Source organism: Chiloscyllium plagiosum, unplaced genomic scaffold (assembly GCF_037043375.1).
Source record: "Chiloscyllium plagiosum isolate Xiang-an unplaced genomic scaffold, Cpla_swu_hap1 HiC_scaffold_29, whole genome shotgun sequence".
Lineage (NCBI taxonomy): Eukaryota > Metazoa > Chordata > Chondrichthyes > Orectolobiformes > Hemiscylliidae > Chiloscyllium > Chiloscyllium plagiosum.
The window spans coordinates 23,313,972-24,467,404 of NW_028270167.1; the positions used below are offsets into that span (position 1 = coordinate 23,313,972).

The 1,153,433-nt window shown below is 40.0% G+C and overlaps 6 protein-coding genes and 2 long non-coding RNA genes across 35 annotated transcripts; 2 read left to right on the forward strand and 6 right to left on the reverse strand.

Moving 5' to 3' along the window:
- Positions 1–1,282: 1,282 nt before the first annotated feature.
- clmpa (CXADR like membrane protein a) lies at positions 1,283–137,241 on the reverse strand. Its single transcript, XM_043676770.2, has 8 exons — positions 137,200–137,241; positions 136,344–136,771; positions 38,227–38,384; positions 21,258–21,462; positions 17,118–17,285; positions 13,733–13,855; positions 11,548–11,689; positions 1,283–9,191 (listed from the first exon to the last, which is right to left on the reverse strand). The coding sequence occupies exons 2-8, from the start codon at positions 136,378–136,380 to the stop codon at positions 8,906–8,908; spliced, it is 1,119 nt and encodes a 372-aa protein (XP_043532705.1). The 5' UTR covers positions 136,381–136,771; positions 137,200–137,241; the 3' UTR covers positions 1,283–8,905.
- A 67,252-nt stretch (positions 137,242–204,493) lies between these two features.
- On the forward strand, positions 204,494–851,853 carry gramd1ba (GRAM domain containing 1Ba). 17 transcript variants are annotated; one of them, XM_087976415.1, is made up of 26 exons: positions 369,780–369,885; positions 444,153–445,287; positions 498,778–498,855; positions 544,644–544,670; positions 702,892–703,099; positions 722,099–722,119; positions 739,332–739,355; positions 757,714–757,734; positions 766,242–766,265; positions 797,862–797,946; positions 799,416–799,519; positions 806,346–806,441; positions 808,228–808,308; positions 809,455–809,570; positions 813,637–813,793; positions 820,321–820,498; positions 821,127–821,165; positions 823,253–823,396; positions 825,815–825,933; positions 826,365–826,507; positions 831,838–831,941; positions 832,859–833,062; positions 836,838–836,928; positions 841,970–842,077; positions 842,872–842,992; positions 844,515–851,853. In XM_087976415.1, the coding sequence occupies exons 2-26, from the start codon at positions 444,947–444,949 to the stop codon at positions 844,599–844,601; spliced, it is 2,721 nt and encodes a 906-aa protein (XP_087832541.1). In that variant the 5' UTR covers positions 369,780–369,885; positions 444,153–444,946; the 3' UTR covers positions 844,602–851,853. The 17 variants fall into 17 exon arrangements, with proteins under 17 accessions (XP_087832552.1, XP_087832553.1, XP_087832556.1 ...); XM_087976426.1 differs by lacking the exons at positions 369,780–369,885; positions 444,153–445,287 and adding an exon at positions 204,494–204,831; XM_087976430.1 differs by lacking the exons at positions 369,780–369,885; positions 444,153–445,287 and adding an exon at positions 290,190–290,204.
- On the reverse strand, positions 415,112–779,556 carry LOC148142270 (uncharacterized). The gene is made up of 5 exons (XR_015751998.1): positions 779,543–779,556; positions 771,967–772,081; positions 664,588–664,660; positions 419,801–419,844; positions 415,112–415,257 (listed from the first exon to the last, which is right to left on the reverse strand). It is a non-coding gene; the product is annotated as an uncharacterized LOC148142270 (long non-coding RNA).
- Positions 851,854–876,132: 24,279 nt separating the features above from the next.
- scn3b (sodium channel, voltage-gated, type III, beta) lies at positions 876,133–918,576 on the reverse strand. 2 transcript variants are annotated; one of them, XM_043676788.2, is made up of 6 exons: positions 918,354–918,576; positions 899,731–899,894; positions 894,061–894,286; positions 891,121–891,259; positions 888,809–888,907; positions 876,133–877,451 (listed from the first exon to the last, which is right to left on the reverse strand). In XM_043676788.2, exons 1-5 carry the CDS (start codon positions 918,406–918,408, stop codon positions 888,841–888,843), a joined length of 651 nt encoding a protein of 216 aa, XP_043532723.1. In that variant the 5' UTR covers positions 918,409–918,576; the 3' UTR covers positions 876,133–877,451; positions 888,809–888,840. The 2 variants fall into 2 exon arrangements, with proteins under 2 accessions (XP_043532723.1, XP_043532721.1); XM_043676786.2 differs by lacking the exon at positions 876,133–877,451 and adding an exon at positions 881,310–883,078.
- A 32,463-nt stretch (positions 918,577–951,039) lies between these two features.
- LOC122540695 (potassium-transporting ATPase alpha chain 2-like) lies at positions 951,040–1,036,285 on the forward strand. Of its 9 annotated transcripts, none has more exons than XM_087976435.1 (22): positions 951,040–951,301; positions 959,224–959,283; positions 967,061–967,264; positions 970,349–970,462; positions 972,729–972,863; positions 973,709–973,826; positions 978,292–978,560; positions 981,280–981,478; positions 985,343–985,452; positions 993,102–993,236; positions 994,965–995,157; positions 997,007–997,182; positions 997,929–998,065; positions 999,744–999,894; positions 1,000,996–1,001,164; positions 1,002,186–1,002,340; positions 1,004,179–1,004,302; positions 1,005,681–1,005,826; positions 1,008,664–1,008,797; positions 1,009,189–1,009,290; positions 1,010,509–1,010,600; positions 1,013,041–1,013,179. In XM_087976435.1, exons 3-22 carry the CDS (start codon positions 967,163–967,165, stop codon positions 1,013,067–1,013,069), a joined length of 2,790 nt encoding a protein of 929 aa, XP_087832561.1. In that variant the 5' UTR covers positions 951,040–951,301; positions 959,224–959,283; positions 967,061–967,162; the 3' UTR covers positions 1,013,070–1,013,179. The 9 variants fall into 9 exon arrangements, with proteins under 9 accessions (XP_087832561.1, XP_043532736.2, XP_043532735.2 ...); XM_043676801.2 differs by lacking the exons at positions 951,040–951,301; positions 1,013,041–1,013,179 and adding exons at positions 951,318–951,747; positions 1,035,822–1,036,285; XM_043676800.2 differs by lacking the exon at positions 951,040–951,301 and adding an exon at positions 951,318–951,747.
- LOC122540698 (uncharacterized protein CXorf65 homolog) lies at positions 1,012,081–1,026,576 on the reverse strand. 3 transcript variants are annotated; one of them, XR_015751999.1, is made up of 6 exons: positions 1,025,165–1,026,576; positions 1,023,283–1,023,369; positions 1,019,004–1,019,120; positions 1,015,594–1,015,701; positions 1,013,538–1,014,199; positions 1,012,081–1,013,506 (listed from the first exon to the last, which is right to left on the reverse strand). XR_015751999.1 is itself a non-coding variant. In XM_043676807.2 (6 exons), the coding sequence occupies exons 1-6, from the start codon at positions 1,025,187–1,025,189 to the stop codon at positions 1,014,147–1,014,149; spliced, it is 465 nt and encodes a 154-aa protein (XP_043532742.1). In that variant the 5' UTR covers positions 1,025,190–1,026,571; the 3' UTR covers positions 1,012,081–1,014,146. The 3 variants fall into 3 exon arrangements, 1 of the variants encoding a protein (XP_043532742.1); XR_015752000.1 differs by lacking the exon at positions 1,023,283–1,023,369 and adding an exon at positions 1,017,519–1,017,593 and having other exon boundaries at positions 1,025,165–1,026,570; XM_043676807.2 differs by adding an exon at positions 1,017,519–1,017,593 and having other exon boundaries at positions 1,012,081–1,014,199; positions 1,025,165–1,026,571.
- Positions 1,026,708–1,062,582, reverse strand: LOC122540693 (uncharacterized). Its single transcript, XM_043676798.2, is given in 12 exon segments — positions 1,026,708–1,033,093; positions 1,033,095–1,033,276; positions 1,035,398–1,035,535; positions 1,038,115–1,038,158; positions 1,041,766–1,041,890; positions 1,044,137–1,044,255; positions 1,047,233–1,047,372; positions 1,053,583–1,053,921; positions 1,055,186–1,055,332; positions 1,058,078–1,058,168; positions 1,058,568–1,058,740; positions 1,062,428–1,062,582. Coding segments are annotated over 12 exon segments (1,635 nt in total). The 5' UTR covers positions 1,062,528–1,062,582; the 3' UTR covers positions 1,026,708–1,033,056.
- A 7,203-nt stretch (positions 1,062,583–1,069,785) lies between these two features.
- Positions 1,069,786–1,077,369, reverse strand: LOC148142271 (uncharacterized). Its single transcript, XR_015752001.1, has 3 exons — positions 1,077,236–1,077,369; positions 1,074,058–1,074,228; positions 1,069,786–1,069,912 (listed from the first exon to the last, which is right to left on the reverse strand). It is a non-coding gene; the product is annotated as an uncharacterized LOC148142271 (long non-coding RNA).
- Positions 1,077,370–1,153,433: the final 76,064 nt, after the last annotated feature.

Genomic DNA, 1,153,433 nt, shown 5'->3' on the forward strand with positions numbered 1-1,153,433 from the left:
CTGTGCTACTGTAAATTGGGCACAGTGGTATAGCTGAGGCATAGCAAGTTATTTATAAGCATTTATCAATTTTCTTTACCTCTATTGGCATAATAAAAGACTCATATACTTCAATAGCTATATCATCCTGTTTATCTACTCTCAAAGATTTCTCTCTATAAACCTGTAATAATGTCTGATCTTGTAAACCCTTTAAAATTATACTGTTTTGTTTATATTGCCACCCTTCTTGTTCCTTCCAAAATTCAGCATTTTTCACTTCTCTATGCTAAATTTCAGTTGCGATGTCTTCTCATTTTACAAACCTGAATATATCTTGAAAGTCCATCAATCACTCTAAACTCACACTGTTACTTCATGAAATTACTCAAATTCATCAAACACAATTTATTTTAAATAAATCCATACTGTCATTGATTACCATATTTCTCCAAAATAAGTTATTTTATTCCAATTACTGTCCCCAAATGTGTTCCCTTCACTGGCATTGTTGTGACTAGTCTATAATTACCCAGTTTATCCCTCTTTCTGAACTTTAATCCAACCTCAAGCTCCTGTCTTTGCAGCATTAAATAATTTTAATAATGTCAAACTATCAATTGTAATCAGAACTGTATTGTCTTGCAATTAACATCAATCTTTTGTAACTCTAAAAACTCTAAGTGCCTGTACTTCAGGGAAGAGGCTAAGGCTCATCTGTGCAGTAACCATTCTTTGTACATGCAGTCAATTTCTCTTTCAACAATATTGTGAAATAAACAAACATGTCAATTCCACAAGAGCTGCATACACGCTATATTCACAATATGACAATTCTCTGACAACATAAAAGGGAGGTACTTAGGTAATGTATCCTTTCTTTTTGAATGCTCTTCCCTCCCTTTGAAGACACTTAGTCATGTTCCAGAGGTTTCACCCATCCTCAGGTGACAGTACTTCATGTAACAAATTGAAAAACAAGTGTTGGGAAGATATTCAATAGTGAGGAGAGCCAACCTGGTACAGTCCAGCTTTGTTCACATACTATTCATATGTTTCCCAAGTCCAGTTTAACTAATTGAACAACAATCAAAAATGAGAGCCTCGCTAATTTTTCCCTGAATACTGAAGCTGATTGCAATAGCCTCATTGTCATTTGCTGAGATCAGCAATCTGAGCACAGTCCAAGAATTATGAAGTCATAGTCACCCAGGGAGAAAACTATAATTCTTTATGCTTCAGTCTTACAACTTTACACTTATACATAAATGAATGTTTTGCTCCACTGGGAAAGCCTTAAAAGAAAATACAAAATCACAAGATAAATTACATTCATCATTTTATTGGAGAATATTACAACATTCAAACCAGGAAATACTGTGGTAAGTTATAAAAATATACATTTGCCCTTGAATGAAAAACTATTTACACGAATATGTGCCCCATTCTCCAAGATACAGTGTCATTTCTCTTATACTATGCAATGAAATGTTTGCATGCATTGTACACAACAGTTTAAAGATAATCCCTCATAGACCTTTTTTTAAAATCTAACTGAAGTATTTAGAGCAAAAGAAACTTAAAATAACCAAAAAGACAAAAAGTACCACAGAGTGCAATTGTCACTGAGTTTTCTTTATCCCTTTGAGTGTATCACAATGATTTCATTTCAATAAGACAATTAAATCTCCATTTACTCAATTTTAGAGTTTCTCTTTCTAGCATATGACTATTATTCAGGACTGACTCTCAGTTTTCTGCAGCAAGAATTTTTTTTCACACCTTGGACAAATTAAACCTTTACACATAGTACCTATTGAACGTTAAATATAAAAGGTTTATCTTAAATGAAATATTTCCCACTAGAGTTAGATGCAAGTTACTCTTACAGTGCTTAGTTAACATGTAGTTTGAAATACTATCAAAAAGAACAACAGAAAAGTACAGACTTCTGAACAAACAAATGCTGGCATTTAATTTACCACCAAGTGTTAGTCCAATGTAATTTTTTTAATCATTTGTTTTTAACTACAACAGCTTGCAATTAATTAGAATCCCGGATGCCTTGAGGAAAGCTGGCATCAATTATCCGAGTATCTTTACTACAATTTTATGTTAGAATTTTATTTAATCACATTAATGAATCTCTAGGTGTTATAGTTACAAGCCTTGGACTATATCGTTGGTTGCTGATTATACATGAATTTCATTATCTTGTCTTAGTATGTAAATCTGTCAATGTAAAACTGTCGAGGACAGCTGGTGAGTGGAAATGGCAGTTCTGAAATCTGGCAGTATAAAGTTTGTGGACAAAAAAAAGAACAAAACATAAAATGCACAAAGTAAGCCTTCCCTACATTAAAAAAAGGGAATTATTGTTTCTCAAATTATTTTTGATGTGGTACAAATATAAGATTGTAACCTTCAAATATTTTAATCTATAAGCATGCAATAAAAAAAGAAAACAATCTGTAAATTCAGAGCAGACCCATCAACAACTGAAAGAAAATCTAGGTTCATATGTTGGGTGAAGATGCTTTGTCAGCCTGGCTCTACTCTTATCAGATACCATTGGGCTTGCTACACATTACTTACCTTTCTGATTTGATTTCAAATTTCCAGCATTCAAATCATTATTTTTTTATCTGTTATATTTAGTGTTTAACACTTTCTAAACTATATAGTTTCTACTATTCCATTTTGTACACATAAAATTTAAAAATAAACATGCTAATATGGCAAAGATGTGCAGGAAGAGATTGGCAAATGCATGCCATGATTAAAAAAGGCAGTAAAGAAAAGCCAGGGAATTATAGACCAATGAGCCTGACATCAGTGGTGGATAAGTTGTTGGAGGGGATTCTGAGAGACAGGATTTAAATGTATTTGGAAAAGCAGGGACTGATTAGAGATAATCAACATGGCTTTATGTGTTAGAAATCCTGTCTCACTAACTTGATTGAGTTTTTTGAAGAGGTGACAAATTGCGGTAGATGTCTATATGGATTCAGCAAGACATTCAACAAGGTTCCACATTGTAGACTGGTTAGTAAGGTTAGATCACATGGGATCCAGGGGGAACTAGCCAATTGGATACAAAATTGGCATGAGTGTTGGAGTCAGAGGGTGGCGGTAGAGGGTTGTTTTTCAGACTGGAGGCCTGTGACCATTAGTATGCCACAAGGATTGTCCACTGCTTTTCGTCATTTATATAAATGATTTCGAAGCGAATATAAGAGATACAGTTAGTAAGTTTGCAGATGATACCAAAATAGGTGGTGTAGTGAACAGTGAAGAAGATTATCTCAGAGTAAAATGGAACCTTGACCAGATGGACCAAGAAGTGGCAGATGGAGTTTAATTTAGATAAATGGGCGGTATTGCATTTTGGTTAGGCAGGTTAATTAGATTACTCACTTACAGTGTGGAAACAGGCCCTTCGGCCCAACAAGTCCACACTGACCCGCCGAAGCGTAACCCACCCAGACCCATTCCCCTACACCTAACAATACGGGCAATTTAGTATGGCCAATTCATCTAACCTGCACACTTTTGGTCTGTGGGAAGAAACCAGAGCAGCCGGAGGAAACCACACAGACACGGGGAGAATGTGCAAACTCCACACAGTCAGTCGCCTGAGGTGGGAATTGAACCCAGGTCTTTGGCACTGTGAGGCAGCAGTGCTAACCACTGTGCCACCGTGCTACCTAAATGGTGGGGCTCTGGGGAGTGTTACCGAACAAAGAGACCTACAGATGCAAGCGCACAGTTCTTGGAAAGTGGAGTCACAGGTAGACAGGGTGGTGATGAAGGCGTTTGACATGCTTGCTTTCATTTGAGTACAGGAGCTGGAATGTCATGTTGCGACTGCACAGGACATTGGTGAGGCCATTTTTATAATACTGTGTGCAATTCTGGTCACCCTCCCATAGGAAGGATGTTGTTAAACTTCAGAGGGTGCAGAAAAGATTCACAAGGAAATTGCAGGGACTGAAGGATTTGAGTTATTGGGGGAAACTGGGGCTGTTTTTTTCTGGAATGTCAGAGGCTGAGGGATGACCTTTTAGAAGTTTATAAAACCATGAGGATCATAGCCAGAGTAAATAGACAAAGTGTTTTTTCTCTGTGGTGGGGGAATCAAAAACTAGAGGGCATAGGTGTAAGGTGAGAGGGGAAAGATTTTAAAAGGACCTAAGTGTAACATTTTCATGCAGAGGGTGGTGCACGTATGAAATGAACTGCCAGAGGATGTGGTGGAGTTGGATACAATTACAACATATAAAAGGCATCTGGATGGGTATATGAATATGAAGGGTTTAAAGGGATATGGGTCAAATGCTGGCAAGTGGGATAAGGTCAGATTGGGATGTCTGGTCGGTGCAAATGAGTTGGACCAAAGGAACTCTTTCCTGTTGTATGACTCAGTGACTCTATATCTCTATAACTGGTACATCTAAGATAATTTAAAATCAATATCAATTCCTGACACATTGGTATTAAATATACTAGGATTTAGATTCACAAAAATGATATCGGATATAGTCATGTGGGTTTGGAGGGAATTGGAGTAGATGGAGCACCACCTAAATGTCACAGTCTTCATCACAGGAGAGTGGAAAATTATGGGAAGCATCACAAACTGCTCTGGTATGTTTACTATTTGCATAATGAGCTCCAGTGGTTGAGGCCTGTCCTCACACCTCAGGAAGTCTGTATGATGTGGTGCACTCAATAGCAAGGAAAGAGTGTCTTTTAAAAATGGGAAATACAGTCAATATTTTGCAGCTTTGTTATACACTTATGAACCTCCAATTTCATATTTGACTGATACAATTCAACATAAAGATTATACTTACATAAAATATTTTGAAAACTGTCCTATAATTGAGTGATAAAGCACAATTGCAAGGGAAGTGTTGGATAGTTGATAGTGTTCTGATTTGGTGCTTTGTGATTATTGTAACAATAAATATTAAAGCAGTTCATAGTTGAGCATTATTTCCCTTTCAAAAGATCCTTTTGTAAAAGGCTTTTGCTTCCTATCCCTTTAAGCCAAAAATTCAAATCTTTGCTAGTTTCTTTCAGAATGTTTAAAATTAACAACAAAATCTTTCACAGATGCACTACTAACTAGTGGTTGACAGGATCTAATGCGAGGGCCTGGTAATTAATTTTCACAATACTGAGTGAGGAAAATCAAATGAATAAACTTTGCCCTGTAACAGCTGAAACCAGCAGCAAACAAATCTCCAATGGTTTTATTTTGTATGTAATTTGATTGATTGAGCAAATATAATGTCACTGATGTCCAAACATTCAGAATGTTCCTCGATTAAGTTGTACTGGGCATACCAAGATTTTGCAACTTCCTAAGCTCATGAGAGAAAATGCAATGAGCCAATATTTTCAATACTAATATCATCAAGTGCTGCATTTGAATTCCACTCTTTAACAACAAAAACCATGGAATTTGGCTGTTCCAAACAAAAGACAGTTTTTAAGCAAATATTTATGGATCAATGGATACACAGGTTTCTAACTACATAAACATATATAAAAATAAAAGTAAACACAAAGTCCAAATCTGTTTGCATCTGGTAGAACTCCCAATTAAATTTTTCTGTCTCTTCTGAATAGATTTACATATTGAATCACTTGAGGTTTTCTCAGGCAGAATACACTTATCTGTTTATTTTTGTTTTTGAATATGCACTTACCAAATTAGCAGTTGTTTTTAATATATTTTTCAAAGTTGCTAAATTTTACTCCATCAAAATTCACATTGTTGTTAAAGACATAGGAATACACATGCCTGCACACTACAACTTCCCCTGGTTAAGTTGTGTGGTGAATCTTAGTAAGTGGAGACCATCTGAGTTCTTACTGTGTGAATGACATGAACACACTGGCTCTGAACAGTATTTGGCCCATGTCCCTGAATTCCAATGTGTTGCACAATATCCCATACATTGGACCAATGTGAATTTCTAAGCTCTACAAGTTATGAACTCCATGGTCTTTTTACAGTATTGTTAATAACTACATGTCTTTGTATGGTGTCCGCACCCAATCTTTAGGGATTATAAGTCTATTATTGAATAAAAGTCTGCATTGAAAAATACACTCTGTAAATTGCAAAGTTCTTGGATGAGATTAAGCAAAAAACAATAAATCTGAAAAGTAATTATTCATGATCAACTATTTTAAATTAATTGGCAGAAGCCAGTTTTGTAAAATGCAGTACACAGAGCCCATTGTTCAGTTAGACAAGTCATGAACCAAATAATACAATAACAGGACAAAAAATTGCTATACTTCTATTGCTATACTCCCATAAAGCTGTTCATCTCCATGGTATTTTAAAGTCACTGAAAGTATGAGATGGAAAGAGTGCAACATTTTCTAACAGGCATCAACCACCTGGATGAAGAGGGCAAATAATTGTGCATTTTCTTAATCAAGTTAAATGAACAGCACACAGGCTGAATCAGGAAGTGGAGTTTGGAGTGGATGAATGCATTGTCTAATTAATTAAATTAAAAACATGCAAAAGAGAAAACAGAGACAGAACAAAGAATTGAAGTTTGAAACAATATACAGCTAATTAAAACCTGAAGGAAGGAATCTCCCCAATAGTTTTCTTTCAGGTGTTGACTGACAACAAAATATTCACTTCTGTGTTTTGTATAGCTGCCTTCATCTGAAGGTGCAGTGGTACTTGCACATCATTAATAACCTCGCTGTTACTTTGACAGCAATTTTGAGGCCATTGTCTCTACTAAGCCAGAGGCAACAAAATTTGAAATGCAAACCCTTGTATTCGAGGGAGATTTAATGCCTTTCAAATGTATAATTTTTGGCAGGCTAAAAACAACATATAAGCACATGTGGATAGTAGATAACAATAATGACATTTAGCATTGGGGCGAAGCATTTTATGAGTGATTACTCAACACCAGCAAAATGAAACAGGAAGAGAGTTGTATTGATTACTAGGTTGATTCTGGAGTTGATGGGGTTGGCTTATGAGGAGAGGCTGAGTAGATTGAGATTATATTCATTGGAATTCAGGAGAATGAGGGGGGATCTTATAGAAACATATAAAATTACGAAGGTAATCGATAAAATAGAAATAGACAGGATGTTTCCACTAGTAGGTGAGACTAGGGCAAGAGGGTATGGCCTCAAGACTAGAGAAAGCAGGTTTAGAACTGAACTGAGAAGGAACTTCTTCACCCAGAAGGTTGTGAATCTATGGAATTCCTTGCCTAGGGAAGTAGTTGACACTACTTCAGTAATCACTTTTAAAGCTAAGGTAGATACTTCTTTGAAAAATAAAGGAATTAAGGGATATGGTGAAAATGGAGTTAAGTGGAGCTGAGTCCATGAAAAGATTAGCCATGATCTGATTGAATGGTGGAGCAAGGGCCAGAAGATCTACTCCTAGTTCTTATGTTCTTATATTCTTATCAGGGCCACAATAGTTTCTGAAGATGATTTCTACTCCTCCCTATTCCTTTTTTTGGAAAAATCTCACTCTCTCAAAAAAACTTTGCCCTATTTCTTGACATTGTTAAGGAAAATAGTATGTACTAGAGTTAGCAAAAAGTACATAACAAAAATTCAATAGCATCAACCAATGTTCTGTTACCCTTAATATTTCTGTTGAAATGTAATTCACTAAGTGTAATTGATATCAACCAAAGCACGTGAAGGTGCAGTTTGATCTTCAATACAACTTGATTCATGCTATAGCAACATTTGATCACTTAATAGAGTACTTTGAAACACTGAAGGGATTTCATTGTGTAGTGATAGAGAAGATGTTCAAAACTAAAAACCATAAGTACAAAATACTGTAAAGAATTCAGAGAAACCTATTTATCAAGAGAGTGGTTAGTACATTAAAGTTAAAGAAGAAATAAAGTTGTGTTGTCAATCACTCACCTTTGAATAGCAAAGATATTAAAAGTTGATCATAAGATATGTGCCATGCCTGTATTACTCATATGTTTCTTTGATTTAAAAGCAATAACCACATGAACTGTATGATTGTCAAGTTTGCATGAAAAATCAGCAGAACGTTTATCCCTAGTTTTTGCAGGCTCCATACCAACTTAAATTTTGTATATCATTTGGCATAAATTGTCATTATTGGTCCATTTAAAGATATGTAACCTCTGAATTATTTTGCCAGTAGCAATATCCTCCAGTATCATTTTTACTAAGCTGTATCTAATGAAATTAGTGTTGTGGTGCCTGTATAGTTTCAAATAAATGAAAATGCACTACTTATTGTGGATTCCCAGTTCAAAGATTATTCTCCATTAGAGTCCTTCTCTGAGAGTATAACATGTGCACAGCCTACAATCATAGAGGAATCCTATTATAGCCTGTAGGTTGGGATGTCCACTGGAAAGTCCTGATGTACATTTTACAAAACCAAACCAGCGGCAAGCCGAGAATCTTGAATTTATCCCAGTTTTCTTTCAGAACATTCTGGAATAAGTCATTTATTTCCCCAGCTCTGGGCAACATTAAAATATCATTTGTTTCTCAACATTCCACAAGTTCAGCAAATTCAGACAGAATTCAATTAGAATTGTGTGTTTTTATATATGTGTGTCTATGTGTGTCTGTCTTTGTGTAAGAATCAGTGAAGCCAGCCTCAGAACTTCTATTGTGCAAAGTAGATTCATCTGTTCAATAGAAATCTATTTTTTTCTGGACTTTGTCCCTAATGCAATCAGTATGTGAGAAGGTGCCTAAGTAAATCAATCCTGTTTAGTCAACAAAATTCACTGATGTCAAATTTCAGACATGGGCAGATTGCAGGTCAGACTTTCCAGCTTTAAGTTCAACTGTTTCCAAAGTTGATGAAACTTCCCAGTACATTAGTTGGAGAATATTTCCCCCCAATTAATGCTCATACAGTCTGAAAAGCCCTTGTTTGGGCAGGTATCATGACAGGAACTCCTCCCATTCTTTTCATATGTGCCTGAGTTGGCCCATTCCTATCGATAGTGGCCTCCTCTATTGGTGAGTAAGTAATAGGTGTCTTGTTCTCCTCAGTTGATGATGTTTGAGGCTGCTTGGGGTAAAGCGTTGCATTTTTGACAGAATTGACTGAACAGGAACCAGATCCTGTGCTTCCTGTCCCCACTGAAGATGGTGAATTAATGAGCTTTGCTTTTGGCGCCTCAGCATCTTCCCTGTTCAGTGCAATGAAAAAAAATGTTTAAAATATATAAATCAAGGTTTGAATTTGGAATGTGAAGAAGCAAAGAATCTAGCTTTGGAACAAATTCTTAAATGGTAAAGCAGATCAATGGATTTAATTTCTGTTTAGAATTACCACTGCTGAGTTTTCTGAGTTTAACCACCATGAAGCAGGTAAGTGGATGCTAGTCCCTCATCATGGAAAGGAAGAATGAGACAAATGGTGAATTTCAATTATTTTTGTAACAATATGATTTGTATTTGTTTAATAGAAATATGCACACTTCAAATGGTCGACGTAGCCAGCTGCTTTGAGAGTATGCAATCATGATAGAGGCTGCTCCCATTCTTCCCATATGTGCCTGAGTTGGCCCATTCCTACAAATCTTGGATTCCTCTGTTGGTGAGTCAGTAATCGGTGTCTTGTTCTCCTCAGTTGAGGAGTAAAGAGTTGTTGAACACACAATGCTAATGCTTGGAGTAAAGAGTTCCATTTTTGACAGCAACATATTGAGAGTGTGGCATTCAAAAGGAAAATTATTTGAAGAAGCATTTCCTGACAGCTGTCTGCTTATGTGTTCATGGTGAGAACCAAAAGTGACATAAGGAAAAGCATTTTTATGCATTGTTAGGATCTGGAATGCATAGCCTGAGAATGTGGTTGAGGCAGATTAAAGTATGGCTTTCAAACTGGGATTCGATAATCGCCTGATGAGGAAAATCCAGCAGGCTATGATGAAAGACTGGGCACGTGGGATTAATTTAACTTGAGATTAATTAAGAGACAGGTTGGGCTGAATGGTCTCCTTCTGTTTTGTAATTATTCATTTGATTCTAATAGATATCTGAGTACATTGGTGTCTTTTGAACTGTAATGGAGATGACAGTTGTACAAATGTCGGTAAACATTGTTTAGACGGACTTTGTTCAGGAATGAACTGAATATTTGTCAAAGGCTGCTCAAGTGGCAGGATCGTGGTTCCTTATTGTCTATCTGGTCCACAGTCCTGTAGCATGTAATATTATTCTGGGTTTATAATTGGCAGCCCTTCCTCCAGTTAAGCAACCATTCTGAACTTGCATGAGCTTGGGTGATTCAAAGTTAATATGGGTTGTTCAGTGGTAGATCTTGCCATATGTTTACTCAGGAAACAAGGTTGAAGAGTCTGCAAAGCAGAATGCTGATAATTCTGGAAATAATATAGTGCCCCCATTTTGTTTTTGCATGTTTGCATATGCCAATCTTAATTTTGTGTCTCAGGGCTTTGCTTTTTGGATATAACTGTTCATTATTTTTGATATTCATTTCGACAATGGACAGACCTTTTGTATTTTTACAGCCATGAGCACTCTCTTTGCTTTTTATACCATGAAATCTTTTTGCAACTATGTTATGATCAGGTGAGGAGAGGTGAATTAGCTCCTCTCTTTTCACCTTCCTCAGTTGGTTACATCAAAATGCTTTAAATTTTTATCATGCAGCTATATTTCACTCTAATTAAATTGTCTTTAACAAGTTTACCAGAAGCAATAAGGAGAGAATGATAAGGTTTTCTTGAGTGAAAGAAGAGAAACCTTGTGACTTCCTCAGCTGCAAGAAAAATATGATGAAGCATCAAACATACACAGAAACATTTACCAAGTAATAAAGGGGATAACGTTCAGCCCAAAAAGATTGTAAATAAAATAAAAGCTAAATACTATGGATGCTGGAGCTCTGAAATTAAATAGAAAGTGAGAGAGCAAATCTATAGGTTTGGCAGCATCTGTGGCAGGAAGAGCAAAGATAATGTTTCAAGCTCACTAACCCTTTTTTGAAAGACAAAAGCATGTATAGTTTTACATTCTAAGGGTATTCCTGAGCTATCAGGTTTTAAATGAGATCACAGTTGGTTAGGAATTTCTGGATCAGTGGCAGCATTGAAATATGCAGATATTTTTGAGTTATCAATTTTCAGACATTGTTCCAATTCAATGCAATTCCTGAGAGAGCAGAGATAGAGGGAGGGAATGTTTTCTTGTTCCAGTTACAAACCCAGCTCTTGAGGTCTGCTGAAAAAAAGTTGAATGAAATATAGCTCATTTGTATATTTTGATTTACTCTCTTTAAGCTGGATAATTGTAGGTGATTTTATTTACTATCTCCAACATATAGACTTTTCATAAAGGTATAAATCAAACAGGACATACAGGTCTTGTTAATTGGTTTCAGTCTCCTTTGACTAAAAAAATGTTAATTTCAGTACGTTTCCCTCAGATTGATTTTGGTGACAAGGTCATGGTCAATATTCAAATCTCCAGGTTAACTGGGTGATCATGTGTATCGTTTTGACCACATTACCACTTTACCTGATCTCATTTGGAGTTTCTTCTTCCTCATATTTATGCTTTTCTTTCAGGTACAGTGTCAACCAGATGATTAGGAAGATTAATAATAGCCCAACTATGACTCCAATAACAGCAGCAGCAATGATCCAAGGATCGAGCTCATCTGGAAAAAAATAAGCAGACAAATTAATATTGATATCCATGTCCAACTAGATTAATGTGCATAAAAGGATGCTTATGGTTATTTTAGCAAACTGTGGGTTTCCATTAATACTTATCTTTGTGAATTTATCACAACATATATTTTCCATTAACTTGTTTTTTTTCCTGCTCTATGCTCGTTATTGATCTATATGATAATTGTGAATTCAGAATTTCTATTTTGCCTTTCTAACAGATTGAACTTCTCATAGTTAAGCAGGTTACAGACCTTACTTAAACAGATAATGTTTTAAACTGTTTTTTAACGTGGCACACGCTGAATGTAAAATGCAGTCATGCGGCACAAATATTTTTATTTTCCCCATAAAATATCATAATTGGTTCTTTGTCACTATAAGTTTCATTAGCCCAGATTTTGTTGTCAGTGTTGAAGCAATTATGCTCCCTGCAGGGAGGCAATGGCCGAATGATATTATCACTGGACTGTTAATCCAGAGACCTGGGTAATGTTCTGGAAACCTGGGCTCAAATCCTGCCATGGCAGCAGGTGAAATTTGAATTCAATAAAAATCTAGAATTAAAGGAGTCTCATGATGACCATGAACAAATGTTGGTAAAAACCTGTCTGATTCACTAATGTCCTTTAGGGTAAGAAACTGCCATCCTTACCTGGTCTAACCTACACATGACTCCAGACCCACAGCAATGTGGTTGAGTCTTAATTGCCCTCTGGGCAATTAGGGTTGGGCAATAAATGCTGGCCGAGTCAGCAACACCTTCATCCATTGAATAAAACAAATGCTGTGTGGAAACATCTCATGAACTTTGCAATGTGGATTTTTCCTTTCCTGGTATTAATTTCTGATGCCAACTACAGGGAAGCTCCAGCATCCAGCAACAATGACGCCATCAAACAGGCAAAGTAACCACTGACACAGAGGACGTCTCACAAGACAGTAAACCAGAAAGTAGCAAACTGGTTTTATCATTCATTGTTTTACAAAAAGAAAAATAAAGGCTGCAACATACACTAGATAAAGCTGGAAATTGTAAAATGTTACTAAACTTAAAATTAAACTGTTTTTTAATCATGGGATAGAAAAATCTGACTCCATAAAGTTATATTAGTATCCCAACAATATGATTCGACAATAAGATTTTAGTCAACAAGGTTTAAGTTTTTCAATATTTTCATTGCGCACAGAATGGAATAAATGTAAATTTATTTCAATCCAGTGATTTCCAAACAATTTTTATCAATACGGCTTTGAAAGCAGAGGAGCATGCTGTCGTCATCAGCAATCACTCTAAAACATGTATTATTGCCCATCTCAGAAATTCCATGTCATGAGTTCTATAGTTCCTTGTGTGGCTGATGAGCCTGTTCTTACAGCCCAACATTTGGCAGGTGTTACTAGGAGGTCCTTGGTCTAGATAGATGCCTTTTGTGGGACATATTTTAAAATGGGAATGCTGTTGCACATTCAACACTCATTTGGTCCTTGACAGAAGCTAGATCTGGCTCCGATGGCAAGAAAACCTCAATGAGTGGGGATCTCCCAAAAGCTGCATCCTTCACTTGCCATTGCAACTGTTGGTATCACATGTGTAACAAGTGCCTGGATCACTGTTGAGATCTTGCTTTGGACTGTACTTTGTCTGGTACCTCTCCTCTCACCCTACCATCATAACATCAGAACTTGCCAGGAATTCAGAACTCCTGACAACATCGCTCTTATGATCAATGGAATACTCAAGTTTCTCCATCACAGCAAGGTGACAGTCCACAGAAAGAGGAGTTCATAATCATTAGCAGCAACTTTTTGAGTTCCCCTTTTAGCATCATATAGGCCCACAACAAAATGTAAATTTCACAGAGTAACAATACTATATGCTCACTATAGTGAGCATATAGTATTTCATTATCATTACAACACCAAAATCCGGGCAACTGTGAATAAATCCGATTTAAGTTGTTTGGTAGTGCATTTTTGGGTGCAATTCCCAAGTTCTTTGATGTAATTTATTCAGATTGATGACTCACTCATAATTACAACATTAACAATGCAGTTTTCTTCTCCTGCTTCATTTATGGCACTGCACTTGTATAGACCAGCATTCATCTGGCTCAAATTCTTCAGCAAAAGCATTTCAGGAGTTTTTGAATCTGAAGAAGAAAGTACATTCTTGTTAAATGGCGAATTCTGTGCAAAGCATTTGATAAGTCAATAACTGAAAGGTTACTTCAGAGTACATTGCTGTAAATGAAAACTGTAAAATGTCAGTAACATTGTAAAATTTCTATCATTGTTTGCTGAATAAATTTGAATAATTTCCAATGATATCAAATATTTTCACTAAATTAAGTTCCCATTCTGAACTCTTTATCTCTGAGATTTTTTTCTTTCTTTCTTCTGCAAGTGTGCCTCTTATGTACATGTCATTCTTCCTGCCAATAAGACAAGCAGACAACCTGCTCTTTGTTCTGTGTCAGTGCCACGTAATTATTGTACACTCACAAGTATGTGAGTGGTCCAAAAATAAGATTTCTTTTGAGTTACATCTATGTTTTAAAGCACATCTGCATCTGCCTTTCTGTTAGAGCAGCATTCATGAGCTCTGCCTGAGGGAAATTGTGGTTATAACTCCCTGTTCCTGTTTTCTGCAGTCCTCCATCGCCTGCCAGTGTTGAATTTTGGACTTGATGAATGGAGTAGTCCAAGGAGGGAGAGTTTGGCTTGGCTTGACTCTGAATCAAATTGTTTGTGTTGTTCTCAGGCATTAAGATGTCTATCATAACAAATTAGACAATACAATGATAAATTACCAGTTTTTTTTGGTTACAAAGCATTGAAAAATTGAAGAGCATTGTTTTAACTTCTAATGCCCACCCTTAACAAGGTACCATTCCAAATTATTAAAATTATGAAAAATCTAGGAGGTCATGACTCCAAAAGGAAAGCATCCTCACAGTTACATATTTTGGATATTTTGACAGTAGTGTTGTTTTTTAATTTAATTTCTTTATTAATTCCATAAATTACTGTAACTGTTGGAAATTTGAATTAAAGTAAAAGAAAATGCTGAAAACACTCAGCAGACCAACCAACAATGATGGGGAGAATAATATTTCACCTTAAAATTCAATAATATTACCATCACTGAATTCCCCACTATCAACATCCAGGGAGTTATCGATCCGGAACTGAACTGTATCAGTCATATAAATATTGTGGCTAAAAGAACAGGTTAGAAGCTAGACATCCTGTGGTAACTTAACTTCTGTTACCATCTCTACAAGGAGTGCGATGGAATACTCTCCACTATTGTTGCTGAATGCAGCTCCAACAATATGCAAGGAACTTGATACCATCCAGGTAAAAGCAGCCTGCTTAATTGGCATGTTACCCACCATCTTAAACAATCACTTTCTCCCTATTCACCAAGCACATTCCAAACTCATAATCTCTACTACCTAAAAGGACAAGGGTAGCAGTAGTAGGAGAACAGTATCTGCAAGCTCTCCTCCAAGCCACACATCACCCTAACTTGGAACTGTATCATTGTTCCTTCATTATGTCTGGGTCAAAATCTAGGAACTTCCTAACAGCACTCTGGGTGGACATGCACTAGATGGACAGCAGTTCAAAGCATCTCACCACCATTTTTTCAAAGGCAATGAGGGATGGGCAACAAATGCTGGTCTTACCAACAACACCCATATCCCATTAATGAATAAATAAAACCTGTCAATTCTATTCAGGTTGGAAGGTATCACAGATGTATAGCTTTTATTTCTAAATGCTGTTTGTCTCTATTAACTTCCACTTGCAATGATCATTCGGCACCTGAAGAACTAACTCACCTATTCTTGTAATAGATGCTGGCAGACCTATTAAATTGTTGTGGTTCTGTTCGCCAAGCTGGGAATTTGTGTTGCAGGCGTTTCGTCCCCTGTCTAGGTGACATCCTCAGTGTTTGGGAGCCTCCTGTGAAGCGCTTCTGTGGTCTTTCCTCCACCATTTGTAGTGGTTTGAATCTGCCGCTCCCGGTTGTCAGTTCCAGCTGTCCATTGCAGAGGTCGGTATATTGGGTCCAGGTCGATATGCTTATTGATTGAATCTGTGGATGAGTGCCATGCCTCTAGGAATTCCCTGGATGTTCTCTGTTTGGCTTGTCCTATAACAGTAGTGTTGTCCCAATCGAATTCATGTTGCTTGTCATCTGCGTGTGTGGCTACTAAGGATAGCTGGTCGTGTTGTTTTGTGGCTACTTGGTGTTCATGGATGCGGACCGTTAGCTGTCTTCCTGCTTGTACTATGTAGTGTTTTGTGCAGTCCTTGCATGGGATTTTGTACACTACATTGGTTTTGCTCATGCTGGGTATCGGGTCCTTCATTCTGGTGAGTTGTTGTCTGAGAGTGGCAACACACACAAAAGAAGTTGCATCAAGACACTGTTCAAAAGGCCACAACACACTGCAGTACACCAGAACTGCAAAAAGAGGAAGAAGAACACCTATACAATGTATTCGCCAAAAACGGATACCCGTGCAATTTCATCAACAGATGCCGAAGGGAAAGACAACGGAACGAGGACATGCCACTACCCAAAGGACTAGCCACACTACCATACATCAAGAGCATTTCTGAACTGACAGCCAGACTACTGCGACCACTAGGACTCATAACAGCACACAAACCAACAGCCACTCTCAGAAAACAACTCACCAGAACGAAGGACCCGATACCCAGCATGAGCAAAACCAATATAGTGTACAAATTCCCATGCAAGGACTGCACAAAACACTACATAGGACAAACAGGAAGACAGCTAACGATCCGCATCCATGAACACCAACTAGCCACGAAACGACACGACCAGCTATCCTTAGTAGCCACACACGCAGATGACAAGCAACATGAATTCGACTGGGACAACACTACTATTATAGGACAAGCCAAATAGAGAACATCCAGGGAATTCCTAGAGGCATGACACTCATCCAAAGAATCAATCAATAAGCACATTCGACCTGGACCAAATATACTGACCACTGCAACGGACAGCTGGAACTGACAACCGGAAGCAGCAGATTCAAACCACTACAAATGGTGGAGGAAAGATCACAGAATTACTTCACAGGAGGCTCCCAAACACTGAGAATGTCACCTAGACAGGGGACGAAACATCTGCAACACAAATTCCCAGCTCGGTGAACAGAACCACAACAACGAGCACCCGAGCTACAAATCTTCTCACAAACTTTGAAAACCTATTAAATGTTCCAATAATTTAGCTGCAAAAATTTGATTTGAAACACATTATTCTGTTCAGAAATAGGGTAAACATGTAACATCCTGATTTGGATTGTGTGCTTTCTGTGTGTATGAAACATATCCAGTTTTTGAAAACATTAATTCACTAACCTATGTGTAAACTCGGGTGTAATTTTGCTTGATGTTCTTCTGTATCTGAAACAGGTTTCCACTCATACAAGATGGGTTGGGTGCCTTTGTCAGATTTACACTGAAGTTTGATATCATTCCCTTTCAGTAGTTTCCCTTGGATCCAACACTTAGGCTTGGAGGGTTTGACTGAAGTAAAGCAGAAATATTTTAATTGAGACCACGGATTTTAATCAGATTATTAGTTTTTACAACAGACATTTTTATTAATTTTCTTATAGATAATAGCATTGCATATTAGGTAAATTACTGGAATTCAGCTATATTACTTACTTGCAGGTATTTCTGTGCACTGTATCCTTGTATAGACTTTCAATAAATTCCTGTTTGTCAATATGTCTTTGAAATTAGTATAAGAAGTAAGTGTTTGCTATTGATAACAAGAAAGTTGCATTTGACCATAAGATGTGGAGCAGTAGTAAGCCACTCAGCTCATGGAGATAGCTCCACCATTAAATGAGATCATGGCTGATCTGAAAATCTTCACTCCACATTACCTGTCTTTTCCCCAGAATCTTGACTGCCTTACTGATTAAAAATCTATCTATTTCAGCCTTGAAAATACTTAAAGTTCCAATCTCTACAGCATTGTGTGGTAAAGAATTCCACAGACTCATTACCCTTGGAGCGAATAAGTTCCACCTGATCTCTGTCTTAAATTCCTTACTCTGAGATCATGCCCGCTGTTTCTTTCCCAAAAAACAACCTTTTTGCATCCACTCTGTCAATCTCCTAATAATGTTATATGTTTCAATAAGGTTGCCTCTCAATCTTCTAAATGCCAGTGAGTATACTGCATTTGTAAATTTGAAGTATGAGTGCATTTTAAAGGACAGTGGCATGTTACAGCATAATGGATCCAGTTATAATTCTTTTGTTCAATAAAGTGCATATACACCAAATGGAATACCGTGAGATCAAAATCAAGCTACACATTAATCAGCTTTATATTCTTTTACTTATTTCCATTATAAAAACTATTATGGATTCTGCTTCCACCACTATTTCTGATAGAATTCGGATCTCCAAATAAAGTAAATTTTACTAACCTCAATTTTTGTTCATTGTCTGTTAAATGCCTTCTCACCAACCAGTGAAAATAGCTTAGCTTGATTGACTAACCTTATAAAAACCCTGACAGTGTTATATCTTTCTTCAGTCTCCCATTAATCTTCTTAGTTCTAAGAAAAAGTCGCTAAAGTTTTCTAGTGTTTCCTCACAAGCAAAATCTCAAACCTCGAGCAGAAGATTAGAAAAAAAATTTGCAACAGTTATTTCATGACTTCCTTCTAAGCATACAGCAGATGGCACTCAAGGTTAAAGTGAAACTTCTCAATGGAGACAACTGGACCGAGCACAAACATTCAACATGCTACATTCTAAAGTTACATATCATGTCCTTATTTTTATATTATGCTGTTATGTTTTATGATTGGTTCTCCTTAATTATAAAACTTTGAGGCATTTGGGAAACAGGGGTTGAGTTTTTGGAGAATTGCAGGTATACGTTTGTTTTAAAAAATTCTCAAGGTCAGGTTCGTAGGAGAGTAGTCTGACACAGAACAAACGACCAAGAGGCGAGTCTGCTAGAATATGAGCATTTTATTCCCCGCAGCGTCGCCAAAACCAGGTCTCATCTTACAACGGGTCTGGCTTATACTCACTCTACATGTTACTGGAACTGGGAGCCATCAGTTCTCGTAGAGCGGTTGCCAACAACCCACGCTCGGCGGTTAAACGTAACCCCGGAGCAGACTCACCGAACTGGAGACTTTTCCAGCTGATATACTCTTTTCCAGATATAAACATTCATGTGAACAGCAGAGCAAGGCTAAAAAACACATTCCATTCTGGTTACATACAGATAAGAAGATTCACACGGGGAGGTGTGTAATAAGATTCACACGGGACTAAGCAACACCTCCATTCCGGTTAGATTCACACATGTATTGGGACATAATTTTTAACCGTTTCACCACATTCCACTGCTTGGCCCAATACATGTGTTACATTATGATTCACACATGTATTGGGACATAATTTTACACCACATTCCACTGCTTGGCCCAATACATGTGTTACATTATGCTTAATTCAGTTCAATTCGTTTCAGTTAATTTCAGTTCAGTCAATTCAGTGTAGTTCAATTCAGCTCAGTTCAGGTCTGTTCAGTTCAATTCAATTGTGTTCAATTCAGTTCCGTCCATTTCAATTCAATTTAGCTCAGTTCCATTTTGTTCCGTTCAATTTGATTCACTTCAGTTCAATTCAGTTCAGTTCCACTCAGTTCAGTTCAGTTCAATCCCATTCAATTCTGTTAACTCCGCTTCAGCTTTTTGGACATGCCCACATCCTCCGCTGTACCCCAGGCAAGGGGTTCTTCGGCAGGACTGGGATCCTCTCAAGGGTGGACAGCAGCGACCCTGGGGTTCCTCCGGTCGCCCCCCACCATTTCTCAAACAAACTGCCACGTCATACCATCCCGGGACGGTTGGGACCTCCACAGTTTGTTCTTCTGGTTTCTTAGTCTTTTTCCAAAACATTGTTCTGTATCAAAATCTCTCCTCAATTGCGATTGATCCTGCCGACTACGCCAAATGTTTTAAAAAATTCTCAAGGTCAGGTTCGTAGGAGAGTAATCTGACACAGAACAAACGACCAAGAGGCGAGTCTGCTAGAATATGAGCATTTTATTCCCCGCAGCGTCGCCAAAACCAGGTCTCATCTTACAACGGGTCTGGCTTATACTCACTCTACATGTTACCGGAACTGGGAGCCATCAGTTCTCGTAGAGCGGTTGCCAACAACCCACGCTCGGCGGTTAAACGTAACCCCGGAGCAGACTCCCGGGTCTGGCTTATACTCACTCTACATGTTACCGGAACTGGGAGCCGTCAGTTCTCGTAGAGCGGTTGCCAACAACCCACGCTCGGCGGTTAAACGTAACCCCAGAGCAGACTCACCGAACTGGAGACTTTTCCAGCTGATATACTCTTTTCCAGATATAAACATTCATGTGAACAGCAGAGCAAGGCTAAAAAACACATTCCATTCTGGTTACATACAGATAAGAAGATTCACACGGGGAGGTGTGTAATAAGATTCACACGGGACTAAGCAACACCTCCATTCCGGTTAGATTCACACATGTATTGGGACATAATTTTTAACCGTTTCACCACATTCCACTGCTTGGCCCAATACATGTGTTACATTATGATTCACACATGTATTGGGACATAATTTTACACCACAACGTTGAGGAGCTGAAAAAATTCAACATGAAACAATACAGTGCTGCAGTTATTTGGAGAGAGTAACAATAATGCGATAATTTTACTCAAGTGATTTTTGTTCGGCATGAGAACAATGGAATTAATAGCTCAAACAACGTTTGAGGGAGCTAAGGCTTTTCTCATTTGGAGTGAAGAAGAGTGAGAGGCAACTTGATAGAGGTGTACAAGATGGGAGGCACAGATGGAATGAATAGTTAGAGATTTTTCCCAGGGTAGAAATGGCTATCCCAAGAGGGCATCATTTTAAGATGATTGGAGGAAGGTTTAGGGGAGATGTCAGAGGATGGTTCTTTACACAGAAAATGAGGCGCATGGAATGCACTGCCACCAGTGGTAGTAGAGTCAGATACATTAGAGACATTTAAGTGATTCTTAGATAGGCACATAGGTGATAGTAAAATGAAGGGTTTGTAGGTTAGTTTGATCTTAGAGTAGGATAAAAGGTGGGCACAATGTCAAGGGCTGAAGGGCCTGTACGGTGCTGTACTGTTCTATGTTCTATGTTCTAAACAATTGAGGGCTATAAAAGCAGGACAGCAAGAAATAAGGTTTGAAGACAGAAAGGGAATGCAAGAATAAATCACTTTTATTATTGGCAAAAATAGGTAAGAATTTTGAAAAATGAATTTATGTTGTCCAGTCTACTGGAAAATCAGATCAAAACCAATTTTGTTAAAGGTGTCTGCCTGATTTTTGCCATATATTTTGACATTACTATTACACATTTTCAATACATAGCCCATAAAAGCTTTAATTACATTTCAAAAGTACTCAAAATTAAAGTTACATTTGTGCAGACACTTACTTAAAACAACAAGATTAATAGCATTCTTCCAGTCATACACGCCTTCATTTTTCACTTTGCACGTGTATAGCCCCGAGTCTGTCGAATGTAGGGATGATATTTTAATGGAAGCATCCCCCATCTGGTAATTTGCTGCAAAGGAAACTCTTCCTCCCTGCCTTGCACTTATATTTGTGTAAACTCTACCAGAAGAGTAGGTAATCACCTGTAAGTCAAACAGAATAGAATTAGATCAATTTTTAAAAATACATTCAGATGAGAGCATCACTGATTTGGCTAACATTTACTACTATCCCAGAGGGCAGTTAAGAGCCAATCACATTATTGTTGATCTGGCATTACATCAAGGCCAGATCAGTAAGGAATAGCAGATTTCTGTCTCGAAAGGATGCTAATGAACCCAATTTTTGTTTTGACAATCATTTCATGGTCATTATTAGACACTTAGTTCTAGAATTTTATTGAATACAAATTCAAACATCTGCAATGGCTGGACTTGAACCAAGTCTCCAGAATATTACCTAGGTCTCTGTTTTAATAGTTTAGTAAAAATATTACTAAGCCATCACCCCCCACTAAATTGCTAGCTTAAACTAATATTATCTAAAATCATGACCTGATGTTTGGGGTCAAGGTTAGTATTACAAATTTTGGCCTTTAGGGTACAATAGTATCAGTCATTCCAGTAAGTGAGCCAAATGTTTTACATGTGACTTTCTCCCTGTAATTTAATCTTCATCTGATATGATCATACTCTTTAATTTGCATTTCTCCAAAGACACATTGATTGATAACCCCGAATAGAAGACAGAAAAGAACTAGATTTCTTGTAATTTTCTTGGGTGATCAGCAATGGTAGACTGCCAAATAATGAGAATGTTTATTGGTCAAGGTATCTTTATCATTTTTAAAACTTTTTCACCTTCATCATGTGATATTCATGTTTGTCAGACCTATATCAGGGACACTATTGGACAGAAGATATTCATAATTCTGCATCCAATAGATATGAGCTTCATAAGCACTTCTAAAACCTATAAATGCAGATTTTATAATGGCAACTAATAATGTATATTGATACTTATTAACTCAGTAGGCGGTCATAATGCATGTTTGCTGCAACTTTTTACATTCTTAAAAGCTAGATAATTGAGGATAGAACTGGGGCCAATCTTTAGTCAAAAGAATTATTTACAGAAATCAGAATTAGAGCAGTGAATTTTAATAAAAACCAATTATCTGTCAATTTTGTGAATTTTGTGGAGTGTTTCTCTGTGATGTTTATCGAATTCCTCATATAACTTTCACAAAATCACCTCACTACCAATGCACCATGCCTGTTTAGCACCTGCTTGTTATAATCTCCCAATCACCACAGGCAGAAGTACTCACTGCCGCTAGGATATCCCAGGATCCCTGACACCCGCACCAACTTAAAAGTCAAGCCAATCAAATGTTGGCAGTCCAGAGTTATCCTTTGCTATACACATTGCAAATTGTGCAATCACAGATAAGTGCTTCTCAGGGCACGTAGTTGGCAGAGCTGATACTTCACTGCACATCACAATCATTCATCTATTGCTATGTACATGCCAGCCTATACAACTTACTCATCCTTAGCCTCAGTCCATTTTACTAACATGTCTCAGTCAGTTTTACTCTTTCTCCAATTCCCACTGTGGCCCAACATCTTTGCAGTAATGGCCCAGCAATATGGGACCATCACAAATAGGAAAGCATTGAAATAATTCAAAACATTCACTTTGGCTCAGCAATAGCAAATGTAGCAAAAAGATAAACAGCTGAATTTGCCTCGAGGAACACAGGGGAATGGCTAGCCTTTCCAGCACCAATTCATTTAGCAATGAATGATCACCCAGCTCTCATCTACAGAAACCGATTGTTAAAAAAGTGCTATATGGCTTGTTGCACTTGATGCTGCAGTACTCTGGAGTGCAAAAAATGCTGCTCTTCCTGCTGTTCAACGTTTCCCTTTTTTAAGCTGGTCTCTCATGGAGAGATCATGAGTTACATTACAACACAATCTATAACTGATAGGCAAATTATGATTATGTTAATTATTCTTCTTTTCTTGCAGATTGAATGACATAATTAAAATTATAATAAAGAAACTCAACATGATAGGCTACCAATTACACAAGAGGAATGCAAAAACATGCAAAGTAAAGTCAGGTCTGAAAGGAATTGGGTTAATGGACTGACTACAAGTTCAGAGCATTATTTGTTATGTGGAAACTCGATGACTGCAATATTTGCTAATTGCATAGATATATCTTAATTGCTATGATGCTAATGAATTTAACAGGACAAGTTATGTTAAAATAGAACAGTTGATGGCAGCAAACTCATCAAAGTCAGATGGGTGATCACAGTGGGACAGTAAGAATTATTTATATGGCTAAGTGAATCGAAGGCAACTTGGGAATACAGTAGCCAATCAGCAGTCAATCATAAACCAGTTTGCATCAAGAAGAGAATAATGTCTTGTTTAAAGTTCTCAGTAAAGGATTGGGATAGTTAAAACCATATTTTTTGACTGCAAACTTGAGAAAGAAATGAAACCACCAACTAGTAAGACAAAATATTTAGGACTGAATTTTACCTGAAATTTGCTAAGTGTTGACTTTTAGGGTTTCTTTCTGTGAGTCCTAGCCGATTTTCTCAATTATTCTCCACAGCTCACCTCATTAGCTGAACACCACAATTCTATGGAGCCCACTGCACACTATCTTCCCCCGAACTGCAGTAGTACTTTCCACTCTTCGGACCTCCCAGAATTCCCAGCATGGGCACCATTTTTACCACCAGTTGTGGGAGAGGAATAAGAAAAAAAAATGCTTCTGTGGATACATAGGCGGCATTGCTAACACTTCATTACAAATACAAGCTCACTTTCAGAAACATATTGCTATTTTACACCATTCACCCATCTGATCAACAATCATTGTTACTGCAGTTATAAGAGCCAAGCTAAACATTTTAACATCCTTCATGTCATCCCATTTTATGACGATGTGTATGGGATTGCTCTTCATTCCTTAATGCCTAGTGTTGTTCAACATCCTCTGATTGTTCAAAGTGGGCACTTCAAATACGTAAGTTCTCAAAAGCGGACAAAGTTCATATTTATTCAGTAACATCAAACATGAAGAAAAAACAAACAAAAGCTGCATTTGCCACAGGAAATTGATTAAATGAGTATGTTGGATTGTATACCTAGCCTTGGGGAAGTGGTAAGGAGAATGCAAAGGAACAGCAGGTCGAATGGGCTCCCCACCCTGCAGAGTATTAATGTTTGTATCAGTGGAATGCATTATGGAAGGCAAGTTATCTGCAGATCTTCCAAGGGACCAGTTGCCTTTGAGCAACAATGAATTTACAGTCAGTGAGTGATCTCTGCATCCAGCTTACATTTACTGGAACTGTTTGGCTTATTGCATCTGATACTGCACCACTCTAACATACCCAATATGACATTTCAGTTGCTTAATGTCCTCACCTGGCTCCTTGGAAGACTAATGCTGGACTGCCAACTCTTCAGTGTCCACCACATCCTCTCTTTGCTTGTTCCTGTTGTGAAATATGCTAACACAATGCAACACTGCAAGGCTCACCCCAAATTATCCCAAACAAATGTAACCCATCTTCAGATAGTCCTTCTTCTGCGCCATAGTGGCCCTGGTTTAGGAGGGGGCTGCATTCGCTCAGGAGTATCAGAGTCAGTGGCCATTCTCAGAGTGTAGACCATGTCTCCCTGTAACCATCTTGTAAGGCATCTGACCCTTGAAATGAACTAGGAATTTGAGAGTTCTCAGGTATACGTGAAAGCTTCCAGGCTACCTGGTGCAAACTTCTAGGATGTGGTGTTGGAAAATGTTCTAGGATGTGACCTCAAATGAGTTTCACATTGATGAAATGGAATGCTTTTCTATTGCTGAAGTTTGCTGTATTTTGATATGGCACTCTCAATGCAATGTGTATATAGCCTACACCATCCCACATGTAGGGGAAATGCAGCAATGTTGACAAAGCAAACTGTCCAGCTATAGCATTGACTTGTATTGGGGAAATGAGATGAAGTGGTGTATCCTTCCTTGATACATTTGTGGGTCAAGGTTCCCAAGTGGATACCTGGAAGCAGCCAATTGCATAACGTTTAGTGCAAGTGAGATGATGATCTAATGGTATTATCGCTAAACTATTAATCCAGAGACCCAGGTGATGGTCTGGGGACCTGTGTTTGAATCCTGCCACAGCAAATGTTACAATTTGAATTCAATAAAAATTTGGAATTGAGATTCTAATGGTTGAGACACATCCACTATCGATTGGCAGAAAAGCCCAACTGGTTCATTCATACCCTTTAGGGAAGGAAACTGCCATCCTCACCTGGTCTGGCTGACATGTGACTCCAGACCCACAGCAATGTGGTTGACCCTTGATTGCCCGCTGGGAAATCAGGGATGGGCAATAAATGCCTGCCGAGCCAGCCTTCATCCCGTGAATGAATATTAAAAATGTTGACAGTCACTGGGATAGGGTGACCATGCACTGCTTTAGGTTCTGCTCCAGCAATTGAAATAAATCAATGACAGTGGCCTGAGGCATCCTCACTGTGCAATGAAACTGTGCCTCACTCATCTGGAGGAAATGGCATCAATTACAATAGGCTCTGAGACTCCTGTACCACCTCCATGTCCTGAGGGGACCTTCAGGTGTGCTCCCTTCATATGGGGGCTATTTGACTTGCTGCTAGTCCTGATACACCTGTTCTTCTTCAGATTCCCTGTGTGTCCATAGCACCACAGCATTAGCAATGGTTACCTCTGCTGGATGACATTTCCAATGACTATGTGCAGGGAAATATCAGAAACAGAACAAGTCCTTTGTAATGTGAGCAATCAGCATTTGCATCACTCATAAATGATGGTAAACCAAATGTTGGGACATGAAGGAGGGCAATGAAATGCCGGAATGCCTCGACATGGAACTCTGACATAGGGACTTTATTCCAATGAATGCAACACAAGCCATATCATACAAATACAGGAGATTGTAAGTGCTTGTCCCCCCAACACACACTTCACCCAATAAAAGCAACATTGCCAATAAAAACATGTTAGCAAACAGTAATGCCCAAGGTGAGAAAAAATGATCTCCATGCCCTTGTGCGACCTATGCATTATCTTTGTGAACTGTAGTGTACATGTGTTTACTTTAGCTTCACAGAAATGACAGCAATTAATGATGACAGTGAGGTGCTCCTTGGATTGGTTTGAGAGAGGAAGCTCAGTGCCTCCGTTATTTCCTTATCCCTGTGTCAGATGAAGTCCACTCTGCTTTTCCAGTTCCCTTCTTGACCTTTTAGTCTGAGATTTTTTTGTCTTTTCAAAAACTAGTGAACGACAGAGAAGTAAATGTAAGACTTTGTTATAGAATGAATGGAGATGGCTCAAGGGCAGTGGTGAGCTGTGCATCAAGACCAACAGAAAAAGGGTAAGCAGTAGCAGAAATCGGGAAAGGGGGAAATTGTGTTTAGAAGAGGACAGAAAGTAGGTGAAGGTGTGACAAGAGCATCAGCAAACATAATGGAAGCAAGATGAAGCTATGATTACAGATTTGAGATGAGGCAAGGAGGCTGGTAAAGATTTGCTGCAAAACGTTTCAGAGCTCTAGAGAGACTGAGGCTCACAATGTAAATTCCCAGCCTAACATGTATCAACATAACTTATTTCCATTCACTATAGGGAAGAGCTGTTTCAGCATCTGCAATAGTAATTAAAGTAATCTCTTAGATTACAGTCTATGAGATTAATGTGAATTTACTTCATGCAATCTCACTCACTGTTTCTGTGACCCTCATCAGGAGCACAACCATGATGTAAGAAACATTAGTTAATGGCCGAGCAGCTGAAGGCACAGTCACTAATATGTGGGGGCAATCAAAAGTGGTCATGCACAAGAGGCTGGAGTTTGAGAAATGCGAACATCTCTGAGAGTTATAATGGAGGACATCACAGAAAGCTTTTGATAAAATAAGGCAATGCGTCAGCATGAAAACATTGGATGCTTTCTACACCAGGAATGAGCATCTATAGCTCACAGTGTGTTTATTAAGAAGTTTATACATTTTAAACACTTATTTAAAATTCCATCAAAATGTAAGCTGCTTGAGGTTGAAACATGTATGGAACAAAACTTATTTTCTGTTTCTTCAACTCATGCCACAATTCCCTATCCTCCCAACATTTGTAAAAAGGTACAAAGCATTCCTTGAAGTCATGAGAATGTACAGAATATCAAATGACAGTATGCACTGCAAAGTGAAGGATTAAAATTCATTGGCTTGTTACTCCTCTGCTTCCATTTTCAGACATGTCATTATATGTAAACTTACAATTCACATTTCAACTTTTCTAACTTCAGTAAACAGGTAAGAATGGATAAGCAGTGAATCAAAAAAGAAGTATGCAGAACAGACTTTATTGGAGAGAACCAGTTCAAAGTTGCAGGTGTTCCATTTGTAAATTTATTCTTAATTTATACCTAAACATTGAAAAACTAGCAACAGTCAACAAGTTATATTAAGATAACCCTGTTTAGTAAAGTGAATTCATACGAATTTTAGGAACAGGATGTGTTTTTTAACACCCTCTAGCATCATGTAGAATTCCTTGAATGTGCTTATGGGTGTACAAGTAGGGTTGACAAGTAAAGGCATCACTTTCTCTTTGCAAACAGTCAGAATAAATGCTGACCGCTTTGAAAGCCCATGTTTTCAGTTGCATAACTCTTTGTGGCCCATTTGTATAGCCACGCAGGGAGTTGTTGCCTGTGTGTCTGTTAGCAGTGATGCTTCGGAGGAAAGAACATAAGAACTAGGAAAAGGAGTAGGCCATTTGGCCCTTTGAGCCTGCTCCACCATTCAATACGATCATGGTTGATCTTTTTATGGCCTCAGCTCCATTTACCCGCCTTCTCACAGTAACTTCATTGTTCAAAAGAATATCTATCTTAGCTTTAAACACATTTACTGAAGTAGTGTCAACTACTTCACCGGGCAGGGGATTTCATAGATGCATATCTCTCTGGGTGAAGAAGTGCCTTCTCAATTCAGTCCTAAATCTGCTCCCCCTAATTTTGAGGCTATGCCCTCTTGTCCTAGTCTCACCTGCCAGTTGAAGCATCCTTTCTATGACTATCTTATCATAATTTTATATGTTTCTATAGGATCCCCCCTCACCCCACAGTGCTACTGTCCCCAAGGTTGATCAATTCCTGGGGGGGGGGGGGGTATTTTTATGTTCAAAATTTTTTCCTATGAAGAATGATGTGATTTTGTTTTCCATTCATCTCTGTAATTGTAAAGTCAATTCTGCCCAAAAGACTATTCAAACTCTAGTTACTGTTACGACATAGGGTAAACCCCTCTGCTAATTTAAACCCGACACACAGAGAAGCTCACCTCGCGCTGTAATCTGTTAAACTTTGAGAAGCAAAGAACTATCCCAGATTTCACTATTTAAAGTAAAAATTAACAACTTTATTCTTTAAGACCAACAGAGAACATTAAAACCACTACTTACAACTCCTTTCCCCTATCTTTTACCTCCCACTCTACAATACTGGTCCGATAGAAACTGATTAAAATTTAGAAAAAAAAAAATTTTTCAAAACCAGTCAGCTTTATTGATTTTTCTCTTTAGATTTTCCTTTGAGTTTCCCTGGATTGCCTCTTCTTTTGCTATACAACTTTTCTTAAGGACAGGTACCTTTCAAAGAGCTTTTCGGCTAGCAGTCTATACGTGTTGGTTTTCTTGGCAGTTCTCCCCTTATTTAAAATGTCTGGTTTTATATCCCAAAACATTGGATCATTTCATTGGTTTGGTGTAATCAAAACACTAAATTCAAATTCGATTAGATTTTGGTATCTGGGGCATAATTTAAACTGATTGGCCGAATTTGAATTTGTTTTTGTTCCATGGCAATGCAATTCCAACTATTTGTTTCAACCAAGTGTTACATTTTTACCTTATTCAGCACTCTCTCTACTTTCAGTCAGTCCTTGTTAGCTTCTTCTCTCTTTTAAAGGTACAGTATACACCTACACCTTCATAACACATCCCCCCTTAAGAAAAAAATGAACCATCATAATGAAAAGATGGCTTCATTTTTTTTTCTGTTCCTTAACCACATTATCATGACATAGATATAACTTTAATCCAAGTTCATATTAACTTCTTCCCAAATATATATAACATTGAATAGATTCGTCTAATCTATACTCTATTAGTTAAATCTGTGATAACTCATCTACTATTACATTCTTACGACCCGAAACATGCATGATTTGTAAATTAAATATCTATAACATAAGACTTCCAACAGAATAGTTTTGCATTCTTGTCTTTAAAACCTTCCAAGAATGTAAGAGAATTGTGATGCGTGTACACAACCATCTCCGACACATTGTTCGTGACGTACACATTAAAATGCTGTAACGCCAGTATAAAACTCAATAGTTCCTTTTCAATCGTGGAGTATTTCCTCTGGTGAATGTTGAATTTCTTCAAAAAGTAACCAATTGGCAGTTGAATCCCATCATCATCTTCCCATAGCAGTACAGCTCCAACTCCTATGTCACTAGCATCGAAGGCAATTTTGAAAGATTTCAAAACGTTTGGTGTAGCTAAAAATTATTGTGGTTGTTAATACTGCTTCTAAATGGTTTAATGTCTCCTGACATTGTTCTATCCACCAAAACTTTGTGTTCTTCTTCAGCAAATCAGTTAACAGTGCCACAATACTGCTGAAATTTGGAACAAACTTCCAATAGAATCCATTTAATCCCAAGAAATGAAGCACCTCTTTCTTCGAGATTGTTCATGGAAATTTCTCAATGGCCTACGCTTTTGCGTTCCGCAGGGTCAATCTTCCATGACCTATGTTATGTCACAACAACATCACCTCTGCTTTTGTAAATTCAGTTTTGTTTAAGTTTACTACCAATTTTGCTTCTCACAGTCATTCAAAGAGCTCTGCCAACTGTACCATGTGATCTTTCCAGGACTTACTAAAGATCACTACATCATCCAAATAGACTGCACAGTTTGTTAATCCAGCCATAACTCTGTTCATGAGTCTTTGGAATGTAGCAGACATGTTCTCCATTCCAAAGGGCACCACTTTGAATCGATATAGCCCATTTAGGGTTACAAACGCAGAAATTTCTTTTGCCATGTCTGATCAAGGTACCTGCCAGTAACCACACAATAAGTCCAACTTGGTGATGTAACTGAACTTTTGAGAAAGTTGTCTAACTTTCTCAATACAGTCCTCCAATCTCGGTATTGGATATGAATCTGATCTTGTAACGACGTTAACCTTCCGATAATCCACACAAAAGTGTTGAGTCCTGTCTGGTTTGGGAACTAAGATGATTGGCGAACTCTGCTCGCTCTGGCTTGGTTCGGTGATAGCCTCTTTGAACATGGCCTCCACCTCCATCTGGACCTGTCTGGCTTTGAAAAGATTAAGCTGATGGGGGTGTGTTTTATTGGAACAGTACTCTCTATGTCTATTTCATGTACAATAGCATTAGTCCTCCCCACCTGATTCCCACATATGTCCTCATACAGCAGTAACAAACCTTTCAACTGCATTCTTTTCTCCTGAGACAGATAGTTTACTAACCTAGCCCACTCCTGAAGGATGCCTTCATTTTTTAACATACTTTGAGGCACATCAAAATCCACAACATTTGGATTTGATTCATCATTCTGCTGGGCAATAACTAACACCTGTTTCTCCAGTTCTTTCTCTCTTCTCATTCTCTGGAAGGGACCTACACAATCAATTATAACCTGTGTGAAAGGTTCTTCGAATGCAGGAATTGGCAACAAAAGTGCTGGTTTTATTATGCCTGTGGCTTTTTTACCATTTTTTACATGTCTGAGAAATATGGCAAAAGTTAACCATTCCAGGCCAATAAAAATGTTTTTGTACCTTAGCCTGAGTCTTTCGTACTTTAGGTGACCTACTACAGGTAGTTCATGTGCTACCCTTAACACTTCCTGCCTGTATGCTATCGGCAACACAATCTGGTGCACTTCGACCTATTTCTCCTCTGCACTAACCTGCCGTGGTCTCCAATTCCATCTGAGGATTCTATCTTTCAGATAATAACTCTCCGGAGTAACCTTTGCCTCCTTTTCGGAGGACGCATCCACATATATACCTTTTGTCGTCTTGGCTTTCTATTGCAAGTCCCTTAGCCTTTCAGGACTAAACACTTCTGTCTGACCCTCTGCCTATTCAGGTTTTTCCTGCACTATTATGTCAAACATGGTGTCTGCTAACTGAACCTCAACTCCTTCATCTTTCTCTTTAGTTTTTGCTTCGTGCTGTGACTTATGTTAGTGAGATCTCGTTACTACACAGTCTGGGAAAATACTAGGATACTTTTCTTTAACTTCTTGGTTTCTTGGTCATCCTTGGGCTTTTCCATAACAAGGGGTGTCACTCCCACCTTTGATCCTGCTAAATCCCAAGAACAAACTGGATTTCTGGAACTGAGACTCTGTCAATCCACTGTTACTTCCCCAACCTTGAGTTGGCACACTAACTTGATCTTACATAGGGGAATACTTAATTTCTGTCTATCTATCCCACAAATTAACACATTCTTGGATAACAAATCAGAAAGAGTGCAAATTCACCATCTGTTACTATTAGACTCTGGTTAGATCCTGTATCTTTCAAAATTATAACTTCTTACCTTCTCCCCCTGTTCTTTCTGAGTAAACTTTACAAAGGCAGATTCTTTACAGAGATCAGGCACTAACTCCATACCCAGCCCCTGCCTAGGCTGTGCACTCTGCTGCAGCTCCTCAGCTCTTCTTAGGGTTTCCTTTACTACTTTCACTAATGCCACTGGCTTAGCTTCTTTTACCACATCTTTCCCACAGCGCCTTTCCTAAACAACCAGCATTGTGACTTTACATGTCCCACTTTAGCAGAGTGGAAACACCTGAGACCTTTCACCTCCTTTCCACCCTCTTTTTTAACCTGTGGTAAACACTTTCCAGTGTTTTCTACTCTTTGTTTCATAGTGTGGGATCTCCCCTTTTCCCAACTTCTATCCCTCAGGATGAAATTCTGGCAGGAAGCTTGAGGTATGCACCACCATATACTCATCTGCTAATTCTGCTGTCCTTCTCACTTCCTGAACTTTCTGTTCCTCCACATGAATTCTTATCATCTCTGGAAGTGCGTTTTTAAAACCCTCCAGCAGAATAATCTCTCTGAGAGCCTCATAGATCTTAACTATTTTTAAGGCCCGTACTCATCTGTCAAAATGATGATGTTTAATTCTTTCAATCTCAGTGTAAGTCTGACCTAGTTCCTTCTTTATGTTCCTGGACTGTTGTCTATATATTTCTGGTACCATCTCATAAGCACTTAAAATAGCCTGTTTGACCTCTTCATAATCTCTTGACCCCTCATCTAAAAATGAAGCAAATACCTCACCAGCTCTGCCTACCAGTTTAGTCTGAACTAGCATTACCCATAAATCCTCAGACCACCTCATCTGCCTAGCCAATTTTTCAAATGAAATAAAGAAGGCTTTGACATCTTCCTCATCAAAATGTGGCAGAGTTTTGACATATTTGTATATATCACTACCTTCTGTTGACTTGACTTTGCTGACTAAGTCGCAACCTCTCAAGTTCAAATTCTCCCTCTTTTTGTTCAGCTAAGAACCTTCTGTCTTTGTCCCTTCCTTCTCTATCTCTTTTTCCTCTCTCTCTGTCTTTCTCTCTTCCTTTATTTATCTTCTAACTCCATTTTCGTCAATTGTAATTTAAGTTTTTCTCACTCTACTGCACTCATCTGTTTCTCTGACACAGCTAAGTGTTTGAATAATTCGTTACATTTTCAGCTTTACTTTTGTCCTTGGTTAAACCCAAACCTAACCTCTTTCCTAATTCTAAGAGTATGGTCTTTTCTCTCTAAACTTTCTTGACAAACTTGGGACTCATCTTCAAACCCCAGAGCCTCTTTAACAATTTTAACAGCCATTCTTCTCACTTTTAATTTCACCAACGACAAGTAACTGAAATTAAACAAATTGTCTCACCTATGTTTTATTTAAAGATCTAGGACACTAACCGGCAAGTGCTTAAATCTACTGAGCTTTTTTTGCACACCCCAAATCTATTCAAATCTGTCAAATCTCAGACTGGAAACTTGTTCAAATCATGGACAAAAGCTCCCAAACTGTTGTGATACTGAGTAAACCCCTCTGCTAATTTAAACCTGACACAGAGAGAAGCTCACCTCACGCCATAATCTGTTAAACTTCAAGAGGCAAAGAACTACCCCAGGTTTTGCTATTTAAAGTAAAAATCAACAATTTTATTCTTTAAGCCCAACAGAGAACATTAAAACCTCTACTTACAACTCATTTCTCTTAAACCTATTTTTTACCCCCACTCTACAATACTGGTCTGGTAAAAACCCCGATTAAGACTTACAAAAATAATGTCACGTTTCAAAACCAGTCAACATTGTTGATCTTCCTCTGTAGATTTTCCTCTGAGTTTCATTGGGTCGCCTCTTCTGCTGCACAACTTTTCTTAAGGACAAGTATCTTTCAGAGAGTTATTTGGCTAGCAGTCTATACTTGCTGGTTTTCTTGGCAGTTCTCTCCCTAACTGTTTAAATGTCTGGTTTTACACCCAAAACATCGGATCATTTCATTGGTTTAATGTCAAAACACTAAATTCAAATTCTATTGGATTTTGGTATCTGGAGCATAATTTAAACTGATTCGCTGAATTTGAATTTGTTTTTGTTCCATGGCAATGCAACTCCAGCATTTGTTTCAACTAAGTGTTACATTTTTACCTTGTTCAGCACTCTCTCTGCTTTCAGTCAGTCCTTGCTAGCTTCCTCTCTCTCTTAACAGTACAGTACACACCTACACCTTCATAACATTACATTTACACATATTGTTAACCAACCACCTTACAAAGGTAGATTCTACTCAATCTGGCTTTTCTCTCTACATGCATTTCCAAAATTTTCTGTTTCTCTTCCCGCTTATAACAACATTCTATTTTTCTTTCTTTACAAATGAAATTCATACTCTTATGAAAGTCTGAACTAGAGCAGTGAAGAATTTAATCCAAGGTTCACAGAATTCAGAGCTGAATAGGTCGCAGCAATAACAATTGCCACATCCAAGACATAGTCTTGGCAATCCTATATGTTCCTTTGTGCAGTAGTTATAATCTTTCTGTTTTTACAGGAGCATCAAAAATCTTGAATATCAGATGCTGTCTCTGAAACTTTAACAATCATCACATAGAATTGTTTTCAAATCAATAGAAGAAGATTAGATTAGAACTCCTCCGGTATGGAAGCAGGCCCTTTTGTCCAACAAGTCCACACCGATCCTCTGAAGAGTAACCCACTCAGACCCATTCCCCTACCCTACATTTACTCCTGAAAATGCACCTGACACTATGGGCAATTTAGCATGGCCAATTCACCTGACCTGCAGATCTTTGGACTGTGGGAGGAAACTGGAGCACCCGGAAGAAACCCACGCAGACATGGAGAGAACATGCAAACGCCACACAGTCACCCGAGGCAGGGATTGAATCCAGGTTCCTGGTCCTGTGAGGCAGCAATGCTAACCACTGAGCCACTATGCCACCCCAAAAAGTATGCATACGCAAAGGTGAAAGGATTAAAATATTATTATAGGGAGAAACTGAATACGCTGGGGCTATTTTCCCTGGAACATTGGAGGCCAAGGGGTGACCTTATAGATATTTATAAAATCATGAGGGACATGGATAGGGTGAATAGCCAAGGTCTTTTACCTAGGGTGTGGGAGTCCAAAGCTCAAGAGCATAGGTTCAGTGTGAGAGGGGAAAGATTTAAAAAGGATCTGTGGGGTAGCTTTTATGCAGAGTCTGATGCATGTAAGGAACAAGCTGCTGGAGGGATTGGTGGAGCTGAGCACAATGACAACATTTAAAAGGCATCTGGATGGGTACATGAATAGGAAGGTTTAGAAGGATATGGGCCAAATCCTGGCAAATGGGACTAGGTCAGATTAGGATATCTGGTCAGTGTGGACAAGTCTGACTGAAGGGTCTGTTTCGGTGCTGTATGACTCTATGACTGAATGATAGTGTTAGATGAAGAAGGTTGGGAGGAGGTCTTTATGGAACATAAACACTGATGTGGATGCTAGGCATTCAATATAATCCTATTCAACCTTACATTCACCAGTTAATTACAATCTCATATCATAACCTGGGATGAGCTTAATAAATTAACTCTGATCAGTCCCTTGTCCAAGTTAATCTATGGAAAGGGTGACTTGTTTTATTGACTACCAGCATGTGCAAAACAATTCAAAATGAGTAAAATAAGAAAAAATAAAGTTTATTATGTCTTTACCTAACATTTCATCTTTTATGTTGAATTTTATTAGAAAGATTGTCAACTGTGTTAATGTCATCTGCAGGATCTGGAGATCCTGTGGGATGTCATGTGGTAACACATAATGGTCCTAAAATATTCATTTCTCAAAGAGTAATATTTTACCTCAACCTTGCAGTAGGGAGAGTGATTGAGTAGAATTTAGACTGCAAAACTATACCAAGAGGAGAGGAAGGGAAAATGTCAGGTCAGTCAACCTTCCGCTGTTCAAGGGTATATTTGTTACAGGCCCATTGCAAGCAACACACATTTCCTGTTCTATTTTAAACAAATCGTGCTCCTGGCAATATAATATTTAAAGAGATGCAGTGATATTTTTACAATGGTTAGCTATATGAACAGAAACATTAACATATAGGACCTATATTTCTTGCAAAATAGTACAATGTTGACACTCAACTGAGAGTCCCTGAAGTGGTCAAGTACAAGGTGGGGCTAAAGGAAGTCATCTTGAGCCACTGTAACATGCTCTATAATTATTGTATGTTCAGTATACTGTGTATATTTATTGCATATGATTTACCTCGCTTTAACCAAAGAGCCTTCTCACTCTAACCATCAGCTTCTTAGCCCCTGGCAGCCCCACACTTTTAATTGTTATTTCCTTTTTTCCCCTAAATAAATATATAAAACTCTTTCAAAGTCTTCAACTCGTTTTATATACGTAACTCTGGCATTGTGGATTTTACTTTTTCACATGCCATTGAATGAAAATATTTTTCCTCGATTCAATTCTAACCAGTTTGAAACTTGAATCCTGTGATCATAGAGTCATCCAGCATGCAAACAGACCTTTTGGTTCAACCAGTCCACGCCAGCCATATTTCTAAACTAAACTAGTCCTACCTGCCTTCACTTGGCCAATATCCCTCCAAACCCTTCCTATTCATGAACTTATCCAAATATCTTTTAAATCTTTTAACTGTACCTGCATCTACCACATTCTCTGGCAGTTCATTCCACACACGAACCACTCTCTATCCTTTTTAAATCTTTCTCCTCTCACCTTAAAAGTTTGCCTCCTAGTTTTGAACTCCCCCAGCCTGAATTTTTCTCATAATGGAAAGAATTGTGCCCGATCTACTCAATAAATTTTCATTGCTATTTTGTGCATCATAATAAAATAATCCTTAATTCATTTCCAAGGAACTTAAAAAATGTGTTGCTGGAAAAGCGCAGCAGGTCAGGCAGCATCAAAGGAACAGGAGAATCGATGTTTCGGGCAGAAACCCTTCTTCAGGAATGAGGAGGGTGTGCCAAGCAGGCTAAGATAAAAGGTAGGGAGGAGGGACTTGGGAGAGGGGTGTTGGGAATATGAGAGGTGGAAGGAGGTTAAGGTGAGGGTGACAAGCCCTTCATTTCCAAGGAGTACAAGCTTACCCAAATCTTCAACTTTATCCATTCTCTCATCACAGTGTTTCAGTTTCCACTTTATTGTAATATCTACAAGATCATAGGATCCTTGCAGTTGTAGGCCCTTCAGCCCATCCAGTTCACACAAGCCCTCTGAACAACACCCCACCCAGACCCACCCTCTTACTCTATTCCTGTAACCCTGCATTTTCCATGGGCTAATCCACCTAACCTACATAGCCCTGGACACAATGGGCAATTTAGCATCGCCAATCCACCTAACCTGCACTTTCTTGGACTGTGAGAGGAAACCACAGCATCCAGAGGAAACCCACACAGACTCACAGAGAATGTGCAAGGTCCACACAGACAGTCATCCAAAGCTGGAATTGAACTCAGGTCCAGGAACTGTGAAGCATAAGTAACCATGCGGCCCTAAATGTACATTCTCCTAAAAGCGGGACATTCAGGAAAGGGCACCAGAGCTAAAACAAATTGGAAAATATCAGCCACTTGTTACACACGTTGCCTGATATACATCTCTGTCGATATGCATAACAGTGGTCATTGAATGTCCACACATTTTACCCCACTCAGGCCTGCCCTGGCTGGATTTTAACTTTGTAATCCAGGCGAGAAACAACCGACACTCTCTATAAGCATAGCTGCACTTTCCCTCTCTTACATCCTGCAGCGTTTGCAATCAAAAATAAGCCTGAATCCTCAGACATAAACAAAAACTCCCCCTTTTTTTGTGTAAACATTAATCAGTTGAAGTGAATAGTATTAGAATTGAGAGACAGGCCTTTCTGAAGTTGGGAAATCTTGTCAAGCATGTAACTGGGCTTTAACAAGGCTATGTGAATACAATGGTACCTGATACATCCATACTTATTTCAAGAAAGTGAATTATAAAGAATCTTCTTGTAATTTTAAAAGAGGTGTAGAGTAGGGTCAAAGATCAATCATATGGTAGCTGAGTGAACAATGATACGATTTAGTTATTTAATTGAACATTATAGCCAATCATTATTCAAATGATGTTATTGTAAACACCTCCGAAAGGAATGCTCACCACTTTCTGATTGGGTTCAGAGTCTTGCAAAAGCCATTCAATATCCAGATTCTTTGATACTAAGTGACCAAAGCGATGGTGACATGGTAGAACAACATCCTGCTCCTCAACCATCCTTATTTCAGACTGGGGTTTTGCAGTCCGCAGATGAGCATAGCCTACATACCAAATAGAAAGGAGCAATGTTAAAAAACAATGTTAGAAAGTTTTAAATCAGACTGATCACATATACAATATTCTAAATCTGTCATGGTGGCAATGCCATAAACTCAACCAGTATAGTTGATCGCCCCAGGAAGACCTAGCTTCCAAAAGAGACAAAACTCAGTGAACTTCCTAATTTCTTTTCAACCTATGTTTGTTTTTTCTAATCAACCTGCTCAAAGATGTCATTGCACATTTCTGGAGCAGGTGGGACTTGAACCCTGGCCTCCTGGTCTAGGGAGAAGGGACACTATCAATGTGCCACAAGAGGGCCCAAGTTATTATTTAGCCTTACATTAAATTTGAAATAATAGGTCATTTGCCATAACAAAACCTGCCCTTATTATTAGGCAGCATTGAATGCAACAGTCACTGGAACATTCTGTGTTTTGAATGTTAGATGTGATAAAGTTAATTTATTGCAATATGTAAAACATTTCGGCATCAGTATTCATAAGTTTTAGTATCTAACATGGTTGACATTTCGGGGTAATCTTGGTTTTGGGAATTAGTGTAACAAAGAGGATATCTCCTGAATTTTAGGCCAATTGAAGTTAAAGGAAACAAAAAGTGTGAGGGATTTATAACAGATGGTTATATCGTTATTTATCAAGTCAAAATTACACTTGTTTAATCTAATTCAAAATTGCACAGGGGTAGAAAAGAAAATATTTGTGAATTTCTCTTTCAAGCTACCTGGTAACCAGTGGCAGGAGCCCTGCCCTTTGGAGGACATGAGTTTTAACTTAACTTAATGCAGTGACAAATGTGTTTTCATCTTTTTGTGCTATAAAAATTGAATTAATAAAATCAAATACAAGTAACTCATGGGTCAAAGTGGATAAAGCACCATTGTTGATCTGGATACATAACTGGCTTAGTTGACAGAGGCTGAATAATTAATTTCCTTCAAATTGAGTGGTAATATTTTTAGTGGAAAATCAACACGCAATAAGCTTTTATTGTCAGAATATTTCTACTCTCCCCCAACATGTGATCCTCCCTTCACTAACAAGAAAACAAGAATTTCACTGGGGAAAGAAAAAAATTAGTGAGTCTCTGAAAATGGGAAATAATCAGAATGGTGACTAAATGCTGCTAACAAAATTTGGAAAATCATCATCTCAGGAATGTAGTCAATTAAAACAAGGAGAGGGTTCTCAATTTCAATTTGAATTGAATGTGACACATTAATGGAGAAGAGCCAGGGGTCAATGAGACTCTTACAGTGGCTTAAACAAGTCAAAGCAAAAAATGAATGTTCCTGCTAATGGAACAAAGCTTTTAGAGAATGCAGATGTTAGGGATTTTGATGCATGGTTTTGTTTTAGCCACAGCACCACCTTTTTCTTTAAAGTGTTTGTTAAAAATAATTCCAAAACGGAGATAACTACAGGAAATGAGCCGAGTGTAGTAATTTGGCCAGATCTATCACTGTATGAATCTTAAAACATGATCAAAAACATACAATGCATTTTGTTGGGTCATATCCAATATTACAGATGCTGAACAGTTTGACAAGACCATGAAGGTAAAAATGAATGATTATGCTTCTTCCAAGTAAAAATGCCACTGGAAAGCAGCAATCACCGCCTCTTCCAAATCCTATGAGGAAAAGGAAATAAATACAGAATAACGCTCCAATAGAAGTGAAAACAATTTCTTTTTCCAATAGAGGTACTGGTTTTGTTGACACTGCTAAGTGCCATACAGTGGATGTGTACTGTCCCACAGTTTTGCTTCATGTCTCTTTATATATCTTCACACAATTCATGGATCAACCTATAACTTGTAGCTATGTATCTCACTGCTTAAAGTAAATCATCAATAAAGGTTGCATAGACCATTGTGGAGTTATAGCTCTAACATATATTACGGGGGGATGTAGTTCAATAATATATGATAAGAAATTTTCAGAATTATTAATGATGACTAAAGCAATGCCAGTACTGAGATATGGGCCATAGTACTTGATTAGGGACAAATTACATTGAGTTGAGAATGGAGATCTGTACTTGAAGTTGATTGGTTGAATCACCAATAAAACCCAATTGCACTGTATTGGTGGCAACAGAAGTATTTAATTATTTCAAACATCTTTTCCACCACATAACCTGAAGTAAAAGATCAGGAGAAAGACATAACTGAGATTCCAATTGAACTGTCCAGACTGCACAGATGTTGAATTATGGAACCGTTAAGTACAGAAAGAGGCCATATTAGCTCATCATGCCTTGCCTTGGCAATCTAATCTTCACACTCTTCTTGGTCCCATTTTCCTGCTCCTTCTCCATGTGACATAATATTTTTCTTCTAGTACACTTATAATATTGCAATGTTATGACCAGGTGAGGAAGAGTAATTCAGCTCCTCTCTTAATTGGTTGTAACAAATATTTTTATTTCCTGTTAGCATGCAGCTAAGATGCATCAAATATACCACCATTCTAGTCAAAATTAAGGAGTCAATTACAAGATTCTTGAATGAAAGGAAGAGGGATTTTATTACCCATTAACACGAATGAAAAAAACAAAAGAATCAACATTAAGCATACATATAAACACAGGTAATAAGTTTTAAAAGGATTGTGTGTTTATCGCAGCTAGGAAGAATAAAGGCTAAACAATTTAAAACTCTTCAGAACCTTTGACACTTCACAATTTTTAACCTGAAACCACAATGTTTTAATTGTAAACATGTGTCCTCAGCATTGGCAATGTTTCTAAATATCTTTGAGCTGTTTGCTCAAATTGCTTTTTCATAAGGTACTGACATATGAAATAATGTGTGAAAAAGGAAACAAAACATTCAGCTCTTGTTGTTACAAATTTATTCTTCCCTCTCTGTGCTATGCTGATCAAAAACAGCTCCTGAAATATGGTTTGTTTATATATTCCCAAGTCTGTTTTCATTGTATTTCCAATAAGGCAAGCTGCCAGGCTGAGCATTTCATCTCCCAAACTGTGATATTATCATACAAGTGTAGAACAAAACAGATGATGCAAATTTCTTGACGCTGACTCGCTTGCTTCACTCTGGTTGTCTTTAGATAAAATAATTTAAGTTTGGGCAGTTTTGCTTATTCTACATGGGTCTCCTGGATTTGCCTCAATCTGTGATCAACACAACATCCTGAAAACGGAGGACTGGGAAGCTTTTAAAGAACAAGAGAGGATTACTAAGAAGGAAATATGCAGAGAAAAAATGAGGTACGAAGGCAAACTGGCCAAAAATGTAAAGGAGGATAGTAAAAGCTGTTTTAGGTATGTGAAAGGCAAAAAAATAGTTAAGACTAAAATTGGGCCCTTGAAGACAGAAACAGGGGAATATATTATGGGGAATAAAGAAATGGCAGAAGAATTGAATTGGTACTTCAAATCTGCGTTCACTGGGGAAGACACAAGCAATCTCCCTGAGGTAACAGTAGCTGAAGGACCTGAACTGAAGGGAATGTAGATTTGCCAGGAATTGGCATTGGAGAGACTGTTCAATCTGAAGGTTGATAAGTCCCCAGGGCCTGATGGTCTACATCCCACGGTACTGAAGGAGGTGGCTCGAGAAATCGTGAATGCGTTGGTGATTATTTTCCAGAGTTCGATAGATTTGGGATCAGTTCATGCGGATTGGAGGGTGGCTAATGTTGTACCCCTTTTTAAGAAAGGTAGGAGAGAGAAATCAGGAAATTATAGACCAGTTAGTCTGACCTCAGTGGTGGGAAAGATGCTGGAGTCTATTATAAAGGATGAAATTACGATACATCTGGATAGTAGTAACAGGATAGGTCAGAGTCAGCATGGATTTATGAAGAGGAAATCATGCTTGACTAATCTTCTGAAATTTTTTGAGGATGTAACTCTGAAGATGGACGAGGGAGATCCAGTAGATGTAGTGTACCTGAACTTTCAGAAAGCTTTTGATAAAGTCCCACATAGGAGGTTAGTGAGCAAAATTAGGGTGCATGGTATTGGGGGCAAAGTATTAACTTGGATTGAAAGTTGGTTGGCTGACAGGAAACAAAGGGTAGTGATAAACGGCTCCATTTTGGAATGGCAGGCAGTGACCAGTGGGGTACCTCAGGGATCAGTGCTGGGACCGCAGCTTTTTACAATATATATTAATGATATAGAAGATGGTATTAGTAATAACATTAACAAATTTGCTGATGATACTAAGCTAGGTGGCAGGGTGAAATGTGAGGAGGATGTTAGGAGATTACAGGGTGACCTGGACAGGTTAGGTGAGTGGTCAGATGCATGGCAGATGCAGTTTAATGTGGATAAATGTATGGTTATCCACTTTGGTGGTAAGAACAGGAAGGCAGGTTACTACCTAAATGGAATCAATTTAGGTAAAGGGGCAGTACAAAGAGATCTGGGTGTTCCTGTACACCAGTCAATGAAGGTAAGCATGCAGGTACAGCAGGTAGTGAAGAAGGCTAATAGCATGCTGGCCTTCATAACAAGAAGGATTGAGTATAGAAGCAAAGAGGTTCTTCTGCATCTATACAGGGCCCTGGTGAGACCACACCTGGAGTATTGTGTGCAGTTCTGGTCTCCAAATTTGAGGAAAGACATTCTGGCTATTGAGGGAGTGCAGTGTAGGTTCACGAGGTCAATTCCTGGAATGGCGGGACTACCTTACGCTGAAAGACTGGAGCGACTGGGCTTGTATACCCTTGAGTTTAGGAGACTGAGAGGGGATCTGATTGAGACATATAAGATTATTAAAGGATTGGACACTCTGGAGGCAGGAAACATGTTTCCGCTGATGGGTGAGTGCCGAACCAGAGGACACAGCATAAAAATACGGGGTAGGCCATTTAGGACAGAGATGAGGAGAAACTTCTTCACCCAGAGAGTGGTGGCTGTGTGGAATGCTCTGCCCCAGAGAGCAGTGGAGACCCAGTCTCTGGATTCATTTAAGAAAGAGTTGGATAGAGCTCTCAAGGATAGTGGAATCAAGGGTTATGGAGATAAGGCAGGAACAGGATGATCAGCCATGATTATATTGAATGGTGGTGCAGGTTCGAAGGGCAGAATGGCCTACTCCTGCACCTATTGTCTATTGTCTATTCCAAAACAATTTTTTCTGTATGAAACACCTCAAGTATTAAAGTCAGTGATGAAAATTAAAATTTGATAGTTCTTATTTGCACAATCATAACAATGAGCAATCAAAGCAATCAATTACCTAGTGATTAGTCAAAACCATCCTTTGACAACTCCTGCTAACATGCTACAATAACCTAACAACTTTGCAGACAAAATTTCTCAAAATCATTCATTTCATACTTTTAATAATAATTGCATTTCTCTTTTGTCCTCTGCTTTAGAATTGATAGCTAAAAGAAAATTATTCAGTATTGATCCCCTAGCCTTAACTTTCACTGCTCCAGCACCTCAGATCTAAATCCTCTTACATCCTTATATAGAACAGCTCAAAACTTGTAGAGGAATAGACTCCAATGCATGTCTAAAGCAATACTGTAGATTCTTAAATAGTCGTGAGAGGAGGAACATGTCTTATAATACGATTGAGATTGTCTTACAATCAAGAATTGATCCAAAAATGATTACAACATGTGACACAATATTATTGTGTAGTGCATCATTCCATTCCACGCAGTTATATGGTGTTCTGAATATAATCTTCATTCCTCTTTCTTCACTTTTCTGAATTGTTGAGTTTCATTGGAGCACAAATTGATACTATTGTTATAAAGCACTTTTGGCACCAATACTGTGCCATAAGTTTTCCCTGCTGCAGCCAAATAATGCAAATGGTTTGGCCCAATGTCTTCCAGATTAATTTAAGTAAGATGATCTGTATACCTATTGCTGGTTTGAAACTGCCATTTCATTCATTTTTGGTCGAGCTGCCTTTCGATTCACTGTTGATTGGAAGAATCTGTCTGTCTGCTGTGTGTCATCAGCCCCTCATCAGTGGCATACCCAATGGTCTGCATTTTCCAATGGCCAGACAGTCATTACTATAGGAGAAAGTGAGGTCTGCAGATGCTGGAGATCAGAGCTGAAAATGTGTTGCTGGAACAGCGCAGCAGGTCAGGCAGCATCCAGGGAACAGGAGAATCGACGTTTCGGGCATAAGCCTGATTCCTGAAGAAGGGCTTATGCCCAAAACGTCGATCCTCCTGTTCCCTGGATGCTGCCTGACCTGTTGTGCTGTTCCAGCAACACATTTTCAGCAGTCATTACTATAGCACAGTTGTGAGTTGATGTAAGGAGTCTGTTGAATCCCCATCATAGCAAACTCCAAAGGAATTGTTCAGTTCCATGCTGTATGACCCTATGACTATATAGATTGAAGATTCTGCTGAGAAAATCCCCTAAACCTGAAATCCTTGCAAATATCCATTTACATTGGGGAATTTAGAGGATTTTGAAGAAACTTAAGTAAATAGTTACTCAGGAAAAGTTAGACAATTAAAAGCATAATCTAACTTTTGAGTAACTATTCAAATGACTTCACCTCACAAACACCCAATTACATATTTGTCTTTATACCCCTCAAACCCTGACCTGACCATTGACCCTATTGTCCCTTTCCCCAGTACCACAGAGGACACCCCTTCATCCTTTGGGACCTTGCTTGCCCTACTCCAGAACTATCCTCTGTCATTCCCTGGAAAACAGCCTTCCTTTTCTCTCACTGGACTCAATCCCCCTTTGTCCTTTCCCTTGTTTCCCCTTTCCCAACTCTGGAACCGATCCCCTTTCCCTCATTCTAGACCTGATATCCCCAGGAAACAACACCCCTTTCCCCCCCAATCCTCCTTTCCCCACACCACATCTCCCCAACTCCTCAACTCCCCCACTTCCCATTAGCCCACTCTGCACAAGATCGTCCCCTGCAGCCATGATCCAGAATCCACTTCCCTCACTCCAGACCTGATATGCCTCCAACCAAATCCCACCTTCTCCCACTGCTGCAACCAACCACCCCGTGAGCCAGCACAACCTCCACTGCCCAACACTGGATGCAATTCCTTCCATCTGCTCTATTGTACTGGAAGCACTGCATCACCTACCTGGTGGCTTTGTAGTTCAGCACTTTGCTCATCTGGCACCCTACCCCTGGTAACCTACCCCATAAACCACTCGGCACCATACACACTTGGTTTCCTGCCGTCATAATCTTTACCCAGCTGGCATCCTACTCTCCCAAACTCCTAATCTCATGCTTACCTTAAATACTTCACACATGACAGCAGCTATCAAATTGGCTCCTTATTTCTGAAGAAGCCCTCAACAAAATCTCCTGCCAGAAATGCAGAGCTGTTCCCTTCCATTTAAAAAATGATCAGAATAAAGAAGAATTAGAGTGGCATTCTGTGTTAGATTGCCACTCCTCAGAAAATCCAACTCATTGGTTTATTGCCCAAGGTCAATCAAGCTACATGTTCATGGCTTGAGTTCTGCAACACTTCTTCCCACTTCAGTTCAACGTTACAGCACGTGAACATGTAGGCTTTGGTTGTTTTGTGTTTCTGTATGTGTGTGTTTGTTTGTTTAAGCTTAAACCAAAAATGTCTTCATATCAATTCTGAATCCTGCAATAATTAAATTAACAAAGCCAGTAAACAACATTGTAATTTAATGAAAAGTAATGGGCCCTGTAGCACTTAACTATTCTGTTTTTGGTAGCTGCTGTATAACATTACTTTCCTGGTTTTCCATGACTTATTAAGACCAACAATGTTTTTTGATCCACTTAATATTATTATGTAGCATGTAAAAGACTGAATATTTGAGCATCATCTCTAAGACATATTGTTAGGCTCTTGTTTTATCTTTTTTCCTGTCTAGCCTCTGTCTGTCTGTCTGTCTCTCTCTCTCGCTCCAGGTTTCATGCCAAAATTGGGCATTAGCAATCATGGAACACCATGTACTGGATCATGATTAAGCTTGGAAAGGTACAGCATTGGATTCCTATCCTCCTGCAGATTCTGACTGACCAAGTGATCTTCCTGTTCTTACCAACTGCCATAAGCATATTAGAAAGATTTGCAGGTTGATATTTAAAGTGTTTGCATCCTCGACCATCAAGTCTTAGAATAGGGCTTGAACCTGGAGCTTCAAGAAACAAGGCACTACCATTAGGACTCAAGATCTCTTTTCCTAAGACAAGACAAAACAAGCTGAAGATAGCTTGGCACCCAAAAGCTCTGGGTAATGAAGGCTTTGGTTTGCACATAATTCATCCAGTTTTAAACATTTCAACTCTGCATCATCTCCATCACAAAGATACACAAACCCAGAAATTACTGAACTCCTCATCTGCTTCAGTCCATCTGCTGTTAAAACTCTCATTCATAAATTTGTCATCTCCAGACTCTCACACTGCTATTCTCTTCCATCTCGCCTTTCAATGCATTCTGTAAACGTCAGCTCACTCAAAAATTGTTGCCTATATCTTAATTTTGTCAGATTGGGCAAGCCCTTCATCCCTACCCTTGCTGATATACCCTAACTTGCTCTCACCAAACCCCACAGGCTACCGGATTCTCAATCTCATATTTAAGTCATTCCACTGCCCATTCCTTCCTTTCACTGTCACCTCCAACAGCCCTACAACTTCCTCTGAACTTTAATTCTTCTGACACTGACCATTTCTCCATCACTCCCTCTACTGGTTCCATCTGACTCTGCCAGTCATTCAGCCACCAGTGTCCAAGGTTCTGGAATCTCCCTGCCAAACCGTCCCATCTACTTCTCTTTCGCTCTATCATTTTTAAGATCCATTTCTTGGACCAGGCTTTGATCACCCACTTAATAACTTGGTTCAGCATCAATTAACGCTGCACCCTCATGGGATGCATTGCTTGTTTATTCTATTCTTTTAGAGGCAGCAGGGATTTGGTATGATTGTTGATTTTACCCACAATAGACAATGTAACATGGATATGGGCAACACTTGTGTTAGAATAAAGCAATTGAATACAAAAGCAGGGAAGTTGTGCTGAACATTTATAAAGTTTCGGTTCGGTCACAACTGGAGCTGTGCATCCAGCTTTGGTCTCTACACTTTAGGAAAGAAGTAATAGGGTTTTTGAGAGGGTGAAAAGGAGATTTATCAGAATGATTCCAGGATTAAGTGATTTTAGCTGCAATGTTATATTGGACAATTTGGTGATTTTCCCCTCAAAGCAAATCATTATGGATGAGCAATAAATATTAGCCTACACCAGTGATATTCACTTCACAGGAACATAATTGGAAAAAAAGGTAATTATGTTGTGCAACGGTTGTAAGGGGACATGATCATGTGACCTAGAAGCTTATGCCTACAAAAGCAGTAAGGGGGAGACGATCCATGATTTGAAAAAGGAAATTGGATGATATTTGAGGAAAATTAATTTGCAGGATTATGTTGATAAAGTAGGAGAATGGAACAATTGAATTGCTCTACAGAGAACCAATATGGACTCCATTTACCAAATGGCTTCTTTCTGTGCTGTAATGACTCTATGACTCTATGAAACTTACCTCACTTTCTAGCTAGGGAGGAACATCTGCACCTAAGCATTAAAAATTCCAGAACAAGTTTTTATTTCTAAATTTGTCAACAAATGTCAATGAAAGTATGCAGACTCAAGACTGGCTGACAAGAAACTGACTACATTTAAAGAAGCAGGAATAAATAGTTTGTCTTACTGTCACAGCTGTATTATTTAATCAACAAAGAAAGTACTATTAATTTCTGGTAGACAGTAATATGTTTTGTGAAAAATATTGCATGCAATAATTTATTTAGGACAAAAACAAATACCATCATGACATTCCCTGGGCTTTAATAAGCACATTGTTTATGTGATGATTTACGATGGACCACACATGGTAAGTGGTATAAATGTTGACTAAATGATAAATGAAGCAGCCATTACCCAGATTTGGAGTTTAAAGTTGTTATTTTTACTGTTCATGTTTTATTAATGTTGGCATATTCCAGAGATCTACACACATTCTGACTAGCCTAGGAGTAGTTACAGAACTCAGCATTACACAGTCTGCAGATTTAGATCAATTCTCAACAATACCATATTCACAACAGGTCAGGCAGCATCTGAGGAGCAGGAGAATCGACGCTTCAGACAAAAGCCTCATTCCTGATGAAGGGCTTTTGCCCGAAACATCGATTCTCCTGCTCCTCGGATGCTGCCTAACCTGCTGTGCTTTTCCAGCACCACACTCTCGACTCTGATCTCCAACATCTGCAGTCCTCACTTTCTCCTAATACCATATTCACCACTAACAAAGTGACAACATGGACATAGTTTAATGCAATAGATGTGAGGAACTTCATCAGAATATACATTTGTGAGAATGTTATGGCTATCGCGAGAACGATACAGTCACTAAAACAATTCAGAAGAATTTCAGTTTAAAGTTCCAATCTGTATAATCTTGACAAAGTTGCAGTTAATTCAATGCAATGTAAAAATTAAAATATTTCAGTCAAAACATTTGAAATTCAACCCAATCGATTTAAAGCTCTTTACAACAACATCAACAGTAAGAATTTATAAGGACATCAAGCCGAGTACTCTTTAAACCTGGCTGAAAATAATTGAAAAGAATATGAAAAGTACATGACTAGCCAGAAAATGCATATCTAGCAAATGGGCTTGTATTACTAATTGTATTCATGAATAAATTCATTGCCTGACCATATCTAGTTCAATAATCTTCCAAATATTCCTGCCAGCTAAAACTCTTGTGTGTATTAGATTATGGATTTGTGTTTAGGAACATGAAGATGGTTGGCAAATGCAGTATTTAATATCAATCCCTAAATACCCTTGGCAAGATGCTGATTTGCTTTTGTAAACCACTGAAGTTCTTGGGGGGGGGGGGGGGGGGGTGCTTGGACCTTCAGTGCTGTGAGACTGGGAGTTCCGGGTTTTCACCCACCAGCAACAACAATGGGCAGAATCTTACTGGGGCTTGAATGACATGGGTTATGGCAAAAAATGTGGCAAAATTTCATGAGAATTTCAGTGAGGCCTATCTCAACGTCTGAAACAACTCATTGCAATTTTATCTTCAGTTCTGAAGTGAAATTTGTGCTCAAAGTTGATGTGTTGTATATTAAACTGGATTATTGCTTGTTAATGACCTGATCATCACACGTCAAAAGAATGCTGTTTCTGATTCCACCACCTACCATGAGGGAACTCGATGCTGAGAATTCTCAATATGGAACTAACAATGGTTACTTGGCAAATTCAGTTCACTGGTGACTGCAAAGAGCCTCCCATGTTGGTTACCTACATGTACAATCCACAAGCACCAGATGAACACACCCCTCCTCCAATGGAAATTGGCATCCAATAATTGCCAATCCCTCAGGATCCTTTAGCATCTCTCTGACCCCTAAGCAGGATGCTTAGGAAGTATAAACCTGTGATTCAGGTTGCACCAGCAACTAGCATTGAAGTGCTGATGCAAGGACATTTTGCACAAAGGGACAGGCATCCAGCTGAAAGATTGGACCAGACTGTGGCTCACAACAGCTCATTTGCTCACTCACTTGGCACCCACCTGCATGCTCACAGCATCCATACCTTGCCTTGACATGCCATGCCCACGAGTATGTTGGCACTTTAGGCAGATCATTATTGGCTATCAGTATTTCCTTGTTGTATGTCTCATGGAGACATCAATCTAATACTTACAGCTTGTACCAGCTGGCTTGTACCACTACAGGTTTATTCAACCATATCAGAAGGTTGGTCAAGGGCTGTACTCAGTCCAGTGAATGGAGGACTGGTGTCAATCAGGAGGTCCTGATCAACATCAGTCATAGGCACAGTGAAAATACAATCCCGGCCTTTGGCAATGGGCAATCACCTGTTTGGATGGGTTGAGATTGGGGAATATGTTCAACTGCAGTCTAGGGAGTGGGCAATAGTCAGTCCCTTAGGACCATCACAAGCAGAAAAGAGAGTGATTTATCTTCAGTCAGGGAGTTACAAAGACAGCAGTAGATCTTATCAGTCATGTCTAGGGATTGTTATTAATGTCAGTCAGAGGTCTGGGATGATGCAGTCCTGGGGATCCGTGTGTTGATCAGTGAGGAGGGTGCAAGGGGGTGGTCTCAGGGAAAAAGAGTGCTAATAAACAAAAGGAAATGGGGCAATCAAAGTTGGTGGGGAGAAAACAGAGCAGAGGGGAGAATACCGGTCTATGGTGCACCTCATAATGGGGTGATGCCGTGGCTCAGGGGTCAATGGGCGAAAACTGAGGGCAAAGTTTGATCTGATGTGTCTCCTGTGCCCACCATAAGCTGCAATCCATGCCATCACTGGTCAGTCAGTAGACACCAACCATAACTAAAATTGGCTGAGACCATGCCCAGGTTAGGTGGAGTCAGTTTGATGGATGCAAGAACAGGATCCATGTCTGCTGGGGCTAAAACACTGAAGGGGAAAATGCATGATGCATGTGTTTGCAAACTGCTACCACATTTAACTTGCAATCATTTCATTCTCCATGTGCAATGCATGCAGAATGAACATGCTTAGGGTTCAAATGTTGGTCAAAGGGAAAGTGAGTACTGCAGATGCTGGAGATCTGAGTCAAGAGTGTGGTGCTGGAAAAGCACAGCAGGTCAGGCAGCAACCAAGAAGCAGGAGAATAATCAATTCAGGCATAAGCCCTTCATTAAGAATGCACCATCACGATTGATGTGGGTCTGGGATAGGAAAAGGGTCGAAGCAATGCATGCACTCCCTTTTTGATGTAATGTGTTGGTCAGTCAGCTGGCATGGAACCTTCGCCAAGTTGCTGTACTTTTTGATGCTGATGCTGAAGGAATGATGGCAACATGGCTGTTGTCATCAGGATGCAGCATGTCTCACTGTGTGAAGGAATGTGTGCAGCTTGCATCTACTGGATTGGGAGCGCAATCATGTCATCACTGATTGTTCTCAGAGCTGTTTTGCTCCTGATGTTCCCAGCACAGATCATTGTCAGAAATAGCCATGTTCCCAGCTGCTGGTTGCTGTGGATGCTTTCTTCAGAAGGCGAAGGTAAAGGTGAAGTTGGATGCAGGGGGCCAAGGCTGACAGAAAGCTTAGGTGCAGCTACCCCAAGCCATCACAGAGGATAGGAAGCACCCAGTTCAGGCAGCAGTCACATTACAGGGCCCCTCAGGCTATACAGTCAAGATTAGAGTAGTGCTGGAAATGCACAGCAGGTCAGGCAGCATCCAAGGAGCAGGAAAATCAATGTTTCGGGCAAGAGCCCTTCATCAACATTCCTGATGAAGGGCTTTTGACCGAAACATCAATTTTCCTGCTCCTCAGATGCTGCCTGATCTGCTGTGCGTTTCCAGCACCATTCCAATCTTGACTCTAATCTCCAGCATCTGCAGTACCCACCTCCACCCCTCAGGACATATGTGATCCATTGGAGGAATCAAGGTTTTTATCCCCAACTCCATCCCATGGGGATGACAGAAATGCCCTTTATGTTCTGCACCTTTTATCCTATTCTAAGATCAAACTAAATGACATACCCTTCATTTTACTATCTATCATGTGCCTATCCAAGAGTCGCTTAAATGTTCTGAATGTGTCTGATTCTACTATCACTGCTGGTAGTGCATTCCATGCACCTACCACTCTCTGTGTAAAAAAACTACCTCTGACATCTCCCCTAAACTTTCCTCAAATCACCTTAAAATATGCCCCCTTGTGATAGCTATTTCTGCCCAGGAAAAAAATCTCTGGCTATTCACTCTATCTATGCCTTTCATCATCTTGTACACATCTATCAAGTCACTTCTCATGCTTCTTTGCTCCAATGAGAAAAGCCCTAGCTCCTTTAATCTTTCTTAATAAGATATGCCCTCCAATCCAGGCAGCATCCTGGTAAATTTCCTCAGCACCCTCTCTAAAGCTTCCATATCCTTCCCATAATGAGGGGACCGGAACTGAACACAATTTTCAAGTGTCATCTAACCAAGGCTTTATAGAGCTGCAGCATAATCTCATGGCTCTTAAATTCAATTCCCCTGATAATGAAAGCCAACAGACCATACGCCTTCTTAACAACCCTAACAACCTGGGTGGCAACTTTGAGGGATCTATGGATGTGGACCCCAAGATCGCTCTGTTCTTCCACACTGCCAAGAATCCCGCTTTTAACCCTGTAATCTGCATTCAAATTCGACCTTCCAACATGAATCACTTCACATTTTTCCAAGTTCAACTCCATCTGCCACTTCTCAGCCCAGCTCTGCATCCTGTCAATGTTCTGTTGCAACCTACAATAGCCTTCCACACTATCCACAACTTCACCAACCTTTGTGTCATTGGCAAACTTACAAACCCACCCTTCGACTTCCTCATCCAAGTCATTTATAAAAATCACAAAGAGCAGAAGTCCCAGAGCAGAGTCTTGCGGAACACCACTGGTCACTGAGCTTCATCAACTACCACCCTCTGTCTTCTATATGCCAGCCAATTCTGTATCCAGACAGCCAAATTACCCTGAATCCCATGCCGCCTCACTTTCTGAATGAGCCTATCATGAGGAACCTTATCAAATGCCTTGCTAAAATCCATGTACACCACATCCACTGCTCTACTTTCTTCAATGTGTTTTGTCACATCTTCAAAGAATTCAATAAGGTTTGTGAGGCATGACCTGCCCCTTACAAAGCTATGCTGACTACCTCTAATCAAGATATGCTTTTCCAAATAATCATAAATCCCATCTCTGAGAATTCTCTCCAATAATTTTCCCACCACCAACGGAAGACTGACTGGTCTGTAATTCCCAGGGTTATCCCTATTCCCTTTCTTGAACAAGAGAATAACATCTGACACCGTCCAATCATCTGGTACTTTTCCAGTGGACAGTGAGGATGCAAAGATCATTGCTATAATGCAGCAATCTCTTCCCTTGCTTCCTGTAGAAACCTTGGGTATACCCGGTCGGGCCCAGGGAACTTATCTATCCTCATGTTTTTCAAAATTTCCATCACATCCTCCTTCTTAACATCAACCTGTTTGAGCATATCTGTCTGTTTCACGTTGTCCTCATAAATGACAAAGTCTCTCTCACTAGTGAATACTGAAGCAAAGTATTCATTAAATGCCTCCCCTCCTCCCCCAACTCCAGGCACAAGTTCCCTCCACTATCCCTGATCGGTCCTACCTTTACCCTGGCCATCTTTATGTTCCTCACATACATGTAGAATGCCTTGGTGTTTTCCTTAATCCTACCCACCAAGGCTTTTTCATGTACCCTTCTGGCTCTTCTAAGTCTATTCTTCAGTTCCTTCCTGACTACCTTGTAACCTTCTAGAACCCTGTCTGATCCTTGCTTCCTCAACCTTAAATGAGCTTCATTCTTCGTCTTGACTAGATGTTCCACATCTCTTGTCATCTAAGGTTCCTTCACCCTATCATCCCTTCCTTGCTTCAGTGGGACAAAGCTATCCAACACTTGCAGCAATTGCTCCCTTAACAACCTCCACATTTCAGTCATGCATATCCCTGAGAATATCTGCTCCCAATTCATACTCCACAGCTCCTGCCTAACAGCATTGTAATCCCCCCTCCCCCAATTAAATACTTTCCTATATCGTCTGCTCCTATCCCTCTCCATGACTATAGTAAAGATCTGGGTGTTGTGATCACTATTACCAAAATGCTCTCCCACCAAGAGAGCTGACACCTGATCTGGTTTGTTACCAAGCACCAAATTCAACAAGGCTGACAAGAGGAGAGGCCAATCTAAATATTGAGTCAGAAATCTTTCCTGGACACACCTGACAAAGTCTGCTCCATCCAAACTGTTCACGCTAAGGAGATACCAATCAATATTAGGGAGGTTGAAATCACCCATGACAACAATCCTGTTCCTTCTACATCTTTCCAAAATCTGCCTCCCAATCTGCTCCTCCATGTCTCTGTTGCTATTGCGGTATTTTCAGAAAACTCCCAATAAAATGACTGCTCGTTTCCTGTTTCTGTCTTCCACCCATAATGACTCAGTGGACAAACCCTCCTTGACGACCTCCCTTTCTGTAGCTGTGATACTATCCCTGAGTAGCAATGCCACTCTTCATCCCTTGTACCTTCGTCCTTATTTCTTTTGAAAAATCTAAACCCCAGAATATCCAACAACCAATCCTGCCCCTGTAATATCCAAGTCTCCATAATGGCCTCAACATCGTTGCTTCAAGTACTGATCCATACTCTAAGTTCATCACCCTTATTCCTGACACTTCTTGTGTTAAAATAGACACACTTCAAACCATCACACTGACTGCAACTTTGTCCTATCAACTGTCTTCTTCACGGACTCTCTACATGCTGTATCTGCCTGTTCACCAGCTGCCCCATAGCTCTGGTTCCTAGCCTCCTACCAAACTAGTTTAAAGCCTCCCAAAGAGCTCTAACAAACCTTCAGCCCAGGATATTGTTGCCCCTCCAGTTCAGGTGCAACTTGTCCTCCTTGTACAGTCCCACCTTCAAGATATTCCAATGATCCACCTATCTGAAGCCCTCCCTCCTACACCTACCCTACAGCCATGTGTTCAGCTGCACTTGCTCTCTGTTCCTGGCCTCAGGAGCCCATGGCACCAGTAGCAACCCTGAGGTTACTACTGTGTTCGTCCTGCCTTTTAGCTTCCAAACTAACTCCCTATATTCACTTTTCAGGTCCTCATCCCTTTCCCTAGCTATGTAATTGGTACCAATGGAGACAATGACTTCTGGCTGTTCATCCTCCCCCTTAAGAATCCTGTAGACTCCATCCGAGACATCCCTGACCCTAGCACCTGGGAGGCAACATACCATCCAGGAGTCTCGATCGCAAGAGCAGAATCTCCTGTCTGTTTCTCAAACCATTGAATTTCCTATTATTATCACTCTCCTTTTTGCCCCACTTCCTTTCTGAGCCACAGAGTCAGGGTCAGTGCCAGAGACCTGGCACTGTGACTTTCCCCTGGTAGGTTTCCCCCCCACCCCCCTCCCCCACACACCAATAGTATACTTATTATTGAGGGGAATGGCCACTAGGTATCCCTGCACTGGCTACCTATTCCCTTTCTTTCTCCTGACAGTCATGAATGGGAGACACTACGCGTGTAGTGTCCCAGGACAATGGGACAGAATCTATTGTCAGAGGTAGACTGGGTCCTAAACGCTGCAGGCATGGGAGGCCACTCTCTCCCAGCAGCTACGAAGGCAACAACCCCTTCAAATATCTGTGTGACCAGCTCCTTCCATGCAGCGACATGTGAGCTGTGCGAAATCTCAGTCGTACACCACCAAATATATCAGGACAGTGACTGATATCATCTGTGCAAGATTGCACTAGGTCATTTTGTTTCCTGATGATCAGGTTAGTGCTGCAGCCTGAGCAGTAGGATTCAGGTCCCCTGCAGTCAGGGTGCATTGACTGCACATACCCAGAACTGAAAGGGCCACATCACAATACTGCAGAATTGATCAACAGGAAGGGGTTCTGTTCAATTTATGCCCATCATTCCTTCCTAGGTGAATGCCCTTTACCTCGGCAGCTGTCATAACTCTTGTATCTAGGGTCCTCCTTTAATCTGCTGCATTTGAGGGTTCAGGTGACTGTCAAACTGGTTATGGGGATAAGGGATACTCACTACGACTGTGATTAATGACATTATTGAGTCATTCTTGACTGAAACAATGCTGCCTGTGCCATGGTGGAGCCATGATGGGTCTTCCAATATAGAGCAGACACAGTGTATCCCATCACCCTGGGTGTGCTAGCAGCAAAGTGATGTGCTAAATGCTGAGGAACTCAAAAGGAGTGGCCTTCCAAGGAGCAGGATGAGGACGTTAGGAGGAGGAAGCTCTCCTTCTCCATGACAGCTCTGTCATATGCTACAAGCTAGACAGGACCTAATTCACATACAGTTCCAGTAGATGAGAGCTGGGTGCAGCAGACAGTCATGGAATTTAAAATAGTCATTTGTCATCATGTCAGCCATTTGGTTTGTATTGTGGGGGTGACCTGCAGCCTCTATTTGTTTGTGTTTACTTTTACTGACTGGAAAAAAAAAGCTCATATTTGGAATTGTCTGATTGTTTGCCTATATGAGAAATTCCCATTCTGCGAAAAGACAAAATATGAGTCTACATCGTGTATTGGGGACAGTGTAGCAGTGATATAGAGAGGGTGTTTAGATGAGATGTAGCTAAGGACAGGTAAACTGTGTGACCCACAGTTAAACAGCAAAAAGTATGAGAGAATGGAGTTGGATGTGTGAGATGGTGTCAGCCATGACAGCTATGTGCTGTGGATGCAAGGAATTGTGGGTAATATACCATTACATTGTTAATGAGGGGCAACACCAGATTACCCACGCTTGCCTGGGTGCATAGCAAACTTTTAAAGTTGATCAAGTTCCAGGGATGCAGGTCTGTCTGGTGAATTGTTCCAGGAGAGTGTAGTGTTCCTTTGTTATTTTTGGTGGTAGAGATCATGGGGATGCTATTAAAAATTCCTTAGCAAGTTGTTGCAATGCATCTTGTAAATGATACAAATTGTGGTGCAGTAGAGGAAATGACTGTACCAAGGTAAAGAATAGGGTGCTGATAATGTAAGCTGTTTTATCCTGGATAGTGCTAAGCTTCCGGAATGTTGTTTGTACTGCTCTCCTCCAAGTAAATGGAGAGTATTCACAGACATAACTAGACCAGGCACATAAACACTGTGGCCAAAGGAGCTGGTTGGGGCTGAGTATTCTTTGGCAAATGATTCACCTTTGACTCAAGGCAAATGTGGTAGAATTAGTTTGTAAAGAGATAAATCAAAAGAGCGGAAATGCTTGTTGAATGATAATATTTTAAAATGGAGTAGATGAGCAGAGGGACCTTCATGTTCATTGAAATGACCACACAAATAGCTAAAGGCATAGAACAAAGACAGGGTCCTTAGTTTTGGATCTAGAGCACAGAATACAAAGCAAGGAGATACTGTTAAATTTTCAAGAACTTGTTGAGATTACAGTTGTCATATTCTATGTAGTTTTGAGCATTGCATTGCAGGACAGATATTAAATCAATTGAAAAGTACACCCATTCAGATGTTACCCAGGACCAAAAGGTTAAAAATTAAGAAGCCACTTAACATTCCTCTTTACTTATTCAAATGAATCATAGCGAGCTAGAATGAAAGAAATGCAGATGGAAAACTTTTATGATGAGGTTGACTTGGCGTATAGCATCTAGAGGACTTGTTAACTTCCCATATTAATTCAATGGAGTCTGATGCCAGGACACATGTTAAACCAACTAGATCCATTGCAAAAAATGCCAAGATAAGTATGACATGACCACAACACACCAGGTACAATGATATGCAGGCACTATGCCAGGGTGAGAAGGTTATCCCTTTTTGTCATCACACTACCAGAATTAACACCAAAAAGAAATATGCTGGTTTTTCCTATAATGCTGTGCATATAATTCAGGAGCAGAAGTGATTTCCATGTTTGAAACACTGGAGGAGCGATGAAACTTATAAAAAATTGTACAATGTATTTACATGTAAAGTTTTCTGTACACATTTGGGAAAAGAATTTGGCACTTCTAACAATGCCAGTAGTACTTTTCTTTAGCTAATGGGAGTTCTAGACCTCTCAAAGCAGAGAGGCTGTGCTGAATATTATGTGCAAATGATACTCCAAGTGCACCACTTGTTATGAAATTTATATAATCTATACATATTTTCCAGTTTATATCATAATACCTGGTTTATTGGTTCTAATGAAATTATCTCCCTTTCTTCCAGGTGTTTCCTTTTGTAGTCCACACTCCTCTCTTTTAAATGTTTTCACAAAAGTAATTAAAATGTTCACCGCAGACAATAAATTGTGTCGATCTACATTAGATTTTCAACTCAATGTTAGATGAACATCCAATAAGGAAGAGAAATGTTTCTTTTAGCATTCAAGATCTATGTAAGCAATTTTGCTCAATTCTAAAGGCAGGCTTCAGCTTCTTGCAACATCTGGTTCTGGGATATAAAATATTTTATTTTCTTTGGAGAGCAGAAGAATGGCTTTGAGCCAAAAGAGGTCAAGCTTCCCTCGCACAGGGCTGTTGATGGGGACACGTTGCATTATGCTTAAAAACAGACCTGCATAAACCCCATGTCTAAACCCACTTTTTGAATCACTACTTGAATCAAACACACATTCTTTGCTCACTTTTTAATCCCCTAAAGTATTGTTACGAGATGTAGCAATGACAAGAAAATCCATCTCAGAATAGCATGTTCGCTAAATCACAAAACATAATTAAACACACATGGGTTTATATGCCAGAAGAAACTGGAAAGTTCTCAAATGTACACTTGTATCATTTCTGTTTTAAATTCAGGGGTGGGGTGATCATATGTCATTTGCAATTATATGGGCAAAAATATCATATCACTGTATTGCATAGATAGATTGGTATTGTTCTCCTTTCTATAAAATTCTGCCAGTATCTGTCCTACGTCCCTTCCTTGCTCACTGGCTGGTGCAAAATATATGATGCCTGGCCTGTGTAACTTCTATCCAAGTGTGGCCATCAGGGCATCACAGCTGAGCCTGGTCCTGTTTGCATCCACAGATCAAAAATTCCCAAAGAGGTCACTATTCAAATGGAACTGCTGGCTGCTTGCCCCATATCTACCCGGGGTCACAGCAGTCTTACTGCTGCCCCACCTCACATAGCGATGGAACCTTCTTGTCCATAATGCTTTGCTGTTTACAGGATTGGGACTGGCTAATCATCAGGGGAACTCATATTTGTGTAACTCATCTAGTTTGGGCTATTCCTTCTTTGCCTTGGATGAGACTCAATGGCATTGTGAACATATACTGCATAACTATGCACTGATGCTGCTCCACACAGCAATGAGGAAATTGGTTAATATGCTTTGTGTAAAGCTCCAAGAAATCCGCAGCAGCACATCTCAAAATAAGTACAAATGTACATTTTTTCTCATCTCAATTACCAAACCTACAAGGCTACAAGTTCAATACTGCCTCTGCAATCCTGTCATCCTGAATTATGAACTCTATATAGACTGGTCAGGATCACCAATTACTCATCCAATTATTTGTAAACTGATTTGGAAATACATTTTTTTTAAAAAACTCAAAATACTCAGACTGGGTAGAAATTCAGCTCAGACTGATAATGTGAAAAATTCTTGATCCAATGATTATAAGGTCCTTTGTGAAATAAGTTGTGCTAGTCTCAAACCAATGACTCATAGAATTCACCATAATTCTATATTCAAGTGAGACTTTAAAGAAAAACTCTAATTTTCTCCAGGTAATTCAGCAGATTTATACAATGGGTGAGTGAGATACAGGTCAGAAAAATCCCAGCTACAGATTTAGATTTAGCTCACCACCCTGCAATAGGTTCAGAAAAATCAGCCAGATTTTTGCATGTGTGGTTGCCAACTAAAAATTCACATCTGTGAGCCACAAACTCAGGCAGTCATGGATCTTCATTCCAATTATTGAATAATTCCTTTTTCTCTCTAGTTCAAAAAGCAGCTTTATAATGTCTGAAATAGATCATATGCAATTCTTTTAGATGAATAACGATGATTTTGAGTTCAGGCTTAAATACAGTTTTGAATTTGATGCTTGTGAATAGGTTCATGATCATTTAGTGTTCCTTCCACTTGATCTCAGAGAAATCTTTTGTAAGCTGTATAAAAGAGTTCTACTTTAATCTGAAGTACAAGGCAAATACAGCATTGGACTGATATAGCATGATTCTGATTGTAAGTTGATACAAAGCATGATCAAAACAGCCATCAATCTACAATAAAAGCAGAAAGTGCTGGCCACATCTGTGGAAAGAGAAACAGAGTTAACATTTCAAGTGTTGTCTGACTCTTCTTTAGAATTTACAGTTTGCAGTAAATTCTGGTAATATACTTTTAAATAATGCAGAATAAACCTTTGATAAAATTTGAAGGATGCATTTGTGATATGAATGAATACTCCATCTCTTTGTGTATTGAAGTTGATGATAATTATAACATGAACGATTTGTATAAATGAACCTATTGGGTATTTGTGATTGTAGCTTATGAACAACTAAATTTGTTAAATCATAAAATGATTGAAATTAGAAAGTAATGTAAGACTGAAATGTACTGCCAGTTACGTTCCCTTCATTTACAATAACTGTCGTACCAATTGTAAAAACTAAATGAGTGGAGATCCTTTTCCTTCTACGATTCAGCAGTCATGATCTCTTTATTCAAACAGAAAGAGTCACTCTGATGCCTGAAACCTTACATAGTTTTCAGTGATTTCAGTTCCAGTCCAGTGTAGCTTTATATACTGTATTCCCAGGACTCTGTGGGGTGGGGATTGTGCTTTTTGCAAATTTGTGTTGATTTATAGATTCTTGAATTTCATCAATGGTTAGATACTAGGAAAACTAAATTTTCATTCATCCAGAAACTGTCTCTTTGAAAAGTTTGCACAGGGGTGGATACTGGGAGCATACTGATGTTGCAGGAGACGCCCATTAACAAAAGAAATAGAAAGGTCACGAAGTCATTTAATATCTCTTCAAATAATTGGAAAGAACCAATAAAAACATGTTATATGTTATCCAGAGGGAGGATCGAATTAAATGTAATATTATGAATGTACAGAAAAATGGTAGAATTCAGCAATTCCAGAATGCTAATTATTGAAATTACACCAATGTTAGGCAGTTGAAAGGTGAGATGACTGTCAAGAAGATGAAATACAATTTAAAAGCTCAAAGGAAAATCATATCCTATTCCAATAATCACTGCCATTGTGGAGGAGTCAAAGTCTCCTCCCTTTTCTGACAAATTAATAGACAATGAATTCATAAAAGGAATGTGGATCTTTCTAAAGGATGTGAATCTTTCAAAAAAATTGTCAGTTTAAATGTAGCAGTAAGAACTTTATTAGTATTAATTAAATCTGCAATATTGAAGTTTCAAGTATTATCATTAAAATAATGATCTCTGCAGCTATATTTGGGTTTAGTCACAATGGAAAATATTGTAAATGAGGGGCTTTCGAGCATTTCCTGCAAGCTCCTTTGACTTTGATCTGCTTCAGTTGAGTTTTAAGTTACCATGTGTTTCTGCTATCATTTAGGCCCATGGACATATATCACGATCGACTGGTCAATCGCAAAGTCCCTGACCGTCAATCTCACCACCCACCAAGGTTCCTTGCTATGCACATGTCAATTGCCTTGCCACTGCATGGTTTCTGCTTCCAGAAGTTGCACAGCTAGAGGGAAGTGCCTGCTCTTAAAAGGCTTTGCTAGCTTTTGCAGTGTGTTTCAATTTAGTCTAGATGGACTGCCATTACAGGGTAACCATGACTTTGAGGTTCCAGTATTGAACTGGGGTGGACAAAGTTGAAAATCACACAACACCAGGTTATAGTCCAACAGGTTTATTTGGAAGCACTTGCTTTCAAAGCGCTGCTTCTTCCTCAGGTGGTTGTGGAGAATAAGATCATAAGACACAAAATCTATAGACAAACGAGTACAGTGTCATAGCGATGTGATGATACATTAAACAATTTTAGATCAAGTCTTTCACCATCAGAATGGAATATCTTGGTTTCTGTTCTTTGATATGTAAATCCCAAAACTTTTTTTAAATTACATTCTCAAGGAAGATCTAGCTTTTCTAACAATACATGCCACCTCAGCTCAGACAATGCATTAAGGTGTCAGGCCTGTCTGTGTCCCAGTGTTGAGTTACATTGGTTCTATTTCTAAAGTAGGATTTACATGGATTCATGCAGTTTTTGAGCAAAATAAAACGTAAATCAGAAAAAACAAATTCATCCCATAAACCTATGTGTGTGCATGTAAGAGAGTCAGAGTGAGTGTGTGCATGTGAGTGTGTGTGTGTGTGGGTGTGAGTGCATGTGATAAAGTCTGTGTGTATATGTGGGTAGGCTTGGTTAAGAGTGTGTGTGTGTGTGATGGAGTATGTGTGTGTGAGAGTGAGATGCAGTGGGTGCTATAGTGTGACATGAACCCAAAGTCCAGGTTGAGACCATTCCCATGGTGACCGAACTTGGCTATCAGCTTTTGCTCGGCCATTCTGCGCTGTTGCTTGTCCCGAAATCCACCTTGGAGGATGGTCACCCGAAGGTCCTAGGCCGAATGACCCGGACCGTTGATGTGTTCCCCAACAGGGAGAGAACACTCTTGCCTGGTGATTGTTGCACGGTGTCCATCCATCCATTGTCATAGTGTCTACTTGGTCTCGCCAATGTACCATGCCTCATGGCATCCTTGCCTGCAACATGGTAAAGTAGCAGTAATGCAAACAAATGAAGAAGTAAATCAGGAACTAATGTATGAAGTACAGTACTGGAAACATAGGAGGCTCTTCAGCCTATTGTGTCCATGCAGACTTTCTGCAAAAGCAGCTCTGTTAGTCCCACTCCTTTGCTCATTCTCTGCAGACTTGCACATTTTGTTTTAATCAGCTCCTTGTCTAATCGGTCTATGCAGGATGAATAAAAATTATGGGGAATGCTGCCACACTCTCTCTCCAATATCTGAGCAACATAAGCTGACCTTAAAATCACAGAAGTGACCTCCTGTACCTCCACATTTGAAAGCAGCAGCAGCATCCCGGATGTTCCAGAGGCACAGATTCAGAGACCTACCAGCAGCATGACCACCAACAGAGTGACATCAGAAACTACAAAGTGAAGCAATAATATCGAGTGAGGAACCTGAACCATCTAAAAAGAAACCAAAAATGTACAACCTCCATGGAAATGGAAAAATGAATTGCTGTTCACAACAGAAAAAAATGATTGCATTGGCCTTACACTTCATGAAAGTAAAGTAAAAGGGGATATTTAGAATGCACAACAATGCACTCAAAATTCAAGGCGTTATTCAATAGTCATGTTTTGTAACCAGCAACAAAAAGTAAGGCCTGCTTGGAGCATCACTTTGCATTTGCCATTCCACGACAAAGCACAGGAAATCATTCACAGATGGCAAAGTAATTTTAAAAACTGACTGTGGCTGCTGACTTTTTATTCAAAAACCTTAGCATCAAAAACTGAATAATGTCACTTGGTGATTCCATAGTATCAAGACTAATTTTTGCAAGGTTTGTGAAGGTTTGTAGATCAGGTTCAGGTTTAGGGTATAGATTTGCTCGCTGTGCTGTAGGTTTGATATCCAGACGTTTCATTACCTGGCTAGGTAACATCATCAGTGGTGACCTCCAAGTGAAGCGAAGCTGTTGTCTCCTGCTTTTTATTTATATGTTTGTCCTGGATGGGTTCCTGGGGTTTGTGGTGATGTCATTTCCTGTTCGTTTTCTGAGGGGTTGATAAATGGTATCTAGATCTATGTGTTTGTTTATGGCGTTGTGGTTGGAGTGCCAGGCCTCTAGGAATTCTCTGGCATGTCTTTGCTTAGCCTGTCCCAGGAGAGATGTGTTGTCCCAGTCGAAATGGTGGGTTTTTTTCAATCCGTGTGTCGGGCTACGAGGGAGAGAGGGTCGTGTCTTTTTGTGGCTAGCTGGTGTTCGTGTATCCTGGTGGCTAACTTTCTTCCTGTTTGTCCTACATAGTGTGTGTGGCAGTCCTTGCATGGAATTTTGTAGATGACGTTGGTTTTGTCCATGGGTTACCACAACGCCATAAACAAACACATAGATCTAGATACCATCTATCAACCCCTCAGAAAACGAACAGGAAATGACATCACCACAAACCCCAGGAACCCCATCCAGGACAAACATATAAATAAAAAGCAGGAGACAACAGCTTCGCTTCACTTGGAGGTCACCACTGATGATGTTACCTAGCCAGGTAATGAAACGTCTGGATATCGAACCTACAGCTCAGCGAGCAAACCTACACCCTAAATCAAGACAAATGGAATCTTTGTCCAAAGATATATTTCAGCAATTAGAGCAAGACCTGAAGGATTGTGGATGCTTCTCAACACAGTTCAATTCATCCATCAACATGACCTACACAGCCCAGCAGAATGTTTTTGTGCACCTTTTTTTAGAGACATAATAAAGAGGATCTTCTCTTCCTAATGATTCTTAGAGAAAGAACAATGGTGAGGATATCAACAATGAATTCAAAAGGTACATGCTTGAGAAAAGCATTCCCATCAAGAAATTGGTTTCCATCACAACTGAAGGTACACCAGCCATGCTTGGAAATTGCAGGCTTTGTTGTATTTTGCAGAAATGATTCTGATTTCCCCTGTTTTGTCAATTACCACTATAAAATCGATCAGAAGTGCTAGCAAGCAAAGTATAGGCTTTTCTCATTCAATGGCAGTTGTTGTTAAGATTGTAAATTGGATTTGAGCAAGAGCCCATCAGCACCATTTGTTTAAATCCTTAATGGATGAACTCAATGTTGTCTACAATGTACTAATCCTCCATGATGAGAGGTGGATAAGTTGAGGGAAGGTCCTGCAAAGATTATTAGATCTGATGACTGTAATTGTCAGTTTTCTTAATTCAAGGAATGAATGATGTGTATAGTGAGCTGTCAGACAATGTGTGATTACTTGACTTCAGGTTTCTTACAAACGTCCCATACTGAATGAACTGCATGGTGAAATGCAGAAAAAGGATCAATACTTAGTGCATTTGATCACTTCTATGAATGCATTTATATTGAAACTAGCTGTGCAGTCCTTCCAATTAAACAAAAAATGCAACACTTCCTGAGTCTGGAAAAAATATTAGTAAAATTCAAAGACAAAAGAAATGGCTCCATCCAGAAAGCCCCTGTGTATGTCTAAGGAACTTAAGAAAGGAATTAAACAGGTGATTTTAGGAATTAGCTGTAATGGAACAAATCATCACATTCGTCTCAAATCGATTCCTTCAAGTGGTGGGTTGGCTACCAAATTCCATTTGACTGATAAAGCAGTGGAGTTGATACAGAGGCAACTACTCTACAAAATGATACTGAACTGACAGTCAGATCAAGGTGCAGCATTTTTTGGGGAGTCACAAAAAGAGAAAAATATTGACTCCTATCGTCCCATGCTTTTAAAGCTTGCTCGACTCTCCATTCCTCTGTAAGATAGTGTTCTGCCCAATAACGGTAATCATGTCCATCCACCTCACAAATAGCCATTTGTTGGACTGAATACACTGAGCATGCACAAACCAAACCAAGACTTCAAAGCAGTGGCAGATAATGTGCAGTCACAGGTGTCACACTGAGACTTTGTGAGTAGAGGATAAAACATCAAATCATATACTTTGACTTAGAATTTACAGAGCACTAAACATTAACTGTTTATTCTGAAATAAAACAAAAGAACTGCAGATGCTGAAGCTTTGAAACAAAAAACAAAAAAGGAAGGTTATTAGACTTAAAACATACACTTTTTCCAAACCTTTCTGTAACTGTTTCTTCTATACATTCTTCAGAGTCAATCCTTGGGTGCACTCAAATTCAAAAAGTAATCTTATGTTTAAAAAGGTTTCTCGACAGAAAGCTGTGGAGGCTAGGTCACTGAAGAATATAAACAAGAGATTGCCAAATTTTTAGATATTAAAGCGACAAGGTTGTGGAGAGAAAGAAGGAGTATGGCATTGAGATAGAGGATCAGCCATGATCAAGTCAAATGGCAGAGCAAACTTGAAAGGACAAATGGTCGATACCTGGCCATAGTTTTTATTTATGTTGGAGACCACTGATTTAGACTCTGTCCAAACACATTTTACTTGCATTCACAGCAAAAGTCGATCTGGACCAATAGCTTTATATTACATAACATTATGTACACTACAAATTGGACAAAGAGTTATTCTTTTACTGTGACTTTTCATACTGAATGTATTCCTGGCTGTACCAGAGGTGCAAAATGCAATAGCTATATTGAAGCTAAAATAGCATGTCCAACAGACCTGCAAAGCCACAATTGATCAGAAATGTAACAGTATTACATAAAAAAAAAGAATGCAAGAATCAAAAGTAGGAGTAGACCATTTAGCTCTTCAAACTGTTACAACTCTGAGGTGAACCCCTTTGTTAACACAGACATAGAACATAGAAAAGTACAGCACAGAACAGGCCCTTTGACCCACAATGTTGTGCCAAGATTTAATCCTAATGTAAAATATAGTAACTTAACCTACGCACCCCTCAACTCACTGCTATCCATGTGCATGTCCAGCAGTTGCTTAAATGTCCCAAGGACTCTGCTTTCACCACTACAGCTGGCAGCGCATTCCATGCATTCACAACTCTCTGCGCAACGAACCCGCCTCTGGTGTCTCCTTTGTACCTTCCTCCTAATATCTTCAAACTTTGACTTCTCGTACCAGTCAATCCTGCCCTGGGGAAAAGTCTCTGGCTATTGACTCTATCTATTCCTCTCATTATTTTGTACACCTCGATCAGGTCTCCTCTCTTCCTTCTCTCCAGAGAGAAAAGTCCGAGCTTATTCAACCTTTCTTCATAAGGCAAGCCCTCCAGTCCAGGCAGCATCTTGGTAAATCTTCTTTGCACCCTCTCCAAAGAAGGTTAATTAAAACAAACACAGAAAGTTCACCTCACCTTATAATCTGTTAAAATATGAGTGACAGAGAACTCCCAAATTCTACTATTTAAAGAAAATAACATCAATTATATTTTTAACTCTAAAAGTGAACATTAAGCAACTATTCACAACTGTAAGCCCCCTTTCTCTTAACTGCTTATTATCTGCCTCCAACTCTCTTACAATATGCTGTTCCAATAAGACATTTACTAAAATTACTTCAACTTAATTTCAAAATCACACAGCCACTGTCTTCTTCTGTGTCTTTCGTCTTCCAGCTGAAGATCTTCCTGGGTCATCTTCCTTCTCTTTAATGTGAATATATTTCATATGAAAAGGTACCTTTGATAGAGAGTGTTTCATAATTTCTTAGAGAGCAAGATGTTAGCTCTCCAGGCATTTCTGTCTCAATGGCAGTTGCTTTCTCTGCCATTCAATATTATATTGGCTGATCTACCCCAAGCATCAACTCCTCATTTGTGCTAATTCCTCATAGCACTTAACTCCTTGATATTTCAAAAATCAATCTACCTCCTCTTTAAATACTTTCAGTGACTGAGACTCCACAACTCTCTGGTGCAGAGCATTCCATACATTAACTCCTGCCCTGGGAGAAGAAATTTCTTCACATCTCAGTATTCAATGAGTATCCACTTATTCTACAACTATGTCCCTATGCTGAGACTCCCCCACTAGTAAAAATTATCTTTTCATCATATATCCTCTCAAACCCCTCTCAGAACCTATCTCCATCAGAATGGTCTTGAGGCTTTACACTTCTTCCTTGAAAACAGATATGAATAAGCCCATTCACCACTACCCACCTTCACCTGGCTGAGCTCTTTCTCACTTTGAAAGATTTCTCCAAGTCAAAGGTTCAGATACTCACATGGGTCCCAATTATGGCTGTCTCTTGGTGTGTGGACTATTCTTGGTTCCAGTCCTATCCAGCTTCCTCCCACAATTTTCTCCGATATATAAATTGTCATTGGTGCTGCTTCCTGCTCTCATCCAGAATTTGAAAAAATAATCAGTTTTGTTTCCAATTTCCATACTTTTATCACCTTCACTGAATTCATTGATTCTTCGTTGATTTCACTGTTTCCATTTCTGGGGATAGGCTATCCACCAATATCCATTACAAACCCACTGTCTCCTATATTTAATGGACTAGACTTTTTCATACTCTGCTTCCTTTTCTTCCATTGTATTCGCCCAGTTTCTCTGTTTGCTTTGCACCTATTCTGATGATTTCACCATCCATCAGGGTGTCTCTGGCATGTCCTTCTTTATCCTGAACCAAGGCCACCACCATCACCACCCCCACCACCCCCATCATGGGACTGGGTCCTCAGCTGTATTTATGTCCAAACCCCAACATTTGTGTTCTCACTCCTTCCTAGAACAATGAAAGGGCTCACATTGTGCTCACTTTCCACCCCTTAAATCTCTGCATCCATCTTATCATCCTCTACCATTTCCATCACCTGCAGTACAACTCTATCACCAACCCACATCTTTCTCTCTCCTCCATTGTCAGCATCTGACAAAGATCATTCTCTTCATGACACCTTGATCCACTCCTCCATCATTCCTAACACTTTCTCACTCCCCCATGGCACCTTCCAGTGCAATTATAGAAGTTGCCCTTTCACCTCATCCCTTGTCACTGCGCAAGACTCTAAACGTACCTTCCAGGTGAAATAGCTATATATTTCTTTCAATCTAGTCTGTTGCATTCTCAACTCTCAATGTAGTTTTCTTTACATTGGCAAGGCCAATGTTGAATTAGAGTATAGAAGAATGAAGGGTGATCTTATTGAAACATATAAGATGCTGAGGAGATGGAGGCAAAGTACTGTAGATGCCAGAAGTCTGAAATAAAAACAAACAATGCTGGACAAACACCAGACCAAATGCAAACTGGGAGGCATCTTTGCAGCACCCTTCCACTTTGTTCATAAGAATGTCCCAGTCTTACAGCTGTTTTCCATTTCAATAAATAATGTTGCTTTCCTTTGGAGAAATGTTCAATGATGCAATATTCCAATGAAGCTCAAAGTAATCTGAGGTAACAATACCTCATTTTCCACTGTGGTTTTTCCAGTCTCTCGGACTCAACAACCTCAGCACTTCTCCATTGTGAATGTCAGCACTCCTTTTGTCTTTTGCTCTGGATGCTCTCACCATCTTTCCACTTAATCCTGCTCCACCTTTGTCAATAGCGTAAAAACTTGCATTTTCCAATCATTTTCTTTTCTAAACTAAACCTCAAGCCATGCTAAGACATTATGCCCAATGCCTGAGATTTTTGTGGTTATAACCATAAATTCCACCTCATTCAAAATCTTGCAGCTTTATATATATTCAATTTCATCATCATATTTATCTCTTCCAACCTTTTGAGTTCTGCTTTGAGAGAACATTGCCTCGGTTTGCAGCAATCATTCTATGAATTGTGTTTCTCCTGCCCATTGGTTGTCCTTCATGGATTCTGTACTCCTTAGGTTTTCTGGGACATTGGGTGTCTATGCTTAAGCTATTAGTGGTTTCACTTAGATTCCTTAACTTGAAGTAAGGCTTTTTTGTTTTTCTTAGGACTGTAAACCTTTTATTAACATTAAAATATTCATTATACTGAACACAGTTCTCAACAGTATCCTTCTCAAACTTCCATTACCTGTTTTTCATTCTCTGCTCAGCTAATGTTGCTATCATTTATATCATCATCGTCACCATTGACACATTCATTTCCCATTTCACTACAATTTCTGCTAGACCTTGCAGCAGAAAGAGTGCAACTTTCTGCCACTAGGGTCAGATTTCCAATACTGACCCTATTTAGCCAGACGTTGAGAGTGTGGTGCTGGAAAACCACAGCAGGTCAGGCAACATCCAAGGAGCAGGAGATTCTGTGTTTTGGGCATAAAAATGAGGCTTCAGGAATGAGGGCTGAGAGAAAATTGGGAGGGGGGTGGGGCTGGGAGTTAGGTATCTGAGAGTGCAATAGGTAGATGAAGGTGGGGTAATGGTGATAGGTCAGAGAGGAGAGTGGAGCGGATAGGTGGAGCGGAAGGATAGAACATGATGGAAGATAATGGTTTGGTGATGGGAGATGAGGTCATGGTCAAGGGGGCAGTAGGAGGATGTGGTGCCTGCAAGGGCCGGTTCTACCACAGAACATACGGATGGCCTCCTTCTTCACGGACCACAACTTCCCCTCCCGTGTGGTCAATGATGCCCTCCAGCATATCTCATCCACTTCTAGCACCTCTGCCCTTGAACCTCACCCCTCCTATCGCAACAAGGACAAAAGCCCCTGGCCCTCACCTTCCACCCCATCAACATCTGGATACATTGCATCATCCTCCGCCATTTCCGCCACCTACAGACGGACCCTACTATCAGAGATATATTTCCCTTCCCACCCCGATGTGCTTCCTTAAAGACCATTCTCATCACGACTCTTTTGTCAGGTCCACCCCACCCCCCAACCCACCAACCCACCCTCTCCTCCTGGTACCTTCCCCTGCCTCCACAAGGATTGCAATACCTGCGCCCACACCTCTTCCCTCAACTCTATCCAAGGTCCCAAAAGACCCTTCCACATCCATCAGAGATTTACCTGCACATCCACATATGTCATTTACTGGATCTGTTGCTCCTAATGCGGTCTCCTCTACATAGGGGAGACAGGACATCTACTTGCAGAGCGCTTCAGAGAACATTTCTGGTTACACCCGCACCAACCAATCCCACCACCCTGTAGCCGAACACTTCAACTCCCCCTCCCATTCCACCAAGGACATGAAGGTGCTGGGCCTCCTCCATTGCCAAACCCTAACCACCGGACGCCTAGAGGAAGAATGCCTCATCTTCCCCTTGGGACTCTCCAACCACAAGTGATTTATGTGGATTTCACCAGTTTCCTCATTTTCCCTCCTCCACCTTATCCCAGATCCAACCTTTCAACTCGGCACCACCCTCATAAACTGTCCTACCTGTCCATCTTCCTTCTGCTCCACCTATCCACTCTGCCCTCCTCTCCAACATATCACCATTGTCCCCACCTTCATCTCCCTATCGCACACTCAGCTACCTTCTCCCCAGCCCCACGCCCCTCCCATTTATCTCTCAGCCCCGGCTCACATTCCTGATGAAGGGCTTATGCCCAAAACGCTGATTCCCCTGCTCCTCAGATGCTTCCTGATCTGCTGTGCTTTTCCAGCACCCCATTCTTAACTCTAATCTCCAGCATCTGCAGACTTCACTTTCTCCTATTTAGCTGGAAGGTCAATATAGGCCTGAATTCTTCTCCATAAACTTACCCTGCCCTACCTCTGTAACCTTCCAAGCATCTTACGACAGCTTCTCAGGCATTTTCTTCACCCTTTGCTCATTGGTGGGTAATGCTCCTCATAGTATCCCATTAGCTGAAAGTCCTTTCCAGTAAATAAATACGAATACTTTCTATACATAATGTTTCAGACTATTCAGAAGTACTAATATTCAAACTTTTAGTGTCCTACTCAGGACATTTCAGTTGAGATTTTAATAATTGTTACATGGATATTTGAGATCCACATTGCCCCTCATGAATGCAAGCGATTAAAGTAGAAAAGTAACACTGAAATGTCTTAGTTTGGGTACAACTTTGCCTTCCGTGACTTCAGGCTGATTTCTTCAAAGAATTCTGAAACATCAAAGCAGCCATTTCCCATCAAGTCAGCAAGCAAATATGTCATTCATTAATTTTACCATCCACATACATATGTGAATAGCAGTCCACTGAGTTAAGCATCCTTTCATTTTCTTTTAATATCTGCATATGAAACAGTTTAATTTTCAAAACAAAATACCCAAGAGTATCTGACAGGTACTTGGGCCTTATTACAGACATTTTTAAATTCAAAGACATGAGGGAATTTCTGATGCAATTATAACAGGATTGTCTGATAACTTCCTCTGGAAATCTTATGGCATTCCCTCAAAAAGAAACATAGAAACTAGGAACAGGAGTCGATTATTCAGCTCTTTGAGCCTGTTTTGCCATTCAATATAATCATGGCTGATCATTTATTTCAGCATCAGATTCACACTTTTCTCACCATACCCCATGATGCCTTTAATATTTAAATATATATCTATTTCTTGAATATTTTGTAACCTGGCCTACACAGCTTTCTGTGATAGTAAATTCCACAAGTTGACCATCCTCAGGCTGAAGAAATGTTTCCTCATTTCAGTCTTAAGTCTCCTACTCCATATCCTGAGACTATGGCCATTTGTTCCAACAGGAGAAATATCCCCCTTGCATCAACTCTGTATGGTTCTAAGCTGGTCCCTTTACTTCCAAGACAAAAGAGAGGTAGTGTCTCAAGGATGCTAATCAGCATTTCTTCCTGGATAAAATTCCATGTGCCATGGAATCAGACCTTAAGAATGTCACAGTTTCTAAGTTGAAAAGGCGGGAAATTGTTCTTTTTAAATTTCAAGGAGAGGGAATCATTTATAAACTGTGAATAAAGTAGGGAAACTTTATTAAAGCAGCTCAACATGAGAAACAAGTACAGGGAATATACAGGCACCAGAGACCTGTTCAGCACTGTTCAACAAAGTAACTTCACAGGCACAGACAGTGCCCAGTAAGTATAAGTAGAAACTTCAGCTGTTACACAACAGGTTACTTTTAGGAAATGTGAAGAAATGAAATGCAGTTTCAGAAAATCAAGAAATCAAGTAGCAACCCACAGAAAGAAGTTATTGAAGTTGAACAGTCAGCAACAGAAGAAAAATCTAAAGTGTTTCTCAGATAAATAGGTGACCCAGGCCTTACATTTGGTAGGCTGATATTTATGTCAACCATCATCACATGAATTTCAAGTCAGGCATCTGAGTGTGTCTAACTATATTATTAGACAGTGAGCCTAATTAAGAAAACACTGTCCACAGCCAACAGTAGGCAACCACAACATCCAGGAAGCATAGCACTTCGGATTAAAGGTATGATCTCCCATATCAGGAATGCCAACTGGCAGAAAATCTATACATACTGCAAAACCAAGTAGTCTCACACTTGTGTACAAAAATACTGCTTGACCTCAATCCTCTGCAAAAGACAGGAGTTAAACTATATGAAGTTAGGGAATGGTTTGTCAGGAAACAACAGGTCAAGGAGCAGTTGATTGAGGCACAACCAGTCAAAGGGCATCCAGTAGAATATTTCTTGGTACGCCCTAGAATTATTGTGGAAGCCAAATACAATTCAGAGCCCTTTTGCTATGTTGGTATATGACATTTATCGCATGCTGCCAATGAGATAGGAACCTGTGACAATACTAGATTGGCACGTGTTTTTCACTGATATTGTAAGAGTGAAACCTCCCGACCGGGGACTAAGACTCAGGAGGCAAGCAGGATTCAAGCACATGGCAGTCGTTATTCAAGCAATCACCAGTTTGTGCAGGGAGAGGGGAAAAGATTTCCCCAAAATCTGGCCTCAACATGAGAATGCAGTTGTTCCCTTAATCTTTGGCACAGATTGGAAGACAGATCAATGACACTCTGACTTTTGACAATGAAATATAGCATTTTTATACATTTTGTGTTACAATAATCACATACAACATGGTCACTGTGACTTTCCCATTATTCTATCCTATGAAACACATAATCCATGGTGCACACTACTATGAACATTCGTCTGTTCCCATGATCTCATGGTGTTTACAGACTTTGTAATCTCCAGGCATTGGGATCGTTCTATGCATCCTATTAATTTGCATTCCAAAGTCACTGGCTATACCCCTTCGGACATGTTCCAGACTTGCTTATCTCTTAGGATAGATTGAATTCTGTCATTCATTGTATTCCATGTGCTATATCTATCAAATTCTGTTATTCCTCGTATTTTCCCACTGTCACAATTATATATATATAAAAAAATGAAAGACAGTTGGTTCTAGCTAACTACCACAAGATTCATTTAATTTCTATTACAAAGTTAGTTATATTTAAAAAGTTCTATAGCTACTTATATTATTAATACTCTTCAGCTATGTCAGGCATCCCTTTAATGATAAGGCAGAAGTTTCCCAAGGCTAATTAATGTTCACATCTATGATTAAATGCTTTCCCTTAATGCTTCTATTATGTTTTGGTTATATATATGTGCGTGTATCTATAATTGCATTGCAATATTTCTCTGTGATTATCTGAAGAATCTTTAACTGGAACCTACTTCTTAATATTGTGAATAACTTCAAAGAAGCAACTGATTACTACAGAATAACTTTAGCTGTTGTTTTCACCACTGCACAATGAATTAGACTAACTGTCTTATGGACTGAGATTTATTGTCCTTATTCCATTCACCTAATGGGACAACATTATTTCATTAATGAGGCTGGAATCAATCACTTGTTGTAGTTTAGTGCATTTGTGTCTATCCTAAGATTTCCTCTTATCAAACTGTCGCTGATGGCTGTTTGTGCGGGGACTCCTGTTCACCTTGGAGTAATCCCTGCTCAAAGGTACCAGTGTGTTTCACCTAAATGCTGAAGCAGGCAGTTTAATTCAATTTTAACCACATGTGAGCCATTCTGTGTCTAAATGCTGGAGCAGGCATTTTAATTCTGACTATCCTTTGTCAGCCATTTTGTGTCTTTCAAATATGGCCAGCCCTTACAGATATCAACACCGAAGAGCAGTCGGACTGCAAGATGCAGCATGGTGTGTGAGGAAAACACCAATGAGCAAACCAATGAACAGCATTCCTCATTTGAGCCAATTGATTCATGTATTACTGATTCAACTCAGAGTGCAAATCAACTTGAGAACAAATTGAGGTTCAATCGGACATTGGATGACAAGTGACTTAGAAGAGGTAAGTTAAAGCAGAATATTTTATTTCCTTATCCTTCCAGGAATGATCCTTACTAACTGTGACAGAGATCAAACCGAGACAGGAATGATCATCCAGAAATGGAACTGAGAAAATGAACATGTTGGTTTCATCAATAACGTAATCACTGCGGGCAGAGGAGAGAGTCCAAATCAATTAACAAATTGAAGTAAAAAGAAATTGCATTCTTCACTACAAATCTCCAGGCAAATCAAGAATAGAAACCTGGAGACACAAATTGAAGAAATGATGCATACGGGTCCGTAGAAACTTCCACCAAAAAGGGAGAACAAAATCCGAGGGAGGGATTCAAGATACTGCAAAGAAGAAATTGTCTGTTTTAGCAGGAAAGACATCTTCCAGGAAGGAAATACAAGAGATGAAAGGGGCCTACACACTTCAGACTGTCAGGAAGACTATTAAAAGTCAATGGTCTCCACTCAGCAAACTTTCAGTGTTCTAAGTCAAAAGAGAATCCATTCTGGAGAAAGTGAAGCCCATATCATCTGGAATTGTAAAGTTATATATAGTAAGGAAGTGTGGAGATGATGTATAAGTAACTATATGTACAAATGTGTAATCTTAATGAGAAAACATCTTGGCGGGTGGGGGAGAAGAATGACATTGTACATGTGTCTGAAACAATCTAGAAGGGGGAAATGCTGAGGAGTGCCCTAAGTCCCAGCCGCTATGATGATATCATGTGAATTAGTTGGCAGAACAGCTTGGGCTCTTGAGGAGAGGCACCTAACATCTCATTCTCCTCGAAGCCTCTGTAACAATGTCTGTCACATCAATGTACCCAGTAGCTAGTTGCTAACATGCATTGAATTACATCTTGTTAACAACAAGATTTTCTTCTACTTAGGTCAGATTCTCCTCTGCCACACCAGACCACACATGGCCTCGGATTTCCTACATTTAAAAAGGTTGTTGGCAGCAACCTTTACCATTAGCAGCAGCTCACACAGTGTAGGGAACTGGCAAGTCCATGCAACAAGACAAGCCTTAAAAATGATTTATATAAAGGGATTGGGAGAAGAACAAAGAAAAGTGGGTAACAACTGTGAGAAAATTAGCACCACAGCAGTCACGATGATCTTAATTGCTTCTTTCTGTGCTGTAATTTCCAAAATTTCTATTCAGCACCAACTCTCTTATTAGAATTAAACACCATAAATATTATTAGGTTTAGCAGATTCACCATTTCTGTAAATGAGATAAAATCACCCATGAGTAGCAAGCTACTCTCAGCTGTCCAATATCTAACAGTGTTCTTGATCAGTGCTTTTCAGGTTATTGGATAATCTCATTTTTTTCCTCTCCTGATGTCCCCAACAGTACTGTTCCACCGACACTCTCATTCGTTTGGCCGAACTGGTCCTCACCCTTAACAATTTCTCCTTCGAATCCTCCCACTTCCTCCAGACCAAAGGAGTAGCCATGAGCACACGTATGGGCCCCAGCTATGCCTGTCTCTTTGTTGGCTACGTAGAACAGTTGATCTTCCGTAATTACACCGGCACCACTCCCCACCTCTTCCTCCGCTACATTGCTGACTGCATTGGCGCCACCTCGTGCTCCCACAAGGAGGTTGAGCAATTCATCAACTTCATCAACACATTCCACCCTGACCTTAAATTTACCTGGACCATCTCTGACACCTCCATCCCCTTCCTGGACCTCTCCATCTCCATTAATGAACACAGACTTGACACTGACATTTTTTACAAACCCACCGACTCCCACAGCTAACTGGATTACATCTCTTCCCACCCTACCTCTTGCAAAAATGCCATCCTGTATTCCCAATTCCTCCGCCTCTGCCATATCTGCTCCCAGGAGGACCAGTTCCACCACAGAACACACCAGATGGCCTCCTTCTTTAGAGACCGCAATTTCCCTTCCCACATGGTTAAAGATGCCCTCCAACACATCTCGTCCACAACCTGCACCTCCGCCCTCAGACCCCACCCCTCCAACCGTAACAAGGACAGAACGCCCCTGATGCTCACCTTCCACCCTACCAACCTTCGCATAAACCAAATCATCTGCCGACATTTCCGCCACCTCCAAAAAGACCCCACCACCAGGGATATATTTCCCTCCCCACCCCTTTCCACCTTCTGCAAAGACCGTTCCCTCCATGACTACCTGGTCAGGTCCACGCCCCCCTACAACCCACCCTCCCTTCCTGGCACCTTCCCCTGCCACCGCAGGAATTGCAAAACCTGTGCCCACACCTCCTCCCTCACCTCCATCCAAGGCCCTAAAGGAGCCTTCCGCATCCATCAAAGTTTTACCTGCACATCCACTGATATTATTTATTTTATCAGTTGCTCCCAATGCAGTCTCCTCTACATTGGGGAGACTGGACGCCTCCTAGCAGAGCGCTTTAGGGAACATTTCCGGGACACCCGCACCAATCAACCACACCGCCCTGTGGTCCAACATTACAACTCCCCCTCCCACTCTGCCGAGGACATGGAGGTCCTGGGCCTCCTTCACCGTCGTTCCATCACCACCAGACGCCTGGAGGAAGAACGCCTCATCTTCCGCCTCGGAACACTTCAACCTCAGGGCATCAATGTGGGCTTCAACAGTTTCCTCATTTCCCCTTCCCCCACCTCACCCCAGTACCAAACCTCCAGCTCAGCACTGTCCCCATGACTTGTCCTACCTGCCTATCTTCTTTTCCACCTATCCACTCCACCCTCCCCCTGCCCCCAACCTATCACCTTCATCCCCTCCCCCATTCACCTATTGTACTCTATGCTACTTTCTACCCACCCCCAGCCTCCTCTAGCTTATCTCTCCATGCTTCAGGCTTTCTGCCTTTATTCCTGATGAAGGGCTTTTGCCTGAAACGTCGATTTTACTGCTCCTTGGATGCTGCCTGAACTGCTGTGCTCTTCCAGCACCACTAATCCAGAATGTGGTTTCCAGCATCTGCAGTCATTGTTTTTACCTAGTCATATCTGTAATTTGAAGTTTCGGTGTGATTCATGAATAGTCTGAGTTAACCTGAATTGAAGATTTGCTGTTGAATTTCAATGGAGTCTTTCTGGTAAATGTGCATCATTACTTCGAGAAAGCAGGTGAATGGCACTGTCTACCCTTTCACGTTAGTTTTGTCCAAATAATCTTCCAAAGTCTCATATATCCAAATGAAGTAGCTGATTAAACATATATTGAAATAAATCCATATGATTAATAGTTGACTACCTCGATGGATTTCTGTCAATGGCTTAACATGCTTCCTCAGACTATTGTATAACAAATGAAACCAACTCATTCTTTTCCCAGTATGTTTCATTTTTAATCCATAAATGCTGTGATTGAACGAGTAACATAATACACTTGCCCTCCAAGCCACAGATCGCCTTTTCTTAATTGACACTGGGTCAAAACCCTGGAACTCCATTCTTAACACTATTGTGGATGTATCTACCCCAAGAACTGTAGCTGTTCAAGACTGCAGCTCACCATCAATTTCTACAGGCTAATTAGGGATGGACAGTAAATAATGGCCAAACCAATGATGCTCACATCCCATGAATGAACTTTAAAAATCATAGATTAAGTGATAAGATTTTTGGAATGCTGTAACTCATAGAATCCCTATAGCATGGAAACAGGCCCTTCAAGTCCAGACCGACCCTCCAACTCAAACCTATTCCCCTACATTTAGCTCTAACCTACACGTCCTTGAACACTATGGGCAATTTAGCATGACCAATTCACCTAACCTGCACATCTTTGGATTGTGGGAGAAAACCACACAGACACGGGCAGAATGTGCAAACTCCACACAGACAGTTGCCTGAGGCTGGAATCAAATCCAGGTCCCTGGCTGTATGAGGCCATAGTGCTAACCACTGAGCCACCATGCTGTCCTTACTGTTGATTATTATTAAATTAAACAAAATAATGCAACAAAGTAAGCATATGATGTAGATGGTTCTAATGATAAGCCAAATACACTTTCAATATAATGTCTCAGCTCATCTGTTGCTGAAACCTTCTTCCATATTTTGAGACTCATTTATTCTGATGCAATCCTGGCTGGTCACCCATAGTCTGCCTTCCAATAACTTGAGGCTATTCAAAACCCAACTGCTGATGCCCTAACCTTCAGCAACTCCTTATCTCTTTTAGCACTTATGTACATTGACTTATTTTATTTCAATGGTCAAGCAATGTCGTGATTTTAAAATTCTCTGTTTCAAATGCCTCCATCCCACCCTATCCCATCATGTCTATAAGCTCCTTCAGCCCCATTCCCATGTGAGATTCTGCACTCCTTTAATGCTGGCCTTTTGGGGTTATATCTCCTCCACATTTGCTGGCTCTGCAATCAGTTGCCTAAGCCCAAAATTTTAGAACTCTACCCCTAAACTCCATCACCACCACCTCCCTACCCACTTTTCTCCTGTAGGGTACACCATGACACATTTTAGTCATCTGATCTGAGCTTGTATTTTATGTGCCTCTGCCATCATTTTGCAGTGACTACTTCTTCTCGTGATTGTAACAAGGTCAGTCATCTCATAGAATACGAGTTCCCTGATTGGGACTGTTAATCTAGTACAGTCGGGGAGCCTTGTTATAAAATGTTTGAGTGCCAGATACACAGACACTCTGGTGCCTGCCTTTGTATGATGCAGTACTGCAGTCAAGGACCATTCAAGTGTAAATAAAGTGACTTGTTAACAGCCTCTGTAGAATTATTTCACTTCTAAGCTATTTTCCATAATACAGGGGGTGGGTGAGTGCCAAAACAAGAAGTGCATATATAAATCAATAATTAAGAAGCAATTCAGCTTTGTAATACGCTGCCCATGCCATTATATGGTTGGCTTCAGCAAGTGGGTAAAAGTGGGAAGCCTATTCTTTTTAAAATGTATTTACAAGGTCAGGAAGGAAAACGGTAACTATTTTAGGAGAGTATCATTGGCACATTCACTCCTTACCCTTCCTAAGATGCTCAAACCTTCCCTGTCCAATGTCTCTAGCTTCGTTGGGTCCAGGTTCCTTTAAGGCCTTGGTCCTGGGCCCTTTTTGGCTTTCCAAGCAGTGCCCACAACTGAGCTCTGACCAGCAACTCTAGCGAATGAGAGCCTTTTTCCCAATCAATTTTGCTCTTGCTTTCTTTTATTTCAAATATATAATTTATTCATTAAAAATTTGATAGGTACATATAAGCGTTCTTAAAAGAGTTCTGTACCGTCCTTCCAGAGCAAAAACAAACAACACATTGGAATTTGACATTCCTCAGAGCTGCCCTGTACATGCAAACCAAAAGCATTTTCTACTCTTACAGGAAATTATTTAGATTCATTGTGAGGCAATGAAAGGATCTGACAACAGAACAGACCCTCAATATAATTGGCAGAGAGACCGTATACAGCATCCACACCCTATTATGGTGTGGAGTTGTGGCTGATCTTTTTCTCTTCAAATGAGTTGGAGAGAGGGGTTAGAGTCAAAGTAGTCTTTTTCCCATAAAATTCAGCCTTGGAAATCTCCTGATGTGGCTCAGTGTCAAATTTTGTTTTACTGCATTTTTGTGAAGAGCCTTGGGCTATTTCATAATGACAAATTCAATATGTGAATATTAGTTGTTGTTGTGGTTATATAGGTAACAGAGTTTTTTTTGTCTTGGAAATTATTGTGAATTTGAGTAGAGTTTAGGAGTTCCAACAGGCTTATGACAAGAACTCAGTGCACTTAGGTCAGCTCAATTGAAGGTTAAATCCTGAAATTAGACCCCAGTTCAATTCCTTCAACCTGGAATGTGTTTACTAGAGGAACAAAAAGGCTCCAGCCTCACAGCGTTCACCTTTCTTAAAGCCTGCAAAATGATGTTCTTGTCTCTGACAGTCCACATTAATCATAGTCTCAGAGTGCTTTCATGTTTGAGTTTATTGATGTTAATAAAGTTACAGATTGGTGGAACAGCTTATTTAATTTCTCTTTGGAGTAAAAATATCATCTAACCAGAAACAGAAGACCAGATGCTAAATTTTCACAAAATCCAGACAATTGTCTACCACATGAACATTATGCGTATCAGGGAAACTACACTTACAGCAAAATAACTTAATTACATCACTAGATAAATGCATTGCTGACTACCACCGTGAGCAAACTGGGAATATTTCAAGTTTCGCAATAATATTTCTAGCCAAATGAGTACAAACCACATTAGTGAAGAACCTATTGCAAAAATCATTACTTCTCAGAAGCAGATAAATGCAGCCAACTATTTCAGAATAGAGGTTTGTACAGAAATACCATTTACATCATGCAACGGTTGGGAATTCATCATAGAAAACACATTTAGTTCCAAGTGTCTAGAATTTCACTATTTTCAAGGAATGTTAAAAACAAAGGAAGTATCAATTTACAAGGAACTTCCTCAGGAATAGCACAAAGCAACATGGAGATATCAATCAAAATGCAAAAAATTCTGAATTAATGCTCAAATCAGTATAGGGAACCATTACATAATGATGTCAATGAAGCATTATGATTTCAAGGCCTAACTAAAACTTTAAGCTCACAATCTTGGCAGTCAGCAGATTATTGAGGGAGCCTGCGTTTCATATGACTATTAATCTCAGGCCCTCTCAACGCTCTAAGAATGTATAAGATCCTGCAACACTACCCTAGAGACCAGAAGAGTAGTCAACTTCTTCAACCAATGTTGTGACCAATGTTTAACCCTCAACCAAAATCATTGAAAGAGAGAATCTGATCATTTACCTCATTGCTTTTTGTGAGATTCAGGTGTACTCAATTTCCTTATGTAATGTTAGCAACATTTCAAAAGTTCTAAGTTGGCTCTGAAATGCTTTACCAATGCACTGGCTGTAAAAGGGGTTATATAAATTCAAGTAATCTTCCTCATGGTTCACCAAGTATAAATATCAAAAGGATAAGTGAATAGAATTTGGAATATTTTTATAAATTAAGAAAGTCTACTAAACTTAATAAGAAGTGCTGATTTTTATTTATTCGATGGTGAGATATTCCCATTCATAACTGAGATACACATTTAAAATAAATCACAATTATCAGAACTAGAATTTGCAATTACATTGAGTAATGGTGTTACATCTATGATGTGTACCGGTGGTGTTCCGGGAGTTTATTTCTGCTACCCTTTAAATCACACCCCATGTAAAAGTGAAAAGTATGCTTGATGAAATATACACTGCCACAAATAGCCTTGAGACAGAATCCCCTGAGGTCTTGCTCATCATAGCCAGTGACTTCAACCAGGCCAACCTCAACAATGTGCTACCAAAATGCCACTAGCATGTGTCCTGTCCCACTAGAGACCAACCAGCCTGGACCATTGCTACACAACCATCAAAAACACCCATTGCACCATTTCATGCCTGCATTTCAGACATGAGGCTGTACTCCTTCTCCTGGCTTACAAGCAGAAACTGAAGTGTGAGGATCTGGTACAGTGAGTCATACTGTGCTGGTCGGAGGTAAGGGATAAGTTCCTACATGACTGCTTGGAGTCGGTGGATTGGTCCAAATTCAAGAACTCAGCAGCCAACCTAAATGAATATACCACTACCATAAGAGATTTCATAAAAATGTGTGTAGAAGACTGCATACCAAAGACGTTAATCCAAGTTTTCTCCATCCGAAAACCATGGATGATCCAGAAGATCCACTCCCCATTGAAGTCCAGGTCTGAGGCATTGAAGTCCAGGTCTGAAGCATTGAAGTCAGGTGACCTTGACCTATACAGGAAATCTAGGTATGATCTTCACAAAGCATTCAAGGATGCCAAGAGACAATACCGGACTAAACTGTCCCAGACTAATCACACAAATACACATCGACTGTGGAAAGGCTTACATGCTACAACGGGCTACAAAGTGAAGTTGAGTGATGACAATGCATCCCTCCTCGATGAGCTCAATGCATTCTACGCTCGTTTTGAGCAGGAGATCAGTGAAATTATGTCACCTGCACTGACAGTTTTGGGTGCACCTGTCCCCAAAGTCACCATTGCAGACATCAGATCAGCCTTCTTGACAGTGAACCCGTTGAAAATGATTGGCCCAAACGAAGCCCTAGGCCACGTACTCAGATCCTGTGCACACACCAGCTGCAGGGAGTATTTGCAGACATATTTAACCTCTCCTTAATCCTATGTGAGGGTCCCACCTGCTTCAAAAAAACCACTATCATCTCGGTGCCAAAGGGAAATCAGACAGCCTGCCTTAATCACTACCACCCAGTGGCTGTGACATCCATCATTATGAACTGTTTCAAGACATTAGTAATGGCACACATCAAATCCAGCCTCTCAGATTGCCTTAATCCACTACAATTCACGTAGCATCACAATAGGTCCACAGCAGACACCAGCTTCCCAGTTCTATACGCATCCCTGGAACATCTTGATAACAAGGCCATCTACATCAGACTTCTATGTTTTGACTTTAGCTCCACCTTCAACACCATAATTCCAACAAAATTGATCTCCAAATTCCAAGACCTAAGAGTCTGCTCCCCACTCTGCAACTAGATATTCCACTTCCTGACCAATAGGCTACAGTCAGTAAGGATATGCAACAACACCTCCTGTACAAGAATCCTCAACACAGGTGCCCTGCAAGGTTAGATACTCAGTCCCTCACTCTACTGCTGACTGTGTGGCCAAATACTGCAAACTTGCTATACTGCAAGTTTGCTGATGACGCTACTACAGTAGGTCAGATCTTAAACAAAAACGAGACAGAGTATAGGAAGGCGGTAGACAGTTTAGTGACATGGTGTAAAGACAATAATCTCTCCCTTAATGTCAGCAAAATGAAGGAACTGGTCATCAACTTCAGGAAGCAGAATAGAGGACATGCCCCTGTCTGTATCAGTGGCGCTGAGGTGGAGGTGATCAAGAGCTTCAAGTTCCTAGGAATAAATATCATCAACGATAGATCCTGGTCCATCCACATTGATGCTCCAGTCCAGAAAGCAGACCAATGCCTCTGCTTCCTCAGAAGGCTAAGGAAATTCTTACTAATTCTTATAGATGCACGATAGAAAGCAACCTATCCAGATGCATCACAGCTTGGAACATCGACTGCCTGCCTAAGATCGCAAGAAGTTACAGCTCAGTCCACCACAAATGCCAGTCTTCATTCCGTTGACTCCATCTATGCTTCTCACTACCTTGGGAAAGCAGCCAACATAATGCAAGACCCCTCCCACCTCAGTTATACTCTCTTCCGCTCTCTTCCATAGGGCAGAAGATACAAAGGTTTGGAAGCAAGTACCAACAAGTATAAGAACAGCTTCTTCCCTGCTATTATCAGGCCTATGAATGGACATCTCATATATTAGAGTCGCACCTTCTCTGCAGGTGTATGCAGAATATTCTGCATTCAGTTTTATTACCCTGATATACTTCTATAGGAAATGATTTGTCTGGATAGCACACAAAACAATGCCTTTCACTATATCTCAGTACATGTGACAACAATAAATCAAATCAAATCAAAGCAAAGCAAATGAAATAGTATCATATTTACAATTTCCTTCCCATATGACACCCCAGAACCCAGCTGAGGCAGAGAACAAGCAATATACACCAATATCCACTGTAAATGTGTAACCTGCTACCAAACCTTCTCCACCAACAACTCACATTTAGGTAACACTTTGAACATAATTAAACATTCCAACGTAGGTCAACCATGCAAATAATGCAAACCTTGAGTTAGATGCTAAAAGACCTGTCAAAAGGCATGGGTTGAATTGTCCATGAACCTTTTCTCTTTCCTGTCTTTTGATTTTTGTCTCCCTTGACAGCAACATAAAGATTGAGAACTCCTGTGAAAATATTGCAATTTGGTTAATTTTGTAATTTCCCATTTGTCATACATAAAATGGAGACCTCCCATAGAGATAATTAATCCTTCTTTATTTCATCTTCAGTTTAAAATTAATTACCAAGCCAAAAGTAAAATAATTTGCATGACTCGGAAAATTGGAATTTGTGTCATTTTTATTTTTCAGTAAACCTGGAATTAAAGCATCAATGTCTCATTCAATCTGCAAACCTCCTAATGCTATAGAAAGAAGATTGTATTTTTGGAAGTAAAAGTAATGTGTCATCGGGTTGAAAATAGCACAATTGTTGGTTGTTCATCCAGTTCAATCACATTTGATCACCAATGCACTGATCTACCCCATTTTAAAAAAATATAAACCCCAACAGTGTCCTAACAATCTGACTTTGGTGTAAAGTTTTACAATATTGAGTATACTAGGACTGTTACCTGAAGTACATTTGGTTGTATGTTAAATGTTAATGTGTAAAGATCAAAAAATCAGGATACCTGCAAGTGATTTATAACTAATGAATCATTTTTGATATTTAGCCATGCACTGTTATGATATTGGACGTTCCGTTGTCCACTGTCATAATGGAGCTCCAGGCATAACCATCAATTTTAAACAAGTGAGCTAAAAAGAAAAAAATAATTTCCTGTTATGGTATTAAGTATTTCTACACCAACACTGGAAGAGTACTATATTGATCACAGCTATCATAATGCTTTTATTGTAGTACACAACTGATGTTTGCATATCACTATTGTCAAAGTTAATTTGTTACCCCGGTACAAAATGATTCGCCCTCCTGTAGTTCTTCCAAATGGCACTATTTTGAAAATGAACAAAAAATATTTTTAATAAACAAAAAGACCTTGATACAGCAGCAAGAGGAAGATGAAATTATCTGGTTTCCTGTGTAAGACAACTATGGATGAATTTTCTTACCCTACCTTTTCAAGTTTGAATAATTTAGTACTTACACAGGGCTATAACCAGATAAAGAGCAGAAGTTAATTACCACACCGTCTGTCAATCTAATACGACATATTTGAGTGCTAATTCAGTGTCAAGACAAAATTAAATCACAACATCTCAGCTACAATTCAGCCAGAAGCACTATTCCTGCATTGATTTTTTTAATTAATTAAATTGCAATGTGAACAATTAATCAAAGTAAGTGTAAAAACATCAGAAACTTGAACCAAAATGCTGGAAATATGCAAGCTACTTCTCCAACAAGGATTAATGGCAGGTTAACAAATTCTGAGTATTATGCTTCATCAGGATTGAAAATGAAACAAATGTCACAGATATTAATGCATCAAATCTTCAATTTGCTAAAGAATTAACTTGCAAAATATTGTCATAAAGGCATACATTCATCTTTTCCCTTGTTATTAAATTGAGGCCAAAAGATTATATCAAACAAATTGCAAGCACATACATGGTTTTAAATATCAAAACAGGTCGAAAATAAATTAGCAAGGAGTAGACACGGGCACAACGTGCAGTATACAGCATTTAAGTAAATAATAAATATTTATAGTTGCCTTCAGAAAGTACATTGATAAAACAATTAATATGCAGGATTAGCTCTATTCTCAATGTCTCCTCCTCCAAAACTTATTTAGTACCACTGTTGCCTGTTCACATGACTACTTCTCATGCCAAACAGAACTAGCAGCTGTCAGCACTGCAACAATATGGTTTTTGCTGATATTTACAAATTCACTGAGTATAACAGTAATGTTGGATATACATCTTTTAAGACACAATGATCAAATTTAATCTTAATCACAACAAAATATACAGTAATTATATTAACTCAAAGTTTAATATCTTAAAATATTCTAAAATGTAGATTGCTATGTGATGCACTCTCAGAGTTGTTCATAATGCTGTACAAGGTTTCTTAATCAGTGAGGGTAGATTTGCCACCACCATGCTCCTTTTAGATTAGGATGTACAGGGTTTACACTGACTACTGATGTAAAGCAAAATGACTAGGTTGACTAATGCAAAGAGGCTTTTTATCTTCAACAAGGAGTTGTATGTTGTATGATAGCTATCAGGTACAAGGTACATTGGTATGCTCGACACTGTCACAAAGGCTATGAGGAGACCTCGACGGTGGGTCGAGCTCAGTCCACCACAAATGCCAGTCTTCCTTCCAATGACTCCACCTATGCTTCTCCAATCCAAATTTTATTACATCAGTTTAATGTACTGGTCAGCCTTTTCTGAACCAAACCCACTTTAGAACAACTCCCTCATGGTTGTTCCCATTATTAGCATTTATACATTCACGTAGATAAGTACAGGTACCATTACCCATTTCCCCCCAAGTCTCTGAATTCACAGATTTGGGTAGTCTGGACTTTTCACTATTCTGCCCAAAATGCACATTCTTTAGACGTGGAAGATTGGTTGGTCTATGCTTAAGCACTGTTGAATTTGATTCTGTAAGACCTGGAAATCCTTTAAACAGGAGGACCTCTTACCTTGCATGTCCTTTGCAGAGGGTGTAGTTCTTCCTGAAGCAAGCAAATAGTGCACAACATCATCTGGAGGACCCTTAATCTCATGAATATCCATCATGGAAGACACCTTCCCTATTGGAATAAGTATATTCTTACTTTCAGTTTCCTGGATCCATGCACCAGGAAATTTCTCCGTGACCGTGTCCTATCTGTGTATACTGGTCACCCCATCACAATGGTGTCTTCCGTGGAGTTGTACTCAGTCCAATTTCAATCTGTGCAAACAAATATTTATTCTCAATCTGCTAGTCAAACTGTGCTGAAGTATGGAGACTGGCACTGTATTTGCTTTCCTGCTGAACTCAACATGTTGACTTCTTCAGTCATAGAACTTAAGGGATTACTTCTTACTGAGCAAGGTCTCTGTCACTGCCACTGTCAATTGTTCCTTGGCAAGAAGAGTTTTTATGTCAATGGACAGCTTATTAATATTAAGTTTCATACGAGGTGAGTGTCACTATATTATCAGATTGTATACCATCAGTGAGGAAACAGAGGTTACTGCCTATATCAATGTAACTAAATGGTCCAGGAGTTATAGGTCTCATTTTTGAAGATATACTGCCAACAGCTCGACAACACAAGGGAATCACAGTGTAGACAAGGTATACAAACATCACAGTAAAGTTAAGCACAACAAAACCACTGTCTCTCTGAATGTACTTTCCTCAAATCATATAATTTTCTAGCACGGAAGGATATCACTCAGTTCATGCTGTCAATTTAGTACCATACCCTGATTCCTTGTCCCATTATGTTATCATTATAATTTCCCAGATACCATTTGTAGCTTATTCTCACAGCTCTCTGTTGTGCATAATCTTGAATAACAAAACCAATAGCCCTTAAAACAGTCTTAAAATAGCATAATAATAAAAACAGTTAAACATTGTGTGCGCAATTAAACACAAATCTGTAATATATTATGGACTTGTCCTAACATACTTGCCAATAAATGTTACTGTGACTTTGCTCCTTCAGTTTCATCTTGTTACTATACATGGTCATTGTGCGAAATCGACTAGAGTGTGCTAAATTACACAGGCAAGTTAAGTGGCTGCAAGTTTAGACAAAGCATATACAGCACTGACACTTACAAAATCCCAGAACTGCTATGACTCCAGAAACGATGTTTACTTCACCGGTCTAATAGTAATTTTGACAAATGAACAGAAAAACCGTGTGACATAATTTAGACAAATGAAATCAAATCTTTTTAGGTTGATTCCTAAGGCAGTCGCAGACAGCTCTGTAAAGAAAGCTGCTGCATTGAGTTCTGTTAAGCCTCTAGCACATTCTGTACTCTTGCAAATATCTGAAAATGGCAGGAAGAACAAATGATCCATTAAGCGTGCCTCGTAACAGTGGAACATTCACCTCTATCATTCGAGACAAGATTTATGGTTAATGCTTCCCTGATCGTATGATGACTACAAATGGCTTTCTGCTTTTGTGATGAGAAGCATCAAAGCACAGAAAGCATGACGGATTTCTATGAAGAACAGAATCACTGTCATTGGCAACAGATTTTAATGAAGAAGGTACAGTACAGTGCAACAAATATGTCTGCTAAGTGAACTAAGGCCTTGGGTTATAGTGTATGAATCAATTATGCATAGCAAAAATAGATAATTAAAAGCAAAATACTGCTGATGCTCGAAATCTGAAAAAAGAGCAAGAAATGCCGGCAAAACCGAGCAGTATTGGCAGCATCTATTGAGAGAAAAAAAATGTCAATGTTTCAAGTCCAATATTAAAGTTATTTAAAACTGTCAAGGCCTGGAAATTATGATTTTAATGTAGTTGACAGAGGAGGAGGACAGACAAATCCCATCATCTTTTGTTATGGGCACCTTTACCATCTGTTCCACTCGCTCCTCCTCCTGCCACTCCATCAACAGCATAGAACCCATTATTTTTCAGCCTCTTTCAATTCTGAAGAAAGTCATATCACAGTCAAAATGCCAACTCTGTCTGTCTGTCTCTCTCTCTCTCTCTCCACAGATGTTGCCAGACCTGTACAGATAGAGTGTAATTAAGTATTATTCACATCATCAAAGATAGAACTAAGAAAAACACTCTCCTTGTGTATAGCTTGATATGTCTTAATCTGGAATAATGGGATCCTTCTTTCCATTTTACATCTGGGCATTAAACAACCTTGCAGTTTCCGTGCCCATGACAGAAAACATACAGTTTTCACTTGCAGTTTGATCCCATTATATAATGGATTTATTGAGGTCCTGGAAAAAAATCACTATGTCAGTTGTGGCTACGTTTGGTAGTACTCTTGCTTCTTGAGGCAGAGGTTCCAGGTTACTTCCATTCCTGACTTGACAGAAATATTCAAGGCTGACACACCAGTACAGTATTGTGGGAGTGCTGCACTGCGGGAGGAACTGTTTTACAGAGGAGATATTAAGTCAAAGCCCTATCTGACCTGTCCATTAAATATTTCATGTCATGATTTTGAAAAAGTGTAAGAGTTATACCATACCTGATGTCCTGCCAAGCATTTATTCCTCATTAAACATCACAAAAATAGATTACCGGGTCAATGCCATATTGCTGTTGAGGAAGTAATGTGCAAGAATTGATTGCTGCATTTCACACAACATAACTGTAGTGATTGTTAACAAGGTCAGCCAGCTGGACCTCATAGAAAATGAGTTCCCTGCTGGGGCTGTTAATTTGGTCCAATCAGGGAGCTGACAGATAAGAACAAGAGTGTTCCCTCTTCTGCGGTTACGTTAGAGCCGGGTGTCTCTGGAGAAGGAGCACGCGGTGTCCACCAAATCCTTGAGCTGTTTAGAGAGAGGTGGGTACCACAGCGAGTGGAGTGCATTATTTCCCCCTCCGATTCTATTTTGATTTAATCCCTGCCATCCCTTCACTGTGTGATCATGCAGCACTGCTTGTCACTGGCCACTCAGGTGTTTCCTCTCATCCTGGTGGTGAAAATTGAATAAAGATTTGTGCACCTTGTGTCTTTCACTGTGTCTCACACCTGCACACACACAACAGGGGTAAAATAAACAATACCGCAGTTAGGTGTAGTGTGGGGGAAAAAAAATTTAAACATAGGAGTGTCAGAGGTTCGGTTCACTCTGAGAGCTGATTCTGAAGGAGATGGAAAAAAAAACAGGAGTGTCAGACATTCTGTTCACTCTGAGAGCTGGCTCTGAGGGAGCTAAATCAGTGTCAAGGACTCGCCCCATGTATAAATAAAGGGTGACTTGGTGACGGTATACCAGTCTCTCTGGGGGGTCAGAATAGAGCTATGAAAAAAAAGAACAAGAGTGTCAGACATTCTGATAGTCAGAGCTTGCCCAGAGGGAGCTGGACCAGTATAAGGATTTTCCACATGTAAATAAAGGGTGACTAGATGACAGGATACTGGCCTCTGTGCAGTTATTTCAACATCTGTGACCATACTTTCAAAATGATCATTGGCTGTAAAGAGCTTTGTTCCACCCAGTTATCATGGAAGATGCTATATAAATGCAAGGATGTATCTCTAATTCAGTGGCAAACTACCAGAATTGATTATTCAAAGGCTTTTAGTTAACACAAATCTTCAAAAATGTGCTACTTTTGATGCAAATCAGATACTGTTCAAATTATCACACAAAGTGCTATAATGTCACATGATCTTGCTCACTCCTCTATAACCTTATGGTAAGATGAAGTTTACGTAAGATATGTCTCAATTGGTTAGTTTCTCCTTACCTCAGCAGTGTCCATAAATATTCTGCATTAGCCTTTCTAGTTATGGAAGTTCATGCTTTTATAACATTAATGCTGTATTATTTAAGTGCTAGAGATTCACTACTCCAAAACATTTTATGGTGAAAATTTCAACAGAAGAACTGTATTGCAATAACCTAGTGTACACAAAAGACAGGTTTAAGATACATGTATTTCCAAATTGTATGCTGTTCAATAAGCCTCCGATGAAATATAGTGAATTACTTTTGAAATGATATATCTTAGCGAGTCACTAACTTGATATGTATCTTTAACAGATATTTTAAACTACAATCAGTGCTTAAAGCAACATAATAGATGTGAAAGCATAGGGTTGCCAACCGTAATTAAACATTTCTAGAGGTTTCATCACATGACTTGCCTCCATGCTCCAGACGTTGGTTCACCAATACGCCGATCTTTGTGACCCACTACCTTCCCACAGCAACTGGAAAGCGGAAAACCTATTTGTCCAATTAGTTGATGCTTTACTCTGAATGAAACAACCTTTTTTATAACATTTTCAGTACTTTTATATCTGGTAAATAAGGAGGTTCAAAGAAAATGACAAAGAAACCATAATATGTATGTTAGTTAGCTCGTTAAGCTTAAAGGTTTGTTTTCAGATGTTTTGTCACCATACTAGGTAACATCATCAGTGAGAGTCTCTGGTGAAGTGCTGGTGGTATATCCTGCCTCTCTATTTATAGGTATTGGTTTCTTAAAGTGGGCGATGTCATTTTCAGTTCTTTTTCTCAAGGGAAGGTAGATAGGATCTAAATCAATATGTTTATTGATGGAGTTCTGGTTAGAATGTCATGCCTCTAAGAATTCTCGTACATGTTTTTGTTTCGACTGTCCTAGGATGCGTGTGTTGTCCCAGTCAAAGTGGTGTCCTTCTTTGTTTGTATGTATAGAACCTAGTGATATTGTGTTGTGACCTTTGGTGGCCAGTTGGTTTTCATGTATCCTAGTGGCAAGCTTCCTGCCAGTTTGTTTGATGTGTTTGTTTTACAGTTATTGCATGGTATCTTGTAAATGACGTTAGTTTTGCTGGTGGTATCTAATGGATCCTTTAGGTTCATTAGTCTCTGTTTAAATGGTAGCTTTGTGGGCTACCATGATGATTAGTTTGGAAGTCATTTCTGATATGTCCAGCAAGTAGGTTAGCTGTTTGTCAGGATGCCCAAGACTGTAGGGAGGCTGTGGAGAAGGTAGCACTGACAGGGACTACTTGCGGACACAGAGATGGGCTCAAGTGCGTATACTTCAACGCAAGGAGTATCAGAAATAAGGTGGGTGAACTTAAGGCGTGGATCGGTACCTGGGACTACGATGTTGTGGCCATCACGGAAACGTGGATAGATGTGGGACAGGAATGGCTGTTGGAGGTTCCTGGTTACAGGTGTTTCAGTAAGATTAGGGAGGGTGGGAAAAAAGGAGGGGGGGTGGCATTGCTAATTAGAAATGGTATAACGGCTGCAGAAAGGAAGTTTGAGGGGGATCTGCCTCTGGAGGTAGTATGGGCTGAAGTCAGAAATAGGAAAGGTGCAGTCACCTTGTTGGGTGTTTACTATAGGCCCCCCAATAGCAGCAGAGATGTGGAGAAACAGATTGGGAAACAGATTTTGGAAAGGTGCAGAAGCCACAGGGTCGTAGTCATGGGCGACTTCAACTTCCCAAATATTGATTGGAAGCTCTTTAGATCAAGTAGATTGGACGGGGCGGTGTTTGTGCAGTGTGTCCAGGAAGCTTTTCTAACGCAGTATGTAGATTGTCCAACCAGAGGGGAGGCCATATTGGATTTGGTACTCGGTAATGAACCGGGACAAGTGGTGGGCTTGTTAGTGGGTGAACATTTTGGTGATGGTGACCACAATTCTGTGACTTTCACCTTGGTTATGGAGAGAGATAGGTGCGCACAACAAGGTAGATTTTATAATTGGGGGAAGGGAAATTACGATGCTGTAAGGCAGGATTTGAGGAGCATACGTTGGGAGCATAGGCTGTCAGGGAAGGATGTGGTGGAAATGTGGAACTTTTTCAAAGAGCAGATACGATGTGTCCATGATATGCATGTACCTATCAGGCAGGAAAGAAATGGTCGTGTGAGGGAGCCTTGGTTGACGAGAGAGGTTGAATGTCTGGTAAAGAGGAAGAAGGAGGCTTACATAAGGTTGAGGAAACAGGATTCAGACAGAGCAGTGGAGGGATACAGGATAGCCAGAAGGGACCTGAAGAAAGGGATTGGGAGAGCTAAGCGAGGGCATGAAAAATCGTTGGCGGATAGGATCAAGGATAACCCCAAGGCATTTTATGCGTATGTGAGAAACCTGAGAATGACGAGAACGAGGGTAGGTCCGATCAAGGACAGTAGTGGGAGACTGTGTATTGAGTCGGAAGAGATAGGAGAGGTCTTGAACAAGTACTTCTCTTCAGTATTTACGAACGAGAGGGACCGTATTGTAGAAGAGGAGAGTGTGAAATGGACTGGTAAGCTAGAAGAGATACCTGTTAGGAAGGAAGATGTGTTGGACATTTTGAACAACTTGAGGATAGACAAGTCCCCCGGGCCTTACGGGATATATCCTAGGATTATGTGGGAAGCAAGAGAGGAAATTGCAGTACCGTTGGCAATGATCTTCTCGTCTTCACTGGCAACGGGGGTGGTACCAGGGGACTGGAGAGTAGCGAATGTTGTGCCCCTGTTCAAAAAAGGGAATAGGGATAACCCCGGGAATTACAGGCCTGTTAGTCTTACTTCTGTGGTAGGCAAAGTAATGGAAAGGGTACTGAGGGATAGGATTTATGAGTATCTGGAAAGACACTGCTTGATTAGGGACAGCCAGCACGGATTTGTGAAGGGTAGGTCTTGCCTTACAAGTCTTATTGAATTCTTCGAGGAGGTGACCAAGCATGTGGATGAGGGAAGAGCAGTGGATGTAGTGTACATGGATTTTAGTAAGGCATTTGATAAATTCCCCATGGTAGGCTTATGCGGAAAGTCAGGAGGCATGGGATAGAGGGAAATTTGGCCAATTGGATAGAAAACTGGCTAACCGGTCGAAGGCAGAGAGTGGTGGTAGATGGTAAATATTCAGCCTGGAGCCCAGTTACAAGTGGAGTTCCGCAGGGATCAGTTCTGGGTCCTCTGCTGTTTGTAATTTTTATTAATGACTTAGATGAGGGAGTCGAAGGGTGGGTCAGTAAATTTGCAGATGATACGAAGATAGGTGGAGTTGTGGACAGTGAGGAGGGCTGTTGTCGGCTGCAGAGGGACTTAGATATGATGCAGAGCTGGGCTGAGGAGTGGCAGATGGAGTTCAACCCTGCCAAGTGTGAGGTTGTCCATTTTGGAAGAACAAATAAGAATGCGGAATACAGGGTTAATGGTAGGGTTCTTAGTCAGGTGGAGGAACAGAGGGATCTTGGGGTCTATGTACATAGATCTTTGAAGGTTGCCACTCAGGTGGATAGAGTTTGTAAGAAGGCCTATGGAGTATTATCGTTCATTAGCAGAGGGATTGAATTCAAGAGTCGTGAAGTGATGTTGCAGCTGTATAGGACTTTGGTTAGGCCACAGTTGGAGTACTGTGTGCAGTTCTGGTCGCCTCACTTTAGGAAAGATGTGGAAGCTTTGGAGAGGGTGCAGAGAAGATTTACCAGGATGTTGCCTGGAATGGAGAGGAAGTCGTACGAGGATAGGTTGAGAGTTCTCGGCCTTTTCTCGTTGGAACGGCGAAGGATGAGGGGTGACTTGATAGAGGTTTATAAGATGATCAGAGGAATAGATAGAGTAGACAGTCAGAAACTTTTTCCCCGGGTACAACAGAGTGTTACAAGGGGACATAAATTTAAGGTGAAGGGTGGAAGGTATAGGGGAGATGTCAGGGGTGGGTTCTTTACCCAGAGAGTGGTGGGGGCATGGAATGCGCTGCCCGTGGGAGTGGTAGAGTCGGAATCATTGGCGACCTTTAAGCGGCATTTGGATAGGTACATGGATGGGTACTTAATCTAGGTTAGAAGTTCGGCACAACATCGTGGGCCGAAGGGCCTGTTCTGTGCTGTATTGTTCTATGTTCTATATGTAAGGTAATGTGGCTGTAATTTTTGGTTGCGTTGTGTCCGATTGTTTGGGCTTGTTTCTGAGGAATCATCAGATTGTGTTTATTGGGTACCTGTTTTTCCTGAAAACATTGTACAGATATTTTTCTTCTGCCTTTTGTAGTTCTTGGATGCTGCAGTGTAATGTAGCTCATTGAAATAATGTTTCGATGCAGCTCCGTTTATGGGTTTTGGGATGAGTGCTTTTGAAGTCAAGTATCTGTTCTGTGTTTGCTGTTTTTCTGTAGCCGATGATTTGAAGCTCTCCGTTAACTGTACATTCAATTGACACGTCTCGGAATAGGAGTCTGTTCTTTTTCTCCTCCTCTTTTGTGAGCATTATGCCTGTCAGGGGATTGTTAGTGGTGTTGTGTGTTTCCTCTAATTTGTTCCGTTTTGTGATGACAAAGGTGGTAGCTACATGGCGGACCCAAAGTTTAGGTTGCATAGATGGGAGGGCAGCTTGTACAAGTTTCTGCATTACTGCTTCTGCTATGAGCCCTGATATTGGTGATCCCATAGGTGCTCCATTGACTTGTTTGTAGGTTCTTACCTTTGTCATTGGCAACACCTACTGGCAACATCTTCAATTAGGCGGCATGTACAAGCACTTCCCTCTCCCTCTACCACTGCCTAGAACTACTGTAGCTGCCAGTCAGCATGACTATAAAGTGTCAGTTAGCAAAACTGGATACTCTGAGTGCTACCTACCTCCAGTCCATGAATTATGGCACAGCAGTTTTATAGGGTCTCAAGGGTAGAATTGAAAGGAAGTCTTGAGCAACAGCAGCACACACTTTGCTCATGGAACTCATAAGATCACATCTGCTGCTCTTTGCTCCATAATATTTAAAACCTTTTGGTCTCCTTACTCAAGAAAGATATAGTTGCTTTGGACAGAGTGCAACAATGATTCGCGAGACTGAATCAAAGGATCTGAGGATTATCTTATGTTACGAGATTGAGTAGACTAGTTCTTGCTTTACAAAGAATGAGAGGTGATTTAACGGACATGTCTAAAAATTCTTAAAGGGTTTGAGACAGCAGATGATGGTAGGATGATTTCCTAGCTAGAGAGTTGAGAACCAAGCTCACAATTTCAGAAAAAGAAGTCTGCCACTTGAATCTGTGATGAGAAGAAATTTCTACATTAAAAGATTTGTGAATATTTTGGACTGTCTACTCTGGAAGACCACAGATGCTCAGTCATTGAAGACAGAGCACGATCATTATGAGGATGTACTGGGAAGATGGAGATGACGCAGAAGACCAATCGTGACTTTCTTGAATGTCAGGTCAGGCTCCAAAACCCTACACCTGCTCTTATTTCTTATGTTATGTTCGCCACTCCTTTTCAAATGCAGTTTACTGAGAATCTATACTGATAGCAGAACAGCATTATTGAAATGCCACTGGGCAGAAAGAGATAACATAGGATCCTGAGTAACTTATATCAATGAGGCTCTGTCTCTGACAAAATCAGAGGGAAATGGGCAGCAACTAGAACCAATCAGTTCCTGTTCTGTCATGCAATGGAAGATATCATTCTCCTTATCCTGTGTTTGATGGTGGGTTATGTAGTACTTTTTGTCAGACTGAAGAAGAAACTCAAGACTTTTGCATTCAGTACAGTCCACACAGACAAGTGAATGAAGTGGCAGAGTGATTCCACATCTGAATCTAATCTCTTGAACTGATACAAAAGAAAGAGTCCTCTTCAGTGCCAAGTGTCTAGGCCAAATGAAAAGAAGCTTTAGTCAGAATCCAGCTTTATTTTAACTAATTTGGGACTGTGTCATGTGCTCCAGACCCCATCACTGAATATTCTGCACTTAAAACACAAAGAAACATTTTAAAATGGCATAAAACAGTTAAAATTAAATCCAGTATTTCAATCTAAATAAGTGTGAACAGTAATTATTTCATCCAAGGTGCTACAACAGCTAATTAATTTGTTTATATGGAACTGAATGTTTTTCATCATCATCTGAATAAATTCCCTCCAATAAAACTGCTGTCTCCAACCTCGTATGAACAAGCATGGAAAACTGACTTGGCAGGTTTGGATGTCTCACATAGGGTTTCTGGTTGGGTGGGCCAGGTGTCTTTCATTGTGAAATCTAATTACTGGAGTTCTTTGACTGTAAAGGTTTGTATATCCAGGGCACTTGCTGATTGAAAGAACAAGTAACAACATGTGTGGATGTTACATGGGCCAAGAGCCTGTGTTAAACAGACTCAGAATCATCCTGACTGCTACTTCTCCTTAAGAGTGAGGTAAAAGGAAAAGAGGAAACAAATGTAAAGTGCCACATAACTTCAATAGTGCCAAAAACAGTAATACTCTGATAGTAGCATTTCAGTCCCTACTGCTGCAAAATGTTTCAGCTGTTGATTTTTACACGGACCATCAATCTAACCAACTAGTAGTAGTCTACACATTTTTTTACAGTGCACCCCATGAATCCATCTTCCTTCCAGTGAAATATGCACAGAACAACTCCCTGGAGAATACAGTGGAGGAGAATACAGTGGAAACGCATCTGTGTGAGAAATAGCCCTATTGGCTTAATAAAGCATTTTTAAAATCAGGATTCAACCTTTTGATTACTGCAGCTATTTAATACCTATTCTGGATTGAAATTCTATATTACCATGGACAATTATGAGCATATTTGATTGTCTTTACTTACATGCTTTGTGAATTTTGCATTCAAAGTTAGCAAGGGAGTATGATTTCATGCCAAACTCACAAATGTTAAGTACAAGCCCTGGAGTCTTCTGCAGTTATATAAAAAAAATGCAAGATACTCATTACAAGATTTCCTTACTGCTATGGTGGCTACATTTCAAAAGAACTTAATTAGCTCTAAAATACCTTGTAATGTCATGAGCTTGGGAGGCACATTTGTGTCATGTATGTGTCTTTCTTTAAAATCATAGAATCCCTGCAATGTGGAAACAGCCCCTTTGGCCCAACAAGTCCACACCGACCCTCTGAAGAATAACTCATGCAGACCCATTCCCCCCACCCTATATTTACCCCTGACTAATGCACATAATCTACACATCCTTGAACACTATGGGCAATTTAGCATGGTCAATTCACATAATCTGCGCATCTTTGGACTGTGGGAGGAAACTGGAGCACTCAGAAGAAACCCACATAGATATGGGGAGAACGTGCAAACTCCACACAGAAAGACACCCAAGGCTGGAATTGAATCCAGGTCCCTAGCAGTGTGAAGCAGCGGTACTATCCATTGAGCCACCGTGCCACTGTAACATTCATTTGTTTTTCAGTCAACTGGAATTCTTAACGCTTTTTGTCAATCTTTTGCTTATTTTCTACAACTTAAACATTCTCATCGACCTTTACAGCTCTCAAATCACTACTTAGAATAAAATGTGTGGATGGTGACCTACTTTAACAATCATGTTTCATACTCATTAGCGAAGAAAGAAGAGACAATGGGATGGGGTGGATTCACATGCCAATGATCCTTTTTTACATGGGAGAAATGGTTTGAAGTGGAATCTTCATTGCCTCTCAATGACATGGACCATGGTGAGAAAGTTGGGCAAACAGGATGAAATGTCCTGTGAAACCTTCTCAATGTTGAGATCAAAACATCCCAGTTCCCAACCAAATGAGCGGGAAGAGATCTATTTGAACGGATTATCACACCAGCAGGATAGATTGATAAGATGGTTAAGGAAGCATTTGGGATACTTGCCTTTATTAGTTAAAGCACTGAATAGAACAGCAGGGCCTGTAAAAAAATGTCAGCTAGATTACAGCTGAAGTATTGTGTGCTGTTCTAGTCATGATACAATGGGAAGGATGTGATTACACTAGACAGGATGGACAGGAGATTCACCAGTGTGTTGACTGTATTGGAATGTTTCAATTATGCAGAGAGACTAGATAGGCTGGCGTTGTTTCCTTCAAGCAGAGCGATCTAAAGGGGCATCTGAGGGAGCTGTACAAAATTATGACAAGCACAGATTGGGTAGATGGGAAGAGACCTTTCCCCTTAATAGAGAGGTCAACAACCAGCAAGACACAGATTTAGACGAGATTTGAGGAAAAAGATTTTTACTCAAAGGATGGGGAGTATCTGGAATTTGCTGTTCATGAAGGTGATAGAGGTGAGAGCCCCCACAACATTTAAAAGTATTTAAACAAACATTCAAAATGACATGGCATAGAAGGCTACAGAGCTGAAAACGTGTTGCTGGAAAAGCGCAGCAGGTCAGGCAGCATCCAAGGAATAGGAGAATTGACGTTTAGGGCATTTCCTGATGTCTTTCCTGAAGAAGGACTCATGCCCGAAACGTCGATTCTCCTGCTCCTTGGATGCTGTCTGACCTGCTGGGCTTTTCCAGCAACACATTTTCAGCTCTGATCTCCAGCATCTGCAGTCCTCACTTTCTCCTCCATAGAAGGCTACAGACCAAGTGCAGTAAAATGGGATTAAAGTAGATAAGTGTTGATCTCTGGTGTAGACACGATATGCTCAAGACCCTCTTTCCATGCTGTAAGATCTCTGTTACATGCGACAGTGAGAGCTGTAGCATGTAAGCTTTCGCAGGACATGGATGCAGTAGCAGAAATAGAGTGAGCATGAGTTGACAGAGAGAAGGTGATGGCAACATACCTTGGTGAAGAGGAAAAGGTCATTGACCTTCTTCCTGCATTGCTGAGCACTCCTACAGACATTTCAGACTGCACTAACCTGGATGGCAAGCTCTGACCAGGCTGGTATGGCCTAGTGCCACGACCACCTCCAGCAGTTCTAGAAGTACAGAATGGACCTCCTGTGCACAACCCTATCCACCAGGACCTCCATATCCCTGACTGCTGACTGAGATGTCCATTTCATTTATCTGTCAGGTCCAGGGTATATGTCATAAAGTCATAGAGATGTACAGCAATGGAAACAGAGCCTTTGGTCCAACTCATCCATGCCGACCAAATATCCTAAATTAACCTATTCCTATTTGTCAGCATTTGGCCCATATCCCTTTCAATGCTTCCTATTTAGATACCTATACAGACGCCTTTTAAACATTGTAATTGTACCAGCCTCCACCCCTTCCTCTGGCAGCTCATTCCATTCACGCTCCACCCTCTGCATAAAAACATTTCCCCTTAGGTCCCTTTTAAATCTTTCCCCTCTCACCTTAAACTCATGCCCTCTAATTTTGTACTCCACTACCCAAAGGAAAAAGATTTGCCAGTTCACCCTATTCATGCCCCTCATGATTTTATGAACTTCAGTAAGATCACGTGTCAGCCTCAGAAGGTCCAGAGAAAGTTGCCCCAGCCTGTTCAGTCTCTCCACACAACTCAAACTCTCCAACCCTGGCAACATCCTTGTCAATCTTTTCTGAAACCTTTCAAATTTCACAACATTTTTCCTAAGGCTGGGAAACCAGATTTGAATGCAGTCTTCCAAAAGTGGCCGAACCAATGCCCTGTACAGCTGCAACATGATGTCCCAACTCCAATACTTAACGCACTGACCAATGAAGGCAAGCATATCAAACACTTCCAACACTATCCTGTCTATCTGGGACTCCAATCTTGAGGAACTCTGAACCCCAATATCTCTTTGTTTGGCAACACTCCCCAGCACCTTACCGTTATGTTTATACGTCCTGCCCTGATATGCCTTACCGAAATGCATATCTATCTGAATTAAACTCCATCTGCCACTTCTCAGCCCATTGGCCCATCTGATCAAGGTCTTGTTGTAATCTGAGGTAACCTTCTTGGCTGTCCATTGAACCACCAATTTTGGTGTCATCGGCAAACTTATTAACATTCCTCCTATATTCACATCCAAATCATTGGTATAAATGACAAACAGCAGTGGACCCTGATCCAATTCTTGTCACACAATGTCTTCAACAGTGCAGAGGAGCTGCAGGTTGCCATCACTTGACGAGGTACACAATGTACTTTTAAATATAGCACCGGTGCCAGGAACCCTGGGTATCCCAGTAGTGGTGAGTATTTCCGCCAAAGAAAAATGGGAGAATCAGGCTAGAATTGGCCTAGTTAATGAGACATGTTTGGAATGATAGCACAAGAAAACTTGCTAGGCCACACAGTGGAAATCCCTTCATGAAACTCAACAAAAATTATATTTAATTGATTTCTGGTAAGATTCAGTCCTCAGTATGCATTGATTCCTCTCCAATATATGGGCTGTGCTCAGAATCAGAAAACTGTTGTAATAAACTAATGTAATTATGGATTTAGCCTGTACTATACTGATCAGTGCTATGATGGAATTAAAATTAAGCAGTTAGCTGTTTTTGGAAATGTTTAATTAGCTGTTCAAGGTTGATGCGTAGTAGGAATATTAACAAATTCTAATTTAGTTAGTCAAACAGAAACTAAGCAACATCACCAGTCTCTGTGTAGAGAGTCAACTAAATAGATCACTTCCACTGTTCTCTCCCGAGTACCAGCTGCTCCTCCTTTGGAAATAGTTATTTTTATTCAAACCATTCAGACATGTTACGATATATTTGAGTTACAGGTAAGACCTAATACAGACTCTTTAGGCTAAGAACTAGAGACAATACCATTGTATCACAAAAAACCTGTTGTGGTCTGTGTCTTTATATCCAGGCATCACTTGTTTCCTTTCTATACTTAATTCCTTATGATATTAACAAGGAAACCTTTCCGATGAAAAATCCAAAGTAGCAAAGGTATCCAACTTTATTCAAATAAATTTAATTATGGATCATCCCTAAATTTTGTATTGGTTCATTTGCAGTCTGAAGACAGATGATAACCTTTATATCATTATTAATCTGTATTTGGTCATATGTGGCAGAATTTCAAAGCTTGCAGATGCCACAAGACTCAGAATGGAGTAAACAATGAGGATTTCAGAGGAGCACGAACAGGATGTAAATGGTCTGACCCATGAGATGAAACCTATTGCAGTGAACAGTGATAGTATTCAGTTGGGTAACAACAGAGAAGAGTCAATATAAACTAAATGGTACAATTTTTAATGAGGCATAGAGAGATAGGGGTAGGAGTGGATATGTGTAATATAAAAACCCTTCGAAGGTGCAGGACAAGCTAGTAAAACTGGAAAAAGATAAACAGGATTCTTGGCCTCATAGGTAGAGCCAACAGCACAAGAGAAAGGTAGTTCATGAAGAAATGTTAGTAGACCCAGTTGAAGAATAACAATATCTTAGAAATTATGCAGAAGAGATTTATTAAAATGGGACCAAGTGTAAAATGCTTCAATGATGTAGAAAAATGATTGGAAGACAGAAGGTTGAAGAGAGATGAGGAATTCAAAATTATGAGGGGTTTTGACAGAGTAAATGAGGAGAAACTATTCAGAATGATGCATAATTGGATGTCTCAACTTTAAAAGAATCGTCAAAAGAATCAGTTCCATTTGGACTTTTTTCTTTAGCAAAGCCATGGAGAAGTAGTAAAGAAGTGGAACTATTCAATGAGACAGCATAGGCCTGATGGGTCAAATGCCCTCACTGTGTGATGTATTACATGGTGATTCTATTATAGGATAATCCTACTAATTAATTATGCAGTCCTCATTAATTGAGTATAATGAAGCTGGATTGTAAAACATTGACCAAATTTCCCAAACAATTGCTGTAATTTAAAGGCCAAGTTTGATTGAGTCCTGGACAGAGTTAATGTTTCTTTTATATATTGGACCACCACCATCAAATAAAGTAAACATTAGATAAATCCAGAGAAAACTAAAATAATCAAATATACTTCCAGTTAATTCTGCAGTTTGAGTGGCGAGTACAGATGATCAGGATTTATGCATCTAATTGTTTCCTGAAGTATGGATAATTATCAAAAACTGGTTCTGGGAGCTTTAAACCAATAAGGATTGGGCACTATGCTGATGGAAACTGATGAACATTTATGACCTGTTTGCACTGGATGGAGAGACATGGGAGAGCAAGACTTCATTTGAATCTTCTCTATTCAAGTTGAAGTTCTGTGTGAACTGAAATCTCTGTGATCTGTTATGCAGCCTATCTATCATCAGGTAGCTTCTAACCCTGTAAATTACAGAATAATGCAGTGACTTGAAGCAAAGTTATTTAAAGCCAAGTGAAACAGAGCCATGCTTTACAGTTTTATTTTGTCCAAAAAGACAGATTTATCTTTTCATTTGTTCATTTGAATTGTTGCGTTAATGAAAGTAATGATGGTTCTACTTGAACTATTCTTGATTAGCTCCTATTGAATAATGGATTTTCTTTTGAATTAGTTTTGCTTGGCTGGGCAATCTCAGCTCTTGTCCAAGCAGCTCCTGAAAAAAACATTCTGTGATAAACAGCTACAAATTGACCACTACCTAACGGGAACTCAAAACTGACTGAGAATCAAACACCAACAGAAACCATTTGCCATAGGAAACTCCAGGGAAGATCAAGGATTGATATTGCTGTTCCCTGAATTTGTGAGGGAAGTTTCTTTTCTTTAACAAGGACAAATTCTATTGATTCTGTGGGTCTTGCTTTGAAATGTGCCTTAACATTTGGAAAGGTCATTGCCCACTGCAGATCTGCATTTATGATTTGTTGAGTGGTTGGTTAAATATATAGACACATTTCCCTGTAAGTTTCAGGTGTTGAATGTATTGAATATAAACATTTGTTGTATCAGATACAAGGCATGTACAGACTCAATACAGAAACCTAAAAATATTTTTCTGTAGCTTGTAGACCATGTCCATTCCCCAGCACCAATGGCTTGTGAGGGTTTCTTCATTGAAGTCAAAGGGGAAATACCTGAATACATGTTTTTAGCCCCAGGATTCAAAAATGCACTATAACATGTTGAGTGGGGGTTCTAGGACCATGGCAAACCTTGTGCTGCATAATCACTGAGTCTGGACAGTCTGGAGCTCTGCACCAGACGAGACTACAATATGGACATGAACTCACAAAATAGTTAGATTCATTTTCATCTAATGTAACTACAGATCAGAGTCTCGAACATAGAGTCATTGTACAGCATGGGAACAGACTCTTCGGTCCAACCCGTCCATGCCGACCAGAAATCCCAACCTAATTTAGTCTCACCTGCCAGCACCCGGCCCATACCCCTCCAAACTCTTCCTATTCATATACACGTCCAAATGCCTTTTAAATGTTGCAATTGTACCAGCCTCCACCACTTCCTCTGGCAGCTCATTCCAATCACGTACCACCCTCTGCGTGAAAAGATTGCCCCTAAGGACCTTTTCATATCTTTCCCCCCTCTCACCCTAAACCTGTACCCTCTAGTTCTGGACTCCCCGACCCCAGGAAAAAAACTTTGTCTATTTACCCTATCCGTGCCCCTCATAATTTTGTAAACCTCTATAAGGTCATCCCTCAGCCTCCGACGCTCCAGGTAAAACAGCCCCAGCCTGCTCAGCCTCTCTCCGTAGCTCAAATCTTTCAATCCTGGCAACATTCTTGTAAATCTTTTTTGAACCCTTTCAAGTTTCACAACATTTTTCCAATAGGAAGGAGACCAGAATTGCACACAATATTCCAACAGTGACCTGACCAATGTCCTGTACAGCCGCAACATGACGTCCCAACTCCTGTACTCAATACTCTGACCAATAAAAGAAATCATACCAAACACCTTCTTCACTATCCTATCTACCTGCGAGTCCACTTTCAAGGAGCTATGAACCTGCACTCCAAGGTCTCTTTGTTCAGCAACACTCTCTAGGACCTTACCATTAAGTGTGCTAAGATTTGCTTTCCCAAAATGCAGCACCTCTCATTTATCTGAATTAAACTCCATCTGCCACTTCTCGGCCCAGTGGCCCATCTGGTCAAGATCCTGGTGTAATCTGAGGTAACCTTCTTCACTGTCCACTACACCTCCGATTTTGGTGTCATCTGCAAACTTACCAAATGTACCTCTTATGCTCTTATCTATGATCACCAGATACAGAAGCATATTTATATATATTAAAGTGTTACTTCGAAGTTTAAGCCTAAAGACAGTCCTTGACTTTGCCTTTCCCCAATCAGTCTGTGTGTAAAGAATCCAAACTCTTCGTGAGGCAACAAACCACACAATAAAGGATAAGATTATGGTGAGCTTTTGTTAATGAGATGTATGAATGTACATGTCTTATGAACCATAGCACTATTCAGCTGTAATAGCATATGAACTGATATGATATGCAGAACAACCAACCACAATATAACATTATGTGGATTATAGAAAAGAGATGGTTTAATTATATATTATAAATTACAAGAAATATGGAGTAGATCAGGAGAGAAATAGAGTAGTCTGTTCTGAGCATTAACTCTGGATGTCCCTCCCTAATGGCACTGTGGATCAACTGCAGCAGTTCAAGTGGCAGCTCACCATCATCTTCTCAAAGGCAACTAAGAATGGGCAATTAATGATGGCCAGCCAACGGTGCCCACATTCCACAAATGAATTTTTAAAAACTCCTAATTGGCACAATAATTTGTCCCTAAATTCATTATTTCAGCTTTCGTTAACAGCTCAAATGAGGAACTTTATCAAGCTTGCTTATCAGTTAAAACCATCTCAACTCTGTTTATATTGTGGTCAGCACAACTTCAATTAACAAAAGCAGCTGTGAACATTATTTGTTAAATAAAAGATTGACTGTTGGAAATTTGAAGTAATCAAAATAAAGCATTGAAGCATTTAGTTTCAAAATATTTTGTTTATTGGCAGTGGTTAATAACTTTGAAAACCATTGTTTCTAAACTGCTGTGGTAAGCATTGTGAATTGATTGCCATTGATAAAGCTTGTTTAAAGTGTAAAAATAGACTGCCTTTCTTTCACATACAGATAACGCTTCATGAATATACTGAAGTATGTGCAGTAATTGAAAATCTGACACTGATTCTATGTGGAGAAGAGTAATTGATGAAGCATACAATAATCTAATTCCATTGTGCATTGCACAGGATGGAAAGTGCCAGCTGATAAATCCAGATTATGGAGTTTTTCTTTTTGCACAGAATATTTCAAAATCAATAAATGGCTAAAAATGGAAATCTTCCAACATTAGAAGACAACCTATTTAACTGTTTTTTCAGCAAAATGAAACTGAATAACTCTAGTAGCTGCTCTAATTTGTCAGTAATTGGCATTAAATTGTCAGTCTCTCAAAAGCAGTTGCTGCAGAAAATAGCAAGATGTCACACTGTGGATTGGAGATGACTACAGGTTGTGCTTTAATACAATTGTCTAAAACCATTTCAAAACATTAGTTATTAGTATAAGAAGGAATGAAATAATCATATATTTTTATTTGGCTCATTACAATGTAACAATAATGGTTCTCTGTCTTGAACAATGATGATGAAGTCTTAATGGAACCAACTACAGAAATAGCTGAATCTAGAGAATGGGCAGATGGATTGCTATACATGGATGAAATTGCAAAATTACTAAAATATCTTGAAGAGGCAAATAAAAATACTTTTAAAAATTAAATGATAAAATGAATTACAATCTTTTGTCAACTTTCAGAAGGAATATCTATCACAAAACATGCTTTCTAATTTATTTGTCATCTGTGACACAGAGACTGATTTCCCTGTTGTTTATATGCAAAAGGATTTTCCATTTCCTTGCACTAATTCTGTCAGTTAGCAGGTGTGTGCTCATTCGTACCATTTTAATGATTAGAAACAGAGCTTATGCACTCCATATGGGCCATTCTCATACCTATAAATGGCTTTAATCAATGGCCTTTAACTTTGGCTTTAAAATGTTACCATATTTAGTCACATATCAGCAACTCATGAGCTGCCCCCCCAAACTCAAGGCCTAATTGTGAGCATTTTTTTTAACTGTACTAAAAACTTTACTGAGACTTACACCAATTTGTGCACTGAACAAATTCTGTCCTACATTTACGCAAACATGATAGATTATATTTAGAAAATATAGAGTCATAGAGTCATTGAAATGTACAGCATGGAAACAGACCCTTCGGTCCAACTCGTCCATGCCGACCAGATATCCCAATCCAATCTAGTCCCACCTGCCAGCACCCGGCCCATATCCCTCCAAACTCTTCCTATTCAAATACCCATCCAAATGCCTCTTAAATGTTGCAATTGTACCAGCCTCCACCACATCCTCTGGCAGCTCATTCCATACACGTACCACCCTCTGCGTGAAAAAGTTGCCCCTTAGGTCTCTTTTATATCTTTCCCCTCTCACCCTAAACCTATGCCCTCTAGTTCTGGACTCCCCTATCCCAGGGAAAAGACTTTGCCTATTTATCCTATCCATGCCCCTCATAATTTTGTAAATCTCTATAACGTCACCCCTCAGCCTCCGACACTCCAGGGAAAACAGCCCCAACCTGTTCAGCCTCTCCCTGTAGCTCAGATCCTCCAACCCTGGCAACATCCTTGTAAATCTTTTCTGAACCCTTTCAAGTTTCACAACATCTTTCCAATAGGAAGGAGACCAGAATTGCACACAATATTCCAACAGTGGCCTAACCAATGTCTTGTACAGCCGCAACATGACCTCCCAACTCCTGTACTCAATACTCTGACCAATAAAGGAAATCATACTAAATGCCTTCTTCACTATCCTATCTACCTGCGATTCCACTTTCAAGGAGCTATGAACCTGCACTCCAAGGTCTCTTTGTTCAGCAACACTCCCTAGGACCTTACCATTAAGTGTATAAGTCCTGCTAAGATTTGCTTTCCCAAAATACAGCACCTCGCATTTATCTGAATTAAACTCCATCTGCCACTTCTCAGCCCATTGGCCCATCTGGTCCAGATCCTGTTGTAATCTGAGGTTACCCTCTTCGCTGTCCACTACACCTCCAATTTTGGTGTCATCTGCAAACTTACTAACTGTACCTCTTATGCTCGCATCCAAATCATTTATGTAAATGACAAAAAGTAGAGGGCCCAGCACCAATCCTTGTGGCACTCCACTAGTCACAGGCCTCCAGTCTGAAAAAAAACCCTCCATCACCACCCTCTGTCTTCTACCTTTAAGCCAGTTCTGTATCCAAATGGCTAGTTCTCCCTGTATTCCATGAGATCTAACCTTGCTAATCAGTCTCCCATGGGGAACCTTGTCTAATGCCTTATTGAAGTCCATATAGATCACATCTACTGCTCTGATCTCATCAATCTTCTTTGTTACTTCTTCAAAAAACTCAATCAAGTTTGTGAGACATGATTTCCCACGCACAAAGCCATGTTGACTATCCCTAATCAGTCCCTGCCTTTCCAAATACATGTACATCCTGTCCCTCAGGATTCCCTCCAACAACTTGCCCACCATCGAGGTCAGGCTCACCAGTCTATAGTTCCCTGGCTTGTCTTTACCGCCCTTCTTAAATAGTGGCACCACGTTTGCCAATCTCCAGTCTTACGGCACCTCACCTATGACTATCGATGATACAAGTATCTCAGCAAGAGGCCCTGCAATCACTTCTCTAGCTTCCCACAGAGTTCTCGGGTGCACCTAATCAGGTCCTGGGATTTATCCACTTTTAACCGTTTCAAGACATCCAGCACTTCCTCCTCTGTAATCTGGACATTTTGCAAGATGTCACCATCTATTTCCCTACAGTCTATATCTTCCATATCCTTTTCCGCAGTAAATACTGATGCAAAATATTCATTTAGTATCTCTCCCATTTTCTGTGGCTCCACACAAAGGCCGCCTTGCTGATCTTTGAGGGGCCCTATTCTCTCCCTAGTTACCCTTTTGTCATTAATATATTTGTAAAAACCCTTTGGATTCTCCTTAATTCTATTTGCCAATATGTTGCTATTTGGCAGTACAGAATATGAATATTGTTGAAAAAACACACATCGTACACACATCAGGACATGCCAAAAGAATACAAATTCAAAGAGCTAAGAACATTCATACTGCACATGAGGAGAGTGCTGATAGTTGGCAAGCAGATTCTGATTGGTGCTGCCATGGTGAATGAACACACTAATTATGGTTGAAAACAAAAAATGCTGGAGATCACATTGGGTCAAGCAGTAGCCATGGAGAGAAAGCAAGCCAATGTTTCAAGTCCAGATGACTCTTCATGGATGCTGCCTGACCCGCTGTGATCTCCAGCACATTTTGTTTTCAGTAAAGATTCCAGAATTTGCAGTAGTTTTCTCCTACATTAATTCTGGTTGTCAATTAACTGCCAGACTTTATTGAAATGTTAAATTGACTTTGATTGGTCAGGAGGAGAAAGTGAGGACTGCAGATGCTGGAGATTAGAGTCGAGAGTGTTGTGCTGGAAAAGCACAGCAGTTCAGGCAGCATCAGAGGAGGAGAATCGATGTTTCAGGCATAAGCCCTTCATCAGGAATGAGACTTGTGGCCGGGGGGGCTGAGAGATAAATGGGAGGGCTGGGGGTTGGGGGGGAAGGTAGCTGGGAAAGCAATAGATAGATGAAGGTGATAGGGAAGGTGATAGGTTGGGGTGGGGGGTGCAGCAGATGGGTGGGAAAGGTGATGGACAGGTCAGAAGGGCGGTGACGAGTTGGAGGCTTGGAACTGGGATAATGTGGGGGAAGGGGAAATGAGGAAATTGTTGAAATCCACATTTATTCCATGTGGTTGCAGGGTCCCAAGGTGGAATATGAGGCATTCTTCCTCCAAGCATCGGGTGGTAACAGTTTGGTGGTGGAACAGGCCAGGACACTATGGCTGAACACTTCAACTCCCCCTTCCACTCTGTCAAGGTCATGCAGGTCCTGGGCCTTCTCCACTGCCAAACCGTTACCCCCTGACATCTGGAGGAAGAACACCTCATATTCCACCTTGGGACCCTGCAACAGGACAAATGTGGGTTTCAACAGTTTCCTCATTTCCCCTCCCCCCACGCTAGCTGTGTTGCAATTATAATGAGGAGAATGTTTTGGTTATGATCATAGTGAAAATTAACTATGAATATTTAACTTTTACCATTTGACTTTAATGCATGAGACTTTCATGGACTAAAAGTGGCATTATGAAATGACACTAGTGACCTTAACTTGTTGCTGTGATCACTGACAAAACCCACATGGCTGTTACCATTTTACTGAAAAGGCACAACTCAATGAGGCATCCCTTCTTTTACTCACATTTGTATAATAAATTTGAATATTGAAGGATAAAGTGTTGCCTACAACTATCCAGCTTGAAATAAAACATTGACACAGATACCAGAATCTGCCAAAGAATGATATTTCAACAGAAGACTTTGAGCAACAAAGCAGAAATAAGTATCATGGATTGCTAACAGCATTTGGTAAGAGCATTCCTATGGAAAATGCACCAGATAGATGACAACTGACAGCTCAATGTCAAATTTTGTTCACATTTTAAACAAGACTTGTTAACTGCCATTTATCTTGTTGAGTTTAAATAGGCGCAGTGCATGAATATGTTCTTTTAGTCTACAAAGATAAGGTCCTGGGGAGTGTTGTGGAACAAAGAGACCTTGGAGTGCACATTCATAGTTCCTTGAAAGTAGAGTTACAGGTAGAAAAGATAGTGAAGAAGGCATTTGGTATGCTTTTCTTTATTAGTCAGAGCATTGAGTATAGAAGTTGGGGGGTCATGTTGCAGGTGTACAGGACATTGGTTAGGCCACTTTTGGAATATTGCATGCAATTCAGGTCTCCTTCCTATCGGAAGGAGGATGTTGTGAAACTTGAAAGGGTTCAGAAAAAAATTTACAAGGATGTTGCCAGTGTTGGAGGATTTGAGCTACAGGGAGAGGCTGAATTGGTTGGGGCTGTTTTCCCTGGAGCATCAGAGGCTGAGGAGTGATCTTATAATGGTTTATAAAATCATTAGGGGCATGGATAGGATAAGGTGACAAGGTCTCTTGAAGCATGGCTTTCCAAACGGAACTCTCTAAACAAATACATTGACTTGGACCCCACTTACCACCCCCTGAGAAAAAGAACAGGAAATGACATCACTCCAGGAAATGATGTCACCACCAGAAATGACATCGCTAACCCAACGACACCCAAACATATAATTAGAAAGCAGGAAATACCAGCAGTACTTGTTCCGGAGACTCACTGAAGATGTTATAGTTGGGTGATGAAATGTCTGAAAATGAACCTTCCAGCTCAGCAAGCAAATCTACATCCAGAACCTCAACCTGAGCAACAAATCTTCTCAAAATTTGCTAAGACAATGTCTTTTCCCTGGGATGGGGGAGTCCAGAACTAGAGGGCATAGGTTTAGAGTGAGAGGGGAAAGATATATAAAAGGAACCTAAGATGCAACTTTTTCACAGAGAGGGTGGCGCCTGTTTGGAATGAGCTGCTGTAAGAATTGGTTGAGGCTGGTACAATTAAAGCATTTAAAAGTCATCTGGATAGGTAGGGTTTTGAGGGATATGGGCCAAGTGCTGACAAATGGGACTAGATTAGGTTGGCATATCTGGTCAGCATTGACGAGTTAGACCAAAAGGACTGTTTCTGTGCTGTATATCTCTATAACTCGAAGCAAGTTACTAACTACCCAACCAGCCTAAACTTGCAAAACACAAAAAGTTACGATTCTACAATTAGACAACATGCACAATATAATCACAAGCTGAAAGAATTACACTAAGAACCAAATTAAAATTGAGAATTGGGCTCACAGTTTTAGTGCACCTCCCTTTACTGGAAGGTACATATATTATTTGACAGGATTCTGTCCTCTTCAGACAGAAAGAACGTGCACAAGCATTGCACCTGTTTCAACTCAACATAATTAATGGCAGCCAATCTCAGGTTTGTTTCTCAGGGCAATACCTTGACCTATTGGAGTCAATTTGCCCAGTTTAAAATTTAAATCTTCGTAGTTAACTATCAGTCACCATGTAACTGGGTCAAATCCATTGGCATCACCTCTACCAATCATGTTCACTTGCCAACCAATCAGCACTCTCCACTCATACAGCTGTTGTATTCCCTTTAAAGTGGTATTTCTGTGAATCACCTGAATAATTGCAAAATGAAAAACTTCAACAATTTTTTTTCCTTTGTTGGCAATATTTCATGAAAATGTGATAGTCATGAGTTTAAAAACATTTGGTTGTGATCAGCTGAGAGGGGGATTAAAAAAGATCCATCACTGCTCACCTGATTGTAACACTTTCTTTATTACTTGTATATTACAAACCAGATGGTAACTAGGGAAAATAGGAATCAAATTATCCAATACTCCATACTTAAATTAAATTCTGTTCAACTATCTTTATACTATAATACAACTTGTCTAATTAATCAATTAGCTCTACCAGTCAAAAAACTGCTAGGGGACAGAAAAATGGGAAACAGAAATGAACTTTCGATATGAAGAATAGGTACTATTCCTACTTTAAAAATTTTTACAAAAAGAAATTACTCAGCCTAATAGGAATCATTTAATTCTTCATCTCTTGCAGTGATGGGCCACATCTCAATGTATAAGAAATAACCCAACAGATATTATCAGCAAGAACATTAGTGGACTGTGGGAGGAAACCAGGGCAACCAGAGGAAATCCATGCAGTGACACCTAGGGACAAAAGTTACAATCATATCAAATCACCAAGCAGGGGATTATATGTTCCTTCATGCACAACTTACTAATGTGGTATTTTTCCAATCCAGCAATGCACCTTTAATTTATTTTTTAATTTATTCATAGGATGAAGTGTCACTGGCTAGGCCAGCATTTACTGATCATCCCTAATTGCCCTCGAGAAGGTGGTGGTGAGTTGCATTTTTGAATTGTTGCCATCCTTGGCGTAATTCTGCAGTACTCTTAGGAAAACAGTTCCAAGATTTTGATCAATCAACTCTGAAATAATGGTGATATATTTCCAAGTCAGGATATTGTGTGGCTTGGTGGAGAATTTACAGATGGTAGTGATCCCATATATCTGCTGTCCTTGTCCTTCTCCGTAGGGTTTGAGCAACAGTGTCTAAAAATCTCAATGGACTGTTGCAATGCATCTTGTAAATATTACTCACTTTTGCCACTGTGTGCCGCTAGTAAAGGGAGTGAATTGGATGGGTTGCTTTGTCCTGGATGGTGGCAAACTTCCTAAGAGTTGTTAGAGATGCATTCATCTATACAAGTGAAGAGCTTTCAACCGCACTCGTGATTTGTGCCTTGTAGATGAATGACCGGCTTTGGGGAGTCAAAGGGCGAGTTGCTCACTGCAGGTTTCTAGCCTCTCACTTAATATCGTAGCCATAGTATTTATATCATAGAATCATAAAATACAAAAGAGGCAGTTCAACCTATTGAGTCTGCACCAACAAAAACTATTTTAAATCTATACTAATTTCACTTTCAGCATGTGCCCACGCTTGCTTTCATTGCTCAGAACATTGAGTATAGAAGTGAAGACATCATGTTGTGGCCATACAGGACATTGGCGAGGCCACTTTTGGAATATTTCATATAATTCCGATGGCGTATCTCTGGGAAAGATATTGTTAAACTTGAGAGGGTACAGAAAAGATTTACAAGGATGTTGCCAGGACTGGAGGATTTGAGTTTTAGAGAGAGGCTCAATAGCCTGGGGCTTTTTTCCCTGGAGTGTCAGAAGTTGAGGGTTATCAAGGTTTATGAAATCATGAGAGTCATGGATAGGATGAAGAGCCAAAGTCATTTTTCTCGGCTGGGGGATCCTAAATTAGAGGGCATAGGTTTAAGGTGAAAGAGGAAAGATTTCAAAGGGACATGAGGGGTAACTTTTTCATATAGAGGGTGATGCATGTATGGAATGCATTGCAAGAGGAAGTCATGGTGTCTGGTACAATTACAAAAATTTCAAAGCCTTTTGTATGAATATATAAAAAGGAAGGTTTTAGAGAGATATGGACCAAAATTTGGCAAATGGGACTAGGTCAGATTGGGGTGTCAGATCAGCATGGATGAGTTGGATTGAAGGGCCTATTTTCATTCTGTATGACTCTATGACTAAGTGCTTATCCACTATGCTTTTTAAAGATTATGAGGTTTCCTGCCTGAACTACCTTCCCAGACAGTGCACTCCAGATTCAATTACCTTGCGTGAAAAGAAATTTCTTTAAATCCTCTCTAAACCTTGTGTTTCGCCTTAAAATTATATTACCTTGTTATTGACCCTTCAACTGAGGGGAACAGCTGCTTCCTATCCACCCTGCCCATGACCATCATAATCTTATGCATCGCTATCAGGTTCCCTCTCAGACTTCCCTGCTCTGAAGAAAATGACCCAAACTTATCCAGCCATTCTTCATAGTCAAACTGCTCTTAGCCAGGTGACAACCCAGTGAATTTTCTTTGCATCCACTCCAGTGCATTCACATGGCTAGTTCAATTCTGTTTCTTGTCAATGGGAACTTCTTGGATTCTGAGAGTGTGGCAATCAGTTACAGTCATGCCATTGAATGCCAATGGGCTATGGTTGGATTTTCTCTAACTGGATATGAACATTGTCTGTCACTTTTGTGACATGAATATTACTTACCACCTAACAATTCAAGCCTGAATATTGTTCAGGTCTTGCTGTGTCTAGATGCTAACTGGTCCAGTTATGGTTTCAGGATAACAGAATGAGTACAAGCAATTTAAGTTTCAACTTGCACTGCTACCTTTCATAGCTGAATTTCTGAAAATATTATTTGACATTTTTACAACTTGAACCTAGGCTAGATGGGGTCCAATTAAAAGTATGACCAAATGACTTTAAAACTTGTTCATTTCACTTCTAATTCCATGTTAAACTATGAAACATCTGAGAAAAACCAATGTTGTGACAAGGGACCTTGGCTGGCATAATGAGCAGGTAAAATAATTGAAGACAGCTAAGGATAAAGCTCCAATTTATAATTTGTAAAATCCTTTGCATTGTGCTTGCTGTTTTGTGTCTGTTTTCATTTTGCCTATAACATAAATTATTCGTACTGAAGCCCCAAAAGTTGAGTATGCCAACAGGAACAGCTGCAGAAAATGTGAACACCCAAAATAGCTGGCAGTATTTCAAGTGAAACATTATGACATCCATAAGCCTTTGTAAAATAAAAATGTCAAATCTGAATAAGTTATGGCTAAAAAATTGTTATTATTGCCTTTCCATATTAATATCTCATGAAAGGGAAGAAATCAGGAATGTTTATTTCTGCTTTTCTCGATTTTACGAACTTGATGAACAGATATAGACTTCTTATAGTTGCTTTTTTCAGTCAATGGTTACTGATCGATGTAATGTTTAAAAGTTGTGTACAGAAATGGTACAAGACAAGCTTTTTACAGAAATAGTGGAATTAGACTGTCAATCTCAAGAAATAATAGGCAAGAAACCAATCCTGTGGCTTTCAGTGATTCTCTACAGGAGGACTGCATGAACAAAATGGAATAAGCCAGCGAACTCCCACCTTTAGAATTTGGATCAAAACTCAGCACAAATTCAGCAAAAGCATCCCTTCCAGTTTGCACTGCCGTTCCATGAAATCATGATTGATCTGTGACCTAACTCCATTTTCAGCCTTTATCCATTATTGTTAGTATAATCTGAGTAACAAAAATCTATCAAACATCAATTGCTGTATACAGAAGAGAATGCTAAACTTATATCACCTTTGGGAGCAAATTACTGCAGATGATGGAATCTGTACTGAAAACAACGAATGCTGGAAATCATAGCAAATCAGGCAGCATCCTTGAAGAGAGAGCAAGCTAATGTTTCGAGTGTAGATGACTCTTCATCAGAGCTGAAGTGAAGGGGAGAGGGGGCAGCATTTATGCTATAATTGGAGGGGGAGGCAGATGTAACAGTGGTGGGGTGTAGGGTGCTGTTGGAGGAAAGATGTTGATAGTTCAGATTAAGTAATCAGAATCTGAGAATGGCAGAATGGTGTATCTAATTGACAGACTTTAAAGAGAAGTGATTTGAAAAGTGTGGTGCTGGAAAAGTGCAGCAGGCCAGGCAGCATCCGAGGAGCAGGAGAATCGACGTTTCGGGCATAAGCCCTTCTTCAGGAATGAGACTTGAAAGAGAAGACAGTCTCACTGGAGTGGGAGGAGGGGAGAGAAGACATGGTGACAGAGAATGTACCAAGTAAAGCTAAAAGAAAGGGGAGAAATGGGAGTTGGTTCACAACTTGAAGATGTTGAACTCAATGTCAAGTCCAGAAGGGTGTAAAGTGCCTAGTCTGAAGATGAGATGTTGTTCCTCCAGTTTACAGACCTTGAGTAAAGTCCTAGTCCCATTACTAATTAAAAATCTGTTAATTCCTCAGTGTCCCAGAAATCATTGCACTCTGGGATAGTGAATTCCAAGTGCATAACTCTTTAAGAGGAGTGATTTGTTCACATTTCTGTTTTAAATGTACTACCCGTTAACCTATAAGTATGGCCTCTCATTCTAAGTTGGCCCATGAGGAAACATTCTTTCTACATCAACTTTATCAATCCCCTTTGGCATTTTATATACCTCAATTACATCTCATCTAATTTTTCTAAATTTCAGAGACTATACATCTAAACTACTCAATCTCCCTTCATGAGACAAACGCTTCATCCCTGGAGTCAATCCAGTGAAGCTCTGCCTCCAATATAACTACACCCCTCCTTAAGGGGACCAAAATTGCACATAATTATACATGATAGAAAGGAACAAGACCCTAATTCATAGAACTGGCAGTTCAAAAAAGCAACATTTTATATTCATGTTTTTAAAGTACATTTTACTACATTAAAAAAAGAACAAGAGGTTGTGGTCTTGTTACTGAGTATATGGAGAAAAATGTGCACTTCAGGGATGATTTTGCAAAATAAAAAGGCTGGGTAGAAAAAAAAATCCTCTGGTCCACATCTGTCCTGAATACATGAAATTAAATTAAATATGGTTTCAATTTACTTTTCTGTCGAGAATTTAGGAAATCTTACCCCACCCAATCCCCCTCCCCCATGGCACAAGTTAATTTATAATTAAATTTGTAATGATAGAGGGAACAAGCTACTGAAGGGTATTAACAATCCTAAGAAGATAACCTAGGAAATGGAATAACATAATTAAGAACAGGAGACAGCAAGACGGAGCAAACAAATGTATTAAGCTAACAAATTGCATAAGTTATGTTTGACAAGATAAGAAATTCCGAAGAAGTGGAGGAGTTCAATATATCAATGATTGAAATGTTAAACCTTTTGAATTAAGCTTGTAAGGGCCAAAAAAAAGGCAACAGTAGCTGGAACATTTGCCAGATTGGGTCTGTATGTGGGGTCCTGTTGAGGAATCTGCAATACTGGTGCTAAATTAGGTTGGTCTGCAGTTTGAAGGTTTCTTTATGAATTTGTTAAGTCAGTATGAAACCTGCATGAACTGAACTAGATTTTCTCAAGTGGCATCAGTAAGCAGCCCCTTAGCTTTCACGAACAAAAAGGAAGGATTTGGCCAAGAAGCAATAGATCCGAAATAGGTATCTCAAGGCCAGAAAAACTCAATTTAGAATCATGGTGAACTTTCCAATTGCCACAAGTAATTTGACCATTGCCCAGGGCATTTGGAATCCTCTCTACACCCACTTTTTTGACAATAATGCATTAATTAATTCAGTCCATTGATGGAAACTGTTAACTTCCAGCTGACTGTGAGATTGCTTTGTCACAGACCAAGGTCATTTAAAATCTTCCAGGTAGCGCCATGAAACCACTACCCAGCCATACAAATGTAAGCCTCAGTTTAACATTTCATTCAAAAGCCTGCATTTGCCGCAATCTCTCAATATCTGACCACAGTACGTGTTGATTTTTGGGACCAAGCCCTAGAGTGGGATTTGAACCCAAAAACCTTGTGATTTGGAGGTAAGCATGCTCCAAATGAACCATATCAGATACTGACATTTATATTTAAAGCAAAGAAAAATCGTGTTACGGAGAAAGAGGAGAATAATAAGATTGACTCTGGATTGCAATAGCAAAGAATTAGTAGACACCATGAACTTATTGGTCTTTTCAGTTGTGACCAATTGATGTTGTATGGATGGATTGACACCCTATATTAGTAGCAGTTTCTGTCACTAAAGAAATGCATGGACAAAGTTTTTTCCTGATGCCACATAAAGAAACACAACTTCAATGCAGTTGCCGAATTCTGAATTTGTACAAATCCTGGCGTATGTAAAGGAAGCTCATCATGGCTTTGCAGGCTGAAGTTTTTTGAGTTAAAATCTTTAAAAAATAAATCTTTCACAAAGCATAGAAAAATGAAACAGCTAATAAACCAAATTAGTATGTGGATGATAATGTGCATTTCAATATTGAATGGTTAAGAAAACTAAATACTAATATGAGTTTGGGAATAAGGTGAATACAAGAAGAAAATGCAAAGATGGAGCGTGCTCTGACAGTATTGGAGTTATGCTATGGTTAATTTAAGAATACTTAAAGCTAAAAGTTGGCATCAAGAAGAAAACATTTAATTTCCTGCCATTGCATCAGCTCATCTATGTACCTATACAATAAATTGAGTAAGACCTAATTGGGTCCATTTATGGCTAACTTCCAGTCCCCATCTGTTGTGGCCTGGCATACTTATAAGCAGCTAATTTCTTTATTAAACAGCCACTGAGACTAATTTTCCTCTAATTGCACTTTGTTCCCAGGCATGAATTGGCGGCAAAGGGGACCAAGACCTGTTACACCAAGTCACCGTCCCTTTACCTTGAGTAATGATTTCCTCAGGGTCCCTGGTGAATCGGATAGGAAGTGGAACAGATACACTCATACAATGGAAGCAAAGTTATACCATATAAATGTGATGGAACAAGTACCCAGCAGAAAGGAACCTCTGACTTTGACCCAAATCCTGACAGATCAGAGGATATTGGGAGGACCTGATGGAGATATCCTGATAAGTACTTTCTATTGCAGGATAAAAGAGGATTAGGACTGGACAGCTTCTGGTGCTCTTTTATATATAGTAGCTAGAACGCCATTTAAATAGTAGCTATAACTACTGCCACAAACTTCTAGCCTGCCTTAAAGAAATATATCGTACTAGAGAAGGGACTTGTGTTGCTCAATTATCTGGCATAAATAAATGACCAAAATTTTGAAATATAGTTAAAGTCCCTGTTGTATCAGATCAATTGATTGAACTTGGTTTCACTCAGCCATATCTAGGATTTGGGATTGAGATGAGTCAAGAAAAATCTACTTCAAAAATGCTAAATAAATTAACTGGTATTTTTCAATATTGTAGCATATCAAATTATTTTTAAACTTTTAGTGTTATTCTGTGTGAATAATTAGTGTCGTGAAAATTCCCACTAGATAGTGTTTATGAAAAAATACTTCGCATTAATCAAAGGGAAAGGCACGTAACAGCGACACAATAAATGATTTGCTTTACTGCCTATGATCAATAAGAAGCTACTGCTTTTTCTTATCTGCCTGTTTCTTCAGTTCGTGTTTGAGTGACTCTGTAAATCAGTAAGGTGTCAAACGAAAAATTTACCTAACTTTTGCAAGCATCATAAGGATCATTAATTATATGGATTTTTGAGCCAACAGAAACAGGGAAGCTAGTTTGCAACTAGTCACTGTACAGGAACTGAGTGATAGCACTTTGAAAACTGCAACTGTTTTGACCAAGTCTTCTTAATGCAAAACAAGGTCTCAGGACTTACATGGAACCCCAAAATAACTCATGGCTCATTCACTGCCCATTGATACTGGATGAAGACTGATCAAAGCAGCCATCTTCAAAAGAGTTGCCTTAGTTCCATTTGCTTTCAGGATGATCAGACTAAATATAACATGCCCCATCTCAGTGTGTCTTCAGATGGAGAGCACATAAAATTGGGAGGATGCCTAGCTCATGGCTCTCCCACAATTTCCAAGATCACCTGCATAATATGGAGGGTAGGTGGGTGTAGGAGCCTTCATAAATAAATAAGAAGTTGTCAACCTTAACTTGTTAAAGCTCAACTGACCCCCACTATTAACCTGCCCATGCTGCAACACCTATGGCCTGAGTTGGCAGGGAAGAGTGGGCAGCCTGATTTAAAAGAAAACTTAAATGTGTGGGAAGGAGTGGAATATTATCTTTGAAGGATGATCTCTACTCATCAAAGAAAACACTTCCCAGGACAGAGTATAACTTCTTCCTTCTTCTCTATGTGGAATTTCAAATCCATCCCTTCCTTGAGTCCATGGAGCCTTCATCTTGAGATTAATTGCAGTACAGACAGTCCCCACGATGGAGCTTTGGCACAGCCAGGATGGTCAGACCTGCTGGCTAATCAGTTTGACTGGCAGATCCAGAAAGCAGGTCTCCTTTGCATTGTGGGGTGGAAGTTCCACAATACACTAACTCAGCCTGCTGGTAGAGTGTTACAGCTGCGGGTCAGGCTAGTTCAGAATCTGTCGGCTGGTGGCCATCTTTCCTTCTTGGACCAAACTTTTTTTTGCATTTCTTAAGCACAATAAGAGCTTAAATATTCTTCAATGTTAACCAATCTTCCAGCCAATGTTGCATGAGATGCTAACTACTGGCAACATGTAGTTGGGTAGATTACTACCCTCCTTTTCTGATTGGGTCTACTTGTAGTAGACCTATAAAGGAAACCATCAGGCAGTCCAATGCGAAGAGGCTTGTCTTGTACAGGATATAGTTTGTTACAGGATAACAATCAGGTACAATTTACATTAGTAAGTTAAATATTGTCACTAAGCTGATTTGGAGACACTAGATAACAGGGCTATCCTCTTGAAAAACAAAGATAATTTGCCTTTTCTACCCATCTCCTTCTGAGATCATCAGATTAGGTGGAGCTTAATACGATTCTTAATACAGTCTTTAGCATTAGCCTTTTCATAACATCACCTTATGTAACAGCCCGCTGCAAGAATGTTTGAGTCTCTCTCAACCCATCAGACATTCCCTTCCTCCTTTATGATCTTAAGAACTCTAATTTGTTTTCCATCTCTGTCTTTTCACTTTTCAAATATAAATGAGGCTTTAAACATCAAAACTGCTCTGTCCTCTAACCGTGGACATTGAGTGTAAGGTGCAATATCTCCAACTACTGCATACTTGATGCCTGCTAATAATGAAAATCATCCCCAGGTGTCCTGGTTGCTGATTTCCTCAGTGTCCTGTGGATTAATAAGACTGATTCCATGTCCAAGAAGGCAAATATGAGGTTGCAGTGTGTAATGCACAGCAGGAAATGGCTTTTCAATGCTAAATTGCATGAGTTCACCCCATGGTATACAAGCATTAAAGGAAATTGGAAATGTTGCAAAGATGTTTGCTGTGAATCATTAAGCTGTGTTTTATGTCAATGCTGTGACTAAGAAACGGAATGACTACACTTGCACGGAACATGCAACTTTTCAGTCGGCTTATTAAAATCAGCAGACATTCAATGTGGTAGAGTTGACTAGTCAGTGTGTGGCTTTTCACAGAAAGAGCCTTCGGTGCTTAGCCATCACCTTACTAATTGCCCCACTCCCTGAGCAGCAAGGAATGAGCTCAATAACAAAGCTGTCGGGTGGTTTAGGGGAGGAGGGGTGAGTGATCCATTGGATGGTGGGGCAGCCTGAAGACTGTTACAGCAGTATGAAGTCCTCACTGCCATCTACATGTGCACAGGTAACCACCTTGACGTAGGCAATACACATTCCGTTAATTATCATCCATTAATTAAGATATTCATTACCTTTCCTTATACTGGCAGATAAAGAACAAGGACATGAGTTACCTGGTCAGATAATATAATCTGTAACATCTTACAACAGGTGTTAGCAGCTGAGTGGGTAGTTTATGCAATTGGCAGAAATAAGGCATCAAAACTCAAATATGTGTAATAAGTCTGCTGGATTGCTAAATAACCACCTCACCATTAAAGAACGTTGCAAGACATTTAATATCATCACACATGGAACAGCAAAGACATAGACAGCACAGACCTCCTTCAGTGTTATTTATTCAGTTGATTTTTATCTACTGTTGCTTGATTTTCCTCCCACTTTCTGTATAAATAATTGCGTTGCAACATTCCTTTTTTGCTTTCTTTTCGTAAACTTTCTTGATTTATTGTTCATCTGCATAACATTTCTGGAATGTTAACAAACATAACTATAACCTCAAACAAGATCTATTAACATTTTGGGGTCATGAAGTATAGAAATGTGTTTCTAATTGACTAAATGGAGCAGAGAGGAATTATGGTTCATTCTGGCATTTCAGCATTAAATGGGCATTCACATATGGTTTTTTTCTTCTAATACTTCTAGTAGAATTTAACTTAGGGTTTCATAGGCAGTAAATACCATAAAGAAAAATTTGAAAATAGTACAAAGATTTATGCAATATTTTCAGAAATGGAATGTAATAATCCCTATGTTAGTGTATAACATACAACATACCTGATGTATATCACAAGGTTCAGATCTAATGACAACCAGATAGTAAAATGTTTCAAGACATTGTTATTGGAGCTTATGAAAGGGAATTGGTCATTTAGCCTCTAAAATCCAATTCTGACATCCACTGAGACCTCTAACTTAAATCTATGTATCCCTTTTTGCCCAATATTCCTTGATAAAGTAACTTCCCAAACTTCTGCCTTGTGTGACCCCATGTTAAAACCTCAGACTTTGTGCAACTGAGAGTAATAATTAATTGATGCGAGAGCTACTTGTTGAGTTTGAATGGGGTGGAAGTTAAGAAATTGAGCTTGCCCCATTTCCCCATTCTCAATGCATTCCCCATATCACTTTCCTTCACACTTCATTTCCCTTTCCTTTGTGCACCACCATCTCCTCCTTCTTCACCTTTGTGACACCAAACTTCCCCTACTTTGAACACACCTGATTTCTAGTTAAGCAGTTAACATGTGTTCCAAGCAGTGTAGTAGCCATTGCTGCTGCAATACTTCTGACCCCAAAATCCCATCTTATGACCCAAATGGAGGTCATCCCTCACAGTTGAGAAGACTTATCTTAATACTTCAGGCTAACAAAATCTATAAATCCCAGTTTTGAAATTGACAATGGACCTTGCACCAATCGCTGTTTCCAAAACAGAGTTCTAAATTTCATCACTCATGATTTGTGGAAGTATTTCACTCCTGGAAGACCTGACACTCATGTTTCATTATTTCTCCTAGTCTTTGACTCTTAAGCCAGTGGAAGATTGGTAGGTTATTACCTTGAGGACTGTTAAAAACTTTGATCTTGATTAGTCTGTGAATCATTTCACCTCTGGAGGATCTTTTATTTCTTTGTGCCCTTTCCAGAGAATGTTGATTCTGCTAACTCAGTAATTGGTCCATTTACTTATCTGGAGAATCCCATATATCCCAAATTTCTTTTTCAGAGGAACTCTTCCCTGCTATCTTACATAGTTGTCCCATTACATCATCTCTCACACTCAATCCCATGAATGTCCATCATGGAATATGATTGTTCTGTTACCACAAGGATGTTCTTCCTTGAAGTTCCTGGATTTCTGAAACAGGTAAGTCTTTGTTGATTTGAACAGCATTCTCTTTTTTTATAGCATCCTAAATGTTCAGACAAGGCATCATCTTTTAGTGATCATCACCTGAGTCTGATAATGATGATCAAAATTTCATGGAGATACATACAGTCATAGAGATGCACAGCACAGAAACCCTTGGCTCCAACTCATCCATGCCAACCAGATATCCTAAATTAATCCTGTCCCAATTGTTACCACTTGGCCCATATCCTGATAAAACCTTCCCAATCATGTATCCATGTTGTAATCGTACCAATGCTCACCACTTGCTCTGGCAACTCATTCCAAATACGCACCACCTTTTGCATGAAAATGTTACCTCTTAGGTCCCTTTTATATCTTTCCCCTCTACCCTAAACTTATGCCCTCTAGTTCTGGATTCTCCTAAACCAGGGAAAAGACCTTGTCTATCTACCCTATACATGCCTCTCATGATTTGATAAATCTCACCCTTCAGCCTCTAATGCTCCAGGGAAAACAGCCTCAACATATTCAGCCTCTCCCTACAGCTCTAACTCTCCAACCTTGGCAACATCCTTATAAATCTTTTCTAAACTATTTCAAGTTTCACAACATCCTTCCCATAGGACGGACACCAGAATTGCACACAATATTCAAAAAGTGGCCTAACCAATGTTCTGTACAACTCCATCTTTATTATTTTGAAACAAACCTTCATTCTCAATGTGCTGACACATCTGTCTTAAAGTATGTTAGCTCTTCAACTTATTGACGAGGTCAGATATTTTCATTCACACTCTGCAGTTGTCAAATTGATGGATCAGACATTTCACATTCTCAGTCATGTCGATGGAGGATCGCTGCTCTCTCAACTCCACCTCTGTCACTGATACTGACAAGTCCACTTCAATAGACAATGATTGAAAGGCTATTTGGTGGTAATGGGAGTGGAAAATATTTCCAGCAATTCAGTAAAATATATAACATCTTTCCTGTTGGCAGTATGAAGTAAATCTCTTATGTAATCTTAAAATGTTCTTTCTCTTTTGGGGTTAGGGAGACCAGTAAACTTATCTACTGGTTGCTCCTTGACCAGTTGATGAACAAAATTTGTTTCTGACACAGTTGCTCTTGGTGAACAAGTTAAACTCTTGCTACCACAAGGATGGTATGGCCCAGGACATGTGTGCAGGTTCAAATGTGAGAAGTGTTGATTGTGAGCCATATACATATTTTCAACTCTTGTGCACCTTTTGTGTTGTACATATAGCATTACTTTAATCTTGCAAAGTGATCCACTTAAACCATACAGTTTCATCTTTGTCAGCTGGAACTGCTGCTTCTTCATTCCTAGTATCTGATTGGACAGGTTAGTGACACTTGTTCCAGTACCAAGCTTGAAAATGAGATTAAAAATCACACAACACCAGGTTATCGTCCAACAGGTTTAATTGGAAGCACACTAGCTTTCGGAGCGCCACTCCTTCATCAGGTGATAGTGGACAATGAGATGATATCTATTGGACTAAACAAGTTCTGTGAAAGTCCGTTTGAGTGGCTCATTAACTTCCGTTTAAATTCCTGAGTGAATTATCTAAAATGGACACCTTCTCGAAAGGAAACTATTCCACTATACTAATCTTTCTGTGTGTAACTTTATCCCATTTTGCAGCTCTAAAACAATGTCCTACATCGCCACATCTTCTGGAAGTGACCTATCATTTTACAGAAGTACTATTTTGTCATGGCTGGGTCCCAAAGCTCCCTGTATGCTCCAGTGTTCTGTGCACAGTGATCGGTGACCTTGGAGGTAACTGAAAAAGCAAACAAAATTGGAGGGAATGCTGCTGGATATTGTTAATGCCTGCGAGGGCTTTGTTTATACCATAGAGCTGATACTGAATCTAAGCACCTATATTTTAGCTTATACTCTGTCTTGTCTTATCATATGTCTCTTTAGAGTGTCAATGCCTTATAAAGTAATTAGATTCTGTTTCTCTCCTCAGAAGGTTATTCTTTTACTCTCAGAATATGTCTGAGAACCTATGTGGTTTCTGCTTTCAGAACAATTATTTGTCCAATTTTAAATATTTTCTAACTGCATGAAATCTAATGAAAACTCATCAGTAATTCCAAAAGTCTGTTCCTGTTGAATTCTGTTTCCAAAGCTCCATAGTTAGTTTTCCATGAATCTGTAAAGGTCATTACTGAAATTATGTACAGATTGACTTGGAAACTGACCTTTACATTTAGGTCTTGCATGTTTGAAAATTCTATTTGTTCGATTCTGTTCTCAAATTGAAAAAAAGTACCAAAGGCTTTTAAAACTTCTATCAAGAATATTTGTTCCTTTTTTGATATTTTGGTAATTTATAATATTATCCATTGTATGATCTATTGAAAAGAATAATGGATCAATTTGTCCAATTCCAGATTTTGAGTTACATTTTCGCGTAATTTGGATCCTAAAAGTTGTTTTCTTCATGCTGATGTGGAAGTGCCGATGTTGGACTGAGTGGGCAAACTTAAAAATCACACAACACCAGGTTATAGTCCAACAGGTTTACTTGGAAGTACTAGCTTTTGGAGTGCTGCTCCTTCATCAGGTAGCTGTTGAGCAGGATCATAAGGCACAGAATTTCTCGCAAAAGATTAATGCCATGCAACTGAAATGATATATTAATCAAACCTAGATTGCTGTTAAGTCTTTCATCTTTTAGAATGGGTTGCAGGTTTTGGTTTTTTAATCTGTAAATCCCAGAACTTCTTTCAAGTTAACTTCAGGTTTTATAGCAAAAGGTGCCATCACAGCTCAGGCAATGCATTCAATGTGTGAGGTTAGAGTCTGTTTATATCCCAATCTTGAGTCAGACTGGTTCTATTTCCAAAGTAGGAATTTCTAAAATGTTGCATGGATTCACTTTTGCCATCTTTTGCTTTAAATTCTGTGTCTTATGATCCTGCTCCACAGATACCTGATGAAGAAGCAGTGCTCCGAAAGTTAGTACTTCCAAATAGACATGTTGGACTATAACCTGGTGTTGTGTGATTTTTAACTTTCTCTATGGTGCCCAACCCTGTGTTCTCATTTATCTATTGTCAATCTATTATTTTCTTTCAGTTCCTTCTTAATGTGTTTATTTATTTTTATACCTTTAAAGCGATTTTAAAAATGTTGCCTCTCAATGTTGTTTGTAGTCAATTATCGTCAAGCTTGTATTCTTAAATTATATCAATGCTGTTTAAATTTTGTCGTTTTGAAGTCCAACTTTTGCAATATAACAAAGTAACAATTTTTTCGGTCTGCGATTTTTTTGATTTCTGTATTATGGCAATACCATAAGCAAATCTCCAATAATACTTTAAATTCAGTTACCTGGCAAAATTGTGTTATGTTACTTTTTACAAGCTTCTTTAATTTGGATTAACTGGCAATACTGTATCATTTTTACTACTCACTGAGGATCTCCTGCTTTTTGTAAAGATCAAATACTGCATTTCCATATCCTGGAGAGATTTTCCACTTTCTGCAGCCATGATGGAGGTTCCCCTCATCTTTGCTGCCTTTTGTAGTCCAAGCAAAATGAAAATTCCTTTGCATAATTTTAAGTAAACTTCTGTTGCTGCCGCATTAATAAATATTCCCCAACTCTAATTCTTGTTTATGTTACGTGTTCTGAGCTTTTTGAAGTCTTAAACTTTGTCTAATTTTGTTCTTCTATTATTCTCTTTCATCAATCTTTCAAATTTGCCTTTATATCCCTTTATTTATTTCCCAATATTATGGCCCCCCTCGCTCTTTCTACTGTAACTATGCCTTATAGTACCTACTCATAATGGCACCCATGTTTGTTTTGAAGGGATAATATTCCCCTTGCACTTCACTGCTCACCAGCATGGCCTTTTACACTTTATTGCAAAGTTTATCCTCCTTACTGTAAAAGAGCTCATACTCCAGTCCTGGTGCTCCCAATTGCTCCCACAGAGGCTTATTTTCTAAGGTTTCTACTTCTTTCCAGTATCACTAGCTCTTACTCTGTTTCTAGCTCACATTGCTTTTCCTTTATCTCAAATGTAAAGGCTTTCATTCCAGAGTGCTGCATTCACTCTGTTGTTGCTCTCAAAAATCTTGCAAACTGATCATGTCTTTTTAAAGCGGCAATTTTCTTAATGTAGTAAATTAATTTTACCAATGATTGTTTATTTTCCTTTGCATTAAATAGATTAACTCCACTGTCGTTACCTTAAGATATTTTAGCAATGGCACCCACTACTGACTACCATGTTGGATTGGGTACTGAGTACCAACCATTGATTGCTTGTGGTTTTTTCTTTCTGTGCTGAATTGAGGAGTCTGTCTAATTATCAGTGTTACAGGATAAACAACGAGACAGTCTTAACAAGAGGAACCACTTGCCTTGCAACAAGGTGTAGTTTATTGCAGATACCATAAGTATAAATAATATTAACTAGTTAGACACAATCACAACAATTAGGAGCTAGAGACATAACATCTATTTCCATTGAGACTATGTAATTGAGACTTCCTCATTCTGCATCATAAAACTGTGCAAAATCATCACATTGAGTAGAGCTAATGCAACTTCAACATTAGCTGTTTTACAGCCATTACCTTTACAACAGTATATATGTCACACCCCGTATCAATGGTATTGTCTGTAACCATACCTGTGGAAGAATTTGGTCTGGGAAGAAAATAAGTCTTAAAGTTCAGAGTCCATTCCCACATAGCCAGCTCCAAAAGCTTTTGTAAAGAACAAGCATTCCTCTCAACCACAGGTCAGTGGAATTCTGACTTGTCTTGTTATTATTTCTGCATTATTCATGATTGTACAATAAGATTCAAACCAGATTTTTATAGGGATATTGGCATAAATCATGGTTACTACAGAGTTCTGAAGAGTCGTCATTCTGGACTCGAAACACTAACTCTGTTTCTTTCTCCACTGATGCTTCCAGACCCATTGAGCTTCAACAGCACTTCCTCTGCTTCTTTCAACTTATTATTTATGTGGGGAAGAAATGACAATATCATCCATGAAAGAGCTGGCAGTAGTTTGCTTTTATTTAAAAGGTTGCTGCATCCAGATATAAGGGAACGCAACAAAGATTGTTTTAAAGGATAGCAGAACTGATGTATGAAGAGATATTGAATCAGTATGGACAATATATGTTGGAAGAAAAGGAGCTCAGTTAGCTCAGTCAGTTGACAGCTGCAATGCAGACTGACACCAATAGCATGGGTTCAATTCCCACAACAGCTGAGATCACCAAGGAAGACTATCCTATCCTCTTGCCTGAGACATGATATCCCTCAGGTTAAACTTCCAACTGCTATCTTTCTCAATCTAATGGGAGAGTGGACTGGGAAGATTATAGTGACTTTTCCTTTACCTTTGCTAACTGGAGTTTAGAAGAATGAGGAACATCTTATAGAAACATATACAATTCTAACAGGACTATACAGGAGAAATGCAGGAAGGATGTTCCCAATGACCAGAGGTCTCAGTTTAAGGATATAGGTAAACCATGTAAGACTGACATTTCACTCAGAGTTGTGAGCTGTGGAATTATCTGCCACAGGAAGTGGTTGAATCCAAAACACTAACTGTTTTCAAAAAGGATTTAGACATAGATCTTCGGGCTAAAATGGACAAAGATAATGGGGAGAAAGCAGGAACAGGGTATTGGGTTGACTGATCAGCTATGATCGTTTTGAATGGCATAGCTGGCTTGAAATGCCATTTGGCCTACTCCTGATTTGTCTATGTTTAACACAAGATAAATATCCATGGAATAGTTTGTAAAGAATACTTTGTCATCATGTCTAACTGACTGGGGCAATTCATTAGTTTCACTGCAAATCAAGTGGAACATGCTATAGAGTTTGGATTTGTGCCATCCATAGTTTAGTTAAATTCAAAATCATTTGACTATTGCCTTTAGTTCTTAATACATCTATAAAACCACATTTGTCTTTAAATTCTGCATCAGCAGAATTTCCAACTGTGAATTGTAAAGTGAAATGCAGCTTCATATGTGGTGCACTATCCCAGTGTCGCCCATTTTTTTTTACATCCTGGTTGTGTTACCTTTTGTTTCAAGTGCACAATGTGATGAAATTAAAACAGTCAACAAAGCTGGTTTACAGTGAAGTACAACAGGACACTTCTTTGAGCTATTGTGCACTGAGTCAACCGATGTTATTAGCTGTACTAAATACATGTCATACAATAGCTTTGATTCTGGATTTATTCATTTGCAGCTCTGCAAAATGGCAAGCCAAATAACTGCCAGTTGGTGCATGGTAACACACTGAACACCACCTTTAGAGCAATTTCACAAAACATGTTACGTTCAGAATCTGACAGACCTGTGAAATGAAGAGTGAAGAAGGAAATGCTCAAATGAGAATCTGGGCATTGCTGGCACCTTCGGCATGTATTGCTCATCACTCATTGTACTAGGAATGCTGTGGCTTAAGGAGCTGTAATGGATGTGTATAAGACAGGAAAAGTTCACTTCAGGTAACGAATGTAGCAGGTGAAGTCTGAGAGCTTTGGATTATATAAAAGTGGAAATGTTGATCATAAATTCCTTAATACATACATAAGCAGATAAAAATGAAGGGTGTGACTTTAGTAGAGAGCACTGTAGTCAGATAGATGTCCAGCATATAAAAGAAAGATTTATTTATGTAGGGAAGAAATGACAAAATAATCCATAAAAGAGCTGGCGACATTAACTCAGCAAGTCAAAGGCAAAATATTTTACAGTGTACAAGTTTTTCCATGTACGATTATAGTAGTTCCTAGCTTAAATTTAACTGCATACACAAGTCAGGACAAAATACCTGAAAGAACTCTTCTAGCTGACTAATTACAATATAATTTTCAGCGCATTAAATGACTCCCATGTACCTCCAGTAAAAACAAAGAAACCCACTGGCCTAAGCAAAAATGACAGCAAGGAATATGTCACTGAATTTCTGTTTAGTTTCTGTTTTGGTCATGCACTGTCTCTCTCTCTCTCTCTCTCTGTGATTTTCACTCAATTCTCACAAATTGTCTAAAATATGTCCAGTTTCAGCACCTCATAAGTAGAATTTTTATAAACTCCAGATTACAGATGATAAATCAATTATTTGATCAAGCTTCATCTTATAAGCTAACAATCAGCGCTGCACGTTGCATTTCCAGAGCACTATTGGACCAATAAGTTTGCACTCCATTGAGATGAATCTACTACGGTTAAATGTATGCTGTCTGAGAAAGTGCAAGTACTGCTATGTGAAACACAGATGAGGAAGGTTGGCCTTTCTGGAAATAAGGGTTACTCTTTGCAGCAAAGACAGCTTACATGTAATTTGTGACAAAAGACAGGAATTGAAAATTGCTGAGGGAAGAGGATATCTTAACACAAGTAACACAGCAGATGACATGGATGTTCAATACGAGTCATGTCAAGATAGCAAATACTGTGGTATGGGTATCACCATTAAAAAAAATACAGGTACAAGCAATCTCATACCTGCTGAAAATCTTCAGAATTCTGCTTTCAAGTTTAATTTCTCTTACATCCTGTGCTACTTCAACCAGACATGGCACAATCAGATTCTGAATACTAACTCCCATCACTAATATGAAGTGCACAAGAACAGTTACGGGTGCTAAATATTAATTTAGATGCACTGCAGCTCAATGAGTTCTTTCACCAATGCCACAGCTTGTCTTTGGCTGAGCTGGAGCCCTGAGTTAATCACAATGCATTAGATAGATGGGATGTGGTATTCTGCAGCACACATCTGGTCTAAAAGCAGAAATATCTGATTCTTGTACTGCTGGATGAAATGCCATCTTCAATAAGTGACTGCCTTAAGCTGTTGTCCTTTTTGAATTAGCCATATTATACATCCAAAGAATGTTTAATGTTTTTCTCAAAATAGTTATTGCAGCTTTAGCTTGGTTACAAGCACATGTTAATTGATGCTTTCTTTAATAGTTTTATTCATCAGGACCACTGAGAAAGGAAGCAGATCATGTTCATCACTTAGACCCAAATTGCCTACATGAGCTACAATATGATGTGGCCAGCAATGTTGCTCGAAGATTTTAAATTTTCATTTTCAAGCTTACACTATTTCTGAGTGCATAAATGAAGAGTTTTGAGAAGATCAGTAGCTCAGGTTGAGGTATCAAATGGAGTTTTGTTTTAAAAGATAATTTCTTCTAATCCCAGGAATGAACAAATGTTCCTTGAATCCAGTGATCTTGACTTTTAACACTCTCCCTTCTTTGCAATGGGAAGGCTTAAAATCTCAGAACTGAATACCTAGCATCAAGTCCATTCCATTCCTTTTCACTGTAATATTTTTGGCAACCATTCAGAACTTGGTTGAGGCTCACACTAAACACAGGCAGAAAACAGCCTTTATCATTCTGTTGATAGTATCAGCTGGATGTCCCCTTCTCCCTTCTGCAACCAACATCTGATTACTGGGTACCATTTAAGGGATTTCCAGCTGTGGTAATCATTTCTAAACTTAAAAATGTGTTGCTGGAAAAGCGCAGCAGGTCAGGCAGCATCAAAGGAGCAGGAGAATCGACGTTTCGGGCATAAGCCCTTCTTCAAAAATCTCCTGCTCCTTTGATGCTGCCTGACCTGCTGTGCCTTTCCAGCAACACATTTTTAAGCTTTGATCTCCAGCATCTGCAGTCCTCACTTTCTCCTAGATCACTTCTAAACTTCCAATTTTGCCTGGTGCCCATCAAACTCCTGCCATCAATATTAATTGGGTTTCAATGTTTTTCTTACTATTGGACTCCACTGCACCTTTCCTACCTGCCAGTGCCTGACAATATGCAAATACATTGTATGAAGTATTCCAATTATGCTGCCTAATTACAATAATTCAGCCTATATTTGACAAGTGGATTGTACTTTGGACATCACTCCCAGCAGAAATACACAGAAATCATGTAGGTGAATCTAAATGGTTATGTGAGTTTCCTGACAATATATCATGTTGGGAATTTAGCCTCAAAGACTGAAATTCAAATGTTCATTTTTGACCCAAATGCCTTCATACCTTTGGCTAATAAATATCTATATGTTCAGTATAAAAATTATATTTAAAATTAACAACTGATCTAGTATCAGTTGTCCATTGGCAAAAATGAATTTCAAATGTTGTATCTTGAATGATTTCTTAATTTCATTCCAGAAAGGTCAATGTCTAAATCATGAGAGTGCATTAAAACTAAGTGAACTATAACAGGATAATAATCATGATTTGGAGATGCCAGTGTTGGACTGGGGTGTACAAAGTTAAAAATCACACAACACCAAGTTATAGTCCAACAGGTTTAATTGGAAGCACTAGCTTTCACCTGATGAAGGAGCGTCGCTCTGAAAGCTAGTGTGCTTCCAATTAAACCTGTTGGACTATAACCTGGTATTGTGTGATTTTAAACTTATAACAGCTTAAGATTCCTGCTGTCCTTGAAGAGCCACCATCTCTCATGTGAACAGATAGAACAAAGCCCAGCTACAGAATTTCAAACACCAATAACCTCACCTCATTTCCCACTGGTCTACTAGGCAATGATGCTATAAGATCACATTCCCATCCATTATTCTGGAGGATCTAAAGACTGAATGTGGTAAGAAGGGTCAGGTAGTTTGGCTAACTGACCCCTAAATAGCAGAGGAAATATCCTGTGTCGCAAGTTGATGACATTTTGTTCCTTTAACACTTGGAGAAAAAAAACAAAGCTTCACCATGTGAACACTTTTTTTTACATGCAAGATGTGTCAAGAGTGTTGACAACGTGGCAGATGGAAGTGAATGTTTAAATGGTAGATGTAGTGCCAGTCAAGCTGCTGTTTTGTTTTGGATGGTGTTGAGTTTATTGAACGTTGTTGTAATTGTGCTTATCCAGACAAATGGGGAGTCTTCTACTACATACCTGATTGTGCCTTGTAGGAGCTGGACAGGCTTTTGAGAGCCAGGTAGTGTGTTACACAGTATGCGATTCCCAAGCTCCAGCCTACTGTTATAGTCACAGCACTTAAAAGGCTGGTCCAGTATACTTTTGGTCAATGATAACACCATGGGATTTTGATGGAGGTTCAGCAATGGTTAGAGTATTGAGAGTCATGTGGAGATGGTTGATTCTCTTGTGGTAATACTTATCATTGTCTGATGCTTGTGTGGTGCAAATTTTGACTGCCATTTATAATCCCGAGCCTGAATATTGATCAGGTCTTGCTACAGTCTGACATATAGTGCTTCAGTACCCAAGAAATTGCAAAGTGCTGAACTTTATGAAATCATCTAGCCAGTGGAGAGTTCTCTCTTATTTCCACTGGCAACCAATTCTGCATGGTCACCTTGATGCTGCACTTAGTCAAATGTTGCCTTGACATTAAGGAATATCAAACACATTTGCAAATTTGAGAAAGGTGTTAGTTTGATGTAGTTAGCATACTTTAGTGTAAAGCTGTATCTTAATTCTGTATGTAAATAAAAGTTTGATAAAAAAAATTGTGTGAAAGCAATGTGAATGTAATATTTCAGATTGATTAGCGAGTTTTGAGAAGATTTGTAGCTCAGGTTTATCCGGAGGGTCACTGAAGATGTTACCTAGTATGGTGACGAAACATCTGAAAATGAACCTTCCAGCCCAGCGAGCAAACCAACATCCATTTCAGATTGGATTCTCGGCGAATACTATATTTTTATTTATTTTTGGTCAAGATGTAAGTGAGATTGTATTCATTCAATACAGAGAAAAGAAGTAAACTTGAGTGATTTCGTCATTCATTCATTTTGCCTGAGTTGCTTTGTGCTATAACACTGTAGAGCCATTCCCATGATTGCCCATTGCTCATTTTCATCAAAATAATTGATTTCAAAACCTTTGTACTATTTTTCCAATTTCTCCGTGGCCTCACAAAACCTAATTCTTCAACTTGTCTTCAGCCCTTTGCCTCAACCCTTTTCTTTTTCTCCTGTCTCTAAACTGTTATGGGTTTCCATTAGAGGAAATACCTTTTGCTATTGTAATCCAGCACTCTCGAACTCACTCCCTTAAGTTCTTCAATTTGCCAAATTTTGCCTCACCTTCACAACTCCATCAAAACCTATCTCTATTATTTTATGTTCCATAACTCTTCTAATTTCTGCTGTGAATGTTCTCAACGCAACACTTTCCTCACCCGTCCATTATCCATGCTTTTCTAGAGTATATTTCAGATATTTTTACATGTTCAAAGTGAAGTTTAATAATGCTGATGTTGAACTAATAGTTAAAGGGCATGCTGTAGTATTGATTTAACACTCAAATAAAGTCCAAAGTTTGTAGACTCAGTAACCAATGTCCGAATGCAAACAATGCAATACTGAGTGTAAATATCAAAAAATACCAAGAAACTAAATATTTAGAAACAGAAAAACAAAAATCATTGAATCAGAAACTAGTATGCCTGGTGGGTTTTAACCTATTCCATGTAAATCTGTACTGTTAGAAAGCACATCAAAACATAATAAGAAGCAAAGGTCTTTGCAATTTCTTCTCATAATGTTTATTTAGAATTGAAACAGAGCAAATAATATCATCCATTGAAAGCAAATGTATCCCTTTTGAAAACTATTCGGCATTCTGGCTTTAATGCAAATCAAAGTTGTTTAGTTTCAAGCAACTGTACGTTAATTAAGTCTTTCAAAAACAAAAGAAACAGCAACTAACTGATCCCTATGTGGCTGACATGCCTTCAAGTCCCTTGGTCTCATAGGATGGTGCAGGGACAGCATGCAGGGTCAGGACAGCTCACAGAGTGCTGTAAACCATCTCAATGGCTCACACCCAAGTGCCACAGCCTCGCGCGCCAGGTCAAGGACTTGGACTCACTCCAGTTTCATGACTGCAGAAACCCTAGGGCCACACTAAAAGGCTGACCATCACATTCTCAGTGATAAACAGCTACTCGCAGAACAGCCAAGCGATATTAATCTTTTCTTCAATGTTCTCATTTTTTTCCTCATAAAGCTTATCCTCCGCCCTTTCATTAACCCAGTCTGCTGCTTTGTACATGTATATATATATATATATATATATATGGATATACATTGGTCTGGAAACTGTTAATTTAACATCCCACATCTGTTTCCAATATGGGTCGAGTTACATCTTTTGGAAACAAGGCTGCATTTTACTAAGTCAATTGCACTGAAAAAGTTTTAAACTGAACTGAAAAGAAGATTTTAAGACAATTATGCACACAATAGCACTGTTAAATTATTCCCATATGACACATTGTCAAGGCTACAATGAAAGGCTTTGTTAATCTTTTCAAAACTCACTAAAAGTTTCAGTAAATTATAGAGAAAAAAAACCAAATCTATGTAGGAAACATACTTCCTAATGTAACAAGCATTCTTTGAATAAAATAAATTTCATGCAGGTCCCTCAGTCTCACCCACACTGGGACAAAGTAATGATTCGACTCCAAAAAATCTAGACACAGAAACAATTCAAGTATTTTTATACGAAGTTTTACACATCATTACGAATCATTTGGCTTAAAGGGGCTAAAACAAAACACCACTTACCGAGAAGCAGCACAAAACTGAGAGAGGACAAAATCATGGTAGCTTTAAAAATTCGACATTTAATCCACAACTTGATGGGAAATGTTCGTGCTTCGTTCTCCGCCTCCTGAATTTGTGGGACTGGAATGCTGGGACAGACCTGAACACATTAAACCATCAGAAGGAATGCCTCCAAGGGATATTTACATCTCTCCAAATCACTGCAGTGGCTCTCCTTGTCAACCCTGTTAAGTTTATTCCAACTGCCCAGATGCAAAGTGGAGAGCACTGGGGTCGCCCTTCCTGCAGAGTTGGTGGGACAAGTCCGTTACGTTGAAGGCTGATTGATTCGTTTCAGAGGAGTGAATGGAGAGGGCAGTGATCGCCAGAGCTGAAATTACACACATTTTCCTATCTGCAAGTTGCAGAGAGCGAGTCTAACCACAAGTCTGCAAAAAAAAAGTATAGGGTGTTTTTCTTTCCTCTCTGTCTAAACTAACATCACAAGTGAATGATTGCTGGCTATGAATGGCTGTCTCTGCAGAGTGGTCTAAACAAACATTTCATATTCGTAGCAGGCCGAGTTGGTAAACGAAAAAATACATAACTATCCAAGTTAAACTTTCATTTTAAAATAAACCTCATCGGTTTCCCCAAGCAAATTTTTAATTATAAAAGCTTTGTTTTTTTTTGTTTATCATCATGCGTTTGATTCATTCTGTTCAGTATCTGCAAATAATTATCTACCCAATGTTTTTTTCTTCAGATATATCACTAGAACATCAGCCCCGCTGATATTTCCTCTACTTAGCTTTTTTTTTCAACGTAATTATTGTCAATTAAAATAGAAGCGGTAAAAAAAAATCTATACACAAACCTGATCACCTGAAATCGTACTGTCGTGATGAAGAATGGTCTTAAAATATGAATGCCTGTATTTGTTCCCACCACGCCCTCCCTCCAAAGAAAAATCTCTCAGTAATGACTGAAACCGAAATCTGTTGTATTTGAGAGGAAAGAGTGCTGGCTTCCTGAAGAGAAACTCGTGCCCTATACAAATAGGGAATGGGGCTACTTGGACAGCATTATGGAAGAGTTGGCAGAGTTACGAATGGATTGATTCCCTCCCCCCTCCCTCCTTTCTGCGTTAACAAATAAGTGTAGAGTGTAACAGAGGTAACGTTTCAAATCTAGTATGACTCGTCCTCAGAATACTGAAGAAGGACACAGAATTCTGAAGAGTCATACTGGACTTGAAACATAAGTTCTATTCTTTTCTCCACAGATGTTGCCTGACCTGCTGCGTTTCTCCAGCATTCTCTACGTTTATTTCAAATCACCAGCATGGGCAGTATTTTGCCTCCATCTGTGTTATATAATTCTACCATACATCAACATCCAATATCAGCCTTGATGCAAGGGAAGCCATCATTAGCACAGCTCTTCCCTCTCATATGATAAATGGATAAAAAGGTGGAGCTTTCCTCTCCTTTTAACTCAATCAGACACGTTTCAATATAGACAGAAGGTTTCAAAGTGAGGTGAGGAGGATGGATTTCATACAAACCCACCAACAATGTTCACAGTCATGAAAGCAAACATTTGAATAAAATTCAACAATCCAATTTGATAACAGAGAACCTCAACTTCAATTTAAAATGACAAACAATTGAATTACTTATTTTCACATTTGGCTGTGATTTATATTTTCACAAATGAGCTAAGTAATGTGTTTGAGAAGGTCCTGCACAGATTTAAATTTTGTTGTTTTTGCAAATTCAAGTTAAGTTTTTTTGCTTTGCACATGCAAAGTTTTAGCTTTATCATTATCATATGGTATTTTTGTGTCTGTGATTGTATTGAATTATCCAAAATAATATTATTGGGACTTTTTGGCGATAACTTTGATGTAAATTGTGCCAAGCAAAAATAATATTTTTGGCATTAGAACTTGTTTTGATGCTTTCAGCACAGCATATTTTTCAATATGGGTTTCATTCTACATTACTTACTAATGGTGGATAAACAATATCTTTCACGCCAATTAATAGAGTGGATTCAAGTGAGGGTGCAGTTGTAACAATAGTATAATACTTTTGCTATGTGACCTTCTAGAACCAGATTTTAATGCTAGCATTGAATTAAATGTTGCTCTGTAGTGGTTAATGGGTGGTATTCCAATAATTTTAATTCTTGTATGATAAAACTGCCAGGTAGTGAAGATGATATCTTCACAGAAAAACCAGAACTAGATGTTAAGGGAGGTATAATATTATCCATGTATTGGATATAAACCTGCATGTATAAGAGGACCTGTGCATTTGAAAAATGATGGCATTTCAAAGAAATGTTCTAGCTAATCTGCCTTTGAATTTTAGTGTGGTAGAGGTTGTCAATCCTTTCATTTACAAACCCAGTTCAGATACCAGAGGAAGCTCTTTACGACATTAAACAGGACAAGGTGGTTAGTTCCAGGCATGAGCTGACAATTCTTATGAACGTATTAACCTCTCCATAAGTATGAAGAAAGAAAGGTAAGAAACCAAGAAATTTTGACTGTCAGGCTAACATCTACAGTGGAAAAGCTGTTGGAGCTTGTAACTAAGATCAGCACTTGGAGAGATTTGAGCTGATTTCAAGCAGTGAACAAGGATTTGTAAAAATAGCCCATGCCTAACAAAATTCCTTCATGTTTTAGGAAGGAGCTAAAATAGTAGACAGATCAATGGATGTGCTTTACATTGACTCCCAGAAGGCATTTCCCAAGATTCTACACAGGAAATTATTAGCCAAAATTAAAACCCTTGAAACTAAAGATAGTGAGAACAGAGCATGTTGACCTTAATGCCCACAAAGCTCCTACTTACATAAAATTACCCACTTCATTAAGAGAACTAAACTGGCAAAAGTGATTTATTTTGTTCCACAGTCAAGGTTCGCAGTAGCTCAGAAGCTCCAGCCTAAAAATATATTGAGCTGGAACTTCATTTGTCAAGTGCTTATGGAGCTAGCTGTTCTCTTAGCTTATGGGATAACATTTCATATCAAAGTAACAGAGGCTTATTTTGATATTTACACTTAATTATTTGGGATTCAATTTTACCTCTGATTCCCAATATTATGGGTTTGAGCATCACCTAAGACTCAAGCTCAGAAAAAATCTTTATCCCCATGAAAGGGAGGCACTCCCAGAAGAAGCAGTTAATGACATTTTAAGTAATTATTTTTTAAAGAAAATTGGATATATTGATTATTACGTAGAGAATTGTAGACGGAGAGAACATAAAGACGATCAAGTCAAATTATGAAGAAAACAAAGAGGCCTCTGAGTTGTTGTGATTAAGTTGCAATTTTTGGGCATAGATCATGAGATAATTGGACAAGAAAGAAAAAGAAACATTTGATGTCTGAGAGATAGTCTTTTATGGATTTGTTTCTTCTTACACCTATCATTAATAAGGTGAGCTAAAGAGAAAAATTTACTTGTATTGGCTAATAGAAATCTATACACTACATTGGATAGCAAATTCAGGATGCGAACTTCAGTTAGAAAATAAAGTACAATTTAACAGATGGTTACTGAAGAATCATCATGATGATTACCCATGGAATTTTGTGCAGTATTCAGATATGGTTACCATACTTAAGATAAATTATAAGATGATATAATCTTAGCAAAAATAATAACTATGATTAAACTTTGTACTTATGTTTGATTTTCCACTAATATTATTAGTAAGGACTTGCATTTATGTAGCAACTTCCACAACCATAAAATATAAGACATTCTGAGCTGAATCGTATATTATTGGGCTAAATGTAAATTGAATCGACTTTTTTGTCTTTTAGTTAAAGTCATAGAGTCATAGCATCATACAGCATGGAAATAGGCCGTTTGGTCCAACTAGTCCATGCCAATCATGTTCCCAAAAGAAACTCGAACCACTTGTCTGCATTTGGCCCATATCCCTACAAATCTTTCCTATTCAGGTCCCTGTCCAAATGTCTTTTAAATGTTCTAACTGTACCTGCATCCACTACTTCCTCTGGCAGTTCCTTCTCCACATGGGCCCACTCTGTGTAAAACAGTTGCTCTTAGTGTCCTTTTTAAAATTTCCTTATCTCACCTTACAAATATGACCCTAAGTTTTGAACTCCCCACCTGTTCACTTTATCTCTGCCCCTAATGATTTTATAAACCTGTATAAGTCTATCCTTCAATCTCCTGCACTGCAGTGAAAAAATTCCCAACCTATCCAGTCTAGTTTTAGAGCTCAAATCCTCCATTCCTGGCAACATCCTTGTTGCAACATCAAACAAGTTTCATCACTGTATCTTACCAAACTGATCTCAGTAACTATTCACCCTCTTCTGATGGCATCCCCGTTGTCCATTTCTAGCCCCATCTTACCATTCACCATACCCAGAGCAACTCGCTATTTATGGATATCTCAGAATTTACAAGCATCCTGGTCATGGCACAATTCTTAACAGCCTATTGTGAACTCAGCCAAGAAGTGTCAGTGCAGAGGCACCCTGCACAGTTACTTACAGCTGCTCTGAACATAGCAGAAAAGAGGAAATTAGCACACCTCTTTGTCACACAGCTGATTGACCATGTCCAAGCTGCTAGACTGATATAAGGGCTGTCTTTGGCATACTGAAGTGGGAGATTCTGACCAAAGGCTATCTCGTTTTACTTGACTGAGCTTGAAGACAACCATGACACCCACCTTTCTGCCTGTGCTAAATGGCATGGCATGACTGAGTAATATAAGCCTGGTAACTCTGGCTGGGGGGATAGAAGGGCATGAAATAGCGAGGCAGTAATGGTGTGAGCACCCAGATATATTCAGAATGAGTGAGCATATGACTGTGACCATGATCGAGGAAACAAATGGACAAGTTGCCAAGAAGGGAACTAAGAAAGCAGTGAAGAGGAAGCCAGTGAAGAGTGGCAAGAAGAGGACAATGTCCAAGAAAGTTATGCCACCTCCATCTGCAAAGTGATGAAGCAGGTTCAACCTGCAACGGCATCCCACTCAAGGCCATGAGCATCATGAACTCATTGATGAACAATATTTTAAGCTATCATCCCTCTTAATTGGCAACTTGCTACTGCCAAGCAAAAACTCACCCCACTAATGGGGAACTGCATAATAGATACTATGAACTGCTCCTGATGTCTGGATAGACTTCAGAGAATTTCTCATGTAACTTAGTCACAATCACATTATAGCTCATGTCATTCAGGCTCCCATAGGGTTTCACTCTTTCTAGCTATTAATTACTTTTTGAAGGCAAAATTATTGTTGCAATTTGCACATAGCAAGCTCCCTGAAATCTGCAAGATGGTGATGACCATGTAACCTGTCGTCGTGATGTTAACTGAAGGATAAATATTGACCTACAATCTTCTGCTATTGAATGAGTTAGCACTGAGACACACTTTAGTGAATAGAGGAATTTTAACCCAATGCTGACATCTGAAAGGATCCACTCAGCAAAAACAAAAACAGTTCCAGGCTTTAGATCATTGATAAAGTGATGTAGAGGTTGTCGAACTCACATAGATGATCTAGAAAGCACAGTTAGAAAGTCAAACAGCAACATGTTGAACTTAACAGAAGGAAACGCTCCTTGTCAAGAAATTAATTTATGTGATAGACTGCCATCTAGTGTGGACAATACTGACTTAATTGAACTATTTAAAACAAAATTGATCAATAATGATTCATTGAGCAATGGAAACTGACGGCATAGAATTATGTGAACTGCAAGAGTCAACTTTTACTTCAACTTTTCTTGACTCATTATCTAATGTGTATATATCTGAAAGTTACTTCTTTAAACTCATATTTGCAATGTTAACACTTAGCTGCACATTTTGAAAAGGAGCAAGAGCCTCTTTCTTCAAAACCTTTTCCCTGAGGCTCTGGCACAGTTATTATTATGACACGGTGGTGAACCCGTCTGTTAATTAAACCAAACACCCAGAAAACCTCACTCCGCCTCATAATCTGTTAAAATATGAGTGACAGAGAATTCCCAAATCCCACTATTTAAAGAAAATAACATCAATTTATTTCTTTAACTCTAAAAATGAACATTAAACAACAACGATGCACAGCTCTAAGTCCCCCTTTCTCTTAACTGCTTATTACCTGCCTCCAAATCTGTAATAATATGCTGTTTCAATAAGACACTTATTAAAATTACATCAACTTAATTTTAAAACCACCACAGCCGCTGTTGTCTTCTGTGACTTCACTCTTCTGGCTGCTGAATTCCCTGGGTCATCTTCTTGCTTTTTACTGCGAGCATGTTTCATGTCAAAAGGAAGCAAAGAGTGGGGATAAATGAGTGCTATTCTGGCTGGCAATCAGTGACTTGTGGTGTGCCTCAAGGATTGGTGTGGGGACCACAATTATTTACAATTTCTGTAGATGATTTGGAGTTGGGGACCACGTGTACAGTGTCAAAGTTTGCAGGTGACACTAAGATGAGTGGCAGAGCAAAGTGTGCAGAGGACTGTACAAAAGTTGCAGAGGAACATAGATACATTGACTGAGTAGGAAAAGGTCTGGCAGATGGAATACAATGTTAATAAATGTGAAGTCATCCATTTTGATAGGAGTAACAGTGGAAAGGATTATTATTTGAATGGTAAAAGGTTGCAGCATACTGCTATGCCGAGGGACCTGGGTGTCCTTGTGCATGAATCACAGAAGGTTGATCTACAGGTACAGCAAGTAATTAAGAAGGTAAATGGAGTTTTGTCCTTCATTGCTAAAGGGTTTGATTTTAAAAGCAGAGACGTTATGTTGCAGCTGTACAAGGTGCTGGTGAGGCCATACCTGGAGTACTGTGTGCAGTTCTGTTTTCCTTACTTGAAAAAGGATGTACTAGCACTGGAAGGGGTGCAGAGGAGCTTCAATAGGTTTATTGCAGAGTTGAGGGGGTTGGCTTTTAAGGAGAGACTGAGTAGACTGGAATTATATTCATTGGAAGTCAGAAAAATGAGGTGGGATCTTATAGAAACATATAAAATTATAAAGGGAATAGATAAGATGGAAGTAGAGAGGATGTTTCCACTGGCAGGTGAAGCTAGGACAAGAGGCCATAGCCTCAAGATTTGAGGGAACAGATTTAGGACTAAATTGAGAAGGAACCTCTTCACTCAGAGTGTTGTCACGCTCTGCAATTCCTTGCCCAGTAAAGTAGTTGACACTACTTCAGTAAATATTTTTAAAGCTAAGGGAGATTTGTTTCGAACAATAAAGATGTTGGGAGAGGAAAAAAACGGAAGGCTTGGAGGCCCTGGTCCAGGAACTCCGCACATATGTTCGAGACACCACCCATGCCCTCCACCTCCTCCAAGACTTCCAATTCCCTGGCACCCAACACCTCATCTTCACCATGGATATCCAATCCCTCTACACCTCCATCCGCCATGACCAGGGCCTCCAAGCCCTCTGTTTTTTCCTCTGCCAACCTCCCCAACAGTACCCTTCCACCGACACTCTCATTCGTTTGGCCGAACTGGTCCTCACCCTTAACAATTTCTCCATAAAATCCTCCCACTTACTCCAGACCAAAGGGGTAGCCATGGGCACACGTATGGGCCCCAGCTATGCCTGTCTCTTTGTTGGCTATGTAGAACAGTCGATCTTCCGTAATTACACCGGCACCACTCCCCACCTCTTCCTCCGCTACATTGATGACTGCATTGGCACCACCTCGTGCTCCCGCAAGGAGGTTGAGTAATTCATCAACTTCACCAACACATTCCACCCTGACCTTAAATTTACCTGGACCATCTCTGACACCTCCCTCCCCTTCCTGGACCTCTCCATCTCCATTAATGATGACCGACTTGACATTGACATTTTTTACAAACCCACTGACTCCCACAGCTACCTGGATTACACCTCTTCCCACCCTACCTCTTACAAAAATGCCATCCCGTATTCCCAATTCTTCCACCTCCGCCGTATCTGCTCCCAGGAGGACCAGTTCCACCACAGAACACACCAGATGGCCTCCTTCTTTAGAGACCACAATTTCCCTTCCCACATGGTTAAAGATGCCCTCCAACGCATCTCGTCCACATCCCACACCTCCGCCCTCAGACCCCACCCCTCCAACCGTAACAAGAACAGAACGCCCCTGGTGCTCACCTTCCACCCTACCAACCTTCGCATAAACCAAATCATCCACCAACATTTCCACCACCTCCAAAAAGACCCCACCACCAGGGATATATTTCCCTCCCCACCCCTTTCCGCCTTCCGCAAAGACCGTTTCCTCCGTGACTACCTGGTCAGGTTCACGCCCCCCTACAACCCACCCTCCCATCCTGGCACTTTCCCCTGCCACCGCAGGAATTGCAAAACCTGCGCACACACCTCCTCCCTCACCTCCATCCAAGGCCCTAAAGGAGCCTTCCACATCCATCAAAGTTTTACCTGCACATCCACCAATATCATTTTTGTATCTGTTGCTCCCGATGCGGTCTCCTCTACATTGGGGAGACTGGACGCCTCCTAGCAGAGCGCATTAGGGAACATCTCCGGGGCACCCGCACCAATCAACCACACCGCTCTGTGATCCAACATTTCAACTCCCTCTCCCACTCTGCCAAGGACATGGAGGTCCTGGGCCTCCTTCACCACTGCCCCCTCACCACCACACGCCTGGAGGAAGAATGCCTCATCTTCCACCTTGGAACACTTCAACCTCAGGGCATCAATGTGGACTTCAACAGTTTCCTCATTTCCCTTTCCCTTCCAGCTCAGCACTGTCCCCATGTCTTGTCCTACCTGCCTATCTTCTTTTCCACCTATCCACTCCACCCTCCTCCCTGACCTATCACCTTCATCCCCTCCCCCACTCACCTATTGTACTCTATGCTACTTTCTCCCCACCCCCACCCTCCTCTAGCTTATCTCTCCACCCTTCAGGCTCTCTGCCTTTATTCCTGATGAAGGGCTTTTGCCCGAAACGTCGATTTTACTGCTCTTCGGATGCTGCCTGAACTGCTGTGCTCTTCCAGCACCACTAATCCAGGATCTGGAGAAAAACCTTGCTGTGTAGGTACTTGAAAATTGTCAAAATGGAAATAGTGTTAGTTAAGAAGCCATCCAAATCCAAGCATGAAACAAATCAAAGAAGGATGGAATTCCATATTTTAAGGCAAATGCTGGATGATGCACAAGGTTCATGAGAAGGCATGACTTAGCACTTCAGCAGAGAACTAAGATTGCAAAAAGCTGCCTGCTGAACCAGAAGATATGATATTACAGTTTCACCAGTTTGTAATCAGAAATTGGTAGAAAATAGGCTTTTTGTACTGTAGCATGAATTTTAGTCCCTCAAAAGTAGTATCCATGTATTAGTCAATTCCATAAATTTAACCTTAAAAGATCATCTATTGTAAAATTTGACTTCTACACGTGTATATATGATACATTTCAACAGTGTTTAATTCACTGTGAAGCTCTCTGGAATGTCTTGAGGATGTGAAATGAATTGCATGACAAGTGTTTTCTTTTAAATCAACCATTTCTCAGTAATAATTTTTTTAATGATGAAACAGAATAATTCTTTGCTGTTTATTAGTAGCATGAGAATTTGAAAGGTAATTCAATAAAAAAAAGTACTTTTGGTAGAGAATTATATCCAAAACTGCAAGTTTTGAAATTGTACATTCGAAAATTAAAATTATTTCATTTTAATTTTAATAAGTGGAAATACTTAACTGATCAGGTAGCATCTGTGGAGAGACACAGAGTTATCATTACACAATTAACCTTTAATCAGAACTCAAAAATCATATAAATTCAGGAAGCCAGGAAAAGAAAATTGAAGGTAGAAGATAAGAGAAAGCAAAATTTTAATTCATTCCAGTATGTTTTCAATGCACTCAATGCTTATTTCCTTTGTTGCTTAGTCGATCCCTCATGGTGTTGTTCTTTGTTTATCAGTGGACAAAGGTTTTAGAAGGTGTGGTGTCAGGTATATGATTTATATATATAAATCATACATGTCACTATTTCAAAACCCAAACTCTAAAGTAAATGATTTTTATATGTGTGTGTATGTGTATATATATATATATATGTATGTATGCATGTATATAATGGCATGTAGGTTTGTCTATGAATGAATTTCATGATTAACTTATATATCTGTAGCCTGGTGATTTCTTCAAAAAAAAACAGTATGAGAGAGAAGGTCTTTTCAGCTAATGGGAATTTGTTTACAATGTGAGAGCTTTACAAGTGAACAAAGTAAACAAAATAATTTGTAAGGCTTCAGTTAGACAGATGTGAAATTGTGCTGTTTTAGGGGAAACACCCATACCTTGATGAAAGCTTTTGGCTTCAGTTCAGTTTGCAGATACCCGGATTGTAGGTGCAGGTGTGAAATGGTTTATCCTGAAGAAGGGAGAGGGTTTAGGACAATTTTTAAAATGGGTTACCTCAGTGTAAGGAGTTTATTTTGAAAATTCTAGACCTGAAAGTGCTTAGTAAAATCCTGAATGGGTTACTTGAAACTGAGAAAGTCTAAGGTCAACCGTAAGAAGTCTCAAAGATGAGGTGATCAGGCTCTTAAAAGTGGAAACTGATTCATCAGTTAAGCACTATAAGAGTAATAGAGAAGGGAAATCTCTCTGGTATTTCAGGAATGTGAAGAGGCACTGTTGGGATTAATGGTATTGCATTTTATGATGTGCTTTGAAATATTTAAACTTTCCATTTATGTATATAGTTTGATTTATTCTATTTTTTTCTTCATTTCTGTTGCATAATAAATTCCTGTTTAATTGTTAAAATCAAATTTGGAACATTAAATGCAATGTTTCAATGAGAGACTACCTTGTTAAAACCAAAAAAAAGCATGATCTATCAAGCCAAATTTCAATTTCTGAAGTGTCCATTAATAACATTACGTGGGATCATAACAAAGGGTAAGAATATTAAATTAGAACACAGAACTTTACAGCACAGTACAGGCCCTTCAGCCCTTGATGTTGCGTCAAACTGAGAAGTTAATCTGATGCTCATCTAACCTACACCATTCCACTATTATCCATATGTATGTTCAATGCCAATTTAGATGCCTTTAATGTCGCGAGTCTACTACTGCTGCAGGCAGGCTATTCCAGGCTGCTACTATTCTGAGTAAAAAAAAACTACCCAAATATCTGTCCTAAATCTATCATCCCTTAATTTAAATCTATGTACCCTCATGTTAGCCCTCATAATCCAAAAGAAAAGGCTCTCACTGTCCACCCTATTGAACCCTCTGATTACCTGATACATCTCAATTAAGTCACCTCTCAATCTTCTTCTCTCCAAAGAAAACAGCCTTAGTTCCCTCAGCCTTTCCTCGAAAGACCTTCCTTCCATACCAGGCAACATCCTCGTAAATCTCCTCTGAACTCTTTCCAAAGCTTCCACACCCCTCCTATAATGCAGTGACTAGAACTGCACACACTACTCCAGGGTGCCGCCTTATGAGTGTCAGCTGAAGCATAACCTCATGGCTCCAAAGCTCCAACCAATAAATGCCAACACACCATATGCCTTCTTAACAACCCTATCAATCTGACTAGAAGAAAGTGAGGACTGCAGATGCTGGAGATCAGAGCTGAAAATGTATTGCTGGAAAAGCGCAGCAGATCAGGCAGCATCCAAGGAGCAGGAGAATCAATGTTTCGGGCATGAAACGTCTCATGCCCGAAATGTCGATTCTCCTGCTCCTTGGATGCTGCCTGACCTGCTGTGCTTTTCCAGCAACACATTTTCAGCTATCAATCTGACTGGCAACTTTCAGGGATTTATGCACCGGGACACCAAGATCTCTCTGTTCATCTACATTGCCAAGAATTTTACCATTAGCCAAGTACTCTGCATTCTGAAGTGAACTACCTCACACTTTTCTGCATTAAACTCCATTTGCCACTTCTCAGCCCAGCTCTGCATCTTATCTATGTCCCTCTGTAACCCACAACATCCTTTGGCATTGTCCACAACTCTGCCTACCTTAGTGTCATCTGCAAGTTTACGAACCCATCCTTCTACGGCCATCTCCACATCATTCATTAAAATGACAAACAGCAGTGGCCCCAAAACAGATCCTTGTAGCACACCACTGGTAACTGAGCTCCAGGATGAACATTTCCCATCAACCACCACCTTCTGTTTTCTTTCAGCTAGCCAATCTCTGATCCAAACTGCTAAATCACCTTTAATCCCAAAACTCCTTATTTTGTGCAATAGCCTACCATGTGGAACCTTATCAAATGCCTTACTGTGAAGTCCATATACACCACATCAATCATCTTACCTTCATCCACCTTTTTTGTCACCTTTTCGAAGAACTCAATAAGTTTAGTGAGGCACGACCTACCCTTCACAAAACTGTGTTGACTATCCCTAATCAAATTATTCCTTTCCAGGTGGTTATAAATCCTATCTTTTGTAACCTTTTCCAACACCTTACCCACAACCGAAGTAAGGCTCACTGGCCTATAATTACCAGGATTGTCCCGACTCCCCTTCTTAAACATGGGAACAACATTTGCTATCCTCCAGTCTTCTGGCACTACTCCTGTTGACAATGATGACATAAAGATTGAAGCCAAAGGCTCTGCAATCTCCTCCTGGGCTTCCCAAAGAATCCACAGATAAATCCCATCCAGCCCCAGGGTCTTATCTATTTTCAGATCTTCCAAAATTGCTAAAACCTCCTCTTTGTGAACCTCAATCCAATCTCATCTCATAGCCTATATCTCTGTATTCTCACTAACATTGCCCTTTTCCAATGTGAATACTGACAAAAAGTATTCATTAAGCACGTCCCCTATGTCCTCAGATTCCACACACAACATTCCACTACTATCTTTGATTGGCCCTAATCTTACTCTCGTCATTCTTTAATTCCTGATATACCTATTGAAAGCCTTAGGGGTTTCCCCAATCCTGTCCATCAACAACTTCTCCAGTCCCCTCCTGGTTCTTCTTAACCGTGTCTTTAGACCTTTTCTGGCTAACTTCAAACTCTCAAGCCCCCTAACTGAGCATCCATGTCTCATCCTCACATTAGCCTTCTTCTTCTGCTTGACAAGAGCTTCAGCTTCTTTAGTAAACCATGGCTCCCTCCCTCGACAACTACATCCCTGCCTGATAGATATATACCACAGTAGCTATTCCTTGAATAAGTTACACATTTCAAGAGTGTCCATCCCCTGCAGTTCCCTTCCCCAACCTGTGCATCCTAAATCATGCCTAATCGCATCATAATTGCCTTTCCCCCAGTTATACCTCTTTCCCTATGGTATATACCTATTCCTGCCCATTGCTATTGTAAACATAACCGAATTATGGTCACTATCACCAAAGTGCTCACCTACCTCCAAATCTAACACCTGGCCGGGTTCATTCACCAGTACCAAATCCAATACGGCATCACCCCTTGTTGGCCTGTCTACATAATGTGTCAGGAAACTTTCCTGCACACATTGAACAACACCTGACCCATCTGTGGGCGGCATGGTGGCACAGTGGTTAGCACTGCTGCCTCACAGCGCCAGAGACCCGGGTTCAATTCCCGACTCAGGCGACTGACTGTGTGGAGTTTGCACGTTCTCCCCGTGTCTGCGTGGGTTTCCTCCGGGTGCTCCGGTTTCCTCCCACAGTCCAAAGATGTGCAGGGTCAGGTGAATTGGCCACGCTAAATTGCCCATAGTGTTAGGTTAAAGGGGTAAATGTAGGGGTAGGGGTATGGGTGGGTTGCGCTTCGGCGGGTCAGTGTGGACTTGTTGGGCCGAAGGGCCTGTTTCCACCCTGTAAGTAATCTAATCTAATCTAAACTACTTAAACTATATTATTCCTGGTCAATATTGGGGAAGTTAAAGTCCCCCATAACAACTATCCTGTTACTCTTGCTCCTATCGAGAATCACCTTTGCTATCTTTTCCTCTACATCCCTGGAACAATTTGGAGGCCTATAGAAAACTCCCAAAAGGGTGACCCCTCCTTTCCTGTTTCTAACCTCAGCCCAAACTACCTCTGTGGATGAGTCCTCAAATGGTATCTCAGCTGCTGTAATACTACCCTTGGTTAACAATGCCACACCCCCATCTCTTTTACCGTCTTCTCTGTTCTTGCTGAAACATCTAAATCCCAGAATCTGTAACAACCATTCCTGTCTCCCCTCTAGCCATATCTCTGAAATAGCCACAACATCGAAATTGCAAATACCAACCCATGCAGCAAGTTCACCCACCTCATTCCAGATGCTCTTGGCACTGAAGTACACAAATTTCAAACCAACGTACTGATTGCTGGTGCCCTCTTGCGACTTTGTAAACCTATCCCTGATCTCACTACCCTGAATCTCCTGTACACTGGAACTACAATTCAGGTTCCCATCTCTCTGCTGCATTAGGTTAAACCCCAACGAAGAGCATTAGCAAATTGCCCCCCCACCCTGCCAAGATATTGGTGCCCCTCTGGTTCAGGTAAAGACCATCCTGTTTGCAAAGGTTCCACCTTCCCCAGAGAGAGCTCCAATTATCCAAGAATCCAAAACCCTTCCTCCTGCATCATCCCTGCAGCCATATGTTCAGCTTCGCGCTCTCCCTGTTGCTCGCTTCACGAGCACATGGCACAGGCAACAAGCCAGAGATAACAACTAAGCTTCCACTAGCTCCCTGAATTTCTGTCTTAGATCCCCACCTTTCTTCTTGTCACTGTTGTTGATGCCGATGTGGACCACGACTTGGGGCTGCTCCCCCTCTCCCTCAAGGATCCCAAAAACACTATCAGAGACATCACAAACCCTGGCACTTGGGAGGCAATGCACCAATCATGAATCTCTCCTGTTCCCACAAAACCTCCGATCTGTCCCCCTAACGATAGAGTCCCCAATGACTAAAGCTCTGCTCCTCTTCCCCCTTCCCCTGTGAGCAACAGGCACAGACTCTGCACAAGAGACCTGTGACCCCTTGCTTATCCCTGGTAAGTCAGCCCCCCAACAGTATCCAAAATGATGTACTTGTTGCTGAGGGGAACCACCACAGGAGATCCCTACACTGCCTGTCGGTTCCCTTTCCCACATGTGACGATAACCCACCTATCTTCTTCATGTCGCTGTGGAGTAACTACCTCCCTGTAACGTCTCTCAATAACCCCCACCGCATCCCGAATGTAGTTCATCCAGCTCCAGCTCCAGCTCCAGTTCCCTAACACGGTTCTCGAGGAGCTGGAGTTGGGTGCACTTCCCATAAATGAAGTCTATAGGGACACTAGAGGTGGCCCTCACCTCCCACATACTGCAGGAGGAACATTCAACTGCCCTAACTTTCACTCCCACTATTCTAAATTCCCAAATAGATTGCTGGGAAAAGAAAAGAAATGAAACATGAAAGAAAACACTTGTCATCTTACCAGTTGACTCACAGAATGGTTTTTTTGGTTAGAGGAGGAGGATGGGCGGGAGACACTACACGAGTAGTGTTTCGGGGAAAGCAACTGATCAAACATGTGACCTTGTGACCTCTCCGACTCCGTCCAGGAACTGAAGAAAAACCAGAACGAAAAGAAATTTGAACCATATACTCACGTATCCCGACAGGCTCTGCTGCTCCCTGGAGACCTCGAAATTATGCCCAAGTCTTTCACCATAAACTTGCAAAATCAACAGGACTCTGGAGAACTTTGTGCTCCTTGCATCCAAAATATGACAAAATTTTGTTTTAAAATTATACACTATGAAGTTGCCTTTTGTGTCTTTGGGCATGATGAAAGATTTTGCTATGGAAGTGTTGAGTTCACTATATTAATAAGCATCTTTCTGAGCGAAAATTTTTCAAGCACCAAAATCAAGATATGATGGGAAGAAGCTTCAAGTTCCATGCTGTTGCTTACTTTTCATCCCAGAAGTATTCATGCAACAAGTGTTATGGGCATAGACAATTGCCACCAAAATGGGTAACTAAATAATTCTGGAGATGGTTACATGACACTGGTCACCTTAGTTACTCGGCTTGTTGGGGTATGGTGCATGGTTTCTTCAAATTTATATATGAACCCCAACCATATTTTATCTATATAGCACTGTTTAGTTAATTGAGTTGTTCATGGAATAGGGATAATTACGATGCTCTACTGAAGCTATTTGCAAATACCCTTATTTGTCTGGAAACAATTTCTGGCCTTGCTTGTCAGGTTCATTAGTAACTGAGCATGCACTCGTCTCAGCAGGTTTGTTGAATTGTAATATGCAAGAATAATTTATAGCGAAATCAAAATGGTACTCACTCAGCAAAACACCATCCTCCTCTTAGCTGATGTTGTTATAAATGGTCTGGCATCCAAACAGGCATTATACTTAGTAAGGCCAAACATACCAGTTCAACTTTTAATCAGCAATCTAGTATTTCCATATGAAATTGCCAAAGTTTCTAAAACAGGCTAATCAGATCTGCAATCTGAGTACTGTAGAATTATACAACACAAACTGAATCAATATGTGTTGCTGTAAGTCATTTAATCCAGTTAGCATTCTTTAACTACCAAGTTCCAAAGCTGGATATCCAAACCTAAATTAAGGTTTTGTTGAATGATCGCCAGAATATCTCTTTATTCCCAGAGCTGCCACTATTCTAACTGCAGCAAATAAGAACACTCCACGATAGATGAGTGCCTTCAGTATGCTTCCACAGCATTTGAAATTCAATCTCATCAAGCCCCTGTAGAATTGTAGCTAGACATCTTTATGCCTGTGTTCCAATAATCCTTGCAATATTTGTCTCTCTAGTTACTTGTTACACCTGCATGTTAGCTTTCTTTGTTCCTGGGTGAATCTAGCCACATCCTGTTGAACATCAACATTTACGATTTCACATCTTTTAGAAAATATTCTGCTTTGCTATTCTTACAAACAAAACATCCTGTATATTAAATAATTGAGCTTGTTGTTTACTTGATGAAATTTCCGATATATTGTTGCAGCCTTTCTGTGCTCTCCTCACAGCTTATGTTCATAGAACATTATAGCAGAGTACAGGGCCTCCAACCCTCAATATTGCACCGACGTGTTGAACCAATCTGAAGCATACTATCCTACACTATTTCAGTTTCATCCATATGTTTATTCAATGACCATTTAAATGCCCTTAAAGTTGGCAATTCTACTAATGTCACAGGCAGTGTGTTCCACACCCCTACTACCCTCTGAGTAAAGAAACTACCTCTGAAATTTGTCCTTTATCTATGACCCCTCAATTTAAAGCTATGTCCCCTTGTGCTAGCTATCTCCATCTGAGGAAAAAGGCTCTCACTGCCCACCCTATCTAACCCTCTGATTATCTTATATGCCTCAATTAAATCACCTCTCAACCTTCGACTCTTCAACCAAAATAACCTCAAGTCCCTCAGCCTTTCCTCAAAAGTCTTTCCCTCCATACCAGGCAACATCCTGGTAAACCTCCTCTGAACCTTTTCCACAGCTTTCACATCCTCCCTGTAATACAGTGACCAGAACCGTGTGCAATACTCCACATGCAGCCGCATCAGAGTTTTGTACAGCTGCAGTGTGACCTTGTGACACCGAAACTCAATCCCTCTACCAATGAAAGCTAACACACTGTATGCCTTCTTAACAAACCATTCACACTGGGTGGCAACTTTCAGGGATCTATGTACATTGACAACAAGATCTTTCTGTTCATCTATACTACCAAGAATCTAACTATTAGCCCAGTACTCTTTATTCCTGTTGCTCCTTCCAAAGTAATTCACCTCACACTTTTCCACATTAAACTCCATTTGCCACCTCTCAGCCAGCTCTGCATCTTGTCTATGTCCCTCTGTAATCTGCGACATCCTTCAGCACTATTCACAACTCCACCGACCTTAGTGTCATTCGCAAATTCACTAACCCATCCTTCTATGTCTTCATCCAGGTCATTTATAAAAATGACAAACAGCAGTGGTCCCAAAACAGATCCTGGCAGTACACCACTCGTAACTGAACTCCAGGATGAACATGTCCCATCAACCACCACTCTCTGTCTTCTTCCAGCTAGCCAATTTCTGATCCAAACCACTAAATCACCCTCATATGCCTTTATATTTTGTGCAATAGCCTACTGTGGGGAACTTTATCAAACGCCTTACTGATATCCAAATGCACAACATGAATTGCTTTACCCTCATCTACCTGTTGGGTCACTATCTCAAAGAACTCAGTAAGGTTTGTGAGGCACAACCTATCTTTCACAAAACCGTGTTCACTATCTCTAATCAACTTATTCCTGTCGAGATGATTATAAATCCTATCTCTTATAATCTTTTCCAACACTTTACCCACAACAAAAGTAAGGCTCATCAGTCTATAATTACCAGGTTGTCTCTACTCCCCTTCTTCAACAAGGGAACAACATTTGCTATCCCCTAATCATCTGGCACTATTCCTGTAGACAATGACATCATAAAGATCAAAGCCAAAGGCTCTGCAATCGCCTTCCTGGCTTCCCAAACAATCCTAGGATAAATCCCATTTTGACTGGGGGACCTATCTATTTTCACACTTTCCAGAATTGCTAACACCTCCTCCTTGTGAACCTCAATCCTGTCTAGTCTAGTAGCCTGTATCTCAGTATTCTCCTCGACAACACTATCATTTTCCAGTGTGAATACTGACAAAAAATATTCAATTAGCACTTCCTCTATCTCCTTGGGCTCTACACACAACTTCCCATTACTATCTTTAATTGGCGCTAATCTTTCTCTAGTCAATCTTTTATTCCTGGTATATCTATAGAAATCTTTAGGGTTTTCCTTGATTCCATCTGCTAATCACTTCTCATGTCCCCTCCTGGCTCTTCTGAGCTCTCTCTTTCGGTCTTTTCTGGCCAACCTGTAACTCTCAAGCACCCTAACTGAGCCTTCATATTTCATTCTAGCAGAAGTCTTCTTCTTCCTCTTGATAAGAGATTCAACTTCTTTAATAAACCACGGCTCCCTCACTCGATCACTTCCTCCTTGTTTGACCGGTACATACTTTTCAAAGACATGCAGTAGCTGGTCTTTGAATAAGCTCCACATTTCAATTATGCCCTTCCCCTGCAGTTTCCTACCCTATCCTATGCATCCTAAATCTCCCTAATCGCATCATAATTCCCTTTCCCCAGTAATAACTCTTGCCCTCCGGAATATACCTATTGCTTTCTGTCACTAAATTAAACATAACCGAATTGTGGTCATTATCATCAATGTACTCATCTCCTTCCAAATCTAACACCTGGCCAGGTTCACTACCCAGTACCAAATCCGATGTGACCGTGCCCTTGTTCGCCTGTCTATATAAGCTTCCTCCCTAGCTTTGTATCATCAGCAAATTTTGATGTGTTACTCTGTCTCTTTCATTGTTATTAATATGATATCGAGATGAACTTTTCACCACTCCATTATTCATAGCTTGCCAACTTGAAAATATATGTTTATTGTTGGTCTTTGTTTCTTGTTTGATTGGAAATGAGGACTGCAAATGCTGGAGATCAGAGTCAAAAAGCATAGTGCTGGAAAAGCACAGCAGGTCAGGCAGCATCCAAGAAGCAGGAGAGTGGACATTTTGGGCATAAGCCTAATGAAGGAGTTATGCCCAAAACATTGACCTTTCTTGCTTGATAATCAATCATCTATCCATGCTAATGTAGTGCCCCCAACTCCAAAAGCCAGTCACTTTATCATTTTGTGTGGCATTCTGCTGAACGGTCACCAAATGCTCCTTCAATAACAACACCAATAGCAAAATCCGTGAACTTTATCAACTAGAAGGACAAGGGCAGCAAATTCACGATATCATTATTACCTGCAAGTTCCCTTTCAAACCATCAATCAACCTGACTTTGAACTACTTTGCCATTCCTGCAATGTCATTGGATCAATCTTCTGAAACCCTTTTCGAAAAACACTGGGGATGTACCAATGTACATGGGCTGCAGCAGATCAAGGCAACTCATCACACCTACTCAAGGCAATTAAGGATGAGCAATACATGCTGGCCTTGTCCATGATAACCACATAGTATGAAAGAATTCTAAAAGAATTGTGAGCCAGCTAATATCCCCAACTAGAGTATAGATAAATTCTTTCTGAACATAATTCTCCGTAAGGCTTTGTGCTTGTTATGTATTTACAGATCTAATATGAAGAGAGTTGGGAAGAATCGTTGGAGGAAATAGTGGAGCCTGTGTGGATTTTTGTCACGCCATCTGCCAACAGATGGCTATCCAGTTTGTCAGCAAAAAGGCTGCTGGGGATTTTGAGGTGTTGGCCTCAGATAAATCTGAAAGAGAAACTACATGGTGCTGAGCAGGAGCCTATCATGACTCACTGAGTTGAAAATTCAAGAGTGGACCATCAGTAAGGCAAGTTGTGGGACTCCAGGCCATGATTGCAGAAGGTGGAAACCCAGAACTGCCACAGTCCACATTAATATTAAGGATCACAGATCAATCCTGCTCCTCCAAGGCATAAAAACATATAAAAATAATCCCAAACTTTTATCCTCCTTTTCCATTCCAGGCTCCAAACAATCTGACCTTATCAGCCATTTGAAGTTCTGTTTATATTTAACAGGAAAGGCGCAAAGGTATTATGACCAGTCTAGTAATCCAGAGAGTTGGAGACATGAATTTAAAACTCAGCATGGCAAATCACAAACTTTGAACACAATTAATAAATCTGTAATTCAAACCATTGTCGTTTATCATTCAAAAAGTCCAATTCACTAACCCAAGGAAAATTTGCCATCCTCACCTGATCTGGCCTACATTATAATTCACTTGCATATCAATATGGCTGACTTTTAAATGTCTGTTAAATTCCCTCTCAGTTGTCTAACTGCTGCAAAGTCTAATTGAAGGATTGAAACTGGACACACCATCTGACATTGACCAAGGCACTGGAAATGACAATGATGCGTGTAGTCTTGCTGATGCAAAATCCTCCTCACACATGTGGTTGGCCCAAGTTGTGAGAGCTGCCCACAGACTAGTCAACAAAAGAGTGACAGTCATACTCATGGAATCAAACCTTACAGCAGCCTCACCATCTCTTGATATGTCTTATCTCATCAGCAGGACACGCCCACTCGAGATGATAATGCAATGATATACAGCTGGGAAAGAATTGCCCTGGGAGTCTTCAACATTGACTCTGGACACCTTGAAATCTCGTGCCAAACAATGGCAAGGACATCTACTGCTGAGCCACAACCACCACAATCCAATCTCTCACCCCTCCCCCTACACACATACTCCTTCTCAGCTGATGAAATAGTATTTCTCCACTTCTCTAGGGTCTAACTTGCTGTTTGAAGTCACACCTGGCTCATGGGAAGATGGTTGTAATTGGTGGAGGTCAGTCATCTAAGCTCCAGGACATCTCTCTGGGGATTCTTCAGGGTAGTGTCCTGGACCCAATCATCTTCAGCTGCTTCAACAATGACCGTCCCTCCATCATAAAGTCAGAAGTGGGGATGTTCGTTGATGACTACACAATGTTCAGCACCATTCTTGACTGCTCAAATACTGAAACAGTCCATGTTCAACTACAACAAGATCTGGACTATATCCAGACTTCAGCTGATAAGTAGCAAACAATATTTGTGCCATAAAATGCCAAGCAATGACCATCTCCAATAAGAGACAATCTAACCACCACTCCTGGATATTGTTACCAACACTGGATCCCCCACTGTCAACATCATTGGTCACCATTAACCAGAAACTCAACTGGAATTGCTGCAGAAACAGACTGGCTAGCAGAGCAGGTCAGAGGCTAGGAATACTGTAGCAAGTAACTCACCTCCTGACTTACCAAAGCCTGTCCACCATCTACACAAGTCAGAAGTGTGATGAAATATTCCCCATTTGCTTGGAATAATGCAGCTCCAACAACACTCAAGAAGCTTGACACCACCCAGGACAAAGCAACCCAATTGGTTGGCACCACATCCACAAGCATCAACTCTATCCACCACTGACACTCATTAGCAGCAGTGCATGTTATCTACAAGATGCACTGCAGAAATTCACCAAAGATCCTTAAATAGCACATTCCAAATCCACAACAACTTCCATCTTGAAGGACAGAGGCAGCAGGTACATGGGAACACCACCACCTGCAAATTCCCCTCTAGGTCATTCACCATCCTGGCTTGGAAATATGTCACTTTTCCCACAAAGTCACTGAGTCAAAATCCCAGAATTCTCTCCTGGAGTGCATTGTGGGTTCAAGATGGCAGCTCATCACTACCTTCTCAAGGGCAACTAGGGACAGGCAATAAATGTTGGCCAGCCACTGATGCCCATGTCCCATGAGTGAATATAAACATAATTTCACTGCTTAGTGGAATCTCTGAGAGTGGCAAAGACACAGATTATACTGTAGATAGGGGAATTCAGGTGTTGTTCAGTAGCTGACCAAATCCTAAAGGAGAGAACTGGGTCCATGATACATGGTAAGAGATCAACAACAGAGAAAAACTAAGTTCAAAATCACATAACACCAGGCTTTAGTCCAACACGTTTATTTGGAAGCCTAGCAACCACCTGATGAAGAAGCTGTGCTCTGAAAGCTAGTGCTTCCAAATAAACCTATTGGACTACAACCTGGTGTTATGTGATTTTTAACTTTGTACACCCCAGTCCAACACTGGCGCCTCCAAATCAGGAAAAAACTACTTGACCTCATCCTCATCAATCTACCCATTGCAAATGCACTTTTCACAGTATCAATAGGAGTGACACCTTGTGAGGTGAAGTCCCACTTTTACCTTGAGGATATACTCCATGTCTAGAATGGTGCTACTATCCTTGCTAAATTGGACAGACTTTGAACAGATCTATCAACATGAAACTGAGCATCTGTGAGGTGTTGTGGACAGTCAACATCAGTAAAATCATATCCCGTTACTATCCTCAAACTCCTAATAACAGCATTGTGTGTGTCCTTGCATCTGGTTTACAATCACCTTCTTCAGGGCAGTTCGTGGGAAATAAATGCTGGGTTAGCCAGCAACACCTTAATCCTTTCAATGAATAAAATAACTAAATGCCAGGATGCTGCCTGGATTGGAGGACATATCTTATGAAGAAAGGTTGAGGGAGCAATGACTTTTCTCATTGGAGCAAAGAAGGATGAGAGACAACTTGATAGAGGTATACAGGATGATGTGGGGCATAGATAGAGTGGATAGCCAGAGACCTTTTCCCATAGCCAAAATATCTATCATGAGGAGGCAAAATTTTAAGGTGATTGGAGGAAAATTTAGGAGAGATGTCAAAGGTAGGTTTCACACAGAGAGTGGTAGGTGTGTGAAATGCACTGCCAGCAGTGGTTGTAGAGTCATTTACATTAGGGACATTTAAGTAACTCTTGGATAGGCACTTGGAAGATAGGTTTGTCTGATTTTAGAGTAAGATTCAAAGGTTGGCACAACATTAAGGGCCAAAGGGCCTGTACTGTGCTGCACTGTTCTACGTTCTAATAATCATAAAAGGGACGCATGACCTTATTTTTCTGACTGTAAGGCCCCTTTAAAAAATGAAGTGGCCCTGTTACCTTCATGAATGGAACAGTAAAGATACAGGGTCCATTTTGAAGTCATTTCTCTTTTGTTACTGCCAGGTGAAGCCAGCCAAAACCCATCCCATCATCTTTAAAGCTAATTACAGGGAATGCATTAACAGTTTAGACAACAGATCAATCATGAATTAATCAAGTTTGGGTCAAATTATTTAAGATCTGACTTTGTGTTACAGGCAGGGCACAGAGGTTAACTGCAGCCTATTATTCCACTTTCTTTCTGACTGCAAATTTTAAATTTGAAAAGGCAGTGTATATATTCCCAAGCCCCTGTCAGATATAAAAGCTGTAGTCACCAGAAGCAAGCTTTCATGGATTTAAACAAGGAGAATTGTTTATTCATACACACTGCAAACTTCCATGCTATATCAATGATATGTCACACACACCCAAGAAAGACTCAATTTTAGAAGGTAGTGAACTTAAACAAGAATTAAAATCAAACAAAATAGTTAACTGTTCATGCGCTTTTGAGAGTTCAAAGGAAGGAATGAGATTTTCTCACACTAGCGTTATAGTTCAGCTCAGGCCAGATGGCCAGGTTCAGATCCAGATTAACTGCAGAGCTTCTAATATTTGAAGATTGTTCAGCAGCTCAAGCAGATAGGGCCTGGTGACTGTTGTAACCAGAGATCCAATTTATTTGCAGATGAATTTGGAACTATTTGGAAACAGGCTGCAGAAGGCTCTAAAAATAATTTTAAGCTTTGTATTTCTTGAAAGGCAAGATGGTACAGCCTTTCTCTGCAGTCGTGGTACAGTTGACATTGACCTGCAGACTGTTCAGTTTTCCATTTTTTTAAAAAGTGATATCATCATGCTGATACTGCCAATGCACTGGAGGAAGCACCAGTTATTAGAAGCATCTTTGTCATGAGAAGGCTCGCCAACAGAAAGAGTGAAAGTAACAGATTTGTTTAAGTTAAAAGGACGAATGTGCAATTGACTGCAAGTAAGAATATATACAAAGCTTACATAAGGAGAATCAATGATTATGGAGAAAAGGCAGGAAAATGAATATGAGGAATGTTAGATCAACCTTGATCCTATTGAATTGTGGGCCTTAACTGCCTAGGTATGTGCATATCCTACAAGTAAACAATCTTCCAACCCAAGAACTTCCTGGGTTAAAGCTACAAAGCCAACATTCAGTCCTTTGAAGAATATTAAATATGAGCTGGTAATTTTCAAAACTACAATTGGCAAGGCTTTCCAATGTATTTGAGAGTTTGCATTGATGACCTACATGACTTGACTTGCAACTATATTGCTATTCTTTCATTGTCACTGGGTCAAAATCCTAGAACCTCTTTCTTAGCAACTCTGTGGGTGCGTGCCTACACCACATAGACTGCAAATTAGTTCATTAGAAATTAGATCACTAACACCTTCCCAAGGATAATTCGGGATGGCCAATAAACACTGGCTTGATGCCTACATACGTGATTGAATAAAAGAAACTCAATCAGTGTTGCCATGTTGCACTTTAACTGTTTGCTCCATCTTCACTATAAATTAGTATCTTATTTACAGTAGTATTTTGTCATTAATTCAGAAAGTTATTCTTTCATTTTTCAAGTAAGAAAACATTTGTATTCCATCAGTTCACATCTCTTGACTTCTCCCAATCGTGTCATAATGATAGCAGCCACATGGGAAAAAGGCTGCCCTACTTCAGCTATATCATATCATTCATATGAAAAGGAAATTAATGAAATTCTCCATTTATGGTAGGACCATATTTAAATCTGTCGCTAAGATCTTTTGAGTTATGAATGCTCCAGATGGTGAGTGTTTGACTGTATATCTCTTGAGAACCATTCTAATAGTGGCCCATTATAGCTCAAAGCTCTTGCTGCAAAAGATATTGCCATTATTTTAAAATGGTACAATCTGTAATGCCAACTCACTGACTTTCAATTGTGTGGAGAAATACTACCATTGACTTTAATTATTTAGTTTAATTAACTTATGCAAAATAGTTGTCCAAATAAGTATTGAACATGTATATCAATGGCTAATAATGTATTTAATACATCATGGACCAACTTTATGTTGATACACTGAAGGACACAGTCTTTTCCATTAGTTTCCTTTCATTCAATCACAGAATATGTGCATTGCTGATAAGGACAGCATTTATTGCCCATCTCTCATTGCCATTGATAACAACTTTCCTGAACTACTTCAATGCATATGGCCTAGATGCATCCACAATGCCATTAGGGATAGCATTCCCGGATTTTGACAGAACAATGGTGAATGAAAGGCAATATACAGTCGGTTCTGCTATTATGCACATTTCTTCAACATGAATTGGCTATAGCTCGATTGAAGCTTTCGGACCATTATTTGTAGAATGCAAACTTTCCTTACCTGCATTGTCTATAAGGCAATTCCGGCCCCATTAGCTTAAATGGTGCTGCTATTACACAAATTTCTTATAACATGGAATTGCATGGGAACAGAACTATTGTGTTATATCAGAACAGACTATACCTCAATTCAGGATGGTGTGAGACTTAGAAGACAAATTAGTGATGTTCCCACACATATGCTGTCCTTATCATTCTAGACATTCTTCAATAGGTTTTAAAACCAGTGTCTGCATCTAGTGCTATAAAGTTGTATAGGATACGGATACAAGAAAAATGAAAAAGTGTATTTGCCTGTCAAGTGTAATTTACCTTTAACATGCTTTATTTGATTATAAAATGAGTACCATTGCATAACTGGTAAACATGTGAATAATTCTCAAAGTATTGTAATGTGTCAGTTGCCTCTACTCTTTTAGGATTTTTGTTGGCTGTTAGAAGCAAGTGACTCTACCATTTTTTGACGTATTATTGTCACATGTATCGAGATACAGTGAAATGTTATTGTATTACATGCTAATCAAACAAATCATACCTTACATAAGTACATCAAGGTAATAGAACAAATGCTGAATATAGTGTTATAGCTACAGAGAAAGTGCATAGAAAGATCAAGTCTAATATATGAGAGATCCATTCATAAGTCTGATAACAGCAGGGAAGAAGCTGTTGTTAAATCTGTTGGCATGTATTTACAAACTTTTGTTATCTTCTTCTCATTGGAAAGAGGTGGAAAGCAGTATAAATGGAATAGGAGGGGTCTTTGATTATGTTGGTTGCTTTCCAAGGGAACAAGACAGTAGATGGAATCAATAGAAGGAAGGCTGGTTTTCATAACAGACTGGACAACTGTCTGTAATTTCTTGAAGACTTGGGCAGAGCAGTTGGCATACCAAAATGAGATATAGCTGGATAGAATGCTTTCTATGATGTATCTATAAGAATTGGAAAGAGTCATTCTGGATACGCTGAATTTCCTTAGCCTTCTAAGGGTGTAGATGCATTTGTAGGCTTTCTTGACTATAGTAACAACATGGATGGGCCAGGATAGATCATTGGTGTTTTTGAATTTGAAGGTCTTGACTAAATCCACCTCAGCACCATTGATATAGACAGGGGTGTGTCCTCAATTCTGCTCCTGAAGTTGATGACCAGCCTCTTTGTTTTGCTGATTTTGAGGGAGAGATTGTTGGACTATGCCACCTAAGCTGTCTATCACCTTCCTGTACTCTGCCTTGTCATTGTTTGAGATTCAAGCCACTGCAGTGGCATCATCAGCAAATTTGTAAATAGAATTAGAGATGAATTTGGCCACATAGTCGTGAGTGTATAAGAAATATAGTAAGGGGCTGAGTAAGCAGCCTTGTGGGACATCAAGTGTTGAGGACTATTGCGGACATGGTGTTGTCACCTATCCTTACTGATGGCGAACTGTGGGTCACAAAGTTGCAGAGGGGGAAGCAGAGTCCTATGTCTCAGGGTTTGGAGGTGAGTTTTATTGGAATTCTGGTGTTGAAACAACTAGGAGAAAGTGAAGACTGCAGATACTGGAGATCAGAATCGAGAGTGTGGTGCTGGAAAAGCACAGCAGGTCAGGCAGCATCTGAGGAGCAGGAGAATCTACATTTTGGATGAAAGCCCTTCATCAAAAGGCAGAGGTAAAGTCAATAAATAGGAACCTGACATAGGTGTCCTTGTTATCCAAATGTTTCAGGGATGAGTGTAAGCCCAATGAGATGCCATTGGCCATGGAGTTATAGTGATTGTAGGTGACTTGTACTCGATCAAGATAATCTAAGAGGCTGGGATTGATGTGTGCCATTACTAACCTCTCTATTCATAAAACAAAATGCTGAATTAGTTCATAAAACAAAAATCTTTTTCAGGAGAGTAGAAATGGATACTTTGTGACACAATCGTCAAAGACACCTACCACTCCAATCACTGCCCGCATTTTGATAAATCAGACCATAAGGCTGTGCTCCTACTCCAGGATACAAGCAAAATCAGAAGCATGATGTCAGAGCACTGGGCAGTAGTCATTAAGGCACATTGCCTGATCTTTCTTTGGCACCGAGATGTTAGTGGTCTTCCTGCAGCAGGTGGGAACCTCACATTCCAGTAAGGAAAGGTTAAAGATGTCTGCAAATACTCCTGCCAGCTGGTCCACACAGGATCTGAGTGCACGGCTAGGGACTCCATTCAGGTCTGTCACATTCCATAGTTTCACCTTCAAGAAGACTGACCTGATGTCTGCAGCAGTTACTGCAGATTCCTGAAGAAGGGCTTATGCCCGAAAGGTCGATTCTCCTGTTCCTTGGATGCTGCCTGACCTGCTGCGCTTTTCCAGCAACACATTTTCAGCAGTTATTGTGGGTGCAAGTGCACCAATGGCTGTCAGGGTAGCTGTCGTGATTTCGTTGACATTCCATTCAAAATGAGCATAGAAAGCATTGAGCTTATCGGGGAGGGATACAGTGTTGTCAGCGCTTCTATTTGACTTTGCTATGTTGCCCCTTATATCATATGAGCCTTGCCATAGTTGACGTGTGTTCATGTGATTAGTCTAGAACTCCAGTTTCGTCTGCCACTGTCTCTTTGCTTTCCTGATTGCTTTGTGAAGTTCGTATCCAGATCTCTTGTATAGGTTAGGGTCACCCAACCTGAATGACTCAGACCTGGAGGGAGTGGATCTTCTGGTTCATTCGTTGTTTCCAGTTGGAGAGAACATTCAGATTAACTTCTTTGGCACACAGACCTCTACATACTTACTGATGAAGTCTATGACATTAGCAGCAGACATATTTAGGTTGGGTGTAGAGTTCTTGGAGCAGCCCACAGACTCCAAGCAGTCAAGTAGGAGCTCATCCATTTCCTTAGACCAGCAATGTACAACTTTCTGTATTGGATCCTCATGCTTCTGATTTTGCTTGTATCCTGGAGTAGGAGCACAGCCTTATGGTCTGATTTATCAAAATGCGGGCAGTGATTGGAGTGGTAGGTGTCTTTGACGATTGTGTCACAAAGTATCCATTTCTACTCTCCTGAAAAAGATTTTTGTTTTATGAACTAATTCAGCATTTTGTTTTATGAACTAATAAAACAAGCATTGAAGCATTTAATTCTTCTTAAGTTTCAGGCTTACCATAATCTCCCACATCCTGAACAATTACAGTGATTTGTGTGCAAAATAAATGATTTGCTACAAATTGTGAAATTTAGATGTTTGTTTCCACAGTTAAGAACCAAGATTGCTTTTGTTTTAATGCTATTATTTTAAATAGAACAAAGTCTCCTGTCTTAGTTGTATGACTTCATTGGAGATAATACAATATGAAAACAAAAACCATCTGTTATTCAGATTTAAAACTTACCACTGGACTGACAAAATGCTGAATAAATTATGTAAATAAATATATGTTTTCTAATGTTTTATTGTTGCTTGTACCAATAAAGCATTATCTCATGCCATTTTAGTTATTATTTTTTGAATAAGTGAACAGACCCTTTTTAAACTACTTTAGCAAACAGCAGAGAGGAAATTCATTCTCAGGTTTTCACCCCAGGTTTCCCTGAGTGCCTCACCAAACTTGGCAATAGATCAACACTCTCTGTTCACTTCCTTTTGTAGCAGAAGCAGGTTTGAAAATTATAACCAAATTAATGTAATAAACCTTCAGTGAATCTATCATCTATTTTTGACGGTTTACAATTGCATCAACATTAAATAGTTTCTTGCCATAGGTTTAGAATACATGGGCACAATCATGAGCTTCAATGAGTCAAGATTGCAAAACTTGGAATTTGCAAAATATTGCATTTGGGAGATGTTTCCTTTGAAAAATGTTGGCACCCAATAGAGTGGTAAATGTCAATTACTTTAATAAAGAGTTGAGAATTCTCCTCCTTGAGAATGAGTCTAAAAGATCAAAGTACCATTCCACCAATTTGTGAACCTGGTACATGAGTTACCTTGGATAAATGTGGTACAGACCTGCTGTTTCATTTAAGCTGAACCGATTGACCATTACGTGAGACACTGCAGGTCAGGCAGCATCCAAGGAACAGGAAGAATCCACATTTCGGGCATAAGCCCTTCTTCAGGAATTAGGATTCCTGAAGAAGGGCTTATGCCCGAAATGTCGATCCTTCTGTTCCTTGGATGCTGCCTGACCTGCTGCGCTTTTCCAGCAACACATTTTCAGCTCTGATCTCCAGCATCTGCAGTCCTCACTTTCTCCATTGCGTGAGACAGTTGACTTGATGCAAATTCTTAAGTCTAAAAATTAGTTGTACCTCTTCCAATTTGCTTTCACTATCAGCGACTAGACAGCTCCCTTATGATACTAATTTTTTTTTATCATTCTGTGCTCACCGTTTACAGTTTTGCATAGCATAACAAAGCACAGCACTGGTCTTGCCCAAAATGTCGTCTTCCTAAGTAATTGTTTTAATAGTATATAACTAAGATCACAAATTCACAATATAAAAAGAACACTTGCAAGGAAATAAGTTCACAACATTATTTATTTGTGTTTAGAAATTGAATAAAGATTGTAACAAAGATTTTACCTTCCAGTATCTGCATTCAAAGTAAACTACATAGCAGTATCCTTTATTTTTTCACTACCTGTTTGCTCATTGTTATCACTGGCAAGATACAGCTAATAATGCAAGGAAAATATTATGCTCCTTTCCTGTTGTTGCTGTTGCCAAAGAGCATGAGTTGTGAGCTTGGAAATTGACCAAACATTTCAACTCCATCCACCAGAGTCTTTGGATTAGAGTTTCAGGATACACTTTGATTCAAACAATGTAGAAATTGTTCAAGAATTTTGGCCACAAAGTCCTGTCAAAGCCCATTATTACTTGAATTGCCTTACAAAATTATGAAGTTTTATTGAAGTCTTTGTTGGAATTAGTTGTATACTGCAACTAGTTTGGACTCAAATCTTTGAAGTGATTAATACCAGAGGTATTGAAGAAATAGGTTACTAACTTGTCACAATCCCATGTTCCATTGAAGAGGTTACGATCATAGCATAATTGCAAATCTTTTGAATGTGTAATAACTCTCTTGTTTTAGGTACAATTTCTTCCATATCCTGTCAGTTTTGTAAATTGAATTGCTTTTCTTAATAACAGTTTGATTTTTAAATCACATGACTGCTTCTGTTTACAAAAATTATAATGTCTGTGGAATGTCTTGTCAATTACTTTAATAAAGTTCTGTTACTTTTCTGCAGTGGCAAGTCTCTGAAAAATGACTAAGACCTATGAACAAGCCTTGCAATTACTTACAAAAAAAATTCATACAGTATTATTCACATATATCTCCAAAGAGGGGGAGTTTATAGTAAGATATGCAAAATGAAAAAGTTAATGTGTGAGATCTATACTTTACTAATAGCTTGGTATTCCATTAATAACTAATAATGACAATCTATTTAAACCTTAATGATAAAGGTCTGTGGACAGTATGAATATCCATTGTACTTGTATCTTTTTATCTGAAATTGTCCCATATTTCTAGGATGGCCAAATTGATCATAATTTGGTTCCTTATCTTTTGGATTTTACTTTCTTTATCTTTAGTTTTAAATCATAGGTGCTTTCAGCAGTGGACATTGACTAGTAATATTCAGCAAGAAAGTTAGCTATCAAGGTAACACTTGGTAGAGGTAATGCTAACCTCATGTTATTCCAGAAAAATAGATAAAGGTTATCTGTACATAGACATAGCTCTCATGTAAGTGAAACTACATGGAGCCCAAACAGCATACATTTCTACCAATTCTCTTTTATAATGGCATTGGGATCTTATGAATATCATCATATTGCCATAGTTTGCACTTTAATGGAGCTTAACACTAGGTTGTTGGAATGGTCATTCTATCTTCTCAGTGTTAGGTCCAAGCAACACTGGCCACGATGTCAATTTGGCACTCACCTAATGAGATCTACTTCTTCTCAGAGGTAATGAACATTTCCCATTAATGCCATTTATTGATCAAAGTAAGCAACGATGATCTTACTTGATTCTGTTTCTGGGTGATAACTAATTAGAGACAGGCATGCCTTTATTTTCTGAGATAGATGGATAAATTTTTTTACAAAATGAGATAACAGAACTATTTTAGGATGTGAAACACGGTTGAGCCTTGTGTCTATCACAAGCTGAAGTGGAAACATTCATGCTGTACATAATAAATGCTCATCTGTGGTGCATTGTTGTAACAGAATCCAGGGAGGTTTACGATGCATTTACGGTTCCAGATTTGGGCTTTCTGATATTGATATTACATGCCAAAAATTGTAAAAAGTTAAATTCCCCAGTAATTACATCATTCATCTTGTTGGATAAAAATGTTGTAAACTAGAAATAAATTCAATGGGAACAAATAAGAAGGAAATACCAAAGTGTTTTTTGTTCATTTATTATTTGATATTTTATTTTATAGCTGTAAAAGACCAATATTAACTCAATATAATTAGATTCTGATTGCCAACCAGACAGAGCTTTTGATTCCTTTTATTGTTTCCAGGCAACAGGATTCATGAGATAAACATGATGGCTAGCAACATATGTGACTGGATTCAAAATGCCTGAAATCTGCATCAGTACAGATCCCGCACTATGATGAAATTGAGGCTTTCAAGGTCATTCAGAGTTTCAGTATAAATATAGTAGTAGATTTGGTTCTAATTGGCATAATAGAAATTTAATTAGAGTGCAGCAGGCAGGAAATATTATGACTTGGTGGCATGAATGAGAAGCATAACTCATCTATATCTGCCTTTACATAAAATGCGTATCATGTGCTTTTAACATAAACAAATATCATAATGAAAGCTATTGGCTGAATGTATCTTGGTCCAACAAAGATTTCTAGAAAATAACATGTGTACTTTATCAATGGAACAATACAGAAGTGGAGTTGTGTAAAAGTGAAAATCTTCTTAATCTTAATGCATCAATAATGGCAATGCATTAATGAGAAAGTAAAGCTGTTTCATATGAGAAAAGCTGAAAATGTGTTGCTGGAAAAGCGCAGCAGGTCAGGCAGCATCCAAGGAGCAGGAGAATCGACGTTTCGAGCATGAGCCCTTCTTCAGGAGTCTGAGCAAAGGTCTAATTCATGCACATTTGGATAATAATAAACCCAATAACGACTTGTATTTCTTGGTATTGTAAAATATTCTGAAGGCTTCATATGAACAATATTAAGCAGAATTTGTCATTGAGTCACATAAAGACGGTTCAGGACAGATGATAAAAAGCCTGATCAGAAGTAGGTTTTAGGAGTGTCTTAAAGGGAGAAAAAGATAGGTAAACAAAAAGGATTAGGAAGATAATTCTAAGGAATAACGACTTGGGCAGTTGAGTGCATGGCTATCATTCTTTACACAGAGGGTGGTGGGTGCCAGGAATGCATTGCCAGCAGAGGTGGTAGAGGGAGACACAATAGCATCACTTACGATGTATCTAAACAGATACAGGAATGGGCATGGAGCAGAGGGATACAGATCCTTAGAAAATAGGTGACAGGTTTAGATAGAGGATCTAGGTCAGCTCATGCTTGTAGGGCTGAAGGGCCTGTTCACGTGCTGTAATCTTCTTTGTTCTTTGTTCTATCAATCATGGGGCTATTACTAAATGCAATACTCAGGAAGCCCAGAATTGGAGGAGCATAGCTCTCTCAAAAGTCTGTAGGTTGAAGGATATTACAGACTTGTGGGGTAAGAGAGGTAGGTGCATGATGAGTTTGAAAACAAGGAAACAATGTTACAGTTTTGCTGAACTGGAAGCCAATGGAGGTCAATGAAAGAAGGGGTAATAAGATGAATAAGACTTGGTACAAATTGGCATATGAGCAGCAGAGTTTCGTATGACCTCAAGTTTACAGGAGTTAGAAAATGTAGGATGTGCAAGAAAACTCAATATCGAAATGTAGAGATGACAAAGGCATTAATGAGAGTCTGAGAAGGAGATAAATTGAGGCAGGGCAGAGTCAGGTGGAAACAGGCGGTCTTATTAATATAACAGATATATGGTTGCAAATCCATCTCAGAGTCAAAATGGCACCAAGGTTGTGTGAGATTTTTGATTAGATTAATATTTTGGGATGTATACCTTGTACATATGATTTTTACATTATGTAACATTGTAAATCATAAAGCAATTTAACAATACTTGTCTTAATAAAATTCTTTTTGAGGCTTTAACCATAATAGTTCAGCTATGTTGTTATATGGGTGTGTCAGCTCACTACATGGTATGAGGCTTAGAAAATAGGTGACAGGTTTAGATAGAGGATCTAGGTCAGCGCAGGCTTGGAGGGCTGAAGGGCCTGTTCACGTGCTGTAATCTTCTTTGTTCTTTGTTCTATCAATCATGGGGCTATTACTAAGGTTGCGTCCACCATCCTCTTTATGTTTAGGAAACTGCAGGGCTTGTTTGGTCTAGAACGGCAGATGTGTCAATATTACGGCTTTAAGAGGCGCATTTTAGCCTTTTTTAAATGAATGGTTGAGACAGAGATAGAAAATGAACTGCTCAAAACCAATAAAGTAAACAGCTTATGAGGTCTTCTTTTAAACGAGTTGGAACACCAATAAAAATAACCTGAATGCATGGGGTCAAATGCTCACAGAACCAGGATTTTTAGTTTTGGCTTTCAGCAGTTGCTGGCGTTTTGAAGCTGGATGTTGAAACTTTTATTTCTCTCTCTGTTACAGCTAAAAGCTGGGGTTTCTCCCTGCTGTTATAATTGCACATTAGAAAATCTATTTTACTGAATTTGCCTTTACCAAGAGTGTGTTTATGGCAGTTAATTAATAGTACTTAATATACATACTATTTTATTAAGGATTTTGATAGAATTACAGTTAAGCCAGTTCTCTTTTATTTTTATTTTGTCTGTATTTTAAACATAGAGTAAAAATAAACTGGGTTTGTTTGAAGTAGAGTAGTTTGACCAATCAAATTGCATCTGAAATGCTACACCTCATATTTACCTTTAAAATAAGAAAAAGTTAGGATCTAGGCTATCTTCTTAATACATTCTGCGGGAGATTTGGTCTGGTCCATAATATAGAAAAAAAACATTACTTGATCTAACTCAAAGAGCTCCTCTAGTTGTCTAAATATAGATTATTTCATGTTCACCACCAATTACAGCTTACATATGATAGACATTGTTATGGAGAATTTGAGAAAGACCAGATTTTAGGTCTCCCTCGTAGGGATTCTAACCTGTTCGGCCCACAGGTCTATGTGATATCAATATCGTGGGTTTCACTTACGGCATTCCTCTTAACTCTTGCAGAACCGACTACAACATGAAACTTCAGTGCTGAAATTAGAAGAAGGTTTATATGAAGGTGGAATAATGATGTAATATATAAGACTACTTATGTGACAATTCTGCACAGAATAAATTCTGATTACATAAAAAGAAGCGGAGGTTTAAACATTCAACTAACTATTATTTCCAATTCTCACACAACATAATCTGTAGATTTAGATGATCCTGAGAATGATCAGTACTTCAAATTTACCACCTTCCCTAGGCAATGCCACAAGCTCGCAAAGATTTATTTCAGAACTTCCACTTTTCATTCTTAAATTACCTTTACTTCATCTAAAATTGAAGTTATTTTTAGTGAACAATTAGTCAATTTAATTCCTGAATTAGTTTAATTGAATGTTAGGCAATTGCTTACATTGTTCCATCATAAGCAACAATGGAACTATTTGCAGCAGTGTCTTTTCTATCCAATCTGTCATAATTCTGTATTCCTTAACCAGCCTCATCTCAACTTTATCAAGGTCAGAACAGTTCTGAGGTAGAACACAGTATCTGCTGATCCCACAGACAGAATCTTGCAGCAACAATTTCGGATTTTTAAAACAAGTGATGGACATTGGGGTAAAAAAAGCCTTGATAAAATCACTGTTTATTTATTGTGTATTCTTCAATTAAACTTAATTGAGATACACTACTTAGTCACTGAACTGTTTCTGGCCTGTTACTAATTATAGTCATTCTTGATTTATGCATGTGAGTAATTATGGTCCAAGGTATGAAATGGTATCTTGATTTTGTTGGTTTACAATGGACACCACATGAAAATAGTCCATAAATGGTCAGGTTCTGGATTAGTGGTGCTGGAAGAGCACAGCAGTTGAGGCAGCATCCAAGGAGCAGCGATAAATGGTCAGGTCATTCTAACAATCAACTGCCCAGATCAACTCACAGTTATAGTTCAATGCAATCTCAGAAAGTTGCCTGTGAGGGAGATGAAACCAGTGTGACCAACCTTCCTGGATTATTTGAGGCCCATGTCCTGTGTTAATACCTGCCAGGTTATACTTTGGCCCATAAATCTGTTCTAAATTTTTGTGCATACATATAGTGTTAGGTGCATTAGTCAGAGGGAAATGGGTCTAGGTGGTTACTCTTCGGAGGGTCAGTGTGGACTGGGTGGGCCGAATGGTCTCTTTCCACACTGTAGGGAATCTAATCTAATCATCTATATAATTTGTGCATACAATCTTCCTGGTGGTCCAAAGTGACAAATGTATCAGCAACCCCACAGCTCTGGCAGATAACCTCTCAGACTCTCTGGACAATAACCATAAGTTGGTCTGGGCAGTAGTCTAGTTTGACCATTTATGGACTTTTCATGTTATGTCCAAAGGAGTGAGCCAACAAGGTCAAGAAAAACGTTTTCCATCACCCCTGTACCAAAGAACGATTTAGTGCCATCAACTTCATGATCATGACTATAACAAGCCAGAAACAGTTAATTTGAAGTAGTTTACCTCAATTAAGCTTTAATTAAGGAATTACCAATTAAGCAAAGGTGGCTAACTTTGAAAAGTCTGTAAGCTTGTTTGAAATGTACTAACATGTGGTTGATATACTCCTCTTACAGCTAATGTATCAAGTTAATTAGATGATTTAATGCTACGAACCAAACACAAAGTTAGCTTCCAGTCTTCACTTTACAATTGCACTCATATTGTAGTGTAAGAGCTTACAACAAGAGAAAAACTAATAGGGTGAACTCAGATGTCGGGGTAGGCCTATGGGGCTGTATTACTTTGCCTGCAAATCCACTAGCAGGGTGAGGGAGCAAAACCTCAATTCCCAGGTCTGTAAAGGTGAGCCAAAATTGGGTTTTGACAGACCTGATACCTTTTTCATTTCAACAAAACACCTCATGTTGAATATATTTTTGAAGTATTAAGTGATGTGTCTTAGAATATTTTGCGAAACTTCATGTTGCCCTCCACAAATCCAATGACTTCACACGTGCCTGTTTCATAATTACAAGCAGCATTCATGCCACACTAATGCCAGACAACAAGCACCTCAAATAACAGAGAAACTACCCATTCCCCCATTATATTCAATGGCATTATCACTGCTGAAATCCCACTATCAACATCTTAGGGATTACTATTGATGAGAAACTGAACTGAACCAGACATGGGAGCAGGAAATGAAATTGTACTAATATCATTTGACTAGTAATCCAGAACCTTTGAGACATTGATTCGAATGTCACCATGGCAGATGGTGAAATATGAATTCAATAATATCTGGAAATAAAATAAGTCTAATGGTGACCACATAACAAATACCACAATGAAACATCTGGTTCCCTAATGCCCTTACCTGGTTTGGCCCACATTTGACTCCACATCTACAGCATGTAACTGATTTTTAACTGCTCTCTGAAATGGCCTAGCAAGCCACTTAGTTGTATCAAAATGTCTGCAAGATGTCTCCAAATCTAAAGAAGGAATTAAACAGGACAGAATACACAGCATCAATTTAAGTACATGAAACTGCAATGGCATACACCCCTATTGATTCTACAAAGTCCTTCTTATCAAATGTGAGCCCTTGAACCAAAATTGGGAGAGTTGCCCCAATAGTATGGTCAAGCAGCAACCTGGCATGGTCATACTTTTAGAATCATACCTTATAGACAATGTCCAAGACAACATTATCACCGTCCCCTCTTTGTGTCCTGTCCCACCAGCAGGACAGACCAAGTGAAGTAGGTGGTACTGCTCTTTACAGTTGAGATTGAGTTGCCCTGGGAGTCCTCAACATTGATTCCTGACTCCGTGAGTTCAAATTGCATCAGGTCATACATGAGCGAGGAATCTGAGTTGATAGAGCTCTTAAGGATAGTGGAATCAAGGGTTATGAGGATAAGGCACGGTCAGGATACTGATTGAGGATGATCAGCTACGATCATAATGAATGGTGGTGATGGCTCGAAGGGCAGAATGGCCTACTTCTGCACCTATTGTCTATTGTCTATTGTAAGACACAGAATTTATAACAAAAGTTTACAGTGTGATTTAACTGAAATTATACATTGAAAAAAAACTGGATTGTTTGTTAAGTCTTTCATCTTTTCGAATGACCATGTTGGTTTCAGTTCTTTCACATGTAAATCCCAGAACTTTCTAACATTACATTCTCAAGTGAACTTTAACAATAGGTGCCAGGTCGGCCCAGATAATGCATTGAAGGTGTGAGGTGCCCTGTGAGAGGCTGTCTGAGCCCCAATGTTCAGACTGATTCTATTTCTAAACAAGGGATTTACAGTATCTTACATGGATTCATGCAATTTTTGAGCAAAATAAAATGTAATTCTGCAAGTACTTCAGCGGTTTGGGCATTCGACCTTGGATCTTTGGATGACCATACTCCAAGGCGGACTTGGGACTGGCAACAACGCTAAGTGGCAGACCAGAGGCTGCTAGCCAAGTTCGGTACCAATGGGGATGGCCTGAACCGAGACCTTGGGTTCATGTCACACTACAGGTGACCCCACTACATATACACACGCACGCACGCAGACTCACGCAGACCCTCTCTCATGCACTCACACATACACTCCCACACTCACACCCACACACTCATTCTCTCACAGACTTATACCCCTTTACACTCACACTCACACACATACACACACTCTCTCACAGACACTCATACCTACCGCGCCCCCTCACCCCTGCACACATGCACCCACTTGCACACACACACACATATAAGTTTGTGAGGTGAATTTGTACTTGCAGAATCACATTTTATTTTGCTCAAAAACTGCATGAATCCATGTAAGATTCTGTAAATCCCTTGTTTAGAAATAGAATCAGTCTAAACACTGGGGCACAGACAGCCTCAAATAAGGCGCCTCACACTTCAATGCATTATTTGGGCTGACATGACACCTATTGTTCAAGTTCACTTAAAAATGTAACTTTAAAAAAGTTTAAATCAGTCTGAACATTGGGGAACAGACAGCCTCACAAAGGGCACCTCACACCTTCAATGCATTATCTGGGCCGACATGGCACCTACTGTTAAAGTTCACTTGAGAATGTAATGTTAGAAAGTTCTGGGATTTATATATGAAAGAACTGAAACCAACATGGTCATTCTAAAAGATGAAAGACTTAACAAATAATCCAGGGCTTTTTCAATGTATAATTTCAGTTAAACCACACTGTAAACTTTTGTTATAAATTCTGTGTCTTACAATCTTATACTCCACAATCACTTGAAGGAGCAGTGCACTGAAAGCCAGTGCTTCCAAATAAACCTGTTGGACTATAACCTGGCATTGTGTGATTTTTAACTTCATACTTGCCAGCCCAACACTGGCACCTCCAAATCATATCTGTTCATGTATTATGGACTAGGCCAGAGCACTCAAAACACTCTTAAGCAGGCAGCCCAGACCATAACTTTGCAATTTGTTTCAGTAAGTGTACAGTGAAAATTACCCAGAGTAAGCTAACTAGGTTGACTACCAGATTTTAAAACAGATAAAAATGTCTTCACAAAATTACACAATGAAACACAAAGAACAGAATGAAGAACCCCTACAGAACTCGGTCTATCCAAACTAGACTTAATTATGCTGTTCCGAATATACACAATAGTCCCAATAAGCAAACCTCATTTAAAAAACAGTAAAAATGGAACAAATGCTTACATTCTTGAAGTTAGAAGGGTAGAAGGAGAGAAAGACCCTGTTTCCACTCCTAACTAGTTCTGGACTGAACTGCTCAGCTGGTGAGCTGACCACTCCACTTTCATTATACAGGTCACTTTGAAAACATGACCACTTTGGCCTGAAGTCTCATCTGTTTTCATATAAACAAAAGACCTCTCAAAATCCTTTATCATCTCTGTACCAAACTAGTCACCTCAGAGCCAGGAGCTCGTTCCTTGAGAAAAGGAACAGCTTTTGGAAAAAAGGGACCAGCTTTGTGACACCTGCCCCCTTAAAAAAAAATGAACCATCAATATCAAAAGATGGCTTCATTTTTAAAACTCTTCAAAATCCCGGTTAGTAGTCTAAACACACATATACTATACTAACTATAAAAATGCAAACATGCATAACGACATGCAAATTCAGGCCACCCACCACTGAGTGTCTCCACATCTCATTCGAGTCTCAATAACGCATCGGCAATCACGTTTTTGCAACGTGCCACTTGCACAATTGTCAAATTGAATGGCTGCAACAACAAGCTCCATCTAACCAGTCTGGCATTTTTGTCCTTAAATTTTTCCACAAATGTCAATGGGTTATGATCAGTCTACACAATTGTCTCAGGTGCATTACGGATAACACAAACACTGAAATGCTGTAATGCCAACACCAAGCTTAAAGTCTCTTTCTCTACCATTGAATATTTCTGTTGATGAACATTCAACTTCCTGGAAAAATCCCCAATTGGTCTTTTTATCCCCTCCTCATCCTCCTGCAGAAGCACCGCACCGACAGCCACATCACTAGCATTGATAGCCACCTTGAAAAGCTTTGTGTAATTCTGGGTGGCTAATACTGGGGCAGTAGTTAACACATTTTTTAGGCTGTCAAATGCCATTTGACAGTCTGCTGTCCACTGAAACTTCTTGCCCTTTTTTGAACAATTCAGTGAGTGGAGCAGCCACACTGCTATAGTTCGGCACAAACGTTTGGTAAAATCTACTCAGTCCCAGGAACCATAGTACCATTGTTTTCATTGATGATGTGGGAAATTCCCCATTTACTTTTATTTTTGCATCCCATGGGACCATTTGTCCATGTCCAATAAATTGGCCCAGGAAGGCGACTTGGGCTTTGGCAAGTTCACTTTTAGTTAGGTTTACCACCAAGCCTGCCTTCCGAAGTCGATCGAATAAGTCCAATAAATGATGTAAATGCTCCTTCCATGAGTGACTAAAAATCACCATATCATCAATGTACACAACACAATTGGGTAACCCGTCAATGACTTTATTAGTCAGTCTCTGTGACTGTAGCGTTTTTCATACCAAATGGCATGATTTTGAATTGATATAGCCCATTTGACATTACGAAAGCTGAAATTGCCTTTGCTTTCTCTGACAGAGGTACTTGCCAGTAGCGTCTGAGTAAGTCCAACTTAGAAGTGTAAGTTGCTTGTCCCACTTTTTCAACACAGTCCTCCAACTGTGGAACTGGATATGCATCAGTCTTTGTAATGGCATTGACTTTACGATAATGCACACAAAACCATTGGGTACCATCTAGCTTTGGCACTATGCGTGAGCTCCAGCCACTGTAACTCACTTCAATTAAGCCATCTTCGTGCATGCGCTCTATCTCCTTCTGAACCTGTGCCAACTTTAGAGGGTTATGCCTATAAGAATGTTGCTTAATCAGAACAGCATCTCCTATCTCTACATCATGCAAAATTAGGTTAGTACTTCCCAGTTTATTTCCGCAGATCTCCCCATGTGATAGTAATGACTCTTTCACGTCATTTTGATTTTCTTGTGGAAGGTAACTCGATAATTTATCCCAATTTTTGACAATTTATTCATTGTCCAATTTGATTTGAGGAATGTCCAATTCAGAATCCTCTGAACTTGGTTCTTCCTTCTGCGCTATAATCATTAACACCTTCTCCTCTTGCTTTCCTTCACTATCAAAAAATCTTGTGAGCATATTCACATGACATTCTCTGTGAGATTCCTTCCTGTCTGGAGTCCTTATCAAGTAGTTCACCTCATTCAGTTTCCTCTCGATTTGATAAGGTCCACTAAACCTTGCTTTTAAAGGATCACCTTTAATGGAAGAAACACCAATACGAATCCCCAATTGTAAAATTGTGAATTTGTGATTTCTTATCCGCTTCCTGTTTCACTGTATGCTGTCTAGCCAACTCTCCAGCTCTATTTAATCATTGTCTAAAATTTGACACATAGTCCAAATGGGTGGTCTCTGAATTCTGACTTAAACATTTCCCTTAACCAATTTTAACTGTCCTCTTACTTCATGCCCCAAATTTAATTCAAATACACTGAATTTGGTCAATTCATTTGGTGCATCTCTGATCGCAAAAAATACAAATGGAACTCCCTTGTCCCCATCATCTGGATAATCCTGGCCCGAAGCCCTCAACGTGGTCTTTAGTGATTGATGCCATCTCTTTAGTGCTCCCTGCAATTCTGGATGGTGCGCAGTTGTTTGAAATGCTTTATTCCCAAGTTATCCATAGCCTCCTTGAATAGTTTGGATGTGAAGTTTGATCCTTGATTCTTGTAAGAAGCATTGCAGTAACTCACCAATCTTTTTTTGACAGTACCTTCCAAATGTCTAACTTCTGCCTTCTGGGTGGACAAAACCAGCAGTGCATGGAAATACATTTCCTCTAAGTTCTCCTCCAATTCACACATAATCTTAACTTGTAACTGTATTATTGTTCCTTTACTGTTGTTGAGTCAAAAACATGTCTTCTTAACAGCACTATGGGTGTGTCAACACCCCAAGGAGTCCAGCAGTTCAAGAAAGAGCTACCTTCTCCAAGGTAATTAGGGATCTGCAATAAATGCTTGCCTAGCCAGCACCACCCATATACCATGAACAAATGAAAAAAAGCTTACCTTATACAACAGCACAGCACCTTCAGTTCACAAGGGGCATTTCCATGACTGGGAGTTTCTTAACACAATGTTACATGGGAATATTGCAAAACTAGTAATTATACTTTCATTGTTGAAGCTGAGCGTTAGTGATTTATTCTTTATTTGTAATGAATAGGGCCGAGTATTAAAAAGAAAGATTATTTAAAGCATGAGCCAGTGCCAAGGGCTTTAATCAGTTGAACATATTCCAGTGTACCGTGAAACACTCTGAGACATTTCTTATGGCTGTATAAGTAGGCACATTGTAGGGTTGGTGGAAGATGCAGCTGTTTAGTTTATTATTGGAAAACTGACTTTTCTACACTTATTGTCTAGCTGCTCAGTATTACAATTCAGGACAAAGCAAAGATCTATTCATTTTTTTCCACACATCTGTAAGGATCTTGCCATATTAGAGACTTGAAACATACAAGATTCTGAAGAAGCTGGATCGGGTAGACACTGAAAGGTTGTTTCGATTACACAGGGAGTCTGAAATGCAGGGGCATTGCCTCAGGATAAAGGGTCAATCATTCAGGACTGTGATGAGGAGAAATTAGTTTACTCAATGAGATGTGACATTTCCATTCTTGAATATATTTAAGGTTAAGATAGATAAATGTATGGTCTTTCATGGATATGGGGAGTGGGAGAGAAGAGGAAGTTGAAGCCTTGATCATATTGAAAGGCAATGCAGGCTTAATGGGCTGCATGGTCTACTCCTTCTCCTATTTCTGCTGTTCTTGTATCATGGGCACTTGTGTGGCTCCTGATGAACAAGAGAGATACAATCAATGGATCAGCATTGCTGCCCAGATACCTGGTGCTTTGAAACATCAGACTCCTTCAATATCTGCCTAATACCATCTAAATTCTTTCTTTCACTCAATGCATGAGTGAATGCATTTCCTCTCCTTATTTATTCAATATTATGTCAATATCTCGTCTGAATGTGTGGTGAACTTTCCAAGTGCTAGTCAAATATATGCCTGCTTTTGGTACCAATTTGCAGGTTTTTAACTATCTCAAAATATCAGTGGGCTGGATTTAATGCCTCTTTCCACCATCCCCAACAAACCCATAAAGGGGATACGCAGGTATGACAAGGTTGGACTTGTAAAATGCCATGGCTGCCAATTCTGCTGCTTACCGCCAGGCCCCTGCCAATTCCCTGCTATAATTTTACCTGCTGTGTCAGGGACTTCAGGATGGCCACTTACCCATGAGTCAGTTGAAACCCAATTAATAGCCACTCAAGGACCACAACTTGCTGTCATTCAGATTTAACTACTTCAAGGTGTTTTTTTTTGCCGAGAGGTGGGAGGGAGGAGCGGAGGACTGCTGGGAAGGTGAGTAAAAAACAAAATGTTTTGAACAGAGCGGCGAGGAGACAGGGCGGAGAGAAATGAGGGCTGCTGGGAAGTTTTAAGTGGGTGAGATCTAAACACGAGACCCGACACCATAGGGCCTCCCTCCCACCCACCTCCTCTAACCTTACTAAGATTCTGTAAACTCACTAAGTTTTCAGGTTTTCTCATTTTTTATTCTTTTATTCTCTTCCTTTGTTTAGCCCTGTGCAGGCTTTCAGAGTAATGGGACATGGATGTTAGGGCAATTGCATGTTCCTCCTGCAGAATGTAGCAGGTGAGAGACACTTCACATGTCTCTGCTGATCACACTTGCAGGAAGTGCACCCAACTCCAGCTCCTTGAAAACCAAGTTAGGGAACTGGAGCTGGAGCTGGCTGATCTACGGATCATCCAGGAGGCTGAGGGAGAAATTGAGAGGGTTACATGGGGGTGGTCACTCCTCAGACACAGGATAAGGACATCTGAATTACAGTCAGAGGGAAGAAAGTGAGCCGACGGTCAAAGCAGAGATCCCCTGTGGCCGTTCCCCTCAGCAATAAGTATACCATTTTGGATACTGCTGGTGGCAACTGCCTACCAGGGGAAAGCCATAGTTATCAGGTCTCTGGCATCGAGCCTGGTACTGTGGCTCAGAAGGGAAGGGGGGAGAATAGAAAAGGGCTAGTGGTAGGGTACTCAATAGTTAGATGGATTGACAGGAGATTTTGTGGTCAGGAACGGGACTTCTGGAAGGTGTGTTGCCTCGCCGGTGCCAGAGTCCAGGATGTTGTCAATCGGATTTATAGGATTTGAAGGGGGGGCGGTGAGCGGCCAAAAATTGTGGTACATATTGGCACCAATGATATAGCCAAGAAAGGGATTGAGAATCTGAAAAGTGACTCAGAGGGCTAGTTTGGAAGCTCAGGAGCAGAATGAGTAGTGATCTTGGGTTTGCTACCGGTGCCACGAGTTAGTGAGGCAAGGAACAGTCAGCGAATGCAGCTTAACACGTGGCTGCGAGGCTGGTTCAGGAGGGAGGGCTTCAGATACCTAGACCATTGGGATGCCTTCAGGGGAAGGTGGGACCTGTATATGAAGGATGGGTTGCACCTGAACTGGAGGGGCACAAATGTCCGGGGTGGGAGATTTGCTTGTGTGGTTCGGGAAGTTTTAAACTAGTTTGGCAGGGGGGTGGGGATCTGACAGTGGGGGCAGTTGTAGATGGGGCAGTGACAGGATGTAGTGAATCTGTCAGGAAGGTTTCTCATGCGATGAAACAAAGGAATTGGTTAAAGTATGGCTGCTTTAATGCAAGGAGTGTCAGAAATAAGAGTGACGAACTTAGAGCATGGATCAGTGCTTGGGGCTATCATGTTGTGCCATAGCGGAGACGTGGGTTTCACAGGGGAAGGAATGGTTGCTAGATGTTCCAGGGTTTAGAACATTTAAAAAGATCAGGGAGGGTGGAAAAAGAGGAGGGGGTGTATCATTGCTAATTAGAGAGTGCATCACAGCTACAGAAACAAAGGTTGTTGAGGAAGGTTTGTCTACTGAGTCAGTATGGGTGGAAGTTAGAAATAGCAAGGGAGCAGCCATCTCATTGGGGGTCTTCTACAGACCCCCTAATAGCAGTAGAGAGATTGAAGAACTCATAGGCAGGCAGATTTTGGAAAAATGCAGATGTAGCAGGGTTGTTGTTATGGGTGATTTCAACTTTTCCAATATCGATTGGAACCTCCTTAGTGCAGATGGTTTGGATCGAGCTGTTTTTGTCAGGGGTGTTCAGGAGGGTTTCCTAACTCAGTATGTAGACAGACCGAGTAAGGGAGAGGCCAGTTTGGATTTGGTGCTCAGCAATGAGCCAGAACAGGTGTCAGATCTTGCGGTGGGAGAACACTTTGGTGACAGTGATCACTTTTACCACAGCTTTGGAGAGGGAAAGGAGCAGTTACCAAAGGAAGATATATAATTGGGGAAAAGGAAATTATGATGCTATCAGACAGGAGTTGGAAAGTACAGATTGGGAGCAAGTTTTCCACAGGAAGGGCACAGCAGACATGTGGAGACTGTTTAAGGAGCAGTTGTGGCACAAATTTGTTTCTCTGAGACTGATAAGAAGGGGTAAGATTGATGAACCTTGGATGACGAGAACAGAGGAGCTTCTCGTCAAAAGGAAAAAGGCAACTTTCGTAAGGTGGAGGAAGCAAGGTACTAACACAGTTTTAGAGGATTACAGGCTTGCTAGAAAGGAGCTCAGAAATGGACTGAGGAGAGCCAGGAGGGGGCACAAAAAAGGCTTGCTAAGAAGGATTAGGGAGAACCCAAAGACATTTTACTCATATGTGAGGAATAAGAGAATGATCAGGGAGAAGGTAGGGCCTATCAAGGAAAGCATAGGGAACTTGTCCGTGGAGTCTGAGCAGATAGGGGAAGCCCTAAATTAGTTTTTTTTTGCTTTGGCTTTCACTAAGGAAAGGGACTTTGTTGTGAATGAGAACTTTGAGGAGCTGAGAAACTGGCTTGAACAGATCAAGATTGATGAAGTTGATGTGCTGGAAATTTTGGCAAACATTAAGATTGATAAGTACCCAGGACCAGACCAGTTTTATCCTAGGCTGCCCTGGGAAGCAAGAAAGGAGGTTGCTAAGCCGCTGGCAAAGATCTTTGCTTCCTCACTCTCCATGGGAGTCATACCGGATGATTGGAAGGAGGCGAATGTTGTTCCTCTTTTCAAGAAGGGTAATAGGAAAATCCCTGGCAATTACAGACCAGTCATTTTACGACTGTGGTCAGCAAAGTTTTGAAAAGAATTCTAAGGGATAGGATTTATGACTATTTGGAAAAGCATAGTGTGATTAAAGGCAGTCAGCATGGCTTTGTGAGAGGCAGGTCATGCCTAAAGTCATTCATAAAGTCAGGAGATATGGGATACAGGGAGATTTGGCTATCTGGATTCAGAATTGGTTGGCTGACAGAAGGCAGAGAGTATTCTGCCTGGAGGTCAGTGTTGAGTGGGGTCCTGCAGGGCTTTGTTCTTGTGCCTCTGCTCTTTGTAGTTTTAATAAATGACGTGGATAAAGAGATTGAGGGGTGGGTCAGTAAATTTGCAGATGACACAAAGGTTGGAGGTGCCATTGATAGTATCAATGGCTATTGCAGGCTGCAGCGCGACATAGGATGCAGAGCTGGGCTAAAAGATTCCAGATGGAGTTCAACCTGGATAAATTTGAAGGTTGAACTCGAATGCTGAATATAGAATTAAAGACAAGAGTCTTGGCAGTGTGGAGGAACAGAAAAATCTTGGTGTTCAAGTACATAGATCCCTCAAAGTTGCCACCCAAGTGGATAGGATTGTTAAGAAAGCATATGGTGTTTTGGCTTTCATTGATGGGGGATCGAGTTTAAGAGCCGTGAGGTTTTGCTTCAGCTCTACAAGTCCCTGGTGAGATCACACTTGAAATATTGTGCCTCGTTCTGGTTGCCCTACTATAGGAAAGATACAGAGGCTTTGGAGAGGGTAAAAAGTAGATGTACCAGGATGCTGCCTGGATTGGAGGGCTTGCCTTATGAAGAGAAGTTGACGAGGCTCATACTAAGCTCTCTGTAGAAAATGAGGAAGAGAGGTGACCTGATCGAGGTATACAAGGTAATGAGAGGCATGGATGGAGTCAATGGCCAGAGACTTTTCCCCAGGGCAGGATTGACTGACACAAGGGGTCATAGTTTTAAAATATTAGGAGAAAGGTATAGAGGGGATGTCAGAGGAAGATTCTTCATGCAGAGAGTTATGAATGTATGAAATGCGTTGCCAGCGCTGGTGGTAGAAGCAGAGTCATTAGGGATATTTAAGCGACTGCTGTACATGCACATGGTAGCAGTGAATTGAGGGTTGCGTAGGTTAAGTTATTTTATTTTACATTAGGATTAATCCTTGGCACAACATCGTGGGCCAAACGGCCTGTTCTGTGCTGTACTTTTCTCTGCTCTCTATGTTCTAAGTGTGCAACCTGACTAATCTCACCACACTGGATAATGTATCTAGGACCCAGCACCAACTTAATGGGATCACTGGACACATTCACGGGCTTCACAAGTTGGGTCTGTCCCCATCCCGATTCACGACTACCAACCATCACCCTCCCTAAACCAGCCTGTCTACAATATTGATACTCCTCAGTTCCCTTGCCAAGACACCATCTAAGGCTGTCACCTCCAGTTCTTCCTTGGTGGGATCTGTTGAAATTCTAGAAGTAGCCACTGCTCCTTGTGGCAACACTGGGACCAGAATTTGACTTGGCATTTGGTAAGCTAACAGTTCTCAGAGGCAAGACTTCTTGCCCAAATAAAGCTAGAAGTCCTACGTTAAATCTATTAATGTTCCTTTGATTATTAAATGTCTGCAGGGAGTCACAACAGACTTCACCCCCTTGACTTTCTTGCCAGGGGGTAGAGACCCAGATTCCTCATTAAATCCGGCCCCTCATTTTTCTCTCTAACTTTCTGTGCATTCCCTTCCCTCATGTGCTGTTGCCAGATGTGTCTTCACCACCACGATGCTTCCTTTGGAATTCCCGTTAAATACTTCTGTCTCTCTAATCCTTTATGAATCACCTTAAAACCCTAGGTATTTTTGTGTAAACACAATCCTGTGAAGCACCTTGGAGTGTTTGAAAACACTGAAGTCACTAGCAGTTGAAAGGTATTGTCTTTTTGTTTCAAATATATATGTTACTCAGATAATTTTTAATGATAGGTTATGTCACAATTCAAATTGAACATTACATAAAGAGCAAAGGAGATCAGTTTCATTCAATAGAATATGTAGCTCTCTGAGTACCTCACTGTAGGAATAGGAGTAGGCCTTTCAGCCCCTTAAGCCTGCTCTGCCATTCAGTAAGATCATGGTTAATCTGAGGCCTAACTCCATCTGCCTGCCTTGGTCCCATTTCCCTTGATAAATTTGGTTAATAAAAATTTGTCTGTCTCAGATTTAAATATTACAATTGAATTAGCATCGACTGCCAGTTGAGAAAGAGAGTTTCAAAACCACACCACTTTTTGCACATGGAATTGCTTTTAAAAATCTCTCCTGAATGGTTCTAGAATCTTCAACCAGTGGAAATAATTTATCTTTATCTACCCTGTCTTTCCCTGTTAAGATCCTGAAAACCTCAATTAGATGACCACTTCACCTTCTAAATTCTAAAGAATAAAGGCCTAATTTGTATAATCCCTTCTCATAATGGGGACCACAAGCAGGTTAAAATTGTTTTGACTGTAATGAAAGCAGCCCATGTTATGACAGGGCCTGGTGTGTGGGAGTGGGTAAAGGACTTGGAGGAAGATATTTATAGAATCGAAAAATCCCTATAGTGTGGAAGCACTGTGGGCCATTTGGCCAATCAAGTCTAACTTGAAGTCTAACTATCATCCCTGTAAATCTGCATTGAACTCTCTCCAGGGCCAAAACATGCCACCTATGTGTGGTGCCCAGATCTTTCACAATATTGTAAGTGGGGCCCAACTAGAGTTTTGTATAATTACAGCATACAATTTGCATTTACAGGTCTTATGTAATAATTATTTCATTTCAGACATGCGCCTTAGAGGTTTTACATGGCTTTTGCCTCTCAGTGAAATATGGTAGTATTGCTTTAGACAATGGCTTTTCCACATTGAAACATTGCGGAGGCTACCCCAAGCATTATAAATATAGGAACAAAGGTAGCCTGTTGAGCCTGCCCTGCCATTCCATACAATTATAGCTAACCATACACTTCACTTAGAGTATCTCTCTCAACACGTAGTCCTGGAATGTGCCAGTCTGCTACTCTAGGTTGTCAACTGCTGTTCTCATTGGAAGATTAGCAAGAGTTTGGTAGAGGAAAAAAAAAAGCAGCAGTTAATGTTTATCTTAGTATGCATATGTGAACAGCCTACAGAGCAGAGTCCTGTGTCACAGAGTTTCACAGGATGAAACTCAATGAAAACTACTGCATTCCTTTCCAGTGAGGGCACATTTCAGGAGAGGATAAATAATGGTCTGTTCCCCACCACAGCCACCTAACAATAATGCGTGGAGGCATGACACACAGGCAGTGGAGAAGGGATCTGATCAAAGTGTCCTTCTCACCATCAGTCAAGCTACATTCACTCTGTATGTTTTTGATTTATTTCTAGTGATGACCTTAGCTGCAAAGTACATGCATGTAGACTTTCGGGGAGGACAGGATCAGCATTAGCTTTCATGCTCTCCATAATCAAATTACTTGGCTTTCCTACTCTCCATAATCAAATTACTTGGCAGTGCTCACTGTCTAAGATCAACGATGAAGAACAGCCAACTTAGATCAGGCACTTCATTACTATTTTAGACAATTTATTTGTACCTTGGCATTAGTCATGTGGGCAAAATTGGACATGATCCTGGAATCCAAACAGGTGAAATAGCATTTCTTGTCCACAACAGGAAATATCCAAAATACAGATCCAATAAGGAGCACAAAAAAGAATATCAAACAGGCAACATTTCCATCTTAGGCTTGCTGCAGTGCTCCAGTGAAGCTTAATGCAAGCAGGAAGAACAGCATCTCTTTTTTGGCTTGGAGACCCTGCAGCCTTCACGACTCAATATCGAGGTAAATTATTTTTGAACCTGAATGGCAGGAGAGTGGTTCAGTGATTAGCACTGCTATCTCACAACATCAGGAACCTGAGATCGATTCGAGCCTAGTGCGACAGTCTCTGTGGAATTTGCTGCACATTCTCCCTGTGTCTGCGTGGGTTTCTTTTGGATGCTTCGGTTTCCTCCAAAGATGTGCAGACTAGATGGATTAGCCATGGGAAATGCAGGGTTACAGGAATAGGATAAGAGAGGTGGGTCTGGGTGGGATGCTGTTCGCAAGGTTGGTACGGGCTTGATTGGCCAAATGGCCCATAGTGCTTCCACACTATAGAGATTTTTTGATTCTATAAATATCTTCCTCCAAGTCCTTTACCCACTCCCACACACCAGGCCCGGTCATAACATGGGCTGCTTTCATTACAGTCAAAATAATTTTAACCTGCTTGTGGTCCCCATTATCAGCTTTTCTTCCTCCTATCATACTATCAACCATCTCTTTGTCAACCTAATTGCTCTCTCTCTCTGTGCACCATCTCTGCGCATCTGCTCATTCCTTTCTCCCCAACCCTAACTTCAGCTAATATACTACCTTTCCCAGCTAGTATCAGTTCTGAAGAAGGGTCACTGGACTCAAAACATTAACTCTGCTTTGTCTCCACGGGTGATTCCAAACCTGCTCAGTTTTGCCAACAACTTCTGTTTTTGATTTGAATAGTGAGTGGGTATATATTGACAACCAATGCAATGCTGCATAGTTCGGCCCTTGCACATATTCAGTTTCATTTCCACTTTTCTTCATAGGGAAGTGCAGAAATTATGAAAAATGATATTTATTTTAAACATGTGAGGCAGATAATGGAAACTTACCAAAGTCAATGAAAATAGTAAATTTGTTTCCAATAATCCAATAACACATTGTAAACCAAGATTAAACTGAGAGGTGTATTTTTTCTGGCAACAGGATACCAAGAAATATTCTTTATTTTTACAAAAGCCAGTATTCAGTCTTGGTAAATTCAATTTCCCATAAAGTGTCTTATAAAACAGACATTGGATTGCCTTTTTAGTTTGTACAGCTCTGTATCAGTAATAAGCAACAATTAAATGGTTGGAGCTTAAAATCAGAGGAAGCAGCAGACTGGAAAGTGGAGTTGAGGTCAGGATTGGATCAGCCAAGATCTTTATGAATGTTAATGTATGCTCAAAATAGTCCAATCTTATTCTTATTTAATATTTTCATATGTTTGTAGGTTTGCCACCCAGTAGACTTTGATAGTTAATAATTGTTTTTATTATGAGAGAAATTTTATCTTCAGTGGAGATTTCATTTGAGTTGATCCAAGGATTTATCAGCCATGATCATATTGAATGGCAGAGTCGGCTTGAAGGGCTGAATGGCTTACTCCTTCACCTACATTTCTTATTTTTACCAGTTCCATTAATGTGCTATTTAACAGTGCACATAAATGCACATTGGAAAAACAATAAATGAAGACAGTCAATATGACAAGAAAATTGTAGTTCATAACAACCTGATTAGAATACAAAACATACTTTCCTGGTATACAGTATCATAAAATCTTACAGGACAGATGGGAGTTTATTCAGTGCTTCACACCTCTCTTGGCTTTTTTCAAAGAGTTATCCAGTTTATCCAATTACTTCCCAGCTCTCTTGGTCTTATTCCCCTAACTCTGCAATTCTCTACTGTTCAAACATCTATCCAACATTTTTGGAGAATTACAGTTGAACACGTTTCCATCACCTTTTCAAGTTATATTTTCGATATCACAATAAATCTTTGCATTAAGAAAATATTCCCTATCTCACCAGCTTGATAACTGCCGAGAATCTGTGCCTCCTGGTTACTGCCCATGCTTATAAAATAATTGGGTTAGTAAGGAGAATATTTCATGATAGCTGAGAGATTGTATGACATTAATTATGCAGAAATAAATGAGGTATTCTATCACATTTAATTCAGATATTATATCCGTTTGAAATCCCCTGACAGCCAGCAGATTAAGGTTAGCTCAGATAGTTTAGCAGATTAAAGTTGTGAGTATATGTGCTAAAGAGAGATTAGAAAGCATCCAGATTCAAACTCTGGTCTCTGCTCTCCGCTTAGTTAGCATCAGATCGCAATAGGAGTCGAGCCATTCAGTTAAAGAAGGAAAATTGGATAGAGTTCCTCTATCTAATCTTATCTGTGTTGCTGAGGTAATACACATGCATTAAATAAATCATCCAACTGTCACGAAAATTCCGCATCAAGGAATCATCGAGGATTTACCTCTCAGTCTATGCCAAATTGTGAATATCGCCTAAATTAGGCTTGTTGAGGTATTTTCTATAATCAAATGAAATTATATTGTAACACTTACATAATTAACTTCCCATAGTATCCACATAAAATAGGGAAAATTAGTTAAGCACTTATAGAATCATAGAGTCATAGAACAGACTCTTCAGTCCAACTACTGCATGCTGACCATGATCCCAAACTAAACTAGTCCCACCTGCCTGCTCCTGGCCATATCCCTCCAAACCTTTTCTTTTCATGTGCTCATCCAAATGTCTTTTAAACATTGTAATTTTATCTGCATCCACCACTTCCTCTGGAAAATCATTCTACACATGAACCACTCTGATCTGATCTAATGTACAGGTTGTTCTGCTATAATGTGCATATTACTAATGTGAATTCGCTGTAATGCGATTGATGAATTGGGGACGTTGTATTGAAAGCACAAATGTGTGCTGGCTGTAATGTGATTACATCATTAACACTTTAAGCACTGTTTCTAAAGCTTGATTTTTCTATAATGCAGTGTTACACAATCGCATTATGGAAGATCTGCCTGTGTCCCAGAATGTTATGGGAAGCAAGGGAGGAAGTTGTTTACTTGGACTTAGTAAAGGCTTCGATGAGGTTCTGCATGGTAGTCTAATTAGTAAAGTTAGGTCACTCAGGATTCTGGGTAAGCTTGCCAATTAGATACATAATTAGCTTAATCGCAGGAGGGTTATGTGGTGGCAGAGGGTTGCTTTTTGGACTGGAGGCCTGAGACCCTAGGTGTTCAAAAGGAATCGGTTCTGGGTCCTCTTTTGTCATTTATATGAATGATTTGGAAGAGAATATAGAAAGTATGGTTAGTAAGTTTGCAGATGACACCAAAATTGGTGGCATAGTAGACAGTGAAGAAGGTTTTCTAAGATTATGAATGGATCTCGATCAAATGGATCAATGGCTGGAAACTGGCAGATGGAGTTTGACCTGGATAAATGTGAGGTACTGCATTTTGGTACAATAAACGTGGGTGGGGCTTATACAATTAACAGTAGGAGGGACCTAGGGATCTGGGTACATAATTCTTTGAAGCTTGTGTCATATTTAGACAGGGTGGTTATGGTTGTCTTCATTGCTTAGTCCTTTGAGTATAGGAGTTGGAAAGTCATGTTAAGATTGTATAGAACATTGATAAGGCCTCTTTTGGAGTACAATGTCCAGTTCTGCTAAGTTACCTAAAAAGAAATAAGACAAAGTTTGGAATTAGCAATTATTTATTAGTCCTATTAGCATTGTTTGTACTTCAGTATGTATATTAGTGTGCACATATGCACAGTATGCATTTAAATATACAAGTTCTGCTAATTGTTTGTTGACAAATTACAGACAATTTCATACTTAAGAAACAATACTAAGAGATTTTAATTTCAAAGCAAAGAAACACTGTATAGTTTAGGTATCCTAATCCTCGAATAATGTGAGTTTGCCTCTAGCAAGGTGTTTTAACTGATGTGACAATGTTTGTGTTCTGAATTGTAACACAAGAAACTGGGCATGGATATTACAGTACTTAAGAATCCAAAAGACAATTACTACAAATAACTATTAGAGGTAACCATTACATTCCTCAGGCACAACTGTATGAGCTAACGTTAAGCTATTATGTTACTGCAGAGAACTACACTTTCAATAGAGTATAGTATTCTTAGTGATCCAAAGTAAGTTGGCACATGAGATCTTTATACTTTAGATCACATGCTATGATTCAGTGATAATGTATGTACATATTTCTGAAAGACATACTGATATACTGACTTTGATACATAACACAACACCCTAGATACTTAATTGTCCAAAGGAAATTAACAATCAATTTATCCAAATTATTAGGAATGACTGCATTTTTCATTTTTCTTATGCAGTCAGTGAGAACCAATTCCATTGTCCCCTTTCTTCACCCTGCTTATCATTTGGATTGTTGAAATCAATCCTTGCCACAATGAAGCAAATAAAACCAAAATTGGGGTAGTCTTTTAATTTTAGTATTCAACTTAGCAAATGGGAATAAGTTATGAATATTGAATATTATTCTGTTATCCTCTGAACTAATGTTAATAGGAAAAGTAGTATTAATTCAGTTTCTGGTCTCTAGAAACAAAACTTTTGTGTTTATTGAAGATAAATGGGAGTGGGGATTAAGGGTATGCCTTAAACACAGAAAAGTTCCATCTCAAAGAAAAGGGTTTCAGAAGATTCTTTGGAGCTAAATTTAAAAGCGACGGTCTGGATCTTGACACCATGCTGTGTTATTGCCATTAAACTTACTCTTACTGCTGGTAACTTACACCTTATCTAACCTTAACAACTCTGGTGAAGTCACTGAACGTCTTTTAACACAATAGCTATGTCTAGGAAGCTAAACTCCAGGCATTGACTGCTTCCTATTGACTGCAAAAATACAGTTTAGAATTCTTTTTCTAAGAAAAAGGAATCTCCTGTGTACTATGGACAATGATCGAGAGTGTGTTGCTGAAAAAGCACAGCAGGTCAGGCAGTATCCGAGGAGCAGGAGAATCAACGTTTCAGGCAAGAGCCCTTAATCAGGAATGAGGCTTCTGAGCGAGGGGGTGGTGAGATAAATGGGAGGTGGATGTGGCTGGGGGAAGGTAGCTGAAAGTGTGATAGGTAGATGGAGGTGGGGTTAATGGTGATAGGTCAGAGACAGATAGGTGGGAAGGAAGATGGGCAGGTCATGAGGGAAGTGTCAAGTTGGAAGGTTGGAACTGGAATAAGGTGGGGGGAGGGGAAATGAGGAAATTGGCAAAATCCACATCAATGCCCTGTGGGTGGAGTGTCCCAAGGCAGAAGATGAGGCATTCTTCCTCCAGGGGTCGGGTGATTAGGGTGTGGCGATGGAGGAGGCCCAAGAGCTGCATGTTCTTGGTGGAGTGGGAGGGGGAGTTGAAGTTTTCAGCCACGGGGCGGTGGGGTTGGTTGGTGCAGGTGTCCTGGAGATGTTCTCTGAAGCACTCTGCAAGTAGGCATCCTGTCTCCCTCATGTAGAGGAGACCACATTAGGAACAACGGATGCAGTATATGACGTGTGGAATTGCAGGTAAAACTCTGATGGATGTGGAAGGCTCCTTTGGGGCCTTGGTCGGAAGTAAGGGGGGAGGTGTGGGCAATTCCTGCAGTGGCAGGGGAAGGTGCCTGGAGGGGAGGTTGGATTGGTGGTGGACCTGACAAGAGAGTTGAGGAGGGAATGGTCTTTATGGAAAGCAGATAGAAGTGGAGAGGGAAATATATCTCTGGTGGTGGGGTCTGTTTGTAGGTGGCAGAAATGGCAGAGGATGATGCGATGTATACGAAGGTTGGTGGGGTGGAAGGTGAGGACCGGGGGTTCTGTCTTTGTTGTGGTTGGAGGGGTGGGGTTCAAGGGCGGAGGTGCGGGAAGTGGATGAGAGGCCTGGAGGGCATCATTGACCACGTGGGAAGGGAAATTGCAGTCTTTGAAAAAGGACACCATCTGGTGTGTTCTGTGGTGGAACTGGTCCTCCTAGCAGATGCAGCGGAGGTGAAGGAATTGGGAATAAGGGATAGTGTTTTTACAGGAGGCAGGGTGGGAGTAGGTGTAGTCCAGGTAGCTGTTGGAGTCAGTGCATTTGTATAAGATGTATGTGTTGAGTGAGTCACCGTTGATGAAGATGGACAGGTCCAGGAAGGGGCAGGAGGTGTCTGAGATGGTCCAGGTGAAATTAAAGTAGGGGTGAAATGTATTAGTGAAGTTGATAAACTGTTCAACCTTCTCGTGGGAGCATAGCTGGGACCCATGCGGGTGCCCATGCCTGCCCCTTTCTTCTGAAGGAAGTGGGAGGATTCAAAGGAGAAATTATTGAAGGTAAGGATCAGTTCAGCCAAATGAATGAGAGTGTTACTGGAGGGGTACTAGTGAGAAGGTCGGAAGAGGAAGAAATGGAGGGCTTCGAGGCCCTCATCATGACGGATAGAGATGTATAGGGGCTGGATGTCCATGGTGAAGATGAGGCATTGGGGTCCAGGGAAACTAAAGTCTTGGAGGAGGTGGAGGGTGTGAATGGTGTCATGAGCATATGTGGGGAGTTCCTGGACCAGGGGGGATTGAACAGTCTCAAGGTATGTGGAGATAAGTTTAGTGGGGCAGGAGCAGGCTGAGACGATGGGTTTGCCAGGGCAGTCAGGCTTATAGACTATGGCCCCAACCACTCCATTAGACAATCTCCCCTTTCTGGATTTGTTGCAGACATTCCTCTCCTCATAAACATTCTTGGCTACCTGCAACCAGAATACACCTTCAGTGGATGCCTTTAAGTAACAGACCCATTACCTAGATTTTGTGCCTATGTCTCTGGAGTAGAAATTGAACCATCATCACTCTGAATCAATGTGGAATGTGGAATGAGCCACAACTGATACTGAGCCACTGACTCTTTCTTTCCATTATAGCAACACATTTCACAAATTGATGGTCACTTAAATCTCAGCTCAAATCTCCTTTATGAAACTAAATTGTTGTAGAGCACCTAATGATTTTTTTTTCTTAGTGAGACTGGTTCTTGGAATTTTAGGTTCTTATATTCAACTCTATCTGTATGAGTATGTGCCCTGCATCTGTAGTTGTTGCATCATTTGTGTATAAGTAAAATGAGTACCAATAACGTCAGTGATATTTTGACAGTGAACTCAAGCTTCGTGGCACAAACATTTCTGGCTCCTTCTGCTGGAAGATAGTGAAACTACATAAACCAAAAAGAAACACTGCAGCAAATTCAGTTCGTAGTGTTACTCAATAGATATTAGCCAAACTAGTAATTTACTCTATCATGTTCCTGTCAAAGAACTTTCAATGAGACAGAATCGCTTGAAAGCCTGTTCTTAAAAGTGAGATTAAGTAAGAATGCTAATTTTAGTTTATAAACTCTGATATATGTTTCTTATAAACCTACTGACTCCCACAGCTACCTAGATTACACCTCCTCCCACCCTGCCACCTGTAAAAACGCCATCCCATATTCCCAATTCCTTCGCCTCTGCCGTATCTACTCCCAGGAGGACCAATTCCAATACCAAACAACCCAGATGGCCTCCTTCTTCAAAGACCGCAATTTCCCCTCAGAAGTGGTTGACGATGCTATCCACCACATCTCCCCCACTTCCCGCTCCTCCGCCCTTGAACCCCACCCCTCCACATTTGAACCCCCCCCCTCCAATCGCCACCAGGACAGAACCCTACTGGTCCTCACCTACCACCCCACAACCTCCAGATACATTGTATCATCCTTCGTCATTTCCGCCACCTCCAAACAGACCCCACCATTAAGGATATATTTCCTTCCCCTCCCCTATCAGCATTCTGGAAAGACCACTCCCTCCTTGACTCCCTTGTCAGGTCCACACCCCCCACCAACCCAACCTCCATTCCCGGCACCTTCCCCTGCAATCGCACGAAATGCAAAACTTGCGCCCACACCTCCCCCCTCACTTCCCTCCAAGGCCCCAAGTGATCCTTCCATATCCATCACAAATTCACCTGCACCTCCACATACATCATTTACTGCATCCGCTGCACCCGATGTGGCCTCCTCTACATTGGGGAGACAGCCGCCTATTTGCGGAACGTTTCAGAGAACACCTCTGGGACACCTGCACCAACCAACCCAACCGCCCCGTGGCTGAACACTTTAACTCCCCTTCCCACTCCGCCAAGGACATGCAGGTCCTTGGCCTCCTCCATCGCCAGACCATGGCAACACGACGCCTGGAGGAAGAGCGCCTCATCTTCCGCTTAGGAACTCTCCAACCACAAGGGATGAATGCAGATTTCTCCACCTTCCTCATTTCCCCATCTTTTCTCAATCCCAACCCTCGGACTCAGCACCGCCTTCTTGACCTGCAATCTTCTTCCCGACCTCTCCACCCCCCAACCCCTCTCCGGCCTATCACCCTCACTTTAACCTCCTTCCACTTATCGCATTCCCAACGCCCCTCCAAATCCCTCCTCCCTACCTTTTATCTTAGCCTGCTTGGCACACCCTCCTCATTCCTGAAGAAGGGCTTATGACCGAAATGTTGATTCTCCTGCTCCTTTGATGCTGCCTGACCTGCTGCGCTTTTCCAGCAACACATTTTTCAGCTCTAATATATGTGACCCACTTGAAAAGTACATACCTTCAAAATATTATATTTCAAAATAATTTCCTATCATTTTGTTTGTGGTATGTTTTTTTCAGAACTACAGGAAGTTTCCAGTTTCCCTTAGCGTCTGCCAAGCTGGAATGAATCTCTCTGTTCCGTTGGGAACATCTTAATCTCAGCTAAGACACCCTCATGCCTTGAATTTAGTCACATCAAATAACTCAGCTGAGCCTTCAGGCAATAAGATAACATTTCTTTTGGTTCTGGTCATCTGTTTTGCAGAGGCAGGAGAAGCCTTCCTAAATATCACAGTTCATACTTATGAAATGTTTTGAAGGGATAGTTCAGTTTGTTTAATATTCCCATACTGTGAATGAGATTTATCTTCATGTGGAGATGGTTAGGGAGCAGAAGGTTTGGACAGGAGCATGGCATGGCTTCCTCCAACAGGATTTTCATGAGGTGGCATCTTAGAAGGGAAGGCTGCCTGCTGGAATTAAGAAGACATCAATTATTCTAATTTTGTCATGAAAAGGTCTGATTTCTCATGTCGGCAATTTTTCTGCAATGGTGCATGCACACACACACCCTCCCCTCCCCCACTAAAGGCCAAAGCCTGGCTGTTACCGGAGAATGGCCTCCTGGTACAGGCTGAATCAACAAGGCCTCCTTCAAATCATTCCTCACAAAGCCATAGGAATTAGAATAGCTAGCTGGTTGTAATTGTTTGGCATATACTTGGTGGGCCAAAGGACCTCTTTCAGTGCTGTAGACCTCAATGATTCTGTGATTGTAATTGGCAGGTTACAGTTGTGGCCGTATGGGGAGGTTTTCACAATGGCTTGGCAGCTGAGGCCTTGCGCATTTTAAACTACTTTTAAAGTTTTCAGAGAAAGGCTCCAACTTAAGTTGCTTTTGTTGTTCCCTACATTCATTGGTAGCACTCACTTCTCCTGGTGGAATTACCAGCAGCCTACAACATCAGGTGCTCCAATTGGATCTCTACATAGGACATCTACCTTCCCCTAACTGGACAGGAGATTTGGAAGTAGAATGTTAACTAGTTGTTGCCGGGAAACGTGCATGGATGTGTCAGATTAGGTCAACATTGGAATCAGGATCCCATATCTTCCTGACATTAGGGCTCTGATGCCACCTGCAAAATTTAGACCTGTCTTCATACCCGATTATAAATATTGGAAAATGTAAAAATCTTCTCTCTGATTACACAAGGATGACTGGTGATTGCTTTAACCTGATGATTACTGTACCTTAAGTAGGGGTTTGAGGATGAGAAGTTAGGGCAAGTTCATGAATTGAACTTGCACTCTTGGTGTCATTCTGTTTAGGTAAACAAGCTGGACAACCAATTGAACTATCCAACCTCACAATGAGCACAAATCTCTTCTATTAAGTAAATGTTTCTTCATTATATTCTGACAGATAATATAATTTTTGGTCTCCTTTATTTGCTTATATGCAATGAGGTGGTCCGTATATGCATCAGGTTGCAATGGGTATTCAGCTATATTTGAAGTGACACAGCTGTCTGTCATGGATTTTCCATAGTCTTTATTTCTCTGTCTTTTCCTCAGTTTACGTTGTATTGATTATCCTTGTAAGCATCTTTCTGGTTCAGCTCATTCAGGGCTGGGGATAAAGGGGAGAGGGGAAAAGGGGTGTTAACTGAAGGACTTCAATTAAGTTCTCATTGGATAACCCCCATGAGAACTGCCATCTTCCATTATGAGACTTTTGTTACTTTATATAGGAGGAACTGACTCCTCTTGGAAACAACAATCCTTGTCTGCTGCACCTCTTCCATGTTTTGACTTTGATTTGATTTGATTTATTGTAGTCACATGTACCTAAGCACAGTGAAAAGCTTTGTTTGCTAGCAGTACAGACAGATCATAGTAAGCAAGGACATACTGATCATAGGGTGCTTAGAAAGAATGACCTTTACAGGTTACACTGCACAGGAGGTGAGCGAAACAAGATCAACATTATCTGAAGTTAGAGAGTCCATTCATCAGTCTAATAACAGCAGGGAAGAAGCTGTTCTTGAACCTGTTGGTTCGTCTGTTCAAGCTTCTATATTGCCGTTTTCAGGTTTCAGGTGATAAAGCTAAAGGAAATGTGTTTTCTATAAATGAACAACATTCCTTTAAATGTTCCTGCCTGGCTTGCTTTTGCAAAAGGCAGCCAGTCAGCCTACAAAGCTCACCTGGCCAGAATTTTACTGGCACTCTGTGGTTCACAGTCTGGGACTGTATGTGGCTCTCAGGTCCATGCACAGAATAGCTTGAACATAGGGAGTGTTAAATCATAAGGCTACTGCTTGGACTATCACCACATTAAGGATGGTAACTTGTCTTTCCGCAGCAGCAACAATACAGGTGTCAGCTGCTCACATTGCAAAGGAAAGGACAGAGCATCTCCATTTGGAAGCATGCTCAAAAAGCTAGAGAAAATTTTATTCAATGTGCCAGGAACAGCTAGCCAGGCTCTGGGGCAGGGTGAACCCTTCAGCAGGTGTCTTGGTGTTACAGACTTGATCACTGCTCTGTTGGCAATTAAGCACTGTTAAATAAAATTCCTCTCAGGAAACCACTGGGAGGCTGCTCTGATAGACGAGACTTCTCCCATGCAATAGAGGTAGTGCATTCTAACATCAGTCAGATGCTGGTAGGGGTATAAAAAGTCCATTAGCCCCTTAAAGCCACCATGCCAAGTCATGCCAACTCATGACTCCACCCCCATGTTTCCTCTACAATCCATTCACCCTGAATACACTACGTGCAGAACCAACTAACTATACAGGAACAACAGCATACATCAAGTGCACAGGAAAAGAAAGCACATTCACACATCTTCTTTTAAAAGCTAAATTTATTTTCCTACAAACCTATAAAAGAGTCAATAGGACCATTGATATATCAATAATCGAGCCTTCAAACAACTCTTATTCTTATACAAATAAGAGCTGTGCCAGCATGGACTGGTGATGGATAAAGGCATCATGACAGCTGCTGGGATAACGAGTACAAACATGTACAAAGTACTTGCTGTGGATGCAGACCAGCAGAACCTGAATAAATCTCACTGCCTATCCAATTGATAACTTGATGATCACATGGCTGCAATCCATGATGTCTTGTACTTGTCAGACTCCAATAATGTAAGAAAATTCCACTAATTTTTGTTTGATTAAAATTGTACCCAGCTTTCACAAATAGGGCATCAATGGTCTGCAAGACACAATGATGCGCTGCTAAATGTGAGATGTCATAAAGGTCTGTAGTTGATGTTTAGTGCACTATCTACTTCTAAGCATTAAGTACTTTCTGGCTGTATCTTAAAACCTATAACATAAAACATATTTCAAGATGTTTAATTTTCTCCCTTAACTATGACAAAATCCCTATTCAAGAAGGAAGTGTGGCAAAAAGCGGGCAACAAAAGGGTGATTAAACTAAAATTTATATTTGGAAAAGAGCTAGAATCAATTGTTAAAGTAACAGCAACACTTTTGGAAAATCATAATCTAACCAAGCAGCATCAGCATGTGTTCATAATGGGGAAATCATATCTGATCAATTTATTAGAGCTTTTTGAGTGGATAGAGGGGGAACCAGTAAATGCATTGTATTTGGACTACCAGAAGGCAGTTGACAAGGTACCTCATAAAAGGTTAAATCGTAAGATAAGAGCCCAAGGTGTTAGAGATAGAATATTATCATGCATAGGGAATTGGCTATGGGTAAGAAACAGTCAATGGGGATAAGGTATTCCTTTTAACATTGGTGACCTCAGTTGTTTACAGCATCTATTAATGACTTGCAGGAATGAAATTAATGTACTAGCCAAGTTGGCAGATAACACAAAAATAGGTGGAAAGGGAAGTTGTGGGAACGATACAAAGAGTTTTCAGGAAGACAAGTAACTGGGCAAAAAGTTGGCAAATGTAGTATAATATAGAAATATAGGAAGTTACTCTTTTTGGAAGGGAGAACAAAAAAAGCAGAATAACAGTTAAATTGAAAAAACTTGCAGAAAGCTTCAACACAAAGGGTCTTTGGGGTACTTGTGCACAAAACACAGAAAGCGAGCACAAAGGTGTAATGGGTAATCAGGAAGGTATGGAATGTTGGTACTTATTTCAAAGAGATTGGAGTAATAAGAGTAGGGAACTCTTATTGCAACTGTACAAGGTACTAGAGAGATCACGTCTGGATTACTCTGAGCAGTTTTGATTCTCTATTTAAGGAAAGATACTACTTCAATGGAGACAGTGCAGAGAATGTTCACTAGGATGATCCCCTGTTATGAAGGGTTTGTCTTATGAGCAAATATTAAACAGCCTGGGATTCTATTCATTGCAGTTTAAAATAATGTGAGATGGTCTCATTGAAACATATGAGATTCTTAAGCGGCTTGACAGGGCAAATAGGTGATGTTTCCCCTTATAGAAGAATCTCGGATTAGAGGGAATTGTCTCCGAATAAAGAAGTGCAAATTTACAATTAAAAAGAAGAAGAAATTCCTTTCCTCAGAGGGCTGCACGTCTTTGGAGCTTTTTGCTACAGAGAGCTGTGCGAGCAGAGTCCTTATGTACATGAAAGGCTGAGATTGATCAGTAGAGGGTCATGAGTTATGGGGAAAGGTTAGGAATGTTGGTGTGAATAATGCCAAATCTCCATGATCTTCTTGAATGGCAGAGCAGGCTGCAGGGGCTAAACCCCTCCCTCTGTTCCTATAGAATCATTGCATCCCTACAGCATGGAAGTAGGCTATTTGGCCCATCAAATCCATACTGACCTTCCAAAAGGCATCTCAGACAGACGCACCCACCTATCCCATCTCTGTAATCCTGCATTTCCCGTGGATAATGCACCGAGCCTGCACATCCCTGGGCACTTTGGCAAATTTAGCATGGCCAAACCACAGAATCTACACATTTGTGGACTGTGGGGAAAAAAAACCAGAGCACCCAGAGGAAACCAATGTAGGCATGCAGAGAATATGCAAATTCCACACAGACAGTTGCCTGAGGGTGCAACTGAACCACTGAGTCAGCAGTGCTAACCAATGAGCCACCATGCCACCCCATTTCTTATGGTCTTACAATAATCCGAAAGACAAATTACTCATTCCAAGAAATGCGTCTGAACAATAATTTGTTTAGCAGTTAAAAATGCTCAATGGTGATCTGGTAATAATTTTGATTGCGATTTTCTTCTCTGAGGCCACAATGGCTTCCATTCATTCCTTCCCCATGGTAACGTGATGAAGATTTGGAAGTTGGCCAACTATGGAATTGAAACTGTGACCCCATTACCATGGCATTGCATGTTGATGCTCCAAAATTGTGCTGCTGAAAATTTTTCTTTGACAATACCAAATTGATTGAATGTTTTATGTCAATCTTTGTGTGGTCCTTTAAACATCTCTTATAATCATATTTTGGGGATTTACTGTTGGATTATAAATTAAAGCTCCAGACCATAGGCTGGCAAAAGGTAAATGTTCAAATAGAAAACAGAAACACTAATGTTTTACCTGGCAGACATTCACAAAGCAATTCTTTTTCTCTAAATCTGCTGACTAATCTAGAGTGATCAAGGATAGATGTGCTTTGGGTACAGCTATATTAAGAAAATTAAAGTCTTTCATATATAGTATAAAGAAAGAGAACTGGAGCGGGCCAAATCCAAGACATTGAAAGATATATTAGTATCAAAAATAATCTATTTGCTCCTGCTCTTATAGTCAAAATGTTGGAAAGCTGATAGAATCATGAGTAAGGCAAAAATTTCTCAATTGATACATGGAAGGAATAAAGCAAACCAATTTCTCTTCCCCGAACCCTTTGTGAAATGCTTTGAATTTACGTATTGAGTCTTTTTGAAAACTTGGCTTAAAAACACAAAGCTGGAATGGCTAATGTTCACCAACTATAGATCCCAAATTCAAATGGCTAGAATGAGGATGCACTGTAGAGTTTTAATTTTAAATTATTTAAATTGTGATATATCGTACCAACAGCTCAATTGCAACAGAGAATTGACAACTAGCCATTAGGATACAGGACTGGCTCAAAGGTAGAAGACAGAGGGTGGTGGTGGAGAGTTGTTTTTCAGACTGGAGGCCTGTGACCAGTGGATTGCCACACAGATCGGTGCTGGGTCCACTACTTTTCCATATTTATATAAATGATTTGGACGTGAGCATAAGAGGTACAGTTAGTAAGTTTGCAGATGACAACAAAATTGGAAGTGTAGCGGACAGTGAAGAAGGTTACCTCAGATTACAAAGGATCTTGATAGATGGGCCAATGGGCTGAGAAGTGGCAGATGGAGTTTAATTTAGATAAATGTGAGGTGCTGCATTTTGGGAAAGCAAATCTTAGCAGGACTTATACATCTAGTGGTAAGGTCTTAGGCAGTGTTGCTGAACAAAGAGACTTTGGAGTGCAGGTTCATAGTTCCTTGAAAGTGGAATCGCAGGTAGATAGGACAGCGAAGAAGGTGTTTGGTATGCTTTCCTTAACTGGTAAGAGTATTGAGTACAGGAGTTGAGGTCATGTTGAGGCTGTACAGGACAATGGTTAGGGCACTATTGAAATATTGCGTGCAATTCTGGTCTCCTTCCTATCGGAAAGATGTTGTGAAACTTGAAGAGTCCAGAGAAGATTCACAAGGATGTTGCCTGGGTTGGAGGATTTGGACTATAGGGAGAGGTTGAATAGGCGAGGGCTGTTTTCCGTGGAGCTTTGGAGGCTGCGAGGTGACCTTATAGAGGGATGTGGGCTTGTTGTGTTTACTGAACTCATGAATCCTTCAGAAAGGCCTTAACTTAACCTTTCATTCAAAGAACAGCAGCTTCACGAATGTAGCACTTGGTCAACACTTGGATTGATCAACTTATATGCTAAAACCTCAAGTTACTTCTTTCAGGAGAGTTCCATTTCTTTAAAGGCACCTTAGTTGTTAGCTTTGAAGAAAATAGAATGTTCACTGAAAGAGTAAACTTACACTTACGAATCTCTATCTGTTCATTAACTAGGTTAGTGACATGATAATGCTGAAACCAATACAAGCTTGCAAAACAGTTGCTTCTATTGCCTTTAATCAGTAAAATAACATGATCATTTTAACCTGGGTTAACCCTGTTTATATATGAATATCTAAATGACAATACACTCTCATCAGCATCCAGCAATTTTCTGTTGACTAACATTTGCTTATTGGAGATAACATTAATTAGTTTACTGCTGAATTTATTCTCTAAAACAAAGTATGATCAATCTGTTTCATGAACAATCAAATCCAAGGATTGTAACATTCAAGGCTAAAGGTCTAGAATGGGAAAGTGGGACTATTCTAGGTATTTTTGGCTGCACAGGCTCAATAGGCCAAAGGATTGCTTCTGTACTGTATGATTCTATGACTCGATGAAAATGTTATCTACATTTTTCCAAAATTAGTCCAATAAATCAAATTACCTTAACTTTCTAAGAATGTTCGTAAGGCATGCTAATGCTGATTAGGATGATTCTTAATTTTTGCTGAAAAAAAATTCTGAACTTTTTCTTGGAATATCTTCCTATAAATAGATCGATGAATGTGAAATATCATTCGTATGTACAGCAAACTAGAAAAAAACCCAAAAATGGTGAAAGTATAGTTTTGATCAATCAGCATTTCCAAAGAAAAGACAACTTACAACATCCCACCTGTTTAACCACTCATCTCTTTAACAGATGCTGACTTACCTGTTCATATATATGTTTCCACTTTTAGAAAAGGTGATTCTCATGAAACATGATTTAAAATACTAACCCAAATTACAGGTTGGTGTTGGTATTAAATGTGTAAAACATAATGTTACAGATACTGAAGATTTGAAATAAGAACAAAATGTACATCAGACAGCACTGTATTCATTTGTACATCCATGTGCCTGATGGGGTAATTACAATGGATGGGTTTGTGAACATGAGGAAAGCGATTTGCAAATTATGATTCTAAAGGTTGGAATATATTGAGGACTCATTACAATATATAATTGTATAATATGTAATAGCTGTAAAAACCCTTATAGACATATAAAAGTTAAAAACAAAAGACTGTGAATGCTGGAAATATGAAACAAACAGAAAACAATGGAGAAACTCAGTAGTTCTGGCAGCATCTGGGGAGAGAGGAACAGTTAACATTAAAATATGAAATGACTATTCTGTTTCTTGTAGTCATACTGGACTCAAAACTCCCACTTTTTCTCTCTCCACAGAATCTGCCAGACCTGATTTTCTCTCGCCATCCCAGTGGTTCTTCACAGATGTATGTTTGCACAGGCACACAGATGCATGATGCACACGAAATAGGAAGCAGGCAGCCTTTGATTTTGCACATTCACTCAGAAGGGGTTAAAATCAGGCCGAGAATCAGACAAAGAACGCACCAGGCCCGAAGGACGAGAGAGGGAGATGGGGCGGTTTAGTGTGGGGGAAGGGAAAGGGCATGTGCACTTGGATACCCGGGTTTCCCGGGCGCGCCGCTCCTCGCGGCAGACGTGTGGCGCGCGGACTGGGCGCGAGCTCACGGCCTTTGGAGTCAGGGACTCGGGCGCACGCGCGTCGTCGCGCGCCCAACGTTCCGGTTCTGGCGTTGTGTGCGCACTCGCGGCCGGCGGCGGCGGCGGCAGCAGTCAGCATCAGTCTAACGATAAAAGAGCCAGTCTAACATGTCCTCGGGGAAAACTATCACAAATAAACACACAAAACGGGATATTCGTTAATCCGGGGGAGTTGGGGGTGGGCAAGAGAGAAGGAAAGAGGAGACAAGAACTCCGTTTCGAATTGTGTTGTTGAAATAAACTCAAGTGAAACAGAATGGCTTTCACCAACGCGGGGCACATCATCCCGCAGCTGAAGCTGGAAGACGCGGCGGAGGACAGTTTGTTCAAGAACATTTCGGTGAGGTCGCTCCAGCAGCTCCAGTACTTGAGGAATAAACCGCCTTCTCCGGCCGGCTTGAGACATCCCAGGTAGGAGAGAAGCGAAAGAACTGGCCATTTTTCCCCCCTCTCTCTGGGTGTCCTCAGGCTTTGCACTTTGTGAATGTTCCGTGCCAGGGATAACGGTAGTTGTCAAGCTGTGGGAAAAACTTGGCAGTTTGCTTAAGAGGCTTCCATGCAATTGATTATCGTTGTCTATTTCGGGATATTGACACATTGCGTCTTTGTTTTGTTTTTGGAAAGGTAAACTTTTTTGACACGTTGGTCGCAAAAACAAAATTGATACTGCAAGCTCTTGTGACAGTGGCAATTTCCAGGAAGGTGCTCCTTCAAATCTATTCTACCCCATTCTACCCGTCCAAAAAAACTTCTGAATAATTAAAAGCTGCCCTGCAAACTTCGATATGTTTTCAGATCCTGCCTTGTCAAACAATTTGTATACTTAACTGGTTGTTGTTTTGTTTGGGTTTTCTTATGCCTTCCCGCCTCCTGTACCTGAACAGAAAGATATAGATTTTAGTAAATGTGGCAACAGGAATCTGATGTGATGCTCCCTCTCTGCTACATCCTAAATGTTGATCTGTAATGACCTTTTGATAGCTTTTTGTAAAACAGTACCTGGCATATGCTGCGGTAAGTTATGCTATTCAGAAATTTAAAAATTAAATCTTAATGCCCCATAATATTTCTCTTTCTATATTCCCAGCAATTATTAGTGTTTTTTTAACATTTGTGATCAGTGTATTTGTTTTTCTGTACCCCCTGTAATTTACCTAAGCTTGCAAGTGAACCATTTTAATAGTGGTAAGTAGCCAAGATTATTCTACTACAAAGCATTGATTTACATCATAAACCCCTACACATTTCTCAAGGCCAAGTTTTTCTTTAACTGGTGCACTGATTTTTTTTTCTATTATTAAATGGTTTGTTCTGAGTTGAACTAAACACCACTAAACAGATACAAGAATGTCCAGTTAATAAGAATCCTTATACTCATATAATCCTCTGGGGAAAAGGTAACTGCCATGAATAACTGTAAAACATAAGTGTATTTTGAAAACCAAAATCGGAAACAAGGAAGGTGCAAAGTAGAGCAGTGATATATTCTGCATATATATTCTCCAGAGAGTTGACTGTAGGTTATTTCTTAAGAGTTTTGCAGTAATGCCAGTGAGAATGTTTCTTCAATTTGAGTGCAATCATACTTTAACATATTTGGGCTTGGATCCATGCAGAACACAAACACGTACATGTATCTTCCATTTTGCAAGCTATCGCATTCATTTTTTAAAAACATCATGCAGTGATTTTAAAAATTGGTTTTCTAAACTTGGGTTGGGGGTTTGGATGATTATGTATTGCATCGCTTGATGTTAGAATTCTACCTTGCAGTCACAGCCAGGTATCTGTAATTCTTAATGTAGTTTCGTCAGTGGATTGAATTCATATTTTCATTCTGCTAGATAGTTGTTCCCATTGTTTATGGCATTATCCAAAACTCATGACAATGATATTAATGTTTTGAACTTGTTTCAAGTATCTACGGTATTCATAAAATAATGATCAATTAATGAATGCCCTTTACATTGCTGAAGTGAGTGATGATTAATATGAGTTAAATTGCATTTATTATTTCTCAGCAATATGTACCATTCCATAATGAGAATACATGGTGACTATTCTTTAATTCTAATTTGCTGCAATGGTAGCAAGAAATACAGAGAAACTCAAGGACCTAGTAATGAAACGTTTGAAATTTAAGCAAAATTGCATTGTCCTGTTGACATTGCATGAATGTAGCATGGGAACAAGTATTTTGTAAAATATATGTTTTTCTAAGTAAAACATGTTTTGAAATATTCTTAGATGTGTGTTGTTGAACCCATGCTGCCAGTTAAAGAAAGCCGAACCTCTAGGAGAAATTTCAGAAAAGCAAAGTGCAATGTTTTGGAAATATGAATGATACACTCCATTTCTAGCTAAAATAAAAACTGGTATAAAGCTAAATAATGCAGGCAATTGCTTACTTGTATAATTGAAATAATGGTCACCTTGAATGGATAGATGAAATTCTGAACAAACAAAATCACATTGATTTGCATATAGTTATTCAATCTTTATCTCAAGGAATAGCCAAGTTACTACAATACAACAATAGTTGGTATGTGAAATTTATTAGTGTTGCAAAATTAAAGCACTTATCAGATTGCTCTGTGTCTTCATGTGTACCTTTACCTTCCAAAATGCTGGAGTGTAATCTGTATATTCAGTTTTGTAAGTGATATATTTTGTTGTTTTGTTTTACAATTGTGTTTCTACACTGATGTACCAATAATTAAATTACTTGATTAGCTTATCAAACTAGACTTTGATTGTTTGATATGGCACTAATTGCCACCATTAAATTAATCCAAGTTATTTTGATCAGTCTAGTTGGTACAGTCAATTTTACTTTTTATTGGATTGCTTGCCAGGTGTCAAGATGATGGAAGGATAGCTTCAGTCGCTTTTTGGCAGAGAGGCATTATTTCCTATTGTTTGAAAGCTATGACTAAGATAACAGCTCCCATAAACCGATTCCCATCGTAATTTCATGATTTAGCTTGTAGCTTTAACTATACGAAACAGTGAGCCATATTTCACTCGTTAGTATTCAGGCAAGACAGAGTGCACATTGGTATGTTTTGAGTAAAGTGACATGAAATATGCAGGCCTTCAAAACCAAATGTCACTAATTTTAAGTAATACCCTAAGTTTGCCAACAAATTTGTGACTCACCGCATCTAATTTTCATTCTACTTTCTGTAAAGCCTTTGGGATAAATCTATATGAAACATAAAATGAATGCAATTGGTCCACATTAAAGCAATAATAAGTGGTCTTTGATATTTAAAGGTTTTTAAGAGACTTTATGCATGATTTAAAGATAGCTGTGTCAGCTATTTATTCAGTTTGCAACTGGTGGAAATGAAGTCTAACGAGTAGTGTGGAATTGCTAATTACTCCCTCTATTGCATCACCTGTCATCCCGACATTTTCATAGCCTTAACAAAATCCTCACCTCCATTGCCTTCACCTCCCACTTTGCAGGTGGTCAGGTTTTGGCTTTTTTTCCTTAAGTTTATATAGTGTTTTTAAACATTCTTTTTTGGAAGCTGGCAATCATTTCAGCTTGGCTACAGCCAGTTTTTATCTCAAAATACATAAACGATAGCAGATGAATTTCAAGACTTTCATATTTGTCTGACCACATAGGATACCTTTTCCTATGTTAACGTATTTGTAAACAGATCTTAATGAGCAGAACATAGTTTCGATGTCTTCAGCCAAAACTTCCTCATGATTCAGGACCATCTTGGAGGACCAGAAGAATGCATGGCTTTTCTTTCAAGATTAATCATCTCGAGTCCTTTTCCCTTCCTCCTCCACTGATCTCCTTTGTCTAAAGAATTCTGTAGAATTTGGTCTGATTATGATCATTGCATGGATTAGTTTCATAAATGCTTTTATATTCTGTGCTTAATGCTTTGGGCTACACTTAGCTTACTGAAATGGTTTTGATTTTACATTTGAGGACTTTAGCTCTGTAGTTCATTGCAGATTTTTCAACTTGACCTCTGTGCCCAGTGTATACCCTCTAGTTTACCAGATCTTCGCACAGGTTGAAATCATTTTGAAGGGTGACTAAAAGCCTTATCAAGAATGGCAGCCTGGCTTAGTAAAATTGAATTAGGCATGGTGGCTCAGTGGTTAGCACTGCTCCCTAACAGCGCCAGAGATCCAGGTTCAATTCCCGCCACGGGCAACTGTTTGTGTGGAGTTTGCACATTCTCCCCGTGTCTGTGTGGGTTTCTTCTGGGTGCTCCGGTTCCCTCCCATGGTCCAAAGATGTGTAGGTTAGGTGAATTGGCCATGCTAAATTGCCTGTAGTATGAGGTGGATTAGTCAGAGGTAAATGTAAGGGGGTGGGTTGCTCTTTGGAGGGTCGGTGTGGACTTGTTGGGCCGAAGGGCCTGTTTCCGCACTGTAGGGAATCTAATCTAAAAAACTACGTATCGTGTTTTTTTCTGTTTTTGAAAGACACCATTTGAGTCACGTGTCTTTTAAATGAAAATCTCTTTTCCTTCACGAATTTGCAAAAGTTCAGTGACAATATTCCCAATGTAAAATAGAGTTTAAACATCTAAACCAATTTTAACCATAGAGTATTCCTTGATTATCAAATTAACAGAATAAATTTCAAAACTTGCAATCTTGGAAAATTGTCATATTGGCAAAATATAGATCTTGAATGGTAATTACATTTGGAAGGAGTATTTCTGTATTTGCATGATACAGCATGATAGAAGACTTTAGAACATAGAAGAATACAGCGCAGTACAGGCCCTTTGGCCCTCGATGTTGCGCCGATCCAAGCCCACCTAACCTATACTAACCCACTATCCTCCATATACCTATCCAATGCCCGCTTAAATGCCCATAAAGAGGGAGAGTCCACCACTGCTGCTGGCAGGGCATTCCATGAACGTACGACTCGCTGAGTGAAGAACCTACCCCTAACTTCAGTCCTATATCTACCCCCCCTTAATTTAAAGCTATACCCCCTTGTAATACCCGACTCCATACGCGGGAAAAGGTTCACACTGTCAACCCTATCTAACCCCCTAATCATCTTGTACACCTCAATCAAGTCACCCCTAAACCTTCTTTTCTCTAATGAAAACAGCCCCAAGTGTCTCAGTCTTTCCTCATACGATCTTCCTTCCATACCAGGCAACATCCTGGTAAACCTCCTCTGCACCCGTTCCAGTGCCTCCACATCCTTCCTATAGTATGGCGACCAAAACTGCACACAATATTCCAGATGCGGCCGCACCAGAGTCTTATACAACTGCATCATGACCTCAGGACTCCGGAACTCAATTCCTCTACCAATAAAAGCCAGTACGCCATATGCCTTCCTCACCGCACTATTTACCTGGGTGGCAACTTTCAGAGATCTGTGTACATGGACACCAAGATCCCTCTGCTCATCCACACTACCAAGTATCCGACCATTAGCCCAGTACCCCATCTTTTTGTTATTCTTCCCAAAGTGAATCACCTCACACTTAGCTACATTGAATTCCATTTGCCACCTTTCTGCCCAGCTCTGCAGCTTCTCTATATCCTGCTGTAACCTGCCACATCCTTCCTCACTGTCAACAACTCCTCCGACTTTCGTATCATCCGCAAACTTGCTCACCCAACCTTCTAACCCCTCTTCCAGGTCATTTATAAAAATGACAAACAGCAATGGTCCCAAAACAGATCCTTGCGGAACACCGCTAGTGACGGCACTCCATGAAGAAACTTTGCCATCAACTACTACCCTCTGTCTTCTTCCATCCAGCCAATTCCTAATCCAAACCTCCAACTCACCCTCAATGCCATATCTCCGTATTTTCTGCAGTAGCCTACCATGGGGAACCTTATCAAACGCCTTACTAAAATCCATATATACCACATCTACCGCTTTCCCCTCATCAACCTCCTTCGTCACCTTTTCAAAGAATTCAATAAGGTTTGTGAGGCACGACCTGCCCTTCACAAAACCATGCTGACTATCCTTGATCACATTATTCCTATCCAGATGTGCATAAATCCTATCCCTTACAATTCTCTCTAAGACTTTGCCCACAACAGAAGCGAGACTCACCGGCCTATAGTTACTAGGGTTATCCCTACTCCCCTTTTTGAACAAGGGAACCACATTTGCTATCCTCCAGTCTTCTGGCACTACTCCTGTAGACAAAGAGGACATAAAAATCAAGGCCAATGGCTCTGCAACCTCCTCCCTTGCTTCCCAGAGAATCCTAGGATAAATGCCATCAGGCCCAGGGGACTTATCTATTTTCACCTTTTCCAGGATTTCCAACACCTCTTCTCTACATACCTCAAAGCCATCCATTCTACTTATTTGTGACTCAGTTTTCACATCGACGACAATGCCCTGTTCCTGAGTAAATACTGAAGAAAAGTATTCATTCAGTGTCTCCCCAATCTCTTCCGCCTCCACACGCAACTTCCCACTACTATCCTTGACTGGACCTATTCCTACCCTAGTCATTCTTTTATTCCTAACATACCTATAGAAAGCCTTAGGGTTTTCCCTAATCCTACCGACTAAGGACCTTTCATGTCCCCTCCTTGCTGCTCTTAGCTCTCTCTTCAGGTCCTTCCTGGCTACCCTATAACTCTCAATCGCCCCAATTGAACCTTCACGTCTCATCTTGAGATAGGCCGCCCTCTTCCATTTAACAAGGGATTCCAATTCCTTATTAAACCACGGCTCCCTCGCACGACCCTTTCCTCCCTGCCTGACAGGTACATAATTATCAAGGACACTCAATAGTTGCTCCTTGAACAAGCTCCACATATCATTTACACTCTTGCCTTGGAGTCTACTTTTCCAAGCCACACATCCTAAGTTATGCCTCACCGCATCATAATTTCCCTGACCCCAGCTATAACTCTTGCCCTGTAGTGCACACTTATCCCTCTCCATCACGAGAGTAAAAATCACCGAATTATGGTCACTATCCCCAAAGTGCTCACCTACCTCTAATTCTAACACCTGGCCTGGTTCGTTACCCAGAACCAAATCCAGTATGGCCTCACCTCTTGTTGGCCTGTCTACATATTGTGTCAGGAAACTCTCCTGCACACATTGAACAAACACTGACCCATCTAACGAACTTGAGCTATAGCTTTCCCAATCAATATCAGGAAAGTTAAAGTCCCCCATCACAACCACCCTATTACTGTCACTCCTCTCCTGAATCACCTTCCCTATCCTTTCTTCTACGTTTCTAGGACTATTGGGAGGCCTGTAAAAGACTCCTAACAGGGTGACCTCACCTTTCCTATTCCGAACCTCAGCCCAAACTACCTCAGATGGCAAGTCCTCATCCATCGTCCTTTCCACCACTGTAATACTATCTTTGACAAGCAATGCCACACCTCCCCCTCTTTTACCCCCACCTCTGACCCTACTAAAACATTTAAATCCTGGAACCTGCAACAGCCAATCCTGTCTTGTAACTAATTTTGTAGAGGGTGGAAGAATAAATTGTCGTAAAGCTCAATGATCCAGACCAAGATAAATGGACAAATGTGAATGTCCGAGAAATTGCTATTGTAAACCTGGTAATAGTGGCCCCAAAATGAGGCGCATGTACCCGTGTGATGCTGCTGCTCCTTTAACAAGGTTATGTTGTCCTTGGTATTTTTTCAGGAGATCGTAAAGACACCGTTTCCAAAATGTCTGGGGTTGGTCTACCTATAAAGGCATTCAAATTTAAAAAAAGATCACTTGTACAGTCCACCCAGCTCAGCTTTTCTCTGGTTTGATTTGGTTTTAGCAGGCAGTCAGTTGTGAAGCTGCTGGACCCAAAGAAGCAGATCCATGCTGATCCTCCCTCTCTCTGATATCTCTCCTGTAAGAACCTGTGTTGGATATTTCCTTTTCTGTAAAGAGGGGATTAGGAATTGGTGTTGAAAAATGTGTTGCTGGAAAAGCGCAGCAGGTCAGGCAGCATCAAAGGAGCAGGAGAATCGACGTTTAGGGCACAAGCCCTTCTTCCGGAAGAAGGGCTTGTGCCCGAAACGTCGATTCTCCTGCTCCTTTGATGCTGCCTGACCTGCTGCGCTTTTCCAGCAACACATTTTTCAGCTCTGATCTTCAGCATCTGCAGTCCTCACTTTCTCCGAGTTGATTAGGAATTGATTCAAATATTTGGATCAGCATCATTAAGTTGAGATAGTCTCTTGGGTTTTTGGATAGGTTAAGTTATTCTGTATTCTGTTCTCTTTTTTGTTTGTGTTTCATTTGGTAATCTTGCAAGTTAATTCTGTTTTGTTTAAAACTAAGTGATTGGGCCAACTACATCACTCCTGGAATATCCACTTTACACTTGCTTAAAGCAACTAGCAAAGTTAGGGCCTGGACTATTTTCTTGAAATGTTTTGAGGGCTATGGCCTGGTCCACAACATATGTTTTGCTGCAGTGGGACATTTAATTCCCTGTACTAGAATGATTAATCTCTGGAGAGCCCAGACATTATAATGGATCATGTATTATATCTGAACTTGCCAGTAAAGTGTATGCAAGCATTTGGCCACTGTTGTTGACACAATGAGTATGTCACAAAGATGTGGGCTCATGATGTAGCCTCAAAGCAAATCAGTCTTGAGGAGGGGGATCTCTTATAGTAACCTTTTAGCACCTTGTTTAATTTTGGCAAGAATAGATATTTTTGTGCTCCATATATGGATGGCACACTTCTTTCTGGAAATGTGCACTTGCTTTATGCTTTCCATATTGTGGCCTCAGTAGTCTATGAAATCTCCCAAACTTTAGTGCTATATGGACCATTTTCTAAGCTGAAATGTAAAATGAGGCATTGCCAGATTTTAAAGATGGTCCTTTATGTTACCAAAACACATACTGGCTGCTTGCTTGACATAGCATTCTGGATAATATTTTCAGATAACAGTAGTGTGCAGAAAACACATTTTTTCTGCACAAAACATGAAATGCATGGGAAGCAGCTGGTTGACCAGTGTTAAAAGCAAACCCCACCCCAACTCTGCCTAGGACATGCAGGTCCTGGGCCGCCTCCATCGCCACTCCCGGAACCACCCGATGCCTGGAGGAAGAACGTCTCATCTTCCACCTCAAGATCCTCTAACCCCACGGCATCAATGTGGATTTCACCAGTTTCCTTATTTTCCCCTTATCCCAGTTCCAACCTTCCAATTCAGCACTGCCCTCATGACCTGTCCCACCTGTCCATTTTCCTTCCCACCTGTCTGCTCCACCCTCCTCTCCGATCTATCACCATTACCCCCACCTCCATCTACCTATCACACTCTGAGCTACCTTCTCTGAGATGCAACCTATAATTTTGGCATTCACAGCAAAGGGTGACACAGGTTGAGAAAAAAAGTGCAATCTATGCCTGAAAATTTTCAATGAAGGAACCTTTTTATTAATCAAATGAGGAGAAAGTGAGGTCTGCAGATGCTGGAGATCAAAGTTGAAACTTTATTGCTGGAACAGCACAGCAGGTCAGGCAGCATCCAGGGAACAGGAGATTCGACGTTTCGGGCACAGGCCAAGTTCATCCCCTGCGGTTGGAGGGTTCCCAGTCGGAAGATAAGACGCTCCTTTCCTCTACGGAAAGCTGATAGGGGAGGGGAGGGAAATATATCCAAACAGACCCCAGCACCAAGGATATATTTCCCTCCCCTCCCCTATCAGCTTTCCGTAGAGACCACTCCCTCCGCGACTCCCTTGTCAGATCCACACCCCCCCACCGACCCAACCTCCACTCCCGGCACCTTCCCTTGCAACCGCAGGAGGTGCAACACCTGCGCCCACACCTCCCCCCTCACTTCTCTCCAAGGCCCCAAAGGAAACTTCCATATCCGCCACAGATTCACCTGCACCTCCACCCACATCATCTACTGCATCCGCTGCAGCCGGTGTGGCCTCCTCTATATTGGGGAGACAGGCCGCCTACTTGCGGAGCGATTCAGAGAGCACCTCTGGGCCACCCGGACGAACCAACCCAACCAACCTGTAGCACAGCATTTCAACTCCCCCTCCCACTCCACCGAGGATATGCAGGTCATTGGACTCATCCACCGCCAAACCACAACAACCCGACGGTCGGAGGAGGAGCGTCTTATCTTCCGACTGGGAACCCTCCAACCGCAGGGGATGAACTTGGACTTCACCAGTTTCTTCATCTCCCCCTCCCCCCACCTTGTCTCAGCCGGATCCCTCCAGCCCGGCACCGCCTTCCTGACCTGCAGTCGTCTTCTTGACCTCTCCGCCTCCATCCTACTCCGACCTATCACCCTCACCTTGACCTCTTTCCACCTATCACATTTCCAACGCCCCTCCTCCAAGTCCCTCCTCCCTACCTTTTATCTTCTCCTGCTGAACACTCTCTGCTCATTCCTGAAGAAGGGCCTGTGCCCGAAACGTCGAATCTCCTGTTCCCTGGATGCTGCCTGACCTGCTGTGCTGTTCCAGCAATAAAGTTTCAACTATTAATCAAATGACTTGGGTATTTCATGCGAATTCTAAAAATATTTGATTTATATTGCTTTAAATTTGCTTAAATCTGAAATTATGTGAATTACATAGAATAGCACAGTGACTTTATGCAATGGAGTGTCAATACAATATAGTGAGATTTACAATGAAACTATGCACTTGAAATTGGAATGGAATTGGAAGTTAAAAAGGAATGAAAAAGTCAACTTATTTAAGATGAGAGAAAAATCTAACATGCAAATGAAAATAGATAAATCAGAAGAAAATAATCCTGAAGAAATATAGACACCCATTAATCTTTCCAACTCCTGAAAAATGTGGTCAATGGCAAGTCAATTGGGAAAATATGACGACTTTACTAAAATCGGATTCTTGATGTTTAGAAAGAAAATGTTGAATGCTGTAAACAAAGTTTTTGAATGTCAAGATGAGATTCTCACAAATACTGAGAAGTTTATTTCAAGTATTTGCCTTCTATTGTTGCCCAATCTTGCCTCATTCAAATGCTGGTGCACAGTGTATACACAAAATGGATACATTTGTATTTGTTGTCTCCAACTCGCCACTTACTCTTCTAGGTCTCCATCTTCGATTAGCAGTCATCAACATCTTGGGCTGTCCTCCATTGGTAGTGACTGACTGCATTCCCTATTCACAGACGGCATCGGGCACGCATGTACCTCATTGTGTCATTGGGGCACAGCACGTACTGAAATATCATGCTTCGCTTCAGTGCTGCAACATGAAAGGCACTGGCATTTTTTATTGTGATGTTGCTGGTAGGATACTTTTGCGTGCAGGGATAAGCACACATCTCGTGGATTGGACCATGCTGCATCTTAGAGCTCCTTGGTTGTTCTCTTAGCACTCACACTTTCTACCTACTCTGCTTATAGCATCTCTGCCTTGTCTTGCCATTTTATGTTTTTCTGCCTTATTCAAAATTTAAAGGCTCACAGTACTTCTCTCTTGCCTTGCTTTTTAGTGTAGACCCAAAACCAGGCAGCTTGTCATGCTTTTCAGCAGTGATAAATGGTTGGAGTCAAGTGGTGGGGATATGCTAAATGTCACTGTTATGTCAATGTTACACCTACCCCATGTGCTATCAGCATATGCTTCACACAAATGGCCATGTCTCATAGTCCAAAGGGAGTAGTACTCAGTTAGGTCAACGAAGACAGCCTTCAATCAGTAGGTACTGACCCACTACGTCAAGGCCATTGTCTGATATCGGTTTTGGTGCTTTGACATGGTCAGTCAGCCATTTGGAATGTTCACTGCCTAGGGGTTTCATACCTCTACAGTTCAGGAATGGGCCAATGTCAATCATGTTGGGCCATTTTAATCAATCTGGACTTTTTAGTAACTCGAATGTGGAGCTGCATAGAGATCAGAGAGGGGTCTTCTCACTCAGTCAGTCTATCTGTCTAAGTCTGTGGGTGAAAGGGATGGATAACTGTGAATCCAGGAGGCCAGTTCAATGAAAGTCAAGAGGGGTTTATCTGGGGCCACTGCTGAGATATAAATACCAGGAAAGTCAAATGGAAGCAGCCTGCTGGAATGCAGAGGGAATAATAATTTGAGGGTGGAAGATGATTGAGCATAACAAGGTAAGATATACTCAGGAGGTTGGGTAATTGACAGTAAGTGGAGCCCCAAAGCCAGATTACCAACCTGGCATTGATGTGGGGCAGAGCATGAGTATGTTTGTCATGACTGCGCTGTATGGGTGAAACTCAGGGAAAGGTGGATACAGTGAAATAAACAAGTTGAATGGGAACATGGAGAAATTCAAAGCCAATTGGTTTGAGGGAAGGGCAAGAAAGCAAGGAATGTGAAGAATTGGGGAGGCTGAGCCTATGACTTAATCTATGAAGCTTGACCGCTGTTGTTTTCCATCCTGCAAATCACAATGGAATTCTCTAAGGGAGGAGTATCCACTTGAGTGCAATATGAGGCCCTTACAGTGGCAATAGCATTGAACAAACGCCCACACTGTATGGATGAAAGACATCTGTTATCACAACATGCTGTTTGTGAACCTTTGTGCATTGACCCATAATGTTGATTAAAAGTCCTGTCTCCAAGGACTCTTGATCACATTATTCAACACTCTGAAGCAGTCCTAATAATAAAAGTGGGGCACAAGGCTGGCCAAAGTAGCAATCCTCTTTCAAGGTCCCAAAGCCTGCATAAGGTGTAGGAGCTGCTTACTTCAGATCTTGGACCATAGAAATGTCCTCAATATTCTGCCTTTCTTAGACGCTGTAGGGATTGGGAATTAGGGAGGGGTCCTATCTTATGAAGACGTTCAATGGAAGTAATTTATATTCCTGTATAATTCTGAGTGCAATTGCTGGTTATTTTTTAATATTTCTATACAATTTTATATTGTTAAAATAAAAATAAAATTATAAATGGAATGATGCCTGCATAACATCCAATGCACCTTCATTTAATCTTGATGAACTTTGCTTGTATGGGTCCTATGGAAAATACAAGATTTAATAGTGTTAGAACATTCTATGGTGCTGAGGTTGGCTAGCATCTCTCTTCATTCATGTAGTCACAGTTAAATGACATTTCTTTACACAATTGACTGTGAAAAGGGAATAAATATTTACAGATGTATTAACTTATTTATGAAGAATTATCTCCCATGCCACCAATATGCTCTCAGAAGGTCGTCATCTTTCTTTCCTTCTCAACATGTCTTTCTGCGTATTAACAGCTGTGGTGCAGGGAGCTTGTCTTTTAGTGTAGTTCTTGATCTTGGAGTTTGGGACAGACAGCCCTGAGGGCATTTGTGCCCAGAGAGCCTAGACAAAGAGGTGTGTCCTGTCCAGATGCGGGTTTACCCTTCTCGACCTGTTAGAATTCTGAGAAGAAGTAACAAGTTGGTTAGACCAGGGCAATCTAGTGGATGTTATCTACCTAGATTTCCAAAAGGCTTTTGATAAGGTGCCTTAGGGGAGGCTGCTGAGTAAGGTGAGGGCCCATGGTGTTTGAGGTGAGCTAGTGGCACGGATTGAGGATTGGCTGTCTGACAGAAGGCAGAGAGTTGGGATAAAAGGTTCTTTTTCAGAATGGCAGCTATTGACAAGTGGGTGTCCTGCAGGGTTCAGTGTTGGGGCCGCAGCTGTTCACTTTATATGTAAATGATCTGGCGAAGTTCACCGATGATACAAAGTTAGGTTGACAGGCAGGTAGTACTGAGGAGATGGGGAGGCTGCAGAAAGATTTCGACAGTTTGAGAGTGGGGGTCCAGGAAATGGCTGATGAAATTCAACGTGAGCAAATGTGAGGTCTTGCACTTTGTGAATAAGAATACAGGCATGGATTATTTTCTAAACTGTGAGAAAATTCATAAAGCCAAAGTATAAAGTGATCTGGGAATGCTCGTCCAGGATTCTCTAAAGGTTGACTTGCAGGTTGAGTCAGTGGTTAAGAAAGCAAATGTAATGTTGTAATTTATCTCAAGGGGGTTGGAATGTAAAAGCAGCAGTATGCTACTGAGACTTTATAAAGCTTTGGTTAGGCCCCATTTAGAAAACTGTCCAGTTTTGGGCCCCACACCTCAGGAAGGACATACTGGCACTGGAGTGTGTCCAGCAGAGATTCACACGGATGATCCCTGGAATGGTAGGCCTAACATAAAATGAATGGATGAGGATCCTGGGATTGTATTCATTAAAGTTTAGAAGGTTGAGGGGAAATTGAATAGAAACTTACAAGGTAATGCATGACTTAAAAAGGGTGGACGCTGGGAATTATTTTCCGCTGGGCTGCTGGCTGAATGTCCTTCCTTCCACTCCTATGTCTTATGATCTTGTGGCTTGAACTCCCATATGGTTGAAGTTGGCAAGCATGATGGAGGTGGAGGGCCCAGCCATTTTTGGAGTGTCCTGAGAGGAGACCTCTGTGGGCCCTGTATGTGGTTTATCCTCTAGATGGGTATTGGTATCCTTGTGAAGAAGACGTAGCTGGATTGCATGCAAGGTCCCTATCTTCCTGTCATCCTGCTGTTTGCTCCTGTTCACCAATAGCAAGAGAAATGGTTTGTTAGTCATTGCACTTTTCCAGCAGACATTGTGTGCTGAACCTGGCTGTGCATAGTAGCTACCAAACAATCCATGGAAGGAACCAAATGCTTGCATGCCAGAAGTAGCATGGTACAAAGAATGTTGCTCTACTCGTTCAACCTCCAAATCAGTTTGTCGAGTGTCTTTGCAAAATCTGCCTTCTAATCCTGTGTCTCATTGTGCATTTGGCTGAAGTTATGAATCCTGACACTATGGGGTCCTCTTTGACTGCAGATGAGTAGAGAAATTTTCTTGCAATAAAATGAAGGGAGTGATCCAATATACTGGAAGTGCATGGGAGAAGCATTAGTGGTATAAGTTAAAAATCACACAACACCAGGTTATAGTCAACAGGTTTATTTGGAAGCACTGGCTTTTTGAGCGCTGCTCCTTCATCTGCTTATGATCGTATACTCTACAACCACCTGATGAAGGAGCAGCACTCCAAAAGCTAGTGCTCCCAAGTAAATCTGTTGGACTATAACCTGGTGTTGTGGCTTTTAACTCTGTACAACCCAGTCCAACACCAGCACCTCCCAATCATAGTATAAATAGGATAGGTTTTGTTGTGTCCCTCGTGAGTGATTAGGAATCACAGAAGATGGGAAGGAAGAATTGTTGTGCGAGAATTGTTGAGTAAATATGCGTGTTGTAACAGCTGCAGAGCATGAAACCTTATGAAAAGTTTGTGCTGTGGCAGAGTTAGTGAGTAGTGATGGCCCTCTGTGCGATAGTGGGAAAAAAAATGGAGGCACTTATCCTGGTATAGCAGAGAAGGACATTTAATCTTTCGACTCTGCCACTCGCTTTTCTCACTCGGCAAAATTGCTATCTCCGTCCAGATTGACTGACTGGCTGGTGGTCGAGAGTGTGGTGCTGGAAAAGCACAGTAAGTCAGGCAGCATTTGAGAAGAAGGAAAGTTGACGTTTTGGGAATAAAGCCTTCCTGATGAAGGGCTTATGCCCGAAATGTCGATTCTCCTGCTCCTCAGATGCTGCCTGTCCTGCTGTACTTTTCCAGCACCACACTCTTGAGTCTTATCTCGAGTATCTGCAGTCCTCATTTTCTCCTGACTGGCTGGTGGTGACATTCCCTTTGGTAGCCTGCACTCCCATTGTTTTGAGTACCTATCCAGGAGCACTTGCAGGCCTTTGTTGGAGTAATAGGAAAAAGTAGGAGAAAGTAAGGACTGCAGATGCTGGGGATCAGAGCTTAAAAATGTGTTGCTGGAAAAGTGTCAGGCAGCATCAAAGGAGAAGGAGAATCGACGTTTCGGGCATAAGCCCTTCTTCAGGAATGAGGCTAAGATAAAAGGTAGGGAGGAGGGACTTGGGGGAGGGGCGTTGGGAATGCGATAGGTGGAAGGAGGTTAAGGTGAGGGTGATAGGCCGGAGAGGGGGTGGGGGCGGAGAGGTCGGGAAGAAGATTGCAGGTCAAGAAGGCGGTGCTGAGTCTGAGGGTTGGGACTGAGAAAAGGTGGGGGGAGAGGAAAGGTGGAGCAATCTGCATTCATCCCTTGTGGTTGGAGGGTTCCTAGGTGGAAGATGAGTCATGTTGCCATGGTCTGGCGATGGAGGAGGCCAAGGACCTGCATGTCCTTGGCGGAGTGGGAGGGGGAATTAAAGTGTTCAGCCACGGGGCGGTTGGGTTGGTTGGTGCAGGTGTCCCAGAGGTGTTCTCTGAAACGTTCCGCAAGTAGGTGGCCTGTCTCCCCAATGTATAGGAGGCCACATCGGGTGCAGTGGATGCAGTAAATGATGTGTGTGGAGGTGCAGGTGAATTTCTGATGGATATTGGAGGATCCCTTGAGGCCTTGGTGGGAAGTGAGGGGGGAGGTGTGTGCACAAGTTTTGCATTTTTTGTGGTTGCAGGGGAAGGTGCCAGGAGTGGAGGTTAGGTTGGTGGGCAGTGTGGATCTGACAAGGTAGTCGCGGAGGGAGTGGTCTTTCCGGAACGCTGATAGGGGAGGGAAATGTATCCTTGGTGGTGAGGTCTGTTTGGAGGTAGTGGAAATGACGAAGGATGATCCGATGTATCTGGAGGTTAGTGGGGTGGTAGGTGAGGACCAGTGGGGTTCTGTCCTGGTGGCGATTGGAGGGGTGGGGTTCAAGGGCGGAGGAGCGGGAAGTGGAGGAGATGCGGTGGAGAGCATCGTCAACCACGTCTGGGGGGAAATTGCGGTCTTTGAAGAAGGAGGCCATCTGGGTTGTTCGGTATTGGAATTGGTCCTCCTGGGAGCAGATGCGGCGAAGGCGAAGGAGTTGGGAATATGGGATGGCGTTTTTACAGGGGGCAGAGTGGGAAGAGGTGTAATCTAGGTAGCTGTGGGAGTCAGTCGGTTTATAGTATGCATCTGTGTTGAGTCGGTCGCCCGGGATAGAGATGGAGAGGTTTAGGAAGGGGAGGGAGGAGTCTGAGACGGTCCAGGTAAATTTGAGGTCGGGGTGGAAGGTGTTAGTAAAGTGGATGAACTGTTCAACCTCCTCGTGGGAGCACGAGGTAGCGCTGATACAGTCATCAATGTAGCGGAGGAAAAGGTGGGGGTTGGTGCCAGTGTAGCTGCGGAAGATGGACTGTTCCACATATCTAATGAAGAGGCAGGCATAGCTGGGGCCCATGCAGGTGCCCATGCCTACTCCTTTGGTTTGGAGAAAGTGGGAGGATTGGAAGGAGAAGTTGTTAAGAGTGAGGACCAGTTCAGTCAGTCGAAGGAGAGTGTCAGTAGAAGGGTACTGGTTGGTTCGGCGGGAAAGGAAGAAGCGGAGGGCTTTGAGGCCTTCGTGATGGGGGATGGAGGTGTCTCGGGACTGGATGTCCATGGTGAAGATAAGGTGTTGGGGGCCGGGGAAGCGAAAATCATGGAGGAGGTGGAGGGCATGGGTGGTGTCCTGAACGTAGGTGGGGAGTTCTTGGACTAAGTGGGACAGGACTGTGTCAAGGTATGCAGAAATGAGTTCGGTGGGGCAGGAGCAGGCTGAGATAATGGGTCGGCTGGGGCAGTCAGGTTTGTGGATTTTGGGCAGGAGGTAGAAACGGGTGGTGCGGGGTTGTGGGACTGAGGTTGGAGGCGGTGGATGGGAGATCCCCTGAGGTGATGAGATTATGGATGGTCTGGGAGATGATGGTTTGGTGGTGGGAGGTGGGGTCATGGTCAAAGGGGCAGTAGGAGGAGGTGTCCGCGAGCTGGCGTTTGGCCTCAGCAATATAAAGATCAGTGCGCCAAACTACCACCGCGCCTCCCTTGTCTGCCGGTTTGATGGTGAGGTTGGGGTTGGAGCGGAGGGAGTGGAGGGCTGCACGTTCCGAGGGTGAGAGATTGGAGTGGGTGAGGGGTGGAGAGGTTGAGGCGGTCAATGTCACGGCGGCAGTTGGCTATGAAGAAATTGAGGACGGGTAAGAGGGCAGCACGGGGTGTCCAGGTGGATGGGGTGTGTTAGAGGTGGGAGAAGGGGTCGTCAGAGGGTGGGCGGGGGTCCTGGTTGGAGAAGTAGGAGCGGAGGCGAAGCGGTGGAAGAATTGTTCGACATCTCGCTGTGTGTTGAATTAATTAATCCGGGAGCGTCGGGGGATGAAGATGAGGCCTCTGCTGAGGACTGATCTTTTATCCTCAGAGAGGGGGAGGTCTGGAGGGATGGTGAAAATACGGCGGGGCTGGAGCTGAGAGTGGGGGTGGGGATCGGCGCGGGGGTGGGAATTGGCGCGAGGGCGGAGATCGGCGTGGGGACAGAGACACATGCGGTGTGGTCGGTGTGTAGGCGAGTGATGTCACTGGGGGCGGAAGTGGATGCTGCGACAGCAACTCCGGGGCGGAAGTGACTGCGGCGAATGCAGAAACGGTGTTGTTCCCGGTGGCTGTGGACCCACGGAGGCCGCAAATTTGTCGGCGATGGTCTTCCTGGCGGTCGTGGAGGCGGTTGTCTGGGCAGCGATCGTGGAGGTTGCATGGTCGATGGGGGCAGAAGTGACGTAATGGTTTGCGGCGGCGGTTGCTGCAGCGGCCGCGTGGTTAATGGCGCCCGAGGCTTCCGGAGGCTGATGGAAGATTCTGGAACGGTTGAGGAATCCGGAGTGTGGGGGTAAGTACATAAAAGTTTTTGGTACTTACTGTCTTTAATTTCCGATATGGCTAGAAAGAACTGTTTGTTTAGTGTATGGATTCTTCTGTGGATGAAGAATAGTAGAGGTCCTTTGCAGGTCTGAGAGTGTTGTCCTGAGCTGGGGTAGGGCTAATTGTAGGGAATGTAGGTAGCGGCACATGGCTGCAAGCATGGAGCGGAGGATCCGGAGGGAGGTCTGTTGCTGGAGGCTTCGGATTTATTGTAGGTACTGGTTGTCCTGGTTGGGTCCAAATTTTGTTGGTGTGAACGAGTCCGGAGTCCATGCGGGGTCAGTCAGTTCTGTAGACAGTGCTGAGGAACGAGATGTGGCTGTGGTAGCTAGTCTGTTTGAGGACGTGGCTGAAGAGCTTCAGGGCAGATGAGATGACCTGGGGGGGTGCAGTGAGAGAGGGACTCAGAGATTCAGTATTAGGATGCCAGTTTCCCTTTTGGTGCCATTTCCTGAGCTTGAACAATGCAGAATCTCCATAAAATGGCAAGTTCCTGGCTTGCAATGTCTGTAGTGGTATGGTGCTGAGGTTTAAATATGGCACATTTGTGTGAGCATTGCAAAATCCTGGCAGTTGTGAGCACTTCAGCTACTCCTTCCATACGTTTGCATGAACACTGAAGAGGTCGGTTGCATTATTAGTGAGCTGAAGATGGACAATTATATGAGAACATTTGATTTGATCCCTGGCAGATGATCTACCAATAAATCTCCCCAAAAATAGTACTTCACCAAAAAATGAGAAAAGTTAGCCGTGTTGCACCATTGGTGGAGGATGTCATTATTTTAGTGGATAGGATGCCAATCCAGCAAGATACTTTGTCCTGGATGGTGTCGAGTTTCTTGAATGTTCTTGGAATTGCATTCAGCCAGTTATTATAGAATATTTCATCTCACTCCTGAATCATGTTTTAAAGCTAGTTGACAAGCTGTGGGAAGTTGGTGGATGTGTTACTCTAACCATTTTCACTGTTTTCCTGTTAAAGAAAACCTGCCTGTATCTAACAATTTTCACAACTTCCTAAAATACTCAATCATTTAATTTATATATGGATATATTTATTTACATGGTTAATTTTGTAAAATTACCCTTTGCTGTTACATTTTGCCAATATATCAAACTGATGGGGAAGAAAAAACATGGATCTGTACAAATGTTTGATGTAAAATTATATGCATGTCTGTACATCCGTTAGGAGATTTGAATTGTGGACAATGCAAAGGTGCCTTGATTGTGATCAAGGATGCTTTGAAAAAGCTTTGCTTGAAGTATAATTGGAAAAATGCCAAGCATATTGTGCTTTATTATTGCTGGCACATCTCATTGATATTATTTTAACAGTATTGCTGAAAGCACATCTAATGAATCTGCCTTCAACATACTCTGTTTCCTTATGTAAACAGTGATTTAAAAATGGATTCGTTAATTTAATATGAGACAATTTTATGAAACCATGTGGGAAGGTTTTTTGAAATAAAATGCAGCCCAGCTGTGGAGACTATCATGTTCCTGCTTTCTCTCACATTACCTTGTGCAAATATAGATCCTCATTTTTATAAGTCAATTTAAGAATACTGTGGAGTGATGCATTCTTCAGTGCAGCTGATATGATTAATTAGTGAAATTAATTGTGGAAGGAAATAACATAATGTATTAATGTGAGCTTTAGATGTTCTTTAGCTGATTGAGCTGCCATGAGAGTTAATACAATGTTCATATGCATTCCTAATGTGGTACTAAGCCATATAACTAGGGAAATCTCATTCAATCCATAATCTGTGCTGAGCGAGGTGATCTTAGCCTGCCACAGTACCAGTAGCAGAATGGTTCTCCGCAAGAAAGCTACACAACATTTTGTTTTTATAAGTTCACAGTACTCACCATTTATAAATAAAATGCTGATAACATCACCTTACTGTTTGCCTAATTAATTTCTTTGTATTTAAACAAGACTTGAAAGACCACATTTAAAGATTTCTGCTAGTCACAAAAGTTATCAATGCTTAGGGGCAGGTTTTGCTGAGCACTGATTCAAAAGAGCTTTAGCTGAGTGACGCTGGAACCTGGTGATTGTTAACATCTTTTGGGTAATATCTTTTGTACATAGTAACTTACCAGTCTGCATGTTTTACTTATGTTGCATAAAATCAAATGTTACTGTGGCCATTAATTAGCTTCAATTTTGTTTTTCTGTCATGTTCATTCACAAGTGCTTTTTACAATTCTGAAGCAAATTAACTATCAGATTTCCAAAATCATTCAAAAGTACATTTAAGGAGTACTTGATTGACTGTCAGGTGTTTGAAAAGTCCTGAGGCAATTTTTAAGATACCAAGTTACAAGCCTTTCTTTCAAATAATATAATACATCACAGGAACTGGCCCTTGGGCCCACCAAGGCTACACTGATTCCTATTCCTTATTTAGACTCGCTACTTAATGCCCAGGCCTGGTATCTATTCCTTTGTTTGCCTAACGTTCGTCTGTTTAATCAGGTACACCTTAAATATTGTTGATGTATGTGCTTTTACCACCTTCACTGGCCGTGCATTCCAGGCAGCTAGCACCTTCTATGTGAAAGATTTTCCTCTCATTTCTCTCCTAAACTTTCCCTCTCTCACTTTTGAACCTGTGCTGTCTTGAAGTTGACGTTTCCATCCTGGGGAAAAAAAAAACCTCTGACTATCCACCCTATCCATGCCTCTCATAATTTTGTAGACATCTATCAGGCTGCCCCTCAGCCTTCATCTTGCTAGTGAAAACAATCTGAGTTTATCCAACTCTCGTCATAACTAAACCCTCCAGACCAGGTAACGTCCTGGTAAATCTTTTTTGCACCCTCTCCAAAGTATCCATATCCTTCTGGTACTGTGGCAACCATGACTGTATGCAATATTCCAAATGTGGCCTAACTAAAGTTGTATACAGCTGTAACATAACTTGCCAACTTTCATATTGGCTGCCCTGGCTGATGGTGACAAGCATGCTATATACTTTGTTGACCACCTTATCCATCTGTGCTGCCACTTTCTGGGATTTGTGGACCTATGTGCCCAGATCCTTTTTGTATGTCAATGCTCTTATAAGGGTTCTGCCATTTATTGTATAATTCACACTTTAATTTGTTCTTCCAAATTGCATCACTTGCAATTAAACTCTATCTGCCAGTTTTCTGTCAAATCTGTAATTTATCCCGCTGTATTTTTTGAAAAGCCTCTGTTATTCCCGCCAATTTTGGTGTCATCCACAAACTTACTAATCACACCATCTACATTTTTCCTCCAGATCTTTTGTTACTACTGTGAGCAATGTTATTTTTGATCTGTGATCAGAACTTTCTTCAATTTATTAGTTGAAACCCTATATTTAGAATTGAAAAATAGTTTTAAGTTCATGTAAGTTTATTGAATTTTCTGAATGTAGCATAGGATCTGCTTTTCTATCAAAAGAATTAAATAATTGTGCCTAATGGTTTCATGGTTGCTGTGGAGACCCTTTTCAATATAGGAACCAATTGACTTTCTGAACACCAGTTGGGAGAATCATATTCATATGAGAATTCCTGTACCAATTAGTATTTGCATTGATGTAGAGACCCAAAGCTCCAAGCACTACTTTGACAAGAATAAAAAGGTGTCTGAATTTTGATACATTAGGAACATTATATGCATCATATGTGCTGAAAAACATAATTGTTTATGAAAGTAATGGTATGTTAAATTAGGAAAACACGGAAAAAATCACAAATGATCATCTTTAATTAAGCAAATTAGGCAAAATAAATAAAGTGCCCAAGTTTGCGGCTGTTTTGTAACGTACAGTTATAACGAAAGGTCCATGTTACATAATTCATAGACCTAGATAATCACAAACTATGATTTTCTCTTTTATTCTCCCTACCCAGTAACAAATACAGTACAAATATAGAATTGATTTAAGTTTTTGCTTAACTTGTATATTCGTACTCATACTGTGTCCAGAAGATGCAGGATAATGTAGTTTTGACTAAGAGAAAGTATTGGTGAAGTGATAGCTTCACAATTGAGAGGCCAACACAAACTGGGTATCGGCAATAATCTATATCCTGAAAAGATTAGACTCGATCTAACATTCAACCTCTGCCCAGCATGGACGTTGTGATGGTGATGGTGGTGGTGGTGGTGAATGGGTTCAGCATAGATGTCATGGAAGCGAGTGAGCCCAGAGCGGACTTGAGTGAGCCCCTATTTACTTTTCTGGGGTAAGAATGGGACCTGGCATTAGAATTGGCAGCTGCTGCAATGGTAGAGGAGACATTGGTGAGGTAAACCCAGTGGGAAAAGGTGGTGCCTGAGGACAGTTTGTCATTGGTTGGGTCTGGCTCTGGCTGTAGCCAAGTGATGGCAAAGTGGTGGCAGAAGGGCGTCACAGTGACATTGAGGTGGTCTCAGCAATGAGAGATGCAACTTTATCGTTGATTGGTCAGGAACAGTTGGCAGCGAACCAGTGATGATGGAGGATTGGCCCAGCAGCAAAAGATGGCGTCTGAAAATTGGTGACTTCAAGGTTGGAAGAATCTGTTGTAGGCGGCAAGTTGGCAGAGGAGGGATGGTGGTGCAGGCATCTTTGATGCCAATTAGTATTTGCATAGATATAGAGACCCAAAACTCCAAGCACTACTTTGACAAAAATAAAAAGGTATCTGAATTTTGATACATTAGGAACATTATATGCATCATATGTGCTGAAAAACATAATTGCTTATGAAAATAATGGTATGTTAAATTAGGAAAACACGGAAAAAATCACAAATGATCATCTTCAATTAAGGGCTGATCGAGTATCTTCAAGCCATATCTTTCTATTCTTTTTCTTCTGAAAACTTTTCAAAATGGCACCAGATTGTGGTGACAGAAAGTTTTTCACTGTATCTTACTATTTTTCTCACTGTAAAACACAAGTGATAGTAAAATCATTTATTCATTCATTCACTTCAATGAGATTTACAAACTTCAGATGCACATAGGTTTCTGGGTAACATGCTGCTTATTTGACATTGGCTTTTGTGCTGTTATATATCTACTGGTGGCTTTCAGCCAGGTCCAGGAGAAAGGCAATAATGAGTTGAGGAAATCATTCAACTTCTATGGGAGCAAGTGGTCAGCAAGGTTGGAGGGTGAAGTGATTGGGAAAGGGAAATTAACAGGGAAGGAGGAAGTGAACTGGAGGAAGGGTTGCATTTGTAAGAAGTGATCAGGAGGTCTGGGAGGCAATTAAATCAGGCAGCTATGCCTGCCTCTTCGTAGGATATGTGGAACAGTCCATCTTCCGCAGCTACACTGGCACTACCCCCCACCTTTTCCTCCGCTACATCGATGACTGTATCGGCGCTGCCTCGTGCTCCCACGAGGAGGTTGAACAGTTCATCCACTTTACTAACACCTTCCACCCCGACCTCAAATTTACCTGGACTGTCTCAGACTCCTCCCTCCCCTTCCTAGACCCCTCCATTTCTATCTCGGGCGACCGAATCAACACGGACATTTACTATAAACCGACTGACTCCCACAGCTACCTAGACTACACCTCCTCCCACCCTGCCTTGAGCCGCGCCCCTCCAATCGCCACCAGGACAGAACCCCACTGGTCCTCACCTACCATCCCACCAACCTCCATATACATCGTATCATCCGTCGTCATTTCCGCCACCTCCAAATGGACCCCACCACCAGGGATATATTTCCCTCCCCTCCCCTATCAGTGTTCACAAAAGGCCACTCCCTCCGCGACTACCTTGTCAGATCCACACTGCCCACCAACCCAACCTCCACTCCTGGCACCTTCCCCTGCAACCGCAAGAAATGCAAAACATGCGCCCACACCTTCCCCCACATCCCCCCCCCCCCCCCCCCCCACCTCCCTCCAAGGCCCCAATGGATCCTTCCATATCCGTCACAAATTCACCTGCACCTCCGTACACATCATTTACTGCATCCGCTGCACCCGATGTGGCCTCCTCTATATTGGGGAGACAGGCCGCCTACTTGCGGAACGTTTCAGAGAACACCTCTGGGACATCCGGACCAACCAACCCAACCACCCCGTGGCTCAACACTTTAACTCCCCCTCCCACTTCACCAGGGACATGCAGGTCCTTGGACTCCTCCATCACCAGACCATAGCAACACGACGGCTGGAGGAAGAGCGCCTCATCTTCCGCCTAGGAACCCTCCAACCACAAGGGATGAAGTCAGATTTCTCCAGTTTCCTCATTTCCCCTCCCCCCACCTTGTCTCAGTCCCAACCCTCGAACTCAGCACCACTTTCCTAACCTGCAATCTTCTTTCTGACCTCTCCACCCTCACCCCCACTCCGGCCTATCACCCTCACCTTATCACCCTCATCTTAACCTCCTTCCACCTATCGCATTTCCAACACCCCTCCCCCAAGTCCCTCTTCCCTACCTTTTATCTTAGCCTGCTTGGCACACTTTCCTCATTCCTGAAGAAGGGCTTATGCCCAAAACGTCGATTCTCCTGCTCCTTGGATGTTGCCTGACTTGCTGCACTTTTCCAGCAACACATTTTCAGTTCTGATCTGCAGTCCTCACTTTCTCCTAGGCAATTAAATCAGGCCAAATGGATGCCAAAATTGGTTTTCATCGTTGAGAGAACCAACACTACATTTCTGAACTTCAAATTCATGTGTATTTTCTCAAATTAGCTTTTGTTAGTAGAATCCTCACAGTTACTTCAACAATAGTTCGATGTGTACACCACTTCTTTGGAAAGGATAACTTCTGCATCCTTGGAGTCCAGTCAAGTCCTCTAGATATGAATGCCAGCATTGCATTAGCGTTCTTGATTATTTTCCGCTTCTTCTGCGAATGACTTTTAAGATCTATGATTGGAACCCCCTGAAACTCCCTCCTGTGTGTCTTTGGACATCCTGTATTGAACTTGATATTATCCTAAAGTTAGCCTCTTCTATCCTCTTTTTCTTTGGACAACTTCACACTTCGAGTCAACGAGCCTTACAGCATGAAAACAGACTGTTTGGTCCAAATCACCCGCACTGACTAGACATCCCAATCTGACCTAGTCTCATTTGGCCCATATCCTTCTAAGCCATTCCTATTCATATACAAATCTGGGTATGTTTTAAGTGTTGTAATTGTACCTGCTTCCACCACCACCTTGTTCCAGACATGCATGACACTCTGTGTGGAAAAAGTTACTCTGAGGTCCTCCTTTAAGTTATTAGCATCCCACTTTAAACAATATCCTCTAGTTATGGACTCCCCCCACCCTAGGAAAAAGATCTTGGCTATTTACCCTATCCGTGTCTTCCATATTTTATAAACCAATACCATGTCACCCCTCAGCCTCTACTCCAGGGAAAAAAAGCCGCATCCTATTCAGCCTGTCCCTGAAAGCCAAACCCTCCAATCCCAGCAACATCCTTGTAAATCTTTTTTGCACCCTCTCAAGTTTCACAACAACCCTCTTATAGCAGAATTGAAGGCTGTATTCAAAAAATAGCCTCATCAATGTCTTATGTCACTGCAACATGATGTTCCAACTCCTGTACTCCATGCACTGACCAGTGAAGGCAAATGTGACAAATGACTTCTTCATCACCCTGTCTATCTGCAGCTCTACTTTCAAGGAATTATGCACCTGCACCCCCACATCTCTTTGTTCACCAGCATTCCCCAGTGTCCTAAAATTAACTGTATAAGTCCTGTCCTGGTTTACTTTACCAAAAAGCAAACCTCACATTTATCTAAATTAAATATCATCTGCCACTCCTTGACCCATTTGATCCTGCTGTGCTCTGAGATAATCTTCTTTACTGCTCTTTGCACTTACTTACTTACAATTAACTCATTCTGCTGTACATTTGCTCATTCACTTAGCTTTAAATTGCAAATAGATAGTGATGAACTGTCATCTACACTGTTTAACTTTGTGTTCTCAGCAAATTTGGATGTATGATTTTGGTGCTATTGTCCAATTCATTAATAAATAATGTGAATAAGTAGGCCCTAACACAGAACCTTGTGGGACACTACTGATGAGGCTGGAAGTCTCTCCATGAGTCAATTAATGGCACGATTGATGTAAAATCAGTGGAACCTGGTGAAATAGATGCAGGCTTGCCTCCAACTTTCCAGCTGAGGATAGAGCCTGCCCTTCTGCATAAAATTCCAGTCTTGGAGTCAATTTGCAAAAGGGCTGTGGAGGCAGATGCCAGAAACTTTTCAAAATTATATGAGAAACCTTGGATACGGTGAATTTCAAGTTCTGTTCAATTAAATACTTACTGTCAGATTCAATTGGACCACCTGATAACCTCAGGCTGCAAGTAGGACATCTGTTGCAGTAACTGATTTTGAGCATCCCTAAAAATGTATATCAACTTTAATATTGAACATTTGTGGCAAGAAAATTCTGAGGACTGTCTTTAACCAGATGTCTGAGAGTGCTGCAGGCAATAAGTGCATTCTTATTTTGAGAAAATCAGTATTGTATTAAAAAGAAATTGAACAAAAGTTATTCTGTATTCTTTATCTTAAGTATGGGAAATTTCTCAACGATTTGCTGCTTGGGCTGCTTAGGAAATGTTAGCTGAATAAATGAATGTTGGTCTGCCTGAAGTCATTGGCACAAATGACAAAAAAATCCATTTAGCGTTTTGTCAAGACGTTGATATTTCACATGTAAAGCTGTGAGGGATTGTTCTGGATAAGCACATTTGCTGCAAAATATACTTTCAACTCAATGAACTCTACCTTTGGATATACAGTTTATATTCAGGAACGCTAGTCTCACATCGCCATGAGCCTTTGTGTATTTAAATATCCAACACCTTCCAACTTCCAAGAAAACTATTTAGTGATATGACTCATTTATCAGAAATAATTTTCCATTAGCAATGGTCTTCATGCTACATGTCGTTAACATGTTTTGGGAGGAAAGCTGTCTGCTTACATTGCCAAAGCTCTTCAAATTTCAACCTACATGAAAATAATTCCGGATGAATGAAGCAAGCAATGTTGAGAAATTATGCTGAGAAATTTGGACTGGAATCGGTAGAGTCAAATAGAGGATCGTGGAAGAATTTAATGTGTAACTGTAAGCTACCGATATTTTGCCCCATCGCCATCTGCTTAATCTTTTGTTCTGTCAGAGGTTCATGACAAACATTGTGACAAACATCATAACATTGTGGCACAGGGTGTATTGAACAGTTATGTTACAAGTTGTGTGTTGCTATCATGATTATGGTTGTTCCAGCTGCATTTCCACAAAGGTGTCCTCAAAGTGTGCCAGCTGTATATAGTCGGAGAATGCTGAGTCTGTCATGTCACACCACATAATGGCTTCAATTACTGTAAGTATTAACACATACCAACTCTGGGAATTCTGACTTGATTTTGAAAAAAGAATGTAAGTGAAACATGCAAGGAGAAGGAAAAGCAAGTATAGATGAGGAACAGGATGTAGATTGCCATTGGGTCAGCTCAGGAATATAAGGTCACTTCTGTTGAACTCTGTGACCTGCAGTCAAAGACAAATAGTTCATCTTGAAACAATAGATGTAAATTCATAGATGAGCATGGAGAGACTGAGGGTTCTAAGTATACTGTCCTTTTCGTCCTGCATCCATGCATTGAAACAAATAGAACTAATTATACTTATGAAGGCAACCACCTGGCATTTGCTCCATTCTGATGTTTTAACTGCTACTTGAAATAGAGTAAACCAATGAACAGCATGGAATGATTAGAGTGCAACATCAGTGAAGCAAATATTGTTGCATGCAGACTTGAGTGATCTCAAGAAATGTATTTCTGTATATATAAATTGGATATTTAGCTTACCCGAGCTGAATTGGTTTACAATTTTTGCAAATTATTGCTATTCGATGCTGCTTTCACAACTTAGCATAGAATACACTATGTTTAATCCCTATGAAAGTAAATACTATCCCCGTATTCCAGCATCTGTTAATATTGTAAAAGGAAAACAATTAAAAAAAGACCTGTGGCAAAAGGTTTGAAGAACCTATTTAATTTTGAATTCTAAGCCATTTGTAAACAACTATTTTGAATTGTTTGCAGTTGTCGTAGTACTGTAATGAATTCCTATTGGATATACAAACTGACATTGGAGTTACTGCAATGAGATTTTCTAACATTGCATAAATGCTTGAATATTTTACAGGAAAATTAGGGAAAGATTTCCGAACGGAATGTTAGTAGGAAAGGAAGAGAGGGTCAAGATGTACACTGAACTATTAACCAGTGGTTCTGGAGCAAATATCTGATATGTCGTATACTTCATAGAATCATATATGCAGAAGATATCCTACAGCCCATCAAGTCAACATCAACACATGAGAAACATGTGACCTTCAACCTAATCTCATTTACCAACACTTGATCCTTAGCCTTGTAAGTTATGACGTGCCAGGTGCTCATACAGGGACTTTTTAAAGAATGTGAGGCAATTAGCCTCCCTGGTAATGCAGCACCACCCTCTGGATAAAGCTTTCCTCACATTTCTCTCCTCAATCCTCCTGTCCCTCATCTTGAATCCATGTCCTCTCGTGATTGATCCTTCAACTAAGGGGAGCATCTCCTCCTTATCCACTTTTTCCATGTCCCTCAATCTTACACGCCTCAATGAAATCACCATTTAGTCTTCTCTGTTCCAATGAGAACAACCCAAGCCTTTACTACCTTTCCTTATAACTGAAATTTTCCATTCCAAGCAGCATCCTGGTCAATCTCCTCTGCACCCCTCCAGTATAATTGCAAGCTTCTTGCAATGTGGTAACTAGAACTACACATGGTACTCGAGCTGTGGTCTCACCAAAGATCGATACAATTCCATCAAGACTTCCCTGCTTTTGTAATCTAAGCCCCGATTGATAAAGACAAGCGTCCCACATGTGGTTTTACTACCTTACTAATATGCTCTTCCGCCTTCAGAGATTTTTAAGCAAACACACTGATGTCCTTTTGTTCCACAGAACCTCCTAGTCTCATGTCATTCACTGAAATACTTTCTTATCAAATTAATCCTTCTAAAGTGTGTCCACTCTCACTTCTCAAGGTTGAATTTCATCTGCCACTTACCTGCCCATTTGACCATCCTATTTATATCTTCTAACCTAAGACACTTAATCTCCATTGTTAACCACCCAACTAATTTTTGTGTCGCGCACAAATTTACTAATCTAACCCTCCACGAAGTCAAAAAACTGAAAGAACTGCGGATGCTGGAAATCTGAATCATAAACAGATATTGCTGGAAAATCTCAGGAGGCCTGGAAGGATCTGTGAAGAGAACCAAGAGTTGATGTTTTGCATCTAGTTATCCTTCTTTAGACCTGATTGTAGCTTGGTAAAGGGAGGTTTTTATACAGAAGATTGGGGTGGGGATGTAGATTAAATGATAAAGTCATAGGTTTATACAGTTTGGAAACAGATGCTTTGGTACAACTCATCCTTGCTGACCCAATATCCCAAATTAATCCAGTGCCAGTTGCTAGCATTTGGGCCATACCTCTGTAAATTCTTCTTGTTCATGTACCCATCCAGATGCCTTTTAAATGTTGTAATTGAACTTGCCTCCATCGCTTCCTCTGGCAGCTCATTTTATATATACACTACCCTCTGCATGAAAAAGTTGCCCCTTGGGTCCCTTTTAGATCTTTCCCCGTCACCTTAAACCTGTAGTTTTGGACTCTCCCATGTTAGGAAAAACGATGTAGGCTATTCACTGTGTCTATGCCCCTCATGATTTCATAAACCTCTATAAGGTCACCCCTCAGCCTCCGATACTCTAGCGAAAAAAGCCCCAGCCTGTTCAGCTGTAATGTTAAAGTATTAAATGGGAATATCTCTCTGGACATTAATGTAATAGTAAAGGGTTAAACTGCGCTGTCTTTAGGTGTGGATGACAATCATGAAAGAATGCAGATGACTATCCATTGTAATTTACACTTCATGTAGACTGTCTTTTGCTTTTCTTCCCCTGCTATTATCAAGTTAAACTAAAATTCAATTTCTTTCATCCAGAAGTGCTTTCTGGCCAGAGGTATGTTGTACCTGCATTGTCTTGAGGAATCACGAGTCAGGAAATCGTCTGCATAACAATTCTCCAGTATTCGGGCATTCACATTTATATTATCTGTGAGGATGATCTTATCCTACCATTGTACTTGGGGTAACCTGACTGAGAGTAACTGGGGGTTGTCTTGAGTGTCATGTGACTATGGGGGAGTGGCCAGAACATCTGTAGGCATGGCTAACTGACCTGTATAAAGGGAATGTGTTTTCTTTGTTCAGGGCCTCACTTTGACCTGATTTCACTCGCCTGTGAAGAGAGCCAAAGGGGGTCACAGAGCTTGTACAAGCTTTAATAAACTTTAACTGTTTGCAGAAGTTGGTGTGTGTGAATTGCATCTCGTGTGTGAAACCTCGGGAAAAGAACCTAACACAGCCTCTTCCGATAGCGCAACCCCTCCAATTCCAGCAACACCCTTAAGTCTTTTCTGAACCCTTTCAAGTTTGACAACATCTTTCCCAAAAGCAGGGAGACCAGAATTTAATGCAGTATTTCTGACCAATGTCCTGTACAGCCACAACATGAGGTCTTAACTCCTATTTTCAATGCACTGACTAATGAAGGCAAACGTGCAAAATGCTGCCTTCACCACCCTGTCTATCTCTGACTCTACTTTCAAGGAACTATTCAGCTGCACCCTTAAGTGCTGACCTGAAACGTTGACTTCTGTCCTCCTCTGCTGCTTTCCCTGATGTGCTTTGTCCAGCTCCACTCTTTATCAACATTTCCAAGGGCCCTACCGTTAAGTGTATGGGTCCTGCCCTGGTTTGCCACTCCTCAACCCATTGACAGGGACCTGGGTTCGATTCCACTTTTGGATGACTGTCTGTGTGGAGTTTGCACGTTCTCCCCATGCCTGCATGGGTTTCCTCGAGATAATCCAGTTTCCTCCCACATTCCAAAGATGTGCAGGTTTGATGGAATGGCTGTGTTAAATTGCCCACAGTGTTCATGGATGTGTAGGCTAGGTGCATTAGTCTTGGGAAATGCAGTGTAATGGGGATAGGGTAGGGGGTGGGTCTGGGTGGGATGTTTTTTTGGAGAGTCAGTGTGGATTCGATGGGCTGAATTGCCTGCTTCCTCACTGTAGAGATTCTGCAATCTTCAGTCTGAAGAACAACCCTTTACTACCACCCTCTGTCTCCTGACTTCAAGCAAATTTTGTATCCAATTAGCTAGCTCCCTTTGGATTCCATGTGATCTAACCTTGCTGACTAGTCAACCTCGTTGAACTTTGTCAAATGCCTTACTGAAGTCCACGTTGACAACATCTCTCGCTCTGCCTTCATAACTCTTCTTTGTCACCTCTTCAAAACAAACACAAATCAAATTCGTGAGACATGATTTTGTGTGGCACCTTCTCAATTGTCTCCTCAAAATCCAACTAATGCATCATCATCTGGTTCTCCAGTGGCATAATATTTGCTCCTTTCCAATCTAGGGACTGTTCAGCAGCAAGAGGATGACCAGCTGGAAGTGACTGGATAATGTTGCTCACTGACAAGCTAGATTGAAACATTTTCATTGTTCAGGACATGGACAGTCATAGAGCTTAGTAACATTACACAAAATGTGATAAAGATAAAAGTATTAACTTGGAAATAGTGGAACATCTTACTCACATTAGGACAATGTAAATGACAATTCAAATGCAAAGGCAGCAAAAAGTTTGATTCCCAAACCAACTCTTGCTCTCGTGGAGATTTCCAGGAGCTTGGGTCATATTTAGTGGAGGTGGAGATAGAGGCCAAAGAGAGAAAAAAAGCAGTTGGGCAGAAAAAAAAAGTAATTAGAGGTCAGCCTCGGGAGATGTATAGTTGCTAATGGGGAGTGTGTGGTAGCAGTCTATGTGCTGACAATGTCTGGTGAGTGGAGATGGGGAAAGGTGCTCAGTCCTAAAATTGTTGAACTCGATATTATGTCAAGAATGCTGCAAGGTTCCCAAGTGGAAAATGAGCTGCTGTTCTTCCAGCTTGTGCTAAGCTCTGGTGAAGCACTACAGCAAGCTTGAGACAGAAATGTTGGTTGGAAAATATCGTAGCGTGTTGAAGTGGCAAGCAACTGGAAGCTCAGGGTCTTTTTTGCAGACTGAACATAGGTGTTCCGCAATGCGGTCATCCAATCTGTGCTTCGTTTCCCCAATGTAGAGGAGGCCACATTGTTAGCAGCAAATACAAGTTGACTAGATTGAATGAATTGCAGGTAAAGCACTGCTTTTCCTGGATGGTGGGCAGGTGTTACACCTTCTCTGATTGTAGTGAAAGGTGCCTGACACTGTAGGGATGTGTATGGAGTGAAGGAGAAGTGGACCAGGGTGTCCTGGAGGGAATGTTCATTGCGGAAGGCTGATAAGGGAGGGTAAGAGAACATGTGCCTCATACATTCATCTATGTCATTTCTATAAATGACAAATAATAGGGATCCAGCACAGACCCCTATCCTATACCACTGAACATTGTCTTCCAGTCACAAAAGCAGCCTTCTGTCATTATCCTCTGTCTCCTACAACTGAGCCATTTCATCAAATTACCCTGTCTTTATTGTACATTTGCCTTTTTGATAAGTCTCCTATTGGGGGCCTTGTCAAAGGCTTTACTGAAATCCGTTTAAGTTACATCAATTGCACTACCCTCATGGTCACCTTCTCAAGAAATTCAATCAAATTTGTTAGGCATGACCTTCTCCTGATGAAGCCATGCTGCCTCTCCCTGATCAAACTTTGCCTCTCCAAGGAGAATTAGGTGTTCTACTTCAGAATTTTCTCCAATTATTGCCCTGCCACTGACATGAGACTCACTGGTGTGTAGTTCTTCAGCTTATCTCTTCATCCTTCTTAAATATTGGAACTGCAGCAGCAGTTCTCCAGTCCTCTGGTACTTTCACATTAGCCAGAGAGAATTAAAAAAATTTGGGTCTGTGCCCCTGCAATTTCCTCCCTAGCCTCCCACAGCAACCTGGAATCTTATTCATCCGGATCTGGAGATTTGTCCACCTTCTAAGCTTGTCAACACCTCTGATACCTTGTCCTTCCCAATGTCAATTTGCTTAAGCATCTCACAGTTTCTCTCCCTGGACTCCATACCTTCGTCGTCATTCTCTTGAGTGAAGACTGATATGAAGCATTGGTTCAATGCTCTACCAATCTCATCTGGCTCCACTAATAGTTTGCCTCCTTGCTCTCTAATGGGCCCTACTCTTTCCCTGGTTATCCTCTTCCCATTGATGACTGTGTCTTGGGATTTTCTCTACTTTTACCAACACGGAGCTTTTTAATTTCCCCTCTTTGCTTTTCAAGTTCTTTCTTAAATTCCATCCTGCACTTTCTGTACTCCACTAATGCCTCTGCTGATTTGTTCCCCTTGTACCTGCTAAAAGCCTCGCTTTTCCTCATTGTATCATGAATATCTCTAGCCATCCATGGTCCTTTGGACTTTTTATTCCCTGTCACCCTGGAGGGAACATGACTCAGCCATACTGAAGGAAAGTGATATATTTCCAAGTCAGGATGGTAAGTAACTTGGAAGGGATCTTGTGGGTGGTGATGTTCTCCTGTTTTGTTGCCCTTGATCTTCTAGATGGTAATGGTTGTGGGTTTGGAAGATGCTTCTAAGGAGTCTTGGTGAATATCTGTAGCACATCTTGTAGATGATATATATTGTTACCACTGAGCATCATTGGTGGAGGAACTGAATTTTGTGGATGTTGTGCCAATCAAGCAGGTTGCTTTGTCCTGGACAGTATCAAGCTCCTTGAGTGTTGTTGGAACTCCATTCATCTGAGCTAGTAGGGAGTATTCCATCATACGCCTGATTGATTCCTCACAGATGGTTATGAGGAGTCAGGAGATGAGTTACTCGCTTCCTGATTCCTAACCTTTGACCTGCTATTGTAGCCATAATGCTTATATGGCTAGTCCACTTCATTTTCTGGTCAATGCTAACCCCAAGGATGTTGATGTGGGGCATCAATGGTGGTAATGCCATTGAGGCCGCCTACTTGCGGAGCGATTCAGAGAGCACCTCTGGGCCACCCGGACGAACCAACCCAACCACTCTGTAGCACAGCATTTCAACTCCCCCTCCCACTCCACCGAGGATATGCAGGTCATTGGACTCATCCACCGCCAAACCATAACAACGCGACGGTCGGAGGAGGAGCGTCTTATCTTCCGATTGGGAACCCTCCAACCACAGGGGATGAACTTGGACTTCACCAGTTTCTTCATCCCCCCTCCCCCCACCTTGTCTCAGCCGAATCCCTCCAGCCCGGCACCGCCTTCCTGACCTGCAGTCTTCTTCTTGACCTCTCCGCCTCCATCCTACTCCGACCTATCACCCTCACCTTGACCTCTTCCAACCTATCACATTTCCAATGCCCCTCCTCCAAGTCCCTCCTCCCTACCTTTTATCTTCTCCTGCTGAACACTCTCTGCTCATTCCTGAAGAAGGGCCTGTGCCCGAAACGTCGAATCTCCTGTTCCCTGGATGCTGCCTGACCTGCTGTGCTGTTCCAGCAACAAAGTTTCAACTTTGATCTCCAGTATCTGCAGACCTCACTTTCTCATTGAACTTCAAGGCATGGTGATTATGGTTATGTTCTGTCTTGTTGGAGGTGTTCATTGTCTAATAGTTGTGTGGTGTGTGAAATAACTCAGCGTCCGGTATCCCATCACTCTTTATTTACACATGGAAAGTCCTTGACACTGATCCAGATCCCTCAAAGCCAGCTCTCGGTGAATAGGATGTCTGGTATTCCTGTTCTTATCTGTCAGCCAGGCCTCCCTGATTGGGGCTGTTAGATTAGATTAGATTCCCTTTGGTCCAACAAGTCGACACCAACCCTCTGAAGAGTAACCCACCCAGACCCATTCCCCTACCCTATATTCACCCTGACTATGGGCAATTTAGAACGGCCAATTCACCTGACCTGCACATCTTTGAATTGTGGGACGAAACTGGAGCATCTGGAGGAAACCCATGCAGACACAAGGAGAATGTGCAAATTCCACACAGTTGCCAGAGGCAGGAATTGAATTGGGTCCCTGGCACTGTGAAGCAGCAGTGCTCACCACTGAGTCACCTGGCTAGCCTGTTAATCTGGTCCAATCATGAAACTTGTATTTTATGACGTTTACCTGGCTCACCTCGTTACAATACTATATCCCTCCCCCTCTGAGTCTTGAGGACATGTGCCAGTTTTTGTTTTAGCTCTTCCTGTGGCATTTTAGCACTGAGTCAGATTCCTTCAACTCCGCTTTGGATACAGCTGGTGTATAATGCACAGTAGCTCGCTTCTTGCACTGAGAGCAGCTCAGAAGAAGTTCATTCTCTTCTTCGGTTGGAAAAGACATTGAGGCGACAGCATCCACCATGTTCATCTCTGATTCCATGGTATCTTCAATGCTTGATGGAGAGGGAAAACTCATGGTTTCTGCAAAAGTCAGAGAAGCTGTTGAGGAACTGGGCATGTTTTGTTCCTGCATTGGGTGTGAAAGTTTGCAGCTTTCATATGGTCCACATCTTGTTCAGGAACAAGGCACTGACCCGAACTTATTACATCACTGGACCTGACCTCACATTGACCATGCCTCCTAATTGTGCAGCTCCTTCACCAAACTTTGGCTCCTGAAGTAAACTGTCTTTCTCACTTAGCAGAGTCTTTTATGTCTGACATTTCTGAGTGTATATCGCAAAAATGCACGCAGTTTTTCTATTGTCCTTTCCATGTTTGATGAATGAACTCTCTGTACGTCCAGCCACTTTTGAGTGGACATCCGCAATAACTAAGGACATTGAGCCCGTGAAAGGACCTATATAGTCGACATGTAACCAAGTCCAAGGTAGATCCAGCCATTCCTACAAATGTGGGGGAGCTGCTGGCGGTAAGTTTTATTCTTTTTTGGCACTTTTTGGGCACTGCCTCACCAATACAGCTGTGTCTGCATCCAATTCTGGCCATGAGACCGAACTTGCCAACACCTTCATTTTGGAAAACCCTGGAATGACCCTAGTGGAATTCAAGCAGTGGCCTTTACTTGAGATAGTCACTCTTGCTCCCCGTAATATTCTGTCCTTTACTGTATTCTGGTTTCTCTGGCTCCAAAAAGGTTTCAGTTCTGATTGTGGTGGTCCTTTGGTTTCCCTCATCTGTCTCAGTTTTGCCAGGACTGAATCTTTCCATATCCAAAGTCTGATATTATCAGCTGTGACTGGAAATACGCACAGCAAATTTAAAATCATGATGGACTTTTCCAGTAGCGGTAGCATTGATGGTGCCTCTGTCAGCAAGAGGCAGTTCAATGCATCAGCTTTTGCTACTTGGCCTCATGGACAGTGTTCTACCTTGTAATTTTATGCACTTGGTATGAGAGGCGACAGCAGAATTCTGCATGAAGCTATCAACGGCATAGCTTTGTCTTCTTTAAGTAGACCTAACAGGGGTTTGTGGTCCGTTATTATTACAGATTTACATCCGTAAAATTATTGGAGGAACTTTCTGACTCCAAATATGACTGCCAAACCTTCCTTCTCTATCTTGGCATTTTTACATTCTATATTCATCAGAGTCCTGGATGCATATGCTGTTGTGCTGATGATACCCCAAATGGCAGTCTTGTACATTGGTGCAATCCCTCATGGTATTAATTGTAACATATTTCTGGGAATTCTCATCTAACCTCAGTTGCAAGTATGCATTGCTCAGGTCCAGCTTTGTGCAGGACAGCCTCCCTTCTAGCTTTCATATAAATTCTCTATGCAAGGTGCGTATCCAGGTGTGAAAAGTTTACCGTTTGTTTAAAATCCTACGAAGGTGAACCGACCCATTGGGCTTCACAATCTGAATGACTCGTGTTGCCCATTTTGCAAACTGGATTGGTTTGATGATTCCTTCACTTTCCAGCTTCCTAATTTCTGCCTCGACCTTTCCCTGTATGGCAAATGGCACTGGGTGGGCTTTGCAGAATTGTAGAATTGCTTCCTTTATTTGTTTCTAGGCCTTCCTAAAAACGACCTTCAGATATTTAATTAGGAGTCAATCAAGGTGAAGTTTTCTCAACTAATTTTGCCCCATCAAGCTTGGGCATTCACCTTTTACTGCAAGTAGTAGTAACTCATAAGAGACAAGAACTGAACTTCTACTGAAGTTCTACTGTAAATGTTCTTCTGTGTAGGTTCTCAGTCTAGCCAAGGTCTTGCACAAACTTAAGGGCTGGAGTCCAAAGCAAATTTTGTTAAAGGCTGGTTCTGCAATCAAACACTGAGCCGGTATCGACCTCCATTAGACCTAGGTGATCATTTAACTGCACGTTTATTTTTGGTTCTGATTTAAATGTTGCTCAGCAATTTAACTGTTCCAGGCCAGATGTAAGTGGTCTTTCCAGGGTGTGGACTCTTCTGGCCACCAGCTTGAGTTCTTTTACTCAATTTAGATCCAGTGGGACTCTTTTTCTTTTGCTGTTTTGAGTCTGCATAATGGTAGCAACTACAATGGCTTGCTGGCCCGAATTCTGGAGACAATTTTAACTGTTTGGCCAAGACTTAGCTTTGTTTTGGGCTTTTGCTGTGGGCTAACCTAGAGTACCTCAGTTCAGGATCTATCCTGAGTGAGGCTGTGCAATTGCCTCACCCAAGTGGTGGTCCCCAAGCTCATTCGGACTGGTGAATGTGTCAACTTTCTTTGGAATATTCTGCAACTTATATGCTTCACTTGTTGCATTTTCCAATCAGAAAGCCAGTTGTCATGCCCGTTTGAAGTTCAGCTGGGTTTCGGATGGTACGTGCTTTTGCATGGTTACATCATTAATCCCACATACCAAACAGTCTCTCAGCATCTCATTATGGATTAAACCAAAGTCATCTGTCAATTGTCTTAACCTTATCAAAAATTTGACATGGTTTCCCCTGGTTCTTGAATTGCCGAGTAAAACCGATAGCATCCGAGTTCGAGGTGGCTTTGGGTCATAATATTCTTCAAGTAAATCCGTCAACTCTTGAAAGGTTTTTGTATCTGATGCCTCAGGGAAAGTTGGGCTCCTAGCAATAGAAAAAGATGACGGTCCACACGCTGTCAGGAGAAGTACTTATTGCTTTTCATCTGCACCAGTATCATTTCACCAGAAAAATAACGTTCTTTCCACATACTGGGCCCAGTCTTCAATGGCAGGATTGAATGAGATCAAGCTTGCCAAATAGTTGCATGATGCTAGAAACGCTAACCTCATAAGTTACTTCACCTGATGAAGGAGCAGCGCTCGCAAGCTTGTGATTTCAAATAAAGTTGTTGGACTATAACCTGGTGTTGTGTGACTTCTGATTTTGTTTAAAAGGTGATACAGTTCCACATGTGCTGACTAGTCAGTGCAACCTGGGCTTAGGGAACAATCCGTAGGCCAAACCTTTGTGCTTGAAATCTGATTGGTATTGAGAAGGATGTAAAGGATGAATCAAGGTAATAAGAGACTCAGTTACCCAATTTTATTATGGATAGAAATGCACAATAGTTATAAATACTGTGAATAGTCAGCAAATCTGGCAAATCTGGAAAGATCTAGAGTTAAGATATCAAGTATCTGACTCTGGGTACGTTTTCAGGATGTTTAATGGATTACAAATAATGCTTATTTAGAACAAAAAGCTGAAGGAACTGCGAATGTTGGAAATCTGAAACAAAAACAGAAATTGCTGAAAAATCTCAGCTGGTCTGGTGGCATCCATGGAGAGAAATTAGAATTAACGTTTCAGGTCCAGTGACCAGTTTTTTTTAGTTATTCAGTCACTGAACCCAAAACATTAACTTTAATTTCTTACCATGGACGCTGCCAGACCAGCTGAGATTTTCCAGCAATTTCTGTTTTTGTCACTTAGAGCCAACCTGAATTTGTAAAAGTGATGAATCTGAAATTTTAGATTTCTTCGAAGAGAAAAGGCATTGGATTTTTTTTTTAAAAAACTAAGATTCTCTAAGTGGCTTGTTGATAAAATTAGGACACAAGATTTAAAAACTTCTGGCAACATGGAAGAGGAAATGGGACATGCATGCAATAGCTGTTATTGGATAATAGTATTGATCTGGAGTGCTGTAAACCTGCCATCAAATTTAAGACGTGTGCTCTCATCCTCCAGGATATTAGGGTACAAGAATGAAATTATAAACTGCATAAAAATAGACATTATGAATAGGTCTGAAATGATCTCAGGAGGACGTAAGACTGATTTTTACCATTCCTTGCAAAATGTTTTTTATGGAAGGTTTCTCTAAGTTGTACTGAATGGGATGGAGCAGAGGAGAGCTGTCCGCTTCCCAGAAATCCACCAGAAGAGGCCATGATAGCACAACTTTACAGTCTAATCCAAGTTTGCCAGCTGGATTGGCGCAGTCTCTATGGCCCAGAGAAAGACCATACAATGCGGAAAGAAGGTCAGTGACCTTCTGTGCTCTGCCAAGGTAAGTATCACCATTTTTCTCTATAATTCCCACTCATTCTATCTCTGCAACTGTACCCATTTCCTATTAAGGCTCATGCTGCAACTCTCATCATTGGATGCAACATCTTCTTTCACTCTGTCCCACCCACTTCAACTCCCTGATATTACTAATCCTGTATGCCCTCTGCACTATCTTACCACCTTTCCTCCACTTGCATCAGCATTAAAAGTTTTGCCACCCACTTTCATATCAATTGATTGCTCCCTTTCCCCCCTTGCAGGTGAAGACAAAGGTCAGAATGCGTGGTAGTGTGACCAACATTCAGCTATTCACCGCCTTTGAGGCATAAACCAGTGAATATTGCGATGCACCAATGAGGATGTGGAAATTTCCAGGTCCTGGCAACTAAGTAATATGTATTGTTTGTTCATTGTGCTACTATCCCATTACCCCCACAGTGCATTTAATATTAACATGCCAGAATCCCTACTGCTTAGCCACAACTTTTTCTCTTGTTGTCTCCTGCAGATACAGCAGGATGTCTTTTGTGGCCCTAATCTCAAGAGACACCCAACAAGACACGCCTTCCTCCATCTCTGGTCAGAAGACTTGCCTCAGAAGCACCTTCACCCTTCTCCAGCTCTGGTGTTGATGCCTCAGTGGGTACTTTTCTCTCGGCTTTTAGAGTCAAGAGCACCTAATGGTGCTCCATCGTCATATTTCTGCAGCTGTCCGGGGGAGAAATTCCCAGGATTGCCAGAGACTGGGCAGCTGCTGAGCCCCAGGCGGGAGAGAATCCCATGATGTTAACAGTTAATACTTCATATAATTGCACAAGCAATTATAAGAGCAGCATGTAGGTTTATTGGGTACACTGGGCAACCGAATACACCGGTTACAAGATTGTAGAAGCATGGTTGGAACTCTGCTGCCTCAGTGTCTGCTGGCCTTCGTAAATAAGTTGGTGGCTGCCATGTATTCATGTCATCTGTCTCAGACTTTGTTGCATACATGCACAGATCTGCACTGTACTGCTCAACACCAATGGCAAGACAATAAGGGGATGAAGGACCTTTACCTCAGGCTAGGTTGCCCTGCCTCACAAGAGACAGGATGGTGCCAGTAGAGAGTTATCTGGCGGAGGAACTGCATGCAGAGCCCTGAGAAGTCTGCTTTCAGGAGACTCCAGAAGTGGTCGAGTGCTCTAGATATTCCAAGGCCATTGGGTTCCAGTGTAAGCAGATTCCCTTCTCAGTTGTGGATCCCGTGAATGCAGCGAGACAGTGTTCGAGAAAGGAAGGAGGTGTTGTGAGGGCATACAGGTAGTGTGGTGACACTTCACTGCAAATAAGTTTACACACACTTGTACATGTGTGTTCTCTTTTCACCATCATTTATGTGAGAGTTTCTCTGCAGTCATGACTGGAATATATATAGAAGGTACAGAACCCACCTATCCTTAGCATGGTATGATGTTCCATGTTCCAAGGTGTGAAGCGAAGAGCTCCTGCACAATGTGTAGGCCAATGATAAATCACAGGTGACTGCTATTTTGACAACAATACTCCATTTTTACAGGTAGACAAAGGTGGTGGTGGTTGTTGTATCACAGGCATTAATGGCATTCCTTAGTTATCTTAGGTATGCTTTGGGCTTGGAGCTGGACACCACACAGTTGGCTTATGCTTAAGACTCACATGGAATGTAGTATTTGAAGGTGATTTTCTGCTTCAGTGTATTCTATGCCTTTATCAATAAATACAATATGCTTTATTAATTGCTCCAGCTGTCCTGATATTTTCGATGAATTATGCACATACGCATACGTTCCTCCGCTCCTCGACCCGTTTAAAGTATTGAAACCCCTATTTTGTATTATCTGTCTATGTTTGTCTGACCATAATGCATCACTTCTCACTTCACACTTCTCTATATTTAACTTCATCTGCCACCTATCAAGCAACCTGTCCATGTCCTTTTGGTGTTCTGCATTGTCTTCACAATTCACAACGCTCCCAAGTTTAATATCATCTGCAAACTTCGAAATTTGTTATTGATCATTTAGTATTTAACAGAAAAGTCAACCATTCCAATTATGACCTCTGGGAATTTCTTCTAGACTCTGACAAGCCCAAAAAATACCTATTGACCATTGCTTTCTGTTTATCACTCAGCCAGTTTTGTATTTATGTTACTACAGTCCATTTTATTACGTGAGCTCGAACATTTTTAGCAAGTCTATTGTGTCATGGTATTGAATGCCTTTTGAAAATTTACATACATCACCTCAACAGTGTTACCCTCATTGACTCTTTCTGTTACCTCCTTCTAAAACACTCTAGCAAGCTAGTTAGACAGGATTTCCACTTTAGAAATCCATGCTCGCTCTTGCTAAACAATCTGTATTTTTCCATGTGATTACTAATCAATCCTGAATTTTATTTTCTAGAAGCATCCACCACTGAAGTTAAATTGACTGACTAGTCTGTTATTGACCAGCTTATCCCTAAATCACCTTAAACAAAGAATAAAGTACAGAAACTACACTTCTCCAGTACTCTGACACCTGCCCGAATCTCTGCAAGATTGAAAGACTATGGCTAAGTGCCTATGCAATTTCTATTCTCACTTCCTTCAGTATCCTTGGATTCATCTCATCCAGTCTTGGTGCCTTAACAACCTTAAGGATCAACAGTCTAACACTTATAAATTTTGAACCATTCTAGTGACAGTTTCTTCCTCTGATCTCTTGTAGCATTTACCTTCTTGGTTATGAGACATGCAACGTATTAATTAAATACCTCTTTTCTTCATTTGTAAATCACTTTAGTCCCTTACTGACACTACTCCTCCTTTTTCTATTGTGTCTAAGGAAAGCTTTAGGATTTCCCATTATGTTGGATGCCTGTCTCTTCTCAAATGCTCATTGCTTCTCTACTATGCCTTTTCATCTCCTATTTGAACCTTTATTACTTTCTCTTGGTTCTCAGTTACATTTTCTACAGGACGCATGACTCAAATGTAGTTTTTTATTTTGAATTTCCTTTCTCATTTAAGGAGTTCTGAATTTGTTTGTCCTCTCTTTCCATTTTCCCTCTCCAACTCTATTTTGATTTAATCCCTGCCCTCTCCTCCCCTTCACTGTTTGATCACACAGTATCACCCTTTGTGAAGGGCACTGCTTGTCACTGGCCACTTGGGTGTTTCCTTTCTTCCTGGTGGTGGAAATTTAATAAAGATTTGTACACCTTGTGTCTCTCACTGTGTACATGCACAGCATGGGTGCTGGGGTAAAATAAGCAAAACAAAAAATAGCCAGGAGTGTCAGAGGTTCTGTTCACTCTGAGAGCTGGCTCTGAGGGAGCTGGATCAGTGTCAAGGACTCTTTCCCCCATGTTAAAAAAAATTAAAACAGGAGTGTCACTGGTCATAAGCAGGTCCAGGCAGCCAGCCGTGGAGGGGGTTGTTAGGGATGATTGCCTGCCCCTCTTCCGCAGTTATGTCAGAGCCAGGGTGCCTCTGGAGAAGGAGCACGCGGTGTCCACCAACATCCTCGAGATTTTCAGGGAAAGGTGGGCACCGTAGGGAGTGGAATGTATTATTTCCCCCTCCAACTCTATTTTGATTTAATCCCTGTCTTCCTCTTCACTGTTTGATTATGCAGTATTGCCTTTTGAGAAGGGCACTGCTTGACACTAGCCACTCGGGTGTTTCCTTTCTTACTGGTGGCGGAATATAAATAAAGATTTACACACTTGTTTTTCACTGTGTCCGACACCTGCTCATGGATGCTGGGGAAAAATAAGCATTACCGCTGTCAGGCAGTAGTGTGGGGAAAGAAAAAAAAGGAAGAAAAAGAACAGGAGTGTTAGATATCCTATCACTCTGGGAGCTGGCCCTGAGGGAGCTGGATCAGTGTCAAGGACTCTCCATATATAAAGGGTGACTTCATGACGGGGCCTCTGGTGTTATTTCAACTACCTAGTCCTGCCCTTCCTATCGTCACAACATCCTATTGCCACAACATCCTATTTCACATGACAGTCTGTGCCTGTCACTCTAACATTTTTCTTGGTCTCTTAGTTCCCACACCCCTTCCAAGCTAGTTTGGAATCCTCCTTTTAAAAAAATATTGAAAGGAATAGAATGGCACAAGGATTTAGAAGTTAAGGAAAAATGTGTCAAAATGCAAGATAATAAATGTGCAACACAAGGATATTGGATTCAAACTTTCCTAAGTGAGATATGGAGAAAATGCAAAGAGGCATTTTTAAACCTGTATTAATCTTTGATTAACTTCTAATTTAAAATGTTGTGCTCCTCTTTATCCTTTTTCTTACCTTGGAAATGAGCTGAGGGCCTTTGAGAGGGTGCATAGATTTTCTGAAATGTTACCAGTGATGAGTGGCTTTAGAATCATAAAATGGGGTTGCCACACAGAAGGGAGTCACTCTGCTCCTGAGGTCAGTGACACCTCTCTGCTGGTCTAGTTCCACTTACCCACCCTTTCTATGGGGCCTGCAATTTATTTTTCTTCAGGTGTTTATTTAATTTCTGTTTGCAAATACTCAATGAATCTGCCTTTACACAATGAAATGGAGCTTTCCAGGTCTTAAACACTCACCAAGTTTTTAAAAAAAAGATTTCTTGATGTCACTGTTGGTGTGTTTGCCAATTTCCTTAAATCAGTGTTCTCTGGTCTTGACCTTTCTACCAGTGGGAACAATTTCAGTCTGTCTGCTCTGTCTTGACATCTCATGATATCAAACAGTCTATCAAATTTCTTCTCGCTCTTCTGTAGGGACAGCCACCCAATCTTCGCCAATCTACTCGTGTAGCTGGAACCAGTCATTCCTGAAAATATTTTCTGTACTCTCCATAACACACTTACATCCATCCTAAATTGGTGTATAGAATTATACATAGTACTCCAATTGAAGCTGAATCAATATTTTATAAACATTTGGCATAGCCACCTTGTTTTTGTATTCTACATTTATTATATCTCTATTTATAAAGCCTAAGTGTGCTAATTTTTCTCAGCCTTTGAACAACTTGGACAATGGTGAGTCAGTTGAGGAAAATATAATGAGTGGAAATGAGATTCTTGATGTGGAGAAAAAGTCTGATTTTTCACCAAGATTTGAATGGTGAGATGTACATCTCACTAATGAGTGGTGAGAGATCAATTCACAAATGCTTAATCTCACAATTACCTATTCTTGCCTCCATTTATATGCAACATCCTGCTCTCCTACATGGTGGAGAGAAACTGGACAGACGTGCAAGTTAGTGTGGATACTTGTTGGCTCCAGCTCGCTGCATTTCCCTCCGAGTTTCCATCTTGGTCAGTAGACCCCAACACTTAAGGGCACATTCCATGAATGGCAACTGCCTGTAACCTCATCCATGGCGATTGCTATTGGACATACATCAACCTCATGTGCATCATTATGACACATCACTGATGCATTTAGACTACAGTTCTCCAATTCAGTAGTGCACTTTGAGCATGCCAATACCTTGCAATCTAATGCAGGAACAGGCACACATCTCCCGGTCTTGAGCAGGCTGCATCCCTTGGTATTAACTCACCGTGCGCCGACTTGGATGCTCTCAGCATTCCTGCCCTACCTTTAGTTATTGTATCTTGCAGCAAATCTCAGAAATTAGAGGTTCATCCAGTTCTGTATTGCCATGCCTCTTAGGTAGACCACAAAGCCATGCAGCTATCATGTTTTCTTGCAGCGATCAGTCAAGTGGTAGATATGTCTCACATGTAGCATGTGACAGCATTTTACTTTGCAAACACACTGAATGTACTTCAACCAAATAACCATATTTGAAAGTCTAAAGGAAGTTGTCCTCATTCAGGGGTCTTGGTTCTGTAGGTAAACTACATTGTCCAATATTAGGCTCGGCTTGCATACTGTTATTTGGGTGTTTAGCGTAGTAGGTCATGGATTCTGTATCATTACAATCTGGGAATGGACTACACTCCGTTCTGAGTGACAAGATGATAAGCTTGCTGGACATTGGGAACACTCAGTTCAAAAATAGAATGGCTCAGAAACTAAGTTCTTGTATCTTAGCAGGGCTTATACACTTAATGGTAAGGTCCTAGGGAGTGTTGCTGAACAAAGAGACCTTGGAGTGTAGGTTCATAGCTCCTTGAAAGTGGAGTCGCAGGTAGATAGAATAGTGAAGGTGGTGTTTGGCATGCTTTCGTTTATCAGTCAGAGTATGGAGTACAGGAGTTGGGAGGTCATGTTGTGGCTGTACGGGACACTGGTTAGGCCAATGTTGGAATATTGCATGCAATTCTGGTCTCTTTCCTATCGGAAAGATGTTGTGAAACTTGAAAGGGTTCAGAAAGGATGTTGCCAGGTTTGGAGGATTTGAGCTATAGGGAGATGCTGGGGCTGTTTTCCCTGGAGCGTCGGAGGCTGAGGGGTGACCTTATAGAGGTTTACAAAATTGAGTGGCATGGATAGGGTAAATAGGCAAAGTCTTTTCCCTGGGGTCTGGGAGTCCAGAACTAGAGGGCATAGGTTTAGGGTGAGAGGGGAAAGATATAAAAGAGACCAACGGGGCAACTTTTTCACACAGAGGGTGGTATGTGTATGGAATGAGCTGCCAGAGGAAGTGGTGGAGGCTGGTACAATTGCAACATTTAAGAGGCATTTGGATGGGTATATGAATAGGATAGGTTTGGAGGGATATGGGCCGGGTGCTGGCAAATGGGACTAGATTGGGTTGAGATATCTGATCGGCATGGACGGGTTGGACCAAAGGGGCTGTTTCCATGCTAAGACTCTATGTACTGCAATTGCAACGACAGTCAATATACAACTTATCAAAGTTGAATGTCTGTATGGAATGCCAACATGGCATCATCAGCAAAGAGCAACTCCTGGGTTAGGTACATTAAGTTGCACAGCTTTGTCCCAGCTCTGACATGCAGGTAAGCACTCCCGTTTAAGTCGCTGCAAATGTGCTGTAGCAATATTGTGAAAAATATGCCAAATAGCAGGGGCAAAATGATACAGCCTTGCTTTACCTTACTACTTATCTTGAACATGTCTGGTGTTGCTTCATTGGAACTCATGGAACTGTGCATGTCCTTGCTGAAGAAAAAATTGATACCATGAGTCCAGCCTATTTAACGAAGCAGTTTAAAGAGTCTGTCTTTACTGATGTGCTTGAGGGCTTTGGCGAGGTCTATGTTGACAGTGTAGTGTGTACTGTTTGTGGCTCTTCCCCTTTAAACTGTTGGAGTGAGAAAAGCATGTCGCCTGTTGATCTGCCACCTCTAAAGCTGTAATGATATTTGGTCTATTACTATGGCTGGTGACACTACATTTAAGGACTAAGGGAGTGCTGCATTGTCAGAAGCACCACTTTTTCATCGTCTATTTACTTGGTGTGAAAATAAAATACATGTTTTGTGCATCTATAATATTGTGGACAATTGTAAATCAACCCTTGAACTGAGTTACTTCTGTAATACTGGTGTGTTTTTCTGAACCAATTCGTTGATCAACAAGGTAGCATTGCTGTCACATTCTGTCAAACAGTTCTGCACCTGCCCACCCATGCTTTTTTTAACTTGGCATGGCGTACAGTAACTGAATATCCTTATGGGATAGATAGTTTCCATTATCATACTTAGTGATGCATTGCCTTTCGAACTTCTTCGTCACTCATCAACTGACTTCCAGGTGTTTGTAGCTCAGCTAATGCTTTACACTGATGTGTTATGTATGCGCTAATTGATTATTTTCAGAACACAGTGCTCAACAGACACTAGGTTTGATTTCTTCCTGGGCTGTCTTAATATGCTATTTGTGCACCTTTAATATATTTAAAAGTTGAATGAATATAATTTGTTTGTAAAAGAACACTTTGAGTACATTGTAATCAATATAAAATATGCAAAATAATGTCAGCACATTTAATTTTAAAATGGAGAGATTAATTTTTCTTCACATTTTATTTGAACTGAAACTGTAATTTTGCAATTTTAAATGCATGTGACTGCATGACCAGACATTTTCGTGGGTAGAGTAACAATTCAAGTACACTTATATAATTGTTTCCCATAGGTAAGAAAAAATGTTGGAAATATACAAAACATTATCAAGTATTGGAAATTAATTAGGTCAGTGCTTAGTATGTAATGCTGCTTAAAGTACTAGTACTTGTCTTATTGAATGTAAATTATATTGCAAATATGTTGCATTGTTTTAAACCTGAAGATCATGATGTTGTGTCATCTGTTGCAGCACAAACTCAATTGTACTGATTATATACAGCTTTCTCTCCTCTCCTGACTAAAAAGTGAAATTGCTCTGTAAGTACCTCTGAGAAGTCTGTACTTTGTGATTGTGCTGCTCTGATAAAAAAGTTGGGTGAGTGCAAAAAACAGGAGCAGATACCTGATAATTGCAGACATATTGTATAACTTGACAAAGTGAAAGATCCATAACAGGCTAAGTGAGAACAGTGACAAAAACTTAGTTATCCAGTTTCGATCCAAGATTGTCAGGTTCACAGAACAGTTTTGCCATCATGATCAGAATTGCTTTCTTATTTTTACCACTTTTTCATTTCAGGGAAAAAAAATATACACAGTATAATACATTCACGGAGGTGATGCTTGTAGATTTGTAATTTGTTCTTTTAAACTTTGAAAGATAATTACACTTCTTAACAGTGAAAGCAGTAAAATTAGGAAACCTCAACATTACACTATCTTGAAAGTGAATTCTTGATTGCAGTGATTCACTTATTTTAAAGCAACACAGTATGTTTGCACAATTCAATGTAGAAAAGAAAATTTTGGGCTTTGGGAGTTGGGGCGTATCTTCCTTGCCACAGCTGATGATATCTGTATGTCACTTGGTTTGAGCTGGTTATCAGTATAATAAGGTCAAATCAGCTACCAGAAACATATTGCAAGCATGTTTCAGGTGCCTGGACTGTTCTCTTTGCTCAAGCATCTTGTGGAGTAAGGGGTAATGTAAATCAGTCATTGATATATCTGTTGTTATCATAGTATTAACCGAGAACAAGAGTCTGAGATGGAATCAGAGAAGCAGCACTCTGTACTAGATTGTAATAATTATATAGTGTGAGTAACACGTCTGAATTATTTTTCATGCCTATGTTCACATTATTGATAGAACAAAGCAGATAATGACAACCAATCAATTCAACATTATTGGGACTGGGACAAGCCAAACCTAAGACCTGACCAGACAATAGTGCAGACCTTTCCATGGTCACCTGCAATCCTAACCACATTATGGTTGCAAGAAATCTGCAGAAAGACAATTGATAGTCCATCAAACTTGAAATGACCCACTGCAAAGTATAATTTGCTTTTAAAAAAGGAGTGCATTTGTTTCATACTGAGAGCACACAAGTATTTCTGCTGATAGTATTTTAAGCAGATTTTGCTTGAGACACATTTATAAAGCGCAAAATTGTTTTGTCAACAGCAATTAAACTGAAAATTACCTTTCAATTTTTCATAACTCGCCTTGGTGACCTTCAGGGGACAGTCCATATTAATCATAACCAGTAGCAGAATAATAGATGATTACATCATGTCATGCATCAGTCATGAAATAATTATTCACTAACTTGATCTTGGGAGAACTGTGGAATGTTCATCAAGAGATGTTAATGCATATATTCAATAAAAGCAAAGAACTGGAAATCTGAAATGAAAATGGAAAATTCTGGAGTTCTTAACTCTGTTTCTCTCTACACAGATGCTGCCAGATCTGCTGAGTCTCTTCAGCATTTTCTGTTTTTATATACAAGTCATTTATTAGGATTTATTAGCATAGTTAAAACAATAAAATGGGTAAGAAATTTGAATTATTGAACAGTACAAGATTTAAAAACGAGTTAGGTTGAAGTAAAAGTATTAAGCTTTATGTGAAAAAGAATTGTAATAGTGTTGTTTTGTAAAGTTTACATAGCACCAAACTAAATATTCATGTTTCATTGTGACGATCTATATTTATAAATTTTGTTTCATCTGAAATAAATGTTTCTTTCACAATACATTATATTAGTGGTAGTCACTTACAGTCATTATGCAAATAATGATTAGGATCCAACAGTATCGTGTAGATTTCCAGATCAAAATTAAGTTAAATTCCAGATTAGTTTCAGTTATGTCGCTTCAGATATGATTCTTTTAGATTTGAGGAAGGATGGGGACAGTTTAATAGTGCCAAATAGAGATGCTTTGAAGATGTTTTTTAACATTACTTTTGAGAGAGAAAAAAGCATGTCATTCTGTCTGTGATTTTGCAGCAGAATTAGTATGGTGCCATTTGTCCATCATCATTGAAGAAGGATATGAGTAATTCAGTGCTGCTTGTGCTGAGAAACTAAGGCATCTGACCAGGTTTGTGTGACACAGAGCCAACAGACTTCACTGTTGAAAGCATGAAAGTTTTACTTTGTTTTCCTCTACTGAGAGCAAATATTTAATCCTTACAAGATCAGATTGTATATGTAAAGTGTCCCATTAAAAGAAAGGCATATATGTTTGGACTCAAATCTCAATCAGAAGCAAAGGAATCTATTGAAATGGTTAGTGTATTGTTGCAAGCTACAGTTTTGCATGAGTTTGAAAACTGTGGACTGCTGAAGTCTGTTAATGAATTACATCGAACACCTGAGGAAAAAAAGCTTAATGAAAAATGAAAGAATATATTTGTTTTGCTGAAAGGATGACAGCTTGACTCATTCTCTCCCTGTCTCCACTGTCTCTGGTAACTCAGATATTAAATGGATGGCAAAGAACTATTCTGACAGAACTCTTGCCGTTTCTATTTTCTCTAGATTTTAAGTACCTACTTCATGACAGGTGAAGTATTCTGTAAATCGTAATCTTAGTTCTATTGGATTATTGCAACATGGAATTTTTTATAAAAGATGTGAGACCTTCTTATTGTCAAACAAAAATCATACATTTCTGCTTGTGAAGATTTCAAGAATGATTCTGCTGGATTTTGGAAGAAATCAAATGGTACAGCAGGACTATTGAAATAGCTGTGCCAATATATCCTTTTTTTTTTTGCTCCTTACCTAAATTGCTTGACCAAGTATTTAAAAATGCAATTCCTCATATTATGTATAAAATGAAATCATAGCTGTTGAATATGTGTATTTGCTGACATCTTCTGGCAATAGAGCACTATTGCATTCTGCTTGAAAGGAGTGTAATATGTTGCTACTGTATTGCAGACCCACATTCCTGATGAAAGGCTTCTGCCCAAAACGTCGACTCTCCTGTTCCTCTGATGTTACTTGACCTGCTATGTTTTTCCAGTGCCACACTTTTTTAGACTGAGTTTAGACCAATTGCAGTACATTGAGGATCCTGCTAATACTAATTATAAAGAGGAACCAAAATTATCTGCAACTTCTTCCCTCCTATGGAGAAATGTTAGACTTCAGTACTTCTCAATGATAGGAATCCTAGGACTGTAACTGGTGTGTTTCTAGAGCACTTATTCTCTCCATTTCCTTCAAATAACAGTGATGGATTGGGGTTGAATCTATCAAGGAGATCAACTTGGAATGTATGCATACCATGAAAAGGAATTAAATAGATCTGATATCTTTGGAAAGTAACCAACAACTCTTCTTTATATTTAACCAACACTATACACCAGATATATTGATGACATTTTCTTCCTCTGGATCCATGGTGAGGAGTCACTGAAACAATTACACAGCGATATCAGACCGTCAGACTTACCATGGTCTACTCTTTAGTACCTATCCCATTCTTGGACACATGCATCTCTGTCAAGGATGGGACCCTCAGTACTTCATTCTATTGCAAAATCATGGATAACCTTACAATGTTACACTTACCTAGCTTCCAACCTAAACATATTGAAACAGCCATCCCCTACGGACAAGCCCAATGCATACATGGGATCTGCTCAGATTAGGAGGAACATGACAGATACCTGAAGGTGCTCAAGGATGTCCTCATAAGAACAGGGTACGATGCTCAACTCATTGACCTTTATATTTAAGAGTAGCTTTTCTTATTTCATCAAGATTAATTTGCAATGGCCATACTTAAATTGGCTTGTAAGTTTTTTGACTAGTTTTTGACTTTTGAATTAGACCTTGTTAAGTTAGACATAATTCATTTTTCACATTTAGGTCATAAAACACTTTTTTAGAGAAAGAATAGATGGTCAATCCTAGAGAAGGATCAATATATAAGCCTTAGTTGTAATAAGCATATGAGACCAGAGGCCATAGGGAATTGGAAGCCCCCCTTTTGAGCTTATAAAAGGAAGAAACCAAGAAGTCTTTTGATTCCTACCTGACAGGGCAGTTACTGGAGGTGACCACAGCAGAAATTGACATGAGATCGGAGACATCTGTTACAACTATTGTATCAAGTGAGGCAACCATTAGAAAGTAATACAGTCAGAACAAATTGCTTTTGATTTCTGGGAAACCTTGAATGGAATGTTGGAGTGCAGATAATTAGTTTGAAATTATGCAAGAGTGGGAGTGATTTCAATGACACACAATGGTTCATACAACATTGTGGACAAAGCAAATCAGTGGAATATACCATTCTGTTGCCCAATACTTTTAATCATTGAAAGCCATGTTCATACCATCAGGGAAATTGCATGAGGAACATAATGCTTCGTGAGATTAGACGAGAATGATGTCTGCAGTAACTGTAGATTATGATAGCCATGATGTGGAGGAGTTGGTGTTGGACTGGGGTGGACGAAGTTAAAAATCACACAACATCACATTATAGTCCAAAAGGTTTATTTGAAAGCACTAGCTTTCAGAGTGCTGCTCCTTCACCAGGTGGTAGTGGTGCATAAGACACAGAATTTATAGCAAAAGATTATAGTGTCATGCAACTGAAATGTTGTATTGAACAAACCTTGATTGTTGTGAAGTCTTTCATCTTTTAGAATGGGTTGCAGGTTTCAGTTAATTAATTATGTAAATCCTAGAATTTCTTTTAAGTCAAACCTGTCCATGCCGACCAGATATCCCAACCCAATCTAGTCCCACCTGCCAGCACCCAGCCCATATCCCTCCAAACCCTTAGATTCATATACTCAACCAAATGCCTCTTAAATGTTGCAATTGTACCAGCCTCCACCATATCCTCTGGCAGCTCATTCCACACACGTACTACTCTCTGCGTGAAAAAGTTGCCCTTTAGGTTTCTTTTATATCTTTCCCCTCTCACCCTAAACCTATGCCCTCTAGTTCTGGCCTCCCCGACCCCAGGGAAAAGACTTTGTCTATTTATCCTATCCATGCCCCTCATAGTAAATCTTTTCTGAACCCTTTCAAGTTTCACAATATCTTTTCCGATAGGAAGGACACCAGAATTGCACGCAATATTCCAACAGTGGCCTAACCAATGTCCTGTACAGCCGCAACATGACCTCCCAACTCCTGTACTCAATACTCTGACCAATAAAGGAAAGCATACCAAATGCCGCCTTCACTATCCTATCTACCTGCGACTCCACTTTCAAAGAACTATGAACCTGCACTCCAAGGTCTCTTTGTTCAGCAACACTCCCTAGGATCATACCATTAAGTGTATAAGTCCTGCTAAGATTTGCTTTCCCAAAATGCAGCACCTCGCATTTATCTGAATTAAACTCCATTTGCCTCTCCTCAGCCCATTGGCCCATCTGGTCCAGATCCTGTTGTAATCTGAGGTAACCCTCTTCGCTGTCCACAACACCTCCAATTTTGGTGTCATCTGCAAACTTACTAACTGTACCTCTTATGCTTGCATCCAAATCATTTATGTGAATGACAAGGTTGGACCGAAGGGTCTGTTCCCATGCTGTACATCTCTATGACTGTATGGCTCTATATTCTCAGGATAACAAGGTTTTATAACAAAAGGTGACATCTCAGTTCAGACAATGCATTAAAGGTGTGAGGTTTGAGTCTGTATGTATTCCAATCTTGAACCAGACTGGTTCTATTTTCAAAGTGGAATTTACAAAATATTATTGACTCCCTGCAAATTGTGCATTTTTTGAGCAAAATAGAATGTATCTGCAAATAAGAATTCACCCCATGGACTTGTGTGCGTGCATTAGAGAGGGAGAGAGTGCATGTGAGAGAGTGTTTTTGCGTGTATGAAAGCTTGGTAAAGTGTCTATGTGGTGGAGTGCAAATGTTTGTGTATATGTGTGTACATGAGAGTGGGTCTGCATGAGTGTGAGAGTAAGTAAGAATGTGTTTGTCTATGTGCTTTGTGTGTATAGTGTGGTGCGGTCACCTGTGGGGTGACATGAACCCAAAGTCTTGGTTGAGGATAGCCTCATGGGTACTGAACTTGTTATCAGCCTCTGCCCGGCCTCTTTGCGTTGTTGCCTATCCCGAAGTCCGTTTTGGAGGATGGTCACCTGAAGATCCGAGGCCAAATGTCCCTGACTGGGAGGGAACACCCATGTCTGGTGATTGTTGCGCCGTGTTCATTCATCCATTTTTATAGCGTCTGCTTGATCTTGCCAATGTATGATGCCTCGGGTCATCCTTGCCTGCTGGGTATGAGATAGACAACATTGGCCGAGTCACATGAGTACATGCCACGTACACGGTGGATGGTGTCCTTATGTGTAATGTATCCCTGTCAACACTCTGACACATCTTGCAGAGGTTGCCACAACAGGGTGGTACGATGTTGTGGTTGATGTTGTCCTGAAGGCTGGGTAGATTGCTGCGAACAATCATCTGATTAAGGTTTGGCGGTTGTTTGAAGACAAAGTGGAGGCGTTGGGAAGGTCTTGGTGAGGTGCTCATCTTCATCAAAAACCGCATCGGGAGCAAGTTGCGAAGAACAGCCTAGGGAAGAACAGCGAAGATCGCGTAGGGAACTCTGAAGGACTGGAACAAAAGTCTTGATCAACGTGTTTAGTTCACGGCTATATTCTTTGGTCGTATCGTCCGACCAACGTAGTTGCCTGCAGTGTTGTTGGTTGTTTAATTGTCATTACAATTCCTTGCAGTAGTCTGCTCTATTCTGAATGACGATGGCTCCCCCTTTATCTACAGGTTTGATAACAATGCTGCGATTGGTTTTGCGAGCAAGGATGGCATTGTCTTATGATTGGGTGATGTTATGCTCTATCTTGTGGGTGCGGCTGATGAATCTGGCATTTACACATTTCCTGACAGTTTGAGCATACATGTCAAGCCCAGGGCAGCAGCCCTCTGGAGGGGTCTGAGTCAACGACTCCTTTGGTCGCTCCACTATGGATCTCTGACTGTTCTGGTTTATTGCTTGTCTCATTGTGATCACTGTGGATATCTTGGAAGAATTCCCGGAGTTTCATTTATATAATGAATTCCTCAATGCGTGCCACAAGACCAGTGGGGTCCATTTTGTTGGTGGGGCAGAAATTGAGCCCTCGGCTGAGAACTTCATTCTCTTGGGTTTGAAGGGTGTGGTCCGATAAGTTGACACCTGAAGGATGCCCTCATAAGAGCAGAGTACAACGCTCAACTCATCAATCGCCAGTTACGACGTGCCACAGCAAGAAACTGTAAATGAACTCCTCAGGAGACAGATCGGTTGCAACCAATCGGGTATCCTTCTTGTCCAGTACTTCCTGGGAGCCGAAAAGCTATGCCATGGTCTTCATAGCTTGTAACACATTATTGGTGAGGATGAGCATCTTGCTAGTGCCTTTGCTATGCCTCCACTGCTGAACCTTCGCCAGACTATTGTTTGCAGTAAACTGCTCAGCCTTCAGATTCTGGATTAGTGGTGCTGGAAGAGCACAGCAGTTCAGGGAGCTTCGAAATCGATGTTTCGGGCAAAAGCCCTTCATCAGGAATAAAGGCAGTGAGCCTGAAGCTTGGAGAGATAAGCTAGAGGAGGGTGGGGGTGGGGAGAAAGTAGCATAGAGTACAATGGGTGAGTGGGGGAGGGGATGAAGGTGATAGGTCAGGGAGGAGAGGGTGGAGTGGATAGATGGAAAAGGAGATAGGCAGGTAGGACAAGTCCAGACAAGTCATGGGGACAGTGCTGAGCTGGAAGTTTAGAACTAGGGTGAGGTGGGGGAAGGGGAAATGAGGAAGCTGTTGAAGTCCACATTGATGCCCTGGGGTTGAAGTGTTCCGAGGCGGGAGATGAGGCGTTCTTCCTCCAGGCGTCTGGTGGTGAGGGAGCGGCGGTGAAGGAGGCCCAGGACCTCCATGTCCTCGGCAGAGTGGGAGGGGGAGTTAAAATGTTGGGCCACGGGGCGGTTTGGTTGATTGGTGCGGGTGTCTCGGAGATGTTCCCTAAAGCGCTCTACTAGGAGGCGCCCAGTCTCCCCAATATAGAGGAGACCGCATCGGGAGCAACGGATACAATAAATGATATTAGTGGATGTGCAAGTAAAACTTTGGATGTGGAAGGCTCCTTTAGGGCCTTGGATAGAGGTGAGGGAGGAGGTGTGGGCACAGGTTTTACAGTTCGGCAGGGGAAAGTGCCAGGATGGGAGGATGGGTTGTAGGGGGGCGTGGACCTGACCAGGTAGTCACGGAGGGAACAGTCTTTGCGGAAGGGAGGGAAATATATCCCTGGTGGTGGGGTCTGTTTGGAGGTGGCAGAAATGTCGGCGGATGATTTGGTTTATGCGAAGGTTGGTAGGGTGGAAGGTGAGTATCAGGGCGTTCTGTCCTTGTTACGGTTGGAGGGGTGGGGTCTGAGGGCGGAGGTGCGGGATGTAGGCGAGATGCGTTGGAGGGCATCTTTAACTACGTGGGAAGGGAAAAGCCTTCAGGACAACATCAACCAGAACACTGTACAACCCTGTCATGTCAACCACTGAAAAACGTGCCATTGTGTCCATTATATGTGGGGACAGCACCCAGCATTAATGCACCAGTTACTCATGTGACTTGGCCAAAGTCGTCTATCTCATACGCTGCAGGCAAGGATGCCCTGAGGCATGGTACATTGGTGAGACCAAGCAGATACTATGAAAATGGATGAATGGACACTGCGCAACAACTGTCAGACAGGGGTGCTCCCTCTCAATCAGCGGTCTGGGACATTTGGCTCTGATCTCCAGGTGCCCTCCTCCAAGGCGAACTTAAGGATAGGCAACAACGCAAAGTGGCTGAGCAGAGGCTGATAGCCAAGTTTGGTACCCCTGAGGATAGCCTCAACTGGGACTTGGGTTCATGTCACATCACAAGTGACCCCACTACATTATACACTCTTATTCTCCCTCTCACTCTTGCGCTCTCATTCTCTCTCACTCTCCCACACGCTCTCTCGCTCTCTCTCTCTCTCTCTCTCTCTCTCCCTCTCTCTCTCTCTCTCTCTCTCTCTCACATACTCACACTCCAGATGACCCTCCCTCATATATGCACACACCCTTCCACACACTCTAACCCACACACACCCTCTCACAGGCTTGTACTCCATTACATTCACACACCCATACAAACACATGCTCTCTCATGTGCACTCACATGCTCTCTCTCATGTGCACTCACAGTCACAGCCACATGATTGATTGATCTCTCGCTCACACATGTCCATGGGGTGAATTTGTATTTGCAGATGCATTCTATTTTTCTCAAAAAACATAATATCCGCAGGCAGTCAATACATGTAATATTTTGTAAATTCCACTTTGGAAATAGAACCAGTCTGACTCAAGATTGGGATACATGCAGACTCTAACGTCACACCTTTAATGCATTGTCTGAGCTGAGATGTCACTTTTTGTTATAAAACCTCAAGTTATCTTGCGAATGTGACTTAAGTGAAATTCTGGGATTTACATAATTAATGAACTGAAACCTGTAACCCATTCTAAAAAATGAAAGACTTAAGAACAATCAAGGTTTGTTCAATACGACATTTCAGTTGCATGATACTGTAATCTTTTGCCATAAATTCTGTGTCTTATGCACCACTACTACCTGGTGAAGGAGCAGCACTCTGAAAGCTAGTGCTTCCAAATAAACCTGTTGGACTATAATCTGGTGTTGTATGATTTTGAACTTTATAGATTATGCGTGATTGAACAAGCCTGGGAGAATTTAAGACCAATACAGGGACACAATCCTTTATCCGAAACCATCGGGACCAGCTGATTTTCGGAATTCGGAGTTTTTCGGATGTTGGAATAGGTGACAGTTTAACGGTGGAAATTTTAAAAAATCTTACTGACAGCTGACACACCTGTGAGTACTGCGAGCCTGTAGTCAAAATTGACACATGCCAGTACTTGGCCACGCCTGAGTGACATGGGTCGAATGGATGTGGAGTTGGGTTAACTGTTTGCAAGCCAAACAACTTTATTATGGAGTAAAACCTTGACGAAATAAACTTTGGATTTCGGCATTTCAGATAAAGGATTGTGTACCTATATATCAACTTGGGTTTCCTCTGTGTATCAGCAACAATAAACTAGTAAACTTGGCAAGTAATGGATCTAGCATGGCTATTTACCACCTTAGGGAGCATATTGAATGTGTATTCAAACCCATGTGTGTTCAACTAACACTACTGTAAAGGGAGGAATATATTTGAGAATGATACTTGCCATAATCAGATCTTACTGGCTCAATACTTAGGTCTATAGAGTAGAGAATATAGGAGTCACCAAGGAAGGATTGTGTTGAAAGGATGATAGAGATAGGGATCATTAGAACATTTAAGAAGTATTTAGGTGGTCTCTTGAAATGCCATAGCATGTAAGGCCATGACCAAAGCCCTAGGAAATGGGATTAGAGTAGACCGGTGTTTGATTGGTGGACACAATGGACCGAAAGATAGACAAGCTGGAGGCTGGAAGAACATATCAACCCAGACACCATCGGGAAAGCCTGCTGAATAATTGTCCTATGAGTGGGTGGTACTGGTAGTATCGCCTCTTTGGTCTGCCTTGAGTTTCCACAGAGCGGTTTGTTGTCATCCTTTGTGCCAGCAAAGTTTTTAGGTCTTTTAAGAGGTTTGTTTCCAAATTAATATCTTTGAAAGCCTTTTGGTTTACGTTCTGTTTCTGTAAATGAGGAAATATGGCAATATACCTCTGATGTCAAATTTGATCATTACAGATGTTTGATGAAGATGTTTAGGAAATCTTTTTAACCTGTCAAATTACTGGAGGTGAGATCTAATCAGGTTTTTTGGAAAGTATTAGGATTTGCATATATAAATAGAGCAGGTGACAAATGTGTAGGATCATTGTCCATTGGAACTAGCAAAGAATCAAGACATTTTTATTCTTCAGCCTCCTTTTAAAATTAGTTGGCCAGGTGCCTGTGCTCAAAATGAGATTTTTTTTTAAGTTGGCAAAGATTGTTGGGATACCATCAGACTGAGATTCAGTCTTTAGATCTGAATGAATTATTGTAGTCATTCAAAAAGATACAGACATATCAGTGGAAAACATTGTCAGTCCAAAACAGATCCTGACCACATGGAAATTCTGACACCATTCATCACTAAATTGAAGAATGGAGACATCTGGAGAAACAAAATGTCTTAGAAATCAGACCTTGGATGCAAAATTAATCTTTCAAGCAATAAGCACTTTATAAATCCTCAGTCTACTCTTCTGATACTATTTATTTCTATTTCTATTTCACCATTAATTCTTTGCTTACTGTAGAAGCTTCATGATTTGGAGATGTCGGTGTTGGACTGGGGTGGACAAAGATAAAAATCACAACACCAGGTTATAGTCCAACAGGTTTATTTGGAAGCTCTAGCTTTCAGAGTGCTGCTCCTTCAGGTGTTTGTGGAGAATAAGATTGTAAGACACAGAATTTATCGCAAAAGATTACAGTGTTATGCAACTGAAGCAGAACTTATAGTGAGAGTTTGCAGTGTGATGTAACTGAAATTATATATTGAAAAAACCCGGATTTTTTGTTAAGTCTGTGATCTTTTAGAATGACCATGTTGGTTTCAGTTCTTTCATATGTAAATCGCAAAACCTTTTTTAAAAGTTACACTCAATTGCACTTTAACAATTGGTGTCATGTTGGCCCAGATAAGGTATTGAAGGTGTTAGCTCCCCGTGAGGCTGTTTGTACCACAATGGTCAGACTGATTCTAATCTAAAAAACCGATATACATCAATAAGACCAAAAGAAAGTAAATAAAGGGTGACTTGGTAATGAGAAACCAGCCTCTGTGGGGTTATTTCAATAGCGACGAGTGAAAAGCATAAGCTTATGAAGAAATTTGCTCGCAATTGTTGTCTTTGAATTGGGGTAAGATTTCTGGCATCATGCCATTATTTAGGAAGTTTGACCTGTCTGATCCTGCTACCGAAGATTGGGTCCAGTATGTGGAAAGAATGTGCTATTTTTTTCTGGGGAAATAACACTGAGGCAAATGAAAAGCAACATGTAATTCTCCTGACATCTTGTGGACCTGCAGGTTTTTTTTGGTTATTCGAAGCCTAACATTTCCCGAGGCACCAGATCCTAAAACCTTTCAAGAGTTGATGGATTTAGTTAAGGAATTAGCAAGTTTTAAGAAGATGAAACCAAACCTTCCAGCTCAGCGAGCAAATCTGCATCCTTAATTAAGGAATATTATGACCCCAAGGCTCCTTAATTCTGAGCTGCTATAGGTTTTACTTGGCAGGAGAATCCATGTTGGGATTTTTACGAGATTTAAGATGACTGGCAGAGCCATGCGACTTTGATTTAACCCTTAATGAGATGCTGAGAGACTGTTTGGTCTACAGGATTAATAATGTAACCATGCAAAAGCATCTACGAGCTGAAGCCAAACTGGATTTCAAATGAGCACTACAACTGGCTTTGTCATTAGAAAATGCAAGAAGAGCATATGAATTCCAGGGTATGCTGATGGAAGTGGACACCTTTGCTAGACTGACTGAACTTAGGGACGCCACTTGACTGACGGCAGTCACATAGCCTCAATCAGGCCATATATTTATCAGAGGACTCCAGATTGGCTTATAACAAAACTCAGGAACAAAGCCAAGCTTTGGCCAAAGGGATAACATTTTCTTCAGGATCCAGGCTGGCAAGCCATTGTAGTTGCTGGTGGTATGCTGACTCGAGACAGCAAAAGAGTCCCACTATGCCTGAATTGAGGAAGAGAACTCATAGGCCACTGTCCAGGAGAATGCACACCCTGAAAAGCTCACCTGCATCTGGCTTGGAACAGTTAAATTACTTAACAATAGCCAAATCAGGACTAATCAAAATAAATGTCTGGTTAAATGGTCATCTGGTTCTAATAGAGGTCCATATGGCCATGCTTGTCTCAGTGACTGCAGAGCTGAAACTTTATTGCTGGAACAGCACAGCAGGTCAGGCAGCATCTAGGGAACAGAAGATTCGACGTTTCGGGCACATGCCCTTCTTCAGGAATGTGCCCGAAACGTCGAATCTTCTGTTCCCTAGATGCTGCCTGACCTGCTGTGCTGTTCCAGCAATAAAGTTTCAGCTTTGATCTCCAGCGTCTGCAGACCTCACTTTCTCCTCAGTGACTGCAGAACCAATATTTAACAAAATTCACTCTGGACTCAAACCCTTAAGTTTATGTAAGACCTTGGCTAGACTGAGAATCTATATCAGGAGCCTCTATAGTTTAAGGGTAAAATTTTGCTTCCAGTCTTGAATGAGAAGCAGCTGATTCAGTTACCACTATAGTGAAAGTCTTAGACCCAAGCCCAGTGGAGTGAAATTGGTTGAGAAAGATTTGCCTTGATTGGTTCAACTTTTTTCAATTAGAAACTGGCTACCTGAGTGATGTCGTAATTAAATACCTGGAAATTCTTCAGGAAGTTCTAGGGACTAACCAAGAAGCCAAGGCCACCTTGCATGTTGACCAGGAAGCAATTCTGCGAGGCCTGCCCAGTGGCATTTGCCTTGCATTCAAAATTAAAGGCAGAAATCAGGAGGCGAGAAAGTGAAGGAATCATCAAACCAGTCTCGTTTGCGGCATGGGGAGCACCCTCACATAAAGGATTTACATGGAAAGGTAGCGGGGGAACTGTTCTTCATGAAGCTGAATATGAGCCATACTTGTAATTGTGGTTAGATGAGGATTCCTAAAGTATGCTACAATTAATATCCATAAGTGTTTGTACCAATGCACAAAACTGCTCCTTGGGGTATCATCGGCCTGTGCCATTTTTCAGCATACATTGAAGAACGCTTTAGAAGATTTACCCAGGCTCATCATTTACCTGGATGACATGACTGGATTACGTCTGTTGGAAGATAAAATGTGGGTGATCAAAGGTGCCCTGACTCCCATGTGGGGAGTGGAGCTTAGTTCTTTCCTTGAGTTGGTGAATTGTTTTGGAAAGTTTATACATTACCTGGCCTCCATCCTGGTACCCTTACATCTGCTATTGAGAAAGGACCAGTCTTGGAAATGGTCTCGTAGCCAAGCCATAGCCTTTGGGAAATCAAGAACCAGCTATCGTCATCTAAGGTGTTGGCATGCTATGATCCCAAGTGAAATGTGGCGCTGACATGCGATGTCGCCCCATATGGTGTTGAGATGGTCTTGGCCCAGTGGAGAGGAAAGTCCAATAGCATATGCTTCCTGGACTTTGATGCAGCACGCAAATCTGCTGACATAGAGAAGGAAGGTTTGGCAGTCATATTTGGAGTTAAATACTTCTACCAATACCTTTACTGATGTAAGTTTATAATAGTAACAGACCACAAACCCTTATTAGGGCTAGTCAGGACAAAGCTGTATCATCCATAGCTTCAGGTCAGATTCAGTGGTGGGCTCTCATTCTGAGTGCATATAGTTACACGTTGGAACACTGTCTGAGAAGGAAAATAGCAAATGCAGATGCCTTGAGCTACCTCCTGCTGGCAGATCATCATTGGTTGTACCGCCACTTGTAGAGTCCATAATGGTTTTAAAATTTCTGGGCACCTTCTGGTCAGTGCTGATATTGTCAGATTGTGGACACGAAAAGATCTCGCACTAACAAAATGAAAAGAAGTAGTGGTGATGGGGAAAGCAACAGGTCTACACAAACATAATTAAATTCTTTCTCGACTTGGTCAGACCAGGTCACTGTAGAGGATGGCATTTTATTGTGGGGAGCTAGAGTGATTGTCCCGAGCAAAGGTCGCTGCTAGATATTGGTTGAACTCCAGGCTCATCCAGGCATTTTACGAAACAAAGATGTTGGTGAGAAGTTAACTCTGGTGGCTATGATTGGATGCAGCCATAGCCATGTTGGTGGGCCAGTGCGCAGAGTGCCAACAAGAACAAAAAATACCACCAGCAGCTCCCCCACCTTCATGGGCATGGCTGCCTAAACACGACTTGAGTACATGTCGACTACACTGCCACTTTCATGGGCTCAACACTCTTAGTAAGACTTATATACTTAATGGTAAGGTCCAAGGGTGTGTTGCTGAACAAAGAGACCTTGGAGTGCAGTTTCATAGCTCCATGAAGGTGGAGTTGCAGGTAGATAGGGTAGTGAAGAAGGCGTTTGGTATGTTTTCCTTTATTGGTCAGAATATTGAGTACAGGAGTTGGGAAGTCATGTTGCGTCTGTACAGGACATTGGTAGGCCACTGTTGGAATATTGCATGCAATTCTGGTGTCCTTCCTATTGGAAAGATGTTGTGAAATTTGAAAGGGTTAGAAAAGATTTACAAGGGTGTTGCCAGGATGGAGGATTTTGAGCTAGAGGGAGAGGCTGAACAGGCTGGGGCTGTTTTCCCTGGAGCGTCGGAGGCTGAGGGGTGACATTATAGAGGTTTACAAAATTATGAGGGGTGACCTTATAGAGGTTTACAAAATTGAGGGGCATGAATAGGATAAATAGACAAAGTCTTTTCCCTGGGGGGACGAGTCCAGAACTAGAAGGCATAGGTTTAGGGTGAGAGGGGAAAGATATAAAAGACACCTAAGGGGTAACTTATTCAAGTAGAGGGTGGTATGTGTATGGAATGAGCTGCCAGAGGAAGTGGTGGAGGCTAGTACAATTGCAACATTTAAAAGACATCTGGATAGGTACTTGAATAGGAAGGGTTTGGAGGGATATAGACCGGTGCTGGTAGGTGGGACTAGATTGGGTTGGGATATCTGATCGGCATGGACAAATTGGACCGAAGGGTCTGTTTCCGTGCCATACGTCTCTATGACTAAGACTATAAGTACGTGGACCACGTGAAAGCTACAAACTCCAAGCAGGTGGGAGCACAACACACCTGATCCCTCAGAACAACTGAAAAAGCTGTTGGAACTGGTGGATTCCCCTTTGCATCTTGCTTCAAAAAAACCTTGGAGTCTGCAAAGGGCAGGGTGGTCGCAACCTTGATACCTTTACAGTCTGAACAAGAGGATGAATTTCTTGAGACACTCCGGGCACAAGAATCTGGTTACAGTCTAGTACGCGCCACCTGTATCACAGGAGACTGCTAAATAAAATGAGAGCCCATGATGTTAGGGACAAGGTCCTGATGAGTAGAGGATTGTCTGACTGACAGAAGGCAGAGAGTGGGGATAAGGGGTCTTTATCTAGATGATAGCCAGTGATTAGTAGAGTTCTGCAGGAGTCCGTGTCGGGACCATAACTATTCACTTTATGTATTAATAATCTGGACAAAGAAACTGAAAACAATATTGCTAAGTTTGCAGATGACACAAAGATAGGTGAAGGAACAGATAGTGTTGAGAAGGTGGGGAGGCTGCATAAGGATTTGGAGTAGCTAGGAGAGTCAGCAAAAAAATGGCAGATTGAAATACAATGTTGGAAACTAAGAGGTTATGCATTTCACTAGGAAGAATAGTGGCATAAACTATTTTCAAAATGGGGAAAGCTTCGGAAATTTGAAGCTCAAGGTGACATGGGAGTCCAAGGTTAGGATTCTCTTAAGGTTAACATGCAAGTTTAGTTGGCAAATGCAATGCTCGTATTTATTTTGAGGCTAAAATACCAGAACAGGGATATGCAGCTGGGGAATAGTGTGAGCAATTTTGGGCCCCATATCTAAGGAAGGATGCACTAGCCTTGGAGGGGGGCCAGAAAGATTTCAAAGAATGATCCCAGGATTGAAGGGCTTATGAGGAGCACTTGAGGACTGAGAGTCCATATTCGGAGTTTCGAAGGATGAAAGGAGACCTCATTGAAACCTGACAGTCCTGGACAGAGTGGACATGGAGAAGATATTTCCACTAGTAGAAGAGACTTGGACCTGATGGTACAATTTCAGAGTGAAGTATAACTCTTTTTAGAACTGAGATGAAGAGGGATTTCTTCAGCCCAAGAGTGGTAAATCTTTGGTTCTCGTTGCCATAGAAGGCTGTGGAGGAAAAGTCATTGATTGTATTTAATTCACAAGTTCTTGATTAATATGGGGATCAATGGTTATGAGGAGTAGGTAGGGGAATGGGTAAACATATCGCCATGATTGAATCATGCAGCATGGGCTAAATGGCCGAATTCTGCTGCTATATCTTATGGTCTTCTGTTTACTATCCCTTTTCTGTTCACCTCACATTTCATGGTATTTTCAGTCTTCCAGGTCCTATTTTTGAATTCCCTTTCTAAATATATTCAGTTCTCCAAATCACTCATCTTTAAAAATCTTAACAAAATCTATATATTTGGCAATTTTTGTGGATACTCTTCCTAACTTTTAGGATGGTTCAACATCCATTTCATTACGGCAGTATTTTTTTTCTCATGCAGAAACTCAGTTCTAACAGTAATTCAAACTTGACATGAAACATTAACTTTGTTTCTCTCATTATAGATGCTGCAAGCTTGCTGTGCTTCTCTAAGAGTTAGATTCTAAAAAAAAATTCTGTTTTATTAATATATGATGTATCCTGTTTATATTATCTGTTGCACATGGATTAGGTCAACATTTATTGCCCATCTCTAATTTCGTAGGACAGTTAAGAGTCAACCACATTGTACTGTGTCTGAAGTCACATGTAGGCAGATCAGGTAAAGATGATACTAAAGAACTTGAGTGAACTACTGGGATTTTTAACCCAAACAACAATGGTTTCATGGTCATCATTTGAATTCCAGTTTTTTTTTTAGTGAGTTCAACTTCTACTATCTATCATGGCAGGACCCAAATCCAGGTCCTCCGAACATTAATTGGGTTTCTGGATTAATAGTCTAGCGATAATACCACTTGGCCATCACTTCACCTAATGATCTCAGTTCTGAGAATACTAAACAAGTCAGATCTTTATGGTCTGGTTTGACAGCCCATGATTTTACAAATGAGAGAATGCATGGAAGAAACAAGGATCAGTAATAAAGTGACAGTATGCAAAGGTCAAATTGAAAGGCCAAAAATTTTATTATATAAACCTGAACAAAATAAGTAAAGTCAGCATAGACTCAAAGGGCTGTAGGGCTGCTGTCTCATTATCAAGAGACAACTGGTGGTGGTTTAACCTGAGTGCTGCCCTTCCTTAGGTGAGTAGTGAGCTTCATGATAACTTCAACTATGGGAATTGAACCAGTGCTATGGGTGTCACTTTGTATTGTCGACCAGCTGACTAGCCACCTGAGAAACCTGAACAAAATAAAAGGAAACAGTAAAAAGAATATTTAAAAGAAGAAAGTGAGATAATGATAAATGATGATAAAGCGTAGGCATACATATACTTAATAACTCTAACATCCAGGATTATCCTGTGATAAATGTGAGTTAAACAACCTGTAGTTAAGTATATCACAGATTGCACTTTGAAAAGCCACTGCAGTAAAGACAGAGTTCAAAGAGATATAATAATACTTTGGGTCACCAAATATCATTAATGATCTAAATTCCTTGCAAAGGAGACAGAGTCTTCACTTTCTGACTTCTGGGCTTAGAAATGACCTCCAAACCTATCTTATTCAGACTGCCTTAATGACTGTTCACATCTTTCTAGTCTAATTTCTTCTCGATATCATGCTCCTGAGCATCCTGAGACTGCTTCAAAGCCCTTAAGTACTGGCATACCTCCAGCTTACCTTCTCTAAGCTGCTGTTAAATGTCTCTAAGCTCCAATTTTTCTCAGCTGCATCAATACTTTTCTGTTTGTGATGACCTAATAGTAGATCGTGTTTCAGTTAATTAAGCGAGAGACGAAAGTGTCTTTTATTTTACTACTGTTTCCAGACTTTTCTCTTTTCAATATGGCATCAAATATTTTAATTGTCACAGCCAGTTAATAAATGGAATCTTTATATGGATTGTCCAAATAGCTGGAAGATCAACAGTCAAGTTCAAGAATATGATGTTTTACATATTGCAATAAACCTGAATTATCAATAGTTGAACACCAAACAACTCAAACATCCTTATTAGAGACATCAATGATTTGATAATAAAACCAAAAGCCAAAAAAACTAAAATCTGTGTAAAGTAAAAAAAGTCATTTAGTGAAGAACAACACAGCAAGAAGGTTCTGTCCTCACTCAATAATGGTTTTTGTTTAATTTCAGACATTGATTGCTCAGAACATCTTGATGTTTGATAGCTTTTAAAAGAGATCTTCATTATTGTCAAAAGTACATAGAACGTGGGTGCAGTTACATTATAATACAAACACTTGTGCATCTCCAAGACAACTCGGCTCTTTGTACCTGTGCTGAATTGCAGAGCAATTTGTGAACATCAGGAATCGTGAAGGGGAGTTCTCATTTCTGAGCACATCATCTTTTGTTAATATAGAGGGCCTACCAAAAAAAAATTCAAAGCAGAAATTATTGAACGACCAAGTGCTATAGCACTTTGAAAGACACATTTTTCCAAACAGGTGTTACCAAATTTCATAAGTATTGGACATCAGATTATCTCAACCTGAAGTTTTTTTACATAATTAATTTACATAAGATATTTGGTTACATGTGGAAATAATATTCTCCATTATGAATAAAAACAAGTTTAAATCAAATATTTTTTAATATACTGAAGAAATTTCAGTTCGTTTTAAATATTGATGTAGTGATTCACAATAGGTAATTACAAATATTTATATTTTAATAATACTTAATATCTATATGTCTGTTAATTCTCCTATTCTCATTTTCAACGGTGATCATGAAACTCCCCTCCACTTGCCACCTACCATGAGGTGTATTGGAAAGATCTGCTGAGGATTGACAATCAGTTTGTCGGCCATGTTGTGAACACAATTTCCTTCAAACTTTGACACCCCTTTTACACCTAAAAAATTTCAAGGCCCATTTCTAGACAATAAAAACACTGTCTACAAAGTTAAATTACGTAGTTCAAAATGTTTAATGGTCTTTTATTTCATAAAAGAATCCCCCACAGGGACAGTAAAGCAGCAAAAAAATTGAGTTGTATAAAATGCATGGCAAAAGAAAAACATAACTATTGTGCTTCATAATGTTCTCCAATTTACCTTTTTCAAAACAGGAATGCCTTCATAAAGCTACCATATTTGTAATTTATAAAGGAGTACTGCCAAAAAAGATTATTCGTTCTCTGACAGATCTCAAAAGCAAATGAACCATTGCTTGCACAAGATTATCTTATCAAAGCTTATGATCTGCAGGCAAATATCTCACCATTTTACTTTAAAAAAAATTATGTCACAGTTCCTTTTTAAGGGTCAAAAGGCCATGACGTTTAATAACTAACTTGAATTTTAAGTGAATCACTGTTCAAAAATATTACCAGGTGTCTCCAACCACTGAAGTCTCATCCACTCAAACTGAAATTGATATTTGGTGAGTTGGTTGTGGGCTCAAACCAATAGGTACATGAAAATAACTGCAACTTGAATAATTCTCAAAATATGTCAATTTCCAAGAAGAATGACATTCTGAATGCACGATTCCATATAGACCAACTTTTTAAATATCTGTTTCTATAAAATATAATCATAGAATTCTAGTTTAGTAATCTGATTTGATTTTGTTTAAAAGTAGACAAATAAATTCAAAATATATTGGTAGTCATTAAATTATTGAAGGTAGATGCACACTCTTAAGAAGATTGTAGGTTCCCACTTGAGAGACATCGATGCTATATCTGCACTGACATTTCTTTGCTTTGAGACTAATATAAACTGCATACTAATGATATAAATTGATCCTAAAATCATCAGTATTAATATTAAAACAAAATACTGACAGCACTGAGCAAATTGGCAATGATCTACAAAACCTGTCCTCAAAAATGCAAATTTTACATATTATTAAAAAGGTATGTCAACTGCAGTGAAATAAGTTGTTTCCTTGCTTCTGGAATGGTCCTTTCCAACCTTTTAGAGAAACAGAAAAGTTAGCTTCTTCAGTGATTTCTGCTCATTATCGTTGACCTCATTTTAATATATCATATGGAATCATAGAATTTTACATACAGAAGGAGGCCACTTCACCCATCATGTCTGTACCAGCTCCCAAAAAAGTTAACTAGCTAGTTCCATTCTCCTGTCCTATCTCCTTCACTGTCTAAACTCATCATTTTATACATTCAACTCTCTTTTGAAACCTTGTGTGCAATCTGTCTCCGCCACTCTCTCCCAGACAACTGTCTAAGTGATGAGGTTTTTCCTCCCCTCACTCCTAACTCTTTTACTGACAATCTTGAAATTGTGATCCCCAGTTACTATCCTAGTGGAAGCAGAATATCCTCCTTTACGATCCAAATTGTTCATAATTTGAAAAACCCAAATAAGGTCTCCTCTTAATCTTCTCTGATCGAAGGAGAATAAGCCCAATTTCTTTAATCTTGATTTTGTTTAAGAATAGAGAACAATTCTGAGCAATTTTTGTTTTTGTTTCTGATTTCCAGCATCCGCAGTTCTTTTGGTTTTTTAATGTTTCCTTTTATCCAAAATTTCTCATTCCTGGTATCATTCTAGTAACTCTCCTTTGCACTATCTCTAGGGCTTTAACATCCTTTCCAAAATAAGTTGCCCAGAATTGAACACACTATTCCAAATGTGGTCTGACCGCTGATTAGTGGGGGTACAGCGTAACTTCCTTGTTTTTGTATTCTCTGCCTCTGATTATAAATCCAAGGATCTTATATGCCTTCTGAATAAGTTTCAACTTGCCTAGCCACCTTCAGAGAATTATACACGTGAATTCGAAGTTCCTTCTGCTCCTGGACTCTTCTCAAAGTCATACCAGTGAGCCTGTATTATCTTTCCTTGTTTCTTCTGTCAAAATGCATTACCTTACATTTTTCTATTTTGAAATTCATCTACCAGGTATCTACCCTTTTAGCTAACCTGTCAATTTCAGCGTCACCTACACAATTCACTACTCTCCTGAATCTGAAATTTAGGAATTTTGCCGTTAATATGTACCTCCAAATCATTTTATATAACTCAGAAAAAGCAAGATTCTTAACATTAATCTTGGTGAACACCACTTTCAACTCCTTTCAATCTGAAATGCCCATCAAAACCTACCCTCTGTTTCCTATCTTTTAACTAACTTCAAATCCATACTGCCAAGGACTCATCAATACCAAAAATTTTTAATTTGCAAACGGACCTGCCATGTGGCATTATATCAAATGCTTTCTGAAAGTCTAAATATACAACATCCACAGCATAACCCTCATCCACTGACTGTGTTACGTCATGCCCTTGATAAAGCCTAATTAACTGTCTAGTATTAATTTATTTTTCCTAGTTTATATTTATTTTGCTTTATCTTGTATTATGGCTTCCATCAGTTTGCCTACTATTACGTTATGCTGACAGGTCTATAGTTTCCTGGGTTCTCCCTTACTCTTTTCTTAAAAACTGATGTCATGTTTGCAGTCCTCCAGTATTGTTATGAAGTTGAAGGCGTATACTTTAAGCAAGAGTGAATGCTGTTCTGAACTGAGAGAAAATGTATACATGACTAGATGATACGCCCAGAAAATTGAAAATATGCAACATTTGGCTGTGAAGTGGATACCTGAGTTTTGATTACCATTTTGACAAATCAAATTTAATCAATCAGTCTAAGTTATGCCCTAGCATACTAAAACCCAATAGAATTTGACTTTATTGTTTTGTCAACATCAAACCAATGAGACCATCTGACGTTGGCAGTCTAAATAATTGGACATTTTCAAAATTGGAGACAGAGCAACTGCCTTTGAGATAGATCCAAGAAATTAGGAAACACTATCAAAGGTATCTTTTTACATGAAACATACTCGCAGTGAAAATCAAGATGATGATCCAGGGAGTTCAGCCAGAAGACAACAGTGGTTGTGTGATTTTGAAATTAAGTTGATGTAATTTTAGTAAGTGTCTTATTGGAACAGCATATTGTTATAGAGCTCGAGGCAAGTAATAAGTCGTTAAGAGAAAGTTGTAGGAGGTGTGTGGTTAGAGTTATGAATAGTTGTTGTTTAATGTTCACTTTTAGAGTTTAAAAAAGATGTCATTTTCTTGAAATAGTTGAATTTGATAATTCTGTGATTGATTTTAACAGATTACGAGGCGAGGTGAACTTTTCTGAGTGTTTTGTTTAATTAACGGAGGGTTTCATCTCTGTGTTGGGTCCAAGATTTGGACAGGTCTAGACAGATCCAGTCAGGGATTTGGACAGATTTGAACTGATTTGGGGCACCAAACATCCCAGCAGACTTAAACACTTGGCAATTAGTGTCCTCGATCTTTAAATAAAACTTAGGTGAGAAAACTTGTTTAATTTTGGTTACTTGTGGTTGGTTAAATTAAAAGTGAGGGGAATGGCTCTTAACATTTTAAGAAGTGCTGGGTATGAAGATGCTTCCCAAATTTGCCAAGAAAGTTTAGAGAGACTTTTAGAATACTTTAAGAGTTTGCAAATAGGTTAGAATTGGGTTTAACCAGGGACGAAAGGAAAGCTGAAATATTAATGGAGTTGGTCAAGCACTTGTCTGTTTCTTTGAGTGCAAAAGAGTTACAAAAACTTATATTGCAATTGAAGCAAATGGAATTAGAAGATAAAGAAAGGGAAAGAAGAGCCATGTTCGATGAAAAAGAAAGGGAGAGAACAGAGAGAAAGAGTGAGAGGAAAAAGAGACAGAAAGGGGAGAGAAGATTCTTAGCTGAGCAAAGATAGTACAACAGCCATTGAGTCAGAAATGCGTGGAGATCTAACATCTTGCTGTCTAAGAAAATAGGAAACACACTCTAACAAAGGTTCCTTTTCATTTGAAACATACTCGCAAAAAGAAGATGAATTCAGCAGCCGGCAGAGTGAAGTCATTGGAGACGACAGAGGCTGTGTGGTTTTAAACTTAAGTTGATGTAATTTTAATAAGTGTCTTATTGGAACAGTGTATTGTTATAGAGCTGGAGACGGGTCATAAACAGTTAAGAGAAAGGGGGCTTAGAGTTGTGAATAGTTGTTTAATGTTCACGTTTAGAGTTAAAAATAAATTGATATTATTTTCTTTAAATAGTGGAATTTGGGAGTTCCCTGTCACTCATTTTAACAGATTACGAGGTGAAGTGAGCTTTCGGGATGTTTTGTTTAATTAACAAAGGGCTTCACTTCTGTGTCATAACACTATTATTATTCCATTATGCATCAAATGCCTCCTATATCTTTGTTATTTCATCAATGTCCTTACTCCTCCAGGGTAGCCTAGTTTCAGTTACCCCATTTTTATTACTCACGGGTACCTACCTAGTTTGCATCCTATTTATATCTCTTTTGATATTCTTGCATTTCTCATTCACAGTTTTATGCACTAAAATGCATTTCCAATCAACTTGTTCCAGTTCAACTTTTTAACTTCATAAATCTGCACTTTTCCAGTTCTCCACCTCGCCTGGTTCATTTCTGGTACCAGACCCAAATCAGACTTTCCCTGGTAAGCACTGGAAATGTATTGTTTCAGAAAGTTCTCCTGTACACATTTGTAGGTGTTCCTTCCCTTTTACTTTTTTCCTAATATGCCCGAAGGGAATTGAAATCACCAACAATCACAACCCTACTTCTGCAGATTTCCATAACCTGTTACAATTGCTCTTTTCTACTTCCCACTGTTTGGAAGTCTGTAATAAATATCCAACAAGATCACTGCTACCTTTCTGTTCCTCACCCCCAATCATATAGATTTGAATTCTGGAACTGCATCTTGTTGAAGGGAATTGACACTACCTTTAATCAAGACTTATTATAACTCCTCCCTTTTTATCCAATCTATTTCTACTAAAAGTCTTATAACATGGGATGTTAAGTTTTGAGTACTGTTTTGGCTTCAGCCATGTTTCTGTCAATGCTACTATGTAATGTACCCCAGAGCAATTTCTGTTTCCAATTCCCCAATTTATTTATTCACGATGCACTGTGTATTTGCATACACACAATTTAGCCCTGCCCTTATCTTTTTCTTGTCCATTGAAAGGCGACAATTTCTTTGTTCACTATCAACACTGAAGCCATCCTTTACTACTTTTACCCCATTCCCTGTCTTCTCTCTTTTGCCTTCTGCAGTATTTCCAAAACTAGGTTCGTTAGTCAATTCAACCGCCAGGCTAAATGTTTAAATCTGTCTATTCTCAGCCAGAGAATTAGTTCCATTTCTGCTCAGGTGATGCCCATCTCTTCTGAACAACTGCCTTCTTTTCCCTAAAGTGGTCCTAATGTCTCAAAAATCTAAACCCCTCCCTTCTACACCATTCCTCAAGCCACACATTTACCTCCCCGATCTGCCTTTGCCAAAATGGGCATTGCATAATTCTGATTTGGAGGAGCCAGTGTTGGACTGGGGTGGACAAAGTTAAAAATCAAATAACACCAGGTTATAGTCCAACACGTTTACTTGGAGGCACTAGCTTTCGAAGCGCTGCTTCCTCATCAGGTGGTTGTGAAACACGATCATAAGACACAGAATTTAAAGCAAAAGACTACAGTATCATGCAGCTGAAATGATATATTGAACAAACCTAGATTAAGTCTTTCATCTTTTAGAATGAGTTTGTTAGTTTTGGTTCTTTAATATCTAAATCCCAGAACTTCTTTTAAGTTATGTTCTCAAGCTAACTTCAGGTTTTATAACAGAAGGTGATATCCCAGCTCAGACAATGCGTTAAAGATGCGAGGTTAAAGTTTGCCTGTATCCCAATCTTGAGTCAATCAGTTCTGTTTCCAAAGTAGAATTTACAAGATATGGTATGGATTGACTGCCTGTAGGTTATGCATTTTTTGAGCAAAACAGAATGTATATGCAAATATCTTTCTCCTGCATGCACACAAATGTTTATGGGGTGAATTTACATTTGCAGAATTACATTTGCAGATACATTCTGTTTTGTTAATAGCCCCAATCAGGGAGCCCTGGCTGACAGATATAAACAGGAGTGTCAGAGGTTCTGCTCACTGAGAGACCTGGCTCAGAGGAATCCAGAAGCAATGTTATGTACAATGTATGTATAAATAAAGGGTGACTTGGTGAAGGTGCTGGCCTCTGTGGAGTTATTTCAGTGGTGATGAGAAAAAAATTTGCTTGCAACAGTTGTTTTGAAGTTGTGGCAAACATTTCTGCCTTCATGCCATTATTTGAAAAGCCTGACTTGTTGATCCTGCCAACGAAGACTGGGCCCAGTAGGCGGAATGAATATGTTATTTTTTTTCTGAGAAAATGACATTGGAACAAATGAAAAGCAATAAGTAATTCTCCTGACATTGTGACAACCCATAGCTTTTTCCATTATTAGGCACCAGATACTAAAGGAAAAAGTGAGGACTGCAGATGCTGGAGATCAGAGCTGAAAATGTTTTGCTGGAAAGGTGCAGCAGGTCAGGCAGCATCCAAGGAGCAGGAGAATCCTGAAGAAGGGCTCATGCCCGAAACGTCGATTCTCCTGCTCCTAGGATGCTGCCTGACCTGCTGCGCTTTTCCCGCAACACATTTTCACACCAGATACTAAAACCTTTCAAAAGTTGATGGATTTGGTTAAGGAATATTGTAACCCCAAGCCTCTCCTAAATCTGAGACACTATCAATTTTACTTGGTATTTCAAGAACTTGGGGAATCTGTGTTGGGATGTTTGAGGTTAAGACAACTGTGACTTTGGTTTAACCTTTAGTGAGATGATGAGGCTGTTTGGTCTGTGGGATTAATGATGATTATGCAAAAGTGCCACTTGCTGAAGGGCTGGACTTCAAACGGGCATTACAACTAACTTTGTCATTGGAAAATGCGACAAGTGGAGTATATGAGTTACAGGGTATGCCGATGAAAGTGGACACCATTGCCAGGCCAACTGAGTTTGGAGAACACCACTTGAGTGAAGACAATTGCAAGCTTCGCTCAGCTTCACAGTATGGGCTATCCAGAGAGATTCAGTCGGACCAAGGGGCTGTTTAAGGAGGTTATGGATAGCTAAGGTATACAGCACTTTACATCCAGTGCATATCATCCTGAATCCCAAAGAGCTTTAGAATGGTGGCATCAGACCTTGAAGATCATGTTAAGAGCACACTGTCCAGGTTACCTGAATGATTGGGGTAAAGGTATCACATTTGTATTGTTTGCCATGAAAGATGCCCTAAATGAATCTACTCAGTTCACTCCTTTTGAGTTAATATTCGGTCATAAAGTGAGAAGCCCTTTGAAATTAGTTAAAGAAAACATGACCGGAACAAAGTCGGCAATCTCACAATTAGATTATGTATCAGTGAAGGAGAGATAATAAATCGAGTAGTTGAGTTAGCTATGCAGCACCTAAAGAGGGCACAGTGTAGAATGAGGCAGGTGGCAGATAAATATTCTTGAGACTTGGACATTTTCCTGAGGGGATAACATGTTAGTAGTGTTACCAGTGATAGAAGATCCCTTCAAAGCCAGCTTTAGTGGTCCCTATTAAATTGAGAAAAGGTTGAGTTAGATGAGCTACTGAGTGAAGATGCCAGATGGGGAAAAAAGGTATTAGGTATTTCATGTGAACATGTTGAAACCGTATTATACTAGAGAGAAAGAACTGGAGTGACAGGTGTTTGTTCCTGTCCTGCAGAGTGAGCAGTCAAATCCAGATGATACGGATTTTCAGGTGCCTCAAAATAATTAAAAAAATGAAAAAGTCCTGCAGGTGTGGGATAGATTAGTAAGCTATCTGTCTCAGGAGCATAGATTTGTTACTGCAGTATAAGGTCATATGTAAGAATCAGATGAGGAGGACTAATGCTATTGTACATGAAGTAGACATAGGGAATACTGCTCCAATAAAACAACACCCCTATCGGCTTAATCCTCTCAAAGCCATTCAGGTCCAGGTGGAGGTGGAGGCCATGCCTGATGATAACATCATCGATCCAAGCCAAAGCGAGTGGAGTTCGGCGATAGTCTTAGTTCCCAAACCGGATGGGACTCAACAATTCTGTGTGGATTATCGGAAGGTCAACACCATTAGAAAATCGGACTCAAATCAAATTCCTAGATTGGAGCACTGTACCAAGTAAGTTGGACAAGCGAGTTACTGGCAGGTACCGATTTAATGCGTGGTTACTGGCAGGTACCTTCATCAGAGACAGCGAAAAGAATTTCTGCATTTGTAGCCTTAAATGGGCTATTATCAGTTTAAAGTAATGCCCTTTGGAATGAAGAACGCGCTTGCCACATTCCAAAGATTCACGAACAGAGTTGTGGCTGGGTTAACAAACTGTGCAGTCAATTTGGATGATGTAGTGATCTTCAGTAAGTCTTGGAAGGATAACACGGTACAGTTGGCAGAGTTCTTTGAATGACTACGAGAAACAAAACTGATGATAAACTTAAATAAAATGGAATTCGTGAAACAGAGGTGATGTTCTTGGGACATAACATCAGTCATGGAAGGTTGACCCCACGGAACGCAAAGATGAAGGTTATCGAGGAATTTTCATGAACATCTTTGAAGAAAGCGGTAGAACATAGAACAATACAGCACAGAACAGGCCCTTCGGCCCACAATGTTGTGCCGAACATTTGTCCTAGCTTAAGTACCCATCCATGTACCTATCCAATTGCCGCTTAAAGGTCACCAAAGATTCTGACTCTACCACTCCCACAGGCAGCGCATTCCATGCCCCCACCACTCTCTGGGTAAAGAACCCACCCCTGACATCTCCCCTATACCTTCCACCTTTCACCTTAAATTTATGTCCCTTTGTAACACCCGGGGAAAAAGTTTCTGACTGTCTACTTTATCTATTCCTCTGATCATCTTATAAACCTCTATCAAGTCACCCCTCATCCTTCGCCGTTCCAACGAGAAAAGGCCTAGCACTCTCAACCTATCCTCGGATGACCTATTCTCCATTCCAGGCAACATCTTGGTAAATCTTCACTGCATCCTCTCCAAAGCTTCCACATCTTTCCTAAATTGAGGTGACCAGAACTGCACACAGTACTCCAAATGTGGCCTAACCAAAGTCCTGTACAGTTGCAACATCACTTCACGACTCTTGAATTCAATCCATCTGCTAATGAACGCTAATACACCATAGGCCTTCTTACAAGCTCTATCCAGGAGGAGAAAGTGAGGTCTGCAGATGCTGGAGATCAGAGCTGGAAATGTGTTGCTGGAAAAGCGCAGCAGGTCAGGCAGCATCCAGGGAACAGGAGAATCGACGTTTTGGGCATAAGCCTTTCCTGAAGAAGGGCTTATGCCCGAAACGTCGATTCTCCTGTTCCCTGGATGCTGCCTGACCTGCTGCGCTTTTCCAGCAACACATTTCCAGCTACAAGCTCTATCCACCTGAGTGGCAACATAGACCCCAAGATCCCTCTGTTCCTCCACCTCACTAAGAACCCTACCGTTAACCCTGTATTCCGCATTCTAATTTGTCTTTCCAAAATGGACAACCTCACACTTGACAGGGTTGAACTCCATCTGCCACTTCTCAGCCCAGCTCTGCATCATATCTGAGTCTCTTTGCAGCCGACAACAGCCCTCCTCACTATCCACAACTCCACCAATCTTCGTATCGTCTGCAAATTTACTGACCCACCCTTCGACTCCCTCATCCAAGTCATTAATAAAAATTACAAACAGCAGAGGACCCAGAACTGATCCCTGCAGAACTCCACTTGTAACTGGGCTCCAGGCTGAATATTTGCCATCTACCACCACTTTCTGACTTTGACCAGTTAGCCAGTTTTCTATCCAATTGGCCAAATTTCCCTCTATCCCATGCCTCCTGACTTTCCGCATAAGCCTACCATGGGGAACCTTATCAAATGCCTTACTAAAATCCATGTATACTACATCCACTGCTCTACCCTCATCCACATGCTTGGTCACCTCCTCAAAGAATTCAATAAGACTTGTAAGGCAAGACCTACCCTTCACAAATCCGTGCTGGCTGTCCCTAATCAGATGCTTTGATTCTTAGGACACAGTGGATTCTATCAGAAGTTTGTTCCAAACTTCAGCAGAGTACTGGTACAGTTAATAATTTGCTGAAGAAGAACACAAAGTTTTTGTGGACACAACTATGCCAGGAGGTTAATTTGAAATCATTTGAAATCGATGTTAACCACCAAACCAGTTTTAGCGACACCAAACTTTTCAACACCTTTTAAAGTCGCCATTGATGCTAGTGACATTGGAGTTGGAGCTGTACTCCTACAGGAAAATGAGGATGGGATTGAACTGCCAGTTGGTTACTTTCCGAAGAAGATAACCATTCACCAGAGGAAATACTCCACAATCGAAAAGGAACTATTGAGTTTGGTAATGGCCTTACAGCATTTTAATGAGTATGTCACGAACAATGTGTCGAAGACTATTGTGTACGCTGACCGCAATCTGCTTCTATTCTTAGAACTTTTTAAATATGAGACTATTTCATTGGAGTCTTATGTTACAGACTTTGAATTTAAAAATCATACATGTTGCAGGTGGGAAGAATGTAATCGCAGATGCGTTATTGTGGATTTAACTGAGAGAGTTTAGATATATGGGAAGAAGTTAAGGTGAACTTAAGCAAGTTATTGGTATGTTAGGGTAATGGGTTTAAAAGGTTGAAAAAAACATTTTTTCAGTATGACGATTCATTTTTTTCTTAAGGGGGGAGGTGTTATGAAGTTGTGCATGTACTTTTAAGAGAGTTAAAAGAAGCAGAACTACCGGACACAGCACCAAGTAACAATGTAATACTTGGTCAGACAACACAATTAGTTCATTGCCTGGAGACAAAAACAAATTCAAATTAAACCAATCAGTTTAAATTAAAATCCGAGAAATCGCAAACTCCAATCCAGTTGAATTGAATATATTGACAATCTTAAAAGCCCATGGCACAATCCGAGGCTCTGGGGTATAAGACAGGGGGAAAATTAAACAGTTGGGAGGAGAACTGACAAGTCCTAGCATGTAACAGACTGCTTGAAAAAATATCTCTCTTAAAAGTATCTTTTCGATCAGTAACCTGTGACGCAGAAATTCCTAACAAGGAGGATAGAAGACACTGGAAGATCCAAAGACAAGAACCTATAGCTGCCTGCTTTTGAGATGAGTGGTGTTGTTTTGTAAATCTTAACTGGGAGTTTTATCGGACTAGTGTTATAGAAATTGTAAATAGTGGTTAGTTAATTATTCTGTTATACTTTTAAGAAATAAAGTTACATTTTATTTTACATAGTTCTTGGCCATTTGAATTTTTACAGATTACTGCATGAGATAAATCTTTTCTGTGTTGCTGGTTTTAAATTAAGTTGGAGAGTTTACCCATACTGTAACACTTATCATACTTTCTTCTTATCTGCTGTGCCTGAAGTTAGGTTCCTGAACCTTTCCTTACTCTGTCTTATTACTTGTTTGAGAAACATTAATCCCTTTCCTCAGTCATCCCCCCCCCCCCCCCCCCCCCCACCTTAGGCTTTTCTGTAAATATTTATACGCAATTGAGCCCACCCCCTACTATTTAAATTTTTAGCTACAGCCCTAGTTCTGCGACTTCCCAGTACTCTGGTCCAAGCAAGATTCAGTTGGAGCAGATCCCATCGTACCAGCTCCTTCCCTTCCCAGTATTGGTGCCAATATCCCATGAATTTGATTCTTTCTCCCACACCAGTCTTTGAGTCAGGCATTTACCTCTTAAATTTGTTGACTCTGTGTCAGTTACATAGTGGGTCAGGTAGTAATCTGAAGATTATTACCTTTTTGTTTATTCTTTTCAGTTTAGCCCTAAGCTGCTCTCATACTCTCTGCAGAACCTCTTTCCACCTAAATCACTGATACCTATGTGGAGCATGACAACTGGATCTTCTGCCTCCCATTCCTAGTTCATCTGCAGCCCCAGATGAGTCATCCTGGACCCCGGCACCAGGCAGGCAAAATATTCTTTGGGACCTTCAATCCTGGCCTCAGGGAACGGTGTCTATTCACCCTGACAGTACTACTCCCAATCACAATTACATTTCTATTTTCTCCCCCTTTTGAATGGCTCTCTGTACCATGGTATGATGGTCAGTTTGCTTATCATCTCTACATCCCCTGCTCTTGTTCATGCAGACAGCAAAATGTTTTGAAGAAAGCTCACTGGACCTTAAATGCTAACTCTGATCTCTCTCCACCGATGCTGCCAGACCTGCTTTGCTTTTTTCAGCAATTTCTGTTTTTGTTTCTGAGTTCCAGCATTCACAGTTCTTTCTTTTTTTTTGTTTAGAATCTTTAAACATATTAGACAAGTTTGAGGGATAAGGCTTGGATCCTTCTATCTGTCTAGCTGGTAGTCACACACTCCTGTCCCTGACTAGATTAGATTAGATTAGATTACAGTGTGGAAACAGGCCCTTCGGCCCAACAAGTCCACACCGACCCGCCGAAGCGAAACCCACCCATACCCCTACATTTACCCCTTACCTAACGCTACGGGCAATTTAGTATGGCCAATTCACCTGACCCTGCACATCTTTTGGATGTTGGGAGGAAACTGGAGCACCCGGAGGAAACCCACGCAGACACGGGGAGAATGTGCAAACTCCACACAGTCAGTCGCCTGAGGCGGGAATTGAATCCGGGTCTCTGGCGCTGTGAGGCAGCAGTGCTAACCACTGTGCCACCGTGCCGCCCACCGACTACTGACCGAATTTGAGGTAGTTAATCTTGGGATTGTGACTACCTCCTGAAACACTCTGCCCAGGTAATTCTCCCAGAGTCTGAGATTTCCCCTGAAATGCATCTGTGTAATTTGCCTTAATTACTCTTTGTGACAATGAATTCTACATTCTACTCACATGCTGCATAAGCATGTTCTTTTGAATTCCTCGTTTGCTTTAAAAGTAGTTGCCTTATATTTGTGGTCCTGACTTTTTGACGAATTTGTCAAAGTGAATTAATTCTTTTAAACAGAAGTTAGAAACTTTAAAACTCATTTCGAATGAGAACATTGAAATGTACTAGCCTGAACAAAACTAAAAATCTCTGTCGTGGATTGAGAATTAAGCAGAGGAACATTACTTGCTTAACAAATAAAAGTGCATAGCTGTGTATAATTTGTATTTAAAGTTCCTCTCTCAAAATCTCAGTCTCTTATTTTTCAAATCAAATAAAAACTCACTACTATTTGTCAATTGGAATTTTTTTTTGTTTTTTTTTTGTTGCATTGTCCAAAAATGACCTCTGGTGATGCCATCAACTCATCTAACATTGCTGATGGTTTAGGTTCATCTACCAGGGAGTCTTTCAGTACAGGTGCCTGTAATCCCTGCAACCATCATTCCCATTACTGATCAATTAACTGCTGAGAGTAGATTCCACATCCCATCATACAGGGCAGGAACAATAATGAAACTTAGTGTATGTTCTGTTTCTCTGCTGATTCATTTAATTATTTTAGAGCTTGTTAGAATAAACTGATCTTCTGTCTTTAAGTTGATTTTTTTGCATTAAGGTTGGAGCTCATTCATCAGACTTGAGTAGTGAAGAGCCAATTTAAAAATAATTTGAGCGCAATAAGGTGAAAGCGCTATGTGTTGTCCATTGACTTGTGATTTCTTGGGTCTGTTCTGGAACTGTAATGTTATTTTCTACAGTTCTGCTCATGATATGTTTATTTGTTTGCTTTTGGATTATACTTCTCTCACCCTTCACCTCAGTCTCTTCCTTGGTTCACCTTCTCTTGCCTCCCCCTTTTGTTTTTCTTTCTCTCCTGTACATAATATATTCCACAGGAAATGTCTTCAGAAATTATGGTTTGAATTTATATATGCAATTATTTGCACTTCGTTTTGCCACTAAAAAATAACCTTGTCAAATCTATGCAGTGCTGATAGCAAAAGTTCATTCTTTGTGTAACAATTCAAAGTAACCAACGAAAACATTACCAGCGACACAACAAAAAGTATGTGCAGTTTGGATGCACTGATGTTAAATTGTCCTAGATGCTATTATTTGCTCCAGAAATCATTCATCAGAGAAATGTTTTAGTATATGTGATCTTCATCAAGGTTTTCAATTTATTTTGTGTATTAAGTGTAAATTTTATTTTTCTTATTTCAGCACTTCCCCCGATCTAGTTAATGGAACTTGAGATTGTGTTTACATTAGAATTCTTGATTTAGAGCACACAATAATCGTCATATGCTCAGACACTATCAAGCTAAAACTTAAATTTAAATTTACTGAGTTCTAGAGATATCACTAGAATTGATATACACTCCAGGACTTTCCTTAGCTTTTTTCAAGGCTCACATTTAAATGCATTTTCAACTAGATTTAAGCACAAAATATCCTATAGAAGTGGTGATTTGAAGCTAGTGCTTCCAAATAAACCTGTTGGACAATAACCTGGTGTTGTGTGATTTTTAACTGTCAAAGTGGGGAAATCATTTATGGCTTTTGGATTTGATGATTTGTAAGTTATTTCTTCAGTGTTACAGTATTTTTTTCCTTGTAATTTTTTACTTTACTTAATCTAAGTTAAAACAAAGAAACACAGGCAAGTGGGACCAGTTTGGTTTGGGAAACTTGGTCGGCATGGATGAGTTGGACCGAAGAGTCGGTTTCCATGCTGTATCATTCTATGACTCTAAGTCTGTTGAGTTAATCATATTAAAGTAAAAAGGATATCAAATAAAGTACTTTGAATATCTGTTTATGGATTGAGAAGATCAGCAAGAACTCTGTCTGGAATTATTTCCCTGAGATGAAAGGGACAAGGAGAAACTGTTACAAAGGAATTAAAAGCAACATGCTAATTAAGCAACTCTGGGAAGATGGAGCCAAAACAACATTATCAAGCAGTGTTACCTCCTCTGTCCCAAGCAACAGCTTGTTGACTTGCTGCCTCATGACAAATGGGTAAATAAGACTGCATGCAGAAAGAATGTCCTGAGTTAATGGAGTTAATTACAGGAAAAATTGCATCTTCAAACGGACAATCATTGAATAGGGGAGTTATTTCTGATAAGAAAGCAAGCTGAAGTTTGATGGTTCTCGGGAGTCATCAATATTTGGATGAAAAAATCTAAAGGATCATAAATAATATCACATCGCAAACTTGAAACTGGGAAAATTGTATCAAAACTCAATTCCATGATTCCTTAGCAGTAGAAATTCAAACAGCAACATTGCATAAGGGTAGAACACTGGACACAGTCAGAGACAAACACTGTTAGTTGGGATTGTAGCTAAATTCCACCATTAACTGGGTGTGAGGCTGAACCCGCTTTGCTACTGGGTCTTATTTGGTTGTTACATGCAATAAAGTTTAAATAATTGTTTCAGCAATTTATCCACAGCACTGATTGCATACACTCACCTCTATGAAAGAGCAGCGACCTCACTGAATAGTGCCAGGCAGAGTTTGATTTTAACAAATTCAAAACCCAATCATTTACAGTTAAAATCTCACCATGCAGTCTGAGTCAGAAAATAGAAACTAGAATATTGAATTTATTGTAAGATCATTTATAGCAAACAGAACGAAGTGAGGGATAGATAATAGTGGGAAAAAAAAACATTCTGAAGGCACGACGCTGCACACTTTAGAATCTTTTAAAATTCACTTAGATGTGAATGCACGGTTCTACCTTTTATGGCACCTCTAGTGGCGAAGTCAGCAACTCAAATGCTCTGGTCGGTTTTAAGGCCGAGCCGATTGTGGTACTAGGAGAAAGTGAGGACTGCAGATGCTGGAGATCAGAGCTGAAAAATGTGTTGCTGGAAAAGCGCAGCAGGTCAGGCAGCATCCAAGGAGCAGGAGAATCGAAGTTTCGGGCATAAGCCCTTCTTCAGGAATGAGGAAGGTGTGCCAAGCAGGCTAAGATAAAAGGTAGGGAGAAGGGACTTGGGGGGGGGGGGGGGGGGGGGGTTGGGAATGCGATAGGTGGAAGGAGGTTAAGGTGAGGGTGATAAGCCGGAGAGGGGGTGGGGGCGGAGAGGTCAGGAAGAAGATTGCAGGTCAAGAAGGCGGTGCTGAGTCCGAGGGTTGGGACTGAGATAAGGTGGGGGGAGGGGAAATGTGGAAGCTGGAGAAATCTGCATTCATCTCTTGTGGTTGAAGGGTTCCTAGGTGGCAGATGAGGCGCTCTTCTTCCAGGCGTCGTGTTGCCATGGTCTGGCAATGGAGGAGGCCAAGGACCTGCATGTCCTTGGCGGAGTGGGAGGGGGAGTTAAAGTGTTCCGCCACGGGGCAGTTGGGTTGGTTGGTGCGGGTGTCCCAGAGGTGTACACTGAAACGTTCTGCAAGTAGGCGGCCTGTCTCCCCAATGTAGAGGAGGCCACATCGGGTGCAGCGGATGCAGTAAATGATGTGTGTGCAAGTGCAGGTGAATTTGTGGTATTGGTGTGACAGTTTTTGAAGGAGCAGTACAGTAAGGTGGACAGAAACATCCTGATTTCCACATTAAACTGAACATATAAGGACACCAGAAGTTGATGTCTATTTGTCCAATAATAAGCTGCAGCTTCGTGATCAGTCTTTACGCAAGGTGTTTGTCAGATTTACAATGGAAACTGCCACATAAGGTGTCTTTTTAAAGAAAAAATTATATCAGTAGTATTGCATCTCCACTACCAAGTCGTTAAAATAACGCATTGCAAGTCTACGATATTAAGTTTCATCTTCCAAGCAATGACGGTAAATATTAAATAGACTGAGCATGCATTCTGGCATGATCTTTATTTTATTGTGAAATAAAATTGCTGTGAATACATCCACCCAATATAATGTTTCTTCTAGTTAAATGAAATGCGTACAACAGAGGTTTCTCCTCTCGTTTCATTTCTTCGTGTTTACTTGTGTATTTTCAGTGATCCAACCGTGTCCCCCATCTGTTTGGATTTTGTGAGCATTGTGAAAGTAGCGAGGAGTTGGTGTTGATTGTTACCGGGACTGACAGTGCCCTGGATGCCCTCCCTACCGAGTTGAGTGTGGGTGTAAGTGTGCGCGCCGCCACAGAGGCGCGGAGCTCTGTTTGTGGGAGGTACTTGGATAATAAATGTTCCTTCTCACCTCCCTGGTAAATCCCGATCGCTACAGTCCGCGCAGTGCTAACCTCTTCCGTGCAAAACGAATATACTGAGGTGAGGAGATAGCTTCTCGGTGTTCTGCATCTCTGTGCATATGGAGTTCGCCGGAGGATTACAGCACTTAAGTGAGTTTTTGCTCAATTAATCGTAATGATTCACTATTTCAGCAGATCCAGGCATAAGAACTGCTTAATTGCATTCGCAACATTCATTTGAAAACTCAATTTCCCAATTTTTACAAACGTATGAATAATTAAAATGCCTTTCAGAGATATAGAATGAATGAAAAGAAATACTATTGAAAGTAAAAATAATTGTATATAATCTGTTGGTTTTTTGGAATACATTTGATTTGAAAATGGATTTTTACTTTCCCTTACACAGATAGTAAATGACGACGTGCCACGTAGTTTGGAATTATGTGTAGGACTTTGGTTTTCTAAAAATATTTAGATTTATTCACAATAAAGAGCCACGGGTTCTCCTTGTCCTCAAAGCTGCACCTCTTTAAATTTCATTTAAGATCGAACCACTCTGCTATGCAAGTGTCTCCAAACCTATAATAATTACTGTTACAGCTATGAAATTAGTTACTGTGCTTAAAAAGTCAGTTTTTCTGCTTTGAGTGTTGTGCTTTCCAGAATTAAGAGATTTAGTGTGGGAAAACAAAACTAATTGTGGAATATTTTAATTTTTCTTCCTGGTATTTTGTTTTAAACAAATATTGATAAGTAATGTAAGTCTCATCCAATCTGAGGACGTTTGATTTAAAAGAAACATAACTTTGTTATGATTTAAAAATAGATAACACATGGACATGTATTGCTCCTCAAACATTGCCTAAGTATGTATGGAACCAATTCTGTAATTTTTATTCAATATATAAGAACCTCTTTCTTGTAAGGGGTTGTCATCTCAGGAACATTTTGCGTTTTTTTTGTGATTTATCAATGAATAATTTGTGGACCAGGATCTTCTGAGTGGGTGCCTCTCCCTTCTGCTCTATATGCTTCTCACGGCTCTCCCCCCAATCTTTCTCTCCCCCCCCCAATTAATATGTGGAACATGAGCAGGCCTTTAAGCTATCTGGTTTAGTAACTGTGCATTATGCTTGTGGTCCTAAACTCTGGAATTTCCTTCCAAAATCTCTCTGCCTCCCTTTCCTTCAAATTGCTCCTTAAAATCTACATCTTTAGTTAAACCTTTTACCAACAATTTATTTGGATCAGTGTCACATTCTTTCTGATAACTAGACTAGAGGAGATTGAGGTTTACAAGGAAGAGGTATTAGAAATACTGCAGAATGTGAAAATAGACAAGTCCCCTGGGCCGGATGGGATCGATCCTAGGATCCTCTGGGAAGTAAGGCAAGAGATTGCTGAGCCTTTGGCATTGATCTTCAAATCATCATTGTCTATAGGAATAGTGCCTGAGGACTGGAGGATAGCAAATGTGGTTCCCTTGTTCAAAAAGGGTAGTAGAGACAACCCTGGTAATTACAGACCAGTGAGTCTCACTTCAGTTGTTGGGAAAGTGTTGGAAAAGGTTATAAGAGAGAGGATTTATAACCATCTAGAAAAGAATCATCTGATCAGGGACAGTCAGCACGGTTTTGTGAAGGGTAGGTCGTGCCTAATGAATCTTTTTGAGTTTTTCGACAAAGTGACCAAACAGGTAGATGAGAGTAAACCGGTTGATGTGTATATGGATTTCAGCAAGGCGTTCGATAAGGTTTCCCACAGTAGGCTATTGTACAAAATGCGGAGGAATGGGATTGTGGGAGACATAGCAGTTTGGATCAGTAATTGGCTTGCTGAAAGAAAACAGAGGGTTGTAGTTGATGGAACATGTTCAGATTGGTGTCCAGTTACTAGCAGCATACCACAAGGGTCGGTGTTGGGTCCACTGCTGTTCGTCATTTTTATAAATGACCTGGATGAGGGCTTAGAAGGGTGGGTTAGTAAATTTGTGGACGACACTAAGGTTGGTGGAGTTGTGGATAGTGACGAAGGATGTAGTAGGTTGCAGAGAGACATAGGTAGGATGCAGAGCTGGGCTGAGAGGTGGCAAACTGAGTTTAATGTGGACAAGTATGAGGTGAGACACTTTGGCCGGAGTAATCGGATTGCAAAGTACAGGCTAATGGTAGGATTCTTGGGAGTGCAGATGAGCAGAGAGATCTCGGTATCTATGGACACAGATCCTTGAAAGTTGCCACCCAGATTGACAGGGTTGTTAAAAAGGCATACATTGTTTTGGCCTTTATTAATAGAGGGATTGAGTTCCGGAACCAGGACGTTATGCTGCAGCTGTACAAAACTCTGGTATGGCCACACTTGGAATATTGTGTACAGTTCTGGTCACCGCATTATAAGAAGGATGTGGAAGCTTTGGAAAGGGTGCAGAGGAGATTTACGAGGATGTTGCCTGGTATGGAAGGATTGTCTTATGAGGAAAGGCTGAGGGCCTTGAGGCTGTTCTTGTTAGAGAGAAGAAGGTTGAGAGGTGACTTAATAGAGGCGTACAAGATAGTCAGAGGGTTAGATAGGGTGGACAGGGAGAGCCTTTTCCCAAGTATGGGGACGGCAAACACGAGGGGACACAACTTTAAAGTGAGGGGAGATAGGTATAAGACAGATGTCAGAGGTAGTTTTTTTACTCAGAATAGTAAGGGTATGGAATGCTTTGCCTGCATCGGCAGTAGATTCGCCAAGATTGTGCATTTAAGTCGTCATTGGACAGGCAAATGGACGTACATGGAATAGTGTAGGTGGGATGGGCTTCAGATTAGTATGAGAGGGCAGTGCAACATCGAGGGCCGAAGGGCCTGTACTGTGCTGTAATGTTCTATGTTCTATGTAACTGCATTTTGCCAACATTTAACCATGTCAGAGAACTCTTAAAACAGGAATATTACTGAGTGATGATCAAATTTAAACACTTCTTCTCCTATTATTGTTCATCCTGATAACAGAGTCTGAATTTTGTGGAAAGCAGATTGTAGCCCTGACTCCTCTTATCATAAATGTTCCAGCGTATTATTAGAAAAAATATTGAAGAGAACAGTCACTCTTGGGTTTAAATACTGTATCGTTGAATAAATGACTTACATCTTTTTTGATTTTTATTGGTTTAGTTATAAAAACAAACTGATCTTTGCAAATACATTTCCAGCTCTTTTCATATAGCTTTACGTAGTTCCTCTGAAAAGAAACAAGTAAAACTATGAGATTAATTGAATAGTGTTAGAGACTTGTTCATATAATGGTGGAGTTGCTGTTTTGTTTAGATTATTTAATTGCTATGTATACTGTGAACAAGGAAGTAATTAAATACAAATTAGGATTCTCAAATGATGGTTGAATGAATGGTGAAATGTCTTTAAGATGGTTATATAGTCTTAGCTCATGACTGTTAAATTGACTTAGTAAATGTTATTCAACTCTTCTGTTTTGTTGCACTGCAGTGGGAAGATTCAGGTTCATGAGGTGCCTCTTTGAGTTTCCTTTCTTCTTGAACTAGCCTTTTAAGCACAAAAAATGAATATTAATAAAAGTAAAATCTTAGCATAAGTATACAGATTTTTCACTATTAGCATTCCTTTTTTTACTGTGATTCTGAAATGTGCCTTGGCACTTACATCTTGGCTAAAATGGCTGCTGTCTTTCAAAATCATCTGTATTATTTTTACATTATGTATTTCTAACATTTGTTTGGCAGGTTTCTAAATTTAAAAATTAATGATTCGGCTCTGTAAGGTAATGAATATTTGTAATTGACCTACATTATTTTTATAAATATATTTTAAGTTGGAGGACTAACAGGAGAATGAAATCAAAAATTCAGAAGTGAAGTTTGAGTGGATGGAATAATCTTCTTTTGCGATGTTTATTGTATTGTAATATACTGTTATCTCTGGACCAGTATTTTGTTAAAGATAAACCAAAATAAGTTGGTGTCTGAGGCACTCATGCAATCAGCAGCACTTGAGGCTTTTTCTTGTCAACTACAGTCTCTGACATGTATCTTTCATAGGTTCAATTAGCCTTTACCCTCCATTTTAATGTGATTCCTTTACTAAAACTGGTCAGTTGACTGACCTAGAATTTTAGATTTGTTTTACCTTTTTTACTGATTTTTACGACAAGATTAATTAACAAATTCAATATTTCTTAACTGTGTCAAAGGATGATCAAGATGCTACACATCAAGATTACCTTCTTCAGATAGGATGATTATTAATTAAAATAGCATTGTTAACGTTTATTGAATTGCTTTGTTCTGCACTTGCACATATAATTTTCTTCAATTTGAATTCTAATTACCAAGTAATTCCTGTGACCTTTTTTAAAAAAAATTGTAAATTAAGATTCAGAAGATTAAAAAGGACACTAAATATTCCAATAGGTATATAATTTAGGAGGAGTGATAGCAATATCACAGGACCAATAATTTAACAGGCTAATTCTCAGGGGACATGAGTATAAGAACCTATCATGGCAGCTAGTGGAGCTTGAATTCAATGAAAAACTCTGGAGTGTATAACTAGTATCAGTAATAGTGACCATGAAACTATCATCGATTATCAGAAATAACCATCTGGTCCTTTAGGGAAGAAAAGCTGACCTAGTTCTGGTCTACACATATATGGCTATGGATCAAGCATAATGTGCAATTTTAATTGTCCCTTTGAATGGTTTGGTTCCGATTAGTTCAATGAAATTAGAGATAGATACCGACATCCCATGAAAGAATAAAATAAATTTAAAAGTATCAATTTTTTCCAGGACTCTGGGTGTAGTAGAATCAACTCAGGTGCACGTGTAAGAAAAAAATTCCAGTTGAATAGAACTAATGTCTCTTATTTGGCAAATGCAGGTGGGCAGACTCTTTTGGGAATTCAGACAGAGGTTGTTTCTTGCGATACACACAGATGAGTCATTTGCCAAAACAAATATGTGCTGATATTTGCGTTCCACTATTTTCTTCCACCATACTTAATGTCATCCTGTCTGCATTTGTCTATTCTTTTCTCTTTACTTCCTAGCTTCCCCTTAAATCCATGTGTTATTTATTTCAATCAATCCAAGTAGCAGATTCCACATTTTATTTATTTTCAACAAAATCTCTTTATTTGTCGGTGATCAACTCATTGTTGTTCCAAGGTTTTGTTGTGATTTTTCATGGATGACTGTTCTAACCAATTTATAATTGCCCCACTTGCTGTAATGCTACTTATTTGTCTGCTCGTTGTTAACAAAGGGAGTGAACCATAAATTTAGTCAAGGAAGAGGGAAAACAACTACAGGCATGATAACTGCACTGGAAAATGCAGTCAAATGTCGATGACATGACCGTTTTTCAAAGTACCTACTCAGCTTTGTTAAGACTTAACATATCACCCTGTAAATTGATATGCATACTTTTGAGTGTTTTCTGACAGTTTGCCATTCTTGCAAATTTAACGTTTGGAAAAGGACCTTTCATTTCTATTTCATCATCAATATTTTTACTTCCTTTTATGCTATGGACATGGATAAACCAGCTAACAATTTTTGAATAAATATTTTAAAGTCTAGTGATACTTATGTTTTAATAAGGCAGGAATATGGCTATATGCGCTTTGCTTCCCATTGCCCAATCAACCATTAATCATTCCTGTTTTTAAACCTCCTTCAGCACAGTGGCTCTAGCCACCCACCACCAATCATTATGCTGCATTTGTCAAAGAGCCCACAGCCTGAAGCCCAGGTTAGATGAGCATTAACTTTCAAAGTCAAATTGACTTCAACTAGCCATTTCTCTCCTTGGTTAGTTGGAAGAACTGTCTTAAATCTTCAAAAAATAGTGATCTTTTGTGCATAAATTTACAAACAAATGTAGAATATTTAAAGGAGGACTTTTATTAGGATCGTTATACGATGGAAATTCATCGCCATGAGTATTTAAAATGTAGAACAGTCATATTTGGCCAATAAACTACGATAATTAGCACGAAGTTACTTAACTATTAGTGGCAAATTGATTTTCATGTATTTTGTTCTATTTTAAAATTATGTTGCTAATACAGTAGTATGTATTTAGCAAAATAATTTGTCAGTTGTTACTAACATCTTTATTGCCTCAAAATATATTTTAGTAAAGTTGCAGTAGATAAAATGATAATAAATGACCAGATATAACATCTTTATTACAAGAAGAAATCATAATCAATAACTTTGTGGTTCTGTTCGCCGAGCTGGGAATTTGTGTTGCAGACATTTCGTCCCCTGTCTAGGTGACATCCTCAGTGCTTGGGAGCTTCCTGTGAAGTGCTTCTATGATGTTTCCTCCGGCATTTGTAGTGATTTGTATCTGTCGCTTCCGGTTGTCAGTTCCAGCTGTCAGACAGCTGGAACTGACAACCGGAAGCGGCAGATACAAATCACTATAAATGCCAGAGGAAACATCACAGAAGCGCTTCACAGGATGCTCCCAAGCACTGAGGATGTCACCTAGGCAGGGGACGAAACATCTGCAACACAAATTCCCAACTCGGCGAACAGAACCACAACAATGAGCACCTGAGCTACAAATCTTCTCCCAAACTTTGAATAGTCAATAATTGAAGTACTGCAGTAAAAAACGTGTCACCTTTTGGAATAATTATAGTTGGAAAGCATTCTGATGTTGTTCAAAGCGGATTTTTGTTCGTTCTTAGTGCTGATGAAACTTATGAAAGCACTATGTTTCCCAAGTTAAAGTTTGGTCTTAATTAAATGCCCCCGTAATGTCACATACCCAAAGGTTTGGTCAGGTACGTTGCTGTCAGGTCTTTGCCAACGTTATTTTCTAACTTATTGCAATAGATCTCACATGAGCAGCTTGGATGAGTCATTCACTATTTCTTCCTCCTTCACTGCATGGAAGTGCCTGGCATCTGCTTGTTTTGCCGAGTTGAGACTGGGAAGTAGTTGTCTGCAGAACCACAAGTACAAATCTGTTATTCTGTAACATAGCGCACTGATGAAAGTTTGTGGGTATAATCGTAATTAACTAGCAGAAGTAGATTAGATGTGTGTAAGATTCCGATTGCCACTCCTCCATTATCTCGACCTTGGTGCTTTTTGAAGTGAAAAACACCAATGATGAATTAAGTATAATAAATTACAATCACTGTGATTGTGTGCCACTTTTTAGAGTTTCTTTGCACATTTGAAGCAATTTCAGTACTTTGTTTTTTTTCCTTTACTTGTAATCATATTAGGAGCAAATTGATATAATCAGAAGCCACATCACTTTTGCTTTTCAATGTAATTTTTAAAATCTTGTCATTTCGATGTTTTCTATAAACATTTTCTAATTATTCATTTAAAACACATTAGCAATGTGTTGTTTTAAGTCTAGTATAGATTAGTAAATGGTGTTCAGTTATGAATAATTTGTCTTAGGGGCAGGTAACAGTTTAGTGATATTATTGTTGGCCTGTTAATCGAGAGACCCAGGTAATATTTGGGGGAACCAGGGTTGAATCCTGCCATGGCAGATGGTTTAATTCGATCTCAATAAAAAATCTGGAATTAAGAGACTAATGATGATCATCTTTCCATTGTTAGTTTTGGAGAAAAATATGTCTGGTTCACTTTTCTCACAGTGTCATAGAGTTATACAGCACGGAAACAGACCTTTTGGTCCAACCAGTCCATGCCAAACATAATCTTAAATTTGTCCCACCTGCCTTTGCCTGACCCATAACTCTCCAAGCCTTTCCTATTCTTGTACCTATCCAAATGGCTTTTAAATGTTGTAATTCTACCCGCATTCACTACTTCTTCAGGACGTTCATTCCACACATGAACCACCTGTCAAAAATTTGCCTCTCATGTCTTTTTAAAATCTCTCTCCTCTCACCTTGAAAATGTGCCCTCTAGTCTTGAAATTCCCCCATCCTTGGGAAAGACAATTACTATTAACTCTATCTATACCTGTCATTATTTTATAAAGTTCTATCAGGTTGCCTCTCAACCTCCTATGCTGCAGTGAAAAATGTCCCAAACTTTCTTTATAACTCAAACCTTCATATCTGGCAACTTGCTGGTAAATCTCTTCTGAACCATCTCCAGCTTAATAATATCCTTCCTAGAATAGGGAGACGAAAACTGGACACAGTATTCCAAAAGAGACCTCACCAATGTCCTTAACAACCTCAACATGACTTCCCAACTCCTATACTCAAAGGACTGAGTAATGAAGGCAAGTATGCCAAATGCCTTTTTTTTGTAAATATATTTATTAGCAAATTTTTTTAACTTTACAAACATATAAAATTATTGAAAAATACAATCGATAACAAATATCAGTATAATTAAAAAAAACACAAGTTTACAATACTAACTGTCTACTAACTACTAACCTACCCTATAATACAAAACAAACCCTAACACTGTGCAAAGCAACACCAAAAAAAATGAAGAAAAGCAAAAAAACCCACAAAATACAGAAAAGCTATGCTCTGCGCAAAGCTCCCAAATAAAGGAATGGGAGCATTGTATATGTACCCGTAGTAACTCTAGAGACTCCCTCCAGGGCCCAGTGCTTGACAAGTCTAACCATCCTGGTTAAACAAAAGCCCTAGTTAAGATAACTGACAAATCTATATCCAAATAACTCGAGTAGGGCTGCCATGCCTTATAAAAATGGTCTGTTGTGTGGTGCACTACGTTGGTAAAAATGTTCAAGGAAATGTGCTCCATAACTAATTTCTGCCATCCCAGCAAGCCCGGCGGGTTCTCAGACACCCAATTCATCAGAATATTCTTCCGTGGACAGTATGCAAGAATATTAAATAGTTTCTTCCCATGCCTGTCTAAAGATGGTAAATTCGGTAGACCTTAGAGAAGAGATATTGGGTCTACTTTGACTTCAGTCCTCCATACCCTCCTTATCTCTCCTGCCACGGCGCTCCAATAAACATGGAGCCTGTGGCATGTCCAGAAGCAATGGGTAAGAGTGCCTACACTTATTTTACATTTGGGGCACACTGAAGATGCCCCTTTTTTAAACTTCTGCTCTGGTGCCAGATGAGTCCTGTGCAGAACTTTTAACTGTGTAGCATGTCCTATTGCAGATTGAGATCTTTTGAGTATTCTCTCATATGTTCTCCCATGTTTCAGAAGAGATCTCCACTCCTAGCTCTTGCTCCCAGACTTCACATAACCGGTTAATATCCTGCCAGGCCCTGCCACCCAGCAGGCACTAGAGGGCATTAACCAAAAAGTTGCTTGTGGAACGTAACAACAAACTCTCTGTATTGGGCTTAAAGGGCTTACTGAGAAGCATAGTCGTCTTCTGGATGAAAGCAAATTACTGCGGATGCTGGAATCTGAAACCAAAAGAGAAAATGCTGGAAAATCTCAGCAGGTCTGGCAGCATCTGTAAGGAGAGCAAAGAGCTGATGTTTCAAGTCTAACTGACCCTTTGTCAAAGCTCACATTTTCCAGCATTTTCTCTTTTGGCTTCTTCTGGATGAAATCCCTAACCTGAAAAAAACAGAAAAGATCTCTGCTGGACAACCTGTATTTGCGGCTCAGTTGCTCAAAAGACATCATAACCTCCTCCTCCTCCAACAAGTCTCCCTAACTAGAAACTCCTCTCGCTGCCCATAGTTTGAACCCTGAGTCCATCATCCCTGGTTGGAACCCTGGCATGCCAACTACAAGCGTAAGCGGCGAAGTCTTGGATAAATAACCCTCACTCTGATGCATCACCCTCCATGCCTTGACTGTACTAATGACAGTGGGGTTCTGGCAGTGTTCCATTACTGTCCTCATCTTATCATGAACAACAGTTTAATAAGAGGGCACTTTGCCCGGGAGGCCTCAATATCTAGCCATATTGAGTTTGGATCGTTACCTACCCAATCACAGACAATGGACAGCAGGGAACTCAATTGATACTTTTTGATGTCTGGGAAATCAACTCCTCCCCCTCCTTGAGGCAACTGCAATTTAGTAAGTTTGATTAGGGGCCACCCACGATGCCAGACAAAGGAACCAAACCATCCCATAAGTTTCTGCAGTGTTGACCTGGGAAACACTATAGGGAGCATACACATGCGATAAAGCAAACGAGGAAGAACATTCATCTTAATGCGAGATATTCAGCCCAGCCATGAAATTGGAAGAGCCTCTCATCTCTGGAGATTGCGCCTAATATTGCCGAGCAAGTGAGCAAAATTAGTCCGAAATAACAGATCAAACTTGGGGTAATAAGAATGCCTAGGTAACGGAACCCTGCCCGTGACCACATAAAAGGGAATTTCGGGCCACTTTCAACTTCTGGCACATCCTTAAGGTTCCGCAAAGGCATAGCCTCCGATTTTGCAAACTTAATCTTATATTCCGAAATAGCTCCAAATGAATCAATACATTGTATCAAATGGGGTACAGAAGTTATTGGGTTGGATAAAAACAGAAGGACATTATCCGCATACAATGTAAGCTTGTGTGCTCTCAATCCCACTTCTGGAGCAGTTATGAGGACGTTCTGACGAATGGCCTCTGCCAGCGACTCTATCACCAACATAAACAACAACGGTGAGAGGGGACAGCCTTGCCGACTACCCCTACCAATCCTAAAATTCCCAGACTTCTCCCCGTTGGTGATGACTGTGGCCAGAGGGTGGCGATATAAAACCTCCACCCACCCAGCTAAGACTCCACCCAACCCAAACTGTTCTAAGACATAAAAACGATACGGTCATTCCACCTGGTCAAATGCTTTCTCTGCATCTAAGAAAATCACCAACCCCTGAATTGATCATTGCTGACAAACTTGGACCATATTATTAGAGGACCTAATATTATTAGAGGACATACTGCCTCTTATAAAGCCTGTCTGGTCCTTTTTAATAATATGGGGCAACACCCTTTCCAATCTCAGTGCCAGGATCTTAGACAGAATCTTGAAATCAGAATTTAATAGAGAGATGGGCCTATATGAGGCACAATCCTCAGGAACCTTCCTCTTCTTAAGAATTAAGGAAATATTAGCTTATCTCAAAGATGGTGGAAGGCATTCATGCATATAGGGGTGATTGTACATCTCCAACAACGGCCCTGACAGAATCCCTATAAACTTCTTATAAAACTCACCTGGGAGACCATCAAGGCCAGATGCTTTCCCACTCTGAAGTAGCCTAGCTGCTTCCTGTATTTCCTGAACTGTCAAGGGGGCATTAAGGAGAGAAGCCTGTTCCAAGGTAACCCCTGGTAGATCCAAGTTCTTTAAAAAGGTCTCCATTTTAGCTATCCTGTCCTCGCAACCTTCAGACCGATACAATTCAGAGTAAAAGTTCCGAAAAGCCTCATTAATCTTTTTAGCATCGTATGTAAGGACCCCGGCGCTGCCTCTGACTGCAGTAATGGATTGGGGAGCACGCTTTTTCGAGGTCAGGTACGCTAAATACTTCCCTGGCCTATCCCCATATTCTAACAGCCTTTCTCGAGCAAAAGCAAGTTCTTTCTTTGCGTTTTGTGTCAGTATTGAATTCAAGGCAGCCCGGAGGACCATGATCTGCTGTAGCTTAGTCACCGAAGGCCACGCAAAATGTGCCGCCTTGGCGGCTTTCAACCGTGTCTCAAGTAGATGCTGCTGTTCCTCCTTCTGTCATTTCCGGCTAGCCAAATAGGAAATAGCTAATCCCCTAGCAAAGGCCTTAGCAATCTCCATAGCATAGACGGACTACTAGCGGTGCCTGAGTTGATATTCAAGAATTATCTTTTAGATTCCCTACAGTTTGGAATTCTGAAACTCCTTCAAAACGTATTCCACAAATTTGGAATCCTTAAGGAGCAGAGGGTCCAACGCTAATGCCGCAAACCTAGCCCTTCACTCTTGGCCTTAACCTCCAAATATACTGCCACGTGATCAGAGGTAGCTTTATTCACAATTTTACAACCCATAATCGATTCTAGAAGGGCCAAGGGAGCCAGAAAGAGGTAATTCCTCGTGTGACATTTATGTGGGATTGAAAAAAATGTGAAGTCCCTGCCGGTAGGATGATTAAGAGGTTCAATTTTAAGAGGTTCCTTAATGTTATCAACCTTACCCTTCACTGTAACAGAAATTTAATACCGCTGAACTCTGGTCATCACACTCTTGACTGCTTCCTAGTTTTCAGATGTTCTTTTACCTGCAAACAGTCTACTTCAATCAACTTTTGAAAATTCTTCTATCATACCATTAAAATTTGCCTTACTTCAGTTAAAAACTTTATCTCTGATGGAAGGCTTATCCTTTTCCATAACCATTTTGAAACTTATAGAATTATGATTACTAGATTCAAAGTATTCCCCCAATTTTACATCACTTTAGAGGAAAAAAAATCTGTTGCCCTTACCTGATTTGGCCTACACGTCATTGAGTCTTAACCTCTCAATAAATGCTGACCTGACCAGAAATGCCCTCATCTTGTGAATTAATTAAAAATAACTATTTTGGGGGAATTGTGAAAAAATTGTGGTTTGCATATCTGTACCTTTCATGACCCAGTGGTTTACTTTTCTTAGTTTGGTAATATGTATAGTGATTGTAATGAGGTCAGCCAGGTGGATCACATAGAACGAGTTCTATGATTGGGGCTGTTAATCTGGTCCAATCGGGGAGCCCTGGCTGACAGATAAGAAGAGGAGTGTTACCGGGCGGTGGGGATCCCCAATGGAGGGCTCTCTAAGCGGGAGTCCTCCCCTTTCTCTTGGGGATCTGGGGTGGAGGATGCTGCAACGCAGCGGTCCCCTGCAACTGCAGATTGTGGTGGTTCACAGACTCCCAGCCTAACTGCTTGTTCTGTGGTGCTGTGGAGTCCGTGGACCATGTATATATGGAGCGTGTGTGCTTGCACTCTCTTTTTGATTTTCTTAAAAACCTCCTCCTCTGCTTTTGGTTGCACTTCAGTCCCACGCTCCTGATCTTCGGGCACCTGGTAAGGAGGAGGGAGGGCAGGTCCGAAGACCTCCTCGTGGGTCTGCTCCTGAACCTGGCCAAACTGGCCATAAATGGGTCCAGGTAGTGGGCAGTGGAGGGGGTCATTAGGGCCGACTGCCTGCCCCTCTTCCGTGGTTATGTTCGAGCCCGGGTGTCCTTGGAGAAGGAGCACGTGGTCTCCACCAACACCCTGGAGTTGTTCAGGGAGAGATGGGTGCCGCAGGGAGTGGAGTGTATTATTTCCCCCTCCAACTCTATTTTGATTTAATCCCTGCCCTCCCCTTCACTGTTTGATCACACAGCATTGCCCTTTGATGTGAAGGGCACTGCTTGTCACTGGCCACTTGGGTATTACTTTCCTTCCTGGTAGTGGGAATTGAATAAAAGTTTGTACACCTTGTGTCTTTCACTGTGTCTCACACCTGCACACACAAACATGGCTGTGGGGGAAAAATAAGCACTGCTGCAGTTAGGCAGTAATGTGGGGGTAATAAAAAAATAAGCAGGAGTATCAAAGGTTCTATTCACTCTGAGGGCTGGCTCTTAGGGAGCTGGAAAAGTGTAAAGGACTCTCCCGGTGTAAGTACAGGGTGACTTGGTGATGGGATATCACCCTCTGTGGAGTTGTTTGGCTAAGGTAGGTGGAAATTGGACTGCAAGGACTTAAATAAAAAAAGAAAAAAAGGGGAGTGTTACCGAGCAGTGGGGATCCCTAGTGGAGTGCTCTCTCTGCGGGAGTCCTCCCCCTTTCTCTCAGGGATCTGGGTGGAGGGTGTTGCATGTGGTGGTCCCCTGCAACCGCAGATTGCGGTGGTTCATTAACTCCCAGCCCAACTGCTTGTTCTGTGGTGCTGTGGAGTCTGTGGACCATGTATATATTGGGTGTGGGCACTTGCACTCCCTTTTTGATTTTCTAAAAGTTGTCCTTCTCTGTTTTTGGTTGCACTTTATTCCCACGCTCCTGATCTTTGGGCACCCAATACAGAGGGGGGAGGGCAGGTCTGAGGACCTCCTCGTGGGTCTGCTCCTGAGCCTGGCCAAACTGGCCATAAATAGGTCCAGGTAGCGGGCCGTGGAGGGGGTCGTTAGGGCTGATTGCCTGCCCTCTTCTGTGGTTATGTTAGAGCCCCGGTGTCTCTGGAGAAGGAGCACACGGAGTCCACCAACACCCTTGAGCTATTCAGGGAGAGGTGGACGCCGCAGGGAGTGGAGTGTATTATTTCCCTGCCCTTCCCTTCATTGATCACACAGCATTGCCCTGTGATGTGAAGGGCACTGCTTGTCACTGGCCACTTGGGTGTTTCCTTTCTTCCTGGTGGTGGAAATCGAATAAAGATTTGTACAACTTGTGCCTTTCACTGTATCTCACACCTGCACACACACAACATGGATGCTGGGGAAGAATAAGCACGACTGCAGTTAGGCAATAGTATGGAAGGAAAAAGGATTTTTTTAAAAGTTTAAAAAAGAAAGTGGAGTGTCAGGCATCCTGCTCACTCTGAGACCTGGCCGTGAAGGAACTGGACTCAAGGACTTTCTCTATGTAAACAAAGGGTTTCTTAGTGATTGGGTACCGGCTTCTGGAGTTATTTAAGTGGTGATGAGAAAAAAAGTTTGCTTGCAACAGTTGTCTTTGAGTTAGGGTAAGCATTTCTGGCATCATGTCATTATTTGGGTAGTTTGACTCGTTCAATCGAACCATCAAAGACTGGACCCAGTATTTGGAAAGAATATGTTTTTTTTTTCTGGGCAGATGAAAAGCAATGAGTAATTCTCATGACAGCTTGTGGACCTGAAGCATTTTTCGTTTTCGGGAGTCAAACTTCGTCGGAGGCACTAGATACTAAAACCTTTCAAGAGTTGACCGATTTGGTTAAGCAATATTGCAACCCCTAACCATCATTAATTCTGACGTGCTATCGCTTTTATGTGACAATCCAAGACCAGCGGAATCTGTGTTGGGATTTTGGATGAGGTTACAAACCGATAGGGTGGTAAAGAAAGCATATGGCAAGCTTGCCTTTATTGGTCAGGGCATTGAATACAAGAGTGAGGATGTCATGTTGCAGCTTGAAAAGACTTTCGTTAGGCCACACTTAAAGTATTACGTTCAATTCTGGTTGCCACATTACAGGAAGGATATTGAGGATTTAGAGAGGGTGCAGAAGACATTTACCAGGATGCTGACTGGATTAAAGGGTAAGGAGAAGCTAGAAAAACTAGGGTTTTTTTCTCTGGAGCAGTGGAGACTGAGGGGAGACTTGATAGAAGTCTCTAAAATTGAGATGCGTAGATACGGTTGACAGTCAGAATCTTTTTTCCGGGTTGAAATGTCTAATGCTAGGGAGCATGTATTTAAGGTGAGGGGGGGGGGAAACTTCAAAGGAATTGTGAGAGGCAAGTTTTTACACAGTGGTAGAAATCTGGAATCCACTGCCAGGAGTGATGGTGGAGGCACTTACAGTAGTGGCATTTCAGGAGCTTTTAGATAAGCATATGAATATGCAAGGAATGGAGGGATATGGACCAAGGGCAACCAGAGGGGTTACTTTAATTTGGTGTTATGTCCAGCACAAAATTGTGGGCCAAAGGGCCAGTTCCTGTGCTGTACTGTTCTATGTTGTAAGACTATAGCATATGGTGCAGTTCTTCAGAAGAACTCCTGCAGTGATGTTCTGGGGCTGAGATGATTGACCTCCAACAGCCACAATTAACTTCTTTTGTATTAGGCATGACTCCAACCAAGTGTGAGTTTTTCCTCTGATTGCCATTGATTGCAGCCTTGCTTGGGTTCCGAAATGCCAGAGTAAATCAAATGGTGCCATAACGTTCAAAAATTGAGTTCAAATTTCACCATTTGCTGTGATGGGACTCGAACCCTGTTTCCTCAGAACTTCACACTGGGGTACTCTGCCACAATAATGAATACTTATATGAACAATCAGGAATGAATAAATTGATTAATTAAAAAGGTGAAAAGTAAACTCTGTGATTAAAAAATAAATGGTGCTTATATTCTCAACAATATCTGTTTCAGTTAAATGCCAATTTTTAAGTAGTCTGTTCGTTTATGCTATTTGTATAGCAGGACTGGCATAAATTATTCAAGTGTTTTGATGAAATCAAAGATGCAGTTTTTGGAAATCACAAATAGCTGGTGCTATTCTGTTGAATACAGTATTAGACAAGTATATTAGAGCACATTCCACCATGGAGTATTCCAACTGTTTTGCAGGAGGGTCACATTTCAGTTTTCTCTTATTCAGAAGGCTAGTGAGCAAATTTCATAAAGAGGAGCCATAACAGAATAAATTCCAAAACAATAAATTGATCATTTAGATAAGTAGTGAATGAAAAATGACTTCTAAAAATTGCCAGGCAGCAGACCTAACTGAAAATTATTTTGTTTTTGCTTTTTGCTTTGTTTAGGAAATAGAGCTGAATAGGGAAAATGACAATACTCCAATCCTGATCAATAGGGAGGGGATGAGGACAAGGGCAAGCTAATGAACTGGTTTTAATAAACGTACAGTGACCTTGGTTTGCTTGGAGGTAATCACTGCCAAAACTGACTGGCAGAATTCATATGGAAGTAGGTTGACCTTAAGAATGAGCATTCTTTCTCACTTAGCCTGCTTTGCAAGTGGGGAGGATGTGTGTGTGTTTTGCTCATTCTTACACTCACACTCACCCACACACCTCATTGACTCATATGCCCCAGTCATTTTCACACTCCCCATATGCCCATGCTATTACTGGACCAGTCTGCACCCAAAATAACACTTGGCTTGACAGATTTTTTTTTGTTTAGTTATTATGTATAGTCACAGAGATATGCTCTCATGAGGCAGACAAGAAATGAAAAATAAATGAACTGAGTTATTTAAATATAAAATATAGTTCTAATAATTTCGAAGCAAAACAGTTTCAGTGTGATTCCCAGCACTGCACTTTACAAAGACATGTTGGACTCGAAATGCTGAAGTTGTTTTTTTGTCCACATATGTAGCTAGACGTATTGAATTTCTCTGGCATGTTCTCTGTTTGTTTCACATTTCCAGTGTCTGCAGTATTTTGCTTTATTAAGAAAAGTTAGCACGATTGTAAATCATTCTGAACTGAAAACAAAGCTATTGGCCTTCCATACTTACTATATCTGTCTTAAATCCATCAGTATAAATATAGTATAAAATTAATCCATGAACATTACAAGGATCTGTAGTCCCCTCCTTTCTGACAAATGCTGAATTTCGTCACTTTCACATGGACTTTTACCTACCTCATAAAGAAAACTCTTAACACAAGGAACCAACATCCATTTGCTTCTAAATATGTTATATATTTTTCATCACGCAATCAACCAACCCTTTTACTCTTGCTCACCCTTTTTACTTTTATCTTCCCACACATACTTTTACTTTTACGCTCCCACACAATCTTTTGTGCTTACCTAGCCACACACCCCTTTCACTGTGACTAGGTCTGGGAGTTTTAGTGATTAATATTGCTGAGGAATAGTGCAGGAAAGGCATGAAGGTACCAAGGCAGTCTCAAGGTTCAACTGTCTCAGGCTGTGGTGTTGCTGCAACTGCCACACCTCATGACATGCATGCCTCTTCCCCTCCACTCCAGCGGCCTGGCTTGCATTCCAATTTCCTCGAACACCCCCTCCCCCCCATCAATTATTCCAATTTATTGACACATCTCTCATTCCCACTTTCTGGCTGCCACAGCCAAACTGTCATAAAGTCAGAGTCATAGCTTCCCCAGGTCTTAGGCTGACTGAAGCTACTCACAGTGTGCGGATTACAACATCTCAAGTCACAGATTTTTTCCTACTGCTAATTGTGCTCATTGGTTCACTGTTGGCTTCTGATTGGAGGAGCAGCCATAGCAAAACCTTTGTTATGCTAATCAAGGTTTTGAACCATGGCTCGGTGGACCACATTGGACTCCTTGATCGCCTGCTGTACACAAACCTGTTCTATCTGAATTCAGTCAGTGTGCAACAAACTCTTATAGAATCTAAAGTAACAAAAGGCCATCTTCACAAGGAAACAGTTCAGTACTTTAACTCAAGCTGCTTCTTTGAGGCTCAGTTGACTACTCCAAAGTGGTCCAATGCTTTTAGCATGTTTGTGTTCACAGATTTATTTGGCAAATCTTAAACAGAATAAGAGTTGATGTGCTTCGTGTGATAGGAAATGGGACTTTCTTTAAATTTGAAGATTGAGACTAAATGTCATTGAGACAAGTCCTTGATTAGAAGGCAATGTATTTTTCTACACAAGTAATCAATATACCTTTCTATCCACCATTGATAAAATTAAGTATTGTTGGCAGAGAAGAGGATGCAGACTTGTAGACGCATTTATTAGTTCCATCAGTATCAAGAGGAGGAGAAAATACATTTCAAGACAATGTAATTATTAATTTGTATTTCAGCACAAGAATGTTATGAAAATCTTCCTTTGGGATGGGATTAAGAAACTAACTAATGTGTCTTGAAGTATCCAATGAAAGCTTGACTTTAAATATTACAATGTTCTTCAGATGTTTATCTAAAATTTGAATGTTAATGCCTTTGAATTTTGCACTTATGTTGTGCTATTTATGGTCAGGTTTGGAGACATTTGCATGTGCACTTGGTTTAATTTATTTATAGGATCAAAGCTGTATTTAAATAACAAAATGAATTAAGGTACAAAAAAATCTGTCTACATTTGGAGATTTTGTTCCTATCAATTTCCTGTGCTGTGTTCTGTTTTTACCAGATTGAAATTAGGCCAAGATGGAACATTAAACTTTCTCATCAGTAATTTTCTTTCAAAAGTTTGTGAGTACAATGCAGCATATTGAACACTAATGGAAAGATGCTTTAAAAACCATTCAGTAGTTATAGACCTATATGAGCAAATAATGATTGATATTGTTATGTTTGACTTTATTTCTGTGTAAATTGACAGAGAAATGGTATAATATTAATTGCAGTATATTATAAAATTTCTTGCTTGAATGGGTTGTTCTGAATGACCAGTGACATACCACTTTTGTGATTCATGTTTTATTTTTTGAATTATTGAAAGGTGTGACATTAGTAGACTTATCAAATAACAGCCAACTGTGTCACTACAATTTGTTTTGTGAATTGTCTTTACGTTTCATGCACTTGAAGTACTTCTTTCTTATATCCTTATTAGTTTTTGAGAGAGAGCCCCTCCCCACCCTGGCCAAATCAGCTTTGATTCGAAATAACAATGTAACATGCCCCTTGGTATGTACCATGCTCTAGCTGGGAATCAACGAATGTACGAGAACAATTATAATTTTTCTAGCCTTCTAAACCATGATTGCCTTCTTACCTTGTGATGTCTTTGTTGGCCATTTTACTAGACTGCTGGACCAGAATCTAGAACTGTATTCAGTCACTTGGTTGCTTCGGGTATTGCATCTGGCCTGGCTGTAAATGTACAGTGTAAATTTACACTTGTTAACTTTGGTATTTGTACACTTCGAGTAAAACTTAAGTATACTGAAAATATAACAACTTAAAATATTTTGGGTTTGCTGAAATGCTGTTCAGAATTCTTTCTTAATTTGACTCAATATTTGGCCATTTAACATACTGGACTACTGAAATTAAATTCTACTTGTTTGATTATAGTCCAGCTGTGAGATGACTGAGTTTAGTGCAAAAACAGCTTTTATCTATTTTTGGGAAAGTTAATTTAATACGCAAAATGCATTGTGATTGATCACTGTTATTTGCGAAACACAGTCCAGGATATTACTTCAGTTTCTTCTTTACATTAATGACAAACATATATTTTGCATTGTTTTCTTCAGGACAAACCCCTCAATAGATGAATCAAATGAATGCAAGGCTTACTGTAAGAGAGAATGCCTTGTTTTGGTAAATGTGTTCTTTGCTTTTGCTGGATGAGGTGTGTAATTAATAGCTTTCAGAGCATTTCTCTGGCCACATATATTGGTTGTTTTGTTACGTTAGGTTAGTCTGCTTTCCAAGATATAGATTTTTTTGCAAATGAATATACACGTTGGTGAGAGAGATTTGAGATTAGCTGTGATACCAGGAAAATAACTAAAAGGACAATTTTTCTTATCAATGCCATAAATAAGTTTAGTTCTTTTTGATCAATTAATAAATGCAGGAATTGATTTAAATGTTATTTTAATTAGCCCTGTGGAGGATCTGCCATTCCACTTGATGCTTTTCATTGATCCAGCAGTTGATTTTCTTGATGCAAATTAGAAAATCAAACCTTGCCTTTGAAGTACTGAGTAAAACAGCAGAATGAGAACTAACAAATAGAGTCCTTATGTCTTATGAGTTAACCATCTTTAAACATGCACATTACATGCAATATTATCCTCGAGCAGGAGGCAGAAATTATCTTTTTATTTATTGATTTACTCCAGTCCAGTTCAACTCTCTGTGATGATTCCCTTAGCTGACTATAATGATGTGCTGTAATTTAAACTAGGGTAGTTTCAATCCAGTTCCAAATAGCATGGGCCTTTGGAACAAAACTTGCATCACTTGTCAGCTAAGAATTTAAAATGTATCTCATATAGCATATTTAGTTTTCAAAGCAGACATACAACAATTGGAGTGTGTTTCTGAGATTAAAATTTATAATGTGTTTAATTGAATAGAAGGAAATTTATTGTCCATTTAACCATGCTGTAACTGCCCTGTGAATATTTGTTGCTAAAATATTGTCATAGCGAAATGTTCCATTTCTAAATGTGATGACTGCAAAAACTTTGAAAGTAAAATTATCAAATTCTTCCAAAGTCTTTGTAAAGAAATGTATTTCTGCAATCTTCTGGTGATGGCTTAAAATGAAGATATAACCTATGATATTTGGTTTCAGTGCATACTTTATGAAAAGCGACAAGTGCTGTCTGCTTCTAAAAGCTCATTTGTGACAATAGCTATCCTATTTAATTGATGATTTTAGTGCCTGTGTGTAGAGCATCAATCTGGAAGATGTTATCACAGTAGAAGAACTGGAATGCTTCACTTCAGACTTCAGGGTGACCTAATTGAGGTTTATATGATGATGAGGGGAATAGATTATGTACGGGTAAGAATTTTGTTCAAAAACATAGGAAAATGAGAACTAGGGTTCAGAATTAAGTTATTTAAGGAGGTAGCTCTTTGTGGGCGGCACGGTGGCACAGTGGTTAGCACTGCTGCCTCACAGCGCCAGAGACCCGGGTTCAATTCCCGCCTCAGGCGGCTGACTGTGTGGAGTTTGCACGTTCTCCCCGTGTCTGCGTGGGTTTTCTCCGGGTGCTCCGGTTTCCTCCCACAGTCCAAAGATGTGCAGGTCAGGTGAATTGGCCATGCTAAATTGCCTGTAGTGTTAGATGAAGGGGTAAATGTAGGGGTATGGGTGGGTTACGCTTCGGCGGGTCAGTGTGGACTTGTTGGGCTGAAGGGCCTGTTTCCACACTGTAATGTAATCTAAAAATCTAATCTTTACTAGAAAATAGTGGACTTCTGGAATAAGTTGCAATTTTATTGAGGATTTTGATTTGCTAAATTACTTCAAGTAAGAGTTGGAAATATTTCTGGATAGGGTGAACATCACCTCAAAAAGTAGATATTTCAGAACCTTTCTAACACAGCATATTCCCAATTCTTCTTTTACCTTCAAAGTAGGAGAAAAATTCCTGGTTCAATAAAGTGTGCAGGTGGGCATACCAGAAGCAGCACTAGATGTCCAGAACATGAGGTATCAAACTGTTGAAATTCCAATATAGAACTGCTTGCATTCTCAACAGCAGGAGCAATGTGCTATAGACGGTTTTTATTTCTGATAACCTTTTGTTTGGATGCTTCATTTTTAGAGAAATTGCTTTGGCTCCTTGTTGTTTAGTCCGTTTTTTCAATGTTTGGGCTCAGGTCAGATTTCAATTTGTTACAAGATATATTCGGAATCATGTGCCTGCTTCACTCTTAAATGTGAAACATCTATTCACATTTCTTGTTGCATATTTCTGTATACCAGTGTTATGATTCCAGCTGATTTAATTGCTGAGATTGTGATTAGTAGATCAGGATTTTAATTTTTTTAATTTTAAGATAGTTATCTTTGGCACAAACACAAACACACAATGCTGCAAATTTGATTTTAACAATAGAACAGATGTTTATTACCTAAAACATATAAAAATATAAAGATGCAATAGATTAAACCAAACTTTACGCATAACACAGGTTTAAAGATTTTGAAATACGGGGTGAAAATACAATCCTTTTAATTCCAAGAGTTGATTTTAGAAGTAGGTGAACACAGAGAATTCCCTTCTGTTTCACCTACAAGGTTTAACTTGATAATTGCTTCAATTGTTGTTCTCAAGAATCTGATAGCATCTTCCTTAAGGCTTCATGCAGTTGAGCTTAAATTTTCTCAGCTTTAAATAACCTTTTCAGGGTTTTATCCAAATACTTCTGGTCAATAACTTGCAAATTAAAATCCATACAGTGAGTAACAGTTGTAAACAATTTCCTTTCTGGAGGAGATACTCTTCTACACTGCCAGCTTCATGGTGGGCATCTGCAAAACTGAATACAAAGGGTTTCTTCAAGTTATGGGTTGTTTCCCTAAACCAAAATACCAATAGGTCCGGTTCTTTCTAAATTAAGGCTAATACATAACTGTTTATCGCATTCACTCAATGAAAACACCAGGAACTCTCACACTCATGTTGTGCTTTAAAAGATATCATCTTGGCACCAGAAATCCTTGCAAGTTAATCATTAAATTTCTTCATCTGGGGATCCAAGATGGCGTTGACCCAGTAAGATTGAGTCTATAGTGCTCCTCCCAAGACTTGGGCACAGTGGGTCACCTACCCCCTACCAAGCTCACCAAATCATTTATAAATCATTTATAATAGTTTAGTAACTCAATTAGTTGTGTAATATTACATTTAAGCAACTTAATCCTAAGTTAAAATGACTAAAGGGAAGGGAGCCCGCAGCTCTCAGCAAGCAGGAACCCCTCCCCCACACTCTGCAGCTGCAGCAGAGGCGTCCACAGCCGCCCCGGGGGACTTACCAACAGTAGCAAGTCTTGCAGAAATGCTTTCCAAGCTTGACTCGAAGATTGATGCCTTTATCGTCGAATCCAGAAATCGTTGGGAGTCGCTCTCGGCCGCGCTGCAGAAGCACGACCGTGAAATTGAAGAAATTCAACGCCGAGTCGGAGGGGCGGAGCTAAAGGCCGCGACCTCCGAGACAACCGCTCAATCGGCCGTGGATCAGGTCCGGACTCTCGAGCAGCGAGTCTGGACCTTGGAAAATCATATTGACGACCTCGATAATCGAGGTCGTCGAAAAAATATTTGTTTGCTGGGCCTTCCCGAACAGGAAGAGGAAGGCCAGCTTACAGCATTCCTGGAGCAGTGGCTGCCACAACTTTTAAATTTGCAAGCTGGATCAGGCCAGGTAAGGGTGGAATGGGCCTACCGGGTAGCAATACGCGGGCCCGGCTCGAACCAGCGCCCATGCCCGGTCCTGTTCCGGCTGCAGAGCTACAGGGAGAGGCAGATACTCCTAGAAGCCTCTAGAAATCTCGGAAAAGACCCCCAAGCTATGATCTACAAAGGATCCAAGATCATGCTATTTCAGGACTTTTCCCCGGCTCTGGTTCGAAAGAGGAAGGCATTCGACGAGGCGAAGAAGCGTTTAAGGGACTTAAATATTCAGTACTCCTTACGCTACCCAGCGATGTTACGCTTTAACCATGAAGGATCTGTATATAACTTTGGATCACCAGAAAAGGCTAAGGAATTCTTGGACTCTCTTAGATAAACTGTAGGACATAATGGATGTTGGTCTGCCTCTTTCCCCCCCCCCCCCCCCCCCCGCTTTGGTTTTTTTCCCCTCCCTTTTTTTTCTTACCTTACTGTTTAATATTATCATGGGGGGTGGAGAGAGGGATTTGATTTTCTCCCCCCCCCCCCCCTTGGAGTTGTTTTCTGTTATTATTTTATGTATATATGAGGGATGTATGTATATGTGTGTGTATGTATGTGTGTATATATATATATATATATATATATGTATGTGTATGTATATATATGTATATATATATATATAAGCTGGGGGATTTGGTTAATGTTGGTGGGGGGAGGTGGTTACCTTATTCGATTTTACCTCTGTCTTTAGGAGCGGGGTTGTTTTTCCCTTCGTTATTTTCTTCTTTTAGCTCAAAAAGCAGGGGAGTTGTTATTCTTGTTCGGAAGAATTTCCCTTTCAAAATCCTAAAGCAGATAAAAGACGAATCTGGACGATATATCTTGATTAAAGCCCTCATAAATGGAGAGGAATATGGGATTTTAAATTTGTCCTGCCCCCCGGCACACCCCTTTAAATTTATAACGGAAGCCTTTTCAAAATTGATGGCTTTTGATGCCCGTCATATAATTATAGGGGGAGACTTTAATTGTATTATGGATCCGGAAATAGACAGGATTCCAAAGAGTACTGCAGGAGTATCTCCCAGATCTAGACAATTGATGGATCTGAACAAAGAATTAGGATTAGTAGATGTATGGAGATGTCTTCATCCACAGGGTAGAGATTTTTCTTTCTACTCTAATCCACATAAATGTCATACCAGAATTGATATGTTTTTTGCCCCCTCGATTTTTTTAAATTCCATATCATCCTGTAAAATAGGTAATATTGCAATTTCTGACCACGCTGCTGTATATATGGAAACTAAGGCGAGGAACAGTGGGACATCCCCTCGGCATTGGCGTATGGACCCCTTCTTAATGAAAGATAGTAAATTTGTAAAGTACTTCTCTCAAGAATTTAAAACTTTTTTAGAAATTAATTCAGGTACAGCTAGTAACCCGTCAATGATGTGGGAGACCATCAAAGCTTACACGCGAGGCTTGATCATCTCCTACTCAGCGACCCAGAAGAAATTAAAGGGAGAACAACAGCGTCTGCTTGAAGCCCGCTTAAAAGCGGCTGAAACAGCATACACTGATAGACCTTCTATTATTAAATTGCAAAGGATTACAGCTCTTAAGACAGCTCTAAATACTACACTTACTCAAACGGCTAAGAGGGAAATATTATTTGCAAAGCAAAGGTTATATGAATATGGCGACAAACCGGGTAGGTACTTAGCATTTCTTGCAAAGAAAAAAAAGGCACCTCAGACTATTATGTCTATCAAGGAAAGTACGGGTATTTTGACTCATGATCATAAAAAGATTAATGCGACCTTTAGAGAATTCTATTCTGAGTTATATAAATCACAGGATTGTGAAGATAGGACGAAGAGGATGCAGTCATTTTTTAAAAATTTGACTTTTCCAGACCTAACTCCGGAACAAGTATCGGTCCTAAATGCTCCTCTTACACCCCAAGAAATAGTTGATGCAATTAGGCACCTTCAAAATGGTAAGGCGCCGGGCCCAGATGGCTTTCAAGCTGAATTCTATAAAGAATTTACAGAAATACCGGTTGGTCCACTTAGGGACATGTATAACTATGCATATAGTCAGGGCTGTCTCACGCCTTCGCTGAAAGAGGCAAATATCTCTCTTATCCTTAAAAAAGGAAAGGACCCAGAAGATTGTACATCATACAGACCAACATCCTTGCTAAATGTAGATTTTAAAATCCTCTCTAAAACGTTAGCACTGAGATTAGAAAGGATACTGCCACATATTATAAAGGAGGATCAGACGGGGTTTATTAAGGGCCGTAGATCATCCAATAATGTTAGAAGGGCTCTGAATATGATTCAAGCTTGTCATCAGGGAAAGATACCAGGAGTAGTGGTTTCATTAGATGCGGAAAAGGCATTTGATAGGGTCGAATGGTCATATTTGTTTTACACATTGGAGAGGTTTGGTGTTGGACAGGTGTTTACCAAATGGATCTCAACATTGTATAGTGATCCCAAAGCAGTTGTGGTTACCAATGGATTAGGCTCGGATAGCTTCAGTGTGGGTAGGGGCTGCCGTCAGGGATGTCCCCTCTCGCCATTGTTATTCACGCTAATAATCGAACCACTAGCAGAAGCTATACGAGCTGATCCTAATATAGTGGCCCCAAGGATTGGTACAGGTAAACATAAAATTACCCTTTATGCAGATGATGTTCTTCTATTCCTCAGTAACCCTTTGATGTCCATACCTTGCTTAATCCAAGTTATTAATACATTTAGTGCATTCTCAGGCTATAAAATTAATTTTTCAAAATCGGAGGCTATGCCAATGGGTGGCCTTGCTGTGATATCCCGCTTAGCGGACAGTTCCCTTTTTCCCTTTCGCTGGTCCCTGGAGGGTTTCTTATATTTAGGCATTTTTATTACTCCAGTATTTGGTCAGTTGTATAAGGCTAATTTTGTGTATTTATTGGAAAGGATAAGGCAGGACCTCCAGCGATGGGGAGACCTGCCAATTTCCTGGTTGGGTAGAATAGCATTAATCAAAATGAATATCCTGCCCCGTCTTCTATATCCTATGAGAATGCTTCCGGTGATGCTGCCGAGGACGGCTTTATGTAAATTATACGGCTGGCTGAGTTCCTTTATCTGGAATCATAGGCGGCCCCTCATTAAGCTGAAGAAGCTACAGCTTCCACAGGCAAGGGGTGGATTGGACTTCCCAGATTTTAGGAAATATCAATTAAGTTCCCTATTAAGTTACATAGCTGATTGGGTCTTGTCTGATCCACAATCAATCTGGTTGGACATCGAGGCTTCTCAAGTAAAATACCCACTTATTAACCTTTTATTCTCAGACAAGAGGAAAATCATTACAGATCACTGTAAAAACCCTATAATACTGAATACAATCAAGGCTTGGAATATAATGCGGCAAAATGAGGGTAATTCACATAAAACATCCCCCTATGCACCGATAGTGGGAGCATGGGGATTCCAACCGGGGTTAACAGATGCCACTTTTAAACTCTGGAGATCCAGGGGTATCTCATGTCTCGGGGATTTATTTAAAGATGGGGTCCTGATGTCTTTCGGACAGCTGCGTCAGAAATTCGGATTACCCAATGGAGACCTCTTTCGATACTTCCAAATTCGAGATTTTATACAGAAGAAGACTACGTTATTAGATAGTCTTTATAAATCTGATAGAGAATGTAGTGTCCTACGACCAGTGGGGGTATCTTCCGTCAGTAATATTTATCATTTGCTACATGATGAAGTATCGGGAGATATGGATAATCTGCTTAAAACATGGGATCAGGATCTGGGACTAGAAATCTCCACAGAAACGTGGAATGATATCTGGGAAAATACTAGAAGAATTACTATTTGTAACAGAACCCAGGCTATCCAGCTGAAGATACTTCATAGGGCCCATATAGCACCGGTTCGATTGGCAAAATTTAAGGCAGGAGCATCTCCAATGTGTCCTAAATGCAAAATAGAGGTGGGCACTCTTGTACATTGCTTATGGACCTGTCATAAGATCCGTAGATATTGGACTAAAGTAGCAAGTACCCTGACAGAAATTTTAGGAACGGAAATAAAAGTGGACCCCGTATCTCTCCTCTTGGGCTTTTTGAACTTTCCCTCCCTGGACACGTACGGGAAGAGACTATTTTCTATTCTTTCTTTCTGTGCAAGGAAAAATATTTTGATGAACTGGGTGGCGGAGGGCCCCCCTGGACTTTCAAATTGGCACAGACTAATTATGGAATGTATTCCCCTTGACTTCCTTACAAATATGGTGCACCGAAAGACCGAATTATTTTATAAAATATGGCAGCCCTTTTTGAATTACATAAATACAGATATTTCGGCTATCCTAACAAGGGCTTTTATTTAATTGAGATTACAAACCTGGCTGGTCTGCGGCCCCTCGGGGGAGGAATCCCGCACGAATACGGGTTTTATCATATCTGATGCTAACACATCCCGAGCATGTAAGAGACTTAAATATACACCCTGGTTAGTTGTAGGTTAGATTAGTAGATAGTTGAGTTTTGTTTGTTTTTTTTTCTTTTCGTTTTTTTTGTTGTTTTGTTTTTTTTTTGTCAAATTTTGGCTATTGTATATTTGAGCTAATTGTATATCAATGTTTATATCTGAGAGTTTTGTTTATTTTTGTAAACTTGTAAAAATGTTAAATTTCTAATAAAAATATCTATATAAAAAAAAAATTTCTTCATCCAGACTAAACACAAACACAAACACAAACACGCGTGCGCACACAAACACGCGCGCGCACACACACACACACACACCCCAGTTGTTCAAAATCCACACCCTAAAATATATGATCTTACATTAGACATAAATCAGACATGAACTGGCTCAAAGGTAGAAGACAGAGGGTGTTGGTGGAGGGTTGTTTTTCAGACTGGAGGCCTGTGACCAGTGGAGTGCCACAAGGATCGGTGCTGGGTCCACTACTTTTCGTCATTTATATAAATGATTTGGATGCGAGCATAAGAGGTACAGTTAGTAAGATTGGAGGTGCAGTGGACAGAGAATTACCTCCGATTACAACAGGATCTTGATCATATAGGCCAATGGGCTGAGAAATGGCAGATGGAATTTAATTTAGATAAATGCGATGTGCTGCATTTTGGGAAAGCAAATCTCCGCAGGGCTTATCCACTTAATGTTAAAGTCCTAGGGAGTGTTGCTGAACAAAGAGACCTTGGAGTGCAGGCTCATATCTCCTTGAAAGTGGAGTCACAGGTAGATAGGATAGTGAAGAAGGTGTTTGGTATTCTTTCCTTTATCGGTCAGAGTATTGAGTACAAGAGTTAGGAGGTTATATTGCAGCTGTATAGGTCATTGGTTAGACCACTGTTGGAATATTGTGTGCAATTCTGGTCTCCTTCCTATCAGAAAGATGTTGTGAAACTTGAAAGGGTTCAGAAAAGATTTACAAGGATGTTGCCAGGGTTGGAGGATTTGAGCTATAGGGAGAGGTGAACAGGCTTTGGCTGTTTTCCCTGGGGCGTCGGAGGCTGAGGGGGTAACCTTACAAAGGTTTATTAAATTATGAAGGGCATGGATAGGATAAATAGACAAAGTCTTTTCCCTGGGGTGGGGGTCTCCAGAACTAGAGGGCATAGGTTTAGGGTGAGAGGGGAAAGATATAAAAGAGACCTACGGGGCAACTTTTTCACAGAGGGTGATACGTGCATGGAATGAGCTGCCAGAGGAAGTGGTGGAGACTGATACAATTACAACATTTAAAAGGCAATTGGATGGGTATATGAATAGGAAGGGATTGGAGGGCTATGGGCCAGGTGCTGTCACGTGGGACTAGATTGGGTTGGGATATCTGGTCGGCATGGACGGGTTCGACTGAAGGGTCTGTTTACATCTCTATGACTCTATTTAACAGAGTGCTACTTTCCTGGTTGCTGACTGAACATTAATTGGTAGTGTGGGCTGGATATTTTACCTTTTAACAGAGAATATTATTTCTGGAACATTATCTTTAACTACAGTATTGATGAAAGAGTAACAGACACAGTGCTTAAAGTAGTTGTCAATAGATATTTTGATTACTGCGTGTCAGCCTACTTTGAGTGTTCAGTGTTTCTGAGGCTTGTCTCATGATTTTAACTTGTATGAATACAAAATAAAAATGGGATTTAAAATTGGGAAATAATTGAGATAATGGTGCAAAACCTATCTTGAGTATTTTTGTTATTTGTGCTTGTCATTAGTTCGTGAGAATTGAGAAGGAGATTTAGTGAGTACTTGAAGTGTGGAAAACATATTGGAGAAGTGAATATTGACCAGCATGGGATAGCAGAAATAAATGTGTGGAGTGAGGTGCTAAGAAGTTATTCTGATGCCTGGAGGAACAGAAAGCTCACGGATATGAGTTAAATATGAAAACTATTTTAGGGAAAGGATATTTAGCAAAAGATCGTGGAGTACAGGGTTTTTAATAAAGCAAATCTGTGGAAAACTGACCACCTTAACAAAAAATCTAGGGAATAATTATTTTGGGGGGAAAAATGGAGGAATGGCCTTAAGATCAAAAGATCTTTAAAAAACGATGAAGGTAAGTGAAGCATTTTTGACATGTTTTGAAGGAATCTGGTGGAAAGGAAATAGCTTCTGGGCAGAATGGTTGCAGGAAGAACAGGAACAGCAAAAGTAGAAAACAGCAAGTTAAAAAAAACATGCAATATGACTTGAATTTAGGTAATGTTTACAATGCAGAAAACTGAATATTTATGTCTCTGCAGAAGAAGCATTTACATTTTCTAAATTTTCTTTACTAACTGTTCACATTATATATATATATGTATATATTTTGGCTAACTGAGTAATTATTTGTATGTTGCTGAAAAAAAATGCTCATCAGACAATGCAAGACAAAAAGCTTCAACAAAATGCGTTCTTTCAACAATGCTCAAGTTCTGAACTATCAAATGACTGATTATTTATTTGCGTGTAATTTCACACAAAATATTAGGAGAACCATATAGCCGACACATAAAGGTATAAGAGTTTATGAATCAGTCGATTCTTGCAGCACGACCACAAATGTAGTCAATTCTTAGCCTACAGATTTTGTGGGTGGACGTAATTAATACTTTTATATATGTTGACTTTTCATAGTTAAGGTTTCAGTTGATTTAGTACACACTGAATTGAAAGGTGTGGGTGTGATCCCATCACCAACACATGATTTGAACTTCAGAGTTTACATATCAATTGTCACCTGGAATTGCGCCATTTATTTAGCTTTCAGCACAAGAGGTTGACCCAATTTCAATCTTCAAGCACAATGTTTGATTAAATATTTCTGATCCAAAAAAATGAAATAGAGTAGAATTTGCAAAATTTCTGGGAGTTAGAATTTCTTGCCGCCTTGAGAGCTGATAACCATTCAGTTCATTGAAAATAAACTAATTTGGGAGACATATATTTGGAGGCATAATCTTGGTAGAATCGTTCAGTTGCAAGTACTATAACAGCTTGAGCATTGTCATAATAGAAGTTTGAGCATGAAAGTGTGCAGTTCGTCTTGAAACTGAACATCAGTTCAACATAGTAAATATTTTGAGTAATTACTTTTTTCACCTATTCACAAGGGGCACATTTAAGGACATGAGATATATATATATTAATTGTGTTTAATTTGAATACCTATAAATGGTAGTGATTAAAATAGTTGTGTTGGGTTAGGAAGTGTATGCTTGTAATGTCTAATTGCAAATAAATATGGAAGTGCGTAAGACATGAGTCGAGCTGTATCTCTCATTAACTCATTTTCTGGCATAGAAGACAATATACCCTTTCCCAAAACAAAACTACATGTAATGAGGGATTTGAGCATACACGTGTATAGATCCTTGAAAATGGCAATTTAGGTGGATAAGGTGATCAAGAAGGCATACAGCATGCTTGCCTTCATTGCTCAGGGCATCACATATAAAAGTTGACGAGTTATGTTGCAGCTTCTAAAAATTTAGTTAGTCTGCATTTGGAATATTGCATGTCACTCTGGTTGCCACTCTACCAGAAAGATGTGGATGCTTTGGAGAAAGTGCAGCGAAAGTTTACCAGGATGTTGCCAGGTCTGCAGGGTTTTTAGTTATGAGGAGGGGTTGGATAGACTCGGATTGTTTTTGCTGGAAAGATGGAAGCTGAAGGGTGATCTGATAAAGGTCTACACAATTAAGAGGCACAGATAGGGTGGATAGTCAGATGCTCTTTCCCAGGCTGGAAGGGTCAACTACAAGAGGGCCCAGGTTCAAGGTGAGGGGGGGTAAGTTTATGGGAGAAATGCAGGAAAAAGGTTTTTACACAAACATTGGTGGCTGCCTGGAACTCACTGCCAGTGAAGTTGGTGGAAGTAACCATGGTAAAGACATATCTTGATAAACACATTAAGGTGAGGCAAACAAAGGATAGACATCGAGCATGGGCAGTAAGTAATGGGCCTAAATAAGGACTAGGAGTCAGTGCAGGCTTGGTGGGTTGAAGGACCTGCTCCGATGCTGTATTGTAATGTATGATCTAGGATTTCAGTGTAATAGCGAGATGAGGAAGTGGTTAGAATCAGAGACTTGAATGATTGGGCCTGAGAGTGTGGTAAATACAAATTCAGTTGTGACTTTCAAAAAGGAACTAGATAAGTTCCTGAGGGAAAACTGCAACGTTATGAGGAAAAGACAGGGCAATGCAATTAACTGATTTGCTCTATCAGAGAGGGGATGCAGACATCATTGCCAAATGACCTCCTTCTGTATAACTATCCTCTAATTATAATTTTTAGTTCTTAATATTCACATTTTTGTGCAAAGCAATTGGCCCCCAAAAAGATTTCTTCAACAATTCCTTTAAACTTGTGTTTTATTGGAGAATTCAGGATCTTTCAATAATTGTTAGGTTCCTAATTTATATTTTTAAGAGATGTATTGGTCTGATGCCTTAACAAGGATTCTTCAAGTTTAGCAAAAGGAGCTAATCTTTCCCACTTCTGAACTGAAATGCATCATCCTCCTTTTGCCCCAAAATAGCACAATCGCTTTTCTTACACCTCTGTACTAAAGGAATGCTAAATGTGCTACGAACTTCTTGAAGTTTGGGTGTTTGCATATGAATGAAAGTTTACATAATAACTGTAATCTGTTGTTCTCAAAGGATTTTGAATTTTCCTAACCAGACCACAAAAGGATTATTATTCCAGACTGGGTAACAACCAGTAAGCATGTTGTTTTGTTTAGACGAAATTATTCTTGTAATCCATCTCTGGAGTAACTGGCTTTGACCTGCGAAATTGTAAACCTAAGCATTGTTTACATTGTTACTCTTTACTAATACATTCTAATGATGAATAATCTGAATAGCAATTTTGTGGTACAATATCCTTGGAGCATATTGAGCAATGAGAGTTCCAAATTTGGCAGCTAATTGTTTTCACTTAGTCATGAGGAAGTTGTGTGACATGTTGTTTTGTCAGATTGAGAGCCAAAATTTCAGTGAACAACTTATCTACAAAACAATAAATAGAAATGAAAGCCAGTATTTTTTAAACTGCAATGAAGATTAATTCATTTAATTAAACATGCAGCTCAACTGAGTGTTGTGTAAGACATGAGTAAAAAGTTTACAATGCAGTTCAATACAACACAGATTGTTTTGGCCATTTCACAGGATAAAGTGCATGCAAAAGTGAAAACTGCATGAATAATTTACCAACCTGATAGCAATGACTATAGTTTCAAGCTCCTGAGTCAATTGCAGTTAGGAAATGTCTTTAAATACCGCTGTTTTTGAGTACAATATATCATTGTTCACAGACTGCTTTGTGCTAATTTCACATGCCAATTTAGATAAAGTAGTAAGTGTGGTTTCCACAAGGAACTATAGACCAGTGAGCCAGACGTCGGTGGTGGGCAAGTTGTTGGAGGGAATCATGAGGAACAGGATGTACATGTATTTTATTCCTGAAGAAGGGCTCATGCCCGAAACGTCGATTCTCCTGCAACTTGGATGCTGCCTGACCTGCGCTTTTCCAGCAACACATTTTCAGCTCTGATTTCCAGCATCTGCAGTCCTCACTTTCTCCATGTATTTGGAAAGGCAAGGACTGATTAGGGATAGTCAACATGGCTTTGTGCATGGGAAATCATGTCTCACAAACTTGATTGAGTTTTTTGAAGAAGTAACAAAGAGGATTGATGAAGGCAGAGCAGTAGATGTGATCTATATAGACTTCAGTAAGGCGTTCGACAAGGTTCCCCATGGGAGACTGATTAGCAAGGTTAGATCTCACGGAATACAGGGAGAATGAGCCATTTGGATACAGACTGGCTCAATGGTAGAAGACAGACAGTGGTGGTGGAGGGTAGTTTTTCAGACTGGAGGCCTGTAACCAGTGGAGTGCCACAAGGATCAGTGCTGGCTCCTCTACTTTTTGTCATTTACATAAATGATTTGGATGCGAGCTTAAGAGGTATAGTTAGTAAGTTTGCAGATGTCACCAAAATTGGAGGTGTAGTGGACAGTGAAGAGTCTACCTCAGATTACAGCAGGATCTTGACCAAATGGGCCAATGGGCTGAGAAGTGGCAGATGGAGTTTAATTCAGACAAATGCGAGATGATGCATTTTGGGGAAGCAAATCTTAGCAGGACTTATCCACTTAATGGTAAGGTCCTAGGGAGTGTTGCTCAACAAAGAGACCTTGGAGTGTAGGTTCTTAGCTCCTTGAAAGTGGAGTCACAGGTAGATGGGATAGTGAAGAAGGCTTTTGGTATGCTTTTCTTTATCGGTCAGAGTATTGAGTACAGGAGTTGGGAGGTCATGTTGCGGCTGTACAGGACATTGGTTAGGTCACTGTTGGAATATTGCATGCAATTCTGGTCTCCTTCCTATCGGAAAGATGTTGTGAAACTTGAAAGGCTTCAGAAAAGATTTACAAGGTTGTTGCCAGGGTTGGAGGATTTGAGCTATCGGGAGAGGCTTAACAGACTGGGGCTGTTTTCCCTGGAGCGTTGGAGGCTGAGGGGTGACCTTTATAGAGGTTTACACAATTATGAGTGGCATGGATAGGGTAAATAGGCAAAGTCTTTTCCGTGGGGTGGGGGGAGTCCAGAACTAGAGGGCATAGGTTTAGGGTGAGAGGGGAAAGATATAAAAGAGACCTATGGGGCAACGTTTTCACACAGAGAGTGGTACGTGTATGGAATGAGCTGCCAGAGGAAGTGTTGGAGGCTGGTATAATTGTAACGTTTAAGAGGCATTTGAATGGGTATATGAATAGAAAGGGTTTGGAGGGATATGAGCAGGGTGCTGGCAGGTGGGACTAGATTGGGTTGGGATATGTGGTCGGCATGGACAGGTTGGATTGAAGGGTCTGTTTCCATGCTGTACATCTCTATGACTCTATGATTCTATAACTATTCATGTCACAAATCGAGCAGAAAATATTAAGAGATAACCTCATTGAGATGTTCAAAATTATGAACAATTTTGACAGGGTAAAGAATATTATGATTCCAATTGTTGTTAAGTCAATAACTTCAGGTCACAATTTTATAGTTGTCAGTAAGAGCTAGGAGTGAGTTGTGGAGGAACTTTACTCCAAGAGTTGTTAGATTTGGAGTGCAGTGCCTGAGAAAGTTGTGGAGGGGGGATCCATTGGAGGTTTCAAAAGAGAGCTGAGTATATACTTTTAAGTGGTGAATTTAGAGGGCTATGGAGATGGGCTGGAGAAAAGGATTAGCTGGGCAGCTCTACCGGGAAGTATTACGGTATATGGTAGGTCGAATGGCCTTCTGTCCTGTAAAACTCAATTCTGTGGAAAGTAATTAAAAGAAATATAGCAGTCATGAAAAGTGAGCAAACTTAAAAAATCACACAACATCAGGTTATAGTCCAACAGGTTTATTTATGAGCACTAGTTTTCGAAGCAATGTTCCCTCATGAAGGAGCAGCGCACCGAAAGCTAGTGTTTCTAAATAAACCTATTGGACTCTCACCTGGTGTTGTGTGATTTTTAACTTTGTACACCCCAGTCCAACACCAGCACCTCCAAATCATGAAAAGTGAAAGAGTTTAATCAACCACTTTGGCGAGAATGATCTCGGTTTTCAGTTAATAGAATGGAAAATGAATACTCCATATTCACAATTTGTGCTGAAAATGTTTGAAATAGGTTCAATTTCTTAAATGCTTGTTTATAAACACTCTGTCTAAATTTACAGGTAATTAATTGACTTGTTGTAAATCATATTTAAAATTAATGTCACTGCCTGATGGAATGAGCAAGTGGATAGAAATATACCCAGTATAGGGGATAGGTTTGTGTCCATAATTATTTGCTCAACATTTGGACAGGCTTTCCTAGGCAGGGAATAACTGGTTGTTCATCATTTATTTGCTATTGTCTGATGTTTTTGCATTCAAATTGCCGTTGTATTTATAACAAAATCAGTGACTGGACTGAAGTAAGTTACTGGATGCAGAGTGGTTTGGTACATCTTGTGGATGTGAGCAAAATTATTTATAAATATACCTTGGTTAAATGCCTCAATGAAGATGTAATGTAATGGGATATCTGACAAAATAATTGAGGATAGTGTGGGTGTGATTTTACATCTTCCATCACTGTATTTCACAGGTACTTTTCAATGGAAATGCACCCAATCTTTGTTGCAGCAGATAGCTGTATGCCTAAATCTGGTTATATGAGTTACTTCGAGGAGAAAGTGAGGTCTGCAGATACTGGAGATCAGAGCTGAAAATGTGTTGCTGGAACAGTGCAGCAGGTCAGGCAGCATCCAGGGAACAGGAGAATCGACGTTTCGGGCATAAGCCCTTCTTCAGGAATCGTATATGAGTTACTTCCATGGTAAAAATGCAGACTGCTCTTGGTAGCACCTGGAAATGGATAGGAAAACCAATGATAAATTGTTGTTGTCATCATGCACCCATGCTTTGCAAATCAGCAATAAGAAATCCTCCAATTTGATTTGATTTGATTTTGATTTATTTATTGTCATGTGTATTTACTACAAATATAGCGAAAAGTGTTGTTTAGTGTTTCCACTATCTGCTGCCATCTTAAAACACACAAAATAAACCAAAACAGAATATAAAGCCAGAAAAAAATAAAACAATAAAGTTCTAATGCCATCAAGGTTCTTCCAGTTGGAAGATTTATCCAGATTTCAATTTGGTAGCAAAAATGAAATAAAATTCGGCATTCTCCTGCCTCTGCCCATATCAGGTAATCTATTGATCTACTGCAGTGCAGACATTCTACCTTGAGCTTCTTGAGGAAACCTTGTGCCCATATAAAGAAGGCAAACACCTCACATCATGTGTTCTTTTTCACAGTTCCTGTCCTTTTCAGAGATGTTATTACATGCCTCTGGAGCAGCAGGGACTTGAATCTGACTCTCATGATCCAGCTGGAGGGACAGTCCGACTGCACCTCAAGAGTCCCTTCCTGGTATTAAACAATCTTTCTAATGAACCTGTTCAGAAAGGTTATTACACACTTCTAGAGCAGGGGGGGATTTGAACTCAGGTTTCTTGGTCCAGGGGTAGGGAAACTACCACTGCACCACAACAGTCCCTTTCTGTCATTAATGCCTGGAGACTAAAGATGCCTATGGCGCTAGGAAAATCAACTACTTTAGTTTTAAGTGTTATTTTAAATTGGTAGAATTATAGTTATTTCTTTGGAGCATATGTAATCAATACATATAAAAAATAAATATAATATTAAAAATGAGTGACCAAAGTTAGTTGTTAATTTTCATATTGTTAGAATGAATAACAACAGGGATTGAAAAATAGACATGAATTTAACTTGATGGAAGATTTTTTTATTCATGGCCTGTCACCTCATTTTGTGCCTGAGAAGATTCTTGTTTAACAATTTAATAATTCTCTAAACGTCAAAGCTGTATCTGTAGGACCACAAATGCATTCATTTCTTTCTGTTCACCTTTGTGTTGATGTTTGTTTCTATTTGTAAGTCTAGACATCACTGAGCATGTTTTATGCATTACTAACAGGGCAACTTCTGACTTCTAAAGTAATTTTTCTAATTGTAAGCAAATCCAGGTACATCTCAAAGTGACAAACTGTTAGTTAAAACCAAAAACACTGTCAAATAGAAATGGAAGTTCCTTGTTTGTTTCATGACCCCTTTCTGTCTCTCAAAATTTTCAATATATTTTGTTTATTTTATGCATATTTTCTAATTGGTCTTTTGAGGTTTGGCTATACAGTCAAAATATAAAAATACAAAAAGTAGGAGCATTCATTCAGCTGTTTAAGCCTTTAATGTCATTCAACTGGATGTTAATGAATCATTCAAGGCATGCAAAGAGTGCAAACAAGGTATGGGTGGGGAATCCCAACCTGTCTGAAGGTTTCCTTGAATTTGATAGCATACATTTAATGTTGGGAACTGAATTTTGACCTCCATCTAATTACATTCCCCCTCTGCTTTTCTAAGCATGTTGATTGAGTCCAGAAGATTCTGGACAAATAATTTTTTTAAGCTGACTTCATTTGATATTTTAAGACTTTGCAATTATTTGTGTATTTGAGATTGGAAGGGATGCCACTTTGGAAATTTCATACCTTTAAAAAATATATTTTCCTTTTCCCTATCTAAATTAGCAACAATTTGTTTGAAATTGCAGAATATTGCTCAGATAGTTTTTATGTTGTTTTTGAGACAAATGTTCGCTGTTATTTTCATACAATTTTCTCCTCTGCCTTACAAAGTCACATTTGTTTCATTGACCAGGAGTATGGTGTATGAATCATGACTCCCACCTTAGCTTTCTTTGGCTGTGTATTTCTGCAGAAGGTTGATGTCATTTTCTAGCTGGGTGAGAAAATGTTGAAACATTTCTCAAGAGGTGTAAAGATCCAGTTTATAGCCCAGCTGAGATCTGACAGTACTTGTGAAAGTTTAGTATTCATTTTCCCAGATAGTTTTATTAAATATTAAACACTTATTTATTTTTAATACTTGGTACTGAGTTTCTCAACCCAGATCTTTGTTTCTTTGTCCTTCAGAAAAGAGAAAATCCTTCTGAATCGAAGGGAAAATTGAGAAATGAAGCTAAGGCTTGGTAACGGGCATAAATTGTCAGAGATACTAGTTAATCCTTTTAATATTCATTTTTGAATTTTGTATTTTGCTAAGAAAACATGAAGAGAATATGGCTTTTAAAACAGTTCTATTTCCAACAAAGTTAATTGAAGACCCTACAGAGTAATTGTTCTTTGTTAAATGACAGTAAGTTTCATCCCCTCCATTTTCTCCTTAATTTATCGATCTGTTCTCAATAATAGTGACTGATCCTGGGTTTTAGTTTCATGTAATAGCTGACTGGTGAGTGGAAGCAAAGTGACAAAAAGTTAACATTAGCCATCAATTGGTACATCAAATGACTTGGTGTGGGTTTGTAACTTCTGGGCATAGTGACTGGTATTTGCATAGATGATCCTTAGAAAGTTGGAAGTGTCTCATGAGCATAATAGTAGAGGATAGCCCCAAGATTTAACAATCTTGAGAAGAAAGCAGCAATATTCACTCACTGGCTCGCCCAGTATTTATTGCTCATCCCTAATTGCCCAGTGGGCAGTTAAAGAGTCAAACCACATTGCTGTGTGGTTTGCATGTCGGCAGACCAGGTAAGGAAAGCAGATTTCTTTCTATAAAGGGCATTAGTGAACCAGATGGGTTTTCCTGATAGTCGACACCAATTTAATATCTTCAACTCTTAATTCCAAATTTTTAATTGAATCCAAGTTCCACCATCTGGCATGGTGAGATTTGAACCCAGATCCCCAGATCATTACTTGGGTACTGGATTAATAATCTAGTAATAATAGCACAAGGCCATTGTCACCCCTAGTCGGTATAGATCAGTTGCTTAGGACTGATATCAGCCCTTTCATTGTGAAATAAAAGCATTCAATGCTGAAAATCTGGGATGAAAGAAAAGAAAATTTATGAGAACTTGGTTCAGTAATTAAGGTTTAAGATGCAAGTCAGAACTTAACAGCTAGTGAATATGCAACATTTGAAAGTTATGTATGATTTTAGCTCAGTCTTTGTTATGCTATTAACCTTTCATTTCTGTTGCCAATTTTGACAAATATTGCTGGTAGTGGAAGTAAAAGTGGGAAAATATTTGTTGCCTTGTTTAAAATGAAGGCATTGTCTTATCTGTTATTTCTGCCCAGAAGTTACAAGCCCACACCAGGTAATTTGGTGTACAGATTGATGCCTGACGTTAACTTTTTGTCACTTTGCTTTAGTGATCATGTTTCCACCTCTGGTTCGGAATGGCACAGTTCAGTCCTCGCTCGCTTCAGAGATTTGAACATATAATCTAGTCTGACATTTGAGTACATTACTGAATGAGTGTTGCTATTTCAGTTATATTGCCTTTTAGAGATATTTTCTAACCACCCTGTTCAGACCTATTATTACACACCTTTGGAGCAGGTGAGATTTAATTCTGGGCATGAAGTTCAGATGAAACACAGTGATGGGGGTTTCTCTGCTGGTGGCAGAGGCAGGGAAGGCCATTGCCATTAGAAGGCTCTGTTGAAGGGAAAGGTGTCTACTGAAAGACCATCAGGTTTCACTGGGCTGTCTCCCATATGGTGGTGGGCCCTCTTGATGCAGGCAAAATGCTTGCCAAGGCAAGCAGTGGCCCTGATTTGACTTGTCACTCAGGTAGCCACCCAGCAGACAGCCAATCTATAAACTTACATGCTGCTGGCAATGTGACATAACAATGAAGATATTTTGGCCACATGTCTATTTCATACCATTTTGCTAGCCTTGTGCTTTCCAATGTGTTGCCATTAGTCCATGAAAATCCAGCCTACAAATACAAGCTTTGTCTTTATCTCTCTTGTTTCTCTTACTGAGGCAAATCCTAATAACAACTCTTCTGCAGAGTTACAAGATTGGTATTGTGAACTGTGAGTCTACAAACTGATGCAATCTGCTCTTAAGAAGCTATGAATGCTATAAAGTGCAATTATATATTCTCAGTTTGCAGTTCATCACCATCATCTGAATAGCAGAACCAAAGGACTGATGAAAACAAAACTGATGATTGGCACTTTACGCAATATAATCTATGCTTCTGAAGCTAATTTAACAATTATTTGTGCTTGGATTTGTGCTTGGCGTTTAGTTTTTTTTAGTTTGTTTGCCATCATACATACAATTATACGTTTGTTGATTTGGACATTTCTAATTGTTGCAAGATATTTCCCAATACATATGTTCTATGTCCTCTTTTCTTTGACATTTATATAAATAATTTTGATGGGAATATAGAAGGCATGGTCAGTAAGTTTGCGAATGACTCCAAAATTGATGGCATAATAGACAATTAAGATGCTTTTCTAAGGTAACAGAAGGATCTTGGTCAAATGGGTCAATGAGCTAAAAAATGGCAAATGGAGGGTGGCGCGGTGGCTCGGTAGTTAGCACTGTTGCCTCACAGCGCCAGGGACCCAGGTTCGATTCTAGCCTTGGATGACTGTGTGTAGAGTTTGTACATTCTCCCTGTGTCAGATTGGGTTTCCTCTGGCTGCTTCAGTTTTCTCCCACAGTCCAAACGTGCAGGTTAGGTGAACTGGCGATGCAAAATTGCCCATAATGTTAGGTGTATTCGCGGGAAATGGGTCTGGGAGAGTTGCTCTTCGTTGGGTCAGTGTGGACTTGTTGGGCCAAAGGGCCTGTTTCCACACTGTAGAGAAACTAACTAAACTAATTTGGATAATTGAGAGATATCGCATTTTGTTTCAACAAACATGGGCAGGACTCATACAATTAATGGTAGTGTTGCAGAACAAAGGGATATGGGGTTCAGGTACACAATTCTTTGAAATTTATGTCACATATGGACAGAATGGTAAAAAAGGCATCTAACATACTTGCCTTCATTGCTCAATCCTTTGAATGTAGGAATTGGGAAGTTATGTTGAGGTTGCACAGGACATTGGTGAGGTCTCTTCTAGACTACTGTGTCCAGTTCTGGTCTCCCAGTTATAGGAGGGATATTACTAAGCTAGAAAGAGTTCGAAGAGATTTATCAGGATGTTGCCAGTTATGGAAAGTTTGAATTATAAAGAAAGGCTGGATAGGCTTGGACCTTTTTTTTTACTGGAGTATAGGAGGTTGAGAGGTGACCTCATAGAGGCTTATAAAATCATGGGGGAATATAAAGTTAACAATAGGCATCTTTTCCCTAGGATGGGGGATTTTAAGACTCTGAGCCATAGTTTTAAGGTGGGAGGAGAGAGATTTAGAAAAGACATGACAAGCAAATGTTTTTACAGAGGGTGGTTCACACTTGGAATGAACTTCCTGAGGAAGTGGTGGGTGCAGGTGCAGTTGCAACATTTGAAAGACATTTAGATGAATACAAGAATAGAAAAGGTTTAGAGAGATATGAGCCACATGCAGGCGTGTGGGACTAGTTTAGTTTGAGATTATGTTCGGCACGGACTGGTTAGACCAAAGGGTCTGTCTCCGTGCTGTATGACTCTGTGACAATGTTTAACAGATTACCAGTGCTTACTACCTGACAAATTATCTGACAAATTATTACAAAGCAGACCCCATTAATTTTATGTAATCATTCCCAATGTTCTAAACCTCCTACATTAGGAATAAAACCACTTTTAAGCCATGAGTGGCGCAAATATACATTTTATTTCCTGAATGTTGTTATTCGTTTGGCTATGTCAGTTTTGTTGAGTTTCATTGAGGATCTGGCCGTATTTCACCAAACTTGCCTCATGAATGACATACCCCACCTTTTTGGCATCCCTCTCACACAATTTTCACTCCATTCCATAACTTGCTACACTCAAAACAACTCACTACTGCCTGAATATCCTGGCATCCCTGGCACCATCCATAAAAGAAAATTGTGCACCGGGCAAGCATTGTCAGTCTGGTGCTGTCTGCAAGCTTCCTTGCATTTGATCCAGACATAGCAGAGAAGGGGAAATTTGTGCTTTATTTTGTGGATAGGGACTTGGACATTCTGGTAGACAGGATGTTGCAAAGGTTGGTTGTCCTCCTACCCCTCAGGACCAGCAGAGAAGATTACCACATCAGACCATGCCAGCTTGATCAGACGTTACCACCTCAGTCAGTGCAGTCCCACCTTCTGGTGAAATGTCCAGTATTGTTGGATGAAAGTCAATGACCTTAGCCCCTCTGCCAGCTATGTACCACCACTGCCTTTCTTGGACCTCACACTTTCAATCTCTGCTACCATACCCACATTTCAGCAAGATTCATGCTTGCTGATGCTACTGCCTACGTCACCTTCCCTCCGTTGTTGTCACCCGCCCCAACCGCTGTCACCACCAACCCTGCATGCCCTCTGTGCTGCATAATCTCTTGCTTGGGATACATTCTAACTACAACCAAAATAACAGCAGTGCAACCCACTTTCATCTTCTTTGATACATACCTACCTCTCACTTAGATGGAAACCAATCCAAAGTATAACAGGAAGAGTCAAGCAGGCGGGCTGCCCGACATTCAGCTCCTCGCCCCTTATGAGTAAAGGATTATGACTTTGACTGGCTGACTGAGTGTTTGCAAGCCCTTGGACTAGTACTGAAGGCTGCTCTTGACTTGCTGTGCCAGGGTCCTTGACCTATGACTACCTCTCATGTCTTGACTGACGACTCCTGACAACCATTACTCGCTTCTTAGCATTGATTTGTGCTAAATGACACAGCAATACTGAGACACTGTTATCACTGGCTGAAGAACAAGGTACAAAATAAGGCAAGGCAAAACAAACTGGGTAGGCACAAAGTGAATAAGCGCCGTGCTGGGTATGTGTCCCTGAATGAGTAGTGTTCATGCTGCAGCATTACAATGACAGCTGCTGAGGTGTGTCATAGAAATGAAGAAGCACACAATAAGTGGATCCAAGATGGCGCTGAGAGGCTGAAATGTGTCAGATTCCCATTCCTACAAATGTGGGATGCATGTGGCTAATGCACATCAAGAATGTCCTGAGATGTTGGTGCACCATATCAAACATGGAAAAGCTTTCGGCCAAGCAGTGAGCTGAAGTTGCCAGGTACTCTGCACTGGCTTCCATGTTGAGAATTCTGGAAATTACTTTGCTTGGTGCTATTGAAAAAAATAACTACTGAGGTATGATGTGCCATACATAGAGTTATTAATAAGCAATAATCCCCTTAATAAGCAACTCACCAATGCCGAGTGAGAATCTTGCCTCAACGCTGAGCAGTTCCATTGAAGATGCAGCAAATTGCTCCTGATATCTGGATATGCCTCACTGTACTTATGACACAATTCTCCCACACTTCTCAACATAACCTACATTGTTTACATCCCTGTTAGATTCCGCCCTCTGTTTTTTGTTTTGTTTAATTGAATAGAGCTTGTGATGTGACACTGGAACCTCTAGCAATATATTATGATTCATCATAAACCCACACAAGAGATATTTTTCATCATTGGTGTGTTGTTCACGATGTTCATCAGACCTATTAGTGTTACGTTATATAACGGTATTGTTCCGAATAAACAATTAAGTAAATTTGTAATTGCAGTGTTTTCAAGAAAGCCACTTCAGCAATTTAAACTGATAAAAATTTAGATTCATGAAAGAATGAGAATGGGTCTGATTAAAAAAATTAAAGAAGCAGTGGGATGATCAAAGCATGATGAAAAGGCATTACACCGTATAAATCAACAATAAACAGGAAAGAGAAAGTTTAGCACTGGATAGATACAAGAGATAAGAAACCTTTTGATCAAGTAAAAACACAAAAAAAGTTATGGTGATTTGGATATTAACCTCAATACAACATCTGTTCTTTTAATAAAGTACATAGTATAACTAATAGGTTATATATTTAAATCATGTAAAATAAAACAATTCTATTTACTACACCAGCAATACATGCAAATTGCATAGCAATACAGATGTTTTTGAATTAGATTTTAACAAGAATACTTTGTCATTCATAAATGTAATTATTTTATGTTTGCAGAAGATGAAGGGTGCATGTGCCATTATTATATTCCTTAATGACAATACATGGAGGTTGTTTAGCTTTACCCACATGAGCTGGGGTTTACTGTTTTATGTCACACAGTTGGTAACATCTGGGTGACTGATTTGCGCAAGTAATTTCCATTTTTATTATAAATGCATTCTGATCATATCACTGGTGCTTCAAAAATAACATTTTACAATGCTTTCCATTATTCTGTGAATATTATGAATATAAGATCTTAGGAGCACTCTTGGACTCCGGAAGTCATGGGAAAAAGACCTGGGTATTCTGAGTAAATGGGTCCAGTCCTGGGCATTTGGAGTAATAGGGGCAGGCTGGCTTTGAGAATAATGGAGCAAGTCCTGAGTATTGGGCAGCTATAGAATTTGAGAGTAGATGAGAAGGGTTTTAAGATTAATGGTAACAGTCCTAGGCTTTGAGATAATGTAGCTGTTCCTGCTATTTTGGAATAATTGGGGGAGTCCTGAATTTGGGAATAATAAGCTTTGGGATCTGCTGAAAATGGTTCTGAGTTTTGATAGAACTGGAGTGCTCTAGAGGGCTGCTGATATTTTGTGTTTTTGGGGTATTATTTTGATCTAAAATCACTGTAAGGAGGAAGCCAAGAATTTGTTTGATTTGTTGAAAACAGTTGTATATTGTTTCACTATTTTGTAAGGATATTATCAGGATTGGAAACTTTCTTGTTTTCCATCGAGCTGACAAACGTTATCACATTGTTGATCTTTTAATCATTCCCAAATTTGTATATTGTTGGAAATTGTTTAGTAGACCCTCGTCCCCTGTGGAGTCCTGGTTGACTCATTCCATACAGTGCTCTTTGCAACAGGTGTTAATGTAGTCCTTGTCTTTGGAGAGAATCTTTGGGTCTTGCAGATAGGTCCGTTTGGTTGCCTTCAGAACGATGTGCGTAACCTGCATGTCAGTAAGCAATTGAATTTCATTTACACCATATATTCTTCAAATAGCAGGTTATTTTCAAACATTGATTCTTTCATGAGTAAGATTCTATTCTGTGGATTTTGGCTCAGTTGCCAGGTTTGGACTACTATTTATAATTGACAAGTTTGAATTTTTCTGAATTGCTTTCATCAAATCAGCCTTGGATTTAGTCATCTACTGATTTGTTAAGTGCATAAGTGATGATGGATTTCAGTGAGTACCAGAAAACTTGGACTTTTTGAGCTTGGTGTCAATTTGACAGGCTGGAAACCTTGAACATTTTCTGCATTGTTTTGCCACTGTTCTCTTGGAGCATGCCTCAAACACCAGTGGCAAAGGAATGACTCTGGTTTTGCCATCATTCATTGGCTGTAACCATAACACGTGTGAGGTGATCATCTTTATTATCACTGATTTTTACGAGGTCTGTTAACTTTTAGTGTCTCGATGTTTGTTGCTTTCAAGACTTGTGGCAACAAAGTGCATGAGAGTGACGACTGAATTCACTTCCAAAACTCTCAAGCGCACATGAAAATTCAGAACAAAATCATTAAAAGAGTGGTATGAATCAAGTGAGAGAACAAAACAATCATGAGCTTCCTCCAAGTGTATAGAGATGATAACCTCATTAACATGTCCTCAGAATGCCTGCCCAATAGGTGCTCTATCCAGAGCCATGCTTGAGTGCCTGATCATGTGGCAGTAACCAAAATATTTGAAAGACTATCTATGAAAGACTGTCAACACCTGGTAGGCAGATGTTCAATCACAGCCAAAAAGATTATTCATCATTGAAAATGGTGTCCAGATCTGCTGATCAACAAGGGCAACCACTGAAAGAGACGCGGAGAGACAAAAAGAGGTGACAGCTGCTTTTACCAATAATCTAACACCACTTGTACTGCTGACACAAGATATCCTCACTGTGCAAACCTTCAAAACCAAGATGGGGCTCAGAGGCCGTCTGTGAATATGCAGCCTACACTGACATATCACTTCCTTCCCAATACATTTTCTCAATGTTAAATGTGAATTTTTAACTCACTGTTGATACCACAGTTTGGAAATTCAATTAACTTTGAACTGAGCTCCTGGTGTACAATGAGAGATTAAGCTTGCCTTGTTTTCTGCTGTACTCCAACTATGTTGAAGGTTCTGAGGAAGGGTTGTTGCACTGAAGCGTTAACTCCGATTTCTCTTCACAGATGCTACCAGACCTGCTGAACTTTTCCAGCAACTTCTGTTTATGTTGAAGATGGGTTGGACATTATATTGACCTGCATAATTTTTAATTGTCTAGGTTTCCCACCTGAAAGCACCAGGTACAAAAGTATTTGAAATAAGAAATACTTGCATTTACAAAGTGATGTTTACAAACTCCTGGACATTTCAAAGCCCTTTGTAGCAATGAAGTACAATTGAAGAGTAGTCACTGTTGTACCACAGGATCATGTAGCTAAGTAAAAACCTATCTGCAAAATTAAACTTTTGGAGCATTGTATTCATTCGATATAAAATTTGCCTGTAAATACTTGATGACAAGTTTCAAGAGAGGTTGTACTAGTGAGATCCTCCATTGGAGGTTGTACCAGAGTTTGTAAGGCTATGCAGAGGGCTTGGCAGTCTGACTCAACATTGGGATACAGACAGACTTCACACCTGTTGTTAGAAAAGCTGAGCTATCTTGAGAATTTAAAAGAAGTTCTGGGATTTACATATCAAAGAACAGAAACCAGCATATTCTAAAAGATGAAAGATTTGATCTAAAATTGTTTAATGGATCACATCTCCATGACACTGGACTCCTTCGGCTATAAATTCTGTGATCATGATCCCATTATCCAGAACCACCTGATGAAGGAGCAGTATTCCGAAAGCCAGTGCTTTCAAATACATTGGTTGGACGTTAACCTGGTGTTGTATGATAGTTAAGGGTAAACATTAGGGTGTTATAAACAAAGAAATACCAATTCCACTAAAGAAGAAAGAACAATTTATTAGAGGGTGTTTAGAATATGGAATTAATTACCACATGGAGTAATTAAAACAAAAAATGATAAATTTAGGGGGAAGCTAAATAGTTCTAAGAGAGATAAAGAATATGCTGATGGAGTTTGATAAAGTAGGATGGGAAGTGTCTCATGTGAAACTTGAATGCTGGGGTAAATAGCCTATCTAGTTCTGCAAAGATTATCTAATTCTGTGCAGTTTAGTGGATACTTAGAACTGAACAGTTTTAAAATTGTTTGGACACTCTGCTTTTCCCAATAAAATTTATTGTTTACCATATAATAATTTGCTTCTTGAAGAAGTACAGTATTTTTCCTGGGTATCCTCGGAAAAAAATGCAGCATCTCAGTCATTTAATGGTAATCTGTCATAGTCCGAAGACAGGATTTCTGAGTCACAAAGAAAGGAGGTTACCCATCACGTACCGATAGTATCATCAGAAGTAGAGTCCAATGCTGGTAATGCAGTTTGATGAATAGGTGAGTTGAGATGAATTTGAAGTTTGCATGTCTTTGGATGTTGATGCTTGGGTTCAGTGAGGGAATTGGATGCTGGGATTTGAGAAGGTCTGGAGGAGGGCAAACTGGGGTGCTGTTTACACCTTGGAGATATTCTTCAATGGACTTAGAAGTCAGTTAGGGAGGAACCACTCTGGGCTCAGAACCAGCTTAAGTAAGGAATCATGCAGTCTGATCACTTGACATGAGCCTCCAATGCTGCCATTTACATGGGTCATCAGTGAGATTTAAATATTAATTAATTGTCCATTTGTGGGCTTCAATTGGCCCATAGGCAGGCAAAGTGCCTGATGCCATCCTCACCACTGGTATAATTTCGTTGGGACAGGAGAAGTTGGGGTTGTAGGCAGACCACCCACTGTATTGTACCCTACTTTCAAGCGTGCAACAGAAAAGGAAATTCCAACTCGGAGGAGAGTATAAAATCCAGCCATGAAGTGAGAATGTGCCATGTGGGCCATTTAAGCTGTACCTTCCACAAATCATGAACAATCTTTTGTAGATCAAACCCAAGTCATTTAATTTTATTGATGAGCTAAAAGAATACTGGGAAAGGATAATTATTGAAAGGTGTAGCAGATGAGGAGAGCAGCAGAAGTTTGAAAAAAGCATCAATGTAACGAGGAAAGGGAAAACTGCAGAGTTGATAAGCAAAGGAAGTAAGTAGATGGAATATAAAATAAGCCTGAATAGTGTGTTAATATATTTTTGAAGATGTTTTACACTATTGCTCAGAGTGAATGATTACTCAGAGTGAAATTGGAGAAGGGAAGATAAAATTGGTTAGCAGGGGAAAGAGTCGGCCCACTCGAGGGCAAAGGAGCAAAGTTCTGCGTGGAGCCACAGGAGGTGAGAGATCCTCAATGAATACTTTGTATCAGTATTCACCTATGAGAAGGACAGACTAATGTTGAAGTCAGGGATAAGTGTGAGTACTCCAGAGAATATTGGTATATGGAATGAGGAGGTTTTGGGTATCCTCAGTTGCATTAAGGTAGACATGTCCACAAGCCCAGATGAGAATCCATCCCGGGTTACTGCGAAAGGCAAGAGAAGAAATAGTTGGGGCATTAGCAGATATCTTCACATCTCTTTCATCACAGGTGAGGTTCCACAGGACTGGAGATCAGCCAATGTTGCTTCCTTGTTTAAGGCAGGAAGCAGGGATATTCGAGGAAATTATAGTCGTGAGCTTGACATTTTTGATGGGGAAGCTCTTGGAGAAGATATTGTGCGTCAAGGTATATGCTTCAGTTTGTATGGGAGAAGCTCATGTTGCACCAACTTGATTGAATTTTTTGAAGAGGTGACAAAGATAATTAATGAAGGAAGTACTGTGGATGTAGTTTGTAAGGACTTTAGTAAGGGGGAAGAATTAAGGGAGATGTATGTGGGGAGTTTTTCATGCAGGGAATGGTAGGAACCTGGAACACACTGCCAGAAGAGATGATGGAAGCAGACACGTTCGTGACATTTAAGAAACATGGTTACATGAATAGAGTCATAGAGATGTACAGCACGGAAACAGACCCTTTGGTCCAATTTGTCCATGCCAACCAGATATCCTACTCCAATCTAGTCCCACCTGCCAGCATCTGGTCCATATTCCTCCAAACCCTTTCTATTCATATACCCATTCAGATGCCTTTTAAATGTTGCAATTATACTAGCCACCACCACTTCCTCTGGCAGCTCATTCCATACACGTACCACCCTCTGCATGAAAATGTTGCCCCTTAGGCCCTTTTATAGCTTTCCCCCTCACCGTAAACAGTTCTGGACTCACCCACTCCAGGGAAAAGATTTTGTCAATTTATCCTATCCATGCCCCTCATGATTCTATAAACCTCTATAACGTCACCCCTCAACCTCCGATGCTCCAGGGAAAACAGCCCCAGTCTATTTAACCTCTCCCTATAGCTCAAATCCTCCAATGCTAGTAATATCCTTGTAAATCTTTTCTGAGCCCTTTCAAGTTTCACAACATCCTTCCAATAGGAAGGAGACCAGAATTGCATGCAATATTCCAAATGTGGCCTAACCAATGTCCTGTACAGCCGCAACATGACTTCCCAACTCCTGTACTCAATACTCTGACCAATAAAGCAAAGCATACCAAACGCCTTCTTGACTATCCTATAGGGAGGGAATAGAGGGATTTGGACTGATTAAGGTTTGTTTTTTAGTTTAGTTAAGGCATGATGACCCCTCCATAAATTAGCTAATGAAATGGCTCAGGAACCTCCAGTGACCTCGGGGAACCAAAGAGAAATAGTGACAGCATTTTTTGTAATTGGTCATGCTGGGAGAGAGAATCCTCCCCAAATCTATTTCAGGCACAATCACTTCCCTGCTTTTCCACTTCCCGCTCCCTTCCTCCTCTTCTCCTCTCCCTTCCTTTTCCCCCCTCTCTCTCCTCTCCCACTCCTCTCCCACCTCCCATCCTCTTTCCTGTTCTGTCCTGTCCTCTGGGCCCCATTCTGACCCTCTCTGTAAAGCTGGCCCACCCTCTCTCCTTCCTATCCCTCTCCTCATCTGCTTCCTCATCACCAATTCTCACCCCTCAACTCTCATCCCTGTCTGTCCCTTTTCCAATCCGTTCACCATCCCTCCCTGCCCTCTGCCTCTTTTGTATTTGACCTGCCTCTCCCCAGCCTGACCTAACCCTCCCCTCCCAGTGCCCCACCTCACCTGGTGTCTACTCCACCACATTCCAAAGATATAGCTGAGTTGCTGGTAGTGACCCAGGAGACCAAACTTAAAGTAATTGTGGTATGGGTGCAGTTTTGGTAACTTGAGGCAAGGATCAAGTCCTGAGCTTCTTCATTTAGTTTGGATGAAAAGCAGTTCAAATAGCTATTGTGCTATGTAAGAAGTACTGTCACTTCTCACATATGTGGATCGTTATTTGTAAGATACACCAGAGACCACAAAAAATTGAACAAAGCTTCTTAACCACTATATTGTTGGATTTGCCAAACATATGTTGGATCTGTTTTAAGGTCATCCTGGGACACTTAAAAACATTAGTATAAAAATAAATACCAATGAGACAGGCTGGCTGCAACACAAAAGAATATTCTTTGTCAAATGGCTTTGACAAAGAAAAGTACAGCACAGGAAAAGGCCATCTGACCCAACAAGTCTGCACTGACATATGATGCCTTTCTAGACTAAAAGCCTTTTGCTTCTATACCCTACCTATTCATCTATCTGTCAAGATGCCTCTTAAACATTGCTATTACATCAGCTTCTATCATCTCCTCTGGCTGTGCATACAAGATACAGGCCCACCTCCTATGTAAAACACTTGCCTCTCAAATTTCCTTTAAACTTCTCTCTTTTACCTTAATTGAACATATTTACCGTGGAAGAAGATTCTGACTGTCCACTCTATTCATGCCTCGCATAATCTTGTAAACCTCTATCAGGTCACCCCTCAGCCTCTAATGTTCATGTGAAAGCAAACAAAGTTTGTCCCGTCTCTTCTCATTGCTAATCCCTTCAAACTAGACAATATCCTGGTAAACTTTTTCTATATCCTTTCCAAAGCCTCTACATCCTTCTGATAGTGTGGTGAACAGAGCTGTATGCAACACTCAAATGTGGCCGAACTAAAGTATTATACACTTGCAACATGAGTTGTCAATTTTTATGTTGCGTGCACCGACCAATGAAGGCAAATGTGCCAAACACCTTCTTGACCGCCTTATCTACTTATGTGTCACTTTCAAGGAATTGTGTACCTGCAAGCCCAGATCCCTTTGTATGCTAATTCTTCTAAGCATTCTGCCATTTACACTCCTCTGCATAGAGTCTGAAAAGAGGCCCCTGTAGTGATAATGGTCTCAAGACTAGCCAAATAAGCTTAATAATTCTGCAATAGAATCTGTGTAATATCTAAGGAAGTGTAATTTCCTTCCTGAAAGGGAGAGATATTGATCGAAGTAAAACCACATGTGCATTGACCAGTATGCAGTATAACGGAAAAGTGAAAGCAGAAAATGTGGAAAAATAGAGCAGGTCAGTCAGCATCCATGGAGAAAACAACATCACCAGCTCGCTAATTAGCTTCCTCAATTAGAACAGAAAAAGCTTTAAAAAGTTCTTGAGGTGTCGGCATTGTTGGCTATTGCCTTCTGTTGCACTTGTTATGACTATCTTGTATGATTTTCCACTTCCACCATCAACTGGAACTAATGGGAAAACACAGTAAAATAAATGTTTTTTTAAAGTTATCAAAGAAGGTAGACAGAAAGATAAACTGCTTTTTGCAGAGATAGTATGACTAGCAGTACTTTTAGTGTTGGTACAGAAGCAACATTCATAATAAAATTAAGTGGAAAGATTCAGATTGGAATCTAATTGTTCACAAAAATTGTAGAACTATATCAAGGCATCACTTTTGACAGTTTGATTGCTTCATACGTAGAGTCATAGAGTCGTACAGCATGGAAACACATCCTTTGGTCCAACCAGTCCATGCCGAATATAATCCCAAACTAAATGAGTCCCACCTGCCTGTTCTAAACATTTCCTGTTCATGTATCTATCCAAATATCTGTTAGGTCTTGAAATTGTGCCATATCCACCGCTTTCTCAGGAAGTTCATTCCACATGAGAACCACCCTCTGTGTGAAAATAAAATTGCTTCTTATGTCTTTCTTAAATCACTATCCTCTCACCTTAAACATTTATCCCTTAGTCTTGAAATCCCCCATCCTAGGGAAAAGACAACAACCATTAACTCTGTCTGTACCGCTCATTATTTTATAAACTTCTATCAGATCGCCTCTCAACCTCCTATGCTCCAGGGAAAAGTCCTAGTTTGCCAAAATGTAGAAAATTAGCTTTTAAACTTTGGAATATGAGGAAATTATACCTTGCATTGTAATTTGAAAATCACTTTCTTTTGCTGAAATCTCGTGCAAAAATTAGTTTATTTGTTGTCTTAATAAATGCAATAAAACTATCTTCACTAAATCATCAAATGGAGTTGAAAATTATTTTGAACAATTTACATTTTAAGGAATTATATGTGTTGTATTCCCAGTGTAATTAGTCAAAGCACAGCAATCTGAAATCATGAATATATTATTGCAGGAATGTGACAAATAATATTGTTTCCTTCTGCAATTTAAAAATTGTTAAAGAAATTGAGGGTTTGGTTAAAAAAAAGAAGGAAGCATCTTTAAGGTATAGACAGGCTAGATCGAGTGAATCCTTAGAAGAGTATAAAGGCAGTAGGAGTATACTTAAGAGGGAAATCAGGAGGGCAAAAATGGGACATGAGATAGCTTTGGCAAATAGAATTAAGGAGAATCCAAAGGGTTTTTACAAATACGTTAAGGACAAAAGGGTATCCAGGGAGAAAATAGAGCCCCTCAAAAATCAGCAAGGCAGCCTTTGTGCGGAGCCGCAGAAAGTGGGGAGATATTAAACGAATATTTTGCATCAGTATTTACTGTGGAAAAGGATATGGACGATATAGACTGTAGGGAAATAGATGGTGACACCTTGCAAATTGTCCAAATTACAGAGGAGGAAGTGCTGGATGCCTTGAAATGCATAAAGGTGGATAAATCCCCAGGACCTGATCAGGTGTACCCGAGAACTCTGTGGGAAGCTAGAGAAGTGATTGCTTGGCCTCTTGCTGAGATATTTGTATCATCGATAGTCACAGGTGAGGTGCCGGAAGACTGGAGGTTGGCTAACGTGATGCCGCTGTTTAAGAAGAGTGGTAAGGACAAGTCAGGGAAACATAGACCAATGAGCCTGACACCAGTGGTGGGCAAGTTGTTGGAGGGACTCCTGAGGGACAGGATGTACATGTATTTGAAAAGGCAAGGACTGATTAGGGATAGTGAACATGGCTTTGTGCATGGGAAATCATCTCTCTCAAACTTGATTGAGTTTTTTGAAGAAGTAACAAAGAGGATTGATGAGGGCAGAGCGGTAGATGTAATCTATATGGACTTCAGTAAGGCGTTCGACAAGGTTCCCCATGGGAGACTGATTAGCAAGGTTAGATCTCACGGAATGCAGGGAGAATGAGCCATTTGGATACAGAACTGGTTCAAAGGTAGAAGACAGAAAGTGGTGGTGGAGGGTAGTTTTTCAGACTGGAGGCTGTGACCAGTGGAGTGCCAGATAAATGCGAGGTGCTGCATTTTGGCAAAGCAAATCTTAGCAGGAGTATACACTTAATGGTAAGGTCCTAGGCAGTATTGCTGAACAAAGAGACCTTGGAGTGCAGGTTCATAGCTCCTTGAAAGTGGAGTAACAGGTAGATAGGACAGTGAAGAAGGCGTTTGGTATGCTTTCCTTTATTGGTTAGAATATTGAGTACAGGAGTTGGGAGGTTATGTTGCGGCTGTACAGGACATTGGTTAGGCCACTGTTGGAATATTGCGTGCAATTCTGGTCTCCTTCCTATCGGAAAGATATTGTGAAACTTGACAGGGTTCAATAAAGATTTACAAAGATGTTGCCAGGGTTAGAGGATTTGAGCTACAGGGAGAGGATGAACAGGATTGGGCTGTTTTCCCTGGAGCGTCGGAGGCTGAGGGGTGACCTTATAGAGGTTTACAAAATTGTGAGGGGCATGGATAGGGTAAAGAGGCAAAGTCTTTTCCCTGGCATCAGGGAATCCAGATCTAGAGGGCATAAGTTTAGGGTGAGAGGGGAAAGATATAAAAGAGACCTAAGGGGCTACATTTCCACACAGAGGGTGGTACGTGTATGGAATGAGCTGCCAGAGGAAGTGTTGGAGGCTGGCGCAACTGCAACATTTAAGAGGCATTTGGATGGGTATATAGTTTGGAGGGATATGGGCTGGGTGTTGGCAGGTGGGACTAGATTGGGTTGAGATATCTGGTTGGCACGGACGGGTTGGACCAAAGGGTCTGTTTCCAGTGTGTATGTCTCTATGACTAGATGTCTCTATAACTTGATATTAAGCTATAAATATTTGCTTGGGTGCAATTCTGCGATAATATATGAAATTAATTTTGCAGAACGAAATATTTCTATCCTTTATGGCACAGATAGGGTGGACAGTCAGAGGCTTCTTCCCAGGGTGGAAAGATCAACTACAAGAGGACACAGGTTCAAGGTGAGAGGGGGAGCTTTTAGGGGAGAAGTGCAGGGAAACATTTTCAGAGTTGCAGGTGCCTGGAGTGCTGAGCCAGTAGAGGTGCGTAATCAAGCACGTTAGTAATGTTTAAGATGTATGTCGATAGACACATGAACACAAACTGCACATGGGCAAAAAGTCAGTGGGTGTAAGTAAGAATAATGAATCGGCACAGGCTCGGTGGACCAAAAGGTCTATTCCTATGCTGCATTGAATTGTATACTTTGGGCTTTCGATGTAATAGCGACATGAGAAATGAGGAAATACTATCAGTGTTTTAAAAATTAAACTGTTAGTTATATCATGTTCTCAAGACATAATTCAAGACTATGTTGTAACCAGAATTACATTTTAATTGAATTTATTATTTTAATATGATTATATTTAAAAAAATGTGGATGCAGGAAATCAGAAACAAAAACAGAAATTGCTCGAAAAGCAATTTCTCGCATACTCTGTGGAGAGAAAGCAGAGTTAATGCTTTGGGTCCAGTGACCCTTCTCCAGAGCTGATTGCAGCCAAGAAAAGGTTAGTATATATGCTAAAGAAGGGTGAGATGAAGTGCAGACTCAGGTACCACATAGCAAAAGAAAACTGACCCTGAGCTTTCTGTTGCTTGCGATTTCAACACCACCCTGGGTTTAATTCTGGTCTGTGTGTGTGGAGTTTGTATATTCCAACCACATCAGCATGGGTTTCTGCTGGGTACTCTGATCTCCTTCCACAGTCCAAAAATGTGCAAATTAGTTGGATTGACTATGCTCAATTGTCTGTAATGTCTAGGGATATGCAGGCTAGGTAGATTAGCCATGGTAAATGTGGGGTTAAAGGGATAGGGTAGGGAGCCGTCTTTGGGGTGGGATGCTGTTCAGAGGGACAGTGCAGACTTGAATGGCCTGTTTTCACACTAACATCTCTGCCTCGGGCTTGCTGCAGTGAGGCTCAACGTCAGCTGGAAGAACAGGACCCCTTTGGCCATCTTGACTCCATATTTTAGTTCAGTAGTTTTAGGGCCTGAGCATCTTCTCCCACATCCTTACCCAACTCGGCATTGTTATCACACGGGCTAACACAAACAACCTATTCTCTGCTACTAATGGTCCCCTTAGCAGCTATTCATTCTCCCAGGCTGGCCTTTACCCATTTGCTTGTCGACCCAGCTGTTCTCCCCTCTCTCTCTTGCCTTTAATTCCACCTTTCATTTACTCCTTTCCTCTTCCCCCACCCCTTCTTTAGCATATTTACCAACCTTCTTCCAGCTACCATCATTAGTGAACAAAGGTCATTGGACCCGACATTGTTTCTGCTTTTCTCCACACCTGCTGTGTTTTTCCAGCAATTTAATGTAAATATAAACATAGAGCATTAAATAGGGATTCAATTGCATTTATGGAGGAATGAATAAAACATAATTTGTAACTGAATTCAACTAAGTTTCTCCATTCCAGTCAAATATTGTGTCAATGTAGTAGCTGGTAAATTTTAAAATTCTCGTAATCCAACTTGTTTTCCTAGTACCATCATCAGTTAGTTCTATATCAAAATTGTGTAAATGCTGTAGCTCAGGCATTGGAAGAGAAAATAATAGAATTTGGAGAAACATTCTAGTCCAATATAGCACAATGACAATTGGTAACAATTTTCAAGTGTCAAGGCCACTTGGTATTTTGAACGAGGATTACAATGTAGCTTTGAGTATTCAGCCAGAAATCAAAAGTATGTCAATATTTTGTTGCTAAATTTGGGATCTTCAAGTCACTGGTAGAAGTAAATTTTGAAATATGTATTGATTGCTAATCTCTTCAAACGATATAGAATTATCTTTTGTTTATGTACAGGTGAAAGTTTTTTTAATGTAGTGTAAGTTGAATATGTTTTTCATTACTGCTTTCTTTCTCTCCTACATTTTAGTCTTCTATACCTGTCTTGAAATTTCTAGCTACAAAACACAATTGAAGTTCAGTACTGTAATTGAAGATAATTTCTTACCTGTTAGCTGTCAGATGAGGGCTGATAAATAACCATGTTTAAACGTTAAAGTACTATCTTGAGCCCCCATCAGTTTGGTTGCCATGGGAACCTTTTGTAAATATGATGGAGTCTAATAAATTGTTTCTACCTACCCTGTTCCCTGGTTTCTCTAAAAGCTCTTATCAGGAAGTATGGCAAGCCGACAATGATTCAAAGCAAGTGACAGATCAGAATTAATGAATACTTCTGAGAATAAAAGATAACAGTGATGTAGATTATTTTAACATCAGGGCTAATTAAGTAGATACACCAAAGGTTATTTAGAAATCATGAATTAAAAAGTCATTAATCATTTGGTATTCCTTCTTCTGTAGTATCTTGTTTTGTTGAAATATGGGATCAGGAAGGTGACTTCTGCCCAGCCTAGTTCCACATCTTCTGGTGAATTTCTTGCATTCTTTTTGGCAGGTGATCCTTTGCTTGAGATGAATGGTTTTCCCTAGGGCAGCCTGAAATGTTGGCTGTCTCAGGATAAGAGATCTTGATAATGGCACATCAAACAGCCTTAAAAGCAAGAAAGTGTAAATGCTGGAAATGCTTAAGCTAGCATCTGAGTGAGAAACTTTGTTAATGGTTCAAGACATGATCTTGCACTAATTTCTGTTTTTGCCTCTATGTTAGACTCAAGTAGGATATGTGCAAAGGGACAAGGACTTGTAGAAGTGAATGGATTTCATTCTCTTTGCAAATGTTCATGCTAAGAGCAACTGCGTCACCTTGTTAGAATTTCCACACAAAAAGCACAAAGTTATTTTTATTAAAATTTACTGAATAGTTCTATATGAATATAGAATATTTGAGTAACAAACCTGCCGAGATGTGTCCTTGTTCGGTCACACTTTTCCTGTTGTTTTTCTAAGTTCTAATTTCAATCGAGCAGTTTGTCAATTAATTGAATCCACTTTGGTCTATATATATCAATTATGATTCCCTCCTGATGACCAGAAGCAACCCAGAATTATTTATGAACGCACACAAGATAGAAATTTGTATGGGGCAATGCTGCACAATAGACTGATGACATCACTCCATTGCCTTCACTAGAACTGAAAAGCGATCAGGGAGTAACTAGTGCCTGATCCCTTATTATTTCTTAGGACTAATACCTATTTTCTGCAAAAGTCCCAAATTTATATAACAAGATTGTTGGAAGGTATGTAACTGTTCAGCTCACTTTTTCTATCAATTGAGATACAACTCATAGGAAAATGAGCATGTTTTGTTAATTAGAATGGGTTCTGCTATTTCTTTGGAAGTTGAAAAACAATCTTTTGGTTTCCTAAAATTGCTCACTATACATATCAGACGAGAATAATGGACTGAACGTAATGAGAATTAACTTGTGCGCGCTTCCAAAGAAGATCATTTTTTAAATGTTAAAAAAAAGTTAGTGTTAGAGGTATGAAGCATATATTTTGTCTCTTCTGAAAGTACTATCTGTTGAAATCATTAAATAAATGGCCGTTGTGGTATTCTTATGAAAAGCAGTGGATATCCAGTGAGATATGTATATGGCCATCTGCGACATTTCGATACTCCAATAATACCAATGGATTTTTGCCTGTTAATACCAGTAGTCTTGCAAGACAGAAGATAAGCTGTGATCATTATGTTTTGTCAATTTCCCATGAGGCAGCATGAGGGGTTTCATTGGTTTAAACCAACTCTGTTCAACATTGAGCTGACAATTCTACATCCTTTAATTTAGGAAAAGTGTCATGGGTAAGAAAAAAAACATTATTCTCAATTTTTACCTCTCGTCATTGTGTTTGACTGGTGAAAGATGAACCCGAAATATAAAAATGAATTCTTGAAGTTTTTTTCAGGGTGGCACAATGACTGAGTGATTAGCACTGATGCCTCAGCACCATGGATCCACTTCGATTCCAGTCTTGGATGACTGTGTAGAGTTTGCATGCTCTTCCTGTGACTGCATGGATTCCGCAGCATGATCTAGTTTCTTTCCACAGTACAAAGATGTGCCGGTTAGGTGGACTGGCCATGATAGGATGCTCTTTGGAGGTTTGGTGCAGACTCAATGGGCCAAATGATATCCGTACTGTAGGGATTTTATGATTCTGAGTTGCATATCTTTCGTGATTTGCTCAAATATTTCTGCATTGAAACCATGTCGGAGACTTCTATTCGAAGAATTTGCTGTCTAATAATGTACATTGGTTAGAGAGATTAACTCGTATATACATTGAACTCTGGAGCATAGTTAAGATACTGTACCAGCAACTGACATTTATATAGTCAAGGCAATTTGCATCATTCATCTGAACTATGCTACTTTGTCAATGCATAATGAACATGCTGTGAAAAATGACTGTTCTGCAGCATTAGAAAAGTTAATTTTAATGCAAATAAATGTTAGGAAAAGCTCAATGGGACAAACTTAAGTTTATGGTACATAGTCCTTTGAAAGTAGTGTCATAGGTAGACAGAGTGGTAAAGAGGATGTTTAGCATGCTTGCCTTCATTGAGGAGAAAGTGAGGTCTGCAGATGCTGGAGATCAAAGTTGAAACTTTATTGCTGGAACAGCACAGCAGGTCAGACAGCATCCAGGGAACAGGAGATTTGACGTTTCGGGCACAGGCCCTTCTTCAGGAAAGAAGGGCCTGTGCCCGAAACGTCGAATCTCCTGTTCCTTGGATGCTGCCTGACCTGCTGTGCTGTTCCAGCAATAAAGTTTCAACTGCCTTCATTGCTCAGACCATTGAGTATAGGAGTCATGCTGAGGTTGTACAGGACATTGGTGAGGCCACTTTTGGAGTACTGCGTATTGTTCTCGTCGCTCTTCCAAAAGAAGGATATTATTAAATTGGACAGGATGAATAAAAAGATTTACTAGGATGTTGCCAGGAATGGAGCATTTGAGTTATAATGAGAGGTTGGATAGAGTGGGCCTGGTGATTTTATAGAGGTTTATAAAATCATGAGGGGTATAAATAAGATAATTAGATGTGATTCCCTACAGTGTGGAAACAGGCCCTTTGGCCCAACAAGTCCACACCGACCCTTCGAAGAGCAACCCATCCAGACCCATTGCTCTCTGACTAATGCGCCTTACACTAAGGGCAATTTAGCATAGCCAATTCACTTGTCCTGTACTTCTTTGGACTGTGGGAGGAAACCCACGCAGACACGGGGAGAATGTGCAAACTCCACGCAGACAGTCACCCGAGGCTGGAATTGAACCCGGGTCCATGGCGCTGTGAGGCACCAGTGCTAATCACTGAGCCACCGTGCCACCTTAGCAAAGATCTTTTTCTTAGGTTGGGGGAATTCAAAACTAGGGGGCATATTTTTAAGGTGAGAGGAGAAAGATTTAAGAGAGACTACAGGAGCAGCTTTTTTTCACAGAGAATGGTCCGTATGTGGATGCTATTGAATGTGGAATGCTTGCGGCTCCATCTGCAGTTTGGTTTGCTATCCTCAAATTTTTTTGATAACTTCTTCATATTTGGTCTTTCAGCCTTGTTAACATATTCATTTTGAATCTGTTTTGAGACTTTCTGAAGGGTTTTGGAATGATTGTCACCTTATTTGACCTCATCTTAGGTTTCCGTGATTCACTATTTACTTCTCCCACAGTGCGATGCATGCTCTGTACGTCTGTCTAATTTACAGGTGAATCTGGTAATTATGTAAATGAGATATCTGCCCACTCCCATATAGGCTACATTCAGTTTAGTGAACATCATTGTAAGATTCACATTAGAGAAACATCAATCTCGAAGCATTCAAAGGATTGAAGTTCTGAGGATGGATCACTTGACCCGAAACATTCACTCTGAATTTTCTCTAAAATTGGTGTCAGACCTGTTGAGTTTTTCAGCAACTTCTGTTTTTGTTTGTGATTGAAATTCTTTGACCTTTGTTTCCCTTTAAACCAGAAATCAAAGTGTAGGTTAGTTTCTTTGTATTGCATTAAATTTCAAGTATGTTGGTTTTATATTTTTTTATCATTGCAAAATAAATATTACAGCAAATTAGCTAAGCATTTTTACCCTCTTGTATATCCCTCTAAATGCCAGTTTGTTGCACAATACAGATAATGAACATTATTCCAGGTACTGATAGCCAGATACTCGGAATGTTTGAGACTTTTGGCAACTCAGAGGTTTATGTATCTAATCTGGAATCTTTGGGTTGATTCCACATTTTGAATGAGAATCATATTTAGTTGCAAATTCCCATTTACATTTCTCACTAATGCTGAACCATACAAATTAACTAAGTATACCACAATTGAGACAGATGAGAAAGGTAGTTTTGGCATATTTTCTATAAGCTATTTTATCAATGCCTATCCAAAAGCATCTCAAAGTTATTTGTAGTAATTTTCAACTTAACAGGTATGGTAAATGATGTGCGGCTACTGGGAATGGAAAAGATAATGCATCGATAAACACTATTTGCTTACATTTCTTGGAATTGTTGGTTTTCACTTAATTCCCTTATTATGTTAGGTCACTGGCCATTAGTTTTCTGTATACAGAAGAGAGGGAATGTTTAGTTCATGGGCCTTTCCTTGACTGCTATAACTGTGGTGAGAAAGTAAATGCTGTTCAATTCATGAAATTGTTTTGTCCTGTCTGTCTGGCTTTTGCATGGCACAATGTTTAGTAGCACTGTTGAAACACTTTATTGTGAAACACCATGAGTAATAAATAGTGAGTCTCTAAATATCTTCTGCAGAATTGCCATAGACCACAAACACTGATGCACATAAAATGTTGAGATCTGCAAGTGTTAGATTCTTTTCTCTTCCCTGCTTTGATGAGCAGATATATTTTTGGTACGTTCTTATGCTGATGTTGCCAGTGTTATTAAAGTAGCAGAAGTATTGCAAGAATTTATTTGTACAATTTATTTAGACGCTGCAATATCTATTCCATTTCTATTGCACAACTGGGTGACAAGCGAGTGATGAAATACAGCTTTAATCTTAAAAGCCCTTTAATCTGAAAAATCTAACACCCAGCATCCTGTGACAGATATTTGTTCATTTTGTTTAGTCAAAATGGATTGCTGGAAACTGCAGGCTGGATTCAGCTTTGTAGGTTCTGATTAAAAAGTGTGTCAAGAATGTAATGAATTTTGCCTCATAACTGAGAATAGATTACATCTGACAAAGGATTTTTAAAAAAAGAACAGTATTAGTATATGGGCCAAAATACAAAATTATTCTAGATTTTAGGCATCAGGAACCACTAACCACATATATTGATTACTTTAAACAGAAAACAACTCATAATGACACCAGGTAGTGTCCATAATTAATTACAGCACAAACTATGATTCATGGGTGGGCATAGGGGATAGAGTGTTGCCTTACAATGGTGATAATAATTCAAAAATATTTGATTTTTAATGTATGTTTAGGCTTGTGGAGGATGTGTGTGAAGACCATATCATTTTTATTTTATTTTTGATTGTTTACTGAATTAGGAAAGAGACTCTTTTACAGAAAAGATTAAGGAAGGAACTGCTGTAATTTTAAAAAGCAAATTACTGAAACTCACTGGGGTTGCACTTAGAATGTTTCTTTGCAAGCAGTGGGCAAAGATGTAAAAGGATAAATGGCAGAGCTGTAGGATGTGTGTACAAAGAGAGATTCAGCAGGAAACTAGGTTCAGCCAGTTTGTTTTGTGGAATTGTGATCAGTCGTGGATGACTAAGTCATTAGCCTGATGATAATTCTGATTAGTTCTTTGATTTGACAACTCTGTGTTATTGAACAGCTTGTGGATGCGAATGAAGCCTTTTGGATCTCTGGAAAGGGAAGAGGTACCACCCACTCTAGTGAAAATACCTGACTAAAGAAAGCTGGTTGTTTTTCACCTACCAGTTGCTGCCAGCTATTGCTTCTAATCCGTAAGGCAGAGACTTTATCATTTGTGAATGAGAAGCTTCGTACCTCGTGTGAACAAACGGATCAGGACTGGGTCCACTACTTTTCGTCATTTATATAAATGATTTGGATGTGAGCATAAGAGGTATAGTTAGTAAATTTGCAGACGACGCCAAAATTGGAGGTGTCGTGGACAGTGAAGAAGGTTACCTCAGATTACAACAGGATCTTGACCAAATGGGTCAATGGGCTGAGAAGTGGCAGATGGAATTTAATTTAGCTAAATGCGAGGTGCTGCATTTTGGGAAAGCAAATCTTAGCAGGACTTATACACTTAATGATAAGGTACTAGGACAAAGAGACCTTGGACTGCAGGTTCATAGCTCCTTGAAAGTGGAGTTGCTGGTAGATAGGATAGTGAAGAAGGCGTTTGGTATGCTTTTCTTTATCGGTCAGTGTATTGAGTATAGGAGGTGGGAGGTCATGTTGCAGCTGTTGTTAGACCACTGTTGGAATATTGGTTAGACCACTGTTGGAATATTGCTTGCAGTTCTGGTCTCCTTCCTGTCGGAAAGATATTGTGAAACTTGAAAGGGTTCAGAAAAGGTTTACAAGGACGTTGCCTGGGTTGGAGGATTTGAGCTACAGGGAGAGGTTAAATAGGCTGGGGCTGTTTTCCGTGAAGCATGGGAGGCTGCGGGATGACCTGAGAAAAAATTATGAGGGGCATGGATAGGTAAATAGACAAGGCCTTTTCCCTGGGGTGGGGGACTCCCGAACTAGAGGGTATAGGTTTAGGGTGAGAGGGGAAAGACATAAAAAAAAACCTAAGGGGTAACTTTTTCACGCAGAGGGTGGTACGTGTACGGAATGAGCTGTCAGAGGAAGTGATGAAGGCTAGTACAATTGCAACATTTAAGAGGCATTTGGATGGGTATATGAATAAGAAGGGTTTGGAGGGAAATGGGCCGTGTGCTGGCGATGGGACTAGATTGGATTAGGATATCTGGTTGGCATGGATGAGTTGGACTGAAAGTCTATGGGTAGTGGCTGTGCAATTTCCATTCTCACTTCCTTCAATATCTTTGGATTTATTTCATATAGTCCTGGTGCCTTAACAACTTAATGTATCAGCAGCCTAGCCAATTCTTGCTCCTTATAAATTTTGAATCACTCTGGTGACAGATTGTCTTCCTCTGATGTCTCAGTAGCATTTAACTCCTTGTTAATGACACATGCAAAATATTAATTTAACACCTCTTTCCTCCATATGTAAATCCTCATTTGGTCCCTTATCAGCACTATTCCTCATGTCACTCTATTAATATTGATGTGTCTAAAGAAAGTTTAAGGATTCCCCATTATTATGTTGGCTGCCTGTCTCTTCTCATGAATCCTCATTTCTTCTCTCATATGTTTTTTCATCTCCCATCTGAACCTTTATCAATTCCTCTTGGTTCACGGTTATATTTTCTACAGGGCATGTGACACAAGTACAACTTCTTTAATTTTTATCTCCCGTCTCATTTAGGGCGTTCTGAAATTGTTTGTCCTCCCTTTTCCATTTTGATTGTACGTGAACCAATTTCTCTTCTCAACCTTTTATGAATCAATCTAGTCAATTTCATTCTTCCCTCATTGAAATCAGCTTTTGCCCTGTTAAGTATTCTCACTCTGTCATTTCCACCATCAGCCTAAATTTTATGATTTTTTTGTAATTTATTTGAATGATTTTGTATTAATATAGGAGGTATGGTTAGTAAGTTTGCAGTTGATACCAAAATTGATGGTATAGTGGACAGCCAAGAAGGTTGTCTCCTTAGTGCAGATGGTTTGGATGGAGCTGTTTTGGTCAGGTGTGTTCAGGAGGGTTTCCTTACTCAGTATGTAGACAGGCCGACAAGGTGAGAGACCATTTTGGATTTGGTGCTTGGCAATGAGCCAGGACAGATGTCAGATATCGCTGTGGGAGAACACTTTGTTGACAGTGACCACAACTGCCTCACATTTGCCATAGCTTTGGAGAGGGAAAGGAGCAGTTACCAAGGGAAGATATTTCATTGGGGAAAAGGAAATTATGACGCTATTATACAGGAGTTGAGAAGTACAGATTGGGAGCAATTGTTCCACATAAAGGGCACAACAGACATTTGGAAACTGTTTAAGGGTCAGTTGTTGCGAGTGATGCACAAACTTGTTCCTCTGAGACAGGCAAGAAGGGGTAAGATTAAGAAGCCTTGGATAATGAGAACAGAGAAGCTTCTCTTCAAAAGGAAGAAAGCAGCATACGTAAGGTGGAGGGAGTAAGGATCTAGCACAGCTTTAGAGGATTACAGGCTTACTAGAAAGGAGCTCAGAAATGGACTGAGGAGAGCCAGGAAGGGGCACGAAAAAGGCTTGGCAGGAAGGATTAGGGAAAACCCAAAGGCATTTTACTCATACCTGAGGAATAAGAGAATGATCGGGGAGAAGGTAGGACCGGTCAGGGATAGCGTAGGGAACTTGTGCGTGGAGTCTGAGCAGGTAGGGAAAGCCCTAAATGAGTTTTTTGCTTTGGTTTTCACTAAGGAAAGGGACCTTGTTGTGAATGAGAACTTTGAGGAGCTGGGAAACAAGCTTGAACAGATCAAGATTAATGAAGTTGATGTGCTGGAAATTTTGTCAAACATTAAGACTGATAAGTCCCTAGGGTCAGACCAGATTTATCCTAGGTTGCTCCGGGAAGTGAGAAAGGAGGTTGCTAAGCCACTGGTGAAGATCTTTGCATCCTCACTCTCCATGGGAATCATACCGGAGGATTGGAGGGATGCGAATGTTGTTCCTCTTTTCAAGAAGGGTAATAAGGAAATCCCTGGCAATTACAGACCAGTCAGTCTTACGTCTGTGGTCAGCAAGGTTTTGGAAAGAATTCTGAGGGATAGCATTTATGACTGGAAAAGCATAGCGTGATTAAAGGCAGTCAGCATGGCTTTGTGAGGGACAGGTCATGTCTCACAAATCGTATTGAGTTATTTAAAGAGGTGACGAGACACGTTGATGAAGGTTGAGCAGTGGATGTGGACTTCAGCAAGGCATTTGATAAGGTTTCCATGTTAGGCTCATTCATAAAGTCAGGAGGTATGGGATACAGAGAGATTTGGCTGTCTTGATTCAGAATTAGTTGGCTTGACAAACGGCAGAGAGTTGTTGTAGTTGGAAAGTATTCTGCCTTGAGGCCAGTGGTGAGTGGTGTCCCGCAGGGCCCTGTTCTTGGGCCTCTGCTCTTTGTAGTTTTTATAAATGACTGGGATGAGGCGGTTGAGGTGTGGGTTAGTAAAGTTGCAGATGACACAAAGGTTAGAGGTGCCATTGATAGTATCGAGGGCTATTGCTGGCTGCAGCGCGACGTAGACAGGATGCAGAGCTGGGCTGAGAAATGGCAGATGGAGTTCAACCTGGATAAATGCGAAGTGATGCATTTTGGAAAGTCAAACTCGAATGCTGAATAGAGGATTAAAGACAGGATTCTTGGCAGTGTGGAGGAACAGAGGGATCTTGGTGTTCAAGTTCATAGATCCCTCAAAGTTGCCACCCAAGTGGATAGGGCTATTAAGAAAGCATGTGGTGTTTTGGCTTTCATTAACAGAGGGATTGAGTTTAAGAGCCTTGAGGTTTTGCTGCAGCTCTACAAGACCCTGGTGAGACCACACTTGGAATATTATGTCCAGTCCTGGTCGGCCTACTATAGAAAAGATATGGAGGCTTTGGAGAGGGTGCAAATAAAGTTTACCAGGATGGGTGCCTGGACTGGAGGGCTTTTCTTACAAAGAGTGATTGACTAATCTCAGACCTTTCTCGCTGGAGAGAAGGAGGAAGAGAGGTGACCTGATCGAGGTATACAGGGTAATGAGAGGTATAGATTGAGTCAATAGCCAGAAACTTTTCCTCAGGGCAGAATTGACTGGCACGAGGGGTAATAGTTTTAAGATATCAGGAGGAAGTTATAGAGGAGACGTCAGAGGTAGGTTCTTTACACAAAGAGTTGTGAATGCATGGAATGCGTTGCTGGTGGTGGTGGAAGCAGAGTCATTGGGGACATTTAAGCGACTGCTGGACATGCAATGGACAGCAGTGAATTGAGGGATGTATAGGTTAGGTTAGTTTATTTTAGATTAGGAATAATCCTCAGCACAACATCGTGCGCCAAAGGGCTTGTTCTGTGCTGTACTGTTCTATGTTCTAAAGTACAATGGGACCTTGATCAGATGGGCCCGTGGGCTTAAGAGTGGCAGATGGAGCTTAATGTCTGTAAACATGAGGTTATGTATTTTGAAAAGGCAAATTAGGGCAGGACATACACTTAATGGTAAGGTCTTGGGGTGTGTTACCGAACAAAGAGAACTTGGGGTGTACGTTCATGGTGACTTGAAAGTGGAGTCACAGGTGGACAGGGTAGTGTGAAATGCGTTTAGTACACTTTCCTTAATTAGTCAGTGTATTAGATACAGGAATTGGGGTGTCATGTGCGGCTGTACAGGACACTGTTTAGGCCATTTTTGGAATACTGTGTTCAATTCTTGACTCCGAGCTATAGGAAAGATGTTGCGAAACTTGAAAGGGTTCAGAAAAGATTTACAAGGATGTTGCTTAATTAGAGTGTTTTGAACTATAGGGAAAAGCTCAAGAAGCTGGGGCTATTTCCCCAGAGTATTCTGTCATAAAATCATGAATAGGATAAATAGCCAACGTCTTTTCTATCTCTGAATGTCGCATTTCTTTTTGGAAAGGTTACGATTTTTAACTAGTATGGCTGTACGTTGACAGTTCGCAGTTATTTACTGATGGTTAAAATCTCTTTATTTGAATAAAAAGTAGTTTTTATTAAGTACATTTTCTCTGCTAACCTGAGTCTATCACAGAGATAAATGAGGACTTAGCTTGCTTTGATAACATTTTTTGACTTTTGTGATGATTTCTGGGAGTAGCGGTACTTGAATTCCAGTGTGCTATCCCAATGAGGCATAATGTGTGGAACGCACATTGTAAATGGAAGCTATTTCTTCTTTTGTTCTGCTTAATTATCTTTCAGAAGCTCCTGGAGTATTGCTTTGTAAAATTCTCTAGATGTTTACCATCTGGTCATTTGTTTTTCAGGGACTACTGACCAGTTTTAAACAATAACAGGTTGGAGGTGCAATTGAGTTATGATTGTGCTTAGTGAGCACTCTAAAAATGTGAAAGCATAAGCATTATGTTTTGCTAATTGAACTATAACCTTATGAAAACTAATGAACTTCCTGTTCCTTATTAAAATATTAAGTGAAGTATGTGCTACTATTACATACTTGAAATTCAGTTGAAGAAACTATTCTTTGGGATAAAATGGCCTATGGACATTATGGAAACTGATAGTAGCTCGGTAGTACAGTTGTTGAATATTACTGAAAAAGATTAGTTTTGTCAAAATTGTGTTGCACTCATCAGGACAAAGGTAGGAAATATCAAAATAAATGGATTATATTGTAAGGTGAGTATGTGAAATGGTTAGCAAGTGAACTCTGATGAAGATGTAAGAATACTGTAAATGTCAGAGAATGTTACTGATGACTGACAGTTAACTACCAAGTTTCATTTAATCTTTAAACAATGCAGGTTGACTCTGGTCAGTGCATTGCCGTGGGAAATTAACCAGAGACTGGCTGTCACCTATTTTGTGGCATTAAACCAAGTGCAGTGTGAGCACATTTGTTTTTTGCATAGAGAAAGAATATGGCCCTTTTATATTAGTATATGTAGTCTTCGGTATTGCAAGTGCATTTTGTCTGCCAATATGAGAGGTATTTGTAAACACCGTCCAGGAAACTAAATGCCAGCACAAATTAGAAAATTTCTGCTGAAATTTCTGAAGTCTTGCATATAATTCACTGAATTTCATTATGGATTCAAGAATGAAACTACCTACACTCTGAGTTGGTGAAAATGTGACCACATCTCTTAAATGTTTATTAATTTGGTTGTTTAATAATTTTATCAACGAAGGGTAATAATTTGTCCAATCTTTTCTGTGTCCATATCGGTAGGCACCAATTCTGAAAAATACTTTGTTTCTGATCTTGCTTTTGTGTGACAGCGGAAGTGCCAAGATCATAACTTGTTTCCTCATCCATGAAGAAGTAAACTGGTTACTTCATCATTCTGTACATTATGAGGCTAGCTTTCAGAAAACAAAGGTGGGTAACCAGAACTCTGTTTTTTCACATTTCGATTCAGCCATATTTCTAAAGTTTTCTTATCTTTGATTTTCAAAAAGCAAACTATCCCCTGCTACCATTGTTAAATACCAGAGATAAAACACTGGTTAGAGTCCAGAGAAATACCTTTCTAGTTAGAGTTTAAGTTCTATGCACATACCACAAATTCCAACAGATTAATTACTTGTTCCCCATAATTAACCGAAAAGCATCACCTATTCGCTAATTTAACTTCTGTCACAAAGCTTCTAGAAACAATTATTCAGGCAGAATAGTTACTCGTGGATAAAGATGGGATGAATAAAATTACTTAGCATGGATTGCTAAATTGGAAATCCTGTTTAATTAACTTGTGTTTTTTAAAGAGATAACAGAAAGATGAGGATAATGCTATTGACACAGTGCACCTGTGCTTCCAAAAGGCATTCAATGTAGTCCCACACATCAAATTGTTAGAAACTCTGAAAAGACAAAGACAAGTTGGCAGAATGGGCAGATAGGTGGCAGTTGAAGTTCAATGCAGAGAAGTATGACGTGCTATATTTTGGTAGGAAGATCATAGACAGACAATACGAAATGGGAACAAGGAACAGAGGGAAATGGTTGTATTTGTGGACAGTTCATTGAAGATGGTAAGACAGGTAACCCTTTTGTATTATCTGTCTGTGTCCTTCCTACAAACATACAGCACACCATACCTCTCTGCATTGAACTTCAGCTGCCACCTCGTCTTTGTCTTTATAGAGTTTCTCACAATTCTGCTGTGTGGGACTACATTGGATGCCTTTTGGAAATGCAGAGTCACCTGGGTGTGTGTATGGACAGTTCATTGAAGGTGGCAGAACAGGAGAAGAAAGCAATAAATAAAGCATACAGTGTTTGTCAACTTTATTTATAAAGGTATAGAGTACAACAGGAAGGATGTATTTATTATGTTTGTGGTTCCCTAGAATCATAAATAGAACATAAGTTGGAGGGAGGTAAAAATAACTTAGAGAATACATTTCAATACATGTACACATCTAACAATTCTATTTGTTGTACAAGCATTATAGCTAACATATGGATATCGGCAGGAATATTTACAAAAAAAAATGGAAGGACAAAACAACCCTTCCAAAGTCTATATTGATGTGATCAATCTCTCAGAGTAGGGTAGGGGGCTGTGGCGGTTTCGAGATGTTTCTTTATCTCAGGAAGGTGTTCTAATGTAGTCTTCCAGGCTTTTGGAATCTCCTGCTATTCTGCAGATACATCCCTCTCTGACTTTTTTGTTGCCCTGTGACCTTGCTGTTATCTCTCCCTGGGTATTGTCGACCTTGGCTTGGAGCCGCATGCCTCATTGGATAACACTGGTCCCATCTACATCAGTTTGGTTTTCTGAGAGTCCCTCTACTGGTCCCGCAAAATCAATGTTAATCCAGTGCAGTGGTGATTGAGGCCACTCCCTTGGGTGAAGGGGCGATAAACATGGTGCCTTCCCAGTTAATGCGAAGGATTCATATGATCTTGCTTTCTCCTCAATCTGGGAGACTGCCTTTGGCTATCAAATGTAGCTCCTGACTGTTTCTTTCATTTGCACCATGCCAGATGCCCTTGATGTACTTGTTTCAGCAGCTTTCCTCTTATCAGGGGAGGGATAACAACTCTCACTCCCCATATTAAGCACCTGTCTATTGTGGACAAGTCCCATCTACTGGGAAGGTAAGAGTGTAATTTTGGGCAGTTTCTATGACAAGTTCTCCCTCTCAGGACTAAGTCCATGACTCGGCTCAAGAATTGGTCATTTTGGATAGCATTCTGCATCTGACTCGCTGACACTGGTACCTTATACATAATTTTTAGCTTCCAACTGGGAACATCTTTATTTCCCAGTAGTGATAACATTGTCAAAGCATCTGTATTGCTGTGATTGTCCGACTACTGGTATCTGATTTTATACGAGTAGGCTGATACAGCCAGTGCACATCTCTGCAGGTGTGCTGCCACCATTGTAGGCTTTTCTGTATACAAGCCAAAAATGGCAGTTGGTAGTGTGTGAGCAGCAAGAAGTACCTACCGTAAAGGAAATGGGTGAACTTCTTAACACTGAACATGATGCCCAATTCATCTTTTTCCACTTGGGCATACTTTTCCATTTTTTGTTAGTGACCTTGGTGTGAACACAATAGGCTTTTCTGTTCCGTTCGGCAATATATATGACAGTATCCCATAGTAATAATAAGTTGATGTATGAGTTCCTGTAGTGTATAGAAGCTGCATTTTTTAAAGAGTAGACCAGCAGCTTAGAAAAAACCTACCTTGATTTGGGTTTATGAAATAAGCTCAAAACCACCTTCTCAAGAGCAATGTTGTGGGTAAATCACCACAAGTTAGCTACTTATTAAGAAATGTCACAGACATTCAAGTACTGAAATAATGATTTAAACTTTATTGCAGATAGCAACTAAAGTAACACCCCTCAAGTAAGCAAGTTAAGTCTCACAACTCAACTTAGCTATTCCCCAATTAATAGTGGAATTTAGCCATAATAACCAATAGTGTTTGTGTCTGGAAGTGTCAATCCTCTTGCAGTGTTGTTCTTCAAAGTTCTGGTAATGAAGGGTTCTAGGTTGGATTCTTATATACAGACTTCTGTCCTTCAGGTCAATGATATGATAATATTGATGATTCTTTAGATTCTTTCATCCAAAATTCTGCAGGTCTGCAACTTGCCTTCTAATCAGAAGTAACTTCTTTGTTCCTTGTTAGATTTGACTTTAACTCTCTGTTTGAAGCACAGCTTTCCTGCAGTTAACTCCTTAAATTCTTTTGCAGGGCAATCACTTGTCCTTGCTGCATAAAGTAGCCATTTATCAAGCAGATATCAAAATAGTTTTATTCATATGGCTTTGACTTCCTCTTTTCTCAGACATGGCTAATTGCTTTCAATTAATAAATTTGGCTTTGTCCCTTAATAGTTTATTTCAGACAGTTATTGCTGATTCTTTTCATCTGTAATTGTTTCTCTATGATTCTTTCAATCTGTGAACAGTCATTAAAATTCTGAAGTTTATAACATCCACAGGAACTATGGGCAATAAATGCTGGCCAGGCTGAGACAGTCATGTCCCATGAACGAGTAATTTTAAAAAAAAGTAGTGGAACAACATCGCTGAACAGGTTGGTTAGAAATTCTGTGGCTCTTAATCAATTGCTGTTTGACCTCCAGGGGGAGACAGGATGACAGGCTGAGTTTCCAGCTTCCCACCTCTCTCAGTTGCTGACTGGAAAGATGTCTGTGCTTTACCTGCAGAAAGGAAAATGATTTAGCCCATCTTAATGATGGTATTATAATTGGACACTGACCAATGGGCAGTTGTAAATCCTATAAATGGACATTTCAACACTTATTTATTTAGCAAACATGAAATTTCTCTCCTGTCCTGTTTACCTTGATTTCCTGAGTGCTTGTTTGCAGATGGAATAGCATAGCAAGTCTACTGCATTTTAAATGTTTTGGTCATAAACCCTATTTTTGATTTTATTTTGTAGCATTTTGCAATGGATTATTTCAGCATTGGAATTGACAAACCAGGTTTGGTGAATATTTTTTGGCCTACCTCAGTAAGAGGTAGTCCTCACTTTCTCCTACCTCAGTAAAGGATGGGAATAAACAAGGAAAGATGTAAATGAAGCAAAAGCTCACTGTCATGAAAGAAAGAGGGGGTAGAAATCATAGTTTAAATTCCAAATAAAGCAAATCATTGTCTGTGTTGGAGATCGAGGAAAAAGTTATTTTTTGTCGAGTACCCTAGGGACTGGTATTGGGACCCTTCTTTTCCAGTCTTTATATTAATGATCTAGTGTACAGGGGTCAGTTTCAAAGTCTGCAGAAGATATGAAACTTGGAAGCATTGTAAACTATAAGGAGGACAGTGTAATCCTAGGACTATTGTGGCACATTGATTATATCCCTACCTTTGAACCAGGATTAGATTAGATTCCCTACAGTGTGGAAACAGGCCAACAAGTCTACACCAACCCTCCGAAGAGTAACGCATCCAGACCCATTTCCCTCTGACTAATGCACCTAACACTATGGGCAATTTAGATTAGATTAGATTAGATTATTTACAGTGTTGAAACAGGCCCTTCGGCACAACAAGTCCACACCAACCCCGCCGAAGCGCAACCCACCAGACCCACAACTCACCCAGACCCACTCCCCTACATTTACTCCTTCACCTAACACTGCGAGCAATTTAGCATGGCCAATTCACCTAACCTGCACATTTTTGGACTGAATTTAGTGTGGCCAATTCACATCTTCGGCCTCTGGGAGGATCCAGAGCACCTGGAGGAAACCCACGCAGACTTGGGAAGATTGTGCAAACTACACAGAGACAGTCGCCCGAGGTGGGAATTGAACCCGGGTCCCTGGTGCTGTGAGGCAGCAGTACTAACCAGTGAGCCACTGTGCCACCCATAGGCCTGGGTTTGAGTCCCACGTGTTCCAGAGGTATGTAATAACATTTCTGAATTCTATTTTTTAAAATTCAAACGGGCATAGACAAGTAGGTGGAGTAGACAGCTAGGTGGCATATAATACTAAGTGCAAAGAAGTGAGGTGTTGCATTTTTGTAAGAAGAACTTGAACAGACAAAATCAAAGGTGGGATGCAGTTCTCAAGGGGTGTGGGAACAGAAGGTGTATACGTGCACAAATCATGGAATTGGCAGCGATAGTCAGAGCAGTTAATAAAATACACAGTTATAAGGGCTTTATTAATAGGAACGTAGTGCACAAGAGCAAAAAGGTGATGCTGAACTTGCATTAGATACTTCTTAGACCTCAGTTGGAATATTGTGTACAGTTCTGGGTGTCACACTACAATGTGAACACATTGGAAAGAGTGCAAGAGAGATTTACAAGAATGAGTCCAAGGATGAGAAGTTTCAGTTATGAGGATTGAAAGGCTGTTCTCCTTGGAGAGAAGGTTATGAAGAGATCTGATTGAAGTTTTCAAAATGATGAAGGGCTGGATAGAATAGATGGGTGGAAACTGTTCCCACTAGTAAAAAGTTCAAGAATGAGTGGGGATAGATTTGAAATAATTTGCAAAAGGAGCAATTAGATGTAAGTAAAAAAAAAATTTACACACAAGAGGTTTGTATATGTAATACATTGTGTATTGGAGACTGCTTCAATTGAAGCAATCAAGTGGGCATTGGATGATTATTCCAATCTGGTGGAGCTTTTCAGAATCTATGGAATTTCAGAGATGATAAATGACTTTACTGCCTCGAAAGTTACTTATTTTAAGATCTGAGGATCTTTTCCCTGGTGATAACAATTGTTCTAATTTCCTCCTTCCCTTTTACCTTTTGATTTTCAGTATCTTTGGGACTTTGCTAAACTTTCTGCACTGAGGGCAAAGACAAAACAACTGTGAACCATTTCCTAGTTTTCTATCGTAAATTACCAAAAATTTCAATTTCTCTCTGGGATCAATGCAAATTTTAGTTCCTTTATTCCAATTTAAACACCTGTGGGGAATCGTAGAATATGTTGCTCTCTGTTTTTAGATTACTATGTCTTTGATTCATTCTTTTTGTTCTCCCTGTGATTTTCTTTCATTCTTTGCTGATCCTTGAGATCTGTCCAGTGTACTAATCTATCACTATCATTCATAGAATCAAATAAATATTTTAAAAAATAAAGTAGATTAAAAACGTTTGACTACCCAAGTGGATATAATGCAACAATATATTCAGTTTCAAATAATTCCTGGGTAGCGCAAGTAAACATTCAGTCTGTATTTGAAATATTGTGCTATCATTCCATTTACATTTCAAAACTAAGCATCTGAGTAAATGACTATTGGTAGCAGCTGAAGATTTATTTTTTCTGAGGTGATTGCATTGAAAACCTGAAGTTTAAAAAGTGTTTTTTTTGGCAAATAATCAATATCCTTTTGGTACTATAGGAGTACTTCACAATTTTTTTTTGGAACAGAACAAATTGGAAATTTGATCTATATAGGTCTCAATTACATTTTCCGATCTCTAAGACTGAATTCTAGCCCAACCTAACTGATGCATTACCTGATTTCTCTCAATATACTTTCTCTTTGAGATATATTTAGTAGCTATAACCCAATTCTTCGTGATTGTATGTTTGTAAAATAAAATTGCAGGTAAATCAACAATCTTCTCAAATTGTAATAAAATCAGTAATAAAAGATTATTTTATTACTGAATTATTGCTGAAATTCCCTAAAATGTAACAGTTATTAGCCTAAATAAATGGATAAAAAATGAAAATAAAATCAGCCTTTGGTCTCACTGGCATAGAGTCAGAGACATAGAGATGTACAGCACAAAACAGAACCTTCGGTCCAACTTGTCCATGCTGACCAGATATCCTCACCTAATCTAGTCCTGTTTGCCAGCACTTAGCCCATATCCCTCTAAACCCTTCCTATTCATCTACCCATCCAGATGCCTTTTAAATGTTGGAATTGTACCAGCTTCCAACACTTCCTCTGGCAGCTCATTCCATACACACACACAACCCTCTGTCTGAACCCATGCCCTCAAGTTCTGGACTCGCCCACCCCAGGGAGAAGACCTAATCTATTTATCCTATCCATGCCTCTCTTGACTTTATAAATCTCCATAAGGTCACCCCTCAGCCTCCGATGGTCCAGGGAAAACAGCCCCAGCCTTTTCAGCCTCTCCTTGAAGATTTCTTTTTTCTGATGTGATTGCATTGAAAACCTGAAGCTTAAAGAGTGATTTAGTCTGACCTCTGTCAAAACTAACTTGGGAGCCCTTGATACAAAGAAATGTTCCATTAAATGGCAATCTGAAAAATGATGTAACACGAGTAATTTGATCTAAATCAGCAGTACTTCACCCATACAAGAATAAAACTTCCAATACTGACACTAAAAGCTTCTCAGTCATTTATTTGTGTATTAGCCCAGTTAGTAGCTTTGTTGTCACTGGATCAATACATATTCTAAAATTATAACCAAAATTGGAGGAGTGCATGGTCTTTCTCTTGTTCCACTACTTTGCTATTTTCAATTGTTTGTTTTCTCTTTATTAGTCTTAAAAAGGATCAACGTGGTTGTTTTAATGGACAAAAAATTATTAAACAATACTGATTGAATGATTGGTGTCGCTGGGTTTCACCAAATACAGGCTGTTGTCTCTGGAAATTTGGCAGATGCATCTTGCTCAAGAAACACGGTATCAAGAAGTATTCCAATCACTCAAGAAGGTTAATCAGATTTTATACTGGATTTGCCACACATGTGGTTCTGAAATTGTAGACACATGATGAACAGCTTGTTCTGAAGCAGTTCTTCCTGAACTGAAAAAGAAAACCATCTCTTGCCTCCAAAACAATGTTCAATGGGAGCTAAATATGCAGCCAGTCAATAAGTTCACCATTGGAAACTGGGGGGGGGGAAAGACAACAGCAAGGGTCCTAATAAAGATATGAAAATTAAAAGCTTCTGAGACCAGGAAACTGGAAACACATCACAACCTCTTTGCAATGCCGAACAATGTCTCATTTGGAATTAACATCATCGTTGTTTTAGTGTGATGAGACACCGTTTTGAGTAGAACTCCAGGAAGAATTCTGAGAGATACCATCAGGGAGTGTTTTAGTAATGAGGACAAAGAAGGTAAACCAGCTCCAAGGCTGATATACTGAATCAGACGACCAAGGTCCAGACACCAACTACAGTGCCATAAAAGTGAAATAAAGGAAGCTTCACTCCTTCCCAGAATTTGTTCTGTTCAGACCACAGAAACCAATGCAGGTGCTGCATTCTGACTTCAGGTTTTCAATGCAATCACTTCCAAAAGAGAAATCTTTAAGCAAACCAATGATGGTGGAGACTAATTTTATTTTCACCTTTTATCAGTACTTACCGTTGATCTTTGTATCTTTATCTAAGCTAATAGCTATTACATTTCAGTTAGCAAATTTCAGCAATAGTTCAGGAATAAAATGACCTTTTATCTTGTGTTTTAAAAAAATATCCTGAAATGAGTTCAGACAACGTATGGTGGCAAGTATGTGCGACTATGTAGTTTCCAAGAAATGTCCTGGCTTTAAAAAAAAAAGGCATTATGCTTTTCATAGACCTTTATTTAAAAAAAAAGTATGCAAAATCCTTCCACAAGTCCATAGTAGTTGTTTAAGTCTTACTCATATGAAGCTCAATGAGTGAAATGTCATCATTCTCCTATTCCCTATGCTCCTATGTATTGAGAGAGAGGACTGTGCAATGAGACTTGGTTGTCCTTGTAGGCCAGTCACCGAAGGTAAGCTTGCAGGCGATCAACAAGACAAATGGTATCTTGGTCTTCATGATGAGAGCAATTAAATACAAGAGCAGGGATTCTTGCAGTTCTACAAGGCTTTGGTGAGACCACATCTCAAGTATTATGTGTAGGTTTGGTTTCTTTGCTGGAAGAAGGATGTTTGTGCGATAGAGGGAATGCAGCCATAGTTTAACAGACTAAATTCCTGGTTTGACAGAACTAACAGATGAGGGGACTATGAATCGGTTAGGATTATATTTGCTGGAGTTAACATGAATAAGGAAATCTCCTAGAAACATATAAAATTCTAATTGAACAAGACAGGGTAGATGCAGGAAGGATGTTTCCAATGATATGGTAGTCCAGAACCAGGGGTCACAGTCTGAGGATACAGGGTAGGCTGAGATGAGAAGAAATTTCTTCACTCAGAATGGGGAACTTGTGGAATTCTCTACCACAAAATGCAGTCATGGCCAAAACATTGTATGATTTCACGGAGTTGGATATTGCACTTGAGAATAAGATATCAAAGATACAGGGAAAATCAGGAACAAGTTAGGTTATAGGCCTCTTTACTGTATGATTCAGTGAATCAATGACAGGCTATTGAGTTGGATGATCAACCATGATCAAAATGAATGATGGACCAGGTTTGAGGGCTGAATACCTATTCCTCCTCCTATTTTCTATCTTTCTGTGTACCCATATTTGCATGTTGTTACATAAGGTTGCATAGGATTACCACACAGAAATGGGACCGTTGGCGCAAATAGCCGATGTCTGATTTATGCTATACTTGAATCCTGTCTGATTAATGTAGAAATGTACAAAATACAGAACCCAATTTGTATGTAACCAACCTTCAATAAAATTGAGCAGGTATTCTCTTTTGAATTTGTTCATTGGCCAGCAGTAGACGTAGAATTCTTGTTTGAAATAATGTAATTTTATTTTCTGTAAACATCTGAAAGGTGGGACAGAGCCTCAGAAAAACACTGTGTCAGTCCCTCAGTCCTGAACTGGAATGCAAATATTAATATTTGTGCTCAAGTGTTGGATTGGTATTTGATCTACAATCTTCTGATTGGGGGCATGAGTGCTTCCAACTGAGCCCCAGCTGATACAGGTAAACTGAGGTATCAATGAGATATACAATCTCTTACCTTTCTGTGGATAGATTAGTCAGGAATTAATGCACTGACGTAATTGAGATGATTCTTAAAACAAAAGGTAGTTGATAAGGATAGAAATTGTGTAACACTGATTAGAATCACAATATTTATGATTGTGATAGTGTCCTTTGTAATAATGTGTGGTTTGGAAGACGAGAAGTAGTTTTGGGTTTATTTTATACAGCCTTTCATCACAGCTGGATTACTTGTAAAGTTAGATTTTAAATGACAACATACCGTTGCTTATAATGGAAAAAATGGGAACTTCTGAAACTCACGCTTATTATTCTGAGTCCGATAAATAAATGGCATGAAAGTGGCCTGTGCCACTGATGATATTCACTGTCCCTTTCCGCTCTAAAAAGATAAGTTAGTAGATTATATTAAAATTTGCCTACAATGTAGGATATTTTCTTTTAAATTCTAGTTACATTCTGTTTACCCTGATTGCTGATAGGCTGACTTCAATGGTCTGCTGCATTTTTTACTTAAGAACATGAGAGATGTACTGTATCCAATGGATCAGTTCAGGTTCTGCCTCAGGTCAGGAATGATTGGTGCACGGATGCGACTGATCCGAGCTTCTCGCCAGTGGTTGGTAAATGATCCGTCAATCATCTAATGTAGCCCCACACTTAGTCCGCTGGACGAGCCAGAGTGAATGGAAGCAACTAATATATTTTGGGGGTGGGGGAATTATCCAATTATCAATTTTAACTTCCGCAAACATATAATTTTTAACTTGCTGTTCGTGTATGCCAAACAAATCACCACATTGACCTTTCAAACACAAAAATGTAGAACTTTGTGATTAAACACAAGCTGGCTGATTTGTTCAATGAACCACAACGTCCAGTTCCACCCCTTTCCCCGAAGCCGGTAAATGTTTGCTGTATTTGACAGGAAATCTAAAACGGTAAGAAACAAAAAAGACATCTCGAAAGAAGAGGAGTGCTATTCCTCCTAAAATATAGTGTTAAAGCAAGATTACTTCACTTTATGTTTAAAGTTAAGGTAAGTGAAAGATATAAAGAGTAGAAAAGTTACTGGTGGTTTGAGTACTTGTCGAATGACAGCTCCACTCTGATAAATTGTGTGTTCACGGAAAGTTACTGCACGCAGGAAGAACAGTTATTCGGGGAATTAAAGTGCCTCTTTCCAAGATCGGATATCCTTCCCGATCTCCTTACGGGATCTCCCTGATGTTCTGTCGTCTTCTACTGTGAAGTAGCAAATACTGGGTAGCCTGCATTGGCTACCATTGTCACAACATCATCTGGAAGTAATAACTGCTTCAAATCACTTACAGTTGATTTGGGGGTGGGGAGGTGCTTCGCAAAATCGTGTGAGAACTTGAAAGAATCGGTATTATTCAGTTGATACTTAGAGTTCAAGTATCTTCCCAATGACGATGTAGAACCTTAGCAATGTTACCTTGTGGTATGGTTGATATAATTGTTCTTAACAGTATTGAACTTTCTCATAAGTGTTAATACTCCGACTTAATGTAATAACTCTTGCCTAATTACCAGAATTTTAATTGAAGTACAGTTCCTTGCATATTAATTTGATAAAGGAGATGAGGAACACCCACAGCCTGGAACAACATTAGCAGTTTTGGCACCCTCATTTCAACCATTTTGATGTTATGGTATTACAAAACTTTTGAAAATGTCTTGGCAATGTCAAATGCTTGTTCACTAGGCCCAAAAGATAACCATTCAAATTTCATTTTTATGGCTTATGGAATTGTCAGAACTCCTTAATTAAAATATTGTAACTAAGGGCAACGCTGAGATTTTAAGTTGTCTCTATGTGTAAACCTTAGTTATGAAAAGTTTATGTTATGAACTTGAAAATTTAAGATGATTGACACACAAGGATTACCTATCAAACAGACTTTTTAAAAAGGACTAATTTGAGAAGCACAACTTGAGGACATTTTATAAGAATAGGAAATGTTGAATTGAAAAATCGGCAACCAACTGTTCACATTGTATTAAATTCACACTAGAAGGGGCAAAAGAAAATCTGCAATGACCTATCAAAAGAAACTGGACATAGTTTATCTTTAATTGTTACGTAAGATACGAGGGAAAATCTTTGTAAATAAATTTGAGTTAGGCACACCTATTTATTGCAGGAACAGGGATTGAGATTTATAAAATTATGTCTGTCAGCTCCCAGAATTCTTTCAATTTGTAATTTGCATCATATGTAAATTAGTACATTGTTGCTGAGGAAAATTATTATACTGTAGCATCTTTTGCATTATATTGATTTCCTTCAGTTCAGATGCCATCAATAAAAAGTAGTTTAGTGAATAATGGTTTGTGCTTTATATCCTTGCCTGTAAAATAAAAACAAACTTTGTCATCTTCTGGACATTTTGCATATTAAGAAAATCTTGTTTTGTTTTCATAAAGTTGAGGGATGTCATTGGAGAAGGCAGCATTTTGCACAATTTGCATCCACGATCAAGTTGAGATTGTTCCAGATCATGTATAGTGTGGGATTAATGCAGGATGAATTATTGCTATGCCACTGTAGGGTAAGATTTAACCCAACCAAAAGGAAACTTTCAGAAAAATAATCACATCCCATTTTAAATTCTCTCACCGTTCGTTCTTACCCCGACTGAGCCACAAAATTAGACTTCAGTGCCAATTATGGTCACATCAAATAAAAGGCACCTTTGTGCAATGACCATTAGGAGGGAGGCATTTATCCCACCAGCCTAAACTGTACTGAAATCCAGATTTTAAAGGAACCTTGGGAGTGTTTACCGCACAGTTCCCACATCATAGCAAATTTTATCAAGTTTTCCAATTATTTACTCTTCTAGCTTTGTATAGTCTTCAGCTGACCTTGCTCGGTTTTTCTTTTTCAAAACAAAGGGTGCTGTCACCGCCAATTTTTATTTTATTTGTTAGACTCATCCCAAGGATGATACATTGTGCAATTATTGCCTCATCAAGGGATCTGTAGGTTCAAATTATTCAGTATTGTTCTGATGTCAAACACAGGAGTAATCTTATTTACATTGTGAATGACTGTTCTGTAAAGCCATAGTAGTAAGTTGCATTACTTTAGTATTTTATTTGGATCAATGCAGCTGAGTTGAGTAAATGGAACATGGAAACTTACCATAGGGAAAGGTCTGTGTTAACATTTAGGTTTTCATGATGTTTTCTTGAAACAGATCATGTCTTTTATGATCTGAAATCTGAGCTTCACATTCTATCATTTTAAAGGTGGTTATATAAAGTTTACAAACTGGAACAGAACATTATTGAACCCACCACGTTTAGGCTCATGCTCCATATAAGCCTAATTCACCGAACTGTATTTTAACTCTGGTCCAATTATCCATGATTTTTGATAAATTTATTAATAGTTTAAACTATTTATTAATAGTTTTTACGGTTCATTGTATGGTAGAAGATACTGTGCAATAAAATTAATCGTGTAGTTTCGGTCAGTGATGGGAAATAGTCTTGAGTAAAAGACAATACATTTTAATATAAATGCAGATCTACCAATGGGCTGTGGAGAATTCTTAGTAGTCTTTCACTACAGTTGGTATTCTCTTAGAGTCATACAGCATGGAACCAGACCCTTTGGTCCATGCAGAACAGAAAATGAGGTCTGCAGATGCTGGAGATCAGAGATGGAAATGTGTTGCTGGAGAAGCGCAGCAGGTCAGGCAGCATCTAGGGAACAGGAGAATCGACGTTTTGGGCATTAGCCCTTCCTGAAGAAGGGCTAATGCCCGAAACGTCGATTCTCCTGTTCCCTAGATGCTGCCTGACCTGCTGCGCTTCTCCAGCAACACATTTCCATCCATGCAGAACACAATTGCAAACTAAACTAGTCACATCTGCCTGCTCCCCCTGACCCATATCCCTCCAAACCTTTCCTTTTCATGTGTTTATCCAAATGTCTTTTAAACGTTGTAATTGTACCCATATCCACCACTCCCTCAGGAAGTTCATTCCATGTGTGAACCAGCTTCTGTGTAGAAGTTGTTCCCAACATGTAGTCTTTCTTAAATCTCACTCCCCTTACCTTAAAAATATGCCCCCATTCTTGAAATTCCCCATCCTAGGGAAAAGATCATGAATTCAATTTATAACTCCTCATTATTGTATAAACTTCTATAAGGTTACCTCTCAACCTCCTACACTCCATTTAAAAAAAACTAGCCTATGCAGCTTTTCTTTATAACTCAAACCTCCCATAATTGGCAGCGTACTAGTACATATCTTCTGAACCCTTTCCAGCATAAAAATATCCTTCCTGTAACTGGACGATCAGAACTGGTTACAGTATTCCAGAAGAGACCACACCAATGTCTTGCACAGCTTTAACGTGACTTCCCAACTGTGTACTCGAGGGACTGAGCAATGAAGGTAAATGTGCTAAATACCTTTTAACCACCCTGTCCATATGTGATGCAAATTTCAAATAATTATGTACCTGAACCTCAAGGTCCTTTGTTTTACAATACTACCCAAGCACCTACCATTAATTATATACATCCTAGCCTGTTAGTTGTACCAAATTGCAATAACCCGCATTTATCCAGATTGAACTCCATCTGCCATTTATCAGCCCGTTGACCCATTTGATCAAAATTCCTTTTTAATCTTAAAAACCTTCTTCACTGTCTACTGTACGACCCAATTTTGGTGTCATCTGCAAACTTACTGGCCATGTCTTCTATATTCTCATCCAAATCATTTATATAAATAACAAACAACAAAGGACTCAGAGCCGATCCCTGTAGGACACTGCTGGGCAATTGTTTGATAAAAGCAGTTTTCTGGAAAATTACTTAATTTTAAGGTAAAGAATTGCACAAAAATTACCTATGCTCAATACTACTAGACTATTGCTTAGTCTGATCAGAAATCCAGTTAAAACAGTAATGAACAATGGTAAACTCCTACTTATGTGTTAATTTATTTGAGAACAAAGAAACAATGCTGTTTTGACATGGTGAATTTTTTTTTCTGAAGTCTAATCTTGGAGAAATCTTATCATTAAGAGACCCCTCTTCAAAAAGGACATGAATGAACAATTGTATAGAATCTCATCAAGTTTAACGTTTCAGCGGCTGTGAGCACAGCGGATTAGAGCATATCCCATTATGAAATTAACTTAAAGCACTCCCAGTGCAAGTATAGATAGCATAATTGGGCGCAGAGTAAAGCCCCTTTATGTACATTATAGTTGTGCTCTGATTCCAGTCTACCAAGAGTGCCCGTACAATGTGAAATGGCTTTTCTGTTTCCTACACCAATGTTATGTGGTGTGTCCAGGAACTAGGTTGATGCCAGTTCCTTTTATGAGTGGATTAGTTTTTCAATTCATTAGGTAGAATCCTCATTTGCCTATCATAATTATTTTGAGTGAAAATCATACCCCCCAATCAAAGGCTTTTGTCCTTTCTTGGCATCATAATCCTCAATTTAAAATCTACTTCATATGTTTAATCTTGAAATGTCCTTCCAAGTTGAACAGTGGGTAAAGGACTCCTTGTACCATTCTGAAAGTTAATGAAGTAAACTTTAAAGATGATGAGTCCAATCCCAGAGCTAACTGATCTATCTAGGTTGACATTGAGGACTGTATTGAGAGAGGGGACTCTCAAGGGTATTTTTCATTTTTATTGGGATGTGAATATTTTTCAGCATTTTGTGAAGAGAGACTGTCACATGGTTGTACAATGCTGCATTCAGTTAATATTTCATTACGCTAGGAATGGGTGCAACTTTTAACCAATTTAATGCAACCTTTGATGTTTCTGTCTCATTTTAAACTGGAGGTGAATGGTCATGAAGTGAATGTAATGATCATTCAACTCCAGAAATGTTGTACTTTTGGAATTTGAATGCTGTTAGCAAGACCAGCACTTGTTGCCAATCCCTAGTTGCCCTTGTGGTAGTCATGTGATGGTGATAGCCACCTGCTGAGGACAAACATAAACTCAGAAAAGGAAAGAAAATTATATATAGAGAAATGAAATCTTCAAAATTTTGAGGACTTCAAATAGCTTTCAAATGCTTTTTTGTTGATTTCTCAATCCTGAAGGCATTAACTCCTGTCCAGGAGACATTAATTACTGTTTACTCTCTGGCATTTTGCCCTCATTATTCCTTTATGAGTCTTGACATTAATTTAGACAATTAATTTATCCATGGAGAGGTTCACAATTTCGTTCAATATTCTCATCACTAAATGTTCACATAGGCACACCTTCAATAGAGATTACTGAATAGACCAGTTTGAACGCATTGGGCCAGGAAAGGAGCTATTGATTATATATTTTTTTTCATTTTTCAGATTTTAAATATATTACTAATGAAAATATCCTTTTATAAAATCATAGATTGCTTTTAAAAATTGTGAGGACTAGAGTCATAGAAATGTACAGCATGGAACAGACCCTTCGATCCAACTTATCCACGCCGACCAGATATCCCAACTAATCTAGTTCCACCTGTCAGCACCTGGCCCATATCCCTTCAAACTCTTCCTATTCATAGACCCATCCAGATGCCTTTTAAATGTTTTAATTGTACTAGCATCCACCATTTTCTGTGGCAGCTCATTCCATGCACGTACCATCCTCTTTGTGAAAAGTTGCCCCTCTTTTATACCTTTCACCTCTCACCCTAAACCTATGCCCTCGAGGTCTGGACTCCCCAACCCAGGGAAGAGACTTGGCCTATTTATCCTATCCAAAACCCCTCATGATTTTATAAACCTCAAGAAGATCACTGTTCAGCCTCCGACACTCCAGGGAAAACAGCCCCAGCCTATTCAACCTTTCACTATAGCTCATACCCTCCAATCCTGGCAACATCCTTGTAAATATTTTCTGAACCCTTTCAAGTTTTACAACATCCTTCCGATAGGAAGGAGACCAGAATTGCACACAATATTCCAAAAGTGGCCTAACCAATGTTCTGTACAGCCACAACATGACCTCCCAACTCCTGTACTCCATACTCTGACCAATAAAGGAATGCATACCAAATGCCTTCTTCACTACCCTATCTCCCTGCAACTCCACTTTCAAGGAGCTATGAACCTGCACTCCAAGATCTCTTTGTTCAGCAACACTCCCGAGGACCTTCCCATTAAGTGTCCTGCTATGATTTGCTTTCCCAAATTGCAGCACTTCGCATTTATCTAAATTAAACTCTATCTGCCACTTCTCAGTCCATTGGCTCATCTGATCAAGATCTTATTGTAATCTGAGGTAACCTCCTTTGCTGTCCACTGTTCTCTCCCTCTCTCACTAGATCTTCAATGTTGGTGTCATCTGCAAACTTACTAACTGTATCTCTTATGCTCACATCTAAATCATTTATATAAATGATGAAAAGTAGTGGAACCAGCACCGATCTTTGTGGCACTCCACTGGTCACAGGCCTCCAGTCTGAAAAATAACCCTCCACCACCACCCTCTGTCTTCTACCTTTGAGCCAGTTCTGTATCCAAATGGCTAGTTCTCTCTGTACTCCATGAGATCTAACCTTATTAACCATTCTCCCATGGAGAACCTTGTCGAACGCCTTATTGAAGTCCAGATAGATCACGTCCACTGCTCTGTCCTCATCAATCCTTACTTCAAAAAACTCAATCAAGTAAGACATGATTTCCCACACACAAAGCCATGTTGACTATCCTTAATCAGTCCTTGCCTTTCTAAATACATGTACATTCTGTCTTTCAGGATTCCCTCCAACAACTTGCCCACCACCGACGTGAGGCTCACTGGTCTGTTGTTCCCTGGCTTATCCTGACTACCTTTCTTAAAGAGTGGCACCATGTTAGCCAACCTCCAGTGTTTTGGCACCTCACCTGCGACTATCGATCATACAAATATCTCCGCAAGGCGCCCAGCAATCACTTCCCTAGTTTCTCACAGTGTTCAGGGATACACCTGATCAGGTCCTGGGGATTTATCCACTTTTATGTGTTTCAATACATCCAGCACTTCCTCTTCTGTAATATGGACATTTTTCAAGATCTCACCATCTATTTCCCCACATTCTATATCTTCCATGTCCTTTCCCACAGTAAACACTGATGCAAAATATTTGTTTAGTATCTCTGCCATCTCTTGCGGCTCTAAATAAAGGCTGCCTTGCTGATTTTTGAGGGGCCCTATTCTCTCCCTAGTTACCCTTTTGTCCTTAATGTATTTGTAAAAACCCTTTAGATTCTCCTTAAATCTATTTGCCAAAGCTATCTCATGTCCCCTTTTTGCCCTCCTGATTTCCCTCTTAAGTATACTCCTGCTCCCTTATACTCTTCTAAGAATTCATTCGATCTATCTTGTCTATACCTGACATATACTTCCTTCTTTTTCTTAACCAAACCCTCAATTTCTTCAGGCATCCAGCATTCCCTACACCTACCAGCCTTTCACCCGAACAGGACTATATTATCTCTGGACTCTCGTTATCTCATTTCTGAAGGCCTCCCGTTTTCCCGCCGTCCCTTTAGCTGCGAACATCTGACCCCAATCAGCTTTTGAAACTTCTTGCTGAATACTCTCAAAATTAGCCTTCCTCCAATTTCGCACTTCAACTATTAGATCTGGTGTATCCTTTTCCATCACTATTTTAAAACTAATAGAATTATGGTCACTGGCACCAAAGTGCTTCCCCACTGACACCTCAGTCACCTGCCCTGCCCTTATTTCAAAAGTAGGTCAAATTTTGCATCTTTTCTATTAGGTACATCCATATATTGATTCAGAAAATTTTCTTGTACATACTTAACAAATTTGTATCCATCTAAACCCTTAACACAATGGCAGTCCCAGTCTATGTTTGGAAAGTTAAAAGCCCCTCCCATAACCACCCTATTATTCTTACAGATAACTGAGATCTCCTTCCAAATTTGTTTCTCAATTTCCCTCTGTCTATTAGGGGGTCGATAATACAATCCTAATAAGGTGATCATCCCTGTCGTATTTCCCAGTTCAACCCAAAAAACTTCCCTGAATGTATTTCTGGGAATATCCTTCCTCAGTACAGCTGTAATGTTATCCCTTATCAAAAAACGCCACTCCCTACTTTTGGCTCAGCCAATATTTCTGTTGTTGGTAATGTGATAGAAATGCCATTAGGAGCGTGAGAAACAGTAACACACTGTTGGTAAATGGGAATAGAATACGCGTCAAATTTCTCTTACTGCACCAATGCACAAAATAGTTGAAGGAACATGTTCCTGTTCTGTGGCAGTCCCTTATTTATGTTGCAAATGTGTACTGACAATAATGTTACAAAGATGCTTTATATTTAATATCACTTAGAGGGCTTACGTTTTGAAGGATTATGAAGAAAAAATACTATTTCAAATTCACTACCTGGGATGGTTTCTTTAAAAGGGGTCAGTGAGAATTTAATGTGGACATTGGAGTTTATTTTATTAAAAAGCTTCTTCGAAAGTCCATGAATGGTAATAATGGCTTGCTCTGCTGCAGACACTGCTATGGGTATTTTGAACAGTGACTGGTCTGGAGAACTTCTTGTTTTAACTAGTTGAGTTGGAGCAGAGCTGGCTAAGTACTAGCTGAACTGGATGAAAGCTAACTATGTACAAGCTATCCTGCTAGTCTCTCCCATTTCTAAAAGGTAAACTCTCTGTCAGTTCATAGAAATATGTTGATTTTTCTTTTAATGAGTGTTTGGAAGAACATCTTGAGGTTATATTTTCTGAGCAGGCTGGATTTGCAAGAGATCCGAGACAATAATGACTTAACTGCGCTTGCCAGTATGTCAGAGCAATAGGTGTCAGAACATCTGGCACTTTATCCCTATGCCTTCGACAATAATCCCATTGCCTGTAGTGTGTTTTCCTAGAAGGCCAGCCTCTGAGACCAATCTCTTTCTTTTCTCTTAACCTGACAAAAATACTTGTATGTATGCTTGTGTGTAAGCAAGACTCTTCAAGACTCAGGTCAATACTTTTATGAGTTGAAGAAAGTATATAACAAAGTTCGGCAAATTCTGTGGACATTCAAATTAACTATGATCTAATTGAATGCAGACAAGACTCTGTGGCCATTGGATGAATACAACTACAGAATTAGCAGTGATATGGCAATTAATTTAAATAAAAATGTTGATTGTTTATGCATGCTCAGGGAAGAGAATGAAAATACAAATAGTAGTGGCAATGTAATGTGCTGGATGTAGAACCATAGAACCGATACAGCATAGAAGGAGGCCATTCAGTCCATCTTATCCATGCTGACCTTTGACACCCAGATGTTCTTTGTAATCCCATCTTCCTTCATACGGCCAATAGCACTACAGAATACAGCACTTGAAGGTGCAGATTCAGGTGCATTTTAAGAGTTTAGTCCCTCTGCCTCCACCACCAACTTAAGCAGTGAATTCCAGACACTCACCATCCTCCTAATAAAAAAACATTTTTTCCTTATGTCCCCTCTAATCTTTCAGTGGCTAAATTAAAATCTGTGACCCCTGGTCTTTGAACTCTCTGCCAAGGGAAACCGGTTCCTCTTGACTAATCTTTGCCTACCTCTCACAGTTTTGTATACCTCAATCATGTTATCCCTCAGTCTTTGCTGTTCCAAGAAAAACAGCCTCAATCTTCCGAATCTCTCTTCATAGCTACAATTCTCCATTCTGGGCAACATTCTGGTAAATCTTCTCTGTACTCCATCAAGAGCACTTATGTATTAGAGTTCATATAGCGTATAACAGACCGTTACATCCTTCCTGTAATGCAGTGACCAGATCTGCACAAGTTGTGGCCTCACCAGTGTCTCACACAGGTTCGTCATTATATCTATACTTTTGTATTCTCTACCTCTGCCAGTGAAGGAGAGCCTTCTTACAAACTTATCTATCTGTATCTCTACCTTTAGGGAACTGTGCACTTGCACACCAAGATCTCTCACTTCATCTACCTCTCTCAATATATTCCCGTTTATTGTGTACTCCTTTTACTGTTTGACCTCCTTAAATATATAACCTCACACTTATCAGAGTTGAACTGCATCTGCCACTTTCTTGCCCACTCCATCAATCCATCTATATCATTTTGGAGTTCACAGCTATCCTTTACTTCATCTATCCCATGGCAAATTTTGTGTTGTCTATAAATTTCCTAATTGTGCCTCCCATGTTCAAGTCCAAATCGTTACTGTATAAAACGAATAGCAAGGCTTCCAATACTGAGGCCTGCAGAACACCACTGAAAACACTTCTCTATTCTCAAGAGCAGCCATTGACTATTACCGTTTGTTTCCTGTTATTAAATCAACTTTGGATCCAATTCAGCATGTTACCCTGTATTCCGTGGGCTTTACTTTTTTAACCAGTCTGCCAGGTGGGAACTTGTCAAATGCCTTAGTAAAGTCCATGTAGACAATATCCACTGCACTGCCCTCATTGATCTCCTTGTTACTTCCATGACCTTCCCTTCACAAAGCCCTGCTGACAATTCTGATGAGTCTATGCCTTTCTAAATAACAGTTTATTTAATCTCTCACTCTCAGCATTGATTCAACAATTTGGCCACCACCTAAGTAAGAGTAATTTGCCTATAATTACTTAGTATTTCCTTTGTACTTTTCTAAACAATGGAATCACATTTGCATTCATCCAATGCTACAGCACCTTACCTGTGTCTCATGTAGTTTGGAAAACAATCTTTAAAAACACCTGCTATTTCCTCCTTCAACATCGTAGGGAACAATCCATGCAGCCCTCTTGATTTATCCACTTTCAGAGATTCTAACTCCCTCTAACACTTTACCTCTTGTTATAATTGTTTTGTCCAACATTTCACACTGCTTCTTGTGGATTGCTATATCCCCATCGTCTTTTTCCTTTGTGAATGTGGAGGCGAAGAATTTATTTAAAATTCTTCCCATATCCTCTGCATCTTGTCACAAGTTCTCTTTTTTTTGTTTCTGGCAAAACATCTTTGAGTTTTCTTTTACCTTACTTGCTAATGTTTTTTCATGCCCTTTCTGATTTCCTTATTATTTTTTCTTGAGCCCTGCACTTTCTGTACTCCTCTAGGATATCTGCAGCGTTTGAGATTTTTGTGACTATCATTAGCTTTTTTTTTCTGTTTACTTTTCCCCTCTCTTTTTCGAGACAACGATAGGGGTCTAGGTTTGGCAGTACCACTCTTATTTATGGAGGGGATATGTCTGTTTTGTGCCCTCAGAGTCGCACTTTTGAGTGCCTCTCATTAGTGTACCACTGATTTAACCTTAAACAGTCCTCCTCAGTCAAATCACTTCTCAGTTTTGTAAAATTTGCCTTACCCCACTTTAAAACTTTTACTCCTGGTTTATCTCTGTCCTTTTCCAAAGTAATACTAAATCTAACTGAATTCTGGTCACTATCCCCGATATGGTCACCAACGGTCATTTAACCCAGTAGCCTATCTTCATTTTCCAAAACTAAATCCAGAATTGCATCTCCTTTTGCTGGGCTTGACACATTTAAAAAAAAAGTCCTGGACACATGAATTTTCCACCGTCAGTGCCCCTTATATTGTTTGAAAGCCTGTTGCTATTGGGGTAAAGTCTTCTACTATTATTGCTGTTTTATTCTAATGGGCATAAATTTGTCTACATATATGTTCTTTTATATCTACCTCTTACTATTTGGGGTTCTGTAATATACTCCAAGTAGTGTGACTGCCTCTTTTTTTTAATTCCTAAACTAAATCCAGAAAGCCTCATTTGCTAACCCGTTTGGAATGTCATCCCGTCTTACAACTGTGATTGATTCTTTAACCAATGCTGCAACCCTCCTTTTTTTGTCACCCACACACTATGTTGCCTGAAAATTCTACATCTAAGGGTATTAAGCTGCCAATTTTGCCCCTCCTTTAGCCAGGTTTATATTAAAGCAATGACATTATACTGCTATGTGTTTATCTTTGCCCTTAATTCATCTGACTTAGAGTCATAAAGCATGGAATACAGCATGGAAACAGACCTTCAATCCAACCAATCCCTGCTGACAATGTTCCCAAACTGAATTAGTCTCACTTGTCTACATTTGGCCCATATCCTTCCAAACTTTTCCTATTTATGTACTTATTCAAATGTCTTTTAAATATTGTAACTGTACCTGCATCCACCATTTTCTTTGGCAGTTCATTCTACACATGAACCACTCTTAAAATAAAAAGTTATCCCTCGTGTCCTTTTTAAATCTTTCTCTTCTCACCTTAAAAATATGTCACCTAATTTAGTACTCACCCACCCTAGGGAAAAGACCTTGCTATTCACTTAATCTATGCCCCTCATAACCTTGTAACCTCAGTAACGTCACCCCTCAACCTCCTATTTTCCAGTGAAAAATGTCCCAACCTATCCTGCTTATTTTTATGACTCAAACCGTCTATTCCCAGCAACAACCGCATAAAAATATTCTGAACCCTCTCCAATTTAATAATATCCTTCCTATAACAAAGCAACCTGAACTGTACATAGTACCATACAATATTTGGTTATTTAATGATCTATATTAATACAAAGAAATCCATTACCCATTTCTAAACACTATATGTATGTATAAAGCATCCTAACATCCATTAGTTAACATTCCATTCATGTAAATTCAAATGTGCCTTTCAACTATATTAAATATTTCGAAGAAAGTGACTTATGACTTAAATGAGGAGATAGAGAAAGACTGTCTCTTATGCAAGTGGCTTACCATCTAAAGATCATATATTTAAAATGATTGACAAATGTTCTCGCTGGGACAGGAGGAGAAACCTTTCAGTGTTGTCAGGATCTGGAATGGTTTACCAGTTAAAAAACTGATGGAAGCTGACACAGGATCTGAAAAGAGTGAGGAACTGAAGGACAGGGATGTGACAGTTGGCATGGTTGCTCACTAAAACAGCAAGCACTAGCACAGGGGAGCAAGGGATTGGCTTTATTGTCAGTTTCTACCATTCTTTGAAATTTATACTTTAAAAAAAATTAACAAGGCCAAAAACCCATGTTAAAGCTCAAACTTAGCCACTAAAGCACTAGGGTCTGAATAAATTATACTGTAAAGCTATTTAATAGGTATTATTTTCCTCATAGGGTACCTATTTCAATTTTAAATGGCTCATTATCAAGCCAAGAAATAGAATAAAGGTAACCATGTATATGAAGCTCTTACCAATATTCAGGTAGTTTTGCATTGTTAAAAATCGCAAGACACCAGGTTCTAGTCCAACATGTTTATTTGGAAGTACTAGCTTTTGGAGTGCTGCTCCTTCATCAGGTGGTTGAGGAGTATAAGATCACAAGACACAGGATTTATAGCAAAGGTTTACAGGGTGATATAACTGAAATTATGTATTGAAAAAGGCTTGAATTGTTTGTTAAGTCTGTCATCTTTTAGAATGAACATGTTGGTTTCAGTTCTTTTATATGTAAATAGCAGGATTTTGTTAAAGTTACATTCTCAAGTGAACTTTAACAGTTGGTGTCATGTCAGCCCAGATAATGCATTAAGGTGTGAGGTGCCCTGTGTGAGACTGTCTGTGCCACAATGTTCAGACTGATTCTAATCTAAGAAACAGATTTACAGAGTCTTACATGGATTCATGAAGTTTTTGAGCAAAATAAGTGTAATTCTGCAAGTATAAATTCATCCCACAAACTTACACGTGTGTGTGTGTTGGGAGGTGTTATGAATGTCTGTGAGAGAGTGTGTGTATGTGTGTGAGTGTAAAGGTGTATAAGTCTGTGAGAGGGTGCATGTGTGAGGGTATGAGAGAGAGCTTGTGTATGAGAGAGGGTCTGCCTGAGTATGAGTCTGTAGGAGTGTGTGTGTGTGTGTGCGCGCACGTCTGTGTCTGTGTGTGTGCGTGTGCGTCGTGCAGTGGGGTCACCTATAGTGTGACGTGAACTCAGGGTCCCGGTTGAGGCCATCCGATGTGCCACAACGAGAAACCATAACGACGGCCTCAGGAAACAGACACGAGCTGCAACCGACAGGGTACGCTTTGTTGTCCAGTACTTCCCAGGAGCTGAAAAATACGGCATGTTCTCCGCAGCCTGCAACATATTATCAATGAGGATGAACACCTTGCTAAGACCTTCACCACGCTTTCACATCTCGCCTTTAAACACCCAACAAAGCTCAAACAGATTATTGTTGATAGCAAACTGCCTGGCTTTCAGGACAACACCAGACAACCTTGTCACGGTAGACGCTGCAAGACATGTCAGAGTGTTGACACAGACACCACCATGTACGTGGCAGGTACTCATGTGACTCAGCCAATGTTGTCTATCTCAAACACTGCAGGCAATGATGCCCTGAGGCATGGTACATTGGCGAGACCGAGCAGAGGCTACAGTAATGGATGAATGGACACCACACACCCCTTTACACTCACACACTTAGACACACTCTCTCACAGATACTCATAACATCACCCCCCCCCCCCCCCCCCCCCCTCCCCCCCCACACACACACACACACACACACACGTTTGTGGGGTGAATTTGTACTTGCAGAATTAAATTTCATTTTGCTCAAAAACTGCATGAATCCATGTAAGAATCTATAAATCTGTTTTTGTTTAGATTAGAATCAGTCTGAACATTGTGGCACAGGCCTCACACAGCGCACCTCACCTTAAATGCATTATCTGGGCTGACATGATGCCAATTGTTAAAGTTCACTTGAGAATATAACTTTAAAAAAATCTAATGATTTGCAAATGAAAGAACTAAAACTAACATGTTCATTCTAAAAGATAAGAAACTTAACAAACAATCCAAGTCTTTTTCAATCTATTATTTCAGTTGCATCACACTGCAAACGTTTGCTAGAAATTCTGTGACTTAGTGTTATATTCCACAACTACCTTAAGAAGCAGCACTCTGAAAGCTAGTGCTTCCAAATAAACCTGTTGGATTATAGCCTGGTGATGTGCGATGTGTGATTTTTAACTTGGTATACCCCAGTTCAACACCAGCATCTCCAAATCATAGACCTATGTTGCTTTTTCTCAGGGCAACATTTGAAGCACATGGACGTTGTTCTGCATTGTGTTGATTGTCATACACCTTGCATTGAAGAATACACAGCTCAATTTGTCAATTTTCTTTGCTGGATGCTTTTTAATCCTCATTTCTTCCTAGTCGCTGAGTACATTGTTAATGTTCTACCTCCTGTTTCCTGATCTGAATCTGACCCATCTAAGTCTATACTTTGTTTCCCATCCTCCTGTAAGCTTCTGATTGTGGCAGTGGAACTGAAGATAGGTGCTAAATTGATGCCAGATAGCTGAATATGGAATGGAGCATTCACTATTGTCTGTTTTTATGTACAATGAAAAGTTTATTTGTAAATGAAAAATGTATAGAAACTGGCAGAAAAATATTTTGTAGGGCTTTTCAAAATAATAACCCATGGCATTTTTTCTGAGATATTCAAGATTTGGAAGCTTTTAAAAACCTGACTGGGTGTGATATTGTTAGATGTATAGTGTCTTCATTGCTATTGTCAAAGCAGTCTGGATGACAGCCAAGCAATTATTGCCTGAGTCAGATCTGGGACACACCATTACAATTTAAGCTAGAGTCTGATCAGCATTCCTGGTTTGAATTTTAACTGTGTCTATATGAAGGTTAAAAATTACACAACATCAGGTTATAGTCCAACAGGTTTATTTGGAAGTACTAACTTTGAGAGCGCTGCTCCTTCATCAGGTAACTAGTGGGGCAGGATCATAAGACACAGAATTGATAGCAAAAGATTACAGTGCCATGCAATTAAAACAGTATATTGAACAAACCCAATGTTTAAATGACATGCAGCGGGGAAAGAAACAGTCTTTGTTATGCCCCTTATCTGCCTTTGAATCAGCATCTCATCCTCTGGTTTTGTTCAAGTATAACGTTTCTCGTCAGCTTATTCCAAATGAGGAACTCTATTAAAATGACTGAATCATTTATTGATACAGTGAATGTGTGAATTCCATATTATGTGCATGCAAAATAGATATGTTTATTTTCAGTATTACAGCTTTCTGTGAGAATCCAACTGCTACTGGCTGCATCTTCTCTCACTGTTTGTTCTTAAAATATTAACTGGATGAAAATTGGTGGAGTTGTTGATAGTGAGGAAGAATATTAAGGATGAAGCAGGATATAGATCAGCTGGAAAGTTAGGCAGAGAAATGTAAGATGGAGTTTAATCCAAACAAGTGTGAGGTGATGCAATTTTGGGAGATAAATGCAACAGCAAAGTGTACTGTAAATGGCCAGACTGTATGGTGCATTGATATACAGAAGAGTGCAAGTCTGTAGCTGCCTGAAAGTACCTGCACATGTTGATAAGGTGATAAAGAAGGTATTTGACATGCCTACCTTCATCAGTCAAGGGATTGAGTACAAAAGTTGGTAAGTCCTGCTGCAATTGTATAAGTCAGACTACATTTGGAGTACTGTGTGCCATCTGATCGCCATGCAATCAGAGAGGTGTGGAGGCTTTAGAGAGTGTACAGAAGAGATTTACCAGAATGTTACCTGGTTTAGAGTGTATGAGCTACAGCGAGTGTTTGGAAAAAGTTGGATTATTTTTGGCGCAACATTGGAGGCTGATGAGCGACCTGTTAGAAGTATATGAAATCATGAGGAGTATTGATAGGCTGGATGGAAGTGTCAAATATTCGAAGACATAAGGTTAAAATAACAAAGGAAAGTTTTTTTTTCCCCACAGAGGGTAGCAGGAACCTGGAACAAGTTGCTAGGGGAAGTGGTAGAAGCAGATACAATAGCAAAGTTTAAGGGGAATTTAGACAGAAACATGAATAGGCAGAGAATAGAGGGATATGGACTATGTGTAGGCAGATGGGATTATTTTAGAATTGCATCGTGGTTGCATAGACATGTTGGGCCGAAGTGCCTGTTACTGTGTTGTGCTGTTCTATGTTAACAGTTACAGAATCCTTACATTATCAATTAATTCACTATTAATTTAGTTCACTACTCTCCCTGTATCATACGGCAGTATTTTGGAATCTCTGTACAGGTTGTAACCATTAGAGTTCTCACCACTGAGGTACCAGAACATTCCCAATTTCTCATAGGTTTAATGTAATTTATATTTCTTAATGCAACATTCATTTGTTGTAATGTTGCTGAGTTTATTAGCTACATGCACCTTGTTCCTTCTTAAGAAGAAATCCTGTTTGTGAAAGAAAAATGTTTTGGTATCTTAGTTTGGAAAGAGGGAAAAGTCTAACGAAAAGTTGCATGATGATATCACCTGAAAGGCACACAGTGATGTGTTTTACCTTAAACTATGCTACACATTGCCTGTTTGTAAATGAATGAAAAAAAAAGTGAAGAAAATTCATTGTTCCTTGAGATGGTGCACTTTTAACTGATGCAAGTCAAATAAAGCATCTGCATTCTTATATATTAGAAAGTGAAACTTACACACAAATTAAAATCTGGTCAAGAGCCAACCTACAATACTGCCTTTACGCTGGAACAGTGATGATGTAATGTATCATTTATTGTTCGGTTTTCTAGTGGGTCACACTGTTCCTGAGCAAACAGCTAGTCATTGCATGTTGCTAAGAAACCATCATAGTGGCATCTTTGACGGTTTGCTATATCAAAATAATTAACTTTTTTTTTGTGCTATATAAGTATTTTAATACCAAAATATTGATTGTTTAATACTTTACTGAATTCTATTGACTTTGGAAGGATCTGAGAAAATGGTACAGATGTAGTCACATTCCTTGATACTTGAGTCTTTTTGGCTTTTGTCATGAAAAAGTGAAGTGGTGATTGTGTAATGACTTCTCAACTTCTGTGGCAAGATAACTCATGAGCTATCCAGACAATGAGGACTCATGATCTCAAGTTCCTGTGATTGATTACTGTAGTGTACTTGCCTTATTTGGAGCAGTTGTGTTTGTTGTTGTCAATTTTGGGTGATTGTGATTAATTTTTAAGCAGTAAGTGTGCCATGATTTGAATATGGTATTTCGTGGAGTTTTCTGATTGACAAAAAATCAAAACACCTCTCACTGTAGTTATCATTCGTAATTTATTGATCAGAACATATGTACCAATAAACTAATTAAACACCTCTTGACTCAGCAAATATATTACACACATTTTCTCGAACAGCATTGCACAAAAATATTATGATTGTAGCTATGAGTTGTTGTCAAATTCTGATTATTGAACTTAAGTTTTAAAATAATATTGATATTAGTCATCAATTCATGTGTTTTACTCCTGCTGTATTCAAGGAATTTAGGAACATCAACCTCTTGAACTTGTTTCATAGTTCAGTTAAATCAAAGGCACAGTACCTCAACTGCCTTAGCTCCCTATTGTCTAATATCCCTTATCAAACAAAAACAACCAAATCCAGTTTTAATGCTTTCATTTGAATTATTCCTCAATTTACTGAGCGGGAATGTTCCAGATTTCTGATAAGATGTGAAGGAAGAAATGCTTCCTGACTTTACTCCTGAATGACGACTTAATTCTTGGGTCGTGAAGTCTTGTCTTGGCCTTTTTCACAAGAGGGAATGGATTCTATCTATCCACCTTTTCATTTCTTTCGATTATTTAAAAATACCGCCTTTAGTTCACCTTTTATTCTTCTATACTCAATGAGAGTGACTGTACTTGACATCAAGGCTGCACTTGACAGATAATGTTGTGGAGGAGCTCAAGTTTGAGTCATACCTAGCAGCAAGAAAGATGGTTGTGGGTGAAAGAGGTCAGTCATTTTTTGCTCCACGACATCTCTGCAGGAGTTCCTCAGAGGAGGTCTGAGGCCTAACCATCTTCAGTTGCATCATCAATGATCTTTCCTACATCATAATGTCAGAAGTGGGGATATTTGCTGAAAATTGGAGACTGCTTAGCATTATTCGTGATTCCTGAAAGAGTCCATTGCCAAAATGTAGCAAACCAAACAAAAATTTGGACAATGTTCCGTTTAGGACTGACAAGTGACAAGTTACATTCATGTCACGCAAGTGCCAGGCAGCGGCCACCTCTCAACAAAACAGAATCTTACCATTAGCCCATGACATTTAATGGCATTATCATCACTGATTTCTTCGACTATCAACATCCTGGAGGCTACCATTGAGCACAAACTGAATTGAATTCACCAATCACATAAATACTGCAGCTTCAAGCACAACATCCTAAAACCTGTCCCGATCTACAAGGCATAAGTCAAGATTGTGAAGGAATATTTCCTTGCCTTGACGAGTGCAGTGCCAAAAACACTCAAGAAACTTAACACCATCTAGGACAAAGCAGGCCCACTTGATTAACACTGCATCCACAAACATGAAGTTACTGTACTGCCAAACCCCTGCAGCAGTAGAGTGTACCATCTACTAGATTCACTGCCGAAACTCACCAAAGCTCTTTGGCAGCATCTTCAAAACCCACAACATTAATATTGAGAAAGGCAAGGGCAACAGGCACATGGAAAAATCACCAACTGCAAGTTTCCCTCCAAGCCACTTGCCATTCGAACTTGGAAAGATATTGCTGTTCCTCTGGTGTTACTCGGTCAAAATCCTGAAACTTCCTATTTAACAGCATGTGGATGTTTCGACATCACATGAACTGCAGTGGTTCAAGAGTGGAGGTGCTGACTCCACCTCATAAAGGGGCAACACTCCGAAAACTTGTGATTTCAGATAAACATTTTGGACTATAACTGGTGTCATGTGATTTTTGATTGTGGTTCAAGAAGTTAGCTCATCACCATTTTCTCAAGAGCAACTGGAGTTGGGCAGTAAATGCAAGCCACCTCGCAAAGCCCAAGTTACATCAATGAATAAAACAAATTATGATCCACACACAAAAATGTATGTGCAACTGATCTTCAAAGTTCAAGGCTTTGTTTCTGGGCAATTGCAGATGGTTGTTGCACAGACTACAGGATGGGCTTTCCATAACTCTCACCGTTGAAAAGAGGTCATAGCTGATTATCTACATGAAATCGCCATTTCACCTATTCCCATATTTATTGAAATCACTGGTGTCCAGAAATTGATCAATGTCTGTGTTGAACAAGCTGAGTGATTGAAATGTCACAGCCCTGCGTGGTGGAGAATCCGAAAGATTTGCCACACTCTTAATGAAAAAATTCCTCTTCATTTCAGTCTGTTTTTTCCCATCTCCGTCGTAAATGGCCTGCCCCATAATTTGAGATTTCTCCACTGCTTTGTAAAATCAGGCAGAGGAAACCATGTATCCATATTATACCCTTTCACAGTCTAGAACGAGTTTCAATGAAATCACCTTTCATTTTTTGAAACTGTGGAAAACAAGTCCAATTCCTCATAAAACAATCCTACCATCACAGAGATTGATGATGTGAACCCCTATTGCACTGTCTTTCTGGCCTTCTTTGGATGAAGAGACTAAAACTGTACACAATACTCCAAATGCAGTCTCATCAGTTGAAGCAGGACATTATTATTCCTGAACTCAAATTCTATTGCTGAACTTGAATGGCAAAGATCAGTGGCACTCGGAATGCATTCTGTCTCACCTCTGTTTTAAATGGGAGACCCCTTATTTTTAAACAGTTACCCCTGGCTTGAAATACTCCAACAATAGGAAACTTTCTTTCCAAATTAACCATATGAAGACCTCACCAAACGTTTTATATTTCAATCCAGTTTCCTCTTATGCTTGCAGGTGCAAACCTAACCTAAAACAGCCTGTCTGTTCCTGGTATTAATCTAGTAAATGTTCTCTGAACTGCCTCTAATTTATTTATATCCTTCATTAGATGAGAAGACCAGTTCTGTTCCCAGTGCTCCAGATGTGATCTCACCAGTGCCCTGTATTTGTCTGCTTTAAAATATGACTATTGAGTTTCCTCATTACTTGTTTATCGTGCAATTTGGCCTTTTGTATTTCATTTACTCAGAAACCTAGAACCAATTGCATTTCGGAGATCTGAAGCCTTTCATCGTCGAGACTGTAGTATCTCTCCCTATCCTTGGGATGAAACATGGGTATTTTAAGATCAGACTTTGTGATCTTCTAATGTGACAAGATAATAGTCATTTACAATTAATTTAACGAAATGAATATAATAGAAACACTGAAAAACATGTTGTCGAAATGTTCAGTATTTGAATTCTAGAGTAACTTGCTGTCATTACTCCTTTTTGTGGGATCAGGAAAAGAAACAAAGAAGTTTTTATGATTCCCATAGAGACAGCTAATTTTTAAAAAGAAAATTTAATTTCCGTGATCGATGCAAAGAAACACACCGTAAGATTTCACATTTTAAGAGTTTTACTGTCACTAAAATCAGTATGGAATTAACATTACTTAGTGAACAAGTTATACTTGATCCTTTGTTGTACTTGGATCAAAGAACTGGCAAGGTCAGCTCAGACAGGATTTTATTTTCTTCATTGACAGATCTTGATGGATTATGCAGTACTTCTGAGTCCATTGGGATAGATAGTGAATTCCCATTGTAGTGCAGTCTACTCTCTTATATTGTCCGTGGGAAATCTGTTCTCCAACCCCTTACAGATAATGAAGATTAAGTGTACTTAGTAGCTGGGGAAGCAAAATATTGGGGGCAACTGTTCAACTTTGGAAAGATGAGGTAGATTGCACAAGCAAATCACAAGGGAAAAGAGAAATGTATTAATCCAATTAATGAAAAACAGACTATGACAGGAAGGGATCAGGTTCATAGATTTGAGTAAATCAATAAATAAGGCTACAGTTACCATTATAATAAGAGGATAAAGCTAACTAATCTCCATTTGAATGCACGTGGTATTAAAAAGAAACTCAAAGGATCTGAGTGTACAAGCAGAAACAAATAAATACCATCTGGTCTCCATTATGCATAAATAAATGCAGGATGATATGGATTTGTACCTGGTTATTAAAAGGTGCAGTAGAGGGAAAGACCTACATTCAGGAAATCCAGAATGTAAAATGGTTTGGGTGGAGATGCGAAATGCTCTTTTTCGGGTTGGCGATCTGTGACCTTTGGGGTTTCACAGAAATCTGCGCTGAGACTGCAACTGTTATAATATTTTAATGGACTGGAGGAAGGAAGTGAATGTACAGTAGCCAAATTTGAACATGCTAAATTTGCAAAGTAGGCAGAAAGGCAAGTTGCAAGAGGGATATGAAAAGTTCACAGAGAAATTATTGAATTGAATTTTGAATCCCTACAGTGTGCAATCAGGCCCTTCAGCCCAACTAGTCCACACTGACCCTCCGAAGAATATCCCAATCAAGCCCTACCCTATGACTCCACATTTACACCTGACTAATGCACCTAACCTACACATCCGTGAACACTATGGCAATTTAGCATGGCCAGTTCACCGAGTCTGCTCACCTTTGGGCTGTGGGAGGAAACTGGAGCACCCAGAGGAAACCTACCCAGACACAGGGATAATGTGAAACTCCACACAGACAGTCGCCCGAGGCTGGAATTGAACCTGGGTTCCTGGCACTGTGAGGCAGCAGTGGTAACCACTGAGCCAGTGTCCCGCTTCAGGTATTGATCAGTTACATAATTGAACAAAAAGTTGATCCCATTTAGATTCTTCTATGTTTCATTTAAGATCTCCACTCATTCTTCTAAACTCTAATGTATAAAGGTGTTTAGTGTTCCTGATAAGTCCCACTTCAACTCAGGAACCAGCCTGATGAATTTCTTTTGAACTGCCTCCAATGCCATTACCTCCTTTCTTAATACAGTGATCAAAACTATATATAGTACTCATGAAATTGCAGCAAGACTTCCTATTTTTAAACTCCAAACCCCTAGCAATAAAGGCCAAAGTTCAATTTGCCTTATTAATTACTTGCTGAACCTGCATGCTTACTTTTGTTTTTAATGCACTAAAATGCCCAGGTCTTTTCATGGTGTACTTTTTTGGAGTCTCTGCATTTGCTATTCTATCTGTTGAGCTGATTACTTCACATCAAGGCAGTGGTTTCCTTTCCTATTATGAAATAAACTGTTAAAAGTAAACTGTATTTCTAACAGTGGAGTGAATGGAGACTCGGAAAGCTTACATTTGCTTAGAATTTAGAAAACCTTTTCCAATTTTAATGTAGCAAGTAAGAGTTCTGAGAAAGTAAACTGTTCTCAGTGCAGAAACACATATGAAGTGATCTTCCAGATTGTGAGTGAGGGATTTAAAGTTCTTGATGGGCCTCTGAAGAAGCACAGTGAATTTAAAGGAGGCAGAAGTCTTGAGCAGAAAAGCAGTCTTATGCTTTTTAAAGATAACATTATTCATCTTTGATTTTCTGATATAATTACAGTACAAATAACCTCCAATCAGAATTACATAGGATCAGTGGTAGTATTTCTGGATCTGAGCTACTGTTTTGTTAATCAACAATTGTACAAAGCAGAAAATGTGTTGCTGGAAAAGCGCAGCAGGGCAGGCAGCATCCAGGGAACAAGAGAATCGACGTTTCGGGCATATGCCCAAAACGTCGATTCTCTTGTTCCCTGGATGCTGCCTGACCTGCTGCGCTTTTCCAGCAACACATTTTCAGCTCTGATCTCCAACATCTGCAGACCTCACTTTCTCCTCAATTGTACAAAGCATATGTGCTTACTCAGGCTATGTTCAGAAACTAAAATTTGTGCCTTGAGACACTTGCCCTTTCAGATTCAATTGTAGATAGATGAAGAAAGTTAATCTAACAAGGAAGATACTGAATTCATATTGGCAGATGCAAAATGATCTCCACTTTATCCCAGGTATAGTTACTTGCATATCAGCTAGTTGTAATGGTGTGAAATTTTAAAACTGCATTTTACAAATAAAGTGACATGAAATGATTTGGCATTACACAAGTGTTAAGGAGCATGACAGTTATGTGAAGTTGCTTAGCTCCATAGTCGTCCCCCCAATTCTTTGTTCTTGTATCCGGTGATCAGAAAACATTCCCAACTAAGTAATGGGAAAGTTGTGTGAATTAACTGTGTGTTCAGTGAGACATTCTGTTACACTAACAGCTGTGTCTGGCTTGAATTATCTGCTCTATCGGCATCTTAACAGATAAGTCTCAGAAATAATTTTGATATACTGGTGAAGGTGACAGAGCCAAGTTTCATGTTTTAAAGATTGATCCAGGTGCACATATCACACTCTCTGATATTCTCCTGACCGTTGCTTCAAAATCTTGAACATCATGTCCACGTGCCCAGCATCACTAATGATACTGGCATACATAAAAGGGAGGGCAATGATTGAATTGCTACACCCCAAAAAATTACGGGATACTATTCGTAGCTCCTCTCCTGAAACTGATATGGAAGTTATTTATAAAATATCTGTAAGAGGTATTGATTCCCATAAATGCCATGTTATATTTAAGAAGTTGTCTTTAATAAACTGATGCAAATCAGTCAAGTGGGGAAACCTTACTGAAATTAAGTCTATTCTCATAGAAGGTACCTTCTACCCACAGTTGACACTTGGACAAAATGAAGGTGCAGTGCAGTTTTTTTTGTGTGATAGAAAATAAACTAGTTTAAAACATTTTCCTCATTGGCATATTAAAGTACAGTTGTATTCATTTTTAGAATTTTTCAGCATGTCAATTTGAACTTTATTCACTGTCATTTTGCATAATTACCTTTAAAACAGCAGAAATGTTTTACAAAATCTCTCTTCAGGATGTGGATAAATGGATTTAGTGCAACAAAAATAGTACACAATTTATGGTAAATATAGGTTTGAAATACTGAGTGGTTTGCATTCATTGTTCCTTGTCAACCTCTTTAAACTTCAATCCTAATCTCTTTCTAATTTTGGAATTTAATTCAACTTCTGATTGGATCATTTGTTATGGTGGGTGAAGTTTTTGATGTAAAAATACTGAATAATTTCAAATCTTTACAAGGCTACTGCTTTAATCTGACTTGGATAAGAATTGAGAAACTGGCAAAAAAAAATCCTTATAACCTTGCTTATTTTTCATCACTGCCCACTCCGATTAAGTAATACAGTGGAGAGCCTTGACACTATTAATAAAAAGTCAGTTTCCCGAGAGAAATATTAAATGCTTGTTGTCATTTTCTGTCATGTGCACCAAACGGCACTAGCTATTTCTTGTGATCTCAGATCAACATTATCTTCTTCCATCAAATTTCCCTGCTCAATCCTCAGATAGAAATACAGATGCTCACAAATTCCTTTTACCTTCTGTTGCACTAATATAAATATAGGATCTCTTTATTGGTCTTATAATTTTGAATTCCTTCTGATTTAACTGTCTCTTTCAGCTTTGATTATTATAATTCCATGCGAATAAGTTTTCTTTCACTTATAGCAGCTAAGTGATTCCATATCTTTGAAACAGCCATTTTCAGATGGTGTCTTTGTTTAAATATTGCTAATTTTTAACATAAATATTTTTACTGTTCCTGTGAATATTTTAAAACTTATTTATATAATGTCTTTAACACAGAAATACATAATCTGCAGCTTCACATTGTGTTTTGAGACAAAAATATGAACTGTACTAAATTTGGACAGAGGAAGGGTGATCAGAAAGTTAGTCACCAAACTGTTTCTTTTGTTGGAATACTTAAAAGAGGGGAGCCAATTGTTTAGCCCAGCCAGAGAAGCCAACTGTGGTGAAAGAATATGGTTTGAAAAAGGGAAGGCATATGGAAAAGATATCTAATTCAGATCACAAGGGGGTGCTATTGTTACAACCCAAGCATCGCTATTATTTGATTAAATATTGATTGGTATGAGCACCAACCTAAATGCAAGATGTCTAAATCCCTTGGGGGTGTGATAAGCATCAGTGTTCCTGAGACAATATATAAAAACAGATGCTAAATATTTGATGATCATTGTATCTGTGGAAGTATCTCTCTTGGATCATATAGTTTTGATTGAGGTAATTCTTACATTCTATCAAATATTGCCTGGCTTAGTGGTTTTTCATATGTTGATTTGTGATGACTCATATGATCCTTTAATATTATGAATTCGAATTTTGAGCCCAAGGAGCTTAGAATTCAGAGTAATGGTGTGTAAATTTTATGACATGGTTCAATTAATTTCAAAGGAATCCAAAGTGGGACTGTAATCAAAATACAAAAACTGACGGAAATACTCAATGAATCAGGCAGCATCTCTGAAGTGAAACAAAGTAAATGCTTCAGGTTGATTTTTTTCAGTAGCACTTGAAAAATTAGACTATCGTGTCTTTTTAATGGATTCTGACTCCCTTTCACAATATTGTTATGCCACACCGGTGTGACACACTGGAAATCAATCCCTGCTGTTCCTGGAGTCATCACAAAAGTTTTTAAAAATATGTAGAATTCTCCAATTTATCTGTCTTTTAGATCCAAGTTGACAGCATAGACCAAGGTTCTGTACTTAACAGCAATGACTATTTATTAGAAGTAAATAGATTCTAGCCACAGGTCAAAAAATATAAACCATCAGCATTTAACTCTACGAGTAGAAACTCTATTCTGCTTATAAATTCCCCTTAACGAATGTGCACGTAGAAAAGTATATGTGTTTTGTGGTGGGGAAGGCAAAAACTGAGAAGGTACTTCAGATGTTTCTGTTCACAGACAGATTGGTGTAGATAATTCGTCTGATCAGAACACTATTCTTGGTCTACCTTCTCTGGACATTTTTACTGATTTGCAGGAGGCACAAGGTGGCTAATTCAAACTTATAAAAGGTCTCTGACTTATTAAATTTACGAATTGCAGCAACTATTGAAGGAAAATTAAATTGATTTTCTTCATGGTTAAAGTGACTTTTACTGCATGAACAGAGAATGCAGCTGAGCTGGTGGAATTTGGATGGCTTCTCTCTTCCTTGTTCACAGCCCCAAGCTGTTCAGCTACGAGGGAACCAATCATATAGTTGTTGGCGAGGAGAAGACCTGGTTTGTGGACTACTAACCACTTATTGCAAACAATCAATCATTTATCGCCAGCTGCATCTCCATTCATATGCACCCTGGGTCCAACTCATCTCCACTTTCTTGTACTGCTACTTGAAACAACAACTGTATAAACAATGAGTGTCAGGTTACTTTTAAAACGTGCAGTAATCCTTCAGTGATCTTTGGTTCTTTTCCAATTCAGTCCACAATCAAAATCCAGAAGAATGAAAAGTTTGGGTTTTTACATGCTTACATGCTAAAAGCAAACTTAAAATGTGCTTCTTTACAAAAATGTGATACATTACCAACAAAACAGAAGATTTGCATCGAGCCATTCTCCTCGCCCCCTTCTCATGCAGCCTTATACATTCTTAGCATTCCTTAAAATTTTAACTTAGCTGTTTGCAAGCTATTGTCATCAATGATTGGTCATTGGTCAATAAACCATTTGAGATACTTGTCGATGGCTGAATTTCTATTTGTAATATACTTGGATCTGCTTGTCTGCACCTACTCTTGCTACGGCTTGAATCAACAGGTGTGTAAACAGTGGATACAATTGAGTGTCAGTTTACTTTCAAAATAGGCAGTTATCCTTCAGCAACACTTGGTTTTTAAAACAGTTTTTTTTCCCCATTTCAGACTACAACCAAAAATATAGAAAAATAAAAAAGCACCAAAATATTTCATAATTGTGCATAGAGGGGGGAGTTAAAACTACAGTTTTGCCACAGTTTGAAAACAGAGGTACTATGAGATTTCAGAAATTCTTAGTGGATACAGCAAATCAGCAGCTTGTTTTACTCCGGGCTTAATTTTTCTAAATCTTCTATTGAAGTGAGTGGCATTAGGGTGTAAATCTGCTGATTCCTTTTGTAGTATATATGCTGTCAATGTCTCAACTTGGTTTTTGTCTTAAAGCTTGAGATTGAACACCGTAAATTTTGATTCTAAGGTAGAGAAATTTTACCTCATAGACAAGCTAGTTATTTTAGATGCGATGATAAAGACTAACTAAGACGATCATAAATTTAGTTGCTATTTATCTTGGCATTTCTGTACCTTATTATTAAAAAGGTGGGAATTTTGGCATGACTTGCAACATGGATCCATTTCCTGATTTTTCTTTTGTATTTTAGAAAATAAAACAGTGCTGGATATTGGAAAAGGAAAATTTCAACTGGTACTGTGTTTTAATTAAAATGAATCCAGGGGTGTCCAGTGAACCTTTATGGTCACTTTCATATAGTAAGCTGAAATAAAGATGTAGTTACAATCTTTTGTCGTGGCAGTTTACAATTCAATGGGAGAAAATGCAACCTTTACTCTGTATAAATGTTAGTGTGTTGGGGAGGTTCCATTGAAAATGAAAAAGAGACATTGCAGTGGTGATGTAAGTTGAAATAATAATACCGTAAAACACTTTCATAAACTAAGTACTTCTTTGTTTGTATATGCAATATTTGATTTTCATCCTTGGTCAAACTCTCTCAGTTATAGTTTCTCTCCAGAATCTTTCTTAACCTACTTTCATTTAAACTTCTGCACATAGTACTTGACACAATGCTACCATAGAAGGTTATGGGTTTGTGCCCCAAACCTGAGCACTCAGATTTAAGCTCATGTTTTAATGGATTATTGAATTGTCAGGGTTGTCATCTTTCAGATGAGAAAATAAACTGAGGGCCAGTGTTTCTGGGTTCATGTTGATGATCTCATCTATGTCTCCAAAGAAGAATAGTGAGTTTTCTTGCTGACTAACGTCATTGAGTTATTTCAAGAGGTGACAGAGAAGATTGATGAATGCAGAGCAGTAGATGTTGTTCATATGGACTTCAGCAAAGCGTTCAGCAAGATTCTGCATGGTAGGCTGGTTAATAAGGTTAGATCGAATAGGATCTAGCCAATTGCATACAAAATTGGCTTGAAGGTGGACAGAGGGTGGTGATGAATTATTGTTTTTTGGACTGGAGGCTTTGACCAGTCGTGTGCCAGAAGGATCAGTGCTGTGTCCACTGCTGCTCATCATTTATATAAAAGATTTTGATGTGGCTATAGGAGGTATGGTTAGTAGGTTTACAGATGACATCAAAATAGTGGTATAGTAAACAGTGAAGATGTTTAATAGGACATTGATAAAATGGGCCAAAGGGCCAAGTAATGGCAGATAGAGTTTAATTTAGATCAATTTTAGTTGATGAAGTTAGGAAGGCAAACAAAGTTAGGACTTATAAATTAGTGGTAAAGCCCTGGGGATTGTTGCTGGACAAAGAGACCTCGGAGTGCAGGTGCATAAAAGTCAGTCAAAGGTAGATGAGGTGGTGAAGAAGGTTTTTGACATGCTTACCTTTGGTCATGACATTGAGTATAGGAGTTGGGATATCATGCTGCAGCTGTACAGGACCTTGATAAGGCTATGTTTGAAATACTGCATACAATTCTGATTGCCCTTCTATAGGAAGGATGTTGTTAAACCTGAGACGATGCAGAAGATATTTACAACTGTGTTGCTGGGAATAGAGGATTTGAGCTATAGGGAGAGGGTGATAGGCTGAGAGGTGACCTTACAGAGGTTTATACAGTCATAAGGAGGCGATGGTCTAGTGGTATTTTTGCTAGACAATTAGTCCAGAAATTAAGCTAATGTTCTGGGGACAAGGGTTTGAATCTGGAATATTGAATTTGAATTCAATAATAAAATAAATCCAGAACTAAGAATCTGCTGATGACTACGAAACCATTGTTGATTATTGGAAGAACCCATCTGGTTCTCCAATGTCCTTCAGGGAAGGAAATCTGCCATCCTCACGTGGTCTGGCCTGCATGTGACTCCAAGCCCACAGCAAAGTGGTTGACTCTCAATTGCCATCTGAAATGGCCTACCAAGCCATTCAGTTGTATCAATTGCTACAAAGTCTCAAAGAAATGAAACTGGACGGATCACCTGGTATCGACTAAGCATCAGAAAAGACAATGGCAGAAACAACCTGGTCACCCTTGCTAATATCTGGAGCCTTGTGCTAAACAGGCTAGGACAAACTAGTTAAGCAACAGCCTGACATTGTCTGTAATGCATGATTCCATGACTATGTCCCAAATACCACCAACACCATTCCTGAATATGTCTGTCCCACCACGCAGAAGCGACCCAGCAAAGGTGGCAGCACAGTGGTATACAGTTGGGAGGGAGTTGCCTGAGAGTCCTCAATATTGACTCCACACCTCCTGAAGTCTCGTGTCTTCAGCTTAAATTGTGCAAAGAAATTTCCTGCTAATTACCACACACAATTGTCCCTCGAATGTACTCTGGGTGGTGTATTTCACTGTCTTCCACCAAGAGTTGCTCAGCAGCAGTACTACTGATCAAGCTGGTTGGGTCCAAAAGGACATAGCTGCTAGACTGAGTTTGTGGCAGCTGATGAGGGAACTAACAAGAGGGTAGAACATACCTGACCTAATCCTTACCAATCCGCCAGCTGCAGATGCATCTGTCCATGACAGTATCAGTAAGAGTGACCACCACACCGTCCTTGTGGAGATGAAGTCCTGCCTTCACATTGAGAATAATCTCCATCGTGTTGTGTACATTGTCATCATGCAAAATGGGACAGACTTTGAACAGATCTAACAAATCAAGGCTAGGTTGCCATGAGTTGCTGTGGGCCATCAACAGCAGCAAATTTGTACTCTACAATCTGTAACCTCATGGCCTGGAATTTCCCCACTCAACCAACCCCATCAAGACCGGGGATCAACCTTGGGTCAATGGAGAGTGTGGGAGGGAATGTCAGGAGCAGCACCAGGCATACCTGAAAGAGGTGTCAACCTGGTGAAGCTTCCAAACAGGACTACTTGCATGCCAAACTCCACAAGAGCACGCAATAGACAGAGCTAAGCGATCCCAAAACTAATGGATCAGACCTAAGCTTTACAGTCCTGTGACATGCATTTGTGAGTGGTGGTGGATAATTAAAAATATCCCCACCCTCAATGATGGAAGAGTCCACACCAGTATAACAGATAAGGCTGGAGCTTTTGCAGCAGTCTTCAGCCAGAAGTGCTGAGTAGATGATCCATCTCGACCTCCTCCAGTGGTCCTCATCATTACAGATATCAGTCTTCAGCCACTTCAGTTCACTCCACATGATATCAAGAAATGATTGGAGAAATTGGATACTGCAAAGACTGTGGCCCATCACAACATTCTGACAATGTTCTTGTGCTCCAGAACTTGCCGCTTTCCTAGCTAATCTCTTCCAGTACAGTTACAATGCTGGCATCTATCCAACAATGTGGAAAATTGCCTAGGTATAGCTTGTATATAAAAAGCAGGAAAATTCCACACAGCCAGTTACATCAGTTTACTCTTGATCATCAGTAAAGTGATGGAAAATGGCATCAACAGTGCTGTCAAGCTGCAGTAACTTGCTCAGTGAAGCTCAGTTTCGGTTCCGTCAGAACCACTCCGGACCTGACCACATGACAGCCTTGGACAAAGAGCTGAATTCAAGATGTGAATTGAGAATGACAGCGCTTGATATTAAGGTTGCATTTGGTTGAGTGTGGAATAAAGGAGTTCTAGCAAAACTGGAATTAATGAGTATCCTGGCAAGCTCTTCAGTGGGTGGAGTTATACCTGGCACATAGGAACATAGTCGTGGTTTTTGGAGGTCAGTTACCTCAGCTCCAGGACATCTCTGCATGAATTCCTCAGGGAATTGTCCTTGGTCCAGCCATCTCATCAATGCCACATCAATGACCTTCCTTCTATCATAAGTTCAGAAATGGGGATGTTTGCCGATTAATTTTACAATGTTCAGCACCATTCGCGACTCCTCAGATACTGAAGCAGTCCATGTTCAAATGAAAGAAGATCTGGCCAATATCGAGGCTTGCGCTGACAAGTGGCAAGTAACATTCACGCCACACAAATGCCAACAACAGATCATGTAACCACTGCCTCAATGGTATGACCATCAGTGAATCCCCACTATCAAATGGACTTGCCATATAAATACAATGGCTACAAGAGCAGGTCAGAGATTGGGAATACTTTGGCGAGTAACTTGGAGAAAAATGAGGGCTGGCGATATAGAGTCAAAAGTAGTGGCGTTGGAAAAGCACAGCCAGTCAGGCAGCATCTGAGGAGGAGAGTCGACATTTCGAGCATAAGCTTTTCATCAGGAATTTTGATTCTATGGTAAGTAACTCCCCTCCCCAAAGCCTGTCCATCATCTACAAGGTACAAGTCAGGAGTGTGATGGAATAGTCCCCACTTGCCTGCGTAAGTGCAGCTTCAACAGCACTTAAACTTGCCACCATCCAGGACAAAGCAGCATGCTTGACTGGCACTACATCCACAAGCATCCACTTCATCCTCCACCCGAGCTCAGTTGCAGCAGTCTGTACTATCTTCAAGATACACTGCAGAAATACACCAAAGACCCTCAGACAGCATGACCATTTCGATCTAGAAGGACAAGAGCAGCAGATACATCGGAACATCACCACTTTCTCGTTCCCTTCCAAGCCACTCACTTTCCTGACAGGGAACTGTCTCACAATTTCTTCACTGTTGCTGGGTCAAAATCCTGATATTCTGTCCCCAGTGCCATTGTGGGTCAACTCGCAGCAGGTGGACTGCACATATTCAAGAAGACAGCTCACTACCATCTTCTCAAGGGCAACTAGGGAAGGGCGATAAATTCTGCCAGCCAGCGATGCTCACATTCCCACAAGTGATTTTTAAAAAAATGAAGGGCATGAATTGGGTGAACAACCAGGGTCTTTTTATTAGGGTAGGGGAGTCCAAAACGAGAGGACATAGGTTGAAGGTGAGAGGAGTAAGATTTAAAAAAGACCTGATGCATAAATGGAACGTGCTGCCAGAGGAAGCGGTGAAGGCTGGTGCAATTACAACATTTAAAAGGCACCAGGATGAGTAGATGAATAGGAAGGGTTTAGGGGGATATGAGCAATTGTTGGCAAATGGGATTATATCAGGTTGGGATGTTTGGTCCGTGCGTATGAGTTTGACTGAAGTGTTTGTTTCCTGCATTATGACTCCACAAGTCGTGTTTATTTCTCAATCAAAAATAACCAAGGTGATTAATTGATTTTATTGCAAATGGTGGGACATTGTGCCGAATGTGGATGCAGTAACTGTATTGTGACTGTGCTTTAATAGCGTAACATTTGCTGTGAATCAATTTGGGGCATCTTGAGAAGAGGAGGATCATAATATAAACATATCTTTTAACTATCCTCTTTGCTAATACCTTGGAATTATTGTTCATATACTACCATTCATACCTACCTTTTTGATTTATATTAAAAATTTGGTGTTAAAAATAACAAAACCTCATTATAACTCCTATATTGTGTAAACATATCAACCTGGTTATCCAAAAAAGATCTCAAGGCACCTGTACATGCATTTCAAATGAAGTTGGAAAATTCTATTCCTCATCCATTCAATGCATCATTTTGTAAATTTGAACAGGAATATAAATGCAAGTATGCTTTAATAAATAACTAACTTCAAATATATACTTGAGACATGAGTTAAGTCTTATACTTTTTATAAAAGTCTCTCCGATACTTATTGTCCCAGAGGACAAAGGTTTGTGACTGTGAACACACAAGAACAGCATATGTGCAAGCCCAAGCTGTGTGTTCTAATAGCAAGGTTCCCTCTCAACATTGACTCACTCCGTTTTGCAAACCTAATTGTGCAACCAACAGTACATTGGACAAACAGGCAGAAAACTAGCCACTAGGATGCATGAACATCAACTAGCCACAAAAAGACATGACCCCCACTATCACTAGTATCCCTATATACAGATGAGGAAGGACACCACTTGCGCTAGGACAACACTCCCATCCTAAGACAAGCCAAACAGAGACATTCATGAGAATTCCTAGAAGCATGGCAATTCAACTGGAACTCGATTAACAAACACCTCGATTTGGATGCCATATATACACCCTCTGAGAAAAAGAACAGGAAATAACATCACTAACCCAAGGAAACCTAAACAAAAATAGAAAGTGGGCTATAACACCAGTGCTTCACTAGAGAGTCACTGATGATGTTACAAAACGTTACAAAACAGACGTTTCGTATGGTGACAAAACGTCTGAAAACGAACCTTCCAGATCATTGAGCAAACATACATCCAGAATATGTTTGTGGGCTGAAATGGTCGTCATCTCATTTTATCAACTAAAATATGTGCTGCTGTAATAATTAAGAGCATGGCCCCTTTAAGTTGTTGCACAGCAGCACAGGTGTTCAGTTTACAGTAACCATGTTTTAGGGTAATTCCTAATAAAATAGATTGATAGAATTAAGTAAATACTTCAAGAATGATATTATGACCTGACTACTGGATGGAAGCTGATATTAATTTTGTGAAGAAACTTGGGTGCTATCTCAAGTGCAGAAAGCATTATTGTCTGAAACATAACATGGCCAAAACTAATAAAACTATTTCTGTTATGTTCTGACTTGCAAATAGATTTGTGTGGAAACCATTCACAACTTGCTGATTGCTGTAGCTTTTAAAAACAGCAGATGATAGTGCACTGTTTGCCTCTGTATGCTGTGTTTCCATAAGCTAATTCCAACTGACCTCTTTATGATGTGATCAAATTATAACTCCAGCATCCATGTCAGGAACTGATGTTGTAATTTGCAAGAAAAGTGAATCCATGTAGATACAACAATAGGCTAATCTAGCTGTCTTTGGGATTTTTTTGCTGGAAACACAACATCTGTAAATTTGAGGGAAGTAATTTAGACTTGCCAAGGCTGGTTTTTGAAGGGGCTCCTGATAACAGTTGTTTATGTGAGTTAAAGTGATAACTTGTTTTTCTTCAGTCACTCTCTCATAAGTAAAGATGATAGCATTTTTATTAGACTCCTTTCACTTGACCTGGATCTAAATTTTTGCAGTTAAGAATTTTTGATCTTTTCATGATTAATGAGGTTAAAATAATCAATGGTTTAATTTCTTTTTAAGCCAAATAGAATAGTTATGAAATCTGTGAGATTGATATCTCGGAATATGACCTGAATAGATTGTTGACAGAAGTGCGTAATGTTGTGTGAAATTATTGGACTCTTTGGCGATATATTGCATTAGAAAGTGTAACATCGACTAAATGAGTTAGTTGAAATTGGTGAACAGCAGTTGTAAACAAATGTACAAATAAAATAGAGAATGCTAGAAACTCTGAGGATGTCAGTGACAAGCGAAATAGGATTCACATTTCAGCTCACTGATCCCTCATCAGAACAGTAAGTGACTTGAAACCTAATTCTGTTTCTCTCTGTAGATTCTCTCAGATCTGTTGATGATTTGAAGCATTTTGTTTCTGTTTCAAATTTCAAGAATCTGCAGTAATTAACTTTTGTAAATATGTTACGCAGTTGTCCTTATCCATAATTCAGAGATAGCATCACTGTACATAACATGTGAATGCCTCCCTTGTCTTCTATAATTCATCCAGTTGAAATAATTAATTCACATGTGAGCAATCTCGCTCGTTTGTTATTTTGTAAAGTGCAGTGCACAATATGTGCTTCTCTCAAATATAAAGACCACCTCTTCGAGCCTCTTTGGGTGTTGCTGCCTAAGTGATATTAAACTGAGAAGTAATCTTGTTATCCTTCCCTGATCCTTTCCAAAACCTTGATAACCTCCATATTGTGAACAGTCTGGATATTATATAAGATCTCAGAATAGAAAAGGCAAGTTGCCTTGTTTTGCAATTAATAGACTTCTGAACACAATGCAGAGCCCTGTTTGCTTTCAATATAAGATTTGATTAGATTAGATTACTTACAGTGTGGAAACAGGCCCTTTGGCCCAACAAGTCCACACCGGCCGGCCGAAGCACAACCCACCCAGACCCATTCCCCTACATTTACGGGCAATTTTGCATGGCCAATTCACCTAACCTGCACATTTTTGGACTGTGGGAGGAAGCCAGAGCACCCGGTGGAAACACACGCAGACTTGGGGAGAATGTGCAAACTTCACACAGTAAGTTGATGGATTGGTCATAAGCCCTTAAAGAGTAAATCACTATTCTGTCTAGATTTTTTTTCACTACTATCTTTAATCCTGTTAAGTGAAGATGTAGGTAGACTAATTCATGTGGAGAACGCAGGCTTTTTCAAAGGTAAATGTTCGTTATTAAATGCAGGTCACTTGCCCCAATACATTCAGATTATTTGAACATCCTGTCCACACCTAATACTGGCACATATTGTTTGCAGCTGAGACCACATGAAGATTGTTCTTTTCCATACAGGAGTAATTAATGAAAACATTGATGAGTAAAGATCCTAATACCAAGTCATGTAGGACTCCATTGTTGACAGGTGCAAGTTCATTGTTGATAACTTTCTACTAATGTCCATAGCCAATAGTCAATCCATTGCAATAGTTTATCAATTATTTTATATTATTCTCTTGTGCAGTTAGCTGTTTGATCTCTTATAATCATAAGAAATATTGAATAATACTGCTTTCTTTAAGGATGGGTATTAGAGTGTCTCATGCAATTTAACAATGAGAAAAGCACTAGGTAGGGGGAGTAATTTAAATTGATAGCTGTGTCTGGGATTTCTGGGGGAGGCAAGAGGGTAGGTTTAGTACTCTTACTAGTACAGTTCAGGCTAGAGATCCATTTTGTGGATTATGTTGGACACCATGAGTGGTTCCCCCAGGCAGTGTTTGATTTCAATCGACACAAGTTGGATCTTTTATTACAGTATTCAACTGTGGGGAAACCTGCAGCAGAGATGAGTTTTAAGTACGATTTTACAAAGTAAGATGTGGATCAATAATTTAAAGTTTATGTTCAGAGAGTAAATTCATCAAATCTTATAATATCCTCCTTGGAACATAAGATAGAAAACTACATTTCATAGTACTTTACCATTTGTTATTAGTGTTAAGTAAGTAAAATAATTTGGTTTGAATTCATGAGTCCTTTGTCTAGTAAGAGTGTATCCTGTCTGTTCTTGAAGTTAAAATATTGTACAAGGCCGCATGTTGCATTTCAAAGCTGATGTACAGAGGAAGAGTTTTCTTCAAATGCTGGGTCTTGCCATTGTTGACCCAAATAGTAGGCAGATGGGGCAGTCTGGATCATTGGAATGTATGATCCACTTGAGGGATGAATTTGAAAAAGAATGTCAAATGTGGAAAGTGATGAACATGTCAGAAAGCAAAGAACTGAATTTCTTGAACTGAGAGATTCATTTTACTAACAGTTTGAATTTTTCAGTGTCTAGAACTAATGGATGAAATCTGAACAATCATATGGGAAATAAATGCACGTTCCAATATAGGTTTCATGTATATTGTTTCTGTTATCAGTTTGCCAAACATTAAAAATAAATTGAGTACAAATACAACTTTTGCAGAAGCAATCTGGATATGATTTATCATCATCCTGTTGTGAATGAATGTTGACCCATAATTTGTGTGGTATCATCCACTTTTGAGTTATGATACCTTATCATATACACCTGGTTTTAATGTATCTTTTCTGGGATCTGTATCCTGTACCAGATCATGCTGTCAAGTTCAATTATTACATATATTCATTCCAACTGAGCCACTTAGCTTTATTTTCATCTGGTAGAGGTTTGACTGAAGCCCTCTGGTGCACTCGTGAAGTTTCCTATGGTTCAAAGAGATCATGCAACAAGAAATCATTCCTTTGGGATGATACGATTGAGGGATTGAATATAGTGATTTAAAGCCTTATGCAGTCAAATGAAAGGGGGTGCTGATGTGCAGTTGCCTCTCGCAGGGTATTTTACCTGATGCAGCAATGCCTATTTTATCACATAAGGAATAGGGCATGGATGCTGTGGTGTTGAAGAAACAAACAGATTTTTATACAGCTCCTATTTTATACAAATGTTACATTTACAAGTGTCTGCGATCGCATTACGTTATGGATTTACATTTCGAATAGCATGGTGATTTTAAGTGATCCCAAGATGTGATGGAGATTGTAGTCTTTACACCTTCAGATCATGTACTGTGATACAGTGATGATATTGTGATCACATCTCTTAAAGGAATACTGATATACTGACTGTGAGAACTAACACAACAGATATTGTAGATTGTGGCTTCTAATAATGAACAGTTGAAAATGATGATCCCATCTTGTTTCCAGTTTTCAGCTTGTTAAAAAGAGTTCACAGTAATTATGTTTGTAACAGAATGACACTTCTGTTTTACCTTCTGTCTTAACAGATACTTCAAAGCACAAATCAGTTGCATTGTTAATACCCTTGAATAACTAATAATAGCTTCAGATTGCCAAGCTATCTCATGCATCATGTTTATTGTAAGACGTTTTAATAAAGCACAATTTGCGAACCTCTAAAGTTTTACATCTTTTAAACAATGTTCCTTCTAATTTTTTTTGGAGAGTGTGCGGATGATTTGCTTTAGTATGCACGTGGATGATTTGCTTAAGTTTGCAATTCATTTTAGTGTTATTTTGCTTGGCCAACTTGTCTGTTTATTTAAAGGAGAGTTTTCAGTACCAGTAACACCCACATCTCTCCCTACACTACGGTAACTTTTCCTCTAATAGCATGCTGGCCTTCATAACAAGAGGGATTGAGTATAGAAGCAAAGAGGTTCTTCTGCAGCTGTACAGGGCCCTGGTGAGACCACACCTGGAGTTCTGTGTGCAGTTCTGGTCTCCAAATTTGAGGAAAGACATTCTGGCTATTGAGGGAGTGCAGCGTAGGTTCACGAGGTCAATTCCTGGAATGGCGGGATTACCTTACGCTGAAAGACTGGAGCGACTGGGCTTGTATACCCTTGAGTTTAGAAGACTGAGAGGGGATCTGATTGAGATATATAAGATTATTAAAGGATTGGACACTCTGGAGGCAGGAAACATGTTTCCGCTGATGGGTGAGTGCCGAACCAGATGACACAGCTTAAAAATACAGGGTAGACCATTTAGGACAGAGATGAGGAGAAACTTCTTCACCCAGAGAGTGGTGGCTGTGTGGAATGCTCTGCCCCAGAGGGCAATGGAGGCCCAGTCTCTGGATTCATTTAAGAAAGAGTTGGATAGAGCTCTCAAGGATTGTGGAATCAAGGGTTATGGAGATAAGGCAGGAACAGGATACTGATTAAGGATGATCAGCCATTGAATGGTGGTGCAGGCTCGAAGGGCAGAATGGCCTACTCCTGCACCTATTGTCCATTGTCTCTCTTTCCAGCACTATAGCTAGTCTTTAAAATCTTCCTCCTACCCACTTCAATTGCAATTACATCAGTGTAGCTGTTAAGAATTACACCCTGCTCATTTTTGTTTGGAAATTATATTCTAAACCAGCCTTTTACATTTATATTTTAGCTTCATCTTGCATATCCCTTTCCAACCTGCTTCCTTCCCCACACAAGAGGGTTCCAGACTGATGGTATTAGATTACAGTAACTGTCTTATCATTTGCCATGGCATGCACTGGTTGATTTTGGTGTAATTCACTTTCTCATTTTCCTTTGTTTCTGTAGTGAGGCAGATTCCTTCAAGCCTAATAGACCAAGTGAGGCTAGAAACAGTTTAAACATGGAATCATTGTCTTAATGTGGGCCTGCCATATAGCTTTGAGATTTGACTGGAGAAGTGTATTGATTGATCGTTAATGGGCTGCATTTAGTTGCAGCTTTGCAGTAATACTAATTGACTTAATTTGTTTAGCTGTTGTGGCACAGTGATGATGTACCTATCTCTGGGTCAGAAGGTCGAGTTCAAATGCGAACTGCTCATGTGGTGTGTCCTATGTCTGGACAGGTTGATCAAAATAGCTATAAACCCAACTTCAGTCGAGCCCTTTTATTCCAATGATTATTTCTCTCTATTCTTTGTCCACCCCAACCCAACACTGGCTCCTCCACATCAATCCAGAACCAAGTTAAAAATCAAACAACACCAGGTTATAGTCCAACAGTTTATTTGGAAGCACTAGCTTTTGGAGTGCTGTTCCTTCATCAGGTGGCTGTGTAGTATAAGCTCATAAGATACAGAATTTATAACAATAAGATTGCAGTGCCATACAGTGATATATTGAACAAACCTGGACTGTTCAGTCTTTCATCTTTTAGAATGCAGGTTTAGGTTCATTAATATGTAAATCCCAGAACTTATTTTTAAGTCATCTTCTCTAGATAACTTAAGGTTTTATAACAACAGGTGACTTCTCAGCTCAGACACTGCATTAAAGGTGTGAGATTAGAGTCTGTCTACATCCCAATCTTCAGTCAGACTGGTTCCATTTCCAAAGTGGCATTTACAAAATATTACATATATTCACTGTCTGCATTGACTGCCTGGAGATTGTGCATTTTTTGAGAAAAATAGAATGTATCTGCAAATATAATTTTGCAAATATAAATTCACCCCATAGACATATGTGTGTGTATGCAAGAGAGTGAGTGAGTGTGTGCATGTGACTCATACCCACACACACACCCTCTCATAAGCTTATACTTCATCACACCCACACACAACTCACCAAGCTTTTACACACACAAATATACACTCTTTCACATGTGCTCTCACTTGCATGTGCACACACACACACACACACACACACAATATCTCATGCCCGCGCACACGCCTACAAGTCTACCTGCATTCTGAAAGATGAAAGACTTAGCAATCCAGGTTTTTTCAATATATCACTGTACCGTAATCTTTTGCTATAAATTCTGTGTCTTATGTATGTGGTGATATAAAATAATGTAAAGTTGGCCTGGGGTCCTTTAGCTAAATTGGTTGGATGGCTAGTCTTTGCACAGTGATGCTAATAGCATGGGTTCAATTTTCATACTCGCTGAGATTACCATGAAGGTCTTCCATTTTCAACCTTGCCCTGTCTCTGCAGCATGGTGATTCTTCAGTTAAATCACCATCAATCCTCTCTCTCTCTATTGAGAACGCAGCTTATTATATAATAAAAGTATAGCAACTGTACTGTTTTATTGAAGTTCCATTCATTGGAACTTACTGCCTTCTACACTTTCTATTCACTAGGGCCACTTCACAACCTCTTCTATATCATCAATAATTGCTTTTCCATCCATTGTCATAACATTGAATCCCTCACTTTGTTTTTGATTACAAGACTTGATCAGAATCTTGCGACTCTGATGGTGTCAAATACAAAATTGATTGTGGCCAACACCCAGGACTAGAATCAGTTGAGTCCCTTGATTGGTGGCACCTGATTTACCATGGTCCTTCTTTAACACCTCGAAAGACTGGCCCCCTTTGACTTTCACACATGAACTTGGCTTGAATCACATGCAGTATGTTTGCTGTGTAAGCTGCTGGGGAATTCTGTAGGTGTGATACTGACGTAGCATGATGCAAAACAGCAATGGTGGCCACCCCATTGACTGTTCGGCATTTTGAAATCTGACAAGCTGTTTTCCTTTTAATATGTGCTTAAAACAATGTGAGCCATAGAGTGGTGTTAGCTTCCAAGTAAGCACAAAGTGAGTGAATTCTGAGAAATGAAAGTAACAGTCATAAGGAGCATCCTATGTAAATGTATGTAATATTTTTGCTGCCTGTGCACAAAGTGACCTGGAGAAGCATGCAAGTTGCAGGTGACCCTGAGCTCCAAAGTGAAGTCTGAAGGGCTTAACTATGCATGTGTGTTGGTCGTAGGGAAGGTGTGAAGGTATAATGAGCCTGGTTGTTTGCTGATGTCAGTTTGCTTGTACAAAGGCTGGAGTCCATAGAGTATGCTGGGACACTTAAATGAAGACAAGAGTTGGATGAAGGTCTGGAGGAACAAGTGACGGGTTGTTGCCTCCAGGTAACTGCTCTGATTTTCACTTTGGGAATTGGTGCTCTCTAAAATTGGGAAGGAGAAGAAAATAGAAAATCACATGAGGCAACTCTTTGAGACATGCAAATACATGGAAATAAGATAGCTGTTGCTCATTAGTGAGATGGAGACATTGCTCTATGAATCTTTTGGGGAAAATTGTGTATTTTTTCTCCACATTGAGATTGGGGAATTCATAACTAAGGAGAGAGGAAGGAGAGAGGAGAAAGTTTTTCAAAAGAACGAGAGGCAACTTTTTTACACAGTTGTTTGTGTGTGGAATGAACTGCCAAAGGAAGTGGTGGGTGCAGATACAGTTACAACATTTAAAAGACGTTTGGTAAGTATATGAATAGGAAATGTTTGGAGGGATGTGGGCCAAAAGCAGGCAAGTGGGACTAGCTTAGTTTGGGAACTTCGTAGGCTTGGACTGGTTGGGCAAAAGGATCTGTTTTCATGACATTAAGTTTCTTCTGATTAAATACATGAGATTCAGTCAGGAGTGTTGGTGGCAGTGAGGACAGCCAGGTATCATCAGCCTGCATGTGAAATCTGAACTCTAGTTTTAAATGATGGTGCTAAGGAAGATGGTGTACATTGATACAGAAGGGTGCTGAGATTAGGGAGGGATTTCAGAAGGATCAGTACAGAAATGAAAACAGCTGTTGCTGCAGATATTTCTTTGACCTGATTGTTAAGAATGAAATCAGGTACGGGCAGTCTCCTCCAAATGGATAATAAGGTCGAGATATTGGAGAAAGGTGAGCACTGAAGTGGGGGAGGGGGTGAGAGAAGGGGATTAACAATCCTTGTGTGAAAATGTGCTGCTTGAAATGGCTTCTCTGCGGTTAGAGTAGTGGGAAACTGAAAGCAATGTTTCTATCTCTGGATAATCCTCAAAGGAAGTTTTGAACTGCGTCTTCCGTCTGATTCAGCTGTCGAATGTTTTGGCAGCTACCATGTTGAAGCTGAGGATATAGCAAATAGTTTGGTTCAAGATGGCTTAAAAATATAGATGCACAAATTAGATTGTGAGCCAGCGGAAGTTTCCAGCTTTGATATTTTATCTATGATAAAAAAAGGTCTCAGTATAATTATTATAAATGAAACTCATTGCTTATAATAAACCCAGGAAATGGGTATTATTTATATCTGAAACAGCATTGTGTTGTAATAGAACTCTGGCATTCCTAATATGAGGACAGAATGAATTCAGTCTAACATACATAATGTATAAAATTATGCCTGCAAACATATTTATCTGATAGTTTGAAGAGTCCTCTGTGATGATGTTTAAAAATCTTAATGCCATGGAGTTTGCATTTTCTTTTACAGGTATTTACTGCTGACAACATTGGTAATTATGGTTTGTTTCTTTGCCCTAAAGAACTTGACAGATGTATTACTGATTATCATTGATCAAATGTGCATCTGTGAGTGAAAGGAACAAGAGAATTTACATTCTCTTCATCACATCCTTGGACTTGAGAAGAAATACGTTTGCATATTTCTGTTCAATCAACAGTCTTTAAAGGGGGTTTAGCTATTAACCAAGGCCTGTGTTATTTCTCCATGCTTGATTGCAATGATATTTCTTTATCTTGAACTTTTGAAAAGAGCACTGATCCAAAATGACATATCTTTTGTTGTTGACCCTTACCTTAAGAAGGGAATTCTGTATGGTCATTGCATTCCACAATGATAGATTAGCCTGTAGAATGGCTGAAAGGACTGATAATGCAGATTTTGTCAAAACAGTGCAATGTTCTTATTAGTAAAAAGTTCCTTTCGTGTACAAAAGCATTTAGTCAAATACTCACTGACATTATTATTATTATAGGATATTAGTTTCCATTAATTGCTGTGAACTATTAATGGCATTGCTAGGCATCTCCTCTATTATTGCCTTTTGACAATTAGAGGATAAACACTTTCATAATGAATGCTGAAAGCACCTTCCACATCCAGTGTACCAAACAGTCCTTTCTATGTTAAAGAAACTTCTCCTTTCCCCATGTTTTGGCCTAATAAAGCAGGCCTTTTTCTTGGACAACAAGGTAGTAATGTAACCTGAAATCAGATAATATGTGGGTTATGGTGTGATTTCTGGCAGAATCAAACAAGAGGTCTAACAAAATCTGTCTCAGCATTAGGGACATCTTGCTGCATCTTTTATGCTTTTGCTGAACAATAGGGGGGAGTTTCTCACTGGACAGGATGAGTTGACAAATAAGGGATATTACAGCTTGTTAAATACCTTGTTGACAGCTCTAATTTCCTCATTAATATTCAGTCTCTATTTTGCCAAAGTTAGACGTGGAGAATTCTTGACATGGACGTCAGTGCAGGTAGCTGGCAACTTAAGCCTGCCACCGGCTATGAGGAGTAACCATGTTGGTCATCACCAAACTACATCGCAGGGAACAATTCAGGGGCCGTTAGTGCTGGTGCACCACCAAAAGGTGGTGAAGTGCTCAAAAGGAATGAGTAAGCAGTGTAGATAGCCATGCTAGAGTTGGTAGTATAGGAGGTTATTGGGGTAATGAGAGCAAGTTTGGGGAGATGTTGCATTCAACATGAGACTGATAGAGCATGACCATTTGGGAAGTATGTGCAGTACCAGAGAGAAAAGTATAGCAAATAAGGTTATTTGCCACCTTCTGGCAATGTTTATTTGCACTATTGAGATGACACTGATCTGGATAGTGATCTTGGTCCAGGCTGTCATGATCTGGTGGCATGCTGTCCTTTGCTTATTCTCTGGGAAGAGGATGCCTCTCCACCATCCCCTTGACCAAGTCTATTTCGGAGAATCGCAGCGCAAACTTCCCTTTCTCTAATATATTCAGATTCTGACTTTATTGGAAAAGGGCAGTTTTGGAATGGCAATTCTCATCTTGATACATGAAGATCTTTTAAATGTGTCACAGCTGCGAGGGAACATTATTCTTTTGGCAGTCGACAAGTGAATGACAAATCTTTCCAGGAATCATTCATGATAGGGTGTTGAATGGGTCTAGGGATGCTGTGTAGATGTGGGAGTTTGTTAATGGAGTATGTTTGGGAAGATATGGTGAGAAATCTAACTAGGCTTCGTGGTGAGAATTACTCCAAAACAAAACTTGATGCCATTCGCATTTACCAGAAAAAAGTTAAGATTCATCCTGAGAAGTCAATACAAAGTTGCTTTTGCAAATTTAAAATATCATCCCGACTCTGATTATTCATCTTCCTAAATTTCTATCTTAAAATTTTTCCAGAACTAAATCTGATTTGTGTGTTACTCAAAAAGTCACTGAAGCATGAAATCACTGAAATCTGTTGGGCATTTAGACAGTGCAGTCAACTGAGGAAAATGCCGTTCTGAGCAGAATTTATTTAAAATTAACATAGATTTTTAGTGTAAGTATGAGAATCAGACCATTCTTCCTGTTAATTGGCTTTTCATAATTTCTGATCTGGTTAATTGTTGTTCACCAATCTTCCACGTACAGTAGTGAGGCTGAAATATAGAGCACAAGAAGGCATTTTCATTGTTAGTAGTCTTACATGCATAAATATAGAAATAATTAAAATGTGGTTGCTGAACTACAGTAATAACGTTGGACTGTGTATGTCTGATGGCATCAAAACCTGGCAATAAGCAGTTTAAAATATCTTCTCTGATCCCATTAGTTTTCTGAAAATGTGATAGAAGCGTGCACAAACCAATAGGAACAGGTGTAAATCATTCATCCTGTTGAGTCAGCTTCACCATGACTGATCATCCATTTTAATGTCTTTCATCCACTGTATCCCCTTTTCCCTTTATGTTGTTCGTTTTAGATAGCTGTCATTCTGTACTTGAAATGAACTGTGTCTGAGCTTCCCACAATCCTCTGGGCTGGAAAATTCCAAAAATTCTCAAATCTCTGAGTAAAAATAAAATTCCTCATTTTCATCCGAAATGATTTTACTTTTATTTTGAAATTGTGCCCTCTGGTACTCAACTCCCCAACCAGAGAAACCATCTTAACTGCATCTTCCCCGTTGATCTAAGGAGTTTATAAGTTTCAATAGGATCAACTCTCATTCTTAACACTCAAGAATATAGGCCTAATTTCACAGTCTTCCTTCACAGGACAGTCCTACCAACCTGGGAATGAGTCTGGTGAAGCTTTGTTGCAATCCCTGAATGGCAAAAATATTCTTCCTAAGATAATGGGATCAAAACTGCACTCTGTACTTCAGGTCCTATCTATCAATCTAATGAAGTAAGATTTGTTCATTATTTGTTGCAATAAAGGCTAAAATTCTATTAGCCTTGCCGATTGCATTCTGTATCTGTATATTAACCTTCAGTGACTTCTTAAAAAGAATAGTCACCTCCTTTCGTACATCTACATTTTCTGACCATTGATCATTCCATAAATATGCCTGTTCCTCTCATCAAAATAGATAACCTCACACTTTTCTACATCATCCACCATGTTCTTGTGCACTCATCAATCTATCCAAATCCTGTTGAAACTGCTTTGCACCTTCATCACAACACACATTCCCACCTTACTCTGTGCTTTGTGCAACCTTGAGAATATTACCCATCCAGATCTTTGATATGCATTGTGAACAGCAGGGGCTTAAGTTCTGCTTCTTATGGTACCCATTGTCAGAGCCTGCCAATGTAAGGTTGACCAGTTTATTTCTGCACTTTTCTGCCTATTGGCCAATCTTTAATGCATGCCAGTGCATTACTACTTATTGTCTGTGTTTTAATTTTGCTAATTAGCCTCCTGTTGTGAATTCTGTCAAGATCCTTCTGAAAATCCAAGACCACTCTGCCAACCAACTCCCTTATATCAATTCTGTTGGTAGCATTTAAAAGTACTCCCACAGGCTTGTCAAATACAATTTCTCAGTCAAAAATCCATGTTGACTATGCCCAATTAACCATTGCTATCCTAGTGCCCATTTATAAATCCTTTATAGTAGATTCTTGTATATTCCCAATTACTGATGTAAGGCTAACTATTCTGTTCCTTGTTTTATTTCTCTCTTCCTTCCTTAAGTAGTGGCTAAAATTTACCAATCTGGAAGGAATCATTCCAGAATCTACATTGTTTTGGAAGTTGATCACCAATGCATCCACAATCCTTTCAATTTTTAGACATTCTGAGATACAACATATCAGGTTCCCAGGGATTTATCAATCCTCAGCTCCATCAATTTCTCCAATACAACCATCTTATAAATACTAAATTCCTTTAATTTCTTATTCTACTCAGACCCTTAGATAGAACATAGAACATAGAAGAATACAGCGCAGTACAGGCCCTTGGGCCCTCGATGTTGCGCCGATCCAAGCCCACCTAAACTACACTAACCCACTATCCTCCATATACCTATCCAATGCCCTCTTAAATGCCCATAAAGAGGGAGAGTCCACCACTGTTACTGGCAGGGCATTCCATGAACTAACGACTCGCTGAGTGAAGAACCTACCCCTAACATCAGTCCTATATCTACCCCCCCTTAATTTAAAGCTATGCCCCCTTGTAATACCCGACTCCATACGCGGGAAAAGGTTCATACTGTCTACCCTATCTAACCCCCTAATCATCTTGTACACCTCAATCAAGTCACCCCTAAACCTTCTTTTCTCTAGTGAAAACAGCCCCAAGTGCCTCAGTCTTTCCTCATACGATTTTCCTTCCATACCAGGCAACATCCTGGTAAACCTCCTCTGCACCCGTTCCAATGCCTCCACATCCTTCCTATAGTATGGCGACCAAAACTGCACACAATATTCCAGATGCGGCCGTACCAGAGTCTTATACAACTGCATCATGACCTCAGGACTCCGGAACTCAATTCCTCTACCAATAAAAGCCAGTACGCCATATGCCTTCCTCACCGCACTATTTACCTGGGTGGCAACTTTCAGAGATCTGTGTACATGGACACCAAGATCCCTCTGTTCATCCACACTACCAAGTATCCGACCATTAGCCCAGTACCCCATCTTTTTGTTATTCTTCCCAAAGTGAATCACCTCGCACTTAGCTACATTGAATTCCATCTGCCACCTTTCTGCCCAGCTCTGCAGTTTCTCTATATCCTGCTGTAACCTGCCACATGCTTCCTCACTGTCAACAACTCCTCCGACTTTCGTATCATCCGCAAACTTGCTCACCCAACCTTCTAACCCCTCTTCCAGGTCATTTATAAAAATGACAAACAGCAATGGTCCCAAACAGATCCTTGCGGAACACCGCTAGTGACGGCACTCCATGAAGAAACTTTGCCATCAACTACTACCCTCTGTCTTCTTCCATCCAGCCAATTCCTAATCCAAACCTCCAATTCACCCTCAATGCCATATCTCCGTATTTTCTGCAGTAGCCTACCATGGGGAACCTTATCAAACGCCTTACTAAAATCCATATATACCACATCTACCGCTTTCCCCTCATCAACCTCCTTCGTCACCTTTTCAAAGAATTCAATAAGGTTTGTGAGGCACGACCTGTTATTCTTGGAGATTTCATGTATCATCTTCAATGAAGGCAGGCACAAAATGATCACAACTTCTCTGCCATTTCGCTCTCCTTTATAAATTGCTTGACTCTGGCTGTAATGGATCCCCCATTTGCTTCTTTGTTTTTCTATTCAGTGATTTGCCAAATGAGAATTCTTTGTAAAGTTATATTTCTTTAATATAGTTGCTATTTTGATTAAATTTTTGAAAATGATTTTATTTTCAGAAAGTTTCACTCATCATTTCCCTTGAGAAAGTAGAGTTTCTAACACGGGGAAAATCCTGGGATATATGATTTGCATTAAAATGATAAAAGCAATTAAAAACAAGTTGGATTTGTGTTTTCTTGTTCCCCTACTGCTACTAATGAGGCTGCTCTGTGTGGTTGATTTTTTTCATTTATTGTTCAAGTAACTCTCGGAATGAGTAGCTACAGCCAGGCACATTTCAGAAATAACCCAAGTGGTCTCAAAGCAGGGAAAATGGGTACTGGCTGTAATATTAAAACATCTGCTGGGTTCAATTCCTGCCTCAGGCAACTGTCTGTGTGGAGTTTGCACATTGTCCCCGTGTCTGCATGGGTTTCCTCCCACAGTCCAAAAATGTACAGGTTAGGTGAATTGGCCATGCTAAATTGCCCGTAGTATTAGGTGAAGGGGTAAATGTAGGGGAATGAGTCTGGGTGGGTTGCTCTTTGGAGGGTCGGTGTGGACTTGTTGGGCCGAAGGGCCTATTTCCACACTGTAATCTAATCTGATGTAAGGCAATACAATAAAGATATTTATATAAAGTTACAGCAAATACTTCTCTCCTCCCTTCCTTGTGTTGTTCTCAGTCTCCCTTCTCTCTCTCATCACCTTCTCCTTTAACTTCTATAACGTGGTTTCATATAAGATGAACATTGGCTAAGGTTGTGTCCTATGAGGGTAAAGTGAATAAATTTTGGGCTATCAACCCAGTTGCAGATTCAATGCAGCCCCATTTAGATTTCAGCATTTAGGTAAAAGGGATGGGGGCACATAATCAAATGTTAGACTCCTACCAGAAATGGGCAATATTGTTGAAGATTAAATTTTTTTATTATAAATAACACTCAATGTGCAGTTAGAAGAAAATAATGGACTGTATTTTAATATCTCGCTATCTGTATTGCATAGCTCACTGTTTTGAAAGAATAAAATTGGCAGCAACTTCTTGCAATTGCATATGTACAGTTAAACACATAAGTTTCGAATTAGCTACCTTGTGCTACAAAGTTTATTATTGTTATGTTTTGAGTCTGCCTCCATAATTTTGGATACTATGGAGAACTGTGAACTGAACTGAATGCTGCCAGATAACTAGCTTAGCTAATGAAGAGTAGGATAAGTTGTCTTGCGAGGAAGAATATGCAAGATATTCATACCAATAAGCACTGACCACATTAATATTCTGACAATGGATAGACTGATCATTTCCAAGCCGCAGGGATGTATTGGAAATGTCAGATTTTATAAACAGTTAACTTTTAAACTGCAGATTTATTTACCATGATAGAATCTTGAGGATAACTGCCGCCAGTAAGTTCTCCTGCTGGAAAAAGAAAAAGGAAGTAAACCTTTGGGAGATGCAAGCTATGTACTGAACCTGCAAGAATTGTTAGTTAGGAATGAAATTAAATCTATGGCACTGAATGACATAGGGTCAGATGATGTGGAGTCTGTGTGGGTGGAGTTGGGGAACCACAAAGGCAAAAAAAACCATAATGGGAGTTATGTGCAGACCTCCCAGCAGTGGTCAGGACCAGGGGCGCAAGATGTACCAGGAAATAGACAGGGCATGTCAGAAAGGCAAGGTCACGGTGATTATGGGGGACTTCAACGTGCAAGTGCACTGGGTCAATAATGTTGCCGATGGATCCAAAGAAAGCAAATTCATGGAATGCTTACAGGATGGCTTTTTGGAGCAGCTTGTGATGGAGCCCACAAGGGAGCAGGCTATTCTGCACTTAGTGCTATGTAATGAGCCAGACTTAATAAAAGATCTTAAAGTAAGGGAATACTTAGGAGGCAGCAATCATAATATGGTAGAGTTCAGTCTGCAGTTTGAAAGAGAGAAGGCAAAATCAGGTGCAATGGTGTTACGTTAAATAAAGATAATTATAAGGGCATGAGAGAGGAACTGACGAAAATGGACTGGAAGCAGAGCTTAGTGGGTAAGACAGAGCTACATTGGCAGGAGTTTCTGGGTGTAATTAGGACACAGTACAGATATTCATCCAAAAGAAAAGAAAGGTTATCCGGGGTGGGGGTGGGGGGGGGGGTGCAATTATATAGCCATGGCTGACAAAGGAAGTCAGGAAATGTATCATAGGGAAAGAGAGAGCCTGTAAATTGGCCAAGAGCACTGGGAAATCAGAAGATTGGGAAGACTACAAAAACAAACAGAGGATAACGAAGAGAGAAATAAGGAAGAAGAGGATCAAATATGAAGGTAAGCTAGCCAGTAATATTAAAAATGATAGTAAAAATTTCTTTCAATACATAAGAAACAAACAAGAGGGAACATTAGAAATTGGGCTGCTCCAAATTGATGCAGGAAGGCTAGTGCTGGGAAATAAGGAAATAGCTGAAGAACTTCATAAATACTTTGCGTCAGTCTTCACAGTGGAAAACATGAGTAACATCCCAACAATTAGAGGGTCAAGGGGCAGAGTTGAGTATGGTAGCCATTACAAAAGAGAAAGTGCTAGAAAAGCTAAAAGGTCTAAAAATTGATAAATGTCCTGGCTCAGATGGGCTACATCCTAGAGTTCAAAAATCACTGCAGTCAGGAAAGTCCCAGAAGATTGGAAAATCACTGTTGTGACCCCCTTGTTCACAAAAGGATCAAGACATAAGATGGAAAATTATAGGCTGATTAGCCTAACCTCGGTTGTCGGTAAAATTCTAGAATCCATTGTTAAGGATGAGATTTTTAAATTCTTGGAAGTGCAGGGTCGGATTAGAATAAGTCAGCATGGATTTAATAAGGAGAGGTCATGCCTGACAAACCTGTTAGAATTCTTTGAAGAGGTAACAAGTAGGTTAGACTAGGGAAACCTAGACTTCCAAAAGGCTTTTGATAAGGTGCCTCACGGGAGGCTGCTGAGTAAGTTGAGGGCCCATGGTGTGCGAGGTGAGCTACTGGTGTGGATTGAGGATTGACTGTCTGACAGAGGGCAGAGAGTTAGGATAAGCGGTTTGTTTTCAGAATGGCAGCGAGTGACAAGTAGTGTCCTGCAGGGTTCAATGTTGGGGCTGCAGCTGTTCACTTTATATATTAATGATCTGGATGAAGGGACTGGGGGCATTCTGGTGAAGTTTACCAATGATACGAAGTTAGGTAGACAGGCAGGTAGTTCTGAGGAGGTAGGGAGGCTGCAGAAAGATTTAGACAGTTTCGGAGAGTGGTCCAAGAAATGGCTGATGAAATTCAACGCGAGCAAATGCGAGGTCTTGCACTTTGGAAGAAAAGAATATAGGCATGGACTATTTTCTAGACAGTGAGAAAATTCATAAAGCCAAAGTACAAAGGGATCTGGGAGTGCTTGTCCAGGATTCTGTAAAGGTTGACTTGCAGGTTGAGTCCATAATGAAGAAAACAAACTTAATGTTGTCATTTATCTCAAGAGGGTTGTAATGTGCTACTGAGACATTATAAAGCCTCATTTAGGCACCATTTAGAATACTGTGTCCAGTTTTGGGCCCCACACCTCAGGAAGGACATACTGGTACTGGAGCGTGTCCAGCGGAGATTCACACAGATGATCCTTGGAATGGTAGGCCTAACATACGACGAATGGTTGAGGATCCTGGGATTGTATTCATTACAGTTTAGAAGGTTGAGCGGAGATCGAATAGAAACTTACAAGATAATGCATGGCTTAGAAAGGGTGAATGCTGGGAATTTCTTTCCGTCAGGTGGGGATAGTAGGACCCATGGGCACAGTCTTAGAATTTGAGGGGGTCAATTTAAAATGGAAATGAGGAGACATTTCTTCAGCTAGAGAGTGGTTGGCCTGTGGAATTCATTGCCACAAAGTGCAGTGGAGGCTAGGACGTTAAATGTCTTCAAGGCAGAGATTGATAAATTCTTAATCTCGCAAGGAATTAAGGGATACAGGGGGAAGAGTGCAGGTAAGTGGCGTTGAAATGCACATCAGCCATGATTGAATCGCGGAGTGGACCCGATGGGCCGAATGGCCTTCCTTCCACTCCTGTGTCTTATGGTCTAAGACTTAAGTGTCTGATAAACAACAGAGTGGAGCATAAGTGTGATGAGGGAGTTTTGATCATTTTAAATGTTAAATGAGGCATCTTCCTGTAGTCTAGAAGTTAAAGTGTTGACAAAAATAGATTTGTTTTCTTGACTGTTAAACATAACGAAAATCTTAAAAAGCTTGAGCAGCCAGAAGTTGTGGTACATGTCGGTACCAATGACATAAGTGGGGAAAGGGATGAGGACCTGAAAAGAGAATATGAACAGTTTGGTTGGAAGCTGGAAGGCAGGACAAGCAGAGTAGTAATCTCAGGATTGCTACCAGTGCCACAGGCTAGGAGCAGAAAGCGAATGCAGATGAACTTGTGACTGCGGGGCTGGTGTAGGATGGAGGGCTTCAGATATGTGATCGTTGGGATACCTTCTAGGGAAGGTGGGACTTATAAAGAAGGATGGGTTGCACTGAATTGGAGAGGCACCAATATCCTGGGCAGGAGGTTTGGTAGAGCTCTTCACGAGGGTTTAAACTAGATTGGCAGGGGGTTGGGAACCTGAGCTGCATATCAGTTGATGGAGTAGGTCATGAATAGCAGATAAAGCTTGCAGAGAGAGTCTGTGAAGAGGGATATAGGCACTTAATAAGGCAAAGGTGCAGTCGGTGTGATGGGTTGAAGTGTATCTATTTTAATGCCAGAAGTATCAGGCATAAGGGTGACGAACTGAGAGCACGGGTCAGTACTTGAAATTATGATGTTATAGCCATTACTGAGACTTGGATATCACAGGGACAGGAATGGTTGTTGGATGTTGCAGGGATTAGATGTTTCAAAAGGAAAGGTGGGGGGGGGGGGTGTGCAAAAGGTGGGGGATTGGCATTGCTAAGCAGGGATAGTATCACAGCTGCAGAAAGAGAGGTCGTTGAGGAGGGTTTGTTGACAGTGTCAGGATGTGTGGAAGTCAGAAATAGGAAAGGAGCAGTCACTTTATTGGGAGTTTTCCACAAATCCCCTCAATAGCACAGAGACATGGAGGAGCAGATTGGAAGGCAGATTTTGGAAAGGGTTGTCGTCATGGGTGACTTTAACTTCCCTAATATTGATTGGAACCTCCTTTGATCAAATGGTTTGGATGGAGAAGTTTTTGTCAGATGTGTCCAGAAAGGGTTCCTAACTCAAAATGTCGATAGGTGGACTGGAGGGAATATTGATTTGGTGCTTGACAACGAACCACATCAGGTGTCAGACCTCTCAGTGGGAGAGCATTTCGGTGATAGCGACCACAACTCCCTGACGTTTGCTATACTCATGGCGAGGGATAGGAGCCGGTGGTATGGGAAAGTATTTAATTGGGGGAAGGGGAATTGCAGAGCTATTAGACAGGAACTGAGGTGCCTAAATTGCGAACACACGTTCTCAGGGAAATGCATGAGTGAAACTTGGAGGTTGGTCAGGGAGCACTTGCTGATAGTGCTAGACAGGTTTGACTCACTGAGGCAAGGAAGGGATGGTAAGTTGAAAGAACCATAGATGACAAGGGATGTGCAACATCTAGTCAAGATGAAGAAGGAAACTTACTTCAGGTTGAGGGGGCAGGGTTCAGACAGGGCTCCAGAGGGTTACAAGGTAGCGAGGAAGGAACTGAAGAATGGACTTAGGAGAGCTAGTAGGGGAGACGAAAAAGCTTTAGCGGGTAGGATTAAGGAAAACCCCAAGGCATTCTACACTTGTGTGAGGAACAAGAGGGTGGCCAGAGTGAGCGTAGGGCTGATCAGGGATGGTGGAGGAAACTTGTGCCTGGAGTCTGAGGCGGTCCTTAATGAATACTTTGCTTCAGTATTCACTACTGAGAAGGACCTTGGCATTTGTGAGGAAAGTGTGAAACAGGCTGATATGCTCAAACAGGTTGATGTTAAGAAGGAGGATGTGCTGAAAATTTTGAAGAACTTGGGGATAGATGAGTCCCGTGGGCCAGACGGAATATACCCAAGGTTAATACACGAAGCAAGGGAAGAGATTACTGCGCCTTTGGCAATGATTTTTGCATCCTCACTGTCCACTGAAGTAGTGCCAGATGATTGGAGGGTGGCAAATGTTATTCCTTTGTTCCAGAAAGGGAATAGGGATAATCCTGGGAATTACAACCAATCAGTCTTATGTCTGTGGCGGGCAAATTATTTGAGAGGATTTTGAGAGACTGGATTTATGATTACTTGGAAAACCATAGCTGGATTAGAGATAGTCAGCCTGGCTTTGTGAGGGGCAGGTCATGCCTCATAAACCTTACTGAATTCTTTGAGAATGTGACAAAACACATCGATGAAGGTAGAGCAGTTAATGTGGTGTACATGAATTTTAGCAAGGTGTTTGATAAAGTTCCACACGATAGGCTCATTCAGAAAGTAAGGCATGGGATGAAGACAGATGATGGTAGTTGATGGGAAATGTTCAGCCTGGAACTTGGTGACCGCTGGTGTTCTGTAGGGATCTGTTGTTGGACCTCTGCTCTTTGTGATTTTTATAAATGACTTGGATGAGGAAGTGGAAAGGTGGCTTACTAAGTTTGCTGATGACACAAAGGTTGGTAGAGTGGTGGATAGTGTAGACGGCTATTGTATGTTCCAACAGGACATTGACAGGATGTAGAGCTGGGCTGATAAATGGCAGATACAGTTCAACCTGAAAAAGTGTGAAGTGATTCATTTTGGAAGGTCAAATTTGAATGTAGAATACGTGGTTAAAGGCAGGATTCTTGACAGTGTGGAGCAACGGAGGGATCTTGGGATCCATGTCCGTAGATCTCTCAAAGTTGCCACCCAAGTTAATAGGGTTATTAAGAAGGCAGATCGTGTGTTGGCTTTTATTAGCAAGGGGATTGAGTTTAAGAGCTGTGAGGTTATGCAGCACTTAACAGAACCCTCGTTCAACAATGCTTGGATTATTGTATTCAGTTCTGGTCGAAGGTGCAGAGGAGATTTATCCGGATGTTGCCTGGTCTGGAGGGCATATCTTATGAAGAAAGGTTGAGGGAGCGAGGGCTCTTCTCATTGGAGCGAAGAAGGATGAGAGGTGATTTGATAGAGGTGTACAAGATGATGAGAGGCATGGATAAAGTTGACAACCAGAGACTTTTTCCCATGGCAGAAATGTCCATCACGAGGGGGCATAATTTTAATGTGATTGGAGGAAGGTATAGGGGAAGTGTCAGATGTAGGTTCTTTACACAGAGAGTGGTAGGTGTGTGATATGCACTGCCGGCAGTTGTTGTTGAGTCAGATACATCAGGGAAATTTAAGTGACTCTTGTTTAGGCACATGGAAGACAGTACAATGAAGGTTTTGTTGGTTAGTTTGATCTTAGAGTAGGATAAAAGGTCAGTAAAATATCTAGTGCTGAAGGGCCTGCACTGTGCTGTACTGTTCCATGTTCAATGTTGAAATCCTGTTTGATCAATCTGGCCAGTTACTAGAAATTTAATTTCTTTTAAAAGAAGTTATTGCTCTTTACACAGATTATAACAATTGCTTTGCTCCAGAATGTGCACAATTCTGGAATCTTGACAAGTGATATAGCATTAAATACATGATGATCTTTAATTTATGGTAGTTACTACTAACTCTGCCAGAGAAATCAAGAACTTGCCAATTCAATTGTAGTTGTATTTTTACCACTGCGAAAAGTAATCATTACTACCAAAAATATAGAATTTATATTTATATAGTTTCTATCACAACTCCAAACATTTTATTGGCATGAAAATACTTTTGTAGTATAATCACGATTCTAATGTGGAAAAGCAACCACTCTGGCCCTGAAAGTAACTTCCATGTAATCTTCTTCCATCTCTTTTCTCTCTTTAAATTCTACTTCTTTCACTGAGAAGAGCCCTCGCTCCCTCAACCTTTCTTCATAAGATATGTTTCTCTGTTGTGAATTGTGTGCAATTCTAAATGAACGTGCCAAAAATAGAAAAAAGAATGAATCATTTTCTCACAATACCTTTATCTAACTAAATACAAAATAAATTGAAAAATCACTCATCTCATATATTTCCGTAATTGGAAGCCTTATAGAAGCAGGGTTGTCAAGATATTTATATAATAACTTCTGTGTGAGCCACCTGCTGATAGGATGTTTCAGGATTTTTAGCCAGCAACAATGAAGAAACAGTTTCTAAATTAGAATGGTGAAATGATAGAGTTCCCATGCAATTTCTGCCCTTGACCTCTTGGATTAGGCATTATTGTTTTTGAACATGTTGCTGAAGGTGTTTTGATGAATTGCTACAGTGTAATATTTCGTATATATAGTGTCATGTGGTGGAAAGGGTGCCAGTTAAACAGGATACTTTGTCCTGGATGGTGTCAAGCATGTTAAGTGCTCTCAGAGCTGCATTCATCAAGTTAAACATTCCATCATATTCTTGACTTGTACCTTGTACATTGTAGGATTTAGTGAGTCAGGAAGTGGAATTTTGTTGAATCTTAATTTTTTTGCTCTTATAGTCACAGTATTTACATGGCTAGTCCAGTTCAATTCCTGATCAGTCATGACCCCAGTGTGTTGATGGAGATAGTGTGATAGTAATACCTGTGAATGTCAAGAGCTGGATGAGGGGTAGGGGAATGCTGTTAGATATTCCCTTGTCCATTGCCTTCTACCTGTAATGAGTCAAATGTTACTTGCCACTTATCAGTTCAAGCTTAAATGTTGTGGAGATCTTGCTGCATATGAGCATGAACTGCTTCAGTGACTGAAGGGCTGTAATGGAATATTGACCAATCCTTCATCTGCCTAGGTTCTCAGATATAAAAATCCCTCTCTTAAATCTCTCCACCTCCCTACTTCACTTCTTTTTTACACCTTAAAATCCAACTTCTTTGACTAATTCTTCTTGCCATTGATCCAAATGTTTCTTTTAATTTTATGAAGATTCCAGGACACAATTTTTTTCAAGGGTTTCTAAATGAGATTTCTTTGAAGGCTACAGCTTGTCATTCAAGAGCTTACTTTTCCTGTCAATTTGTTTATTTGTTAGATCATATCAGCAGGTCGTATTTGTGTTTTGTGTTAATATGTGGTATTTGGACTCGCAGAAGCAGAAATGGAAGAATTGATTAATATTCATAATAAACATCCCTCCATTAAACTCAGTGACAACACAAAAGGAAAGCATTTATTTTTAGACACCACAGTGCTTAAATTGGCACAAAGCAATTAATTATTTAATTTTTAAATAACTGACAACAACTTCAACATACAAAAACATCAATTACAGTCAACATATCTTCTGTAGACTGGTCATGCTACAGCCAATGTGTTTCTTTCATGTATGTACAAAGTATGTACGAAGCAACCTATGACTGGATTGCCATATTTCACCACTTCCGTCTGTTCTGTTTGCAGTGCTACATTTTCTGTGATCTTTTTGATGTGTTTTGAGGGATTGTAGGGACATTTTTGAGTGTTGAAGACCTCCATAACTTGGACTGTTTCATTATTTAAAACTGCTATTGTAAATACAAATAATTTTTCTTGGGTTTGGAGCTAAACACTGTAATCAGGGGTAAACGTCACAACTTCTGACCTTATAATAGAAAGAAGGTCACTGATGAAACAGCTGAGGATTAACTGAATTTAAATTTCTCAGCTGCCACAGTAAGATTTGAAATTTAATCTCTGGATTATTAATGCATGCCTGTCAGTTATTCATTTGGTGGTTTAATCACTATGCTGTTATACTCTTTATGGAAGAGCATCCCTTGATAGGGTACCAAGATCGAGTAATTTCATTTGATGTGTTTTTTTAAAGTTAGGTGGGATGAAATGTAGCACAGTCACATTACATTTTTCCTTTCAAGACAATTTACAATATGACACATTTTAATATGCCTGACAGGAGAGAAGTATAATCATGCAACCTGATTTTGTAATTGTCCTATCATGACTGTTTTGGCAGGAGAGAGGTTAAAGAGGAAGAAAAGCATAAGAAACTAAAGACTTCTCATTGTAACAGCTTAATTTTTTTAATTTCAAATATTTCTCATTCTAAAAAAGTAGTGAGGCCCTGCTGTTGCCTGTTAATTTGATGATAACGATGTGTAGACAGCTATTATTCAGCAGTAAGAATAGAGTAATCTGCTTGCTGTGAAGATGTCTGACTAATGGTGGCATTTTTATGTTTCACCAGTCTGTTGCCAATTTAAAAATGTCGAATGTCTACCACTAAAGCACAGAATTACTACTAAAATGCAATTCATAATCCTTAGAATTGTAGAATTTACAGCTCTGAAAGAGACCATTTGAGTGATCAGCCTGTGTGCCAGCTCTTTAAAAGAACTAATTCCATCAGCCTTGAAATGCCCTCCATATCTGTTCATACTGACAAAAATTAATTTAGCATAATGAAACTATCCAAAACTTTTCAACACCTTTACATCTCTGTGAAACTTAGTTTTAACATTTATTTATTATTAATTTAACTGTCGTGAAATGAAAAATATTTTTCTTTGCATGCATGCATTCTGAGATTTTAGTTTAGTGCAGTTAATGTTTCAATATAGCAATGCTGCTTCTTTGATTCATATCCTTAATATTGAATGATTTACTTCATTTTTCAGTGTATGAATACTCTGAAGTGAGACATTTTTGTCATGCTGATCAGTTTCACTGTCAATTTGGAAACCTACACGTGTACCTCATGTATCTTTCAAATTTGTAGTCTCACTTTTAATAAGAGTCACTGACAATTATCATTACAGCTATCTTTGTCATCTGATGTCACTACTCATTGAGTAATCAGTGATATTCTGCAGGATTGTTGATCCACTTGACTCTTGGCTAACTGATTCAACAAACAATTAGGAAATTATTTTTGAAAAGCTCACAAATTTTAGGAAATTATAAAGCAATATGATGACAGATGTGTCTCTTCAAATGCATTTCAAAATTTATTTTTTGGTTACTGGACAACAGTTTCACCTTTGAGCTGTTGGTTCAAACCTAATTATGAAGTAAAGGAGAAAAACCAGTTGCACAATTTTATTCCATTTCCTAAATGGTCATAAGATGATTTAAAATCCCATAGATAATCAAACTTAAATTTGTCATGCTGGTAAAACATGAGTTGGAGTAGAAGAATGTTGTTACAACAGTCTAATTTTGTTTTTATTCTGCTTCTGATCAGGAGTTTTCCGACTAATATTACATGCATTGTTGGACAAAAAGTATAAATTTGGGAAATAATTGACTTTTTTGAAGGATTGGGGTTACCAAAGATCATTGGCAATCTCAGGTTTTTGGGATCTTGTCATCTGTGTTTTTTTTTTAGCATTGATCTGTTCCAGTTTGCAGCGTTAATTGGAAGGATGGCTCATTATAATGAGGCAAGTGGACGGTAGTGCCACTTCAGTTTCTTGCTGCTCGTCGGATGCTGCCTGAATTGCTGTGCTCTTCCAGCACCACTGATCCAGAACCACTTCAGTTTCTTGTCTAACATATTGTGGAAGGGGAAATGGGTGGGGTTCAGTTGTTCAATTCTTCATTTTTTTTGCTAAATTCCAGAGTACCACCACTCACTTATCACATTAGCTTCCATTAATATCATAGGATACAGCAGAACCAATGGGTTGAAACCTTTCACTGGATAGAGTATCTTTGCGGCTTTGCTCCTTGATTGCCAGTTACAGTGTAAGACACACTGAATCTAAAGATCTTGTAGTTTGCAACTCTTGTGGTTCGTTCCCATCCTTTGTATGAAGCAAAACAAATTTCCAGCGATGGCAGCAAACCAGTGCAGCTGGGTTCCTACTATCTTCTGAGAGTTTCTATCACTTTCCAGCTGGAGATCCTGTGGGACTTTAGTGGAAGACTTAATACATTTAACCTGTTGTGGTGAATATTGCATTATTCACTTATTGGAATAAAGCTGATGTTATGATTGTACTTTTTTCTTAATAAAATCTAAATTTATTCATGGTTCAGTTTCCCAGACAAACCTGATAAGAATGCATTTGTTACTTATATTTTTCCTAGAATGTACTGTTACTCATCCAGATTTCAAGTATATTCATGCTAAGAAATCAGCATGTCCTCCACTTTGTTTCAGTTTACAGGTTTTATTCCAGGCCTTTGTTATCATCTTAAGCTTTGAAAAGTGGAGAATAAACCGTAATATTTAAAGGTTTTTTAAAAAATGTAGTTATGTGTGGCTCTGGAAAAGCACAGCAGGCCAGGCAGCATTCAAAGAGCGGGAGGTCAATGTTTCAGGCATAAGCCCTTCATCAGGAATGTGGAGGGGGTTGGTGGAGATGGGGAGGGTGGAGCTGTAAGGGACATGAGAGATAAATAGGAGGGTAGGAGTGGGAAAAAGGTAGCTGGCAAAGTGATAAGTTGATGCAAATAGGTAGTAATGGTGATAGGTTGGATGGGAGGTTGGACACAATAGGTAGGAAGGAAGATGGATATATAGGACAGTTCAAGAGGGCAGTGCTTTGTTGGATCTGGGATAAGTTGTGGGGAGGGGAGATGAAGAAACCTGTGAAGTTGACATTGATGCCATGTGTTTGAAGGGTCCCAAGGTGGAAGATGAGGCGTTCGTCCTCCAGGCATAGGTTGGCTTGGATTTTGCAGTGAAGGAGGCCCAAGACTTGCATGTCCTTGGTGGATTGGGAGGGGAAGTTGAAGTGGTCAGCCACAGGGCAGTGGGGTTGTTTGGAGTGTGTGTCCCAGAGATCGTCCCTGAAACGTTCCATGAATTGTCGTCCAGTCTCCTCAATGTAGAGGAGACCCATCGCGAGGAATGGACGCAGTAGATGAGGTATTTGGAGGTGCAGGAAAATGTATGTCGCATTTGGAACAATCCTTTAGGCCCTTAGATGGAGGTGAGGTGGGGGGGGGGAGCTGTGTGCGTAGGTTTTGCATCTCTTGCGGTGGCAACAGAAGATGCTGGGGGTAGAGGGTGGGTTGGTCGGGGGTGTGGACCTAACAAGGTAGTCACAAAGGGAAGGGAATGCAGTTAGGGATTGGGAGGGAAATATATCTCTGATGGTGGGGTCTGATTGTAGATGGCAGAAATGGCAGAGGCTGATGTGCTGTATCCGGAGATTAGTGGAGTGGAAGGTGAGGACCAGGGGGGGTTCTATCCTTGTTGGGTTGGAGGAATGGGCGACCGATTCAATACGGACATCTACTTTAAACCCACAGATTCCAACAGCTGCCTGCACTAACCTTCTCCCATCTTCCCCCTCCTGTAGAAATGCTATCCCTTACTACAAATTTCTCCATCTCCACTGTATCCTAGATGGCCTTCTATTTCAAGGTCTGCAATTTCCCCAACCAATGTGATCAACAATGCCTTCCAGCGCATCTCCTCCACTTTCTGCACCTCCGCCCTTGATCTGCATCCCTCCAACCGCAACAAGGATAGAATTCTCCTGGTCCTCACCTTCTACCCCTCTTATCTCTGGACACAGAACATTATCCTCTGCCATTTCCGCCACCTACAATCTGACCCCACCACCAGAGATATATTTCCCTCCCCACTCCTGTCTGCATTCTACAGAGATCATTTCGTATGCGACTCCCTCATAAGGTCCACAGTCCCTACCAACCCACCCTCCACTTCTGGCACCTTCCCTTACCTCCGCAGTAGAGGCAAAACCTGCGCACACACTTCCCCCTTCATCTCCGTCCAAGGCCCCAAAGGATCCTTCCACATCCAGCAGAGACTTTCCTGCACATCCAAACATCTCATCTACAGTTTCCTTTGCTCTCGATGTGGTGTGCTGTACATTGGGGAGACAGGACACCAATTCACAGAACATTTCAGGAAACATCAAACAACCCCACCTCCCTGTGGCCGGCCACTTCAATTCCCCCTCCCAATCTGCCAAGGACATGCAAATCCTGGGCCTCCTCCATGGCCAAATCCAAGGCACCCCTATACCTGGAGGAAGAACGCCTCATCTTTCACCTTGGGACCCTCCAACCACATGGCATCAATATTAACTTCAGCAGTTTTCTTATCTCCCCTCCCCCCACCTCATCCCAGATCCAACCTTCCAACTTGGCACCGCCCTCTTGATCTGTCTTACCTGTCCATCTTCCTTCCCACATATCCACAGCATCCTCCCCTCCGACCTATCGCTATCACTCCCCACCTGCATCTACCTATCACCTTCCTAGCTACCCTTCCCCCACCCCCACCCTCTTATGCATCTCTCAGCCCCCTTCCCCCTGTCCCCACATTTCTGATGAAGGAATTATGCCTGAAACGTTGACTCTTCTGCTCTTCGGATGCTGTCTGATCTGCTGTGCTTTTCCAGTGCCACACTGGTCAACTCTGATCTCCAGCATCTGCAGTCCTCACTTTCTCTCTTTTTTAAAATAGGTATTGTTTACTAAATTCATTTGTTGAGATTTAGAAAGAACAATTACACCCAAGTCTTATATTTTCCACTTTAATCCAAAAATTCTGTAACTAAAACATTTTACTTTACCTCTGATCTGCACTTGAAGCTACAATGAAATAGTGTGAGAGCTGCATATTACCTTTGTAGAGATTTTTTCTAAACGAGTTAATGTTTTACCGATATACTTTTTGTCCCACCAGATGTGTCAATCAGATGTTTGCACTGAGTCCACAAGCACTGACAGAAAAGCAAGTGGACAATTTTTGTATTACTGCAGGTTATACTCATTCAGATAACTCTGTTTGTACAATATGGACTAAGCAAACTCCGAATTATTGATTGTGCTGAGTGGTTAAAAAAAAGTCTGGTTTTGTAATTGGTTTTCATTCACAAAAGAAAACAAACTTTATACCTGGCTGAGACTCTTACACCAGTACTGTACTGAACTATGCATCTGCTTTTGAGATTACTGCAGAATAGATACCTCACGATTTAGGAGCAGAGGTAGGCTATTAATTTCAGTGAATTGGCTCCACAGGTTGGTGAGATCAAAATCCTCACCGCGACTATCCTGCTTTTCCCTCTAACCCTTGATTACCTTACTGATTTGAAATTCCTATCTAGCTTGGCCTTGAATATACTGAACGACCCAGTCTAGACAGCCCTCTATGATAAAGAGGTAAAAACAATGACTGCAGATGCTGGAAACCAGAATCTGGATTAGAGTGGTGCTGGAAAAGCACAGCAGTTCAGGCAGCATCTGAGGAGCAGGAAAATCGATGTTTCGGGCAAAAGCCCTTCATCAGGAATAACATTTGCTCGAAATGTTGATTTTCCTGCTCCTCAGATGCTGTCTGAACCTCTGTGATATAGAGACCTGACAGCACTACAGTACAACTGTATATTTGAGTACTGAGAGATTGGAAGATATGGGCGTGTTCCACATGTACCTGTGAATCTTTGGAGTGCTCTGTTAACTGTAGATGTCTAAAATTAGATGACATTCATATTGTTGCTGGGGAACTATAAGTGCCGTCAGGATCTTACTAACCATAGACAGCTGGAGTGGTCGGTGTGAGCATTTTCAAATTGAAGTTGAAAAGATTGGCTTCACACGTTTTGTTCTCAAACTACCATAAGACACAGGAGCAGAAATTAGGCCATTCAGCCCATTGAGTCTGTTCTGCCATTCAATCATGGCCGATATGTTTCACACCCCCATTCTTCCGCTTCCTCACCGTAACCCTTGATCCCCTTGATACTCAAGAACCTATCTATCACTGTCTTAAATATACTCAATTACCTCACCTCCACAGTCTTCTGTGACAATGAATTCCATTGATACACCGCGCTCTGACTGAAGAAGTTTCTCTTTATCGCTTTTCTAAAAGGTATTCTCTTTACTTTAAGGTTATGCCCTTGGGTCCTAGTCTCTCCTACCAATGGAACATTTATAATCTCTGATGTTTTTGTTCATTTTCTTAAATTATGTATTTTTAACAGTGCTAGACATTGGTGGGAATGCAATTCATCAATAATTTGGACCATCTCTTCTTTATAAATACAAGTTAAGTTTGACACAATGAAAATTTCAATTTTCAAAGAAATTGAGAGAGGGATGTACTGTCATATTATGAGAATTTAAGCTTTCTTTCCCAATTGAGAAAGTCTTAGTTCAATGAGCAATAATACAAGGTAGAAATTTGATCATCTATTCTGGGATAACATAATTTTTGGAGTGTGATGTCATTCCCCACTATTTTATTAAATTACTTTGAAAAGATGACAGATGGTCAGAGCATTGAGTATAGGAGTTGGAGGTCACGTTGCGGCTGTACAGGACATTGGTTAGGCCACTTTTGGAATATTGCATGCATTTCTGGTCTCCTTCCTATCAGAAGGATGTTGTGAAACGTGAAAGTGTTCATAAAGATTTTATAAGGGTATTGCCAGGGTTGGAGGATTTGAGCTATAGGAAGAGGTTGAATAGGCTGGGGCTGTTTTCCCTGGAGGCGTGGGGCGGGGGGGGGGGGGCTGACCTTGCAGAGGTTTAGGAAATCGTGATTGGCATGCATAAGATAAATAGACAAGGTTGTTTCCCTGGAATGGGTGAGTCCGGAACTAGAGGGCAAAGGTTTAGGGTGAGAGGGGAAAGATATCAAAGGGAGCTAAGGCACAACTTTTTCATGCAGAGGGTGGTGCGTGTATGGAATGAGCTGCCAGAGCAAGTGGTGGAGGCTGGTACAATTACAGTATTTAAAAGGCACCGGGATGGATATATGAATAGTTAAGGTTTTGAGGGATATGGGCCAAGTGCTGGCAAATGGGTCTAGATTAGGTTAGGATATCTGGTTGGCATGGACGAGTTGGACTGAAGGGTCTGTTTCTGCGCCGTACATTTCTGTGACTCCATGCATTAAATGCAAAGAAGGTATCTGTTCTATACTTGGATTTTGAGTAGGCAATTGACCCTGTCTAGTAACTGAATTGCTGCATGAGGTCTGTGAGTATATCAAAATGTATTAAACTAGATGAGCAAATGGTTATTTGGTATACAACATTGAGTCGGCATACATTACAGCCAACTGCCAGTGGAGTGTTACAAGCTACAGAGTGTCCTCAGAAATTTTTTGAAAGAATTTAAAGGAAGGAGTTATATCTCAGATTGCAAACAATATTGAATATCAGTCACTGCCAATTCAAAAGGCTGTGGATAAACTTGATAAGTAGTTGGAGAAATGGCAGATCCAGACTTTTTTTGGATTGAGGTATGGAGGTTATGAAGGTTAATGTATTCCAATTTAGCACAAAATTCAAACTTAAGATATCAGAGCAAAATAGAGATCTGGAATTTGAGTGCACTGGTCAAAAAAACCCATCATCACCATGTTCCCAAGCACTCCTCTTAAAAAAACAAATAGAATGTAACATTTAAACATAAAAGTCGAGGCAAGGTCATTTAGAAACTGCTTTGAACCCCGTTGAGTCCTTATCTGATGGATGTTATGCAATTTTTGTCTTCCATCCCTTAAATCCTGTTCAGTCATTGCAGGGATGGGAATCTGGTTTACAGAATATAAGAAAATGATACGGTAGGAAAGATACGGTAGAAGTGTTTACAATTAACAACGCTTTGGATGAAATAGATCCAAGTCAGCTTTCTACTGTATACATAATTTAAGCATAAAGGGTCATGTTTACTATTAAGGATATTTAAATAGAAACATGCAGGAGAATTTTCAAACAAAAAATTAAAAACATGAAAGAGATTGGTGGAAAGAAATAACAAATGGGAGTAACAGCTGGTACAAATATATGTAGATAGTTGAGATACATGGACCAAACCAAGCACCTCTCTTGCCTGAAGCCATCCCATTAAGCTAATGTTTTGAGACTTCATGTTTGAAATTGCACTCCCAGGAATAGAATACATATGTTTTTAGCTTGCAGATTGTGTTTTTTTTAAATGACATATCAGAGCACATAAGGACACCAAACCAGAATGCTTTAGCCAGGAAGTCGGTGCAATGTATCTTTATTACAATACATGTTTAGTGTTTGGAGTCTGGAATACAAACGCAATTACAATTGCACAGGAAACAAGAGCTGTTGAAGGTAATGTTCTTGAGCTAAATGGCTTCGGAATGAGCTGAGACTTGCTGAAATTTTGGAACTGGATCTTAATCAGCTTCACAGACATTTAGTTTCAAAACTGTAGCTTAGAGGTGAGAGAGGCACGTAATTAGATCATGTCATGGTGTATACACCCGGAATTAAGTCTAGGATGAGAAATTCATTGTCCGTTTTTCCATGTTGCCATCAGTTAAGGACATTGTGACCAATTAAGTGCTACTTAAAGGCCTCAGCCTGCAGTCATTGGCATCAATCCAGGTTGATTGGTCACCTTGGGTAAACAATTTACTGGATTGGGGAGTGTTGGAGAGAGATTGAGATTCCCTCAATTAAAGGCAGTTAGTGTCTCTACTAGGAGTGACACTCTGCCCTTGCTTGTGATGTCACCCTGTCTTCCTTTCCCTCTGACCCCTCCAACTCGAGGAACTATCCTACACCGATAGATTACACCTTTTTCCATGATCATCTGTGTTCCTGAGTGCTCTTCTGGCAGTAGCCACTGCCTCCCTTGTGATGCTGCTGGTGCCTGATTGGCTAGCAACTCTGTCAGGATGAGGTTTCCACCTCAGAGAATTAATTCCAAGTGAAGGCTACAAACGGCTTGACCAATGTCTGATTGACATTACATTCGGTGGGTCTTCCCTGCAAGAGACATCTCCATGGATGTAAGACCCCAGTCCTCTCAAAACTCCACTAATTTTGAGGGGTAGAACCCCCCCCACCTAGAGAAACTAGTTTTGGTTTTATATCTCACAATCAAACAGATTTTCAACAATCATAGCAATTTTGTAATGGACTCTCAATGCAGTTTAGAAGATGCCGACTGTTTATGTATCAGGTTGGTCTTGTCATCCCTTGTCTTAACTCAGTAGGCAATGCAATGTATCGTTGAAACAACCTGAATAAAATTGTAATTTGTAATTTGATGTTGATCTAGGCATCAATTTTATGTTACAGTTGGCCACAGAGCCTTTTGATAGGGATTAGCTCATAGATGACTACAAGCACCGCAAGATCTCTCTGTTCCTCTGAGTTTCCTAGTGTCCTGCTGTTCATTGAATATGCCCTTACACTTTGGAAGAAGTAACAAAATATCACCTCATACTTATCAGAGTTACATTTCATCTGCCCAATCCATTAATATCCTGTAACCTAAAACATTTTTTCCAGCTTTTTTCCATCCACCATTCTTTGTGTTACTTGCAGACTTACTGAGTATCACCCCACCTTCTCATCTACATTGTCACACACACACACACAGCCTTTCTGTCCAACTTTCTGTCTCCTGCCAGGAAGCCAATTTCAGATCCAACTTGTCAAGTTAACCTGGATCACATGCTCTTACCTTCTTTATCAGTCTCTCATGTTGGATCTTGTGAAAGGTTTTGCTGAAATTCAGAGCTGAAAATGTGTTGCTGGAACAGCGCAGCAGGTCAGGCAGCATCCAGGGAACAGGAGAATCGACGTTTCGGGCACAAGCCCTTCTTCAGGAATTCTTCCTGAAGAAGGGCTTATGCCCGAAACGTCGATTCTCCTGTTCCCTGAATGCTGCCTGACCTGCTGCGCTGTTCCAGCAACACATTTTCAGCTCTAATCTCCAGCATCTGTAGACCTCACTTTCTCCTTTGCTGAAATTCATACAGACTACATTATCTACACTACCCTCGTTGAAACACCTGATACCTTGTTTAAAAATTCAATAATTTTTAATTGTTATCTCCAATATGTGTAATACTGGTTGAAAGGTTGTACTAACAATGAATGGTATTTTTTGAAATTTCCTTCTGTAATTTTAGACCCACCAACTTGCTGACAGTTAGTTTAGTATCTACCATGTGAGATTCCAATGTTTTTGAACAGAATAATGATCACAGCTTATGATGAGAAGCAAAGGCAAGATGATATAATTAAAGATTGTGTCTTCCATGTGTGGACAAATTCTCTTGGGCAAACATATTACACTTCAGAATTTTTTTTGTTCTTAAATGCACTGCCGCAACAGTACAAAACCTGAGTTGAAGGGGGGAAGATTTGCAGATAGTGTGTAGTTTTAGCTGGAGCAGATGGGAGAATAGGATCAGGTGGAGAAGTGGTTGAGGCTTGTTGTTTGCTTTGATATATGCTCCCGCAGTAGAATTGTCACCAAGGGAGCACATTGGAAGCAAACACCTTCAGCTGCAAGATTCAGCAACCAGCAGACAACAATCATTCAGGGCAAAACAGTTGAGAGCATGATGATAAATTGCTATAGTGCTTCTGAACGTAGGCCTACAAATTTGTGGGACTCCTTTTCAGAACTTTTATTTGTTATGCAAAGTGGAATTTGCATAGCAACTGTGTGTTTGCTTTCAGCATTTTCCAGAAATGGAGCAGACTTTGGTGTGCACAGATAAGGAGCAAGACTAAGGGGATACAGAGCTTGAATGATGCTCGTGAGAATAACTACTATTGCAAATCTCTGCAAATGAATATATGTGAGTTAGCATCTTGTAATGTTTATGATGGATCATGTGCTTATTTATTTTTATCATTGCAAACCATTAATCTTTGCTGATTGTTTAGTGGTGTCTTTGAAGATTTTGCAGTTTATAGTTTGGATGACTGCTGCTACTTTCTCTCACCCAATTATACATTGGTTGCAACAGATAAGGAAACCATTTGGTCCATTGTGTTTGTGCTGGCTAACTAGTCCAACCCATTTGTCCCCTGAAGCCCTGTAAATGCTTTTATTCCAACTTGGGTGCTTAACCCAATCCCTTTGAAAGTCCATTGTATCTACCTTCATCACACTGTCAGGAAGTGCCTTTCAAAACCTAATCACTTGCTGTGTAAGAATATTTTCTTTTTGTTCTTTGTTTGTGTTGGCATTTCTTTCAAATTGGTGTCCTGGTTCTGCACCATTCCATCAAAAGGCGCATCTTCCTCCATCTACTTTGTCCAGGCACCTCTTCTTTCAAATTTCACAATTCTGTGCATTAACCTTCATCTGCCATGTGTCTGCCAATTCTACGACACTGTGCATGTCCTCTTGAAGTTTGTCACTATCCTCTTTACAGTTCACAATGCTCTTAAGTTTTGTGTCATCAGCAGATTTTAAAATTGTGCTGTATATGCCCAAGTCTATGTCCTTAATATGGATCATAAAAGGCTTTAATCCTAGTACCAACCCCTGGGAAACTGCTTATCTTTTATGTCATTCAGCAAATCCTATATCTGTTTTGCCACTATCGCTTTGCCGAAAAGACTGTTAAGTGGTGTTTTATCAAATGCCTTCTGGAAATCCATGTACACAACATCATCGACATTACCTTTATCAAAAGATGCAATCAAATTAACCAAACCTATTTTGTCTTTTACAAGTCAGTGTCTGCTATCCTTAATAAATCTATGTTTTTCCAAGATGTTATTAATTTTGTTCCAGATTTTTTTTTCTGTAAGTTTTCCCACTCCTGAAGTAAAACAATTATTATCGTACATCATCTTGAATAAGTGTGTAATGTAGCAATGTTGGATGGAGGTGAGGACAGCAGTACTCACTCAACCTTTTTCCTATTCAGTAATTCAGGTGCTTTGAATTCATTTGAATTTGAATTCAGTATTAGATTCATGTGAGTTTTTGCTGGAAGCAAAGGTTTTAACCTATTCTATATCTTAAGTCATGATGTGTATATTTGCAGCCTGTTGGATTATTTTGATTGTGTGATCCTTTTCACAAGCTCATTGTTTACATGTAAGAAGAGAAAGAGACAAAACAACGTAAATGGAGCTCAACATTAAAGGAATATTTATCAAGGGATACAAGGATCAAAGAATTTGAGGATCCTGAGAAGGGGAGGAGAGTAAGTGAAAAACTGCTTGTTTAGCACCATTGAACATTGGATATGCTTACAATGAAGTTTTTTTTCCCCAAGTATAGTCACAGTTATAAGGTAGAAAATACAACAGCACCTTTGCACAAAACAAATCCCAGGGCGATCAATCTGGAAACAACCAGATATGATGTTGTTTGAGGATTAATTATGAGATAGGACACTTGGGTAAACTCCCCAGTCTTCAAAATAGCAGAGAAACTAGGACAGGAAATTGCAGGATTTAGAGGCAAGGTGGATAAAAGAATAGCAGCTTGTGAAGGGGAATTCTTGGAAAAAGAGTCATTATTGACTGACCAGAAGGTATTGAGGCCATGGACTGATTTAGAAGTGAAGTACTTGTGATGGCAGACAGTTGATGGCGATTGAGCAGGGTAGGAAGGCAGGTCAAAACACTGTATGAATTATCATTAATGTATGATGGAAATGATAGGTATGCAAACAGGATATAGGAAAAGTTTAGTTGAAGCATTAAAAAAGTGGTGACGGGAAGATCTATACTGTGAAGGTAGAAAAAAGATTTTGTTGAGGAATGGACCTGAAAGAGGATGGAGACCTTAAACAATACACTAAGATTCTTTAATATTCGAGATATGTATATAGATTTGTAGCTCGGGTGCCGGTTGTCATAGGTGCGGATATGTTCACCAAGTTGGGAAGTTGATTTACAGATGTTTCGTCCTCTTGTCCAGGTGACATCTTCAGTGCTTTGGAGCCTCCTGTGAAGTGCTGCTGTACTGTGTCTTTTGGAATTTATTTGGTCCCTTTCCTGCTGCTTCCTGTTGCCGGGTTCTGGTTGTTCCTTGTAGTGGCCAGTATATTGGGTCTAGGTCTATATGCTTGTTGATGGAGTCCGTGGATGATCATAGGACAAGCCATGCAGAGCACAGCCAGAGAATGTCTGGAAGCATGGCACTTATCCATGGAGTCCATCAACAAGCACTAGACCTAGACCCAATATACCGGCCACGACAATAAACAACCGGAACTGGCAAGGGGAAACAGCCGGAATAGAACCAAGTAAATTCAAAAAGAGACAGTACAGCAGTGCTTCACAGGAGGATCCAAAGTACTGAAGATGTCACCCAGACGGGTTGAAAAATCTTCAAATCAACTTCCCAGCTCAGCAAACATACCACAACTACAACATCCCTTTATTGATTGCTCAGAAAAATCTGATTTTGAAGGAATTAGATTAGATTAAATTCTCTACAGTGTGGAAACAGGCCCTTCGGCCCAACCAGTCCACACTGACCCTCCGAAGAGTAACCCCACCCAGACCCATTTCCCCCTGTCTAATGCACCTAACACTATGGGCAATTTAGCATGGCCAATTCACCTGACCTGCGCATCTTTGTGACTGTGGGAGGAAACCGGAGCACCCAGAGGAAACCCACGTGGGGAGAATGTGCAAACTCCAAACAGACAGTTGCCCGAGGCTGGAGTTGAACCTGGGACCCTGGTGCTGTGAGGCAGCAGTGCTAGCAATGGTACCGCCATTGTTCAGCAGCTTTAGTTTTTAACCATTTATTGTTTACGTAATATGAATATATTTTTGACCTTAGTTAAGTGCAGGTTATTGCAATGGCAGCTATTTCAATTGCATCTGCGTCTGGCTCAAGATAACAATTGCTACATCAACCTGAAGGACAGTCCGACAAGATTAGTTTGAAGGAGTACACAGTACAAAGCTTGGTCGTATTTTTCTTTATAAATTTATTTTACATTCCATGTCAACTGTACAACATGAAACAAAGACAGAAGCTTTGTGCTATCTTGACAGTGTGACAGGTCTTGGCACGACTCACTTTGGTGCAGAGATATGATCCCATTGATGGCTGGTGTCCCATAATATATTGAGGCTTTTGTTCAGGTTTACTTTATGGGCTTTGGTGGCCAGTGAAAGCTGAAAAGCCTGAGAATTCACCACAGCCCAAAAAGATGATCCAGGGATATTGAGCAGACCCCTCTCCTCAGCATTGATTTTATTGCACCCTGGCCTGCTCCAATTGTCAACATGGAAATGACATAGGGCTGTCCCAAGAGATGGCTATGGTATATCCTGACATGGAGTGAAAATTGGGAAGGCAAGTTGATCCTGTTGCATCTCCAATTCCTGGCAGCAAGCTTTTAGAACATTGGTGTCCTTGCTGCAGAATGTTTACATGTTGCTCAGAGCTCAGCAGGTCAAATTGACGAAAGTTAAGGAAATAATATCTATTAAACATCCTTCAGTCACTATTTATATATTCAGTACTATTTGTACTCACAATTTTACTGTTACCTTAGTTCATAATTTTAGTTTATTCTTTCTCCACCTATTTTAAAATATCTTTCCTGTAAGGCTATACCTCTGCAAATTCATTTGTCTCCTTGGCATCTGGAAGTGAGTGAGGTTAGATGTCCTCTAATTTTTCGTTCACTCTGCCTCCTTGCCTTTCCTGGCTTAACAGAGATTGAGGAAAAGGAATACCTTTGCTAACTGAAAATTCGGTATTTAAAAATCGCTAATTGATCTGGATTTTAGTTGAAGTTAGCCTACATGTTATCTGTGACGTGTTTCTTTTTCAAGTTATTAAGTTTTGCTTGACACTGAGAAATTTCAGCGGCTATAGTTATTGCATTGCTTGCCAAAAGATTTTTGGAAATTACAGGTTGGAACAAATACATTTTGAATGATAACTTTATTTTAACTTCAATTCGGATTAAGGTAATGGCCACTTGTATGAAAGCATTGAACAAACTGTCACTAACTTGTTTTGAAAACACAAATTTTCACATCCATAAATACATTTTTTTTCAGTTATGTTGGTTCAGTCAACTACACTGTTTTTATTTTAATTCCATTTCACAAAGGTTGTTGATTTACATACTAAATAGAATAATTTGATATTTATGATGACAGCACCCTCGGTACTCCTATTTTAAAAACGATAGACTAATCAAAAGTATGGCCAAATGTTTTAAAGGACAAATGTGTCAACAGTGTACTCTTAGATCATGCATTTAGCTGATAAAAATGCCCTGAAGTGCTTCACAGGAGTGCACTCTGACAATAGTTTACAAAGTTGTCTTGATCCATTCGTTTTTTGACCTGTTTCTGGCCTATAGTTCCATTGGATATGTATTCACATCAACTGTAAGGGTCTTCCTTTGGGGTTTGTAGTAGATCCTGAGCATATAGTTGACAGTAGTTAATAGTATATAGATTTTGGCTTTCAGCATAGCATGGTTTATTCTAATCTCCTGTTTGATTTATTGTATTTTGCTGTTTTAAAAGTTATTTCAGTTAGAAAGATCTTGCATCTTACAAGATTATAACAAGATTACCAGATTGGTTTTCTCGGCAAGACAAAATATTCTTCTGGAGATATCTTGCGTGGTCTTGAGTAAGTTGTGTAAGTGGATGTACGGTTTGAAAAAAAATTAAAACTTACTTCCATATTTTTCATCTTAAAATCGTCTCATACAAGAAGAACTTTTTAAGTGAATACTTTATAAACCATTGTACTATTCCACCCCACCCCCACCCTTAACGTTACTTTTTGTTGGCAGGTTTGAATCACAACATTGGTATGTCAGCGGAGTGTACTGTCTCCTTGAACTGCACAGATATAGTGTGAATGTAACAATGTATAATCTATGATATGCTCACTAAACAATGCATAATTAGTTGTTTATCATTCATGTGAATATTTACAATAGATAAAACAAATCTTTATTCTTTTTAGGGGAGCACTGCTGGTTGAACTTGTGTGTGCATCCTGGTTATTGAGTCACTAATCTTCACTCTCTCATTCTGCTTACATCGAAAAGTATACTTTGTTAACATGAAAAATAATTGACACCATGATGCGGAAGAAGAATGGCATACCATGTAGATGTGGGATTAAGAGTTTGTCCATGCATCTGATGAAGGTTTGACAACTTGCAGTCTTGTTCGTTAACAACCACTGAATAATGTAAGCTGGTCCCATGTGGCAGAGACTAGAATTACATGCTACAATTGCTTATGCATGTTTTATCTTCAGCATTATCTAATATTACAGCTTCCCTGATGAGCATCGGTCTCTTCATCACACTGCTGCTGCTCATATCCCTCTGTGGATTTTGATTGCTTTTAATTTTTGTTTATCGTATCTATTGTATCAAAATGTGTCAGTAGACATTCAGACTGTTCCTAGCTTGCTACTGACAGTTACCAGCACTGGAGGGCTAAAGTACACTGAAGAAGTTCCAGCTACAGTACTTCAATGTAATGAACAGCGATGTAATGAAAAGACTACAATTTGCAAAATATTTCATTCAATATATGCTAAGTGTTGGATTGCACAAAACATCACATTATTTAAAGGAGCAACAAAAATAAGTAAACTAACCATACTGCATCTGATTTTACAATGTAAGTGGTTTCACAGTGACAGCAGCATTTGTGGTGCATGATTTGTGAGCATTTACTTTTCTTGTAAAAGACTCTTAGAACTGCGTTTTACAGTACAGTAAAGAAATTTTGCAAACTATAGCGATGACTGATATGCTACAGCTTCCTGCTGTACAGATCTCATCTTCAGGAAATGGCACTGTGGTCTGGTCAAGATCCTCAACTCCAACACTTCGCAGAAAGCGTTTCAAAATGAAACGTTGGAAGAATGTTCAGAGTGAGAAAGAACAAATGGTGAGCAACATTTACTGTGGCCCAATAACCAAAGAGTACCTACAGCTTCCTTCTATTGAGATTACTCCATCAAGTGACGAGGATACTCCTTGGTCTAACTGTTCCACGCCAAGTGCTTCTCCACGCCGCAAACGCTTCCTGTTGAAGAAATGGCTGAAGGTTCGTGAGAAAGGAGAAGCAAGTGAGACCAGGTAGATATTGAAAATAGTACTGAGAAATGAACGTTATAATATGAAGTGTTGTAATGTAGATTTCATCATAAAAATGCTAACTCCAAAAAAAAAGCCCGGTTAACTGCTAAGACACATAGCAATCAGAAAGCCTATCTACTTATGTAGTGATTACTAACTCTATCTTCAGTTAAAACAAAAGTAGACCCATGAGTTGAATACTGTTTATCATTTACTTGCTCTTACAAAGAAAATGTACTGAATTATAAAATGTGGCTTTGAGACCAAGTTACCAACATGTTTCTAGTTTTTGATACCCAAATCTCCTCATTATTCACCTGCATGTGTCTATGTCCTTGCAAGCAATAATCCAAAGCATTTACAGTGATGATGTGAAAAGTATATATCACTCCCTAATTAAACTGTGAGTAGAATTTTGTAGAAAGATTGTTGAAATTTACTACTAGAGACCACAACTGCAAACATTTTCAGACTTGTTGGAAAAGGAAACATTTTTACTTTACTTCTATCTTTCATACATATCCACTAATGACCATCCAGTTGCCCATAACCTCAGACTTACAATTAAGAGACAGAATATGTATTTGGAAAGGTGCAGGTTGGTTGGAGGGGTGGTTGCGATTGGGATTGATAAATTAGCAGATGAGAGGGTTGAACAAGAAGACTGAAATATGTAAAAAAAAAAATTGAAAATCACACACTTCCATTTATTCATCATTGGTTCAATAACGTAGAAGGAGTCGAGCCTGGCTGCTTTGCTCATTGCATCATTTTATGTGGATTAAGATAGCCTCTAATTTAGTGCTGTCTGACTTGCACCATTTATAAAAATAATAAATCCTGAAAATTTAAAGTGATGTTTGCGCTGTACCATTTTCCATTTAAACTGCTTGGCTTAGATAAAAAGCTTTCAGAGGTGCATCTGGTTTGCACTGTCCACGTGGAAACATTTATTGTAATTACGAAAGCTGTTATCATGTTTTGGGCAGATGACTAATCAAAATGTTAAGTATAAAACTTATCAAACTACCCTTCATCCATATGAAATTAAGGTAGAAGTTAATTTTAGAAGCAAAATGATTTAATTTTCCTGCAAATTGTTTATAGAGCTTGGTCCATTATTCCATTATTGTTTAAATAACTGGCCAATTTCCATAGTAACCTGACAGCAGCTTACTATTGTCTGATTTGGTCCCAATAGTCTTGACAAAAGAAGAAATGAAGAATGTTAAAGTTTCTCTATTAGAGAGGTCAAGTGAACTATAAACTAATAAAGGTGAATTGTTTAGTGAGGAAAAAGTTAAGATGATCTGTGAATTTAAGGCACTGTACAATGCTATCAGAATTGTGATATTAGTACCATGATCTGGAGTACCATGTTCAGTTTGGGCACTGTATTTCAGAAGGGATATGCTGACCTTGAAGGAGATTAGAGTTGAATTTATTTATTTGAGTGACACGAAGGCTTAAAGGGTTATGTTCTGAAGAAAGGGTGTTTGCATTTTAGAGACCTATCAGCTTGTGTTCGATGGGTTTCAGAAGTTGGGGTGGTGTTTTATTTGATATGTTTAAATTAATAAAAATGTATAAAGGAAACCATTTCTTCTGGAGGTATCTTAAAATTAGAGTCAGCTCATTCATGAGTGAAATAATTAATTGCTACTTAAATGAAAATCTGAAATGTTTTCCTGGCCAACATATTTCCAAAACACCAGTGAATGCTCGACCAAATAAAATTGGCTAAAAGTATTAAAGGCATATAGATCAAGCCAGATCGGCCATAATCCAGCTAACAGAACAAGCTCCAAAAGCTTTGTTCATATTGTTCTTATTATAATAATTCCTGTACTTATATAATTCTTTGACAGGTTGATACAAATCTATTGAAGTAAGAGACAGAAAGCACTTTGATTTTGATAAGCGCTTTTCCACTTTGTATTGTGATTAAGATACCATGTTAAAAATAACTATAATTGTGCAGAACCTTTCAGTAGGCTGCTTCAAAGCAGTCATATGTTTTTGAGAAAGGGTTGCTATTTGGGTTATGTACTGAATATTTGTACTGTGACATGTCACATTCAGTGTGTTTTACTGTTGTACCGTAGCCCTGATTTCAGAGTTATCTATTAAATTATTTTTGTTAAAGAACTGTGACTTGAGGAAAATTATTGAATTTTGGAGAAATAGGAAGCTAAACATATTCCAGCCAGAGTGATACACCAAATATTCAGTGATGGAAAAGCAAATATGTTGCAACAGAGGATCAGAATTTCACAAGCATTCAAATCAATCCTTTTTTTTCATTTGTTACCCATAATTTCTACTTTTTTTCCTTTTTGTAATGTTCAATTACATAATAGTTTGTTTTGGCCTTTTCTGGAACTTCAAGACTGAAAATAATTGGTAGGTTCCAGCATTTGCGCTAATTTTTTTTAACACTGTTGTTCCAACTTTCCTCCATTTAGTTGAGTTTGGGTTCTGCCAAGGCCATTCAGCTCTTACCACATTACAGCCTTGGTCCAAACATGGACAAAGAGCTGAACTCCAAAGGTCAGTTGAGAGTGATTGCTGTTGACATGAGGGCAACATTTGATCAAACTCTCTGACATAGATTGGCAGCGGCGTAACATCTGCAAGATACGATGCAGTAACTTGCCAAAGCTCTTTTGACAGCACCTTCCAAATGTGCCACCTCTATAACTTCAAAGGACATGGGTAACAGTGACTTGGAGCATCACCATCTGCATGTTTTCCTGCACCCCAACACTATCCTGACTTGGAATTACATCACTGTTCCTCCTGTAACTCCCTGCCTGACAGTGTTGTGAATATTGTGACTATGCTTCCCTTTTAAAAAGGTTATTTCGCCCTTTTTTTCAAGAGGGGTCGTAAAGGCAGAGGTTCTGATATGTCTGAAATATCTACCTGAAGAGGCTTTAAAGTTTTTTTTTAAACACTTGTATAATGAAAGGAGAGTGGCCAGTTCTCCCAGTTCAGGGTTTGTTTTCTGGTTTGGTTTTATCCAGCAGTCTGTTTGAAGCTGCTGGTCAAAGAAAGCTGCTAGTTGGAAAAGTTTCCTGGATTCAACAGAGGTTTTCTGTCTGACATCTCTTCTGTAAGAACCTGTGTTTGAATTTAACTTTTTGTCAAGGGCATGTTGCAAGTATTTGGAACAGAATCATTAAGTTGCGATAGAGTCGATTCAATTTTCAGATAGGTTAAGTTATTCTAAATTCGGTTCTCTTTTGTTCGTGTTTCATTCAGTAATCTGTAAATAAATTCTGTTTTGTTTACAACTGAGTGATTGGGCCAGCTGCATCACTCCTGGAATATCCACCTTACACCTGTTTAAAACAACTAGATGTTAGGCTCCAGACTACTTTCTTGAAATGTTTTGATGGTGTCTGGCCTGGTCCATAACAGTATGCCCCTATTTCAAGAATTGCATTAGCTCAAGACGACAGTTCACTACCACCCTCTTCATGGCAATTATGCATGGGCAATATAAATTGACCTACCCAGCGAAGCCAATTTCGCATGAACAGTTCCTTTTAAAAGCCATCAGTTTTAGAAGTACATCATTTGCTTAACCGGTAAAATAAAACATTTCAGAAAATCTGAAAATGCTTGTCAGGAGTTTCTTCGCCTACAGCGTGAGGGTGGTAAAATCCACATGGGGAGGCGATGGCATGATGTTATTATTGCTGGACTGTTAATTTAGAGACCTGGGTTCGAATCCTGTCATGGCAAATGAATAATGTGAATTTTTTAAAAAAACCTGGGTTTAAGAGTCCAATGATGCCCATGAATCCATTGTCAATTGTTGGGAAAAAAACCCATGAGGCTCATTAATGTCCTTTGGGAAGGAATCTGCCATCTTTACCTGGTCTGGCCTAGATGTGGTTTACTGGTAACTGCTCTCCGGGCAATTAGCAATGGGCAATAACCAGCGATACCCTCATCCTGTGAATGACACAGAGCTTGTCGACAATGTTAACTGAATCCTGGACATCTGAGTGTGACTGGGAAAATCAACAAACAGTAAAATTCACAACTGGTCTTGGAGGAACTGTTTGGGTGAAGTTCACAGCACAGACGCAGATAAGTGTATTGTCTTTAAGTGTGACCTCCAGAAAGTCTGCAGCAGTGAGTAGAGTGGGTTCTTTCTTGATTATATGTTTTTTGAGATGAGTCTCTTGATGAAACTTAAAATATAAGCCATAACTATTAATTTAACCTGGAGCAGTGTTTTGTAAAGGAATAAGATGGTGTTATTTTCTGGGTCTGTAGATTATAAAGGAGCAAAAATAGCCTTTAGTAGAGTGATATGCGCTTCTTGTCAGATGTGGGAGTTTAAAGAGAGTTTAAGGGTTACTGCAGATTATATCTGCAATAAATGCTGTTGATTGTGAATCTTATCAGATCAAATGGATCGGTTGAAGAGACAGTTAGAAGCAATGAGGAATTTGCAACAGCAACAGTATGTGATGGATGGCAGTTATAGGAAGGGGGTAAAGTCTCAGATACAGTCACAAAGATGGGGTAACTCCTAGAAAGGTAAGAGAGGTAGGCAGCTAGTGCAGGAGTCTTCTGTGGCTATACCCATTTTAAACAAGTATGCTGTTTTGGAAAATGTAGGGGGTGATAGATTCTCAGAGGAACGTAGCATGAACAGCCAATGTTTCTGGTATTGAGACTGGCTCGAATGCAATGAGGGGTATGTCGGGTTCCAAGAGATCAATTGTGTTAGGGGACTCTCTAGTCTGAGGTACAGACAGACGTTTCTGTGGCCAGCAGCGAAAAATCTGAATAGTGTGTTGCTTTCCTGGTGCCAGGCTCAAGGATGTCTCAGTGAGGGTGCAGAAAGCTCTCAAGAGGGAGAGGGGCCAGCAAGAGGTCATTGTCCACATTGGAACCAATAACATAGGAAGGGAAAAGGTTGAGATTCTGAAGGGAGATTATAGAGAGTTAGGCAGGAATTTAAAAAGGAGGTCCTCGAGATTAGTAATATCTGGAATACTCCTGGTGCTACGAGCTAGTGAGGGCAGGAATAGGCGGATAGAGCAGATGAATGCATGGCTGAGGAGCTGGTGTGTGGGAGAAGGATTCACATTTTTGGATAATTGGAATCACTTTTGGGGTCGAAGTGACCTGTACAAGAAGGGCGGTTTACACATTAATTAGAAGGGGACTAATATACTGGCAGGGAGATTTGTTCGAGCTGCTTGGGAGGATTTAAACTAGTAAGTTTTGGGGGGAGGTGGGGGTAACCCAGGGAGACAGTGAAGAAAGAGATCAATCTGAGACTGGTAAAGTTGAGAACAGAAGCGAGTCAAACAGTCAGGGACAAGGTAGGACTAATAAATTAAACTGCATTTATTTCAATGCAAGAGGCCGAACAGGGAAGGCAGATGAACTCAGGGCATGGTTAGGAACATGGGACTGGGTTTTTGTAGCAATTACAGAGACATGGCTCAGGGATGGGTAGGACTGGCAGCTTAATGTTCCAGGATGTAAATGCTACAGGAAGGATAGAAAGGGAGGCAAGAGAGGAGGGGGAGCGGCATTTTTGACAAGGGGTAGCATTACAGCTGTGCTGAGGGAGGATATTCCTAGAAATACATCCAGGGAAGTTATTTGGGTAGAACTGAGAAATAAGTAAGGGATGATCACCTTATTGGGACTGTATTATAGAACCCTCCAATAGTCAGAGGGAAATTGAGAAACAAACTTGTAAGGAGATCTCAGCTATCTGTAAGAATAATAGGGTGGTTACGGTAGGGGATTTTAACTTTCCAGACATCGCCTGGGACTGCCATAGTGTTAAGGATTTAGATGGAGAGGACTTTGTTAAGTGTGTACAAGAAAATGTTTTGATTAAGTATGTTGATGTACCTATTCGAGAAGGTGCAAAACTTGATCTACTCTTGGGAAATAAGGCAGGGCAGGTGACTGAGGTGTCAGTGGGGGAGCACTTTGGGGCCAGCGACATAATTTCATTAGATTTGAAATAGTGATGGAAAAGGATAGACCAGGTCTAAAAGTTTTAGTTCTAAATTGGTGATAGGCCAATTTTTACGGTATTAGGCAAGAACTTTCAAAAGCTGATTGGGGACAGATGTTCGCAGGTAAAGGATGGCTGGAAAATGGGAAGCCTTCAGAAATGAGATAACGAGAATCCATAGAATTTATATTCCTGTCAGGGTGAAAGGAAAGGCTGGTAGGTATAGGGAATGCTGGATGACTGAAGAAATTGAGGGTTTGGTTAAGAAAAAGAAGGAAGCATATGTAAGGTATAGACAGAATAGATCGCGTGAATCCTTAGAAAAGTAAAAAGGCAGTGGGAGTATACTTAAGAGGGAAATCAGGAGGGCAAAAAGGGGACATTAGCTTTGGCAAATAGAATTAAGGAGAATCTAAAGGGTTTTTACAAATACATTAAGTGGAAAAGGGTAACTGGGGAGAGCATAGGGCCCCTCAACGATCAGCAAGGTGGTCCTTGTGTGGAGCCGCACAAAATGGGGGAATACTAAACAAGTATTTTGCATCAGTATTTACTGTGGAAAAGGATATGCAAGATATAGAAAGTAATGAAATAGATGGTGACACCTTGCAAAATGTCCATATTACAGAGGAAGAATTGCTGGATGTCTTGAAATGCATAAAGATCATAAGACCATAAAGGTGGATAAATCTCCAGAACATGATCAGGTGTACCCTAGAACCCTGTGGGAAGCTAGGGAAGTGATGCTGGGCCTCTTGCTGAGATATTTGTATCATTGATAGTCACAGGTGAGGTGCCGGAAGACTGGAGGTTGGCTAACGTGGTGCCACTCTTTAAGAAGGGTAGTAAGGACAAGCCAGGGAACTATAGACCAGTGAGCCTGACGTCGGTAGTGGGCAAGTTGTTGGAGGGAATCCTGAGGGACAGGATGTACATGTATTTGGAAAGGTAAGGACTGATTAGGGATAGTCAACATGGCTTTGTGCGTGGGAAATCATGTCTCTCAAATTTGATTGAGTTTTTTGAAGAAGTAACAAAGAGGATTGATGAGGTCAGAGTGGTAGATGTGATCTATATGGACTTCAGTAAGGCGTTCGACAAGGTTCTCCATGGGAGACTGGTTAGCAAGGTTAAATCTCATGGAAAACTGGGAGAACGAGCCATTTGGATACAGAACTGCCTCAAAGGTAGAAGACAGACGGTGGTGGTGGAGGGTTGTTTTTCAGACTGAAGGCCTGTGACCAGTGGAGTGCCACAAGGATCGGTGCTGGGTCCACTACTTTTTATCATTTATATAACTGATTTGGATGCGAGCATAAGAGGTATAGTTAGTAAGTTTGCAGATGACACCAAAGCTGCAGTGTAGTGGACAGCAAAGAGGGTTACCTCAGATTACAACAGGATCTGGACCAGATGGGCCAATGGGCTGAGAAGTGGCAGATTGAATTTAATTCAGATAAATGCGAGGTGCTGCATTTTGGGAAAGCACATCTTAGCAAGACTTATACACTTTATGGTGATTCCTCTGCTCCACCGTATCTGCTCCCAGGAGGACCAGTTCCACCAAAGAACACACTAGATGGCCTCCTTCTTTAGAGACCGCAATTTCCCTTCCCACGTGGTTAAAGATGCCCTCCAACGCATCTCGTCCACATCCCGCACCTCCGCCCTCAGACCCACCCCTCCAACCGTAACAAGGACAGAACGCCCCTGGTGCTCACCTTCCACCCTACCAACCTTCGCATAAACCAAATCATCCGCCGACATTTCCGGCACCTCCAAAAAGACCCCACCACCAGGGATATATTTCCTTCCCCACCCCTTTCCGCCTTCCGCAAAGACCGTTCCTCCATGACTACCTGGTCAGGTCCACGCGCCCCTACAACCCACCCTCCCATCCTGGCACTTTCCCCTGCCACTGCAGGAACTGTAAAACCTGCGCCCACACCTCCTCCCTCACCTCTATCCAAGGCCTTAAAGGAGCCTTCCACATACACCAAAGTTTTACTTGCACATCCACTAATATCATTTATTGTATCTGTTGCTCCCGATGCAGGCTCCTCTACATTGGGGAGACTGGGCGCCTCCTAGCAGAGCACTTTAGGGAACATCTCCGGGACACCCGCACCAATCAACCACACCGCCCCGTGGCCCAACATTTCAACTCCCCCTCCCACTCTGCCGAGGACATGGAGGTCCTGGGCCTCCTTCACCACCGCTCCCTCACCACCAGATGCCTGGAGGAAGAACGCCTCATCTTCTGCCTCAGAACACTTCAACCCCAGGGCATAAATGTGGACTTCAACAGTTTCCTCATTTCCCCTTCTCCCATTTCACCCTCGTTCCAAACTTACAGCTCAGCACTGTCCTCATGACTTGTCCAGACTTGTCCTACCTGCCTATCTCCTTTTCCACCTATCCACTCCACCCTCTCCTCCCTGACCTATAACCTTAATCCCCTCCCCCACTCACCCATTGTACTCTATGCTACTTTCTCCCCACCCCCACCCTCCTCCAGCTTATCTCTCCACGCTTCAGGCTTACTGCCTTTATTCCTGACGAAGGGCTTTTGCCCGAAACGTCGATTTTGCTGCTCCTTGGATGCTGCCTGAACTGCTGTGCTCTTCCAGCATCACTAATCCAGAATCTGGTTTCCAGCATCTGCAATCAATGTTTTTACCTCTTATACTAATGCTAAGGTCCTAGAGAGTGCTGCTGAACAAAGTGACCTTGGAGTGCAAGTTCATAGCTGACTGAAAGTGGAATCGTAAGTGGATAGGACAGTGAAGAAGGCATTTGGTATGCTTTCTTTTATGGGTCAGAGTATTGAATACAGGAGTTGGGAGGCCATGTTGCAGCTGTTGCACATTGGTTCGGCCACTGTTGGAATATTGCATGTGATTCTGGTCTCCTTCCTATCAGAAAGATGTTGTCAAACTTGACAGGGTTCAGAAAAGATTTACAAGAATGTTGCCAGGATTGGATGATTTGAACTATGGGGATAGGCTCAACAGGCTGGGGCTGTTTTCCCTGGAGCGTCGGAGCCTGAGGGGTGGCCTTATAGAGGTTGACAAAATTATTATGAGCATGGATAGGATAAATAGACAAAGTCTTTTCCCTGTTGTGGGGGAGTCCGGAACTCGAGGGCAAAGTTTTAAGGTTAGAGGGGAAAGACATAAAAGGGACCTAAGGGGCAACTTTTTCACGCAGAGGGTGGTACGTGTGTGGAATGAGCTGCCAGAGGAAGTGGTGGAGGCTGGTACAATTGCAACATTTAAAAGGCATTTGGATGGGTATATGAATAGGAAGGGTTTGGAGGAATATGGGCTGGGTGCTATCACGTGGGACTCGATTGGGTTGGGATATCTGGTTGGCATGGTCGGGTTGAACCGAAGGATCTGTTTCCATGCTGTACATCTCTATGACTCTAAATTGCTCTTTCCGTTGTAATTATTCAATTTCCAGTTTGACCCAGTTATGTTTTACACCTTCCCATTTTTTCATTTCTGTTCTGAAGGGTTGGTTTCATGTTGTGAGTACGTGCTGCATTGGTACCTTACCTATGTAAACATTCTTCATGTTTAATCGATATTTGCTGCAGCAGTGTTTAATTTTAGGGTATCACAGAAGTATTTCCAGTACTCTTAATAAATTTCACTGAGCTACTGCACCATATCTATTTTATTCCTAACCACCTACGCCCACTTAAACTCAGGGCACTGTGACCATTTGTAAAACTTTTGTCTTGTGTTTTCATTAGGAAGTTGCACCAAATGGTGGATTGACCTTGGTAACTCTGTACCTCTTTAGTTCATTTTCATTTGGCAACTGCGCCTCATTGCTTGGTTTAATGTGTGTAGCATTGAAAATCAATCCATGCATCTATCTCATGATCAAGAGTCGAATCTTATAGGGCTCTGCACAACACTGGCTTTGTTCATATTTGTGGCACGATCAGTCCAGATGTTGTAGGACTCTCTCACTGTAAGCCTACCTGCATGCTCAAAGCATCCCTGCCGTGGATTTTCTTGCTTTTTGTGTGCTTTGCACCATCATCCAAAGATATCAGGGTCATGTTATTCCTGTCTTGCCTTGGTGTTTATTGCAGACATAATGGAAAAAAAAATTGTCATGCTTGTCTGCAGGCCTCAGTCAAACCAAAGAGGAATGCCTTCAGTAAGGAGTCACAGGAAGAGTCACACTGCTCTAATACTAGTCCAGAGGTTTGGAAATGGTCAGTCATTCACTTAGAGCAATCAGAGTCATGATTCTCCCTGTATAAGAGGTGAGGAGCTGAATATCAGGCAGCCAATCATCTGACTTCAGTTTCTCTGCCCTCGTGGGCCTGTTTTCCTCCTGGGACTGGGAGAGAGGCATGTATACATGGGTGGCATTCCTGTTAGTTATGGTGTAAGTGGGAAGGTGTCCAGAGTGAGTGATTAGTTAGCACAGAGGACATTCAGGGTTCGTGGTGTTGGAAGTTGGGGTGGGTGATGGCTAGTGGAGAAGATGTTGCAGGCATTAATGAGAGCGGTACAGCTTGACCCTTGATTGGAGATGAATTTTATTCCAGAGATTGAATGTGTGGTTTCAGAGAGGTGGTGGCACCTATGCTGGTAGACCAGAGAAGGTCATTGACCTTTTTCCTACATTGCTGTGCATTCCTTCAGATTGGTGCGACTGTTTTAACCTGGTTGGTGACTTTGGTACAGCTTAACATGTTCTGGTGCCATGACTTTTGCACCAAAGCAAATTGTTAACCCTGGGGGAAAAAGGCTGTATTTATTTTTTGGAAGTAGATTTCTGAAAGATTGTCTGCACATGATCACAGTTTAGCATTGTTTCTATATATTGATTACTTTGCAGCAAAAGTGGTGTTCATTAGCTGCTTTCTATTTCTTATGACATGTTCTAATTACTGAATATAAGATGATAACTGAAAGTAAATCATTTCAGAATTCATGATTGACAACTTGCTTCCAGTTATGTACACCATTTTGTGACGAAGTGTTTTTTCTTCCACAGGTTACAAGAAAATTACAGCTTTGCTGTCATTTAGCTGGTACTTTGACACAGTGTGCTGCTAACTTTATCTTACTTCCAAATGCTGGCACTAGGTATACTGTAAATGTGAAAACAAAATAACTACTCTGATCTTTTAAAAGATTTTTATAGCTAATCATATGGTCCAACAAGTCGCAATACTGCAGTTTATATTGATAATGTAGTGCTGACAACAAAGAAAACAAAACACCTCATAAATACTTTAATTAATTAGAGACTCAATACTCTCTCTCAAGGTATCTATGATCCCTTTGGCTCCCTATTCCATTATACAGTTTAATAACATCTTTGTTGAATAAGCAATAAAAGTTGTAAACAAAGCAAACCAATGGAGAGGGAAGAAGAGGCTAGATCTGGGTTTTTGGTGAAGGAAGAAGGAGCTAGATTCAAGCTTCCCGTACATACTTTGGCAATTGATTTATTACTTATGAATTTTCAGTGAAGCTATTTATGGTTTTCTTAAAGAATTAACAAGCAAATTTCTAGAATAAGCAGCATCAGATGTTCCTTACAGATGCAATATCTTGAAAACTGTCAGTATTTCACAGCAAATATGAATTGTTTTGAACTTCTTCCTTCCATACAATTGCATGTCTATCGTGTCAGCCATCAAATACCCATCAACTACTTGAATGCTTTGTCACTTGCTTTTAGAATTTATTTTATATCTCTATGTTGAATTACCTTTTACTTGGATTCTACGATCAACTCACACGTTTCTTCTACTTTGTTATAGGTTGGCAAATATCTAAGATCAATTGGAAATGTAATAAATAGTAAAACAATATTTGGCGGAAGTGTGGGGACATGTATCTTAACTGTGTACCGCTCCTTAATTCAGATATGTTGCCTCGATTTTTGAACCTCTCATTGTTGTGAGGGGGGGAATGAGTCTGATAAATTGTGGATTGCTAGTTTGATCCACTTAATCCATGTTATACATTTGAAATCATTATTTTAATATCTGTTATTTCATAACTTATTGTGGCCAACAGTGTGATGCATCTCAAAATGGTAATCAAATAACAAATCAGGGCCTGGATCTTGTTCCTGGTACCAGAGCATCATCTTGACTTGATGCAATTGGTTCATCACTGGAAATCTTTTGTAGCTTCCTGAATGGTGGATTGATATTTAACCTCGAGAGTACCAGAAAAGATAGCGAGAGAGTGTTCTTTTATTTTAGAACAAATTGGGGTCATCTTTACATTTTGAACACATAGGCAGTTCTAGCTCAAGTTGCACTGAAAGCAACACCTGTTTTGAAATTTTTTTTTTCCCCTTGTGTAATACTGAGTACAAAATCAGGCATGAATCAGCACTATCAGTGATTAAATAGGTAATTTAAAAAAATATTCAAATATATTCCTTGATGCATTTAAGTTGTAGTTGGAAATTTGATTAAATGCAAATAAAAATGGATTTATCACAGAAAATAATGTAATTCCACCGTCTCGAGAAGTGTGATTTTAAATGACTGAAAGTGACTTTTTGAAATATTATAAAGCTATTTTTCTAGTATTGGATGACAGCAGTCAGACAGCAGTAAATTTAAAGAAACGCTTAAAATATTTCAGAACATACTTCTTCATGTCCTTACGTTCAAAAGATCTAGAGTCATATTTGGAAGTCCTGAAGAACTTGTAAATTAGCACAGATAGTAGCAAATCAAGTTCTTTGTTTGGAGCCTGCTTCTAGTGCTGTTTCTTAAAACTAGCATTATATATCACAAAAACTCCAGTTGCATTAAATGTAATTTGTGTTTAACGTTCAGCAATTTTTGTGATAAGAGTATAAATAATTACAATTTTATATATTACCATAAAAAGACCGTAAGAAGTTGGAAGAGGAGGAAACCAATCGGCCCCTCAAGCTTGCTCTGCCATTCAATAGGATCCAACATTCTTCACCTCCACTTTCTTGTCCTTTGCCTGTAACCCTCGAATCCTCTATTGATCAAGAATCTATCTCAGCCTTTTAAATGTACATAAGGACTCTACCTCCACCAGTCTCTGTGGCGAGGAGTTCTAAAGACTCATAACCCTCTGTGAGAAGAAATTCCTCCTCATGTCACTCTTAAATTGGATGCCCCTTTATTCTGCAACTACGCCCTCTGGTCTGACTCTTAAGGAGAAACATCCTCTCAGCATTTACTCTGTCAAGTCGATATGTTTCAAGGAGATCATATCGCATTCTTCTTAACTCCACTGAATATAGCCTCAACCTCTTTAACTTTGATCAGATGCTAATCCCTCTGTACCAGGGATCAACCTAGTGAACCTTTTCTTACCTGCCCCCATGAAATGATATCTTTTCTTGTACTTATTTATGTATTAGCATAATACCCACAACCAGCTCATCCCACTTTTCAGTGTAAACGAGGTAGTGTACAATTTTTTAAACACGCATCATTTGGTAATTGCTGATGATGGTTTTTCAGATCTGAAAGAAGCATAGAGGTCAAATTCTCCTTTAAGTAAATTTGAGATGGAATTAGGCTCCTGACAATGGTAATAATTAATGAAAAGAGAAAATTCTTCATTGAGTATTACAAGAAAAATGCTGAGTACTTGAGTGAGATAAACTGTACTGTTTCATCTGTTATAAGAACATAAGAATTTGACCTGATTTGCCATTCATTAACATCATGGCTGATCTTTTCATGGACTCAGCTCCATTTATCTGCCCGCTCAGCATAACTCTTAATTCCTTTACTGTTCAAAAGTCTATCTATCTTTGCCTTAAAACCATTCAGCCATGTAACCTCAACTGCTTCAATGGTAGGGAATTCTACAGATTCATAACTTTTTATTAAAGAAGTTCTTCCTCAACTCAGTCCGAAATCTGCTTCCCCTTATTTTGAGACTATGCCCCCGAGTCTTAGTTTCACTTGCCAGTGGAAACAACTTCCTTGCTTCTATCTTTTCTTTGTTCTTCATAAGTTTAAATGTTTCCAAAAGATTGCTTCTCAGTTCCGGTGACTATAGTCCCAATCTACTCATAGGCCAACCCTCTCAACTTTGGAATCAACTGATTGAATCTCCTGTGCACCCCCTCCAGTGCTAGTGCAATCTGTCTCAAGTAAGGAGACAACTGTACACAGTATTCCAGGTGTGGCCACGCCAGCACCTTATACAGACGGAGCATAACTTCATTATTCTTCAACTCCATCCCTCTAGCAATGAAGGACAGTATTCCATTTGCCTTAATTACCTGCAGCACCCAGGTCCCTCTGCACAGCAGCATGCTGCAATTTTCTCTATCTAAATAATAGTCCATTTTGCTGTTATTCTTACCACAATGGGTGACATCACATTTGTCAACATTGTACTCCATCTGCCAGACCTTGCTATTTATATACCTCTGCAAACTTTCAGTGTCCACTGCACACTTTGCTCGACCTCTCCTCTTAATGTCATCTACGAACTTCGACACACTACACCTGGTCCTTAACTAAATCATCTATGTAAATTGTGGTCCCAACACTAATCAGTAGCCACTAATCACCAACCGGAAAAATATCCATTTATTCACCATTCCTTGCTTTCTGTTAGTTAACCAATCTTCTGTCCATGCCAATATATTACTCGCAACACCGTATACCTATATATTGTGTAGCAGCCTTTTGTACAGCACCTAGTCCAATGGTTCTGGAAGTCAAGATAAACAGAGTCAAATATCACCTGTGCCTGGAGGACTGTCAACCAGGTGAAAAACGCTCTTTGGTCTGCCTGAAACTTGTTGGTCTTCCAGAACAAGGAGTTGACCCTGACTGAGTGTTGCAGAATGGCATATTCCAAGGTCCAGGTCTATGTGCTGAGGGATGCACTAAAGCTTGGGGCATCTACTGCCAGTGGAAAGTGGGGAAAGAGTACTGTTTGAAGTCTTCCTGCTGAAGGTAAATGGAGGGCTGTTCAGTTATATTTAATCTATGTAAATATTACTGTATGTGTAAGAGAGGTCTTTGGTTTTTGGAAATTTTATAATATTCTGGAAATTAGATTCCTGTGTTCAAACAGGCCCTTCAGCCCAACAAGTCCACACCGATCCTCCGAAGAGTAACCCACGCAGTCCCATTTCCTTCTGACTAATGCCCCTAACACTACAGGCAATTTAGCATGGCCAATTCACCTGACTTGCTCATCTTTGGACTGTGGGAGGAAACTGGAGCACCTGGAAGAAACCCACACAGACACGGGGAGAATGTGCAAACTCCACACAGACAGTCGCCTGAGGCTGGAATTGAACCTGGGACCCTGACGCTGTGAGACAGCAGTGCTCGAGGCAAAGTCTAATGTTTTGTTTAATTACTTGATATGCAATTGTACAGAATAGAACTTTTTTTTAAACAATGTATATACACAGTTTTTTTATGAAGAACGTGTATTTTTGAAATTAAAAAACACAGTTGAAGTTGAAAACCTAGATGTGAGATGCAAAGCAATGTATTTAAAATCTAGCCCTCCCTCTTGGATTGGATTGGGCATACCCATTTTCTGGCCTCAGTTAAAGTCCAAGATGGGTAGGTTTAGGTCAGGAAACAGATTTTTGAGGTCTTACAACCTGCTTCCTCACCTAACTCATCTTTTCTATTAGGTTAAAACTCAGTTCCAATTTAGCTGATGCTATACAATGTTACCACTTCTGTAAGCCATTTACTGTCACTACTTTTCATGTTGCTTTTCATTCAGTATTAAATGTGCAGACATTTCCTCCAGTTGAAGATTGGGAAGAGACAAGTAAACACCTTAGTTCCCCAGCACAAACTGCCTTACCTAGGACCAATTCCATACCTCTTTCTGGTCATTGATATGGAACAGGCTATGTCCTCACCACTGTGTTTCACTTGACCCTGAACTGAGCTATTGACCTTGTATTCTCTTCACCAGGATTGCCCTTTACAATGTTTGTAACATTGTTTGTAATCTCCCTTGCCTGATCCCATCTGTTGCTGAAATCTTTGTTCAGGCTTTTGTTAACCTCCAGACTTGAATATTCTATGCATAATAAGTGACTTCTTATTTGACCTCTACACCCACTGCCGCAACCACCATGGAAATTTTAGCTTATCTATGAAAAGGATCATCACTTGTATTGTTTCTTCCTTTTACAAATTTGTGTTCAGTACATTGGCTCCTGGAGTAACAATACCTCACACTTAAAGTTTTTAACTCTGTTGAAATTTCTCCAGGTGCTTGATTCCCCCCATTCCTATTATTTCATCTGGTCCTGCTAAATTCACTCTCTTTCTGATTTTCTGATTATGTTATGCAGCTTTTGCTATGCCATTGGCAGCCATACCTTCTACTGTCCTGGATGTAAACTCTGAAACTCCCCTCTCGAAACTTTCCTGCCCTCTCTTTTCTAAGATGGCCCTTAAAACCAACTTCTTTGAATAAGCTTTTTTCACTTGTTTTTAATATATGTCTGTGATTGCCCACCGATGGTAGTGTTGGGTCTTGTAACTAGTACAATTAACTCGGGCACTTCAGAAGTCAGTTAAGAGTAAAACATGATGGCGAAGGATTAAGGTCACATGACTTATAAAGTGACAGTTTTTTTTCCGCAAAGATATTAATGAAATACTTGTAAAGGTTTTCATGTTTTATGTCTTCCTTGATTTGAAAATGCTAAATTAGGTTTCCTATCAGTTAGTACTAATCTCCCAATGCATGGATAGGGAAGAGTTTGGAATTATAAACAAAGTTCAGAAAAACTCTGTAACTGGCTGGTTACCTGGTTCTATTCTCATCGTACATAATCATCGTCATGCAATCACTTGCAATGTGCTCTCATTTTTCTTAGCATTGCTGAGAAAGACAGGTATTAAAGCTTTTTTATATTGCACTGATCATAACTTGCAAGAGATGATCAAAATAAAGGGAAAAGTACTGCGGCTTCTCTTTTTGCTCATGCACTATTTCCTCTTGTACCGCCCAAAAATCTATCCTTGGCTCTTTGCTACTTTTCATCTACATGCTGCTCCTTATTACCATTACCTGAAAGCACACTATTCCATTTCCACATATCTACTGACAATACCTAGCTCTGTCATCACCAGCACTTCTCTTGACTTTTGACACCCTTACCAAATTATTAAACTGCTTAACTGAAATTCAGTTCTGGATGAACAGAAATAACTAAAGACTGAGAAAACTGAAACCATATTTTTTTGCATCCAGCACCAAGCTCTGTTCCAAAGCTACTGATTCAGTTCCTTTCTCTGATAACACACAGAGACTAAATCTGTCTGTTTGCATTCTTGAAGCCACATTTGGTCCAGGGATGAGCTTCTTATCTTGTAGTCACACCATTATTACTAATGACTGTTTCTGCCTCTGAAACATTGGCCAACTTCATCTTTGTCTCAGCTCATTTGCTTGTGAAACCTCACTCTTGTCATGGACTATTCCAATGCAGCCCTGACTAGTGTTACATTCTACCTTATGTAAACTTGAGGTTATACAATTCTGCTGCCTTGAACAGTATGCCCTTCACCTTAGTGCTCACCTTATACTGGTTTCCAATTAATCTGTCTTCAGTGTCAAATTCTCACCCTGTTTTTTTCACCTTTTAATGGCCTTTTCCCTTCCCTTATCTGAAATCTCCTTCAGTCTCTCAACTCACTTTTTACTTCAGCCTCTTAAACATTTCTGGTTTACAATGCTGCACAATTGATGGCCATACCTTATCCATGCCCCAAGCTTTGAAACACTCTGCATAAACCTCTCAACCTCCTCACATTCCTCTTTTAAGATATTTTAAGGAACCTTCGTCCTTGACCAAACTTTGGTCATATAACCTAAAGTCTCCTTACATGGTTCAGCCTCCTATTTTGTTGAAGAATGCTTCTGTAAAGTGCCATGGGATATTTCATGGTATTAAATGCAAGTTGTCAATCACAAAAAAGTTATGATAATTACATCAGTCACTTTGCTAAGGTTTTTGAACTGGCAGTTCTGCTAACTGCTAGAATTCCAGATTTAGATTCCTGATAAAAAAATACTTCCAGGAAAGCTATGGGGAAGTTGTTCAAAGCCTATCAAGTGTTGTGTAGGCAATTGTTTTCTTGTAAATCTTGTACTGCTTTATGATGTTAAGCTATAAACCTAATTTTCAACAGGAAGTGAGCTAGGGCTCAGCTGTGAGATTTTCTTTCACAACATCATAATGTTATAAAAGGATCATATTTGAACAGTCGAACTGTCTTCATAAACTGTGATAAATAAGCCACTATCACAACACCAGGATCTGAATTGCTGAGACGCATCTGTTTTTTCTTTAATAATGGTGAATATTGCTCACAATAATTAAAATGATGCTGATTTTAACAAAGCCAGGGACATTATACAATTAACCTGTTACTTAGTAAAACGGAATAATATTGAATACAGACAGTGTGAAGGGATACAACGTACTCACTAATTTTGAGAAGATTTGTCGTTCATGTTGAGGTTTTCAATGTAAGTTTGTTTGCTGATCTGGATGGTTCGTTTTCAGATATTTTGTCACCATACTAGGTAACAATATCAGTGAGCCTCTGGTGAAGCACTGGTGGTATGGCCCACTTTTTTATGTGTTTAGGTTGGTAAATGGGATCCGAGTCAATGTGTTTGTTGATTGCTGTGCTTCTGGGAATTCTCACGCATGTCTCTGCTGGGCTTGTTCTCGGATGGATATGTTATCCTAATCAAAGTGGTGTCCTTCCTCATCTGTATGTGAAGATACTAGTGAGAGTGGTTCATGTCTTTTTGTGGCTAGTTGACATTCATGTATCCTGGTGGCTAGTTTTCTGCCTGTTTGTCCAATGTAGTGTTGGTTACAATGTTGGGTTTGCAAAATGGAGCAAATCAATATTGAGAGGGAATCTTGCTATTAGAACGCACAGCTCGGGCTTGCACATATGCTGTTCTTGTGTTTTCACAGTCACAAACTTTTGTCCTCTGGGACAATAAGTGTTGGAGAGACTTTTTATAAGAAGTGTAAGACTTAACTCACGTCTCGAGTATATATTTGAAGTTAGTTATTTATTAAAGCATACATGCATCGATATTCCTGTTCATATTTACAAAATGATGCATTAAATGGATGAGGAATAGAATTTTGCCACTTCAGTTGAAATGCATGTACAAGGACCTTGAGATCTTGTCGGATAATTCATGTCCGGATAACCAAGATTATTCTGTCTACACAATATATGAGTTATAATGAGGTTTAGTTATTTTTGACACCAATTGTTAATATAAATAAAAATGTTAGGTATGAATAGTAGTATATGAAAAATAATTCCAAGCTATTAGTAAAGAGGATAGTTAAAAGATGTGTTTATATTATGATCCTCCTCTTCTCAAGATGCCCCAAAGTGCTTTACAGCAAATGTTACGCTATTAAAGCACAGTCAGTACTGTTACTGCATCCACATTTGTGGATGTAGTATTTTGTAAATGACATTAGTTTTGCTCGTTGTCTGTATAAGGTCTTTCAAACCATTAGCTGCTGTTTTAGTGTGTTGGTGGGTTTGTGGCCTACCATGATGCCAAGTGGTCTGAGTAGTCAGGCAGTCATTTCCGAGATGTCTTTGATCTCTGGATGAGTAGTTTCACTAAAGAAAAGGAAAACAACAACAAACTGCCATTCCTAGATGTCGTAGTGGAGCGAACAGCCAGTGGGGAACTTCAGACCAGTGTCTATAGGAAAACAACACATATGGACCAAATATTGAACTACAGAATCAATCACCCCAACACCCACAAATGGGGCTGCATTAGTACGTTTTTCAATGAGCCACTGCACACTGCAGGATAGAGGAACTACGAAGAGCAGAGGAAAATCACCTTATACAGTGTATTCAAAAAGAACAGGTATCCAATGAACACAGTCCGCCGAGTTCTCAGCAACAAGCCCAAAGAAGCAGACAAAATGCGTCCAGAAACCTGAGCCAATCTTCCCCCACATCAAAGTCATCTCGGAAATGACTGCCAGCCTATTCAGACCTCTCAGCATCATGGTAGACCACAAATGCACTAACACACTAAAACTGCAGCTAATAAATTTGAAAGACCCTATACAAACAATAAGCAAAACTAATGTCATTTACAAAATACCTTGCAAGAACTGTAACAAATACTACATTGGACAAACAGGCAGAAAACTGGCCACCAGGATACATGAACATAACTAACCATAAAAAGACATGACCTACTATCACTAGTATCTTCATATACAAATAATGAAGGACACCACTTCGACTGGGAGAACACATCAGTTCTCGGACAAGCTAAACAGAGGCACACACAAGAATTCCTCGAAACATGGCATTCCAACTGGAACTCTATCAATAAACACATTGAGTTAGACCCCATTTACCACCCCCTGAGAAAAAGAACACGAAATGACATCAACAACCCAAGGAAACCTAAATACATAAATAAAAAGCAGACCATACACCAGTGCTTCACCGGATGCTCACTGATGATGTTACCTAGTATGGTGACAAAATGTCAGAAAACAAGCCTTCCAGCTCAGCGAGCAAACTTACATCCAGTACTCACTAATTTTTCTTTTCTGAAATCAGTCAGGGATGACTGTTTCTCTGTAGATCAGCCTTAAAATGCTGATGGGAGTCAATGCTGAAAAATACGGAGGTTCATGTGCCTTCAGCCTCAGCTGACACCAGCAAAGTTCATGGCCAGAAAGGGGCTGTGCAAAGTGGACCTCATTATTGTTCATAACTACTAATGGAAGCTTAACAGAGTAAGGGGAGGATGCTTGTTTTTGGCTTCCCATCTTCGCTCTTCAAGCCCCAATCGCTACCTGAACTGTCGTATGACGCTTTCCTCTATATCCCCACACTACCTCAATCAGCATTGTTGTCAAAATACCCCTTTGTACATTCCAGCCACAGTGAAATGATCCATGCCTGCTCTAAACGATTTTCATATTGTGATGGCTGTTGTATTCAATGTCCAGCTAAGATGTTTTTGTCTCAAAGGTTTGAGAGCATGAAAGATTAATGTTCCCTGAAAGTCTGAAAGATGTGTCCCAATTCTAGTAGTGATCATTTTCTGTGGTGTTTTTTGTAATTTGCAGTATTTCTAGTTTATGTTTCTATACTTCCTGTTTCAGCATGTATGCAGGCAATAAAACATCTCTTTCACTGGTGACCAAAGTAAGCTACCACAGTCTTTGCTTAAAATAGACTGATAGTTGTATTAAGGTCAACAATGCCTGAATTGTTAAAACAAAACATGTCCGATGTGAGCAGCCTCAGCCACAATTAAAAGATCAAAGTTCAACATAACTAAAATCCATCTGTTATCTAATAATATTAAATTTCTGCTGAGATCAGTGGATTTAAATATTTGCACAAGTATATTATTTAAATCTGCTGAATTTATTTAGAGACAAATAGGAACATTGAATCTAATAGTGAAACATAACCACTCTCATATCTGCATGGTTTATGCAAGCAAAGATTTTATTCAAGTATATCAAGGGAGAAGACTGAAGCTACACATTTTCAGAACACATTGATACTTCTCAACTTCATACAAGCCTCTGTTATCTCAATCTCCATGCTTGGATCTGCTAATTTTGCGAGTAACTCAACCATATTGTCTGTTGTTGGCTCTCTTAGTTCCTTATTCTGTTTAACAATGAATAATTTTCTTACATGGACTGTTATTGTTCGAACATGGAAGAATTTGAATATAAATATAACACTTTATTTCAAGACTATCATACATTTGAATTTTAACCCCACTATTAACCCCTATAATGTACCACTACTGCAAACCCTGCTTTACAAGTTCAACCTCATCCAGTCAGGGTATTCCCACGTTTACCCCCTATCAATAGCACCAGGTTTCTACAGGAGTTCCATGGCCTTCACATGTCTTATTTCTTCAGAGAAGTCTGAATAGGTTGGGTCTGGAGCTGCCATCTCATAGTAAGTCTTCATAATGTTTTCAATGTTCATATTCCTTGGGAAGGATGTTAAATTGAGGTGATTACCAGTCTGCAACCTTTGTTAGCCACCATCACTATCTGCACACCGGGGAATACCAATTGTCTCTGGTAGCAGCAAATACAGAGACTGACCAACTGAATTATGATGAATGTAATGGCTACCCTATTTCCTATCAATAATATTGTATTTTTTGCCATCTCTGCCTGATCACTGATCAAGTCATTTAGTACCCAAACTGCATAGTCAGCGAGGATCACCTGCACATACCCTCATAATGGCTTGATGACATTGTTTGCTGAAATGTCTTACTGGTAACAAGGCCCTTTCCACTATGACCAATGCCATTCTTTTCTGGGAATTGTGATACTTAATGGCTTGAAGGGACAATTCTGGTATTTGTGTTCAATATTAGTTGAGGAGAGGGAGAACACATTGAAAATGTCCAACACAGTGAATATTGGCAAGATGACAAATAGTTTACTCCTCCTATTTTCTATGTTTCAATGAGACAGATGTACCCTATGTTGCCCTTACTGCCACCTTTGTGGCAGTACATAGACCATCGGAATGCAAGTACTAAGTGTCGCTATATGCTGAGCTTCCACCTGTTCCTTGTGTTATGAAGGCTGAGTGATTAACCTCCTGCATCCCCAATGACTCACTGCCAAGTGCAAGGCAAAAGCCAAGAGTGTGATGAAATACTCTCCATATATTTGGATAGATGCCATTCCAACACCCAATTTCGACTTCAACCAAGACGAAACAGCCCATTGGTTGGCACTCAATCTACCATCTTGACTACTGATGCACAGTGAGTACCATCTGCAAAATGTAGCAACTCATGGAGTGTGTTTTGGTAGCAACTTCCAAACCCGCTACCTCTACCATTAAGAAGGATGAGCAGCGCAAACATGGGAGCACCACCACCTGAAAGTTCCCCTCCAACTTACCCACCATCCTGACCTGAAACTATATTGCCATTCCTTCACTATTGCTGAGTCACAATGCTGGAAATCCCTTCCAAACAACACTATGGATGCACATATACCACAAGGACTGCAGTGATACAAGGAAGCAGCTCACCATCAGCTCGAGAGCATTATGAATAAGCAATAAACGTGACATCCATATCATGTGAATGAATCAAAAAAAAGTTTATGATGCTACCATTAAAAAAAATCATACACTATATGCCTACAATGGAAGTGTTATTCTGCATTGGTAATCATTGTAATAAGCTTCCTGCAATTGTTTTTTAGAAAGATTTTTCAAAGCTTATAGAATTTTAAGTAGAAGACTGGACTACTGAAGGGCACATCAGTACTATTTATACCCTTACTTATTTACAGTTCTTTTGGAGTGAGTTTAAATTCAAACATTAAAGAAAGTTTGCTGTCCTGACTGTTAACTATATCTTTTTCCACTTACCTTTTGATGAAGTAGTAGCAGATAGTTTTTAAGGCCATATGTGATTAAGATGAGAGTTGAACTGTGAGTGAATGTAAGTTTAGATTTAAAGGTTAATGAATAATACTTGACAAGCTTAATACTTAAACTATTCTGGTTACTCTTTCAAGAATTATAGTACCATTTCATAGTAGTCTGAGCTATCTCACAATGGGAAACCTGCGCCAGCCATGTTTGGTGTTATTGAATTCCGGTAATGAAACTGCTAATGTCATACTTTTTCAACAGCAAAAATTGATAGCACTGTGTCTTCTTAGGCAGAGAATATTTCAAGGAAATTGTTGATAAAATCTGAAACATACCGTAAGAAAAATAATTGAAAAGAACAATTTTGCAAATACAAGGGAAAAAAACCAAAGACTGGAAAATGGAATAAAGAAAATTAATATTTATTTAGAACTTCTGGGTTTAAATGCGAAGGAAGAAATGGGGTAGTGTAAGATCAGAGACAAATATTTTCGCTTTTGTTGGAGTGGAATCCTTTTAATATATGTAATTATGAATACTGTCTCTGAACATATGTAAAGTTCCTTCTGTTGTCTTGAAAATAGCTATTCAAAACTTCAAGAATGTGGCAATTTTCTTTGTCAACAAAATATTTAATTTAGTGACTATTAATTTACAGTGAGGGCAATGTGTGTGTGTTTTCTGGAACTTGAATGTAAACTGGTAGTGTTACAAATTCAAGAAAAACTAATCAGATCTAGTGTTCTTGTGGATGGTGGAAACGAAGCTCAAAATATGTCAGTCAATTATGTGTTAGAATTACTAGCATAACTTACTGGCCAATAAAGAAAAACGTTGGGGAAAAGACAGACTGAAATATAATGAATAAACAGAATTCTTCAGTGAAAAAAAAAACAAAGTGCAATCTAAGTGTTTTGTTTGCCGACATAATCAATGCGGTTTAGAGGATGGTCTAATTGAATCTATTTTGCTAAATTATGGGAAGTTTTGAAATGACATCAGGGAACAGAATCAAGAGATGATGAACTCAGAGTTTAAAAATCCACAAATAAGATGTTATTCCACCTTAAAAGCATAGATGGGAGAATATTCTTCTCCTTATATATGTTTTATTTATAACTTCATGAGACAGAACTTTACTTTCAGATCCCGAGCAATATTGCTTTCTGTTCTGCATCCTCCTGTTTGTAGGAGAGTGTCTGGCCTGCATTTAATGACTCATGTGTTTGCAAGACAGTACACCACTTCCTTTATTCTTTTTTATTTTTAGGCTTTCCAACATTTGTGGATGGCACGGTGGCACAGTGGTTAGCACTGCTGCCTCACAGCGCCAGAGACCCGGGTTCAATTCCCGACTCAGGCGACTGACTGTGTGGAGTTTGCACATTCTCCCTGTGTCTGCGTGGGTTTCCTCCGGGTGCTCCGGTTTCCTCCCACAATCCAAAAATGTGCGAGTCAGGTGAATTGGCCATGCTAAATTGCCCGTAGTGTCAGGTTAAAGGGGTAAATGTAGGGGTATGGGTGGGTTGCGCTTCGGCGGGTCGGTGTGGACTTGTTGGGCCGAAGGGCCTGTTTCCACACTGTAAGTAATCTAATTTTAAAAAAAAATTGCCTATTTTGAGTATTGCTGAAAAATTGCACTTTTTTTTGTCCAAGCTTTTTATCTTCCACTCATGAAAGCAATTTGCATGGAATACCAAATTAAAGGGAAAACATGCTCATTTGCTGATTAATAGAATTTGGTTAATAGAAGCAATGCCATGGATATTGCACCAGTTAGTGATAATTGACAATTAACTACCATACTTTATCCATATTTAAATAGGGAAGGTTGACTGATTTGTTACGGCACTGTCCTGTGAAATTAACTGCAGAATGGCTGCCATCTATCATATATGTAAGCATACTTGCACCTATTCTAATGAAACAAAATTACCCTGATGACTGCAAGGGAAGAGCTGTCCTTTTCTAACAGTGCTCAAGTTCTGTGTGACCAAATGATGATTTGTATTGTCTGTAATGTTAAATTGCGAATTATTCAGAGGCAAGATCACTCTTGTCACGGCTGTTGTTCCTGATGCTTTATCACAAACTTCAGGATTGGTCCTACTAGACATCCAGAACATATCTGATTTTGTCTCCAATAAAAAATGGGTGTGTGGGAAGAATGAGGTAATGAAATTAAGATGTGGTGAAATGCATTCATTGAGAGAAAATGAGCCAAAGTAATATGATAACTTGTAACTCAAGCTCAAGATTTGTTGGCTATGACTCAGGTTCCCAACTAAACCTTTTAAGTCATTCCTGTCCCAAATATAATTTTTTCAAAGGGTTCAGTTCCAACGTCTTGACATTATTTTTGTTTATTAGCTCACAGTTTTAATATGACTTGGGTTTTGCTTTACTGGACTTCCCACTCACTTTTTTCCTTCCCCAGGAAAATGTTTTTAAAAACACTAAATGTATTAAATTTATGCTTTTTTTAATGTCTGTATTGAGTGATGTTTACTGATAGTGGATGCATGTTACAATGGGCCATTTTTACTTGGGAGATTGTGTTTATATCAGCTCTATTAATTGTAGTAAACACATCACCAATGCCTACTTCAAATAATTACTTTTGTTTCTATTTTTTTCTACAAAGCACTGTCAACAAGCTCAGCATATCAGTTACAAAAGGGAGTATTTAAATAGATGGTTTGGTGTTTCTGAATGGGTATTATTTGCAAGAGAGTTTCAATATGATTTAGCTGTGGGACTGAAGGTGTTTATCTTTCCATTATATATAAAAAAAACACAAAGATTGACCAACAGGTTGACTCATGAAGATGGGAGGGTATTTAAATAGAATGGGAAATGTTCCTTTCTGATTGATCGGAATGTAATTGTGACTTCTTGGAAGTATGGCATGATTGACAGATCGATTAGCCTGTATTTAATCAACGAACTGGTTAGTACATTTTAATATAAGGATAAGTTCTCGAACTTATTAAAAAAATAATCGAACATTATTTGCAGAGGTTAAATTCATATCCAGCTTGTACAACAGGGACACAGCCATAAAAACGAGAAATTATCTGTTGTTTAATGAGGCTAACAGCTGAAATATCATTAAGCAAAGCAACAGGATTGTGTGTACTAGTAGCGTTTTGACAATGTCTTACCTAAACAAGCTCCTAGTTTCAAAGGAAGCAGGAATTCCTTGCATGCACACATACCTTACCATCTGAACTATGATCTGATCTGAAAAAAGGGTCGGTTAATTAGGGACTACTCTAGCACTGGGTCCCTTAATTACATGGAGAAAGTGAGGACTGCAGATGCTGGAGATCAGAGCTGAAAATGTGTTGCTGGAAAAGCGCAGCAGGTCAGGCAGCATCCAGGGAACAGGAGAATCGACGTTTCAGGCATAAGCCCTTCTTCAGGGCTTTCATTCCTGAAGAAGGGCTTATGCCCGAAACATCAATTCTCCTGTTCCCTGGATGTTGCCTGACCTGCTGCGCTTTTCCAGCAACACATTTTCAGCTCCCTTAATTACATCTCATTGTAGGCCAGATGAACCAGTTTTGAATCTATTGTCCTCTACATTGAATTTTATGCCATGTTTCTACTGTTATAATATGTATCAACTTTAACTTATATAATGCAAACGTTGCTTTAAAGTGAGACACAATTCTTTGCATTTTGCTAGTTATGATTGAATTAATTGTCTATTAAAATTAAGTTAACCTCAAAGGTTTTAAAGTTCAAGGTTTCATCAAGGGATACTGTGAAGTTCTTATAGTCAAGAATCTGTGCATAAAATTTTTATCCCTGTAGGCATGCTTATAGCTTAGAGGGTATCAGGTTTCGAAGACTAATGAAACCAAGTCTTGAATGGATAATACGTGGACAGCCCATTGTCAACGGTGTGAGGACTGCAGATATTTTAATGAGAATGGAAGTTTGCATTATTATTTTTTTTTAATAACTCAAAAGCAAGTGGAACTGTGGTAAACTTTTGCTGAAACTGGTTTTTGCTACTGGTTAGTACCATGTGTCTTGAGAAAAGGAAACTGCTTAATGACAAGATTTGGATTGGTTTAAGTACAATTGATCCACAGACCTGAGAAGCTGTTGTGTTATAGATTTCCAAAAAGCTTGCACCAAGTGATAATCATCTTTTTCTCATTCTCTTTTTAATTAAAAGAGTAATAACACTTGAAGGCTTGGCAAAAAAAACTTATAACAATACTAGCAACCTCTGACAAATATTGATGCAGTCATGAGCATCACGAGCATTTTGCTCATCAAGGAAGGCTCTGTAAGTATTGGTACATTTCCAAGTTCTCCTAAAGTTGTACCTAAATACAGCTGAAAATATTGACACACTCCTACACATTTGTTAATATTTTGAGACGAAAGTAAAGTGGAGCATGTTTGGTGCTTCTCTGTCATCACCACATCGTTCACTCGACCAAAAGAAAAACAAACACCTTTTAGGAAGATCATGCACTTTCAGTAGAATCTTTGTTTTTTACAGTGCCTTCTCAGTGATGTTAAGGCACAAAGAAGGATATGAACAGGCACACAATCTGGCCCCTTGAACTCACTCCACCACATTCCTTCCCACTTTTGATAATCTTTCCTTCCTTTGCTTATGAAGAATCTGTCTAATTCTGCCGAAACATATTCAACACCTCTGGGTGGAATCTTTCTGACCCTTGAAGGCAAGAAAGTTGGGACAATTGCATTAGATTGGCAGTCAGGAGCTTCCTATTAGCAAGAGCAACATGCCCCAATTTCAAACCAGGTGTTGAACAGTAAGACAAAATTCTCTCTAGTGAGCAGTGAGATGCCTATTATCATACTGCAGCATACATTAATGTCCTCATTATTATTTCACTTCGTATTTTCCCACAGTGACAATTTGTGACATGAAAGTTTTTGTAGTAACCTGGCATCTCTAGCTTGCTGCTTGCTCCTCCAGCACTGCATCAGTAACCAGCACCTTGAGGCATGTTCCTTGGGCAACAACCACATGCATACCCCATCCAGCATGATCTTCAATTTCTGTTAGCAAAGCAGTATGTCAACTACCATATGTCAGACATGTTGGGAGAGATAAAATAAACTGTGGGCGCCATCAACTTGACTGAACACACGGCTGTGCTTTAAAGATAGCATTGACACCAAATGTCCTGGGTGATCTCAATGATGGCTCATACTTCCAAATGTGGCTAGTGGGAGAATATGACAAACAGGGCACGATCGAGGCATGGAGCATAGTTAATGAGGTGCATTTGGGAAGATAGGGTGCAAAAAACTTGCCAGGTCTTTGGAGAAACCTTCCATGAAACTTAAGAATAACAGTTAGCCAATTTCTGCATTTCGAAGCAGCATGTTCCAGATTCTTGTGATACTCCGTGTACTTCCCTACCAATCTTTGGTCATCAGCAAATTTAACAACCATATCTTGGCTCCCTTCATCCAAGTCATTTTTGTAAATTGTAAGATCAATTGATTTTCATCAACAATCACCGACAAACTTGCCTGTTGTTATTGGAAACTATAAAGTAGAGAAAGGGTATATTTCAGTTAAAACAACTGCATTCAATAATAGGAAAGCAGTGATGTCTGATTAAACAAATCCAATTAAATTCCATTTCAGAGCAGTCTAGTCACCAATTGACTTTTCCTCTGTTTCATTGTTATGGAATGTGAATGTTTCTCTTTTCCTGATTTGTGAGTCTGTGAGTTCCTAATTGAAGTCTGTGTGCCGTGTGTTGGTTGCAGAAATATTTAAGAAAGCAGAAGTGCAATAATAGTTTTTTTTTAAAACAAATAATGAAAAATAGAATAGTCTTAATGCAGATGCTGTATTCTCCTCAGAGAATAAAATTCCTACAGATCCAAGTTCCTGTGTTTCGACAACAATGGATGGACCTCATAACATCAATATCATGAGAAAATACTGTTAACAACTGATGTCGGAGACATATCCTGTCTCTTGAATAGAAGCTTTTATTTAAGGTTCAAAGCTGAATGGAGTTTTCTATTTAATTTCCAATTAACATACATTATTATAAAATGTGTCATAATCCTTGATAAAGGAACAATTTCTTTGCATGGGGGTCTTTGTGAAATTCATGAATCAATTTTTTATTTTATGGTTTCTCTATGACACACATTCATTTAAAAGGCCGATACTTATGAAAAGTGACTCACTTCTTAACATGTGCACATGACTTCCACACTGTTCAGCTACCGTCTTCCTTTGATGTCGTAAAAGTATTGAGAAAAAGAGGGCATAGGTTTAAAGTGATTTGCAAAAGAAGCAAAAAAAGAGTAGTGTGTGGACATCTTTTTCACACAATAAGTCATTCAAGTCTGGAATACATTGCCTGGAAGTGTATTGGAGTCACATTCAGTCGATGTATTCAAGAGCACATTAGATGATTGCTGGGATACAGGAGAAATGTAGGAGATTAACAGCAAATCAAGATATTCATTCAGAGAGCCACTGCAACGCGATGCACTGAATAGAAAAACTGAAACTAGGATTAGGAGAGGTCACTCAGTCCATTCAGCCTGCTCTGCCATTCAGCAGAACAATGGCTGATCCTCTACCTCAACACCATACTCCCACACTCCCTCCATACCTCTTGACACCTTTAAACTACTTCACTCTTAGGTTCATTCAGTGACTTGGCCCCCATAGCCTTTTGCAGTAGAGAATTCCACAGGTTCATCAACCTCTGAGTGAAGAAATTTCTTTCTCAGTTGAAAGTGATCTACTATGTAAATTGAGACAGTGGCTCCTTGATCTGGACTCTTCAGCCAAACATCATCCCTGCATCCAGTCTGTCCAGATACTCTCATATTCTTCTCAACCGCAATGAATATAAGCCCAGTCAACTCAGTCTGTCTTCGTACAACAAACCTGCCCTTCCAGGATTAGCCTGATGAGCTCTCGATGAACTTCCTCAATGGCGAGTATATCTTTTTCTTGGGTAAGAAAACTAAAACTGTGTACAATAATCTGGGTGGTCTTGCCAAGGCCCTGTACAGCAGCAGTAAGACTTCCTTGCCCTGTATTTAAACTGTCTTACAACCTAGACCAATATACCATTTGCTGTATCCTATGCTTATTTTCAGTAACAAGGCTACAAGGATACCTAATTCTTTTTCTATATCAGCATTTCCTGATCTACGACCATGTAAATAATACTCTGCCATTCTGGTTCCGAGTGAAATGAATAACTTCAGACTTATTCACAGTACTGCATCTGCTACATGTTTGCCAATGCATTCAGCTTATCAAAATTGCCTTGAAACCTCTTTGCAACTTCCTCAGTATTCTCTCTCCCACCCAGTTTTGTGTTATTTGCAAACGTGAAAATATTTCATTTAATTCCTTCATCCGTGCCATTATATATATTGTGACGAGCTGAGACCGAAATACTGATTCCTGTGGTTCCCGACTTGCCACTGCCTATGACTCCAAAATCGTTCCATTTATTTTTACTGCTTCCTGTGTGCTAACTAACTCTCAGTCTATGTTCATTAACACCAACCGCATATGATTTGATTTTGCACAGTAACCTCTTATGTGGGATTTTCTCGCAAATTTTCTGCAAGGCCGCCTTCGGTTCCATAATAATTTTTGAAACATGTTAAAATTATGTACTTTGTAGCTTTGCTGTGATCTAGTCTGACAGTGCCATTATGGTGATTACAAGTGGTATCAACTTTTGACAAACCATTTTTTGTCCATGACAGTTACTCAAGTGCTACATCAGAAGAGCACAGTCCAATGCATCTGCGTGATTTTTGTTTTCTCTGCTGTGCGATTGTGGCATGAGTAAAGTTGCATGTTTTACGTTAAATAATTGACCCTTTTGTACCAATTCAGGTTTGCATCATTATTTTGAACTGTAAAAAGCAGTAAGAAGAAGACTTCCATCCTGTTAGTCTACCTGGATTCAAAAACACAACCTTAACATGAAAGTATTTTAACCAGTATAACATCGAGGCTTAGTTTTGTAGTCTATCTTGTACTATAAAGTTGGATGGTTGGAAAATGTCCACCAATAGTTTGGATAACCTTGGGAATAGTTAGGATTTCATGAATGTAATACAATGCAAAATTATATTAGAAATTTCTTAAGTTGCACTGAACTAATATATAAATGTGCAGAGTGGAAATCGACCATTTAGCTTTGTGTCACTATTTATGCTATTCATGAGCTAGCTCCCAACTCTGTTCATCGATATTAAATAATGTAAAAATCATTGGGAAAGACAGTACACATCATTGCTCTATCAGATGAACAGAGTGGACCTTGATGAACTTGATGCGCTTTTTTTCATCTTATATCTAGGTGTCAATACAATTCACTCTAGATTTCAATTAGTTTGCTTCAGTACTGATTTTACCCACTGCTGGAAACTAAATGATTAATGATTCAATCCGGCTTGCTTGAAGTACCCTTGCTAATCTTGTTCAAAACGTTTTTTCATTCATTAGATTCCTTTCAGAAATCTGTCTGTCTTTAAATAAATTATCTTGAACATTGAGTATCTTAAGAGCAATGGGCTGTTTTGAGTTAGTAACTCAGGTGGTCCTGATGATATCCAGAATGCTTTGCTATTGCTGTTGCAATAGAGTTTGAATTCCTATGTGACAGCAACATTCAGATTCTTGTTTATACTATGCATTCAAAGTCCAAATGATTTTGTTTATGCTACGCCAGAACTGCTTCACCCTGATTCAAAGCTTGGAGTGTAGTCAGTTCTCAAGGTCCAAACTAACTGTAGATTGAAACCCCTTCTCAGGTTGAATCCTATCATCAGATTCAGTTGCTTATGCACTATAATTGCTGTCTACAGTACAAAGTAAAACCACTTCTTGCACTGATGGTTTTATAATTGTATAAATATATCTCTGCTTTACTTTTTATAAGTTAAAGTTTATGTTATAGGCTTGAACTTTTGATAGCTTCGCAATAGTAGGTCCCAAAACTAACTAAAATGGAATTGCATCAAAAGCATTTGTACAGAAAGTATTCTAAGATGATGCTTTTTATGTTCACATAGGCTGATATTCTTCTTAAAATTATTGATTTTTTTTGTAATATTTTACACATTTAAAGAGTTTTGCATTAATGTAAATCTGTTTCCTACTGCATTGAGCTTTATGTTGCAGGCATACATAAGCACTTCTGTATCATTGCAATAATATACAAACCCTAATTTTTAATCAGACTCTATCTTGCTGGTGCACAACTCTACATTTTCAAGATGAATGCAATGACAACTAGTATCTGAGCCATCACATTGTCCATTGTAAGTTTTAATCCAAAAATGTTCTGGAGCCAGTTCACAACAATCTTTTCTCACCATGCAGATTACTTTTTTTTCCCTTTTAGCTTTTTAAACTTCTCTACATATTCTTTATCATTTTGGACTTTTCCTAGGTTTTAGTAAAAATGCTTCCACCTCCTTTGTGAATATCTGGTTAGCAACATGGCTCTCAAAACTTGCTGGAATTAACCAAATGCTGCTTAATACTTTCAACGTGTAGAGACATTCAATTGAAACACTGATCAAGGTCATTACTCAGTGTATATGAATATTTCCGTTTGAAAGCTGTGGTTCGACCTCTAAGTTTAGAAGGCTGGTCATTTTTCAACACATAACTAGTAGGTATTTTTGGAATACTTTGGTTCGATGAAATCTGCTGAGTACATTTGGTTCAACTGTGCTAGACGACCACAAACTAAAACTGTTCTATATTTAGCTTGTAAGAGTTCAGTTATAATTGTTTTTTGAACTTCCAGAATTTGATAATTGCGCCTCAAGAATGACCATTGTATAATATGAAACGTGCAGAAATTTAGACTTTTTCAGGTGGGGATTGTGAAAAGACTGGACTTTTTCACTGCTTATTTACAAATTGAGCTTTGGCATGTAGTTTTATTCATTTTTTTATTTCATTAAGTTTAATTTCTTGGTATGTGGGGCTCAAAATGGCCTATTACTAACCATCCATAGATGCTGTTGGAGGTCCTGAGATATCATCTTGAACCAATGCAGTCATTTTATGAGGGTGTCAGTTCTAGTGTTTCAGGAGTTGTGAATTGAGAAGAACTTGGAGGTCATGGTCTTACCATGCACCCACTGAGCTCCACCTTGGAGGTGGTGGAGGAATTTTTTAACGTTGCAGAGGTACTTCAAAAAAGCCTAGCATGTATGCTGCAGTGCACCTTGTAAATATTGGAGGTGGATACTTTAGTTGTTGTCTGAGGGATTGGGGAGAGGTGGGGTCATTGATCAAGTATTTTGCTTTGTCAGGCTTTTTGAGCATTGTTGTAGCTGCAATTATCCAGGCAAGAAGGGAGTCATAAAGATAAGAAGGAGTCCGTTCAGCACAAGTTCTCTATCCAGCAGTCCATCTCATTCCCACCCACTATATCTTCGTGACTCTACAAATGATTTTTTCCCAAATGTCCATCCAGTTTCCTTTTGAAGTTACTGACTGCTCTGCACTCTTTATCCCTGCAGGCAGAAAATTCCGAATTATTGCCACTCATTGTGTATAAAAAAAATCCTCACATCCCCCTCTACCTCTTGTACTACACCTTAAATCCATGTCTATTAGTCTTTATACTATCGTATAATGGGAACAGTTTTTGGCTACCTCATCTAAATTTGACCTACACTCGTACATTTCCATCAAATTCCTGCTGAACATCCTTTTCTCCAATTAGAAAAATTCCAGCTTCTCCATCCTAATCTTGTCGATAAAATCTTCCATCCTTGGAAACATTTCTGTAAAAGTTTTTCTTCACTGTTTCAAGAACCCTTTTTTCCTTTAAGTGTGGTGACCAAAGATAGCTGCATTGTTCTAGTTGTAGGCGAACAAGAGCTTTAATAAGATTCAACATTTTAGTTCTGTTTTTGTTCTCAATATTTCTGTTCATAAGGCCTAAAATCCCAGATGATAACTACTCTTTCAATATGTTCTATCACTTTTAAGACTCTTGCACCTGAAGCCCTGGGTTTCTGCACAACCTTGATAACTTTAATGTAGAGCATTCCATCAGATCCTGACTTGAATTTCCTAAGTAGTAAAGAGGTATGGGAATTGGGAGTTTTTGATATTAATCACAGGATATGGATCCCTAGACTTAGTTTTAAATGTACAGTGAGGAGAAGGGAATAGACAGATTTTTATGGAAGTAAAGCAATTAAATATGCAAGGCATAGTTTATAACAGTGGTAAACTCAGGATTATGATTCAGCTTTCACTGTGGACAGTAAACCTAAGGAATTATTTACCAAACAAGAAGGTTTAAATGTTCCCCTGGATTTGGGGTATCCAAAATTTCATTGGGTTGATTGTAATCTGAGGAGTTGCTAGATTCTTGACTTTTCTGCCATGCCTTTGTGAAGAGGAAACATTTATCCTCTTTTAGTGTCATTGACATATTTTTGGACGTAGTTTATGGGTCATGAAAACCTACTGGTCATTTTAAGTAAATTATAACCACATCCCAATATCTATATTTATAACTGATGCTTTCTGTACTATATTAAGCCAGTTGTTCCAATCAGGCTTTTCATGAAGTTGACATATTTTATCTTTGTGTAACAAACATCAAACAGATTTTTTACATATATTTACTTTCCCAGAACAACATAGTTATAGAACACTTAAAATAAATAGTTTGAGGTGCCTGCTTCATAAAATAGCAATGATTCTGTAAAACTGTAGTTAAATAGGCTAAAGATCAGGTTTGGTATCAGAGTAAGGCGCATTACTAGTTTACAGAAATAGCTAACATTGAATTCCTGAGTAGAATAGCTGCAAATTAAATTGGACTGTTGAAATCACAAAGTGGTCCAAATACAAATGTCCTCCTTAATGACTCACTCTTTTTGTAACCATATGCACAAAACAAATTAAGAGCAGTACCATTATATAACCTGTTTCAGTGCATTGCTCAGTATAATTGTGATGCTTTTCCTGGTGTATTTCCTGAACTACAATTGGTATGCAGAATCCTCTTGGTTAAAATGGCTTATACTGTCTTCATTACAGGATGAATATGTATGCAAATCATCTCAAACAAACTCAGTTTGGAATATTTTGAAATCTGGATTACAGATATGATCAGATGTACTCAATTAATAATTACAAGTAATCTGATACGATATCAAACACGATAAAAGTTAGTAATTTGAAATTCTTACCTCAATTTTCGATGTGAGTCTTTTGACTTTTGCTGTTACTTAGTAGTAATGAAAATCTTACTTTCATCAATCAACCAAGTCATTATTTGGTAAAACTTCAAACATGTGAAGAAAAGCTTATCAAAGAAATGACTATTCTGACTATCAAACCTAGCAACTATAGTTATCAAGCACCCTGGCTAGTTTCAAACCACTTCAGTGCTTCCAGCAGGAATTTCTGGAAACAGTTTTCAGTTTCCATAAAATACAATATCTGTGTTTGACCAGAGACTGTTGTTGATGTTCTTGGATTCTCAAAGTCCCATTGGATTGTAAAACTGAAGATGCAACACCTCTGTTTAAGAAAAAAGGGAGACAAAAAGCTGGAAATTATTTTGAAGTTAGCCTTTTATTAGAAAATATTAGAATCTATTATGATGGTGTCAGTAGCAGACCTTTTAGAAAATCATGATGTAATCAGGCAGATTTTTATTTTGCAAACAGGAAATTAGAGTTTTCAAGGACATTCAGGATCGATTTCTAAGGGACAAATTAAAAATTAAGGATTTTTCGCACAAAGTTTCCTATTAAAGTTGGGAAAGAGGAGGAACTTTATCATGACGTCATTAGCCTTTGAAATTCTATATCCTAGAGACCAGTAGAGACTGCATCATTGAAATTATTCAAAGCTGACCCAGACAGATGGATTTTTAATCTACAAGGGAATCTGCAGTTATTGGGGATATGATTTGGAGGTGCTGGTGTTGGAGTCGGGTGGACAAAGTTAAAAAGCACACAACACCAGGTTATAGTACTGCACGTTTATTTAGAATCACTAGCTTTCGAAGTGCTCCTTCATCAGGTGGTTGTGGAACAGAGTCATAAGACACAGACTTTATAACAACAGGATTGCAGCGTAATGGAAGGTAATAGTAAATTTATATTACATTCCATGACACTGCAGTCCTGTTGCTATGAAAATCAAAAGATGTATTATTGTAGATCACCTTTGCATTTCCTTATCTCAATTTGTGCTTCTGCTTCCTGAAGGAAGAGTAGTCTATTCATAACTGCCTGCTTTATGCAGCTACTCAGAAGAATGAGATTCTTCTTGGAGGTCTGAAAGAATTCGTGATGACCATAATAAATCACAATGATAGAATTGCAACTCTGATGCATGGTCACTTCTGTTACCCAACAATCATTTGTGTGACATTCACATAGACAATCAGCAAATTAGACAAATGACATCTTTATTTTTGTGGTGGTGAGTGAGGGATGTACATAGTGAGGTGAGTGGGAGAAAACTCTGTGCCCTTCTTTCAGTAATACTTTAGGATCCACTGAACTGGCAATTGAACAAAGTCTCAGGTTATTATGTGCTTGGAAAGAGTAGTACATAATAGTCCAACTCAGGAAGGGGCCATACTGGACTTGGTATTGAGGAATGAGCCCGGCCAAGTGGTTGATGTTTCAGTAGGGGAATATTTTGAGAATAGTTATCACAATTCCTTAAGCTTTAGAATACTAATGGACGAAGACGAGAGTGGCCCTAAAGGAAGAGTGCTAAATTGGGGGAAGGCCAACTGTAGCAAAATTCGGGAGGAGCTGGGGAATGTGGATTGTGAGCAGCTGTTTGAAAGTAAACCCACATTTGATAAGTGGGAGGCTTTAAAAGAGAGGTTGATTAGAGTGCAGGTCAGATACATCCCTGTGAAAATGAGGGATAGAAACAGCAAGACTAGGGAAGTGTGGATCATAGGTGAAATTGTGAGATTGTCTGAGAGGGAAAAAGAAGCACACACAAGGATTAGGTGACTGAAAACAGATGAAGCTTTGAAAAAATATTAGGAAAGTTGGACCAATCTGAAATGAATAATTAAGAGGGCTAAAAGGGTTCATGAAATATCCTTAGCAAACAGGTTTAAGGAAAATCCCAAAGCCTTTTATTCTTTTATAAGGAACAAGAGGGTGACTAAAGAAAGGGTTGGCCGACTCAAGGACAAAGGAGGGAAGTTATGCGTGGAGTCAGAGAAAATGGGTGAAATTCTCAATGAGTACTTTGCATCGGTATTCACTGATGAAAGGGACATGACTGATGTTGAGGTTAGGGATAAATGTTTGATTACTCTGGGTCAAGTCGGCATAAGGAGGGAGGAAAAGTTGGATATTCTAAAAGGCATTAGGTGGACAAGTCCCCAGGTCCGGATGGGATCTATCCCAGGTTACTGAAGGAAGCAAGAGAGGAAATAGCTGGGAGCTTAACAGATACCTTTGCAGCATCCTTGAACACGGGTGAGGTCCACGAGGACAGGAGAATTGCCAATGTCCCCTTGTTTAAGAAGGGTAGCAAGGATAATTCAGGTATTATGGATCAGTGAGCCACTGATGTCAGTGGTAGGGAAGCGACTGGCGAAGATACTGAGGGATAGGATCTATTTATATCTGGAAGCAAATGAGCTTATTAGTGATGGGCAGCATGGCTTTGTGCAGGGAAGGTCATGTCTTACCAGCTTAATTGAATTCTCTAAGGAAGTGACAAACTTGATTGAGGAAAGGGCTTTAGGTGTCATATAAGTGGACTTCAGTAAGGCATTTGATAAGGTTCCCCATGGTAGGCTGATGGAGAAAGTGAAATTGCATGGGATCCAGAGTGTACTAGCTAGATGGATAGAGAACTGGCTAGACAATATGAGACAGAGAGTAGTAGTGGAAGGGAGTTTCTCAAAATGGAGAACTGTGACCAGTGTTGTTCCACAGGGATCCATGCTGGGACCACTATTGTTTGTGATATACATAAATGATCTGGAGGAAGGTAGAGGAGGTCTGATGAGCACGTTTGCAGATGACACTAAGATTGGTGGAGTAGCAGATAGTGAAGTGGATTGTCAGAGAATGCAGCAGAATATAGATAGATTGGAGAAATGGCAGATGAAGTGCAATTGCGAGTTGTTACATTTGGAAGATCCAATTCCAGAGCAAACTATACGGTAAATGGAAAAGCCCTGGGGAAAATTGATGTACAGAGAGATCTGGGTGTTCAGGTGGCAATGCATGTCAATAGAGTGGTCAAAGAGGCATATGACATGCTTTCCTTCATCAGACAAGGTATTGAGTACAAGAGTTGGCAGGTCATGATACAATTGCATAGGACTTTTGTTTAGCCACATTTGGAATACTGCGTAAACTTCTAGTCGCCATATTACCAAAAGGATGTGGACACTTTAGAGAGGGTGCAGAGGAGGTTCACCAGGATGTTGCCTGGTATGGAAAGCGCTAGCTGTGAAGAGAGGTTGAGTAGGTTAGGATTATTTTCATTAGAAAGACAGATCTGATTGAGGTCTACAAAATCATGAGAGGTACAGACAGGTTGAATAACGAGAAGCTTTTTCCCAGAGTGGGGGAACTCAATTACTAGGGGTCATGAGTTCAGGTGAGAGTGGAAAGGTATAAGGGAAGTAAGCGTGGATAGCTCTTTACACAGAGGGTGGTGGGTGCCTGGAACGCGTTGCCAACGGAGGTGGTAGAAGCGAGCACGATAGTGCCATTTAAGATGTATCTAGACAGCTACATGAATGGACAGGGAGCAAAGGGATACAGATCCTTGGAAAATAGGCGACAGTTTAGATAGAAGATCTGGATCGGTGCAGGCTTGGAGGGCCGAAGGGCCTGTTCCTGTGCTGTAATTTCTTTTGTTCTTTGTTCATGACACTGACAGGGTTCTGCTTTGGTTGGTCTTCGAAAAACAAATCTTGGAATGAGTTTGAACCATTGCCTTCTGACTTTGTGGATATATTACCAACTGCTCAACCCATACTGTTTTGCTTAAAAATTAGTGAAAACACAAATTTGAAATTGTTGATCCTGATTGACTTGTTTGACTTGAAATGTGTCAGTAATTTTTAAAAACAAATTCATGGGATGCGAACTTTGTTTGCTGGGCCGGTATTTGTTGCTCATCTCTAATTGCACTCAGTTGTGAACTACCTTTTCTAGTTCTATAAAACTTAAGTTATTAAAATTCTTGAGATTAAGGTGAGAGCACGTAACAGAAACAATGAGGACATTATTGTAAACAAAAGTTAAGGTATCTGAGAAGGACTGGAGCAAGTTTGATTTTCAGTCTATTACTATCACTATTGCCATGATGTTACACAATTTATACTTCACTCCCTTTAAGAGATCTGAAATTGAATCCTCCCTTTCTGGGTTACTTATATACTCACTAACTAGGAGTTCCTGTATCCCGCAATAGGAATTCCATATGCTTATCCCATTTGTAATTGCTTCTTGCTGACTAACTTTTGGAGCAGTTGAGATCCCCTGTGGTGATTGTTTTTTACAACAAAATTCTATTAATTTATTTGTATATTTCTTCCTTGACCTCATTCCATTATTAGAATCCCTACAGTATTGTGGGCGGCACGGTGGCACAGTGGTTAGCACTGCTGCCTCACAGCGCCAGAGACCCGGGTTCAATTCCTGCCTCAGGCGACTGACTGTGTGGAGTTTGCACGTTCTCCCCGTGTCTGCGTGGGTTTCCTCCGGGTGCTCCGGTTTCCTCCCACAGTCCAAAGATGTGCAGGTTAGATGAATTGGCCATGCTAAATTGCCCGTAGTGTTAGGTAAGGGGTAAATGTAGGGGTATGGTTGGGTTGCGCTTCGGCGGGTCGGTGTGGACTTGTTGGGCCGAAGGGCCTGTTTCCACACTGTAATGTAATCTAATCTAAAATTCAGGCTATCAAATCTACACTGACCCTCTGCAGAACATGACTGAAAATGTGTTGCTGGAAAAGCGCAGCAGGTCAGGCCCGAAACGTCAATTCTCCTGCTCCTTGGATGCTGCCTGACCTGCTGCGCTTTTCCAGCAACACATTTTCAGCTCTGATCTCCAGCATCTGCAGTCCTCACTTTCTCCTCTGCAGAACATCCCACACATACCCTGTAACCCTGCATTTCCCATGACTAATATACCTAACCTAAACACCCTTAAACACTATGGGCAATTTTAGCATGGCCAATTCACCTTACCTGCACATCTTTGGACTGTGGGAGGAAACCAGAATATCTGGAGGGAACCCGCACGGACATGGAGAGAATGTGCAAACCACACACAGACAGTTGCTTGAGGGTGGAATTGAACCCAGGTCTGACACTGTGAGGCAACAGTGCCAACCACTGTGCCATGTGGCCTGTAACCTACGTCCATTTGGGTAAATTGTTCTAAATATTTAAGAAAATTCCATACACTGGGTTTCTGTTTCTGTGTTATTGATGACAACACCAATTTCTCTACTCCCATTATCTTTTGTACTAAGTACAACTACTGCATCTCCACTTCTACCCCCTCCAAGTTTCTCTTAAAATGTTAAAGCCTGCAATATTTAATTTCCGGTCCTGGTCTTTATGTAATGGAGTCTCAGGAGTTGCTGCTCAGTCTGCTTCTTTGTAACCTAATATCGCCTCCAGTTCCCTTGATGGCCACGGTGTGTATTTTTATATAGACTGTTTAACTTCTAGCTATTTATGTCATGACTGAGGTCAGTCTGTCCATGTGCTCTCCTTGTGTTATGATCCCAGCTGATGTTATTACTGGATAAGTCAGATAAATGGCTAACTGGATTGTATTTTGATTTGTTTTAGTTTTACCAAAGTGGTCTGTCCCTAGAACATAAGCACACAATGCAGCAGTTTTTGTTTAACAATAAAACAAAGGTTTATTAACATAAGAAATGAAATCAAAATAAAATTAACCATCTACTTATAATACTAATTCAATGATTTTCAAACACAGAGGAAAAGTGTATTCCCACTATTCCCAAAATTCCCTTTATAAATTGAAAGAAGAAACATCGATTTTGTTGAGTTCTCCAAATACCACTCAAACAATACTCACACAAGTGTATTTATATCCATCACCTTTAGTAGGTTTATACCACTAAATAAATCTTAAATGTACTCATCTGCAAGTAACCTCGTCAAGATTTTACCCTAACACCTCTAGTCTGGGACAAACATTAACTCTTCACTGTAAGATAACTTTATTAACTATATATCCCGCCCTTTTCAAAAAGACTGATTTATGCAGGAATCCTATTCCAAGGATTTCACAGGACTCCCGAGAACTTAAAAGTGGAACTGGAACCAAAATTCTCCCTCTCTAAGCTTGGTGTTTCCCTTAAGTTTAAAAAGAAATGTTCTAGAAGTATTTACATACCATGCGACCCCATTATTTCTCTTGTTGTGTCACAAAACATCTATGGTAAATGAAGAAGTCTACTAGTGTGTACACAAACCTTTCAAAAAATTGTTTAAAAAATACTGGCAAGTTAAATACTGACAAATATAAAAAAATCTACAGGTTGCTATTTCTAAGATCTGAAATCCATACTTAGACTAAACTATACTAAAGATACACCGAAGTTTATATTGCAATTGTTTATTTAAGCTTGTTCCATTTCTTGAAGGATGAGAGAAAGAAAATATTTGTTTAAAACCTTTTCCACTCCCCTGTTTCCCCTTTCTCTTTTGAATTCTGAACCCAGTTTGATTCAGGTGAAACAAGTTCCATCAGTACAGCTTCTTCCAGTCCCAGTATTAGCACCAGTATTCACAAAAATTAGTCCCTTGTTCCCACGTCAATCCTGTAGCCATATGTTGACTTTTCTGATCTGTCTGAACCTTTGCCAATTTGTACATGACTTGTCCAGTAATCCATAGACTGCCATCCATGGGAGCTTGCTTTTAAATTTAGCTGCAAACCGTGTTGGTAGAACTCTTCTATTGTGTTTTGTTCTGCAGTGGATGATGATAACTGGATTTCCCAACTGTTTCCAGATTATTAGACCATAAGACAAGAGTAGAAATTAGGCCATTCAGCCCACTGAGTTTGCTCTACCATTCAATCATATTTGATAAGTTTCTCAACCCCATTCTCATGCATTCTCCCCACAATCCTTGATTCCTTTGACAATCAAGAACCTATCTATCTCCATCTTAAATATACTCAATGACCTGTCCTCCACAGCCTTATGTGGCATTGAATTCCATAGATTCACTGCTATCTGGCTGAAGAAGTTTCTCCTTATCTCTGATTTCAATGGCCTTCCCATTACTCTAAGGCTACGTCCTCTGGTCCAAGCCTTTCCTAGCAATGGAAGCATCTTATCAGTGACTGCTCTGTCCAGGACAGTAAGTTTCAATTAAAACTCCCTTCATCCTTCTAAACTCTATTGAGTATAGACCCAGAGTCTATATGTTAAGCTTTTCGGTCCTGGGACCATTCTTGTGAACCTCCTCTGAATCTGTTCTTGTGCTGGAAAAGCACAAGAGGTCAGGTAGCATCCGAGGAGCAGGAAAATTGACGTTTCGGGCAAAAGACCTTCATCTGGGATAGAGGCAGGGAGTCTCCAGGGCGGAGAGATAAGGGGTGGGGGGAGGGGGCGCGGCTGGGGAGAAGGTAGCAAAGAGTACAATAGGTGAATGGGGGTGGGGACGAACGTGATAGGTCAGAGAGGAGGGTGGAGCGGATAGGTGGGAAGGGAGATTGGCAGGTAGGACAGATCATGAGGACAGTGCTGAGCTGGAAGGTTGGAACTGGGGTAAGGTGGGGGGAGGGGAAATGAGGAAACTGGTGAAGTCCACATTGATGCCCTGGGGTTGAAGAGTTCCGAGGTGGAAGATGAGGCGTTCTTTCTCCAGGCATCGGATGGTGAGGGAGCGGCGGTGGAGGAGGCCCAACACCTGTATGTCCTTGACAGAGTGGGAGGGGGAGTTGAAATGTTGGGCCACGGGACGGTGGGGTTGATTGGTGTGGGTGTCCCAGAGATGTTCCCTAAAGTGCTCTGTGAGGAGGCGTCCAGTCTCCCCAATGTAGAGGAGATCGCATTGGGAGCAACGGATATAATAAATGACATTGGTGGATGTGCAGATGAAACTTGATGGATGTGGAAGGCTCCTTTGGGGCCCTTGGCTGGAGGTGAGGGAGGAGGTGTGAGCACAGGTTTTGCAATTCCTGCGGTGGCAGGAGAGGGTGCCAGGACGGGAGGGTGGGTTGTAGGGAGGTGTGGACCTGACCAGGTAGTCACGGAGGGAATGGTCTTTGCGGAAAACGGATAGGGGTGGGGAGAGATATATATCCCTGGTGTTGGGGTCCGTTTGGAGGTGGCAGAAATGTCGTCGAATGATGTGGTTTAGGCAAAGGTTGGTAGGGTGGAAAGTGAGGACCAGGGTGTTTCTGTCCCTGTTACGGTTGGAGGGGTGGGGTTTGAGGGCGGAGGTGCGGGATGTGGATGAGATGCGTTGGAGGGAAAGTGCTGAGCTGGAAGGTTGGAACTGGGGTAAGGTGGAGGGAGGGGAAATGAGGAAACTGGTGAAATCCACATTGATGCCCTGGGGTTGGGAAGGGAATTGATGCCCACGTGGGAAGGGAAATTGCGATCTCTAAAGAAGGAGACCATCTGGTGAATTCTGTGGTGCAACTGGTCCTCCTGGGAGTAGGTACAGTGGAGGCAGAGGAATTGGGAATACGGGATGGCATTTTTGCAGGAGGTAGGATGGGAAGAGGTGTAATCCAGGTAGCTATGGGAGTCGGTGGGTTCGTAAAAAATGTCAATGTCAATGTCAAGTTGGTCATCATTAATGGAGATGGAGAGGTCCAGGAAGGGGAGGGAGGTGTCAGAGATGGTCCAGGTGAATTTAAGGTTGGGGTCGAATGTGTTGGTGAAGTTGATGAACTGCTCAACATCCTCGCGGGAGCATGAGGTGGCGCCGATGCAGTCATCGATGTAGCAGAGGAAGAGGTGGGGAGTGGTGCTGGTATAACTACGGAGGATGGACTGTTATACGTGGATGACAAAGAGACAGGCATAGCTGGGGCCCATATGTGTGCCTATGGCTACCCATTTGGTCTGGAGGAAGTGGGAGGATTCGAAGGAGAAATTGTTGAGGGTGAGGACCAATTTAGCCAAATGAATGAGTGTGTCAATGGAAGGATACTGTTGGGGACATCGGGAGAGGAAGAAACGGAGGGCTTAGAGACGTTGGGGGCCGGGTAAAAGGAAGTCTTGGAGGGGGTGGAGGGTGTAGGTGGTGTCTTGAACATATGTGGGGAGTTCCTGGTCTAGGGGGAGTAGGACAGTATTGAGGTAGGTAGAAATGAGTTCGGTGGGGCAGGAGCATGCTGAGACAATGTGTCGGCCCGGGTGGTCAGGCTTGTGGATCTTGGGAAAGAGGTAGAATTGGGCAGTGCGAGGTTCCCGGACTACAAGTTTGGAGACTGTGGGTGGGAGATCTCCTAAGATGATGAGGTTCTGTATGGTCTGGGAGATGATGGTGGTGGGGTCATGGTTGAGGGGGCGGTAGGAGGAGGTGTCTTCGAGTTGACGTCTGGCTTCAGCGGCGTAGAGGTCAGTGCGCCAAACTACCACTGCACCCTCTTTATTAGCTGGTTTGATGGTGACGTTGGGATTGGAGCGGAGGGAGTGGAGGGCTGCGTGTTGTGAGGGTGAGCGGTTGGAGTGGGGAGGTTGAGGCCGTTAATGTCTCGGCGGCAGTTGGAAATGAAGAGATCGAGGGTGGGTAGAAGGCCAGCAGTGGGGGGCCAGGTGGATGGAGTGTGTTGGAGGCGTGTGAAGGGGTCCTTGGAATGTGGGTGGGTGTCCTGAGTGTGAAAGTAAGCTCGGAGATGGAGGCAGCGGAAGAAGTGTTCGGCATCATGATGTGTATTCAATTCATTGATGCGTGGATGGGGGGATAAAGGTAAGGCCTTTCCTGAGGACTGATCATTCGTCCTCAGTGAGAGGGAGGTCTGGGGGGATGGTGAAAACTCGGCAGGGCTGGGAGCTAGGACCTGGTGTAGGTGTGGAGCTGGGAGTGGGTGCGGAACCTGTTCCAAGGCCAGTACATCCTTCTTGAGATAAGGGGCCAAACACTGCACACAATACACCAAATATGGTCTGACCACAGCCTTTTTGAGCCTCAGAAGTACACCCGTGCTTTTATATTCAGTCCTCTCAACATAAATGCCAACATTGCATTTGCCTTCCTAATTACTAACTCAACCTGCAAGTTTACCTTCCAGAGAATCCTGGACTAGAACTCCCAAGTCTTTTTGTAGTTCAGACTTCTGAACTTTCTTCCCGTTTTGAAAATAGTTCATGCCTCTATTCTTCTTACCAAAGTGCATGACATCATACATTGCCACATTATATTCAATCTGCCACTTCTTTGCCCAGTTTCCTAACCTGTCAAAATCCTCTGCAGCCTCCCCGCCTCCTCAGTACTACCTGTCCTGCTCCCTATTTTTATGTCATCTACAAACTTAGCCAGAATGCCCTCAGTTCCTTCTTCTAGATCTTTAATGTATAAAGTGAAAAATCATGGTCAACACTGAGCCTTGCAGAACACCACCTGTCGCCTACTGCCATCCTGAGAAAGACCGTTTTATCCCCACTCTCTGCTTTCTACCTGACAGCCAATCTTCTATCCATGGCACGTTGCCTCTAACACATGGGCCCTGATCTTACGCCACAGCCTCGTGTATGGCACATTGTCAAAGGCTTCCTGAAGTCCAGGTAGATGACATCCATTAGCTCTCTTTAGTTTAATCTTATTGTGAATTACTCCAAAACTTCTAGCAGATTTGTCAGACATGACCTCCCCTTGATGAACCTTTGCTGATTTGGATGTGAGCATAAGAGATACAGATCGTAAGTTTGCAGATGACACCAAAATTGGAGCTGTCGTGAACAGTGAAGAAGGTTACCACAGATTACAGCAGGATCTTGATCAGATGGGCCAATGGGCTGAGAAGTGGCAGATGGAGTTTAATTCAGATAAATGCGAGGTGCTGCCTTTTGGGAAAGCAAATCTTAGCAGGACTTACACACTTAATGGTAAGGACCTAGGGAGTGTTGCTCAAGAAAGAGACTTTGGAGTGCAGGTTCATAGCTCTTTGAAAGTGGAGTTGCAGGTAGATAGGATAGTGAAGAAGGCGTTTGGTATGCTTTCCTTTATTGTTCACAGTATTGAGTACAGGAGTTGGAAGGTCATGTTGCAGCTGTACAGATCGTTGGTTAGGCCACTGTTGGAATATTGCGTTGGAAATATGTTGTGAAACTTGAAAGGGTTCAGAAAAGATTTACAAGGATGTTGCCAGGGTTGGAGGATTTCAGCTATAAGGAGAGGCTGAACAGGCTGGGGCTGTTTTCCCTGGAGCGTCAGAGGCTGAGGGGTGACCTTATAGAGGTTTACAAAATCATGAGGGGCATGGATAGGATAAATAAACAAAGTCTTTTCCCTGGGGTCGGGGAGTCCAGAACTAGAGGGCATAGGTTTAGGGTGAGAGGGGAAAGATATAAAAGGGACCTGAGGGGCAACTTTTTCACACAGAGGGTGGTACGAGTATGGAATGAGCTGCCAGAGGAAGTGGTGGAGGCTGGTACAATTGCAACATTTAAGGGGCATTTGGATGGGTTTATGAAAAGGAAGGGTTTAGAGAGATATGGGCTGGGTGCTGGCAGGTGGGACTAGATTGGGTTGGGATATCTGGTCGACATGGATCGGTTGGACTGATGGGTCTGTTTCCAGTGTGTACGTCTCTATGATTCTCTGCTGACTTTGCCCTATTTTACCAGACATTTCCAAGTATTTGGAAATCTGATGCTTCACAATAGACTCCAAAGTCTTACCCATGACTGAAGTAAGGCTAATCGGCCTGTAATTTTCCGTCTTTTGCCTTATTATCAAACTACCTGACACAGAATAGGTAACATACCCTTCAAAACTGTTTCTTGTGGCTGCAGTGGACATGCATCAGCTCCCTAATTATCGAATCCCATTCACTTACCCCATTGATTTTCAAACAGGGGAAACAATAGAAAAACATAGTTTCTTGGTATATATTCAGGCTGTCTTCCTCTTTGTCTTGCAGATAGTGAGTACATCATTCCTATTCGACAGGACGAGTGTCTGTGTGATCAGTTTCTCAACGTCTTCCTCACCATTGGTGCCATATCAAACACATCCTCCCCTTCTTGAATCTGTGTTTCTTTCTCTGGGATCTGATTGTGTTCTGTAGGCTATGTAAAAATTGTGAATCTACTTCTCTCCTTCAATATATTTTGGAGTTTTTATAACCTGCACTGTTGCAAAATGACTTTATGCCAGAGTTGCTTAGGTAAATGATATTTCTAGTAGCTATGGTATCTTGGGCATTGCTATTGTCCAAAAACTCCTGTTTACTCTCCTGCCATCTCTATTGATGTTCTTCATAATTTCTCTTGCTATGTGCGGCTAGCTTGTTGCACTGCATAGTCTCTTTAAGAGCTGTGCATATATGCATTTTGAAGGAAGTTCTGTATGCGTATAACTTGTTTATTCCTGCACAGTGTGTTTCTGATTACCTAGCGGCAACACACCTGACAGTTTAGAAAAGATGTTGATTTCTAGTCTTTCATATACATTTGTTTATGTAGTCGGTCGGTCTGTGTGTGTCTTTCTTTCTGTTTTTTGTATGTCTGTGATTTCTTTGTTGTCTAGGATTTGCTAGTCATCGCTCCATGATACCACAATGGGTTAAGGAAGAGAGATAGGCTTAGAGAACTATCTCATCTTTTATGTGGATTGAACTCATGCTGTTGGCATTACTAAGCATCAGTACCTAATCAGTGTGCTCAATGCCCCTCCTTGGATGGACTGCTTTTCTTAAAAATAAATTACTGTTACCCACATTAAAACAAAGGAACATCTACTACACACCAATGTACTGTTGTGTGATGTCACTGGGTTGATGGGTTGTTTATCCGAGACAGCTGGATATTACTACACAATCCCATGCTGTTTAGTGTGGTTTAGGTATCTGTTATTTTAGTCTACGCTTTATGCCATATAAAGTCTATTTTAATTTATTTTACACAGTAGCTTGCACTAAGTTCTCAAACACTTCAGAATTTCAAGAACTTCCTGCTTCAAATTAATGCAATAAACTACAAATGTTAAAAACACCAAGGATCATCTCCTTCTTCCCCTCTGCACCAAATTTCGATTTCCACCCAATTATAAATTTCCCATTCAGCAAACAAACAACTTAACATTGCAGTTTGTGGTTACACCATGTACTATAGTTAGCTGTGCAGCTGACTCCCACAGACTGCGGCCTGACCCATAGAGCTGAGTGTTAGTTGTTTTTTTCCTTAATGATCTCACTTTGCTACATGTATTGCTTTCAACCAAAAAGCATTGATAATTGAATCACTTCCCTGCCTTTGAAAGTGCTAATGAGCACATCACAAACTACAGCAAAATCAGTGTTTTTTAACAATTGGGAAATATCACCCAAGCGTTAAGCACACCCAAACAAAGTCTACCAATTACTTTGAATGAGTGCAGTAATCACAGCAGAACGATCCCGGTATGAAAAGCTGATTTTAACCATTGTGAAGGAATTATTCATTGAAGCAAATTTAAATAAGAGGAACAAGTTCTTTTGCCCTGGAATTCTGTCCAGAGAAAAAATATGAAATTATGACTGACTGTTCTTCATGGGAATTGTGCTGAGTGCAGATGGAACATATAGAACATAACATTACAATGCAGTACAGGCCCTTCGGCCCTCGATGTTGTACCGACCTGTGAAACTAATATGAAGCCCATCTAACCTACAATGTTCCATTACCATCCATATGTTTATCCAAAGATCATTTAAGTGCCTTTAAAGTTGGCGGGTCTACTATTGCTGCAAGCAGGGTATTCCATGCCCTTACTAGTCGGAGTAAAGAACCTATCTCTGACATCTATCACCCCTCAATTTAAAGCTATGTCCCCTCATGCTAGCCATTACCATCCGATGAAAAAAGCTCTCATTGTTCACCCTCTCTAATCCTCTGATCATCATGGAGAATGGAAAATGTATTTCCAAGGTAGAAGAAACCTCATTCAAAATAAAGTTTAATTCAATGTTAGTTCCATAATTACAATATTGGAATATAAAATCAAATGCACTTTCTTATTTAAATCAGAACTGAAAATTTCTACAATGCAGAGTATACTTGTTTATGGCCAAAGCTGACACCTAGTGGAAACTTTCATAATCACCTTCCCATCATAAATGTGGCATTTACAGAATAGTGATAATGCAATAAGCATTAATTCACATGCTGTGTGATTGCTTTTATACCAATAGACATCAATTTTGCATAAATTAAAACACTCCTGACCCTGGAGGAACTTCCTAAAGATTACGTATGGGTAGTGCCATATTTTGACACTCAGTTTTTATATTCATTATTTTTGTATGCATGCCATTAAAACAATACTAATACGTGAATAGGGAATTTCAAGAGTAGGGGGCATATTTTTAAGGTGAGAGGAGAAAGCTTTAAAAAAGACATGTGGGCAAATGCTTTACACAGAGGGTGGTTCGCGTGCGGAATGAACTTACTGAGAAAGTGGTGGATACAGGCATAGTTTAAAAGACACTCATAAGTGAATGAATAGGAAAGGTTTAGAGGAATATGGGTCAGGAGCAGGCAGATGGGTCTAATTCAGTTTGGGATTATGTTTGGTATGGACTGGTTGGTCCGAAGGGTCTGTTTCTGTGCTGTATGACTCTATGCCTCTATCTGGATTTTTGCAACAAATGAAAAGATGCTAATTATACTTGCACTTATTCACAGACCTTCTGGCTTTTTCACTTGAACATGCAGTTATCTGAGAGCTAAAACAGCTATTTTCCTCCACATCCTCGAGAATCAGTGTAAACTGGGTAATGAATCTTAATTGATGTATACAGTATAACAAGGAAGAAAAGCCAAATACTGTGGATGGTAGAAACCTGAAATAAACAGAGAAACTTAAGTCTGGTAGTATCTGTGGAGAGAGAAACAGAGTTAATGCTTCTGAGTCTGGTATAACTCTTGTTCAGAACTGCAACTGCAGGTGGGAAGACAAATAGTGAAGATGGCATAAAGATTCTGCAGAGAGACATAGATATTTAAGAGAGTGAACAAAAAATATATAAGGTCAGCAGATAATAGGAAAGACAAATGGAATATTAGCCTTTATTTCAAATAGAATGACACATTAGAAAAATAGGGAAACTCTTCCTAAAACTATACAAGACGCTAGTTAGACCACAATTGGAGTACTGTGAACAGTTTTCGTCCTTTATCTAAGGTAAGATACATTGCCATTGGAGACAGTCCAGAGAAAGTTCATTGATCGATTCTAAGTATGGAAGGACTACCTTATGAGAAAACGTAGAGCAAGTTCGGCCTGTACTCATCGGACTTTAGAAGAATGAGAGGTGATCTTATTGAAGCATTGAAAATCTCAGGGAACTCGACAGGATCGATTGTTGCCTCTTGATGGGAAGTCAAGAAGAAGGGGCATAATTTCAGTGTAATAGGTTACCCATTTAAGACAAGATGAAGAGGACTTTCTTCTCTGAAGGAATTGAATTTTAATTTTACTAAGGAATCAAAGAGTTGGGTGGTTAAGCATATTCAAGGCAGCAAAGCACAGTTGAGGATTACCAGATCAGCTATGATTTCTTGGAATGCAACACAGACTTTTCATAAAATTATAGAATCCCTACAGTGTGGAAACAGGCCATTTAGCCCAAGTCCACACCAACCTCTCCAAACAGTAACTCACCCAGACCTATTCCCCTATCCTATTAGTCTACATTTATTCCTGACTAATGCACCTAACCTACACATCCCTGACCACTATGGGAAATTTAGCATGGCCAATCCACCTAACCTGTACATCTTTGGATTAAGTGAGGAAACTGGGGTATATGGAGGAAACCCATGCAAAGACAGGGACAATGTGCAAACTCTACACAGTTGCCAGAAGTGAGAATCAAACCCAGGTTCCTGGCATTGTGAGGCAGCAGTGCTAACCACTGAGCCACTAAGCTTTGATGGTCCGAATGGCATACATCTGCTCCTACGTCTTATCGTCTGAATTCAGAGGTGCAATGGGATATTCCCCATTTACCTGAATGAATACAACTGCAAAAGCAATAAAGAAACTCTGTCCTATTCATAACAAAGCAACCTGCTTTATTGGCACCATAACTAACATTTTCAACATTCACTCTCTTCACCACTAATGAATGGAAGCAATAATGTCTACCATCTATGTGATGCAGTGCAACATCTCAACAAGTCCAATTAGATAACATCTTCCAAGTCTGTGACCTATTCCACCTGAAAGGGCAAAGGTCACAAGTACATCAGTCTTACCACTCACCATCCTGTTGTTATGAAGATGTGGATGTACTATACTTTTAAGAGAGTCAAAAGCAACAGAACTACCTGACAAGTGTTCTGAAAAAAAAGTATAATGTAACCTTTTGGTCCAGCAGTTAGGGTAGCTGGTTGCCTGGAGACAAAAACAGATTTGAATTAGGCCAATCAGTTTAAATTATACCCCCCCCGCAAAAAAAAACAAACTCCAATCCAATTTGAATTTAGTATATTGACAATCTTAAAAAGCCAGTGACAACATTTGATGCTTTGGGGTTTGAGACTGGGGAAAATTGAACAGTTGAGAGGCGAACTGCCAAGCCACCAGCATGTAAAACTGCCTGAAAGAGAGCTCTCTTAAAGGTACCTTTATCGATCAATAACCTGTGAAGCAGAATCCCGAAGAAGAAAAGAACACAGGAATACAGAGCAGAACTGAAAGCTGCCTGGTTTTGAGATAAGAAGAAGTTTTGTTTTGTAAATTTTAATTGAGATTTTTATCAGACCAGTATTGTAGAGGGGAAAGTAAAAGATAGGTTAGAGGAAGGATTTGTAAATAGTTATTAGTTAATTCCTTTCAGTTATTCTTTAAGAATAAAGTTGTTAATTTTTACCTTAAATAGTTCTTGGCTTCTTGAATTTTCACACATGGGATAAATCTTTTCTGTGTTACTGGTTTCAATTAAGCAGGAGGGTTTACCCCATGTCGTAACACTGTATTGTAACTGTATCACTGTTCCTTCACAACTGGGTCAGAATCTTGGAACTCCTCTCCTTATTGTATTGTGAATGCACCTGCACCACATGAACTGCAGTGGTTTGAGGTGTAACTTTTCACCACCCTCTCAAGGACATTTAGGTAAAAAATGGATGGTGAGCAACACCCATATCTCTAAATTGATGTAAAAAAATGGTTTCTGGTATAATTCATAGGTATCTAATGATCAAATGCTGAAAATTCATGACATTTCATATATTTGAATTTTGACTTTCTTTGTGAGGTACAGGTAAAATAAGTCTGGAGGACCAGAACAGTCCAGACAATAATTTGCTGACTCTTTCTTTAATTGTGCATGTGCAGTCACTGAAAGTTGCTTAAATAATTGTGAACATGGATGGATAACCTTGTTGTCACTTTTACTGCACAATCTTGACCTACATAGTCAAGCCTTTCAATCAGTCAAAAATGGCTAACAATTGGTAAATTAATTGACAAATAAATGATTGTATTGAAACGGGGTAATTCTACCAAATTAGACCTCAGTATTGCCAAATATTAAGGATTAATAGCACATTTCTGATATAAAGTGTACAATCATATGAGTTAATAGGTGCAGGTGACACATGTAAGTAATTTGTACCTCTGGTAGCAGAACTGCTGATAGATTACGTTTCTCGATAAATTGGAGGTTAAATCTAACAATTGTGGAAAAGAATCTCGCAGTCATGTAAAAGCAAGTTTGAATAATACAACTATAACTGTACCAAACTTTAAATTGCCGTTACTTTTAACGTTACTAAGCTAACAACAATTCTTTTTCAATCTTCAGCAGCCAGCAGAGTAGCCAACAAAGCAGCCATGATGATGACTCTTCTCGGTTCCTGACTCCATACATACGAGAGGAAAGGTAACTGATAGTTCAAGAGCAATGATTAAATTTAATTACACTGACATCTGTGCACTCAATGGCCTTGGCCAGCAATAGCTGCATCTTCTCTATACTTTATAAAGCAATCATTTACTGTAACCACTTGATGGCAGTACTTGAATTGTATAGATTTTAGTGTCCACAATATCTCTTGAAATTCTGTCATTTTTGAATGTCAAAGGAAATATTAGATGTATTCTTGGTAAGGTCTTAATTTTATTAAAGCATTTTTGTGTTCTTAATTGTTACATTCTTAAAAAATTAGTGTTGCAGTATTTCTTTGGTAATTTCTCTGCACACACTGAGTATAGGTTTATAAGTTACTCATCATTGGATAAATTCACGCAATTTGAATTTTGACATTGAAGTCACTTTAAGTACATGGAAGAAGAAATAACCTGTAATTTTAGAATGATCAATAATTTTTAAAGGTCTTATAATAAAAACAAATTGACAGATATATCAGCTATATGAAAAAAAGTGTGGAATTGGTTGAGGAAGATAAACACACTCCTAATATTTGAAAACTGGTAATTTGCTTTGCTTTTCATTTCACAGTTAGAAAGGACCTTGTCCCTGACTGGTTGGTAAATTGAGTTCTGTGGTCTGATTTCACTTCATTTGCAGGTCACTGCTTATATTAAGGTCACCTGTTAAATTTATCAGGGATGTAAGGAGTTTCATTTCCTTACATGGACATTTTGTAGCACTAATCAATTGTTCTATAAGTTTAGATGTAAAGACTTACTTGATTAGAAAAAAAGTTTTTTTTTTAGTCGGAATACCAGTAAAGCTAAGAAAGCTTAAAAAACTGAACCCAAAATAAATTACCTAGCATTAGATGACGAGTTGGCTGTGGTAGTTGGATGAACTAGATTAAAAGGTTTGACAAAAGGTGAGCAATGGCCATGTTTTAAAGACACATTTTGTAGTTTTCAACAGTATTTCATTAAGAAGAAAAGCTCCATGGAAAGAGATCCACTCGTGCTTACTACTGAAAACATTGAACAATCGTATTAGTTTAAAGGAAGGGACTGACATGTGACCAGAGAGTGTCGTACTGTAAACCTGAGGGTGAACAGAATTTTAGACAACAGCCGAGACTCCCAAACTAATATGACTGAAATGTGTAATTCAGTAATTAATTAGTTTGTGAAAGCATTTTTATCATCTGTTGAAATATAATTTTGATTTCTTTATTTATTTGAGGGCTAAAAATGCTATGAAATTGATCTATTTTGAATTCCAATTCATTAGATAAAGGATTCTAATCAACATGAGGAAAATTCTAATAATGCAACCTTTGGTCTTTAGGATTCAGGTAGACATAAGATGTGTGAGGTTAGTTTTGAACTTGTATAGTTGTGTGCCATTCGTTTTAATGATACCTAGAAGTTTCTTCCCCCCAAAAATAATAATTTAAATCAAAATGCTGTGCCCCTCCTCTTGCTCCCCACCCCCCAGGATCCAGGACTGTGTGTCTATGTCTAAACTGGGACACAAGAATCCATCTTAGCTATTGGAGAGCTTTTTTTTAATCTATAAGGTAACTGTCATTTCAATTACAGGAAAGCACTGAAACAAACATCATTTTGGTTTAAGAATTGTAGTGCACAGGCAGAGATCACAAGAAAGAAATGATGAGGTTGGCTGAGGAGAAGAGGTAAACATTAAAGCCTGTGTATTTTGTTTTCTGGCCAGTGACTTATTCACATTAATGAATAAGAAGAGGTTGAAGAATGTAAATATTAATTGTAAATCCCTTATTATACTGTAGATGTAACTGTATTTTGATCATCTTAGTTATCTCTCTAATGTTAACTCAACACTAGTCAGAATTAATTTAAAATCTTTGCATTTCCCAGATAGTACTTGATAATTTCAAGGATGGACTATTGAGAATTGCAAATCTGCAGTAGAACTACAGCATTACTTTAAATTGTTACTGTTAGCAGTTAATTATTCTGATTTTCCTACAATAATAATTCTTGAATTGGGTGGCTGAAACTTTGAAAATTCTAAATGCTTGATAACTAACTGAGTGATAATGGTATAGCTTCTCGTTGTCTAATTTCAAACCCAAATTCTTAGTTCTAAAGTAGTGTGCTATAATTGGTTTGGAAAGTAGTGAATGAAGATTGAAACTTGAGATTATATTTTCGATCAGTTGCTAAACATCAACATTTCATAACTGCACTGCAGCAGGATGTGGGTTCTCTGCTGTTGATGTGATAGAAATGCTCTCTCTACATTCAACTTCCGAGCCTGTGCTAACATTAACTTAAAGGGACGTTATCAGAAAAAAATGCTCATCACACTTATTTTTCCTCAGTACGCAAATGCACAGGGTAATAACCTGAATTGTAATGAAAATTGTCATGTCATCACTGTATAATGCCACAATAAATGAAAAAGGTAAATAGAACTTTTAAAAATAAAAGGATTTGCTTAATACCTATTCAGGAAGTCTGGGTCATTTAACTGAGGACCAGCTGATTCAAATACTTTTATAACTTTCTAACATACTCTGTGATACAGGGAATAATAAGATAAATGGCATTATCTGTACTGTCTAAATCGATATAAAATAAAATCTTATGAGGGGACACTTCTTAAGAAGAACATATTTTGCTGTTTGTGTGTGCCATTTATGTCAAGTGTCACAAGGTCATATCCATTCTTAAGAATAATCATTTATGCACCAAAGGAAAAGTTACCTAAATTCCAGTTTATAGGAGCTGATGGGATTGGAACTGAGGAGCTAAAAATTGTGGAAATTGACAGTACATGAGGAAGTTGGCTGCAAGCTATCACCTTCCACACTTAACTGCTTCTTGTTAGGCTGTGTGTAACTCTCTTTGACGAAGAGTAGTTGTCAATTTTAATGTGCTATTGTGTCAACTATAATATTAATATAGTCTTTGGAATTTAACTTTAGGTCTGTGCATTTCGCAAGTTTCCTGCAACTCATCACTGAAAACAAGCTGAGGACACAATACCAGTTGAGGGGCCAAAGATATGATAGGACAAGATGCCAATAAATCTAGAAACCTCACAACTGCTTTCTTGCTTAGCGGTATGAACGGCTTAACTTTGGAGCTCTTATCCGCCAATTAATCTGTAGAGGGACACAGCTCAATAATATACTGCATTCTTTGAGTCTCCCCACAAGTGCATAATGTATTTGTACTGAGGCTTCAGTGGTAGAGGCTTGTTGTGCAAGAGTTCTGGCTTGTCCCAAATCTGTTTAAGCAAGAAGCATGTATATGGTGATAGTTCAAAGCCTGTCATTCAACAGATGAGGTTTTCCACAATTAACTTTTTATTGAGTCCTTATGTTTTCTTTTCCTACACCTAAAGGATGCCTGCTGATAGATCTTCCTCAGGAAAGTTGCATCATATGGAGCATTGAGATAGAAGGCAAGCAGCAGGTGGATTTAACAGGTCATAATGGAGTTGTAAATGAGGTGTGGCATGGGTGGTTTCAACCAGCTTTTGGGCTTTTTGACAACCCTGTACCTTTTCTTAATTATTCTTCGCCTTGCAAAGTAGACCTATTGGCTGGCTGCTGGAAGTCAAGGGAGACCAGCTAAAAAGTTGGGCAATGAAATAAGTACCTCAACTGATACCCAGCACCTTCCAAACCAATGACTTAAACTTCCTAGAAGGGCAGGGGTCAGCAAATAAATAGGAACACCACCACCCCCAATTTCCCCTCCAAGTCCTGCATCATCTTGACTTAGAACTATATCACTGTTCTGTCAATGTTACTGGGTCACAATCCTAGATCTCTCTTTGTAACCCTAAGATCTGCAGTATTTGAAGAAAACAGGTCACCACCAGCTTTGCCAGAGCAAGTAGAGATGGGCAGTAAATGCTGGCCAATAAATCAAACCCCTGTAGAGTCATGGTGTCATATAGCACAGAAACAGACTCTTCAGTCGAACTCTTCCATGCTGACTAATTTTCTCAAATTAAACAGTCCTACTTGCCTGCCTTTGGCCCATATTCTTCTAAACCTTTCATATTTATGTACCTATTCAGTTGTCTTCTAAACGTTGTGACTATACCTGCATCCATCACTTTCCTGAGCAATTCATTCCATGTATAACCACCCCTTTGTGTGAAAACATCGCCCCTCAGGTCCCTTTTAAATCTTTCTCCTCTCACCTTAAAAATATGCCTCCTAATTTTGCACTCCCCCACCCTAGGGAAAATACCTTTGCTATTCACCTTATCTGTGTCCCTCAAGATTTTCTATACCTCAGTGAGGTCACCTCTCAACCCCCTATGCTCCAGTGAAAAAAGTCCTAGCTTATCCAGCCTCTCCTTATAACTCAACCCTCCAGTCCCAGCAACATCCTGGTTCTTTTTTTCTGAACCCTCTCCAATTTAATAATACCTTTCTTATAGCATGGAGACCAGAACTATACAGAAGTGCCTCTCCCCCACCCAATACCCTGTCCAACATCAACATGACGTCCTTACTCCCTTACTCAGTGATCTAAGCAGTGACGTCAAACATGCCAAATGCCTTGTTAACCACTCTGTCTACATGAATATAATGTCTGACAGTCATTGTACTGAAGGAAGGTGAGGTTATCATTTTATAAATGCACCCACTTTTGATTGAGAAAAATACAAAGTTTCATTAAATAGTTGTGCAAATCTGAACATTATAATTTGTCTCCTGGTTCACCAGTCACAAATACATAGATGATCACTTTATAGACCTTTGAAATAAAGCACAAATTATGTTGTACTTTCTTATATTTTCTGCCCTAATGGTTTCTGCCTAAATCAAATAGACTGCGTTTAAGATATTTGCCATTTTGATATAACTCATCCTTTCAGCTGTAGAATATTGTTGACAAGGGTTTGATAAGCACTTTGAAAGTTATAAGTTTTGATTTTAAAAAAGTTGCACTGCTCTTACTTCTCCTGCAATGTCCTATGGATGTCAGCATCACACCAAGTCACCTTCTTCTATCAAGCATTTCATCAGATTGTCTTCTCAGAACAATATCTCAGTAAATTCTAACCAGTGTACATTGATGTTCATTGGTATTTCTCACCCATTTTCAAAATCCTGCTAGTTACAATTGACCAGGCACTGAACTAGACCAGCCATATACACAATGTGGCTTCAAAAGCAGGTCAGAAGCTCCCAGTTGATTATCCAGATGTTTAAAACTATTTTAACTCTTCTGTTTGAAGAGATACCATTGCTTCAGAAGCTGAATTTTAAAATGCTTACAGTATCTCACAGTGCTGACAAGATATGTGCACAGAGCATTGTACGAAGCTGCAGTATTGTTATTTGAATTTCACAATAAATATTATTCGCAGTAAACTTAAAACAGTTTTATTTTCAAAAACATGACAAAAGAAAACACTGCTTTGTATATTGGAGGAGTAGAAAAGCCACACGGCCTGTTGGCATTTCCTTTGAGTTTTTCAATGAAGTCAGTGGTTCTTTCAAAGTTTTTTGATAATAGGTGGCAAAACCTATTTATGTTTCAAGTGCTCCACAAAGTTTTAAAGCTTTTTGGTAACTTTTATGTTTATACCAGTTGTCGAAAATTACATCATACATTTAGTCAGTGACTGTGGTAACCTGTAAACAGAACCTTGAAACTACTTTCTCGCAGATTTTTCTGTCTTTTTAATTAAATTTTGTTAAGCTTTTATTATTATGAAATTAGATTATCTGTTCATCATCAGTTTAGTGTTTGTAGGAATATGATATTTGGACATTAGTTGCTGTGTTTCTGGCATTAGAACAGTGATTACACTTCAGCTACACTGTAGGCATGCCCACAGTGCTGTTCATGAGAAAGTGTCAAGACTTTAGCACTGGGATAGTGAAGGAATGGTGATATGTTTCCAAATCAGAATGGTGAGTGGCTTGGACAGAACTTGTAGGTTATGGTGTTTACATGTATTTACTGCTCTTGTCCTTTGAGATTGTAATGGCTGTCTGTATGGAAGGTGCAAAGGTGAATTTCTGCAGGGCATCTTATAAGCCGCTACTCTGTGTAAGTGGTGAAGAGAGTGAACAGCTGTGAATGTCGTGCCAGTTAAGCAGTCTGCTTTGCCCTGGATGGTGTCAAGCTTTTTGAATGTTGTGGAGCTGCACTCATCCAGGCAAGTGGGGGAATATTCTGTCACACTCCTGATTGATGCCTTGTAGATGGTGAGCAGGCTTTTGGAGTTCAGGAATTAGGAGGTGAGTTCACTGCAGCATTCCTAGCCTCTGACCTGCTCTTGAAGGCACAGCGTGCATATGGCTGGTCCAGTTCACTGTCTGGTCAATTGTGACTTTCGGGAATTTGAGAGTGAGTGATTTATTTCGAGAAATGCCAATGAATATCGATTTACATTGGTTAGATTCTCATTTGTCAAGGTGGTCATTATCTGGCACTTAAGGCATTTGCCAATTGTCCACAAGCCTGGATATTATCTGAGTTTTGCTGAATTTGGACATGGATTGCTTCTGGATTTGAGGAGTAGTAAGTGGTGCTAAACATCATGCAATCATCAGGGAAGATCCTCATTTCCTTCCTTTATGATGGAGAGAAGCCACTGTTAATACATTGGAAGATAGTTGGACCTTGGGATATCTCAGAGCAATGTCCTGCAGTGATGTCCTGGAGCTGAGATGGCTGACTGCAACAACCACAAGTACCTTGCATTTTGCTAAATATGATACCAACTAGCGGTAAGTTTTCCCCTGATTCTCAGTTGGTTTTGCTTAGACTCCTTGACGTCACACTTGGTGAAATGGCATGATGTCAAGGGCGGTCATTCTCACCTCACCTCTGGAATTCAACTTTTTTTTGTTGATGTTTGAAACATTGCTTGAGTGGCCCTTACAGAATCTAAACCAATCAAAAGGTAGATGGTGAGCCAAAGAAGATGATTTTGGGAATAGCTTTGGTTCAGTTGAGCATTTTTGCATGTGTGTGCATACAAACCTTGCTCCAGAGATTTCAGCTGATAATCTGTTTCCTGAATTCAGTACTGAGACAGTGTTATAGTCTGGGAGGCGTCAACCACAGCAGCGTGGTCCAGAATGCTGTTCAAGTGGGGGAGTGAAGGGAAGTATGGTACTAATAGCGGATAGCAGAGGGAGGGGAGTAGATACTGGTCACTGTAGCAAAAGCTAGTAAAATTGGAGAGCCCTGTAGGCTGTGTTGCCTACCTGGTACCAATGCTCAGGACATCTTGTCTGAACTGTAGAGATGCTTGGAGTAGAAGGGGAAGAATCCAGTTAACATGATCAACATAGGTACCAATGACATAAATTACACTAGGAAACTGGTTCTGCTGAAGGATTACGAGCAGCTTGGGTTCAATTCAAATACAGAATTACAAAGGTAATTATTTCTATGTTATGACCTGAGCCAGATTCAGATTGATTTAGGACAAATAAGATCAAAGAGGCAAATGTATGGCTCAAAAATTGTTTTGAGAGGACTGGATTTCAATTAATGGGGCACCAGTGCTGGGAAGGAGAGAGCTGATCCGATGGAATAGGTTTCATTTGAACCATGCTGGTTATACATTATAACTAGAGTTTTGCATGAGGTTTTAAACTAATTACTTAGGTATGAGGGAGTCCTGTGCTTTGTTTCTCTACATCATTTCTCAACAATTTAGAAACTTTTCTCATTTGCTTTGCATAAAAGTTAGCTTTAGAGGGATGGCAGTGAAGGCAGTGCAATGTTCCTCCTGCAACATGTATGAGGTGAGGGATGCCATCGACGTCCCTGCCGATTACACTTGCAGGAAGTGCACCCATCTCCAGCTCCTCCAAGACCGTGTTAGGGAACTGGAGCTGGAGTTGGATGAACTTCGGATCATTCGGGAGGCAGAGGGGGTCATAGATCAGAGTTATAGGGAAGTAGTAACTCCAAAGATGGCAGATAGATGGGTGACAGTGAGGGGGACTGGGAGGAAGCAGCCAGTGCAGGGTCCCCCTGCGGCCATTCCCCTCAAGAACAAGTATACCGTTTTGGATACTTGTGGGGGGGATGACTTACCAGGGGTAAGTAACGGGGCTCAGGTCTCTGGCACGGAGCCTGTCCCCGTTACTCAGAAGGGAAGGGTGAAGAAGAGCAGAGCAGTAGTAATTGGGGACTCGATAGTTAGGGGCACAGATAGGCGGTTTTGTGGGAACGAGAGAGACTCACGATTGGTATGTTGCCTCCCAGGTGCAAGGGTACGTGATGTCTCTGATCGTGTTTTCCGGGTCCTGGAGGGGGAGGGGGAGCAGCCCGAAGTCGTGGTCCATATTGGCACCAACGACATAGGTAGGAGGAGTGCCGAGGATGTTAGACAGACTTTCAGGGAGCTAGGTTGGAAGCTCAGAGTTAGAACGAACAGAGTTGTTGTCTCTGGTTTGTTACCCGTGCCACGTGATAGAGATTCGAGGAATAGGGAAAGAGAACACTTAAATGCGTGGCTACAGGGATGGTGCAGGAGGGAGGGATTCCGGTTTTTGGATAACTGGGGTTCTTTCTGGGGACGGTGGGACCTCTATAAACAGGATGGTCTACACCTGAACCTGAGGGGCACCAGTATCCTTGGGGGGAGGTTTGCTAGTGCTCTTGGGGGGGGTTTAAACTAACTCTGCAGGGGCATGGGAACCCAGATTGTAGCTTCAGGGTGCAGGGCCTGGAGTGTAGGGAGGTTAGGAACATGGCATCAATTTCCAAGGAGGGTGTCTGTAAACAGGAAAGTGGCTTGAAGTGTGTATACTTCAATGCAAGAAGTATACGAAATAAGGTAGGTGAACTTGCAGCGTGGGTTGGTACCTGGGACTTCGATGTTGTGGCTATTACGGAGACATGGCTAGAACAGGGACAGGATTGGCTGTTGCAGGTTCCAGGATTTAAATGTTTTAGTAGGGTCAGAGGTGGGGATAAAAGAGGGGGAGGTGTGGCATTGCTTGTCAAAGATAGTATTACAGTGGTGGAAAGGACGATGGATGAGGACTTGCCATCTGAGGTAGTTTGGGCTGAGGTTCGGAATAGGAAAGGTGAGGTCACCCTGTTAGGAGTCTTTTACAGGCCTCCCAATAGTCCTAGAAACGTAGAAGAAAGGATAGGGAAGGTGATTCAGGAGATGAGTGACAGTAATAGGGTGGTGGTTATGGGGGACTTTAACTTTCCTGATATTGATTGGGAAAGCTATAGCTCAAGTTCGTTAGATGGGTCAGTGTTTGTTCAATGTGTGCAGGAGAGTTTCCTGACACAATATGTAGACAGGCCAACAAGAGGTGAGGCCATACTGGATTTGGTTCTGGGTAACGAACCAGGCCAGGTGTTAGAATTAGAGGTAGGTGAGCACTTTGGGGATAGTGACCATAATTCGGTGATTTTTACTCTCGTGATGGAGAGGGATAAGTGTGTACTACAGGGCAAGAGTTATAGCTGGGGTCAGGGAAATTATGATGCGGTGAGGCATGACTTAGGATGTGTGGCTTGGAAAAGTAGACTCCAAGGCAAGAGTGTAAATGATATGTGGAGCTTGTTCAAGGAGCAACTATTGAGTGTCCTTGATAATTATGTACCTGTCAGGCAGGGAGGAAAGGGTCGTGCGAGGGAGCCGTGGTTTAATAAGGAATTGGAATCCCTTGTTAAATGGAAGAGGGCGGCCTATCTCAAGATGAGACGTGAAGGTTCAATTGGGGCGATTGAGAGTTATAGGGTAGCCAGGAAGGACCTGAAGAGAGAGCTAAGAGCAGCAAGGAGGGGACATGAAAGGTCCTTAGTCGGTAGGATTAGGGAAAACCCTAAGACTTTCTATAGGTATGTTAGGAATAAAAGAATGACTAGGGTAGGAATAGGTCCAGTCAAGGATAGTAGTGGGAAGTTGCGTGTGGAGGCGGAAGAGATTGGGGAGACACTGAATGAATACTTTTCTTCAGTATTTACTCAGGAACAGGGCATTGTCGTCGATGTGAATACTGAGTCACAAATAAGTAGAATGGATGGCTTTGAGGTATGTAGAGAAGAGGTGTTGGAAATCCTGGAAAAGGTGAAAATAGATAAGTCCCCTGGGCCTGATGGCATTTATCCTAGGATTCTCTGGGAAGCAAGGGAGGAGATTGCAGAGCCATTGGCCTTGATTTTTATGTCCTCTTTGTCTACAGGAGTAGTGCCAGAAGACTGGAGGATAGCAAATGTGGTTCCCTTGTTCAAAAAGGGGAGTAGGGATAACCCTAGTAACTATAGGCCGGTGAGTCTCACTTCTGTTGTGGGCAAAGTCTTAGAGAGAATTGTAAGGGATAGGATTTATGCACATCTGGATAGGAATAATGTGATCAAGGATAGTCAGCATGGTTTTGTGAAGGGCAGGTCGTGCCTCACAAACCTTATTGAATTCTTTGAAAAGGTGACGAAGGAGGTTGATGAGGGGAAAGCGGTAGATGTGGTATATATGGATTTTAGTAAGGCGTTTGATAAGGTTCCCCATGGTAGGCTACTGCAGAAAATACGGAGGTATGGCATTGAGGGTGAGTTGGAGGTTTGGATTAGGAATTGGCTGGATGGAAGAAGACAGAGGGTAGTAGTTGATGGCAAAGTTTCTTCATGGAGTGCCGTCACTAGCGGTGTTCCGCAAGGATCTGTTTTGGGACCATTGCTGTTTGTCATTTTTATAAATGACCTGGAAGAGGGGTTAGAAGGTTGGGTGAGCAAGTTTGCGGATGATACGAAAGTCGGAGGAGTTGTTGACAGTGAGGAAGGATGTGGCAGGTTACAGCAGGATATAGAGAAGCTGCAGAGCTGGGCAGAAAGGTGGCAAATGGAATTCAATGTAGCTAAATGTGAGGTGATTCACTTTGGGAAGAATAACAAAAAGATGGGGTACTGGGCTAATGGTCGGATACTTGGTAGTGTGGATGAGCAGAGGGATCTTGGTGTCCATGTACACAGATCTCTGAAAGTTGCCACCCAGGTAAATAGTGCGGTGAGGAAGGCATATGGCGTACTGGCTTTTATTGGTAGAGGAATTGAGTTCCGGAGTCCTGAGGTCATGATGCAGTTGTATAAAACTCTGGTGCGGCCGCATCTGGAATATTGTGTGCAGTTTTGGTCGCCATACTATAGGAAGGATGTGGAGGCACTGGAACGGGTGCAGAGGAGGTTTACCAGGATGTTGCCTGGTATGGAAGGAAGATCGTATGAGGATAGACTGAGACACTTGGGGCTGTTTTCATTAGAGAAAAGAAGGTTTAGGGGTGACTTGATTGAGGTGTACAAGATGATTAGGGGGTTAGATAGGGTTGACAGTGTGAACCTTTTCCCGCGTATGGAGTCGGGTATTACAAGGGGGCATAGCTTTAAATTAAGGGGGGGGTAGATATAGGACTGAAGTTAGGGGTAGGTTCTTCACTCAGCGAGTCGTAAGTTCATGGAATGCCCTGCCAGCAGCAGTGGTGGACTCTCCCTCTTTATGGGCATTTAAGCGGGCATTGGATAGGTATATGGAGGATAGTGGGTTAGTATAGGTTAGGTGGGCTTGGATCGGCGCAACATCGAGGGCCAAAGGGCCTGTACTGCGCTGTATTCTTCTATTCTATTCTATTCTATTCTATTCTATATCTTCATAGCTTGTTCCCATCCTGTCCTTCTACTTCCCTGATTGCATTATTTGCTTCTCTGACATTGTTTTGTTTATTGGTAGAGTGCTTGGAAACAATGGTGGGCACTTTTTCTGCCATTACATCCTCTGCTTTGCCATTCCAAAATCAGTGTACCTTTTCATGAATCAGAAAAAAATCTTGGCTTTCCATCCAGCAAATCACAAAATTTAATTTATTTGTATTTTTAGAAGTTACCCAAGCTGGTTCTATACCTCTTGTTTCAATACAATCCCGTAATTCTATCAACCCCATTTTCCTTTTTGCTAATGTCCATTTCTTAATTATTGGCACTGGAAAGAATTGAAACTATTTTGCTGACAACAGAAATGCTAGATATAATCAGATTTTTGTGTGCCCAGTTATTTAAATTCTCAAAGGAATAGGCCACCTGAAGAAAGAATTATTGTTTATCCCTTATTCCTTCCCTGTTAATGTTTGTAAAGCTTGTAAATAATGTTAACAGTTCAATTTAAAAGAAAATTTGTGAACAAATGTTTTTGGTGCAAATTGCATTTATTCATTTTATTGTGATAACCATCTCTGAGGATCAAAGATTCTGATTTAGTAACTGAAGAGTTATTATGTTGCAAGAAATAACATACCTCAGTGTTTGGATATTGCATTGAAGATTATTTGACTCTTGAAATCCATATTCATATGGAAGGGGAAGCTTTATTGTTTTAACTATGATACCACTGAACACCTTGATTAATTTATTTACTTGTAATTTGTTGAGAGACATCTATTATCCCTTGATATCCACTTTGGTTTGAGCTCTGTTCACCGTTTATTCTAGTATAGTACTAGAAAGCTAGCCTGTGTTCTGTAAATTGCTAGATAGCTGGGACATTAACGCTTCTTAAATCTGCGTCATGTTTCAGTATTCTTTTCTCCAGAGATTTCAAAGTACATGAGAGTGTAAACACGATTTATGGATAGATCCATTATTTATGTAATGCTTTTGTTTTATTCTTCTGTTTGAGAAATATATCCATAGGAAAAAGCTTGCAAATGTTGGATATGGGATCACAAAAGCCGCAAATCATATATTCGATGAAATATTATATTTTGAGAGAGGACAAATGAAGAGGATATTTACTACTTTATATTCTGAGGAATTATTGTCAAAATTTCTGAGTGCAGTTAACGGTTATGTCTATTTTTAATGCAACTACTACTACATGCTGCTGATTCCACTGCCTTTGGAGGAAGATAGCTCCAATGACTCAGGACCCTGTGGGTGAAGTAAAATTTCTACCCATCTCTCTTAAATGGTCAATTATTTCTTTTTAACAGTTAATCTTAGTTTTAGATTCACTCGAAAGATGAAACGTCCTTTCCATGTCGGCCCTGTCACGACCCATCTGTCAAGGAACATCTTAAATGTTTCTATCAAGTCAAGTTTTATTTTTCTAAATCCCAAATGGATACAAGTTTAGCCTTTCTAAAAAGCTTTAAACTTTCTTTTTAAGACAGCCACCCAAACTCAGTATTAGTATAGTAAAAATATTTAAGGAAACATGGAAAAATCATTGGAAGTGGTTCAGATGAGTTCTGCTATGAATTGGTAAGATCACACCTTGAATATCAATTTCCTATATAACTGAAGCATAACCTCCCTTTTTTATACTCAGTTATCCAGTTTTCTATTCAGCTCCCCATGTAATGAATGACAATATTGTTTTAGTTTTTGGAATTATTTCCTGACCTGAGTGCTGGGTTTTTTTGACTCATGAACCAAGACCACCATGTTCTTCTGCATCTCAGGGCCCTGATATCTCTCACCATTTAGATAATGTGCTTTGTTTAATCCTTCTATTCAAAATGGTGAATTTCCATATTCCTACATTGTGCTCCATTTGTTAGATCTTTGCCTACTCAGCTATATCACTCTGTAGCCTCGTTATGTCTTCTTTACAATTTACTTTGACTGAATTTGTGCAATCAGCAAACTTAGAGACCATACAATTAGTCACTCCATCCAAATCATTTATATAATCTCTGAAGAAGTTGAAGCTCCAGTATGAACCCAGTGGCACACTACCCATTATGGATGTGAGTTTGCTCGCTGAGCTGGAAGGTTTGTTTTCAGACGTTACTAGGTAATATCATCAGTGAGCTTCCAGTGAAGCACTGGTGTTGGTGACCTGCTTTCTATTTATGTGTTTAGGTTTCCTTGGGTTGGTGTTATCATTTTGTTTGTACTTTTTCTCAGCAGGTGGTAAGTGGGGTCCGAGTCGATGTGTTTCTTGATAGAGTTCGGATTGGAATGCCATGCTTCTAGGAATTCTCATGCGTGTCTCAGTTTGTCTTGTCCTGGGATGGATGTGTTGTCCCAGTCGAAGTGGTGTCCTCCTTCATCTGTATGCTAGGATATATGTATGTATGTAGTCCAAACAAACACGACATTGGACAAACTGGCAGAAAACTAGCCATCAGGATACATGAACATCAGCTAGCCAAAAAAAGACATGACCCACTTTCACTGGTATCCTTACATACAGATGAAGGAGGACACCACATCGACTGAGACAACACATCCAGCCTAGGTCAAGCCAAACAGAGAAATGCATGAGAATTCTAGAAGCATGGCATTCCAACTAGAATTCTATCAACAAACATATGGACTTGGACCCCATTTACCACCCCCTGAGAAAAAGAACAGGAAATGACATCACCAACCCAAGGAAACCTAAGCATATAAATAAAAAATAGGTCACTAACACCAGTGCTTCACTGGGGGCTCACTGATGATGTTACCTAGTATGGTGATGAAACGTCTGAAAATGAACCTTCCAGCTCAGCAAGCAAACGTACATCCAGAACCTTAACCTGAGCTACAAATCTTCTCAAAATTCGCTAACTATTCAATATATCTTGCGAACCAGAAAATGACACATGTATGCCCACTCTCTGCAGAGAAAGCAGAGTTAATGTTTTGGGTCCAGTGACTTTTTTCAGTTCTGCTAGATGATGGCAGATCTGCTGAGTTTTCCAGCAATTTCTGTTTTTGTTTCTGATTTCCAATATCTGCAGTTTTTTTTTAATGCCTACTCTCGGTTTCTGTTAGCTAACTTGTCATCTGTCCTTGCTGATATGTTCCTCCTGTAACATGAGCGTTTTAATCTTTCAAGCGACACCTTATCAAATGCCTTCTGAAAACCTACAGTACATTTACCAGTTCATCTTATCCACATTATTTCTTTAAAGAACTCCCTTTTATTGGTCAAACATGATTTTTCTTTCAAAGCTAAGTTGACTCTGCCTGATGACCTCAAAATTTTCACTGTGCCCTCCCATAGCATCTTTAGTAATAGTTTCTAATGTCTTCACTACCATGTGTGTTAATCTAACTGGCCTAGAGTTTCCTGCTTTGTGTCTCCCTCTCTTTTTGAGTAAAAACATTAACATTGGTTGTTTTGAAATCTAATGGAACCTTCCCAAAATCCAAGGAGTTTGAAAAATTAAAAACCAGTGCATCAATTAACTCAGTAATCACTTCTTCATGACCCAAAGGTGAAGTCCATCAGATTCCACAGACTTTTAGCTCGCAGTTCCAACAATGCTCAGTATCACTTCTTTTTCGTTAGCAATTTTCTTGAGTTCCTCTCTGCTTTCCATTTATTGATTTACAGTGGTTTCTTGGGATGTTACTGGTATTCGTTTAAAGACAAATCTCCTTTTATATTATTTATTCTCCACACTCACTTTCAAAAGGACTAATTCTCATTTCGACTCTTTTCTTTATTAACATTGAAAAAATGTGTTACTATTTCGCTTTTTGTTTCTAGTTTGTATTCTAATTAAAGAATTTTCTTTTTTTTGGTCATTCTTTTCTTTTCATTCTGTTTCTGACCAATCTTGTGATTTTACTCTGATCTTTGCGCAATTCTATGTTTTTATTTAAGTTTGATATTTAACTTTTGTTGTTGACCACAGAGGAAATGAACATTTTTTCCTCTAAGGGGTAGGGGGAGCAGCCCGAAGTCGTGGTCCACATTGGCACTAACGACATCGGTAGGAGGAGGGCTGAGGATGTTAGACAGGCTTTCAGGGAGCTAGGTTGGAAGCTCAGAATTAGAACAAACAGAGTTGTTGTCTCTGGTTTGTTACCCGTGCCACGTGATAGAGAGTCGAGGAATAGGGAGAGAGAACAGTTAAATGCGTGGCTACAGGGATGGTGCAGGAGAGAGGGATTCCGGTATCTGGATAACTGGGGTTCTTTCTGGGGAAGGTGGGACCTCTATAAACAGGATGGTCTATACCTAAACCTGAGGGGCACCAGTATCCTTGGGGGGAGGTTTGCTAGTGCTCTTTGGGGGGGGGGGGGTTTAAACTAACTCTGCAGGGGCATGGGAACCTTGACTGTAGCTTTAGGGTGCAGGACCTGGAGTGTCGGGAGGTTAGGAACATGGCATCAATCTCAAAGGAAGGTGCCTGTAAACAGGAAAGTGGCTTGAAGTGTGTATACTTCAATGCAAGAAGTATACGAAATAAGGTAGGTGAACTTTCAGCGTGGGTTGGTACCTGGGATTTCGATGTTGTGGCTATTACGGAGACATGGGTAGAAAAGAGACAGGATTGGCTGTTGCAGGTTCCAGGGTTTAAATGTTTTAGTAGGGTCAGAGGGGGAGGTGTGGCATTGCTTGTCAAAGATAGTATTACAGCGGTGGAAAGGACGATGGATGAAGACTCGCCATCTGAGGTAGTTTGGGCTGAGGTTAGGAATAGGAAAGGTGAGGTCACCCTGTTAGGAGCTTTCTATAGGCCTCCTAATAGTCCTAGAGACGTAGAAGAAAGGATTGCGAGGATGATTCAGGAGAAGAGTGAAAGTAATAGGGTGGTTGTTATGGGGGACTTTAACTTTCCAGATATTGACTGGGAAAGCTATAGCTCGCGTTCGTTAGATGGGTCGGTGTTTGTCCAATGTGTGCAGGAGGGTTTCCTGACACAATATGTAGACAGGCCAACAAGAGGTGAGGCCATACCGGATTTGGTTCTGGGCAACGAACCAGGCCAGGTGTTAGAATTGGAGGTAGGTGAGCACTTTGGGGACAGTGACCACAATTCGGTGACTTTTACTCTCGTGATGGAGAGGGATAAGTGTGCACTGCAGGGCAAGAGTTATAGCTGGGGGCAGGGAAATTATGATCCGGTGAGGCACGACTTAGGATGCGTGGCTTGGAAAAGTAGGCTTCAAGGCAAGGGCGCAATTGATATGTGGAGCTTGTTCAAGGAGCAACTATTGAGTGTCCTTGATAAGTATGTACCTGTCAGGCAGGGAGGAAAGGGTCGTGTGAGGGAGCCGTGGTTTAATAAGGAATTGGAATCCCTTGTTAAAGGGAAGAGGGCGGCCTATGTAAAGATGAGGCGTGAAGGTTCAATTGGGGCGATTGAGAGTTATAAGGCAGCCAGGAAGGATCTGAAGAGAGAGCTAAGAGCAGCAAGGAGGGGACATGAAAGGTCCTTAGTTGGTAGGATTAGGGAAAACCCAAAGGCTTTCTATAGGTATGTCAGGAATAAAAGAATGACTAGGGTAGGAATAGGTCCAGTCAAGGATAGTAGTGGGAAGTTGCATGTGGAGGCTGAAGAGATTGGGGAGACACTGAATGAATACTTTTCATCAGTATTCATTCAGGAACAGGACATTGTTGCCGATGTGAATACTGAGTCACAATTAATTAGAATGGACGGCTTTGAGGTATGTAGGGAGAAGGTGTTGGAAATTCTGGAAAGGATGAAAATAGATAAGTCCCCTGGGCCTGATGGCATTTATCCTAGGATTCTCTGGGAATCAAGGGAGGAGATTGCAGAGCCATTGGCCTTAATTTTTATGTCCTCGTTGTCGACAGGAATAGTGCCAGAAGACTGGAGGATAGCAAATGTGGTTCCCTTGTTCAAGAAGGGGAGTAGGGATAACCCTAGTAACTATAGGCCGGTGAGTCTCACTTCTGTTGTGGGCAAAGTCTTAGAGAGAATTGTAAGGGATAGGATTTATGCACATCTGGATAGGAATAATGTGATCAAGGATAGTCAGCATGGTTTGTGAAGGGCAGGTCGTGCCTCACAAACCTTATTGAATTCTTTGAGAAGGTGACTAAGGAGGTGGACCAGGGTAAAGCGGTAGATGTGCATATGGATTTTAGTAAGGCGTTTGATAAGGTTCCCCATGGTAGGCTACTGCAAAAAATACGGAGGTATGGCATTGAGGGTGAGTTGGAGGTTTGGATTAGGAATTGGCTGGCTGGAAGAAGACAGAGGGTAGTAGTTGATGGTAAAGATTCATCTTGGAATGCAGTTACTAGCAGTGTTCCTCAAGGATCTGTTTTGGGACCATTGCTGTTTGTCATTTTTATAAATGACCTGGAGGAGGGGCGAGAAGGTTGGGTGAGCAAGTTTGCGGATGATACGAAAGTCGGTGGAGTTGTTGACAGTGAGGAAGGATGTGTCAGGTTACAGCGGGATATAGATAAGCTGCAGAGCTGGGCAGAAAGGTGGCAAATGGAGTTCAATGTAGGTAAGTGTGAGGTGATTCACTTTGGTATGAGTAACAAAAAGATGGGGTACTGGGCTAATGGTCGGATACTTGGTAGTGTGGATGAGCAGAGGGATCTTGGTGTCCATGTACACAGATCTCTGAAAGTTGCCACCCAGGTAAATAGTGCGGTGAAGAAGGCATATGGCGTACTGGCTTTTATTGGTAGAGGAATTGAGTTCCGGAGTCCTGAGGTCATGTTGCAGTTGTATAAGACTCTGGTGTGGCCGCATCTGGAGTATTGTGTGCAGTTTTGGTCGCCATACTATAGGAAGGATGTGGAGGCACTGGAACAGGTGCCGAGGAGGTTTACCAGGATGTTGCCTGGTATGGTAGGAAGATCGTATGAGGAAAGGCTGAGGCACTTGGGGCTGTTTTCATTGGAGAAAAGAAGGTTTAGGGGTGACTTGATAGAGGTGTACAAGATGATTAGGGTTTAGATAGGGTTGACCATGAGAACCTTTTTCCACGTATGGAGTCAGCTATTACGAGGGGGCATAGCTTTAAATTAAGGGGTGGTAAGTATAGGACAGATGTTAGGGGTAGATTCTTTACTCAGCGAGTCATGAGTTCATGGAATGCCCTGCCAGTAGCAGTGGTGGACTCTCCCTCTTTATGGGCATTTAAACAGGCATTGGATAGGCATATGGAGGATAGTGGGCTCGTGTAGGTTAGGTGGGCTTGGATCGGCACAACATCGAGGGCCAAAGGCCTGTATTGCGCTGTATTTTTCTATGTTCTATATATGTGACAAGTATATTTTGAAAGGGGCAGGGGTGTGTTGTCATTTATTTCTCTTTTATGTATTAATGAAACAGATAAATAAGATTGCTAATTGAAGTTTATGAAAATACTCTCAGAAATGCAACAAATTGGTATGGGGTCTAATTGTAAATTTGGCCTTGAAATTCAGGTCAGTGGACTCATTTGTTGTGCAGAGAATTGTGAGGCCTGAGGCAACCATGATATTGTTAGGTCTTGTCCTCATTTCCATGGAGCCATCAGCTGCACAGAGCTGCAACTGATTGTTATTTGAGGATTTGACTGTTGCTGACATTGTAGTGGCCCACTGACAAGCGAGGTAAAGACTGGTGAAAGTAAATGGAGCATCATCAGCACTTCTTAAAATGTTGTTCAATGGGAAAAAGACGCATAATGCACGGAGACCTTCGGAAATTATTTAACAATTATGTTCTGTTTTTAGAATTAACATTTGGAAGGTCGGTGCATTAATTAGATTCAGCTGATATTTGTGATAGTCTGGCTGACAAGATTGTGGCTGCAGTGGATGGGTGCAAAAAGGAGATTAAAAGGAAAGGAGGGGCCTGCACAGTGATGGGGAAAGGAAGAAAGAAGCTGTAGGGATGGGTTGGAAGGAGTTTGCTATGTAGACAGGGGAAAAGATGAAATTTGCAGGGGAGAGAGTAAAGGAAAAGGCTACAAGGGGAGGCTGCGATTGAAGGATAAGAGGAGAATGCAATGTGCAGGGTAAAGAGGCTGCAAAGGAGGAAAGCAGCTTTAAATCTGTCAACAAAGAAATACTGAACCAACCGGAGCCAAGAAAACTTCAATTTACTAAGATAATGAATTCCTTGAAAATGAATGTGAAATATTCCCGGTGGCTCAGTGGTTAGCACTGCTGCCCAGGTTCGATTCCAGCCTCGGGCAACTGTCTGTGGTGATTTTGCACATTCTCCCTGTGTCTGTGTGGGTTTCCTCCGGGTGCTCCAGTTTCCTCCCACAGTCCAAAGATGTGCAGGTCAGGTGAATTGGCCATGGTAAATTGTCCGTAGTGCTAGGTGGATTAGTCAGAGGGAATGGGTCTGGGTGGGTTACTCTTTGGAGGGTTGGTGTGGACTGGTTGGGCCGAAGGGCCTTTTTCCACATTGTAGGGAATCTAATCTATTTAGCTCACAGCTGTCTCATTTCAAGATCTGTATGTGAAAAATGGATTAGATGCTGTTCTAATTATCACCTTATTAAATTTAAGTCTAGGATTGAGAGCTGAGATGTGTGAATGGGGTTCTTACAGCCTGGATAAAATGATTCATATTTGTGTATATTCAACTGGAGCACTGCAAACATAATGCACTTGTTCAAATTTGTTTGTAAGGATAAGCCTGACAATTACAGACCAGCCAGTTTAACTTTGGGAAAATTGCAAGAAACATAAATTTGATGCTGAATTAGTAGTCACATGAACAGTTGTAGCTTAATCGTGGATTTTTATGTCAAGATTACATTTAATTAAATTTGGAATTCCTTGAAAAGGTAACAAAGAGGTTGTTTAGAGTATGCTGTTGATGTGGTGAACGTGGACTTCCAAAAAGCCCTTGATATAGTACCACATAAGAGACTTGTGAAAAAAGTTGTAGCTTAAGAAATAAAAGGTGCAGTAAAAATGTGGCTGCAAAATTGGCTGAATAATAAGAAACAGAATAATAGTTAATGGATATTTTTCGAACTGAGGAAGCTTGGTCATGAAGTTTCCCCAGGGATCAATTTTGAGATCTTTGCTTTTTCTAATTCGTAATAGTGTTTGAGATCTTAGAATTGTAGGAACAGTTTCAAAGTTTGAGGATAATATAAAACTAAAAGCACTTTAAACTGAGAAGAGGGCAGTGTAGAACTTCAAAAGAACATAGAATGTTGGTAAAGTGGGTGGACATGTGGCAGGTGTGTTTTAATGCCGAATAGTTTGAGATGATGCATTTTGGTAGGAAGGTTATGGAGAGATGGTATGCAATAGATGGTTGTACTCTAAAGGGTGTGCAGGAGCAAACAAAACTCTGTACCTGTGCATAAGTGATTAAAAACAGTAGGACAGCTGAATGAAGTGGTTGATAAAACATACACTGTCCTGGGCTGCATGAATAGATGCGTCAAGTAAAGGAAAAAGTTGGTGTCAGCAATTGGTTGTCTGGCTGATTTGGGATGCAGAGTGATGTCAATTGTGGGTTCAATTGCCAAATTGGCGGAGGTCACCATGAACCATTAGCACAGAACAAGAGGCATTGGCGACAGCACCAGCGACGTTGAGTGGTCTGTGCAGTTGGCGAAGGTGGAATGCGCAGACAGTGTAAGTCAGCTGTAGCAATGCAGTATGCTCAAATCTGTACTCCTGGCAAGCCTATGGGAATGGCGATTGAATCAACAGCAATGTAGTTGGCCCAATGGCCCTGAAACGGGTCTCCTGGAATGGACTGTAATGAAGGTGTTGGTGGACATGTTGTGGAGACCCCACCCCTAACCGGATATTGAGCAGAGCACAAGAAGGGAAGGAGAACTCTGTTTTTAGTTATATCTTAATACCTTCTGTAACTCAAAATGCCTCTGGAGCATCATGACATATTACATTTTTCACTTTATTTATTTTGTTAAATTCAAGTGGCAATAAATCATTCAATTCAATTCACTTCAAACCAGAGCATCTATGTAATGTGTGAGAAATTACACCATGTTAAACTGAGAGTGAAATCTCTACTTTTTCAGTATCCTGTGGCACATGTAGCAGTACTGAAAATGCATACTATAATGCAATTTGGCTCTGTACAACTGTTGGACAGGTTTGTGAGAGTTGATTAATGATGATTCAAAAGAAATTGAGATGTTGGAGCCAATCTCTTGCCCATCAGTTGTGAAACAGGACTGCCATTTCTGTGTTTTCTCTCAAAAAATAGCTGTCGTTTAAAAGATTCAAGTAAGCTTTAGATTGTATCATTTTCCTGTACTAACCATACTCTCCAATCAGTATTTTTTCATCAAAAAAGACCAGTAATATAAACAGTAAATTGAGTGGACAGGATGCTGCAGTGAGCAGAGGGACATGTTGAGAAACATCTTCCTTCTATTTACCTCATATTTTAAAGAAATAAGTATTCCAGCTAAGATTCATGAATTGCTTCTTAGAAATGAATGGTAAATGTACTTTTGCTATATTTTTATTCAGGTCTCAAGGTTGTGTCTGTTCCTACAATATTCTGCACTGCTTCTAAAAATAAGTTTGAATGTTGAGTTCAGATACCTCAGATACTAGTGCCAAGTGCCTCTGAAGAAAATATTGTGTCAACATACTATTCTCCTGGGGAGAAACTATTCTGTACATTTTGTGAAGTGAATACCAAAACTTTAAGTTCCTTATTCTTTATCTTTCATGTACATTTGATATGGGAATTTATATTGGGTCCAAAACCCAACTTTAAAAAAAGCATGTCTTTCTTCAAAAGAGTATTAAAACATTGTATATTAAATGCTCCTGATATGAGTATTGACTATTTAGTCAAACAGATTATTTGTTTCAAGTAGGGCTGAGATGGTTTAGGGTTGTATAATTCAGCAAATTAATTTTAGTCCAGTGATAATTCATTATTCAGTTAAAGTTTAACTGCTGTATTTTGATTATTATGATCAGGCTTTCCTCCCAAAATAATTATCAAGATAGTATGTGAAATCAGACATTAGAAAAATTCATTAAAATTCTATGTAATCAATTGAATTGGATATTATAATAGTCTTTTGAAGAGTCCTATGGGACACAAAATGTTGGCTCTGTATGTCATGGCCATAGAGATGTACAGCACAGAAACAAACCCTTCGGTCCAACTCGTCCATGCCAACCAGATATCCTATATAAATAGAGTCCCATTTGCCAGCATTTGACTCCTATCTCGCTGAACCCTTCCTATTCATATACTCATCCAGATACCTTTTAAATGTTGTGATCGTACCAGCCTCCAGCACTTCCTCTGCCAGCTCTTTCCACACATGCACCACCCTCCACCTGAAAATGTTGCCCCTTGGGTCCCTTTTATATCTTTCCCCTCTCATCTTAAATCTTTTCCCACCCTAGGGAAAAGACTTTGTCTATTCTATCCATGCCCCTCATGATCTTATAAATATCTTTAAGATCACCCCTCAGCCTCCGACACTCCAGGGAAAATAGTCCCTGCTTATTTAGCCTCTCCCCATAGCTCAAACCCTCCAACCCTGGCAACGTCCTCATACATCTTTTCTGAACCCCCTCAAATTTCATAACATCTTTCTTATGGGAGGGAGACCACAACTGCACGTAATACTCCAAAAGTGGCCTAACCAATGTCCTGTACAGCTGCAACATGACCTCCCAACTCCTATACTCAATGTACTGACCAATAAAAGCAAGCATACTACATGCATTCTTCACTATCCTGTCTACCTGGGACTCCATTTTCAAGGAATTATGAACGTCACTCCAAAGTCTCTCTGTTCAGTAACACTCCCAGGATCTTCCCATTAAGTGTATTAAGTACTGCCCTGATTTGGCTTGCTAAAATGTCCAACCTCGCATTTATCTAAATTAAACTCCATCTGCCACTCCTTGGCCCATTGGCCCATTTGTTCAAGATCCCGTTGTACTCTCGGTAATCTGTTTTGCTGTCCACTTCACCTCCAATTTTAGTGTCATCTGCATACTTACTAACTATACCTCACATGTTCACATCCAAATCATTTATATGAATGACAAAAAGTAGTGGACCCAGCACCGATCCTTGTGGCATAGCACTGGTCACAGGCTTCTACTCTGAAAAGCTAAAAATCACACAACACCAGGTTATAGTCCAACAGGTTTAATTGGAAGCACACTAGCTTTCGGAGCGTCGCTCCTTCATCAGGTGGTAGTGGAGGGTTCAATCCTAACACACAGAATTTATAGCAAACATTTACAGTGTGATGTAACTGAAATTATACATTGAAAAATTGATTGTCTGTTAAGCCTTTCATCTAAGAATACCGTGATAGTTTCACTTCTTTCATGTGTAAATCACAAAACATTTTTTTAAAAAATTGCATTCTCGGGTTCGCTGTTAACAATGGTGATAGCTAGACAATATGTTGAAGCTGTTGGCCCCCTGTGTTCTCTGTCTATGCCATGGTGTTTAGATTGATTCTAATCTAAAAAGTGAGATAACGGAGTTTTACATGAATTCACGTAGTTTTTGAGCTCAGAGTTCTACATGAATGCATGCAGTTTTTGAGCAAAGTACAATGTAACTCTGCAAGTACAAATTCACCCCACAAAATATATGTGCATGTGGGTCTGTGTCTTTCTGGGTTGGGGGTTGTGAATGTGAGAAAGTGTGTGTGTGTCTGTAAGGGTGTGTGTGGGTGTCTGTGTGTGCTCTGTGTATATGTGTGTCCGTGTGTGTGTGTGTACAGGAGTGCCCGTGAGTGTGTGTGTGTATAGTGTGATGGTGGTCACCTGTAATGTGACATGAACCCAAGGTCCCTCCCTATGGGTACCGAACTTAGCTATCAGCCTCTGCTCGGCCACTTTTCTCTGCTGCCTGTCCCGAAGTTCACCTTGGAGGATGGTTACCCGAAGGTCAGAGGTCGAATGTCCTGGACAACTGAAGTGTTCCCTAACTGGGAGGGAACACTCCTGTCTATTGATTGTTGTGCGGTGTCCATTCATCCGTTGTCGTAGCCTTTGCTCGGTTTCCCCAATGTACCATGCCTCCGGGCATCCTTGCCTGCAACGTAGAAGATAGACAAGGTTGGCTCAGTCACATGAGTACCTGCCATGCACAAGGTGGGAGGTGTCCCCACGCGTAATGGCGGTACCTATGTCCACACTCTGACACGTCTTGCAGCACCTACCGTGACAGGGTTTTATGGATGTGACTCCAGGACATTCGACCTCGGACTTTCGGGTGACCATCCTCCAAGGTGGACTTCGGGACAGGCAGCAGAGAAAAGTGGCCGAGCAGAGGCTGATAGCTAAGTTCGGTACCCGTAGGGAGGGCCTCAACCGGGTCCTTGGGTTCATGTCACATTACAGGTGACCACCATTGCACTATATACACACACACAGATACTCCTACACACACACACACACACACACACTCTCTCTCACACACACAGGCAATCCTATACACACATACACACGGACACACATATACACAGATGCGCACACAGACACCCACACACACCCTTCCAGACACACACACTCTCACATGCACTTCTTCACAGACTTAAGATGCTTTGCACTCACTACACACACACACACACACACACACACACACAGACTTTCTCACAATCACAACCCCCAACCCAGACAGACACACACACACACAGACCTACATGCACACATATATTTTGTGGGGTGAATTTGTATTTGCAGGGTTATGTTGTACTATGCTCAAAAACTACATGAATTCACGTAAAACTCCGTTATCTCACTTTTTAGATTAGAATTAATCTAAACATCATGGCATAGACAGAGAACACAGGGGGCCAACAACTTTAACATATTGTCTAGCTATCACCATTGTTAACAGCGAACCCGAGAAGGCAATTTAAAAAAAAGTTTTGTGATTTACACATGAAAGAAGTGAAACTATCACTGAATTCTAACAGATGAAAGGCTTAACAGGCAATCAATTTTTCAATGTATAATTTCAGTTTCATCACACTGTACATTTTTGCTATAAATTCTGTGTGTTAGGATTGAGCCCTCCACTACCACCTGATGAAGGAGCTAGTGTGTTTCCAATTAAACTTGTTGGACTATAACCTGGTGTGTGATTTTTAACTTTGTACACCCTAATCCAACAATGGCATCTCCAAATCATGACTACTCTGAAAAGCAACGACCCTAACATTTGCAACTAGCATTTGCAGAAGTCTTCACTTAAAAAAAAATCTTTTAAAATTGAAAGCTTGCTAGTATATTTCTAAAATGCATCATTTTAATAACTAATATGTACAAGTAACTTAAAGCTGTCAATAACAATTCTACTGGCACAAGCAAAGCTTTTATTTAGTCGCTCTTCAAAACTCATCCATAATCACCAGCTCATGTAACCATGAGCCAAAGCAACTGCAGATAGTTCCTTATCACTGCCACACTAAATTGATAATAAATATAACTTAGGATGGAACCAGCTTTCCTCAAAATCAACCCCAAAAGGACAACCAAGATTGACAAGTCAGCATTCCACAAAGAATAAGGCTATGTATAAAGTTGACAAAACTTGGAACACGAGAATATTCTATTCTGTAGCATACAACGTTAAATAAATTTCAGTGGAGTGGAGTAAAGAAATGAGTACCGAATATGGATTGATTGCCCTCTAGATACAAGCTTCAGCAATTCCAATCCAGCCTTAATACAGCAATGCTCAATTTATAACATAAAACCGATAAATATCATACAGAGCCCAAACACAAGATCAGGCTGCTGTCACTTGTCAGACAAAAAAAATGCTTCATAAACACTACATTGAACAAACAGGCAGAAAACTAGCCACCAGGATACATAAACATCAACTCGCCACAAAAAGACATGACCCACTCTCACTAGTATCTTTACATGTAGATGAGAAAGGCCCTCACTTCGACTGGGACAACACATCCATCCTAGGACAAGCCAAACAGAGACGCGTGTGAGAATTCCAAGAAGCATGGCACTACAACCAGAACTCTATCAGCAAACACGTTAACTTGGATCCCATTTACCACCCCGTGAGAAAAAGAACAGGAAATCACATCACCAACCCAAGGAAACCTAAACACACAAATAAAAAGTGGGCCATACCACCAATGTTTCACTGGAGGCTCACTGGTAATGTTAGCTAGTATGGTGGCAAAAGGTCTGAAAACAAACCTTCCAGGTCAGTGAACAAATGTACATCCAGAGCTTCATAAAGAAACTGAATTAACCTCCATTAATTTTAGACCCTGAAACTTTCCAACCAATGTGACAATAAAAACCAATTCAACAAAATAACGTATAAAAATAACAAGCCCACATTCTATTTGGCTGACATACTGACTGGTGTAGTAAATTAAGTACACTTGCCAAAAGTGATGGCAGAATGGACCCACAATCCAGTCACTGACCTCAGGCTCGTCCCAACATCCTGGGAGTAACCACAGGATAGTCTCAAAGCATGCTAAGTGACCACAGACTAGACCTAAGCCCAGTGAGAGACCACATACTGGTCCCAATCTTGGTCACCAACCTCAGATTGGTCCCAAACCCCAGTGAGAGATCACAGGTCAGATCTACGCCCCAGTAAGAGACCACATGCCGGACCCAAACCCCAATGAGAGAGCACAGGTCAGATCCAAAGCCCAGTGAGAGACCACAGGTCGGAGCCTAACCCCAGTGAGAGACCACAGGCTGCAGCCTAACCCCAGTGAGAGACCACAGGCCGGACCCAAACCCCAGTGAGAGACCACAGGCCGGACCCAAACCCCAGTGAGAGACCACAGGCCGGACCCAAACCCCAGTGAGAGACCAGAGGCCGGACCCAAACCCCAGTGAGAGACCACAGGTCAGATCCAAAGCCCAATGAGAGACCACAGGCCAGAGCCTAACCCCAGTGAGACACCACAGGTTGGAGTCTAACCCCAGTGAGAGACCACAGGTCGGAGTCTAACCCCAGTGAGAGACCACAGGCCAGAGCCTAAGCCCAGTGAGAGACGATATGCCAGACCCAAACCCAAGTGAGAGACCATATACTGGACACAAAGCCCAGTGAGAGACCCATAGGCCGGATCCAAACCCCAGAGAGGGACCCATAGGCTGAACCCAAACCCCAGTGAGAGACCACATGCTGGACCCAAACCCCAGTGAGAGACCACAGGCCGGACCCAAACCCCAGTGAGAGACCAGAGGCCGGACCCAAAACCCAGTGAGAGACCACAGGCCAGAGCCTAACCCCAGTGAAAGACCACAGGTCGGAGTCTAACCCCAGTGAGAGACCACAGGTCGGGGTCTAACCCCAGTGAGAGACGACATGCAGGACCCAAACCCCAGTGAGAGACCACACGCCAGACCCAAACCCTAGTGAGAGACCACATGCCGGACCCAAAGCCCAGTGAGACACCACAGGCCGGACCCAAACCCCAGTGAGACACCACAGGCCGGACCCAAACCCCAGTGAGACACCACAGGCCAGACCCAAACCCCAGTGAGAGAACACAGGCCGAACCCAAACCCCAGTGAGAGACCACAGGCTGGAGCCTAACCCCAGTGAGAGACGACATTCCAGACCCAAATCCCAGTGAGAGACGACATGCCGGACCCAAACCTCAGTGAGACACTACACGCCAGACCCAAACCCTAGTGAGAGACCACATGCCGGACTCAAAGCCCAATGAGAGATCACATGCCGGACCCAAACCCCAGTGAGACACCACAGGCCAGACCCAAACCCCAGTGAGAGACCACAGGCTGGACCCAAACCCCAGTGAGAGACCACAGGCCCGAGCCTAACCCCAGTGAGCGACCCATAGGCCCGAGCCTAACCCCAATGAGAGACCAAGGCCGGAGCCTATCCCCAATGAGAGACACATAGGCCGGACCCAAACCCCAGTGAGAGACCACATACTGGATCCAAACCCCAATGAGAGACCACAGGCCGGATCCAAACCCCAGTGAGAGACCACAGGCCGGATCCAAACCCCAGTGAGAGACCACATACTGGATACAAAGCCCAGTGAGAGACCAGAGGCCGGACCCAAACACCAGTGAGAGACCACTGGCCGGACCCAAACCCCAGTGAGAGACCACAGGCCGGACCCAAACCCCAGTGAGAGACCACAGGCCAGAGCCTAACCCCAGTGAGAGACCACAGGCAGAACCCAAACCCCAGTGAGAGACTAGTACTAGACTTGGTGAGTTCCAACAGCACTTTGTTTTTGTTATGCATACCATTGTGCATTTACTCAGTCATCTTGGGCTCATTATAAGCAAATCTCAAAATATACCTCCGGAATTGTTTTATTTAGCTCAACATTTGATAAAATAACATTACAGGAAAAAAAAAATCCTGGTGCCTTTCAATGCTGGAAGGTCAGTAAGTGTTAATTCAGCTATTTTGAGCTATCAGATTTCATTAACCATCACTTTTTTTCTCATTGTTTTTCAAAATTATCTTGTGCAATTGCATTGTTTCAAAAATATCGATTGTGGGAATTAATTGAATATTTAAAAGTGAAAAGAAATCTTTGAAAAGTATTGCTTCTCGAGCATGGGGAATCATTATTCCTTTCCATTGAAAAATAAAAGAATAACTTGCATATATAGTACCTTTCACAACAAGTGTTTGGTCTCAAAAATGTTTTATAACCAATGGAATAATTATTTTTGAAGAGTGGTCATTATTATAATGTAAGAGATGCATCAACCAATTTGCAGCTAGCAACACCAATATGAAAAAGATCAAATAATCAGTTTTATGATGTTGAGGGATCTCAGATGGTCATCAGAGAATGCTGACCCAATTTTTCTTGCAATGGGCTCTTTTACATCTACTGAGAAAGCAGATTGTTGGCAGCTCTGATGGTGCTGCACTCCCTTAGTGCATTGGCCTAGATGGTTGCATTTAATTCCTGGAATGGGACTTGAACTTTCAGGCACAGAGATGGGATTTATAGCAACTGAGTCATATCTAACATATTGACAATTGTAGTTGTTTCGTTGTTCTTGCAAAGGTTATGCTATATAAAATCAGTTCACTGGGATTTAATATATAGTAATATATTAACATAGCCTTCTAAACTTGAAAAGCAACTTATTTTGTCAGTAGCTATGAAATTTAGTGTAGTCAGTAAAGAATAACTTGTTATGCAGTTTCAATCCATAATTGATACTGAATTAGATGTCATTTTGGTAGGTTTTTTCATAAGTTACTTTTACCTTCTCAATTCAATTATCCTATATATGGGCATGATTTTCTGCTTTCAGAAGAAGAAAGAAGAATGAGGGACAAGTAAACTTAATTGGGCAAGAGTCTAAAAATCAGACTGTCGCCATTGAGATGAACTTGTTCACTTGATTCACTCTCCTCAAAAGCTGGGTCAGTCATATTGACATCTAATGCTGAAAGCCTCATGTGCATCCATTTGCACCTCATTAGTTATACAACTCACTAGAATCAACTCAGCTTCCCCATTAACCTCTGCCCAATCACGATATTTCAATAATGGACATATAGCAGGCACGCACCTGGAAACTTGGTCTTTGTACTCCAGTCTAGGTTAGTTCTTTGCCTTTTCTTCTTGTGAAATGTTGTAAATGTTTATTATTTTCACTTTTTGCTGTAAGCACTGTAAGTGCAGTAGGTGTGTCTGAGGGAACCCAGACAGGTTTATCCCTGGGTCACCTCAGAACTCAACTGGAGAATTACAATGCATTAACTTATGCTTTAGAGATGTTGAATTAGTACAGAAGCAAGGCAGTAGTTTGTGGCTATTGGGCAGAGTTAAATGTCAATTGATTCCTGCTATTTCTAGATTAGGGTATTGTCCATGGTCAGTCAGATGGTTGGTTCAATTGAAATTTGGGGACTGACGTCCAGTCAGTCCTAGACATCAAGAAAAATCAGTCTTGCTGGTTGTAAGCCAGCTAGGAGTGATGGCTTACAAATGCAAGAGATTAATAATGGTTAGTACAAAGTTAGATTCAGTTTCATTAGCAGGGGGATTGCGTTTAGGAGCTGCGAGGTTAAGCTGCAACTCTATAAAGCCCTCGTTAGATCATACTTGGAATATTGTGTTCAGTTCAGGTCGCCTCATTATAGGAAGGATGTGGAAGCTTCAGGGAGGGGGCAGAGGAGATTTACCAGGTTGCTGCCAGGATTGGAGGGTACATCTTATGAAGAAAGATTGAGGGAGATAGGGCTTTTATCATTGGAGCAAAGAAGGATGAAAGGTGACTTGATAGAGGTGTATAAGATGAGAGGCATAGATAGAGTGGGGAGCAGAGATTTATTCCCAGGGTGGAAATGACTATCAGGTGGGGGCATAATTTTAAGAAGAATGGAGTAAGATTTAGGGGAGATGTCAGAAGGTGGTGGGTTTGTGGAATGCACTGCCAGCAGTGGTGGTAGAGTCAGATACACTAGAGACAATTAAGCGACTCTTGGATAGGCACATGGATGAAAGTAAAATGTAGGATATGTTGGTTAGTTTGATCTTAGAGTAGGATAAAAGTTTACATGACATTGAGGACTGAAGGCCCTGTACTGTGCTGTACTGTTCTATATTTTTTGTATGAGACATGGTAAGTCAAAGATGTGGTTTGTGTCAGCAATACAAGTGCAGGGAGGGGAGAGTTCTAGGTCCTGTCCATGGCAATTTAGACTGTCGGCAACTTAAGTCTGAGATGAATCTGGCTGTGTTGGTTAGTCATGGAAAAATTGACATTTATTAAGAGGAATGATACAGCCAATTCAGTGGCTGTCGAGAGAGACATTCAGCTTCAAATGGAAAGACTGCAAAGGTACATATTTCTATTAAAGTATAACTGACTGTGTGTGTGTGTGTGTGTGTGTGTGTGTGTGTGTGTGTGTGTGTGTGTGTGTGTGTGTGTGTGTCATGATTAACATGTCATTATTTCCAAATCCATGATTATTTTTAAACTGAGGTGAACGAGTGTTCTGACAGTGATCACGGAATTCTTTTGCATTCTAAAAGTTTTACAATTGGACAGAGAAATCATGAAAAGCATTAGCTCACACTTGGTTCAAACTGATCAGGAATTTCTTTATGCTTTGACGAAAAACCATGGATTGGAAAGCTTTTGCTTTCAGTTCACAGAAACCTTGGCTGACATTAGATATAACAGCACAGGTTCTCCTGAAGGAAGGAGTGCAAGGGTTTTCGTTTGAAAATTCCTGACCACAGGTGTTTGATTCAAAACCTGAAGAATTTATTTGAAGCTGAGAAAGTCTAAGCTCAATTTTATTTCTAGTCTCTGTGTACATTACTTTGCTTACTATTTCTTTTCACGTTTCTAATTAATAAACACATGTTTTATTAATTCAAGAATGCCTGGTTTTACTGGCTCCTTTTGAAACATTCAGTTGGTCTGGGGAAAGATATACATAGAGGAAGGGATCACTTTAAAAATTAATCCCCTCCACCTCCAGTATACCAGACCCCATTCGCCTGGAATTGTTAGTCATGGAAAAATTGAATATAGTAGGGTATGATCTATAGCGTAGGGGAGCATATGGCACTTCAAAGACATATGAGTAACATTAGAAACTCTGCTCCCTTTTGAATACGACTGAGTTGTCCCACATTTCGAGACTGCTGCTTATGCAGCTTATTTCCTTATTGCCTTTTACAGCATTGCAGGAATTATGAACCTTCACTGCAGCATTACAGTGCCTGAGCAACTACGCTGACATACTTCCACTATCATGGGTTATGAAGTTTTGAGTTGGTCCACCATTCGGCTCTACATATATGAGAAATTGACTCTGATATGGTCGTGCCAACCTCATATTGTAGTTCTACCATGGCTTTGAAAATCCTGAACATGGTTTAGGGTTTGAGATAATAAATACACCATCAATTTTCCCCCATTGTCCACAACGATGCACATGCAGGGTTGTCCACTTGGATAGCTTAGTCCTTGGTTCATTCCCTAAATGTTAACATTAATATCAGTTAATATTCCTGAGCGTAATCTGGAGCATCCTGATTCCAATCCTCTAGCTAAATGTTGTAATGTACCCTGATCGATGAGGTGATCTCTAGTCACTCACCAAATAATGATGATTGAAAAGTAACACATCTATCTGAGAGTGAAAGAGGTATCATAACGTTACTTACAGTAATATTTTCAGCTGTTACTGGTGTAATAATACACAGAAGTTAGAATAGTGCAAGTAAATATATATTTAGAGAGGTGCAGAATGTATACATTGGTTAAACACTTGTGTCACCAATGTGCTGTAAGTTTTTCTTGGCTCTCCCTCCCACTGCATCTACCTCTATATTCACAGCTGGAGTATGTGGAAACTGCTGACTGTTTCAACCTAGTGATTTTTAAGACTTTGTTGAGTGGACTCTGGACCCAAAGGCCTTAACCTGGTGAGAGATTCCTGTACAGGTGCAGGCATACTCTCCTTGGCTGCTGTTGCTGAAGGCGAATGGGGTCTGGTATACTGGAGGTGGAGGGGATTAATTTTTAAAGTGATCCCTTCCTCTATGTATATCTTTCCCCAGACCAACTGAATGTTTCAAAAGGAGCCAGTAAAACCAGGCATTCTTGAATTAATAAAACATGTGTTTATTAATTAGAAACGTGAAAAGAAATAGTAAGCAAAGTAATGTACACAGAGACTAGAAATAAAATTGAGCTTAGACTTTCTCAGCTTCAAATAAATTCTTCAGGTTTTGAATCAAACACCTGTGGTCAGGAATTTTCAAACGAAAACCCTTGCACTCCTTCCTTCAGGAGAACCTGTGCTGTTATATCTAATGTCAGCCAAGGTTTCTGTGAACTGAAAGCAAAAGCTTTCCAATCCATGGTTTTTCGTCAAAGCATAAAGAAATTCCTGATCAGTTTGAACCAAGTGTGAGCTAATGCTTTTCATGATTTCTCTGTCCAATTGTAAAACTTTTAGAATGCAAAAGAATTCCGTGATCACTGTCAGAACACTCGTTCACCTCAGTTTAAAAATAATCATGGATTTGGAAATAATGACATGTTAATCATGACACACACACACACACACACACACACACACACACACACACACACACACAGTCAGTTATACTTTAATAGAAATATGTACCTTTGCAGTCTTTCCATTTGAAGCTGAATGTCTCTCTCGACAGCCACTGAATTGGCTGTATCATTCCTCTTAATAAATGTCAATTAAAGTTTGATATGTTTACAGTAGATCCAGGATTCCAATCTGTACTTATAACAGTTTCTGTTTTTTTTAACCATTATTTCTTTCAATGGAGAATATTTGCAAAAACATCATCAGTTTCTCAATGTTAACCTTAGATGTTCCTATCATGGTGAAAAATGGTGAAACTTTGTATTTCGCTTTCTATTACATAACTTCCACTTTTGCAAGTGGCATCAAATAAAATGATTGTAAAATTATGCGTTGGTAGCAGTTTTTGTCAGTTGTTATTATAATCTTTATAACTAAAATGAAAGACGTTTAGCCTTTTAATATTCTCGTGCCATTCAAACAGTTTAAAAATTGGCAACTCTGATATAACTTAATGTAAGTATAGTTGATTGATCTGTAACAGTATATAAATTACAGGGTAAGACCATTCAACTCACATGCAAATATTTGTTCAAAGTTGTGTTAGCTTATTTGTGCTTTTAAACTTAATGAGCAGTTATAAAAAACAAACCTTTTTGGCCCCAGACACACTCAGAAAGTTAATTATCAATCTGTATTGTTCAAATGGCAGAAACTATTGGAATCCTTTGATAGCAAGTAGAGAGACCTTTGTAAACACTAAACAAAGAATTCAGTGTAAGAATATTGTTTGTTTATGGACGAGGTTTTATTTCCCATTACCAGGAGATGCTTACTCAGGTTAATGATAACTAGAAGTACATAGTTAGGACTACTGTTATTCATGAGTTGTTTACTGATTATTACATTTGGTCTGGGCATTAATCCAGTTTTTATCTTATGCAAGAACTATAACTTCATCAAGAACTACATATCTACCGAGAAACTGATGGTGCATAAACATATTGCCTTCACAATCATACATGAGTGGGAACAAACAGTCCACTTTAGCAATGAAAGCAGCACACCTAAAGCAAATCTTACAAATCTGCCACAGCACATGCTACAAGGAAACTGATGTAAATGACTGAGAATGAAAGTTCTACGCCCTCCCCAAAACTTAAGCTAATTGTATTTGCTTGCTGTGGTGCATAGATCATAATTTGTGAATATATATCTGTGAAACTTTCTGTCAGCATCCATAAGATGAGCAATATTTTAACAGGAATATTTTGAGTTCCATGGAGGTTTGTATGTGAAATTATTGATTTTTCTGTTATCTGCAAATATGTTTTCTTAATCCTTGTACCAAAATGAAGTTGAACCCTATTTTTATTCTCAGATTGGAGCTGTTGCTAATTCATCCTCTTGCATTTTCATAATCTATTCTTTCCTAATATTGGGTGTTCGATTGGAATTCAAGTAATTCAGGCATGAATGCAGCAAAAGTAACTGCTGTCTAGAAAAGTAAAGGAAAGGGATTTGAAAAAAAGGTAAATGAAAATTATAAGTTGAAACTGAATTGTGTGTGAGCCACATGTTTACCGTTTATATCATATTGGCAGGATTGTTCAGTTCAATGTAATTATCATCAGTCAAATTCCTCACATCTGCAAAAGCAATTAGAGTATTTAATAGGGCATTTTTCCCTTAATAATTCTGACATAATCTGTACTGTGCTGTGAACTGTAACATACAAATGAATATAATATATTCTGTATCGAATCAACATAAGATGTTGATATAGGTCTTCAGACTAAAGTGATCAAAGGATATGGGGATCTGATACATTGCATGCAATTGGAGTATTTAGGCTACAATCTTGTGGCTCTGACTGAGACCTGTGCATTTCTTAAATAGGGTTTCTTTGGCAAGGTAGTGGGATCACATTCATTCCAGTTGATATTTTAATTCTGGGTTTTAAAGATGTTTTTGTGCATATAGTTCATCTGTAATCTTACCTTGTCTTGGGAAATACCTTATTGAATTTTGTTGTTGTGGTATTTGAAGTGAAAAACCACCTGGAAATGCTTTAGTGAGGGAGAAACTTAAAACCCTTGGTATCAGAAAAGAAAACGTATTGGAGATACATAACAGACTTAAATCTTATTATGATCAAACAAAATCAACATGATTTTACAAAAGCAAACTTGTGTCCAATAAATTAATTGGATTTTTTTTTGGATATCACTAGTAAAATGGATAAAGAGGATCTGATAGATGAAGTGTATTTGGATTTCTAAGAGGTATTCAAAAAGCTGTCACACGAGGCGTTGATACACAAGATAAGGACTCACTGAGTTTCGGCTAATCTTTTAGTCTGGCAACACAATTGGTCAACAGTCAACAGTTTAAAAATAGGGGTTAATGGACTATTTTCAGGTCAGCAGGTTTTAGCTATTACAGCGTTTCAAGGACCAGTGCTGGGGTCTCAGGCTTTTTCCATCAATCTTGATCACTAAGACAAAGGGGGAGAGAATAATGTATCTAAATTTGCTGATGATTAAAAGTTGATTGGGAATACAGTTTTGAGCAAGACAAAAGGAAATTGGAAAGAGATATAGACAAAAAGACATATGAGTAGGCAACAAAGTGACAGATGGAATATAATATTGTAAAACACAACATTATTTACTTGGCCATAAGAATAAGAAAGCAGAATATATTTATAAAAAGTGTGAAACGTATAAATGTTGATATTTGGAGGAAATTGGATTTACTTGCACAAGGATGCAGAAAGTTAGCATTCAGGTTCAGCAAACAATTAGGAAGACAAATGACATGTTGTCCTTCTTTGCAAGGGAACTGGCATACAAGAAAAATAAAATCTTAAATTGTACAGGACTTTGAGACAGTAGAGCAAAAATATGGTAGACTTGTTCTTGGATTATCCTGTGCTGACAGGCTTAGATTGGACCTTTTATTCCAAATGGAATCTCTTTGGGGAAAGAAAACATCCTTCTGTAGGAGCTTTAGAGGATAGGCACTGAGAAACTGTTTCCCTGAGTGGGGAATCGAGAACATGGAGGCACGTTCTCAGGATTAGTTATTGTTGTCATGATGCTGTCACATTAAAAAGGTTACTTTGTCCTAGGGTTTTTTGAAGAGAGGTTGTAAAGGCAAAGGCGAAGAGTCTAGGGAGCTGAAAAGATAAAACAGTTTAAGAGTGGAAGGGAAGTGGCTAGTTCTCCCAGTTTAGGGTTTTCTAGTTTTTTTTTTAGCTATAGTGATCAAAAGATGTTTTAAATACCAGAAGGGTTGCAAGCTTCACTAAACAATTCCTAACTAACTTTCTCTGAAATCTCTGCATATTGTTCCCTCCTGTCTGTAAGAATCTGTGTTTGTATTTATCTTTTTGCCAAGGGGTGTATTTATGGGATGTTACCATATTGGAACAGTTAATTAGTTAATTTGCGTTATCGAGTCGGTTAAGTTTTCTAAGAATTAAGTTATTTCAAATTCCACTTTCTTTTGTTTGTGTTTCAACTATAGTGTTTGAATAAATTCTGTTTTGCGTAAAGAGTTGTTCGACCAGTTGCATTACAGCTGGAACACCCATTTCGCACTTACCTTTAAAAGTAAGAAAAGGTTAGCGTCTAGGGTGCCTTCTTAAAATACTTCGAGGGGGGCTGGCCTGCTCCATAATATTATATAGTCAGTAATATAGGAATATATAAATGTTCATCCACTGAAATGTCCCCAAAACACACCAGCCATCAAAGTTCAGGAAAAAAAATAAGAAACACTTTTCTCTGCAGATTCTTGCTTTCATAAAGGAAACTGTGGCCAATGGATTGGAGTTGAAGGTCAAGGAATAAAGATTATGATGTTCCAAAGTTAGTCCCTTTAGAGGCTCTAGCAAATCACGAATGGTTGTCTCTGAAGTTTTGGAGACATGGGTTACTCAGAAAATATAACCTTGAGATGCACTTTAAAAGATTCCTGAATTTGAGGGTCCCATTTTCACAAGTGTTTTAATTAACTACTAAATTATTTAATTCAGTTATTTGTTTTCCTTTTTACACTTATTGTATTAGATGTCCTGTACTATTCTGAACATTAGGAATCAAATTGACATTACCCACTTACCAGCTACTCAGCTATCAGCTAGCTTCTTTCCTGCTTAAAAAAAAGTGAGAACCCATTTCAAACATGTTTAAAAACTAGCAAAAGAGCATCTTTTTCTTCTCCTCCCTAAATCTCTGACTCATTCAATTGCCAGCACTCTGTTTATTACTGTCACCTGAGATGCCCATATTTAAAAACTTCTACAGTGAACCTAGTTATAGAAAAAAAGCAGTTTAAGCTTGGCTAACTAACTCCATGTTTGTTATCCAACCAAGGATAGTGGATGCAGGACTGATCAGAAGGTCTGCAGCTGTGGATAGCTTCAACTCAGCTGGGGGAGGTGGCTATTCTGAGGGGGTTGAAGGACTGCAAATGTGCCTCAAAAATGAAGAAAACATGTATGAAATACCAAACTAAAAATAAGGCTCAAACATGGAAGGCTATTAAAATAGATGGGAAACCTCCTAAATGTTGATGCTGCCTTTGGGTGTGGCTTTTCATCCTTTTTATATGGACAAAGACCCTGAGGTTCTGATGACCCTGTACCAGGTTCTATCCACCACAGTGCGAAGGGAGTCAGACCCCCCCCCCCCCCCCGGCATTTAATTAGACAAATTGGCTATTCACTGCTGTTGCATTGACCTAATTTCTTCTGTACACAATCTGATATTTTTGGTGGCCTCCAGTGAGACCTGGAAAAAGCAGTTGGAACATGCATAAGATGGTTAATCAAGTTTTAACCAGTTTCCAGAAGGGAGAGTAAAACAGGAATTGGCCTTTGATTTGGAAATATGGAAAAAATATGGTTTGAGCGAGGCAATATCGATACCTGGTAGCTGCCTTTACTGATTTTTAAATGCTGAAACAAGATGGCACTGGGGGATAATTGTATGATTTAGGTTTGGGGTGAATCTCTCATTCCTTGTACAAAGTTCCATTTCTTGTTAAAATGAATAGATTGTAAGTTCCCACTCATTGTAGTCCCAATTAATCAAAATAAAATATTAAACCTTTCTTGAGGCCATACTTCAAAGTTCTAAAATATTTGACTCAAACATTGATCATTGAGCAAACTGGATCCTTTCAGATGAGGATATCAGTTAATAATTGATTTTAAAATGGCTGTACATCCACTGGGAAAACATGCCCATGGGAAAAACGTAACAGTTACAAAAAATTTTTTTTGCTTTGCTGTGATATTCGAGTCTTCATTTGTCATTTGATTTTCAGGCTCACAATTAAAATCACTTATCAGAGGAATTATAGTGCTAGAAATTGTATTATGCCTATTCCTCAAAAAGTTAGCAAAAGCAAACCAGTTTAATACTGATATAGGCTCAACAGGCATTGGTCAACTAGATGAGAAGCAATTTTAAGCATTCATGCAGTTGAACTGTATAAATTTGGTCCTAATTTCTGTTGAATGATTTCACTAGGATGTAAACATGCAGCCGATGTTTGGAAGTTTGGCTGGGCCCAAGCATGGCTCTTCGGCATGCCCTACCTCAATGGAGTTGACTACTATTTATTTGTCAAGCACCCCCTATCCACAAGAGGAGCAGGTGTGCTTTCCGATACAGGTTATGATTGTGTTCATGTCCCACAACTTGAATCATCTCTCTTGGGAATGGTCTGTTGTTTGAGAATCAACTGGCTTGACATTAAAGGAGTCCAATCAATCAGTATATTCAGGGCAGTAACACACAAAATAATGCAGAGGCTTCATTTTCATTACCAGTTCAACCTCAAATTCAAGTGCATGCTGATCTTACAGCCCCTAATCTGGATTGAAAAACAGAAACAAACTAATTTAAGGGTCTTGGAAAGTAGATAATTGATAGCCTCACATGAGGCTCCCAAGCACTGAGGATGTCACCTAGACAAGGGACGAAACATCTGCAACACAAATTCCCAGCTCGGCGAACAGAATCACAACAACGAGCACCCGAGCTACAAATCGTCTCCCAAACTTTGAACATCTACGGGCGAGAGACGCTAAGACAAGCCAGGAAATGGGAACCCTGTGCCAAACGCCTAAGTGCCACATACGAACAACTCCGGTTCCTGCACGAATGCCGAAAGAATAGAATCTTTCCACCATATACAGACCACCAGTCAACAACCCACAAGCCAGGGACACAGCCAGACAGAACGGATTCAGGATGATCCAAGTAATGATTACAGACGCACACAACAGACTACACAAATACAGACAAGAAATTGCGCGCCAAAAAACGTTAATTTCAAAAAACACCAATCAGGAATGGACCCGGACCATAGACAGGCCTTCACCATAGGACAGAACAGGACCACACACTGCAAAAAAACAGCAAGAAAAGAAAAAATGGCCAAACTAACACACAACAGAGAGGACACCACAACACACTCCTGGGTTAGAAACCTCTCCCACAGACAGCTCACAGACATGGAAAGAACAATACTGGCCAAGGGACTCAACTACAACCACAGGGATGCCAAGACAGCAGACTTCCTAGCAGCACTAGAATACACACTCAAAAACAATGGCTGACAGAAGAGACACAATAAACAGTGAGACAAAGTATTGTACCCCTGATAACAAGGAAAGACAAACACATAACCTCAACACCAAGGAGAGGAAACAACAGCCACTCTCAGACAACAACTCACCAGGACAAAGGACCCGATACCCAGCATGAGCAAAACCAACGTAGTGTACAAAATCCCATACAAGGACTGCACAAAACACTACATAGGACAAACAGGAAGACAGCTAACGATCCGCATCCATGAACACCAACTAGCCACGAAACGACACGACCAGCTATCCTTCGTAGCCACACACTCAGATGACAAGTGACATGAGTTCGACTGGGACAACACTACTATTAGAGGACAAGCCGAATAGAGAACAGCCAGGGAATTCCTAGAGACATGGCACTCATCCACAGATTCAATCAATAAGCACATCGAACTGGACCCAATATACAGGCCACTGCAGCGGACAGCTGGAACTGACAACCGGATGCGGCAGATACAAATCACTATAAATGCTGGAGGAAACATCACAGAAGTGCTTCACAGGAGGCTCCTAAGCACTGAGGATGTCATCTAGACAGGGGCCGAAACGTCTGCAACACAAATTCCCAGTTCGGCGAACAGAACCACAACAACGAGCACCCGAGCTACAAATCTTCTACCAAACTTTGAGTAGATAATTGAATTATGCGATAGCATTTGTTATGTATTTAAACTAGTTTAATTTAGGCATTTCTGCTGAATTACCCATGAGAGTCAACTGTTATGTTGCATTATTTGCCTTATGATGACAAAAATAAAATGAGAATCACTGAATGTTGCACTCAATCAAATGTGGTGATATTTACTGGGACCCAGAAGAGTCTACTGTGTGGCCTTTAAAGGGATGAAAATTCCATAGGCCTAATTAAATTCTTGAACCACCACAGAAGTGTGGTGGGTTCGGGGATAATGGTTGTCACTTGGGTCATTAATCAACCTATTTAGCATGCAGACTCTCAGCCAAAATCCCCCATCAGCCCCCTTCTACCTCTACCTGGAGTTAATTGAGGGAGGATTTACTGCTGCTGGGAGACTGACGAATGGCCTGTCCCACGATTAAGTGGGTCCAGCCACTGGTTTCTCTGCAACAAGTTCGCAATAAATCTAACATCGTGCGTACAGAAGGGGAAAAAAAACAAGTCACAAAATGCTCCCCAATTTCGACAATGATGAATTGCACCAGAGTACTAACATCATGACTAAATTGTTTGTTTAATTGATTTGGCACCATTTTCTGTTTCTTATAAGAAAGATGTAGTCAACAATTTCAAAGTTTTCTACTTGTACAACTTTGCTAAGAGTTGCATAGAAAATATTTGGTGGACAGAGTAGCTTTTGGAACTGTAGCTCAGAGCAAGTCATTTGTTTCCAGAAATGAAGGTGGAGAAATAGGAAAAATCTGGAGTATTTATTTTGTAGCTTGCACAACTATTTCAACTCCTGTTTCGAAACCAGAAAGATTTTGAGAGTTTTCTTTTCAAAAAAATCACGCCTTCATTGTATCCGAAGCAATCAAATTTATACAATGCTTGATTCTGAAAATGTGTCATGTTTTTCAAATTATATCATGATTTTCCTTAAAAAAATGACAGTTTACCTTGTTGGCTATTCTTATTGATGTTATATCCTAGCTGAAGCACATCTAATTGGAAAAGTATTTAAGACAAATCGACCATTTGGCCCTTGAAACTTGCTGTCATTCAGCATAATCGTGACTGATACGATTGTGTTTTCGCCACCATTAATCTGTCTCCTCCCACAAACTATACCTTTTATTCCTTGTCTATAATCTAAATAATTCAACCTTGAATTATTAAATGACCCAGCCTCCATCTATTTCTGAGCAATGGAATTCCATACTCTTGCTGACCATCTGAGAGAAAAGAAAGTCCTCATCTCCATCTTATTCTCTATTTCTCTATATCTCTGCACCTTCCTATCCTAAACTCTGTCCCCTAACCTTAGTCTTTCCTATAAGGCGATACATGCTGTTAGAATCTGTCCTGTTAAGTCCCCTCATGATCTTGCACGTTTCAATAAGATCACTTTTCATTCTTCTTATCTTCAAATGGTACAGGTCCAATCTATTCAACTGGTATTCTGGGAATAACTCAAATCAACCTTCTCTGAAGTACTTTTAGTGGAATCTATTTTCAAGTAAGGAGACCAAAATTGTACACACACCTCCAAATGTGGTTTGCCAAGTCCCTGTACAGCTGCAGTGAAACATCCTGATTAACATATTCCATTCCCCTTGTTATAAATACCAGTATTCCAGTTGCTTTCTTGCTGTATATGCAAACTAGGTTTTTGATGATTCATGTACCAAGGCATGCAAATCATACTGTACCTCTACTTTCTGCCAACTAAATGGTATGCTGTTTTTCTAATCTTCCTGAAAAAGTGCCCAATTCATATTTTTCCTCATTATACTCTGTAATTGCCTAAATAACCCGTCTGTATCCCTTTGCGGATTCCTCGCCTCATCTGGCAATTCACTTTATTACCTACCTGGCATCATTAACAAATTAAATTACTGTATCCCCACGTCCAATTTGATCATTGATTTAGATTGAAAATATTTGATACCCCAGTACTGATCCATAAGCAATAGGAGCAGGAATAGGCCATTTAGCGTCTCAAGCTTGCGCTGCCACTCCAGCAGTAACAGTTTGGCAACTCAGTAAAGACCTATTTAATCTCAATTCTCTGCTTCCTATCAGCTAACCAATCATTTATCCATATTAGTACGTTACCATGTACAAGTTGAGCCTTGTTATGCAGTCCATGTGCAAATACAACAAGACCCGTACAATATCCAGGGTTAGGCTGACAATTGGCACCAGAAAATGCACCAGAAAATTGCCAGATAATGACCATCCCCAATAAAATGCAATCTAACCACCACCTCTTGACATTCAATGTTGTGACCATCATTGAATCCCTCATTTTAAATATTCTGGATTTACCACTGACCAGAAACTCAACTGGACTCACTCGCCCAGAGCTGCCAACCAATTAGATGTCTAGCAGTTTTCTATCATGAGACTTCCCTCCAAGTGAGAAGTGGAATTCTACCATTTAGCCAAGCATTAAAAGGGCAACTAAATTATTGGATGTGCAGTCCTAGTCAGTTCTTTGAATGGCTAACGTCTGTTCAACTGCAGCCATTAGTCTTTCTGTGACTGTCAGGGACTGATAATTTACAGGCTGCAGGTTATAGACCGTAGTTCTTGGCAAAAAAACGGCACTTCATTCTTTATTTGTTATAACTCTGTCAGGTGCAGGACTTCTCTTTTATCATGTTTAAAAAAGCACTCTCAACATCTTTTATTTGGCTCTTTTAGAGTCATAGAGATGTACAGCATGGAAACAGACCCTTCGGTCCAACCCATCCATGCCGACCAGATATCCCAACCCAACCTAGTCCCACCTGCCAGCACCCGGCCCATATCCCTCCAAACCCTTCCTATTCATATACCCATCCAAATGCCTCTTAAATGTTGTAATTGTACCAGCCTCCACCACATCCTCTGGCAGCTCATTCAATACACGTACCATCCTTGTGTGAAAATGTAGCCCCTTAGGTCTCTTTATGTCTTTCCCCTCTCACCCTCTCGTTATGGACTCCCCCCACCCCAGGGAAAAGACTCTGTCTATTTATCCTATCCATGCACCTCATAATTTTGTAAACCTCTATAAAGTCACCCCTCAGCCTCCGACGCTCCAGGGAAAACAGCCCCAGCCTGTTCAGCCTCTCCCTGTAGCTCAGACCCTCCAACCCTGACAACATCCTTGTAAATCATTTCTGAACCCTTTCAAGTTTCACAACATCTTTCCGATAGGAAGGAGACCAGAATTGCACACAATATTCCAACAATGGCCTAAACAATGTCCTGTACAGCCGCAACATGACCTCTCAATTCCTGTACTCAATATTCTGACCAATAAAAGAAAGCATACCAAATGCCTTCTTCACTATCCTATCTACCTGCGAGTCCACTTTCAAGGAGCTATGAACCTGCACTCCAAGGTCTCTTTGTTTAGCAACACTCCCTAGGAACTTACCATTAAGTGTATAAGTCCTGCTAAGATTTGCTTTCCCAAAATGCAGCACCTCGCATTTACCTGAATTAAACTCCGTCTGTCACTTCTCAGCCCATTGACCCATCTGGTCAAGATCCTGTTGTAATTTGAGGTACCTTTCTTCGCTGTCCACTGCACCTACAATTTTGGCGTCATCTGCAAACTTACTAACTGTACCTCTTATGCTCACATCCAAATCATTTATGTAAATGACAAAAAGTAGAGGACCCAGCACCGATCCTTGTGGCACTCCACTGGCCACAGACCTCCAGTCTCAAAAACAACCCTCCACCACCACTCTCTGTCTTCTACCTTTGAGCCAGTTCTGTATCCAAATGGCTCGTTCTCCCTGTATTCTGTGAGATCTAACCTTGCTAAACAGTCTCCCATAGGGAACCTTGTCGAACGCCTTACTGAAGTCCATATAGATCACATCTACTGCTCTGACCTCATCAATCTTCTGTTACTTCTTCAAAAAAACTCAATCAAGTTTGAGAGACATGATTTCCCATGCACAAAGCCATGTTGCCTATCCCTAATAAGTCTTTGCCTTTCCAAATACATGTGCATCCTGTCCCTCAGGATTCCCTCCAACAACTTGCCCACCACTGAGGTCAGGCTCACAGGTCTATAGTTCCCTGGCTTGTTTATTAATCTCCTGTGATTTAAGAATGCAAATGTTTTTAACAATTAAGTTATTCTATTTTAAATTGATTTGCAATTTATAAGTTTAGGTTGATAGACATCACTACTTTTGGTAATTCAATTATAATGCAATTGGGAAAACTAAGATAAACAATAAAACTTAGCTTATGCACATGCAATTCACAATGCTCTAGAACGGAAGCTAAGCCACAAATAACAACATGACGACATTTGGATATGAAAAATATCTCCTTGCCCTTGATAATCAGATTGGCATGAGTACAACATTTGTTATTGCCATACCCTTGTTGTATGTTGTGCCACATGAGCTGTTGAAATATTGTTAACGATTGAGAAGTCCGTGTGGTATTTGATTTTTGGCAACTTTCAAAAGTAGATCAATTTTCTTGTTTCCTTAAGAGTCTGAAACAGCATTTTTTGTTGGCCTTGGTTAACCAAAGGTACTGATTTGTATTTAAAATTAATATTTTAGTTCATACAATTTAAATAGAATTCTAATTTCTATTATATTGCCAATCAGTTGAGTGATTATTAATAATTCACTAGGTTACCTCAAACATTAATTAAAAAAAGGAAAGTAAACTGAATGATGTACAATTCTATATTTCGTCTGAATTGTGATTTATAAAATATTTTGTTACTTCTATTTCAGGTCAGACAGTGCTACCGACAGGTTTGGGTAAGTGGTTGCTGTATCTTATATAACAAAAAATGAAATTGGGTCCTGAATGAATATGAAGTTCATTTCAGTGTGTAACATTGTAGGTTTGGTGGACTATACTTAAGATTGTGACCTTGTACTACTAAGACATGGTATATTGGTGATGGAAATCTATTCATCAAAATAAGAGAACCATGAAGTACAGAGTGAATATTTGTGCAGTTGTAAGTATCTGTAATAATATCCAGTGTTTATCTGGCAGGTTTCTGTTTATCTATTGGTTGCATTAGTAATGATAATTAAGTGCATCTTCTGAACTTATCCATTCAAGAAGAGAAAATTTCAGCAATAGAATGTTGCAGTTGAATAGGATAGCCTCTGTCACTTGACTGTCAATGCTGTATTAATTGAGCTAATCCCCATTTCCTGGTTGGAAGAGTGGTTGAGACAATCTCCACCAAGTTTCTCATGGATACAATCCACACCAAAGTCTACAGTTTAATATACAATAATAATGTCAACCCAAGACTAATTATATTTATATTGTGGAAAATGGAGATACTTACGTCAGTGTTGTCGATGATGCATTCTTGAATTTGAGGTTTGTAGGCAGATAGAGCATTCATCAGTGTGCTTTAGTCTACATTATACCTGCACTGCAAGCACTCATACCATTAATTCTTCTCAGTAATGTTGTTATCTTGTTAAATTTAAAATTCCATGTTTGTAGAAGTGAAATCTGTTGAAATGCAGTAAGTCCCTTTTGTATTTACAGTCAATGAGATAAGTCAACTTACAATGCTTTAAAATTTGTATTTACTTACCATAGAACATAATGTCAGAAACTGAATTCAAACATCGATTATTTATTATTTGCATTTATTTCATACACTTATACAGTAAATTTGTCAGAAAAATTTATATATTCTCTTCATTCAAAAGAAAAGTATACTGGCTGCTAAGGTTAAATCAAAGTGTTAATTCCAAAATTTATTGTGGTCTGTGCCAATATGATTTTCTTAAATTTCATATATGCAAACTACCTGATTTACACACAGTTGTACTTCACATTCTTGATGTGGTTTACTAATGTTATAGGTGACCTATTATGCCATTCAAAATAGTACATTCAGTGCATATTTTTGTTTGTCAGAGTCAGTCAAATTTTTCTTGAAAACTGAAAAAACCAATCATTTAGAATCAACAGATAGACACTTAAAAATCACAATGTAGCATCTGATCATTTTCCCAGGGTGCACGATTACCGACTTCACCTTCACATTTTTTAAAAAGCAGATAATACAACCTACGTAACTAATCATCTGTGAGGTCTTTGAATGTTTACAACACTTAGGCTTCATGGCCCTAAAAAGAAACAGATTAACATTGAATATCAGGATGTTACATTGTGTAGGAGAGAATGTTCCTTTCCTTATGAAAGGGTATATAATCTTACTCTGAGGAATTGCAGTAAAACATTTGTTAGTAGTTCACAGAAAAAATGTGCTGAGTCTTAGTGCTGTAATGGAATCAGAGCTTTGAGATTTAAAACTGAAAATCACATTTCAACATGCTAATTTTAAAAAAAATTGAAATTTGATTGACCCAAGTTTTTGCTTATTTAATGGCAATCCAAATTTTAAGTGGTATAGAACACAACTGTATTTCAGGAGAATGATACATTATGTATATTTTGTTCCAAAAATAGCTCTGAACTGGTGAATGTTAAAAAGAAAAGTAGACCCAGAGGGTTGTTGTGGTTCTTATTCAGTTATTTGGTCCTGTAAAAAAACTCTGCTCCAAGTTATACCAGTATATATAAAACAATCAATCTGATATGACAAATGCAAAGTTCATTGGATTAAAAAATGGAAAAAAAGTTCATTCTTGTTTCTAATTGATCCTGCAATCTCAGGATTTACTTCAGATGAATCAGATGGAGAGATGGAATCCCAAAAAAATGAAAAACATTTGTGTTTAAACTTTAATTTTTACAGCTGTTTGGCAGTATTAATTAAAGTATTATATTTATATCATAGAGCGCTTTTGACTGGAAAGAGGGCTTTGATCGATAGAGGCTCTGTCATCGAGAATGTTGATGATGATTGACAGTTAACAGCGAAACTTTGCTCAAATTTTAAACTAGATATGTTAATTGTGGTCATGGCATTACCCTGAGAAATGTACCAGCAAGTGACTCAATTATTGTGTTGAGTTGAAACAGATGCAGTGCCTGAACATGTTCTCTCTGCCTCCAGGGAATAGATACCTCTGTATCAAGATAAGTGTAAGAACTCAGGAAGCCCAACTGGAAAGAAACATCATTTATTGTTAAACACCAAAATAAAGCCACTACCTGTGGCAAGCGTAGACTCTTCCCAGCTTGGGACAAACAGTTCTGTGAACCCATCTGTGGGTCTGCTTTATAGATATTTCCAATCAGCTTGTTCAGCGATGTTATTACACACCTTTGGAGCAGGTGGGACTTGAACGTGGACCCCCAACTCAGAAGTAGGGATTCTACCACTCTGCCATAAGATCCCTACCCTGTACTGCACCCAGTGTTTTCATATGGTCTCCCATCCAAGTACTAACCAGGTCTTAGGTTTTGAGACTAGATAAGATGAGACTACAAATGCCATAGGCAAGGTGCTGCTTTATTCTTGTATGAAATTGTTATCACAAATAACTTTACCATCACCAAATCACGTGACTTTATAAAATTTGTTTACCTATTAGCCACAGTGCAGACAATTAGAAGTTTACATGCAAAGCCCATTATGAGCATTGTGATCCATCAAAATTGGGGGGAGGGATAGCGAGAGCAGAAAAGGATTAAATCAAAATGGAATTGTAGGGGGAAGACAGTCTACTGTTTGTTTTCTTAATGTATTTTCTAATCAAATTGTTTAGATACATTGTTACACACCTCTGAATCAGACACCCATTAGCTCAGCACAATCATTGCATCACTACAGTCCCTGAGGGTCAGCTTTTTTTTTATTAGAAGTGGTATCACAAAACCAAACAACTTTACTGCCACCAAATCACCATGATTTTTGTTTTGCTTTTAACTGCAAACCACCACCAGTGCAGGGTCTTTTTGTTTGTGTACTAAAGTTCTTTTTTTTTTAAAATGGGAAATATTAGAGTATCGGAAGCCAGTAGGATTGGCCACTGTGGGATTAAAACCATGACCTTTGCACTAACCATCATGCTGTAACCATCTTGGCTAATCAGCTAGAGGGCCATTACTGTGGCCATTTATTAGTCCAGTGAACCACTAAACAAGTGTCACCTACTGATTTATCTCTGTTTTTTTTTAAACTAGGGTTTGCTTTATTTATTTATTTTGGTGTTTTTCCTGTATCCTGAAGTGTGATCAGAAGCAACTTAGTGGCTCTCCAATCACTGAGACTTTTTTTCTGCTTGTTCTTTCTTTTGATGACTACCGGTAATCATCCATGTAGCCCGTCAAATATTTACAAGCAAAGTTCATTGTGGGCAGTGGGAGAGAGGGAAGGGGCTAAATCAAAATGAAGTTGGAGGGGAGATAAATTCTATCCCCCATGGCGCTCACTTTGCTCTAAAGACATCGAGAGCATTGATGGACATTGCGTGTTTCCTCTCTAAGTACACCTGGGCACAAATGTAACCATAGAAGAGGGACAGGCAGTCAGCAGATATGAACCCCTCCACAGCCCCTTGCCTGGATCTGTTTATAGCCAACCTGGCCAGGCCCAGGAGCAAACCCACAAGGAGGCCCTCTGATCTGCCTGCACTCCTCTATATCGGGGGCCTAAAGATCAGGCACACTGGGCTGAATTGCAACCAAAAACAAAACAAAAGATTTTTCAGATAACTAAAAAGGGGCTGCAATTGCCTGGAACTAATAATAACATGGTTCATTGACTGCACTGAAAAATAAACAGTTGGGCTGGGAGTTTGTGAACTGCCACAATCTGCGGTTATAAGGCACTGCTGCATGCAATACCCTCCAGCCCAGGTCCCCAATGAAAAATGGGAGGACTCTCATATAGAAAGCCGTCCACTAGGGATCTCTGCTGTCTATTGGAAAATAAGCACATTAAGGTGTGAGGAGTCCTCTTTATCATTTTTTTAAACCGCTTTATACAACTCTAGAGCAGGTGGGACCTGAACCCAGACCTCCTGACTCAGAGGTAGAGACACTAACACTGTGCCAAAAGAGCCCTCCAGGGTTCTTCTTTAGTTTCTTAATACTCAGAAGTGCTATTGTGCACAACTAAGTCACCTTCCCACCATCAAAATCACTGTTTTTTAAACCTATTAACCATCACCAGTAATAAGTCTGCTTTATTTTTTCCTAATCAACCAGTTCAAAGATGTCATTACACACCTCTTAAGAAGTTGGGACTTGAGTGTGAACCTCCTGGCTCAAAGGAAGGAATGCTCCCATTGTACCACAAAAGCCCCAAGGGATTTGCATTATCTTTTCTACCTAGAAAGGGTTTGCTTCATTTTTTTTTCTTTCTACCCAGAAGTCTTTTCATACATAAGTGAGCGACATTCCCACCACCAAAATCACCATAACTGTTTGTTTGTAAACTGTTAACTGCTACCAGTCAAAACACCCATGCAGCCAACTGAGTATTTACAAGCAAGGCAATGGGCAATGTAAGCTATCAAAGATGATGGGGGAGGGGTAAGGAGAGTGGGAAAGGACTAAATCAAAATGGAATCGGATGAAGAAATAAGCACTCTTTCCCCTGCAGTCTCCATCGCTTTCTAAAGGCATCAAGAGAATTAACGGTGTGTTTTGTCTTTTTTTTAACTTTTGTTTTTTACCCAGAAGTGCCATTATACACAATTGAGTTACCAACCAATCACCAAATTTCACTGTGACTTTTGTTTCTCTAATTTTTTTCAAACCAATAACCACCACCAATTTTTTAAAAAAACTGAGAACTCATTCAATTTGAATTCAGCACTGGAATTGAACCGACGACTAATATTTCCAGGGGTACATGCTAAGAATTTGAGCTAACAAATCATTACATGAGTTTGTTTTATTTTGCCTGTTGCCATTGCTAATACCAAGGAAACTCATACTTTCTAGGCTCCACAGGGATATTAATTAGTGATTCCTCATGGCCTTATATGGATTATCACAACAAGTAACATGTAGAATGTGGAAGTGTGCCACACTACAAAGCCAATTGACAGTCTTACTGAGTACAAGACAAAAAGAAACCATCAAAATATGTTTTCTTTTCAGATGTTCTACTGTTTTCAGCTCCCTGCATCTACCAATGCTACCTCAAGTTAAAATCCATCTTGCGTTTACTGTTATGTAGGAGTTGTCAATACATAGAATACTTTCAGTTCTGATGATGGGCTTGAAAAGTTAACTCTATTTCTGTCTGTATAGATGCTGCCAGATTTGTTGAGTTTCCCCATCACTTTCTGTTTTTGTTACAGAATGCATGCTGTTTGAATACTGTTCTGGACCTTTTATATTATCACACAGTTTCTCAGTTTAAAAACAATTTATGTGTGCATGCCTTTATTCCTTAACCATTAGATATGGCAAGAATCCTATTTAAAATAAGTTTCATTCTTCAGAATAATAGGCAGTTGTACAGTGATAGAATAAGCAGGGATAATCTAAACTCATTGTTAAACAGAAAAGATTTATTGCCATGCAAAGCCTACGCCATTTATATTGTATTACATTTTTAAAATATAAATTATCCTCTTAGCTACATAGATTAAATTATTCAACTATATTGATCTATAAATCCACTGTCATGTTTTATGGAAAATTGTATTTTTTTCAACACAAATCCAAATGAAGTCCTTGTATACAAACCTATTAAACATCAAATCACATAGGCATGTTTTGATAAAATAGAAAGGTTTTCTGGGTGGTAAACAAAATCCGAGTAATGGCTGCCTAGACTCTTAACCCCAATAGCTATCCATCTATTCAGCTGTATCATGGAGACCCGTAATTACAATGCCTTAATTTACATCAAAATTCTTGTCTTTCTCCACCCCATGGCCCATTTCCAGATAATGAAGAGATGCTAATACATGGTTAGAACAGGAAATAGTGTCTTTTTAAACATAGTTCTATTGATTTTCACTACTGTTGTCTTTTGGTAATGTGTTATTCTGTCAGGCCAACTCATTGTGAACTGATACCCTTCAGAGTTTAATGCTCATAGTATGTGATTTAGTAAGTTTCTACTTGCAACCTTAATGTTCATTATTTTTTCACAATTTTTCACAGCTGTTAAATGTGGAGAAAACATGTTATTTTGAAAGCTGAAAATGAATTCTCAAACTCAGTGGGTTAATAACTAATGCTGTGGTACATCTTTTGGGTTGTTCTGTGTTGACAGTTGGGCTGAAACATTTTCCTTTGGTTCTAACTTCATGCACTACAAATTATGTGGTATATCACGGCTTGATGTTCCTCCATGACATTTCTTTCTCTATTTGCACATAATAGACTTTTCAGTGGCTTGGAAAAGAATTTAATGAATAGTATAAGCATCTAAATTATGCTTCTGATCCACTTCTTATAAAGACTTCATTTCTTACTCCCGGTCTCCACATCTGCCACATCTATTATGATTATACCACACTGCATACAGAGTTTATGCAAAATTCCCCTTTTACCTTCAGCATTATTCCTATGACTCCTCTTACCATTGTCACCTCTTTCCTCAAAAATAAAGCTTTTGACTTCTATGACCTTAGAAATTATGGTCCCATCTCCAACTTTCCTCTTCAGAGTCCTTGAACCTACTGTAACCTCCCAAATTTATGCTACACTTTCCTATGATTTCATGATGGAATCCTTGCATTCATATTTCTTTTCTTGCCACAGTTAGAAACTGTGACTATAATCATGATAAATTCTTCCTCCAAGTGTTCTTCACTTGTTCTCTTTAACATGGTTGACTATACTATTCTTCTTCAATGCTTCCATACTGCTTTACAGCTGGGTGGGACTTCACTCAACTGTATCACTCATTTCCACTCAAAGCCGAAGAGTTACCTGTAAATGCTTCTCTCCCACACTTCTAGTGTTAACTCTGGTCTCCTCCAAGAATGTAGCATTTACTCTGCCTCCAGCCCCATTTCTCAATCACGTCTTGCGAAAAAAAATTGTTTCCATGTGTACTCTGACAATATCAAGTTCTATTTTTCAACTCACTCCAAAACTTAAATTAACAAACAACCTGTTTGCAATACTTTATTGCATTAGCAGAATTTATTTCCAACTCAATATTGAGAATACCAATATCTACCACTAAACTCAATTCTCCAGATACCAACTCCATCTGTACAAGCAACTATATAAAATGTGCAACTATGGCATCATATTTAACCATGTGATGATCTTCCAAAAACACATGCCACATTAAGGTTACTTATTTTCATATTTCTAACATCATCCAAAACTACTACTGCCTCGAATGGATTGCAGTTGCTATTGCATCTCATCATTTCTTTTTGTCACTAAAATTGGCCATGCCATTGCAATCAGGTCTCCTAAGTTTTGCTCCCTTCAAATTGAGCTCATCAAAAAACACTGTTTATCCAAATCCATGACTTATATTAGCTTCTCATTAAGAAATGCTTAATTTTAAGATTATTGTTTGTTTTTTAAGATCCATCCAGGGCCTCTCATCCTCCTGACTGTGTGGCCTCCTGCAGCCCAGTTATCTTTTGAATTATGTGTACTTCTCCATTTCTGGCTGTTGGCACATGCTGGATTTTAATATCTCCACCATTTGACAGCTGCACTATTGACTCCAAAGTTCTACACTCTGATATTTCTTTCCAAATCTCTCCATGTTGCCACTTTTTTTGATCAGCTTAATAGCTTTTTATGGGGTTCGGTATCAAATTTTGTTTGATAACATTTCTGTTTTAAAAGCATAATATGTACTATATATATATGGTAGTGATTGTATATAAACACTGAAGAAGGAAAACCATTCTGATTCAGATACATCAACTTTAGACATAGTGGCCCAAAATTACAGGAATCCTTCCAACCACCAGAATGTTGACTTGGTGGGATTCCTGTCATCAGTTTGCTCTTGTCCACACCTCAAGCCGAAGCCTGAATCCTTTGTGTGGCACTAATAAGTAAAGGAATAAATGTAGAACAGCTGGCATACTTGCCTTGGATGTAAAAGGCTCCTGAGTGACACTTCTCATTGTTGCTCTGTAGCAGGTGCACTTGCTGTACAATGGCTACACTTACACATCACTGCCATAAACAAATGTTATTTGATTTAAGGCACATCTTTCAGACTACTTGATATTTCCATGTAGTTTAGTGGAACTGAGATACCCGTGACATCATTTTTTTTAAGCTCATTCATTAATTATTAGGTTGAACCTTTTCATCGTGGCCTGAACTGCAACACCAGGACCAGTGGTAATGAATTCGAAACATATTGAACTCTGCAGTGGCCTAATATTGAGCTGTGGTGTTAGCATTCCACCTCTGGGTTCCTGATCAATCAGACAATGGAAACGGGATGAGGTGCTTGATAGACCAAGGATTATAATAGGTAAGCTGGACATAGATTTCTGAGACTGCGGGAATTACAGAAAGGAGTGGAAACCTGAAAAGGTTGCATTTTGTATCTCCCACTCTTAGATGGAAGCCCTGCTGTGGAATATGAAGGATTGCAATGCAGTGATGTTTTCCAAGAACAGGAGGAAGAGGAAAACCTATTTAACCATGCAGCATGCAAATGGTTAATGAACTAAGCAACAGAAGTGTGGTCTCTCTAACCTAGTGATAGGACACCAAGAAGGTTTAGGACCTCTGGAAAGTAGGAAAGTTAAGTGGCATAACAATTTCAAGTGTGATATCCAAAATAATTCTCAGAACAATATTCCCTACAATTGCACTTACTGACTTCTCTCCAGGCACCTCATGACCTCATCTGAACAGCAACTCTCGCACACCATCAGGCTATTGATCTTTTACACCCTTGCATTCATACTCTATAAATGTTGTCCTTCTCCTTCCCTGTTACCCACACAAGCTATTTTTAATGCTCGTAGCTCTATCATTTCAGGAGAAAGAGCACACAACCTCAGGCAGTGTCAGAGACAGGATGAGGAAGTGGAGGTAGCGATTACTTCACAGAGACCGGTATAGCAGCGATCAATAGGGTGCATGACTACCTGCCATCTAGGATATCCAGTCCCAGCAGGCTGCTGATGTCAACAACAACCTGTTGATCTTCCAGTAGTGATGGTGCTTAAAAATATTAAGATAGCTGATCCACTAGCTTTAGATCCTATTCCACATTCTAGGAGCTGGTTATCTGTGGCAATTTACTGCAACATGTGATGGAAGAAACCAAAACGTGCTGGTGTTGCTCCTGGTGGTTGTGGCATTTTTTGGTGTTTCTCTTGCTGTGCTTCAAATGTGCAAGGTAGAGTTGCATTAGCTGCTCCCATGCTGTGATGAAGAAAGTCAATGATGTAGTGCATGACAGGTGAAATGATTTTCAAGAAGTTGGCAAGTACTTGTTGAGGACTGAAAGTGCCCTTTCAAAAGCAATGTTGTGAGCAGCAACTTCTCACCTGACTAGAGCTGCAGTCTCTTCAGTTTCACTGATCAAAAGCTTTACAGCCTGTCAGTTTTGCTGAAGAAGCCACCTTAGTGACCCTGATGAGTTGTTGGCTGATCAGGAAACAGGACCACTTGCTGTCTGTAAAATGCAGAACCCTTAGTTAAAACATAATTTATTGAGTGGTTTTGATACTTAAATGACTTTCTTGCATCTCTTGAAATATAGAACAATATGGAATGATGTTAGGTTCCTTATTCAATGTTATTATGAGGGGATTTAACTCTCTCTGAACATTGACAAGCCCACAAGCATGCAAACTCCTCTTGCCTGAGAAAATTTCTCCCAGTGAGTGTCTGAGACTCTAATTAGCAGGAATTCTGAAGGAACATGGAACCCCATGGTTTTTTAAAAAAGGTATAATGAAGGCAGCAGAAGAAGCAATTCCTCTGACCTAGATTTTTTAGTGATACGAGAAAATATTGAAATCCAATACATCTTTGTTCCATCAAATAGTCCTTCTGCTATTTCCCACCATACAAAAATCATTCCCCAGAAATTTAGAATTACCAACTTGGGAACCAAAGTGCATCAGCAACCACAGAGTTAATATGATGGTATGAATTGGCATTCAAACAGCAGGGTTTTGCATGAGTTCAGGTTGATGGAAGATGGGAGTCATTAGAAATGGGTGTGATGCCTGAGGAATGGATCAGTGAACCAATTTTAAAAGGAAGTTTCAAAAAGGCCCAGAAGATTACAGGTGATTGAGTAAACTCTGAGAAAGCATTGTAGAAGCCAGAATAATTAATTACCTACATACGTATGGTAGATAGGAGAACTTATCTAACAACTTTGCTAGACATATTAACATTTTAATGGCTGAGAAATTTGACTCACATCTGAAACAGTTATTCATAGGTAATTGAATGATAGTTGTTCCTAGGACTGGATAGATGGAAAATCTTTGATTGTACACTGCTGGATTATAGGTCATTTTGTGCTGTAGATTTATGTACTTAAGGATTTGGGTCAAATTCACAAGGCTGATTCCATATGGTTTGAGAGATAGGGAGGAATTTAATATTGGCTAATTTGAAATTTATACCTTGAGATAAAAGGAAGTATGATAACTCACTGCACTACCTTGATGTAGTCCATTCAAACTGATGTATTTGTTTACTTGTAATCTGAATTACAGAGCACCCAACATTTATAATTAATTTCTTTCTGTTATCAAATAAGGCTTAATTCAAAGGCTATGAAATAAATGGCTAGATTAGATCCATGTATTCATAATTTATCTACACTTTATTTTCAAAGCTTTAAAATGTTCCTGTTCCCAAGAGTGGAAGCTTAAGGACCAGTCATGCTCAATGTTTGATCTTAAACTTTCATTATAAATAAAAAGATCAGCAGTTAAAATTGGATAAAGCCTGGCTATTCACAAATAATCACAAATTATTCCTTGTTTCATATGTTATACTTCATGGCATTGAATTGAGATTGTGATAAGTCGTTAAACTTTCCAAATGGGTATGATTAGAGAATGGATATTTCTATCACACCTGCTAGCACTGGATTTAGCTAAAATTCTCTATCTGCTAGAGCATATAAATTAGCTGGAAAAAGCAGCAAACCCAAGGACTGAGAGAAATTTATATTTCAGCAGAGGAAGACAATGAGTTTAATACAGAAGGGAAAATAGAAAATGAAATAAGCTTGTGGAAGACATAAAAACTGATTGCAAAAGCTTTTTTAGATATGTCAAGAGAAAAAGACTGGTGAAGATAGATGTAGGTCCCTTGCAGTTAGAGCTGAAAATGAGTTGCTGGAAAAGCGCAGCAGGTCAGGCAGCATCCAAGGAACAGGAGAATCGACGTTTCGGGCATAAGCCCGCCTTCAGCATTCCTTGGATGCTGCCTGACCTGCTGCGCTTTTCCAGCAACACATTTTCAGCTCTGATCTCCAGCATCTGCAGCCCTCACTTTTCCCTTGCAGTTAGAATCAAGTGAATTCATAACGGACAGCAAAGTGATAGCAGACCAGTTGAACAAATACTTTGGATCTGTTTTCATTATGGAGGACACAAATAATCTTCAGAAGTCACTAGGGGACAGAGGGTCAAGCACGAAGGAGGAACTGAACAAAATCCTTATTATTCTGGAAATGGTATTGAGGAAATTGATGGGATTAAAACCTGATAAGCCCCTAGCGCTTGATGCTCTGCATCCCAGAGTACTTAATGAAGAGGCCTTGGAAATAGTGGATGCATTGGTGATGATTTTTCAGCATTTTGTAGACTCTGGAAGAGTTCCAATGGACTGGAGGCTAGCTAATGTAACTCCAAAAGGAGGAAGAGGACTTATACACTTAATGGTAAGGACCGAGGGAGTGTTGCTGAACAAAGAGATCTTGGAGTGCAAGTTCATATTCCTTGAAAGTGGAACCGCAAGTAGATAGGATAGTGAAGAAGGTGTTTGGTATGCTTTCCTTTATTGGTCAGATTATTGAATATAGGAGTTGGGAGGTCATGTTTCAGCTGTCCAGGACATTGGTTAGGCCACTGTTGGAATATTGCATGCAATTCTGGTCTCCTTCCTATCAGAAAGATGTTGTGAAACTTGAAAGGGTTTAGAAAAGATTTACAAGGAGGTTGCCAACTCTCTGTTTCCTGTCTGCCATGGGGGGGACGTTGGAGAATTTGAGCCATGGGGGGAACGTTGAATAGGCTGGGGCTGTTTTCCCTGGAGTGTCGGAGGCTGAGGGGTGACCTTATAGAGGTTTATAAAATCATGAGGGGCATGGATAGGATAAATAGACAAGGTCCTTTCCTTGGGGTGGGGGATTTGAGAACTAGAGGGCATAGGTTTAGGGTGAGAGAGGAAAGATATAAAAGAGACCGAAGGGACAACCTTTTCATACAGATGGTGGAATGAGTTGCCAGAGGAAGTGGTGGAGGCTGGTACAATTGCAACATTTAAAAGGCATCCGGATGAGTATATGAATAAGAAGGGTTTGGAGGGATATGGGCCATGTGGGACTAGATTGGGTTGGGATATCTGGTTGGCATAGACGAGTTGGATTGAAGGGTTTTTTTTTCCGTGCTGTACATCTCTATGACTCTATGAGAGAAAAAAATGAGGAATTATAGGCTGTTTAGCCTGACATTGGTGGTGGTGGGGAAAATGCTGGAATCAATTATTAAGCATGTAATAACTGAGCATTTGGAGAGCGGTGACAGAATCAGTCCAAGTCAGCATGGATTCACTAAAGGGAAATCATGCTTGACAAATCTTCGGGAATTTTTTTGAGGATGTGACCAGTAGAGTTGACAATGATGAATCAATGGATGTTGTGTATCTGTACTTTCAAAAGGCTTCTGACGAGGTTCCACATGAGATTAATAAGCAAAATTAAAACTCATGATTTTGTGGGTAATGGATTGACATGGATAGAGAACTTGTTGGCAGACAGGAAGCAGAGAGTTGGAATAAATGCGTCCTTGTCAGAGTGACAGACGGTGAGAGTGCTGTGCTATGGGTTCAGTGCTGAGACCTCAGCTGGTCACAATATACATTAATGATTTGGATGAAGGAATTGAATGCCATATCTCCAAATTTGCAGATGACACTCAGCTGGGTGGCAGTGTGTGCTGTGAGGAGGATGCTAAGAGGTTGCAGGGTGACTTGGACAGATTAGCTAAGTGGGCAGATATTTCACAAATGCAATATCATGTGGATAAATGTGATGTTATCCACTTTGGTCATGAAAGCAGGAAGGCAGATTATAATCCGAATGGTGGCAGTTTAGGAAAAGGTGAGGTGTGATGCGACCTGGGTGTCATGGTGGGACAATGGCTGAAGGTTGGCAAGCAGGTGCAGCAGTGAGGAAAGCTAATGACATGCTCTCCTTCATAACAAGAGGATTTGAGAATTAGAGTAAGGATGTCTTGCTACAGTTATACAGGGTGTTGGTGAGGCCATTCCTTGATTATTTTGTGCAGTTTTGGTCTCCCAGTCTGAGGAAGGAGGGAGTCCAGTGAAGGTTCACCAGACTGATTCCTGTGATGGCAGGACTGATAATATGAGGAAAGACTGCATCAACTGGGCTTATATTCACTGGAATTTAAAAGAATTGGTTTGGGGGGGCACGAGGGGGGGGTCTCATAGAAACATAAAAAATCTTGATGAGACTGGACAGGCTAGATGTGGGAAGAAATTTCCTAATGATGGGGAAGTCCAGAAAAATGGGTCAAAACAGTCTAAGAATAAGAGATAAGCCACTTAGGACTGGGATAATGAAGAATTTCTTCACTCAGAGTTGTGAACCTGTAGAATTCTCTCCCACAGAAAGCTGTTAGGGCCAGTTCATTAGATATATTCAAGAGGGAGCTGGACGTGCCCCTTGAGGCTAAAAGGTTCAAGAGGTATGGGGAGAGGCAGGAATGGGATATTGAGGTTACATGGTCTGTCATGATTATATTGGATCGTGGTGCAGGTTCGAAGGGCCGAAAGGCCTACTTCTGGACCTATTTTCTATATTTCTATGAAATAAAAAGCCAAAACAAAACCGATCACTCTTTTCTGCACTAATTTGAAAACTTAAATATTTTAAGGTTGAAATAAGCTAGTAACAATTCTGAGACTTCCAGGTCAACCAGCATCCTAATTCATTTGGTAAATTGCAGACATGTAGTAGAAAACATGTATTACTTGTATAAAAAGATGCTGTAGTCTAAAGAGGGAAGCTGTAAGTAGCCATTAAGTGTGACAAAAGTGTATTTTAAGCTTTTGTGTTGATATCTTGTAATATATACTAGAAGCCTACACAAATGTTCAACAATACCTGAAAGCATAAATTTATAAATAACTGCAAGTCTGATTCTGAATATCAATGCACTACTTTGAAATGTTTTTGCATTTTATAGAGCATGAGCAAGATTTATTCTGCAGATTGTTTTGATGAAATTATTTTGCTTTAGTTACCTTTTTTCCTGTAGCCTGTGCCACTTAATGTTTCTTGATTAGAAGGGAAGACAGTCATTGAATTCAGCTACTTAGAAGCACGTGAACAGCTCATGGTAGCTGACTTGTTGTGTGGGAGATGATACTTTTACATTCAGATTAGATTTACAAGAAGAGTCCGACCTCATCAAGTAAAATTAAACAGACTACGGGTTGCAGAATATTGATTTGTTTAAGATATTTTTATGTTTCATATGCTCCTTAGTTTAAGTAATCTTAAAATATGAAGTACTTGTATCCATTGAATATTCAAAAAATATTACAAGTAAATGAAGCCATATCTGAATAGATCTGAATGAAGCAGATCAACAAACATTTTGATCATATTGCTTTCTGAAGTTGTTGTATAAATAAAGAATTTACAGTAGTCAGCATTCAGCAATCATTCTGATAATGCCTAGCCTCAGAAGAAGCAAAGAATCTGTGCGCATCAGTTCTGCTGAGTAAAGGAAACCAAAGATTAAGTTATTCAATGTTAGTAATGATCAGGGAAAGCTAATTGTGGTGCAGTGTTAGTGCCCATACCTCTGTACCAAAGGTGTGTACAGGTTGTTCTACTGTAATGTGCATTTCGTCAGCATGAATTGACTGTAACACGATTGATAACTTGTGGACATTGTTTGGATAATGCAAACTTTCTACTGAACAGGTATGACAATTTTCTATTAGCGTACTTCTGCAGCATGATTTTCTATAGCGGTTTTCCATTGCACAATTTTCTATAGCGCGAGGTTGATGAGAAAATATATTTTACAAATATCGTTTACAATTTATGTGTGCTATTTTCTGTTATTATTCTACTGGGCAAAGTGCAATTCCAGTTCTAAAACTAAACAAGCAACAAATCATTGAACAAAGCTTAAATGCCAGTCACTTCTAGATAAATATTCATGGAACATTGTATCTCTGGGTACCCAGAAATGTATCTGTGGGTACCCAGAAATGTATCTGTGTCAGTATTCCTGTATCTGTTGTAATGTAAGGTTACATCAGATGTACTTGTTTACATTGTTAAAGAAGCAAATTATGATTTTATCCATTATGCATTATTTTGTGCAGTTTTTCTACTTTTCCCTTACAATACTACTCTGCTGTCATAAATTCTACTCTAATTCATAAATTATTTTGAATCAATTGGCATAAATCCTTCTGATTATGATATCTTTCTTCAAAAGCTAGTATCCTGCATCTGCACTGTTGACATTTTGCACACTTTCATATAAATCATTGTGCTACGTAATCAAAATGTTGACTTCATGAAGAGTACAGAAAACATGTAACTCGATGTCTGTTGTGCATTTCATCACTTTAGCAAGACTTCAATCTGTCGAACTGTATGTGAGTTACAGTTGAATAATTCTAGAATTTGGTGCCAATAATTTTAAGAAGTAAGTTACCTATGGAAATGTGAAAGATTGAAAACTCAACAATCATTTATTGGTCGCCTTTGTTCTATGTAAACTGATCATAAATATAACCACTTGAGCTAGAAAGGAATATTTGTGTTATATCAACTTTTAAATCTTTGAAGTGCAACGATGAACTTTTCTTGTGTTCAATAATTACAAAGTGAGTTACCCTTCCTTATATCTCCAACTCTGTTAGATAAACAACTGGAATGTTCATTATTGTGGCAGCTTTGGGGTTTGTGAAATCTTTATGGCTTCTGATTTTCTTCTTTAACCTAACAAATTCTGTGCATGCTGCTTATACCTGTAACAGACTGTTGACTATATTCAGTTTTCTCAGTCAAGGAAATCATAGATTTATTTCAAAGGAAGTGTTAAAAATGGGTTACTTGAATAAAAACAAAGAGAGAAAGGCAGACTGGGTTCTAGAATCCTGCTCAGTGGACATTTAAAATCAAGTGTCTAATTAGTTGAGGTCAGGAACATATCACTTTCAGTACTCATTTTCAAAAGTTTCCAATTTTCACTGATATCCAAATTTGGAGATCTGTAAAATACAAATGTTCATTTTTATTTCTAATTCCTTTGTCAAAAAATACTGAAATTCTGAAGACGAGGCATATTGGACTCAAAACATTAGTTGTGTTTCTGTATATACAGATATAGCCAGTCCTGCCAAGTTTCTGCAGAATCTGTGACTTTACCAAATATTGACTGGAGAAGGCTTTAGAGCCGCTTTGGACTTTTCCCAATTTTTGAAAACGGATACATTATTGATAACAATTATCCAATATAGACAAGATTTAATATTGTATTTGAGCAGCAATTTATAAGATATCTTTAGCAGTTCCCTGCATTGACGTTTTGATGTTTGTTCCAGGTTCTCCCATTCCTCAATGTTGAATCTCCTAGACTGAGATTGATTCCAATTCCTTATATCCTAACAACAAATAATTGAAGTGGAGGAAGTCCAATTGCATTTTCTCATGCACTCCAAAACCTTACCCCCCACCAAAACTGCTAATTGTATTGACAGTACATACAGGCACAAGCTGTTCTTGAACCTTTCTTGTCTCTGCTTCATAAGTACCTATGTGATGTGATCACACCCTATTTGTGAGAACATGTTACATAGTGCAATAGTCTCAATATTTCTCTCCTTACTAATTTAGACAGATGATTAAACATAACCTGCTGCAATTTCTGTAATACATTCACAGTTACTTCTGAATAATCAAACAAGATTTGATTCTCCAACCATATAATGTCTTGAAATATTTCGCTTCTTTGATTCCAAGCCTGGCTGTTGTAACTAGCAGAATGGTTAAGTCCTTCAGTCTCAAAGTACAGAATGTGTATATGTTTGTAAACTTAGATAAATGGTCATTAATTTCCAGGATGGCTGTTTAAAATGGAGAAGTAGGGCGGCATGGTCACTCAGTGGTTAGCACTACCGCCTCACAGCACCAGGGACCCGGATTCAATTCCAGCCTCGGACACCTTTCTGTGTGGAGTTTGCGTATTCTTCCCGTGTCTGCGTGGGTTTTCTCTGAGTGCTCCAGTTTCCTCCCACAGTCCAAAGATGTGTAGGTTAGGTGAATTGGCCATGCTGAATTGCCCATAGTGCTCAGAGATATGTATGTTAGGTTCATTAGTTGGAGTAAATGTAGAATAATAGGGTTGGGGAATGGGTCTGGGTAGGGTATTCTTCAGAGGGGTCAGTGTGGACTTGTTGGCCCAAAGAGTCTGTTCCCACACTGTTGGGATTCTATGATTCTTTGAAGTGATTAGAAATTTTTAAGAGGAATCCTTCCTGTGGGAGTTTATTGCCATCAAAAATGTTCTCGGTTGACACAAAACAATCTGAACAGGATCTGACTGGACAGTTTGGGATTTTCTTACGTTTAACTGTTATTTTGGGTTGAATCAGAGCAGCAGATCTGCCGACATGCAGCTCAGCAGAAAATTTAGATTCTGTAAGAGTCAGCAATCTCAGTGTGAGCTTCTATGTTGTGCTTTCCTAAAACCCATAAATTGTGCCGGATGTTTGTCTGTGTTATTGAGGGAATGATCTGCTTTGATTGCTCACTGAGGCATTACTGAGTGACACTGGGTTTATTTTTAGACTGTTGAACAAAATTGTAATTGAGGTAATGGAATTGAAATAAGGTCATAAAATTAGAATATATTGGTGGGTTAATGAAAGTATCAAATTAAAGGATTCAAAATGCCAAATGAGAGTAGTGTGATTTGAAATTGTTTCTTGATGTATCTTAACATTAAGCTTATTCATTAAAAACTGGAGCTGCAGAAATGTAGGAAAATGGAATTATTAGCTTTTCTGACTCTCATGTCAGGGGAAGTAGAAGTGCACAGGTAGGTAAACAGTATTTTGTGCAACTATGTATAAGATGGATGATTTTTCTAGTGATGTTTACCAATTGTTTGGACTTTTATTTCTTTGGAGAAAGCCATGCTATCGCTCGTCTTCATGAGTTAGGAAGTTTCTTATACATAGTAGGACTGCTGAATTTTTAAAAAATGTTATCCTAAAGGTAATGCATTGCTTCAATCCAATAATTCAGACTGAATAGTAAATGTCTGGTCAGGATCCTCATATGCTTTCTACAGTTTCAGCTATTCAGCAAGTGTGAGATGTTTCAAAATTGGATTTGGCCCTCCATCAGTTGTAGAGGCTCATGAGCATCCAATCAGTAGCAGTGCTGCATCACACTAAATACTTTTGAAACTGCTGTGCTGTAGAAGATGTCAGTGGAATGCTTTCCAGAGGATTAGCTGTTACATAAACTGGTGTCGACAGAACTTTATCTTTTCTAGCATTGCCCAGGAGCAGAGGTGCAGCATGGTCACTCAGCAGTCACTTTCAGTACAATGCACCAACACAAGGTCAGGTATTCATACAGTCAGCCTAGCACTGCCCCAGATTAATTGTGACACATTGCTGCATATCTGGCACTGTGTGAGTCTCTGTTTAACAGATTATTGTTATTTGGTTTACATATATTTATATGTGACAACTTTTTTGATAATGGACTGTTATTGTATAGTAATCTTAGATAATGGCTTAGAAAATACAAGTGTGTAATATTAATCATAATATTTGGTAAAGGTTCAGTATTCTAGCGTAACTATTCTATAATCAATGTAAGAATCATACAATGTCCTTTGTAATGATTCCTGATGAGTAAACAAGTTATCCTTGATCAGATTATGCATATATCGTGTTTTAATATTTTGAAACTTTTGGAGGAAAAGATGTTAAAATTCTTTTTGTTTTTAATCTTTTGCTTGTGATATCTTATCTGAATTTGTTATAATCTTGTGTCCTTAAATACAATGCATAAGATTATTTGTAAGTTGTATTGTAAATGGTGGTATTGAAAGCTAAATTGATTTTTAAAAATCAACTTAACTGTGCAGTGTTACAAATAAAATGTTCAGAAAAAAATGTCCTTGTTTTCAACCTCAGTACTATATTGCTTCAGTGTCAATGACAATTAAATAGCTAAAACGATGTCATTACAAACTTCAGATGTGATAAATGATTATAATGGTTGAATATTTTAAGAACGATATTTGTTCAAAATCAGTAGATTTAGATACTTTTTTCAATTGCACTTACAGTTGTTATCGTGCCTGTTTTCAGTGCTCACCAGACTTTATTTTTCAGAATTGATTATTTATTCAGTTCCTTATTAAGGGCTGTTGTAACTGATCACTGCCACATCAAGCAGAAAAGAATCATTTACTCTGTAGAACACCTTTCACTTGAGGAGAAAAAAAGAACTGACAGATGTCGGAGTTATAAATGAATCACTGTAGAGGTCCCAAGTTCAAACTAAAGCCTATGCTGAGTTTGCAAATCTCCCTGAAGTACTGATAAGGTTGCTTGACTTATCCTTCAGAATACCCATGCTAAATTGACAGCAGAACAGGTTTGGGAAGTGGGAATGACATTTAGGAAATAAGCTAGGGAATTTTATCCTAAACATTCCAAAATGGAGGAATTCTCCCTGCGGGAGAGCACTTATTTGTGCCTGTCAGATAATGTCACAGTTCATTGGGATACTTTTCATGACTGAATAGTTTGTGACTCATTTTTTGCCATAGTCATGGGCACCCGCATGGGCCCCAGCTATGCCTGCCTCTTCGTAGGATATGTGGAACAATCCATCTTCCGCAACTACACTGGCCCCACCCCCCACCTTTTCCTCCGCTACATTGATGACTGTATCGGCGCCGCCTCGTGCTCCCACGAGGAGGTTGAACAGTTCATCCACTTCACCAACACCTTCCACCCCGACCTCAAATTCACCTGGACAGTCTCAGATTCCTCCCTCCCCTTCCTCGACCTTTCTATTTCTATCTCAGGCGACCGAATCAACACGGACATCTACTACAAACCGACCGACTCCCACAGCTACCTGGACTACACCTCCTCCCATCCTGCCCCCTGTAAAAACGCCATCCCATTCTCCCAATTCCTTTGACTCCGCCGCATCTGCTCCCAGGAGGACCAGTTCCAAAAACGCACAACCTAGATGGCCTCCTTCTTCAAGGACCGCAATTTCCCCCCCGACGTGGTCGACGATGCCCTCCACCGCATCTCTTCCACTTCCCGCTCTTCCGCCCTTGAGCCCCGCCACCAGGACAGAACCCCACTGGTCCTCACCTACCACCCCACCAATCTCCATGTACAGCGCATCATCCGCCGTCATTTCCGCTACCTCCAAACGGACCCCACCACCAAGGATATATTTCCCTCCCCTCCCCTATCAGCATTCCATAAAGACCACTCCCTCCGTGACTCCCTCGTCAGATCCACACCCCCCACCAACCCAACCTCCACTCCCGGCACCTTCCCTTGCAACCGCAGGAGGTGCAAGACTTGCGCCCACACCTCCCCCCTCACCTCCCTCCAAGGCCCCAAAGCAAGCTTCCATATCCGCCACAGATTCACCTGCACCTCCACACACATCATCTATTGCATCCTCTGCACCCGATGTGGCCTCCTCTATATTGGGGAGACAGGCCGGCTACTTGCGGAGCGTTTCAGAGAACACCTCTGGGACACCTGGACCAACCAACCCAACCACCCTGTAGCTCAACATTTCAATTCCCCCCCCCCACTCCACCAAGGATATGCAGGTCTTTGGACTCCTCCATCGTCAGACCACAACAAAACGACGGTTGGAGGAAGAACGCCTCATCTTCCGCCTAGGAACCCTCCAACCACAAGGGATGAACTCGGATTTCACCAGTTTCCTCATTTCCCCTCCCCCCACCCTGTCTCAGTCAAATCCATCGAATTCAGCACCGCCTTCCTAACCTGCAATCTTCTTCCCGACCTCTCCGCCCCCACCCCAGTCTGACCTATCACCCTCACCTTGACCTCTTTCCACCTATCACATTTCCGACGCCCCTCCCCCAAGTCCCTCCTCCCTACCTTTTATCTTAGCCTGCTGGACAAACTTTCCTCATTCCTGAAGAAGGGCTTATGCCCGAAACGTCGATTCTCCTGTTCCCTGGATGCTGCCTGACCTGCTGCGCTTTTCCAGCAACACATTTCCGACTCATTTTTTGAGACTTGCATATAAAGGATTACTATTTGAGGGAGGCCCAAGCACGGATGGCATCTGTATATTTGTATGACAATTATTTAATGACTATCCCATCAAGGGGTGCTGTTTAGAATTACTGTTTTCCCTACTGAACTCGCTAATTGAGCATTAACAGGGAATCAAGTCTGGAACCATTGCATGAGTTCACTGAAATATGTTGCATTTACCTATTAAGACATTTGAAAGCTAAGATTATAGATTTCTAGTAAAGCTTTAATGAATTTGCAGCCGCCAATTTGCCAGATGCACTTGAGTTATTATCCACTTGTAAGTTAGGAATCAAGTACTACTTTCGTTCTGAGGAAGGGTCACCAGACCCAAAACGTTAACTTTGATTTCTGTTCACAGGTGCTGCAATATCTGCTGAGGTTTTCCAGCAATTTCTGTTTTTGTTTCTGATTTACAGCATCCGCAGTTCTTTTGGTTTTTATTATTTTTGTATCATCATTTTCTGAGCAATTGATTACACCTGTCAGTTCAACCTTCTGCAGCCTGATTCATTTGGATATAGTATTTAGCACTCTTAACAGTAGTGATAGGTTTGGTGCTTTATCTAATAAAATGCACAAAGACACAATTGCCCAGATGAGGCAAACATAATCTAACTGCAAAATTGTTAAATAATTTCAGCTTTTTAAAGTAGTACTGTTTTGGAGAAGGAAAACATATTCATTATAACTCTCAAAATCTTTGATCCCATCACAGATCTTAATTTTCATTATTAACATAGCTTTAAAAATCTTTTCAGGAGAATTAAGCAGTCACATGGTTGACAACAGTGCTACTTTGAAAAGTTTTCTGCTAGTATTTTGTATTAACTACAGAAATTCTATTTCGATCCCTTTTACTTATGTATACATGACCAGGTGAAGTTCTCTTCGCTGAGATTAATTATATATTTGTTATGACATAAGGTTTATAAGATTGTTACCTTTTCAGAATGAGTATTTGAAAATTAAGATAAAATTAAGGAAGTCATGTGATCTATTCTAAATTCTGTCTGACAGTAAGCCGAGGTAATTTGATTGTTAGAGATCAAAGGAAAGTCGATTGTTATACTGAGAAGAAGGTGCAAGATATTCATGCTTGGAGACAATAGCAGCAACCTGTGTGCTCATGGTGTAGATGAGAAATACAACTGCAGATGCAAGAAATTTGAAACAAAATCAGAAATTGCTGGAGATTGTTAGTGTAGATTGTTTTCTTAGACCCAGAGAAGGAGCATGTCAGGCTCTCAACAGTTTGATTTTGAACTGTCCATATATTTCCAAGGTGAAATAGAGTTGGGCTGTCAAGCATGGCGAGGTAGCATTTCTACTTAAATATAAAGTAATCATGTCACCAGGGGAAAATGTAAAGGAAGCCTTTTAAAAGTCAGTTTACATAATTCCTTAGACTATCACTGAATATCATACGTTCTTTGTAGTTAGTCCGGATCTGGAAGAGAAAGCAACTAAAAGCCAACTTAGTCTCTTTTGTTCACACTGCGGGAATATGTACTTAAAATACCATATTCACCGGGAATTCAAATGGGGTTGAAAGAATTGCCTACGTTGGAGGAAGAATATCAAGGAAAAGAAATGATTTGGAGATGCCAGTGTTGGACTGGGGTGTACAAAGTTAAAAATCACACAACACCAGGTTATAGTCCAACAGGTTTAATTGGAAGCACAAGATTTTGAAGCGCTGCTCCTTCAATTTTACTGTAAAAGACAGTGCTGAGATTTCAAGTTACCACACTGAAAAAAGGAAGGAAATGAAAGATAGGAATCAGTTTGGATTGTTTTAGGAAAATTAAATGTCTGTGTAAAGGATAGCATAAAGACCAGCATAACTGTGAAGTGTGTTTCTTTTCTAGTTTGGCTAAGAATAAGAAGTAGAGTGTGGTATTTTGTTCTAAGGTTTAAAGTACAAATTGCCTACAAACTAGTGTTTCACTCATAGTTTTACCAATTAATTAGCAGTCAGTTTTTAGTAAGTGAAATTTTCTGATATTGTGCTTTTCAGCTATAAGTTGGAAGTTTAAATTTCTTTTTGAATGTTATCCATCTCCTTGGGTTTGATAACAGTATTAAATGTGGCAAAACTGCAGTCTCTTCACTGACTCTGAGTCCACAATTCGGTTTCTTAATACTAATAATAAGTAATAACGTAATATTGCTGACTTCGGAAATCTCCTAAAGACATTGGGGATATCTGGACCTTTTGTTATTCCTGGCTTCCATACTCATCCACCTCATTTGCTTACATAGAGAACAACAAACTGGTGTGGGATAACAGAATTATAGAGATATTTCTAAGAGGACATGTAAAATGCCTCTTAACTACGTTATTGTAACTCTTCATAAATTTGGACTTTTTGGTCTAAGTACAAGTTTTCATTGCATTCCTGCATAGCATTCTCACAGACCCTTTTAGCTTTTGAATGCTTTGTTTCTATAACAAAATAAAACTTTTTCTTTCCCATCAGTCATGCAATGTAGTATCCCAGATATGAATAGTTTTGCAAGAAACACAAGTTAAAATTCAGGCAGTTGACCACAATTATAAAATCTTAAAAATGCATACACGCTGATTTGTACATAATTTACCTATATTACATATACAAAATCCCTTAAGCACACAACATTTATGATTTTTACTTAATTGCTGACTATCACAAAGTCAGGTGTTATGTTTTTTATAACAATGTGAATCATAAGTTATCAGTAATTTACTGTCTGTGCCCGTTTGCTGCTTTCTTTAGATCTTGATCACAGTTCTAGATGTTAATCCAGATGAAAATTTTCCACGGAAGATAGCTGCTTGTTTCACGAGATGATTTGGTAAACCAAAATTGTGTTCACTTGACTGGCTTATTGCAACTGTGTTGCTATAAATATTTTACTTTCCATTACAATTAATGACAGCTGCACAGTTCGAACACCGCTGACACTAATGACTGAAGCTCTTAAATGGTGTAGAGCAATAGTGTTCCATTTACTGGCTGATTTACTGTGGAGCAAAGGGATAAGTATACTTTTACTCAGAGAATAGCTGCTGAGCATGTGCGTAAGGAGATAAGTAACAGTGATGTCACACGGGAATGGGAGCCTCAGTCTGTAGGATTCCAGATGTTTCCTCTCTTATAATGCACCATTTTAAAGCTTAACTTTTTCTATCTATATTGTGAACTCGTGCAAGATCACATCTATATTTTACGAAGAAAAAGTAACTGAAAATAAGATGTAAATGTGCCAGGAGCATACTGCTAGAGACAAATTCATTACTGTATACTGTTTACTGTTAATGGTTATATTTGTAAAGTAAATGGATGCATAATTGCACTTTTTCTGTTTCCACAATTTTGTTCCAGTTTTGTACTCCAATTGATGATTTCACTGTAGGATAAATTTTCTGCATGTTGTAAGGGGAAAAGAATAATGTGAGGAGGGCAAGTGTGAGACACTGAAGGGAGCAGGCCAGTAATGGACAGGGCAGTCTGCCACTTTCAGCCAGTGAGTGTGAATAGGGCCAAACCGTACTGGTACCAGCATATCGGTGTAAGCAATTACACATGGGCCATCGGACAAAGTGTACACTGAGTGCGTGTACACAATTGTTCGTGCACCAGAGATTGGCATCAGGAGTTTGCAAGTTTTTAAAATAGTTTTCCTAGTTCTGATTTTTTAAAATACATTTATGAAGTAAACTAGTGCAAAATGCTGATCTAGGATACTGTGCAGGCTGATTGATAGCTTCAAAAATGTAACACAAAAGTGAGCATTATAAAAATACCTCAAACATAACCTAAAACGCTTTGAATGCAGTACCACAGAGTAACATTCAAATTTTCAAGTCTCAAGATTTAATTTCTAGCAGGAATCAGGGTGTAAACAACCCCCAAACAATGTTGACTTACACATTCCATTATTGCATTCCAGTTTAACAATCTTATTTGGGTTTATTTCCAATATGTTAAAAACTGTGAAGAAATGATTGCTTTGGTGAAAGAAAAACAAACCAAATTTCTGCAAAGGGCTTAGTAATTGCTCTGGTTTGTTCAGAGGCAGTTGATGAACATTTTGTCTTGTACCTTCTCACGTCTAATCCTCAAGCACAAGAATCCAATCAGCACTATGTAGTTCATAGGCATTCCAGATCCTTCACATCACATGCCAAGTGATGCTTTTGAAATGGAGCCTCCAACAAGTGGCGATGATGAGAGAACATGCTGACAAGGGAAGCACAAGCAGATATGCCAGCTCATTCAACAGCAGGTGGCAGCAGTCAGGGAGGGCAGCTGAAACAGTTGAAAGACCCTCTCTGGTTTAAAAAAAAGTGTCTTTTCAAAATGTTAGCCTCATGGGATGAAAGAGCAGTCAAACAAAGGTACTTAAGACTAATGTAAACTATTGCCTTCATGCCATGTAAACAGTAGATACTTTTTTATTTAACCTCAATTTTCCTTTCGGTCAGTAATGGCCTGGTACGAGTGGAATCAAGAATCCCTGCTTTGAGATCTCTCGACCTTCTATGTATTCAAACCATATGTTATACTCTCAATCTTCAATCTGTAACTCCCAACATTATTCTCAGGCTCCTTTAGACCCAAGCCCATTGGAGTTTGGAAGAATGAGAGGTGATCTTATTTACATATGATATATCTTCAGGGGACTTCATAGGGTAGATACTGCAGGATATTTCTTCTTGTGGAGGCAGTCTACAACCAAGGGATCTTGTTTAAGAATAAGAAGGAGTTCACTCGCTTGTGGAACTCGCTTCTTCAGAAAGTAGTATAGACTGGGTTGTGTTTTTGTGTTCCTCCTACTGTTGTACTTCCATTTCTTTCCGTGCTGTTTTGGCCTCCATTTGTTTGCCCCTTCTCCAACCTCTATCTCTCCGGTGGATCTCTCTAGTCTCATTACCAGCATTGGCATTTTCTGTCCTCCTTATTTTGATTTGCTGTTGCAAAACAATTGAGCACTGTTGAAAATGGTGGCTGCAAGTTCTCATCTCTTTATGATATCTTGTTCGTTTCTGTTCCTCTTACAATTGTCAGTGTGCAGTCAGCACACAGGTGGCACAGTAGCTCAGTGGTTAGCACTGCTGCCTCACAGTGCCAGAGACCCAGGTTTGATTCCAGTCTCGGGTGACTGAATGTGTGGAGTTTGCATATTCTCCTCTTGTTTGTGTGGGTTCTCTCCGGGTGCTCCGGTTTCCTCCCACAGCCCAAAAATGTGCAGGTTAGGTGAATTGGCCATGCTAAATTGCCCATAGTGTTCATGGATGTGTAGACTAGGTGCATTAGTCAGGGGATATATACAGTAATAGGGTGTGGGAGTGGGTCTGGGTGGGATACTCTTCAGAGGGTCAATATGAACTTGTTGGGCCACACTGTAGGGATTCTACAATTGATCCATGATATGACAGGAAGAATAGAACTCTGGATTAGTGGTGCTGGAAAAGCACAGCAGTTCAGGCAGCATCCGAGGAGCAGTAAAATCGATGTTTCGGGCAAAAGCCCTTCATCATCTGTATTCCGGATGAAGGGCTTTTGCCCGAAACATCGATTTTATTGCTCCTTGGATGCTGCCTGAACTGTTCTGCTTTTCCAGCACCACTAATCCAGAGTCTGGTTTCCAGCATCTGCAGTCATTGTTTTTACCAGGAAGAATAGAACTTCCTTGTCCTAAAGTATTGTGCCCACCAAGGCAGAATATTATACTTTGATCAAAATGGACTGATTCAGTATGTGGATGTACCTACTAGAGAAGGTACAAAACTTGACCTACTTGCAAATAAGGCATTGCATGTGATTGAGGTGTCAGTGGGGGAACACTTTGGGGCTAACGACCATAATTCTATTCATTTTAAAATAGCGATGGAAAAGGATAGACCAGATCTAAAAGTTGAAGTTCTAAATTGGAGAAAGGCCAATTTTGACGGTATTAGGCAAGAACTTTCGAAAGCTGATTGGAGGCAGATGTTCACAGGTAAAGGGACGGCTGGAAAATGGGAAGCCTTCAGAAATGAGATAACAAGAATCCAGAGAAAGTATATTCCTGTCAGGGTGAAAGGGAAGGCTGGTAGGTATAGGGAATGCTGGTGACTAAAGAAATTGAGGGTTTGATTAAGAAAAAGAAGGAAGCATATGTCAGATATAGACAGGACAGATCAAGTGAATCCTTAGAAGAGTATAAAGGCAGTCAGAGTATACTTAAGAGGGAAATCAGGAGGGCAAAACGGGGACATGAGATAGCTTTGGCAAAAAGAATTAAGGAGAATCCAAAGGGTTTTTACAAATATATTAAGGACAGAAGGGTAACTAGGGAGAAAATAGGGCCCCTCAAAGATCAGAAGGCGGCCACAGAAAATGGGGGAGGTACTAAATGAATATTTTGCATCAGTATTTACTGTGGAAAAGGATATGGAAGATATAGACTGTACGGAAATAGATGGTGACATCTTGCAAAATGTCCAGATTACAGAGGAGGAAGTGCTGGATGTCTTGAAAAGGTTAAAGGTGGATAAATCCCCAGGACCTGATCAGGTGTACCCTAGAACTCTGAGGGAAGATAGAGAAGTGATTGCTGGGCCTCTTGCTGAGATATTTGTATCATCGATAGTCACAGGTGAGGTGCTGGAAGACTGGAGGTTGGCAAACGTGGTGCCACTGTTTAAGAAGGGCGGTAAAGACAAGCTAAGGAACTATAGACCGGTGAGCCTGACCTCAGTGGTGGGCAAGATGTTGGAGGGAATCCTGAGGGACAGGATGTACATGCATTTGGAAAGGCAAAGACTGATTAGGGATAGTCAACATGGCTTTGTGCGTGGGAAATCATGTCTCACAAACTTGATTGAGTTTTTTGAAGAGGTAACAAAGAAGATTGAGGGCAGAGCAGTAGATGTGATCTATATGGGCTTCAGTAAGGCGTTCGACAAGGTTCCCCATGGGAGACTGATTAGCAAGGTTAGATCTCATGGAATACAGGGAGAACTAGCCATTTGGATACAGAACTGGTTCAAAGGTAGAAGACAGAGGGTGGTGGTGGAGGGTTGTTTTCAGACTGGAGGCCTGTGACAAGTGGAGTGCCACAAGGGTCAGTGCTGGGCCCTCTACCTTTTTGTCATTTACATAAATGATTTGGATGCGAGCATAAGAGGTTCGGTTAGTAAGTTTGCAGATGATGCCAAAATTGGAGGTGTAGTGGACAGCGAAGAGGGTTACCTCAGATTACACCAGGATCTGGAGCAGATGGGCCAATGGGCTGAGAAGTGGCAGATGGAGTTCAATTCAGATAAATGCGAGGTGCAGCATTTTGGGAAAGCAAATTTTAGCAGGACTTATACACTTAATGGTAAGTTCTTAGGGAGTGTTGCTGAACTAAGAGACCTTGGAGTGCAGGTTCATAGCTCCTTGAAAGTGGAGTCGCAGGTAGATAGGGTAGTGAAGTATGCTTTCCTTTATTGGTCAGAATATTGAGTACAGGAGTTGGGAGGTCATGTTGTGGCTGTACAGGACATTGGTTAGGCCACTGTTGGAATATTGCGTGCAATTCTGGTCTCCTTCCTATAAAAAGATGTTGTGAAACTTGAAAGGGTTCAGAAAAGACTTACAAGGATGTTGCCAGGGTTGGAGGATTTGAGCTACAGAGAGAGGCTGAACAGGCTGGGGCTGTTTTCCCTGGAGCGTCAGAGGCTGAGGGGTGACCTTATAGAGGTTTACAAAATTATGAAGTGCATGGATAGGATAAATAGACAAAATCTTTTCCCTGGGGTCGGGAGTCCAGAACTAGAGGGCATAGGTTTAGGGTGAGAGGGGAAAGATATAAAAGAGACCTAAGGGGCAACTTTTTCACGCAGAGGGTGGTACGTGTATGGCATAAGCTGCCAGAGGAAGTGGTGGAGGCTGGTACAATTGCAACATTTAAGAGGCATTTGGATGGGTATATGAATAGAAAGGATTTGGAGGGATATGGACCGGGTGCTGGCAGGTGGGACTAGATTGGGTTGGGATATGTGGTCAGCATGGACACGTTGGACCGAAGGGTCTGTTTCCATGCTGTACATCTCTATGACTCTATCTGGAACGCTATCCCTAAATACCATCAGAGTAAATCCAATCATGGCTTTCAAAGGGAATTTCCACCCCGACCTCAAATTTACCTGGACCGTCTCAGACTCCTCCCTCCCCTTCTTAGACCTGTCCATTTCTATCTCGGGCGACCGAATCAACACGGACATTTACTATAAACCGACTGACTCCCACAGCTACCTAGACTACAACTCCTCCCACCCTGCCCCCTGTAAAAACGCCATCCCATATTCCCACTTCCTTCGTCTTCGCCGCATCTGCTCCCAGGAGGACCAGTTCTAATACCGAACAACTCAGATGGCCTCCTTCTTCAAAGACCGCAATTTCCCCTCCGAAGTGATCGACGATGCTCTCCACCGCATTTCCTCCACTTCCCGCTCCTCCACCCTTGAGCCCCCCCCCCTCCTCCACCCTTGAGCCCCCCCCCTCCAATCGTCTCCAGGACAGAACCCCACTGGTCCTCACCTGCCACCCCACCACCTCCATATACATCTTATCATCCGTCGTCATTTCCGCCACCTCCAAACTGACCCCACCACCAGGGATATATTTCCCTCCCCTCCCCTATCAGCGTTCCGAAAAGACCACTCCCTCCGTGACTCCCTCGTCAGGTCCACACCCCCCACCAACCCAATCTCCACTCCTGGCACCTTCCCCTGCAACCGCAAGAAATGCAAAACTTGCGCCCACACCTCCCCCCTTACTTCCCTCCAAGGCCCCAAGGGATCCTTCCATATCCGCCACAAATTCACCTGCACCTCCACACACATCATTTACTGCATCCACTGCACCCGATGTGGCCTCCTCTATATTGGGGAGACAGGCCGCCTACTTGCGGAATGTTTCAGAGAACACCTCTGGGACACCCGGACCAACCAACCCAACCACTCCATGACTCAACACTTCAGCTCCCCCTCCCACTCCACCAAGGACATGCAGGTCCTTGGACTCCTCCATTGCCAGACCATAGCAACACAACGGCTGGAGGAAGAGCGCCTCATCTTCCGCCTAGGAACCCTCCAACCACAAGGGATGAACTCAGATTTCTCCAGTTTCCTCATTTCCCCTCCCACCTTGTCTCAGTCCCAACCCTCGAACTCAGCACCACCTTCCTAACCTGCAATCTTCTTTCTGACCTTTCCACCCTCACCCCCACTCCGGCCTATCACCCTCACCTTAATCTCCTTCCACCTATCGCATTTCCAACGCCCCTCCCCCAAGTCCTTCCTCCCTACCTTTTATCTTAGCCTGCTTGGCACACTCTCCTCATTCCTGAAGAAGGGCTCATGCCCAAAACGTCGATTCTCCTGCTCCTTGGATGCTGCCTGACCTGCTGCGCTTTTCCAGCAACACATTTTCAGCTCTGATCTCCAGCATCTGCAGTCCTCACTTTCCCCTTTCAAAGGGAATTGCTTAATAACCTGAAGAGAGAATTTGCAGAACTACAGGGAAAGACTGGAGGAATATTTGGTAAGTTGGTGTTGCAGAGAACCAACAAAGACACCACAAAGCCATGTAACCTCTCATGTCCTGCAGCCATTTTGAAAGAGACTACTTGAGTCAATTTCCTCTAATGCATTATTTGTTTAGTTGCTATATGGAATTTTGTTGCTCACTATTTTCCACTGCAATCTCCTTGGAAGTTCTTTGAAGTAAGGCAGAGTTTAATGCTAACTGTCTGCCATCTTTTTCATCTGAGCATTTATTTTATTTGCAAATTCTTGATTTCTAAAATGTCTCACTATTGTCAGTTACCAAAGAAATATTGGCTGAACGAAGCACTGCATTTTAAATTGGGCCCACATTATCCCGAAATATAAAATCCAGAGTGAATCAAAAGTCTTGTAAGGAAGGAACAACCTCACCCCAAAGAAAAACGCCGTTTCTGCCATCAGCCTGGACAGTGAGAGCGACTAGATTGAAGACTCACTATGTGCCTTTCCTGTCACTAGCTAAATTCCAGCATTGAAGAGCGAGGTACTATAATGACCCTCTACTCAGAAGGCCTGTAATAGCTTCCTATCACTGGTTAAATTGTGTATGGACAGTTAGTGTGTGTGCGTGCCCAGGCTATTTTATGGGCCTCACCCAACTGCCAACCCATCAGTAGGAAGGGATGCTATAAACTAAGTCCGTTGTTTTTTTTGATATTGTTTTTGGTATTTTTCTAATCCATGCTTCTTCCTTTTTTTTGTGTTAAGCTTACAGCAATTCACAGAACAGCATTAAGAAGGTACTTAATTATTTTTGGATAAACTATTGGAGTTGAATTCCAGACAGTGAATGTGAAGCATATATATTTACAAATTACGTTTTTCACGAGTAAGTCCAGTAACAGCCAAAGATAATTTTGTGATTTTATTTTGTTGACATAAAGTTTTAAACTCATTGGCAGGTTCTGTAAATAATGAATCATGAATTGTTTTCATTGCTAATTAAACCTCAATCATAAATTGAGAATTCAGGTGATACGAATGATTAATATGTTGTGTTCAATATTAATTTTATTTTTTGCTTGTGAATTATTAATGCAAGGGAATAATAAAAACAAATATCAAATATTCTCCCTTTCGAATTCACATGGACTTTTCTTTTCATGTCGAACCCTGCTGTAAAAGCATTTCCCTTTATTAAATATGCTCCTTCTTTTCCCACATGACATTTGCTCCTGACCCTCCCTAACTCCACTGACCATTGATAGACAAAACAGAAGAAATGGAGAAAGCTGATTTGGAAACAGCAGAGGTAAGATGACAACTCTGCCCAGCAAATATCTGTGCATTCAAATAGTAGTTCTTCCCTTTTGAAATCTATTTGGGTAAGTGGTTCAAAAATAGCTTTGATAAAGAATGATGGTTTGAGCATATGCCAACATCTTCAAAAAGGAAATTATGTGGCAAGGTGCACTTGCTTTAGTCAGGCCTATGTTTTGAAAATTGGAGTCACTACCCGCTTTAAACATTGCAATCCTATAAATAACCTGTACATATTTGTACAGAACAAATTAAATCAGAAAAACTGTGAAGTTTCACAATTATGTTGTGTGTTAGTTGTTTGAAATTGTTTTCATTTTGCAAATGTTTTAAGATATTGGAACTGAAATACTATTGTAATCTTTTTGATGAAGCACCAAATTCTGAACACAAGTGAGCAATTCAGAATTCTTGCAATTTTCAATTAGATAATTACATAGAACATAGTACAGCACAGTACAGGCCCTTCAGCCCTTGATGTTACAACGACCTTGCATTTTACTATCGTCCATATGCGTATCCAAGAGTGCTTAAATGTCGCTAATGTATCTGACTCTACTACCGCTATTGGCAGTGCATTCCACGCACTCACCAGTCTCTGTGTAAAGAACCTACCTCTGACATCTCCCCTAAACTTTCCACCAATCTTCTTAAAATTATGCTCCCTCATAAGAGCCATTTCCTTGCTGGGAAAATGTCTCTGGCTATCCACTCTACCTGTGCCTCTCATCATCTTGCACACCTTTATCAAATCACCTCTCATCCTTCTTCGCTCCTATGAGAAAAGCCCTTGCTCCCTCAATCTTTCTTCATAAGACATGCCCTCCAGTCTAGGCAGCAATCTGGTAAATCTCAGCATCCTCTCTAAAGCTTCCACATCCTTCCTATAATGAGGCGACCAGAACTGAGCACAATATTCCAAGTGTGGTCTAATCAGGGCTTTATAGAGCTGTCACATAAACTCGCAGCTCTTAAGCTCAATTCTACTGCTCATGAAAGCAAACACACCATATGCCCTCTTAACAACCCTATCAACCTAGAATGCAACTTTGAGGGATCTATGGACATGGACCCCAAGATCCTTCTGTTCTTCCACACCTCCAAGATTCCTGCCCTTAACCCTGTAATCTGCATTCAAATTTGATGTTCCAAAATGAATCACTTCACACTTTTCCCAGTTGAACTTGATCTGCCACCTATCAGCCCAGCTCTGCATCCTGTCAAGTCCCATTACAACCTACAGCGGTCCTCCACCATAACCACAACTCCAGCGTTCATTGGCAAACTTACTAATCCACCCTTCTACTTCTTCATCCAAGTCATCTATAAAAATCACAAAGAGCAGAGATCCTAGACAAGATCCCTGCGGAACACGACTGGTCACCAAGCTCTAGGCTGAATACTTTCCATCCATTACCACCTTCTGTCTTCTATGGACTAGCCAATTCATTATCCAGACAGCCAAACTTCCCTGTATCCCATGCCTCCTTATTTTCTGAATGAGCCTACCATCGAAAGCCTTATCAAGCGTCTTCATAAATCCATATACATCACATCCACTGCTCTACCTTCATTAATGTGTTTTGTCACATCCTCAAAGAATTCAGTAGGACTTGTGAGGCATGACTTGCCTGTCACAGAGCCATGCTGACTATCTCTAATCAAGCTATGCTTTTCCAAATAATCATAAATCCTATCTGTCAGAATCCTCTCCAATAATTAGCCCAACACCGAACTAAGACTGACTAGTCTGTAATTCCCAGGGTTATCCCTATCCTATTTCTTGAACAAGGAAACAATATTTGCCACTCTCCAATCATCTGGCACTACTCCAGTTGACAGTGAGGACATAAAGATCATCGCCAAAAGCGCAGCAATCTCTTCCTTCGCTGCCTGTAGTAACCTTGGGTAGATATGGCCTGGTCTAGAGGACTTACCTATCCTCATGTTTTTCATTGTTTCCTTAACATCAACCTGTTTGAGCATATCATCCTGTTTCACACTTTTTCCACAAATGATAAGGTCCCTCTCACTAGTGAATACTGAAGCAAAGTATTCATTAAGGATCGCCCTTACCTCATCCGACTCCAGGCACAAGTTTCCTCCACTAATCCTATTTGGCTCGACCCTCACTCTGGCCATCCTCTTGTTCCTCACATTAGTTAAGAACCTCTTGGGGTTTTCCTTAATCCCAACTGCCAAAGGCTTTTTCATGCCCCATTCTAACTCTCCTAAGTCCATTCTTCGGTTCCTTCCTGGCTACCTTGTAACCCTCCAGAACCCTGTCTGATCCTTGTTTCTTCAACATTAATTAAGCATCCTTCATCCTCTTGACTAGATGTTCCACATCTCTTGTCATCCAAGGTTCCTCCACCCGACTATCCTTTCCTTGCCTCAGTAGGGCAAAGCTATCCAGCACTTGCAGCACGTGCACTCTAAACAACATCCACATTTCTGTCGTGCAATTCCCTGAGAATATCTGTTCCTAATTTATGATCTACAATTCCACCTAATAGCATTGTAATTCCTCCTTCCCCCAATTAAATACTTTCTCATACTGTCTGTTCCCATCCCTCTCCATGACGATAGTAATCATCAGAGAGTTGTGATCACAGAAATGTTCTCCCACCTCACCTGGTTCGTTGCCAAGCCCCAAATCCAATATGGCTCCCCCTCGCGTTGGCCTATCTGCATACAGGAATCCTTCCTGGGCACACCTGACAAAATCTGCTCCATCCAAACGATTTAAACTAAGGAGTTTCCAGTCAATATTAGGGAAGTTGAAGTCACTCATGACAACAAGCCTATTACTTTTGCACCTTTCCAAAATCTGCCTCACAGTCTGCTCCTCTGTGTCTCTGTTGCTATTGAGGGTGTTGTTATGGAAAACTCCCAATAAAGTGACTGCTCTTTTCTTGTTTCTGACTTTCACGTAATGACTCAGTTGACAAACCCTCCTCAACGACCTCCCTTTCTGCAGCTATGATATTATCTGGGATTAGCAATGCCATTCCCCCACCTCTTTTACCTCCCTTCCTATTCCTTTTGAAACATCGAAACCTTGGAGCATCCAATAATCAATCCTGTCCCTGTGATATCCGAGTCTCTGTAATGGTCGCAACATCGTAGCTCCAAGTACTGATCCATGCTTTAAGGCCATCACCCTTATTTCTGACACTTGTGTAAAAAGAACCATCACACTGTTTGCCAAACTAGTTTAAACCCTCTCGAAGAGGGAGGGTTCTTATTAGAGAATTTATTCTTTGGCTCTCGATACGCAAAACCTTAAAGAAAACAGTAAACACAATACAAATTCTTGTTCAGATATAACTAAGCTATTTAGTGAAAAATTTGAATCGAGGCAAAGCAAGATGATACATCATCTGTCTTTTACCTTGTTGCTTAGACTACCAATAAATAGTTGATCTCCTTGGTCATGTCATCATGATTCCAGAAATGCTTTACTATCTGATTAGGGAAATTGTCCACTCACTGACGTTTACCATAAATGCTGCCTGGTATACAGAAGTGATTAAGTAAATTAATTGATTCTTGTATGCATTTTCTGGTGTTGTTTCTAAGTCCAAACTGATCATGTTGAATTTAATGTACGTAATTTATCTTTTTCAATTTTGGCCCCTTTTGGGGTGGCACGGTGGCATAGTGGTTAGCACTGCTGCCTCTAGCCACCTAAGAGCTGTGTTTGACTCCAACTTGGATGATTGTCTGTGTGGAGTTAGCATGTTCATTTGCATTGTTTTCTCCCACAGTCCAAAGATGCGCAGGTTAAGTGAATTGGCCTTGCAAAATTTTGTCTTTTCGTGTCCAGTGATGTACAGGTTAGGTGGGTTAGCCATAGTAAAATTCCCATGTGGGGTTACAGGGATGATGTGGGTCTTGGTGGAATGTTCTTCAGAGGATCAATGCAGACTTGATGGGCCAAATGGCCTCTTTCTGCACTGCAGGGATTCTATGATTCTGTATTACTAGCTTCCTCCCATTAATTTTGGCTTTGTCGGCATGGAGCAATGTGCAGACAACTTTATTTCAAATGCGTTTATCTTCTACTCCCCCATTTGATTACTTCTCCCGTTCAGGATGTCACATTGGAAGACAAGTGTTAATGTTAAAAACCACAACTTAAGAGAATCAGCAAGTTAGTATATGTGTGTTTTTATATTTATTCACTGGATGAGAGTGCCACTGCCTACACGAGCATCTGTAATTGCTCAGAGGGCAGTTAAGAGTCAACCATATTGCTATGGGTCTGGAGTCACATGTAGGCAAGAGCAGAAAAGGTTCCTTCCCTAAATGTCATTACCGAACCAAATGCCTTTTTAAAATAGTCAGCAATGGATTTGGTCATCCTTAGACTCATTATGTTCATAGAAACAATGTTTTAAAAATTGATACGCTAGTGTTAAGTAGAGGCTGATGCAGACAAGTTGAAAGATTGTCCTTTGTACCTCTATGATTTAAATTTGACTTCACTTCAGAATTACCCTGCTCATCTGAATGAGGAACTGACTACAATCCCTGTCTACAAAAAGCACCCTTGTATTCCGCTCAATTAGTTCATCAATCATACCATAAGTTTATGTGTAAAAGGTACAGCTTGCATTCCTGTACATTTTGAAAAATATCATTTTGAAAAGTATTGTGTCTAATATGCTTTCTCATAGTTAAAAAATAATCAGTATACCATTTTCATGAATGATAATTAGGTAAGACTCACTTCAATATTTCTGATTGGTAGTAAGCAATTTTTCAATGTTATCAGCTTGGTTCAAGCAATTGAGGGCACTGACAGTGTTTGTAATGGAACACAAGTTAAATAATATATCAGTTTGGGAAGAACTTCTGAAAATAAACGATATTTTTAGTGAGGTCTACCTATAATGTTGTTACTCATATTCTTAGAACTTAAAGTCCCACTATTGTCCTTGTGAACCTACTGTAATTCCATGTGCCTCCATGAAACTGTTTTAACATTAACACCATTACATATATTAAAGCATTTTCTCTATCTAAATCCAATGGCTGCCTTGAGCTTCATGCCCCTGCTCGTATCTTTCACTCCTCAGATATTCCTATTTCCCCCACTCCAGCATTATCTGCTGCTTTTTTCGCTGTGTTGCTTTGTCAAATGAAATTCCCCCACTGGAGTGGGTTTTGGCACATCTGCAGATTTCTCAGATGTTATGGTGATTAGAAAACAGTATGTTGCATCATTTCAATGTCCCATAATTATCCTGATACAATTGTGTAAATTTGAACTATATTGGGTCTGCTGTCTTTGTAATTTTGGACTGCATTTATGATGAATTTAGTAAATACATTTTTTGTTTAGTTTTTTGGTGCATTTGATTGTTTACATAGGATCCATGATACTTTCCTCATTCACAAGAACAGCATTCAGGCCATATTTGCTCTCATTTGTATATTATTTTAAATAAAATAATACATATAATATCTTCTAATTTTTCAACTGAAGGAGATTACATATCCCGGAGACACTACAATGAAGGGGCCACATGGCCAAATTTTCATTTGGCTGTGGAGGCAGAGCTGAAGATGGACTAGCAATTTCCTGTTACTGCTTCGCATAATGATTTGTTGACATGGTCTTGTCTCCAGGCATATTTGATGTAGGTGGGATTTAGGGAAGAGTGATGGTTATCTGCCCATAGCAATTAGGTCAAATAAAGGGTCTATTAAGGCCATGATTTAACTAGTTGGAAAAGTTGTGACAGAAGACCCTCATTTATAGATTAGCAAATCCATTCACAATAAAAGACACAATAAAATACTTGATAGATTTTTCATGTGACTTTTTACTTCACACAAAGCATAGTAGAATGTTGGATGTTTTATGGATAAGGTTCAGTTATGTATCATTATTAGAATTTACAGCAAAACTCATTTTCAACATATCTGATATCTATTATTAATATCTGATTATAACATCTTATAAAATGTGTAGTTAGAAATCCACCTGAACATAAGTTAGACTATATTGACACTGGGTAAAATAAGATTTGCTTAACTGGGCAAGTAGAAATACTTCCAGTGTATTACTGGAGTCTTACATTCTAAAGATTTTAAAGCATGTCATAATCATTAGAATGCATATCTAATAACATTTCTGTTGTTGACTTTTAGTTGCATCTCTTTGCATTTTTCCATTGGGTGACTGTTAAAGCTTCGACTCTGATTCTGGGTATTAAAACACCGTTGTGATAGGAATGGAATGATTTCTACCTTGAATAATTGTGTGCTATATGATGACATTCATTTATCTTTCCTTAATTCAAAATTGTATTATAGTGTGTAAACATGACATTATGCAATCAATTTTGTCATTATTAACCCTCAGCATCAGTTGGGTTCACTGATAACACTCAATTGACTCAAAGTTGTCAGTTCAAACACCGATGTCAGCTTGAACATATAATTTATGATGGTACTTTTGTATCGATGTTTTTTATTTTTTTAATCAGCCTGCTTAGTAATGTTATTGCAGACTTCAGCAGTAGGTGAGTCTTGAACTTGGGACTCCTGTCTAAGAGATTTGGGGCACTGCCACTGCACCAACAAGCCTTAAATCCTACTTTGTGGCATTGAGTGATGCTTTGTTTTTCTGAGGTCTATATTTCAGATTAGACATTTAACTCAGCCTTGTCTGCCTGTTTTGGGTGATATTATTGGAGGGTTCATTTGGAGGTCTGACTAATACTTATCACTGAACCAGCATTGGCAAGAAGACATTATCTAGTTATTCATTCGTATGTTCCTTCTGAAAATTTAGCTACTGTACTTGCATACTGAACAACAGTAATTTCACTTTCAAAGTGCTTTACAATCAATAGATTACTTTTAAACATTCTGATGATGTGATATGTTTCTATACAAATGCAAGTCTTTTCTTTGTTTCCTTTCACAGCAGCAAATAGCACTTAATTGTGATCTCACGGAAGCTTTTCTTCCCCTTGCATTGTAAATCAAATGAACAGTGACAGTAGTGCCGATTGATAGCACCAATAATAGTCATCTGTAGCTTTGAGATATGAATCAAAATCTGAACTCCAGTCATTGTGGTGAAAGATTGAATTTCAGCCAGATGAAAAATGTCAAGGACTGAACAAATGTAATGGTTTCCAATGGAATTGCAGTTCTTGTTGGCATTGATGTCCTTTTGCTCAATATGCTGTTTGCCAAAAGAATCAGTTGTTCAAAAAGTTGTTTGTAAATGCACTGAGGAAATGAGGAAGATGGTTGAGATGGTGATGAAAATAACTGGCAGAAATTAAGTGCTGTAATTGTTTGGTTAAAGTTCTAGAGTTCTGTGGTCGGTTGTTCTGTGCAAAGCATTGACGTATTTCTCTACTGGCGGTTTCAGCTTAGTGGCTCACTCATACCCATGAGGCCTAGGGGTTCAGATACATAGTTCTTTGATAGTTGCATCAGAAGAAGATAGTGTAGCTAAGAAGGTGTTTAGCACACTTGCCTTCATTGCTCAGACCACTGAGTGTTGGAGTTGGCTCATTATGTTGAGGTTGTATGGGACATTAGTGGCCACTTTTAGTGTACTGTGTATAGTTCCAGTAAACATATTATAGGAAAAATAATATTAAATTGGAGGAAGTTCAGAAAAGGTTTACTGGGATGTTGCTGGGACAGGAGGGTTTGAGTTACAAGGATAGGCTAGGATTTTTTTTCACTGGAACATTGGAGTTTGTACAGGTTATAAAATCATGAGAGATATAAATAAGATGAACAACAAAGGTCTTTTCACTAGGGTTGGGGAGATCAAAACTAAGGGCATATTTTTAAGGTGAGAATAAGAGAAGGAAGGGACCTGAGGGGCAATATTTTCACACAGAACATGGTTCATATGTGGAATGAACAGTCAGAGGAAGTGGTAGATGCAGGTAAAGTTACAACATTTAAAAGACATTTGCATAGATTTGAGTAGGAAAAGTATTGAGAGATATAGTCCAAGCACAGGCAAGTGGTACTAGTTTAGTTTGGGAAACTTGGTTGGCATGTACAAATCGGATTGAAGGGTCTGTTTCTTTGCTGTATGACTGCATGAGTCAAAAGAATTAGGGATTTAAATCCCACTCCAGAGACATAAACACATACGTCACTATCCTCTTTTAACAATGATCACAGGGTTAACATTGACTAGAAACTGAAATGGACCAACCATACAAATGTTATGGCAACAAGAGCTGGCCAGAGGCAAGAAATTCTGCTGTGGGTAACTTGCTTCCTGATTCCCCCTCATGATCATCTGCAAGGTCCAATTCAAAAGTGTGATGGAATACGCTGTTCTTACCGAAATGATACTACCTCCAACAGCAAACGAGCTTAACATCATGTGGATCAAAGCAATTCATTAACACTCCATCCACCCACTGATGGCCAGTGGCAGGAGAATGTATAACTTAGAACATGTACTATTGAAACTCACCAAGCTTCCTTTAACAGCACCTTCCAAACCCATGGTCTCTATGCACGGGGAAAAAAAGGGCAATGGATGCATATCACTACCAATACCTGCAAGTTTCAGTCTGTGTGATACCATCCTGGTCTGAAACTGCTTCGCTGTTGTTTCACTGCTGTGTTGAAATTCTGAAACTCAACAACAACTTGAATCTACTTACACCACAGGGACAACAGCGCCTCAAGCAGTTGCCTCATCACTACCTTCTCAGAGAAACTTAGGAGTGTGCACTAAATACTGGTCTAACCAGCAAGACACATCCCATGAATGGAAAGAATCTGATACTGAAGTACACTATTGAGGGAGCTACTGTCTTTTGGGTTGGACAAGGCACTGTTGTCATCCTCAGAATATAGTCACCTTCTGGTCTCCTGGTGATTGCTACCTCTCAATTTGCATCATTAAAAATAAAATAGATATAGTTCATCTTTTGTTTCTGGGGACTTTGCTGCTTGCAAGCTGACTGCTGTGTTTCATTGGATTACAACAGTGACTGTATCTCAAAAGAATTATTTTCTAATGACATGTCATACATCTGAATCATTAACACTGTTTCTCTCAGTGCAGATGCAGTCTGACCTGTTGTGCATTTCTAGCAATGTTTTTTTCAAAAGTCAGCATCCATGGTATTTTACTTTTGTTTCAAAAGAACTTAATCAGCTGTAAAGAATTTTGCGACATCTAGAGGTTGAGAAGGAAGCTATACAATGCAAGACCTTTTCATTTTTTTTGGTGATGAATCTACTGTGTGGATACAGATTTATTTTTTATTTCAGTTTTGCAATTTTTGACAATTACTTCCCTTGTTTCCTTGCCGTCTGTTTCTGCTACTACTTGCCTTAATTTTGGAAGATTTTCTGTATTTGTTTCTTACCTCATGACTCTGATTAGGTACTACACTATTTGATAACTGGAATGTTGCAATGTACATCAGTTTTCACCTCTTCCAAAGTTTCAATAGTGCATAAATAAAAGCAAAATATTGTGGATGCTAGAAATCTGAAATACAAAGGGAAAATCTGGTTGCAAATTTGCTCACTGAGCTGGAAGGTTTGCGAACAGATGTTTTGTCACCATACTAGGTAACATCATTAGTGAACCTCTGGTGAAATGCTAATGTGATGTCCCGCTTTCTATTTATGTGTCTTGGTTTCCTAAGGTGGGTGATATCATTTCTGGTTCTTTTTGTCAGAGGATGGTGGATGGGGTCTAAATCGATGTGTTTATTGATCAAGTTCCAGTTAGAATGCCAGGCCTTTAGGAATTCCTGTGCGTGTCTCTGTTTAGCTTGTCCTAAGATGAATGTGTTGTCCCAGTCAAAGTGATGTCCTTCTTATGTAAGGATACTCATGATGGTGGGTCATGTCTTTTGGTGGCTAGTTGGTGTTCATGTATCCTAGTGGTTAGTTTTCTGCCTGTTTGTCCGATGTAGTGTTTGTTACGGTCCTTGAATGGTATTTGTAAATTACATTCATTTTGCTGGTTGTTTGTATGGGGTCCTTTAAGTTGATTAGCCATTGTTTAAATGTGGGCTACCATGATGCCAAAGGATCTGAGTAGTCTGGAAGTCATTTCAAAGATGTCTTTTGATGTAAGATAATGTGGCTAGAGTTTCTGGGCCTGTTGTGTCTGCTTGTGTAGGTTTGTTGTTGAGAAATCAGCAGACAAGAGGTGGCGATAGACCTGACTCCATAATTAGAAAACCGTATCACATCCACATTGAAAAGGCTTCAGAAATCAGGAAATAAAAAAGGGAAGCTAGGGAGGTGAATGCTGGGCCCGTTGCTGAGATATTTGTCACAGATGAGTTGCCAGAAGACTGGAGCTGGCTAACGTGGTACCAATATTTAAGAATGGTGGTAAGGAAAATCCAGGAGCTATAGACTGGTGAGCTTGATGTTGGTGGTGGGCAAGTTGTTGGAGGGAATCCCGAGGGACAGGATGTACATGTGTTTGGAGAGGCAAGGACTGTTTTGGGATAATCACCATGGCTTTGGGCTTGGGAAATCATGTCTCACAAACTTGATTTGAGTTTTTCAAAGAAATAATAATGAGGATTGATGAGACCAGAGTATTGGACATGATCAATATGGATTTCAGTAAAGCGTTCAACAAGGTTCTGCATGGGAGACTGTTTAGCAAGGTTAGATCTGATGGAATACAGAGAGAACTAGCCATTCGGATACAGAACTGGCTTGAAGGTAGAAGACAAAGGGTAGTGATGGAGGGTTGCTTTTCAGACTGGAGGCCTGTGACCAGTGGAGTGCCACAAGGATCGGTACTGGGTCCACTACTTTTTGTCATTTATATAAAAAATTTTGGTGTAAACATAGGAGGTATAGTTAGTAAGTTTGCAGATGACACCAAAATTGGAGGTGTAGTAGACAGTGAAGAAGGTTACCTCAGAGTACAACGGGATCTTGATCAGATGGGTCAATGGGCTGAGGAGTGGTAGATGGAGTTTAATTTAGATAAATGTGAGGTGTTGCGTTTTGGATAAGCAAATCAGAGCAGGACTTATACACTTAATGGTAAGGTCCTAGGAAATGTTGATGAACAAAGACACCTCGGAGTGCAGGTTCATGGTTCCTTGAAAGTGGAGTCACAGGTAGATAAGCTAGATAAGAAGGCATTTGGTATGCTTTCCTTTATTCATTGAGTATAGGAGTTGGGAGATGATGTTGTAGTTGCACAGGACGTTGGTTCGGCCACTGTTGTGAAACTTGAAAGAGTTCAGAAAGGATGTTGCCAGGGTTGGAGGGTTTGAGCTATAGAGAGAGGCTGAAGAGACTGGGGCTGCTTTCCTTGGAGCTTTGGAGGCTGAGGGGTGACCTTCTACAGGTTTATAAAATCATGAGGGGCATGGATAGGGTGAAAGAAGAAAGATATAAAAGAAAGCTAAGGGGCAACATTTTCACGCAGAGGGTGGTATGTGTATGGAAAGAGCTGCAAGTGGTGGAGGCTGGTACAGTTGCAGCATTTAAAAGTTAGCTGGATGGGTTGATGAATAGGAAGAGCTTAGAGGGATATGGGCCAAGTGCTGGCAAATGGGGCTAGATTAGATTAAGATATCTGGTCAGCATGGATGAGTTGGAGCAAAGGGTTTCTTTCCATGCTGTACATCTCTATAACTCTTAGACTTCCAAAAAATGAAGCTGGATGGATCCAACACACCCTGCTTCTATGGACTACCTAAAGTACACAAACCAGAGGCCCTCCTCAGACCCATACTCTCACTTCCTGTAACACTGACATACAGACGAGCCGAGGAACTCCACCAAAAACTGGAATACCTCGTAGAAGACTCACGCCACTCCATTCACTCCACCCAAGAATTCCTGAATACTATCAAAATCACTAATATCGAACTTGAAATAATGGTCTCCTTTAATGCAACAGCCCTGTTCACATCAACTAACATCAACCTGGCCAAAGGAACACTGACTGCACGACTAGAGGAATCAAGGACACAAACATCAGACAGCACCAACTTCATCCGCAAAGACAGCATCCTCAAGCTAGTAGACCTGTGCCTCACCACCCACTTCACATTCAATAACAAGATCTACAAACAACTCAACGGAATACCCACAGGATCACCAATATCAGGGTTTGTAGCAGAAGAAGTAATGCAGAGACTCGAACAAATAGCCCTCACTTTGGGTCCACTAAGTGGATGACATCATCGTAATCACAAAACGGAACTAATTAGAGGAAAGCTACAATACCATCAACAATATCCTTACTGGCATAAAATTCACAACAGAGCAGAACGACAACAGACTCCCATTCCTAGACGACACAGTAGAACAAACAGTTAATGGAGAGCTTTAAATCAGCGCCTGCAGAAAAACAACACACACAGACCAAATAGTTAACGACAGAAGCAATCATCCCAACACCCACAAACGGAGCTGCATCAGGATGTTATTTCAATGAGCCACAATACACTGTAACACCCAGAAACTATGAACAGCTGAAGAAAAATAACTGTACAGCGTATTCAGAAAGAATGGGTGCCCAATAAACGCAGTCCGCCAATTTCTTAACAACAAACCCAAACAAGCAGACACAATGTGTCCAGAAACTCTAGGCACATTACCTTGCATCAAAGACATCTCTGAAATGACTTCCAGATTACTCAGACCCTTTGCCATCATGGTAGCCCACAAATCTATCACACTTTAACAGCGACTAATGAACCTAAAGGACCCTATACAAACAACTAGTAAAACAAATGTCATTTACAAAATGCCATGCAAGGACAAACAGGCAGAAAGCTAGCCACCAGGATACATGAACACCAACTAGCCAGCCAAAGACATGACCCACCATCACTAGTATCCTTACATACACATGAAGAAGGACACTACTTTGACTAGGACAACACATCCATCATAGGACAAGTTAAACAGAGACACGCACAGGAATTCCTTGAGGCCTGGCATTCTGACTGGAACTCTATCAATAAGCACATCAATTTGGACCCCATCTACCATCCTCTGAGAAAAGGAACTTGAAATGACATTAAGAAACCAAGATGCATAAAAAGAAACCGGGACATAACACCAGTGCTTCACTGGAGGTTCAGTGATGCTGTTATCTGGTATGATGACAAAACATCTGAAAACAAACCTTCCAGCTCAGTGAGCAAATATACAACCAGATTTTCCCTTTTTATTTCAGAGTTCTAGCATCCACAGTATGTTGCTTTTAATTAAGCACTTTTGAAAGTTTGGAAGAGGTGAAAGCTCAACCTGAGCTACAAATCTTCTCAAGAATCGCAAACAAAGGGAAAATACTTGAGAAACTTAGGTCTAGCAACATCTGTGGACAGAGAAAAACAATAAATGTTGCGACTCCAAAGTTACTGCTTAAAAATTTAAGTTCAGAAAGTGTTTTAAAGAGCAGTCATTATTTGGATTTGAAAAATTATATAAGTGTTGTTTAATAAAGAGCCAGTGTTGGCCTTTGAGCACAGGCAGGCTTGGGAAGTGGAACTTGTTGAGAGTTCAAAGGTGGCCTGTAGAACTTTGAATGATATCAATTTTGCAATGACACAACCATCAACCGCTATTCTTGTTGTATTTATTAATCTGTTGAATCTTGTAAAACTGTAATGTTTATCTAAACGTACAAATGGAATCAATGAGCTACAGAAAAAGTCAATGTGCGTTTAAACTAAACATCTGTTCATGAAGAGACCTCATTCAGGTAAAACAAGTGTTAGGCATTGCCCCAAAAGATAGACAGACACAGCTTTACCTGTAAATACTTAATTTAAAACTCTGCATGCTAGAGAGTGCTATTTGTAGCATTCTAGATAGTGTAATTTGAAGATACAAATCTTGAATTGCAGTCAAGCCTAACTTCCTGCACTACTTACACATCTGAAGCATGCCTTTGTATCCTATAGTCTCTGAATAAAAGTGAAGGAGATCTGGTGATTAGAAAGTCTCCTAGTTTGGCTGGGGAAATATTTTTCAATTGTTCCAGATGCACAGTATAGCCATTCATTTTGGCTAATTGTGTTAATGGTGATGGTGCTGTAATGTTTGGGCATGATTGCAATTCTCAAGTGGTTAAGTCAACTAGAATGTTTTCTTTAAACTTATGTTAACTTCTTGAGTCTGATAAAATTTTGCAAAACATTTTGTAATGTTGCTGTATAGTATACACTAATATTTAAAACTTGACTTTGATTCTAGTCAAGCATGTCAACTACTTCAAGGTTCAGTTTGGAGCAGAATGTGTGGCATATGGTTCTGTTCAGAGTGTTACATTTTTGTCAAACTAAGGTGCTACACAACACCTCTTTGTTTGCTGTCTAGTTTGTTTTTGTAGTTTGGAGCAATGTTGTGCAGCATTTGTCAACAAAAACAAACATAGTCCAAGGTGAAACACAAGAAAGAAAAAAAAGAGTTGGTTATTTTTGCATGTCATAGACAGCAGATAGGGTGAAACTCTGAAACTAATTACCAAGCTGCGCTATCATGAATGATTAGTACCTCTTCACTGTCTTTACTCTCCTTTATTTTGTGCCTTTTTTTCCCTAGCCTGTGAACATTTAATCCAGAGCTAATATTTTGGGAAAATAATTCGTAACAATTATTTTAAACAAAATCAATGTTTTTCTAGTATTCATCTTTATAATTCTGCTACAGATAATAATAGAAACTTTTTCCCCTCAAGTACCAGGCCTTAATTTCTTTCAAGTCTGGCAGCATCATCCCTCTTCTCAACTTTAACCTAACTGGCAGAAATCTAAACTCCCCTTTCTGATTCAGGATTCATGCTGTTGTTTCCCAAATCCACATCCATCTTTCCTAATTGTAATGCTGGAATCCATCCAACCAGGATTTCACACCTCTCATGATGCTAAGACTCCTTTTATCAATGTCACAAATGGCATCCTGTGCAACCAAGATAAAATATTCCTTCTTGTCCTTCACCTATCTGAAGCAGATGATGTTACTAACTATATAAGCCTCCTCCAGCCTTTTAAAAATTATTCCTATGATGTGGGCTTCACTGACTGGATCAGCATTTATTATCCTTTCTCAATTGCCCTTGAGAATTTGGTGGTGATCTGGCTTCTTGAACTATTGCGCTCCATTTGGTGGCGGTATACTCACATTTCACTTCAGAAGAGGAGTCCCAGATTTTGGCTCAGCAATGACATAGGACCAGCAACATATCCCCAGGTGAACAGAGTGAGTGGCTTTTACATGTGGTTATGTTCCTATTTATCTTCTAGATTATAGTGGTCATTAGTTTGGAAGGTCCTCCTTAAGGAGTTATGATGAATTTCTGCAGAGCATCTTGTAGATGGTACACACTGCTGCTATGAGGCATTGAAAGTGCCAATCACATGTGCTACTTTCTCCAGGATGTTGTCAAGTTTTTTGAGTCTTGTTTAAATTGTACTTATGGAAACAAGTAGGGAGGACTCCATCACACTTGTGACTTGGGCCAAGGAGATGGTGGACACGTTTTGGGGTCAGGAGGTGAGTTACTTGCTGAAGATTCCGAGCCTCTGACCTGCTCTTGTATCAACAGTATTTATATGACTGGTTCAGTTCAGCGTCTGATCAGTAGAAACTCCAGCATGTTGATAGTGGGGGATTCAGTGATGGTAATGCTATTTAATGTCAAGTCATGATGGTTACATTCTGTCTTGGAAATAGTCATTGCCTGGCATTTGTGCCATTTATTAGGCCAATGTAGGGTAAATGATAGAATAGAAATTTATTGTCACATGTACTTTTACACAAAAAATACATGAAAAGTTTCATAAGTTGCCACTCCCCCATCCACATCCCCCACCCCCACCATGGCACCTATATTAATAACAGAGGTCATACATCATAATAAAAAAAGTAAAGACTGAATTCATCACAGTTTGGTTCATGGCTCCTAGGCTCGAGGAAAGCAGATTCAGGAACAATGGAATACTCAGAAAACACAACCAGGAGGAGACCGTCATTCTGGGATGAGGCTGTTATGCTGGGCTGCTGGAATACTGGGCCAAACGCCTCTGCTGAAGAAGACCGCTATGCTTAGATGAGACCGCCACTCTTAGATGAGACTGCCTGCTGGGCTACTGGTATATACGGAAGCTGGCACTGAAGAAGAACTCCACATAGGGATGAGACCTTTACATTGGGATAAGACCACTGCACCAGGAGACTATCAGGACAGGCCACTGGAAGATGACTCATTGCTGGGCTAGGAGATGTCTTCCACCGGAGTCATTGAAAGGGATTTAAACTAATTGGGTGTTGGGAGGTTGGGTTGGGAGAGAATAGTGTAAACTTACAAAGCAAGATGATACAGCAGTATAAAAGGGCATTAATGTTGATAATTCCCAGAGTGGGCCAAGGAGGGACAAAGTACGCAAAAGTAGAAAACAGCAGTAAATAGGATCAACGGGGAAAAAAAGTTGCAAAAGGGTAAAATTAATAGCTCTTTACTAGAATGTACATTGTACTTGAAATAAAATAAACAAATTAATAGCACAAATACAAGCCAGAACCAGAAACATTGTTGTAAGGAAATCAAAGTTGGGAACTAAATATTATGGGGCATTTGATTTTTAAGCAGGTCAGGCAGGGAGGAAAGGATGGTGGGGTAATATTGTTAGTGTGGGATGAAATAAGTACTCCTGAAAGAAATGACCTTGGATCAAAAGATGTAATATCTATATGGATGGAGGTCAGAAGTAAGAAGGGGAAGAATCACTGGAAGGAATAGTCTATAATAGACCCCCCCCACCCCACAACAGCAGCTATTCAGTGAGCCTGAACATAAATTAGGAATAATGAGTGCATGTAAGGAAGACAGTACATTAATCATGGTTGACTTTAATTTTCACTCCGATTGGAACAGTCAGATGTGCAGGGGTGGCCTGCAGCTTTAGACAAGGTCTACTTTTTGTTGAAACAATGAGGATTTTGAAAATAATGCAAGTTTTATTGGACTAATTTTCATAATCTGAGACAGTGTAATTTTCTCTCTGACCTCAAAGTTCATAAAATTTCATAAAGCTCATTCCTGGTCAAGAGTTTATGCCCGAAATGTCAATTCTCCTGCTACTCGGATGCTGCCTGACCTGCTGTGCTTTTCCAGCACCATGCTCTTGACTCTAAAGCACCACAGGGCCAAGCTGTTCTTAACTTGCCATTATTATTGATGTGTTGCTTCCATAAGCTGAATGTTTAGTAGGCCAAGCAACTAATGCAGGAACATCATGTTAAAAAAAAATTGTTCATCTCTTCACAGCCCATTACAATTTAATGTGGTAGAAAATCTACTAATTCAGAAGTGCAGATACTCTCTCACAGTTGGCCATGAAGTTAGAACTGTCTTGGAATTGAGATTTCCTTGTGCATCGGCAAATCTGAAGTGCTGTATTCAACATGTTTATATATTGTCCTCTGCAAGTAGCAGTTTTGCAAAGGGTGGCTTTTTCCATCTGTCATTGTCAACGTAAGTTGAGTGATTCAATAAATAGTTTCATGGTAGTTTTCATGGCCTTGGAATGTTTGAAAGCACTACACTGCCGGTGAATTAGTCTGAAATGTTGTCATTGTTGTCAAGTAGATGAATAGGACAGTGTGATTTGTATAGCAAGGTTCACTCACAACAATAGTGATAGCCTATTAATCAGTTCATAATTGCTAGCCAAAAAAAACAGAAAGGTATTTTGCTCCTCTTCAGTTAGTGCCATATGATCTTTCTTTTGTTGCAAAAATGTATTTTATTAAAAAGTATCTTTATGTACATACAAGAAGTTCTGTACTAAAATAGTTCCATACAGTCTTTGCAGAGGAGAAAAAGCAAAAGCATTGGAATTTGACATTCCTCTTGACTTCTAGCAGTTGCAAACAAAAATCATTTCCCTAGTATAAGACACAATTCATATACATTTTGAGGCAGTGAGTGGTCTTATAACTGAATGGACCCTTGTACTTTGGTAGAAAGACCCTAGACAGTAGTCTTTCTCCACTGCGCCTTGGTGGCAGCTGCCCCAAGCTTTAATGCATCCCTCAGCACGTGGTCCTCAACCTTGGAATGTGCCAGTCTGCAACACTGGTCAAGGTCAACTCTTTGCGCTGGAAGACTGACAAGTTTTAGGCAGACCGAAGTGCATCTTTTAGAGAGTTAATGGCCCTCCCAAATGGAGTTGTTGATTGTCTTGGTGTGCATCCTGAATAATAATCCATAGACCACAGGGACCTGCATCACAGAGCTGCTCCGGATGAACCATGACAAAAACTACAGCATGTCTCTCCAAACCTTCTTGGCAAAGGCAGATTTGAAAAGGAGATATGTGACAGTCTCATCCCTCTCTTGCAGCCACTTCAAGGGCAGCATGCGGTGGCATAGAGATTCCAGGCATAATGAAGGATCTGACAGGTCAAGCTTATATCTTGGTGCTTGTTGGAAAAGGCTGGTGATGAGGCTTTCTGCTAAATGACTTTGATATTCTGCTCAGGGAGCCACATGACAGGACCAACCCTCTATTTTTCCTGCAGGTGCTCAAAGATACTACGTGCTGACCTGTTGAACTCATGGTCAAAAGTGTTTACTTTTGCAATTTTTTTCATTAAGGATAGGTGATATAGAATGATCCAACTACTTGTAGCATTTTGTGGCAACAAGGCCCCAGGGCCATCTTTTATAACACTGGGATAGGTTGAATCTAGTATGTATTGACACTTGGTGTTTACGTACCAAGGGTCTACACACAGTTTGATGAAGCCATATACAAGGGTGGCCGTCAGGATGAGTGCAGCATTTGGTATGACACCCCATCCACCCACCTATCTAGAGCTTTATATGTTGTGTCCCAGCTGACATGGTCATCTTTGATCTCCAGATGAAATAGAAGATGGCTCAACTGACTGCAGTGGCCTAGGTTTGGGAGAAGGCCAGATCTGTGCCACATACAAAAACACTGACCTCACAGATCTTTACCTTTCAAAGAGTCATAGAGATGTACAGCATGGAAACAGATCCTTTGGTACAACTCGCCCATGCCGACCAGATATCTTAACCTAATCTAGCCCCATCTGTCCTCACTTGGCTCATATCCCTCTAAACCCTTCCTATTCATAGTCCCATCCAGATGCCTTACAAATTACAGAGGAATCTTAATTATCCAAATATCAATTATCAGGATATCGGATTATCCGAAGAAGATTTCGAGGTCCCGATAGAAACATTACATCAAAGACCTGTTTCAATCCTGATCGCATCTTTTGTTTACAATGATTAAAAACGTTCTCGGCTTACTGAAATGCTGCCGAGAACAGTCCTGGACATCGATGGGAGCCCAGGCACAGTCTCCAAATGACTGACCTCCCGCCCTCCTCTCTCCCTGTCCCCACACTTTCTCTGGAGTTCTACATTGGGTGAACCCTAAACCCGCCTTCCCCAGATAATCTCTCTAACATTGTCCTGTACAGGGCAGAGGTGGAACTTGTCAAAAAGTTGTATCTGTCTGTGTGCGCGTGCTATTTGGAGACTTACTCCACAAAGGCAGCAGCAGTCTTACAGTTGGTGTCCACTCTGGCTGTGCCGGAGGGGGAGGGGTGCTGACAGGGGCAGAGGCGTGTGAGGGGACACGGGGCAGTGGCGGGGAGGCTGGGTTTGGGGGCGGGTGGGGGGTTGTTGGACGAGTTGGGGATGGGCAGGCGGGTGTTGGGCAGGCAGAGGGGCAGTGGGGTCGGGCGGGCGGTGTTGGACGGGGGCGTGCAGCGGTATTGGATGAGGGCGGGGTAGCAGTGTGAATGGGGAGCAGACTTAACATAAACCTCTGAGCCCCAGAGGAGAAGCATTGAATTGATTAACTGAATAATCAATTATCCGAACAAAATAGTGTCCGCCCATCTCGTTCGGATAATCGAGGTTCGTCTGTTTGTGGTTGTACCTCCACCGCTTCCTCTGGCAGCTCATTACATATATGGGCCATCCTCTGTGTGAAAAAGTTGCCCCTTAGGTCCCTTTTAAATTTTTCCCCTTTCACCCTAAACGTGTGCCCTCTACTTCTGGAGAGGGATCGGTGTTGCCATCTACCCAGCTTCTGCCTCACCTTGATGCACTGCTTTCAAGTTTTGTGCACGTCCAGCCTCTGTGAACCTCATACCCAGCCATTTCAGATAGTCTGTCCTGATGGTGAAGGGATAAAGGATCGGTCATCCCAGTCTCCAATGAACATTATCTCATTGTTGCCTCAATTTACCTTGGCTCCTGAGGCCAGTTCAAAGTTGTTGCAGATGCTTGTGCATTTGTGCACTGACAGAGGATCCAAGTCAGAAATGGCAATGTCATCCACATACACAGAGGCTTTGACCTGCAGGCCTCCACTGCCTGGAATAGTCTCCCATTTCAGGCTTGCATCCTTCCTGATGGACTGGATAAAAGGAGTATAACACACAAAACAGGAAGGAGAGAATGGGCAGCCTTGCCTGACTTCAGATCTCTCATGTTATCTGAATAGATAAATTTGGCTTCGGTTTAAAGTCTCATCTGAAAGATGGCACCTCAGCCAATGCAAGGATGTTCACAGCAGTGTTCGGTGACTATAAGACAATCATGGATATCCCTGTAGACAACAGGAGTGCCATCACATTCTGTCTGACCCTTGTTCACAGCACTGCTGATGTCTGGTCTTCTGATTCATGTGTAACATAAAACAATGGAAAGTCTTTAATCAGCATTATACAAAGACAAACAGTGTGCAGATGGAGCCTATCATTGTTCTGTGCCTTCCTAATCTATTTTTTTTCCAAATTAGAAAATAGTCTGTCTAAAGTACTTGATGTGACATTTTTTGGTTAGATTATTGTGAATTCACATGAGAAGATTCATGATCGTTTTTGATATGTCTTTAGAAACAGAAGAATGTTGGATAATTTGAGATTTAAATATAACCTTCAATTGTCAAAAATGGAAATTTTGCATGTTTGAATATTTCTACCTTAAAACAATGCCCATTCATCACCAAGAAAACAATTCCTGGGGCAAACCCATTGAATGGTGTCATTGATCATAAAGCCCAGTCTTGCAGCTTAATTATTCAATTAATAAAAAATATTGACATGAATTTTATTGTTGAAAAATGTGTTGCTAGAAAAGCGCAGCAGGTCAGGCAGCATCAAAGGAGCAGGAGAATCGACGATTCGGGCACAAGCCCATTTCCTGAAGAAGGGCTTATGCTCGAAACGTCGATTCTCCTGCTCCTTTGATGCTGCCTGACCTGCTGCGCTTTTCCAGCCACACATTCTTCAGCTCTGATCTCCAGCATCTGCAGTCCTCACTTTCTCCTATGAATTTTATTGTGCAAAGGAAAAAATTGCCTTTGAGAGAGAAAAGCTGAAAGAAACAGGAGAATGCAGTGGTCTGAAGAGTAAAAGAGAAGGCTATTAATTTTTTGAGAAAAGTCTGATATAAATATTAGTGCAAAAAAATTTATTTACATTTTAAGTCTTGCTTTAACTCTGTGGCCAGCTGCTAAAGCACTTCTCCATGTCAGAATTTCCATGTTAATTTTCTTCCCTTTTGAGACTGAAGGTTTTGCAGTTACGAAGTGCCTCTGATGATTCAATTTATAATTGAGGGGAATTCAGGATATTTTAAAGCAATTATCACCTGCTTTTGGCAGTGATCTCTCACCAGGCTCGTGACTGAGATTTGAATCCCACTTCTTGAATGGGACTTCCAGAAAGTCATATATATCATGGCACTGTTTTCAGGTCTGTCGGAGGAAGATGGCAAACCAAGATTAATGAGGTTTCTCCATAAGCACTATGGAAAACCAGATCAAGGGTGTGCAACCTGGATTGCTGTTATGTACCTCCTTAGCTGATTTAATAATGTATGAAAAATGGTTTGTGGATCTTGAATTAAGTAAGTAAAGGAGTGGTAGAGAAAATAAAATTGAAAATTGTACCCAATTGGTAATTACTCAGAGCAAAATGAAATTAACAGACTTCGTTAAGATGGTTGCTCATAACTTGAGATAATGTTGAAGTACAGTACTGAAGATGTGCTACATTATCGATACTCTTGTCTTCATGGCAATATTTCAAACATGAGCTGGAGAATGATCTCTGTCATATGTGCTGCAGAAACAGCCACTACCAGCTAATGGTTGGAGAAGAATGCTGCCACCAACCCTACCTTTGAGATATTTTAATGAAGACATGTTTTGGTATACCTCTGGAGTAGGTGAGTCTTGAAGCCAAGCCTTCTGGCCCTGCACTATCACTGCACCAAAAAAGCCCCATCTCTATTCTGGGCATAATGGCCTCTTTAGTATGCGAATGTAAACAGAAAATGAACCATTAGTGAGTCTTAAGAAGAAGACACTTGTCTTCACAACAAGGTGTAGTTTATTGCATGATAGTAGGTACAAATTTTATTGGTGTGTTATCATAATTACTGAGACTTACACTTCTCACTATGACTCCACTTCAAGGCTGGAAAGTTGCCCTGACCTCTCAGGTGGTGCGTGGGTGGGGGGAAACAAATGCAGGCCCATGAGAGCTTGGCGGAGCTGCTTGACTTGTGACACTGGGAGCATGTTGTAAAGGGAAAATAACTGATATAACTTGGTCAGAACACTACAGCAGCCATTCCTGCTTCAGAACTCATAACATCAAAATTTCAACAGGTGAACTCACTTGCCCTGACCCCCATTTTGAGAAGCCATAATTAAGAGTACCAAAAAACAGGGATAACACATTTGACCCCTTCAGGATCGCAAGCTTGGCTCCTCATTCTCCATCCTGAAGAATATGTCATCAGATTAGGTGAAATGTAATATAGTCTCCATTATTAACCCTTTTGGAGCCATTACCCCACGCGGCACACCCAAGACCTTTGTCCCATAGTTAGCATTTATACATTCATTTTATAGCTACTTGTACAGTATACCATCACCCCTCAAGTCTCTGACTTGAAACATTCAGATCATTGGTTTCTTTCCACATGTAGAAATTCTTTCGGCCCTCCAAAGAGCATCCCACCCAAACCCTGCCCCCATCCTGAAAAAGCCCCCTTTATCTCCACTCTCTGCCGTCTGCCAGTCAGCCAAGTTCTATCTGTGCCATTATCTTTCCCCAAACGCCACGGACTTTTACTTTCTTGAACAGCCTCCTTTGTGGCAACTTATCAAAGACCTTCTGGAAATCCAAATAGATCACATCCACTGATGCTCCTTAGTCTAACTTGCTCGTTAATTCCTCAAAGGATTCTAATAGATATGTCAGATATGACCTCCTCTTAAGAAAGCCATTGTTGACTCAGCCCAATTGTACCATGCACTTCCAAGTACTCCACAATCTCATCCTTGATAATGAAGTCCAAAATCTTACCAATAACTAAGATCAGGCTAACCAGCCTATCATTTTCTATTTTCTGCCTCTCCCCTTCTAAAATAAAAGTGTTTCATTAGCTATTTTCCAGCCTTCCTGACTTCAGTGCCTCTACAATCTCCTCACCTTTCTCTTTCAGAACTCTGGGGTGTAGTCTGTCTGCTCCAGGTGAATTATCCACCTTCAGACCTTTCAGCTTCCCCAGCACTAGTGATGGCTATTATACTTAACTCTGCCCTGATTCTCTTGAAGTACTGATATGTGACTGTGTCATCCGCTATGAAAACTGATGCAAAAGTACCTATTCAATTCCTCTACCATTTCTTTGTTCCCCATTACTGGTTCTCCAGAAACAAAAATAGAAGTTGCTGGAAAAGCTCAGCAGGTCTAACAGCATCTGTGAAGAGGAATCAAAGTTAACATTTCGATTACAGTAATTCTTCCTCAGAACTAGCCTCATTTTCCAGCAGTCCAACATTCACTCTTAATCTTATAGACATTCCACAAATTACTTTTCTTGCAATCTGCTGCCAACCTGATATTCCTTGTCTACCTTCATATTGATATCTCCCATGATTATTGTAATAGTGTCTTTCTTACATGTCTTTTCTATCTCCTGACTTATTTTCTGCCCCATATCCTGACGACTGCAAGGTGGGATTGTACATAACTTCTATCAGTCCACACAGATTCTCTGCTTCCTTATATCAGTTCTTGCTATTGATTTAATTTTACATCATACCCCTCTGTCCATTTGCCTGTTCTTTTGATAGGGTATTTAGTTCTAAGCTCTGATCCCGAGCAGTCTCTGGTGCCTACATAACTATGCCTGCTAATTTCAACCTCTGCACTGCGCATTTAGGTATAACATCCTCAGTCCTGTGCTGACTGTGCCCTTTTCATAGCCTGAAGTTAGATTCTTGACTGTTTCCATACTCTCTTGTCCTATAATTTGTTCTATAAAGTTTAATAACCTCTCCTGGGCCCTCCCTCACCCCTTTAACTAGTTTAAAGTCTTTGTAGTCACCTACTTAGCCTTTTTGTTAGGATCATGGTCCCAGATCAGTTCAGCTGGAGCCCTTCCCAAAAGTACAGTTCCTTCCTGTCACAGTTCGGATGCCAGTACCACATAAAATGGGATCTCTCTTTCCCACACCACTACTATCTATGTGCTTACTTCCTTAACCCTCTTGTCTCTCAGCTCATTTGCAGGTGGCTCGGGCAATAATGCAGAAATAATAACCTTGAGATTCCTTTTTTTAAACATTTTTCCTAATTTTTAATATTTCCCAAACTCTACTCTTAACTATGTTGTTGTTGTCAACATGGTCCACAACAACTGGATCCTTGCCAATATCCTTTAAAGTCAGGGATTCTCAATAGGCCAGAATTAGTGGACAGTAGATGTCTCCATGTCCACAGGAGATTATCAGATATTTGATTGCAGAATAAGCTATCAACCACATGTATGTTCCATCAATAACATGGCCTATTTCTCTTTCCGTAACTACTTGTTTCCAACCCACCATCAGTGTTTTTGCTGATGAAACCTTCTTTCATACCTTTGTCACCTCGAGACTTGCTAAATCTAATGGACTCTGAGCCAATCTCCTACATTCCATCCTCCATAAATTTGGGGTCATCCAATACTATTATGCATTTTATAACTAGCACCCATCATTCTGCTGCTGCTTCAGTTGAAGCAGGTGCAGTGTAATGATGGGTGAAATGCATTTGCTTTTTCAATTTTAAAATTTTCATTTTTGTTTCAGATCATTCAGTGATCTTACCCATGCCTTGCTCTGTAAATTCTGACAACCCTACAATTCTCTGGTTATCTGTGCTCTTCCAACTGTGTCCTCTTGAACACCTGCAATTTTAATTTCTCCACCACTGAAGGCCATGCTTTCAGCTGCCGAGGCCCTCAGCTCTGAAGTTCCCTCGATAAACCTCTCCACCTCTACCTTGCTTGGCATCCTTGAAGATACACCTTGAAACCTGCTTGTTTGGTCAAGGTCTGGTCATTTTCCCTACTTTGGCTCACTGTCATACTTTGTTTTATAATGCGTATGTGAAGTTCCTTCGAAGATTTGTTATGTTAGAGCTGCAAGTTTTTGTAAATCCATGACCATTGGTTCTGTTTGAAGGAAACACCAGTATGTACATATATGGTATCTCAATTACATTTCCAATAGCATTACGAAATATCAGTGGAGTTTAAAAGAATTTTTGACCATTTATTAATTAATTTAAAGGTCACATGTTTGATTCATGAATCACATCCCCAATGCAATACAATTGTTGTCCAACAGCACAAACTCTGATGTGTTGGGATCTTTAGGATTTCATAACTTATTTTCCCAGCATTGTTGCACAATTACTTTCCTAATAGTCTTGAGTAAGGTTCAAAAATTGATAATGTGTTCTGAAATTGAATCTAATATGAATATATTTCAAACAGAGGAATTTAACAAATACAGTCATATAAACCTATTAACTTCACATGCCTGTCCAGAGAGACCTAATTTGATAAGGGCAGATTTGATTTATTATGCAGCAAGGCTTCTTTTTGCCTAGGATGACACAACACTGCTGTCACAACATTGTTTATTTTATAGAATCAATTCTTGCTGTGTGCTGAGTTAACTGAACTCAACTGGCGCCCCAGATTAAGAAAGAGGTTAAAAAGCATAATTGCTACTCCTAACCGGAAGTGAAATTAGACAAGGCCAAAACTGCACTTAACTGTGCAGTGTTAGATTGCCAGCTGGCACTCAATGTCATATCACACAGTTGTCAGAAAGCTAATTGCTGAATAACGCTATTCTACACCAGTAGTTACAACATGACATTCACATTTAAATATAACCCTGAATACATGTGCATACATGTATACATGCCAGTTTGCAGCACAGTAATACCTTTATGGATAAACCCAAATAATTTTTATTTTAAAGTTATTACATTTTGTGAGATTCTTAAACATCTGGCACAAAAGACTGAGAAAGCTGAAGCCTTTTTCTCCAGAAAAAGGAACCACTAACAGATGATTTGAAAGAGGGCTAAAATTGATGTAGAATATGTGTGTCTATTTGTTCCATGCACACAAAATGGTTGCCAATAAATCCAACAAGGAATTTAGGAAAAACACCCTGACTCCACGGTGAGAATGTGGAACTCACCGTCGCTTGAATGGTTGAGGTGAACAACATGGATACAATTTAGGGGAAGCTAGGTATGTGTGGAAGATAAACAACAAACCTTGGATTTATATGTCATTCTAAATGTAATGTATCTTAAGGTACTTCAGACTTTATTCAACAAAATTTGAATTACCTAAAATGAAATGCAATATATTTGGATTTTCAAAAAAAATCGAAACGGTAAGCACAAGAGCTTATTGTGCTGAGTTATGGATTGAAGAATTGCTACTTAACAGAAAGGAGTCATGATAAATGGGTCATTATCAGGTTGGCAAACTGTAACTAGTAAAATGCCACAGGGATCCGTGCTGGAACCTGAACTATTTACAAATTATATTAATAGACTTGGATTAAAGAACTGAGTATATTGTAGCTAGATTTGCTAATTTAAAGATAGGCAAGAGACTACAAAGGGATATACAGGTAGTTCTAGGATAATGCGTTTTGGCAGCACCATTTGGCTATTACATCCCTGAAGAATTATGGAACAATATTTTCAAGAACGCTTACCCTTATTGACAATGGTGTGATGCCAGAGGGGATCGGTTCACATGCTTCGTTCTGCGAATGTGCCAAAATCTCCACGCCGTTTTGTGCATTCACTGATGCCCAAGCCATTCTGTGCATGCGCTGGTGTCTGCGCTGTTCTGCACATGCGTGACATCAGTGCCAGTCTTCATGCCATTCCATGTGTGCGCCGATATTTATCTGTGCCCTTCTGTGCATGCACGGTGTCAGTGTCGGTCTTTGTGTTGTTATGCGTATGCATGACGTCAGCTCCCGACAGAGCAGCTTTCTGTGAGAAGCACTGTACAGAGAGCAGCTTGCTTACATTTTTTAAATGTACTGTGTTAAATTTACTTCTGTTTCATTAATAAATATGATTTCAATCTTCATCCAGGCTGTGCTATACTTTCCGTTAGACTTTTGGGTGATTTCTTAGCCATCGTGAGTGTTAATTTTTGCTGGTTGGCCCCAACACCACTTTTCTCATTGGCCCCATTATTTCCAAGAAGCAATTTTGTATTAAGGGAGGTTTATCTGGAATGCAACGGCAGCATTAGAGGGAGAACTACTTGTAGATAGCTTAAGTGAGTGGACAAAAATTTGGAAGCAAAATTTTAAATGTGATAAATCTGGGTCTGTCCTCAAAGGAGTTTGGAAGGATGAGCAGGGAATCTCATAGGAACATATGTGGAATTCTCCTTGCCTAACAGCAGTGTACTGGATCATTGAACCTAGTCAAGGCCAAAGTTTCGAGTTATAGAGATGTACAGCATGGAAACAGACCCTTTGGTCCAATTCGTCTATGTCAACCAGATATCCTAACCTAATCTAGTCCTATTTGCCAGCATTTGGCCGATATTCCTCCAAACTCTTGCTATTCATATACCCATCCAGATGCCTTTTAAATGCTGTAATTTACCAGCCTCCTCCACTTTACCTGGCAGCTCATTCCATGCACCCACCACTTTCTGCGTGAAAAGGTTCCCCCTTAGGTCCATTTTATACCTTTCTCCTCTCACCCTAACAGAATTAGAAGTTAAAGTCACAATCAGAGTGTCGTGATTTGAAGAATGCTGACTCTCCAGAATCTGCAGTCCTCATCTTCTCCTAGAATGCTGGAGCAGTTTTCAAGGAGTATATAATATTCCTCTACTCTTTACATGTTCTTATATAACCGATAACAAGACCAGAACAAACACAAAACGTAGGAGCAAGAGTAGATCATGTGGCCCGTTTAGTCTGCTCCACCATTCAGTATGATCATGACTAATCTTAAGCATGAACTCCACTTTCTTGCCCACTCCACATTTTGTTTGATTCTCTGGAAAAAACAAAAATCTGTCAGATGTAGTGTCACCAAAGCTCTGCACAATTGTAGCAAGTCATCATTTTTTTCTACCTAGGTAGATGAAAAGCGGTTGGTTTTAAGAAGCATCTCAAGAAAGAGGGAGAGAAAGACATCGAGAGATTCAGGGTGGTGATTCCAGAATCTAGTGTCTAAGTTGCCGAAGACATGGCTGCCAATGGTTGAGCAATGAGAATTAAGAAATCACAAGAGGACAGAATCGGAGGTGTGCAGAGATCTTTGGGAGGTGAACAACCAGAGGCAGTTACAAAGTGAGGGAGGGGTGAGGCAATGGACGAATTAGTAAACAGAGGTGTGAATTGTACAATTAAGAAGATGTCGGATGGGGAATAGAATAGAAGAATTTAGTAGAAGCAAATTATTGCAGATGCTAGAGATCCCAGCAGGTCAGACAACATTCATGGAGAGTCATCTAGACTCAAAATGTCAGCTTGCTGTCTGTCCATGAATGCTGTCTGACCCACTGTGATCTCCAGCATCTGCAATAATTTGCTTCTACTAAAGCCTGGTTACTCCTAGTGAGTTTTTAAAAAGAGTTGTTAGTCTGTCACTGTTTCAGAATGGTCAATGTACCTACTAGAACATGTTTTTAAAGTTCACATTTATGTTTTTTTAATCAGTTTTGAAAAGACATGAAGAATTCCAGTGCTAAATATGTGCTTTTTTTTTCATCAATTAATATCAATTATCACATTGTCCATGAGATTTTCAAGATGTTTTGAGTGGATTAATTTGTTAACTGGATATGATGAGCTACTATAGATGTTGACCATGATTTGGAGATGCTAGTGTTTGGACTGGGGTGTACAAAGTTAAAAATCCCACAATACCAGGTTATAGTTCAATAGGTTTAATTGGAAGCACTAGCTTTCGGAGTGCTGCTCCTTCATCGGTAGTTGTCTAACTGATGATGGAGCAGCGCTCAGAAAGCTAGTGCTTCCAATTAAACCTTTTAGATGTTCATTACTTGTCTGGTATTGTGTATTTTCTTAAAGATCTTTTAAGGATTAGTGCCTAATATTGCTCCACATCTTTGTTTCATGTGTTTTCTGTTTAACTTGCATGCTGGCATATTAGTTTTCAATGTGCTAAATTAGGAGATTTTAAAATTATGGTTAATAGGACGACTTTCCATTTTGCACAAGTACCACCATGACGACTATTCTTTCCCTTAAATCCTACCTTACCCCACAACCCCACTCGGAGCCCCCAAACTGCTGAACATTTCCAATATGCAATCACATGTATACTGTTTTCAATTATCATGATCCCTACTATCAAGAACAAAGAACGAAGAAAATTTACAGCCCAGGAACAGCCCCTTCAACCCTCCAAGCCTGAGCCGATCCAAGCCCACTGTCTAAACCTATCGCCCAATTCCTAAGCATCTGTGTCCCTCTGCTCCCCACTTACTCATGCATCTATGCAGACGCACCTTAAATGAATCAACCATGCCTGCCTCTACCAACTCTGCTGGCAATACATTCCAGGCTCCTCCCACCCTGCCCCCTGTAAAAACGCCATCCCATATTCCCAATTCCTTCGTCTCCGCCGCATCTGCTCCCAGGAGGACTAGTTCCAATACCGTACAACCCAGATGGCCCCCTCCTTCAAAGACCGCAAGTTCCCCCCAGACGTGATCGACGATGCCCTCCACCGCATCTCCTCCACTTCCCGCTCCTCTGCCCTTGAGCCCCGCTCCTCCACTCGCCACCAGGACAGAACCCCACTGGTCCTCACCTACCACCCCACCAACCTCCATATACATCGTATCATCCGTCGTCATTTCCGCCACCTCCAAACGGACCCCACCACCAGGGATATATTTCCCTCCCCTCCCCTATCAGCGTTCCGAAAAGACCACTCCGTCCGTGATTCCCTCGTCAGGTCCACACCCCCCACCAACCCAATCTCCACTCCCGGCACCTTCCCCGCAACCGCACGAAATGCAAAACTTGCGCCCACACCTCCCCCCTTACTTCCCTACAAGGCCCCAAGGGATCCTTCCATATCCGCCACAAATTCACCTGCACCTCCACACACATCATTTATTGCATCCGCTGCACCCAGTGTGGCCTCCTCTGTATTGGGGAGACAGGCCGCCTACTTGCGGAACTGTTCAGAGAACACCTCTGGGACACTCGGACCAACCAACCCAACCACCCCGTGGCTCAACACTTCAACTCCCCCTCCCACTCCACCAAGGACATGCAGGTCCTTGGACTCCTCCATCGCCAGACCATAGCAACACGACGGCTGGAGGAAGAGCGCCTCATCTTCCGTCTAGGAACCCTCCAATCACAAGGGATGAACTCAGATTTCTCCAGTTTCCTCATTTCCCCTCCCCCCACCTTGTCTCAGTCAAATCCCTCGAACTCAGCACCGCCTTCCTAACCTGCAATCTTCTTCCTGACCTCTCCACCCCCACCCCACTCCAGCCTATCACCCTCACCTTGACCTCCTTCTATCTATCACATTTCCAACGCCCCTCCCCCAAGTCCCTCCTCCCTACCTTTTATCTTAGCCTGCTGGACATACTTTCCTCATTCCTGAAGAAGGGCTCATGCCCGAAATGTCGATTCTCCTGCTCCTTGGATGCTGTCTGACCTGCTGCACTTTTCCAGCAACACATTTTCAGCTCATTCCAGGCTCCTACCAACCTCTGTGTAAAATACTTTCCGCAATAATCCCCCTTAAACTTTTGACCTCTCACCTTGAACGCGTGGCCTCTCGTTATCGAATCCCTCACTCTGGGAAAAAGCTTATCTCTATCCACCCAGTCTATACCCTTCATGATGTTGTAGACCTCAATCAGGTCCCCCTCAATCTCCTTTTTCCGAATGAAAACAATTCTAACCTACTCAACCTCTCTTCATAGCTGCACCTTCCATACCAGGCAACATCCTTGTAAACCTTGTCCACATCCTTTTGGTAATGTGGCGACCAGAACTGTACATAGTATTCTAAATGCGGCCGAACCAAAGTCTTGTACAATTTTAACATGACCTGCCAGCTCTTGTACTCAATACCCCATCCAATGAAGGCAAGCATACCATATGCCTTCTTGACCACTCTATCCACCTGTGCAGCCACCTTCAGGGTACAATGGACCTAAACTGCCAGATCTCTCTGCTCATCAATTTCACCCAAGGCTCTTCCGTTTACAGTATAGTTGGCTCTAGAATGAGACTTCCCAAAATGCATCCATTTGTCTGAATTGAACTCCATCTGCCACTTCTCCACCCAACTCTCCAGTCTATCTATATTCTCCTGTATTCTTCGACAGTCCCCTATGCTTTCTGCTACTCCACCAATCTTCGTGTCATCTGCAAACTTACTGATCAGACCAACAATATCCTCTTAAAGATTATTTATGTATAATATATAACAGTGGCCCCAGCACTGATCCCTGTGGAACACCACTGGTCACCTTTCTCCAACTGGAGAAACTGCGTTCAACTGCTATCCTCTGTCTCCTGTTGCTCAACCAGTTCTTTATCCACCTAGCTAGAACACCCTGCACACCATGTGACTTCACTTTCTCCATTTGTTTACCATGGGAAACCTTATCAAATGCCTAACTAAAGAACATGTATTTGACATCTACATCCTTCATCTATCAACTTGGTCACTTCCTCAAAGGACTCTGTTACGTTGGCAAGGCACGATCTCCTCGCACAAAATCATGTTCCCAATCACTGTCAAGCTCATTCTTTTCCAAATATAAATAGATTTCATCCCTCAGTACCTTCTCCAGCAATTTTCTTACCACTGATGTCAGACTCACTGTTCTGTAGTTACCTGGAAGATCCCTACTACCCTTCTTTTACAGGGGGACAACATTAGCAACCCACCAGTCCTGCGACACCTCACCTGTGTTTAAGGATACTACAAAGATATCTGTCAGGGGTCCAGCTATTTCCTCTCTTGCCTTCCTCTGCAACCTGGGATAAATCCCATCTAGTCCTGGGAATTTATCCACCTTAACTTCCTTTAGCCTACCCAACACATCTTCCTTCCTTATGTCAACATGATCCAGAGTAAACAAACTTATATTTCTAATCTCAACATTCATCATGCCCTACTCCTCAATGAACACCGATGCAAAGTAACCATTGAGAATTTCACCCATTTTCTCAGGTTCGACAACACCCTTCCTTGCTTATCCTTTAGTGGACCAACCTTTTCTCTAGTTACCTTCTTGCTTCTTATATTTGAATAAAATGCTTTGGGATTTTCTTTAATTCTGCTTGCTAAACTTATTTCATAACCCCTTTTAGCACGTTTGATTCCTCACTTAAGATTGGTCCTACTCCCGATTTTAAGGATGCTACAAAGATATCTGTCAGGGCCCCAGCTATTTCCTCTCTCATCTCCCTCAGCAACCTAGGATAGATCCCATCCGGTCCTGGGGATTTATCCACCTTAATATCCTTTAGCCTACCCAACACATCTTCCCTCCTTATGTCAAGAATGTTTTATTCCATTCTTCAATTGAATTCAAATTCCCCAGCAATCATGTTGGTATTTGAGCACATGTATCGGAATCATGAATCCAGGCCTTTAAAGGATTACTGGTCCAACAACATTGCCATTGTGTTACGATTTTCTATGTTCACTTTGGTCTGTGTCATCAATAATTTACTGAAATTCTTTCTGGAATGCTTTGCCGTGAAGTGTGGTGGAGGCAGGTTTAATTGATGCATTCAAGATGGTATTAGTAATTATTTGTCTCTATTCAATGTGCAAGATTACAGGGGAAAGGGCAGTCGAATGGCACAAAGTCACTCAGCTAATTAGGAGAGCTGATGCAGACTTGCACTGTAACAACTTCTTTTGTGATGCTTGTTGCTTTGGATACAGCTGCAGTTGAAGAGATAGATCTAATACCTACAGAATACTTATTTAAGTCATTTGCAAAGAAGAGGGCAGATGAGAATTAATTTATTCAACGATTGCTAGACACTGCCTGAAAAGGTGGTACAAGCAAATTCAATAATAACATTTTTAAATGGAAGTAGCTAATATTTTAAAATCAAAAATTTACAGTATTATGATAAATGAGGAGATGCAGTGAGACAAAGGGCCAGCTAATGTACAATAAGTTGAATGCCTTCCATGATTTTAAATGGTAGACCATTAATTCTACACATAATTTACTTCAAATCCAGAATCCTTACAGCCTGGGGTGGCCAAAAACTGACAATTCTTTTTCAGCGGACCAGCTAGTAAAAGGTTTGCTGGTTTGTTGGTGGAGTTGCCGCAGCAGTGGAATGCCATGTGGAGTACTTATCAGCTTTGTGCATTTTATTTCTTGCATTCCAAGAGGCTTGGCAGAACTAGACCCCCACCCAACCTAGTTCAGAAAAATTAGGGGAGTTTTTGCATTGTATGTTTCACACGCTGAATTAGAGAGATTCCAATTTTATTTTCAAGAATCATAAATGCTGAACTCTAGTATGGACTTGGTCTCAAGGTTGCTGGATTTGAGATAATCAGGCCTTGATATGTCTCATCAACTCTGTTAAATTTTTTGCCATTAGAATTCTTTAATTGTTAATTAGCCACAAAAATGTGTTACCCCCTCAACCTTTTGAAAAAAATGAACTTGTCCAACAAATGCGGTGAATTTGTTTAAAGACATCATGTAAGCACTTTGTGATATTTCTCGACCAACAGTTATCATGTTGTTTGCCCTGTCCTATTTTCTGCCAATGACATCAAGCAGGAGGCTAAGCTGACTGACATGTCATCTCCCATGCCACTTCATTCTTTTTTGAATCAGTCACCATACTGCGCTTAAGACTATATCAATCATGACTCAGACGATTTGGGAAATGCAGAGCTTCCCCACAGCAACACTTATTAAAATTAGGAATTGGTTGCATGAAAGATTAAGGTCATGAACTCCCACTTAGTCTCCAGTGACGCTGAATATTTTATTCCAAAATAATTGATTTTTTTAAAACATTGACAATAACACAGGAAGGGCAGAGGCTTAGCAGTTATATCACTTGACTGGTAATCCAGAGTGCCAGACTAATGTTTTAAAGGCATGGATTTGAAACCTACCCTGGCAGATGGTGAAATTTAAACATAATCAAAAACTAGTCTAACGATGACCTGTAACCATTATCGTGAATACCCATCTGATTTGCCAATGTCCTTTTTGGAAGGGAATCTGTTTTCCTTACCTGGTTTGCCCTCTGAAATGTCAAGGTTTTGCAATTTATTCAGTTATTTGAGTTGAATCTGTGATATATTTGAAGCGTGTTCTCCCGTTCTCTCCCAGATAGATTGTTTTACAGAAAGTCCAATACCGTATATCAGACGTGATGTTTTCCCGTTAGTACGTGTTCTGAGTCACAAAGAAAATGACTCTTACTCCTTGTCATTGCTTGACGAAATTCACCAAGTTTTTACTGTCTCTTGACCTTTTTTGGCACTCGTAGTTAAAAATAATCTGCAGTTCGTATGGAAATTATGTGCATTCCTAATACGTCGTTAGAATGAATTCTTTGTCAGTTTTGTTTGATCTATTCTGTGAGAAGTCAAACTTAAATCAGCCCAGTTATTTTTTTTTCCCTGGAACATAATTTCCATGTGTTCCAATTAAAAGAAAGTAGTAATGATCTAACACTGAACGTAGATTTCTTTCTCAGACTGCATTAGCTCGTGAGAATTGCACACGGGAACTACTGTCTTATGAAGTTCCCATGCAAATTCAGTCGGAGTTAAAATCTGTAGTGAGTCAAAGCCTCAAGATGGGGGCTGGGAAACACATCCGATCTATTCTGTGCAGCATTTCTGCGTTGATTAAGAGATTACACTCTCAACTGCCACCACCGATTTCCAGTGACGTGTACTGTGGTTGGCTGCACTCGGTTCATTTAATCCTTTACTCATTTGAGGGCATTGAGCACAGGACGGCGGGAGACGATGATGCTCCGGGTCCATCCTTACTGCGGCGACCAGCTTTGTCAGCGTGTTTGAGTCAGGCGTGGAATGCCAGTAGCAGAGTTTGCAGCTGCAGACTGAAAGCGTTTGGTGCGCACAGAACTGTTGCTTACAGTGAAGTGTCAAGTGAAGGTGAAGCACTTGCCTCTCTTCAGAGCAGCCCTGACAGTTGCTTGCTAGTATGTTGTGGCGAGTTGATCCTGGCGATTGGAGAGAAGAGGCAATGGATGTCGGCTACCGTGTACTGTACTGATGAAAAGCTTCAAGCTTGCCTGGTAAGTAGAACGCAACATCCGCAGCTAAATCACGCCACACAATGCATTCCAAGAAAATTAAATCAGCCCAGTTATTTTCTTTCCCTGGGACAGCTGCAGAATAAAGTCTGTGGTCACTGCTGGTGATTAACTTCCCATTGTGAGCGTCAAAGCTGCAGAATGTTATCAGCAATTGTAAATGCAATTTTTTTAAACCTAGCAAGCTCAATCGAAAAAAATGTTATGAAGGCCAAAATGTAGTTTTACTTTGCAGATTCTGAATGTTGTCAGGCACGTAATGAATGTGTTTCTTGCATTACTCTTTACAAATATTAAAACTGGGTGCATGTCGAGAAGAATAGCCTGATACAACTTTACAGTTGTACATACAGTTAAATATGTTCTGTTCCATCTAATCTTATTTTGAAATGTGATACTCTGCTAAAGTGCTGTCCAGTTAGGAACTGTGGCGTACATGACTATACGGAAGTGACTTAAATGAGACCATGAGAGCACTAATAAATGGCAATTATTCAAATCGGTGTTAACGGTTGGCTGACTCTCCTCCTCCCACGCTTGGTTTGATAAATGCGGGCCGAAGACCTCCCCACACCCCAAGCCCCACCGTCGAAAGTGGATTGAGACAAGATTTTTTTTCAGTGCCACTGCATTAGTCCTTTGAAGAGGATTGCTTACAATTTATGATTGCTAGTTTCATTTCTGTTGTGAAGTTCATAAGATTGGCAAATTTGAACATACTGTGATGCTATTAAATGATGTAATGCTTATTTGCATTTAAAAAATTCATTCATGGGATGTAGATATCACTGTCTCTGCCAGCAAATAATGCCCATCCTTTGAGAAGGTAATGGTGAGTTGCCTTCTTGCACCGCTCGAATACTAGAGATGTAGGGACATGCATAGTAATGTTGGGGAGGAAGTTTAAGGATCTTGCCTCTGCAGTAACAGATATAGTTCCAAGTCAGGATGGTGTGGATTGAAGGGAATGTGGAGGTGGTGATGTTTCCATGCATCTCCTGCCCTCATCCTCCCAGGTGGTCAAGGTGGTGGGTTTGGAAGGTGCTGCTGAAGGAACCTTGATGCACTACTGCAGTGAATTTTGTATATGGTATATACAGCTGCCACTGTGCATTATTAGTGGAGGTAATGAATGTGCAAGTTGATGTTTTGTACTATTTAATGCTGGGTTTTCGGAATGTTGTTGAAGTGGCCCCCATCAAGGCAAGTGATGCATATTCCATTCCATCACACGCCTGTCATGTGCCTTATAGATGGTGGACAGGTACTGGGGAGTCAGGAGGTGAGTTACTGCAAAATTTGCAGCCTTTGACTTGCTTTTCTAGCCACGGTGTGTATATGGGTGATTCAATTCATTTTTGGTCATTGTTAACCTCCAGAATATAGATAGTAAAGAATTCAGTGATGGTAATGCCATTAAATGTCAAAAGATGGGTTAGATTATCTTGTTTGAAATGTTCATTGCCTGGCACTTACTCATGCCTGAATGTTGTTCAGGACGTGTGTTGCATATGCAACATAAACACAAGTTCCTTCAGTGCCTAGGGAGTTGTGAATGGTGGTTGAACATTGTGCAATCATCAGCAAACAGGCCCACTTCTGATCTTATGATGGATGGAGGGTCATGCATGAAGTGGTTGAAGATGATTTAGTCTAAGGTACCAACCTGTGGAATTCAGAGCCCTTGTAGTGCAGTGGTAGTGTCCTACCTTGGAAACAGGTGACCCAGGTTCAAGTTTTATCAGAAGAGGTGTGTAACAACATCTGTGAACAGGTTGGTTAGAAAATATCTATCCTATGGTTACGTACTGACCAGAAGCTATTATCTTAGGTTTTCACTTCAGTTCTGGTAACAAGAATCATACTTCAGAATGGAAACTAATGTACTCCAAGTAGTCGAATCAAGTGTGCAGTTCAAGGCAAGCTATCACTGTAACCAGAGTGTTAGTTTATCCAATTTCCAAGCTCATATAGCTTGTGTAGAATTCTTCGAATGTTTAGATTGTTTGCATGCAGTGCATCTCCATGAGACCTCTTACATCTCAGACCTTGAATCAAATCTCCCTCTACTTCCAGCTGCCAGTATGAGGACATGCTATTGTCTTGTATTGTAGAGTCATAGTCATTCTTAAATTTAGTCATTAATCAGATGGAGCAAATTTGTTTTCTCATCTTGGAATTCGTTTTTAGGGGCTTGTTGTAGCACAGTGGTCGTGTCTCTACCCCAGACTGAGAGACCCGGATTCATGTCCCACGTGCTTCAGAGGTATGTAATAACATCTCTGAACAGTTGATTAGGAAAATAAGTGGGATTCTTTCTTCAGGTCTTGTGGCACACTAGTAGTGACCTTAGTCTGATTTCAAGCCCCAACTGCTTCATGCATGCATTGTAACTTCCCTCAATAGGCTGGTTGGACCGAATACAATAGAATCCCTACAGTGTGGAAACAGGCCCCTCGGCCCAATAAGTCCACATTGACCCCTCCAAAGAATAACTCACCCAGACCCATTCCCCTCCCCATTATCTACATTTACCCCTGACTAATGCATCTAACCTACACATCTCTGACCTTTAGATTAGATTACCTACAGTATAGAAACAGGCCCTTTGGCCCAACAAGTCACACGAACCCTCCATAGAGCAACACACCCAGACCCATTCCCCTACCCTATATTTACCCTTGATTAATGCACCTAACACTATGGACAATTCACCTGATCTGCACATCTTTGGATTGTGGGAGGAAACTGGAGCACCTGGAGGAAACCCACGCAGACACAAGGAGAATGTGCAAACTCCACACAGACAGTCACCCGGGGTGGGAATCGAACCTGGGTCCCTGATGCTGTGAGGCAGTAGTGCTAACCACTGAGCCACCGTGCTGCTTTGTGAGCAATTTAGCATAGCCAATTCACCTAACCTGCACATCTTGTGTTGTGGGAGAAAATCGGAACACCCAGACATGGGGGCAGTGTGCAAGCTCCACCCAGATAGGCACCCCTCGCTGGAATCAAATGCTGGTCCCTGGCGCTGTGAGAAGCAGTGTTAACCTCTGAGCCAACTTGCTGCCCTCTAAGGGAAAAATTTTAAAAAGCTGGAATTTTTTTTAAGTTTCTTAATTTTTATTTTCAGTCATGCTGAGAGAAGGGAGTGGTAGACACAGGTGTTTTTAGTTTATTAATTCTGAACTTCTCTGCTGCAGCACCATTATAGATTTGTAACAAATTGCATATGGACCAATCAGGGGGCTGTCGTCAAACAAATTCTCCCTAACTCAGACTCCTGCTGCCACTCTGTGTCAAAGTGTACACCTCACTGTTTCAAAAAGTAACATAACCTGGTATAGTTAAAAATGTACCAATTGACATTTCCAAGTTGCAACTCTGGTGCATTGATTATCAAGCATTGTGTGACTTACGTTCTTGCCTAAGTCTGAACTGCAAAACTGTGTGTTCCCTTACAAGGGGTATTGTTTGACTTTACCCAACTATCGTGCACTACAAGAAATCTGTTAAATTTTAGGTGCACTCCATACTTCTGGAGGAATTGTTACAGGATTTCCTGCCACATATGTGGAGCACAGACATAGTGGGGAAAAAATGAGCAGAGTATCAATCTGACTGTAACTGCCAATCTTTGGAAAATCCAATTCTGTGAATATTTTGAAGGAATTCATCAGGTAGACCAATAAGCCAATGCACCTGTTCGGTAATGATCTATATTACCTGAAGAAGGGCTAATGCCCGAAACGTCGATTCTCCTGTTCCCTAGATGCTGCCTGACCTGCTGCGCTTTTCCAGCAACACATTTCCATCAATGATCTATATTATCCTGATTTAAATGTCACATAGTTCTCCCTCAGTCATTAGGGTATTTTCAGTGTGTTTTTTTTACAGATTAATGATTGTAATTTACGACTGTGTCATGGATGCCAAGCAGGCTTGAGAATGAGTACAGTACAAGTCATTAAAACAAGGCAAGTACAGTCACAAGAACTGAAGCCAAAGGCACATCATTTCAATCAAATCTGCCATAAAATAGGTTGAAACTGTATTGTTCTACTTTCAGAGATAAATCTTGTACTTCACAGAATGGTTGATGGAATTAGAATCTTTGTTGTTCCTCCATAACCACCTTTCCCATTATGGCAACCTATTCTGTTTTTACGCATGTTACACGAGAATATATTTTGGAAAACGAAAGTTCAGTATCTCTTTAATTTGTGGATACTCATGCAGTTTATGGTGCAATAAATTGCAAATGTTACGGTGATGTGAGACAATTTCATGGCAAGGAATAATAGCCAAATATTAACAATAGTGTGAAAGGAGATATGCACAAATACTGCCAATTTTATTACCAGTGTGTAGCAAAATATACAGATTTTGTGGCTTAGAAGATGACGTACTTTATAAAAGTAATTGCAGTTTGGCACCTGACTTATATTTAACATTTATTGCACAGATTTTCCAGTCATTGGAAAACTTGGCCACAGATATGAGGCATGCATAGGTTGCTCTAGAAACTTCCTGGTCCATCGATGAGACCTTCGGCCTTCTTCGTGCCAGCTTTAATTCGTAGCCCATCCCCCTGCATGGAAACCAAACTTAAATCTATATCGTCCTAACACCTGATTTCTGGGAACTTGTCCCCAGTCAGAATTTATCAGTCAGAATTCTCCTGCTACAGATTTCTTTTGCCTAATTTGGCCAGCTACCAGGTAGGAAATGGGAAGCAAACCTTATTATGAGATCCTGGCACTAAATTCAGCTGGGCCATCCCCTTTCTGGTCTTTTTGGTTTTCGCTGCTGCCATCACAATCATCCACACCTCCCTGTCTTCTCCATACATGTTTTCCAACATGGGATATTGAATATTCCTGAAAATTGCAGGAGCCAACACCTGGAAGGAAGACCTGCAGTTTTATCATGAGCTGTCATGGCTCCAATTTGTTATCGCCATGTTTAGTGATATTGCTGCCTGAGGGATTGAGCATGTAGTTATACTTTCCACTGGAGAGTAAGATTGACATCAACGTTCGAGTCCACAGAGTTGGTTTTGGCATCTGGAATTGAATTGTTGACGTGGGACCTCAAGTCCTCAACTCCATAAATGAAACTATCTTCACCTGTAGCTCAGTCTTATTGCCATTATCATCAGCACTTGTGCCCTAACCCTTGACTCCGAAGATAATCAAGTAATTTTTTACACTACTGTCCGAAAAGAAAATAAAATCAATTTTCTGGGGACTTCATTGGCAGGGTTGGCCATGAATCTGTGCTAGCATTTAGCAAAATGAGGTGTGAAAAGCCATTGTAAAAGACATCTTTCTGCTAACAAAGTGTGCTGAGTGTGGCCTCATTTTAACGAGCATCATCGAGAAAGTTAAAGTACAAAAGAGAAAATGTAGTACGCATTCCATTGGTGGTCTTGAAGTTCTAGTGGAGTTGGTTCTTCTGATCTTTTAAACTGTAGTCAGGCCATTTCCTGGTAAAAGGCTTATGCCCAAAACATTGATTCTCTTACTCCTCCGATGCTGTCTGACCTGCTATGCTTTTCTAGTGCCACACTTTTCGACTCATTTCCTTACATGGGTGATGTGACATTTGATGTTCTTTTAGTTTTACATTCTCAATCTCTGTAATGTATTCCAACTTGCAACGGAAATAGAGTCCTAACTTGAGAATTAAAGATGAAGAGAGAAGTGCAGTTACATCCCACAAGGAGTCATTTTTGATGTCAATCTGCAAACATTTCTGAAAGCTACTGTTTAAAAAAAAAGCAGCTTTCCTGACTTTTATTTAATACTTCCCAGAAAGATGAATGCTGTCATATGACTGACTTTCAAACTGCACAGTTATGGTCCGAGCAGACTGCAGGGTTTGTTTTGCATGTGCTGTCAGAAGTTCTGACAATCTAAGGTGTTCTCCAAGAAAGACAGTGAATTAATCCTTTGTATCTGATTTTCCATAAGCAAAGATGGTTAAATGTTAATGTCTCAACCATGACTGCTTCTTTGGACCAGGTGAGGAGAAGAATAAATCAGCTTCTCTCTTTACAATCTTCCTGGTTGATCTCTACTAAGATTTTTGATTTTTGATCAAGGCTGTACATCTCTCCACTAAAAGAATCATAGAATAAAATTCCCACAGTATGGAAGCAGGTTCGGCTATTGAGTCCACACCGACCCTTGCAAAGAGCTTCTGACCCAAACCCAGCCCCTTTTGCTGTACCTGGAACCCTGTATTTCCCATGGCTAACCCATCTAGCCTGCACATCCCTGGACACTATAGGCAATTTAGCATGGCCAAACCTGCACATTTTTGAACAATGGGAGGAAACTGGAGCACCCAGAGAAATCCACACAGACATGGGGAAAATATGCAAACTCCACGAGAGTCACCCAAGGGTAGAACTGAACCCGGGTCCTTGGTGCTGTATAGTTAATTAATTCTAATGGACCAGGAAGAAGCCGGTAACAATATTTCCTTAAATAAATGATATAACAAGAACATTACAGCACAGTTCAGGCCCTTCAGCCCTCGATGTTGCGCCAACCTATGAAACCAATCTCAAGCCCATCTAACCTACACTATTCCATTCACATCCATATATGCCTATCCAATGACTAGTTGGCAAGTCTACTGCTGTTGCAGGCAGTGCGTTCCATCCCCCTATTATTCTCTGAGTAAAGAAACTACTTCTGATATCTGTCTTATATCTATCATCCCTCAATTTAAAGCTATGACCCCTCATGCTAGTCATCACCATCTGAGGAAAAAGTTTCTCACTGTTCAACCTACCCAACCTTCTCATTATTTTATATGTCTCAGTTAAGTCACCTCTCAACCTTCTAGCCAACGAAAACAGCCCCAAGTCCCTCAGCCCCTCTTCATTAGACCTACCCTCCATACCAGGCAACATCCCAGCAAATCACGTCCGAACCCCCTCCAAAGCCTCCACATCCTTCCTATAATGTGGTGACCAGAACTGCACACAATACTCCAATCATGGCCGTACCAGAGCCCTGCACAGCCGCAGCATGATCACTTGGTTCCGAAACTCAATCCCTCTACCAATAAAAGCTAATACACCGCATCCCTTCTTAACAACCCCATCAACCTGGGTGGCCACTTTCAAGGATCTATGCACCCAGACACCAAGATCTCTCTGCTCATCCACAGGATCTTACCATTAGCCTCATACTTTACATTCCTGTTATTCCTTCCAAAGTGAATCACCTCATACCTCTCCGCTACCTACTCCATTTGCCATCTCTCAGCCCAGATCTGCAATTTATCTATATCCCTCTGTAACCTACAACATCCTTTGTCACTATTCAAAACTCCACCGACCTGAGTGTCATCCGCAAACTCACCAACTCATCCTTCTACGCCTTCATCCAAGTCATTTATAAAAATGACAAACAGCAGTGGACCCAAAACAGATCCAGGCCGCACACCAGTAGTAACTGAACCCCAGGATAAATATTTCCCATCAACCATCACCCTCTGTCCTCCTTCTACCAGCCAATTTCTGATCCAAATCGCCAAATCAACCTCAATCCCATGCCTCTGTATTTTGTGCAATATGTTTTTTATCTGCTAATCTTAGGGGGAAAAATAAATAAAGACTCAATGTCAGTCTTGCACAGTGCAAAGCCTAAAAATGAATGCCTGTAACTGGCTTCTGGATACAGGAATCACTTTGGTCAGTTTGAATTTGAAAGTGAGAGTAGCAACTAGAGTTCATGTGGAAACTCGTTAAGATGGGCCAAATCCACTTATGGCCCCTGAAAGTCATGTTTCATTAATGCTGTAAAAGAAATACAAATAAAACTGCTGCTTACAGTGATTCAAAGAGATTAGGAAGAGAATTTTTTTTGCTGATGTCACCGGCACCATCTGTACATGTGCAAGCAAGTCACCGTCTTGGCATTGGCACGACACTCAGTTTAAAAGAGAGTATGGTTCAGTTAAATGTGTGTTTATTCAATGAAAAGACGTGGATATTAAATCACTGAATAGAATTAAAGATTAATATACCATATTTTATAACTATGACAACTGCATATTAGTGGCACTTAGGAGTGCAGTAGAAACTCCCAGCAACAATGTGTCTGCTCCATCCTCCATTTTCAATGCGAGGACCATCAAACATATCTATGAAGTCACTTCCCTAAGCATTCAGGCAAAATTTCTGGGTATTCACTTTCAATAGACTGGACACTTGTATGTTTGAGAACCATTCTTCCTGCCAGGTCCTGTTTTCTCAACTTTCAAATGATCAACTTTCCAGGCAATATCAAAGAATACACTTCAAAACACTCTGAAATTCTTCTTTAAAAGTGGTGGAATTGACATGAATGACAGTGAGGAACCTGCTACCAGTCATTTGGAATAGTGAAACCTTATCCATCAACTGCATCACCCTTTGACTCTCAGTGCCTTAAGGATGAGTCAAAGCAGGGTCAAGGAAGGAAAGGAAACAAAGCAAAGTTCTACATTCTGGAAAGCACAATGTTGTGGAATGTCCTACTCCATGTGCACAATGATCTGCGTGTTGAGGAGTGGCCTTTTAAGTCACATGAATACAAGAAACTGGAGACCTTGAATTGAGGAACAGCCAATGACGTATTGTGTATTAGAACATAGAACATAGAAAAGTGCATACAGAACATGCCCTTTGGCCCACAATATTGTGCTGAGGATTGATCCTAATTTGGTTAGATTAGATTAGATTCCCTACAGTGTGGAAACAGGCCCTTCGGCCGAACAAGTTCACACTGACCCACCCCTCAATTCACTGCTACCCTTGGGCATGTCCAGCAATTGCTTAAATGTCCCTAATGACTCTGCTTCCACCACCACTGCTGGCAATGCATTCCATGCATTCACAGCTCTTTGTTAAAAGAACCTACCTCTGACGTCTCCTCTATATCTTTCTCCTGATATCTTAAAACTATGAGCCCTCGTGCCAGTCAGTTCTGCCCAGGGGAAACGTCTCTGGCTATTGACTATCCATACCTCTCATTACCTTGTATACCTCGATCAGGTCACCTCTCTTCATAAGGCAAGCCCTCCAGTTCAGAAAGCATCCTGATAAACCTTCTTTACACCCTGTCCAAAGCCTCTGTATCTTTCCTATAGTGGGGTACCCAGAACTGGACACAATATTGTAAGTGTGGTCTAACCAGGGACTTGCAAAGCTGTAGCAAAACCTCGCAGTTCTTAAACTCGATCTCCCTATGAATGAAAGCCAAAACACCATATGCTTTCTTGACAACCCTATCCACTTGGGTGGCAACTTTGAGGGATTTATGTACTTGAACACCAAGTTCCCTCTGTTCCTCCACACTGCCAAGAATCCTGTCTTTGATCAGCATTCAATTTCAACCTTCCAGAATGCATTACTTTGCATTTATCCTCTTCCCTGATTACTGTCAAACCCCCTAATGCTACGTACAAGCCTGTTTGACAGTGGAAGATATGACATCTTTAAATGGGTTTTGTCATAAAATGAAACTTAGTGGAAATTTGCTAGACTCTTTCGACAGCATGTTGTAGTTTCCACTGCTTGTGTGTTTTATACCAAAAAGAATGACTGCTATAAGCCAACAAATGTATCATTATGCACATTTGTTGTACGTTAGTAAAACAGTGTCTGCCAACTGTGGGGTAGTACGATAGCTGAGACGATTTCCTCTGAGCAGAATTCAAACAAAAGTCATGCCCTCCTTAGCCTCACTGCTGGACTTGGTATGCATTAGGTCAGCATTAGGTTACAAATCAGTTATGACTTAAACTAGTAGTCCCAAGCATTCTACAACCTGCTCCTGTTCCTGTGTCCCTCTAAAACAGGAAAGTTATAATGTTTTAAATTTAAGCACTTGATGTTAACCTCTGTTGCTTTTCACTTTAAGTTAGGTTATGTATTAGCCTAATAGTTGAACAGAACTGACAACATGGAAGTGGAAGGTTTTGGGAGGGCTGAACTCAATGTTATTTTTCCCCTCTTTGAGTGTTAAATACTGTTGGAACAAATTAAACTGCTGTGGAATTTCTATTTGACTGTATATTGCCTGTATAAACAAGTAGAAATGACAACCAAGTAATTTCAAGTATTGATGATTGTAATTGCAGATGTGACAATAATCTGACTAATCCAGTCAGATTCATAACAGATGTTGGAATTATGGAGTGTTATTGTGTGACATATTTGAGTAGTGAACCTTGTTTAAGTTCTTTGATTTCTTGTAATAATAAACAAGGTTACTGTATTTAGTTTGATATAGGAAGCAAGCAGAAATTGCTGGAAGACAACTGATTGTTTACTTTTAACCAAATTGTTAACAAATACTCTTTTTCTCATGTTTATTTCTTGGGTAGTTGTGTGCACAGGCTTTCTTTGTGACCCAGACCCTTAAATTTCCCGTTTCAACTTTGAATAGATCCTCCCGTTGCTTTGACAGATGATTGTTGAGCAAAAAAAACAAGTTTATGATCTAGGTTAATGTTGGCTCACATGACATTAAACTTAATCTTGATTTGCATAACTTGATGAACAACCTGCACATTTGAGTGTTTAAGTGGGTGGGGATTGTACTGAATGTCTTCCACTCCCTTAATACAAGGCAGATAATACTACACTGGGGCAATGTGTGCCACAACTATAATAGCTGAAATGGTGCAGATTTGATATTGGACTTGCCATTCACCTGGATGAGTTGCTGAATAGACTGAAAAGTCACATAAGCCCTTGACGTCACAGCATTCATTTTGATCTTCTGAACTGTCCGCCGATGTATACCTTGTGAGGTTACCAAAGCTGTTGGCTCCAGGTGTCCTTGGGTAAAGTGCCAGTTAAGGCTGACAACGTGGAGCTGGTTTAGAGGCACCAAGCACCCACCTTCACACTTCTGCCCACAATTGTATACAGGGATCATCATAAGCTGGGCATTATGAATTGAATAGCAGAAACTATTTGCGATTCTGACATTGTGACTTTTTGTGGATGAAGAACATCTTATGTTTCTTCATCGCCCTAGTCCTTCCTGGCCCTTTGATCTCAGAAGAATTGCCCTCTGTTATTCTAGGGCTGACAGGAGTTTGTGGTTAGATTCCTTTAAATTTCTCTCAAGTCCTGTGAATATACACAAAAGAAATGGCATACACTAAGGAAGCTTAGTAGACAACTGTACCAGGATATAACATCCACTAGTAGATGGCTGAGGGACAGTATTTTGTGGTATGTCTGCTATTCATCTGCTTCTCATTTACTCTTAGCTCATTCCAAATGCTCTTTTAACGTTGCTGCTTTTTTTTTTGGTCAATCTTGCACGTCCAGAATGGATTACATTCAGGCTTCACCTTGGACTCTTGCCACATTTAAAGGGCTTTGCACATAATATCTTATATTTTTACTTTGGTAGACCATGCAGAATCGCTTACAACATGTGATGAGCTGTAAGATGGCTGCGAACTGGGAAGAACAATAGTACAATGATTCTGGGGAACTTCATCAAGCAGAGTAGGGGGATAAAGATTCCAATCATGGTGAAATAAGAACTAGAGACCTATCAAGGAAAATGTGGACAATAGATTACCACAGACTGAAAATCAACTTTTTCCAAGAACTAGGAGAAGGCAAAATCGATTCCCAAAGACAATAACACTTATAGAGTACAGATATCCTGAAAGTGACTGGTTTCAATTTGTAATGACCCTGCCTGAGAGTTCATTTTTCCTGACCATTGTCAGATTTGTGTGCCAAGAGCCATGGATCAGATTACTACCAAAATAATCAGTTATCAGTGGAAATAAAATTGCAAAAAATTATGCGCAGTGATAGCAAAAGGCAGTATGACAAAGCATATTTTAAAATGAGCAAATTAAATTAAAAATAAAAATGAAATAAATATTTTGCATTTTTCTTCAAGCTTTAAGCTTTGCTTAGATCCACTGAAGCTGACTGAAAGGACTATCCAGCCCAATCCTCTTCTGAGCAGCTGGAAAATTATGCAAAGATTTGTTCCAATCCATTACAATGTTTAAGCTCCTTTTTGGAGAGACCACTTCACAACTGACAAAAAATTGTGATCAGCGTTAAAGCCATATTAATCTGGTTATGTCAGGAGTATTCGGGCTTTTTACTTTTCATCTGTTATGTTGGTTAAAAGCCAAATAAAAAGATGTAATTTATACTCGCATTAATTTGTACAGCTCAAGTTGCTGGTAGTAATGAGTTTTTGAATTTTTCCAATATCAGCCTTTTCCGAACCAACAGACTCATTGAAAGCATACAAGTTGATAGGAGCTACTGGCATAGATACAACTAAGTTGACGATGATGGCTCAAACTGTAGAATTTGGAGATGCATTATTTTGATATTCATGTGTGCTGAATGTAGAAAGATATTCAGTCTCATTTACATACACTTGGAATTAAATGCAATATGCTTGCAAAGTTTGGCATGTGTCAACAAAAAGAGTGGTCTTGTCCACTCAGTTCTGAATCTCTTGTATCTATGGCTTCTTGTTCTGGACTTCTTACCTTTTGAGAAGCCACCTGTTTTTATGAATAAGGTAACAAATAGGTTAATAAGAGAGGTGCATTATGAGAACTTTTTGATTTGTTGCTCTGAAGGAAGTTGCAAACAATAAGTTCGCAATTTCAGTTACAATTTTTAATGCAGTTGCTGCATGATGAAAATGTGCCATTTGCAGCTGAATTTTAATTTCTACGTCTACAAATTATTTGTTCATTTGAATTGAATTTGTGCAAAAATATATACCATTTAATAAAATTGCTTGTTTATTTTCTACTGGATAAATTGAATTTGCAGCAACAGAATATATATAATTCAGAGGGTAAAGGCACGAGCAATTGCATTATCTCAGTGGCTACTACTGTGTCATATCAACTGTTTTCCAACTGCTCTATGATTTTGAATTGTTCTAAGTATTATTGATATTTCAAGCATATTGTAAGTGACTGAACATTGTACAAATAAATGCCAGGATTTGATTATAATTAATGAAATCAAAACAGTTATAATGGCCAAAGCCGCTTTTTTTTGTTCTGACTGTTTATCATTATCTATGTAAACTTTCACTGCTTTGGTACTTCACAAACTAACCTGTCCTTCTGCTACAATGAAACCTTTTTTAACTGATAAACCTGATTCTTCTGAATTGAATTAGAAAACTAGTGGCCCTTGATCTTTTTTCCCTCTGTATTTCATAAGGATTCAATGTTGTAAACATTTAATTAACACTATATGACTGTACTTAAATTTTCAGAAGACATGTAGTGAGGTTCCACATTAAAGATTACTATCAGGATAAGAGCTCATTGTATAGAGGGTAGTATATTAACATGGATTGATTGGCTAATAGGAAGCAGGGTGGGAGTGGGTGAAGGAGTGATGTGCTACAAGGGTTAGTGTTGCAGCCTTATATTTAACTTATTTGCAGTTTATAGAAATGAAATGCTCAAATATATGTTTGCTAAATATACTGATACAAAAATTAATAGGAAATTAGTTGAAGAGGATTTCGAGAGTCACTGAAAGGATTCAGATAGATTAAGTGAGGGGAAAAAGTAACAGGTGGAGTATAACATAGGAAAATGTAAACTTACCCATTTTAGGATGAATAATAGAAAATTAAATATTTCACTTAAATGGAGAAAGATACAGAGTGACCTGGGTGTATGAATCATAAAATGTTAGTATGCAGGTACAACAAGTAATTTGGAAGGCAGATGAATGTTGTTTATTGGAGGAGGTTCAAAATATAAGTGCTGATGTTTAACAATATACAAATGTGCAAATACATTAATTAAACTGAATCTAGAGTACTGATTTCCTTATTTAAGAAGCAACAAAATTGCATTAGAGGCAGTTTAGAACCAGTTCGTTCAGTTGATTTCTGAGGAAACAGGGTTACCTTTGTGAGGAAAGGTTGGCCATGTTGGCTTTTATCCATTAGGATTCAGATAAATGAGAATTTATCTTATTGAAACCTATAAGGAGACTTGGAAGGGTTGATGCTGAAAGATGTTTACTCTTGTAGAAAGGATTATCACTCGGGGACATGTTTAAAAACATGGGCTTTTATTTAAATCATTTATAGTGTTATGGTCCAGGCGAGATCCCTCAAAACATTTCAAGAAGGTAGCCAAGACGCAAACTTTGCTGGTTGTTTAAAGCAGGTGTATAGTGGATATTCCAGGAGAGAGTCAGCTGGTTAAACCACTTAGTTTTAAACAAAACAGAATGTATTTAGTGAATGAAACACAAACAACAGGAAACAGAATACTTAATAACTTAACCTATCTGAAAGTCCAACAGATCATCCCAACTTAATGATGCTGTTCCAAATACTTAAAAAAATCCCCGTAAACACCCTTGACACAAAAGGTAAAATCAAAGACAAGTTCTTACAAGATAGAAGTCAGAGAGACTGCTGGCCTGGACCTGCTTCTGGGCTGAAAAATGTGTTGCTGGAAAAGGGCAGCAGGTCAGGCAGCACCCAAGGAGCAGGGGAATCGACGTTTCGGGCATAAGCCCTTCTTCTGGGCCCAGCAACTTTTCCACTACTGCTTATAAAAAACAATCCAGAGAAAAGATGAGCTGAGACAATTGGCCACATCCTTTCCATTGTACAAGTGTTCATTTTTAAACTTGAACACCTTCTGCCTGAAGCAGTATCTGTTAGCAATTATCAAATTGGCCCTAAAACCCTTCAACCTGCAGATTTTTTGGTGTCTGTGTTATTTACAATCTCTCTGAACAAAAACTAAGAACTGCATAACCTTGTTAAAGGAGCAGCTTTGTCGCAGTAGTTTATACAAACAAATTGGATGAAATGGAGGAGTTAAAGATTATTTTTTTCTGTCCGAGACGTGAGAGTCTCTGAAAGGCCATTGAAAACTTTTAAGGCAGAGATAGCTAGGCTTTTGATGAATAAGGAAGTCAGTGGTTATTGACAGTGGTGAGAATATAGAGTTGAGACAATCAACCGGTGATCTCGCAAAAAGGATAAATAGGGTGATTAGTAGGACTTTAAACTGAGTTGAGGGAAAGGGAAAGCGACAGTGACAGGGAGTATGAAGTTAAATGGAAAGATAAGCAGCAGGATAGCATTTGTGCGGGTGGGCTTAAGCTCGAGGCACACGAGGAATGCAGCAAAAAAGAAGGATAACTAAGGACATCTTATGATTTCCAATATCTCTAGTAATGATAAGAAAGTTAGCATGAAGGCATTTTGCCTGAATGCTCGTGGTATTTGTAACAAAGTAGATGAATTAGCGGCACAAATCTTTGTGAATGATTATGATGTGATAGGCATCACAGAGACGTGTTTGCAGGGGGTTCAAGTCTGGCAGTTAACCATTCAGGGATTTACAACTTATTGAAAAGACAGGAAAGTAGGCAGAGGGGGCAGGGTTGCCTTGAAATTAAATCTATGGCAATGAATGACTTAGGGTGAGATGACGTGGAGTCTGTGTGGGTGGAGTTGAGGAACCACAAAGGCAAAAAACCATAACAGGAGTTATGAACAGACATCTGAACAGTGGTCAGGACCAGGGACGCAAGATGTACCAGGAAATAGATAGGGCATGTCAGAAAGGCAAGGTCACGGTGATCTTGGTGGACTTCAATATGCAAATGGACTGGGTGAATAATGTTGCCGGTGGATCCAAAGAAAGAAAATTCATGGAATGCTTACAGGATGGCTTTTTGGAACAGTTTGTGATGGAGTCTACAAGGGAGCAGGCTACTCTGGACTTAGTGCTATGCAGTGAGCCAGATTTTATAAAAGACCTTAAAGTAAGGGAACACTTGGGAGGCAACGATCATAATATGGTAGAGTTCAGTCTGCAGCTTGAAAGAGAGAAGGCAAAATCAGATGTAATGGTGTTACAGTTAAATAAACGTAATAACAGGGGCATGAGAAGAACTGACTAAAATCGACTGGAAGCAGAACCTAGCAGGGAAGACAGTAGAGCAACAATGGCAGGGGTTTCTGGGTGTAATTGAGGACACTGTACAGAGGTTCATTCCAAAGAAAAGAAGGATTATCCCGGGGGGATTATACAGCCATGGCTGACAAAGGAAGTCAGGAAATGTATCAAAGAATAAGAGAGAGCCAACAAAATAGCTAAGTGCACTGGGAAATCAGAAGATTGGGAAGGCAACAAAAACAAACAAAGAATAACAAAGAGAGAAATAAGGATGGAGAGGATCAAATATGAAGGTAGGCTAGCCAGTAATATTAGAAATGATAGTAAAAGTTTCTTTCAATACTTTCGAAACAAGTGAGAGGAAAAAGTAGACATTGGGCCACTTCAAATTGATGTTGGAAGGCTATTGATGGGAGATAAGGAAATAGCTGAAGAACTTAAAAAGTATTTTGTGTCAGTCTTCACAGTGGAAGACATGAGTAAGTCCCAACAATTAAGGAATGCCAGGGGGAAGAGTTGAGTATGGTAGCCATTACAAAAGAGAAAGTGCTAGAAGAGCTTAAAGATCTAAAAATTGATAAATCTCCTGGCCTGAATGGGCTACATCCTAGAGTTCTGAGGGAGGTGGCTGAAGAAATAGTGGAGGCATTGGATGTGATCTTTCAAAAATCACTGGAGTCAGGGAAAGTCCCAGATGATTGGAAAATTGCTGTTGTAATCCCCTTGTTCAAGAAAGGATCAAGATAAAAGATGGAAAATTATAGGCCGATTAGCTTAACCTCGGTTGTTGATAAAATTCTAGAATCTATCGTTAAGGATGAGATTTCTAAATTCTTGGAAGTGCAGGGTCGAATTAGATCAAGTCAGCATGGATTTAGTAAGGGGAGGTCATGCTTGACAAACCTATTAGAATTCTTTGAAGAGGTAACAAGTAGGTTAGACCAGGGAAACTCCGTGGATGTTAACTACCTAGACTTCCAAAGGCCTCTGATAAGGTGCATCAGGGGAGGCTGCTGAGTAAGGTGAGGGCCCTTGGTGTAAGAAGTGAGCTACTGACATGGTTTGGGGATTGGCTGTCTGACAGAAGGCCGAGAGTTGGGATAAAGGATTCTTTTTCGGAATGGAAGCCGGTGACAAGCGGTGTCCTGCAGGGTTCGGTTTTGGGGCTGCAGCTGTTCACTTTATATATTAATGATCTGGATGAAGGGACTGGGGGCATTCTGGCGAAGGTTGCTGATGATACGAAGGTAGATGGACAGGCAGGTAGTACTGAGGAGGTGGGGAGGCTGCAGGAAGGTTTAGACAGTTTAGGAGAGTGATCCAAGAAATGGCGATAAAATTCAACGAGAGTAAATGCAAGGCCTTGCACTTTGGAAAAAGAATACAGGCATGGACTATTTTCTAAACGGTGAGAAAATTCATAAAGCCAAAGAACAAAGGGATCTGGGAGTGCTAGTCCAGGACTCTTTAAAGGTTAACTTGCAGGTTGAGTCTGAGATTAAGAAAGCCAATGTAATGTTGTCATTTATCTTGAGGGTTGAAATATAAAAGCAGTGATGTGCTTCTGAGATTTTATAAAGCCCTAGTTAGGTCCCGTTTAGAATACTGTGTCCAATTTTGGGCCCCACACTGCAGGAAGGACATTTTGGCACAGGATCATGTCCAGCGGAGATTCACACGGATGGTCCCAGGAATGGTCGGCCTAACATACGATGAACGGCTGAGGATCCTGGGATTGTATTCATTAGAGTTTGGAAGGTTATGGGGAGATCTAATAGAAACTTACAAGATAATGCATGGCTTAGAAGGGGTGGATGTTGGGAAGTTGTTTCCATTCGGTGGGGAGACTAGGACCCATGGGCACAGCCTTAGAATTAGAGCGGTCCATTTAGATTGGAAATGAGACATTTCTTCAGCCAGAGAGTGGTGGGCCTGTGGAATTCATTGCCACGAAGCGCAGTGCAGGCCGGGACATTAAATGTCTTCAAGGCAGAGATTGATAAATTCTTGATCTCGCAAGGAATTAAGGGCTACTGGGAGAGTCCGGGTAAGTGGAGTTGAAATTCCCATCAGCCATGATTAAGTGGTGGAGTTGATGGGCTGAATGGCCTTACTTCCACTTCTAGTCTTATGGTCTTATAGATTAGCTATGATCTAGTTGAAGGATTTTCTCAAATGCCTAATTCAAATGTTTTTGTTTACAAAAGTCAGTTAACTCCCAGTTTGTTCTGAGGTAGTTGGTCTTGTTTGAGCTCATGATTTGGAGATGCCGGTGTTGGACTGGGGTGTACAAAGTTAAAAATCACACAACACCAGGTTATAGTCCAACAGGTTTAATTGGAAGCACAGTAGCTTTCCGAAAGCTACTGTGCTTCCAATTAAACCTATTGGACTATAACCTGGTGTTGTGTGATTTTTAACTTTGTTTGAGCTCTACATCTTTAAGCTCAAGAGGGATAATATATCACCTGTCCACTGCTAACTATCTGTGGATGTCAAGTAAAATCACTATTTTTCACAGTGAAAATGGCCCATAAATTCAAATACCTTGTGAACATTCTGCAGTTATGCCCATACATAAAGTATAATCATTTATACAAGATGTCTGAACATTTGTAAAACAATCCCTTCGGAGACAAAATGGGTAATTTTGTTTTTAAACACTCACTAAACTGCTATTTCACTCACTGTAAAGCCAAACATTTCTCTTGGACAATGCTTACTGTCTGTTTTCTGATATTTCTAGAAACAGCCTCCAATAATCTGTATTAATCTGTTGACTCATCTAAAGCCGAGTGCATTATGATTTATTGTTACACAGAAATGGAAATAATATAATTTAAGCTTGGAACACATCCTGAACACAGAATCTTCAAATTTTTTTAAAATAGCATGGTCCAACCTTGACTTGGCTACCATTTGTATATTTTTGCATGTAGTTTGATGTATTTTTCAATGATGTTTGAAAGAACATAATTGTAATTACATCACTGAAGAGTAAATTTGAAATTACTTTTGACTGCAAAAGTCAGAGTCATACAGCATTGAAACAGACCCTTCAGTCCAACCAGTCTATACCGAACATAACCCAAACTCAACTAGACCCACCTGCCTGCTCCTGGTCGAAATCCCTCCAAACCTTGCCTACTCATTTACTTAACCAAGTGTTTTTTAAACGTTGTGACTGTGTTTGCAGTTCATTCCACAAACAAACCACCCTTTGTAAAAAAAAAAACCCTCGTATCTTTTTTTAAATTTCTCTCCTCTCACTTTAAAAGTATGCTTCTTAGTCTTGAAATTCCTCATCCTGGAGAAAATACACCTACCATTAACCCTACCTATACCCCTCATGATTTTATAAATCTATGTATGGTCACCTTCCAACATCATACACTCTAATGAAAAGAGTCCCAGCCTATCTAGACTGCCTTTATAATTCAAACCTTCCATACTCAGCAACATCCTGGTTAATCTGTACTGAACCATATCTATCTTAGTAATGTTCTTCCTGTAACTGAAGGACCAGAACTGGACACACAAGTCAATGTGATTTTCATTTTTGCAGATTAATGTTATCAAGTGATACATGGAAGGCTCTAAGAAGATGACCATGAAACTGTTTGATTGTCAGAAGAATTCATTCACTAATGTCCTTTAGGGAAGGAAATTTGCCATCCATACCCATACTCCAGTCCCATAGCAATGTGGTTGATTTTCAACTGTACTGTGGGCAATTAGGGATGGACAATAAATACTCTTCTGGCCGGTCCTGTCCACATAGAGTCATACCTCATGGAAACAAAACCTTCAGCCTAACCCATGCCGACCAAGTTTCCTAAACTGGACTAGTCCCATTTGCCTGCATTTGGCCCATATCTGTCTAAACCTTTCCTATCCATGTTCCTGTCCTAATGTCTTTACTGTGAATGAATAATAAAAAAAGATGGTTACCTCAGAACTGGTCTCATTACAAAGTTCAGATGGCAGCAGAATAAAACTTGATTGGATTTTATCCATTGTCTAAATCTCAAGATATGGTTTTTAAAATTACATATTTTTTTAAAAAACATGCTGTAATTTTATAAGTGATTATCAAAACAGTAATATCATCATTGCAAATCGAAAGAGTAAAAAATAATAATGACTGATGGGGTATAATATTATTACTCTTTACTAAACAGAACTAAATGGCTCTAACCTTGCATAAGCAACTGCTCATATTGTACGTTTAGAAACTATTCATTTAAGTTTTTTATCAAATAATTTTGCCTTTCAGTGTTTTTCTTTCTTTAGCTATCCTTCCCTATTCACATATTCTGGAAGCCTTTGATTCCTGCTCGATCACAGGTCCAGGAGCAACAATGGCTTCCCACTGCTCTGCACCCGACTTAACACTGGCAGAAAACTTCTCAACAAGTGTAACAACTGTATTATCTGCTGCAGTGAATTCTGTAAATTTGGTGCTGTTTGCTTATTAATCCTGTGAGCTCTCTCAGCCTAAATGTTCGTAGCCTAGTTTTGTTTTTGGGAGCTGCATTATAGCAATTTTAGTATTTTGACATCAAATTGTTTCTTGAGTAAATGCTCAGTAGTGTAATGGCAGTATTTTTTTCGTGTATCCCTTGTCACTTTGTAAGGGTGGAGTTGGATGATATGAAGATGCTGTCATAATTAAGTAGATTATGACAACAAATAGGGTGGCACGGTGGCACAGTGGTTAGCACTGCTGCCTCACAGCACCAGGGTCCCAGGTTAGATTCTAGCCTTGAGTGACTGTGCAAACTTCACACCGACATTCTCACCGTGTCTGTGTGGGTTTCCTACAGGTTCTCCAGTTTCCTCCCACAGTCCAAAGATGTGCAAGCCAAGTGAATTGGCCATACTAAATTGCCCATAGTGTTAGGTGCATTAGTCAGAGGGAACTGGGTCTGGGTGGGTTACTCTTCGGAGGGTTGATGTGGACTGGTTGGGCCGAAGGACCTGTTTCCACACAGTAGGGAATCTAATCTAAATGTATACGTTTTGTAACTAATTTGCATGTATATAACATTAACACAGTGATATTTCCGAAGGTGTTTCACAGGGGCATTAGGAAGCAGAATGCCATACCAAGACATATGAAACAATATTGGGGCAGATAATCAAAGATTTGGTGAAAAGCTAGATTTCAGTGAGCATCTTAAAGGAGGAAAGAGAGCTCCAGAGACTGAGAATTTGAGGCAGGATTTGTTTTTTATATACGTTCAGCGACCGAGGCTTTGCTAGCTGGGCCGGCATTCATTGTGCATCCCTAATTGCTCGTTAGAAGGTGGTATGAGGTGCCTCTTGGAACTGTTGCAGTGGAGGTATGTCCACACTGCAGTTAGGAAGGGAGTTCCAGGATTTTGACCTTGCAACATTGATGGAATGACGACATATTCCAAGTCAAATTGCGTGCCTTGGAGAAGAACTTGCAGGTAGCGATGTTGCTATTATAACTGTTGTCCTTGCCCTTCTTGATGGTAGTGATCGCGAGTTTAGATTTTATTATTAGTTTATTTTTATTATTATTATTAGTTTAGTTTTTGCTGCCAAACGAGATATGATGATTTTTTGCAGTATGTCTTGCAGATGGCAAGCCCTGCACTTGCTGCCCATCAGTAGTGGGAGTAGTGAATATTAAGGTGCCAGTCAAGCAGGCTGTTTTGACCTGGATAATGCCAAATTTCTTGAATGTTATTGGAGTTGTATTCATCCAGGCAAATGAGGTATATTCCACCACACTCTTGACTTCTACCTTATTGATGATGAGCATGCATTGGGAAGTCAATAGGCAAGTTTAGTTTAGGCTGTAGATTTGCTCAGACTCCTCAGTCCCATGCCTCGTCAAATTTTGCCTTGATATCAAGGGTCATCATTCTCACTTCTCTCCACCTCTGGAGTTAAACTGTTTTGTCCTTGTTTAAGCAAAGGATGTAAACTGATTGGCCCTGGCACAACTTAAACAGTGTTAGTGACCAGGTTATTGCTAAGCAACTGCTGCTTGATAACACTCTTGATGACGTGTTCCATCGTTTTACTGATGTTCAAGACAAAACTGATCAGGCAGTAATTGGCCTGGTTGGATTTGTCCTTTTTGAGTACAGGCCATACCTGGGCAATTTTCCACACATTGTCAGTTAGGAGCCAGTGTTGTAACTGCACTGGAGCAGCTTAGCTCAGGCTGTGATAGGTTCTGGAGCACAGATCTTCAGTCCTATGCTGGAATTTCGTCAAAGCTTATGGCAAAGTATCAAAACTGTTGTGGGACAATTTTCTGGGCCCATAGCTTTTGCAGTATCAGGTGCCTTCAGCTGTTTGTTGTTATTATTTGGAGTAAATCGAATTGGCTGAATACTGGATTTTGTGATGTCGTGCACCTCTGGAGAAGGTAGAGACGGATCATCCACTCACACATCTGGCATATATGCATGTCTTCACAAATGTGTCATGTGCTGGGCTGCCCTCAACATTGAACATGAGAAAATTTGGTGGAGTGTTGACTTATTTAATTGCTTATCACATTTCAGACTGGTTGTGACTGCTGCGGAGTTTAAGTCTGATCCATTGATTGTGGAATTGCTTCACTTTGTCTATCACCTGCTACTTCTGCTGCTTGACATGCGAATAGTTTTCTGTTACTGTTTCACCTGGTGATACCTCATTTTTAAGTGTGCCTGATGTTGCACCTGGCGTGCCCACCTGCATTTTTCATTGAAACAGACTTGTCGAAAAAGATGGGCAATTGTTGCTGATAATTGTGAGCAAGCGGTTTCATTCCATTATCTGCAGATTTTTGGAGACTAATTTGCTTTCAACTGATGAGCATTGGTAGTTGCTTCATAATAGCAGTTGTGCTATGGTTGGTTGCAATACTTTGCTGGAAGATAACTGCATCCTGTATTGCTGCCTCCTTTAATTTTTCAGCTGTGTTGCCATGCGCTGCTTCATGGCCTTGGGTCATTGGTAGATATAGTTTTAAATTCTTGATTTTTATTGCAGTGCAAAGAGATTTACACCCTTATTCAATAAGAAACAATTATACCAAAACTGATTTGATGCAGTGCTTTTCAGCTGGAATCTCCATAACTCTTTTTGTTTTCCAGGTAAAATGTGTAAATCTTCTCTTTTCACAAAAGATAATTATGTTTTCATCAGCTTGTCCTGCTCCCCCACATGCACTAATGTACACAAGGATCGATGAGATGGGTTACCTCGTTTTCTAGCAGTAACAGCTTAGCATAAACAGCCGAGGAATGTGGACAGGTTTAAACAGTACAGGCACTAAACCTGCAGCTAGTGATTAAAGGAAAATTACTTAAGATGTAATGATTCTATGACTATGACTCTATTAACCTATACAGCTGCACTTGATTCAGCCCTGTGATAATATGATATATAAATACCACTGAATTCAAGCTCTTAGGGCACAAGCATTGGCCACTTCATTGGAATAAATCACGTTCTCTCCTCTGAAACTGAAGTTCACTTCCAGCCTTGGAATAATGGGATATGACAATTCCCTCATTGAATATTGACTTGAAACTTGAAAGGGTTCAGAAATTATTTACAAGGATGTTGCCAGGATTGGAGGATTTGAGCTACAGGGAAATGGAAATGCATTCATTTAGGATAGCTGGTTGGACTGAAGGGTCTGTTTCTGTGCTGTATCTCTCTGACTCTATAACTGTTTAGGTCAAGCACAACAAGGTTTCTCAGCCAAATTATCCTGCAATTACTCCAGTAATGGGTTTTAGTCCTTCACTTCTATGAGAACAGCATATACTTGGTATGTAGTTAATGAAGTGTGGCCCTTGTACATCAATCTAGAAGATAAAACCATTAACAGTAAATCTTTACATTGGGCAAATGAGATTTCTGGGTCGTTGGGGGGGGGGGGGGGGGGGGGTGGTTGGTGGGAGAGAAGAAGGGCTGCATAGAGAGAGAGAAAAAGAAAAGTTGATTAATGAATTTGAATAAAAAGTCACAGTCATATAGCATGGAAATGTCAACTCCCCTCCTCCTCTGATGCTGCTTGACCTGTTGTGCCTTTTCCAGCTCCACTCTTTGCCTAACAGACCCTTCAGTCTAATTCGTCTATGCCGATCAAGATTCCAGAGCTAAACTCGTCCCATTTGCTTGTGTTTGGCCCATATCTCTCTACACCTTTCTTGTTCATATATCTGTCCAAATGTAACTGTACCTGCATCTACCACTTATTATTATTTAGATTTTTATTATCACCTAGCAATTCATTCCACATATGAACCACCCTCTGTGTGAAAAAGGTGCCCTTCATGTCCTTTTAAATCTTTCTCCCCTCACCTTAAAATACCCTCTAGTTTTGAACTCCCCAACTCTAGGGAAGATACTTTGTCCCTCATGATTTTGAATTGAACTGAATCAGCTTTATTGTCACATGCATTCAAAGGAGTTTCGGGAAAAGTTTACAGTTGCCACGTTACAGCACCATCTTAGGCACAAAGATATCTAGATACAGATACGTAAGATCAAATTCTTAGGAAACAAAATAAATAAATAAATAGCCCAGCATTATAGGCCATAGGAATAAATTAGAAAAAATAAAGTACAAAGTTTTATTTCTTTTACTTAAAGTTATGCAAACTTCTACAAATTCACCCCTTAACCTCCTGCACTTCAGTCAAAAAAGTCCCAGTCGATCCATCCTCTCCTTTAAAACTCAAACCTTCCAGTCTCAGTAACATTCTTGTAAATCTTTTTTGCACCCTCTGCAATTTAATAATATCTTTCCTGTAACAGGGTGACCAGAATTGTAAATGGAACTCCTAAAAGTAGCCTCACCAACATCCTGCACAACCGCAACATTATATCTCAATTCCTTTACTCAATAGTCTGAAGAGTGAAGGCAGTGTGTGAAACGCCTTCTTTACCACTCTGTCAACCTGCAATGCAAATTTCAATGAACCATGTACCCGGACCCCCGAGCCTCTGTTCCAAGACTGATTTTTCTTATTGATGGCACTGGAGAGTGGCAACACTGCACAGCACTTCTCACTATTTTGTAACAAAATACACGTAACAATAAATAAATCAAATATTTTTCAGACTGTCTGGATTGGGTTAAAAACTTTTGCACTTAAGTAGCTTTGAATGCTAATAAGATTGAGTGGCACCACAGCCTTTATTTCATTCTGATTTTTTTTTAATCATCATCTTAACACGAGTGTTGTTGGTTATGGTGTTAAGTGACTCATGTTTTGTGGTTCAGAAATAGTACTTGAGTTTCAATCTAGTCCAGTCGTTAAGTTCCTTGACCTCCAAGTCCAGTCTAAGATTATTCAGAAGGTACAAATCTAGCAATCATGATAGTGAATGGATATAGCAATTGTCAGCATATGTGTGCACTAAAATCTGTTCACCTGTGCTGAAAACAAACAACTTGCAGTTCAGTGTGTCACCACTGAGCTTTGAAATGAAAGCATCCTTAAGCCTTTTGCTCCAATACAGCATTTTTATTTTCAAAATCAGTCATTTTTGACTGACCTTTGAGCTGTGAACAAATACTCTAAGTGAACCCACAAATGAAAGTGTGTTTACAAAATTCCATGACGCACTGCTACAAGTCATGTCAAGCATCACTATTAGCTAATCCATCAGTACCCCCTTTCAGCAGTCAGAGACATAGAGATGTACAGCACAGAAACAGACCACTCGGTCCAACTCGTCCATGCTGACCAGATATACTAACCTAATCTAGTCCCATTTGCCAGCACTTGGCCCATATCCCTCTCAATCCTTCTTTTCATGCATCTATCTAGATGCCTTTTAAATGTTGTAATTGTACCAGGTTCCACCACTTTCTCTGATAGCTCATTCCATACACATACCACCCTCTGCGTAAAAAAGTTGCCCCTTATTTATTTGGGTGGGAAGGTAGCTTAGTGGTTAGCACTACTGCCTCACAGCTCCAGGGACCTGGGTTCAATTCCCGCCTTGGGCAACCGTCTGTGTGGAGTTTGCACATTCTCCCCATGTCTGCGTGGGTTTCCTCCAGATGCTCCGGTTTCCTCCCACACGTGCAGGTTAGGTGAATTGGCCATGCTAAATTGCCCGTAAAGTTAGGTGCAGGGATAAAATTTAGGGGAATGGGTCAGGGTGGGTTGCTGTTCGCAGGGTCAGTGTGGACGTGTTGGGCCGAAGGGCCTGTTTCCACACTGTAGGGAATCAAATCTAATGTAATCTTAGATCCCTTTTAAAACTTACCCCTTTCACCTTTAACCTATGCCCCCTAGTTTTGGCCTGCCCCAACCCAGGAAAAAGATCTTGCTTTATCCATGCCACTCATAATTTTGTGAACCTCTATATGGTCACCCCTCAGCCTCCAACACTCCGGGGAAAACAGCCCCAGCCTATTCAGCCTCTCCCTCTAGCACTAAACTTGTCAACATCCTTGTATATCTTCTCTGAACCCTTTCAAGTTTCACGACATCCTTCCTGTCACAGCGAGACCGGAATTGAATGCAATATTCCCAAAGTGGGCAAACCAATGTCCTGCACAGCAGCAACATGATCTCCCAACTCCTATTCTTAATGCACTGACCAATAAAGGAAAACATACCAAATGCCGCATTCACTATCCTATCCACCTGCAACTCGACTTCCAAGGAACTATGAACCTGCACCCCAAGGTCACTTTGTTCAGCAACACTCCTCGAGGACCTTATGTATAGGTCCTGACCTGATTTGCCTTTCCAAAGTGCAGCCTCTCTCATTTATTTAAATTAAACTCCATCTGCCACTCCTGAGACCTTTGGCCCATCTGGTTAAGTTTCCATTCTACTTTGAAGTATCCTTCTTTGCTGTCCATTACACCTCTAATTTTGATGTCATCTGCAAACTTACTGATGATACCTCCAATCTAGTCCCACCTGCCAGCACCCGGCCCATATCCCTCCAAACTCTTCTTATTCATATACCCATCCAAATGCCTCTTAAATGTTGCAATTGTACCAGCCTCCATCACTTCCTCTGGCAGCTCATTCCTTACACGTACCATCCTCTGCATGAAAAAGTTGCCCCTCTCACCCTAACTCTATGCCCTTTAGTTCTGGACTCCCCCCAACCTAGGGAAGAGACTTTGCCTATTTACCCTATCCATGCACCTCATCATTTTGTAAACCTCTATAAGGTCACCCCTCAGCCTCCGACGCTGCAGGGAAAATAGCCCTTGCTGTTTCTATCTGTAAATCTTTTTCTGAACCCTTCAAATTTCACAACATCTTTCCGATAAGAAGAATTGCACGCAATATTCCAACAGTGGCCTCACCAATGTCCTGAACAGGCACAACATGTCCTCCCAACTCCTGTACTCCATACTCTGACCAATAAAGGAAAGCGTACCAAACGCCGCCTTCACTATCCTATCTAACTGCGACTCCACTTTCAAGGAGCTATGAACCTGCACTCCATGGTCTCTTTGTTCAGCAACACTCCCTAGGACCTTACCATTAAGTGTATAAGTCCTGCTATGATTTGCTTTCCCAAAATGCAGCATCTCACATTTATCTAAATTAAACTCCATCTGCCACTTCTCAGCCCATTGGCCCATGCGGTCCAGATCCTGTTGTAATCTTCGCTGTCCACTACACCTCCAATTTTGGTGTCATCTGCAAACTTACTAACTGTACCTCTTATGCTCACATCCAAATCATTTATGTAAATGATGAAAAGTAGAGGACCCAGCACGGATTCTTGTGGCACTCCACTTGATTCTCCTGCTCCTTGGATGCTGCCTGACCTCCTGCGCTTTTCCAGCAACACATTTTTCAGCTCTGATCTGCAGCAGCTGCAGTCCTCATGCACTCCACTTGTCACAGGCCTCCAATCTGAAAAACAACCCTCCACCACCACCCTCTGACTTCTACCTTTGAGCCAATTCTGTATCCAAATGGCTAGTTCTCCCTATATTCCGTGAGATCTAACCTTGCTAATCACTCTCCCATAGGGAACCTTGTCGAACGCCTTACTGAAGTCCATATAGATCACATCTACCGCTCTGCCCTCATCTATCCTCTTTGTTATTTCCTCAAAAAATTCAATCAAGTTTGTGAGACATGATTTCACATGCACAAAGCCATGTTGACTATCCCTAATCATTCCTTGCCTTTCCAAATACATGTACGTCCTGTCTCTCAGGATTCCCTCAAACAACTTGCTCTCCACCGATGTCAGGCTCACTGGTCTATAGTTCCCTGGCTTGTCCTTACCATCCTTCTTAAACAGTGGCACCACATTAGCCAACCTCTAGTTTTCGGGCACCTCACCTGTGACGATTGATGATATAAATATTTCAGCAAAAGGCCCAGCAATCATTTCTCTAGCTTTCCACAGAGTTCTAGGGTGCACCTGATCAGGTCCTGGGGATTTATCTACCTTTGTGTTTCAGGACATCCAGCACTTCCTCCTCTGTAATCTGGACATTTTATAAGGTATCACCATCTATTTCCCGACAGTCTATATCTTCCATACTCTTTTCCACAGTAAATATGATGCAAAATACACATTTAGTATCTCCCCCATCTACTTTGGCTCCACACAAAGGCTGCCTTGCTGAGCTTTGAAGAACCCTATTCTCTCCTTAGTTACCCTTTTGTCCTTAATCTATTTGTAAAAACTCTTTGGATTCTCCTTAATTCTGTTTGCCAAAGCTATCTCATGTCCCCTTTTTGCCCTCCTGATTTCCCTCTTAAGTATACTTCTACTTCCTTTATACTCTTCTAAGGATACACTGGATCTATCCTGTCTACACCTTACATATGCTTCCTCCTTTTTCTTAACCAAATCCTGAATTTCTTTAGTCATCCAGCATTCCCTATACCTACCAGTCTTTCCTTTCACCCTAAGAGGAATATACTTTCTCTGGATTCTCGTTATCTCATTTCTGAAGGCTTCCCATTTTCCAGCCGTATCTTTACCTGCGAACATCTGCCCCCAATCAGCTTTTGAAAGTTCATGCCTAATACCGTCAAAATTGGCCTTTCTCCAATTTAGAGCTTCAACTTTGAGATCTGGTCTATCCTTTTCCATCATTATTTTAAATCTAATAGAATTATGGTTGCTGGCCCCAAAGTGTTCCCCCACTAACACCTCAGTCACCTGCCTTGCCTTATTTCCCAAGAGTAGGTCAAGTTTTGCACCTTCTCCAGTAGGTGCATCCACATACTGAGTCAGAAAATTGTCTTCTACACACTTAACAAATTCCTCTCCATCTAAACCCTTAACACTATGGCAGTCCCAGTCTATGTTTGGAAAGTTAAAATCCCCAACCATAACCACTCTATTATTCTTACAGATAGCTGAGATCTCCTTACAAGTTTGTTTCTCAATTTCCCTCTGACTGTTAGTTGGGTCTATAATACAGTCCCAATAAGGTTATCATCAATTTCTTATTTCTCAGTTCCACCCAAATAACTTCCCTGGATGTATTTCCAGGAATGTCCTCCCTCAGCACAGCTGTATTGCTATCTCTTATCACAAATGCCACCCCCACCCCCCACCCCCCTTCTCCTCTCTTGCCTCCCTTTCTATCCTTCCCATAGCATTTGTATCCTGGAACATTAAGCTGCCAGTCCTGCCCTTCCCTGAGCCATGTTTCTGTAATTGCTATGATATCCCAGTCCCATGTTCCTAACCATGCCCTGAATGCATCTGCCTTCCCTGTTAGGCCTCTTGCATTGAAATAAATGCAGTTTAATTTATTAGTCCTACCTTGTCCCTGCCTGCCCTGCTCAAGTCTGATAAGCAACCCTCCATTACCAACCTCTGTTTTCTAGCTTTGAGCCAATTGTGCATCCAAATACCTAGTTCTCCCTCTATTCTGTGTGATCTAACCTTGGTAACCAGTCTACAGTGAGGAACCTTGTCAAACACCTTACTGAAGTCCGTATAGATCTCATCCACCACCCTACCCCCATCAGTCCTCTTCATTACATCTTCAAAAAACTCAGTCAAGTTAGTGAGATACTATTTTCCATGCACAAAGCCATGTTGACTAACCCTAATCACCCCCCCCCCCCCCCCCCCCCCCCCCCCCCCCACCTCGGCAAAAGATACAACACAATGCACCAGCTTATAATACAGTAATTACTGCTGCTAGAATTCGAGAAAATCAGCTCCAATATTGAAAATACCTCAAAAAATGAGTAGCTCTTACAGCCACAATATTTTCCTGTCCTCAATCTTGGATTATCTAGAATCCTCAGTTGGTCCAGAATGTGAAATTATATTACATTTCTTAGTATTGACACCTTCATGCTGGTAGGATAAAATTCACTATTTCCCTATACTACACAAAAACTATTCAGGATTTTTACTGCCTGCTCATCAAATGGATTAATTTAGTGATCTCCTAATATTACTCATTCAGCTTAAATCAATAAATTTAAGAATCACATGGAATTGCAGCAACAATTGTCAGAAGCAGTTTTGTATTGAACTCAACCTTGGTTTGTTCCTTTGAAACCATTTTATAGTTTGTGCCTTTTAGTATAAATGTTTTAAAGGCTTGATTTCTACATTTTTGTTAGGTAAGGAAATTAAGAGACATAGAACAGTTTGGAATGGTGAATGGAACTGAGCTATTCCATAATCTGATATTCTGGGAGACCAGGCTGGAGGAATTGAATGACCTATTCTTCCTCTAATATTTTTTGTGTCTGTAAAGCTAAAAGTATGTGAAATGTTACCAGAAATTTACTTGCCTTTGGTAACATTAGTGGAGTTAGCATGAAGAAAGCTCACTGAAGAATAGCATTAAAATTGAATTTCTGGTGCACACTCCATTAAGCCAAGTTTCTGATCTTGATCTATGGTGTGTACAAAAGAAATTTGCACACAGATGTGAGGTAGTTAAAATCACTTCTTTCCAGTTTAACAGCGAAACTGAAGACTGGCTTGAAAGAGTATTGTGAATAGATTTTTTTTTACCCAGATTTATGAAGTAGTTGTGGTTAACTGGGAAAGAATAATTGGCATTTGGCATGTGTGAAATAATGATTGAAAATTGATTCATTTTGTTTCATAATTCCACAACAGATGTTATTGGAGCATTGACATAACACAAGTATGCTTACAGTTATTACAGATTACAACTTTTCCAAGATGTATGATTTTCTCTCATTAAAACACTTATAAAATATTGATCAATATTTTAAAAAGCAGAGAAGAAATGTGATGGGTACTGTTAATTGAGTTATTTTGTGAGATTTTGTTGTTTGTTCTCAATTGTTAGACCAAGTCCTTCCAGGTACTTATGAATAGTTTTAAATTGAATCAATGAAAAATTAGGCAGAATATCGGTGTTCTTAAAATAATTTTTTTTACTTCTATGTTTCATGTACATTACAGTGTCTTCTAGCCAGTGCCTTACACACCAGGGAAAGTCAGGTGTTAATTTTCAAAATGTACTGCTATTTTGGATTTAGCATTTATATTGCTTATAAGGAACTCATTAAATTGCAAGGTGATATTGTTGTGAAGATTCTTTGAGAGTGTCAAGTTTGCCAGCAAAACAAGCATCATGATTACCAATAGAAGTATTCCAAAGACATTCAACCTTCTGGGAGAAGAAATGCCTCATCATCTGTTTTAAATTGATGCCTCTTTATTCTGAGACAATACCATCTCATTATCACATATCCTTGCCTCATAATAATCAATTTACTATTCTCCCATGGAGCAGAGATAAACTATACAGTGACAATTTCTGACATAAAAGTTGAAGCGGATATCTAGTGGCTTTAGCTCACCACTAGTTCCTTCATGCCTTCGGCTTGGCTAGCAGTCCTCAACATTTCGAGGAATACTTCATGGGTGTCAATTGTCTATCTATGTAGGTTGGCATTGTACAAGCTCCAACTTGACAATATCATTATCACATCGCTAACTCCTCACTTATAGTTCTTCACTTCAGTGCTGCTCTTTGGAGTGCACCAACTCCTTTCATTGTTATTAAAACGAGAAGTGCTGGAGAAACTGAGCAGGTCTGACAGCATCCAAAACACATTTGACATTTCAAGTTCCAGTGACTTTTTGCTGCAACTCCAAACATTAACTCTGTATTAACTCTGTTACACACTCCACAGGTCTTGGCAGACCTGCTGATTTTTTCTCTCACTTTCTGGTTATATTTGAGGCCTCTAGCATGTGCAGTATTTTGCTTTTACATTCATTTTTAATGCTGCTGCCAGGCCACTTTATTCACAAATACAGAAACCCATCTCAAGCACAGCAGCAGGGTAAGACTCACTGTCACTGAATTCGCAACCTAGTGAAATTAAAATATTTGTTGATCCTCAAAATTGCCCAGTTTAGTTGCTCCAAACCAAACTTAAAGAATACAGATAACAGACACTAAGTTTATAATTTAAATAGAAATTAACAAGTCATTATTAATAATATAATTTTTGCAGAACGTAGACAACAGAGTCGTCTACTTAATAGATATGATCTAAGCCCAGTCTTCTTTAACCAGACCCCTATTCACAGACAGACAGAGAGACAGATGTGGTTCTGGGATGTATTGAAAGAAAAAAAAGTTGTAATTTGCCAGTTTAGCAGTTTCGTGATGGGTACCAGTCTTTCAGAAATCTTTGGTTAATGATTTTTTTCACAGACCAGTGAACTGTAGCTTTTGCTTGAATTCTGAAGTTAAAACTCTCACAACATCAGGTTATAATCCAGCAGGTTTGTTTGGAAACACTAGCTTTCAGAGCACTGCTCCTTCATCAGGTAGCTGTGGACTATAACCTGGTGGTGTGTGATTTTTAAATATGTCTACCCCAGTCCAACACTGGCTGCTCCACATCTTGAATTCTGAAGCCATTGATTCATGCAAACAGGATCTGTAGCCTTCTAGGATTATTCACCCACCTCTTACAGATGGGGATTTTCGTATCAGAACAATCAACCGCTTAACAGTTGCAGTGAAAACCAAACTGAGAGAGAGCAAGCATACTTGTTTCAAAACCCCATTGAGAACTTGTTTGCTCATTTGTTTTCTCTCTTTTACCAATGTTCTCTGTGACTACCTTGCAGCAATCTGCCCTTGATTAACCAATTCAACATGCAACCAGTTGCCAGTCCTGAGTGTAAAACATCATGGTGCTGAAATATTTGTAGTGTTTTGAGGACATTTGTTAACCTGGAGTTATTTTTCCAGGCTAATTCCCAGAAAGCAACATTGGTTTGTTTGCTCTGTCCTCTCCAAAGGAAGCTCCTGCTCAAAGTTCAATTCTCAACTTCAGCTCATAGTTTCAAACCAAAAATGAGAAATATAAAAGAAAAACAGGATTCCTTGATTGCTTTCTTGGCACGTACGTACTTTGAACCATCTCTGTCTTGTCTTTCCATGCGTTTTTGTGGAATGTTGCCTCATTCAGAACTGACAGGCTCAAACTACTTCTTTCTTGTCTTGCTTTGTAGTACAGACAGAGGCAACTCATCATGTCAGCTGGCAGTGATTAGTCGAGAAGTTGAGCATATTGCTTTGGGGCACCATAATACATCAATGTCACACCGACATGAGCTAACAGCTTATGCAGCAAGCACACTGTGCTTCAATCACCTCATCATATCTCCATGTCTAAGGGAGTCATTCCTCAGCCAAGCAAAGGGAGTCAATCAGTGGATGCTGGCACAGTAAGCCAAAGGCATCATCCAATCTCGTCCAAAGGCTTGGACATGGTATGTTGGCTGCTTGGTGTGTTCAGGGTCAGGGGTTCCATATTCCTGCAGTGCGGAGAGTGTGCCACGGACAATCTTGCAGTTACTGTGCAACCAACCAAGCAATTAATAGTAGGTCAGTGTAGGAACTGCAAAGAAATCAGTCAGGTCTGCCCACTCATCAGTTGGAGCTGTCTTCACAAGTTGGTTGTAGGGGATAGGGGTCCGTTCTGACTTATGATAGGATGCTGTGCTAGGAAAAGAGCAACACTCCCTTAGTCATGGTTTTAATACGATAAAATGCTAAGAAAGGGTAACAATGTAACTTGGTTCTTGTAGCTAGAGATACGATGGCAATTAGGCAGGTGAAGATCTGAAGCAGCAGTACATTTACAATTGTCAGCTTATATTTCTAATGACCAGTGCCACCTATGTACCCTCAGAAGCTTTTTCTTTTTGGTTCCCACCTGCTGTGTGTACTATGGAGAGCAATTCATGACTGTCAGTGATTGACTTGGCTCATAACTAGGCTTTCAATACGGCACAAGCAGTGGAAATGCTGTAAGGTCCTGGCAGTGATGAGTACCTCAGCTGCTGGTGAGCACAAGATGTCACGGAGGCATAGTGTGTACATAACTGAGGTGAGCAGTAGAGAATTGTGTTGGATAATTCACTCAAGCTCAAAGAGAAACCTCCATGAAAACCCCAAATATTGGCACAAAGACAATTTTTGGTAAAATTCAGCTTGTGTCCTGGATGCCTCTTGTGCTTAAGACTGACCGTATAATAAGCAAATGATGTTTGAAATGAGCAAAAAATCAGTTAGAATTATGACTGTGTGAATTATTATTTTTAATCAAAAAACTTTGTCAACTGATGGCCTTTGCTATAATTTTTAGTGATTTATATTTGTTTCTCATCACTACTTTTCCATATTTCCTGGTTCTTTATGGGTTTCACCTTGAAAAAGTTTCCTGAAGTTATCTTAAGATTATATCTGAACCTCAAACTGTGTCAACCACTTGGTATGTAGTAAAGGGTATTACAGCTCAATTCCCCTTTTCCTTAAGTCATAGATACATAGAGATGTACAGCACAGCAGCAGACTCTTCAGTCCAACTCATCCAGATATTGTAAATTAATCCAGTCCTATTTGCCAGTACTTTTAAACCTTTCTAATTCATATACCCATCCAGATGCCTTTTTGAATGTTGTAATTGTACTAGCTTACACCACTTCCACTGGTAGCTCATTCCATACATGCACCCACTCTCTCGATGAAAAACTTGTCCCTTAGGTCCCTTTTAAACCTTTCCCCTGTCACCCTAAACCTATGCTCTCTAGTTCTGGACTCCCCTAACCCAGGGAAAAAACCTTAACTGTTTACACTATCCATGCCTCACGTGATTTTATAAACCTCTATAAGGTCACCCCTCCGCCTTCAGAGTAAACAGCCCCAACCTATTCAGCCTCTCCCTATAGCTCATGTCCTCCAACCCTGGCAATATCCTTGTAAATCTTTTCTGAACACTTCCAAATTTCGCAACACCTTATAGGACTGAGACCAGAATTGCACACAATATTCCAAAAGTGGCCTAACCAATGTTCTGTACTGCTGCAACGTGACCTCCGAACTCCAGTGCCCAATGCTCTGACCAGTAAAGGAAAGAATACTAAATGTCACCTTCACTATCCTATCTACTTGTCACTTTACTTTCAAGGAGCTACGAACCTGCACTCCAAGGTCTTTTTGTTCAGCAACACTCCTCAGGACCTTATCATTAAGTGTATAAGTCCTGCCCTTATTTGCCTTTCCAAAATGCAGAACCTCTCATATATCTAAATTAAACTCAATCTGCCACTCCTCCATCCATTTACCCATCTGATCAAGGTCCTGTTGTACTCTGAGGTAACCTTCGCTGTCCACTACACCTCCAATTTTGGTGTTATCTGCAAACTTACTAACTATAACTCTTAAGTTCACATCCAAATTATTTATGTAAATAACAAAAGCAGTGGACCTAGCACCGATCCTTGTGGCACACCACTGGTCAAAGGCCTCAAGTCTGAAAAGCAACCATCCACCACCACCCTCTGTCTTCTACCAGTTCTGTATTCAACTGGCTAGTTCTCTCTGTTTTCCATGTGATCTAACCTTACTCATCAGTTTACCATGAGGAACCTTGTTGAACACCTTACTCAAGTCCATATAGATCACGTCCACCACTCTGCCCTCATCAATCTTCTCCTGGAGCAGCTGCAAAAACATATCACATGTTGATTAAATCATACATTTCATACAGATCTGTCTGGCAGGAATACTTAAATCTGACCCCCAAAGTCTGAAATTCAACATATCTTATAGTTGGGAAGTTACTCTGCTTATTAAACATTGCCTTTTTTCATTCTAGGTTATATTTTTAGGTGAAATAGCTATGTAGCAGAAATGTGATTATAGAGTATTAGTCACTTTGTTGGCAAGAATTGTGGACTTCACAACAGGTGTGATGAGTAGGAACTAGGACGCTTGCCAAATAGTGCTGTCAAAGCATGCACTGGTATGGAACCAACCATTCAGTGTGCACTGGAGATCTTAGTCTCTCTTTGATCCAGGTTTTTTTTAGCACAGTCAGAAATTCCCATGACAGATTGAGAGTGACCATTGAAAAGTGATGGGCTTCACGTGGGGATCTGTTAACTTTCTCATTGCGTGTTTACTGATTTTAAGATCATGCAGTTTTTGATCCCTAACCTAAATTGCATTTATCGTGAAAGATGCAAAGACTGAAGTTATATATGATTTCGAATGGCAAAATATTGTATCGATGCACATTTCGAGCTTTTTCTCCACACCAAGCAGTGCGGCTGTTGTTTTACTGGTTAGTTAATGGATTCTGGGTGCATCTTAATTAAAAGTTACACACAGGAATACATACCAGGCATAGGTGAGAGGGATTAATTATTTCTATTGTTTGTTCCTTTGTAATTACAAGGGGACTGACTCATGCTTGGGTTAGCTGTTTTTTTCTCTCACCTTGCTCAAATTACAGATAGTCAAACAAGTTAACTGGTTAACCAACAGGTCAAAACAATGACTCTTTCACTTCCCTCCAGCACTGTGACATCAAATTCACCCTGAGCACTCAGCACACCTTGGCTGATATTCATCTCAAAACAGACTTGAGATACAACTAGTCTGTGTGATTTAATTAATTAAGCTTTTCATGTAACATAAAGTATTAGATTTGATTCCCTACAGTGTGGAAACAGGCCTTTCGGCCCAACAAGTCCGTACCCACCCTCCAAAGAGTATCCCACCCAGACTCATTTCCCTCTGACTAATGCACCTAACACTATGGGCAATTTGGCATGGCCAATTCACCTGACCTGCGCGTCTTTGGACTGTGCCGGAGCACCCAGAGGAAACCCACGCAGACACAGGGAGAATGTGTAAACTCCACACAGACAGTCACCCAAGGCTGGAATTGAACCTATGACCCTGGTGCTGTGAGGCTATAAGGAATTGAAGAATTTAGGCTATTATTTGTAGAATGCAAACCTTCCTTTCCTGTATTGACTATAACACAATTCCAGTCCCATTTGGTTTAAATGCTGCTGCTATTACACGATTTTCTTATTATGTGGGATCGCATGGGAATGGAACTATTGCGTTATATCAGAACACACTATGGAAAACAAAATAACGAGGACTGTGTGTAGGGCTTTAAATGATCTAGAGGGGCCAGGATTCAGGACAGGAAACTTTCAGCTTGCATTTGCAGAGCAACTAACTTGGCAATGATATCGAAAGTGAGACAGGTAGGGACAGCATATATAACAGCTTAAAAAAAAGCAACAACAAAGAACAAAATGGGGAACAAAAGATAAAAAGGCAAAATTAATGGGTCTTTACGTGAATAGTTGTCAAAACAGAACAAATACAGAAATAGTATGAATTAATGGCACAGATATAGGCTAATGTGTATGATCTTTTGGCCATTGCAGAGACATGGTCACAAGGAGATCAAAGCTGGGAATCAAATATTCAGGGGCCTGCAACCTTTCGAAAGAAAGGCAGGAAGGGAAGTGTGTTGGGGTGGCTTTGTCAGTATGAGAGGAAATTAGTGCATTAACAAGAATGATTTTAAATTAGATGATGCAGAATCCACATGGGTAGTGGCGAGAAGTAACCGGGTAAGAAGAAGTTAATTCACAGGTCCCCTAACAGTAGCTGTTCTGTTGGTCAGAGAATTTGCCTGTGTTGACATTATAGAAGATGCTGTCAATAGTAGATCCTTTTTATCGATTTTAAAATTACATTTTTTTTCATTAAACATTATTCAGTTCTCAATAATTGTGATGCTGGTGCTGATTGTCATGCATGAGACTGTTCTGTGTCTTGATTCACCAGTCGTGCATTTACTCCACAATCTACTGGTAAAGTAATTCAGATATGTCATAGAAGCACAACAGATCTGGAGCAGTGTAGCCAATACTGTAGATAGTTGTGTAATTTTGATTGTTGATATCTGCAGAAATTTCAACCTAATAAGTTATTTCTGGCAGTAAATTGTTTATACAGGGATTATTACTTAATAAATATTGTCTAAGAGCAAACAGATCTTTGGTAATACCTGATGTATGTCATGAAGTTGTGGCTGGTAGCTGAGGATTATAAGTTTGCTGCACTTCAACAGTGATTACCATCCGAAAGCAATTTCAAAAGTAATGCAATCATGCCAAGAGGAAATTTCAGCATTTCAAGGATTATCCTATTTTGATTACAGTATTTAGGAATAGGATAATCCTTGAAACGCTGAAATTTCCTCTTGGCATGATTGCATTACTTTTGAAACTGTTTTCGGATGTTAGGGTGGCATGGTGGTTCAGTGTTTAGCACTGCTGCTTCACAGCACCAGGGTCACAGATTCGATTCCAGTTCCGGGCGACTGCCTGTGTGGAGTTTGCACATTCTCCCCGTGTCTGCGTAGGTTTCCTCGGGTGCTCCGGTTTCCTCCCACAGTCCAGAGATGTGCAGGTCAGATGGATTGGCCATGCTAAATTGCCCATCGTGTGTTAAGTGCATTAGTCAGAGGGAAATGGGTCTGGGTGGATTACTCTTCGGAGCGTCGGTGTGGACTTGTTGGGCCGAAAGGCCTGTTTCCACACTGTAGGGAATCTAAATCTAGAATGTCTGAAATAAATAAGGCAGGTTTGTATTATACCTTCAAAAAAATGAATGAATCTAGCAAACTTACAATAACTCTTAAGAAAATCTAAACAGTATGTTGCCTCTTTTAAAAATCCTCTTGATGTGATTCTTGTATACTCTGCCCATCAGGGCCATTCTGTAGCCATCTAGCTGGTAGTTGTATTGGTTGTTTTAATCCAGCAAGCTCATTCTCATTATTGGTATTTATAGGAGTGGAATTAGTAGTTCAACTGTTGAAGACTTGGCAGAAATTAAAGTATCAGGAAATCTTGGTGTTACTAAACTAATGGCTGAAGTTTCTTGTGTAAGGAATCACCTTTATGGCTTACTTTGTTGATGAGACACCAATCATATATGAACCTTTAAGGTTATATAGAAAACACATAACCTGGTTTCCTGCAGGACCAACATGATAAATGTTGATTTCAATGGATATTTTTAATCAACCCTGTTCAAGATTGTTATGACATAACTCTCAAACAGGTGGCACTTGAATCCAGGTTTCCTAGCTCATTGAGTTCTTTAGGAACCCATCTGCCTTTTTAAGAACTTAGCTCTGTATGGGTATTTTCTAAATAACTTGTTCAGGGATGTTACTACTCACCCTCAATTAGGAGTTGAACTTGGGCCTCCTGGCTCATAAGTAGAAATACTGCCACTGTACCACATTGCCCTTGACTTGACTAGAAATTGGACTCTGTCCCACAAGCTTAAATTGCACTATGTCTGCTACATATTCTTATTCATGACCCATATTTACATGTCCAAAAAAAGACCCTTGAGGCATTCTGAAAGGACCATTGAGTTCAGGTCACAACATGAAAGATTAATTCTATTTCTCTCCCCACAGATGCTACCAAACCTGATGAGTATTTCTGGTATTGCCTATTTTTGTCTTAAAGATAGTTGTCCTTTATTGTGAGTTGTTTCATGTTATTCCCTTAATGTATTTTGAGCTGAGATCTCATTCCATCAAATCTCCAAATGTTGACATGGTAGCCAACTTGGAATTGCTAATCAAGTTAATTTGATGTTATTTTCTAATCAATCTGTTCAGAGATATTATGAACAAGTGGGATTTAATCCTGAGCCTCTTGGCTTCGAAACAGGGACGTTACCACTATACCAGAAGAGTACCCCTCCCCCCACCTCAACATTGCAAAGGAACATGAAATGCTCTACATCATCCCAAATAATAATCACTAGCTAGTGTATTCATTCATTTTCTGATCCTCTATTGTTCAGCTAACCACTAATATCAGCATGTATCCTTATCTGATAAATGCTTCAAGATGTGATTAATTTTGAGGCATTTGGAATAAAGTGAATTTTGTTCCCTGGCCTGTGCTGGCCAGGTTGTATGCAACATATTCTTGTTCAAGAAAGGTTGTAAGGATAAATCCAGCAATTATAGTACAGCCAGCTTAAGTAAAGTGGGTGAGAAGCTTTTCAAAACAATTAGCTGGGATAGAATTAGCAGCCACATAGAAAAAGGTGATCAGGAAGAGTTGGCATGGATTTGTAAAGAGGGAGTAATGTTTTACTAACCTACTGGAGATTATTTTTGAAGAATTAACAGAGAGGCTTTATGTGAGTGGAGCTGTTGATGTATACACAGGGACTTCCTGAAGGCATTTGATATAGTTCCACACTGTAGACTCATGAGGAAAGTTATAGCTCCTGGAAGAAAAAGGACAGTAGCAACACGAATTCAAAATTGGCTGACCAATGAGAAAAGAGTCATGATCAATGGACTCTGATCAGTGGAATTTTTCAGGCTTGGCGAAGTTTGCAATGGTTGGTATTGGGACCTTTGCTTCTTTTTCCTCATTTGTGGAATGTGGGCATTGCTGGCTGGCCAGCATTTATTGCCCGTCCCAAGTTGAGAAGGTGCTGGTGAGCTGCCTTCTTGAGCCATTGCTGTCCACCCCCTGCTATCGGTTGTCCCACGATGCCAAGGAGGGAATTTCTGGATTTTGACCCAGTGACCGTGAAGGAATGGTGATATATTTCCAAGTCAGGTTGGTGAGTGGCTTGTGGGAGAACTCGAACATGGTGATATTCCCATATATCTTCTTACCCTTGTTCTTCTGATGGAAGTGTTCGTGGGTTTAAGGATCTTTGGTGTGTCTTGTACATGCTGCTACTACTGACCATCAGTGGCAGAGAGAATGCATACGTGTGGATGTAGTGCCAGTCAAATGGGCTGCTTTGTCATGGATGGTTTCAAGCTTCTTAAGCGTTGTTGGAGCTTTAGATGTCCTATGTATTTTCGTAGTTCTGCAAACATTTATTTGCTTTTCCAGGGGTTAGGAAAGCTCCAATTTTCCTGTGCCAAGATGGTGGGACCAGATGCAACTCAAATGAATGACTCATGAACTCCAGCCCTTTTTTTTAAACCAAAGAAGAGAACTCTACATTTCTCTGATGAGATTTTGGTCAGGCCACCGTCAGAAATGTAGACTCACCCTTCCATTTTCTTCTAAGATTTGTAGCGTACAAATCTTAGAAGAAAGCAAACCATGCCTCCTTTTCACAGCAGTCAGCTGCTGAATGCTAACATTTAGATCCTGACAGCCAATTTGGCATAGGTAGGAGTGACATCTGGGTGCTAAGAGTTTAAGGTGCCAGATAAGTAGGAGATAGGTTGCGAAGTGGGTATGGTGCCAGGGTGTCCATTGTTAAATGCCAACTGGGATCAGTTAGGTGCTGAGGTAGGATGCCACCTAGGGAAAGGGTGTTAGGTTAGTAGGTCGACAGTTGGATAGTGTGCAGGAAGTCTATGGATAGGATGCTAGGTGAACAAGGGTTATGGAGCAATGTAGCAAGGTAAGTGACAGTGTCTAGGGCAGGTTGGGATGGGTGGGTGGCCTGGCGTGATCTGGAATGGTGGCTTGGGCAGGGTAGCAGGCTGTGTCCAGTCAGGTTGCTTGAGGGAAGAGGTAGTCAGATAGTGGAGAGGAAGCATGATGTCAGGTCGATTCTGGGAGGTGTCAGCTTTTGTCCTGAGATGGGGGTTGGGGTTGTGGTTGCGTTTGGATGATTGGATCAGGTCTGACAGCACATGAAGTGACTGGCTGCAGAGCAGGCCACAGGGTATCAGCTCCCTGGGGTAGGGGTGAATTTCCTGGGTGAGGGTCTGACTACTGCTTTATTTAATTTTGTCAGAATCCACTGAAGTTTCCAATATAAATGGGTTATAATTATGATTACAGGAGTACTTTGCATTTTTTTTCAAAAAAAGCATTGTATAATATGCAAACCATGACAAACATTGCGGACAGGCCAGTAGAAAACTGCAGACAGCCCGATTAATTTGGTAGGCTGTATTCAGTGACACTATTTGATGTTTGACTTTTGGTTGCGTCTTCATGAAGTCGGTGAACAGTAATCACCCTACACTTTGCTTGATTTGGGTTCAGGTTCCACTTTGGCTCAGGTTATGGTGCAGGCCTTCACTTCTCACCCTCTCCCCTTGCCTGAGGCAGGAGACCCTCATGTTAAACCATCACCAGTTGTCTGTCTCTCTCCTACTTTCATGAGAGAGTAGCTTAATGGTCTAGTAGACCTGTGATGCCTTTATGGTGATTTGATGCAGTCAGATGTGTACTGATGTGCCTGACTTCTGTCCTCCTTCCATTTCACTTCAGTGGTACATAAACTGTAAAGCTGGCAATTGTGAATAACCTCAGGAGAGATTGTGAGAAATGATTATGTACAGAAAAATCTAGCCAGTTACATCTGGGAACACATGGATGCCTTGTATAACTTTGATGCAGCAATTCAGGGGATAATAAGAGTAGAGTCATAGAGATGTACAGCATGGAAACAGACCCTTCGATCCAACCCATCCACGCCAACCAGATATCCCAACCCAATCTAATCCCACCTGCCAGCACCTGACCCATATCCCTCCACACTCTTCCTATTCATATACCCATCCAAATGCCTCTTAAATGTTGCAATTGTACCAGCCTCCACCACTTCCTCTGGCAGCTCATTCCATACTCGTACCACCCTCTGTGTGAAAAAGTTGCCCCTTAGGTCTATTTTATATCGTTCCCCTCTCACCCTAAACCTATGCCCTCTAGTTCTGGACTCCCCACCCTCGGGAAAAAACTTTGTCTATTTACCCTATTCATGCCCCTCATAATTTTGTAAACCTCTACAAGGTCACCCCTCAGCCTCTGACGCTCCAGGGAAAACAGCCCCAGCTTGTTCAGCCTCTCCCTATAGCTCAAATCCTCCAACCCTGGCAACATCCTTGTAAATCTTTACTGTGAACCCTTTCAAGTTTCAGAATGTCTTGCTGTTAGGAAGGAGACCAGAATTGCATGCAATTTTCCAACAGTGGCCTAACCAATGTACAACCGCAACATGGCCTCCCAACTCCTGTACTCAATACTCTGACCAATAAAAGAAAGCATACCAAACGCCTTCTTCACTATCCTATTTACCTGCGACTCCACTTTCAAGGAGCTATGAATCTGCACTCCAAGAGTTTAGTTCCATGATTTATATTTTCATGCAATCAGGCTATAGATTGATAGTGCTGCATTGAAGTTCCCTACATGGCTAAGTATAGAACTCAACTGGGTTTATAGCAAATCTAACAAAATAAAAACACAAGTGTTTGTGTAAATATCTACTGTGAATTAAGTCATATAGACTGTGCAATAATAATAAGTTATGGAATCATCATTTCAAGATTTTGCAAGACTAGTGCTTTCTATTTAGTAGTATTAAAATTAGCATTTTTTCAAAAGTAGAATTTCTTTTAATGCCCTGAATATGAAGAAATTGTTTTTGACTCAAAAAATATTCAAAAGTAATTTTTCTAAAAAAATACTGTGCGAGAAAAGAATAATTTGTACTGCCAAATGGGAAATGAATTGGTACAGTAATGGACAGCAATTTGTGAGGTACCTCAAGGAGTCCATGTGTATCCACATGTGACTGGTTAGAACATTCTGTAGAAACTAATTAGGTCAGCATCTGCAAAGCAGTGAACTAGTCAGCAGTCATGCATATCAAAGATGGATTATAACAACAATATATCCAAGGCACAATGATTGTTTGTTTTCATGTATTTAAAACAAAAACTCCATTTTGTCTGTTATCTGCGACTGTCTTGGAGAGTTCATGGAACCCAGGTTACCAACTAATTCCTCCGGTTTAGCAACCATTACGACTGACTGTGCATTTGCACCAGACTTTAACCTGAAAGTGCTTAGGTTCAATTTGTCTCTGAGGCAAAATGGACTCATGCTGCTTTCCTCAGGACATCTCACTAAGCACAGTTTTTATTGTCAGGTCAAACAATAATGCTATATTCAGCTGCTCATGAGCTGTAAATACCACATCAATATAATACTAGACTGCCTGACACCACCACCACAGTTGTAGAGTGAAAGTATGCCTCAAATGGTTAAAGTAGACTGAACTGACATGTTAAAGACACAACAAGTAAAGGAAGTAAAACCTCAAAGGCTCGTGAGTCGGAATTTTAAAAATCAATGCTAGAAACAGCTAACCAGTTAAATGGTAAAATGCCTGCTAACACTTAACCAGAGTGTCTGTATGGCATTCATCACTAATACTTTAAATAAAAGCAATCAGCTTTTGGGAGTAGATATGGTGTTGATGTCAACTTTAGAAGGTACCACGTTATATGATGCTCAACATTACAGCAGCTGTGAAAAAAAAGTCTGAAATGAGCTGGGAGAGTTCCTAGGGAAGTTTATCAAGATTCAACCGATACTCAAGCAATGAATTAGATTAGAATTAATTGTCACATGTACTCAAATGAGTACAGTGAAAAATGTACAAGTTGCCACTTGCAGTGCCATCTTAGCTACAAAGGTTGTTTACAGTTGTTGGAAAAATAGGTGAATAAAAAATCTGTATTCTAAAAATGCTAAGATGAAGGGTACATCGGTGATGGGTATGAATTGTATCAAGTACAACTGAAAAGATGCCTTTAGGGGGTTGGAGTGCATCCTTTGCCTCAGGAGTAATATTTTGCTTTAATTATGTACATTTCCTTTGAAGAATTAATTTCTATTTAAGTTCCCTTTGACGGGGCTATTTCCAGTTAACCATTAGCCAAATTAAACCAAATTATTTCAAAATAGGAATAAAAAAGGGACTGTATGTGATGAAAATATGATCGTGAACATAGATGCTTTCCAAGCAGTTTACCCAGTTTTGATTTTTGGTTGTCATAGGTCTTTTACCTATGGCTGTATGAGTCTGAAAACTCTGATCTCATCAGATCTCAGAACCTAAGTAGATTCAGGTCTATATTGTACTTGTATTAGAGAGCGCATGAGAATAATGTGTGTGGCTGACTCAGACAGAGTCCTCTGGCATTTTTAAGTCCTCTCTGACCAGTTTGTACTCCAAGAGCTGATCTACAGCTAGATTTAGATCTATAGAATGACATAAAAGCGAATAAAGTTGCTGTCAAGGCAATCTTTATGTATTAGTTCCTATTTCACTACCAAGCCCAATCCCTTATTTTTGACCATAATAGTCCTTGTGATTTCTCAAAGTTAAGTTGTAAATTTTATACTGTTTTTGTGTCTTTTATTCTGCCTTCATGCAATTACGATTACACCCAATTCACGTAGAATCCCAACAATAGTAAGAGGGTTTATGTTCCATTAATCAGCTGCATTGACATTCTTGTCCCAGAGGTAGAACAGCAGTGCATTAACCTGAAAAGGCTGATTTAAAAGGAATTTTTTAAATGAATTCTTTATGAAGGTAATGAAAAATTCATATTGTTGTAGGTTGATTGAATCCATATTGGTAATTTTTAATTGAATTTAAAATTCTAAGGACTGTGTGGAATTAGACATTCTGAGAATAGTCACTAGCAGAAAGCTACTGCAGAATTGCACAAATACAGCCATCTCTCAGCTGTGTGGTTTTCCTTGTCACTTTATTTCGAACTGGATTTGCAGTCAATCAGTGTCCATTGAACTGGAAAGCGTGCTTGTCAGCTGTCTCACATTCTTCCAAGTAGTTACACAGTAATGTCTGGCACCAGATTACTTCAGAAGAAACACACATATCCAATCTAATGAATGCTGCACTTATGGTTGTTTTGCCTCCAAACTATTTCCATTAAATTGCTGGCTTGTGTAGGATGTATATGATAATGCTTCACATCAGTGTTCCAAAATGTCATTCTATTACAGAATGCCCATTGTAAAATTAGCACCATTCTGTTGATATGAATCTTTTTAACTTTGGTGCAAATAATGAATTTCTGTTTTTGTGAAAGTGATCCAAAACAGGGTAACGATCTACAATAAAAACATCAATCTAATACCTGGATTACCTTTAAATAACCTACTTAAAGAATGATGGCCAGGAAGTTAATTTATCAAATTTTCCTAGAAATTGGCTTAGTGTTGGAAGATTTTCTTTGACACATCTGGTGAGATTTTTCCAGCTATCTTCACGAACTTGCCAGATTACCAATGATCCTAATTGCCACAGCTGGACGTACTCACCAATGTTGCGAGCTCCTAGCATTTTGGGTGCAAGTGCCATCTTTAAAGCCCAGCTGGATGCTAGGTCAAGCAATGACAGTCTAGAGCCACTATTCACCATGCAGGTAATGAGATGGTAACCAAAAACAAATGCTTAGTTGGTGGTGTGGATTGCACTTCATTGCAAGTACAAGTGAAATTTTATCCATTTACTTCTGTTTAAGAATTGATCTATACATCTTACCTATCTTTTGCCTCATTCCATCTGAGAACCCTGTCTTTGTCAGTGCTACTCATTCCCCTATCCCCAGTGCAACCCAACATTCTCTCATTGCTCAATATGGGACCATCACAAGAAGAAAAGCCTTCAAATAATTCAAAACATTCACTTTTATTTAGCAACAGCAGAAGTGAAAAACAAACAAAGACTGAAGTTGCACTTACCTCTGGGAACAAGTAAGATCTGTTTGTTTCTCAAGCAGCAACAGATGTATAGTCAAGGAGAGGTCATTGCACCCAACTCAATCTCCTGAAACTGGGTGTCAGTTATCTCCTGTCTGGTTTGTTGTGCCTCCGCAGCACTGTATCATACAGATGTTAAGGTTCCTCCTGCTAAATGTCTTAACTTTCCTCGTCAGATAACTGCTGCTCCTCTCCAAACTCTTTAGAGTTTATCACAATGACTCTTTGCCTACTCCATTTGTGCAAAGCTCAGCATGCCATGATTATGCAACACACGCTCCCTGAAGTGTACTGCACAGACCCCCCAGATCAATCCAAGGATTGAAATCTCATCTTCAGCAGACTTACTGTCTGCTGTACAATGCCCCTGATTTATATAATGAATTGTGTTGTATCAATGCTCAGCCTCAGTCGAAGAGTTTTGCAACAGGACCATTGACCATGGTTGCAAATGATATTCCTTTTCTTCCACAAACCATTGTTGAGAGAAAGTGAGGACTGTAGATGTATGAGATCAGAGTCAAAAAGTGTGGCGCTGGAAAAGCACAGCAGGTCAGGAAGCATCGGATAAGCAGAAGAGTCGACATTTCGGACATAAGCATTTCATTGTTGTAAGGTAAAACAAAGCAGAAACATTGGCTTTCTCAAAGATATAGGAATAATGGCAGCTGCTGGGGTTTCTGGCACAGATATCAAAAATGTAATACCATTGATCACAAATGACTTGAATATGAATGGAACAGAATCCTTTTCTTTTGATGAAGTCTGATGCGCGAGAATATGGCACACTCAGTGCAACATCTGCACAGTCAGCACATTGCACCTGGGGGGAACCAGCTATTGTTGACAAAGTCAACTGCTCAGGCCTCAGCACTGAAGTCATTATGGGAAATGAAGCAATATGTTTGTAGGTCATGAACTGAGAGATCCGCAGCGGTCCCTAGTAGATCCTTGAAAACAGCCTGTTGCATAAAACTTTAACACAACTATTATCTTGGTAACTACCAACATAAAATCACTCCTTCATATTGTAGCTCTAGTTCCTACTGTTAAGGCTGAGCCTGGTATATGGAAATAATGAATTATTTTCTCCAGGCAAATGACATTGGGGTAGATGAAAAGTAACGGGTAATTATCCTGACAGCTTGTGATCCTGCAGCTTTTTCAGTTATTAGGAGCCTAACTTTCCTTGTAGCACCAGCTACTAAAACCTTTCAAGAGCTGACTGATTTAGTTAAGGAATATTATGATTCCAATCTGCCTCTAATTCTGAGATACTGTTAGCAATTTGAGAATAGGAGGAATCTGTATTAGGATTTTGGATGAGGTTAAGGTGATTGACAGAGGCATGTGACTTTGGTTTAACCCTGAATGAGATGTTGAGACCATTTGGTGTGTGGGATTAATGACAAAACCATACAAAAATGCCTACTAGCTGAAGCCCAACTAGATTTCAAAGAGGCACAGCAACTGGCTTTATCATTAGAAAATGCAACAAGTGGAGCATATGAGTTGTAGGGTATTAAGACAGATGTGGATACCTTCGCCAGGCTGACTGAGCTTTGGGAACACCACTTGAGTGAAGGCAATTGCACAGCTTCGTACAGGACATATCCTGAACAGAGGGACTCCAGATCAACTCAGAGTAAAACCCCAAAACAAAGCCAAGCTGTGTCTGAACAATTAAAATTTTCTTCAGGATTTGAGCTGGCAAGCCATTGTAGTTGCTGCTGGTATGCAGACTCAACAGCAAAAGAGCCCCACTAGACCTAAATTGAGTAAGAGAACAGTCAGGCTGGCATTCAGGAAAGTTCACACCCTGGAAGGCCCACCTACATCTGATTTGGAAATTGCTTAGCAACATCCATATCAGAACCAATCAAAATAAACATCTGGTTAAATGGTCACCTGGTTTAAATGGAGGTCGATACCATAGTGGCCGATTCAGTGAACGCAAAACTGGTCTTTAATAAAATGCTCTCTGGACTCCCACTCTTAGGTTTGTACAAGACCTTGGCTGAACTGAGAACCTATACCAGGGAACCTTTACAGATAAAAGACTGGAACTGAATTTGTACCCTTAATGAAAAGCAGCTAATTCAGTTACCACTGATTATAGTAAAAGGCTCTGGCCTAAGCTTATTGGGGCAAAATTGACGGAGAAAGATTCATTTTGATTAGCTCAATGTTTTTTGATTAGAAAATGGCTGCCTGAGTGGCCTGCCCAATGCCATTTGCCTTACAGAAGAAATCAGAAGGCTGGAATGCAAAGGAATCTCAAACCAGTCCAATTTGCAGAATGGGCAACATCTGTCGTACTGGTTGTGAAGCCTGACTGGTAGGTTCACTTTTATGGTGATTTTAAACAAACAGTAAACCGCTTTTAGCAGCTAGATAAATGCCCAATCTCTCGAGGATTTATACGCAAAACTGGCAGTGGCGCTGTCCTTTACGAAGCTGAACATTAGCCATGTCAGCTTACAGTTGCAGTTAGGTGAATATGCTACAATTTATACCACTAAGAGTTTGTACCAATATACGAGTGCCATCTGGGGTATCGTCAGCCTATGCCATTTTTCAGTGGATGATGGAGAACATTTTACAAGATTTTCCTTAGGTCACCATTTGTCTAGATGATGTGCTAATAACAGAAAAGATCAATAAGGAACATTTGGAGAACTTGGACATAGCCCTTAGACTTATTTCCCAGATGGGTATATGTTTTTGAAGGGAAAAATGTGTGTTACAGGCACCCAGTGACCTACTTGGACTACAGACTCAACATGCGTGCTTTACACCCTTCGGAAAATAAAGGGAAGGTGTTCAAAAGTACTTCGGCTTCCACATCAATTCCAGAGGTTAGATCTTACCTCGGCTGATGAATTATTACTAAACATTGATACATAAACTGGCCTCCATCCTGTTACCTTTGCAGCAACTCTTTAAAAAAAGGTCAGCCTTGAAAACAGTCATTAGCCAAGCCAGAACTTTCAGGGAAGTGAAGAGTCGGCTATCATCCTCTAAGGTGTTGGCACATTGTGATCCCAAGCGAAATCTGGTATTGACGTAATGACGTAATGCCTCCCTGTATGGTAGCTCATGTGGCTCAATGGAGGGGAGCATCCAATAGCATATGCATCCAGGATTTTGGCTAATGCAGAGTGTTAATACGTCCAGAGAAGGAAAGTTTGACGGTCACATTTGGAGTGACAGTTTCATCCATACCTTTTATGGATATAAATTAGTAATAATAATAGACCACAAACCCCTGCTGGGTCTACTACGAGAGGACAAGGCAGTGCTGTTCATGGCTTCAAGCTGAATTCAACAGTGGACTCTCACATTAAGTGGGTAAAATTACAAGTTGGAACACCATCCGGACTCTAAGTAGCAGATACAGATGTATTGAGCCATCTCCTGCTTGCAGCTACGCCACCACTTGAAGGGTCTGTAATGGTTTTAAATTTCCTGGACACACTTCCAGTCACAGCTGACAATATCAAACTTTGGACTCTGAAAGATCCTGTCCTGGCAAAACTGAAACAGCTGGTGATGTCGGGGGAAACCAAAGGGCTGTCACAACCAGAACAGAAACCTTTCTGGAGCCAGAGAGACCACATCACATGAGAGGATGGCACATTATTAGGGGGAGCAAGAGTGATTGTCCTGTGCAGACATAGCTGTGTTGGTAGGACAGTGCCCAGAGTGCCAAAAATGACAAAAATTACCGCCAGCAGCTCCCCACATTCATGGGAATGCCCAGGTAAAGACAAGGCTCAATTACAAGTTGACTGTGTAGGTCCATTCATGGGCTCAATATCCTTAGTCATTGTGGATGCCCATTCAAAGTGGCTGGGCATGCATTGAGTTTATTCATTAAACGCGGGGACACTGATAGAAAACTGTGCGCGTCTATTGCAACAGGACTCCTGAAAGTGTTGGTGACAGACAATGGGCCATCATTTACCAGCACGAGTTTGAGGGTGAAAGGGCATCAGGAGCATCAGTTCCAGACACACAAGCGAGAAAGGTAGTTTACTTCAGGGGATGAAGTCTGGTGTAGGAACCATTGAATGGCCCTGAATGGATTAAAGGCATCGTTGGCACAAGGTCAGATCCAGTGATGTATTAAGTTTGGAAAAGTACAACAGTTCTGAACAAGCATATGAGTGCTGCAAACTTGCAAATGGGGCTGGAGCAAAACTTGCTCAGCTTCTTGGAACTGTCAGAGAAGCTGTTGGAACCCATGGATTCTCCCTGTTCCTTAAGCATTGAAGGGATCTCAGAATCTGTGGACACAGCAGGTGTCCATAGTGGTCTTTGCTGCCTGAAGAAAATAATTACTTCTTCTGAGATGCTTCACGTGCAAAAGGCAAACTTCAATGCATTATATAACACCTATATCCGAGGCAGAGTTGGATGAACTTTACCATTGCTAAAATGCCGCAGAACAGGCAATGTCCTCAGATTCAGAGGGGAGGGATGTTGTGATTATAACAAGGTCAATCAAGTGGACTTCATAGAATGAGTTCCCTGTTTGGGGCTGTTAATTTAGTCCAATCAATGAGCCCTGGATGACAGTTAAGTACAGCAGTATCAGACACCTATTCACTCTGAGGAAGCTGGGTCAATTTCAAGGACTTCTCGTGTAAATAAAGGGTGACTTGGTGACAGGATATTGGCTTCTGTCGAGTTATTTCAGATGTCTTTGTCCTTGGCTGGTGGAATGGTTGCCAGCCAAATCTCATCATGCACAGCCCCTGGCTCCAGCCCACCAGCTGTCCTCCCCACACTGCTTGAACCAACAGCGTTGTAAACAAAACTTAGACTGAGTGTCAGATCACTTACTTTCAAAAAATGTAGTCATCCTTTTCACAATCCTTAGTTTGTAAAAGTCTTTTTTCTCATTTCAGTCCATAATCTAAAATACAGAAAAATAATGAGATACAGTTTTTACAAAATTTAATATTTATCTTTAAGACTTTTAGGCTCACAAGACATCTAGCAGAACTAATTGGTGCAGACACTTGTTATTCACTGGTGTGCAGTGCGCTGATGAAGTCATGCTATAATTTACAATTTATGGATCTGTGAATTGACTTAAAGGTAGTTCAATATACTGTGCCCACTGTCATCAATTATAAAACAATCAAAAATAAGTATGAACTTGTATGTGACGTTGTTACCAAATACATAGAATATTTGCAAAATATCAGATTTTTCGAAGTTATTAACTAGATTATTATCCAGTAATAAAATATAATTGATATGTTTTTGTCTGTGTGCACAAAATATTTCTATGGATAGGACGTTATATTAAGCAGGTTTATGGGCTTAAAGATGTTCAGCTTCCCCTGTGCCCCAATTAAGATGATGACACATTTACTTCACTGGATAGTTTGAACACATAACTTCATTGCCCTTAGTCCAAGAGCTACCACATTATTTTGGCAATGGGAGTACTTCACAATAAATGCCATTGTAAACCCAACTCCAGATTGTAATAGATAATCGTCCAGAGAACTCGGCATGTACTCCTTAAGCTGCAATCTTCTTAGTTTGTGTGCTTTATTATTTTTCACAGCTTGGAGACAAACCTGAGAATTATTTTTGCTGCAGCTGTTTCTACAATGAACAGACCAGGCAAAGTGGAGCCTCTCAGGTTTTTTTTTGAATTGCAGTACGTTTTCTTTTAAATAATTCAAAAACATTAAGTAAGTTGTTTATTAAAAAAAGGAAAATCCTTCAGGGTTTGCGTGAAAGCAATACATCTGAATTGGAAAATTATTCTGTTTTCTGCACAAAATAATTGTCAATTAGAAAATTATGCCTGGAATGAATTGAATAGACAACTTGTGAATTGAAAAACAAACTGGTTTGAGTGATATAAACACAGCAATTATGTGTGGAACAATTACACTTCAGTACAAGATGTTTGCAACAGGCAAGGCTGGAGAAAGGTCTTTGCTGTATTTTCAGACATAGTGTAGAAGGTTACAATGTTGGAAGTTTTATAATTGCAAAAGTGCTGGTATTATCGAGGCTATTTCAGTGGAGGTAAGCATGATCTTGCTTAAGGGCTATATCTTCCAATGTGTCTCAGATCATCAGTCAATTTACTTTTAATGCTTGGTTCTGACTCCCAAATATTATGAAAATCAAATGGGCACATATTCCATTTCTAAATATTTAATTTCTGAATAATCGAGATGGGTACATTTCTGGCCAGCACTGCCGAAGAAATTGAGCTTTGCCTCTTGCGGAGCAGTTCCAATTTCATTCATAAGTCTTTGACTAATGTGTGTTGTTCAGTTTGAATTATGAGTAGCTGTAGCCAGCTGACTTGTAACATGTTCCAACCGCTGCATACAAAGAGACTAGACTCTGGAAAGTATGAGCAGTTTAGATTATGAAACATCAGTGGGGAAACCTATTTACAGTTGTAATGTCAATCAAAGGGCAATCGATCTAATTCAACTTTAAAATATTCTGTTACTGCAAAACAACTAAATAAAAATCTGTGCATAAATATAAAGAGACATTGGTTCCTTGCATTTATTTATGTAATTTTATTTCCATCGTGAATTGCCTAGTATTTTCTGTGACACATTTAATCTTTAGAGTTTATGAAATACCAATATTAGTTGATGCACCTTTTTCCTTGTAATTTTGCAGTTCAAGTGCTCATTTTCCAGTCTGTTATGTTGGTGGCGACCTCACCTATCTACAAAATATGGTTATTGAATTGTTAGCTTATTGCCACTATTAATCACCACTGTTAACTTCAGCCCTCCGCCAAAGGTTAATTTAAGCGGTAATGCAGTGTGAGTGGTTTTCTATAAAAGTAAGTATCTTAAAATCCACGGAGCTTGCACATGTTATGTTTGAAATTGTATTGGGGAATCCATTGATGTACATGCTCAAGCTGTAGTGTGTTTTCCACGAAGTGACTTAGAGTATAAAATGAAGGAATTCACAGCTCAGTGACCTCAGTATCTGTTTTAAAAAATTCTCAAGGTCAGGTTCGTAGGAGAGTAGTCTGACACAGAACAAACGACCAAGAGGCGAGTCTGCTAGAATATGAGCATTTTATTCCCCGCAGCGTCGCCACAACCAGGTCTCATACTTACAACGGGTCTGGCTTATACTCACTCTACATGTTACCGGAACTGGGAGCCGTCAGTTCTCGTAGAGCGGTTGCCAACAACCCACGCTCGGCGGTTAAACGTAACCCCGGAGCAGACTCACCGAACTGGAGACTTTTCCAGCTGATATACTCTTTTCCAGATATAAACATTCATGTGAACAGCAGAGCAAGGCTAAAAAACACATTCCATTCTGGTTACATACAGATAAGAAGATTCACACGGGGAGGTGTGTAATAAGATTCACACGGGACTAAGCAACACCTCCATTCCGGTTAGATTCACACATGTATTGGGACACAATTTTAACCCTTTCACCACATTCCACTGCTTGGCCCAATACATGTGTTACATTATGATTCACACATGTATTGGGACATAATTTTACACCACATTCCACTGCTTGGCCCAATACATGTGTTACATTATGCTTAATTCAGTTCAATTCGTTTCAGTTAATTTCAGTTCAGTCAATTCAGTGTAGTTCAATTCAGCTCAGTTCAGGTCTGTTCAGTTCAATTCAATTGTGTTCAATTCAGTTCCGTCCATTTCAATTCAATTTAGCTCAGTTCCATTTTGTTCCGTTCAATTTGATTCACTTCAGTTCAATTCAGTTCAGTTCCACTCAGTTCAGTTCAGTTCAATCCCATTCAATTCTGTTAACTCTGCTTCAGCTTTTTGGACATGCCCACATCCTCCGCTGTACCCCAGGCAAGGGGTTCTTCGGCAGGACTGGGATCCTCTCAAGGGTGGACAGCAGCGACCCTGGGGTTCCTCCGGTCGCCCCCCACCATTTCTCAAACAAACTGCCACGTCATGCCACGGTCCATGCCATCCCAGGACGGTCGGGACCTCCACAGTTTGTTCTTCTGGTTTCTTAGTCTTTTTCCAAAACATTGTTCTGTATCAAAATCTCTCCTCAATTGCGATTGACCCTGCTCGCAGCGCCAAATGTTTTAAAAAATTCTCAAGGTCAGGTTCGTAGGAGAGTAGTCTGACACAGAACAAACGACCAAGAGGCGAGTCTGCTAGAATATGAGCATTTTATTCCCCGCAGCGTCGCCACAACCAGGTCTCATACTTACAACGGGTCTGGCTTATACTCACTCTACATGTTACCGGAACTGGGAGCCGTCAGTTCTCGTAGAGCGGTTGCCAACAACCCACGCTCGGCGGTTAAACGTAACCCCGGAGCAGACTCACCGAACTGGAGACTTTTCCAGCTGATATACTCTTTTCCAGATATAAACATTCATGTGAACAGCAGAGCAAGGCTAAAAAACACATTCCATTCTGGTTACATACAGATAAGAAGATTCACACGGGGAGGTGTGTAATAAGATTCACACGGGACTAAGCAACACCTCCATTCCGGTTAGATTCACACATGTATTGGGACACAATTTTAACCCTTTCACCACAGTATCAGATCTGGACATCCCCAGATCTCTGCAGTAATGGAATCTTTCCCTATTCTTACCCTGTACCAAATACTGGGGATTGACTCATTCAGAAGGCCGTCCAAGCAGGGATGCTTTCACTCTCTTCAAGTCCACAATGCATGGATTAATTTGGAGTAGGAATACATTTGGACCTCGAGAAAAGTTTCTAAGTTTTGAACTGACAAAAGTTTTATGAGATCCTTCATGGATATAAAAGAAACTATGTATCTGGGAGCCTACAATCTCCCCTGGTATGTTCACTTGATGTAAGGGAGAAGCTAGAAGATTCTGATCATAAATTTGACTTATGCCCTATCTGACTCCAAGAATTTCAGGCCTGCCACATCCTGATAAAGTGGTGTTTCATGACATGCTATGTTATTTCGCTAAAACCTGATATATGTGTCACTAGTTTGGTAAGATTAATCAGGCTTTGATCAAAATTTGCGTAAACCTGGTTACTGTTAGCTCTGTACCATAACGTATTTGCTATTCCCTCAATAAGTTGATTTTAAACTGAAAATACTGAACCAAAACTTATACTTCATATTTATGTAATCATATTTCTCATGGTAGCATTTGGCAACTAGCTGTGTTTTGTGCTGCAAGTTTAGATATGTCTTGCATGTGTTTGAATGTTATCATCAATTTAGGATGTACTGTGAAGTGAACCTGATGTTGTCCAGTGTTTTAACTTGGTTCAGGTGATCGCTGCAGAAAATGGTGGATGATTAGGAATGAATTTCAGATGCATTTTATGTTTTGGAAATATTTCTATACATGATGGGCCAAAATAATCTGAGCAATTTTTTTTAAAAACCATGAATCACCTATTGTTCTTTGCATTCAATCAAATCAACTTGTCACAAGTTCCATCCTAAGTAAATTCCTTGACACATCATGATGCCAATGTGCTATCCTGGAATAAATCAGACAAATGTAGAGTGTACTTACTACTCCAGCCCACTGCAATATTATGTAACAGTGCCACAGGGAGATGTCTGGAAAATGGACACCCAATTTCCATTCTGCAGCGATCATCTGAACCAAGTTAAAACACTAGACAACATCCCATTTACTTCACAGTACATCCCAAATTAATGATAACATTCAAACACATGCAAGACATATCTAAATATGCAGCACAGAACACAGCTAGTTGCCAATTTGCTTTTGATTCCAATTATCAATATCCGTGATTCTCTAAAGTATGCTTTATTTTTAAATCGTCTATTGCTGCTGTTCCACAGAGTTAAATTTAAAACAAGCACAGATTAACTGGATTGCTCAGAGGCCCTCAAAGATTTATCAGTTGAAAAGCGCACATAATTAGTCATACCAATTATAATTTAGTCTTATAAAAAGTTCTGTATGCTCTTAAATTGATTATAGAAACTGTTAAAGGAACTTGAATTAGAAAAGAGTATGAAATCCCAAAAAAAGAGTGAAGTCATGAATTTATTTGTAGTAATTAATAACTCAACAAAGATAAGTCTGTTTCTAAAGCAAACATCATAATCTTTGCTTCCTTATTGTCTTAAATAAGACATCTATCAGAAGTCATTCTGTAGTCAGGAAAATAATTACAAAAGGGGCCATCAATTCCTCAATTCACAAGTAAGAAATACTGAGTGGAAGCACTTGGTCTTTCATAGGATCAATAACCTAGAAGTCAAAGCTCAAATGATCCAAATAAGTTACAATCATGATATGCTATAAAATGAGGTTTAGAAGTATGCTTTTAGCAGCTGATCTATACTGGCTGATTTGTTAATTACTACAAATAAATACATGACTTTGCTTTCTTATTTGGGATTCTGCTTTTGCTTTTTCATCACATAAGCAAGTGGATAAAATGTCATGAGGAACCTTTCATTTCATTATAAGGTACTTTGTGAAAACGTTTGTCAATATAATTACTTGATTTTTGTTTATTTCTCATAATGCAATAATGCACTTATATTTATCCAATACTAACTGTCTTGTTAAAATTGGTATTGAACTGGGTCATTCATTTATCAAACTTGCTTTTCATTCATTCTTTCACCCAAGTTTTTGTTCTTGTGCATAATTTATCTTCAACACAGATTCCTCCCCTTTGATTCAGGGCTAATTATTTTCAGTCCTATTTTTCTTTTATTATTGTCTAGTGGAAGACTGGTGAAATTCTGCTAAGGTTAAAAGCTTTATTCCTCATCAGTGGAACATCTTTCACAAACTAGATTTGCTGTAAAGCTGTAGCAGAGGTGGTTATGTGTACACATTCCAGCTTGCAATGTCCTCCCTCGCTCCTTGATTTGAATAATGGACATGAGTAATTGGATTAATAAAATGAACACATCATATCCAAAAATATTACCATTAAAGATCAATATGGGAACTGCTTGCATCATAATGCTGTTGCTTTTGGGGAAATCGATTTGGAGGAAATGTTACTCCATAATAAAGCTTTCATGTAAGTCAAAAATAACTGGGTGAATGATGTATACTGAATTTATTGAGTCATAGAGTAATACAGTATGGAAACAAACCCTTCGGTCCAAGTTAATCACGCTGACCAGACATCCGAATCTGACATAGTCCCATTTTGCCAGGGTTTGACCCGTATCCTTCTAAATCCTTCTATTCACATACCATCCAGTTGCCTTTTAAATGTTATAATTGTACCTGCCTCCACCACTTATTCTGCCGAGAGTGTGGTGCTGGAAAAGCACAGCCGGTCAGGCAGCATCCGAGGAACAGGAGAATCGACATTTCGGACATAAGCCATGGGATTTTGTACACTACATTGGTTTTGCTCATGCTGGGTATTGGGTCCTTCGTCCTAGTGAGTTGTTGTCTGAGAGTGGCTGTTGGTTTGTTGCTGTTATGAGTCCTAGTGTTCGCAGTAGTCTGGCTGTCAGTTCGGAAATGCTCTTGATGTATGGTAGTGTAGCTAGTCCTTTGGGTTGTGGCATGTCCTCGTTCTGTTGTCTTTCCCTTAGGCATCTGTTGATGAAATCCCATGCAAGGACTGCACAAAACACTATATAGGACAAACAGGAAGACAGCTAATGATCCATATCCATGAACACCAACTAGCCACGAAACGACACGACCAGCTATCCTTAGTAGCCACACATGCAGATGACAAGCAACATGAATTCGACTGGGACAACACTACTTTATAGGACAAGCCGAATAGAGAACAGCAAGGAAATTCCTAGAGGCATGGCACTCATCCACAGATTCAATCAATAAGCACATCGACCTGGACCCAATATACTGACCACTGCAACGGACAGCTGGAACTGACAACCAGAAGCGGCAGATTCAAACCACTACAAATGCCGGAGGAAAGATCACAGAAGCGCTTCAAAGGAGGCTCCCAAGCACTGAGGATGTCACCTAGACAGGGGACGAAACGTTTGCAATACAAATTCCCAGCTCGGCGAACAGAACCACAACAATTTAATAAACCTCTTGAAGTTCACTCCTCAGTCTCCGATGCTCCAAGGGGAAAAAGCCCCAGCCTGTTCAGCCTCTCCCTGTAACTCAAATCCTCCAATCCCAGCAACATCCTTGTAAATCTTTTCTGCACCCTCTCAAGTTTAACAACATGCTTCCTACAGAAGGGCAACCAGAATTGAATGTGGTAATCCAAAAGTTGCCTCACCAGTGTCCCGTACAGCCGCAACTTGACACCTCAACACCTATACTCAATGTTATGACCAACGAAAGCAGTTCTTCACCACCCTGTTTATCCGTGACTCCACTTTTAAGGAACAATACACCTGCAGCCTAGGTGACCGTACCAAAATGCAGCACCTCACATTCATCAAAGATAAACTCCATTTGCCACTCCTTGGCCCATCTGATCAAGGTCCTCTGGTACTCTGCAATAATCCTTTTCACTTCCTACTACACCACCTCTTTTGTTGTCACTTGCAAATTTATGAACCAGACCTCCTAAGTTCGCATCCAATAATCCAATTTGCTATAGAAATGGAAATGCATTGAAAGACCAACGGATTGGATATCATTGGGAGCTGACTGTTCAGTGCATGATCATTCACTGCTAATGTTCCAGACCAATTATTATGGAGGGAGGTGCTGCTGAGTGAGTTACAGGACTTGGCTAATGGTTGCATGCAAAATCTTTGTATGTATTGTCCCCATGTTATTTTCATGCAGTTTAATCAGACATTGGCGAAGTTTTCAAATACCCCTCTAATAAATGAGGTGTATGTTCTTAGGAAAGTTGCAAGCTTATTTTAAGAAATCTGTTCTATGTCTCTGATAAATGACTAATATTTGCACTACATAATACAACTCTGAATTACACAGCCCAAAAATCTTCCATCATTTTATCTGAATGGTGGCAGTTTAGCAAAAGATAAGATGCAACGAGACCTGGGTGGTGTGATGGAAGAGTCTTTGAAGGTTGACATGCAGCTGCAGCAGACAGTGAGAAAAGCTAACGACATACAAGAGGATTGGAGAATTGGGGAGTAAGGGGACTAAGGATGTCTTGCTGCAGTTATACCGGGCCTTGGTGAGGCCACACCTTGATCATTGTGTGCAGTTTTGCTCTACTAGTCTGATGAAGGAATTTCTTGCTATTAAGGAAGTCCAGCGAAGATTCATCACACTGATTACCTGGATGGCAGGACTGACATGAGGAAAGAATGGATTGTCTGGGTCTGTATTTGCTAGAATTTAGAAGAATGAGGAATGATCTCATAGAAAAATATAAAATCCTGATGGGGCTAGACAGATTAGATGTGGAGCTGAAACTTTATTGCTGGAACAGCACAGCAGGTCAGGCAGCATCTAGGGAACAGAAGATTCGACGTTTCAGGCACATGCCCTTCTCTCCTCGAAGATTAGATGTGGAAGCATGTTCACAATGTTGGCATGTCCAGAACAAGAGCTCTCTGTCTAAGAATAAGGGGTAGGCCATTCAGAACTGAGATGAGGAAGAATTTCGCCTACATTTCTCCTGTGAACCTGTGGAATTCTTTCCCACAGTAAGCTGTTGGGGCCAGTTCTTTAGATATATTCAAGAGGGATATGGCACTTGCAGCTAAAGGGATCAAGGGGCAGGAATAGGATACGGAGATTGCATGATCAGCAATGATCATCTTGAATGGTGGAGCATGCTCAAAGGGCTGAATGGCCTACTCCTGCACCTCTTTTCTATATTTCAATCTCTTGGGCTTGGCCACCCTAACTATGTAGTGACATTGAATTTCTTGTCTGCTGGATCAAATGATAAGTCATCAATTATTACTGCTCCTGATGTTGGACTTGGAGTGAGTTATATTCAGCCAATGCCCAGGCTCATGCCAGCATGCATTGGTTGACACAAATCATGATCATTTCTATAGATTGTCCAGAAATAACGCAATTTTGCATGAAAGTTGAAAACCAGATGAATGACCAACTCATCTCACTTTTGTTGCAATCAGCAGAAAATAGAGTACTTACTTGGATGCCAAGTATTTTGATCTAACTTTCAACAAGCTATGTTTCATAAACTGGATACACAATATAAATTATGGTTGCAGATTGAGCAGGAATAATGAGCTAAATTTTATTGGGCTATCCTCTAAATGTAAGGCAGATATCCCCATATCCTCAATGGCTGCCTTTGCAACAATTTAATGCTGGAAGAAAGTCCCACCCTAGAAAGGAGCTAGCAAATTGAGACCAATAGCCATTGCTGTGACTGCAGGCAGCATGTGAAGAAGACCAAATGGACAAGTATGTCCAGTATCAGGGCTTTTGGCAGAGTGGAGGATGGGGACGAGGTTTATGAATATAATGTAAGCACTAAAGGTGGGTGTATCGCTAATGAACCCAAAGCCCCCATAGGAAATTGAGCAACCTCTTACCCTACACCAGCCCTCTCAGTCAATGCTTTTGCACCTTTCAGATTTTGTGGGAAGGTGCCTCTCTGTGCTATGAACAAAATATCTGTGACAATGGGTTGAGGCCTTGGTCCAAGGGTGGGGAGGTTGCCTGTGTCTTCGCATGCACCTTGTAGAGTTTTAGAAAGGTCAGGTTGGCAGTGGGCAAGCTGCCTGTTGGATTTAATGTGCGCATCAGTCTTCAGATCCTCAGTGAAGTAGAGTAAATCTAGCCCAGCGTGTGTCCTACCTTGCCAGATCGAGAGCACTGTGACTAAAGAGTCATAGAGATGTACAGCATGGAAACAGACCCTTCGGTCCAACACGTTCATGCCGACCCAATCGTCCCACCTGCCAGCATCCGGCCCATATCCCTCCAAACCCTTCCTATTCATATACCCATCCAGATGCCTTTTAAATGTTGCAATTGTACTAGCCTCCACCACTTCCTCTGGCAGCTCATTCCATACACGTACCACCCTCTATGTGAAAAAGTCGCCCCTTAGGTCCCTTTAATATCTTTCCCCTCTCACCGTAAACCTATGCCCTCTAGTTATTCCCCCACCCCAGGGAAAAGACTTTGTCTATTTATCCTACCCATGCCCTTCATAATGTTGTAACCTCTATAAGGTCACCCATCAGCCTCCGATGCTCCAGGGAAAACAGCCCTAACCTGTTCAGCCTCTCCCCATAGCTCAAATCGTCCAACTCTGGCAACATCCTTGTAAATCTTTTCCTTTCAAGTTTCACGTCATCTTTCCGATAGGAAGGAGACCAGAATTGCAAGCAATATTCCAACAGTAGCCAAAGTCCTGTACAGCCGCAACATGACCTCCCAACCCCTGTACTCAGTACTCTGACCAGTAAAAGAAAGCATACCAAACACCTTGGTTGATTGATCAAATTAGCTGTTTGGTCTTGCGTCCACATTGTCATGGCTAGCTGGCACAGTCATGTGCATTCTTGTACAAAATAAAATATAATACTTTTATTAAATTTAACTTTAATAAAAGTTAAAATTGGTATAGCATTGTTTTATTTAAGGTTGAACTAGCATTGTGAGGATTGCAAACATGTTTCAGTGCCACTATTGGTCTATTTTTCCTTTTATTTTTGATAATCAATTGGAAAATAATATTTAAAGATTTTGTACGATGCCTTGTCATGCAATATTTTGAAAACTATGGACTCAGTGGGTTTTGAGAAGATTTGGAGCTCAGGTTGAGGCTCTGGATGTAAGTTTGCTCACTGAGCTGCAAGGTTCGTTTTCAGACATTTCATCACCATAGTAGGTAACATCATCAGTGAGCCTCCGGTGAAGCGCTGGTGTTATGTCCTGTTATTTATGTGTTTAGGTTTCCTTTTGTTGGTAATGTAATTTCCTGTGTTGGTAATGTCATCTCCTGCTCTTTTTCTCAGAGGGTGGTAGATAGGGTTCAAATCGATGTGTTTGTTGTTCGAGTTCGGTTGGAATGCCATGCTTCTAGGAATTCCCTTGTGTGTTTGCTTGGCTTGTTCTAGGATGAATGTGTTGTCCCAGTCAAAGTGGTGTGCTTCCTTATCTGTATGTAAAGATACTAGTGAGAGTGGGTCATGTCTTTTTGTGGCTAGTTGATGTTCATTTATCCTGGTGGCTAGTTTTCTGCCTATTTGTCCAATTTGTTACAGTTCTTGCAAGGTATTTTGTAAATTACATTCTTTTTGCAGAACTATGGACATATCGCCTCAGGCTTGAACGCATTATGATCTGTTACCACAACCAATCCAAGATCTTGAGATGCTGTGTGTTTTTTGTTGATTATCACTGTTCATAACGTCATATCCTATTATTAAAGCAAAAATACTGTAGATGCTGGAAATAAAGTCAAATTGCTAGAGAAACTCAGTAAGTCTTGCAGCATCTGTTGAGAGTATGTCACTTAACATTGTGAGTCCTGTATGACTCTTCAGAACATCTTCAGTTCTGAAGAAATCCTATCAGACTTAAAACATTAATTCCAAGAAATGCATTTGTTGAAATTTATTTTAATACTATCTTCTTTTAATTTTCAATTTTATTTTTTATTTTAAGTTTTACTAAATTGCATATTGCTACTATTACAATCCATTGCATTCCCCTTCAGTTCAAATTCTGTTTAATTCAGTGAAAGTAATTTTAGATCATAGAGTCACAGAGATGTACAGTACGGAAACACAGTGGGCAATTTAGTGAGCGTTTGGTAAGGTATTCATGCTATTGACAAAGCGGTGGAGGAGTTAGTGAGGCAGGTGGTCAGGGTGCCCAGAGCAAAAGAAATAAGGAATGTTAACGGTTATAACGTAGAAATCTCAATGCAAAATAGCTGTTAATGATAGCTGGTGATCATTGAGATTAGGTTAGGTTAGGTTAGCTTACTGAGAACATACCCATGTAAAGATGCAAGGGGGATGGGGAAGAGTATAATGAAGATGGAGGGCAGTGTTCATGCTGTAAAGCTATTGAATTCACTGTTGAGTCTGAAGGCTGTGAAATACCTAGTTGGAAATTGAGATGCTGTTCCTCCAGTTTGTTTTGGACTTCGCTGAAAAGAGCAGCTGATGGATCCTCAGCCATGTCAATCCCATTTCCACATTTCTTCCCTCACCCTTTCTCTTCTCTCCCTGAACAACAGTAGAGTTCCCTTTGTCTTCATTTTTCACTTGCCAATGTCCTCATTCAATTCTCTGCCATTTCCAACATCTCCAGCAAGATGCCTCTGCCAAACACCATCCCCTCCATTCTCTTGTCAGTACTCTGCAGGGATAGTTCCCTCCATGGCACTCTGTTCCATTCCTCTGTCATTCCTCAATCTTCCTCACCACCTCTGACACTTTCGCAAGTAATGATGGAAGTGTGACACTGGCCCTTTTACCTCTTCCCACCTCACTCAACTTTCCACTTCTTAACTAGAACACCAGTTTCGCAATGAGATCATTCCTTTACTGCCATTAGCACTCTTTTTTTGTCTTTTCATCTCAGCATCTGTTCTAATCCTTCCTCCTCTGCCTTTGCTAACAGCATAAATACCATTGTTTTCCAGCACTTTTCAGATATGAAGAAAACACGAAAAACTGCTGGACTGTGCTAAAGAGTCAATAAGTGTGGCGCTGGAAAAGCATAGCTTCCTGATGAAGGGCTTATGCCCGAAACGTCAAGTGTCCTGCTGCTTGGATGCTGCCTGACATGCTGTGCTTTTTCAGTGCCACACTTTTTGACTCTGATCTCCAGCATCTGCAGTCCTCACTTTCTCTTGTTCCAAAGAAGTTGTATCATATTCAAAACATTAACACTGTTTATCTCTTCACAGGATCTCACACACCTTTTGAGTTTCTCCAGAACTTGTGATTTTTATTTCGGATTTCCAGCATCCACTGTACTTTGCTTTTATTATAGTAACTTTCAGTACGGAGTTCATAGGAGGCATCTACTGTTTCTGGTCACATAACTCAGCATAAAAATTAAAATTGAACTGATGGCTAACATATGCTGAGCTGTTTCATCAGTGGGAGGAGCACATGAATGTTTAATGTCCAGAACAAAAGAGGGCCATGTAATTGAGAGACTCAATGAGTCAGACCCTCAGGGTTTTATTCTTCATTCTGAAAAGCACCTATCTTAGATTTCATGACATTGTACAGAAAAATACAATTATTAGCTGGAGAGTGATGCCAAGATGTATTTCTGTCAGTCCCAATGAAAGCAGCTTCTTGTGGTTATTAGTTATCTTTAACTTACAACTAGTCCAGAAAACAATTCAAATTATTGGTTATTTTCCTTTAGCACTGAAAGCAGCTTCAATTAAATTATGCAATATAAATGAGCAAATAATTCAATTGCTACAAAATAACCATGTAAAAGCAATACCTGGTATGAAAATGGAAGTTCAGACTATTTAATTAAACTGCTTGCAGTTCTCAAATGCCTCGTCCTGAACTTCTTATTAGTAATACATTTCAAAGTATTCTATCATATTATTTGAGTTTCTTAACTACACTTTGTATTTTTATTACATTTTCAGCTCTATTAGCAAGTAGAAGAAATGGTTGGTTTTAACCTCAAATTAAAAATCCCATCGCTTTAGCAGTATAATTTTGTGTTCTATCACTCGTGGTTTGTTTGACGATTTATGTACATCCGGAAGGAAGTGTCCGCGAGTACCTGTGCACACAGATTAAAGAAAGTCATTTTATTATTTAAGGTTCATACTGCAGATTAGACTCTGTTGTGAAATACACTCTTTTTTTGTCAAAAAAAAACTTCTTAACTGGTCTTGATACCTCTTAACAGATTTGACAAGCCTTATACTTGAGTTCATGTTTCCTGTTATGTTTTATGCCGGTCCAAGATTCAGTTGGCCCAAATTGGACCCCATTCGTGAAACTAATTGTGCACAGGTGGTGGGTAGGCATGATATACAATGATTTTTATTTTAAAATGTTTTGTTTGCTAGGAAATAGAGTATTAAAAATTAATCGAACAAGTTAATAGTTTCAATGTTGAAGCCTCAATGGTGATATGTGAATGCAGTTACCCTCAGCTTGAGAATTGGACACACTCGGTATATTTTATGAAGCAACTGCTTCAATTGCAATGATTCTTGAAAGATAGGTTATGATGATGCAGATAAATTTTAGTGGAAACTTCATGCATAACCTACCCAGTATAATTTAAAATACAATTTTCTAATTTTATTGAAAACTTAGAAACAGGTGACAGCACTTCTATTCAATATGGACAAGGCATTTTGTTGAAAAAGTTTTGTTTTTGAAAGAAAAATAAAATCTAAGAGAATGCCATTTCCACTCACTCATATCGCAATGTTATGTGCAAGAGTCTGAAGATGATAAAAATTGCTTTTGAGATGTGGTCCAAAGGCAGAGATTAAGGTACTTGGAGCTCTCCAGGGTCCTTATTCTTTTAAAAAAAACCTTTTTCACAATTTTGTTTAATTTAGAATTGCCATGGTTGCAACTATAAACAGTCTTGAGATTTTTAATACAAATTGAAGAATAAAGTACAAAAATGTAATTTCTCAGCACAACAAATTTATTATTTTTAATTTTGTTTTTAAAAGCTTTGCTTTATTATAGAAGCATACGTTACAGGATCAGAATCTGTATACAGGTATAGCAGCTTTGCAGAGTGTTCTAGGAACATTTTCCCTAGTTTTGATTAAGGCTGCTCTGAGAAAACCACCTGTTATTTCTTAAAAAGAATGAAAAGTTCACACTGCCTATTTCAAATGTTCTTGGGTTTTCAGTGAAAACAATAATGTATAATCACTTCTTATTTCAATTATAGAGTGAAATTAGTTATATTGGGAAAAAATTTTACAAAGTACAACTCGAGAGAATACTTTCTGAAATGTGTTAATGACATGGACCTATTGCCAGGAAGTGGGGAACTAGTGGAGGGCTACTGTACAATTAACCTTAAGTGACTTCAAAATGTTCCAATAGAATTGCTATTTCCACTAAATTAAGCAAAGTTTCCTTTTTGTTATGATAAATTTCAAAGCATGAAATTAGATATTCAGAGGTGATATTTATTAAACTAACAGCTATTCAATTTGATAATTCAGTAAATTGTGTTGACATCCTGCACTTTTCTTTTAAAATACTTCTAATTTCTTTTCCATTTAAATTATTTCTTCAAATTTTTTTGTATGATTATAGTTTCTTGAATTCTATGCACTCCCCCTATTTTGATTCTTTATTTTGGGTGCCATTAAAAGTTGGATTCTGCATGGTAACCCAGCCAGAGCTACTGTAGTAAATCATGCAGCAAATAGTATTATGAACCCACGCAGTTTCAATAGTAAAATTGTGTTTCCCAAGTTTCTCCTAGACTACAAATAGTTCTAGTTACTGAAATGCAGTGGGTAATCAGTGCCTCTCTTCCCCCAAACAGATTAACTACGTATCTTTGTTTTTAAAGTGAAGACGCACAGGTTAAGGACCAAGATTAGATTAGATTAGATTCCCTACAGTGTGGAAACAGGCCTTTCGGCCCAACCAGTCCAAACCGACCCTCCGAAGAGTAATCTACCCAGACCCATTTCCCTCTGACTAATGCACCTAATGCTATGGGCAATTTAGCATGGCCAATTCACCTGACCTGCAAATCTTTGGACTGTGGGAGGAAACCAGAGCACCCCGACAAAACCCACGCAGACACGGGGAGAATGTGCAAACTCCACACAGTCGCCCAAGGCTGGAATCGAACCTGGGACCCTGGTGCTGTGAGGCAGCAGTGCTAACCACTGAGCCGCCCCAAGCCATAATATCATTAAAGTAGGAGAGAAGGCAAGTCGATAATTAGTTGTGATGTAATATCGTGTGTTTTTGCAACAGCCATTCGAGAAAGTAGAATCAGTCGATAGGTTAGTGAAGAAGGCGTCTGGTATGCTTTCCTTCATTGGTCAGAGCATCGAGTATAGGGGTTGGGAAGTTATGTTGCGGCTGTACAGGACTTTGGTTAAGCCACTTTTCAAATCTTGCATGCAGTTCTAGTCTCCTTCCTGTCAAAAGGACATTGTGGAACTTAAAAAGGTTCAGAAAAGATTTACAAGGATGTTGCCAGGGTTGGAGGATTTGAGCACTAGGGAGAGGCGAGATAGGCTGGGGCTGTAGAGGTTTATAATATCATGAGGGACATGGTTAGGATAAATAGACCAAGTCTTTTCCCTGGTTTGGGGGGGGAGTCCAGAACTGGAGCGCAAAGGTTTAAGTTGAGAGGGGAAATATATAAAAGGGACTTAAGGGGCAATATTTTCATGCACAGGATGGTGCGTGTATGGAATGAGCTGCCAGAGGAACTGGTGGAGGCTGGTACAATTGCAGCATTTAAAAGGCATCTGGATGGGTATATGAATAGGAAGGGTTTAGAACGGTAAGGGCCAAGTGCTTGGAAGTGGAGTAAGATTAGTTTAGGATATCTGGTTAGCATGGAAGAGTTGGACTGAAAGGTCTATTTCCATGCTGTACTTCTCTATGACTCCATGAGTCTAGAGTCAACCAGAGAGCAAGCTATCTATATTTAGTCTGGCAGCATCTGTAGGGAGAGAAAAGAGCTGACGTTTTGAGTCTAACTGACCCTTTGTCAAAGCTGCCAGACCTGCTGAGATTTTCCAGCATTTTCTCTTTTGGTTTCAGATTCCAGCATCTGCAGTAATTCGCTTTTATCTATATTTAGTATTGTTTGATGACATAGGATTAATTAATTACCTTGAAATTAAGATGCCCCTAGGTACCAGTGGCCATAATATGATTCTATATGATTGCAGAGCTGAGTATTTCATGAACTATTCTGTGACTGTCAAAATAATGTAAATTTTTCATATATAGAGAGAACACAATCATTGTCTCAGGTCACTTGAGAATGTAGTCAGAATACGATATGTCACAAATTCCGTTGTGATATGCTGTAGGAAAGTATTCACATCCCTTAGCTGCTGAAATATCAGAATATTATAAACTTTGCTCTCAAAAGCTATATTTTTAGTTTTAGTGTTTCACTTTAGCATAGTCACACTTAACAATTGTGTCAGATTGGCACATTTAATAGAACAGTCATCCCACAGTTAGCAGATCGTAGATTCTAAACCTTTTACCAACATCTTAGCATACGTTATGTCTGACAGTTTAATGGTGTTTCTTCACACAAGCCATTCAAGTTAGGTTGTCTCATCATGTTCTAATGGATCAAGTGGTTATGAAGGATCTTGAAAGTATCACTGTCCTCGTGTGCTGGTCACTGATTTTCAGCATAACAACCTATTCAACCCATTGGAACAACGCTCCGGAAGCTTAAACCTGTTGGACTATAACCTGGTGTTGTGTGATTTTTAACTTTGTACAACCAATTTTGCAAGATGGAATTATAAAAGGGGCAAATGGCTATCGATTCGTCTCTTTTATAGTTTGTCTTCATGCTAAGTGACTGACTTTTAAAATAATTGTGTGTAATACATTTTAGAGATGATGGTTAGGTGTGATAAGCTGCTTCATAAATTTCAACATTTTATCTGATGGGTCAGTTTGAGATTTTTTGCAATCATTATGTTTGTGATTTTGATAAGTCCTCCAGGACTACTGTTAACTGCATAACCAACCATGAGAAATTGCAGTAGAAAAGCTAAAGAGTACCTTCCTCACCATTCCCCCCACCTTGATTTTAGTGGGTGTTTCCTATGAAAAAAGAATTGGTCCCTCGCTTATTACCTCCCTAAATTAGCACTGTTGACATTATGCTGCCAGGTGTGGAACTCTGTGTGTGGACCATTGCCCAGGGACTACTTTGGCACAGTGTGTCGCATTGTCATAAATACATTTCATTCTTACTACATTTGGATGCAAGTAGCTTTTTTAGTAAGTTTTTGTAATCAGCCTATTTGTATCTGTGATCAGAAACCTCCAATACCTTCTAGCCAAGAAGAGACTATGTGTCATTAGACACTGTCCTACAAGAAGCTTCAAATGCTAATCACAGAATAGGATACCAATTTATGTCTTGATTTAACAAAATTTTATGAATTTATTTAGATTTTTTTTCAACCTGATCCTTTCGTTCTGATAACATTCAAATCTAATGTTTTAATTTGCAAAAGAATATTATCAGAACATGATAATCGAAAATTCCAGATAACAGATTAAGATAATGGGTATGTATTTGGATTTGTAAGGGTTAAAATGAAGGAGGGAGGGAGGTCTTGAAATAATGCAGTTCATCAGACATATTGGCTTAGCTAGCACTGATCTGGACGTGCAGACAAATCAAGCCAGGAAAAGGGTGTAAATTGACCTGAGGCGAGTGATGTCACCTCCATTCATGAGGAGCATGAATAATTCAGCAACGGACAGACTGCACCAAGCAGCAGCATTTTGTAAAACAGCTGAACCGGTGTGTTTTTTTTGTATGTGAGCAACAAGACTGGAAAAACAGCCACAATATAGCAATGATCGAAGTGAACCCGACTGGTTGCCTACAGTGTCGAATTTTCTGTTCAAACCAAGCTTTGACTCCTTTAATTCTAGTCTTGTGATGGTTGTGGAGGTGAGTATCCTCCCACCTCCTCACAGGCCCTGAATGTATGAATGAAGCTGTAGGTGCTTGTCAGTGTGGTGCAGTCCTTAATGGCTTCCAGGTTAGTTCTGCTGTTTGGACAATTTGTTTTTATATATTTATTTGCTGCCTTGTTGAGAATGAAAAGATCCTGAGGCTATTCCTGTTGTTGCGTATTTTCATGTCAAGCCGAAGATGGAACTGTTAGAATTCATTGGTGGTGTATTTGCTTTAATGCCTGCTTTTACCAGACATGTCTGTTGAAGCGATTTAATTCTAAGCTCTTTAGAATGGGTGAGGTTGGGGGGAGGGAGTTTGGAAAAGAATCATTATAATCTTGAGGTTTAGTTACATCTTGTTTTTCTATGCTTACACTGAATTGATTTATTCATGATACCCTGTACATGTTTTTTTTTAAAATCATTAAAATACCTGGTCCTCAAAAGAAAATGAATTCTGAATGCGTCACAGAGTGGGTGCAGGGTCTGACTGGCATCAAGTATTGTACTCAGAGTCAATACTATGCCTGATGTAGATTATTGTCCATATGTCTCCTCAGAGTGCGGCAGAACATTTAATCCCAAGAGACAAAATAACACCCTCAGTTCAGAATATTATTATGGGTCATTGCAGAAATGTTGGAATGGTTTCTGAGAGTGTGTGGGTGTTGTAGTTTTTAGCTCCATCTATTAATCTTCTATTGGCTGCTTTCGTCCCTGGATGAAACCCTTGGATATCTCAATAAGCATTATTTTGCAGCATTTTAAGTAGACCTATCTATATATTTTTAAAAATTATTTGCAGGATCTTTGCTTGTGAAATCATTTTTAAACAAATCTTCCTAATTTAACTTAAGTGACAAATTAATTATGAGGTGATTCCTCTTGAACTGGCCTACAAAACAGTGAATGGCTTTGATTGCCACTGCTAGCTATCAGTTTATTTTTCACCCTATCCATCAGTACATCATTATTGATCTTTTATTGCTGACTTTGCATCCTTTCCTTGCTACCTTTGAAGGCTGGCAGCCAGAAAACAAGAGTATCAAGTGTGTATGACTACTTGAGTATATAATTTCTTTCCTCTGGTGAACTGGAATCCACACTGGAGTCTAAATGGATACATTTCAGAGCTCTCACAGGCAAGACAGTTATGATTGCTCCAGTTTGAAGCAATTCTTCTCTATAATATGGCGCATAGTGAGAATGCTGATTGTAATAGCTTCTACTGCTTATCGAAGTCTAAATTGAGCAGTGATCAAAATGCCAGTATGTCAATATCAACCCACAGATGTTCGACAGCAAGGCTAACCATTCTTTGTACATTTTTCTTATATAAAGTAAATTAATTTGACCAGAAAATGGCAGCCTTAAGATGCATTCTGGGAGACCATCAGAGAATGAGTGAGACACAGTACTGTTACATTTGGGAAGTTAAACACAGTGGTGCTGCTGCTTTCTTACTGCTAATGCTGTCTGAAACTTCCATATCAGCAGAAAATATATTTAAACTAAGAAATTAAGTTGAACTCCAGAGCTTGGACAAAGAGCCTGTTCAGAAGCTAAAAAGAGTGGTGTCCTGAGGCTGAGAAGTTATTGATTCATAGCACTTAGGCTATTTCCAGTATTCAGTTAATCTTGATATTTTTAGAAAAAATGTTTGAACCATTAGATAATTTTATTATATATATATATTGAAGTTGTGATATTGAAGTGAGTTGTCCACTTTGTGTTATTTTTTAATGTTTGATGGGCACAAACCAAACACAAGTGTTTCAGTTTTATGTTTGGGTGCAATTCCTGTTCAGTTGCTTTCATCCAGGCAAGCATTCTTCATAGTAAGTTAAATTATTAATTAGGTTGTACAATTTTTATCCCATTGTCTGTGGAAGAAAATAATCCTCTTATTTAAGTTAGTGTTTTTTCAATTTATTATATCTTGAAAAGTGTGAAAATTTGCCTTCTTCTTTCAATGCTGTCCTAAGAAGCTGAATTACAGTGGAGTTGACTTTTGACAGTGCGTTGTAGGAATAATACATTTTATTTTTGAGTTGAGACTGTCCTCTAAAGGAAATTACTGAAGGCGAGGTATCTTTTAAAATTAATTGAAAGACTATTAGAGTATTGTACATGATATGATCACTGTTATTTTTGTGCGGTGATGTCTTAGACTTTTGAACTTATAAAGATGAAGAATGGCAGTATCAGGAAGTAGAGCCCCTTCCATTTTGGGTGTCAATATCAGTTTGAAATATTCTTGTGCCAGGTCTGGCAAAGTTGCGTGCAACGTAAAGCACACTCTTATTTCCCAACCTGAGAACTGCATTCTGCAACATCTTTATTTCCCATATCAACCACTTCTGTATGAATGCCAGTGGTCATTTATTACTTTTGTTTAATTTCAAAAATGCTGTTGAACTATTTTATATCATTTATTACACTTTTCAAAAGCTGGAAACTCCAGTTAATTCTTTCTTTGATTATGCAACATTTCTGTCTTGGAAGCTAACTTTATGCAATCCAAGAATCAGAATGATCTTGCATTAGCTGGAGTAGGCCGCCTTGCAGCAATTATCCTGAATTAAACATTTATTTCCTTTATTTTCATTTTAATTATGATGCAAAATGTTAATGAGACATTTGGGACTTTCTGAATATTGGGTCCAATGATCTGTCTCCTGAACCAATTAAATTGAAGGAGAGAGAGTTGCAGTGAAAGATGGAGAAGAAAATACGGCAAATTAAAGTAAGATTAGATACAGAAGAAGTATGGTCAAGAGAAGGGAAAAACAAAAATTTTGAAAAGATTCACTAAAAATCTCAACGAACACCATCAGGAATATCATGTCACTGTGTCATTGTTCTCTTTTTGAGCCTTCAATATTGAGTCACTCTTCATTAACAGAGCTGTTATTACCAGAATTACCAGCCTTTACGAGCTACAGTAAAATTCATTCATATTAATGATGTAAGTTGTGCAATTTCATGATGCATGGTGGAAACACAACACTGCTGTCTTTGTAGTTCTTGTGAGGGTAGCAGTGGAGCAGTGCAAGTTATTTGGCAATTGGTGTCGAATGGAAACTAATAGTGTATTTCTGTTCTTTTTGACAAGCCTTTTTTTAAACCTGCTGGTAGTGTTCATTTTATTGAGTAGTTTCTGAAATGCTGGATGGTCCATTGACATTACAGTTGTGGTGGTTTCAGTGACATAGCTGCACATGGTGGGATCACTCACAAAATGTGAAAACCTGCTTTAATATTGTGGCCTCATTAGAATTTCTCACACTTCACATTAAAATGAATAAATTTGAACAGACTAGCCAGAGCGTTATAAACAATTCCTTATTCTTAACTGCCTACACCTGAGTGAGTTGAAAAGTGTGCCACTGGATAAGCACAGCAGGTCATGCAGCATCCGAGAAGCAGGGGAATCGACGTTGCAGGCATAAGACCTTCAGGAATGCCTGAAACGTCCATTGCCCTGTTCCTCGGATGCTGCCTACCCTGTTGTGCTTTTGCAGCACCACACGTTTTGACTCTGATCATCAGCATCTGCTGTCTTCACTTTCTCCTACACATAGAGTGAAGATACTATGAAATGAAATTTTTAAGGAACTGGTGGAATTAGTGAAGAGAGCAACATTGCTTCAAAGACATAAGTGGCAATAAATTCATTTGATAATGGGCACATTATTGTTTATAATAGAAAGAGACACTAGGATTGTTGGAATTAGCTTGTTGGCTGGGCATTTATGTTTACATTTGTTCACACTGCCTAAAAGGCTTGCAAAAATATTCTCAACAATCCTTGTAAGAGTGAACAAGTTTAAAATATTCAATTTGGAACATTCAGTAAGATATTTGGAGGTGATGGTGGTGCTGGGAGTGTGTGTTAGTGTTTGGAGAATGTTGGTGGTAGTGGAAGCCAAATGTGTTTGGGTCTACTTAATATACTGTCAGAACTATCATTGAAATACACAGCAGTCTACCTGGCTTGGACGAATTTCATTAAAATATATTGTTATTTACAAGTTGATTATACAGTGTTCATCCCAATGGTATCACAACATCTAGGAGTGTGGATGTCATCTCGGAAACGTTGCACAGCAAAACCTGATAATAGATGTCTTTCATAAGAATGTCTTTGAATTTAAATGACCATAAGAACAGAGAAAAGCCTGACCCTAAATGTTTTGTTTTAGTATTTATTATGAATGATATTACTTGATTTCCCAAATGTTGTATGTTGAGGCCAAATGTTGTTTTTAAGCGAGCCGTTTAAATGGCCAAAGGTAATTAGGCTGAGGGCATGCAGACATAATCGAGTTCTTACTTTAAAGTCGTGTATTCTGACCCTGTTATCATATTTCAATTATACATTGAATTATCAGTTATTGTTGTAAATGCAGCAACCCTCTGTGCTGCCCTGCATTGCCTTCAGTGGAAGAAGGGTGTAATTATGACAAATTTGCCAGACCATTTCTGTTACAAATGTGGATATAAGAATTTAGTGGAATTAAGGTTAAAATATTATTAATGGGCAAAGGCAGATAATGTGTGCAGACATTTTTTTGGTATAGACTAATATAAAGTCAACACATGTCGACATAGCAAGACTTATGTAAGTTTACAGATGGTAATCAACTGGACCAATTATTTGACATGCAATAATCTTTAGCATCTCAAATGAAATCTCTTCCTTCTCCTCTGAGCCTACATATGCGTTTCATTTTGCCTGTGGGTCTTAGTAACTTTATTTGGTTATTGATTTTTCCATTTATGCAATGCCACTTGTGATTTATCTAATAACATCATTACATTCTGATTTAACCCTTTATTTCACTTGCCTTCCAAACTAGGATAAGGCATCATCAGATTATGTAACACAACTGAATTAGTGACTCTGCACATTTTGAATAATTTATCAGGATATTAATTTCCTCATACCCATGACATCACTATTATTGTTACACAGTTATAAAGCGAGAAGAAACAGACACAAAGCACAAAACAAAATTCATTTAGTAACCTGCTGTGAAGCAAAAGCATTTTGGGAGTTCTCTCAATGACCTTGAAGATACTAACAATATAGTGCTAAACCATATAGATCAGAAAGTTTTATTCCTGATTCCTGATTCCTAATTGGCAATGAATATTTGGTCATTGCTGTTGGCTACAGCACCAAAATGCTGGATGAGAGAAATGAGTTGGGGTTGACTTTCCTGACCATCAAGCAGAGACTGTTGTGACAGTGTATTTGTTTATTTACTAGGACTCTGGTTGGACCCATGCTCTATTTTAAATAATTTCACCTGCTTCACTCAACAGCTAGCCCTTGTACAAATCTCATGAGTATCATAATTTATATGTGGCAATAACTAAATCAATCCAGTGATTACGGATAGTCAACATGGGGTTGTGCGTGTGAAATCGTGTCTCATTAATTTGATTAAGGTTTTTGAAGAAGTGACTAAGCGGATTGATGAAGGCAGGGTGGAGAACCTTCAGTAAGGCATTTGACAGGCTTTTGCATGGTAGACCGTTTAATAAGATTAGATCACATGGACTACAGGGCAAGCTAGCTATTTGGATACATAACTGGTTCAAAAGTTGGAGATGGGATGGTAGTGAAGAATTGCTTTTTGGACAGGAGGCCTGTGACCAGTGGTGTATCGCAAGGATCAGTGCTGGGTCCACTGCTTTTTGCCATTTGTATAAATGATTTTGACGTGAATATAAGATGTATGGTTAGTAAGTTTGCAGAAATTGGTGGTGTAATGGACAGAGAAGAAGGTTACCTCAGTACATCGGGACCTTAATCACATGGGCCAATGGGTCGAGGAATGGCAGATGGAGTTTAATTTAGAGAAATATGAGATGCTGCATTTTGCTAAGGCAAATCAAGGCAGGACTTATACACTTAATGGTAGGGTCTTGGGGAGTGTTGTCAACCAAAGAGACCTTGGAGTTCTGGTTCCTACTTACTTGAAAGTGAAGTCGTAGAGTTAGGGTAATGAAGAAGACATTTGATTTCCCGGGCGTTACTGATCAGTGCATTGAGTATAAGAATCATAAAGATTAGCCCTGGAAAAGCACAGCCGGTCAGGTAGCATCAGAGGAGCAGGAGAGTCGATGTTTCAAGCAAAAGCTCTTCTTCAGGAATGAGGCATTCCTGATGAAGAGCTTATGCTTGAACTGTCGACTCTCCTGCTCCTCGGATGCTGCCTGACTGGCTGTGCTTTTCCAGGGCCACATTTTTTGTCTCTGATCTCCAGCATTTGCAGTCCTCACTTTCTCTGCATTGAGTATAGGAGGTGGGATGTCATTTTGCAGCTCACAGGACATTGGTGAGGCCATTTTTGGAATACTGTGTTCAGTCCTAGTCACCCTACTATAGGAAAGATGTTGTGAGCTGAAAATGTGTTGCTGGAAAAGCGCAGCAGGTCAGGCAGCATCCAGGGAACAGGAGAATCGATGTTTCGGGCATAAGCCCTTCTTCAGGAAGGGCTTCTTCCTGAAGAAGGGCTTATGCCCGAAACGTCGATTCTCCTGTTCCCTGGATGCTGCCTGACCTGCTGCGCTTTTCCAGCAACACATTTTCAGCTCTGATCTCCAGCATCTGCAGACCTCACTTTCTCCTGAAAGATGTTGTGAAACTTGGATGTGTTCAGAAAAGACTTATGAGGATGTTGCCAGGGTTGAAGGGTTTGAGCTATCGGGAGAGGCTGAACAGGTTGGGGCTATTTTCCCTGGACTGTCAGAGGTTGAGGGATGACGTTACAGAAGTTTGCAAAATTGATAGCATGAATAATCAAGTTCATTTTCCCCATGGTAGAGGTGCCCAGACCTATAGAACACAGGTTTAAGGTGAGAAGGGAAAGATTTAAAGGGACCCTAATGGGCAAACTTTTCATGCAAAGGGTGGTGTGTATATGGAATGAGCTGTCAGAGGAATAGGTGGCAGCTGGTACAATCTCAACATTTAAAAGTCATCTGGATGGAAGGGTTCCTATGAATAGGAAGGTTTACAAGGATTTGGACCAAATACTGGCAAATGGGACTAGATTTATTTCAGAGATCTGGTCGGCATGGCCGATTTGGACCTATGATCTGTTTCCATGCTGTACCTCTCTATGACATTAATCAAAATTTGGCCATTTTCATAATATGAATCATTTATTAATAAAATCTGGTGTTTCTTGAGCTGACGAAAGAGCTCTGCTTTCTGTTGAAAGATTTACTGTATCAAATTGTAACCAAATTCTCTTCAACTCTTGTTGCATATAAATCTTGAATTGACTTAATTTTTCATTTCTCAATCCTTTGCTGTGTGGAAGTAAATACGTGTGAAACATGCTTGTTTTTGTGAATATATCAATAGAAATGTGTGTGTTTATCTATTATTGAAATGGGTGACTAACTTCCTTATGGTGTTGTGGCAATCACTTTGCATGAACCATTAAGTGCAGTGAAGCTCAATGTCGCCTCACTGCTTAACTCCACTGATCCATCCTCTACTGATCACCTGAAACAAGCCATCAAAATACATGGATTATTGATTTAAAACTGATTAAAGAAATAATACTTTTGAGAATGTATCTTTCCATTATAGGTTTTGAGTTCATACAAATGGTCAACCCAATGGTGTCTCTTTGTAGCTGACACAGAAATCTGTATTATTCCCATGAACAGCTAAGAACCAGTGATGTGCCGTAATTATAATAGTGGGAGACATGTAGCGACAGAAGGTGTAGAATCTGTGTGGGTTCAGTTGAGGAACTGAAAAGGAGAAAAGACCATGATGGGATTTATGCACAGGCCTCCTGGCAGTAGTGAGGATGTGGGGAAGAAAATAAATCAGGAGAAAGAAAAGGAATGGGAAAAATGCACAATTACAATATTGATGGGGGTGTTCCATATGCATGTGGACTAGGAAAATCAGTTTGGTAGCAGATCTCAAGAAAAAAGACATTTGGACGGGTATATGAATAGGAATGGTTTGGATGGATGTGGGCTGGGTGCTGGCAGGTGGGGACTAGATTGGATTGAGATAGCTGAAATGGTTGGACCAAAGGGTCTATTTCCGTGCTGTCTGTCTTTATTACTTTATGACATTGGTATTATCGCTAAACTATTAGTTCAGAGTCGCATTATGGATTGTCTGAAAAACCTAACTGGTTTGCTAATCTCCTTTCGCAAAGGAAACAATTGTTCTTATCTGGTGGGGCTGATATGTAACTCCAGACCCACAGCAATATGATTGACTCTTAACTGCTCTCTAGATAGTTTGGGATGCGCAGTGACTGCTGACCTAGCCAATGATGCACACATCCCGTGAATAAATTCTTACCATAAAAACCTTGACAGAAAGTGAATTTCCTGTACTAAATAAATCTTTTAATTACAAGATCAGGAACGAGCATGCTTAAAAATCTGATCCTTATGTTCGAGTATTGGATAATGACTTGATTTTTTTTGTGTAATGTGTTGTAATTAAATGGGAAAAATATACAGGGACCATACAAAATTACTTGCTGCGTATGACAGTCATATCTTTAAGAATTAATGATTAGATGTCTCAGATCTCATGCAGCCAAGAAGAACTTGCAATGTGCAACTTCTATCGTTGGTAGCTGAATCTTGCATCAAAATCTTATAACTGGCATTGTCCTACAACTAAGATAGAACTGCCTTGCAGTTATCAATGAAGGAAGAATCACTTTGGGGCCATGTAATGGCACAGAACCAAAAGTAGTCATACTCAGGTGGACAGTTTGGTTGCTCATCAAATCACAGGCCTGCCTGATTAGTATCATATATTTTTGGATTAATGGAGCAGAACTTGTTCTCTCCTCACTGGCTCCCCATACTCCCTCTTAGAACCACACTGTTTTTCAGGATTTGCCCTCCATCTTTCAGTTGCAATATGCTTGGATGAGCGCTGAATATCATTCTCCTCATGCCATGAAATTCCCTTACCTTTAAAGAATATTTTCATTGCATAACTAGTGTTCTGACTGTTCCAGTTGATAATTTTAGTAAAAGGGTAACTTCTGGCTACTGTTTCTGAGTGCCTATTGTAACCATCTGTGTACAGTTGAATTCATATTCAAATAAATAAAAGTTGGTTCTTATTCACCAAGATTTGAAGACGTTCAGTTCCAGAAGATTGAGTGACGGTAGCATTAATCAAACCTGTTAATTTTGTAGGAGAGGTTTTGTACATTATTACCAGACTGTTTTGTGCAAGATATTCACTGGAACCGGGTCAAATAATTTTACTTTTGCGTGTTTCCATTTGTTCTGGTAAGAACGTCATTACCTTGGAACAATGAGAGAATTGTCAAAGCTCCAGGGTTACACGTTTTCATTCCACAATTATATAATGGGCCAATAGCTGAAAACAAGGTAATGAATAAAGCTATATTTAGGTACAATTTGGACAGTTTGTACTTCATACTACATGAGCAACACAGTTGAGCTTAGGGCAATATGCTTCAGCTGTGTTTTGTGAAAGGATATAGTCATTATTTTTGAGAAATTGCCATCTGAAAAAGCATAAAATTTGCCTCTTCCAACAGCAGATTTTCTTTTTCTGTTGTTATTTACTGTGATGCTGCCTGTCAGTTGTAGGAATGAAAATTATTTGCATCCAGATACCACTCTCAACATTAGTCAGGTCATGTCAAGTGCATGCAAATCATCTGGCAGAAGAATGCATTGCCAGTCCCGTTGACAGGGATTAATACACTCCTGTGATATCTCCATTTCCTATCATTCCCATCTGCCATGTTTTTTAAATTGCATATGGTGAGACCAAAATGTGAGATTGGTAACAGAAAACCTAAATCATGCATTAGTATCCAATCCTTGTTAGTGATTTTAATGTATAAATATTACACGTGAAACTAGTGTTTGGGTCACTGGGAAGTCGTTCAACTTATGGCACAGACACAAAATTGGCTTAAGTGGAAAGAAAATCAGCGGGGAGCATTGCATATAAAATATACAGCACATGTTCTTTGTTCCAACCACATTTGTGTTTCACTTGTTCGTGCAAAAATATTTTATTCATATTATTAGATTAGATTAGATTACTTTACAGTGTGGAAACAGGCCCTTCGGCCCAACAAGTCCACACCGACCCGCCGAAGCGCAAACCACCCATACCCCTACATTTACCCCTTACCTAACACTACGGACAATTTAACATGGCCAATTCACCTGACTTGCACATCTTTGGACTGTGGGAGGAAACCGGAGCACCCGGAGGAAACCCACGCAGACACGGGGAGAATGTGCAAACTCCACACAGTCAGTCGCCTGAGGCGGGAATTGAACCCGGGTCTCTGGCGCTGCGAGGCAGCAGTGCTAACCACTGTGCCACCGTGCCGCCAAGCATATCAGAAAACAAGACTTTACAGAAGATTGAATGAATCTTGGGTGTCTCAGTCCAAATGCAATATTGGTATGTTCAACAAATATGGCCAGAAATTATTGGTTGTTCAATTTGAGTTTTACTTAAGCCATCTTCCGTTCTTCATCATCTAACTTTGTCAGCGTAACCTTCTGTTACCTTCTCCCTAATGTGTTTCTCAAGCTTTTCCTTGGATGCATCTATACTATTCACCTCAGATCCAGTTGTGAATATTCATGCCACATACATACCATCTCATTTTTTTTAATTTTGAATCAGGAGTGAAACTTTCCAAATTAAATTTAGATTCAAACTCATATTAACAGAGAACCAATGACTAGTTGCCCCTCTCTTCAGATGGACATTTAACTTACATGGTGTTCCATTCCCCATAGGCAGAAAACAATATGAAGTAACAGCTATGTCATTGCATCGGTATCATCTGTACTACTGATTAATTCAGCCATCTGCATCTTGTACTCTTGTACAAAATGTATTAGACATACTTGTAATTCAGCAACTTCATCACTTCAATACAAAATCAAACTTTTGTATGAAAATACTTCTGTATGTTGTGAAAGAGTTAGAATTCTTTTACTGTTGCATTGATAATTATATTATCATTAAAAAAATTGTGAAATGTTTTATTTGTTAAAAGTGTCATCTTTCTTGCTCTATGCGACAAGGGATCAAGATTTTGGCTCAACATATATGTTAATAGGGTGAAATAATTGCTTACTTTCTATCTCCAGTCCCATCAGCCTATCTTTGTTAGCTTATTGAAATGATAAAATCCATGATTCCTTGACATCTGCCCGAGAAGAGTATTTTTCGTCAGCCCTCCCTTTGTTTGCTCCCTCTCTCTAATGGCCCCAGTCTGGAATCAAAAAAGCACCGCAGTGGCAAGAGGATATACCCATTTTGGTGTTTCCTGTACAATCTTTTCATTCTGTTATCTTCTACCCAAAGCCAAAAGAGAATCACATTTGTGTAATATTTAAAACAGATTCTACTGTACTTTTTTCTTGCTCTTGGAAACACAATCCTCCTCCTGAGCTGCTTTGTGATTTCCAAACCTCCCTGCCAACTCTTCCCACTGTCTGACATTGCTCCACCTCCCAGCAACAGTTACAATGTCACCCTGCCTCATTCCCCACATTTTTTTTTAAATCTACAAATATTGGTGAGACAAAGCCAACTTTGCCAGCAGAAGTTTAAAGTTACTGACAAATCCAGGGTTTGACACCACAAAATTGAACAAGTGAGTACTTTTCCCCATTCCTGATGTTATTCTATCTTAATGCTCAAGGCTTAGTATTTGACTTGTTGCCCATGAAATCAAGCCAGTTCTATTAAGGGCAAAACAACGCTTCTCAAGTAAAACTTGAGAATCCTGGAGCATAATTTTTGGAGTTGTTATTCTTAAAGCAGAACTAAATAATTAATTTTTCAGTGAATAAATGACTTGTATTGCTTGGTGCAGATGCCTGGATGCACTATAGTCGTCTAAACATTAAAGTCATGCTGTTTACCCACTTTTCTCCAAAACCTATGATTAGAAAATGTGTTAACACACTGTATGAAGATTTAAAATGAGCTGTTTTTCCCAGTTGCTGCACAACAGATTGTAGTAAAGTTTTTAACTGAAAAAAAATTGTACTCTGTTCCATGATGCCTGGTTAACTCATATAATGGAGAGTATTTTTCTTGCAAGCATGCTTAATTTCTATAAATGCTGTTGTGTCTGGAATACTCTAAAAAGATGAAGAGTCAAATACAATTATACCAGAAGGCCATACACGTGGCTCCCCTGGTGATGCAGAAAGACTATTCAGTTAGATACTGAATACATGAAAACCAGGAAGGCCTGAGAATTGCTGAGTGAGTTGCTCTTAGCTAAGCAGTAGTAGGAAAGTGAGAAGGAGTCTTTTCAAGGAGAATGCAGCTGGGACGTTGACCAGAAGAGCTCCTGTGCTTTGAGCAGTTGGATGGTACGATGTATTAGGGATCAGGCAGAAATAATATGAGGTACCAAAAGAAGTAATATGAGTGCAGTGTTGAGGATTGTAATCTTTAATTAGAGGTAAACTGAGGAGGCCATGTGACCTGTTCAGAAATCTGCTGGGCCTGGGTAGTTTAAGCAGAGTGCTGTAAGATGGTCATGGTTGGAGATCAGGATCGTGGTCTCTGTATTTATAATAAATAGACTATAGTTCTCCCAAAGTTGCAAAAAGTATTGAGTTAAAAAAAGTCATTGTGAATTGTTCATTAACTCCGAAGATGAAAAATAATTGGGGTGAAGAATAGCTAATCAGCATTTCTAGCTGGATGCAAGGCTGATGTGTGGGGATGAGTGCAGCAGAAACCATTTTTGAGGTCATTTTATACTTTAATCAACTAATCAATGAAATTCACAGACTGGCAGCAGACTTGTGTGGCCAACAGAGAATATAGCAGCTTGGCTTTGTGAACCTCCTGAAGGAGGGCTACATCCAAAAATTCGACACCTCCTGATGCTGCCTGGCTTGCTGTGTTCTTCTCGCCTCCTGTTTTGTACCTTGGATTACAGCATCTGCAGTTTTTTTTGTCTCTAACCTTATGAACCTCCATAGCTGGATGCAGGAGATAGATGTATTTGACTGAAAAGACACATCCTGCAGCCACCGAATGTTCCCAGGAGATTTTGGTGTGACCAGAGGGTAAGAATATGGAATCCCTACAGTGTTGAAACAGGCCATTTTGCCCAACAAATCCACACCGACCCTCTGGGGTGTATCCCACCCAGACCCCTATGCTGTTATTCTACATTTCTCCCTCTAATGTACCTAACCTACAGGTCCCTAAACGCTATGGAATTTGGCATGGGTAGTTCACCTAGCCTGCACATTTTTGGACTATGGGAGGAAACTGGAGCACCTAGAGGAAACCGATGCAGACATGGGGAGAATATGTAAATTCCACACAGTCACCTGAGGTGGGAATCGAACCCGGGTCCCTGACACTGTGAGTCAGCAACAGTAACCACTGAGCCACCGTGCCGCCCATCATCAGGACAGGCTTTAGTGCTGATAGTGGAATTCTGATACTCTCCAGTTTTGAAATTTGGTAAATTCTCCAAAAATTAAGGTAAGTGCCTGGGGGCTGTGATATGAAGTTACTACTCAGCAAAACAGGGAATTGAAAGCTGGGACCATGTGTTGGCTAGGAGGAATGTGTTTGTCATTAGGACTGTAATTTTGTTGAAAGCACAAAGTGTGATAAGTACAAGAGAGGAACATTGCTTTTTGAATTTTAAAGTACAACTTATCTCGTAAAGAAAATAGTGTGTACTCAATGGAACTTTCAGTTTTTAAAATGTGAAATTTTGTTGTGTCATCCTCTTCAGCTAACAACCCAAAATTCGATTTTTTTGTTTAAATGTTACATCAATCTTTGCAGGGATTCTATGAATGCCTTTATAATCAACAATCAACAGGATGAGAGAAAATGGGATAAATGACTAAGGTTAAAAGAATGATGAGGGAAAATGTATCCTTCAGATCAAGTTAGAGTCAAGCTCACAAATGCTTCATCTCATGTACGATGGATCACTCAATTAGGAGCATTTTGCTATATTTATAACAAACAGTGGCATAGGAATTTATAATATAAAAGAATGTTAGGCAATGATACACAATCTAAGACTATTCCAGAAAAACTGAAACATGGAGAAATTACACAACAGCTGTGCATTATACAGGAATATTGCGCACATGTAATGCAGAGAGATATTCCATGTGGACTTTAATAGTACGTCATGCACCTGTATTGAGAGTTGCAAAAGAATTGAACTTGCAGTATGGGTCAGTACCTGGGATTTCGAGGTTGTGGTCATTTCAGAGACGTGGGTAGAGCAGGGACAGGAATGGTTGTTGCGAGTTCTGGGATTTTGATGTTTCAGTAAGAACAGAGAAAATGCTAAAAAGAGGTGGGGGTGTGGCATTGTTAGTTAAGGACAGTATTACAGCTGCAGAAAGAACATTTGAGGACTCATCAACTGATGTAGAATGTGCTGAGATTAGAAACAAGAAAGGAGAGGTCTCCCTGTGGTAGTTTTCTATAGGCTTCCGAATAGTTCCAGAGATGTAGAGGAAAGGATAGCAAAGATGATTCTCGTTAAGAGCGAGAGTGACAGAGTAGTTGTTATGGGGGACTTTAACTTCCCAAATATTGACTGGAATATTATAGTTTAAGTAGTTTAGGTGGGTCAGTTTTTGTCCAGTGTGTGCAGGAGGGTTTTCTGACATAGTACGTAGACAGACCATCAAGGGATGAGGCCACATTGGATTTGGTACTGGGTAATGAACCCGGCCAAGTGTTAGATTTGGAGGTGGGTGAGCAAGTTGGTGATAGTGACCACATTTCAGTTATGTTTACTTCAGTGATAGAAAGGGATAGGTATACACCTGAGGGCAAAAGCTACAGCTGCGGGAAAGGCAATTAAGATGCGATTAGACAAAATTTAGGATGTATAGATTGGGAAAGGAAACTGCAAGGAATGGGCACAATAGAAATGTGGAACTTATTCAAGGAACAGCTACTTTGTGTCCTTGATAAGTATGTACCTGTCAGACAGGGAGGATGTTGTTGAGCGCAGGAGCTGTGGTTTACCAGACAGACACCCGGCGACTATGGTAAGGACTGAAACACATCACAGATTCTAAAAAGAGACAGTGCAAGATAGCAGACAATGACACATCCCTCCCAGATCATCTCAATGCTTTCTATGCTCGCTTTGAGCAGAATTTCGGTGGAGAGGTAACACCTATTTCGACAAGTCATGAAGCACCTATCCCAACAGTCACTGCATCAGAGGCCAAAATAGTTTTCCTTCATGTGAATCCAAGGAAAGCGATGGAACCAGAAAGAGTATCAGGTCGTGCACTCGGAGCATGCGCAGATCAACTGGCAGAGATCTTCTTGGACATCTTCAACCTCTCCTCGCAGCAGGCCACTGTCCCAGCCTGTTTCAAGAGGGCCAACATCATCCCTGTGTCTAAGAAGGCTCATACAGCATGTCTCAATGATTACCGCCCAGTGGCCCTAACCTCAGTGGTCATGAAGTGCTTTGAAAGGCTGATCATGGCATTTATCAAATCTAGCCTCCCCACTTCTCTTGACCAACTCCAGTTTGCCTATCGGACCAACAGAGCCGCATGAGATGCCATATGGCTTGCCCTTCACTCCTCCCTAGAACATCTTGACGCCAAGGACAGCTACATAAGAATCCTACTCATTGACTGCAGTTCAGTCTTCAACACGATTGTCCCCTGGAGACCGATTGCTAAACTTAATGATCTCGGACTAATCCCCACTCTCTGCAACTGGATTCTCAGTTTCCTGGACCAGAGGCCACAATCAGTGAAGATTGGGGACAATATTTCATTTACATTAACATTCAACACTGGAGTCCCCCAGGGGTGTGTACTTGGCCCCCTACTGTACTCACTGTATACCCATGACTGCGTCACCAAATATCGGTCAAATTTCAGGTAGCGACAAAACAGACTACAAATGGGAGGTGGAAGACCTGGAAAAATGGTGCAGAGAACAACCTAGCTCTCAATGCCAGCAGAACCAAGGACTTTTGGCTGAATGTTGCTCATGCCCCCCTACACATTAACTGCACAGAGGTGGAAGGGGTGGAGAATGTCAAGCTCCTGGGAGTAGTCATCCACAACAAGCTTTCTTGGACTCTTCATGTGGACACATTGGTTACAAAGGCCCAATAACGTCTCCTCTTCCTCAAGCAGCTGAGGAAATTTGGCATGACGGCGAATACCCTTGCCAACCTTTATAGGTGCACCATCGAGAGCATTCTGTCTGGATGTATCACTACCTGGTATGGCAACTGTATCATTCAAGATTGGAGACGGTTACAGAGAGTGGTGAACTCGGCCCAGATAATCACAAAGGGCAACCTCCCATTGATGGAATCCATCTACCAGACCTGCTGTCAACGAAAGACCGCCAGCATTCTCAAAGATCCATCCCAGCCTGGCAATGTTTTTCTACAACTTTTGCCATCAAGGAGAAGGTACAGAAGCCTGAACACACCCACTAACCGGTTTCGAAACAGTTTCTACCCTACTGTTGTTAGAATACTGAATGGACTCTCAAACTCTTAACATTCGCCTGTACCTGTGTTTTTGTTTTTGCCACTGTTTACCTATTATTTACTTATCTATGCTACTTAACTCTGTATTGCTCACAAGACAAAGCTTTTCACTGTGCCTCGGTACACATGACAATATATTCAATTCAAATTCAATTTGATTCAAATACTGAATCGCTTGTCAAGAGGAAGAAGAAGGCTTATGTTAGGCCGAGATGTGAAGGCCAGTTAAGGCGATTGGGAGTTCCAAGGTAGCCAGGAAAGACTGAAACAGAGAGCAAAGGTGAGCGAGGAGGGGACATGAGAAGTTGTTGGCAATAACCATAAAGTTTTAGAAAAGTATAATAGGGATAAAAAAATGACTAGAGTAAAATTAGGACCAATCAAGGACCGTAGTGGGAGTTTGAGGAGATGGGGAAGCGCTAAATGAATATTTTTCATCAGTATTCACACTGGAAAAAGACAATGTTGTAAAGTAGAATACTTAGATACAGGCTAGTGGTCTAGATGGAATTGAGGTTCACAAGGAGGAAGTGTTAGAAATTCTGGAAAATGTGAAAATAGATACATCTGCTGGGCCGGGTGGAGTTTATCCTAAGATTCTCTGGGAAGCCAGGGAGGAGATTACAGAGCCTTTGGCTTTGATCTTTATGTCGTCATTGTCCTCAGGAATTGTATCAGAAGACTGGCGGATAGCAAATGTTGTTCCCTTGTTTAAGAAGGGGAGTCGAGGCAATCCTGGTAGTTATAGACCTGTGAGCCTTACTCCGGTTATGGGTAAAGTGTTGGAAAAGATTAGAAGAGGGAGGATTTATAATCATCTAGGAAGGAATAAATTGATTAGGGATAGTCAACAAGGTTTTGTGAAAGGTAGGTCATGCCTCACAAACCTTTATTGAGTTCTTTGAGATGGTGACCAAGCAGGTAGATGAGGGTAAAGCCGTTGATGTGGTGTATATGGATTTCAGTAAGGTGTTTGATAAGGTTCCCCATGGTAGGTTACTGCACAAAGTACGGAAGAATGGGATTGAGGGTGATTTGGTGGTTTGGATCAGAAATTGGCTAGCTGAAAGAAGACAGAGCATGGTGGTTGATGGGAAATGTTCATCCTGAAGTTCACTTATTCGTGGTGTACTGCGATGATCTGTTTAAGGTCCACTGCTGTTTTGTCATTTTTATAAATGACCTGGATGAGAGTGTAGAAGGATGGGTTAGTAAATTTGTGGACGACACTAAGGTCAGTACAGATGTGGATAGTGCCAAAGGATGTTGTAGTTTATAGACGGCATAGTTAAGCTGCAGAGCAAGGCTGAGAGGTGGCAAATGGAGTTTAATGCAGAAATGTGTGAGGTGAATCACTTTGGTAGGAGTAACAGGAATGCAGAATACTGGGGTAATGGTAAGATTCTTGGTAGTGTAGATAAGCAGAGAGATCTTAGTTTCCATGTACATAGATTCCTCAAATTGCCACCCAGGTTGATCGGGTTGTTAAGAATGCATGCGGTGTGTTAACTTTTATTAGTAGAGGGATTGAGTTTCAGAACCATGAGGTCATGCTGCAGCTGTACAAAATTCTGGTGTAGCCGCACTTGGGGTATTGCGTGCAGTTCTGGTCACCACATTATAGGAAGGATGTGAAAGCTTTGGAAAGGGTTCAGAGGAGATTTACTAGCATGTTGCCTGGTATGGAGGGAAGGTCTTATGAGGAAAGGTTGAGGGACTTGAGGCTGTTTTCATTAGAGAAGGTTGAGAAGTGACTTAATTGAGGCATGTAAGATAATCAGAGGGTTAGATAGGTTGGTCAATGAGAGCGTTTTCCGAGGATGGTAATGGCTCACAAGATGGGGCATAGCTTCAATTTGAGGGGTGATAGATAGGACAGATGTCAGAGGTAGTTTCTTTACTCAGAGAATAATAGGGGTGTGGAACGCACTGCCTACAACAGTTGTAGACTCGCCAACTTTAAGGGCATTTAAATGGTAATTGGATAGGCATATGGACGAGAATGGAATAGTGCAGGTTAGGTGGACTTCAGATTTGTTTCACAGGACAGTGCAACATCAAAGGCTGAAGGGACTGTGCTGTGCTGTAATGTTCTATGTTCTGTATACATAGTTCATACAATGGCGTTTTTATGCAAGAGTGAAAATTGTTTTATTGATAATTTTGATTGACCTGTTCTCAACTATTAACAGTATTAGTTTCACCCCATAGAGGCTGCGTAACCTAGAGAGTGAATACCTTGCTGCCCTTTATTATTGGGGACAAACCACCTAAAAAGCAGTGTCCTGAGAAGGGGAGGTGATGGCCTCATGGTATTATCACCAACCTATTAATCCTGAGATGCTGACCTTGTCCTGGGGATTCAGGTTCAAATCCTGCCGTGAGGGATGGTGGAGTTTGAGTCATTACTTTTAAGGGCAGCACAGTGGCTCAGTGATTAGCATGCTGCCTCACAGCACCCGGGACCCCAGTTTGATTCCAGCCTCGGGCGACCGTCTGTGTGGAGTTTACACATTCTTCCCGCGTCTTAATGAGTTTCCTCTGGGTGCTCCGGTTTCCTCCCACAGGCCAAGGATGTGCAGGTTAGATGAATTGGCCATGCTAAATTGCCCATAGTGTTCGGGGATGTGTAGGCTCAGTGCATTAGTCAGGGGTGAATATAGGATAGCGGAATGGGTCTGGGTGAGTTACTCTTTAAAGGATCGGTGTGGACTTGTTGGGCTGAAGGGTCTGTTTCCACACTGTAGGAATTCTAATTCTAATTCATGGAGGAAGACTACAGAACATATTTCTCTTGTGAGCTCGATCGCATATATACAATAGAATGTGCAAGCGGAAATGAAAGCTTACTTATTGAAAAATAAAGGTCAGAAACTTGTTAATCCCCTGGGATGCAGAACGGAAGGAATTTTAAACTGATTAACAACTGAAAAGAAATGTTGGCACAAGGTCTGTAAGTGGCTATACACTTGCAGCTCTGATACTTTCTTACAAGATTCTGTCTTTTTGTCAACAGTACTGCCAGTAATTCTGCTCGGAGCACCCCAGCCTGCTCACCCATCCTGAGGAAACGATCAAGATCCCCAATTCCTCAGAACCTAGAGGGTGAGACAATGGTGGAGAAGGGCTCGGACCATTCCTCAGACAAATCACCTTCCACCCCAGAACAGGGTATCCAACGGAGCTACTCTTCCCAGTCAGGTCGAAGCAGCAAGAACTCCAAGGTGAGAGTGGGGTTTTGTGGTAAGAACTGAGGAATTAGTTGTGAAAGGAGGTTATGGGGTGTCACTACTATGAAAAGATTTTATACCTTTATGTCAGTACTGAAGGCCCATTATTGAGCAATATAGGTATGTGGTAAAAGCCTTACAAATAATCATTCTGAGGAAAGGCACACTTACATTGAAGAAATTAAGTTAAAATATTCAGAAACTTTTTTAGTCCTAATTGTTTAAAATTGCCAGTTAATATTTTAATTGTTTTTACAACTCCTAAAAGTCGTTAGCTGGTTTTGTTCAAAGAGATTCCCCTGGGTGCTGTACTTGTGTTCCTGTGAAATATTATTCATTTTACTCATATTTGTAGTTATTAGTTGACTAATGTCCTGAATGAGTTTTCATATTTCAGATGTAATTTACAGTGATCTGGACCATGATCAAGTTTGTCTTTTATCAGCACACCCAAATTGTTTGTTTCAAAGCTTTAGGGACTATTCACTGATTAATTTGATTAGGCTTCTTTAGATCTGTCTGAAACATTCAAAGAGGGCAAGTCCCCATTGAATCTCCAATTTATGTTAAGATGAATAATCTCAGATGCATCAAAAGTACGCAGGTTAAAATTTACTTCACCTCACTTGGGTAACAGAGAAGAAAACCAGTCAAAATATCCAATCCTCACCAAATATTTTCCAGATACTTTCTAATCTGCATGTTCAGTGATGTTATTGCACACCTCTGGAACAAATGGGATTGCATCTGGGCCGCCTAATCCAGAGGTAGGCACACACCCACAGCACCTCAAGAATCATTGCCCCATTCCTTATGACTGCCTAGTTTTTAATGCATGTCAGGTGAAGACTGGATAGGCTTTAATGGCAATGCATTTCATAATTAAATAACCCACTGAACTGCTAGATTTACACAATTATCATTTGGACTGTTTATCTGTGCAAATATATCCTAACAGTTGAGTACTTCGGAGATTTGGGAACAACCTAGAATTGGAGATCAGGCTAACCAATTGTACAAGTAAAAGCAAAACTCTCAATTCTGAAAATTATTTAATGCTTCCTTCAAAAAAAATCAAACGTTAAACTGTTTAATGAAGCGAGGATACCTCTAACCCTGGCAAAATCCTTGTAAGTGTTTTCTGAACCCTTACAAGTTCCACATCAACCTTCCTGTAACAGGGAGAGAAGAATTGCACAAAGTATTCCCAAAGTGGCCTAACTAATGTTCTGTACAGCCGCAACATGACCTCCGAACTCTTATATTCAATTCACTGACCAGTAACGGCAAGCATAAACACCTTCTTCATGATCCCATCTACTTGTGACTCCACTTTCAAGGTACTATGAACCTGCACTCCAAGGTCTCTTTGTTCAGCAACACTCCCAGGACCTTACCATTAAGTGGTTAAGTTCTGCCCAGATTTGCCTTTCCAAAGTGCAGCACCTTATATTTATCTAAATTAAACCCCATCTGCCACTTCTCGGGCCATTGGCCCACCTGATCAAGATTGTGTTGTAGTCTGAGGTACGCTTCTTGGCTATCCGCTATATTTCCAATTTTAATGTCATCTGCAAGCTTACTAATCATACCTCCAACGTTAACATTCAAATCAATTATAATAATGACCTATTATTAACCTATTGATCTATTCAGACGTATTAAAGTAGCAGTAGCAGAAATTGTAGATACCTGCAACCTATTATTCTTGACTACGTTAACATTTTTCAGTTGACAGAAAAAAAATCAGACAGCTAGAGTTGTAAAGCAAGCAGCATTTTCCCTGGGACTCTGCTGGTTCAATAGTCTGTTAGATGTCTAGGCTCGAAACCAAACATTTGTACTAATTTATAATATGATCCATCCAGATGACAGGTTGTGTTCCCTCCAATTATGACATAGTTATTAGTTATTGATTTTTTTTTTAAGTATCTTCAAATAGGTTTTGCACTATTCTGGTGTAGCAGCAACATATTAGTTTCTCAGGTAAATATTGAGACAACGTAGTTATTTGTAATGCTTAAAGTCATTCTAATGTAATTATTATTAAGCTTAATGTGCTGTTCCTCAGTGTACCTATCCATATTCTGATTTTCCTCATGTTATTTAGGTACCTATCGAGTTCATAGTATTTTTAAAAATTTCTGTTAACTTAAATTCGTAGATCTTCATTTCCAAACTGTGTAATTGGTCATGCAGCTGCACTATGTTTATAACAAAAAGGCACACAACTTCAGCAACCGTAGTCGAGAGGAATTTTTTTTTTTATAAAACATTTAAGACAGCTTCAGGAGCCAGAACTACCTATAATCCTTCAGCAGCTAAATGTGACTAATGAACACAGCCCTTGATGCATTTCTCTGAGAATTTTGAAGGTAGCTTGTTCCATAGGGTGATAAGCCTGCTGAAAAACAAATCAATGATTTCTAACAAGATTGTTTACTGATATAAGTTGTTATGATGTTAGGTATGGCTTAATTATAGATTTGTTGCCTCTGGGTTGGAAGCTTGAAGTTCAATTCCACTCCTGAGATTTGAGCGCAAAAATCAAGGCTGCAGTGTAATACAAATGAATGGTACACTTTTGACATGTCATCTTTGAAAGAGACAATAAATAAATGCTGCATCTGTCCTCTCGGGTAAGGAGATGCCATGATACCATTTTGAAGATGACCAAGGAGTGCCATGGCTAATATACATTCCAAAAATACAGTTATCTGTTATTGTCACGAGCTGTTTGTGGAATAATGTCTGTGTTATTTAACTTCAGGCATTCTTTAGTAGCAAAGGGCCCTAGATATATTGATTTTTTGTTTATTTATGGTAATTTTCTCTCTGCACGCTATCACTAATTATTTTGATAATCTTACCCAAATTTGTAGTCTCCATCTTTTCATAATGCAAAAAAACTAAAAAAATGCCATCTTAAAAACCTAAAATATGCAACTACTTTAATATACCTGAAGAGAGAATACTAAAATAGGGATGACAGGGTAATGATTTGAATTTTTAATTTCTTGCAGATTAACTTTGATATTCATTCTATTAGACAGTCTTGTCAGATTTTGAACAGTTTGTAACTAAGTGCAATCAGTTTGATTTCATTTCTGTCTCTGCCATATTTCCAACTTTTTTATATTTCTGATTTTTAAAATATTTCTTTCTCCATAGTTTCCCTAACCATATTGTACACATGATTGTCCTCTGAAAGAGTGGTAAGGCAGGAAATCAGTTCTTAGGCCTTTGCAAGGTCTCGTCAGCTGAGCATTTAGGAGATATTTAAGGATAAATAGGGTGATTTATATTTCACTCATTAATGCAAATGATTTCTGAGTCTCTGTGATGAACTCCAAGACATTGATTACTAATATTCTTAAATATCATGCTTCCATTTGATGGGACACAGCAATACATATCAGCTGCACATTTGACCTCTTCATCTACATTGCATTTTAAGTCCACCCCAAACTTACCACTTGGTTCTATGAAACACCTGTCTGGACACAAAACAAAAACCCCCAACTTTATTTATAATATAACTGGAGGAAAACTTTGTTAGAAAATATCCTCCCAAATTAACAGAGTTTGGAATCTTTCTATTTGCAGTTATAGTGTTCTGTTGTATGAGATTCATGGTACCTGGTCCACTGTATGCAGGAGCAACTTTTCTGATGCAACATTTTGCTCTTCAGTTCACAAGTTCGGCAACTAAGCACTTGGTGCTCTTGTGCACCTTTCCTGAGGAAGCATATAGAGTCGTAGAGTTGGACAGCACAGAAACAGATCTTTCAGTCCAATTTGTCCATGCTAACGAGAGATCCTGAATTGATTTATTCCCATTTGACAGCATTTGGCCTGTATCCCTCTAAATCCTTGCTATTCATTTACCCATCGAGATATTTTTAAAATGGATTTTGGATGTAGGTTTGCTCGCTATTCTGAAAGGTTCATTTCCAGATGTTTTGTTACCCGACTAGGTAACATCTTCAGTGGGCTTCAGACGAAGCAATGCTGAAAATTCCTGCTTTCTATTTATATGTTTGGATTTCTTTGGATTGGTGATGTTATTTCCTGTGGTGAAGTCACTTCCTGTTCCTTTTTTCAGTGGGTGGTAGATGGGTTCTCACTCGATGTGTTTGTTGATAGAGTTCCGGTTGGAATGCCATGTATCTAGGAATTCTCGTGCGTGTCACTGTTTGGCTTGTCTGAGGATGGATGTGTTGTCCCAGTCAAAGTGGTGTCTCTCCTCATCCATATGTGAGGATACTAGTGAGAGAGGGTCATGTCTTTTTGTGGCTAGTTGGTGTTCATGTATCCTGGTGGCTAGTTTTCTGTCTGTTTGTACAATGTAGTGTTTGTTACGGTCCTTGCATGGTATTTTGTAAATGACATTAGTTTTGCTCGTTGTCTGTATAGGGTCTTTCAAGTCCATTAGCTGCTGTTTTAGTGTGTTGGGTCTGTGGGCTACCATGATGCCAAGGGGTCTGAGTAGTCTGGCAGTCATTTCCAAAATGTCTTTGATGTTGGGGAGAGTGGCTAGGGTTTCCTAGAGTGGCTAGAGAATGGGAACCCAATGAACACAGTCTGACGATTCCTTAGCAACAAACCCAAACAAGCAAATAAAACACGTCCAGAAACCCTAACCACTCTCCCCTACATCAAAGACATCTCAGAAATGACTACCAGACTACTCAGACCCTTTGGTATCATGGTAGCCCACAAACCCACCAACACACTAAAACAGCAACTAATGAACTTGAAAGACCCTATACAGACAACGAGCAAAACTAATGTCACTTACAAAATACTGTGCAAGGACTGTAACAAACAGGCAGAAAGCTAGCCACCAGGATATATGAACACCAACTAGCCACAAAAAGAAATGATCCTCTCTCAATAGTATCCTCACATACGGATGAGGAAGGACACCATTTCGACTGGGAGAACACATCCATCCTAGGACAAGCCAAACAGAGACATGCATGAGAATTCCTAGAAGCATGGCATTCCACCCGGAACTCTATCAACAAACGTATTGAGTTAGACCCTATCTACCGACCCTGTGAAAAGAAACAGGAAGTGACTTCACCACAGGAAATAACATCACGACAGGAAATGACATCACCAACCCAAAGAAACCCAAATATATAAATAGAAAGCAGGAATTTTCAGCATTGCTTCGTCTGAGGCCCACTGAAGATGTTACCTAGTAGGGGAACAAAACGTCTGGAAATGAACATTCCAGCTCAGCAAGCAAACCGAAATCCAAAACATTAATCTGAGCTACAAATTTTCTCAAAACTCACAAATACTTTTTAAATGTTGTAATTGTACCAGCCTCCACCACTTCCTCTGGCATTACATTCCATGCACTCACTGCCCTCTGTGTGAAAAGGTTGCCCCTTAGGTCCCTTTTGAATCTTTCCTCCCCTTACCTGGCTGAAGAGATACAAGCATTCTCCACTGCTGGGAACTCTGGCTTCATGTCTCCGGCCCTGAATGTAACAATGAGCTGCACACCATTTCAAATGCTGTATGTTAGTGACTGGACCTCACACTGCAACTAAACTCATGACCTAGAGGAAAGGGAAGCTCACTGCTCATTTCACTGATGAGGACTTGAATGAATTTGTGAATGGATTGGAGGTTATGAGGGTAGTCCATTATCCAGCTGACTGCCACCGAAGGCCACACCACCAGATACAGCAAGCCTGGAAACATTGTAGTCTGGGGCAGTGCTGTGTTCCAGTGTTCAGTGTGTTCAGTGCAAATGAAGGCCTAGACATGTATAAAGAAGATCAATGATTTTCTGTATTCCATTAAGAAAATTGTCACCAACTTTGTGCAAATTCACATTCTAGCCCTGGTACTGTGGCCAAGCCCCATAGTATAATTAGACAAACCTCTTGATTGACTGTGATGATTCCCCTTACTCTTCATCTCATCAAGGACTGCACCCTATGACTTTCACGCATGATTTTCTTAAAGCAGATGAAGTTTATTTACCACATAACCTGCTGGCAATCCAAGCCCTCTGTTTCTTCCTCTCCCGCCAACCCAACCAGTACCCTTCCGCTGACCCACTCATTAGATTGACTGAACCTTCTCTTTCGAATCCTCTCACTTCCTCCAGACCAAAGGGTAGCCATGGGCACCCGCATGGGCCCCAGCTATTCCTTTGGGTATGTCTTCTATAGCTACATCAGCACCATTCCCTACCTTTTCCTCCACTACATTGATGACTATATCAATATCAATTTGTGCTCTTACAACTAGGTTGACCAGTTCATCAACTTCATGAACACCTTCCACCCTGATCTCAAGTTCACCCGGACCATCTCGGACACCTCCCTCCCCTTCCTGGACCTCTCCATATCCATTTCCGGCGACCGACTCAACACGGACATCTATTTCAAACCCACCAACTCCAACAGTTACCTGGACTCACCTCCTGGACAGCACCTCCTCCCACCCTGCCTCCTGTAAAAACACGATGCCTTATTCCCAATTCTTCCACCTCTACCACATCTGCTCCCAGAATGACCAGTTCCACTATAGAACATCCTAGATAGCCTCCTTCTTCAAAGACTGCAATTCCCTCCCACGTGGTTGACGCTGCCCTCCAGTGCATCTCCTCCACTTCCTGCAACTCTGCTCTTGAATCCCACACCTCCAATTGCAACAAGGAAAGGGTGTCCCCGGTCCTCACTTTCCACCCCACCACCTTCTGGATACAGCGCATCATCGTCCGCCATTTCTGCCACCTACAAACAGACCCCACCACCAGGAATATATTTCTCTCCCCACCCCTATCTGCATTCTGTAGAGAACATTCCCTCCGTGACTCGCTTGTTAGGTCCACGTCTCCACACCAACCCACTCTCCACACCCAGCACCTTCCCCTGTCACTGCAAGAAGCCCACACCTCCCCCTTCACCTCCGTGCAAAACCCCAAAGGATCCTTCCACACCCGACAGCGGTTTTCCTCGAAATCTACACATATCATCTACGTATGTCCATTGTTCTCGGTGCGATCTTCTGTACATTTGGGATAGGCAGAACGCCAACTTGTGGAATGTTTCAGAGAACACACGCATTAAACAACCCCACCGCCCTGTGGCCGACCACTTTAACTCCGCCCCTCCCACTTCGCCAAGGACTTCAAAGTCCTGGGCCACCTCCACCGCCAAACTCTCACCACCTGATGCCTGGAGGAAGAGCACCTCATCAGTTTCACCAGTTTGCTCATTTTCCTTTCCCCACGTGTCCCACGTCAAACCTTCCAATTTGGCACCGCCCTCTTGAACTGTCCTACCTGTCCATTTTCCTTCCCACCTATCCGTTCCACCCTCCTCTCCGACTTATCACATGCACGCCACCTTCATTTAGCTATTGCTCATTTATCTCTCAGACCCATTGGGCCACTCTCTCATTCCTGATGAAGAGCTTGTGCTCAAAACGTCGATTCTCCTGCTCCTTGGATGCTGCTTAACCTGCTGTGCTTTTCCAGCACCACACTCTTCGACTCTGATCTCCAGCATCTGCAGTCCTCACTTTCTCCTGGCACATGCTGGTGTTGATATAGTACTGCGTCACACAGCAACATGTCCACTTCCATTGTGATTTATATATTTGAGTGTTCAATGCACCCCCTTGCCAAAGTCTGGCTGTATCTTTTTCAGTAATAAATGCAACGTAAGCCATAAGGCTGTCAGCTTGTTTGTGAGCATTAAAGATTCTGTGTGCTTAAAAAAAAACACAGTGAACTACTCAAAGGCTGGCATTGTCCAAGTGAGTGCTAAACAAGCTAAGAGCTATAAGACGCATCTTGTGCATCTGATTGAGATGTGTGGGTATCTCAGCATAAAGCAACCCAGCAGAAACATGCAAATCATACGTGTACCTGATCCCCAAATTAAATTGGTATCTGCAGAGACCTGTGAGCAGGCATGATGATGTGGTAAGGATGTTGTTTTGCCAACGCCAACTTGTGGAGATGAAGAGCTAAGAAGAATTGTGGCAGTGGAGCATGCAGGGAAGTTATTGTGGAGAAGTATGGTGGTCTGACCAAGTATTTGGTAAGCTACAATTATCAGATGCCTGCTCTGATTCACATGTTGGGAATTTACATGTCTAGTTTCTCAGTGCCACAGATCAGGCAGCATCTGAGGAGCAGGACAGTCAATGTTTCAGGCTTAAGCCCTTAATCAGCACTGTGGAGGGGAAAGGGTGCTGAGAGATAAATAGGGGTATGGGAGTGGGGCTGGGGGAGAAGGTAGGTGGGATGGTGATAGATGGATGAAGGTGGGAAGTGATTTTGAGGAAGGTCAGTGGGGAAGGTAGAGCAGATAGGTGGGAAGGAAGATGTACAGGTCGGTCAAGTCCGGAGGCGGTGCCAAGTTGGAGTGTTGGATCTGGGATGAGATGGGGGTTGGTGAGATATGGAAACTTGTGAAGTTAGGGTTGATGCCGTGTGGTTGTAGGGTCCCGAGGTGGAAGATAAGACGTTCTTCCTCCGTCTCCTCCAGTCGGTGGGTGGCTTTGATTTGCTGGTGAGGAGGGCCAAGATTTGCATGTCCTTTGGGGAGTGTGAGGGGGAGTTGAAGCGGTTGGCCCAAGGAAACCAACTCTCAGTTCAGTTCAGGGAACATCCCTGGTCCACACGCACCAAACAATCTCACCGCCCTGTGGCCAATCACTTCAGCTCCCCCTCACACTCCCCAAGGACTTGGAAATCCTGGCCCTCCTCCACTGCCAAAGCCACCCGCCAACTGGAGGAAGAGCATCTCATCTTCCGCCTGGAGACCCTACAACCACACTGCATTAACATTGACTCCACCAGTTTCCAATACCTCTTCAGCCCCCACTTCATCCGAGATCCAACCCTCTGACTTAGCACTGCCCTCCTGACCTGACTACCTGTCTATCTTCCTTCCCACCCATCCGCTGCATCCTCCCCACCAACCTATCACAGTCACCTCCCACTTGCATCCACTTATTGTCATGCCACCTACCTTCCCCCAAGCCCCATCCGCACCCCCCTCTATATCTCTCAGCCCCCTTGACCCTCCACATTCCCGAAGAAGGGTTTATATCCGAAATATCAACTCTCTTGCTCTCAGCTGCCTAATCTGCTATGCTTTTTCCAGCACCACACTTTTCAACTCTGACTGTCCAGTATCTGCAGTCCTCACTTTCTCCTCAATAGAATATGGACTGGATATGTCCAATGTGGCCATCTGATGTACAAATGACATTCCAAAGCCTCATTTTGGCTGTGACTGCCAAAACCCTGACCAAATCCGTGGACCATGTAATAACATCTTGCCAACGATTTAAGTTTGAGGGTGCACGCTGGAGTTACACTTGCTGTTGAGACTGACATTGGACTGCTTAGGAAACGTCACTTTAAATCTGTGATGATAGCTTCTGATTCTGAAGTTGCATTAAAGGAAGGAAAGAAAATTGGAGGAGTTAGACCTGTTCACTTGGAGAAGAGAAGGTTGAGTGGAGATTTGACAGAGGCACTCAATTAAGGGGTCTGCACGCACTAAAGAGCGAAGAGTCTAGAACCTAGCGACACATTCAAGGTGAATGACCAAAGAACTAAAGGTGAGATGGATTTATTTATGCAGCATGTAGTTAGGATCTGGAATACACTACCCGAGTGTATGATAGAGGCACATTCAATCACAACTTTAAAAGGGCAACTGGAGCTTAAGAGAAAATTTCCTGCGCTATAGGGAAAGGATAGGGTAATGGTCTATCTGAATTGTTTTAATAGAGAACCACACAGATCTGTAATGCCAAAAAACTCCTATACTGTCACCATTGTACAATTCTATAAGTGCAACATTCAATGCAGGAAATATCAACCAAATTAGATTTGAGCACCAGAGTTAGAATGTTGAAATTGGTCAGAAGAATCAAAATGGTTTTGACTAGTCATGATTACAAAAGAATGTAAAAAGGGGGCAAAATAAAAATTGAGCACTAGAATCAAGTCAAATGTTTGCCAAGTTGGAGTTAATGTTGGAGCTTTTTACTCTGATATTTCTTTGTTAATGCATGTATATCATTTTATTATGGATGCTGCTTACCAGTTTTGTAAATAAAAAGTTAAATCCTTCTTATAAACTAACTGTTACTGGGTGGAACAAAAAGTAGGTTAACGCTAGTTTCACACAGTGGTTTTCTATGAAACAGTGTGTACTGCTAAAGCAAGAAACACAATATTTGTGGGATGTAAATATGATGTCAATGTATGATCCTTTCTGAGCGAAGTATGGAACATAGCATCACATTAAAGGTTAAAATATGACTGACCATGGAAGTTTGGAGTGCAATCTCATTTACTAATCATTTGCTTGAACAAATGTTCACAGAATCACCCCACAGGAAATAGTTTCAATTTGACAGTAGTGTGTTACTCTTTTCCCACAGCGTGTTCACTTTTTTGAAAAAAAAACTGGAGCTGAACTCTTGTCCAGTGAGGAACTAACGTGTGCAGATCAGGAACGTTCCATTTTCAATTTGTATGGAGTTGGCTAATCTCAATTTTGGTAGTAGCTGGGATGCCACAATGGAACTTATTCCCCCCTTCATCTAGGGCATTTCTTTATCCTAATCACAGACATCACTGCAGGAATTCCTCTGTGTTGGTCTTAGGCTAATACATGTTCAACTTCATGTTTCATCTTCATAAGGTCAGAAGTAGGGATAATCATTGATGATTGTACAAACGTTCTCAGATGCTAAAACAGTCTGTGCAGCTTGCAGCAAGACTTGGGAACCGTTCAGTCTTGTGTCAGGTGACAAGAATCTCGAGATTAGCCATCTCCCCTTAAGTAAAAGCGAAATCCTCTGGGAGTCTGAAAATATGAAACAAACTTAGAGAATGCTGGATAAACTCAGCAGGTCTGGCAGCATCTATGGTGGGACAAACAGAGTTAATGTTTCAAATCCAGTGTGACACTTCTTCAGAAATAAAAAGAGAAATTGCTGAGAAAGCTCAGCAGCTCTGGCAGTATTTGTGGAGAGAAATCAGTTAACGATTTAGGCTTAGTGACCCTCAGAACTAATGGAAGCTGGGAAAACAATGTTTTTCATACAGACGTGGTGAGTGGGAGGAGTTAGGAATAAATGATAGGTTGAGATATAGCCCAAAGAGAGAGAATAGTTGGACGGACAAGGGAGTGGATAACAAGCAGCCTAGGAGAATGAATAGCTACTAATCACAATAATTAGTGGCTAACAATGTGTTGTGTGTAATAGCAGACCATGTGATAACAAAGGCTGGTATGTGAGGGTTGAGGTAAGGACGTGGAAAAGGTGCCATAAACCTGAAAAATCTCACAACACTAGGTTTTGGTCCAACAAGTTTATTTGGAAGCACAAGCTTTCAGAGCGCTGCTTCTTCCTCAGGTAGCTAATGGATAGGACCATACCACACAATTTATAGCATCTTTTGATCTGACGCCACGAGCTACCTGATAAAAGAACATGGCTCCAAAAGCTAGTACTTCCAAATAAACTGGTTGGACTATAACTTGATGTTGTGCAATTTTTAACTTTCTCCATCACAGCACCTCTACGTCATGTTAATAGCTGACAATGAGTTATGTGAAAAGGCAGACTATATGATCACAAGGCCTGGTGTGTGGAGTTGGGGTCTGGGACGTGGGAAAGTTCAAGCCCTAAAGTTATTGAACTCAATATTGATTCCAGAAGGCTTTAGAGTTTCCGTGGAAAACGAGGTGCTGTTCTTCCAGCTTGCACTGGGCTTTGCTGGAGCACTGTAGCAAGCCTGAGACAGAGATGTTGGCCAAGGAAAAAGGTAGTGTGTTGAAGTGGCAGGCAACTGGAAGCTCTGGGTCTTTTATTGCAGACAGAATGTAGATAATCTGTGAAGCAGTCACCCACTCTAGGCTTCGTTTCCCCACATTGTGAGCAACGAATGCAGTTGACTAGGTTGAGTGAAGTGCAAGTAAAGCTCTATTTCAATTGGAAGGTGTCTTTGGGCCCTTGGATACTGAGGACTGAGGAAGTAAACAGGCAAGTATTACAACTTCTGTGTTTCCGGAGAGGGTGCCATGAGGCTGTGGAGGGATGTTGGGGATGAAGAAGGAGGGGACCAGGATGTCCTGGAGGGAACGGTCCCTACTGAAGGCTGGCAGGAGGAGAATCTGTCTAGTAGTGGCATCCCACTGGAGATGGCGGAAATGGCAGTGAATAATTCTCTAGATATGTGGAATGGTAGGTCAGAACAAGGGGAGAAATGAAAAATGTGCTGGAAAAACACAGCAGGCCAGGCAGCATCCGAGGAGCAGGAGAATCAATGTTTCGGGCATAAGCCCTTCTTCAGGAATGAGACTGGTGTGCCAAGCGGGCTGAGATAAAGGGTAGTGGGGGAGGGAATTTGGGGGAGGGTCGCTGGGAATACGATAGGTGGAAGGAGGTGAGGGTGATAGGCTGGAGAGGGGTTGGGGGCGGAGAGGTCGGGAAAAAGATTGCAGGTCAAGAGGGCGGTGCTGAATCCGGGGATTGGGACTGAGATAAGGTGGGAGGAGGGGAAATGAGGAAGCTGGAGAAATCTACATTCATCCCGTGTGGTTGGAGGGTTCCTAGGTAGAAGCTGAGGCGCTCTTCCTCCAGGCGTCGTGTGGTCAGGGTCTGGCGATGGAGGAGGCCAAGGACCTGCATGTCCTTGGCGGAGTGGGAAGGGTAGTTAAAGTGTTCAGCCATGGGGCGGTTGGGTTGGTTGGTGCGGGTGTCCCAGAGGTGTTCCCTGAAACATTCTGCAAGTAGGCGGCCTGTCTCCCCAATGTAGTGGAGACCACATCGGGTGCAACGGATACAGTAAATGATGTGTGTGGAGGTGCAGGTGAATTTGTGATGGATATGGAAGATCCATTGGTGCCTTGGAGGGAGGTTAGGGGGGAGGTGTGGGCGCAAGTTTTGCACTTCTTGCGGTTGCGGGGGAAGGTGCCGGGAGTGGAGGTTGGGTTGGTGGGGGGTGTGGACCTGACGACGTGGTCTCTCCGGAACGCTGATAGGGGTGGGGTGAGAAATATATCCCTGGTGGTGGGGTCTGTTTGAAGGTGGCGGAAATGACGGAGGATGATACGATGTATCCGGAGGCTGGTGGGGTGGAAGGTGAGGACCAGTGGGGTTCTGTCCTGGTGACGATTGGAGGGGCGGGGTTCAAGGGCGGAGGTGCGGGAAGTGGAGGAGATGCGGTGGAGAGTATCGTCGACCACGTCGGAGGGGAAATTGCGGTCTTTAAAGAAGGAGGCCATTTGGGTTGTCCGGTAGTGGAATTGGTCCTCCTGGGAGCAGATGCGGTGGCGGCGAAGGAATTGGGAATATGGGATGGCGTTTTTACAGGGGGCAGGGTGGGTGTAATCTTGGTAGCCGTGGGAGTCGGTCGGTTTGTAATAAAAAGAACAAGGGAACCCTATCACTATTGTGGGAGGAAGAGAAAGGGTGAGGGCTGAAGTGCAGGAGATGGATCAGATCCAGCTGAGAGTGCTGTCAACTATGGTGCTGGGAAATCCTCAGTTAAGGAAGAAGGTGGATATTTCAGAGCCCCCCCTTTTCAAGTTGGCATCATCAGAATGGATGCAACAGAGATGGAGGAACTGGGAGAATGAAATTGAGTCTTTACAGGAAGCAGGGTGTGAAGATGTATAATCAAGATTAGAGTGGTGCTGGAAAAGCACAGCAGGTCAGGCAGCATCCAAGGAGCAGGAAAATCAACGTTTTGGGCAAAAGCCCTTCATCAGGAGTCCTGCTGTGCTTTTCCAGCACCAGTCTAATCTTTACTCTAATCTCTCGCATCTGCAGTACCCACTTTTGCTCTGTGAAGATGTATAGTCAGGTAGCTATGGGGGTCGAATGGCTTGTATTGGATATCTCCAGAAATGGAAACAGACATGTCGAGGAAGGTTAATGAAGGAAATTGGAAGCGAAATTGATAAACTTTTCCAATTCCAGAGGAGAGAGGGAACTTGCAAGATGATATCAACATACCGGAAAAAAAGTTGTGGGTGAAGGTCAGAATACAACTGGGACAAGGCAAGTGTCATGTGTCCCACAAAGAGACAGGCATAAATGGGGTCCATGTGAGTACCCATGGCGCCTGCTCTGACCTGAACAAAGTGAGAGGAGTTAAGAATGTTTAGGACGAGGTCAAACTCAACCAGGGAGAGGAGGGTGGTGGTGGATGGGAATGGTTTTTTTTCCAGGGAGAAGCAGAGAGCACTGAGACCATCCTGATGGGGGTGAATGTGAAAAGGGATTGCACATCCATGGTAAAGAGGAGGCGGCTGGAACCCAAAAACTGGATATTCTGAAACTGGCGTCAGAGGAATCATGGATGTAAGTGAGAAGGGACTGGGCAAGAGGAGAAAAAATAGTGTTGAGGTAGAAAGAGCTGAGTTCTGCCTGCTCCTGCCCTGTAGAAACAATAGGTCCAGTTTATGGATTTTGGGAAGGAGGTAGAAGCGAACTGTGGGGGGGTTTGGAGACTGAGTTTGGAGGCAGTGGAGGGGAGATCACCAGATGAAATGAGGTTGATGACAGTAGTGGACACAGCGTCCTGATGTTCTGTGGTGGAGTCATGATCCAGGGAGCGATAGGAGGAGACATCTGAGAGCTGGCACTCAGACTCTGCAATGTAGAGATCAGTCTGCCAGACACCAACAGCACCATCCTTGTCAACAGGCTAATTACAAAGTCAGAGTTGGATATGAGAGCGCAGAATGCAGTCGGTTCATGGGGAGATCAGTTGGAATGGGTGAGAGTGCAGAGAAATTGAGGCGTCCAGTGTGACTTCGACAATTCTCAGTGAACAGGTCAAGTGCAGACAAAAGGTCAGAGGGATGAGTTCAGGTGGAGGGATAGTGTTGGAGGTGAGCAAAGGAGTCTTCTTCAGAACTGCCCAAAATCTCCCCATGACCATTACTGAACCCTGTATCATCAACATTCACGGGTTACCATTGAACAGAAGTGTAAATGTACCATCCATATAAATACTGTTAATAGCAGTTTCAAGTCTACATATTTTGTGAGAATTCACTTCCTGATACCAACCCAATAAAATGCTGTCGACTGTGTATACAGGATTCCAGTCAAGATTGTGATGGAATCCTCTCCACTTGCCTGGATGTGTGCAGCCTCGGAAGCATGGCACCGTCCAGGACAAAGCAACCTGATTAGCACTCCATCTACCAACACAAATATTCACTCCCTCCACTCTCAGCACACATGGCAGTATTGGTTACCGTACAAGATGGATTGGATTAATTTGCCAAGCCTTCTTCAACAGCAACACGGGCGGCACGGTGGCACAGTGGTTAGCACTGCTGCCTCGCAGCGCCAGAGACCCGGGTTCAATTCCCGACTCAGGCGACTGACTGTGTGGAGTTTGCACGTTCTCCCCGTGTCTGCGTGGGTTTCCTCCGGGTGCTCCGGTTTCCTCCCACAGTCCAAAGATGTGCAGGGTCAGGTGAATTGGCCATACTAAATTGCCCGTAGTGTTAGGTAATGGGTAAATGTAGGGGTATGGGTGGGTTTCGCTTCGGCGGGTCGGTGTGGACTTGTTGGGCCGAAGGGCCTGTTTCCACACTGTAATCTAATCTAATCTAATCTAAGCAACTAATAAATGCACACCTACCACCATCTAGAAGACAGCAGATGCATGAGGATGTCATCTTCTGCAAATTAAGCTCCACGTATTGCACCATCCTGATGTAGATATCACCATTCCTTCATTGTCGATAAAACCTGGAACACTTTTTCTAGGGGAGGTGATGGCCTAGTGGTATTATTGCTGGATTGTTAATTCAGAGACTCGGGTAATATACTGAGGACCAAGGTTTGAATCCTGCCATGGCAGATAATGGAATTTGAATTCAATAAAAATCTGGAATTAAAAGTCGATCAATGATTATAAAACCATTGTTAGAAAAACTAATTCTTACCTAGTCTGGCCTGCAAGTGAATCCAGACTCTCAGCCAAGTGGTTGACACTCAACTGCCCTCTGGCCAACCAGGGATGGAGTAACCAGCAATATCCTCATTCAGTGAATAAATGAATAAAAAACATTGTGTGTGTAACTCCATCGTATGGACTACCATGGTTTAAGAAAGTTGCTGGATACTGTCCTCTCCAAGATAAGTCAAAATGGTAAATAAGAAATGCTGCCATACTGTGAATGACTAATTACCGAGGTTGAAATGAAAACACATTTGTACAAGTTAGCTAAGGAGACTTTGGTTGTTATCCTATTCACAGAAACTGGTTAAGTCACTGACATTGATTAGATTACCTACAGTGTTGAAACAGACCCTTCGGCCCAACAAGTCCACACCGACCCTCTAAAGACCAACCCACCCAGACCCATTCCCCTACACCTAACACTACGGGCAATTTAGCATGGCCAATTCACCTAACCTGCACATCCTTTGGACTGTGGGAGGAAACCAGAGCACCCAGAGGAAACACAGCGAGAATGTGCAAACTCCACACAAACAGTTGCCCGAGGCAGGAATTGAATCCGGGCACCTGGTGTTGTGAGGCAGCAGTGCTAACCACTGAGCCACCGTACTTCCCTAAATAAAATCATACCATATCCAAGGATGCTGATTCAAACTTCACTACAGACATAATAGAGTAGTGTAATGATTACGTATTCAGCTAGTGTGAAGGTTTAGATTATAGAATCCCTACATTTTGGAAACAGGCCATTCAGCCCTACAAGTCCACAACAACCTTCGAAGAGCATGCCACTCAAACTCACTCCCTTACCCCATCTCTGTAACCCTGCATTTCGCATGGTTACAACCTAATCTACACATCCCTGGACACTATGGGCAATTTAGCATGGCCAGTCAACCTAACTTGCACATCTTTGGACTGCGGGAGGAATTGGAGCACCCGGAAGAAACCCACACAGACACCGGGAGAATGGGCAAGCTTCACACAGACAGTCGCTCAAGGGTGGAATCGAACCTGGCTCCCTGGCACTGTGAGGCAGCAGTGCTAACCACTAAGCCACCTTTTGTGTTGTTTTAATTCTTGGTACTAATTGACTGTAGTTTTATGGTAATAGCCAATTGGATTATGTGATAACCTCTTCACAGTTGGCAAGATTTCAGTAGAACTCTCGAATATAAATAAACTTTATTATCTTGTGAGTCGAGTCGAATTTATAGATTAATATATCTCGATTCAATCAAGGCCTTCCAAAGCAACTTGGATAATTGTCTGAAGCCAAATATTTTGCAGGGCGACAAGGAAAAGGTTTGGTGCCATTGTGGGTGAGTTGTTCTACCAGGGAGCCGGCTCAGATATCATGACCTCTTTAAGTGCTGTAACCATTCTATAAAGAAACAGCATGATAAATATCTTAAATAATCTGAAACATAGCTTTCAATTTCTCAGAACCTTCTAAAATAAATGCAATAAGCTCTCCACTTTCTAGGGCTATAGATTTTCTGTAGGTAATTATTTGCCCTTACTGTGACTGTTTATTCTGTGAAAACTTGAATGATTTTCTGCTCCTGTCATAATCAAGATCAATTTTATGCTTTCTCAGCACATTTAAAAGAATTATTGTCCATTGATTAGTATGGTGTGATTTTTCTTTGCTCCTCTCATCTTGTGGGGAGAGGATTGAGTTGCAGGAAAGTTTTCTTGTGATGAATCCCCAGCTGAGATGGGCAACCCAAGCTTGGAGAAGAGTTTAAACCCTTTTGTGAATCAATTAAAGATATTGGGGGCAAACTTAACCTGCCCATTGGTAACTGCTGGATCAGCTATGATGCTGATTTTGCACTCTGTCCAATTTTACTCTTTGTTAATGTCAATATGAAGTAATGTTGGGTGGATTGCAAAACTAGCATTCTGCTAGTCAAGTGAATTTTCCGTCTGTTCAGTTAGAATGACCCACTTAAATTTTGAACTTTCTCAAGGGCTGATGAAACAAAAGCATTTAATTTGCAATTGAATAATTTTCTGTATGATTTACTTGCATTTATAATTTTCTACACATTTCAAAATTTCATGCATCCACCTCAATGCTGTTTCATGCATACGTTAGGACGATTCTGAAGTTGTTGTTTGGGTGTAGGATGTCAGTTATCACCAAGTAATAAACTTTTCCCAAATGTTCTACATGTTACTCTTCTTCATGTATCTGCAATGATTTTGCATTCTAGTTAATTGCTGTGTGCTCACATTAAATCTTATTTATTTTTCTAACTTGTGGAAAATATTGTGATCTTGAATCTGTTCTGCAGTGACACAAATCCTGTTGGTGCTAAACAGTAGTAACTCCTCTTCCAAATATTTAATGTTAATTTTTTTTGTTCAAAAGCAAAAGAAAGTCTTGCATTCAAAAGCATTTTTCATTACCTTCGCATGTCTCAAAGTGCTTTCTAGCCAATGAAGGATTTTTCATGTGTTATCCATATTGTAAATTAGGAAACCCATAATGGCAGGTGTATTGGAGATGCACCAATAAAATTAAATCTTTCACTCTGCCACTTAGTGGTAGTTTTTACTGAGCTTCTAGAAATCTGCGTACAGTATAAATAAATTGACATTTGTACACTTGCACTCCTGCAATGAAAGTAATCATTTTGAACACTAAGGCATACCTGACCAATTATTATAATTCGGTAACGAATAGCACTAGGCAAAGGTGGGGATCTCTGGATTGAATGTCAAGCTGTAATACAAATATTTAATCAATTCACTTTATAAGTATATGTTTCACATGAATATGAAGTACTGCACCCAGTATAGCTCAGAATAATGATTCCCATGGGTTCAATTAGTTCATGGAACCAGTACTGTTTTTGACTTTTTAACCCACTAACATCTTGGTTTTAAAGTTCAATTTCTAAGTGCTTTTTTTCCTTAACATTTCAACAAATTTTATGTTGTGATTTCTTTGTTTTCTTCTGTGCATGCTCTGTCTCTACTAGTCTCACAAGCGACTTTCAAAAGTAAGCATTTTCTTTTCTGTTTCCTTACTAGACTGTGGTTTCTGATTGCATTCTTTGTACTGTTACATATCATGCACAAATACATTGACTATCTGAGTCAGTCAGCATCTTTCTTGGTCCAAGCTCTTTCTAAAGCAAATCTCTTTTTCTTTTGTGCTAAGACCTATTAAAAATTAACACATTTGAAAATGTGCCATGAATGTAGACACAGGCTTAATTAGGGTCAGGTTGTCCATTATCAAATTGTGGAATGACTAAAGAATTGGTACTTCTAAGTATGTACCATCATCATCTCATAATATCCATCTTAATGTTTTGAAGTGTGCCTCTCCTACAGATAACAAAATACATTTTCAACAATAAAACATAAAAATAATTGAACTTTTTTTTCTAATAAAATATCTGGCAAGCTACTTCTAAAAATAAATGTTATCTTATACTTCAATCTTTTGAGTTCAACTAAGGTGATGAAACAAAACTAGAAGTCTAAGATGAAAATACAAAATACTGAAAATACACAGCACATCAATTAGGCAAAGACAAGTTATAATGTATGTGTACTTGTCATCACAAGACATTTCTCTGTAAAGATCCTGGCTGAGCAGTTGTGTATTTCCTACATTTTATGTATTTTGTTTCAATTTTAATGCTTGTAAAGAAGTATTCAAGAGGAATGCAACAGTTCTGCATTTGCTCTTTTACACCTTTTATTTCAAATGTTAATTTTCACAATCAGGGTTTTGTGTTATTGTCCTGTCCTGTTGGGTTTTTTAAGCCAAACTAGAGGACCTGAGTGCGCACACAAATCTTGATGATTAATGTGCGTATGTTGGATTATTATTAACTTTCTTTTGTTTCTGCTTTTTTGTAAGCTTTCAAAGACATATGCTTGAAAACTAAAAGGAAAGATTCTCACCTTTTGACCCAAGCAAGTCATTCTCTGAATCATAAATTGAAATAACATAACATCTGGTTTGGCAACATAATAAAACTTAATCAGTGATACAGCTGACAAATTTGATAATTAAGTAGTTTGCCTAAACTTTCTAGGGATTCTTGTGGTGCACTGGTAATGTTCCTACTTCCCAGGCAGCAGGCCCAGGCACAAGTTCCACCTGCTCCAGGGATGCATCATAACAACTCTGTAATGGTTGATTTTAAAAATACTGTTTCCCTAAACCTTGAGATAAAACAACAGCTATTTGCTATATTAAATAATGCATTTGTTTTGTTGAGCTGTTTAAATTGTACTTTGCGTCACTTTCCTCCTGGTAACTTTGAACGATTTGGCAAATGCAGACAGAACTTTACACCAACATTAATTTCACACTTGTAGCTAAATGAACATCAGAACTAGGAGCAGGAGTAGGCCATCTGGCCCATTGAGCCTGCTCCACCATTCAGTATGAATATGGTGTTTTGTTTTTGTGGCCTCAGCTCCACTTACCCGCCCTCTCCCCATAACCCTTAATTCCTTTACTGTTCAAAAAAGTATCTATCTTAGCTTTAAAATCATTCAATGACGAAGCCTCAACTATTTCACTCAACAGGGAATTCTACAGATTCACAACCCTCTACAATGCGACAATAATTCTTTACAAAATCCCCTGTGCATAAGTAAGTTTGCAACAAAATATTGAATCATTTGTCGAACATTTTGCTGGCAGTAAGGAAACTGGGATGATGAATCCCTGACCGCGCTAAACTTTAGCAGAATTTTAACCTCTTTCTTGATCTTCGCAAACCAAGTGACGAGGAATAATGTGCTAGCTCCTAACTTGATCCAGCTGACTGCAATTTTAAATACAGACAACAAATTTATCCTGGTCAGTTAGATCATGGCGGGTCTGTAATTTTAACTCGACATGCACCTTCACACCCATTTAGTGCAACCCTGTGATGTGTTTGTGAGAGGATTTGTAGCTCGGGTGCTTGGTGTTGTGGTTCTGTTCGCCGAGCTGGGAATTTGTGTTGCAGACGTTTCGTCCCCTGTCTAGGTGACATCCTCAGTGCTTGGGAGCTTCCTGTGAAGCGCTTCTGTGATGCTTCCTCTGGCATTCATAGTGGTTTGTCTCTGCCACTTCCGGTTGTCAGTTCCAGCTGTCCGCTGCAGTGGCCGGTATATTGGGTCCAGGTCGATGTGTTTGTTGATAGAATCTGTGGATGAGCGCCATGCCTCTAGGAATTCCCTGGCTGTTCTCTGTTTGGCTTGTCCTATAATAATAGTGTTGTCCCAATCGAACTCATGTCGCTTGTCATCTGCGTGTGTGGCTACTAAGGATAGCTGGTTGTGTCAGTTCATGGCTAGTTGGTGTTCATGGATGCGGATCGTTAGCTGTCTCCCTGTTTGTCCTATGTAGTGTTTTGTGCAGTCCTTGCATGGGATTTTGTATATTACGTTGGTTTTGCTCATGCTGGGTATCGGGTCCTTTGTCCTGGTGAGTTGTTGTCTGAGAGTGGCTGTTGGTTTGTGTGCTGTTATGAGTCCTAGTGGTCGTAGTAGTCTGGCTGTCAGTTCAGAAATGTTCTTGATGTATGGTAACGTGGCTAGTTTTGGGTTGTGGCATGTCCTCATTCCGTTGTCTTGCCCTTAGGCATCTGTTGATGAAATTGCGGGGGTATCCGTTTTTGGCGAATACATTGTAGAGGTGTTCTTCTTCCTCTTTTTGCAGTTCTGGTGTGCTGTAGTGTGTTGTGGCCCTTTTGAACAGTATCTTGATGCAACTTCTTTTGTGTGTGTTGGGGTGGTTGCTTTCGTAGTTCAGGACTTGGTCTGTGTGTGTGGCTTTCCTGTATACCTTTGTGGTGAATTCTCCGTTCGGTGTTCTCTGTACCATCACGTCTAGAAGTGGGAGTTGGTTGTCCTTTTCTTCCTCTCTAGTGAATCTGATTCCTCTGAGTCTGGCGTTGATGATCCGGTGTGTGTTTTCTATTTCTGTGTTTTAATGATTATAAAGGTGTCATCTATATATCTGACCCAGAGTTTGGGTTGAATTTGCGGTAAGACTGTTTGTTCTAATCTTTGCATTACAGCTTCTGCTATGAGTCCAGAGATGGATGAGCCCATGGGTGTGCCGTTGATTTGTTCATATATTTGGTTGTTGAATGTGAAGTGTGTTGTGAGGCACAATACTCAAACTACTGGACCTGTGCCTCACAACACACTTCACATTCAACAACCAAATATATGAACAAATTAACGGCACACCCATGGGCTCATCCATCTCTGGACTCATAGCAGAAGCGGGAATGCAAAGATTAGAACGATGACTGTATCGGCGCTGCCTCCTGCTCCCACGAGGAGGTTGAACAGTTCATCCACTTTACCAACACCTTCCAAACCGACCTCAAATTCACCTGGACCGTCTCAGACTCCTCCCTCCCCTTCCTAGACCTTTCCATTTCTATCTCGGGTGACCGAATCAACACGAACATTTAGTATAAACCGACTGACTCCCACAGCTACCTAGACTACACCTCCTCCCACCCTGCCCTCTGTAAAAACGCCATCCCATATTCCCAATTCCTTCGTCTCCGCCGCATCTGCTCCCAGGAGGACCAGTTCCAATACTGTACAACCCAGATAGCCTCCTTCTTCAAAGACCGCAATTTCCTCGGGTGACCGAATCAACACGAACATTTAGTATAAACCGACTGACTCCCACAGCTACCTAGACTACACCTCCTCCCACCCTGCCCTCTGTAAAAACGCCATCCCATATTCCCAATTCCTTCGTCTCCGCCGCATCTGCTCCCAGGAGGACCAGTTCCAATACTGTACAACCCAGATAGCCTCCTTCTTCAAAGACCGCAATTTCCCCCCATACGTGATCGAAGATGCCCTCCACCGCATCTCCTCCACTTCCCGCTCCTCCGCCCTTGAGCCCCGCCACTCCAACCGGCACCAGGACAGAACCCCACTGGTCCTCACCAACCTCCACATACAGCGTTTCATCCGCCGTCATTTCCACCACCTCCAAACGGACCCCACCACCAGGGATATATTTCCCTCCCCTCCCCTATCAGCGTTCCGAAAAGACCACTCCCTCCGTGACTCCCTCGTCAGGTCCCCACCCTCCCACCAACCCAACCTCCACGCCCAGCACCTTCCCCTGCAACCGCAAGAAATGCAAAACTTGCGCCCATACCTCCCCCCTTAGTTCCCTCCAAGGCACCAAGGGATCCTTCCATATCCACCACAAATTCACCTGCACCTCCACAGACATCATTTATTGCATCCGCTGCACCCCGACGTGGCCTCCTCTGTATTGGGGAGACAGGCCGCCTACTTGCGGAACGTTTCAGAGAACACCTCTGGGACACCCGGACCAACCAACCGAACCACCCCGTGGCTCAACACTTCAACTCCCCCTCCCACTCCACCAAGGACATGCAGGTCCTTGGACTCCTCCATCGCCAGACCATAGCAACACGACGGTTGGAGGAAGAGCGCCTCATCTTCTGCCTAGGAACCCTCCAACCACAAGGGCTGAACTCAGATTTCTCCAGTTTCCTCATTTCCCCTCCCCCCACCTTGTCTCAGTCAAATCCCTCGAACTCAGCACCGCCTTCCTAACCTGCAATCTTCTTCCTGACCTCTCCGCCCCCACCCCCACTCCGGCCTATCACCCTCACGTTGACCTCCTACCACCTATCGCATTTCCAACGCCCCTCCCCCAAGTCCCTCCTCCCTACCATTTATCTTCGCCTGCTGGACATACTTTCCTCATTCCTGAAGAAGACCTGATCCCCGAAACGTCGATTCTCCTGCTCCTTGGATGCTGCCTGACCTGCTGCGCTTTTCCAGCAACACATTTTCAGCAAAGATTAGAACAAACAGTCTTACCGCAAATTCAACCCAAACTCTGGGTCAGATATATAGATGACACCTTTGTAATCATTAAAACACAGAAATAGAAAACACACACCGGATCATCAACGCCAGACTTAGAGGAATCAGATTCACTAGAGAGGAAGAAAAGGACAACCAACTCCCATTTCTAGATGTGATGGTACAGAGAACGCCGAACGGAGAATTCACCACAAAGGTATACAGGAAAGCCACACACACAGACCAAGTCCTGAACTATGAAAGCAACCACCCCAACACACACAAAAGAAGTTGCATCAAGACACTGTTCAAAAGGGCCACAGCACACCAGAACTGCAAAAAGAGGAAGAAGAACACCTCTACAATGTATTCGCCAAAAACGGATACCCCCGCAATTTCATCAACAGATGCCTAAGGGCAAGACAACGGAATGAAGACATGCCACAACCCAAAACTAGCCACGTTACCATACATCAAGAACATTTCTGAACTGACAGCCAGACTACTACGACCACTAGGACTCATAACAGCACACAAACCAACAGCCACTCTCAGACAACAACTCACCAGGACAAAGGACCCGATACCCAGCATGAACAAAACCAACGTAATATACAAAATCCCATGCAAGGACTGCACAAAACACTACATAGGACAAACAGGAAAACAGCTAACGATCCGCATCCATGAACACCAACTAGCCACGAACCGACACAACCAGCTATCCTTAGTAGCCACACACGCAGATGACAAGCGACATGAGTTCGATTGGGACAAGCCAAACAGAGAACAGCCAGGGAATTCCTAGAGGCATGGCGCTCATCCACAGATTCTATCAACAAACACATCGACCTGGACCCAATATACCGGCCACTGCAGCGGACAGCTGGAACTGACAACCGGAAGCGGCAGAGACAAACCACTATAAATGCCGGAGGAAACATCACAGAAGCGCTTCACAGGAGGCTCCCAACACTGAGGATGTCACCCAGACAGGGGACGAAACGTCTGCAACACAGATTCCCAGCTCGGCGAACAGAACCACAACAATTGCCAAGCTTGCTGAAATACATATCCAGTAGTTTAAATTTCATTCTATTTCCGAGGTGATGTTTTGCAGTTGCATGTCTACACTCTGTGTCTGTGGAACATGCATTGCCGATTGCTTGTTACAGAATGCCCTGCTTTACCTGGACCATCTCTGACACCTCCCTCCCCTTCCTGGACCTCTCAATCTCCATTAATGACGACCAACTTGACACTGGCATTTTTTACAAACCCACTGACTCCCACAGCTACCTGGATTACATCTCTTCCCACCTTACCTCCTGCAAAAATGCCATCCTGTATTCCCAATTCCTCTGCCTCTGCTGTATCGGCTTCCAGGAGGACCAGTTCCACCACTGAACGCACCAAATGGCCGCCTCTTTTAGAGACCACAATTTCCCTTCCCACGTGGTTAATGATGCTCTCCAAAGCATCTCGTCCACATCCCGCCCCTCTGCCCTCAAACCCCACCCTCCAACCGTAACAAGGACAGAACCCCCCCCCCCCCGGTGCTCACCTTCCACCCTACCAACCTTCGCATAAACCACATCATCCGACGACATTTCCGCCACCAGGGATATATTTCCCTCCCCACCCATTTCCACTTTCCGCAAAGACCGTTCCCTCCATGACTACCTGGTCAGGTCCACGGCCCCCAACAACCCACCCTCCCTTCCTGGCACCCTCCCCTGCCACCGCAGGAATTGCAAAACCTGTGCCCACACCTCCTACCTCACCTCCATCCAAGGCCCCAAAGGAGCCTTCGACATCCATCAAAGTTTTACCTGCACATCCACCAATATCATTTATTGTATCTGTTGCTCCCGATGCAGTCTCCTCTACACTGGGGAGACTGGACGCCTCCTAGCAGAGTGTTTTAGGGAACATCTCCGGGACACCTGCACCAATAAACCCCACAGTCCTGTGGCCCAACATTTCAACTCCCCCTTCCACTCTGCCGAGGACATGCAGGTCCTGGGCCTCCTCCACCGCCGTTCCCTCACCACCTGACGCCTGGAGGAAGAACGCCTCATCTTCCGCGTGGAACACTTCAACCCCATGGCATCAATGTGGATTTCACCAGTTTCCTCATTTCACCTTCCCTCACCTCACCCCAGCTCCAACCTTCCAGCTGAGCACCGCTCTCATGACCTGTCCTACCTGCCCTATCTTCCTTTCCACCTATCAACTCCACCCTCCTCTCTGACCTATCACCTCGATCCCCACACCCATTCCCCCATTGTACTCTTTGCTAGCTTCCCCCACCCCCCTCTCATTTATCTCTCCACTCTGCAGGTACCCTACCTCTATTCCTGATGAAGGGCTTTTGCCCGAAACGTCAATTTTCCTGCTCCTCAGATGCTGCCTGACCTGCAGTTCTTTTCCAGCACCACTCTAATCTAGACTCTGGTTTCCAGCATCTGCAGTCCTTGTTTTTACATAATGTTAGGTACATTAGTCAGAGGGAAATGTGTCTGGATGGGTTACTCTTCGGAGGTCGGTGTGGACATATTGGGCCGAAGGGCCTGTTTCCACACTGTAGGGAATCTAATCTAATCTTCCAGAAGCAAAGCATCTTGACATTGCCCTTGATTGGCCTAACTTTTAAATGTTTAGTCCCTGTGTTCTGGACTTGCAGGTGGAAGAAATAATTTTTCGACATATCCTATGAACTAGTTCAAAACTCAACTAGTTCGCACCTCAGCCTTCTAAACTCAAGAAATTATAAACCTAGCCTGTATTAAGTATTTACATTATGTAACTATTTTAACCCTGATGTCATTCTGTCCGAGTTTCGACATAAGGCCATTTTGCCAAATGGTGATTATTTTCTAATCAACCTTCTCAATAATGCTGTTAGATCCTCTGCAGCAGGTGTGACTTGAATCCAGACCTTCTAGTTAGAGCTAGGGATATTACCACTCGGCCTCAAGAGCTTTTGCTGAATGTGAATGAATCCCACTTATTAAAATCACCTGGGTGACTGTGATGGCTTGCCATTCTTTTGGTCACATATTTCACCACCCTACCCCATCCTATTTCCCTACTGACCACCTCTCTCCTATGAGTTATAGTCAATCGTAATCTTTTAATTTGGTGGGAAATTAATTCTGTTTCTTAAACATGACCGAATGCAGGCTAGCTGCAAAATGGTGAGGACCTAATTTCCATTCATCTGTGTGTTTAAAGACCTATTTCCTCAGTTTATTTCTCAGAGGAAACTGAATTGAAACTGTTGCATTTTCACAGCCATCTCTAAATTTAAACATTGACATGATAAAATAATATGTAACAAATGAATACATCTGTGGCAATAAACATGGTATTGTTTGTTGTATTGTGTACCTTCACAATCCCTTTAATTTCAGATTCTTGTATTTGCATGTGTTTCCTTGTATTCGAAATTGCACCACACTTGACCCCAACATTCTTTGTTATGGAAAGGTTCACATTCTCCTTCACGCAATACAATTTAACTGTAGTAATTCAAAGCCATCTTTGTACTAAAAATAATGCATTAAGTGGTGACATATCACAAGAAAGAGAATGTTAAAAAGTTTGCCTTACTGGTAATTTGTATTAAGAACTTTAAGATGAGTAGAGATGTGAATAATTGTACAAATTCCTTGCATTTCATTTTTGTTAAATTCATTCAGATGTTTTATTCAACTGTTTGTCATGTCTATAAAACAAAACTGTTCTGCAGGCATATTTTCTTTCATGAGATTGGATAATTGTCTGAATAGCAAAAGAAGTAATTCTTCAAAGAGCTCTGCCAACTGTACCACCTTTTCATGACTCATGGAAGGTCACTACATCATCCAAATAGACTGCACAATTTGTTAATCCAGCCACAACTCTGTTCATGAGTCTTGGGAATGTGGCTGGTGCGTTCTTCATTCCAAACAGCATCACTTTGAATTGATATAGCCCATTTGGAGTTAGAAATGCAGAAACTTCTTTCACTTTCTCTGATAGAGCTACTTGCCAATAACCATGCAGCAAGTCCAACTTTGTGATGTAAGTGACTTACAATCTTACAATCTTGATATTGGATATGAGTCTGATTTTGTTCTGGCATTGACATTTCCAATAGTCCACACAAAATTATTGAGTCCCATCAGGTTTGGGAACTAACATGATTGGCAAACTCCACTTGCTCTGACTCAGTTCAGTCTTCATTGAGCATCACATCCACTTCCTTCTGGACCTGTGTGGCTTTGAAAGGATTAAGTCTGTAGGGGTGTTACTTCAGCAGAACAGAATTCCTAAGAACATGGAATATTACAGTGCAGCACGAGCCCTTTGGCCTTCGATGTTATGCCAACCTGCAAACCAATCTGAATCCCATCTAAACCACGTTATTCCATTATTAGATTAGATTACTTACAGTGTGGAAACAGGCCCTTCGGCCCAACAAGTCCGACCCGCCGAAGCGCAACCCACCCATACCCCTACATGTACCCCTTACCTAACACTGTGGGCAATTTAGCATGGCTAATTCACCTGACCTGCACATCTTGGGACTGTGGGAGGAAACCGGAGCATCCGGAGGAAACCCACACAGACACTGGGAGAACATGCAAACTCCACACAGTCAGTCGCCTGAGGCGGGAATTGAACCCGGGTCTCTGGCGCTGTGAGGCAGCAGTGCTTGCCACCATGCCGCCCACGGTGGCACATATCATCCACATATCTAGCCAACCACCATTTTAATGCCCTTAAAGGTGGTGAGTGTATGACTGTTGCAGGTAAGGCATTCCACGCCCTTACTACTCTCTGAGGAAAGAACTTATCTCTGACATATTTCCGATATCTATCACCCCTCAATTTAAACCTATGTCCCCTTATGCTAGCCATCACCATCCGAAGAAAAAGGCTCTCACACTCCCCCTATCTCATCCTCTGATTATCCAGCATGTATGTACTAAGTCACCTCTTAACCTTCTTCTCTCTACCAAAAACAACCTCAAGTCTGTCAGCCTTTCCTCATAAGACTTTCTCTCCATACCAGGTAACATCCTGCTAAATCTCCTCTGCACCCTTTCCAATGCTTCCACTCCTTCCTATAATGTGGCAACTAAAATTGTACGCAATACCCCAAGTGCAGCTGCATCACAGTTTTATATAGCTTCAACATGATCTCATGGCTCCAAAACTCAATCCCTCTCCCAATAAAAGCTTACACACCATTTGCCTTCTTAACAACCTTATCAACCTGGGTAGTAACTTTCAGGACCTATGTACATGGACATTGAGATCTCTCCTCTCATCCGTACTACTAAGAATCTTACCATTAGCCCAGTATTCTGTGTTCCTGTTACTCCTTCCAAACTGAATCACCTCACACTTCCGCACTGTCCACAACTCCATCAACCTTGGTGTCATCCGCAAATTTGCTAACCCATCCTTCTATGTCCTCATCCAGGTCATTTATGGGAATGACAAACAGCAGTGACAAAGCAGGTCATTATGGATGCCATGGGTAACTGAACTCCAGGGTGAACATTTCCCATTGGTCACCACCCTCTGTCTTCTTTCAGCTAGCCAATGTCTGATCAAAACTGCTAAATCACCCTCAATCCCACGCCTCCATATTTTCTGCAATACCCTACCTAGGAAACCTTGTTGAATGCTTTGCTGAGGTCCATACCCACCATATCAACCACATTACCCTCATCCAAATTGAGGATTTGATTAAGAAAAAGAAGGAAGCATATGTCAGGTATAGAAAGGATAGATCGAATGTACCCTGAGAAGAGTATAAAGGCAGTAGGAGTATACTTAAGAAGGAAATCAGGAGGGCAAAAAGGGGACATGAGATAGCTTTGGCAAATGGAGTTAAGGAGAATCCAAAGGACAAGGGTAACCGGGGAGAGAATAGGGCCCCTCAAAGATCAGCAAGGCGGCCTTTGTGTGGAGCTGCAGAAAATGGGGGAGATACTAAATATGTATTTTGCATCAGTATTTACTGTGGAAAAGGACAGAGAAGATATAGAATGTAGGGAAATAGATGGTGACATCTTGAAAACTTCTGTGTTACAGAAGAGGAAGTGCTGGATGTCTTGAAATGCATAAAAATGGATAAATCAGATGTACCCTCGAACTCTGTGGAAAGCTAGGGAAATGCTTGCCGGTCCTCTTGCTGAGATATTTGTATCATCGATAGTCACAATGAGGTGCCGGAAGACTGGAGGTTGGCTAAGGTAGTGCCACTGTTTCAGAAAAGTGGTAAGGACAAGCCATGGAACTAAAGACCAGTGAGCCTGACGTTAGTGGTGGGCAAGTTGTTGGAAGGACTCCTGAGGGACAGAAGGTACATGTATTTGGAAAGGCAAGGACTGATTAGGGATAGTCAACATGGCTTTGTGCGTGGGAAATCATGTCTCACAAACTTGATTGAGTTTTTTGAAGAAGTGACGAAGAGGATTGATGAGGGTAGAGCTCAGTGGTTAGCACTGCTGCCTCACAGCACCAGGGTCCCAGGTTCGATTCCAGCTTTGAGTGACTGTCTGTGTGGAGTTTGATCATTCTCCCCATGACTGCGTGAGTTTCCTCCGGGTGCTCCGGTTTCCTCCCACAATGCAAAAGATGTGCAGGGCAGGTGAATTGGCCATGCTAAATTGCCCATAGTGTTAGGTGCATTAGTCAGAGGGGAAATAGGCCTGGGTGGGTTGCTCTTCAGAGGGTCGGTGTGGACTGGTTGGGCCAAAGGGCCTGTTACCACACTGTAAGGAATCTAATCTATATGTACTTCAGTAGGGTATTTGACAAGGTTCCCCATGGAAGACGGGTTAGCAAAGTTAGATCTCACGGAATACAGGGAGAACTGGCCATTTGGATACAGAACTGGGTCAAAGGTAGAGGACAGGGGTTGGTAGTGGAGGGTTGTTTTTCAGACTGGAGGACTTTGACCAGTGGAGTGCCACAAGGATCGGTGCTAGGTCCTCTACTTTTTGTCATTTACATAAATGCGCTATAGTTGGTGGGTTTGCGGATGACACCAGTGTTGGAGGTATGGTGGACAGCGAAGAAGATTACCTCAGATTACAATGGGACCTTGATCAGATGGGCCATTGGGTTGAGAAGTGACAGATGGAGTTTAATTCAGATAAATGCGAGGTGTTGCATTTTGGGAAAGCAAATCTTAACAGGACTTATACACTTAATGATAAGGTCCTAGGAAGTGTTGCTGAACAAAGAAACTTTGGAGTGCAGGTTCATAGCTCCTTGAAAGTGGAGTCGCAGGTGGATAGGCTAGTGAAGAAGGTATTTGGTATGCTTTCCTTTATTGGTCAGAATATTGAGTACAGGAGTTGGGAGGTCATGTTGCGGCTGTACAGGACATTGGTGAGGCCACTGTTGGAATATTGCATGCAATTCCGTTGTTCTTCCTATTGGAAAGATGTTGTGAAACTTGAAAGGGTTCAGAAAAGATTTACAAGGATATTGGCAGGGTTGGAAGATTTGAGCTATAAGGACTCGCTGAACAGGCCGGGGCTGTTTTCCCTCGAGCGTCGGAGGCTGAGGGGTGACCTTAATACAGGTTTACAAAATCATGAGGAGCATGGATAGGATAAATAGACAAAGTCTTTTCCCTGGGGTGGGGGGAGTCCATAACTAGAGGGCCTAGGTTTACGGTGAGAGCGGAAAGATATAAAAGGGACCTAAGGGGCAACGTTTTCACACAAAGGGTGGTACATGTTTGGAATGAGCTGCCAGAGGAAGTGGTGGGGGCTGGTACAATTGCAGCATTTCAAAGGAATTTGGATGGGTATATTAATAGGAAGGGTTTGGAAGGATATGGGTCAGGTGCTGGCAGGTGGGACTAGATTGAGTTGGGATATCTGGTCAGCATGGACGGGTTAGACCGAAGGGTCGGTTTCCGTACTGTGTATCTCTATGACTATGATTAAATGCAGGGAAAATGCAAGGGATGGTACTGACTGAGTTGCACGTATAGCTAGCCATCATGAACGTAATGGGTTAACTGGCCTCCTCCTTTGCTGTGTAGCTATTGTTTGAACTACATTGCCTTTTGTAGTGTTGTCATTTAGACTAGAAATATGTCAGGTTTAATTCTTCCTCTTGTCATGGTTATGATTATCACAGAAATACAACACTTGACTTTGTTATGTTTGGGTAGGGGCGATAAAAGTTGATTAGATCTTGCTGAAATTACTTTAATGAGACAGCGCAAGACATTTAGCACCACAGAATTGCATCCTACCATGTATTGATGCAACAGCAGAAAGAATAATCTCTTGATCAGGTTGTTTGAAGCTATTTTGTCCTTTTTCCTTTTAAATAGTGGCTAGCAGGTTTGTACCATTAAGTGAAGAGTACTTCACTTGCAGTGCAGGAGTAACTAGAGGCTGGTGCTTTTACTGTGGCCTTCACAACACACTAGTACTTGAACACAGGCTAATACATCTGACTACCTCAACTCACGCATCTCCTTCTACGTGCACATGTAGACAAGGGTTGAACAGGCTTTTAAGCCATTTTTGAGAAGATTTGTAGCTCAGGTTGATGATAAGTTTATGACTTGGCTCGCTGAGCTTGAGGGTTTGTTTTCAGATGTTTCGTCAATATACTAGGTAACATCATCAGTGAGAGTATCCAGTGAAGGACTGGTGGTATGTACCACCTCTCTATTTATAGGTCTTGGTTTCTTAAGGTGGGTGATGTCATTTCCAGCTGTTGTTTTCTAGGAAAGTAGATACAATCTACATCGAAGTGTTTATTGATGGAGTTCTGGTTAGAATGCCATGCTTCTAAGAATTCTCATGTGTGTCTTTCTTTCACCTGTTCAAGGATGTGTGTGTTGTCCCAGTCAAAATAGTGTCCTTCTTTGTCAGTATGTATAGAAACTACTGAGAGTGGATCGTGTCTTTTCGTGGCCAGTTGGTGTTCAAGTATCCTGGTGGCCAGTTTCCTGCTAGTTTGTCCCATGCAGTTCTTGCATGGTATCTTGTAAATAGTCATTGTCATAGAGATGTACAGCATGGAAACAGATGATGTTAGTTTTGCTGGTAGTATCTAATGGATCCTGTAGGGTCATTAGTCGCTGTTTAATTGTGTTGGTAGGTTTGTGGGCTACCATGATGCCAAGGAGTCTGAAAGTCATTTCTGATATGTCTTTGATGTAAGGCAGTGTGGCTATAGTTTTTAGTTGCGTTGTGTCTGCTTGTTTGGGTTTGTTTCTGAGGAATCAGCGGATTGTGTTTACTGGATACCTGTTTTTTCTTGAAAATGTTGTATTGATATTTTTCTTCTGCTTTTTTTAGTTCTTGGGTGCTGCAGTGTCTTGAAATAATGTCTTGATGCATAGCTGTTTGTGGGTGCTGTGTTGAATGCTTCTGAAGTTAAATACTTGGTCTGTGATTGTTGTTCTTCTGTAGATGCTGGTTTGAAACTCTCCGTTAACTACGTTCAACTATCATGTCGAGGAGCGGGAATTTGTTGTTGTTCTCCTCTTTTGTGGGTTTCATGCCTGTCAGGATATTGTTGATGGTGTTGTATGTTTCCTCTAATTTGTCCTATTCTGTGAAGATAAAGGTGTCATCTACATCGCGGCCCCAAAGTTTGGGTTGGGTAAATGGGAGGGCAGCTTGTCGAAGTCTCTGCATTACTGCTGCTATGAGCCCTGATATTGGTGATCCCATTGGTGTTCCGTTGATTTGTTTGTAGGTTTTGTTATTGAATGTGAAGTGGGTGGTAAGGCACAGGTCCACTAGTTTGAGTATGTTGTCTTCGCTGATGAAGTTGGTGCTGTCTGGCATTTGTGGTCCTGGTTTTCCTAGTAGTGATGCCAGTGTTTCTTTGGCCAGGTCGATGTTAATTGATGTGAAAAGGCCTGTAATGTCAAGGAGACCATTATTGCATCCTCTTCTGTCTTGGTGTCTTTGATGGTTTTTCAGGAATTTTTTGGGTGGAGTGAATGGAGTGGCTTGAATCTTCAATTAGGTGTTTTAGTTTTTGGTAGAGTTGTTTGGCTAGTCTGTTATGTTGGTGGACCAGGTAAGGAGGCTATGGTTATTTTCAACACCACACTGTAGCACCCAAGAACTACAAAAAGCAGAAGAAAAATGTGTACAATGTTTGCAAGAAAGGCGGGTACCCAATAAATACAATCCGCCGATTCCTCAGAAGCAAACCCAAACAAGCAGACACAATGCAACCAAAAACTATATACACATAGCCTTACATCAAAGACATATCAGAATTGACTTCCAGACTACTCAGACTCTTTGACATTATGGTAGCCCACAAACCTACCAACACATTTATACAGTGACTAATGAACCTACAGGATCCATTACATACTATCAGCAAAACCAACATCATTTACAAGATACTATGCAAGAACTGTAAAAAACAGTACACCGGACAAACTAGCAGGAAACTGGACACCAGGATACATGAACACCAACTGGCCACCAAAAGACACGACCCACTCTCAGTAGTTTCTATACATACTGACAAGGAAGGACACCATTTTGACTGGGACTGCAGGCGAAACAAAGACATGCATGAGAATTCTTAGAGGCTCAATAAATACATCAATTTAGATCATATTTACCTTCCCTTGAAAACAACAGCTGGAACTGACATCACCCGCCTTAAGAAACCAAGACCTATAAATAGAGAGGCGGTACATACCACCAGCCCTTCACCAGGCACTCTCACTGATGATGTTATTAAGTATGATGACGAAACATGAAAACAAACCTTCAAGCTCAGCGAGCTATTTTACAGGCTTTTAAGCCTGTTAGTGTGTATTCTTGAAAGGGGAAGGCACAAACATGTCTCTTACCCAGACTGCTGTTTTTTCTTCCATAATGTTCACAGCCTGAGGAAACAGCCAGATTACAGTTCAGTTTGCAATACATTTCTCTACTTTTTATGTTCACTCCTTTGAATTTTCCATGACAACATATTGGTCATCACATTGCAGGGTGTCTCTCCAAATTGCCACTAGATTTACATGAGCTATCATTTTGTCTCTTTATTTTAAAACAAAAAGCAGAAGTTTGAATGAGAGTGCAGTATGTCTATAGGTGATCTGGACTTATGATCTGTGATCATGACACTTCATACCATCTTAGGTTGGGAATTACAACAGGTCAGCCAACTTCACAGGTAACTAATATAGCTGGTGAGCAGAAATAAAAGAGGGAATAAGCGAGGAAGAAAATTTTATATAATCCTAACATTTGATGCTCTTGTGGTGTTTTGAATAAATTTGTATTAATAATTAATGGTTTTGATCATGAGTAAATCAGTTCATGATGCCATTGAAAGAAATGATATGTCACAAAACCAGCTGCTTGTGTTGGCTGTTAATTTCTAGTTGCCTCCTGGATGGGGCAGTGCAATTTTTCTATCAGTCAACTGTGGAATGTCATTAATTATGAACTTGTGTCTATGTCATGTGCATCATTAAAAGTGACAATATGATAGTTCGCAGCTCTGCAAGTTACAGAGGCTCAGATGAAAACAATTTATAAAAATAGATGAAAAGTAAAATATATTTCACAACCATCTTCAGCTTTTTTCTGTCAAGGTCCAGTATCTTTTAACAATTTTTGTTCACTCTTTATTTGATTAATGACATTCTCTTAACATTTTCTTCACATTAGTTGTTATGAAAAAAAGCATGTTCTTTTCATATGTAATTTTTCTTGATTCACATTGCTGTCTCCTCTCCTCAGAGCAAGTTTCCATAGAATTGCAGTAAACATCACTCAGAAATAACTTTGATTTAAATCATTTTTTGCTTCAAGTAAAATTTGTCTTGCACGTTGTTGTGAGAGAACAAAGTATTTTAAAGAGTCCAAAGGAATATTTGCAAACAGGTGTTGGTCTCAGTTTTTGAGATGTATATAAGCAAGAATAGGAAAATAAAAACCCCTGAAGTATCCCTGTGTGGTGGGTCATTTATGAACTTCAACTGATATTCCACTTGTTGTTGTGAGAGTCGCAATCCTTGGTAATGTTTCATAATTTTCCTTTGTTCTTGTTGAAAGCATCCACAATACTTAGGTAATCAGTTCTTAGGCTGTTGGCAATCTGAACTTTGTCATTTGTGAACTTGACCTTGTTAGTTTTTAATGGAATTTCAATCCAGCAGTAGCATAACGAAGATTATAAGATTATATTATACTGGGACTCTTTATTTAATGAATAATCTTGTAAACTAAAATTTGGTGTAACCACCAAACTCTTGCAGACTGTATTATTCTTTTCTTAACTGAAACTAGTGCATGACTACTTGTAATTCTTTGCTTTCTCCTGTTGATTTTTTTCTATTTGTGTTTCTTTTCTCAGTATGACCGCCTAAACCTGATAAAAGTAAGGCCAAGTTGCTGTCCTTTTTTACCCCTTCTTTTGTCTAGATAGAATTGAGCTGATAGTTTGGAATGGCATTCTTTACAAGTGTTCTTGTTTGTCCTTATTTAATTTCTGTCCCATGCTGATAGCTTCCAGTTTGTGCCCTTGCATCTATTTTCAGACATTTAGCCTTATAAGCTAAATACTCATTTATTACATTTTAATCAATGTATGAATGATAATTGTGTATTTAACACCCACCATAGTTACTGTGCTGAAGGAATTCTGTCTTTGCGACAGATTATCACCAAAACACTGGATGATGAACCAAAGAAGGTTGCACTTTTTGGTTACAGTGAAGTAAAACACCGAAGATATCTTTTCCTAGATTAAAAATGCTACATAAATTTAAATATTTATTGCAGAATAATGTCATTCTTTATCTTACTTTTGTACTACAATTTTGATAGGCCATGGCCCTTCATCAGGGCTTCCCAGTTAATCAAGAAATCTGATCAAGTAGATACATGGAAGTACGTCTAAGGCATTGCCCTTTGAGCACTCCTAACAATATGTGAGAGGTCAAACAATGCATAGAGCACATTGCAAAAACTGCATCTACAGTGTGCTTTATGTCAAGATATTGAAAACTGTGCCAAAAAATAATCCAGGATGGGAATTTGCATGATTTTAATCAATCCCACTTCCAAAGAATTACATCTTAGTTGTAACATATGATCTTTTTGATTAAAGGGTGCTATGGCAAGAGAGGGAAAAGTGAAAGCAGTTTAAAGATTTGCTATATACTGTTAATCATTTAACAACTTTTTTTATTCTTCCGTGAAATACAAGGCTCACAAGGATTTGTTGGTCATCCCTAATTGCCTTTGAGAAAATGGCGGACAGCCACCTACTACTGAGTGGCTTCTTAGACTGTTCCAAACGGTCTCTGAAACAATGATATGACTACAGATCTAGAGTCAGATTTAGGTGAAGTCAAATGAGAATGGCAGATTTCTTTCAAATATGTTGAGTTTAGAATGTAATGATTCCAGTTGATAGTCATCCCAGATGACTCAAACCTCAGACTGAACCTGACTTGATAAATTGTATTTTTTTCAATTGGTTGCCATAAGCTGAACATAACGTGAGGCTGCTAATGTTCGTAAACACTAGAACAAAAGTTTATTGCACAAAAAAACAAAAGGGGAAGCTCTATACATGAGTTTAAAAAGTACTCAGCATCAGCGGCAAAGCAACGTTTCAATCTGTTTCCCAGCAGTATTCTTCACAGAATATCCAATCCCAGAACAGTATCACTTGTAACTTAATTCCCTGATATAGGAAGGATGTTGTGAAATTTGAAAGGATTCTGAAAAGATTTGCAAGATTGTTGCCATGTAGGGGGGTTGGGGCTTTGGGAGAGGCTGAATAGGCTGAGGCTGTTTTCTCTGGGGCATTGGAGGCTGAGGGATGATCTTATAGAGGTTTGTAAAATCATCCAGGGCATGGATAGAGAGAGCTCACACAAAGTAACATTTACCTCAGCTTGGGAGGTCAATTAGTTCAGTTGGCTGCTCAGCTTGTTCACAGTGCAGAATGGCAGTAACAGTTCAGTTCAATTTCTGCACTGGCTAAGGTCACCATGAAGGGGAAGGTGATGAGAGAGCAACCTTTGGTCCTCTGGAACAATGGTAACTTCATTTTAAGGGGAGCTTGAGTATAATGAAATGAAAAGTGAACACTTTCTTTAACAACATTGTTGTAGCTTTTACGCAGGTCAGAAGACAAACCATTTGGTTAAGATAATTTATATGCATGCTGATCAAATATATCATTTTGCATGCTGTATTAGATTAAATCATAACTTGACTATAACTGCATCATCTGAGATTAAAAGGAACTGCAACTCAGAATTTGATACTGATATAAAGCAAAAATATACCACAGCAAAAAAGATTCATTCTTAAAAACATGAATAGCTAGACAATGCGGATCAATCCAGGGCATGGATAGAGAGAGGCTGACTGGCAGAATGGAGCCACTTAAAATTGATATCTGTTGAATCGTTTCCTAGACTTAAAGCCATATAGATGTCACCAACCCTCTTCACCATCGAAATATATAATGAAATAGTATTTCACGAAATATGGAGCAGATTTGAATGAAGTAGGATCATAAACCAAATCAATTTACAACCAGAAAATTGTATTAGCTTCTTTCCAGTTTTGGGATATTTTGGTTTTTTTTCTGCTTGTGGTTACATTTTGTCTGACCTATTCAGGTATGGAACCACAATTGGAGATCTGTACATTAGTATTTTTCCAAATTGAACACTTCTCTATTTGATGCTTTCACCAGTACACTGACAATAAATTAGGGTTACAGTGCTTTCCTTAAGATGATTTTAAAACAATGTCCCAGTATTATTGGGAAATTTCATAGGTAATTTACTGACCCCAATTGTAGTTAAAATTCTAATTTGCAAATACCATTGAAATGACTTTATTGCTAAGTAATCTCGTATTTGTGGAGAGAGAGAAAAATGCGTCAAGCCCGATATGATGTCATTAGATGGAAATGTAAAACGGGTGGAAATGAAGATGTGAAAAGGAGAAAATGGGTCCGCTCTGCTGAGAGTAAAGTCGACAATATACGGTTGGGGCAGGGTGAGGAGATGGAAGAGAAATGGAGTACAGAGGTCATGCTCTGAAATTGTGGATCTCAGTATTGAGTCCCAGAGGCTGAAAAGTGTCCAAGTGTCCGTGAGGAATAGCCCCTCAATTTCAATGCAGGCACTTTACAGCCTCTAGGACTCCATTTCTGTCCATGACCTTGCTCTCTATTTTTCTTATATGCCTTACCCACCCCCCATTGATTTCAGTGGGTTCATCATTGAAATTGCCTGATGTAGACAGTTAGGTAAAAACAATAACTGCAGATGCTGGAAACCAGATTCTGGATCAGTGGTGCTGGAAGAGCACAGCAATTCAGGCAGCATCCAACGAGCAGCAAAATCGACGTTTCGGGTAAAAGCCCTTCATCAGGAATAAAGGCAGAGAGCCTGAAGCGTGGAGAGATAAGCAAGGGGAGGGTGGGGGTGGGGAGAGAGTAGCATAGAGTACAATGGGTGAGTGGGGGAGGAGATGAAGGTGATAGGTCAGGGAGGAGAGGGTGGAGTGGATAGGTGGAAAAGGAGCTAGGCAGGTCGGACAAGTCCGGACAAATTCATCAACTTCACCAACACATTCCACCCTGACCTTAAATTTACCTGGACCATCTCTGACACCTCCCTCCCCTTCCTGGACCTCTCCATCTCCATTAGTGACGACCGACTTGACACTGACATTTTTTACAAACCCACCAACTCCCACAGCTACCTGGATTACACCTCTTCCCATCCTATCTCTTGCAAAAATGCCATCCCATATTCCCAATTCCTCCGCCTCCGCCGTATCTACTCCCAGGAGGACCAGTTCCACCATAGAACACACCAGATGGCCTCCTTCTTTAGAGACCGCAATTTCCCTTCCCATGTGGTTAAAGATGCCCTCGAACGCATCTCGTCCACATCCTGCACCTCCGCCCTCGGACCCCACCCCTCCAACCGTAACAAGGACAGAACGCCCCTGGTGCTCACCTTCCACCCTACAAACCTCCACATAAACCAAATCATCCGCCGACATTTCCGCCACCTCCAAACAGATCCCACCACCAGGGATATATTTCCCTCCCCACCCCTTTCCGCCTTCCGCAAAGACCGTTCCCTCCGTGACTACCTGGTCAGGTCCATGCCCTCCTATGACCCACCCTCCCATCCTGGCACTTTCCCCTGCCACCGCAGGAACTGTAAAACCTGTGCCCACACCTCCTCCCTCACCTCTATCCAAGGCCCTAAAGGAGCCTTCCACATCCATCAAAGTTTTACCTGCACATCCACCAATATCATTTATTGTATCCATTGTTCCCGATGCGGTCTCCCCTACATTGGGGAGACTGGGCGCCCCCTAGCAGAGCGCTTTAGGGAATATCTCCGAGACACCCGCACCAATCAACCAAACCGCCCCGTGGCCCAACATTTCAACTCCCCCTCCCACTCTGCCGAGGACATGGAGGTCCTGGGCCTCCTTCACCGCCGCTCCCTCACCACCAGACGCCTGGAGGAAGAACGCCTCATCTTCCGCCTCGGAACACTTCAACTCCAGGGCATCAATGTGGACTTCAACAGCTTCCTCATTTCCCCTTCCCCCAACCTCATCCTAGTTTCAAACTTCCAGCTCCGCACTGTCCCCTTGATTTGTCCGGACTTGTCCGACCTGCCTAGTTCCTTTTCCACCTATCCACTCCACCCTCTCCTCCCTGACCTATCACCTTCATCTCCTCCCCCACTCACCCATTGTACTCTATGCTACTCTCTCCCCACCCCCACCCTCCCCTAGCTTATCTCTCCACGCTTCAGGCTCTCTGCCTTTATTCCTGATGAAGGGCTTTTGCCCAAAACGTTGATTTCACTGCTCATTGGATGCTGCCTGAATTGCTGTGCTCTTCCAGCACCACTGACTGACAATGATGTAGACAGTTGGCAATTTGTTTGATTTGTCTGAAATTTTCTGATAGCTCATTGAGAAGCAGCAGTTTAGATGTGGTACACTAGTTAATTTGTTAAAAAAGGAAATATATGACCCTTAATAAATAAGAACGCTTTACTAATCACAAAGCCATTCTGTAAAATGGAGGAATATGAGGAGGTACAGTGGATCAGTGGTTAGCACTGTTGCTTCACAGCACTAGGGACCAGGGTTCAATTCCACCCTCAGGTGACTCTCTGTGTGGAGTGTATATTCTCCCTGTGTCTGTGTGGGTTTCCACTGGGTGCTCAGTTTCCTCCCACAGTCCAAAGATGTGCAAATTAGGTGTATTGGCCATGCTAAATTGTCCATAGTGTTCAGGATTTGCAGGCGAGGTGTATTGGTCATGGGAAATGCAGGGATAGAATAGGGGGTCTGGGCTTTTACGCGATCAGGATTCTATGATCTATGAATAGATGCAGCTTGCTGGCACATCCCAGATGTCTTAAAGTCTTTGTTTGCAAAGTTTTTGTTCTTTCCTCAGGCTGATGTCAGAGATTTCCTGATCTTTCCAATAACAGACAGTTGCTAGTTCCTTTGGATCCTCTTGTGACCATTCCTGTGCATTGATCCCTATCGAAATGCCTTATTCTGGGTGTTGTTCGTGTGTTATGTGTTGATCATACTCTGAGCACTTTCAGACGCATGATGCCAGAATGGCCATAGCCTTTTTGCCCACTTCCATTTGCAGGTTTATTTTCAGTCCTTCTAAGAACAAAGCCTTCTTATTTTGAAAAACACCACACTCATAAAAAGGTAATCTCCTGCTGGATAAATCATTTGTTTATGTTCACATAAGACTAATAATACTTATTTGAGATTTCATGCTACACAGGAATGCTAAAGTACAATTTTAAAGGGGACCTCCATTTCCAATGCATAATTCCTGTCTTAGCTTATGTAATGTTGACTTTGCTGTAAGTGGTGAACTCATTTCTCATTTTCACTTATACCTATTTTACATCACTATATATCCTTTACCACCATTAGCATTCCCTTTGTCATTTACTCTGGGCACCCTTACAATCTGTTTCACTTGTTCCTCTTCCTTCTCCTCTTCTCGTCAACAACATTAAAAAAAAACATTTTTTCATTGTTTCCATTCAGAAGATTTGTATCAGACTCAAATCATAACTCTAGTTTCTCTCTCCACAGATGCTGCCAAACCTGCTGGGTTTCTCCAGCACTTCCTGTTTTTATTATGGATGTCAAGCTTCCATAGTATTTGCTTTTGCTCTGGTATTAATGCTGCCTCAAATAATTGGTCTAGGTTTCCAAGTCAACTGCCTACAGTTATTTGTACTCATGAAAGTATTGAATGTTAGTGTTGAGAACCACAGCTATTTGCCATTTTTGGCATCCAATAGCTCCATGAACACTGTCCTGCAAGTTTATGAGAAAATTGTGATGATTAGGCATAGTTGGAACCCCATTATTTCAAGAAGCATCAGTTAGGAAGATTTATGAGTCGTTTTGACTTACTTTTGTTTGCCAGTTTGCTTTTCCGGATGCTGTTGAAACATTGTGTGGTAATTTTGTCCTCAAGGGAAAATAGCTGAAAGGAACTCCGAAATCTGTGTCCAATGGGAGATGAATTATTGTTATCAAAATAAAAAAATGTCAAAGGCATCTGGGGAATTGAGTTTAGCATTTCATTTCTCTATCTTCCTCACTGTTCCCAGCTCAGCAATAGCCCCGATATCTTTTCTATCAGTGCTATTCATGTACATTGTGTTAAATTGAATTTTCCACTTCTGTCCAGATAGAACCCTGAAGAACACCAGGTTAATGCTCCATCTCTCCTGAGTATCTTGATGTGACCATGGTGAAAAGTGAAATGTTCCATTTCGCAAATGTGCCGGTATTCTCATGGTGGAAGTATGCATGCACAACTAGAGCTTTAAGTCATAACTAACAGCGTGTTGAATTGGATTAAAAGAAATTGACTTAAGACAATAGACAATAGGTGCAGGAGTAGGCTATTCTGCGCTTCGAGCCTGCACCACCGTTCAATATGATCATGGCTGATCATCCTTAATCAGTATCCTGTTCCTGCCTTATCTCCATAACCCTTGATTCCACTATCCTTGAGAGCTCTATCCAACTCTTTCTTAAATGAATCCAGAGACTGGGCCTCCACTGCCCTCTGGGGAAGAGCATTCCACACAGCCACTTCTGGGTGAAGAAGTTTCTCCTCATCTCTGTCCTAAATAGTCGACCCCGTATTTTTAAGCTGTGTCCTCTGGTTCGGCACTCACCCATCAGCGGAAATATGTTTCCTGCCGCCAGAGTGTCCAAACCTTTAATAATCTTATATGTCTCAATCAGATCCCCTTCGGTCTTCTAAACTCAAGGGTATACAAGCCCATTGAGTGATTGAGAATTTGGCTGTCCTTTTTAAATAGTAAATGGAGTTGTGATGTGAGGTCCTGGTGATGCTTAAGCATGTGGAACTAATCCAGAAATGCTTAGAATGTCCATTAAATAAACACCAAGCAAAGGCACGCATGCAAGAATAATAGTTCTTATTTGGTCCACAGTTCCAAGTTCTGCTGCCAATATCACAAATCAAGTCTCCTTCGCTTGTGGTTTGCTGACTTACAATGGTTTTTAATCTGCTTCTCAATTTGAAAATAGTCAGCCTTTTTTGCAAATCCTTCCACAATTTCATCTTTTCCTATCTCAGTAACTGTTGCCAGGTTTTCCTCCTCCTTCTGATTTTAATTCTTCACCATGCCATCAGCTACCCTAACCTCAAGAGCTTGCTCCTTCAGGCTCTGCAGCACTTCACAACACTTTCTGTTGCTTCTTAAAACCTACCTCCTTCACCAGATTGTTGGTCACTTGTCCTAACATCTTTATGTAGAAATTTGGCCTGCTAACACTTCTGTGAAGACACTTGAGTCATTTTTATTATGTTAAAGCCTTAACTAAAATTAAACTTACTGTAAAAGAAAAGTCCATTCGAAAATATTACTTTTAGAATTTTAGAATTGCAGAGTTCTCTTTATGTAACCAAGCCTCTTGATGCACATCATTCTTGTGCTTGAGATAGCAGGATCCCATGTCCTCACGCACTAACAAATAGAACATAGAACATTACAGCGCAGTACAAGCCTCTTGGCCTCAATGTTGCGCTGACGTGTGAAGCCAATCTGAAGCCCACCTAACCGACATGATTCCATTTTCATCCATATGTCTGTCCAATGACCATTTAAATGCCCTTAATGTTGGCGAGTGTACTACTGTTGCAGGCAGTGCGTTCCATGCCCGTACTACTTTCTGACTAAAGAAACTACCTCTGACATCTGTCCTATGTCTATCACTCACTCCTCAATTTAAAGTGTGCCCCTTCGGGCTAGCCATCACCATCCGAGGAAAAAGGCTCTCATTGTCCACCCTATCTAACCCTCTAATTATCTTATATGTTTCAATTAAGTCACCTCTCAACCTTCTTCTCTCCAATGAAAAGAGCCTCAAATCCCTCAGCCTTTCTTCATGAGACCTTCCCTCCATACCAAGCAGCATCCGAGTAAATCTCCTCTGAACCCATTCCAAAGCTTCCACATCTTTCCTATAACACAGTGACCAGAACTGTACACAATACTCCAAAACCTTATCAAACACCTTGCTGAAATCCATATACACCACAGCTTTACCCTCATCCACCTGGTTGGTCCCCTTCTCAAAGAGCTCAGTCAGGTTTATGAGGCACGTTCTACCCTTCACAAAACTGTTGACTATCCCTAATCAACTTATTCCTTTCTAGATGATTATAAATCCTATCTCTTATAACCTTTTCCAACACTTTACCCACAACCAAAGTAAAGTTCACTGGTCTGTAATTACCAAGGTTGTCTCTCCTCCCCTTCTGGAACAAGGGTACAACATTTGCTATCTTCCAGTCTTCTTGTACTATTCCTGTAGACAATGAATACATAAAGATCAAAGTCAAAGGCTCGGCAGTCTCCTTCCTGACTTCCCAGAGAATCCGAGGGGACTTATTTATTTCCACACTTTCCAGAATTGCTAACACCTTCTCCTTGTGAACTTCAATCCCATCTAGTCTGGTAGCCTGTATCTCAATATTCTCCTCACCAATATTGTCTTTTTCTAGTGTGAATACTGATGAAAAATGTTCATTTAGCGCTTCCATTATCTCCTGTGACTCTATGCACAACTTCCCACTACTGTCCTTGATTGGCCCTAATCTTACTCTAGTCATTCTTTTATTCCTGATATACCTATAGAAAGCCTTAGGGTTTTCCTTGATCCTATCCACCAACAACTTCGCATGTCCCCTCCTGGTTCTTCTTAACTCTTTTTCTTTCGATCTTTCCTGGTTGACCTGTAACTCTCAAGCACCCTAACTGAGCCTTCACCTCTCATCCTAACATAAGCCGCCTTCTTCCTCTTGACAAGTGATTCAACTTCCTTAGTAAACCAGTAGCTGGTCCTTAAATAAGCTCCGCAATTCAACATGTGCCCATCCCCTGCAGTTTCCTTCCCCAGCCTATGTTTCATAAAGCTTGCCTAATCGCATAGCTGTCTTTCCCCAGCTATAACTCTTGCCTTGTGATATGAATCTATCCCTTTCCATTGCTAAGGTAAACATAACCGAATTGTGGTCACTATCATCAAAGTGCTCATCTACCTCCAAATTTAACACCTGGCCAGATTCGTTACCCAGTACCAAATGTAATGTGGCCTCGCCCCCTTGTTGGCCTGTCTACGTAATGTGTCAGGAAATTTCCTGAACACATTGCACAAAAACTGACCCATCTAAAGTACTTAAAGTATAGTATTCCTAGTCAATATTTGGAAAGTTAAAGTCCCCCATAACAACTATCCAGAATCATCTTTGCTATCCTTTCCTCTCGAACCATTCGAAGACCTGTAGAAAACTCCCAACAGACTGACCTCCTTTCCTGTTTGTAATCTCAGCCCATACAACACGAGTAGACGAGTCCTCAAACGTCCTTCCCGCCACCGTAATACTGTCCTTGACTGACAATGCTTCTGGTGTTGAAGTAGACGCACTTCAAACCAACTTTTTGCTTCCTGATCCCCTTATGCGACCTTGAAACCCGATTTCGGACCTCACTACTCTGAACCTCCTGTATACGCAAACTGCAATTTGGGTTCCCATCCCCCTACTGAATTAGTTTAAGCCCACCTGGAGAGCATTATCAAATCCCCACCCCCACCCCCTCAAGATATTGGTGCCCCAAATGCTCCTAAGGTAGCTCTGCTTCCGGTAAGCCAGGTTTCTTGTCGAACGAGAAAACATATTAACTGTTTGAGGATGAAATCTGGTTCATCTAGCAAAGTTTACATATCAGTAAACCATGGCAGGATTTAAATGAATTACACTGATTGGTCTATCTGCCCTTATAGAATTGCACACAGTTACAATGTTCAAGATTTTGGATCACCTGAAATGGAAGAATGAAAGTGAGCATGGCATCCCATAAAAATCGGTTCTTTCTGTATTGAATTTGTTTTTCACATTGGAAGTAACTTTTTAAAATTTTTTACCAACAAATAGTTGCATCCATAAACAGCATGCATTTGTTTGTTTGTATGTGGAATTGTAATCCAGATATGTGTACAGTACGTAGGAAAGTGCTCATCACCCTCAAAATGCAAAAATAAAATCTGTTTTATAATCGCTGAGAGAGAGGATCAGATGCATTCATTTTCTGGGATTTTTGCACTGCTTTTCAAAAGGTCCTGTGAGGGAAGTCAGCTGTAACTTGTTAGTTCCAAAAATGAGGAAATTTCCTTTTGTTTCGTTTCCTTTCCTCTTCCTTTGATTGTTAATAGACATCTGACCTTAACTGTTGCATCAGAGTGGAATTTGGGCAAGGGGAAACATTGATCATAATGAAGACTTTTAAGATTTTAAGAATCGAGAGAATGAAAGTCAGTACAGTATTGCAATCTCTTTTTGTTCTTTTGTAATACTTAGGGTAAGCAAATATTTTCCTACAATGTGCAAATTGTAAATTAGAAACACAAAGTTATATTTCCACGTCTGTTTGGTGATATTTCAGTAATTGAAATGTCAATTAAACAACAGAATTCTGTGGCTAAGTTTATTTGTTGTGAAATGACCGAACTCTGACCCATGCCTGGTAGCATCACTAAAGTTACCTGTAAGTAAACCAGTACTAATTTTTCCTGTCTCTGATCTCCATAATTTAAGTGAGTGAGTTCAGGGTTCTAAAGGCAGTCTTGCAATTTCCAGTTCATGAAAAATAAGAGTGTAGTATCTAAATAAAAGGATACTTGGGTGCGTGGGCATTTGCGCCCACAGCACTTAGTCTTACATTGACGCACTGTCAGAAACTAAAATGAATTAAAGCTTCATCAGGTTTCAAGTCCACTTATAGACTAAACTGAAAAATGAACCATAACCTAAAGTTGATACATAATTTTTCCCTTCAGAACCAATATCATATCTATAATTTTTTTAATTTGCTAAGGATTTGTGCGTTATCAGTAATATAGATTTTTTCATTACTTTAACATTTCTGTATTTTATTCAGTGGCTCACTGCATTCCATTACATAATTTTTTTTATCATAATGAATCAATTTATTGGGTCATAGTCATACAACATGAAAACAGACCCTTCAGTCCAACTTGTCCATGTCAACCTTGTTAAGCTAAACCAGTCCCACCTATCTCATTTGACCCATATCCTTCCAAACATTTCCTATTCGTGTATTTATCCAAATATCTTTTAAATATTGTAGCTGTACTTGCATGCACCACTTCCTCTGGCCTTTCATTCCACACAAACCACTATTTATGTAAAAATGGTGCCCCTCGTGTCTTTTTTAAATCTGTCTCCTCTCGCATTAAAAATACGCCCCTAAGTTTTAAATTCTGCTACCTTAGGGAAAAAAACCTTGCTTTTCATCTAATCTATGCCTCTCGTGAGTTTATAAACCTCGATAAGGTAACCCCTCAACGTTCTAAGCTCCAGTGAAAAATGTCTGAACCTATACAGACTATTTTTATAACTCAAACCCTCTATTCCCAGCAACATTCTGGTAAATCAGTCTGAACCCTCTCCAGTTTAATAATAATCTTCCTATAACAGGGGGAATAGAACTGCCGCTATTCCAGAAGAACCCTCACCAACTGTCCTGTATCACCTCAACACTAATGTCCCAACTCCTAAACTCAGAGATGTGAGTAATGAAGGCAAGCATGCTAAATGCTTTCTTAACCACACTGTCTACCTGTGATGCAAGTTATGTAACTGAACTGCTAAGTTTCTGTATTCGACAATACTACCTTGGGCCTTACCATTAATTGTACAAGTCATCCCCTTGCTTGTTCTACCAAAATGCAATACCTCACATTTATCCAAATTAAACTCTTACCTGCCACTCTTCAGCCCATTGACCCAATTGATATAGATCTCTTTTATAATCATAGATAACCCTCTTTACTGTCTGCAATACCACCAATTTTGGTGTCATCCACAAACTCACTAACCAAGTCTCCTATTTTCTCATCCAAATCATTGATATAAATGACAAACAAAAGTGGACCCAGTAGCAATCCCTGTGCAACACCGCTGGTTACAGGCCTCCAGTCTGAAAAGCAAGCCTCTACCACCACTTTGTCTTCTACCAACAAACCATTTTTGTATCTAATTGGCAAGCTCACTCAGAATCTCATGATCTAACTTTACTGATTAGTCTATCATGCGGAACCTTACCAAGCTTTTACTAAAGTCCATATAAATAATATCTACCGCTCTGCCCTCATCAACTTTCTTGGTTACTTCCTCAAAAATAACTTAACTGTGAAAGAAGTTCAGTAAAATACTGCAGCCATGCTGTTTGCAGGACAGTATTCCCTCTAAATTGTTCTTATCGCATATGACCAGTTTTTTTCAACACATAAAATCTTGTTGTGCTGCTGTGGCAAGGAGCATTAGTGCCAGATGTCATTCAGGTAAGTTTCACCCCCTTGCCACCACAGGACAATTGTGTTCTCTCAACAGCAATAGTGAGAGGAAAAACTCATTTTAAAAGAAACTGTTTGGATTGGTGTATTCCATCCACTGTCATGTTGTTCCAGTCAATTCTACATTTTATGACCTCGTAAACAGCTAGGTGCGTCAGAAAGCAAATAACTCAACAAAGTATTAGCTGGACCATGGGAACTATGAAAATTAGTCAAATAAGTAACCTGCATTCGATATGTCAGCTACTGTAAAATGGAGTTTATCTTGTATCACTTATATAGAGGGGTAAGTTGCTGACCTTTCTTGTTATGCACCATAGTGTAAAGTATGTGATATAATGTACTTCCAGGTGCTGTGCTATTACATTTTTTATAATAAACTTCAGCATTTTCTCAAAACAGATGTAAGCTAACTGGTCTATAATTATGTTTTTTTTGTCTCCTTCCCTTTTAAAGAAAGATGTAATGTTGCCAGTTTTTCTGTATTCTGGTCTTCTTCCAGAATCTAAGGCTTCTTGGAAAGTTACTACCAGTGCATCCAATATCTCTGCAGATACTTCCTTTAATATTTAAGGATGCATTCCATCAGGTCCAGTCTTTATCCTCCTTACTTTTCCTAGCACTTTTTTCCTTGAGTGAATGTTATTATTCTTCTTTGTTCTCTTCCTTTTACCCCTTTATTATTTAGTAATTTTAGAATAATGTCAGTGTCTTCTACTGTGAAGAATGATGCAAAGTGTTTCATCAACTTCTCTACCATCTCCTGCTTCCCTATTATTATCTTCACAGCCTCATTCTCTAGAGGCCCTACTTTTGCTGCTTTCTTTGTTTTTATATATTTTAAATGAGCTCTTATTGTTGGTCTTGATATTATTTGGAATTTACCCTCAAGATTTTTTTTCTCCTTTTTGTTGGTAGTCTTTTGTTGGTTTTTAAAAATTCTCCAATCCCCTGGCTTGCCACTAATCTTTGCGACATTGTCTGTTTTCTTTCAAGTTGGCACGAATCTTAACTTCGCTGATTAGCCATGCTTATTCCCTTCCAAAAATCCTCTTTCTCAACTGGAATATATGTTTACTGTGAACCATGAACTATTTTCTTAAATGTCTGCCATTGTTCTTCAACTTACTCTGTTGCTGAACTCCTTTCCTAGTCCACTTCAGCTAGCTCAGTGCTCATTCCTTTGTATTTGTCTTTGTTTAATTTTGTTGAATGAATATACATTTAACTATGTTGAAACACAAAAATATATTCAATAAAAATACCTTTAATAGCTGTACAATACTGCTCGCTTAATGACTTTGAATAGTTTCAAAAATAAAATGGTACAGGTTAATTGAAGGATGCATCGATTTATCTTGCAATGTTATAATGTTGCTTTGACATAATTTAAACAATTCTGCATAGATTGTAATATTATTACCTCTGTAACAGGTCCCTTCAATTTGAAATTTATTAAATGAATTTTCCCTTATCACATGATCACATCCTCCATTCATATTGATCTGTACAGATTATTTGATGTGGGCACAATTCAGTTTGAATTAATTGAATGGTCTATATTATAATTTATTTGCATCACAGTTATTTTGCAAGGATAGATTGTCTCTAACGAAGTGCATTTCAAGGTGTTAGATTGAATAATAAAATTCTGTGGTCAGGCTAACCTAAGGACTGGTATGGTTAGTAAATACTCAGATGGTCATTGTGATGTTTGGAACATGGATTAGGACAAGCTTAAATGTTCCAAGAGATTTTTAACATGTAAGAAATCTCACTGAAAGACCAAATTGCATGGTGCTTTGGTATTTTGAGAGAAGTTCTGGTTAGCAAATACCAAGCTGAGGTTTTAAAAGCATGAAGGTTGTAACTAGGAAAGAACACAGAGAGGGTAATGATCTTCAATGATGATATCCTGACTAAGGATTTGAGTACAAGGTATTACAAAAAGGATTTGACCTCTAAACATTAGAGAGGATGGGAGAAGATAAGTTGGAGGGGGCAAATGTGAAATATCAGATTTGAAACTTAGGAAGAGGAAAACCTGAAGGTGCAGAGAGATCACCTGTGAGGCACTCCATTGTGCATTGAAATCAGCTCCTATTCCTTTTAATGATTTTTTTTGTGTTTCTTCATTGCATATTCCCACAATTTAGTTTGCCCATTGTTTAGCATAACAGTTTGATTATTTATACAAAACATTCATTACTTAATTAATTTTGTTTTGGATTTGAAACCTCCTAGTAATAATCACTAATCAATTCTAAATGCATTGATGGTTATGATGCTGCAGTTATTTATCTTTACTATTAAGTTTAACATACAAAAGTATGAAGCAATTTTGATCTTTTAGATTTCAAAATGCCCTATATAAAGATGGCATCAGGCCTTGATTGCCTCTCTTCGAAAAGCTCAGATTTTTAAAAAATAAATGTTTGAAAAGAGTAGTGAGGTCTATCAAGAACATACTATTCACTCTAGTAAACACAACAGCAAATTGCATTTTTCTACTTTCAACTCTTATTTTTTATTTGTTCATTTTCACCAGCTCCATCCTTGATTGATGTTATCACACCATTCCTAACATTCTATTCATAGGGTCAAAACATTTGATATAATTTGATTGTTTACCTTTCCAACAAATATATTAAATAGATTCTGAATTTATTAAGGATAAGCCATTTGGTCCATTTGTCTCAGTCTTTCAATGAAACTAGATATTTTACCCATGCTAAAATTTCACATTCTTTTGAATAGTTTGCTTTTTAACTTTATGAATTCTATTCAGAAACTCATTAATTTTTCCCAGTGTCAGTTTTGGTCCCTCTTTACTGTTGATTCACGGATGTGGTGAAGTGAGTACATGTTCAAGGTGTTCGATGGGATGCTAGTCAAACATGCTGTTTTGTCTTGGATGAGGTTAAGCTTCTTGAGTACTGTTAGCACTGCACTCATCAAGGCAAGTGGAGCATGTTCCATTGCACTTGTACTATGTAGGTAAACACACAGGTTTTGAAGATTCAGGAAATGAGTTACTTGCTTCAGAATTCCCAGCCCATGTCCTGCCTTTGTAGTTATATGGCTGGTCTAGTTCAGCTTCTGGTCCATGGTAACTCTGAGAATGTTGATGTGGGGGATTTAGCAATGGTAGTGCAATTGAATATCACTGAGTGATAGGTGGATACTTCCTTGTTGGAAGTTATCATTACCTAGCACTTGCATGATGTGAATATCATTTGGCACTTACCAGCCCAAGCCTGAATGTTAACCATGCTTTTGCTGCATTTGGACTGCTTTATTATCTGAGGAGTTGTGATTGGTGCTGAACATTTCTAATTATTAGCAAACCTCCCCATTTCTGACCTTATGATAGAGGAAAGTAGTTAATGATGCAGCTAAAGATTGTTAGGCCAAGAACACTACACTGAGGAACTCCTGCAGAGATATCCCATACATTAGATGAAATATTTTCCCACGTCCTTTGTTTCCTGCTAAAATATCATTCAAGACTTCACCTTTTCCATTCTGCCGTGCTATTATAAAATTTTAAAGGTACTCTATCAATTTCCTCTTTCAAGTTCAAACACTTTTCTAATTCTTGCCTCTTAAATAATTTCTAATAATCTCAGCAATACACCATTGTAAGGTGAAAAGGCTGCACTGTACCTCTCTTTCATGTGTAGTTCAGTCGTGGTACAGCACTTTTTAAAAATATCAAAACTTTGGAGATATTCATATAATACAGCAGAACTGTTTAATGGAAATGCATTGTGATACAGAACCTTCAGATTAGTCTTGGTATCTTTGTAATATCTTGACTGTTGGGGTATTCATAGTTTTTTTTTTAATTCTCTCTGCCCCTTCCTGCCATTCTTTAGTTCTCATTTCCTGTAATACTAATCTTCTATCTTATTTGTGCCTACTCTATATAATTTGATGCCAACTGCATAGCCTCCATTTTTGCCAGTACTGGTATCAGTGGCCCACAAAATATAACGCACCTCTCCCACACCAGTCTTTGAACCATGTGATTGTGTCCGTAATTTTATGAACCTTACACCAATTTGCAAATGATACAGGTAATAATCCAGCTGTAACCTCTGAGATTTTGTTCTGTAATTTAGTGCCTAGCTTCTCATAACCTGTGTGCCAAACCTTTCCCTAGTTCTACCTACGTCATTGGTACTTAGGTGCGCCATGACCACTGGATCCTTTCTTTTCTACTGCAGGTTCCTTTATAACCCTATAATGATGGCCTGACCTCCAGTCCTGGAAGCTTTATCAAATTGCTACATACTTTTTTAGGTGTACATACGCTTAAGGACATAGAAAGATTTTCTATTTCAAAAATATTTAAGTCAGAACAGCTGCTGCCCAATTGCAGTGGTTCATTGAAGCATATGCGTTTGTGATTATATCAATGACATTTACTGTAACCTAACCTGTCTGGTTTTTAAAGTACATGCATTCTATTTTGGTTTGATGAGATGGACTTTGGACTGATATTTTTTAAAACATCTATAAACATGTAGATTCAATGTAAGTCAAAAAAAATTGAAATATTTTGTTCATTTTATGTGAAAAGATTGATTTCTACAGGTATTTTAAGTTGGATATCCCTCTGTTGTTTTTCTGCCGATACAAAACATATTATTTTTCCTTCTGCTTCTCTTTGTGTTATGGGCCACTTTTTGTCCCAGTAAAAAGGTTATATTAAAGTCTCAGTTCTTTTCACTTCAGTAGCTGAAGTGGAAAAAGTGAAATCTGTATCATATGATTAAACCTTTCTATGTTATAAATGCTAAAACCCTTAGTTTTGAAATGCACTAGTGTGTTTTTTTTTCACTTTGAAACCCATGATCACAGCAGAAGTGTCACTGACAAGACCATTTATCTCTTTCGGTCTTTTGGAAGCAGATTTTATTAGCAAAAACTTAGTCAGCAAACATCTGCTTTCTTTAAAAAAATAATATCCCATGGTAATATGTAAGTTATATGAGCAATTCTGCTGGGTTAAAACATTAGGCAAAAGTGAGGACTGCAGATGCTGGAAATCAGAGTCTCGATGAGAGTGGTGCTGGAAAAGCACAGCAGGTCGGGCAGCATCTGAAGAGCAGGAAAATCAACGTTTCGAGCAAAAGCCCTTCTTGATGAAGGGCTTTTGCTCGAAACGTCGATTTTCCTGCTCCTCGGCTGCTGCCTGACCTGCTGTGCTTTTCCAGTACCACTCTCATCTAGACTCTGGGGTAAAACATGGTTGGAATTTAACCATTCGCAACCAAAATGATTTTGAAAATGACAGATTTGCTGGACTTTGTTAAAAGTTGTAAATTGGAGTACAAGTTGGTTTGTACCATACAGTATAACAGATTTGTACTTAGCAGAACTCACCCTGGTGCTTGAAATAATATTTTCTCTGTTTCTGAAATAGTTTGAAGGTTAATGGACCTCTTTTGCTTTGACAGTAAGGAAGGAAATTTAAACTAATTTGCCAATTATCTTAGGATTGGGTAGAATGTTATTGTACATCCAATCCAATATTGGTTCTCACTGTTTTAAATGGAGAGTAAAATTTGGTGGAATATAAAACCAGTGTCACATACAATCCTGTCAGCTTTCCAATAGCTGGGTTAGTTTGGAATTGCTTTGTTAGAGTGTACCAAATAGGACATGGTAATGTGTACATTTTTCCCACCTTTTCCTTGAATGTTTTGTTTTCCACTACTGATATTTACAATTTTTTTTGCTTTGTTCTTTTACAGAAAAGCCAGAGCTGGTACAACGTAAGTCTACCTGTTTAATATCTATGTTTTCTTTGTGTTAATTGTCCATCAGAGCACAAATAATCTCATTTTAATGCTGTAAGTGATTTTAGTCAACTATTTTTTACTTAATTGCACGTGCTCTCAAATACTTCAATATGAATTGAACATGCTGCATGAGTGAATAATTTAGATTTAATAAATTATGATGAAACGTCATTGAAAGACCAATGACAAACTTAAGTTTCTATTTCCAGTTGTGTTTGATACAAGACCTTTTGAATAAATTTGATAAAAGAAATCTTAAGCACGTGATAAGTTTGCAGAGTGTCAAGGTGCAGGTTCCTGTTGATGTCTGTATTCTGTAATACTTCTTTGTTATGTCAAGGCAAACTACATATTCAAAAAAAAGCTTCAGAGATTGACATTTTCCATTTCCCTTTTAGTAATAAGTACTTGAGTAAAACCTTAAAAGAGTATTATACTGATTATTATTGGACTTTAATTTACCATTGCAGGGACGGAAAAAGCACAAAATGTTAGTAACCATAAATACCTCAACTGAATTATCGATGCAAAGGGTGACCTTCATTTTGATCAATATATCTCTATTTCCTTCACTGACTCAGTTTTCAAGTTGGGCTGCAGATGCACTGAAGCAGGGCATCTCATGAGCATTAATACACACGTTATTCGAGTCTCACTTGGGCTTCAGTTGAAGAGAATTACTTAATTTTTTTCACAACACAGATCAACTCATGTGAGCAGAAGATTTGGCTTTTGTTTAAGGACCTGCTTTATCACTGATTACTTTTTGTCTTCTCTGGAACAGTCGTGTTTTAGATATCCCCATCGTCCAGCTTCTGAGGTAGCTGTTAGTTATTAATCTTTACCACTATCCAGCAGTAAATGCTGAATCCTTTCAGTTAAGAACTTTTTTTTTCCTCCAATGATTTCACGGAATGCATTTTATTCCTGGGTATTAGTGGTGCATGCTGAAATCATGCACTTATATTAACTTTGCCTTCTTGCATGCAGCAAGTAAATAGAATGCTTAAAAAGTTTTTTTGTCTTGAGCAGTGCATTATTGATTATATTAAGCTACAGTTATGCTTCATTACATATCAAATTACAATATTATAGAGTATAATTTTAGCACAAGATGGCTGAGAATAATTGCATTGCTCATCCTGTGCATGTTATATTAGTATTGCTAATGACAGAATGCACTCAGTATTTGCTTTCTGATATTGAAATAGTACTAGATGAGGGTATATTTAATGTGAGAAAAAGAGCAGTTCTGTAGAGGATATTCAGATTGCATGACTAGCCTTGTAACAAAAGGTAACTCAAAAAGCATGATAGTTGGGGAAAATATTCTGTATTTCAACACTCATTGCATGTAATGGAACTTGATATCCAAGTATTTGAATTTGTCATAAAAACTGACAAGCAGTTTCTGAGGACAATGCATTGCCTGCCCTAACAATGGTTATAGATATTCTGTGTGAGATTTACATGAAAATTGTGTGTAACGATGTAGAGTTCTTGTTGCCTTCTCAGAACAAATGGTAGGACATGTTTTGAAGCCATCTAGTGTCTGATCATTGCAAACAGCACCAATAAAATGGAGGATTGCTTTTTAAAATTGATTGCTGTAATTTTACGTCAAGCTTTCATATCTACTAATGTTTTTCCTGTGTTGTTTGTAGCTAGGGTTACAGTTGGGCAGAGTTCATGATTAAAGCTAATCAGGTGTTAGCAAAATTATTGTAATTCCTAAGGACTGATTAGTATTTGAGATATAAAGTGTGTTTAGAGGACTGTTGTCATCCGATGTGTCTTGTATTTTGGAAAAAAATCTTTTTTGCATCTGTCTCAGGAGCTCCCAATTCCTCCATTCTCGTGGATCCAAACCAGATTAACGTTTATTTATTCAAACGTTTATTTCAGAGTCTGACAGCCTAGAATTATAGAATCCCTACAGTGCAGAAAGAGGTCACTCTGGCCCATCCACTTCACCCCATCCCTGTAATCCCACATTTACCATGGATGATCCACATAGCCTGCACATCCCTGGACACTATGGATGATTTATCATTGTTAGTCCACCTAAACTGCACATTTTTGGACTGTGGGAGGAAACTGGAGCACATGGAGGAAACCCATGCAGACACGAGGAGAACGTGCAACTCCATACAGTCACCCAAGTTTGGAATTAAACCTGGGACCCTGGTGCTGTGAGGCAGCAATGCTAACCACTGAGCCATCATGCCATCCTTTTTCAATTGTTCACAAAGTCCACCATATAGTTGCATTAATCTCTTCAAAACTGTACGATACTGTCACAACATGATGAGAGCAGCATGGCTTCTTCTGATTTTTCTTCTTTCCCAAAAGAAGGTTTGCCAAAAACATTTTGTAACATGCTTGTCCCTTTTAATATTGGTGCACCACGTTCAGAAGGGCCAGGATCAAAAGGAATCAGATTTAAAATAATCAGCAAAACAAATCTGCGGTGATATGGGATTTGAGAAGTGAATTAGTTTTTTTCTGTGTTATTATAGCCTGAGGATTGGTGGAAACCTATTTAAGAGTAACTTTCAAGAGGGAAATGGATAAATACTTCAAGGGAAATGGTTAAATATTTCAAGGAAAATATTTGCAGGGCTATGGAAAAACAGCAAGGGAGCATGATTGATAGCAATTCTTTTGCAAGCAAAGTGGTCCAAATGGTTTCCTCCTTTGCTGTATTGTTCCATGACTTCAATAACATGGAGACAAGCAACCCGTCTTAGACTGTCACATTTGATGCTGATTTTGTTTCATCCAGTGGCCTGATTCTATATATCATCAGATGCATTAGATGGTTATATAACAATACAAAAACATATGAAATCTCTTTCTTCCCTTTGTCAAGTCCATTTTAATCATCAGTCTTTGGACAAAGCAAATGTAAGAGGAAAATGGAAAGGATTCAGTGCATCTCTCCTCCAGGAGAATTAATAACTTAAAGAATTACGTGTGTTCCAGGAGATTCTGAATTGCATGCTTTTTTAAACAAAATTATTGTGCATTTGCACGTGGACCCCTGTTACAGTGATTAAGACAGCATTTCTTTATGTAAAAATAATTAACAGTAAAATTGTTTAACCTACTTTGAGGCTATGAAGAAGTTGCTGTGATGGCAGATTGCAAAATAGATGTTGTTCTGCTAAGAATATAGGGAGCAGAATATAGCCCATGCTGTTATATGGATTAATGTGCAAGGCCATTTGAAAATTTTTCATCTCTAATTATCATGGCACTGAAGATGTGCATTTCCAGTAATGGTTGAATCTGCAGCAACTTTGAACATTTAAGTCTAATCCTAATTAATTTGCACTGTCAGTCCCTCCAGCTCACCTTCTAAATTTAAACAACAGAGGGTTGCAAAACAGTATCATTCTAAGGCCTGAAAAATGGCCAAAGTGGTTGTTATTCTATTTTTCATGAAAGATGATGTAACACAGCATTTGGAAATGCACACATGCAAGTGGTAATTTCAATTTATATTAACTCATACTTTATGAACTTGTTCATTTATATTTGAGTTAGGGTTTTTCAAATATAGTTTTCTTCACTTGTATAATATACTGAGGTAGAAATTGACCATAAGATTCTAGCATTAAGTAAATTAATTCTGAGGTCAAGTTTTCATTGACAGCAATGACATTGCAACCACATTTAGATGATATACAAGGGAGTTGCTTTTGATAATGAAAGGTTATTTTTAGATCCCTTATCTAACAAGTCATTGCTTCTGTTTTGGATTTGATGTTCAAGTCTCTACATGACAGAAGAATGCTTTCTTTTGTTTGTATTTCAAGTCTCAGTTTGATTCAGATTGTAAGAGGAGTAAATGTTGTTCTGTGATACTTTTAAATGCTGATTTAGTTTAAGTTAAACACTTGCTTCACTTTCTTTTAAGCGCATTCATTCAGAGTGATGCATTATCTATCTTGTCTCAAATTCCTACCATTAACTATTGGGAATGAAAGTGTGCCTGGTTACCCAGCACTGACCTTTCACTGGATTAATTTCTCCTCAAACAAGTGCAAAAGTAACATAGCAGTATTTCAAAAAAAGGACATAGTCTCATGCCAAAGGATTTATTTTCCAAAACGCTTGCTTTCATTGGTCAATGCATTAATTATAGGAGTTGCAATGTTATGTACAGGACGTCGGTTAAGTCTTTTTTTGAAATATTGCATTCAATTCTGGTCTCCCTGCTAAACTTTGAAAGGTTGCAGAAAAGATTTATAAGGATATTGCTGGGGCTGGAGGGTTTGAGCTACAGGGAGAGGCTGATTGGCTGAGCATTTTTCCCTGAATCATTGGAGGCTAAGTAGTGACCTTATGGAGGTTTATAAAATCATGAGGGGCATGGATAGGGTAAATCGTCAAGGTCTTTTCCCCACGCTAGGAGAATCCAAACTGAAGGACGTAGGATCAAGATAAGAGAGGAAAGCTTGAAGGGCTCTAAGGGGTAACTTTTTTCACACAGAGGGTAGTGCATGTATAGAGTAAGCTACCAGAGGAAGGAATGGAGGCCAGTACAGTTACAACATTTAAAAGGCATCTGTATGCATACATGATTAGGAAGAGCTTAGAGGGATATGGGCCAAAAACTGAAAAGTGGATCTAGATTAATTTAGGTTATCTGGTCAGCGTGGACAAGTTGAACCAAAGGGTCTGTTTCCATTATGTACATTTCAATGACTCTATAGTTACAGAATATATGAGGAAGTCTGATTTATACAAATCTCTTTTCTCCATCTCATCACATCTATTCCTGCAACTGATCCATGGAAATTACATGAAAAATGTAAATCCAACTGAAAATTCAGCTTATTGATGCTAACATATCTCACTGTTTTGATTTAGGATTTATCTGCTGTTGAGGTGTGGAATCTTGTTGAGGTTGTGGGGATTTCATAAGTCAGCTGGAGAACCAGAAAGAGACGCTTGTTGCCTCTACCAGGGAAGGCCCAATGAATCACATGCCAACCAGGCATTGGCAAAGCCATCGACAGTCCTTCACCTGGAATGAAGCTGCTGGGGTGGAAGTCCTGCTCAGCAAATGTTAGGAGCCAAGCGGAGGCTGGCAGCTCCTGTTGTCAACAGCACTGTGCAACAGGCTATGGTGCTGCCCGAAGAGCCTTCTGACTCCCAAGTGTGTATTGGATCCAAGAGTAAGCTAAGCAGTGTCGGCAGGACGGAGATTGTAGGCTGGCATTTTGTCGGTCTGGTGTTGTGGAAAGAGAGAGGCAGGGAGGCCTGAAGCAGGGGCAAGGGTTAGCTCCAACCAAAGTTGACTAGTGTGGATACCTCATAGCGACAGACCCATGTGCAGCTGGGTTAATCCCAGTGGCATTGAGCTGAGGCCCTAAAGTAATCCTTATTTGGCCATTTAAGAGACTCAATTGTCAAAGATGCAGGAGAGTCGATCACGGGTCTTCCTGTGGTAACTTATATGTGGTGAAATCAAGGAGTCCTTGAGGTTTGGGATTGCTATCACCCCAGCTAATCAAATGTTCTTTCTGGCTGAAAGCTTGCCACTTTTGGGGAGCAGAAGATTGTGCCCAAGGTGACAGTGCCAAGATTGTCATTGTTTTGGATTGATCCTGAAAAGTGCTCAGATTTTAAGCATGTGATTTAAAGTTTTATTTTTCTTTTGTCAGTTTGCAACTTTCTGACTGAAGTAAGATAATAGATAGAAGAAATAGGAAATCCTGGCATTAGGTTAAACAGGTGGAAATGGGTACTGCAGATGCTGGAGATTAAAGTCAAGATTAGAATTGTGCTGGAAAAGCACAGCAGGTCAGGCAGGATCCTAGGAGCAGGAAAATCGACGTTTCGGGCAAAAGCCTGATGATTCCTGATGAAAGGATTTTGCCTGAAATGTCGATTTTCCTACTCCTCTGATGCTGCCTGACCTGCTGTGCTTTTCCAGCACCACTCTAATCTTGACTTTAGGTTAAACACTTCACGTGGAAGCATGCTGGTTAAGCAGTAACATCTACCTCTAGGTGGCACTAAAGTATGAACTGACAAGATTCTGTGTTTGAATCTATTGAAATTGGAGGCAGCCATGCAGCTTCAAGCTTTTTCAGATATTGAGATAGATATAGATCATTGCTGACCAGTATGGCAATTCCATTTACCTACCTAAATTTCATGCTCTTGACACCTCTTGAAATGTCAACTAACCAAACATCTGCAGCCTGTTGTTATCCTTTGTATGCACAAATACTGACTGATCTATATCTAAATAGATTATTTTTCATTTTCATACTAAGCAGTCATTCCTGATTCTCCCACCAAAGGAAATACCCTGTAACTGAGCATAATAGTAGAAAGTGGTGGGTGACTTTATGCTAGTTGTAGTTCTATTGTGATTATTCCTATGCCACTCCATAACTTAATAGCAATTTAGTATCTGCCCAAGCATTCAAAACACCTACTGAATCAATCTGTAGTGATCCGGTCTATGTTTACCTTCATAGTTGACAATCATCAAATTCAAATTTTTTTCATTTGATTTTGTGTTTACGGGAGCAAAGCAGATTTAATCTGTGTTTTGTTTAGAATGAATTTTGAAGTCTCTGTCTAAACTCATATGTTAATTTAGTGTCATTTCTTTTCTATTTACAACTTCTTTTGAAATTCAGTAAAATTTACATGTTCAACTTGGCTTTCTTTTTTTTCCACTCCAATTCTTCCTTTTTTCCTTTGCCCCTTGTGATCAGAGTTGGAACAGTACCACTGTGGCAAATGAAATAACTGCACGAAAGCCATCAACAAGTCACCCTTTATTTACACGTGCCTAGTACATGACACACAAGCTCAGAGCTGGCTCCTAAAGTCAGCAGAACCCATGAGACTCTTTATATCAGCCAGGACTCTTTGATGGGACCAGGTTAACAGTCCCAATCAGGGAACCCATATTCAATGAGGCCCATCTGGCTGACCTCATTCCAATCACTACAGCAAGAGCTTGTTGCAGTCCTGAACTTATTCATCAGGTTAATGGTGTATTTATTGTCTTGCTATAATTATTATATTGTTGGACTAATTTAGTGACAGTGTTCTCTGAGAGTTCATCAACACACTTGGAAAGATGCTTTGCTAAATAAGGGCAGAATTTAATTTTCTTATTGCGTTACTTCTTGCTAATGTGAAACCGTTTTATTATCCACTGCAAGACCGTTTCTCTTCAATCCTTGCCTGTGTCACTGTTGCTGACAACATGGTATTAATTTGGGAATTCTTAGATTTGAATGAAAAGTTGAATTTCAATAGAAACTTGCCATCATCCCATAAGCTGTGTTCTGCCCTAGGCAGATCTGCAGTTAGTAAGTTTGCAGATGACACCAAAATTGGAGGTGTAATGGACAGCGAAGAGGGTTACCTCAGATTACAACAGGATCTGGAACAGATGGGCCAATGGGCTGAGAAGTGGCAGATGGAGTTTAATTCAGATAAATGTGAGGTGCTGCATTTTGGGAAAGCAAATCTTAGCAGGACTTAAACACTTAATGGTCAGGTCCTAGGGAGTGTTGCTGAACAAAGAGACCTTGGAGTACAGGTTCATAGCTCCTTGAAAGTGGAGTCGCAGGTAGATAGGATAGTGAAGAAGGCGTTTGGTATGCTTTCCTTTATTGGTCAGAGTATTGAGTACAGGAGTTGGGACGTCGTGTTGCGGCTGGACAGGACATTGGTTAGGCCACTGTTGGAATATTGCGTGCAATTCTGGTCTCCTTCCTATCGGAAAGATGTTGTGAAACTTGAAAGGGTTCAGTAAAGATTTACAAGGATGTTGCCAGGGTTGGAGGATTTGAGCTATAGGGAGAGGCTGAACAGGCTGGGGCTGTTTTCCCTGGAGCATCGGAGACTGAGGGTGACCTTATAGAGGTTTACAAAATTATGCGGGGCATGGATAGAATAAATAGGCAAAGTCTTTTCCCTGGGGTCGGGGAGTCCAGAACTAGAGGGCATAGGTTTAGGGTGAGAGGGAAAAGATATAAAAGAGACCTAAGGGGCAACTTTTTCACGCAGAGGGTGGTACGTGTATGTAATGAGCTGCCAGAGGATGTGGTGGAGGCTGGTACAATTGCATTTGGATGGGTATATGAATAGGAAGGGTTTGGAGGGATATGGGCCAGGTGCTGGCAGGTGGGACTAGATTGGATTGAGATATCTGGTCAGCATGAACCGAAGGGTCTGTTTCCATGCTGTACATCTCTATGACTATGACTCTAAGTGACATATAATAAGCTCTTCCCTCAAATCTGCATTTCTTTGAGTATGCTCTCTCTGATTGTTTGCTATCTCCATTTGCAATTTTTTTAGTGCAGTTTTGTTATTTTTTGCTCCTTTTAAAATCTATCTAGACTTTGTTCTTAGTTTGAGTTATGCTGTATTATTGTGAAACCATATCTATCTTATGTTTCCTTTCTTTTCTCTCCTATAACATGTTCCGTTAGCATGAAAGACAGCACATCATGAGAGTAAGCATCATCTCTTTTTCTATTCATGTTGCATTAAGGCTATGCATTCTTGCATAATGGGAAAAAAAACATTATTATAATGCTCATAAATATCATGGAGAGCTTCATATGATTGTTTTCCCTTCAAATTTATAAATGTGTTGCTTCTGTTGTTTTGGAAGTGACAGTGTCTGAATTGTTTGTGAGAAAATGCTTTAGTTCAGATGACATCACATATGCTGAGTTGAACTCAACTACTTTATAATGTGATGCGATGCTAGAGATTAAGTATTATTCCCTTCACATAATCAACACTAATTTATTCATATTCCATCATGTACTGCATTTGTAATACGATAAACGAAGCGCTGATGATAATTGAAAGCAAAGCTGGAATATCATTGATTGAAGACTGGGAAAGAATATTGCTCTTCTGCAGTATTCAACAATGCTGTCAACTAATTCAGAGAATTATATAACAAAAATATGTTCCAGTTCTAAAGCAAAGTAACAATGATTTTAAAGGCCGTTATTGTTTTACAGTTGTTATTTTCCATTGCATTATTAGGAAGCTAATTAATGCCTGACTTTGAAAGGGCCTTTATCAGATGGTAGTCATCATATCACAGTAATTGTCAGTCATAAGTTGGTCTATTTATAAAATTATACTCATTCAATTATACTCCATATACACACAATTTAGTTGATTTTGTAGTGTGTTGCATACTATATCATTAACAACTGAAACACAACATGAAACTTTTGTCATAACTTTATATATGCATATAAAATAGCTTTTGTGGATGATTGTGGCTTTTACTGTGGTGTTCCTTTATTCCTGTGGATAATTTTGTTTTAGTTGTATGATTTAGTGTTCACTGTTGCTGAATTGACAAGTTGCTTTACAATTGTTCATATGATTGTCATAGTGACATGAAAGCATTCTTCGCCCTCCTCACCCAGTTCACTGCCGACCTTTTCTCTGTCTTCAACACCTCACCACATGACTTCACTGTATCTCAGAACTCACTAACACTCCACTTTTGTTTCTTGGAGCCAATAATTGAATGCAGTGAAATAGCTGCCTATAACACACAACACTTTTCTTCTTTTGTCCTGTCAGCTATCATATACTTACTTCTGATGTTCTCACTTGTTGCTATTGGTCTTCTCCTCCCCACCATCTGAGTTCATACTGGCATGACAACCACAGCCTACCTTACTCCCTACCACTAACCATTGCTTCTAAGCTACTGAAAAGAATCTTCACCATCCTGCCTTGCAGATTAGTCTTTTCACAATCAACTTTGTGAGCCATGGTCAGGACCGTAGAGGCCACAGACAAGCTACTGAATGCTGAATCCAAAATGCTGACTATGTCAAATGGGAATGATTGGCATCAGTATGTTAAGGAGTATCACAAAAATTGCATGCTTAATCTAAACCACAAAGCATGAAGAATCTTTTTCACAGCTAGTTTAGTTCCCCATTGGAGTCTGGGATTCGCTGATGTTTAAACATTATGCTTCCAGCTTGACTGCCCTTACATTCTAATACTCACATGAAAACCTAAAAAAAGTTACTTAACTCTGTTTTAACTCTGTTGTTAATCTATCTGTGGCTAGCAAACCACATATTCCTGTGATGGCTGTAGAAATTTCTAATACTCAGGCTACTTTGAATTCATGATTTGAAGTTCGTATGAATTGGAGATGAATTGTTCGAATTACGAAGTGGTGAGTACCACTTCATGCCCAACAGCTGCAAGTAGCGGAGTCACCTGTTCATCAATACAGTCAGCTGCACTTGTCGGAAAGTAGTTATTTCTAAATCAAGCTACCAGATAGCGCAAATTTAAATGAAAGAGCAGCACTCTGCAAAGTGGAATTATTTTTCTGCTTTTCTCAGTAGTGTTTGGTCACTTCACATGTTAATAATAGGGACATTGAAAAGTGAATGTGGTTAGAAATGTACTCCAAGGAAAAGTATGTAAAACTTACTGAGTACTAGTGGGGGAATAATACCAGTGGTATCAATGAGATCTTTTTAGGACAGACGTAATTGTGTTTAACACTATGGAGAGTCAATACTGAACAAAGTCCAGTTTATTCAGTTATATACGCATGTACAAATGGCCACAAGAGTGTGCTATTATGCTCCTTTTCATGAAAATATTGCACCATATTCACAATTCCACACAATTTATTTGCATCTCTTGTCTACTGTTTGTTTACAAATCTAGTCACTGGTTCCATATTAATAAAAGGACTCCAACTTTCAGAATTTGGGGAAGGACCTTGACCTGCCCTGGCCTGAAACTGAGCAAAATTGTTTTCTGGCAAGAACTTATTTTATCCTTGACTTTCAATTGAATGGTCCCTTTCATCACATATCAGTCTGTGTCAGTTCTGAACTAGTTTTAGGCACAACTTAGGGTGGCACGGTAGCTCAGTGGTTAGCACTGTTGTCTAACATTGCCAGAAACCCAGGTTTGATTCCATCCTTGAGAAACTGTCTGCAAGAGGTTTGCACATTCTCCACATATCTGCATGGGTTTCCTTCAGGTGCTCTGGTTTCCTGTCACAGTTCAGAAATGTGCAGGATTGGCAATGCTGCTTTGCCCATAGTGTCCAGGGATGTTTAGAAAAGGTAGGTGAATCATGAGAAATGCAGGGTTACAGAGATAGGGTAGGCAGGTGGGTCTTGGTGGGTTGCTCTTCAGAGGAGTGGTGTAGCCTTGATGGGCTGAATGGTCTGCTTCCATACTGTAGGGATTCTATTAAAATGAACTTGCATTGGAATGACTATTAGTATCTCATTGTATCCCAACTGCCCAATCATTAGCCTCTTTTTATTCTAACCAACTCCCATCATCCTCGAGACCCACTGATGGTAAAGCATGATTTCAAGTACAAATGTAACCGTTCTGCTGCCAATTGTCTTGACTCAATGTATGTGATGATCACATTTTTGCAACAGTTTGGTGACCACCACCTTTTGATTCAATTACTTCTCTTACTCCACCCCTATCATAACTCCTTTTTTTGTCTGGCTTGTTTTCTTTCAAAGGGTCAAAGGATTCTGGTCAGTGTAAGTGATTGACTGGGGGTCAGTTGTGTTGATGCTCCGGTTAGACATAGTTCTAGTTTGTTCAGTGTTTGTTGGGTAAATGAATCAGATCTCTCCTAAGTCTCCGACTCTAAATCCAAATAACCAACAGATGTCCCTATGTCAACCTCCTTGTCCACTCCATCCGATATTATGTGGATGTGGATGCCTGTAAATATTTATTGAGCACCCTTGTGTTTCTTATTGGATGAATTTCAACAGATCCCAGTTACTCTGCTGGATTTTCAATAACTGTTTGTGATGATTGCCATTGTCTCCAACTGCATTTTATAGAATCATAGAATCCCTACAGTGTGGAAACAGGCCCTTCCTGACAAGTCCACACCAACCCCTCCGAAGAGTACCCTACCCAGACCCATTCCCCTCCCCTATTATCCTACATTTACCCTGACTAATGCACTTAACCTACATATCCCTTCTCCATGTTCCTTCCTCTAGTATGTTTTGGTAAGCTGACCCTAATTACAGTGTACCTGTACACTCTGCATTCACAAATGGGCAACTGTGTGTTCAATATTGGCCAAAGCACCAGTAACAGGGCTTTATAATTGTCTTTGTTTGGGGTTTTGGTTTATTCAGCTGCAGATGACTAGTGATTGTTAACACTGATTGCTCTCCAGTCGTGTTCCTCCATATCCATGGACAATGAATCAGAAATGAGAACCGAAAAGTTGTGTTCAGCCACTGCAAAAAATGTGCCTAATACTTCATTGTTCCTCTTTGCTGTTAGATTAGGTTGTGTTATTTTAAACCATTTTTAAGTCCCACATTTTCCAGTCATTGCCAGAACACCTTTTTCCAATATTGACTAGATGCAAAATTGCCGACTTACCTTTCTCTGTATTTGGCTCATTTTCAAATATGAGATACTTCTAAATCAATAAGTGCAGTAATCCTCAGACAAAGCAACAGAGGTGAGTGTGGGTCAGGGATAATCAGATGCTGTGTGAGAATTGACAGTCAGGTTGTGTCAGAGTCAAGGGAAAAGATGGAGGGTTAAGGGTCAACATGAGTGATTGGTTCGATTGTTGATAGTCCAGAGTTAGACATGGTTTTAGTTTGTTTAATATTTCTTGGCTTAATGAGTCAGATTTCTCCTAAGTCTCTGACTTGAACTCAGGGTTGGAGTCATTCATGTAGTATTCCAAGGAGCTTGGGAATTATCCATTGGAAGTTGAAACTCCCTAGGTAGAGTCACTGTGCCAGGACTTCCAACTTGTACATTTGGGTCTATGTTCAGTATCCGTCAAGCCAGAAAGCAGAAGATCTGGGGTTCAGTTCTCTAATAAATTAACAAAAGGGATATTTGAAACATTTTTCAATTTTTGAGATGTGGTTTCAATTGCAAAAGACATTGAATTGAAATTCTGACTAAGCTATATCCAGTCATGGTGTTTGCACACTGCAATGATGACTTTCCATGGCACTGACTGATCAGTGATTAACCATCCACTAAGTTCTGAGCAGCTGCGGCTGCAGCATGCTTCATTTCTGGATTTTTGCACTATTAAGAGCTTACTTCTCCTATTAAACTGAAGAATCATGGAGATTGGAAAAGCTCCTTTTACAGAATTTTCCAGCTTGTGTACCTAACTATGAGCACACTTAGTAATTACCTTAAAAATACTATTTCAGATCTGTATACATTCATATCACACAGTATCCGGTTATTTCTAAAACAGTTGATTATTTTACTACTTCCTGTTGGACATTATCATAACCAGTTAGTCTCAGTGATGATGCCATATTGTCAGGTGTCAGTGAAAAAGTAATGACAATTCTTCATATATGCTGACCTTGAATGTAACAAAAACTGGCCAACAAATTTTTAAGAATTACAGTATTCACCAATAAGCTAAAATCTCAGAAGAATTCATGAGGGATAAAGGCACATTCTTTATTTTCTGGTTGACAGAAAAGATGCTTTAAAGTTGAAAATTCCAGTAACACTTTTCTCATTTCAGTAAAAGCATTCCAAACTAGTTGAAAAAAATACAATACACAAAATTGTGGATTACAGCAGCAGATCCTAGTAGCTGAAGTTTTGTACTCTGAAGTGGGCTCAAATTTGTCCTCAAACAGCTATTGGCTATACAATATAACCTTATTTGTTATGAGATCCCTCACATGTTCCTATGAATGTTCATTGATTCAATTTTCTCAGATTTTGTAAACAACATTGACATTCACTTTGCAGTAGGGGAACCTCGATTATCCGAATGAAATGGGCGAAACCCAATAATCGATGTTCGGATAATCGATTATTGGGTTAATTGATTAAATGCCTTTCCTCTTGGGCTCGGAGTTTTTAAAATCTGCTCCCTGTTCTGGAGACTGCAGCAGCACACAGAGTGCGAGCCCCCACCCCCAACACCGTCCAACACCGCCCCTGGCCCCCAACGCTGCCCCCGGCCCACTACACCGCCCCCTGACTCCAATGCCGCCCGCGGTCCCAACCCTGTCCAACGCCACCTCCGGCCCCCAACATCACCCCCCGACCACAGCTTTCCAATTCCCTCTGAAATATCTTTATCTCATGGTCTTATGTTCAAATCTTACATGGCTAAGTGTCAAATTTTATTTGATAGCATACCTGTGAAGCACGTTTCGGATGTTATACTGCAGTAATCAAGCGACATTAACATCTCTCTCTCATGCTGTAACAGTATTGGCAATTGCTTGAAGGATTGTTTCAAATCGGGGTCTATCTGTGATTCATCACAAAGGGTAGAGATAAATAAATAAGTTGTTATCTTTTGCATCGAGCAAAAAACACTTCATTTTTTTCAAAGGGTGGACGCTAGGAAATTGTTTCCGTTAGGCGAGGAGACTAGGACCCGTGGACACAGCCTTAAAATTAGAGGGGGTAAATTCAGAACAGAAATACGGAGACATTTCTTCAGCCAGAGAGTGGTGGGCCTGTGGAATTCATTGCCGCGGAGTGCAGTGGAGGCTGGGACGCTAAATGTCTTCAAGGCAGAAATTGATAAATTCTTGATGTCACAAGGAATTAAGGGCTACGGGGAGAATGCGGGTAAGTGGAGTTGAAATGCCCATCAGCCATGATTGAATGGCGGAATGAACTCGATGGGCCGAATGGCCTTACTTTCGCTCCTATGTCTTATGGTCTTAAAATTATTAGTGTGGATTTTATTTGAATTTACGGTTAAAAAATTGTATCTCTGCCACTTGTTGTTGCAATATCTCATCAGGCTTGAGTGTGCCAATAAACCATGCAACTAGAAGACTTACAAACAGTATTGAGCTATTTGGTATTCATGAAGCCTCTTCTGGTGCACTATGTGCAGTTCTGGTCGCTCAGCAACAGGAAAGATGTTATTAAATTGAAGACGGTTCAGAAAAGATGTATCAGGATGTTGCTGAGAATGGCAGGTTTGAGTTATAAAAGTAGGGAGGAGAGGCTGGGACTATTTTCACTGGAGTGTTGGAGTTTGAGAAGTAACCTTATAGAGAGTTATAAAATCATGAGGGCAGTGGATAAGGTGAATGGCAAGAGTCTTTTCCTTCAGGTGAGGAAGTTCAAAATGAAAAGAACTGTTCAAAAGGTGAGGAGAAGAAAGATTTAAAAGGGACATTAGAGGTAACTTATTTACATTGAGAGTGGTTCATGTGTACAACAAACTGCCAGATGAAGTGGTAGATGCAGGTACAGTTTCAACATTTGAATACTTACAGGAATAGGAAATGTTTGGAGGGATGTGGGCCAAACACAGGCAACTGGGACTAGTTTAGTTTGGGAATTTGGTCAGTATGGACTGGTTGGACTGAAAGATCTGTTTCTATGTTGTGTGACTCGTGAGTCTGCCTTACCATCTGACCAAGGCCGATTTGCTTTTCCAACCTTCTCTTCTCCCTGTTCCCTTTGATACTCTTACTAATCAAAAGTGTATCTATCTCTATCTTAAATGCACTCAATCACTTGGCTTCCACAACCTCTGCAGCAATGAATTCCACAGATTCACCATCCTCTGGCTGAAGAAATTCCTCCTGCAGTTCCTAAGGGTTGTTCTCTCATTCTGAGGCCCTTGGTTCCCAGTCTATCCTACAAATGAGATTGTCTTCCCGACGTCCACTCCATCTAGGCCTCTCAATGAGGTCCTCCCTCATCCCTACGGTTCTGCATTTGATGGAATTTAGAGTCCTCAACCATTCGTCACATGACAAGACCCTCATCCCTGGGAACATTCTTGTCAACTTCTTTTTGATTCCCCATTTCCCCAAGATCAGCACATCCTTCCTTCAATATAGGACCCAAAACTGCTCACAATTTTCCAAATGTAGTCTGCCCAGAGCCTTTTCCAGCTGCAGCAATGCATCCTGTTTTTGTATTCTAGCCTGAAGTAAATGTATCAAGTCATAGAGCATATACAGCACGGAAACAGACCCTTCGCTCCAACTCGTCCATGCCGAACAGATATCCTAACCCAATCTGATCCCACCTGCCAGCACCCGGCCCATACCCCTCCAAACCCTTCCTGCTCATATACCCATCCATATGCCTTTTAAATGTTGTAATTGCACTAGCCTCCACCACTTCCTCTGGCAGCCCATTCCACACATCCACCACCCTCTGCGTGAAAAAATTGCCCCTTAGGTCTCTTTTATATCTAAACCTATGCCCTCTCGTTCTGGACTCACCCACCCTGGGAAAAATACCTTGTTAATTTTCCTAGCCATGCCCCTCATGATTTTATAAACCTCTATAAGGTCACCCCTCAGCCTCCGACGCTCCAGGGAAAACAGCCCTAACCTATTCAACCTCTCCCTGTAGCTCAAATCATTCAACATTGGCAACATTCTTGTAAATCTTTTCTGAATCCTTTCATGTTTCCCAACATCCTTCCGATAGTAAGGAGACCAGAATTGGACACAATGTTCCAAAAGTGGCCTAATAAATGTCCTGTACAGCCACAACATGACTTCCCAAACGGGAAGAATAAAGAGACCTAAAATCAGCTTCAATTGATGGGTTGTCTCTGCGGGCCAAGTGGTTAGCGTTGGATCAGTGTTATCACATGCACCCATGTATCTGGATGCAATGTGCTGCACACTAACTAATGGACACAATTGGTGTGAATTGCATTTCTAATCAGGGTTGTGCTCACATTTATGAGGATGGGATGTTTCAACATGATGAGATATGAAACCAGTGTATTAGATTATTACTCCAGCATCCTGTGATAATGGACACAACTCAATTACACTTAAAATTCCATGATCTTTAGCTTTTTTATAAATCTACTTTAGAATATGTCACTGTTACAATAAACTAAAGGTTTACTACAGATCACAGTACTAACTTTGTAAGTGTTTTGACAGGTTTTTAATGAAATCTTTGTGCACACAGGAATTGATATTTACTCGTGAAAAATTCACCATTAGCCCAGTCAATGGCCAGATGTGTCTGCACATGTGAGTTCATTACTGGGGTAGGGAACATAGTGCTGACAAATTAAGTGACTTCTTAGAATGTTTTTGAAATCCTGTGAATCTAGCGTAGAGTTGGCAAGATCAAGCTTGACAGCCGTCACTAAGTTGTTTGAATTGCAGTCTCCATAAGGAATTTGAAATGAGTTGAAAAAAAATTGTTTGATTCAACTGGTAATGGTGAGTTCCAAGAATAAGATATATCTACTTGGAGTTTGAATCTACTCAAATTCAGTTGGGATTGTAATAAACTTTTTAGTTGTGTATATGAATTGCCAGAAAAAATAAAATATTTCCATCTGTGTGTGCTGATTTAGGGGTAAGAAACGATTAGCTGCTAGCAGTATTAAACCATGTAGTACTATCCTAACATCATAATCTATGTTGTGCCCACCAAACAGTTCACAGTTGAATTGTTAACTTACATAGTTTTCTGCTTGTAACTTTGCGACTTGCTGAGTGTTTCTGCTTTTTTTTTACAGAATGAGACCACTTGGCATGACTTAATTACAGTATTTGAGGGAAGCTGAAGTAAAAGTCAACACTTATTTCTTTGAATTAAAGAAAAAAGATTTTTCAAGTGTTGAGTAGAAATAAAACAATGAGCTGATTTTTCAACATGTCCTGATGTTGGGATTTTCTGCTCAAGTAGCCATATCAGGTTTTGTTCACAGTTGGATAAAGACAGCAGCTGAAAGTTAATATAAATCGAAGGTGCTCTTTTTAATTTCAGCATTTTCTGAGTTGAAATCTAAGCTTTGGGTCTATGCACAAAGAAACATTTAAGCAATTCACAGGAAGTGTTGCCTCCTGTAGGCAGCGTGCAGCACAAATTAGAGAATTGCTTTATGCATTTAGTAGAATGAAATCCAGGAATGGATTTAGAACTGGAATAATAAAAATTAATATTGTGAAAGAAGAATATACATTCGGCAACTTGCTGAGATAGAGCAGCAACAGTTGGACAAAATACAGGCTTGGGATACTAAGTGACAAGTAACATGCACATCAGCAAAGTGCTAGGATTTGACCATTTGTAGCAAGAGAATCTAACCACCACCACCTCTTGATATTCAATGGCACAACTATCACCAAATTCACCACAATCAACAGCTTGGAGTGTGGATGGTTACTATGGACCAGAATTTTTAACTAGAGCAACTGTATGATACTGTGGCTACAGGAACCGGTCAAAAGCTGGGATGCAGCAGTAATTAACTTCCTGCCTATTCATGATTTCATCAAAACCTTAGCATCTTTACTCTGAAATTCTTTGAGGATTTAATCTTAAAAGAAAAGAAAGGGCTGTGCTACTCCCTCTTTTAGAAGTAACTGGAGGAGTGTTTGATTATCATCATCTTACTAATGGTACTGTTTAATCTAGAGAAACTTGGAACAAGGACATAAAGGTAATGGCAATGGTAACAGAGGAGGAAACTGCCGCTAGGGAGTTCAAAACTAGTAAGGAAGAAGTCTTGTTAACAAGGCACTATGACCGGCTACAATACATCCAAGGATTTTGAAGCAAGTAAGGGTAGAAATTGTGGGGGCACTTTCAAACTTCCCTGGATTGGTGGGTAAGGTGTCAGAATACTGGAGAATCACAAATGTACGTCCTTGGTCAAGAACGTTTTTCAGGATGATCTCAGCAAATGCAGACCAATCAGTTTAACTTCAGTCATGGGGAAGCTTCCAGATACAGTTATTTGAATTAGTAATCACATGGAAAATGGTGGGTCAATTATGAAGAGTCACAGTAGATTTCTGAAGGCAAATCATGTTCAGCAACTTGCTAGAGTTATTATGAAGAAGTAACCTGAAAGGTTCAATGAGGGTAACAGTGTTGATTTGGTCTGTACGTGGATTTGTTAAATATAGTGTTTGATATAGTGTTTGACAGAACAGACTTGAGGAAAGTTATAGCACATGATATAAAAGGAACAGTAGATACAAAATTGGCTGAGTGATAGGAAACTGGGTACTGATTAAAGGATATTTTGTGGACTGGAGCAATGTTTGTAGTTGGGTTCCTCAGGGGTCAGTATTAGGATCCTTGGTTTTCCTGACATACAATTGATCTGGTTTGGTGTGCAGGGGACAGTTTGCAGGAAACTTGACATTTGGAAGAATTGTAAACTATGAGGAGAACAGTGTGGAATTTTAGACATTGACAAGTTGGTGGAGTGGCCAGAGGTTCAAAGTGGGGAAGTGTGAGGTGTTGCATGTTGGAAGAAGAACAATGACAGGCAACATAAAACAGGAGTTTGATTCTAAAGGTGGTGCTGAGCAGAGAGACCTCAATATTTATGTGCATAGAACATTAATGTGGCAGGTGTTGAGAGCGATTAATAAAGCATACAAAATCCTGGGCTTTACTGATAGGGGTATGTAATATAACAGCAAGGAAGTGATATTGAACTTGTATAAGTCATTTGTTAGGCCTCAGCTGGAGTAGTATATAAAATTATGGGCACCACATTATAGGAAAGATGTGAATGCATTGGAGAGACTGCAGATGTGACTTACAAGAATAATTCTAGGACTGAGAAACATAAGTTGTGAGGACAAATTGAAGAAGTTGCGACTGTTCACCATGGAGGGAAGAAGGATAGAAAGAGATCTGACAGAGGTGTTCAAAATCATTAGCAGGCTGGTTAGATAGAGAGAAACTGTTCCCACTCATAAAAGATACAAAGACAAGAGAGTATAGATTGAAAGTGATGTGCAAAAGAAGCAAGTGTGATGAGCAAAAAACTGCTCCATACAACGCGTTGTTAAGGTGTGGAATGCACTGCATGAAAATGTGGTGCATGCAGATTCAAGATGGCATTGGACGATTATTTGGACAGAAATAGTGTGCGAGGGTATGGGAGAGATGCAAGAGATTGGCACTAAGTAATGTTGCTTGTTTGAATAGCCAGTGTGCAGGCGCAATTAGCTGAATTGCTGTTTCTTATGTCATACAAGTTCTGAGATTCTGTGAAGCCTGTTATTTTTTGAGTAGTCTTAGGCTCCGTGGTAGATGATAACCTATCAGACTAGAGGGGAAATAAATCATTCTTGACCCTGAAGGACTACCAAAGAGAATGTCAAAAATTAAAAACATGAATCAGTCAAGTTTTTTTTCTCAATTTGAAAGAAAGAGCTGCTGGGCTTGATTTTTGCTGGATAATAGCTATTTAGAGATATATTAATCATGATTTGGAGATGCCGGTGTTGGACTGGGGTGTACAAAGTTAAAAATCACACAACACCAGGTTATAGTCCAACAGGTTTAATTGGAAGCACACTAGCTTTCGGAGCGACGCTGACAATCACCTGATGAAGGAGCGTCGCTCCGAAAGCTAGTGTGCTTCCAATTAAACCTGTTGGACTATAACCTGGTGTTGTGTGACTTTTAACTTAGAGATATATTAGGTGATATATGCTTGCATCACATATTTGTGATCAGATAAATCAGCAGAGTATTAATAGTATTTTAGTCTGGGAATTAATTTACCACATCTGTAATATAACAAATTGTTTTTATTCATTTTAATATGATTATTCACAGAGGGGACTTGTACCTGATTCAAGAAGACCCAGGCTAAGCTCCTGGGATATTGGTGTTGTAATTAGGAATTCTTCTCAATATTTATTTAAAATTACGTCTGCCATTGGTACCAGAAAGTTGATCTGGAGGAAATATAAGAGAGTGTTTACACCAGTAATTACAAGCCATCTGTCTAACTGAAGATCCAGTTTGTAGATAAGTGTATTGGCCTGAGTTTTCTGCGATTGCATGTTTTTTGTTATGGCCACAAAACAGCCAAGCACGCAAACAATAAATACATTTTGAATGCATACTACGCCTGTTGGATTTCTATGCATATCGTTTGGAAAAGAGCTCTGTCCACAAATCTGGCTACGCTTCCATTGAAGGTGCCCCTCTGCAGACAATCAAGGATTCTCTAAAAGCTCTTTATTGGGTGGGGAGTACTTGAACAGACATCACGAAGTCTCTGTGTATGAACAAATATTTTATGTAGGAACTGACTACAATATATCAATGTAATTAGTAATTTATTGTGTGTAGTTTTTCAAGCTTAAGAGTATTGAATTTGATATGATGTTCCCCCTCCTGGGGAAATCTAGAACCACAGGGAGCAGTTTCAAAGTAAAGTATCTCCTATTTTAAGGCAGAGCTGAGGAGGACTTTCTTTTCTCAGAAGATTGTTAGTTTTAGGAAATGTCTTCCCTTGTGAGCAGTGGAGGCTGGGTCACATATATTCAAGACCAAATTTTTGAATAACCGAATGTTGGAGAGTTTTGGAGGATGGGTAGGAAAGTAAAGTTAAAGTTACAATCAGATCAGTCCCAATCATTTTGTGGATCAGGCTCCAGGGGCTGATTAGTCTACTCTTGTTCCTGTTTCCCATGTTTATGACATTTTTCAGTGATTTAACATTAGCTTACTCATAGAAGAAAGAATAAACATTCTGGTTAAAAATGTTTTTTTTATAATACCCCCAGCTGAATTAATAAAACCCTCCTTGATCTTAAATGCCTCTTGCAAACTACTTGGTAGCATGGGAGTCCATTGCTTTCTCTACGGCAACTACTTCTCTATGGCAACTACTCATCCCCTACTGTATAAATAGTTGTAATTGTTTGAAATTTGACACTCCAGCATCAAGATCCAATCACATTGATTCATGGATATGTTCAGCATTATTACTCACAGGTCAGAGGTTCGGAATCCTGCAGCAAGCAGCTCACCAACTCTCCAGTGTCTGTCTCCCATCTACAAGAAACAAATCAGGAGTGTGATGGAGAACTCCCCTTTTGCCTGAATGAGTGTACTAATACTCAATAACACTTACTTCATGTTAGTAGTGAAATATATTACAAATGATTTTTGATGATCCACACAAAATTGGATCATATTAAATGTGACATGACACAAGTAATGTACAAGAAAGTCTTCTGGTTGTTACATTTTTGCTTGTAAGAGCTGCTCATATTTCAGTCGGTTGAAGGTGTGGAATGTCAGCTATGCAGTGCCAGTTTGAGGCTTGCTTCCAACGTTGCAGGTTTTTAGTTGTTGATTGTGAAGAAACACTGTGATGTTTTAGCAAGCTTATATCAAGTAACTTACCAATTTTTTTAATATCAATATATTTGTAGAACTTCAAACATTTTATGTTTTTTACCACATTACATGATACATGTTTTCATATAATAGATATTTTTGTTGAAGGCTTTTCACAAAATTAATTTTTATAGAATCTTATAATTTTCATTTTCCAATGTAATTGGCTAGCTTTCTAATTACATCTTTTGGAAGAAAGACCTACTGTTTGCATGTTAAATCCTTCGTGAATCCATATAATATTTAATGTACACCTTTCCGTTGACTGTGAATCAAATCTTTGCCTTAAAATAGGAAAGAAAATGTGTATTTCCTGGTGCAAAAATACATACTACCCATGTGCAGTTAACAAGGCTAACCATTTTCAAACATTGTTTGAATATGATGTTCTTCAGGAGCACAGTTCCCATGAATGCCATTGACTTTAATTAAAGACTTTTGAAGATGTATTGTTCTTTGAGAGTCATTTACATCAAAGTTTCAACAGTGATGAACAAATTCATAATGTTTTGTGTTTCTTGGTCTTTTGTAAACATTTTTAAACATATTTCTGTTCAATAACTAGAAGCATGTTTTCAGGTTTGAATTTCTAAGACAGGGCAGTGGTGTCCTCTGGTTAGGCATACACTAATACTTTCTACATATCAGCAGTTTTAACTGCCCAATTCGTCCTTTCCTATTTCTCTGTTAGGATCCCCACTACTGTCTGTCATCTGAAAGATTAAGGAGACCTAATAAGGTGGTGTGACATCTGCAACATATCTCTTGCAATCTCAGTCTGGAGTTACAAGAGACTTCTCATTGTTGACTAGAATGAAGATCCATAGAGAGCAACAAAGAGAGACCTAGTGACTTGTGAATTATGAAAGTTGAAGTAATGAATGAATTCATTTGACATCATTGGTACGAATCAATATTGTCCTCTTCCAGGTCTCAGTCATGTTGTCAATTTGGCGAGTTTCAGAAAAAAGGCTCTTACTTTAGGATAGATGATTCAGAGTGTTACCACATCACATTTTTGTGCATTTTCTAGTATTCAGATGTACTTTACAAACTTAGAAGCAGGTCACCTGCCCTGTTTTTCCCAAGAGATGCAATATTATGGAATAGAAATCATTGAAGAGGAAGCTATGAATCATTACTCACAGTAAAAATAGAAAAATCATTCTGAATAGTGACACTTAGTGATGCATCTGCACAAAGTAACCTCACTGTCTCTTCCTGCTATCCAACACAAGCCTACTGAGTGCTAAAAATGGAGCGTCTGAAAAACAGCTAAAAAATCAGAAGACAGCAGATATAAACCCACTTCAACCATAGCAGCTATTTAGCATAATCCAGGTGACCACAAAATACTGATGGGAAATTCCAAGTTTATCCCCATATGGGGCCATGGAGGGGTCAATGTGAAGAACATTTCAATTTTCCTTCAAAAGTGTCGTGGAGAGGCCATATAAATGAAGATCATTTGGGATTGCAACTTGTGAAATGAACATTGAGAGCAGAGAGTCTTTAAGCTCCTTGTGATATGTTATTGTTATTGTTGTAGTTCTTGTTATTTTCTCTAATTGAATAATAAATTGCTGTTTGATTGTCTGCACTCCGAGATTGGTTCAAAATTTCCGTTGTAGTAGTAATGAGTTTGAACTTTGTTTAAATTTTATCGACTTTTTTGACTTTGATCCTGTTTTACTTGCCATATCAGTAATAGTGATAGATCTTATAAGCTGTGCTTTAATGTGATAGCACTTTTTCATTGAGGTTATATGCAGTTAACTTGGAAGTCAGCTGGACTGGACAGTACAAAAAGGGTGATGCAATCAGTGCAGAACTATTAAACTTGTTTGTAGTTTGTTAAAGGGGTACTGTGCACCACTAGGAATTTAAAAATCAGAAACCTATTGGGAATGTATCTGAAGGGGTTAAAATAATATGTATGTGAAAAACCTTTTCATCTCTGCATTCTGCTTGTTATCTGGAGTGCAGATGAACAGAACCTGAAGTTCATTCACCCTGTGAACTTGGTGCCTTTCCTCCCTTGCAATGAATGTCACATCTGGTTTCAATATCATCTGGCCTCACTCTGAGTCATTGTGCAGTGTTTATGAGGGTGTCCACCCGATAACATATGCATGTATGCTGGGTTAACTGCTGGAGAACAAAGTTTTGTCATTTGTGAAGTTAAAATAATCTGACTCACTCCAGGATAAACCATGCTAGGGAGGAGGAGAGAGTCTATTTACGTACCAACAGGTCCCAGAGTATATTGTTTGCCAATAGGTTAATAGTTAATACTGCCATCACTTCCTTGGCACATCTGCACAGCCAGTGTTTGCTCAGGTTGTGAAACCACACCAAACTCCTCCCACGAGAGATCAGAACTGCTTATATATTTGAAAACACTGAAGATGTTCTGGTACTTAGTTAACAGTACAGAGGGAAACACTTAACAGTGTATAATTGTGGAGTTACATTAAGTTAATTCTTGGAACAGAATCTTCCTTCATTCTTGTTGACAGGAAACATCTGTAGTTGGCAATGTGTGTGAGCTGAGGTTACTATAGGACAGTGGAAACGCATAGTATCAAGGCAGTCAGATACCTAATTTGTTGCATGTGAGAGTCAGGCTAATTCCATCTTCAAGTGTTACTGGTAAAATGCAAAATAATTAAATTGAGAATAAATTAGACATCCAACCATGGTTCCTCAGGAGTAACTGCAAAACATCATCAAGCAGGGGAAATTTAAGAAAAGGTTTAGAAGTCTTTGGAAGCTTAATTCGTTGTAAATTATGAATATTGGAAGTGAGGTATATCCTGGCTGGGATTTCTCATGTCAGAGTAATGAAATGACCACGGCTTGGTACTTGCCAGACGATGCTTCTATCTGGATTGACCCAGATATGGATGATGAAGAAATTCCAGCAGTGAGTGAAGTACTTACTTGATCTTTGTATAACTGTTGCTGCATTACATGTATGTTTTCAAAATACTTCTCAATAGATTAGGAACTTTTATATTTGATGAAAGCAGTGTTAGATACAGGTTATAAAAATTAATTTAACTTTTATTTGGAGATGATGTGTTAACTTTGTCAAAAGGAATAAGTTTTTATCTGTCTTAATAAGCACTGTAATTTTAAAATTACTTCATGGATATCACCCATTTGTATGGACATTTAGTGGGAACCATGTGTTTATTATTTGGGGCAGTCATTCTCATAAGTGCAGCTTGTTCCTTCTCGTAAGCAGAAGACACATTCTCAAACTGAGAATCAGATTATATTGTGAAACTGCCCAGGAGTTTCAGGGTATAATTACTTCAGGCTGCCCAGTCATAAACTGCACTTAATAGTCAATGGTTAATTCACATGCACCCTTATACTTTAAATTTTCTGAAATGTATTTTGAGTTTTATTTGTTTGAGACATGTATATTTCCTATGTGGGAACGATGCAGCTTTCTTTAACTGAACACCATGATTCTGCACTTCAGAGATATCTGTTGTAATCTAAGTAGTAATAATTTGTCATGTAAGTGCCCTAAGAGCTTGAATTTCCACAAGGACTTCCCCAATCTTCTGCAGCAACATCTATACAATCTTTAGAGGAAACTTGGAGATATTGTGATTTTGTAATTTCTGCAAGGTTTCTGCAGATCTTCCACTGAAGCTACAGGAGGAAAAAAGATCTTGCATTTATTTAGCGTTTTCCATGATCACCACACATCTGGACATATTACAGCTTGACAAAACATTGAAGTTTTGTAATGTAGAAAATGTAGCAATCAGTTTGTGAACTCCAACAAATAATAATGTGATTATGACCAAATAATCTGTTTTTGTAATGTTTATTGATGGACAAACAGTGTCCAAACCACTGGAGGTAACTTGCCTGTTCTTTGTCAAAATGTTTATATGTGATATTCCATGTCCATCTATGGCAAATGGTTAGAAGAATACAATGTAAATTAAAACTCTGTGCTGTATGCCATGTTTTATTTAACCTTTAAACTGAGTTCTTTTCTGTCTTTTTCAATTCCTTAATGCTGTTTCTTTCTTGCTTTTTATTGCGCTTCCTTTACTGATTTGGCTCTAATTCAACTAAGCAAATTCACTTTCCTGTCTCATTATTTTTCTATTTATAAATTTGCATCTCATAAACGCCCAGATCCCTTATGTCATAAGCTCACATTACCATCAAAATAATGTGGAGCAAGAAAGTGTCTAATGCATTGCGATGCCCTGCTCATCAAATATCCAGCAGGATATTTTAATGTAGGATGACACAATGAATTCCTCCAAAATTACAGTCTGTGATTAAGCCCATGACAAAGGAGCAGAATTAGGCTATTTGGCCCATTGATGCTGCTCTGTCATTTGATCATGGCTGATATGTTTCTCAACCCCTTTCTCCTGGTAACCCTTGATCCCTTTACCAAAGAAGAACCTGTCTATCTCTGTCTTAACTGAGCTGAAAATATGTTGCTGGAAAAGCGCAGCAGGTCAGGCAGCATCCAAGGAGCAGGAGAATCGACGTTTCGGGCATGAGCCCTTCTTCAGGACTCATGCCCGAAACGCCGATTCTCCTGCTCCTTGGCTGCTGCCCGACCTGCTGCGCTTTTCCAGCAACACATTTTCAACTCTGATCTCCAGCATCTGCAGTCCTCACTTTCTCCTATCTCTGTCTTAAACACACTCAATGACTTGGCCTCCACAACTCTCTGTAGCAATGAGTTCCACAGATCAACTACTCTCGGCTAAAGAAATTCCTCCTCATCTCAGTTCTAAAGGATCATCCCTTCGCTCTTAAAACAGAAAATGTGCTTAGTTTTTGGCAATTATAAAATGCTAGATTAGTTGAAGATAATTTGTTTATTTTAATTTTACTGTTAATGATAACATTAACCAAATTATATAATACAATTCTAGGTTGGCGATATAAAACTGATAATATCCATTGAAAAAAAATGTTTACATACCTCATATGTACTTAGTTGAATAACAGTAATTCCACTTACATATTGTATCCACTGAGACTGTTAGAATATTTGATTAGTTAAAAGTAACTAGTTTCGCTTTTTCTCCTGTCATTGTTTGGACATACTACATAACATTATAATTGGCTTTGTCTGACGAGATCAGATATTGGCCTTCGAAAGCAACTTTATTGATAAATTTTACTGCTAAATGTTTACCTGTTTTTCATCTCAGCTCACCCATTATCCTTGTATGCTCTTTGAGTTAGACAGCAAGTACTGATTTTTGGATTCAATATCAAGTTCAATAATTTTAGGGCCTAAGCGCCTTCTCCCATCTCCTTATCCCAACCCCTTTATACACCAAGCCTTGTCATTACAAGGGCTGCTACCACAACAAACCCATTGTCAGCTACTAATGGTCATCGTTAGCAGCTTTTGATTCTCCCAGGCTGACCTTCTAACATCCCTTTCTCTGTTCAATTCCTGTTCTGTCCTGCACTCCATCTCCACCTATCCTCGCCCCTCCTCTAATCCATTTTAAACTTATATACCAATCTTTCTACCTATAGTCAGTTCTGAAAATGGGTCACTGGACTTGAAATGTTGATTGTGCTTTCTGTCCACAGACGCTGAGTTTTTGGAGTAATTTCATGTTCTTGTTCCTGATTTTTACTTCCTGGCTAGGTACACAGCGGCAGGGTAATCCTATTACCTCAATTTTTAAAAGTGTTGGCAGTGTACTTTCAAAGTATTGTATCTTCAGTCAAAATCAGCTCATTTCATTACATGTGCTGTGTTTGCACTTTCAACATGGATCAACTCATTTTGTTCAAGAAAATATTCATTTTGAACTAGGAAAGAGGAATGTTTCCTCTATGTAGCACCTTTCAAGCCCTTAAATCATTCTAATACTGTTTACAGCAAGCAGAATATTTTGAAAATGTGATAAATGTAAAGTTGAGAAACCTAGTATTGGATTTGTGCACAGTAAGGCTCCACAAACAACAATAAGCTAAATGACCAGAGAATCTGCTTTTAGTGGTATTGATTGAGAGTTAAGTGTTAGCTAAAAAGCCAGGAGAGTCCATGCATTTCTTCAGATAGTGAATTGGAATTGTGTATATCCACCTGAGAAGGGAGCCAAGATCCAGTTTAATGCTTTCTCCAAGCAATGACATCTCCAACTGTGCAAAGCTCCCTCAGTGTTTCAGTCTTGGTAATGAGCAAACATATTGTGCACATTCAAGTCTACTTCTGAATATGAAGTGAGAAGTGGTTCAGCCTGCAAGCAAAGTTAACTTTACAATGCACATGTTCAATATGAAGCATCTACTGCCATGCTCAATGACAAGAGGGTGATCTTTTACTGTGCTTGCCATTTATCTTGCTGGCTTAATTTGCTTGTGACTTTAGAAGGAGAGTTTTGGCCACGTGTACAATGTCTTCTATATGTGTAGAGTCTCAAATGATGGAAATGAATTTATGGTGCAACTAAAGTATTTGTACAAAATTCAAAGTGCAATTTCTGGTTTTAATGTAAGGAAAAAGGTTGTATTAAAAGCTATGAAGTTGTGCATGTGTGTGGAAGTGAGCAATTACATTCATTGCTATTTTCCATGCAATTCATATACTATCTTGGACCATCTTTAGTGAGTGTCTTCATTATGTGTGAATGAAGAGATTCTAAAAGTAAACTGCTTAAATTTTATGGAGCATTGTGCATTGATAATTGAAAACAAACTTACAGACTGTGAACAGCAATGGGCAATGATACTTCAGAACAGTATTCTAATTTCCTATCATCTAAAAAAATTGTTTCTGAAAAGTCAACAATGATTTAAAAAAAAGCAATTTTTGTGATCATGACTCATGTGGGCTGCTCAAACAGCAGTTGCAATAGTTCACTGGTTTCTGGAACAGAAACAGATGAAAATTTGTATTACAAAGATACTAAGGAAGAGATGAAGCTTTCATTAACGTTTAAAGTTACGTTATGTGTTTTCTCTTTGTTTCTTGTAAGTGGCTGATTACTTATGAACTTTCTGTGTATATGTTTGACATTTACCTCAAAGTTTTGTGACTTGGAATGAAGATTTAAGTTGATACAGATTAATGTTTCAAAACTGGCTTCAGCACTATCACCATACCTAGTTATATCTTAACAATAACTTTCAGTGCTTCTTCAACTAAATCCATAAACATGTTTGTTTTTATCCATCTCTTTGTCTTATTTTCTTTTTTTGAAAATTCATTTCATTTCACTTTACACCTCAGTGATATTGTGAGGACTTTTATACGTCGAGGAAGTTTACTTTGGTCTGGCTCAATTCTTCACAGCTGGGTCTATCTTCATTCGACAGTTCATTTGAATAGGGAATTTAGGAATGCAGTTGACTGTCATTGTGAAACATTTAATATAATTCCATGTAGGATGCCATTTCTTCAACCTGATTTGGCTATTGGACAGACGACTAGATATAAGCTGACTATAAGGAATTCAATTTTTTTGTTGCACTTATCATGTTTAATTTATGAATTGCAGTTTGGAAAATTGAGGATTATCTTTAACTGCATTATTCAACTGGCTAGAAACCACATTCCTGGATTTGTTTACTCAAGTAAGGAGAGGCTGACAAAATAGTAAGTACCAGGTACCAGCCTCCACTAAGTCATGTGAGGTAAAATATTAACAAGTGATATGCACTGTAATATATGGGAGGTTAATCTATCTATTTGGTATGCATGAAAATATGAGGAAACTATATCACGTATTTCACAAGCAGCACAGAGTGTTTCTGATACCACAATATGGGTATCAGGTATGAAAGCAGTTTCACATAGTGTTGCTGGTCATCCCCACCAGACCCCTATACAATCACGGTTGCTCTGAAATGTTTGCTTTTAAATAGTAAGCCACCCTAGGACTTCTCTGCCGACCACACATTTGTCACCTTAAGTGCCCGCTTTTCCAAGATTCAAAATACCCAAAACTAGCTTTCTGATCCTTGAGCCCCATACTTAGTATTTCTGCATTTCACCAACTTTCTGTCTTTGAATAGATTATTTTGAAATTTGTCTTCCACGTAAGCTTTAGAATACTACTAAACACATAATGTAACGGACAATGACATGATCAACAAATGATGAATTGTCATCATAAATGGTGTTTTAATGTCATGCAGTTACCAAGACTGATGTCAGATAAGGACATAAAGTCTGGGGTGCATTTTTATTTTGAAGCACTCCTTTGTCTGCATTTAAAGAAATGAACCCATGCGAATGTTTGTTTTTTTGCAGTGTTCTGACTCTAGAACATCTCTCCGTGATTGGAGTTGTTTATAGTGTATCGTTCTATTGTTGATGCTTTGGAGTGGCCTAGTAGTGAGGAGTTGAGAAACTAGGTATTTATATTTTTGTATATAAAATGGTTAAGCATTGAAGTATGGAGTACTCTAAAATATCAACCCCTTTTTCTTCCGTGCTATGTTCTTTGAACTTGTTTTTTGTCAATTTTCTTTGTATTTTTTGGAATAGTTGGTACGAATGATCTCATTGGCATAATTCATTGGGAGAAATTCCAGGTTGCACATGTGTAAAGAGGCTGAATTACTTCAAATGAAAAGATAGTTATAGCAACTCTGTTAGTTTGGCTAGTGTTAACCCATCCTCAGCATCTTTCTGCTCTTGTCTGGAGAAACAAGATTTTTATTTGAAACTGGGTTTGGCAGTAAACTTCCCTGTTTAAATTAGTCTTCAACATTTTATTTTCTGCAGTTTTGTTGTCTATATCAAAGTCATTTGTAATAATTCAATTCAAATGTATTTTTTGCCCTCCATTTTTCTTCCCTTCCCTTCCCTCCCCTACACCAAGGCCACTCACCCCAAAGCATCCTCCATAATCCTGGAGGGCGAGGCGGACGGGAACACAGGCTTCTCTTTGACGACTTCTGATGATGCTCCATGTTCAGTTGATAGGAGTTGCGCTTGCTGCGGGGTGAGTTGGACGATGTTTTTCCACCGTCCCACCTGATGGCCCTGTTGAGAACTGACAATCATTGCACATGAGGCTGGTGGATTGGACTAGCAGTAGGCACTGGGACTTCAGTCCATAACCACAAGCTTGCAATGAAAGTGACCTATTAGCTATTCGACTGGACTATTTATTAAATCCATGCCTCGTTCCTAACTGCAGTCAATTTTGTTTAAGCTCAAGTAGAATTTTCCTTGAGAGTATTGTTCTTAATTGAATTGACTCCTGATTAGAATTTCTCATCTTGCGTTTAAGAAAAAGGGAAAATATTTCAGCTAATAGCTTGTTAAAGTCTGATGAATTGTCTGGTGTTTAACTTTTACACTTTTTTAAAAATTAAATGGCTTGCCTGTTATTGGAGCATCAAGGAATATTCCTGACAGTACGACATATGCACCAGCGTTTGCAGTATTCCATTTTATGTTCATTTAACCTGCTGAGATAATGTAAACAGGGATAGTTTAAATTAGATGGTGAATGTGGACCACCAGGAGCTGCAGAAATAAATATTAAATTTAACTTCAGCAATTCAAATTAAATAATGGAGTGGAGGACCTTCTATATCTTGCACTGAAGTGACATGCTTCAACCCCAGATTTATTAAAGCATGTGCCACTTCATCTGACATTTCTATTCCAATACTGACCATTCTACCATCCTCATTGATTTTTTATTTTATCTTAAATTTAATGTGATTTGTATTGTGGGCTTGTAAATAGATCCCTCACAGCCAGCAGGCTGGGTTAGGCTGAGACTTAATTGAGACTAGAGATGAAAGACCATAATTGAACTCTGTCCACCACACTGTCTGCTTGTGGTAATGATGTGAATATCTATTTTCAGATAACAAGTTCCCATAGTTTGTAACAGTCTGGAATAACAGAATCATCATCTTAAAAACTACAGGTGGATAGTTTAAATTTTAAGCTAATAGATAAAGGGTCTGAATGCAATTTACATTTTTCAAAATAGTGTCAAAATGAATTGCATATAAATTCTTAAGTTTTATATCAGGTTTGTGCAATGCAACTATTTTTTTTTTAAAAAAAACTAATGACAAATATGTCCATGCAGTATAAAAGTAATACATTTAGGGGAAAGCATCCACAGGTGTAATTACCAGTTTTTTTTAGATTAGATTACAGTGTGGAAACAGGCCCTTCGGCCCAACAAGTCCACACCGACCCGCCGAAGCGAAACCCACCCCTACCCCTACATTTTGCCCCTTACCTAACACTACAGGCAATTTAGTATGGCCAATTCACCTGACCCTGCACATCTTTGGACTGTGGGAGGAAACCGGAGCACCCGGAGGAAACCCACGCAGACACGGGGAGAATGTGCAAACTCCACACAGTTAGTCGCCTGAGGCGGGAATTGAACCCGGGTCTCTGGCGCTGTGAGGCAGCAGTGCTAACCACTGTGCCACCGTGCCGCCCACTACCACTGTGCCACCGTGCCGCCCACACGGTGATGATATTCAAAATGTATATTTCAGCTATTTTATGATTTTGGCTCTTTACACACCCTATAATTAAGGAGGATAATACTGGAATAGAATTACCCAATAAAATGGGCTATGTTTTCTAATGAACTGTGATCTTCATGTCAATTAATATTGTCAGCAGGTCGGCAATTATGAACAAGGGAACTGATTAGAGACATATAGGGTCTGCTTTTACATATAACCCAGAGCAATAAATGAAAGTTGTTTGTTTGCAAGACTTCTGTTGGTTAGCAGTAGTTAGCACTGTCTCACAGCCAGGAACCTGGGTTTAATTCCAGCCTTGGGTGACTATGGAGTTTGCACGTTCTCACCGCGTCTGCTTGGGTTTCCTCCTGCAGTCCAAAGATGTGCAGGTTATGTGAATTTGCCATGCTAAATTGCCCTGTGTGTCCAGGGATGTGCAGATTTAGATTCATTAGCCATTGTAAATGTGGGGTTATGGGGATAAGGTGGGAGACCAGTCTGGGTGGAATGCTCTTCAGAGTGTCACTGTAAACTCAACAGGCCAAATGGCCTCTATCTGCACTGCAGGAACTCTCTGACTGCAAAACAAATTTGGAGAGTTTCAATCCATTACCTACTCAAACTGGATATCAAAAAATATCAAACTTGACATTAATTGATGTTACTTTACAAAGGCTGCAAGTACAGGGCAATTTCTAAAATTCAACACATTACTGTGTAGAGTATATACAGAGGGATTTTTACTCTGCGTGTAATTTGAGTTTGATGCTATCAGCTGATGCTGAAATTGGTATTCATTACCCAAAACCAAAATCTCTTGCCTTGATGAGCACCAAATAAACTTCTTCCTTTTACATGTCATGTAGCTACGAGGTGAATTCTGGCTGTATATCTCTTTCGGAGAGTCAACATGACGGACCTTAGAATGAATTCCTGTGCTGTAAAATTCATTGTTAAGGATTTACAAGAGTGAGAGGAAAATGAAAAATATTGCATAACACATTTCACAAATAGACATAGAAGATACACACTGGCGAAAAAAATGTCTGAGAGTGCGTCAGATGTCTTGCATATTCTCTGGGTCCAAGTAATCAGAAACCAACCAAGCTTTTGCTGTTGAAGTATGTAAGATTATCAAAAGCAAGTGTTCCTAGCTTCTGCTCTAAAAATGTTTCCATCAGATATTAAATTAGTATGTACATTATGGTATGGGTGATCTGCCTGAAGGCGGGTTCTTGATTCATTGGTTGCAGATGCTTCTTCCTGAGCTACTTTCTTGGTCATTTTTTGACTATAGTGGTTTGTCATTGCCTTCCACTCACCAGAAGGCCGTGGAGGCAGCTCCCAAGTCTACATCAGCTGGAACAGGTAGCACACTTATGCTGTTGGTGTTATTCTGTACTGCATGCTAGTCATCTAGCCAACAGCTAAATATTTTTCATTTGGTATTTGGATTTTAGGCTTTTTGGATTATTGATTCAGTCTGAATAATCACTTCTTCTTAACAGGAAAAGTAATTAGTAAGAGGAGTTTGTTCTTTTTGGACTTGTTTTCAATCTGAATATGATGTTCTGATTGCAATATGATTTAATGCAAAGGAGAGCTAACCTTCTAAAGTGTATGAGATACCTGTACCAAAATCTGTACACTAGTTCTGTAAACACGAAAGCTAGTAATTTGAGCTAAGGCATTTTTCTGAAGTTTTCCTAGCATCATGAGTGGTGCTGCTTGTATTTATTTATTACAGGATTGCAAGTCAAGAATAGACATTATTCCTGAAAAAGAAAACTAAACAACAGCTGAAAAATAATAATGCATTAGAATCTTATCTCACCTTATTTATTCTAGAGATAGTATTTTGGTATTGCCTTTATAAGTATACTTTTTACACATCACAATTATTGAACTAACTGTCTGTTGATACCAATATGAATGTTATTGAAATGTTTGATGATCAGAAAGGTGATGGTGTTTCAGGTTTGCACTTCGGCCAGTGTTATGTTCACTGCTTTCAGGTGGGAGAGTAATAAAGGTGCTGCACTTGACCACAACATATCCCCGTTGAGGAAATAAATGAAGCAGTCTCCTGTTGCTAATCACCAACCAGTGATTTATCTGGAAACTGTATGTTTGTGGTTGGCAGTATGGATAAGATTGAATTTGCTACGATATTATCACTGGTCAGTCTTTTGTCATTACCAATCAAGATAAATGTGTGGAATGACCATGCACACAGCATATCAGAAGGTCTGATTATTATTGTGTTAAGCTCCAACATAAATCAGCTCCTTCATGTTTTTTGATACTTTAGCTGGCACATCAGCTTAATGCCATAAGTGGTTCATCATTTCATTATACCTAAAATTTATCTATCTGTGTGACCTTTCAAGTACATTGTATTTTTTGATATTTCAACTGAAGGCAATTCTTGGAGTCTGACAGAGTAATGGTGCTTCAAACAGGAACTGTTTTGAGTAAAACAGCCCTAATTATTGTTTGTCTGTATTGGTCAGGACAAGAAATAGGGGAACAAGCTTTGATTGATGTATGTCACTTCCTTGAAATGTAGAATTTTTTTCGGGAGAGAGGAGAAGAACCAAAGGTGTTTCCGTTATCACCCTTAGCTACCACTCCAAGTGTCACAGGTTAAAGTGAAATTAGCAGAGTTATCTTATATTTTCATTACCTATACTGAAATAGGTATGAACGAGATGGAAGATTTAAATTTGGCTTGTGTTGCCCAGAAATGAATTGTAGGCAGTGCCAATGTCTATGGCAGTGCTGTTTAATGTGTGTTTACATTCTGTTTATTTTGCAGTTTAGAATTTCTTTTCATGGCACATCACAAATTCATGTCTTAACCAACTAAAAATTATCGACTCACATGTCAATTGACGGACAAAAGGCTTAGCATGTAACTTATTAACATATAAAATTGAATAACTGTCCTCTTCCGTGCTTATTGTGCATACTGAAATCTAAGTATGTGCCCTAGATGGATTTTTTTTTAACCTTAAACACTGATATTTTTCATTTTAGAATTTTTTTTATATACCATTCATGACATATGGGCATCATTGCCTCTCCATCAATGCCCTTTGCAAATTGTGGTGAGCCACAATCTTGATTTACTGCAGTCCATGGTGATAGTACACCCAAAATATTGTTAGGGTAGTGCCCCAATGACTATAAAGGAATGCATGCATTTTTCCAAATCGGGATGGTGTGTGACTTCAAAGGAAGCTTGGAGGTGGTAGAGTTCCTGTACCCTAGCTACCCTTAACTTTCTAGTTGGCAAAGAAACTTTGGCAAATTGCTCAGATATGTAGCTCGAACGTGCCTTTTATTGCAGGAAGTGCATGTCTAAAATGGTGGCTGGAATACCATTCAACTGGTTGCTTTGTCCTTGATGATTCGGTATTTTCTTCTGTGACTTGAGTTTTTATTAATTTTTCGGTTGGTAAACATGATACCAGACCATAAGAGGTAGAAAAAAAAAGACCATTCAGCTCATCTAAAACTGCTACAGCATTGAATAAGAGCATAGCTGATGGGATAATCCTCAATTCTATGCTAGTGCCCTTTTCCCATAACTCTTAAACCCTTACTGATTAAAAATCTGTCTATCTCAGCCTTGAATACACCTAATACCAGGTGCTGGCAGGTGGGACTAGATTGGGTTGGGATAGCTGGTCGGCATTGACAAGTTGGACCAAAGGGTCTGTTTTTGTGCTGTACATCTCAATGACTCTAATGATCCAGCCTCAACAGCCCTCTATGATAAAGAATTCCACAGAATTACCACCTTCTGAAAGAAGAAATTCATTCTCATTTCTGTCTTAACGAGGTGATCCCTTATTCTGAGATTATGCTTCTGGTCCAGACTCTCCCACAAGAGGAAACTATCTGTCAGCATCTACCCTGCTAAATCTCCTATCTTTAAATTAGGTTATCTCTCATTTTCCTATATTCCAACATGTAAAAGACCAATTTACTCAATGTCTCCATACCTTATAACGGGTTAGTGAAACTTTCCTGGATTGCCTCCAGTGCTATTACATCTTCCCTTAGATAAGGTGACCAAGACTATTTCAGCTGTAGCTTGACTAGTGCCTTATAGTTTTAGCAAACCCTCCTTATTTTATAGTCCATTCCCTTTGAAATAAAGGCCAATATTCCATTTGTCTTCCCTATTACTCATTGAACTCAGATGCTAACTTTCTGCAATTCATGGATGAAATTCCCAATTGTTACGTTTTATAGCTTACTGCAGTCATTCTCAGAGTCAGAATTGTTTTATAAAAGACAAATCATGTTTGACTAATGTGCTAGGGTTCTTCAAAGATGTAACAAGCAGGGTGGATAATGGGGATGCTATAGATGTAATTTATCTGAACTTCTGGAAGGCATTTGAGAAGGTGCCGCACGAAAGGTTAATTCACATGGTCAGATCATATGGGATTAGGGGTAAATTATTAGCCTGGATCGATGACTGGCTAATGGACAGAAGACAGAGAGTTGGGACAAATGGTGTTTTTCCTGGATGGCAAGATGTCACTAGTGGGGTGCCACAGAGTTCGATCCTTGGACTCCAGCTATTTACAATCTACGTTAAAGACTTGGATACAGGGATTGAAGGCTGTATGACCAAATTTGAGGATGGCACAAAAATAGGCTGGACTGTAAATTGCAATGAGGAAATAAGAACCTTACAAATGGATACAGATAGGTTAGGAGAGTGGGCCAAAATGTGACAGATGGAGTTTTAAGTGGATACGTTATATAATAGGTTTCTCATAACATGCACTTGGGTCAAGAAAATGGGAAGGCAACCTATTATCTTAATGGGGAGAGACTTTAGGGTGCTCCAGTGCAGAGGTTGTAGTTGTTCTAATTCATAAGTCACCAAATACTAGCATGCAGGTACAGCAGATAATAAAGAAAATGAATGAAATGTTGGCTTTTATAACAAAAGGAATAGAATATAAAGATAAAGAAGTATTGTTGCAATTTTATAAGGTATTGATGAGACCACACCTGGAGTATTGTGCACAGTTTTGGTCCCCTTATTTGAGGAAAGACGTAGGTCAGAGGAGGTTCACCAGAGATGAAGGTTTGACATATGAAGAGAGATTGAACAGTTTAGGCCTATGCCGTCTGGAATTTAGAAGAATGAGGCGAGATCAAATTGAGGTATTCAAGATGATAAAACTTGTAGATAAAATTGACGTGGAGCAGATGCTTCCTCTTTTGGGGCGTTGTAGGATGAGAGGTCATAGTCTTAGGATTGGCGGTAGCAAATTTAAAACAGAGTTGAGGAGAAGCTACTTCTTCCAAAGATTTGTGATTCTGTGGATTTCGATTTTCCAAAGTAGGATGGCTGCTCGGACAGTGAGTAAATTTAAGGAGGAGTTAGATAAATTTTTAATTGGCACTGGGTAGAAGGGATATGGAGAGAAGGCAGGAAAGTGGGGATGAGGAGCACATCAGCCATGATCGAATGGCGAGCGGACTCAATGGGTGGAATGACCTAATTCTGCTCCTATATCTTATGAACTTATGAACTTCTCCACATAAATAATATTCAGCGCCAGTTTTCTTCCTGCAATACTTTGTGTGATGTAAGGTGTGTGATTTATGTCTATGTTAATATTAGTTATGTTAGAGGTTAGATTTTGAGCTAGTGTCAGGTGATTTTTTAAAAACTCTGTCCATGAGGAGTTTAACAATTAACGTGTCAGTGCTTCTGGGGCCATTTTTTAAAAATCAAAGAGAGATTTGGAGTCTGTGTGGTGGTGGTGGATATTTGTTTGTATTGAGAGTTTTACAAATGAACAAAGTAAACATTGTAAAGTATTAACTTGTTCTCTGTTTAGAAGGTTCAGGGATTTTGCTTTTGCTGAGGTAAAAAGCCAGTGCTTGGGAAGCTTCTGTTCTTCAGTTGCCAGAGTTTCTAATGCAAGTTAGATGTCTAATACTGTTTCTCTTGAAGAAAGGAGATAGATCAGAAAAATTTGCGTAGAACCCTGAGGATGTTATTTGACATTGACAAAGTCTAAGCTCAATTGTGTGCCTAATCAAGGAAGAGACTATTAAACTCTGAAAACCAGAAATTGAAAGAAATAGTTAAGCTCAAGCTATGGATGTGACAAAGACGCTCTCGAGTAAGTGAGTAGTATAAAGAGATGGTGTCGGGATAGGTGGGATTGTATTTATGCTGTGCTTCAAAATTATACCTATTATTTGTAAATAAAATTTATAGGATTGTATACTTCTGTTTTAGTGTTAACACCGCCTTGGTTTAACAAAAAAAATCCATCAAGGCAGATTTCAATCTGGGTTCAATAGTAACATTAATTGGGGTCATAACATTTGGATGTTTCATTTCATTGAGCACACAATGTAAATGTAGGTTGTTATTCTTGATAATGTTACGCATCTTGGTTGTATTCATCCTTTTGTTATTCTGGACAGTATTCAATGATATTTAATAGACATGGTTTCTCATAACATGTTGTAAGCTAAATTTCACTGTCCATGTGTATTAATAATGCAAGTTGACATTTGGAACATCTAAATATTTGTTGCTTTTTAGTCATCATATTCCCATTACCCCTAGCTAACATGTTTGCCAAGATTATAGGTAATTAACATTGGTATTGCATTCTCATTAACCAAGAACCCATGAAAAGTATTGAACACTGCCCCATGAGCTAACTTTGAGAACAGGGGAAAATTGGTTTGAGCGAAATGCCATCTCAGGCCCAGTAACTCTGTCCTATTGTATCCAGTGACCATGAGACAATGATTGTCTCCAAGAGAGAATCTAACCCCAAAGGTTGCAGCAGTTCAAGAACGTATCCACCACCTTCTCTAAGGCAATTAGGGTTGGGTAGTGAATATCAAATGTTTCTTCCTTTGCAAAGACAAAATTAGGAATGCAATTGAGATTGTTCACCATCTGGATGAGTGCAGCTTGAAAAACACTCAAATCCCAAAAATATCCAGGTCAAAATAGCTAATTTATTTGATACCACTGCATCTAAGTTTCCCTCTAAGTCACACCCATCTCTACCTGGCAAAAATCATGGCACTCCCTGACAGCGCTGTCAGGGCCTTCACTACATAAACTATAGTGGTGCAAGAAAGCATCTCACCGCACTGTTAGAGATTGGAAATAAATGGACATTTATTGCCTATGATGCCCACATCCCTTAATAAATAACGTAAAGTCTGGTTGTTCCAATCCTTTGGATTTTCTGATTGGCAAACTGTACTAAATTGATATTTCACATTGTATTTCTAGATGCAGAAGAATTCCATTCCTATTTCAGATAAAGAAAACCTTGTTAAATGTTCCGAAAAGGCTTCTTTTCGAAAATTTATAAAATAGTTGTTTTAGGTTGTAATAACTTGCTTTTATATTTTAGGTTTTGAGTCCAACATACAAACAACGGAATGAGGATTTCAGAAAACTCTTTAAGCAGCTGCCAGACACAGAACGCCTCATTGTTGGTAATGAACAAACATCTGCTAATGTCGATAAGCATGTTTCAATTAAGACCAGTTACATGAAAAGACCAAGTATTTATCACTAGATAAACATTTCCATACTAAATAAGGTAAATTTGGATGACAAGAAAGGAATGAATCACTGATAAACTGGTTTTCCTGAGATGAAAGAAAAACACTTAGTTCCAATGATTTTTACAATAGTACTTAACATCTGGATTTTGACTTATATATTTGTGGCAATTCACAAGAAACATTGAAAATGACTTTGTTGCAATTGTTACATGCTCTGAGATTCAATTGAAATCATTTTATGAGGAGTTTAGAATGAAATCCATTGCATAATTAGAGCACAAAGTGATGTTCCCCATCTCCAACATTGCATTGTCATGTAAAAATGGCCTGAAACCAGAATCAGAATCTAAACTAGCACTAGAGTGAAGTGGACTGGAATTACTGGAAGCAGGAGTTACTCCTTTCATTTCAGAGTCAGGTTGAATGATCATATCTGATGTTTCCTTGTCATTATTCCTGTTGGGATGAAGCCAGAATCGTCAACGATTGAATGTTAGTAAAAGCCATTTGCTGCTTATCACCAGTTTCTGTAACTTTTTTTATGTCAAATGGTTTTAGTTTCAAAACAAATTCTGTGTCTATTTCAATTAATTTAAAGCTGCTGTACATTTACTTATTTGAAAGTTACATTTATTTTTCAAAATCAGTTTGGCTTCTCAGGTGTAATATGATATAGACATATAGTAGCAAAATAGGGGGCTCATATTGTTTACGCAGACGAAAACAGACTATGCCATTTAATTCTGTCTTCCAGCTATTGCTTAATAGCCCTGTACATTATGACATCAAGTATAAATAACCCAGGTTTTTTTTTAGTGTAGTGAGGTTTTACCACACCACTTCTTTCATGCAGTGTGTTCCAGATTCTCAACACCTTAAGAGTGGAAAAATGCTCTCCTCGAAACCTTCCACCAGTTACATTAAATTGACAAACCCCTGGAATTTATGGAGCGCTCTGCTAAGACAAATAGATTCTTCCTATGTACATGAATTCGAGCCTTTAAACATTTATATACTGCAATTGACTCATTCATTGGTACAGAAACAGCCTCAATCATGGACTAAAATGGGTGCTGGCTAAAAACTATTTCAATTCTAAAACACAAACTCTTTCTGGAAACTTGATATTTGACTGTTGTGGATGGCTGAAACCATTTTCATGGTAAGTTGTTTCACCTCAATTTGATGATAGTTTTGCTTGTTCCAGTCACTCAATATCTTTGGTTTACTATTTCAATTCAGTGCTAGTGTTAACAAACATTAGCACTTAAAGAGTGATCTAAAGAGTGCATGTTCCTTTAGATTTTCAGGAATTTATATTGGATTGTACTCTGGTTCTAGTGGGCAGTTTTATGCCTACACATAATATTAATGGTGTTTTTGTTGTGACCTTGCAGATTACTCATGTGCCCTTCAAAGGGACATCCTCCTGCAGGGGCGTCTCTACCTCTCAGAAAATTGGATCTGTTTCTATAGCAACATATTCAGATGGGAAACACTGGTATGGAATTCTGAACTAATACAAATATTATTTTATTATGGTTTTAAGAAGTAAATATTCACCACAACAGAGCCAAAATATTGTACTTAATATTTGTATTTATTGACAAATTAAGCATTCTTACAGGTAAGTTTATAAATGTAATTTAATAAGTCAGGTAGACAGTATTGTCACCTAATAAAATCATGTTATAAAATTATTCGTACAATATTTTTCCCAAACAAAATTTATTTCATTGATCAAGTAACTAATATTGTAGTGCTTGGTTTGTGAGATACTGAATAAACTCGTAAAGTAGAATTATCCACTTTAGCCAATGAGAATTTTAATTGATTGATCTATAAGCTATAAGATAAACTGTAACAGATCAGATGGATTGTTTTGAAGTAAAAGTGATCATTTATATATGCATTAATGGGATCACATTACTACTTCCGGGAATATCATATACACTAATTTCCTAATTGAATTTTGCTCAGCTTAAGTAAAAGTAATGAAAGTTTGCATTATTTAATATATTTGATTAATCATGTAAATTTATTGGAATAGATTATGTTTTGCCAAATGGAAATTTAACTTCATTAGTAAGAGATTTATCATTGAACTCGAATAGGGTACGGAACTAAACAAACTGCGTTTCTGTTTTGGAACACCAAATGTATAGGTTACCATCATAGTCAGCAAAGCTAATTGTATAGTTCACCATTTTAGAGTGTGGATGCTAAGTAAATTGTCAGAAAGTTTGAGGAGCTACAGCAGAGGGAACATATAAGATAAAACTTAAGACTTTTTAAAAGTTGTAAGTAACTTGTTACTGAGGCAAAATAAAAATTTCAGACTGTTAGTCAGAAATTCAAATTATTCTCTATTGACATTTCAGCACTGCTATTAAAACATAAGAGATCTTCTAAATAAAAGGTGTTTGTGGGTGAACATTGAAGAAACCCAAAAATTTAAATAAATAGTAATCTCTTTGAATTTTATCATTATTTCTTCACTGTAATTGTAAATTTTTAAAAGAATTAGATAATTATTATTTATAACTTACTTCAAAAAGGTCCTAATACACTAATCTTTAGCATTTCACTGATGTCTGCATATAATTTTAAATAAAATAATTTTCTCATAAAATGCAGTCATGAACCTTTTTAATGAAGCAAGGTTTAGAATGATTCAAATGAATGCAGAATGGTGGGGGATAGTCAACAAATTGCTTTTACGGAATCTGTTCTGTGTAGAGATCTTGTCAATCTACCAAAAGAAGCATTTAAAACATTATATTGTTAGCAAAATAGAATCTCTTCCAAACGTAACATTCCTTCAAGGCTTAGATAGTGATGCATTCAACAGCTCACTGAAATTATTTGGCAGCAGTCTTGGACTAACCACAAGGTAGAGGTTCAGCTTTGATCTGCCTTCTGCCAATGTTGATGTAACTAAATGCAAAGCTGAAAGCTTTTATGTCTGTTGTGGAACAAAATATTGAAATTTTCCTTCTCCTGTATGCTTGATTTTATGTAAGAACTCAGAGCAGGAGTAGGCCATGTGGCCTTTCGAGCCTGATCTGCCACTCCGTAAGATCATGGTTCATCTTTTCATGGCCACAGCTCCACTTACTACTCTTTCACCATAGCCTTTAATTCTTTCATTGTTGAAAAAAAATCTATTCTAGCTTTAAAAACCTTTACTGAAGTAGTGTCAACTACTTCACTGGGCAAGGAATTCCATAGATTTACAACCCTCTGGGTGAAGAAGTTCCTTCTCAATTCAGTCCTAAATCTGCTCCCCCTAATTTTGAGGCTATGCCCTCTTGTCGTAGTTTCACCTGCCAGTGGAAACATCCTCTCTATGTCTATCTTATCCATTCCCTTCATAATTTTATATGTTTCTATAAGACTCCCCCTTATTCTTCTAAATTCCAACGAATATAATCGCAATCTACTCAGTCTCTCCTCATAAGCCAACCACCACAACTTCAGAATCAATCTAGTGAACCTCCTGTGCACCCCCCTTTAGTGCCAGTACATCTTTTCTCACATAAACAGACCAAAATTGCATGCAGTACTCCAGGTGTGGCCTAATCAACACCCGATACATCTGCAACATTACCTCTCTGCTTTTAAACTCAATCTCTTTAGCAATGAAGGACAAAATTCCATTTTGCCTTCCTAATTGCCTGTTGTACCTGCAGACCAATCTTCTGTGATTCATGCACAAGGACACCCAGGTCCCTCTGCAGAGCAGCATGCTACAACTTTTTATCATTCAAGTAGTAGTCCTTTTTACTGTTCCTCCTACCAAAATGGAGAACTTCATATTTACTAACATTGTATTCCATCTGCCAGACCTTTGCCCACTCACTTAAAGTATCAGTGCTCCTCTGCAAAGTTTTAAAGTCCTCTGCACACTTTGCTCTGCAACTCTTCTTAGTGTCATTTCAAACTTTGATACACTACACGTGGTCCCTAACGCCAAATCATCTACATAAATTGCGAATAATTGCAGTCTCAACACTGATCCCTGAGGCATGCCACTAGTTACTTATTACCAACCAGAATAGCACTCATTTATCCCCGCTCTTTGCTTCCTGTTAGTCAGCCAATCCTCTATCCATGCTAATACTTTACCCATAACACCATTCATCTTTATCATATGCAGCAGCCTCTTGTGCAGCACCTTGTTGAAGGCCTTTTGGTACACCACATCTACTGGATCCCTGTTGTCCACCATGCTCATAATGTCTTCATAGAATTCCAAAAGATTAGTTAAGCATGACCTGCCCTTCATGAACCCACGTTGCATCTGCCCAATGGGACGATTTTTATCTAGATGCCTTGCTATTTCTTCCTTGATAATAGACTCAAGCATCTTCCCCACGACAGAAATTAACCTAACCAGTCTATAATTTCCCATCTTTTGTCTACCACCCTTTTTAAACAGTGGTGTCACATTTGCTGTTTTCCAACCTGTTGGAACTGCCCCAGAGTCCAGCGAGTTTTGGAAAATTACCATAAGTACACTTGCTATTTCTCCCGCCGTCTCTTTTAATGCAGGGATGCATTCCTTCAGGGCCAGGAGACTTGTCTATCCTTAGCTCCATTAACTTGCCCAACCCTACCTTTTCCATAATAATGATTGTTTCCAGGTCCTCACCTACCTTTGACTCCTTGTCAATTACTGGCATGTTATTTGTGTCCTCCACTGTGAAGACCGACACAAAATACTTGTTCAATGCCTCGACCATTTCATCATATCCTATGACTAAATGCCCCTTCTCATCATCTAAAGGACCGATGTTTACTTTAGCTACTCTTTTTCGTTTTACGTATTTGTAAGAATCTTTCCTAACTGTCTTTATACTCTGTGCTGCTTTTTCTCATGTTCTGTCTTACTTTTCTTTAAAGCTTTTTTGTAGCTTTCTGTTGATCTTTAAAGTTTTCCCAATCTTCTAGCTTCCTGCTGAACTTGGCCACTTTGTATGCCTTCACTTTCAATTTGATAACATAGAACAATACAGCACAGAACAGGCCCTTCGGCCCACGATGTTGTGCCGAACATTTGTCCTAGCTTAAGCACCCATCCATGTACCTATCCAATTGCCACTTAAAGTTGGCCAATGATTCTGACTCTGCCACTCCCACAGGCAGCGCATTCCATGCCCCCACCACTCTCTGGGTAAAGAACCTACCCCTGACATCTCCCCTATACCTTCCACCCTTCACCTTAAATTTATGTCCCCTTGTAACACTCTGTTGTACCCGGGGAAAAAGTGTCTGATTGTCTACTCTATCTATTCGCCTGATCATCTTATACACCTCTATCAAGTCACCCCTCATCCTTCTCCGTTCCAATGAGAAAAGGCCTAGCACGCTCAACCTACCCTCGGATGACCTATTCTCCATTCCAGGCAACATCATGGTAAATCTTCTCTGCACCCTCTCCAAAGCTTCCACATCTTTCCTAAAGTGAGGCGACCAGAACTGCACACAGAACTCCAAATGTGGCCTAACCGAAGTCCTGTACAGCTGTAACATCACTTCACGACTCTTGAATTTAATCCCTCTGCTAATGAACGCTAATATACCATAGGCCTTCTTACAAGCTCTATCCACCTGATTGGCAACTTTCAAAGATCTATGAACATAGACCCCAAGATATCTCTGCTCCTCCACCTTACTAAGAACCCTACCATTAACCCTGTATTCCGCATTCTTATTTGTCCTTCCAAAATGGACAACCTCACACTTGGCAGGGTTGAACTCCATCTGCCACTCCTCAGCCCAGCTCTGCATCATATCTAAGTCCCTTTGCAGCCGACAACAGCCCTCCTCACTATCCACAACTCCACCAATCTTCGTATCATCTGCAAATTTACTGACACACCCTTCGACTCCCTCTTCCAAGTCATTAATAAAAATTACAAACAGCAGAGGACCCAGAACTGATCCCTGCGGAACTCCACTTGTAACTGGGCTCCAGGCTGAATATTTACCATCTACCACCACTCTCTGACTTCGACCGGTTAGCCAGTTTTCTATCCAACTGGTCAAATTTCCCTCTATCCCATGCCTCCTGACTTTCCGCATAAGCCTACCATGGGGAACCTTATCAAATGCCTTACTAAAATCCATGTACACTACATCCACTGCTCTACCCTCATCCACATGCTTGGTCACCTCCTCAAAGAATTCAATAAGACTTGTAAGGCAAGACCTACCCTTCGCAAATCCCTTCATAACCTCCCTTATTTCCTTAGACACCCATGGCAGATTACTCCTTTTCTTACAGTCCTTCCTTTTCACTGAAATATTCTTTTGCTGAGCACTTTGCAAAATTGTTTTGAAGGTTCAGTACGCTCGTCAACTGTCCCACCATAACGTCTTTGCTTCCAGTCTACTTTAGCCAAGTCCTCCGTCATGCTATTGTGGTCTACCTTGTGTAAGTACAGGACCCTAGTATTGATCTTCACAATCTCCATCTGTATTCTAAATTCCACCATACTGTGATCGCATCTTCCAAGAGGTTCCGGAACTATGAGTCCTTAATTATTCCTGTCTCATTATGCAGGACCAGATCTAGGATAGCTTGCTCCCTCGTCGGTTCCATTACATACTGTTCAAGAAAACTTTCGCAGGTACACTCAACAAACTCCCCCTCAAGGCTATCCTGACTGAGCTGGTTCAACCAATCAACGTCTAGATTAAAATCCCCCATGACAATTGCCATACTATTTTTACAGGCATTAGTTATTTCTTTGTTTATTGCCCGCCCCAATGTGATGTTATTATTTGGTGGCCTATAGACTATGCCTATCAGTGACTATTTCTTAGAATTTTTAATTTCCACCCAAATGGATTCAACCTTATTCTGCATAGAACCTACATCATCTCTCAGTATTGCCCTGCTGTCGTCCTTGAATATCAGAGCTATACCACCTACCTTAACATCCTATCCGTCCTTCCGAATAGCCTAATACCCCTGAATAGTTAACTCACAGTCGTAACCATCCTGTAACCATGTCTTCATAATGGCTATTAAATCATATTCATTCGCGATGATTTGTGCAGTTAACTCATCAACCTTGTTACAAATACTACGAGTATTCAGGTAAAATGCCCTTATACTAGTTTTCAACACCTCTAACAATGTCTCCTGAGTTATCCTTCCATTTTACTTCTTTCATAGTAGTTAAATCCTCCCGCACACATGCTAATCTGCTGGTTACCTTTTTATTTACCATCATACTTTCTGTCGTTTTCCCCTTCCCTTCCACTCAACTCACTATTTTAAAGTTCAAGTGACCACCCTATTTATCCTTTTCACTACAACATTGATTCCAGATCAGTTCAAGTGGAGACCATCCCATCGGTCCAGATCCCTCCAGTTGCAAATTTGATGCCAATGCCCCATGAAATGGAACACCTCTTTCCCACACCACTCCTTTATTTACTTCCCTAATTTTCTTATCCCCAAGCCAATTTGCATATGGCTCAGTAGAAATCCGGAGATTATAGCCATTGAGGACCTGCTCCTTCACTTCGTTCCTAGTGCTTGATAATCCCCAAACAGGTCCCAACGTGGACCACAACAACTAGATCCTCGTGAAAAATTTCCCTGGCAATCTACATATTAGAATTTTAATTACACAGTGAGTACTGCAGTCAGGATGTGATCTTTTGTATCACTTACTGGTGCTCATTTTATTTATGAAATTGACTTCACTGGACTTGTTACTCCCTTCCCACAAGTTAATGGAGCCATGATCATGAAATGTCCAGATTTCCTACATGCATGCCATTTGATTTTCATCTTACACTTCTTTGATATTTTTGTTGAGGTGAAATTGAAAGTTAGGCCCTTGTCTTTGGACAGCTGCTGCTTATCATAGTTGGGGTTTAAATTATTGGGATTTAAATTAAATCTTGAGTTGTTGTAACAGTCAGTAGAAACTTGAAAATGTGTGAGAAAGTTGCTGATGTGTTTATTTTCTCTTGCTGCAGATGAGGTATCATGGTCCCATATCTGTTTAACAAAATATCTGTTTGACATTTGAGAAGGAATATGTTTTCATTTGCAAATTGGCATTTTTAGAAAATGTATATTTAATTGCATTAAAGATACTGTAATCTTTCACAAACTTCCTTCAATTTACAGCAATGTGCCTTGCAATGCATGTTACCATGTGACAAATGGCCTTTTAAGATGTACAAATGTCCAGTTTAAGAGAAAAATGTATTTGCATAAACAGGATTTTCTCATTAACTGATTTCACAGCATGCTGTATTTTGTTGGCAATCTTTGATTGTAAAATCTCTGTGTGGTCTAGCTCACTGTACGTCTCAAGGATGTCTGCTCAATGACAAAGGAGAAAACAGCTCGCCTCATTCCCAATGCTGTCCAAGTTTGCACTGACACTGAAAAGGTAAGGTGCAGTCACATAAGGTATTCAGGTAGAATTGGCCAACCTATATATAGGGTAAAACATGATGCTGCTTGGAATGCAGTAAATTAGATTCACTAGAAAACCTGTGAGATGGAAATTAAAATTAAAATGCACATTTTTTGTTTACATATAAATCATTGTAATTCTTTAACTATCCATTTCGGTGTGGATATAATTATTATGAAAATTGTAAAGTTGTTTCAGCAATGCTAAAATGCATGAGTATCAATTATTCCTCTGACCCTTTTACACTTGGTTCTTACTGCTGGTAAAACCATGCCTTATCAAATTGATTTCAAATGAGCCTTAAGATGACTGGGCATTGAAGCAGAGACTCATCCAAGATCTAACAGCCACTATGAAATCACATCACCCTTACTCATATACAAAATATGTTCTGTTCTTGGCTAGTCATTATATTCTTGCTGGGCTGAATATAAGTGTACACAGGTAGTAGTGTTGACAGTACAGCACAAACCTTTTTCCAGTTTAGTACTGTGCATTCATGGCTACTCAAGAAAATTTAACTGTGGAACATGTAAAAAATACTGGTTGTGAAAAACAAAGATTTGTACATGAAATATTGTTAGTCAATCGTAAAAATGATAATTTAAAGATAAAAACAATTACCCAAAAAATAAGAATTCAGCAACATGATTGGCAAAATAAGAATTTAGTGCTAGAAATGTACATTTTCAGTTAATCTGTATTAAGTGACTTTGAATTAAGATGCATCTGCTCTATGTACAGAAAGACATAAATTCACAGTTTGTCCTTTCATGTGCAAGCTGGACCAAACGTAAGTCAAGCTTTGCCTGATGAATAATGAATATTTTTTTCTTGGATCACATCAGACACTATACTGGATAAAAGGAGAAATCAGGGGAACTTTTGGCAGTGAGTATATCACTGCAATGCCACCTGAAAGTTAGTTTCCTTTTCCAACCCTGCTCGGATTGCAATTGACCATTCCATCCCTTCCTACCATATTAAATGGTGATGGTTGGGCGAATTCAGTGTGTTACAGGGCATGGAAGGCCCAGGTACTTGACATATTTTCGTTTCTCCTCCATTGACTCAGATTAACACTGACTAATACAGAGAAGCTGTCTGAAAGATATGGGATTCTGGATTAGTGGTGCTGGAAGAGCACAGCAGTTCAGGCAGCATCCGAGGAGCAATGAAAGATATGGGAGGCAGCTCAAACTTACAAATTTCACATGCTGGACTGAGGCCTTTGGTTGAACAGTCTGACAATATCAGAGGCACCTCTGCTCTTTAGCGCTACACTTAACTAGCCTGGTGTTTCAGCGGCAGTATTTGCAGAATTTCCTTTTTTGTCAAATCAAGTACCCTTTCTCTGCTCTTCTCTTGCAATTGACAAACTTTTGGGTTGGAAAGTTGGAAAAGAATCCCAGCTTCTTAGTAATTGGATTTTGATATCTGATGCCTGTATAAGATATATCTATTAATTTCTGTAAATGCGACAGTTTACAAGTGAGTTTTTTGTTGATCTTAACCAGAGACAGCTGAATCATGAGTAACTTTATGATTCAATAAGACCATTTCACTAGCACTAATGATGTATCAGCATGGTTGAAATTTGTGACTTCTGTTACAACATTCAGAAAGGATATGATTGCACCAACTGACTTTCTAAGAACACTAAATGAGTTGTTGTAAAATCATTTTCAGTCAGTTCAATTTATGAAAGCTTGTTATTTACTTTCTGTGGCAATGTTTTGTATTTGTTGTTTGTTTGTAGCACTTTTTTACTTCATTTGGAGCCCGAGACAGAACCTACATGATGATGTTCAGACTCTGGCAAAATGCACTGCTTGAAAAGGTATCAATAAAGTTATTGAAAATCAAACTCCCTACTGAAGAAATAAAAATTGATGGTGCAGTATCATTTGGGATGCAGGCTTGATTTCCCCTATTCTTGTGTCTGAAGCTTTATTGCTATATCATTTTGGGATCAAAGAAATCACAGCGAGAGAAAAAATAGTCATTTCCAGGCCACATAAATTAACTCTGTGGTTATCACTCGATGTGTCATATATTAAAAATCTGTTGACATAGCTCCAGAAGACAAACAAAAATGGAAAAATATGGGGAGATCAATCTTAAAAAGAATAAAAACATAGCCAAGTTTCCACTTTGTCAAATAGAACGTGTTGAAATAAAGAGCAAAGTTTTAACTGGCTCACGACCCGTTAATTTATATAGAATTAAAATTGAGCCAAAACATTACCTTCATGTGAAATAGGGTAAGAATGGGGATAAATTTTAATTCCCAGTTTAAAATGCACATGTTCTGACCTCATGCTCACAGTCATAATGGCAATACACAATGACAATATAAATTTGTCATGGGAACAGCTAGCCCAGATAAACTTAATGTTCTGTAATTATATCCTGCACTCAGATTGTTCAGTTGGGTAAGTGGGAGGGTGGGATGGTGGTGATTGGGGGTTGGTAGTTGTGGTGAGGAAGAGGATAAAGTGCAGTATGGCAGGTTTTCATCATAAAAAGTGACATAAAAATTTGTGTTGGAGAAAGTGTTGTCAGGACCTGACCATGTTCTCTTTACATCTTATAGCTACGTGGGTTGAATTTCCTACACCACTTCCACTCCTGCAAGATGCTATTTATTCCTGTCTGAACTATTAATACAAAATATTTTGTAGAAATGCTTTTTGAAACTGGTATTGCAGGCATGTTTCACATCCTTGAACAGAGTTGAGTGATTTGTGATAAACACGTAGGAGAGAAATAGATGCTTCATTTTCATTACACAATATCACATTGAGAAGGTTTCTTTATACTTAATACTTTTCAACAGGTGTGCCAGATTCAAACGGAAAATGTAATTCTGATGCCAAGCTATTGTCAGTTAAAATAAGACCAGTGTTTCTTTGCTTGCAATTGTTTGTGAACTGAGATGTAGTCTCAGTAATAATACTGTATTAATTTATGTCTCTGTTTGCAGCCTCTTTGTCCCAAAGAGCTGTGGCACTTTGTCCATCAGTGTTATGGGAATGAACTTGGTCTGACCAGTGATGATGAAGATTATGTTCCTCCAGATGATGACTTCAATACAATGGGGTGAGAAATTCTGTATTTCCTTTAAGCAAACCCCAGTTTCCTTGCATTGCTCCTCCATGATGTAAAACCAATGTGGTTCACAGAACATGGAAAGAAGTAGAACATGGAAAGAAGTGGTGGAGATTGCTGAATAATTGTGCTCAAACATGTATATGTAAAGCAGGTCAAGGGCATTTGCAGTACCTTTTTTTTCCTTTCACTTGTGTTGGAATGTCTGAATTTTATCTATTACATCTAATGCTACATTGAAGAGAACTAGTAAATCACACTGATCAAATCTAATTAACAATATAAATGCCTCTAATCTAGAATCCTCAGGCTGCTCAATGAAAGTAGGAGATATTGGTTGCGGCAAATAATTTGACAACAGTTAGAAAGTTGGGAAAGAAATTGTAAATTCATGTCATTTCAAATTGCTGCTTTTCACAGTTTAGTATAGGGATTGTCCAGTCAATAGGAATGTACAGATAGAGTGAAAACTTTCCAACGGTACAATATGGGAAATACATATGTTCTATGACCTTCCAATCTTATTCGCAAAGGGAAATTAAAATAACATTGTCACTAAGTGTGCCAGACCTTTCAAGATGTGTTGAATTGCATCTTGAGTGTTTAAATCTAAAATGTGGATATTTTCTTTATACATTTTTGCAAAGTCTGTGCACCTAATTGTTTGTAAGACTGAATAAAATTATGGAATTTCTCACCTTAGAATCTAGCACACATCTACTGTACAACAAGCAACAAAATCAAATGCACGTTCAAATAAGTCAAATCTCTACAATTTCCACTAAATTGAAATCATTCTGTTTGAGAATTGATTAGTGGCAGAAGCATTGAGCTGAAATGTTTGGAAGAAAAGTAATTCTGAGAATTTCCTGAACTTGGCTAGTTGTTGTAAGCAGGTGTAACACGGATAATTCAGGAGTAATGCAGCTGGTCAAACCACTTCAATATGCAGGTGGACTGGGTAAATAATGTTGCCAGTGGATCCAAAGAAAGGGAATTCATGGAATGCTTACAGGATGGCTTTTTGGAACAGCTTGTCATGGAGCCCACAAGGGAGCAGGCTATTCTGGACCTAGTGCTATGTAATGAACCAGACTTTATAAAAAATCTTAAAGTAAGGGAACACTTAGGAAGCAGCGATCATAATATGGTAGAGTTCAGTCTGCAGTTTGAAAGAGAGAAGGCAAAATCGGATGTAATGAATGGTGTTACAGTTAAATAAAGGTAATTATGAGGGCATGAGAGAGGAACTGACGAAAATAGACTGGAAGCAGAGCCTAGCAGGGAAGACAGTAGAGCAAAAATGGCAGGGGTTTGTGGGTAAAATTGAGGACACTGTACAGAGGTTTATCCCCAAGAAGAGAAAGATTATCCGGGGAGGGATTAGACAGCCATGGCTGACAAAGGAAGTCAGGAAATCTATCAAAGAAAAAGAGAGAGCCTATAAAGTGGCCAAGAGCACTGGGAAATCAGAAGATTGGGAAGGCTACAAAAACAAACCGAGGATAACAAAGAGAGAAATAAGGAAGGAGAGGATCAAATATGAAGGTAGTCTAGCCAGTAATATTAGAAATGATAGTAAAAGTTTCTTTCAATACATAAGAAACAAACGACAGGCGAGAGTAGACATTGGGACACTTCAAACTGATGCTGAAAGCCTAGTGATGGGAGATAAGGAAATAGCAGGAGAACTTAATAAGTACTTTGCGTCAGTCTTCACAATATGAGTAATATCCCAACAATTAACGGGAGTCAGGGGGCTGAGTTGAGTATGGTTGCCATTACAAAAGAGAAAGTGCTAGAAAAGCTGAAAGGTCTTAAAATTGATAAATCTCCTGGCCCTGATGGGTTACATCCTAGAGTTCTGAGGGACGTGGCTGAGGAAATAGCGGAGGCGTTGTTTGAGATCTTTCAAAAGTCACTGGAGTCGGGGAAAGTCCCGGATGATTGGAAGATCGCTGTTGTAACCCCCTTGTTCAAGAAAGGATCAAGGCAAAAGATGGAAAATTATAGGCCAATTAGCCTAACCTCGGTTGTTGGTAAAATTCTAGAATCCATCATTAAGGATAAGGTTTCTAAATTCTTGCAAGAGCAGGTTCGGATTAGAACAAGTCAACATGGATTTAGTAGGGGGAGGTCGTGCCTGACAAACCTGTTGGAGTTCTTTGAAGAGGTGACAAGTAGGTTAGACCGGGGAAACCCAGTGAATGTGGTCTACCTAGACTTCCAAAAGGCCTTTGATAAAGTGCCACACGGGAGGCTGCTTAGCAAGGTGAGGGCCCATGGTGTTCGAGGTGAGCTACTGGTATGGATTGAGGATTGGCTGTCTGACAGAAGGCAGAGAGTTGGGATAAAAGGTTCTTTTTTGGAATGGCAGCCGGTGACAAGCGGTGTCCCGCAGGGTTCAGTGTTGGGGCCGCAGCTGTTCACTTTATATATTAATGACCTGAATGAAGGGACTGGGGGCTTTCTAGCGAAGTTTGCCGATGATACGAAGTTAGGTGGACAGGCAGGTAGTACTGAGGAAGTGGGGAGGCTGCAGAAGGATCTAGACAGTTTGGAGGAGTGGTCCAGGAAATGGCTGATGGAATTCAATGTAAGCAAATGCGAAGTCTTGCACTTTGGAAAAAAGAATAGAAGCATGGATTACTTTCTAAACGGTGAGAAAATTCGTAAAGCCAAAGTACAGAGGGATCTGGGAGTGCTAGTTGAGGATTCTCTAAAGGTAACCATGCAGGTTGAGTCCGTGATTAAGAAAGCAAATGCAATGTTGTCAATTATCTCAAGAGGGTTGGAATATAAAAGCACTGTTGTGCTACTGAGACTTTATAAAGCTCTGGTTAGGCCCCATTTGGAGTACTGTGTCCAGTTTTGGTCTCCACACCTCAGGAAGGACATACTGGCACTGGAGCGTGTCCAGCGGAGATTCACACGGATGATCCCTGGAATGGTAGGTCTAACATATGAGGAACGGCTGAGGATCCTGGGATTGTATTCATTGGAGTTTAGAAGATTAAGGGGAGATCTATTGGAACTTACAAGATAATACATGGCTTGGAGAGGATGGACGCTAGGAAATTGTTTCCATTAGGCGAGGAGACTAGGACCCATGGACACAGCCTTAGAATTAGAGGGGGTAAATTCAGAACAGAAATGCGGAGACATTTCTTCAGCCAGAGAGTGGTGGGCCTGTGGAATTCATTGCCGCAGAGTGCAGTGGAGGCTGGGACGCTAAATGTCTTCAAGGCAGAAATTGATAAATTCTTGATGTCACAAGGAATTAAGGGCTACGGGGAGAATGCGGGTAAGTGGAGTTGAAATGCCCATCAGCCATGATTGAATGGCGGAGTGGATTCGATGGGCCGAATGGCCTTACTTCCGCTCCTATGTCTTATGGTCTTAGTTTTAGACAAAATAGAATTTATTTACAACATTACTGAATGAAACACAAGCAAAAGAGAACAGAATACAGAATAGCTTAACCTATCCGAAAACCCAACAGATAATCCTAATTTATTGATGCTGTTCCAAATACTTGCAGCAATTCCCATTAACACGCCTTGGCACAAAAGGTAAAATCAAACACAGTCTTACAGGAGAGATGTCCGCGAGAGAGGACCGGCCTGGACCTGCTTCTTTGGGTCCAGCAGTTTCAAAACACTACTGTGCTAAAACGCAAATCAATCCAGAGAAAAGCTAAACTAGGAGAACTGGCCACTCACTTTTCATTGTACAAGTGTTTTTTTTAAACTTCAAAGCCTTCTGCCTGAGGCAGTATCTGTTAGCTATAATCAGTTTGGTCCTAAAACCCTTCAACTTAGACTTTTCTGAGTCTGTGTCTTTTATGACCTCACACCAAGGACAACATAACCTTGTTAAAGGAGCAGCATCGTCACAAGATGAATGACTATTAGCAAATATATCATCTTAACTATATGCAAAGTATCGATAAAAATAAAAGCAGAGAGCTTTTCAGTGTTTGCCTTCTTTGTCTGTTGTGAGATATGATGATAAAGTGCTGACATATATGAAACAGCATACATTATGTTTCTGGCAGGTTCTGTGAAGAAATCCCAGTGGAAGAAGTAGAGGTGAATGATAATGCGTCTAAAAGTAGCTTAGAAGTAAAGACGGATGCCAGTCCACAGATGCAGAAGAAATCAGTCACGAACAGCACAATAACCTCCACAGCGAGTAGTGAGGCACCTACCTCAGTATGTGAATAACCAAGACATTTTTAATTTTCTCTATTATTCAAAAATATGTAAATAAAAACTCAAATACTGCAAGCCTTGTTGAAAAAAGGACATTTCATCAATGAAATTTGCATTTAAGAGAATGAAATGCACCATATTTCATAATATTAAAATTATTTATTACTAATGTATTAATTTATTTTGCATTTAATGTGACAAACTCAAGTAGCTTAGTTGGCAGAAACAGCAGACAGAGAAACATGCAAACTTGACAGGCAGTTCAGGAAAGAATGAATGAATGGACCAGATTCCAAGGAATGAACTCCCAATTAGTCTGACCATTTTTTTAATGAGAGGAGAGGTATGTACGTCTGACAGGAGATTTTGATTTGGGCTCTTTCAGAACTGCAGAGCCATATTTCTGTTCTGACAGTTCTCTGATAGTGCAGCACCATCTCAGCAAGGCAACTCAAGTCCCCTTTTCACAGAAATCAGCAGTTGGATTCTGAAATGTAAAGGTCCAGAATCACAGGCAGCCACTTTGGTAGGTCAGGTAAGGTGCCAAGTGGGTAGGAGGTAGTTTTACTGGGGATAGGATGCCAAATGGGGGAGGGGGCGCGGGGAGGTGCAAAGCTGCCAGACGTGCAAGAGTACCAGGTGATAAGGGCCAAATAAGTGATGCCAAGTTAGGGTAGATTGGGGTGGGTAGGAGATTTTCAGTCACGCAAGGGACGCAGAGGAAGGCTATTGAGTCTGGAGTGTTCAGTCAAGCAGGAGCTGAAGGAGGTGTTGGGTCAGGGTTTGGGTGTTTTAAGAGGTCGGAGGGGCAGTGCATTTGCTATTTTGTGACCCAAATACATGGTCTGTTGAATAGTTACTCCAGAGTTAGGCTGTCTACTTAATAGTCGCACGTTACCTAAGTAAGTATTTACTTGTGATCCTCCCCTCCAAACCTTCTAACTTCTCCAAATCAGATGAATACTTTCAGAGCATTCCAAATGGAGGGGTGTTGCACAGCAGAATCTTCTTCCTGGAGTAGCTTTGGAGTCTGCTACCAGTGGGATTCTGCAGGGTCCCATGCTCAACTCCCAGCTGTGAAAATCCAAGCATAGTTTTTTTGCATGTTCAATTGTTATTATACCTCCAAATCCTCAAAATAATTAATGTGGTCCTAACCTCAACTTCTTTGTCATTGGAGAAAAATCAGAGTAAGAATATACCATGCCTTAGAGATAATATTATTAGAAGCCAATGCCTAGAATTTGGAAAATTGCATATTAATATTTAGCAATATCAAATCTTTGCTTTCATTATGCTTCCAGCTGAAAACACAGACGTGTTCCAGGCTATACTGAGTTAAACAATCCCAGCCAAGATGGCAGTCAGAGACAAAAAATGCTGCAGATGCTGGATCCAAAGCAGACAGGCAGGAGGCTGGAAGCACACAGCAAGCCAGATAGCATCAGATGGTGAAGAAGTTAGCGTTTCGAGTTTAACCCTTCAGCACGCCTGAAGAAGGGTTACACCCAAAACGTCTACTTCTCCACTGCAAGATGACAGTCAGGCATTGTAAATAACTACATTAACAATGTTTATTGGAAGACAAATCAGTTCAGATTCTTAACATTAATTGCTCTTCAAAATTTCTTGCTCAGAATTGCACTTATTGGGAGCTCTGATAAGAACAGGAGTAGATTGTTTTACAAATAGCCTTTTGGTAGTCATTGTGCAGCCTTTCCACTTGGCTGAGATACCAGGATCGATATTCCAGCAGAAATCAATAATTTATAAAAGGGAGAAAAAAGGAAAAAAATGAGCAAAATTAAAATGACCCCCTAATGCATTAGTTTATCTCAAGCATTTATTTTTCATAATGCATGGCAAGTTGTCAATCTGAAATTATGTCACTGAAACTGTAATCAGACATATTGAATAAACTCAACAATGTATTCTGGAAGGAAATTTTAATTTAAAAGTTCAGAAACATTCAATTTGCAGTATACTTAACCAGTTCCCTGAACTCCTCGTGGTGGAATTAAGATATTATTTGACAATTTTCTGAACAATTCTCAAGAAAGCCATAATGCCACTTCAGTGTGATAATTGATACTATTATACCATGTTCCGATGCTGTTTTTGGCTTTTTGATAAGGGCTGCGCATCTTTTAAATGTAGTTCTTGGGGCTTCCTTTTCAACTCTTCCCTCCCTTTCTACCACCTCTAGTACTAAGGGTAGTTCGAAAAGATCTGCTCATCAGTCCTTTCCTCCAGGCTGACCCATCTCACCAAGGCATCTGTGTCTAACTCTTTAATCTAATATGGTGGCTAAAGCGTTATTTGTTTGTTAATCCAGTAGTAATGACCTTGCTAAGAGAAAGCAACTATATTAATTAGCAACACTTCAGTGGTCTGCTCTTGGCTGGTGGCAAGGATGATTATTTGTTAATTGTAGAGTGTCTGGATATCAAATCTAAAAGTTTTTCTCAGACGACAATCAGAAAGTCACACTGTGGGTTGAAGCAGTGCTGCATCAAAATTGAAAAATTTACTATACTTTAAATAGGATTAGAATTATAGACTTATATAGTCCTTAAGGAGGCCAATCAGCCCATCATATCTGTACTGGTTCCCAAACAAGCTACCCAGCTAGTCCCATTCTCCAGCTTTAACTCTGTAGCCCTCTAAATTAATCACTTTCAAATATATATCCAGCTATCTTTTGAAAGCCTCCACCAGTCTCCTGGCAGTGCATTCCAAAGTGTAACAGCTTTCTGAATAAAGAAGTTTCTCCTAATCTCACTCAGCTATCTTTTTGACAGTCTTGAATTTGTCACTCCTCATTACTGGTATACCAACTAATGGAAATAGAATATCCTTCTTTACCATGTCAAAGTTTTTCATAATTGTGAACCCTTCAGTAATGTCACCTCTTAATCTTCTCAGTTCACAAGAGAATAAGCACAACTGCTCTAATCTTTCCTTGTATCTAAAGTCCCTCATTCCTGATATCCTGATATCATTCTAGTAAATCTCCTTTGCATTGTCTCCAAGGCATCGTTCTTTGAATAAGGTACCCAGGACTGAACGTGATACTTCAAATGTGGTCTGACCAATGATTTGTAGAGATGCAGCATCACTTGCTTTCTTATATACTCTCTGCCTCTATTTGTAAAGCCAAGGATCTTATAAGCCTTTTTAACAACTGTTTCAACTTGCAGGCCACCTTTAGAGAATTATGTACTTGAATCCCAAGGTGCTTCTGCTCCAGTTGTCCCCTCAAAGTTTTACCAGTGAGCCTGTATTATCTCTATTTTTTTCTTCTATCAAAATGTAATATTTCTCTTCATTGAAATTCATCTACCTGGTGTCAGCCCACTTGGCCAACTTAATCAATCTCTCTCTGAAGTCACTCAGTGTCATCCTCAGAATTCACTGTTCTCCTTGTGTAGTATGACCTGCAAATTTCGAGATTTTGCCCTCAATACCCATCTCCAAATCATTTATATAAATTGAAAAAACAAGAGTTCTGACACTGATCCCTAGGGAACACCACTTTTGACTAGTCTCCAGTCTGAGAAATGTCTGTCTACACTTATCCTCTGTTTAGTATCTTTTAGCTAACTTCTAATCCATTCTGCTTAGGACCCACAATATCCGCAGCATTATTCTCATCAACTACCTATGGCACCTCATCAAAGAAGTCAATTAAATTTGTCATATGTGACCTGCCATTGACAAAGTCACATAGACTGTGTAGTAGTAACTTATTTATCTCAAAGTGTCTGATTATCTTATCCGTATTATGGCCTCCATCAGTTTCCCCACCATTGATGTCAAGCTGACCGGTCTAGTTTCCTGGGTTTTCCTTTGCCCCTTAAACAATAATGTTATATTTGCAGTCCTCCAGGTGTAATCCTGTGTTCAGAGAGGTCTAGAAACTTTCTGTCACTGCTTTCGTGATTTGCTCCCTTACCCCTCTCAGCAATTTCGGATGCATCCCAACTGGGCCTGGCAATGTCTCTACCTGGAATGCTGCCAGCCTTTTTAGCACCTCCACTTTATGTATCACTATACTGCTCAGTTGTTCAATACTCATTGCCAAATGGGCTGTTGTTATCATCTTCTAATTTGATAAAGACAGAAGCAAAGTATTAATTTAGAACCGTTGCCATACCCTTTGCTTCAGTAAGTAGTTTCCCTTCTTGATCCTTTGGACCCCACTTTATCCTTACTATAATATTCTTTGGAAATAATTCTTCAGAACTTTTGTATAAATTGTTGTAGAACATTAGAACTTTCAATTTGGCAGTTTACCCCTGAAAATACCATGTTGAGTAAGTGCAACACAAAATGCTACTTCAAGTCTTTGGTCAAGAAACAATGCCATTCAAAAAATGACATTAAGTCTAGCTATAAATTGCTAGACATTAAAATGAACTAGACACAATAAATAATGTAAAGTCAGTGCAATTGAATCTACTGCATTGAAGTTTGAGTATTAGCTGCACTACTATGGAAAGCAATGTGAAGACCAGTGCTTAGCAATAAGTGACATAAACTGTGGAGAATCCCTGGACTGTTCTGAACCACTGCCAAACAATCAACAAGTCAAATGGCATTTGGTGATTTGCTGTTTGTGAATAACCTAAAAAAATTGAATAAAACTACAGAATATAAAAAAAGGGTATTTGATGTCCCGGTAATTCCAAAATGAAGACCCATAAATGAAGTCCCAGTTCAACTCCTAGCTTATGCTGGGTTGGTTGATTTTGCTTAAGGTAACAGGAGCATTCATACAATTAACCTCAAAGAGCTAGATCAAAGAACAATAAAATAGATTTTTGTTCCTAATAATATAAAACTGTCCACACAAAAAAAGCATGTGAGGGTGCATTTCCAGAATAGGTTTGAATGTGACTGGAGCATAACTATTTGTTCCATGGGCACCCTAACCAGCAGTCTATTGCTCTTATCCCAGCTGATCTATCTGGACAAGTTATTTCCCTGAATGAAACAAAGCTTGAAGATTTTGTTTTTTTGCATTTGATGTGGTGTTCATTCACAGGCACACAAGGCTGCAGATTTTGATTAACAATAAAGCAGAATTTTATTATTATAAAAGATAGACAAAATACAATAAAATAAACCAATCTATCTCAATTATAATTTGAAAAATCTTAAAATACACAGCAAAACAATTTCATCCACACCCCATCACCAGAACTTTATAGCATAGCAAGTCCAGCAAAATAAACCTTATATATCAAATATTATGTTAACTGTTTCTCAACAGTTCTGTCCTGTGACTTGTGAAGTCATCTTAAATGAAATTCAGGGGAATGAAAGCTTAGACTTTTAATTATACAGTGGTTTCTAACCAAATACCCAACCAAACATAACTGAGCTTTCCTTGAACAATCTATAGATCTTTCTGGGAGTGAGATTATATTTGTTTCTGACCCCAACCAGGCCTCCTGCAAAACTGCTGAAAAAGCTTTTGAGTGCTGAGTTTTTCTAAGCTAAAATCAATCCTTAATCATTATAAATCAAAAGCAAACTAATGTCTTTCAATGTTTACTTCATGTCATTAATACTTCACCGTTAACACTCCATGCGGTTTGCAGTAACCTGCTCTTTGACATCTATTGGATTAAATGACAGTTCTGGAATTCTGGAAGGACTGTCTGAACTTGTTTGCTTTTCAAAGGATGTATTTAAAACAAACTCAACACCAATGTACCACTTGTTTGAAACACAAAGTTGAAACATGATGCTAATTATATAGATATCACGTCTTCAGTCTCACAATACAGAGATTTCTGAAGGTTGACACTAAAAGAAAAAGTTCGGAAAACCTTCCTAGTGTTCCTTAAATTGAAGGCCACTGATAACCACCATTCTGTTTCTTCTCTCTACCTGCAAATCAAAACAGTTGCTCTTTTGTTTCCCCAATATATGTCTTGGACCCTTGATGTTTCTCTGCTAATGAGGGCGTTCGGCCAAATTGGTATTGTCCTGGCACCTGCCTCATTTGGGCATGTGAAGTGGCCTTTATAGACAGACCTTTGAATTAGGAGCAAAACGGGCTAATTGGCTCCTTGATCCATCTCCGTCATTCAATGCGATGCATCATGATCTGATTACTCTGCATTCTCTCGTGTCCCTAATAGCTCATCATCCCGATTCATCCAATATCTGGATTCTCCTTTGATTTGGATCCCATTTTTAGTCATAAATTAATTAAATTATACATGAAATTGAAAGAAAGCTCAATTTAAAGCAGCAGTAAATCAACATAGTTCTTGCTGCAAGGAAGATATAGGCTGCTGTGTGAAAACAAGATTTTTATGCAATGCTTTTAATTGACATAAAATAACAAACCTGAACTTTGAGGAATTTGAGCCTAGATAATACGCAAATACTTTAAGTGCAATAATGTTGGGAAAATGGAATCATAAATCTAAATATGGATGGTGTGTTTGGATTTCAAATATATTTTAAAGCTCACATTACAGGTTTAGTCTCTCTTATTTCTACTGTCATAGTTTGATGGCATTCCACCAGATGAGGAGGTTGACTGTCATTTAGAAGGTGAAATTGAACCCCTTCAGGCCATTAAGAAGAATGAAGTCAGTTTGCCAGTAAACACTCCTTCCCTGGACTTTAACGATAATGAGGACATTCCAACAGAACTTAGTGATTCCTCTGAAACACATGATGAAGGTGTGTAATTAATCCAGTGCATTTGATGTTATTTTTATCATGACTTATGAGGTTTTCTAATATTTAAGATCTAAAACCAGGATTGGAGTGAGAAGTGGAAAGGGGATATCAGCAAATTTGTTTAGGCAGATATTGATTAATTGGTAAATACTACGTAGGGCCTGTGAAATTGATTTAGACAATATTAATCATGTAATATTGATCAACCATCATGCTGAAACTGTGAACTTTGTGGGGATTATTTTAAATTAACCAAGGCATGTTTTGCATAATTTTATTCATCTTGATTTGCTTTTGAAATTGCATGAGGGCCATGCCCTCTCAGGGACAGAAAAAGGTTTCTTTTTAAAGAAAAAAATGCATGTAAAACAAGAGGTGAATGTGCATTATCAAATTGTGTTTTTTTTTTATTTTATGGAATATTAGGAGCAGCCTGGTTTATTTTCAGTATGTTTTGATTGCATCAAACGTACACAAACAGAATTTTGAAGGCTTGCTCGGCCATTTTTTAAAAAATGGAATCTCAAGTACGTTTGGCACCCGTGATGAAAACTACTCTAAGCACAGCGCTCAATCGAAAATTTTGTCCTGTTTTCATTTTCATTTTTCCTGTCTGCATTCATTTCAGTGGGACTAACTACAGCTGATTTTAAAAAACTGAAAACAGGTATGGAACCATTGAGTTTAAAGATATGCAATTTTATTTTAGATTTAAAGAGTATTTAATAAATCTTTTTGTGTCATGTGAATACTGAAAAGGAGCACAGGTCTCATACCTGTAAGGGGAATTCAACTCAGTTTAAAATAAATTATCAAGTTCCACAGTATAGTCACAAACACAAAACTCTGAACTACCTCATGTTTTTGCAAAATTGCTTCTATTATTTTGTCATATATAACTATTTTTCCAAGACATTTTCCCAATATAGTTAATCTTATATTGTTCATTATGTTGAGAGTAGGAACTTCAAAATCATTTGACATAACTGGAGAACTAGATTATACTGGATTTCCTACAGTGATCCTTTGGCCCAACAAGTCCACAGTGATCCTCCAAAGAATAAATCATCCAGACTTATTTCCCTACATTTACCCCTGACTAATGCACCTAACACTGTGGGCAATTTAGCATGGCCTATTCACCTGACCTGTACATCTCTTGGAATGTGGGAGGAAACCGGAGCACCCGGTGGAAACCTCCACAGACACTGGGAGAATGTGCAAGCTCCGCACAGCCAGTCGCCCAAGGCCAGAATTGAACCCAGGTCCCTGGCGCTGTGAGGCAGCAGTGCTAACCACTGAGCCACCATGCTGCCCAACTACTGTGCAGGGTAGTTTATTTGTGTTTTATAAAACATGGTAGACTGTGCTTGCAGTGCTTCCCTGAGATTCAAACCCTTCATTCCTTGAATGATTGTAACATAGGTTTGTTCACTTCAGTCAAGTTTTGCACAGGTAGCATTTGTCCTTCCTCTTCTGCTTCCTGCCAGTGCCTACTTATTAATTTCTTTCCCTTCAATTTTTTGAATCCCAGCCCTTTCAAGAGATCCAGAAGGATTCTCAAAGCTTGTTTGTATTGAATCTATTGTTTGTTTTAAATCTATATATGTGTATATTACTGCTAGCCATTTCAAACATAATTATGTTAGAAGTATAAAATAATAAGCACAGTGAACAATTATTTTAGTGAGTAGATAGTTCATCTTTTCCATTTTAAGTGGAGTTGAAATTCCCTTTAATTTCTTCTAAATAAAATAAATTTATTTTTGCATATTATTAAAAGATATTAACAGAATAAGTTACTGCATTTGCAGTGTTGTTTTCATTTCTACAATTTCCACAGTCTTATATAAAGGCAAACTGTCAATTAAAGCATTAAGAGATTGGGATGCAACACCACCAATGCAATATTATTTTTATTTTAAATCTCTTTTTTGTAGCGCATGGCTGATTCTCCTTGAATTAAACTCAGCCCCAAAGTTGACATCATGATGTGGATCATTAACTGATATTTAATTGGAGGAAGAAGTCAGGAACATTTTATTTTCAAAAGTCGCTGCTTCAAATTATGATGTTGGAATACATATGCACAAATATTACTACAGTAAAACTAATGATAAACTTGAATGCTGGTTCCGGGACATGTCAGAATTTAAATCAAACTATTCTTTCTTACTTGGGGAGCAGGATTAAATTCGGCCGAGAGGTTGTGATATTTTCTGTAATGATAGTTGGGAAGGATGTTCATGTTTATGGATAGCTACTGTTGACTGCTAGTGCTACAGTGTGGTCAATTACCCATCTCACTTAAGTAAAGTAATAGTAAGTGAATATTAGTGATGTATAGATTTGCAATTCTGCCACCCCATATATCTTTTGTTTATTGCTTCTGATTGGAAAATAATCCATTACTACTTGTGTAACAATAAGGAGCCAGACAAAATCATTTTTATTTAAATAGACGAATGAAAAATGACTCAAGAAATGACAAGAAAAATGCATCTATAAGGAAGAACTGCTTTCTGTAACAGCTCCTCAGTCTGGCCGTTTAGTTGATGAGGTATTGTAACTGTAGAAAATTGGCTTTAAATCAAGATACAAAGCTAAATTAAGGGAAGTTGAATGATAATCAGCACTATCTTTTAAAGCTGTGACTATGATCTTGAACAAATTGTATATTGAGTTTTGATTTTGTAGGGTGAGGTGAATTTATGTCTTAACTTTATTTTCACATCTCTTGCTGCCTCACTCCAGGAGAAGTGCAAGCATTTTACGATGACCTCAATGGCAGACAGTACATTAATGAGGTTTTTCATGTCAACGTGGACAAGCTGTATGATTTACTCTTCACTGATTCCCAATTTCTGCGAGATTTCTTTGAGCAGCGGAGATTCACTGGTAAACTGGATTTCATAAGACTTTGTTATAGACTCCAGTTATACTTGGAGAGTTCAGTGTTTTCAGGACAATTATTCCCTTCTGTATGGCTTGGACATATTTATTTATTTTCCTCGAACACAAATATTGTTGTTCAGAACAAATATGAAGTATATGCATTAAAACTATTTAAATTCCAGAGTTAATTAAAAGGAAAATGATTTAAGTTACTGTTTCAAATTTTATTACCATCACATCAACAACAACATATTATTTATATAACACTGTTAATATAATGAAATGTCACAAAGTTCTTAACAGGAGCATTGCTAAACAATGTATGATATTGTGTTATGTGTGCAAGGATGAGCTTAGTTTACCAAAATATGGTCAAATTATGTTTTAGAGAGTGTGTTAAAAGAGGAAAGCAAATAGAGAGGTAGTGAGGTATAGGAATGAATCACAAAATTTGGGGTCTAGATAACATGAAGCATAACCATCAATGATGGAATATTTATCTTTGGAAATGCACAATAAATACCAGATTCCAAGGAATACCCATTTCGGGGAGGACTGTGGGTATGGAGAAGGTTAGAAATGAAAAGCGAAGGCCATGGAGGGATTTGAAAACAGGAATGAGAATTTTAAAATCAAGGCATTGCTTGACCAGGAGTCACAATGAATTGGGGCTAGTTGCAAGTTAAGTCAGATGTCAGAACTTTTGATGACCTCAAGTTTGCAGAGGGTAGAATGTAGGAGACCAGTCAAGAATGCATTAGAATAATTACGTCCAGAGGTAACAAAGGCCTGGAGGAGGATTTCAACAGCAAATGACCTGAGACGGGGATAAGATTAGATTCCCCACAGTGTGGAAACAGGCCCTTCAGCCCAACAAGTCCACATCGACCTTCCGAAGAGTAACCCATCCAGACCCATTTCCCTTTGACTAAAGTACCTAACACTGCGTGCAATTTAGCATGGCCAATTCACCTGACCTGCACATCTTTGGACTGTGGGAGGAAACTGGAGCACCTGGAGGAAACCCACACAGAAACGGGGAGAATGTGCAAACCCCACACAAACAGTCACCCAAGGTTGGAATCAAACCAGGACCCCTGACTGTGTAAGGTAGCAGTGCTAACCACTGAGCCACCGTGCCGCCCAAAGGTCAAGCAGTTTTAGAAGTGTAAATATCAAGTTGGAATTTCACCTTGGATCAAATGTAACACCAAGGTTGTGGACAGATTGGCTTAATCTCAGACTAATGAAAGGGGGAGTGATGGCATCATTAAGTATGGAACAGAGTTTGTAGCAAAGAACAGAAACAATGGTTTAAGTCTTATCAATATTTAATTGAGGGAAATTTCTGCTTTCTGGCGATGTACGTTGCATAAGCAATCTGATGATTTTGCAACACTGGAGGGTTTGAGAAGCTGGTAGAACTGGGTGTCACCAGCGTACATGTGGAAACAGCACAATGGTTTTGGATAATGTCACCAAGGGACAGCTTGCAGATTTGAAATAGCAGGGAACCAGGGATAAATCACTGGGGACATCAAAGGTAACAGTGCAGGACCAAGAAGAAAAGCCATTGCTAGTAATTCTCTGGCTACACTTAGATAAGAGAGCAGTCCCATCTCGATAGACACAAATCAAGAGGTGTTGGAGTAGGATGTTTCAATCAACCATGTGGACTGCTTGAAAGCTTACATCAGTTCCTATTTTATATTCATCCATTTCATTCTTAATTATTTACACTGATCTGATTTTAGTTTCTTCATAACTGGATGCTAAAGTTATTATGGCAAAAAAGAAGTCATTTGAGCCATTGAATTCAGGCTAGCTCTCTGTAGAGAAATTGAATCAGTGCTATTCCCCAAGTTTGTCCTTGCAAGTTTATTTCCCACCAGCATCCATTCATTCAATGTCCTTTGTTGCCTCTGCAAAACATATGATATTTTTGGAAGTATACAAGTGCATCTGTTTGAGACATGAGGTTCTTTCTGCAATGCAAGTCGAAGAGCTGGACATGCAAAGCTGCAGCAGTGCAATACAAATACAATACAATACAATACATGAATGGAAGCGGAACGTTTAAACATGTGAAGGTCAGAATTCATGTTGTGAAAAGCACTGACAGGAGTGAGGTTTTGTGGGCAGAGATTGCAAACAGATTTGATTTTTAACAACATAATCCATTAGTAAATATTTCAAAACAGGAGAAAAATGTTTTTTCTTGCTCTATTGAACACTGTATTCGAAGACTTTTCTCATCTCCAACCTGTTTTCATGGCCTCATTGGCAGAGATGTTAAGAAAAGAACATACATGTATAATGAAACTGAGCATGAACGTTAGCCATAATGCAGTGTATTTCTACAAATCCTAATTCCAGATGAACAATTGCCAACAACAAAGATATTTTACTTTCTATTTCTAGACATGGTTAGTCATCCCTGGAAGAAAGAAGTAAATGGTAATCAGTCCCGAGTGATATTATACACTATTGCTCTCTCAAACCCACTTGCGCCAAAAACTGCCACAGTGACTGAGACCCAGGTAAGACTTGCTGATCAAAGCCAACGTTAAAGATGTGACCAAGAATACATTTTACTTGGGTCAATGTTATGGAAGCGGCTTAGCTCAGTACAATTTTTCCAGCTGTTTGAGCACCTATTGTCTGCCAACACCAACTTAATGAGATAACAGTTAGTGATGGAGACTTCCAAAAGATTAAAGAGAAGGCTTTGCTATTCATAACAAGTTAAAATGAGCATTTTATAGCACTGTTGGACAAATCCTTCCAATTTGCTGTCAGCAAGCTAGAGGCTGGTAATTTTCACCATCATCAAGCTAAGTAACTCATTAGTTTAATATAGCACTTCAGATCATTTCTAGAGGACTGATCATGGAATAACTGTGTCCCCAGAGTATTCTTTCATTGCAGTTAAAGTTATCTGCATGCTTTGAAGTATTTTTTTTCAATACAGACTTTGTACAAAGCCAGCCAGGAGAGTGAGTGTTATGTGATCGATGCAGAGGTGATTACACATGACGTTCCATATCATGACTACTTCTACACAATCAACAGATACAGCCTTACGCGGGTGGCAAAAAACAAAAGCAGACTGAGGTAAGAAAGATAATCCTCCTCAATTAGTTGTTTTTGTGCAAAAGTGTATTAGGTTTCACTTCATAGTGCCTTTTTAAGTGCAGAAAGTGTTACGCAACAGTTTTAAGATCCTTCATCATTTTTCATCTCAGTTAGCATAATTTAACACAAAGGAAGTAAGTTTAGATCAAATGAATCAGAATGGAACTGGAATAGTTCTTCACCTAGTGCAATGCTATGTTTTTTAGGCTGTTGCTTTGATAGTCTGATGTTGTCTTCTATTCAGTGTCAAGCATCAACTCTGGAGTTGAGCTGTTTACCTCTTGTACCTGTCTTTATCTGTACATGTTATGAGTCCTCTCTTGGCCTCCTAGATGTTAGAAAGCAGTAGAAACAACACTATTTCACGACAAGTTTGCTGAAAGGGTCTGCCAAGATTTAGCAACAACAAAGTCAATCAAGAAGATCACTGAATTTCCCAGAGCAAATCCATTCGTCCTTGAATACAGAAAATAGTGAATATTAACAAAGTCTGTGTTAAGAACATCGAATTCCAAATCCAAATTCCAAATTCCAAATCCAAATCCCTTAAAAATAACCTTGCATTTGTTTCTTTTTCCCCTTGTTCAGCTTATTACAGCTTGTATTACTCTTACTACTTATTACAATGGCTAATACAAATATGAAACCTTGTCCATTTAAAAAAAAACTGTTGAGTCTAAAGCAAAGCCATTTGGAATCAAACAGATTAGACAGCTCCCTCAGATCAAGGGAAATGTTAGTCTGCCATCAGGAGGTTGGAGTAACCATGTTACGGCATCATGGACATGGATCTATTTGAAGCGCACAATCATTCATTGTGGGTTTCTTTGGCTTTTTGTCAACTTTTCCCTCTTCACTATCTTGTCCTCCTGCTATTCAGCTCTCAACCCCTCATCTGCAATATCAGGGAATAAATATGTTACATCCTTTGGTTTGTTTGGAACCGTGCAGAGCAACCAGTTTCCCAAAGACATTGCTTTCTGTATCAGTTAAAACTGCATCTGATTGTGGAAAAAAAGGGCTCCAGTGCACTGAAATCCTCTTGTTTTTTCCACCTGGAGGATTTGAACTCTTTGGCAATGAAGTTTCTTCCCGAGCCCCAAAGTCTTTGATGTCATCTTATGAAGTTTACTAGACAACACGTCAGGGTCACCGACTGTGTTAGTGGAAACACGCCCAAATGTTCTGAGTACTCTGGAATTGGGTTTAACGTGCGATCCTTGGAAGATGCTGGTTGAAGTCATAACTTAATCAGTAGATTCCTGTTGACAAGGGGATTAGGGATTACAGAAACAAGACTGATAAATAGATGTAAGTTTGCTTGCTGAGTTTGCTCAGCAAGCAAACTTGCAACCAGAACCTCAACCTGAGCTACAAATCTTCTCAAAACTCACTGATAAATAGAAGTAAAACATCAATCAGCCTTTGAAGGTGAGACCTGGAATCAACCATTTTACCACATGAGCCTGTTCTGGCCTTTCAGTGAAATCACGACTGATCTACAAAGTAACTCCACATACCTGGCTTTTCTCCATATCCTTTAAACTGATTGAACATCAGTTGCACTTTTCAGGAAAGTGTTTAAAATTTCAGCCATGCTTGGTAATGGGAAGCCTTCAGAAATGAGATAACGAGAGTCCGGAGACAGTATATTCCTGTTAGGGTGAAAGGAAAGGCTGGCAGGTGTAGAGAATGCTGGGTGACAAGAGAAATTGAGGGTTTGGTTAAGAAAAAGAAGGAAGCATATCTTAAGTAATAGACAGGAGAGATCAAGTGAATCCTTAGAAGAGTATAAAGGCAAAAGGAGTATACTAAAGAGGGAAATCAGGAGGACAGAAAGGAGACATGAGATAGCTTTGGCAAATAAGGTTAAGGAGAATCCAAAGGGTTTTTACAGATACATTAAGGACAAAAGGGTAACTAGGGAGAGAATAGGGCCCCTCTAATTTTGGTGTCATCTGCAAACTTACTAACTATACCTCTTATGCTCACATCCAAATCTTTTATATAAATGACAAAATGACAAAGGCAAGGCGCCTTTGTGTGGAGTCGCAGGAGATGGGTGAGATGCTAAACGAGTATTTTGCATCATTGTTTACGGTGGAGAAGGACATGGAAGATATAGAATGTAGGCAAATAAGTAGTGACATCTTGAAAAATGTCCATATTACAGAGGGGGAAGTGCTGGATGTCTTGAAATGCATAAAAGCGGATAAATCCCCAGGACCTGATCGGGTGTACCCTAGAACTCTGTGGGAAGCTAGGGAAGTGATTGCTGGGCTCCTTGCTGAGATATTTCTATCATCAATAGTCACGGGAAATGCTGGAAACTGGAGGTTGGTTAACGTGGTATCACTATTTTCGAAAGGTGGCAAGGACAAGCCAGACTGGTGAGCCTAACGTCGATAGTAGACAAGTTGTTGGAGGGAATCCTGAGGGACAGGATGTACATGTATTTGGAAAGGTACAGACTGATTAGGGATAGTCAACATGGCTTTGTGCATAGGAAATCATGTCTCACAAACTTGATTGAGTTTTTTGAAAAAGTAACAAAGAGGATTGATGAGGGCAGACTGGTAGACTTGATCTATAAGGACTTCAGTAAGGCGTTTGGCAACGTTCCCCATGGGAGACTAGTTAGCAAGGTTAGATCTCATGGAATTCAGGGAGGCACGGTGGCAGTGGGCGGCACGGTGGCAGAGTGGTTAGCACTGCTGCCTCACAGCGCCAGAGACCCGGGTTCAATTCCCGCTTCAGGCGACTGTGTGGAGTTTGCACGTTCTCCCCGTGTCTGCGTGGGTTTCCTCCGGGTGCTCCGGTTTCCTCCCACAGTCCAAAGATGTGCAGGTTAGGTGAATTGGCCATGCTAAATTGCCCGTAGTGTTAGGTAAGGGGTAAATGTAGGAGTATGGGTGGGTTGCGCTTCGGCAGGTCGGTGTGGACTTGTTGGGCAGAAGGGCCTGTTTCCACACTGTAAGTAATCTAATCTAAATCTAAAAGTAGCCTTTTGGATACAGAACTGGCTCAAAGATAGAAGACAGAGGGTGATAGTGGTGGAGGGTTGTTTTTCAGACTGGAGGCCTGTGACCACTCGAGTGCCACAAGGATTGGTACTGGGTCCACTACGTTTTGTCATTTATATAAAAGATTTGGACGTGAGCATCAGAGATATAGTTAGTAAGTTTGCAGATGACCCCAAAATTGGAAGTGTAGTGGACAGTGAAGAAGGTTACCTCAGATTACAACAGGATCTTGATCAGATGGGCCAGTGGGCTGAGAAGTGGCAGATGGAGTTTAATTTAAATAAACACGAAGTGCTGCATTTTGGGAAAGCAAATCTTAACAGGACTTATACACTTAATGGTAAGGTCCTAGGACAAAGAGACCTTGGAGTGCAGGTTCATAGCTCCTTGAAAGTGGAGTCGCAGGTAGATAGGACGGTGAAGAAAGCGTTGGGTATGCTTTCCTTTATTGGTCAGAGTATTGAGCACATGAGTTAGGAGGTCATGTTGCGACTGTACAGGACATTGGTTAGGACATTGGAAGGATGTTGTGAAACTTGAAAGGGTTCAGAAAAGATTTACAAGGATGTTGCCAGGGTTGGAGGATTTGAGCTATAGGGAGAGATTGAATAGGCTGTGACTGTTTTCCCTGGAGCATTGGAGGCTGAGGGGGTGACCTTATAGAGGTTTATAAAATCATGAGGAGCATGGATAAGATAAATAGACAAAGTCTTTTCCCTGGGGTGGGGGAGCCCTGAACTAGAGGGCATAGGGTTAGGTGAGAGGGGAAAGGTATAAAAGGGACCTAAGGGGTAACTTTTCCATGCAGAGGGTGGTATGTGCATGGAATGAGCTGCCAGAGAAAGTGGTCCAGTCTTGTACAATTGCAACATTTAAAAGGCATCCAGATGGGTGTATGAATAGAAAGGGTTTGGAGGGATATGGACCAAGTTGTTGCAAGTGGGACTAGATTAGATTGGGATATCTGGTCAGCATGGATGAGTTGGACCGAAGGGTCTATTTCTGTGCTGACATCTCTGACTGAGCATGGAAGTATTTCCTTATGTGGTCGTGATTGAATTGAATGGCAGAATAGGATCAGGAGGCTAAATGGGTGACCACCTGGTCCTGTGTTCCTTCTTCATTCTGATTATCTTAGAAATGTTTTGGTGTATCCTCCTGGAGGTTCACACCCAGTACCCTTTGAAATTTAAGGAAGGGGAAGGAAAAGGGTCAAACTGTACCTGCTGAAATGCAATAAAGTTGCCAACTCTTCAATTAAAGGTTGATGGAATAAATGCAGTTCCAGTGACTGCTTCTTGAGCCACAAAATCGATCAAATAAATGTCAGAATCATTTGTCATCAGGCTACAAATTCCTTTCATTTTATTGGACAATTCTCAACTTTATTGAGAACAAAGCTGCCATTGTATCAAGTTGTTCTACATTGAATCTTATCCACTCTTTTAAAAAATAAGTATAGTTGTAAGAGAACAATGATCTTTCTGTTCAACTGATTTTGACCTGTAATGCCTGTCATTCAAATCAAAGAGCTTAAAACTTGGAATTTTGATCAAAATGTCATGTTCATCGCAGAATACCGGTGAATCATTATTATACAGTAAAGCATGTTGTAAGTAACAAGCAGCATGTGACTTTTTACTTATCCTAAATTGAATTTGGTTTTCACAGCTCTTCTCGTGGAGGAGCAATCTATACTAAAGCAGAGATTTACTTGTTTGCCAAACTGCAAAGTTGCTCTTTGGTGATGAGTGCAAAGTTAGCGTGTCAGAATCAGTTGACTTCATACAATCCCTCCAGTGTGAAAGCAAGCCATTCATTCCATGGTGTCTGTACTGCCCCTCAGAAGAGCAGCCTACCTGGACCCACCCCATTCCCGAAACCCTGCACTTCCCATGGCTAATCAACCTAGCCTGCACAAGACTGGATGTAATGGGAAATCTAGCATGGCCAATCCACCGAACCTACACATCTTTGGACTGTGGGAGGAAATCCACACTGACACAGAGAGAATGTGTCAACTGCGTACAGACAGTTGTCAAAAACCCAACTGAGCATAAAATCACATTCAAGCATTCTGATCTTTGCTAAATTTAGCTGGTCAGTCATTTGCATCATATACTTGGCAATGGTGTTATCGATTGCATGTATAAATGAAGTTTTGCAAGATAGCTGAACAGTAAAAGTATTACTTAGTCAATTGGCTAACTTTTTTATATCCAGGATATTTGATAGCTGAACTATAAACATATTATTTAATCAATTAACATAACTTCTTGTATCCAGGATATCAACTGAACTGAAGTATAGGAAACAGCCATGGGGGTTAGTGAAATCGTTCATTGAGAAGAATTTTTGGAGTGGTTTAGATGACTACTTCAGACATTTAGGTGAGCAATATTTTATTTTCTCCCTTTTTTTATTGTGAAGTATAGTTTCATGAATTCTGCCTGAAATATGGTATCTCATCTAAGCAACTGTTTTTCATGCATGAAAAACAATTTTGGGAGCTGGTAAATTTTTTTACCCATGTGCCAACACAGCCAAACACAATCCTGCACTTAGTCAATATCTAAGTGTTGTTTCTTGATCTCTGAATATTGATCCAGGAGTGGGAATTTCATTACATTCTTCCCCCACATGTTTTAAGTGTGCTTAAGGTATAGTAACTGAGATTAAGTTAATGAAGACTGAGAAACAAGATTTGTTTCTTGGTAAGGAATGTTATTTTATCCCGGTGCAAATAATTTCAACCTAAATCGTTGTTTCTTATAACAACTGAAGATTGTTAAGCATGCCATGGAAGTATAACCTACTAGGAACACTTTGGGTGTTGTGGTTGTGTCCCAATCTCTGGGCTGAACAGGTTGATTTTTAAAAAAATTCTTTTAAGAGGGTTCCTGTTAAAGTCCCACTTTACTTGAAGGTCTGTCAGAATGTATCCAAACAAATTGACTTTAAAAATGCTTTTGGAAGTTATACTAGATATGTTAATAGTATAATGCTCCTTTGAGACTATTGTGTTAACTACTAATTGCTTCCTAAACTAACTGTGACAATTCAAGACATGACAGTAGACCTAGGAACAGATGCTTTGAATCGGCAGTCAGCAACAGCCAAACCTCCCCATGACCTCCCCTCTCCTCTAACTTAATTTGTGAACTTCTGAACAAAATAGGCACACTTACAGGCAATGTGTTAAAAAAGAGATGATGAATATATTGGTTCTATTCTACTTAACAATATTTAATCGGAGTGGTTTGTTTGATTGGTTTCATCTTCAAACATTCCGTTTTGGTATCCATAGATATTGAACTTGCAAAAATAGAGAAACAATATGCTGCTGAACTGCACAGGCAATCTCCAAAAGAAAAGCCTAACAAATCATCCACAATTCGAAGGAGAAAACGGCCTCACATGCATGTGCGAAGCCAACACCTTGTTGAAACAGTCAGCCCTGTTACTACACCAACTGACGAAGAGGTAGCCCAGAGGATTAAACATGTGGCAGGTAAAATTAAAAGTGAAGAAGCAATATCAGTGGTGAAAGTATTCTATCAGTGGCTCTCCAGTCTCTTTCTTATTCATTTTTATATTTAAATAAAAGCATGCTTTTTGGACAATTTTGAATGGATATGAATCATGGCATTAATTTATGTTGCAAAAATAATTCACTGGTAACACATGACCAGTTCGTTATTTATTTTAATAACTAGTTTTATCCACATATCCTCACTACTAAGGAATTCCTTTCTCACTGAGTTATTTGTAGATCATGTATTATTGGTTGCATCCTGTTAATGTTAGTTAGATTTTTGTCTGCATCCTTCAACTCATGTTTTTGTGTATATACCTCATTAGCTGTACAAGTGAAGTCAATGGGGCACCTGGATCCTCAGTCAATAACAGGACCAATGTGTTTCTTCTTGACCTATAGTATTTAAGGATTGGAAAAGAAAAAGAGACAAAAAGAGAAGAAGAGTGAATCAGACAATGTGAATTAGACTCAAATTGGGTACAGAAAAATAAAGACAGGAGAAGAAAGCTTGCATTAAGAGACAAAGGCGAAGGAGACAGACAAGAAAATAACAAATATCTGAAATTTTCAGAATCTTTCAGCTACAGTTTGTTGCATGCAGTCATGTGACTGAGCAACTTGAATTGTTTCCCTTCTGGGCTGGAAGTGCATTGCAGAAATAGTTAAAAGGGTACTTTCAATTTTAGTTATGAGCCCTGACTTTCTGCAGCAAGTTGATGGACAACTAATGCTCAAATAAGCATGCACTTACAAATAACAGGGAGGTCAAGTGCAGGCTGCTGTTTGTATGATGTAAATAGAAAAGCAAAATAAATTGACTTGAAGGCTTTGTAGATTCGCAGCTCAAACCCCATCTCTTAATCCCCTAAAGTTGTTGACTGATTTGCATGAATAACATGCCATTATTGAGAACATAGAACGTTACAGTGCAGTACAGGCCCTTCGGCCCTTGATGTTGCACCAACCTGTGAAATTAATCTGATGCCCATCGAACCTACACCATTCCATTATTATCCATATGTATGTTCAATGCCCATTTAAATGCCCTTAACGTCGATGAGTCTACTACTGTTGCAGGCAGGCCATTCCCTCCCCTACTACTCTCTGAGTACCCTGATATCTGTCCTACATCTATCATCCCTCAATTAAAAGCTATGTCCCCTCATGTTAGCCTTCACCGTCCAAAGAAAATGGCTCTGACTGTCCACCCTATCTAACCCTCTGATTATCTTATACTTCTCGATTAAGTCACCTCTCAACCTTCTTCTTTCCAGTGAAAACAGCCTCAGTTCCCTCAGCCTTTCCTTGTAAGACCTTCCCTTCATACCAGACAACATCCAACTAAGTTTCCTTTGAAGCCTTTCCAAGGCTTCCACATCCTTCCTATAATGTATAATGTGGTGACCAGAACTGTATGCAATACTCCTGGTGTGGCCTCACCAATATCTCATACAGCTGAAACATGACCTTGTGGCTCTGAAACTCAATTCCCCTACCAAAAAATGCCAACACACTATATGCAATCTTAACAACCCTATCACTTGGGTGGCAATTTGCAGGTATTTATGCACCTGGACACTGAGATCTCTCTGTTCATCTACACTGCCAAGACTTGTACCATTAGCCCAGTACTCTTCATCAACAGATGCCTAAGAGAAAGACCACGGAACGAGGACATACCACAACCAAAAGGACTAGCCACACTACCATACATCAGGAGCATCTCGGAACTGACAGCCAGACTATTGCGACCCCTAGGACTCATAACGGCACAAACCAACAGCCACGCTCAGACAACAACTCACCAGAACGAAGGACCCTATACTCAATATGAGCAAAACTAATGTAGTGTACAAAATACCATGCAAGGACTGCACAAAACACTATATAGGACAAACAGGAAGACAGCTAACAATCCGCATACAGGAACATCAACTAGCCACGAAACGCCACGACCAGCTATCCTTAGTAGCCCCACACGCAGACAACAAGCAACATGAATTCGACTGGGACAACACTACTATCATAGGGCAAGCCAGACAGAGGACAGCCAGGGAATTCCTAGAGACATGGCATTCATCCACAAACTCCATCAACAAACACATCGACCTGGACCCAATATACCAACCACTACAGCGGACAGCTGAAACTGACAACCGAAAGCGGCAGGGACAGACCACTATAAACACCGGAGGAAACATCAAAGAAGCGCTTCGCAGGAGGACCCAAGCACTGATGATGTCGCCTAGCCAGGGGACGAAACGTTTGCAACAAAAACTTCCAGCTCGGTAAACAGAACCGCAGCAACGAGCACCCGAGCTACAAATCTTCGCACAAACTCTGCACTCCTGTTACTTCTTCCGAACTACCTCACACTTTTCTGCATTAAACTCCATTTGCCACTTCTTAGACCAGCTCTGCATCTTATCTATGTCCCTCTGTAACCCACAACATCCTTTGGCACTATCCACAACTCTACCTACTTTAGTGTCATCCCCAAATTTACTAATCCATCCTTCTATGCCCACATTCAGATCATTTATTAAAATGACAAACAGCAGTGACCCCAAAACAGATCCTTGCGGCACACCACTGGTAAGTGAGCTCCAGGTAAACATTTCCCATTAACCACCACCCTCTGTCATCTTTCAGCTAGCCAATTTCTGATCCACACTGCTATATCACCTTCAATCCTGAAATTCTGTATTCTGTGCAATAGTCTACCATGTGGAACCTTATCAAATGTCTTACTGAAGTCCAAATACACCACATCAACTGCTTTACCTTCGTCCACCTGTTTTGTCACTTTCTCGAAGAACTCAATAATTTTAATGAGGCACGGCCTGCCCTTTACAAATGCCTAATAAAATTATTCCTTTCCAGATGATTATAAATCCTATCTCTTGTAATCTTTTTCAACACCTTACCCACAACCGAAGTAAGGCTCACGGGTATATAATTTCCAGGGTTGTCCCGACTCCCCATCTTATACAATGAAATGACATTTGTTGTCCTCCAGTCTTCTGGCACCAGTCCTGTTGACGATGATATAAAGATCAAAGCCAAAGGCTCTGCAGTCTCCTCGCTGGCTTCCCAGAGAATCTGAGGATAACTCCCATCCAGCCCCGGGGTCTTGTCTATTTTCAGATTTTCCAAAATTGCCAAAACCTCCTCTTTGTCAACCGCAATCCCATCTCATCTAGTAGCCTGTAAATCCATATTCTCACTAACATTGCCATTTTCCAATGTGAATACTAACGAAAATTATTCATTAAGCACTTCCCCTACGTCCTCAGACTCCACACACAACTTCCGACTACTATCTTTGATTGGCCCAATATTACTCTAATCATTCTTTTATTCCTGATATACCTACAGAAGGCCTTAGGGTTTTCCATGATCCTATATGCCAATAACTTCTCCTGTCCCCTCCTGGTTCTTCTTAGCCCTGTCTTCAGATCTTTTCTGGCTAACTTAAAACTCTCAAACCCCCTAACTGAGCCTTCATGCCTCATCCTCACAAAGGCCGCCTTCTTCCTCTTGACAAGAGCTTCAATTTCAAGGCAATTTGGCCCATTGTCTTAACACTGCTTTTGTCCCTTATTTTTGCACTCAGGCTGTCTGCCAATTTAGTGAGTTAGAAGGGGAAATTTAATCAGATGAAATCAGTTCTTAATGCGTAAACACTAACACAACTATTGGAAACATCATTGTTGCTCGCATGAAAATCATCTTTTTTTTGCCACAGGTTCCACACAAACTAAATACATCCCAGAAGAAATTCCAGGAGGAATTCAACTTTACAGTGTTTCCAAGTTATTGCTCATCGTAAGCTTTGTGTGAGTAACAACAATACATAGTGCTTTATTTGATAGACACATTGCAATTGATTCTGAGATGTAGGAAGTTGCAAGAGTGGTCTTTGTAAACTATTACATCATTTAGTGAATATCCCCAGTGAATTTATAATTAAATGGAAACAATTTATTTCAGTTATTTTGACAGGAAATACATTGGGCTTTTTGGTTCTTAATCTTAATGTTCAATGTTCTGAATGGCTTTGGTTAGCAAGTAAGAGAAAATTATTTCCATTGGTCAGTCAATAGATTATGGAAAGATAAAAATGTATCATCATCAAAGGAATAGATAGGTTAAATTACTTATTTATTGGGTAAGGTGGGTTTGTAATTGGATAGAATGCTCTCCTGAAACAAAGCCAGAAGCAGCATCCATAATAAATTTTAAAAAGGATGTATCCCAGTGCGTGGAAAATGGAAGTTTGGGGATAAAACTAACTGGATAAATTCGTCAGAGAGACAAGAAAAATGAAATAAACAATATTATTTCTTCCAATGCTATATCGTTTTGTTGGTACCTTAACCAGAATATCATTCCCTTGAGAGAAAAGGAATTTGCTGACTTCTAAACTTTGTAAAAGCAAATCAGAGTCAGAACAGGAGTGTTGCTGAACAAAGAGATTCTGGGGTGCAGGTTCATAGTTCCTTGAAAGTGGAGTCACAGGTAAGTAGGATAGTGAGGAAGGCATTTAGTATGCTTTCTTTTATTGGTCAGAGCATTGAGTACAGGAATTGGGAGGTCATGTTGCGGCTGGACAGGACATTGGTTAGGCCACTTTTGGAATATTGCGTGCAATTCTGGTCTTTTTCCTATCAAAAGTTTGTTGTGAAACTTGAAAGGGTTCAGAAAAGATTTACAAGGATGGTGCCATGGTTAGAGAATTTGAGTTAGAGGAAGAGGCTGAGTAGGCTGGGGCTGTTTTCCCTGGAACGTCGGAGGGTGATCTTATAGAGGTTTATAAAATCATGAGCCAAGGTATTTTCACTGGGGTGAGGAAGTCTAGTTCTAGAGGACATAGGTTTAGGGTGAGAGGGAAAGATTTAAAAGGCACCTAAGGGGTGTGTGTATGGAATGAGCTGCCAGAGGAAGTGGTGGAGGCTGGTGCAATTGCAATATTTAAAAGGCATCTGGAGGGGTATATGAATAGGAACGGTTTGAAGTGATATGGGTCAAGTGCTGGCAAATGGAACTAGATTAGGTTAGAATATCTGGTCGGCATGGACGAGTTTCTGTGCTGTAAATCTCTTTGACACTATGACCAAAATTTTACTATGTAATGTTCAGTCATTGTTAAAATTTGTTGAACATTCAGTGAGAATGTGAGTTCAATTGTATGCTCAGTGCACAACTTCATAATTCATTTGTTTTGCATGGTGGAAGGTACCATAGCTTATATTTCCTCTTGGTGGCATCTAGACAGAAAGGAATTTTGGCTCCAGAAGATGCCAGGAAATGTAGATATGATGAGAATGTAGGTGTACAAATAATATATTAAACTTCTTGTATGTAACTGTAGTTGGTCAAACAGATAATTTAAGATTTCCGTAAAGTTCTGTTGAGAAAAACAATGACAAATACTGCAAAAATTATTATTAGCTCAGAATGTTTTGGAAAATTAAGGATGAATGTAATATGCATTCCATTATTAGTGTGTAGGTGACCCCGCAATTTACGGTAAGGGACATTTACGCTAAGTTGTTAATTGTTTTAAGTTGCTGGAAAGAATCTTTTACATTTGTGCTTTAGGCTAACTTAAATTTGCTGCAACTAGTTAGGGCTCACACTTCTAATCACTGTTGATTCCTGACTTGCTCACCCCAACCCAGAAGAGGAACAGTTAGCACTGTGGAATCTCATTCACTGAAGCTTGGCAGTTCATGGCGCAATGGGGAAAGACCACTGTCTAAGATCTTTCTGGCAAAGTATAATAAGTGTCTGTTTAGATCCAAGACTTCCTCATTTACCTTAATGTGAATAGTTGCCTTTCATGACTGGAAAATGTTCTTTTGTTGTAACAGGATTGAAGCCATAATGAGGAATGTCAGAATTCCACTATATTTTCTGCAAAACCTGTATAGCCCTATGTTATACTTATTTTTAACTTAGAAATAACTTATGCGGAAGATATATTTTGAAATAGAAAAGGACGGTTCCACAATTCTGTATTCTCAGTATGCCACTAACCTAATGTGAAAGATAGGTAAGCGAATAGGCTAGATTCATAGTCCATGTATGTATATGGCTTCAGTGGATATATGAGATTGTGATCCTAGTGATAAATAATAGTATTCTTTCAGGGTAAATGTTTGAATAGTGTAGGAACTGTCTTATTATTTTTATCAAATAGTTAAATCTACTCTAAACTTAAAATTGGTTAAGGATTTGTTGTACTTTTCACTGTCTGTGAATATTTAGAAATTTCAGAAAGACATTTTCTGACCATATCAGGAAACAGGTCTACATCAACTAACTTACTTGTCAAATTTCCTTATTTAAAATGAATTCACATTGATTTGAGATACTTTTGACCGATGTCTATTGTTTATAAGCCTAATCATGCTGATTGACATATTTTTATAATTGTTGAACCTCTCCATTTGAGACAGCAAGCTTTATTAATTGCTTTAACCAAACTGTGCTCGCATCACTGATAAGTTTTCCCTTCTGATTACTATTTTCCTCTTCTGTTTACTGCTCACTTTAGGATCTGTTTAAGGTACATCTGTAGTTCTTTTGCACTGTCTTTCAGTTTTGTTTTCTGTAAAATGCGTGCATTCCATAGTAGGCAAACAGCAAAATGATTTAGATAACTGAGCATTTATAGCAGAAATGAATCAATGTCAATTCTTAAAATAGACAAACTAAATGTCCAATTTAAGATAGAGGTTAAAATAATTTGACTTGCTGGACAGCCTGTTTTAAAATCTCTACTCCAAACAATCAGAGCAGAAACTGAACTTGAAATGGATGTTATCTGATTTCTATTTTAATAAGAAGTTATTTTTACACTTCCTCTTTTTATTAATTAGACCAGAGACAAACTAACATTTTTATAGTACTTGGAAAATAAAGTATGGATAATTCAGGTTCTCCACACTCAGCAAGACAGGGAAATGAGAAAGAACGGATAGCAAATTTAGATGGGAAAAAAATGGAGCGAGGCATTAACAGCAATCTGTTCCTGTGCAGTATATTTATTGTAGTGTTGTTCTTTGTTAGTGAACACTTGCACTAGGTCCCAGTGGAAGATGGATATCCTTAAAATCACACTACCTCAGCAAGGAGTCAACACCTTGGGAGAGGAGAGAATTAATGTGTGACAAATAAAGTTTTTTTTTAGATTAGATTAGATTAGTTTACTTACAGTGTGGAAACAGGCCCTTCAGCCCAACAAGTCCACACCGCCCCGCCGAAGCGCAACCCACCCATACCCCTACATTTACCCCTTACCTAACGTTACGGGCAATTTAGCATGGCCAATTCACCTGACCTGCACATCTTTGGACTGTGGGAGGAAACCGGAGCACCCGGAGGAAACCCACGCAGACACGGGGAGAACGTGCAAACTCCACACAGTCAGTCGCCTGAGGCGGGAATTGAACCCGGGTCTCTGGCACTGCGAGGCAGCAGTGCTAACCACTGTGCCACCGTGCCGCCCACCATAGTTCTTTATATGATATTCAGGGATTATTATTTTCTATGATATTTAACTTTATATTCAAATTTTATTCACCATAATATTGGAAAACATCTGTATTGAATACAAGTAAGATGAAGTTGCATATGAACAATTAAAACCTTTCAGGTATTATTTTGATTTAAAGCTGTCACCTGCCCTTGAATTGTAGCCAGCAAATATCATAACTTCATAATTCAGTTATTTTTCATGGTGGAAGATACCATAGCTTATATTGCCTCTTGGTGGCATCTCAGTAGAAAGGAATTTCAAGCATTGTTGTCTGACCATCTGTCTTAATTTTTAAACACCTTTCATTAGAATCGTAGAATCCCTGCACTGCAGAAAGAGATCATTCAGCCCATCAAGTCTGCACTGACTGCCAAAAAGCATCCAACCCGCCACACCCCATCCACACTGTAACGTAATCTAATCTAATCTAATTCAACCCTGCATGGGTTTCATCATGGTTAACTCAACTAACTTGGCACATCCCTGGACACGACAGGGCAATTTTTAGCATAGCCAATCCATCTAACCAGCACATATTTGGCCTGTGGGAGGAAACCAGAGCACCCAGAAAAAACCCATGCAGAGGAGAATGCAAACTTCACACAGACAGTTTTGAATCGATCTCAGGTCCCTGGTGCTTTGAGGTAGCAGTGCTAACTACTATGGTCTCATCCTCCAGAATGATAGGTACAGCAAGAAAAAAGGAAAGCAATGGAATGTTAACTTTTATTACAAAGGGAATGTAAGACTGATGAAGTCTCACTAGAATTGAGTAGGACTTTAGTGAGATTGCACCTGGAGTATTGTTTGCTGTTTGGTCCCCTTGGCCAAAGAAGGATTTACACACCAAGACGGATGCGCAGTGAACATTCTCCAGATTACACTCAACCCAGAAATCGATGTCCTACAAGGAGAGATTTATTAGTCTGTGCCATGTTTTCTGGAGTTTAGAATGATGAGAGGTAATCTCATTGAAACCTAGACAATTCTTTAAGAGTTTGATAAAGGTATGTGTTGAAAGGATGTTTATTCTGATTGAGAAGTCTAGAATTGGATATCAAGGCCTTAAAATAGGATGTTGACCATTTAGGATTAAGATGAGAAGAAATTTTCAAAGGGTTGTGGATTTCTCTACCACTGACTATTAAGTATATTCAGGACATAGAAAGTTGAATTTTGGGAGGGAAAGGAAGGTGGGGCATTCCACAAAGGTGGAATTGATTTAGAAGATCAGCCAGAATTGTATTGAATGGTGAAGCAGGCTCAAAGAGCTATATAACATGTTCCTTCTCCTACTTCTCAAATTCTAATCTTAACTGTTGTTCTATTCACAGCTTGGTGTTATTAGTATTTCTGAATATGATGCTATTTTACAAGTTATGGATGTTGGAATATACCACACAGAGTCTCACTACCTGGCATGGGATCAGGCTCCAGGAGAGGTATTTTCGACTCTGACATTTTTAGAAGATAATCTTGTTGAAAGATCTAGGATTCTGAATAAATGCTGGTGATGTTCCCCCTCATGGAGGAGTCTAGAACTGCAGCATTGTTTAAAATATTGTATCATCCAGTTAAATAGAGGTGAAGAATTTATTATGTCAGAAGATTGAGACATTTTGGAATTGTCTATCCCACAATACTATGAAGACTTTAATTCATTCAAATGATTTTTGAACTGTAGAGGAGCCAGTTTATGAGAAACAAAACTGGTAAATGGAGTTGATGCCAAAACCTGATCAGATCAGCCATGATCTTATTGAATGGTCGAGCATGCTTGAGGTGCTGGATTGCACTGTTCCTACTTGTGTTCTTAAATAATCAGAACATAAAACACGACAATTTGCATAGCACCAGTGGAAATACTCAGTGGGCAGTAGTTCGATAAATCAAGAAACTTTCTTTAATTCCAATGCTCCAATCTGGAAACAGACTGTTTTTCATGGGCGCTGCTGGTTCAACAAAGCAAGCTCATTGGTCTTCGTTTCACCGACATACACTCGTCAGTTTTGTTTGTATTTTTAATATTTAACATCGGTGTCACTAAACTTTTAGTGTCGTCGAGCTTAAAAAATAGCTTAATTCAGGAGTCTCCTCAAAGGGTCACAAATTAACGTAATTATTAAACTTGTCATGATGATTAATTCATTCAGGGACTGAATGAATTTTGCTGAAATTTGTACTGATTCAGTCAATTTGTATGCATTTTATTACATGTTTATTTTCTTCTACGCAGCAAACTTCCCCAGTCACAGGTGGAGTGGGCCCAGTTATTAGAATCACAACAACGTTACCATGATGCTGAACTGCAAAAATGGAGAGAGATTTTAAAATCGTCAGTGGTGCTTCTAGATCAGGTGACTTATTTCTTACTGGCAAGTGCAAACACTGGGAACAGATTTTCTCAGTAGCTCCACAAGTGTGACAGAACTGACTAGTATATTGAAGATAAAATTTGGATTACATTCCATTCCTTGAATATTTTTTTCTTAAACTTAATAGAATTGACTGCAAACATTTTTGTGGTATGTAAAAGTAGATTATTACACCAGTCTAACATATTGTACCAAATATTCTCAGGGCTCTCTACTGGAGTTGATAAATACATTTGTTCACCTCAGGGTTCTAGCTTCAAAGGACTTTTTTTATTATAATAAAAGTGTCTCCAAAGGTTAAAAAAATAATATGCAAAATGAATTTGGGGAACCTTAATGCATTGCTCAATGGGCCCTGTCTCAGAAAACGGCCCCCAAGACGGCATGAATTGCTGATAAATTGTTAACCTCACTCAGAAGGGCTGGAGGAGGCAAACAACCAGATAATGATGTAAGGTACTGTGTTCTGAAAGTAACATTGACATGCAGTGTTGGGGTATCAGTATACATCTCAGCTTCAGCGTATATCTCAGTAGATTGTGCATGACCTATATATGTGTGCTTCCAACACCAGGGCCTAGGTTTCATCAGACTGAGTTACCAAAAAAGATCAGAGAAATGGAGATAGAATATAATATGGCCTCTGGTAGTTTCCCTCTTGTTTCTTCAACAGAAACATTGAAAACTCAACTTAGTTGACTGAAATGAGAGTGTACGAATTCCCAACCCTATCATTCTTTGTTCTAAACAGAAAACTCATCACATTTAGCTGAATTTGTTGTTAAATCTGAAGACCTTACTATAGTGCAAACTGGTGTGCTCACATTCTGTATCTCAAGAGCGTGAATAATAAGCTGTGAATCCTGGAAATCTTTATAGCCATGTCAGTCTTGCCTTTGTAAAAATAACTGCTGAAGCTAAAGAAATTGCCAATTCAGAATTTCATTTCAGTCTGATGAGAGGAAGATTACCCCCTGCAAATTATTTAACACTAAACTGATGAAGTGAGGAAATTTATTTTATGTTTGACTGTTATTAGGTTTTAACAAGTGGTGCAGCCTCAATCAGAGCTTCTCCAGGCTGTGGGAGAATATGTGAGGTATATTAAATGACTGCCAATTAGTGGAATAGATTTTTTGAGAATACTGCTAAATAAATATTGTTATAGTGTGTTGTGATGTTTGCTTCACAGACCATTACCGTTGTTTATACAGTGCTACCCTGGTCAACATCATGTTTCCTCCCTATAATGTTCAGTGGTCTTCATGAAGACTGCTTTTTTCTTTCTCTGATTTCAGTAAAAGGAGCAGCACATTGCTGTGATGTTTCTCTATAATCAATGCTTAATCCATTAAGGATGTGTGTGACATTGGCAGAAATGGAACTCTGGCTTCTGCTTGGTCTTGAAGGCTGGATTCAAGCCTTCCTTGTATAAGATGCTGAAAGTTGAGTTTTTAAGGTAGACTTTGGAATTTCATTTTTGTTTTTTAAATTGATCCTACAGATGAGAGACTCGTTAGTAACTCTACAAAAAGGCATCGGTTTGCGTGATTACAGTTCTGAAACAGACAAACGAGATCGATTTCACTGATGGGCATTACCAAGGCCGAAAAGGGAATAGTGTGCAATATAGTTATGTATAAATTTTATATATATATATATATATATATATACATAGACACACATACATATATATATAAAAATTAAAAAAGACACTGGAATCACACGCTGAGTTGGACCTTCAGGACTGCTGCCCAGTCAGCGGAATCACAATTGACAAAATCAAGATCCTTTACTGATTAGTAACTATGAACAGAATTAAATTCTGACAGCACTGAAGCATCATGAGAAGACAACAGCCTCGCTAATCTGACTACACACTCCTTGTAAATCCTAGAATGTTGTACTGTAAGCTTTAACATGTAACAAAAGCATGTAATAATTTGTGGGCTGTCTCTGTTGTGGAAGACATGTAAATTGAAGTTCCATGTGCTCTGTGTTAAAGTAAGATATTCATCAAACACAAATAGGAGCAGGATGAGGATCTTGAAACTACAGGTCATTGTGCCTGAAAAAACACCATTTATTATTAACAAATTAATCAAATGTATTGATTCTTACTCAATGATGGATAAAGAAACTGTGAATATCTGTATTGGTAAAACTTGAAGACATTCTAAGTTACAAGTGACTTGCAGATGTATGGCATGTCAGTCTGTTCAGTTTTAGTTCTACAATTATACAGTAGAAAATTGAAAAACTACAGAGAAGTAACTGGAATCCTGATGTGACTGACTTAAATATTTATATTATTGTATATACAGACTAAACAATCTATCATAGGCAGGTCACAGAATATATAGAGCAAAAGTGTGTCTCTGTTCTGTCATTCTCATTGCAGTGTCTTGATGCTGCAAATTGCTCACCTTATGCTCATAGAATGCATGTGTGGACCCTGATTGTGAGGCATTCCATGTTCTGTGTTAAAATGGTAACAGTTTGCTGCAGATGAAAGTGTCATTATCAGTACCATTAAAATGCTGAGGGAATTTCTGGGAAGTGCAAGGCTGAGGAGATCTGTGTTGTCACGATTAGCAGTGCTGCAGAAGTACAGGATGGTCTGTTTTTATTTCTGCAGCTGTATCATAGAAAATAGAAAAAACTACAAATTAGTACAGTTTTCTTTCTAAATATTCATATGTTATTCATTTTGACTGGCTTAATGAGATTTAAATTTCCCAGCAGGAGTCCATCGCTCTAAATTATTAAAAGAAAGAGTTAAGGATTTATCTTGAATTTCCCTGTGAGACTTGGTTGATAGACCAAGCAGGATCTGATCAGGTTCAGTGGGATTTTTAATTTGAATGTCCTGCCACTTTGAAGAACAGAAAAAACACCCTGCTTGCTGACATAGCACATGGAAGATGCAAGGATATAATGTTTAGTGACCAAAATTCAATGCGAGTAGCTCATGAGAACAGAATAAATGTGATAAGAAGAATGTTGTGGGGGAGCATACATGCTGCTTGGTGGAATAGGGACAGAGAGCTGATAAAATGAAGTGGCAACAGTCAAGCACTTTAATCCACCCAGGCCCCAGTATCATCATTGAATTAATACATGCTGACACGTTGGTAGATCATTTGCAATAATATGCGCAAGAATAAAACAAAACCATGTGGGACCTTGGAAATGGAGGCTCACCTGATGCGAACTGTTTAGAACTAAATAAATTATCTCCCGTTCCCATAATCCAAAAAATGTAATATTTAAATAGTTCATTTATAATATGTTATTGTATAATGGCTTGTCTGTGAGCTGACTGAATCAGAAAGTATGTGTGTAGGTTGATTGATGCTAATTGGTTCTTCTTGCTCCAAGATTGACCAGCATTGTTGAGCATTCATTTCAATGGCCACTCTCGTCTTGATATGTTTCAGTAATGTTGGGATATATTGGGGGTATGATTTCTGATGTTTCAGAAACAGAAAAAAGTGTTGTCAGACTTCAGTGCTTTTCAACATGAAACTTATGATAACTTGGTGTGTGTAGATGCTACTCCCCTAGAATTGTGGATTCTGTTAGTTCTTTTTTATTAGTCTTATGGAAACCGATGTTTGTAAGACTTGTAATGAATACTGGAGGAAAAACAATGTGCTTTAGAATTTTGAAGGGAATTAAACTTCAGTAACTTACTCTATAAGCTCATCGTACCTGACAGCATCCCTGCATGGGCAATGAATAGATTTATAATACAGCTGCCAATGTGTACTATGTCAATGCAGTCAGATGCAATAAGATATGATACCAAAATTAAGGTGCTTTAGTGTGACTGATACAACCTTTTCTTAAAAGAAATGGATTTCTAAAAAGAACAAAACTTTCTATTAGTTCCAAAGTTTGTGTTGTCAATCTGAAATTATTTAACAATATTTAATAAATTAAAATGAGATGTGTGATTGATGAGCTATTTGCATTGTAAGTGTGACCATAAATAGCCAGTGCATTGTAACCTATTGTCAGAATATTTCAGTGCAATTCATCCATAAGCCCACATTATGTTGTCTATAGGACAAACCCAGCCTACATCCCACAATCGACTTCAATCATGGGAAATAGAAATAGCCATGATTAATTCAAATGTAGACTTCAGCTATTTTAATAAGTATTGACAAGTTTGATCTACCTGAATTATAGTATCATTGTTCAATGAACAGTTCACTCTCAGATATTGCAGTCATCTTGCTTTTTGTCATGCACTGAAACCATGTTTAATGTGAATGGTAGAATCAAATGGCAGATACTTTGCAGTAAAGTCACAAATCAGACTTGATAGGTTCAAAATGTCAATCACTCCATATACAGTAGTATCATATCGATGAACACAGGTTTTGCTTTTTGTACTAAAATAATTTTTTTAATTCTAAACTCATTGCTACATTTTTGCGTTGTCTTTAATATTTGAGACTATATTTTCAATAAATGGAATCAAATTTAAAAATAGTTGAAAAAATATTGGCACTGCAAAACAAAATTGGATATTTTGACACTGTTCAGCTACTTAGTATTTTTGTGTCTGTGCTTAGTATTGCATAGTTTTACCAGCATATTATTAGTTGAAACATTTTCTTAAACCTGTTCAATTATATGGTTTGTTTTGATTTTAGAGTTTACATTATGCATAACATCAAAAATCAGTTGAGCAGAATTGTAGAGAAGTGCTAGAATCAGGAAAAAATAATGCAGGCCTGAAAGTAAATTTCCAAGCCATGAATAAATGAGTGAATGAGTGCATGTGTGCCTGTATCTGTCAGAAGGAAAGAGACGAGTTATATAAAATGCATAAATTACTGTGCTGACAACTGCGTGATAGTCAGCGAATCAACTTTTGAGTTCCTCATATGACGCGGTTGAAGTGGTCTGAATGAAAATATTTTCCAGTTAAACTGGGCTAATTTTCTTCAAATACAGTACCATTCTTGGTGTGTTACCCTTACAGAGATATCCCACAGCTATCCTGTTTAAAAAGTAGTAAAATGTCCTAATTTGATTATCTGAATACAAAGGACAAATTCTGAAACAAAATCTATTCCAGTGGACATTTGATAAAGGTTGATTTTTGTATTTATTTACATGGAATTTACTGACTTAGCTGTTTTTTTTATTTCTTATGACAAGTGTTACTTTGAGTGTAGGATCATTTGGTTTAAATTTATTAATTTTTTTAAGGTAGCACAGTGTGTTTTACCATGACATAGTAATCATATTATAATGAAAGTGGTAAAGTGATCCCTGTGCCTGAAAATAACTTGTGACCAAAAGAATTCTAAAAGTATAGAACAACAGTAAAATAGATCTGGTCCAATGAATTAGAGTAAACTTTTTCAAAGCAGTTATTTCTAGTCATTTTGTATTGATATGACACTTTTGAAATCTGTGTATTAATACGACTTGGAGTTACATTACATTTGCAGAAACAGTATCCTGTATTGTAAAACATACTAATAATGTATACGTATGTTTAGAACCATTGCCTTGTTTACTGTGATTTGTTCGCAAATTCTTTAGGCATGCCCGTTGTCCATCTTTTGTCTCTCAGTTTTTGCATTTTATGGTTAAACATAATTAGCACATGTTTCACTGATTCCCAAATTTAGCATAAATCTAAAATCAGACCGAGGTAGATGAAGTACCATTTCTGATAACATGGAGCTTTGCTGCATGTGTTATTCTCAATTTGGCCCTGGAAACCCAGCCGCACAGCCTGCTAAATTTAATACAGTGGGTAGAATGTGCATGATCACATTAGTAGAGTCAAATATCATACAGATAAGAAGTCTAACCCTTCAGTCCTCCCACTGCAGATTTGGCCTTTCCTCAAATAAGAAATAAAAAATGCTGTAAATGTTTGGCGAGCCAGCCAGCATACGTGGAGAGAGAAACATAGATGAAGGCAAAGATTTACAGAGGTTAGACAGATCCCGCACTGCCTGCCCCCACTCCTGGAAGGAAAACAGCGATGATTGACAGCTGAATAACAAGCTTGTCCTGCAGCAAGAAAGCACCATGAACAGTGTCAAGAGTGTGGTACTGGAATCATCAGGAATCCTGATGAAGGACTTACACCCGAATCATTGATTCTCTTGCTCTTCGGATGCTGCCTGACCTGTGCTTTTCCAGCATCACACTCTTGACCCTGATCTCCAGCGTCTGTAGGCCACATTATTGCAGAGTGCTACTTACAGCCCTCATTTGGGGATTTCTGATCCGCTTAGCTGGTAGCTCTGAAAGCTAAGTGCCAGAGCAGAGCTCAGTGGTGAGCACTGATAGAATTTAAAGAAGAACCATGAAGAAAGCCCATTGGATCCCGGATCCAGGTAAGTCGGGCATGGTGGAAGTGGATTTTTAAGACCATGTGGAAGGAAGTGGGCCTCCTGCTATCTGTGTGGCTTTGCAGATGAGTATCTCATTCCTTCCCTCCTTAAAACAATGGGCTGCCAGATTCTCACTCACCTGCCCACCCCAACTGTTTTATGTCATGAGTGGATAATATTGAGTGGAATTGAACTATTTATTAATAAGATCATTTTGAACATTCATTATTTCTTAACGTCTCATAAGACCATAAGAAGTAGGAGCAGGAGTAGGCCATTCAGTCTCTTGAGCCTGCTGCACCATTCAATTAGATAATATCTGATCCGACACATCCAAGGCCACTTTACTGCTCTTTCCCTGCATTCCTTGATTCCCCTATTAATCAAGATGTGATGAGCAAGCTGCTGATTTTGGGACCGATTCATCATCTATTATGGGGTGAATGAGAAAATGGTGGAGCAGCCATCTGCTCTACTTTACATGAACCCCATCCGCCCCATACATTGTCCAGATTCACATTTCAGGTTTGCAAACTCACGTTGACATGAAACATTGACACTGTTTCTCATTCCACAAATGCTGCTGACCCGCTGAGTATTTCCTGCATTTTCTGTTTTATTTCAGATTTCCTGTGTTTGCAATTTGGCATTTTGTGTTGCTTTTTCCTGAGTTAGCCAGTGCTGGCACCAGCTAAACTCAGATAAAATAAACATACAACAGTGTGGATGAGTAAAAGGGGACCACCTGTTAGACTTTAATCAATAAGATTTTAAATCTATTTACTTACATGTCAAACCGGGGGAGTAGGAATTCCAATTATGCTCTCACATTCAGCATGCAAAGTGAATTGCCATTGTTTCCCCAGCCTTTATCAATGCTGCTATCTTCCTTTGCTGGTCATCAGCATTACCAACCTCCCTTTAAACCCTCATCCTGACATTTATTTTTCTTTCCCAACATGATCCTAATTTTGAGCAGCCTCACTTGTTATTGCAGCAGGCCAATCATCAATTTTACTTAACTGTTGACCCGTTTACTACAAGCTCACTGTACAATGCTAATGAGAGCTGATACAGACTAACAGATGTGTCTCAGATCTGAACATTCAGATGTAGGGAGTTGACGTTGTAAATACCCCCACCCACCCCACACACACAAAAACACAAAAGCCCACCACCACTATGGCCAAATATGGTGTACCCACATTTCTAGGCTGTGGATCTAGGAGTTTTTTTTCACCATTTCTTGCTGAATACGTCACAATTTTCTTTACACCTACTGTTAAATCTAAAACATGTGCTGTCAATCCATAATAGTCATCCTCCTTACGATTTCTCAAGGTAAAAAGTATATTGTATTTTCTTTTCCTTGAATATAGTATTATTTCTGAAAAAGTTTGACAGCCCATATAAGGTCTTGTATAGACAGTTATTTCTCAATTTTCATAAAGTTGATACTGATATTAAAAATTTGAATTCTCTTTATCGTTAAAATCATGAAAAGAATTTGTTGCTCAGAGGAATTTTATGGGCTGTACATTTTCAAAACTTTGTGGTAAGTTTTTTTTATTACACTGATTGCCGTCGTGTTACAAGACTTGAAGTAATGATCAGTTTTACTGTTTGCAGGATTTGAAAATGTGAATATGATGACAGTATAGTTTAAAAGGGACAGTGTCTGCCTCATGTGGGTTATTAAACCTGTTACTTTTCAAATAATGAAATGAACCACAAAAGTCATTACTATTTCTTGCTGCACTGTTTTTTAAACTGACGCAGTGCATGAAGAATTGAACAAAATCATTTACTGCAATAGTTAGAGTCCTTTACTAAAAAACTAATTCTAATTATTGACTCTTCAATGTTATCAAATGAATGTGCAAAACATTTTTCATGTGTACAAGTATACAGTAGATACTGTATTGCAAATGTCCTGATAATATTAAATTATCCCTTTATCCCTTTTTCTCAGTTATGTAAACTCTGTATAAATGCATGGGGAATGAACTGGTGCCTGAGGAAAAGTCCCCTTTTAAAATGAACCTTCCCGTTGTACAGGGTGTCTGCTAGTTGGCTGATGCTGTACTGTAATGTAATTTAGGTCAAATAACCATGGTGCCCACTCCAGGCAGATATTTCTTTTTTAAATATGATGCATGTGTGTCTGATGCTGCCTAATGCTAGCCAATAGGCTATGCAACCAACATCAGTTGAAATGAGATAAAATTGGATTGTGCAGCTTTACTATGCCTGATATTATGTAACAAAGTATCACGATGTGCACTCAAATACAAGGTACATTTTTTAGAACTGTTTTGATCTCCACATGAAATGTAATTGTAAACTTTGCGCTGTGCGCAGGTTTAGTTTTAATAACCTTGCCGACTAGAGTTTAGGTTACTATGACAACCCACATGTACGTTAATGTAGATACAAGGTATGAATAAAAGTGTTGAAAAAATTGCCTAATTATTATGTCATCTGTCTTTCCTTGGTAACATTGGAATTTATTTTTCATCATCAGTGTCGTATTTCTTACCTGTAATCAGGGGCCTGTAATATGAACGATGAGGTTAAGCACTTAGCCCATTCTCAATCCATCATTTATGATTAAATTACTTATAGTGTGGAAACAGGCCCTTCGGCCCAACAAGTCTATACCAACTCTCCGAAGAGTAACCCACCCAGACCCATTCCCCTACATTTACCCCTTCATCTCTAACACTACGGGCAATTTAGCATGGCCAATTCACCTAACCTGCACATTTTTGGACTGTGAGAGGAAACCGGAGCACCCGGAGGAAACACACGCAGACACTGGGACAATGTGCAAACTCCACACAGACAGTTGCCTGAGGTGGGAACTAAACCCAAGTCTCTGGCATTGTGAGGCAACAGTGCTAACCACTGTGCCACCGTGCCGCCTTCAATTCTTTTTCTGTATCTGCTTATTAATGAGAATTTATACATTAATAGTAATGTACATGATGATGCAACGCTGACATCAACAGTCAAATGCTATTGAGGTTCAAAGAAGAGAAAATTGGGGACACTGCACTCAAGAGCTGAATCACTATTCTGTATATCAGAATGTAAGTACAGCAAACATTTTATTAACTGGCACCTATGAGACTGGAAGTGAGCCAATTAATCAAATATTCCAGATAATTAAGAGGCCCACATATTGTGAAAACACACACTAAAGTAATAGAAACATAATGCAAGGGGGTATACTTTATTTACCATATAAATTGCTTAAGTAATAATGCAACTTTGTCTTAAATAGAACTTATTAGTAGAGAGCCTTCTCATTCGCATCCATTAGTGAGGAGAAATTGACTCGAAATTGAATCAACTGTTGATATGTAATCTGGTCATTCAATTGAACAATAAGTATATATACTGAGGTAAATAAATTAGAAAATAAATAATAATTGAATAGAACAGTACAATAAACTTTGGTATTTGAGGTATATCATTTTTGCTGATTTGTCGAGAGTGCTGGTTCATAGTGTGCTGATTGAAACAAATTTTTAGATTCGGCAAGATGGCAGCGATTCATTAGAACTGCCGTAGACGGCTCTACCTAACAGCCAAGGCATATTGGTGTTTTTTGCCATCCCTGGATAACTTCAATGAGAGCATTGTTAATTTAAACTTTGAGAACACATATTTGTTCATATTTTGGAATGGGAAGGATGCCAAAGGGAAAGGTAGTGAGCCAACAGCAGCAGGAAGGATACTCCCTTGCAGCACCGGGCACGCAGCAGCGGCCTCTCCCAAATCCCCGAGGGACTTCACGGGCCCGCAGGAATTGGCGGTGGTGATGGCGAGACTTAATGCGAAGGTTGAGGCTGCATTCGAGGAGACTTGTGCCCAGATTCAACCCATCGTGACCATGCTGCAGAAGCATGAACGGGAGCTCTAGAGCATCTGGTCATGGATGGGGGAAGTGAAAAGTCAAACCATGACCTCGGAAGCGGTGATTGAGTCCTCATCCGGATGAATCCAAGCCCTAAAACAGCAAGTGTGTGCCTTGCAAGATCAGGTCAACATACTTGAAAATTGTGTCAGAGGCCAAATGTTTGGACTGGCGGGCTCCCGGAGGGTGGAGAAGGTGGGCACCAAGTCGGCTTCTTTGAACACTTGCCGCCACAGTTCCTGGGCCTTCCAATCAAGTCCAGACAGCTGTAGATTGAAAGGACCTATCGGGTGGCAGTGTGCAGGTCTGGGCTGTACAGCGCCCCTGCCCAATCCTAGTGCATTTCCTACATACAAGGACAAGCAAAGAGTGATAGAAGCCTCCATATAACTGGGGAAAGATCCACAGGCGGTGCTGCAAAAGGGGTCAAAAATTATGTTCTTCTAAGATTTCTTGGCAGCAGTAATCCAAAAGGGGAAGTCCTTCGATGAAGTTAAGAAGAGGCTGAGGAACCTGGGCACCCAGTACTCCATGAAGTACACAGCGGTGCTCCATTTCGGCCACAAGGATTCAGTTTTTACTTTTGACTCAGCGGATAAAGCCAAGAACTTTGTGTGCACTTTAAAATAGATCAACTGATCTGAAGAATATGGTTAATGTTTGTCCTCTTTTCCTCCTTTCTCTGTGTTTTCCCTTTACCCCATTTTTCCTCTGTCCCTAATAATTTTTTTTTAAGAAAAATCTTGGAATATGTTCTTCCTATTATTATTACTGAATTTGATCTGAGAAATTCTATGGGTGCCCTTTGTTGTTTTCCTCTTTTTTTTGGTTCTTTTTCTCTTTTAATCATAATTGGAGTTGACATAGAGCCAGGGATAGGTGGAGTGCCTATCCTGATTTTGTTTTCTTTTGTTGATTTTAAGGACCATTTCCTTGTTTACTTTTTTTTATCTAAGGCTGGGGCACAGTCTGGGCTTGGAGGAGCTATGGCGGGTGGTGGGGAGATGGGTAAGGTGAGTGCCCCCTATGAGCAAGGGGGAAGAGTCTCCCGGTCAAGGTTTTACAGTTGGTTTTCTTTCTAGCTTTTTGGTAGCAATAGTCATTTGTAGTTATATTTGAGTAGTTTTTGTGTACACAATTTTACGACTCGACTTGTGCTCGGCGCATTTCAAGCAGGGTTCTCCTTCCCAGGGGTTCAAGGGTCTCTGAAAGGGGATATGGCTAAGTATCTTGTTAAATGGTATACTGGAACATCAAGGGAAGTCATTCGCCTGTTGAAAGGAAAACCGTGCTTTCTAGCCTTAAGAGGGAGAGTGTTGAAATCACCCTGTTACAGGAAATCCATCTTGATGATGGAGAACACCTGAAGTTACAACAGTGGGGGGTCATGATTCTTTTCATCCTTTACTACTAAAAATAGTGGAGTGGTGGTACTTATCCAGAAAACTCTTACATTCACATTATTAGAGCAGGTGAAAAATGAGCAAGGGTGGTTTGTGATACTTAAGGCTGTGATACATGGGAGGAATATGGCATCTTAAAGGTCTACTGTCACCCAACACATCCCCTCAAATTTTTGATTTGTGCCTTTTGTAAGCTGAGTGCCTTTGGAACATGGCATATTATTATAGGGGGGATTTCAATTGCCTTTTGGATCCAACAGTGGAGGATGCCTAGTGGGCCCCCAACTCTCTCTTCACTGGCTAAGCAGGTGACTGACTTATGTGAGGAGTTGGGGCTGTTGGACATTTGGAGATTTCTTCACCCTACTGGCAGGGACTTCACCTTTCTTTTCAAACCAGCATAAATGTCACACGAGAATTGATCTTTTTCTGGCATTTGATTATGGGTTGTAAAATTGGGAACATAACTATTTCTGATCACATGGCAGTATATTTGGAGTTCAAAGTTTGTGAGAAGATTTGTAGCTTGGGTGCTCGTTGTTGTGGTTCTGTTCGCCGAGCAGGGAATTTGTGTTGCAGACGTTTCCTCCCTGTCTAGGTGACATCCTCAGTGCTTGGGAGCCTCCTGTGAAGCGCTTTTGTGATCTTTCCTCCGGCATTTGTAGTGGTTTAAATCTGCCACTTCGGCAATTGTAATGGTTTGACATAAGTCATAGAGTCATAGAGATGTACAACATGGAAACGGACCCTTCGGTCCAACCCGTCCATGCCGACTGAAGGGTCTGTTTCCATGCTGTACATCTCTATGACTTACGCTAATATGGAGAGGAATTAAGACAATGGGAGCAGGAGGCAGTTTAACAGGGTTGCGGCCAAGGCTATCAGTCTTGTCTGGAAAGGGCAAATACCTCTGGGGCTACAGGGGGAATCCACATGTGTGGCTCTATTTCTGAGATACAGTCAGCCTCCCCCCTCCTGAGATGTTCTGTCTGTATTGTAAGAGTACAGGCTTTCCGTTGATACTGCATTAAGTCTTTTGGTAGTGAAATGTTTAACCCTTAAGTCCCCAATGTGTCCTGAAAGAGAAGCAAAGCATGTAACTGATCCCTCTGTGGCATTTTAACCTCCTCAGTAGGTCCTGAGCAAATTTGCTGATGATACTAAGCTGGGTGGCAGGGTGAAATGTGAGGGGGATGTTAGGAGATTACAGGGTGACCTGGACAGGTTAGGTGAGTAGTCAGATGCATGGCAGATGCAGTTTAATGTGGATAAATGTATGATTATCCACTTTGGTGGCAAGAACAGGAAGGCAGGTTACTACCTAAATGGAATCAATTTCGGTAAAGGGGAAGTACAAAGAGATCTGGGTGTTCTTGTACACCAGTCAATGAAGGTAAGCATGCAGGTACAGCAGGTAGTGAAGAAGGCTAATAGCATGCTTGCCTTCATAACAAGAGGGATTGAGTATAGAAGCAAAGAGGATCTTCTGCAGCTGTACAGGGCCCTGGTGAGACCACACCTGGAGTATTGTGTGCAGTTCTGGTCTCCAAATTTGAGGAAAGACATTCTGGCTCTTGAGGGAGTGCAGCGTAGGTTCACGAGGTCAATTCCTGGAATGGCGGGATTACCTTATGCTGAAAGACTGGAGCGACTGGGCTTGTATACCCTTGAGTTTAGAAGACTGAGGGGAGATCTGATTGAGACATATAAGATTATTAAACGATTGGACACTCTGGAGGCAGGAAACATGTTTCCACTGATGGGTGAGTGCCGAACCAGAGGACACAACTTAAAAATACGGGGTAGACCATTTAGGACGGAGATGTGGAGAAACTTCTTCACCCAGAGAGTGGTGGCTGTGTGGAATGCTCTGCCCCAGAGGGCTGTGGAGGCCCAGTCTCTGGATTCATTTAAGAAAGAGTTGGATAGAGCTCTCAAGGATAGTGGAATCAAGGGTTATGGAGATAAGGCAGGAACAGGATACTGATTAAGAATGATCAGCCATGATCATATTGAATGGTGGTGCAGGCTCAAAGGGCAGAATGGCCTACTCCTGCACCTGTTGTCTATTGTCCTCTAATATTAGAAGGTTGCTGAATATTGTCCAAACATGTAGCAATGATCGATCCAGGGGTTGGAGATTTCCTTAGATGCAGAGAAAGCATTTGACTGCGGGAGTGGAATGGCCATATTTCTTTTATGTCTTAGAGCGGTTTGGGCTGGGTGGGGTCTTTGCTTGGTGGGTGTAGGTTTTATATCGCCACCCTCTGGTCATGGTCATCACCAATGGGGTGAAGTCTGGGAACTTTAAGATTAGTAGGGGTAGTCATCAAGGCTGCCTCCTCTCACCCTTGTTGTTTACGTTGGTGATAGAGCCGCTGGTAGATGCCATTCCTCAGAACGTCCACATAACCACTCCGGAAGGGGATCAAGTGTACTCAAGATTACACTGTATACAGATAACATTGTTGTATTTTTATTGGACCCGATGACCTCCATACACCATCTGATACAATGCATTAATTCATTTGGGGCTTTTTCAGGATATAAGATCAACTTTGCAAAGTCGAAGGCTGTGCCTTTGGGGGACCTTGAGGAAGTGGCGGAGGTTGAAGGTGGCCCTAGATTCCTCTTTAAGTGGTCACAGATGGGTTTCCAATACCTAGGTATTTTTATTACCTACATGTTTGATCGGTTATTTCAGACTAAATTTGTTCAATATTAGGCGGGATCTCCAGAGATGGGAGGCTCTTCCAATTTCCTGGTTGGGCCGAATAGCACTTATTAAGATGAATGACCTCCCTCATTTGCTTCATCCCATGCGTATGCTCCCTATAACGTTTCCCAGGTCAACGTTGTGGAAACTTATGGGCTGGTTTAGCTCCTTCGTCCGGCATTGTGGGAGGCCCCTCATCAAACTTACTAAATTGCAGTTGCCTCAAGGATGGGAAAGAGTTGATTTCCCAGACATCAGGAGATATCAATTGCGTTCCCTTCTGTCCTTTGTGTGTGATTGGGCAGGTAACGATCCAGGCTCAATATGGCTGGATATCAAGGCCTCCCAGACAAAGTGCCCTTTTATTACCTGTTGTTCATGGATAAGATGAAGACAGCTATGGACCATTGCCGGAACTCTATTGTTATTAGTAGTCAAGGCATGGAGGGCACTGCATCAGAGTGAGGGTTGTTTTTCCAAGACTTCGCCACTCACCCCCATTGTTGGTATGCTGTGGTTCTGACCAGGAATGATTGACTCAGTGTTCAAACTATGGGCAGCAAGAGGAATTTCTAGTGTGGGAGACTTGTTTGAGGTGGAGGTTATGATGTCCTTTGAGCAATTGAGCCGCAAAAAGGAGTTGCCCAGCAGAGATCTTTTCCATTTTTTTCAGGTTAGATATCTTATCTAGAAGAAGACTACGCTTCTCACTAAGCCCTATAAGCCCGATACAGAGAGGTTGTTGCTATGTGCCACAAGCACCCTTTCAGTTAGTGCTGTCTATCGCCTGCTAGGTTGTAGGGCCTGGCAGTATATTAACCGGTTGTGTGAAGTCTGGGAGCAAGAGCTAGGAGTAGAGATCATTTCTGAAACGTGGGAGCACATATGGGAGAACCCGCGAAAGATCTCAATCTGTAATAGGACGTATGCTACGCAGTTAAAAGTTCTGCACAGGGCTCATTTGGCACTGGACCTTCTGGCGAAGTTTAAAAAAGGGGCATCTCCAATGTGCCCCAAATGTAAAATAAGTGTAGGTACTCTTACCCATTCTGGATCAGTGGTGCTGGAAGAGCACAGCAATTCAGGCAGCATCCGAAGACAGGCAAAATCGACGTTTCGGGCAAAAGCCCTTCATCAGGAATAAATTCCTGATGAAGGGCTTTTGCCCGAAACGTCGATTTTGCCTGTCTTCGGATGCTGCCTGAATTGCTGTGCTCTTCCAGCACCACTGATCCAGAATCTGGTTTCCAGCATCTGCAGTCATTGTTTTTACCTCCACTCTTACCCATTGCTTCTGTGTTTATTGGGGGGGAGCACTGTGGTGGGAGAGATAGGGAGGGTATTGAGGGCCGAAGTTAAAGTAGACCTGACATCTCACCTTCTGGGTCTACCAAATTTATCATCTTTTGACAGGCATGGGAAGAAACTGTTCAATATTCTCACTTACTGTGCACGGAAAAATGTTCTGATGAATTGGGTATCTGAGAACCCACCAGGCTTGCTGCGACAGCGAAGATTACATTCCCTTGGATTTTCTCACATATATGGTGCACCACACAACAGGTCTTTTTTATAAGAAATGGCAGCCCTTTTTGAGTTATTTGGACACAGATTTGTCTGCTATCTTAACTAGGGCATTCATTTAACCAGGATGATTAGATTTGCTGAGACCTGGGCCCTGGAAGGTGGGCTCCTGACTTAATAAGGGTATATATAAGGGTTCTTTTGTGTCAAGTATTGTTATTTTGTGTTGTGTGTTTTTTTTTAGCCACTTATTTATTAGTGTTATTTTGCACAGTGTTTGGTTTGGTTTTGTTTTATAGGGTAGGTTAGTAATTATTCAGTAGTTATATTGTAATTTGTGGATAAAAGCAAATTACTGCGAATGCTGGAATATGAAACCAAAAGAGAAAATGCTGGAAAATCTCAGCAGGTCTGGCAGCATCTGTAAAGAGAGAAAAGAGCTGTCGTTTCAAGTCTAACTGACCCTTTGTCAAAGCTAAAAAAAGGGGAGAAATAGGGGGAGGTATTTATACGAGGCTGAGAGAAGGTGAGTCATGGCTTCAGAAGCAAAGGTAGCAATAAAGAGGTGATAATGACAGTGGATAGAGAGATTATAGGAGATTAGGATCTGTGAATGACCAAGGCTGAAGCCAGCGCTATGTGACAAAATATGGGGGGGGATGGGTGAAGCAGAAGCAAAATGGAAAACAGGGGAGAAGGGTAGCAAAGGGGGAAGAGAAGAGGACAAAGGTAATGAGAGAGTGGGGAGCGAGAGAAAGAGAGACAATCAAGAAATAAAGTACAGAACAGTGAAAAAAAAAATATTTAAAAAATAAATAAATGAAATAAAATTATCTGAAGTTGTTGAATTCAATGTTGAGACCGACAGGCTGTAACGTACCTAGTTGGAAGATGAGATGCTGTTCCTCCAGTTTGCGTTGAGCTTCACTGGAACATTGCAGCAGGCCAAGGACCTTTGCTTCTGGAGTCATGACTCACCTTCTCTCAGCCTCGTATAAATACCTCCCCATTTCTCCCCTTCGTAGCTTTGACAAAGGGTAAGTTAGACTTGAAACGACAGCTCTTTTCTCTCCTTCCAGATGCTGCCAGACCTGCTGAGATTTTCCAGCATTTTCTCAGATTGTAATTTGTGTTTTTTTTATTATACTGGTATTTGTTATATTTTTTATAACTTTAGATTAGATTAGATTAGATTACTTACAGTGTGGAAACAGGCCCTTCGGCCCAACAAGTCCACACCGACCCGCCGAAGCGTAACCCACCCAGACCCATTCCCCTACATTTACCCCTTCACCTAACACTACGGGCAATTTAGCATGGCCAATTCACCTAACCTGCACATTTTTGGATTGTGGGAGGAAACTGGAGCACCCGGAGGAAACCCACGCAGACACGGGGAGAATGTGCAAACTCCACACAGAGAGTCGCCTGAGGTGGGAATTGAACCCGGGTCGCTGGCGCTGTGAAGCAGCAATGCTAACCACTGTGCTACCATGCCGCTTTATATTTTTGTAAAGTCAAAAACAAGTTTTTTTGCTAATAAATATGTTTACAAAAAAAAAGCAAAGTTTTGCTCTTCTTGGATAATGTTCAGATAGATAAACTGCAAACTCAGTAGGAACAATTTAGCTATGTGGAAGAATCTCAGGATTGCAGTATCGACACCCAACTCTCATGAGATAGTTGATGCAGGCTAGTCCATGAAAGTAGGACATCCCATTGTTACAGTATATCAACAAAAAGCAACTAACCACGATTGTTTAATTAGTCAATAAATTCAAGTTTTGTTTGTCATTTCACTACACAGTAGCATTTGCATTTAAAATTGTTTTACATTTCTTAAAAATGTCATTTTGAAAATTAGCTATTTAAGTGAAAATGATTGTTAATGACTCTACATGAACTACATTTGGTTCTATAATAATTTAAGCAAAATGTAAAGTATGCATCTGTATTTCACAGACAGATGTCAAATTTTATGGGACTTAAATACTATTAACCATAGCACTATAACTCATTCTTGAATGGGAGATATCTGGTAATCTGAATGTAGTTGCAGCCCATTCATCTTCATCTGAAATATCCACTCCTTATTTTAGATTTTTCAATGCAATTTGTAGTATTGTGGAATTAGTAAAAGTCCAAAACCTGGAAAAACACTTCAGAGTAACAATTCCCCGAGTTTTAAAGGCTGAATCATACTTTACATTATCAGAAGTAAGTTCTGGATGCAAATGCTTGCCTAAGTGCAGACAGCATCTGCTTGAATTTTGAATGTTTTTGTACCAGAATCAGTGCTGTTAAAACTTGTGAAAAGAAAACTCTTCTTCAACCTATAAGGTAAATTGATATTGCAAGCATTTTAGAATCCAACTTTATACCACATTGAAATGATATGCCATCGTGGATGGACTGTGCCTCCCCAAAGACTCTTAAATGACACTGATGAGGTCCAGAACCCGATTCCATTCGTAAATGGTTGGAACTGAATTGCTGCAAGTCAGAAATCAGCAATAAAGAAATTACTGCATAATTTCACCCTTTTAATGGAAGATAGTCAGATGCTCACACGTTTGTAAAACGTTGTCCCATAAACAGCTTTTGGCATAACTCCAATCTTTCGTTTCCTCTTTTGAAGCAGTACTTCCATAAGATCTCCTAAATTAAATGGGTAGGTCAGCAAAATGCTAGCAATCTGAAATAAAATTGGTGATACTGGAAATACTCAATGGCACATTGCAACCTAGGAAATACCACTAGGTATACAACATACAAGTCCCCTGTAAGATACTCTCAATTTAAAAAGTGTGTATTCAAATGTACTGGTCTTGCACATTGAAAAGAAGTTTAACAGGGATGTTGTTCAGCTGGTTAGGTAACATCTATGGAGAGATAAATTAATACATTTTCAGGTCAATGGCATTTTATCAGAATAGTAGGAGTAGATAGTGAAATGAAACACGAGAAATTCAAAGCTTTATTTACATGGAACTGGCAGGATTGACTGATAGGACACGATCTCTTGATCATTTTGTAAATGTTTCTAAAACATCTCTTTAAATGCATATTGACATCTTGTTGACATATAGGGAATGTAGCTCAAAATGTTTGTTAGTTTTGAACTAGAATGCACTTCCTGAAAAAGGTTGATGGAGATTTAATGATAATTTACAAACGGAAAATGGATGAATACTCGAAGTGAAAAAAAAGTGAGTCTCTGGGGAAACGATAGATGAGTGGGACTGAATTGATGACTTTCAAAGAGCTGACACAGAGTCAATGTACCAAATGGCTTCCAAGTGTACTGTTGCATTCTATGGGTCAATGATGTCTTATAATAACATTTTAATTAAGAATGTCAGATTTCTTTTTTATGTCAGACCTCTCAGCATGCTTCTTCATATTGTGAGAAATTGTGGTGCTCAAAAGTCACAAGTATTTAGCTGTGTTTAGAGGAACCTCGATTATCTGAATTCGGCTTATCCAAAGAAGAGCTCAAGGCCCCAATAAAAACATTACATCAAAGACGTGTTTCCAACACTGATCGCGCCTTTGTTTACAGTAATTAAAAATGAACTCGGCTGACTGAAATGATGCGAAGAACAGTCCTGGACATCAATGAGAACCCAGGCAACGTCTCTAAATGACTGACCGCCTGCCCTGTCTCCCTGTCCCCCTGTCCCCACACTTTCCCTGGAGTTCTACACAGGGGTATACCCTAAACCCCCCATTCCCCAGATAATCTCTGCAACATTGTCCTGTACAGGGCAGAGATGGAATTTGTCAAAAAGATGTGTGTGTATGTGTGTTATTTTGAGACTCCCCCCACCAAAGGCAGCAGCAGTCTTGCTGTTGGTGTCCGGTCTGGCTGCCCTGGGGTTGGGGGCGGGGATAGGGGCGCTTCAGCAATGCCGCAGGCCCCTTACACACAAGTGTGTCTCTGCTCAGAAACAAACCCTGAGACAGAGAGAGGGAGCAAGGCAGGCAGAGCAAGTATAAAGGAAACTTCAGAGTCCCAGAGGAGAGGCATTGAGTCAGTTATCCAAATAAATTAATTATCTGAATGCAATACTGCCTACCCATCTCGTTCGGATAATCAAGGTTCCTCTGTATTCATCTCATGACTTGTTTTAAACTTTTACATTTTATAATTATTTGAAACCTCTTCTAAGCCTGCCTTGGAGGGGACAAAGCACAATATATTAAGAAAGGAAAATTGTGATGTTTGCATGTTGTAGGGCATTCAGGAGAATATCTTAGAGCGTGAAGCTGGAACTTGATGTCACAGTGGATTTTAAAGGGTGACAGCACAGATGTTTTTAAGAAGTGGCTTGATAGGCACTTGAAGAAAGAAAGACAGCTGAAGAGGGAGTGGGAGGAGACCTGAATGGAGAATGTAAGCACAGACATGGTTAGTTCAGCCAAAAGATTTGTATCTACACTAAGTTCCACATAATTAATGGTGTTTTATTCTATCTGCCATTGTTTTCACTGTTCTATTATTGTGACATTGCTGTAAGTGCCTTTCCATAAACAGATGAAACTGAGAGAAGCTGAAAGCAATTCACAACTTACTAGAATCAATCTGCGTGGTCAGACAGTTTACACTTCATCAATGTTGTAAACAACAAATATCTGCAACTGGACCAATAGCATGAAAATGGTAAGTTTTTAAAATAGTATTTGCTTAGAAGAGAAACTAGTGTTTGAATTCTATCTTGATGGTAGTGTAAATGATTGATCATTTTAATGGCTCTGGATCAAATAATTTACGGTCTGGAGAAAGAATTGTGCATGACCATTGTTTATCTACTGTACGAGCTGTTAAAGAATATGTTAGTTGTAGAATCTATTAGCACCTGAATTCTATATATCTCAAATACAAAATGTTTAGTATTAAATGTTATCTGGAACATTTTTATCCAGTTGTGTTTCTTTCCAAGCATGGATGGATCACGATGTGATTCTGAACTAATCCCATCAGCCTGCACGTGTACCATATCCCTCATGTGTCTGGTCACGTCTCTATCTAAATGTGTCTGAAACTTTATTGGCATATCTGCTTCTACCACCTCCCATGGCAGTGCATTCCAAGCACCTAACACCCTCTGTGTAAAAAAAAAGACTTGTCACACACATCTCCTTTGAACTTTCCTCCTCTCACCTTGAACCTATGTCCCTAGTATTTGACATTTCCATCCTGAGAGAAAGACTCTGACTATGCACCCTATTCATGCATCTCATAATTTTATGTACTTCTTTCAGGTTGCCCCTGAGCCTCTGACACTCTGGTGAAAACAATCCAAGATTGTCCAAGCTGTCCTTACACCTAATACACTTCAATCCAGACAACATCCTGGTAATCCTCTTTTGCATCCTCTACAAAACCTTTACATTCTTCCTATCGTGTGGCAACCATAGCTGCACACACAACTCCAAATGTGGCCTAACTGAAATCTCTTCTTAATCTAAAGTGAATGTCAATGAGTCAAAGTGTTGTACAGCACAGAAACAGAACCTTCGGTCCAACTTTTGCATGCCGACCAGATATCCTAACCTAATTTCGTTCCATTTACCAGTACTTGGCCCATATCCCTATAAACCATTCCTATTCATATACCCAAACAGATGCCTTTTAAATATTGCAATTGTACCAGCCTCCACCACTGCTTCTGGCAGCTCGTTCCATACACGCACCACTCTCTGCTTGAAAAAATTGCCCCTTAGCCTTGTACAGCTGCACCATGACTTGCCTACTGTTATACTTAATGCCCCAACTGATGAAAGCAAGCATGCTGTACACCTCCTTTACCACATTATCCACTTTGTTGCCACCTATAGGGAGCTGTAGACTTGGACTCCATGATCCCTGTGTATATCATTGTTCCAAAGAATCCTGCCATTTGCTGTCTACTTACCTTTTGCATTTGATCTTTTAAAATACATCATTCACACTTGTTCAAATTAATTCTATCTGCTATTTCTCCGCCCTCCTTTCCAACTAATCCATATCCTGCTAAATTCTTTAATAACCTTCCTCAGTATCCACAGCTCCACCAACTTTCATGTCATCTGTAAATGTATTAATTAGGCCACCTACATTCTCATCTAAATCATTTATTACAAATAAAAAGGGTCCCAGCACTGATCCTTGAGGAACACGACTGATCACAGACTTCCAGCCAGAAAAAAGATCACTCGTCAATTACCTTTAGTCTTCTATGACCAAGCCAACTTTGTATCCAACTTGCCAATTCACCACGGATTCCTTGCAACTTAATCTTCTGGACCAGACTACAATGACAGACCTTGTCAAATGCTTTTGGAAAATACATGTAGGCAACCTCCACTGCCCTATCCTCATCAATCATCTTTCTCAAAATTTCAAGTTTGAGACAAAATCTCCCCTATATAAAGCCATATTCACCCTCCCTAATGAGTCCATTCTTCTTGAAGTGAGTAAATCCTTTTCCTAAGAATCTTCTCCAATAACTTCCCTACCACAGATGTCAGGCTTGCTGGTCTATAATTTCCTAGATTATCCCTGTTACCATTCTTAAACAAAGAAATAACCTTGGCTATTCTCCAGACTTCTGGGACCTTGCCTGTGGTTAAAGAGCACACAAAGATCTTTGTCCACATCCCAGCAATCTCCTACTTTGCTTCATTCAGTATCCTGGGATAAATCACATCAGGCTATCTTAATGTTCTTCAAGATATACAAGGAGAAAGTGAGGACTGCAGATGCTGGAGACCAGAGTTGAAAAGTGTGATGCTGGAAAAACACACATGCCAGGCAGCATCCGAGGAGCAGGAGAATCGACGTTTCGGGCATAAGCCCTTCTTCAGGAATGAGGCTGGTGGGCCAGGCGGGCTGAGATAAAAGGTAGGTGGAAGAGGCACTGAGAATACGATAGGTGGAAGGAGGTGAAGGTTATAGGCCGGAGAGGGAGTGGGGGCAGAGAGGTCAGGAAGAAGATTGCAGGTCAAGAGGGCGGTGCTGAATCCAGGGATTGGGACTGAAATAAGGTGGGGGGAGGGGAAATGAGGAAGCTGGAGAAATCTACATTCATCCCGTGTGGTTGGAGGGTTCCTAGGCGGAAGATGAGGCACTCTTCCTCCAGGCGTCATGTGGTCAGGGTCTGGCGATGGAGGAGGCCAAGGACCTGCATGTCCTTGGCGGAGTGGGAGGGGGAGTTAAAGTGTTCAGCCACGGGACGGTTGAGTTGGTTGGTGCAGGTGTCCCAGAGGTGTTCCCTGAAACGTTCCGCAAGTAGGCGGCCTGTCTCCCCAATGTAAAGGAGACCACATTGGGTGCAACGGATACAGTAAATGATGTGTGTGGAGGTGCAGGTGAATTTGTGATGGATATGGAAGGATCCACTGGGGCCTTGGGGGGAGGTGTGGGCGCAAGTTTTGCACTTCTTGCAGTTGCAGGGGAAGGTGTCGGGAGTGGAGGTTGGGTTGGTGGGGGGTGTGGACCTGACGAGGGAGTCGCAGAGGGAGTGGTCTCTCCGGAACGCTGATAGGGGTGAGGAGGGAAATATATCCCTGGTGGTGGGGTCTGTTTGGAGGTGGCGGAAACGACGGAGGATGATACTACGCACCCGGAGGTTGGTGGGGTGGAAGGTGAGGACCAGTGGGGTTCTGTCCTGGTGGCAATTGGAGGGGCGGGGTTCAAGGGCGGAGGTGCGGGAAGTGGAGGAGATGCGGTGGAGAGCATCGTCGACCACGTCGGAGGGGAAACTGCGGTCTTTGAAGAAGGAGGCCATTTGGGTTGTTCGGTATTGGAATTGGTCCTTCCGGGAGCAGATGCGGCGAAGGCGAAGTAATTGGGAATATGGGATGGCATTTTTACAGGGGGCAGGGTAGGAGGAGATGTAATCTAGGTAGCTGTGGGAGTCGGTCGGTTTGTAGTAAATGTCTGTGTTGAGTCGGTCACCCAAGATAGAAATGGAGAGGTCTAGGAAGTGGAGGGAGGAGTCTGAGACGGTCCAGGTAACTTTGAGGTCGGGTGGAAAGTGTTAGTAAAGTGGATGAACTGTTCAACCTCCTCGAGGGAGCACAAGGTAGCGCCAATACAATCATCGATGTAGCAAAGGAAAAGGTGGGGGTTGCTGCAGAAGATGGACTGCTCCACATATCCGACGAAGAGGCAGGCATGCGGGTGCCCATGGCTACTCCTTTGGTTTGGAGGAAGTGGGAGGATTGGAAGGAGAAGTTGTTAAGAGTGAGGACCAGTTCATCAGTCGAAGGAGGGTGTCAGTGGAAGGGTACTGGTTAGGTCGGTGGGAGAGGAAGAAGCGGAGGGCTTGGAGGTCTTTGTGATGGGGGAAGGAAATGTATAGGGACTGTATGTCCATGGTGAAGATAAGGCGTTGGGGGCCAGCGAAGCGAAAATCATGGAGGAGGTGGAGGGCGTGAGTGGTGTCCCAAATGTAGGTGGGGAGTTCTTGGACTAAGGGGGGCAGGACAGTGTCGAGGTATGCAGAGATGAGTTCGGTTGGGCAGGGGCAGGCTGAGACAATGGGTCGGCACCTGCCTACAGAACCGACTGACCCCGCATGGACTCCAGACTACATTAAGACCAACACAATTTGGATCCAACCAGGACAACCGGTACCTGCAACAAATCCGAAGCCTCCAGCAACAGACCTCCCACCGGATCCTCCGCTCCACACTCGCAGTCATGCTCCACTACCTACATTCCCTGCAGTCAGCCCTGCCCCAGCTCAGGACAACACTCTCCCAGACCTGCAAAGGACCTTTGCTGTTCTTCATCCTCAGAAGAATTCATACACTGAACAAACGTTTTTCCTAGCCATATCGAACATCAAACAAAGTAAGTACAAAAAACTTTCATGTACTCACCCCCACACTCCGGATTCCTCGACCGTTCCTGAACCTTCTTGCGACCTCCGGAACCGCTCAGGCGCCATTGCCCACGTGGCCGCTGCAGCCACCACCGCCGCAGCGAACGGTGACGTCACTTCTGCCCCCACACCGCACAGACAACAGCCACTACCGACCATGCAGCCTCTGCGATCGCCGCCCAGACAACCGCCTCCACAATCACCAGGAAGAACATCGCCGACAGATACGCGGCTGCTGTGGGATCCACGACTACCGGGACCAGCACCGTGTCTGCCTGGCGTGCCACTTCCGCACCCGTAGCTGCCGTCGCCTCAGCCCCTTCCGCCCCCAGTGACGTCACTCACCTGCTCAAGGACCACACCGCACGCTACGCCACCCCCACGTCAATCTCTGCCCCCACGACCAACTCCGCCCCCATGACTAACTCCGCCCCCATGCCTAACTCTACTCCCCACTCCCAGCTCCAGCCCCATACCAGGTCCTCCCTCCCAGCCCTGCCAAAATTTTCACCATCCCTCCAGACCTCCCCCTCTCTGAGGATGATGTTCAGTCCTCAGCAGAGGCCTCACCTTCATCCCCCTATGCTCCCAGATCAGTCAGTTCGACACGCGGCTAGACATCGAGCATTTCTTCCGCCGCCTTCGCTTCTGCACTTACTTCTTCAACCAGGACTCTCGCCCACCCTCTGACAACTCCTTCTCCTGCCTCCAACACACCCCATCCACCTGGACACCCCGTGCTAGCCTCTTACCCGCCCTCGATCTCTTCATAGCTAACTGCCGCCGCGACATTGACCACCTCAACCTGTTCACCCCTCTCACCCACTCCAACCTCTCACCCTCACAGCGTGCAGCCCTCCGCTCCAACCCCAACCTCACCATCAAACCAGCAGACAAGGGAGGCACGGTGGTAGTTTGGCGCACCAATCTTTACACCGCTGAAGCTAGACACCAACTCGCGGACACCTCCTCCTACTGCCCCCTTGACCATGACCCTCACCTCCCACCACCAAACCATCATCTCCCAGACCATCCATAGCCTCATCATCTCAGGAGATCTCCCATCCACCGCCTTCAACCTCATAGTCCCACAACCCCACACCGCCCATTTCTACCTCCTGCCCAAAATCCACAAACCCAACTGCCCCAGCCGACCCATTGCCTCAGCCAGCTCCTGCCCCACCAAACTAATCTCTGCATACCTCGACACTGTCCTGTCCCCCTTAGTCCAAGAACTCTCCACCTACGTTCGGGACACCACCCACGCCCTCCACCTCCTCTGTGATTTTCACTTCCCCGGTCCCCAACGCCTTATCTTCACCCTGAACATCCAGTCCCTATACATTTCCATCCCCCATCACAAAGGCCTCCAAGCTCTCTGCTTCTTCCTCTCCCACCGACCCAACCAGTACCCGTCCACTGACACCCTCCTTAGACTGACTGAACTGGTCCTCACTCTTAACAACTTCTCCTTCCAATCCTCCCACTTCCTCCAAACCAAAGGAGTAGCCATGGGCACCTGCATGGGCCCCAACTATGCCTGCCTCTTCGTCGGATATGTGGAACAGTCCATCTTCCGCAGCTACACTGGCACCACCCCCCACCTTTTCCTCTGTTACATCGATGATTGTATTGGCATTACCTTGTGCTCCCATGAGGAGGTTGAACAGTTCATCCACTTTACTAACACCTTCCACCCCCGACCTCAAATTTATCTGGACTGTCTCAGACTTCTCCCTCCCCTTCCTAGACCTTTCCATTTCTATCGCGGGCGACCGAATCAACACGGACATTTACTACAAACCGACCGACTCCCACGACTACCTAGATTACACCTCCTCCCACCCTGCCCCCTGTAAAAACGCCATCCCATATTCCCAATTCCTTTGCCGCTGCCGCATCTGCTGCCAGGAGGACCGATTCCACTACCGAACAACCCAGATGGCCTCCTTCTTCAAAGACCGCAATTTCCCCTCCGACGTGGTCGACGATGCTCTCCACCGCATCTCCTCCACTTCCCGCTCCTCCGCCCTTGAACCCCGCCCCTCCAATCGCCACCAGGACAGAACCCCACTGGTCCTCACCTTCCACCCCACCAACCTCCGGATACATTGTATCATCCTCCGTCATTTCTGCCACCTCCAAACAGACCCCACCACCAGGGATATATTTCCCTCCCCACCCCTATCAGCGTTCCGGAGAGACCACTCCCTCCACGACTCCCTCGTCAGGTCCACATCCCCCACCAACCCAACCTCGACTCCTGGCACATTCCCCTCCAACCGCAAGAAGTGCAAAACCTGCGCCCACACCTCCCCCTCACCTCCCTCCAAGGCCCCAGTGGATCCTTCCATATCCGTCGTAAATTCACCTGCACCTCCACACACACCATGTACTGCATCCGTTGCACCTGATGTGGTCTCCTCTACATTGGGGGGACAGGCCGCCTACTTGCGGAACGTTTCAGGGAACACCTCTGGGACACCCGCACCAACTAACCCAACCACCCTGTGGATGAACACTTTAACTCCCCTTCCCACTCCGCCAAGGACATGTAGGTCCTTGGCCTCCTCCATCGCCAGACCCTGACCACACGACGCCTGGAGGAAGAGCGCCTCATCTTCCGCCTAGGAACCCTCCAACCACAAGGGATGAATGTAGATTTCTCCAGCTTCCTCATTTCCCCTCCCCCCACCTTATCTCAGTCCCAACCCCCGGATTCAACACCGCCTTCTTAACCTGCAATCTTCTTCCCGACCTCTCCGCCCCCACCCCCTCTACGGCCTATCACCCTCACCCTCACCTGCTTCCACCTATCGTATTCCCAGCACCCCTCCCTCAAATCCCCTGCCCCCTACCTTTTATCTCAGCCCGCCTGGCACACCAGCCTCATTCCTTATGCCCGAAACGTCGATTCTCCTGCTCCTCAGATGCTGCCTGGCCTGCTGTGTTTTTCCAGCATCAGATTTTTCAAGATATACAACACAACCTCCTCCTCAATAATGATAGGCTGTAGAATATCAATATACATATCTCTAAGCTTACCATTGTCCATGTCCTTCTCCTTGGTGAGTACTGATGCAAAGTAATTACTGAGGACATCACCCACTTCCTCTGACTTCACGCATAAATTCCCTTCTCTGTCCTTGAATGGACCTGCTCTTTCCCTCGTTACCTTCTTACTCCTAATAAATCTGTAAAATGTCTTAGGATTCTCCTTAATCTGACTTGCCAAGAACCCATTCAAGCCATCCTAAGTTCTTGTTTAAATTCTTTTCTGCTTCCTTATACTCCTTGTTTGATTTCAGTTTCCTAAACCTTTACATTTTTTTTTCTTAGTTGACTAAACATTCAACACTTCTTGTCATCCAAGGTTCCCAATTCTTGCCATCCTTATATTTCATCCTCACAGGAAGATGCTGGTCCTGAACTCTGATCAGTTGGCCTTCAAAAGACTCCTACATGTCAGATGTGGACTTTCCCTCATCAACCTACCCCAAATTACTTTCTCCAGTTGTTGTCTAATAGTGTTGTAATTAACCTTTCCCCAATTTAGCACTTCCACCTCAGGACCAGTCTTACCCATATCCATAACTGTCTTAAAACGTATGGAGTTGTGATCATTGTTCCCAAAATATTCCCACCACTGAAATATTGATTACCTGGCTTGGCTTATTCTCTAGGTCTAACCCACTCCTTCCCTACTTGGATTGTCTACATATGATTTCAAGAAACCTTCCTGGATGCACCTAGCAAGTGTTGCCCTACCTCAGCACCTCACATGAAGGGAATCTAAGGAAGTTAAAATCACCTACTACAACAACTCTGTTGTTTTTACATTTTTTCATGAGCTGCTTAAAAATCTGTTCTCTATCTCCTACTGGCTATTGGAGGGGCCTATAGTCTAACCCCATCATAGCGATTGCACCTTTCTTATTCCTCAATTTTACCCATTTGGGCTCACGAGATAAGCCCTCCAAGATGTCCTTTCTTTGTACAGCTCTGTTGTTCTGATTAATCAGTAATGCAACTGCTGCACCCTTTTTGCATTCCCCTGTATCTCGCTATAAACGGCTATATCCTAGAACAATGAGCTGCCAGTCCCGCCCTTCTCTCAACCGAGTTTCTGTAATAATTACCACATTGTAACCCCATGTACTCATCCAAACTCTAATCTTGTTTGCCTTATCTGTTACATTGCTTGTATTAAAATAAATATACTTCAAACCACTATCCCGCCATGTTAATTAACCTGACCCTGCCTGTTCTTCCTATTGGACATATTTGATTTAACCTTTGTCTTCTCTTCAGGTACTTCACATGAATAAAATAGAAATTGCTCATAAAACTCAAAGAACACATTAGAATTTGCCATGTTTTCTGAGCAATTTTTATTTTTATTTCTGACTTCAAGATTTTTTCATAGGGAATTTATGGAAATATTTAGCTTTAATTTTGAAACTAAAACTCTTGATTTTTGAGCAACATGTCCCTTTAAACCTAAGTACTTGTACAATCTTTCCAGGGTTTGCAACTTATTATTTTTAGTTCAGTGCTTTCTTGTTTTTTGAAAGAAACATGAATAGAAGAAATGTAATCTTGTACAACAAAATGCAAAACAAAACAACTGAATGTCAAAATTGTTACACAGAAAGTTCTACTTGTCTCACGCATATATACTGTCATATCTCAATAAACAACTCATTCAGCTTCAATTAGTGTGTTATTTGGTAAAGTTATGTTAGAAAATATTGAGTCACTTGTGCTTGAATTTGTTTTGAAATTTTAGATTCTTCAAAACAAATTCCGGTCAGATGTTCCTTTTGAGGCTCTCTTGACTCAAGTGGCAAAGGCTTTGATCCGAACCATGATTCAGTGCTTCAATCTATAAATACAAGTTGACAGTCCAATGCAGTTATGTGGAATGCTGCACAGTTGAAGACAGTCTTTTGGGTGAGATGTTACAACCATATCATAAAAAATTAGGATTAAGAACAGTAATTCGGCATATTTCCCCTTGAGTTGATCATCTTCTCCAACTCTATTTTCATGCCCTCTCTCCCCATTCCTTAATTTGGTTCATGTCTTAAAATCTACTGATGAATTCTGGCAATTAAGCATACATAGGCCTCTAAAGAAGAGAACTTTAAAAGGTTTGCAACACCGAGTGAAGAAATTACTTCTTATCTCAAGCTTATATGTCTGACTCCTTATCCTGATATTTGAAAAATCAGGGGAAACAGCCTCATGACATCCTTCCACTAGCCTCTAAGAACGTTAAATGTTTTAATAAGATCAGGTCCTTTTCTAAATCCAGCGAATGTTAACCTAGTCGACAAATTCTGCTCATACATCAACCCTCTCACAAGAACCAATTTAGAGAATTTTATTGCACTCCTCCTAAGGCAAGTAATATACTTCCATAAGAGAGTAAACCAAAGCAACTCACAATTGTTTAGGTGGTGTCACATTAAAACCTTGAATAATTGAAGCAAAACTTTCACTTTTATTCCAATCTCTTGGCAATAAAGGATAGTAAACCATTACTCTTCCTGCTGTTGGTGTACCTGCACACTAACTTCCTGTGATTCATGTTCAATGTCTTCTGAATAACAACATCTGCTCATCTATCACATTTTTAAAAGAAATCTGATTTTTTATTCTTCCTACCAAAGTAGGTAGTTTCACATTTTTCCCCACAGTATAATTAATCTGTTACCTGACCCACTCAGTTAAACTCACTAAACCCACTCTTCCTGATTGTTTGGATATAAATGATGCAGTGGCTCAGGTGGAAGTTGATCAAAACATTCTTTCAGTGCCTTAATTGCCATTCCTCCCTTAACTTCCTGAATGATGGCTATTCTTTCAGCTATCTAAGTCGTTCTATGTCTGCTCCTACCCCTCTTCATCCTGTAAAATCATATTTGAGACTTAACTCTTTGGCTAAATTTTAGGTATCTTTCCTAATATTACTTACTCCAACTCTGCATTTATTTCTCTTTGAAGTATCATGTTTCTTTCATTGTTTTTCTAGAGTATCTTAATCAATCTCTTGTTTTTTTTCTGTATATCAATAAATATATATTCACACACTCAAAGAAATAAGACTTAACATGCAAGAACATCTTATTTTATGAGAAAGATTGTTGTCAAAATAAATACAAATTCTGAGAGTTGTAGGTACAGAATTACATGATGAGCTACGTATTGAATCTTTTCATTTCAGCAACTCTTTGATGAAGAGAGGAATATATGGTTATGATGGTAGAGTGGCTGAGATAAGATAGGAGGAAATTCAAGTGAAGCAAAAACGTCAGCATGGACTGGTTTTGCAGAATGGCCTTTTTTCTGTGTCATATATCATCTGAAATACTATAGAGGCTCTGAGAAGCTGAGACTTCCAACATCTAAACTTCTCAGAGAGCTACAGCGGAAATGTATTTTCAGAAATATTTCAAATAATTTATGGCTGTAAGGATTGCAATTAGTCTTGGATGATTTTGGGGCCAGATGCAACAGAACTCAGGCATTGAGTCTACCAGAGACCAAGGGCCAACCAAAGATTAAATCTTGTGGTCTCACATCATCTCTGACAAACAAATGCTGAATATCAAGTCAAAGAAATTGAGATACAAGTGGACTGTCCTAGCTATTACATAATCAGGGATACTGACTCTGCCTTTCCTGTTTCCACAGGAAAGTTTTTTTTAAAAAAACAGCATTGAAATGTTCCATTGGAGATTGCAGAAGAATTTGGGCAGAACAGGGCCAGCACTTGTCCCTTCTCCACTAGCTTTATGAAGGATTCTCACAAGCCTGCTAAGTGTGGATTTCTGCTGGATATTCAATTTGACTTTCAGACCTCAACTGATTGGAACTTGCACAAAGAATGTTCTTTAAAGCCAAACTCCTCCTCCCTGAAACCTTTATGAAACACGATTATCCTTTAAAGCTGTAAATACATTTATTTCACTGGAAAACACAATATAAACACATAGCACAATATATCCTGTGTACATCAGTATTAACTGTGACCATACAGAGAATCCAAAAACAGCAAAATGCCAGGATCATGGTAAGTATAATAATCACCAGCCAGAGTTGAAAAATTGTAAAAGTGCAGTCTTTGAATCAATAATGATCCAGTACGGATTGGTTGTTATTTAATAAATTATCTAATCCCCTTACTAGCTACTCGCTTTAATGCCTACTCAGATACTTGCATGTCAGATAAAAATCATCCCCTTAAAATATCAACAAAGCATCAAGTCCTTTAAGCAGACAGATAATTCTGAATTTGATATACGCCTGCTTCCAATAATTTCTCTTCAACTGTATTTGATTCTTAAATGCTTATGATAATGACCACAGACACTATTTCTCAGCAGGTGTTTGATCAACTCATACTTGCATTAAAATTCAATTAAAAATGCACTTATGAAAAGGAATTGGTCCCGAGTTGTATCCATTACTCTGTACAACATTTTCTTGCACATACAATCCACAAAAATGCAGAAAAGCTATAGACCAGTGAAAGGCTCATTCTACAATGTTTGTGCATCATTACTGCTTTTCTGAGTCACTCTGGCAATCACAGGTGCAATTGAATGCAAGTTTGATCATGGTAGGAATAGAGAATAGAACAGTGAAGCAGTCATATACCTTGCTGCTATGAGCAGTCTCAGTAATATTTCAGAACAATCACATTTGGATAGTATAGCACACAACAAATCAAGAATTAAAAAGGTCTGCAGCATGTTATTTCAAATATTACAAGTGTTCATACATTGACACTTAATTTTTGTATAGCTGACACAATTAAATATTCTTTAGTTGGCACCCTGAAGTCTTTGGAGAGGACACTGTATTCCAGAAAACTTTCATAGGGGCCTATGAATCTGATTTGTAGGTGGGGTAAAATCCAGGTGAATTCGATTAGATTAGAATTGATGTAATCAATCTGGATTTCACAACACAAACTCCACCTCAATAATGAATGCTTTCAGGAGCCAGGCAGCTTGTGTTTTGTAAAAACTGTTGTGAATATCTCAGAACTCCGCATGAAATAGAGCCTGAAAAAGTCAGGATTACTATTTTAAAATTCTATAATATAGGAATTAGAAACCTCATAAAGAAAGTCGGGCTTTTATAATTAAACTAGTTAATCTGCTTTGCACTCGTTACTCTGAATTGCCTGGCGAGTACGATGGGATTTAAATCAATTGCTTTTCAGAGTCATATCTTCACAATTAATATTTCTGTAAATAATTCTGTATCTAAAATTCACACACTATTTTCTACTTGTACAATTTGTAGTTTAATAATGTCATTTTTTTTGTTGTCCATATTAAAATCATTTGAGCAGGTTTGCAGCTCTGATTCAACACCTTCACTTTCATATTACAAAACATTTGTTTTATCTACAATATACCAAAGCACATGAGGAATCAAGACTTATGACAACAAGGAGCAATTTACATCGTAGACTTGTTAACAAGTTAAATAGCGACTCAATGTAATTAGCATAACCCTTGATTAGTATGACAGAAATTCATATTTTAAGTACACAACACATTTAGGGAAATTCACTCCAGACAAAAGCAGTCAGAATCATATCATAAAACATGTTACAATTATTAATTCTTTAATCTTTGTGAGTGAGGGATTATCTTGCATGAAACTGGCTCTCAATAGGCACAATGATATCTAACATTGTCAGTGAAAATGGAACGAGATTGCTGCTGCCAACCACTATATACATGTAAATGCCACATGGTACTTCAAAATAGCTACTGATGATTATAAACTGATCAAGCTCCAGTTTCATGTCCTAATCTATCAATGTGATGACATTACTGGTTCCTAATCAATCTTCACCTAAGAAGGACTCCTCATTTAAAATGGTGTCAGGTGGTGGAAAATTGTAATTAAAAACTTTCTGTGAGACGACTTCTTCTATTTCACAGGTCATAAACGACCCAAGGAAATTCACCTCATCTATCCTTGGACTCATAGCCATGGTAGATTGGTGTCAGCACATAGTTCATAAATTAATCAAATTAGAGAAAATGATCTATTTGGATACAAACATTTGTCACACAACACAAATTATCTCTAGCACTAACATCAATTACCTCATTGTTCTTCTTGCCAGGGAGTTTTTTTTCAAAGTGCTTCTTTGTTACTTTTAGGTCAAGTTAATTTTGCCTCACACAGAAGAAAATCTTGCCATTTACATTGACCTATCTCTTGAACATTATAATAATTCCCAGACCGGCATTGTATGCTATGGTCTTGTATGAATCCTCTGGCTGGGACACCAGTTTTAGAAATAAGTTACAGCTTTGGGATGCGCCAGTACCAAGTCTTGTGAAAGACTGTCACAGCAATATTAGATCCCACATAACACAATCCCATGCAAACAAAATACGCAGCTTCTAAAAATGGGCCAGGTCCCAACTTCCTGTGCGAGAGGGGGAGAGAAATAAATTTTTTATATCCACCAATAAAATGTTCTGATTGATTTTCAGTATTGTCTTGAAAAAAGTGACTTTCACAGACGTTTCATAAAAACCTACGCTGGAAATCCTCCATTGAATGCTTATCTCTTCCAGTGTAGACAATTTCTAAACAGAAAAGTCACAATTTAATAGTTTATAGTTTACTGACCAAACTGTTAGTGCTTATAAATCAGCATTTGAAACAATCAATGTCATATGAAACAAAATAAACTGAAAATGAAATTGTTGACATCTATTTAAATGAACGTTTTGATTCTCAAAGTGAGGTGTAGAAAAGATGGGCAAAAAAATGCTTTCCTTTTTTTTTTGCATGGTTGGCCTCAAAACCTGTTTAGCCAAAACACTATTGTTTTAATTTCTGGTGCACAAATGATCGATGGGGTAAGAGAGATCTACTTGTAGTCAAAATCTCTGTAGAGTTCTGTTGGCATTATCTGAGATGCAGAGCATTTTATGAAGAGGGTGGATCTGCTGAGTCCTTCTGATTTCAGTATACTTTAATCCAATGTGACCCTTCTTGAATGACATTTTTTGTTTTATTGGACACTACTATTTTGGTAATTGTTTAATGCAATGAAGAATCGTATTGTGACTGATGCAGTACTAGCTGATTTAGCTTTTTTTCTGAAGCCAAATCATTATTTTCATTAGCCTGCTGTTCTGAAATGGCTGTTTACAGAGCAAAGGTTCCTGCAATTGCTGGAAATATGTTTCAAGAAATTTAATGGTTTTTCTGATATCAGCTCTAATTTTTCAAGAGGAAAATGCAATTTCTACGAGGAGTCAACTTGCAAAGGAATAGTTCACTTTCCAAGAACTTTCAATAGTCAAGATGCAACAGACTGTTCCCCAATTAAGTCACTACCAATGATGGATCACAAGTTCATGTAACTGCATGGGTCTGTAATTAGCTGGGTGACAGGATTTATTCCAGCATCTCCTACAAAATGGGCGGCACGGTGGCACAGTGGTTAGCACTGCTGCCTCACAGCGCCAGAGACCCGGGTTCAATTCCCGCCTCAGGCGACTGACTGTGTGGAGTTTGCACGTTCTCCCCCCGTGTCTGCGTGGGTTTCCTCCGAGTGCTCCGTTTTCCTCCCACAGTCCAAAGATGTGCAGGTCAGGTGAATTGGCCATGCTAAATTGCCCATAGTGTTAGGTAAGGGGTAAATGTAGGGGTATGGGTGGGTTGCGCTTCGGCGGGTCGGTGTGGACTTGTTGGGCCGAAGGGCCTGTTTCCACACTGTAATGTAATCTAATCTAATCTAAAATTAAAGCAGAATGGTTGATATTACCACATGACTCAATTGGAAGTCTTGTCACCAATGGATCCACCATTTTCATTAAGTATTATGGAATTTTAAAATACTCTTAGAACTATGCCTTAAAAAATGAATTACATCTGTGATATTCTTCTAACCACACATCTCACTTCAGTATCACTTCTTCATTAGAGAACTCCCAATATTTGATTCACCTACTGTCAAAACAACTGAGCCACGATACTTGGAAAAACCCCCAAATAGTATCACCATGGAGTTATTTCTCCATTGTTCACTGAGATGGCCAATAACAATTTTCCTTAGATCACATTAAAGGAATTTGCTATTTTTATTCCAATGCAATGAACAGTATATAGCTAGCATCCAACCATATTCGCTTACAAAAATATCTGTCCCAGACCTGCAGCTGTAGTTGATTGTTTGGAAGATTAGGGTGCTATGGGAAGAGGGCTGGAGTTAGGAATGCCTCAAAAAGATGATTTCAGTAAAATTCAGTTTCAGTCCAGGGTTTGGAGCAGCAACTTGCTGTTTAGGCAGCAAAAGGGACCTAAAATTAGAATGCTGTTACATTTGCCTTCTCAAGAACCTGACAAAAATGTGCATTTTCAGGTTTACTAACTATCTCCCACTGGGGTAACCATTGCAAAGAATGTATGTACTTAGTGAACCACCAAATTAGCAATTAATATGACAATTATTCACACAGGCAAAGTCAAGCCTATACAGTACTCCTGAGTGCAATTGTTTTATTCCTTTTGGTTGACATTTAGGTGTTATAGCATTCTGTCAGCAATGCTGACTCAATGATAATGTAGTCACCAGAGAATCTAAATATGGGACTGAACGCAAAAATAAGGTTAGTCTCAATTAAAAGCTGTTGAGAGGACGGCTATAAATGTTATGCTTAGCTCATTCTCTGGGGTAAGTTGGATTATATTTGTGTCACTGATAAATCAGTAATAAAAGTTTAATTTAAAATGTATTTCTGAGGGTTTGTTTCACAATAACAGTATTTTACAGGATATTGGCTCTCAGGAATAGACACAGCACACTTTCAAATGTTGACCATAAAGGTTAAATTGAATTTTCTTGTCCGAACTAATGCCAAGACTTCCACAAAATTATGTTCTTAAATGAATTGTGTTACTTGCTTTGTTTGCTGCTATATTTTGCAATTCCATAGTTCATACTATCCTTCAGATCCAGGCTCTTGACATTGAGTTGCAAGCTGGAAAGGCTCAGCATATGGACAACTATCTAACACAGTCATGGCCTTTTGATACAGAGTAGATAATTTAGTACCGCAATGAGAGATTTCTTCACTCTCAGGGTGGTAAACCTTTGGAATTCTCTAATACATAAGACTGTGGAGGCTATATCACTGAAAATATTTAAGAAAAAACTAGGTAGAGTTGTAGACACTCGAGGCATCAAGTTTGTATTGGGAAAAGTTGAATTAGAGGACCAAGCATGATTATATTGAATAGCCTATTTCTGATTTTTTTTGTGATTACTCCAGAAGGAGCATACTCTTTGGCAAGAACAACCATAAGATAAAGTTGAGCAATGTAGGAAAGAATACCTGGGCTGTTATCCTTTCCCTCCTTGCTGTATTTGTAAAGTTTGATCAAATCTCTGCAAGTAAGTCAAGAATCTAATTGAAAATCAACTCCAATGTACGTTTCACCATGTACAACTTTAAAATACAAAATATCAATTATATCTTCTAATACGCATCTAATTCTAAAATGTGATATTTATCTAAACCATTTAGTTTATTTTCAGACAGCCTATCTTATGCCATTTTTAAAAATACTTTCTTTGCAAATACAACATCTGTTAAAGCTATGTGTAAAATGAAAACATTGAAATAAACCTTATCAATAGATTTCAGGGAGAAATGAGTAAAAGCAATCAGATTTTCCTCATTGTAAAAGTCAAAATAAATTTACAAATTAATCTAGTCTAAGTTTAATTTAACTGTAGTATTCAGTTGAAGAGGAGGAATCCCTTGGAAGATTTCAAGAAGATAACTATTAAAGTATATCTTTGTTTTTACTTAAGTGTCAGTATTATTTACACATTTAATTATTAAATAGCATTAGTGTTTAAAGATGAACAAATTTTAAAATAATCTTATGTCAGCTTGCTTAATCTTGATTTGGGAAATGTCTAATGTTCTTATTAGTGCAGGCTAAGTAAAATCAGTGCTTCTGAATTACAATGGTTTGATTGGATTCAACATTTTTGCGCAGCTTTCATTATTTACCTATACCTCAATTGACTCTGAAACACTTTGATACAGCTGACAATATGATTTCTTTTTAAAGTGCAAGATGTATTGCACTCAATACTTTCTTTGAGTATTGTTAGTAAGACTTGTTGATGGTTATGTTAGTTTCAGATTTAGTAGTTTACTATCAAAATTGAAATAACTTTCAAGTTGTCCAAATCATGATTATGTTATATTGTATCAAGATTTATAATAATCTTCTGATTTTGGACAAAATATACGGATAGTTTCTGAAATACAGAAAAAAAAATCATGCATCTTGTAAAAGATATTCTTGTTTATTTTGATATTAGGAATTGTAAAATTACCTGGATTAAAATAAAACTTTGAATCTCTTTATTTGACACTGAATCATGTGAGGGACTGTGCAAATGATGGTAGGCAAACAGCAGTGGATGATTTTACAGTACCAGAATCTGATGAGAGATTTTATGCTGTAACAATTCTCAACACTTATCTGCACTGACATTGCTATCCGTTATTTAGTAGCCATCTCTTATTAATGAGTACTGCAACGTCCAATAAAGAAATTATAAAACTCCTGCTGCCTTTAAGCATAATGAGATAACTGTCTTTGAATTTAATTGAAATGTAATTTTTGCAGTCACAAATCAGACAAGGCATCTTGCATTGCTCCAAGTTAATTTTGGGGTTTGGAATGGCATGCTGTTCTTAAATGTCATTGTAAGTTATTCCAGTGTTCTTTAAAATTTGTTCTAATATGTGACACTTCTGTGATTGAACAACCCTTTGAAAATCAGGTATGCTTTGTATACATTATCCACCTTGAATGAATGCATCTCTAAATCCATTGTGACTGAATAAATAAAGATAACAAAAAAAAACAAGACTTGAGCCTAACATTTTGAAAATTGCCTCAGCTTGTTTAAATTATTACTAATATTAGAAAAAGGCTATTAAAGGGAAAAATTGATGGGTTAATGTCATTCGTGTAATAAATAAGTTGGAGCCTAAAAGCTCTATGCATTGAATTCAAGAACAAAGATCTAATTGGACTGATGTTACAATTATGAATCCTTAGCAGTTCTGAATTGGTTCAATAAGAGTCAGTTTCTTAATTCACAACAAAGTGACAAGTTCTCCAACTACCAGGCTGATGTGGAGAATTGACAATATGGAATCAGTTGAATAAACTGAATCTCACTTCTAGTTTCTGTATGTCTTCTGTTTTTAAACTGTTGCTTACTGGAGTGTTGCTGTGTCAGTTGTTTTCAATTCTCTCATTCATCTGCTGACGATGCATATGATAGTGCTAAGACTTGTCCTATTTAAGGAAATGTCGCAATTGGACATACTGTTGTAGCTCATAGAATAGAACAGATCATACAGTCATCACAGTTATCAATGTGATTTCTGCATGAACAATTTGAAATATGCACACAAATAATACTTGATTAGCAACACGTCGAAACACTATACACGAACAACTGACACTAACTCTTATTATAGCATTTTTCAATAACTATTTCCTTTTAACACTTCACTATAAAAGTTGTATTGACGGTACAATAGTGGTCAAGAATAGGCCTCCTTAGAAGGTCGAGGAAAAGCAGAGCTGGCTTTCAGCTGTTCACCAGTAACGCAACCCCCTTGCTCCTTGGTCAATTGTGTGATACTTGAAATATTCCAGATCTCTGAGCAATCTATCGTCAAATATGATCAGATGCATACAATTTACTGCAGCAAACAATGTAAAGAGCACATGTTGCAATCTCTTGTGAACAAATTAAAATCATTTATCCATTGTGTGAATAGAAAAGTCCAATAGAACTCAGAAAAACAATCAGAATTTCAGTGAGTCTGCACTCCAATTGAAATCATCTTCATATGCATGTGATCAGGTAAGAAATAAATTTGCAAAAACAGTGCATGTGAAAAAAAAATTAAACATTAAATTTGGAGATTGAGTAATCAAAACATAAAACTTCCAAAATTGCACATAAAGAATCTTCTGTAAAGTAAACAAAGGGAAATTTTCTGAGTCCAAGTGATAAATTTCTTCTGATTTGTTAATTATAAGCAAAATAATGAATGCTGCAATGGATTCAAAGCCAAAGGCTTCATGGTTTTCTCTGCTTTTCAACAACTCAGTCCATCACAATGTTAGTGGCTGATCATCCTGGGGATTGCAGAACCTAAACAAAGGAAAGTCAGTCATTGACTCTGAAAAGAGAAATAATATGGACAAGATGCCAAGCCTATATTCTATCACTTATTTCATCACACGAAAACTGTGGAAAAAATATTGTAATTCCCTGGAAGTAATCCACAGGATCCACAAGAGTGACAGCTTATATTTTTACAAACCATTAAAGTAATAAAACTTCCCAAAACATTTAACAAAAAACATTTAACATTGAACCTTTTTATCACATTAGGACAGATGACAAAACACTTGGTCAAAGAGGTAGACTTTAAGGACTACCATAAAAGAAGAATGTGAAGCTGAGAGATAAGTAGGTTTCGGAAGAGAGTTCCAAATTTTATGCCTTAATTGGCAGCAAAAAGCCAGGGCACCATTGGAATTGGGATTAAAATAGAGGCTGCCCAAGAAGTGCAAAGATCTCGGATGATGATTGGGCTGAAGGACGTTACAAAGATAATTGAATTTGAGAACGATGAGAAATTTAAATGTGTAGTTTTGTCTAAACAGGAACCAATATACATCAGCATTTCTGTTTAATTTTAAAACAGTGATGTGAAAATGTTCACATTTGTGATTTATCCTTATTAATTACTTATTTCTGTCTCCTTTTAAACAAGATTAACTGAAAAAATACCAACAACTGCAAATGCCTCACCAACTTGTTCTGACTACCTAAACAATAATCAGAGAGGAATTTTCAGATTTTTAATCTTGTTTGATCTTGAGTTTCTTTTGTAATTGTTTTTTAATTCACCCATAATTTTGTATGACCTCAGGCGGGGGCTTAGGGGGTGGGGGGAGTGGGGGAAGTGTTGGATTATCTGACCAGATTTCATCCAGGCACCACGAATGTAAGGCAAGCTTTATAGACTGACTCATATTTTGATAAGTTTGTAGCATGATCATTAGTTAAGAGAATGCATCCTAAAACAACGGGTTAGCTTAGCCTTATTGAGATGAAAGTTTCGAATTATTTCTACTTGATGTACACAGCATTATTGCTGAAAATGTGTTGCTGGAAAAGCGCAGCAGGTCAGGCAGCATCCAAGGAACAGGAGAATCGATGTTTCGGGCATAAACCCTTCTCCTGAAGAAGGGCTTATGCCCGAAACGTTGATTCTCCTGTTCCTTGGATGCTGCCTGACCTGCTGCACTTTTCCAGCAACACATTTTCAGCTCTGATCTCCAGCATCTGCAGTCCTCACTTTCTCCTCGTACACAGCATTATTGCCTTGGTTTAGCTTAGTTGGCTGGCTTGTCGGTTTACAGAGCAGTGTGATGCCAACAGTATGGGTTCAGTTCCCATCACTGGTTTGAGGTTACCATGAAGGACTCTCCTTCTCAACCTCTCCCCTTGCCTGAAGTCTGATGGCCCTCAGGCTAATTCAACATCAGTCACTTCTCTCTCTAATCAGAGAGCGGCCCCTATGGTCTGGTAAGACTATGGCGACACAACAAACATTATTGCCTAATTTTTCACTTACGTGTACTAACCAAGATTTTTTGATGTTTGGATTTTTCCCTTAGTTAAAAGTGGAAAATTCTGTTCATCACAAATATAACTGGTCTAAAATAGAGGAAGCAACTTTTCCACAGTTTTCATATTGTATTTGATATTTTGTAAATGCAAGTGAAATGCATTTATAATTGGCATAGGTATTTGATGTTCATTGATTAAAATATAAAATTAAGAATTCTTGATCTAAAAATTAATTCTATTAAAAAAGGCATTTTGATTTCTGCAACCTTAACTATTCTGTGACATTGGACTCAAAGTCCATTTCAATTTTTGGTTTTGTTTTATATATATTTATGGTGATTTATCATTAAGTATTCAGAACATTGATTTTGGTTCTTTTGCTAATACTGCATGCAAACTGGTGCTACAGTTTGATCGTGTTTCTTTTCTGCGTTTGCCAGTAATAGCTGAACAACAGAAAACAGTGTTGAAAAGACACCAGGGTTGTGGCACAGACAGACTAGTTGTGCAATTTAGAAATGCTTGTCTATTTTTAACCAGCTAGTATAGATGTGTCAGAGGAACCTCAATTATCCGAATATCAATTATCCGAATTTCGGATTATCAGAAGAAGAGCTAAAGGTCCTGGTGGAACCATTACATCAAAGAGGTGTTTCAACACTGATCGTACCTTTTGTTTGCAATGATTAAAAATGAAGTCTGCTTCCTGAAATGCTGCTGAGAATAGTCCTGGACTTCGATGGAAGCCCAGACATCATCTCCAAATGACTGACCTCCCGCCCTCTCTCTCTGTCCCCACACTTTCTCTGGAGTTCTACACAGGAGGGTACCCTAAACCCCGATTCCCCAGATAATCTATCCAACATTGTACTGTGCAGGGCAAAAGTGGAACTTGTCAAAAAGTTGTGTGTATGTGCGCTATTTTGAGACTCACCTCCCAAATGCAGCAGCAATCTTCCTGTTGGTGTCCAGTCTAGCTGCTCCGGAGAGGGGGGAGGGTACAGAGGCAGATGGGGACTCAAGCGGGCTACTGGGGGGGGCAGGGTTGGGGGCAGAACGGGGAGCAGGGTTGGATGGATTTCGGGGGCATGGGTGGGGGCTTGTGCACAGTGTGCTACAGCCTAGGTTCCTGAACTTAAGCAAGTGTTGGCTGTGTCAATCTGATTGAATTTATGGCGGTGGGATGCTGGTGAGGATGCTTCAGCAATGTTGCAGATCCCTTTCACACAAGTGTGTGTTTGCTCAGAAACAAACCCTGAGATAGAGGGAGCAAGGCAGGCAGAATGAGGAAAAAGGAAACTTCAGGCCCCAGAGGCCTAGTAACTATAGGCCGGTGAACTAGTAACTATAGGCCGGTGACCTAGTAACTATAGGCCGGTGAGTCTCACTTCTGTTGTGGGCAAAGTCTTAGAGAGAATTGTAAGGGATAGGATTTATGCACATCTGGATAGGAATAATGTGATCAAGGATAGTCAGCATGGTTTTGTGAAGGGCAGGTCGTGCCTCACAAACCTTATTGAATTCTTTGAAAAGGTGACGAAGGAGGTTGATGAGGGGAAAGCGGTAGATGTGGTATATATGGATTTTAGTAAGGCGTTTGATAAGGTTCCCCATGGTAGGCTACTGCAGAAAATACGGAGATATGGCATTGAGGGTGAGTTGGAGGTTTGGATTAGGAATTGGCTGGATGGAAGAAGACAGAGGGTAGTAGTTGATGGCAAAGTTTCTTCATGGAGTGCCGTCACTAGCGGTGTTCCGCAAGGATCTGTTTTGGGACCATTGCTGTTTGTCATTTTTATAAATGACCTGGAAGAGGGGTTAGAAGGTTGGGTGAGCAAGTTTGCGGATGATACGAAAGTCGGAGGAGTTGTTGACAGTGAGGAAGGATGTGGCAGGTTACAGCAGGATATAGAGAAGCTGCAGAGCTGGGCAGAAAGGTGGCAAATGGAATTCAATGTAGCTAAGTGTGAGGTGATTCACTTTGGGAAGAATAACAAAAAGATGGGGTACTGGGCTAATGGTCGGATACTTGGTAGTGTGGATGAGCAGAGGGATCTTGGTGTCCATGTACACAGATCTCTGAAAGTTGCCACCCAGGTAAATAGTGCGGTGAGGAAGGCATATGGCGTACTGGCTTTTATTGGTAGAGGAATTGAGTTCCGGAGTCCTGAGGTCATGATGCAGTTGTATAAGACTCTGGTGCGGCTGCATCTGGAATATTGTGTGCAGTTTTGGTCGCCATACTATAGGAAGGATGTGGAGGCACTGGAACGGGTGCAGAGGAGGTTTACCAGGATGTTGCCTGGTATGGAAGGAAGATCGTATGAGGAAAGACTGAGACACTTGGGGCTGTTTTCATTAGAGAAAAGAAGGTTTAGGGGTGACTTGATTGAGGTGTACATGATGATTAGGGGGTTAGATAGGGTTGACAGTGTGAACCTTTTCCCGCGTATGGAGTCGGGTATTACAAGGGGGCATAGCTTTAAATTAAGGGGGGGTAGATATAGGACTGAAGTTAGGGGTAGGTTCTTCACTCAGCGAGTCGTAAGTTCATGGAATGCCCTGCCAGTAGCAGTGGTGGACTCTCCCTCTTTATGGGCATTTAAGCGGGCATTAGATAGGTATATGGAGGATAGTGGGTTAGTATAGGTTAGGTGGGCTTGGATCGGCGCAACATCGAGGGCCAAAGGGCCTGTACTGCGCTGTATTCTTCTATGTTCTATGTTCTATGACAGGCATTGAATCAATTAACCGAATAATCAATTATCCTAACGAAATAGGGCCCACCCATCTGATTCGGATAATCGAGGTTCCTCTGTATTATGTAATTAATGTATTTTCTCACTATACCCAGATTGTTTAATGGATCTGACAAACAAAACAGGTGTTACACTCTGATACCCTAAGTAGTTGATTACCATCATCATATGGGGCAAGAAAAAGACCAATTAAATAAAAAATGGTGCATATCCTGGAAATATTGTTACACCAGTGAAATTATAACTGATTACCTCATGGAAATCTGGCCCCATTCCACTTCTTTTTCATATATTAAATCAATACAAGGCATGTTTAGGAGTGGATGCTCATTGGTGCTTGTGAAATAAAATGACACTGTAAGCAATGGAATTATAATTTTTGTACTTGTCTGATTTTAAAAATCTAAGATGTATTTTGGAAACATCAAGGTTACATCCTAATAGAAATTACCTTTCTCTGATATAAAATGATTTCTTACTGAAGGTGTTGGGGGAAAGGTCAATATAGTTCAGAGGTTTGGATATTGAAAACCTGGTGAAGGCTGATCAGAATGAGGTCCAGGGAATGGGAGATGCTGTCACTTTTAGAAAGATTTATTACATGTGCAGTTACTTTTTTAAAAAAAATTATTCACAGGCAACAGTACATTTTTTGCAATGATTGGTATTTCTGTATCATGAAGGCTTTGATGTTGGACATGATTTAGATTGAATACGAATGCAACAAAATGTGGAGCAAGGAAAAAACACTTTTCAAGCTAATTTCTTCCAATAGGCCATATAAAATTTGCACTTGTTAACTACTCCTGGACTAATTTGAGATATGTAAACTTCTAAGAGAAGGTCAGGAAATGTCAGTCTAACATTAATCAGCTTGTAACCAGATGCTATTCAGATCTACAAGGAATCTGAAATCATGATGCGCAATGGAATATTTGAACTTTACTTATTCTACATACTTTGAAACGTTGTTTCTTTTGGGCATCTTTTAAGTTGTCGAGCATCGCATCAACAATACCTAAGAGGAGTTAATTGCACTTAGGGATGTGTAATTAATGCTGACCCAGCCAGCAACAGCACATCCCATGAGCAAATTTAATTAAAAGTATATTCAATTTATCGAAAAATAAAATCACCTTTAATCAGAAGGAATTTGCTTATGTGTGAATCTAAGTTGAACATATAAACTAACAGAGCCTAATAATAGGTGTATGGGATCATTTTGAATGCCGGCTGCTCAACAAACAGCTTCTGCTATGTATATCAGAATCCCTGATCTGCTTTCGACAGAAATTAAATGATCACCAGATGAAGTAAATAAAGCACTTAGATTTTTAAAATTCTCTAGAGTTCCCCTCAAAATATACTGCTAAAAGCTTGTACGTTACTGGATTGTTCTTCATGCTTCTTGCTTTTCAGCATTAAATCCTTTTTGTTAAAAAAACAACTCCTTGTTACCAGCCTCATATTATGTTCTTACCAAGTTATCCACTGTCAAAACTGAATACATTCCTACTCCTCCACAGGAACCGTGGAGTGATTCTCTTTGTTTCCAGAAGGTATCGCCAGGTAGTCTGTTCTATAATAAGAATTGAGTTGGAAATCAATTTGAATATTCAGAATGTATGTGTTTTATGTATCATATATTTAATGACTAACTTAATAACAGCTAAATACAGGCGTGATCATTTTCATAGTTGCCCAGTAAATCTCTTGAAAGAACTGTCCTCATTTACAATATGATGCGATTTCAAAGGAAGTAGATAAATCCCAGGGACCTGATCATGTGTTTCCCAGAACTTTATGGGAAGCTGGGAAAAGATTGTTAGGCCCCTTGCTGAGATATTTGTGTCATCAATAACCACGGGTGAGGTGCCAGAAGACTGGAGACTGACTGATGTGGTGTTTATATTTAAGAAAGGCTGTAAGGGAATGCCAGGGAACAATAGTCCAGTCAGCCTTCTGTCAGTGGTGAGTAAGTCGTTGGGCGGGTTTCTTTGGGACAGACTTGTGGGCATTTGGAAAGGCAAGGACTGATTAGAGGTACCCAGCATAGCTTTGTGCATGGGAAATCATGACTAACTAACTTGATTGAGTTTTTTGAAGAAGTGACAAAGAAGATTGATGAAGACAGATTGGCAAACATCATCTGTATGGACCCCAGCAAAACAAGGTTCCATACAATGGACTGTTTAGTAAGGTTAGATCACATGGGATCCAGGGGGAGCTAGCCAATTAGATACAAAATTGGTTTGAAGATAGGAGACAGAGACTGGTGGTGATGGAGGGCTTTTTTTGGACTAGAGGCCTATGAACAGTGGTACGCCACAAGGATCCTGCTTGGTCCACTGCTTTTTGTCATTTATGATGTGATTATAGGAGGTATGGTCACTAAGTTTATAGATGACACCAAAATAGGTAGTGTAGTGGACAGTCAAGAAAATTATCTCAAAGTACAACAGGACCTTGATCATATGGGCCAATGGGCCGAGGCGTGGCAGCTGGAGTTTAATTTAGAAAAATTTTGAGGTGTTGTGTTTAGGTAAGGCGAACGAGGACAGGATTTATACAGTTAATGGTAGGGACCTGGGGAACAAAGAGATCAAGAGGTGCAGTGCACCTTTCCTTGAAAGTGGAGTTGCAGGTAGACAGGATGATGAAGGTGGCATTTGAAATGCTTGCCTTCATTGATCAGGACATTGAACATAGGATTTGAGTTGCCATGTTGTGGCTGTACAGGACATTGTTGAGGCCACTTTTGGAATACTGCATTCCGTTCCAGACTCCCTGCGATAGGAATGGGGTTGTTGAAAGGGTGCAGAAACGATTTACAAGGATGTTGCTGGGACTAGAGGGTTTGAAGTATAGGGAGAGACTGAATAGGCTGGGGCTATTTTCCCTGGAGAGTCAGAGACTGAACAAGTGACATTATGGAGGTTTATTGGTCTTTTTCCTAGGCTGGTAGAGTCCAAAACAGAAACACATAGGTTTAAGGTGAGAGAAAGATTTTAAAAAGGACCTCGGAGGTAACTTTTTCACGCCGAGGGTGGTGAGTGTACGAAACAAGCTGCCAGAGGAAGTGGTGGGAGTGGGTACAATTACAACACTTAAAAGGCAACTGGATGAGTATATGAATAGGAAGGATAGGGGCCAAATGCTAGCAAATGGGACTAGGTCAGATTGGGATGTTTGGTCAGCATGGATGAGTTGGACCGAAGGATGTGTTTCCTTGTTGTATGATTCAATGAATCAAGAGTAACAAATTAAAAAGGGAAGTGATCAATTACAAAATCAAATTGAACAGGGGTTAGATAAAAAGGCAAACTTATTTTAAAGGAATGAGTTTAAGTACCTGATTTTAATTGACAGGGCGAGATCCTATGGTTTAAAAGTTAGATCAAGTCCAATGGATCTCTTCCTATATGTCTGAAATAATAGCTCTGTGTTGCAACTAGGTGATAAAAGAACTCAGGCCTCAATATCATTGAGCCAATGAACATGATTAAAGAAAGGCTGCTGCGCCAATAGCAAAGGCTTAAACTCAATGAAAAAGAGCAATCAAGTCAAGAAGAAGGGTGGTTGAATCTGTGTCTTAGGGAACATAATTTTACAGAAGGGAAATTAGTTTTTAGAAATATGTGCAAAAAAAATGATAATAAGATAATAACTCCTTAACTTCCTATCTGTGTCTGTCAGGTACTAAACTCAACATAAAATATTGAATTGTTGTTGCTGTAGATCAATAAGCATTTGCCTAAATGTGTGCACAAATAATGTTCTGAGATAACTTACGAATTTTCTTGTGCAGCTTCTTCTGATTTCAGGATCTTCCTATAGCAATATATCATTTCTATTACAAGCCATAAAGTGAGGAAAACAAGGAGAAGATACATCATGATTTCCGAAATGTATGCAGTAAAATCTTCAAGGGCTAGAAAGAAACAGAAGTGAAATCAGTTACCTTTTGCAAAGCTTATCCTGTTTGAAATCCTTTCCCCTTCACTAGATTAGACATTGCAATTTTCTGAATATTCTGTTTTCCCATTTCTTTGTTGTGTGAAGAAATGTGCCTTGATGGGATTTGTTCTGTCCTATTTCTCTTGAAGAGACATGTTCTAAACCTGATGCTGAGGTATTTGCGCCACAGAAAGCAGAGTAAATAGCTTTGAGTTTCTTCGTATTAAAAAGAAGCATGAGGGGGTGGGTGGAGTCAGGCCCCAAGGTTTTAGTTTTAACTTTCAGTTGTTGAAGTTGGAATTTGGAGGCAGTAACAAGCTTAAGGACTCTATGTGCTGCTAGACTATTCCTCTCAGTGCTTTGTTTTGTTGAATTAAAGTGAGAAGACTGAACGTGAAAATGACAGTGTTGTGTTAAATTTGCCTTTGCCAGGGTGTTTTTATGGGACGCTGCTGTATTGAAACAGTCATTAAAATATATATTATTTTGTTATGCATTTCTATAGCATTAAAATTATGCCAATTGTTTTTGTTTAAACTGTGGTGTCAGAATAAAGTGTGTTTTGCTTAAAACCTGTAATTTGATGAATTGAATCACATCTGCAACACAGAACCTTACACTTGCCTTTAAATAAGATATAAGTAGGGTCTAGGTTATCTCCTTGCTATGTATTGAGGTATACTGATCTGACTCAAAACAGGTGAGAACAAATGCTTTTCAAACTGAAAGTCAAATGTAATTGGATCCTATATGAAGTCCATATAGGATACTAGACACACATTTCATCTCTTAATTTATGCCCTATTTACGTCTCGGATGTGATAGTTTCTGAATTTATTTGGTTTGAATTTGATGTCTAACATCCATTGGTAACTGGTATATTTTATGACACTTAACACCTCTGATTATCCTGAGCTGCTACTCTAATTAGAGGACTTTTTTTGTACATAGGCTACAACTTGAAAATCTGCATCTTCACAGCTCTACAGTGTAATATTTACAAAGAAGTTGTCTTTGCACCTGAAATCTAATCTGATTTGTTTCTTTCCTTTTTTACCCCACACGTCAATGTGTTGACGCATCATTGCACAATTAGTGGCAGCACTGCCAACCCTTTCTGTTTAATCTACCCAGTCCTATTTGACATGTCTCCATGTCCTTTCTTTGATGGGGCCTGGTCATTGTACAGTGATCAGCAGCAAAATTTCTGGCTACTTTCTTTTCTCTCCTCCTTGGCCCCAGGGCTACGAGAGCAAATTGTAAACCATTATAGCTGCTTCACTGAAATCGTCGTGCACGACAATGACCTACGTTCAAGCATGGCACTTCCCTTATTTACCACATTATTAATCTACCTAATAACTGTTAGGTGAGATAATGGGCCACATTTTCATGTAGTTTGACATCTAATGGTATTTACCATAAGTTAGTTTTGTTCTTCACTTTAGCTCAATGGTCATTTTTCCACAAAGTTACTGAAAGTGTGAGCTGATAACAACACAGCAAGGAAAACATTGTATCTGAGCCCTGTGTGAACAGATAATCCACTTATTTGATATAATTGCCATATCCAAATGAATTTTCTTGTTTCAGATATGTTAAGTACCATATAACCCTTTCTAAACTAACATGTAAAAAATTGAAAGAAGGACTTTTTTAAAGTTACAGGTGTATCTTTCCTTGTATTACCTCCCCTTCTCTCCTGAAAATGCTGTCCTTGCTAAATCAATGACATTTGACCTTTTGGTATCTTTTGAAAGTGATTATGTTTGAGCCTAAAGAGTAGTGGATGGTGATGAGGGACTTCAACCCCAAAGTACAGGATGCTCAACTGGGGCTCCTGCAGGGAATTAAACCTGTACCCCAACCCCAATTCACCTGTAACCCTGATTTTACAGAAATGGGAGCAGTCATCCTGCTCTCAGGATGCAGGTTGCTATTTAAAATACTGTAATGAAGCTGTGTGCCTTGTATTTATTCATCATTTCAAATGTAACCCAAGCTGGCTACACTTCCTGTCCTTTGGAAAAGAACCTGCTGGCTAAACCAAAGTGAGGGTTTATCCACTGGATCTCGACATGACTTACTTCACAACTTGCCAACAATCTTCGCCCAATCTCCATTCTCATGTTTGGATACATTATCTTTTCACCTTTTATTTCCTTCTGATTGCCCCTTTGTTATTTTGCTTTTCCCCTCCACCCCCTATCTCCAGACATCTGATCTCCTCATGGCATCTTATCCCTCGTGGCTTTCGGTTAAAGACCAGGCTTCATAGCATGCAGGAGGAAGTTCCAAATCCTGGGTTTCCCACATTCTGCTGGAAACCCTTTGCCTGTCCTGCTCTTACCTGGTTAAAAAGGCAACATGCAACACCACCACCTCCCCCCAATCCCCACACCACCAACCCCCTCCACACACCCCCAGACCATCCCTGTCAGGTTGTCAGGTGCGTGTCACATTGTGCATTTTATAACATTTATGACAATGGAAGTCATTGGATAGTAAGCAGGATCATAATTATCGTTTATTTTTGTCCCAGGACACTGAGCCCAATTTTCACACCTAATTGATCGCCAGGATGAGACCAGCACAGGAGCAGCATTGAATTTTGGACTTATGTTTGGAAGGCTAAGAGCAGCTCCATGTGGTTTCCTTCCCCATTATGGGGTACTCAAAATTCTGGTACCTTTCAAAGGTCAAATATTATTATTATTGATCCATGCTGTGAATTTATTTCTGAAATTCTCAGCACACAGAACTTAATCTCCTCACCGTCTTCATGGACTGTTAGCTGCACTTCTTTCACATCTGTCACAGAAGGTCTGTGTATCTCATAATTAAAATACCGTTTGACCGTGCACCGGTACAGACCGCTGTCGTTTAGTGTAACATTCACTATGGTTATGGATACATCTTGCAGATCTTTACTTCCATTCCACAGAATTCTGCCCTGATAAGGTCCTTTTAACTCTCGTGGCTCTCCGTTGTACTCATAAATCTGTCACAAAGACACAGATTTTGATCAAGCGATGAATTGCTTTAACGTTAATGTTATACTTCAGAGTTTCCTTCCCTTCAGTACTATCCCCTCTTACCCTGAAGGCATGGGTTCTTCCTGAGATTGTCTTAACAACATATAAACCAAGACGGTTAGTTTAGGCAGGCTGATTGACCATGCAGCAGGGACATATTCAAGCGTGTTCCTATTTCCATCAACATCCACACACGCTTTTCACTAGGGACTTGCTTTTGACCAAAAGAAACAAGGAAAACCCACTTAATTATTTTCATACCTGAGCCCAAAGGCCTTGAGGTTGTTCCAGTATCTCAATGACCACCCCAGTGAAAATATTTAACCAACCATTAACCTGCCATCTGTCTGGGTTCCACACTTGTGGAAGGTATTCAGTATCTGGGACATTTTGGAGAATTTTACTCAAGGGGCTTACCTGATGAAGGAGCGCTTCTGCAATGATGAAACTATGAATTTGCCAAATAAAATGCTATAAAATAATGGGCATAATCTTAGTTTCTAAAGGTCAAAACTGAGAAATATGAACTATTGGAGTCACATTGAATGATGTGTACAAATTAATATGCAGTTCATTTAAAACAGTGCTGGAAGTAAAATTGGTATTATGTTCATAAATGATGATCATTGTGATTCATTATTGTACACTTTCAGTTACACAACAAAATATATTACTTCGGAGATCTGTTCTTGCAATCAGTTAGAAAGTTATTTCATCTGAGATCTGATTACATACAAAATTAACCTGATGGAAATTTGAATTCTGCCTCATTGATGCCTTAATAATCATTTTATATAGCCAATTTTAATATAGCCAATTTTAATATACTAAATATGACCTACATTATTCGTCTCGTGGCCTTCAACTTTGATACATGTCCTTAATGTTTCTAATTTTCAATGATTATACAAACATTGTTTTCTGGGACCTTTTCCAATTTGTTAATTCTGTGGTCGACATTTTTGAAATTACTTTTTGATTTGCATTGAGTTCTTTGACAAAGAGAATGTCACATTTTAACTTTACTCAATCTTATGCTTTATTTGTAGCCACATGCACTTTTCCCATCAGGAAACACTGGATACTGACTGGGATTAGGAACCTTGGCCAATTTACTTCCTTCCCAGACCTGAGGTATGGAGATAATTCTATAGCCACTTCTGATCATTCATTTTAGATCTGGGATTTCAGCCTGGGATTTGCTTTGTATTAAAGAATTGTGACACTCTGGTACTCACTGGCTTATTTAATCTGCCAAGCTGTCAGTTTTTGCAACCAGAATTCTGGTGCAGGTCTTGGTGTCCACCACTTGGTAAAGGCTAAACAAGCCTTATACTTTTCACAAATCAGAAGCAGGTATCAGGTCATTAATTTCTGCAAGTAAGAGCTTAGTCTGCTTTTGCTCTCTTTTGCAAGTGTGAATCATGCCCACGACATTGAGCGTAAGAGGTTTTTTAGATTAGATTACTTACAGTGTGGAAACAGGCACTTCTGCCCAACAAGTCCACACCGACCCGCCGAAGCGCACCCACCCAGACCCATTTCCCTATGTTTACCCCTGCACCTAACACTACGGGCAATTTAGCATGGCCAATTCACCTGACCTGCACATTTTTGGATTGTGGGAGGAAACCGGAGCACCCGGAGGAAACCCACACAGACATGGGGAGAATGTCCAAACTCCACACAGTCAGCCGCCTGAGGCGGGAATTGAACCCGGGTCTCTGGTGCTGTGAGGCAGCAGTGCTAGCCACTGTACCACCGTGCTGCCCATGTCACTGTCACTGGGCAAACCAATGCTCAGCAGAATAGAATGAAACTCTGTATTTGCTTGCTGTAATTACTGCCACACTCAATCCCGTGGTCCTAGCCCTCAAACACACATCTAACTGCCAGGCTCCAACCTACTGGTCCCCCACACCGATTGCATGTGCTCTGAGGCTGCCAATCACAACAATATTGAAGATCCCCTGCTATGTTCCTTTTGTGATCTCTTAGCCCCCAACTGAACTATAGTTGTGGCCCATTCTCCTGCGCACTTTTATGTGACCTGTTAGCACTCTTCAGGCAAGGTGTTATAAAATGGATACTGCTGAATTGCTAGAATATGATGTTTTAGACACTTATTTATAAACTTCTTTTATTACTGAAGCAGGTGAAAGGTCTTCTTGCTGGCAGTATGAATTTCTTTTCTACATTTGACTTTCTACTTCTCAACTTCTCCCAGAATAGATATAAGCTGTCAGCTGCAAAAAACCCTCTCATTTTCATCCAACCGACCCATCGACAGAAGGGTAGCCATTTTGCATATCAACTCTCCTCAAGGGCACTTGTAATGAGATTTGCCAATTCAGGATGATTCTGTGCCCAGCTGTGAACAGCTTCCCTTAGAACCAGAATGAAAATACACAAAATTACTTAGTGACAGGGTTTACCAATTGATTTCAAAGATTTCACCCAATCTGTCTATTGAATTAACACAAATCATCCTGATGAATCTATTTAAGAATTAACTCAGGTCCAGATTTTCTGATGGCCAGATGATTGTTTCTCAAGAATGGATGCAAATTACACATAGATACTCTTTGGATTCCCCATCATTGCATACTCTGAAGGAATTGTGAAGATTACATCACCTACCACTAGATTCCTTTGAAAGGATCCAGTTAAATCTGAGAACTCAGGATTTATGTAACTTAAGTAAACACGGGGAACCTCGATTATCCGAATATCAATTATCTGAATATCGGATTAACCAAAGGGGATCTCAAGGTCCCAATAGAAACATTACGTCAAAGAGTTGTTTCTTTTGTTTACAGGTACGATGATGAAAAACCAACTCACTGAAATGCTGCCGAGAACAGTCCGGGACAGTCCAGGTACTGTCTCTAAATGACTGACCTCTCTCCACACTTTCCTTGGAGTTCTACACAGAGGTGAACCCTATACCCCCCTTCCCCAGTTGATCTCTCCAACATTGTCCTGTACAGGCAGAGGTGGAACCTGTCAAAAATCTGTGTGTGTCTGTGCTATTTGGAGAATTGAGCCATAAAGGCATCAGCAGTCTTACTGTTGGTGTACAGTCCAGCTGCCCCGGGGAGGGGTCGGGGGCACAAATGGGGGTTGGGACGATGGGTGGGGATGAATGGGGATACAGGGTTGGTTGAGGGCGGTGGGTAGATGGGGGTGGTGTTGGATGGAGTTGGGTGGAGTTAGGGACGGGGTGGGAGTGGACTGGGTTGGGAGTGGACAGGGTTGGGGACGGGGTGGGAGTGGACAGGGTTGGGGACGGGGTGGGAGTGGACAGGGTGGGACATTTGGGGGCGGGGTGGGAGTGGACTGGGTTGGGGGCGGGGTGGGAGTGGACTGGGTTGGGGACGGGGTGGGAGTGGACAGGGTTGGGGGCAATTTGCGAGGTGGGCGGATGATGTTGGGGGGGGGGATGTGGACAGGTGGTTGGGGTGGGGTCTCGCGCACAGTGTGCTGCTGCCTAGTCTCCTGAACGGGGAGCAGATTTCACAGAAAACTCTGAGCCCCAGAAGAAAATCAATTAACTGAATAATCAATTATCCGAACAAAATAGTGCCCGCCCATCTTGTTCAGATAATCGAGGTTGCTCTGTAGTTATTAAGGAAAGGTTAGACTATTAGCTAGCTATCTAGTTTAATACCTGAGTAACTCTTAAACTGAGTTTATTCCCAATTTAGCTCACATATGCCCAACTACACTTCCCCGACCAAAACACCCACCCAGTCAGGACCCGACTCCCATTACACTCCAAACCTAACCACCCACCACTGGACCCAACACTGCACCACACTGGTCCTAATATACTCTCCTCCCTCCAGCCTGCCCAGGTCCCAAAGTACTCCCACCCACTCCAGACCAAGCCTGTTTTCGTCTGCTGGCAGATCTGATCCTCTCCCTGGCTGTGAACCCCATACCCAGCCCTACTGCCAGACTGCAGCCTGCTTGCCCAATACTGCAGACCTCTGTTGCACCCCCTCTCCAGGACCTGACACCACCATCTCTAATTAAACTCAAAATATTTGACCCACCCCAATCTACTCGAAATAAACCCCTTGCACCTTACCCCTATCCAGTTGGCACCTTATCCTCCTGTCACTTACCTTAGGTATATACGTATTGACTGCAAAAAGTGGCAGCACTGCGACAAAGTGTTGAGCACTCGTACCTGTCAGTTCCAGGGACCCAGGTTCGATTTCCACCTTGGACGACTGTCTGTGGGGAGTTTGCATGTTCTCTTCGTGCCTGCATGGGTTTCCACCGAGTGCTGCGGTTTCCTCCCTCAATCCAAAGACGTGCAGGTTAGGTGGATTGGTCATGCTAAATGTAGGGTCAGAGGGATTGGGGTGGGGGTTGGAGATGCTATGTCTGGATAGGGTGCTCTTCATACTGTCAGTACAGACTTGATGGGCTCAATGGCCTCTTTCCACTCTATGATTCTAGTTGTCGAAGTGACTCTGATTTTGGATCATTAAATTTCAGAATAGGATGACTAACTGTTATGGAAAAGGTGGCATAACCTGTCCTTCCTTGACTGTTTTATGCTACAAGAGACCTTTCTGAATGGAAGTACAGCTCCACACTTCTGAAGGATGCCTATTAGCATCTCTGTCAGAATTTTGAGAAAGGAATTGTATAAAAAAGGAACAAAGTGACAATCTGAATGAGATTAACGGTTGTCAGAAAATCCAGCACAATTTGTAGTTTAGTTATTTTTCAAACACATACAAGCTCTTAAAAACAGTGTCGACTTAGCACAAATTCAGTTTCAAAAGTATGACTGTCTTTATATTGAGTATGCAACAAATGATTTGGACTGTGTTGGTAAGGTATGATGTGAATAGTGGAGACTTGGAAATCAACCTATCAATTAGTCTCTCCTGTTCTGGGATTCCATCTGGTTTATTCAGTTACAACCACGAACTCCCAGCTCTAGTGAAAAAGTAAAGCAGTGCATTTTAGATCAAATAAAATTGTTGCATGAGTTAAAATTGGTTTTAGAATCACATGTTATGGAATATTGGTCTGCTTTTGTTTTAGCGCAGCTAATATTCTCTCTGCAATGAGCAATTTCCTGTGGCTTCTTTTAATTCATCAACTTTATGGCTAATCAGGGGTTCACGAATTTACAATATGGAAAGATTCAGAGGGAATTGAGGAGGTTTAGGTTATGTACTTTGAGCTGATATATTGAGGTCAGTACAATTTTTCTTGTGAAAAACCCAATATAGCCTGTGTGAACAAGATATATGTATTGAGCCTTTGTACAACCTTTACTTCTGAAAACTGATCTATGTAATTGACAGATTTAGTTTCTTTTGTTACAATTACTTAGCACCTAATTTATTTACATCTGTATTTTTATTTGAATGTAAACACTTACCGCTACCTCCTTCCCATCATTCGTGATGTAGGTCCATTCAACCATGGTGTCTGTATTCACTTCTTCTCTCTTCACGCAGGAAATGCAAGTGAGTTTCATGTTGGTCCCATGTAATGCTTCAGTGTCTGAAGGAACCTCAACACAGACTAACCAACAACAACGGACTGTAAAAAATAGAAGCAGTATCAGTCTAAATTCACCTCAAATTGCATCCCCCCTGTACTAAGTATAAGCTGCAGCAAAGTCACCCTGAAAGTATGCCATATGTTAGGTGAATGACATAATGGTGTCCACTTGTCTGCAATGATGCTCTTCAAAGTCCATTTCAGATAACCCAATAAACCATTCTGATTATTTTTTCCACACCAACAATCCACAGGGTGTTTTTTTGACACAAGTTCATAATTTGGATAGAATGAGTTGATTTTATCTCTACAGACCCAGATGATTATAACTGTTTACCAAAATAATTATTTTTAGAGGAAAGAAAGAAAGAAGTAAAGGCTATTTTGGTGAAAAGTTACACAACCTCATAAACAAGAAAAACTTGTTCTTGTCCCTAGGTGCGGTAGCAATGAGGTAAGTTTTTTTTTAATGTCAGCTGCATCTCAGTTGGTGGCAGCCTCACCTCATAATGTTGTAGGTTCAAGTCCAATATTGAACACAGAAATCTAGGCTGACACTCCAATGCAGCACTGTTGGAGGCGTAACCTTTCACATGAGATTTTAATCCAAGGCTCTTTCAACTGGAGATAAAGACCTCAAAGCATTCTAATAGAAGATGACCAGAGCAGTTATACTCTATATCCAGTACATGCTTATCCCTCAGTCATCATCACAAAAAATAGATTGTTTGCTCAGTATCACATTACTGTTTGGTTCACTTTGATACTTGCTGTCATTCTTACATTAAACTAGAGACTACACTTCTAAAACATTTCATTGGACAAAAAGTACATTAAGACATTTTGAAGGCAAAAAGCACTTATATTTTCTCAGACCAAAACATTTTAGAACCATGTGGAGAACAAGTTATGTTAGGCTTGGTAAAATGTGTATTGGTCTTGTAGACTATGAGAATTAGGAGTTAATCACAGATAATGAGGAAATGGTGGTCAAAATGAACAAATATTTTGCTGCTATCTTCACTAAAGAGAATAAAGCTAACATTACTGTTACAGGACAGGAGAGAGAAACTTAGCAAAATTGTATTAAGTTGTACTCAGTAAATGGTTGGATTTACAGGCTGCTAAATCTCTGGGTACAATGGATTTCATCCTAAAGTCTGAAAAGAGGTTATTCATTAACTAGAAAGTGTGTTTGTTTTTTAAAGGAGAAAATCCTGGATTCTGAAAAGATTCCAACAGACTGGAAAGTAGCATAGTAATATAATCCCTCTATTCAGGAAGGGAGGAAGGCAGAAAACAGGAGACCATCGGTCAGTTAGATTTGTGCCAGTCATTGGAAAGCTATACTGTGCTCTTGGAAAATCTTTATGTAGTTGGGAAGATTCAGAGTGCTCTTGTCAAAGGGAAATCAAATTTGACTGATGTTTTGGAGTCCTTTGAAGAAGTAATGTGATGTGGATCAAGGGGAATCTGTGGATTTACTAATCTTGAATTTTCAGAAGGCATTGATAAAGTACCACTTCAAGGATTATTGCACAAAATAACGAGCTCTTTGTGTAGGAAGTAACATGTTAGCATGAAAGAAGATTGGCTGCCAGGCAGAAAACAGAGAGAATGCATAAATGATTGTCAAGATGTGATGGGTGAAGTCTGCACATACGTGCTGCGGCCTCAACTTTTTACAATTTACATTACTGACTTAACTAAGGGGAGTAAAAGCATGATGGCTAAATTTTCAGATGACATGAAGATGGGTAGGGAGGTTAATTGTTTAAAAGAGATACAGTGAGAAGTGTTGTCTTATGTGGTTTACAAGGCAAATCGTATTATCCAAGTGTGTCAGGGTTACAGAACAGAGTGCAAGATACAGTGTTGCAGCTGTCAAGATGGATACAGATGGTCTGAGTGAGTGGGCAAAAATCTAGCAGATGGTGTTTCACTTGGGGAAAACAGGAAATTGTTCACCTTGGCAGGAAGAATAAATTTACTTATATGGAGAATGATTGCAGAATTTCAGGATGCAGAGGGATTTAGGTGTTCCAGTGCATAGGTCACAACATGTAAGCACATAGACACTGTACTGAATCAGGAAATCAACTGGAATGCTATCCTTTATTGTCAGAGGAATTGAGCATAAAAATAAGGATATTATGCTTCAGCTGCACAGGGTATAGTGGCATCCGTTAGTCTTGCGAGACTATGGATCTGCGCCTGGGAAGTCTTGCTTCAATCTTTGTTGTTAGAGCAGCATCTGTTGTGGCTGTAGAGGCCACACGGGAGTGGCAGTCTTGGTTGCTGTGACTGCACTTGCAGGTGCTGTCCTCCGGTGTTGTCTTGGTACTGTTTGCTCGGTGGGTGCACTTTTCTTCAATAGCAGGTCTCAGATTCTCTCCTCTTTTTAGACCTCTGTGTAATTCCAGCCTCCAGTGAGAGCGATCGCTTGTAATATCCTCCCACCTTTCAATGTTCATGTTCAGTGACTTCATGTCTGTCTTGCAAATGAAGATGGGGCCACCCTTGTACTTTCTTGCTGGAGGCCAGTTCCCCGTCTGCAGGTCTTTCAGGATCCTCCCATCTGACATGCAGTGTACATGGCCTAGCCAGCGGTGACGGTGTTGGAGCAGGGTGAAGAGGCTAGGTATCTGGGTGTGAGCCAGGCCCAGCCAGCGGAGACAGTGATGTTGGAGCAGGGTGAAGAGGATAGGTATCTGGGCACGAGCCAGACCCAGTTAGCGGTAACGGTGTTGTTGGAACATGGTGAAGAGGCTGGGTATCTGGGCGCAGGCTGGGACCTCATTGTTGGTGACTCAGTCAGTCCATTTGATGTCCAGAATGTTTCTCAGGCTGCGAAGCTGGAAAGCGTTGAGACGCTGCTCTTGTCTGGAGTAGAGGCTCCAGGTCTCACTGCCGTAAGGCAGTGTGCTGAGGATGCAGGCCCCCAGACTGCAACCTTATTGTGTGTCATCAGCTTTCCATCCTCCCAGGCTCTCTTTGTCAGCCTGATAAATGTCAAAGCTGCTCATCCAATCCATCTGCTGATCTCAGAGTCTAGGGAGAGACTATCCGTGATGATGGAGCCAAGATATGTAAACTCGTGGAATACTTCAGCTCGTAGTTCTTGACAGTAATGGCAGAGAGACGCTCAACGCCTTGACCCAACATGTTGGTCTTCTTCAGGCTGATGGTCAATCTGAGATATTGGCAGGCTTTTGAGAAGCTGTCCATGCGGCATTGCAGTTGCTCTTCAGAGTGTATTGCTCGTGCCGCATTGTCTGCAAACAACATTTCCCTCATGAATACTTCAGAAACCTTGGTTTTCGCCCTCAGCCGGTACAAACTGAACAGCCTCCTGTCCAATCTGGTATGGAGGTAGACACCATCAGTTGATGTTCCAAAGGAGTGCTTCTGTGTGACTGTGAAGAAGATGTCAAACAGTGTGGGGGCAAGTGCACATCCTGCTTCACACTGCTGAGAATGCTGAAGACCTCTGCAGAAGACCGTCAAACTAAATGACGCCCTTCATGTGGGTGTGTGGAATGATTGAACTATCCTGAGATCCTTGGGGGGACAACCAATCCTGGCAAGGATTTTGAACAGCCCGCCTCTGCTCACAAGGTTGAAGGCCTTCATGAGGTCGATGAAGGTGACGTAGAGTGGTTGCTTTTGCTTCCTGTACTTCTCTTGTAGCTGTCGAAGGGAGACAATCATGTCCATTGTGGAGCATTCTGACCTGAAAGCGCACTGAGATTTGGGATATACCCTTTCGGCAATTTTCTGCAGTCTGTTCAGGACCACGCAGGCGAAGACCTTCCCAACGATGCTCAGCAAAGAGATTCCCTGTAGCCTCTTCTGTTCCCTTTGTTCTTATATAGGTTGACAATGTTTCAGTCTCTCATGTCTTGCAGCACTGCTCTGTCATTCCAGCTCTGGCGCAGTAGTTTGTGCAGGGGATTTAGCAGGACACCGTTTGTGCACTTGCTGGCCTCTGGTAGAATGCCATCCAATCCTGGTACCTTCCCAGTAGGCAGACTATTGATTGCTTTACTCAGCTCTTCAGCAGTTGGCAATGCATCCAGTTCCTCCATGACAGGCAGGCATTCCATGGCATCTTGCGCGCTGTCCGAGATGCTGATTTCTCTGGAGTAGAGTTTGGAGTAATGCTCCACCCATCTCCATCTGCTTGCCTTTGTCTTTGATGATCTCACCTGTTATGGTTTTCAGTGGGGCTGTCTTGCTCTGGGTTGGACCGATGGTTTTCTTGATCCCTTCGTACACTCCACGGATGTTGCCTGTGTAAAATAATGACTGAATGCTTCCGCATTACTGTAGCCAGTAATCCATTTGTGCAGCGATTGGCTGTTTGATTGGCTTTGCCTCTTGCTGTCCTTTGCGTTTGCAGTGCTGCCTGGGTAGGGCGGTGTTTGTGCTCTAGTAGTGCAACATGCTTTTCCCCAATGACAGCGGTGAACTTACTTGAGCTTGCTTTGACCCAGTCCAGTGTCTTGCCCTATTTTTTCCTGAAGACCTTGAATGCAGTGCTGTGGATAGTATTCCTGAGAGAGTCCCATCTCTGCTGAGCATTTCCTTCTGGTGGGTCTGCAAGGAATGCATCTTCCAGTGACTTAATGAACTCTGCCATTTTGTCTGGGTGTTGAATCTTACTGGCATCGCTGCACTGCTTGCCTGGAGGTTTGGCGTAGTGCACCTTCTTTGGTCGAAGTCTGATCTTACAGCAAACCAGAGAGTGATCTGTGTCGCAGTTGGCACTCCGAAAGAAGTGAGGCTTGAGCACGTTTCTCAGGTGTCGGCGTCTGGTAATTATCAGGTCTATCTGTGCCAGTGTTTGGAGCAAGGATGTCACCATGACACTTTGTGCTGAGCTTTGGTCTGGACATAGGCGTTGGTGACAATTCGTGGAGCGTGCAAAGCCCATTGCCCATTGTCATTCATACTGCTAATCCCATACCGCCCCAGGCAGCTCGGGTCAGGAGTCGTGGTCGGCACCCACTCTGGTGTTGAAGTCACCAAGTAGCAGCAACTATCCCTGACTTGGGATCCCCTGCATAATCATTGAGAGCTGGTCAGAGAACCTGTCTTTTGTGTCATGCGTAGAGGGTTGGGGCACAGACATTGACAAGGTTGACAGGCCCATTGGATGTGTGGAGTCAAATTGAGAAAATCCACTCTGTCCCATTCTCACAAGGCTCCACCATCATCAGCAGCGGGTTCTTCATGGCAAAGTCGACCACGCTCTCTGACCATGCAATTCTGTGAGGCGTGTCTCTTGGGGTGTTGCGATGTCCACTTGGATTCTCAGCAATTCATTGTTAATCGCTGCTGTCTTGCATGTGTTGCTGATCTCCAGAAGGTCATCTGATATACCAGTGGCCATGGTCTGTATGTTCCAGCATCCTAGTCTGAGTGCTGGCTCCTTAGACTGAGAACATATCGAATGCAGTGTGCAGTTTTGGCTGCTTTGTATAATCATGTAAATGCATGGAAGAAGGTTCAGAAGAGATTTTCTAGATAAACACATGCTGTCTTAAAGATAACTTGGACATGCTGGTCTTGTTTGCGATGGTGTTTGGAAGATAAGAGATGAACTGATTGAAGTTTTAGAGATCCTGAATGATCTTGACTAGGTGGATATGGAAAGGATGTTTCCTATTATCAGTCAGTTCAGTCTGACTGCTCTTGTAAAATTATGAGTCTTGCTTTCAGGACAGAGATCGTGAGAATATTTTTCTCTGAGGGTTGTGTTACTTTGAAACCCTCCATCTCAGAAGACTGTGGAGTTAGGGGTCATTGAATATTTTTAAGCCAGAGGTTCTTATTAGGCAGGGGAGTCTGAGGTTATTGGGAGGAGATAGGAATGTAGAACTTGAAACACAAATAAATCAACCATGATCTTTTTGAATAATGGAGCTGAGTGATCTATTTTTGCTTCTATTTAGTTTATTTGATGTAGAGACAATTTTTACTTTTTTTTTGTTTTAGTCATTTCAACAGATTAATTTTTCCATTGTAGTGCTGATTTTAACATTTTGTTTAGAGTCATTTGGCAGGATTTGTTTTCAAAGCATTGATTTATAAGAACATACATGGATTATTGCAGCCAATCTTTTTGAGATCTAAGCTGTTGCCTCTTTGAATTTGGTAAAGTGAGCAGCTTATTCATTCAATTCATCTTCTTATCAGTCAACGTGTCAACCTTTATCATAACTTGGTTTGTGCATGTTCGGGAAAGTGATATATAATCAGCTAAAGAAAACAAAATTGTAATTGTTTATTTAGTTTGTGGCAGGTCAGCAAATATTGTACAACCCTGTACTCAGAAATTTAGTGTTTCGATTCACTATAGTTCCAATATGAAAGCAGCTTCACAGATATTACCCTTAATGATCCATGTCTAAGTACACACATCTCCTTTACATAAGTTTATACTTGTACTTTTTCATTTCAGTGATCCTCTGAGAGCATCCAGCTTTAGATGTACTTGATTATTCTTTGTTATGTGGGTCAAAGACATCTTTATTTAGAAAATGTGTTTCTTTATTTTCCATTCATATGATGCAATGATGAACGACAGATCTAAATTTTAATATATCAATTTTTGAGCATTCTAAACATGCAAAAGATATGGAAACATGCAGTTAAATTACTTTAAAATGTTGAATGTTTTAAGTTGTTTTAAGAACATGACTCCAGTTATTTCTTTATATCCCTCTTCAGCTGGTGAAATGCATTTGTAATCTGACCATATCAATATTTTTGTTGTTTATTTGACCATCGTTATTTTTCAGAAATATTTGCTAATTATTTCAAAATTTAGTCATTGCTTCTTTGTATCAATGAGGAAGTAATTGAATTAATTAATACACCTTATTAATTCCAATGATAGTTTTAAGTAAACATGAGATTGCTAACTTAGTCTACCTCTAATACTTCATTTTGACTCACTCATTTATAAAGATCCTAAACTCCCCCAGAGCAGAATTAAAATTATCAATTAGTTCAGTGTTTTTCTGCACAACTCAGATACTGAGATCTATTAAACTATTCGTTAACAATAAATAGTTTTCTTCTTTCTAATCTTAAATTGAGCCATAACCTGAGTTAAATGCAAACAGACTGTGACTCTCAAATCTTGGGTAATACAATTTCTCAATCATAGCTACAAAAAGTACATGAAATACTTGAGGATAATTTTCCTTTGACAATCTTTCCTTCTCAATAGAAAGGTGTTTGGACTCCCAGAGAGTCTAAACAACTATAGGTAACACACCATCACAATCTGTATTACATCGACAGATGTTTGCTCTCTCCGCAAACGCTTCCAGGCCCGCTAAATGTCTCCAGCATTTTCTGTGTTTGTTTCAGATTTCCATCATCCACAATATTTTACCTTTATTGAAATCTGCATTATTCAACTTCACGTGCAACAGGCTGTTTGTGCCACTAAGTAACCAATTGCTAAAGACAAACATTTAAATGAAAATCTGACAAAATAACATTTTATCACCTTTTTTTAAAATTAATAAATAACTGCTATCTTACCAATTTAATTACCGTGGAATAAATCAACAATCTCTATTACCTTCAGGGAGTTAAACAACCACTGGAGGTTGATTTACAAATAAAATATCACCATAGATTTTGGTCTCAATGTTCATCATTTGTGTCTCTGCAGTTTGCCCAATGATGCTCTTCATATTTCCTTGGCCATAAAGGCTTTCTTCCACTTCTTCATGTTTCATTAATGTCTCTGAACCTTCCTTTCTTGTAATGGAATCAATTTAATATCCTCAGCCTCTCTGTAAAATGTAATAATCTAAACCCAAAATTGTTCACATCAATTCATATTTGCTATCTCTAATCTTTCTCTTAAATCTGTTGTTCAAAATTCAAAATCACGAGTTTGAACTAGGGATGGGCAAAAAATGCTGACCATCCAGCAATGCCCACATCCACAAAATGAATTTTAAAAATAGGAATATTCCATCAAGTTTGTTACCCTGGTTCCTTTATTTTAATAAAGCAGCATGGGAATATATTTATGTCCGTGGCATCAGTCATAGATTTTGGCAAGATTGAAGTGGACAGGAAATCATGTAATGGCCTCAGCAAATTTTGCACAATTCCTGGTTAATAGACAAAATAAAAAGCAAATTGAAACTCTGGTCTTGCAAGTATCAATCAATACATGCAAAAAACAATACTTAAGGAGGAATAGATTATTTAAGCATTCAAAGAGAATTGGTGTCATAATGTTACAATTAGACTAGCTTTCTTTTTCACAGACCTGGAAAGACACTGCGGATCTTTAAAACTAGTGACTGCAACCAGATGTGAAATTCCTGTCCAGAATTCTGAAGGATGTTTTTGCTGGTGGAAAATGGTATGCACAGGAAGGTAAGCTGAACTCAGCAGGGCCATTTGAACTTAGTGTTAGTTGTAAAAGACCCTATTTTGGTTGTTGTAAGGCTTTAACATTCGGTGTTGGTGTCACAGAGTGAGAGAGTTCAGAAATATTCTTAAGGGCAAATAAGGTCGGTTTAAATGTTATGATCTGAGTTTTTTTTAAAAACCCATGCTCTAAACCTGAAATTAAAACAAAATAAAGTTGTCTGTGACGCTATATTTTTTAAAAAAATAAGTCTGCTGGACTACTTTGACAAACAGGCCATTTGTTGTTAGTTAGTAAGTAATTTGACATGTATTTATGTCATTTCAGTACAGGGATTTATTGACATTTTTGAAGGAACATTAGTATGTATTTATGAATGCTTGGCTGAGTGTCAAAAACTAAAATTAATTCACCAGACAATTCTGAGTTCACAGGCTCAATGATGGCGTAAAGAACCAATTGCAACATTTCTGGAATTTAATGGAGACTCTGAATAGAGGTTTGTTCATTTTTATTAGGCAAATGAGATTTAAAAGCTTTCACTGGTTTTAATGAATGGTAGCTGTGAGTGAAAAGTATATTTGATCATTTGAAGCTTTTTTAAAAATCTCTCATTCTGGAAGCTTGTTATGGTGAATGCTAGTTTTCTGGCTATGGAAGTGGCATGATGTTATAAAAGGAAATGAATTGACCTGAAAGGGTCATGGGGTAAAATGAAATGTGGGGAGTGGATGGGATCATTACAAGTAGGTGGGGAGTAAGGGGTGAGAGAGAGCTGGAGGGCCTATAGCTTCCAAAACAATTAGCAATAAATCCCAGAGAAACAAGGCAGGTCTTCTAATCAGCCTGCCTCACTATTCTCCTATACCTGTTGGTTAACTAGGTGGCATTAAGTCAATTCTGTTCCAGCCCCCACAGAGCAGAAACGGGGGCTTCAATAGGGTCTGTAAACAGCGATGGGTCTTCTGGGTTGGGAAATTTGCAAAGTCTGCCCCTTAGTCTAAATGGATATTCTAAAGTAATGATTCACTTGCTCGGAGATATGTGAGAGTCAATCACATTGGTAATTTCCCTTATCTGTCAAATAAGGCTTAATTTTCAATACCCAAAGGCTCAACAGAGTTCAGAATCACACTATATGGGAAACATGACATAAGAACTAAAGCAGGGTGCTCTGTTGTCCTGTGCATTAGAGAATATTGCATAGAAGAGCATGATCATGGAAAGGGCTGATGGGTTAATAGGTTTACAGTGTCTGCTATTATAGGCACTAAGTTAAAGCAACTGACAATGCACCGAAAAGATGAAATATAAATCATCTTAGGCTTCCTATGTTTGATTCAAGGATTTAGCATAAATAAGTCAAATTTCTTTATATGTACAGAGCTGAAAAATAATAATTGTCAATGTTCAGCTCATCAGACACAACATTTGGCTCACGTGATTTTCCATTCAGAAGTGTAAATCATGACTGTGAAAGCACAAGAGAATGTGAAGAATAATTATGCAAATGTGAACTGATGGAGGAAAATGTAATGCCATTTATAACACGAGAAAGAAGTTATCAAGTCATATCTGAATATCAGAGAGAGAAAAAAAAGGAAATAATGTAAACGAGAGCAAAAACATATTTTCCATTATTATTATAGTAATCAATAATTAATATTGTAGTTAGAAACATATTTTTGATGTCTGGGTGTTGTACCAAGAAATTAATTTTTCAATTTCAGCAGCTATTTAGAAATAGATGGTTCCAAGACTACTAAAAAGGCTGAGCTAGATTTTTGGTGATTTGGGGAATCAAGGGTGACAGGGAAAGGGCAGGAAAGTGGATATGAGGAATGTCAAATTGAATGGGGGTTCAGGCTTGAGGGGCCAAAAGCCTATGTTCTGCTCATAATTTTTACAGTCTTAAATGGTAATCAAGTCTCCTACATTTATGAAAAATGTTGTTACCTATGAATATAGAGCCACCAATTACCAGAATAAGCAAAGCTTTTAACAAAAATTATAGAGTTTTTGCAACTCATAAAGAAGCTATTTTGTCCACTGTGCCTGTGCTGACTCACCACAAGAACAAACACAGATCGTCTTGCCTTTTCCCCTTAATCTTGCAAATTTATCCATTCAGATAATTATCCAGCCCCTTTATAAAAGCCATGATTGAATCTGTTTTCAGCGCATTCTCAAGCAGTGTGTTCCACATCCTTAGCATTCATTCCATTTAAACTCCTTTAACAGATTACTCATTATGTCACATTTGTGTCTATTGCTATTCACCTTAATTTGAAGTACCCTGGTTCTCAACTCTTCCAGCAATGGGAACAGTTCCTTTCAATCTAATCTCTCCAGATCCATTGACTTTGAATATCTCTACAAAATCTCCTCTGGAGCCATTCTTTTTCTGAGGAGAACTTCAATCATAGAATCAGACAGTACAGAAAAGGACCTTTGACCCATAGAATCTGTGCCATCATCCATCCATGAAACTGAAGACTGTCATTCCTGGTACCATTCTTCAATTTGTCTGCACCTTCTTGAAAGCTTTCATATTCTTTCCAAAATGTGATGCTCAAAATTGAACATTATGTTCAAGTTGTGGCCTAATTAGAGCTTTGTAAGGATTTTGCCTATTTATAAACTAAACAAAAACAAAAATTGCTGGAGAAGAAGTCACTGGGCTCAAAACATTTTCTCTCCACGGATAATGACAGACTGCTGAGTTTCTCCAGCAATTTCTGATCTTGTTTGTTTCAAATCTGCAGTTTTTTGGTATTATTTTAACCTCTAAGAAGCGCAGTTTTCTGTATGTTTTTCTAATCATGCTTCCAACATGATCTACCATATTCAATGTGCTATCTACCTGAATCCGCACACTCTTTGAGCCATGCCTTTAAGATCAGTACTTTATTTTCCAACTATGATTCTAGTTCAAGTTATGAGAATTGATATAACTCCTCAGTGGGATTGTGGGGCCAAATTCAATTCTGTGACAGGGGATAGGGCAGGGAATGATGGTGGCTGCTGTCCTGTGAGACTGAAAGCTTGATGGAGAGGAGATGCAGTTGTTATTATTCAGTCACAGCTCCACAGTAGCCATCATTGTCCCATCTTAGTGCTCACAGCTTCAAAATTTCAACAAGCAATCCCACTTGAGGTTTCGACCTGCACTTTGGGAAACCCTGCTCTCATTATATATTGCCTTTCCGTTCTTCCAAAGTGCATAATCTCACATTGTTCAATATTAAATTCTATCTGGTTCATCTTTCCATTTGTCTTGTAGCAATCAATTCATATAATCTTCATTGTTTTCCATAACATGACTTCAGTATTCTTTGCATTTTTGACATTTACTCTGTGTTCCAATATCCAAGTCACTTTGATACGTTAAAAAAAACCCTGTGATCCTAGCACTGACCCTCGAGATGTCACTGCCCACCATCCTCCAGTCTGAAAGGTGAAGACAATGACCCTGACACACAATTCTTATTTTTAAATCTTCAAAGAGAAATTTGAGGCTCTGCATGTTAGTGTAGAGAAATCAAAATGATAGTCTTTATAAATGCTACCTTATTATACAAAGAAAAGCTTCTGTGACTTGTTCCTGATTAGGAAGCTAAAGTTGTTGAATTAAATCATGAAATAGGTCAGCTTTCTGCTAATTGGCTTACTCAACATTTTAATAAATGAATCAATTTTAGACATTCAGCAACAATTTATCCACTGACCTATAAATACATTTGGATGCTGTGAAATTGTAGAATCAGCTAAATTCTGTGAGGAAGAAAAAGGCCACGTGGTTAGTAACAGAAATACAGTTAGTCCATTTTTGTGCTGAAATCTATGAAAATTGATATATGAAGCTATGCAGTCTGGCCAAGTGTGATGATGCTATGGCTTTAACAGATGTATTTTGCTGTGGGTTTTTTTTCACAAAGAAAGGTTGAGACAGTGGTGCTGAGTGGAGTACTCAATGCCAGTTGAGTAAACAGCTTGTGAGGCCTTGTTTTTTTTAAAAAAGAGGCTAGAACAATGGAAGCAGCCTCAATGAGTGGGGTCAAGATCCCACAGAACCAGAAGTTTTAGTCTCAGCATTCAGCAGTTGCTGGGGTCTCTCTGTTACAACTGGGGTTCTCCTCCTGCTGCTAGAATTGCATGTAAAGCAATCTATTTTACTGAATTTGCCTTTGCCAAGGGTATGTTTATGGGATGTTACTATATTAGAACTGTTAATTAACAGTAGCTAATATATATGTATATTATCTTCTTAAGCATTTTAATAGAGTTACAGTTACGCCGATTCTTTTATTTTTATTTCATCTGTATTTTAACTGAAGTGTAAAAATAGTGTATGTTTTGCTTAAACTCGAACAGCTTGACCAATTGAATTGCGTCTGAAACACAATGCCTAACACTTATTTAAAATAAGAAGAAGGTAGGTTTAGGCTATCTTCTTAATATATTCTGAGGGGGTTTGGTCTGGTCCACAACACAAGTCAGCAATAAATTGGTAAAAGATCTTACTTACTATGTTGCTTTTGTATTAAATATCCAAATTTGAACATAAAGCTTCCAACATGTGAATTTTAAAACAAAAGGCAAAATGTTAGCATTGACCATTTTCTTTGAGGTTTATCAATGTGGAGAAACTACTCAATAATTTTCTGCTTTGTGTATTGTTTACAATTGGATCCTTTTCCTTGAGGTCTCGGCTATAGGAAGGTCCAACCCATAGCACCATAACCTCTGCTGCAGGTAGGACAAGGAGGCTAGTCTGGAATCCGCCTTAGCTGAAACTGGGATTGCACCATATGCTGTTGATACCAGTCTGATCCACAACAGATCCATCCAACTGAGTTAAGCATCTACCCCAAGGAGTCTGAGTTGTTATAGCAACAAGCACTTAAACATGCACGCTGTAGCTTGGATCTATTACAGCTTTGGCATAGGTTCCAATTTATTTCTGCCATTTGGCTGATCAGGAATGTCTCCCACTCCTACCACCTGCCATCAGTGAATGTTGGAAGGTTTCACAAGTTGATACTCAAACTTAAACAATTTGGACTAAGAAGAAAGAGTGCTGATTGTTTGCGAAGTTGACTCTGATTGGTTGGCCCATTGCCATAGGGAAAGTAACAGAGAAATAATAGCTTCACAGAATTCAGAAAGACATAAGATTAACTTATTCCTTCTGTTTGTGGGCATCAGGACACTGTACATCAGGGCATATTATCTTTTGAGAGATCATCTTGAGAGTTTCTCAAAAGTTATTCTTTTGATTTTCAGGATCTACTTTTTCAGCCTCACCAGCTCAATTATTTGGTGATGCATTCATGTAATAACGATACCTTCTGCAGATGTCATAGTTAGTGCATTTGCACCAGATATGTACAAAGCTGGAACATTTTAATCAGACGATTACTACCATTTTCATTGCACCTCAGATTAAAATCTAATAAATGACACAAAGTTTATTTCAATTAAATCTATTACATTCTGAACATACACTGCTTAAAGCTTCAGATTTCTCATTAATTTCCAAGGAATTCATTATCTTAACGATTCTGTTTTCCTGGTACGTAAGAGAGTTATCCTTTGTTTACAATAGAAAAAAAAACTGTCTTTTGCAGCTTCCCTCTCCCACAACTTTACCGCTACCATTTTGAATGCTCCCATGCCCTCACCTTCCTCTCTTCTCCCTTGCAGCTTCCTGCTCTCCCCCTTTGCAGCCTAACCCTAACACTAACCCTCCCTTGCAGCCTCTTTCTTCCTTCACATCAGACACTTAACCCAACCTCAGCCCCTTGAAAGCATAAGGCTTCTTCACCAAACACCCATCTCCCTCCCAACATTGGCAGAAGAGATTTTCTCTCTCATCATTCCCCCCCCCACCCCAACACACACGCACACACGCGCATGCGCACGCATGCACACACACACACCCTGGATACAAAATAATTCCTCCCTGCCCTGTGTACAACAAAAGTCTTACCTGTCCCCACAACAAAAGGCATTTACCAATGCCACCAGGAAAATGGCTTCCTTCTTATCCTTTCCTTTACCACCATCACTGCTGCCTACTTAGTTTGCTTACTTTCCTTTTCTATTCACTGTTCTGCTAAACAAATACTATTTCTTGCTTCACTTTAATGCAACAGAACTAGCCAGTGATTGGGGCAGAATCCCTTCATATCATGTTAGCTGCACTTATGGGGAAGACTTGCCTGATTGGCCATCCATGATTGAAATTGCCTGGACATTTCACTACCTACTATGTATTCAGAGTGCTGCTATGTATGAATGTATGTCACTTGGCAAGCGTCAATGAGCCATATTATCAGCTCGACTGATTAACTTAAATTGATTGTTCATGCACTTACTAGCACAAGTTGGATTGTTTTTCAGTTGGCCTTTGAATTACCCAAGATCATGGATAGTCTACAATTCATCTTTGAGTTCTCTGTGACAATGCCATGCACAATGAGAGTTGATTTGCCAACCAAACAGAATGCTTTTCTTGTGTAATAAAGTTGCTCATATATTTTTAAATTTGTTATTTTTACATTTGTTCTGATGAATGCAATATGAACATCTTCAGCAACATGCACCTCTTTTCTGCAATATTAAAGAGAGAAAAAATTGTCCTATTATTTTGGATAACTGAGATACAGTGAAAAGTATTGTTTTGTGTGCTATCCAGACAAATCATGCCTACATAAGTACATCAGGGTAATAGAACAGAATGCAAAATATAGTGTTACAGCTATAGACAAAGGTACAGAGAAACATCAAGTCTGATATATGGGAAGTCCGTTCATAAGTCTGATTATAGCAGAGAAGAAGCTGTTCTTTAATCTGTTGGTACATGTTTTCAAACTTTTGTATCTTCTGCCCAAAGGATGAGGCTGGAAGAGAATGTAACCAGGGTGGGAGGAGTCTTTGATTATGTTCACACTCTTCCAAGGCTATTATTATTTATTATTTTACAATTTCAGTTCCATCAAAGAACCAACATGTGTAATCTCAAAGCATTTTTCTCTTCACAGCTGCTGATGAGCATTGTTCAAATTACTAAAGCTTCATAGTTTTCTTTCATCTTTCTCTTATTGCTTTCCCAACAATTAAGAGAATGCGACCGAGGCCTTGCATGTAGACTCAGGCCAAGTTATCTCTATTAAACACTAAATCTAGTAGGTTTTACTTCTGTGACATGAAGTATATCTGTGAGTAACCTATGGTTCTGTTAATTAGGAAATGATGGTAATTATTTAGTCTCTATTGTCTTGCTAAATTGCATCATCACCTCAAGAATTGTCCCCGCAAAAGTTGGCATTATTAATATTGTTGGGAGAAGCTCAGAATGTGGTAAAATCCAGTACATTCAATGAAAAACTGTTTTCAGTATTAGTCAACCACGTCCTCTACCTCAACGGTGAATATGATGTTTCAAAATAGGGTTCACCTACAGAAAGTCAAGTTGAGAGGCTGCAGAGTTCACAATAAAATCCTTACGTAAATCCAAGAAACGTAGCTTCTTAACAATGAAAAAGTGAAAAATACAGCCATTTTTCTTTTAATGGTATAACTATTGGAACAAATCTGTTCGAACATGTTATGACATACATCTGGGCAAATGATACTTTATGCAGAAGCTTAGGAAAAAGGAGCAGGAGTTCGCCCTTCCCACTCATTCTGATCAGGGATATTGGGTCAGCATGGACGGGTTGGACCGAAGGGTCTGTTTCTATGCTGTGCATCTCTATGATTCTATGACTCTATGATCACCTGACTCAATTGCTTGTTCCTGCTTTTACCCATTTCCTTTGATCCATTTCACCCCAAGTGCTCGATTTGACTCTGTATTGAAATCATATGACATTTTGGACAAGACTGCATTCTGTGGTCATGAATTCTACAAGCTTATCACTCTCTGGGTGAAAAAAACCCTGGACCTTTTGGTCCAGAAATAGAGTATCATAAGGCCCTTTTGTTAATGGTATATGGAGTACTTATGCCAAGATATTAATGTTTTGAATTTTTTAATTTAAGAACACCTTTGAGATTGATTGAGATTCTCCAAAATCTGCAACAATTGTTTTTTTTAAAGCCTTTTAGAAATTCATTAGAACAAATAAAATGTCTCCTTCATTTATTCAAATAATGTTTAAATTATTATGATATTTTTCACTAAAATCCAATTATTTTAAAGTAATCTTTCACCAACATGAATTCAGAGATTATTACTCTACTACAGGGGTGTTAACATGCTTTTCAGAGAAGTGATCAGTGATGTGGTGATATCAAGCTGTCTGTCTGATTCTGACAGTACCAGCTATGGAAAACCGGATTGAACTGGAATACTCCAAACATCATCCCACTCAAAGAAAGGCAGCTTAAAAATTCAACTTCTGTCACAGAGAATGTCATTCTCTAATTACAAACTGCAAATGTTCTGCAAGTGTATGTTATTTTAATCATAAATTTATTTCTCACCATTTTTACAACCATTATTTTTAGAAATTTTAATTTATAGTTTATCAAATGTTACATATAAAAAAAACTTGTAAAGACTACTTGCATTGGCCAGAAGTGGTCAAGTAACAGGTGTCAGACCAGACAGAGGGAGTGTCATTACATGATTTCTTCAATCTCAGTAGGAGACTATGACTTGTACTGTATTCACAATCACAAATATGAAAGTGGCTAACTAGCAGAAATCCAAATCAGAAAATCAAAGGTGGCTTAACAAATTCAAACCTGTCTTTTTTGATTATGTTGAGCTGTACAGCATTTTAATCATATCTCTTTTATGTATTCATACAGATGCTGAGTAGGAAGGGTGGACATAAGATAATGTTACTATACCAGTCAACTAATAATTAAGTAAAGCTTATTTTAATTACACCTGATGCCCTTTCAGTTTTTGAAGAAGCTATTGGGGGAAGAGTTGGTTTAATACAGCACTATTTCTAACCTACAATGTTTTGTGTGATTTGTTCTATGCATTTTTAAGGTATTGTTCTAAACATATTTCCAGATAATTTTCACGTGCTGATAGCCTTTCTGCCCTAGAATCGAAGTTCTGTCTTTTTCTTTTGTGCAGTGTTTCTGGAATGGGGAAGAAAGAGTATGGCTTGGGAAGAAGGGCTTATTACATTTCAACACTGGCAAAATGCAACGCTGATTTCCCGCCCCCACTGCGAAGAGCCACATATATGCTCCAGCTACAGCTACACGCGGAAATAAGGGGTGCTGTGGAGAAACTGGCGGTGGTAAAGAATCTCCCAGAAGCTTAGTCCACAGATAACCTGTTCTACATGTCAGATCTTGTAATATGTTCATTTTCTGAATGTCGCAGGAAATAATTTCCACATCTAATTTGTTAATCTATCAATACATTTTAAAAAAAACTGTTCCGGGGGTTGAGGATGGATGTTTCATGCTTGTGGCGGGATCGAACAGCAAATTCGAAATTTGTCATTTTGGAATCCTTTTTAATTCGATTTTTTTCCTGTTATCTGACTAGACCCCGCCCCTTTTTAAAACTTTATTGCTCAAGCCATTGGAGAAGTATATTATTGTACAGTGTGCAACTTTTCGACCTGGGAAACGCAGCGTTTAGTGTGAAATATGAACAAGAAAATGGGGAGATTGCTCTATGTAACTGGAACGGAACTATATCTGACGAATGCAAAAACAAATGTTAGACGCGTAATAAGGTGAGGTTAATGGCTGCTTCAGATGCTGATGTTCTCTTGATGATTTCAGCGTGACTTCCCAATCCCATCAGGTCAACAATATTCACCATTTAAAACATATAAAAGGATGCGAAACAGTCATAAAAGTCCATATTGAAAGTGATTAGCATCACCTTTGAAAGTTTAATTGATGAGGATCTGAATATATATGCCATCATATTGGATTTATTACGTAATATAATCGTTGAATACTTACCATAAGAAAATAAGTCATTGCTTTGTTCCATTTCTAATACACAGTTATTCATTGGAAAATCAAATCAATACCTTTCATCTCGTAACACTTGACATTGGCGACCGAGGTTCTTTTTAAAAACAACGTTAACTTACCCAGCAGCATGAAGAACAATGGAACAGAATAAACAAAGGTGGCCCTGAAACGCATGGTCAGGAAGAATCAGAGCCGAGTACAGCTGAATTCGAAACGTTTTACAGAATCCACTTGTAGCTGTTTACTGAGAACTCCTCCTGTCAGTTCACAGAAGAGCGTCGCTTATAGCAATCGACTGGGTTGCAATGGAAAGGCCCCCTGTGGTGATTTGAAGTCAGCCTCCCAACAGGTTTCAATCCACTGAGGGTTGGATTCTTTTGTGCCGTTAAGTTGTCGAGTCGCCGTTGTTTCGCTTGGGATTTCAGCACCATAGACAGCGCCAAGTGCCCCTCGTTCACAGGAACAAAAGGGCTCCCCAAAACCTCTCAAAAAATGATAGACCCTGGCACAGCCCAGAAGTAAGCCAACTCGTCGAATGCCATCAAAATGTCCAGTCTATTTAATCATTGCATCTTCAAATGTGCTCGGGCGAGAACAAAGAACGCTCTTCCTTTGTTTTGTAAAAGTATCGATCTGATGTGTAACTGATCGCCCTGTTATTGATGAATTCAGGGGACAGCTAGTGTTGCTCGGTCGAGTTGCTCGTGGTTCCTGTTTGTTTTGTGCCGTTTGTCTGTCTCGCTTTCTCTATTAATATTCCCACGCTTACTCCACCTTCCTTCTAGAATGGGCAACAATGCCAACACGCATGCGTTGGCAGCCTACATTGTGGCGAGTTGAAGTCGGTGTCTATTTCATTTGTCTGAGCTGGTTTGTTCAGCTGGATGAAACAGAAGAAAGAACTCAGAGAATGCCATCTTTTTAAGCCTTTTATTTAGAAGTGTATGAATTAGAAATTTGAATTATCGGTACACATCCCCGCCTGATTTACGTCCTTTTTAAAATGAGTTCTGGTTGTATTTATCAGTAATATTTATTCCCGTCCACGCCAAAATGATACTTGTTAGCAATGCTCCACCCCACCCTTCCCCGGAGACAGTGTGGTTCCTCGGGGAGTTGGGACAAGCAAAACAACCCCAAGAATGGCATCAGATGTTTGTTTGTTTTTTAATTCCTTTTTTTTAGTTGAACACACAGCACTTACTGTGAGAAGCCATCGCCTACTTTGTTCGTGCTGAAACTTGATTGGAAAATGGGAATTACATTGTAGTGACGAGAAGTTCAATTGCACTGAGATGAGCAGACACGCCCAATTTGTCCGGGAAACCTGGTTGATTTGGATAATGGGTACGAGGGACCTATGTTATATATGATGGTTAATATGTAATACATACTGTTATTCTCTTAAAGAGCTAGGAATTGATTGTTATGCTAATCTGTACCCACGGAGTGCCCAATTTACTGATCACTGTGATCATGAACTTCTAATAATTGTCAGTCCACCAGCAACATTGGGAACAGAAATATCCACTCAATAACGCTGCTGCATTTTGATTCTAACTAACGGGGCTCATTAACAAAACAACTGTTAGTAAGGTACATAAATTAAGGTGTTAGTGGAATAATAGGCTTTTTTTTCACTGAAAGAGTGGCCAGAGTGCACCTTAGAATGTTTAAATTTTACCTTCATCCTCAACTGAGGATTTCCCAGCACCATTGTTGACAGGGCTCTCAACCGGGTCTAATCCATCTCCTGCACTCCTGCCCTCATCCCCTCTCTTCCCTCCGCAACAACCATAGAGTTCCCCTTGTCCATACCTATCATCCCATCAGTAGTCATATCCAGAAGATCATCAGCCACCATTTCTGCCATCTGTAGCGAGATGCTGCCACTAGACTCACATTCCCCTCCCCTCCCTTGTCCGCCTTCTGCAGGGATTATTTCCTGTGGGACACTCTGTTCCACTAATCACTCCCAACACCCTCTCCACAGCACCTTCCCCTGCAACCGCTGAAAGTGTAACAGCTGCCCATTTACTTCTTCCTTCCTCAGTATCCAAGGGCCCAAACATACTTTCCAGGTGAAGCAGCACTTTACCTGCACTTATCACATTCTAGGCAGAAGTGGGTACTGCAGATTAGAGTCAACATTAGAATGGTGCTGGAAAGGCACAGCAGGAATGATGTGAGCTCATTCCTGATAAAGGGCTTTTCCCAAAACGTCAATTTTCCTGCTCCTTGGATGCTGCCTGACCTGTGCTTTTCCAGCACCACTCTAATCTTGACTCTTTTCACAATCTAGTCTACTGCATTTGCTGCTCACAATGTGGTCTCCTCTACATTGGGAAAATGAAGTGTAGGCCAGGTGCCCATTTTGCAGAACACCTGTGTTCTACCCGCAGAAAAGGCTTTGAGCTTCCAGTTGCCTGCCACTTTAACACACCACCCTGTTCCCTGGCCAACATCTCTGTCTCAAGCTTGCAGCTCAAGCTTGGAAGAACAACACTTCATCTTCCATGTGGGGACCCTGCAGCCCTCCAGAGTCAATATGGAGTTCAATAATTTAAGGGCCTGAACTCTCCTATGTCCTAGCCTCCAACCCTGCCCACCTCCTCCCACACCAGGCCTTGTTATCACATAGTCTGCCATTACACATTACCTATTGTTAGCCATTAACAGTCTCCATTAACAGCTATTCACTGTCCCACCCAGATCATTATCCACACCTGTTCTTCTCTCTCTTTGGGCTCTAAGCCCATGGATCATTTACTCTTTAACCCCTCCCCCCACCCTATCTTCTGCACATAAACCAACATTTTCCTAGCATTCAGTTCTGAGGAAGAGTCGCTGGACTGGAAACATTAACTCTGATTTCTCTCCGCAGATACTGCCAGACTTGCTGAGCTTTTCCAGCAACTTTTGTTTTTGTTTCTGATTTACAGCATCCACAGTTCTTTCGATGTTTATTTAATTTTACCATGTTGTGAATACAGAGTGGAAAGTCTGATCTGGTTCAGCTGTCTCTGTCTCATAGCAAAAGTAGCTTTGGGATTTTCTGTGGGCTGGCATGGTGTTTCTTTCAAACCTTATTATTTCTCATAAAATAAAACAGAAACAGAGTGTTTATATAATTATTCATACAGTGATAACTATGACTTAATTCAAATCTATGGCAATAATTAAAAGAAATATGAAGCTAACCTGGTAAAAGGTGGCTAGGTTCATCGATGCGGTTGTCTGAGCAGCTAAGTCTATATTGCCTTCCTTATTGCTAGGCCTAGGGAATCTTGGATATTTATGTAATACAGAGGAACATTGATCATCTGAAGGACATGGGCAGGGAGTATTTCTTTCGGTTAATCAAATTCCGGATAATCAAATGTCGGATAACATAGTTCAGCCGAGTGTCGGGAATTTGCCAAATAATCCGATATTCGAATGAACGAATGCCGGATAATCGAGGTTCCCCTGTAATTGTTTTGCTGTTTGTGTAAAAGCATGCCCTCCAAGTGACCTTCAGCATGGTATTTAAAAAAAGTTTAATTGACCTCTGTAATTCTTCTTCCAATCTCCTCTTCAAATCCATTGTAACATTCCAGCAGAACACAGCTCATGTGTGATTTTACCACTGTCTTTCTTTAGGAAGTTTTCAATAGGGAAGACATCAATGACAAGACAATGTTGGATTGTGTGGTAGGAAGTGCCTCAGTGAAAGCTTCAAATTAAATAAACCCATGAGGTTGGTAATTTGTTTTTGTTTTTATTGGAAAAATGTTACAATAATTATCCTCAACTACGTGGTTGCACTTTTTGAACTTGCTTAGTTAAGTTTTCTTTTGTTCCCAGTTTGTTGATATATCAATTCTTAATTAAAACTGAGATAAACAGGTTTCTGAACTCTAACGGAACCAAGGATTCAAAGGATCAGGTGGAAAATGGAGTTGATGTTGAAGATGAGCTATGACCATATGAAATGGCTGAGCATGCTCAATGGATATATGGTCTACTCCTATTTCTAATGATCTTCTGACAAACAGTGACTCCAAAGTCACTAACTAGCAGCCTAAGAGGCATTTATCATGAATAAATCTTGATAATGAATATCTGCAGGGTATTGGAAAGTGGATGCATATCAGTCTTGTACACTACTCATTTGTGTATTTTCCAGCCATATTTAGTCAGCTGGCAAACTTGACTCATAACCAATTCCATAGTTTGGTGAAGTGTGACTTGCTATAGGATCATAGCTGCTCTCCCATTAGGGAGGGATGATGGATGGTGAATTCAACAAGAAACATCAAAGCGGGATGACGTTGAGAAGGCAAGGCTTTCATGGTGACCTCAGTTAGTACAGGAATTGAAGTCTTGCTCTTGGCGTTACTCTGTATCATGAATGAGCGAACTAAGCTAACTGACCATCATTCCAAAGTTCAACAGCACTAAGGCTCACTGTACTGCCTCCATTGTCATTCTGGATGAAAGCAGCTAACTTAACACAGAATTGAACTGAGTGTATGTGGCGCAGCTAAACCCTGGTTTTGGCAACTGACTAAATTGCAAGTGCTCCATATAAGCTAATTGATTTGTAAAGGCAATATATTTGATGAGCTAGAAGACCATAAGACAGAGAAGCAGAAGTTAGGCCATTCAGTTGAGTCTGCTCCATCATTCAATCATGGCTGATATGTTTTTCAACCCCATTTTCCCACTTTCTCCCTGGAACCCTTGATTCCACTGATACACAAAAACCTTTCTATCTCAGTCTTAAATATACTCAATGACCTGGCCTCCTCCAGCCTTCTGTGGCAATGAATTCCATAGGTTCACCATTCTTTGGCTGAGGAAATTTCTCCTTTTCTCCATTCTAAAAAGTTTACTCTAAGGCTATGTCCTCGGGTCCTAGTCTTCTACCAGTGTAGAGGAGGTTCATGAGAATGGTCCCAGGAATGAAAAGCTTAACATATAAGGAAGATTTGAGGACTCTGGGTCTATACTCAATGGAGCTTAGAAGGATAAGGGCAGATCTAATTGAAACATACAGGACATTGAATGGCTTGGAAAGAGTAGATATTGACAAGATGTTTCCATTGGTAGAAGACTAGGACCCGAGGGCATAGCCTTAGAGTAAACCTTTTAGAATGGAGATGAGAAGAAACTTCTTCAGTCAAAGAGTGGTGAACCTATGGAATTCATTGCCACAGAAGGCTGGAAGAGGACAGGTCATTGAGTATGTTTAAGACTGAGATGGATAGGTTTTTGTGTATCAGTGGAATCAAGGGTTACAGGGAGAAAACGGGAGAACAGGGTTGAAAAACATATCAGGAGAAAGTGAGGACTGCAGATGCTGGAGATCAGAGCTGAAAATGTGTTGCTGGAAAAGCGCAGCAGGTCAGGCAGCATCCAAGGAACTGGACAATTGACGTTTCGGGCATGGATTCCTGAAGAAGGGCTTATGCCCGAAACGTCGATTCTCCTGTTTCTTGGATGCTGCCTGACCTGCTGCGCTTTTCCAGCAACACATTTTCAGCTTTGAAAAACATATCAGCCTTGACTGAATGATGGAGCAGACTAGGCTGAATGGCCTAATTTCTGCTTCTCTGTCTTATGGTCTTCTAGCTCATCAAATATGTTTTTACAAATCAATTAGCTTATATTGAACACTTGCAATTTAGTCAGTTGCCAATACCAGGATTTAACTGAGCCACATACACTCAGTTCAATTCTGTGTTAAGTTAGCTGCTTTCATCCAGAATGACAATAGAGACGGTACAGTGAGCCTTAGTGCCCTTGAACTTTGGAATGATGGTCAGTTAGCTTAGTTCGCTCATTCATGATACAGAGTAACGCCAAGAGCAAGACTTCAATTCTTGTACTAACTGAGGTCACCATGAAAGCCTTGCCTTCTCAACGTCACCCCCTTCATGACCCTTCTTGTTGAATTCACCATCCATCATCCCTCCCTAATAGGAGAGCAGCCTATGATCCAGGGTCAGTATATCCTTCCTGAGATATACAGTCATAGAATCATAGAGATGTACAGCACAGAAACTGACCCTTTGGTTCAACTCATCCATGCCGACAGATATCCCAACCTAATCTAGTCCCATTTGCCAGCACTTAGCCCATATTCCTCTTCCTCTACCCATTCAGATGCCTTTTAAATGTTGCAATTGTACCAGCCTCCACCACTTCGTCTGGAAGCTCATTCCATACATGCACCACCCTCTGTGTGAAACAATTGTCTTTTGGGTCCTTTTTAAATCTTTCCCTCTCACCCTAAACCTATGTCCTCTAGAACTAGACTCCCCCGCCCCAGGGAAAACATCTATCCATGCCCCTCATGATTTTATAAACCTCGATAAGGTTACCTCTCAGTAGACCAGCATATTCAGCCTCTCCTAATAGCTTCAACACTGGCAACATCCGTGTAAATCTTTTCTGAACCCTTTCAAGTTTAACAACAGCCTTTCTCTTGGATGGAGGGCAGAATTGCAGATAATATTCCAAAAGTGGCCTAACCAATGTCTTGTACAGCTGCATCATCATCTCCCAACTCCTGTACTCAATACTCTGATCAATAAAGGAAAGCATACCAAACATCTCCTCCACTATCCTATCTACCTGCGACTTTATTTTCAAGGAGCTATAAATCTTCACTCCAAGGTCTCTTTGTTCAGCAATATTCCCTCGGACCTTACCATTAAGTGTATGAGTCCTGCTAAGATCTGCTTTCCCAAAATGCAGCACCTTGCATTTATCTAAATTGAACTCCATCTGCCACTCCTCAGCCCATTGGCCCATCTGATCAAGGTCCTGTTGTAATATGAAGTAACCCTCTTCGCTGTCCACTCCACCTCCAATTTTGGTGTCATCTGCAAACTTCCTAACTATGCCTTCTATGTTCATATCTAAATCATTTATATAAATGATGAAAAGTCGTGGACCCAGCACCGATCTTTGCGGCACTCCATTGGTCACAGGCTTCCAGTCTGAAAAACAACCCTCCACTACCATCCTCTGTCTTCTATCTTTGAGTCAGTTCTGTATCCAAATGGCTAGTTCTCTCTGTATTCCATGAGACCTAACCTTGCTAACCAGGGGGAACCTTGTCGGACGCCTTACTGAAGTCCATATAAATCACGTCTACTGCTCTGTCCTCATCAGTCCTCTTTGTTACTTTTTCAAAAAACTCAATCAAGTTTGTGAGACATGATTTCCCACGCACAAAGCTATGTTGACTATCCCTAACCAGTCCTTGCCTTTCCAAATACGTGTAAATCCTATCCCTCAGGATTCCCTCCAACAACTTGCCACCACCAATGTCAGGCTGACCAGTCTATAGTTCCTTGGCTTGTCCTTACCACCCTTCTTACATAATGGTACCATGTTGGCCAACCTCCAGTCGTCTGTCACCTGTAACTATCGATGATACAAATATCTCAGCAAGGGGCCCAGCAATCACCTTCCTAGTTTCTCACAGAGTTCTAGGGTACACCTTTCCACCTTTCTCCATTTCAAGGCATCCAGCATGTCCTCTGTAATCTGGACATTTTTCAAGATGTCACCATTTATTTCCCCACATTCTATATCTTGCATTTCCTTCGCCATAGTAAACACTGATGCAAAATGCTTGTTTAGTATCTCCCCCATCTTTTGCGGCTCCACACAAAGGCTGCCTTGCTGATCTTTAAGGGACCCTATTTGCTCCCTCGTTACCCTTTTGTCCTTAACATATTTGTAAAGACCCTTTGGATTCTCCTTCACCCTATTTGCCAAAGCTATCTCATGTCCCCTTTTTGCCCTCCTGATTTCCCCCTTACGTATAATCATACTGCTATTATACTCTTCTAAAGATTCACTCAATCTCTCCTGTCTATACCTGACATATGCTTCCCTCTTTTTCTTAATCAAGCCCTCAGTTTCTTTAGTCATCCAGCATTCCCTATACTTACCAGCCTTTCCTTTCACCCTAACAGGAATATACTGACTCTGGACTCTCCTTATCTCATTTCTGAAGGCTTCCAGCTGTCCCCTTACCTGTGAACCAATCAGCTTTTGAAAGTTCTTGCCCAATACCATCAAAATTAGCCTTCCTCTAGTTTAGAACTTCAACTGTTAGATCTAGTCTATCCTTTTCCATTGCTATTTTAAAACTAATAGAATTATGGTCACTGGCCCCAAAGTGCTCCACCACTGACACCTCAATAACCTGCCCTGCCTTATTTCCCAAGAGTCGGTCAAGTTTTATACATCCTCAATAAGTACATTCCCATACTGACTCAGAAATAATTCTTGCACACTCTTAACAAGTTCCTCTACATCTAAATCCTTAACACTATGGCAGTCCCAGTTATGTTTGGAAAGTTAAAATCCCCTACCATAACCACCCTATTATTCTTACAGATAACCAAAATCTCCTTACAGGTTTGTTTCTCAATTTCCTGCTGACTATTAGGGGGCCTATTAAACAATCCCAATAAGGTGATAATCTCTTTCTTATTTCTCAGTTCCACCCAAATAACTTCCCTGGATGTATTTCTGGGAATATCCTCCCTAAGTACAGCTCTAATGCTATCCCTTATCAAAAACACTGCACTCCCTCCTGTCTTGCCTCTTTTTCTATCCTTGCTGTAGCATTTGTATCTTGGAACCTTAAGCTGCCAGTCCTGTCCATTCCTGAGCCAAGTTTCTGTTATTGCAATGATATCTCAGTGCCATGCTCCTAATCACGCCCTGAGTTAATCTGCCTTCCCTGGTAGGCCTCTTGCATTGAAATTAGTCCAGTTTAATTTATCAGTCCTACCTTTTTCTCTGCTTTGTCCCTGCCTGCCCTGTCTGTTTGACTCACTTCTTTTCTCAACTGTACCAGTCTCAGATTGATCTCTTTCCTCAGTATCTCCCTGGGTCCCATCACCCTTCCTTATTAGTTTAAGTCCTTCCGAACATTAGTGCCCTTCCAATTCAGGTGCAATCCATCCTTCTTGTACAGGTCACTTCTACCCCAGAAGAGATTCCAATGATCCAAAAACGTGAATCCTTCTCCCATACACCAGTTCTTAAGCCACACATTCATCTCCTCTATCCTCCTCTTTCTACCCTCACTAGCTCGTAGTACCAGAAGTAATCCAGATATTACTACCCTTGAGGACCTTTTTTAAATTCCTACCTAACTTTCTATATTCTCCCTTCAAAATCTCATACTTTTCCCTTCCTATGTTATTGGTACCAATGTGTACAATGACCTCCTGCTGGTCCCTCTCCCCTTTGAGAACATTCTGCACCATCTCTGAGGTATCCTTGATCCTGGCACCAGGAAGGCAACACACCATTCTGAGTTTTCACTGCTGTCTGCAGAAATGTCTGTCTGTGCCCCTGACTAGAGAATACTCTAACACAATTGATTGCTTGGAATCCAATATACCCCTCATTACATTAGACCCAGTCTTGATACCAAAAACCTGGCTGTTCTTGTTACATTCCCCTGAAAGTCCATCACCCCCCTACATTTTCCAAAACAGTATACTTGTTTGAGATGGGGTTTGCCATAGAAGACTCCTGTACTACCCAACTACCTCTCCTACCTTTCTTGGAGTTAACCCATCTTCCTGACTGTATCTATGGCTTTTCTCCCTTCCTATAACTGCCATCCATCACACCCCTAGTTCTTGTAAATTCCTCATTGCCTCTAACTGTCGCTCCAACCTATCCATTCAATATGACAGGATTTACAATTGATGACATTTATTGCCGATACAATCCCCAAGAACCCTTAAACTCTCCTGAAATACCCACATCCAACAAGAAGAGCATATCACTCTACTCAAAGCCATTTTGCTCCTTCCAATCTACAGACCCAGTTTAATGCTCTACAAAACACTGCTCCATGCTAACTTAATACTGATGGCTTATATTTTTAAACTTTAGTCAAGAGACAGATCCCAATAAAAACATATAATCAAGAAAGAACCCACTCTACTCACTACATGGAGCCCAAAACTGCGTAGAATATAGAGGAACCTCGATTATCCGCAACTCGCAACTCTTTTGCACTTCAGTCTTCTGCATTTTCTCCCCATTTAGACAATAGTCCACATCACTATTCTTCCTCCAAGGTGCATTCCCACTTGTACTCCATCTGCCATTCCTTTACTCTCCTAACCTGTCCAAATCCCTCTGCAGTGTTTCCGCTTCCTCAATGCTACCTGTCCCTCTACCTATATCTGCAAACATAGCAAGAACACCCTCAGTTCCTTCATTTAGGTCCTTAATGCATGAAGTGAAAAGTTGTTGTCCCAAAACTGACCCTTGCATCGGTTAACTTATTCTGCATTCTGTTCTCTTTTGTTTATGTTTCATTCAGTAATCTTGCAAATAAATTCTGTTTTCTTTAAAACTAAGTGGTTGAGCCAGCTTCATCACTCCTGGAATATCCACTCTACACCTGCTTTCGACAACTAGCAAAATTAGAGTCCAGGCTACTTGAAATGTTTTGAGAGGGTCTGGCTTGGTCCATAACAACTAAAGTCTGTGCATTAAAGAATTTTCTACAGTTAACTAGCAGAATAGTATTTTCATACTACTGAATACACTTTACTTTGATGAAGAGCATTTCTAAGTTGGACCTGAAATCCCATTACATTCTTGTTGTAGCAGCTAAGGAATCACAAGCGATGACAAAAACTAAATTTGAATAAATCAGGCGATGACACTGGTATGCATCTCATGGCACCAGAATAGCAAGCCATTAATTGTAAGGCAATAGCATTATATGTTGAGCGTGAAGTTGAAGACTTTAAACTTTTGAGCTTATTTTTCACTTGGTTCCCTACTTGTGATGATTTGAAGATTAATATAATTCAGGATTAACTCAACAAATATCATAAGAAGTATTGTGTAATTCTGTATTCACAACTCTTATATGTCAGTGTGAAAGCTTTCTTAACAGTACAAAACAGTGTGCTGACAATCTAAGTACCAAGTATGGATTTAATTACAGAAATTCTCTGACACATTTATCCCATCGTACAACTAACTGGGGTGTGTAATAACATCCTTATATGTGTTCCATTACTATGTGGTCACTAAATTCTTTTTCATTGGAATCACAATGGCTACAGTTCAGTTTGGAAAGAGGGAAGCAGCTTCTCTCTGTTGATTACAACCAATAGCAAGATCCTGGAAAGTTTGAATCTTGGGAGGATACACTTGACAAAGACAGTCATAGACAATGAAATTCAATACCACTCTGAAAGTATCAGCTCAGACAGTCTTCAGCTCTCTGAGGTTAACAGAATCTCAAACCTGAGTCTCGAGTCATGACTTATGGGGCAGCACTGATCCTTATGCTCCAATATGATTTGGAGACTTGGATAATCTGCAGTAGTCACCACAAAAACCTGCATATCTGGTGACAGGAAAAGCAGCAATTAATCCAACTTGTTCAGCGTTGAAGCACTAATCACTCAAAATGGGCTCTGCTGGGCAGCACGTATAACTTTCAGGCCTGACACAAGACTCCTTAAACAACTGCTCTACTTGGAACTCAGTTGTGGCAAGAAATTTGCAGGAGGAAGCGGAAATGCTTTGTCCTCAAAGCAACCCTGAAGAGGTCACCCTGCCCCAATGTTAGACCCTGGCTTGTGATCAATCAAAATGGACAAGATTTATTTAAGAAGATACAGATCACATTAAGAAACTTCTTCAGGAGTGTGCAGAGGCAAGTTTAAAGGGAACAAGCAAACCTCTTTGCAACCTATCTAACCAACCTTTCAAGCTCCAAATCTGGCAGAGTCTGCAGACCATGCATTGGGCTTACCAGACATCTCACAACACATCAACCCAGAATTGCACAAGCCATTCTTGATCCCAAAGTATTGTCCAAGAAGATAAACCTGCTAAAATTTGTAACTAGAATTGGAATTTGAAAGTCTCGTTTTGCTGTTTGCAGAACAGTGCAGTTTGCCTTGTAAACTGGCATGGTTTTCTGCACTGTGTTGGCACTAAATTTTCAACTATCGCAGAATTCCATCACTCCTGGCATAATCCGCTTTCCTTATCTGATAGTATTCTAAATTGTGTTTGTGTTGTATTCTGCAGGTCTTCACGTATGCCAACAATTTTATTTTTAGCTGACTGGGCCATCAGAGGAATGGGCCAAGTAGAGAGTAGATGATTCTGCACAGGAATACCCAGAGAGTGAGTCATTGAAGGATTCTCATGCACAGTTCTCAGCTGCTGGCTCAAGGGACATTGACAGAGACTTGGCAGCAAATTGCCTGGCTGCCCTTGGGCTGCACAATGGTATGTACAATATAAGGGAACGAGAACAAGAAGTGCCTTTAATTGAGGTCAGCTAAATCAGCAGAACAATGCTCTAACAGGTCATAACAGGTCCTTAAACCTCTCGCTCTTTCTTTCATGTCATTTCCAGATAAGGTATCAGAATTTAGAAAACATTTTTGTTTCAAAAGTTTTACAGTTATTGATTACTTTACGCTTAGCAAATTCCAGCATATTGAAAAAATTGAATATTCAAAGCCATAGCACAAAAAATATCATTGTACTAGACAACTAAGATGATTATTTATTGCAAATTCACATTCCATGAGTTGAATTTCATTTTTGGGGCAGGAATCAGGTGACTGGACTCTTTCTGGGCTTTGAACCCAACATTGGGGGGGATTAGTTGCTCATTAGAATTCTCAACCCCTCCCTTCCCTCTGCCCTATACCCATCTCCTTCCTTTGCTGGCATAGAGATGTGTTCCTTGTCCAATTAAGTGGGCTTTTAAAGTTGACGGGTCAATCAGAGGCAGTAAAGACGCTCCTGGATACAAAGAATGATGTGATTAAGAGAAAATATAGCAAGTTAAGAAAATACAGCAAGAATGAAAATGTAGGTTTCTCAACATCAAGAAAATAAAGGCCAATTTTCCGCAGAAGGATATAATAGTTGGATGAGAATCTCACTATTGAGTGGCAAAGGTTTATTTGCATACATTACCATCTCATTATTGTCACATTTCACATCACTGATGTCGCAAGTTAATATTTTCTGAGGTACCAGAGTTATCAGTGATTCTGAGATGGTCAGAGTGGCTACCTAACACTGCAGCTCCCCAGTGTCTTTTCTGAGCCTTCATATTGGCCAGCATTCTCCAACATACAGGGCAGGAACTGGCTGCATTATCTGTCCACCAAGATCAGCATTAGCAAAACATCAGCCTCAACACATCTCAAAGGCATATCTCAGATGCTTATAATACAATTCAGCACTTCAGTAGTGTACTTCGCTAACATCTTATATTGTAATGTTGCTGTAAGGTAGCATTGTGTACAGGGACAACTATCCATTTCACGCATTGGAATATGGTGTATCTTAGAGCTTCTACCTTACTCACTTAGAACTCACTCATGTTGTACTTTTTTGAATGCTCACAGCATCTGCCTTGACTTGTCTTCTTGCATATTGCCGCTTTGTTCAGTGCTTACAAGCTCACAGTTCTGTCTTGCATTGCCTCTTAACACAGACAGAAAGTCAGATAGCTAGTCATGTTTGCCTGTAATAAACAGTCAAGGGAATGGACACACTACTCTGCAGCATCACATTATTTCAATGTCACAGCTACATGATGTGCCTGCAGCTTATGTGCCAATTACACTGCTTGTGCTTCAAACAAATGGCCATATCTCAGGAAATAGTCCTTAGTCCAGTCAAGGGGGATTATAGTCAGTCAGGAGGCCTGTTAGCATTGAGAGTGCCATGCTATAAGACAACTGACTTCATTAATAGGAAAGACTTCCATTCAGGTCTACCTTGTGATTATCATGACCACAACATATAAGTTTATGGCAGGTACTCTGGAAGCTTTCCGTGATGCTTATATTCTTGATAATCTTCGGTTCCTGCTTCATTCCAAGAGCCACATGCTTTACAAGAAGGGTTCCTACTCTCTCCAACCATGGCTGATTTTCACTATTATGCAACTGTCTGACAGAGTACGAGTGGAGATTCTTCCATTGGGACCGTACAATAGGGCTCCTGAATATAGTAGGGCACATCTGGGCCTACCTTTCAGTACATGAAAACAGAATGCACTTCACAATCATTGTACGCTGTCTTCTGAACACTGGAGCAAGAAAAGAGGGGATCTGACAGGTGACAAAATTCTGTGAGAACAGCAGCACTTTTCCAAGGAGGAAGAAGAGGATACTGATCGGGAGGAATATCAGCTTCACCATGATAGATGCAATAGCATCGGCGGCAGCAAGCCAGACAAGAATCATTTGACAAAACAAAAACCAAAAGAACTGCAGATGCTGGAAATTAGAAACAAAGGCAGAAATTCCTGGAAAATCTCAGCAGGTCTGGCAGCGTTTGTGAAGAGAAAGCAGAGTTGATAATTTGGGTCCAGTGACCTTTTTTCAGAACTGATTGTAGCTATGGAAAAGTTGATATATACGCTGAAGAAGGGGAGGGGGAAGAAGTAAGCAATAAGTGAAATTGAGCCGAGAGAGAGAAACGGTTGAGTAAAGGTCAGGCCGGGAGAAATAATATCTACTCATGGGGACCATAAGTGTGTTGGGGTAAGGACATGGGTTTTTCCAAAAACGTAAGATTTATTTGGCACCTGCTTCCAAAGGAACAGTTTTGAGTGATATCATTATGCATTGACTACAAATGTGTGAGGCTTGGCAAGCAAACAGCCTCATTATTCTCAAATACAATTGCAGCATTTTGATTTATTCTTTGCTTTTCCTGTTGTGTAATAAAAGTTAATGTTACAAACTGTGGGAAAGCTTCACAACATCTAATACTCTTACATTCAGATACAACAATATTATTATGCTAGGATGGGTGCCAGAGCAAGAACAGTGCTCCTTCAGACAGGATTCTAGTTTTGTTAGCTGGTAGCAGAGAGGGAAAGGTGGTGAGGTGTCATGGAGAAAGTGAGTAGGAACATCAGAGGACAGGGAAGGCTAGTAATTTGGGAGAATGGGGTAATTTGAATATCGAGGCAAGATGCTGCATACAGTAGTGGGAGAAGTAGACTATTAGCCAGTTGGGAGGTGGGCACAATTGCAGAGTTAAACTCAGTGTGAACACACTTTCCAAACCAATGACCACTTCTATAAAGAAAGACAAGGCCAGGAAATACAAAGAACACAACGACTTGCAAGTTTCTCTCCAAGTTACTCACCATCCTGAAATTATTGGAAATTATTGCATTCCTTCAGTGTCATTGTGTCAAAATGCTGGATTTCTCTCCATGACAGTATCGTGAGCCTACTTACAGCACAGAGGTTCGAGAAGGCAGCTCTCCCCCATCTTTTTCAAGGGCAACTAGGAATGGGCAATAATGTCGGGCCGAGCTAGCCATGTCTACATCCCAGGAGTGAATAAAAATAGTAGAAGATGGTGGCACTTACCCTTGGGAGTGCAATAGGTCATTATCTTCTTCCTGCATTGTTTGGTACTCCTCTGACCCATGGAAATGATTGGTAATTTTGGGTTAGGGATGGCAGGGTAAAGTACAGCGGTTTGCTCTGATGGTGTTGAGGAATGAGAATGACACACCTCTTCACCATCCTGAACACCAGGACATCCAGGTTCCTAACCATAAACTGAAATGCCACTTTGCCTCGATTAGCCAGTTTGCCTGGAGATCACATTCTGGAACTATGAAGGGCTGTTCCTGACTTGCTGTATTTGAACTGGTAAGGAGCTAGGCTTTTAAATATAGTGGCAATGATATACACACCAGAATACCCAGCACCAGCAAGCACTTCCTTGTTCAAGATATTTATCAGAGCATACAACTATCAAAGTATGCTGCATAGTTAATAAGGTAAAATTATGGTGGTTAATGCTGCTGCCTCACAGTGCCAGGGACCCTGGTTGGATTCCAGCCTCGGGCGACTGTCTGTGTGGAGTTTGCACATTCTCCTTGTGTCTGTGTGATTTTCCTCTGGGTGCTCCGATTTCCTCCCACAGTCTAAAGGTGTGCAGGTTAGGTGCATTGGCCATGCCAAATTTCCCATAGTGTTCAGGGGTGTGTAGGTTAGGTGCATTAGTCAGGGGTAAATGTAGAGTAATAGGGTAGGGGAATGGGTCTGTGTGGGTTACTCTTTAGAAGGTCGGTGTGGACTTGTTGGGACAAAGCGCCTGTTTCCACACTGTAGGGATTCTATGGTTGTCTGAAAATTATGCAAGAAAAGTCACTAGCGATTACAGAAAGAAATCATCCATGAAACTCCCAAAAATTGACATTTGCGCAAATTTTGAGAAAATTTGATCCATTGTCATTTTGTACAGCCAACTTGTGCATCGCAAGATTTCACAAGCATAAATCTACTTCTGATATTGATAGGTGGTGCTGAATGTATTTAGTATAGGACGGGGTGATTTCCCTAGTCTTCAAATGGTACATAGTGTCTCTCATGTTAATTGAATCAGCTGATATAGTGGACAAGGCCACAGTTTAACGTCTCATCTGAAAGACGGAGTATGAAACAAGTTGCTGTCCCTCAGAACACACTGAATTGCCAGCTGAGGGTTAGATGCTCAAGTGAGCAACCCAAGCCAATAAGTACATTTCACTGGACTTCTGGACTTCTGGAAATGATGTCAGAAAGTGTTCAGTCAGTCCTGGATATGAGTACTTTGTTTTGCCAGTTAATACATTTTTAAAGTTGTGAACATAAAAATAGAAAGTGCTGGAAAAACTCAGCAGGTCTGGCATCATCTATGGAGAAAAAAAGCAGAGTTAATGTTTTGGGTCCAGTGACCTCTCTTTTAAATTGTGCACTTTTTCTTACATCAGCGTTAGATTTGATCTTCAAGCTCTTTTTTAAAAAGTTGTCATTGATTTCACATTCTAAATTCTAATGAACAACAAATTAAGAGCTTTCTAAATGATAGCCAGACATGAAGTCTATCTCACTTCTGCCATCCTTAACTGTACCAAAGTGTGGAACCTGAAGTAAGTTCTGGCAATTTTGAAGATGTGAAGAACTTCAACAATAGTAGAAGTTAATTTGCAATGTGCTTTTGGAATGGTGATTACAGTTCATTAAGGCAATTTAACAATCTGCACAATTTCTACCACGAGCTGCTGATTAAAAAGATGTTTTAAATCAGGCTTTAACTACTTTAGTACGTCTGCCTCTGAATAAAAATATGTATAATTTACGTGGAACATTATTGTTTGGCAAGGTTTTTATCGTTAGTTGCACAAAGAATCAAACACAGAACAGCATTTATTCCTAACAATTGAAACTGTAGCAAACAGAATATCTACTTTAAGGCTGCCATGATCCTGGTTACGTTTAATGCTGTTGGCTTTTGCATCTCTGCTTGGAATGTCTTTATTTAGCTGGGGCTGGCACATGGCCAGGAAGACAGGTCATCAGCTTTACCAGTTTTGTCTTTCACACAGAGCAGCTGTTGGAGATAAACCACAGCCATGTAATTTATGCAGCAAACTGCCTTCTGGAACATATAATCAGAACAGATTCTTCTTTCTGTGGATAGCAAATGAAAGTAAAAAATAGAGTGCTTGTGAAAACGATCAATGATAACAATTGGAGCATTAGTGGAGAATAAACTGTTACAGAACTCATTTCATAGCTTTCAAAATATATCTATTTGGAGCAGATGCTGAAGACCCAATGGGGGTACGGAGAATCCTTCCCCTTACAAGCTTTGCAGAACCCAATGATGCACTGGACTCAGATTTTTCCTTTTATGGTATGCATTCAGAAACACCAACACTATGGTATAGGATGAAGACTCCTTTATCTGCTGACTGTAAAGTAATTTTGGACAGTCTCAAAGCAACCTTAGGTGAAAATTTTAAACAAAACTCAACAGATGAGTAACTTAATCTGATGACAAGTTTATTTGATCTAACACCTTTAATAGGAATGTTATAAACAAGTCACCAAGCCATGTAAGGCAATATTCAGTCAAATAATGAGAAGTGTAGCAAAATAATAGGTTGAAGGATTGTCTTAAACAGTAAAAATGAGATAGAGAGGTGTCAAGCATGTATTCTGGAGCTGGGATCTAGGCAACTGAAAGTAGGCCACTAATAGCAAAGCAATTAGAATCATAGATACTCAAGAGACCGAAAAGTAGAGGAGGGATGTTATCTTGAAAAGTTGTAGAGCTGGAGGGATTCAAAAACAATGCAAATTTTAAAGTTAATGTATTGCTTGACTAGAATTCAATGTAGATGAGTAAGCATAGGTCTTGTGAAGATTGGGACTTGGTGCAAGTTAAGATGTGGGAATTAGAGACTTGGATGATCATAAGTTTATTGAGGATAGACTGAAACGAAGCCAGCCAAGATTGCATTAATATAATCAAATCTAGAGGTAATGAAGACATGAGAGTGGGCTTGAGTAACAAATAAGCTGAGATAATTCACCAATGGATGACACTCAGATCTTAATATTTTTGGATATTAAACATTGAATATTTATATGGAATAAATTTGTAAAACGATTGAATTTCACTTAATTGTTTCATACAAATCCATTTCCTTTTTAAGTCACCTGTTGTCACACGGTTTATAGAGTTGAATGTTACACATTTATTGGTACTTGCATTGAAACCAAATGAACACATTATTGAGAAGTGTGATCTGATTGAGGTCCTTGGCTCCCCATAGCAGTTCCCCTGGGATTTGTAACCATCACGAGAAAAACAGTGCCACAAAACTTGCAATATTGTTCTGTGACTGGGGATGTTGATTAAGGCAGTAGAACTAAATTGAAAATACTTGCCAATGCTGTATCTATGAAATGTTGGAAAAATTAAATTCATGAGGATCTGCAAAAAGATGGTTAACTTTTCAAGTGTACACCATTTGTTAGATTCAGTAGTTTAGCTTTCTTGAATTGAATTCGAATGAGCTTTATTATCATACATACTCAGGTTGTTCTGCTTTAACATATATTTTGTCAATCCGAATTTGTTGTAACACAATTGATGAATTGCAGACACTGTTTCTAAAGTGCAAACTTTTAAAACATGTTGGCTGTAAGCACTGTTTCTAAAGCATGATTTTTCTATAATGGGGGTTTGCACAAGAACACAACCATCACATTAAAGAAGAACTGACATAGAGTTAAAAGTGTATAAGTCACTGCTTGTAGTGTCATCTTAGGTGCAAGGTCCCTAAGTACTGCTTCTTCAGTTGTAGTTCTTAGAAAAATAGAGAAGTAAAAGGTCCAGCATTGCAGATTTTAGGAATAAATTATAAAATGGAGAAAACAAAATCCAGTCTTCCAAGCCAGTCCATATTGGCACTTAGCCTCCCATCTGCACCAGGCCTTGACTCTACCCTGCGCTGGGCTTCACCTCAGAGTTCATGAGGCCTGGAGATCACTCTAGAATCACCTTGAGACTGGAAGTCCACCATGAGGCAATGCCGGGCCAAGAGACCACCACAATGGGCTGCTGGGAGATCGCTATGCTGGGCCGGCAGGTCTCCATGTCAGACCGCCAATGATTGAATTGAGCTGCATAGTTATCTTAAGTTTAATCACGTACCTTTTTATTTGTCTAAAGGTGAATAATAAGCCATCTGAAATTTCTACAAAGTGATTGTACCACTGAGTATTAGTATTAATATCACTAGGCCATTGGCTGTCTTTTCCGGAGGGTGGATGATCTGGGCTATGAATTTATCAATGCCTGACAATAGTGGCAGCAGAAAGAGGGATCAACTTAGTTGTAGGTGTATGACAGAGACCACAAAGCATTCGCAGAAAAACAAGTGAGGATGGAGCAAGGTGAATGATATATCATGACAGCAAAATTTCTGGGAGGAGTAACCACAAGCAGCAGCGACAGCTAATAATAGTTCATTGGGGTTTTCTGACTGCAAGAATGTTTCAACTAGGATGAGTTGGTTGCTTATAAAATCTTTGTGTTGCTGAGTGCATGCAGCTTGTATTTATTAATTACAAATTAATAATGAAAAAATTTTAGTTGAGGCACACCTCCACTATAGGTATTGTAATAAAATGGATTTATGTGTCATAATGTTTCATCCCTAATAATATTATTTGACTCAGACATAATTTTGAAACAATTGAAAACAAACTATGAAGACTATTAAGATAGTTCTAGATAATTATTTTATTCCTTTTCTAACCAATGTAAACATTTTAACAAACAACAGGTGAACTATTTATTACTTTCCACTGCACCTGCTGTCTCCTGTAATGTGATTTTAATTAATGAAGGATACGCAAAATATGAATGACTCATAATTCAAGAGCATCATGTTTGCGGATGAGCTATGATCATGTACTTCTAAAACTCTTTGTTCTCAGGAAGGTTTCTTTTAATGGGACAGAACCATTCCCAAGCTCTGGGATAATTTTAGAATGTTGCAGCAGCTGTGGGCTCAAAGGTAATTATTCAACACATTTTTCTAATATATGGCTGTTGGAATAATCATTCATCCCTAGAACAAATAGACAACATTGAATATGTGGGGCTAATTGGCATAATCTAATCAAAACTTTCAAACATCATAGAAGTAGTGAGATTTATAGTACGTTGGTAATGGTTACCTGAAAGGTGAGATTAGATTTCTGCATTGTTGCAGGACAAAAACATTTGTTATTTTTTCCATTATACAAGAAGGGTTCAATATTTCCCGTAGACCAGTGGAAACTTGTATGTCTGATGTTTATCTGTTCACAGCTTAGCAGCTTTAGCTTAGTGATGACACATTTACTTTTAGAGTCAGATATTTGTGCATTCAAACTCTTATACAAAGACTTGAGAACAACATCCAGACTGAAATGTCAGAATAGAACAATGGAATTATTGGGATGAAATATTAAATTAAGATCCTGCCTGTCCCTTCAGGGTTCATAGAAGATCCTATTTGACAAAGGACATTGAAATTTTCCTGCTTTGACTATTACTTTTCCCTCAACTAACAGCACTAAATAAAGCTTATTTGATCAAGTATCTGATTTTGTATAGTTCAGCAAATAAGAAGCTATCACAAACAAGCACTTCAGTTAAATACATTTAGAACAGGCTACAGATTTGAGTGCTCATGTTGAACATGTACAGTTTAAGCGGTAAATCTAAAGTGTCCCATTCAATATTGAAATATTGCGATTCTATTGACATTAGTATGCCATCTTCAAGTATAAGAATTCTATTCTTGTTCTTTCCTCAATTATGTTGTAAGAAGTGAATGATTTGGTAAAGCCTGGTAACATTTTTTTTTCTGATATCTATTATCACTGTTTTCAAAGTAGTGTAACTGCTACTTAGATTAGATTAGATTAGATTGGACTAGATTCCCTACAGTGTGGAAACAGGCCCTTCGGCCCAACAAGTCCACACTGACCCTCCGAAGAGCAACCCACCCAGACCTATCTCCCTCTGAGTAATGCACCTAACACTATGGGCAATATTTTTTAGCATAGCCAATTCACCTGCCCTGCACATCTGTAGAATGTGGGAAGAAACCGGAGCACCTGGAGGAAACCTACGCAGACACGGGGAGAATGTGCAAACTCCACACAGACAGTTGCCCAAGGCTGGAATCGAACCTGGGACCCTGATGCTGTGAGGCAGCAGTGCTAACCACTGAGCCACTGTGCTGCCCTCATGGTTAAACAACAAATATTCTTATAAAAGCAAATTACTGCAGAATCTGGAAATCTGTAATGAATACTGAGAAAGCTGGAGAAATTCAGGAGGTCTGGCAGTATCTGTGAAAGATGTTCTGAAGAAGTCTCATACCATTAACTCTGTTTCACTCTCCACAGTTGCTGCCAGACCTGCTGACTTTCCCCAGCTTTCTCTGTGTTTGTAACAAACTTTCCTAGATTCCCCTTTGTTGACAAGGCAGCTTCCTGATTAAGGATTCAGTCCAACAGCTTTTTACACATTGACACCATGTAAAACAGCCACCTGCCCTTCTGCATGTGCAGCAGACCTTACAAAAGAAGTTTGAAAAAGTAAAACTCGGTGGGGAATGGCATTTAGGCATTTGGTTGCAAATTAATTTTTTACAGGGCAGCAAGGATGAGTATTTTCAACAAGTGTTGCAGTTCTGTGCCGTTTCTCTGGGTCAAAATCCTAGAAATCACTTCCAGTGAGCTCTTTGGGTGTAACTGCACACAAGGACTGCAATGGTTCCCCATCAGCTGCTCAAGGGCAGTTGGGGATAAGTGATAAATACTAGCCTCGGCAGCAATGCCCACATCCTCTGAAATATCAAAGTGATTTCTGCAGTATTATTTAACTTGTCAACATTATCAGGTGACATCCTGAAATAGTGGTGAGAGATTCCAGATATGTGAGCTCCACATATTATATTACAAACTGTCTAGATACTTCATTTTTAGCACAGCTATGTTTTGCTAAAAGGTTATTCATATGTTCTATTGTTAAATTGAAAATAATATTGTTTCACTTTTGCTTCATATTCATTTTATGATACTTGCTGTTGCACTGGGGACTTAGTGAGAGGATCCATTAATGCAGGCCCATTTAGGATATTTCAAGAGGTGGTGTGCATCATGATGTCATTGTGCAAAAAACCCAGAATCCTGGGATAATGTTCTGGGATCATGAGTTTGAATCCCATCATGGCAAATAGTGAAATTTCAATTAAATATTTAAAAAGTCTGGAATGAAAAGCTATCTTAATGGCAACCATGTAACTACTGTCAATTGGTGTAAAAATTTACCTGGTTCACTAATACCCTTGACAGCAGAAAACCTGCCATCCTTACTTGGATTACTCTTTTTATGACACAGGTCCACGGCAATATGTTAAATTTGAACTGCCCTAGCAAGCCATTTAGTTGTATTAACCCCCTACAAAGTCTAAGGAAAGGAAATAAATCCAGATAGCCCACTTGCCAATGCCCTAGGTACTGGATATAGCCACAGCATACATGGTCTTGTCAACTCTGCAAAGTCCTCCTTATCAACATCTGGAGCTTGTGTCAAAATTGGGAGATCTGTCCCTTAGGCTAGTCAAACAACAGCCCGATATAGGCCAAAGTGAGGACTGCAGATACTGGAGATCAGAGTCAAGATTAGAATGGTGCTGGAAAAGCACAGCAGGTCTTGCAGCATCCGAGGAGCAGGAAAACCGACATTTCAGGCAAAAACCCTTAATCAGAAATGAGACAGGGAGCCTCTGGGGTGGAGGGATAAATGGGAGGGAGGTGGGACGGGGGAGAAGGTAGCTAAGAGTGCAATAGGTGGATGAAGGTAGGGATGAAGATGATAGGTCGGAGACGAGGGTGGAGTGGATAGGTGGGAAGGAAGATTGGCAGGTAGGACAGGTCATGAGGATGGTGCTGAGCTGGTAGATTGGAACTGGGGTAAGGCCGCTTCTGCAGCCACTTCTGCCCTTAACGATTTCACATGCACCACGCATGACATCACTTCTGCCCTCCATGTCATCGCTGACATCGCACATTCCACGACTTCTGCTCCCACCAATGCTACTCACCTGCATACTGCCGACACGCGCCCCCACGGATCCCACTGTTAACATCCCCCAGAACCCTGAGGGGAACATCACCCCTACTAATGACTCCACCCCCATTCCCCCACCACCACACCCACTCCAGTTACAGGCTCTGCCCCCACTCCCAGCTCCACACCTACACCAGCTCCTAGCTCCTAGCTCCCAGCCCTGTTGAGTTTTCACCATTCCCCCAGACCTTCCTCTCACTGAGGACGAACGATCAGTTCTCAGCAAAGGCCTTACCTTCATTCTCCTCCATCGACGCATCAACAAATTCAACATGCGTTGTGACGTCGAACACTTCTTCCACTGCCTCCACCTCTGAGCTTACTTTTTCAGTCAGGACTCCCACCCACCTTCTGAGGACCCCTTCACCTGCCTCCAACACACTCTATCCACCTGGACACCCCGCGCTGGCCTATTACCTGCCCTCAATCTCTTCATTTTCAACTGCCGCCGAGACATTAGCCGCCTCAACCTCCCCCACTCCAACCTCTCACCCTCACAACGCGCAGCCCTCCACTCCCTCTGCTCCAATCTTAACCTCACCATCAAACCAGCGGATAAAGAGGGTGCAGTGGTAGTTTGGTGCACTGGCCTGCACTGCTAAAGCCAGGTGCCATCTTGAAGACACCTCCTCCTACTGTCCCGTCAAACATGACCCCACCCCCCATCACCAAACCATCATCTCCCAGACAATACACAACCTCATCACCTCAGGAGATCTCCCACCCACAGCTTCCAACCTCATAGTTTGGGAACCCCGCACCGCCCGATTCTACCTCCTTCCCAAGATCCACAAGCCTGACCACACTGACCAACCCATTGTCTCAGCCTTAACCTGCCCCACCGAGCTCATCTCCACCTACCTCAATACTGTCCTATCCTCCCTAGTCCAGGAACTCCCCACATGCCTTCAAGACACCACCCACGCCCTCCAACTTTGTTTCCCCGGCCCCCAATGCCTTACCTTCACCATGGACATCCAATCCCTCGACACATCCATCCGCCATAACCAGAGCCTCAGAGCCAGGCATTTTTTTCTCTCCTGCCAACCTCACACCAGTAAGCTTCCACTGACACTCTCACTTGTTTGGCTGTAGTGGTCCTCACCCTTAACAATTTCTCCTTCAAATCCTACCACTTCCTCCAGACAAAAGGGGTAGCCATGGGCACCCACATGGGCCCCAGCTATGCCTGTCTCTTTGTTGGCTATGAAGAACAGTCCATCTTTTCTCATTGGAACGGCGAAGGATGAGGGGTGACTTGATAGAGGTTTATAAGATGATCAGGGGAATAGATAGAGTAGACAGAGACTTTTTCCCCGGGTACAACAGAATGTTACAAGGGACATAAATTTAAGGTGAAGGGTGGAAGGTATAGGGGGGATGTCAGGGGTAGGTTCTATACCCAGAGAGTGGTGGGGGCATGGAATGCGCTGCCTGTGGGAGTGGCGGAGTCAGAATCATTGGTGACCTTTAAGTGGCAATTGGATAGGTACATGGATAGGTGCTTAAGCTAGGACAAATGTTCGGCACAACATTGTGGGCCGAAGGGCCTGTTCTGTGCTGTATTGTTCTATGTTCTATGTTCTGTAGTTACACTGGCACCACTCCCCACCTCTTCCTCCGCTAAATTGATGACTGCATCGGCACCACCTCGGGCTCCCGCGAGGAGGTTGACCAGTTCATCAACTTCACCAACACATTCCACTCAGACCTTAAATTCTCCTGGACCATCTCTGACACCTCCCTCCCCTTCCTGGACCTCTCCATCTCCATCAAGGACGACCGACATAACACTGACATTTTTTACAAACCCACCGACTCCCACAGCTACCTGGATTACATCTCTTCCCACCCTACCTCCTGCAAAAATACTATCCCGTATTCCCAATTCCTCCACCTATGCCGTATCTGCTCCCAGAAAGGCCAGTTCCACCTCAGAACACACCAGATGGCCTCCTTCTTTAAAGATCATAATTTCCATTCCCACGTGGTTGAAGGTGCCCTCCAACGTATCTCATTCACGTCCTGCATTTCTGCCCTCAAACCGCACCCCTCCAACCACAACAAGGACAGAACCCCTCTGGTCCTCACCTTCCACCCTACCAATCTCCGCATAAAACGCATCATCCGCCGACATTTCTGCCACCAACAAATGGGGTCCACCACCAGGGATATATTTCCCTCCCCACCCCTATCTGCTTTCCACAAAGACCGTTCCCTCCATGACTACCTGGTCAGGTCCACGCCCGCCCCAACAACCCACATTCCCCTCCTGGCACCCTCCCCTGCCACCGCAGGAATTACAAACTCTGCACCCACACCTTCCCCCTCACCTCCATCCAAGGCCCCAAAGGAGCCTTCCGCATTCATCAAAGTTTCACCTGCACATCCACAAATGTCATTTATTGTGTCCGTTGCTCCCGATGTGGTCTCCTTTACATTGGGGAGACTGGACGCCTCCTCGCAGAGTACTTTAGGGGACATCTCCAGGACACCCGCACCAATCAACCCCACTGCCCCATGGCTGAACATTTCAACTCCCTTTCCCTCTCTGCTGAGGACATGCAGGTCCTGGGCCTCCACCACTGCCACTTCCTCACCACCTGACGCCCGGAGGAAGAATGCCTCAACTTCCGCCTCGGAACACTTCAACCCCAAGGCATCAATGCGGCCTTTACCAGTTTCCTCATTCTTCACCCACCTTACCCCAGTTCCAACCTGCCAGCTCAGCACCATCCTCATGACCTGTCCCACCTGCCAATCTTCCTTCCCACCTATGCGTTCCACCCTCCCCTCTGACCTATCACCTTCATCCACCTATTGCGCTCTTACCTACCTTCTCCCTAGCTCCACCCCTTCCCATTTATCTCTCCACCTCATAGGCTCCCTGCCTCATTCCTGATGAAGGGCTTCTGCCCTAAATGTTGATTCTCCTGCTCTGCAGATGCTGCCTGACCAGTTGTGCTTTTGCAGCACCACACTTTTTGACTCTGATTTCCAGCATCTGCAGTCCTCACTTTCTCCTAGTCCTAAAGGACCCAGCTGTTAAACTGGGTCTCAGTGATGAGGAACCAGCAAAAGGGAAAATTGACACATCCTTGGCCTTACCAATCTGTAATCCAAGATGGAGGATGGGAAACAGCTGTAACAGCTGCTCCTTTTTTGAGATATTTTAGGTGCTGGAGGTGATTTCCTTGAATTCCAGGAGTAGCAATTACTGTTTTATATGTTGTTGCATTGTTTTGGAACTTTGGAGAAAAAAAGTCTAAACAACAGCAGTTTGTCTGTTTAAGTGTGGCCTACAGAAAGACTGCAGTAGTGAGTAGAGTGGGTTCTTTCTTGATTATATGTCTTTGGAATTATGTCTCTTGATTAAACTTAAATATAAGCCACAGCTATTAATTTAACCTGGGGCAATGTTTGTAGAGGAATAAGACAGTATTATTTTCTGGGTCTGTAGATTGTGAAGGAGCAAAAATGGCCTTTAGTAGAGTGATATGTGCTTCTTGTCAGATGTGGGAGTTTAAAGAGAGTTTAATGGTTACTGCGGATTTATCTGCAGTAAATGCTGTGTTTGTGAATTTTATCAGATCAAATGGATTGGTTGGCGAGACAATTAGAAGCAATGAGGAATTTGCAACAGGAACAGTATATGATGGATAGCAGTTATAGGAAGGGGGGAAAGTCTCAGATACAGTCACATAGATGGGTTGACTCCAGGAAAAGTAAGAGAGGTAGGCAGCTAGTACAGGAGTATTCTGTGGCTATACCCATTTCAAACAGGTATGTTGTTTTGGAAAATTTAGGGGGTGATGGATTCTCAGGGGAACGTAGCATGAACAGCCAAGTTTCTGGTACTGAGACTGGCTCTAATGCAATGAGGGGTACGTCGGGTTCCAGGAGATCAATTGTGTTAGAGGATTCTCTAGTCCGAGGTCCAGGTAGACGTTTCTATGGCCAGCAGCGAAAAATCAGAATGGCATGTTGCTTCCTGGTGCCAGGATCAAGGATGTCTCAGAGAGGGTGCAGAATGTTCTTAAGGGGGAGAGGGGCCAGCAAGAGGTCATTGTTCACATTGGAACCAATGGCATAGGAAGGGAAAAGGTTGAGATTCTGAAGGGAGATTACTGAGAGTTAGGCAGGAATTTAAAAAGGAGATCCTCGAGAGTAGTAATATCTGGATTACTCCTGGTGCTACGAACTAGTGAGGGCAGGAATAGGAGGATGGAGCAGATGAACACGTGGCTGAGGAGCTGGTGTATGGGAGAAGGATTCACATTTTTGGATCATTGGAATTTCTTTCAGGGTAGAAGTGATCTGTACGAGAAGAACGGATTGCACCTAAATTGGAGGGGGACTAATATACTGCCAGGGATTTGTTAGAATTGCTCGGGAGGATTTAAACTAGTAAGGTGGGGGTGGGGGGGAACTGCCATAGTGTTAAGGGTTTAGGTGGAGAGGAATTTGTTAAGTGTATACAAGAAAATTTTCTGATTCAGTATGTGGATGTACCAACCAGAGAATGTGCAAAAATTGACCTAATCTTGGGCAAGTGACTGAGGTGTCAGTGGAGGAGCACTTTGGGGACAATGACCATAATTCTATTAGATTTAAAATAGTGATGGAAAAGGATAGACCAGATCTAAAGGTTGAAGCTCTGAATTGGAGAAAGGCTAATTTTGACGGTATGAGGCAAGAAGTTTCAAAAGCTGATTGGGGGCAGATGTTCAAAGGGAAAGGACAGCTGGAAAATGAGAAGCCTTCAGAAATTAGATAATGAGAATCCAGAGAAAGTATATTCCTGTTAGAGTGAAAGGAAAGACTGGTAGGTATAGGGAATATTGAATGACTAAAGAAATTGAGAGTTTGGTTAAGAAAAAGCAGGAAGCATATGTAAGGTATAGACAGGATAGATCAAGTGAATCCTGAGAAGAGTATAAAGACAGTAGGAGTATACTGAAGAGGGAAATCAGGAGGGCAAAAATGGGACATGAGATAGCTTTGGCAAATAGAATTTAGGAGAATCCAAAGGGTTTTTGCAAATACATTAAGGACAAAATGGTAACTAGGGAGAGAATAGGGCCCCTCAAAGATCAGCAAAGCGGCCTTTGTGTGGAGCTGCAGAAAATGGGGGAGATACTAAACGAGTATTTTGCATCAGCATTTACTGTGGAAAAGGATATGGAAGATATAGAATGTAGGGAAATAGATGGAGACATCTTGCAAAATGTCCATATTACAGAGGAGGAAGTGCTGGATGTCTTGAAATGCATAAATGTGGATAAATCCCCAGGACCTGATCAGGTGTACCTGAGAACTCTATGGGAAGCTAGAGAAGAGATTGCTGGGCCTCTTGCTGAGATATTTGTATCATCGATAGTCACAGGTGAGGTGCCGGAAGACTGGAGGTTGGCTAACGTGGTGACACTGTTGAAGAAGGGTGGTAAGGACAAGTCGGGGATCTGTGGACCAGTGAGCCTGACGTCAGTGGTGGGCAAGTTGTTGGAGGAAATCCTGAGGGACAGGATGTACATGTATTTGGAAAGGCAAGGACTGATTCGGGATAGTCAACATAGCTTTGTGCATGGGAAATCATGTCTCACGAACTTGATTGAGTTTTTTGAAGAAGTAACAAAGAGGATTGATGAGGGCAGAGCAGTAGATGTGATCTATATGGACTTCAGTAAGGCTTTCGGCAAGGTTCCCCAGGGGAGACTGGATAGCAACGTTAGATCTTACAGAATATAGGGAGAACGAGCCATTTGGATACAGAACTGACTCAAAGGTAGAAGACAAGGTTGTGGTGGAGGGTTGTTTTTCAGACTGGAGGCCTGTGACCAGGGGAGTGCCACAAGGATCGGTGCTGGGCTCTCTACTTTTTGTCATTTACATGAATGATTTGGATGCGAGCATAAGAGGTACAGTTAGTAAGTTTGCAGATGACACCAAAATTGGAGGTGTAGTGGACAGAGAAGAGGGTTACCTCAGGTTACAGCAGGATCTTGACCAGATGGGCCAATGGGCTGAGAAGTGGCAGATGGAGTTTAATTCAGATAAATGTGAGGTGCTGCATTTTGGGAAAGCAAATCTTAGCAGGAGTTACACACTTAATGGTAAGGTCTTAGGGAGTGTTGCTGAACAAAGAGACCTTGGAGTGCAGGTTCATAGCTCCTTCAAAGTGGAGTCGCAGGTGGATAGGATAGTGAAGAAGGCATTTGGTATGTTTCTTTTATTGGTCAGAGTATTGAGGACAGGAGTTGGGAGGTCATGTTGCAGCTGTACAGGACATTGGTTAGGCCACTGTTGGAAAATTGCATGCAATTCTGGTCTCCTTCCTATCGGAAAGATGTTGTGAAACTTGAAAGGGTTCAGAAAAGATTTACAAGGATGTTGCCAGGATTGGAGGATCTGAGCTACAGGGAGAGGCTGAACAGGTTGGGGGTGTTTTCGCTGGAGCGTTGGAGGCTGAGGGGTGACCTTATCGAGGTTTACAAAATTATGAGGGGCATGGATAGGATAAATAGATAAAGTCTTTTCCTTGGGGTGGGGGGAGTCCAGAACTAGAGGGCATAGGTTTAGGGTGACAGGAGAAAGATATAAAAGAGACTTAAGGGGCAACTTTTTTACACAGAGGGTGGTACGTGTATGGAATGAGCTGCCAGAGGAAGTGGTGGAGGCTGGTACAATTGCAACATTTAAGAAGCATTTGGATGGGTATATGAATAGGAAGGGTTGGAGGGATAACGGCCAGGTGCTCACAGGTGGGACTAGATTGGGTTGGGATATCTGGTTGGCATGGATGGGTTGGACCGAAGATTCTGTTTTAATGCTGTACATCTCTATGACTCTATGAGTCTGTGAGTCAATTTCTTTTGAAGACAGAACTGTACAGATTCTTGCTGATATGGGAATCAGGGGTTATTGAGAATAGGTGGGGATGTGGAATTTGAAGCATGAACAGTTCAGCCATGATTTTATTGAATCGCAAAGTGTGGTGATGCAGCTCCTTTAACAAAAGGGAAGGTTATGTTGTCCTTGCTTTTCTTCAAGAAGGGTTGTAAAACACAGAGGTCCTGATTTGTCTGGGATTTGGGATCTTTGATTATGGCTAACTACCCAAGGCAACAATCAGGGCAAAGGGTGTTTATGTTTTTTTAAAAACAGTTGTACAATGCAAGGAGAGTGGCCAGTTCTCCCAGTTTGAGTTTGGTTTAGTTTTAGCTGGGGGCCTAAAGAAAGCTGCAACAGTAGAATGAGGTTCCATGCTTCAGCAAATGATCCCTGGCTGACCCTCTTTCTCTCTAACATCTCTTCTATAAGAGTTTGAATTTATATTTCTTGCCAAGGAGTGTGTTTATGGAATGTTGCAGGAAATTGGAACAGCATCATTAAGTTGTGATAGAGTCAGCTGGGTTTTCAGATAGGTTCAGCTATTCTATAAGTCTGTTCTCTTTTGTTTGTTTCATTCGGTAGTCTGTAAATAAATTCTGTTTTGTTTAAAACTGAGTGGTTTGACCAGCTGCATCACTCCTTGCATATCCACCTTACACCTGCTTAAAGCAACTAAAGATGTTAAGGTCTGGGCTACCTTCTTGAAATGTTTTGAGGGATCTGGCCTAGTCCATAATAAAAGCAAGCTTGAGGGGCCGAATGGTCTATTTCTCCTATTTTGTATGTTTGTACAGGTGAGTTTGCTCAAGGGTCCAGATTGAATGATTGTATTGGGTTTGATTCTCCCCCACCCTTTTTCTCAATCAGTAACTTGAAACATAGAACATAGAACATAGAAGAATACAGCGCAGTACAGGCCCTTCGGCCCTCGATGTTGCGCCGATCCAAGCCCACCTAACCTACACTAGCCCACTATCCTCCATATGCCTATCCAATGCCCGCTTAAATGCCCATAATGAGGGAGAGTCCACCACTGCTACTGGCAGGGCATTCCATGAACTCACGACTCGCTGAGTAAAGAACCTACCCCTAACATCTGTCCTATACCTACCCCCCCTTAATTTAAAGCTATGCCCCCTTGTAATAGCTGACTCCATATGTGGAAAAAGATTCTCACTGTCGACCCTATCTAAACTCCTAATCATCTTGTACACCTCTATCAAGTCACCCCTAAACCTTCTTTTCTCCAATGAAAACAACCCCAAGTGCCTCAGCCTTTCCTCATATGATCTTTCTACCATACCAGGCAACATCCTGGTAAACCGCCTCTGCACCCGTTCCAGTGCCTCCACATCCTTCCTATAGTATGGCGACCAAAACTGCACACAATACTCCAGATGCGGCCGCACCAGAGTCTTATACAACTGCAACATGACCTCAGTACTCCGGAACTCAATTCCTCTACCAATAAAAGCCAGTACGCCATATGCCTTCTTCACCGCACTATTTACCTGGGTGGCAACTTTCAAAGATCTGTGTACATGGACACCAAGATCCCTCTGCTCATCCACACTACCAAGTATCCGACCATTAGCCCAGTACCCCATCTTTTTAGCTACATTGAACTCCATTTGCCACCTTTCTGCCTAGTTCTGCAGCTTACCTATATCCCGCTGTAACCTGCCACATCCTTCCTCACTGTCTACAACTCCTCCGACTTTCGTATCATCCGCAAACTTGCTCACCCAACCTTCTAACCCTTCCTCCAGGTCATTTATAAAAATGACAAACAGCAATGGTCCCAAAACAGATCCTTGCGGAACACCGCTAGTGACGGCACTCCAAGATGAACCTTTACCATCAACTACTACCCTCTGTCTTTTTCCAGTCAGCCAACTCCTAATCCAAACCTCCAACTCACCCTCAATGCCATACCTCCGTATTTTTTGCAGTAGCAAAACCTAGTCAGGTGGAGAGAAAACAAATCAAAATAACTGCTGAGGAAAATTATCACCTCTAGTCTGCAACACTGACCGCCCCTGAGTCAGAACAGTGGGTGGACTGAGCACACATTTACCAGTGGTAGATTGTACACTCATCACTATACAGTCTAAACGCTTTTACTAAATTGACACTCTTCTTTCAAATAAATACCAAATAGGACACTCAAGTGAAAGCATTCAGTTACAATCTGAACAATTCAGATAAGAGAGGAAGAGAGAAAATATTGAGGTAAGCCCCCATTATCAAGACCCACTCAACAGTCGGCCCTTCCAATCCCATGGGAGCTGAACTTGGATGATGCTAGTAAACCAAACAATAATAAAAGCCCGGGAATTACAGAACTGTATGAACAGGTCAGTGATAACACGGGAATCCATTTGAACGAAATCTTCATTGACAGAATCTTGCATCTACCCCCTTGTGTTGTGAGATATCGTCTGAACGTGAGTGGAGGAGGAGAAAGAAGCCGCTGTCTCCCGTTAATGGAACTAACCAACCAACACGTAACAAAGGCTCTGATTCAGGTCAGAGTGAGGGTTAAAGACTGTCCTACACCAGCAGGACAGGGTTTTAAATCCACGCGTGGAGTCAACCTGAGCGAACAATAGGAGGCTTGGTCAGATTGACATGTACAGTAAGTCTGAAAAGAAAATACGTTAGGGATGGTTAATTTCACACAGAGGAAAGGTTCTGTAGGTTAACCATCTCTAAAACAATAAATGGTTTCTCAACAAAACAGATGCCCGGAGACGACCGAGGAGCAATTACTATTTACTTTTGTAAAATAAATTGATTTTCAATTTAGTAATGTTTTGGAACGTTAACATTATTGAGTGAAAGAATTCCTGTTGATAGAATCAGTTTAGACATTGGACTTTTCCAACTTGCAACACAGCAGGTGGATAGCGCAAAAGTAAAATACACAGGGGTTTAGCCTTCTGTTTCTGATTTTTTGAATCGTTAAAAACTGGGAGAATGATAAAAACATTGTTGGCTGTGCCAACTCTTCGAAAGAACCTCAATTTGTCAAGACCCTCGCTCTTTCGAAAGATCCACACGGCCTGCATTCTTTCTCTTCAGGTACTGTCCAGTTTCCTTTTTAAATTACTGTTTTATCCTCATCTCCTCAGGCAGTGTACTTCTAATGTCCCTGGATCATGTTTAATTTGGTATATAGTTCTTAATAACATTGCTTTGTTGCTAAATGTGGCTGACAGGCTTTGTGTTGAATCAGGAATGCGATTGACATCTCTACAATGTGTATGACAGATGTGAAGCAGAACTTTTTATTATGACGGCTCCATGCATCCTATTTGACCTTGTTTATCGCTCTCAATTTTCCATTGGCCTGGCCAGAAACATGCAGGAAATATTTCCAATGATTTTCTGACTATATCATTCAGGAAACGGAATGTCACAATTGAAGGAATTTTGTCCTTTTGAAAAAAAAACGTCAATGATTAATTCCAATAGATGACACAATCATACTAATGAGAATTGAGTTTAAAAAAAGATTGATGATACAAAGATGGTCAGTATTGAGGGTAGGAAGTTATCTTTCTCCAGGACTTTAAAATTCAGAACTTCTTCAAGATGGGCTTTTATTTTAGTTTAAAATTCAGATTCTTGGCTAAATAAACAAAACCATATATAATAAATTTAAACATTTCAAAAAAGTGTTCATCAAGAATTTCTTAAAGAGCCTTTAGTATTTCGCCTGCACATTTTTACCCTGAGGAAACTCAAGCAACAGAAAAAGTTAGAAAAGAGAGATTTGAGGTGAAACCAATGAAATCCAAAGTACAAGTAAGAGGAATGCATGATACCTGAGTGATGAAAGGGAAACAAAATGCCTTACCAAATGGGTTATTTGTCAATTATTCTTGCAATTTTAAAATAACATTTAGAATTGATGATAATGCATGAAAAAGAAATAATCGACTCAATGGATCAAATTACTTAGCCATGCATTTTCAGTGCTTTTGTGACAGAAATGTTTACTTTGAAGAGGGTACGGAATAAGTCACAATAGTATTTCTCTTTGGAATAAAATTAGAAATCATTAGAAAAAGCAAAGCAGTTTGGGCAGCATATGTGAAGAGAGAAATAATGCTAACATTCTGAGTCAATCAGCTTTCCTCAGATCTTTTCTCTGGTTCTATTCATCCATTATAAGTGAAATTAATTTTTTAAAAATCTAAAGTTTACAATTCTCTGAAAGTGAAAGTATTCAGGTTTATTTAGAATGTTTTTAAGGTAGCCTGGACTTATATCAGCTTTTGGAGAGTTGCTAGTTGGAGCGTAAATGAGGCAAACGTAGTTAGTTTAGTATATGTACCTGATGACTATAAACTATCACAATGTACTATAAACAATATCTTGCAGTTCATTTGAATTAGTTTAGCACCTGTACTTAGACTGTGCTGAGCATTATTGCTTTTTTTCAGACCGATATATTTTCTTTATAATGGATAGATTCTCAGTAGTTATGTCCACATTTCCTGAACTATAACATTAATAACTGGTAATAAGCTCTACCAAAAATTCTTATGTCTAATCTGCATGCAAATGAGACAGTGCAAGTGTAGAATCCTAGAAGCAGTTATTGGCTATTTCCACTACAGAGAGAATACATCTAAAGACAAAAGTAAAGGGATTATATTGGATACCACTTCAATCAACAACATAATTCAAGAGGGAGAAGGCAACTGGGGAAAAAAGTCTTATTTCTTATTTTATAAGCAGATACCAAATCTCATATAATTTAAGCTATAATAATTAAGATTTACCTGGCAAAGTAAGCCTATTGTTTTACTCCTAGCAAGGAGTACTTTAAGAAATAGTGTATTCAATATCCAGTGCAGCATATATTTGTCCTCATCTTCCATTTCCAAAAGGAAGAGAAAGAAAAACCCATTGTAATGATGTATAGTTAGCCAGTGAAACTAAAAGGTAGGCAAGACATTATCTCCTCAATTGTATGACAGTCAGTTTTAAATACTGTAGCAGCATTCAGGGTAAAGGAGCAACAAAAAGGGAAACATTTAAACTAGCTGTCTATGACCTCCTGAACTATTAATCAGTCCATTCATTGCAATTTTGCCACATCACCCAGACAGGCAAACAATGGGCTGCTAAGCAACCTTAATTGAACATGACATTATTTGGTACCTTATAATTGGCAGCAGCTGATAAAGGCTGTAAAGCAAGGTCAAGCATGGTGGTTCTGAGGAGGACACTTCCAAAAATGGAAGATACCACTGTGGGCCTGTTTTGGTCCATGGATTTGGGCAATGATCCAGTATGGACCACACATAGGTGAAACTGTTACCTGTGGAATTTATCCCAGAACTAATGAGCTATCAAGAACATATGGACATTCAAGAGGTAAGAAAAACTCTGGAGTTAGGCAGTCAGCCATTTCTGTGCTGGAGGTAGTTCAAGCCTTACTAAAATAAGGAATCACTCTGCTAGTTAACCTGATTTTATGTTCCATTAGTGTTATCTTCTTAGAATTGAGTTTTCAGCATTACCTATTATATTTTGAAATACTCACATATTATCATGTATTTCTCTATTTAAGTCAGAGACACTGCTAAGAAATTAAGACATACTGTGATATGCTTATGTTAGTGATGGCTTTCAACATATTTAGTATTCTTTCTCAAATTACTGTTGACACTAGCATTGAAAGCAAAGAAGCTTATGTAAATAGTAGAAATTGAGACATTGGTACCAATAAGGGCTCATTGTGGTTAGTCAGAGTTACAGATACAAATACAGATTCAGCTTACATGTGCTCTTTTCCATTGAGCTGACTATTTTACTGGCAGTCATCAACCAGTGTTCCTCTCACAGTTAGGGGCAATTACTTACAAGCACAGCTAAAAAAAAATTAGCTCAAGGCATACAAGCAAACCTGGAGGCAGTCAGCACATTACAACATCTATGGAACAAGTCCTATATTGATAATTTACATTAGAAATGAATTAATGTTTATTGAACTTGTGCTTTAATTTTACTGAAACAGTCTCTGTACTCATATTCTTGGACAAAAGAATGCTATTATATTTCCTTTATCTCTCTGTTTTCAAATCACCTCTTTTTTTGTTTACTTTAATCCCCATTCTGATGTTGGGGAATGGAAAATTCACTTCATGAAGTATTTTTAGCATTTTTACATTAATCATGTTTGATCCCCAAACATTTCATCACAGTTCCCTTAATAGACCTATATGATTTTCTTTTTACTCTAGAGTCATAGAGCTGTACAGGATGGAAACAGACCCTTCAGTCCAACTCGACCATGCTAACCAGATATCCTCAACTAATCTTGTCCCATTTGCCAGCATTTGGTCCACATCCCTCAAACCATTCCTACTCATATACCCATCCAGATGCCTTTTAAATGTTGTAATTGTTTCAGTCTCCACCACTTCCTCTGGCAGCTCATTGCATACATATACTGCTCTCTGTGTGAAAAAGTTTCCCCTTATTTCCTTTGAATCTTTCCCATCTGATCTTAAACCTGCGCCCTCTAATTTTAGATTCCCCTATCCTGAGGAAAAGAACTTGTCTATTCACCCTAGCCATGCCCGTCCTGATTTTATAAACCTCAATAAGGTCACCCCTCAGCCTCCGATGCTCCAGGGAAAATAGCCCCAGGCAATTCAACCTCTCCCTATAGCTCGAATCCTCCTTCTCTGACTAACATCCTTCTAAGTCTTTTCTGAGCCCTTTCAAGTTTCACAACATCCTTCCTATAGTAGGAAGATCATAACTGAACTCAATATTCCAAAAGTGCATGACCTGATAATTTTTCAAGATTGTCGTTTGCCTGACTAGTCTATGACGTCATTTACCTTCCACAAGTACAGATAATGTTATTCATATTTATTGACTCAATTCTCATACCCTTTCAAATAATGGGCCACCAATATGATCCTCAGACTCTCAGTAATCCAGGGTTGAATCTTTATTTTTAGTCAGGTTCTTTGGAGGGATTTCTGTCCTGAAGCCTGGTGAGTCTTCTCGCTGTATCTCTCAAAACTTGCATCATTAATTATCTCCCCCACTCCTATGGCATCCCTCATGTCTGATTTCAGCCCCATGTTACCACAAGCATTCCCAAAGCATTTCACTCCTCAACATAATCCTGAAATTCACCTGTATCTCTTCTGCCAGCAGAATCTTTAAAAGCCTATTGTGCACCAAGATGAGCACTGTCAGTCTGGAGCTGTCCTGCAAAGTTCAAGGCATTTGTTCTGGATATGGTAGACAGGGAAATTGGTGCCTGTGTGTGCAGGAATGTGGAGTGTCTGCTGGATGGAGTGGAGCCCCAGGACCAACAGTGGAGGCCACGACACCAGACCATGCCGCAGTCCCACCTTGCCACCCAGGCTTAATTAGTCTCAGCTCTCTGATGGATACCAAGTTTTGTAGTAAGAAAGTCAATGATTTTCTCCACTCCAGCATCATAAGTGTCACCATCTCCTCTTGGATACCTCACTTACTCTATCTCTTCCATGGTACTCACTTCTCACCATGACTCCTGCTCTACTTCACTCACTCTCACCAACCGCAGCATGACTAACCCAACACTCCCTCTGTGCTCCCTACTCACTCACTCAGAACACTTTCCTAATTTTTATTCACTCTCTTCAATGCCTTGACCTCACCGCTTCATATTCTCAGTGAAGTCTATCAATGTGTTCAAAACCTTTTCCAAAGAGTCTTCTCCACTTTGATCAGTCGCAAACCAGGATTCCCTATGAAGATATTTTATCTACAGGAGCTGGTTTGAAAAGGAACTTGGATTTCCGGGTGTTTAGTGAAATATTCATTTTCCCATATGCTTCTGAGAATGCTTCAACAATGATCTAAACCCTCAGTTTGTGAGTGAGTGTGCACAAGTGTCATCTGCATACTAAACTCTGTGATTGGAGAGGCTTTAATTTGTATTTAAGGTGGCATAGACTGAACAGTTTGTTTGTTCCATAGATTTGTCCCCCTGTTTATGGCAATTTGGAGGAGGTGAGATGCAGTATTGCAATGAGGAAGATGGACAATTAAGTTGATGCAATGCTGTAGCCATGTTTGACCCTAATTGTGGTATGGCTTGTGAGGTTGCTTTAGGAAGGATCACATTTGTATTTCATTGTGGAATCGGCAAAGGTCATGACAAATTTATGAGAGCAGGCAAATTTGAGGAGATATTCAATAATCCTTCACAGTTGGTAGACTTAAAGGTTTTTGTGAGGTTAAAAAAATAGTTGGTGCTATTCATGCCTTTCTTGAATTTGCCACTTAGAAAAGATAATGTTTCTGGTGCATCTCAATGTGAGAACTGCATGGTGACTTTGGAAAAATTCCCTGGCCAAGGTGAAGAGGCAGCTATGGTGATCCTCCATGTGACAGAATGTAGGGAGACTCCTCTATAGTTAGCACAATTTAAAACTTTGTCACTTCTTTTAAATAACATCCCAGTCACAGTATCCTGAGATCCTCTGGGATGTGTTGTGCTTCCAAAAATGGGAACATGAAGTTTTGTAACCAGGAGTGTATCTCTGTGTTTTGGAATTTTTAGCTGAGTTTCCAGTTGCTCCAAAGACTTTGTTGTCCTTTAACTGTCAAACGGCATTTTTAAACTTTCCTGCAGAACAGGATAGTGCTGAAACTGAACCAGGCAGAGTTTGGAGGAACAGAGTTGAGGATGTTCAAGTTAAGGACAGAGATGCAGTTGAGCTCTTCAAAATGCTCTCTTCAGTGAGTGCTGACTGTCTTGCTGACTTTGAACTCCTCTCCATGCTCGGCTATTATTGGGATGGGCCCTTGAATGTCTGGGCAACAGATCATTTTGACAACACTGATGAAACCATGTTGTATATTGTTGGATCATCTATGCTTTTTCTACCCACCATTTCTTCTTCATGCCAGGTTTTATACTCCACTGTATTGCTGCTGTGGTGTTGTCCAGTCAATGAAAGCTTTGGACTTATGCTCAACTAGGTCTGTGTTTCTTGCTCATCATGATTTTTCCTCAGAGAGAGACCAAGAACCTCTTTAGGTCCTTGTTATAATATACTTCCTGGTTGACCAGCCATTTATGGGAACACTGTAACTCTTGGTGGCTGGAGGTTAAGAAGTCATTTAGCTGATTGACGAGGACTTCCTTGGTGGTATCTGTAAGGCCGTCAATGTTTATTTTCTTGTGGCGTTGTTTCTGTTGCCTTCATTGTTTGGGAGCAGGTAGATGGAGATCATGGATTGGATAAGCTGGTCATCAATATCAATCATGGTATGGGTGATGTGGACAACTCTGTGGTCTCTTGCTCGAATGATAACATAATTGAGCAAATGCCTGTATTGGGCTTTTTTTGTGTCTTCTGCTTGTGTGTCTGGGGGAACAGATATTGGTGCTGACAAGGTCACATCCTGGACATTTTGTCAGGAGTATCACTCCAATGAGGTTTGTTTTCTCTTTTCCTTCCTTGTCTATCTCATTTTCAGGAAAGAGAAGTGCCTTTATCCTATGGAAAAGGTCCTCCTATTGAGCTATCTGAATGAAATGTATTCTTTAAATAACTACTGACTTTGAAATGAAAAAGTAAGAAACTCATTTTAGATTTTGAGACCAACAAGAAGGAATATCATTAAAAATTCTTTTCTGAAAGAATACACTTGGATATAAGAAGGAAATATAGAGATTGATTGGAAAAATATTCTGATGCTGACAGACAAGTTATACCATTTTATTGTCTTCTATCAGGCCTGGTTCAGTTATATTGACTTGATCTGGTGTGTAATGCAGTTTAAATATTTATCTATCAGCTTACTGCAGCAAAGAACAGAACCCTCCATCAGACCAGATTTGAAAACATGCAGGATTTTACTGAACTAGCTTTATTAGTAGTAAAAAGGTAATTAGAATGTTTTAGTTATGTGCAATTACAGATTTTGAAAATTTTTTAAGCTTGTCACTTCTATGATATAGGTATCAGAAGACAGGGAACCTGTGGTTTGGTCATTATCAGCTCTTACTCTGTTACTTGACTTAAGGTTAAAAATCATGCAACACCAGGTTATAGTCCAACAGGTTTATTTGGAAGTACTAGCTATCGGACCACTGCTCCTCCTTCAGGTAGCTATGGAGCAGGACCATAAGACGCGAACTTACAGCAAAGGATTACGTGAAACTAAATTCGATGTCTTATGGTCCTGCTCCACAGCGCTCCGAAAGCTAGTGCTTCCAAATAAACCTGTTTGACTATAATCTGGTGTTGTGTAATGTTTAACTTTGTCCACCCCAGTCCAACATTGGCACCTCCACATCCCTGTTACTCAAGAATAATAGCTGAGTACCTAATCATCACTAGCACCCAATTTAACTCCATTTGTTGGCAAAATGCAATCAGATAATAATTAGGATCAGTAACATGAGCCTTACTGTTAGATGAATATACAAAATTAATAGTGAAGAAAACTGAAATGTAATTCAAATCTTGCTCGTAATACTTTAAGTGCATTTTTGAAATTTTGCATGTTTCTTCTTTTCAGCAAGACCACAAACTTTCCACTAAAGAACTGGTAAAAAAGTATGAAACCAACCTTGTAAATGTGAGTATATTAGGCTTCGCAATTCAACCTTTAGACTTCACGAAACGCATTTTCACAACTTCTAACACCAGTGAATTGGATGTAGCCAAGAGTTGGCTTGTTGTATTACAATCTTGATAATTCTAAGATTTTATGCACTAATAAAATGAATTAACCAATGACTTGAATTTGTGAAACTTAGATACTGAAATTCCTAGTTTAAAAATATATAATTAACAATCTTTGAATTAACAGTAACTAATAGTAATTAAGTAGTAGTTAGTTAATAAGTAATTAAGTATGTAATTAAAGTAAGTAATAAAAGGTGAATGAGATGATGAGAGTCTGTGGGTGGGTGAATATCATTAAAGAGTAAAAATAGTCAATATTTTAGCCAGTGTCACATGATTGTGTAATGGTCTTGACAAAATCATACTCTTCAAGGCTGTTCACTTGAATTTGTATCTTGTTGCATTAGATTTGTATGGGTTATAGTATTGTATTGTGCAAAAACAGGTGCAACCCAATCAGTCCTTTAAACATTTTCTGCTTTTCACTCAGATTATGACTGATCTTTACCTTCATTCTTTTTATTTGTCTTTGATTCACATTCCTGATACCCTCTGAATTACAAATGCCATTGACCTACAATGACAGCCTTTTGTGGGTCAGAGAACTTGTAGGGGTGAAAATTTCCAGATTTCTACCACCCGTTGTGTTGATATGTAAATTTTAAGGTTGCGCAACCTTGTTCTGGATTTACATCCACATTATACAATAAAGAACTAACTTGTTTTTATCTATTCAATTAAAACCTTTTCATAATGTTAAAAATGTCAATTATTTCACCCTTCAAATATCTAAACTCAAATGAATATAGCATTAGATTATGTTGTCACATGTATTCAAGTGCAGGGATTCAGGAGTGCAGTGAAAAGTGTACAATGTTGCCATTCCTGGCACTATCATAGTTACAAAGGCACCTAGGTACAAAATCTGAAGTACAAAGCATAAAAAATAAAGTTAAAAGTTCAGTATTACAGTTCTTTTTTTAGCCACGGGCCTGGAGAGTTCCATGCTGGACTTTCCCCACAAGGGCTTGCTCTGTCCTCCATGCTGCCAGCTTGCTACCCACTGCCAGAGTCCTGCCCAGGCTCGCCAGCCGCATCGCTGCTGACCACTATCCGGGCTCATAGTGTGTCTATGGAACTGATCCTTATAATGTAACATTTACACTGACACTATTCTGGTATGTCTCTGCTGAACCAGCTCAATGACCACTTTACCTTGCCTAAGGTGCGGTGTCTAAAGCTGAGTGCAGCACTCGGACTGAGGCTGTTTACCACTCCTCAAAGCTGAGTGCATCACTCCTCAAATTTTGCCTTCCCTCCCACTAGCAGTGAAGGCCAACATTTTACCACACTTTCTGACTACCTTTTGGTATTTGTGCTCGCATATGTAGTGATTTATGTTCATTTCACGTATGTTTTAAAAAATCTTTATTTGACAAGGGGCAAGAATCAACTAATACCAAATTACTAAATAACTGGTTTTGTTGATATCAAGACAATTTCACCAATAAAGTTCTTATTCAAGAGTTTATTCTCCGCAATAAGGTTGAATAATCTTTAAATTGAGGAGAAAGTGAGGACTGCAGATGCTGGAGATCAGAGCTTAAAAATGTGTTGCTGGAAAAGTGCAGCAGGTCAGGCAGCATCAAAGGAGAAGGAGAATCGACGTTTCAGGCATAAGCCGTTCTTCAGGAATGAGGAGGGTGTGCCAAGCAGGCTAAGATAAAAGGTAGGGAGGAGGGACTTGGGGAAGGAGCGTTGGGAATACGATAGGTGGAAGGAGGTTAAGGTGAGGGTGATAGGCCGGAGAGGGGGTGGGGGTGGAGAGATCGGAAAGAAGATTGCAGGTCAAGAAGGCGGTGCTGAGTCTGAGGGTTGGGACTGAGAAAAGGTGGGGGGAGGGGAAATGAGAAAGCTGGAGAAATCTGCATTCATCCCTTGTGGTTGGAGGGTTCTTAGGCAGAAGATGAGGCACTCTTCCTCCAGGCGTCGTGTTGCCATGGTCTGGCGATGGAGGAGGCCAAGGACCTGCATGTCCTTGGTGGAGTGGGAGGGGGAGTTAAAGTGTTCAGCCACGGGGCGGTTGGGTTGTTTGGTGCGGGTGTCCCAGAAGTGTTCTCTGAAATGTTCCGCAAGTAGGCGGCCTGTCTCCCCAATGTATAGGAGGCCACATCGGGTGCAGTAAATGATGTGTGTGGAGGTGCAGGTGAATTTCTGATGTATATGGAAGGATCCCTTGGGGCCTTGGAGGGAAGTGAGGGGGGAGGTGTGGAAGCAAGTTTTGCATTTCTTGCGGTTGCAGGGGAAGATGCTGGGAGTGGAGGTTGGGTTGGTTGGGTGTGTGGATCTGACGATGGAGTCGCGGAGGGAGTGGTCTTTCCGGAACGCTGATAGGGGTGGGGAGGGAAATATATCCTTGGTGGTGGGGTCTGTTTGGAGGTGGCGGAAATGACGAAGGATGATACGAGTATCTGGAGGTTGGTGGGGTGGTAGGTGAGGACCAGTGGGGTTCTGTCCTGGTGGCGATTGGAGGGGCGGGGTTCAAGGGCAGAGGAGCGGGAAGTGGAGGAGATGCAGTGGAGAGCATCGTCAACCACGTCTGAGGGGAAATTGTGGTCTTTGAAGAAGGAGGCCGTCTGGGTTGTTCGGTAGTGGAATTAGTCCTCCTGGGAGCAGATGCAGCAAAGGTGAAGGAATTGGGAATATGGGATGGCGTTTTTACATGGGGCAGGGTGGGAAGAGGTGTAATCTAGGTAGCTGTGGGAGTCGGTCGGTTTATAGTAAACGTCCATGTTGAGTCGGTCGTCCGGGATAGAAATGGAGAGGTCTAGGAAGGGGAGGGAGGAGTCTGAGACGATCCAGGTAAATTAAAGATAGTAAGTACCAAAAACATTCATGTACTTACCCCCACACTCCGAATTCCTCAACCGTTCCAGAATGTTCCATCGGCCTCCGGAAGCGCTCGGGCGCCATTAACCACGCGGCCGCTGCAGCAACTGCCGCCGTGAACCATTACGTTAGTTCCACGCCCACCAACCATGCAGCCTCCGCGATCGCCACCCAGACAACTGCCTCCACGATCGCCAGGAAGACCATCGCCGACAGATTTGCAGCCTCTGCAGGGTCCACAACCACCGGGAACAATACCGTTTCTGCATTCGCCGAGCCACTTCCACCCTCAGAGTTGCTGTCGCCCCATCTACTTCCGCCCCCAGTGATGTCGCTCACCTGCACAACAACCACGCCGCATGCGTCTCCACCCCCCATGCCGATCCCCGCCCCCACGCCGATCCCCGCCCCCAAGCTGATCTCTACCTCCATGCCTAACTCCGCCCCATGCCTAACCCCGCCCCCACACCTAACCCCGCCCCCACTCCCAGCTCCAGCCCCACACCAGGTCCTTGCTCCCAGCCCTGCCGTATTTTCACCATCCCTCCAGACCTCCCCCTCTCTGAGGATGAAAGATCAGTACTCAGCAGAGGCCTCACCTTCACACTCCCGGATTAACGATTTCAACACATGGCGAGACATCAAACATTTCTTCCGCCGCCTTCTCCTCCGCTTCTACTTCTTCAACCAGGTCTCCCGCCCACCCTCTGACGACCTCTTCTCCCGCCTGCAACACACCCCATCCACCTCCACACCCCGTGCTGGCCTCTTACCCGCCCTCGATCTCTTCATAGTCAACTGCCGCTGTGACATTGACCACCTCAACCTCTCCACCCCTCTCACCCACTCCAATCTCTCACCCTCACAACGTGCAGCCCTCCACTCCCTCCACTCCAACCCCAACCTCACCATCAAACCGGCAGACAAGGGAGGTGCAGTGGTAGTTTGGCGCACCGATCTCTATATTGCTGAGGCTAAACGCCAGCTCGTGGACACCTCTTCCTACTTCCCCCTTGACCATGACCCCACCTCCCACCACCAAACCATCATCTCCCAGACCATCCATAACCTCATCGCCTCAGGGGATCTCCCATCCACCGCCTCCAACCTCATAGTCCCATAGCCCTGCACCGCCCGTTTCTACCTCCTGCCCAAAATCCACAAACCTGACTGCCCCGGCCAACCCATTGTCTCAGCCTGCTCCTGCCCCACCGAACTCATTTCTGCATACCTTGACACGGTCCTGTCCCCCTTAGTCCAAGAACTCCCCACTTACGTTTGGGACACCACCCACGCCCTCCACCTCCTCCATGATTTTCGCTTCCCCGGACCCCAACGCCTTATCTTCACCATGGACATCCATCCCCCATCACGAAGGCCTCAAAGCCCTCCGCTTCTTCCTTTCCAGCCGATCCAAACAGTACGCTTCCACTGACACCCTCCTTCGACTGACTGAACTGGTCCTCACTCTGAACAACTTCTCTTTCCAATCGTCCCACTTCCTCCAAACCAAAGGATTAGCCATGGGCACCCGCATGGGCCCCAGCTATGCCTGCCTCTTCGTCAGATATGTGGAACAGTCCATCTTCCGCAACTACACTGGCACCACCCCCCACCTTTTCCTCCGCTTCATCGATGACTGTATCGGTGCTACCTCGTGCTCCCATGAGGAGGTTGAACAGTTCATCCACTTTACTAACGCCTTCCACTCCGACCTCAAATTTACCTGGACTGTCTCAGACTTCTCCCTCCCCTTCCTAGACCTCTTCATTTCTATCTCGGACGACCGACTCAACGCGAACGTTTACTATAAACCGACTAATTCCCACAGCTACCTAGATTACACCTCCTCCCACCCTGCCCACTGTAAAAACGGCCATCCCATATTCCCAATTCCTTCGCCTCCGCTGCATCTGCTCCCAGGAGGACCAATTCCAATACCGAACAACCCAGGTGGCCTCTTTCTTCAAAGACCGCAATTTCCCCTCAGACGTGGTTGATGATGCTCTCCACCGCATCTCCTCCACTTTCCGCTCCTCCGCCCTTGAACCCCGCCCCTCCAATCGCCACCAGGACAGAACCCCATTGGTCCTCACCTACCACCCCACCAACCTCCAGATACATCGTATCATTCTCCGTCATTTCCGCCACCTCCAAACAGACCCCACCACCAAGGATATATTTCCCTCCCCACCCCCTATCAGCGTTCCGGAAAGACCACTCCCTCCGCGACTCCATCGTCAGATCCACAAACCCCTCCACTCCCGGCACCTTCCCCTGCAACCGCAAGAAATGCAAAACTTGCGCCCACACCTCCCCCTTCACTTCCCTCCAAGGCCCCAAGGGATCCTTCCATATCCATCAGAAATTCACCTGGACCTCCACACACATCATTTACTGTATCCGCTGCATCCGATGTGGCCTCCTATACATTGGGGAGACAGGCCGCCTACTTGCGGAACGTTTCAGAGAACACATCTGGGACACCCGCACCAACCAACCCAACCACCCTGTGCCTGAACACTTTAACTCCCCCTCCCACTCCGCCAAGGACATGCAGGTCCTTGGCCTCCTCCATCGCCAGACCATGGCAACACGACGCCTGGAGGAAGAGCGCCTCATCTTCCGCCTAGGAACCCTCCAACCACAAGGGATGAATGCAGATTTCTCCAGCTTTCTCATTTCCCCTCCCCCCACCTTTTCTCAGTCCCAACCCTCAGACTCAGCACCGCCTTCTTGACCTGCAATCTTCTTCCTGACCTCTCCGCGCCCACCCCCTCTCCGGCCTATCACCCTCACCTTAACCTCCTTCCAACTATCGTATTCCCAACGCCCCTCCCCCAAGTCCCTCCTCCCTACCTTTTATTTTAGCCTGTTTAGCACATCCTCCTCATTCCTGAAGAAGGGCTTATGCCCGAAACGTCGATTCTCCTGTTCCTTTGATGCTGCCTGACCTGCTGCGCTTTTCCAGCAACTAATCTTTAAACTGAGTTCATGACTTAACTTTTTCTTTTAAAATGGCGTTAATGCAGTTGTTTTTATACCCATTTGTTACTGCAAGATTAAACTGATAGTACTTAGGCCAAGATTCAGGGGATAAGTGCTTTATCTTTGATCTTGAGCACAACCAATCCATTGTTGTGAGAACAATGTGTGACAACAATTATATCCATTCTATCTGTCAAATCTGTTCAAATTCTTCTTTTTGGCTACCTTAATATTTGGTCTGAAAACTCTAAATCGAAAGCCCTGATCCTTTCACGCTTATTCTGTCACCTTTCATATTCTATACACACGACTTTATGTGAATCTTAGCTTAGTGTTACACAAACTTGAATATAAAGTTTTAAAACTAAAAAACCATGGATGTTGAGAATTGGAGAGAAAAGCAGAACTTCTTCAATGTGGGCATACCTAGAAGGGAAGTATGCTCTTCAGTTCTTCAGTTTTGAAGGAGTCATAACAGACTCAAAATGTTAATTTTGTTTCTCTCTCGACACATGCTGCCAGATTTGCTGAGTTTCTTTTTTCCAGTGTTCTTTGTTTGTTTTGCAAAAAAGATTCTTTGCTTTTCATCCTACTTATTGCAGTGCTCATTAAAACTTGAAGCTGAAAACCTACAGTTTTCATATCCAGTTAATCTGTGAAATACATTATTGACACTCTGTCTCCTATCACCCAATCAATTTCTTTGCTTTCACTTGCTCTTAGTTTTCAAAATAATCTGTCAGCCTTAATGAATGTCTCTTAATGTCTATTTAGACATCACCCTTGCTCATCAGTAGCTCTCTAGTCAGGTTAACAAATCCATCTGTCTGTCTGTCAGATAGGTCTGTCTGCTTAGGTGCAGGTGTGGGTGCAGTCAATGGGCACCCAAGAGAAATGTCTTTACATCCGAACAACAATAGTCTTTTTGGTGGATTTATTTGTTTTGTCTTTTTCTTACAAAATGTTATAAAGTGGGTGTCTCCCTGCTAGAGAACTTTCCCTGTTACTTGTCAAACATTTTAACCCATTACTCCTTTTTAGTTCACAAGGCCGCTGTCTGGCCCTCATCTTTGAATCCATCCACTGCCATCAGTTGAACAAGGAAACACTCTCTAGGCTAGTTATGGAGTATTCACATGAAATTTGCAAAGAGTGATTGTTCTCCCCCTAGGGGCAAATTTGAAAACTGGAAACTAAGACTTCTCCTGTTTCTTGCTCCTGGATGGAAAATCCAGCATGAAAGCCTGAATGCTACCATTTAAGTGTGTTTGTGTGGCTCATGATAAAATAATCGATGAGAAAAAGATAACTCAATTGTCTCTGCTAAATCGTAGAACAAGTGGTAGGTGTAATGGTAGCTGATGCCTATATCACTTTTCAACATGCCTCTGATGGTCTGCTTGGATTATGAATCTAGGTTTTCTTATATTTGTAGCTTAGCCAAAATTTGCAATGTGTATGTTTCACAAAAAGACCCTTTCAAATGTAATATGGCTTTCTGGTACTGTTCGTGAACAGAATGTTTGTTTTTGTAAATTCACAGTAGCGTCTAAATTCAGGAACTTGCTGTCTATGCACACTGTTTAATTTGTGGTTGTCTGCCAGTGTTGATGTTCAAATTCAGGCTTTAGAAATGATTTGCAAGGATATGAGTTATCAATAATCTTCAATAAAGGGAAATAATGATTGAGAATAGAATGAAGTTTTTGATGAATAGTAAAATCTTTAAGAGCCAGGTCAAATTGAATAGATTAGCTTATGCCTGGTTAAACCTTTAGGTTACTTTGAGTGCTGTCATGTTTGGCATGAATTCCCTTATTACTTCTATAGCTCTAATGGTTTTATTACAGGGTCTGACTAGTGCAAGAGCAGCTGAGATCCTGGCTCGGGATGGTCCCAATGCGCTCACGCCTCCCAAACAGATCCCTGAGATAGTCAAGTTCTTGAAGCAAATGATTGGTGGATTCTCCCTTCTGCTTTGGGTTGGAGCTATACTCTGTTGGCTTGCTTATGTCATTCAAACAGGAGAAGGCAATCATGCAGCCAAAGACAATGTAAGTGAGTCATACTAAGATTTTCAGTGAAATTTGGGTAGTGTCTATTTTTAAAATTGAATGATTCTCAGATGAAATGAATAGGAAACTAACGGCCCTGATAATTGGCCCTATAGAGCTATTTTTTTTTGTCTGTAGATGACTTTGAAAGCCTCCACTATAATAGATACAAAGTGCATTGTCTATTGTATTTGGGAGGGACCAAGAAAAAGACATGGATTGCCCACGCTTCAAACAGGTGCAAGTAAAAATTTAAATAAGGAGCCCAGTACCTGTATGAGACCACCACAAAATTGGTTTATTTTCAGGCAGTCACTTCACTTCAACCCTGATGGGATCCCTTTCCTATTTAGACCATTGTGCTCTTCATTGTCCCTCACCATAGAAAGGAGACACTGGCCTCTGAGGGAGTGCAGCATACTTATAACAGGATGATATCTAGACTCCAGGTGAGATTGCATACACCTGTGTCATATTCCCTGGAATTTAGGAAGTTAATGTGTGGGTTTGATTTAAATTTTCAAAATATCAAGGGAAATGTAGAAACATAGAAAATAGGAGCAGGAGTAGGTTATTCAGCCCTTTGACCCCGCTCCACCATTCAACAACATCCTGGCTGATCATCCAACTCAATACTTGTTCCTGTTTCTCGCCATATCCTTTGATACCTTTGGACCTCGGAAGGTTATCTAACTCCTTAAAAACATTCAATATTTTGGACTTAACTGCTTCTTGTGACAGAAAATTCAAAAATTACCGCTCTCTGCGTGAAGAAATTTCACCTGATTTCATTTACTTAGACTGCCACACTATGTAGAGTTGAGAAACACCTTTTTTTTTTGCTGTTTAGAAAGTCTATAACATAGCAGCAAGCGGTCCAAATCAGAGCCAGATCTTTCAGAGTGAGATTGGGAAACACTTCTAAGTGTAGAGAATTGTTGAAATTGAAATTCTATTCCACAATCTTCAGTTACTATTCAATCAATTGTTAATTTTAAACCTGAGATTGTTTTTAGTGAAATTCATCAAACGTGTACGGAATAGATATGGGAGTTAGGTCGCAGATCATCCATTGTCTCATGGAATGTGTAAATAGTTTCAAGGGTATAAATCGCTTATTTCAGCTCCCCTTTAATAACTATCATTGTTTTGAATTATTGTATATTGGAGATATGCTAAGATGACACGGGTTATATTCAAGGCTCTAAAATATCTGCACTTTCATGATTACAGCTGCTTGCTTCATTTGTTACCTAAATCATCATACCCAGGCTTAATTAATTGCACACAGTACAAAGAAGAAGGATCAGGTATAATACAGCAAACTCTAGACAATTGAACATTTTTATTATTTCACAAGATATGGCCCTCACTGGAAGGCCAACATTTGTTCCCCATCCAAATGCCCTTGAACTGAATGGATTGCTTGGACATTTCAGACGGCAGTTAAATGTCAGCCACATTGCTGTGAGTCTGGAGTCACAGGCAGTCCAGAATGGATAGGGATACCTTCCCTGAAGGACATTCTTTTGCATGTTCCAGATGTATGAATTGAAGTTTCCTCTGCTGTTGGGGTAGGATTTTAAATTGCTTCACCACAGCATTAGCCTTGGCCACCGATTTACTTTTCCATTTGATACTACTACAAAGGTAATGTTTTCCCCTCCAATTACAGTGTGTTGGTTGTCACACACTCAATTCACTGAGGAACTGCCAGTTACTGCCTGTTTGCAAGTGGGGCTGGGGTTGACTGTCAGGCCTGGTCTGGACCTTACTGTTCATCATTGTAGTCCCTGAGTTAGATTTTGTGGGGTGACTGTAGACTCCAATGATGAGCTGTTGCAGATAACACTGCTTGGGTTGTTTGGGTTTGGGATTCCACCATATTTTGCACCAATCTAGCAACTAATGAGCTGTGTTCAGGCTACCCACACTTTTAGGGATAAGACCCTGCTTCTAAGACCTGCGAGTTTTTTGGTCCAAGCAGTGCCACTGACCTCGGTGATCATGGCTGGGACTCTGCTTGGTTTTGATACTCATTGGATGTCAGCCTTGCAGCAAGGTATGAGATATGGTAGGCCAGAATAGAAGACCTACTCCAGACTAATACTATTTACGAGGTGAGAGCACAATAGCCCAATGTCTGAGGGTCCTGTTTCTGTTCGTCAGAAATGTCAGTGATGACAGGAAGAAGCCTTCAATTGTTTAAGTATTGCAATTAATCGCTGGACAGACAGTGTTCTTACTTCCATCTTCCTCACTGCTGCAAAATGCCAGTGCTGGGAAGACAACATGTACAGAGGAACCTCGATTTTCTGAATGACATAAGTGGGGAGTATTTTCTTTGGATAATCAAATGCCAGATAACACAGTTTAGCCAAGCACTGGGGACTTGCGATCTTGTTCGGATAATCTGAAATTTGGATAATCGAATGCTGGATATTTGAGGTTCCTCTGTACCCTGCTCCCACCACTCCCTCCTGAGTTTTTAGCCCACCCCTTGCATTCCATTCTAAGCTCAGCCCTCTATACATCCTGACATGGTGCTCAAATCTGTGTCAACATAGATTCCTGTGGACTTGTTGTTCATTTACAAATTGAACCACCATTTAGTTTGCACTGAATATATTTTGTGATTTGATGCAAGGAAACATATGAAGTATTTTTTAGCTATTAAACATGCTATGTTTGAAATTACGTTTGAGTAGAATCAGCTCTATTGCAATTACTGAGAGGTGCTGCATTAACAAATGAGCATCTAGATCATTAATCTGACATTTTGTGTATCTGTAAATGTGAGGGTGCACAGACCTGAAGGAAACCCATTGCAGCTGGAGCATTGAGTCATGGCAGAAGGAATGGAGTTATTGTTCAGTTCTGTGAGAACTGAATCAGAGGAAGATCTCAGAGGAAAATGGGCTTGATGACGACAAGTCACTGTGTGGCAAAAGATGGTTGGGGATGCACATACAAGCAGAAATATTGAAGCGTTCAGACTTAGGTTTGACTAATTAATATCACTTCTAATATGTTAAGGAGTAATATGAAACTGGAGCTCTCTTGGTAATGGTTTTATCTCATCAGTTATATTTAGGTGTTGTGCTGGCTGGAGTTGTCATACTCACGGGCTGTTTTGCCTACTACCAAGAAGCAAAGAGCACCAATATCATGGCCAGCTTTCACAGGATGGTTCCTCAGGTGGGTAATATAATTTATTCTTCAACTATCGATGGTGCTCATGGCATTATAAGAATTAGAATTCAATTGAACCAAAACGTGAGTGCAGAATTTTCCTGTGGCTTCTGAGCCCCTCTGTTGAGCTCAAATGGGTGTCAAAGCTAATGCTGTGTGGGCAACAGCCACCCGTTGCCAATGATTTTCCCTAAGTTGATTAATAGCCAGTGATTTGCTCTGCCATCTACTGTTGATGGCAGTAAGCTCTTGATGCAGAGCACCAACTGGAGGGCCTCGCATGCTGAATGTAGGATCAGGATGTAATGGAAGGTAAGGGGGAAAGGTGGTTCAGAATGTAGGTGCCTGTTCTCAACCTTTTCAATCCTAAAGAATGGAGGAGTGGTGGAGTTTGGATAAGGAACTGTCTATGGGGTAGCCAGTGAATGTTGCTGCACGCGGCTATGCAAAGAGAGCCTTGCCATGATTTTGGGAGGCCAACTTCAAGTGGCTGATCTGGCTCCCACCACTCATGGAAATCTCAGTCTGCCTAGGAAGCAGTCAGCTCCTTTAATCATGCAGTTGCGTAGCCCTGCCTCAATTCCAGAAAAATAGCCTGGGGCTGGATGGATCTAAGAATCTCGAATGCAGTCTGTACTAACCTTTTTTTTTAAATCATCTGCTGACCTTTGTTCCCAGCTTTTGGATGGGCCTGAGCTTCTGGCACTGTGGTTTTAAAAATGCAATTAGTTCACTAATGCCTGTTGAGAAAGGAAATTCAGCTGGTGTAGCCTTTAAGCAATTCCAGTCTAAAACTAACTCTTGACTGGATTGACTATGCAATCAATTGTTTCTCTTAAATCCATTTGTGGGATGTGAGTTTCATTGTTGCCCATCCTTTATTGCCCTGGAAAAGATGGTGGTGAGCTGCCTCCTTGAAACACTACAGTTCTGGGTGTGTAGAGATGCGACAATGCTGTTAGGAAGGCACTTTGACCAGTGACACTGAAAGAATGTGATATAGGTCCAAATCAAGATGGTATGTGTCTTGGACAGAATCTTGCAAGTGGTGGTGTTCCCATGTGGGTGTTACCCTTCTAGATGTTGGAGTTCCTGGGTTAGGAAGGTACTGTTGCAGGGGTCTTCCTGAGCTACTGTGTTGTATCTTGCAGATTATTCACACTGTTGCCACGGTGGATAAGTATCGAAGGGTGTGGACGTTGAAGATGGTGGGTAGGGTGCCAATTAAGCAGGCTGCTTTGTTCCTGCTAGTGTCAAGCTGTTTCATTGTTGCTGAAGCTATGCTCACCCAGGGAAGTGGAGAATATCCCAACACACTCCTTACTCATGCCTTTATAAATGGTGGACGGCTTTAGGGAGACAGATATTACAGTGTTCCTAATCTCTAACCTGCTATTATAGCCACAGTGTGTATATGGCTGGTCCAGTACAGTTTCTCATTAATAGTAGCACCCAGAATGTTGATAGCGGGGGAGTTCAGCAATGTAATTCCATTAAATGTAGACTAGAATAGCAATTTATTGTCACATGTGCTTTTACATAAAAAATATAGTGAAAAGTTTTATAAGTCACCATGCCATGGTGCCTATATTAATGGCAGAATTCATATATAGTAAGAGAAAAAGTGAACTTAAAACAAGGTTCATCACAGTTCAGTTAACGGCTTCCTCGGACGGAATACCCAGAAACTGCAGTCGAGGGATAATAGTTAGATTATTGTCTTTTTTGGAGGTGGTCGTTGCCTGGCACTTGTGTGGCATGAATGTTACTTGCCACTTATCAGCCCAGGCCTCAATGTTATCAAGTTCTTTCCGTATCTCGATACGGACTGCTTCAGTATCGGAGGAGTTATGAAAGGGGCTGAACATTGAACAGTTACATGCATTAGTTACCAGGAAGTTTTAAGGAGAAGGCTGCATACCATCACCTTAGGACATGAGATAGAAAGAATGGAAAATAAACGCTAGCAATTCTACCATCCTAAAGAACTAATTATTGCCTTTTGAAAGTGATAGCATCTAACTTAGGATTTTCAATGCTTCTAAAATTCTAAAGAAGAGTCAAACCAGACTCAAAATGGTACCTCTATTTCTGTCTCCACAGATACTACTAAAATTGTCTCCACCATTCTCTGTGTAAACTTCAACATTAATCTTGGTTCTGGTTTGGTCAAGAAAATCATTTCTTACTTGTACAAAACTGAGAAATAAATACAGATGACATAGGTTCTTGTTGAATGAATTTTGTTATAATGATCCATGTTCTATTTCAGCAAGCCCTTGTGATTCGAGATGGTGAGAAGCAAATGATTACAGCAGATAAACTGGTTGTTGGCGACATTGTGTTGATTAAAGCTGGTGACCAAATTCCAGCAGATCTCCGTCTGCTCTCTGCTCAGGGTTGCAAGGTAGACCATTTTTTTAAAATTAACAGGCAAGCCAGCAAAGACTGCTGTAAAAGAGAATCTATTTTTAGAGCTCACAGTACAACCTTTAAAATAATCTTTTTATTTGGTGCCTTTTACATTATAGATAACAAATAGGAAAAGCTGGCATCCTGCTATCAATTGATGTCTTGAGCATACAAATGATCTGAAGTTACATAGTAGGCTAGCCAATGGCAAATTTCAGTTGATAATGCAGGGGAGATGGTGGTAATGTACCTGGATTGAAAATCCAGAGGCCCAAGTTGATACCCTGGGAATGTGCATTCAAGGCCAACATTACAGCTAGTAGGATTTGAATTGATCTCAGTACAGTTTGATAAAACTATCAACGATGGTGATGAAACTCCATCTCGTTCACCAATGTCCTTTCTAAGAAGAAATCCTGCTACCTTTAACTGGTGTGGCCTACATGAGACTTTAGGCTCTTGTCAGATTCACAGTAATGTGGTTGAATCAAGATTAACAAAAAATACCAATAAATCCCATATCCTATGAAAGAATATGAAGAAACACTAGTGAACCAATGTTACAAATGATTTTTGTCATGACAACTGTTACAAGTTTATTAAATTCTATTGGCTACTTAGGGAGGATTCAATTGCTTTTCTCTGGAGCCAGTGCCTCTGGTTCACTTGAATGAAATTAGCACTGCTACCATTTCTCTTGAATTTGTCCCCTTCACAATGTAGTCCAGGTTATTTTTTCAGAAAGCAATTTCAAATTTATTTGAAATGATCCAGATAGTTTTACTAATAATTTGAATGCAGTTCTGTACAAGATTTAATTGACTTGCTGCTTCCTGGCAGGTGGATAACTCAAGCTTGACTGGCGAGTCTGAAGCACAGTCTCGTTCCACTGAATTTACACATGAGAATATCCTTGAAACAAAGAATATTGTGTTCTACTCTACCACTTGCCTTGAAGGTAGGAGGATGGGTAGAAAGAGACACAGTTCCATACAGCTATTCTTAGTACTTTCTAGTTCCTCATCACCTGTGCAACAGAAATCATGACTTAAAAGATTACTCAGAAGGTAAGAGCTTTCCATTTTGAGAAAGATATACAGGGGAACCTCGATTATCTGAACTTGATGGGCGGGCAATATTTCGTTTGGATAATCGATTATTCGGTTAATCGATCAAGTGCCTTTCCTCTGGGGCTCCCTGTTCAGGAGACTGCAGCAGCACAGAGCGCCTGCTCCCCAACCCCGCCAACCCCCACTCCTGTGCAAAACGCCGCCCCCGCCCCCGCCCCCAACTCCGTCCAACACCGCCCCATCGACCCTGTCCAACCCCGTCCCTGCCCCCAACACTCCCCTGCCCCCAAAACCATGCAACACCTCTCCTTGCTCCTGACAACATGCCACTCCGCCCCCAACACCCCCCCACTCCCAACCCCCTCCCACTCCCAACCCCCTCGCCCAACCCTGTCCAACTCCGCCGCCCCCCAACCCCATATACAACTGCCATCTCTCCGGGGCACCTGGACTGGACACCAACAACAGTAGCCTTTATGGGGTAAGTCTACAAATAGTGCGCGTGCACACACACAAACACAGCCACAGCCATACACACAACTTTTTAGTGCACCTTTTTTGACAGGTTCCACCTTTGCCCTGTACAGGACAATGTTGAAGAGATTGTCTAGGGAAGGGGGTTTAGGGTTCACCCCTGGGTAGAACTCCAGGGAAAGTGTGGGGAGAGAGAGAGTCATTTGGAGATGGTGATTGTTTAAGCATTGTAAACAAAAGACACGATCACTGTTGGAAACACATCTTTGATGTAATGTTTCCATTGGATAATTGGTATTAGGATAATCAAGTTTCCTCTGTATTAGTATGAATAAAGGAGTGGCTAACCAATAGGAAGAGAATCAGGAAAATGGATTATTTTCAAGCTGTAATTAGTGGACCGCCACTTGGATATGTGCTGGGACTTTATTAGATCTCACAGAGTTTGACTCGTGGGATGGTGTCAGGTAACCTTCATTGTGATTTACAGCTTAATTTCTCCAGAGAAATAAGATAGCTTCAGAATGTCTGAACTTATACAATTTAAGCTTAAAGCACACATGCCCCCTCTTTGATTGCTATTAGTCAGTGGCATCGAGTTGTAATTGGTTCTCTGGTACAGCATGTTATACAGTTCAAGATTTCCTCAGCAATTTCAATGTATTTCCAATTAAGCTAATCAGATCACTGAATGACAAAGAGATAGACAGGCTTGTGGTCCACCCATAGTCCTTCGTGCAGTTTCCCAGACTTTCTTGCCTTCCTTCCTGAGGCATTTCACAATAGATACTGCATACCAAGTAACATTTGCCAGCTGCATTGTGTCAGCTGCCAATTAATTGGATACTTGCCAATCACTTCAGAACCTATTAAATTCCTCATTACAGGAAATGCAAAAGAATATTGATTTTTGATCAGTTCCACAAAGTTATGTGGTTGCACCTAATGTTAGAATTCTTTAGCTAACAAGTTATGTCTTAATGTGTTCTTTCAATCCACTTTCCAATGTCTGCTTGTCTCTATACCTATGATTCACTTCTCCTTGCAATGATATGGGGGCTACTTTTACTGTGTGAGACTGGTTTGAATGTTTTCCTCTAATGCTTTTAGTATTTTTTGTATATAGGTGGCTCTATAACTATTTCAGAATCTATATCTATGATTATCTGAAGAATCCTAACTAAAACCTACTCTTAATCTTGTAACAGTTGGAGTAAGTAATCTAGAGAAACAATTAATTAGTGTGACATGTTCTCTATATCTTATGCTAAGCAACTGATCTCCACATTCTATCCCAATCCAGTAACCTTGAGTCTACCGAGCTACTGTTGTTTTACTTGTGAAGACTACGTTAAGCAAATATTTTTCCCAAGCCCTCTGACTATTGTCAGCCACTAGCCACGGGCACCTGTTGGCCATTTTGTGCTACTTAGTCATGGACAGCCCTAACAGACTTTAACAAGTAAAGATCTAAATGAATAACTTGGGTGAAGGGATGGAAAGTATCAGCAAATTCACTGCTGATATGCAGGGCAGAGAGTTGGGAGAGAGAGCCTGCAAAGGGTTATAGATTGTGAACAGGGGAAAATGGTAGACTGGGTATCATATAGGAAAATGGGAACTTGTCAAAATTGGCAGGGAGAATAAAAGACAGAATATTATTAAAATTGATAGAGATAGCAAAATGCTGCAATACTGTGGAATCTGGATATCCATGTACTTGCTTCACAAAATATTAGCTTGCACATACAGCAATTAATTCAAAGGGCAAATGGAATATTGGTCTTTACTGCAAAAAAGCTTTTTTTTTGTTTCATTCATTTAAGGATGTAGACTTTGCTGGTTAGGCCAGTATTTATTACCCAACCATAATAACTCTGGAGAATGTGGTTGTCTTGAATTGTTGCAATCCTTGGGGTATAAGGATGCCCACAATATTGTTCAGATGGAATTCCAGGATTCCGACACAGCAACAGTGAAGGAGTGGTGATATAGTTCCAAATCAGGAAGGAGTACATTTTTGAGGGGGCAATGTAGACCGTGGTGCTTCTATGCATCTGCTGCCCTTGCCCTTCTAGGTGGCAGAGGTTGTGTATGGAGAAAATGTTGTCCAAGAAGACTGAATGGGTTGTTACATTGATCTTGTAGATGGGAATACACTGTTGCCACTGAGAGTTAATGGTGAATGGAGTGAATGTTGAAGGTTGTGGATTGGGTGCTAATCAAGAGGGCTGCTTTGTCCTGATGGTGTCAAACTTTGTGAATGTTTGAGCTGCACCCAATCTGAGCATTTGGATAGTGTTCCATTGCATTCTTGATATATGTCTTGTAGATAATGGATAGGCAGTGGCAGGAGTATGCTCCTCAGGATGTCCATAGTTTTATGGAAGTGTGTCTTCTGTGATGTACAAAAAATTAATATAACCAAATCTTGAATACTGCATACTTAAGGAAGAATATAGTTGAATTGGAAGCAGTTTAGAGAATGTTCTGTAGGCTGATTTCTGCAATGAGCTGTTTGTAATCTGGGGGAAGAATGAACAGGTTGGACCTATTCACAATGGGGTTAAGAATGAGAGGTGATTTTATTGAAGCATTTAAGATTCTGATAGAGGGCTTCATTGACTAGACACTGGGAGGATATTTTATTGTGGGGAAACCTAGAACTTGGGAACACTGTTTTGAAAATGAGAGTTCTCTCATTAATGGTGGAGATGAACAGGATTTTTATTTATCTTTCATAGGATTGTTAGACTTTAGATTCCTCTTCCATCAGGAAAAGTACTGGAGTTTGGACCATTGAACATATTTGTTACTGAGTTAGACAGGTTTTTTGACGGACAATTGCACTCAAGAGTATTTAAGGCTATATTTCAGATTCTATTCAATGGCAGAACAGGGTAAAAAAGCAAAATGACCTACTAATTCTCCTCTTCCTTATTACTTTATTAATCACACTCTGACGTGATTCTACTGATTTCGAGGTGACTTTGTCCAAAGGATGATAACTATCTTCTTGTGTCAGCTTATCCACTTGAATGTTAGTTGGCTAGTCATAGAAAGGGCATCTCATAGCTGAGACAAATCAAAATAATAAAAGAGTACAGCATTGCTTTATGGTTATATATTGTAAATATGCTTGCAATTTATAATTTATTCTGCATGACAAAGTATTTATGTTTTATTTGTAACAAGTTCCTGGTTTAAATGGAAAATGTGAGTGTTGTACTCAAATTGTTTGGTAGGTTTAGGTTTCAAATATTTTAAAAGTAGGTACTTTCTTGCCTGAGAATAAATTCTGTTAATGCAAGCTTTATAAATCTTGCTTCTTATAATTATCTTTATGATGTGAAGGAAGTTTTCATGTGATTTACTGAAAATGAGAAGATTTGCAAAGAATGAGGAGGTAACCTTGGGTTTTAGCCAGCTTCTTATTACCAAATAATTCAACATTTCCTAACAAACCTATTTGAGAGAAACTCTTGGGTTAAGACATAAATGTCAGTGTATGATTAATAGCTTGCTTACAGATGAAATAAATATTGGTAGGGTGGGCCTTTAAGGTAATAAAACATTCTGTGGTGCTTCACAGATTTGAGTGCCAGACCCACAGAGCCTCATTATCTATCATGTTGATAAATGTCATTAGGCCATGTACTTCAGAATAAGATTGAAACCCAACCTTTTTGGGCACATCTTTCAGGCTGCAATTTTTGGACTTCTATTTTTAAAGGTGGGAGGGAGCTAGAACATATTAACGTCTCACCCTGACCCTCTGTCAGATGTCATGGGGGGCATTAAGATGGGAGTCATATTGCAATCAAAAATGTCTTGCCACAAATGTGTCTGTTTCTCATTCTGAAATTATTATTTTCAAAGGCACAGCAACTGGCATGGTGATCAGCACCGGCGATCAAACTATGATTGGAGCAATTGCATCTCTTGCATCAGAAGTACATAATTTGAAGACACCCATCGCGATTGAAATTGAACACTTTGTCTGTATTGTTACGGGAATGGCTGTAACTATAGGAGTGGTGTTTTTCATCCTTGCCATGAGTCTGGGATACAAACTACTGGATTCCATCATCTTCTTGATTGGCATCATTGTTGCTAATGTGCCTGAAGGCCTCCTGGCCACCCTCACTGTAAGTTAACAACACCACACCAGGTCTCGCTCCTGATCTTGTTAAGGACAATATATTAATGTAACTTTAATTATATTTTGTATTTTTTTGTGCTAACGAGAGACAATGTGGTTTTGCTCAATTTTATAGAGGTGTTTTGTGAGCTTGGAAGCTGGGGGCTTGGTTTGCTTACATATGTTCTAAGAAGTTTTACAACTTGATTTGGAGTGGAGATGGCGCTTAACACTTCAGTGCATCTAAAGAAAAGGGATAGGAAAAATTGCTGTTGCCCAGTGACAGTGACACAGTGACAGAACAATTCAGTAAGTGAGTCAGTGTGGTGTGTGCCAGAGATTAAATCCCTGGGACCTGATCAGGTACCTAAACTCTGTGGGAAGCTAGGTAAGTGATTGCTGGGCCCCTTGCTGAGATACTTGTATCATCAATAGTCACAGGTGAGGTGCTGAAAGACTGGAGGTTGGCTAACATGGTACCACTATTTAAGAAAGGTGGTAAAGAAAAGTCAGGCATCTATAGGACAGTGAGCCTGACATCGGTGGTGGGCAGGTTGTTGGAGGGATCCTGAGGGACAGGATTCACATGTACTTGGAATGGCAAGGACTGATTAGGGATAGTAAACATGGCTTTGTGCATGGGAAATTGCATCTCACAAACTCGGTTTGAGATTTTTGTAAGAGTAACAAAGAGGATTGAAGACAGAGCAGTGGATGCAATCTATTTTGACTTCACTAAGGTGTTCAGCAAGGTTCCTCATGGTAGACTGGTTAACAAGGTTAGATGATGTGGAATACAGGGAGAACTAGCCATTTGGATCCATAACAGACCCAAAGAAGACATAGGGTGGTGATGGAGGGTTACTTTTCAGACTGGAGACTGTGATCAATGGTATGCCATAAGGATTGGTGCTGGGTCCACTACTTTTTGTCATTTATATAAATGGTTTTGATATGAACATAGGAGATATAGATAGTAAATTTGCACATGATACCAAAATTGGTGGTGCAGTGGACAGCGAAGAAGGTTATATCAGAGCACAATGGCGCCTTGATGAGATTGGCCAATGAACTGAGGAATGGCAGATGGAGGTTAATTTAGATAAATGTGAGGTGCTGCCTTTTGGAAAGGCAAATGAGGGTAGAACTTATACACTTACTGGTAAGGTCCTGGGGAGTATTGTTGAACAAAGAGACCTTGGAGTGCAGGTTCATAGTGCCATGAAAGGCAAGTCCCAGGTAGACAGGATAGTGAAGAAGGCATTTAGTATGCTTGCCTTTATCGGTCAGTGCATTGAGTGTAGGAGTTGGGAGGTTGGTTTGGCCACTTTTGGAATAATGTATTCAATTCTATCCTCTCTGCTATAGATAGGATATTGTGAAATTTGAAAGGGCTCAGAAAGATTTACAAGGATGTTGCCAGGGTTGGAGGGTTTGAGCTATCGGGAGAGCCTGAATAGGCTGGGGCTATTTTCCCTGGAGTGTCGGAGGCTGAAGGGTGGCCTTAAAGAGGTTTATAAAATCATGAGGGGCATGGATAGGGTGAATAGTCAAGGTTTTTTCCCCAGGGTGGGGGAGACCAAAACTAATGGGGATAGGTTTAAGGTGAGAGGGGAAAGACTTAAAAGGGATCTAAAGGGCAACTTCTTCATGCAGAGAGTGATGTGTGTCTGGAATGAGCTGTCAGAGGAAGTGGTGGAGGCTGGTACAATTACAACATTTAACTGGCAATTGGATGGGTGGATGATTAGGAAGGGTTTATAGAGATATGGGTCAAATGCTGGAACTAGATTAATTTAGGATATCTGGTCTACATAGAAGAGTTGGACTGAAGGATCTGTTTCCGTACTGTACATCCCTATGACTCAAACTCTGTTTCCTGCAGTCATTAAGGGAACTCAAGTTTCCCCAAAGTTACAAGTAGTAGTGAGTTTAATTAGCAGTTTGGTTTAGGTGTTTCAGGGAGTGAAATCAGCTGAGGAAGTACTGCCAGTAAATATACCAAAATGCACTGAAAATAAACTGGTTCCAACAGAACAGACCTGAATGAAAAGCATTATTATGCAGATAGTGAAGGCTCTTCATTAAGATTTAGCATTTGTAAAGATATAACTGGGATGAAAGGAATAGTGAGAAATTGATTTTTCTTTCTGGTGTTATCAATGATGACTTTTCAAGCTTTTTGTTGAGAATACAATAGGACATAGTTCTTTCCTCTTTGTTTTAATTAATATTTTTTACTTGTGTTAAAAGTACATTGCGAATGTGTTCAGGAATTGACTGCCACTGGGTTTTTTAGGAAAAAAAAGTTAGGGTCTAACAAGCCAGATTTCACTCTCGACCTGACTTGTCCAGTACTAAAATCTGCCAGGGTCATAACAGTCTCTCTTGAAGCTATGGCTTGAATGGCCATTGAGTGACGGGTTCAACTGCTGGGCTTTTATATATAACTGTGGAATATGATGTGTTTGTCTCAAAATCTTAATTCTCTCAAAAGTGGTGAATGAGGAATTTTACATTAACATAACAAATATCTCCAAATGTAAATTATGGGTTATTGTTTGTTTTTCATAAATCTGATCATTTTCTTCCCAAAAATCTAGTATCATTGCTATTTAGTTGCTTGCATTGTTGTTATTTAGAATTATTTGATGACATGGTTATAGATCTTTATCACATGCTAATATGACCTCGGATAACAAAAATAAGTTCACTTTTTTTTGCAGGTTAGCCTCACACTGACAGCCAAAAGAATGGCCAAAAAGAACTGCTTGGTAAAGAATCTGGAGGCTGTTGAAACTCTGGGATCCACATCTGTTATCTGCTCCGATAAAACAGGGACACTTACACAGAATCGCATGACTGTAGCACATCTTTGGTTTGATAATCAAAACCATGCAGCAGATACTAGTGAAGAACAGTCAGGTAATGGAAGACTGTGATTAAATCTGTATTCCTGTTGTCCTAATTTTACTGATTATTTTCTGATTGACTTCTTAGCTCAGAGATGATTCACGTATTTTAGCTTTATCATCTTTTTCAGTAAATTCTTGTCAATTGCCCAAAGATAACTTGAAACAGTAATTTTGATTTCTGTGCTGCTACTTTTAACATGGATAATTGTTTGAATTGTAAATAAGTTCAAACAATCAAGAGGGTTTAATTTTGAGTGCTAGCTGTATTGACTAATGCAGTCATGTTATAATTCCATTCTACACTCGCTCTCTGTGATTTTTAGCTCACACCTTAATTAGACTATCCGCCAGCTAAGTAACACATACAAGGGTTTTAATGCACATCACTTTAGCACTATCACTAAAATTAACCATACATTTACTGCAATCTCAATAATTATAAGTGATTTATTTTTTATATCACAAGGTATCTTTTCCAACATTTGCTGGCCATTCTCAATCCATTGCAATGCAAGTGAGACATTGACTCCAATATCTCTTGTGATGAAAATCCTTAGAATCGTAGCTCAAATTTATAGCACTCCAGCTATCAGTGCAACCAAGCAGTTTGCTGCCTCTGCTGCAATGTGGTGTGAAATGACAGTTAGGCTCACGCATGAATTCTGTACCTTCCAAAATAGTGCAAGTTATATTTAAGCACCAATGATGCCAGCATTAATCAATCTGACTTGACAAACTCATGAGTTCAGCACCTGTAGTGTTGATCAGCCAACAACTTCACACTGTAATTTGTCAGTGTGTATAAGACAAGATTAAATATCCACCACTCTATACTCCTGAAATTACTGATATGAAATCACAAATTGAACATATTTATTGTTAAACTATTGGCATTTTCCAGGCTTTTGCATATCTTTAAAAGCAATAAATGCATTCCTAGAAGCTGGTGTGCTTTTTTTTCTTTGCTAACCTATTTTTATTATATAATACAACAGAGTTATGACAAGTATACATACTTGTATGCGGCTTGAACCCAATAAGGTATTTTAGAGTAGAGCAAACACAGAATCACAATATTGTATTAAGACCCAGGAAAGACCTCTCAAAACATTTCAAGAAGGTAGCCCAAACCCTAGTAGTTCTAAGCAGGTGTAAAGTGGATATTCAAAGAGAGATGCCACTGGTCAAACCACTTAGTTTTAAACAAAACAGAATTTATTTACATGATTACTGAATTAAACACAAACTACAGAATACCAAATAACTTAACCTCTTGGAAAATCCAACAGATCATCCCAACTTAATGATGCTGTTTCGATTACTTGCAATAATCCCCATAAACACTCTTGGACAAAAGTTAAAATCAGGTACAGCTTCTTACAAGACAGACGTAAGAGAGCAAGGACCAGCCTGGACCTGCTTTTTTGGCTCCAGCACCTTTTTCCACATTGCTAAAAATCAAATCAAACCAGAGAAAAGGTGATCTAGGAGAACTGGCCACTCCCCCTTCATTGTAAAAGTGTGATTTTTTTAAGACTCGAAAGCCTTCTGCCTCAGGCATTATCTGTTAGCTATTATCAAATTGGCCCGAAAACCCTTCAACCCCAGACCTTTCAGAGTCTGTATCATTTACGACTTCTTTGGAAAATAAATGACATGGACAGCATAATCTTGTCAAGGGAGCAGCTTTGTCATAATTGTAAGCTGACAAAATTTTGCATTGGACCCAGGAAGGAGACACTAAGGTAGGTAGTTAAGTGTTTGGCTTTTAATCAGTGTCATGGAGGAGATGAGGGAAGTGAAGATTTTGTGTGAAGGCAATTTCAGGATTAGATTGGTACTTAGACTATACTAGATGGCTGAACGCTTGGTCACCAACAATAGGATGTAAAACATGACCTTGCATGAGAAGCGAAGAGTTGAAGGAACACAGAGTTCCTTAAGGTTGTATAGATATATCTTAGAATAAAGATGAAGATTTTAAAATTTAGCTGTTGGTTGTACTATGACACAATATATAATTAAGAGAAAGTGAGGACTGCAGATGCTGGATATCAGAGCTGAAAATGTGTTGCTGGAAAAGTGCAACAGGTCAGGCGGCATCCAAGGAGCAGGAGAATCGACATTTCGGCATGAGCCCTTCAGGAATGTAATATGTAATTATGTAATTAATCATGGATGAGTGGGACTTAGTGTGAATTGGAATATGGATGAATTTTGGATGAGCTTGAGTTTACAAATGTTAGATGGGAGGCTAACTAGAAGAGTTGCAACACTCAAGTTTGGAGTTAACAACGACATGGATAGGATTTCAGCAACAGATGGAATTGAATGAGATGGAAATGGTGACATTAAAATGTTGGATTTAGGCCATCTTGGAGAGCAGATAGGCTTGCAAGTCCACCTCTGGTCAGAATAACTGATAAAATATAACCTGAGACAGTGACCATGGATAGTGCTGGCATCAGTCAAATAGGAACAATGTTTATGATGGGCCAAAGACAGTGGCTTTAGTATTCCTGATTATTGATTGAAATTCGGCTCATCCAAGGTGAAAGGTCAGGCAAAAAGCTTGAGAACAGGTGAAGCAGCTAAATCATAGAGTAATGGCATTTAGAGCACCTTAGAGGTGCTCATAAATGTTTTTTGTTGGTCATCCCTTAAGTTTTATATTTCATCTGTACATATGTAGAATGGGACCATGTATATTTGTGTGGAAGTATCAACTCCATTAGTCAGTATGGCTGAGTTAGTAACATTCTTGTCTGTGAGACAGATGTTTCTGGGTTTAAGTCTGACTTTAGAGACTTGAGCCTAAGTACTCTCTGAGGCTGATACTCTCATGGAATACTGAGGGAGTGCTGAATGGGTCCAAATCAGGTGAGACATTAAAACATTGTCTGGTCTGTTCTCTTTATTAAATACAAAACATTTGATGATATAATATTATAAAGAAAAATAGTCAACCTGGTGTTATGGTCAATATTTACTCATGATCAAACAATCTCTTTAAGAATATTGATTTTTATCATGTCACAGTCTGGGGAAAGATACTGTGTCCAATTTGGTTGCAAACATTACAACTCTTCAAATTGGCAGAGAAGCACCTTCCTGTTTATTTATTGGATGTGGAGATCTCTGGTAAGGCCACCATTGGCTCTTGCTAAGGAGTAGTTTGCTTGAATCATTAGTGTCAGTGCTGAGTGGGTAAATCCACAATGTGGTTTGATAGCACATTCAAGGACTTTGACCCATTAACAGAAGGAAAGGTGATATCTTTCCAGGTTAGGATGTTACGAATCTTATTTGGAGAGGAATTAGAGGTGGTAGCTTTCCCATTCCATTGCTACTCCTGTCTTTCTGGGCAGTCGATATTTCAAGTTTGGAAGATGTGGTTGTAGAAATTTTGGTGAGTTTCCTTAGATCGTGATGATACATACTCTTACTGTGGTCTATTGGTGGCAGACAGAATGAACATTGTATGTGGTGGATGGGATGACAAATTCAAGTGTTGGAGTTGTACTCATTTCAGGCAAGTGGAGACTACTCCATCAAAATCTTGATTTGTGCATTATGAATGATTTTAGGATATCCTAATGTCATGAAAATTATAGTGTAAATGAAGGTTAGTTATAAGTGAAAAAGCTTAACATGGCTGAACTCAGACATTTGAGCAGCTGTTTTTCTTTGTTGAAGTTGCCTCTCCTATAAGCAACTTAGTTTTGAGTGTTGTGTGAATGTGTTGGATGTGCACCAGGGCCATATTTCCAGTTAAAATCTAGTTTGGTATTTATTTTGTTCTTTGGCAGAATGTCTTGGGCAAATACAAAACTAGAAAGAATCACTGATGTACAATTATTGTATCCATTCACAGCTCAGCACTTTGACCAAACATCACAAACATGGGCAGTTCTGGCCAGGATTATTGCACTCTGTAATCGAGCAGAATTCAAACCAGGGCAGGAGGATATTCCAATTATGAAGGTACAACAGAATTGACTATTCCACTTCCAAAAGTCTTTTTTTTTAATACTAAGAAGGCACCTAATAAATACTCAGAAACGTGACAATAAATGGAGCTTGATGGTGAATAGGAAATGTCGGAGATGTAGGGAGGGAAATCACAGGAGAGGAAGTAAATGGATGAGGCAAGTAGCTGAGTGAAGTAAATTCAATGCCATATTGATGTGCTCTTTTGCACAGACATATTGGCTGCTTGTCAATAGAGATCTGTTGGAGGAGGGCTGGGAGAAGAACATCTTGTTGTATGGCACACCAAGACATCCATCTAACACCTCAGCATACGCCAGCTGCCCTCAAGGCAAACACACAGCATGTACACCTACTATAAATGGCCGACTTGCGTATATGTAAGGCATGTTTTCATGCAGCCCTATTAGAACTTTCTGATGTGGCATGTGATACATCAGAACAATTGCCATGACCTCTTGAGTTGATCAGGCTAATTATAATTCAGCTACTGTAGTCCCCTGAATAAAGAAACAACAAAAACTATTTTGGTACAGAGTACATGGCTTTACTGGGGCTTTCCAAAGGGGAATGTGATACACCATGCACTCCTACATTGTTTAGACCAATTTAAGATTTAGCCATCAGAATCCCTCAATTATAAATAATTTTCTTTGCATCGATTTCTTAGTCCTACATCATTACTGTACTTGCAATAGTGCCAGGTACAGGAACACTTTGAGAATGCAAAAATCAAACCATTTCAAAATCACTGAAGTGCTGTAGGTTGGGAAAAGTGTGCATCATTTGCTTCTCCCAACTGATGGCTATTTTCAAATAACGTTTGAAGAAAATGGAGCATACATGTTTTGCAGATGGTCATGGAGAAAGATTAAAAAGGTGGAGGAATATCTGTGACAATAACTTGGGGCTGTCCTGCTGTTGCTGCTTCTATACTCAAGGTGATGGCTGAGTGGTATCATCACTGGACTGTTACTCCAAACATCCAGGTTTGAATTCTGCCAATTAAAAAAAATCTGGAATTAAAAGTCTAACAATGTCCATGAAACCATTTCTGATTGTCAGAAAAACCCATCAGGTTCACTAATTTTCTTTAGGAAAGGAAACTGCAATCCTTCCCTGGTCTGGCATACATGTGACTCCAGACCAATAGCAACGTGAGTGACACTTAACTGTCCTCTGGGTTATTAGGGATGGGCAATAAATGCTGGCCTAGCCAGAGATACTCACATTCTGATAATTTATAAATAAAGCAACCTGATATTTTTGTTGCTGTTGTGGATAGATTGGCATTTTCTAACTGGCCTGTATTCCACTGTGGCCTAGTTTAGTGAGTAAGTAATCTTAGGGAGCTGAATTGGAATAGTACATGCAATTTGCCAAGACTACACAAATGTAGTCTGACTAAAATTTGAATATCTTGCATTTTTTTGTGAGGCATCTTGCAAGGAATGATGGGAGGCCATGGCACTCATGCAGCAACAAGAGGCCACATGAGCAAATTCAGTAAATGTTGATCCCACTAAGTGACACCTGTCAACAAAGTTAACAGTTCTCATTTAGTTTAAAAATCAACACCACAATTTTGGAGCAGTGGTCAAACAGGCCAACTAGTTCAACCAAACAGCCACATTGGAAAGTATGTGGGGGCTAGTACTCAGTCTTATTAGGGGCCCCGATACCATCAGTAATGGGCATAGCCTGCACGCAGACCAGGGCTTGACCACCGTCATTTCTCCATTTGGGCTAGACACAGTCATGGATATGTCCCACTACAGTACAGGGGGTGGAAGCAATCATTCCTGAGGCATTCACACAAGCATATTGTCAGTCAGGGAGCTACACACTGGTGGATTTAGTCAGTCATGTGTAGGGGCTGTTCACTGAAGTCAGGCCAGAGTCTTAGGGTGAATACCTTCCATGGGGTCCATTTATTGATCATTGAGGAGGGTACAAGTGACAATTGTAGGACAAAAGGCATGTGTAAAGATGGGGACAATGGTGGTGATGGGGGAAAATTACAGCTTCACTGAGCATGCTAGACTATGGGAAGGGCTTACTGACAATGACCACCACTATTGTATTTACAAGGAGAGAACAGAGGTTGTGGTGTAAAGGGGTGGGGGTGGGGGTGTATAGTTAGAGACAATGTTCATTCAGCGTATAAACTATGTGGGTCATGACATGAAGGGAGGGGAGATGGGTTGATATGGGCTGTTGTGGTAGTGTGAGGTGAATGATGATTCTGGTACAGGGAAACCTGGTGGCTGGGAAAGCCCAGTGCTGTCATTGTCCACCAGGAGCTGTGTTCCCTGCCATTACTTGGTATTCTCGAGGTATGAAATGTAGGAAAATGTGGTCCAACTTGTCCCTGCTGACCAGATATCCGAAAGAAATCTAGTCTCTTTTGCCAGCATTTAGCCCATATCCTGCTAACCCCTTCCTATTCATATACCTATCCAGATGCCTTTTAAATGTTGTAATTGCAGCTGCTTCTACCACCACTTCTGGCAGATAGTTCCATACACACACCACCCTTCGAAATCGATGTTTCGGGCAAAAGCCCTTCATCAGGAATAAAGCATTTTCCTGATTTATTCCTGATGAAGGGCTTTTGCCTGAACAAAAAGGCAAGCATATCAACTACCACCTTCACTATCCTATCTACCTGCGACTCCACTTTCAAGGAGCTATGAACCTGCACTCCAAGGTCTCTTAGTTCAGCAACACTCTTCAGGACCTTACCATTAAGTGTATAAGTCCCACCCTGATTTGCCTTTCCAAAATACAGCTTATCAAAATTAAAGTCCATCTTCCACTCCTTAGCCCATTGGCCCATCTGATCAAGATGGAACGTACTCTGAGGTAACCTTCTTTGCTGTCCACTACACTTCCAATTTCAGTGTCTTCTGCAAACTTAGTAACCATATATCTGATATTCACATCTAAGTCATTTATGTAAATGACAAAAAGCAGTGGACCCAGCACTGACCTTTGTGGCACACCACTAGCCAAAGGTCTCTAGTCTGAAAAACAACCACCACCTTCTGTCTTCCAACTTTGAGTCAGTTCCATATCCAAATGGCTAGCTCTCCCTGTATTCCATGTCATCTAACCTTGCTAACCAGTCTCCCATGAGGAACCTTGTCGAATGCCTTACTGAAGTCCATTCAAATTAAGTCCACAACATTGCCCTCATCAATCCTCTTTGCTTCTTCAAAAAACTCAATCAAATTAGTGAGACATGATTTCCCACAAACAAAACCATGTTGACGATCTTTAATCAGTCCAAGCCTTTCCAAATACATTTAAATCCTGTCCCTCAGGATTTCTGTGGCCACCACTGATGTTAGGCTCACTGGTCGGTAGTTCCATGGCTTTTCCTTATCACTGATCTTACATCGAGGCACCATGTTAGCCAACTTCCAGTCTTCTGGCACCTCACCTGTGGCTATCCATGATACAAATATCTCAGCAAGGAGCCTAGCAATCACTTCCCTAGCTTCCCACAGAGTTCTAGGGTAAACCTGATCAGGTCCCAGGGATTTATCCACATTTATGCATTTTAAGAGATCCAGCAGCACCACCTCTGGTGATATGGACATTTGTCAAGATGTTGCTATTTACTTCACCATATTCTCTATCTTCCATATCCTTCTCCACTGTAAACACTGATATAAAATACCCTTTTAGAATCTCCCTCATCTCCTACATTTCCAAACTAACTGATCTTTAAGAGGCCCTATTGTCTGCTTAATTCCCTTTGATCTAAATATTTTTGTAGAATTCTGTTGGATTCTCTTTAGCCCTATTTGCTGAATCTACCACATGTCCCCTTTTTGCCCTTCTGATTTCCTTCTTAAGTATACTCCTACTACTTATATACTCTTGTAAAGATTCACTCAGTCTCTGCTCTCTGTACCTGACGTATGCCTCCTTCTTATTGTTGACCAAAGCCTCAATTTCTCTAGTCACCGAGCATTCCCTACACCTACTAGCCTTGCCCTTCACCCTAACAGAAAAATACTACCTCCGGACTCTCGTTATCTCATTTTAGAAGGCATTCCATTTTCCAGCCCTCCTTTTATCTGCAAACATCTTCGACCAACCACCTTTTGAAAGTTCTTGCCTAATACCATCAAAATTGACTGAACTTAAATTTAGAACTTTAACTTTTAGATCCAGTCTATCCTCTTCTATCACTATTTTAAAACTAGTGGGATTATGGTCATGGTCCCATGTGCTCCCCCACTGACACCTCAGTTACCTGTTGTGTCTTATTTCCCAAGAGCAGGTCAAGTCTGTTCCTTCTCTAGCAGATACATCTACATACTAAATCAGAAAATGTTCTTGTCTTCACTTAACAATTCCTCTCCATCCAAGCCCTCAACACTATGGCAGTCTCAGTCTATGTTTGAAAAATAAAATCCCTTCCCATCACCACCCTATTATTTTTATAGATAACTGAGATCCTTCTAACAAATTTGTTTCTCAATTTCCTGCCAACAATTTGGTGGGGGTGGGGTGGGCAAGAGGTGATCATCCATTTCTTATTTCTCAATTCTACCCAAATTAACTTCCCTGGATGTATTCCCAAAAGTATCCTCCACAAGTATCACCACAATGTTATCCCTAATCAAAAATGCCACTTTCCCTCCTCTCTCGCTCCCCTTTCTATCCTTCCGATAGCATCTAAACCCTGGAACATTAAGCTGCTAGTCCTGTCCATCTGAGCCATGTCTCTGTGATTGCTCTGATATCCCAGTCCCATGTTCCCAACCATGCCCTGAGTTTATCTACCTTACCTATGAGGCCCCTTGCATTGAAATAAATGTGGTTTTATTTATCAGTCTTACCTCTACCTTTGTTCTTGCCTGCCCTGACTGTTTGACTTGTCCCTTTTACCAACCATACCAGTCATGGACTGATCTCTTTCCTCACTATCTCCCTTTCCTCATTGCTTCTAACTGCTGCACCAACCAATCCATGTGATCCAGTAGGATTTGCAACCAAAAACACTTCCCGCAGACATCATCATCGGTAACATGGAAACTTTTCCTAATCTCCCACATCTGACAGGAAGAGCACATCAATCTACTAAAGGCCATCTGTGCCTCTTAACAATCCACTGATCCAGAAAATAGCATAGTCTTACTGCTCTAAAATCACTGCTCCACGCTAACTTACTACCTATGCTTTTATATTTTTAATTCAGATCTTGATTAAAAACAAATAATCAAAAAAGAACCCACTCTATTCACTGTTGTAGATGTATAAAAAAAAAAGGGTTACACTTAAAAAATAGCCACCTAGCTGGTCCCCTGCTGTGAGCTCCCCGCACAGGTTTCTCTCAGGTGAACTGTGAATTTTGCTGGATTAGAGTGGTGCTGCAAAAGCACAGCAGGTCAGGCAGCATCCGAGGAGCAGGAAAATCGATGTTTCGGGCACAAGTCCTTCATCAGGAATAGAGGCAGGGAGCCTGCAGGGTGGAGAGATAAATGAGAGGGAGTGGGGGTGGGGAGAAAGTAGCACAGAGTACAATAGGAGAATGGTGGTGGGGATGAAGATGATAGATCAGAGAGGAGGGTGGAGTGGATAGGTGGAAAGGAAGATAGGCAGGTAGAACAGGTCATGGGGACAGTGCTGAGCTGGAAGGTTGGAGCTGGGGTAAGGTAGGGGGAGGGGAAATGAGGAAACTAGTGAAGTCCACATTGATGCCCTGGTGTTGAAATGTTCTGAGGCGAAGATGAGGCGTCCTTCCTCCAGGCATCGGGTGGTGAGGGACTGACGGTGGAGGAGGCCCAAGACCTGCATGTCCTTGGCAGAGTGGGAGGGGGAGTTGAAATGTTGGGTCACAGGGGGTGGGATTGATTTGTGCGGGTGTCCCGGAGATGTTCCCTAACGCGCTCTGCGAGGAGGCGTCCAGTCTCCCCAATGTAGAGGAGATCACATCGGGAGCAACGGATGCAATAAATGACATTGGTGAATGTGCAGGTAAAACTTTGATGGATGTGGAAGGCTCCTTTAGGGCCTTGGATGGAGGTGGGGGAGGAGGCGTGGGCGCAGGTTTTTCAATTCCTGCAGTGATGGGGGAAGGTGCCAGGACAGGAGGGTAGGTTATAGGGGGGGCATGGACCTGACCAGGTGGTCACGGAAAGAATGGTCTTTGCGGAAAGTGGAAAGGGGTGGGGAGGGAAATATATCCCTAATGGTGGGGTCCGTTTTTAGGTGGCGGAAATGTCGGCGGATGATTTGGTTTATGCGAAGGTTGGTGGGGTGAAGGTGAGCACCAGGGGGGTTCTGTCCCTGTTACGGTTGGAGGGGTGGGGTTCGAGGGCGGAGGGTGTGGGATGTGGACGAGATGCATTAGAGGGCATCTTTAACCACGTGGGAAGGGAAATTGCGGTCTCTAAAAAAGGCCATCTGGTGTGTTCTGTGGTGGAACTGGTCCTCCTGGGAGCAGATATGGCGGAGGCGAAGGAATTGGGAATACAGGATGGCATTTTTGCAAGAGGTAGGGTGGGAAGAGGTATAAACCAGATAGCTGTGGTAGTTGGTGGGTTTGTAAAAAATGTCAGTGTCAAGTTGGTCATCATTAATGGAGATGGAGAGGTCCAGGAAGGGGAGGGTGGTGTCAGAGATGGTCCAGGTAAATTTAAGGTCAGGGTGGAATATGTTGGCGAAGTTGATGAACTGCTCAACCTCCTCACGGGAGCACGAAGTGGCACCAATGCAGTCATCGATGTAGCGGAGGAAGAGGTGGGGAGTGGTGCCGGTGTAACTACGGAAGATGGACTGTTCTACGTTACCAACAAAGCGACAGGCATAGCTGGGGCCCATTCTGTTTGTTAATTTTTCTTAGATAATCTCTAATGTCCAAAAACACTTGAAACCAAACAGCAGAGGCAGTTACTGCTGGGTCAGACAGCCGTGCAGGTTTACTGCTCTGTTCAAATCACTTTCCATGTAGTCCTTGCCTTTGTTTCTCTTCCTCCTTTCTAAAGTGCTGTTGTTTTAATTTTTTTTTTCCCCAAAAGTCCCAAAATAATTCAAAATCTTATTTATTGCTCCTAGAATTTGAGGAAGTCAGCTCCAGCAATGAAAATACCTCAAAAAAGGAGGCACTCTTACAGCCACAATTTTTTCCTGTCCTCCATTTTGGATTCCACCTTCTTGAAATCCCCACACTGGGGAAAAGACACTTGACATTCACATTATCTATACCACTTATTACTTTCTAAACCTCGCTCTCAACCTCCTATAATCCAGTGAAAAAAAGACCAAGGCTATCCAGCCTCTCCTTATAACTCAAAGCTTCTGTTCCTGGCAACATCCAATGGATTGGGAATTATTAATGGGACTTCTTCGGACTTACACTTAAACTGAACTGTTTGATAAGTTTTTATTTTAAGTGGGTTATTTGTCACATCAGTTTCCAAATAAATGAGCTTTATAGTTCATAAGTGACTTAAAGCTTCAAATAGAATTATTAGTGATGTTAACATGCACAAGTGCTGGACAGAATCAAGCCCTTCATTCTGTTATTTAGAATAGTGATCAGTTAATGTACTTTTGGTATAAAGCTTGATGTCTCTCTGAAAAGAGCTTATCTCACTCAGGTATTTAATTTTGTTCACACACAGCGGGAAATAGTTGGCGATGCCTCTGAAAGTGCTCTTTTGAAATTCTCTGAAACAGTATTTGGCAATGTGATGGAATTCAGAGAGGAGAATACTAAAATATTTGAAATACCATTCAACTCAACCAACAAATTTCAGGTAATGTACAAGCTTCACAGGGCCATATGATTTTGGCAGATGTGAAAGCCTCTGTTGGAGTAACGTATCAATTCAACCATGTCATGCTCCATTGATGGGAATAAGCTATGTGATCCGTCTCCAATCTGCTTTTCTTACCTCTATTAAGTTGTAAATTATGGAAGAAACAACCTGCATTTATGCACTGCCCCTTTCACAATCTGAGTGCCTGAAGCTTTCACCACCAATGAGAATCCTCAGGAACAATAGAGCTCACCCCACCTCTGCAGGCACAGTGCACCCAACATGTGTCTATGATACCAATACTGTCATGTTCAAAGCATTATCAACCCTGTTTGCCATTTTCAGTTGAATAGCTCAAAAGTCAAAAGAATATGTAATTCAGCATAAACAACTGGAAGTCCAGGGATAAAGATGAACCCATAACTTATATATCTAAATGAGCTGATCCTTGTTTAAGCAGAACAGTTTATGGAAAATTAGGGATTATTGTTCTTATCTGAATAATTCACTTTTACTCAAAATTCTGCCATCTTTTAATCTGATCCATAGAAAGACAGCTTTCTGGATCCAGGCCAGTCTGAATCACACATTTAGTACAGAGCTGATATAAGCTACAGGTATCCTGAAGAGGTAAAGCATTTGTAATCACCACTGTAGTTATCACAAAACACCAGACACTGGATTACTGAATGGCAGCCGGTTGTTATTTTAAACATGAAATGACTGGATGCTAAATTCCAATAATGACAACAAATTTAATTTCCACTAATAAAGCTGGCAATTGAAGAGTAGAAATTTAGTTATGATCTGTCTCCAAGCACATAACCAAATGTGACTCAGCCTAAATGGAGCTGCTGGTGTTATTTTAATATTTTTTGAGGAAATGTAACTGATGGCAATTTTGTTTTGCTACGTACTGCCATTGGGTAAGTCCTGACTGGGAGGTGAGAGATAGAAGAAAGAGTGGTAGCTTGTTGGCTGGTAACTTCACCTCCTGACTTAATATTAAGCTTGAAAAAAGTGCTTTTCAGTGGTTGCTGCTGTGACTGCTGAAGAATCCTGCATAGAGACCTCAGTGCAGTTTTAATTTAGGAATAGGATCTTAAAACAGGTGTTAGACCTCTCACTCATTACACTAGATTACATTACAGTGTGGAAACACGCCCTTCGGCCCACCAAGTCCACACCGACCCGCCGAAGCGTAACCCACCCATTCCCCTACATTTACCCCTTTACCGAACACTACAGGCAATTTAGCATGGCCAATTCACCTGACCTGCACATCTTTGGACTGTGGGAGGAAACCGGAGCACCCGGAGGAAACCCACGCAGACACGGGGAGAATGTGCAAACTCCACACAGTCAGTCGCCTGAGTCGGGAATTGAACCCGGGTCTCTGGCGCTGTGAGGCAACAGTGCTAACCACTGTGCCACCGTGCCACCCACTAGTTGATTAGAGTCTGGTTTACATAGCCACCAATGATATTTTAAAAATCATCCATCTCAATTTGAGGTGGATATTGGGCATACATAATGAGGCAATATGAAACTGGGTTTCCTTGGCTGTAACTGTCTATGCAGCAAGAGTAGGAAGGTCCAATTTCTCCTTTTATTAAAATTTTTAACTAGAAGAGTTATTGGTCACAAAGTACTTCACTTGCATCTTTCCTTCTTTGATCAAAATAAAGTCTATATAATAGATGTTTAATATACTTTATATTTTAGCTGTCCATTCATAGGACCAACAATCCATATGACAAACGTCTCCTCTTAGTGATGAAGGGAGCACCAGAACGTATCTTGGAGTCTTGTTCCACTATAATGTTCCAGGGCAGAGAGGTTCCACTGGATGAAAGTGAGATAGAAGTCATTCAGATGGCTTATCATGAATATGGTGGGTTGGGTGAGAGAGTTCTAGGTAAGAGGACTGCACCATTTACTCATTATTAGAGTATTTACTACATACATTAATTCCAAGATGGCAGCAGAGTAGCAGTGCTACATTCGAGCTCCTGGTCCAGGGCTTGTCTGCCTTCCTCAGCTTTCTTTGTTTAATTTGTTTTCTTTATACTTTTGCTCTTTTTCCTTTTTCTTCTTTGTTTCTCTTTAAAAGCCTTTGGCAGCCTCTTTGCAGGACAAGAGCAGGCCTGGCCTTCCAGGCATGTGCAGTAGTGGTGGCAACAGGTGAGAGCAAACCCTTTTATTCAAGATAGTGACATCCGCCCGGTGGGCCCATCCACTCCAGGCTGACTGCATTCTTTTTTTTTCCCCTCCCTCTCTCCTTTTTTTGTCTTTTGTTTCTTTTACAAATTCTTCTTTTCTTCTTCTCCTCTTCTTCCTGATGTCACAGTGAGGCTGGAGCAGCATTGGTGGCGAATGACTTCTGGAACTGGCAGTGACGTATTGGCTGCAGCAATGGCGGAGTGGGGACACCTGGCTGCAGTAGGCCCAGAGTGGGAACCTTGTTGGAGCCATGTTTGGATCCTGCCAATGAAGCTGAACTTTACATTTAATTCTTTTTTACCCTCAAAATGGTGCTGGCTTGTAGCAACAGAACACTCTTCACTGTATCTCTCTAGATATATGTGACAATAAATTAATCATTCATTAACTTGAGAAGATTATTTTACTGAGGTTCATCTTCAACTGGAGATGGTAATACTTAAGTCAATTAATTGGTCCAACAAGAGTGCGATTTAAACAGTTTGCTCATCTAGGGCCTAGCCCAAGAGTATTTTTGTGATTTTAGATTTTGTTCCTACTTTGATGCTTCCTCTGTTCCAATATCCAGAAATGATCCTTTTTTTAAAATATATTACTGAAATCAATGCCAGAGAGAAAGTGATGACTGCAGATGCTGAAGATTAGAGTTGAAAAGTATGGAGCTGGAAAAGCACAGCAGGTCAGGCAGCATCGGAGGAGCAGGAGAGTCGGCATTTTGGGCATAAGCGCTTCATCAGGAACATGGAGATGAAAGACATGCTCAAAACATTGATTCTCCTGCTCCTCAGATGCTGCCTGACTTGCGATGATTTTCCAGCTCCACACTTTTTGACACTGAAATCAATGTCAGTTGAGTTGAAGAAAGACTATCAGAATTCATATGACTTGTGTATGAAAAATTAGCTCTGAAATAGGTGTAGTTTGATTATTTTCCATTGGCTTTATAAATAGTCATCTTCATTGACACACTGCATTCTACTTATTTTTTCCTATGGCAGTATTAAATTTATTAATAGGGCTTTATACAGATTCAAAAGGAAATGATCACTTTTCACCTAATTTTTGTTAGATATCTCTTTAGCAGAAGATTGTATAGATTTGTTTGAGACTAAATTGCTGACTGGTGCTATTTTCAACATAAATGTTAATTGACATTTCTCCTGAGATAAGTTTAACATGATCGTAGCATGGTTCAGCACAGAGGACAGCCATTTAACCCATTGCATTTGTACTGATTCTCTGCACGATTCTTGATATTTTGTACTTAATCTCTGTAAATTTCTTTTTAAATACTTTAAAAGTTTCTTCCTCAAATCAAACAGCTACTTCATCCGTGTTCCCTTGTTTTGGATATCCTCTGCATCTCCAAGTGCTGGAAAATGGGATTAGAATAGTTAGATGGTGGTTTTTAACCAGTACAGATACAATGTGCTGAAGGGTCTTTTTCTGTGCTGAACATCTCTATGCCCAATCTACATTTTGCTGGAAATTAATTGCAATTATATATTGTGAGTTTTGACTGACTTCTTTTAAAATTCAATTAGGATTTTGTCATCAATATTTGCCAAAAGACAAATATCCAGATTTATACATATTTGATGCAGACAGCCGAAATTTTCCAATTTCCAATCTATGCTTTGTTGGTCTTCTGTCCTTGATTGATCCACCTCGCTCGAGTGTGCCAGATGCAGTTCTAAAATGCAGAAGTGCAGGAATTAAAGTATGTGTCTTCCATTGCATGTAATTAGCTTTTAATATTTTTGGTGAATTCTGATATGTTTTTGCCTTGAAGTTCTTTACTATTATGCCATGAGAATGATACATAATTATACAACTTCAATACCCCAAACCTACTTTTCATGACCAATCATTTGTTAATGCCACAATCAAAAGACAAAATAGTCAGCTCAAATCTTAAAATGTTCCCACTGAATGGTAACATAAGACATTCTATTGGTTATTATTCTGGTTTGACACTGTGTGTTCTGCACAATCCCATTACACAGTCAACTGGTGGCATAACCTGATTGGTTCCTTGAAAACCCAGAAAACTAATATTTTTTGAAAAGAGAATTTCTGAAAGGAGGAGAGAAATTGAGTGGAAAGAAGAGACAAAGCAGGTAATCGAGAGAGAGAGAGAGAGTGGGAAAGGAAAGAGAAAGAGGGACACAGTAGGAAAGGAGAAAGAAGACCGAATGGGATGATTGATGACAATGCACGCTAACACCGTCACATCTTAACTTATTGCCATTCTACACATATTAAGTTACAAAAGGACAATGCATAGAAAGGTATAAAATCTGAGATTTAATGATTTAATGTTTTTGACCTGAATGAGAATTTTGCAGAACCAACAAAATTAAATAAAACCTCAAAACTAATGAGATGTATTTAAAAATCTTGAATTTTTGATTTTTTAGAAAGACCTGTTATTGTTGATCAATTCCTATGTTTCTTCCCCCACAGGTCATTATGGTCTCTGGTGATCATCCAATCACGGCAACCGCTATAGCAAGGAGTACAGGCATTATCTCAGCAGGTAGTGAGACAGTGGAAGACATTGCAAAGCGTCTTAATATCTCAGTCAACCAAGTGAATAAAAGGTAGATTGAGGTAATCTGTGTTACACAAAATAATCTTCCTTAATACTTTTACTGAGATTTAACTAGTGCGAAAAGTGTGCTGGCTAATCAACAAGAATTTGTTATAAGATATTCATTGCATTCTCCAGTTCTCCTCGTGTTGCAAGTATTCCTTAGTTTGGCTCTGGTGCAAGGGTCGTCAATCAAAAATGTTCTTTTTTTTCTCTTTGTTTGGATGTTGGCACTTTTTGGTGTCTGCAGTATTTTAGTTTTAGCCCTTTACAAATGGAATGTCCCTGATTCCAGAAGCGATGGGCAAGATGACAGGGCGAATATTGGGATCAGTTGGCACCTGACAGATACCTGCCCCCTTCCTGCCACTAAGTGCTGATTGGAGATCCCCTGGGTGACATCTTCATAGCTCCAAGAAGTATGGCTCAAGTGGTCAATTAACAACCACTTAATGGTCTCAACCTGCCTTTGTATAGACAGATCAGGGCTGTTTTCCCCCTCGGGAAATCAGGGTGGTCTGCCCTGGGTTTTGGGAATGTCAATTAATCTCAATCTGGGGCAATTAGGGGCAGACGATACCTCCTGAAAACCACCCACTTGCCCTTGCCTCTGAACCCTCAGATGCCCCACTCTCTCCTTGTGATACACACCTCCTTCAAAAAAACATTCCTGCCTCATTTGTCCAGATCTTAATGCATGCCGAGCTTAGGCCTCTATGCCCCCTCTGTGTGTCTTGATTGGTGGCAGCTTCAGGAGGGATGGGCCTTCACTGACAGGGCATGTGACAAGCCAAGCAGCCTACCACAAAAGTACCTGATTGGTACTTGACCTAATGGGTTTTCTCACTGATGGGAGAATCGCTGTTCAAGTCTCCACACTTGTATTGGGATTTAATGATTTTTGCAACAGTTTCAAATTTTACATATGAGGAATACTTGATGGAATTCCATGATCTTACACTCCTAAATTGGAGTAAGAAAAGTGGGGACAGGCACTGCATTAGATTTGAAGACAGGTTCACAGCATTGCAAATTGAATGCCTCTAATCAATGCTCCCTATCAATTCAGCTCCTTGCCAGGTGAGTAGAATTCAAAATGTGTGGTGCTGGAAAAGCACAGTTGGTCAGGCAGCATCCAAGGAACAGGAGAGTCGCTGTTTTGAGCAATACCACTTCTTCAGAAATGTGCTGATTCCTGATGAAGGGCTTATGCTCAAAATGTTGACTCCTAATCCTCAGATGCTGCATGACTGGCTGTGCTTTTCCAGAACCACACGTTTTGACTCTGATCTCCAGCATCTGCAGTGCTCACTCTCTTCCTAGGGTGTAGAATTATAGATTTATACCTAGATTTTCAGGTGATGCTCTGAACTAAGAGACAATTCCACAGGTAGGTAAATATCTCAAGAGGAGTTCATAATCTGTCAGACATGTAAAACTGATTACTTCCACATAGTATCCCTTGATATAATAGGGAATTTCTGCCTAATAGGATAAACTTTTCTCATTAAGCCCACTGCACAGATTTGAAGTGTACTGGTAACAGGGGCAACAGAGAGGTTTTAATATAGAAATTGAACATTTGACATCTCTTACGCTAACTATATATCCTGTGATGTGAGAATGTCAAATCATTGGATCAGTAAAGAAAACTGGTGTAATTGTTCTTTTTGTTTTGAATACTGAAGTGATGCCAAAGCTGCTGTCATAAATGGTTCAAATTTCCAAGACATGGACCCTGAGTTCCTGGATGACATTTTGAGAAACTACACTGAAATCGTATTTGCCAGGACATCACCTCAGCAGAAATTATATATCGTAGAAGCCTGCCAAAGACAGGTAACCATTCACGTGTAACTCCAATAGGTTACCATTCACATGTAAATCCGGCAGGTTACCATTCATGTATAAATCCGACAGATTGCCATTTATGTACAAATCTGGCAGATAACCATTACGTGTAAATCCAATAGGTTTGCTTGGACAAGTAGGCAAATTCTCATCACTAAGTTGGAAGGTCATGGATTGAAGCCCACTATCAGGCATGGAGCGCATAATCTAAGCTAATGCTCTTGTATACACTAAGGAAGTGTAATGTTGTTGAGGTAACCACGTTCTCAGATAAGACATTAATCTGTCCACTTTTTCCTGTCCACTTTTTCCTGGGCACAGGTCTACTCGTGTCTTTTCTTGGGATGGTAACTAACCATTGATGGTGTTCTGACCCACAATTTAAACACCAAGGAGGCATCATTTTGACGTCTCCAGGCCTACAACATTCTCACAGACAAAATGAACAATTTACCGCTCAATTGTCACAATGCTGAGGGCTTCAGAGGCTGAATGTGATCTAGAGATAACAGCTTAGATGCCCCAGTCTAATTGAAATCGTGACTTTCCAGTTAAGGAAGTCACCAGGTTGAAGTAAATTTGTGACATTCTCAGTTTAGCAACTAAACCTAGTATAACAACATAGAGTTAAGTAAGCATCACTATAAGTGTTGAAATCATGAAACATCACAGGGAGTCATCCCACAGTTGAGCATCTTACTACTTGTCTGCAATAAGTAGCTTAGAACGAAAAAGCCATTTGAGAACGCTGGATACCATGGAGCTGTGTAACATTTGCAGTACGTTATCGATCCTGTGTGAATTGAATGGAACAGATTGTGGAGAACCAGCTCTTTAGTTCTTAGTCACGTCATTAATCCTACAAAGACATAATGAGTTAGTACAATGGTTTTCATGTCCTAATTCATTTGATTGCTTACTTTGTCATTTGACAAATATTGCTTATTGTGACTGACTACTGCTGTTACCATAATTTTGACATGTATTTGAGTAAGATCAGGGAACATGAAGATTTTTAGCTTGTTCAGCTACAAGGTTCCTCAGGTCTTGATGTTCTCATTGGATTCTCCTTCCTTTTTTCTATACCAGGGATCCATTGTGGCAGTTACTGGAGATGGTGTTAATGACTCACCTGCTTTGAAAAAAGCAGACATTGGAATAGCTATGGGGATCGTGGGTTCAGATGCAGCCAAAAATTCAGCAGATATGATTCTACTGGATGATAACTTTGCCTCGATAGTCACTGGAGTGGAAGAAGGTACAAGACATTACAATGTAGCATTATGTATGTTGTTATGGATGAGATAGAAAGCAAACCAAGGCTTGGGAACCCAACAGGTGACCTCTCTGCTGGCTCATTAGCAGGGGGATGGACGTTCTCCTAAGCAGGAACTCCATGGATCATGGTAATAGTTTCCCCTGTGGCAATATTCCCATTGTACTCACCAACCACATATCTCTCCTTGTCAGGGCCTCAATAACTGGGCCCGGTGATTACGATGCAACTCATTTTATTCCACAGGCAGCATTCATTGCTGCATGTCAGTGAGGTCCTGACTTAGAAAAGACCACTGCTTCTGGTGGCACTGTAGAGATGAATAGATGCCAACCAATCAAAGAGCTATTAGTGTTTGAAGGCAAGATGTTGACTATTAAAGGGACAGGTGCACTGATGGCAACTCATTAACTTTACATGTCCTTGGGGGGGGTGGTTCTTGTCCTCAGGCATCTGGCCCATTACCAAGTCCCCCACCATCTAGGCAAAACCTAGTGCACCATGTGCAAATCTGAATTCAATGTCTTTTCTTTATTGATTCCAATTCTAATGCATATGTAGAATGTTGTTATCAAGCAGTGACAGAATAAAGAGTAAGAAACACTGTGGACACATCCTTTTACAAAGGTTACAGCATATACAATCATCTTGCTCTTTTTCACTCAGTCGTAACTTTATAAAGGCCTTGGTGAGCTGGTGAATGAGATTATTATCTCAAATCAGATGGAAGAGTAAGAATGCCAAACGAGCATTTGGGAGAGGAATGTCATGTTAAAGAATAATTGTCTTCAAACTTCAAATACTTCCAGGCCAATTATTCAAATCTAGTTAAGGTTCGTGGGAATTAAATTGGGAACTTGGGAAATGATCAATTGTGTATTGAAACATCCCTTTAGATTGGTGTTTTTAATGATGTAAATGAATAAAGATCATAGTACTCAAGCAATTTGCATCAGACTAGAAATTATTTTGCATTACTAACTCATTTTAACCTGTTCAAAAGGTCGTCTGATTTTTGACAATTTGAAGAAGGCCATTGCCTACACCTTGACCAAGAATATGGCTGAACTGTGTCCATTCATTGTGTACATCATTGTCAGTATACCACTTCCCATTGGAACTATTACTATTCTCCTCATTGACCTGGGTACAGATGTTGTAAGTAATTACTTACAACTTACTTACTTACTTACTTACTTACTGAGTAAGTACTTACTCAGCCTTGAGAATGAATTGTACCAACTTCTTTTTTCCTCTGTCCTCCCTTTTTCTGAACTATTCTTGCTGATTAATGATTGCTTTATTCTTAATCAATTGAAAGATAATGGGCAATTTAAGTTAAATTTCAAACTACATTTTCTCTTTCAAACCACATTATTCACACTCACATAATTAATTTATTCATTAATTTTAACATGAATCTCAGTCTAGCAAGATAGTTAGGTTACTGTAAAATCATAGATGGACTTTTACTATTTGAGCAATAGGTAGCCTACTAAGGTTAAGGAGGGAGTTTTTGTATTTCTGTAATGAGACCCATCACAGCAGCTGAACTATAAAATGTAATCTTGGACTTTAAAAGGGAAGAAATACTCCTCCACCAAGCGTGAAGAGGGCTATCGGCATGAGTAGAGATTGAAGCCCGCTAAATTAGGAGCATGGGAATCCGATTGAATGGCAAAGTGGATTTTGCATTTCTCTTCCATTCTGTTTGTGGACAAGGGAGTCCCTGCAACTGGTACCTCAGAGCAACCACAACCTGACACCAGTTCCTTCCAAGAAACAATTGTAATAGGGTAAGAGGAAAGTTGGGTTTGACCCTTGCTCCCATTAGCATTTACAATGAATTGATGGAGAAAGGAAGAGCAGCAGTGATTCTGGATAAGAGTGAGGGAATTAGGTCTGGGATAGAGTTATTTGTCATGCTACTTTCCTCATGTTTAGGCTGCAGGCAGCATGGTGGCTCAGTGGTTAGCACTGATGCCTCACAGCACCAGCATCCCAGGTTCAATTCCAGCCTTGGGTGACTGTCTGTGTGGAGTTTGCACATTCTCCCCATGTCTGTGTGGGTTTGCTCCGGTTTCCTCCCACAGTCCAAAGATGTGCAGGTCAGGTGAATTGGCCATGCTAAATTGCCCATGGTGTTAGATGCATCATTCAGAGGGAAATGGATCTGGGTGGGTTACTCTTCAGAGGGCCGGTGTGGACGTGTTGGGCCGAAGGACCTGTTTCCACACTGTAGGAATCTAATCTAATCTAATCGGTAGTGAAAATTGAAAAAGACTGTACAAACATGCCACTATGGCCCCACAAAGGGGTGAGTGAAATTTAGAACCAAAACTGTAATGATGGCAGTGCCAAATTTTAGAATCAGGGATACCACTCCCATTTAGACAGAAAGCTGAAGATGATGATGTCGCTAAGGTTTCCAGTTCAAAGGCTAGTCTGGTGCACAATGCCATGATCTCCACGATAGGCAGCACAAGGGCTGGAAACAGGTCCCAAATCTATTCCAGTTGCAATGGCAATTGAACCCTGGGTTGCTGGCACCAATCTGATCAACACTGGCCATCCAGCCAACTGACCTCTCCCGTAGAATTTAGGTTGCGTGGCAACATGCACTTTGACATGAATGTAACCTCAAGCTATAAATAGCGATGGTCAATAGTGATAGAGGCTTCAAATTCTTTCAATCACACAGCCAACCAGGAGTCTCTCTCACTCTTGCCTCTTTATCGATTCTGTGTCTTTACAAGTTGATACTCAGCCTATTTGGCCACCTTCCTTGACCAGCAGTTCCTCAAATGGGGCTTGAATCTGGAACTCCTGGCTCAGAGAGGGTAACATTTTACTGTGTCACAAGATCTCTCTTAGCAACATAAAAAAGCCTTTGATTTATTTTATTATGCATTTGAACCCTGTGTTATCTGAACGCTGAGCTATTTGATTCACAATTGTTGGTAAGACTTCACATTAACTCATTGCTTCATCAACAGATCCCGTCTATTTCATTGGCATATGAGAAAGCTGAAAGAGATATAATGCATGTCCAACCCCGGAACCCCAGCAAAGATCGATTGGTGAACTTGCAGCTTGCAGCGTATTCATATCTGCAAATTGGTGAGTTGGGAGCCTTCACACTTGTAATTCCTTATAACTTACTATTTGCCATTCGCTGCTGGAATTTTAATGCTCTCTTCACTACTGAGATGGTCAGTCCAAGTTATACAATGAGGCTATAGGTGCAGTTTTAATGATGGTCAGAATATTTTCTTTAATTTTGATATTCCAGGTTCAATGCATTTTTTCAAAGTAATTACTTTGAGCAATATCTTAAAAGTTCCATTCAAAAAAAGAATGTTTTTTTATGTGGGAAACCAACTGCATTAAACATTTTTCATTTGTAAATCTCTCTGCCGAAGCCTCCTTTCAGACATGGAAAACATTCAGAGTGGTGACGCTAAACACTGGAGTTTTGTGCCCTAGGGTGGAGCTTGGCAGGTTTGACCTTCAGAGCTGTTGAATGGATCTTAAGGAGGTGTACAGGAAGATAGTGAGCAGAAGCAGTCGATTGAGAGTTGCCAAAATGGCATCAGGCATTCCCAGCTCCTGTATTTGGCGTGGGATAGTACTGTGTAATAATCTATGTGCTCCAGCGAGGAGAAAAAAATGTATCAAAAATTTAAGTGATGAGACCTGACAAGAGACAGCACATTTCCTCTAAAAGTAAGATAGTTCACACAAATTTAACTTGCATTCCTGTGGGTTTAGTCAATTGAGTGATGATTGCATTCAAGTCTTTACAATTTCATAGTTTTTCTCTATTAAAAACCACCTCCTTTTCTGGGGAATTCCAGAACAAAGGGATACTATTGGACCTGGATTGTTGAGGAGTATATTTTCACACATAGAATATTGGAACTCTGGAAGATTTAATTGGAATTCTAAAGTTTGAGATTGACAGACTTATTGAGGAAGGGTCATCAGTCATTTGTTCAATACATACATGATCTAACTGGCTTATTCCTGTTATTTACAAAATATATAAACCATCATAATCAACAAGCAAACTGGTCAATAAAACAATATAGATTATTGGTAAATATTTTACTTTTTATTGCCTTTGAACACATCTGTGAATCTCAATATAACCACATAGTCCCTTCACTGAGTTTCCCCAGCAATTTCAGTACTTAAGTATGATAGAGTGTGCATCTGTCTAAATTTGTAAAATTTCACCTGGCAAATGAAGCAGCTACTGAGAGAGTAAAGAGCAATGAAATAGTGTTTTTGAAGAAAATTGCATTTTTGATCCTGTTTCTGGATCAATTTAAAACCAGAAAACACTTTTTGAAAAAACATTAAAGGAAGCAAAGTTTTAAATCTATTTTGAATGAAGACTTTTGCCATAATTATCTGTTTTTGTATGTGATTGTCAGTTACTTTATAGTTTTCTGTGTGAACCAAACTGAAATACTGATTTTGCCTGTATATACAGGAGTGATGCAGTCCGTTGGAGGGTTTCTTTGTTATTTTACTGTCTTGGCAGACCAAGGCTGGCTTCCTTCAAGGATTATTGGTATACGCCTAGCATGGGAAGACTCCACTAATAATGATGTTGAAGACAGCTATGGACAAGAATGGGTATGAATTATTCCCAATGAGACATCATTGAGCTTTAGACCTTTATAGTTATATAATATGTTGTCATGTCCTCAGGACATCCCAGTTCATTTTGCAACTAAAGTTGTTGAATTGTAGTCACTTTTATGAAGTGAAACATAATCTCATTTACATATACTTAGGCATTTATATTAACTCAATGCCATTTTAATGATTGGTTTCTGGTGCATGGCTAACACTCAGCCCTAATCTCTTGACAGCTTATGTAGTGACCAAATTCTCCAAAATCCGGACTTGAATGAGATTAAATTTTCCTCCAGTAAAACGCAAAAAAAAAATTGTCTTTGGTCTCTGTCACAAATGTGATCAAGTTTTTGGCCCTTGTCTTAAGCTGGACCAGTTTGTATGCAACACTGGCATCATTTTTAATTTTAGTTCAATACCTGACCCCATATATTTTTGTGAAGGCTCTCTATTTTCACTTAAAATCTCTATAGTGTGGAAACAGGCCATTTGGCCGAACAACTCCACACCGATCCTCTGAAGAGTAACCTACCCAGACCCATTCCCCCACCCTATTACTCTACATTTCTCCTGACTAATACATCTACCTTAGGCACCCCTGAACAATACTGGCAACTTAGCATGGCCAATTCACCTAACCTGCACATCTTTGGACTGTGGGATCAAACTGGAGCACCTGGAGGAAATCCACACAGACATGGAGAATTTGTGAAGTTTGCACAGATGGCTTCCTGAGGCTGGAATTGAGCCCAGATTGCTGGTGCTGTGATGCAGCGTGCTAACCCCTGAGACACTGTGCCGCCGAATTTCTTTTCTCTGTAATGCAATTGGATTTTCAACTTCTATAACCTTGCTCAACTCTACTCCTCCCTCAGCCCATCTGTCCCTGAAACCTTCATCTGTACCTCTGTCCCTTTTTGAGTCATGACTATTTGCTATGTTCCACTGGCTGACTTGCCATGCATCGTGCTACATACCTTTCTGGTCACCCCTAACTTTGCTGCGCATGTCGTCTCCCATTACAAGTTTTCACTTATCTAAAATCTTTATTCATGGTAACCTTCATTGGCTTCCTGGGTTGAACGTTATGCGTGGAACAGCTTCCCATAAAGTAGAGGTTGGGTAGCTGCCTGTATCTGAGATGACCTGAGGGGTGCCTTCTGAAAGTGTCCACTGCTTCTGTGTGGCCCATTTGGTTTTCCCTGCTTTCCTTAGAGAAAGCAGGGTCGAGGTTTGACTCCAGGCTTCTCATTCTAATCTTGCTCTTGGCCCCAGTCCTGAGAACATGAGTTTAACCCTTTGTGACAGTCCTTCATCTCTTGTGATGATGCTGCTCCTTTAACAAGATTATGGTGTCCTTGGTGCTTTTTTTCACAAGTAGTAAAAGACATAGGCACCGAAAAATGTAACTTTAAAGGGTTTTAGGGCCAATTTGATTATAACAAATGAATACTGCCTCAGGCAAAAGGCTTTTCAATTTTAAAAAAATGCTTATACAATGAAAGTGGAGTGGCCAATTCTCCCAGCTCAGTTCTTCTGTGGTCTGGCTATTCACTGAAAGCAGTCAGGCAGTTTTAAAAGTTGCTGAACCCAAAGAAAGCAGGTACAGGCTAATCATCTTCTCTTTGACTTCTTTCCTGTAAGGCTTGGGTTTGATTTTACTTTTGGTGCCAAGGGGTGTTAATGGGGATTGTTGCAAGTATTGGGAACAGCGTCATTAAGTTGGTATAATCGGTTGGATTTTTGGATAGGTTGTTATTCTGTATTCTGAGTTTTTTTTTTGTTTGTGTTACTTTTGTCAATCTTGTAAATAAGTTCTGTTTTGTTTAAAACTAAGTGGTTTGGCTAGCTGCAATCCTCCTGGAATATCTGTGTTACACCTACTTAAAACAATGAGCAAAGTTAGGGTCTGGGTTACTTTCTTGAGGGAGTCTGGCCTGTTCCATAATACAGTCAATGGAAGAAGCTATGCATCTGTAGAGCTGATAATCACAATGACCACAGCCTGGATGGACTCTTCTAATATCTATTCCAACATATGCAAACAATCTGGTATTTTTGCCATGTGCCTCACAAGGTATGTCCACAATCTGTTACCTGTCGAGTGACCCCAGAGTCTAATGACCAGCTTAGGACTCAGCATCTGGGTCACATTCAGCAACCCTGTGACTGCGTGAAGCCTACTCCATCTCATCCTTCATAGTTGAAGACTAGCTGTCAATGTGCTTGCACCAGTGCATGGATCCTTTACAGCTGAATCAGGTGTACTGACTGAGTTGTGTGTATCTGTGCTAGTGCTAGGTGCAGAGTGAATATCTGATACTGCACCCTTTGGTGTTCCATCCTCCTCTCCCAAGGTTAGTACAGATCCCTTGATGCTGGTAGCAGCTGCTTTCCCTAAAACATGAACAAGGAGGCATCAGCATTCAAGGTGAGTTCAGAGAGACTTGTTTCCTTGGGAACACATTGGTACCATTTGTAGTGGGTTGGCACTGTTTTAACTTTAGACTCTGCCACATTCAGATAGATCACCTTTTTGGAATTGTGCAAGATTCCACAGTCAGAAAAACCATGATTGCCAACTTCCCAAGTTTCCAAGGTTGTTGCCCCACTCTCCTTCGAATACACTTTGCAGGAGAGACCTTTGTGCCTTTTGAATCTCACTACCTTAAGGCCTTCCTTCAATTTTGCCTTGGCCAATGTGCTCCTCCTCCATTGCAAGCAAATGGATGGCCAAGTCAATATGAAATGAAGTGGGATTGGGAAACTACTGCTTTGAGGTAAAGCTCTGTCTAAGACACATCTGTTAAACATTTGATTCTCTTTTCCAAAAGACCTATCAACAGAGGCTGCATGTGGAGTGGACCTGCTACACTGCTTTCTTTGTTGGAATTGTTATCGAACAGCTTGCTGACTTAATCATTCGTAAAACCAGACGGAACTCTATTTTCCAGCAGGGTATATTTGGGTAGGTCACTAGGTTTTCTGTAACATTTGCATTGTTTAGATTATTACACTTTTGAATCACATAATATATTAAAGTTACAAATGACCAAGTTGCTGTTAACAAAGGAAGTTTGAAAAATTAACATTAAGTTTCGGATCAACACTGACAAGGGCAGTACAATTATTATCTGGAGCTTGTGCAGAATTTATTGCCAAACTGTTTATGGGGTGATGCTTTTCCTGCGACAGTTAAATAGAGGGGGATTCAGGAGTAATCGCACAAATACCACAAATAGGGATGTGATTCTGAGAATGTAAATTGGAAGTGACACAGGGAGGTAGTGAGGTCAGTGGGTAGTAGGATTATTTTGTTTTAAAGCTTCTAAACCAGTCATGTTGTCTTTAATTTCTAGAAATAAAATGCTTTGGATCGGTCTTCTCTCTCAAGTTGGCATTGCACTTTTGCTATGTTATGTTCCTGGGATGCAAAATAACCTTCACTTCACCTTTCTCAGGTGAGGAAATCACATTAGTGTTGTTTGAACGCTGAGATTTTTTTTCTGCAATATTTTGAGAATGTATCTCAATTTTTGTAAAATTATGTTGCTTTGTCTAGGAGCAATATTGTGTAAGGAGCTCTGATTGAGACTCAAATTATTTTATTGTAAAAGGAACTTTACGTGAATGTGGCAGGAAGGTGACCAGTTGGAAAACAATAAAAACCTTAAAAAATGATTTTTAAAATATCTCAACTAATGATTAAAGCATTAGAAAGTTCTAACTTGTTCCAATTCCAAAAGCAGTTGATTAATTCCTTGTTGAAAGCTCGTACAAATCCAAGTTTCAAAACCAAGTAGATGGATTTTTCAGCCCATTTGTAACAGAACTCTAAGATCTGCAGCTACAAAGCTGTTTGAAAAGACTTTATGAAGTACAATTATGTGAAGGACAGACAACCATATTTTGTTGCGGAGTGTGGCCCATTTTGACTGTTATCAAACCTTTGTAAAGTAGGTATCACCACTTGGTGACAAGTGAAATTAGTACTGTTGAAAACATCATAACATTTTAAATGTTGCCCTGTTTGCAATCAGGCACTGAGTGATATTCAATAAATTTTTATGAAACCATTATACAGAAACCAAAAATACACTTAAAAGCTTGACTGCTTTTGATGGGGTTGGCACTGGCTGGGCCAACATTTATTGCCCAGAGGGTAATTCTGTGTCAACCAATTTGCAGTTTTTCTGGAGTCACATGCAGGCCAGACTGGATAAGGATGGAGATTTCCTCTCTTTAAGGACATTACATTTTTATGACAGTTGGCAGCTCTTTATTCCAGGCTTTTATTAAATTCAATGAACTTCCAGAGGAAGTGGTGGATGTGGGTACAGTTGCAACATTTTAAAATACATTTAGGTAAGTACATGAATAAGGTATGTTTGGAGGAATATGGTCCAAGCCCAGGCAGTTGGACTAGTTTAGTTTAGGATTATGGTCAGCATGAACTAGTTGGACTGAAGGGTCTGTTTCTGTGCCGTACGACTCTATATTTCACCATTTTCCAAGTGGTATTGGAACATACATTCCCATAGGATTGGCCAGTGCCACTGCTTCCCTTTGATTCTGTACTCGCAAACAATTTGCATTTATTGTTCAGTTTTGTACTAAGAGCTCTAAATGTTTAATTACATGGTATAAATTCGAATGCTAAATACTTCTATTCTTTTCAGGTTTCAGTACTGGTTTGTCGCGGTACCTTTTGCAATTCTAATATTTGTATATGACGAAATCCGTAAATTCTTCGTTCGCAAATACCCTGGAAGTAAGTCTTCATAACGCATTCTCCATTTTTCTAAAAACATCTTTCAGTGCAAATGGATTTGTAGTGAAGAGTTGACATTACTGACTTTTTTCTGAATTGATGGTTTTGCAATCAGCATCGCATCTTCAAAAATTTCTGTATGTTGTGAATTGCGTGAACTGTTCCAAATGCTCACTTCGGTTTTTTGGTTCTTAAAATCACGTTAGTTATTCCTTGAATGATTTCTTTATCACTTTACAGTGGGAGGTTGTACGAATAGGAAAAAACCTGACACCAGTGCAATGACCTCCTCATTCTTCCTCATATTCCAATGAACAAAATTGTAGTTAACTCTTAAAATAGCCAATTATTTTCTGCAAGGACCAATTTATTGCCATAAGGGAATGTAGCAGAGATTGTTCTGTCAATATCCTGACCAATCAGAGTCTACCTGCCTGGTCTGAGTTTAAGTTTCACAGTTAACAGTGATGGCTGCATCTCCATATTAACTATTGCTCAGCAAATGAGCAGATACTTCTCATGTATAAATTGCTATTCCCTTCTAAGTTTGGTTTCTTGTGTCAACTGTCAGTGTTGAAGTGTGCAAAATGCAATCTTTAAATTTGTTTCAACAATAAGATAAAATTCCTTAGGCTTCACACCTTTAGGTTGGTTACTAAGAAGTATGTTTTTAAGAGTCATAGAGATGTACAGTGCGAAAACAGACCCTTGTCCAACCTGTCCATGCCGATCAGATACCGCAACCCAATCTAGTCCCACCTGCCAGCACCCGGCCCATATCCCTCCAGAACCTTCCTATTCATATACCCATCCAAATGCCTCCTAAAAGTTGCAATTGAACCAGCCACCATCACTTTCTCTGGCAGCTAATTCCATACACGTACCACACTCTGTGTGAAAATGTTGCCCCTCAGGTCTCTTTTATATCTTTCCCCTCTCACCCTAAACCTATGCCCTCTAGTTCTGGACTCCCCGACCCCAGGGAAAAGACTTTGTCTATTTATGCTATCCATGCCCCTTTTGTAAACCTCTATAAGGTCACCCCTCAGCCTCCAATGCTCCAGGGAAAACAGCCCCAGCTTGTTCAGCCTCTCCCTATAGCTCAAATCCTCCAACCCTGGCAACATCCTTGTAAATCTTTACTGAACCCTTTCAAGTTTCACAACATTTTTCCGATAAGAAGGAGACCAGAATTGTACGCAATTTTCCAACAGTGGCCTAACCAATGTCCTGTATAGCCGCAACATGACCTCCCAACTCCAGTACTCAATATTCTGACCAATAAAGGAAAGCATACCAAACGCCTTCTTCACTATCCTATTTACCTGCAACTCCACTTTCAAGGAGTTATGAACCTGCACTCCAAGGTCTCTTTGTTCAGCAACACTCCCTAGGACCTTACCATTAAGTGTATAAGTCCTGCTAAGATTTGCTTTCCCAAAATGCAGCACCTCACATTTATCTAAATTAAACTCCATCTGCCACTTCTCAGCCTATTGGCCCATCTGGTCCAGAACCTGTTGTAATCTGAGGTAACCCTCTTCGCTGTCCATTACACCTCCAATTTTGGTGTCATCTGCAAACTTACTAACTGTATCTCTTATGCTCCAAATCATTTATGTAAATGACAAAATGTAGAGGACCCAGCACCGATCCTTGTGGCACTCCATTGATCACAGGCCTCTGGTCTGGTTCTAACAGCAGTTAAATACTTGTTGGGAAAGACAGCTTATGATATGACCAATTTCCTGGTCACCATTTTATTTGGAACGAAATTAATGACCAGTGCAGATAGTATCATAATACAACAGTAATGTGAACCCATGAAATCACCTCCTTGCTAAAGTTTATAATCTGATGATCATCCTCTAAAGAGCTGTAAGAATCTGATAGGGTTAATGCTGAGGAAAGCACTGCCTTCTATGATGTCATAGGCAAAAGAACAATTTGGACCTTGAAGTAACACCTAATATTGAGTCTTTCATTAACAATGCTTATCATTCCAACATACTTTGTCCATAGTTGCTACAATCTATAAAAAGGAACTACATATTGCTTAAGGCAAGAACAAGAAAGAGGATGCCTGATGAATTTTACACCATGATGAGTTGTGGTAAGGGATCCATCACACAACAATTAGTGTTTGCTATTTCCACAAGCTGAAATGGGGACTTTCAGGACATGACTTTTTTTTTAACAAGTAACATTACACAGTAAAATCTGTCTCAGGGATACAAAATAAAACTTTGTATGAGTTACCATACACATTTTGAAAAAGGCATGACAAATTCTGGCAAGAAATGTAAATTGAAAGTGGTGAGTGAATGCATACTTTACTGGACATGTCATGGCTTTATCCATTATTACAGAATACTAATGACAAAATCATGATAAGTATGGAATAATTTTAAATATTAATAGGACAATGTGTTTGTGACAGGTTGGTGGGACAAAAATATGTACTATTGACAGTCATCTTGTGAAACTATATGTGACCCCTTCACTACTGGACTGAAGTTGTCAAGTGCCCACGAGACTGGAGAAGATAGCGAGTCTAGCCAGCATCAGCAAGGAGGGAAGAATCATTACTTTGCTCTGTGTTAAAACCTCATTGCAATTTTCTCTTCATCGTGGTTTGCTTCTATATAAGTAATGTTGGGGAGCAGTAATTTTGAAAATGGCAATTTTTCTGTTTGCTGGTTACTTCACTCTACCAGTTCTCTCGAAGCAACTTAGGTTTGCGCCTAGTTTTGAAAAAATTATTATATAATTATATCCCAGACTCTTGCAGTTTGCACAAATGAATTTCTAATTAAATAATGTCAGCACCTTATTAAATCAATAGAAAACAAAAAAAATGTATTGCGCTTTTTCTACCATGTATTTTATTAGATTAGATTACTTATCTAATTAATCTTATTAGATTAGATTACTTACAGTGTGGAAACAGGCCCTTTGGCCCAACAAGTCCACACCGACCTGCCGAAGCGCAATCCACCCAGACCCATTCCCCTACATTTACCCCTTCACCTAACACTACAGGCAATGTAGCATGGCCAATTCACCTAACCTGCACATTTTTGGATTGTGGGAGAAAACCGGAGCACCTGGAGGAAACCCACGCAGACACGGGGAGAATGTGCAAACTCCACACAGAGAGTCGCCTGAGACGGGAATTGAACCCGGGTTTCTGGCGCTGTGAGGCAGCAGTGCTAACCACTGTGCCACCCCTATGGTGAAATAAAATCTTCTGCTTATAAGCAAAGAAGAACAATAGCTAAGGAGGTTAGAAATACAAACTTGTCCAATAAACTATTAAAATTTTATTTTAAATGATCTTTATTCCTGCTCCAAGTAAATGAGTTATGAAAAGAAAAAATAAGTTGATGTGCCTTATTAATTTCCATTCCTAGTCTTGCAGAAAAACTGGAAAAACCACAGTTTCAGAAAGTTTGTGACCAGAAAATAGTTTCAATGATCATGATATGCAATTAATGCAACTTCAGTAATTGCGATGAGTGTGCTTCACGCTCAGAGCTCTCCTGATTAAGGTGTTGAGGTATTTTTACATTTTCCATGTGGTGAAGTGTTCTGTTTACCTGACAGACAAAATATGAACAGCATTACCACCTGACAGGCGACAATAACATAAAGCTGCTGTAAAACAATAAGGCTGAATATAAATCATACTTGGCCATAATTAATTGCTTAATTACTCAACAGTCAACTTCTAGGTTTCAAATGTTAGACTTAATTCTGTATTAGAGCTTGATGTGCTGCTTCTAAGGATTGCAGGAAGTATGTTTGAATAAGGTTATGACACCAAAACCAGGCCCAATCAGGTAGACATAAAAGATTACAAGGCTCTATTCAAAGTGCAAGGGAGTTCTTCAGCTAAACTGACTGACATTTAATCTGAATCACAATCTAAACCTTGATTGTTTTTTGTGGGACCTTGCTGTTCAGAAATTGCTTGCTGCAAAGCAGTCTGGGAGATACTGAAATCTTAGAAAGTATGATCAGAGGCACCATTTCCTTGGTTCAAATAGTAGACTTTTCCAAGTCGGACAATTTATGCTGAATGAGAAGGAGCTATTGCTAATTTTTTTTTTAGAAAAAAATCTCTTCGTTTTAGACTCTACGCATTTGAGATATCCTTGGGCTTCCTAAACTATTTAACACCCAATCAATTACTTTGTGAAAAAAAAAGTGGCCACTGTGACAATCTAGGCAAAATCAGCAGGCGGGAGAAAGTGAGGACTGCAGATGCTGGAGATCAGAGCTTAAAAATGTGTTGCTGGAAAAGCACAGCAGGTCAGGCAGCATCAAAGGAGCAGGAGAATCGACGTTTCGGGCATAAGCCCTTCTTCAGGTCTGAAGAAGGGCTTATGCCCGAAACGTCGATTCTCCTGCTCCTTTGATGCTGCCTGACCTGCTGCGCTTTTCCAGCAACACATTTTTAAAATCAGCAGGCTGCAGGAAGCAAGTTCTGCAAGCTAGAAATATGTGAACAATTAAACTAGATTTAGTACAGTCCTTGATCATCTGAACATGGCCAGAGCACAGCCAACAGGAACATTACAATTATCCCACATTTAGAACTTCAGATGTACCAAATTACTTTTTCATCAGAAAATATGTCCAATCAGTTTTGGTTACGTACCTGACCTGTAATTAAAATCAAAAACCTTGAACATAATTAGAACCTAAAATTTGCTCTTACTAAGTCTACTAAATCATTCATCATTTCTCTTCAACAGTCTCCTTTCCCAAATTCTCACTGTGAGAAAAATGCTTGGGAAAGGAAAGGTGAGGAGAGAGTCAGCAGGGGAACAAGCGAAGATGTAAATGAACTCAAAGTGTTGGCAGCACTATTGAGGAATGTCCCTAATGTACCTATTAATGAATATTAAAAATGTGCTTTAAACAGGGGCTACTTTGACTAATTTGTTTAGTTTGAACTGGGATTATTGCGGTTAGAAAGATTTCTCACCATCTGTGGTGGATGAGCGTGAGGGAGATGGTGATGCAGAATTTTTGTGGATCTTCTTTACTTTTCCTTGGGGTTGACTTAGAGAATCTAGTCGAGCTCCAAGTTTAGCTGTAAGATAAAGAATACAAAGAAAATGATTTGCATCTGCAATCAATCTCTTTATTTTGCTTTTATTATGAGACCTATCAATTGTGGTGAAACACAGTTCTACCAAATGCCAGCTGAGGATGACATATTTTAAATAAGATAGACTTTGTCATCTCTGCCATTTATTGGAGACATCAGTGATTTTGGAACTGATTTTCATTTGGTTGGTCACTCATTGATTTCAAGCCACTTGCTGAAGGAGAACTTCACTAGAGTCCCTTTGAGCAGAGAGAAGATTATTGGGATATTTAATAGAGGTGTTCAAAATTCTGCAAAGTTTTGACAGTCATTAGTGAAAAGTTGGCAAGAATGTCTCTTACCAGCAAAGAGAAATAATAATTCTGGCAAAATCATCAGGGAAGAAGCGACAACAAAGCATTATTTTACTTATTTATTGTGATCTGGAATGGTTTTGGAGGTAGACCTTTTTAAAAGGGAACTAGATCTCCAATTTAAACAGTTAAAAATCACATCAGGTTATAGCCTAACAGGTTTAAAAAACTTGCAAGGTTTTGAGAAAGAACCTGATTTTGTGCTGCATGATTCCTATTCACTATTTTTCACTAAAGCAACATTACAAAAAAATTCTGGTCATTGCTGTTTGCAGAATCCCACAATGATCAAATTGGCTAAACAATACACAACGGGACAATGTTTCAAAATCACCTGTTAATGTTTTTTATGTCCATAGGATGTCTGAAAACATGAATTATATGCAATGTTTTTTTCACAAATAATTATTTGAATTTTGAATCCTTAATTTAGGGCAAGACCTGTCATGACTAACGTTTATCAAACATACTGAAAAAGTCAGGACTGCTCTCCTTGGAGAAAAGGCAGCTAGGAGGAAACATGAGCGAGTTAGATAGAGTAGACAGAGAAAACTGTTTCCATTCATAAGAAGGAATATATTTAGTGATCTGCAAATGCAGCAAGGATAAAGTGAGTGATGGCTTTTACTCAGCGAATAGTTAGGGTTGGAATGCATTACCTCTAAGTATGGCAGAGGAAGATTGAATTGAAGCATTCAACGTAGATGATTATTTAGATGATAATAATGTGCAAGAGTGTTGGAAAAAAGGAGATTGGCACAAGATAACAATGCTCATTTAACAGGCCAGTGCAAACCTGCTGGGCTAAATAATCTCCTTCTGCAACACTGAAATAACTTTTTTCTTAATCTTCAAAACTAATTTTATAATGTGAGCATTGAAATCTCTTCTTTTTTTAAAAAATGTAGTTTCATTGGTTTTTGCACTGACTTTAATTATAATACCCTACCTGTTTCCCTTACTTGTTTCTGAAAGAAGTTGGTAGCAAATGAATTGCTGCCAGGTATCCACCACTACTATCAAACCAGACTCTGGGAGGTGCCAGGGAGGAAATTGCTCATCACCCTCCAACTATCTCCCTTAAAACCTCCCCAGTGCCAATGCACCCTCCCTCCGCCCCCATCCCCACCCTCTCAACTCAAGTCACTGAAAGAGCTTTTTTGCTTCCTTTGGCCTTCCAGGGGCTTCAGCAGAACACCGTGCCTGATATCCTGCCTTGGCAACTTGAGGATCACTGTCTGATGAAACAGCCTAACCCATGTGTAACATTAGGCCACCTAAAGAACATCCCCACTGCCTTTGAGTTGCAACTTAAATGGCATTTTGTAAACACCAGCTGAAAGACAACATGCTACAGTATGATTGTTCCATTAATTCTCATTCTATACACCGATGAGTAGAGCCACTTTTTTAATGAAAGGAATGAACACAAATATTTTGACCTACCTAGGAATTTGGAATTGACTATATTATCATTGTTCAGTAGTGGTATGTACACAGGGGTTGATGCCCTGCTTGGTTCTAGAAGATACAAAAATGCACATTCAGAGCAAAAAACACTTTTCCAATGCACAAAGCAGTTATTGTGATTTTTAAACCACCCTTCCTTTCATAACCCAACAATTATTGCTTTGTTGCCTCGTTTGCTTTTCTCCTTCACTTCAGAGGGTAAAATTGTCTTGCTCATTGATTACAGAGCTCCTTGGCAGCAGGGTGAGCTGTGAGGAGGATGCAGAGATGCTTCAGTGTGATTGAGACAAAATTGATTGAGTGGATAATTGTGCGGTTATCCACTTTGGTTGCAAAAACAGGAAGGCAGATTATTATCTGAGTGGAGATAGATTGGGAAAGAGGGGAGGTGCAACGCATCCTTGGTGTCCTGGTATACCAGTCACTGAGAGTAAGCATGCAGGAACAGCAGGCCTTCATTGCGAGAGGATTTAAGTACAAGACCAAGGGTGTCCCTGCAACTGCAAAGGGAGACTACACTAGAGTGTTTTGTACAATTTTTATCTCTTTATCAGAGGACGGATATCTGGGTTTGGAGGGAGGGAGCAAAGTAGGTTTACACAACTGATCCCTGGGATGGCTGCACTAATGTACGAACAGAAACGGGATCAGTTAGTACCATATTCACTGGAACTTAGGAGACGCATGGAGGGATCCAATAGAAACCTATAAAATTCTAACAGGGTAAACGTAGGAAGGATGTTCCAATGATCAGGGAGCCCAGAACTGGAGTCACAGTCTAATGATATTGGCTTGACAATTTAGGACAAAGGAGGAAAACCTTATTCATCTTGAGTGTTGTGAGCCTGTGGAATTCTATCACTGAATGTGGCTGAGGCCAAAATGTTGAGAGTTTTCAGGAATAAGTTAGATATAGTCCATATATGGAATAGGATCAGAGGATATCAGAGAAAGCAGGCATGTGGTATGAATTAGATGATCAGGAACAATTGTATTGAATGGTGGAGCAGGTTCAAAGAGTTGAATGGTGTATTTCTGCTCCTATTTTCGATATTTCCAAGTGTCACTTTTGTACTAGTTATCAGGGTTACATTACAGATTAATAGAATCCTTGAGTTTTCCTTCCAGAAATTGAGACTGACTGAAATTCTACTATTCGTCATTTTTAGCCTTGCTTTGCTGTAAAACTCTATAACTAATGTTACTTGTGAACAGGTGTTAATGTTTCACCAATACCCGAAGTTTGCTATGGTTTTCATGCTTTAAAAATATGTAAAACCTTTCACAGCACTCTCAGTAAAACAGGAGTACCTCAAAGAACACTGTTAAATGTTCAGATTTAAATGAACAAACTTAATTCAAAGTATTCACCTTACCCATTACTACACCTTTGAACATTTCTCCTTTTCAACTGACCTGTGTGTAATTACCTAGCCTATTTCTTTAGTGGAATTTACTTACTGTTCACACCAAGAAGAATATAAACTGCTCGTTCAGCCAGGATGTCAGAAGCGTAGCAATGTTGGTTTTGCAATAAATTCTTCACTTGTCCACTCTCATCTGCTAGATCAATCTCAGCTGAAGTGCAGATCAAATCAGAATAAAAAAAGTTGTAAAATCCCAATATCAACTCCTCTGTCTTTTCAACTTCTTTTATACTGGATTTAAACAATGCAGAAAAATTATTGAAAAATAGTTAACACATTATGCTCACAAATCTAGCGTATTGGCAACGATATGACCACTATCAATTATCATGAAAACCCAACTAGTTCATTAATATCCTTGAGGGAAGGAAATCTACATCCTTACCTGGTCTGAACTAAACGTGATTCCAGATGCACAAGAAAAGTGCTTGATTCTTCACTATCTTCTGAGATGGTCAAGTAATCCACTCAGTTATATTGGAGTTTCTACACTCTGTAAAGAATAAAACTGGGTGGGCCACCTGATCTGTGCACTGGGAATGGTGACACTAAAAGGAGTTCTGTTGACCTTGCAAGTCCACCTACATTTGGAGAACTGTCACTCAGACAGTCAAGTGACAACCAGACACATTCATGTTCAAAAGTAATTGTACCTTAGTGTCTGGACACTACCATAACAGTATGGTTCAATTCTTGTACAAGCTGAGGTCACCAAGAAGGACTCTCCTCCTCAACTCTTTGTCTAAGGCATGGTGAACCTCAGGGTAAAGCATCACTAGTCTCTCTCTCTAATAGAATGGTAAGACTATGGTGACTTTACCTTTATCTTATACTAGAGAATGTTCTGAACCACCAGCAGGACAGACTCAACAGAGGTGCGGTGGTATATAGTTTGGAGGGAGATGCCCTGGGAATTATCAACATTGATTCAGGACACTGAGTTTCTTGATACCAGGGCAAACATAGGAAAGGAAACCTTCTGGTTACTACCATCCTTTACTGTTGAATCAGATCTTCCACAATGTTATACAGCACTTGGAGGAAGCACTGTAGGTTGCCTAGGCACAGAATGTACTCTGGTTAGAGAAATTTAATGTTCATCACCGAGAGTGGCTTGCTAGCACCAGGCCTAATTGAGCTGCTGATCCGACAGTAAGTAAATGAGGTCGGTGGAAGGTGGTGGGGTCGTCAGCAAGAGGGATATATCTACTTGTCTTCATCCTCACCATTCTACTTGGTGTGGCTGAGATCATCCATGGCAATATAAGTGTCTGAAATCATCCATGGCAGTATCAGTAAGTGTGATCACTAAATAGTCCTGTGGCAATAAATGCCGTCTTCACACTGGGGATGCCCTCCATCAGGTTGTGTGGTGCTACTACTGTCCTAAATTGGACAGACTTAGAACAAATCAAGCAATTCAAGACTGGAAACCCATGAGAGGTGTGGGCCATCAGTAGCAGTAGAATTACATCCAACCACAATCTGCAATCTCATAGCCCTGCAACCCCCACTCTACCACTATCATTAAAACCATTTCAATGAAGAATGCAAGACAGTGTGCCAAGACCAGTATTAGGCATACCCAAGATTGAGATTGCGTGAGTGTTGTCAGAGTTCCAATAATTCAACTAGGAGAAAGTGAGGACTGCAGATGCTGGAGATCAGAGCTGAAAAATGTGTTGCTGGAAAAGCAATCTGAAGAAGGGCTTATGCCCAAAACATTGATTCTCCTGCTCCTTGCATGCTGCCTGACCTGCTGCGCTTTTCCAGCAACACATTTTTCAGTTGCAATAATTCAGGCAAGTGGAGAGTATCATAGCAGTCTCATGACTAGTGCCTTGCATATGAGGGATAAATTTGGAGAAGTAGGAGGTGGGTTACTCAATGCAGCATTCCTAATCTATGACCTGTGTAGCCACAGTATTTATCTGACTGGTCTGTTGGATGTTAATCCTGTGGGATTCAGTGATTGTAATGCCATTGAAAATCAAGATACAATAGTTAGCTTCTCTCTTGTTGAAGGTGCACTTACGTGCATTTTATTTGCCACTTCTTAGCCCAAGTCTGATAGCACTGTTAATAACACCTTTCATGACTTTACTATTGACTGAGAGTTGACTAAAATGTCGGTAATTAGCCAAGTCGAGCTTGTCCTATATTTTGTGGGGTAGACGCCAGCATTGTAATTGTACTGGAACAGCCTGGCAAGTGATGCAGCTAGAAGGATATATCTACTTGTGCTCATCCTCACCATTCTGCTTGGTGTGGCTGAGATCATCTATGGCAATATTGGTAAATGTGATCAATACATAGTCCTGTGGAGATAAAGTGCCATCTTTACACTGGGGATGCCCTCCATCAGGTAGCCTTCTGGAACATGTCTTCAATATTATTGCCAGATATTCACAGGCTCATAAAATGCAGAAAAGGCCCATCAGGTCTGCACTGTCATAACTGTACTAAAGGTGCACTAATCCCAATTTCCCACTTGTCCTGTATCCTTGAATGCTATAATATTTCAAATGCTCATCCAATTTTTTTTAAAAGGTTGTAAGATTTCTGGCCTCCACTACCTTCACAGACAATGTGTTCCAGATTCCCACCATCTGATGTAGATTTTTTTTCCCCCAAATCTCATCTGAATCTTCTGTCATTGATCCTGAAACTATGCCCTCTTATGATTGACCACTCACCCAAAGGGAATAGCTGCTCTCTGTTCACCCTGTCCACACCCCTCATAATTTCATACACTTCAATCATGTCCCCCTAAACCTTCTCTGTCCTAAAGAGAACAATCTAAGCCTATAGTCTCTTCTAATAGCTCAATTTCTCCACATCAGCCAACATCCTGGTGAACCTCCTCTGTACCCCCTTTGATGCTATTGTATCCTTCCTATAGTGAGGTAACCAGAAGTGCACATAATACTCCAGCTGTGGCCTCACCAATGTTCTGTGTAACTCTAACATTACCTCCTTGCTCTTATGCTCTGTGCCATGACTGATGAAAGCAAGTGTCCCATATGCCTTCTTAACTATCCTATTCACTTGCTCTGTTGATTTCAGGGATCTGTGAATATTTCCCAAGATCCTTCTCTTCTTCTTAGCAACCCAATTACTTCCCATTCATTAAATACTCCCTCATCTTGGTTCATCTTCCACAATGCACCACCTCATACTCATCAGGGTTAATGCCATCTACCACTGGTCTGACCATCTGACCAACCCATCTATATATTCCTGTAACCTACAACCATCTTCGCTATTAACCACTCTACCAATCTTGGTGTCATCTGCAAATTTGCTTAACATTGTCTGCACACTTTAATCTATATCATTTATAACAAACAAAAAGGGTCCCAGAGACCATAGCCTTTGCAGTATCCAATGTCTTCAGCCATTTCTTGATATCAAGTGGAGTGAATTGAAGTGGTTGAAGACTGACATCTGTGGAGATGGGAACCTCTGAAGAGGGCCGAGATGGATCATCTATTTGGCATTTGTAGCTGAACATGGATACAAATACTTCAGCCTGACCTCTTGTAATATACACTGGATTCCCTCATTGTTGAGGATGGGGATACTTGTGGAACTTCCACCTCCTGTTAGTTGTTTAATTGTCCAACAACATTCACAACCGAATGTGTAGAACTGTGAACTGATCCACTGATTGTGGGATTGTTTATCCCCACCTTTCGTATGCTGCTTATGCTCCTTGGCATGTATGAAGTCTCATGTTGCATCTTCATCATTGTCCCAAGGTTTTTGTAGTTTTTCTACCAAAGATACATTACACATGTGGGAGAATCCCTGGGGATAATCACATTATATACTGCAACGAATGTTCCTACCATCATTTTTATATTTTAATCACTTGTTCATTCAAAAAAGATTTTCAGCTCAAGATAACATGAAAAATGGTCATGACAGACTTTCCTTCTAAGCCTCATTTTGTTTCCACATGAACATCTAATTTGCACCTCCTGAATTCATTAGATTGAGTGTTCACCATCCAGAGTCACTGGCAGAAGCCTTCACAAATCCTTTGTCCCAGAGTACTTTTAAGAGTTTTAAAGTTCTGCCACCCACTATAGAGTGTGTGAAGAAAATCATAATAAATTTGATGTAAATGTATCATGCGATGGGTATGTATTAAAATTAGTGGGTCACATAGAGGTCAGAGGACAGGGCTTAATGAGGGCTAATCAGCACATTCACTACAAATAGAGCTGCTTACTATCGGTAACTAGGGAATATTTTTCTTTTGGTGACAATGACAGCATGAAAAGTGGAAACTTTGAGGTAGCTCTTACCTTTGATCTCACGGTGGCAGTTCTGTTTGATACAGTCCAGCAAAACCGGAATTTTACAGAATATATTGAAAAGGGCATGTTCATTATCTGCAGTCAACATATACATAAAAGGCCATAGGATATTTTTTATTCCTTACATGTACCTTGGAAAATCAATTAATACAAATCGGAGGATTTAACCACTTCATAATCAGATAGAATATATTCGTTAAGTGTTTAACTTCTCCCTAACTTTCATTGATCTTGACTACCGTTGGCCATTCCCATTCATTCCTCATGGGAAGATACTCAATCATGGATATCTACACAGTCAGATATTGGCACTATGCATGTAAAAATGCACAGGACCCAAAAATAAGCACATAGAAATGAAAACTCTGATGTGATCCCAATAATGTAAAACCTTTATCTCCTATTTATACTGATATCCACTAAGTCTGTCTTGTTTTGTAAGGAAAACTAGCCATTGCAGATTTTAGGGATAGGAGGAGGCCATTCAGCCCTATGAACCTGATGATAGTTAATCAGCATCTTAGTTACGTTTACTTACCATGGTTCCTTAGCCCTTCATTTGGTTGCCAAACAAAAATCAAAATATTTCTGATTGACCAAGCCTCAGCGACTGTCGAGTTAACAGGTGAAGCAGGTCAAGATTTTTAGTTCCCTTTCCTTTGTGTGAAAAATTACTCCTTGATCACGATTCCTTCTGAATAATCCAGCTCTAATTTCAAGGTTGCCCCTGTTGCTTTGGATTCCATGACTGGTGGAAATAATTCCTTCCTATTTACTCCATTCAAATTTGTATGAGCATGTATTATACCATTTTGAAATGTTACCCAGTAGGTTCAGATGAAAAGGAGTGCAAGAAAAATAGTCACAAATCCTTCTCTTACACCTTTTTAACCCCTTTTGTGTCTCCACAAGGAGCATTTGTGCTCATCCACTGGGTGAAACATTGTCCCTTCATGTTGGCCGCATTTACCATTGTTACAAGTGTTTCAGAATGCAAGCAGCTTTAAATTAAACATATTTCTATAATGGCACCATACAATTACAGTTTAATTATGTGAGGGCATAAAATGGTTAATTTCTTGTTTATAAATCAGTCAAATATCAGCTTCCAACAAAAAAAGTCATGCAAAGGTTTCTGTCTATCTGTGTCCAGAAAGAAATCCTGCATTCCACGACCATAGAATCGCGGAAGCAGGAAGCAGTTCTCACTGCCCTTCCGAACAGCATCCCTCCCAGATCCAATGGCCTGATAATCCACCTAGCTGATACATCCTTGGACACTATGGGCAATTTAGCATGACCGATCCACATAACCTGCACACCTTTGGACTGTGGGATGAAACTGGAGCACCCGGAGGAAACCCACAAAGACATGGGGGGAATGTGCAAACTATACACAGATAGTCACTCAAGGGTAAAATCGAATCTGGGTCCCTGGCACTGTGAGCCAGCAGTACTAACCACTGAGCCACCGTGTCACCGTTGCAGACCAATTATCAGATGAGCACCAAGATCTTCAATTTCAGAATTGATCTGTTCAGTCATATGCAGACACATTGCTGAAACTCATGTTTCTAAATAGACATTATCCTTAAGTTGAAAGATAACTAACAATGACTACAACTATTTCTGCTACAACAAGTCTTTTAAAACCTGATCCTGAATGAAACATCCATTGTAGTTGGATGAGATATTATAATTTTAATTTTTTGAACATTCTGCCCAGAGTGTCACTGAGTGAAACTGAAATCTGACTGTTAACTCTTACCACATACAAGCAGGTTTAGTAATACAGGATTCTGCAGCTGTAATAAAAGATTCAGGGAATTGGGCAATTAGTTCAACTGTTGATAAGTATTCTCACACTTACCTCCATATAATACTGTAATGAACATGAGGGGTTTCAATCGCAGCAGTAAAATGCTAACACGATTCTGAAGCTTCAACAGTTAAAAGTTCTTCAGATGATCATTGGAACATTCATTTAACAACAGGAATGCAAGACTGGGCATGTCTTGGTTCACTCCCATCCTGAAGCAAGTAAATAAATTAATGATTCAGCTGAGGAAATGTGCTCAATGAGTAAGATAAATGCAGTATATAGTTAATTATTAACAAGCAGTGGCTCAAATATTTATTAGATACTTTTCAGAAGGAATGCAGAATAAGGGTCATAGTTGAGTGGCTTTCATCTGCCAATCTAATCCTCAGTGCTTTTATTATGTTTTGTTAAAAGGTCATTTACAATATATTATGAGTATGAGGAACATGCTGTTCTGTTCCTTGGCTTGGGTAGAACTTAACTTTATTTAATTATTTATTAAATAAAAATGATTTATTATCCAATCACTGACCTACATTTTTCAGCTTAGGCCAATTTGTAGCACTACTGAATCAGGGTTCTCGAAGATCCATTCCAATACTTGAATGTGCTTAAGTGTCATACCGAAGGGAATGCTTTATTTTGGATGCGCTTTTCAATAAAGGACCTGTTCACCTTTCCAATTGGACATAATAAAGCCCACAGAATATTACTGAAATACAATGAGACATGAGGATTAAAATCCCAGGTGGTTGGCACACTGAATGCAGTGCGTGAATTGCCAGTACAATGTTTGATTCCACTGGATTGTTCGGGAGTTGTTTCTCACAATTTGTTTGTTGCACAGTTGGCTCATTTCACTTGCAAACTGCTAGACCTCTGCAGTGCACTGAGTAATTAATTTGATTTCACTCAGAAAAGCAGTCTCTCCAAATAGGCCTTCTTTTCAAAAAGATCTGCATCTTATATAGCAGTTTTCACAACCATCTCTCAGTGCTCAACAGCCAATTAATTACTTATTAAAGCATTGTGACTGAAATGTGCCAGCCAATATATACACTCGACAGGGTCTCTCAAACAGCAATGGAATAGTGATCAGAGAATCTATTTATGAATGTTGATTCAAGGATAATTATTATCCAGCATAAAAGGGATAACTCCCCTATTTTGCTTCAAAATAGTGCCATTCTCTCAAAATAGAGCCTCAGTTTGAGTTTTAATCTGAAAGAGAACAACTCTGCAAAATCAAACATTGTATAGACGGCGTGAACTTTTAGAATGCTATCCAAGAAGCAGAGCAACTGGACTAAAAACGTTAACTACGCTTTCTCTATGGAGAAGTAGCCAGACCTGCTGAGCTTCTCCAGCAATTTTCATTTTTGTTCCAGAGCTTCAGCACGGTGGCACAGTGGTTAGCACTGCTGCCTCACAGCGCCAGAGACCCGGGTTCAGTTCCTGCCTCAGGGGACTGACTGTGTGGAGTGTGCACGTTCTCCCAGTGTCTGCGTGAGTTTCCTCCGGGTGCTCCGGTTTCCTTCCACAGTCCAAAAATGTGCAGGTTAGGTGAATTGGCCATGCTAAATTGCCCATAGTGTTAGGTAAGGGGCAAATGTATGGGTGGGTTGCGCTTCGGCGGGTCGGTGTGGACTTGTTGGGCCGAAGGGCCTGTTTCCACACTGTAAAGTAATCTAATCTAATCCACAGTTCTTTGTTTTATTATTCATAAGCGTGACATTTGGTGGGAGTATAAGTTACATTGCTGTTTTGATTATATTTGTCATATACCATTCATTGTTTTATATATATGCCATATATATTCATTCAAACACAATTAATTATGTACTTTAATGAGTGCTGTGTTGTGACCAGTTGAGAAGGGATGGAATGGCTCCCCTCTTTATTAGCTCCTCATTTGTCTGTAACATGATTTTGAATTGCAAAAGTTTGTGTTTGCCAATTCAATGTGTGCCTATCTGTTTACGTACAGTTTATAAAGAACTAGACAGATTTCCTGGAGTTCCAGAAGTAAAGGCCTAGTTTCTGGGCTAACACCCAGCAAGTTGAAAATACCAAAATCATCAAAAATACAATCACATGTCCCAACCTCTGCAACTCCCTCACAAATATACTCAAATCAAACATGCAAAAGTAAAAAGTTCAGAGCAGAAACTTTAACGTTGGCTAATTGATATTAAATTTCAATAATAAAGAAAGGATAAATATAAGTTAACCGGCTATACCTGGCTGTCTTGTATCCATTTAACTATCCACAAGGTTTTGGTCTTCAACCAACAGTTCAAAGGTTGTAGCTGATGTTTCTCCTTATTTTGGAAATGCTGGAACTCAAATCTTTGTTTAAGAGTTCTTTGTCTGATTTGAATGTATGTGGACATAATCAAACACACCAAATAGGGTGCTAATATAAACAGAGACAAGATGACCTTGGTAGACACGTACATACCCACACAAGCATGGTTGCCATTAGTGGTTCAGATGGTAATACTGATTAGCTCACAATTGCAAAGCTTATGTTAGCCTTGATCCCCAGTGACTAGAATCATAGAGGTTTACAATGCAGAAAAAGGCCCTATGGCCCATCAAATCTGCACTAATTAAAAATACCACTTAACTATTCAAATCCTATTTTGCAGCACTTGGCTCATAGCTTTGTATATTTTGGCATTGCAAGTGCATATCTAAATTGGGTGGACGCTGTGAAGTTATTTCTGTTAGGTGGGGAGACGAGGACCCGTGGGCACAGCCTTAAAATTAGAGGGGGGAAATTTAGAACGGAAATGAGGAGACATTTCTTTAGCCATGTGGAATTCATTGCCATGGAGTGCAGTGGAGGCTGGGACGTTGGGTGTCTTCAAGGCAGAGACTGATAAATTCTTGATCTCGCAAGGAATTAAGGTCTATGGGGAGAGTATGGGTAAGTGGAATTGAAACGCCCATCAGCCATGGGAGAGTGGATTTGATGGGCTGAATGGCCTTGCTTCCACTGCTATGTCTTATGTTCTAAATATTTCTTAAATATTGAGGGTTTCCACCTCTGCCACCCTTACAGGCAGAGAGTTCCAGATTCCCACCACCCTCTGGAAGGAAACCTTTTTCCTCACATGTCCTCTAAACCTTCTGCCCCTTACCTTAACTCTATGCCCTGGTGATTAATCCCTCCACAGGAGGAAAGGTTTCTTCCCAGCTACCATGTTTATGCCCTGCATAATTTTATACATCTCAATCATGTCATCCCTCAGGATCCTCTGCTCTAAGGAAAGCAACCCCAGTCTATTAGACAAAAAATGCTGGGAACTGTCTGTGTGGAGTTTGCACATTCTCCCAGTGTCTGCGTAGATTTCCTCCGGGTGCTCCGGTTTCCTCCCACACTCCAAAGATGTGCAAGTCAGCTGAATTGGCCATGTTAAATTGCCCATAGTGTTAGGTGCATTAGTCAGAGGGAAATGGGTCTGGTTGGTGTGGACTTGTTGGGATGAAGGGCCTGTTTCCATACTGTAGGGAATCTAATCTAGTCAAATCTCAAATCACAGCGAGTCAGGCAGTATCTGTGAAGACAGAGCAAGCTAACCTTTCTAGTGTGGAGGGGACAGCATCTATGTGATAGTGAGGTGGGGTAGAGTGCTGAGGGAGAAAAGGTGTTGATAGTGCACTGGCAGAGGGAAGAGCGAAACTTCCTCAGGGCTTTCCTTCATATCAGTCCAGGTAACATCCTGATAAATCTTCTCTGCACCCTCTCCAGATTAAATATTAACATCCTGTTTCCAAATGTTTCGATATTTTACGGATGTCCAAGGATATCTTTTGATAAAACAGGATGAAACATGCTCGCACATCTCCAGTAAAACATTTTTTGTGAAGGAAGAAAATGTTTTTCAGATGAAGTGTGTAGTGAGGTAATTAGGTGCGGTCATCATGATGTAAATCAATTCATTGACTTTAGTAAAAGTGTCTTTTATAAAGAAGTCAAAGATCCGATTCCAGCCAATGAATTAGAAAGTTAATACTTGATACAAACACATCTCCATGGCAACTACAATTACTAAGTTATTGTCCACATCGAATTCAAAACATCAACATTCTCAAAGTTTCAGATTAGAAGAAAAAAACAAGCATTTCTAAATTGCCTTACTACTACAATGCAGTCAGCTGTTAAAGCTGAGGGAAAGTTTGTTATGTTATTAAAAAACAAGATCAATATTCTGCAAGTTTGCATTATTTTAAATTCATTTCTCCCTGATGCAGTCAGGAAGTGCGCTAAGTTCCTAAACCTGAAGGTATAGGGCATTAGCAGATACTGAAGAATTGGGAGGAGGTAGTCGGACGATGCAACGGAGGGAATGAATGAAGTAGAACATTGATTTGGCAAGACTTTTGAAATGTATGGAGAGATTGAGGGACTTATGCAGAGATTTTAGAGAATAGAGACACAGTGGTTGGAGGATCCACCAAAGCTTATGGAGCAAATGCTTTAATGGACAAACTTGAAGGGTAGAATCAAGGATGCTATGCAGAGAAAGGTGAAGGAAAACCTTTGAAAAATATAAGAATGAAGATAGTTGTGAGATACAGGATTAAAGCACCCATGCTTGAGAGTCTAATTTTAATTCCTAACAAAATCCTGAAGCTTCAAGAGGGAGCAAATCAGAGACAGAAAGAAAAAAACTTGATATTATTCTGTTTTTGTGCATCTTCTAGTTTTTACTTTAGAGTAACACAGGTCTTGGCTTAGAGGAAACAAACACAGAGAATGCTCAAGAAACTCATCAGGTCAGGCTGAAAAACAGTTATGCCAGACTCAAAACGTTAATTTGGTTTATCTCGCCACAAATGCTGCCAGACCTGTTGAGTTTATCCATTATTCACTGGATTAATTTCGGGTTTCCAGCATCTATAGTATTTTGCTTTTATTAAAGACTTACATGGGCTAATTATGTGGCTACCTTATCGGCTGTAGTTTGACAATTAGTCAAGTTGTTCAAGGAATTAATGTCATGAAGAAGTACAGGCAATACTTTCCCTAAAATAAACAAATAACAGTATAATAGGGAAAGTGTGTTCCAAGATAACTAGAACAATGTACTGCACTGAAATCTGAATCATAAATGACGCTTTGAAATATTGAAGAAAACAAAATTCTAAGCTTAATTATTTAGAAAGCGGAAATCTTTCATTTTCCTGATGATAATGGTCAGAAGTGATGGACAGTGCGATACATAAACACAAGTCACATTTCAGTAGGAAGCTTTAGAAAGTTCAGTTAGGTTTCTCTTAAATGAAATGGCTGAGGACTTCACCTCATTTTACTGTACAGAGTACACTTTAACTCCTTTTGCTTTAGTTGTAAGGAATTAAAATGAAGATGCAAACAAAACACTCCTTAGTGGTACTGGTGAAAATTTGAATTAAATTTTAAAAAAAGCATCTTTGAGTGAGACAGTTCGACTGGTTATTGAACAACCATTGGGGCATATAAATATTAATACATTAAATTACCAAAAGTATGAATGGCATCTAGAATTTAAAAATTGTAGGTATTTTTGAAAGAAAAGTAGAGTAAGCAAATGAGTGTTGGTCTTCTCGGGAGTGAAAAGGGGTAATTAATAGACTATCGTAAGGAAATGGCAGATGAAACAAACATGTTGCTTCTGCTTCACTGTAGAGGATATGAAAATCATTCCAGTAATAGCTGCAAGTTTGGAGTTGGAAGGGAGAGAGATTTGGGTGAAATTACAATCATTCGGGAAATAGTACTGAGCAAAGCAGTCAGCAGACAAGTCATTAGGTCCTTCATTAGTTTCCTGATGAAGGGCTCCTGCCCGAAACTTCTATTTTCCTGCTCCTTGGATGCTGCCTGACCTGCTGTGCTTTTCCAGCACCGCCCTAATCTTGACTCTGATCTCCAGCATCTGCAGTCCTTACTTTCGCCTAATTCATTAGGTCCTGATGGACTTAATCCTGGGGTTTTAAATGAGATGGCTGATGATGTAGATATGTTAGTGTTAATTTTCCAAAATTCACTAGACTTTGGAAAGATTCCATCACAACTGCAAAGTAGCAAATATAACTTCTCTGTTTGAGAAGGAAGGAAAGAAAAAAGACAGGGAGCTATAAGCCAGTTAACTTGGCACCTGTTATGAGGAAGATACCAGAATTGATTTTTGAGGAGGTCATAGCTGGGAACTTAAAGTATTTTGGAAGAATCAGCATACTTTTCTCAAGGAGAAATCACATTTAACCAATTCACTGGAGTTCTTCGAAGGAATAACATGCACTGTGGATAAAGAGAAGCCTATACATATACTGCAGTTGGATTTCCAGAAGACATTTGATAGGTGCCACATAAAAGAGCATCAATTAAAGTAGGAGCTCATGATGTCAACAATAACATATTAATGTGCATAGAGGATTGGCTGGCAGGAAACTGTGAGAATGCATAAATGGGTCTTTTTCTGATTGGTAGGATACGATGAGTGGAATTCTGCAGGGTCAATGTTGGGGCCTCAGCTTTTTACAATTTACATCGATGACTTAGATGAGGGGAATGGAGGCATAATAGCTAAGTGTGCAGGTGACACAAAGATTAATAGGAAAGAATGTTGTGAAGAGGACATAAGGAGAATGCAGGCCTATAGGAAATGGTCAAAATGTAGCACATGGAGTTTAAAGTGGGAAAATGCAAAGTTGTTCACTTTTGCAGGAAGAATAAAAAGCAAAGAATTACTTAACAGGAGAACAACTGCAGAATTCTGAGTTGCAGAGAGATTTAGGTGTTCTGGTGCATGAATCACAACAAATATCAGTGTGTGAAGATACAGCACGTAATCAAGAAGGTTAATGAAATGCTCACCTTTTCCTATAAGAGCAAATGAACAGAGAAAATAGGACACGTCTTGAATACTGTGTGCAGTTTTGTTCTCCTTATTTAAGGATGGGTGTAAATACATTAGAGGTGGTTTGCTAGACTGATTACTGGAACAAATGGGTTATCTTACAAGGAAAGACTGGACCAGCTAGACTTGTTCCACTGTGATTTATAAGAATGAGTGCCACTTAATTGAAGTGTATGGAAACCTGGATGGGTTTGACAAGGTAGATGCAAAAAGGATGTTTCCTTTTGTGCATGAGTCCAGAATTAGGAGCACAGTTTAGAAATTAGAGGTTTCCAATTTAGGGCAGAGATGAGGAGAGTTTTTTTTCTTTCAGAGGGTCATGTGAATTTGAATCTCTTGTTCTCAGAAGTTGATGGGAAAGGATCACTGAATATCTTTAAGGTAGAAAAAGATAAATTCTTGTCAGGCAAGGGGACTATGGAGATTGACGGGAATGTGGAATTCGAAATACAAACACTTCAGTCATGATCTTAATGAATGGTGGAGCTGTCTTAAAGGACCAAATGGCCCACTTCTGCTCCTCTTCATATCTTTGTATGTCAGAGGAACAGGGCTCCTTCCAAATGTGACTTCCTTGTTCAGAGGACAGAATTAGTTCTGACCATGCTCTGATATGGTCAAGTAGACAATCATTTTAAGTTAGGTTGACTTAAGACGTTCCACCAGCAAATTCATCTAATGTAGATTATCTCTCATTCAATGATGTCCCTTAACGTGCAGTTTCTATTGTAGCCCAAAGTTGGTGCAAGTAAAAATTGGAGAAATCGGTTAACCTAGAGGAACTCGATGCAGAATGGATGTTACATACTTCCTAAATACTACAATTTATCCAGAACATTAGCATTTTATTATTTATCAGCAGGGTCAGACTCTAACCATGATAGATGATTGAGCATTAGACTCCAGACAGTGTCTGTGAATAATTGGAAAGGCAGGTGTGATTTCTTTGCTTTCTCATACTGAAATACAAAATTAAATTATTTTGATGTTACATTACATATTCGTTAGTTTAATCTGCCTTGACATAACACTTTACTTTCTGGCCGTGCTTCTGTTCTCAGGTTGAGATTCTGGTTGGTCTGTCGTCCAGTGCTGTGTAAAAACCTGCTAATTCAGATTCCAGTTCCGTCAATCTGTTTATTACACAACGTCTCTGTAAGTCCAGCATTGACAGCACATCCCTTGCCTGCGAGAGATTTTTCAACAGATTGCGGAAATCTTCCAAAAGTGACTTACACTCTTCCCCAGGCTCCTGAATCAATGAAACACAAAGAGATTCCAGAACAAACATGAAGACAACCTAAAATTTCAGATAGAATTAATTATTACTTGCATAGGTCCCAAAGTCATTGAGCTGTACAACACCAAACAGTCCTATTTGCCAGCATTTGGCCCATATCCCTCTCAACCCTTCCTAATCACATACCCATCCAGATGCCTTTTAAATGTTATAATTGTAATGGTCTCTATCACTTCCTATGGCACTCATTTCATGCATGTTCTCTGTGTGAAAAAATTTCCCCTTTAAATCGTTCCCCTCTTGCTTTAAACCCATACCCTTTAGTGTTGGACTCCTCCACCCTGGGGAAAAGACCTTGCCTATTTATCTTATTTCTGTCCCTCATGATTTGAACAGAATAATAATTGGCAATGAAGGAACATTTCAAATCACAAATTAGGCCCTGCATTGACAGGACAAATTGCTTTTGACAAGGTAGCAAATGCCTTTTAGGGAACCATTTGTCTTATGCATCCTTATCTGATCAGCATATTACTGGCAGTTCTAGTACTGGAGTACCATGCTCCCACCATGTGGAATGCTCCAGAATTCCCTGAGTCTTCATTTTCTTCTTTAAAAACTCTGACAATAGTTTTGAACACCAGATGATGCCATTAATAAAACATCTAGGAACATTTTCAAACCACTACGCCAGTTCATGTTACAATGGATTTTTAGTGAGGGAAGAATATTGGGGATGGCCTCAACCAGGACCTTGGATTCATGTCACACGACAGGTGACCCCATTGCACTATACACACACCCTTACACTCCTACACACACACAGACACTCCTACACACACACCCCTACACTCCTACACACACACACACACAGTCCTACACACACACACACCCCTACACTCCTACACACACACCCCTACACTCCTACACACACACACACACACACACACAGACACTCCTACACACACACCCCCTACACTCCTACACACACACACACATACATACATGCACCCTCTCACAGACTTATACCCAATTACACTCAAACACATGCATCCACTCTTTCACACTCACAAAACCCCCAAACCACCACCACCAGCTCCCCCCTCCGCTCCCCCTCGGCACCCCCCCCCCCCCCCCTCCCACACACATACACACACACACATACATATAAGTTTGTAGGGTGAATTTGTACTTGGAGAGTTATATTTTACTTTGCTCAAAAACTGTGGGACTCCATGTAAGATTCTGTAAATTCATTTTGTTTAGATTAGTACCACTCTAAACATTGTGGCACAGACAGTATCTCACAGGGGAGCTCAGACCTTCAATACACTGAGCTGACAGACACCAATTGTTAAAGTTCACTTGAGAATGTAATATTTTAAAAAGGTTTTGTGATTTACGTAAGAAAGAACTGAAACCAACGTGGTCATTCTAACAGATGAGAGACTTAACAACAATCCAGGTCTTTTTCAATATACAATTTCAGTTACATCACACTGTAAATGTTTGCTATAAATTCTGTGTCTTACAATCTTGTACTCCACAACCACCTGATGAAGGAGCAGCACTCCGAAAGCTAGTGCTTCCAATTAAACCTATTGGACTATAACCTGGGGTTGTGTGACTTTTAACTTTGGACACCCCCTCCAGTCCAACCCTGGCATTTTCAAATCAAGAATATTAATAAAAGAGATCTCTCTTTCTTAAAGACAAGACAATAATGTACATTTATTTCAGAGAAAATTATGTTGATTTGATATTTAACAAGAAATTTTGTAAATATATTAAGTAAATTAAAATTTAGGCTAATATAATATTATTGTATTTTGAGATTGTGACAGTTATTGTTACCCTGAATTGACTGGTTAGTTAACACATTTAATTTAAAAACAATGCAGAGAGTGCGCTGGTTATGAGGAGTCAAAAAGACTGGATTTTGTGCACATCTTCCTCAGCTGTCAGCTGCCAATTCCATTAGGAATCCTGTTGGGCCAGTTCTAATTTGTGCAGATGCTCCAGGAAAGAGCAAAATTAAATACCTGGATATATATTATTATATAGTGATTTCCACAGAAACAAAATACATTCAGGGAAAAATTATCCAATATTTTGTATTTATGGCTCTCTAACCTGTGCCAAGTTTGCCTGGATTCTTAGCTCCTGCTCCAGATGTTCAAGTTGTTGGTTTTCCTCTGCAATCTTGGTTGTGTAAAGAGAAAATGCTTCATTTGTTTCATCTATTTCTTCTTCCAGTTCTGCAATTCTGGTCTACAATAAAAGTATGTAATTGTGCCTTAGCAAGTCAGAGATTTCTCAGTTCTCATGACACAATTATCTGATAGAAATGCATACTGCTGAAGAGAATTTGACGCACGTAGCTAGATGTTTGCCTTGCCATGTGTATAGTTATACTTAAAGATCTCTTGACTTTATACTGTTTCATAATAATTAGATTTTCTAACTTTAATGTTATAAAAATATTTCCCTTAGAATACATTGCAAACACAGCAGGATACATCTTTTGTAACATGAATTTGATTTTCTTGTTTTGCAGCTTAGCATGGTTGGGCAATGATGCACTTCAAATGTGACTTTATTTTAAATGTATTTCCTCTTCCTGCCTTGAGGGCAATGAATCATCCTCCTGCACAATCCAGCAGTGTCGGCAGCTCTCGGCATTGTGCCAAGGTGGCCAATTTCCAAGAAAGGTCACTGGGCTAAGACCAGAAGTTGCATTTTTGGCCGGGTTTCTTCTTCCTTAGACAAAGTGCCAGAGGGAATGTGTTTCTTCTGCTGTGGAACCCAATATTATTGCACAGTTAGTCAATCAAGACCTAGAGTCAAAACTTTAAGCACAGCCACAGGAATCATTAAGGCTGACTTACTTGGCGAAATTCAGCTTTGGTAATATTGGATTAAAGAAACAAAATAACAAAGTTCAATGTAATGAAAAGTACATAATTTTTATATACTAATTATAGTCTTTAGAATTTGGATTTCGAAATAAATGTAAGTTGATGTTAATTTCCTCTGTGAAGTGTTTTCTTTCAAAAGAAATGTCAGAGAGGCCATTATGAAAGTGTGCTTAAATCTATTATTTATCAGAGAAAAGTGCCTAAAGACCCCACGGTGTTAATGGGAAAATGTCTATACTGTTGATAGGCAGACTAAGCCTGTAAGTTCTTAGCTTTGTTTCTAAAGCAGCAGATCTTAGGATGAGTAATTTAAAAAAAAATTCAATTCAGAAGTCACCAGCATTGAGTTTCAAAGTTAGTTTAGTTCCTCTTTTAGGAGATGATCATGGACATTCAGGGGCCAGTTATGTCAGCAGAAGAATTTTTTTTTGGTGCAACTTTCAAACCAGGAGTCTTTAGTTAGAAATCTGCAGGTTAGTAGAACTGGGTAAGTTTCGACTATCAGGTCTGTGGAAAAGTTCACATTGGCAAATTTGGAAATGACTCATTGAACGTTCTCCACAGATGACAGAAAAGGACCCAGAAGGAGTCAGTTGAGTAGAATTCTAAAGAGTTGAGTTGAATTCTAAAGAGTTGAGTTTAGGATGTAATTTCTCTGGACTTGGATTAAATAGATACGGTCAGGAAATTGGTTGGAGCCATTTTGTTGTGTTTTATATCATGTTAGCAATCTTTGATATTTTAGTAGTTTAGTTTTTTTAAATGCTTTTGTATAATAAACTTATGTTCTGTTGTTAAAGGAAATCTGCAACGTCACGTGAAAATGTCTCAGCAACTCGGCATCATGTTAACAAACTAAATTGAAACAAACATATGAGTTTTCAAGTCAGGTTTCATTCTGAGATCTGACTTGTTCAGTAGTACAATATGCTGGGATCATAAACAGTCTTCTTTTCACAAGCACAAGTTGAGGAGGTAATGATAAACTCTCATTGCAAGGAAGAAGCCAAAACTGAGATCAAAACTATATATGCTGTCTGCAAAATTAATTCACCTAGTACCACTTGCCTGCCTTTATCACCCTGTAATTTCTTTTCTCCTCTGATAATAATGCAACTGTGTTTTGAAATCATGTTTGACTCTGTCTCCACCACATTCTCAGGAACAATGGCAGAAGGAAGATGCTGCTTAATTTAATTACTGGTTATTCTGAAAATCTACTTTAATATCATTTATGTTTGCAAGCAAGGATTTTCATGCTACTTGTGAATTCTTAATTTATATACAATAGCTACATCAATAATGGACGATGTGACATCAAATAAGCAATCTCCTTTTCAGAATCACTTGTACCATACATACACAGTTGGTGCCACTCAATAGTGACTGAAGGCAATTACAATACATCAATATATTCGAGTGAAATCTAAATATGCCTCTACTCAAATTCTTACTTTCAATCCATTTTCTGCAGTTGTTACCAAATGGCCATTTCTACCTATTTTCTACTGTAGTAATTCTGGAAACATGTTTAATCATTTTAATATAACAATGGCAATAGTTTCAGGAAATGCAATTCAAATGAACTTCTTCAATCTGTGGAAAGTGCTACCTCAGCAGGCTGTGGAGGCTTGGTCATGGAGTATGTTCAAAAAAAAAATTAATGCTTTATTTTTTAGAAACTAAAGGTATCAAGGGAAAGCAGAAATTTGCTGTTGAGATAGAGGATCAGCCATGATCGAATAGTGGAGCAGGCTTGACAGGCCAAAAGGCTACTCCTGCTTTTAAATTCCATGCTTCTATGTTGAAATTATGTTTGATCACTGAAAGATATATAGTACTGAACCTTATATGCCACTTCCATAGTATCAGGTTACCTTTCACGTCAGACAATATAATTCAGCATGTGGGAGAGATTAAATGATGGAATACCTGCATGTTATATTCTGCAACACCTTCGTCTTTATCTTCAGAATCTAGAGTAAGAAAGTCAATTTTCTTAGATTAATCAGATATATGATCTTTTGACAATGTACTTAAAATAGAGAAGCAGTTTACCCTTATCCAGAATTACCATTTCCTCCTGCTTCTAAAACTAGAAAATTGCTTCCAGAACTACTCAGCGTTAAATTAAAAGTAAGGAGGAACTTTGATTATCCAAATGAGATGGGCGGGCACTATCTTATTTGGATAATTGATTATTCAGTTAATTGATTCAATGCTGTTCCTCTGGGGCTTAGAATTTTCTGTTAAGTCTACTCCCCATTCAGGAGATGGGGCTGCAAACCCCACCTGACCCTGCAAATCTGTCCGCACCCTCCCTCAGCCAACACTGCCCACTGCCCACCGCGCCCCCCCCCATCTGCCCTCACAGTTGCTGCCACTTCCACCCTGTGGGAAGCCTCAATTGCCAACGTCACTTTCACCTCAAGTGCCATCAACTGAGTACCTAACTGAAATGTTGCCCTCACCGCTCGTGACGTCACTTCCGTTCCTGTTAACCCAGCCGTAAGCCCCACTTCCAGCCCCTTTGTGAGCCTCAGTTCCGTTTGTGATGTCACTACGACCCTATAACCATGCCCACTCAAGCTACTGTCTCCGCCCCCACCTTGAGCTCCAGCTCCACTCCAGGTCCTAGCTCCCATCCCTGTCGTGTCTTCACCATCCCCCCCAAGCTCCCTTACATGGAGGACAAACATTTAGTTTGCAGTAAAGGCCTCACCTTTATTCCTTTACGGTCTCAGATTAATGAGTTTGACACATGCTGCAACCTTGAACATTTCTTCTGCCACCTTCGCCTCCGTGCCTACTTTTTTAACCAAGACACCCGCCCACCCACCAAGGACCCCTTCTCCCACCTGGACTCCCTATGCAGGCCTGTTACTCGCCCTTGACCTCTTCATTTCAAACTGCCGCCGTGACATCGACTGCCTCAACCAGTCCACCCCCCTCACCCACTCTAACCTCCTGCCCTCAATGCGCAGCCCTCCACTCCCTCCGCTCCAACCCAAACCTCACCATCAAACTCGCAGACATGGGGGTGGCACAGTAGTAGTGTGGTGCACTGACCTCTACACTGCTGAAGCCAGGTGCCAACTTGCAGACACCTCCTCCTACTGCCCCTCAACCACGACCTCACCTCCCATCACCAAACCATTATCTCCCAGACCATCCACAACCTCATCACCTCTGGGGATCTCCCATCCACAGTCTCCAACCTCATTGTCCATGAACCCTACATTGTCCAATTCTAACTCCTTCCCAAGATTCCCCTTGGTTGACCCATTATCTCAGCCTGCTCTTGTCCCACCGAAGTCATCTCCTCCTACCTTGACACTGTCCTGTCCCCCTTAGTCCAGTAACTCCCCACTTATGTTCGTGACACCACCCATGCCCTTTCGCCTCCTCCAAGATTTCTGTTTCCCCGGCCCACAATGCCTCATCTTCACCTTGGTCATCCAATCCCTGTACACATTGATCCGCTACGACGAAGGTCTCCAAGCCCTCCATTTCATCCTCCCATGCCCGTCCCAACCAGTACCCTTCCACTGACACCCTCATCTGCCTGGCTGATCTGGTCCTCACCCTCAACATATTCTCCTTCCAATCCTCCCATTTCCTCCAAACCAAAGGGGTAGCCATGGGCACCTGCATGGGACCCAGCTATGCCTGCCTATTTGTGGAACAGTCCATCTTCTGCAATTACACCGGCACTACCCCCCACCTGTTCCTTGCTACATTGATGATTGTATCGGTGCTGCCTCATGTTTCCACGAGGAGTTTGAACAGTTCATCAACTTTATCAACACCTTCCAGCCCAACATCAAATTCACTTGGACCATCTTAGAAACCTCCCTCCCCTTCCTGGACCTCTCCATCCCCCTCTCTGACGACCGACTAACCACAGTAGTGTACCACAAGCCTACGAACTTCCACAGCTACCTAGACTATACCTGGTCCCACCCTACCTCCTGTAAAAACACCATCCCTTATTCCCAATTCCTCTGCCTCCACCACATCTGTTCCGAGGATGACCAATTCCACCTCAGGAAGTCCCAGGTGGCCTCCTTCTCCCACGATCACAATTTCCCTTCCCACGTGGTTGATGATGCCCTCCAGCATATCTCCTCCACTTCACGCACCACCGTCCTTCAACCCCACCTCTCCCAACGTAACAAGGACAACCTCTCTGGTCCTCACCTTCCATCCCACAAACCTCTGCATACAATGTATCATCCTCTACCACTTTCACCACCTCTAAACGAACCCCACCAGCAGAGACATACTTCCCTCCCCATACCTATCAGCATTCCGAAAAGACCATTCCCTCCATGACTCCCTTGTCACGTCTACACCCCGCACCAGTCCACACCCTATTCCTGGCACCTTTCCCTGCCACTGCAGGAAATGCAAAACCTGCGCCCTCACCACTTCCCTCATCTCCGTCCAAGGCCCCAAGGGATCCTTCCACATCAATCAGAAATTTACCTGTACCTCTGCCAATGTCATCCACTGCATCTGTTGCACCCAGTGTGGTCTCCTCTACATCGGGGAGACAGGATGGCTTCTTGCGGATCATTTCAGAGATTATCTCTGGGGCACCCGCACCCACCAACCTCACCCGCCCCATGGCTGAACACCTCAACTCCCCCTCCCACTGCGTCAACGACATGCAGGTCCTGGGCCTTTTCCACGGCCAAACCGTTACCACCCGATGCCTGGATGACAAATGCCTCATATTCCACCTTGGGACCCTGCAACCGCATGGGATAAATGTGGATTTCAACAGCTTCCTCATTTCTCGTCCCAAACCTCCAACTTAGCACTGCCCTCCAGACCTGTCCATCACTCCCCCATCTGACCTATCACCTTCTCCTTCCCTTTCTGAGATCCCTTCCCCCAAACCCCACCCCTCCCATTTATCTCTCGGCCCCGACCGTTAAGCCTCATTCCTGATGAAGGGCTTATGTCCAAAACGGCGATTCTCCTGCTCCTCAGATGCTGCCTGACCTGCTGCACTTTTCCAGCACCACACTCTCGACTCTGACCTCCAGCATCTGCAGTCCTCACTTTCTCCTAGTTGTTATTTCATGTCCATTTCTAGTAACAAAATCAGAATTGTTCATGAGAAATGTTAAAAAAAAGTTTCAAACCCCAATTTTTTTCCAAACTGATCTTGACGTCAAATTAGCTGCCACTGTGTGAGAATGACATAATGAAACAAATAACCTGGAGAGACAAAAAAAACTGCAGATGCTTGAATCTTAGGTAGACAAACTGGAGGCTGGAAGAACATAGCAAGCCAGGCAGCATCAGGAGGTGAAGAAGTCAACGTTTCGGTAGTAACCCTTCTTCAGGACTAGATGTGGGGTAGGGGGAGCTACAGATAAAGGGGAGGTGAGGAGATTAGCAGAATGATGAGGTCCTCATTTTTCACGTCTCTAACAGTTACATTCCATTCTTTTCGTAACATTCTGTAAATATTGAAGTTTTTTTTACATTAAATAAGAACATGGGTGACATGATTATAACATTAAAAAATGTAAATGTTATATAGAAATGTTTCAACTGCTCTTAAATTACCCATTTCAGGATGAATTGCAGCTGCTGTTTTTCCCTCCAGTATTGGGAATTTCCTCGAAGTTCCTGAAGGCTCCAGGATTTGTTGTCCCATGCTGTGCAGTGTAAAGAATGTGTATTTCTTAAGTCTGAAAATTAAAAAGTTGTGTTAAATGGTGGGAAGGTGAAGGAAAGCAAGCTATGCTGAGTGAAATTAGATTTTAAAAAGCTGCCTGTCTTATGTTGAGCTCTGGGTAGTTGGTGTATAGTGCTGACACCAAAGCACCTACTGAGTCGAAACAGCCTGCCTAATACTTACCAATGGTAGAGGTTAAAATCATGGCAAGTCTTAAGCAGAAAAGGCACCTCTCTTACATAACTTTAAAGTAGCCTCTTGTAAGATAGCAATAGGGGCAAGTTTCATTGACTAGTTAGGCATAATTATGTAAAATTATCAGCAGTCAGGTATGTCTAATCTAAACCCATTGGGATCTCATGTAATATTGCCCAATTATCCACCCAAATAATATGTGACATCATTAAACTGGGTTGAGGTTAATGCAACTTCAATGTTAACTCTTTACAAATCATTATTGCGCACAACATCCTTTTCTTAATGAATTTGTCATAGGAAGATTTTAAGTTGTTTTATTTCTCTGCTTGGCCAAAAGTGTTAACTCTTGGTATTGATATATTCAGAAGGCAACATAACAGCAACTTATATATATGCACCACCTGTAAAATAGTAAAACATTACAAAGACATCACAAGAGCAATATTAGACAAAAATCTGACAAATAGCTACATTAGGAGGTATTAGGACATGTAGTCAAACGTTTGATCAAAAAGTAGGTACTAATGTGCTTTGTAAAAAAGGAGAGGGAGTTAGGGGTATGTTTGTAAGGAAATTATATATCTTATAGATGGGAACTTTGAGGTAAATCGACAATATTTTGTGTCACGTTGCTGTATGACAAATATATTTGGCGGCCAATTCCTCAACAAAAAAAACTCCACTGTCACTTGTGAGAATCTCTAGTTGATAAAATTCCATGTTTTTTTTAAACATCAATAAATTTCTGTGAAATGTTATTTGCAAGTTTGATTATTTGGAAATGTTTAGTTTTAGGATAAACTCTAGTTTATATTTATACTCAGAATCAATGATTTGTGATGCTAACCCACTACAAGCCAAAGGCAGCTCATTGGCATTGTGGATAAAATTCTAAAGCTTGCTTTTAACCACTTTCAAATGTGAGAACAGATTGATTAACTACAGCACCAGAAGATATATTCAGTACTGTGCGGAAAGAACACAAACAACGATTCCATCTCAGACTGTCTCTCCCAATTCTCTAGCAATATAACATTAGGGAGATTGTATTTTGATTTTATTGTCTGTCTTATTTTCTTTTACATTCTGGATCTTCAAACACAAACTAGGCTACAAACACAATTATTTAACAGCCAATTTATCTTAATTTTAAAATTGGTCCTAGGTATGACTCTACGTCTATGTCTAGTTGAAGAAAATTATTCCATGTCGAGTGCTGCTTGAAATGTTAAAACATAATATTTGCAAATGAATTGGTGGGCATATCCTCCTCTTTTTAAAATATAATTTACACATATCAACAAATGTAGTGTTGTCAACATGGTGCAAAACATATACTGGCTTATACTTACACAACCTATTTAATGAAAATAAATACATTATTGAATATGATTTAAGCACCAGATCAGTGTTACTTCTAGGCTGGACTCAGCTTCCGTGATGATAAACTGGCTTTTATAGAGTGAGGAAAGAAGTGGTGGTGCCAGTTGAAATCTTGGCAACGAATTTTTGTCCATGACTTATTGGTATGCACACTGTCATTCATTTTTTTTCTTATTATGGTTTTTGCAAATTTAGCTAGACATGTTCTAAATAATTAGACAAAGTTAAAAATCTAATATCTTTATAATTCCACTTTCCAAAATCTATTGAACAGTTTAGTTTCCCTGTATGACAGTGTGCACTGTCATTCATTTTTTTTCTTATTATGGTTTTTGCAAATTTGGCTAGACATGTTCTAAATGGGCCAACACGGAAAGGTTGGATAAGGGCATGAAAATTTTTAACCCATCGCCAAAGTCTTGAGTTGGAGCTTGCCGCCATTGAATGGTCATGCTGTTTACAACATTTAAATAAGTCCCTGCACTTCATTGGATTATGTTTCATTAAAATGAACTGAATTTGCAATTTTAATATTTTTACAGGGAAACTAAACTGTTCAATAGATTTTGGAAAGTGGAATTATAAAGATATTAGCATTTGGTGGTTGACTATTAGTCAGTGCTTCAAAGTAGAGAGCACCACGTTACTACATGGAATGTCTTGTGGGAAGATACCTACCTTTCCTTTAGGATTTCTTCAGTAAATTTTGTTTCAGGTGGTACTTTGATGTGGATAAGATCCTCAAAAATTGACTGAACGTAAGTTAGTTGTTTATCTTTGTTTCGGTTTTCAGAATCCTGTAAAATGGAAACAGCACCACAATTCACACTCAAACAGTGACTTAACAAGGTTAAGTGATGAAGTGTGAGGAGGCAGCAGTTATTACACATAAGAAAGTGGAACATCTAGCTGTGAACAGTTAATTGGCTTCACATGTTGGTAAAGGCAAGACAATGTGCATTATTCTGTAGCAACAAGAGGGGGTCTCTAACAAAAAGTACAAGTGAAAAATCTTGAAAATGGGAGTGTGGCTGACATATTGCAGCTAATCACAAATGCAGTGAGGAACAACCACATTTTCACTGAAATAACAATTAGAATACTGCATCTAACTACCAGACTGAAGGAGCTCTGATTGCTTGTAATTTCAAATAAACCTGCTGGACTATAACCTGCGTCATGTGATTTTTAACTTTGTCTAATTCTAAAGGAATCCTTGAATGTACAAACAGATTGCAGTAGGTTACAGACAAAGGAACTATGGTAATTTTAGGGCTGAACACAAATTTGTGCTAATAATGAGAAATGGAATCAATTTTGTTTCTTCATCGGAAAGAATGAAAAAAGATAAAGTAAAGGCCAATAAGTTAAATTAGAAAGGAATGGATGAAATGAAAGATTTGAGGTTTATTTTCTGAATACATGTTACGAGTAAAAAACAACATGCAAATAATGTCGTAAAATATATGAAAATCAGCCATCAATAATGTGAAGTGTTAGTGTGGAAATTATAGCTTCAATTTAAGAAAAGGATGAGGATGACTTTTTTATTGCAGAGATATATGACCCATCAGATATGGTTCAGCAATCATCAGCATTTAAATTGGAGATGCTTGAAATTGAATTGGTTGGACTCCAGAGATCACAGTCAGGATAGAAATATTAGTTCATAAAAATGCATTAAAACAAGTTATAGAGGAGCAGTCTAGACATTCTTTGCTAACAACCTTCTCTCAGTTACTGGTCATCCATAATTCACACTTAGTTCTCAGCTCAACAAAGAAACCAACACAAGTACATTGCGCCACTGCTGTTACAATGAAATGAAAAGTTGGAAAGGTAGATGGTTTTAATGCATTGTGGATGCTATGACACAAAGTGATCTATTGTGGTAAAAAGAAGTCTAAAACAGTTGTTTTTTATAGTTACACAATTTTTTACTTTATGCCGGTTATAAATTGGAGGAACAAACTAAACTAAATAGACCAACTACTTGTGCTCTGTGCTTTAACATTTATAATAGAGTAACAAATTTATTCTGCAAAATATATATAATAGCTTTGAAAAATTAATTAAGAATTCATGAAATGGGTAATTCTAGTGAGGTATTGAGAAATAACTTTAGAAGTAAAGACCAATACAGACTAAAACATGACAGTATTTTCCCAGATGACTACTCCAGGTACTTGTGGCATTTTCTACCAATACCAGTATGTGATATGTGACATTGGGTTTGGGTTGTGAGATTGTGCACTGTCACCAACCCTCCTTTGTCTTGGGCCTACCTAATCATTATTGGTAGAGGATACACCACTATGCAGCATCTAGAGAATAGCTAGTCTTAGATAACAAGGATGCTTATTGCAACAGTACAAACACATTTGGTCCATCATACTAGGTCCTGACAGAGTTTGCACAGATGCATCTGTTCCCTTACTAGTTAGAACTCTTCATTTCCACCCACAGACAATGACATCTGTAGAATGTATGGAGTAAACATAACATGAACAATCATCTTTCAGAACCATCACCTTAGGCAACAGTCACTCTCAATTGAAACTGAAAATTGCAAATTTAGGAGGAGTTATATAAGTGGTAGATTTCTTGTTTTATGGACAAATGAGAAATAAACACACAGCCAAGCTTATTCAAACTAGTTGAGTTCAACAGGTGTGTGTGTGTGACAGAGAGAGCGAGAGAGAGAGAACTATAAAAATAGTGAATTGGACTTTTCAGTTGTTTTGACAGAGTCCTCTATTAGCAGAAGGCATTAGCTTCAGTTGAAAATGATGACTGAACAATAGTGGTAGCTGTTCTTAATAAAAATGGATCAATAAATTTCTTGAAAGAAAATGACAATATTCAGTATTGTGATATAGTTGGAGTAGATTTTCATGATGTGACAGTGTAAAATGGAATAGCAAATGGACATCTGGCAATTCCTCTCTCCTGATTTATGCATTGTATTCATGAATGCACTGAGTTTTCACAACCTTTTGCATGATGTAAAGAAGATTGAGTCTATTTGCAATTCTTCAAGGAAGCTCTGCTAATTAAGCTGGAACTGTTTTTCTATTAGGGAATAGCTTTAAAGTTTCTAAATAGTAAAGTATTTAATTTTGTAAAAATGTTTGCATACCCCAATTAAACTAGCACAAAGCTCAGTGTAGATTTTATCTCATATTCAATGATTTTAAATCAAGTTTCTCAAAGCTGAAAAATTGAGCACTGATTAAAAATGCTATTATTTTTGTGATAAACCTATTTTCAGCTGTGGTGAGACACTTTCTAACATTACCACTCTTGAATGAGATTTGTTTACAAATACGTTTTATTATGATATTCAATTGTGTTCATTCATGGAGGTTTTTCTAATTGTAATTATGCAAATAAATATGGGTGAAAAAAATCCCAATCTGTTCCTAAATAAAAACCAAAAGAACTAAAAGATGGTGTAGATCAACAACAGAAACTGACATTGCTGGAAAAGCTCAGCAGGTCTGACAGCATCTATGAAGAGAAACCAGAGTTAATGTTTCGGGTCTGGTTGAGAAAGGGTCACTGCATCTGAAACATTAATTCTGATTTCTCTCTATAGATGCTTTAAGACCTATTGAGCTTTTCCTACAATTTAATCCTGTTTGCACTTAAAGCAGAAATGCTACTCCAGGAAGTCTAATCATTTCAGACCCTAATGGAACTACCAGCAAAATTTTACTTTACCAGATTCCAATGACCATATCACTACAGGCTAGACATTCCATGATTTGTTACCAATATTTTTGTATCTTTGCTGTCGTCTGTCCCATTATCAGTGGTGTCACAGCACATTAAGAACAGAGTGGTGCCTACAGCGGCAACAGCACGCTCAAACTCCTCAGTGAAGATGTGATGACTATCATTTATTTGGGTTCCTAAAAATAGAGAGAATTTAATAAAAGCACATCCGCCAGTTATTTGCAAAATAAAACTTAATATGTTTATGCTAGTTTAATACTACATAAGCATGCAGTTCACATTTTAATTTGCTAACATTATAAGTATTATATTCATGACAATAGTGCAAGATTGCTTGACATATCAACTGCTTTGCCTTCTGTGCTAGTGGCATTAACTACTTTCTTAAATAAGAACTGTGGTGCAGAATTAATCAGGAGTAATTGCTGTTCTTTGTGTAACTACCTGCTAAGACTCACATTCCAAACAATGTTTCATTTGAAAAATATGCAAAATAGTAAGTATGGAAGTATGTTACATACATTGATCGCTCCTTCTTTGTAGTTTTGTTGCAAGACCTTACTGATATTGCCTTATACTACATAGTGAATAAGCAGACAAGTCAGTACTTTTGTCTACATTGTCTACTTCTCATGCAGGATTCTATCTTAAAAGCCTTCGATCATATAACTAATTAAAAAAAAACTTCTAATTTCTGTTTCCTCACTGCATTTTACTGTATTCCCTCCGTTTCCCTAATGGGTTATAACCCGTTCCATTCATTGGAGCATGATGGACTTGGCTCACTCAACTTTCTTCAGATGACACACACAGTTTTTGCACTCTGCTCCTCTAACAATTCAATGGACAAAGCACTATGTCTTGCTCTATACATGCCCTTCAATTTCAATAAAAGCTTTGTTTCTTCCAATCTTTCCAAAACATTATGTCTTCTTGTCAATCAATGTTGATGTCTCAATGCTTAGTCTTTCTCCATCTAACACTGCTGGCCTTGCTATTGAACCTGATCTCAAAGGGAACTCCTACTTACTTTCCATTGCTATAGAAATGTCTAAGAAGTTCAATTTGCTTTTTTGTGTCAAGCAGCATATTTTTCTTTAAGAACGCTTAACTTGTTTAAAACAGTCTGCTTGAGACTTAAATTTTATTCTGATATCTCATGGGTAACTTCTCTAATCTCTCACATAATCATGGTTAGGATAGAAGAAAAACATCACAGTTTGATGGGTGATTGCTTGCTTAGCTCTCCAGTGAAGGTTTTTGAGACTTCCTTTATTTCATCAACATGAACAGGATTCCTATAAATGTTCCTCCTGTTTGCATATTTAAAGACACCTGCTCAAATGCTTTCATTTCATTCCTAAATTTATCACTCATCTCAATCACTTCTACTTGATTGCTCTTTTAGCCTCAGAACTGCACAACTAGAGTTTCTGTCAAATCATTTCTTCTTGCTACAATTTTCGAGCCTTTGAAGCCCAGGCTTAACAATAATGTATCAGTACCGTCTTACATAATGCATCTTTTTCATTTCTTTCAACCACAGAGCAATACTGGTCTTCCCACACAAACTATCAATTCTATACTTTTATTTGCGATTAACCTCAAGTTTGCTCATAGGAAGTACATTCTGGTTATGGCAACTTCTTTAATTCCCTTGTTATTACACTTTTATATCATGGGTCAAAGCAGTCTAACTTCAAAGTGAGCCTGAGTGAAGATGAAATAAATTACCCTATGTTAAAACTGTCTTTCATATTTTGTATATTTATCAAATGAAATACATGATTAGAATGAGTGTTTTAGCCTGAAGTTACACAAAGAATAATGCATTATTCCTGATTAATACAGCACCAAATTATCATTAATTCGTAAACACATCACATTTATGTAAATAGTGGCTGAAATATATATCTTGCACTTCAAATAAAATGGACTCTCATTCAAACCAAACCCTGACTTTCAATCATTGTGTTTTGTTTACAATTGTAATTTACTAATTATTTAAGCAGTTCAGGATTGTCACATTTACATCCAAAATAATGTTCACATATTTGATTTTTTTAAATATTACTGAATAAGATGTAGGCATCACTGGCTAAGCCAAGATTTATTGCCTCTGAGAAGGAAATGGTGAGATCTCCTTTTGAACTGTTGCAGTTCAGGGTGGGGGTTGACATAGGCACTACCAGGACAGGGGATCCAGGATTTTGACCCAGTGATAATGAAGGAATGGCTATACGGTTTCAAGCCAGGATAGTGCGTAACTTGGAGGGTGTGGGATATAGGTAAAGTAGTGTTACTTCTCCAATCATAATTACTTATGCAAGGTAAATGAACTCACACCAGTGTATAATTGTTTCAGCCAAGAGCTGAGTCAACAAGAATGAAAACTATGTGAAGGAAATACATAATTGTTTCTGTATTATCTAAAATGTGCATACAAGAATGAAATGTGCCTGCAAACAATGGTAGATGTCACAGACAAATAGATAAGGTGCTGTGAGGGGAGGGTGTTAAGCTAGATATGCCTGTACAAACAGTAGTTATAAGCATCTATTTCCCGCTTCTGCAAAAACATGAACAAACCACAATCAAGAAGTCATGAAGTCATAACAAGTAAGGGAAACAGATGGTAGTGAAGGATATACCTAACAATGGCCCACAGCAGGATGTGGTCAAACAGCCTTGTGAGGCCAGAAATAAGCATTTTGTCACAGACTAGGCCAGATAAGGCAAGAGATAAACAAGAGTAATGGGTGCCGGTCTTAGAGAAGTGGGAGGAGAGAAGGGAAATAAATTACATAAATATTGTGCACTAGTTGAATTCAGTGTGTGACTGTCTTTGTACACAGTAGACACCACACCCCTCTTGCAAGAGCGAAATAAATGACACTACTGATTCAGATCTTGTCTCGGACTGAAATTATTGAAGTGAGTGAGCTTTGTTTCTCACAGAGGGGATCCCTCATTTGGTGATATTCGTGAATTTGATGTCTTTGTTTAGATGTTGAGGTAGGACCTTAGATGGCTCTGTTGAAGGAATCTTACTGAGCTGCTGCAGTGCATCTTGCAGATGGTGTGTTAGTTATTTGCAGAGGGAGTGAATGATTAGCGTGATGGATGGGCTGCCATCCAAGCTGGTGTCAAGGTTTTCTGTGTTATTGGAGCTGCACTTAGCAAGACAAGTGGAAATGATTCTCTCACATCCCTGACATGTACCTTAATAATGGTGGACTGGCTTTGGGAGTTAGGTGACAAGTTACTCATTGCAGACTTCCTAACCTCTGACCTGGTTTTAAAATCTCAGCATTTATATGGCTGGTTCTGTTCAGTATCTGGTGAAAGATAATATCAGATTGTTGATTGTTGGAAATTCAGTGATGGAATGGCCTTTCGATGTTAATGAGAGATGTGTCAATTCTCTGTTGTCAAAGACAGTCATTGTTTGGCACTTGTGGGGCATGAATGTTACTTCCCATTTATGAGCCTAAGCCTAAATGTTGTCTGAGTAATGCTGCATATAAGCACAGACTGATTCAGTATTTGAAGAGTCAAAAATTGTGCTGAACCAGCATACATCCCAACCTATGATCTCTTGATGGAAGTAAACATCATTAACAAAGTAGATGAAGGTGGTTGGGTCTAGGACATTATCATGAGGAACTCAGTGATGTGCTGAGGCTATGACTGATCTCCAAAAACCACAACTTCCGTCCTTCATGTTAGGGATAATTCCAAACAGTGGAGAGTGAACCTCCATTTCATAATTATTCTAATTTTGCCTAGCTTCCCTGTTCTCACATTTGCTCAAATGGCACCTTGATGTTAAGGATAGTCACTTTCATCTCACCTCTTGGGTACTGCTCTTTTGTCTATGTTTGGACCAAAGCTGAACTGAGTTCAGGAGCTTAGTGGATGTGGCAGAAACTGAACTAAGGATCAATTAGCAACTTATGGCTGAGCAAGTGCCACAGATAATACTAAACTGTACCCCTTATATCACTGGTGGTGTGGTAATTGTCAAGTTAGATTTGCCCTGCCTTTTGTGGATAATTACATATCTAGGTAATGGAGTGATACATTGATGATAAAGCTAACAATGTCAACGGAACACATGGATGATGCTGCATAGCCAATTATATGCAAATCCTGTATTTTCTTCACAAACGTGCAGGAATGCTTCATTATGAAGATGCAGAACTTTTTCAAAACTGATTGCAGCAATTCACTTAACCATTTTATAGTAATAGTAATATATTGTTACATGTATTTATGAAAATACAGTAAAATGTGAATAATTTCCCATGAGCCAGGACCATTTTAATTACATAAATTATAAAAAAGAAATAAATCATACAAAGTTAGGACAAATTGCATTCTTTGTTCTGTACACTGCTGCTTGATTTCTTGATTTGGCCAGTTAATGTTGGGACGAACCCATCATAGATAAGAGCGGATGTAAAGAGATGAGACTTTTGTGTGTCTGGAGCAATCTGTACATACATGGCCACATAGAGCAGTGAATCTTATCATAAATCTCACCCAGCCGCTCAGTGCTCACATGCAGCAAATGCTCATTTTAAAAAAAGTTTGCTTTATAGTAAGGCTGTCTGGCCATGCTGAGCAGCAGGCCCAAAGAATACAGATAAACAAATACATGGGAGATGCTGGAAATCTGAAAATGCTGAAGAAACTCAGCAGGTCTGGCAGCAAAGTTAATGCTTCAAGTCCATTTCATTCAAAACAACAGTGGATGCAAATTTGGATTTGTCACTGAGGATGACACACATTTGTTTTTATACAGTCTCGTATGTTAAGAATCAATATTCTAGTCTCTGTGTTGGATTTACCATATGCATGTCCATGTCAGCTTTGAGGCCTTGCTGTATCACACTTGTGTGTATTCAAAGCCACATATTAATATACAGTGCCACATGTTTTGCAGACAGAAGGAATATCTACATTCACTGAGCCAGTTTCAACTCAACAAAACAAGTGCTAGCCATTTGCTGGCTCATTTCTCAGTGCTGCCTTGTTGAAAATATAATAAAGCCTGGCTATTAACTGTCAATCAGTATTAATGGTTGCAGTCACCATGGAAACACCTCAACCAGAGCCACTTGACAACCAATTACCACATTCTTCATATACAGTATAAATGTTGATTTTCCCCTTGAATCAGTATTGTTGCAAAATGTTCGGATGAAAACCTTTGATAAAATGTCTCTTTTTTCAGCACTACTCAAGTTCTGTCCTACCAAACAATGATTGTATAGTTAACTGCCTGTTACTGGTGTTTATGCAGGGCTTGATTTTGTGATTCCAACAGTGATCAAAGTTAATGCATTTGCCACTTTTGAGGGTCACATAAACACTGCAACAGCTGGTGTGCATGCCAGTGGTGAAAACTAGAAGCTACAGTACAATAGCATACTCTAAAACTGCCTCTGCTGCTCTCCCCAACTGTTATTATAAAGTGGCAAGGAACAATGGCTCATTGGCTCATTATGTGTTGTCACTACTAAAGCAGACTTCTTTGCTGTCTTCTTTGGATCTGGTATTATCAGGCACAAAGCCTGCTCAGATCAATAGATAATCGATTAGGAAGCACATAAAACAACTGCAGCATATGAGAATTTTCAGGAGGTATGTGCTGATGTTTCAAATATTGCATTTCATTTGTTAATGGTCACTTTCCACTTGTAGCAAAACTTACCACGCATCCTAAATAGACTTTACTTATCTGATTCTGTTTTAAAAAAAAAGACTGAAGTGACTTTAACAAAGTTATATATTTAAAAAGTTTTAAAATTTTTATTTGAGGTTTTAGCTGATTTTGTTTTTGTTTCTAAATTGATGACTCCAATGCAAAAATCATCTTGTTGGAATAAGTGTTTAGAACATGCTACTGGAATAATTACAGACAAAGAACTACCAATCAATGGACCTGCATTGCAGTTTTTACATGGAAAAATGTTACAATTTTTATACAATCAAGCTACAAGATCTGTAGTTCAACATGGTTGGATTCTACAAACAGAAATGTCTGCAACAGGGATTCACAGTCATCTTGTCTGCAATTAAATGGATAGTAATTTGGAAACAATTTCACACTTGCACTCTGTGAGAGGCCCATGCTGCAGCAAGTTGAAAATCTCGCTCCATAAGAGTCTAACCATAAGAGTTCAGATTTTTCAGTCCTGTGAGCAGTGGGCAGACACATCAACCTTACCAATAACCACAAAATCTTACACCAAAGTCAATTAACTTCTACGGTATACCACTTAGTCCTGAATATGGGATAGACCAAATGTCCTTCCCATAGAGATACATATGACCAGTTATATTGTATAACAGTAAAGTGTAGTAACTTGTACACTTACCAGCTTTAATATGTGCCATTGTGTGAAGAATGCTGACTATAAACTCTCCTGCATTGTTGAGCCAGGTTGTCTTGATATACAATATCCTGTTGTTGGCGTCATAGTAAAAACTATTCTTGTATAAAATATTCTGGCAGGGGGCCCTTACTTCAGTGGGAATGTTGTCTGCCAGTAGGAGGGTAAGAGGAGAATGATTGCAGCTACTGCAGAGCAGGTGGGCAATGTAACACCCAAATCTATAGATCACAAAGTGGTGTGGGGGCAGACTGCCCAGGTCAGCTGGAATCAGGTTTTGATTGCTCCATGGAATGGGATCCAAAGGATTAACATCACAGCTTTCTATAATGAAATAGACATTAATGAATACAATTAAGAATTTAAAATAATTTGTGAGTGAGAGAATAATCAAGTAAAACTACGCATATTTCTCAATCCTAATTTTGTTAATCTCTAGAGATTGTGCTGCTGCTATCTGACCAAGATGAGTTCATTCAACATAGATAATGAATGAACCCCACATCTTCACAGTCTGTATGGTTGAGTTACTCACTGGATCATGATGAGAGTCTTACGACACAGTTGACATTGTCCTAGGAGACTGGTCCTAGTTTCTTTTCTCAGATGCAGAACTTCCTCCCAACAATGGATACAACTTTCAGTGTTGGGTAAATTTTAGCTTCATTCTCATTCCAGTCCAAAGAAATAACAACTATTTTTAAAGTTAATGGTCTTGGACTTGAACCCTGCCACTTTACTCAGTTAAAATAAGTTCAGATCTCACTGTCCTGTTGCAGTGGCTTGATGTTAACATTGTCTTTTCAGAATGGCACAGCTCTGTATAAATATGTGCATCATGCCCTACTGATCACCTTGTGCCTGAAATTTGCAGTTCCCATCCATGGGCCTGGAAGAGCCTCTGGCCTGGTGCAGGTGGGACTGATGGAAGTTATGATTATAAGGCCAAGACGTCAAGATCGGTTGGACTGCTATATCCCTTCCATGCACAAGTGCTACATATATTAAAACATGCTGCCCTGTTCTTTGCAGACAGAAAATTACATGTACATGCACAGTGCCAGATATCAGTTTTTTCAAAAAAATTGACAGCTACCCCTTGGTTCTTTTTAAAAGACAAATGTCTTGACCGATCTGAGTCAATCTGCCTGATCTAAATTTAAAATTTATACAATGCTTAGCAGTTAACTGTTAGTTATTGTCTAAACTGGTACAGTCTCCAGGGTAAAGCCCAGCCAATTGGCATTATCTTTCTACACAATATGAATGCTGTTTTCCCTTTAGATAGGTGTTCTTGCAAATTGACCTGATAATACAGGAAGAAAAGCTTTGACAAGTTATGTTTTTTTCTCAGCAATAATCAAGTTCTCCTTGGATGCTGCCTGAACTGCTGTGCTCTTCCAGCACCACCAATCCAGAATCTGGTTTCCAGCATCTGCAGTCATTGTTTTTACCTAATAATCAAGTTCTGTACTACCAAACAACTAAATTTATAATAGCTGGTGTTATTCCAATATTAAGTGCTGAATTTGGTATTTTTGGAGCAGAAAATCTTGACAGTATGTGTTTTAGCAACTCTTATTCATACCTGTTTTGAGGGCACAGTGGTTTTTTACGAGTGCTTGTTTAAGTTCTTCTAATTTTTTCAGAAGTGATGAGGAAACAAGAATCTCAGTTAAACCTTCATCATAGGGAAAGATTGAATCAGTGAATGAATCATGCACTGACAGGTCTTCTGTCAAAAAAAGAACATTTGTAAATATAGCTCTATAATGTACAATTCACATTGCCTATAATCTACACTGAAAGAACTATTCCCTTTGGTGTTTAGTTGCACCCTCTGGTGGTTCAATCAAGGAACAGACTATTCAAAATTCCAACTGTGTGGATTCAGTGAAGGAAATCAAAATTGAAGAATGACAATGAAAATAAATTTCTACCTCCTCTTCTTTTTCTTCAGATTAATAATCAACAACATATTACAAGGGATTAAAAAGACGTTGTATGGCTTTCTGTTTTTACCATTCTGGGGAAGTGGTTAAGTCTACACTCTATAAGGCTTTGGTCATTTGTTGGGCAGTTGACTGAAGGAGATAAATCAAGAGTTTATGAAACTTAATTACAGAGCATATTGGAATACAAACACTCGCCAAATGTACCTATTGTTTTTTGATGAATGAAATATCATTCAGATTAAAAACAAAAGCAGTTGTTAAGGCTTACAAAGAGTACAAATCTGGTTCAAGTTCTAAAGTGAAATACACATTGGTCTACATTTTGCTGAGGGTAGGCATTGATTCCCTAAATTCAACTTTTCCAATTTAATTATATAGTGCACCTTGGGATGTTTCACCTTACGGTAAAGTCAGAAGCCATTCACCACCAGATTATAGGCAAACAGGTTTATTTTAATTCACAAGCTTTCAGAGTGCTGATCCTTCATCACACTTCACCTGACGAAGGAACAACACTCCGAAAGCTTGTGATTTTAAACAAACTTTTTGGACTATAACCTGGTGTCTTGTGACTTCTGACCTTGTCCGCCCAGTCCAACACCAACATCTCCACATCATCACTATATTAGATTAGATTAGATTCCCTACAGTGTGGAAACAGGCCCTTCAGCCCAACCAGTCCACACCGACCCTCCGAAGAGTAACCCACCCAGACCCATTTCCCTCTGACTAATGCACATAACACTATGGGCAATTTAACATAGCCAATTCACCTAACCTGCACATCTTTGGATTGTGGGAGGAAACTGGAGCACCCGGAGGAAACATACACAGAAAGCCGACAGAGGCTGGAATCGAACCTGGGACCCTGGTGCTGTGAGGCAGCAGTGCTAACCACTGAGCCACTGTATAAAACTTAAGTTATTTTCAAAAGTCTTGATGGATTTCAATTGAAGACAAAATGAGTTGGCATGAAAGGATTCCTTCAGAGCTTTCTCAGAGAGATATTTTTTGCCAGATTTAGATTCTGTTTCAGAAGGTCCTTGCTGCCTCATTTCCAATTCATACCTGGGTTGTAATTAATTCAGCTCCAGGTGGAATAAGTAAGAAGTTGCCCAATTGATTGGCAAATCAGTGCATATTGCCTATTAGTTGGGATTGGGGTCATTTGTGCATGACCAAAGGCATGGGCAAAGGATAGGTGAACATTTACTGAGATCCATCCACCTTCAAACTCTTTCGCCCTAGAAACCAATGCACCTATTGAACACAACTCTTGCCCATCATTTCAGTCCTTGTGATCTTTGTTATCTTTTGATAATTGGCATGGTCTTCTCTACGGTGTTGCCAAGTGGAGGAGCTACCAGTCTCTGACTGGCCACCAGCTCTCACTGACTGGGAATGCCATCACAGGAATTTGATACCTGGGGAAAGCTTATTGCTGCCCTCTTTACTGCCTCGTCACCTTTTCAGCAATGAAGTGAGACACCAGATCAAAATCGAAGATTCCACCAGCGTCTGTAAAACCCCACCATGGAAATTTGTGAAAATGAATTCAGTGCGATCATCTATGGGATGGCACAAGTTAAAATGGCATGAACATTGACTGGATAATAATCAAATGACAACTGGCAACTTAATGCCCTTTTGAGAAGGGACTTGTCCACCATTCCCTGGACTTCCCTACATGTGACTACAGTCCCATGTAATGCCCTGGACTTTCTTTGAAGTTACTCACTTTCTGCTACCGTAGCCTCACCAGAAGTGTGATGGTTACATAATATACATGAACAACTTCACCAAGTTACTGCAGTTGGGCATGAGTATTTATATTTCATGCCCTCAGGATCATGAGGGGTCACCAATAAACATTCTTCTTTGATGACACCAACAACCTGGAAATTAATTTTGCAAAATATATGCGCCTCCAATAAATCAGCAAACTTATTCAAAAACTAACATAAAGCTTCTGCAATGGCTCAGTTGGTAAAGGATTCAGCAAGGATTAAGAAGAGTTTAAGCTTGGTCTCAACCATTAACCCCTGCTGGGCTGGCAGTAAGTACACTGCAGTTCACTTCAGAGCTTCAGATCTAAGGAGAAAGCAAGATTTGGACACATGACTGACACACGCTGCCCAGCTCTAGGTGCATTTATGTGAGAACATGAGGCTGAAGCAAGGCTGAGTTTGGCCACGATGACCCTAATGGGCACTCCCTATAAGACATTACCCAAGCAGTAACTGATGGTCACCTGTTGGATATCGAGTGACCAGATGCTTTTGTGAAGAGAAAGGAATTCCACTAGCTTTCAGAATAAACACAATGAAACTACAAAGAACAATTTTAATCATAATCTAAACCTGAAGAAATGCTTAGGTTCTTCATGAAATACGAATATGATAGGAAAGCTTGGGCAATTCTGACTGTGACATTTTGCTTTCTGAATTGAATTGATTACATGCAGGCATCCGATGTTGCTGTATGATTTACTCTTCAATAACAGTGAACACTGATTTCAGACTCACCTTTCACTGGAGGCAAGATTGTTCCCAGCTTCTCCATATTGCCTGAAACTTCTGCACTGTCGACGGCAAATTGTTCAACAGGATTTGTTTCCTACAGAATGAAATTTACTTTAGGTGTCTTGGCTAAAATGAGATTCTCGTGCAGAAAAGGATAATTATTTAGCATTATTTGAGGTGCCTGTCCTTCACTACTGGAGAAGAGTAGATGATAATTTTGATAGTTGTCCCATTGTATGTGATTTCTTTTTCTTACATTACGTGCTGCAAGTTTTAAAATGTTCAACTATTACATTCATCATGATGCACGACTCTGCTGTTTTCTTGTGCTCCATGACAGAGTGTGGCTTATACTGTGAACTATTGCTACCTTTTGTGTTGATTTATTGGGAATTTACATGAAAAATTTCCGAAACGTTAAGTGAGTGGGCACAACTACTTCTCCATAGAACTCTTATTCAATACAAAACTGCACTCCTTATCTAACTTTTACCTCCTGTTCTGTGTTGGTTTGAGCTGATACTGTCACTCCATCTGAAAACATATACAATCTTTGAGCTCTTGCAATCATTTCTTTGGAGATGGTGATGTGTCCAGAATTGATTTTATGAACCAAGACATTTAGCTTATTGAAAAGTTCCTCAAGATGCTGGCTAGACTGGTTTCCTAAATAAGAAAAATAATTTTGAAAAAAAAATTGAAATAACTTATAATCATAGCCATACATTCGTACAACATGGAAACAGACCCTTCGGTTCATTATGGTGTGAACAACACTGCACAATAAAGTTGATTACTATGGAGTTGTACAGTTTTATTGCATACGAGGGATTGGCATTTCTCTAGTAAATATCTTGTTATTCACACTGTTCTCTTCATTTCCAAAGGTCTTCAATGGCTAATACTGTTTCTATTAGATTGTAATCACCTTTCTTTCAGTATCAGATAATCATGTCATATTATGGTATAGTAACTACCAAACAATTATTTCCATGATGATCAAATGTTAACTATCATTTTTGACCATGAGAAATAATAATAGGAATAGGCTATTTGGTCCCTCAAGCCTGCTCTGCCATTTAGTGGGATCATCTTCACGTCCACTTTCCTGCCTTCTCCCAGTAATCTTGATTCTCTCCCGATGAAGAATTTAATGTTCTCAGTTTTAAATGTACACAAGGAGCAGATGCTCAGACATTATGGTCCAGAGGGAGGGACCATCCATTGTGTCATAAGAGCCCTTACTTAGTGATTCTACACATTTAAAGATACCTCACATTGTCAAGATGGCAGAATTCAGCTTCACAACTTTTGACCAATAGGTCAACCTCGAATTTTGTTAGTAAGTTTGAATCTGCCATTAGCTCAATGCAAGGCTGAAGATAGGATACTTCACCAAGAAGAATCTTCAAAATGATCTTAGAATACTACATAGAAAATAGTTTGATTAACAGGAAAATGCTGCGCACTCATCTTGTCTGGGATAGAGACTGAATGTAAATCAACTTAATAGCCACAATGTATGATTTTTGAAATCATTTCCTTAATGTGGGCAAGGTGAGCATCTGTCACCCAGTCCTAAATGTCCTTGTGGTAATGAGCTGCCTTCCTGAACTGCTGCAATCCACTACCACCAGCAGGTACACCAACACTGTTGTTAGTGACTTCCCATTCGTGGTGAAGGAAAGGTGATACAGTTCCAAATCAGGATGATGTGTGTCTTGGAGGAGAAAATGCAGCTAGTGGTTTCACCATATATCTGCTGCCTTTGTCCTTTTAGGTGGTAGATGCTGTGAGTTTAGATTAGATTAGATTACTTACAGTGTGGAAACAGGCCCTTCGGCCCAACAAGTCCACACCGCCCCTACATTTTACCCCTTACCTAACACTACGGGCAATTTAGCATGGCCAATTCACCTGACCTGCAGATCTTTGGACTGTGGGAAGAAACCGGAGCACCCGGAAGAAACCCACGCAGACACGGGGAGAACGTGCAAACTCCACACAGTCAGTCGCCTGAGGCGGGAATTGAACCCGGATCTCTGGCGCTGTGAGGCAGCAGTGCTAACCACTGTGCCACCGTGCCACCCATATTTATTTGGTACATCTAGTCTGATTTCTGGTTAATGGAAACACCTAGGATGCTGATGGTGATTGGGTAAGCTTTCCATTGTTGAAAACGGTTACCTTCACAGTTTTCCCAAACAAATTACAGATGAATCTATAATTGTTTATTACAGAAAAATTCTTATCCATTAGGCCATATCCTGCATGTAACTGATTAATAGAATTAATCCACAAGAGACACTGAAGTCTTTCAAAATAAACAGTTACAAAACATACATGAGAATGTTGCTTTTGTTCTGTTTGTGAGCTGCTTATATGCACATGAATAGTAGGAAATTGGTTTGGGATAAATGTAATTTGGGACAGACTTTCGTGAAATGGCATAACCAGCAAGGTTACATAAAAACTTTATACTGATCTTCCCATCAACACTTTGTACCAAAAGTCATATTTGTGTTCATTGGAATGTAAAAACTGCTATAAAATAAATCAATATCAGTGTAACTAATCAGAGCACAAGGAATAAGGAACTTTTCATATAGCCTTTAAGTCTCCAATGTGTTTGAAAATTGAAGTTTGGAGACATCCAATTATTAACTTTACACACTGGAGACATCATAGTCAAAAACAAAACTGTGAAGCATCTCAATTTTTATTTTATTTCATTCTAAAGACAAACATCTGTAAATAGGTTGCAGGAAAGAATGTTTGGCTTGGTTTTCTGTTGGAAAGCTCCTAAAACTCTAGTAAAGAGAACACACCAACACCTCTACTTCCTCAGAAGGCTAAGGAAACTCAGCATGCGCACAATTACCCATCAGTTTTTATAGATTCATTATAGAAAGTATTCTGTCTGGATGCATCACAGCTTTCTATGACAAATATTCTGCCCAAGACCGCAAGAAATTACATAGAATTGTGAACGCAACCTAATCCATCACACAAACCAGTCTTCCGTCCACTGACTCCATTTATACTTCCTGCTGCCTCAGGAAAGCAGCCAACATAATTAAAGACCCCGCCCACACGGGTTATATTCTTTTCCACCCTCTTCCATCAGGCAGAAGATATAAAAGTTTGAAAACACCAACAGATTCAAGAACTGCATCTTTCCTGTTGACTTCTAAATGGACCTCCTATATATTATCTGCACATTCTCTATGGTGGTGTCATTATATTCTGCATACTGTTCTATTACTCTGATGCACTTGTCCAAGGTATGATTTCCTTGAATACCATGCAAAATAATACTTTCCACCGTAACTTGGTATGTGTGAAAATTATAAGTCTAATCAAATCAGTCAGTAAATGTATGGGTCCAAGGAACCCCAATGTTGGGCTGGGAATATCTTTACATTGGTTTACTACTGACTGCCTCAAATGACTGTCTGAATCAAGTTGATGGTCTTTTGCGCATGTAACTCTGGCTCCTAACGATGGAGCTAGCACCTTGATCACAATTTTAAGGAACGCACACATGTGTACACACGCACACAGAACAGTCCATTTCAAGGCCCAACAAAAATAAAAATTAGGCTGATTTCAGCCTTCTATTTGTGCTTCAGCATTTATTTATGTTTTTCTGCTGGCACTCTGGCAAGCTCACATTCTTGAGGCCAAGCTGGCTCACTGCATTAGGATTCCTGTTTGAATTCCATAGATCGCTCAGGCAAATGCTGTTTCCTTAATACTGCACAGGAGGCCAGTCAATGCATTCTGCAAGTTGGATTCTTGAAAGTCAAACTTTACCCCAAGCTCTGAGAGATAATTTTTGTTTCTTTAAATGTAGGAAGTGACATTAAAAACAAGGAATTTAACTTTAGGTAAAGCTGTGCCTAACATCTTAAATATAAAGTAACATATTGTTCAGAACAGGCATAAAAGCAGCTGCAGAGGGTTTCAGTGACATTTTGCTGACTTGGCGCTGAAGGAAATTTAAGCATAATGCAAATTAATTCAGCGAGAATATTCTCAATTTTTCATGCTGAAAATTGAAATTATGTCATATTTGTGCCTTTTCTTTGCTGCAAGTTCACTGGCCCAATGTATTTCGCGAGAAAGTGAGGGCTGCAGATGCTGGAGATCAGAGCTCAAAATGTGTTGCTGGAAAAGCACAGCAGGTCAGGCAGCATCCAAGGAACAGGAGAATCGACGTTTCAGGCATAAGCCCTGAAGAAGGGCTTATGCCCGAAACATCGATTCTCCTGTTCCTTGGATGCTGCCTGACCCAATGTATTTCGCATTGTACTTATGCCAGGATTGAAAAGAAGCAGAAGTCTTTCTTACTCTGTGTTACTGGGCTTCTCTCCCAGAAGTTAATGGTGGTACAGTTGCCAAATCGATCTCTTGTCATTGTACTTGGAGCTTCAGCTTGTGCTCTGCTCATGGTTTCCAGGTCCTCTACTAAGGTCCATTTTCCTTCCTTGTTTTGGCACTTGCAAGAATTAAAACACTCCAGTATTTTCTGAATAGAAAATATCAATGCGAGATTATAACGTCTCAAATTTCACTGATTAAAACTATTCACAGTTATTCAGGAGTGAAATCAGAAACCACTTTTGCACACCAAAGACAGTTTGATACCATCTGCACTAAATGCTTTGAAATGCTTTAAAATTTTAAGACAGAAATCAACAGAGTTTTGTTTGGTGTGTGTTTGAAGGGAATCTGGATCAGAGACAGGGAAAGTAGGATTGATGTACAGATCAATTATAATCCAACTAGTGCTGGAACAAAGACTGATGCTCAAAGGCTTATTTTAGTCCTATTTGAGAAATATAGGACTGACACCACGTTCCAATGCTGTCAGTGAGAGCTGCACTTTTAGAATACAGCATTAAGATTCCAACATTAGCTATCTTATTGTAATCCCAAATTTGTATCATGACAGTATTGCTTCAGATTGAATATTTTTTCAAACAATGTTACTTATTGTTATGCTATAGCATTTCATTTTTAAACAAATGAAGATTGCATAATATTTCAATCTATTTTACAAGTTAGATCACTTAATATAGTCCTTGGCATTTCAAACCTTTAACTCCTGGGTTTGTTGGCTGATGTGTCGATAAAATGCCTGAACATCACTCTTGTGTTTATTTAGTTGAGCAGCAAGGTGAAGATTCTGATCCTCCAGTTTATCATATAAAGTACGAACACTAAAATCCTCCAGTTCGGTCTCGGCTAGACTTTTACCTGGCAATACATAAAAGGAGTGTAAAGGATCATAGACATGAACAAACATTTGTTTAACTATCTAATTCAGTGTTTCTTTAATACTATATAAGTGTCTACTCCTTAAATGGTACTGTAAGGGGACACTGGCTTTAAGTCCTGATATTTTTAATTTGGCAAAAATTTAACAGTGACATTGCACTGGAGCATACAAAGAGGGAAGAAATATGGAAAAAAATATTGTATTTTACATTGTAATTTCAGGATGCCCTCAAGTTTTCACGGTCAATGGAATGTGGTTACAGTTGATTTGTAGACAAACATGATAGGCAGTTTATCTACATTGGCAATGTTAATTTGAGTGTTGAATGGTATTGGGACACCAGCAGAATACGTTGCTTATCTTTGAAATACAAACATCTTTAGTAACCACACGAACAGACAGGTAGAACTTTTAGTTACTGTCTCATTTGATACTTGACCCTCTTGTATATATGATTTGGAGATGCCGGTGTTGGACTGGGGTGTACAAAGTTAAAAATCTCACAATACCAGGGTATAGTCCAACAGGTTTAATTGGAAGCATACTTGCTTTCGGAGCAATGCTCCTTCATCAGGTGATAGTGGAGGGCTCAATCCTAACACACAGAATTTATAGCAAAAATTTACAGTGTGATGTAACTGAAATTATACATTGAAAAATTGATTGTCTGTTAAGCCTTTCATCTGTTAGAATACAGTGATAGTTTCACTTCTTTCATGTGTAAATCACAAAACCTTTTTTTTAAAAAATTGCATTCTCGGGTTAGCTGTTAACAATGGTAATAGCTGGACAATATGTTGAAGGTATTGGCCCCATGTTCTCTGTCTATGCCATGATGTTTAGATTGATTCTAATCTAAAAAGTGAGATAACGGAGTTTTACATAAATTCATGCAGTTTTTGAGCTCAGAGTTCTACATGAATGCATGCAGTTTTTGAGCAAAGTACAATGTAACCCTGCAAGTACAAATTCACCCCACAAAATATATGTGTGCATGTGGGTCTTTGTCTGTCTGTGTGTGTGTGTGTGTCAGTCTGGATTGGGGGTTGTGAGTGTGAGAAAATGTATGTGTGTGTGTAGTGAGTGCAGAGTGTCTTAAGTCTGTGAGGGGGTGCATGTGAGAGTGTGGGAGTGTGTGTGTCTGTAAGGGCGTGTGTGGGTGTCTGTGTGTATGTGTGTCCATGTGTATGTGTGTATAGGAGTGCCTGCGTGAGTGTGTAGGAGTATCTGTGTGTGTGTATAGTGCAATGGTGGTCATCTATAATGTGACATGAACCCAAGGTCCCGGTTGAAGCCCTCCCTATGGTGGCCAACACCTTCAACATATTGTCTAGCTATCACCATTGTTAACAGCTAACCCGAGAATGCAACTTTTTTAAAAAAAGGTTTTGTGATTTACACATGAAAGAAGTGAAACTATCATTGTATCCTAACAGATGAAAGGCTTAACAGACAATCAATTTTTCAATGTATAATCTCAGTTACATCACACTGTAAATTTTTGCTATAAATTCTGTGTGTTAGGATTGAGCCCTCCACTATCACCTGATGAAGGAGCGTCGCTCTGAAAGCTAGTGTGCTTCCAATTAAACCTGTTGGACTATAACCTGGTGTTGTGTGATTTTTAATTCTTGTATGTAGCATTTCTTCAGTACTGGACTGAAGTTCAGTTGTGGTAATATGTTCAAGCCCATAGATAGGGTTTGAACCGAATGCTGAACTTAGATGTTGCTATTAGAAGAAATTCAGTTTCATAAAACTATTTCTATAAAATGAGAAAAGTTAATCTAGCTTTATAGTGCATTTAATAAAGTATTGCAATGGTACAAGGCCAGAAGAGTAAATATTTTTGAGACAATGTGCTAACTCAGGAGCAAAGGTGTGGAGGAGAAGGGAAATCATTCCATACCTACTATTAGGGTCGACTCCTCTTCTGCTTCTGCTCCTTCTCCAGCAATTCGAGGTCTAAGAGTTTCATATAAACCCAAACTAGGGAAAAATGTTACAACTTTATTCATTATTCTCAATCAAGGATATAAACAGAATCATTATCAAACCTATAAACTACACATTAACTCATCATCTGAATTTGTGCAATTGCATTTCAGCCATTTCTTTTGTAGCTCCTACATGAGCTGGTCTAGATAATTGACAAGTGATGTGATTGAAGGCCTCTAACAATGCCTTCTGCAACTGACTAGACATTGTCTCATGGTTACTTACTTGTTGATTTCCCTTCTCTTTTCAGGAGATTTTGCCTCTGTGTACCGTCTCTCTTTGTGGAAAATGGAGTGTGAGGTGCAGGCAAAAGCCCCTTTGTACCACTCAAAGACACAATACATTGGAATTCAATGTCTGCTGCACAACAGCACCACTCTTTAGCAAAGGCAAACAAGCTACTTTAAAGTTTCCACAATGGGGGCATCTCTGTCAATGTCTAAAACAAGTTTGAATATTTCATCGATATCTCCAAATTTCCTTCTTTTAAACAAAAGTAACAACTACAGGCAGGATTTACTCTGCAGGTTTGGGAACACGTCTCTCTAAATTGTCAAGCGGGATCAGAAGCATACGCTGTCCAGGAACACTGCCCCCATTGTGATTTTCCTTGAATTGGCCAAATTCATGGCCACAGAGTGGTCTTGTCATTCAATTGAGGATGACAGGTCAGGACTCAAAGCTGGAGGACTAAAAGGAACCCTCCAGTTTTTAAGGTTGACCAGTTTGCCTCTTCAGGAGGGAAAGAACGCAGCCAAGATGAAGGCATCATCTTCGTAAGTTCTAAAATTTTAAATAAAAATAAAAAGGATCATCAGCCAGTCCACCATTATAGAAGGTGACATACTATACCAACCTGCCTCCGTGCAATTGAGATCTAAAAAATTCAGCACCAGAGCACCACTTTACAAAGAAAGTTAAGGAGCAATCGTTGCATGGAGTTTATAACCAACATCTGAATTCTGAGGTTTTATTTGTGGCAAACAAATCTTTTTTTTTATTAAACATTCATGATTTATTTCCTTACCTGTCCTTTAGTATGATATACTCAGGTGGCATATAAGGTTCCCCCAAACTGCGCCATTTTGGCTTCCACTTTTGCATGGGATTTAATACTGACTGAATAGGTGTCATCACCATAGCAGACATTGTAAACAGTACAGTAATCAGAGCAAGGAAACACAGTGTACCTGAAGGAAAAATATACAAGTGAACTCACTCCAATTTCAAATTGTTATGGAAAACATGATTGATTTACAACTATATTTCTTAAAAATCTGAGCATCTAACCTATAATATTATTTATGTTAGGTCAGAAGATTACTGTATTATTGCACATTTCAATACAATATATTACTGCTGTGTTAAATGGAGGCAGGTGTGCACTTAGTAGCTTCTCTCTTTAAGAGAACAGTCTATCTGTTGTAAGTAGCTTTATTAGATATTAAGCATGTTTTTCATCAAACAAAGCTAACAGCTTCTTGGTATACCTTGTAAGCACGATATAAATTTTAATTTTTACTTTCCAAGGTCAACAGAAGCAACTATCACTGGGTGACTGGCTTTTTAAAGCTCTTTTACAGTCAGCCCAAAAATTCAGATATGTGCTAAAGGTTTTACATATCCTCCTGGCCCTCATTATTCATGATTGGTCGAGGTTCTGGGACATGGTGGTGATGTTGAATATCCTGCCTCACCTGCTGTGTTTTTCCAGCACCACACTTTTCAACTCTATCCTACCTGACCTGTTCCTTTAAAGGTTAGTGGAAATTTAGGCAGTTGCAGCTGGTGGTAAATTTCTCAGGTTCATGAGAGAGTGTAGACTTCAGACTCCAGATCAACTTTGAGTAAATTGTTTTGTGTCAGGGATCAGGTATTATTGATATACAGGGAATGGGAAATTGTGCTCGGTGGAAGAAGTTAATCACAAATTAATATCTAATACAATAGTTCTCAAAGTATGGTATCCTCTGGCCAATGACTGGACCAACATGTGCTCAGATCAGGCTATGTGAGACAGCAGGCCAGAACTTTCATTCTCACCACTTTCATGAGGTTACATGACCAGACTGGCTCCTGCTTGCAAGGCATGAGTTGGCACACCCAATATAGTTTTATTAGCAAGATATGCTTTATTATTGATTTTGTTTGCATGCTTATAGATGTAAATATCACTTTCACAGAAAAAGATTGTGATGTTGTTGCAGAATATTTTAAATAATTCTGTATGGAAATGTCTGTACTATTTTTTCTAGCTTGAATTAATACTTGCGATATTTTTTAAAAATGCATTTAAATTTATTGCACTTTGAATAAAAGTCGCAATATATTTATGGGGCTAACCATAAGTTACCATTAACTGCGATGAGGTTTAGTAGAAACAAGCGAAAGCAGGTACAATTGGATGGATAGGTGGTGTGTGAAGTCTTTTACCTAATCCATGTGGTCTGTAGACAAAGTAGTTTGAGAACTGACAAATCTAATACTGTATTGTTTATTGATGAAGAGGATTTATCTTTTCCTTTCTGCACTCAAACTCTGCCAGGCCAATCAATTTGGAGTCAGTGTAGATGACTTCATCTGATTTCATTCAGAAATCAAAATGGGATTTTTGAACTATATTTCAGATTGCAATTGTGGTTGAAAAATACCTAGCGATAATATCAATTCTTCAATGACTTGTTACATTTCTTATTTCACAAACTTACCTATGAATAGCTAAAAGAAATGTAACTCCCTCAATGTAACAAATACTTGTGTCCTTACATTTATGCTTGAGATAATGTATGAGAAACCTTAATGTATCTTTTTTTTAAAATCACAATTATAACAGAATTCTTTATTTACCTATGATCAGAGCCCAATCAGGTGCCAGATTGAGATCTTGTTGTTTTAGAATTCCATGTTGTACCAGGTGGATTGGAGAGGATGGTTGAACCAGTGAAGGTACATTGTCACACTCTCCAAATTTATTGACACTCACTATTAAGGCTCGTTCAGGTTCAGCGTTATCATAAAATACATATTTCCCAGGTTCCATGAAAACATGAGCAAATCTAAGTTAAAACAGAGAGAATCAGTATTATACATTGTGTCATTGAACAATCTGCAGAAATAATACACGGTAGGTTCCTGGTGACGTAGATTCTCGGTCTGGTTTCTTCCAGAGCTACAATCTGGATTATAGTCACATCCGCACATGGGTGTGTGTAACTGTCAGCTGTAACTCACTTGGTAACTCACTCACATCAAAGTCAGAAATCAAACCCAATCCAGTCTCTGAGCTCAATAATTTAGTCTGCATTCTTGGAGATTAGGATGAGATATTAAATCGATAACCTATCCACCGTCTCGAGTGGACGTAAGAGATTGCGTAACACTCTTCTAAAGGGGGGATTCAGCCCAAACATACTGTCCAATGAATATCTCTCAAACAACATATATATATGTTGTATATATATTTGTAATCACATGACTCTTTATGGGCTCCTGTATGTTATTTAGCTGCCAAATTTCATGTTTAATTCTTTGGCCACAAGTTGCTTCAGGGTGTCCTGAGATCATTGAAAAGTGCTTCATATGTATAACTTTCTCTAAAAAAGCATGTGCAGAAGGAAATCAGTGCGAATAATAGAGTTTGAATATGTGCTTGTGTCAGAAAATGTGTTTATGAGGGAATGAGAATGTACATGAAGGAGAATATGTGGGTCAGTGTCAGAGAGAGGTTTGAAAAGTTGTGTGCGTGTGTGTCTGTGGGAGAGGGAGAGAATGTGGCTATCTTCTAACTCAGAAAGCCCTATGTGGTTCCTCGCTTGCCAACCGCTACCACATGTCCTATCCTGCTCAATTTACTTTGTCCCAGGGACCCTGACATCACCTACTTTGGTTTCAAGGTTTATTCATCATGAGTCTTCTGGTTGAGCATAATCCCAGCAATAATCACCTCTCCCAATGGTGCTGTTGTGACAAAGGAGCTTCTGATCCTTTGAATGGTCAGTTGCCCTGGAGGCAGGATCTCAGTTCTAAAAGGGATGACATTCTGATGGCAGGCAGATAATTGTCTGATTGCTACAGAAAAAAATGGTGTTGGGGCTCCTAATAGTTGCTAAAATGGGATTGCCTGTAACGTTTCAGTCTGTGCACAAAGTCAATACTTCCTTGAAAAATTCACGCCTATGTATATGGGTTAATGAAATGTAAAAGAACACATATGACTTGTGCACCTGATGATAAACTGGATGAAGACAAGGTGGACAAAATGATCAAACTTGAGATTGTGCCTATTTAGAATTAATAATTGAACTTTTGCAATTAAATTAAAATCAAGGAGCCATTCTTCATGAAAAGCATCAGTTATTTGACGGTAAATGGAACTTTCCTAATATTTTATCTGCCAGTTAAGGGCAAAAATGTGAAGCCAGAGCTTTACCTGGAAAAGTTGAAATTGGTTTCCTTAATGAAATGATCCAACTTCCTGAAGGGCCCAAAGTCCCAGTCTGAATTTGTGTTGAAAAGATGGTCTTTCTGATAGACGGGGTAGTGACTTAAACTGCGATCTATTGAAGAAAATAAAAAAAAAGCAACTTTTTAAAATATAGAGCTCTTTATTGAACTTCTCAGAAACAAAGTACCCAGTGAGAATACACAAGCTTTGAAATGATTACTTCAGCAAAACTAAAATCTGATAAAGCTGTCTTGACATTACACCACCCTTTATTTAAAACAAGGTATTAACCCATTTCAAAAGCACTGTACAAGAGATGTCATAGATTTCAAAGTTTTCATTGGTAAGTAATTCCACAAAAAATTGGTTTTAACAATATTGGCAGAGTAATGCCAATACTTCAAAGATCCATTATTTGGATTCTGCCATAGACAATAGACAATAGACATCATTTTGATCAATTTTGTTTCTTAAATTAGGATATCAGCAATTTGGACTCATCAGCTATAATAAAATATTAGCAGGCAATTAAAATAGTAGGTGCTATGTCCTGAAGTCATCTTGGCATGACAGTGGCAAAACATGGACTTCAATTTTCAACTTCCATCATTTGATATGATATCCTACATTTCATGAACGAAAATGGCTCCAAAAAGGAAAAGTACACTGAATTAAAATGGCTGTAGTGATCATCTGATCACTAAGCCAAGCTTCATGAAATCATGAATAAACAAGCACCAGTCTAAACTGAAGTTAACATGCCATCAAACAGAATGAAATCAGTTGACCAGAGCTGTACCTCCTTTTTTATGTACACCTTTATGGAAGGTTCATGTGTTGGAGATAAAGAGAGTTAGCTATGATTTAAAACCTTGAAAACAGTGCAGTGCACAAACCAGCAGTATTTCTGAGAGCTCTTTTATTGACAGAGCAGTGGTGAGAAGGATTTCTATTGGAATTGAAGAAGTGTCTATCTTTGTCTCCCTGCTTTCTCTCAGGACGATCAAAGACAAAACACAAACAAGAAGAAACATCCCATCACTGAGAACTTGGAGATATCTGCAACATTCACATCTTCCAATAATCCCAGAATATTCCTAAATAATTGTGGTTAGATTAAAAACTAATACTTGAAGAACATCCTCAGGACTTTAAACTGCATATCATTTTATCTTTTTTTTACATTGGAAAAAAATGCTTTTAAGACTTTTTACCTGTCTGCTTGCGCATGTGTGCACATGTGTGTGAGATTGTTGTTGCATTTTTAGATTTTTTGCAGGGATAGCAAATAAATTTTGTTTTCCTTTCATTCAAAAAAACCCCTTGTTGTTTGCTCTTTAATTGCTTCTGTTGAATGAGTGAACTATATTTTAGTTGCAGTGAGGAATAGCTGCACATTCAAAAGATCATCAAATCTTTGTTGTAGCCAACTAAGACGGATAGAAAGAAGGAAGCCAAATCACACCTCCTCACCAAATTGTATCAGTCTATGATTCATTACTATTTGAAAGATGCAAAAGCATTTGCAAACTTTTGTGATTTTTATTCCACCATGCATTGCATCCTGTTAATATTTCAGTCCACTGACACTTTAATTTGTATCTAAACTGGTTTTAAAGCTCTATATTCTGTCCACCTCTGTGTATCCCACAGCAAAGGATTGTACCAGGTTAACAGAAAATGCTGGAAATATTCCACAAGTCTGGCAGCTTCTGTAGTGAGAAAAAGAGCTACGTTTCAGACTGCTGATTTTTCATCCAAAAAGTTAGACATGAATTAGGTTTGGGATAAGGGTCTGTGGGGCAAGGACAAAAAAAAAATGGAGAAAGATAGAAGAGTTGAATGACAAAAGAGTTAGGCTGAAATGGCCGAAAGAGAATGGCGACGGAGCAAGAAAAGAGGCAAATAAAAGATATTTCTAGGACAGGAAGCAAGAATATAAGAAAAAACAAAGATGGATGGACGGTGGTTCAGTGGTTAGCACTGCTGCCTCACAGCCCCAGGGACCCGGGTTCAATTCTACCCTTGGCCAACTGTCTGTGTGGAGTTTGCATGTTCTCCCTGTGACTGCGTGGGTTTCCACCAGTTGTTCCAGTTTCCCCCTACAGTCCAAAGATGTGCACGTTAGGTGGATTGGCCATGCTAAATTACTCAGTGTTCAGGTTAGGTGTGATAGCCATGGGAACTTCAGGTTAGGTGTGATAGCCATGGGAACTTCAGGTTACAAGAAAAGAGTAGAGGGGTGGATCTGTGTGGGATGCTCTTCAGAGAGTCAGTGTGGACTTGTTGGGCTGATTGGCCTGTTCTACACTATAAGGATTCTATCTTTAAAAAGTGAAAAAAAAAGGGTGTTATGAAGTTGAATGCATGCCTGTACCTTTAAGAGAGTGTAAGCTAGCAAGCACTTGTCATGTAACAGAGTGTGCTGAAAAATTGAAGGATGTAACATTTTGGCTGTAACCTAGGTACTGGTTGTTTTCACAGCAGTTGGAATTTAACCAGTTTAAATTGTGTTCAAGATACTAAAGCCCAATTGAATTTCAATTTTTCTATTTTGACAACATGGAACCAATGAGATGATCCAATATTTGGGAATAAAAAGCAGGCAGTTAGTCAGAAGGAACACCATCTACTATTTGAAACACTGCTATTCACCACACTCTCTGTCAAAGGCATCTTTTCTCGTCTGAAATGGCTTTGCAGCAGAAGACCAAAGACAACCCAGGTAGATCTCTAAATAGAGGAAGATCGACACCAAACGACAGCTGATGTCTGGTTTTGAAAACTGAGTTGCTGTAAATTTAATAGAACCTTTATTGGATCAGTATATTATTATAGACTAGGAGATGGATAACAAAGAGAAAGGAAGCTTAGAGTTGTAAATAGTTGTTGTTTAATATTCATTTTAGAGTTAAAGAATAAAACTGTTATTTTTTTCTTTAAATCGTGGAATTTGGGTAGTTCTCTGTCATGCATACTTTAATGGATTACGGGACGAAGTGAGCTTTTCTGTGTGTTTGGTTTAATTAACAGAAGGGTTTACCCCGTGTCGTAACAAACGTGAGGTGACAGAAACAATCATTGCACTCAATGCTCAAGACTGTAAAGCGCCTAATTGAAAGATGATGCCCTGTTCCTCAGTGGAGAATTGAGGGCTATGTTTACAGATTGAATAGAAGCTTTTTGCAAAGTTGTCACCCAATCCAACACTGGCATTCTGATGGAAGGTCATTAACCTGAAAAATTAATTGTTTCTCACTCCGCAGATGCTGCCTGATCTGCTGAGTGTTTCCAATGCTTTCTATTTTAATTTCAGACTTCGAGCATCTGCAGTATGTTTCTGTTGCGCTGGATGGTTCCAGCTTTTTGCTGTTACATATGCTTCTCAGCTCCCTACACTAGCATTTTAAATTAACCAATCACTTCAAACACCAGTGACAATAATACCAGCTGTTGTAGCTACCAGCTAGAAACATCCTTCACTCTAAGAGCACAGTTGATTCTTTAATCAATGCTGGTGAAGAGTGAAAACTGACTGACACTGCCCACCAGACTTCTCATGTTCTTGGTCCTTTTCCCCAATATTAGATTGCTTTTTCCAGTACTGGAAGATAAAAGAAAACGAGGAATGAAAATATAACTTTGGATCCCAGATTTCAATGAGGCAAAGTCTGGAAGTTGTACAGGTAAAGTGCTTCATTCTGAAACAACTCTTATCTTGGGTTCTCAATTAAATGTTAAGGATAAGCCATCTGGTCAACATGGGTTTATGGATGTGACAGTTGGAATATAAAAAAAGACAAATGAAGATAAATTAAAGGCAACAAAAAGGAGGTATATGAGTTGGACAATGATGATAGGCTGGATAACATTTGCAATTCATGAGAAATGTTTGAGGATAGCGAGCAAACAACTACAATTCATTAGGCATTTCAGAAAGAGAAACTTGAACATCAAGCAGTACCAGGTAAAATTGAGGGCAGCACAGTAAAAGTGAGATACCGTACAGTTTAAGATGAACAGTAGAGGTTGTGAGAACACCATCAAAATATTGGGCCATTATCAAAAACCATGACGGTTAGAATACTATGGTCACCCACATTGCAAATCATGGCACCTGACATAGTTGTCCCAAGTATGGGATTTGACCAAAGCTGAAGAGATGTTGAAGAAAAAAATGGGACAAATTAAGCAGAGTAGTTGGGCAACACACACAGTTTGAAATAAACCTTCCCATCACAGGAAATTGATACTCACTGCTTTGATGAACACTGAGTTTGAAGAGGATTAAATCGTTTGGCCTCAGACAGACAATGGGGTTTGGAATTTTGGGAATCACTCCATTCATAGCAGCACTAACAGGCCTTTGCAAATAGCTTCTTTTTGTTTTGAAATGTGGGTTTTGAAACATATCAGGCCATTCAGACTCTGTACAGAGAAAAATGAAGATAACACTTGAAAATTAATGTCAGTATAATAAATGCTAAAAGTCTTGATTTTAACCAAACCCTGCTGGTAAGTATGCACTGGATTCCCATTCTATATACTGCATAATGTAACATTTCAATCTAAACCTGCAATATTCAGGTGGGATGAGCAAACGTATTAAGGGATATGGGGCAAAGGCAGGTATATGGAGTTAGGCCACAAATCAGCCATGATCTCAATGGAACAGGCTTGTGGGGCTGAATGGCCTACTCCCATTTCTATGATCTTACTTTAATGGTGACAGCAACTCACATAAAGATGATCTGAAAATCTGAGCCTTTTGCCTTCTCAATAGCTTTCTGCACCAAAAGATCACTTTACTCATTGACAAATCTAATTTGGACTACTTAAAAATATAAGTTACCATGAAGCTGATTTAGGTTCCCTGGTAGACATCCTATGGCATTGTTCTAGTTGAGATACATTTTCAAAAAGCAACCACAGTATCAAAATGACCTGTTACGTCAGAAATTTTCATTAGGCTTTATTACGCAGACATATCCAAAATTAAAAGTTGACATAAATATCATGCCCAAATTATAACAAGTGATGTTGGTCAACAGAAAATGTGTGTTTGCACACTTTTTGCAAAATTTATAGGTAGAGGTACCACTTATAAGGAAATCTTGTCTTAATCCTTGAACTTTTACAAAGATCTGAAAGACCATAGCTAGAGTTTTGTGTCCTGTTCTGGTCAGCACAATTCATGAAAGGTATGAAGGCCCCAGTGTAGTGTAAATATACCAGATGGTTCTGTGGGGGGTTGTGGGTGTCCTGGTCACAATGTTAATTAGGAAAGGCAAGGATTGTTCTTATTAGGACAAAGAATTTTGCATGAGATTTGATAGAAGTGTACTAGCTTACCAACAGCTTATACAAGTTAGACAGGAAAAACCATCCCGTTAGCTGATGGTAGAAAGAATAGGGGACACAGATCTAAGATTCTGGACAAAAATTGCATGGATGAATGTGAGGAAGAATTTTTTTTTTCTCTAATGCAGAGAGTGGTAATGATTTGGAACGTGCTGCCCTTGAAGGAAATAAACTTGCAGGGCCATGGGGTCAAGAGGTGGAGTGATTGACTAGACTGCCCCACAATGAGCCAGCATGGACTCCATGTGCTGAATGGCCTCATTATATGCCATAAATGGTGCTTGGGGCAAGATGTTTTTGAAGGCGGGATTCACTACCTAAAGAGAATCAATGAGGAAACTCAACACATCCGGCAGCAGTTGTGGAGTGAAAACAGAGTTCATATTTTGAGTCCAGTGACCCTTCTTCATTTCTGCCAGAGCTACTGAGTTTCTTCAGCAATTTCAGTTTATCTGTGCTTCAGGTCTACAGCTTCCATAATTCTTTATTTTACTGAAGTCAATGAGGAACCCTGTTTCTACTTGCTGACAATGCCATAACCATTTCATATGGGAGTTAAGAGTCTGAGGTTCATCCTTCCAACCCCATCTGGGGATTACGTCTCACCTTAAAGCAGCAGCAGCAACAGCAGCAATTGGCTTGCAGGTATCCCCCAAAAAACTTGGGCTAGAGAAATCAAACTGTAAGTGAGTCATGCTGCCAGTAGTGAAAGTTTAAGGGGAAGGATTCGAGAGGCCATTTGAGAGATTGGGTAATAAATAACAGTATATTCTGCAGCTGTATACTTCTAATGGATACAGGGGTCTCAGTCCCAAAATGCCTGAACTCAGTCTGATCTGTAAAAACTGGTGAATTACCTATGTAGCATGGGAATTCGACAGTTGTGGATGAGGCCAGAACCCTTCAAAAATATATTAAGAAGGTAGCCTTGATACTAACTTTTTCTTATTTCAAAAGTAGAAGTGAGTGGATATTCCAGGTGTGATGCAGCTAATCAAACTATTCGGCTTTAAGCAAAACAAAATTTATTTAAACACTACAGTTGAAACATGAACAAAAGAAAACTGAATTTGGAATAACTTCACTATTGGAAAACTTAACCAACCTGATACAGCAACTTAACTAAGGAACAGTTCCAATCCAGTAACATCCCATGAATACACCCCTTGGCAAAAAGGCAAATACAAATACAGACTCTTACAGGCAGGAGGGAACAACATCCAAAGAGATATCAGAGAGAGAGTCAGTCAGGAATCATCTCCTGAAGTTTGCAACCTTTCCTGGACTCCAGCATTTTCTGACTGCCACAGCTAAATCAATCTAGATAAGAACTGAACTGGGAGAACTGGCCACTCCCCTGCCATTGTTGTACTAGGCTATTTTTACACGCCTCGGCACCTCTGCCTTTATGACCTCTCTCAACAAAAACCTAAGGACAAAATAGCCTTGTTTATGTCACAGCATCATCTCACTCTGCTGTGGTTAACATAGCAAAGAGGGCATATATGAGACACCTAAACATCTATTAATGGACACCTAAACATCTATTAATGGGCTACTTAAGGGATTCAAATGGCTAAACAGCAGGTTGGTCCTCCACATTTCAAATATCCGCGGCCACCAAAAAGTATGTGATAGGTTGGGTCAGGTTAATGCTGTATTTGTAAATACCCCTCCCCAACTCCAACCTTTGCAGACCTATTCCCCCATATGCCCCATGCATCTCTCAACTCCAATCAGTACCATCACCACTACCACCCCGAACACCACCAGACAGGACATGTCACCCCATGACTTTAAAGACCCAAGAAACAAGTGGTGAAAACTTTTTAAACTGTGAAACACCATTTCATTGTATCAGTGTCTCATTTAATATGTACCTCCTGTTTCATAAAAGGTGAATAAAGAATGGCGAGTTTGAAATACTTGAGCAAATTCACTACTGTGCTACCAAGGTCTACTTTAATATATTTTCCATGTGGCCTTGATTACAACACTCATCCAAATCCAACACCAGGCATTGTTTGTGTACCTGCTGTAACAAATCAGAGCTCACCTCATCCTGGTCACTAACCTGTCAGGAACTTGTCAACCACATACTTTCCAGATAAAATCAAACCAAAAATTCCATTTGGTTTGAAAAGGATAAACAGAACTCTTAGACTATCTGTAATGTGTCCATCTGGACCCAGCACATGAGGAACAACCTGAGAAGGCAAAAGACACCAGCAGTTAATCAGTTAATAAGGCGAACAAAAACTGAACCAGTTCTCTTTTTAACAAGCAGAGACTTACATATAACTTGTGGTGCAGTTAGAATATTGTTGCAAAAGTACTTAATTAATTCCCAACTTAATAAATCTTTTCCACCTCACATCAATTCTAATTATTTTATCTGTCTAATATTATTCCTACCCCATCAAATCCATCCTAAGGTCATCTCCATCCCCAACCCACATGTCCTCCTGTAATCTTCCTTTCTAAGTCATTTTTTCCCTCTCCCCATGATGTTCCTTACTTCCATACCTCCCCATAATTCTCCCTCCTCCTGCAGGGAGCTTCGTGTTGTAGTGTTGTTGCCAACTCCTAAAAACTCGTTGCTCTGCATCTGGAGGAGGAGTTGGGCTAAATAGAAATCTTAAAAATTTATTGTAATAATCAAGCAATGAATGTTTCCAGGCGCTGCACACCAAATAAACCTGCCAAAAGACTCACTCCTAAAATAGACCAATTAAAATAATCCCAACAAACCAAAATTGTACATTGTAGTTATTAACAATTTGGTACTGTTTGCAAAGAGACGAAGCAGATAAGTTCCATTTTATCACATGTAATTTAGTTGAATGAAGACTGAAATTCATTCCCAATTATCAAATATCTAGAGGAAAGAAAGATGTCACCTTTTGCTACATCATGACGGGATGAATGCTGCTGATTTCAGGGATCTTATTGCACAATTTCACAATATGATCAAAGCCGTCGATTTGGATATAAAAGCCTTGCAAAATTCTGCCCATTTGTCTGTTTACTGAAGGAGTAATGCTGTGACATGGAGGAAGTATTACAAAGAGGAAGAAAGAGGGAACATACAATTTTCATGTTGCTGACTCACCCAATTTTTATGGTCTCTGGTCGCTCCATTCTTAACAGTTAACATAAGCTCTCCAGTATGACTGGCATGTGCTGACACGTTCAGAATTCCAGCCATACAAACTCCGTCACAGAGCTCTTCAGCAGAGATATATTTATTGCAATGGCACCTGGAAATAGAGAAAAACCACGGACACTTGAGCCAAGTGTAAATTCAACACTTCTCCACTAGGTGCAACAAAAAAAACTGGTAAGTGAGGGGGTGGATCAGTATGTTCAAGGATAAATAGTTATTTTTGGTCTTTGGTCTGATTGTGTGAGGGATGTTATACACATTCTATTAACTTGCTCAATAGCTACTATTTGCTTGTTGAAGATTAGGGTTTATGTCTTAGCCCAAAGAATGGTGCACAAAATGTAAACCGTATTGAAGTATTTTTGCACATTTGGAACTGCTATCTCTTGTATGGGATGTTAAACTAAGGCACTAATTGCTTTCTCATATTCTAACCTTTTCCTTTGCTTTAAGGAATCCTTTGCTCATTGGCCAATCGTCTATGTTAGAAATAAGATCTTCATGAAATGATACTTCTGAGAATAAGAATAGAAAAGACTTTGAAGTTTATGAGTAGCATAAGTGTCTTTCAGCAGGAAAACAGCTTGCTTAGTCTTGCTAGAAATATACAAATAGTTGGTTCCCTCTTCCTTCTTTACATTCCTCAGGAGGCTAGGATGGTGCCAACACATAACATTGCAGGTGTGGAACTAGATTGAGTGGAGGTCTAAAACAGCAAAAAAAGCAAGTCACTGGTGGAAGAATGTCAACAGCAGGTACACTGTAGAAGTATACATAGAGCAAGAACTATTGGAGTTTGCAAGAAAGAGATGGTGATGGTTGATTGATAGGCAGGAAGACTAACAGAATCCTAGAAATGAACAAAAGATGACTAAAAACAGAAGGAAATATTAGATTATGAGAAAAAACTAGCAAGTAAAATAAAAACAGACAGCAGACAAAATTAAGAAGTCCCATTGTATATTAGACTGAGGAATTAATAAAGGGAAACAAGAAAATGGCAGCAATTCAAAACAAACATTTTGTATCTGTCTTCAAAAAAGATGACACAAAAAGCAGTTCAAGAATAAGAGAAAGTCAAGGAACAAATGGGAGACAGGAACTTAATCACTAGAGAAAAAGTATGAGTCTGAGGGTGGGGTTGACTGGCTAGACACTGAAAAGGATTCCCCTCATGAAGTAATCTAGAACCATGGTGAGAGATCTATCATGTGACGATGAGAAAGATTCTTTCTTGCAGAGGTTCATTAGGCTTTGGCATTCCCTTCCATGGAAAGCAGTACAGACCAGGTCACTGAAAAACCTGCCACAAAAATTGACAGGTTTTTGATCAACAAGGCTGTCAAAACCTATGGTGATGTGAAGGTGGAATTGGTAGGAAATGGAGTTAGATCCATAATCAGGTCAGCTATCGCCTTATTGAATGGTGGAGCAGATATGATGTTTCAAATGGCCTACTCCTGCTTCTAATTCTGAAACATGTTATATCATTCCCTTTACAAGGTTCAGAAGGGAATTATCGACAAGGTATATTTCAGGAGGAATGTAAATTCCATGAATACCATGTGAATGCATCATCCCTTCAGGAAATTGGTTAATCGGCACATTATCGGCAGGGAAACAGAATTCACTGTAGCTTTCAATTAAAGTAAAGTTGAAGGCCAAGGTATCATTGGATGGGACGTGCCAATGAAATTTAATCTCCATTTTAACATAATGTATTCTCTCCTCATTGTTAAATGGCTTATACAAATTCTTCTGATAACATTCACAATGAACCGACTGTCACTCTGTAATTGCACTCTTCAGTCAGTGACAACATAGCAATTTCCAGAATGCATATCAACACAGGAATTAATCATGGAAAAAAATGACAAGTACATGCAGATCATTATGCAATTGTGTCTGCTCTTATTGTATTTCTCGAGATGCTGCATTAGATACATAATTCTTTGTGACTGACATTCCCAGTTCCACATCCAGCCTGCCTCCATATTCCCCACATGCTGGAGTGCAGTTGTGACGCTCTGGGAGAACACATCTTCTTGTAGAGGCCAGTCGAACCTCACCAACACTGCAGCGATCATACACCTAGAGGGAGACAGGATATAAGTATGAGTGAAAATCTGGAAAACATGCAAGTCTGAAAAATGTGAAAAACAATCTAGTAACCCAGACAAGAGGAGGCTGTCTCTATCAACATGCATTAAATAATTATTATGCCTGACTTGTAACCATCTCAATTATACCAAAGCTAGGTGTTTTTATGACTTTAAAAAGGAATAGGTCTTCTTAATCAATGTGTAATTCAAAAGATCTAAATCTATGAATGAACAACTTTAACACTAATGAAATGCCCAATTATCTCACTGCTCATCAGGTTTACTTGTCTGGGCATAAGATTTGTGGTCTTGTAAGTGTTGCAGTCATCTCTTGTTCATTTGGCTGCTTTGAAACATTTTCCCATTTCAAAGAAATACATAGCAACGCGAAAATTAAGTATCTGAAATTTCAATGGGCTGGATCAATTCTTTTGAACTTCAACTTAAAACAGTTTGTTTTCAATTTAAAAAACTTTTGTTGAAAAATGAGCAGTCTTACGGACATAGGAATGAGAGCAGAAATAGAGTTTTTGGATGCTCAGGTTGACTTTGCCATTCAATAAGATCATGGTTGCTCCTGTTAGCAGTTTGAATTCCACAGTGTCATCAAATCTGATAACTTTTGAGGACCTTGCCTCAAAATCTACGTCCACCTTTAAAGTATTCAATGACCCTACTTCCATGGCTTTCTGAGGCAGAGAATTCCAAAGTCACACTGACCTCTGAGAAAAAAAACTTGTCATTTCTGTCCAAAAGGACTAACCCTAATTTAAAACATTGCTCCATAACTCTAGACTCTCACATGAGAGGAAACGTCCTTAATAGGTCATGTCCACCTTGTTAAGACTGCCCTGATTTTATACACATCAATTAAGCTGGCCCTTACTCTTCTAAACCTCCGTGGAAACAATCCCAGTGTGCTGAATGTTTCCCGCACAAGAAATTCCATACATCAACAAAATAGACCTCCTTTGAACTGTCACCATTGTATTGACATTCCTTCTTAATTCAGGAGTCCAAACTGTGCACATTAGTTGGGGTGTGGTCTCATCAATCCAACGTATAACTGAAACAGAACATACTTACTTTGATAAAAACCAAAGGAGCTGCTGATGCTGGAAGTCAAAAATGAAAACAGAACAGTTCTGAAGAAGGGCCACTAGACCCGAAATGTTAATTCTGATTTTGCTCCACAGATGTTGCCAGACCTGCTGAGTTTTCTAGCAATTTCTGTTTGTGATACTTATGTTTATGTTCAATTCCTCCCATAATGAGGAATAACATCTGTTAACCTTCTTAATAACTTGTTGTACCAGCATACTAACATTTTGTAATTCTTGTGTCTCTATAACACCTATATCCATCTGTACTTCAGAATTCTGCAGTCGTCCTCCATTTATTATAATTCTTCCTGCCAAAAAGTGAAGAATTTCATATTTTCGTACATTATAGTTCAAATCATCAAATTTTTGCCCACTCATTTAATCTAGCTATATTGGTCTAGAATCACATTCTGTCTTTTTCATAGCATACTTTCCAATCTGAAAATTTAGTTACTGTGCCTTCGCTCTCCTGATCTCAGTCATTGATATAAACTGTAAAAGGTGGAGGGCCCAGCCAAGAACCTTCCAGCACCACACTCTAATTTTGATAATTAGACGAACACCATATCCCTCATCAGCCTATGTTCAATCTGTGCTGGTATGTCACCCCTTGTCATGAACGCCTCTTTGTGTAATACGTTTTTATGTGGCAGTATGTCAAAGGCCTTCCAGAAATCCAGATATACCATACTGACAGGCTCCCCTTTATCTACAGAGAATGTTACTTCTTCAAAGTATCACAATAAACTGGTTAATTATGATTTACCTTCCACAAAATTATGTTGTTCCTGATTAGAATATTTCTCAATGTGCAACAGTAACATCTTTAATGACTGATTATAATGTCTTTCCCTCAAAGGATGTCAAGCCTATAGGCTTTTCGCTTTCTATTTTCTGCCTCTGTCCCTTTTTGAACAACTGGGAGTATATTTGCTACTTTCTAGAGACTAGCAATGCTTGGAAATTCAGGTGAGCAGGACTGACTGGATAGCTCAAAGAAGGAGCAGATACCATGGGCTGAATGGTAGCCATCTTTGATCTCTAATTTGATGTGATGGCAACTTAGAAATTGGAAGAATTTGCTGTGCTTGTAATCTTAAAATACTCTTGTTCTGTGAGACACTATAAGGGAAACACCCAGCTATAAAATCTAACCCTATACAACATACAGTAGTGAAACCTACCCTATCAGGTGAGAATTAAATCAATAGGCAAGTTTAGAGTTTCAATTTATGACTCTGCAGATGATAGATCAGCTCCTAATGCAGAAGGCAACTGGTGTGAAAATTTCACCCAAACTTCCAAGAACGTAATAGTTCAGAGTTTCTGGTATCACTTCTCAAGAATTTATTCTCACCTCTGGGTAACAGTCCATGTCACTGTTACTATTTGAGCTTTTCTGATCTGTCTCATCATAATAAACGTGCCCAGTCTTACAGATACATGATCCATCGGATTCTTGGAAAGCACGATTGAAACCTTGGCACTTACACGTTATAGAACCTACAGGAGGCAATGAACATTCAGACATCAATAAAACTCCAGATCTTTCACATCATCTGTGTTTTTATTCCTTTTCTGAACTTAACTATTCTTTTTTGAGTGATATCGGTCCCTCTTTGATGTAACAATAACAGTAAGATTGCACTAACATTGGCATTAATTATCTGCGTGAAGTGTTATGAACTCTGTGCCATTTCAAATAAACAGTCAGGACAACTGGACTCAGACTCTTCTCTGAGCCTGTAAATGAAGTGGATGGAGAGTCTTTGCAGGAGAAAGCTTAAAAATGTTCGTTTTGATGCAACTCATAGGAAATCTGATATGTTTTTATTCACTTGTGGGATGTGAATGTTGCTGGCTGGCCCGCATTTGGTTGCCTTCGAGAATGTGAGCTGAAAATGTGTTGCTGGAAAAGCGCAGCAGGTCAGGCAGCATCCAGGGAACAGGAGAATCAACGTTTCGGGCATAAGCCCTTCTTCAGGAGAATGTGAGGGTGAGCTGTCTTCTTGATCTGCTGCAGTCCATGTGAATCATAGAATCTCTGTAGTCCAGAAAGAGGCTGTTTGTCTCATTGTGTCTGTGCCCATCCTCCGAAAAGCATCCTACCTAGACCCAGCATCGTTTCCCATCCCCATAATCCTATATTTCCTATGACTAATCCATCAAGCCTGCACATCTCTTGCCACTGCGGGCAATTCAGCACAGAAAATCCACATAACTTGTACACGTTTGGACATCGGAGGAAGCCCATGCAGACATGGGAAGCATTTGCAAACTCCATACAGACAGCTGCCTGAGGGTAGAATCAAACCCAAGTTCTTGACACTGTTAGGCAGCTGTGCTAATGACTTGAGCCACCGTGCTGCCTTATGTACTGTAGATAAATCCACAATGCTGTTCCAGGATTATGACCCAGTGACTCCAAAAGAACGATGATGTATTTCCAAGTCAGGATGGTGAGTGGCTTCGAGTGCGCCTTGAGGTGGTGACATTTCCATGTTTCTGCTGCCTTTTTCCTTCTGGATGGAAGTGGTCGTGGGTTTGGAAGGTGCTGTCTCAAGAGCCTTTGTGAATTTGTGTGTTGAGTTTTGCAGATGATTTAAACAAGTATCTACCAATGAGCTTCAGTGCTGGAGGGAGTCGATGCTTGTGAATGTTGTACCAAAGAGTGTTGCTTTGTCCTGGATGGTGTCAAGCTTTTTGAGTGTTATTGGAGCTATAGTCATCCAGGCGCATGGAAAGTTTTGAAAAAAAAAACAATCTATAACAGAATAATTAATATACTTGAATTTGTCAAAAATGTAGAATCATAGAATCCCTATAGTGTGGAAACAGGCCATTTGGCCCTACAATTGCACACTGACCCACCCAGACCGATTCTATATTTACCCTTAATTTATGCACCTAACCCACACATCCCTGAACACTATGGGCAATTTTAGCACAGCCAATTTACCTAACCTGCACATTCTTGGATTGTGGGAGGAAACTGGAGCACCTGAAGGAAACCCAATACGATGTGGAGAGAATGTGCAAACTCCACACAGACAGTCACCCAAGGCTGGAATTGAACCCAGGCACCTGGCACACTGAGCCACTGTGCCATCCTGTGTATGAAGATGGCTGTGCTAATTTATGATGCTAAGTATTTTTGATGCGTTTAACAGCCACACGAGGTCTCCTGCTTCCCTTAAGGTTTTTAACTTATCTTACATGCAGATATATAGACACATAGATGTACAGCTGTACAATAATGCAGAGAAATGGAAGAGAGGATTTTCTTGCCTCACATCCCTATTCACAACTCCTTTCCCCTGACACTCTTTGACATTACAGATGCACTTAGGGTCAGTCTAGAACAAAAGAAGGTCATTCAGCCTATGAACTTTATGCCATATCTCCATAGAATAACCCAGTCTGTCCTACCTTTATGTTCTTTCTCCATGGTCCTGCTTGTTTATATCCCTCAAGTACCAATCCAATTGAAGTGCATTAAGTCCACAACACAGAAAAAGGCCTTTCGGCCCATCATATCTGTGCTGGTCAAAAACAACCACCTGACTATTCTAATCCCAGTTTCCAACACTTGGCCCATAGCCTTCTATGTCTTGGCATCATGAGCACATCCACATACATTTTAAATGATATGGGGTTTCTGTATCTGCCACCCTTACAGGCAGTGAGTTCCAGATTCCCATCATCCTCCAGGTAAAACAACTTTTCCTCATATCTTGTCTATCTTTACCTTAATTCTCAGTTATCGATTCCTTCATCAAAGGGAATTGTTTCTTCCTGACTATCCTATCTATGCTTCTCATAACTTTATATATCTCAGTTATGATGCCCTCAATCTCTTCTGCTCCAAGGAAAACAAGCCCAATCTTTCAATGTCTCTTCATAATAGAAACTCTCCAGTGCATACACATCCCTCATATAATGTGGATTCCTGCAAGGCACACAATACACTCACTGTGGCCTACCCAACTTTTTACACAGTTCCATCAAAACATCCCTGCTCTTTAACTCTATGTCCCTGCTAATAAATGTAAGTATCCCATTTGCCTTCTTAAACACTTCATCCACCTGGTAAACCTTAAAGAACCCATGGATATGCACAGCAAGGTCCCTTTGATCTTCAGTTTTTCCCAGAGTCCTAACGTTCATCATAATGGCCCCTACCTTACTTTTCCTGCCACAAACCTGCTGCAGGATCAATATGAATTCAAATCTGGGCCATTTACATGGCTCTATTACCAACCTGGCAAGGACAAGTTTTGGGGAAGGTTGGGGGGGACTGTGGGGGGGGCAAGAGCATTAAAAAAAAAGTAGGGTTTGAGCTGCATATCAGAGTTCAGCCATCAGGGCCTATCAAATGCCAATGTAATCAGCAGTTACAAGATCCCAAAGCAACACATCCACAACCATGTACTCCTGCCAACACCAATGCTCAGTGACAGCAGTATAATGTGCTCCTTCAGTGTTGCTGGCTTAAAAGCCTGGAATTCGCTCCCTAATGGCATTGTGGATCTACCTATAGCACATGAAATTCTCCATCCTGTGGCATTTGCCAATTCTCTAACCAGAGCACTTCATTTACAGAACAGCCTTTCCAAGAACCTCATCAGAAAGTTGTCTGGAAAGTACGACCACAGGACAAGCTCTCTCTGGAAAGCTCTGGAAAAACAAGGACAATGCAAAAGGGAAAAGGATCTAGTAATTTGGTCTTTTCTTCCTTTTCCTGACTTTTGCATCCAGCAAAGTGGATATTCCTTTGGGACAAGGGACAGAAAATAGACTTTTGAATATGACCTGTACCTAATCCGAAATGTGATTGCTTTTGTTCCTATATGTGAATATATTATCCTCTTTAATTTTAGTTATTTGACTGATTGCTTACCTAGACTTGAATATGAGGTGCTTCCACAGGGAAAACAAGCTCTCTGTCCATCCAGATGGTTAAATGTGTTTTCAGGACATGGGTAGCATTCACTGTTGTGCTTTGCATGGCTGCTGTTTCCATAAGTACCAGGAGAACAGGGGATCGGTAATCTGGTCATTTCAGAGCAGTAGTAGCCAACCGGGCAAGGATTCAACAAGTAGCTTTCAGAGCCTAATGGGAATGAAATGCAGCAAATATACCTTCAATGAAATAACAGCAATACACAATGGTGCTGCATCAGAAATTAACATTTAAGAACTGTTAATGAATTCCTGTAGAATTACCAAGAGTCATGGAATTCAGATCTAGAGTGAGTTGGATTTGAATATGACAGAGTTGAAGGTCATCTCAGAAGCAAGATGCCCAAGAAACAATTGGCAACTTTCAAAAAGCTGGCAGGGGTGGCAGTGGTCTGGTGGTATTATTGTGGGACTTTAATCCAGAAATCCAGCTAACATTTTTGGGACCTGGGTTCAAATCCCACCGCAGCATAAAGTAGAATTTGAATTCAATAAATATCTGGAATTAACAATCTCATGATGACCAGAAATCCATTGTTGCTTGTCGGAAAAACCCAACTGGCTCCCTAATGTTCTTTAGGGAAGGAAATCTACCATCTTTCCTTAGTCTGGCTAATATGTGACTCCAAATCCACAGCAATGTGGTTGACTCTTAACTGCCTTCTAGGCAATTAGAGATGGGGCAATAAATACTGTCTAGCCAGTGATGCCATCATCCCATAAATGAATAAAGAAAAAAAAGGTAGGCAGGAATGAGAAACCATATTGCAGCAATGCCAATCTGAATGGTCAATACCTTGGGCACAGCATAAGATATCACAAAGGCTCAGAAATCACAACAGCATCCACTGGCAAGCATCTACCTCATGGTCATTATGGGTCAGCAGATGAGGCCCAGGAGTTAAAAATCACCCAGACCCCACACTACCAAGTCATTAAGATTTGCTGATGGCCTCTCCCATTCCTCTCTCCAAAATGTGCTCCAAGTTCAAATAGGTGCTTTGATATTTAATCTGATCCTCATCTGACTTACCCACTGGACAGTAGAAACCCTCTGGGCAAGGGCTGCAATGAAGCTCATTGGCAGAACCTCTTCGATAGGTTCCAGCCTCACAAATTAGACAAGCTTTCTCCAGACGATCCCTCAGCCCTGTCACATTGATTGGCATGTACCCTCCATCACAGGGCAGCATTGAAGAACTATTTGCAGGACAGAAGTACGGGAACACACACCTACAACAAGAAGTTAATGTTCTCCTCAGCACACACTTACCAGAGTTACAAGGTATGACAGAAATGTTGCTGTACACAGGAACCTTGATTATCTGAACAACACAGACACAGTGTATTTTGTCTGGATAATCGAATGTTCGAATAATTGAATACCAGATAACATAGTTGCGCCAAGCATCGGGACCTTATGATTTTTTCCAGATAATCTGAAATTCGGATAATCACATGCTGAATGATCGAGATTCCTCTGTACTTTGCTTTTAATTTTTTTAAAAGGGGGAACTCTTTCCAAGTATCCTCCTTGTAAGGCTGTTAATTGAGTCTTGTAAAACTAAATAAAACTACAAGTATCACTCTTACTCTTTAATAGCTGATTTAAAACACATCACCTATATTTCAGCTGAGGGAACTAATCATGAATTATTGCCAGAGTTTGAGAAGGAATTTAAAGAACCTCATCACATAATCCCATAGAAAATCCAACTGCATTAACTTTTGAAAAGCATATTTTCCTGCTTTTACAACTGAATAATCATACTGATCTTCATGGATGCAAATCAATGTGACATATGCATTTGTTGTTTTTGTACCTCAACGATTAGTTCAATATTCTTACATGTTTATTATAGTTGATTTCTCATGAGACATGAGGATCGTGCAACGGTGGAAACTGCACAATATATATCTACACAACTTGACACTACCCTTTAACTAATTCTGAGGGATTTGTTGTGATATTCCATTGACTTCTTTCATATCTAAAACGGTTTGTTGTAATGGAATAAATTAGAAAATTTGCCTTTTCCTCATACATCTAATCCACTCCATAAAGTACATGTTGTGTTAAATTTAATTTCTATTCTGCATCAAACAGTTATCGAGTTGTACAGCATGGAAACAGACCCGTCGATCCAACCTGTCCATGCTGACCAGATATCCCAACCCAATCTTGTCCCACCTGCCAGCACCCGGCCCATATCCCTCTAAGTCCTTCCTATTTATCTACCCATCCAAATGCCTCTTAAATGTTGCAATTGTACCAGCCTCCACCACATCCTCTGGCAGCTCATTCCATACACATACCACCCTCTGTGTGAAAAAGTTGCCACTTAGGTCTCTTTTAAATCTTTCCCCTTTCACCCTAAACCTATGCCGTCTAGTTCTGGACTCCCGACCCCAGGGAAAAGACTTTGTCTATTTATCCTATCCACGCCCCTCATAATTATGTAAACCTGCATAACGTCTCCCCTCTGCTTCCGACGCTCTGGGGAAAACAGCCCCAGCCTGTTCAGCCTCTCCCTGTAGCTCAGATCCTCCAACCCTGGCAACATCCTTGTAAATCTTTCAAGTTTCACAACATCTTTCCAAAAGGAAGGAGACCAGAACTGCACGCAATATCCCAACAGTGGCCTATACAATGTCCTGTACAGCCGCAACATGACCTCCCAACTCCTGTACTCAGTACTCTGACCAATAAAGGAAAGCATACCAAACACCTTCTTCACTGTCCTATCTACCTGCAACTCCACTTTCAAGGAGCTATGAACCTGCACTCCAAGGTCTCTTTGTTCAGCAACACTCCCTAAGACCTTACCATTAAGTGTATAAGTCCTGCTAAGATTTGCTTTCCCAAAACACAGCACCTCGCATTTATCTGAATTAAACTCCATCTGCCTCTTAGCCTATTGGCCCATCTGTCCAGATCCTGTTGTAATCTGAGGTAATCCTCTTCGCTGTCCACTACACCTCCAATTTTGGTGTCATCTGCAAACTTACTAACTGTACCACTTATGGAATCAATTTATGTAAAGGGGCAGTACAGAGAGATCTGGATGTTCTTGTACACCAGTCAATGAAGGCAAGCATGCAGGTACAGCAGGTAGTGAAGAAGGCTAATAGCATGCTGGCCTTCATAACAAGAGGAATTGAGTATAGAAGCAAAGAGGTGCTTCTGCAGCTGTACAGGGCCCTGGTGAGACCACACCTGGAGTACTGTGTGCAGTTCTGGTCTCCAAATTTGAGAAAAGACATTCTGGCTATTGAGGGAGTGCAGCGTAGATTCACGAGGTCAATTCCTGGAATGGCAGGATTACCTTACACTGAAAGACTGAAGTGACTGGGCTTGTATACCCTTGAGTTTCGAAGATTGAGAGGGGATCTGATTGAGACGTATAAGATTATGAAAGGATTGGACACTCTGGCAGTAGGAAACATATTTCCACTGATGGGTGACTGCCAAACCAGAGGACACAGCTTAAAAATACGGGGTAGACCATTTAGGACAGAGCTCAGGAGAAACTTCTTCACCCAGAGAGTGGTAGCTGTGTGGAATGCTCTGCCCCAGAGGGCAGTGGAGGCCCACTCTCTGGATTCATTTAAGAAAGAGTTGGATAGAGCTCTCAAAGATAGTGGAATCAAGGGTTATGGAGATAAGGCAGGAACAGGATACTGATTAGGAATGATCAGCCATGATTATATTGAATGGCGGTGCAGGCTCGAAGGGCTGAATGGCCTACTCCTGCACCTATTGTCTATTGTCTTATGCTCGCATCCAAATCATTTATGAAAATGACAAAAAGTAGTGGGCCCAGCACCGATCCTTGTGGCATTCCACTGGTCACACACCTCCAGTCTGAAAAACAACCCTCCACCCTCTGTCTTCTACCTTTGAGCCAGTTCTATATCCAAATGGCTAGTTCTCCCTGTATTTCATGAGATCTAACCTTGCTAATCAGTCTCCCATGGGGAACTTTGTCGAACGCCTTACTGAAGTCCATATAGATCACATCTACTACTCTGCCCTCATCAATCTTCTTTGTTACTCTTTCAAAAAATTCAATCAAATTTGTGAGACATGATTTCCCATGCACAAAGCGTTGACTATCCCAAATCAGTCCTTTCTTTTCCAAATACATGTACATCCTGTCCCTCAGGATTCCCTCCAACAACTTGCCCACCACCGAGGTCAGACTCACTGGTCTATATTCCCCTGGCTTGTCTTTACCGCCATTCTTAAACAGTGGCACCATGTTTGCCAACTTCCAGTCTTCCGGCACTTCACCTGTGACTATCAATGATACAAATATCTCAGCAAGAGGCCCAGCAATCACTTCTCTAGCTTCCCATAGAGTTCTCGGGTACACCTGATCAGGTCCTGGGAAGTTATGTGGGCGGCACGGTGGCACAGTGGTTAGCACTGCTGCCTCACAGCGCCAGAGACCCGGGTTCAATTCCCGACTCAGGCGACTGACTGTGTGGAGTTTGCACGTTCTCCCCGTGTCTGCGTGGGTTTCCTTCGGGTGCTCCGTTTTCCTCCCACAATCCAAAGATGTGCAGGTCAGGTGAATTGGCCATGCTAAATTGCCCGTAGTGTTAGGTAAGGGGTAAATGTAGGGGTATGGGTGGGTTGCGCTTCGGCGGGGCGGTGTGGACTTGTTGGGCCGAAGGGCCTGTTTCCACACTGTAATGTAATGTAATCTAATCTAATCTTATCCACCTTTAACCATTTCAAGACATCCAGCACTTCCTCCTCTGTAATCTGGACATTTTGCAAGATGTTACCATCTATTTTCCTACAGTCTATATCTTCCATATCCTTTTCCATAGTAAATACTATTGCAAAATATTCATTTAGTATCTCCCCCATTTTCTGTGGCTCCACACAAAGGCCGCCTTGCTGATCTTTGAGGGGCCCTATTCTCTTCCTAGTTACCCTTTTTTTGTAAAAAGCCTTTGGGTTCTCCTTTAATCTATTTGCCAAAGCTGTCTCATGTCCCCGTTTTGCCCTCCTGATTTCCCTCATAAGTATACTCCTACTTTCTTTATACTCTTCTAAGGATTCACTTGATCTATCCTGTCTATACCTGACATATGCTTCCTTCTTTTCCTTAACCAAACCCTCAATTTCTTTAGTCATCCAGCCTTCCCTTTCACCCTGACAGGAATATACTTTCTCTGGATTCTTGTTATCTCATTTCTGATGGCTTCCCATTTTCCAGCCGTCCCTTTACTTGCGAACATCTGCCTCCTTTCCGCTTTCGAAAATTCTTGCCTAATACCGTCAAAATTGGCCTTTCTCCAATTTAGAACTTCAGCTTTTAGATCTGGTCTATCCTTTTCCATCACTATTTTAAAATGAATAGAATTATGGTCACTGGCCCCAAAATGCTCCCCCACTGACACCTCAGTCACCTGCCCTGCCTTATTTCCCAGGAGTAGGTCTAGTTTTGCACCTTCTCTAGTAGGTACATCCACATACTGAATCAGAAAATTGTCATGTATGCACTTAAGACATTTGTCTCCATCTAAACCTTTTACACTATGGCAATCCCAGTCGATGTTTGGAAAGTTAAAATCCCCTACCATAACTACCCTATTATTCTTACAGATAGCTGAGATCTCCTTACAAATATGTTTCTCAATTTCCCTCTGACTATTGGGGGGGGGGGGGGGGGGGTCTACAATACAATCCCAATAAGGTGATCATCCCTTTCTTATTTCGTATGGTTTTCTCTAAAATGGCTGGTTGTATGGCTTTGCTGTCTAGAACAAGCAATCCTATGCCAATTTCAGTAAATGTATTTTAGTGCTAAAGCAGGACAGAAAAGGATAATGATGGAGAAAATGCCTAATGCTCTTTATCTGCTGATCTTGCTCACTGTCACTTACTTAATGCTATTTTAGGTTGCAATTTGTTAAGAGGTGTTAGCTGAGAATGCATCCGACAAGGTTTTGGACTTAGAAAAGGGGTAGGTGTTTGCGTGTTTGGGGGTTTGGGGAGCTGAGGTGATTTAGGGAGGATGTCATTTTGATCTCTCTGAAGCATTCCTATTTCCAGACAGTCTAAGGTGCAAAGCAAACCAGCTGCCTGCTACACAGAGGCAGGCTATCAATTTGCATTAAAAAAATGAAAAAAAAAACTATGGATGCTGTAAATCAGAAACAAAAATAAAATTGCTGAAAGGCTTAATGGGTCCGACAGCAACTGTGAAGAGAAAATAGATTTAGCGTTTTGGGTCCGGTGACCCTTTCTCAGAACTGATAGTAGCTGGGAAAATGCTGGTTTTTATGCAGAAGATAGGGTGGGGGAGGGGATAAGGAGTAAACAATTGGTGAGAATAGAGTCCAGAGAGAGGGAAAGACAGTTGAACAGACAAAGGAGTAGATAAAGATCTGGCTAGAAGGTGAATAGCTGTTAATGGAGACTGTTAGTGGCTAACAATGGGCTGTATGTAATAGCAGACTATGTGATTACAAGGCCTGTGTGTGGGAGTGGGGTCTGGGACAGGGGAGTGCTCAAGCCGTCAAGTTGTTGAACTTGATATCGAGTCCCGAGGCTGCAGGGTCCCCAAGCAGAAAATGAGGTGTTTTGTCTATCTCACTCTTTGAGCTCCATCTCTCCCTATCATTTACTCCTTTCCCTTTCCTCCCACGCGATATCTTCTACATAAAAACTGACATTTTCCTAGCTACTAAAACAGATCTGATTGTAGCCAGGAAGGGTCCCCGGACCCAAAACTCAGTAGCTCTGATTTTTTTTCACAGATGCTGCCGGACCTACTGAGCTTTACTTGCAACCTCTGTTTTTGTTCCTGACTTACAGCATCCACAGTTGTTTCAGATTTTTTATCCTAGCTACCAACAGTTCTGAGGAAGGACCTGAAATGTTAACTCTGATTTCACTTCACAGCTATTACCCGATCTGCTGAGCTTTTCCAACAATTTCTGCTTTTTTTTTTACCAATTTGCCTAGTTAAGGTTCAAATCAGGGGCAACTTTGTTATTTCACAGGCATTTTGTAGTAGGCTGAATGCATCCCTCCCACAGGCATTTGTGACAGCTGCCCATCGAATGATCCCCTGAGGATGGGTCACAAGAAAGGGTGCAAATATGGTCCTGACATTGGACGTTCAGCTGGAGGGGAACTCTCCCCTTCTCCAAGACCTGGCTGATTTTGTTCCACTGAATGTTTATCTCACCTGAATGGTTTTCAGGCACCCTCATGCTCCCTAACCTGCTTCAGAAGTGCCCACCTCTCCTGCAGCTGTCCAGTCTCCAGCTTTGGCTAATAGCAGAGGGAGAGTGTTGTCCATCCTTAATTAGATGGCAAGCTTGCAAGCAACAGTTAGGAGATTGTTCTGACCTTGCTGCCATCAACTGTAGATTTGAAATTCCCATTTTGTCCAAAAGACCACAGGAAAATCCAGCCCTGAGTATTTGAGACTTGAGCAAACAGGACAAACAACTATGTACCACCTTACGTATCCAATTTATTGGCATTGTAGAATAATGTTAATATTATAAATTAATAATTAAGAAGTCTGGATTAATGCTTTGGAGATGAGTTCAAATCCCACAAAGATAGCAGAGGGAATTTAAATATAATTAGCAGGTAAAACTAGAAGAAGATGTTGGTCAAATCAAAAATGATCACGAAATACTGATTGTCATAAAAACTCAGCTGGTTCACTTCAAGGCAGGAAATCTGCCGCCCTAATATAGTTTGGCCTACATGTGACATCAAACCATGTGGTTGACTCTTAATATACACTGAAGTGGTATAGCAAGTAATCTACTTGTTTTAAATTGCTCTGGAAAAAAGCACTATGGTTGTATTAATACCACACAGGTTGCACCAACTCAGGAAGCTGACTCACCACATTTTTCAAGAACGTTTAAGGACTGATTGTAAATGCTGGCTTACCAATGATGCTGACATCCCACAACAAATTAAAACAAACACAGAAAAAGAAATTAACAGCTGAAATAGCACATGCAAATACAATGAATGTTCAATTATGTACAAGAGAAATAAACGGGGAGAGAGAGAGAGAGAGATTGGGTTATGAGAAAACACAAAGGAAAAAAAAGGTTGACATTTAAAAAATCTCCAATAAAAACATCCAAAAGAATAAGGCTCCATATTTGTAAAATTAATTTGACATCTCAGGGAAGTTTTTGGCTCTTATTCACATTTATCACATTGTTAAAAGTGTAGTTACGTTGAAAAGGACAAGAATTAACCTTCTGTGTTGAGTTCAGCATGTGTCTACTATGCAGGTGCAGAAACTACACTCTATTCACTGGTTATACAGACAGCAAGGTGCTTTTTGGGGGAAATTAATGGTGGAGCAGTGAACTCAGTCAGCAACCTCTGGATACTCGAGAATAACTGTGTATCTCCCGAAGTCTAAGGGTTATTAACCAACAGTGAAATTAACCTGTTATTTTTGCAGGAAAATCTAGTCTTATGTAATTGTAAGGAAAGGTTCCAGCTGATACATACAATTGCTTTGGGGTGTTGTATGTGGAGGAACCAAGTGGGCAGAAGTAACCACCAGGGCAGACAGTTGCATTTCCTGTTCTAGGACCACAGTATGATGCTGGCCTGCATGGAATCTCAGTGATGGAACCTGCGACAAAACAAATACATGAGTAACATTCACTTTCTGAAAGATTCAGGTGTAATTCAAAAAGAAAAACAGCAAATAAAAATGACATTCATACAATGTATTTTATGCACGTAAGATGTTCCAAAGTGCTTCATGGCCTGTGAATTACTTTTGAAAACTGTTTTAATGTAAGGTGGTAGCAGCAGACAAATTATTCTTGGCAAGCTCCCACAAATGGTGTGATAAAGGCCAAAACATTTGTTTTCAGAAGGTTGGTCAGAGATAAATACAGAACAGACACAAGGAAGAGGTCGGCCCAATTATTTAAATAGTCCCATGTCTGTGTCAGAGAGAAACAAACATATGGCAGCTACATCAGCCTTGAAAGAAGGTGGTGAATTCTGAGAACTGTGTTTTGTGCTGGACTGAACTATATGCCATAATTTGTAAATTTACGTGTACTTCATTAAGAGGAAGTTGGAACTTGGGAATTTTTTCTTACACCATCCAAAAACTATTGCAAATCATTTCTTGTCGATCAGTAAGTTAAATTCATTCATGCATTAGGTGTTAATAAGGTAGCTGCATTTATTGAATACTAGTAATATTTTCATGAAACAAAACTAGCAGAAATAGCATTGTTGCGTATTTGAATTGTAAGTGCTGTTTATTAAATTCTAAAATCGAAACTAGACCCTAAAAACGGATTTTTAGAATTAAAGTTCATTTGCCTATTTGCTGTTTTGAGCCTGTGACATGTTGTTATTACTGCGGTTTCAAAGAATGGTCACCCTTAGTAAGAATTTGAAACAATCCTCATTTTAGGAAGCTGATTCACCACATTTTTCAAGAACGTTTAAGGATGGATTGTAAATGCTGGCTTACCAATGATGCTGACATCCCACAACAAATTAACTCTTTGTTCAATTGAAAAATTGTCAAAAAGATATAGATCTAGTGTCAAATCAAGGTTTTAAATTCTACTTGCTCGTATTTGGCTGTAGTGAGGCAAATCATTTGCTTGCATATCCTGAGTCAAGGTGAGAAACTGAATAGTTTCTGCTCTCTAAGGTTAAGACAAGAGATTTCAACATGTAATGTTTTGGTGGGCTGAGATCTCATTCCACAAGAGTGCAGGGAGGAACTTTGTCTAGAGTAACCTTACCTTCAGGGCACTCATATCCAGCTCGGCACGGCACTCCATTGATATTTGGTTGACCAGTTCTTCTCGGATCTGGGCAGTAGTAACCAGGTGGACATGGTTGACAGTGCTTATAAAAGGAGGCACCAGTCTGATTTCCGATTGTTCCACCAGGACAGAAGTGATGGCTTCCTTTCCCAGGGCACCAATAGCCCAGTGGACAGAGATAATTTTCATAGCTGGTTAATCCTGGAAATAGTCATGGTGTTTACTGCATTAAACTATCATGCTTGACTATTGAGCAGCAGCATTTACTTACTCAGAGTCATCAAGAAAAATCATAAATAAAAATGAATGGGACTAATTATTTCCAAAAAAATAAGTTGGGGTGAAATATTAAACTTAAATGAATGATTTAAAATAAATGCTTCTGTAATGTCAGCCAACTTTCAAATGTTATTAAGGATCTCTGTCTATCTATTCAGCTAATGGTTTTGGGTAAATGTTTGAGACTGGGAGTTTTGTAAAACGAATAATGAATGAGGCAGTCTCTAATTACTGGCAGTGTGGTCCTTGAGCTCCTAGACCTATGCAGTCTCCTTTTCCCAACAACGTCACAAACCGTTTCCCCATGCAGTCTTTCACCCAGAAATATCATAGATCAATCATAGGAATGCCACGATGCCTGAGTGACATTGAGGGACGGATGTCTGAGGCTTTATTTTACAGCATTTATGAACTTTAGATCTTCAAACGTTTTCCATTCAATCATTTGATAGAATAGAACTTGTGCACTGCTGAAAATAGACACATTTTGTTGAAACTCTGCATAGTCCACTTCTCAAGGCAATTCATGAGAATACCAATTCAAGGGAAAACTGATGTTTATACTACATAAATAGACAGTGTTGATTGATTGGCAAGTGGACTCTGACTGAGAGAGACAAATTAGTATTCATCAGAATTGTCCTGATGACTGCATTACAAAAAGTTTTGATAAACTGTGTCTTTTTTTCAGAATTGCTCAAGTGTTGATTAATAAAAATGAATGCGTCGAAATGGGAGCAATGAGTAAACAAATAAAGTCCATTTTAACTACAATTTATAGAATTTTTTTGTAAATCAGATGCTAACCTTGACTTCCTGGACTGTTAGACATTTCCTTTAAATTAGTGCTGCTTTTGGGTGGAAACAGAAATGTACCTGTCTCATTGCAGTAATATCCTGGAGGACAAGGCTGGCATGCTGCTTGGCTGGTTGCTCCAGTGATATTGGAATATGTGTGGACAGGGCACTTCTGGGGTCCAATAGGGAGGCTAAAGGGAGCTCGGATAACGTCATCACAAAAATACCCAGCAGGGCAGCGGTGTAGAACAGGATCACCTGGAGTTTGGCAAACATTAAGATTGAAATATGTGTTATAAAATCAACAGCAGTGAACAAAATGAGCAAAAGATTGAACACAATTACAGATATTTGCAGAATTTAAAACTGAATACTTCAAAAGGATTGTAAATCAGATGCTAACCTTAAGACTTAAACAATTGTATTCTATTAACATGAAAAATCTGTTATTACCAACAATGTTTGATGCTCTTGAGAATGTACTAAAGTTCATTTTGACCTAGTAAGTTAAGCTGATACCTTGTTTACACCAATGTCCAAGTGGGCAAGGTTGGCACTCCTCTAGCTGCCTACCACCAGGCTGTAATCTAATGGTGTTTTCAGGGCAAGCTTTGGTTGTTTCAGTCCCCTCAGGACAATAGAAACCTGGAAGAGCAATTCTGATGGTTACATTAAACAGGAAATTGAAACGTATCAATTAGGTCAGGCCCACATTTCCCAATTCACCCAACACAAGACATGCCCCAAAACCCTGAGGATGAATTTCCAGAGAACCTCCTCCCTAACCTTAACTCCACTCTCTGCCCCTCCCCTGTACCTTTAGCAGCGCAATTGCTAAAGCACCAGCAAAATGGTTTAAATGTTGCTGTGAGCATTTAATAGAATTTCGGCAGTTTTTTTGACAAAAGATGATCGAGATAGGCCATTGTGAAACTAAACTCCTCACCGTATTTTAAAACAGATTGATTCGTGAAAATTAACATTTTTGCTGAGTAATACAGATATGTCTGTTGAAATTTTAAAGCCAATGTTAATTTTGGACAGCCACCATATTTGTCATAGAAATTTAAAAGTTCTTCTGATCCTACAGCCAATTAAATGGATGGAAATGGTTAAAGGGTGCATTTCCACATTGTTGTTGGTATCATCCAGAGCATAGTTAAACGGAGAAAGTGCACAATGCAGAAAAAAATGATGCAGAAGCTATATCTGCTGATACATTACAACAAAATTATTCTGCATAAATTCCCTTGAGTTTCTTAGCCCATTCTGTAACACACCTGCTGATTTCCAGGTGTCCTTATTTAAATATATTACAATGAGAGAATAACGTGATGTTACATGCAGACAATTTTAATTTCAATTTCTTCAGAGTAATGTTTCTTGAAGAAATTTGTATTGCTAATCTGCCATAGGAAAACTCTGTAATACCAATCAGATTACTTGTCAATCTTGATTTACCAACTGCCAATCAAAGTATTTTCATGAATGAAAAGTCTTAAAAGGGACTTAATGTTTTTCATGGGATGTGGGTAATACCAGCATTTCTTGTCCATTGCTAATTATCCTTGACAATTGAGTGGCTTGTTTGGCCATTTCAGAGAGCAGATAAGAGTTGAACACATTTCTGTGGGTCTGAAATCACATGTAGGTAGTGACAGGACTGAAGAAAATTAGTGCACTAAGTTGAAATTTATGACAATGATCACTTTTAATTCCAGATGTTTAAATTTATTGAATTGATAAATTACACATAAATTCTACTCATTGTTATCATTGGATCTAAACCCAATCCATGCCCTTACAGCATTTGCTGGGGGTTCTAGATTATTAGTTCAGAGATATTGCTACTATCCTACGATGCACCTTCCCTAGACTTATGGACAGGGGCAAAGTGGGTTAGCTAACAGATCAGACTAAAATGTCTGAAGCAGGAATTAAATGGCCTACTCTTGTTCCTATCTTTCTGAGTTCCCTATATCATGATAGGTTTCCAAATGCTACTGATGTAACCCTCATTTCCTGGCAGGAAACCATTGTTGGTCCCATGCCTAATCAGTGTGCCTGAACGCAAACTGAAGAAGTTTGTGAGGTATGAAACATTGAGCTGCTAAATGTAAAATCTCTCCTTGATTTAAAGAACCAGTGGATTTTTCTTGGGAACAGAGAAAACATCCTAAATAGTTCAGGGCTTGATATTTGAGAGCTTCTTCTCGAGAGGTCAAGCTTTACTCCCAGATCAAGTTGACTGACTTATTGCTGTTCCCTGCAGACTTCGCAGTGGGATGACTGGATCTCTGACCCTTTCTTTTTACTGAATTACCTATCAATAAAGCAGGATGTCTTTTCTCCTGAGGGTATGGATTTAAAAAAAAAACTTCTTGTTATGCCGAGGTTTGAATAAGGGACGTTCTGAATTAATGGGTGTGTGATTAAGACAAATGATCAACATTTGTGGGAGACTCCAGGCTGTAAAATTTGACTATGCTGTTTACTCAGTTTCATCACTGAGGAATTCCCTGTTTTATTATGCAACACAAATGTAGGTCATTCTCAAAGGCTTTGCAATAAGGAAAAAAAAACTGCCCAACTTTGAAAATGACATGACCTCACAACACAATTGGTGAAAGATTCCCAAAGAAGGATTGAAAGTCACTTGATAAAACCCAACTTTTAGAATGTAACAGAAATCAACCAGAGAAATAATGAGGTTTGTTAGTTAATAATATGTCACTTAAACAACTTACCTGCAGGACATTGCCCAGCACACAGTTGGCCCCACTCACAGAGATTACGTTCATGTGTGTCATTAGGGAAAATCCCGTGAGGGATAGGACTATGGCTGCCAGCAAGACAGAAGTAACCAGCAGCACAGAATCCCTGAATCCTTCCTCTACTACAAAACAAACACAAGGTTTAAATCTATCCAAATACTTGAGCACAAAGACTGACTTGTTCATTTTTCTGGAGCAAGTCCTTAGAACATTGTTCATTATCTTGCTGATATCATTATAGGGAAAATATAATGTTTGGAGTTTTCTCCCTAAGTAAATATTTCAAGAGCAGAACTGAAGTAAGACCAAAAAAAGCGAAAGTGAAATAGATGCTATGATTTGTTTATCACTCATTCAGAAAACATTTTTCTTCCATGAGTAATCCATCTTTTGGATAACTCACCATACAATGCAACTGAGTTTTAGTCCTGCATAATTTAAAGCGCAGCTCAGTGTTAGAAGAGGAGATTTAACATATCAGAAAATTGAGCTTCAATGGATTGATTGGCCATTTTATCACATTGACCTTGTATCTGTCTTGCTCTGATTAATCCAGAAGATCCCTTTGTTTCAAAATTAAATTAAACATTGAAATAGATCAAGTTTCTGACATTCAATGCAGCAATTTTAATTTTATTATTTGGGCTATAATGGTGATTTTTGAGATGTAGAATGTCATTCATTATATAACTTAAGTAGATATTAGTCCCTTATGGAATGCTGTACACTTTTATTCCACTTTTCCTGATATAAATTCTGGATTTCAATAATCCAAGACACACTAAAAACAGAATATACCCAATGTTCTTTATTAAAAGTACATTATAAAAAGTATTGCAAACATCTCATCCATAAATGCTTACAATCACAAGTGAATTATTTTATGTGGATATGGTTTGAAGAACAGATGAAAACAGGTGATCAGCCCTTTTTGTCATTTACAGAGAAACCTCGATTACCTGAAAATCAATTATCTGAATTTCGGATTATCTGAAGAGGAGCTCAAGGTCCCAACAGAAACATTTTACAAAGAGGTGTTTCCAACACTGATTGCCTCTTTTGTACAAGGTTTGCCCAAGGTTTGTTTACAGTGATTAAAAATGAACTCATCTTACTGAAATGCTGCCGAGAACAGTCTTGGACATTGATGGGAGCCCAGACACCATCTCAAAATGATTTATCGCCCGCCCTCTGTCTCTCTCTTCCCACACTTTCACTGGGATTCTACACAGGGGTATACCCTAAACCTCCCTTTCCCCAGATAATGTCTCCAACATTGTCCTGCAAGGGACAAAGGTGGAACTTGTCAAAATGTTGCAGTAAAAAGTTGTGTGTGTTTGTGTGCGTGCGTGTGCGCTACTTTGAGACTCTCCCACCAAAGCAAGCAGCAGTCTTACTGTTGGTGTCCAGTCTGGCTACCCCGGAGGATGGTGTGGCTGGGGCAGACAGAGGGGCGAGGAGGTGGGTGGGGTCTGGTTTGAACGAGGTTGTGAGGTGGACGGGGGGGACGGGACTGGGGGCTTGCGCACAGCATGCTGCTGCCTAGTTTCCTGAATGGGGAGCGGACTTCGCAAGTGCTCGCTGTGTCAATCCCATTGAACCTTGGGGGGATTTGGCGCGGGAGGCTTCAGCAATGCAGCAGGTCTCTTAGAAACAAACCCCAAGAAAGAGGGAACAAGGCAGGCAGAGCAGGGGAAAAAAAACTTCAGAAATCTCCAAGCACCAGAGGAGAGACTTTGAATCAATTAACCAAATAATCAATTATCTGAACGAAATAGTGCCACCCATCTTGTTCAGATAATCAAGGTCCCTCTGTATGTAAATGATGTGGATGTGAAGATAGGAGGTATAGTTAGTAAATTTGCAGATGACACCAAAATTGGAGGTGTAATGGACAGCAAAGAAGGTTGCCTCAGAGTAGAACAGGATCTTGATCAGATGGGCTAATGGGCTGAGGAGTGGCAGATGGGGTTTAATTTAGATAAATGTGAGGTACTGCATTCTGGAAAGGCAAATCAGAGCAGGACTGATACACTTAATGGTAAGGTCCTGGGGAGTGTTGCTAAAGAAAGAGACTTTGGAGTGCAGGTTCATAGTTCCTTGAAAGTGGAGTCACAGGTAGATGGGATAGTGAAGGCGGCATTTGGTATGCTTTCCTTTATTGATCAGAGTATTGAGTACAGGAGTTGGGAGGTCATGCTGCAGCTGTGCAGGACATTGATTAGGCCACTTTTGGAATATTGTGTGCAATTTTGGTCTCCCTCCTACAGGAAAGATTATGTGAAACTTGAAAGGGTTCAGAAAAGATTTACAAGGATGTTGCCTGGCTTGGAGGGTTTGAGCTTCAGGGAGAGGTTGAATAGGCCGGGGCTGTTTTCCCTGGAGTATTGGAGGCTGAGGGGTGACCTTTTAGAGGTTTATAAAATCATGAGGGGCACCTCCCTGGGGTGGGGGAGTCCAGAGCTAGGTGGCATAAGTTTAGTGTGAGAGGGGCAAGATTTAGAAGGGACAAAAGGGGCAACTTTTTACGCAGAGTCTGGTTATGTGTCTGGAATGAGCTACCAGAGGAAGTGGTGGAGGCTGGTACAATTGCAACATTTAAAAGGCATCTGAATGGGTATATATGAGTAAATAGGAAGGGTTTAGAGGGATATGGGTCAAGTCCTGGCAAATGGGACTAGATTAATTTAGGATATTTGATTGGTGTGGATGAGTTGGACAGAAGGTTGAGTTGTTTCCATGCTGTACATCTCTATGACGCTATTCATCTCAACTTCGTCATTGATCAATTTACCATTTCCTGAGTTAGCTGACCTTTTCCCTGTGAGATATGCTTGTTTTATACCCTTTCCATTCAAATATGCTTAGTATTTTAAACTCTTGACATTATCCAGTCCCCAGAAAGTGATCAGTTTGACCACTGGTCAACATCACAAACGAGTCATATTTTGCACGTTGGTTTGATCAATTGACCCACATAAGACTTGCTTGTGCCTCATTGGAAATTGCTTATCGCTTTCCTTAACAGAATTTTAACATAAGGTTTAGCTTGTGCTCACTGTTCACCACTTATACGTCATATCATCAACTGTGTCATATTTACACAACACAATTCCATGACAATCACAAAATCAGTTGATAATAGTCCACATTACCACTTCAATTTTTCCAGAATTGCTGTGACAATCCTGTCCATTACTCTTGAGTTACAATGCCTCAAATAAAAAAAAACACATTTGCTTCAGGCCAACATAAACCCTTCAAAAACACATGACCTTTCTAATCATTGGGTCATCACCAGATTTCATTTTACTGCTCATTTCAGTCTAATTTAATTTTGACTAATCCAGCAAACTTTAATATTTACAATGTATTAAGCTAATTTATTTGTAATACAATTGCAATGATTGCATAATATTTGTCATAATGTTTAGCTGAGGTAAAAGCTATTGATATGTTATTATTTGGAAACTTAGTTTAATGTGGAGGAAGAATGGATTTTATGTTTCAGTTCAATGAAGGTCTGACTTGTTTGTTTCAAAATGATCAGAAATTCATGTTGAATAACTTAAGACAACATTTCAAAGAAATCATGTAACCTCAGCTAAATGACAAGCAAGCCCCTTACCCCACCCCTTAATATCTATGACTTGAACATACTTAATGACTGAGCCTTCAAGGCTCTAAAGGATAGAGAATTCCAAAGATGCATGAATATCAGACTGTAACAATTCCTCCTCATCTCATAAAATGGCCTGCCCCTTATTTTGAGCCTTTGTACCCTGGTTCTAGAAATTCTAGCGAGGGGAAACATGTTTGCATTAGCCCTACTGAGCTCTGAGAACTTTGAATATTTCCATGAAATCTCCTCCCATTCTTCTAAACTCTTCAGAATGCAGACTCTCAATCTCTACCCATTGGTTAATCTTATCATCCCAGAAAGGAGTCTGGTGAACAGCTTTTGGACTCCCTCTATGGCAAGCATACCCTTCTTTCGGCATGACTTGGAGGTGTCGGTGTTGGACTGGGGTGGAAAAAGTTAAAAATCATACAACATCAGGTTATAGTCCAACAGATTTATTTGGAAACACTAACTTTCAGAGTGTAGCTCCTTCATCAACCGCCTGATGAAGGAGCAGCACTCCGAAAGCTAGTTCTTCTAAATAAACCTGTTGGACTATAACCTGGTGTTGTGTGATTTTTAATTTCTTCAGGCAAGGAGTCCAGAATCACAAAGACGTGCTATCGCCCAAAGGCTCTATGTAATTGCAGCAAGATTTCTTTACTCCTGTACTCAAATGTATCAATGAAGGCCAACATATTTTTGCCTCCTTAATTGCTTGCTGTATCTACATTTTAACTTTCAATGACTTAAGAACCAGGATACCCAGATTTATCTGAATATCATCAGATCATTATTTTTATCATTTAGTGTTTTTATCTTTTTTCTAACAAAATGGCCTCAGATTTTCCACATCACATCTGATCTGCCAATTCAATTAGCTCAACTAAATTGCTTTGAATCATCTTCTTCCTCACAACTCACAAGCATGCAGGTACAGCAGGCAGTGAAGAAAGCTAATAGCATGCTGGCCTTCATAACAAGAGGAATTGAGTATAGAAGCAAAGAGGTCCTTCTGCAGCTGTACAGGGCCCTGGTGAGACCGCACCTGGAATATTGTGTGCAGTTTTGGTCTCCAAATTTGAGGAAAGACATTCTGGCTATTGAGGGAGTACAGCGTAGGTTCACGAGGTCAATTCCCGGAATGACGGGATTATCTTATGTTGAAAGATTGGAGCGACTTGTATACCCTTGAGTTTAGAAGGCTGAGAGGGGATCTGATTGAGACGTATAAGATTATTAAAGGATTGGACACTCTGGAGGCAGGAAGCATGTTTCTGCTGATGGGTGAGTCCCAAACCAGAGGACACAGTTTAAAAATAAGGGGTAGGCCACTTAGAGCAGAGTTGAGGAGAAACTTCTTCACCCAGAGAGTGGTGGGTGTATGGAATGCTCTGCCCCAGAAGGCTGTGGAGGCCAAGTCTCTGGATACTTTCAAGAAAGAGTTGGAGAGAGCTCTTAAGGATAGTGGAATCAAGGGTTATGGGGATAAGGCAGGATACTGATTGAGGATGATCAGCCATGATCATAATGAATGGTGGTTCTGGCTCGAAGGGCAGAATGGCCTACTCCTGCACCTATTGTCTATAACTCACCTTTCCACCTAATTTGTGTCATCACGCAAAGTTGGAATTCTTACATTTGGCCAGTATATCTAGATAAGTTTTACAGATTGGTCAATGTATCCCAGATAAGCGATACAGATTGTCAATAATTGATGACCAAGCACTGACTCTTTCTTTACTCCTATCACCACAACCTGCCAAACTGAGAATAATCCATTTATTCCAACGCTTAGTGTTCTGTGCATTAATCAATTCTCAATCTGTGCCAGTATATTACACAGGTGATCTAATCAGTGCACTAATCTCCTTTGTTGATTCCAATCAAAAATCTTCTGAAAATGCAAATATACCAGAGCTTTCAAAAAACTCTTAACAGGTTTAGATTAGATTCCCTCAGTGTGGAAACAGGCCCTTCGGCCCAACCAGTCCACACCAACCCTCCAAAGAGCAACCCACCCAGACCCATTTCCCTTTGACTAATGCACCTAGCACTATGGGCAATTTTGCATGGCCAATTCACCTGACCTGCACATCTTTGGACTGTGGGAGGAAACCGGAGCACCCGGAGGAAACCCACGCAGGCACGGGGAGAATGTGCAAACTCCACACAGACAGTCACCCGAGGCTGGAATTGAACCTGGGACTCTGGTACTGTGAGGCAGCAGTGCTAACCACTGAGCCACCGTGCTGCCCCAAATATGGTTTCTCTTTCAAAAACTAATGCTGATTCTCCCCAATTCTACCATTATTTTCTGAGTGTTCCTTTTAGATCCACATATTTTGCTTACAAAGATATCAGGCTAACTGTCTCTAGGTTCCCCATTTACTCATTCTTTTTTCCCCAATAATGGATTTACACTTGCTATCTTCCAATCCACAGGACTGTTAGGAATCAATAGGATTCTGAAAACAGTCATCAATAATGTACCAGGATCTCAACAGCAACTATTTTCAATACTTGAAACAAATATCAGGGGTGTTACCGACTTTCAGTACCATTAATTTCTCCAGCATGAGTTCTTTTTTCTAATACAGATTTCTTTCATTTATTTTTTCATGTTAGAGTCTTGTTTCTATAGCATTTCTGGGATTTTTGTATCCTAATCAACCAGTTAGATTTCTGGTTCAAATGCCCACAGTCCAGAATTCTCTTCTTTTATAGGATTATAGAGTTATAGAGCATAGAAGCGGACCCTTTGGTCACCTTGTCCGCACTGACCAGATATCCCAAACTGATTGAGTCCCATTTGCCAGGATTTGGTCCATAACCTTCTAAACTCTTCCTATTCATGTACCCATCCAGATGCCTTTTAAATTATGTAATTGAACTCACTTTCTCTGGCAGCTCGTTCCATATATGCACCACCCTCTGCATGAAAAAAATTGCCCCACAGGTCCCTTTTAAATCTTTCCCCTCCTACTTTAAACCTATGCCCTCTAAGTTTTGGACTCTCCCCTCTTCACCATATCCATGCTCCTCTTGATTTTATAAAACTCTATAAGGTCACCTCTCGGCCTGCAATACTGCAGGGAAAACAGCTCCAACCTATTCACCGTCTCACTATAGCTCAAATCCTCCAAACAGGGCAACATCCTTGTAAATCTATTCTGAACCCCTTCAAGTTTAATATCATCTTTTTTTTAATAGCAGGAAGACCAGAACTGATTTACAACAAAGTCACTGAGAGAATGAGCACACAGAGTCCCTAATAATGTCTATCAATTGTATTCTGGTCAAGAAAAACACAGCCTGTATGGGGCCCAAGTTTCCTTGAGGCAATCCCCATTTTCTGTAATATGCATTAGAAACTTGTAGTGCTGGGGCTTGAGACATGAATCTTTATTTGACAATGAAATGGAAGGGTACATGATTGAACAGTTGATCATTGTTGTTATATTAATCTGGATACTGATAGCATAATACATGGGATTCCTGTAAAAAATGGAGGAAATTTCCAATTTTCTTGGAACACACATATTAATAGAACAGTTGCAAACTTGCATTTGACAAGGGAAATCTGCCTTAGCTAACCTGCAGTACTTGCCAGTGGGACATGGTAAGCATTCCTTTTCATCCTTTAAGCCTGTTGTTTGTCCTGATGTGAATGTTCCACTAGGACAGGGATTAGGATTCTGGGTACCTGAAAAATAAATTGTTACACTCTACAGTAGATATCGATGAAGATAGAATCAGTCAATGAATAAAATGATCATCCTTCTCATCTGATTACAGCTTTGGAGGAGGTAACTGGAAACAATGGTTGCTAAATGGTTTGGATTTATATAATAAAGTGAATTATTTGGTTAGTTTGGTCATTTGCTTTTGAAGTACAGCCACTTTTGAAAAAGGAAAAGGGAGAACTCAATTGGCACATTGTAACCAGCCATTAGATATGAGCCAGTTAATCCGTGCTTGGAGGTATTGATGAATGATAAACATTGGCCAGGATCCTAAGAAAATTTCCCCTGGTTTTCTTCAAATAGTGAAAATGGATCTTTAACCTTGATTAGCACACCAAGGTGGTGCTACTGTCTAACATCTCATCCAAAAGACAGTACTTCTGACAGTGAAGCCCTCAGAACTTAGAAACTCAAATCTTGCAATGAAACTTCAATTCACAACTACTTGAATCAACCACCAGAGTTTTACCATTAACCTACAGAGATATTTTGCTCTAAGCTGTAAATTTTATTCCTCTTCTCATGACAGTATCCTTTTTAGTGAGCTAGTTTTTCTATATTCAGAAAAATGAGCAGTTTACTCATTTTTAATATTAATAAAAAGCTGATAGAACCCTGAGCTTATATTGAAAATTTAAAATATATTAAAATTTGAAATGCCCAGTAGTTTTTCACATTTTTTCTACCTTAGATACAGTTGTGGATTGCAGCTTGTGCGAAACTAGATGAATATTAATGCGTAGCAGTCAGACCTCCAGTTGAAAATGTGCTCAATTAAATTGTACTGAGAAAAATGCATGCCAGACAGCAGGCTTCCTTCACAGTATTTCAAAGCTATTTGCTATCTCATTGGCTAACATATCCAAAATTCCATGAAACATCAAGTTTAATCTACCTGCACAGACCCACAAAATTACTTCACAATTTTGGATGCCTTATTTTAAAGGTGATTTTGCATCTGATTCTGTATCCATTCTGCCACATGATGATAACGAAGGAGGTTAAATTTTGATATCAGCAAAGGCTTTTAGGAAATGAATTGTGTTTTCTGTCAAGTTATCCCCACTTAATCTCAGGATATTATTTCTACAGTTTGATTTTAACATGTTACTTTGGAGCATGGTTCAGTTATGAACAGAAATATGAATCCCAACTGTAAACTGAGAATTGTCTGACTGCCAACAATTACAAAGACAGATCTCTCTAGTGATCACAACCTCAGTGCAGTTCAGGTTACAACCAATTCTCAGCACTCCCAGTGCAATTTATCTTTAGAATAATAATTTGGAAATGCACTATAGGAAAATGCACAGTCAAAAAGTAAACTTGATACAAAAGTCAATCCTATAATATAGCACTGAATTTACTAACCATTGGGGCAGTAAAAGTGGGGTGGGCATGTTATCTGGTTGACAGTTGCAGCTTCCTTACAGTAAAACCCAGCCTGACAAGGGATACACACATCAGAACGCATATTTGGTTGATATTTTCCAGCTGGACATGGAATGGGAGATCCTGAGCCTTCCGAGCAAAAATATCCCTGGCCAGAGAAAATAAAATTGAAGTATTCATACTTAACCATTAATCAGAAATTATTCAATTTGGCAGCACAACCATAAAAAGCATTGACCTAGTTTTAAAGAGATCATGACCAATAGATTACAGATAGGTGTACAATTTGGAAATTCTAGGTAGGGACAGAATATCAAACTCAGAGTGCAATTCAGAGAATGGAAAAATCCATAGTATATACTGTCATATTGTCTTTTGCTGCTCAACTATGATCATTCTATGTGGGCGGCACGGTGGCACAGTGGTTAGCACTGCTGCCTCGCAGCGCTAAAGACCCGGGTTCAATTCCCGCCTCAGGCGACTGACTGTGTGGAGTTTGCACGTTCTCCCCATGTCTGCGTGGGTTTCCTCTGGGTGCTCTGGTTTCCTCCCACAGTCCAAAGATGTGCAGGTCAGGTGAATTGGCCATGCTAAATTGCCCGTAGTGTTAGGTAAGGGGTAAATGTAGGGGTATGGGTGGGTTGCACTTTGGCGGGTCGGTGTGGACTTGATGGGCCGAAGGGCCTGTTTCCACACTATAATGTAATCTAATTCCACAAACGCACTACACCAGAACCATTCATTGGTTGGTGTCAATGTCAAGAAGAAAAAGGTCACAAAATAAATATTGTAAAGCAAACTCGTGAGCAGCACAATTATTTACACAAGAAGACAGGCACCATAAATTATGTCAAAGTCATATTAAAGTAATGGTACTGTAATTTTAATGTGATGCACATTAGTCTATTGGAACAAATCTAATGTTTCAAGTCTAAAAGTTCTATCTTCACACTTGCACTGATTTCCAGAACATTCCTTAAATATCTGTCCAGTCCAGTCCAGTCCAACAAGGAGCGGGTTCCTGGGAAATGAAGGACAGCAACTGAGATGTGGAATAGAAGACCATTTAACTAACAGTGACAACAACATAATTTAGTTCAAAGCAATTATGGATGGAGAGTTTTAAATACGGCAAAAATGCTCAACTGGCACAATTTTGAAGCACAAATAGCTTCGAATCCACATACCCAAATATTTAAAATGGGTAAAGTATATTGAAATGCAGGTGAAAAAGGCTTACGGGTTATGTTTGGTCCATAGAGGAACTGAACACAAGAGCAAAGAGAATATGTCAGAACCCTTAAAAAACACTGTTGCCGGAGAGTTGCTCAGAATTCTGGGCTCCAAACTTTGGGAAATGTGCACTAAAATTGGATCCACAATTGGTCTATCAGATGGTTACCAGAGTTGAGAAATTTTAATGAGAGATTAAATAAGATGGCATAATTCTGATTGGATTAGGAAAGGGCAAGAGGAGGCCTGTTCGGACTGTCTCATTACAACAGAGCAAAAATGGCTGATGACAGCCTCAACAAGCCTTGCAGTACATGTTTAATAGAAATTATAAAATATGAGAAACACTTGTTTAATGTGTTCTCAGCACAGAGGACAATGTTTCCCCAGTAAGTTTGTGTGTCCAACATACTTTGCTATCCCAAAGACAAGAACATTTCACACCAATTAGTTATTTCTTTAAAGTTTTTCTAATCAGCATGTTTTAATTAAGGTTCTTTAAGATAATCATAGATATAGTTTCCTAATAAATTATAGATTTAACACACACTTCTACATATATAATTGCTAAACAAAACATTAGAAAGATTTAAAAACTAATTATGTATAATAGAGTAATAGAGGGGCGTCTTCCTATCTCTTATCAAGGACAGCGGCAAAGAGAGTTGGAACAGTGAAATATCTCAAAGAGAACTCTGTTATAATCCTGTACAAAACAGCAGATGCAGACATCATAGTTTAGAGATAAAAGGTCACAAGCGACCATGTGAAAGCTCATTTTCCCACATACTAAAAGGGGCTGATTCAGATCTTATCAACAGGACTACTAATTGAATGATCCACTGGAAACCCAATCATAGTTGGGCAACCCAGCCCTAATTAACCAATAGTATATAGGGGGAAGAGGGTATGTGCCGCCATATTAATGTTACAAGAAAAATGCATAAAAAACACTTCACTTCACTTTCTTCTGATATCAGCTACAGATTAAGGGGGTGATTGGATCCTCACATCAAGGCCAGATTTGGAGTAGTCTTTGGCCTCTCCCTGCACGATACCAGTGAAATGCATGAATAAATGACCATGTGCCTTGAGCTCTGCTGTCTTCTGAACACATTATTTCCGTAAAACTCATTCCCACAAGGCCTAACAGATACAGAGATTTTGATAGAGTAGAAAGAAAAAAAAACTATTCACTCTGATGAGTGGGTCAATAAATGGATGCTATGAATTCAAAACCTTTAGGTGATCTAAAGGGGATGAGAGGCTTTTTTTTTCCAAATCAGGGTTATTCTGATCTGGATTGCTACCCGAAAAGATAATGGATATTGATGCCATAAATAATTTAAAAGGGGAGTTGAACATGCACTGGAGGACAAGGAACAGTTAATAAAAAGGTAATCCATTTATGTAGCACTTCTCATAACCACTCAACCAATCAATGAAGTACTTTTTGAAGTGTAGTCACTGATTGTAAAGTAGGAAACACAGCACTAATAACAAACTCTCACAAACAGCTGACAATAGGATAACTCCCTTGCAATTTGAAATAATGCCAGAGAATCTATGACATCCACCTGAGCAAGTAGATGGCGGTTTTGTTTAATATCTCATCTGAAAAATGGGACTGTTGAGTGCAATGCTCTCTCAGTCCTGCACTTGGAAAAATATGGGGATGTAGGACTAAGCATTACCATTCTTTCGAAGAGTTAGTGCATGCAAAATGGGCTGAAAGGTCTGCTTCTGTTCCATAAGTCTCTTTGATATCAAGAAAAATATTGAAGTATTTTGCTTTTGATTGTATGTATCAAAGCATTAGCAAATTCTAATTACATTTTTTCACCTATTCTTAAGATTTGTACACGTGTTGAGAAACCATCTCAAATATTCAATAAGTTCAGCTATGAATTATTCAATGCAGTAATTAATAATCAGATCTGTGTAAAGTATTTTTCATCTGACTGCAGTCACCACTTACATACAACACTCACTGCAAAGTTAATTTAAAGCATAACTCTTGAAATTCATGATTCATTTTAAAAGGAGCTCAGGTACTACAATTATTGTCAATAGGTTTTGATGAGCTGTTATCAGCCCGATTGATGTAAAAAGGTTAATGCAGATACTGCAGCAGCTTCAATATGCGATGATTGTCAAGTGGCAACACTTACCTTTGGGCAGGAGAAAGCATTGGGATTGACTGAATTGTGATTGCCAGGACAATAGAACCCAGCAAAGCATAGTCCACTGGGCTGGCTGAGACCTTCATTTGCACAGTAATAGCCAGGGTAGCATGATGCGCAGAACTCTGATGAAGCTCCTCCTATGAGTCAAAGTTAATCAAATTAGTTGGCATAGCTCTCCAGATTCAGCAGAATAAAATCAGAACAGACAACATACATTTCTCAATTTTCTCTTAACCTCTTTAAGTAGAACATAGTTGAAAATCCAATTTGAGAGTGGAAATTGAATAATCTATCAATGTACTGATTTAAGAACAATGGAACAATTGAAGAAATGTGTTATTAAGGTTGGAGGATTGACTTAATTATATGTAAATTCTACCTTCTCAGTTTAAACATGCCATCAATTAGTCTACCATTATGAAATGAATATCCAATTATAACCTACTGTTTTTCTTACTATTTATTAATGTTATAAGAAATGTCTACAGTACACTTAATGGTACTTTTCCACTTTTAGCTTGATATTAAAATAGTGGCTGTAGTAAGTTTCTAAGTACTCATTTTTATGCATTTTTTTCATAACGACATTGCAAATTTCTAGACCAGTGACATCTTGAATGGGAGTGCTACTCTGTCCATATTTCTAGAATGCAATTTCATATTATTACACAAAAAGAGTTGAGCCAGTAATATTGTTTCCCAAGCATTTTCTAATTACCATCGTATTCATTACAGTATTTACCATTACAGAGCCAATCAAGAGTTATTGTCTTTAATGGGCAAATCTGTATTATTTCTATATGCTATTATGTCTGCACCACATTCAAAATGTCAAAATTTACATTATATATATTGTAAGAAGGCATTATATGGGAATTTATAATTCAGTAATTAGCCATTTAGCTCATTATGTATGTACTGGTTCTTTGAAAAATCCACCCATGAGTCCCATTCCCCAATCTGTCTCCTAAGCCTTGTAAATTTACAAAATCCTTTGTTGGAATGCTATATATTTCCTAGTTCAAATATTCTTCTTTCCCACTCATTTCTGCTTAGAAAAAAAAAGATTTCATTTGTCTGTTTTGAAATCATTTTGGACACTTGTTTGAGCTGATACTTGCATTTCCTTTCTATTGAGCTGTTCCAACAGTGGCAGTGATATGTTGGAGGACAATCTTATTGTTTGTCAAATTTTTGCATAGGAAATGTCATATTTGCAATATGGTTAGGGAGAATGAAATGAATAGTGAATTGTTTTTTATTGCCTAAAAATTAAGCTAACATCTTTTATATCTACAGAGAAATGAGGTTTTGACAGCTTATTTTTACAATGTTATTGAAGTGTTCAAAGATAAATGACTATTAAGGTAGCCAGAAATGACATATAAGGAGACAATAAAGAACAATGAAATATAAGGAAAGTCATGCAAAAATTTATATTGCTAACCAGGAAGTGTAGTCTTTAATACAAGACATAATTCGTTGTCTGCAAATGGTATTGGCACTTAATATGTTTTAAAATAACATAGCTATCTCAACATTTGCTGCAACAATTATCTTTGACGTATTGTCTATTATAGTTACACAGATGATACAAATAAATGCAAGTCACGTTCATTTTCCTATGGTTTAGTGTCCCTCTTGAGATCCTAGACATTATATAGATGGTCCATTTTTTTTTCTGTATTTTTGACTGTGGACTTAAGTAGGAAAAAGGACTATTTTAACAGCCAATGATTGTGGAATGCATCACTGCTCTTTTATAAAAGCAGGTAACCAATCATTATAATGCTGTTCAGCAATGAGGGAAACTTAGTTGCAGATGGGCTGAAGTCAAGAGGAGTGTACAAATTAAGATTTGGCCAGCAACAAATAACTGATCGATCTGGAGGAACAGTGACATGTTAATGACATAAGCTTCTGCTTTACAACAACCATGTGATTGGCTCCCAGATAGCAAAACACTGTTCAAGTGTGAATGATTAATTGGAAAGTGCTGTCGTTTTTCCTGTGGTAAAGGACATTTCAAACATGGAAAAGCCAATTTATTTTCCTTCATCAGATGTTGTTAGTTGTGCTCTTAAGTCAATAGGGCAGTGAATTTACAAGTGTGAACTAGGTTTTGTGTGCCTCCTGCAGGCAAATTAAAGTGAGGGATTGGGCTACAGTAGGGCTTAACAAGCTAGAAGAATCACAGCAATAAACTCTGTGGACAGGGACTATTGGTCTGCCTTCCTCGATCTTCCCTCTTTCCATGAAACCACTTGCTTGTGTTTATCTGGATTTATTAGTGTGGGTGAAGGGAGAGTTTTAATTAAGAGTTATGTATTGACATTTTACAAATGTTTACATATATAGAATAGCCCATCGCCCATAAATAGCCCATAGAGACCAATATCACATCACATGATACATTTAGGTGTCTCAGATTTATTCTTCAAACTGCAGAGTTGAATGAAAAATCACTCTGTTACAAATAGTAATGAAGCTAATTCTCTTCACTCACCATTTATATTCTTATATAAATGTTAACAAATCAATTCATTTGTAATAAGTAGCAATTCCAAGTACAGAAAACTGCTCCACACTTTCTGTCAATTTGGTGTTTAGAAGACAAGTAAATTTACTTTTATGAAATCTTTAACTTTTATGATCACTCTGGGAATAGCAGGGCTTGATTTCCAGTGCTCCAGTGAAGAATAACAATGTGAAGAATATGTGAGTGCTGGTCAACAACCAGAAAACCTGGATGGAATAGTTTCCCCAGCTTTTGTCCTCCTCCTCCTTCTAGGGGTTTACAGAGTCATAGAGATGTACAGCACGGAAACAGACCCTTCAATCCAAATCATCTATGCCGACCAGATATCCCAACCCAATCTAGTCCCACCTGCCAGCACCCAGCCTGTATCCCTCCAAATCCTTCCTATTTATATACCCATCCAGATGCCTCTTAAATGTTGCAATTGTATCAGCCTCCACCACATCCTCTGGTAGCTCATTCCATATACGTACCACCCTCTGTATGAAAACGTTGCCCCTCAAGTCTGTTCTATATCTTTCCCCTTTTACCCTAAAGCTTTGCCCTCAAGTTCTGGACTCCCCCAACCCAGATCCTATCCATGCCCCTCATGATTACATAAACCTCTATAAAGTCACCCCTGAGCCTCCAATGCTCAGGAAAAACAGCCCAGCCTATGCAACCTCTCCGTAAAGCTCAAATCCTCCAACCCTGGCAACATCCTTGTAAATCTTTTCTGAACACTTTCAAGCTTCACAACATCCTTCTGATAGGAAGACGACCAGAATTGCATGTAATATTCCAAAAGTGGCCGAACCCATGTCCTGTACAGCCGCAACATGACATCCCAACTCCTGTACTCAATAATCTGACCAATAAAGGAAAGCATACCAAATGCCTTCTCCACTATCCTATCTACCTGCAACTCTACTTTCAAGGAACTATGAACTTGCACTCCTAGGTCTCTTTGTTTAGCAACACTCCCGAGGACCTTACCATTAAGTGTATAAGTCCTGCTAAGATTTTCTTTACCAAAATGTAGCACCTCCCATTTATCTGAATTAAACTCCATCTGCCACTTCTCAGCCCATTGGCCCATCTGATCAAGATACTGTTGTAATTTGAAGTAACCTTCTTCACTGTCCACTACACCGCCAATTTTGGTGTTATCTGCAAACGTACTAACTATAACTCTTATGCTCACAAACAAATCATTTACGTAAATGACAAAAAGTAGTGGACCTAGCACCGATCCTTCCGGCACTCAACTGGTCTCAGGCCTCTAGTCTCCAACACCACCCTCTGTCTTCTACCATTAAGCCAATTCTGTGTCCAAATGGCTAGTTCTCCCTGTATTCCATGAGATCTAATCTTGCTAACCAGTCTCCCATGGGGAACCTTGTCGAACGCCTTACTGATGTCCATATAGATCATGTCCACGACTCTGCCCTCTTTGTTACTTCTTCAAAAATCTTAATCAAGTTGTGAGACATGATTTCCCATGCACAAAGCCATGTTGCCTATCTCTAATCAGTCCTTGACTGTCCAAATACATGTATATCCTGTCCCTCAGGATTCTCTCCAACATCTTGCCCACCACCGACGTCTGGCTCACTGGTCTATAGTTCCATGGCTTGTCTTTATCACCCTTCTTAAACAGTGGCACCACGTTAGCCAACCTCCAGTCTTCCAACAGCTCACCTGTGACTATCAATGATACAAATATCTCAGCAAGGGGTCCAGCAATCACTTTCCTAGATTCTCACAGAGTTCTTGGCTACTCCTGATCAGGTGCTTGAGATTTATCCACTTTTATGCGTTTCAAGATATCCAGCACTTTTAAGATGCCATCATCTATTTCCCTACATTCTAAATCTTCCATGTCCTTTTCCACAGTAAACACTCACTTAGCAAAATACTCACTTAGCAACTCCCCCATCTTCTGTGGCTCCTTAATCGAGAACTTTCCAAAATATCAAAAGGACATCTGGGTTGGGGATTGCTGGGAGAAACTAACAATTAGATCATTGGTTTGTTGTACGGATGAGATGGAACTTTTCCCCCTGGGATATGATACCTGGGTGCTGCAAACAGTATACTGACCCTTTCCAAAGGGGCAATATGGTCAAATAGGCAAAGGATAATGTGCTACGTGCAGGGGACCACATATTTTTTCTTTTTAGGGCTATAAACTGAACTGCAGGTTGTGCCGCTATATAACCAAAATAACAGGAGGCTTTTGCAACTTGGAAAAATCATGCACTGCATATGTTTAACTGTGCAAGATAATATTGTTTTTTGAAGCAGTGAGGGTGATACTTTGAGACACAGAGTGGCATTGAAAATCTTTTAGGTAAGCAAGTTCTGCCTTAAGAGAGCCTTGTTACCAATTGCAGCTCAACCAAAGTGTAAGGGCAACCAGAGATCTCCAGAGCTGGAAAACAGACAACTTTTTTTTCTCTCTGCGTGGGTGAATGTAATGGGCAAAAAACCCCAAGAAAGATTAAACTGTATAATTTAAACAAGGAAAGATCTAAGTCAACTGGATCAACGATCAACGTAAACAATGACCATCACTTTAAAGACGCATTATTGCTGAAATCAAAAGTGAACTTAGAGAGAAATAAAATTTAAACTTAACTTCACACCTGGACTTCTGATCTTTGGAATTGTATTTTTCCCTGTTTACAGCATTTGCTTCATCCAAAATATTTACATAAAGCTGTGAGATTTTAAAGGTTTATTAATTTGCATTGGAATGGACTAGGAATCTTTTATTTACTGTGCCATTTGTTAAAGTTAAAGGAGGTTACTATAAATAGAGTCATTTTGTGGTAATAGTGAAATCTGATGTCATTTGCTTTTATCCTAAATAGTAGTCAAGCTGGTAAATTGAACACCTTGGTAGTTTAGATAGGCACTTATAATTTCTTGATGGCTTGTAGTACAGAGTGAGATGATTATCAATGCACTCTTCCCATTTATGTTGTGACAATAGCACAGGAACACTTTCAAACAGGGACCACAGACTGCAAGCTGCAGAAAGTTGGAGCATGATCCCATAGACACCCATATTACATTATATTTAGGTGTCTCAGATTTATTCTTCAAACCATAGTGTTGAGGGAGAAAACGCTGTGCTACAAATAATAATGAAGCTAATTGTCTTCACTCACCAGTTGTATTCTTAAATGTTCCCTTTGGGCACGCAACTGGTGATTTAGTACCAGCTGGACAATAATAACCTGCAGCACAAGGACCATTCATTGGAAATTTTGGATTGCTCTGTGGTATGGGACTGCTCGCACCTCCCTGACAGTAATAGCCTTCTGTACATGGACCTACAACAGAAAGATTTAACAGCTATTATATTTTCAGCATATATTAATACAACTCTATTGGAAGGATAACACAGCTCATTGAGAAGATTGGCACATTAACCCAACAACATGACTACAAAATCAACAGGTTTGAGTAAAATTTGATAGTTGTTCATAGATACAATGTTACCACACGAGGTCAGACTTTTATGCTCCTGATTTTTGTTCATGTCCCTTTATAAACAAAAGCATTCCTTGATTAGTATATTTTACTAAAGGGTAGTGATACCCACCATCTGGTTCAGAGTTTGCCATACCCTGACAGTATAACCCAGCTGGACAGCTTAGACACACATCAGCAGAGAAGGCCCCATTCAATGCATTATATGTTCCTTCTGGGCAAGGCAATGGAAATGTCGTCCTTGATGAACAGTAGTAGCCTAAAAAGCAAAGGGTCACACAAAATCTTTAAGAAAGAAGATGATCAATTTCAATGGATACAGCTATGTTATTTTTAATATTTTATTTTATCTTGCAGACGGAGGCATGAAGAAACAAAGCAGCAAACTGGGGAATATTAGTCCATATCAACAGAAGGACCCGGACCATGTGGAGGATACAGATTTTAAAATTCAGAATGCTGACCCCAACAATCCTACTTCTGGGTTTTATAAAGGCAGGAAAAGGAAGAGGCAACCAAACACTTCTTGTGGGATGTGGGGTGGTGGTGGTGGTGTAAGTATTATTGTTTAGTGGCCTTATAATGGTACATCATTTTTGGGGGAACAGGATCCAAGTGTTAGACTGCCATTTATAACCAAAGTAAAAACAACTATTTTTAGATCTTAGAGGAGTTGGCAATTTAAACGTTTTAATGAGGCTGGAAGCCTTGCAGTTAGCCTATTGCACATGTTTAACAGCAGAAGGCTGCATTTCTTCTGTTTCAGAAAACGTGGCAGCTAGGTGTGTTGAGGACACTTTCTGGTGAAGTGTCTTCTTACCATTGCTATGGACCATGAGGAGCTGAGAGTGTTTCCCTGCAGCCACCCAAATTACACAGACTATTCTATGAGTTGGGAATCTGATCAACTGGTAGATTAAATAAGTGTGCAAAAAATGGCAAATGGAGTCTAATGTGGGGAAATGCAATGTTGTCATTTTGGAAGGGAAAACAAGAGAACAGAATATTATTTGTATGGAGAAAAACTGCAGAAATCTGCAACACTTGAAACACAGGAAGCTAGCTAGTACAGCAGGCGATCAGGAATGCTAATTGAATGCAGTACCTTACTTCACATTTAGATTAGATTCCCTACAGTGTGGAAACAGGCCCTTTGGCCCAACAAGTCCACACCGACCCTCTGAAGAGCAACCCACCTCAATCTATTTCCCTCTCACTATTGCATTTAACACTATGGGCAATTTAGCATGGCCAATTCACCTGATCTGCACATCTTTGGACTGTGGGAGGAAACCAGAGTACCCAGAGGAAACCCACGCAGACACAGGGAGAATGTGCAAACTCCACACAGACAGTTGCCAAGGGTGGAATCGAACCTGGGTCCTAGGCACTGTGAGGCAGCAGTGCTGACCACTGAGCCACTGTACCACCCCAAATGGGTTGCAGTGTAAAAGAGAAGGCAAATCTTACTGCAACTGTACAAGGTGCTGGTGAGACCACATCTGGAGTACTGTGGGCACTTTTAGCCCTCTTATTTAAGGAAGGATATAAATATTTGGAGGCAGTTCAGAGAAGGCTCAACAGGATGATCCCTAGTATGGAAGGGTTGTCTTATGAGCAAAGACTGAACAGGGTGGGACTCTATTCAATGGAGTTTAGAAGAATGAGTGGTGATCTCATGGAAACAGATAGGATTTTTAAGGGATTTGACAGGATAAATGTGAGAGGATGTTTCCCCTCATTGGAGATTATAGGACTAGAGGGAATAGTATCAAAATACCAAATTAACACTGAGATGAAGAGGAATTTCATCTTTCAATATGTTGAGATTCTTTCGAACTCCTTGGCATAGAGAGCTCTATTTGCAAATTCCTTGTATATATTTTAGGATAAGATAAACCTTTGATCATTTGGGAATCAAGATTATGGGGAAAAGGCAGGAAAGTGGACATGAGGAGTGTTGAATCAGCCGTGATCCTAATTAATGTCAGAGTGGACTTGATGAGTTGGTTGGCTTATTCCTGTTGCTATTTCTTATGGCCTTATTAACTACTCGGGATAAAAGATTGGCTCTGTGGCCTAGTCTGGGGGTGCTTCCCTCCTGATGAGGAGCCAAGTCTGTTAATCAGATTGACCTCCAGGCAAAGACCCTGACAGGGCCACAAGGGATGATGAGGTGTTAAAGGGTGCAGAGAAAATCAGCTTTCAAATTTTACGTCTAAAGGGTAGTCCAATTCTGTGCATGTAATGCCTTGACTTGGTATGGCCAGATGGTGTCCTACCATTGTTGAATTTTATGCACATTTAACTTTCACATTCATGGATAGAGAACGTTTCAATGTTCACTTGCCAGCTAAAGAAGTTGACATACTGGCAAAGTGAGACTTGTTCAGCTACACCAATGTTACAGGTTTGACTCTATGACACTCTGCCTCCCCCCGATAATAGTGGGCTGTGCTCTAACTTGACGATCTTCAATAAGTTTTGATTTGGAGGTGCCGGTTTTGGACTGGGGTGAGCAAAGTTAAAAATCACGCAGCACCAGGTTATAGTCCAACAGGTTAATTTGGAAGCAGTAGCTTTCAAAGCGCTGCTCCTTCATCAGGTGGTTGTGGAACAAGACCATAAGGCACAGAATTTATAGCAAAAGGATTACAGTGTCATGGAGCTGTAATGATATATTAAGCAAATTTAGATAAGAACAAAGATGAAAGACTTAATCTAAATTTGTTTAACCATATCATTACAGCTCCATGACACTGTAAACTTTTGCTATAAATTCTGTGTCTTATGGCCTATTCCACAACCACCCGATGAAGGAGCAGCGCTTTGAAAGCTAGTGCTTCCAAATAAACTTGTTGGACTATAGTTTAGATCAGAGTAGTGCTGGAAAAGCACAGCATGTCAGGCAGCATCTGAGGAGCAGAAAAATCGACGGTTCGGGCAAAAGCCCTTCATCAGGCGTTTGCCCGAAACGTTGATTTTCCTGCTCCTCAGATGCTACCTGACCTGCTGTGCTTTTCCAGCACCACTCTGATCTAAACTCTGGTTTCCAGCATCTGCAGTCCTCACTTTTGCTCTGTTGGACTATAACCTGGTGCTGTGTGATTTTTTAACTTCAATAAGTCTGGCACTTTCTTAATGAAACCCCATCTGCCATATTCAGCAATTGGTCAGTGAGAGCTTCTTTGAGATAAATCAGAATAAGTTACCCTTTGGGCAAGCAGTAGGTTCCACTGTGCTGCTGTTGCTGCACACAGTACCAGCAGGGCAAGGCAAGCAAATACCAGCTCCAGGAGATGGATTGTATGTACCAGCTTTACAGGCTAACTCTCTGATTACACCAGCAGGACAGCGGTGGCCTCTGGGACACACATAACCCTGAATACCATCTGAGGGACGAGGCACAGTACTTCCAGTATGGCAGATGTACCTGTGAAAAATACATAGATGCATTCAGAAACAGCAATTATCCATTTTCAGATGAGAGCTACAGTTATATTTGCATGAATGACATGTTTGAGCATGGAACAACTCGGTATGGTGAAAGGTACTTTAAAATTTAAAAAGATGTAGGCTTAAGGGAAGTTATTTACAAAACCAAAGCACTTTCATACAGGTAGTTGGTGGAATAAGCAATATTAACAATGGAGGACTTCTTCTAGTGAAAATGTTGAAAATGAACAGAGAAATATACATTCCTATTACTAAATAATAGGCTAGAAATTCATCTCAGTTTGTGGTACAAACCAGGGTGTATTGAATCAGCCTCCTGGTCTGCACAACATCGGATATTTAGTCCCAATGTGGCCAGAAAAGAAGACTATTTTGATGCTGACCATTATGTATCAATATTTCAAATTAATTTCTAGCCTCATTGAAGCACTTCACATGCAGTAAATTGCTCAAATTATAATCAATTGTTAGAACCTACTGTCTACAAATGTTTTAACTTAGTTGCTTTTTACACAAGCCAATTTTTCAGGGCAGATCGGGCTGTCTCACTAATCATCTGCAACCAACAAGAGCAACATCATGTATCAGATTGACTGGGCAACAGATTGAGCGGACTTTATTTATTCCTCTTTCAATTATCTTGACAATGTACAGTGACAACATTATTGGCAAACATAACTTGCTGCTCAAATGATCTAAAGCACTGGCAATCTATAGGTTAACTAGTGATAAAGGATGTAGTGGTTTAAACATATCTCAAAAATGCCTCAGCTAGAAATTACAACAATCACAGAAAGTGAAGGCAAAATGATAAACCAAACCTACCCAGACTGACAGTGAGAGTGAGAGGTCCAAAAGGACATAGGTGAAATATGGGAAGGATATTATCAAACTGGAGAGGGTTCAGAAGAGATTTACCAGGATGCTGCCAGGTATGGAAGGTTTAAGTGATGGAGGAAGGCTGGATCGGCTGGGACGTTTTTCACTGGAGTGAGGTGACCTGGTAGAAATTTATAAAATAATGAAGATATAGATAAAGTTAATGGTAGTTATCTTTCCCTAGGATGGGGGATTTCAAGACTAGGAGCACATTTTTTAAGGAGACAGGAGAGAGATCTATAAGAGACATGAGAGGCAAATTTTTTACATAGGAGGTGGTTCATGTATGAAATGAACTTTCTAAGGAAGTGGTAGATGCAGATACAATTGCAAGGTTTAAAAGATATTTGGATAGACAAGTAAGTAGAAAAGGCTTGGAGGAATATAGGCCAGGAGCAGGAAGCTGGGATTAGTTTAGTTTGGGATGATGTTTGGCATGGACTGGTTGGACTGAAGGGTCTGTTTCTGTGCTGCATGACTCTATAACAAATCAATTTTAGGATTGAAGAGGTTGACACTTACCCAGGGTCACAAGGTTGAGCTTGGCTCGAATCTGTCAGTCCTAACTGGTTGCAATAGTGTCCATGAGGACAGCGTTGACACTGGGCTTCACTGGCCAGCCCTACTGTATGTGAGTATGATCCCTGTGGACAAGGCCATGGATGCTGACTGCCCTCTGGACAGTAGTGACCAATGGGACAGACATCATTACCAGTAAAAGTAGCATTATCAAATTCAACCTAAAACAAAGATTTAAAAAAAAATATATAATTAATCCAGCAGCTCACATTACGCAAAATCCTGTCTCTACTGACTCATATTTAATAATTCAATCTATAACATTACTTCAAAGAAAAGCTACACACAAAATTAAAGTTGGACACTGTTGTATAAGGTAGTAGCTCTGAAGAGGTTCATGTTTATAATACATTGGCTCCACCCACTTTACTGATAGGGAGAGCCAGGGAATTATACTCCAGCTTTTGGAGGGAGCAGATATATTTATACAACTCCATAAGGTCCGAGTAATTATGTCAGATCAAAAGTAGGACTTGACCAAATCATATTGTTATTGCTATAATGCAAAAATCTTGTCATCTAAGCACAGTGTTTTATTATATTCCATGGTGATATATCCTTCACTACTAACCACTAAGTAAGACAGATAATAGAATTTATAACATAGAACAGTGCAGCACAGAACAGGCCCTTCAGCCCACGATGTTGTGCTGACCATTGATCCTCATGTAAGGTAAACCTAATGTACAAACCCGCAAATTTCTGTGACCATATGCATGTCCAGCAGTCTCTTAAATATCCCCAATGACCTCGCTTCCACAACTGCTGCTGGCAACGCATTCCATGCTCTCACAACTCTCTGCATAAAGAACCCGCCTCTGACATCCCCTCTATACTTTCCACCAAACAGCTTAAAACTATGACCCCTCATGTTAACAATTTCTGCCCTGGGAAAAAGTCTCAACTCTATCAACTCTACCTATGTCTCTCATTATCTTGTACACCTCAATTAGGTCCCCTTTCTTCCTTCTTTTTTACAATGAAAAATGTCCGAGCTCAGTCAACCTCTCTTCGTAATTTGTGGAGGTGAATTACCTCAAAAAAATCCTTCGTCACAAAATACCGCAAGGTGCCAGCAGTGGCCATGTGGCAAAATAGTACAGATCAATTCAAGATCCTATGGAAACTCCTAATTTTAAAATATATTGAATAGTAGACAGAGAAACATGTGCTAGAATATTTGTATGTATGTATTTTAATGAACACATTAATGCATACACTACAAACAGGGTGCATATTGTGGAGGCAGAATATGCTTTGTTACATTGACGATACAATAAATGATTACAATCTCATTGTTTATGGATGTAAACCTAGCACATAGGTTTGTACTATAACAGCTAAATAGAGTGCTGTAATCCTAGAACATACTTAAAATGCAACTGATATTGAAGGGAACATATGGCAAAGCAAAGCAGATAAGTAACGAGAGAAAAATTAATGTATACGTGAATTTGGCAGGCAGGTGGAAAATAACGTTCCTAGTTGAGAAAATTATACTGCTTCACATTGGAATGGAAGAAGTCTGGGTCAGATGTTGGAATGCTCTATTAGTTTAATGTAAAGCTGAAATAATGGGACGATCCTGCTGCATCATAAAATATTGACACAACTCAACCCACAATACTCCAGCAGTTCTGATCATTGTAGCACAGGAAGGATATTACAATTACTAAGTGAATACAGAGAGGACAACTGGGATAATCCAAAAGCCTGATGCCTCTCACTGAGCCACTCTCTCAATGTGCTTGTCTGCAGCTAGGAAAAGGAGACAACATTTTTAATCAAGTTTTGCCTTAAGGTTGATCAGAGCAGAGTTGTAAATCAGTCCAACTGTTTCTCAAAAGGTGATGAAAGTAGTCGGTGTAGATTCACTCAAATGCAAATTGGATATTTCACTTTCAGAAAATGTTATTATGTGATATATTTAATGCACATAAATGACTTGATAAGCGTAGAAGATTTGGCGAGAACATATAATTTTGCTGCCAGAGTTCACAAAACTGCTCATCACTCACAACTTTCTCTCACTTCATGTCTGGGTCTATTGTGAATTAATTGCTAGAGATTGATTGGTACGATGAAGAATAATTCTGGTGTTGCTATGTCATGTGACTATCAGGTTGGATAATGGTCTCTCTCTCTCTCGTAATTTCTTCATTGGACATTTTAAGGCAAGCCCTGGTTTAATTCAGCATACACTGCCTGTATATCTGAGCACCCATCATTTTCACTGAATGAAGAAAGTTTAAAGGAAGTGTCTTTATGAATTGCATAATAATTAACAAAGAAAATCAACTTCAGAACCTAAAAATATTAAATGACAACAAGAGCATTATCTCACTGAAACTGTACAAGGTCAGTTAATGTTAATGTGCAATATTAATTTCTTCAGTATTCTCTAGTATTTGATAAAAATATCTTGTTTAAATAATATTACATAGCATTCTAATCCCAGTTTCTCTATTGTACCAAATGCTTGATGGGAGTTGGGCTAATGGCGCTTCCAGTGCAGTAGTATCCAGGATGACAAGGTCCAGTAGGATTAGAGAGTCCAGCAGAAGCACAATGCATACCTGTGAGGGAGACAGACAAGAGCCTGAACAAACCAAGCTGAGCTTCATGAAAAGAGCAGTGTTGTCACCATGGCACTCGGCCAGCAACTTTCTCCTGACCTCAAATTGCTACGGCAAATTATGATGCTGATTAAATAAAAACAGCAAACAATGATGATGAAAACTTCCATTATCTTGTATAAGTTAACTGGTCCTTCAGAGATGGGAGAGTATTAGGCCTACGCTACTCCAGTTTATGTGATATGCTTTATTCTGAATACCTTCTGGGTGATCCTGGCCCATTATGTCATCTTCTAAGGGCACCTAAGGACAGGATTAAAAGACAGCAATGATCTACTTCCTGAGAACAATCTTTTATATAAAAATGGCTGCTAGGACGTGCTTTGGGATGTCTTTATTACATTAATGAAATTAGACTGTGTTTGTTAAAGCATACATGCACAAGAACCAGCTATGTCAGAAGAAGAATTACATTGCACAATATTAAATATTTATCTCATTTGGCATGAAATTTCTTTTTGGTCTGCCTACAAATAAAGAATACTTGCATCAAAAGTCAAATTGTTTTGACTTTCCCCAAGTCAAGGAATGTGCTTTAAGCAAAATATACAATTTCTTAAACTTGTATTTCATATCAGTATCTGTATTCTGCTCTGTGTAGTTTGGTCAAAAATTAAAATTATCTAATTTCAGCAATATTAACTTTAAATTTTCCTGTCTTCTAAGGTTTAATTATCTCAATTTTTAAGAAAAGAAACTTAAGCATTTAATAATCATTACGTCAGAAGGATATGGCGTGCTTAAGGTTACTCCCTCTAACAGAGAAATTACATGCTTTTCACTATACATTCTAAAGTTGCTTCTTACCTGGTGAACAGGGCACACAGCTTGATTCATGAGCTAAACCAGGTCGAGGACCAAATGTACCCGTGGCACATGGATGCTCTGTGCCCATAGTGGTGCCAGCTGGACAGAAGAAACCTGCAGGACATGGTTCATACAACTTCCCACTAGAACCTTAAGTGACAAAGAAAACAAGTAAAATGTGTAACTGCTATTTAATAGTAGATGACTTATTGCTTTGAAATATTCTAAGTTAGTGAATAATTTAATGAATGTGCTTTTTCATTTTAATGTAATGGATTAGCCTTTTCAAGCATACCTCATTCTATTAACTGAGGCAATTGAAGAGCTCAGTTTACTAAATTAATTCATATTAACATCAAATGAAAGTCTAGTCTTTATCATTCATTTCATCGGATAAAATGAGGATTGTGGATAACAGTCCATGGCAGGTGCATTTGCAATACATGTTAACAATTTAGTTCAATACAAGAGCTTGCTGCAGTGTCCTCTTTGACTAAATCTCACTTACAATTAATTACAGAGGAACCTCAATTATCCAGCATTCAATTATCCGAATAGCGGGTTATCCGGTAAGATCGTAAGAGCCGGATGCTTGGCTAAACTATGTTATCCGGCATTTGATTATCTGGAATTCGATTAACCAAATGAAATATTCCCCATCCGTTTCCTTCTGATAATCAATGTTCCTCTGTACTTTGTGAATTTTCTCCTCTATAGCAGTGGTCATGACAGGAAGGTGCTGCAATCAGTTGAGTCCTGACCCTTACTTGTAACAATATTGAGATCTGTATGGATTCAAATTATGTGATAGGAAAACTGGAAAGTATACAAATGTGCCAATGATATCTTTTCACATATATTGACAGTGATAACCTGCCACAGAGCAATAGCTGGAACATGGACAGCATTCAGTGGTGGTCTTGATACTCTCCATACTGACTTCCTTTTGCCTAAAACCTGCCTTGTAAATATGTATGATTGCTCTTCTCATAGCAAGTCATGAAAGTCGTGGTGTAGGCAATGGGGGCACATAATCATATACCACATGTTCCAAAATCATAAAATTGTAGATTGAAGTTGACACAATGTGTGAGTCAAAGCAAGTGTGAAAGAAAAATTGCACAGCTCTTCAGATTGTAAAAATAACCAAACTTTGAAGAACAATTGTCCATATATATGTGTATTCAGCCACGAAACTTAGAAACCAGTTAAAATATTATGTTGACTTCCTTACCATTAGTGAACTGACAAAAGAAACCAGCTGGACATGGGTCACAGGATCCTTGGCCTTTATTTGCTTGATAAGTTCCTCCTCTACATGGTAGTGGAATGGAAGTTCCTTCAGGACAATAGAAGTTTATTGGACAAACAAACAACATGGGGCGAGCTGAACTTTGACCTGGAGGGCAATAGAATCCCATGGAGCAAGGACCATCAGGAACCACATTACCAGGCCCTTGAAAAGGAAGTAGTGTTATTTTAGAGATGATATTTAAATAACCCATGTCTTTTAAATAATAATCTCTCCAATAAACTTCACATCACTTATGCAAGTAATGAGAAATATAGCACATATCTAACAGTAGAGAGAGACACTGAAGCATCAACACTCCAATGCATATGTAGGTGCAAGAGCCATTCAACTACTTTATATTAATTCATTGCTCTCGGTCATGCTGCAGTGAGGATGTGCTGATGGGGTTGGAGTTGTTAAATGGAGAGTAGACATGTCACAACCACCTGATGAAGGAGCAGTGCTCTGAAAGCTAGTGCCTCCAAATAAACCTGTTGGATTATAACCTGGTATTGTGTGATTGTTAACTTTGTACATTCAGAGAATTCATTGTTCCAGATTGGAAATCCTATTGTAGTCACAAAATAGCATAAGATCCTTCAGTAAGAGACATCCGCTCTCTTTCAGACAGAACTCTACGGTCCAAAAAATCTGGGAAAAATATCGGGCATAGAAATTAGTGTTGGCAGCATTTGTAGTGCATTGTTTACTGTGTTCTTTTGACAATATTAAATGCTAGTTGTGTAATGGACAGAGGAATACATGATAAAGATATTAAGGTTTCATCATTGGAACTGAAAATGTGTTGCTGGAAAAGCGCAGGTCAGGCAGCATCCAAGGAATAGGAGAATCGACGTTTCGGGCATAAGCCCTTCTTCAGGAATGAGGAAAGTGTGTCCAGCAGGCTAAGATAAAAGGTAGGGAGGAGGGACTTGGGGGAGGGGCGTTGGAAATGCGATAGGTGGAAGGAGGTCAAGGTGAGGGTGATAGGCCGGAGTGGGGTGGGGGTGGAGTGGTCAGGAAGAAGATTGCAGCTAGGAAGGCGGTGCTAAATTTGAGGGATTTGACTGAGACAAGGTGGGGGGGGGGGGGGGGGGGGGAGGGGAAATGAGGAAACTGGAGAAATCTGAGTTCATCCCTTGTGGTTGGAGGGTTCCTAGGCGGAAGATGAGGCGCTCTTCCTCCAACCGTCGTGTTGCTATGGTCTGGCGATGGAGAAGTCCAAGGACCTGCATGTCCTTGGTGGAGTGGGAGGGGGAGTTGAAGTGTTGAGCCACGGGGTGGTTGGGTTGGTTGGTCCAGGTGTCCCAGAGGTGTTCTCTGAAATGTTCCGCAAGTAGGCGGCCTGTCTCCCCAATATAGAAGAGATCCACATCGGGTGCAGTAGATGCATTGGATGATGTGTGTGGAGGTGCAGGTGAATTTGTGGCGGATATGGAAGTATCCCTTGGGGCCTTGGAGGGAAGTAAGGGGGGAGGTGTGGGCGCAAGTTTTGCATTTCTTGCGGTTGCAGGGGAAGGTGCCGGGAGTGGAGGTTGGGTTGGTGGAGGGTGTGTGGTTGCAGGGGAAGGTGCCGGGAGTGGAGGTTGGGTTGGTGGAGGGTGTGTGGTTGCAGGGGAAGGTGCCGGGAGTGGAGGTTGGGTTGGTGCCCAACCTCCACTCCCAGCACCTTCCCCTGCAACCGCGCACCCCCCCCACCAACCCAACCTCCACTCCCGGCACCTTCCCCTGCAACCGCAAGAAATGCAAAACTTGCGCCCACACCTCCCCCCTTACTTCCCTACAAGGCCCCAAGGGATACTTCTATATCCGCCACAAATTCACCTGCACCTCCACACACATCATCTATTGCATCCGCTGCACCCGATGTGGCCTCCTCTATATTGGGGAGACAGGCCGCCTACTTGCGGAACGTTTCAGAGAACACCTCTGGGACACCCGGACCAACCAACCCAACCACCCCGTGGCTCAACACTTCAACTCCCCCTCCCACTCCACCAAGGACATGCAGGTCCTTGGATTCCTCCATTGCCAGACCATAGCAACACGACAGTTGGAGGAAGAGCGCCTCATCTTCCGCCTAGGAACCCTCCAACCACAAGGGATGAACTCAGATTTCTCCAGTTTCCTCATTTCCCCTCCCCCCACCTTGTCTCAGTCAAATCCCTCAAACTCAGCACCGCCTTCCTAACCTGCAATCTTCTTCCTGACCATTCCGCCCCCACCCCACTCCGGCCTATCACCCTCACCTTGACCTCCTTCCACCTATCGCATTTCCAATGCCCCCCCACCACCGCCCTCCCCCAAGTCCCTCCTCCCTACCTTTTATCTTAGCCTGCTGGACACACTTTCCTCATTCCTGAAGAAGGGCTTATGCCCGAAACGTCGATTCTCCTGTTCCTTGGATGCTGCCTGACCTGCTGCGCTTTTCCAGCAACACATTTTCAGCTCTGATCTCCAGCATCTGCAGTCCTCACTTTCTCCTTCATCATTGGAATTGCCAAAGCAAGTTCTAAACTTATCAGTATTTTCACTTCATTAATGTTAGTGTAAAGTATCCCCTAGTGTGTTGTAATCAACTTTCCTATTATGATGTGCAATGATTGGGAACAGGTCATTTGGGGAAAAATATTGTGTGAAAACAGCTGCTACTTTAATTGCGTAGGCTTAGAAGGAGCAGTGGATATGTTTACAACATTTGTCAAAATTTGTACAATTTCTTAAGTGACTAAACTAATTTTATGTTTAATAGTTTTTTTCCCATTATACTGCCTCAGAATCTTGCCTACATACAAGGATTTACTTAGATCCATCTGTTAGTCATTTTTACCATCACAAAACTGTCCACTCAGACAAGGCTGGCAGTCTGATTCTTTTTCGTTACCAGAGCTGTTGCTGCAAGTACCAGGTAGACATGGCACAGGAATGGTCGTACTGTTTGGGCAGTAAAAACCAGCAGGGCAGATATGTTGGTCAGGCTGAGTGGAGGCAGCATCACAGTAATATCCTGCAAAACATTCATCTGTGGCAAGAGGAGGAAATAATAATCAGAACTGGCACAGTCCTCCTTTTACTCCAGAACATAATGTTTGTACAATAACCCATCCCAGAATGCAAGGGAGCCGTTCATTTAAAGGCGACTGGAGCAATGTAATTTGAGGAAAGTAGAAATTGTTCTTACAACAATTAGCTTATAAAAGTATTGGAGCAACAGCAGAATAAGATCGCAATAAAATACTAGCCAATTTACATTTGTTGTTCAAGGAGATTTTAAGCACATTAGAACTACAGCTTTTCTGTTCAGATAAACCACTTATCCTTATCATTGTTCTTTTTGTAAATGTTCTGAAATTTTAATGGACATTTTGATTCTACTGTAAGTTACATATAAAACATTAAGAAAGAACAAACCTGTTGGAATACTAAGTCCTGGATTTGAACAGTATTTCCCTCCATCACATGGTAGTGGAGTAGATGATCCAGTTGGACAGTAATACCCAGCTGGGCAAAGCCCACCCATCACATAATGTTGTTTGAAACACCACTCGTACCTAGTAAGGCTATCAAAATAATAAATAAGTGGAATAGTTTGCGGAGGTTTGAACTTATTTAGAACTTTGAGGACAAAAAAAGAATTAGATTACTAAAGCTGGCATAAAATGTCCAGCTAGTAATCAGAATATAGTACAACATGTACTATAGGAGAGTGAAAAATTATGGGGAAAGGCAGGAAATTAGGGGTAAAGCCATGATTGGATGCTAAGCAGGCTCAAGGGGCCTTATAACCCAATCATATTCCTATTTTCTATGTTCTTGAAGTACCAGAAGCAGGAATGCTAGATACAGCAGCATTTCTGATTATACTAATGAGCTCAATTAAATTTTACCTTGTTAAAAGAAGAAACATTTGATAAGCACTGTCTTCTGATATAGTCATGGAGCCATACAGCCATGGAAACAGACATTTTGGCCCAACCAGTCCACATGGAACATATTCTTGATCTAAACCAGTCCCACCTGTTTGCACTTGGCCCATATCCCTCCAAACCTTTGTTATTCAACTTCCCCAAATGTCTTTTAAACATCATAACTGTACTTGCATCCAGCATGCTCTCTGGCTGTTCATTCCACAATATGATTGGGTTATATTGGGTTTTTCACTCTCTGTGTGAAAAATGTTGCCCCTCATGTCCTTTTCAAATCTTTGTCCTTTCACCTTAAAAATATATCCCTGAGCCTGTTGTTTTGCTCTTCCCTCAATCTAAAAAGATTGCTAGGCAAGGCTAGATGAGAATGTTGATTAACAGACAAATCAAATCAATGAAGGTCTTTGGAAGCTTATAATTGAATTATACCTCTTAAATTGGATACACCGTAAATTGCCATAGATATTTGGAAGGGGAAGATCAGAAGGAAAGGAGTTGAAAACAAGCATGCATCGGATTTATACACAATATATTGGACAATCACCATGAAGCAGCTTGATAAGGTTGAGTCTCAGAAGTATTGAACTTAATATTCCATACATTTTCTGATGTGATTACAAGAAACCATTCAGACTGTTTCCATCAACAAGGCAAGGTCGAGAAATTTCAACTGAATCCAGATCCATTTAAACATTTGTATACAATTGCTGCAATGTTAAAATACTTCCAGCAGCTATTTTGAATAGTATCTATCTGCATCTTAAAATTTAATGACAGAGATCCATTTTCAGGCCATATGAAACAAAGTGTACCTGATAGTTTTTAAATACAGTAGAACAAAAGGAGGATTTCAGCACTTACTCTGAGGTGGAATTCAAGGAGATGTTAGACGTTAAATGACTTGGTGTTGGTTTATTAGTTGTGGATCCTCCAGTACAGTAATAACCTGCAGCACAAAGCCCAGAGGGTTCCGAGAGACCAGATCCACTACAGTACTGTCCTGCAGGGCATACCAGACATTCTCTCTCACTTCTGCTGCCTGAAGGAAGATAAAATATTTGTCTTAGTGCTGAGGTGGCTCAAGACACCCTGCATTAACTCATTGCCCTGCTATAAAATTTAACACCAAAAGCCCACTACATTTACAGAAACATTTTCTCTCAGTGAAATCACCAAATTTTTTTCAGTAATTCCAAACAAGTTCCACAAGATTTTATTCAAAAATAAATGCAGTTTTCCTAAATTTTTAGATTTTTTTTTAGATTAGATTACAGTGTGGAAACAGGCCATTCGGCCCAACAAATCCACACCGACCCGCCGAAGCGCAACCCACCCATACCCCTACATTTACCCCTTACCTAACACTACAGGCAATTTAGCATGGCCAATTCACCTAACCTGCACATCTTTGGACTGTGGGAGGAAACCGGAGCACCCGGAGGAAACCCACGCAGACACAGGGAGAACGTGCAAACTCCACACAGTCAGTCGCCTGAGGCAGGAATTGAACCTGGGTCTCAGGCGCTGTGAGGCAGCAGTGCTAACCACTGTGCCACCATGCCACCCACTGTCAAATCCTATCAGAAAATCATGGACTGATCACAGTAAGCTCACAATGTGAGAAACAGTTTGATGTTTCTATGTTTACAATATTGATGATTATAATACCTGACTGGCCATTGTATGTTCCTGGAGGGCAGGGATATTGAGTGCCTTCCTCTGTTGCAGTGGGGCAATAATAACCAGGTGGACAGAGTTTAGGAATCATTGAAGTGGGAGGGCAGTAATATCCTGCAACAACAGTTAAATTGTGATGGTAATTTTAGATGCTCTGAATACACTTGTGAAAAATATGTAAAAATCACAAGAGCAGGTTTAATAGATTAGATTCCAAACAGTGCGGAACCAGGCCCTTCGGTCCAACATGTCTGCACTGGCCCTCTGAGGAGCAACCCACCCAGACCCCTGACTAATGCACCTAACACTATGGGCAATTTAGCATGGCTAATTCACCTAACCTGCACATCTTTGGACTGTGAAAACCGGAGGAAACCGAAAACTGAAGAAACCAGAGCACCCGGAGGAAACTCACGCAGACACGGAGAGAATGTGCAAACTCCACACAGACAATTGCTTCGGCGGGAATTGAACCCGGGTCCCTGGCACTATGAGGCAGCAGTGCTAACCACTGAACACTGTGCCGCCCCTATGGAAACACTAGTTTTCGGACCACTGCTCCTTCATCAGGTAGCTGTGGAGCAGGACCATAAGACACAGAATTTATAGCAAAAGATTAGTGTCATGCAACTGAAATGATAAGATTAGACAAGTCTAGATTGCTATTAAGTCTTTCATCTTTTAGAATAGGTTGCAGGTTTTGGTTCATTAATATGTAAATCCCAGATTTGTTCAATATATCATTTTCAGCTAGAACTTCCAAACAAATCTGTTGGACTATAACCTGGTGTTGTGTAATTTTTAACTTTATCCATTCCAGTCGAACACTGGCTCTTCCACATCTTAAAAAAAAGAGAGACAGTGGGAGTGATCATTTTCAGTTGTAGTCTGCAATATTATAATCAAACATTTTGATCACATGATTAAGACAAGTCCACTGCATGATGGATGGACTGAATACGACAGCCCTTTCTGCATATCATTCATGATTGTGAACTTAGTAACAGCTATTTAAATAATTTGCCTTGGATAAGTTGTATTATCAATGTTGAGATTGAAAACAACTAGCTCCATACCAAATTTGTTTGCGTCTCTAATCCTCCTTTAATTGAATCAAAGACTTAAAACATTTCCACCTTCAATAATAAATGATTAATTTACTAATTATAATGCTGGCAGTTTGAGAGGTTGCAAGTAAAATGATTGCAAACAGAAAAATTTAAAAATAAAGGATATGATCAGACCACTTATCCTTCGGGTAGCCCCTTTAAAATCAATTGAGAAGAACTGAATGCTATGAAGGTATGAACAAGGAACAGGATAAGGCCATTCAGTCCCTCAAGTTTGCTCTGCCATTTAATAAAATCATGGGTGATCCGACTGACACCTCAAATCCACAATCCCATCTATCCCTGATAACCTTTTACATCCTCACCAAGATTTTATCTACCTTTGCCTTAAAAATGTTCAAAGATTCTTCAACGACTACCTTTTCAGGAAGAGTGTTCCAAAGACTCAATCATTAGAGGAAACGTTTTGCATCATCTCAGTTTTAAATGGGTGTTCTCTGAACTTTAAGTGATGATTCCTAGATCTAGGCTCTCCAATAAGAGGAAATACCCTGCTCACACATACCCTGTCGGGACGCCTCAGGCATATGGTTCAATCAAGTAATCTCTTACTCTTCAAAGCTTTATCAGATCTAAACATAATATATTAATATTCATGAAGCAATATGAAAGTGCAAAATAAAAGGTCAAACGTAACAAAAATAGCATAATCAACATAGCACTATAAAAATTAAGCAAACACTCAAATTACACTTACTCAACAGGGAGCTGTGGAAATTGCTGCAGGTGTCAACACTTCTGAAACCATAGCAAGATCAATTAGAAGGAAGGATGAGGGAGCAGCAACCTGTTGCATATGTAGAATAACATAGAAAGATACAGCATCTCTAAAAGGATAGATGTTAATCACTTAAAGATGTTTTACCTGCTGGGCAGGTTTTACAATGCTCCAGTCCCTCCTCTTCAGTATAGGTTCCTGGTGGACATGTTTGTGGTAGAACTGATCCTGAGGGACACTGTTGCCCAGTACCACACTTTCCACCTTTGCCCAAGAAGATCTGGGTAGGACCAGGATTGGGAACGTTCACTCCTGCAAACACAGAAGAACTAAAATCCTTCTCAATGATTTCAGAATTATCCCGATGCTTTATTTCCAGTTTCTTTTTTCATATGACTGCTTTTCCATCTCAAGTTTCTAAATAATATGCTTCAACAAAGTCTTAGTGTTTATTTTAAGACGCGGATAGAATTACAACATTTAAAAGACATCTGGATGGATACATGATTAGGAAAGATCTGGAAGGATATGAGCCAAGGGCAGGCAGATGGGAATAATTTAGTTTGGGATTAAGTTTAACATGGACTAGTTGGATTGAAGGATTTCTATATAGGAGCAGAAGATGGCTATTTAATCCATTGAGTTGGTTTGGCCATTCAGTGAAATCATGACAGATTTGAATTCTCAACTCTAATTTCTTACCTTTTCTACATATCCCTTGATTCCTATATTGATTTTAAAAAAGTCTAATACAGTCTTGATAGTCTTACAATACAGCTTTGACAATCTTCTGTGATAAAAAATTCCATAGGTACCTTCTTAGAGAAGAAATTTCTTCTCACCTCTCCTCTCAATGTGTGACCAAAACTGTTTACAGTATTCTAAGTGTTATCTTACTGGTGCTTTGTATTGTTTTATCAAGATTTCCCTAATTTATGTTCCACCCTGTGGGAAATAAAAGCCAACATTTGATGTGCCTTTCATATTATTTGCTAAACTTGAATACTTGTTTTTTATGATTCATGGATAAAGACTCCGAAATGTCTCCATTCTGGAACTTTCTGCAGTCTTTCTCCATTTAAATAATATTCAGCTCCTCCATTTTTTCTGCCAAAGTGCTTTATCTCACATTTTTTGACATTATATCACACGTGCTGAGTTTCTTGCCCATTCATTGACATGGTGCGGCACGGTGGCTCAGTGGTTAGCACTGCTGCCTCACAGTGCCAGGAACCCAGGTTCAAGCCCCATCACAGGGTGACTGTCTGTGGGGAGTTTATACATTCTCACTGTGTCTGCAGGGGTTTCCTCCCACAATCCAAAGGTCTGGTGAATTGACCATGCTAAATTACCCAAAGTGTTAAGTGTGTTAAGGGTAAATGTTGGGGGGTGGGTTGGTGTGGAATTGTTGGGCCGAAGGGACTGTTTCCATACTATACGGAATCTAATCTAATCAGTTAGCCTGCAGACTCTGTGCTATTCCCACCACTTCTCCTCCGACCTCGTATTGTGCCATCCAAAAATTGGCTAAAAATAATCATGGACTCTGCCTCCATCACCTTTTTGGGAAGAGAATTTAAAAGCTTTGTGATCCGCAGAGGAAACACTTTTGTACCATCTGTTTTAAATGGTCAAATCCTTGATTTTTAAGCAGTGATCCCTGGATCCTCCCAAAAGAAGAAACATCACTGGGAGTACCCATGATACTTATATCCTTGAAAACTCTCATGTTCCTGCTTTGTTTCAAAGTCTGGATGTCTTGCAAAGATGTTTACTGGGAGTCTCCAGTGATCCTCTGTGATCATGGCTGATAACTCCATGGCACAAGCACCAGATTGAGGTTGAATGTCGATAAAGCTGCCTGTTATTCAATCAGGGTCATGGTGGAGTAGAGGGCAGGCCCATTGAAGATAAGAATATGATGCTTAGGTTGGTCTGGGGTACACTCCTTGGAGAGAATGCTGCATAATCTTTGCATGCTGTGCTTTGCCCAACTAGAAGATTCAAAAAGAGAATGTGATGGACTGAAGAGCTAGGCGAGCAGTAACAATCTTCTGAAGAGAAAGACAAGGAAACTGAATAGGAGTGTCATCATCTTCTGCATGATATATTGTGCATCACTAGTGTAATAAGCCAGTCAGGACTTATTTGACATTTGGTTCCAATAGAATATCACGATTTTTCACCAACTTTAAATCTGTTGTTGCTCAAATGGCCAGCCATTCCTGTCCATTCCTGTCTATTCCAAGAAGCAAGTACAGCTTTCCTGTCTTTGATTTTTCTTTGTCTTTGTTGTTTCTGAATTACCCGCTATCAGAGAATGTGAGCTGGGTTAGACCGTCATGAGACATGTTAGATTTACTTTACTACTGATGTGTTGTTGCAGTGGTACTCCTGCTCAGTATGAAAGGAACCACAGGTTTTGACATTTGGTGCATGTACTTGGCTGAGGAACCAATGGCGTGAAGCTACCACCTGTAGGATTATGACTGAATGCCTTTAAGTCAGAATCCTACCTGAACGTAACAATACCCTAGGCCTGTGGATCACTGATTGGCCTGGGATAACTGACTTTGGCCAGTGCAAAATGCCATTCGATTCAGGGCAGGAGCAGGGCCATACTTTGGCCACCTCTCTCCTGTAAACATACAGCGTGTTCCTGGGAAACATGGTGCTAGATCATTCATAGACAACATGATTCTGGCTCAAGGTTTCATAAGTAACAGAGCATCTACCTCGCTGGGATCCACTGAAAGTCATCTCTCAAGCCAAAACAAAAATCAGAAAAAACAAAAGGAAAACTAAATCAGTGGCTCAGTGGTTAGCACTGCTGCCTCACAGCACCAGGGACTCAGATTTAATTCCAGCTTTGGGAGACTGTCTGCATGGATTCATATTCTCCCTTGTGTCTGTGTGGGGTTTTTCTCCTGGTGCTCCAGTTTCTTCCCTCAGTTCAAAGATATGCAGACTAGGTGGATTAGCCACGGAAAATCCAGGGTTACAGGGATACAGTAAGAGGGTGGGTCTGAGTGGGGTGCTCTTCAGAGGGCTGGTGTGAACTGGATGAGCAGACAGTCCTGTTTCCAAACTGTAGGGATTCTACGAATAGAATTTAGGAAAGGGTAGCTGTCCCTTGGACAGGGTTTTAAGATGGGATGATGCTAAGAATGGGTAATCATTTGTATCTTCGTTCTTAGAGAACAATTCAATTACAAATGTGCAATTGTAATTGCAATAACACATCTTATGCCTCATATATGCCTTCAGAAGCCTTTTTTTCAATCCCCTCCTATGTTCACTGCAAAGTGCAGCTCTTGCCTGGTAGTGCTTAACTTGGTGCCTGACTGGGCTTTAAAAATGGTGCTGGTGATAGGAATCCTGGAAGCTCCCGCAGTGGCAGGGTACTACAGCTGTAGAGCAGTGTTGGTGCAGCAGAGCTGGTGTAGAGATGTGGTGCAGAGATAATGAAGTGAGCTGTTGAGAATCGAGAGAGAAGATTCACTGGGGGCTCAGGGAGGGAAATCCCCCACACGTAACCAATTTATAGTAAAATTCAGCCCATTAACTCCATGTCTCTCCATGCAGCTGCAGCCAAACCTGCAGAGAATTTCCAGCACTTTTTGTTTTCACTTCAGATTCCCAGCAACTGCAATATTTTGCTCTGGTATTGATACTATTTGGCAATTCAATTTGTTAAACAGAGAGAATTTGAATAGGTCTGGTTCCCAGTAAAGAGAATTTAAACATATGGATAAATTACTTTTCCTCTCCTGGAGGCAAGATATCTCTCTGGAACAAAATTTCTCACTAAAAATATTGAAGAACTCAAGTATATGAATATGATTATTAGTGACGGGTTGTAGAATTTCAAAATCACAATATCTAAAATATATTCACACTGACAATGCTCCTATCATTTATTCTAAGGTTTTCGCCTTTCATTATTGCTTTGACAGACTCTGGCTTGGATCTAAATTCTATTTTCCTTTTACCTGAGATGCAGTAATGTCCAGGATCACATTTCCCTTGTGGTGAAGAAAGACCATCTCGCGCACAATAGAATCCCCCTTTACATTGAAAGCAATCATTCTCTTCTTTCAAACCCATACGTCCACCATATGTTCCTGAGGTAAAAAAAAAGTACATCTCTCTAAGTTATTTACGTACTTGTTGAATTTTAATTGAAAAAAAATTACAGAGAGTTGAAGGAGTTTAAATTCTTGTCAACAGTAGCCTTCAAAAAAAAACGGAAGTGGATAAAGACGGAAAGAAAGTAAAGAATTCAGATCATGTCTGACCAGCAGCTTCGTAGGTCTAATTCTATAGTTCCTTCAAGCCACCACAGGAATGATGGGCTGAGCAATTGCAAACTTGCTACAAGACTCTGATTAAGATCATAAAAGACTGTAACAAGAGTTGTGCATATGGTCTACTCAGCCTCCACTGCCATTCAATATAATCAAGATTAAAACTGAACTTTTTTTTTTAACCTGTGTTATCCCTATATCCCTCAATTTTATGAATGAAGGATTTGCTTTAATCACTTTCCTACTATTATATTTAAAACAGAAAAATAATTCCTATATTTAGATAAAAATCTGCCATAACACCACTGACCCTCTTGTTTGGCAGAAAGACAATTCGAAAACAATTCATTTTGGCACGATCAACAACTGCTAAATTTGTCAGATGAGATTGGAAACAATCATACCGCAAGACTACAATGAGCAGGAAAGTCCAATTCCAAGTTTACTTAAATTTGAAATAGTTTAAACTATGGTATTTACAATTGCATTTCATAATTACTGTGAAATAATATATTTAACAAAAGTTCAGCTGTTTATTTGAAATATATAAATCGTAATGATCATGCTGAAACCAACGTCACAAAGCAATTATATTTGTCTCCTACTCACCTGCAGGGCAAGGTGCAATGTCTGCTCCTGTACCTTCAGGACAATAAAATCCTAATGGACATGGATTAATCTTCTTGCCATAGATACAATAAAATCCTGCAGGACACACAACACACTTTGTTCCACCACTATGATTCAGGAAGGTCCCAATTGGGCAAGGGACAGGTTTATGGGTTCCAGCTTGACAGTAAAATCCTTCAGGGCAAACACCTCCATTTTCACCATCTGAAATAAAGCAACTTATTAGGGATACAAGTAATAACTTTTATCTGTGCTGAATGATTTTATAGCTTTCCACCTTCACTGATTAGATTATAATTGACAATATCAGCAATGATGTTAGGGATAGCTTTGTGCTATGATCTGGTTAGGAACTATCAATGTTTAAAAATAAATCTGTTCTCTTGTTTTCACTAGATCAACTATATCACAAGATGTAACTTTCTTTTAACAAAGCAAACATTATTATATAAAAGACTCAGAGTCACAGAGGTGTACACACAGAAACAGACACTTCAGTCCATGCCAATCAGATATCCTAATTTAATCTACGGCCCATATCGCTCTCAACCCTTTCTATTCAGATGCCCATCCAGATTGCTGTAATTGTACCAGCCTCCAACATTTCCTCTGGCAGCTCATTTCATATGTGTACCACCCTCTGTGTGAAAAAGCAGCCACTGAAGTCTCTTTTATATCTTTCCCCTCTCACCCTAAACCTATGCCCTCTAGTTCTGGACTACCCAACCCCAGGGAAAAGACTTTGTCTATTTATCCTACCCATGCTACTCATGATTTTATAAACCTGTATAAGGTCACCCCTCAGCCTCCGACACTCCAGGAAAAACAGCCCCAGCCTGTTCAATCTCTCCCTATAGTTCAAACCCTCCAATTCTGGCTACATCCTTGTAAATCCTTTCTGAACCCTTTCAAGTTTCACAATATCCTTTTGATTGGAGGGAAAGCAGAATTGCACACAATATTTCAAAAGGCGGCCTAACCAATGTCCTGTACAGCCGTAACATGACCTCCCAACTCCTGTACTCAATACTCTGTCCAATAAAGGAAAGCATACCAAATGCTTTCTTCACTATCCTATCTACCTGTGACTCCACTTTCAAGGAACTATGAACCTGCACTCCAAGACCTCTTTGTTCAGCAACACTCCCCAAGACCTTACCATTAAGTGTATCAGTCCTGCTCTGAATTGCCTTTCCAAAATGCAGCACCTCGCATTTATCTAAATTAAACCCCTCTGTCACTCCTCAGCCTTAAGCAAGCTATTCATGCTAAGCATCCAGGTTTATTTTCTACTTTCCTCAAGAATTCCTGTCCATACACATCCATCTTAAAGTGATAATGTTCCATGGAAGTAATTGGTAACTATATCACTGTCATCTGGAAAATTCTCCTTAGCTCCAGCCGTTACTTGAAACTTTAAATGACTGTCCTGAGTGTGAAGGCCCCAGCCCCTTATTCATGGTAATTTTCAAAGATTGCCAAACTAATCTGATTACTTTATTTTCCAACAAAACACTATGAGGCCTACTGTAGATTATCATCTAACTTTAAATTTTCTTGTTTATGTTCCCTCAATATTCAAACTGATTTTAATCTCTATCCCTGTTCCATGCAATTAACGAAGAGGCAAATGCTCTTTATGCTTACAGCACAGGTCTAGCATTGTTATTTTGACTAATGTATGTAAGTGACCTGCAAAGCACACAAGTTCTGAAGTGCAACAAACAATCTCTCCCAGAAAACAACCAGATAAATTGAGAGTAGAGAGCTTTCCTACTTCGTCCATCTTCAGGCCAAATCACCCTGGTCTGGACTATTGTTAAGACAATCTTTAATCTAATTATCACATATTTACAATTTCTCCAGCTAAGTAAACCCATCTAGGTGAAAGTGAGGACTGCAGAAACTGGAGATCAGAGTCATGATTCGAGTGGTACTGGAAAAGCACAGCAGGTCAGGCAGCATCCGAGGAGCAGGAAAATCAATGCCGATTTTCCTGCTCCTCAGATGCTGCCTGACCTGCTGTGCTTTTCCAGCATCACTCTAATCTTGACATGTAAACCCACCTGCTGATTTATAGATTATATGTCTATTTCAACCTATGAAACAAAAAAGGGCAATCTTCAGAACTGCCTTTTTTTTTCAGGTGTTCTGGCAATCACAAAAGCCCAAGCACATTTTAATGATCTCCCCTTTACCATAATAATTATTCCAGAACTAAACTATTCCTCTAAACATATTTGAAATGAACTATGAATTGCACCCAAGAGCCAATCACACAGTTGCTAGCTGACAGAAGGCCTTTGTCACTGATAATTGGTTATCATTGTACAGATCAGTCAGCTACTTCTTGCTGGCTAAATTTCATTTTGTATACACCTCTGGCTCTAGTCCATCGCCAGTCCTTCCCTCATTGCTTAAATAAGCAGCTGTCTAAACAGCATTTACAACGTGCGCCAAGTAACTTGTTTTTAAAAAATGCACCAATCCTTTCAATAATCTTTGGTTTTAAAACCATTCACTTCCCATTTCAGTCCATTAAAAAATACAGAAAAATGATAAGACCTTTATGTGTGTCAGTACTGTTACTCGTGATAGGATCTCACTTCAATCAGGCTGCCTAACTGAGATTTTACTTCTCTCATCAAAGGATAATTTTTTAAAACCCCAGAGAGTGTATAAATAGATGGGTTTAGCATCGTTATGGAATTATAGGATACTCCTGCTTTATTTTGCCTAACTTTGGAAACTCTTGCTGAAATTGTCTCCCATTTTAATTGAAGTATTGCATATACTCGAATTAAGAGGCTTCGACAAAGATGTGCATTGCTATTCAACAATGAGGCATTCTGATGCCTCACCATGTACAATATTACATTAATATTTAGTCTTCTCTGATTAAGCTTTGTGGTTATTTACCTATGCATCTTAAGATCTGTGCCACCTGAACTTGGAAGTTTTACAACTGTTGCTCGGACTCTCACAGACTTCAACCATGACAAATTGCCTGCCAGTATTGAACCAGTTGCTCTTGTGTCAAGTTTAAATTCCATTTCAAAGCTCTGGATTTTCAAATTCATGGTCTAGAATCTGTTTTGACTCACTTTGACCTCACTTTGGAATGCTGTTTTCACCGTTTATTCTGTATTCTTAACTTTTTGAACATTTCCCTTCGTGCATGATTTCCATTTTGCTGGAAATTTTCTTTTTGCAAGACCTTGTCTTTGTTTCTGAAGCGATGAAGACATAGTCAACTGGCAATATTTTCTAAAGTGTACCAACTGGCCATACTTCTAGCACTTACCACCCTTGGTAGACATTTGTTGTGTTTGTGATTCAACTTGTAGCCTAATCACTTGGAATATAATACATGACCAATGACATTGGTTACTATGCTTTTGGTGTAGTGCAGGCTTTTGGGAGTGTGATGATGTCACTTTGGGGCCTATCCATCCAACTATATTAGAAGAATTTCCAATGTTGCCTTGTAGTAGATTTTGGTTCCGGATTACTGGTTGCATGTGAATTAGATTGCCTGTTTCAGTATTAAATTCTCCTTGGAGTGTTCTTGTGGCATAATAGCTGTGTCCCTACCCCTGGACCAAGAGACCAAGTTCAATGTCCCCCTGTTCCAGTGGTCTGTAATAACATCTCTGAATGCATTATATAGAAATGTAGCTTAAATTCTCCTCAGATTATAGAAAATTGGAAAGCTTCTCATCCCCATCACTAACTACTATGGGGTCTCTAAATAATTCTGTAACTGCAAGACACTTTGAAGCGATATAAATCTGTTAGAAAGATTTCTATTGATCTCCCCCCATTGCTGAGATCTTTAATTAAATCTCACTGCCCTATCAAGTTTCATTGTTGGCCATTGTGGGATTCAAATCCATGTCCCCAGAACATTAGCCAGTCGTTCTGCCTTACTAATCTAGTGATATTACCACACCACAGGAACTTCCCATGACTCTGTACTGGAGCTGCTGTCCCCACAGACCATCATGCCTCACTGACCCTCTGAGGTTTTTTTTTAGTTTTCTCCTCTTCCTGTTGAAGGTTCCAATCCTGTGTTTTTTTTCTCCAGGGTACTGCCAGTTTGTTTCAAAGTATTTCAGGTTATTTTTCCACCTTTCAAAGACTTGACTCTCTGTAGTACTGCAACTGAATTTTTCTGAGGCCTTTCTTCATCATCAGATTCTTCTAGTTTTCCTGCTTCTTTTCCCACTATGTCTTCCATTGTCTACCTTTGGAGGCTTCTCTTTGCAGCTGTGACCGCTGGATCTTTTAACTTCAGCTGTTGGCTCTGGATATTCAGCCCATGGCTGTCACCATGCTTTAGTTTATGCTCTAAACCAATTCTCCTACCTACATAATGAGATACCAGTCTGATATCACATGCTGTGGGTGTCTGCACGTACACTGTCCCTGAGGCTACTGATCCTTATCTCCAAGAAAGGTATTTTTACTCCTTATGTGATGTGACACACCTTTATTTATCTGTGTACATAATATATTATCAAATAAAGCTCTCTAGTTTAGTATCTAAGACATTGCTCTTCAAATATTGATTCGTCATTGTAGACTGTAGATTCTAGACTCTTCTCTCTTCCTGATGCTAAGTTACTTTCTGTTTTACACATTGCTGTGTGACAGAGTTAAGCCCAAAAAAAATTTTGTTAAAAAACATAGGACAATTTTAGAAATGGTTGTTTGACTTGAAGCACGAGCCTAAACTCAACACTTAAATGATAGAGGTTGTAGAGAAAAAGAAATTCTGAGGATAAATTGCTAATTTTTTAATAATATAGACATTCTTATCAAATCTCAGCATTTGAGTTCAAGCATTGAAATATCTAGAGTTGCTACATCCATTAGTTAAAAATCATTTCTCTGGCCTGTTAGACTGTCTTCATTTAACATTGAAAATATAATTTATTTACTGTCAAAAGTCTGTGACAAGTAATAAATTTACCTCGGATAGATTATTGGAAAATTCTTTAGATATTTCAATTGAAAGAATTCATATTATAACAAACACTTTTACACATACCTTGTGGAGTAGGCTGGGAAGTGTGTCCTATGCAATAATAGCCTTCAAAACACAGGCCACTGGGTTGAATGAGGCCAATGTTTCCACAGTAATGTCCTGGATCACATGGCAAACAACCAGCCACTGAATCCCTTCCTACAGAAAGCACCGGATCGTTCCCATGTTAGAAACAAATTAAATGCAAAGAACTGCAGATGTTGTCATTCGAAAACAAAAACAGAGTGCGCACAAGTTTCCACCCTGCTAATTTACTTCAGAAATATGAGTTGCAACCCTTTTGATTTTCCAACTGTGTTGCACCCAGGCAAACATGTATGGCACTGAAAAGGGCTACCTGTGAACACCCGCACCAGAATTCATTACTTTATATTGCCAGACCATTTTACTTCTAGAAGAGTGTGGTGGAGAAACACAGCAGGTTGGTAGCAGCTGTTGAAAGAAAAACAGGGTTAACGTTTCAAAGAAGGGTGATGATTTGAGATGTTAGCTCTACTTTTCTCTCAACAGATGTTGCTGGACCTGCTGTGTTTCTCCACTACACTCTTTTAGAAATAAAATGGTCTGGCAATATAAAGTAATGAATTCTGATGCGGGGTGTTCACAGGTAGCCCTTTTCAGTGCCATACATGTTTGCCTGGGTGCAACACAGTTGGAAAATCATATTTCTGAAGTAAATTAGCAGGGTGGAAAATTGGGTGCCTTTCAGACTTGTGCTCCAATCCAGTTGACTTTCCTCTTATGACTGACATCCGGCACCAAATGAACTCAAATGGAGATCTCTGCAAATATTTATGTTTACATATTAACAACTGCCATATGGATCTCAGAATCAGTTTTATTGGGAAGTTAACTAAAATCATGAGAAATTTGACATCAAAGGTTGCTGCTGACAGTCTATTATAATTTAATTATTTCTAAAATAGAACTATAGTGAACACGGAAGAGAAATTGCATATGTGTTGTGAAGCTAAGCATGTTGATATTGTACAGAGGATATTCTTTGTTATTTCACATATTAAAATGTTGAATATGATTTTGACTTATGTTTCATAAGTTACTTATACCTTCTGAAGGATTGTAGGTCCCAACTGGACAAGGCACTGGCCTCTCAGTCCCACTCACGCAGTAATAACCAGCAGGGCAAATAGCACCTTCAATGCCATTATCTGGATTTGGTGACTGAGCACCTGTAAAGATCAAGCAATGCACTGTAATCCCAAATAGTTAATGACATTTTTTTTCTTGTTATACCTAATAATTCAAAAGTAGATAATTAACTATGCAATATGTTCCAGAATTTTTCTCTCTCCCTTCAAAGGATCTTGAAATCATCAACAAAACGCAGCTTTGTACAGTATGAGTTTAGGTTCTAGATTCTGCACTTGCTGATACGCCCAATCATTCTCAGTTTGAAGAGATCACTGCTTGTGACTGACTCATTTTCACCCAAGATGCTACATTCAGTTATAATAAAACAAAGAACTGTGGTTGCTTGAAATCTGAAACAGAATCAGAAATTGCAGGAGAAACTCAGGTTTGTGGGGAGAAAACAGATTGAACGCTTCAGGTCTTCAGCACTGGGAAAAGCCTTTCAGTTGATGTCAATCCTCTGGTGAACGTCCTAGAATCTTCATTCAACAAACAGTCTCTCTAACTCTGGATTAAATGATTATTAATCACATTAAAACACACTGCAGTTAGATTGTTACTCTAAGCTAGAGAAAGACAATCTATTAATTTATATTTCTTATTGTATCATTGAGACATATGTTAAATTTGGCTGCCCAGGGAGAAGGTTGCAGGTCTCACTATGGTGCAAGTGTTACTACTACAAATTCATTCCATCATGTTTTAAATAGCTTTTTGAAAGGCTGCAGCAACATCTACCAGTTGCATTTTATTAAACGCCAAACACTATTTTGATGTATTACATTATTTGCGTGTAATGATAATTGTCTTCCTACTTCATGCCTAATACTTCACGTCATCTTTTTTGCCAAAGGGATTGTTAATAATGTCGTTGCTCCTGTTCGAAATGTAGGATAAAATTGTAGATGGATACACATTGTATCTATACACATCTTTATACCCTTAATTTAGAGAGGCAAATACAGATATAAATAATTTCACATCAGATAGCAAACAGTGCATCTTGCCCACCTTGTTTCTGATATATACATCAATATACATACAATAAGCACCCAAAATAAATTTGAAGCAATAAAATGATAAAAGAAAATCAAAACCTGAATATTTAAGCACAATCCTAGCTCCAGCCTCATTTTTTTTTAAAGTTAAGCAGCCTCAATGTTTTGTTTTCTCATTGTATTCATTGCAATATTCTAGGGTAGGATACATTTTGTACTGCTGAATACTGTATAAACTTGAATTAATCCAGTAATCAAGTAAATTGAACATGGTAAGTACTGGTATTGAACTAGCAGGAAGTGATAGTCTAAAAGTCAGTATGGCAAGTTATTAAATGCAATAAATCTGATCAATATACATGGAGAGAAGTTGCCTGGCAACCAATCTATTATGTACACAATCACCCAAAAGGGATAAGTTGCAAACATACACTTTTCAACATGCCCATGTTCAAAGGAAATATGTGAAGAAATTTGCTGTTACCTAGTCTGCAGTAATATTCTCTTGCACATGGACCCTGTGGGGCTGTCAATCCAGGACGACTACAGTGGAAGCCAGGATCGCAAGGGGTGCAATCACTTGGAGAAGTCAAACCAGTCTTATTGCTGTAGTGGCCAATTGGACAGTCAACACCTGCATTTTGTTTAAAAAAAAACATATTCAGATCAAATGGTTCATTTTTGTGAGCTTGATAAGCAAACATTTATCAGCCTTTGATTCTGTCATAAAGATTGGCTGCATTAACTACAACCCAACTAAATGACTTGTGGCACTCTCAAATTCCTGGTAATTTATTTTAAAGACTGGATAAATAATCAAAATGTGCTGCCCATGTAGCCTGTTCTCCAAACATCACTTTCCCTTGTCTAGGGTTATGTGTTGGGTCAGATCAAAGTCTGGCAAGCTTTATCCTATAATTATCTTATACTGAAATCAATAAGTAAGAGGGTTGGTATTTCCTTATATGGGCCTGTGTTGTCATTTCCTCTCAATATATATTATTCCATATTTGACCATATATCTGGGCAATAATCTGCGGTAATGATTAGAGCAGTATGGAAAATAATGACAGACAAGAACTAAACATAGTGACAAAGGAAAAAAGCAACTCTAGTGTCTTTAATGGAAAAAATACAAACATTTAAGAGGAGTAATAAAAAGTAAGGTATTTATTTTCAGAGATATTCTTTTGTGCAACCATTTGAAGTCACGTTGACAAGACCCTTAAGGGGAGCAAGCTGTGATAAGTAGTGCGTATTACAACTAAATACTGTTCCAAGTCCTTGCGCTCCCTTTTACCACTTAAAGAGCCCATTAGCACAATTTTCAAAAACTGCATTCATTTTTCATTACAGGAGTTTCACAATTGCAAGGCATTTATTTAGGGGAAGTGCTCATTTACAATATCCTACTTCAGTCCAAGCTTACCTATATAATTATCTGGCCCATAAATAATTCCAAACTATGTACACAACGCTAATAGAAATAAGCCAATGTTTTCATATATCAGGTATATATTTGCACAGATTTTGCTTTAAAATATGAAGGTTTCTTACCTGCAACAGAGCCTGCTTCACAGAACTTGCCCATTGGACAAATATCACCAGTGATGCCGTCAGTTGGATTGGGGTACATTGCTCCCCTGAAGCAATAAAAACCAGTCAGACAGAAACCAGAAGGTTTAATCAGACCTTCTTGACCACAGAACTGCCCCGGGGGGCAAAGGTCACACTCGGCTAGAAACAGAAAAAATTCTTCGAATAAGCTTTTTAAAAAAATCTAGATTGTACACAAGAGGACACAGAAGAGGGAGCAATTGAAGATGGCAGTGATAGAGACAGTTATTAGCATGTAATAGTTCCATTATTTTAAGTATTTAGTGCTTAAATACACTGAATCATGAACAGGTGAATGTTCAAATTGGCTGCAGGACATAAACAGATATACAGATCAGAGCCAATTGTTAGGTACAGCACTTTTGATTGGAAACACTGTTTGCAGGTAGCACACAGAAGTTGAAAGCATTAAACCTCCACAGAAAGAAACAGCAGCCTGCACGTATAACTATGATTTCACTGGAAGCAGTTCAGAGAAGATTCACGCTGTCCTCACAAATGACAAGGTCCCTGTCACTAGTGAATACTGAAACAAAGTGTTCACTAAAGATCTCCCCTACCTCCTCTGACTCCAGGCACAAATTCCCTCCACTATCCCCGATTCATTATGACTGAAATGAGAAGGAATTTCTTCACTCAGAGGGTGCGAGTCTTTGGAATTCCTTGCCACAGAGCACTGTGGGGGCAGAGTTCTTGTGCATTTTGTAGGCTGAGATAAATATATTCTTGATAGTAGGGGAATCCAGGTTTACAGGGAACAGGCAGGAAAGTGGTTGTCAGGAATGCTGGATGAGTCATGATACTAGTGAATGGTGGAGCAGGCTCAACTAGCCAAATGGCTGCCTACTTATTCCTTTTTCTTGTGATCTTATGGTCCAAATGTCATTCACCTTTAGGAGTCACCTCAATGGACTCAACCCAGCTCCTGTTGAGGAGTCCAGCTTAACCTGACACAATTGGCAACTTAACATAACTGGGCACTAATTGAGATGCCAACACTGTCAGAAGAACAGGAGCAGGATATTGACAAAGATTATTCTGATGAAATACAGCATTTTTAAAAAAACAAGCACTAGATTTATTTGTTGCCCTTCAGAACAGACATAGTGCTAGATTGACCGCCCTCTTCTGCCACAATACCATTATTTCTTCGTAATGAACAGTTCTTGAGCAGAAGTATTTACCTGCTGAGATTTGTCCTTCTTTGTTGCTGAAAGTTCCAGGAGGACATTTGTACTGGGTACCAAATTCTGTTCTTGGTGGACAGAAATGCCCAGGTGGACATCGCTGAGGGGCTTCGACTCCCCACTTGTCCAATTCAGATGTATAGCAGTAGCTTCCAGCAGGACAAGGATTACACTCAAACTGGCCTTGCAGTGCTTGATAGAAACCTATTAATCACAAAGATTGTTGTGAGTATTATTAGCCATGGAAAAGGAAATACTTTGATAAAGAACCTAAAAGAATTGCTGATGTGTGATATGGGTTAGCTACCCAGTTCTGGTTGGTTTCTTATATCTACACTGGGTGTTAAGTTAACCAAATTATCATGGGCAACATTTCCAAAAAATATTACTGCTACACAGGAAGACAAGAGGGCAATTTAGAGAAAACCAACACCTTAAGATTCCCTTCAAAATACACAATATCCTGACTCGGATATACTGAAGTACACTCATTGCCTCTGGACCAACATTCTGCAATTTCTTACCAAACAGCATTGCAAAAGTACCTGCATCACATGCACTGCATAAAAAAGTGTAAACAGAGAAAATCATCTTTACTTGTCAGAGAATTGGGTACAAAGAGATTAATTTAAAAATATAATGAAAAACCTAAAATCCGGTGTGAATCAGACGCATTCTTTTCATAAAACAGCATGCTCCTTGATGTCAAGCCAATTAAGATATTTTGAAAATGGATTTAAGGATCAAACTATTAAAGAAGATCAGGAAAGAGCAGTAAAGATCCATATACCCCTACTCAGGTGTACAGAATCACCAAATGCAGCAAAATTCACAAGGCAGAAGGAACAGCTTTGATAGAATATCTTTGACTTTCCTTCCATTTTGAGTTAGTGGATTTTATCGATGTGTACTTCACTCTACTGTTACATTCACTGTGCCTCGATGGTCCAATACAATTGGGCACAGGATGAGAGAAATCATCCTTCTAATTTAGTTGACGAAACAGAAAGATCAATTGAATTCATGACTTCAACTTATGAGTTTTATGGATGAATTTGGTGATCTCCAGAGGAGATATTTAGGTTCTCTCATTCTGAGAGAGGTAAAAGAGCTGATTTGTCTACCATCAAGTTATGATTGAAGTCATAAGCTCAATCTACCTAATAGACAAAGTAAGACGGAGAAGGAAATAGAAGCAATGGCCAAGGTAACTCAATTGAGCAGGGTGAATGCAGAAAACAAACAAAAAAAATGCATATACATTCACTAAATTTCTGGATAGTTTTCTTTTAATAGAAGTAGTTTACCTCCTGGACAAGGGTCAGGACTGGGACTTCCTGCTGGACACCTGGACCCAGGAGGACATGAAAGGTTTGCTGGGGTGGGAGCACTCTGGCCTCCTGGGCAGTAATAACCAGATACACAGAGGCCAGTTGGATGAAACAGCCCAATGCCTTCACAGAAGAATCCTAAAAAAAAACCATCAGTATCCATCTCATTTTAATAAAACAAAATAGTTTACCAGTAGAGTCATAGAGTTGAATAGTGTGGCGCTGGAAAAACAGCAGGTTAGACAGCATCCAAGGAGCAAGAGAGTCGATGTTTCGAGCATAAGCTCTTCATCAGGAAGGTGGAGGGGGGAGATGGATGAGAGATAAATAGGAAGGTGGGGATGGATGCAGGTGGGAGTAGTAAGAGTGACAGGTCAGTGGGTAGGGTGGAGCAGATAGGTGGGAAAGAAGATGGACAGATAGGACAGGTCAAGAGGGCAGTGTCGAGTTGGAGGGTTGGATCTGGGATGAGGTAGGGGAGAGGAAATTCGCAAACTAGTCAAATCGATGTTGCCGTATGGTTGATGGCGGAAGAAAAGGTGTTCTTCCTCCAGTTGTCGGGTGATTTGGATTTGGTGGTGGAGGTAGGCCAGGACTTGCATGTCCTTGGCAGAGTGGGAGGGAGAGTTTAAGTGGTTGGCACAGGGTGGTAGGGTTGTTTGGTGCGTGTGTCCCAGAGATGTTTCCTGAAATGTTCTGTGAGATGTAGAGGTAATCACATTGAGAGCAACAAACACAGTAGATGAGGTGGGTGGATGTGCAGAAAAATCTCTGCCACTGGGGCCTTGGATGGCAGTGTGGGGAAGGTGTGGGTGCAGGTCATAGAGTTGCATAGCATGGAAACAGATCTTTCAGTCCAACTTGTCCATGACAACCAGATATTCTTAATTAATCTAGTCCCATATGTGAGCATTTGGCTCATATCCCTCTAAACCGTTCACTCCTATACATATACCCATCCAGATGCTGTAATTGTGCCTGCCTCCATCACCTCCTCTGTGAGTTTGTTCTCTGTGTGAAAAAGTTGGCCCTTAGTTCCCTTTTCAATCCTTCTCCTCTCACCTTAAACCTATACCCTGTAGTTTTGAACACCCTTCTGCTGAGAAAATGACTTTGCTTTTCACTCTATCTATGCTCTTCATGATTTTACAAACCACTATAATGTTACTGTCAGCCTTCGATGCTCCAGGGAAAAATTCCAGTCCTGTGCTTAAACAAAGGAGACTATAACAGGATGAGGGAGGAGTTGGTTAACGTAGACTGGAAGCAAAGAGTTTATGGTGGGACAGTTGACAAGCAATGGAGGACTTTCAAAGCAATTTTTCAAAGCGCTCAGCAATAGGATATTCAGTGAAAATGGGATAACTGGAAAAGGGGTAAGTTGCTATAGGTATCTAAGGAAATAAGAAAGGCTATCAAATTAAAAGAGAAGGCATACAAAGTGGCCAAGATCAGCAGGAGACAAAATGATTAGGAAAGCTCTAACCATTAACAGAAAGCCACAAAAAAAACTATAAAGAAAAGTAAGGTAGATTATGAGAATAAACTAACTCAGAATATAAAGACGGATAGCAAAAGCTTCCATAAATATATAAGATGGAAAAGTGGCTAAAGCAAAGATTGGTCCTTTCAAGGATGACAAGGGGATTTAGTAATGGGATATGAGGAAATGGTCGAGGCATTGGACAGATATTTTGTGCTGG

Excerpts from the sequence above, each read along its gene's own strand:
- clmpa (XM_043676770.2), bottom strand. The coding sequence starts at position 136,380 with ATGATTTTGTCCTCTCTCAGTTTTGTGCTGCTTCTCG. Across the intron at positions 38,385-136,343 it reads CAGTTTTGTGCTGCTTCTCG|GCTATGCTCATCTGCGGACT; the intron begins GTAAGTGGTGTT and ends TTTGGTATGTAG. Across the intron at positions 13,856-17,117 it reads ACACCCGAGTTTACACATAG|ATTCAAAAACTCCTGAAATG; the intron begins GTTAGTGAATTA and ends TTTCTTCTTCAG.
- gramd1ba (XM_087976415.1), top strand. The coding sequence starts at position 444,947 with ATGACTGATATGCTACAGCTTCCTGCTGTACAGATCTCATCTTCAGGA. Across the intron at positions 799,520-806,345 it reads TATTCAGATGGGAAACACTG|CTCACTGTACGTCTCAAGGA; the intron begins GTATGGAATTCT and ends TGTGTGGTCTAG. Across the intron at positions 813,794-820,320 it reads GTAGTGAGGCACCTACCTCA|TTTGATGGCATTCCACCAGA; the intron begins GTATGTGAATAA and ends CTACTGTCATAG.
- scn3b (XM_043676788.2), bottom strand. The coding sequence starts at position 918,408 with ATGCGTTTCAGGGCCACCTTTGTTTATTCTGTTCCATTGTTCTTCATG. Across the intron at positions 894,287-899,730 it reads ATGATGGGAAGGAGGTAGCG|ATTTATGAGTACAACGGAGA; the intron begins GTAAGTGTTTAC and ends TCTTTGTGACAG. Across the intron at positions 891,260-894,060 it reads GCTAACAGTCCATGAAGACG|CCCTTGAAGATTTTACTGCA; the intron begins GTGAGGAGATTA and ends GTTTCTTTCTAG.
- LOC122540695 (XM_043676800.2), top strand. The coding sequence starts at position 951,643 with ATGATAAAAACATTGTTGGCTGTGCCAACTCTTCGAAAGAACCTCAAT. Across the intron at positions 951,748-959,223 it reads CCTGCATTCTTTCTCTTCAG|CAAGACCACAAACTTTCCAC; the intron begins GTACTGTCCAGT and ends TCTTCTTTTCAG. Across the intron at positions 1,005,827-1,008,663 it reads ACAGCTATGGACAAGAATGG|ACCTATCAACAGAGGCTGCA; the intron begins GTATGAATTATT and ends CTTTTCCAAAAG.
- LOC122540698 (XM_043676807.2), bottom strand. The coding sequence starts at position 1,025,189 with ATGTTCATTACAGTATTATATGGAG. Across the intron at positions 1,019,121-1,023,282 it reads CTGCCACCGTGAGATCAAAG|CTGAGATTGATCTAGCAGAT; the intron begins GTAAGAGCTACC and ends TCTGCACTTCAG. Across the intron at positions 1,015,702-1,017,518 it reads AGTCAATTCCAAATTCCTAG|CTAAACTTGGAGCTCGACTA; the intron begins GTAGGTCAAAAT and ends TTTATCTTACAG.